This window comes from Urocitellus parryii, chromosome X (genome assembly GCF_045843805.1).
Source record: "Urocitellus parryii isolate mUroPar1 chromosome X, mUroPar1.hap1, whole genome shotgun sequence".
Classification (NCBI taxonomy): domain Eukaryota; kingdom Metazoa; phylum Chordata; class Mammalia; order Rodentia; family Sciuridae; genus Urocitellus; species Urocitellus parryii.
The window spans coordinates 54,715,484-55,868,916 of NC_135547.1; the positions used below are offsets into that span (position 1 = coordinate 54,715,484).

Sequence of the window (1,153,433 nt, forward strand, 5' to 3'; positions counted from 1 at the left end):
AAAGACGAAGAAGAAAGGAAGGAAGGAATGAAGGAAGGAAGGAAGGAAGATAAGGGTTAGAGGAAGGAAGAGGTAAAGTCAGCTCTACCAAATATATACATGCCTATAAATGAGCAGGAATCCAATCAGGCTATTTCCAATTTTCTATGTGGTTGTAAATAAACTGGCCACAGGGTATAAGAGATTTGGAATGTCTTGTATTTTTTGTACTTTGCTGCCTATCTCCTAGCTGAAATGATATTTGGCACTCCTACCAATATGGTCAAGTAGCTCTTCCTCAGGACAAAGAAAATTCCTTCTTTAAAACAAAACAAAAAAAGTGCCAATGGGCAAAAGGAAAGAAAGCCACCTGGCTTTGTCTTTCTTGTTGACAAATATAAATCATCTTCTTCCTTTTAAAAAAAGGATTTAAAGATTGTTTCTTTAATCTTAACATAATTCCCAAAGATAGCAGATTCTTGTAGTTCATCTGCAGAACAATAAAAAGTTAATATTAAAAGAAAAAAAGAAATAAGCCAGCATACCTAAGATCTTCCCCTACTCACCCAAAATATAATTTATCAGAGTATGTTCATCAGAAAAATCTCAGGGCATGTAAGGATAATGAGGGAATAATTTAAAAATTGACTTAGAAATCAAAAGCATACTGTTATGACAGTTCATACATTCCATGACAGACATCTGCCTTAACATGGCCCTTTCCTTATTCAATGGTGAATTCAAAATTTCCTGTCCTTTGAAGTGTCCCCTTTGAAACAAAATAGAGCAAAAAATTTATATCCATAAACTGTCACCTAATATGTTGCAATCAGTTACAGATAAATAGTATTTTCATATTTTTATTTTACTTTAATTGACCCAATAAATAAAATCCACTGTTTGAAAAGTGAGTAAAGTCTAGGAATTCAACTTCTGAATATACTTTAAATATTCCCATTTGTCAAATAGAAAAGATTAACTCTTATAATATAAATACAGAATGTCAAGATCAAACAAAAGAACATGGTTAATGGTAGAATTTTAAAGCAAATGAATTTAGAGGGAATGAAAATTTGGCTCCATTTGACAAGTCCCTGATGTTTCTAGAACTTAGAAGTAACCTAGCAACTTTCAAACTTGTAACCTTATTCCTGAAGTAGAAAGATGAGGTATGTCTATGACACCTGAAAACAAGCATCTTTCCAGAACCTCAAATGTACTTGAAGATTTGGAGGAAAGCATTACTACACAAGTGTATCCACACTTTCTTGCAGTACAGTGAAAATGTTCATGTGGAATTTTAACCATAAAATAATAGAGAAATGCTAGACTATACTTGAAAGTCATTAAAAGAACAAGGGAGATAGAAAGCTTCTATCTTGACCCCTATGATCTCTACCTCTTAGTGGTCATACCCTCATGTAATTCCAGCCCCTTGAGTGTGGGCTGCATTTATCAACTCTAACAAATAAAATGAGCCAGAAGTGATAGGAAGTCATTTTAAGATTAGATTACAAAAAAACAAAAAGATTAGGTTACAAAAGACTGTGGCTTGCCTCTTGGGTTACCTCTTTGAGGTGTATGCTTCAAGAGAAGGCAGCTGCCATGTTGTGTGTTGTTCTATGTAGGGGCTGATATGGCAAGGACTTGAGGCCTACCAAGAGCCACCTGAGTGAACTTGGAAATGTATCTTCTCCCAATTAAGCCTTGAAATGATGGCAACCTCAGAACACAAATTGATTGCAGCCTTATGTCTGATACTGAGCCAGGGACACCCAGGTATAGAAACTGAGATAACAAATCCCTGTAGTTATAAACCTCTATAAAGTTTTTGGTAATTTGTTAAGCATCAGTAGATAACTGATATAGCATGAAAGGTAAATATATTTATCAAAGTATCTACAAAATAGACTATGAAGAGCCATTGCTCATAGTTGAGCCCACACACAGAGAAAAAGAGAAGTAGGACACATTGCTACTTTCTGAACAGCTGTAATTCTTCAGAAACAGAAAAAGAGAGAGAGGAGTTTGGCTTAGTTCCTCTCTTCCAATTTTGGGCAGTAATTGCCAGTCATTTATGAGCTCCTTGTTGACTGAAGTTAGAAATATCCAATATTATCTTTATCCGATGACAATATTAATTAATTTCCTCACATTTTCCAGGACTAACCAATCATATTACATGTAATAACTTGAAAAAACTAGCATTTTACTTTATTACCTCCATCTCTTTAAACCGAGGATATACAGAGCTCAGCCTCTGTTTCCTTACTCTTGTAATGACAACATTCTTCAGCTTTAATGCTTTATATTGTACAAAGCCATCTATGTGATGTCATAAAATGTGCTTAGAGTTAACCACTTTGGAATACCATGTACACAAATCCTACCCTAGCATAAAAGGGTGTGTTAACTTATATTTAGATAGATGTTAAAATTTCACTGCATTGTAATAACTAGGTTCTTCTTTTCTAAGTCTGGTATGAAGGAAAAGAATACATTTTAAAAGTACTTTTCAAAATATGTGTTTTCTACCTTCATTAATATCATTAAGATATTAGGATACATGGGCTGGGGATGTGGCTCAAGCGGTAGCGTGCTCGCCTGGCATGTGTGTGGCCCGGGTTCGATCCTCAGCGCCACATACAAATAAAGATGTTGTGTCTGCCGAAAACTAAAAAATAAATATTAAAAAAAAAAAAAAAAAGATATTATGGAGAGGATCCAACATGGCGGCCGGCGAGCAGGCAGCATTTTCTATACCTCCGCAATAATGGGATCAGAGAGACACATAAATACACTTGCATGGGACCTGCTGAGGAACTTCTAACAATATTCCACTGAAAGGAGACCTGCCCATAACTAGTAAGTCTGTGGGAGGGGTCAGTTTGTCCCAGGCGACTGAATCTCGGCAACGCGGATCAGGGACACAATCCCGCCGGCCGCCGCTGAACTGCAGCGAACATATGAACCTACTGGGCCCCGCAGGCCTGAGTCTGTGAACTGACTCTAGCGGCTTGGCGCTAGGAACAACACTCCCACCACCCCACCCCACCCCCAGCCGGTTCGGAGCAACGCGGATCAGGGACACAATCCCGCCGGCCACGGAGGCGGCTGGACTGGGCCCCGCAGGCCTGATTCTGTGAACTGCCTCTAGCGGTTTGGCGCTAGGACATTGGCAGCGCTTAGTGCTGAGTTCCAGCTTTGAGACAGAGGAGAGAAGCGGTCCAGTTTGGTTCCAGACACCGGTCGGACCACAGAGGAGGACAGCAGCCGCCATTTCGGAGAGATGATGTAATCATCCCCATGTTCTACTGATCTCAGCTCATTCAGCTACGGAACAGGTGATTTCAGGCTGGTATTTGCCTGCGTCTAGCAGACAGATTTCTTGCTCAGGCTCGGGACTGGGGATCTTGTGGAGAATACTCCTAGAGGCTCCTGCCTGGCAAGGCGTGCGCCGGGCACTGAGCAGCTGGATTCTGGTTCCCGGGGCTAACCTGGCCCAGGTCTGAGGAAACTGCGGAGACTGCCGGTGGAGGCCAGCTCCAAGTGGAGCGTGCGCTGAGCTTGGGGCGACTGGGTTCTGACTCCCGGAACAGTTTTGGCCTGGGGCTAGGGAACCCGTGGGGGTCGCTCTCTGGAAAACTAAAAGTTGGTTCTTTGAAAAAATAAATAAAATTGACAGACCCTTAGCCATGCTAACGAAGAGAAGAAGAGAGAGAACCCAAATTACTAGCATACGGGATGAAAAAGGCAATATCACAACAGACACTTCAGAAATACAGATGATAATCAGAAATTATTTTGAATCCTTATACTCCAATAAAATAGAAGATAGTGAAGGCATAGATAAATTCCTTAAGTCTTATGATCTGCCCAGATTGAGTCAGGAGGATATTGACAACCTAAACAGACCAATAACAATTGAGGAAATAGAAGAAACCATCAAAAGATTACCAACTAAGAAAAGCCCAGGACCGGATGGGTATACAGCAGAGTTTTACAAAACCTTTAAAGAGGAACTAACACCAATACTTTTCAAGCTATTTCAGGAAATAGAAAAAGAGGGAGAACTTCCAAATTCATTCTACGAGGCCAACATCACCCTGATTCTGAAACCAGAAAAAGACACTTCAAAGAAAGAAAACTACAGACCAATATCTCTAATGAACCTTGACGAAAAAATCCTCAATAAAATTCTGGCGAATCGGATTCAAATACATATCAAAAAAATTATACACCATGATCAAGTAGGATTCATCCCTGGGATGCAAGGCTGGTTCAATATACGGAAATCAATAAATGTTATTCACCACATCAATAGACTTAAAAATAAGAACCATATGATCATCTCAATAGATGCAGAAAAAGCATTCGACAAAGTACAGCATCCCTTTATGTTCAAAACTCTAGAAAAATTAGGGATAACTGGATCATACCTCAACATTGTAAAAGCAATCTATGATAAGCCACAGGCCAGCATCATTCTGAATGGAGAAAAATTGAAGGCATTCCCACTAAGATCTGGTACAAGACAGGGATGCCCTCTCTCACCACTTCTGTTCAACATAGTCCTTGAAACACTGGCCAGAGCAATTAGACAGATGAAAGAAATTAAAGGCATAAAAATAGGAAAAGAAGAACTTAAATTATCACTGTTTGCAGATGATATGATTCTATACCTAGCAGACCCAAAAGGGTCTACAAAGAAGCTATTAGAGCTAATAAATAAATTCAGCAAAGTGGCAGGATATAAGATCAACACGCATAAATCAAAGGCATTCCTGTATATCAGCGACAAACCCTCTGAAAGGGAAATGAGGACAACTACTCCATTCACAATATCCCCCCCAAAAATAAAATACTTGGGAATCAACCTAACAAAAGAGGTGAAAGATTTATACAATGAAAATTACAGAACACTAAAGAAAGATATAGAAGAAGACCTTAGAAGATGGAAAAATATACCCTGCTCATGGATAGGCAGAACTAACATCATCAAAATGGCGATATTACCAAAAGTTCTCTATAAGTTCAATGCAATGCCAATCAAAATCCCAACAGCATTTCTTGTAGAAATAGATAAGAGAATCATGAAATTCATATGGAATAATAAAAGACCCAGAATAGCAAAAACAATGCTAAGCAGGAAGTGTGAATCAGGCGGTATAGCGATACCAGACTTCAAACTATACTACAGAGCAATAGTAACAAAAACAGCATGGTACTGGTACCAAAACAGGCGGGTGGACCAATGGTACAGAATAGAGGACACAGTAACCAATCCACAAAACTACAACTATCTTATATTTGATAAAGGGGCTAAAATCATGCAATGGAGGAAGGATAGCATCTTCAACAAATGGTGCTGGGAAAACTGGAAATCCATTTGCATCAAAATGAATCTGAATCCCTATCTCTCGCCATGCACAAAAGTTAACTCAAAATGGATCAAGGAGCTTGATATTAAAGCAGAGACACGGCATCTGATAGAAGAAAAAGTTGGTTATGATCTACATACTGTGGGATCGGGCTCCAAATTCCTCAATAGGACACCCATAGCGCTAGAGTTAACAAATAGAATCAACAAATGGGACTTACTCAAACTAAAAAGTTTTTTTCTCAGCAAAAGAAACAATAAGAGAGATAAACAGGGAGCCTACATCCTGGGAACAAATCTTTACTCCACACACTTCAGATAGAGCCCTAATAACCAGAATATACAAAGAACTCAAAAAATTAGACAATAAGATAACAAATAACCCAATCAATAAATGGGCCAAGGACCTGAACAGACACTTCTCAGAGGAGGACATACAATCAATCAATAAGTACATGAAAAAATGCTCACCATCGCTAGCAGTCAGAGAAATGCAGATCAAAACCACCCTAAGATACCATCTCACTCCAGTAAGATTGGCAGCCATTAGGAAGTCAAACAACAACAAGTGCTGGCGAGGATGTGGGGAAAAGGGCACTCTTGTTCATTGCTGGTGGGACTGCAAATTGGTGCAGCCAATTTGGAAAGCAGTATGGAGATTTCTTGGAAAGCTGGGAATGGAACCACCATTCGACCCAGCTATTCCCCTTCTCGGTCTATTCCCTAAAGCCCTAACAAGAGCATGCTACAGGGACACTGCAACATTGATGTTCATAGCAGCTCAATTCACGATAGCAAGACTGTGGAACCAGCCTAGATGCCCTTCAATAGATGAATGGATAAAAAAAATGTGGCATTTATACACTATGGAGTATTACTCTGCATTAAAAAATGACAAAATTATAGAATTTGGAGGGAAATGGATGGCATTAGAGCAGATTATGCTAAGTGAAGCTAGTCAATCTTTAAAAAACAAATACCAAATGACTCCTTTGATATAAGGGGAGTAAACAAGGACAGGGTAGGGACGAAGAGCTTGAGAAGAAGATTTACATTAAACAGGGATGAGAGGTGGGAGGGAAAGGGAGTGAGAAGGGGAATCGCATGGAAATGGAAGGCGATCCTCAGGGTTATACAAAATGACATATAAGAGGAAAGGAGGGGTAAGACAAGAGAATACAAATGGAAGAAATGATTTACAGTAGAAGGGGTAGAGAGAGAAAAGGGGAGGGGAGGGGAGGGGAGGGGAGGGGGGATAGTAGACAATAGGACAGACAGCAGAATACATCAGACACTAGAAAGGCAATATGTCAATCAATGGAAGGGTAACTGATGTGATACAGCAATCTGTACACGGGGTAAAATTGGGAGTTCATAACCCACTTGAATCAAACTGTGAAATATGATGTATTAAGAACTATGTAATATTTTGAACGACCAACAATAAAAAAAAACAGTTAACAAAAAAAAAAGATATTATGATACATTATAGCATATATTCTTGCAAAATATTAATGGAATTTGTTCATAGACAACTACATTATATAATAGAGAATTATAAATATTGGCATTTAGTTTTCTATAAGACACTGATTTCTTTTGTATGCCTTAAGTTTTTGGTGGTATGGTTAGATAAACTATAGAAATCTAATTCCCCTCAAGCTTTAGTTAGACCTTAAAGTTGTAAGCAGGAGAAATTTTAAACTTTTTACTTGGCAAGAATTATGCTGACATCAGCAGATGAATGGAGTAAAAAAATTATGGCATATAAACACAATGGAACATTATTCAACCTTAAAAAGGGAAATCTTGTCATTTGCAAGAACATTGATGAGCCAGGAGGACATTATGTCAAGTGAGATAAATCAGGAACACAAAGAAAAATACAACATGATCTCACTTATATTTGGAATCTTTAAAAAGTTCAACTCATAGAAATAGAGAGTAGAATGGGTTGGGCCTGGGTGGGAGATGGGGAGTGGGATTGGGAATGGAAATATGGATATTTTTATTAAAGGACACAAAATTTCAGTTGAATAGGATAAATAAGTTCTGGTCTATTGTTCAGTATGGTGACTCTGGTTAATAATAATGTACTATATCCTTGAAAATTACCAAGAGAGTATATTTCAAATATACCATAAAAATGATAAGTATGTGGGCTGGGGATAAGCTTGCCTGGCATGCGTGCGGCCCGGGTTCGATCCTCAGCACCACATACAAACAAAGATGTTGTGTCCGCTGAAGACTAAAAAATAAATATTAAAAAAAATTTCTCTCTCCTCTCTCTCAAGAGAGAATTTTTAATATTTATTATTTTTTTTTTCAGTTGTCAGGGGACACAATATCTTTGTTTGTATGCTGAGGATCGAACCTGGGCCGCACGCATGTCAGGCCAGCGTGCTACCGCTTGAGCCACATCCCTAGCCCTCTCTCTCTCTCTCTCTCTCTCTTTAAAAAAAAATGATAAGTATGTGATGGATATGTGATTTAGCTTGATTTAATCATTCCACCGTGTACACATAATAGAAACATTATGTTGTACCCAAAAGTATATACAATAAAGAGTATTTTGAAAAGACTTTTGATGAGCCAAATTATAAATTTTGTTACAAATGACTATTAGCAGATATGCTCTGAAAGTCACAAAAAATTGATTTTGTTTAATCCACTTTCTTCCTTAATATGTAAGTGTATAAAAATGAGAAAAATGAGGGGTAGCACCTAAATTAATACAGAAAATTTGAAATCAAGTAGCAGCAAATGAGGAGGCAGGGAATATAGTCCATGTTTAGTGGACTTGGTATGGTTTGCTTCACAGGAAAACGACTAATGTATGTTCAATAAGCTTTTTCACTCTAACTAGAGTTCTGGAATACATGACAATGCATTATAACTTACGGACGTGCCTAGACACATAAACTATGTAATTTGCCATGTGCTTCCATCCCCTTTACATGATCCTTTACAAACTAATCTCTGATGGGAGGGAATAGTGACCTTTATCCTTTTGTTTTACACAAGTTTGGTGCTCTTAATCAGCATTGCTGTTTCACTCTCTCCCTCATTTTGACATGCATTCAACTTAAGGGAGTGATTTTTCCATTATTAAGAATTATATATAAACTGATTTTTTTAGTGCAGATACTCTTAGTGAATTATGCATGGTTCTGCCAAGGAAGTTATAATTCTTTCATTCCAAATACATCGTTCATCCAGGAGACCTGGACTGATTTAAAAGTATGCTGTGATTGTAAACCACTTTGGGATCCTTTGGGATGAAGCACAATGTATAATAATGTTATATCATAGGAGAACAGGTAGGAACAAGAATGACAGAACATATGAGGTGTTAATCATTTAATATTATTTCTAAATTATTCAAAGTGATTCCCAAGACAAATGTTATCTTCAGTTTGACATCAAATCCATGTATACTTGACAGGTAGAAAGCACATTGCTGCTCTATATTTTCCTTGGCTTTTTTCTTCAGATTCATAAGTCAATAATAAGTTGGCTCGCCTCCTTACAAAAGACAGAGCTACATCAATAGATATCATCCATCAAATAAAACTTAGATTGTACTCCAGGGAAACTGATTTTCCCCAGATATCCTTCAAATCCCTATAGTGGTCAACACACTGTTCTACCCTTTCCATCTTTCGCATAGACAGAAATTGCTTTCTTTCTGGAATTCAACAGAGATTTGGCTTTTTCTAAGGCAGCCCTCTGGGACACTCTAAAAGCTTTCTCAAGATTGTATCATTTATTTGTCTGTCACAAAGAAATGCAAGCAAAAAGCCAAGCTCTAAGTAAAAGCTAGACATTACACAGCAAGTCCCCCTCCCCCTATGCTCAGGTCAGGGCCTGACTGTTTCCTTCTCAACCACAGAATAAGTCATTGTTACCCTTTGGTAGAGGAAAGCAAACAGGAAAAGCAAAGCAACCCTTTTAGGGAAGAGAAAAGAAAGATCAGTGAAACTCAATAGGCAGCCTGGTCAGTTGGAGATCAGCTTTTATGTTTCCTTTCACAAATGTATATGGAAGTGCTCATCTTTTTCTTCGATAAAGTCAATGAAAATTTTTCTTCACATTGCTAATGAGAATTCTAAAGATATTTCCAAATGAACATTGACATCAACTTTATGATTAAAGGAAATGTGTATAAATGAAAGTTGGGTTGGCTGAAGCAAAAAAAAAATCATTAAAACGAAATTTAGCCTTTCAGCTTAGGGGGTATCTCACATTCATGCATTAAAGGTTGTATTTTTTAATGTCCTGTCCATTGTAAAAAACTACTGACTTCTGTGAAAACGTTTATTTCAAAGAGTTGGTAAGGCTTCAAAGAATCTAGCACCCTGTAAAACATAGGCAATCTACTGGATGGCTCAGCGAATTCAGGACACATGATTTTAGTGTTTCAAGAATCCACTAAATGATGTTATGCTGAAAACGTGTATAAATCTGTATCTCTTTGGAAACTAATATATACCAATGGCATGTCTGTACATCTGAATTATATTTGAGCCATTCATAATTCTATTTCTCCAATTGCTATATTTCCAGGAAAGTTCCATTTATTTCTCTATTTATCTTCTTTTTCAAAGACTACTCTCCTACTCTTCTTCCTGAAGAGTATAAGTATGTGTTTCTTGTTATATCAGGAAATTTTTAAGGAAAGGGGAAATTTTATTTTACTTTCCATTCTTATCATTTCTCTATAATGTAGCACCCTATGTTTAACTCTATCCTTCTGTATTCTAACTGCCCATTTGATTAGAGAGTGACAGTGCTATTAGGATAAAATTTGAACATTTAGATTAAGCCATTTTAAAAAATCTACATTATAAGTCAATAAATGCAAGCAAGACTGTTCATAAATTTAATAATCATATCTGTAAGAGTGGGATTGGAAAGTAACATACATCTAAAGTGGAACTAGTTGATTACAATTAGAATGTGAAACACTAAAGATTCTTTTGCCTCCAGCTGGGAAATTGGTAAGCTCTATTATGGGGTAACTTAGTGAATTGTCCCTTTTATATCTTAGGGTTCAGACTTGGGGACAACCAAAGTTCAGGGACATGATATAAATACTTTGGCATATTGGATTTTATTGGTTACAGCTTTTAACCTTGAATAAATACCTATTGAGAGGATGAAAGCTATGGTCCAAGCTGGTATATCTGAAAACTGAGGGAAGAAAATAGACATACTTTCTGCTTATGGCCAGCAATACAAAATGGCTGACAGGAAATCATGGATCTTCTCATATAGGAAGTGTTGTATACTGTGCTCCAAGCTAAACTGAGTGTTAGCAAACTTTAGGGAACAGGATGTATAGCAGACGATAAGACTAGTATTTATCCCCTAGGCTCCATACCTAGGACTTTTTCTTGTGTGTTCCCTGTGTGACTAAGGGCATGCGTACCTTCATTAAAGAACAGTCCATTGGTATTCTTCTGCCTTAGACAAGGGACAGATTGACTGTATTGCCCCTGTACCCTAATTTATTGTTATTTGGATTGCCCCAAGAAAGAGCAAGACAAATACCATTTAACTAAGGACTGGGTCAATGGCCAAACCTCCTGGATCCACTGCTTAAAAACAGAAACCCTGAGGCACAGATTCAAGGACCATGACTCAGAGGGATATGTGTCATTGGTTACCAGCCCATGAAGCTGACCAGATGCAAATTGGCAAAAGGCCAATTAAGGTTTTAAAAGGATTGGATTCATAGTCTGCCTGGAAATAAGCCAAAACAGTGAATAGAAGTACCAAGCCACAGGAAGACAGTCTAATAGCATTGGTGGAACCCCTTGAATTTACCAGTTAAATGAATCAACATATTCCTTTTTGTTAATCTGTTTAATGTGGGTTTCCCTCACTTATAACTAAGAATCCTAACTAACACAGGCAGAAGGGAATGGGAGGGAAATTAAACTGTATTGAGAAATTATTAATTTCAAAAAGGGTGTTAATGGGCTGGGGTGATAGCTCAGTGGTAAAGTGCTTGCCTAGCATGTGTGAGGCACTGTGTTCGATTCTCAGCACCACATATAAACAAATAAACGTCCTTTGACAACTAAAAAAATATTTTTAAAAAATGGTGCTAGGTACTATCCTATATTCTCTTTAATGTTCACAATGTCCTTGTGATACAACAGAAACAGATATTATGTACTATGAGGCACATAAGGTTGTCCTTCATTTTGTTTAAAGGAAATTGAGGTTCAGAGACATAAATACACAGTAAATGTCCACAGTCACACTGTTAGTAAGTGGCAAATTCAGGATTCAACCCAAATCTGATTTAAAATCCAGACTATTTCAATTATACTGTACTTCTCAACTACAATGAGGATAATAATAATGCTTGCCTCATTGGATTATTGTAAATGCTTAGAATATTATCTAGCACATGATAAGTGCTAAATAGTTAAACAAAATGCTAAAATACATTAATAGGCATACAATAGATGAAGGGGTTCCTCTTTGACATGAGAATTTAATATAATCTATGAAAGACATCCTCTTTGATCTCATCAAATCTTATGTCTAATGGTCTCCATTATTTAAAATCTGTAATCAGAAGATGGTTATATTCACTTGGTAGATTAAAAAAGACTAATTATAATTGCTAAAAACTTTTAAAATACAAAAGCTAGCTATAGTAGTTTTAGTTGTCCTGGTTTCAGGAAGGCTAAACATTTGAAATACACTTTTAAAAAAGCATTATTTGGGTATTATTATTTTTTTAGGGTCCCAAGCTAGGATTTTTTAGCATGCACATTATAAACTAAGAATTATTAAATGCATGGCTTTTGTAATGAGATTCTCACTTAATACATAATTCTGTGCACATGAGTGGAACTTACTAATATCTCAACTAGAAGCTACTTGAAAATTTAGGCAACATCAAATTTGCTTTACACAGAGTTTTATGCTTTAAAATAAAATATTCATAATGAGTTAATTATCATCTCAGTGTACCATAATTCCTATTTTGAAATGATATTCAAAAGATTAAAATCACCATTTGCATAAACTGGTTTTGCAAATAAGTAACAGTCTTGATCAATGCAAAATTACAAAATCCTCCACATGAAAGATAACCTTGACACTATAGTACAGATAGAGAAAGAATTTCCCTACAAAAAAACTAATGACCACCCCCAATTGTTTGAGGGCTTTTCATAGTTATTTTAATAAGTTGTCCACATTCTGTTTTCCTACAAAAACAGGAATATTCTATGTGCAATTTTGTGTGGGCTTTTTATTTTCTGTACATGGAGGATTGGGTTTAAATAATTGTCTGAGTTCATGCCTCTGCTATCTTTCCCTCCTGAACTTACAGGTGCTTGCTCACCACCACTAAGTCTCTTAGACACAAAACAGTGACTGACATGCAGTGCCCTGTCCATATTATAATTGCATAGAAAAGACACTACCAGGGTGTCCCAGCAATTATTTTCTACAATTGTGTGGAAAAGACACTATCAGGGTGTCCCAGCAATTATTATTTCTTTCTTGAAGCCATTGCAGAACAGAATGGCTGGACAGAACTTAAGCATCTCAATGCCCTTCAATTCCCAGAGCAAGCCTTTGTGATAACCAATCCTCTACATGTAAAGAAAAGAAGAACAAATTTTTACCAAGTAAGAAACACAACATCATTTCAACTCAGAAACTAAATAACATAATGATGTAAAAACTGATTTTTCACATTTAACTTACTAATGGATGATACTTTGCTCTAGTATTTTTTCCTGCAGAGAAAACAACTTGGGCAAAATTATTTTATTTCTTTTTAAATTTTTGATGCTAGGGATTGAACTTAGGACCTATGCATTCTAAGGCACACACTCTAACACTAAGGTACATCCCAGCCCCTAGGCAGAATTAAATCCTTTAATTTTGTAAGCATTATTATTCCTTGGTTGAACATGTTGCAGATGACAGTTAAGCATGTCTTCTAATTTATCACTTAACTCTAGAAATATATTTCATCAAAACTTGTTATAAATTCAAAGTATTAGTGTCTAAAGATTATTAACATTTTCATATTGTCATTTTATTCTTTATCACAGTATTAACACAACATTCCATACTACTTCTTCAAAAACAAAACATGTATGCTATGATTCTAACCAAATAATGTCTAGACATCAAAAGAAATGTGTTTTCTGATCTTTCAGTCTTTTAAAATACTCAGAGAACTTGCTGAAGAGGAAGGGAAGCAAACTAGATCAAAGTATTCACATTTTTTTTAAGTTACATGTTCCTATTTCTTGACAGATAAAGAGACAATAAATAAGATCTGCATCCTGTGATCAATAGAAATGAGAGGTTTGGGTTTTGCTATTTTGCTCTTGCTTACCTTTAAAAAATAAATAGAGCTTGCCTATGACTTCATTATATGCAGCACTTCAAGGTAAGCACAATAGAATTTAGTTTCCTGGTACGAGGCAATGGCATGTTCTTGGTACGTAAAAGATGATATTGAATTCAAGAATATATTCCTTTATAGGAATTCAATTATATCTTCTCTGGTATTTTCCTCAATCATATCCAATGCTATACCTTGAGTTAAATTCTCACATACTCTCTTGGCACAGAAGTACAGAAAGCTTTCTTTACCCTCCTCTTTGATTTTCCTCTCCAACTGGGTTAAAACACAACTCAGGATTTTTAACAGAAAAAGTTCTATATGAAGACAATTGATAGAATATCCAAACGTTTCCAAGTCCTCCAGCCTTTAAGGCTACCCTATCATTTAATATCCAATTATAAAATAATGCAAACTCCCATGGCTCATACAGTGAGAAGTCCAGTGTATTTCTCCGCCCAAATCTGAGGAATCCTGGAGGCAGGTGAAGCTGAAGAGGTGAACTCTCACCCCAAAATGTGTGCCCCACCAACTCTTAAGTCTCTTGAATTCTCATTCTATGTCTTAAAGCTGTAACTTTTTACCTTCACACTTTGAGCCTTTCCAGCCACCTCTACCCCAATCCCATATATAGCACTCTTCCTCCTTGATGCTCCCAAAGTGTTACTAACATTTGCAATATGGAGGTCAAGGAAGGCATGCTGAATCAAACCAAACCAAAATAAGATGTAGCATTTAAAAAATCAGACACAAGTGTCAAACCAGAAGCTCCAATATGGTAATGAAGATAGAGGTGCAGTTTAGAAAATATAAGAAAGATGATCCCTGCCTTCAAGGAATAAGTATACAATGTATTGAGGCATTTTGAAACTTACCTGAGCACAGTTGAAACTCAAAATGGACTGTGTGTTATATACTTAATGTCTTTTCAGGATGCTGTTTTTTTTTTCTTTAATAAACCCAACGATCAGAGATCTGTTAAAGTAAACAGGAAGTTAGAGAGTAACAGGTAGCCAGTATTGTGTTTCATAATTGGCCAAGTGATTGAAGTCCTGTCTTCTGTGAATAACTAGAAAGAAAGTGGCAAGGGACTGATAATGCTTTCAGAAGTTCTGACAGAGTGGGAGTTAGCTGTATGTTCCCTTTTTCTAGCAGGTTGTTTGACCAGCTCAGGACACCTTTATGATAATAGTCTAATTCCTGATCAAACTGAGTCTACTTGCTAGGAATCCATTTCCTAATGAAGTGTTACTCTTTCATCTTCCTGATTTTATTCTTTATTCCTTAGAGTCAAAGAAGTGCTTGCTAAAGGGTAACATTTTCAGAAATATCCAGTGAGCAGAGAATTCAAATAACTGACTGTAAATAGGAAAGGTGTTACAGAAAGGACATCTTATCATTGGACAGTAGAAATATGTAATCAGAATTGGGAATATGGATATAGAAATAGGCAAGACTGTCAAAAAAGAATCTTCCAGGCACTCTTGTAATCTACTTAGACATTTCAGCGTTTGACCTTGAAGCAACTTCTGGCAAGTTGGCTGGCATAATTTCCTAGAATATCATAGTAGATAAATCCATTAGCCTGGTGACCCTTACTAGGCATTTTCAAAGAAATTTACAGCTGGTAGTGATAAGGTTGTGAACACTAAAAGCTGCCTGGCTGATGAAAATCCTATTTGGAAAAAAAAAAAAAAAAAAGCAAGGCAGATTGCACAGAGGAGTTTTACCAAACACAAGGACACACCCATACTGTTAAAATACAACCTTCTTAAAATATACATGAAGCTCTAATGATATCATGGCATTACAACCTCTATTCCATCTTTGAAATTATTTTTCCAACCGAAATGTTTTGAGACTTACTATGTGTGAGGCATTATGATACATGTATGAGGAACACAAAGATGAATGAGAGTCCTACTTTCTCTTTATAATGGTTTGAATTTGAGGTGTCTCCCAAAAGCTCCTGTGTTAATGCAGGAATGTTGAGAAGTGAAATGACTAGATTATAAGAGTTGTATCCTAATAATTCCATCATAGTTTCAACAGACTAACTGGTTGGTAACTATAGGCAGGTGGGGTGCAGCTAGGGGAGGTTGGTCACTAGGGGCATGCCCTGGGGAGGTACATCTTCCCTGCAGCCCCTTTCCCTTGCTCTCTCTGCTTTCCAACTGCCATAAGGTGAGTAGCACTTGTCCACCATGTCCTTTTCCCATAATTTTCTGCCTCACCTTAGGCCCAGAAAAATGGAGTTGGTGTCTATAGACTGAGATGCCTGAAAACATGAGCAGAAATAAACTTTACCTCTTCAAAGTTGTTCCCATCAAGTGTTTTGGTCACAGCTAAGAAAAGCTGACTAATACATCCTTGCAACAGAAATAAGACAATTAAGCAAATAACTAAAGCAGCAGAAGTAAGTGCTAAATAGAGATACAGATACCCTATTGAGAGTGCTCAAGGAAAGAAGTGATTGATTCTGATCAACAAGGATTAGGGGAGGCTTAATGGAGGTGACAATTGACTCATAATAACCAAAGTAAGTCACATCCTTTGTGGAATCAAACAAGAATCCACATTCTTTAGCTGGATTTAATTCACAATGGGAAACCTGCCTAGAGAGTATCCATCCTACAATGGGAGAAATGTTAATGAGACAAAAAAGCTTTCATCCATGTCATCACAAATCATATCTCCTAAAATGCTATCAGCAAACAACAACTGTTCCCATGAGAATTGTTACATGTTACAAAAGTATAAAATATTTAATTTAAGTTCAACAATGTCAGGACTCTTGGTGATAGAAAAATAACATTTTGAACACTGCCTAAAGGAGCAGGAGGACATAAATATTCTATCATTAAAAAGATGTACTAGAGAGTAAAACAGGAATAGTTTGCTTCGTTCAACATAACTAAGACGTAATTTTCTCCCACCACTACCAATTATTTTGCTCTTACTCCATAATTACCTCATAGCCTTTTGATTACCAGTGTTTATCCTTCACCCTAATCCCGGAAAGGAAAACATATTAAGGATAGTATTAATCCATAAGCTCCTTGAGGCAGGGCCTACCTGATCAAAATTAACTTAGATTAAAACTGCAGATTTATAAAACTGTCAAAATCACAGTTCTAAGTAGCAGCAAAGTAGAATTGGTTGTTTTTTTCACTTCATAAATTTTAAAAATTTGTTCTAATTAGTTGAATTGGTTCTTAATTGTCGTCTCTTAGGCATCCTATCACTTTCAAATTTGCCTGTTGTAACTGCTTTCCAAAATAAAGGAAAACCAGTAGAAAATTATCAAAGAATCCACACAAAGTGATCTGATATGGGCCTATGTTCTCAATCTGACTATAATTATTTGATTGTAGAGTGAAGTAGAAGGCCACTTATTTATAATTATAAATAAATCATATCTGTGATGTTTTAATAATAAATATGAGAGTGTAGAATATTTTAAAGTATGTGTCAAAACTAGAGCACAAATTTAGGGGAAAAATCTAATGAGTATATATCTTGACTCTATTAAAATTATTCTCAAGTCTTCTGTGATCCAAATATTTAGAAATGTTTCTTAATGTTTAGCAACATTTTAACTAATTTATACACTTGGGAACTATTTATTAAACATCTACTTGATAGTAGGCATTGAGTTACAGTGGTGACCAAGGCAGGAACAATCTTTGTGAAACCAGGACCAGTTTATCTATTAGGCATTATATACACAGTATGTAGTACCCACAAAATGTTTTAATTTCTTTTAAAGTGGGAAGAAAATCATGAAAATGAACTCAGTTCAATTGTAGTAGTCTCTATGGTAATGCAGTCATAAAACATAAGTTTAATATTTTTTGTGGAAAAAAAGAGCCCATGATGACAAAAGTGGCACTAGGACTCTGGGAAGTTAATACTCTATCAAGAGAGAATGGCTGTTATGGTCTGAATGCATCCCCTCAAAATTCCTATGTTGAAACTTAATCATCAAACTGATAGTATTAAGAAGTGGTTCCTTCTGGCAGTGATTACATTATAAGGGCAGAACCCTCATGAATGGGATTAGCAACCTTAAAAATCAGCTGGAAGGAACTATACTTGTCTCATATCAACACAAAATGATTTTTTTTGCATCTGAGCAAACTCAAGGCAAAAAAAAATGTGGTCAATTAAAATAAACAGAAGGGGCAGGATTGATTTATTTTTATTTACCTATGTAAGTTTAGCGCCTAGAAAAGTGACTAGCACATAATAGACTCCTAATAAATATTCATAAAGTGTTGAATGAACTAATAAGTAGTATTAATTGGTCATATAATTGCAGTTTATATAATAGTATAAAATATTAAATTTGCAAACACACATACTTTTGCACTTCTACTAGTAAAACTACTTTAAAACTATGTCTGAATCTGGAGCTTCCTGGCCTCAAAGTCCTACTAGGAATAAACATTGAGATTAGGGCTCCTCTAAATGATTTTGTAGACGTCAATGCACCTCTAGGTCCTCTTATCAATCCATTTTGTCTTTTGATTTTGTTTTTAAAGAAAAAGATTGCATCTCCTACCCCCAGCTACATACACATTTTAAGTAAAAAGCAAAAGTCCTATAACAATCAACCCACTTCTCAGAAGTCTGATGTATCCTTCCACATTTTAAAATGTATTTCCTATATTTTTTATTGAACCTGTTCTAGATTGCTTGAATGCAAAAAACATCACTTTTTTTCCTGCTAAGGCATTCATCACCAGGCATTTTTGGAGCTTACACTCTCCACATGCCCCAGTTGCTATAAGAATCTTGGAGCTTACTGCATCACAGGAAAAATGAGAAAGAAGAGGCTAATTCCTAATATCCTTAATATCTGGTGGTCATCAATATTACTGATGTTACTGCTTTGGTTCTCTGCCATCTACAAGGCAGTCCTGCACAGTGGTACATATGGCAAGAAGCAGGATAATAGACCTACCTTCCAGTAATGTTTTCCTCATGCTTCCAGTGACTGCAGGATTTACCCTAGGGTATCCTCATTGTACCTATCATGGCAAGACCACATAGGTCTCTTCAATCAGTCTCTTGCATATATCTCCCCACAACAGTGGTACTACCACTCCTCTGACCATGATCTCAGGGAACTTCTTTCTCCTCAGTAAAAATCAGTCACCAGTTTAACAGCAAGAAAAAGTTTCTATTTACCCTGACCCTCTAAGGAAGCTCCAAACTTTACCAACAAAGATGTAGACAGATATTATTGCTTAAGAGTGGTTTTGTTTGTGTGTTTTTCCTTTGCAGGGTGTTCTGATTAAATAATCAAAAGGAGAAATAAAGAATAAGAGAGGGAGGGATGGAGGAAGAGGAGGAAGGAAAAGATGGAAGAGAGAAGGAAAAGAGGAAAGTTATAGTTGTTAATTTTACCTACTGTTTTAGTCAGCTTTTTCACCGCTGCAACCAAAAGACCTGACAAGAACAATTTCAGGGAAGAAGAAGTTTATTTGGTGCCTACAGTTTCAGAGGTCTCAGATCATAGAGAGTCAGCTCCATTGCACTGGGCCCAAGGGGAGGCAGAACATTATGGCAGAAGAGTGTGGAGAAAGAAAATAGCTCAGGACATGGCACCAGGAAGTAGAGAGAGAGCTCCCCTCACCACAGACTATATATAAAATCCAAGGACATGCCCCCAGTGACCTGTCTCTTCCAGCCACACCATACCTGCCTATAGTCACCACTCAGTTAATCCTTATCAGTAGATTAATGCACCAATTAGGTTAAGGCTCTTATAATCCAATCATTTCATGTACAAAGTTTCTTGCATTGTCTCACACAAAGTTTTTTTGCACTGTCTCATAAGCTTCTGGGAAAAACTGACATCTAAACCATAACACCTACCTTTCCACTTCTCATTCTCATGAAAGAAAACAATTTCTAGAAATATGTTGGCTTTGAGCCAAGCAAGGTGTGTTTAAGGCTCCACAAATTGTGCTCAATTTGAGGAATATCTTTAAAATAAACTTTAGAATGGAGAGTATTTTTAATAAGCTTCATGACATATATTTAAAATCTATTTTTTAAAAAAAAATGGACTCAGAAGGTAGCAAAATATTTCTATCTACCCACCAAATCCTCTGAATGTAAAGCTGACTAATTCTTCTCTCACCCTCTCTCGCCCTCCCTCTCTCCTTCTCTCTCTCTCCAGTGCTGGGGATGGAACCTAGCGCCTCTTGCATCCTATGCAATTTCTCAACCACTGAGCTATAACTCCATCCCAAAGCTGACTAATTTTGATAGGACATCACACTCGTTTTTCTTTTTTTCTCATGTTGGCAATGACCCAAATGGTTTTGACTGCTGAAAAGGATATGATCATGTGTCCTTCTACAAGACTTCTCAATCAATGAAAAATGAGCAACAGGCATCAATGTTTGGAGTTTATCAAACACTAGAGCAGCAACTTATGGTTTGGTTACAAATGCCACTTAAGATGGCAGCACCAAGCTACTTTGTTATTTGAAAACCATTCCTAGTGAGGATGAAGCAAAGCATGGACTTCTTCAGGAAAAGTATACTTCAGAATCTTCTAACAATAAATGAAAAAGGTATTTTGTGATATGTTCACAAAGTCTTTCTTTTTTGAAACTATTCTGAGTTCCAGTCAACTTTAACAAGAACTAAAATAATTTTCCAAGAAAATTCTGACATTAATATTTCATCAAACTTATTGGAATAGTTTTTCAACCTCAGAGAATCAGTATTATGATCAAACTGCCATTTAGACTACCTGATGTTGATCCATTTCACCAAGAGTTATGATTGGAAAAGTTGTGGGAAGTATTCTGCCACCTTCAAGGAAAAAAAAAAAAAAAGACAATGGGTTCACAGAATGGAATCAAACACTACCTTGTTTACATTAACTGGCCAATTACAAACATTGTATAAAAGAAATTATTAAACATTAGATGTTTAGTCCTCATGTCTTTGAAGGAACTAAAAGAATGTCACCAAACACATGTGCAAAAACACTCAAATATCTGTAAGGGAAAAATACTTGCCAGTGCCCATATTCAATCACAGCAAGTATCTTTTCTAGTTAAAAGTAGGAGTACAAGTGAAGGATGAGTTATGGCTCAAAACATCACAAGCTCTTCCATATCTATTCTTAAAGGCATTTACTGACTGTTTTAGTCAGCTTTTTTTTTCTCTGCTGCAACCAAAAGACCTGATAAGAATAACTTAAAGGAAGAACAGTTTTGGGGGGACTCATGGTTTCAGAGGTTTCGGTCTACAGCCAGGCAGCTCCATTGCTCTGGGCCTAACTTCATGGTGGAAGGGTATGGCTGAGGAAAGCAGCTGGGAACATGGCACCAGGAAGCAGAGAGAGAAAGAACTCTCCTCACCACAGAGAAAATATGAACCCCAGTTGCATGCCCCCAGCGACCCACCTCATCCAGCCACAGCCAACCAATCTACAGTCACCACCCAGTTAATACCCATCAGTGGATGAAAGCCCTGTTTAGGTTCAGGCTCTCATAACCCAATCATTTCACCTATGAACTGTTTTGTTTTATCTCACACATGAGCTTTTGGGGGATACCTTATATCTAAACCATAACAATGACTGGTGAATGGGCAACCTTGCCTTGTCTGCCACTCAACAGTTGTAAATTTTAGTAAATAAAGTTAATTTTAGTAAACTAATTTATCACTCTGCATCTTTGCCTTGGTATCTGTATCATGGGATGATAATAAAATTCTCTAGGTACTATCCCCTGAATCCTCCTTATAAAAGTCTGAAATAAGATGATGTAACCATTATTAACAAAATATAAAGCTATATTTTCATGTGTTCCACATTCATTCAGCCAGGAACTGCACTAGGTATTCAAGTTATAAATATCAATTCAACAATCACTGATCTCGTGGTTCTTGTAACTGAAAAAATGTTCAGCAATTATCAGGCCTTATTTCCGCCCTTATATTATGTTCCCCAGTTGGCTAAGTGAGGAGGGTATAAAGATAAAAGGCAAGAAGCACACAGTCTGAGCAAGAGGCATGCCAATGAACCAAAAACTACAAAAAAGTAGTCATCATAGAGAAGAGCACAAAAGAGAAATGGCTAAATGCAGATGTATTCACTTCTAGTATACTCCGCCTACAATCAAGAGACACTGCCACATGTTACCAGCATTGGCATGCTCTTTTGTCTTGAACATATGTTCCTCGTATGTGTGGTTAGCTGAGAAAGAAATAAACATACCTTGTTCTTAATTATCCATTTTGTGCTTAAAAACTAAAAATCTTTATATAAATAAATTCAGTATGGTCATTAAAGAGTGAAACAGATAGTCATTCACAGCAAGTTGTTTAGTTTGTTTGGGAGTCCTGGGGGTTGAACATAGGGACTCTTTGCCCCTAATCTACAAATCCAGCCCTTTTTTTGTTCAGTTGCTTAGGGCCTCTCTAAGTTGCTGAGGCTGGCCTCAAACTTCTCATCCTCTTGCCTCAGCCTCCCAAGTCACTGGGATTATAGGCATATGCCACTATGCCTGCCTATAGCAAGTTTTTTAAATGACATGTACTCCTAAGTATAATGTGTTAGCTTTCTCACTAATGGTTAACAAGTACTATTTAGGGCAGATCAATATTTTTATATTCTTATTCTTATTAATCTAATTTTGAATATTTCAACACATCAAAATTAAAATTCCAAATGGAAACACATAAGATTTACCTAAGAAACTTCTACTGTAAGCACTTAACTGATGTGAAATATTGCTGGGCACCTGTTCTTTTTTTGTTTTATTTTTAATAAAGTATCAGGTTTTCCCAGGATAACATCCCAGGGGATAAGGGGAATTTATTTTTAAAGGACATAATCTTTTTTTTCCTTTAATATGCTACTAAAATTCTAGGACAGCAGTCTCTGGGAAAAAAAAAAAGGCATTCAAGTGGTTGCCATCTGTATAGCCCCATTCCAAACGATAGGAACAAGCTGGTTCAGAGGCTGAATGACAAATATTATGAATTTTGAACAAATCTAAAGCTGTCATTCTTTTCAGCTCTGATGCTCAAAAAACCATTTAAAACATTTGCTAACCATGTCATTGCACACCTTGAGAGGTGGTTTGATTTCAGGGATTACAATTACCTGAGAAACCCAGAACCATTTGCCTTGCAGAAGCTATTTAAATTTGAAGACCTCTTCATCACAGCCCTGAAACTTCATCTTACATCATCTCCCAACATGAATTGACTGTATTATGCTTGAAGCTGCACTGAAAGCTGCAGCATTACCTTCACTGCAGGCTTATTTTACTGACAAGTTGTGCAGATGGCATTAATATGATGGGCTGTGGCATATACACGAACTTTCAAGAAGAGAGGTTAAATCCTATAAGGAATAGAGTTTGGAGAACAAATGATTTTTAGCAAGAGAAAGGAACCAGTTACGCAGCAAACCAGAAGAAATGAACAGGTATTTAGCTCTTTAGGGACATACCCAGCTATATATCAAGGTCAAGGAAAAGCACGAGATCAATTAGAGTAGATATTTACAGGCACTTAATATTTGATGATGCTGATATTTAAAGAGAAAGGACAAGGAATTCATCTTTCCTGTATGCCATTAATTTATAAATATTCTGCATTTTAAAATAAAGTTTTTCACTGAAATGATGTCCTTTTATCATCTTTCATTTTTGAAATGTATTTCTTGTTTGATTTGTTTTCAATAATTGAACTATATTCGAGCACATCATCTAAAATGCTTCTTCATTTAACCCCAAAGTAATTAAATCAGCAATAGGCATGTATTATGAATAACTATATCAATCAATGTCAGCATTTCAAATGTTTGAAAGTGTGCAGTAATATCCAAGATAATGATTTCAGAAATACAGGGGAGGCATCATGATTCTTAATGTGTATTATGACATTTATGAAATGTTAAGGATAAAAAATCTGAAAGAAAAAAGGAAAATGAGCTATTAAAGGCATGCATGTCAATTTCATGAAGTGGTTTAAGATTAGCATTTTATTCAGAATGAGCTAATTTTATGATTATTTTATAATCCTCAGACCAATAGACCAGTCTCCACTTCAGATGTTCAGAGAACATTTTTCTAATTTAAGGTTTCTCTCTGCTTAAAGTTTACCTATCTGGAAAATAATATTTGTAACAATTACAAGTTTCATGTTTTTTTAAACTTCAGTAACTGGAAATAGCCTCATAAGATTTCTTGCCTTCAATGGCTTGCTTGTTTCTTCTAAGACTTTTGTTATCAAGGTCTTAAATTGTTCTCTGGACTATGTGGGGATAATTATATCAGTGCCCTCAATATCTGCATTCAATGACAATTTTACTTTGAGTTTTGAAAGAAGCAAAACAGCAGTTATCTTATCAAAAGTTCATTGAATATGACTATCCAAAAAAAACTTGTTTCAGGGGTCATTTTATTTATTAGAAGCCCAATAGAGTCATTCTAAAATCTAAAATACATAAATTTCCTTCCAAATCCTCAAATATGTTTATAAGAAAAAAGTTTTTCATGTTGAATTGATTTCAACTTTTAAATGCTTGCTTTAGAAAGTTCTCTATTCAGTCTGTTTAAAAAAAATTTAGTTATAGATGAGCACAATACCTCTATTTCATGCATTTATTTATATGTGGTGCTGAGTATTGAACCCACTGCCTCACACATGCTAGACAAGCACTCTACCACTGAGCCACAACCCCAGCCTATACATTGTTGTCATTATAAATTTGGGATGCCAAAGATATTTTCTGTCTTTAAGTTCCTTTGTTGATCTTTATCCTAACAAAATGAAACTGAGGCTTATAATATTTTCCTTCTATGTCTGTACTCAGCACGAATCATTCATTAACAGTGGAATGAATCTGATGAACTTTTGGATGTTGTGCATGGATATGGCATGGTAGGCCCTGACATTGGTGTATCCACAGGACACTAATTTTTTTTTAAAAAAATAGTAAACTGTAAAGGATTTAAGAAGGATGGGTGGAGTGGAGGGAAAGGAGGTGAGATGCGGGGCTGGGGGAGTACTGGGAACTGCATTGGAGCCAGTTGTGTTCCATGCTTTTGTGATAGTGTCAGGGTGTGTCCTGATACTGTATATAACTAAAGAATAAATAAAAATTAAAAAAATTTAAAAAGACATTTTTGCTAAGCATGTGTGAAACACAAAAGTATAATGCATAATTTCTGCCTTTAAAGACACAACCTCTAGGAATTCATACACATATAGCATTTAGGAGGGAAAAAATAATTACCAAGATATATGATACAGCAGGAGTTACAACAGAATTTGTTTTTAAAATGAGATTCTCATTCTCTTGAAGTGAGTCTTAAGGGATATTGGATTAAGTTGCATAAAGAGAAAGAGAATGTGTGAGAAAGAGAGAGAGAAAAATGCATATGACAAAAAGAGAAAGAATGGAGACTGAGTTAGGTACATAGAAAGACCCTGATGGGCAGTACGGAAATATAAAGTTGGAATACATTTGGGTCTTATTTTGAAGGAAGTCAAATACTAAAGTGGGAAGTTCAGACTTAGTATTTCTTGGCTCAGTCTAGGCTTACAGTAGTAGTAGGGCAGAAAGGTTGAATTAAGCCTAGGGAAGAAAGCAGCATTAGGGTTTTTGTTCATTCATTCTAGCAAGTGTTTGTTGTGTGCTGTTTAATTGGGAGAATATTATGGGGAGTAAAGATTCTAAGATGGCTTCAAGGTTTAATATTTTAAAACAGAAAAAAGTGTCTATTTTTCCTGAAAATTCTTTTATTTCTTTTTTAATTGGTGGATTATAATTAAACATAATAGTGAGATTCATTATTATATACTCTTACATACACATAACATAATTTGGTCCATTAAAGAAGTGTTTAAATTAGCAGCTTTACTCCACCTTCTGGTCCTATCAAATTTAAGACTCTAGTCCCCAACAGGTGCATGAGCCACATAAGAGGGATGGCAAAAGAGAGGAACCATATTTGTGCAATGAATGACTGAACTGACCTTCAATTCCCCTGTTCTTTTTCTTGCCTTTGAATCATTCAATTTCCAAATCTCCTTTCTTTCCCCACCTCCTTTTCTGCTTCACCTCTCCAACTTCCCAGCCTGTAGCTAGTAACTCTCTTTCTAGACATTGCTCACTCTTAGAGGTTCACACCTTCTTAGGGAAAGTCTAAGACATTTTTCCTTTTCTGGTTTGCACTGGAGGAAAAACTGGCTTGGAGAAAACCTAGAAAGTTTGCAAGGAAAAAACAATTGAAGTGGGGAAGTTGATCAATCTGACTGTGATTCCATTGATTTTGTAATGATAGTAGGATTCACTATCACAGACATGATTTGTGATACCCAATTGAAAATATCAAATTGAACATGAAGGTACAGGGCTAGGGTTGTAGCTCATGGTAGAGCACTTGCCTTGCAAGCATGAGGCCTTGGGTTCAATCCTCAGCACCACATAAATAAATAATAAAGATATTGTGTTCGTCTACAACTAAAAAATATTTTTTAAAAAAGGAAAGTTAAAGTATGAAACAAGGTTGGAATATAGATTCAGGGTCTTCACCAGTGGTAATTTAAGGTTTTCCAGAGATAGTAAGGAGTGCCCTTTGTCCTTACTCAAAAATGAACATCAGGGGCTAGGATTGTGGCTCAGTGGTAGAGCGCTTGCCTTGCATATGTGAGGCACTGGGTTCAATCCTCAGCACCACATAAAATAAATAAATTAGTACAATGAAGGTATTGTGTCCATATTCAACTAAAACAATTTTTTTTAAAAACATGAACATCAGTGGTGAGTAAAGAGGTCAAAGATATAATATTTATATACTAAATCTTATCCCATTAAAAATTTGTAATAACTCTATGAAACTGAGCCAGATATTTAATATCTCGTTATGATTTTTTTCTTATTTGATCAAAATGATTGATGTTAAGTATAAATATCAGGATATATATGTATATATGTATATATGTGTGTATACATACACACATAAATATATTTATTTATTTATTTATTTATTTATTTATTCAAGACTGATTTCTTCTCAGGCCCTGTATACATAGACCAATCCTTATGTTCATGACTGGTCTAATTATTTCTAAAATTGGCTGATCCTGCTGTCTTTCACATCGGCATGTGCAGTCTTGCTCTCACAAATAACTGTGATTAGAAAAATTGCATATGTTAAAAAGAAGGCCAGCTTGAGGAAATTTGGTCTATAACTCACAGATCTTCTACTCAGCTAAAAATAAAGCAAGTATGTTAGGGAAAGATTAAAGAGAAAAAGTCCTGTCATTCTCTGAGGGATGTGTTTTGAAACCACTGGTAACCATGCCTGAAAAAACAATAGACTGTAGAAAAAAAAATCTACATTTTTTTTCTTTTTATACTAATTATCTACTAAATATAACACACTGTATTAGAGTTCTCTTTTTAAAAAAATCATTTTTATATACCATCAAGCAGAGCCATAAATATAAATCCCAGAGGATTTATATTTAAGGCATGGGTGGGAAAGGAGAAATATGAATAAGTTTAAGGCATGGGTGGGAAAGGAGAAATTTGAGTAAGTCTTATTAACTCCTTTGGATCAGTGGATCATAGAATTGCAAGGAAACAAGAAAAAATGGTTTAATTTGAATGAAGAAACAATGTCACAAATATTGTGAGAACTTTAAGGTTGTACAGCTGATAAATGTTGAAGTTCAACCTCAAATCAAGTTCTCCTGACTTGTTCCACACCGTTACACCAATCATTGCATGTGGACCATGGATGAATTAAAAGCAATTATCAAGTTCCTATTATGTGCTTACCAATGTGAAATGTGTTGAAGAAGCAGCCAATGCTTTAAAAAAAGATTTTTTGATTTTTAAGACACTGACTCTGTCTACAGGAGCTTTAAACAAGGGCTAATGCACAAGAGACATAAGCAGTTATTGAGTAGTATTAGGATTAATACATAATAAAGTGTTTTATCACAGTAGTAATGTTGACTAGTGAAGAGAAAAGAGTAGACCAGAAGAATTAGATAGGACAGGAAAACGAAGAACCTACGATCTGCTCCAAAACTACTAGATACAGCTCTGAGGAACAAGTCTTTGACAAAGCCATATGTTGCCACCAATATACCAGAAACAAAAGGATATTCTATATTCATCTTCCTCACAGGGTACCAATAGGAAAGTTGATGAGTGTTAAAGGTAGCGAAGGATTTTAAATCCTCCCCAAATTAGCTGTATTCACCTTTTTTTTTTTTTGAGAGAGAGAGAGAGAGAGAGAGAGAGAGAGAGAGAGAGAATTTTTTAATATTTATTTTTTAGTTTTCGGTGGACACAACATCTTTATTTTCTTTTTTGGTGGTGCTGAGGATTGAACCCAGTGCCCCATGCATGCCAGGTGAGCACGCTACCACTTGAGCCACATCCCTAGCCCCTGTATTCACCTTTAATGTGTAATTATTAAAATTTCTGCCAAAGCAAAAAAAAGTAATTTCCTCAACTCTAAAATCTTAGATCTCACTAGCAAATGCTAAATATTATAGTCTACTTTAAATGGCACATAACTTTAGAAAAAATACAGAGTGGCTTTGAGCAGAAGATTTTATCTAGGTGGAAATATTCAGTGCTGCAAATTGCTTAAAATTAATAGTTACCACAAAAAGACTAAAGTGAAAATATATACTTAGCACATGATTTAGGCAACCAAAAAGAAAAAGAAAAAATAGGCAAGTAACATTACTGCTTGCTTTTACTTATTTTAAACAAAATGATTACGCTGTGGTAAAGCTGAGTGGTAGAGTGCTTGCCTAGCACATAAAGGACTTGGGTCTGATTCCCCACCACAAATAAAACAAAAATAGAATAAAATGATTAGATCAAAGGTATTAAAACTATAAATGGATAAAACTTGTTTCAAATAGAAGTTACATCACCTATTGAGAAATTTTAAAACACATTTTTCGTTGCCATTAAATCAATTTTTAGCATAAATATATCCATTTTTATCTTTACATTTTTTTTGTGTTTAATTCACTGCTATGTTCCCTGGGTCCTATAATTATACTGGCACATAGTAGGAGCTCATTAAATATTTGTTTAATTTTGCTACATCAGGCTCTTTTCCCTCTTTAAAAGTATTAACATTTAATTTTGATTGTTGCTTAGGCCACAAGGACTACACAAAGAGACTAACAGCAATGTGAAAACATACTTTGAAAGTCATTGCATAAACAATGCTAAAATTAGACATAGTCCTGTGGAAAAACGTCATTTCTCTTTTTCCTGTGGAAAAATTTAGGATCAAAACTTGCAAGACCTTCCAGAACTTCAATGTGGGTCAGAAAAAAAAATGAGGGGGGGGGAGAGAGAGAAGGAGGGAGAGGGAAACATGCACAGAGGGAAAGGGATAGAGGAGTAGAGGAAGAGGGAGAGGAAGTAAGGCAAATGGAGAGGAAGTAAGGGAAATGAAGAGGAAGAGAGGGGAGAGAGACAGACCCAAGAGAATAAAAAAAGACTACCAAGAAACAAAGTAGCATGACACAGAATAAGAAAATCAAAAACGATAACTCATTATCACTAACCTCCAAGAGAAAAATGAATAAAGAAAGCAAAAACATCATGAATACTGTTCCCCAAATCAGAAAACTAAAATTGTATAAGGTTACTGCCAACCAATATTCCTTACATATCTGTCTTGAAATATATTAGAGGCAATGGACTATATAATTATGCACACTGGCTTTGGAGTCAGGCAGATCAGGGTATGCATTCAGTTCTGTATCTCTAAACAGAAGACTTTCAGGGTTAGTGTGGTATTAGAGATAATATTGATAGCAACTATTAATAAATATAGCCTTTTCCGTTTCTTAAATTATAATTAGTGTTTAGATTATAGATACTCATGATGTATTTAGTCCTAAAAGACAAATTTTCTGCCTCAAACTAATATTCACATTATTGGCACTATGAACCTGGCAGTGAAATATTTTTGTTTTTGTTTTTTTTAGAAGAGAGAGAGAGAGGGAGAGAGAGGGAGGGAGAGAGGGAGAGGGAGAGGGGAGAGAGAGAGAGAGAGAGAGAGAGAGAGAGAGAGAGAGAGAGAGAGAGAGAGAGAGAAATTTTTAATATTTATTCTTTAGTTTTCGGCGGACACAACATCTTTGTTTGTATGTGGTGCTGAGGATCAAACCCAGCGCCCGGCGCATGCCAGGTGAGCGCATTACCACTTGAGCCACATCCCCAGCCCTGGCAGTGAAACCTTGTTAGAATATTTTTAAAATTTTTTTTTTAGTTGTAGATGGACACAATACCTTTATTTTATTTGTTTTTATTTTTATGTGATGCCGGGAATTGAACCCAGTGCCTTAGTGCTCTACCACTGAGCCACAACTCCAGCCCCTTGTCAGAGTGTTTTAAAGCTAAACTTTTATCACTAATAATTTTCCCCAGGTTAGTCACCAAAGACAACTACTATTAAGAGTATAACCTTCCAAAGATATTTATACATAGAGTAATATTTTAAATTGAATAGTTATAGCCAAATTACTTCCCTGAAAGGTATTGGCAACTCAAAACTCTCCTTGTGATAGTACTCTTACTCTAGCTAAGTGGCTAGTACTGTTGGCACATTTAAATTTTCTCTAATTGGATAATTGAAAAATTTTTTATCCTAATGTTACATTAATTTGTATTTTCTTGATGACTAAAGAAGTTGGGGATATTTCTACTTGTTTTTAGCCATTTTCATTTACCCTTATTTGTTATGCTTATGTATACCTCTTGCCCCTTTTTCAATTGGTCATTTTTATTTTGCAGAAATTTTGTATATTATTTTGAATTTATGATGCCTCTTTCCATTAAAGATGTAAAAAAGTAATATTTTATACATTCAAATGTTTTCCATTATTTATTTAACTTCTACATTTCTTCCATGGCTTAAGAAGCTTTCTTCAACTCCAGATAATAAAATACTCTCAAGTTTTCCTTTAAATTTTCTCTTCTATTTTTTGTATAATGTAAATATTCTAATCATGTATATTTATATAGGGTACAGGGTAGGGATTTAACTTTGCTTCTAGATGGATATCCAAATTTACCAGCCCCATTAAATAATTTTTCCCACAGAACTCAAGTTTCACCTTTCTCAATTTATAAATTGTTATATTTCTATGAGAACCCCTACTGTGTTCCATTGAATTGTGTGAATATTCTTGCAACATTACCACTCCTATTTTTATTATTTTTTAAAAATTATCAACTCTTCTTTCTCATTTTCTCTGTCTCTTAAAATTTATATTCAGCCTGCCAAACTCTATAAAAATTTACTGTTGGGATTTAGTTGGAACTGTATAGTATTTACAGATTAATTTGGTGAAAACCAACATCTTTATAAAGTTGAGCCTTTCCATCTAGGAACATGTTTTGTTTCACTATTCAAGTTATCTTTTGTTTCAAAAACTACTGGTGTCACTGTTATAGTCTTTTGGTAAGACAATTTGGCCCACATATATTTCAGTAAAAATGGATGAATTTTATGACCCACTGATTCCTTATTAATCCTGAAGAAAATCCATTCTCAAACATGATCTACAGAGTTCTCTCTATAATAATAAAAAAACCTTAAATGGTCATTAGTAGAAAAATGGATGAAGAACATATTACCATCCATACTTCTGAATATTATGCAACAATGAGATAGAATGAGGTAAAGCTAAATGTTTTGGCATAAAGCATAACCAATATATATTGGTAAGTAAACAAAGCACATTATGGAATACATACAACATGTATGCCTATGTAAAATACACACAAAACAAAAGCACATATTTCAACAAGTACATACATGTCTACAAATACAAAGGAAAATATTTCGAAGGATACAAACTATAATAGTCCACTTTTCACTAATATAATTAAATATCTGAGGCTGGGTACTTTAAAAAGAAAAGATAGTTGTTTAGTTCACAGTTTGGGGGCTGAAAGTCCAAACAGCACATCATGGGCTCTGACAAGAGCCACATTGATTGCATCACATCATCATGGATGGCCAAGGTAGGAACATAGGAGAGAGAGATCATATAACAATACAGAAATTTAGAGGTGAAATGATTGGATTACAAGAGCCTTAACATAATCAGTGCATTAATCCCCTGATATGGATTAACTGGGTGGTAACTGGAGGCAGGTAGGGTATGGCTGGAGGAGTGAGTCATTACGGGTATGCCTTTGGGGTTTATATTTCATCCTTGTTGAGCTGAGTTCTTTCTCTCTCTCTGTCTCTCCCTCTTCTTTCTTTCTATCTATCTATCTATCTATCTATCTATCTATCTATCTATCTATCTAACTATTTGTCAATCTCTTCTTCCTGGTGGCCATGTCCTGAGATGCTTTCCTTCTCCACACTCTTCCACCATGTTGTTCTGCCTCATCTCAAGCCCAAATAGCCATCCATGGATGAACTCTCTGAAACCTTGAGCCTCAAATAAATTTTCTTCCTCTAAAATTGCTCTTATTAGGCCTTTAGGCCACAATGACAAAAAATCTGGCTAAAACACTCACCCTGCACGAAAGTCACCTTGAAATGGGTCAAAGACCTGGGACTGAGACTTAAAACTTTGCAAATGCTAGAAGAAAACACAGGGAAAACATTCCAACATATAGGTACCCACACTAGCTTCCCCAATAGAACTCCTATAGTTCAGGAAATAATACCAAGAATCAATAAATGGGACAGCATCAAATTAAAAAGCTTTTGCATACCAAAGGAAACAATTAACAGTATGAAGAATCAGCCTGCAGAATGGGATAGAATCATTGGCAGTAACTCTTTTGACTGAGGATTAATATTCAGAATATAACAAAAAACTTGATACCAAAACCACAAATAATCCAATAAATAAATGGGCAAATGAATTAACTAGACACTTCTCAAAAGAAGAAATACAGCAAACATGAAAAAAATTCTAACATCTTTAAATATATGCAAATGCAAATCAAAACCTCATTGAGATTTCCCCTCACTCCAGTTAGAATGGCAATCATCAAGAAGACAAATATCAGGAGCTCCAGTGGCACAATAGTTTTATAGGCAGTACTTATAATAATGCAAATAATATAAAAAATGCCAACAAGGATGTAGAGAAAAGGAACTCTTATGCACTGTTGGTAGGAATGTAAATTAATATAGACACTATAGAAATCAGGATGGAATTTCCTCCAAAGACTGAGAATGGAAACAGCATATGATTCAGTATGTAACTCCTTAGTATGTACTTAAAAGAACCAAAGTCGGTATACTATCGAGATAACATGCATGCCCATGTTTACAGCAACACAATTCACAATAGCCAAGTTATGGGATCAGACTGTCAACAGATGAATGGATAAAGAAAATGTGGTGTATATACACAGTGGAGATTTATTCAAACATAAAGAAAATGGAATTATGTCATTTGCAGGAGAATGGATGGAAATGCAAAGGATCATGTTAAGCAAAATAAGTCAGCCTCAAAGTCAAGGGTCATAGGTTTTCTTTCATATGTGAAAGCTAGAGAAAAAAGAGAGGAAAAGAAAAACAGAAGTGATACCAGTAGAGTAAAGGAAGGGGACGTGGAGAAGGAAGAGGGTAGGGCAAGTAGAAGTGCTAGGAATGAAACTGATAAAATTATGTTATATCCATATACAAACATGCCACAATAAAATCCAGCAATCTATATAATTGTTTGCCAACAAATTTTTTTTAAAAAAAAGAAGCAGGAAATAATAATGGAAGATGATTGCTAAATGCAAAGAGAAAGGAAGGAACTCCTTCTCTTGCCCATTCAGAATCCACTTTAATCTTTCTTGTATAAACAGTTTTTTTAAAAAAATATTTTTAAGTTATTGATAGACCTTTATTTATTTATTTATATGTGGTGCTGAGAATCAAACCCAGTGCCTCACATATGCCAGGCAAGTTCACTACTGCTGAGCCACACACACCCCAGATCTAAGAAGTTTTATTAAAAGACAAAATATTTCTTTAAAAATTTTTTTTTGTAGTTGTAGAAGCACAGCATGGCTTTATTTCATTTATTTTTATGAGGTGTTAAGGATCAAACCCAGTGCCTCACATATGCTAGGCAAGCACTCTGCCACTGAGCCACCACCCCAGCCCCAAAAGACAAAATGTTTTTTCCAACACACACACACACACACACACACACACACAGCAGAGTTGTTAAATTTCTGGAGTTATGTGTTTAAATCTTGTCTCTGCCATTCACCAGCTATATAATCTTCAACATACCTGTTACTTAAATTCATTGTTCTTTATTTTTCTGATATATATAATATAAATATCTCATAGGATAATAGGTAGAATTAAATGACAGTACTTGTAAAGTACTTAAGGCCATGTCTGGTGCAAAGCAATCATACTTGATGTTAGTTATTATTATCAATATTATTAGTTTTATTTCCATTCAACAAAATTGTGTTAACTAGCCACCATTTTGTCAGTACTCTATTGGCCATAAGTGATACAGAGATGACTAAGAATCATTCCCTGCCATTGAAAAAACTCAGTGTGGAAGAAATAGATACATGTGCCCACAATGTAAATACAATGTAGTAAACACTTTGAAAGAACAATCACTAGGTACTGTGAGTACACAAAGGAGACACATTTGTTCCAGCACTGGGAAGCCAAGAGTGGAAAAGCAGGGCATATTTTACATAGAAAATTCCAATAATAACTTTCTCTCCATTCCCTTTTCTCAATAAGGGAAAGTACTTGATAGATTATTTACTCCTCTCCAAACCTAAAAGTGACCCACCAAAATTTATGTTACCACAAGCCTTTTTGATTACAACAACTCAAACTTGGCAACCAAGAGTCACCATTATGAGACATGACAGAGTTGTTCCACAAGACAAGTTTGGAAATAACCACAAATCAGGATGAAAACCTCACAGGGAATCAACTTTATTCCACAGGGTGCCAGTCTCTCATAACATAGTTCCCATATCCAGTGAGCATTTTATGGTAAGTTTCCAAAAATTGTTTCACAACAAATATCCAAACCCCTTGCCAAGGACTTGAGATTATATGAACTCAAAATAAACATGAGTCAGCACTACATCTCTATCTTTTTTTAAAAAAAGGATATGACAATAGCTTATATTAATGAGAGCATATTATCTAAGAACTATAAAGAAACCCTCCAACACTAGGTCAAAATTTTAAAACATTCAGAATGAATACTTGAGAGAGAGACATAGAAAATCTGATACTGATTAAAAGGCCAACATATAAGATTACAATGAGTTAAAGAAATAAAGAACACTTTCCAACTAATTCAGTAAGTACTTCCCACTCCAAGACAAGCAAAAATAAGAGATTTCCTGCCCATTAGAGCCCATGGTCTAGTCACAAAACCAAAATACACAGAAAATAGAATGTTGTCAAGTCTTATACAAGATGAACTTAAAATACAGGCAATTAAGCAAGTAAGATTTCAGATTTTTAGATCTTTAACAGGAATTACACATTCTTTATGAAAAACTTGTAATGGCTTTTCATTATCTATAGGATAAATATGCTTTTTTCTAATTACACATTCTTTATGAAAAACTTGTAATGGCTTTTCATTATCTATAGGATAAATATGCTTTTTTCTAACTATATCCTAATGGTAATCCTCTTTTCTAGATAGAATGGCTTAAATTGGATGCCTCAAGTTTCCCACCTGGAATACTTTTCTGCACAAATTCTAACCATTGGTAGCCACATTAATCCCATCTCATTCATGAAACCTTTGTAGCTACAGAATCCTATGCCCTCTCCTTCCACTAAATATTCCTACCACTTACAAACAGTCTACAGTCTAATAGCCTTTGTCAATCCCCACTGCTAGAAGAAGTAATTGGTCATGAATGAGAGAATATCTTACAGGCCTGAAAGTCTTCTCAACTATAAGTTGATTGCAGATATTATATTAACATAGTGTCTAAAGTAGAAAGGAGGTTGGTTTGGTCTAGACAAGTATGACTCAAAAGTGTGATCCTTGGACTGGTGCCCAGATGGAAACTGTTTGGTTTGGGTCCATGATGAGATAAGTACTGAAACTGGGAGAAAACAATTAGAACTTTTATTATAATTTGGCAGAGCAATTTTATATTAGTTGAATTTTAATACAAAAAAATGGAGGCTTTTGCCTTTCTTTTTTTCAGCATTCTAGTAATTTATTTTATTGTCCTTGAAAATGAATATTGGTTCATGATGGATCAGACTGGGGAAAACCTGGTCCTTCATCATACAGATTAAGAAGCACTCTTCTAGGACTGGGATTGTGGCTCAGTGGTAGAGCACTTGCTTCGCATGTGTGAGGCCCTGGGTTCGATCGTTGGCACCATATAAAAATAAATAAATAAAGGTATTGTGTCTAACTACAACTAAAAAGTAAATATTAAAAAAAATAAGAAGCAGTGTTCTACTGTTGGCCTTTACCACTTCTGTTTGTACTTATCTAAATCTGGGCCATTCAGTTATCCCTTAATCACCTGTCCCCTTAAGTCAAGGTTTTATGAACTTTTTCTGTAAAGGATCAAATACTAAATATCTTAGTATTTTCACTTCAATCTCTGCTACAACTACTCTACTCTGCCACTATTGGTCAAAAGTAGTCATAGACAACATGCAAATGAATGAGCTTAGCTGTATTCCAATAAAAGTTTATTTACCATAACTGGAAGGATTGGATTTGATTCAAGGGCCATAGTTCACTCTGCCTTATCTTATCATTTAATTTTGTGAGATTAGAAAGTCTTCAAAGGGATTATTTAGTTTTTTGCAAGCAGTGTCTAAAAATTCCAACAAATACTTTTGGAGTAAATTTAAAAATGGTGATCATTAAACTAGAAGGATAGAAGAATATATTCTGAATAATGCAGACAGAATACATAAAGGTATAGAATTAGAAACATAAGTCTCTTAGTTCCTTTGGGCTTCTATACCAAAATACCACAAACTGAGTAGCTTATAAACAAAAGAAATTTATTTCCCAGTTTTCAATGCTGGAAAGTACAAGATCAAGGTACTAGAAAATTTGTTTGGTGTCTGTTCATAGATGGTGCCTTCTTGTTATGTCTTCCTATGGAAGAGGGGTGAGGGATATCTCTCAAGTCTCTTTTATAATGGCACTAATCCTATTAATGAGTGTTCTACCCTTCTGACCTAATCACCTCTAAAAGGTCCCACTTCCTAATATTATCACATTGGTGTTTTGGTTTCAATATATGAATTTGGGGGTATGGGAGGCACAAACACTCCAAGACCATATCAACAAGCAAAAATAAATTAACCAAAACCAAGAATACTGAGGAAATTACTATTATTTTAAATAGGTTGTTGGCCAATTATTTTTCTATTTTCACTGAATATAGAAAAGAGGAAATAAGTTGTTGGCATATTCCCAGAAAGGATTTATATGACACATAAAGATGAACTTCAGGTAATCTTTATACTGGGTTACCAAAGGAACTTGCTCAGCAAGAGAATCTCTCAAAATAATATTAATATGAATTGGCCCAAACTGTTTGAAGAGATTATGGTGGATGTCCAAGAAATGTCTTGGAGAATTCTTCAGAAGTGCTTTTATTTTCAAGCCTATGAATTCACCAGATGACACATTTTCCCCCTGATATAGACTTCATGCATTTAATAAAGTTCTAAAGTGGAAATATAATATTTTGTTTAAAAATAATTGATATTTTAAATTATATTTTTGTGCACTGGAATAACACACTGCCTAAAATAAAGATTTTAAGAAAATTATACACTGTAATGTATGACTGAAATTTAATCCAAATTTGATGACTTTAGCCTTAGGTCATATAAATTTCCATGTGGGCATTAATACTTAAAGAGTTAGAGGAAGGAGAATAGGTTATAAATATTTCAGAGACGGAATATGAAGAATGTTAAATAAGTGAGTTGCCAGTCTTCATTATAGCAGCAAAACTGTCATGTAAAGCCACATTCATGTATTCATTTAAGTCAGTAGTTAGTACCAACTATGTGCCAAGAATTGTTAATCATAGGATGAATCAAACATAATCCCTGCCTTCTAGAAGCTTATATTCTAGTATTCTAGAGTGTAATAAGGCATGACCTATGAAACAGCACAAGAGATCAGCCAAATGTTATTGCAAGTCAAAAGACATTTTGGCATTTCCCAAAAATTACTCAAATAACTTTATTTGTTACTCTATCTCCCCAGAGTAGAATTGTTGTCTTTGCCAAATTAAAAAAATAGCCTCTTTGGAGAAAAAGAAGGTTTAATTAAGCTAATGTAATTGCCTAAAAAGCACATCTAGTGGAAGAAATGTAAATGAAAAGTTTCAGGCCTAAGAGAATCATTCTGACTTATTCTGATCTATACTTAATGTAGAATCAGACCTCAGATATTTAATAAAAAAAATTTAAGATTCATGAAAGTCACAGAACTCTAAGCAAAATTCTTGGCAGTTGAAATATTTACAAATGTAAAGTGAGTCATGTTGTGAATGAACTATCTGCAGCTTTCCCATTTAGATCAATTGCATATCGATCTATATATTACAGCTGAAACAAATTGTATGATAAGGTCACTCCTTTGGGTGCTTAGTGGCTTTATTCATCATAAAAATTACTATTAAAAGAACTTTTTTAAAGCCAACTTGATATGATAATTTTGATTATTTTTTAGACAACATGTTGAATTCTTTTCAGCTTTCACAAATAGGAGTACTTTGGTCTGATCCTAAGTTAAGCCAATTTAACATGTATTTGCATTTGACAGATCTCTAGATCTAACTCAGAGTCACTAAGAATTTCTGTCTATCCCAGTGCTTGTAATACATGAGGCCCAGAAGCCAAGCATAATACATCTTTTAAAATATTTATTTTTTAGTTGTATTTGGACACAATACCTTTATTTTACTTATTTTTATGTGTTGCTCAGGATTGAACCCAGAGCTTCAAACATGCTAGGCAATATTATAGTATTAGACCATAGTGCTCTACCACCGAGCCACAACACCAGCCCAAGCCATAGTATATATTTTGATCATCACACTCAAGAGGTACTTTATTATTCAAGGCCTCTCACCAAAGTCTGAGGGCCTTAATGGATTCAACAATAGCCTCCCTGCATTATCTCTGTTTAAAAATTTTAGTCTGGTTTCTGATTTTTGGCTTTTGTTCTATGTTCCCAATAGATTAACATAAACTAATGGGCCTTAATCATTACAGATTGTATTTCTCCCTGCCTTGTCTTCCCTGATACCTTGATTCTAATGAACCACTTTGCTTCCCTAAACAAACCTCAGTCTCTTGATTACATATGTCCCAATTTCTGCCCCATGGTATCCTGGTCAGAATCTTAATAATCAGGTTTACATTAATTTATTCATTTAACAAACATGCATTTACCTGTGAAAAATGCTCTCTTTGGTAATACAAAGATGAAATGCTTGTTTTCAGGGAGCTTGTAGTCTAATGGAGGACACAGAAAAATAAAACAACTATTGAAATAGAATGAGTTATAGACAAAGGGAGATATTAAGGAATATTTCCTGGATGAGATGATATATAAACTAAGTCTTAAAGGCCTGATAGAAGTTAACAAGACTAAGAAAATGAATAAGTAAAAAGGCAGGAAGGGTATTCCACAAAGAGGAAGCTACATGTGTAAGTAAGGGCCAGCATGGCAGATTAGAGGAACCACAGATACTTGTACTAAATATGCCAAAGTGTACTTGTGATAAAGTAGTGAAATATGGGGCTGGATGGAGTCACATGATGAAAAACTTCCTTGTACAATAATCTGTCCAGGAGGCTACAGGAACCCAGCAAATTGGATTAACTGGAGGAGAGCTATGATAAGACATATGCTTTATATTACTGGCCAGGGTTGTGGAATACAGACTAGAAACAGGTAAAAGAGGATGAACAGGAAAGAGACTTATTATAATATGGATAATATGCTATGAGGGACCAAAGAAAGATGGTAGCAATTGGAACTAGACAGGAGGAGATGGAATCAAAAGAGCAAGAAATATTATAGTATTAGACCATAGAGAATCTGACAAATATTTGGTATCTGGGGAAAAAAATCCAAGCTAACTCTAAGGTTACATGTCTGAGACATTAACAAAAGAAACTATAGTTGAAAGTTTGATACAGGGGCTGGGACTGTGGCTCAGCGGTAGCACACTAGCCTTGCATGTGTGAGGCCCTGGGTTCAATCTCAGCACTGAATACAAAGAAATAAAATAAAGCTCTATCAACAACTAAGGGAAACATATTTAAAAAAAGAAAGTTTGATACAGAAGATGATGACCTCTTTAACAGGGCTGAGAGTGTGGCAATATATAAGCATCCAAGTAGAGTTCTTTAGCTGAGAGCTAGGAATTCCATTCTGCAGCTCAAAAAAAAGTTGTAGTGGGGATAGATATGAGGGTTATCTGTACAAAAGTTATAACTTAAAGGAATGAGTATACAGGAATAAAGAAAATCTGGAAATGTTTTCAAAGGAAAAATAAAATTCCAAATAAGGCTACAGTTCCTGTTGGTCTAGCATTTCTGACTGGCAACGTGTACAGTGTCAAGAGGAAGGTCATTATCTTATCATTTCCTTCCTAAAAGGTTTCAATTATTTTTAAAGTATTTCCTCTTATCAAGTTTCATGTGACCCTCCTCACAAGTGCTCTGTAAGTTCAATAAGTCAAGTATTATCCCCTTTTTAAGAACTCCCTGGTAATCCTAGCACCTCTGTCCCTTCCCCTAGTCAGACCTTGGATCCCAGCCAAACCTAAAGACCTTTGCCCAGCTGTTGCCCATATCCCAGAATTACACTCATTTTATAGGTATAAAGGCAAGGGCACTAAGTGTTCAAGTATTAGCCAGAGGTCACACAACAAACTAGAATAGGAAGACCATTAAGAACTCAGGATTGCTGACTCCATTTCTTTGCACTACATTTTATCATGAACTTTCCAGGAATCCAACTATTTCACAAAGCAAAGCAAAAAAGTACTTGCCATATTGGATTTAAATATACAAATATAGTTATGTAGACATTGAAATATATTATTTATATACACATGACAAAAGGGGGGAAATTTTTAACATCTCATAACTAATATTTATTTTCACTCTTACTAACATATTTTACTCCAAACTTGAAGTCAGTTCCCATATGAAACTGTTTTTCTTTCTCTCTCACATAAATAAGAATTCTCATTAGAAAAATATGGTAAAGCTACTAGCAGTAAAGGACTTTAACATTTCTATTAAAGTGAGATAGTTTACTCTAAAAATAGCTAGAAAGTTTTCACAAAAACACAGAAGGCAAAAACTATAAAAGAAAGGACATCTGTCTGAAAACAAGGAAGTAAGATTTTGCAAGATTTTGTAAAAGGTACATAGACAAAAAAAAAAGGAAGTGTATATAGGCAATACTGAGATACCTTCTTATAAATTGGGAATTATTTTACCATCTAAGAGTTAAAATATAAAATCAAGATCTAATGGACCAGGTCATACACAGGCAAAGACCCTTTAAAAAAAATAGAATGTCTCCCAGGCTAGAGCAAGATTAACCAAATATATTAGCACATCTAAACACAGAGCGAGTCTCTGAGAAAGTGGGTAAGTCAGACAGGAACATTTAAGAAAAGGAGAACAAAGGCCTTGGCAAGACATCCTAGCACTGTCCAAAGGATAGACAATCAGGGCTACAGGGCACTTTAGTCCCTTTGACAGGTATAGATCTATTGGTCCTTCAGTGCCAGTAATCATTACACATTAATTTCACCCTACTAACTTCTGCCTTGCTCCTTAAGCCACCTTTCTGTTTGGTGTGGCTTCCCAAGGGAATAGAACACTTTGCTCATATCAACATGTGCATCACATCCACTGTGAGAAATGCAACATTTTGTTATTGTTGTGTTATAAATCAGGATTTTTGTTTTGTTTTGATATTTGGCAATCTGAACTGTTTCTTGTGAACCTAGTCAATATGAGTTTATCTCTGAGCCACAGAGCCAATCTCCAGGTGTAGAGAAATCCAATTTCTGAGGCTATTCTGTTAACTAACCAACACCAACCTTAGAAAGTACCTTTTATTCACACTTGAAGGAGAAGAGATGTACATGATCAATATCTGAGTTATTGCTATATGATCTGCACAAAAAGCCTGGATGAGTGATACTATAGTGTGTCTCATTGCTAAAAATGTAATACTAAGAAATAACAATGATTTTAGTGGGTAAGTTTTTTTTAAAGAGTGCTCAGATATTAATTGATATCTTTAGGCTGAATCAAATTTCTAGGTATAGAACTTTGCCTAACATTTGCCTCAGATGTACATATGCTGATAGCTCAATCTCTAATTCATAATATGTAACATTATATGAATTATTTGGATGCAGAGATTCTCCTTTTCTTCTCCTTTTCTCTCTGAAGAGGAGGTTAGTAGCACAAACAGGATTTAGAGTTAGACATGTGAGTTTGAAACTAATATAAACTAATAAACTAATATAAACTTCTCAGTCTTATTTTCTCTGTTCTTCAGTTTCCTTATCTCTAAATGGACATAATAATAAGTATCTCACAAAACTATTGAGAAAATTAAATGAGTTTATCTCTGGGTCAGTATTTGCATGCATATAAAAAATCAAATGTTTGCTTCCTTTCTATTCCTTTCCATGCCTTCACCTGTTCAATTTTTAAAAAAACACAAATATACACACACTTTATTCTACATGACTATATACTTCATGAGAGCAGACATTACAGATAATTTTTGTTTACTTCTCAAACCCAAGTATATGACTTTTAGGGAGACCTCAAATATATTTTGAGCTGTAAAACCAGATTAGTTAAGAAACTGAGATTCTGTTGAACTGAATTTCCAAGTTCACTTAAAGATCCCTCTTAGTTAATTTTTTAAAATCTACTACATACATTAAAACCTTCATATACACTAAAGGCTTTTATGACTTTTGATGAACTAATATAAAGTATCTTTTTAAAATATTTGTTTTTGTCTGAAACTTCAGACAGGTAATTATAATTAGTTCCAAAAGGCTGCTGAAACCAAGTACCACAATCTGAGTGATTTAACAGAAATGTATTGCCTCACAGTTCTTGAGGTTAGGAATTAAAACTGAAGTGCCAGGGGTTGGGTCTTCCTGGGGGCTGTGAGAGAAGGGTCTCTTCCAGGTCTGTCCTCTTGGCTTGGCCTACATCTATTCCCTACATCTCTTCACATTGTCTTCCCCCTCTGTGTGTCTATTTCTGTGTCCAAATGTTCTAATTTCCCCTTTTTATAAGTATACCAGTGACTTTGGCTTAGGGCCCATTATAATGACCTCATCTTAACTAATCCCAATTTCAAACCCCACTTCTAAATAAGGTCACATTCTGAAGTACTATGGGCTAGTTCTTCAACACAGGGTTATTGGGGGGCATGAGTCAACCTGTAACTGCAACTTCTGAGTGATTATTTTTAGGGCCTCTGGGCACAGCCTAACCCTTGTATCATGTTCTTACAATTGCACAGAGGAAAACACTTGGCATTTACTGAATGAACACTTTAGGATATTTTGCCTATCCTGAAAACAACCTGAATTTGCAGCCCTGGCATGCGGTAGAGTCACTTAAATTGAGAGACTATCTATCTACCAAGCATCTGTATCTTTTTTTTTCTTTCTTTATTTATTTTTATGTGGTGCTGAGGATAGAACTCAGGGCCTTGCACGTGCCGGGCGAGCACTTTACCACTGAGCCACAATCCCAGCCCAGCGTCTGTATCTTAACTGACTTTTTTTCTACTCTCAAAGACTTCTTGTATGTTGAGGGAAAGAGATGGACAGGTGGGATGGTCTTCAGTCTAGGATAAAACTTTAGCAAATTTTAAAAAGGAAGTATATAGGAACACATCTAAGAAATTGAAATGCAATTCCAGAGGAACAAAAATAAGATTATGACTTTGGGAATAGATGAACTTCAGTGGAATTTCAAGGACTTTCTGGATGTAAGCCAAGATTAAGACTCAACCATGATTATATATTTTCACTAAAATGAATGTAGTTTTTTCAATTGTTTCAAGGATCTTCACAATGGATTTGGATGCAGGTGAATTCATCCAAATATTGATCTTTAAAATGGTTAAAGTAATTACTTTTTTAGAGTTGGCAAAGAATTTCATTGACTGAAATCAAAATGGTTTCATTGAGCCTGTGTCCTGTTTTCCATAAGATCATCCAGATCAAAATATGGAAAAAGTTTCCTTTGTTCAGTTTGGGGGAATAAAGGTAAATGGATGTGATGGCCTTATGAAGAATAGATTTTTTTCATAACTATGCCTCATTGCCCTTCAGTGTAAGTGGAGCATTTTATGTGTTTGATATTCTGGAAATTATCATCTTTATGCTTTACTTGACTTCTAAAAACCTTAAGTGCTTTGGAAAGTCACATCTTAGTCTCAGCTGTAAAGTACTATGTTACAGAGGAATGAATTTTGAATCAGGAGAGGAAAATCTAGATCCTAATCCAAGCTCTGCTTTGTAGCCTTGGGAAAGTCCCACAAGGGTTCTTGCTCTAAGGGTTATATGAAGGGATGATATGCAAGTTCCCATTCAACTCAGAGGCTCTATAATCCCTTATATATACAATTATTGTATCTTTGTTACAATATTTTCACTCAAATATAAAGTATATCAATATAGGAGGACTTTTTGCTTGTGATAGGATGTGGGAACAGGGGCTATTCAGCTGTTCAGTCTGATTGTTTCATTTTGTACTTCATAAAGTGTACCCACATAAAATGTTATATGCTTTTAAATATTTTTTACCTTACTCCAAAATAATAATTCTCTTTGTTATTTCAACATTACCACAATACAACTAGAAGCCATGTAATTTTATTTCACATAAATCTTGGCAGACCTACCCTGGTACCTTTGTCTTGGATAAGTACCAGGTGCATTTGTACTAGATATATACCAACTGCTCTTTTTATTTTAAAAGTTTACATGGGCCCTATATAATTTATTTTCCTACCTTCCTAATTACCCCTGATGATATTATAATTATTTTAAATAATTAATTAGGCTATGATTAATTTTAATACTGATAACAAAATTTTAACTTGATCCTGCAATTTTAATATTGGCAATGTGATACTTGGAATGTAAATGAATTTAGCTCACTTTCTAAGTGTTTCAGTTTGTGACATATATATTGAATAATAAAGTGTTCAATATTATTCAACATTTATAAATCTACTCTTTAATGAAGATGGGCCATATATTGATTAGTTTATGGGTAGAGTTTAATTTTTGAGATACAATATTTAAAAGATACAATATTTAAAGATTAACATTAAACAGGGATGAGAGGTGGGAGGCAAAGGGAGAGAGAAGAGAAATTGCATGGAAATGGAAGGAGACCCTCAGGGTTATACAAAATTACATACAAGAGGAAGTGAGGGGAAAGGGAAAAATAATACAAGGGGGAGAAATGAATTACAGTAGAGGGGGTAGAGAGAGAAGAGGGGAGGGGAGGGGGGATAGTAGAGGATAGGAAAGGCAGCAGAATACAACAGACATGAGTATGGCAATATGTAAATCAATGGAAGTGTAACTGATGTGATTCTGCAATCTGTATACGGGGTAAAAATGGGAGTTCATAACCCACTTGAATCAAAGTGTGAAATATGCTATATCAAGAACTATGTAACGTTTTGAACAACCAACAATAAAAAAAAATATTTAAAAGTAAAGATTAAATTTTAATATTTTAATTCTCAAAGAAATCTATTCTATTACTTTATATCTTATTTCATCTTAATCTGACAACCAAAATTAAATGTTTTCATTCTGTTTTCTCTGTTGCCAAATATGATAGGCAATGACCTCTTACAAATGGAATTTTATTTTAATTTCTTAATGAGTTTCTTTTATATTCCCTGTTTGTTTTAGCGCCATTCAAATATTTTGTCATATATTAAAATAATCCTCTAATTGAACAGGATTTATTACAACATTTTCTCCAGTTCACGTTTACCTGACTACATGAACTCAATCCATTTTCATTTACAGTATTTTAAATGAAATGGTATCTATGCAACTTGTCTTATCATAGCAGACAATAATAAGCAAGAAAAAACACTTTGTGTTCTAAGTTCTCTCTGCCCTCTGTCCCCTCCCACCCCCTTTATACAGTATTAACATGATATGCAGCTTTTTTCCTTTAGAAGAGAGTTGCCACTTGTGTTCCCCCTCCCTAATTCCTACTATAAGTTGGGATAAGGCCAAATTTTAATGTTTTGTGAAATTGGGAAAGCCACAATCCATATTCTTCTGGGTTTTTTTTCACCAGTAAAATGGTAATAATTATCACCTTGCCCATTGTCAGTTTCAAATGAGATAATATATACAAGGGCCCTGAAAATAAGTAGTATTGTACACATGCAGACTGATGTTGCTGTCATTCTTATTGCTGTTGATATTATTATTCAGGCATTAGGATCCCTGATATGGGAAAGCAAATGAATTTTCCTAGAAAGTAATTCTATCTTCTTTTTCCCATGTGTCATAGTGAAATAGTTCAACATATAACAATACATACAGATTTTGAACTTCCTATAACATCATATTAATTATAAGATTTATAGAGCATAAGGTCAATGAAAAGTGGGAAATATCATGATATGCACAAGCTTAGAAGAGAACCAACTAAGGGTTTCAGCAACTGAAGCCCATGAAAAAAGGAAAGGGAGTTAGTTAAGAACCATACCAGCTGTGTTATGATTCCCTCCACAAGATCCAGAAATCCACTGCAGTATCCATAGACTAATAACTTTTAAGAAATCCAACTGATGAATGGATCAGAACAAAAATCTAGTCCACTAGTTGTATTTCAAGTTAGGAATATGGCCCTCTTATGGTTCTTAACCATCAGTCTATATGTAGTATCCCATCTCCAAAAGTCTTTTGTCTGTCCATACTTTACTCTAGATTAGATTCAGAAATCACTCATCATCGAATTATTTCTGAACATCATCCAGATTTTGTTTGAACCATTTTCTGTCCTTCTATACTTTGTGCTGGTCCACAACACATACTAACTATTCAGCCATTCATTCAACTGATATTTATTAAGCTTGTACTTTTTATTGGTCAAAAGTGTGCAGAAGAGGTATATGGAATTCAGAGCATCTCAACAAACTAAGGGGGTATTTCCCAACAAATCTCAGAGAAATGGTTGGGAATTGTGTAAAGACTAAATAATATAATAATCAGTTTGAATATTTATTGTCAGTTCTTTAAAGAGCAAAACAATTTGATGATTAAAGAGAAACAAGCTAATGTTTCAAATATTTTGAAGGCATATAAAGAGTTTGTGCTATTATGTTCAGGACTTTACTTTCTCTTATAAGCACAACTACAAATTGCCTCCAAATAAAATATTCTAGTTTTCTATCAGATTTGAATACCTCTAACTTAAGATATTTGTGGAACTAATAGTCATACTAGCATAAAAGAATACTGACAAGGAAACAGAGCACTCAAGTCAAAATATTTAATTATTATTCAGAGTTTGAACATATGGACCCCATTGCATAGATGGGTTCATTTTAGTCAACTCAATTTAAGAACTAGAACATAGAAAGGCCAAAAATGCAAGATCTTCCAGGAACAGGAACATTAGTACCCTGCAGGAAATATATCTACCTTAGAAAATCATATTCAAATTTTTTTATCTGACTTTTCAGTAGGTATTGCTACTTTTTCTTTTTCTTATTTGAATTAATGAATATGCATAGCTAAACATCTTTAGCTGATTTTCTCAAGGTGATAATGGGCAAATTCAAAGCCATAGAGGTATCAGCAGATGTGACTTTCTGATATTTATATTTCTTTCCCCTTCCTCTCTGCTTTCCTAAAGGAACATTCGTCAAACAACCAGAGCATACTGTGCACCATGAGGTCACATTTTCTCTCTCAACCTCCAAGACTGAGAACAAATGTTACGGGGCCATGAGTTTCCTTGTGAGCATCTTTTATTGTTTTCCTACTTCCATGGGTATACAAAGGAAATAAATGACTCTAATAGGGATGTGAGATTTACCCTACCTGGAAAACAATATACTACACAGTATGAGCACAGCCAATAGGTATAACAGATCTTCCTAGAGATGATAAGTGGTGTCTTCCCACCTATAAATCATAGGGCACACTATCCAATTTCCTATTCCTTGAATGATGGATTTCACAGGGTGTTGTCCGTCATATAATCTATATACTAGTAGTTCTTTCACTTTCACCTGAAAATTGAGCTGGCAAGGCCATCTGAAGTTGGTATTGAGAAAAGTGGACACAGAAAACATGCTGAGAGAATCAAGTTGCTAAATTTACATTAGTTGGGAAGCATGTTAGATTAATTGTCTTATTCTCAACTCTAACCTCTATCAAATGTGATAAGTTTCTGCTGAAGGTAAGATGTATCAAACTGGAGATAAGCAAGGATCAGGAGACAAGACTGATTCATGAGGAAATAACAAATTCAAACAGTCAGAGAGAGTGATGCAAATAGAAGGACAGGTACCCTCAATAAGAACCAGAGATAATAATAGATAAGATCCCTGAAAATAGGGCAAGTGTAACATTAGGAAAATATGAATTAGAAATTACATTCTGCTCTTTCTAGGAGAAACCTGAAAATTACTGGCTTATATGAGATTTTCTTTTTTCTTTTTTTTTTTTATTGTTGGTTGTTCAAAACAAAAAAGCTATTGGTTTTACACTTGAGCTGTTATGGCAGCTCTCAGTGTGTGATGCCCATTTTCAAGCAGGAGAAGTGCCTCCCCAGTCCCCTCCACCTGTGTTGTCCCTGAGAAGGAGGCCTGCCTGATGCCTTTGAAGTCCATGTGTGCTGCTAAGTCCCCAGCTATAAAATTGCATGAAGAGATCCTTACCTACCTCAACCAAGGTCAGTCTTAGGAAATCCGACTACTGGAGAACCAGAAATGGGAGACTTTCAAGATGTGAACACAAAATACAGCAAGAGCATCCTCTTCCAGATTTTCCTCAACTGGCAGCTGCAAAACACTGAGTGCCAGGAACCAGAGGGCTGGTGGGGCATCACGCCCAGGAATACACCTCCAACATTGATGTTCTACTCTCTGTGGTATCTTGGGTGCCAGGGCCACTACCACGCAGCTGAAAGCAGTCTAGCTTATGTGGGTTCCTGCAGGGAGAGTTTGCATTCATTCAGGTGCATTGTATCAATAGAGAATTCACGACGGGGAAGCACGGGACTAGAAGGGTGTGCCCTTCAAGTATAGATCAACAGTTGTAAGTAGTAGAAGAACAGAGAGTACACGGGAACATGTGCACTCAATGAGCTGCCAGATCAAGGTGTTCAAGCTAAAGAGAGCTGACTGGAAACTAAACCACCTGGATAAATGCCCAACAGAAGAAATACCAATCATCCCATGAAACTACAGTCCTCATGTGGACTACTAGATAAACAATGTCTGGTCCCCAAGCTGAAAAGTTTCTCCAAACAGCTTTTCCTAGGGAACCCACCAGGTAAAGGCCCTGCCAAAGGCCAGTGACCACCTGCTCCTATCAGCCTGGATCCAGGATGTCCAGAGTAGTTCCAAGGTACCAGGTTCCCACAGTTTTGTCAGCATGTCTTTGTCAAATATGTGATTTGTAAAAACTTTCTCCCTTCTGTGGGTTGTCTTCACTTTGTTAATGGTGTCCTTTGAAATATATATATATTTTATTTGAATGATGTCCAAGACACATATTTTTTCTTTTGTTGCTTGTGTATTTTAGTAGCTTAGCCTAGACACCATTGCTAATCCAAGGTCAGGGAATATGTATGCATATCTTTCTTCTAAGAATTTTTACAGTTTTCATTCTCACAATGATCTTTTGTATATTTTGAGCTGATTTTTATATTTAATGTGAAGTGGGGGTCCAACTTCATTATTTTCCATGTAGGTACCTACTTGTCCCACCACCTATTCTTGAAAAGACTATTCTTTCCTCATGGTAATTTTCTCAACATCTTGCTAAAACTCCCTGATTCTCACTGGATCTTTCTTACTGGGGCATGATGCTGTTGAAACAGGCAAAGTGAGAGAAAAGAGAAAAGGATTGTTACCATTACTTCCACTTGGTTGGATCTGTGACCTTGCAGATGTCTAGTACCTTGACATCTCTATAATTTTTGTTGTTGTTCTATTTAGATATACATGGAAGTAGCAGCGTATTTTGACATATTATACATACATGGAGTATAATTTCTCTCTATACTTTTCTATCTAACATCATTCTTCTTTTATCTTCCCTTCACTCCTCTTCCAACTTCAACCCTTGATACATCATTTCACTCTCATTTCTCTCTATAATAACACTTATTGAATCATATCATCATTTGTCTGTCTTCTCCATTAAACTGTAAATTCTAAGGCACAGACTTACACTGTTGTAAGAGTGTCCAGCATATAGAAAACCCTAAAAAAATCTTGTTGAAAGAAGAAATGAATGGTTGAGATACAAACTATATGTGTCAAAGGAATTTGGGTGGAGGCAAGGAGAAACACAGTGAGCTGGAGCAGCTACAGAAGATTTAATGCTGGTGGTAGAAATTGAACTGGTTTTTGAGGACTAGCTAGGAACTGGAGCTAATTGAGGTTATTCCAGGATGAGGATTAGTACAAGCAAAAACTTGCAATATTTTGAGTTAAGAATGTGCATTGTGTATGAAGTAGGACCATAAGAAATCCAAATTGTTTGGTTGAGCTGCAACAGTGGGAGGGGCTAGGAAACCAGAACACATTCATGGTCAGTAATTGAAAGTCTTGAATGAGAGACATATTCCTAGTAGGAGTCCATGTCATAGATGTTAGTAAAGGTGGTAAGGAAAGAAGTCATAAAGAAAATCCATAAGTCTAATGAGTAATGGCCAAAGTCTAGAAAACAGGCATCAGCTATTGGAAATCAGACAGCTCTGTCATATGTCTGAGAGTGGAAACTATTTGTCTACTTCTTCTCAGGACAGTTTTCTCAAGACTTTCCAATTCTTTCCTTCTTTATCTTAAAACCTTTGCCTGACATCTGACAGAAAAAGTGCATTTCAAAATAAGTTGGAGATAACGTTAGAGAAAGAAAGGTCTGGTTTTGAAAAGTCTCAGAAACCTGGAAGGGAAGTTTAGATTTAATGTGGTAGTAAACCAAGTATATGTCCATTTCCTAAAGGGGTGACAAAATAGAAGCCATGTTTTAGGAAAATTTGTCAAGTTATGAAATGTAGGATGAATTCATTATAATAGACTTTTCACTCTAATTTTAAATTAGTGTTGGAGTCATATTAGCATTTATATAACACAGGAAGAGGTTATTTCCTAAATAACATGTTCATTTTAAAAAAAATAAACCACAAAATGTCAGCATTTTCCCTGTAATCATATCAAATTCAATATGTGCTCTTTTTACACATGAAAGTTGGATTTTAGGTCAACAAAGTTATGTATTAAAATGAGAAGGATATACACTACATCCATATTTTCTTGTTTTACTTTATTCACAAATGTGAATTTATATCAAATTGACCTGAAGTACAGCAAATGTAGAAATTAATAATTTTTTAAAGTCTTTTCCATCTGTTTTGAGGGAAGAAGTCAAACCACCAGAGAGAGAAACTTTCTCTGAATGATTTAATCATATTGCATAGTATGGGAAAAGAGGCTTAGTAAGGACTGTAAAACTTATCTAACAGGGAGACCCATATTTAAGCCTACAGATTCTATAATAGAAATGTGTTGACTTTGATGGATTCTATAATTGCTTAGTTGTGTTCTTTTCTCCTATTTTCTAACATAAAATTGTAATTTTTAAAAGAAAATAGATTCACTTGAGTTCTAAATTCAGGTAGTTAAGAGAAAGATTCCACATGTATTTGTATTACAAGCTGATTAAGAATTTTTCTGTGTTTGGAATACAATAATATATCCAAATTACAATATTCTAATCATGGGCATTGTTAAATAGCCCCCAAAAAACCTGCTTTAAAGCAGAAGTGAGCATGTCCAAGTCCATAGAATCACATAACTTCCTAGATTTAAAGTGTAGATAGACATACTTCCCATTTATAGACATGATCAGCAGGACCAGATGACAGAGAGACAGAGCCACTCCAAGTATTAATTTTACTCATTAGAGTTTGATGTATTTGCTTATTTCTCATTCTTGTGGGATAAAATTCCAATTGCCAGAAGACAGTGTTGTGGGAGAGAGGATTTACTAGTACTCCCTTAACTATCTGCTACTTCTGATACCAGCGACTGATCACTAGTGAATCCCTTGCAGTTGTCAAGAAGTTCTGTGTGTGTATGTGTGTGTGTGTGTGCGCGGGCATGTGCGTGTGCGTGCATGCTTGCATGTGCCAATGGCAAAAGGATCCACTTCTGAATTTATGATCCAGTGCTAATGCAGGCACTGCTATTTTGTTAGTGAAAAACTAAACACTATTCAATATTTATCGTATATATTCATGGGTTTTCAAAATCAACATTTGGGAAAATGTCTAACAGTGATTTTAATTTATGCTTAATAAATCCTATTCAAAAGAAGGTACTATATGATTTCATCGAGCTTATCAGAGAATGTGTTTTGGGTCTCACATCACATCAGAGTAGTCTGCTTTAGGAAAATGATTCATTTTTATTTTTATATCCATGAGAGATTAATTGCTTTTTGGTATTTTTATTAGAAAAAATCATAAAACAAGCACACTTGAATTTTTGCAATTTAAAAAACTCTAAGTTCATCACTAAACATTTTTAAATCTTCAGAAATACGTTTCCCTCAAATATACATGATGATGAGCTCATTCCAAATGCTTTATTTAGTAAATTAGAGTAGTATTTTTATTTAGTAAATTACATAGAATCCTGTAGATGCTATCTTAGTTTAAGAAATGAATCTTCATAAGTGATTTGTGCTTTTTATATATCCCTACATTTTATTAAATATAATTAGACTATGTTCAAATATGAATATGATATTAAGACTTAGGATAAGTGACATGCCTTTCCCACTAGCATATTATTCAAATGATATAGAGCCTACTGCTTTTCTGGTCAGAATGACAGATAATGACTTTGTACAAGCTAATTTGAAATTGGATCCTTAATTTTCATTCATTTAATTACAAAGCAGCATTATAAAATCCCTACCAAAATAGTTCAGATAGCAGTTCGCAATGAGGAAGCTTTTATGTGAGAGCACATTGTGTAAGCTTGGTCAGTCGCCAAAAGTGGTAGGATTTTGCTGAGCAAGTCATAGCATTATTAGAGGATGCTGGCATAAACAGAAATGCAGATCAGTAAATGAAATGGAGGATAGAAAGAAACCAATAAAGATGGTGTATTAAAAAAGTTGAATGTAGCTTATTAGAATACACATTTAATAGTTCAGTGTGAGTAAAGACCTGAGGAAATGACCTTTCATTTCAGCATAAAAGAAATATAATTATAATTTATTCCAACTGTGCTCTTTTACAATAATACAGGATCATTTAGACTTGCTCATGAAAATGGTTTTATTGATAAACTGGCACTAATAATAAAGTAACTCTTCGTAATACCAAAATGTTGACTGGTAGAGAACTTTGCAGAAATGAAGAGGAGACTTTTGTGAGGAGCTATGTGAAAAATAAATGTAAAAGATGGAGAAAGAGAAGAAGAGCTATGTCTTCCAGGAAAATACAATAATAGAGAAAACAATATACCAGGAAAAACGATCCAGCTCGTTACTGTGATATTTATAATATCTGTTGCAAAACTCAGATTTTGGAACAGAAATAGCATGACCATGAAATTCCTCACAACATTTTGCATGTTCAATGAAAAACATGATATTATTTCATTTTCTATTTATCTATTGAATTGTTTATAATCAGATACTTTTCATGAAACAGACTTCATCTATTGAATTGTTTATAATCAGATACTTTGCATGAAACAGACTTCATCCCTATATATAATTGAATATATCACAGGACACATATGTTAGTTACAGCACATGGGAAGTGAGGTGGCTGGGATCCCAAATTTTTGAATCTTTAGATTCTATCATGCTGCTTGTCCTGTAGCAGATTCCTGAGGAGAATATATAGCACAGAGGAGACACTGCCAAGTGAACGCTGCCTTCTAGCTAGAGCTATGGTCTCAAATCTTTCTATAGTCTCAGGTTAAATTGAGCTGGATAATGTATGAATGAAGATGGCTCTATTTATCCAACTCTTAGGAAGCAAAGAGAGTTTAGAGTCATTTTTCTAGATACTATTCCTTGACCCAACCCTTTCCTTTGCCCTCACTCTGATAGTGAGAGAGAACAGGTAAAGCGAAAATCTGCCCTGACAATCTTAAAGTGGTTGCTGAAACTGCCTCCTGTGCCTTTAGACACTGACCTTATGTGTTTATTTGGATTTACAGGAACAAAAGTATGGGGGCTCTCAACTTGGAAAGGGTTCATCTTCCCACATCCCTTTCATGTGAATACACCTGAACCTTAAACTTTACTTTGTTTCTCACACCAAAAAAACTCTCTCTTAAGAATTATGTGTTCTTTACCCTTGTTAGAGAGTTGTTACTTCCAAAAGATGGAGTTGTTGGGGAAATATTTGACCTTTCCCAGCAGTTAGAATGTGCCACTGATAATAATTAGGACTAAAAGTGAAGAATAATTAGACAACTCTTGTTTAAGTTATTCTTCTTAATTCAAGGACACAAATTCTATCTAACACTTCTTTGACCTGGTGCATACAAATTAGCAGAAACAGATTTTTTTTTCAGTTCTGTATCCATTTCCACCACCAAGTTGTTATTTTATAGTAAGCAATTTCTCTACATAGGAATACACACATCATGGTACATATTTGGAAAAATATCAATTTGTTAATTAGTCTGGCTTTTGAAAACTAGTTTTGCAGTGATTCTCTGCCATGCATGTTCACTGTTTCTATCAACACCCATTTGCTGAGCACTGACCACTCATGTATATGGCTTCAAAATGGACTTCTAACTTCAAAAACAATCTAGTATTCAAGATCAACACATCAAATAAAAAACTTTCACAACAGAAAGACTATGATAAATTTCATTAAGATATATAGAAGGAATATTAAATGCATGTTAGAAATAAGAGCTATTATTTGGAGAGAAATTAATCTCTATATGGAAGAGGTAGAAATAGAGGCTTGAGACATGCAGGATTTCACAATAGTTGGAATTTCACAAATATAGTCTAATACAGTAATTGTCACTTTGTAATTGGAGTATAAGCAACATCAGCATCACCTGGGAACTTGTTAGAAATACAAATCATCAGCCTCATCTCAGATGTAATAAATCATAAACGTTGGGGATGGAGTTCAGCAATCTGATTTATCAGCTTTCTACATGATTCTGATGCATGTTAGAATCTGAAGATAATTGGTCTAATCAATCCATAAGGCTATACCCATTGACTGACTTATATAACAAGGCACAAAATAGACACTAAAGGAATAGACATAAATTTTATTATTATTATTATTATTATTATTATTATTGTTATTATTATTATTATTATTATTATTATTATTATTTTAGTATTATAATTATTTTCAGTACTAGGGATTGAACTCAGGGCCTCATGCATGCCAGGCAAGCACTCGATCACTGAACCATATCCCTAGCCCTCTTTAAAATTTTGAGATAGAATCTCACTAAATTGCTGAGGCTAGCCTTGAACTTGAGATTCTCCAGACTTAGCCTCCTGGAGTAGCTGGTCTGTGCCACCTTGTCCAGCTCGCAGTTCTTATTATTCAAGTATTCCACAGTGGTGTATGCCATAATCCCAGCAACATGGGAGTTTGAAGCCATTCAAGACCCTAAGCAATTTAGTGAGACCCTGTCTCAAAAGAAAAAATAGAAAGGGCTGGGGATGTGTATCACTGGAAAAAAAAACACCCTTGGGTTCAATACCCAGGTTTTAAATTTTTTTTCAATAAAATTAGAGTAGCAATCTTAGGAGGCACCCTATGAAAGAAACCTAATAAGAGAAAGTCATTACTAAGGACTTATTTGAGGCACCCAAGTCCAACACCATAATGATAGGTAGATATTATAGAGACCTCCTACCTGAGTGGAGAGATCCAGGGTAGACAAAGTGGAGTTTTGCTAATTTTCATCTCTTTCCCTTTGTCAATGTGGACATTTTCATTCCTTTGGTCCATATGGCAATCAGTTTTAAGAAATCAGAAAAGATACTAGATCAGGGAGCCAGAACAAGGAAATATAGAACTAAATATATATATATATATATATATATATATATATATATAGAGAGAGAGAGAGAGAGAGAGAGAGAGAGAATATAGAACTAAAGAATCAGATATAAAATATAGAACTAAAGAATCAGAATAAAAGCCCTTTCATATGTCAGCTTTCAGGGAACAATAACACAAACAAATGGCCACTTCATTTATCCTGCTTTGAGTTTTTTGAGCATCCTTGATGTGTATATTTGTAGTTTTCATCACATTTAGAAAATGTTTGGCTGCTATTTCATCAAATATTTTTTTCTTCTCCCTGGGGTTTTCTAGCACTCCAATTACTGGGAAGTTAGACTATTTGATATGGTTACTGAGGCTCCTTTAAAAAAAAAAAAAAAAAAAACTTCAGTGTTTTTCCCTTGCTCTGTGCTTCAGTTTGCAAAGCTTTTATTGCTATGTCTTCAAGGTCACTGATCTTTTCTTCTGCAGTGTCTAAGGCTATCAATCCCACATAAGGAAATTTTCATTCGGATATTGTATTTTCACTGTTGTTAAGTTCTGTGTGGTCTTTTTTACATCTTGCATTTCTCTTCTCATTGTGTTTCTGGTTTTTTTTTTTTAATTTTGTTTTTTACTTCTATAAGTGCTGTGAAATGTATGTAGCTCTTTCAGTGTCTATGTTGGCAAATTCCATCAAGTTTCATTTCAGGATCTGTTTTCCTTCTGCTTATGGGCCACATTTTCTGCTTCTTTTCATATATAACAATTATTTTACTGAGTGGCAGATATTGTGAATTTTATGTTGTCAATGGCTAGAATTTATAGTGTTCCTTTAAAAACCACAGGACTTCATCTTAATGCTTATGGAGCTTGTAGTTAAGCCTTTTTTTAGCCCTAGTACTAAGGTCTGATCTTCTGAGATCTCTACCAAATGCCATAGACATTCAACCCCATCTCTCTCCTCTGGTCAGTTGGAACTAAAATTATCCCCAGACCTGTGTTGAAACTAGCTTACATCTACTGGGTACTTGTTCTTTTGGTACAGTTGTTCCTTGACCAACCTGAAAGAGTATCAATCTAACAGATTGGTTTCAGCCAAAGACTAAGAGAGAATCCTGTGCAGATTTCTGGAGCCATTTCTCTGTATATTCTCTTCTCTCCAATAGTCTGCCTCACAAGTTCTAGTTGCACTGTGCTCCCTTAATCCTGATCTCTGTCTCCTCAACTCAGTGAGTATTCCCTCTCCCTGTTCTCACTGTCCAGAAGATGTCTCCAGCAGGAAATCAAGATTATAAAGCTCTCCTCATTTATGTCACTCCTCTCAAGGCTCAAAATCCTGCTTAACCTGTTGCCCATTGTCAGAAAAAATTTGCATCATATATTTGCACATTTTTCTAGTTGTTTATGGAAAGAAGGTGAATCGTGTAGGAGACATTTTTCAAGGGTATAAGCAGAAGTCCCCCACCTGAGCACTATAAAAAAACGTGTATTATGGCTTAGATATGAGGTATCTCCCCAAAGCTCATGTGCAAGACAATGCAAGAAGGTTTAGAGGTGAAATTATTAGGTTATGAGAACCTTAACACAATCAGTGAATTAATCGCCTGATAGTATTAACTGAGTGGTAACTGAAGGCAGATAGTGTGTGGCTGGAGAAGGTGGGTCATTGAAGGCATGCCTTTGGGTATATATTTTTGATCTGGAGAGTGGAGGCTCTCTCTCTGCTTTCTGTTAATCATGTGAGCCAGTTCCTTCTGCCATACTCTTCCACCATGATGTTCTGCCTCACCTTGAGCCCCAAGGAATGGAGTGGCTGTCTATGGACTGAGACCTCTGAAACCATGAGCCCCCAGATAAACATTTCCTTCTCTAAAATTGTTCTTTTTGGGTATTTTGGTCACAGCAGTGAAAAATCTAACTAAAACAACATATAAGAAAAATATAGCCACAAATATAAAGAACTTAAGGATGGGGACCTGAGAGAACTGTGCTGATATATATTTGGTAAATATCTTTTGGAGTAGATAATTGTTTCCCACTGTACTCTGCTTGGTTTTAAAGTTCTGCCCCCAAGTGACTGAACATTCTGGACATTAATAAATAATTGCTGCAGACATTAAGTGCTTCTGAAGGAATGCCTAATTTATTCTCCTTATCTACAAATCAGATAAAATGTATCATTTGTATTATCTAGTAGATTTTTCTATTTTTATGAGAGCATTTTTATTATGAAATTTATGTATGTTTCTTATTTAAAACTTCAAACAATACAGAAATATATATATATAATAGAAAAATAAAATCTTTCAATTTTATCTCATTCACTGTTAGCAGTTTAGTATACATATCTATACCTGTATCTACCTATTTATCTAATCTATATCCATATGTATCTATTAATCACAAAAGTAGACTTTTCTACCAGTGTCTGGTCCCACCAGAGAATTAATAACAGGACTTTTTCTACTATGCCACCACCATAACTCTGCCTTGGGAGACTTACCAGAGACTTGGGCTATTGCCAAGGAGAATATACACAAGGATAGTTTGGATAGGGCCCAGAAAGTCTTAGGGCCTAATTCTGGATCAGGAGCAGTGAGAATCACAGGTAGATCTTAAAGCAACATTTTTTTTTCTCTCAGGTAAAAAATGACATAACTCAGAAGTGGTGTTGTACCTAGGAAAGCAGCTGAAGATAATTCTTTGTGCACACCATGGAGAGAAGCTCCAGCTCTTCTATAAAGAGGATGGGAAACTAATTTGCTGGTTTTGTGAACATTCTCAGGAACACTGCGGTTACCATACATTTCTCATGGAGGAGGTCACCCAGGAGTATCAGGAAATGTTCCAGAAGTCTCTGAAGAAGTTGAGGAAAGAGCAGCAGGAAACTGAGAGGCTAAGAGCTATTATCAGAGAGAAGAGGGCATCTTGGAAGAATCAGATGGAGCCTGAGAGACACAGGATTGAGACAGAGTTTAATCAGCTGCAAAGTATCCTAAACAAAGAGGAGGAGTAGGAAGTAACGAAGTTAGAGAAGGAAGAGAGGAAGGATCTGAGTATTATAGAGAAAGCTGAGGGTGAGCTAATCCACCAGAGCCAGTCACTGGGAGAGCTAATTTCGATCTGGAGAGTTGATGCCAAAGCTCAATAGTGGATCTGCTGCAGGTTGTAAGTAATGTCATGGAAAGGAGTAAGTTCTGGACCCTGAGGAAGCCCCAAATTCTCCTGACCAAGCTGAGAAGTATGTTTCAAGTCCAAGATCTGAAAAAAGATGCTACAGATGTTTTGAGATTCCACAGATGTGCAGAGCTACTGGGTAGACATGACTCTGAATCCCCATATGGCTAATTTAAATCTTGTCCTGTCTAAAAATTGGAGACAGGTGGGATTCATGGGTACTAAGCTATCTGGACCTTCTGGTTTGGAAGAACATTGTGACTGTAGTGTCCTGGGCTCTTAGCTCTTCTCCTTAGGAAAATACTACTGAGAGGTAAATGTGACCAGTAAGACTACCTGGATACTGAGGAGTGTACAATAATTCCATGGGACCTACCTTTTCTTTCAAGCCAGTTTGCTAAAAACCAGAATGCTTATTCCAGATACCACCACAGAATGGATATTGGGTGATTGGGTTGCAGCATAAATGTGAAGAGAGAACCTGTGAAGAGTCTTCCATTTTCCTACTCCTCTCTAGGACTGTGCCCACTTGCCACATTGGGATTTTTTAGACTAGGATAATGCTGTCTTATTTTATAATGTCATGAATCATGACTTGCCTATCTACACTTTCTCTACATATTACTTTTCTACTGCCATTTGTCCATACTTTAATCCTTACAAAGTATAGTCCCAAGGACCCTACATCCCCTAAGTTTTTTGACATCCTGTGGCCCCTACCAACAGTTAAGTAATAGCCTTCACCCTGTGGCTTATCTGCATTTGAGTCTCCTTTCTGATCTCTTTTGTGTTCTCACTCCTTTTCTGTTGAACATTCATTCACTCAATAGTAGGGTAGTCACATGATAATAATGGTGAACATCCTTGACAGATGTTAAAGTAGGATGGGGGAGCTTTCAACATTTTATCATCAAGCATACATGGCATTAGATGGAAATTTTTTTCATTGATGCATGGACCAAATCTAAGAATTTTTTTCTATTAATTGGCTGCAAGTTTTTGTATTGAATGAAATATGAATTCAACAGATTTCCTATAATTATTGCGATAACTGTGTGTCATTTTTACTGTTATCAGGGACAAGTACATTGATTTATTTCCATTGTTAAATCTACCACAAATTCCTGAAATAAATTATTATTAATTGTTAGAGGCAAATAATTAATTAGGTTTTATTTCCATCTATGTTTATAAAAGAAATTGGCCTGTAACTTTACATTCTTGTAATTTCTTTTATAAAATGCAATAATGAGCAAAGAAATTACTGTGTAATTATATAAAGGATTGAGTGCTAAATAAAAACCATTGTCATTTCTATGGCTTTAAGTTCACATTAAAGGAAGAGCTTTTAACTTCAGCCTTCATTATAAACTCTACCACAACCTTCATCCTTGACCTTAAAAATGTAAGGGTGGCAAACAAAAAATGAAAAAGAAATATACTTTCCAAGTTAATTGAAGTTAAAAAAAAAAAAGGAAAGAAAAAAAAAAACTAAGCAGGGAGTTGGGGGACTGAGAAGAAAATGATCCATCCAGTACAGATTTTTTTTTTCCTCTTGGAATGGAAGACAAATGCAGAGAGAATATACTGAATGTACTTTTAGGAAGAGGTTGATTTATTCCAGTTTCTCCATACCCCATCTTCTTTATGTCCAAGTACAAATAGCTGAGTAATGAGTAGCTGTGATTTAGGTGGAAAAGTGCCATATTCTTTATTTTTTGTTTTTCTTCTTCTTCTTCTCCTTCTCCTTTTCCTATCCACTTTCTGAACCAACCAGAAAAGAAATTATAAAGTTGATGTGAGGATAGAAACTAAGATCAAGATGGCTGTCTAACACTGTAGCCAAGAGCCACCAGGGCTATTAAGTGCTTCAAATGTGAATAATTTGAATGAAATGTGCTGTAAGTATAAAATAAATACTGGATTTTGATTGATAATTACATTAAATATTTCAATAAAACTTATATGTTGCAGCAATTATATTTTGAATATTTTGGGTTAAATAAAATGTATTACTCAAATCGAAGACAGAAGAAAAAAAAAAAAAAAAGGAAACCAAGGCTCCTTGGCATAGACACACTCTCACAACTAGTTTGCTAGTATTGATAAAACTTTTGTCTCCCTCACAGTCCTCACCAATAGAGTACTTGATGTCTTCAATGTGATTCTCTCCTATTATCCATATTGCCCTAGGTATACTCTGTTGGTCTCTAATTTATGACCACCTCCAACAACTTGCCCTTCATACCTAGCTATACACAGACTCTCCTGCCCAAGTGACTCTAATCTCATCTCTTCTCAGGGCTAGGAGTTGAGTAGATAGACAGGATCCTTTCCCCTTCTCTTTCCTTTGTGAGCTTTGTATTGCCATGAACTCAAAGTTTTGCTTTCCAGAGGGACTTTCCTCTTGTTTCTCCACAGACTCAAAGAAAAAACAAAATCAAAACATTAAAAGTATATTAGCTTTTATATAACAGGATAGTGTATATATACATATATGTGTGTGTGTGTGTATGTATATTAGTATATTTCCCTTTTAATTCTTGTTATAACTAAGTCAATTTGCATCCAAACCATGTAGATGGCTCCGAATGACTGCGAAAAGAGTCAGGAAGTTCAGAAAGTTGAAAAGAAGAAAAAGCACAAAGAATAAGTTCAACATCATATTCTGCAGTCTTACAAGCCACTAAAATATAAAAGTGCTTCATAATATTATCACACCACTATATTGTATACATTGCCATAATATAACTAACCAGTCTCTTATTGAGGCACACAATTAAAGGAAAAAAAAACCCTGGATCTGCACAGACATTTGTTTTATAGGAAAAATTTCTGAAAGTGGAGATGCTAGATCAAAAGATACATAATAATTATGTTTAAATGATATCAAATTGCCATGCAGAAAGATTTACCAATCTACACTTTGATAAAAAGTATATGAGAATATTGATACTGGGTATTAAAATTTTTATCTATATTTTCCAATCTAATAGAATAAATGTCAAATTTTTAAAATTCTATTTTTATTAGTAGTAGTTTGAAAATATTATCATATGTATAGGATACTTATACCCCTTCTTACATAAATTTTCCATTCACATCCTTTGTGCACATTTAATTAATTTGGTTGTTACTCTTTTTGTTTGTTAATATATAGCAGCTCTATATATGTGTACCAATATTAACCCTTTAGATGTTATATATTGCTTATATATTACAAGTATTTTTTGGCTTGACATTTGTATTTTCTCATTTATTTACAGAAAGTCTTTTGCTATGTAAATATTAATTCATTCAACAAATGTTTATTGAGAAGCTACTACATACCAGCCACTAGTCTGTGCACTGAAGGAGTTTATGTTCTAAAGGAGAAGTAGGAAAATGAACAAGTAAACAAGAAGGGTACAGACTCACTGTGTGATGAAAATAAATAGGGTGGCAAGAAGTAAATAGGAGAGAAAGGTCAGTTAAGGTCTTACCAAGATGACTGTTGAGGTACAACCTGACATATGAAAATGAGGCAGGAAGTAAAAGATATAAGCAGTCGAGGGTCACTGTGGGCTTAGATAAAAGTTGGGGTAAAGTAACAATAATCTAAAGGTTCAAAGGTAAAAAAGAGTTTGAAAAGGGAAGGGAAAGGAGATGAGAAAAGGAAAGACAGTATAATGAATCAGATATAACTTCCCTATGTTTGTGTAAGAATACACCGCTAGTGAAACTCCACATCATGTACAACCACAAGAAGTGGATCCTAATTAGAATAAGTGATATTCCATGTACGTATAATATATCAAAATACCCTCTACTCTCATGAATATATAAAAAGAACAAATTTAAATTTTTTTTTAAAGAAAAGAGTTTGATATGTTCAAGGACAAAATGAGAAGCCTGGTCACCAGAGCCTAGTGTGGAACAGATAAAATGAATGAGGTTGAAGAGGAGGGTAGGTGTCAGATGAGGCTAGATATTAGGCTAGATCTCTAAGAGTAACAGAGAGAGACCCAGAATAGCTAAAGCAATCCTTAGCAGTAAGAGTGAAGCAAGTGACATCACTATACCAGGCCTTAAACTATACTACAGAGTAATAGTGCCACAGCCCGGCTGGCTGGGCAAACTAACCGGGGGGGGGGGGGGGGGGGGGGAGCCGTTTTTTGTAGGACAGGAGGGGTGTATATATACATTCCACACAGCTTATCTAATTAACATAAAATGGATACAGCAGTCAACCAATAAGGAATCTCCACACTTAATGGCTCGCTGGCATTACTTCACAAACCACTCCCCCTGGCAAAATGCCAGGCGCCATCCTGACTTGTTTACAGACCTTAACATAATAGCAACAAAAACAGCATGGTATTGACACCAAACAGACTGGTAGACCAATGGTACAGAATAGAGGACACAGAGACTAACCCACAAAATTATAATTATCTTACATTAGACAAAGGTGCCAAGAATATACATTGGAGAAAAGATAGCCTCTTCAACAAATGGTGCTGGGAAAACTGGAAATCCATATGCAACAAAATGAGATTAAACCACTATCTCTCACCATGCATAAAACTCAACTCAAAATAGATCAAGAACTTAGGAATACAACCAGAGACCCTGTGTCTAATAGAAGAAAAAGTAGGCCCTAATCTTCATCATCTGGGATTAGGCCCCAACTTCCTTAATGAGACCTCTGTGGCACAAGAATTAAAATCGAGAATCATTAAATGGGATGAACTCAAACTAAAAAGCTTCTTCTCAGCAAAAGAAACAATCTGTGAGGTGAACAGAGAGCCTACATCCTGGGAGCAAATCTGTACCCCTCACACACCAGATAGAGCACTCATCACTAGGGTATATTAAGAACTCAAAAAGCTAAACACCAAAAAAACAAATAACCCAATCAATAAATGGGCCAAGGACCTGAACAGACACTTCTCAGAAGATGATGTACAATCAATCAACAAATACATGAAAAAATGTTCACCATCTCTAGCAATTAGAGAAACGCAAATCAAAACTACTCCAAGATTTCATCTCACTCCAGTCAGAATGGCAGCTATTATGCATACAAACAACAATAAGTGTTGGAGAGGATGTGAGGGAAAAGGTATGCTCACACACTCTGGTGGGACTGCAAATTGGTGCAGCCAATATGGAAAGCAGTATGGAGATTTCTTGGAAAATTTGGAATGGAACCACCATTTGACCCAGCTATCCCTCTCCTTGGTCTATACCCACAGGACTTAAAAACAGCATACTACAGGGACACAGCCACATCAATGTTTATAGCAGCACAATTCACAATAGCTAAAGTGTGGAACCAACCTGGATGCCCTTCAATAGATGAATGGATAAAAAAATGTGGATTATATACACAATGGAATATTACTCAGCAATTAGAATAAAATCATGACATTTGCAGGTAAATGGATGGAGTTAGAGAAGATAATGCTAAGCAAAGTTATCCAATCCCAAAAAAACAAATGCTGGATGTTTTCTTTGATATAAGGAGGCTGATTCATAGTGGGATAGGGAGTGGTAGCATGGGAGGAATAGATGAACTCTAGATAGGGCAGAGGGATTGGAGGGGAAGGGAGGGGATATGGGGTAATTAATGATGGTGGAATGTGATGATCATTATTATCCAATATATGTATGAAGACATGAATTGGTGTGAATATACTATGTATACAACCAGAGATATGAAAAATTGTGCTCTATATATGTAATAAGAATTGTAATGCATTCTGCTGCCATATATAAATTAAAAAATTACATAAAAAAGAGCAACAGAGAGCCAGTAAAGGTTTTAGGTGTGGAGTGGTACAATTTAATTTATGTTCTTAAAACTTCACTTTTTCAGGTATATAGAGAATGAATTAGAAAGGAGGAAAAGAGCAAACAGAAAGAAGAGTTAGGCTACTATTATTACAGAAGTCTAGGCCAGATTATAGTGGCTTAGATTATGGTAGTAGCCAGGAAATCAAGTGACAAGGGCATCTTTTTTTTTTTTTTTTTTTTTTTTTTTTTTTTTTTTTTTTTTTTTTTTTAGAGAGAGAGAGAGAATTTTTAATATTTATTTTTCAGTTTTCGGGGGACACAACATCTTTGTATGTGGTGCTGAGGATCAAACCCAGGCCGCACGCATGCCAGGCGAGCGCGCTACCGCTTGAGCCACATCCCCAGCCCCGGCAAGGGCAATTTTTAAGCAATGCAATCTTCTATTCTCCCAACACATATAAGATTCCTTCATCTTCATATATTCTTCTCTTATCATGGTTAGTGCCAAGGAATGAGGTGCCCCATCTGGTTTTTAAGATAAACCTCTCAGGACATGGCAAAAATTGTCTATGCAAGAAATCTTTCTTGAGTCTTTTGATTGTGTTAAGAATCACTTTCCTGTGCCACCAGAGTAATGTGTACAAATCCCTACCAAAGTATTTAACACATTATATCTTACATACATCAACCCTCATCTGTGTTCTTATTAGACCATAGGGTCTATGAGGTAGATGACTGTATATTACTCATCAATATGACAAGATCCTGGCAGGTAGTGATTCTTAATTATTAAGTAATCTGGAATTGAAAGAATTAGTACTAAACTTTGCCTAATGTATCTGTGGATATGCAAATTTATTTTAATCAATTGCTATTATATATAAATAGTTTGTCTTAGAAAAAACTGTAGATTTTTATGTATTAACAATAGATTATTTCCATATAATACCAAATTTAATCTAATCATTTACATAGTTATTTCCCATTTATACTTTTAAGTGATGTTTGTATATATTGCTCCCATTTGGGGATCATAGTCATGCTGACACTAAAATATATGTAAGAGGTACACTGGGAGGGTTCTTAATTTCAAGCAGCAGAAAATGATTCTGGTTGATATAAACAAACAGGGAGCTTACTGGAAGGAGATGAGATATTTCACAGAATTTGTAGGAAGTTTGAGGACCAAGGATCCAAATGTGGGAATTACAGGAGGCTAGGGATCAGCACCACAGCCTATATCATGCCATGGACATAGTCTGTCAAGCAGAGTTTAGAATTGCTACTACTGAATATTGGCTATTGCAGTCAATATCCACTGTCAGTAGGAGGAAGTCTTTCTTGTTCCTGCTTCTTTGTTTTAGATTCCAAGCCACTAATGGGACAATCTTATGGCTTTGGCCTAGGCCATGTACCTATACCGTAGGGTTGGAGGCAGAAATCGAAAGGAACTGACCTTTTCAGTTCCTGTAGTGGAAGGCAAGTCCTGCCTTCTCACACTTATATTCACACTATAGAGAGTTCCTCAAACATAAAAAAAAGAGAGATTCAAATGCTGGACGCCCACAAAAAAAAAATGCAGGAAACCCTCCCTCAAAAAAGCATAACAAAAATTGAAGTCTATTCCAAATGATTGTAATCATTTTGATGAATTTGAATAGACTGCATTGTATGAGAAGATACCTGTAAACCTGCAAAGGCCAAGAGAATTTCCTGGGAGAAATTCTTGATACTCATGTTTTGATTTGGTCTATGTTCATTGCTTTTCTTAGGTTGTATATCTTTTCTTAAAAGTTATTTTCTAAATGTACAAGAAATACAAGCACACAAGTTAAAAAGCCAACTATTTAGATACACAGAGAGTAAGAAAGTGACAGCTTATCTTATCCTTTCCCTGAGGTAATGGCTTTTAGCCACCATTTCTCTACATGTTTACACAGAGAACTTGTATATACATACAGAGTATGTTGTCCTGTTTTTACAAAAATAACATTATCCTGAATGTATTAACCTGATTTCTCTTCATTTAATAAAACAGCAAGATCATCTTTCTATACCATTTTATATAGAGATACCATGTTATTTTAAGGGCTTTATGATGTAGATTGTATGGATTACAAAATATATTTAGCCAATAGTAGCTTTTAAGTTTTTTAGTTGTAGATGGACACAATATCTTTATTTTCATGTGGTGCCAAGGATCAAACTCAGTGCCTTACACATCACATGCAAGACAAGCACTCTACCACGGAGCTATATCCCCAGTACAATAGTATATTGATATATATTTAGTTTTCCAATTTCTTGCTATTACATGTTATAATGCCATATTCTTTTACTCACATTTCCATATTTTAATCTACTTGATAGTTAGAGGCTAATGATAATACGTTAAGCTTTTGTAATTCTGTTTCTGTCCATTTCTCTTTTTATTTCTAACATTATGATTATATGCTTAATGAATTTTGATGTTACTTTTTAGTGCATAAAATTCATGGCTAAAATGTCTTCATTTTTATTATGGTTTTTAATCAATGTAAGCTTGTTTTAACCCATTAAATATTTTTTTCTTAAATTATATTTTATCCAACACCAATATTGACATTAGTTTTCATTTGGTATGTGATTGTCACACATAGATTCAATCACCTACTCATTTTTGTCATTTTTAGTTGGTTGTTTTGGAGAATATCTCCAATGAGAAACATATGTTTGTATGGGTCATCCCCTTGAATCACTATCAGAATTTTCTTCTTCTAGTAGTTGGGAGGATCAGCTCATCATAACAGCATCCTTATCAAAAGAGATCTGTACAGAGTAGACATAGCACTTTTTGATATTTAAAAATGCTGAAATAAAAGACTTTTTTTTAAAGAGAGAGAGAATTGTTTAATATTTATTTTTTTAGTTTTCGGTGGACACAACATCTTCATTTTATTTTTATGTGGTGCTGAGGATCGAACCCAGCACCCCACACATGCCAGGCGAGCGCGCTACCGCTTAAGCCACATCCCCAGCCCAAAATAAAAGACTTTTTAAATCACTTGGCCAAATAATTGTGGGGAATAACAACACCATAGATTAAATCTATCAGGCTTAGTGCTTTAACAGTACCTTTCCTATCCAAGGCCAATGTCACAGATGCCTCATAAAATGTTGCTGCCTCTATATTTTAACATGTAATGGTAATGTTTTCTAGACATCTTCTGTTTATTTATAGGTACTGGAGATTGAACCCAGGGGTGCTTTACCACTGAGCTACAACCTCAGCCCTTTTTATTTTTTAGTTTTCTTAATTTTGCAATGAGGTCTCACTAAGTTGTTTAGGGCCTCACTAAATTGCTGAATCTGGCTTCAAACTTGTGATCCTCCTGCCTCAGCTCCCAAGTCACTGGGATTACAGGCATGCACCACCACACCCAGCTTTCTCTTATCCCAACTCTCAACATGTTTCCTCCATCTTGAAAGTCTTCTAATTGCAGTAACATTGCTTAACTCCTGCTTTTTACTTCTCTACCCTGCTCCTTTGATTAAGCTTTTTATAAGGATCGTTTGGTTCACATACAAGCTTTGTTCCCATGCTCCATGCCCTTTCCACAGATCATAGACCAGATTTACCATTCCTTCCACCATGCCAAGACATAGCTTAACAGAGGTTCCTTAGATCTAAGATCTTTCACATAAAGATTACCCAAAAGATCCAAAAGTTTTGATGTTTATGAAAGTATGCAAGAAATATAACAAAGAATATAACCACCTATCTGTCCTGCTTTCTGATCCAGGCAGGACTAATACTGACTATACCAACAGACTAGAATACAAAAATGGCCCCTCTACCACTTGGAACCTAGAACATGAGAGATTTCATGTCATTACTCAGTACTATTCCTTAACTTCTCTACAATTTGGATGCTATTATATAGTTTGGGAGCATTTCTTGATCCTTCACTAGCTTGAAATCTCCTGTGACATATCCCCCTTTCTATTCCCTACAAGGCCTAGTAGAGTGTTTTAAATGTATAATAGTGTAAAATAAAGAACTAATAAAATAAGCTATGGGGTGGGGGAGAGGAGAAATAATAGTAGGGAGAAACTATTCAAGAGTTGTGTTTTCAGAAAATTGGGATATGATAAATTGAATTCAGATTTGTCTAAGATGGTTGGGCTTAGTAAGTGATAGAAAACTAATAAATATCTATAACATAGTGTGTAACCTTTAGACTACATAAACTCTACTAATGAGGGGGGAGTAAGAGAACAGAGGTTTGGTCTAATTCCCAATAATAGTAAAATCAATTGCTCAACCTCCAATAGTTTAGTTTCTGAAATCCAATCCTCCTGATTCAAGAGGGTGGAGCAGGTTCAGGGAGTGACTCACATGGCTTCCTTCTCATGATATTCGTCATCACTGACTCTACTGTTCCACAACTGTGTCCTAGTGGCAACTACTGCTTCCATAACACCTCTGGATGTCAGCCACAATGTTGTAGCCTTAGCTGCTTTTCCATTCCACTCTGACAGTCATCTCTGCCCTTATTGTATATCAGTATATTACTAAGACATAAACAGCACTGCTTTGTGTTTTCAAGTTCTTAGGATGACTCTAATGCTAGAGCTCTTTTATTTGGCCTATTATCTATTAGAACATTGCACTACCACCCTGACATGTGGATGTATGTGCTCAACTCAACCACCCCTTCCTCTCCAATACAGACCATTTCCCCCATGATCAGTCCAGTTTGCCTCAACAATACCTCACCACAAAGTTAGTTTCTTCCCTGAGTCTTGTTCAAGAGAGGGTTCTTATTCTCTCAAAGCTCAAGGAGAGACCTTAACGATGGGGGCAAATATTAATTTCAATTTGTCCAGTTAATATAGCTCAGATCAGAGTCCTCAAGCCTCTTATAAATAAACCCCCTGATGGGCCTGCCCTGCTAGGCACCTAGATATGCCTGGACATGTTTGAATCCACAGTGGGTATTATCACAACTTAGCCTCTCACTCCAGGACTCCTGCTACACTTGAATAGCTTTTATAATTAAAAAATAACAAATAAACCTGTGAGAAAAAAATGAGCACAAGCATGTGAAAGTGCTTTGCAAATTGCAAAGTGCTTTGCAAATGCAATGTATTACAATGAATTCCTCATTGTTTGTTTGTTTGTTTAATAGAGTTCCAAGGCAATGGAGGAACCGAAGCCACCAATTGGGGAAGGTTAAAACATAAAAAGACAGTAATGATGAATTGAGGGAGAAATCAAGTTGATAAACACAAGGAAAGGAATTTAAAATCAACGCACTAAATAGAATGTTGGCAGACCTGTCTGACAAATGAACAGAGATGAAAGTTAGAAGATGATCCTGGAGTACCTAAAAAGGATTAATACATAATTTAGGCAACAAAAACCTAAGTGAAGCTATATGGAGCATATAGAATTACAAAGGTTGAATACACAAGTCCACTACTTGGATTTAAATCTGGGCCCAACCACTATGGATTCTAGGTGAATCTTGACAATTTAGTCTCCATTTCTCATTTGTAATAGAGATATAATAGTAGCATTTCCCATTGAGTGTTTTGCCAATATTCTAAGATTCCAGACATATAAAGCACTTACTATCATGTCAAGCACATAGGAAGTTTTCAATATGGACAAGTTTTACAATTCATTTATTTGTACCATTGTTTTTTTTCCACAAAAGTAAGTTGAATAGGTCTATAATTCACCAAAATTTTAACTAAAGCAGAAATTTAGGGACTTGTATTTTTTTAGTTAAGCAGAATTTGGTGAATGTTACCTGTAATTGAACTGAAAATTATTTCTTTGGTTTTTACAAAAAAGAGGTGAGGAGTAGCCTAGGATATTCAAGTAGCTTTAATGACTCACATTATATAAAACTAGCTCATTTGCCCTTTCACTCACAAATCAGGCAAAGGGATATGCTATCATAGGACAAGATCAAGAAATAACTGTTGATATTAAAATGATTAAAAATCTCATTTACTCAAAACAACTACTATAAATGTAGATTACTCACAATTGCTATAGAAAACATAATTAATATTCATGTGCAGATACAGTTTTATTTACAAATAAATATCAGATAGTTTACAGTGTACTTTGTTTTAAATTACTGCCGTAAATGGAAATCACTTTCCTTACCACTATAGAAAGCTGCATTAATAATCATATGTAGATATAGTCAAAGTTCTGAATATTAGTGAGTGTATCAAGTAATTTGTCCTAAAGTACAGCCTTATAAAAAGAAATTACTTTCATAACCATCTGAGGGCTTAATTACTAATCAAACATAGATACAGTTTTAGTTACAAATATTAGAGTTTATTGTGTAATACTTGAAAATAATTGCACTCTAAAAACATTTATTTTGAACAATTCTTGAAAACCAAATGCTTAATATCAACCACAAAATGTTCACCATAACAATACTTTCAAAATTCTATTTACTAAAACATGAATTTGGAGCAATAATTAAAAAAATGATTTGGATACCAGCAATGCTTATATTCTGTCCCAGAAAGGCATGGGAGTGAGTCAATAGCATTCCCATTGGTCTAAATGCACAGATGTCTGCCAGAGACCTGACTCATAAGCAGCCTATTGGTCATATTTAGCAGAGGAGCCTGCAGTTGATTAGCTATGCTCTGACAATAAATAGCCTATCATTGATGCCAATGAAAATCACTATGGTATGGAGAATTTCTAAGACTATCCCATAATTCATGTTAACCAAATTAGACTATGCACACGTGAAAACTCTTAATATGAAGATCTTGTTTCATGACATATATCCTTATGGAATTTAGTTGGATGATCCTCACTGTGGTCAACTCAACCATTTTGAGGCTGATTAGCCAGTTTCTGGATTATCCATGTCCTGCTTTTTCTCCTACAGCTTCTTTGGCTGACAGCCTTTTGACCATTTCACTGTTCATTAGCACCTGCAAAGGATAACTGAAAGCAGATGAACTCAAACCACTCAATTATGCTTCTCATTAGCAATTCTACTGAAGGGCTCTGTCCAGGAGGTGGTTACAACTATTAGGTAAAATTAGGTTTTTGGATTATCAGTGGATTTCAATTATCCACGTTCTTCTGTCCCTGGTGACCCTGCATAATCTGGAGTTGGCCATATATACATTATTTGCCTTGCTATATGGAGAAACAGGTGACTCTTTCATGGAAAAATTAAAGATACTAGCTTCCTGTTCTTTTCTGTCACGAATTTTCTCCCAGGTTTCTCTTTTGTACAGCTAACTAAAAAGTACAAAGGCTCTGTGCAAATACACACTAATTATTTGTTTAATTGTTACTATAATTGGCAAAACCTTGAAAGTTATCTTATGGACATGTGGATATTTAGCCACATTTCTCACATTTGTAGGGTTTTATGTGAGTGTTTTAAATACTTAATTTGGCTCATTACTTATACTAATCTCAAACAGAAATATTGTAATCAGGGAGTGCCAGTAATAGCATGCTGTGAGAGGTTTAGCCTATGATGCATGCCTTAAAGTGGGTGTGTCTCCTGGGACAAGGCTTCTGTATCTTTCTAAATCACAAAATATTTTATTGTAACCTTTATTGCTCCATGCATTTGACCATTTGTATTACAAAAGTATTACATGTTTATTTTAGAAAATAGGAATAACCATAAAAATTCTCTATAATCCTACTAGTTATCACCAGTTTCCATTTTGTGGTATACATTTTCAGAACAGTCCATAAATTGACTACCCCATCATCTTCCCAGTGGGGTCAGATGTAATACTGTTTTGTTTTGTTTTAGAGGGTACTGGGGATTGAACTCAGGAGCACTCAGCCACTAAACCACATCCCCAGCCCTATTTTGTATTTTATTTAGAGACAGGGTCTCACTGAGTTGTTTAGCACCTTGCTTTTGCTAAGGCTGGCTTTGAACTCTCGATCCTCCTGCCTCAGCCTCCTGGGATTACAGGTGTGAGCCACCATGCCCAGATAGAATACTGTTTTGTAAGGATTTTTTTTGGTTAATATGTCAGGTAGGTTTTTCTGTGCTAATACATATACTTATATAACATCCTTTGGAATGGCTGCATGATATTCCATTGTATGAGTGTACCACAATTTATTTAAGTACTCTAGATTTGGATATTTATAATGTTTCTGAGTTTTGTTATTGCTATGGTTTGGGTAGGAGATGTCTCACCAAAACTCCTCTTTTAACACATGAGGTGATATGATTAGATTATGAGAACCATAACCTAACCAGTGGATGAGCCCATTTGATGGATTAATAATTTGAATGGATTATTGGGTAATAACTGTAGACAGGTGGGAAATTGCTGGAGGAAGCAGGTTACTGTGGGAATGCCTTGAGGATTATATATTTTGTCCTTGGCTCCTGGAGCTCTCTCTCTCTGTGCTTCCTGGCTGTCAAGAACTAAGCAAATTTTCATCACCACACACCTTCCCATGATGTTCTGCCTCACCTCAGGTCCAGAACAATGGAGTCAGCTGAGCATGGGCTGAGACCTCTGAAACCATGAGCCAAAATAAAATTTTTGTCCCCTAAGTTGTTCTTGTTGGGTATTTTGGTCATAGCAACATAAAGCTGACTAGCACATTTATTATGACAAAGTCAAGAGAAACATTCAGAGAGGTAAAACTTTGTGCATGTTCTTAATATTACCATGAGAGAAATTAGTAGAAGCAGACTTCTAGATCAAAGGAAGTGGCTGTGTTTCCATTTTTTTTTTGGCTTGGAAAATGCCCTAATTTTAACCATACTGAGATTGTATTGATTTGTTTTAAAAGACTGAATACAGCAACATACTCCTTAGGATTTAACACTCAGAAAGCAGTGTTAAGTTCTGAGGGGTATATGTGTAACCTTATTAGTTTAATATGGTGCAACTAATTGCCACATTGATCTTGTTTTTGCTAGTGATTTCTACCTTAAACACATATGGATATTTAATCTTTACAGTTTACTGATATCTATCAATTTAAAAAGTCAGCTAGGCACCCTAAACAATCTTGATTTCTCTTGGTGAATTATCACATTAAGATACTGAGTTTATTTTAATGTGTACAAATAATATACAGTAATAAAATATATTACTTTTATATATTATTATGAACAGTCTTTGCACTCCATTTAATCCTCAGAAATTCAAATAAGAACTCAAAACATCCCTATATACAATTTTGTTTACTTAGCCAAACAATCAAAAGTGAAATGAATAGTAACCTCCCCCAATTTCAACCAAAAGGAGAAATATATTATCTGAAAACATATTGAAATCTCCAGTATTTTTTGACAACTCTGATCTTCCAACTTCTCAAGACTTTTCCATTTCAATAAATCACATCTCCGTCTTTCTGTTTGCTTGAGCCAAAAGCATTGGTGTCATTATGGACTCATTCTCCTACTCTTCTGCCCTATAACTACCTCATCAAGAAAGTGCCTATAGTTAACAATACTGTACTATATACTTAAAACTTTGCTGAGAATGTAGATTTTTTTTATACCATGGATTGAACCTGGGGTGCTAAACCGCTAAGTCACATCCCCAGCCTGTTTAATTTTTTTTTTTTTTGAGACAGTTGATTAGGGCCTCACTAAGTTGCTGAGGCTTGCTTTGAACTTGCAATCCTCCTGCCTCAGCCTCCCAAGATGGCAGAATCACAGGTGTGCATCACCATGCCTGGATGTACATCTTTTAAGTGTTCTTTATAAATAATAAAAAGGAGGGAAGGAGGAAATGTTGGGAGGTGATGAATATATTTATAGCATAGAGTGTTCTGATAGTTTCATGAGCTTATATTTATCTCCAAACTCATAGAGTTCTATAAACCAAATTTATAAAGGTGTGTGTGTGTGTGTGTGTGTGTGTGTGTGTGTGTGTGACTGTAGCTTCAAAATAGATCCTGAATGTGACCAGCTCTCAAAACTTCCAATGCTACCATCCAGGTCCAAGGCACCAGCAACTCTCCCTTGAATTATCATATTGGTCTCTTAACTGATTTTCCTGCTTCAGCCTTTGCATGTATACACTTTATTCTTCACACAAAATCCAAAGAGGTGTCTGTTAAGTATAAATTAGATCAAGTCATTCCTCACCTCAAAACTTTCCAATATCAGTCCACCTCTCTTTAAATCAAAGCCAAATTCCTTACAATGGACAACAGAACTCTTCAGAATAAATTGCCTCCCTTACCATTCAATGTTCTCTTTGAACCCTTTTTCTTCTCCCCCTTTCTCATTTCATGTTAGCTACTCTGGTCTTCACCTTAATAATTTTTCTAATAAGTAGAAGCCACAGAGAACTTGTACTTTGACATTCTTTATGGTTATAAAAGTAGTAATCAATGAAAAATCCATGGCAATATCCCAATGTGCTTTACATCATACACTTATCCATTCTGGAAAACCCCCTCCTTCTTTGTTTGTTTTTTCCTGGTACTGGGAATTGAACCCAGAGCTCTACGCATGGCTGACAAGTGCTCTACCATTGAGGTACACTTCCAGCCCTTCTCTTGCTTCCCTTCACTTCCCTTCCTGTCTTATTGCTTCTTCCTTCCTTTGTTTCCTCCCTCCCTCCCTTCAACAGGATCTCCCTAAGTTTCTGAGGCTGGCTTTGAACTTGCAATCCTCCTGCCTCATCCTCCCAAGTAGCTGGGGTTACAAGCCTATGCTACCTGCCCAGTCTCCTTATTCATTTCTTAAACACTACTCACCTAATTCATTCAGTTAGTCAATATTTATTAGAGCCTATTTTTGTTCCAGATACTGCTCTACATTCTTGGCATATGTTAATGAACAAAATAAACAAAACTTTTTACTGAGGATTTCGCTCTACAGGGCAGGGATTATGTAACAAGTCAATTGTGAAGTATGTTAGAAAGCAATAATATTATGGAAAAATATACAGCAGGGATGTGAAGTTTGGAGTGTTTGCATTTATGTATGCATAAGTGTGTGTGTGTGTGTGTGTGCGTGCGCGTGTGCCCAAGTATGCAGCTTCACTGTTGTTTTTTGCTGCAATGTCATGCTTGGATTTGAAATAATTCATGGACTGCATTTTGAATAAGTGAGAGAATCTGTGTACATGTGATATCCCGGTTTCTGACATGGCTTCCCCCATAACTTGGCTATTATGTGTGGTGATCTTCCTATAATTTCCAGCATAACCTCCTATTTCTTTAATTTGCTCTTACTCATTCCTTTGCTTAACATCTAATGCACTTATTCTTGCTGCCCTCTGGGCCGGTGGTTGAAATAATGGCTGGCACCTTAAGAATTTATTGGTTATCTTCTACCACAACCCACTTTTCTTCTTCCTTTTGGTCTTCTCTCTTGTTTATGCCTCAGGCCTGCCAGTGGCTGTCAGTGACACTCACGTGTACTCCTTAACCTCAAGAGTTTGATTGAAACTGCCATAGTCAGAAATGAATTACCTGAAAGGAATTAGACCGGTTGAGTCAACTGGTTATATTCTTAAAAATATGACAATTCCAGTCAGGACCATTGTTCTTTAGTTTTACATCAGTCCATTGCTGATCCTGGAGATGTTCAAATAGCTGAGATGATTCTGGACTCCCTTAATTTCTCAAGTCTGAGACTTGGGCTTACTGTGGAACAATGCTTTAGGTTAGCCCTAAAGTTTTCAGGAAAAAGGAATTTTTTAATCTACTGAACAGCCTGACTATTCAGATAAGAGGAATTTAATTGGCTTACCTATTTAGGTGATTCTGCTTAGAGATGAACTATGGCAAAATGTAGCTCCACTATGAACTTTTCCCTTTTCTCTCCTTAAAACTTATTTTCTCATAGTCCAGTCCAGCTCACAAGGGTTTTAAGCGGATTAATTAGTGCTTAAAAAGCACCTTTATAAAAAAGTGGAAAAGTACTAAGAAAATTGTTTAAATTCTGGATGTTTGCCTTTTTTTATTCATACCACAGTTTTAATTTCATACTTTTCCCATAATGTCACCAGATTGTAGGTGAACTCCCAAAATAGACTGTTACTAGGACTAAAACTGTTGTATGACCCAATATGCAAAACAGCTCTGGGAAAGGAATGCTGAAATTGACTTGACTGTAGCAATGGCCTATTCTTTTTCAAGGATTCTTGTTTATTTGATGTCATCGCAAACAATTTTCTAGGGATTTGGAAATTGGAGCATTTTGTATTTGGTGAAGGGCAAAAAAAAACTATTTATGTATAACAGTCATCACAGATTAGCTATAATGCTATAAGAAATTTTGTTTCAAAATTCAGGCTTGGAACTTGAGTTTAGCAATAAGTCAGATTAATTTTCATGAAAATCTTGGTATTGTGAGCCATCTTCCTCCTTCCTTAAACTTTTCATTGGATTTTTACAAATAAAGCTTAACAGGTAGCTTTGAGATATTTCTCTCTGAGACATTGAAAAATATTCTCTTATATTTAGAAACAAGTATCTACAAGAGAAACAAGTCAAAAAATTAAACCTACAGGCAATGCAGAAATACCATTACATTTTAAGAATTTTCTATTTTATTTTACCTTTCCACAAGTATCTTGCCAAAAAAAAGAGAGAGAGAGAAAAGAAAAAGAAAAGACTGAGGCAAAAAAGAAAAGGAAAAAAAGAAGCAAAGAAAGTAAGAAAGAGCAAGCTGATAATATGAGCTGAAGCTACCAAGATTTGAAACAGACAGCTTACTGAAAGGTGGTTGAGAGTGTGTGGGTGTATCATTATTTCTAACTTTGAACAAGTTTAAACTTTGGTAATTAGTTACTTTGGTAACTATAATTAGTACATAGATTCTATAACAAAGAAAGTCTTGTTAGTTTGATATATCTACCAGAACATAATGAGGATCTATTGTCATCCATAATACAGAAAATAATTACTTAATGGTCTTCTCAACTAGCTCTATGTATATAATATTAAGCATAACAAAAACTTAACTGCCATGTCTATTAATTTATTAATTTTCAAACTTTGATCTTTGGAAATAATGCCTTGGTTTTGCTCCTCTAGGAATTCTATAATATAGTCTCTGAAAACTTAAGTGATCAAAATTGGTATATTATATCACAAATGAAGATATATACATTAAATTCTCATGTAGGTTTCTAAACTATTGCTACATAAAAATGAGTCAAACATTTTTGCCATAAAGTTTCTTATGAATACATGTCTTAAATGATAAACATGTCAGAGGTATTTAGTTGGTTAAGGGAACAATAGTTAATATATGACAAGATTTGGAATACTGGAAAAATTATTTTTTTCCTTTCCCCCTTTTTTTTCAGTTCCTGTTGTGCCCATCAAGGAAGAAAAGGCTACTGTGAGGCCAATCCAGGAAAAAAATATTTTTAATGAAAAAAATTAGAGAATAGTCATTTGTGATATTGAACAGGTAAAATAAATGGCTAAGCACTAAGGTCAAAGTGTATGCCTTCATGAAAACAATAGTATTCTCACATCTTTCAATGCTGGCCTATAATAATCAAAAGGTGAGCACATGCCACTTTAACTACAGAGTATAAAGTATTTAAGATCTGGAAAGCTAATAATATGAATAAATGACCAATTTTCAATGTGTATTAAAGGTTAATAGGGAGGTGCTATAGTCCCATGTATGACTGGTAAGGTTGCAGTTTTATAAATTTATTAGGAATCCAAAGAGGGATGAATAGTAGAACTCGTCAAGATGGGGGGTGGGTTTAAAATACTCTTGGGGAACCGAGCAAATGTTATCATTGGGCAACAGATGAACAATGGCAGATACAATTTAATATCCCTGTGTACAAGTCAATGCACATTAGAAAATGTTAAACTGCCTGCATATTCTTAAAGATTCTGAATTATATCTTGCAGAAGGAAAAAAAGACTTAAATGCCCACTACAGATTGTTTAGTGAAATTATCTGCTCAATGTTCAGCTGTGGTCAAATTCTGAGCAAAATATTTTAAAATATCATGGAAAACTGGGCACAATGGTGCATGCCAGAGACTTGGGAGGCTGAGGCAGGAGGAGCTTAAGTTCAAAGCCAGCCATGGCAACTTAGTGAGATCTTGTATCAAAGTTAAAAAAAATAAAAAGGAGTTGGGGTATACCACAGTGGTAGAGAATCCCTGGGTTCAATCCCTACTACTACTACTACTACTACTACTAATAATAATAATAATAATAATAATAAAACAAGTGAGTGAAAAATATTCATAATACCCCCACATACATATATAAGCTTTGCAACCATAACACACATATACTATATACATAAAATAAATGAATGAACAAATAATCATTTGGCCTTCTTTAGAGCAAACAAATATCTTTCCACTTTATTTTTGTATCATGAAACAAAATTAAGAATACATTTAGTAGTTCATTGTCCCTTGGTATCATCAAATACATAGGAAAAGAAAATATACAGAACCAGAGCTGTTTAGCATAAGTAGATAGGAAAGAGAATATCTAATCAAAACAGAAGATAGCACAGAATAGTAGATATGAGAATGGGCTTTGTTATCAGACAAATGGGAATTCCAATTCCACCACATCTTTTAAAATGAAATCCTAGACTGGGGTTGTAGCTCAGTGGCAGAACACTTGCCTCTCACATGTGAGGCACTGGGTTCAATCCTCAGCTCCTCATAAAAATAAACAAAATAAAGATATTATGTCCATCTATAACTAAGAAATTTTTTTAAAGATACTTTTTTTAAAAAGGCAATCCCTACCTCAAGAGATTAACCTATTTTCTGACACGTAGTAAATTTTCAGTAAATGAAAGTTTTGAAAAATGTAAATTTCGCATCATAGATATTCTTAGGATTGAACCCAGGGACATATAGCCACTGAACCACATCCCCAGTCCTTTTTTTAAAAAATTCTTTATTCAGAGATAGGGTCTCACTAAGTTGCTTAGGGCCTCACTAAATTGCTGAGTCTGGTTTGAGATCCTCCAGCCTCAGCCTCCCAAGCCACTGGGATTACAGGTGTGGCACCTGGCTCTTAGAGCTTTTATAGAACTCAATAGATCAAATTGGCTCAATGATTAAATGCCCCTGGGTTTAATCCCTGATATATAAAAAAAATTAGTTTCTTTAGTACAGTGTGTATCAAAACATAACATACATTCAAAAAGTACACAAGTCACAACCATACAGCTCAATGGATTTTCATAGAAAAAAAAAATCTGGGTAACCATCACCCAAACTCAAGAAATAAAACATTAATCAAACTCAAAATGTACCTCTCCCCAGGGGACTAAGGGCAGGTAGGAAAGGGGAAGAAGCTTGAGGTACTAGGGAAAGAAATTGACCAAATTATGTTATGTGCTTGTATGAAATCCACTATCATATATAATTATAATGTATCAATAAAAAATGAAAAAAAGCCCCTACTCTCCTTCCCACTTATTAACTCCCTCCTCTCCAATGGTGAGCAATATTTATTATCAGACATCAGTTTTGTGGTTTTGAACTTGTTAAATGACATCAAAGAGTATGGGGTCTTATGTATCTGACAGTTTTCACTCAACATGCTTGTGAGATTCATCCATATTGTTGCCTGTGGCAACAGTTGGTTCATTTTCATAGCTGTGAAGTGTTGAGTTGTCTGAATACACTTCAGTTTATGTATCCATTTTCCTGTTAATTAACATTTTATTTTTTCTGTGGCTCTGGTATAATGCTGCTGTGAAATTTCTGGTAAACACTTCTTGGTAAATATATGTGTGCATTTGTCAGGTTTGAATTTTCTGGATGATAATTAAGCATATATTTAGATTTAATCAAAACAGACAAGCAGTTTTCCAAAATGATTATACCAATTTACACTTCCACCGGCAGTCATGAGAATTCCAGTTGCTTCACATCCTAACCAACACTTAATTTTGTAGATGTTTTTCTATTTTTTTAAAATTTCAGTTATTCTTGTGAGCATAATAATTTATTATGAATGCATGTTTCCAGATGTCTCTTATTTAAACAGAAAAAAAACAGATAAAACAATGGTGAGATTCTTTGATTATCCATATTAAACATAATTAGGCAGGTTAAGCAGAATTACTTAGATATACTTCTACTTTCCATTCCTTTTCTCAGTGTCATAATTGAAAGTTTTAAAAAGCAAAGAAAACCTCAGCAAGCTATGTTATAGATACTGACAAACTAATTCTAATAATTACATGGAGAGGCAGAAGACCCAGAATAGTCAAAACAATATTGATAGAGAGAAACAAAGTGAGAGGAGTGACACTACCTGACTTCAGGAGTTACTATAAAGCTACATTAATCAAGACAAAAGTCAATCATTGGAGGAAAAAATAGTAAAACAGATCAGTAGAACAGATTAGAGAGCCCAAAGTAGACCCACACAAATACACTCAGCTGAACTTGAAGCAAGAGCAAAGGCAATACAATGGAGAAAAGATATAATCCTTTGAACAAATGATAGTCTTTTCAACAACTGGGCATACACATGCAAAAAAACCTCAACACAGACTTTATATCCTTTACAAAAATTATTTAAAGCTGGACCATAGACATAAATACACAAATATAAAATTCAAAATTATAAAACTCCTAGACGATAACAGGGAAAAATCTAGATGATCTTGATATTGGTGATGATCATTTCAGACACAATAACAAAGGAATAACCCACAAAAGAACATTTTGTTAAGTTGGACTTAATTAAAAATCAGAACTCCTGCTCTGTGAAATAAAATGTCAAGAGAATGAAAAGGCAAGCCACAGACTAGGAGAAAATATTTGCAATATCCAATAAAAGATTGGTATCCAAAATATACAAAGAATTCTTAAAATTCAACAATAAGACAAACAACCCAATTTAAAAATGGACCAAAGATCTGAAAAGATAGCTCACCAAAGAAGATACATGAGATAGCAAATAAGCATATGAAAAGATGCTCAACATCATATGTCATTAGGGAATTAAAAATTAAAACAAGATCCATTGCATGCTATTAAAATGGCTAAAATCCAAAACACTAACAGAATCAGATGAATCTCCATTATCGTATAATGGGAATCAAAACTGGGAATACACTTCTGAGACACTATTTATTCCCTACCATATGAAGTAGAGGTACTCTTTTAGGTAGGCAACTGAACTGTGTGGTGAGATACAATTCCATCATGGTATCTCCTTGTTTGACTCCCCCTACTTTAAATGAATCCTTCCTACTTTTCACTTTTAACATCTACTATCTATCCCATTCATAGAATGACATTTAGAAGGTGTTCTATATTTGTTGAATAAATTAACTGATTCTGTTTTTATTTTTATTCGGATTTTTTAAATCAACATCATATGATCTTGCCATCTTAAAAAATGAGTATTTTCTTTTTACTTTTTAACTTGTTAAACCCAAGTTCTTTAAGCCTGGATATCTCATACCTTTCTTTTGAACTAGTTTATTTACTTTGTTTCTTACAAGTGCAAATAACATGACTTTTAAACAAACAGACTCTCAAAGTGGGTTGAAAGTCCAGTTGATTTTGAATTCATTGATGTTGTTAACCATGCGCCATCTTCTAATTTCCATATGTGGGCTTATAAAGTGTACATATATATGAAATTTATTCATGCCTTTTATTATATTGGTTCTCCTAATAGAACAATTAAATGACAGTCTAGATGGCTCCAATTTACAAGAAGGAAGTTAGAGCTCATTTCTATGAGTTCAGCTTTATTTATTTTTTCTTTTCCTTTCTGTTATACTTATCTTAAGGCATAAATACTTCTTCCTATATCTTCACACGTCCACTCATAGTGGCATCAGTGTGGATCTTCTGTCATTATGGCCACTACTTACCACCTGGTCTGACTCCAAATCACTATAATGCCTTCATAGACATATACCCATTTCTTTTCTAGCTTTGTGATTGCTGAGCCTTTGATTCTATACTGACATATAGCCAAACTGCTTTAGAATTTAAACAGTTTGAGATTCTGCAAAGTACACTAGAAAATGAAAGGGAGAAACAATAATTGAGGTAAATCAAAAAATCACACATTTGTATGAAAACCATCTGTGAGGAGGTGGTAGAAAAAAAGCTAAAAGCAAAATGAATATTGTTCTTCTGGATATAAGATGAATGTAATCTGGGATCAAGAAAAAAATTCCCCTTGGAGTGTTTTATTATCCAATCCCACAGAGCGGGATTTATGCTTCCCCTCTGCTATTGAGCACTGTGTCAGAAAGATGTGAATTAAACAGATGGCTAAAAACACATTTGATGCCTAGGTCTCTAGGCCTTGAAATGATAATTTAGCAAATCCTACCCTAGTGTCTGACTTTACTCCAAGGAGTGTTTTACAAACTCACTTATGAGCATAGTCTCCAAAGAAAATAAATTTTGTAAGGTAATCCTTTAAGTTTTTCCTTTGAAATGCCAATAAAGCTCAAGCAATCCAGTCAACAATTTCCTAATCTTATTTCTAGATAATAAGAGCCTGGTTATTGTCCAAATATCTGTCATTCTTCTATCACATCAGTATCTGCCTGTGTATTGGAAGCAGTCTTCCACTGTTTATGAACAGTAGCAGCACATATGTAGTGACAGCATCTTTTCTAAGTCTTTTAAAGTGCCCCCTCTAGACCCATTTGATTCTAAAGCAGTATCATTAAGCCAAACCCTACCCAGTTGAAACAAATGGTTACTGTTCTATAGTTACTTGGTTCAAATATGGGATCCTGGTTTATACAATCAAGTCCAGAAGTTTAAGCTCAACCAACCTTTTCCAATCATTGTTCTCAGCTGCAGACATCAGCATTTTCACTGTAGCAGGTATGTGTCTGAATAAGCTTCAAATGATAATAATTTATTTCATTGCAAGCATTTATGTTACACATTTACAAGTTTACTGTTACTCCTAGGGAAATTGTTGGGTTATGAAATATAATAGATATGCTGTATATATAACTTCTAAAAATTATAATATAAACAGAAAATTTTACATGTAAATATATGGAACTATTGTATAATTAATAACTACATGTACACATGCACACACACACATACAAACATATATATATATATATATATATATATATACATATACACATATACAACTGCAAAATAAAAACACTAACAGATGGCACCATCACCTTATTAAAATGATTCAGAACATGAATAAAAATTTTACAATAAAAACTAAGTTAAAGGTTAAAAAAAAAACAAGTGCTAGCCTACTCCATCCTTTATCCAGGCTTGGCCTAACTAAAGAAAGAATGTCTAAATGGACAAGAATGGAAGTAGCTTTCATTCCCTTTGCCTTTGCCAGGGCTTTATGTTCATATTCCCTAGGCTGGATTGAAAGAACCCAGACATTACAAAAATATTTTAATGAAAGTATCAAGTAAAACTCAAAATTGTATCATTACTTAGCAATGCCTCGAGCCCGCATCTCCCTGCCACCATTATCACAATAAACTCATAAAGGTGTAAAACTATGCAGAGCTATGTCAGACACATTAAAATAACATCTGCTAAATGTCTCATGCTTTCCATTCATCATTTTCTCCTTACCTAGTATTGAATGGAGCTGAAATAAGAAACAAATAGAAACTTTACCTTGGTTTCTGTAGTACAGCTGTTTTACTAAAAATTTTTGCATACTTTTTTGTATCTATGCTCTCAAAAATATTAAAGGACAGCACATAACTAATATTGTTCAAAGATAAAATATTGTTTCCTTGATCTCAGTCTACTTGGGAACTTCCTAAAAATAATAAGTATATATTAAGTGTCAATTTTACATGTTGAGGAAGTATTATTACTACTTCAAAGAGACACCTTGTTGTTACAGTTGACAAAACACACATTTACTTTGGTTATCAGATATATCAGAGTTTGGATTACTTCACTGTCATCTCCTGTATTTCCTATCTTGGTGAACCATCTGGTCACCCAAGACAGAAACCTGTGACTTATCCTTGAGATGTCCTTTCCTTTAAATTCCAATATCCAATCTATATTGATCCTACCTCTTTTTATTTTTATTTTATTTTATTTTTTTTTATTTTTGTCACTAGGGATTGACCCCGAGGGTCTGAGCTACATACACAGCCCTTTTTATTTTTTATTTTGAGACAGGCTCTCATTAGGTTGCTTACAGCCTTGCTAAGTTACTGAGGCTGGCTTTAAACCTGTAATACTCCTGCCTCAGCCTCCTGAGCTGTTGGGATTACAAATTTATCCCACCACACCCAGCTGATCCTATCTCTTTGATATATTATGAGTCTGTTCTAGGGACCAGTAATTAGTAATTCCAATCTTTTCTATCAGTTCCTATTTCCACTATCTTTCTTTGGTTTATAATCAGCTGGATTATTCTGTGTCCTATCTATTCAGCCTACCATAAAACTCTCTTCTCCTAACCATCCTAAATATTCTAGTAAAATGATCTTTCTAAAATGCAAATATTAGGTCATTTAAAAATTTATAAGTGATTCACCTTTCAACTTTACAATGAAGCCTACATTCCTTAATATGGGATATAAAGAACTGGCCTTCACTTCCACTATAAGGAACTGGCCTTCACTTCTCCAATTTCATCTCTGGTCACTTTGCCTTTATAAATTCATGCAGTGTGGTCTACTTACAACTTGTTTAGCTTAAACACTTCTAACTCCATGCTTTTGCATGTGCCATTATTTCCTATGCCTGGGGTGCTTCCCTTGAACTCTCTACTATCAAACCCCAGTATTTTTTTTTTATTATTTCGCACTTTAACAATACATAATAGACACAATAGAAAAGTGACCATAGTGACTTGAACAAATTCCAAGTAAAATAGAAGTTGCATGATGTCATCAATGACCCAGACTCCTACTATCTTATTTTACCATTGACTATAATGAGGCTTTTGTTCCCAAGGCCTTAAGATGGTGGTTCTGTCTCTGGGTTTCACATCTGCATTCTAAGAATGAAGAAAAGGAAACAGGAAGAATCGGCCAGTTTGGTTTGTTTTTATCAAGGGGGAAAAATACTCAACAAAACCTCATCCAGTGGACTTTCATGTATATGGTCATTCATGAAGGGGTAAGTAATTTTGTAACTGGTCACATGCTGCCTAAAAAATATTCAGGGTTCCATTTGTGTGCCAGAAGAGAAGAATAAATGTTGTTTGCCACATCCTTTTACCTTTGTTACTGCTTACAAGACACAGATTAAGCTTAACCTTCTCTTGGTAAGTTGGTTTATGATGCCACAAATCTAGATTTAGGGTCATTCTCTGATTCCCAGACTAATATCTGGTAAATAGAAAGGCATTCAATACATTGGTTAAATGAATCACAAATGAATGAATGAATGAACAAAAGTTACCTCTAGGAGCTGGGGCTATAGCTCAGTGGCAGAGCACTTTGCCTAGCATGTGTGAGGCACTGGGTTCTATCCTTAGCACCACATAAAAATAAATAGATAAAGTAAGGGCATTCTGTGCATCTACAACTACAAAAAAAAGTTACCTCTATTCTCTGTGCTTTCAGCACACTATTCTAGAATCATCAGTTTAGATAATTTTTCCTTCATGGACCTATAAGTTCTATAAGGCTAAAGGCTATGTTTTATTCACCTTGATATTCCACAGTATATAATATATAACACTCATTTGATAAATGTTTGTTGAGTAAGTAGAAGGACACATTTTAAAATGAGATTTTATAGGCAAGTGGAAAAATTTAGAGATGCAAAGATTAAATTTTTCCTGAGTTGAGGAATGGTAGGAGGCATCTATCTAAATAGAGGTAACATAGGAATATATTAATCTTAGTATCCAGCATAGAACTCCAGCCGCTAACTAGTACCAATAGCTGAAGCCATTGAATTTCCTACAGATCCAACTCCATCCCCAATACTGGAAATGTAATCTCCAATATCAGTACTCTTATCTTTATTTTAGATGTCCTTCTGACCTCCTGTCTTATTATAACCAATCTTAGTTTCATACCTAACCTGAAACTCTTGTCTAAAACATCTCTTTCTTTGCAATTAGAATCTGTCTGTTTCAAAACATATCTTCATGATTCATCTCCTGCAAATATCTTGCAAACCCCCTTTTATACAAATCCTTGGCCTGATTGGACCTCAACATTGTATCTGGGCTCTGTATCTGGCCATCCTCCTGATGCCTGCTGTTAGGATCTTTCCAGACTATCTGACTATTACCTGTAAGTCTGACTTAAGTTCTCAGCCCTATCCTCTTCCTCTCTGGACATTCTGTCAGTAAGACCAAAGCCTGGTTTTGACATTTGCGGGTGGGGTTGTGTTGACCTAGTGAGCACTTTATCAAAATAACTGCAGTCAAAGAGGGAAGCAGACATTTGATAATAATTCTGAGAAATACTCAAGAGAATTGAATGAAATCAAATTTTTATTAAATATATAATTTTCTGAACTAATTTGCATAATGCTTTCTGTTTCTTAAAGATCTTAGGAAGCCAACAAACATTTTTTTTTCTTTTTTATGCAAATGGTGGCTCCCATCAACCTCTCTATTTCTAATTTAAGGTTATTGTCATAGAAAAATGTAAGTTTAGTGTTTTTCACAGCTGCCGGAATTACCTTGTTTTTTTTTTCTACCAGAAGTTAGCAAAGAAGTGTCAATAAGAATACAAAAAATCTGAAATATCTGATTTTTATGAAATATCACTATTTCTACAAATTATCTCTTTTATATATAATGACTTTAATGCCATGCCCAGTGTCTACACAGAGGAGTGTTTCTCTTTGTTCCTAATATGTTTTTACATAGATTCACCTGAAATAATAGGTATGAAGTTAGAAAGCAGGTAATTCATATCTATACAAATATAATGGAAGTGAGTAGATTTGTTTAAGTTTCTGTAACTTATATACTGAGGCCTATAGATACTAGTTGTATTACTACAAATCATAGGGATGATTCCTTTCCCTCAATTTGTAAATGACACCTGCCAGTTTTCTTAGTCTTCCATTTATTTTGTTAATATTGATTCGGCTATAATCAATCCTACATACTGCCATTTTAGGGGTGCAAAATATAAATAGCAAATGCAAGAGCAGATTTGCCAAAATTTTACCATCCCTTGCCCCATGCTGCTCTATGTCATAGGCCTCAAGCTAAGCACAAAGTGGATATGTGGAATTCTTTCATCCCCATCTCATGTACATTAAATCTTTATTGAGAGTCCACTATGGACACCATTCTTTGCTAGATGGAGGAATAAATAGAAATTTGAGACAAGGTGCCTGCCCTCAGAAAGCTTACCATCTAGTTGATTGGAAAAGGTGATAATACTCTTAATAACAGTTAACAGCCAAACCTGATGTGACAGTGCATGCCTGTAATCCCAACTACAGAGGAAGTTGAGGCAGAAGGATTCCAAGTCAAGACCAGTCTGGGCAACTTCGTGAGTCCCTGCCTCAAAACAGAATAAAATGAAAAGAGCAGGGGATACAGCTCAGTGGCAGAGCACTTGCCAGTCCCAGTACCACAATCAATCAATCAATGAAATTAATAGTCAAAGACTGAAATAGCAACAGAAAATCACTGTATAAGTGAAATCTCAAATTCAGTTTAACTCCCAGTAAAAGCTATGCTCTCTGGCTCCCCCATTAGTGAAATAGCAAACCAGCCCTATGTTACATGGATTTTTACAGTTGAAGGACATTTACCGTAAAATAATGAGATGATTTCACAAAATGCGTACCTTGACAATACAAACATTTCCTTCATTCTTCAAATAGCACTGAAAAAAGGTTTATCCTCCACTTCTTAAAAAAGTCTAAATGCCTTTTCAAATAGTGTCTACATTGTACACCTTGTTCTTGAATTTCAAATGCATTCCTAACATAATTTACCAATGAATAATAATTCAAGAGTCAATTCTGATACTGTTATAGAGGAAACTACTTAAGGCCTGAGAGAAATAAACAAGAGGAGTTTGAGAAGTCTAAGGAAAAGTTCTCATATTTCAGATCTTTCCTATTCTTTTCATCCTATTCTCCAACTAGAAAAGAACTTGTATCTGCCAGTTGGTGGCCTGACCTTAGACCAGGTTTAATTAATTAGCAGTCTTCTCCAGCTGTCATCTGGCCTCATTTGCCTAGGCTGTAACCACAGCTCAGTATATTACTGAAGCTAAGACTCAAACCATGACCTTTTTGGTCCACTGAGCTGCAGTGACTCAACAGCTAATCAGATCTACTTCCTCCTTCTCCTGTGCTCCAAACTTCTTCACTCCTGACAACAGAGACTAACTTTAATTTACCCCATGTACATCAGAATTTCTCAGAACATGGTTTGGACTAGTGCTCTGTACAAAAATGTGGGTGTTATAAAAATGCAGATTCCAAGATGCTGTTCTCTTAGATTCTGATACAGTAGACAGGGGTTGAGGCCTGAGAATGTGCATTTTCAAATGTTCCCCTTTGTGACTCTCATGCTGTCTAAGCTTTAGCCAAACTGTACCATTCCTTCTTTCCTAAACATGCCCCTTGTTTTCCTTGCTCCAGGTTCTCACCAGCTCTGTTCCCATTGTTTGAAAATTCCCCCCTCCCTCCATCTGTTAAGTCCTTATTTATCATTCAGGATCCAGCTCCAGTACTACCTCTTTCATCCTGCAACTGAATGTATTCTTTTCTTCTTGGGATAAAAAAAAGCATCTTGTGTTTTAAAGCTGCTTATCACACTCACACTTCCACCATTTAGGGGATGGGAGACTTGTATTTCCACAGAGCCTTTCCCATAGCACTTACTTTAAAATTGTGTGAAACAAATAAATTACCTTTTCCATAGCAGTAGGGAAATACCCCAAGTGAAGCCTACTAGTATAAAGAACAAGAGAAGATTTCCTCCCAGCATATGTTCTGGGTTCGTCTTCGCTGAGTCTTTCTTTATCCCTATGTGCACCCTTAACTCTATGTCCCTATTCTCCCCATCTTTGTATTTCTCTCTGAGTCTCTTCAACTCCCTGCCTCCTCTATCTGGCACCACCCGTCTTTCTCTCAGCATCTTTTTCATAGTCTTTTCCTTGTTATCCTTGGTATGTCTTTGACTTGTTTTGTTTTCCTCTATTTGTGTTTCTCTGACACCCATCCCCTTCTAACCTGGAGTCAATCTGTGAAGCCCTCTCTTTCCAAGGCCTGCTTAAACTGTAACTCAAAGTAGAGTGTTATTGGGCCTTTTCAAGTTGGAACTTAGAGGCTAAAGTCTAAAAACATTGTAATTGCAAAGCTGGGGATGTAGTTCTGTAGTAGAGTACTTACCTAGCATGTGTGTAGCCTTGGGTTCAATCCCTGGTACTAGAGGGAAAATTCTCCATCATGAAAACCTTGTAATTGCAAAAAAAAAAAAAAAAAATCAACTTCCCAGACACAGGTGACATCCAGTTTCTGTGATAAAGGGTATGAATTGGAATCCTCAGACACTCTGGATGCTTAATTTACATGATAAGACTAAAGATATAAAAGATGACCCACAACAGCTAATCACACTAACAATGCTAATTTCTCTAACTGGTTTCAAAGATAAGAACATGTTAAAGAAGAAGAAAAAAGTTCTAGAAAATCATGGACCATTTTGGCACCTTGCCTGGGAGACTCAAAGATTCATATGCAACTATGAATCAATTGAAATTAAAGACACTTAATAATAATGTTAACTATTCTTTTTCAATGCCCACTCCAAGACAAAATGTTTTACATACATTAACTTATTTAATCCCAAAACAAAATTTTTAGGGATGGAAACTGAGGTTGAAGGTAGTTGATGAACTCCATGATCAGTCATCCCCAAAGAGGGGAACTAGAATTTGAACTCAGGTATCCTCTGATAACAAAGCCTGGGCTCCTAACCCCTCCAGCAATTCTCAAATTTGCAAGCTTTTAGAACTCTTCTGGGTGCTCATAAAACCTTCAGATTCTTGAGCTCCATCCTAAACCTACCAAATCCTAGGGGAGGGGTCTGAGAGTCCACTTGTTTAAGAAATGACTCAGGTGATTCTGATGGTTAGACCTGTTTGGGAAATACAGCACTACACTAATAGCTTCCCGAACCAGGATATAAAGGAAGGGAGAGTTAGAGTTTCCTGATCCACCTTCTGTCACTCAGTGCTTTTCCTAACCTCTCTTCTCCAGAGAATCAAAGATTAGCCTTAGAATCTTCATTCAATCTATTGTTTAAATCCATAGAAGTATCCACCCTGGGGCCAGCTGAATTTTGAACAAGGTCAATAGAGAAATGGGGCTTTAATGGTGGAATGAAATTGAGTAGAAGAATATACTGTGTTTATGTGGGGAGAGGTGGGATGATAGGGCTAAAATCCTCTTGATAGTCTTAAAATTATACCAAGTAGGTGATTGATCATTTTACCTTTTAAAGCTCAACCCTTATTATATCAGGGATTTTTCTTTTATTAATAGAATGGACCTGAAACTAGTAATAGTAAACAGCAAGAAAATGTACAGGCTGAAAATACAAAATATAAATTATATATGTACAAAGCATTAATTGTTGGGCCTTATGCTTAGTGATTTACAAGAATTCTCTCATTGAATATTTACAACAATTTTGTGAAGTGGTGTATTAGTTTGCTCTCATAGGGAAATGCCTGGAAAAAAAAAGACACTTAGAGGAGGATAGATTTATTTTAGAGGTTTCAGAGGTTTTAGTCTGTGGACAGCTGACTCCAAGGAAGAAACATTATGGCAGAAGGGCTTGGCTGAGAAAAAGTTGCTCACCTCATGGCAGACACAAAGCAGAGGGAGACTGAGATAGAGACAGGGAAGACAGGGCCAAGGACAAGACATGACCTTCTAAGGTGTGACCCCAGAGACCTATTTCCTCTAGTTGAGCCCTATCTCCTACAGTTCCCACCACTCTCCAATAATGCCATCAAATTATAAATCCACCAATGTAACATCCACTGATGAGGTCACAGCCCTCATGATCTGATCACTCCCTAAAAGCCCATCTCTGAACCTGGTCACACTGGGGACAAAGCCCTCAATACACAAGCTTTCTGTAACAAGTAGCTACTTTATCTACATTTTTACAGATGATGAAACTGAGCCTCAGGAAAATTATTTGACCAAGACCTAAGATTCTAACTCATTTATTTGACTGCAGTGGGTGCCCATAGTGCTCTGCTGTACAGCTTCCACTACAAATAGGTCAAAAATTTTAGGTCTCTTCAGTGATTGTAGATTCCTAATGAGATATGAAAAGATGTTTTAGGATAATCAGGGAATTTTGAAAAATCTTTTGAGGTTATTACTTTGGGGAAAGCACAGAATCATTCCACAAAAATATACTATGTATCTTGTAAATACTGATTTGATCCAGTATAGCATTTCCTGAATTCTTATCATTTGGGGTTTGTTAGCAACTATTCTGTTACTCAACTAGTGCACCATTTGAATCAACCCTTTTTAATTTGAATTCACTATGAATGCTTTTCCTGAATTCTCAGAACCTCAAATTTCCCAAATTTATCACTTTAAGACATACATTTGAAATATTTTTCCTCTATGATTGTCAAAAACTCCCTGAAAGTAGAAGGATGAGGGGAAGAGTGATGAAGATATTTTCTTGATTTCTCCCCTGTTCCTGAGTGTTTCTCCCCATTATGTAAAGAGGGATAATGGTGATGTAGCATATAATAAAAATGCCTTTCAACCAGGAGTACAAGATATTTTATATATATGTACAAGTAGCTTGTCAACAATTCTTTTCAACTCATAATGCTGTACCAAAATTATATATTCTTGAATAAAAGCCTAGTAGCTTTCAAATATCTGAGTGCTTACAATTTCCAAATTTAGAATTCCTTTCTTCTACTCAAACTGTACAAGTAAGAATAAATCAGAATTTTTTAAAAAAAACTTCAGCTTTCAAAAAATGAGTGATTATCAAAATGGCTAACTTTATTGCTCTAATCATTATCTGACTTATATAGCTTAGTGACTTCAAATAAGGGAAGAACATTTTTAACCTATCTAATGTTGACTTCTTAACCCATATTCTACAAACTTGTTTTTATTCATAACAAAGCAATACACAAACTGGGTACATATTTAACCAGTAAAGAATGGCTATTCCTTTTTTCCCATATGTTCAATGGTAGTATACAATCACTTTCAAATATTAAGATTTTAGTTCTTCTGTGTAAGCTAATAACTAACATTCCAAGCTAATAATTTTTTTTCTATAATAAAGCCCATATACCGATCTGGGATTGTAGCTCAGTGGTAGAGTGCTTGCCTAGCATTTGTGAGACACTGGCTTAGATTCTCAGCACCACATATAAATAAATAAAATAAAGGTCTATCAACAACTAACATATACAAATGAGCATTGGTGCCTTATCTAGATCCCCCCATTCCATTTCTTTCCCCTGGAGTTTCTTTTCTTTTTTCTCCCTACTAACCAACCATTTCTTAGGGCCAGGGATCAAGTATATCTTCTAGCTTTACTCTCAGCTCTCGTATACCTTGTCCACTGCCTGGAAACTCTATGTTTCCTCTGTTGTTTGCAGAGGAAACTGTTTATATGGCTAGGAACACAAGAGAAAATGCAGAATCTGTAATATTAGGTGGTCTTTTAAATAGCATATATTAGTTTTATATTTTTAGTATAACTAATATACAATGAACTGCATATATTTAAAATGTACATTTTGAAGGTTTAAAATATGTATACACTCATGAAACCAATACAAAGTAATGAATGAATCCTTTGACCCCAAATGTCTCCTTTTCTTTTTCTGTTCCATGCTGGAGCTTGAACCCAGGGCCTCCCACTTGCTCAGCTTGCACTCTAACACCAAGCTAAACCCCTGGCCCCTCCCTAAATATTTTCTCTCTAAACCCTTCCCCCAATCTGAAATCCATTGATCTGCTTTCTTGCATTATACATCATTTTCATTCCCTATAGTTTTAAATAAAGTATAATTAATATGTGATTTACTCCTGTTATTGTGTGATCCATGATTATTTTATTTTGATCGCTGAGGAATTGTCCATTGAATGGATATATAACAGTATGTTTATTCACCTCTTGATGGATATTTAAGCTGTTTCCTCCTTGGGGCTATTACAAATTTGGACATTCATGTAAAAAAATTGTGTGAAAATATGTTTTCTTTACTCATGGGTAAATACCTAGAATGGCTGGACTGTGTAGTAGGCTGTGCCAGTAGTGTGTGAGAGTTTTAATCCCACCACATCCTTGCCACACTTGGTATGATCAATCTTTTTAATTTTAGTCATTATCTAATAGACACATAATAGTATCTCTATGTGCTCTATTTTGTATTTTGCATTTCCCATATGACTAATATCATTAAGCAGATTTTCATGTACTTATTAGCTATTATTTTATCTTCTTTGGTGAAGTATCTGTTCAAATTTTTTTCCAATTTGTCTCAGTGCTCTTAAAACAACTTCAAATTCACTAACTCACTAGAAGGACACAAAACTGGGCTGTGGCTGTAGCTCAGTGGCACAGCACTTGTCTGGCACATGGGAGACACTGAGTTTGATCCTTAGCACCACATAAAAATAAACAAATAAGATAAAGGCATGTTGTCAATCTACAACTATAAAAAATAAATAAGTAAATTTTTAAAAAGAAGGACACAAAACTCCATGGCATCTTTTATTCATGGCTAATATTTCTTTCAAAAAAGTGCACAATATAAGTGAAATAGGAACAAAATGTCTATTGGGTGCAGTCCAGAGTAGTCAGGGACAGAATATCAAGTCCTTTCTAATCTGGGTTCTCACAAGATATACTTTTTCTCTGGTTGTGAACTGCAGGGACATATTATATGAAGACTCTCTATATATGGAAGCCCATTGTCTTAAGATCTAAGGTTTTCATAGAAGGCTGGTCACATGGGACAGTGAGATTGGGTGCACATCATCAAACTTGATGTTTGTGAAAAGCAATCCAGACAACATGATATAATACAGTCCACTCTTCCAGTTGAACACAATAAAATCCTCAATCATTAACTAAAGATTTATCCAAGTACCACATTTCCAGAATTGTCCAGGGATTGATAATGGATTCAAGCTCTCTTAGAGATTTGTGATGAGTGAGCAACAAGACCTGCTGTGACAAATCTTTTCTCATGCCCATTTTATTATTGGGTTGTTTGTTTACTGATTATTGAATTTTAGCAGTTCTTTATATATTCTGAATATAATTCTTTATCAAATGCATGCTTTGCAAAGATATTGTCAAGCCCTGGACTTTTCTTTTTATTCTCCTAAAAGTATACTTTGAATAACAGAAGTTTTAAGAACAATTTTATGAAGTTAAACTTATTAATTTGTTCTTTTATTCATTGTGCTGTTGGCATCATATCTATGAAATTTTGGCCAAATCCAAGATTTTTTTTTCTTTTTTTTTTTTTTAAAGAGAGAGTGAGAGAGGAGAGAGAGAGAGAGAGAGAGAGAGAGAGAGAGAGAGAGAGAATTCTTAATATTTATTTTTTAGTTCTCGGCGGACACAACATCTTTGTTGGTATGTGGTGCTGAGGATCGAACCCGGGCCGCACGCATGCCAGGCATGGCGTGCTACCGCTTGAGCCACATCCCCAGCCCAAAATCCAAGATCTTAAAGATTTTTTTCTTATGTTTTCCTTTAGGAGTTTAAGGTTTTACATTTATGTCTATCATACTTTTTTGAGTTAACTTTTGTATATGTTTTGACCTGCAGTATTTTAAAGAAAATCTTTAACATCATGTCTTTTCTTGCATAAATATTTTAGTATATATCTCTAGAAGATGAGGATTTAAAAAAACATAATCCTGGTAACTTTATCATAATTGCTGACTAGCATCCAGTATCCAATCTGTGTTCAAATTTCGCCAACTGTCCTAAAAGATATTTTTAAAATTTGAATTATATCCAAATAAAATGAGCATATTGCATTATGTTGATTTGTTTCTTAAATATCTAGTGATCCACATCAGTGCCCATACCCATTTTTCCTGAGCCATATCCTTTGTGCTATGGAATTTACCACTTTCTGTATTTGGCTGAATGTATCTTTATGGTGTTTTTAGTGTCTTTCTCTGCCCCTGTACTTTTAGTAATACTGCTGTTTCTTGATTTATTGATTTTGGATATTACTCATTTACGTTGTGCTGTGAAAGAAGCTTTGGCTAACATACTACTCTCTACTTCCCTCTCAAGAATTATTCCTTCAATATCTTTAAGACATCAAGATTCATGAAAAGTCAACATGTATAATTATTGGCCTTTTACCAAGTAATATCTTTATTTTGTCTTGGCTCTGCCATGAACTACCCCATACTACAATAAACTTGCTTTTATTCAAAGTAATATTGAGGGAGGGTATAGAATAGTAATTTGAGAAATATCTCAGAAGATTTGACAACATTGAATAATGGAAGGTAGAGAGAAGGAATGTAGGGTGACTGCTGTGTTTCTGGCTTCAATGACTGGGTACATAGTGAAACCATTGCCTAGATAAAGAATAGATGAGGAAGAATAGGTTTGGGGTAGGAGTTGCCAGCAGGAGGAAAAGAAGTTCAATTCTGAACATAGAGACATGGGGTACATTTAGCAATCGAATGGAGATGTCCAGTAAACAGTTGGAAGTATGAAGCTGGAGTTCAGAAGAGAGGTGTGGGCTAGAGTTATATGTACATGATAGTCATTACTTATATGGGTGATAATTGAAGCCATAGGCATGGATAATATTGCCCAGGAGATATGTAAAGAATGGAGAAACAGGAAGACAAACAACAAAATCCTAAGGAACACCATGATTTAAGGAGGCAGAAACAACTGTTGCATGTAATAAGTACCACAATAAAGACAAGCATGAGATTTAACAGCTTTGGGGGAAAGCGTTATCATCAAAGGTCCTACTTTGGTTTGTATGTTGAATGTGTAGGAGTGTATTAATAGAATGAGGGAAAGGAAAGCAGACTCCTATTTTACAAGGAAAAATGGAGGATTCAATTGAGAGCTCTCTCAAGAATTCCTCACCCTATATTATTAGTCTTTTACCAAGTAATATCTTTATTTTGTCTTGGATGTGCCATGAACTACCCCATACTACAATAAACTAGCTTTTTATTTTAAACCTAGTTTATTTATATAAACTAGATTTTCTGGCCACACTTTGAGAAACACTGTAATTCAGATTCAAAGCAGTGTTTCTCAAAGTGTGGCCAGAAAATCCCTGATATGAGAATCTTATAGGGGCTTTATTAAAATGAATATCATGCACTGAATTTTGTATGAACTGATCTAAGATGTAGCCATGAAATGCACAGCTAAAGTGGAGTGGAGATAAAAGGCTTTGGAGCATATGCAAATTGTAATCTTCAAGTTGTCAGCTTTACCAGGAAGGCATGGTGGGAAAAATGGGGGGAGGGAACAAGGAAGTTTTGCAAGGGTATAATTAACTCAATCTATTTACCCTCATTAGAAAGGAAAAATGAGGGCTGGGGCTCTAGTTCAGTGAAAGAGCGCTTGCCTATTGTGTATGAGGCACTGGGTTCAATCCTTAGCACCACATAAAAATAAACAAATAAAATAAAGGCATGCTGTCCACCTACAATTACAAAACAATTTAAAAAAAAAAGAAAGGAAAAATGAACCAGATAAGACTAAGAAAGGAGTAGTTTTCCTTTGAGCTTGTCCCAAGTCACCTTGGCAGCACATAGTCACCTTGATGAAAAGAAATCAACATTTTATTTGGTTAATTGGATGTGCTTACTAAATCAACAAAAACAACAACACACCCATGAATTACCCTGATTTTGTTTTCATTTTTCAGCTGGTTATGTGGCACTTTTTTAGCCTTTTCTAATGAAATGATGTTACCTGATGTCACTAAATGTTTAGTTTTTCATTTGGTCAGTAATGCTGGGGAATAACAATTCCTTAATTTTTATCCTAAAAAGGAAAAAAAATCTGTTTAGTCAGAAAATGTTTATATCTATATCTTCATAAAAAAAGATAACTGCATGTTTGGAAATACATTGTTTGAAGTACATCGTGAACTAGAATACTCTTGGGAATTAAGTTACTTGTGTCTTTAGAGAGTCCCCGGGCTGTGCTCTCAAAATAAATTTGATAACCTATAAATATTCTACTATGGTTAGAAATATTCTTCTGAGAAATCTGCTAATGCATTTTGTTATTACGTCAAAGCAGCTATCTACATGGTTCTCCAGAGTTGGGTATATACAAACTTCAAAGATTGTAACATATTACTTTGTTGTCAGAAAAGCTCTGAATATTCCTATTCATTCCTAGTAACTTCTTGGGGAAAAATCATATAAAAACAATAGCATCCTTTGAAAAGACTAAAATATCAGGCCCTTTTCTGTGATAAAATTAATTTAATTCTGATTTAAAAACTAAATATGAAGAATGATAAGATTTCATAAAATAACTAGCTCTCCTCTTTGTGCATTTACTAATTCCATTTCTAATTCATAGTTTTTGGAGATAAATATCTTGGCCCACATATTGTCAAGCAAGTTAGTAATGCATGAGAAACAGATGATAGTCCCTAGTTAAACGGAAATTAGAAGAGTCTTTAGGAAGCACGAGAGGTGTGAAGGAGAAATGAACTGTCATTTCTGCTGTGATTCTCTTACCCAAGAGCTGAGGGATTGTGTCATGAAGAAGAAGGAGGAGGAGGAGAGAAAGAAAGAAAGAAAAATAGAACTATGAAATCTAGAGAGAGCAGAGCCAGAAAATAAGGAATTGTCAGTATGTGTGCAAATTTCTGTAAGGGAAAGACACTAAAGAAAAGAAACACTGGGTCACACTAGAGTTACGTTTTCTATAGTATATGTAAATATTCCCACAGGACCATGAGATTTCTTTTTTTTAAATATTTTTTTAGTTGTCAATGGACCTTAATTTTATTTATTGATACATGGTGCTGATGATCCAAACCAGTGCCTCACACATGCTAGGCAAGCATGCTGCCACTGAGCCACAACCAGCCCAAGAGATTTCTTTTATTGAAAAAAAAAAAATCCTGCACTGGGATTGTGGCTCAGCGATAGAGCGCTCACCTAGCATGTGCAAGGTCCTGGGTTCATTCTTCAGGACCACATAAGAATAAATAAATTAAATAAAGGTATTGTGTTCAACTACAACTAAAAAATAAATATTAAAATTCCTGTACTTACCAAAACAATCCTTTAGTGATTTTATTAGTTTGCTAGCTATTGTATTATTATTTTTGCAATTAAATAACAAAGTACTAGATACTAAGTGGCTTAAACAACAGAAAATTATTTTCTCATAATTCTTGTGGCTAGAAGTCTGAGGTCAAGGTGTCAGCAGGGTTGGTTCCTTCTGAGGCCTCTCTCCTTGGTTTGCAGATAGCTTTCTCACAAGCTATCTGTGTCTGTGTGTCTGTGTCTTAATCTCCTTATTAGAACACCAGTTATATTGGATTAAGGCCCTAATGAACTCATTTTATCTTAATTACCTCTAGAAAGGCCCTATCTTCAAATACAGTCACATTCTGAGATACTAGGAGTTAGGATTCCAAAAAATGAATTTTGGGAGGTATGGTTCAACCCATATCAGTCATTATTTCAGATTTCCACATATATTCATACAAAAAAGTTCCCTGAAAATACATTTTATTAAATATCGGTATCCATACAACATCAGAGGAAATAAAATAAATTCCTATAAGGAATTGCAAAGCATCAATTTTAAATATCAGATTGTTCGGCAAAATCTGGTTCACTGCGAGTTACATTTCTGAAGTCCTAATCCACCTGGGGAATCAACATGTATTTGCATGAATGCCTGCTCTATTACAGGTACAAGTGTAGATTCTAGGCCTGGAAAGATGAGGGGAATACATTTGTTGACCTTGGGAAGTTGGCAGTCAGGAGGGGGGCAAACAGCATAAATATGCAAGTACAATAAAATGTGCTAAATATTTTTGAAGTGAAAATGCAAATTCAGCAAGACCCATGATGACCCAAATAAAGTAAAGCAATGTATTAAACCCCAGAATACTAACATAAAATATTAGTTACTATTAATTTTTGTGTATGTGGTGCTGGGGATTGAACCCAGGGTCTTGTGCATGTGAAGCAAGCACTCTACCAACTGAGCTATATCCCTAGCCCTAAAGCTTATTAGTTTTAAGGCTTAATTTTTCATTTGTTTAGTTTTTTTTTTCCTGGAGTCTTAAAATTCATTTGATGTCAAAATAAACAAAACTACTTCATAAAATGCTATGGTTATATTGGTTAAAAATATTCAGGGACTGGGGTTGTGGCTCAGTGGTAGAGTGCTTTCCTAGGATGTGTGAGGCCCTGGATTTGATTCTCAGCACTGCAGATAAATAAATAAAATAAAGGTCTATTGACAACTAAAAAAACATATTGAAAGAAGAAAAATTTAAAAATATTCAATAGAGGGCTGGGGCTGGGGCTCCTGGTGGAGCACTTGCCTAACACATGTGAGGCACAGGGTTTGATCCTCAACACCACATACAAATAAATAAATAATTAAACTTATGTCCATCTACAACTAAAAAATATTTTTAGAAAATATTCAGTAGAAATGTCAATTTTTTGTCATACAAAGATGGTCATGACCTTTCAGACTATGTTACCCAAATTAAAAATTATCTTGATAAGAACTTACAGCTAAGTCATCATTAAACACCAGGAAAAAACATGTATACACACACACACACACACACACACATATACACATATATATGTATATATAAACTCAGAAATCCAAGGAAAGTTTTAAAAAACTACACATGAATTGTTTGCCAAGAACTAGAACAATTCCTAATGATACATAAGAACCAGAGTGAAAAAATGGTAATGCAATTCATTATCAAGTACTGCATCACTTAGATAGCAGTTATCTATCTTATAAAATTTATCCTGAAATTATGATACACTTCAAGAAGCATTGAGTTCATTCTAAATTATTTTTCACAATGTCACCATTTTTTCCTGATAACCAAGGATAAATTTATCACAAATCTCTACATACACCAGTGATTCGTCATTTTAGATCTATTTTCTCTTTGGTCCTTCAAAGATGCTATTAGAAACTGAAAGAGAGGTTTCTTTTCTGCAAATGACATCAAGGAAAGATTAGAGAATTTTCTTTGGAGATATATATTCAAGATGGTATTCTAATATAACAAATAAAGAAAAATATGGCACAACAAATGCTAATAACTTAAGGATAAGGTTGTTAAGGACTGTTAGGCCCATTTCATCAAGTAACTACCTTTTGCTTCTTATAGATTTCTTTTTCCTCAATTTTCTTGAAAAAAATGCATATATATGTGATTTAGGTTTGAAATATATAAAATGAGAAAGTTGAATTAAATTATTTCATTGTCCTTGACAGGAACTTTGAGCCGTCTGAGATTTTACACTTTGTATAAGTTAACAAGTTAGCCAGTTAGCCATTTTCACAGATGCTGGCAGAAGACACAATACTCCAGGGTCAGAGGTAAATAACAGCAATGGCAGTAGACAAAGTATCAGCATTTGTATCAGATCCCTGAGCTCCAATTTCCAGGAAGTGATGCAAAGAAGGCCAGAAAATACCTGCCCATGCAGTAGGGCACTTTATAAAAGAGGAATACTGAATTTACGATTTATCATAGGCAGTGAGCTCTTGAGGGAAACACTACTGTTTTCCATGGCTATTCCACATACATAAAATTGAGATATAATTCAGGTACTATAACCCTTTCAAAGTGCACAGTTCAGTGGTTTCTAGTATGTTCACAAATTTGTACAACCACTACCACTCTATAATTTCAGTAGATTTTTCATTATCTGAAAAATAAACCTCTTATTCATCAATTTCCACTTCCATGAACTCCTGGGAATCAGTAATCTACTTTTTTCTTCTAGGTTTACCTATTATGGACATGTTGTATAAGTGGAATCATACAATATGTGATCTTCTGTGACTGACTTCTTTTTACTTAGCATAATTTTTTCAAGGTTCATCTATGATGTAACATGAATCAGTTGTTCATTTTTTATATATGGATAACATTCCATCATATGTATATAACACTGTTTATCCACTCATAAGTTGGACATTTGGGTTGTTTCCATCTTTTGGCTATTATGAATAATAGTTATGTGAACATTCATATACAATTTTTTGCAATGACATATATTTTCTATTCTATTGAGTATACAACTAAGAGTGGAATTTCTGGGTCATATGGTAAGTCTGTTTTACTTTTTGAGAAAATGCCTAACTGTTTTCCAAAGCAGCTATAACAGTTTATATTCCCACTAGCTATGCATGAGAGTCCCAATTTCTCCACACTCTTGTCAACACTCTTTTTTTCTCATCTTCTTGATTATAGCCATCATAGTTGTTAGGAAGTGGTATCTCATTGTGGTTTTGATTTATATCTTCCTTATGGCTAATGATGTTGAACATCTTTTCATGTTCTTACACTTTTCAACTTTTTGAGAAATATCTATCAAATCCTGTCTCCTTTTCTACTCAGGATTGTCTTACTATTATTGTTGGGTTGTAGGAGTTATGTATATATTCTGAGTATTAGGCCATTATGAGACAAATAATTTGCCAATATTTTTCTGTAGGTTGTCTTTTCATCTTTTTGATGGTGTCCACCAAAGGACAAAATAATTTAATTTTGAAAGTTTGAATTTATCTATTTTCTTTTGGTCCCTTGTTCTTTTGAGATCATATATAAGATAACAAGGTCAGAAATATTTGTAACATATTTTCTTCCAAGTGTTTGATAAATTTAGATTTTTTATTTAGGTCTCTCACCCATTTTGAGTTCTATAGTGTGAATTTAAGGATCCATCTTCATTCTTCTTCATGTATATGTATTGTCCTCTCAGATATATTTATTGAAAACATTATTTCCCATTGAATATTTCCCTTGTCAAAAGTCAATTGACCATAAGTAATTGGTTTATTTCTGGTTTATCACTTATGATAGTATAACATGGTCTTGATTATTGATGCTTTATACTCAATGTTGAAATCAAGAAGCTGACAAAAATCCAATACTTTTATTGCCATTTCTATTCAACATTAGTACTGGTGGATCTACCTTCTGCTATTCAGCATAAATAAGAAAAAAAATGCAACTAGATTGCAAAGGATGAAGTAAAACTGTCTTTTTATTTTCTCCTTTTAGAAGACATGATTTTCTATGTAGATGATCCTGTAATTTCTACAAAGGAGTTACTGGAATTCATAAGTGAATTTAGCACTTTTGGAAGAATCAAGATCAATATGTGAAAATAAAATTGTATTCTATACAATAAACAATTTCAAGCAATGAACAACTGGAAATTAATTTTTTTTAAATACCACTTTACAATATCATAAAATATTAAACAAGAATAAATATGACAGGAGATAAACCTTATATTTAAAACAAACCAATCCTGAAAGAAGCTAGACAAGGCCTAAATCAATACATCAATACCTTTTGCGAGGACTGAAGGACTAAAATTTGTAATTGTGCCATTCTTCCCAAATTGTTCTATACAATCAATGCATTTCTATCCTAGTCAAAGTCCCAGCAGAATTTTGTTTTCTTTTGTTTTTTTCCCCTTAATTTTTTTTTTTTAGAAATGCAAACAACTTTGAAAGGAAAGAGCAAATTTGGAAGGCTAACACTATCTGATTTCAAAAAATATTTTAAGCTATAGTAATCAAAACAGTGTGATATTATACTAAAGATAGATGAATGGAATGGAGTCCAGAAATAAACCCACACATATATGAAAAACTGATGTTTTACAAGGGTGTGAGGTTGAGGAAAGTGAAAAACTGGAGAGAGTATATATTTTTCAATAAATGGTAGTAAAACAACTGGATTCCCATATAAGAAGATAAAAACCAAATTTTCAGCCAGGTGCAGTGGCTACTCAAGAGGCTGAGGCAGGAGGATCACAAGTTTGAGAATAGCCTGGACTACTTAGCAAAATACTGTCTCAAAATAAATTTGGAGCTGGGGATATATAGTTCAATGGTTGAATGCTTGCCTAGCATGCTTAAGGCCATGGATTCAATCCCCAACACCAAAAAAACAAAAACCAAACAAAGCAAAAACAAAAATAACTAAACTATTTAGAAGAAAAGCTAGGAGAAACATGTTAAAAGCTTAGGTTAGGAAAAGAGTTCTGTGATATCATACCCATTGTATAGTTGCTAACATAAGGATTGGTAAACTGGACATCTTCAAAATTAGAAACCTCTGCTTTTCAAAAGATATATTTATGAGAGCAAGACAAGCCACAGACTAGTAGAAAATATTTGCAAATCATATATCTAATAGAGGACTTGTATTAATACAAAGAGTCTCAAACTCAATAACGAGAAAACTATCAATCCAAGTTTAAAATAGTCAAAATATTTTGAAAAACACTTCATTGTTGTGAAGATATCAGGATGGCAAATAAACATGTGAAAAAAAATGTTCGCCATCAATAGTTATTAGGAAAATATAAATTAAAACCTAAGGAAATACTGCCATACATTTGAGTGGCTTAAGAAAGAATGGCCTCCAGTGTTGCCAAGGATATATGAGTGGAACTCTCATACATTGCTGGTGGGAATTTAAAACCATCCAACTTCTTTGAACAATATATTGACAGTTTCTTAAAAAGTTAAACATACACCTAGCATATAATCCAGCCATTTTACTCCTAGGTATTTTCTCAAAAGAAATAAAAACCCACCTATATATAAAGACTTGTATGTGAATATTCATAAAAGGCCTACCTTCCTCCCTCCCTCCCTTCCCTTAGTAATGGCTTCAAATCCAAATGTTCATCAATAGATGAATCAATATAAAAACCTGTGGTTAAAAAAAGTATGGTATATCCATAATATGGAATATTTTTCAGTAATAAAACTGTAATAGTACAGGTGAATCTCAAAATAATTATACTGAGTGAAATAAAGCAGAAAAATGAGTATACATAATATGATTCCCTGTATACAAAATTGTATAAAATGCAAACTAGTCTATAGTGGCAGAAAGTGGATCAGTATTTGCTCGAGGACAAAGCTGGAGTGGGAGGGAGGAGAGGTACAAGGAAACTTATGGCATGATGGATATATCCATTTTCTTGTTTGAGGTGATGTTTGTGCAAGGTTATATGCATATGTCAAATTTTATCAAATTGTATACTTTGTATGTGCAGTTTTTGTATGTCAACTATATTTTAATAAAGCATTCAGGAAATTACACATAACCTTGAGGAATAATAATAGTAGTTAACATTTATTGAGTACTTATTATATGCCAGGTACCATACTAAGCATTTTACATGCCTTAATTAATTTCTTGGTCAAAGCAAGCTATGGAAGTGGCATTATTAATACCCTATTTTATTTATGAGGAAACTAGGCACAATAAAGATCAGTTGCTTGGGCAAGGTCACAAATGCTGAAGTAAATCATAACACCTACTTCCTCTGACAAGAATAGCTGAAATGTATTAAGCATTTTATGTATCAGATTTTATGTATCAGAGCCTGAATTAATCATTTGGCACACACAATCTCATTTAACTTGAATCAATGCTATGAAGCAGGCACTATTTTACAGATGAAGAAACAGGCACAGTGGAATTAAGCAACATGCCTGAAATTATACAGTGCATAATGGAGGAGCAAAGATTTGAATCAAGGATCTTCATCCATCAGACATATCCCAGTGTGAAATAGATTGAAAACTACTTCTCTGTTGAGCAGTTGGAATTGTGGTACATGCAGATAAAACTGTTCCTTGTTCAATAAATCCTTGCCTGATGTTGAACACAGTCATTGGCTACCTGGATCCCTCACTGCCTCAGTCCACCCACCCAACTTGATTCTTAGGTACTACCTATAGCCTGCATTTACAGTGGACTCTGCTAAGTCTATTTATCTGAGCAAACACCTCCTTGCTCCTTCCCATTGCCTCAAGTCAAACTACCCAGATGTGTTGGTTTTCAGGTCTTTGACCTTAAAACCTGGGCTTTCTACCAGCCCTAGGTAGTTTCTTCTCACAGTCTGTGCATGCATGATAACTATAAAACCCCCTAGCAAGTATATCTGAAATAGGAAAAAAAACTAGTTCACAAACCATCTTAGGTTTAAATGTTTATCTACTTGCTACAGATTGTTTTAGTTACCTTTTAGTCACTGTGACCGGTATACCCAACAAGAACAGCTTAAAGGAGGGAAAGTCTATTTGGGGCTCATGGTTTCAGAGGTCTCAGTCCATAGATGGCCAACTGCATTGCTCTGGGCTCAAGTTGAAGCAGAACATCATGGCAGAAGGGCCCAGTGGAGGAAAGTTGCTTAGCTCATGGCAGGGTCAGGAAACAGAGAGGGAGAAAGAAAAAGAGAGAGGTGGAGGGAAGGACCACAAGGAAGATGTACCCTTCCAGGGCATACACCCAGTGAATCACCTTCTCCAGCCACTCCTTACCTACCTGTATTTACCACCCAGTTAATTCATTTGAGTGGAGCAATTCACTGGTTAGGTTAACACTCTCAAAACCCAATCATTTCACCTCTAAACTTTCTTGCATTGTTTTACACATGAGCTTTTTGGGGACACCTCATATCTAAATCATAACACACAAGAACCTTTAGGGAATAACTCATAACACAGATCCATTGATTTCTGTTTACATGAGATATTCCACTCACTTGAGGACTGTGAATGTGGAATAAGGCAGTTTCATAGGTGATATTCCCTGCCAAAATACTGAGGGCCTGTATTATACTAAATGCCTTCATTCTTTCAAATACCCACTCAGGTAATTTTGGAACACAAACACTGATATGTCTATCTTCCTTCCTTGACCCCATTCCAATCCATGGAGCTGCCTGTTCTCCTCTCTAGCAGTGTCAGAGCTTCCCTAACCATCAGAAGCAATGGAGTCATCTCTTTGCTCTTCTACCACTGTGGTACACTGTTCCACTCTTGAGAGTTTCTACTGGTTTGGATTTGATCCATCTCTTATGCCATCTATTCTGACTCTGTTATTGTCCTTCACTGAACATTTTGGTTGTCACCCTATTTATTGCTGCATTTTAAATGTGCAGTTTTGCACTTTTTAAAACATCAGCATAATAGAATTTATTGAGAAGGCAGTCAGAGAGATGCCATTTTGGTGAACTACACCTTCAGTTTTCCCCTCTGTAATTCAATTACATCTCCATCACTGTTACCTTATTAGTCTCTTCCCTCTATTCTCTAACCCCCCCTGATCATTACTTTTTTGCTTCTACTTCAGTTATTCTCATACTTTATTTGAGCATCAGAATCAGGTGGGGGACTTATTAAAATATGGATTGCTGGATCTCACCATAGAGTTTCCAATCCAGTAGGTTTGGGTTGGTGCTCAAGAATTTTCATTTCTAAAATGTTTCCAGTTAACACTGAAACCCAACACTATTAATATTGGCCACCTGTTTATCTCTATGGCTTGTTTTTTTGAGCCCTTCTTTGTGAATTCTTTTGATGTGCAAAGCTGGCTGGTGTGGCTAAGAATCCTCACTTCTGAAGACAACATGGTAAACCCTCTGGTTTTGCCATAATCACTCAGAGGCAAGTCTCTAGCATGAATGATCTTGAGTGACCCTAATGTTAGAAATTTAATGTGCTGCCTAGAGGTAGGAACTCAGCATCAAGATATAGCATCTTTGCTGGAAAGATCTTGAATGTATTTCCAAAGTCTAGCTCACTATCCAAATTAAGCCAGTTCCACTTTCTAGAAAAGAAAGAATGAATTTAAAAAGTGAAAAGCAATCTACTCCCAAATAACCAAAATAACTGTGGCCTCTCATATTCATATTCTTTCTTTCTGTCATTAATAAAATGGGCATGTTTGTATGTGTACATGTTAACATGATTAATTAAGGATTATCTATGTGTGTATCTATTTGTGGGCTTTGTATATGCCTTTTAATATATAAGCATAGATCTAAGCAATTCTTAACTTACTGTAATTTGCACATTATAAACCTTCAGCACTTATAGCAGCCTTCTAGAGCACAAATAAAATTATGGTGTCGTTTCTGATACATTCTAACTACTGCTCTCCTTGGCTGCTAGATTGAATTTGGCTCCTTGAAAGTAGCTCTACCCTGTATACCCTGTTTACTCTGTGTCTGTTAACAGGCCAACACCAGCAGAGACTGAGGAACAGGCATTCAGTGTTAGGACTACTACATCTGACAGAAAAGGGAGAATAATGAATTAACTTGCATAAGAGAAGGGGGAGGAGTAAAAGAGAGAAATAAACACACATAAATTCCAAGAGTGGGTACCCTCTGACTATGGAGAAATGAGAGTGTTTTTCTTGTTTGGCTGGTGAACTGTCTCTGAAAGCAATTTCAAAAGTGGAGTTTTTGAGCTTTATTTTTGATATGGGTATAGTCTTTCAAGGATACCTCATTTCTAGAAGAAGCAATCTGCCATCAGTTTCCTGATTTCTGTCTTTAATGTCACCAAAGCCCTCATCCTTTCTGACTAGCATCTCTTCAAGGTTTATGTATGGCTTCTATATTATTGCACTCTCCTGGATCCATCCTACTTGTTTGAATTTTTGTATATATGTATGTGTGTGTGTGTGTGTGTGTGTGTGTGTGTGTATTTTTTTTTTTTTTTTGAGACATGGTTTGTTATACTGTCCAGGCTTGTTCTGAATTCAGGCTCAAGCAATTCTCTTAACTCAGGCTCCTGAATGGCTAAGATTACAGATGCTTGACACTGCACCTGGTTTATCATTTTTGTTGTTAGTATCCAGCCATCCAGTATTTCCCCCAATCTGCATTATTGTATCATGTTATCACCCCACCCCAACCCCTTGTCACTCAGTACTGAAATCTCAGAATCTACTATGAGTAATAAACTCCATTAGGCTCTATCCTTGGGTGATTTTTTTCCCCTGTCCACACTTAAAATGAGCTTCCCACGCGCTTCTTTCCTTGATTCTCATAGCTGTCTATACTCTGATGATTTCACCTACTCCTGTATCTTCATCTAATATGTTACTCAAATGACTCTAAATCTTCATCTTTGTGTCCAAATTTCATCTTTGTCTGCATACATTTTCAGAAGTACCAGAGTTAATTTCTAATGAAATCTCCATCTGCACTTCTTGCAGGCATCTGAAGTGTTGCTTTTTCTATATATAGCTCATCTTTGTAATTTAACAAATACATGTCTGCTTCTAGATTTCCAATTTGAATGTAGTTTTATCATTCTTCAGATCACAGAATCATCTTTTACTCTATCCATTGCCTATATCAGGTCATCAAATTCTGAGAAACTTACCTGTGAAATCTGTTCTTATATTTTTATTCTCTTTTCCACTAGCCCAGATTCTGGTTTTATTATTGTGTTTATCATTGAAATATATAAGTGGCTTTGATCCCTTGAACCAGACCAACATATCTATGTTGGTTATATCAGCTAACCAATAAAGTTAGTTTGTGAATGCTAGTATGTTGTTTACCACTGATTCTCCTTTCTTCCTTAAGATACCATCTTACTTTAAAAAAAATTAAATTTATTCTCATTTGTTATATATGACAGCAGAATGCAATTCAATTCATATTACATAGAGTACAATTTTTCATGTCTCTGGTTGTACACAAAGTAGAGTCAAACCATTTGTGTTTTCATACATTTTTAGGGTAATGATGTCTGTCTCATTCCACTGTCTTTACTACCCCCATGCCCAGTCCCCTTTGCTCTATCTAAAGTTCATCTATTCCTCCCATGCTGCCCCAGCATCCCCATTATGAATCAGCATCCTTAAATCAGAGAAAATATTTGACATTTGTTTTTTGGGGGATTGGCTTACTTCACTTAGCAGTATATTCTCCATCTCCATCCATTTACCTGCAAATGCCATGATTTTATTCTCTCTTAGTGCTGAGTAATATACCATTATGTATATATACCACATTTTCTTTATCCATTAATCTACTGAAGGGTATCTAGGTTGGTTCCATAATTTTGCTACTGTGAATTATGCTTCTATAAATATTGATACAGTTGCATCAATGTAGTATGCTGTTTTTAAGTCCTTTGGGTATAAACCAAGGAGTGGGATAGCTGGGTCAAGTGGTGGTTCCATTCCCAGTTTTTCAAGGAATCTCCACTCTGCTTTCCATATTGGCTGCACCAATTTGCAGTCCCACCAGCAATGTATGAGTGTACATTTTTCCCCACACACTCACCAACACTTATTGTTTGTATTCTTTTTTAAAAAAAATTTTAGTTGTTGATTGACCTTTATTTATTTGCTTATACGTGGTGCTGAGAATCGCATCCAGAGCCTCACACATGCTAGGCAAACACTCTACCAACTGAGCCACAATCCCAGCCCTTATTGTTTGTATTCTTAATAGCTGCCATTCTGACTGGAGTGAGATGAAATCTTAGAGTGGTTTTGATTTACATTTCTCTAATTGCTAGAGATGTTAAACATTTTTGCCATTTATTTGTTGATTTATTGGATATCTTCTTCTGAGAAGTGTCTGTTCAGTTCCTTAGCCCATTTATTGATTAGGTTATTTGGGTTTTTCTGTGTGTGTGTGTGTGTGTGTGTTAAGATTTTGAGTTATTTATATTTTCTAGAGATTAGTGCTGTATCTGATGTGCATGTGGAAGATACCATCTTACTTTGATCCTGATTCCATCTTGCATATTCTTGGGTCCACAAGCCAAATCTGATGAAGATTTTTATGCTTTGCACTCTGTTAATTTTTTTTAATTATTATTATTATTATTAACTTATCTTCAGCTCACTCTTTCAGCTATTCTTTCTCTAGACTGTCCTTTCTTTTTTTTCATGATTAATTGATCAAAACATTTCAAAGTTCTTGACATATCATATTTCATACATTTGATTCAAGCGGATTATGAACTCCCATTTTTACCCTATATACATATTGCAGATTCACATCGGTTACACATCCACTTTTTTACCTACTGCCATACTAGTGTATGTTGTATTCTGCTGCCTTTCCTATCCTCTACTATCCCCCCTCCTGTCCCCTTCCCTCCCCTCCCCTCCCTTCCCATCTTCTCTCCCTACCCCATCTACTGTAATTCATTTCTCTCTCTTGTTTTTTTCCCCTTTCCCCTCACTTCCTCTTATATGTAATTTTGTATAACAATGAGGGTCTCCTTCCTTTACCATGCAATTTCCCTTCTCTCTCTCTTTTCCTCCCACCTCTCCTCCCTGTTTAGTGGTAATCTTCTTCTCATGCTCTTCCTCTCTATTCTGTTCTTAGTTGCTCTCCTTATATCAAAGAAGACATTTGGCATTTATTTTTAAGGGATTGGCTAGCTTCACTTAGCATAATCTGCTCTAGTGCCATCCATTTCCCTGCAAATTCCATGATTTTGTCATTTTTTAGTGCTGCGTAATACTCCATGGTGTATAAATGCCACATTTTTTATCCATTCATCTATTGAAGGGCATCTAGGTTGGTTCCACAGTCTAGCTATTGTGAATTTTGCTGCTGTGAACATTGTTGTAGCAGTGTCCCTATAGTACGCTCTTTCAAGGTCTTTAGGGAATAGTCCAAGAAGAGGAATAGCTGGGTCAAATGGTGGTTCCATTCCCAGCTTTCCAAGGAATCTCCATACTGCTTTCCAAATTGGCTGCACCAGTTTGCAGTCCCACCAGCAATGTACAAGTGTACCCTTTTCCCCACATCCTTGCCAGCACTTGTTGTTTGAATTCATAATGGCTGCCAATCTTACTGGAGTGAGATGGTATCTTAGGGTGGTTTTGATTTGCCTTTCTCTGACTGCTAGAGATGGTGAGCACTTTTTCATGTACTTGTTGATTGATTGTATGTCCTCCTCTGAGAAGTGTCTGTTCAGGCCCTTGGCCCATTTGTTGATTGGGTTATTTGTTATCTTATTGTTTAATTTTTTGAGTTCTTTGTATACTCTGGATATTAGGGCTCTATCTGAAGTGTGAGGAGTAAAAATTTGTTCCCATGATGTAGGCTCCCTATTTACCTCTCTTATTGTTTCTCTTGCTGAGAAAAAACTTTTTAGTTCAAGTAAGTCCCAATTGTTGATTCTTGTTATTAACTCTTGTGCTATGGGTGTCCTATTAAGGAATTTGGAGCCCGACCCCACAATATGTAAATCATAGCCAACTTTTTCTTCTATCAGATGCAGAGTCTCTGATTTGATATCAAGCTTCTTCATCCATTTTGAGTTAACTTTTGTGCATGGCGAGAGATAGGGATTCAGATTCATTTTGATGCAAATGGATTTCCAGTTTTCCCAGCACCATTTGTTAAAGATGCTATCCTTCCTCCATTGCATGCTTTTAGCCCCTTTATCAAATATAAGATAGTTGTAGCTTTGTGGATTAGTCTCTGTGTCCTCTATTCTGTACCATTGGCCCACCCGCCTGTTTTGGTACCAGTACCATGCTGTTTTTGTTACTATTGCTCTGTAGTATAGTTTGAAATCTGGTATCGCTATATCGCCTGATTCACACTTCCTGCTTAGAGTTGCTTTTGCTATTCTGGGTCTTTTATTTTTCCATATGAATTTCATGATTGCTTTATCTATTTCTACAAGAAATGCTGTTGGGATCTTGATTGGCATTGCATTGAACCTATAGAGAGCTTTTGGTAATATCGCCATTTTGATGATGTTAGTTCTGCCTACCCATGAACAGGGTATATTTTTCCATCTTCTAGGATCTTCTTCTATTTCTCTCTTTAGGGTTCTGTAGTTTTCATTGTATAAGTCTTTCACCTCTTTTGTTAGGTTGATTCCCAAGTATTTTATTTTTTTTTTGAGGATATTGTGAATGAGGTGGTTGTCCTCATTTCCAGTTCAGAAGTTTTGTTGCTGATATACAGGAATGCCTTTGATTTATGCGTGTTGATTTTATATCCTGCCACTTTGCTGAATTCATTTATTAATTCTAGTAGTTTCTTTGTAGACCCTTTGGGGTCTTCTAGGTATAGAATCATGTAGTCTGCAAATAGTGATAATTTAAGTTCTTCTTTTCCTATTTTTATGCCTTTAATTTCTTTCATCTGTCTAATTGCTCTGGCCAGTGTTTCGAGGACTATATTGAATAGAAGTGGTGATAGAGGGCATCCCTGTCTTGTCCAGATTTTAGAGGGAATGCTTTCAATTTTTCTCCATTCAGAATGATGCTAGCCTGAGGCTTAGCATATATAGCTTTTACAATGTTGAGGTAAGTTCCTGTTATCCCTAGTTTTTCTAGTGTTTTGAACATAAAGGGATGCTGTACTTTGTCGAATGCTTTTTCTGCATCTATTGAGATGATCATATGGTTCTTATCTTTAAGTCTATTGATGTGGTGAATAACATTTATTGATTTCCGTATATTGAACCATCCTTGCATCCCAGGGATGAATCCTACTTGATCATGGTGCACAATTTTTTTGATGTGTTTTTGTATCTGATTCACCAGAATTTTATTGAGGATTTTTGCATCTAGGTTCAGTAGAAGGCCAATGTTACAGGGCTTTATTTGAAAACAGTAATAAATAAAATAAAACAGCAGGAAAATAGTTATTTGGGCATTCATAGAGTGACCAAAAGTCTTTCCCTCAAATATTCTTAAAAATTCATGTGATGGGGATGTATCTCAGTGATTGAGCATTTGCCGAGCATATGCAAGGCAAAATAAAATAAAATTGGTTGCCAATTTCCACAAAGAAGGCCTTAGGAATGATCTGATGCCGTTGTAGATGTAAATTTTCACGTTTAATATGTTGGCATAGAAGACTTAACAATAAATAAGATCCAGTATTCTGTGCTGGACTATTAGGTAAAAAACAATGCAATTGGTTTCTAGGTTACCTGGTTTAATCAACTTAAATAAATTTAATCAATTTATATAAACTCTTAAGAGCTGTTCTGGCACATAATGTATACTTGATCACATACAGTGTTTGTGGTCATTTCTGTAAAATGTGAGATATTGGAACCTAGGTTAGAATTCCATTATATCATTATGTAAGAATTGAACCCCAAATTCCCTCTTTTTGCAAGAGAGGTATGCAAGATTGATGTTCATGTGAGAATGTCAGCTCTTTGGAATTGCAAGCAGTTTGTTGCTGTGTGCACAGAAGGGAGTGGGCTTAAACAACTGACTTCTATCTATGTCCAATAAACAGGTAAGAATGAGCAAATAAAACTTGGTACAGGATGGATGAAAGTTGAAGACATTATTCTCAGAGAAAGACACCAGTCACAGAAGACCACATATTGCATGATTCTATTCCTATGAAATGTCCATGATAGGCAATCTACAGAGACATGAAGTGAATAAGTAGTTGCCTTGGGCTGGGGGCAATTGCAATTGTGAGGACCAGGGGAAGTAATGACTAAGGAGTAGATTTTTTCTTTCTAGTTGATGAAAATATTCTCAAATTGTGTACAATTTCATGAATATACTGGACACTTTAAAGTAGATTTATGATATGTGAATTTTATTTATTTCAAGATGTTAAAACGGATGGAAGAGAATATATAAAATACAAATAAACCTGAATTTAGGCTTGCCTAGTTACTGATCCCCAGATATGTTTTTATAATTTACAGATGTCAACACATGTTCTTTAGTTTTCATGTAATTCATATTTTGAAAAGGTCAGAAAATAAACATAAACCACAAAATAAAAGAGATAATAATTGCACAATTTTAGTTCTGCTTTTGGACTATATTCATTTTCATGAGACTGCATATACTGATTTTTAAAACAAGTATAAACTTCATAAAATACATATCCCTAAATACCATCATGTGTCTCTCTGATCCACATAATTTAGCAAGAAAATTGAAAGCTTTTCTTACTCTGTTCATTTCTATGCTTACATCTTAGTAACTTATAGATTGTACAATTACCATTCATGATCTGTTAAGCCACACTTGAAAATCACTTTGGGACTTTAGTTAATGTATAACAGGGAAGTCTGTTCTTTGTTGGAAATATATTTTCCATGTAAAATTCAAAGGGTTGATTTTCAGCATACTGCATTAAAGCATAGGGGACATGAATCTGGGCATTTTTAAAGTCTCTATGAAGTTTGACATTTTTTTCAAAAGGAGAAAATGGTGCTGTTTTATCTTAGACAAACTTTGCCAGGGCTATGCTTTACCTGCCAGGCTTCCTATCTCCAAAACCCTATAACTGGTACATTCAAACCATTAATCTGTACTTTCAAGTAAATGACCATCTCTGTTTATTATTTCCAGGTCTTTTTTGTTGGTGGTCTTTTCCTCCACTGGGACCAGTCTTGCACCTAGCAGACAGGATTTAAGGAACAGAATTTTAGTAGTTTGGTGGTTTAGCCTCAAGTGGACCTATTGCTGGTGGACTTACTCTGACCTCACAGATCAGGTGAAGTAATTGGGCGTTTTTGGCACCAGTTTTATTTGCCTGTATCTGCCTCTCTTTCATGAACTTCATCTAATATGCTTCTCTGTCTTGTTCACACTTGTATTGCTAGACTTCTTAAGGGACTTGTATTTTGTTTCTTAATTCCAATCTCTATGACTGGATTCCTGCTACATACTATTTGATTCAATCTCTGCTTATTGCCTGCTGTCAGATTTTCTGGATTTTAATTTTCTGTCTGCTTGCCAGGATATCCATTGCTGAACTTCCAGAGTCTGGCTGCTTGCCTGTTTGTTGCCTACTATTATACTCCCCTTATGCTTTACCAGCTTGTCCAGGTTCTTCCTGTTGGTGATTACAGGGACCTTCTTAGCTTTCCTGTCCTGCCTTAATTGGTTTCTTCAGTTTCTAGATACCAGGATTCTTGATCTGGCTCTGCCTGAAAATGAAAGCACCTGTTGAGATAATATCTCCCAGTTTACCACTAGTCTTCTTTTATTTTCTTGGGCCAATGTTTTGCTAATTCTTGTTACTCTTTATTTTCCTTTGTTTCCTGCATATAATCAGTGAGGAGAAATAGTTTGTTTCTTTTATAACATCTCTTGGATTCATTCCTTGCACTTCATTTCCTCTGGGGCCTCTGTAGTTCCAATCCTCAGGATTTATCTTGTTTTAGCCCGAGTTCAACAGTGGTGCCTCAAAGGGTTCTCAGAGGATGAGAGGGAAACCAAGTGAACATGAGCAGGTCTCTGCTTCCACACCAACTTCAAATAAATCAGCCCTGTATCTATGTGTATATTGGTGTTCTGTGAAGGACTTTATTTACAAAAATAATTCCTGTACTAATGGGAAAATTAATTTGAAAATCAGTGTTCAAAGTCATTCTGCATACTACTGCCAAATCAGCTCTTAAAACACTCCTTGTTTTATAACTTCCCTGTTAAAGATCCTTATCAGTTACTACCACTATGTGGTACATTCAAATCTGTTTGCATAGTGGGAAAAGGCTGTGGGTATAACCATGTTTCCTACTATTCTTCAATAGCCAGGTTCTCAACATTCTAGTCAAGTCCCACTGGCCCCTCGGCATTATAGGTCAGTATTGTTTCCAGACAATTCCATATGTCATCTTTTCCTTACTTCCTTTGTTTTGCCTATTCAAATCTGATTTCTACTTTAGAGTTCAGCAGCTCAAGTATTACCCCCTTGAAAACTTTATCATCTATTCTAGGCCTAACTGATCTCTCCCCTTCACTTTATTATGTTGAATTTAGAATCAGTATCTCTGAAATAGGCAGCTAATTTCCTGTTTTACATCTTTGATTTCTTGTTTGTCTTCTGAAGTAGATTTTAGGTCTATTGATAGCAGAGCTTTTCTATTACATAGTCTGTTCCTTTACAAGCATTTGTGTACCAGAAATAGTACTTTAGCAATTAGTAAATAGGATAATGATGTCAAAATAATGTGGAAGTCCAGTTGATTCAAGTGTGAATTTTCTTTGTTCTTTAAGTTTTGAAGTAATCCAAAGCAAACTTTCCTCACTATTGAAGCCAGATTTACAGATAGGTAGTTAGTGTAGTTAGGTAAATCTGGTCTAACATAAGATAAAGAATGGAGGCCATTATAGAGAATGGAGTCCAGGAAAGCAGAGCAGCACTTGGGGAAATTGAAATGTTAATGTCCCCAAGGTCCCCCAAACTCATCCTAAAGAACTGTTAATGAAGCAGCAAACAGGGAAGTGCTAATCCAAAAGCCACTCCAGGCCCTTCTTTTCCAGATTACTCCTTCAGCCCCCCTATCTCCCACCTTTTGGGCCTTCCCACCTGCATTCTACCACTGAAAGATAAAGGGAAACAAAGGACTGGAGTGTGGGAAAGCTGAAAGAAGATCTTAGCTATAAAAAAGGGAAGACCTCCCCCTTTCACAGATTCTGCCTTTTCGGTCCCCTTCTTCCTCCAGGGAGAAGTCTTTTCTGCTGTCCTTTAATAAAACTTCTACTTTCCACTCTAAACTTGTCTCGAAGTGCTTCTCTGGTGTTATACTTCAGCATTGGGGAAGCAAGGACTGGTAAACAGCGGTAACACTATTAAGGAGAAGTCTTAACAATATATGAAGACTTAAAAAGTGAAAAATTGTGCATATGACTCTGCCTTAAAGTGTAAGTTGACTGGTTTAGTGGATTAAACTTTGAAGTTTTCAACAACTTTAAACTATCTCTTGAAGCTGTGAGAACTGATAATAAAGCTGTGAAGACCTTTCATTACATGTTTTTAAAAAATTGCCAGGTACAGTGGTGCACACCTATAATCCCAGATTTTTGGGAGACTGAGGCAGGAGAATCCCAAATTTGAGATTTGATAACATTGAGAACCCATTTCAAATCAAAAATTAAAAATAATAAAAAGAACTAGGGGTGTAGCTCAGTGGTAAAGCATCCTGAATTCAATCCACAGTATTAAAAAAAAAGGAAAGAGAAAAAGTTGGATACTCTTCAATTAGATTTTTAATTCTGGTGAAAATGGCATCTGTTGCCTTTGAGGATCCACACAGGAAAGAAGCAGCAGAAGCATGAAGTCTACCAAGGATTGATGACTGTGATGCTTGATACTTGGTGTAAATGCCAATGGAGATTTAACCTCATCAGTATTTTTGTTAGTATGGTTATTGTTTTCTTTAGTGCTCTGATCACAAAGTTGCATTAGATTTAAGTGGTTTTCCTTAACCATATTTTTCTGCAAGCCTGATTATCTTAGGCATGCAATTTTGAAGAATGAAAGATTTTTCAGGAAGACATGTTATAGCAGAATGTTTGGCCCTTTGTTTTAATCATCTGCATGATATCCAGTTTGGTGTTAGCCACATAACATATGTTTAAAATAAATACTTGTTTACTTGTAGTTATCTTTTAATTCATAAATATTTTTGCTGTGACCCTGGAGTTGGTGATTTCTCATTTTTTCTGATCCATGTTTCCTTTAATTTCTCTATGAATGACCCAGATTGTTTAGATGAGGATAAAGGATGGCCCTAAGGTCAGTTTGAAGAAAGATAGAGTCTACCAGCCTCTTATCTTTCTTTCTTCCCAGAGCTAGCTTTTAAATGCTGATTGGGTGCTAGGAATCACCAGAAGCCAAAGGGAGAGGCCACAGGATCAGTGGGTCTAAAGTACAGTTTTGATACTCCACCTGATGGGGTAGCCTCTTTTCTTCAGCATCAGAGAAAAGAGTTCTCTCCATCCACCAGCCTATTTGTGTGTCCCATGGAGGCAAAACAAAGGATCACAGGTAAGATGAGGGCAGCTCCAGGAATTGGTGAAGCCCTTGGTTCACAATTGGTGACAAATGTCCTTGCCTGAGAGCTGTGGCCCCTTTTGTGTATTAGCTTCTAAGAGAGGCCAATGACCCTGACGCCTAAATAAGGGATTTCTGTTTTATTGTTTTTAACTGTTCTTTATATTAACTGGAGCAAAATGCTGAAAAACAAACACCAAGAATTAAGACAGGGGCTGAGATAATCACAATAAAGTCAAATATAAGCTATATCTGGAACAGGATTTTTAATTTTTATTTTTTCACTTTTTGCCAAAAATATTGTAGATCTTTTCCAGTTTTCTCTAAGTGAATATCAAAGGTAGCTTAGCCTTGCCTGAGGATAATGAAATGCAACCTTACATTCAAAATAATATTAGTTAATTTATGAGTCCATTTATGTACTCCTAACAGAAATCATTCATATTTTAATACCCTTCCCTTGCCCCCACTCTCCATTTCTTAAATAGTGATGAAATGAAATTTACAAGTACAGGGGGGCCTTCATGATCTGGATTTCCTTATCTGTTCTGCTTCTTCTCTTGCCAACAACCTCCCCCACAGTCCAATTTCTTAACCATAGGGTCTTTTTGCATGTGCTATTTTCATTTCCTTTGCCTGGAATGCTCTTCACTTACTTGTATTGAAATTGCTCAATATATTTTTGTTTCAAACCCTCTCAAAGAGCCTGAAGGCTTCACAAGAGCAAATCATGACTGTCTAGTAGGTTGCCAACAAATACTTACTGACTTTATTCAGAACTTTATCACTCAGCTAGAACATTATCTTCTTTGGGATGATGTCCCTGAATCTTTGACACTTGGTTAGCTACCTCTTTCATAGGCTCCCTGTTCAAATCTGTTACTCTGTAGTGCAATTCTTTAACAGTCTGTCTCTTCCATTATATTGAGGTTCTAAAGGACAGAAATTATGTCATATAAAGTACCCACAGTACTTTGTTTATCATCTGGTATACTCCGAAGAGTTATGTGTACTGAGAAGTTTCTTTCTTCCTTTTTTTCTCTTTTGCCATATTGGGGATTGAACCCAGGGCTGCTCAACCAATGAGAGGCATTCCCAGGCCTTTTTTTGTTTTTTTATTGAGACAAGGTCATGCTAAGTTGCTGAGGTTGGCTTCAAACTTAACAATCCTCTGCCTCAGCCTCCCAAGTAGCTAGGATTCCAGGTGTGTGCCACCACACCCAGCTGTAACTCAACAGATTATTGAGTAATGTTTGAACTTGGAGGGCCCTTGACTTCAACCCACAGCCATATCTCTCATAGAGAAATTATATGAAAGCACTGGGTAAATAGTTCATTCCTTTCTGCAGCATCCATTTTCAGTATTTCAGAAGGGGGCACATTTAGATCAGTTAAATCCTGTGCATGCATATATGTGTACAGTGAGTCAAATTCAAAATATACATCAAATTTTAAGTCAAACAGGAACTTCAACATAGCAAATTTACCTTGGGGCTCCTTGTTCAACCTGTTTGGGAGTGTGCATTCCTTCTTCACTCCTGTCCTTGGTTAGTTTACTACTTTAGTAAAAAGAAAGTTAATGACCAGGGCAAAGATATCCAATGTTCTTTGATTCTACTGTCCAAGTTAGTTGCGTTATCACACCTATATCATGGTTTAATTCACTGTAATGCACTCTGAATAAATATGTTCAGATACAAACTGAAGTCAGCATAGGGAACTCCAGGTTGAACGGAAGAAGCTTAAAAGAAGCCAGGGCCATAAAGATTTCTTCAGTAACAAGCATGTGGACATGTTTATGGACTTTACATTTCCAAGTAGCTTCTCTAGCATATGGGCTCTTATTCCACCATGGGGGTTCATTCAAATACTGCCTTGCCCTTCTAATGTTCTTCGTGTACACCTTTATTTTTAAAAGGTTTCCTTTATAAAGGATGGACAAAACGCTAGTATACTCCAGGGACTAAAGACTTTACACCCTGGCCTGCAGCATAAAAACACCTACATTTGTCTAGAGATTTATATTTTAAACAAAGCTGTGACACATATATCTTATTCACTGCCCACGACAAACCTAAACCTAAACTAGTGCGGGGAAACTTAAGATAGAACTCGATGCAATTGTAAACTTTAAATCGGTGCTTTGGTTAAAGACCCTAACAACACCTTCGGGATTAAGCAGTGGGCGCCCGCTGCTCCAACTACCTGGCAACCTGGGAATAAGGGAAAGGCTGTTATTTCTTTGGTCACAACGCAATAGTGGCAACAGAAGCACCCACTCTTTCCACTTTGACCCATACAATCTGTCTAGGTAATTAATCAGCACTCCCTGCGGTTTTCCTATAGGCTGCCAGTTGTCTTGCTAATTAAACCTTCCCACGAAGTGTAGCAAGACCGCACCCCTGTTGAGGCCTCTCTAAGGAAAGGTGCTTTGGTGTACACTTCTGGAAGCTGACGCTCAGGTCAGGGTGCCGATGAAATTGACACGGGAATTCTCCTAGACCTCAGTTTCCTCATCTCTAAAATGGGCTACCCCTCTCTCTTGATTAGGTCTCTGCCATTTCACGCTGGGCGGGTAGGAAGTGAAATCAGTGATTAACCACAGCTGAAAGTCCTCTGTTGGGCTCCAGTCACTGTGCCGGGCATGCTCAGTAGCAGGGGCCGGCTCAGCACCCTGAGTAGGAAGCGGCTTTCCGCGCTCCGGCTGCCGACTGCGGGCACTTCGATGAATCACGTGTGTTGAGGCCCTCTTAAAGAGATAGGCACCTACTTTCCCTCCACCCTAAACACCGCCCTGAGGGCGGCGGCGACTGTGGTAATTGCAGCTGCTTAGGGGCAGGGCTTGCCCCAGAGCTGAGTAGTGGCAACAGCGTGGTTGCGTCGGGGGTGTTGGGAGCTGGCAGCCCCGGGGGCCTGAATTAGGCTACTCCCCGGGCTGACACTCTCTCCCTAAGGAAGACGTGCTGTCGAATCAGCGCTGGGCAGCCAGAGCGCCCAGGGGGGCTTCTTCAGTTGAGGAGAGGTGGGGTTATAGGGCACAGGTGACAGGGCCGGAGAAAGATGGAGCAGCCTGGGGCGGCGGCGTCGGGAGCGGGAGGCGGCAGCGAGGAACCGTATGGGGGCCGGAGCAACAAGCGGAGCGCGGGGAACCGAGCTGCCAACGAAGAGGAAACGAAAAACAAACCCAAATTGGTGAGTGCTCCCGCAGCCCCCGCCGGCCTTGGGGATAGGGAGAGCCCCGGGGTCCTCCTGCCGTTGATCATGGGGAACCCGGGGCCCCCTCCCAATGGTGACCGCGACCTCGCTGTGCTACTCGGGGAGCTGCTAAAGGAACGGAGCGGCCAAACCGAGGCGCGGAGACGGCGTGGGGGCGGAAGAGCACCCCCTTCTCCACTTAACCCCTTTCTCCCTCTTGTCAGCCTGGGAGGCAGTGAGGGAAGGAGAAAGGCCCCACCCCAACTTGGGGAGACCCCGAGTCCTAGAGTATTGGGTAGGGCTGTTGTTTGTCTAACTTGTGGCCAAGAACCTTCTTTGAGCGATTCCATTTCCCTCCCACCTCTTGTCAGTTGCTGTTTTGACTCAACACTTAGGGTCCGGGGCAGGGGAACCTTCCTCCTTTTTGGTCTCAGGACTTGGGAGCCCGCTCACAGCCTTTCAAATCAAGAAAAACACAACGTAGGCCCCCAATTCTTCAACTTAACCAGAAATCTAAGAGGCGCCTACGTGCGTCACCCCCCCGCCCCCCCGCCTCTCTCTCCATGTGCTCTCCCAAGAAATATTTCTTTGGAGGAGTGGGGGAAGCGTGGGAGTTGAGGCTGGGTGAAGTACCACCAACTGTCCTTTGTGTATGTTTATGTAGACATACAGTACTTCAACCCAGTTGATTATGAACACTTAAAAGTGGTAGGCAGACTGTGCACTTCTCACAGTCCTGGTAGTGTTGAACCAATGGTAGCAGTCCATTTCCTGCCGCTGAATGTGCAAAATGAAATCTTTGGGGCCTGATATTGCATTGGGAAATACAGGATTTCTTCAACTCAGTTAAAAGGGTTCCTCTTTTTGTAAACTTTGTAATTTGGGTGACATGAGGGGAAAGGGTTTTCCTGCACAAATTCAGCAAATACTACCAAATAATCTTAGTCCAGATCCGAAGTACATGCCACATGTTGCATATCTAGATTTTAATTTTGAGCAGCAACTTGACAGGGTAGTGGGTGGGATGGGGACATATAAATAAAACCATTTCCCATGGTATCTGGCCATTTGGTATGGACCTGTTGTATTTGTATTTTGGTTCCTATTTGCTTTTCAATCATGGACTATCTATTCATAATGGAAAACAGTGGCCAAAGAGTTATTGTTTTAGGAAATATGCAGCCTTACATTATGTGGGAAGGGATTTGTAGATTAAGATGGCAAATTTAAAGTCTCGTCAATTCCACACTAAGTGGACACAAATTGAAAACTAGCTTAATAGGTGCGACTTTTACCCCAGTATTTACAAATGAAGAATTTGAGTCACAGGCTCTTTGTGACTTGTCTGTTCTGGTGAGAGGCTAATGGGTGCCTGCACAATCATAAAACCTAAGAAAAGTTTTGAGTGTATCACTAGAGTTTCATGTTTTTGAAATTCTGTTGGGATTTTGAAATTTTTTGGTTTTCCTTTTTTTACTGTAGCACAAAACTGTGGTTTAATCAGTAATCACAATTTTAAGTAAACATAAAATTTAACTGATAGTTTCCACAAATAGTTTTGTACCTATACCAAGAACCCTCCAGTTTTAAGAAGAGCACTATCAAATAAAGCATCTATCTCTATTAACACTTTGAGTATATTTTTCCTTTCCCTTTGACTATTTGCCCTGTTTCATCTTTTATGTTTTACTTGGTTTGACAAGGAAACTAGATAGTTATGAGATGGTATCACTTTCAGTTCCTAACTAACCTCACTGTTCCATGTTGAACATAGCTTGACAGAGCAGAACAAGTTTTGAAATCCAAGAGTTTCTAAAATATCAACATGAGTGTTTTTCCTCAAACATAACTTTTGAGCCTTACATGATTTTACAAGCAGATGTGTCAGAACTAATAATAAATTTAGGAAGTCATTATAGGACATTTTAAGGCAAGCAACTTCATCATACAAATAGACTTGGTAAAACTTTGTAAGAAAGTTCATCTGGGATTCTTCAGATTTTGCTAAGTTAGATGAAACTTGATTGAGACTGAATTTTATTATTTTAAGCATTATGTCAGTCACTGTAGTAGTGCTTAATTCGTGTGTCTAAGTGTGTACAAAGGAGTTGTGGTATGGAATTATAAAAGCACAGTGGTACAAAAAGTTATTTGTGTGGGTGATTGTAGGGTACAGGATCTCAAACTCTTTAAAAATTGAGTGCATGTTCTTTTTTTCTGGGCCCCATACCTTTCATCAGCTTCTCAAAGGCAATGATCACCTTAGAAAGAAGAACTATTGCAATATCAACAAAAGATAGTAAAGGAAATGATGCTAAGTTTGGGATGGGAGGACGTCAGTGATGAAGGGAGAAAGGAAATCACACTGGCCACAAGGGTGATTGACTTGAAGAAATTTATTCTAGGGGTAAAAAGTTAACTACACAATGTCTAAACAGTATTAGGTAGGATCAAAGTTTCTACTACATAGAAAAATTAACTTGGTCACTCTAGTGAAGTATAAGGCTTGTGATTCAGTTGTTTGCATTTAGTTCATCATGGTTCTGAAGAACTGTAGATGGAAGGCATGCATTCTATAAACAGGAACTACTTTCATTTATATCCTCCACTTTTTGATGGATATTAGTGAGACTTTCTTTCAGAGTGACACTTTCGAACTGTAGAGACTTCTGTTTAGGGTTAATTAACTCAAAATTCAGCAAAATTTACTTCAGTTTTCTTCATATATACATCTTTATAATGATCCGTTTATTTTGACTTCTTTTTAAGTGCATTAGTATGGGAGTTTTGGATTTTATGTAACTATCTGGTTAGGCCCAGATAGCAGCATGCCAACAAGCAGCATGACTCTTAGATTAATTAGTAATTTTATGTCAACTATGAAATGTATGTAGCTGGAACTACAGTCCTGCACTACTGTGCCCAGCTCACCTGCCTGATTTGTTTGACAAGGTTGTTTAGATAAAATATAGTAATGAACGAGAACAAATTTAGGAAATTCTATACTATTATATAAACATAAAGTATTATAATTAATTTCTTATATTGCCCAAATCGAATGTAATTGTGGGGCTAGGGGAGTAGAACACTTGCCTAGCATGCACAAGGCCCTAGATTCTACCCCAGCCAATAAATAAATAAATAAATAAAAGTGATTGTGGTTGAGTGGTTTAATGACTTTCTTGCAATTTGATAGCTCTAATATTATTGTAATTATTGCACAAAGTACCATAATCTGGTTATATGTTGATTAACTTCTCGTTCTCAATTCCATTTGCCATTTTGAGGATTATGCATTCTTTCCTTTTACTAATAATTCTGTTGAGTGAATATGGGATGTGAGCTTAACATTTTTTCACAGTAATTTTTTTAAGAACTAGGCTACCTTTTCCCTTTCCATTAAACAAAAGGTATTTAAACTCTTTTGTTAAAAACTTTTGGGACATATTTATGACATCATTCCTTGTCATGAAGCTTCCTGATGTACAAATAAGGAAGCTGAGTCATTGAAGTTTTTAGTGGTCTGACTTAGAAGTTTATAAGCTATCACCTCTATTGTAGAAGTTATCTATAGTACTGAGTCATTATGCTTCAGGGATTCTGAAAGGAAAAATAGTTTTCAATCTCTGTCATCTCTTGTTCCTTTTGAACAATTTATAATTGTAATCCACCCAGATTTCACTCCAGGTATGAAGAGCTCTGGCAGTAGCAATATGTCATTGAAGTGAAATATTCTTTTACAACCTGGTCTCAAAGAATACTGTAAATGCTCTGAGAACAATACATAATATATGCTAATTTACATGAATCAGCACATCTGGTTAAATATTACTGGCTATCATTAGCACCATAAGAATTGTTCCTGAAACCTGACTTCCCCGTTCCTGTATTCAGTCTGCCATGCAGAAAAGACCAGCTCTTTTTGCCATATTTGGGATGGTTGATACTTAAATTTTTTTCTGAAGACTGAAGAAGCTAGGATGATGGTTAGGTGATTTAAAAAATAGTTATAAATTTGATATCTAAGTGGTCATTAAGTAGAAGACACCCATTGTGGAAGATAGCTCAAAATTGGTGCATGTAAAGGAAGGTTTAGGTATATTTTCATGTAGCTGTTTATCATGAATGTCAGCCATAGAAAGAAATTAACTCATACTAATTTAAAACTTGTTTACTTGATCAAGCTAAATCTTTTCCAGTTTAAGTGATATGCTCTGGGTGTAGCTTTAAACAGAGACTCAACTGAAACTTGGTCTTCCCTTGCTTTGTGTGAGATGGCCTGGGAAAAAAGGAATTGCTACCTTTCTCATGAAAGAATGTAGAAAACAAAATTCTAACTAATCACCATTTTCACAGACTTTGGTTTAATGAAGTTACATGTGTTTGTTTAAAAAGAGTAAGCTATATTGCTCCCAAACACAGATCCACAGGATTGGCCACCAATCTCTTCTTCCATCAGGGCTCTATAATAAAGTGATGCCTATTACAAGTCAGAAGTTTCTAGGTGGCTCTTCAGGTAGGGTGCCTAGGAATCCAGGACTTCATTAGGAAGAAATTAATCCCAAGTGGCTATTGAGTCAATCACCTGGCAATTCTGATAGTCACCTAAGTGAGAAGAGATCTGGGGTACAATCCTCTTTTTTTTTAACTACTTTTTATTCTGTAATAGCCACATTTTCTTAAAGGTCTGTTCAAAATTCTGAGAATTTAAAAAAAAATCTAACCTTTTCAAGCTAAAAGTAAAAAATTAAGTTTTTACTTTATAATAAGGACTAATAATTTTTTGTAAAACTTATGAAAAATTTCAAAAATATTAAAAAGTGGAGAGAATAGTATGATGAACTACCATCTATCCCAGATAGAACAATTGTCTAGATAAGTATGCTTCATCCATCCTCTGTGTTTTCCTTGGTGAAGTATTTGAGTGCAAATCCCAGATATCATGTCATTTTACTCCTACATACTTCAGTGTACATCTCTAAAAATTACTGACTTCTTAAAAACATAATCACTGTCACTGTCACATCTTTAGAAATTAACATATTCCTTGCTATCATTTAACACTCAATCCATAATCAAACATCCCCAAATGCCTCAAAATAGATTTTTAATCTAATGTGTGCCTAATTAATGTACATGCCACTGAACTCTTAAACAAATAAAATTTTAAACTGATGGTAAGATCTTGTTCAATGTTATTCCACATAAAATACTATCATAAAGCATCAACCCAGGATAAATTCACTCCTGTCTTTAATTCTGTAGAAGTATCTGCAAAAATTGACTGCACAAGTGTGGGTAGACACTCTGGAACAGTTACTATGTACCATAGAAAAAAGGCCAAATTAATATATTGGCTTTCACTAACTGGTTGAGTAATCACTCATTCTTCATTTCTGCACTTTGTGAAGTAGGGTGGGGTTTTCATGTGAAAATTTTCTTCCCAGGGAAATGTACATAGCTGGGTAAAAGAAAAATATTCTTGTATTCTCTTGATAAATGATTCACATAAATCTCTGATACGTGCACGCAACAACCATGTTTATGTTACTAGCTCTAGTTTTATTTAAAAATAAATGCCAATTTTGTACTTAAGGTGTCTGTTTTTTTAGCCACTTTGGTAAATTCTGGGTTACTCAATCTGGATGATTGGGGTGAGCAAACTCTTGGAAAGAACTATTATCTCCTTATTTAGATATCCAGGGTTACCAAAAAGAAAAAAAAAAAAAAAGCAGGCTTTACTAATGAGGTGATGGAGCTGGGGATGGGTGGAGTGGGTATGAGAAATTGACTTGGGCAAATGGCCTAGACTTCACACGGATTAACTAAAGAAGCTGTGTTACCACTACTTTCCAGTCAGCAATTTAGTGCTATTATTGTGCTAGGAAACAATAGGCATATTATTTCTCTAATTTTGAGTATTCAAGTAGGTTTAGACTACTCATCCATCTCCACTCTACATCTTCTTAATGTCCATTTACTAACCCAATCAGTGGGGTGATTTTTCAGAAAACAGGTAAACGAGTGATAGTTGTTGGGGTCTGACCCAACTTTTTTTTTTTCTCTTTTGCTCAGAGGAAGGAAAGCTATGAAGATGTTTTTCATCAGCTTTGAAATAAATCACTGGTAAAGTCTTAAATGTTTAATAAGCATATTATGCTGACTCCAGCTGTTAGGAAGATTCTTTCTTAAAGAGAGTAAGACCTAGTGTAGTCTATATACTTATATTTTGAAATTTAAAAGCATGTATGTGTGGTAGAGACCAGAGCTACTTTATATCATTGGGATCTTCTCAAGGTATAAAACCATGGGGATCACATTATTTACCAAAATGCCAGTCACAAGCCTGTGTCTTCCTGGTGCTACTTTTTATAATTCAAACAAAGGTCACATCTGGGCTTCTTACTACCATTTAAAACCAGGTGGATTCTATCCTTATCCCTGATAGGAAATTCAGCAAGCATAGGACATGTTTTAAAGTCTTATTTAGAAAGGGAATTTTTCATATGTCATTGATTCTGAGAAAAAATATAAGATGTATATTTATATAATACATTGTTTTATACCTGATCACATCTACTTTTGAATTACTGGAGTCCTCAAATATGGATGACTGTGTCCTTGAGGGCCTAGGTTGGAGGTTCAGTATGTTGATCACCTTCTCTAATTAAGGATCCTCCTTTTTGTACCCCTCCTAGTCCTTTTCTTGAAATTGTTTCATGGAGCTTCCCATAGTTACAGATAATATGGATAAGATATATTGTTTAGAAGTTTGTTTCATAACTTTAGCTTACTTTCATTTATATTACTCATGCTACAAAGCTAGAACATATAGAAAGTTAAGATGGGTTAAAATAAATTGGCAGAGACATTTCCTCTAATAATATGTTCTGGTACCTCATATTACAAAATCAATGTTTTCCAGAAGAGTCAGTGTGTACATAAAACATTTGTGAGTGAAAATTACCTTTTCTTAGGCTGCCCTCACAGCTTGTTTTTCATTGGCAATGCATTAGCTTACATTTCTCCCCCTTTGGTTGAGTAGCTAATGGTCTTTAAACAAGCTATTAAAGGGAAGAATAAGTTTACAATGCAAAAAATAAAAATGGCCTGGATTTTATCCATGTTGGGTGGTTTGGATTTTCATGTGTTTATCTCACTAAAGCAGGGTTTACCCACATTCTCTAATATATCTTTAAATTCTTAGATTTCTTCAGTGTAGCCTACACTTGCTTTATTGACTGGTCTTGTGATTTTCTGTGAGATACAAATCCTCCAGTTTATATAAGTCAACTTGGCCCAAGACCAAATCCTAAATTTTAAGTGGCCATATTTCTATATGAAATGGATTCAGGGTGTTAGTTATAATTTAAAGTAGGGCTATGGGCCCAATTTTTCACTTTTTTTCTACCAATTCTGTTGTAGCTAATTGTGGATCAAAATGTTATTATTTTATGTTAAAATCCCTGCTTTCAACCTCCTCCATCCCCTTTAAATAATATTATCACTTGCATGTTTCTGACTCTGTTTATTCCTTGCCATTTTTACTGGTTTCTGTGAATATTATCAGTGTTGTATCCTATTGTCTTATCACAAAAGTTATGTGCAGAAGGATGGCCATTGGATATTAAATTAGTCAAGTGTTAGGTATGGATGGGAAATGCTCTTAAATAAACCTATCACCAACCATGTTGCTGTGAACTAGTGGAAAGTGTATTTTTATCTTACCACCACCAGTTTGTGTTTTTAAGACCCCACATCTTATTTTATAGAATTTGAAAGTATTTCATATGATGCACAGAGTTGAAATATGCTAAATAGGATATCTAGCTGATCCTGTTAGGTGTTTTTAAAGGAGTTTGTTCTTGGCTACTTAAAAGTGAGCTGATTACTTTTTAAAAATGTAACTGTGGGTAAGTCATTTATTTATCTTCTCTGGCTGTGAGTTTATTCTATAAAATAAGAGATTCTAAATAGATGAACTGCAAGTTTCCATTCAGCTCTAACATTTGAGAGTCAAAGGTTTTGGGAGCTGTAATGAATCTGCCCTAACATAAGTATGTGACATATGGATTTCAGTTAGATGAAGAGTGGGAATTATGAAAGATGGTTGTTAAAGGCTGGGTACTAAAGAGTAACTATCCCAGCTAATTACTGAGCTGTTTTGGAGTCTGATTTATCTTGGTCCAATTAATTCCTCATCAACATTCTTTTTTTTTGGTACAGGGGAGTGAATTCAGGGGCACTCAATCACTGAGCTACATCTCCAACACTTTTTTATTGTATTTTATTTAGAGACAGGGTCTCACTGAGTTGCTTAGTGCCTTGCTATTGCTGAGGCTGGCTTTGAACTCGTGATCCTCCTGCCTTAGCCTCCTGGAGCCATATGGATTACAGGTGTACGCCACTGCACCTGGCTCAACATTCTTTTAATCATACTTCATATGTAGGACAATGTACTGAGTCTTAGAGAGTATTGGCTTTGTTTTAGTCCATCCTGACTGTTTTCCTCAGTTCAGCGACCAATTGCAGAACTCAAGCTACCCAGAGGTGATCCTCAATAAAACAATATCATAGGCACCAGTTGGTATTCTAAGGACTTGTATGTATTTGTCAAGAACTATGCAAGGTCTGGGATTTTATCTACTTACCTATCAGTTATTGTTTGGTGGAAGATTGCAGAAGACCCAAGACTCCTAGGTCAGAGACCAAGGTCAATTTATTATTTATTGCAAAAGTAGTAGTCAGAATGTGAGAATGACACACTGATTCACCATGATCTTAGGACCCACAGGTGGACCAGGATGATGCCTACACAAGCAGTTAGTTGAGTTACACGAAAGGAACACCACACTTGGGGGATTTGTTACTTTTATGGTGAGAGGAAGCCAGCCTATTCTTTTGGGGATGGGGAGATATTACCTCATTCTGAAGATCACTTGGTACAAACAAAGCCCTGGGAAATATCATGTAAAAAATGCTGTCAGCACCTTTCACCTTGGCATACCCAGCCAGAAAGTACAAGGATGCTTAGGGATTGATGATGGGTTGAATCCCCCTCAGTATTAACTCACTTTATCCACATAGCAGTCCGTTGGTAGGTGATGAAATAGTCTCCTAACAGATAAGTAATTTGTCTGAGGATATTCAGTGGTGAATTTGAAATTTAAGACCAGTGTGACTGTAAAATCCATGTTTTAAATCACAAGTTTTCTATACTTCCTAAGAGCCCAAACTTTGGGGTTACTCTAAATTAACCTGGAGACCTAAACCTAGTTAATGGTCTTCTAGATTGATATATACTATGTGTATATATCATTTAGAAGACAGAGTTAAGGGGACATTCATTTTAGTGTTACCAATAATCAAAAGGTAAAATTCTTTGAATCACTGCCATAAAGTGGGGTAGACATGTGACTACTTGTTAGAAAAGAGCCATAGGCATGAAACTGATATAACTGTGGATTTTAAAGACACATGAGCACAATTCTTAAAAATAGCAGTCTGGGCAATCTGGCCTTTATTAAATAATTTTATGGTCACCACAAGGCTTCTGTACTTGACTTACTGTTGCTGATTTTTTTTTCTTTTTGTCACTTGAAAGTTAGCCTTGTAGAGAGTGGCTTCTGAACCAATTACATGGCAAGTCCTATTGCCTGCCTCATTTTTCAGTTGTTTTCTCTGCTCCTCTCCCCACTCCATTTCTGTTTGTGAACTTTTGTGCAAAGTAAAACTGTTTGAAACAACTAATGCTATCTCCTGTTATACAAGTACATGACATGCATTGTTTCTTGTTCATGGGAGTGCCAAGAACCACCTACCTTCTCCTGCTGCTTCCTGTGTCTGCTTTGCCTAAAGATTGGCTGCTATAAAAGTGTGGCATAGTCAGCCAAGTGCTATTTTTTAAAATTAGTCTGCAGAAAGTGTTGTGACAAACTATTTCAGAATTGACTTGTAATGAGTAATAGAGCCCTACACTATGGACGTAAGTGCCAAATAATATGGAAGTGCATAATGTTATTTGAGTTCTTCTTCCCTCAGCTTCTCCTATTATTCCTCTCAAAAGAAAAAGGACACTTTGATTTTAAAACATGTGGTAGATAAAATCGATCACGAATATACTACTATATGCCTAGAACTTGGAATTGGGCTATTTGGAACTTAAGATGACTAATACAAAAAAATTGATTTTTTTGTGATACTGTGGATTGAACCCAGGAATGCTTTACACTGAGCTACATCCCCAACCTCTTTTATTTTATTTTTTTTTATTTTGAGACAAAGTCTCACTAAGTTGGTCAGGCTGGCCTTGATCTTCCTACCTCAGCCTTATAGGTGTGTGCCACCATGCTTAGCTTGAAAAAAATTTTTAATGAGACATGACATTTATCTTTATGGGGCACATTAAAGTAATTTGCTGTATGATCACTAAGCCTAATGAGTTAAACTTTCTATGTTGATTTTGTTTATAGAATTACCTATAAATGCAACATGAAACTAGAGGGTGAAGGATGGAAAAATTGTTAGTCAGCTTGCTGTGACCAAAATGCCTTGTAAGAATACTTAAGAAGGATTTATTTTTGGGTTCTTGTTTTCATAGGTCTTAATCTATGGTTCACCAGCTCCAAGTCAGAAACAACATGGTGAAAAGGGCATGGCAGAGGAAAGCTACTAGTCTCATGGCACACAGGAAGCAGAGAGAGACAGATACAGATAGACATGAAGGATCCAGGGATAGATATATTCCCCAAGGCCATTATCCCATTGACATATTTCCTCCATCCATAGCTTACCAATATCACTAACCCCCTATAAGTCCATTCAGATTATTAATCCATCAAATTGACATTCTATGGACAAAGTCAGAGTTGTCACGATCCAAGCATTGCCTAAATGCCCCACCTCTGAACATTGCTGCATTGTGGATAATGCCTTCCACACGTTGGTTTTGGCAGGAGACAGTCTAGGTCCAAACCATAACAGCTGGTAATTCAGCAGGTTAGGAATTTTATTAAATTTCTGTTTTTCAAATATTCTTCTTTTCCATCCTCACAAATTCATATTTCCTCTAATATAGTCCTGGTTGTTGATATCCTTCTTCTTTTTAAAATTTCATTTAACCCAAAGAGCTTTGTGTTAAGGACACATATATAACATATATACGGAGTAGTATTCCTCTGTCCCCAAAAGTTTGTCATTTTTCTTTAGACCAGTAGTTCTTAGTGGGGGATGGTTTACTAACCAAGGAGTATTTGGTATTGTCTATAGACATTTTTGGTTTTCATGATTGGGGGAGGGTGCTGCTGGGATTTAATGGGTAGAGGCCAGGGATGCCTGGGGACATCCTGCAATTCATAGGGCATTCCCCAGATGCAAAGAATTACTCAGCCCAAAATGTCAAGGTTTAGAAAGATTGCCAAGATTGAGAGACCTTGCTTTAGATATTATGACTTTGTGTGTATTTTGTTTGAAAAACTCCTATTGTTCTTCAGCTGTTCTTTAGTTTCCATTGTGCCCTTTGCCCTGTATTGAGACAGGGTCAGATCATCCCTGTCCTTAAGGAAGCATCCTTTGTTTCACTGACTGTTACTACTTTTCTTCTTTTCTACTATCTCAAACTTGCTGGACTGGATTGTTACCAACTTTGTGTTTATAAACATATCTCTTGTCACTTATCTCATTTATGACATCCCATGAAAATGTTCATTCTCATTCTCATGAGTTTAAAAAGCTATTTTTCTATCTGTTCATTCCTTGATACCTAAACACTTTTGATGCTGGAAACTTAATTCATGTGTATGGTTTTTAGACTTCATGATATAGTCTTCTCGGGTAGTTCTGCTTCTTATTAACTGCCAAAATCTGAGCTTTCTTTGCCTCCATTCCTAAAAATTCCTCACTGTTTATCTGCTCTTTTCCATATACAATTACAGGCAGTCATGTGCTTCTTCAAATACCACTTGAATGCTGATGATGCCAAACTTTTCTATCTATATTGGCATCTAAGTTCAGTACTCTATCATTGTTAGCTCTGGAGACATCTCTGAACTATGTTAGTTATAGTAGAAACAGTTTATAACTTGAAATACTTTATGGCAGTGTTCATTTTAATATTCTTCCACTTTTCTAGGAAAATAAAAATTAACTTGACCCCCTACCCCATACTGGGAATTTATCAAGTTTACCTTTTCAAGCTAAGGTTTGCTCTTGCCTCTTTTATTACCAGACTATATTTCTCTATTATGAGTCACTCACTGACCTTTACAATTTGTGGTCTAGTCGAATCAAGGTTATCTTCCCTATTTGACCAAAGTCAGTGACTACTTTGCACCCAACTCATTGGGGCCAAGTGCATTTTTATATTTAGGGATACTCTTAAGCACCTAATTGTATCATCTTATCTTCCTTAGTCTATTTGTGCCTTTAAACAAGCCATTAGCTGCATTGTCCCATGTGCTTGGAATAACCTCTGATCCTTTTTTTTTTCTTAGTGAATTCTAAGGACTTTTCTTCCATTTCTTCCTATAACTGTTAAACTCTTTATTGCTTACTTGAAGGTGACATGATCAGTTTATTCCCATTCAACCTTCAATTTCCAGTACAGAGCCATTTCATTCTGCAGCATGTATGGCTTTATTAACAGTTATGTTTATTATAATTATATGTTACAGTGTATAATGATTCCACACATCAAATTCTCATTTTGTATGAAAAATTATAGTGAGGCATAAATATGATTATACACAGGTCTTACTCTTGAGGAGTTCATGGCCAAGTCAGAAAAGAGGGACAGATAAGTCTACAGTAAAAAGACTTGAGCAGAGTGCTCTTGGGAATGCCAAATACTGTGCTTAGTAGGGACAGGAGAGACTTCACAGAGTCAGCATTTGATCTGGTTCCTAGAGAATGAAGAATAATTTGGTAAGGTTAAAAGAGAAGTCATTCTCAATAGACAGTTCAACATGTACTCAAGTTCAGAGTTATATAAAGGCCATTACTCAAAAATGGTAAGATTGTGGGAAGGAGGTTGCTTGCTTTATAACTGAATATAGGTGAGCCTAGAAAACATTTTTTTTCCAAACCATAGTGGCATAGAGATAAGGAACTAACATTTCTGACACCTACAATGTTTCTGGCATCTTTCTAGGTGCTTTATGTCACCATCTTACTTAATTTTTATCATAACCATGTATGTTAAATTTAGTTATTTCCCATATTAACAAGTAAGGGAAGTGAATCTCAGGTTAAGTGATTTCTGATTCCAAAATAAATGCTTTTTTTTAATAAATACTGCCATCTTAGAATTAACAGACTATTTTTAAAATATACAAATGAGCTAAAATTTCTCAATTTTATTTTTATATATTCACATTTTACATAAAATTCTAAATACTTTATTTTTCTCCTATCACAGACACTATTAGAAGCCCACTAAATGCATCTTAACACATTTTGTCTTTGTTGGATTAAATTAGTTTAGAAGGAATAGAACTTGAGAAGTTGGCTGGGAGTTGTCTACAAGCATCTGATTAGTAGCTATATGTGGCTACTTTTACTACAGAGGATTTTTTTTAAAGAGAGAGTGAGAGAGGAGAGAGAGAGAGAGAGAGAGAGAGAGAGAGAGAATTTTTAATATTTATTTTTTAGTTCTTGGCGGACACAACATCTTTGTTGGTATGTGGTGCTGAGGATCGAACCCGGGCCGCACGCATGCCAGGCGAGCGCGTTACCACTTGAGCCACATCCCCAGCCCCTACTACAGAGGATTTAAGTAAGCTATTCATTTGGAAAAATTCTCACTCTGAAATTGTTTTCATTCAATACTTTAATTAATTCAATATTAATTTAATAAATGTTTTGAAGAAGCCTACCTCAATACTGTTGTAGACATAATTAGAATTAAAATAAATAATTTCTGCCTGCTCTGAACATAGAACTGGAGAATCAAATGTTTTCAAACCTATGGGGCCAGGGTAGAGTAGGGGTAAAAGGTGCTGTAGGAACACAGATGATATCGCTTATAAATGGAATATTAGAGATGGCTTCATGGAGAGAGCAGCAATCAAAGAGAGTCTTAAAGAACAGGGATTATTTTTAGCAGGTAGAAAGGGCATTTCCTGTAGTGAGAACAGCATGCATATCTTAACACAGACTCCTCTAGTAAAGTATCATTGGCTTATGAACAATAGAAATTTATTTCTCATGGTTCTGGAAACTAGAAGTCCAGGATCAGGGTGCCAGTGTGGCCAAGATCTGGTGGCCCTCTTGCAAGTTGCAGGCTTCTGACTTGTAGTAGCTTCACATGGCAGAGAGGGAAAACAAGTTCTCTTAGAACACTTTAACAAGGTCAGTAATCCAGTTCATGAGGGCTCCAATCCTTCCCACTCCCAAAGACCCCACCTCCTAATGTTGTCCCTTGGGAGAGGATAGCGTTTCAACATAAGAATTTTTGGGGGGGAGGCTGGGATTGTGGCTAAGTAGTAGAACACTCGCCTAGCATATGTGAGGCCCTGGGTTCAATCCTCAGCATCACATAAAAATAAATAAATAAAATAAAGGTATTGTATCCAAATACAACTAGAAAATAAATGTTAAAAAAAGAATTTGGGGGGTACACAAACATTCAGTACATAACAATGCACAACTGTAAGGGAGCTAAGAACTTAGGGCATGTTTGAGGAAGTATGAGTTAGTCCAGTGAGGCCCAAAAGTGTATATGAGAATATTGGAGGTCAGCCTAGATGGGGAGATTCCAGGTCAATCATGGTGCATTGAAAGCTTGCCTAAAGAGTTTGGATGTCATTCTATAACCCAAGTGGAGTATTTGAACAGGGGAGTTAGAGGAATGATGTGATCAGAGCTTATAAATGACCTTACTTTAGATGTTTTATAATTGGAAATATCATGAAGTCAAAAATCTTTTGTCAAAATTCCATGGTAATTGGCCCGTTTGTAGTGTAAATATAAAGGCGTCCATTAATTCTGATACCATTTGCCAAGCTTTAATTTGACAGCTTTGAACCTGTGAAATTAAACATGTACTGTAAATAGTGTGCACTTTGATAACTTACAGTTTTGTACCAACTTTATTGGTCCTTGCTCCCAGCCTACTATTCTGTAGATTTGTGCCTCTGAAGTTCTTGTTCTAATTCTAAACTTCTTGCTTTTGTTATCCCCCTTCCCCCCAATAGATACTGCTCTAAAGGTCAGATAGCTTAGATTACAAGGCTTTTGCTGTCACAATGAATGTGTTATGTCTTGGCTGAATTACAGTCTTACAGTCCATGGAATATTCCAAGAATAGCTGCAAGATTTATGACATATACAACATTTTCATGTGTGTCTCTCCTATGACAAAAGAAGAGAGACACTGTTCTTATCTATGGCAAAGTAGTCTTAGGGCTATGGGTTGAACTGAAGTCCTCTACTTAAAGTAGTTGACTTAAACAATTGAGATTTGTATTCAGACACTGTCAACTTAGTTTTATTTCTATAGCTTTTAAGACAGAATAATTAGGAACAGGGCTCCATATGAATTTGAGATAAGAGCTGGGAGAATGAAAATTTGTCCATTTTCATTTGGAAAACTTGTCCAGGGTTCTACATGTGTTGAGCTATCAAAGTCTGTGTAAATGTGTATTCTTATCTAGTTCTTATTCAAAACCTGATTTATAACATAACACATAATGACAATTATAATTGTTATTATTACTGATTATTTTGATTTGAACATATTACTCAGTGTGTGTGTGTGTGTGTGTGTGTGTGTGTGTGTGTGTGTATGTATATGTGTGTACTGTTTTTTGGGCTTAACTGCTCCCTTAAAAGTAAATTCATTCTTTTGATGCATATAAAAAGTTATTTATTGTTTCAGTTTAGTGGAAGGCAAAGACACTTAGGCTAAAATTGAATGTTTTTGTGGTTATTTTCTGACTTTAGAGATAATACTGATGATGTGTTTTACTGAAATTGAATGATTATTCTTTTGTGCAGTGTATTGTAGCTATAGAGACAGGACATTATTTCACAAGGTGTAGGTTGAGAAAGATTTCAAGCTCATTCTTGGGTTACAAAATTATTCTATTCTAAAAAGACATAGGTCTATGGAATGTGAATTATTCCTGGTTAGACAACTTTCTCATGAGAGATTTGTGATTCTTATAAAATCCCTGTTGAGCCCTCCAAACATGAAGAGTGTATTACTATAAACGCAAAGGGCAGGAACTTCCTGAGTTATAAATACATGGCCATATGAAAGGCCCCTGGGCAGGGGCTCCCCTGGTATGTTGAGCCGAAAATACTTCTGGCCTGTTTCTCCTTCTTCCCACTGATGTTGTCTTGGGAATTGGAGGCTTACTCATCAGTTGGAGCAATCTATTTTGTTTCTTTCTCAGTGACCCACCCCATCAGTATAGTGGTACTGGGAACAATCTATTTCTCAGGCATCTTTGTCATTGGTCCCGCCGTATGACTTCATTACCAAAATATTGGGACTGGTAGGAGATTTTCCCCTGCTACTGTTTCTTCTTACCTTTCTTTTTGCTTAATACTATGGAACATATTTTCCTATTGACATCATTCTTTTGTTTGATATTCATTGTAGTATAGTTCAGTTTCCTATTATTATATTTAGTGCTAAAGTGTATAGGTCATGAAATATAGATGCTTGTGTCAGGAATTTACATATTATAAGGAAGATAAGATTTGTATTTACTTTAATATTTGATAAGTGATCTAGAATCTAGACACAGCAAAGATTAATAATTTGGGTTAAAATAGGTCAGGAACTGGGTCATGAGGAACTTGTCCCTGCCCCCTCCACACACACACACACACACACACACACACACACACACACACACACGTTTAAGGCATAGATATGTCTTACTTTAAGAAAATATAAACCAGCATGAAATTTGAATTTAGGAAGCATTCAGTTAATGAAAAATGACTGCTTTTTGAAGAATCAACTCAAGTTTATTGTAGACAATTCCTTTCATCTTTAGAATGTTTGACTCGCCAAAAATATATAAATAGCACTTTTTAAATAAATACTTTAGTAAAAAAGCCGTAACTGATTTTCTTAGAATACTGCCTTATATTTTAATGCTAATTATAACTATCACTCTGCTATTGATCTGAAATGTCCAGAATGTTGAAAAAACTTATTAATAATTCTCATTGGATTCATATATCACTTGAAAATACACAATGAATAAGCACTATTGTTCAAAGTTGAAGCACATATGATACTTATTTGTTCTTCCTGGGACAGCATTAAAATAAGAACATTTTGAAGTATTTTAAATGCATTAGAAATATAGTTTCCATTTTCCCACTGTTCTCATTCCATTCAACCTTTGAGATTCCTTTCATGTAGATTCATCAAAAGTGGTTTTAGGACTACCTGCCTCAAAGCCACCAGGAAAGCTTGTTAGAAAACTAAATTCTGGAGCCCCAATGGACCCACCGAATCAGAATCCTTTGAGTATGGGTCGCAGGAATCTGCATTAATAAGCTTCCTAGATGATTCTGTACTCTAAAGTTGAAGAACCACTAATCTCATGCATAGTTTGAATTATGGTAGCTCTGCAAGCATATCTGGCCCACAGATTTGTTTTGTTTGGCTTTCAGTGTTGGCAGTGTGGTTTTAAATTTGATTTGTTTGCACTCTTTAAGAATTGGAGTTTACACATATAAATCCAAATTTCTGGCTTCTTTGGAAACATCAGAATATTTTTACAGTAATGAGCCCATGTTCTCACATGGTTGGCAGCAATCCAGTATACCTGAATAAGATTTGTCTCATTTGAATGGACCATGTATTTTTGGATTTGCTACAATACACCCCTCTTGCATTTCAGCCAGGGTCAAGAGTTAGTTTACATTTATTTTCCTGCAACTGATCTGCATCACTCAATTTTATTACCTGTTTAGAATCCATATGCATTTGAATTTTTGACTGTGGATCCAGAGGTTTAAAACAGCTAGGAGAAATGTTTGAAAAGCAGTGCGATTGGAGGCTGGAAGTTATACTAGTAAGTTGTACTAGTATAAAGTTAACTAAAAGTTACACTAGTAGAGACAAAAAATGAGTCTCTGAACTAGTGCAGTGGTATTAGGAATGAGAAGAGGAAGTTAGGATTTAGCCTTGGTGATCGTACTGTGGTGAGAACTGGATGGGAGAAGGAAGAATAGGCATGATGGAATGGGGAGAGATGGGAGTAGGTGAGAAGATGGATTTGTTTTCAGGTCTGCAAAATGAAAAAAATTACAAAATTGTTATTAGCAGGAATAGACAGAAAATAGAATATTCTCAACCTTAATCTAACTAGGGCAGAGATACAAACAGAATGCCCAAGTAGGAGTGTACTCCAATCCTTAGAGGATGTGAGAATTTTATCCAAGGGAGTCACAGTTTAGCAAAGGTTGACACATTGCAATAAGATATCATGATGACACAGTGATTTAAAGTAGCCACTTCTTTATTGCACATGGTAACTTTATTTTTCTTTCTCTCTTTACCTCTGCTGCATGTAAACTTTTTGCTTTTGAGTATCCTTTTCTGTGGATACTAGGAGCATCTGTATTCTAAAAATTGTTTGCAAGAATTTTGTTTCTTTTTTTTATATCTTAAATAAATTGTTTCTTGGGGAACATGTTATAAATGGATGTTAGGTTCCCAGGGTAGCTCCCCTTTTCTAGATCCCACTTAATCTACATTGCATACAAGCGGTTTTATTGAAGAAACTGTAGTATGAGTCTGATTTCTGGGAGCAGATATGTGCCATATGGTTTAGGAATAATGAAGGAAGCTCTCTTTTCTTGGTGCAGGACTATGCTTTTAAACTGGTCAGTTTTACCTGTGAATCCCTTATTTCTCTCTTTGTACCCCCTTTCCATATAATAGTGCCCCACTATTCAGTAGACACCTCTTCTTCCGTGACTGTGTCCTCATTTCTAGCCCAAATTACCTACCACTTCCTCCCAAATCTTGATTCCTGTCATACAACTTAACACTTCTAAGTATCAAATGAACTAAATTGTGCTAAAAGCATTTCTGCATGTGGTATATTTATCATTTTTAAAATGATTGTTAAAAAGTTAATTGCTTGGTAAAATATCCATCAGGTAGCACCAGAAAGTGAATGAAGTGAGGCAGCAAAGGAGAATGTTTAGGGGATGTAAGAATAATCATAAACACTTCTCCCCTAGGGATTACTGTCTTGAAACTGTTTGAACTTTTCAAGTCTTGCTTTTATTTACTTAGGAGCTATCTCTCTCAGAGTTTTTCATTTTTTATGGCTGCTTCCAAGAGAGCAGCAAAGAAGCTTCTGGAACTGAGGGTAGGCAGATAGGGCAAAGAAGAGTGGCTCTGTGGGACTTACATGAGTCTGGGATTGCCTGTATGGCATTTTGAGTGAAAGGAATATTCTGTAATGGCTTAATTTAAGCAGTAATTAACAAAATAGTTTATTCTTTCTGTCCCGCTCTCACTGTTTTTGCAGTTCTGGTAATTGAACCCAGTGGCACTCTGCCACTGAGTTACATTCCCAGTGCCTTTGAGGCAGGGTCTTGCTAAGTTGCTGAGGCTGGCCTAAAACTTGAGATCCTTTTGCCTCAGCCTCCTGAGCTGTTGGGATTATAGGAGTGTGCCACTGTACCTAGCAGTGTTTCATATTTCTTCTCCACAAATGGCAATGTGCAGTATGTAAACTTAGACAGTTTGATCATTGAGGAAATGATAATATCAGTAAAAGCCTTGGTTTCTAATACTTTATGAAGTTCCTAACTGTTGAACTGTGTGCTTACCAAAAGGGCAGTTGTCTCTATTTTCATATCTATTTCCATTTATTCCCAGAACTATATCTACCAGCTGTAATTGCTGTTGTAACTATATGATATAATAAAACATCATGTAAATTGATGAGGTATGTGTGTAAGAAGAAAGAGATCAGTTTATGAAAATTCAGTTCTTGCATGAGTTGGTAAAGCAGCTAAAAGATTGCTACTGGGGACTAGGTTTGTGGTTCAGTGGTAGAGCGCTTGCCTAGCATGTGCGAGGCCCTGGGCTCGATCCTCAGCACCACATATAAATTAATAAGTAAAGTAAAGGATTAAAAAAAAAGATTGCTACTCTTTAAGCATAGGTGAGGTAACTGAAAGCCTAGGGAAAAAATAACACCAACCTAGGATTCATATGGTCTTGCAGATATCTCGGGTACTCTCTTCTAAACAAAATGAAATTGCTGATAGTAGACAATGCATTTAAGGATGTGGCTTATGAAAGGAAGATTGCTCTGAATTCTAGCTGATGAGTCTATATTAAACAGCCTTTATTCTACATCAAAAGATCCATAAATGATTGCATATTTCAGTGTTGTAAAGTATTAAAAGTGTTGAATAGCTGGGCATGGTGGCACATGCCTGTGATTCTAAGTGGTTTGGGAGGCTGAGGCAGTTGGGTCACTAGTTCAAAGCCAGCCTCAACAACTTAGTGAGGGCCTAAGCAACTTAGTGAGACCCCGTCTCAAATTAAAAAAATAAAAAGGGCTGGGGATGTAGCTCGGTGGTTAATCATCTCTGGTTCCAATCCCTGGTACCCCCCCCACCTCCCCAAAATGAGTCGAATATAATTTTTCCTTTTAGTAATTCCTCACTCTAACTAACTTTTAGAAATTATCTACCCACTGGACCTTGTCATATCCATATAATACTTTATGGTAAAAGCTCATTTTCCATGCTATGAAATGGAATTTTAGTTAGTATTTACCTTCTTTGCTATTTCTTGGCATAATGAGGGACTAATGTTCCTTTGAAACAAACTTTATTGAATGTTCATAGTAGCCAAACAGATTTTATTTTAACTCTTTATAAATTACTAATCACAAATCATTGCTTTATTACAATATCCTTGCCATTCTGAAGAAACAAAAGTCCAGTGGTTCATTTTCAGAATACAGTATTTAGCTTTAAATGTAAAATGATTTGGGATGTAAGAAAGGCAGATGGATATATATAGAGAGATGTGAAAAATTGTGGTATATATGTGTAATAAGAATTGTAATGCAAAAAAACAATAAAATTTTATCATATTAAAAAAAGAAAGGCCGATGGAGGGGTGAATAGAATGAAAAATTACAAGAAGTTAACACTACAGTGTAAAAATTCACAGATCCCTGACAGACAGGAGGTGAGAAGGAAGTGGCCCCTACCCAACCAAAGGAGAGAGAGAAAAGAACAAAGGAAGGTGGGGACAATGAAAGGTATATATAAATAATCTAATAGGAGACAGTGAAACCCAGGTGATGTGCAGGAAGATTATGCACCCCATAGTCCTTAGCCAATGAGGAATTGGGAGAGAGATCTTGTGCTTTAGGGGATAAAACACTGTTGGTACACAGTCTGTGGGTCCCTGACCACCAGGCACCTGATCTTGAAGACCATCATTAAAACAAAGCCTTGCTTTTTGCTGTTTCTTGTATCTGTTAGTCCATTCTTTGGGCTTGGACAGATGAGTGTTTCTCTCACACCATGCAGATGAAAGCATTTATTGAATATGGAAATTTTATTTTGTGGGAATCATAAAGTAGGGATTGATTCTAATATAGTGACCGTGTCCTTTTTAAAAAAAAATACTATTTAGTTGTAGATGGACACAGTATCTTTTTATTTATTTTTATGTGGTACTGAGGATTGAACCCAGTGCCTCACACTTGTCAGGCAAGTGCTCTATCACTGAGCTACAGCTACAGCCTGTGACTGTGTTCTTCTAATTAAAGAGTTTTTCAAGTACACTTATCCAGGAATATACTTTCCAGAGCATTCATGGTTCCTCTTAGGTAACCTTGAGGGATTCTATATGTTTGCACCTTGACTTTTCCTCTTAGCACTCCTTGTTTTTTTTGATAGGATTTTTGTTTAGGAGGTTGGTAAATCTCATTTATAATTGAATTCTGATAGGGTGATTCTGGAGCCATTCCCATATCACACCAGTTCTTCTCAAATGCAGATGAACTGTCATTCAGAGAGACTACCTAGGCTTTCTTAGATCTGGCTCAGCCTTCAGGGTAGGATGAATGAAGCAGTATGTTTTGTTCATAACTCCAGTCAAAAACATAGCATACTTTGCCACTGACCCTTTATGTAGTAGTCAGGTGGTTAGAATGCGGATGTATAAGCATATGCCACATCAGAGTTTTCATTGCAAATTGCTGCTTCACTTTCCTGTCTACCACATTCTCTCTATAGTGATTCTAGATTTGTATTGATTGCTTTTGATGGACAATGACTTTTCCATTTTTCTTTTGTTTCTTGGCATGGATTAGTGCTCTGGATTCTAAAACCTCATGCTAGTCAATCTTTGGATCACAGGTACCCCCTTAGGAGGAGAGGGAAAATTAGCAACTGGTTAGGTTATTAGTTTTAGAATTTTTTACCAATATAAATATATTGGTGATACAGAATGGTGGCATCCCTATGTATTTCCATGTCAGGTGTATATTTAATCAAATAGGTGAAATATCAGAGTTAGTATATGAAGTAGAGAATGTGTCTCATTTTTCAAAAAAAAAAGTTCTTTTTACTTTTTTCCACTTTCAGAAATAACTTTTAGCTCACAATTGCTTTGTTTATCTAGATGAGATTTTAGATGCAGGAATCTATTCAAATGTCATTGTATTTGCTAGCATTTTCTGTTTCTTCATCTAATCAAAGTAGACTTTATATAGGAAACATGTCTGAAGTCAAAATATAACAAAATGAAAAACCCCAAACTTCTCAGTGGATGATATTCTTGACAAACTGAAGTGATTATCTGGCTAGATATTGAATTCTTAGAATATGGAACTCTGCTGAATAAGCAGGCTTATTACAAAGAGATTGTAAAAAGGTAAACTTGGGTTCAGATCTTAATTTTTCTGTGGTTTTGGCTACATCACATCACTCCTTTGGCTCTCCTTTGTGTTCTGTGTCTGTCATCTTGTCTTTAATCATTATATATTTTTCTTTCCAATTGTGTTTCCTTTGAATTCCTCAAAGCCTACCAATCCTGTCCCTAATGTTATTTTTCAGATGTTTTATTCAGTTTATTGTTGCTTCTTTTGTGGATTTTATTTATAATTTTTCATCCTTTCCTTCTAGAACTCTGCCAGTTTGGTTTCTACTTCCTCCTTTTATCATTTTGTTCTTCAAAAGGTCATTATTTTTATTAAAGTACTAAGTGTGCATAATAATAGTGTATAGAAGGACTTGTAGTAAAAAGTAATAATTCATGCCACACCCTTTTCTGTCCCTAGTGTTGCTCACCAATGGCACCACCACTTTAGCCCTTTTTAATAGTTTTAATTTTTTTCCTGGTAACTTTCTTATCATTTAACAACATGCTTACACTATTTTGTATCCTTTTATCTATTTTAGATATTATCTATTTACTTCCTTCTATGATAGAGAGGATTAAGCTCACATACCACACTTCACCATGACATTCTTATCATCACAATATAGTTATTACTATTTTTAGTTTCTCTAGTCTAAGTGTGTATCTTCTTTGATTTCTTTTTACATAATCACATGTAATTTATTTGCAATTATGAAGAACACTCTGTGAAGTCCACCCAGATTTTGTTTTTTCAAATTTTATGCATGGATTCTCTTCTGGTCCCCTTCTGATCATTTCTGTTTTTCTCTTTTTTTTCTTAAGTTCTTTTTTTTCTTTAATTTTCCACCATGTTGGCAAAAGTTACCAGCAAGCTTAATATTTTATAACCATTTTAACTGTAGCTCTTTTCCATTCCCTTCTTTTGAATTTACCAAGCAGAAAGGAGGAGAGCATGAGTCCCAATTTTCAGTGGTTCCAGATCTTTTCTTGGTATGGGGTATGTGGTATTCAGATGTGCACATGTTTCTATAAGCCATTATTTACATAGGGAACATCCTAATATATATATTTCCAGGTTCATCCATTTGAGAGGAAATGATAAAGAGGACCTGGAGTAATTCAAAGCCTGAAGTTGAGCTTATATACCTTTTTACCTAATTTTCTCCCCCAATCATTTATCTTGACAGCAAATCTTCTTCAGTTTTTGTTTTTTGCTTTTGGGGTTTTTTGGTACCAGGGATTGAACCTAGGGATGCTTTACTAGTGAGCTACATTCCCAGCCCTTTTATGTTTTTATTTTGAGATGAGGTCTCCCTAAATTGCTGAGGCTGGCCATGAATTGTGATCCTTCTGCCTCAGCCTCCCAAGTTACTAGGACTACAGGTACATGCCACCATGCCCAGATTCTTCCTCAGTTTTTATAATCAATGGTCTTTGTAGCAGTGTCAAGATAAAAAGTCCTGCCTTGACTGTGTGTGGGGGGGTATTTTATTTTAAAAACCCTATTTTTATAGCAATTTTAGGTTCATAGCAAAACTGAGAGTTTGCATATACCACTGATTTTTTTTAACTGTCTTCATAGTCTTGCCTTTTCTAGAATGTCTCACAGTTGGAATCATTCAGTATGCAGCCTTTTCAGATTGGTTCCATTCATTTAGTAATGTGCTTCTAAGATTTCTCCGTGTCTTTTTTCTTTTTTTGTATTAACTTATTTATTTTAATTAGGTATATATGGCAGCAGAATTAATGTTGATTCATTGTACACAGTTGCAGCACAACTTTTCATTTCTCTGGTTGCACATGATGTAGTGTCATACCATATGTGCAGTCATAGATGTAAGTAGGATAATAATGTCCATCTCATTCCACCATCTTTCCTGCCCCCTTTCCCACACCCCTTCCCCCCTTTGTTCAATCAAAGTTCCTCCATTTTTCCCATGCCCCCCCCCCCTTTATGGATCAGCATTCACTTATCAGAGAGATCCCCATGTCTTTTGTGACTTGAAAGCTCATTTCTTCTTTATGTATCAAATAGAATATACAATAACAAGAGCCTAAAGTAAATTATGAACTTTGGATGACAATGATGTGTCAATATTGGCTCCTAGATTTTAACAAATGTAGCACTGTGGTGTGGGGTTGATAGTGGTGATGGCTCATAATATTCCATTGTCTGGGTGTACCATAGTTTGTTTATCCATTCACTGCAGAGGTCCTACTCGAGGATATCTTGGTTTCATCCAACTAATTGGGGTAAATGAGTGCAATTGCTGGATCATATAGTATGAGTATGTTTGGTTTTAAAAGAAACTTCCAAAATGTCTCCCAGAGTGGCTTTTATTGACTTTTGCATAGGTTGTTCCTACCGCCCCCTCTTTTTGTTCTAATTAACCTGTACTCTTTTGTTAAGATTTCAGTTTAGTTATTTCTCATTACTTCATTGTTTTAGTAATTTCCTCCCATCACATGCTTTCATAGCATGTGGATCTTTCCTTCATACCACTATTATAAGTTTGTGTGTATAATTACTTAATGCATTTCTTCCCTATTAGTTTGTAAGCTCTGTGAATGCATGGATCATGTCTCATTTTTTTTGCTCTCCATTTAATCTCTAATACTCATCATAGCATCTGACATTTTAGCAAGTATTTATGAAATGTGTATTAAGTGGGTGAATGAGTCAATCAATAAATTGGATTGATGCTATCTTTTCCATGGCGATTGATAATGAGGTTTTGATTCAGAAACTTTATTTTGCTTAAAGAATTCTACCTAGAAGACAGCCGACCAGCTAGGTAAAATCACTTGAAACTGTATTTCTCTAGATTCCATCTTCTGTATGTGTCGCTCTCTGTATATTCCCATGTGTATACCCATGTGTATATTTAAGTACTCAAAATAGCATGTTTTCAAGGGAATTAATTTGTGATGGCTATTCAGCTAGCAAAGAAAATATTGTTTTTGATAAGTGTGTTTATTACACAAGGGATTTTCCTGATTTCTGTTAAGTATCATGAATGGTTAAATAGTGAATCAGAAAGTTCTGTATCTTTTTGAAAGTCACTATGCTAAAACTTGACTTGTATTCTTGTTAGGATAAATACATATTACTCATAAAAATGCAAATATAATTTAAATCATAATGAAGACTTGCAAGTAGTTTACTTTTTATAATAATTTGATTACCCTTCAACATGTAGCAAAAGAATTTATGGAGCACAGTGTTTGTTCAAGACATTTATTTTTGTGCAACACAGGAGCCCTGCAATTGACAATGAACTTTAGAACAAAAATTTTCAGCTCATGGTGGCATTTCTGTATCCTCCTCCCTTCTGCTAGTGATGGTCTAAAATTTGGGGGCCATCAGAGGTGAGGCAAAGAACCTCACCCCCCCACTGGCACCAGGGCTAAATTTGGGGGCCAACAGAGGTGAGGCAAGAACCTCACCCCCTAACTGGTGCATAGGCCTATCCACAAGTATGGCTGTATGCTGGACCGGTAGTCAGTGATGGGTATGATCCAATTGCAGTGGTATCAACCTAAGACAGGAGGCTGACGCCTAGAGGTCAGTTTTTCCCATGACGGGTAAGAACCATATGTTGAATTGGACAACCTACCAGGCATGGTCCTTAAGCCACATTGCTTGTTGTTTAATTAATCAGAAGGGGGGAGATGCTGAGAGCCATTGCCAAGTAGGAATGACGCATCGAAATTTCCTTGCCAGCGTACCCCATGTTGCTTAGAGGAAGGACTCTTGGAAATGGACATTTGAAGTGACATTGCATGTATGTTTGAGAAAGGTGACCCTGCTCAAGGACCAGGGTGGATCCGGGTTTAAGGAGGATCCTACTGGATTAGGGCGGATCAGGTTTTAGGGAGTATCCTGCTCCTTGGGTTTAGGGCGTTCCTGGTTTAGAACAATCTGGGTTTAGGGCAGTTCCAGGTTTAAGGTTATTCCTGCTGGGAATAGGGCGTATCCTGCTGCCTGAGTTCCTGTTGAGTTATCCTGGAATTCAGAAAGTATTTGGGATTCAAAGCCTGGTGGAGTACGTGAATTTTGTGGGCAGAACTTGGATTTCCCCAGAACGTGTTTGTAGAGGGCCGGTGTGAGTTCGGGAATAAAGAATTGCTGTTTGAATCTACAAAGCTGTGAGTGGCTCGTGATCTTGTGCCCAGCCAGACTGCGGCATTATGGCAACAGTTATTGACTAATGATTCAAACTATTAATGGAGTCAAATCTAGTTGAAAGTGACATTCTCGGGACAATTATTACAATACTTAACTCTTTATGGCTGGATTATATATGCTTCCACATGGAAATATTGATAAAATAGTGAAGATTTATCTTCTGTCATCATTGGAGATAAGAAGTTATAGTTAAGAGGAAGTGGGGCACATACAAGATGAAATGTGATGTTTTGCCTCATCGTGTTTTTTTTTTTTCCTTTTTTAAGCTTTAATGATCTAGAGTATTTGGCAAGAAATTTCACATATAATTAAGAATGAGTCTTCATGTTTGATTATTGATGAAAAATGATTTGAGGGAGTGACTACTACCCAGATATATTTAAAAATAGCCCAAAGTAGGACAGTTACGATAAAAAATATTTTCTTAATATAATAGCCTGAGAATGATTCCTCCATTGTCTTCCTTGCTTTTGTTTAATCTTTTTTTGTGTGTCTATGATATCACTGAAAAACAAAAGACACAATCTAAACCCTTTTTATGTACTTTGAGTACATCTCTTCTATAATGTGTCAGATATTGAACCCAGAGACACTGTACCACTGAGCTCCTTCCACAGCCCTTTTTATTTTTTGAGATAATTTCGCCAAGTTATTGAGACTGTGATTCTTCAGCCTTCAGCCTCCAGAGTCACTGGGATTACAGAAGCTACCACACCCACCTATAGTGGTAATCATAGTTTACTATTTTTGGAAGAGAATAAGTGATTTGAATATGTATATTTTAGTATATTAAAGAATAAATTCAAAACTAATATTTTATTTTCACACTATAGAGATAAGTTGGTTTCTGGAATATAGTCTTTATTTAAACAGCTTTATTGAAGAAATTATTGGAATATAATACACTGCAAATATTTAATGTGTCTAATTTGCACATCTGCAAAACCATCTCCATAATCAAGGTAATAAACGTATCCATCACCCAAAAAGAGGTCATGCCTCTTGGTAAGCCCACTATTCTCTCTCTTGTCTCTTCCTTTTTTTAAAAAAAAAAAATCCTTTTAAATATATTGAGAATCAGTTTGCATTTTCATCCGTTTTCTGGAAGAGTTTCTCTGAAATCCATGTTTAATAGAATATAACAGTGAAGCTAGAGTTTGAGTCTTCTCTACTTTTTTTCTTATCAGTTATTATGCATCTTGGTTTTGTTGATTTTTCAAAATCCTCATCTTCACTCTTCTGCATACATGGGTTTCTTTTTCTATTTGCTTAAGGCTGTAGCTAAAGGTTGTTGATTTGAGAACCTTCTTATTTTATAATATAGGTATTCATTGCCTTAAACTTATCCCTTTATTAGTGTTTTTGTGGTATCCCACAAATTTTGATATGTTTAGATTTGATTTTCCTTTTAGTTCAGAATACTTTCTAATTTCTCTTTTGATTTCTTCTTTTACCCAACATTCATTTGGAAATGTATTACATATTTTCCTAACATTTGTTGGTTTTCCAGAAATCTTTTGTCTTTGATTTCTAATGTAATTCTGCTGTGGTTAGAGAACAGACTTTGTATGACTGAATTATTTTAAATATATTGAGTTTTTTGTGGTAAATGTACCTTGAGCACTTGAGAAGACTGTGAATTCTTTGGTTGTTGGCTTGAGTGTTGTTCAAGTACTCCATATTCCTGATGATTTTATCTTCTTCTTCTATCAATTACTGAGAGAGGGGCATTGGAATCTGAGTATAATTGTGGATTTGTTTGCTTCTCCTTGCATTTCTATCAGTTTCTGCTTCATGCATTTTGAAGTTCAGTCAATTATAGACATAAACATTTTGTGTTGTGAGTATATCCTTTTGATTAATTGATCATTTTATCATTATGAAATAACATTTTTAAATCTCTGATAATATTTTTTGCTGTGAAATATACCTTGCCTGCTATTAATACAGCCATTCTAACTTTTTGACTAGTGTTCATATGGCTTATCTTCTATTCTTTTATATAACATGTTCTCTTTTCTTCCCTTAGACTGCTTTTTAATTCTTTTTTTTTTTTTTTTTTGGTACCAGGGATTGAGCACTAGGCCACTAAGCCACATCCCCAGCCCTATTTTGTATTTTATTTAGAAATAGGGTCTCACTGAGTTGCTTAGCACCTCACTAAATTTCTGAGGCTGGCCTTGAACTCCCCTGATATTCCTGCCTCAGTCTCCTGAGCAACTGGGATTATAGACTGAGCCAGTGTGCCCCACAGCAATTTTTTTTTTGTAGTGCTGAGGATTGAACCCAGAACTTTGTGCATGCTAGGCACTCTACCAACTGAGCTATTTCCCCAGCCCCCTTAGACTGCTTTTAATATTTTCTCTGTATCACTGTTTTTCAGTAATTGAAGACTTGCCTTAGTGTAGTTTTCTTCATGTTTCTTGAACTGCAGGGTTGTTGAGCTTTTTGGATCAGTAGGTTTTTAGTTGTTGTTGTTGTTTTAATCAGTTAAATTTTTGGCCACTAAATCTTTAAGTATTTGTCATCTCTTACTCTCATCTCCCTTCGGATTTCAACTACACATATGTTTTGGATACTTGGAATCCCCCCCTCCCTCCATATATCTCTGATCCTTTTTTGTCTGTTTTTTAAAATTCATTTTGGAGAGTTTATGTTTCATATGTTTCATATTTTGGAGAGTTTATGTTTCATATGTACTGATATTTCTATCTATAATATCTAATTTGTCATTAAGCCTATCCAGTGAATTTTTCTGCTGAGACATTGAGTAGAGTTTCTTCTCTAGAAGCTCAATTTGGGTCTTTTTTATATCTTCTACATTGTTGCTAACTTTTTTTTTATCATGTAGAATAGAGTAAAAATAAGCTTTAATGTTCTGGTCTGCTAATTTTAACATCTGGGACCATTTTGATTGATCACTTTTCTTTTTTGCTTTATTATGAGTTATATATTTGTGCTTTTTTTGTGTGTCTGCTAATTTGTGATTGAATGCCAGATTTTGTGATAAACATTTTACCTTGTTGGATACTAGATATTTTCATATTCCTATAATTATTTTAGAACTTTTCTGGGATGTAGTTAAATTACTTGGAAACAGATCCATCCTTTTGGGTCTTGTTTTTATTCATTTGGCAAGGCCAGAGCAAGGTTTAGTCTAGGGCTAATTTTTCCCTACTAAGTAAGGTAACAGCCTTCTGAGAGCTCTATCCAGTGGCACATTCATTTTGAGGTTTTCCAGTCTGGCTGATAGAAACAGGTTTTATTCCTGGCTCCTTGTGCCAGATAGTTTTCTTCTTCTTCAGTCTCTTGGATGGTTCTTTCCCTATCATCAGTACCATTTGGTAATCAACTGAATATTCAAGGTGGATCCTCTGCAAATCTCCTGATTTTTTTCTCTGTGTGGCTATCTCTCCCTTCTGGCACTTTGTGTTCTGAGTTCTAGCAGCCTGACCTACATGGATTCTTAATTCCTCAAAAAGAGTGTTCACAGAGCTCTTCCTGGGTTCCTTATCCTGAGGCATGGCCTGGAATCTCTCAAGGCAACATGGGGCCCTGGGGATGTATTTCAATGGTAGAGTGCTTGTTTAGATGCATGGGGCTCTGGGTTTGATCCCCAGTATCATACACACAAAAAAATGGGTTGGGGGAGGAGTGACCTGGGTAGGTTCAGGGGATCATAGGGCTAACCTCATTTGTTACTGCCCCCCCCAAACCCTATACTAGGGACTGAACCCAGGAGTGCTTAATTATTGAGCCACATCCCTAGCCCCTTTTATTATTTAGAGACAGGGTCTCCAGAAGTTGCTGATGGCCTAAGTTGCTGAGGCTGGCTTTGAACCTGAGATCCTCCTGCCTCAGCCTCCTGAGCCACTGGAATTACAGGTGTGGCACCACTAAGTGAAACTCTCATTTGTTTTACTTTTCTGTTGGTTTTGGAACATATGGTAAAACAGGTCGAAATTGAAGTTTTAGGCACTCTTTGTCTTTTTTTTTTAAAGCCAGTTTGACTTAGCTAATTAATGTGATTGGGATTTTTTTTCCCACTACTGCCTGGGACACCTGGTCAGTCTTGGATGAAAATTAGCCAAGCAATTTCAACTTTCTTGCTTAGATTCCAGGTATAATCTCTTTGATTTAGGTTGGAATTGTCTACTCAACAATTATTGTAACTTCAATCTGGCAGTCTTCCTATAATTTGATCAGTTGTTATTTGCCAATTCTTTCGTTTACTGAAATTGATTCATTCATAAAAAATATATATATATATATATAGCTTCTCCCACTTCCCAGTTTTTTTTTCCCTGTTTTCCCAGCTTTGGTAAAAATTCCATCCTTCTGGGTTTACATACCAAAGTCTTTAGCTCAAACACATCATTTAAAAAAAAAAATTAGAAATATAGTAGTCCCTTCTTATCCATTGGGGATGTATTCCAAGACACAAATAATAACTGAAACCTATTTCTACTATTTTTATCCTAACATACATTTGGCAAAGTTTAAAAAGTAAGTATAGTAAAAGATTAACAATAATTACTAGTAAAATAGAAAAATTATAACAATATACTGTGGTAAGTGTTATGTGAATATGCCTTCTGTTTCTTGAAAGGGTCAAGACAATGTAAATAACTAGTTTTTGCTGGTAACTGAAACTGGAGTCAAATGGCAGATAATGGGGACTATTGTCTAGCACAGAAAGCGAATTTTAATGCTAACAGTAACATTACAGTTTATGCTCTCTAGTAAGCAGGTTTTGCCTCATCGCACAATATTTAAAATATGTTTATCCTTGATTATTGTAAAAACTCATATAAAACCTTGTTATAATGCTTACAATACAGAGTATAGTTTAAGGATTATTTTATTAGTTTAACTTTGTGTATTATTTAAGCTAAAACATTATCATTGTTCATGCTGGCAAGGAAATAAAAAGGCAGAAGAAAATCTAAATCATTGTTCAATAAGAACAAACATTGCATTCATGCTGGATGGTCACGTCAACATGGATTATGGCGAAAAACTCTTCAATTTGACAGATCTTATTATGATAAATGTACTTCTAGAAGGCTTACAGTAAACTACTAGGTTATAAATGAATATTTCTGAAGTAATCCTGTCTTATTTGTTTTCACTTCCAGTTATCCCCCCTCACCTGAAACTCTCTCCTAAAATGACTTAATTAAAACACATGGGATGTAGGGATTAGGAACCTTTTTAGTAGCATATTATACACATGACTTCATTTTATCCTGGGTTTCCCCTTCTGATTCCAGTTAGCTAGACAATTGTCTGTACTTCTACTTTCTTGCTGGAATTTGAGGGAAGCTTCTGTTTAATAAAGTTAGGTCTAAGAGAATGAATTCTTCATTATTGGCATTCTCTAAAGTTTCTGTTGAAATTCTGAAGTCCTTTAGGGATTAAGTTAACATGCTTATTTTATATGATGCTGGAACTGAATTTTGGTGGATGAAAGCAAAAAACCAGGAAGGTTACTATTATTATTATTATTTTTGGTACCAGGGATTGAACTCAGGGGCACTCAATCACTGAGCCACATCCCCAGCCCTATTTTGTATTTTATTTAGAGACAGGGTCTCACAAGTTGCTTAGTGCCTTGCTTTTGCTGAGTCTGGCTTTGAACTCTTGTTTCTCCTGTGTCATCCTCCTGAGTCTCGGGTATTACAGGCATGTATTACCATGCCTGGCCCAGAAAGGTTCCTTTTTTTAATGTTTTGTTTTAGATATCGATGAACCTTTTAAAATTTCATTCATTTATTTATATATGGTGCTGAGAATTGAACCCAGTGCTTTGCCACTGAGCCACAACCCCAGCCCCCAGAAAGGGTTTTAATCTTTGTTTTAAGATTTATTGTATATGAATGGAAGACCTAATTTTCTTGTCATGTAATTGAAATAAAAGGCATAAATGTTTTAATGCAAATTCAGAAAAAAATCATCTTACAGAGATCATTAGTATTTATTTCATGACATTTTCCTTCTATATTTTTTTTCACCCAAATACCATGGAAAACTCTTCTCAGGTATGCTTATGAGGGTGCATTTGTTGCTTACTGACTATTTTGTATTTTGTAGTCTGCTAGTGAAGTGCTGACTAATGAATGCCTTGCAAAGGTCTGTGTCAGAAAATAAATTCAACAGCTTTATATACAAGCTAAGTTACAGGAGTTAAGTTCATAGGAAGTGATCTGGGAGGCATGTGACCTTTGAGCTCTATAGCTCTTGCTTAAATTCTGAAAGTAAATTATGTAAATGATCTAAGATGTCTGGTTATAAACTTTCATTGTTTTTCAACTAAGGAACTATGAATATGCTGAAGTGCTTCCACCTGTACTATGATGGGTCACACCATACAATAGCACTGTGTTTGCTGCTTTGACTGGCACAGTTATGTTGCGTATAAGTCAGGGAACATTATATAAAATGGTTTTGTTTAACCTCTGTGTGCCTCGGTTTGCTAATCAAAAATACAGGAATAAGAATAATACCTATATTATAGATTTGTTGTGGGGTTTAATTAAAGCACTGAGAACAGTGCCTGGGACATAGTTGGTGTTATAGTATTGATAGTTTTGTCTTTAGATCTAGCTTTTTTATTTCTTTTTTTTCAATTTTAGTATACAAATTATAAATTAATACCATTCTCCGATTGGTATTCCCTTCTATAATTTGGCAGTTAAAGAGATTATCATCATTCATTCATTTATTCACTAATTCCCTTTCTGCTTCCCTCCCTCTCCCTTCTGTCTCTTCCCTTCCTTCTTTTTCCTTCCTCCCTTCCTCCTCTATATTTATTTGACATGCTCCTTTCTAGCTGCAGCAGTATATGCCAACTAGGCAGGCTCTTAATGCCCCCAAATTGGTTTATTTGGGCTACACTTAAGACAAGTGACTGTATAGAAGTTTGCATTTCACTTCTGTGGGCTTTGAGCTAATGGGTCTTAGCCTGATATGAACAAGTAAATAGCATAGGGCTGATCAATGTACAGAGGCCATCTTTGCCTAATTTATGTAACATATCCCAAACTATATGAGATCCAGGCTCTACCTCAAGAAATTCATACTCTGTAGTGGAAAATTATATACTATGATAAATACTGTAATTAAGGTTTGAAATAGGACCGTGGGAGTAATAAAAAAAATACCAATTTTGTGGCATTTCCAGGTTCTTTAAAGCATACTGTAATCAGTAAAGCAGTCTGTGCTGCTGACTCTTGGTGACTTCAGAATTTTAAACCTGTCACCCCTTTGATGTTTGTGAGTTACATGTTCATGTTTAGATACTACCTTGGTTTGGATCTACATATGGTCTCATTTCTGCATTTTTTTTTTGTGAAACAAAATGCTTGTCTTAGCACATTCTATTATGGTATTAATAAAGAGGAAGAGGTCATTAAATGCTTACTATTTAAAGCTCAGCTAGGCTGGTTGCTTATGTATAGTTTGTGAAATTTGAGGTATTCTGAGTTCAATTGCTATCTAAAAATGAAGAGACTTTTCACTTGGTGGATCAAATTTGTTCTTAAGCTCTTGAACAAATTCAATGTAAGTGCTATAGAGGCAGTGCTTATGAAGGGATTTGGATCCCAGGACAATTTCTTTTAACAGAAGGGGTAAATTGCCCCGTTTCCCAGTTAAGACACCCAAGGAGGTTAATTTAGAGAGTTGTCTTCCTCTGTGTTATTCTTTGAACTCTTAAGCTGAAGTAAGTGGTTTCTCCTGTCCTCCAGCCTTGCCTACAAAAAAGAAAAATCAAGCTTTTTTAATACCCTGAGTCAGAATGTATATTTTCTACAGAAAATGTTTCAAAGGAGGACAGAGTTAGAATACTGCTTACTTGGGGTGTGGATCTGAAGTATTATAGGTTAAAAAAAATTTTCAAAAGCTGATTTGGGAATTTGGTTGTCATTGAGAACTTTGGATATGTAGGAAAATGTAGTGATAGAACTAAGTTCACAAGCTGAATCTGGGCTATTTGTTAAGAACTTATTTAGTATTAATTCTAGTTTTTATACCATATTTCACTTTGTTTAGAATAAGAGCACCATTATTAGCAAATAGGATGGTACTTGAAGAGAAGTCAATTTAGGAATTTTGTAAAAATCTTGGCTATCAAGCTGGTACTGGTACATTAATTTGGGGCTAGAGTTCCTGACAACAGAGTCAGAAAAATTCTATAAATGTTTAAGCACATCTATATTTGTATTTCAGTGATCTACTGATGATAAATCATTCTGTCAGTTGCATAGTAACTTTTAAGTTCAACCTTCCTAATCCCTAATTTGCCAAAGTGTTATAAAACCAAACTACTCAGCAGTGAGGAAAATAGAAACTTTGACAGACACTATTATAATAAATTTAGACCTTCTCAAATTTATTCTGCAGAACTCAGACTTTCTGTTTCATCAAAGAGAATTTCTCATAAAAACTGAGTGTTATTAGCAACATTAATATGGCTGAAGTATTATGTGCAGAGATGTACTCTATATTTTTTTGGTTTCAGGAGTTTATGAAAGGGCTTGATTTTGCTGGTCAGAAGCCTTTGTTGCCATCAGCAAAGTCCAAGAATTGTAAAAGAGGTTAATTGCCTCTTTATTTTCTTCTGACTTTATGCAAACTCTGATCTATATATTGATGTATAAGACTGGTGTTTTAAAATCTAGGTGAAAAGAAAAAAAAGTATGTTTTCTATCTCAAAATCTACAGACCAAGATATTTTGGTGATTCATTCTCTCTCTCTCTCTCTCTCTCTCTCTCTCTCTCTCTCTCTCTCTCTCTCTCTCTCTCTGTATATGTGTGTGTGTGTGTGTGTGTGTGTGTGTGTGTGTGTGTATATATATGAAGAAAATTTGAATTGTTTGCTTTGACCTGCACAGGTGTAAGGGTCATTGTGTTAGTTCTTTGGCAGGTACAGGGACCAGCTCATTTTTTTCTTATATTGTAACTGATAGTGATTATATACTACACATGATGCTTCAAGAACAAGTATACTTACTGATTTTTATTTGCAGTTCTTATTTATCTTCAGTTATTCAATAACTTAAAGGGTTCATTGTAACAATAACAACAACACAGAATTAATGTAGAAGAAATTGAGGTCTATCCAAATAAACATTAATATAATTGTTACTTTGCCTAAAATCATAAAAAAGTCAGAAAATTAGAACTACCTGTTAATTCATGATGATACAAGTCATAAAATACAGTGGCATGAATGACTTTTTTTTTTTTTTTGATACTAGGGATTGAACCCAGGCCTGCTTAACCACTGAGCCACATCCTCAGCCGTTTTTATTTTTTTATTTTGAGACAGGGTCTCACTAAGTTGCTTAGAGCCTTGTTAGTTCCTGAGGCTGGCATTGAACTTGCAATCTTCCTGTCTCAGTCTCCTGACCTACTGGGATTATGGGCATGTGCCACCGTGTTAGCTATGACATTTTTTTTTTCTGTAACATGTTTTCTGTTTACTTATTGACAGAGTTTCTGTTCCTATCCTGGGAAAGAATCCCTTAACCAAATTAAAACCAAGTTTTTTTTGTTTTTGTTTTTAATTAAGGAATAGTATGGGACAGAAGCTTTTAGTATAGTTGTTACTTCTCAGGATTTTTCCCAAAGTGGGAAAAGTGAATTTTGCATAATTTAATAATTTATTGTTAATACTATATTCTCTCTCAAACCCTTTGTAAAGTTTTCTGAAAATAATCATTTTACCTATTATATATTTGTATTTTGCTTAAGTTTTAATGTTTTAAATATTTTTTAGAATATTTAGTTATTTTTAAGTTCTTCCTATATAAGTCCATATAGGCTGTTTTTATTTTCCATGGATAGAAGACTGCATACTTTAAGTTTGGAAACCATTTTTCAGAGTTGTACCTTTGGAAACATGTTTTTCCAAGAGCTGAACAATTGCTATACAAATGAACTTTTAGACATGACTCATACCTGAATTGAGGATTGTTTGCAAATTCAGGAATAACAGTTAAAAGTACTGATATTGAAATTAACTTAAATTGTTGGTTGACTTTTGTGTATTTTTTCCCTACAAAAAGTATGTTATAATAATACCTTATTTACAACTCAGGTATAATTTTCAGTTTTAGGTGATTTAGGCTCTTGAATTTTTAAAGGAGTGAATCATTTTGTTTTGTCAGATTAATTTTGCAGCTACATCAGAAAACTAAATGATGTGGTTATTTATAAAAGCTACTTGAAGTACATACATGGCAAGTCATTGTGAGGTGAAGTATCTCCAGAGTGATAATCATAGCCATTTAGAGGTTATTTGTGTGTTGTGAAGATAGTAATCACAACAACAGATATTTAAATTACTCTATTTAATACAAACAACAATCACATGTCTGGTACATTGCTTCAATAACAAGTGTAATTTTAAACAAAATTACATATACTGTCTTCTGTGTTCCTATTACTACCATCAGTCTGAGCTCTTATCATCTCATAACTGGATCTCTCCCTTTTTCGCTCTGTCTCCCTCCTCCCCCCACAGCCCCATTCCATCAAGCATCACAGATTTGAGTTCTTACTATAAAAAACCCCGAGGAGACTGGGGACTAAGAGAGATCCAGTCCTTACTACACTGAGTTTACAGTACAGCAGGAAAGGCCCATATAGATAGGTAAATATAATTTGATAATTGGAATGTGTTGCAAAGGGAGAGTTCAGGAACTATGGGAGTCTATAATAGCTCAAATGTAAAATTTGCTGAGAGTAGGAAGGATGAATAGCAGATGGACAGATAAAGAAGAGAGGAGGGTGGGAGTGGTGGGTAGGTCACACATAGCAGGGCAAAGAGCACATAGTATGGCCAAGATTGAAAAAGAGCTTGAATTCTAGCCAGATATGTCCTGATAAAGACTCTTACACATAGATTTCTGAATGTAGATAGAGGTTATAGAGTTCTGGTGTAGTCAGACCTAAATGCTAATTTCAAATTATTATCTTTGTGACTTAAAGCAAATGACTTAATGACTGTAAATCTTGGTTTTTCTAAGGCAAAGCACAGGATAGTACATTCCTCTTTCTCCCCATATTTTTTATTGGTGCATTATAATTATACATAATTATGGGATCTATTATTACATATTTGAATACACATGATATAACAATATAATTCAGCCAGTATTCCTTACCAGTATTCTCTCTTTCCCTCCCCAGGGTGGCATATTCCTATACATAGCATTATTGTGAGGATTTAAATGAGGCAATACATGTAAAGCTCTTAGCATAATACCTTGCACATAGTAGATGCTCAGTAAATGGTAGCTATTGTTTAGAACAAATTTACTGATTTCTTGGAGCCTTCTCTTAGACCTTTGATTCTTCCTCTGATAAGTCCTGAACATTAGAGGTCCACAACCCTTTCCTGAAATTCTAAGTTCTGAAAATTCTGAAAACAGACTTTTAGAGTTTGGCCACTAACCCTAACCTACTTGAGGATATTTATAGTTTTTATACATCCTTTTTGATGGAAAATTCATGTTTTACTGCTTAACTTGAATGCATTTGTGGCAGGTGCTACCCCAGATCTCATTGAGTGTGTTTTGTGATATATGCTACACATACCATAGTCCTTTCTCAACTATGAAACATTCTGAATTCTAAAACACATCTGGCTTTAAGAGTTTCAGGGAAACATTGTGGTCCTGTGCTACCCAAAGTCAGCTTTCTAAAATGACACTTTCTTCGTGTCTTTCTGTGAATCCCAAAGTCCTAAGGACCCTCAGTAGTTGTCAAATTTAGTCTAGACTTCTCCTCCTAGGTGTCAAGACTGTCTGTAATCTGACTCCACCAATATATATTCAAAATATATCCCCCTCTCTTCTTCTCTGAAACAAAATATTAATGTCATTCTTTTTGTGTTTGACATCTTCTCTTCTTTCCCTCTATTTCTGCCCAACAGTTAAAAGTACAGTTCTTATAGTTTCTCAGTGAAGCTAGATTTATCTGTTTCTTCTCTGAATTCTTATTGTACTTATATGAATTTATTCACCAAGTATTTGAATAGGTATTATGTGCCAGCTGTTGGTCTAATTATCAGAGAACAGAAAGTGAATAAGACAGTTAAGGCCTCTGTTGTGAGGGAACTTGTTTTCTACAACTCAGAACCCAAACAAGTGAATAATGAACAAGGTTATTTCATATAGTGGTTAATGCTTTCACATGAGAAGACAGGACAATGTGATAGTGCCAAGGGAGAGAGAGAAGTGACATACCTTAGAACCTCATAATTTAGCATTCATTTAATTATCTATTTATTTTTATATGGTTAGTTTTCACTCCCTGGTTATGTTGTAAAAGCTTTAAAGGAAGAATTGTACCTTACACTTCTATATGCCATAAAGTGTTAGCTGGTATTTGATTAATGTTTGGTTGATTCATTTGTCTTTTTGTTCAAACAGAGAAGGTAGAAATTTATTTATTAAATATTAAGCCCCATTTGTCTAAGAGTATCTTGTTATGTACTGGGTACTATGCCAGGTTTATAAATATGTGTATTTGTGTAAAACTAACTTTCTCCATTTTATTTCATTTTTTCAATTCATAGACTTAAGAAGAACTTTCATGTCCAAACATTCTTCCCCCTTTGCAATGGTTTAGTAAAAAACATACAAACACTATTTGTATACCTTTAGAAGAAGCTAAAAAATCTGGATGATTCCTGCAATTGGTTGTATTTAATTCAGGTACTGAGCAATTTCCTCTAATTCATTAGTGTGAACTTTTTAAAAGACCTAAGTGGCATACATTTCCTGAACTATTTACCCATAGTCCTGGAGTTGATCATTCTTCTTAAGCAGAAGAGATTGCTGGATTTCCTTATCATAGTCACCCCTCTTGAAGTTCAATATTGAAATTTATATAAGACAAGGCAGTTTATTTAAGATTGAGCATATCTTGTTTTGACGGATTAACAAAATTAATCCAGTGACTTAACAGCTTATTGCTTCATGAAGAAAACTGAAGCCCTGTACTGTGATGTCATATTTGATCCTTGAACATAAATATTTTGTTTTTTATAAGATGCAAGAGCATGCTGGGAGGAAAAATCCCCAAAGGATTTTTTGTGTGTCATTACAGTGGTGAAAGTAATTTTGATTTGTATTAGTAAAGAACTCTGTTGGGTTAATTTTTAGGCTTCTGATTTGACAGTGCTTCTGAGATGATGTGCTTATGGTTGCAAAAATATAGAAGTATTGCTCTACTAAAATGATGAAATGGATAGTTTGAGATGTTAAAAATAACAAACTAAGGTGGAGAATTGGATTGGGGCTTAATTAATGTCTGTGACTTCATCTTCTCACCTACTAGGCAAAATACTTCAGGGATAGGGCCATATCTTTAAATTCCCAGTGCCTAGCACACTGCTGATTGATCTGACATCTATTTGTAATTGCTAATGGTCATAGAGGACAGTAGTGCCTGAGATGATATATGGGTATCTGAAAATGACCCTTATTGTCAGAAAGTAGATGAAAGAGTGTTTTGGGATAATTTTAAATACAGGCAGTAAATATTTCAATGATTGTGAAAGCTAAAATTTGTTTTCCTCTAGTCATTCTTAGAACCAAACCTCTACATTGAACTTGCTTCTAAAAATCACATGATAGATATCTTTCTTGGTGAAAGATACAACCGAGCAGTGCTAAACTAATGCATAGTTCTTTATAATAAAATATTTGAATGCCTACACAGGATGTTCAGCTTGGTTACCAGGTGGTTGAATGGCTTTGGATTGTCTTGATTGCTCTTACTGGTTTTTAAAGTCCATAGTTTAGGATCTGAAAGTTGGAGGTAGACCTTTGAATAGTAAGTACTCCTTTTGTGACTGTCCCTGATCTGGATAGGTGTTGGGCAGGGATATAGTCCAGAGGAATCAAACCCTGGATCAATGGTTGATACTTCCTCGAGGTCTTTCTCACTTGGAATATGTTTGGAGGCTTTATCAGAGCTCTCAGAATCTTTTTATTGTTATTGTTCTTTCTTTTCTCTGATATTCAACTAAACTATAACCTCCATAGGAGAAAAACATGTGTACCTTGTTTACCAATGTATTCCCAGCACCCAGCATTGAACAGGTGCCTTGAAGATGCTCAAATATTTGTTCAGTTGAGTTAAAAGTGTTCTTTCTTTCCTGTGTCCTGTTGCCCCTGTTCTTGGAGAGCATGAAACTTAAAGCTGGGTAAATAATTGACCCTTCATCTTTGTTATAATGGCCAACTTATTGATTTTCTTTAAAAGAGAAGAAAATTGTCAAAGAGTGTGACTAAGTTTTTGAGTTGGTGATGAGACTTTTGAATTATATGCAATTTAGTTGTCCAATTTCTGTGGTACTAGAGTAATTGCACAATGTTTATAAAACATTGTATTAGCATGTAACATTAGCCATAAGAGAGTTGAATCTTTACATCTTGCTGTTTTTGTTCATTTCTGGCTGATTGAGAAAATTAAAACTTAATTTTCTTGGAATAATGATCTCTCACATTGCAATAAGAACTATAGCATTAGAGTTTATAAGTAAGTCAGCCATTTCTCTTATTCTTAAGGGGTTGAGGCTCTAGAGTGATACTTTTATAATCATACAATACTCACATAATACAGTACTGTTATATTTAATATAGCTGATCATAAGTGAAGTTTAATAAACTCTGATTGTTTGACTAATGCACAATCTGATTGCTTTTCCAGAGTTGATTTTAATGAAAATATATGGTCACTATACTTATTGGTGCAATCTGCCCTTGTTGTAATGACTATTATCATTAGATTTGCATAATAAAAACTTACTAAAATGACTTTAATCAGTGCTTTTAATTCAAGGGTGTGATTCTAATAAAGTTTTTGGGGGTCATTTTTTTCTTTTGGCTTGTAAATATTTTTAACTCCATAGTAGCTCTATAGTTTGTATATAGGAGTAAAAATCCATGATGTTTACTTCTATGAGGTGTGAGGAAGAGATGCATACACCTATATAAATTTGGATAAAATTTGAGAGCTTATCCCTGAAGACTGTTATTGTAAATAAAAATGAATTATATTTTATTTATTATTTTTTATGTGACACTGAGGATTTAACCCAGGGTCTCATGCATGTTAGGCAAGCATTCTACCACTGAGCTACACCTCAACCCTGATTATGTATTTTAATACAGCCATTTTTCACATGTGTCTCAAAGGTCAGTTCACATAAAAATGACTGATTTAATCTTGTCAAAAAGCAACTCTTTACAATTATCTGAAGTTCTTTCTTTTTGGTGGTGTTTTTGTTGCTATGATGGAGTCCTTTTGTACCTTTCTTTTTTTGACTTAGATTTAAAGAAAATTGTGTGGCAGAAATCTTTTCTGTTGTAGGTAATTTAATTGGAACTTATACAATGATTTCAATACATTTTTAATGCACAGTGGCCCAAAATCACCACTTCTGAAACTCAGTCTCTTCATATGTGCTTTAAGATTTTCCTTTTTTATAGACCATGTTTGTCTCTTTTCTCCCTAAAGTGTTACAAAGAAAAGTTCTAAATAATGTTATTATATTCATAAAATGATATTTATGAAAACATTTTTCATGAGGGAAATATATGAGAAAATATCCATAATTTAATATTATTAAATGTGCACAATTATATATATATATATAGTGTGTGTGTATATATATATATTTTTAAAGAAAATTATATATATATATACACACACACACACACACACACTATAGAGGAATGAAAGGTATAAATCAAGAAATCAAAAGCAGAGTGTTTTTTATGGTTCTCCATCACAAGTAGTTGGGATAATTTTTTACATGAGTATAATTTCCTATGTGCCTTGGGGTATTCTATCACTCTTGAAAATGTGTTAGGAAAAAAATCTTTAAAATAAAGCACAATCCTCTTCCAGTATTATTTTTGATCAGGGTTCCAAATTTGGTTTATTTTTTTCACATTTGGTTTATTAAGAACCATATTTTAAATTCAAGGGCTCTAGAAATGGAGACCTATCTAACAATATGAGTATTTGAGATCAGAGGGAACATGGAGGTACAAACAGGAGGTACAAATAGGACTTCATGGAGCATGCATTGGGAAAAGGATTTAAATTTTTGTTTTATATAGCACAGGGGTCATGAAGGAAGAAGAAGAATGTAGCCTTGGGCAAAATGCCTTATTTGGGAGATTACTCTTTAAAGGTCATGGAGAGGCATTGAATATTTATGAATGGGAGCACCATAGTCATTTATAATCTTTAGTGCACTTCAGCTACCAAGTACTGCCTTAGGCATTAAGGGTATATCCCTAAACCAGACAGACGAAAAGTCCCTGACCTTGTGGAGTTCATATTTTTAGTGAGAAAAAGACAAAAGTTAATAATAAAGGAAATTACAAATTGTTTGACATGTTAAGTCCTATTGGAAAAAAGAAAAATAGCATGATAAAGCAGTTCAGGAGTGCCAGGAGTGTGTGGAGAGAGCACCATGGTTCCATTTCAGATAGGATGGGCAGAATAGCAGGGATTGAAGGAGTAAGTCATGGGAATAATGGAAAAGAGCCTTCTAGGCAGAGGGAAGAGCCAGTGCCTGTGGCTTATTGCCTGCCTGGGGAACAGTGAGGTGCTTTGTGTGGCTAGAGCTGGATGGATGAAGGGACTGCAGTGGGAGGTGAGGTCAGAGGGATCTGGGCAGTGTGCAGATCCACAGGGCCTCATAGGCCATTTTAACAACTGGGATTTGTACTAGGAGGGGAAATAGACATTGCAGAATTTTGAACCAAAGAGTGACATGGTCTGACTTTGGATTTCACAGTATCACTTGGTCTGCAGTGTTCAAAATTAACTGTAGGAAAGCAAAAGTGGAAACAGGGAGATAAGTTAGGAGGTTAATACAGGAATCTAAGAAAGAATTGATGGTGGCTTGAGTCAGATCTTTGTGAACTGTAGAAAGATGAGAGTGGGACTGGACAGCTAGCTGATTGGTTGTTGTGAATGAAGGAGAAGGGAGACACCAAGGTGACATGAAAGTGTTAGATGTAGAAAAGTGGAATTCAGGTTTTACCCCCATTTTTTAAATGAGAGTTTAGATCAGATTATCTCAAAATTTCTCCAACTCTTGGTAGTCAATACTGTGTGGCTTAATGTGGACACAAAGTATGTTAATTGCAAAAAAGAATAGTGAGGGACGGAGATGAAGACTCAGTCTCTTCCCTTAGGATCAGGTGGAAAAATTGCTAGCGATTTTTTTCTTATCTTTGTCTCCCATGATTAAACTGTCAACATGTATTCAATTGAGACACAGATTTGAAGCATTTCTGACATTTGTGCACCTTAGGGAATTTGACTAAAGCAAATCATATTTCCCTTTAATTTACATTCTTGCTTTGGAGATACAGGTGTGTTTATAGTTTTGAGTTTACAACTCCAAAGGATGGGAAGAAAACAAAATAAAAATATACTTGTAGAACTGTATAATCTATCTCAAAGTCCCAAGTGGAGAAGGCATCCATTCAGATGGTATCAGAGTTACTTCAGGCAATTCTGACATGATGACACTTCTTTTTCTGACTTTGTGTTACAAGAAATTATGAAGCTCCTCATTGTGTATTAAAGTTTTCTGTAACCCACTAGAAAAACTAAAGAGAAAAGTAAGAGTCCTATGGTGCTTTTATCTTTCTTAAAATGGCTTCAATTCTCATTAAATAATCCCCCTCTTTTCTTTTTCTATGGCAATAGATTGGGGTTTGTGATGAAAATAAGGTATACAGGTTAGAAGTTTAGATTCCCTAGGGAATCAAAAGATCAAAAGTAGAAAAACAGGTATCCATATAATAGTATATTTACCCCAGCTGATCTAGGGAAAGTTGAACTTTATAAAGCCACAGGTTTGGTGGTATTTGAAGACGGTTTTCTGAGATCCTGAGACCAAACAATTCTCACTTAAAACTCCTACTGGAATTCTCCTCACCATTGAGAAGACTGTTTTTCTTAGTAAAAAGGGGTGTTAACATGCATGATCAATATTAATTTGAAGAAATAAGTGTATGAAATGGGGCAGAAGGCTTAATTTTTTTGTCCTGGAGATTGAACCCAAGTGCGCTTATCCACTGAGCCACATCCCAACCCCTTTGTATTTTTTATTTTGAGATAGGTTTTGACTAGGTTGCTTATAGCCCTGCTAAGTTGCTGAGGCTGGCATCAAACCTGTGATCCTCCTGCCTTAGCCTTATGAGCCACTAGGATTATAAACATGTGCCACTGTGCCTGGCCCCCTAATGGACAATTTTTAAAAGTCGGATGCTTTCCAATTACATCTCTTAATTGATACTTCAATGTATAGTCCTGAATGCTATAACAAAATTTCAGTTAAAATGGACCAACATATGGACCAGTCCCATAAAATTTTATCACCTTGTGATGTCATGGCCATGTTAATTTGTGTAGTACATTATTTGGAAGATGAAATCAGCATTCATTTTGTAGAACATATCCCCATCATTAAGCAATGCATGACTGTTTTTATTATAAGTGCACTCCAGTTGCGCATGGTGGCACTTTCCTGTAATCCCAGCGGCTCAGGATACTGAGGCAAGGGAATCACATGTTTAATGCCAACCTTAGCAACGCCATAAGTAATTTAACAAGACCCTATCTCAAAAATAGCTGGGGATGTAACTGGTTGGTAAAGCACCTGGGGTTCGATTCCAAGTATAACAACAAAAAAAGATCTTGGGAGATTTTGAGAAATTGGCATATATTAACAGGATCACAAGATTCAGTTTTATTTATAATATTTATAAAGGTGTCCTTTAAGTATCCTTCAAATGTAACACTGAATTCTGAGACCAAACTGTTTCATTACTACTATTAAATGTGACATTTAGGATAAGTGTACATTTAGGATAGTGTACATTTAAAAAAAAATAGATATGTTTAAAACATGATTATTCATTGAAAAACTTTGAAAAAACTTGCAAGACATATTGCTGTAGTTTTTTCTCATTCGGACACTGATATCTGATCCAGATTAGCGGTTTAGGATCTGTATTTAAAGACAAATAGATCACCACTTCCCCCAACAAAACCTTCATTTTAAATCTCTAAGCTGCTATTTTTCTTTTGTAAATGATGTATTGCTTATATATTAAACTTTCTACTTCTTTTTGACTATAGTTTATAAAATAAAAAATGAGAACCATTAACTTACTATTGTCTTGTTTGATATGTGAATTTCTCTTATCTGACTGGTATTTCTTTTTTGTTTCTTTTTGGTTTTAATAGAACATTCAAATAAAAACTTTGGCAGATGATGTGGTAAGGTGGTTGTAGTAGAATGTTATTACTTATGCATGTTGCTTTTTGAAATTAATATGTGTGGACATTAAAACATTGATATATGTAAGATGAAGTGGATCTTTACATAGAATAGAATAATTGTTAATAAAATGACTTCTCATTTTTGAACATTAGAATTGTGTGAAATTTCAACAAAATTTTGCTGTCAACCTGATATTTACTGTAACCAAATTTTTTTAAAAATTCTGTGTTTATGTCTGGATTTTGAGAAACACAGATGTTTCCTTTTCCTATAGCCAAATCAATTGTGAATATATTAAGCATTAATATTAGAGGAAATTAATTTGAAATAGAAAAAAAGTTTAATATGTTACAGGTGTACTGTTAAATTTAAAAACCTTAAATATTTCTAAGCAGAGTCTATCATAGTAAAATTTATTAGAAGTTATGTGCTCAAAATTCAATCATGCCCTTTTATAGCTAAACTTTAAAAAATGGTATTGTAAGCAATGTCATTTTTTTCTGTGTGAAATTACCTATCTATAAATTATGTAGAATAGTGTTGGTACTCTATGGAGATGAAAGTGTGTGGCTTGACTTGATTTTCTTACCAGGACACAGATGAAATCAAAAGCCAAATTTTCAAGATAAAAATGAAGGACATAGTGAAAGATCAAATTTACATGTTAGCAATGGTGCTAATACTGCAAGAGTAAATATTAAGTCATATGAAGGAATGGAAGACAGATATGTTAATTTATTGTCAATTGCATATTTCAATGCTTTCATGTCCACCATATCTTTTACTGACATTTGAGTGTTAGAAATATACTCAGCTTATTTGGGATTACTTAATTTTTGTTTTTCTGGAATTGTGTGAAGACAGACTACAAATCTAAACCAAATTAATTTCCCTCAAAGAGTTAAAAGACAATTGAGAATAGAATTCTGAATAATGCAAAGAATAAATTATATGTTATGATGAAGACTGATAGGAACCAGGGGCTTATGAATTTAGGTGAGTCACTTTTCCTGTGAAATGAGGGAATTGGTCTAGATGATTTTTCTTGTTCTTCCCAGCTCTAAAATATTGTACTTTATATAATCTCTTTGTAAGCAACCATGCACTCAAATCATTTTTTGTAATCCTCAATAAGCTGCTTAAAACTGTTCATATTTCTTTCAAAGTACACCTTTTATTTAAAAAAGGTATTCTTTGAATCAATAAAATGAAAGACATGTTCTTTTAATGGGGTCAACATGCTTTTATACCAGCTGGGTTAATAACATCTGTGATGCTTTTTGTATTATTGAGGTAATGTATAAGGACCCTTTTCAACATGGCAGTGAAAGTGCATTGTTCTCATATCTAACGGGTCTGCTTGTGTAATGTGAGCTGATGATATGCATGTGCTTCCTAACAGAAACCCGAATAAAACTGAGTTGCATTCAGTTTTATGTACATTACTAATTTTTGATGTCTAATGTTTTGCAGTCTAAAATAGAGTGGCCTGTTTACATGTAATTGAAGTAATTAACTCACTTTATGTGAAAGAGCAAGCTAATTATTAGAGATTGTACATGGAATCAATGGTTCAAAGTCAATATCCATAAAATAGTGAGTTTATAATTGTATTTATAGGAAAAATATATTTCTGTTTGTTATATTTCCAGTAAATGGAAAAAAATGGTGTTTTTATTTTTTTCTTGCTTTTGCCCCATGTTTTAGGAAATAAAAAGTTGGAGGAAAATAATAATAATAGTAATAACAACAATAATAAATAGTAGCTAAGCATGTTTAGCAGATTATTTAAATCTCACAATAACACTGTGGTGTAGGTCATATCCTGTTTTTAAGAGGAAAACATATCCCTGTTTTTAAGAGGAAACAGACATAGTGAGACCAAGAAGCTTTTACTGGATTATTCAGTCAGTGAATGGCAGTCTGAATTTGGACCCAGGTCGTTTGGTTTCAGAGTCCATGCTTATTCAACTGCTACATTGACAGATTATTGATATATACTTGCCACAACTTTTGTACTTCTTTTTTGTGATGCTGGGGTTTGAATCCACAGTCTTGCACTCTCTAGGAAAATGCTCTATCACTGAGTTGCACACCCAGTCCAGTTTTTGCATGAATTATTGCCATAATTTTCCCTTAGAATTGAGTACCCACAGTTCTCTTCATTTTCTTTCTTTCCTTTTTTGTTCATAGTTGTAAATTTGCCACTAAAGACATATTCTTCCTGAAATAACCACAGGATTTTGATTACTGGGGATTGAACCCAAGGGCAATTTATCACTGAGCTACATCACCAGTCTTTTTTAAAATTGTATTTTTTTTTAAATTTTGAGACAGAGTCTTACTAAGTTGCTGAGGCTGGCCTTGTACTTGTGATTCTCCTGCCTCAGCCTCCTGGAGTCACACTTGTCTCTGAGACTTCTTTGAACCTACTTATTGTGCAAAATAGAAATGGCAAGAGACTTAAGTTTTACTTTCGAGGAATACTTTTCACCCTCAGACTTCTAAAGTTGAAGAGCTACTTCAAGGTTTCAAAATAGTACAATCTCTAACTGGAGCTTGCTGCTTAAAATAACATTTTTGTCAAGAGACAATAATAATACATATTATACTAAGTGCCATTTTGATATTTCAGTTCTTTATGTTCATGGGTCTCGATCTTTTTCTTAGGGCTTTTTATCTTTTTCTGTTTGCAGCGTGACCGAATTACAAGTTTTAGAAAATCTACGGTCAAGAAAGAAAAACCTCTTATTCAACATCCTATTGATTCCCAAGTCGCAATGAGTGAGTTTCCAGCAGCTCAGCCATTATATGATGAACGATCTTTGAATTTGTCAGAAAAGGAAGTACTGGATCTCTTTGAAAAAATGATGGTAAGTTAGACCTAATTTTGTTGTAGTTTTAAAATGTGTGTGTCAAGAATAGCACTGGATTTTAGGTACATGTGTTTGTGTAAACTGTTTATATCATGTATAGCACAGACCAGAAACTCATTGATACAACAGAACTATTTGCACAAGTATCTGTTTTTTGAGCTAAAACATCCTTGCCTATCTCTTCCACTGTGAGCTCCCAGAAGCAGGGATAGTTTGACTTACCTTTGTCCTCTAGTATTTACTAGTTTCCAGCACATCAGTCAATTTTTCGATTACTGATTTGTATGCTTCTTTCCATAAAGCAAAATAAGTCTTAAGTCCACAGGGTTTCTTGTTGGTATAGGAAATGGAGTTGAAAGAACAAAGGGTAAAAATAAAAACAGAAAACCAAAACAAATCAAAAAACAAACAGTAAACGGAAAGAGAATTTAATTCAGTCAAGTTTGTTCTATTAGCAAGGTATACCACTTATATTTTAAAACATATTTCTTATGTTTTCTAGCTTGTTGTCATAATTATTTCTTATATTAGATAATAAATATAATAATTTGATTATTCAGCAGTCAATGGAAGGACAAGGGAGAAATGAGGCATTGGGCCATATTACATTGGTTAGCCTCACCAGAGAAGAACTGGAGCTCCAAATCCATGGTTCATTATTTTAAATTTCTGTCTCATTCATCAGTGTAAATTCTATATAAACAACTTTATAACATTTGTAAGCATTTCCTTCCTTTAATAAGCCCTATTCTTCTTTAGTAGCTAGTATTTTCTGATTACCTAGATGTTCCTCAGTTTACTACTCTGTTGTCCTATCTTAATTTTCAAAAATGGTGGAAATGAAAACAAAAATAGAAACAGTTCTTGAGACTCTTTATTAGCACTTTAATCTTTTAAAGTCTTCTTTCTTCACTCAAAAATAATTCTTGCAGCTTTAACCTGCTGATCCTTTTGTTTACTACTTTTTGCAACATTAGAGTTTATCAGTGGCCTTGCCATACTCCAGTTGTCTTAAGCTCACCACTGTGGGACCATTTTCTACTCCATTCATTTTTCTTAGTCACTCTTAATTGCTTACCAAATCCCATTGGTTCTACTTTTATAATAACTCTGACATCTGTGTGTCCTCAGTTGTCCTCTAGCTGTTCTTGCCCTAGTTTAGATAATCTTCCTCTTGTGTTTCTTGTAGCCACTAAGATGGCCTTTTAACTGGTCTTCCTCCCATCTTCCAGGTTTTGCCTATTCTAATCCAGTATTGCCCTATTTATAATTCTGAAAGAGGGCTGAGGTCTTAGCTCAGTGGGTAGATCGCTTGCCTCATACATGTGAGGCACTGGGTTTGTTCCTCAGCACCACATAAAAATAAATAAAATATTGGGCTGGGGATGTGGCTCAAGTGGTAGTGTACTCACCTGGCATACACGAGGCCCTGGGTTCAATCCTCAGCACCACATACAATAAAACAAAGATGCTGTGTCTGCCGAAAACTAAACAATAAATATTAAAAAAATTCTCTCTCTCTCTTTTAAAAAAATAAATAAAATAAAGGTATTGTGTCCATCCTCAACTAAAAAATATATATAAAAAATTCTGAAAGAGATGCCTTTTCCAAAGCCCCTTATGTTTTCAGATGATCATTTTATATGTACCTATTCCATTCCCTCAACTATGCTCCTTGGTGACTATTTCCCATTTTTGCTGCTTAAACCTTTGATCTATTCCCCATCTTTATTTTTTGCTCATGCCCTTGTTGCTTAGTAAGTAAACTGAAGGAATCAGAAGAGAACATCCATAGACTTTTACCACCACAGCTGCCTACCTTTTAGGATCTGTACTCAATTAGTCTGCCTTGCTTCTTGTCATCATAGATGAACTTTTCATGTCTCTGTCCTTCCACTTGTTCCATCCCATTCCCTTTTATTTACTCAAACATTGTTTCAGTGACCTTCTCCTCTCTTTTCTACAATTCCCATCAGCATACAAACATGTTGTCCCTTCTTATAAAACATTCCCTCTATCTCTGTTGCCAGCTACCTTTCTATTTATTTACTCTACTTTGAAATGAAGTTTCTCACAATAGTTTTACTTATATGCACTGTTTTCAATTCCTCTCTTTTCACTTTCTCTTCTGAACTCATTCCAACTATGCTCCTCTTCTACCATTTCACCAAAACTGCCTTTATAATGTCAACAGAGATCTTCATGCTGCTAAATCCCATGGTAAGTTCTTAGTTCTCATCTTAATTGACACATCAGGAGCATTTGATTCAGTTGATCAATCTCTCCCTGTTTGAAGCACATTTTTTCCCTCAAAACATATTTGTTTTCCTACTACCTCTCAGGCTTCTCCTTTTCAGTCTTTCTTTATGATCCCTTTTTATGTCTTTAACCTGTAAACATTGGCTCAGGGATCAGTTCTTGGACATATTTTCTCTATCTCTACTCTATCTTCAATCTTTGATGATAGCAACCAGTTATATGTCTTTTGAATTTCATTTGTATGCTCATAATTCTCAATTTTTCTCCACCCTAGTCCACAACTCCAGACTCATATGTCTAACTTTGTAATGAACATCTCTCTTGGATGTTCAAAAGATCTCTCAGAATAATAGCCAAAACAGAACTGCTGATATTCCTCTCCAAATCTTCTCTAAAATTCTTCCCCTCATTTTTTTGGGGGGTACTGAGGATTGAACTCAGGAGCTCTTGACCACTGAGCCACATCTCCAGCTCTATTTTGTATTATATTTAGAGAAAAGGGTCTCACTGAGTTGCTTAGTGCCTTGATAAGTTGCTGAGGCTGGCTTTGAACTGGAGATCCTCCTGTTTCAGCCTCCTGAGCTGTTGGGATTACAGGTGTGTGCCACTGGGCCTGGCTAAAATTCTTCTGCCTTACAGTTGACAGTATGTCCATCTATCTACACAGGTCCCAAACAGGGTATCCTTTATTCCTCTCTCACATTCGACATTCAGGGTTTTAGGAAATTCCATTATCTCTCCTTTCAAAGTAAGGAACTTACAACATCTGACCATTTCTTACCACCTCTATTCGTACCATATTTTTTGAAGTCTCATCTGGATTGCTACAACAGTGGTAGAACTATTAGGATTACCACAATTCCTAACTGGTCACTCTGCCTCCATCCTTGATCCTCTATAATATATTCTCAACAGAAAAAATATTCATTTAAAGCGTGAACATCATATAACTTGGCTCCTAAATCTTTATCAGGGCTCTCTGTTCCACTTAGTTTAAGAAAGGCCATTGTGGGGCTAGGGCTGTAGCTTATGGTAGAGCACTTGCATAGCATGTGTGTGTGTGAGGTACAGTGGGTTCGATCCTTAGCATCACATAAAAAAATGAAACAAAGACATGGTGTCCTAACTACAATACAAAATCAATTTTTAAAAAGTTTATTTAATCCTCCCATCCCCACCCCAGCATATTATGGATTAGCATCCTTAATCTGAGAAATCATTCTGCATTTGGATTTTTGGGATTGACTAATATCACTTAGCATTATCTTCTCTAACTCCATCCATTTACCTGCAAATGCCATGATTTTATTCTCTTTTAATGTGAGTAGTATTCCATTGTGTATATATACCACATTTTGTTTATCCATTCATCTCCTGAAGGGCACCTATGTTGGTTCTACAATTTAGCTATTGTGAATTTTGCTGCTATAAACACTGATGTGGCTGTGTCCCTGTAGTATGCTGTTTTTAAGTCCTTTGGGTATAGACCTAGGAGAGGGATAGCTGGGTCAGAAGACACCAAGGATATGACTCTACTTTATGTACAACCAGAGATATGAAAAAGCGTGTTCTATATGTGTAATATAAATTGTAATGCATTCTGTTGTCATATATAATAAAATTTAAGAATAAATAGATTAATTAATTTAAAAAAAGTCTGTGCAGAAAAGAAAAAAAATAAAGGCCATGGTACATACAATAGCTTATAAAGCACTATATGATCTTGTCCCTCCTTTTACCTCTTTGATATCTTCTTCTACTCTCCTCCCTTGCTCACTCTGATTAAGTTCCACTTATGGCTTTGATGTGATTGTAACCCTAAGCAACAGTGAATCCTGGTCATTTTCAATTTGTGTGCAGTATTGTGTTTTAAATGTTCATTCTAATGTCTCATCAGAAAATTACCATTTTCCTCTATAAATGTGGTATATTTTTAAAATGATTTGCTTGTTGGGTTTATAAATGTGATGTAAAGAAGTGTACAACTTGGTGCCACATTTTCCCTAATGGGAATTTTTCTTTTCATGGAAATTTGGGAATAAGATATCAAGAAAAGATATCTTTCAGGTACTGTCATATTGTGTTATACTTTAATTTGTTGGATCTCATTAATGTTATCATCAACCATATACTCACATATTATAAACTTGTATATTGGCTAAAAACTTATTTATATTCAGTAGTGGGATTGCTGGATCATGTGGTAGTTTTATTTTAAAAATTTTAGGACTCTCCATACTATTTTCTATAATAGCTGTACTAATTAACATTTTCATTAACAGTGTGTAGAGGGTTCCCTTTTTTCCCACATTCTTGCCAACACTTTTTATGTTTTGTCTTTTCCATAGTAGCTATTCTAACATGTATGAGATTATTATATCTATTTGTAATTTTAGTTTCCATTATGTTAAATGAGGCAGGTCAAGCACAAAAAAATAAATATTAGGATTTCACAAATATATGGAGATTAAAAATGACGATCTCATAGAAATAGAGGGTAGAATGGTGATTACCAGGGTTTGGGGTAGTTGGGGAGGGATTGGGGAGATGTTGGTAAGAGGATACAAAGTTTTAGTTAAGAAAAATAAGTTCAAGAGATCTATTGAACAATATGGTGATTATAATTGATAATATATTGTATTTGTGAAAAAAGCTAAGATTAGATGAAAGTGTTCTCAACACAAAATTGATAGCTGTATGAGGTAATGCATATGATAATTAGCTGGATTTGGTCATTGACATACATCATGACATACAATTTTGTCAATTAAGCCTTATTTATACATAAATGAATAAAGATAAAATCAAATACATAGTTTTTGAATATATATTATTTTTATATTAAATAAATATTATAAAGGTCTGTAACAAACATTCCCTCCCATTCTCCAATAAGTTTCATTATTTCTTCAATTGCCAATATTTCCTGATCACCTAGATTCCCTCAGTTTATCACTGTTGTTCTATTTTAATTGCCAAAACAGTGATGATAATAATAGCAAAAACAGAAACATTCATTATTTATTAATGAATATATTATTTTAAATAATATGATAACAGGAGTTGGATATCAAGAAATATCCTGTGATTTAAAGTTAACAACCAAAAGATTAAAGGAAAGATTTTAAGGATTGTATCTCTTCTTTGAGAAAAGTCTACTTGAACATTATGTATATGAGGTATTATTTTTAGTTTGAAAATCATTGATTTACAGTGAAAAAGTTATTTTATGAATAAGCATAGTTTTTGTTTACTTATGACCCAGGCATGTAACTAAACAGTTTGCATGTATTATTTCAGTTGATCCTTATGACAGTGCCACAAAGTAGGTAACATTGTTATCCCCCCTTTTCAGATAAGGGAATTGAGGCTTAGAGAGAGGCTTAGAAAACTGGTTCTGTAAATTGCCTAATAGCTGAGCTGGAACTCAGATCTAAACCATTGGCATTTTTATAACATCTACATTTAATAGTGTTTTATTTAAGCTACATATAAAATTGATATGTTTTTCTTGCATACATACTGTGTGGAAATAAAAGCAACTCACAGGTACATTGAGTGGTAGGTAAAGCCAGCCTGGGGTAGATTATTTCCTACTGATGACATAAAGTTATCTGTAATCGCTTTTTACAGAGCATCAATTGAAAAGAAAGAGGCCAACAATCTAGTAATGGAAAACTGATAAAATGTCATTATCACAGTTGATTGGTAGAAGGCACTTAAGTCATTTTGTTTCTAAAACACAGAAGTAGATTTTTAGATACAAAATTTCCCCTTTTGATTTCATTCCTGTAGGTGTCCTTCCTTCTGCAAACAATGTAAAAGATGTTCTTGTCCCATTTGATGGCAACCTTGCTTCTCTTGAGTCTCTTGATGTTACCTTTTATTGTGCTGTTCCTGTTGATTGGCTTTTTTAGACTTTAGAGAACCATCATACAATGTTTAGACCACTTGGCCTAAATACTATTCCATGTTTTAGCATAACATGCTCTGAGATGTAAAACATTTTAAATAATTGGATCAAATAGCAAGACATTATACACAATAGCAATGTATAAGATGCTTGAAAAAGAAATAAATTAAAATTACTGATACAGTTTATAATTTGGAATTTCTGGGTAATGATATGTTTTCATGAAAGTTGCTGAAAAAAATTAATGAAAAACAATATTCAAATATAATTATCTTACTCTGATCATTGAATCTCTTGTTGAATGAAGAGTATAACTACCAACAATAGTTCTTGTACATGGCTGTGTCTGAAATTAACTGCAGGATGGAAGTTTTAAAGAACATTAACTATTTTATTTAATTAGTAATACCTCATGTTAAAAATCACTTGATTCTTTATACTTAAGGAAAATTCTGAAATGAATCCAGTTAAGTAAAAGATCTAAGAGGCTCAGTTTCACTTTACTGATGTCTTAGTACATTACTAATGTTCCATTGACTCTGACATCTGTTCCATGCATTGATAAATCACTTCATATTGTAGATACTCAATGAAGCAATTATAGACAGACTTTCTGAGTAATGGTACCAATGGTCATTGCTGACAGATTTAAAGCCCCAAATCTGAGATTTTTTAGGTGATTATTTATTTTACAGAACACTGGCTTCTTAGTAAACAATGTGCCACCTTTAGTTTGTAAACTGAATTTTGTGCTTAGAGTATGGTCACCAACAATTGTTTGAAAATTGAGAAATGGTTCTTATATTAAAGCTTTCAGCAGCGCATGGTGACACATGCCAGTAATCCCTGCAACTGAGACTGGAGGATTGCAAGTTCAAAGCAGCCTCAGCAATTTAGTGAGGCCCTAAGCAACTTAGTGAGACTCAAAAATAATAAAAATGGTCTGTGGATGTAGCTCACTGGGAAAATGCCCCTGGGTTAAATCCCTGATATCAAAACAAAAACAAAAATAAGACAAAACAAAAACAAAAAAATAAGACAAAACAAAACAAAAAATAAGACAAAACAAAACAAAACAAAACAAAAAACAAAAACAACTTTCAAGAATTCAAATATGTCATTGTTTTTATATGGTTGATATAATTACCTGCATGGAGTATATTATACTTTTATAGGGTCCTACTCCCTTCTTCCCAGAGTCACGTTTTCAAATCTTCACCAGTGGGTAAAGTTATCAGGAAGAAAACAATACTGCTTCAACATTATTGATTTAGTAACTTTCAAAGGTGACTGAACTATAGTGGTATTACACATAATTTGTAACCCCAAACTTAAATTAAGTGAAGTTCATATTTTTAACCTTTCTCATGTTAACCAGAAATATTCTGTATTGCCCTTAATTAAGATTGAAAGAAATCTCTCCACTGTTCACTTTAAATCTAAGAAAATTAATAAAATGCTGCATTTTATAGTGATTCAGCATTTAAAGTTTTCATAGCTTTGAGCTTCCCAAGAATAACTGAAATTTGTATACTGAATATACTGCTTGGGAATTTTTAAACATTTAATAGTAAATAAACATTTAATAAGTTTATTTTTATACAAACAGAATCAAGGCAGAGTTCTTTGTTTTTTGGGAGGGAGTATGGAGGAGGTGAGAGATTTCCATTTAAACATTAAAAATATAAACACACAAAAACTTCTTGGGAGTTCAAGTTGGAATTTGATTTCTATTAGCTAACACAAGGGTGTGGTCTATCAGTGGAGGTACCTAGGTTTCGTTGGCAACATTGGATTCATATAGAAATGTCAGTAAGGACTGTGTTCTAATACAGGTAATTAAATAGTTTTTTTCTTATGCAAGTGGATAAGGCTAGAAATGATTTGTGATTTCTAGGCAATTTCATTTAATATCTACTTAGTAAAGATAATGTTTCATAGGTGAATACACATGAAATTTCAAGTTTTAAACTTTTTTGTGGCAGTGCTGGGGATGGAAAGTAGGGTCTCATGCATGCTAGTCAAGTGCTCTACCTCTGAGTTATATTCCTGTTCTTACATGTTTTTTCTATTCAGTGATTTATATTAATGCACTGTGCATTTTTCAACAATTTTAGTATAATTATATGCACTAAATGCTAAATTATCCGCTATTCCATCTGTTAGAACTCTCATAAATAATCTCAAGGTTTTTAACTTTTGTTCTCTCAATTTTCCCTTTTCTTTGGATACCAGGTGTTGTACTTTAACCCAAGTATACTTGTTCTCTCTTGACTGTTATTACAGGTTTCTTTTTAATCCAACACCAGTCTTGTAGAAGTTGGTTAGCTTGGATGAGAACCTTTTAGTGCTTTGAGCATAAGTACTTTTAATTAACTGTTAAACTACCATAAACTAAATTATAGTAAACTAGGTCTTAGAGTCTATAATCAGCCATAGAAATAGCTGTCAAAAATGATCAGATTCTCAGAAATTGTCTAGATGGCATAATTTCCACTGGTTACATTTACATATCTAGTATCCTTACTTCATATTATTAGACTGTTGTAATGCCAGCATTATTCTGGACAGTGTATTTTATTTTCTCATACAGACTTTTAAGAAAAAATAAGAAGGAGCAAAACTTATCCAGAAAACAGATTTAAAAGGTAACTAAATATGACTCAATTTTAAATTTCCTTACCAAGTATGTTCCTCATCAAAGGTCTACAGCTGAGGGGATAGTAGAATAGGAGTTCTAGGAAGAGGAATTCAAAGAAGCATGTTTGAAAATTTACTCTCACTGGTAAACACAAATTCACTGCCTGTGTTGTATGTTTATATATAGAAATATTTTTTAAAAATACTTCTGTTTTAAAAGTTCCTGCCAATATTTATTGCTATAAATGCATTTCAGCAACCATTTATTGATATGTGTAGTGTGCTAGGTAGTGCTGGAGTTATAAAGATGAATACAATATCTCCCTTTCCCTTAGAGAGCTCGGAGTTTAGTCAGGGAGACAAGTAAACGAATTATTTCTGTAATACTAGAATATCTATGAATAGGTTACTTTGGTGGGTATGTAATACTAGGCAGGGGCTCAGGAAGGAAGCAGAGAAAATCTAAACAAACTGAAACTGAGTGTCACTTTTGAATTATCAATCTTAATTGGGGCATAAAAATGTTCTTATAGTGTGAACAATGTAGTTTGTCAAAGTCCAAGGCCTTCTATAAGCAACTTATTTTTAATTTTTTTTGTGGTGTTACAGATTGAATCTAGACCCTGTGTGTGCGTGCTATGCAAGAGCTCTACCACTGAGCTCCATCCCCAGCTATAGGTACTGTTTCAAGTTCTGAAGAGTTCAAAGAAAATCCCTACTTTTAAGTAGCTCTTGTTATGATGATAGGGGTGACACATAGAAGCATAGGTGGGTGGAATAATAAAGAAGAAAAAGCAAAGGCAAGTTTCCATGTCATGGTAAAGTTTATTTGATGGCTTTCTGCCAAATGCCAGACATTTTGCTAGTCATGGAGGATATAAAGATGCCAAAGATATTATTGCTGTCACAAGGGTTTTATTTTGTTTGGCCTGCAAGCTAAGAATGGTTTTTATATTTTTAAGTGATTAGCAAAAAAAGAAAACTGTTTATGAACCCATGAAAATTATGTGAATTTCAGTAGTCCACAAAAAGGTTTTGTTGAATGCAACCACATCCATTTGTTTATGCATTTTCTACGGTTCCTTTGTGCTACTGTAGAATTGAGTACAAAGACAAAGATTGTATAACCTGTAAATCCTAAAACATTTACTATCTAGAGATTTACCCCAAAACTGACCTAGTCTCTGGACTAGTGCATTAGTTTCTAAACCTTTTGATTTCTTACCCCATGGTGGGGGATTTGTTTTCATGTGTGTGTGTGTGTGTGTACACTTTAAAAATATAGATATATTGGGCTGGGGATGTGGTTCAAGTGGTAGCATGATCGCCTGGCATGCGCGGGGCACTAAGTTCGATCCTCAGTACCACATAAAAATAAAAAAAAAAAAAAGATGATGTGTCCACCAAAAACTAAAAAATAAATATTAAAAAAATTCTCTCTCTCTTTAAAAAATATAGATATATATATACACACATACATATATATAAAGTTCAAATATATATATATATATATATATATATATATATATATATATATATATATTATTATGTGTGTGTATATACACACACATTTGAGCAAGTAACCCCAGTATTTTAAACTATATACATATGCATATACTAATATCATTTACATTATAAAATGTAGACATAGTAAAGTGTGAGAAACATGAAATGAACAAGATTTTAAAAAATGATTGAAAATGAGTTTATTTTTTAATCATACAAAAGCCTTTGCTGTCATGGTTAATAACGTTTTAGTGAGAGCAGTGTCAATGTGTCATTATTTTTTATGTCTTGCTTAAAAACAGGCAGCAATTAGAAGGTTTAGTTCCAAGATCATTTTATTTTGATATTTGGCTTAATGTCTTTCATAGTTGAACATAAATCTGACAAAGATACATAGATCCGAATAGAGCAAGTACATAGTTAGCAACACTTATTAAATCATGGTATTAACTTTCATCAGTCCAATTCATGAATCAAGTAAATGTTTCCTGCTGAACAGTGACTAGTAAATTTCCTTCTTTGTTGATGATAGTCAGTTTCTCTTACAATGAATCTGGAGTGTTGCATTTTTATGTTTTTAAATAAATGGGTTCAAAATGGGTTTTAGTGAACAAACGTGTCTTCAACAAATGTCATGAGAGAAATGGGCTCTTTCCATTTTTTCTTCCTTGTCTTTAATCTGTAGAACCTTATCTTCATGTTTGTCTATTCGTTCCTGCTTCAGACAATATATCCAACACCAGGAAGAAAGAGGAAGCAAGGGTGGAGGTGACTGATCTGGGAAGGGGGATGGTGTCCATTGTCAATGTGTGTCTTTTTCAGTGAAGTTTGTTGAAAGAAGTTATTTTCTTATTAATTATCTTTTTTGTGTGTGAATGAAAAACGCCTAAGTCATGCTAAATTTCAGTGGTTTTAAATGGCTTTGAGATAGCCAGAGATATCTTTTGTAAGGTACAAAATGTTTTCATGTTCCTTTCCTGTCTCATTTCAAAATATTGTAGATATTCTATTGTATTTGAAATACCTTGGTTTATTTTAAAAGATTTTTTTAAAGAGCTACACAAAGGGGGAGGGAGGGTAGGGAGTATGCATGGGGGCAGGAAAGATGGTGGAATGAGATGGACATCATTACCCTAGGTACATGTATGACTGCACATATGGTATGATGCTACATCATGTACAACCATAGAAATGTAAAGTTGTGCTGCACTTGTGTACAATTAATCAGAATGCATTCTGCTATCATATGTACCTAATTAAAATAAATAAATATTTTTTTTTTTTAAAAGAGCTGCAATCTTGACTGTGTAGCATTCTGTATTCTTTAAAATTCTGGTTTGAATTTTACAAGTTGGGCTACCTTATTCAAGAATCCTGCCCACTTATACTTTCCATAAAATTTCTTTTGTTAAAGAATAATTAAGTTTGGAAGTATGTTTTCTCTGTTATATTGTCCTATCAGTGACTCAAAAGTGGTTTATTTATTCCATTATTGAAACAATTTAGCAGATACTGTAAGCTGTTAAAACAACCCTGTATTTTCATCCAGCTATGTGGCAAGCCTCCCACATCAAGTAATTTTTCTAATGCTTGCTTTAGCAAATTTTCAGCAATGATTTCTATGTGTCTTCTGACAGTATTTGCTTACAAGGGATGTATTTTAGTTGACTGCTATGCTGTTTTGCATGTATTATTTCATTTGCTTTTACCAAGTGTTTCCTCCATGCCATGGGACCTTTTGTCTTTTGCTATTAAAGAAAGAAAATTCCAAAGAAGCTTCTAAGCATGTGTCATTAAGTTTATATGGTATCAATAAGGTGCTTGATTATCACATGATTCTAATTATTGCTGAGAAAATTGAAGAAGTTTTATTCATGCTCTGGTTGCTTGGATTTTAAATAGCCTGCTAATTTGAGGTGGCTGTATACCATTATTAGCTAACATTTTAAAGTATAATATGTACATAAAGTGAGGGTTATCACAGATGATGGATATGCATCCATATTTTAAGTAGTTACCTTAATGTCAATCTTGTGGATGTGCAGTTTATTAGCCTTAGATTTTTGTTATTTTTACTGTGTGATAAAAGAATAAGAATTATGAGTAGGAGAAATAGCAGTCTAACATTTTCTTGTTCCCTTGTACTTGCATTATTGGTATTACTATCTTCAGTCTGTTGTCTTTGTAGGAATCATTTATAGCTACTTTTTCATATCTTGAGGGTCAGTTGAGTTAAAACTAGATAAAATAACCAATAAATCCATTAACCAGGTACATGTCAACTGCAGTATGCTGCAGTACAGAAAATAAATATTCATTGTACATACACCACTTTTCCTGTAAGCTCATGTACCTTTTGAACCTGTGGATCCAATGAGGGATCTAGTAGTTACTCTTGTGAAATATCAGTAAGTCTTCTTTTACTTTTTTTTTTCTTTTTTGAATAACAGCATTTCCTAAACCCCAGTGGGTCTTTTATGTAATCTCTGTACTCTGGAAACCATTGGTTAAAGTTGAGCTCAGGCTTAAGGATTACAAGATAAAATAAGTAATATTTATGTTTTCTAATATTGAATCATGTTCTGAATTTACCCTCTTGATAATAAAGGGGTATATGTAGGTATTCAATGTTGGATCCTTCCAACAGGGCTTTGAAAGCAGAAATAGATGATTTTTTGTACTATACTCAGTAATATTCACTTAATATTGTATCCTTTTTTTCCTGCTTTGGGCTGCACACTATTTTCACAAATAATGTATTTGAACAACTTTTTTCCTTTATTTTTGTTTTCTTCCTGAGCTCCCATAGTTTCAATGGTTATTTAGGTAAAATTAACTGGGTCTTTTGAAAACATGAGGTAGTTAATTAGTATCAGGTAGAATTGGCCAATTATTTTATTATGTAGAAAAACACCTGATATTTTCATTGGGATTTTAAAAAGAAGTGTTTGGTTCTTTCTAGCTAGAAATAATTATGGAACCAAAGCTAGAATAATTATTCAACATCCCTTTACAAAAGAATTAAACAAATCTTATACAAATTCATTAATTTAGATCCTTAAAATAATAAAACATAGTTGTAATCATTGTTTGTGCTAGGATGTATTTTAGGAACTGGGGTGCATTCATTCATTGTTTTTAGAGGTACAGATCTTCCCAAGCCTAGAAGTTGAAGGATACTTGAATAATTACTATTTTAAGAAACGAAAGTAAGATGGCAAGCATTTAGTGCTGAAGTTGAGTTCAGATTTAAGAAGAGCAAGTGTAAAATTTATCCTCAAGCTGAAATCAAGACATGTTACAGGAACAGAAATATATAATTTGTAGAAAATATATATGAAATTTATAACAGATATACCAGTGTTACTTTTGTCTTACAGGGAAGGAAGAGAGAGAAAAACATAGAAGGTTGACATTTGTCTCATAAAGCAAAATATAAAACCAGAGGGAAAGAAAGGAAAATAGACATAATGTTGGAAGGTGAGGGGAAAACTAAAAAAAAATTATATTGTCCCCTACTTAATTATGGTAGTGGAGAGAGAAGGAGAGAAAGAATGAGAATGAATTAATTACAAAACAAATGAATGAATAGGCAGCTGGCTTAACTTTTGACTTTCTCATATGGCTCATTTTATGTAGTTCCTTATTAAAAATTTTAAGAAGATATTGTTTGTGGCTAGGGGTGTAACTCAGTGGTAAAGTACTTGCCTGGAGTGTATGTGGCCATGGGTTCAAACTTCAGCACCAAGAAGATAAAAAAGAATACAGTGTTTGCTGAAGAAGTGAAGGAACTTGTCTATAAAGAAAAATTGTATCACATATGTGGACAGAGGAAAAAATAGTTTCTTAGTTGCAAATAGGGCTTTGAAGTATTATAAGTGGTCAGCTATTGTGACTTCAAAGAACATGTTTTTAGTAACTACACTCCTCTCATGTATGGTAGATACATTAAATAAATGTTAAACAAGCTAAAAGCTTGCTTTTGTGTTTTGACTACTGTAAGAACTCTGTGTTTAGAAGTAGGTTCATATTCAATTAAGAAGTGTTATTAGTGTTATTAGTATTAATACTGAATTATGAGTATTGCTCTATTTAGTTTTGCTATTATATTATAAAGCTAGAGTTAATGATTTGGAAGTATCAGCTGCCTAATTAGTGATATGTTTTTATTTATAGAAGGAGAAAATGATTATGGACTCTTCTGTTCACATGAATGATATCCATTTTCAGTCAACCTATACATTAAATTTATAAATATAAAAATGTAGACGACTCTAAAGCAATTTAAAATATTTAAAGAAAATGTCCTAAATATCACATTGGTTCAATAAATCTTTGTTTATTTCTTAGTATATTCCCGGAACTGTTCTTTGCTGGGAGTAAAAGGATAAATAAGTTCCTGCCCTCAGTTAGCTCAGTTTTGAGGAGAGATTTATCATGTAGTTTTAATGTAAGTGGAATTAAAATGAAAGAAAAGGATTAGCCATTTCCAAATGAGGTATTTTGGGGTGAAATCTTCCTGAAAAATTAGTGAGCATAGCCTTGAAGTATAATAGTTAATCAGATATGGATTTGATGGGGAGCTGTGGTTTACAAAGGGAGAGAGGTGGCAAATAGGACAGTATTTCAGGCAGACCAAGAAGCATCATGAACAAAGAACATAGTACTTGTAAGAAAACTATGAAGAACATAGTGTTATTAACACATAAGGGTAAGATAAAGGTTCGCTTTATTAAAGTTTTTTTTTTTAAATTTTTAGTTGTCGATGGACCTTTATTTCATTTATTTATACGTGGTGCTGAGATTTGAACCCAGTGTCTCACACATGCTAGTCAATCATTCTACCATTGAGCCACAAACCCATCCCTAAAGATTGGTTTTTAGGGCTCGGGTGGTGATAACATTACTAATAGCTAGCATTCTTTGAAGACTAGTTAGTACATCACTTGATATGTATGATCATACTTAATCTTGACAACATTCCTCTGGGACATATAATCCATTACCCTTATTGTCTTGCCTACTTTCCTACAAAATAATTTTACTCTGATGGCATGATTTCAGCATTGTGCATCATTAAAAATTGAATGGAAGTACATAGTGATGTAGAAATGTCACTGGAAGGAGAGGAGACTGCTTACTTAGAGACTGCCAAAAGCAGCACACCACCCTCTTTGGCCTGAGAAGTGTACAAATACACAACTTAATCTTGTTAGTATTCCAGAGTTGATTCTACTGGGAGGATATAGATTCATGATAACCACATTTATTGGAGACTGCAATTTTACCAGAAAATTTGGAGACTGAAGAGACCTAGTCCAGCATATGTGAGCAGAAAGAATTTAGGGATTTTGATGAAAATGAGCACGCTATAAATGAGCAAAATGATATGCTTAGCCAATAAGATTATTAAATCAGAGGCCGAATTAAAGAGGTATAGTACAACAAGATGAAAGAGATGGAAGTCTTTTCTTTCCTTGTGTTTATCAAACCACAGAATATTTGAGAGAGTGAGTCATGGATGCTAATCCATGTCAATGAAAATAAATTGAATTTAGTAGCTTGAAGGAGAAAATGTCACCTTCAAAAAACATGTATATGGTTCTTGAGTTAATTTCCTTTTGTTTTATCTATTGTCCTTATCACTAGTCACTTGAAACACTTTACTAGCCCAAATATGGAACGTAAGAAAATCCATTCTGGCTACATTAAGTAGAAGATATTATTAAGGGATATTAAACAGGAGGGTTACACAAACAGGCTCTAGGTACCATCATAGGAATAACTTCCAAAACTACACAACTGAAACACAGTCCAATTAAGGAGCTGTTGCCACCTTGGGACCACTTGGTCAAACTGTCTTAATAAAAAAATCTGCCATTGATTCTGTAATTTCATGATTTCTGTTGCTACCAAAACCCCCCAAATGGATGACCTATTCATGGCCTATTTCCTCTAATATACTTCACTTCTGGATTTGCATCTCTTATAAATGCATTTTGTTGGTGGAGACTAAACCACATACCTGTCATCTAATTTTTAAGGGAGACTGGCAATTGTAATTTTTAAAAATTCTACTTTTGTTAGGTGGGACTGATAATGTGAGGATATATTAAAATATAGAGGCCAGGTTCAAATGATATTGGGTAGCCACTAGAATCTCCTAGCTAGTCTCATAGCCTTTAGTCAGCTTTTCCTTATCCTTCATGACCCAAATCCTAGTGAGGACTTCTCTGACTTTTCCACCTGTCCTATGTGTTTCCAAAGAGTCCATCTATTATGTTTGTTTCCCCTAGACCATGACATATATGTAGCTTTCTCTAAGTGTCAGGTATTGCTTTATAAATAATAACCTTTAATTTGAATATAAAAGCAGTCTCTCAAATTTATACTCTCTTAACCAGCCTCACATAGTCCCTTGTGCATAGTATACGTCTGGTAAATAAGTGATTATAAAATTTTAAAGTAGAGAAGGAAAGGAAAGGTACAATCTTGCCACCTTAACACATTAATATTCTGTTACACATATTTCAAATCTAGTCTTCCAAAGAAAAAGCTAGCAAAAATTTAACTGCCCTAAGATGAGCTGAGCTGCTGGAGGACGTAGTGAGTTCCCTGCCAGTTGATATAGTTGTAGAACATAGATGAGCATCTGTGGAGTTATGAAAGTGCTGTCCAGACTAGTTACTCTGATTCTGTTTGGATTCAACAATGCTAGAAACTAAGAGAGGGAGAGGCAGAATGTATTTTCTGCTTTCTAGTAAGTTTTTAAAAAGCTATACAAATGAAAAAAATATGGATATAAGATAGAAAAGGTAAGAGTAGAGACAGTGATCCAGATGAGTATGGAAAAGAACTTGTATATATAACATGAAATTTATAGATATTGACTGTGTATAGTAATAAGAATCACTGCAGTGGGTACAAATATAGGTCAGGTGATGTTTTCTGTCACTAAAGTTAACTACGGTATACCTTATCCAAAGTGTGTGGGACCAGAAGTATTTTAGAGTTTTTCACATTTTGTAGTATATGCATAGGCTTTACTGGTTGAGCATTCCTAATTAGAAAACTGAAAGGCTCTAAAATCTGAAATGTTTTCAATGTCATATTAACATTCAAAAGGTTTCAGAATGATATCCTAAAAGTTTTGGATTTCAGAACATTTTGGGTTTTGTATATTAGGGGGATCTGTATCCAATAGATAAATGACACTTTGTTACTTTTCATGGATTCTTTGGTTTTTCCACCACATTATCACATATGAGTCTCTAAAATAGCTTTAGTATTATTCTTTGTAAAGAAATTTACTTTATTGAAAATAGAATTGTCAGAATTACGGAAAGGATAAAGAAATAAAATATTGATTTTTTAAAAATTAAGATAAAATTTTTTGACTCCATATATGACAAAGAACGTGAGGTAAAATTTTTTGACTCCATATATGACAAAGAACGTGAGGTATTTCTTGATCTTTCTGTGCCTAAACTTATTTCACTTAATGTCATGATCTCCAGTTTTATCCATTTTGTCACAAATGATAGGATTTCATTCTTTTTTTTTAACCAAATAGTGTTCACTTTTTATATGCACCACATTTTCTTTTTGTATTCATCGGTTGATGGACACTTAAGTTGTTTCTGTTTCTTGGTTGTTGTAAAGAGTGCTGCATTGAACTTGGGAGTGCAGATGTCTCTTTGACCACTGATTTCATTTTCTTTGCATATATACCCAGTAGTGGGATTGCTGGATCATACGACTGTTTTAATTTCTTTTCTTTGTTGTTGTTGTGGTGCTGGGGATTGAACCCAGGGCCTTGTGCATGTGAGGCAAGTACTCTACCAGCCGAGCTATATTCCCAGCCCCATGATTGTTTTAATTTCTGAAGGAAACGTCATGCTTTTTTCCACAGTGGCTATACTAATTTACATTCCCACTAATTTATTTTCTCATAGAATTTGAGAATAGAATAGTAGTTAACAGAGGCTAAGAGGCAGTAAGGGGGAGATAGGATAGGGAAAGGTTGGTCAGTTAAGTCCCGGTGTTCTATTATATAGTAATGTGTCTATAGTTTAAAAATAATGTTTTCTATATTTCAAAAGAGCTAGGACACTCGAGATCATTTTGGATATTCCAATGCCATAAAGAAATGACAAACGTTTAAGATCATAGATATGCAAGCAACCCTGATTCAATCATTACATGTATCCAAAGATGGTATTGTACTCCAAGGATATGTGCAATTATATATCAATCAAAATTAAAACTCAGGAATGTAAAATAAATTAAGATATAATTCACATAACATAAAACTCATCCTTTTAAAGTGTACACTTTGGTGTTACTTGGTATATTTCAAAGATCACCATAACAATCAAACTGTTTTAGAACAGTTGCATCCCCTCAGAAAGAAACACCATACCCATAAACAGTCATAATTTAATATTCTTTTCTGGGCCTTGGCAACCAATAATCTATTTTCTAATTCTGTAGATTTGATTTTTTATTGATGGCATCATACAACATGTGGTTTTTGTGACTGGTTTCTTTTACTTGCATAGTATAATTTTAAGGCTCATTCATTTTATAACAATACTTTATTCCTTTTTATGGCTGAATACTATTGTATATGACAAATTTATATGGATATACCACATTTTGTTAATTTAGTCAGTACTTGATGGACACTTGAATTGTTTCTACTCTTTGACTATTAGTAATAATGCTGCTATAAACATTCATGTGCAAGTTTTGGTGTACAGATATTTTCATCTTTCTTGGGTATATGATCTGAATAGTAAGTGTGACTTCTCAAGAAATTGGCACATTGTTTTATCAAAATGGCTGGCTGCATTGTTTTACATTCCCACCAGCAATAGGTTAGTGTTTCTTGACAACCCTTCTCTAACATTTGTTGTTGTTTATTTAGTGGTACTGGGGAGTGAACCCAGGACCTTGAACATGCTAAGAAGCTCTGTATCCTCCCCATCCCTTCTTTCCAACATTTATTATTTTAATCTATTTTATTCAAGCTGTTTTAGAGAGAAGGGGGATCATATTGTGGTTTTCCTTTGCATTTCCCTAATAAATAATGATGTTGAACATCTTTTCATATGCTTATTGGCCATTTTCATATCTTAAGAAAAATGTAAGCTCAAATACTTTGACCATTTGTAATTAAGATATTTGTCTTTTCATTGAGTTGTAAAAGTTTCTTTCCATGTGAGTATCCATCCCTTGACAGACAGAATTTCTAAACACTTTGGCCCATTCTCTGTTTTCTTTTCACTTTTCCATTTTGAAGCATAATCATTTCCATCTTGGTTTTGCAATCCCATCCAGGGTGTCTTTTTCTGTTGTGGGTGTTAACATAAGTTTCAAAATGAAGAAAAATAATTTGTGTAATGAAAGTGTTATATGTGTGCATATTCACAAAATAAAGGTATATTCCCAATCTCATAAAGTTTACTGAACCTCAGTGTGTTCTTATAAGTGAATATTTTTCTGTCCAGTGAGTCATTTTAAAAATTTTATAAAAAATTATTTAATTAGTTATATATGACAGAATGCATTTTGATTCATTGTACACAGTTGCAGCACAACTTTTTATTTCTCTGGTTGTATACAACATAGTGTTGTATCATATGTGCAGTCATACATGTACCTAGGTAGGATGATGTTGTTCATCTCATTCCACCATCTTTTCTCCCCCCATACCCCCTCCCTGCCTCTCCCCACCTTTGCCCATCAAAGTTCCTCCATTTTTCCCATGCCCTCACTGCTTTATGGATCAGCATCCACTTATCAGAGAGAACATTCGGGTTTTGGCTTTTTGGGATTGGCTTACTTCGCTTAGCAAGATATTCTCCAATGCCATCCATTTATCTGCAGATGCCATAATTTTATTCTCTTTTAATGCTAATACTCCATTGTGTATATATACCACAGTTTCTTTATCCATTCATCTATTGAAGGGCATCTAGGTTTCTTCCACAGTTTAGCTATTGTGAATTGAGCTGCTATAAACACTGATGTTGCTGCGTTACTATAGTATGCTGATTTTAAGTTTTTTGGATATAGATCGAGGAGTGGGATAGCTGGGTCAAATGGTGATTCCATTCAAAATTTTCCAAAAAATCTCCATACTGCTTTCCAGATTGCTTGCACCAGTTTGCAGTCCTACCAGCAATGTATGAGTGTGCCTTTTCCTCCACATCCTCACCAGTACTTATTGTTGTTTGTATTCTTGATAACTGCCATTCTGACTGGCATGAGATGAAATCTTAGTTTCAATTTTCATTTCTGTAATTACTAGAGATGTTTAACATTTTTCATATATTTGTTGATCGATTGTATATCTTCTTCTGAGAAGTGTCTATTCAGCTCCTTAGCCCATTTAGTGATTTTTGTTATCCCCCCCTAATTATATTTCTCTTTTTTCTTTTTTAAATCCAACAACTTATTATGAATTTTTCTTCAGGGATATGTTATGGATGCATATTCCCTCTTTGCCAATCATATTTGCTTTCTTCGATAATAGTAATCCTAAGCAATTTGTATGTGTGTATTTGCTTTTGCTATCAAGTTAAACAAATAGCTTTGGTAGGGCAGTATAATGTATATCTATGCTCTAAACTGCCAATTTATTCTGTGGAATAGTTTAAAAATACCTTTTTCTCCCTGTTTACTGATTGACTTGGTAGTAATATAAACCTTGGGTACATGGTAAAATTTATGCAAGGTTGTGGAATCTAGAGTGAAAAATAATAGTGAAGTATCCAGAAAAAAAGAGTTTTGTTTGTTATAGCAGGAAGTATTTATTTAAGAAGTAGATTTTTATTAATATTTGTTATTATGGTATCTTAGGGTAAAAAATAATAGTGAAATATCCAGAAAAAAAGAATTGTTAGTTACAGAATGACTTAATGTTTTAAGACATAGACATCATTAATATTTATTCATCACTTTAGAAATTCTTAGGCAGAAATTTATCAATGCTCACAGTGAATGTTCTTTCTAACAGGAGGACATGAACCTTAATGAAGAAAAAAAAGCTCCTTTACGAAACAAAGATTTTACCACCAAGCGTGAGATGGTTGTCCAGTATATTTCTGCTACTGCCAAATCTGTAAGTAGAGAAACTTTCCTGGTACCAACTGAATGAGCTTAAGCATTATCTACTTAAAAGATGAACAAACCTCAGATGTTCAAATTCTTGCTGCAATGTATTCAGACTATTTAGGAAACAATTTGTGTTTGATTTTTATACATTTATATATTTCAAAATGAAACTGTTCATCTTTGGAAATGAGAAGCTCTCATTATTATAAACAAGAAAGCTTAGAAAGGACAGCAGGCTCTTGAAGTAATTCAGTGAGTTTCAGGGCAGAGGCTTTGTGCAATTACTAAAAATTGACAGCATTTTGCAGGTATTTCACTTAATGTATGGATTGTTAGATAAAAATTTTGTATTTTGAGGGAGAATATAAGAAACAATATAGTCATCTTTAATTAAGTTGACATTAAAGCTACATGTCTAGTGTCTGCTTGCATGTAATTTTTAGCAATGCTTTTTAATATGTAGTGTTGTTGGCTTTTTTCATCATTTATATAATGCAAACTGTGTAAGCTGCCTCATAATTGTTATTGTACAGCTTTGTTCAATATAAATGAAAGTGCTTAATAGGAACTTTAATCAAATCTGTGTGAGTTTCAAGACTTGAAAGTAGGTTTATTGAAAGGACTTTTTATCAATGGGAAAAACTTACTGTTTTAATAGAGTATTTTGCTTTTTTCACCTTTTAAGGCACTTCCAAAATAAGTCTTTGGGTTTAATTTTTTATTAGAAACATGTATTTTTGAAAGGGCAAAATGTGTCTTTTACATTTCTATAAAGAAACAGCTTTTCATACAGAGAGATCATAAAATCAGTGGATGTGTATGTGTGTGTATGAGTGTGTATATACAGTGATTTTATCTGTAGGTATATGCATATATATGTATGTAGACATGCACATTTAAAACATTCTACACTTGAAGAGTTGACCACTAAATATCTTCATTGGAAAATTATATTCTAATGTTATTTGGCTATGCTATTAATGCTATTAGCAATTACTGAATTTTGCAATTGTATTGATTCTATATTGTACTTTAAGCAAGCTAAATCTGAATGCTGAACCATTTAAAGATAACGCATTGCAGCTCTGCCAGAGCAGAGCAACAGCATGTTTTTTAATTTGCTTCTGGTATCCAAGGGCAGAAATATGTTTCAAGTGATAAGTGAAATTTGCCATGAGCGTCGTTTTCAATAGAATTAGGTGATGCATAGGGTTTTACTTTGAAATTCTGATGAATCTCTTCTCATTTTTGCACTCAAGTTATTGTTCACAGTAAAATGCTTTAGGAAATGCAGGGTGTACATTTAGTGTTATTTTTCAAATACCTAAAGGCTAGTATGCTTGTAAATCTATATAACTAAATCTGAATGCAAAGTACAGATAATACTATATGACTAGTCATATAATATTTTTAATGATAGGATTTTGTTAGTGTCTCTGGCTTATTTGGGTCATTGTTTGTGTAAGTGGGAATGACTATAGTGGAAATTATATATAAATGATGCTCTTCTACTTTGACCTTTTGATTATTATCTGATCTGTATGAAGAAGTTGTTTGCATTTATTCTCATAGTTTCCTCTTCAAGTGATCAAGGAAATGCATACTTTAAGTTATATATTCATTTTCAGATTAAAATGCAGATTTGTTAAATATTAGATGAGCTCATTAAATCTGCTTTTCTCAGAAGATGGAAATGGAATGTTCTCAAAAGACATGAAAATTTTATGTTTAAGTCACCAGCCTCAAAACCAGTACTACTGAGTATTTGTCCTTATTTGTTTCATTCAGCATAAGTATGAGCACCTCATATATGCATAGCACATTCATAACAGTTCCAAGATTATATTTGTTTTCCATGGACCAAATATTATGATGGAAGAAAGCCTGTTGACAAGTATGTTTTGAAGCTTTCTCACCTTGGGGATACATTAATTAGTACTGTTTTCTATCATTAAAACTCTGAAAATTATTATTTCTTTTTAAAGGTGAGAGGGATGGCATTCAGTGAAAAACAATATTCTATTCCCTTGACCTTTTCATGATCAGGACAATAAAATTTGCACCAATTATTATTGAATGTATGACTGTTTTCCCCCATATAACCAGGCTTCCTTCCCATCCTGCTATCTTTCATTAGGCTTTGGTTGTGCTTTGTATGTCTTGTACTTTTTTACCCTTACTTTTGCATTATATTGATGCACTCATTAAAAATGTTTACTTGTTTAGGTCTGGGAATGTAGCTCAGTGGTAGAGTGCTTATCTAGCATGTGTCAGGCTCTGGTTTCTATCCCTGGTATGGGGGGAAAGGTTTCCTCATTTAAAGCAAAGTTAAGGGCTGGAGTCCCTGATAGAAAAATGTTTTAGACTCAAGTGTAAAACGTGGCAATTAAAAGTCAAACATAAATTGTATATTTTCCCATTTAATCACCTGCATTAGTCCTTTGGTATGGGATCTAAAACCAAAAGAACATAATGTGAGCTCAGTGAGAAATGTCCATTATGCTCCTTGGGTTCTCGGGTAAGGACATTAAAGAGAGATGAAACAATATACAGAAATATGGTCAAAACCTGTTTCTAAAGCAAACAAGACTCTTTTGTTGTATAATTAACTTTATTAAAATTAACATGGAATAAGAGAATATTAAGGAAATCACAAGGTAATGATGTAAACCATGACTTAGTTTTTTTCTTAATTCATAGTAGAGAAAAACCATATGAGTGTTATAGGAAAAAGTACCTTGAGTAACTCTGTCAGTAATGAGTGAACTCCAAATAGGTGGGTAGAGAAGAACCACCTGTCTGCATTTATCTCCTATGAGTTGTGCTCTTTTTTTTTTTTTTATTGTTGGTGGGAACAGAACCCAAGGGTGCTCAACCACCGGGCCACACCCCCAGCCCTTTAAAAAAACATCTTATTTAGAGATAGGGTCTCACTAGGTTGCTTAGGGCCTTGCAGAGTTGCTGAGGCTGGCTTTGAACTCCTGCCTCAGCCTGCCGAGCCTCTGGGATTACAGGTTTGTGCCATTGGCCCATCATGAGTTGGACTCTTTGATTACTGTAGGAAGTGTGGTTATGGACTGACCTAGGCTAGCAGTATATGTGGATGATTAAGCCACAGGTAACCTGGGAGACACTCTATTTTCAAAACCTGAGCATGTTTTTAGAAATGGAAAACTGTGCTTTGTTAATATTGCAGAAATTATCCTACCGATTCATAATCCTGAAACAGGCACAACATGTTGGAGATTTATAGAGGGTTTTACATATTTAACAGCATATTTTGACACTTAGGAAAAGTTATTCACTGAAGTCTTAACATTAGTTTGCCAAATGCCAGTGATTTCCTTAGAATACCAAGAATTTAGTTTATTTCTAATTTAAATCACAGTCTTTGAAGTTGAGATTTTAGAATATGTGAGATTATATTTTTGAAGACATAGGAACCTTTGAGAAGAATCATTGATTAAAAAAATCTCGGAAATAATTTAAGAAGTGAAACCAACTGTATTCACAGATTTGCTAGACTTACTTATATAACAAGTACTTAAAAGTTGTAGTGCATCTGTATATGTGTGTGTGTATGCATTTATTATAGTTTTGCTTTTGCCATTATCAGAGACTTTCTTTCTTGGGTCATTTCCAGCTATGGTCTGGATATGATGAAACAATTAAACCCAGACATGACCAAACTAGTTTATCTTAGCTTCCCTTGGCTAATCAATCTAATCTAATGCTGTATGTGCTTTAGCTAAATGCAGTCATTTTGCAATCTAAATGAATCATTAAATGGGCCATATTGTGGTTATTTCACTGAGTATAGACCTGCCTTAATTGTTGAGACAGGCTTGCCTTCTCTTTTTAGTCTTATGTCTGTGCTAAATAGACAAGGGACAAATACAACCTCTGTCTTTTTTGGTGGGAGGAAATAATTTAGGTCAATAGCATATCTTTCAATTCAGAAGAGTGTTAATGGCACCAAAGAGGCTTTTATTCAACTAAATAATCACTGACTGTAAATAGTCTGTTGAATGAATATTTAAGAAACCTGCTTCTCCATTTGGAGATTCATGGATTCCTCTGAAATAATTTACTTGGAAACTGTCATTATCTTTTTGCATCTTGTCATATCGTGTTTCATTTGGGATTCTTACTGGGGTTGCAATTAAATTTAATTTTTATTTTTAAAGCACTGGCTGACAAATAGAACGCATCTTGATAATAACCGCTATCAGATTAATGGTTTTAGATTGTGGATTAGTTCTTTTTTGGACACTGCTTGATATTCAAATGTGGGAATCTGATAACAGTGATTTGATTTATATTTAGATTTTGGCATAAAATTATGTTTAGGACTATGAGTTTACTTCTTGTTTTCTTAAACACATCTTTTCCTCTCAGATTCTCTTATCTAAAGCTCAATATTGAGATTTTGAATTATTTCCTCCCAGTGAATATAAGCATTTATATTTATATATAAAATCTTCATTGTCCTCACATTATATAGAAAACTCTGTTTTTATAATAGAAATTCTAGGATGACCTAGAAAACTAGAATAACAAGCAATCTTTCTTTGTAATTTTCAAGTATAAGATAAAACAATAGTATAACCCTTAAATTTATAACAGATAAAATATTCCAGTTTTCAACCTAAAGTTTACTTCTGAACTTAATGCATGACTTTAAATGTGACAGTTTGTTTTAAAACACCGTATTTTAACCTTAATAGTATACTTGTCATAACAAAGAAAGAAAAAAGGGCAATATTTGAAAAAAAATCAATTTTATATTGATAATTTTTTTGAGGGGCTGTGAGCTGATTCCAGATTGCTATTAACTTTGCATGACTTGATATTTAGATTGTATTATAAGAGAAGCTCATTAAAATACATTAAAAAATTCTCAAAATTATCCTTTATTTTGGAATCCTTATTCCATAGAGGACATATTTTTGAAATATGGTAGAAATGAATATTTATTGATTTGTTTTAACTTTTAAATCTAAAGTATTCAAAGTGTAAGTAGGGTTAGCTATTTACTAATAATTTACTAAACACTTCTGTGAAAAAGCTTCTGATTACTAATATTGTTGCTGTTTGTTTTTTTTTACACCATAACCTCTCTTCGTTGACCACTGCATGCAGATAGTTGGAAGTAAAGTTATGGTAAGTACAAAAGATGTGTTTTAACCTTAGATATAAATTTGTGCTTTGGGGAATTATGATTGTTGTTAGTATAGTATTGTATATGTTTGGTTCTTCTTTTGGCATATATTTTACCAAAGCAATGGGATTCATGTTAAGATCAGGTGATTAGGATTTGTCTCTGTTTTGTTTTGGGATATGGTTTAGAACTAGAATGCTGGTATATTTTCTTAGAAGGTTTTACCTTTTGTTTTTTGGAAGTACTCTTGGGTCAGTCTGTGTGAGTCTCATGAAATTGTACATTGTACCTCAGTTTCTCAGTATGGCAGAGGAAGACTCCTAAAGTATTGGTTTATGTACATTGGAGTTCTTTTTTTTTTTTTTTAAAATTATACCAGGAACTGAACCCAGGGGCACTCAATAACTGAGCCACATCCCCAGCTCTTTTTATATATTGTAAAAATTTGAGACTGGGTCTTGCTGATCTGCTTAGGGCCTGGATAAGCTGCTGGAGGCTGGCTTTGAACTCTTCTTGATCCTCCTGCCTCAACCCTTTATCTCCCCTAGGCACTGGGATTACAGGCTTGCTCCGGCACATATAGGAATGCTTATTAGGCAATCTGAATTTGACTTTAGTATCACTGGGCATATAATGTAATGAAAATGACATTTGCCATGCAGTCAGGGGGCCTGGATGCTTGTTTTTGTTGGGTGCTATTAATCAGCTCTTTGAGTTTGGGCAAGTCATATTTATTTTGGGTTCATTTATTAAATAGATATTTGAAATCATTTGCTTAAATTATCTACTAAGGTTTTTTTTTCCTTTATTGGTTTTGTACTCAAGGTGTAGTATATTTTAGTTCTGTAATTATATGATGCACTATTATATAACATCTTAAAATTGGCCTATATTGTGATTGAGAGCTAACTGTAATTTGCTGTCTTGATTGAGCATTCTTTTTTAAAATATTTTTTAAGTTGTCAATGGACCTTTATTTTATTTATTGATATATGGTGCTGAGAATCGAACCCAGTACCTTACACATGCTAGGCAAACTCTCTGCCACTGAGCCACAACCCCAGCCTGAGTATTCTTTATTTAGAGAAAAGGATAGCAAACATTATCTTTAATATCTTTGAGCACAGAGGTATCTAGAACAGTGCATGTATTCGTATCTGTTTTGCTTTTAAAAACACATTTTCTTTAATTCATGTGACATCTAGAGGGAAAAAAAGCCATCGACCTTTTGGATATTTATTTAGTGTTTTTTTATGTGCCAAGAATTTTACTAGGTACATTGATGACTAGAAAGTTTATGTTAGATAAGACATGTTGAAATAATCAATATATTAAATTGTCCACACTACCTATAAGTGTAATAGGAATTCATAAGTGGGAGAGAAAGGGAAGGAGGGTTGATGTAATTAGGGGAAAATTCATGCATATTTCTGGACCTAAACTTGGTTTTCTGGAATCTTTCCTTATGAGGATTCAAGGATTCGAGGATTTGGATTTCAATAGGGAGAAGCTCTCAAGATCTTGAAGTAATAGTAAATTTAAAGACCTGGAAAGAGAACCACAATGTGTGTGGGGGTAGGAAAGAGGGAAATGAGATGAGGTTGACTTTGTTGGAACAGATAATGTATATTAGAAGGATTTATAAAACCAAGTTGAAAGAGGGTCTGGAAGTTCAGAAAGAATATAAAAAAATTAGTTTGGGCAAGGAGTGATAGAATAAAAACAGGATTTAAGAAACATACATTTGATAGGTATTTAGGTTAGATAAGGATAAAGGTTCTCAAACCTGACAGTGCATGAAAATGCATATGTACCCCCCTCCCATCCCACTCCAGGATTGTGATTCCTGAGGTCTGGGAGGTAGCCAAGAAATTTGCATTTTTATCTAGCACCACAGGAGATTCAGTTAAGGGAGCTTGAGGAGCACACATTGTGAAATATAGTCATGCACCAAATAACCTTTTAGGGGTGGAGATGCTGTTTCCTTAAGGTGGACCTGAAAAATTCCTATCAATTAGCATTTTACTATATATTTAGCTTTGTTTAAATACACAAGTACTTAATGCTGAATTTCAGTGGCCTACAGGATTAAGTATGGTAAAGTGGTGCAGTTTTATAGCCTATGAGCAATGGCATATATATCATGTGGCTATGTGTACAGTGAGTTAGGTTTGTGTACCTACACTGTATGATGTTCACAAGATGACAGAATTACCTACAAATTACAACAAATTTTTTTCCAGAAGGTAATCTGTCTTTATATTAGGCATGATTTATCTGGATTAGGACAGAGAGAGACTCTTTGGGAGGCCATTTGCTAGACTTTTCATTGAATAAGTGAGGACACATATTAAACTGGAGGCTAGATGGAGAGAAGGTGAGTTTAGTGTTAAGGGAGTTTGGAGAGACAAGGGAATCTTAAGCTTATTTTAAGTTGGTCTTGAGCTCTTCTCTATTTCTAGTTTTGGGCTCATTGTGAGTTCTGCTCCCTCATATGTTGAAGTATATCATTAGAGAAGCATGCCCAGGCAAGCATATAAGGCAGGGTTTATTTAAAAAGAGTAACACAGACTTCTCCTGGGAGGGAGAAGAGGGGCATAGTATCCTCAGAATATATAGTATTCCTGGTATCCCCAGAAGTGAGGTGTTCTGCCTTTTTTATATGTCTTAGGCTTCCTTTGTTCTCCTTCTCTCTTCTCCTTATCTCTTTCCTTCCTGAGTGTGTGACAAGTCCCAGGAAATGCTTGGTGGGATGGCCAAAAGGTGGAAAACCCAAGAGCTGAAGGGGGAAGGGCAGGACGGAGCAGCCCAGGACACACTAACAACTTTTACAACTCAGTGAAGGGAGGGCCAATTCCTGGTTACATTAGCAGCAGGTTGGGGGGAGGGCGCTGGTTATCTTGATTCGGTGGAGGAAGGGCTCTGAAAGCATTTCAGTCCCTCTGGGGGCAGTCTCCAACTTCCCAGACTCATTCAAATTGCCCTCCTTGATCTGACCTGACTCAATTTACCCATCTTTACAGACTACCTAACTCTGGCTTCAATAGGACTATGTCAGAAGCCAGTGAAATATTAGAGATTCCTTCATATCCAATCACTTATTAAATTCTGTTGATGATTTTTCCTAATTAACTCTCAATTTGTTACTAAAGCTTGTTCTTTGTCCTCAATGCCAATTCAATAAAAAGGACACATTTTAAAAAACTATTTTTTTTTAGTTGCAGATGGACCTGTATTTAATTTATTTATATGTGGTGCTAAGAATTGAACCCAGTGCCTCACACATGCTAGGTAAGCATTCTGCCAGTGAGCTACAAGTATCCCAGCCTCCAAAGGGCATATTTTTGAGAAGGTTTATTGCTTTGCTAGAGAAACTCCGGGGACTTTAGCCCAGAGGCTGTGATTCTGCCCATCCTTGAGAACGGGGGTTTTTAGAGAAGTGATTCATTCCAGATGTTTCCTGTGGGGGGTTGTGATTTACTTGTTAATTTGGGAGATAGCCCTTCCTTAGATCTTCTGGTGCTAATCTCTGAAGTCTGAATTACTTGGTTCCTGTGGAGGGTGTATGCTCAAAGACCCAGAACTCTGTCTGGATAGGAAGAAGGTAATCCTGTCCCCCATCCAGGTTAGGGAAGGGGAGATGAAGAAGAGGAAAAGAAAACATGTCCATTTAAAGTAAGCCTCAGTGTCTGAGCAGCAAGGATTATATTCAAAGCCTGAGGTGGACCACAATTACAAACTGTCTTCCATAGTTACCTATACTATTACCTTCTCATAGTATACATTCAGTTCAGACCAATTATTTAACACACTGGTGATTGCTATAGGCCTTGGCCAGTTTACCCTGTTTTCAACTTCTCATTGTACCTATTGTTCTTCATGGTTACCAGAGATCATGCTATTTCCCTCTTCAAAACCTTCAGATGGCTTCCTGTTGCCCTTTGTGATCTCCTCCTTGCCTTCTTTTAAAAAGTCATCTGCTGCATTCCTGTCTTCTATTCATATAGGGACAATTGGCAATTTCTTAAGACACTTTTCTTTAATACCTCTAAGTCAAGCTTATGCCACTCCTTTGAGCTGGAGTGTCCTTTCTTTAGGGTGCCCAGCAAGCTCCTAAATATCCATCAAGATTAAGCTTCCTATCAATCTTAGGAGAAGCTGTCCTAGGTATCTCCTTCCTTCCCAAAGCTGTATTATTAATACTTAACACATTTTATTTTAATAAATCACTTTCATGTCTTTTTTCACCAATGAAAACAGCTTCTGCCTTCAAGGAGCATAGGTCAATGGAGAAGAAGATAGATAGAGGGTAAAGATAGGACCTCAAAGTGCAATATACAAAAGGTTTCAAAGTGGGAGGCCAACAGAATCTATAAGGTTCCCAGGGTATTTTGAAAGATGGCATAATGAGATGGGCATTTTGATAGATCCATAGGTTAAATTGTTTCATACCCATTGTCTTATCTGTAATCTGCTTCTTATATTTGAGCTTACAAATCTTGCTATAAAGGGAGGAAACTATAGGAATCTGCTTCTAAAGGAAATGGTGAGGGGTTACTTCTGGAGTTTAGGTTGTAGAGTTGCCTTAAGGTAGATATTTTTGTTGTTCTGCAACTAGAGGGGGGCATGAAAAAAAAAACAGTATATAAAATCTGGTTGAAGTCAGAAACAAAAGGGCTGATGTCTCATTAATCAACAAAAGATGTTTTTTTTTTTTTTCCATTGACAAAAGGGCAGGTAGGAATTACATACAGGTATTCCAGAGAGAAGAAATTCTAGAATAATCCATCAAATATTGTGGTTACTGAGAGAGATCACCTATGTTAGTTAAAAAATTAATGGTGTAAGAGCCAGGTTGAAATCATAAAAATGGAATATATAATGAACTAGGTCTGCATGGCCCTTTTTTCCTTTGTGTATCTGGTGTTGATTAGAAACAGAAAGAGGCATTTGAAGCCTTCCTGATATTGAACTATCATCAGCCCTACTGTTCGCTATTCATGTTTATAAATTTTGCTTGAATAGTCAAACTAGAAAACTGCCTGTTCTCTGAACACAACTACCCCCTCAGCCTCAGTATTGCTTCTGACTTTGCTTAAGTATTGAAAGACACACACACACACACACACACACACACACACACACAGCTTTCCTTCTTTTGTAAACATTCTTCCCATAGCACATAGCTTTTCTATGAAGCCTGTCTTCATCCTGATGCGCAAACCCTCCTCCCAGTTTCCATCTAGTAATTTATCTGAACTCTTGTAGTACTTTATTTTTAACTTTCTTATGGAATCACTTTCTACTTTATCTTATAGTTCCTATTACTTTCTATATTCCTTAAGGGTTTCTTTTATGGCATTCCTATTTTACTTTATAGTAATTTATATCCTTGAATAATAATGTCTCTCATTCTGTGGGTCTGTCTTTTTATGTCCACGGTATACATTCTATAAAGGAATATATTTTTAGTAGTGGTCATAGGTTCAGAGGCAAATGGACTTGGGTTCAGATTCTGACTCTGCTGCATGCTAGCTTTGTGACCTTGGATAATTTACATAACCTTTCTGAACCTCAGTCCCCCATTGATAAAATGAAGATAACAGTACTAAATTCAGGGTCATTTTGAAGCACATCATTTATATTTAATATATTTAACTGATAATCTCTGTAATAGTAGGTTCAAATTATGTTTTTGTTAAATGTAGTGAATGCTACAAAATACTTGATATGAAAGACATAAAACATAAAGATAAGACTGTGAGCTACTTTTTCTTTTTTGCTAAGTATCCTAGATATATGCTATTTGAAGATTTAAAGGGAGAAGTAGGATTTGTTCTGGGTCAAGAATGGTAGGGAGGATTCAGCTGGATGCTAGAAGGAGACTGCCTTGCCTATTTATTGGAAGCTATATGTTATTTCATGTGGATTATTTCTGGGATTTGAGAAAAAATGTTATTAATATTCATATGTGATCTCAAGTTTATACTGACAAGGTCACTTTAAAGATTTAATAAAGTTTTTGAGGATTTTTTTGTAGATAATGTTTACAAACGAAAAGGATAAAATATCTTCTAGAAGATATTAAAAACTAGCAAAGGAATTTGGAGTAGGGCAGAGACAGAACTGAAAGACTTTTTCAATGGCCTCTAGTTCTAAATAAGTGTTGTAGAATTTTCTGACTCACAATAAATTGTTTTTTATTATTTAGTAGTACGTTACATAAAATAGATTAAGAAAACAGCTAAAATGATTGTCTTGATTTTATTGCAAGCCAAGAATAATTTATCCACAGGTGGAAAAACAGGCATTTTTTTCTGTGGGGAGAAAAAAGTAGAATTGACATGATTACACATGACAGTTGGAAAATGGAATTATAATGACCATACCTTACAATGTTAAATATAAGGTAATTTAATAACATAAATAGTTGAGTGGCTAGGGCAGCAACCTGAGGAGCTTTTTAGGGAAGTGTTTGTTTTGGCATCAGAAAGACCTTAATTTGAATGCCTGATTCACCATTCTCATTCAATCTGACCTTGTAAGCTTCTCTGACAGTTTCCTTTCTTTCTTGAACAAAAAGTTACTAGGTACCTGTTAACCTTCCAGGCTCTATTCTAGGTGCTAGAATGAGAAACCATACAGGTAAAGCCCTCATGGACCTTTCTAAATTGGGGAAAAAGACAAAAAACATATAAAATATATTGCTATATCAAATATATTGGCAGGTAATGGTGAGTGCTATGAAGGGAAAACATTTTAAAAAGCAAGATGAGAATACAGATCAGGGATATGCTGATTTGAAGGTGGGTTCTATGAGCAAATGATATGTACCTATATATATGAATTTTTATTGGTGCTTAGTTATACAGAATCATGGATTTCATTGTGGCATATTAATATATGCACATAATATAGTTTGACCAATTTCCCTTTGCCCTCCCATCTTCTGCCATACTAGTATCCCTTCTAGTTTCATGCAATCCTTTACCACCACCCCCCCTTTTTTCTTTAGATTCCACATATGAGAGAAAACATGTGACCCTTGACTTTTACTTAACATGATACTCATGTTCCATCCATTTTCCTGCAAATGCCATAATTTTATTCTTCTTATGGCTGAATAAACTGTTGTGTGTGTGTGTGTGTGTGTGTGTGTGTGTGTATATATATATATATATATATTATATATGCCATATTTTCCTTATCCACTCGTCTATCAATGGACACCTAGTTTGGTTCTATAACTTGGCTATTATAAATTGTGCTGCTATTAATATGGGTATGCATGTAACTTTGTAATATGCTGACCTTAATTCATTTGGTTAAATACTGAGGAGTAAAGTAACCAGATCGTATTGTGGTTCCATTCCTAGTCTTTTGAGGAGCTTCCATACTGATTTTCATGATGGCTGTACAAATTTATATTTTTCACCAACAGTGTATGAATTCCTTTTCCCCCACATCCTTGCCAGTATTTATTATTATTTGTATTCTTGGTTCTTTCCATTCTAAATCGAGTGAGGTGGAATCTGACTTTAATTTTGATTTATATTTCCCAGATTGCTAGAGATGTTGAACATTTTTCATATAATTGTTGGCCAAGCACATGATGTTTGAATAGACCTCAAAGAAATTGGAGAGATCCATACAAATATTGAAGGGAAAGCTATGCAGAAAGAGAATGTCAAGTGCAAAGGCCATCATTTTAGGAGAGATATGCCAAGAGTTGTGACTTTAATAGTCAGTGAAACAGCTTAGAAAGACCTCATAGTTTTGAGCTATGGAATGACAACCTCTGATGTATATTTGGAGGAACATTAATGTGACAGTGGAAATTAGAGAGATTAGAGATGAGAGCAGGGATATTGAACTAGGGGTTGTTGCAGTAATAAGTAATAAGACCCTGAACTGGAGGGTGGAAATATAATGACCATACCATTAGGAACTAAATGGAGGGGGGAGAGAGGGAGAGAGGAAGAGAAAAAGGAATATATCAGCCTCAACAAATGATTAGAAAGGGCAGAAGAGATATGTGAGTCAATAATGACAAGATGATGAGTTCAGTTACATACGTAAATCAAGGAGAAATGAGTAAGATCACAAAAGCAGGAATGAAGTTTCACCATGCAATAACATTTTTCTAGCATTAACAGTGTAATTATCTTGTTTCAGATAAGACTTTTGATATTTTAAATATTCTTTGTGCTATTTAATATTTTAAATTTACCTTTGATGAAAATATGTTGGTTATCATTCAAATACCTTTTTCCCATTTGTAGAGGGAAGCCTGAACATCTTTACCAGGTAATCAAGGCTACATGCACATCTAGTTGACTCATTGAAGAGCTAAACATTTTGGTAGCCTGTGGTACTGTTTGTCAGATACAACTTCTTAATTAAAAGTCATATTTGTGGGGCTGGGATTGTAGCTCAGCAGTAGAGCGCTAGCCTAGCATGTGTAAGGCCCTGGGTTCGATCCTCAGCACCACATAAAATAAATAAATAAAATAAAGATATTGTGTCCAACTACAACTAAAAATAAATATTAAAAAAGTCACAGTTGTAGTTTTTGCAGTATTTCTAAATATCCCCATCATAGTAAAGGTTAAGTAAAAATGTCTGTTAATATACCCTAAATGAGGCATGAGACTATTAAGGGACCACTATTAAGGGACTTTTTCTCAAAATAGAGCCACGTGGGTTTGTTCCCCTAGGCTGGTGAAGAAGGTAATACCAAGAGAAAGTTCTTGTTAAAAGTATAAAGTTATGGTCAGGTTCAAAGTCAAAAATTTAAAATACTATTGATACATTCTTACCATAAGCTTCCTAGTAATAGTAATATCCATAAAATACTACTGTGCATTTTTGTGGGCTGTTTAGCTGTTCCTACATGATTAAATTGAAGTTTTAATAGTTTATTAATAGAGTAGTTTCTTAATGAGTATCTCATATAATATTACATTTGTGTCAGGCCAATTATTTGAATATATTCTGCAAAACAATTAAATTTTATTTTGCTTTTTTGTTTTTCTTTTCATAATTGTGCAGTCCAGAAGGGGGAGACAAAACATTGATTATTGGAGTTTGAAGTAGTTACTTCATGATGATAAAACATTGCTTTCTAGGTCTCCAATTTGATTGTTTTTTTTTCTTTCTTCTTATGAGTTTAGAAATTATGGGAGAGTTGCTACTGTAAAATGTTTAGTTTTATGGTAGTGGGCATTTTGTTAAAAATCTAAATTCAATCAGAATGAAAATAATCAATGCCATTATTTTTAACTAGTATATATAAAGTAGAAAAACTCATTTGGTAATCAGATGAAAATAAGACCTAAGACTATTTAATGATGGTATATAATAAGTGATCTTTTAAAAATAGCACAAACTCTATTAAAGTACCAATTTCGGTCCTTTCTAATTTCACATTCCTTATATGCAATGAGTAGCTATTTTCTCATTTCCTGATGTTTTAACACTTTAAGTTGGCTTGTGTATTATACATTGTTTTGGATAAGGGTATTTGCATATGTTTTGAAAGCTTTTATTACTTAAATGTGCATTCTTTCTTAGAATAATTTCTTAATGGCTCCTTCCCCCTTAGTACATTGTCATTATTTTGTTATGCCACCTTAAAAATTGTTTAAGTAATACTAAAACAATGTAGATGATGAAATATTAGCAAGTCATCTTACCTCTGGCATTTGAAAGCATCTAAAAAGCAGCATGAATACCTATGTTATATTTAGACATATGCTTTGTACATTGATAATATTAATATTTATGAGAATGGGATAGTCTGTTTTAAAATATTTAGATATTAGAAACAAAAAGATATACTTTTCACATAGGATTCTGTGTTGAAAGTTTATTTGCTGTGTATCTTGGTTGTGATCATGTTAGAAATTTCTTTTTTAAAAAATATTTATTTTTTAGTTATAGTTGGACACAAACCCAGGATCTTGCACATGTGAGGCAAGTGCTCTACCACTGAGCCACAACCCCAGTCCCCATGTTAGAGATTTCTATTGAGCATTTCTTGGTGTGTACAATTGGATAAAAGAATAGATTTAAAATAAGATGCTTGATATAAGACATATAAAAATGGTATAGAGATTATTCATATTGGGTTGGTCTATTTTTCTTTTTTTAAATATTTATTTTTTAGTTGTAGTTGGACATAATACCTTTATTTTATTTATTTATTTTTATGTGGTGCTGACGATTGAACCCAGGGCCTCGGACGTGCTAGACAAGCGCTCTATTGCTGAGCCACAACCCCAGCCCAGTCTATTTTATTTTTTAACTATGTAAAAATTTTGATCAGCTACATAACATGAGGTAATTGTATGATAAGTGTTGTTTTCCTGTGTTTTTTTTTGGGGGGGGGGTGGGGGGAGTATACCAGGGATTGAACTCAGAGGTACTCAACCACTGAGCTAGATCCCCAGCTGTATTTTGTATTTTATTTAGAGACAGGGTCTCACTGAGTTGCTTATTTCCTCACTTTTGCTGAGGCTGGCTTTGAACTCATTGATCCTCCTTCCTCAGCCTTCTGAGCCACTGGGATTACAGGTGTGTGCTACTGCACCCAGCTTGTGTGTGTGTTTTGTTGTGAAACTATACAGTCTGTAAGCTACGAATCCTTTAAAGACTCTGTGTAAAAATTGCTGTTACTATTATAAAACCTAAAGTGGGACGACATAAAGATATTGTTTCTGAGATGATACTTTTTTGATCCTAGTTTTGCCAGCAGGAGAAAATGTGGAAGCAATCAGGTTATGGTTAATGTTTAAAAGCTAACTTAACTTATGTATAGCAAAATTGTCCTTTTTTTTCACATATTTGATTCCATTTCCTATTTTAGTTAATCAGTTTTCTTTTATCTGTTTGAACCAAAGTTAGCTCTTTTGAATGATATAAGGGCATGGTAAGTGCTTTAGGGTGTTTAAAGCCCTTTCACATACTTTCTGACTTAAGCAACAATTTGTGTGTGTGTGTGTGTGTGTGTGTGTGTGTGTGTGCGCTTGCATGTGCGTGCATGTTTATTTCTGTGGGTTTGTACATCATTTTTATTTTTATTTTTTTCAGGAAGACATTACCCTTATCTCCTAATTCCTGGAGGCTGGTTAGAAAGAGTTTGACCTTGTCCTGTGGATATTTTTTTTAATGGCAGATAATTATATGAATAGTAGATACTGGCCAAGGTATATTCATAATTTGAATTAGTATCCAGTTTAGATTCTTGTATGAAATGCTTTGTGCGTCTCTGGCTCTAAATGGTCACATGACTAGTTTCATTAAGCATATATATTTTTTAAACTGGTGTCACCACAATTCAGATACTATGATTACTATGTTAATTGCATGTGCTACTATAGTTGCAACCACAGTTACCTATATCAGTACAGTATAGAAACTAAAAATGAATTTTAGCATCATCAATGGAAGATATTAGAAGCTGTCTGGATTCAGTTTTATGCTGATCTGTTTATAAATTTCTACTAACCTGTCATATCATTTTTTCCTTCAATGAACTTGTGATTTAAGGAGAAAGTGACTACTTATGCATTGTGATTCTTATGCTTTGACATCAGTAACTACTTTGTGTACTATAGATAAATCATTTATGTTTATTGATAATGATGTTTTTTTGGGCAGTATTTTTTTTTTTTGGTCATGCATTCATTGAGCTGTTTTATAAAACAATTAGTTTCTGTGTCCTGGTTTTACTATGTATGTGTACATGTGTCTCTATTTATTCATCTTTGTGTCCATTCTCCCAAAGTGAAATGAGCTAAAATAGGTTTTTTCCATGTTAGAAAGCTGAGAAGTATTATAAAATAAAGATACCCTTTCCCAAAATTAGTTCAGATTTTCTTACTGTGTGGAGTGCCTTTGGTTGGTATAAGAAAAAGTGTATGTTATGGGCTGAATTGTGCCCCCCCCCCCATTCTGATTGTTGAAGACCTAATGCCCAGTCCCCCAGAATAGGACTGTATTTGGAGATAGGGTCTTTAAAGAGTTAAATTAAAATGAGGCTGTCAGGATGTGCCTAATCCAATCTAACTAGTGTCCTGATAAGAAGAGGAAATTTGGACTAAAAACATAAAGTAGCCTTATGCAGGTCAAGGAGAGAGACCTTAGAAGAAACCAAACTTGCTTACATCTTTTATGTTGGACTTTTAGCCCTCAAGGACTATGAAAAACTGTGTTTCTGCTGTTCAGGCTACTCAATCTGTGGTATTTTGTTATGGCAGCCCTAGCAAACAAATTTATAGTATTCATTTTATTTTATTTAATACTTAAAAATAGCTAACTTTTAGAGAATACTATGTACCAGGAACTGTGCTAACCTGGCTCCATATAAAAAACTAATATAATTCTGATGACAATTATTACTGCTATTTTATAGATGAGAAAAGTGGAGTTTAGAAAAGCAAGTACATTGTCTAGGGTTGTGCAGTAAGTAAGTGGAAGGGGTAGGATTTGAATCCAGTCAGAAAGAATTCAGAGCTTGTCCTCTACCAATATCTAAGTAAGATTCGGTGGATTTCAGGCAGTTGTGGATAATGATCCACATCATGTGTGCCTACCCTCTCTATCACTGTTAATATTTTGTCCTTTCCCATGTGCCAATAGGTGATTCTTATTTTCTGCCACCTAGAGAATACTCACAGTCATATCTACAACACCTTGAGAGCCCTGCCCATGGAAAAGCTGTTGTATCACACATAGTGAAATTCCTCTCTGCTCATGTTCCTCTCTCGGTAAAAAATGACTGAGCATAAATGATCTTTGTTTTTTTGTAGCAGGTATTTGCAAAGAGGTAACATCAGTGCAGATAAACATGATATAGTTTAATGATACGGTGAGGAAAAAGATACTGCCACCTTAGGGAACCAAAGAACAATATTAGAAATAATTCCATTTTTAGCAATATTGTGTAATTTTTCCTTAGTCCTATGTCTAAAGTAGATTAAACATGTGCCTCTTCGAGTTTTATACCATCCATGTTCACCTTTCGTATGCACTCTTGCCTTTTATAATTAATTTCAATTAAATATTAGTTTTATTTAATTAATACTGTGTAATTAAAATGCTTATAAGCTCTCAGAGGGCAAGAACCATGTCTTAATATACCATAGACATTTTAAGATACACTAAGCTATAACAGTAATAAAATAATTAAACATCCTTTTCTTCAGTCTCTACACATTGACAACTCCTCTGACACTGAACTATATATAAACTAAAATCAGAAAGCTGTTAGTTATTTCATAATGCTTCTCAAAAGTAGAGTCCTCTTTCTTTGGAAATTCAGTCCAGCCTCTCAAGATCTTTTCAAGAATAAAACTGAATTTTTTCTACTGCAATTTAGGTTCCTTTCCCCTTGATAGGCTTTCTACTGGGGACTGTTGTTCATCATTGCCCATGCAGTTTCTGTCAGAGTACTTGTAAGTTTAAGTGGCCCCTTAGCTGCTGTCTCATACTTCCTTTATCTTTTCTAGCTATTGCGGTCTACTTTCTAATTGCTTTTAAACTTTCTATAGTTTGGCGCCTCAGAACTGTAAGTGCTACTTGATAACATACCCAATCTAAATGTTCTCATTGTGTGTGTGTGTGTGTGTGTGTGTGTGTTACTCCTCAGTTTTCGTGGTGGTGCCATTTTTATTGATGATGACTGTGACTTTTGTGTATAGATGTGACTAACAAATATTGAGAATCCCACCCCACCTTCTTTTCCAAAAACTATCTAGGGAACTCCAAAAATAGCTGTTTATCATACCAGCTAGAAACATCCTGAATGTTCACCTGGACTTTGTTTCCAATTGTGTTTGGTCACAGTTTGGTGAACAAAGTGAATCTCTTACACATGAAAAAACACACATGAAATGGATACTTAAATATATGTTAGAAAACAGTGAAATTTATAGCATTTGGACTCTGAAGGCCTGGTGTTTGGATTGAGACTCCCTTTCTCCCCTCTCTCTCTTCTTCTTCTACTTTTTCTCCTTTTCTTCTTGAGACATCGTCTCACTTCATTGCCCATTTGGCTTGGAACTTGATATTCTCCTAGCCTGACGAATAGCTGGGATTATAGGCATGCACCACTGCACCTTGCTTGGGCTCCAACTCTTAATGGTTGAGTGATTTGGGGTAAAACACTGGAACTTCCTTCAGCCCAAGTCTCTGTCTGTATTTACTGTCATCCTAATAGAGTTATGAAGCACACCATGTTTAAATCATTATAGTAACATTCACTTAAATAAATGATCTTCATCATGGTTCCTAATACACATTTTGGAAGAATGTGTTGAACTACAGCTACTGCTAGCTTATAATGCAGTCGTACATTCATTCCTTCATTACTCAGTGTTAGCTTAGAAGATGGATATGGTTATAACCTTTATGAAAGCTCAGGTTTTCTAAGGTGGCTCCTGGGCTACAGACTGCCTTTAGAGTCACCGTCTTTAGGAAAAGGCACAAACATTGGTGAGCTTTATCCCTAATCTTCCAACTACATGTTAAAATACCTGCATTTTAAACTGAACAGCTGTAGTATCCATTTCCTTTTTCATGTGAAGTTTGGATTTCTAACGAATGTTTAATATACTGTATAAATTAGGGTTTTGACAACTATTTCTAAAGATAAAATCATATGAACTTAGAAAGGGGAAGGTTTCTGGAATACTATGAGATTTGAGGTAGTAGTTAAGAATTGCCCCCCTTTCTGGTAGTATTAAATGTTTAAATACAAAAAGTCACATCTCCTTTAAATATATGGTTTAAAGCAAGTCCTTTTCAAGTTTACTATCCTCATTATAAAATAGTACAGTCCACTTCTGGAAATTAGATAATGGAGGTAAGGGAAATGGATTTATAAAAGACAATTACTCCTACTCTTATATTTCTTATGTAAACCACTATTAATAATTTCATACATTTATATCCATTCAATTATTTTTATGTTGCATACTTAGAATTTTAGAATAGTTCCTACCAGTTTTTAGAGATCTATTTTCCTTTCAGAAATGAATCTCTGTTTTAGGATAAGGTAAACTGATAGAGATAATTTGGGTAGATTATATAGTTGATTACTACAAAGTATTATTTTAATAAACTCTAGCACCCTTACTTCCTTTAATTATAGTCTGGTTACTGACAACTCTAGAAGCATTTTGATTCTTCAAATAGTTGTGGCATGATTTTATCTTTAGAAATGTTTGGATTTATGAACAGTTTGTAATGTGTTTTCCTGGTTAGCTTTAAAAACTTGGGGAGGAATGCCCATGATTTTAACTATTACTGGATTAAAAAAAAATACACAAATTGCTATCAAGATGTAAGACAATACTAAAGCTCCACTTTCTCAGATGGGTAACTATAAAAATAATTTTTTCATACTTATGATATATGACTAATTTGGTGAAAAATCTACAGGTGTTAAATGCATAAGTAGTAGCAGGAAATGTACCAATGTGTCTTATGAAATTTTGTGAATCCCTATTCATTATTTTTGGGGGGCACTGTTGAATTACTATTGCAAATGAAGCAATATTTTCATTTGGAAAAATTACTTGTATTAAACAGATGACTAGGCTGAAATAGCTGCTAAAACAATTTCATGCTTTTGTTTTTAATGTAGTCCAATTATAAAATGTCACATCAGATTGTATGTGAGTACACAAGTGCATAATTTTAATTTTATTTCTGAGTTATCATGTTTTAAGAAGTTGATTAAAATCACCCAAAATATTTTCTAAGCTTTTTTGTATATAACAAATTAACCATTTTAAATGAGTTAAAACAAGATTGAACTTTTGGCAGTTAATACCTTCATTAAAGGAATTGACAAGTTATAGTTATTTATTTTGTCCTTTTTCTTTATACATAGTTAGAAAATGCCATATTTTATTATAAAATCTTATCTGCCAGGGGCTAGGATTGTGGCTCAGAGGTAGAGCTCTTGCCTAGCATGCATGAGGCACTGGGTTCAGTCCTTAGCACCACATGAATATAAAAATAAAGATATTGTGTCCACCTATAACTAAAAAATTAAAAATATCTTATCTACCTATTGAATTAGAATGCTTTTAGCAATCTTCATTTTCAGGGGTCCACTTCTGTTTAAAAAGTTATGATGCTTTATATTTCTTTGTTATCAATCGTGAATACCCCCAAATATGTTTCTGGAAAAAAACGTTTATGGTGCCTGCCTAGACTAATGTTGGTGCCAGTGTTTGATCATCCAGAATAGAGCTTTTTCAAATTATATTCTTTTCTAGCTCTTCATCCTAGGATTTTATAGAGTGCTTCATAAGCTTTGCAAATGTCTCCTGTCCTCAGTTCTGTTTAAAAAGAGAGCTCTACTTATTTAAAGAGGTTACAAAACTAAAATCCAAGTTCAAAGTTCTCCGAATGAATAGTTTATAAGACTAGATAAATTCATTATTGTATACAACTCAGAATGTAGCTTCTAGTCACTTTTTTAAGGCTGAAGTATCTTAAGATTGCAAGATATGCTACCTTAAAATTCTTAACATTTGTAGATTCTTATTTGTGAAAATCTTGACTTTCTTCATATCCTACAACTAAAGCAAAATATGTAAATCATTTAGCTGTTTTGTTTAATAGGACTTGTAGCTCTTGCTTGGTGTTAGGTGTTTCTATTTGCCCAAATAGTTTTACTGTTTTTGATTGACTTATAAAATCAATTCCTACTAATGGAATACTACTTTAATATGCCTGAAAAATGATTAAGGGAAGAAAGCTTTTTTTTTTTTTTTTTTTAAATTGGAAGAAAGCTTTTAAACCACTGATCTTAGAGAAAATATCTATTTCAGTATGTGAATTTAGTGTATCCATTATTTAAAGTGTGTGTGTGTGTGTGTGTGTGTGTGTGTGTGTGTGTGTGTGTGAGAGAGAGAGAGAGAGAGAGAGAGAGAGAGAGAGAGAGAGAGAAACTTTTAAATGAGTTTGTATTTCTATCATGGGACACTGAGTCAGAATTTTAAAACTGGCTCTCCTTGATCTTTATAAAATAAGATAAATGGTGGAACTTAAGATTTCTTGTGCTGCTCTTATGTAAAAACAAAAGAAAATTTTAGTGGTCTGGATTGAGGGATCATGAAAAGCAGGTACACTTAGCTATAAATCTTTGTGGCTAAAGTTTAGATTATGGCAAGTGGCCAAGTAGCTTTTAGGAGAGTAGCAATATCATGACCTTTACATATTTCAGATCTGTCATTGGAGTTTATATTGTCTGTAAAATCAGGGTAAAGTTTATCCAAAACTCTTGTAGTCCTTCTTAATCTGAACCATACAGATTGTGTTAGTCAGTTTTTGGTCACTATGACAAATACTTAAGAAAAATCAATTTAGAGGAGGAAATATTTATTTTGCCTCAGAAATTCAGAAACCTTAGTCCATGATCAACAGACTTCATTTCTTTGTGTCTGAGGTTAGGGAAAAGGTATGGTAGAATAAGGCTGCTCAGCTGGTGTCAGCCAGGAAGGTGGGTGAAAGGGCCAGAAACAAGATATAGTCCCCAAGAGCACACCCCCAGTGACCTACTTTCTCTATCCATGCCCTGCCTACCTATACCACAACCATCCAGTAGTACATTCAGCTATCAGTGGAATAATCCACTGATGAGATCAGAGCTTTCATGATCTAATCCCAAAAGCCTTATCTCTGAACATTCCTGCATTGGTGTCCAAACCTTCAACATTAGTCTTTGGGAGACATTTCACATGTAAACCATAGCAGAGATGGAACATTTCTTTCCAACACAACCATTTTCCTTCTGACAGGGTTCTCTGAATTACCATTACCAAATTGAACTGTCCATTTTGTATCTGTATCTTGATTTCTGCCCTTCTGATTGGTTTGTTTTGCATAATTATGATAAAGCATTTCTGAAGTTTAATTATATAAGCATTACTTGGTTTCTTTTAGGGCAAAAATAACTTTTCATGCACATTTTCCAATTTTCAACACTATTCTTTGCATCTACAATTAAATTATTTCCTTGAAATATTATATCACATACAGAAAAAGAAAATGACTGTATAAACATAGATAGGCATTTTATAGGTAGAACATGAGATAATTTCCTTATGTGGGGAACAATAATACATGAATTCTTTAAGGTCTTGTTTATAATTTATGCAAAAGAATACTTAAGGTAAAGTAGTATATTAGATAATTGTTAGGTAGAAATAGACTGAACTAAAGATGTCTTAAAACACATTTATAAAACAGGCTTACATTTTATGAAATAAAATTATATACTATCAAAAGTAGAGAGATAAAAATAATCATATAGGGATTTTAAATGTATGTAAATTTCCCCAGTTTCAAAGGTGTGAATCTACTCAAAAGTGAACTGTCATTTAACGCTATATAAGCCCCACTGTATTTCCTCAGTATTTTTTGTGTTATTTATTTATTTAAAAATTTTTTAGGGTGCTGGGGATGTGGCTCAAGCGGTAGTGCACTCGCCTGGCATGCGTGCGGCCGGGTTCGATCCTCAGCACCGCATACCAACAAAGATGTTGTGTCCGCCGAGAACTAAAAAATAAATATTAAAAAATTCTCTCTCTCTCTCTCTCTCTCTCTCTCTCTCTCTCTCTCTCTCTCTCTCTCTCTCTCTCTCTCTCTCTCCCCCTCCTCTCTCACTCTCTCTTTAAAAAAAAATAAATAAAAATTTTTTAGGTGCTAGGGTTGCATTCAGCCACAAAAGGGGAAAAAAGTTCCCTGGAGATTCAAGTTTACTTGGGATTGTTTTAGAGTAGACCACTGATACATGTGTTTGTTTGTTTGGTTTCAGTTCCTTCACTCTAAGGGAGGTGGTGGTGGTGATAGGGTAACATTTTCTAGTTTTAAATATATCTTTATAAATTGAGCATTTTACTTGATGAAAATGTACTTGCATTAGCCTCTCCTATTTTTTTCCCCCATAAGGCACTAGTTAGTATTAAGTGACCAATGCATAAAATCAGACCACACTGAAGTCTTAGTAAGCCAAGGGTAAATCTTTTTGACACTGCTAAAACAACCAGAATAGATACCACTCCACAGTAAAGAATGGGGTGAGAATTTACTGTGAAAGAGAGAAAAGCTCTGAAAATCTGAACAGTGACTAAAATAGAAGAAGATGGGGAGAGAAGGAGGAAGGGAGGAAGAAAGAACGAACATGAACACCAGCCAGAGCCAAGGAACATTCAGGAATTACCTTTTTACATTAAGTCATTGGTTTAAAGACAAGAAAAAGTCAATTCTGACTTCGGAAACTTAGCCTTCTTGGACACATGCTAAAAAGAAAAAAACAAATGAAGAAGGGAGAGAAGAGTGGAAGAGATCAGTGGTAACATTCATAGCAGTCACTTGCAGATATTGAAACTGTTAGTAACAGATACAAACTAGAGGTGGTGGTTATGATTTTCTAGTGGTCTTTAGAAGTAGTAGTTGAGATAGTTGGATGGAGAGGAATGTAGTAAAGACATAGATAGAAGATCTCTGTATATTAGCAGTTCAACGGTAAAAAGATTGACAAGGAAAAGTCACAAGGTATTACCTCTGTGGAGTCAGCTGCAGATAGGAATTTCACCAGTTTGAGAAACCTCCTCTTCCTCCTCTCAGCTTTGATTCTGAGGACAAATAGTTTTAACTGGAGAAACTTTCCTCCCTTCCCTTTATTGGAATCATTCCTGTATTTTGTGTGCTTTAAGACTGTATGAAAAAAAAAACAACTACTGGTATCTTAATAATATGATATTGGTGATTGTAGAACCTGTGACACACATTGGTCAGTCATTTGGCCCTAGTAACCATCTTTTTGCATCTGAATTATTCCAGTCATATCTTGAGCATATTATAACATGTTCAGATCACTAGCAAGTATAATAATATATTGTAGACAGAGACATGTTTCAACCTAACACCTTAAAATAGATGTGTTGGAATGGAAACTTTCATCTCCTTAGAATACTTTTTTTCTTAAAATGTCTCGTTTCCTACTGATTCTAGGTAGGGAGGTATTTGGCTTTGCTTATCTGCTTCCTGGCTGTTGGGGATTTTAATATTCCACATAAGTGCACCAGTTTTCTTTGCAAATAAGGACACAGAGATTACATAATTATAAATATAAGATTCATGTTGCTAAAATAATGCAAGAGGATGAGTATGTGTATCTTTGAGTAAGCTGCTTATTTTTATTAAAATAGGAAGATTCATATTATAACCTCATCTAATTTATTTGTTTATTGTCCCCTAGTTGGAACCAAGGACCATGTTCTGGCCTTTGATTTCTTGTAAAGTACAAAATTAGTGATACTGATTAAAATGTAATGCAGTCCTTTTAATTTTGGTATTATACAAGGAGATTCCTCCATCCACTAAAATGTTTCTGAAACAAAAACAGTAAGTACTAGTATAACTATAAGCATCCATAATTAAATGGGTAAGATGAAGTTCATTTGCATGACTAGTAGAGTTTTAAAAAGTTGTGTAGTTTGAATAAATTAAAGTAGAGGAAATCATATACCAAACCAATTTAAACATGTCTTGCCTTTCTGACATGTCTACATTATGTATAGGACTTGCTTAATTAGAAAGATGTGTTGGAATCATGGCCCATGAGTTTGGAGAACAGTGAGGGGCATCAGGGCCTGGATGACAAAGCTGGACTTGAGTAGAATCAAGATTATCCTAACTGTCTAGATATTGAATTTTTTGTGGAATAAATCATCAGTGCAGAATCGAGACTTTGGAAATGATAGCTGGACCACAAGTACAATTGAGGAGAGTAGCCATTTCTTTAAGGTTGGCTAAATCATCACCAAATGATCTTAGATATGATGAGCAGCAGTGGTTAAGAATGTAACCTTTGGAGTCTAACTGGACCTGAATCCTGATAGGTTGTGTAATCTTGCTTTTCTCATTTGTAAAATGAGATGATAAAAAAAGAGCCTCTACTTCCAAGGTATGTGGAGAAAATTAAATGTCAGTCGTTTCCACTGTTGTTACTAGAAGAGGCAAGAGATTTGGTTTTGGATACCAAAAAATGGAGTTGTTTTGTAGAAATAGTTCAAATGTAAGTGGAAATATCTGCCAAGCTGTTGGAGAAATTAAACAGAAATTAGTTAAAAGGGACAGCAAAAGTTTTTGTAGGTCAGTGTCTTAGTCTATTTGTGCTGCTATAAGAGAATATCTGAGACTGGGTAATTTATAACGAACAGAAATTTAGCTGCTCACAGATATGGAGGTGGCATCTGCTATGGGGCTTTCTTGATGCCTCTTCCAGAGGGGAGGAACGCAGTGTCCTAACATGGTAGAAGGCAGAAGGGCAAAGCGGGGGGGGGGGGGGGGGAAGGCCAAAGTTGTCCTTTTATAACAGCAGTAATCCCTCCCAAGAAGGCTCCTAAAATGACCATAAAGACAATCAGATTTCAACATGGGTTTCAGAGGAGTCAGAGTTTCAAATTATAGCATTCCTCATATAGGAGTCATAATCCAAACCATAGAGAACTTGGGACTTCCTGAGGGAATTTAGAGGAGACAGAATAAAGGGTCCAGGAGTGTATATCAGGGATTATTCACATTCAGAGAGCAGAAAGATGAACTAAAGCTAGTGGAACAAATAGGGGAGATAAGGAGCATGGCTTTGAGGACCAAAGCGAAAAGGAGGTGAGCAAAGTGAAGTGAAGACTTTCACAAAGTTGAAGAAACCTGTGTATTCTTGAAGACAGTTGAAGAAACCAAGAGAGTTGATCAAATATGTGATCATACCCTCAGGCCCTTTTCCACAGAAAAGTACTAAAAGTATCCTGTTGCCGTCAGTGAAACTTTACACTATTACATGGTATAAAAGTTATTTAGTGTGGTAGTAATCAAGAATTTGGCAGCTGAAATGAACTAAATGGCCCCCTGATAACCTCCAAAGAAGTTGCTCTCCTACTGTAAGTGCTCACCTGATTACCAGGGAGTAATTAAGGTAGTGAGAAGAAAGGAGCTTCTGGTAATTAGAACTTGGAATTAGTCCTGTCTGTTTTGAAGAGCTGTGATTGTAAGCAGATTCTGTGAGAGCATCAAAACCGGTAACAAATATAATTGATGAGCACTGCCAATGTTATTTGCATAGCTGTTTAACAGAGGAAGTAAATAGTTATAGAAGATAAGCAAGAGAGCTCCAAACTGAAACATTGCTGCCTGGGCTTTACTGTCAATGCTGATGATACACTTACTTTTACTTCAGTAATAATTTAATGTTTTGTTCTGCAGACTAGACTCCTTATAGTATTAGGAAGAATTCAAAAGGTAAAGAGAGCCCTGGTCAATACTATATATGTTATTGCTAGTAAATTTTCTTTTAATATTGCCTGTGCCAAATTTTAGAAAATGTAATAATCGAAGCTAGTATGCAAGCAGTAGCTTCTGTAATAAAATAATTTTTTATTATGTACCATGATGTAAGCCTTATTGCTTGCTTTGATTTATATGCAAATATTTCTTTTTCTTAGAGTTTATACTGCTTTCAGCTGCTATCTTAGTTTTTGTGCTCTAGACTATCTCCGTTTTTTCCATGATTACCACAATAAAATAGGCAAGCAAGAAAAAGTATGGCTAGTTCCTGTCTCATTTTGTGTATTTGTTTCAGTAGCAGTACCAATCTTTTAGGCTACCAGTATTGTCGATGTCATGAATTTACAGTAAACCCGTAGAATTTACATATATAAAACATAGATGTCATGCTGGTGAATTCAACTTACAAGCCATGGAATAGAACTCTTGCAGTGAGGCTATTAGTTTCAGGTAATTTAAATCTCAGTGGGAACCAAGAAATGGATTTTGAACTAATATATTTTTGAAGTCCTCAAAGATAGGCTGTTGTAATATTCTGTGTAAAGAGAAAAAAAACATTGGTGATGTTTTTAAGGTAAAGAGGTTTAAATTTAATGAAGTGATTAAAAGTAATTTCAAGATTTATTTCCCCTCTATAAACAATGTTTTTTGTTGGCTTAAAGGAAATTGGTTTAAAAATTAGGCTCCTCTTCAACATAATGTCAAATAGAATGAAATATCTCTCTGAATGTTGGGAACTTTTCCTAATAGGAGAAATGCAAAATTACATGTTTTTAAGGATATACACAAGGCCTAATGCAATTTATTCATTAGGTTCTGTTGTTAAGATGGTAGGCATTGCTTTCAAAGGATATTTTATACTAGCTTTTATATCAGTTAAATTTGTATCTTGATAAAATGTTTTGCTAATTTTATTTATTTATTTATTTTTAAAATTTTTTATTGGTTGTTCAAAACATTACAAAGCTCATGACATATCATCTTTCATACATTTGATTCAAGTGAGTTATGAACTCCCATTTTTACCCCAAATGGGCTAATTTTAGAACTTAGAGGAAAGTGTATAACTATTTTAAAGTACAGGTAGGAGTAATCATAGCTAATTTCAAGACTAACATTTCTAACATTTATGGTAACTAATGTTAGAGATCATCAGTTATGTGTTCCTTGTCTACATTGTCATATCATCTTGTGTAAGTTTCTCGCCCATGTAATCTGGAATTATAATCATTTGTGTACTTCTGTATCTCTTTTAGGAGACTGTGAGATCCTTGAGGTTAGAACTGTATTTGTGTTTCTATTCCAAACAATTTCACACACTGCCGAGTCATTCTGGGAAGGTTCCTACAATGTGTATTTAAAGGATCTAGCAAGATTTGGGACCTACTCCTGCTCCCTCTCTAAAGGTTTTGAGGAAAGTTAATACCACTGTTATTATCCAAGGAAGCATGTTAATTGTGCAAGTCAAATTATAGATCAGAGAAAATAGTAATGTCCATGTTGGAATAATTAATATCTTTTTGTTTTTAGTATTTCACGCAATGTCATTTCCAAGAGGACCGTTTGTTACTGTGTACAAATTCTACTAGTAGTGTAAGTCCCTTCATAAAAGGGCTGTGCTTGGTTTTTATGTTTCCATTATGTCATTACTAACATTGCCAGGAATACAGTAGATGCTCATTAAAATTTTGAATAACTCATCTGTGTGTGTTTATTGTCAGTATATTCTCCCTACTCTCCCATTAGATAATAAGTAATTTTGAGGGTAGGATCCAAATGTTAGCCATTAAAAAAAATTTGTCCACATTCAACACAGTGCCACATGTGTCAAAGGTTACTATGATCATTCCCATTTTAGGGGGTATTTGTTAAGATAATTTAGAGGATCTAGAGTTTAGCTTTATTAACAGCTATGATTTATAACTGTGACAAAGTAAGGATACACAGCTGGATCATAAGGGGAAAAAGATAAAGGCAGAGTCTTGAGGAATCCAAAAGCTGCCTTGCTGGCTCCCTCCTAAGAGGGGTTAACAAAAAACAACTCTGTTCCCCCATGGAAGCAATAGGGACTGGGGATATAGCTCAGTTGGTAGAGTGCTTGCCTTGCATGCACATGGCCCTGGGTTCAATCCCCAGCACTGCCAAAAAAAAAAAAAAAAGGCAGCAACATATGTGCCATGTTCCCACCTGTTGCAGGCCAAGCTGGCCATTAGGCACTCTGTTTAGCATGTACCCAAGTTCTAGTCTCTCCAAACGAAAGGCATAAAATTTTTGTTCATATAAATAGGCATGGCAAACTAGAGAGCAGTGGCAACCCTCCCCAAATCCACATTCCCTGACACTAGCCAAGGGCCAATTTTGTAAGCAAGCCTCTGTAGAGAACAGTCTTAGGCTGGTATGTTTTTCTGTACAACATGGCTTTGGATGAATACTGCTTTTGATAAGAGAAGGAAACCATATGGCATTTCTTTTAGTACTTCAAATGAGTCACATGTTTAATTCTTTGGACAGGGGGATTAAGGTTTCTATTCTTTAGTAGAGGTGCCTCTGATGCCTTGGCAGTTTAAGTGCTTGTTCCTCAACTGGCACTCTTGTTAAATTCACTTTTTGAATGAATCTAGCAACCATAGCTGACTCCTCCACCCCTAGCCAGAGCTTGAAAGCTTGCTGAAAGTATAGTTGCTTATATTCCATGTCTTCTTGCAGATACAGTCAGCTAGACATACTGTTGTTGAATTCTGGTTACAGATAGTTTTTATAGAGCCATATAATAGTGTATTGGCTTATATTCAGACTTTAATTTTCTTTAATTTGGTGGGTGGGGTATTCATGGGAGTAAAGAAAATAATAAAGCAAAGACAATATGCGTATTCTAGAAAATCTGGGCTTATTGTTGTAGTGTCACCTGTTCTAAAATGTTCAAAGCTTAATTTTTGAGCTATTTAGATAAATCATGGATAGATGGCACCTCCATGGTGATTGATAGAAAAGCACCTTTGATTACTGCTTTATTTGTGGTTTTTCTATGATAACATGTTTTCTGATTCTCAAGGTTTCTATCAATTGGGCTTTACCTTCCTACTTTTTGGAATACAATTATGGCATTTTTGTATTCAGCAGAGGCCCCCACACTTATCAGGAACTCAGTTCTTCTGGCTGATTTCAACTATTTGCAGTATTCCTTGCATTTTTGCAAATTAAGAGGAAAAAAAGACACTTATGTGTCTTAGAGAATCGTGGGTGTCAGCTCAGGCTCTCACCCAGTTAATCTTATGTTTTGAAAAGAAAAAAAAATGAAAGGTGCTATTGACAGTGAGATGTGACAGCTAACAGCAGAAGGAGGAACTATAAAAATATAGTAGTCTTATTTCACAGAGAGAAAAACAGCCTCACAGTCTTCAATGGTTTCAGAGGGCATTGCTGTATTATTGCACAGAATAGAAATTGATCCTGATGAGGAATCATCAAGGGGAGATTCAATGTACTCTTCATCAGTGTGGTCTATGTATAATATATTTTCTAAAATCTTCCATCAGGAATGATTAGCTCCCCCCTTTTAAAAAGATGTCTTTCAAGCACATGACATACATTCATGGATCACTGATTATGCTGGATGAAACACTTACTGTATTTAGTTGTCCTTATGAAAGCTCATGGAAAAATAGATACCTATGACATACTCAGCACTTAATATAATTAAAAAAGTTAATGGGTATGACTATAGAATAACTGTGCCAAATGAACGAGGGAAGATTCTAGAAATATTTTCTAAAATTTAGAATGTTTTTTTCATTTTTCCCCATGGTGTTACAATAATATTTCTGAGATTTGCTTATAAGGAAAATAATTGGTTACCAATAAAATATATTGTTTTAAAAAAGTTTTGGAGGCATATAAGTTTTAAAACATTGTTGGGAAAGGGAAGGAAATTAAGGATAGAAATAAGATAAAAAATACTTGAACCCTGGTGCCATGCTACAGGGAGGGGAAAAATATACCCTATTTTTCAGGTTTTTGGAATGCGTTTCTTTAGCAAGCTGGCAGTTTTACTTATCAAGTGGGAAAGAAATGATGCCAGTTATATAAAGGTCTATTCCTGTCCCAGCCTGTCTGCTAGGCAACTGTGCAATAACATTTACTGATCACTTACTATGTGTGCCAGGCACTGAGATAAATAAATGTTTTTCATGGATGACCTTATTTAATCCTTACTGTAATCCTACAAGGTGATCATTATTATCTCCACTGTGGGTAGAAACTAAAATTTAGAGAATGTCATCAACCAGCCCAAGGTTAGCTGTGCATGACACTGAACTCTGTTATCTCTGAACTGCTATGCTGTGCTGTTTCTTACCAACATACTCCCTAGGTGGCATGATATGATACCCAGTAGGTTTGTTCCAGTCACTATAGGGCTACTTAGATAATTGTATATTAAGAACATGCAACAAAGTGGTTCCTTTTTCTTCTAGGAATTTTTTAGTAGGGAAATTTACCAGTTATAAACTCTTCCTTGGTTGTTTTGATACTTTCTTTTTTTTCATATTTTTTCAGTTGAGAATGGATATTTACATGCTAGGCAAGTGCTGAATCACTGAGCTACAACTCCAGCCCCTGATACTTTCTTATAAGCATCTCCAATTGTTCATTTACAGATAATTCATTTATCTTACTGAACATGGATATTCAGAAACCATAATTCTGGAACTCTCTTTCATTGCTTTTGGTCTCCTTAGTGCTACCAAAGCTGGAACAGTGCTCCTTTTCTCCCCAACACCCAATGTTGAGGGCTTCTTCCTGACCCCCAATCCCTTGCTGCCACTAGTTGCAAGGGATTCAGGGATTGCTACTTCTGTTATTGTTAATGTACATTATTTTAGGGGTCTAAGTGTATTTTTCTGGGTAGTCTTAAAACTTAAGTATTTTATTTAAATTTATTTTACTTGTAAAATATGTCCCAGGGTTTTTTTCTTTTGACAATGATTTACAAATAGACTTTAGAATACAACTTTTATGTAAATTGGAACTGCTTGCATAACATATAGAGAAATTTGGGGATACTTTTCTATCAGATAAGCTTGAATATTATTAATTTGAATCCTATGATATATATGAAATTGTATATGCTATAGTTAGTTTAACACTTCAGTTGCTATAAAAGCATAATTTCAATAGTATGTAAATTTAATGTAACTTTGGAGACAAGAGTTGGTTTGTTCATTTCAATGTTAATTTATTTAAGTTTTAGATATTTTAAAATAGGCTTGCTTGTGTAGGCCTGGTAATGTCTTTTATTTCAGTTTCATTACATTTTGAAATGAAAGTTACTTTAAAATAGGCTCCAAGGAGGTGTTAGTTAAATTATTAGTAATGAGTTTGGATGCTTTGAAAAAAGTATACTTGTCAATGAATAAACATAATGGAACAGCAGTAGAATCCCTTAGTAATGTTGCTGTTACACAGCACACTACCTGTTACAATGACTACTTTTGCCATAGCATTGTTTTACTATGTAGGGTGAGTTTTGGGAGCAGTAGGATTTTACTTGGACATTAAAAGCTCTGTTATTTTGGGCTGTTGAATTTTAGATTATATCATATTACAACTTCCATTAGAGGCAACCACACTTGGAAACCTAGTTCTAGAATCTTGGAGAGTTGGTTTATTATCCAGTTGGTTCATTATCCATTATCCCTGGTTCATTATCTCAATTTGATTTTGCTTCCTGTTGTGTATAGTTTTGCTGGTATTTGTTATGTTATCCTTTGAATTTCTATTTCTTCCACTTGTACACATACTACAACCACCTTATAGAAAAACTAGTTAAGAAAAATAGAGTCTTCCCCCTTCCTATTAAAAAAAGCCTTTTAATCTCACTGTTCTGAGGAAAATAGTGTTAAAGTTTGTATGTACGTGATTTTTTTTATTGTTACTCTCCATTATATTATGGTTGTCTTTTCATGAGAAAATATATACAACTACATACTTTTTAGAAGGTCTATGCTATTCTTTTACACTACAGATTTGGCAGATACTCCATTCTCCAAAAAACCTGTAGACTATTTTGGTAGTAGAGAGATCTTATTTGGTTTACCTTAGGGAAATAAACTGTAGGTGGGCAGCATTAGACTTATAGGGGGCATGTAGGTCCAAGTTAAAAGAAGAAGGAAATAATATATGGATTGATAAGTGAGTAATGAGCTTTAACAGAATAATCCTGCCTCATAGAGAATGGAGGTATAATGAATGACAGAGTCCTGCCAAATGCGTTGTCTAGATAAACAAGTCATTTCAGGTGAAGGGGAAATTGAGGACATAGAGAGGAAGATGAAGAAAGTTTCTTACTAATATTGTTCCCTCACAGAGAATGAGGGAACAGTCCTCTCTCTTTGAAAGTGTATGTTTTGCATTTGATGGATATATACAATATACAAGTATTTCACTGTCAAAAGACATTTAGAATACTTTCAAGTTTTTACCAGTACAATTCTAAGATGAACATGTTTATTTGTGCAACCTTAAATACATGTTTAATTTTTCTCTTTAGATATAATAAATAAAATTTGTCAGAGAGTATGCCTACTTGAAGACTTTTGATAACTTCTACAAAGTTGCCAACCTTCACTCATGTCTTTTGTGTTCCACTTTTATTAGGGAAATAGAAAATAACTTACATTTTAGGATACTTACTATGTATGTGACATTTACTGTTATTTAATTTTCACATTTTTTGAGGTAGATGGTATTATTACTTTCTTCAAGAAGAAAAACCTGAAGCTGGGAGGGATAATATAACTTGCTTAAAGTCACAGAATTTGTGGGATTTTTTAGATTCAGGTTTGATACCAAAGTGTCTGGTCTTTGTACTGCATTGGATGAATCTTTTTAATTCTTCTGTCACATTTCTGTAATCATCAAACCATGTTTTACTAAAGAATAGGTTATCTAGACTGAGAACACAAGAGCAATTGAAATTAACATCCCAGGATTTTGTTTTTCTTTACTTTGTTCTCAACATAACCATTTAGTAAGAACACCTCTGTTCTCTGACTAGAAACGTTAGTCTTCTCCTTAACTAGCCATATCATCTTCTTTATCAGAAAGGTAAGAATGTTAGGAAGAGGAAAATTCAGAGCAAGAAACCTATCCTATCCCTTATCTAAGGGGATTTTAACCTGAGTTTTAAAAAATCATTTTTACATTTGACTAATTTCAGAAAAGTTTTATTGATCTTTCAGGTACAAAACACTGGAATAGCCGATATCAGAGAGGTAGGGTTATGATAGAAATGGAACCTTATTCTTACCAAATATATAATCTAGTTCAGAGAAAAAATAATGTGTAGACATACATACATATATATCCATGTATATTCATGTATATTTTGTTGTCTTAGTCAACTTGGATTACTGTTACAAAATGCAATAGCCTGGGTGTCTTAAATAACAGACCTTTTTGACAGTTTTATGGGAAGGCCAAGGTTAAGGTACTGGTATGTTTGGTTTACTGAGGGCCCTCTTTCTGGTTTATAGACTGTCTCCTTCTCACTATGTCCTCACATGGCAGAGAAGCTCTGATATCTCTTCCTCTTCTTATAAGGGCACTAAATCTCATTGTGGGGACTTTACTCTAAACCTAATTACTTCCCAAAGCCCCCAACTTCTAATACAGTCACATTGGGGGTTGGGCTTCAACATAAGAATTTTTGGGGGGGAGGAATCAAACATTCAGTACATAACAGGTATTTTTTTATTCTATTATTATTAGAACTTTATGGTTATACATAGTAGTTTTGTGTTCATCCTGGTAAACTCATACATGCATGGAAATTTGTTGAGAGCCACAGCCAAAGGGGCCCCAGCAAACTTCCAGCTGCCAGCAAACTTCAAGCTGCCGGCTGATGATTGGCTCACAGTGGCCCCAGCAACATTTAGCTGATTGGCTCCTCTGCGGTGATGTTCATTGGGCTGTTTCCCTGCCCTTCAGACTACGGAACTGCTCATTGGGGGACTTCTTTGGCTCCGCCCACGCGACCCAGCCAATCGGCCTCAAGAGCAGGAGGATTGTGGGAGGTGGTTGGGTGTGTGTGGGGAGAGGCTTGTGGAAGCCGGTGGTGGCAGTTGGGCTCTGAGGGTTTTTTTTCTGAGGAGCTGTTTTGTTTGGCGTTTGTAGTTCTAAAAATAAAGTTAGTTTCTTTTGACAAGTGGCTCCTGAATTGTGCCCAGCCAGACTGCGGCAGAAATTGATTTCAACTCATGATCCTCTCTACCTTTCCCCTTCCATCCTCCCTCTCATTCCCACTCAACTCTCCCATTCTTCTTCCTTTAATAGACTTTCTTTTGTTCCTCTATTAATTTATATTTGATTGGCTCTTTATATTATCTCATCTTCCCTCTCCCTTTTCTTTATTTTACTCTAGCTTCTGCATATGAGAGAAAACATTCAACCTTTGAGTTTCTGAGATTGGCTAATTTCACTTAGCATGATATTCTTCATTTCTATCCATTTACCAGCAATTGCCATAATTTCACTCTTTTTTATTTAATTTAATTTATTTATTTTTATTAGTTGCTCATGACAATACAATGATCTTGAATCAAATGGGGTATAATTTCACTCTTTTTAATGGCTGAATAGAATTTCATTCATAATCAGTTTCTTAATCCATTCATCTGTGGACAGCTATCTGGGTTGATCACATAATTTAGCTATTTTGAGTTGTGCTGCTATAAACATTGATGTGGCTGTGTCACTGTAGTATGCAAATTTTACATCTTTTGAAAAAATGCTGAGGTATGGGATAGCAGGGTCATATGGTGGTTCCATTCCTAGTTTTTTTTTTAAACCACAGCTGAACTTTTATTTTATTTTTTTAGAGAGAGAGAGAATTTTTTAATATTTATTTTTTAGTTTTCGGCGGACACAACATCTTTATTTGTATGTGGTGCTGAGGATCAAACCCAGCGCCACGAGCATGCTAGGCGAGCACGCTACTGCTTAAGCCACATCCCCAGCCCCCCATTCCTAGTTTTTGAGGAATCTATAACAAGTGTTTTCTTAAGAACTTAAATAATTTAAGACAATATATTAGAAAATAGTGTACAGTAAATATTTTAGTGCTTTGGGCATATAGATTAGAGGAAAACTTGAGGTCATGTAGCTAGTGAGGCAGAAAGACATAGAGACAATATATTGTTTATATATATATATATGTATATATATATATATATATATATATATATATATATATATATATATATATATATATATATATAATCTGTCTTAGTTTGTCCAGGCTGCTGTAATAAAGTACCATAAATGGAGTAATGTATAAGCAACAGAAATTTATTGATCACAGTTCTGTAAACTGGGAAATCCAAAATCATGGTACCAGCACACTTGATGTCTGTTGAGGATTCAATTTCTGTTTCATAGATGGCACCTTCTTGCTACATCCCACATGGCAGAAGGAGCAAACAAGCTCCCCTGAGGCTTTATTATAAGGGTCTTAAATCCATTTAGGAGGGTTGCACTTCCATAGCACTTCTCCATCCCCTCCCCATCTTAATACTATCACACTTGGAATAAACAAACATCCTGACCATAACATTATCCTTAGTACAGATCATAGTGCCTGTCACAAAGTAGTCACAAAGTAGTCAGTAAGGTGTGTTAAATGGATGAATGAAAAATCATTGAAATGTACTTTTGAATTGCCAGGTAGTCAGGTAGTCCACTTGCCCAGTTCAATTCTAGTAGGGGCATTAAAATAACAGAATACCATTTTATACTCACTAAATTGCAAAAAAAAAAAAAAAAAAAAAAAAAAAGTCTGAAAGTACTCTCATTTTCTGCTTGTAGAAGTGTAATAGGTATAATCATATTGGACAGCAAATGGATAGTATCAATTGAAGTTGAAGATTACTAATTATATCTTATGATTTAGCAGATCTCCTTTACTATGTAAATTTTTGAGAAACTCCCACCTATGTTATTGTATTAGTATCCTGGGGCTGCTATAACAAATTACCACAAACTGAATGCCTTAAACAACAGAAATGTATTATCATATTTCTGGAGGCCAGAAATCTGAATTTTAGATGTTGGCAGAGCTGCACTTTTTACAATAGATCTAGGGGGAAATTTTTTACCTCTTTGTTTCTGATGACTCTGGGCTTGTTGATGCACCATCTATTCTTCCAGCTTTACAAGGTCTTTTGCTTTTCTTGTTGTGACTCCTCTCTATGTCTTTTTTTTAAAATATTTTTATTAGTTTGTTACCCACCCTCCCTCCCTCCCTCCCTTCCTTCCTGTCCTTCCTTCCTTCCTTCCTTCCTTCCTTCCTTCCTTCCTCCCTCCCTCCCTTCCTTCCTTCCCTCCCTCCTTCCTTCCTTCCTTCCTTCCTTCCTTCCTTCCTTCCTTCCTTCCTTCCTTCCTTCCTTCCTTCCGATGTGGCACTGAGAATTGAACCCAGTGCCTCACAAGTGCTAGGCAAGCACTCTACCACTGAGCTACAACTCCAGCCCCCTCTATGTGTCTTTTATAAGAATACCTTTCATTGAATTTAGGGTCCATTTATTAGTTGACTATTATATAATTATAGGATATCATTTTTTATCTTTGGGACTATTACTTGTTCTAAAGTCTTTACCATGTAACATTAAGTAGCTACTCTAGATTTCTTATGATTACCATTTGTGTGATACATCATTTTCTATCATTTTACATTAACCCATCTGTATCTTTGTATCAAAAGTAAATCTGGTGGACAGTATATATTTCAGTATTTTTTATTATTTCTTATGAAGGAGTTAGAACATTAGCTTTTTAATTTTTTTTTTTTAGTTGTTGATGGACACAGTATCTTTATTTTATTTATTTATTTTTATGTGGTGCTGAGGATTGAACCCAGTGCCTCGTGCAAGGCAAGCACTCTACCACTGAGCTACAACCCCAGCCCTATTTCAGTATTTTTAATTCTGTGTGAAAACCTCTAACTTTTAATTGGTTTGGTTAATTCATTTATATTTAATGCAGTTGTTAATATGGTCATTTATATTTTCTTTTTTGGTATTTGTTTTCTATCTACTCCATTTGCCCTTTCTTTTGACTTTTTTCCTACCTTCCTTTTGATCATTATGTTGAAGCTTACCTATTGATTTATTAGATATGCCTCTTTGTTATGGTTTCCAGTAATTTTCAAAAGGTTTATAATATGCAATTTTAACTAATGACACCATAGCTTTAAATAACATATATATTTCCTTGTATGAGCACCTAAAATAAGCATACTTATATTTCCCCCATTTTTTCAAAATATATTTTTTTAGTTGTAGTTGGACACAATATCTTTATTTTATTTTTATGTGGTGCTGAGGATCGAACCCAGGACCTTGCACATGTCAAGTATCATAACCCCAGTCCCATCCCCCATTTTTTGTGTTATTATATATTTTATTTCTACATATAATTCTGACCATACATTATATTTTTTCTTTAAATTATCAGTTATGTTTTAAAATAAACTGTAAACACTGTCCTATGTATTCTCTATATAGTGTCCTATATATCCTTTTCCACACACAGTTCTGTAAGTCTTGATTCCTATGTGTAGATCTGAATTTGGGTCTGTTATCAATTTCCTTCAGTCTGAAGGATTTCCTTTAAATATTTTTCATAGTATAGGTATTCTTACATTGGACTTTGCATTGCAGTTTTTCATTGAATTTTTAATGTTTGTCTATATATGTATTCATCTTCATTTTTGAAAGACATTTTTACTGGATACAGATTTCTAAGATGACATTTGTTTTTTCCCTTTTTGTGATTTGTTTTCTTTAATCACCTTGAATATATCATCCATGATTTTCTGATATGGATTGGTTTTGATGAGCAGTCAGAAATCATTTTAAAACTCTGTTCCCCTCTATGTAACATGTCTTTCTATCTTCCATTCATACTTTTTTGTTTATCATTTTTTGAGAAGATGATTATGATGTACATTGGAGATGTTTAAAATTTTTTTTAAAAAATGTTTATCTTATTAGGGGTTCATTGAGTTCTTAAATATGAAGGTTGATATCACTTATTAGATTTGGAAAAATTTTGACCATTATTTCTTTAACTGTTTCTTTGTATTTATTTCTCCACTATTTTGGAAGTCATTTCTATAGAAGACCACTTTATATTATGTCATTGAGGTTTGGATATATTTTTTCAGCCTTTTTTTCCTCTCTGTGCTTCAGATTGGTTGTTTTTATTGAAATTATTTTAATGTCACTCATGTTTTCTATTATTGTGTCCAATCTCCTAAGCTCATATTGTGGAATTTTTCAGATATGATGTTTTTTTTCAACTCTTGAGTCCCAGTTGCTTCTAATAGTTTTTCTTATTATATTCATGTTTCTTTTTAAATCTTAAATATACTAGTAATATCTTTTTTAAACCTTTATTTTATTTATTTATTTTTTTGTGGGGCAGAAGATTGAACCTGGGGCCTCACACATTGTAGGCGAGCGCTCTACCACTGAGCCACAACCCCAGCCCCTATACTAGTAATATCTGTGTTAAATTTCTTGCTTGCTATTTCTATCACTTCTGTCATGTCTGGGGATTCATTTCCATTAAGTCACATTTTCCTGCTTTTTTCATAATCTAGTAATTTTTGATTAGCTGCTAGATATTAGAATGTGACATTGTTCAGTGTTGGAATTTAGTTATTTTTAAAGAGTATTATATTAGGCTTTGTTTCAGGATGGAGTTTGTTTGTTTTGAGATGCTAGGGATTTAACCCAGGGCCTTGTGTGCCCTCAGCAAGAACTTTACCACTGAGCTACACCCTCAAACTCCAGTTAATTATATGAAGATTAGCTTGATTATTTTAAAACTCATTTTTAGGCTTTGTGTACATGACTCTAAGGTAGCACTTGCTCTGGGCTAATTTAGTCCTACACCTAAAGTGTGACCTTTTTCTGGTTTCTGCACTCTGAGGAATCAGAACTCAAATGTCTCTGAGTTGTAAGTGATCTCCATTAGGTGTTAATTCTCTGGTAGTTCTCTTTCTGATACTTTTTCTCATGGAGTCTCCTCTATGCAGATGCAGATTGTTATTCAGCCAAAGAATCAAGTAGACTGTACTGCAAATCTGGAATTATTTTTCAGTGGGGATTACTCTTCTTTGGTAACATGCTCCATAAATCCAAAGTGCCTCAGCCTCCCCCATCTCTAGGCTCTCTTTTCAGCTCTGCATTGATGTAGTACTCTGCATGTTTTGTCCCCTTCCTGCCTTGAAATGTGGAAAGTACTTCCAACACAAAGCCTGCATGGCTATAGGGCCCACTTAATTTGTTTCCTTTGTCTGGGGATCATAGCCCCTGCAGCCTATTGTTCAAGGTATGCAAACAATTATTTTATGCATTCTGACTGATTTCCTAGTTATATACAGATGGAAGGCCAGTCTAGTACCAGTTATTTCTTTATGGCTAGAAACAGCAGTCCCTCCATGTAGCTTTTTTTTTAGATGTAGAAGGTGTTTTTAGTTGCCTGTTTTAGTTAATAGACTCTTGGATTTGTATTCACTCTTTTTTTGGATGTTGCATTTTAAGAGTAACCTTTCTTAATTCTAGGACAAAATCACACACATGTAAAACTGTGTGATAATCCTATAGGTTTAACCAGTCTTTTGTGTGTGTGTGTGTGTGTGTGTGTGTGTGTGTGTGTTTAATTCCTGCATGTATGAGAGGTATTTACATGCTGAATTTGTATGAAGTCTTTTTCAAGTAAAAGCAAATCATTACAATTGTGACCTACTTTTTTCCCATTGGATTTTATTCATTAATAGTGAATGAAGTATTTTGATAGAGTATAAAGCAACATTTTATTAGTTTCTCAAATCCCTTGCTATGCTCTTTTGCAGAATGAAATTTTTCACTATTTACGAAATTATATTTATGAAAATATAATTGTCCACTTCTCTTAACTGCAATTGCAATTTGAATAGTCTCACAAGATGCATTTCTTTTCTCTTAGGTATAAGTGAAGCCTCTTTTGAGTTCAGATCTAAAATTAAGGACTATTTTAGATTGAGTCCCCAGGACACTCAGTTTTTCATTCTAGGTAGCACTATCTCATTTTTACATTTCCTGTGTTGTCTCTGTAGATGGTTAGAAAAGCAATACTTCATCAGAACGATGGGTTACTGCCAGCACCCCTCTGTGAGATGGTTATTAAAAGCATGTCCTTTCCTCTCCAATTCAGACTGTAAGGCTTTCACTGATGTTATATACTTGAGCTCTTCTGTCACAAGGGAGAGGATAGCTAAAACAGCCCTCAAAGCTGGGTTTATAGCCTTTCATATCATTTGGCATTTCCGTGAACTAGGTGAGGTGGTTCTTAATCTTTCTCTACCTCTCTATCATTAACATGGTTGATCGTCAGTGAGAGCTGCAGTCAAACAAAAATGGAAACTTTGTAATTTATGTATAGCTTTAAAAAGGCAAAGAAATGAAGGATTATTGCAGTTGGTGCAGTCCCTGATACAATTAATATCAAATGCATATAAATCCTATTAGAGATCTGTCATGGGTGAAAAAGGAATATGAAAAATGCGTGACCTATCTTTATTAGATTCAGTTAGAGAGAGACCATACAGAGTTAAGGAGCTTTACGAACTGCATATTAATCATAACCAGTCTTCTGAGATAAACCTATTTCTTGTAACTTATCAAAGCCATACAGAAGATTAGTCATTCCCTTTGGTAAAGGAATGTTTTACATATTGTTCTGAGTTTTGAACATCACAGCTTTAAAAACTGATTAACAGATATTTTAATACTAAAATATATCTCATTGAATTATGTAGCTTAGACAGCTATTATCCTGTAATGCCACCTCAATAGGGAGATGGGCTCTTTGTCAAAACCTCTATATCATTGTTTTGTTACGTATTGAACAAGACACTCTTGGGAATTGTATTAGAGACCAGACAAAAGAACTTTGCTATAGCAAGTCATCCTTAAATCATGCAGAAATATTTCTTTCTTAAGTCTTTATTTTAAGCAACAATTGGTAGATGCCAGCACCATTTTTTTAAATGTCACTTTCAATTCCTGAAGTCTTTTATCTCTTTGAGAAGGAGGAAAATTAGCTTAAGGGGTCCGTTAAGACCATCATATTAATGTACAATATTACTAAAGATAGGGGATGTATAACAGGTATAATCTGACAAAGATAATTAAGATTGTATTTTAAGAACATGAGAGAGGGTTTTATAAGATTATGAAATTTTTAAATAAAATATAAAAATAACACGTTGACTTACAAAACTTTGAGGTATTAAATCATTTAAGCATTTAGTTTTGACCTTCTATTGCTACTTGAGTGCCCACAATTTATTAGGTCATGACAATAAAAATGCAGAGCTTGGTGGGAATTTTAAAATTCAATAACATATTATTTTATAATTTTGTTTTTTTATTTCTAAAACAATAGTTTGTTTAAGAGTGATTCTGCAAGCTGTATACGGGGTAAAATGGGAGTTCATAACCCGCTTGAATCAAAATGTGAAATATGATATATCATGAACTATGTAATGTTTTGAACAACCAACATTAAAAAAAAATAAAAAAAAAATAAAAAAGAAGCTACATTTGACAGTTTGGTATATGATCCCTCTAAATATTTTAAGAACTCATTTACTGAAGGAAGACAAACTGAAAAGTGTATAAATCACAAACTTACAGCTCAAAGAATTATCTCAAAATGAATGTGCCCAATTCAAGAAATGAACATTCCCAGTTCTTCCCAATTTCTACTGCCTTCATCCTCCTCAAAGACAACCATTAATTTGACTTGGAACCTTCTTCTAGTTTAGTACTGCCTGTTTTTGAACTTTTATGTATCTGACTCCATTCACTCAACTCCATGCTTATGAGTCTTGACAGTCTTGAGTATAATTATAGGTTTTCTTTTTATTGTTCTGTAGCCAGTCAGCCAACTGTTTTTTTTTTCAAAGGGAGAGATGGGAAATATTTTAGGCTTTGGGAGTCCTATGGTCCTTATCACAACTGTTCAACTTGACTGTTGTAGCACAAAGCATGTAAATGAATGTGCATGGTTGTATTCCAGTAAAACTTTATTTACAAAAATAGGCTTCAAGCTAGATTTGACCTCACTCATAGTTGGCCATAGATACATAAACAAAATAAATGAATGCTATAATATAGTACAAGATTCCAATGTATGAATATTTCACAATTAACTTGCCTGTTCAGATATTGGCAGACATTTAATTTATTGTTATGAATATTCTTTCAACTGTTTTTATGCATATGTATTCATTTACTTCTGTTTAGTCTGTGGAATTGCTACATAATAGGGTATACATTGATTTAACTTCTATAGTAATGACATAGTTTTCCAAGGTGGTGGGTTAATTTATAACTCTATCAGTAGATATGCTCATTATCATTTGCTACCATCAGTCTTTTTAAAAGATATTTTCTTTACTAACTTAGGTTATACATAATATATTATATTTTCATTTAAAAAATTATACTATTATTAATTATACTAATAGAGTTTATATTTACCAAAGCACAGAAATCCAGCTAGAAAATCTGTTAGTTTTCTGATTTAACCTGTTATTGTCCTTAATCTTACAATACTAAAGGATCTCCACAGCATACATTCTGTGATTTTATATAGTGAACTAATTTTCATTCTCAAAAAATGTCTAATAGTACCATTAGTGTAGCCATGCAGAACAAAGGAGAATATGTAAATCCTAGATAACATAATTTCTGCACACACATTCTTATTAATAGCCCTTTCCAAGGTTATGTCTGACCATTTATCTTAAAGTCCAAATCCAAAGTCCCCTTTTCAAATGTCATTTTCCTCAGACCCTTTTTGGCATTTGATACCATTTACTATCCATTCTTTCCTGAAACTCCTGTGCTTCTACCTCTCTGCACCCTGCTTCTATTACCAGCGTTCAGCCTTCTTGCCCCAATAATTTTGCTTAATTCCTGTGTTTTTGTTCAAGGCTCTTTGTTCTTTTCCTGTTCAACTCTGTCCATAACAGTAAGTTTATTTTACCAACATTATGTGAATTCTTCTAAATTTATGTCTAAAATTAGATTTCTCACCTGCTCTCTGGTCTCATATTTTCAGATACCTAAAAGTTACCACATTTCATCTCCTCAAATTTAAATATCTAATGTGAAACTCCTAATATTCAGTCTCTCTCCCCTCTTACCCCTCTTCTGTACCACCTAAAATTCTCAACTTAACCTTTTCTCCATTTAGCAAATATGAATACAAAGAAGTGTTTTTGTAAGCTTTGATAAATAGCAAAGAATTGAATTGTTTCTCTTGTTCATTAAATGAAAGGTAAGGGAAGGAGCAGTACATTTTATATAACTCTTGTTAGGAAAGAGATTTGTTGTATTCTGAATAATATGAAATATTGTTAATTTTAATATTTGTTCACAAATATAAATCATTTTACAGTCCTAATTTTGGGGTGGTAAGGCAAGTTAATTTTGGAAGATGGTGCAGAAATAGTGCTAAATCATTCTAATTGAACAATGATCATAGTTCAATTCTTTCTAGTGTTCCAAAAATAAAGTTATAAATATATGCTAAAATTTAAAAATAATTTATTCAGTATAAATAAGTGATAACTATCATTTTGAAAAAGTAATTGCTTTGGGTAGAAAGAAAAAGTATGTCTTTCTACTGAAGCACTTAATATCCTCTGAATCTAAATGGTGTTAGTTTAAAACTTTTGAGAAAAGCATATAATTTGTCAGAGTGTCATTTTCAAACTTAGAAGCCCTTAATTTCACAGGGAATGAGGACAGTGACTGAAACTTAATATTCCCTGATGTACTACCAAGAAATGGGGTTACACTGAGGTGAATTCCCTGGTGATAATCCCAGCAATTAGGTAACATAGTTTTTTAGTTTATATATTTGGGCACTTACTGTCTTCCAAGCATCATTGTAGTAATTATATTCACACACACACATATCCTTTTACATTTACATATCTGTATTTTATATACATAGGCATTTACACACTACACACCACACACACACACACACACACACACACACACACACACACACTACAGGTATATGTGCTATGGGGAAATGGAGAAAAGAAACAGGACATGGTAGGGAGTACCATGGGTGAAGATTGCAATTTTAAATAGGATGATGGAGTAGGCCTTATAGAGCAAGTGGTATTTGAACAGACCTAGGAGGAACAAGGAAGGGAATGAGCCAAGGGAATATCTTATATGGTCTTTATTTACTTGGATTTTTTTTTTAAATTAACTTTTTATTTCATTCCCGAAAAGATTCAGTCCCTAAATTATTTAGTAGATCAAAACTTAAGAAAAACTTGATACACTGACATTTTCTCTTTTTGGTAGTATAAGGGGACCATGCTAGGGAAAATCTAGTCTACTCTGGAGAATGCTGTGGCTGGGCTTTTGTCTGTCAGAGCTCTCACTGGGTAATAAGCTTCCACAGCTATGTAGGATGGAGTATTTATTCCATGTAATGTGTCCATACCTCATGCAAATGACTTATATTGAAAATACCCCATAACCTTAACCCCTGAACTTGGCTCTTTATAAGCACAGATTTTCTATTGAATAAAGCAAATGAGAGAGAATATGAAAATGTTTACTGGAAAATTCTAGGTAAAGTACTGTATAGGTGTTGTAACAGTGAGTCTTTGGAAATATTTCTTCTGAGTGGAATAATGCTGGATATTTCTGTTTAGGTAAAGGGGAAGGCAGATGAGACCTCAGAATAGCCCTCGAATCACATAGTATAGAAAATTACCTTTTCCAATTATGTAGAATCTGCCCTTATTGCTGACTTTCCCCATTACTTGCCATCACTATAATTGGGAAACATGGAAAGCTTAGAAGTGAAATTTGAATAGAGGGCTCTTAGTTTGTTTTGTTGCTAGTAGCTATCATTGGAATAAATACAGGTGTAGTTTTACAGGTTGTTTGGTGATTTTTTTACTCAGAAATCTAACAGTTGTATTATAAATTTCTACTTCAGTATTCAGAATTCTAATCTATTTTTCCAATTTTTCTTTTTACTTATGTATAATTGTGCCAATGCATCCTGTTTTCTAATATAATAACTTATCACTGATACTTAAGTTAGAATACCTGAGCTTCTAATTTGAAAAATTAGCCATTGTAAAATAGATTTCCTAGATTATAGCTAAATATGACCTCATACACTTTTGCTTAGTTTTCTGGTTTCTGTTTAACTGGACTTACTATTTTAACATGAAGTGCATTTGTACATTTTACTATCCGTTATTTAGTTTTTACTCTTGCAAAAGGGAGGATATTTTAGATAACCTGGACTGGTTTGTGAAGGTAATGCCAGATCAATAATAATTCGTCTGGGCCAGTGAACAACTTACTTTTGGTACCAGGGATTGAACCCAGTGGTGCTTAACTCCTGATCCATAACCCCAGCCCTTTTTATTTTATATTTTAAGACAGGGTCTCTTTTAAGTTGCTTAAGGTCTCACTAAGTTGTGGGGGCTGGCCTCAAATTTGGCAATACTCCTGCTTCAGCCTCCTGAGCCACTAGGATTAGTGGTGTGCACCACCACACCTGGCACCAGTGAACAACTTTAAGGAAGGCAGTTAACATATAGCTCCACAAAGATAGATTCCAGTAATGAAGAGGAATCACCAATAGTGTACTGTTAAAAGATGAACAAGCATATGTGAAGTTTTAAGGAGTGTATCTTAGCAAGCAATTTGGGGGCTCAACTCAAGGAACTTGAGGGGGGAGGCTTTTATTGGGATGGACACTGAAACAGGGAAAGGAAAGTTCTTGATTGGTGAATGTGAAGCAGTAGCCATGTTTGGATCACTGCAGTGAAAAGTCCTTAGTTAAAGGTAAGTGCAGTTTCTGATTGGTGAAGTGTAAGTTTAATTTTCAAAGAAGGTGACTTTTTTTTTTTAAGAGAGAGAGAGAGAGAGAGAGAGAGAGAGAGAGAGAGAGACAGACAGACACACACACACACACACTAATATGTGCATGTCCTTTTCTCTTCTCTTTTTCTCTCAGTGGATCAGTCTCATTCCCTCCCACCAGACATAGACTTTTCAGCTTGGCAGACATCTCGTTTATCAAAAGCATTGAGAGCAGTCCGATTGGCTAGATAGCTTTTCCCGTTTCTGTGTTTGGGTGCCAATGTTCAGTGTGATTGTGTTTTTCCATGTATGATTGTGTGAGATGTTTTAGCTAAATAACTTTGGGAAATTTGGCATGCTATATACACCTTCACTCTCCATTTCAAGAATTACAGTGTACATTAATAATTTGAAATGTCTTATGGAAGAAAAATTAAGTTTAGTGAACTCACTAATTCTGAATTTTAGGTGATTGTAGAGCATTTATCATTATCTCAAGAGATATTAGTGTCCCTTATGAGTTTGTGAAATCTTGATTTGGATAATATAAAACTTTGATCCCATTTTTACATTGTAGAATTTTTATATTGCATTCTCCTTTGGTGTCGTCTATGTGAATAAGGAAGCAAACCAAAGGAATTTAATATGTGTTTTTTTGTTTGTTTCTCATGGTGTGGATTGAACCCAGGGCACTCTACCATTAAGCTATATCCCAAGCTATTTGTATTTTATTTTGAGAGTGGGTCTCACTTAATTTTTCAGGCTGGCTTCAAACTTGTGATCTGCCTGCTTTATACTCTAAAGTTGCTGAAATTATACAGTTGTACACCATGCCTGGATCAGTGTGATAATTTTTTTTTTTTTTTTTGGTACCAGGGATTGAACTCGGGCACTCAACCACTGAGCCACATCCGCAGCCCTATTTTGTGTTTTATTTAGAAAGAGGGTCTCACTGAGTTGCTTAGCACCTCATTTTTGCTGAGGCTGGCTTTGAACTTGTGATCCTATTGCTGTCTCAGCCTCCAAACAGCTGGGATTACAGTCCTGTGTCACCTGGCCTGGCTCAGTGTGATAATTTGATACATGTATTCAATCAGATTTCAGATTTGATTCCTGGAAAGAAACATGGTTGGTCAAGGGAGATGATAGGCTGCAGCATTGGCTACAACTAGCAGTTACCTATCTCTGCAGGGATGGCCTTTCTAATCTTCTAGAGCTGCTGGGATTATATCCATGTGCTACTGGCCCCATGGCAAATATGCACATTTGGTATCATGTTACTGCCAGGGAAAATTGTTCCTAAATAATAGGTTTGGATTTTTTTTTGAGCATAGATAGGTAGAAAAAAAGTACACAACTCAATATGTATTTTCAAAAAGGTCTTTGATTGTGGGCACAGAGGTGCATCCTTCTAATTCCATTGGCTTGGGAGTCTGAGACAGGACGATTGCAAAGTCAGAGAGCCAGCCTCAACAATTTAGTGAGACTCTATCTCAAATTAAAAAATATAAAGTGCTTAAGTGACCTTGAGTTTCCCCTGTACCAAGGGGAGGTGGTAGTAGAAAAAGAAAGGGTGGGAAGAAAAATCCAACAAAAAGATCTTTGATAAAATTTAGTATATTTTCTATTTTAAAAAATTAACACAATAGGGATAGTACTTATTTTGTTAATGTGATAAAAGTGTATATCCCATAGTGTCACCCTTATATATGATGAAGAAACACTTGAAGAATTCCCATTAAAGTCATGAGCAAGACCATGGTATTTATAATAACCATTATTTTCTAGCCTATTTTTAAAAATATTTCTTAGTTGTCAATGGACCTTTATTTTATTTATTTATATGCAGTGCTGAAAATTGAACCCAGTGCCTTATGCATGCTAGGCAAGTGCTGTACCACTAAGCCACAACCTCAGACCCTCTAGTCTCTTTTTCCCCGCTTTTTTAATAGGAAGATGACAATGCATATTAGCCAATGCAAGGAGATATTAGAAATAGAAATTTTAGAAAGGACTATGTAAAGATATTTGCATATCATATGAATATCTGATGAATATATGTTAACGTTAATAGCATTTCCATATACAAATAATGAGTTAAATGGTTACTAATGAAAATAAGTCATGTTTATTATATCAATAACAAAGATTCAATAACATACCAATAAAATTGCAGCAGGATTTATTTTAGAAACTGGCAGCATGATGTTAAATTTTATTTGGAAGAATAAACATGAGAATAGCCAGGGGAAAACTGGAAAAGAAATGTAGTAGTGAAGTAGAAATACTCCTACCAAATACATAAAAAGTTAAAGACATAGTAATTAAAATGGTTTTATTTGTTTTAGGAATTGATAAATAGATTAGTGGCACAGAACAGAGAGAGTCTAGCAATAGACCTTAATACATGAGGGAATTTAGTGTATGATCAAAGAAGTATTTGAACTCAGTAAAGATCAATTATTATTCAATTTTCTAAATTTGGGTGATAAAAGGATCATAAGCAAAATTAAGTGCTACATTACATGTTGAAAAAATATATTTGTAACACATTGACAAAGGGCTCATGATGTTAATATACAAAGACTTTTTAAAATAAAATAAGCATAAACAAAGTAAACTCCCAGTTTAGAACATGGAAAAGCCTTTAAACTTGTACTTCACAGCTAAAGAAATACAAATGACCAATAAATATATGAAAAGAATTTAACTTCAAACAAAATTGAACAAATTTAGATAAACTAGCAATGGCATAGCATTTTTAAAAAATCTAACACATTGGCACAGGTTTTATTTTTATTTGTTCTTTTTGTTATACATAACAGTAAAATGTATTTTGACATATATTCATGGAGTATAACTTTCTCTACTCATAGTTGTTTGTAATGTGGAGTTACATTAGTCATGCATTCACTTATGAACATAGGAAAGTTATGTCTAATTCATTCTACTGTCTTTCCCATTCCTATTCCTCTTCCCTTCCCTTCATTCCCCCCTGTCCAATCCAGTGAACCTCCACTCCTTCTCCCTCCCCATCCCCCTGGCCTATTGTCACTCAGCAACTGCATATCAGAGAGATTAAGTGGCCTTTCTTGGGGGAGGGTTTGTTTTATTTCACTTAGATCTTCTGTTGGCAACGGTTTCAAAAGTATGATGTTAGAGTAAGAGAGGGTAAGGGAAACAAGCACTCTGTTCTGTTGGTGCCTGTTTATCTGCCAAAATTTGGCCCAGTGATTCCACTTATTAGGATTTATCTTTCATTTATTCCTATACAAATTCATGCAGGTGCCTACACAAGAATATCAGATGCAGACAATGTTGTCCATCATTGGAGAATTGGTAAAATAAAACTTCTCTCACTTTTCCCCTGGTCCAAGTGCTCCAACCACACTACCCATCCTTCTTTCTGTTTCTGGAATACACCCAGTCATTTCTTTTTGTTTTCTTTTTATATATTTTTTGTTTTAGTTGTAGTTGGACACAATACCTTTATTTTTATGTGGTGCTGAGGATTGAACCCAGCATCCCTCACATGCTAGGCAAGTGCTCTACCACTAAGCCAAAACCCCAGTCCCACACACAGTCATTTCTACTTCAGGAACTCTATACTACCTAATCCTTCTGCTTGGAATTGTTCCCTGATCCCCCAGGCTTTTTACATGAAGGACCCTTGTTATTCAAGTCACAGTTTAAGAATCACTTCCTTAAAGAAGCCTTTCCTCACTTTATTCCATAAAGTAGTTCCCACTCCCTATCATATTAATCTGTTTTATTGTCATCATGGTATAGTAGCTATTAGTATTTGACATTACTTCATTTTCATGAGTTATATGTTTCCCTGGAATTTTGAAACATGGTATAATTTGGTAATTAAAAGCATCGGCTCTGGAGCCAGACCTGGGTTCGAATTCGGGCCTTGCCACATTTACTATGTACTTGGGGACTTGGGGACAATCTCACCTTCATCTCCACATGTTTCTCTTTCCTTATCTGTAAAACTGAGCAAAAATAGAATCTGCCTCATGGACTTCTGGGAATTACATGAACATTAAGTTTGAAAGTGCTTAAGGCAGTATTTTAGGACATGTTAGACATTCAAAAAATACTTGTTGATCAAGTGAAATAAAATAATCATTCATTCATCCAAAAATGTCATTCCAGTGGATGAAGTATGTCTGTATATGCTGATATGTGTCTACTTCAGAATGTAATATTAGTGAGAATAAACTAGGATACACTGTGAGGATAACATCCAAATCTCTAACAAATAAAGGCTTATTTCTTGTTCATGCTACATACTGACTACATGTCAATTAGGGTCTCTTTCCCATGTTATCCTTACTCAGGGTCCTGAGTTCCCACCATGTGGCAAAAGGAAGTAGAAGATGGGTAAACGGCATTTTAAATGCTTCCACCTTGACACCCCATCCTTTGCTTCTACTTATGTTGCATTGTCAAAAATTAATCCCATTGCCACATCTAACTTCAGGGTCTAGGGAAACACAATTCTACCATGTCTCTCTAGGGAGGAGAACCAGAAATATTGGTGAGCAGCAATTTTTAATGAGACTGTAATTATTGAGAAAGAATAGGTACAATTTTTTCATATATGTATATACATACATACATAACACATGTGCCAATTATTGGGGTATGTTTATTAGGAGTTTTTGTTGTGTAAACTTTTTTAAGAGTGTATTTACACAAACCTAGATGCTATAACCTATTAAACACCTAGCCTAAGCCTAATTTATTTTTCTTTTTTAAACTTTTTTTTTTTTGTTTTAAAATTCAAGACACAAACACACATTAGCCAAGGCCTACACAAGATTAGGATCATCAGTATCACTGTCTTCTACCTCTACGTCTTGTCCCACTGGAAGGTCTTCAGGGGCAAAAATCATGTATAGAGCTGTCATCTCCTATGGTAACAATGCATTGTTCTGGAATCCCTTGTGAAGGACCTGCCTGAGGCTATATTATAGTTAACTTTATAAATAGAAGGAGTCCATTCTACAATAACAATAAAATTTATAGTATAATTGTAATGGTTAATCTGAATTGTCAACTTGATTGGATTAATAAATGTGGAAGATTAAGAGATTTATGGGTGTGTCAGTAAGGGCATGTCTAGAAATTATTGACATGTGGGATAGCAAACTGAACAGGAGATGCTCCCTAAGCATGAGTAGCACTCAATAGGATGGTGGCTTGAATGGAGAAAAAGTTGAAAGAACAAGGAAGGAGCAGCAGATGCAAGCTCGATTCTTCTTGATGGGTTCTTGACTGCTGCTGTGATCACCTGAAGATATCAGGTGATATCAGATATTCCTTTAGTCTTCCAAAGTGGACTCTTCCAGTGTTTCTCCAGGGAGTTTCCTGAAGCCTTCAGTCTCAGACTAGGGTAGCACCATTGATCCCTCTTGTTCTGAGGCTTCAGCCTCTTGGACTGCACAGCTACTGGTTCTTCCAGCTCTCCAGCCTGTACACGGCTATTGTGGACTATCCAGCATCTGGTCCTGTAAGCCTATCTAATAAATCCCCTTTTTATAACCATACTTCCTGTTGATTCTGTTCCTCTAGAGAACCCTAATACAATAATAAGTGGATGAACCAGTAGCGTAGTCATTTATTATGAAGTATTATGTACTATAAAGATTGTATATGGTGTACTTTTTATTTTTTATTTTTAAATTTTGATTTGTTATGTATGACAGCGTAATGCATTACAATTCATATTACACATATAGAGCACAATTTTCATATCTTTGGTTGTATACAAAGTATATTAACACCATTTGTGTCTTCATATATGTACTTTGGATAATGATGTCCATCTCATTCATCATCATTTCTAACCCCATGCTCCCTCCCTTCCCTTCCCATCTCTTTTCCCTATCTAGAGTTATCTATTCCTCCCATGCTCCCTGTCCCTACCCCACTATGAATCAGCCTCCTTATATCAGAGAAAACATTTAGCATTTGTTTTTTTTTGGGATTGACTAACTTCACTTAGCATTATCTTCTCTAACTCCATCCATTTACCTGCAAATGCCATGATTTCATTCTCTTTTATTGCTGAGTAATATTCCATTGTGTATATATGCCACATTTTTCTATCCATTCATCTATTTAAGGGCATCTAGGTTGGTTCCACAGTTTAGCTATTATGAATTGTGCTGCTATAACATCCTTGTGGCTGTGTCCCTGTAGTATGCTGTTTTTAAGTCCTTTGGGTATAGACTGAGGAGAGGGACAGCTGGGTCAAATGGTGGTTCCATTCCAAATTTTCCAAGAAATCTCCATACTGCTTTCCATATTGACTGCACTAATTTGCAGTCCCACCAGCAGTGTATGAGTGTACCTTTTCCCCCACATCCTCACCAACACTTATTGTTGTTTGTATGTGTAATAGCTGCCATTCTGACTGGAGTGAGATGAAATTTTAGAGTGGTTTTGATTTGCATTTCTCTAATTGCTAGTGATGATGAACATTTTGTCATGTATTTACATCATCTTCTGAGAAGTATCTCTTAAGGTCTTTGTCCCATTTATTGATTGGGTTATTTGTTTCTTTGGTGTTTAGTTTTTTGTGTTCTTTATATGCCCTATAGGTTAGTGCTCTATCTGATATGTGAGAGGTAAAGATTTGCTTCCAAGATGTAGGCTCTCTATTCACCTCACAGATTGTTTCTTTTGCTGAGAAGAAACTTTTTAGTTTGAGTCCATCCCATTTATTGATTCTTGGTTTTAATTCTTGCGCCACAGGAGTCTTATTAAGGAAATTGGGGCCTAATCCCACATGATGGAGATTAGGGCCTACTTTTTTATCTATTAGACTCAGAGTCTCTGGTTTTATTCCTAAGTCCTTGATCCACTTTGAGTTGAGTTTCGTGCATGGTGAGCGATAAGGGTTTACCTTGAACGCACCTGATCTAGTCTGATCTTGAAAGCATATGCTATACTTTTATACAACTGATAGCATAGTAGGTTTGTTTATATCAGCATCACCAAAAACATAGGAGTAATGCAGTACACTAGTGTATCAGTAGACGATAATAAATTTTCAGTTCCATTATAATCTTTGGGACTACCATCATATGTGAGGTCTATTGTTGACTGAAATATTGTTATGTTGTGCTTGGCTGTGTGCTTTTATATATATATATATATATATATATATATATATATATATATATATATATATATGCAGCATGTATGCATTATTAAAATGTATGGAATGGTCCATCAAAATCTCTTTATAATATGCCAGGCATGGTGATGCACCCTTGTAATCCCAGCTGCTCAGGAGGCTGAGGCAGGCAGATTGTGAGTTCAAAGTCAGCCTCAGCAAAAGTGAGGTGGTAAGCAACTCAGTGAGATCCTGTCTCTAAATAAAATATAAAATAGGGCTGGGGATGTGGCTCAGTGGTCGAGTGCCCCTGAGCTCAATCCTCAGTACCCCCTCAAAACTAATCTCTTCATAATGGTATACTGCACAGAGGGATATTTACTTGTCACATTATATGTTTATGTATTGTTTGATTTATTTTTCAATGTGTACATAAGTTATTTGTATGACTTAAAATTGTCTCCCAAGTACCGTCACATACACTTTGACCAAGTGCCATGGTTAATATTATTAAAATTGGGTCAATGTGGGATGGGTTATATTATATAATCACATGCAGAAGGAAACCAACTTAGCATGGAGAATAAAAGAGGAGAATAAAAAGAATAAATAAATTATGTTCTGCATAGAGAAGAACAGAGTGGGGTTCCTCAAATACTGGTAACAGTACTAAAGTTTTTTTTTTTTTAATTAACTATCTGATAGATGAGGCTGCCTGATAAAAATTTCTAAGATCACTAGTAACAAAGTATTCTGGGTAGTTAAGTGCCAAGTGTGTAGGAGCAGACCATAAAAAGATTTTTGCACCAATTTGCACTTAGATAGATATATAATATTTGTAGGATAATATATTCCTAAATAAATATTAGTAATCCTTCCATGACCTCTTTAAGTTACTGTTGGCAGTCATTCCAGGGTCTTTCCCAATTTGGAGATTTTAAGTTTTCATACTACTTTTAGTAAGATATAAAATTATTTTAAGGCAAAGTGGCAAGATAACGTTTTTATCTTAATACTGTTTTCCAAATTACTTTGACGAAAATATGAACATGTATTTGTGTATGATTTGCAAGAACATGGAAGAAGTATTGATTTTAGGAAATATGTTTCCATTTAAATGTTATTTGAAGTATCTCAAACACACACACACAAGGTTTGTGTGTGTGTTTATTATCTTTTGCTTAATCATACATATACATATATATATATGTGTGTGTGTGTGTATATATATATATATATACATATACACACACACACATATATATAGTAAATTAATTTCCTTTTTATTTACTTTCTATTCTTTTTGCATTCCTTGGAAATGCATATGGTTTGGAGAGAGGCTGAAATATAGGATATTCTGTATACAGGCACAGATTTAGCCCTAGTATGTGAAATGGTCAATTGAAAGGTTTTTGCAATTAAATGATGTACAAAGTGGTATAAGAATTTCATACACAGAACATATTCAGAAAATTTCAATGAAAAGTTTGTTTTCCTATACTCTGTAATATTTTAACAATTGGTATTTAATACTTACTTTTAATTAAGGTATATTTAAAATTATATTTAAACCAGAAAATTATGATTTAGTATATCTTTTTTTTTTTAAAGAGAGAGTGAGACAGGAGAGAGAGAGAGAGAGAGAGAGAGAGAGAGAATTTTTAATATTTATTTTTTAGTTCTCGGCGGACACAACATCTTTGTTGGTATGTGGTGCTGAGGATCGAACCCGGGCCGCACGCATGCCAGACGAGCGCGCTACCGCTGAGCCACATCTCCAGCCCAGATTTAGTATATCTTAAGTATGTGTTTTTTGTTCCTTTTAACAGCCTTTTGCCAAAAAGAGTAGCATAATACCTGAATTTTACATAGGAAGTCAATTATAGGCCTATTGAAAATTAGTCAAAATATTTAAAGGATTAGGTTCAGGTATTGAAAAAAATATACATCGAGTATTTTATAAAGGAGACTTCAGAAAAATCTCCTAGGCACATAAACCTTTTAGTTACTGAGTCTGATAACTTTTCAAATGGGTTTATTGCCATGCACAGAGACATGTGAAAATGTTGCCTTACAATCTTGCATGATCGTATTTAACACAATAGGATTTGCTTAACTGTCCAAAACATCTAGTATGTTAAGGAATGTTTTGATCTAAGTATTGTTTATTAAAATCAACCATAGTTAGACTGTGTGCCACACTTTTATACCTTGGTTTTTGATCTGCATCAACTTGTGAGATAGGAATGCCTTCTAAACAAATTGAGATACATCTTGAAGTATTTTGAAATAGTTATCATAGTCTCCCTTTCTTTAAGTTTCCAATAATTGTGAATGTTTCCCTTTAATAATTATTCATGCATAATGAGTTTTATAAAATGACTGGATATGGTAATCAAAATAACTATCAAAATCAACATGGTGAAAAATAGGAATATATATTCTATACAACCTTGAAGATTGTTTATATATTTAATACAGATGGGGACCTTTACATTTTAGCAGTATGCTAATTTTGTTAAAAAGGACATATTTGTTAAACATTGCCTTTACTTTTTTCTTGTATTAATAAAATAATATTTCTTGATAAAATTAAAATGAAAAATATTGAGTCCAGATTGGTCAGCTATTATTGCACATTCTCTTGTGGAGCATGCTGGTAAAAATAAATAAAATAAAATAAAATAAAATAAAATAAAATAAAACACGTCTACTTGTTGACCATTAGTTATTTGTTGAGCTCCTTTATTTATATAGCACTGTAATTACATGCATAGAGAATTCAAAAAACAAGTTCAAAATATCTTTATTTCAAGAAAGTTAAAATTTTACTGTATGATCTGTTAAGAGGTTAATTGCATAGTTTAATTGGACTTCATGCTCTTGGGAGAACAACATCAAAAATGCAATTAAAAAAAGTGGCAATGAGAAAAATGGCCCAATCCAAACAGAGGGTGTGCCCAAGGAATTAAGAGTAACAACAATAATAATCGTGGCTAATGTTAATTGAACACTTATTATGTGCTGAGTTTTAAGTACTTTTAGTATATGAACTAATTTCTCTCAGCAATGCTCCCTTCCAAGTACAGGGGAAGGGTATCTCTCTCCTTCCCCATGGTCCTCTAGACTGACCCATGAGGATATTAAAATCATCTAAAGCTTTGAGCTGTAACAGCCCTGTAATAATCTCAGCTCCCTAGGAGATTGAGGGAGGAGGATCACAAGTTTGAGGCCAGCCTGGGCATCTTAGCAACACCCTGTCTGTCAAAGCAAAAGCAAAAGCAAAAATGAAACAACAACAAAAATAAACAACCAGGATGTGCTCGGGATGCAGCTCAGTGGTAAAGCCTCCTGGATTCAATTCTCAGTACCCTTTAAAAATTAAAAAAAAAAAAAAAATAAAAGAGAAAAAGTAAAAACAAAACACCTGAAGATTCTTGCTTTGGATGGAAAACTCATATTTGGTGATTTTAAAGATCATTCCAAAAGAGGTGGAGTTAAAAGCATTTTTAAATTATCCTTTACCTTTACTTATACCATCAGGCCTAATGCCAAATCAGAAAGATCTTTCCATATTTTATAAATTTTAAACATTTGTCTCCTTGGAAATATATTGTCTTATTAGGTTTTGTTTCAGATTTTATGTTTAAAATTATTTTTTAAATTTAGTAAATATTTTGTACATGGGAGGGTGATGGCTAAGTATCATACTTGAGTATCAGCCTAGTTTTTGTAGTTGTACTCTTGTTGTTGAAGATGGAATCTTACAGCATCCATGGTAAGTACCTTGGAAGCTGGGCAGGAATTTATGCTCTAAGATCTTGCCGATTATGATTATATAATCTAATGATTTAGAGAACTTCTGTTATCTAGAGTTTAAGGTACTCATAAAATGCTGTTTGGTTATGGAATGAATTTTCTTTTGATAAATGACTGTTCTCAAAGGCATATTGATTTCCATATAATTATAAAGCTAGTTATACTTTAGTTTATTAGCAAAACAGTCTTGGATTTTGCATAATTTAATGAATATAATTAATGACTAACTATTCTTCTTTCCTCTGATAGGCTAAGTAATCAGGCTGACCTAGACTAATTCTTTATACTCATTATAGAGTAGAAAAAATAGCTGCAAAATATTATTTTGCATGATGGCTCTATTTTTCTCAACTTCCAAGCATACACCTGATTAATTTCCTTTTAAAGCAGTTTTATAGATATATTTAATGTAAGAAATAGAGACATTCTAGCCAAAATAATGGTAAAGTAAAACTCAAATGTAAAATATCCCTTTCCTTGCATGCTTCAAAGTAAAATGATGTCACTGGGAAGACAGGCATTGGTATTTTAGATATTCACTTATCTTTAATTAGTTTATTATTTAATTATTAAGTAGGGGTGTTTATTTTTGTGAAATATGTATGTAAAAATCTGAACTATAAATCATGTTAACTAATGACCAAAGGGACCTTATAAATAGCTTCATGAACATGTTCTCATTTATAGTTTATCTTTTTAGCAGCTTACTGTGTGTGTGTGGCTGAGAGAGCAGCCAAGAAATTAACTTCAAGGTGAGGTAGTGAAGCCCCATGGTTGGGAAAACAGAAACCACCAAAGCAATTCATCTCCTTAAAGGCAGAAAATGTATTTTATTTTCCCTCTAAGGCCTAGAATAGTGTGTAGAAATAGTAGATGCTCTAGAGTTTTGATCATATTATTCTAAGTTAAAAAAGGCTTTGGATTTTGGTTTTAAAAATGTTTATGCTTGGGGCTGGGGATGTGGCTCAAGCAGTAGCGCGCTTGCCTGGCATGCATGCGGCCCGGGTTCAATCCTCAGCACCACATACAAACAAAGATGTGTCTGCTGAAAACTAAAAAACATAAATATTAAAAAATTCATATTCTCTCTCTCTCTCTCTCTCTCTCTTTCTCTCTTCTCTCACTCTCTCTTTAAAAAATGTTTATGCTTCTTTCAGGGATGTGTATATTTTATCAAATAGAATAATTCTGTTATGGAAACCATTGTTGCATATCAGAACTTTTGACCACACTTATGTTTTTTTTTTTTTTTATTGTGTGTGTGTGTGTGTGTGGGGGGGGCTTTTCTATTCATTTCCCATAGCATAAGTGTATTATATGCATCCATTGATTTCTTTTTTTACACATTTATTTATTTTAATAATCCTTAATATATTCAAGGGCAAAAATGAAATATCAAAAGGGAGGTTGAAAGATAAAATAGCTTATGCAAATGAAACGAATTGTGTTTTACTAAATGGCTTTAGATTTGTTACTTTTAAATACAAGAGGAAGGGAATCAAGGGGATATCTTGATTTCTTACTTTTTATTGGGCACAATGCTACTACTTTTACAAATACTATATTTACCAGACAACCTCATTATGTGCCTGAGAGTAGACATTATAACCTTAATTTTTCAAGTTATAGATTCTGACTCAGAATTTAAGTAAATTGTCCATAAGTTGCATGGTAGTAAACTCTGGGGGTTATACTTGAATCCAAGTGGCATTTCTCTCAAGCATCCTTGCTGGAAGTAAATCTTTATCTGCTGAGAGTGAAAATAATCTTTGGAAATAGCCCAAATTTTCTGCCTTAAGTTTGATGAATAAGACGAGTGCCTAAATTGATCAAATTCTGCCTTAAAATATAAAGCAATGAGACATGTTTTATTGTTTGGGTGGGAAGCTGTCCCTGAAGGTAATTTCTTTATCCAAAAAAAAAAAGATGTTCAGAAATGTTTTTAGCAGTGGCAGCATAATTATAGTAAGTATATAGCCCCTAAGATAACTGTGATAGACAATGCACATTTGGAAGATTAAGTTCTGTTTGTTAAAAAACAAAAACTGGATAGTTATTTATAGTCACATTTTGTGATGCCAAAGTAAATCGTTTTCATGTCATTATCTAATTGTATACATTGTTTTAAGAAATGTAAAGAAATATTGCATTAGAGCACAAAATTACACCATTTATGTTAGTGTGGAACATTTGATCATTTCTAAGGGAAAATTACAAAACTATTTAGCTCACCTTAGTTTCTATAGTGCAGCCTCTAAAGTCTCATTTCCTTAACAGGGCCTTGTGGGTGTTCTAAAGGAATGATTGAAATGAAAAGAAATGAGAGAGTCAAACAGTGTACCGTAATAGATGAAATGGAAAGTAATTATGTTAATGTTGACTCATTATGAAGCTCTAACCATTTTTACCTGCTCGTTTCTGTGTGGAAACCTGTGCAGCTGAGATGCTGAATAAGAAATTCTTGTACAAATGAGCCTAGAGGCATGTTTCTAATATTGGAGCTAAGCCTATGCAGAATTGTAATGAATTTCCCTAAGTCAGTATTTAAATGTGCTATCAGAGGAGGTAATTCACCTGCCAGAAAATTTGGAGTCTAATGTTTACCACCAAAATTTTAGCTATATATTTGAATGTTCATAACTGTATATAATTAATTCTCTAATTAGGAGGAAACAGTGTTAAATTCTATAGTACATCAGTATCATATATTTTATCAGATTTTCCAAGAGATATATAAGAAGCATTTTAGATAAATTGAAAGGAAAGTATTAGTTAGCAGGGCAAAATGATAAATACCACTTGACAAATATGTGCTCTGGGATATTTTGAAAGAAAGCAGTTGTAAATTACTCATTCAAGAACTTTGGCCTAGCGGTGAAGATTTTTTGTTGTTTGTTGTGTGTATGTATGTGTGTGTGTGTGTGTGTTTATATATAAGTACATAATCAAAATCATCTGTATACATGAAACTATATGAAGTGCTTAAGATTTGGAGTCAGGCATACTCAATTTAAACCAAGTTTGTCTGACTCTAAAATGGAAGCCTTTATTCATGTTCAGAGAGTTTTTAAGTGTCATTCCCCTGAATACTTACACTGCTCTCCCCATTGCACTTAAATGTCTCTCTTTGCCCATATCCTGTTTCTAAAGCATTTATCTTTTGGTCATAATGTATAATAAAGTTTAATGCTCTTAGCTTTTATAACTAAAATGTCCTGCCTGTAATCTGGAAATAAAATATTATAGAGAATCTCTCTATGTTAAATTGCCAACTCTGGTTTAATTACTTCTTAGAAAAATGGTACATTGTCATTTTTAATTTAAAGAGGCTTAATTTTTTCTATGCCAATGAGTGACTTCTAAAACAATTAAATACCTAATTTTTGTCAAATTATGTTCACCATTAATTTAAGAATTTAATTGAAGAAAAGACTATTTTACCTTGGGCATGAACTTTTCTTGCTTTCTGTCAGTGCAAATGCTTTTAAGTAATAAACTTAAATTTCATTTTCTTAAAATCGACATTATTGCTTATAATGCTCTTTTGTATTTGCTGGTTATTTAGTGTCAGTCTTTTATTTTGAGTCTTTTATTTTACATTTTTTTTGTATTTTTTCCCCAGCAAAGATGCAAAACCTAGTTATACTTTACTTTTAACGGTGAAATCTTGAGAGCATAGAATTATTGCACCAGAAGGAATGTAAAAATTTCATCTAGAGCAGAGCTGTCTAGAAGAAATATAATGTGAGCCACACATGTAATTTTAAATTTTCTAGAAGCCACATTTAAAAAGTAAAAAGAAATAGGAGAAATTCATTTCAATAATATGTTTTATTGGATCCAGTATATTGAGTACATTATCATTTCAATATATAATTAATATAAAATTACTGATAAGTTATATTACAATCTTTTTTATAATAACTCTTCAAAATATGGTATGTATTTTATATTTTTAGCACATTTCAATTCCAACTAGGTGTATTTCAAGTGATCAGTTGCTTCATGTGAGTAGTGGCTATCTTATTGGCTAGTGTAGATTTAGTCTTGATTTATTTTCTATCTCTGTATCCCTAATGATATGGCACACTGAAAATAGTGCCAAGGGTTCACTCAATGGGACATACCTGCCTATTAAGGCATTATTAGAAAGTCCAAGTGAGAGGAGCTGTCTTCTATAGTTTGGGAGGGGAAATTCATCTCATGGATCTAATCGATACCCCGGCCCCCATTTGGGACAAGGTAGTTTTTAACTGTCCATTGAGATTCATGTATCTTATTTAACATCCTAATTTTGTGTATGAGGAAATAAGGCCCAGATTAATTAAAAGTCCTGCGTTGTGCAATAACACAGATTTCTTCCTGTCTTGAAATTTCCTTTTTCTGTGTTGTCATTTTGGAGATGTAAGCTTTCTTTTTGTTCCAGTGTGGATATTTAATGGAATGGAGATACCATATATCATTGGTGATGATTCTGTTGATCATTTCTCTTATTCATTGTCTATTGCCTGTGCTATGGTTTGGATATCATTTCAATATGCTTGCTAAGTGTTCATGTGTTGGAAGCTTGGCCCCTAGTGTGGTGTTATTGGAAAGTTGAACAGACCTTTAACAGGTGAGGTCTAGTAGGAAGTCCTTAGGTCACTGAAGCTCCTGCACTCAGAAGGGATTAAAGTAGTTCTTACGGGACCTTAGAGTTAGTTGTAAGAGTGTTGTTACAAAAAGAGCAGAGTTGGCTCCCAGTCACTCTCTGGCTTCGTGTTTGGTGGTGTGATTTTTTTTCTGCTTATGTGTACTCCTTGTATGAGGCCTGCACCAGAGGTGATCCAGTGGGGCTTGGTCTTCCAACCTCTAAAAACTGAGCTAAATGAACCTCTTTTCTTTATAAAGTCTCCCAGCTTGAAGTATTTCATAATATGATGAAAATGGACAAATATAGCCTCCAATTCTTCAAATCTTTCTTAGTCATTTAAGCCACATTCTGTTGAAGGCACAACTGATCAGAACCACTTGCTTTGCAGATTGAACATGAATTGCCACATATTATCTGGATTGAACATTTCCTTTTCATTGGTTTGTAACATGGGTTTTGTTTCTTTTGAACATGTATTCTAAGCAAAGAGCCTATCCCTTCACTTTCATGCTTCCATTATCCTCTTATCAAATAAAGTAATGGAAAGCCCATGGTATGATTGTTCATTGGGAACTAATTGAGAAAAGTATGGCAAACAGAAAAAAAAAATCTCAGGAATTGAATGAAGCTGGCTCCCTGTGTTTGATTTGTTCATATTTCAAACTCTGATGAAACAGCTTTTAAAATAATTGCTTTCACCTATTCCTTCCTTTTCTACTTCAGTACTTTTACACTAGAACTTTTAGGAGAACCTCCCAGATTGTACCCATTATCCCATGTAAGTGCTTCCAGAGTTATTATTCTAATAATAAAGCTTATCATGGGATTCCTTGTGGTTTAGCATAAACAACAGTGAGATGCTTAGAGTCCTTAGCAGCCTGGTTCCAAAACCTACCATTTCCCAATATTGTCTGTTAGGGTGTAGATATTAGGTAACCCCTAAAGCTCATGTATGAAATAACACAAGAATTTTCAGAGTGAAATGATTAGATTATGAGATTAGATTATAACCTAAACAGTGGACTAGTCCATTGATATGGATAAATTGGGAGGTAACTGAAAGCAGATAGGGTGTGGCTAGAAGTAGGTGACTGGGGGCATGCCTTTCAGGTTTATATTTTATTCCTGGCTGGTGGAGCTCTTTGTGCTTTCAATATCCCAAGCAGCTTTTCTCTGTCATACCCTTCCACCATGATATTCTGCCTTACTTGGGGGCCCAGACCTGTGGAGTCACCTGATCATGAACTAAACCTCTGAAACTGTGAGCCAAAATAATTTTTCTTCCTGTAAGTTGTTTGTTTCAGGTCTTGTAGTCAGAGATACAAGAAAGCTGAGTAAACTTATTCCCTTTTTCCTTGATACCCATTCCCTGCAAACCTAAACACCCAGCACTCTAGTCTAATTTTGTTATTCATAATTTCCAAATTCACACAAAATTTCCCACCCCTAGTCAACATTTTCCTCCTCCACAAAATATTATCCTTTAAGCTATTCTAAAGATCCAGTGTCATCTGTGGTGTCCATAATGTTCCTTTTCTCCATTGGAATTACTCTTGTTTGTATTCCCTTGACACTTTTTCTTCATAAATTTCTTGCTTTTTACATCATGTGTTAATTGCACATCTCTTACTTTTTTTGATGGTAAACTCCTTGAGTTAGAAATAAACATAACTGGCATTTATTGAGCATCTAGATGCTAGACATATTTCACTTATATCTTCAACCACAGCAGTAGGGTAGTATATAGTAAGTATGCAGTAAATATTTGTGGAGTTATATGTTGTTTGCTGCTTTTGAAATCCATTGAAATTCCTTTGGGGGATCCTAACTTAGCAGTTCCATATGGGAAGAAAATGACATGTATTCATGCCAGCTAGGTGCTTTGCCCACATTATTTCATCTAGTACTGGTGATACCACTCTGCAGTTGGTGAAATATCCCCATTTTAGAGATGATGTGAAGCTCAGTGATCTAATTACCTAAATTACTCACCTAGTAAATGGCAGGGCTGCAATCTCAATTCAGGTGTGACTCAAGAATGCCTCCTTAGCTTTAAAAGTATGGACTGTAGTACAGAAATACATTTGGATGGAGACAGGAGATAACAGTCTTTGGTAACTAAATCGATTGATCCAAAGATGACAGGTACTATGGAACAGGTATTTCCACCCGACAGCCCTTACTTAACCTTCCTCAAGTTTAACTGTGTTTCTATCTGCATTTTCCTGTGTTGGTATATACTAAACTTTGAGAAGGTTATTATTGATATTCTTGTAATGGTATATACTAAACTGTGAGAAATATACCCATGTAAAATGTGAGTTAGGAAAAGATGGCTATAAATAAAGACTCTTTTTTAAAAAAAATAAAATATCTGTATTTCATTATTTATTTTTATGTGGTGCTGAGAATCGAACCCAGAGCCTCGCACGTGCTAGGTGAGCGCCCTATAGCTGAGCCACAACCCCAGCCCCAAGACTCTTTTAATTAGTAAAAACTATGGGTTACAGGACTTTTCTTCAAAAGAAAAATAGTGATTGGGTGTAGGCTAACAGCATTGCTTAGCAGAGGACTTTAGGGAACCGGTTTTATTGGATGTATGAAAGCTTTCACTAATTGCCATATCAATAATTTGTCAATATGAAGGGACTTCACAAATACTTAAGGGCAGGTGAAAGAGAGTAGAAAACTAGCTTTAATTGAGTGTTGCAATTTATGAAATCCTCACATTGTCCTGTGAGGTAGGTTACCAGAGATTTGTAAATTGAGGTTTGAAGAGGTTAAACCACTTTCCTAAATTACACAGTAAATGAGTGGCAGAGTAACATCCAAGTACATGTTTCTCTGACTCCCCCACATATCCTTTAAGATATGCTGATAAGTATTTTCATTATTCTTTCTGTAATATTTGTTACACCATTAATTTTATTAGCAAACATATTTCATAAGTAGTACAAAGTTGAATTTCAAAACTGCTCCATCAATACACATGCAAAATACACATTCATAATTCTTGACTATACATGCTAAATGAAAACATATTGTAACCATTTAAATGGCCATCAATCACTTTCTTCTTTTCTATTATGCATAAACTTTACATAGGTCAAGTGGCTTATTTTTCATGGAGCTCACTTGCTTAAATGCACAATTTAAGGTAGTAGTCACTGTCACACCTTTTCAATGATATTAATATTCTTCAGTGAGTCATTTATTTTGCTTTTCCTTTATTTTGAAGCAAGTCAGGTTTTTAATTTGGCTTTAGCCAAAAGGAAATTACATAAAAATAAAAGTCATTTTTAATGTGAGGAGTAAAAATTTTGTTGATTTACATGTGGGGTCTGAAGATCTAAATGCTTATTTGATTTTGTCAATCAAATTTCTAACCCACTATAGTACATGAGAATAGCCTGATTTCATATGGTTTTGTGGATAACAGTAAACCCATATGAGTGTAGGAGATTTATGTTGACACACAGATTTTTCAGGGCTACTTAGCATTTTGCAGAGGGAGGCTATTTCACATCAATACACTAACCCTCTCTGAACCCCCCCATTCATTGAAAACACTGAACACACTATTCATTACACTGGCCAGAACTCTTAAAAGCTAGCAAGCTTTAACATTCTCCTTATAATTCAGTTATGGTTATGAAATATGAAAAATAATATTTGAAGATTTACTTCAAAACACTTTGGTAAGGAAAACACATTTCTTCTCAGCCTGTCATTAATCTGGTTTTACATATGGGCCAGTCCCACTTATCCTGGAGGCAGTTAATCATTAAACATTTTTAGTGGCAAAAGCTTCTCCTTATAAAAAGATTTTTGTCTTCCTGTCATAAATTTCTCATTTTTCTTCCCGGATTTTTAAGCTAGAAAATGCCGTAAATATCTTAAGGTAGGTAGCATTGCAATTTTTCTTCTGAACTGAAATGATAGCTGTCCAACATTGTTTATCCTTCTTTATAAGTGGCATATTGTTTACTAGTTGCTGACTTGTCTCTTCAGAGATATTTAAGTACTCAATCCTATTCAAATATATACTGATTACATTTCACATAGACTCTAGATTGACTATCTAATTAAAATAACATTAATCCTACTAGCCCAAACCAAGGATAACTGCTCTTGAACAGGACAAGCTATTAATAAATTAAGGAACATTAACATCTTGGTGGGCTTTCCCTTAAAGTGTATGGAAAGTCAGTTTATTGATAAAGCACCATTTCCATGTTTGAAAGGCAGCATTGTGTTACCCTTTTCTTTAATGAGAGGATTCATAATTTTTTCCTGTTTCTGTCTCTGTTAGGCCTGATTAATAAATAATGTTTCCATGTAAGGAATCAGGGAAACTGTACATTTACAATTATTATTTGGCATGAATTTCATTCAGTGGAGTTCTTGATACAGGGATGAATATGGCAAGTATATTTCTGTATTTTACCTTTAATCTTGTAATTTAATTTAATTTCATTTGCTGTAAAGTATAAATTAAAGCAGGAACACCATTTATAGTTAATCGTGTGGAATCCTAGCAGTGGTAGAAAGAAAAAAGGGATTTTCATTAAGCAGTGCATTTCTTTGGGTCTCCTCAGTAACTCTGTATTTTAATTTGAGTACCCTTAATTATGAAGCCTGCAATAATCAATCAAAAGTAAACACCAGACTAAAGCAAATGTATAAGTTTATCCAATTGTATTTGTATTCAGTTGCTCCAGCTTTTCAGTTCACACATTTAACAAAGCAAGCAATGATAAAATATGCATATCTTGAATATTATCATTTGCATTTAAAACTGCAGACTCTTCTGGCTGAATGAATCAATACTACAAATATTTTTCTGATTAGCTATTTAGTGTTCTTTAGGAGTATTTTGTATAGTCCAACAAATGAAAGATGTATATTTTTTATTTTAAATGAATCTGACAGATTTGATCCTGTGTTTCAAAGTACGGTGTAAATTCTGTCTGTAATCATGATAGTTTTTGCTACACCAAACTTGAGTTCTGTATAATATCTGTTTAGAGGCACATTCTTGTGACTGCTGTAAAATTCAGGTTTAGTAGAACAAAAAAAAAGCTATGTTAATAAGCTTTTCTTGAGAGAGAAGATTTCCTGGCTTAGATACTTCCCTTATATATTCATGGCCTATTATTGTCTTACTGTCATTCTAATTGCTACCATTCCTTTTGTCCTCATTCACACTGCCATGACCATCATCCTTTGCTGCTGTCTCTGTGAATGAAAGATAATATATAAGGAAAAACTTGTAGGAGGGGCCTAATAGTTATTTTAACTATGTAAAGAAGATTAATTGAGAAGGATTAGGTCTATTCTGTGTTGGCCCAAAAGGAATAAATAGAACCAAGGCATAAATCACTGAGAAGTATATTTTACATCAATAAAAGAGCTAAATAATTGATAACCCAATATTCCTTGATTTGTTTTGGCTACCTTAAGGGGTGCAGAGTGGAATGATGACCGGGCGGTAAAGTGGAAAGAACAGTGAGCTGTGGAACCAGGCAGATCTGTATTTCAATTTTGGCTCTCCTTTTTTTAAATTTTTAAAAAAATAATTTAGAGAATGGGTATTTATTGAATTTTAAACATATATACATGCCCATCAGGCATTAAGCATTCCACAATGTGTTATAATTTTTTAATTCTGCTTTCAGTATACATAAAAATATTAGATATACAGCCTGTCCTGGGGGAATGAATTATTTTTTTTCCTTTTTAAAGTTGGTGCATTATAGTTCTACATAATAGTGGGATTTATTATGCCATATTTGTTCATGTACAGAATGTGATTTGATCACTTGGATGTTATAGCTGTGTGGCTCTGAGTCACTGAGTGTGACAGACTTCAATTTATTTTCTTCTAAAGTGGGAGAACAATGCTTAACTTGCAGGTTGATATAAGGGTTAAGACATGATGTGATTAAAACTCAGCACAGCACCTGACATGTAATAGTCTTTGTTTTATCCATTTAATGAGTGATCAAAAGCCACACTTTAGAAACCATGGTGTAAGAGCACTCAAGGTAGTTAATTAAATTAGATAACTAATATTGTTCCATTTACCTTGCTCATATAATCTTGTATTGTTTTTAAAGATTTGTGGGTGTCTGGTAATGAGCATTTTTCCTGTCTCTCATCATGATATGTTAAATAGGAGAGTAATTTATGGAGAGAAAACTAGATTGATGCCTTGTTCTCTAGAACCCTACAGGTTTCTTAGGTTTAAGTATGAGTTATTATATGGGAATTAATTATTATTATTATTAATGGCTATTTCAACAACCATTTTGTTTCTTTTGAACCATTTTGTTTCTGAGCTATATGACATAGAGCCAGCCCACACAGATTTTGAGGGCATTTTCCAAATCTTTATTTCTGCAGTGCCTAGCAATGCTCACGTTCTATAGCAAATAGCGATAAATGTTTTTTTGTTGAATAAGTGGATACCAGGATTGAGTTGTTTGGCAATTTGATGCATTTCCAGTCTGTTGAAAGTGAATTGACCATTTGCTCAAAATCAGTCAACATTAAGCTATTAAAGTAATTTTCATGTCTGCATACCTGATAATTTTTTGGGGAAAAAGTAGGAAATATAGAGGAGGATCATGATAAAATGCATTTGCCTTAGTCTGCCTTTTGAAGAGAATCTAAAAGGCCACAAGCTTTTTGGCTCAGAGATTATTAAGTGATAAATGATTAGTGACAAGAGTGGTGATAGTTTTTTTTTTCCCATCACAGTTTTTGGAATCAGGATAAGTTGGAGAGAACAATATCCTAAACTTTAGCTTCATTAAATGCTAACAAAACTGTCATTTGTGTTCTTTGATCATCACAAGTATTGTCTAGAACATTATTCACTTATGACTGTAACTTTGGGCCTAATAGGTATGTGATTTTATGTACATACTTCCTAGGCATTTGTGAAAATAGCTTTGATTCTTTGAAGTTGATGTGTGAAGCACCAGCATTATTTTCAAAGTTTTCTTACCTGGAGGGGCTTCTTTTCCCCAAAATAACTACTGTTTGTATGGGGCAACACTTTTGTTTTTTTCATTACTACTATTAAAGATAAGTTTAGTTTTTGTTACTAACCTTAATATATACTTTGGCTCCTTTTACTCACCTGTCATTTGTCAGGAGTAGGAGATAACTGGTAAAATCATTCCTCACAAATGAAGCCACCAGAGATTCAGAATACTTTTGGATTGGAGACAATTGCACACTAAAATATTGTAAAAATGATCTGAATGAATAATGAACCAAGACTACTTCTACTCACTTAAGAACATACATAATACAATTCTTCAAAAGAATGCAGTAACCTTTCTAATGCTTAATGGTTCAATAACCTTTCAGTGCCTCTACAAATGCAAAATACTTCTTTAATAAAATGCAGCAGATATAGAAAATCCTCTATTGGTGTTTTAATGGAACACAAAGGGACTCATATGTGACACTTTCACATTTTCTACTTCTGTTCTTCTAATAAAAAACTAGAAAAAAATTATTCCCAGAGGCCTTGTGATATTCTCATCCTTAGGGTTCATACTGCAGTTATTTCAATAAGACCCTCCTTATAGTATTAACTACCATAATTTAACATGGTATATTGACATCAAATTGATGTCCTGTCTAAAAAAGTGTTTATCTTCATGTTCAGAATAGTTACAATCCAGAGATAGATTAGTGGGCTTGATAACAATAGATAATTTTATTGAGCACTTACTACACGCCAGTTGTAAGTGTCTTACATACCTTAGTTCACTTGTCACAACATTCCAGTGAAGTAAGCTTGTATTTTATTGCATTCCAAACTGAGATACAGAGAATTTCACTTCCCCAAGATTGCATAGCTAGTTAAGTAGCTCTAACCAAGTCTTAAACATTATCTGATACTTTGATATTCTAGAGTGCATTTTCACTACATGACTGTTTTAGTTTCCATGACCATGTATTCAGGGAGAACATTGAAAGGGAAAATACAGAAGCTCCTGTGTTTCTCCTGTTTATTTTAGATTGCCATCCTATGGTGTCTGTCTTTGTATGAGTTTTCTGAGGTCAGTAGAAACTAATATTATGCCTTATGTTTCTAATCATCGTAATTGCTTCATGCTCTAAGGCACACAACACTTGAAATTATTTCCATACACATTGATTTTCAACGTTTACAAATGCTGGTTTAAATGGCAGTTGAATTACAAACTTTAATACAGTGAGTAATGTTTGGTTGGTGTCTCAATTGAAAATTTTGACTAGATCTTGTTTTTTATTCCATTCTAGAGTGAGGTACATTGATACTTGATATTAAAAAAGATTGCCCTGAGAAACTATCGAAATCTTTTGTTCCTTATAGTATATTTATTGTTATGGTTTGGATGTGAGGTATCTCCCAAAAGCTCATGTGTGAGACAATGTAAGAAGGTTCAGAGGAGAAATGATTGGGTATAAGAGTCTTAACCCAATCAGTGAATTAATCCCCTGAGAGGGATTAACTGAGTGGTAAATGGAATGGTAGGGTATGGCTGGAGGAGTTGGGAATCAGGGCATGGATTTGGGGTATATATATTTGTATATGGCAAGTGGAGACCTCTCTCTCTGCTACCTGATCATCATTCCTCTGCTACACTCTTTCACCATGATGTTCAGCCTAAACTTAAGCCCCCGTGGAATGGAACTGGCCTTATGGTGGACTAAGACCTCTTAACCTGTGAGCCTTAAATGAACTTTAACTCCTCTATAGTTGGGCCACAGTGGTGAAAAAGGTGACTAAAACACTTATTAAAGCAGGAATGTGGAGGCTTATATATTTTTACCAGAATAGGTTTAAACAATAGTAGCAATGATTAAACAGAGGTAGTGTAGCCATGAAAAGTTTAAAGTGAAAGTTAACTACAACTGCTATGGTATGACTGTGTCCCCGTGTTCATGTGTTGATATAATCCATAGGCAATAGTGTTGAGAGATAAGACCGTTAAGAGATGATTAGGTAACAAGGGCACAGATTAATATTGTTATTTCAGGAGTATGTTCATTATTGCAGAATAGGTTTCTTTTTAAAAGCAAGTTTGGCCCTCTCTTGCTGCCTCTTAATGCACACCTTCTATTGCCTTTCTGCCTTCTGCTATGGGATGATATAGCAAGAACGCCTTTGCCTGGTCTAACCAGCCTCCAGAACTGTAAGACATAAATCTTTGTTCTTCATAAATTATGCAGTCTGTGGCATTTGATTACGGACTACAAAACAGACTAAGATGGTAACATAGTAAATTATAATTTATACTATAATTTATAATTATACCATGAATTTTAATTTATGGTATGTTACTGTTAATCAATATTTTGATTTTGAAAGAGAAGTAATCGCATGTATGTCATAAAAATTCCACTGTGGTGAGTCAGAGGAGATTAGTAATCATATTTTGTTTGTTATAGTAAAACATCTTGTTCAAAGTTTTATTTAGTACTAAATGAATTCAAAATGTATATTACTCTTACTTTAGACTGTCCAGTATCTAGTCCATTTCATATTTTAAATCTAAAATGTTAATTTATTTTAATTACATGCGATTGATTGAAATAAAATAGATATCAAAATTTTCTTTTAATGCAGTAGAATATCCTTTGAAATCTTATAGTGTGCTGGACACTGAATGTTTTAGAGACCATTAAGAAATGGTTCTGCTGGGCATGGTGGCAGACACCTGTAATCCCAGGATTTCAGGAGGCTGAGGCAGGAGGGCTGTGAGTTCAAAGCCAGCCTCAGCAACAGCAATGTGCTAAGCAACTCAGTGAGACCCTGTCTCTAAATAAAATACAATAAAGGGCTGGGGATGTGGCTTAGTGGTCAAGTACCCCTGAGTTCAATCCCCAGTACTGCTCCCCGTCAAGCCTTTGCCAAATGATTCTTGTGTTTCTGAGTTCTTTAAAATAGCATGTTCATTAAATTCATCAAAGTTATTACATTTTTAAAGAAATATTCTTCTTTAAGCTGTGTGTAGTGGCATATGCCTGTAATCCCAGATATTCAGGATGCTGATGCAGCAGGATCTCAAGTTTGAGACCAGCCTTGGCAAGGCAACTTGGGAGACCTTGTCTCAAAATAAAAAATAAAAAGTGCTAGAGGTATAGCTTATTTGTAAAGTACTCCTGAGTTCAATCTAGTACAATGAAAAAAAAAAAGGAAATATTTCTGACATTATTAAATGACTGAATTCTTTGAATATATTCATGTCAACTTTGCAGAAATTATATTGAATGCGATGCTTTTAACAGGTGCTCATAGTTTCTAGAAAATTTTTGTTGCCTGGTCTTTATAACAATATTTAAGGAATATTTGGTTCTAGCCAACTTCCTGCTAGTTCAGCTAGAGGGAGCTAGGGTACAAAGGAGGACTCTGTAGAGGAACCATATAAAAGAGAGTCAAAATATTGTCCTGGGTTGCTGATCCCAAATAACAGAAAGTCTGAGTGACAGAGTGAGGGAGGCAAGAGATTGGATGCAAGTCTCCAAAAGTCTAGAGATATGACTTCCCATAGTTTTCTTTTGCTCTGCTGGTTCATGAAATGTGGCTCCCTTGAAATTTTGTTACACAATTGGAAAAAAACATTTCTGATATAAGTATTAAATTCTTACGATCTTTTAGTGAATTGATCATTTTGCAAATAAATTTTTCTTTGCTGTCAAAGTGGTTCTAATGCAAATGGAAAATATTACCTATAACATTTTTCAGGTTAAAAAACCCACATCTTAACTGTTGTGAATCTAAAACAACCCATCAGAAGTGTAGTTATTATTCCTATTTGCTATATCTACTTAATACTGGAAGGTTCACAGAAGCTGAGTTACTTGCCCTTGGTCAAAAAATAATGAAAATGGAGGAGTCAAGATTTTACACAGGTGTTCTGGCTATAATGCCAGTTAATGTATTACTATTAAACCATTTTGTAGACACATACTTTGTATGGATTGTTTTCTTCAGGTTTTGAGGGCTACAGAGATGGGGATGGGAGATGAATTGGTAGCAAAGTTTTCCCAATTAATGACATATTTATGTATACTTTTCTCATGCTTAGGAAATCAATTTTATCAGGAATTGTTCCAGGAAGTTTTAAACACATTTAGACATAAATTAACTTATATATTATTGGTTTAAAAATTATTAGGCATTTGTAACTTTTGTATATATGAGAGTGGTGGAGAGGGAGAGAGGGAGAGAGGGAGCTATTTTAGATTGCTAGTTACTCATACTAAGTTCTGTGGATTCTCAAAGAGAAATTCACAACACCTATTGAACTGCTATAGTCTGTGTCTTACTATTCTGTTTTAATGCTTTACTTTTCAGAAATAGCTGTAAAACTTTCTTAAGCATTATGAATACAATATTTTTCAAATAATCTTAAAATATTTACTATTTATTATTTCTGTTATTAGGTATGGCTTTGAAAGTGGTTTAATTGCACTTCAAGACTATAGAATTTTATTGATTTTGTTTTTTGAAAGCTGTTTAAGTTTTATAGTCTTTAATGGAGGAAAAGTCACCAGTCACCTGATAGTGCACATATTCTAGATTTAAGTGTTTAGTGTTTACTTTTGACAACATGCTAAAGAAGATCTATGTACTAGCTCAAGATTTATTTTGAAATTGAAAAAATTGTGCTTTTAAAATTATTATGGGTAGCTTCAGTTTGTATTATAGTTTACCAACACAAATACATTATTGGTGTCATCTTATGTGATATATGAACATATTAGGTACTGCAGTATTAATAAAATTCTATTTACTCCCATGTTCTTATTCATTTTAATCCATAGATAATTCTTCCCTCACTTATGAAATATTCCCTTTACATCATAATCAGAGACTCTAATAACATGACACCAAAATATATATAGAAACTAAAAAAATAAAAAATAAAAACGGCCTCATTCGTCTTTTAACTGGTTAAAGAAACTGAAGTAAAATGTACAATATAGTGATATGATGGCTAAAAATACTCAAACCTTGTAGCTGAGCTTGTTCAATTATGGATTTCATATGAGCATACTTTGAAATGAAATGCTGTTAGTTTAAGTGTTTTTAACTATCAGGTGGCATGCTTATAACATAATCTTTGGTTTTTACACCTATCTCAGATTTATCTGAATTGAACATTGAGCTATTTAGTGAATATTTTATAGCAGCTCTCTTTTCGTGAAGCTGTCTTTGCTTTGCTTTCTTCTAAATTCTAGAGTTACAAAGCTGATTTGCATCACATTTTGCACCTTAAATTTATTTACTTTTTATTCTTTTTAATCTTATGATTAATCTTTTCTTTAGAATGAGTGTCTTTCTGATGCTATTAAAATTTTTATTTTTCCTTAGATTTTCATTGAAATGCTGATGTAGTTTAATGGTTTTACTTTATTTAATCAATTACAGAAACTATCTTGATTGAACATATTTTATCCAAATTTAAACTGAGAGCTGTGGTTCTTCTGTCTTCAGCACTAGCAACTTAAATATTCCTAATCTTTATTTTAACACCCTTCAAATCTGGATTGGGTTTATTATGTAGCATGTGAGAGCAAGAGCTAGCCTCTGGTTTGTAAATAAATATGAAACATATTGAAGAAATATTTTTTGCTGTATATTCATTTAGTGAATATACATTTTTATTGAATATTCTACAGGAAGACACAACAAAAAATAAGTGTGGCTTAGCCCCTATCCCAATGAAGATGAGGAGGCAGATATAAAAACAATATTCATTTTAATTATCCTACATGTTTAACTGAGATATCAGGAGATTAGAGAGACATCATTTGGGAGGACAGGGAAGGCTTCTATGAGGAAGTGATATTTAAGCTGAATTTTTAATGATGAATAATAATTGGATAAACAATAAGTAGGAAGAACATTTTTTTCAGTATAGGTAAATTAGAGACTGATGTTTTAAAAATAAATGAATAGAATCTGACATGGAGGATAATCAGAGCTAATAATTGAAGTTGTTTCTAAACATTTCAAGCTTGTAACCAATTTGGAAATAACAGACTATGGCAATTTTATGGTTCAGATAGGAGGTGACCTCCAAAAGATCCTGTTAATGCAGGAATGCAGGAAATGTTCAGAGGTGAAATGCTTGGATTGTGAGAACTCTAACCTAATTAGTCCATCCTAGTTTAAATGGACTGACTGGGTGGTAATTATAAGCAGAGGGGACATGGCTAGAGGAGGTGGGACACTGGGGGCATGCACTGCAGGATGCATCTTCCTTCCCCCTTTTTATCTTTCTCTTTACTTCCTTGCTGCTATGAGGGGAGTGGCTTTCCTCCAACATACATTTTCTTTCACCACACACTCGCCTTGATGTGTTCCTTCAACTTAGACCTTAAACTTTTTTCTTCCTCTAAGTTGTTCTTGTTGGATATTTTGGTCACAGCAACAAAAAAGCTAACCAAAACAGGCAATTTTAAAACCTTGCTGGCAATTAACCTTAGTGAATCTAGATTTTATTTATTTTTATTATATTTATTTTGCAGTACTGGGGATTGAACCCAGGGACTCACACATGCTAGACAAGTGCTCTACCACTGAACTACATTCCCAGCTCTAGGTTTTATTTTGAATGAAGCTTTGTGGTACACATTGGTTCAAACTGGCTGTAACTAGAATATTGTGAAGGAGATGTGGCAGCCAGCCATAAGTCATTGGGTACTTTAAGAATAGAATATGGTAAAACAAATACTTTAAAACTAATCTATTAATTCATGTGTGTGTAGAGAAGAGGGAGGAATAGTTTGAAACCTGAAAGATATTTATAAGGAGCTGCTGTGCTATCTAATTCTCCATGTCATTTAATAAGCTGACTGAGCATACATGATTGGATGCCTGACTTATTGATCCCAGTAACTCACAATTAAAGTGTTTACTCGATAATTTTCATTCATTAACAATTTTCAGTATGTCTCTCATAGGTGAATATATGTGTGAGGCCTTTGGGCGATAAAAGGTATTTTATTAATTGCTTTTAGACACCCCAGTTTTCACAAGGTTAAATAAGTTGTATGGCTTCTAAATTTTAGCAGAAGATTTTAACATAGAATTCAAAGTTGTTGATGTTGTTTTTTTCTCTAGCACTCTCTTACTGTAGTGACTCTGTCTTTAAACTTTGTAATACTCTGGTAGCATAGGTCTTAATTAGTTTGATTTCTATACTTCAGAAGAATTGAATATTTGTCCTTAAAAAAAAGGAAAGGAAAACTTATAGAGAAGGGATAATATAACAAACTTTCTGATAATTCAAAGCTGGTATAGCTAATTTTTTAACTATTTCAGCAAGTATTTATTGAGTATCTCTGGTGTGTAGTATTGGAAAGTTATTCTTAAGAAACACAAAACAGGGTCTCCATACTTAAGTTTGCAATATTACTAGTGAAATGAAAGGTATATTCCTTATTACCAGGTAGTAAGCTGGAAACAAGAAGTATTTTTTGAATTCAGGATTTTTGTGATTCTGGTTTTTTAAAATTTCTTTAAAAAATCATCTTAAATTAGGTATATATGACAGCAGAATTAATTTTGATTCATTGTACATAATTGCAGGACACCTTTTCATTTCTCTGGTTGTACACAATGTATACAGTCATACATGTAACTAGGGTAATGATGTCCATATCATTCCACCATCTTACCTGCCCCCATGCACCCTCTTCACCCTCCCTCCCCTTTGCTCAAAGTTCCTCCATTTTTCCCATGCCCTCCCCTATTATGAATCAGCCTCCACTTATAAGAGAGAACATTTGGCCTTTGGTTTTTGGTATTGGCTTACTTTGCTTACACGATATTCTCCAACTCCATCCATTTACCTGCAAATATCATAATTTCATTCTCTTTTAATGCTGAGTCATATTCCATTGTGTATATTGTTTTGTTTTTAAATTAAGGAGAGATTGAAAATATTTGCCTGGGTGTTTCATCTCTGATGCATTCTACATGAATATGATGTGAACACTTTTTGAACATATATGCTATGGAACTTATTGAAATTTCAGCAAGTTTATTTACAGCATTTTCAGGTGTATGTGTTTCCATTTTTATAGGAAAAAGTGAATAAATACATTTTATAATAATAATACCTATTTACAGAAATGTTCACAAATTGCAAATTACTACTTTAACAAAAAGTTAGAATAGGTTTTCACAGTAGTGAAATATCTAGAGATATTACCTATGTTCAAAGAAACACTTAAAATTCATTTAAATATAGATTTCTACAATATTTCCTGCAATATATGTCACGTCTTCATAGAAAAATTCAGTATCTTTAACAGGTACCAAAGCAACTATTCTTGAGTATGTTTCCAAATTTTTTTGTAAATTATATTGCTTTTATTATTTTTTTTCCTTTTATTTTATTGATTGTTCCAAATATTACAGAGCTCTTGATAAATCATCCTTCATACATTTGACTCTATTCGGTTTTGAACTCCCATTTCTACCCCAAATACAGATAGCAGAATCACATCTGTTACATACTCACATTTTTACATAATGGCATATTAGTGACTGTCTTAATCTGCTACCTTTCCTAACCCCTACTATCCCCCCTCCCCTCCCCTCCCACCTTCTCTCTCTGCCTCCTCAGCTGTTGTTCAATTCTCTCCCTTTCCCCCCCCCCCCTCTCCCTTGCCCATCATAACCTCTTATACTTTTGTGTATCATTGAAGGTCTCCTACCATTTGCAAATCCTTTCCCTTCTCTTTCCTTTTCTCTCCCCCCATTCGTCTTTGTTTACAGTTAGTCTTTTCCTCATGCTCTTCCTTCCTGTTTTGTTCTTAGTTGCTCTCTTTATATCAAAGGAGACATTTGGCATTTGTTTTTTAGGGCTTGGCTAGCTTCACTTAGCATAATCTGCTCTAATGCCATCCATTTCCCTGCAAATTCTATGATTTTGTCGTTTCTTATTGCTGCATAATACTCCATTGTATATAGATGCCACATTTTTTTTATCCATTCATCTATTGAAGGGCATCTAGGTTGGTTCCACAGTCTAGCTATTGTGAATTGTGCCGCTATAATCATTGATGTGGCCGTATCCCTATAGTGCGCTCTTTTAAGGTCCTCAGGGAATAGTCCGAGAAGGGCTATAGCTGGGTCAAATGGTGGATCCATTCCCAGCTTTCCCAGGAATCTCCATACTGCTTTCCAAATTGGCCTCACCATTTTGCAGTCCCACCAGCAGTGTACAAGTGTACCCTTTTCCCCACATCCTCGCCAACACTTATTGTTGTTTGACTTCATAATGGCTGCCAATCTTACTGGAGTGAGATGGTATCTTAGGGTGGTTTTGATTTGCATTTCTCTGATTGCTAATGATGGTGAGCATTTTTTCATGTACTTGTTGATTGATTGTATGTCCTCCTCTGAGAAATGTCTGTTCAGGTCCTTGGCCCATTTGTTGATTGGATTATTTGTTATCTTATTATTTAATTTTTTGAGTTCTTTGTACATTCTGGAAATTAGGGCTCTATCTGATGTGTGGGGGGTAAAAATTTGTTCCGAGGATGTAGGCTCTCTATTTACCTCTTTTATTGTTTCTCTTGCTGAGAAAAAACTTTTTAGTTTAAGTAAGTCCCATTTGTTTATTCTTGTTGTTAACTCTTGGGCTATGGGAGTCCTATTAAGGAATTTGGAGCCCGACCCCACAATATGTAGATCGTAGCCAACTTTTTCTTCTATCAGACGCAGTGTCTCTGGTTTGATATCTAGCTCCTTGATCCATTTTGAGTTAACTTTTGTGGCTGGTGAGAGAAAGGGATTCAATTTCAGTTTGTTGCATATGGATTTCCAATTTTCCCAGCACCATTTGTTGAAGATGCTATCCTTCCTCCATTGCATGATTTTAGCCCCTTTATCAAATATAAGATAGTTGTAACTTTGTGGATTAGTCTCTGAATCCTCTATTCTGTACCATTGGTCCACCCGCCTGTTTTGGTACCAGTACCATGCTGTTTTTGTTACTATTGCTTTGTAATACAGTTTGAACTCTGGTATCCCTATACCTCCAGATTCACACTTCCTGCTTAGAATTGCTTTTGCTATTCTGGGTCTTTTGTTTTTCCATATAAATTTCATGATTGCTTTATCTATTTCTTCAAGAAATGCCGTTGGGATTTTGATTGGCATCTCATTAAACCTGTAGAGAACTTTGGGTAATATCGCCATTTTGATGATGTTAGTTCTGCCTATCCATGAACAGGGTACATTTTTCCATCTTCTGGGATCTTCTTCTATTTCTCTCTTTAGGGTTCTGTAGTTTTCATTGTATAAATCTTTCACCTCTTTTGTTAGGTTGATTCCCAAGTATCTTATTTTCTTTGGGGATATTGTGAATGGAGTGGTTTTCCTTATTTCCATTTCAGAGGTTTTGTTGCTGACATACAGGAATGCCTTTGATTTATGCGTGTTGATTTTATAACCTGCCACTTTGCTGAATTCATTTATTAACTCTAGCAGCTTCTTTGTAGACCCTTTTGGGTCTGTTAAGTATATTATCATGTCATCCGCAAATAGCGATAATTTAACTTCTTCTTTTCCTATTTTTATGCCTTTAATTTCTTTTGTCTGTCTAATTGCTCTGGCTAGAACTTCGAGAACTAAATTGAATAGAAGTGGTGATAGAGGGCACCCCTTTCTTGTTCCAGATTTTAGGGGGAATGCCTTCAATTTTTCTCCATTTAGGATGATGCTAGCCTGAGGTTTAGCATATATAGCTTTTACAATGTTGAGGTAAGTTCCTGTTATCCCTAGTTTTTCTAGTGTTTTGAACATAAAGGGATGCTGTACTTTGTCAAATGCTTTTTCTGCATCTATCGAGATGATCATATGCTTCTTGTCTTTAAGTCTATTGATGTGGTGAATAGCATTTATTGATTTCCGTATATTGAACCATCCTTGCATCCCTGGGATGAATCCTACTTGGTCATGGTGCACAAGTTTTCTGATATGTTTTTGTATTCGATTCGCCAGAATTTTATTGAGAATTTTTGCATCCAAGTTCATTAGAGATATTGGTCTGTAGTTTTCTTTCCTTGAAGTATCTTTGTCTGGTTTTGGGATCAGAGTGATGTTGGCCTCATAGAATGAATTTGGAAGAGCTCCTTCTTTTTCTATTTCTTGAAATAGCTTGAAAAGTATTGGTAGTAATTCTTCTTTGAAGGTTTTGTAGAACTCTGCTGTATACCCATCCGGTCCAGGGCTTTTCTTGGTTGGTAGTTTTTGATGGCTTCTTCAATTTCTTCTTTTGTTATTGGTCTCTTTAAATTTTGTGTGTCTTCCTGTCTCAATCTGGGCAAATCATATGCCTTAAGAAATTTATGAATATCTTCACTATCTTCTATTTTATTGGAATATAGGGTTTCAAAATACTTTCTAATTATCTTCTGTATTTCTGTAGTGTCTGTTGTGATATTGCCTTTTTCATCCCATATGTTAGTAATTTGAGTTCTCTCTCTTCTTCTTTTCATTAGTATGGCTAAGGGCTTGTCTATCTTATTTATTTTTTCAAAGAACCAACTTTTAGTTTTATCTATTTTTTCAATGGTTGTTTTTGTTTCAATTTCGTTGATTTCTGCTCTAATTTTAATTATTTCTTGTCTTCTACATTTGCTGTTGTTTTGCTCTTTCTTTTCTAGGTTTTTGAGGCGTAGTGTGAGTTCATTTATTTGTTGGTTTTTTCTTTTTTTGAGAAAAGAACTCCAAGAAATGAATTTCCCTCTTAAAACTGCTTTCATTGTGTCCCATAGATTCCAGTATGTTGTGTCTGTATTATCATTTGACTCTAAGAATTTTTTCATCTCCTCCTTTATGTCTTCTGTAACCCATTGATCATTCAATAACATATTGTTCATTTTCCATGTGGTGTAGGGTTTTTCCTTCCTTCTTTTATCATTGATTTCCAATTTCATTCCATTATGGTCAGATATGGTGCATGGTATAATCTCCACACCTTTATATTTACTAAGAGTTGTCTTATGGCATAATATATGGTCTATCTTTGAGTAGGATCCATGTGCTGCTGAGAAGAACATGTATCCACTTGATGATGGTTGATATATTCTATATATGTCGGTTAAGTCTAGGTTGTTGATTGTGCTGTTGAGTTCTATAGTTTCTTTATTCAATTTTTGTCTAGAGGATCTGTCTAATGGCAAGAGCGGTGTATTGAAATCACCCATAATTATTGTGTTGTGGTCTATTTGACTCTTGAACTTGAGGAGGGTTTGTTTTATGAACGTTGCAGCTCCATTGTTTGGTGCATACACATTGATAATTGTTATGTCTTGTTGGTGGATGGTTCCTTTTAACAGTATATAGTGCCCTTCTTTATCTTTCTTGATTAACTTAGGTTTGAAGTTGATTTTATTCGATATGAGTATGGCCACTCCTGCTTGTTTCCGAGGGCCATGTGAGTGGTATGATTTATCCCAACCTTTTACCTTCAGCCTGTGTATGTCTTTTCCTATCATATGAGTCTCCTGAAGGCAGCATATTGTTGGATTTATTTTTTTGATCCAGGTTACTAGCCTATGTCTCTTGATTGGTGAGTTTAGGCCATTAACATTTAAGGTTACAATTGAGATATGATTTGTACTTCCAGTCATGCTTCTTTATTTATTTATTTTAGTTTGGCTAAATTTTACTTTTTGGTTATTTTCCTCCCCCTTTACTGAGCTACTTCCTGCTATTGGTTTTGTGCACTATTTTTCAACTCCTCTTCTTGTAGTATTTTGCTCAAAATGCTTTGCAGTGCTGGTTTTCTTGCTGCGAATTCTTTTAGCTTTTGTTTATCATGAAAGATTTTAATTTCGTTGTCAAATCTGAAGCTCAATTTTGCTGGATACAGTATTCTTGGTTGGAATCCATTATTTTTCAGTGTTTGAAATACATTGTTCCATGATCTTCTCGCTTTCAAAGTCTGTGATGAGAAATCCGTCGTTAACCTAATTGGTTTACCCCTGAATGTGATCTGCCTCTTTTCTCTCGTAGCTTTTAATATTCTCTCCTTGTTCTGTATGTTGGCTATCTTCATTATTATGTGTCTTGGAGTTGGTCTATTATGGTTTTGAATGCTTGGGGTCCTGTAGGCTTCCAGGATTTGGCAATCCATTCTATCTTTCATCTCTGGGAAGTTTTATACAATTATTTCATTTAATATGCTGTCCATTCCTTTGGTTTGAATCTCTGTTCCTTCTTCTATCCCAATGACTCTCAAATTTGTTTTTTTAATGACGTCCCATATCTCTTGAATAGATTGCTCGTGGGTTTTAAGCATCTTTTCTGTGTTGACTATACTCTTTTCAAGTTGATAAACCTTGTCTTCATTATCTGATGTTCTGATTTCTACTTGATCAAGTCTATTTGTAATATTCTCATTTGAATTTTTAATTTGGTTTATAGTTTCCTGCAATTCTAGGATTATCGTTTGATTTTTTTTTAAGATCTCTATCTCCTGGTAGAGCTCGTTCTTTGTGCTTTTATTATTTTGTTAGAAGTTTCTTTCCAATGGCATAAACAGATTTGTCTTTAAAAGGTCTAATATATAATATAGAAAAGAAAACTGAACCAAGAATAGCCACATCTCATCCATTTCTATTGCTTTCTGACATGTTTTTGCATGAGTTTCAACAGTGCATTCAGCTTGTGTGAACCATGGTTTCTTTGTTCTATTCTTCTTTGCTCTGTATCACATGTATATCAACACAGCTGTTATAAGAATCAAATGACATAATACATATATGAAAATGCTTAATACTTGCTATTTAATGTAAGGTACACCTATTTAATGGAAGCTAAGTTTTAAATATTTTTATACAGTAGAGAGAATCAACCATATGCCTGTTATAAAAACCAGATCTAAATTTCTCCTCTTGTTAAGATTATTTATTATGTTAAAGTAAATGTTTGAAGCAAAATATATGCATGTGAAAAAAATTTTATGTTTTTTTTTTTTTTTTAGTTGTAGATGGAAACAATGCCTTTAATTAGTTAATTTTTATGCGGTGCTGATAATTGAACCCAGTGCCTCACTTGTTAAGCAAGTGCTCTACCGCTGAGCCACAATCCCAGCCCATGATTGTTTTTATCAATAACACAAATGATAACATATTTGATAAATACAAAGGTATTTAATAGTATATTAGGTAAAATGACAAAGCTCATTTGATTGTTGGAAGTATATTTCTAGATAACTTTAGTATGTATTTTTGCATACTGGAGAATGTGATCCATGGTTCTCACTGGTTATTTATATTATACATTAGGCTGTTTCAGACTTGAGGCTTCCTGTATTCATTGATGTAATGTCCAGTGGTAAAATGGATTTAATTAACAACCATGAATTATAATTTCAGAACCTGTCTGAACCCTCCACATGGGGCAACCATAGGTGAAATCAAGGTTCAGATAGATGTGTGAAAAGGCATGTTATCTGACCCATTAATGGTATTTAAAGAGTCTTCTCTGATCATGAGTGCACAACTACATGATCTTCTAGAAAGGCCTTTGGCAAAATTGTGGTTCCAGGTGATCAGTCTGTTTTGAAGCAAAAATCTTTGCTAAACTTTGGGATTTACCATGCAGGATGCTGAATTCAGTTCCCAGGAGAAAAATTTTGACATGATGCCAAGTTAGCTAGGGTTCACGGCAAGTTCCGGTCTCAGCAGGGGATATTTCCCTTAGTGTACTGGGTTTAATGCAGAGTAATGGGAATCCTAAATATTTGAGTTCCTCGATGATAACTGAGCCTGAAGTTTGAATGTATCGATCCCTATAAGCAGTCATTTGTAAATCTGTTGGAACACAGTAGTAACATGAAATATGCAGTGCACACAGACACACACACACACACACACACACACACACACTTCTCTTGAATTCAGTTGACTAATGTTAGGACTAATGGATACAATCACAAAAAATGTGAGAAATGCCTCTAAAGACAATGAAACTCTGGAATAGAAATCCAAGAACGTGGGATCACATATATTTTCATCTCATCTTCCAGCTGAAGGATGGAATTCTGAGAGTTATGAGGATAAAGATAATCAATAGCACTGGATATGGTGGTGCACACCTGTAATCCCAGTGGCTCAGAAAGATGAGCCAAGAGGATGGTGAGTTCAAAGCCAGCCTCAGCACTTAGCAAGATCCTAAATACAAAAAAGTGCTGGGGATGTGGCTCAGTGGTTAAGCACCCCTGGATTCAATCCCCAGTACTCCCCGCCCCCCAAAAAAAGTCAATAGCTACCTGTGTACCTTAATTTAAATCTTAAAAATTTAATATTTACTAACGTGCTATGCTGTCAATTCTATTTCTTATAATGATAACATACAGTTAGAGGAAACAATTCAAAAGATCACGTTCATAAGAGTTACAAGGTGTGAGTTGATTTGAATAAATGATAGGAGATGTATATAATCTACATGAATACAATTATAACACTTTGAAAGTTATAGAAAAAGACTAGAATGAGTATAAGATAGTACAATTCTAGATGGTATTAGCAAAGGTCAAAAAAGAAACATTTTCTCTAAACTTATACTTTTGACATAATAAAACTGAGCATTATAATTAAATTTAACAAGATTATTATACATATGGAAAAGGAAACTGTCAAGAATATTAAATGCCATTTTGAGAAACAGGGTCAATAGACTGGTGGTGGAAAACTAATCCCATAGTAAGATAAAGCATTATAATTTTAAAAAGAGATAATAGCATATATGTTCATATAAATAAGTGGGAATAAAAAGAAAGCTCAATAGTAAATTATATTTTTGAATATGTATTTTAATTTTAGCATAAAATGTTTTTTTGGGGGGGTAAGAATATAAAATAATGGGGAAGAGATGAACACTGCAACACAGTTCATTAAAAACCTGCCTATAAATCTGGGGAAAAATAGGTCCATAACTCATATTGTATATCAAAATCATAGATTCACAGTAATTATTAAAGTAAAAACTTTGTAAGCTTTGGGCTGGGGATGTGGCTCAAGCAGTAATGCGTTCGCCTGGCATGCGCAGGGCACTGGGTTTGATCCTCGGCACCACATAAAAATAAAATGAAGATGATGTGTCCACCGAAAACTAAAAAATAAATATTAAAAAATTCTCTCCCTCCCTCCCTCCCCCCCTCTCTCTTTAAAAAAAAAAAACTTTGTAAGCTTTGAATAATTGAGATCACAAAAGAGAAAATTTACTATATTGAATACATAAAAGCTAAACAACAGAAAATTATTTCAAGAATGAAACAGAAAAATAAAATTTATTACACAGGGATAAATATTGTTGGAATGTAAGCACTGTATATATCATGATGGAAACATTTAGGTTCAGATAGATAAATGCAAAAATATAGACAATACAAGTAGAAATTAAACTACAGAAATTTGGAAAACTTGAATGTAACAATTGAGAAATGCAAATTTTAAAAATGAGATTATTTTTCATCTGTTCAGTTGGAAATAATAAATGTGACATTACTCAACATTGTGAAATTTTGTACATTATTGTGTTGTGCTGGTAGCATGAAATCTGTTTGAAAATCAATTTGACAGAATACACAAATTGTTTATACCCATTGACCCCTGTGATATAGTATATTGGAGAATTTATCCTAAGGAAATTATCCTAAAAAAGGATGATGTTTCCTAGCAGGATTTTTTTTTTACTAATGGAAAATTGGAGTGGACAGAAACCTTAATTTGAAAAAAAGGGAAAGCTTAAATTATAGACTGTGTACTATGGAGAATATGAGGTAGGCAGTATAAAATGACTTATATAGAATATATAGAAAAAATGAAAACAGAATTCTAACAGTGATTTTTAACCATGTAAAATGTAAGCATGTAATTAAACATTGGATGAGAATGTGAAAACCAGTTTCTGGTGTGGTGGGATTTTTTTCTTTCTTTCCTCCTCTTCTCTTCCTTTCCCTTCTCTTCCTTCCTTCTGGGGATTGAGCCTAGGACCTAGGGCATGTTAGGCAATGACTCTACCAGTGAGCCACATCCCTAATCCCATATGGTAGGATTTTAAAACGTTTCTTTTAATGTTTGCCTCAATATCTATTTTTAGAAGATACATGTGGCTCAGCGGTAGCGCGCTCACCTGGCATGCGTGCGCCTGGGTTCGATCCTCAGCACCACATACCAACAAAGATGTTGTGTCCGCCGAGAACTAAAAAATAAATATTAAAAATTCTCTCTCTCTCTCTCTCTCTCTCTCTCTCTCTCTCTCTCTTTCCCCCCTCTCTCACTCTCTCTTTAAAAAAAAAAAAGATACAGAGAAAATAAGAATGAGATTAACTTTAAAATATAATGTTAAAATACTAAAGTGTGCTTCTAATTAATAATCATAATAACTTATTAAGCACATTGTTTGGACTAGGAACCCTTTAACTGTTTTGCATATATTCTTCCATTCTAAAACATTTGAAAGCTGAAAAATGTTTAGGCTTGTCTTTATATAATTGAAGGACCATGATAGGAGAGCACAATTAGAATAGCCTCATTTATTCCTTTTTGGGAGTTTAAAAATATGTGTTATGAACAGTGTATATCTAAAAAGAAGAAATAAATTTAAAAAAGAAGAGGGCAAAAAACTAGAAGGAAACAAATTTCGGCTTATTACTAACAAAATAAATTGAAACATACATGTTCTTCCTGCATGTTCAACTTTGGGAAATTGACACCACCATGTATCACAATGTCAAAATTGGAAACCTACCCTTAATTCTTTTTTTCCCTTCTTTTTGCATTGCATTTTAATTTAATCTTCATATTTTCTTGACTGTAAACATTGTACAAATTCATGGGGCATAACATGATATTTTGAAACATGTATACACTCAAATGAGGTTAATTATTATATCTATCACCTTAATGATTTATCCTTTCTTTTGTTGAAACATTCACAATCCTGTCCTTTAGCTATTTTGAGGCATAGGATACATGATTGTTAAGTATAGTCACTCTACTATATAATAGAATGTCAGAATTTATTCCTTCAATTAAATTAATTTTACACCTTTAGAACATGCCCTACTTTCTTGATTCCTTAAACTTCCTCATTCTATACTTCCAACAATTACTTTATTGTAATAACTATTTAAGGTACTCATGCACTCCTCCCTGATTGTGCCGACACTTTCTCAGTTTAGGCCACCATCCCCTTTATCTCAATTATATTAGCAGCCTCCTAAATGATCTCTTTTCTTTCAGCCTTGCCTCCCTTCCTTTCACTTTCTACACAAATGTAAATATGTCACTCCTACATTAAGAGTCTTCAGTGATTTCATTTTGCTAGATTAATTCCAAAGCCTTTATTGGGGCTTTCAAGGATCTTCATGCTGTGGCCCATTATTTATTTAACCAGCATCTGCTGCCCTGCAAATAAATTCAGTCCCCCTTTCCCTCTTTCTCTTAACTCTTAGTCTGTCTCTCTATCTCTCTGTCTCTCTGTCTTTCTGTCTCCCCTCTATACACACACACACACACTTAGCCTTGTTGAGTGTCTTCCATTTCTATAACTCTATTTTATTCTTTCTCATCACTTAGTCTTCACAAGCACTATGACCTGCACCTGGAACACTCTCACTCATGTGTCAAACTCTGCCTAAACTTTTTCTTATGTTCTTTAATTCTTGCTTAACTGTCAGGTTTCCTTTTATATATTACTTCTTCTAGGAGTACCTTATAGACTCTCATGTGTGTTTCCATACTACTCTATGCCATTCTCTTTCTATGTATGTTACTAAAAAATAAGGATCAACTGAGTAGAGGCCATTGTTGACTTGATTTTTAACTGGATCCACAGTTACACACTGTCTGGCACGTAGTATATTCTCCACCTATATTTGTTGAATAAATCCATATGGTTACAGAGTATATTTTACAGTCCTTAAGATTTATATTTTTAACTTCCAATATGAGCACTGTCTTCTTAGCCATCATCTCATTAACATGAAGCACACTGCCCTCACATAGTAAAGATTCACTAATAGTTGGAAATGATGAATTACTAAGTATTTGATTGAACAAGTCACTGTAATGGTGACACTTCATTGAGGTTAATTAGCACTCCCAAGTTCTTGGAAGGCAAAGACTATCTCATTTGTCTCTTTTACCTACTGTACCGTATATACTGACTTTACGTATAGTAGACAATCAGTGAATAATTACCTTGAATTCCCATGACTGAATACTACCTAGAGACTTGTAGCTAACGTTAGTGTTAATTAGGTGATCATAACCATATCTGCAGTTTGGACTTTAGCTGGATATCTTTATATTTATGTATGTGAGCATATGTGTGTGGCCTTGTCAACATTTATTCTTTAAAAGAAGTAGACTGCTTGCATATTCATTTATACTAATTAGTGTCCATTAAAACAATACCATCATCTACAATTCATCCATGTTCTCTTCTCATTATTAGGTTATTGATTTGCTTTACTGTGGTTGTTTTGTTGTTGATATTGTAAAAAATCCTGGGTTGCTATGTAAACATTTAAGGCAAGGTCCCAGTAATACAGTGTCAGGACTTTAGGGGGAAAAAAAAAAGCTACCCGAAGGAAATACATGAGAAACTCTTTATGGGAAAGTTTTTGGTTTTTTTCCCTTTTTTTTCCCACTTGAATATAGAACTTAAGGTATTGCATAACACAGATTTCTTCACCTTTTCCTCCCTTCAACAATGTTTTACTTACAAAATCTGCCTGTAAAGAAATGTCCTGAGGCCTGTTTTAACAAACAGAAGGTGTTAATTTCTTGAATAAATATTCTCTTAGTGATTGAGGTTGAAGGAGTACAAATTGTTTTTGTTTGAAGCAGGATTATATCTGCTTGATTTTGAGGGAACTCTTTTCTTTTTTGCTGTATGTTTTTTCTTTCTCCATTTTTTTGCCCTGTGCTATTTTGTGTCTCAATTATTTGTTAATTATTAATTTTATTCTTTCTTTAACTGTTTTATTTCAATGTTTTCTACTCTATTAAAGCCTTATACCTATGTATATGTATAAATTTGACCAAAACAAATGATACAGCTTTCTTTTTTTAAAATAGTATTTAACATATTTTAATTATGAAAATAATGACCTTCAATTTAGAAAACCTAGAAACAAACCAAATCTTTTTTGTCTGTTTTTTTAGTGCTGGTGATGGAACCCAGGGTCTAATGCATGCTAATCAGTCTACTGTTGCGTTACATTCCCAGCCCCTACAAAGCAAGTTTTCCTTTTTTTAACCTTTATTTCATTTATTTATTTTTATGTGCCACTGACCTTCAAACCCATTGCTTCATATGTGCTAGGCAAGCACTCTACCACCGAGTCACAACCCCAGTCCATAAAGTGAGTTTTAAAGAGGAAAATATACACTAAAATCCTATTACTTAGGTATAATTATCATTAAAATTGCCATAGATTACTGTTTAAATGATAGAAATTTCTTTTTACCTAATTGAAATGGTTCTGTGCATAGAATTTTTGTATCATTTCAAACAACATTGATTCAAAGACATATTTCTACATCATTAAAACATTCTATTGGTTGTATAAGATTTCCTTTTAAGGGTCTGGGGTTGTGGCTCAATAGTAGAGTGCTTGCCTAGCCTGTAAGAGGCACTGGGTTCGATCCCCAGCACCACCTAAAAAAACAAACTAAATAAACAAAGTAAAAGTATTAATAAAAGTCTCCATTAAAAAAAGATTCCCTTTTATGTAGATATCACAATTTTACCTCTTCATTTCTCTATATATGGATTCTTAAAATTATTAACAGATTTTCATATTGTAAAAATGATGTCATGAACATCATGCTCCACTGCAGTTCAGATTATTTCCTGTGATAGGTTCCTAGGAGTAGCATTCATAGGGGAAAGAGACTTCACAATTTTTGAAGGTCTTGGGTCATTTTACCATTTTGTTTTCCAGAAGGGTTATGCCAAAACTGCAGTTGCTACCGGCTTTATAAAAGAATTTCCATCCTTATTACTTGGGTAGAGCTTTTAATTTCTTTAACTGTACTCCATATCAGCACGTGCATAATTTCTGTGTATTCTACATTATTAAATCAATCTATTATAGAAAGAATTCACATACCCTTTCAAATCTTGTACAACTTATTCTGAGGGCAGTGAGTACATGGTGTATTTTTCACTTGAAATCTGTGTGCACATGCATGTGTGTATGTGTACGCACATGTACACTTGCATGCATGAGTACTGGTTTATTACTGTGATATTGCACTACTATGTTAAATTTACAAATGAAAGCAGTTAATTTCTTTTATAAGTTCTGTATTTTTGTGACCTTGACAATTGAGTTAGTCCTTTGGAGAATAAAGCAGCTTGTATTGCATTTTCGGACAATAAGAAGTGCCAAAGGCATGAGAGAGAAACACTAATGGATAGGACACTAGAGTATAAATCAGATACCTAGGTTCTGTTCCCAGATCCATTTGTCTTTGTGTATCATGGCCAAATTTTATTAAAGAACTTGCCCAATCTGTTAAACAGGGATAGCATATCTTATCTTGCAGGGATACTATTGGGATTACTGAGATATATTTTTCTAATACATTTTGTGTTCTTCCAGGACAGTTCTAATATTAGGGACCAAATGCTAAAGTCTATGTAAAATTTGAATGGTAGAAATTACTTATTATATTTTCAAATCTTTTGTCTCCAGTTGTTTATTTTATGTTTTGATGTTTGGGTACTAGGGATTGAACTCAGGAACACTTGATCACTGAGCTACATCCGAATCCCTATTTAGTATTTTATTTAGAGACACGGTCTCACTGAGTTGCTTAGTGCCTCTCTTTTGCTGAGGCCGTCTTTGAACTCGGGATCCACCTGCCTCAGCCTCTTGAAACTGGTGGGATTATAGGCTTGTGCTGAAACATCTAGCTTTCATTAATAATCAATGACTTTAATAATTTCTTATGCAAAGAGTAGACTTCACAGGATTTCTCCACATGTAGCAAAAACTGGTATTTAGCATATGAACAATTAGTTTATTCTTTATAACTTTGTAATTTACATATATTATTTTGTATTTATCATATATTGCATTAAAATTCAGATGGGAAAACTACTCTTTAAAATACTTACCATGAGTTAACATGGTAGGTTTAAAAACAGTATACAGGGACTGGGTTGTGGCTCAGCGGGAGAGCACTTGCCTCGCACATGTGAGACCCTGGGTTCAATCCTCAGCACCACATAAAAATAAATAAGTGAAATAAAAGTATTGTGTCCAACTATAACTAAAAAATAAATATTTTTTTCAAAAACAGTATATAGTTACTTGCTAATTTGTGATATTTCAATTGGAGAAATAGACAATGAAACTAGCATGAAAAATAATTTATCCTCATTACTTGAATCAATGTTTTTTTTTCATTTTTCAACATCATCTCTTTTTTGATATCACTTTCTATAATTGAGAAAGATTAGTATTTGAAAAAGAATAGAAATTTTAGAATAAATGAAATATTTATTAAAATTCTGTTATTAGAAAATGCTATTATCCTCTTCAACCTGCCTTTCAGCTGTGTTTTAGCCTTCTTTGTTTAACTAGTGTCTAGCACATAGTTGTTGCTTAGTAAATGTTCCCTGAATCCACTGGTAGAGATAAAACAAAATGTGATTCATGAAAATAATTTGTTTTCATGAAAACGTTTATACCACAGGAACTCTTAGATTCTTTGGAATAATCAATGTTGTATGTAAAATAATAACACTTTGTACATGTAAGGCAGTTTCCAAGGACTCAATGCATTTACCACTATTCAAAATTCATGTTTCTGTTTTGCATCTCTTTGAACAGAAGTTAGGGTCATTGCTACAGCTCTTAGGCTCAGGCCACAACTTTTTCAATAGGACCCTAAAGCTCAGGAAATAATATCAATAATTAATAAATGGCATAGCATCACATTAAACAATTGTGCCCAGAAAGTAAACAATTAAGAATGTGAACAGAGAGCCAACAGAATATGTAGACATATTTGCTATCTACTTTCTTGGCAGAAGATTAATATCCAGAGTGAAGAACTCAAGAAACACCAAAAAACTGAAATGACTCTTCTAATACATGGACAGATGCATTAAAGAGACACTTCCCAAAAGAAGAAATACAAATGGCCAATGAGTACATGGAAAAATGTTCAACATCTTTAGCAATTAGGGAAATGCTGATCAAAACTACACTGAGGTTTCATTTCACTTCAGCCAGATTGGCAGCCCTCAGGAATATAAGCAACAATAAATGCTGGAGAGGATATGGAGGAAAAGGGATACTTTTATTCAGTTGGTGGTATTGTAAATTACTACAAGCACCGTAGAAATCAATATGGAAGTTCCTTAAAAGTCTGGGCATGGAATCCTTGTATGACCCAGCTATACCCCTGTCCCCCGTATTTATCCTAAAGAATTAAAGTTCTCATACTATTGCAATGAATGCATACCCATGTTTACAGCACCACAGTTTACAGTAGCCAAACTGGAACCAGTCTAGGTGTCCATAAAGAGATGAATGGGTAAGGAAAATGTGGTATATATACATAATGGAGTTTTTTTCAGCCATAAAGAAAAAGGAAAAGGGGAAACACTTGGGAATGATATTGGCCAAATTATATTGTTATATTGTGTGCATATATATGAATATGTAACAACAAATCCCACCATTATGTATAATTATAGTGCACCAATAAAAATATGGAAAAAAGTCATGTTTCTGTGGTGTAAAGTTTATGCTGTATGTAGACATTTCAAATTGGTTCTATTTTGACCACCAAGAGCTTTTTAAAATTTAATTTATTTTTTATTTGTTCTTTTAGTTATACATGATGGTAGAATGTATTTTAACATATTATACATCCATGGAGTATAACTTTCCATTCTTGTGGTTGTACATGATGTGGAGTTACACTGGTCATGTATTCACATATGAACATAGGAAAGTGAGTTCATTCCACTGTCTTTCCTATTCATATTCCCTGTGCCTTCCCTTCATTCCCCTTTGAAGAGCTTTTGCTTTGTGTGAAGCCATACAAGTGAGTATTTTTCTGGGAGAAGAGTGCATTCTAGTTTTTGTTTTATTTTTGCTCTCAGGGATTTAGCTGGTTTGATAGTGGGCCTGAATCAGTTTTTATTATTCTAAGAGATACTCTCTTCTCTGAATGCTTTGGAATGTTTCAAATTAATTTTTTGCCATATTTAGTGGTAATGATGCATGACATTTTGTTTGAATTGTCACAAATTAGTTGTAAGATACGCATCTCTAAATTTACTAATGTATATGATATTTCTCATAAAATTGCTTCCCCCATTCATATTTTTATGCTTCAGTAAATGAACATTATATTGGAGGAACAATGCCCCTTCTCCAACGCTTAGGTTTTATAATATTCTTATAATATAAAGTATATCACATGTTAAGCAATGGATATATTCCTAAGGAAGTGTATAAATCATTAAAAAGTCCCTGTACTGGAAGAAATTTTCTGAATGAGTACAATTTATAGTGATTGTTGGATGAAGTAAAGATTTATTGAGAATAATGATGGAGCATTAAGGAGTCTCAAGGGTAAATAATCTGTTCACCTCTGATATATATGCAGTGACATAGTATAAAATTCAAAAATTTCTAAGTCATATGGGACTTGGAATTCCAGTGGAATATGGCTCTTAGGGAGGAGACACTTAGGTTTTCAAAAATGGGGCTGGGGATTAGCTCAGTTGGTAGAGTGCTTGCCTGTCACACACAAGGCCCTGTATTCAATCCCCAGCACCACCAAAAAAAAAAAAAAAAAAAAAAAAAAAAAAAAAAGTATGTGCGTATGCCTTGTTTTTTTGTCCTGATACTACCCACTCTTTCTCAAGGGTCTTAGGTAATATCATTTCTCATTATCATATCCTAGAACTGTGGAATGTTCAAGCCATAAGCCCTCATAGAGATAATTTGCATAAGAGGAGGGAGCAGATTCACCCAGAGAAGCTGGGTGCTTATGTCTTATGGCACAAAGCAAATGGTAACATGGTTTTTATTTCAACGAGTTTCACTCTTCAGTACAGTGCCTCCTTAATATTACTGGTAGTGTGTTTGAATTGGCAACCTAATTTAGTGAAATCTCTTAGACCATCTTCTCCTCATCTAAGCAGACAGATGTGGGATGTTGACTGGTCAAGGGACTTGCCAGATGAAATGGACTAATTGATGGATCAGAGTGTGGTTCAGAAGGAGAACAGATCCCCAGATTTCTGTAAAGTCAGGAATATAGAGGTTGTTTTCAGATCAGGTGAACGGCATTGATCTGTCTAAAACTAAGACAATCTGACTTAAGTTGAACAGTTTGTTCTCAGTGCAGGTTAAAGAGTGTATTTGGTATGTGATACAGTATTTTAGGGAAACTTGCCACAAATTGTTTCCATAAAGATTTGTGTCTTGTGAAAAATCATCTACTACACAAATTTGGTGTACATCTGTGTCTGTGTGTACATGTGTATTTTGATGACTGAATTAAAACCTCAAGTTGTATTGACTTATTTATTACATGTATCCATTCCTTTATTCATTCATCCAACAAATTACTAACAAAGTGCCTATGTTCTAGGCACTTTGCAGTGGACTGAGGATAAAGTTTGTTAGAAAAAAACTGCCTCTAGGGGACCTTTATTTTAGTGAAAGGGGATAATCAAAATATGAATAAATAAAGAAAATGCCAAATAGTAATAAGGACCCTCCAAAGACTAAAACAGTGACATATTTTTTAATGATGTTGTTTTAATAGTGAGCTACATCATACAGAATGGGTGGAGAAGGCCTATGTGAGAGAGTGATGTTTGAATAATGTCAAGGAGGTAACCATGTACAAATTCAGGACAAGAGCCTTCTAAGAAGTCAGAAGACACGCAGAGGCCCTAATGTGAGAATGGCTTTAGGATATTTCCATGTCATATAACAGATTAGTGATGTGAAGGCTAGTGAGTAGGAATGGGGGGAATGGAATCAGATGAAATTGTAGAAGGAGGTAGAATCAAAATCATACAGCCTTGTAAGCTCCTGGAAGGAGTTCAGATGGAGCAAAGTTTGCATCTACTTGTTTACTTTGCGTCCTCAGATAAATTTCTTAACTTCGGTGAGCTTCAATTATCTCATTTGTAAAATGGTAATAAGTATTGCTTTGCAAGCTTGTTTTTAAGGATTACAAAAATAAATATACAGTGACTGGCACAAAGTACACTTAAGAAGTGGATGTTGTGGATAATGATAATAGGCAGTAAATATGCACTATAAACCCATGTGTTAGGTGTAGTGCTGTGTTCTTTATACTTGTTTAAATCCTCAAATCTGTAATATGTATAGAGCCTCAGAAAAATTACTTGTAGAGTTAAATTAAGTAACAGACACTGGATTTAAATCAAATTTCCATGACTCCAACCCTTGTACAATATCAAGAGAGTCAATCATCGATAATGTGTTGGTTGGTTTTACATGTTAATGCAATTTGAGACTCTACATACTTTTAGAGATGAGATCATTTTTTGATGCTACATGAAGATTCCTGCCAGGCTGGAACTTTTTTACATGTTCACATTTCTTTCAATGCTTTGTATAGTGTCTTGTTCCTTCTAGAATTCGTATGATATTGTTTGACTAAGTGGATCTGTATGACAACATTAAAACTTGCTAGCAACATGCCACAACTTTCGAAGTAACCTAAGGAATCTTCAGGATTTTTATTTTTCCCCAAGAATCCTTATTTTTCCCCAAAGCACACATCTTACAGCAGTTACTTCTTTGGGTGTGCTTTGTACTTAATTGTACTGATTTAAAATCTCAGAATAGTGCATTAACCTACTGAGCTTCAGAAGGCGCTTTTTTGTTGTTGTTGTGTCTTTGTCTTGTTTTGGGTAAAGAATGTGGTATTGGCAGCAAAGCCCTCTAAGTGATGTCAGATTTGGGCACTGTAAATTGTTGTGTTTAATATAGAGTAACACATGAGTTGTGTATTTTATTTTTTTACCATACAAAATATTATGGGATATATTTAATAAGTTTAAAGACTCATTTTGTAAATGAGATTATTGGGCATATTAATCATTGAAAATGTTTAATATGTGTATACTCCTTCAGATGGTAGGAGGAATGGAATCTTTTAGAGGGGTGTTTGTTGCACTATTAGATAATATTATTTTTTCCTCTAGAAAGTATAGGACGTGCTAAATTAATAAATTATAGAATTTGAACCATGAAGAAATTTGTTTCTAAAATAATTATTTGGAGGAAACAGGAATGTATATTTCCTTACATTCAAATTCATAACTTAGGTCTTTAGAGGTAAGACTGCTATGAGCACAAACAGATGGTTGGTAATCTATAAAAGTCATGCCATTATGTTGGGTAATGTTTTACTGTTGTTTATATTGCCATAACCTCTAACTATAGCATGATATACAGCACTTATGGACTGGAACATTGTACTTTTATAAAAACTCTATGAAGACTATATGCTTAAATACTAGCTCAGTATTCTTATCAGGTTGTTCTTTCAAGTTAGAATAGAGCTTTGGGTAAGCAGTATTTCCCAATATTCATTGTATACTATTTGAGAACTAAAATTGGTTCTCATGCGGCACAGATGAATTATTTATCACAAAAAGCTTGAATAACTTCTAAATTCATCACTACTATATAAAATAAACACAAATGTTTGAATTTGTTAGGAAAAATCAGTTTATTGAAATGAAACTCAAAAAGCTCAACTTCTGTGTATTCTTAAATTTACATATACTAACCTAAACAAATCATTCCTCTTTTAAACACTAAGTAGAAGACTGTCCCATTAAAATATTATTTGATTCCAAAGATGTGAGTTTATTTAATTAACCTGAGCATTTATAGTCCTTTTTAATGTTGCAGTGATTTTTTTAAGGGAGGTTAGCTTACATGAAACGAAAAGTGAGTACCTAGTTTGCATGCCTACAAATTAAAATTCCCTTTCTCACATGGGCATTCACTCTTGTCCATGTATAAAATATTATTTTCTATATTTTTTGCTATGTACTTCTAAAATGTGAGCCCTGATCAGAGATTCTTTTTCAATGAATTCATTTTTACATCAACATATAAAATTTTATGTATTATGTACAATATGATGCTTTGATTTATAAATATATTGTATAATGGTTCAATTTAGCAAATTAACGAGTGTGTTACCTTACATAGTTATTTTTGTGGTAAAAACACTTTGTATTCACTCTATCATTTTTTAAAAATACAATGTGTTATCTTTAACCATAGTTACCATGCTATACAGAAGACCCCTTGAACTTATTCCTCCTATGTATCTATAAATATGTATTTTTCGACTAATATCTCCTTAACCCCTCCTCACCTCTAACTGTCCCAACTTCTGGGAACCACCATTCTTCTCTCTACTACTGTAAGATCAACATTTTTAGATGACACTTATGAATGAGATCACACAATAATTGTCTCAGTGGCTGCCTTATTTCACTTAACACAAAGATTCAACTACGTTGTTGCAAATGGCAGAATTTCCTTCACTTTTGAAGCTGAATAGTATTCCATAGCGTGTGTGTGTGTGTGTATCTCACATCAGTCCCATATCTTGGCTATTGTGACTCATGCTGTAATAAATAGAGGAGTGCAGTTATCTCTTTAGTACAGTACATTCCTTTGATTATATACCAAGTGATAGAATATTGGATTATATGGTAATTCTATTTTTAATTTTTTGATGATCCTCTGTATATTTTTTATAAGAACTATACAATTAATATTCCCACTAATAGTGTACCAGCATTCCCTTTTGCCCATATCCTTGCAGTTGTTTAGTTATCATTTGCCTTTTTCTAATAGCCTTTATAATAGGAGTGAGGTAATATCTCATTTTGGTTTTGATTTACATTTCCCTAATGATTAGTGATGTTGAACATTTTTCTTATACAGTTGGCCATTTGTATGCCTTTTTTGAATAATATTTATTTAATTTCTTTGTCCATTTTTATATTGGGTTGTTTTCTTTGTATTGAATTTAGGTTTTTTGGGTTGTTATTGTGTCACATTCCAAGACCTAATACTCAGGGTCGCTCCAGGTTAACTGGACTGGAATGAAATAATCACACAGAGGCAGAGAAATACCTTTTGCTTTGGATCCTGTGATGGCTCCTCTGACCTTAGGGGTCTGTGGAAAGAGAGAGAGGAGCATGTGCTGAAACCTTTTATTGGGCATAAGCCATTCAAATGAGGCAAAGGGTAGGATTACAAAGGAATAGGTGAGTGTAGCTCAACCCCCTTGGGTGGGTGACACCTACATCTGGAGAGTTGCCTTGCTCTCCCAGCTGGGACAACGCCCAAGTCACAATGAAATGTAGTGATTGGTTATAGCCTCCTGCTTCAGGACTGGAAGGAGTGGTCATTCACAGTGGCTCCCCACAGTATTGAGTTTGAGCTTCCTGCAAAGGGTCCTAGAATGCTATGGAAGCCAAATGACCACTTCCAGTTCACTCCTCCCACTGCAGAGCCCATAGGCCCAGGGGAACTTTCTGTTTATTGCATCACCCTAGGATGGGGGAGGTACAGTACAAAGAGAACTGTTTCTCTTATTATTGGATAGAGGAGAGGGTGGCCTTGCTGCCAAATTCTACGATATTCACTATTGTATACAAGCCTGTGGAGAGTTGTAAGTTGGGTTTCTGTGTGAAGGAGTGAAGCCAGAGAATTTCTATTCTGCCATCTTGGTGATGTCACTTGATCATGTTGATCCCCAATAACTACATCTCCCCCATCTCAGTCCTTGAGAAAAAAGAAGGCAAAGAGTAAACTCTGACCCACAGTTTTTTACTTGCCTTCTCATCTCACTTTCTATATTCTTGAGCTCAACTTTGATACCATTAGTATGGAGATAAGTTTACTCAGTTGTTAAGCACATAGTATTTAGAGATAGACCTGAGATCAAATTTCAGTTTCTGCCACTTACTAGTCAAGTGACTTTTTTTAAACCTCAGTTTCCGAATCTATAGAAGTACAGATAACATTAACACTTACCTTAGAGGGGCTGCCTAACCCTGGGAAGCATCTTAGTTGCCCTAGCATTCCTATTACCTTATCTAGATGAAATAAGTGTATGGAAGGGACTACCTAATCCAGTATTTCTAACCCAGAGTCATGATTAGTGCATCGTCACATTTTTTTTTCTGGATAATTAAAGACAAGTCTTTATAAACAAACCCTCTGCTTCCTTTCCCTCCCCCAGTTGCTTCAACATACTCCTTTGCCTGAGTGATCATTTAAAATACAGATATGTTTGTCACTTCCCAGCCTAAACCTTCCTCTCACCTATGGCAGTTTCTCAAAAAAAAAAAAAATAGATCACTTTTAAATGAAAGTCCTTCTCAAAGATCCCAGTGCTGACTTAAATATTTTAATTATATTATTTAAGTATATGTCAGTGTAAAATAAGATATAAACTATGGTAATAGCATTATACAACTGATAAAATCAAGTAGACAAGTTAAAACAAAAATACAACACCAATGAAATTTCAATTAACATGATTTTAGTGATAAAATGATTTTCTGAATCTGAATTGCTGTGTACATTATGAATTTACTGTAAACTACATGCTCTTTTGGGCTCTCTGTGCCTATAGCTCCATAGGATGCCCAGCTGTGCCACCTGTGTTTGTTCTGTTTGATCTTTGGTTAAGTTTTGATGAATATAGACAACATGCTGTGATGTCATTTGGCCTTTACTTTGATACAAACATATTTTCATATAGGGTTATCTCATTAGCCTGAGATAATGAAAGTTTTACTTCCCAGTGATATTGTGATCCTAAATGCAGATATGGATGCTGAAATTAGATGGCAGGACTCAGTTAGCAGGTGGCTATTAAGATGATCTGGTTTATATTGTGCTTTATCATATTATCTTAATGAAACTACAGAATTTTTAATCACCTTACCAGACTCAGAGACCATTGAGACTAACTAATGTTGAGAAGCATTAGCCCTGAGTTGCAGGTTTTTTGATCTTCTGGCAAATTCTGAAACATGATCTACTTTTTGTCCTCACCATATTCCAAAGATTGTATGCTATGTTATGGCAAGGGTGTATCTTAGCTTCTCTTTACATATCCACATCTTGGACCTCATGGGAACTCAATAAAACTCAATAAATGTTAAGTGGTAATATTCTAATATGAAAAGGACACATAAGTACGATGAGAGAGAACTTTCTGTACATTTGTGAAGAAACCAAATACCTGAATAATCAATGTGTGTACAGAGCATGTAGTGCTCAATTAAAATTTCATACTACAAAAAAGTAAAACTTCTGCTTTAGTAAGACTATGGATTCATACTTTGAATCACAGATTCAAAATGGCAGGACCTTTGAGATCATCTAGCTTAGTGGGTTTAAAACTTCATTTTATTTAACATTAGAACTGCTTTTCCAGAAGAAATAGTATATGGAATATGAACATATTCAGCAGACAAATGTGTAAATACTCTCATTATTTGGGGAATGGAAGACTTGGGGGACTCTGCCAGTGAGCCTTCTTTTTTTGCACATTCTCTTCTCACTCCTTAAGACAACTCCCAAGACACCTGAAGGAACTTTATGGACACTCAGAACACAGTTTGAAAATAAGGGTCTACTCTCCTACTTAAGTGATAACATGAATAAATTCACTCAGCTATTAAGTGTAAGAAATATTGAGGAAATTTGCCCACTTTTCTTCTTTTTGTTATAATTCTATTAGGGTGAACAAACAACCTTCTTGAATATGGTTTTGTACTGTCTTCAGAAAGGAAGTCTCTAGGTTGTAGCCTGCTTCCTGAAAATTACTTGCCAGTCATATGGTCTCAGAAAAGTCATGATTTCTGCATAACTCAATTTACACAGCTGCAAAAAAAGTTTTAGTAATATTTTCCCATTGTTGGACTCAAATGATGTAGTGTATTGGAAAAGTTGTGTAAGCAGTTTGTGCTACAGAAATGTAAGGCATTGTTTACCTAAATCAATCTCATTCAATGCTGAGGACACACACCTATTTTCATGTCAGTTAGTGCAGTTCTTTTACTTTTTCTTGTTTGCCCACCCTTTGGATATTTTACTATTGATGTAGTACCTACTATCAGCAGATGGGCAAGCAATTGAATAATTTTTGGTACATTCATTTTGGTTGGTAGCATTTACTAAAATGTTTGGAAAGCTAGGGGTTTGAAAATAATAGGGTAATTTTTTGTTTTGTGGGAAAATTTTTTCTTTATTTCATTTAAAATTTATAGCTTCATTACCTACTTAAAATGTAGTTTCTATCTAGGTTATAGGAAACATTTATAATCTGGAAAAGTATTATTAAACTGGCTTTGTTACAGTGTCTAAAGTTACTCTTGGAATTGAATCTATAAAATGGTAAAACAGAGGGAAACATATTTAAATATCTTCATAGGTTTTGCTTCAACATAGCAAACACTAATAAAGTTTTTACTATGTTTCTTATCTTTAAATAGTATAGAGAAGAGTCTGGCTGGGCCAAATATGTTGGTTATTATCATTGACCAAATCCTGTACATATTTTAAAGTCACTATTTACATGGATGATCTTTCTCTCTTTATTTCATAGGGCAGTGAGTAGAGTAAATAAATGTAGTATGATTGGAAAAAAGAAGAAATAGTGTTCTTATTTTATCTCATGGACCATTTGGCAGTCTCGCAAGCCTATGGATACCTTCTTAGAATTGTGTTTTTAAATGAAACCACAAAATACATAATATTAAAAAGGAAAGTAATTACTTGAAAATATACTTACCAAATTATTTTTTAAATTGACACATTCCAGATGCGTAAAAACTTACGTTTACACAAAAACCTATGTGTGGATGTTTTAGGAGTTTTAGTCATAATACATAAAAGGTCCTAACAGCCCACATGTTCTTCAATGGGTACATGATTAAATAAACTATAAACTTTTCAGCCTCAAACAAGAGCAAATCATTGATTTATGCATTAATTTGTATGATGTTCCTGGGGATTAGGCTGAGTAAAAAATGCCCATGCCAAAATATACATGGAGTATGAGTCCACATATATGACATTCTTGAAAAGAGAAAAAATTATAGAAATGGAGAGAAGATTAGTGATTGTCAGGTGGAGAGTTGTGGCAGGTAGGTAGGTATGATTACAAAAGGGCATCATGAGGGATCTTTGTGGGGAGGGAACTGTTCTACATGTGGTAGTGGATACATTAGTGTACACATGGTAAAAACTGCATAGAATGATATACATATACAACATCCTCATACAAATAAGTGCAGGTAAAAAATTAGTACACTCTGAATAAGATAGCTAGTTTTTACTAGTGTCCATATAACAGTTGTGATATTATAATATATGTCTGCAAGATATTGCTATTAGGGAAAACAGGGATCTCTTGTAAATTATTTTTTTTTATAATTGCTTTCCTATTTCCAGAATCTCAAAATAATTAAAAAAATTGAGACACACTAATATGTTTCTTTACAAGATAATTATTGAGTAACAACACAAGGGTGGTAGGTTGTATAACTGGCTTAATTTTGAAGAAGTTATAAGCAAAAATGATAACTGGATACTTCCACAAATGCTCTAAATGTGATACCATAGGAAACTATCTGTGATATTTATTGGTTATTAAGTTGCACATGCTGCTAATACCATTGTAACCCATTGCCTCCATTCATAACTGAAAGAAGTACTACATTTACATGAGAGGTTACTGAAAATAAAGATGTTATATTTCCCCTTCAAATTTACATACTCCCTGGATTGGGATCTCAGGCTAAGAATCCCTGCATTATGTTAGATCTGTTTACATTTAATTATCTGATATATCTTAAGGGGTTCTGTCAAATAAGAAAATAGACATAAGGCTCATACCTTTTTCCTCAAGTATTGTAAGTAGTTATAAGGGCTCAATAAAAATGGTAGTAGACATACTTTATAGTTTTAAAGATTTACTTGGTGTCATTCATTCATACACATTGTTCATTATAATTGCTTAATACTTATTTTAAAAAATGATTATGATAGATTTTAATTACAGAAGGGCCCACACATTTATTGTTTGATATGAAAGAAAATGTATAAGATTGATTTCTTTTTATCCAGATTGACTAGTACTTAATATCATAAAATATTTTAATTTGCTTTCATTATCAAATTATTAATGGGTTACTTAGCCTTTTGGTATTGTTATATCCGAGAATGTCTAGATCAAATGTGGTAGCTTGGTAGTTGTTTTACAAGGAATGAAGTGCATTGTTTAGAATAAACATTATTCTTTAGAATATCACCTTTTAATTTCAGTTAATGTTAAAATTTCAAATTTATTGTCTTTTAAATATGTAGTTATTTGTTATTATGAAGTATTTTCCTGTATATGCTATTAGTTAAATATATGTTCACAACAAAAGAAAAAAAAACAATAGGGCAGCAAAAAATGAATGTTTAGAGTTTCTTTGTGTATGTGATATTTCTAATAGTCACGTGTGCTCAAAAAACAATTTAACAGGAGGTGTAGCTCAGTGGTTGAGCACTTGCCTAGCATTCACTTAGGTCCTGAGTTCAATCCTCCCTCCATTTTTTTCCATCAATATAATTTGTTGGTGAATGCTTAACTGATATACCAAATTTTCAATAAGAAAACAATAAATAATTTAATCACAGAAAACATACTTATAAGTACTTCCACTCATCAAATATTTTATCCAGTCACATTTAATTAAATTTACTTAGTCAAATCCTTTTGAGGAAAAAAAATGGGATGTATAATCTAAAGAATTATGATGCTTCTACAGTGTATTTTTTTTTATTTCTACCCTAGAATTTGGATTTTTTTTTTAAATTCACATTACTTTCACCCTCTGAAAATTCCTTAATTAAAAACTGTTTCCTGAATGGTAAATGAGGGTATATGAAGTAATCTTATGATAGTCATTTTTTGCATAGATTTTTTTTTCTTACAGATGTTAAAATTGATAATAGATAGTAACTTTTACCCTTTATCTTTCATGCAATTAAAATACTTTTCAATGAAAATTGCAAATGAAATTATTTGACATATTACAGTAAAGATGCTTTTTGTATTTTTTGATAAAAGATAACTAATGCTCTTCCTTTAAGAGTTGTTTTTCTTATATACGTAGAAGCCATCTAAAAATTTGGTAATATATTCAGAGTGATATCGCTCACCAAATACATCATTATCAGAATAAATAAGAACACTTATTTTGTGTTCTCTTAATGAAGTATACTGTCAATCTTTGTAGATATAATTTCAAATTTGTTAATCAATAATATTGGCTATTCCAAGAACTACACTGATAAGAAACTCACTTGTTGAAAGTAAAGCTTGAAACTTGACTACATCGGGCTGGGGATGTGGCTCAAGCGGTAGCGCGCTCGCCTAGCATGCGTGCGGCCGGGTTCGATCCTCAGCACCACATACCAACAAAGATGTTGTGTCCGCTGAGAATTAAGAAAAAAATAAATAAATAAATGTTAAAGAAAAATTCTCTCTCCCTCTCTCTCTCTCTGTCCCCCTCTCTCTCTCACTGTCTCTTAAAAAAAAAAAAAGAAACTTGACTACATTAGGGTTTCTAAAACATAATAACGATAATATTATTGTTTTTACAACAATATTGTTTTTCTGTTTGAATATGATACCACTGATAGTAATTGCTATCTCTGCGCACACTGTAGCTGAAAAGACTTGTGTACAGTCAATAGTTCCATTCAGTGTCCATGGCAAGATATTTTTATAGCTAAGAACTCTGAAACTTTTTCTCAAGTTGTAAATAATTCTGAATTTACATTAAAGAATGAAAAATAATGATTAGATTAAGTATCTAAACTCAGACGTAGTTGTCTCTTCTGAAAAGTTAAACTGATCTTTTTACAATATTGCTTGCTTGTTTTGGAAATTAACATTTTATACCAGAATAAGGGGGATGTGTGATTATTAAACACATTGAAAGTACCTTTAAGTTCTTTGTGTACTGTTTTACAATAACACAAGCACAGTCATACTGACAACTATCTATATCCTAATGATTTTCAAATTAGGAAAGCTTTTTGTTCACCTAGCTTTGGAATAGCATGATGTACACTAATTGCTAACTTTGTTGCATTATTTTTTAAAGATCAAATGGGCACAGTGGTAATTTTCATTAATCTCATACAGAGCAGCTAATTAAAATTTCCATTATTATCCATCCATTATCTAGTTGTATCCTTTGTTCAGTATCAGAACAGGGTTTTAATAATAAGCCATTCTTGTGTTACAGCCCTATAAAGTATGGTGAGATTTAGTTTAATCTGTTGTACTGTTTGTTTTTAGGTGATTTCTTGAATATTATGCTGCACCATATTGATTATGCTGAGGATACATCGACACTTTGACATTCTGTAATAGAGATTTCAGAATTAAATACTTGTTGCTTCAATTTTTTTAATTCAGGATTGGGGGAAAGTAGCATATAGTGGATAAAAGAATGACCTGCAGATCAGAGTGCATGTGTTTTAGTCTTGCCACCTCATCACACTTGGTGATGATATGAATTCTTTATTATTATAATGCAATATTAGAAGAGCTGATCTTCAAGGGCCAGTCTGGCCTTAATGTGCAATCATGTTTTCATAATTTCCCAATATGGACTTCTGTTAAAACTCTAAAGTCTTTCTAAACTTATAATGACAGAGTATCCTAAATTGTATAATTTAAACAAGTTTCTAAGTCTTCGTGGTGGTGGTAAGGATAAACTCCAAGGTAATGGGCTGGCCCAATTCTCCATAAACACTGTCTCAAATGTGACCATATGCCCTAATTAAATCAACCCAATAGATAGTCAGTTAGAAAAAAGGAACTGACATTTTCTGTGTCTGTGAGAGTGTATGTATGTACACACAGACACACACACACACACACACACACACAGACAAACACACAAAATGCCTGTCTTAATCCTCATAGTAAACCTGAGTGGTAGGTATTTCTTTACCCTTTGTCATGGTTGAGCTAATTGGGTTATAGAGATCAGTTAATAATGTTCCTGGAGATTGCCAGAAGATAAATGATTAGAACCATGAATCAAACAAGGTGGTAAAGTCTAAGTTGTCCACAGCTCACAGTGTCGCCGTTTACGTGTTCTGTACTCAGCGTTTCTGAATATATTCTAACTGCAAGTTTCAGAACCTATAATATTCTGAAGGAAACCTAAACTAAGCTTAGATGCTCCAGCATGTTGAAACTCATCATTCATTCACCTATCTCCCTCCTTCCCTCCGTCCGTCCCTCCGTCCGACCGTCCGTCCCTCCCTCCCTCCCTTCCTCCCTTCCTTCCTTCCAGGAAATATGTATTGGATGCTTACTGTGTGACAAACACTTTGTTGGGATCTCAGGATAGAGTGATAAACAAGGCAGACAATATTCCTACCTCATAGAACTCATGTTCTTTTGTGGAAGACCCATTAAACAGCTTGATAACTAAACAAGATAAACTTACATTAAGCTAGTACTGTCAATGAGATCTAAAATGTTGTAATGATACTAGAATGTGGAGGGGAGATTTAAAAGATGTGAGCCAGCAGTGGAAAGGTTGAGCTGGATTTTTCAGGCAGAGAAAATGGCAAAGAACAAAAGAAGAAGCTCTATATACAAGCCTGGTTCTACTGTAGGATCAATAGGGATCTTTTAAACCTATTGATTAAGAAAGTAAGTTTGAGGATTGTATGAAATTGATATGAGACTGTAGACTGGCAAAATTTTAACTTCTTGTAGTTTTCAGACTGGTGCATGCAGTGAATATTTCCATTCATTGTTGTGAAAAGTGAGTTGGTTGAGCAAAAATATTATTTCAGAATTATGATACAAATGTCTACTTGCTGTTGTTACTTGTTGAATAAGAGATGGGTAGATAAATTGCAGGAATGTAGACATGATTTCAAAGTGATGCTTTTACTATGCCATCTGTGTGGTGATTCATCCATAAACTTCTTGAACATCTACTGTATCTGTTAACAAAAAAAAAAAAAGGGGGGGGCGGTGCTTGGGATGTAGCTCAAGTCGTAGCACACTTGCCTGGCATGCGCAGGGCACTGGGTTCGATCCTCAGCACCATATTTAAAAAAAAAAAAAAAGGTGCTGTGTCCACCGAAAACTAAAAAATAAATATTAAAAATTCTCTGTCTCTCTCTCTCTCAAAAAAAAAGTCTAGTCAGTGATTATTTCACAAAGTATGGGAGTTAGAGTGTGAAACTATATTTCTTCTTCTGTAATTGTTATTAGTAAAACCAAGAATAGCACATTTTTGTTAAGGCTCACTAAATTCAGGCACTCTGTTAGGCACTTGGCTTACATGGTGTTTCCAGTGTGGTAGAGATAGACACACATGATAGCTTCTACTGGAATATGTTAGATACTATAATAGTGAATATAGCCACAGTACTATAAGCAAATAGAGTTTCTTTATATGCTGTAAGCCTTTTTCAGACTTTTAACATTTATTATTTAATGGAATTTATTAAAATTCAAAAATTAAAAATTATTTATAATTTCTATACCGTGGAGGTATTTCTTAAAAAGTCAAATAGTATGAAACTCTAGGGAACCAATTTCTCATTATTAACACATTATTCTTTTAAAAAAATCGATGTACTCTAATGATATAACTTCTACCCAGTGGGGGTAATTGGCTTGGATACTCAGTATAAACTTAGGGTAATTAGTATGAACTTGGTAAAAGGGAATCTAGCTAGAGTCTTAATTCAGGAGAATACATTTATAGCATAGGAAAGTAACAGTTATGACTGGGTATGTCTAGAATGTGAACCTATGAGTTATTAGTCTAGTGAATGTGTTGATGGTGTTTCTCTCCTAGTCTTTTCCCTGAACTACTTATATAGTTATAGCAAGGTGATGAAGCTAAGGAATTGTGATGAGATAATGAGTTCTGGAAGTAACCCCATGTATATTAGAAATTAAGCTAAAAACTAGTAGCTATCAGATAAATGTATTTAATGACTTCTTAAAATTAATCTGCAACCTGGGAGTAACAGGAAGGAATACCTTGGAATTAGTGAATGCTTTACACTGATTTAATTATTTAACATTCTAATTGGAGATTATATTGTTTTCCATTTAATAAGTGTTTTCACTTGGTTTTTGAGATGTGATATTCTGATATATCTTTCAGTTTGTTTTACATATTTTTTGAAATTGAATATGAATATCTTAACTAGGAAAATTAATATGATGATTTTTTAGTGTTCATTCTTTGGGTTAAAAGAACTGGGTAATCTTAATCCTAATGCCTGAATTTTAAGTTTAGACATAAGTGAAACTTCATATAATTTAGGTCCATATTCTCTTTATGTCATGAGCACCAGCAGTGGAATTTTCTTTTAAATGATGATGAGGAGGATGTTGCAATATATACAATACAATTTTACCCCTCAGTTCTTTAAACACTTCTGCTTACAGAGATCAAGTATGTTTAAGTGCCTAGTACTGCAAACATTTTAGATGGTAAAATATTTATAGATTTATATATTCTATGCATTGTTTACTTTTAAGTGTTTAAAATATAACTTGTTTGTTTACAGTTGTCTCTCTTTTTTAATAGGGTGGTCTGAAAAACAGCAAGCATGAATGTACCCTGTCTTCACAAGAATATGTTCATGAATTACGATCTGGTATTTCAGATGAGAAACTTCTTAACTGCCTAGAATCCCTGAGGGTTTCTTTAACCAGCAATCCTGTCAGGTAGATGGTTCTTATGATTTTGGTATGATTCATACAATTCATGCTATATGTTATTGTTTGGGGAATATAATCAGTTATATTAACCTCAAGATTTTGCTCTGATATTAACTAATACAATAGCAATGTCTGAGCATTAATTTGTAAACAGTTAAAAATATATCTAGTTAATCTGTCTTTAATAATGTGTGATTTTTAAGGGTACATATATTACTTGAATATTTAGTTATTCTTTATTGTATAAAACAGAGATAGAAATTAAATATCCACATTTACATGGAAAGCTATTTGTGTATCCAGATAATGATTGTAACATATTTATTTATAAAACAAGTATATTTAGCTCTAGAATTTTATTCACTTTAAACCTGAGAGTTATATATAATTTCATATACTTTAACAATTTTACATATACTATTCACATATTTCTATAATTTTGAGATAGAAATGAAATTATTTTAACCAATAGAAGAAATGAGACAGAAAATATTAACAAACTATTTAAAACTTTACACATTTAGGCTATTACATAGCTCAAAATTATTTTTAAGGAACAGGGTACTTACCAGTGATGGATTGTAGAAACTATTATTCCTTTATTAACCATATAAAGCCTTTAAATTAATATCCAAATTAAAATGTATATAAAGAAAAATATATTGCATTGTAACATTGCAACACTTAAAGATCTGCTTACACAGTTGCTGGAATCTTGAGTTAAGAATTTACTAGATAAGAGTATACAAAAACATGATTTTATTCATGTTTTTCTTAATATTCAATAGGCTCAAGTCTTGTACCATTTTGATCTGTACACAGAGCCTTGAAAATAATTTAGAGCTCATTCATTCAGTTTGGATATATTTATAAATTCAGATATATCAGTAATTAAAATATTAGTGCATTTTGCAAAATAATTGGAAAAAATTTATGACAAAATTTAAAAGACTGTGATAAAATATGCATTTTTTGGAGTATGATATTTGTTCATAGGTGCCTATTTTGCTCTTTCTTTCATAATGCTTTTAGTAAATGATTTGAGCAACTGGTGTGAGTGGAGAACAGTAACCACCATGTACCCCCACTCCTACCCAATATACCTGTAGCACCCTATGTTAGCACTCAGCACTTAGGTGCTCCATAATTTTCTATTGAACAGTAGATTGATTGAGTAAATAATTTTAATAAGTGACTATGGAAGTTGTGACATTCAGAAATAAATGGGGAAATTATTGAAATTCATTTTTTATAAAAAGAATCAGGAAAGCTTGAAATTATGTGTGCATCTTTTAAAATGCAGAACAATAAGGAGCCTCATATCCCCAAAGGGTTAATAAATCAAGCAGGTGCCTGGCAGGCCCTGATTGGCTTGAGGCAGCTGCATTCCAGTAGTTGGTTGGCTCTGAAAGTAGTGTGGTGTGGCTGTGTTGTACATTCCATTGTTGCCCCAGGTAGATCTCCTAGGCAGCCTGTGGAGCAGCCCTGACAAGAGACAAACTGTACCTCCTCTCCTGCTGAAGCTATCTTTAAGATAAAAGTGAGTGTGTTTGGGGGTTATGGCAGTATCTCTGCTTTGGATGGGACCAGTGGAGGTAATGGCCAACAGTCTGAGGGAGGCCTAGCACCTGCTACTTAGATCCTAAGATCCAGGGTCTTAACCCAGAACATTTTACCTTGTTATTTTAACTTGTTGACAATATGTTAAAGATTAGGGGATTCAAGGTTTCCCATATCTCCATTGTGGGGACAATCAGATGGGCAGTGGGGCTCCAAACTGTATTTTTTACAAAGTTGATGATATGAACTCAATGCAAGTTGAGGCCAGGTAGTGCTTGGCTCACATAAAGCCAAGCAGGGGATTACTGAACTGCTAGTAGGAATATATGCCAAAGTGTTCAGTGTCCTCAAATCATCTGTGGAAGGAAAGAGTTTAAGGTATTGAAATTCCTAGTCCTAGAGGGCATGAACCAGTTCATCATATATATTTTGGAGACCATCAAGACACATGTGATGGTGGATAAGGCTCTCCATGTGTCCTGGGGAATGTGTGTCCTGGTGCAATTAGAAATGGATGATGCCGCTGGGTGTAGTAGCACATGCCTGTAATCCCAGTGACTCAGGAGGCAGAAGCAAGAGGATTGGGATTTCCAGATCAGTGTCAGCAATTTAAGGAAGCCCTAAGCAACTCATGGAGACACTGTGTCAAAATAAAAAAAAATCAACAGGTCCAGGGATATGATTTGGTAGTTAGGCAATCCGGTTAAATTCCCAGTTCCCCCATCCTCACCCCCAAAAAAGGATGATGCCAAGGATTACCCCAAAGATTACCTCAATTTCATCCAGAAGAAGGTGCTGCTTTTGATTCACAAGTGTCCTCTGTAAGAAGGGAAGAAGAGCTTTAGCAAGCTGCATACTGAGCTCTGCAGCCTGAAGCTTCAAGGTTATCAAGCCTTGATCATCAATCAGGTCAGATTGATCATCTGGCCATTGAGGGTCACATTTATCCCTATGGATCAGGAACATTTTAAATCTGTTGGTTGAAACAGCCAAAATAACTTTTCATTTTCTGAAGACCCTTGCCTCCAGCTGTGAGTAATTTTGACCTGTTGACTTAAAGGGAAGTGGAATTTTTCAAAAAGATCTCAACTGGCATCATTTGTCAACTTTTAAAACTGGTTTGAACTTTTTTATGTTTTTCTAATTATATTTGAAGTTCAGAGGGAGATGTAGATGGATAAATTGGGGCTTTTGCAAGATTTATCAGTAAGATAAAAGAAACACTTGAGGATAGATGAATTTGGGAGATAAAAGCTATGGAAATAGTTGAAATTTATTATTTAATTGTGTGCAAGTTTCTTTCTCTGAAATATCTAATTTAAAAAAAAAACAGAAGTCAGGGATTCAGCTAAGAGAAAAAAATTAACTAATTTTTCATTAGACTTATTTTTCATGTTTGGATAGCTTATTATGGTTATTATTACTTCTTAAACATAGTAATTGATTAATTCGAATGTGTTAAAAATAGTAACTTATGAATCAAATGCTCACTTTGTTTATTGTGAGTTGCTCTTATACCATAGATTCATGTTTTCTTAAATTAAGATTATGCTATAAATACTTTCATTCATAGTATAATTTATTTATTTAAATAAATCATTTATTTAAATAATTTGAATAGATAACATATTACAAACCTGTCATTTAAATTATCAGACATTTTTGAAGACTCTGTCTTCATAAGCATAAGAAATGCTCAACTATAGTTTGTTGAAAAATATTACTGTCCTGGAGAAAAATGGGAGGCAAGGAAGGATACATTTCTTCATCAGAATTGCAGTGCTGAAAGAAATAATCTGAGTGACACTTATCATTTATACAAATGCAGAAACGTAATATCTAAGATTAAGATCTGATGTTTATTCCATAATATAGGTCACTATCTTAATTGTGATTTGATTCAACTGGCCAGTGGATGAATAGCCAGTTTTCTTTTTCCTACTCTAGTTGTATACTTCCAGAACTAGGAAAAAAACAAAAACAAAAACAAAAACAAAAAACAAAAAACGAAGTTGCTTTTGTGCCTGTGAACTGATATATTGAGGTATGTGTACCTGATTATAATGTGGAAAAGCAACCTTTCCCTGTCCTCCCAGGGGAAAAGTCCTCTATGATCCTTTTGGTGTTATTAACTTCACCCTGTTTATTCTTCCTAATGGATTTGTGTGCTTTACTGGGATTCTGCTGTAGGTAAAGGACTGGAAGGGAAGACTAGATAAGGAAGTCTAACTATAATATGAGAGGAAATAACAAGCATTTTTAGGGAGAAAATAATTGCTGCACTGTTTTATGTACATACAATTTGGGACATGGTAGATGTGTCTTAATTTTAAAGATTCATTGTAAACTACCTACCTGGCCTGCATACTTTTCCAATTTTGTTTAGCCTGGAAATGACTTGGCAGACACTTCTCTTCCTCCTTGGTCCTGACCTGTATGTGAGCCAAAATTTGGAGAATAAGAGACATATTCTGGAAAAATACTATGGATGGTTTTGGGCAAGAAAATCTAAGCATGACAAACCTGAAAAACATAATTCATGATTACAATCCATTTATAGTTTTTTTTTCCCTGTGGCTCATAGGCATATGGGATATATAGTTACATATATTGAAGTGGATTCTAAATTAACTGTAAATAAATTTAAAATTATTGTCAAGTCAAATTTATTTAATATTACAGTTTATTGTTACTGTTGTCATAATTATTTTTGATCATTTTATACTTTTACCTACTAAATGTAGCAATATTTTGAGTATAATCTAAGAAATATAAATTCTTTCATTTTGGTAGTTAAATTTTGAACTTATCTGCTGATTTATTGGGGATGATACTACTAGTGATTCAAATGCCATATGAAATATATTTAAATTTGCCATTACATGATAAATTAATTTTTTAACCAATAAGAGTTAATTTTCTTTGGCAATCTCTTAAATTGAATCAGTTCCAGAAATACGACTTAATATTGTATATGGCCTGCTTTTACATATCCCATGGCTATCCTATAAAGAATAACAAAATAAATTTCCCTCATCCAAATAGGACTTGTTCATATGGAGCTTACATTCTAGTAAGGACAATCAGACAATATTTTAAAAAAGGATACCTAAAATGTGATACATGCTGTGGAAGGGATGTTGCTATTTTATGTCAGATGGTCAGCGAAGGCCTCCCTGTTTTTAATGACATTGGGAAGAAGTGTAAAAAAGTGCAGGAATGTGTAAGAGCAAATACTGGAGATGGGAGCATGCTTTGGCATGTTCCAGAAATGTCAAGGAGACTAGAGTATGTAAAGTCATATAATGTAGAGTTTGGAAGCCACTGGAAGAACTGTAGTTTTTATTCTGATAAGAGGAGAGGGAAAGTTACTTTGTAGAGAAATTCTTGAGGTTGAAGAAGATTATCTTTTTTTTTTTTCATTCTTTGGAATTCACCATGAACATAGGCTTTGAATTTACATAGAGCTTGTAGAATTCTGTGCTACAGAATAGAAACTTATTTAACTTTATTAACACAAAATTTCCAAACATGATTTTATTAAAAATTAAAAAAAAACTAACTTTTTATTCCTTGAAAAACCTCCACATGTATCACTACTAGATTGAAATCTACCATAAACCATAAGACTTTGCTCTCTAGCTAACTTCCACTTCAGAAGTCATAATCTCCCATACAGAAACAACAAATAAGCAACCAAACCAACATATCAAACAGCTAATTAATCTTCCTACTGAACAGAAACAAATATGTAAGTGAAGGCAATGGAGCAACAACATAAAAGTCAGAAAAAGTCAAAAGCAATATAAGAATTAATCCAAGAATAAAAATAATTTATATAAGAAAGAAGTTTCACAGAAAATAAAGAAAATTAACAATGGAAATGTAAATCACCTCAGTGTGCAGTGTTTTTTTTAATGCTTTATTTTTATTTATTATTCTTGTACATTACATTAGAATGTATTTTCATGTATTATATATTCATGGAATATAACCTCCAGTTCTTGTGGTTGTGCATGACATGCAGTTACACTGTTCATGTATTCATGTATGAACATAGGAAAGTGATGTCCACTTCATTCTACTGTCTTTCCTATTCTTATCCCTCTTCCCATTTTCCTTTGTCTACTCTAATGAACTTGTATTCTCCACCCCTCATTGTGTGTTAGCATCTGTATATCAGAGAACATATTCAGCCTTTGGTTTTTTGGAGATTAGCTTATTTCACTGGCAAGATAGTCTCCAGTTCCATCGATAATTTTATTCTTCTTTATGGCTGAGTAATATTTCACTGTGTATGTATACCATATTCTCCTGTATCCATTCATCTGTTGAAGGGCACCTAGGTTGGGTCCGTAGCTTAGCTACTGTTAATTGAGCTGCTATAAACATTGATGTGGCCACGTCACTATAGTATGTTGATTTTAAGTCTTTTGGGTATATCCTGAGAAGTGGGATAGTTAAGTCAAATTGTGGTTCCATTCCAAGCTTTCTGAAGAATCTCCATACTGCTTTACAGATTGGCTGCACCAATTTGCAGTCCCACGAGCCATGTATTTAGTGTTATTTATATAACTGTAAAAATTTGCCTGAAATTAAACAGAAATCATTGACTATAATTTTTAAAATTTATATTTTAATGTAAAATTTTTTATTTATATATGACAGAATGCATTACAATTCATGTTGCATATATAGAGTATAAGTTTTCATATCTCTGGTTGTATACATAGTATATTCACACCAATTTTTGTCTTCATACATGTACTTTGGATAGTGATGTCCATCACATTTCACCATCATTAATTACCCCATGCCCCCTCCTTTCCCCTCCAATCCCTCTGTCCTATATAGAGTTCATGTATTCTTCAAATGCTGAATGTTTTCTTTGATATAATGTTTTCTTTGATATAAGGGGGCTGATTTTTAAGAAATTTCTTAGGTATGGTAAATGTAAATGGATAAAATTTATTGTTGGAATTTTAAAACAAAAATTTGATTTTTCACAGTTTAGGTAGCCAGATGTGTGAATCAAGATGCCAGGTAGCTTCCTCCAAATACTTTAGGGAGGATCCTTGTCTGTGTCTTTTCACTTGTGGCAATCCTTGGCTTGTGGCATCATAGCTCCAGTGTGGGCCTCCATCATCAATCACATGGTCTTCTCTATGTGCCTGTGTCACCTTTCTGTCATTTGAAAAAATATTTATTTTTTAGTTGTAGTTGGACACAATATATTTATTTTATTTATTTATTTTTATGTGATGCTGAGGATCGAACCCAGGGTTTTGCAAGTACTAGATGAGCGCTCTACCACTGAGCCACAACCCCAGCCCTATCATTCAGTCTTTTATAAGGACATCATAACTGCATTTAGGGCCTACCATGATACAATATAAATGTTACCTTGATTCTTACCTTAATTATATTTATCCTATTTCTGAATGAAGTCATATTCTGAGGCTCTGGGTGGATACTGTTCAACCCACTGCAATTATGCAAATGAATATTATCCTTAAAAGTATTGACATAACAAAATTAAGCTACATTCTATCTAGGTAATAGCATTAACTAGTTCAAAATAGCTGGAAAAGTATACTTATGTATGTGTGAAATTAATTAATGAAATTTAAAAATTGCCTTATAAAGTAAAATATTCAGTAGTACTAAACTCTTGAGAGGTAGAGTGTTATATGATAGTCAGAGTAGAATACCAGTTCTGAGATCTGAATTCCAGTTCTTGATCACTTGCTCCATGTGTTGACCTTAGTCTAGGCAGTGGATCTCTTTGGGTCTTAGTTTATTCATATGTAAATGAGATTGAAGCCTTCTAGCCTTAAACCTCTAGGTTCTTTATTCTCATTTCCTTAGTTCCAATTCTTTTGTATTAGAATTAGAAGATTAGAATATGAGAATTATTTTGAAGAATGAGAAAACAAGTTTCCCCACAAGGCTAGAAGATTTCCTAGCATTCTATTCTTCTGCTGTATTTATATACATATTATTTAACCCCAGATAATTATAATTTCCTTTAAATATTGAAGAAAGCAGTTTCTAAAATTGTTGATTAACTATTTTTCAAGCTTGATATTAATTTTAACTCAGTCATTTGCCCTCTCATCATCCTTACCACAATTTTTTTTCTTATTTAGCCACTAGTAAAATAAAAAAAAATAAGTATATGTACATACACAGATACACATACTAATAACTTTAGTCATTTTGCAATATAAAATGTGGAGTCATGACTTTCAAATTCATATGGTATTTAATCTCTCCTAATAAAGGCTTTAAAAATAATTTCATTATATTATTTTTACCTAAAGGCAAATATTTAAAATCACTTTTATAAACCATCATCAACTGGCCATATCCCAAATCACTTCCTTACTATACATTCCCATAACATTTATTTTCTACTGTATATATTTACCTGCACCTGCATATGCTTTAAAATAGTTTTATACATATATGTCTGCTTTTCTCATTTAGATTTTAGTCTCTTCTGGGGAACGGGCCCTCTTGCCCTCTTATTTGTTTTGTGATGGCTGATACTGTGTAATTTATATACAATAATGTGTGATTTGATGTGGATATTGACCCACCATCAGTAACAACCTATGCTTCTCCAGCAGTGAGAATGAATTTGCATTAATCTGGTACTATTTTGTGGCTACGCATTTTTAGCTATAATCAGAGCAAAAGAATGGAGCTAACTTCCTCCACATAGGAACGAAACCTATTGGTTTGATTTGAACCATATTCATAAGCTACAGACAGCATAGCATGCTTTACACAATAGTCCTTTTACAGTTTCATGGTGAATTAATGAAATTAAATGTTTAGAACTCTATTTAATGCCCTAAAAATCCATGTGCTTTGACTATAAAATAAATCCCAATCTGCCATCACAAATTGCATTAGAATTCACATACTATGGTCTGTCTGTGGTTTAGAATGAGAACTACATTATTTACAGGTTTTTATTCCTACTCCTTTACTAAAGTTTATGAAAGGAAGCAGTGCCTATTGAGAAATGACCAGTGAGTTTGGATGATTTTATTCCCAGCCAAGCCATTACAGGATGTATAGGTATTGGACAATGCATTTTATGAAGATTCAAAGAAATGTGCAGCAATAAATCCTTGTCACTAAGGTTTCTCAACATATGACAAAAAGGGCAAATACCAGTTTGAAGAATAGTTTCAGAGAGTTGTGATTGCATAGAATTCTTTTCAGAGTGTTGCTGAAATTGCCTTACAGCTTGGGGGCTATTTTACCCCACTAGGAAACTTTTTTTTTTCCTGGTTTGTTTTGGATATAGTTATCTGCCAAACTCATGGCTCAGTGTCTGTGTTCACTCCCTGTGATGTTAGTATTCTTAGTCAATGTTTCCAAGCAGGTGAAAATATAGAAAATATCTTTTTAAGTTTATAAATATGTAGTTATTTTTATTACCTCTGGAATATTTGCTTTTACTTGATGTTTTCTCATCTCCCTTTAGACTTAAGTGTATTTTTTAGCATATTAACAAATATGCATTTCACCATAATCATCGTAATGAAAATAGCTGAATCTTGACAGCAATACAAATTAGAAATAAAAGCACTTTCCCAATTATGAGTGCTAATAACTATTTAAACAGACTGTATTAAACTTATTAAAAACTTGGCAACGCAGCCAACACTACTTAGAGAGTTAATATAATGGTAGGTCCAGATCAATATTCTTTAGAACGTTTTACGGGGGACTACCTATGCAAAATGGAATAATGAGGCCAATTTTTTTTATGATGCAGAAATGTGAACAGGACTTAATATTGTGAGTACATCTCATAAGGCAGTATTATGAGCAATATTACTAAAGCAGGATTTTAATATTGGTATTTTGAATTTGTTTGCTTTAACTTTTAATTGCATAAATCATTTTGAGTACCACTAGTACATTTATACATAGTGTAGAAAATTCATTACAGTTATGTCATTTTATATGCCTTCTTTCAAAATGTTGATCAGCAATTTCAATTAATGTCAACTATATCCAAACTAATTTTATTAAACTGCTACCATAAGTATTAACAACCTTGAAGTTTTAATCATATACTATTAGCTTAAAGACAGAGTTTTGACTTAGGCACCCTTGATATTATGCCTTACAATAAAAACAAACTAGATTTATGTGTCTTGTATTATTTTTTTAAAAGAAATAGGCACAGAAAATACTGTCCGATTTTTGAAGTATTGCTTTAGGGGGGAGAAAATGTTATAGACATTAAGATAAATAGTGGCTCTCATGTTGACATTTATTTTATTACTATAGGGCATATGTAAGCTCCACCAAGGCAACAGATGTTTTTATTTAAAAGATGTATTTTAAGTTAGAGGACCAATTTACATATAAAAAACATCTAAAATATCTGGTAACTTGTAACTTGACACACAGTTATATATGTATATAAAATCTATTACTAGTTTAGGCACACTAATTAAATGGATCCCTTAATAGTTGGTTAACTTCATTTTAACTATTTTGGATATGTTGATTGCATTTTCTCTACATTCAAAATTAGTCTTTGGAAGAAAATGCTTATGCATTTATGTCACTTGAAATATTTTGAGTTATATGAATTTAACTAAATACCTTGGACACATACTAGAGTCATGCCCCCTCCCATACTGAGAATTTGGTAATTGAACCCAGGGACACTTTACCACTGTGCCATAATCCTAGAATGACTGACTATCTATCTATCTGTCGGTCTGTCTGTCTGTCTATCTATCTATCTATTTGACAGGATATCACTAAGTTGCTGAGGGAGGGGGCATTTTACCATTAAGCTATATTTCTAGACTATTTATTTATTTATTCATTTATTAGACAGGCTCTCACTAAGTTGCTGAGGGTTCTGCCAAGTTGCTGAGGCTGGCCTTGAACTTGGAATCCTCTTACTTCAGCCTTGTGCACCTGGTAAAGCTTCAGAAAATTCTCTTTTTATGAAACTATTACTAAGCAATTGAAGCTTACAATAAGATACAATATCCCATTACTGGTAAGACCATGATACAAATACAAGCTCTAAGTAACTAAGGAGGGAAGGTTGTACATACCAAAAAGCCTAGGATTATGCCAGGTAATGATGACTATAAAGTTGTCTCAAGTTTTCAGGTATTCAAGGGAGGAAAAAGGCAAATATTGAGAGACATAGCTGTTACCTGACAAATGATAGTGAACTTTTTTCCCCCTTAAGAGGGACATTCTTCCCAGTTCTGAACTCAAGAGAATTTTATTTTGTGGCTCTTTAATGAGGGATATTGAACAACATAGTAGACTGAGTCCTTGATAGTCTTTCATAAAGTATAGAGGATCTCTATGAATGTCCATTTCCTACATGAGCCTGCGACTTAAAAGAAAAAAAATCAAGGTCATGATATTTCTACAAAGACCTAGAGTAATAGTATTGGTATGCAGTTTTCTAGTAAACGAACTTGCTACTAGGTTGTACTGTACTTGAGAAATGCCCCTGAGGCTCTCTTTCTGGAATATCTATCATCTCAGATGGACTTTTTATAGGAGCTGGATAGCAGACAATTCACAATTAAGATGCCAGGTAGCACTTGGAAAGCAGGTATTCTATATGTTTGATTGAAAGAAGATCCATGTGCACTAGATAACAGTTTTTGCTCTATGACCCCAGCTGTTTGACTGGCGTTAGATAATGGACAGCTAATTTGGAGAGATTTCCCACCTGGTCAGCAAAGCTCTAGGTGTATAACTTCTCACATCAGGAAGTTTAAACCTGAAAATCTTCTATAGAGATGTAGTCCATGTAGGTTGATTACAGAAGACAGCATAATTTATAGTGAACTTTTAAAACTAAATTGACATCCAGTAAGATAGTTTAGTAGCCTGCCATTTAAATGTGAAATTCAAGGCTTCTTAAAACCCCAATCAATCCACTTCTAATTGTTAGATCTGTTCTAGAGAATTTATTGTTCTTAACACTCTGTGTATTGACTCCATTCGTCTGTATTTTGGAGGATATTGCCTGAGTAGGTTTTTTATGTGGTTTTTATATCATACCTCCCTTGATACCAACTTCCAAGAGTTTAATGGAGATCCTTTGTTAAATTTGTGCATTCAACAATTCATTCATCATACAGTATTGAAAACTGGAGTGCTAAAACCAGATTTTCAAAAATTGAGTTATCATTAATTTTCATATGTGCATTAATGTTTGTCAAAGAATAAGAATACCCTGAAGTAGATTCACCACTAAAACTATTAAACATGTAATGAAATTTTTGTTGATATAGAAAGTTTAAGAATTTGTAGTGCCTTTGAGATCAGCATTATTAATATCAACTAAAATACCACAATATTTTAAATGTTTGTGGTATTGGATATTGACCTGGTGGTATTCTCTGACCTTATGACATATTTTTCACTTTAAAAACTTATCTATTTATTCATAATTTCTTTCTCCTGACAGGATGTGTTAAGTTGTTTGTAGGCTTTTAAGATAATTTAATTACCTGCTATTATTTTTTCTAACTTCATATTGACACATTCTAACTATACATATGTATGTTACATTTCAGTACATAAATACAATGGGTAATGATCAGATAAGAGTAATTGACATATCCACCACTCCAAACATTTATCATTTCTTGGGAACATTCAAAATTCTCTTTAGTAAATATCATGAAATATGAACTTAATTTTTGTCAACCATAATTCTCCTACTGTGCTATAGAACATTAGAAGTTATTCCTTATGTTTTGTTCTACTATTTTTGTATTATTTCAACATGGAGATAATAATAATTTACATGTAGAAATCATGTCTTTTAATTTGATGGTGACCATAGTTTGACTCCAAGCATTAAGCTTCATGAATTTCTCAACTCTTTCAAATGAACTTGAAAAATTGGAGTAATAAAAGGTAAGAATAGACAGGTTTAGAGAATTCATTTCAAGGAGCTGGAATAAATTGCATATACAGTTTTTTTTTTATTTTTCAATATATGACTGGAAATTTCTGAAACATCAGTATGAAGGATGGTAGATAAATATATCAAATAGTGGGGCTGAGATTGTAGCTCAGTAGTAGAGCACTTGGCTAGCACATGTGAGGCACTGGGTTCAATCCTCAGCACCACATAAAAATAAATAAGAATAAAGGTATTAAAATATACATTAAATAGTACTATGGATATACAAGTACCATGTTGAGCACATACTGTGGAGGTATTTATGAGCATGGTGCTAGACATTGTAGTCTGCAAGCTCACAACCGATTTGTGATCAGATAATAGCATTTAAGTATTTATAGAAACAATCCTCAGTCTATTCTCTATCTTCTTAGAGAGACCATCCATCCATTCAAGATTTTTGCTTTGACTGTGTGTGTATGGTTTGGAGTCATCTTTCATACTCTTGTGTTTATCACATTTTCCCATTTTTTAAAATTTGTGATATCTCTTGTAGCTTTTACATTTTCATTACCAGTACTTTAGTTCAGGTCTCACTCTACATAGAAACGTGGATGAACAGAGGAACTGGTTTGTTTAACAAAAAGAGGTCACTGGGTTTATTGGACATTCAGTATAACCAAAATAAATAGAGCAAAGCACAAATGGATAGTGAAGTAAGGAAGTTAGCAGGAAGCAACCTTAAGAAGACTGACCACCTTATTCCTGTTGGGCAGAGAAGTGAGTAAAGATTAACCAAGGACTATTATTCCCAAATTAAAGTCAGTGTTCCATTTTTTCCCCATGTGCTTCCTATTATGTGTATTTTGTCAAGTTAAATATCAAATAATAATAACTATACTTTTTAAAAGTGAATATTCAAATATATGTATTTCATTGATATGTTTCCATCTCATAATAATGAATTGTAGTATAAAAGGGCTCTGTTGTCTGTGCTGACCAACTAAATGTTTTATATTTGTTGGTGTGTGGGAAACAAAATATGTTTTTAGACATGCCCAATGTTTTTTTATTATCTTAAAATTTCCTTGCTTTCATGGTGAAACCTAAAGTCAATAATTAAAAGGTAACAAGCAAATACCTCACTGGAATTGCTTTCAATTATGGATATATCCATTGGCAATTTAAAACAATATCATTTAACTTTAATCCACTAGTCAGGAATGAAAGGAAAATAATAAACTTATATACACTAGTGGATAATTTTTATTTTATTGATAGTAAAGTTGAATCTGAGGCAGGTAAGTAAGAAGTTCTGGATTCCGATCATGGACTTGTTATTAGGAATCTCTGTGATGTAGGACAAGCCACTAAACTTTAGTTTCTTTTTCTGTAAGATGGGGTAACATATTTGATTTTATAACCAGTAAAGCTGGACTCTTCAGGGTGCATTTTTCCATGGAAGTTTGTAACTGAGGACAAAGCCATGCCATTAATTTAAACTTTTAGTTGTTTATTTTGATACCTAGTTGTTCCAATAAAGAAAAAGTCCCTATCATTTTGAAGAAGGCCAAAGTTCTTTCAGCAGTTAAAACTTCACACTTTTTAGAGCACACTTATATTTTCTGAAAGTCTTGATTAGCATAAATGCTTATCTTTCAGCAGTAGCTGTGTCTTTAGGTATTTCTGAAATAATTGCAAACCAGGATGAATACCACAGAGGCTAATGCCTCTTTCTTAGGGACTTTATATCTTTATATTGTATTTAGTCATATAAAGGTTTTTTCTATGTGTTTTACTATACTTGGTAGTTTTGTTCTGTTTTTATTGCTTCAGATGGTTTAAATCATTGTGATAGAGAAAACTGATGAGTAGGTTTGGCTTAATTTGTCTTAGATAGCCTTAACAATTTCCAAGTTGTTGAATATGTGGTTATTTACGATTTTGAATATTTATTGTTCAAAATTATGTTTTGAAAAATTTTATTGACATGGATATATTAAGATATTTATGTTTTTCAAAAGATACAAATTTCATTTAGATAGGAGGAATAAGCTCAAGAGATCTATTGTATATCTTGGGGACTATCATAAATAGCAGTATATTGTACACTTGAAAATTGCTAAGAAAGTAGATTTTAAATGTTCTCACCACAAAAATTGGTAAGGGTGTGAAGTAATTCGTAGGTTAATTAGCTGAATTAAGCCATTCCAAAATGTATGCTTCCATCCAACATCTTTTTAATCCCATAAATATATGCAATTTTTGTCAGTTAAAAATTAAATGTAATGAATGAAGAAAAGGTATTTACCATGAATATAATGAATGAAGAAAAGGTATTTACCATGTATGTGCTACCAGAACAACACATAGTCTCCACATTATCTTTGTCAGTTATAGGCAGAAGTGATTTAAAAATACATAAAAATAAACAAGAGAAGACTAAAGCAATTGCCATTACAGATCACATTCTGAGAAAACGAAATTTGAACTTGCCAATTTTTTTTGACATCCAGAGTAAGAATGCAAGGAAGTAGTTCTTTTACATTTGGTTTCAGTTGTCCTGTGCTAAAAATATCTGTGAACATTAAATTTCTTTGATCTTTGTCTGTGTAGCTATTGCATGCTATAATGAGTCTTTAATTATATGTTTTTGGCACTGCACCTGGTAGGTGAGAAGGACTATTGCATTTCTGTTGTTCAGTCATCAAATAGCAATTACCCTTCAACTCTCCTTACCCCTGTTACCGTGCAGGAATATTTATTTAACTTCTCTGCTGCCCATCAGGATCAGATAGCATAACATACAAATTGGATTAGAAAAAAAAAGATATGTTCAGGTATATGTGCTAATGCCTATATTTTCTTCTTGCATTCAAAGAATTTCTTACTTACCTTATTCATTACAGATAAACTCAGTGTCAGCTCTGTTTCATTTCCAGGGCTTACAGATTAGGAATGTGATTTCTTGGAGTAAGTTCATTTTAATAAAATTCCAATAAACTAAAAGAAATTGGATGTCCTATGGAGTACATGATAGAATTTTAACTGTATTACTTAGCTTAAGAAAATAAACCAATACATTTTTCTTGTGGAAGTTAACATTTTATTATAGGTTTGATTGGTTATATCACTAAGAAGGCAGCTTTAGTAAGTGTCCTAATATAATTATATTTACAATTTCAGATGTAAAATGTGGCTGGCTTTTGATTGTCTATTTGGAATGGCCTTTCTTCTTGCCTCGCCCTATTGACTATATATTGAAGATTTTCACTTTTATTCACATTTTTAATAATTTTTTCCATCAGTAGTATAGAAGTAAGACCTTTTCATACAAAAATTTTTAAGGGAAAGTGGGAAGGAAAATATTCCTTATTGTGTAGCTTATTAGACACTTGTACAGATTCAGACTTAAGCCATTTCTTAGACTATTTTCAAATTAATTTAGGCAACTTAAGAAATTGATTTTAATGAATATGAAATTTTTATCCTTTGCTAGAGAATTTTTACTTAAATTATCTCCATAGGGTTGGGGAGATTAGCTCAGTGGTTAAGCATTTGCCTAGCATGTGTGAGGATCTGGGTTTGATTCCAAGTACTGGGGAAAAAAAAAAAGTGCATCTCAACTCTTGTCCTAAGGATATTTTTCTACATAACTTAAGCATTTACAATTTCTTTTGTAAATATGGAAAATGGATTTGTTTATACATAATATAAACAACTGAAAATAATGCATATTTTATCTTTGTAAGTGGCTCTTAAAATATATATAAGTAGCATGAAACAGAGCAGAAATTTTCAATGCAGCCAGAGAAAAAGATGGTGTTTTTAAGAAAATTATAATCTATCATAGCATTGAAGTCAGAACCACCAAGAAGTAGAGCTAGAGAATTGACACATTCAATCTTCCTATGTATCAGGTGAAATAAGTGTTCAGTCGAATGTCATGCTTCAAAGACTTATGCACAAGTGTCTAGAAGTGGTAGCATTACATCAAGTAGGTATTTATAATTGGTCAGAGATAGTTCTCACATTAATCCACCAGTGGATTATTTGCAAGGATATTCAAATATTCAGTGCTATTGTATTTTGGTACTGTGTTTACTTTCATGTAGACAAACCTGAGTGAATATATATATATTCACATTATTATTCCATTTAATAGTCACAAAGAGTTTATGGGCACTGTTCTCATCCCTAGATTATAATAAAAAACAAGGTGTGTGTGTATATATATATATACATTTATTTGTATTGGATTAAGACCAAGTCAGTCATAATATATAGAAATCCCTCTTGTTTTTCTCTTAATTTTTTTAATTAATTAATGTGTATATTGATAATAGAACTGTCTGTGGTGTTGATTGAGGCTGAAAAAATTGTGTAATGATGCCAAAAATATGAAGTTTTTCTTGGCTACCCTTTGGGCTACCCTTGTAGCCATCTGTGGATTGAATGTACAGTATTGTTTATGAAGGATTACACATTGGTTTTAATTACCTAGGGATCTTTTTATTTTCCCAATACACATAACTAAGGATTGGTTTTAATTGCATTGAAAAACATTACATTGGCAACATTGGTATTAAAATGAGATGTTTTCTGAGTAAAAACAAAAACAAAAACACCATTTACAATAAACCTTTAAAGTTTCCTCAGCTTTTTGAATTAGTTCTTTCATGTGTTATAATTTTTTTTACCAACTTTCTGAATTTCCCCAAGAAACTCCAGACTATCATTCATTTTATTTGATGTTCCAGTGATTTGAGTTGTAGTATTGAGATTACACATGGGAATTGAAGACCATTAGAGAGAAATAAAATCTTTTGTACAGAACACATAACTCTCTATACTAGCCTTTAGCACTGCACAAACAGTGATAAAGGGATGACATGACAAATATTGGACTCCTTCACATGAGACCAATAGCATTTACAGCTTATGGGACTCCGTATAGAATTTTCTAATTTTAGCTTTAACCATTTTGAAAGATAGACGTTAATCTGAACAATCTAATCGGAAGTGAACATGCAGTTACTATGGCTTACTGTGTCTGTATTATGTATAAGATACTGAACTGATTTGTCCCCCTATCTTTAAGTTATATTACATTAAATATAACTGAATAATTCAGAGTTCAAATTTCTAATTTACAGATAGAAGGTTGAGGTTTGGGGAAACGGAAGGGCTTTGTCCTTTACATGGATCTGAAGGGAACAGAATTTCACTCACTCCTTTAATAGAATAGGTACATTGCAGAGTTTTTCTCATTTTGTTTTGCTCTGGAGAACTATGGAGGGAAGAATCTTGCTTTCTCTTGGATTTAGGATTAAATGAATCCTCTGATACTTTCATGAAATGTAAGATTTTCTTTCCTTTGATAATGCTGATCAGTGTTAAGTGGACCCTTTAAAAATAATGACCTCAGAAATTCTGAAAGCTAGGGAGATATTTCTGTCTTAAAACTTTAGTGTATTTTGATATAATTCTCACTGTCAAATTGTGCATGAACTATAAATTCTCTCTCTCTTTTTTGCTCCTTTTTCACCCCCGCACCATTATGATTTCTGTGACTATTCTAATGTCAACTGGTCAGCACTAAATATAGTTAGAATTAAATATACACAAAAGTAAATAATAAATTAAAGAAAGTACATCAGGCAATAAGAGTTCCAAATATTTAAATTATGAAGTTTATTTGTCAGTGAATAGATGAAGTCTAGTATGGTTTTAGAGTCCTCTGCATATTTCATAAAAATTAAAATACTTTGTACTGAGTTAAGTGTTAATATTGTTAAAAAAAGATTCTTATCTGAGTGTGGTGAGACACACCTGTAATCCTTGCAACTGAGGAGGCTAAAGGAGGAGGAATGGCTAAAGCAGTTCATGGCCAGTCTGGGAAACTTAGTGAGACCTTGTCTTAAAATAAAAAGGGGTAGGAATGTAACTAAATTGACAGAATATTTGCCTAGCATAAATAAAACCCTGAATTCAATCCCCAGCACCACAGGGGCTTAATAAAAATATTCTTTAATGTATGTCTAAAATTTATACTGGTCTTTGGATTAGAATATTCAAAGAGTTTGCATTTTGGATTTTTAACATTTTGGAAAGTATTTTAATACTAGCTTCATTGTGCTATTTCACATACATTATTATTCCATTTAATAGTCACAAAGAGTTTATGGGCACTGTTCTCATCCCTAGATTATAATAAAAAACAAGGTTAAGTTGTTTAAGTAATGATCAAAATAACACAGCTAGAATTCCTAGAGATGGGATTAGAACCTAGATCAGTTTTTGAATTTGTCATAGCACCATGTGGGCTCACAGCATAGTTCATTGATGGATGGCAGAATATTTTTTGATCTTCAGTAAGATTAGATTCTAAAACTGTAGCTGCTTTCTATATCTGATAGATATAGTCAAACATTTTGGTATAACAAGAAAAGACTTTTTTACTGAGAGTCTTTTTTGTTCCTAAGATATTCATACTGGCTTCCTTTTCAGATCTAATCCTGGTCTCCTTCTTACTTGTACATTAATTCTCCTGGTCTTTCTATTGTTTTTGTTTAGGTGGTTCATTTGTCCTACCTGGTTCCCTGACAAGTAGCCATCTAATAGCAGCTTGCATATGTATCAGAACAAGATGATTCTCTAACCTAATAGCATAAAATTAACAATATGTATGTTAATACAATAATGTCTCAGAAATTGAGATTGTAGTCTTTATAGCCCCACTCCCCCCCCCAAAAAAAAATCTAAGCTGTATTTTTTTCTGATAAACTTCTTTTCCTAAATACTGACTGGAAATTTTAGCTGCAGTCACAAGATATCTTAGCAGTATTTGCTAGATTTCTTAACGAAACTCGGGTCTTTAAAGATAATAAAAACATGGATTATAAAGTACTTAGCCTATCTAAAGAATTAAACTAATCTATATAAATAAATATAATTGTGTGTCTAGGCATAGATATATAGATACAAAATCAATGCAGATCTGTAGCAATCATAAATTGTTTTCATTGAGTTATTGGTGAGATCATTAGCCAGATATTTTTATAGAAAATAGTATAGTGCTCTTGTTTTAGTAATTTCTAATGATGTGGTTGAAAGAAGTAAGGTCTTGGGAGTCCAATATGGGTTTAGATTCTAAAACTGTAGCTACTTTCTTATTGACTGATGTTTTCCAAGTTACTTAACTGCTTTACTTATCAAGTTTCTTTACCTGAAAGCTGTTTTTAGAATTGCTGAATTTAAAAAGACTTTCAATATCAAGTACAGACAAGGATTTGAAGAATTTGGAACTTTAACACTTTGCTGAAGGAGTGCCAAATAGAATGGCTAACTTGGAAAGCAGTTTTTTAAAAAGTTAAACATGTACTTAGCATCAGACCAAGGAATTTCACCCCCAAGTATTGTCTGGAGAGAAAATAAACATATGCTTACACAAATACTTCCATGTGGATGTTTATAGCAGTTTTATTCATAATTATTAAAACCTGGAAACAATTGAAATGTATATCAACTAATATTAGTAGATAAACAAATGGTGGTATATCCATATAATAGCAAGGAATGGACTGCTGAGACATTCAACAAAATTGTTGGCTATTATAATTTTTATGCTGAGTGATTCTATTGCCATGTTTAACGAAAAAGAACAAATAAAAATATTTATGCTATGTTAAATAAACCTGACATAAAAATCTGCAAACTGAATAATTCCATTTATAATGACATCTGGAAAAAGCAAAACTAGAAGGACATGAATCAGGTAAGTAGTTACCAAGGGGTGAGATAGAGAAAGGGTATTGACTACAAAGGAGAATTGGGCAATATTTTGGGATGATGGAAATATTCTGTATCTTGTGTTGGTGGTTATATGACTGTAAAATTTGTCAAAATGTTGAATTTTACAGTATATAAATCATCTCAGTAGAAAGGAAAGAAAAATGTTTTATATTTCAGGATAATTATGGAAATTATAAAAGATCATTCTTCTTCCCCATGTTGTCTTCTGTTTGGTTCTTCCTTATTCCCTGCTTCTTCTATGTTTTGCAAATTTAAGATCTGTGATGAATTGCTCTTTCTTATTTCAGGGCTATTATGCTAAAACAAAATTTAGGTCTGTCTGTCTTGATCTGCAATCCCTATGTTGGACTTTAAATGAAGTCATCGACTTCATTTTTAAAGTTCTGGATGTCTCAATTAGTATTGAATATCTCAGAGCTGACATTTTTATACTTTGTAAAATATGCCAATAATACCTGCTTCACATCAATTCCTTTTTGTCCTGTGGCAGTGGGAGTACACCGTATGGTTAGGAGGATATACAAAGCAGTCTTGGATTCTGAGCCTGAGTTCTGCCTGAGAAAGCTTTCCTCTACTTCTCTGTAAACCATGTTCTATGCCAGTGGTTCTAAAATATGAGCAAGCATTAGAACTACCAGGGAGGACTTAAAACATAACTTGTTCACCCTGCCGTCCCCCTGCCCTTTTTACTGATTTTATAGTTCAGGACCCAAGAATTACCATTTCTAACAAACTTTCAAGCAATGTTGATGATGCTGGTTTGGGATGCACCCTAATAAATACTAATTTATACTTCTTTTGTTGCAGTGTCAAAAATTCAGCCCATGTATGGGAGCCAACATTTGGGTTTTAACTGCTTCATCATTTCATGGCGCGCGCGTGTGTGTGTGTGTGTGTGTGTGTACATACGTACATACACACAGAGAATGAGACTGTGTATGAATAGCAAACACTTGGATAGAGACCACAAAGGCTTGATGTCTGAAAGAAAAATGGTAATGGCAAGAGAAAAAGGAAAAGAGATGTGCAGCTGCACATTCTTTTAATCTCCTGAGTGTCATTATACTACATCATAATTGTTTTATCCCTTTGGCAATAAACTCCTTTCAGGCTACTATTCTATTTTAAAAACTCTGAACTCTTATTCATTTTTGTATTGGGGATGGAATACAGAGATGCTGTACCACGAGCTATACCCAAGCCCTTTTAATTCATTTATTTATGTTTAATTTTGAGATAATCTCACTAAGTTGCCCAGGCTGGCCTTGAACTTGTGTTCTTTCTTCATCAGCCTCCTCACATGCTGGGCTTATAAGTGTGTGCCACTGTACCTGGCTGAAGACTCTTACTAGGTCTCCTGTGGCCATCAGCCTACAGTATTCACAACTGAGACTTTTCATTGCCTAGTTTGTAATAAATAGGCCCTTCCTCCTCACACTGAAATTTCATGGTTATTTCCTCCCCCATCAAAGATCAATAGACATTTTTACTGAATGAAACTAAAGTACCATAAACTGCATGATTTGATAACATTCTGAGATGTGTGGGTGACTGATTTGTGTCAAATAATTTCCTAGACCAAGAAAGAAAAAATCCTAATGATTTTAATAACACTAGATGTAACAGAAATATGAATAAGCCCTAGAATTTTAAAAACAGTTTGTAAGTGTTAAATTTAAAGAAGTCACAGGTTGTTTTTTTTCTTCTTCCCAAATGCCAAAGCAGATATTGACACCAAATTCCAAAGCAGATATTGAGGGCTATCTACATAAATTTGTTCAGAATTCCTACTATGTTAAGGTTGTAGATTATGCTGTGCAGTAATGATATCTGCTGATTATTCTCTGTGATAGATTAAATATAGTATATTATGCTTATAGCTGATGTCCCTTTATCCCTTTACCACCACCTCACTGATTATTGAGAGTCTTTAGAGAAAATAGCTTATTGCATTGGATGATTACATGCTTCAATTGAATAGTAGCTTACTGCCAATTATCATTACAATGCCATATTGATTTTTCTCCTTTCCATTATGGAAATTAAAGCAGAATTTGTTTAAAATGAGCATCCATATATATCATAGATGTGACTAGTTCTGAAAACGTGCTATTTCTAAATGTACTTTCTTCAGTGATCTGGTCATTCTTACTGATAGGCTCTTATAAATGTAGGTCTCTCCTATGTTGGTAAGCCTTACCTTAGGTAGGGATGAAGTGGATAAAGACTGTGGAGTGGAAATATGTGCATGGTTTAACTATTTGGAGTATGAGGCTGATGATGTTGCTCTGTAGTAGAATACTTGCCTAGCATGAAGGAAGCCCTGGGTTTCATCCCAGCACCAGGGGGCAGGGGGAGATAGACCATAGATTTTAATCATTGTTTCACAGAAATCTGCTATATATTTATTTTGATGTATGAACTTCATGGGCAGCATGAGACTGGTTATTCTCTTAACTACACACATTAATAAATTCATTAAATTTAAATTAGTCAACAAATATTTATGGACTATATATAAACTACTGTGGTAAGTGAAATAGTAGCTAGAAAGATAAATGAAATAATGTACTGTCTTTAGAGAATTCATAACCCAAAGGGGTAGGTAAGCCATGTGTGTCAAGAATCATAATGTCAGTGAGGGTTCTTAACAAAAAGAATTTGTATATTATTGGAGGACTTATAGGGGGAAGACATTAATGGTTCAAAACAGTCCTTTTGAGCTTTGAAGGTTTATTGAGATGGTGTTGGGGTGACCTTTTGGAAGAAAGAATAAATGAACTAAAACAGGGAATTGCAGGTAGGACTATAGGAACAATAATTTGTTTGATTTTATTGGTACATATAGTATAAGGTCTTAGGCTAGAAAGCTAAACTGGAGCTAGATTAGAATGTTGGGCCAAATTATTTATATGTATTAGGTAGTTCAGGGGAAATTGTTGGAAAAAAGACTATGGTTAAATGCAATTTAATCTGGCAGTTAACAAAATGAACAAATGAGAAAATGAAGCTACAGAGACCTCATTTGGGAGTCTCCAGGTATATTAAAGGAAAGGTTAATAGGGCTAAACTAGACTGTTAGCATAGACAACAATGACAAGGAAGGAGGGGGCATTTGAGGAATAATTCTAGAAAATTTATGCCTGGATGCCATAAAGTTAGATCAAGTTCTATTTAATCTGTCTTCTAGCCTTGTACCACACATGGGATTTGATCTCCTTAGTCATTCCTCTCCAATGCACTGATCTCCTCACAGTTTTTGGAGCATTTCAAACATACTATTTAACACCTCAGGAAACAGTTTACCTTTAATCCTTGTACTGAAAAATTCCTCACTTCCTTCAGGGCTCTGCTCAAATGTTACCTTAACTGAGGACCTTTTGCTGACCACACACTGAAAAGTAGCATCTTGGATCTCCATTTTATTTAATTTACCAAATGTTATTTTTCTTCCTTGCATCAATGCACTGATATTTATTATAGTTGGTTATTTGTTATCACCTGTCTCCCTCTTTCTATATGGTTGTCTTCATGAGTATAAAGGGCTTAGTTTTGTTGTCTATCATAGGTCTGTCACCTAAAACATGCTTGTTATAGACACTCAGCAAATATTTGTTGAATCCACAAACAGAACAAATGCAAAGGGGAAGTAGAATGGGAGATCAAACAATTATGGAATATTTCAAGTATGAAGGATTCAAAGGGTCATAATGTTATTAACAGAATGTTGAAGAATGGAAGAGGAGTTGATTTAGAGGATTGGAAATGGGAAGATAAATTCAGCACATAAATTCAGACTTAACTATATGATACTAGTGAAACAACCAAGGCAGTGCTGTTTACTGGGCAATCAAAAATGTGAAGAAAGTTCTTGGATTTAGGAAAAGAGCTCTGAGTTACACATATACAGTCAGTATTTGAATCAGTATCAGCAGAGAAAACAATAGTAAGATAACATTATCAGAAATGAAAATCAAAATGTCATTCTGAATATTTAATATCTTAAATACATTAATTTAATCATACTCTTTTGTTTGTGTGTTCTTTTTATAGTTGGGTTAACAACTTTGGACATGAAGGTCTCGGGCTCTTATTGGATGTTCTGGAAAAGATTCTGGACAAAAAACTGTAAGAATAAACATTAAAAATTTTTCATCAAAGGGGAAAATTTGAAGTACAACACCTTATTATTTTTTTCTTAGGCAAGAAAATATTGACAAGAAGAATCAATATAAACTCATTCAGTGCCTCAAAGCATTTATGAATAATAAGGTAAGTAGTATTTACTTCTGCCTTTGTTACAAAAGGGGAAAACTTGCTTGACAATGTGAAAGTATGAAACAGATGAGATAGTACTTATTTAATTTACAAAATGTCTTTATGATGCAAATCATAAGTTTCACTGAAAGACTATTTAAAATATACTTTTGTTTTATACAGTATTTATTAGTAGGTATTGCAATCATGTAAACATATCAGTCTTGTTTTCAAATTAGAAATACTTTTATTTTTCTTTTACAGTAGTAGTTAAAGGTCATAAGTTGGAAGACTATTTCTATATGGTTTTTATTCCATTGAAAAAGAAAATTTATTGGTCAGGTTTGACTTGGTTTCTATGAACATCATAAAGTTAATATTCTCTTTTATGTTCAGTAAATGTCATTTATGAGCATTATGGTTTGTAAATGCGATGCCCACCCCCCAATCCTTTGTGTGAACGCATGGACATTCAAAGGTGAAATGATTGGATTGTGAGAGTTCTAATTTATTTAGTCCATCCTAGTTTGAATGGACTAACTGGGTAGTAAGTGTAGGTAGGTGGGGTGTGGCTGGAAGAAGTGGATTACTGCATCATGCCCTGGAAAGTTTCATCTTCCCTGCATCCCCCATCCCATCCCACTCTACTTCCTTACTGCCTAAAGGAGAACAGCTTACCACTGCCACACTCTCACACTCTTTCCCCATGGTGTGCTGCCTTATCTTGGGCCAAGAGCAATGGAATTGGCCATCTATGAACTGGACATCTAATATCATGAGCCAAAATTAATGTTTCTTCCTCTAAGTTAATCTTTTCAGGCATTTTGATCACAGTGACCCAAAAGCTGACTAAAACAGAAATTGGTACTGAGAAGTAAGATCATTGCTGTGACTGATCTGACATCGTGGTTCAAAAGCCTTTGGAAATGGTTTGTGGAATAAATTTGGAAAAGTTTGGAAATGCATGCTGGAAAGCCTTAGGATATTTTAAACAGAGCTTAATGGATGATTCTGATGGGAACCCAGAAGACCAGAATGCTGATAAGAGTGAGGGCTATGATCTTGAGGTTTCAGAGAAAAATGAAGACTTTGTTGGGAATTGGACTAGAGGCCTTTTAATGTTACATTCTGGCAAAGGACCTGGGTACAATTTATTTGTGTCAAGTTTAATTTAAAAGTGATGAACTAATTAATCTGTCAAAGGAAATTCAAGGCAGCACAGCATTCAATCAGTGGCATAGATATTGCTGGCAGCTTTTAGCCAGGTTTACTGTGACAAACAGGAGCAGATAGCAGAAGTCAAGTATTTTAAAAACCTGTAGTTTGACCAAAAACATGCATGTACAATTAATGCCAAGAGAGTTGTGCTTGTTGAAGATATTATGGTACCTATAGAGACCCTAAATACATCACAGAGAAAATAGGAAAGATGGCTTGAGGATATCTCAGGAATTTGCATGACCATACCCTTGTGGGCTCTAGGGTGTAGAAGGGAAAGTTCCTTTGAGAAGAGATCACTGGGATTCACTGCTTTCACAGGGGTACCTAGGAAGTTGTCCTCAGCCATCCAGAAACTCAGAGTCTGTAGAAGCCATGATTCCATAGGGTTCAGGTATTGTAAGAGCTGGCAGCAGACCTTGGTGTCATCCATGTGGTGTTGGTTCTTCAGGAATACAGGATGCTAAAGTTAAGGGGTTGGTCATGGATGCTTACACTGAAATTTAAAAGGAAGGCCTGGGAGGCCAGGGAAAGTGTAACACTGTCTGTCTATGAGAGGGCAATGCATGAAGCTGTAAAAGTGAAGCCAAAGCTGGAATGGAGACCCTAGGAATTAGGAGATTCCAGTAACATGGACTATCAGCCTAGAAAAGCTGCTGCTGGCTATGGAGCAAGCCAGGTTAAAAGATAGCCCAAGTGCACTGTAACTATCCAGACCAAAGAGGGGAGGGGTAGAGCTGCCCAAGTCCTTTGGAGAGTACATCTTATGGCTGTGTGACTTGCTGTAAGCATATTTAATGGACTTGTTTGCCTGGCTGACTTTAGACTTGTTTTAGCCCCACCTTTTTTTTTTTTTTCTGTGCCCCTATTCCTCCCTTTGGAATGGGAGTGATTATGCTGTGCCACTATATTGGATAAATGTAACTTTCTTTTGATATTTATAGGAGCTTATAGCCAAGAGATCAAGAGTTTGCCTGGGGATTGAAGTGGGGCAGGGGTGCTTAACCACTGAACCACATCCCCAGTCCCCTTTTAAAATATTTTATTTAGAGACAGGTTCTTGCTGAGTTGATTAAGGCCTAGCTGAGTTGCTGAGGCTGGCTTTGAACTCGAGATCCTCTTGCCTTAGCCTCCCGAGCCACTGGAATTACAGGTGTTGCGCCACCAGGCCATCTCAGAAGAGACTTTGAATTTCACTTTTGGGAAGTATGGAAACTGTTCAGACTATGGGAGTCTTGGGGATAAACTAAATGTGTTTTGCATTGTGAGAAGAACATGAGCTTTTGGGGGCGGAATGTTATGGTTTGCATGTGAGGTGTCCTCCAAAATCTCTTGTATTAGTGCAGGGATATTTGGAGATGAAATGATTATGAGAGATGTAGTCAATCAGTCCATACTAGTTTGAATGGATTCAGTGGATTTTAACTGTAGGCAAGTGGGATGTGTCTGGAAGAGGTGGGTCATTGGAAGGGAAGGTTGCATCTGCTCTGTAGCCCCATTGCTCACCTCTCTTCTTCTGTGCCACCATGAGAGGAGAAACTTCCCTTTGTCCTGTCCTTCCCCCATGATATGCTGCCTCACCCTGGGTCCAGAGTAATGGAGTCACCTATCTACTGTGAGCCAAAATAAATGTTTCCTTCTCTAAGTTGTTTTTGTCAAATATTTTGGTGTCAGTGATGCAAAAGTTGACTGAAACCTTAATGACATCTCTGGAAGACAGCAGGGCTTTATTTTTTGTATAATACCAGTTGTGTAATTAAGAACTATATGAATTTTAGGCTTTTTATTAGTGTCTTAGAAATGATGTAACTTCTATACCTACAGGTAAAATACCATTGATTAATTCACTTAATTACATAATTGCCTTTAGATGGCATTCTATAATCTCAAAGTGCCTAATAGAGATATGTAATTATATGGAATGTTGCCATATTTGAAATAAAACTATTAATAACCAATGAAATAAAATTTTGTATTTAAGGAATCTGCAGTCTTTCTTAGGCATATGAAGTTATATAATCATCATATATATTTTATGTACATATATCAATGAAAAATATTATTGGCACATGTGGTAGATGCTTGCTAGTAGACATGAGATTCTTAAATACACTTATAGTGCTGTTTCTGGAAGTTTTTCACAGAAAGATCCCTATCCATATTAGTACAGAATTTTTCAACTGCTGTGCTCTTAGTCTTTGGTTACAATGTTATGCAGACTTTGATGAGTAATAAGAAAGAACTTACTAAATGTTGCTTCTCCATGGTTTACGACGAATCTCTTTTCAACTGAAGGAAATAATGACATAATGGAAAGACAACATAATACTAGAAATCAGGGGTTCTGCTGAACTATACAGAGTTCATGCTTTGCTCCTAATAAGTTGAGTGGCCTCTGAAAAATAACTTCACCTCTCCAACTAATCAGTCCACTCATCTGTAAATTGAACTATAGTACCCTTTGTTCTGCATTCTCATTGATTCATGTTGTCAAATGTCACAGTTTTCTAGGACACCAACTAATTATAATCAGTATAGTCACAAGAGAAAATTATATTGGTGAGATTTTCTATAGAGCCTTTTCCCCACAGAATATACTTTGTTATATCAACACATAAGTTCTTATTTTGTAGGAGTTTTGCAGTTTTTGAAGAACCTGTTAATTTGACTTAGATTATTCTAAACTAAGGGTAAGTTTTAGTTAGACCACATTTATGTCTTGCATGTAGGCACTTAGAACATGAACAACTGGCTCATCTAAATTACAGGCATGTGAAACAATAGGCATAAATACATATTCAAAATAGAAAATATACTGTTTTGTATTAATTTCACATGGAATAAATTGTGTAAATCAGAGGAGGAAACTTTAATCAGAAATTACTTAAATGTCAGGTTTTTTTTTTTTTTTTGGCCCCTTGAAGTTTAGATTACCTTCTGAAACTCTTCTCCCTGTGCAAGGCATATACTAATAAAATCATGAAAAGTAAACCATTATTCCTTAGCTTCCATTTTGATAATATTGCTCTGATGTTTGGATTGATGGTTTTCCAGATACATGTCTTATATCTTTATATATTTAGTATGTCACTGCATTTAAAGAACATTTATATAATTAGTGAGAACCTCGTTGCGGAGGTACAGATTTTTTGGGTAATTTGGGTTTAGTTGCTTTTTATTTAATGAAAGATGCTCCATAGACATTTCATTTTTGAATGAAAATTTTATATTTCGTATTTTCCTCTCTTTAGTTTGGATTACAAAGGATTCTAGGGGATGAAAGAAGTCTTTTACTATTGGCAAGAGCAATTGACCCCAAACAACCCAACATGATGACTGAAATAGTAAAAATACTTTCTGCTATTTGCATTGTTGGAGAAGAGAATATGTAAGTATTGCTGTACTATATTTATTGCATAGAAAACAACTCTTGAGATAAGTCTTACTTTTAATAAGTCTTACTTTTGTTCTCTTTCATTGGATAACTTGTATAAAAAAGTATTAGACTTTAGGGAATTTTTGATTGACACTTTTGTCTTGTATATTTATATTGTAACAGTTTTTGGAGATTATGGAAGCTAGATTTAAATAGAATCATACAGGGGAATTTTTTAAAGGTGAATTTAAAGTGAATAAATAGAATGTTATCTTGCCAAAGGTGAAGCCATCATTAGAAAAGTGGGCAAAATTTAAAAGTTAGTTATTTTGGCACTCTCTCTCTCTCTCTCTCTCTCACACACACACACACACACACACACACACACACACACACACACCATGCTGCATATCACACAATTTTATGTCTGTAGTTGAATTGAATATATGCTTTTATTTTAGTATAATTTTTTGGATAGCCTTCTAGTTTGAATACCTATGGTAATTGAAAAGATGAAGTACTTATTGGTAAGTGAAATTAATTAACTTTTCTTTTTTTCTTTGTTTTTAATAGGTGTGTGTGTATGTATATGTATGTATATGTATGTATATATATGTATATATATGTGTATGTCGATATGCACCAAATTTAGCAAGTATTGCTGAGTATGTTTTGGATCATATATTCCTATGGAAATGATATTGAATCCAAATCAAAATTTCACATTTATTTCATTAGTAATTTCAGTTTGTAAGAAACCATTGTGTGAAAATTGAAATATATACTATGGACATGAACTGAAACATTTTTCTCAAACCTTTGTGTGAGAGTAATAATTTCAGTTTGATTCAGAGGTGGACCATGCAAATATTTAAGGAAATTTCAATATGCTGACTTTCTTATAATTGTTAGAAAAAATGAGATGTTGTTTAGTGCTAGCTGTTGTCTTCAGAACTCAAAAGACAAACATTAAATCTAAAATATTACATATAATGTTAACTCTTTTCTCAGTGAGAACAAATGAAGTAACCTATGCAAAAGTAAAGTTTCCCTTGGCTTTATAAAAAATCAGCTTATACATGAATAAGAAATACTGTTTTTCTAGTCAAGTAGATTTCCATAACTTAATATTTAAAAGTCACCCTAGCCTGATATAATTGTTAGGAATTAATTTTAATTTCAGATATTATTTGATAAAAATAGAGTACTACATAGAGGTGCATTTGATTTCAACATCATATCGTATAGTTATCAATATTTTTATCTAGGTAAACAAATTTATTGTGCTAGATAAGGATGTTTCTTTGATTACCTTGAATTTCACTTTTGGTTTCTTTTTTCTTATTCTTTTATCAAAGAATGTTGATTAAAGTTATTTTTAAAATATTCACTCTATCCAGCACTTTATTATTAATTCACAGTGTGTTTACACTACAATAATCTATTAACGATACACATCAAATTATACTTAAGTGATATGAAGATCTTTATTAACACATGATATTTCAAAACCTGAAAATTTAAATTTTAATGTTTTTCTATCAGGAATTCTTTTGAAGGTATCACCCAGAAACATTATTTTTCTCAAGACTTTTCTAATTGAATTTGAATTTTCATGCTCTAAAATTGTTTAAATTTATCAGTATTCAACTTGTAGGAATATGCAGACAGTAGCTCAATTATTATATGATAATGATCTTTCAGTTGGAAAGAATAAATCAAAGAGATCTATTGTATATTGTGTTGTCTATAGCTGATAATATAATCTGTAATTGAAAATAGATGAGTAGATTTTAATTATTCTCTTTACACACACACATAGAGAGAGAGAGAGAGAGAGAGAGAGAGACAGACAGACAAGTCTGTGAAGTAGTGCAGATGTTAATTACCTTGATTGAAACATTTTACAATATATGCATATTTCAAAATATTATGTTGTACACTATAACTATACACAGTTTCATTTGTTGATGAAAAAAATTAAATAATTTTAAAACATGTAATGACATACATAAACATTATGCTCCAAAAGTAAAACTGGTAAACTGAAAGAAATAACCATGTTCATAATATATGTGTAAGAAGTATTTTTCATTTCTGTTTCTTTTTTTCCCCTCTGTAGTCTAGATAAACTTTTAGGGGCTATAACTACTGCTGCAGAGAGAAATAACAGGGAGCGATTTTCACCAATTGTGGAAGGATTGGAAAATCATGAAGCTTTGCAATTACAGGTAAGTTAGTTTTGTCTTAAATTGCTTCTTGGGTTGTATTTAGAGTACTCATTTTGTATGACAGTAACTCCATTTTAACTGGCTCTTAAATAGAATTGGGTATAAAAATAAAATCCTTCCTGTTAGATGTTTTGTTTGTGAGATTAATAATTTGTTTAATATTAGGAAAAATACTTTCTAATTATTATAGATATGGTCCTATGATTATAATTGTTATTCTAATTTAGTAATAATAACAAATCAGGAAAATTGAAGCCTTATCAGTCATCAGGGCCAAAGGGCAAGCCGTTCAGCCAATGCCATTGTTGTATCAAGTGTTAAAGAACATATGAGAGGAATTTAAAACAATTAAGCCCATCTCTCTTTGTGCCATTCAGACAACATTCAGAGGTCTGACTCAACCAGAAGAGAGGAGATTGAATTGCAATTCCTGTGTGTCACAGTTCATCTGATAATCCTGTGTAGCCTTAGCCAAAGTCTTTTCTTCAAGAAAATAATAAAACTTGCTGTCCTTTTCTAGGTGGTTCAGGAAATGACCTATGTTAACTTTATTCTTGAGGAATAAGAACTCACATTTATGGTGCATATTTATGATATGAGCTCCTAGACTAAACATTTTAATTTGCATATGTCATTTGATTTAATTCTCCCAACAACCCAGCTTTATAGGTATTAATATCATCTCTATTTTGCTCATAAGAATGAAGAGTAAATAACTTGTCCAAGGCGACACAGCTTGTAAGAGACGGAAATTGATGCCAGCTTTTTTGGTCTCTGATGCTAATACTCTTTATTTTAGATAATGTATGCCATTAAATTGCTGAATGAAATTTTTTTATGCTGTTGAACTGTCATTCAACAAAGACAACAAGTTTTTATATTTAATTTTATCAAATAATTTACTAGTATTTAAATATTAAAATTTCTTATGAGAAACTAACACAATTAATTTTCTCCTTTTCAAAGTTATATTCTGAAATATATCTTTTTTTCTCTAGAGTTTGAAATTGTATCAGATAAATGAATTGGCTTGTTTAAAGAGAATATGTGATGTTAAGAAACCTTAATGCTTCTTCAAATATATAAGTAATTTTCTTAATTATGTGTTCTTCTAGTTCAACTATGATGAACATTTTAGATAAACTTTTATAGTGTGATTATGTCAAAGGTATTACATATTTAAAAGTTGGAATATTTTCTAAGTTTTTTTACTAATACATTTCTTCTTGCCATCAAGCTTTGTACTTCTCTTGTAAAGTGTCTTCAGGAGGAAGAAGTAGTTTTAGCTATATTGAAAGTTTTCGTTACATTTTATACTTAGTTTGTCATACTTGGGCAAAGTATAATTACATATTTTAAAAATCTACCTTAAATGAATTTTTAAGCATAATTCTGTGAATTACGTGTTATTACCTCCAGTTTACTGATAAGGAAATTAATTTGCTGGAAGGCTAAAGCCCATTGAAAAATCACATAATGGTTAAGTGGTAGAACTGTGATTTGAACTTAGGTCTTTGTGATGCCAACATTTGTATATTGTATTGCCTGTATTTTAATGTGACACCACTACCATAGATTAGTTTACCCCAAACAATGAGATGAGATTAACATTTGCTATCCTTCAGGAAGCTGGACAAATGGAATGATAAAGTAGAAAATGTTTAACAAATAACATATGAAAAAATCACAGACATCTTGCTAAGTATTCAAGAAATTGTTGAATACTGATTATAGATGCAAGCTACAATTTGAAATTTCCTATTCTAATGAGCTACAAAAATTAGTAATTTGTTATATACAGAGCCTTGTACTCTCACAAGAATTGAGCAGATTTGTTTATTTGTTGTATTTAATGTGAATAAAAAATATCCTTGAAAAGTTTAAAAATATATTCAGAATGCAGAAATGAAAAACAAAAGTTTAAATTTGTTGTTTAAGAAATATAATTAGTACTGTATTTTAACAGAATTAGTTTTCTATTTTGGTAGTATCCTGAGACATCTCAAAATGTTATTATAGTCTCAGGAAGTAATTTTGTTAAAATACAGGACTAATTGTATTTTAAAATAATAACTATATATACCCCTCTTTTATTTTAAAACAGATTATTGACTTCTCAGTTTTTTTTAGTCCATCTGTAAAGTAAACTATTGCACCTGTGATAGGATTTTCAAGAAATAAGCAGAAGATAAACCATCTATCTTGACACTTTCTATCTTTGCTGTCTTCCCTTTAACTTAGTGTCATTCTCCAGTCTCACATCCTATGATGCTGGTTTTTATCTGAGTTATGCTTTTAACTAGCCTCTCATCTCGCTTTATCATTTTATAGTCCATGTCTCTAAAAGAATAATCTCTACTTGTTTTCTGTTTTAAATTACCTTTCACAACTCAGATTTCTCACAGTTCTCAAAAAGGCATACTGTCATCCTGTAATTTCAAAATCCACTGGCCTCTTTCCAGTGGAAGAATGCCACTGATATCTAGGTACTCTTCATCATCCTCTTCTTTGAAAGATTTTCTTCCTTTGCCTTCCAGGCACAGTTTTCTCTCTGCTTAATGACTACCTGTAATGGTTCTTTCTCTATTTTTTTCTTTTTTGATACTGGGGATTGAACTCAGGGGCACTCAACCACTGAGCCATATCTCCAGCCGTATTTTGTATTTCATTTAGAGACAGGGTCTCACTGAGTTGTTTAGCACCTCACTTTTGCTAAGGTTGGCTTTGAACTCCTGACCCTCCTGTTTCAGTGGTATGCCATTGTGCTTGGTGTTTCTCTATTTTTTAATGTGTTTCCCCTCTTTTGACATTCACATTTTCTGTCATTGATCTTCTCTATTATCATTTTATATCCACCTATCCATATATACATATGTACTTATACAAATACATGTATATATGCTCATAGACATATACATATTTATTTTCTCCATACATATTCTCAGTTACTTCTCTAGTTTTAACATGCAACTTATATCTTAGGAAATCTCCAGGTTTATAAATGCAGATCATACCTTTCTCTCCATCCACAGCTGTGTCTCCAAATACTGAACTAGTTATCTTACAAATGTTGCAAAAATAAGAAATTAAAAATAGCATTTATGGGGCTGGGATTGTGGCACAGTGGTAGAACACTACCCTAGCATGTCGAGGCCCTGGGTTCAATCCTCAGCAGCACGTAAAAATAAATTTTAAAAAAAGGCATTGACAACTACAACTAAAAATTAAATATTTAAAAAATAGCATTCATAATTCAAAATTGCCAAGTGTCAGTGTTCTAAATACATGTTATCATGTTTAAACCTCGCAGGAATTCTAAGAGGAGATAGTTGCAGTAGCCCCATTTTATGGATAAGGAAACTGAGGCCCATAGAAATTAAGTGATATTTCTAAGGTCACAGCATGGCATAATAGGAGATAAAGCCTAGATCAGATATCAAGGTGTCTGGCTCCAGAAATAATGCTATAACTACTATACTATACCTCCTTTTCCATTGAAACTTAGCTTATTATTTCTTCCTCTTAACCTGATTCATCCCAAGGAGTTCTAGTTTTCTCCTTGTGTTTTCCATTTTAGAATTTACAGGCATTGTTTTCTCCCCAAATCTTTAATTTTCCTGAAGACATTGTTCTTCTTTGCCCCTGTAGCCAGGCAATCATTATGTCTTCTTATTGTATAGTATAGACTATGACTATCCCATTCTCTCTTCACTACTGCCTTTATCTTCTCCCACCAATATTGTTTCAATAATTTCCTAATTAATATCCCATATTTTCACACCCTTCCCCTCCAGAAAAATGCTCTATGATGTTCTTAGTTATTCTCAAGAAATAAATCTGATTCTACTATAAGCATATATTAGAAAAAAAAACTATGTTTATTACCCAGTGCTATCTTGATGAAGGTGAAGACCTTACTTGTGACATATGAACTTTTTCAGCATGGCACCATCTTAACATGATGGCCTTTTAGCTTGTTATTCTTCCCAAAATACCTTGTGTTTTAATGAAACTAAATATAGTACTTCCCAAACAGTATATAGGCTTTGCAGATACCTTCATTTTATCATGCAGAACACTTTATCTGAAATATCTACCCTTGACCACCAATATCCCATTACTCTTTGTAAAATTTAGTGAGAGCCCAAAAGAAGGTGAAATTAGGTAATTTCCTGCAGGAGACTTGGAAATTTTCAGTGATGATAATTCAACTAGGACATGAAGGGTAAGAACATTCCAGAAATTATCTTCTCTAATAAAAAGTAGTATTGTGTAGGATGAAAGGCAAGAAGTGCTTCTGATAGATAATAATATAGGCTACAGTAGTATCTCAGTTACTTCACCAAAGAAGACAAAACAAGGTATTTTCAACATTTAGTTGAAACTTATATTTACATATCCAGACAGGAGAAGCCAGGGTATACTGAGCATTAATAATTGTTTATGGAAAGAAAAAGTAGTATAGTTAACATCCAATGACATGATATCAAAACAGTCCCTGTTTTCCTCGACTGCAATTAGTATGAGAGGTGCCATGTCCTTTCAGCATTTTAGGAGCTATGTAGAGAAGTGTGTTAGTCTGATTTAATACATTTTAAAATGATTTTCTAACATGTCAAAAATAATAGACATGTTTTCCATGTTGTAATTGGATCTGGTACACAAAAACAGTGCAGTAAATACACCTGCTTCTAATGTGTAATAGCTTCACTATCCAGACCATACCTATTTAATAAATTCATCCTTTTGGAATATAAATGAGAACCAAAAATGAAATAAAAACAAAATGAAACAATTCAAGCAATCTGCAAAATGCCACCAAATCTATCACTTAAGCTTCATGGGAAGAAAGACCTATGAGCCTTTTATCAGCCTCTCATCCTTCTCCTTGTCCCTTGTGGTATCTTAATGAGCTTAATTATCCATTTTCCATCCATCTCAGACCAGAAGCACAAATTAGGAGAGGGTTTTTCCAGACTGATGTACTGGGATCATCAAGAAGTGATGGCTGGGGCTGGGGATGCAGCTCAGTGATAGAGCCCTTGCCTGGCATGCATGAGGCCCTGGGTTCCATCCTTAGCACCACCAAAAAAAAGGGGGGAAAAGTGATGGTTGATAGCCTAGCAACAAGAGAAGAATACTTAGAAACAAAAACATAAAAATACTGAAACTAGAATGCAAACAATAACATTTTATTTTACTTGTGCCACGGCGAGTAGTCATGCATACTTCAATAATTCCCCAGGGTATCTGTGTTTCAGCAAAGCCCACTAACTCCCATATTTAATCTTACTGATGAGTCAGAAATAATTTATTTAAATGGTATCAACTATGATTTTTAATAATTTGGGAATTATGTAACTCAGATCATGTCCTATGTGACCACATATGGTGATGTTTAAACATTCAGATATATGGAGTGATTTTATGTAGCTTGATTCTTTCCACATGGTTCTTAATTTTTGAGATTTTACTCTTAGCATACTTTTGAACTAGCTATTACCTTTGCTTCTGAATGCTAAACTTTTCTTGTTTTCCTTTTGCCTCTATGTTTTATTAAAATTTCCTATGTGGTTAGCTGTTAAATTTGCTGATTACTAGAGCAATCATCAGACCTTTGATCCTCAGTCCTTTGCTTTTCTCATTCTGATGATCCTTGAGCAGTGTCATTCAACCTCTTGACTTCAGCTAGCACTCATATATAATGTCTCCTTCTGAGCTTACAACTTTCTCCTGACTAACAAATCCCTTATGTTTGGGAGCCTCCAATTCAAGTTTTATGTTATTCTTAACTGTACTTATCTTCCTGTTCTTCAGCCTTTTCTAAACTTATCTCTTGACCTAGCTTCATCTTATATTTCCAAATCTGGTTAGACTTACCATTATTGACCAATTGGCGGACACCAGAAATATAGTAGTCATATTTACCCTGATCCACTGTCCATTCCATTATTCAACGAATTCTATCAGCTTCACTTTCTTACTGTTGTACTGCCCTTCCTTGGCATAGTATTCCTCTCTCTCCATCCCCATTGCTGTTTTTTAAATTTCAGGGTTTGTCACATGCCATTATTTAATCATTTCCTCAGACCCTTTAACATCTTCTCTCCTCCTTTCTAAGCCCTTTTAAGTAATACCCTATAAAATTATCTTTCAAAAATGTAATTCTTGTCAGAATAAAAACCTACAAAGACATTCTATAGGCTCTAGGATTAAGATCTACATAAAATACTCAATCATCTAGCCATTGATTTCTCTTTTATCTCATATTCCACAATTCTTCTGCATAACTATTTCCTTGAGCCATACTATGCTTTATTTCCCAAACATTCTATGGTTTTCATCCCTCTTAACTCCATAACTTTGTACATGGTCTCCTTTGCCTGAAATCCTTTTCTATTTCTTCACCTAATTAACTGAGTCTGTACATGTGTATCTTTCTTGGTAGGTACTTATGTTGACTTAAACCATCTTTATCCCTAACTCCTGCTGGGCTAGGATAAAGAAACACCTTATTAATGTCAACAGAGTACTTAATAAGGTCAAGTATGTGACAGTGTCAATAAAATTTTAAAAGCACAATTTGTCACAGTTAATGGCAATATGGATAATCTGTCTGACAGTGCCCTAAAGTTGGCAATTATTGCACTCCATTGCTCTATGAATTGTGATCCAACAGATAGTTTCTATTGTTTCTAAGCCTGTAAGTTAAAATAAATAAGAGGTTTTAGCATGTCTCCTTAATTTTGAAGAAGCTTATGTTTAAATATTTTTCTTCCTATGATGAATAGCACGCACATGTGTGTGTATGCTAGTGAGTGAATACATATAGAATGTACAAAATATAGAAATTTCCTTATGATATAATGAGATAATTGACTAAAATTACAAACATAGAAACTTATTCCATTTGCTCTTTAAACATCAGAATCATGTATAATCAATGTACAAAATTCATGGCCTTCCTAGAAATTCGATATTTTGTTTCTGATGGGATCAGTATTAAGAACTGAAATATTCACACCAACTTGTGTCTTCATACATGTACTTTGGATAATAATGATTATCACATTCAACCATCATTAATTACCCCATGTCCCCTCCCTTCCCCTCCCACCCCTCTGCCCTATCTAGAGTTGGTCTATTCCTCCCATGCTCCCTCTCCCTATCCCACTATGAATCAGCCTACTTGTATCAAAGAAAACACTCGACATTTGGCATTTGGTTTTTGGGGATTGATTAACTTCACTTAGCATTGTCTTCTCTAACTCCATCCATTTACCTGCAAATGCCGTGATTTTATTCTCTCTTATTGCTGAGTAATATTCCATTATTATATATGCCACATTTTTTATCCATTCATCTATTGAAGGACATCTAGTTTGGTCCCACAATTTAGCTATTGTGAATTGTGCTGCTATAAACATTGATGTAGCTGTGTCCCTGTAGTATGCGGTTTTTAAGTCCTTTGAGTATAGATCGAGGAGAGGGACAGCTGAGTCAATTGGTGGTTTCATTCCCAATTTTCCAAGAAATCTCCAAACTGCTTTCTGTATTGGATGCACCAATTTGCAGTCCCACCAGCAGTGTATGAGTGTACCTTTTCCCCCACATCCTCACCAATACTTGTTGTTTGTATGCATAATAGCTGCCATTCTGACTGGAGTGAGATGAAATATTAGAGCAGTTTTGATTTGCACTTCTCTAATTGCTAGTGATGATGAACATTTTTTCATGTGTTTGTTGATTGATTGTCCATCATCTTCTGAGAAGTGTCTGTTCAGGTCCTTGGCCCATATATTGATTGGGTTATTTTTTTTTTTTTGATGTCTAGTTTTTTGAGTTCTTTATATACTCTAGTGATGAGTGCTCTATCTGATGTGTGAGGGGTAGATATTTGCTCCCAATATGTAGGCTCTATATTAACCTCACAGATTGTTTCTTTTGCTGAGAAGAAACTTTTTAGTTTGAGTCCATCCCATTTATTGTTTCTTGATTTTGATTACATATTGGTGTGAATATACTATGTATATAACCAGAGATATGAAAAATCATGCTCTATATAAAGAATTGTAATGCATTCTGCTGCTATATATAAATAAAACAAAGAAAGGGAAAATGTATCTTACAATGGAATATTATGCATCATCCTCAGTGAGTGAAGTACTGCTATATGTTACAACATGGTTAAACCATGAAAACATTATGCTAAGTGAAATTGTAATCACTTAGATTATGTAATTTCATTTAAGTGCAGTATTTGGAGTAGGCAAATCTATAGAGATCGAAAATAGATTAATGGTTGCCTAGAGGTGGGGAGTGGGATGAGCAGGGAAGAAAATGGAAAGTGACCTGTAGTGGGCACTTTGTTTATTTTAAGGTGATTAAATATTCTAAAATGAATTGTGATGATTAATGTACAACTCTATAAATATATTAAAAAGTGTTAAATTATATACTTTAAAAAATAAGAGAGAGCCATTTGGATAAACCTGTATTCTTCAGTTTAAATCAACGTCTCTCCCCCCCACTTCCCCGCGCGCTCATGCACCAAGTCCTTATAGCAGTAAGAACTCAGCCTTTCTTATCTGAAAGAGCATTAGGCTATGCCTTTATTTAATTCTTCCCAGCAAAAGGATATTGTTAACAGAAGGTAACCCTCCAGCAGCTCTTTAGTCTGCAGAGAAACTGAGGCATTTGCAACACTGAGTCAGTTAGAGGCCGTCACCCATGTGATGCTGGAGAAGAGATTAGATTTCTTAGGATGAATCCTTTTCTTAGGGTCATACTTGCACATTACCATTAACATGGATTTTTGAATTGTGTACAGAAGGGAAAGAGTTAAAATTTAACAAGTCAGTGATGACCAGTAATTTACAGAATATAATTAATATAATTAAAATAATTATAGCCACAAAAAACCCTGAAATATATATGACCATTTTGACATCTAAAGCCATTATAAAGAAAATAAGCAACAGAGGAAATCTGGGTAATGGACTCTATGATATTCAATTCAAGGGCATTTATTTTCTTTTTGTTATAAAGATAAATGTTATTGAGCAAGACTAGATTAGCATGTTATAATGTAGTAGAAATAATCCAAGGTTAAATGTCATAAAGACTCAGTTCTAATCCCAACATTGGGGCTTATTAGCTATATGAACTAATTAACTAATTAACTAGTATCTCTAGGTTTTGTTTCTTTACCTTTAAATGAATATACTAGCATAAAGTATTTTATGTTTCTCTGATTTTAAAATACCATGATTCTTTACTTTCTATCTCTGGAGTTAGATTTTTTTTTTAAAGCAGATTGATTTTACATTGTAAGAGGACAATACAGTTCACTCAGGCTTTTAAAGAATTTTATACTTGGAAGTTGAGCATACCAATTTTAGAAGTTTCATTATTTGGGAATGAGTTTTGTATTTCTTTGGTGTGTAGGTTTTAGAGATTAGGCAAGAAAGTTTTCTTTCTTTAATGTCTCCAGTGCTGGACTACTTGGTCAGACTTTCTTCAGTGTTCTATATCCATGCCATCCACTATAGTAGCTACTAGCCGCATGTAATTTTTAAGCACTTGAACTATGGCTAGTGAAAATGAAAAACTGAGTTTTTAATTTAATTATAATTAAATTTCAGCTGTGATTAGGGACTATAATATTAAACATTACAGTGTTATAGTATAAGTGTGTGCATGCAGAGTAGGGAGTAGTATGGCAGAAAGGAAGGAGAGTAAGAGACCTTTATATTGGATGAAGGAATTCTGTCCATATTACTGCTCAGAATGTATGGATTTGGATTCCCCAATCCAGCAATCATTTTCTACTTTTGAGGGTTTTTAAATTCATATTTTGTTATATATATGAATAACTTACTACTTTATGTGGTAGGCAACATGTTGTTAAAATAGTTCTGTTTTTCTAAGGTTGATATTCCTAGTATATCAAGCACAATGTACCCATTAAATTTATTATCTTACCTGTCTTTAAAATCTTTTGTTGGATCAATCTTTGAATGGAGTTTATGAGATACCTGGATTATGTGCTGAAATTTTCTGTATTTGTAGTAAAGTGGTATTATTTAAGAACATGAGTTTTCTCATTGCTCTCTGACCCCATGTAAGTTATGTATCTGCTTTTAGCCTTAGATTCCTCATCTGTGAAATAAAGATAATAGTAATATTTATCTCATATGTTTTTTATGAGAATGAGATTAGATAGTGACTTATATGAAGCTCATACTACATTGTCTGGCATTTAATGATAGTAAAACTAATGATGATGATGAATATTTGGGGTTCTGTATTCTGCTAGGAATTCAAAATTCACCCAATGGATATATTTCATATTCATAATTACATAATAGAATTTTCTTTCCTATAAGTCAATTAGGTTTTTATTAAATTTTGTATTTGTAAATAGTGTTGTTATTTCAATTTTGAATTGATATTCTGTTTTCTGGAAAGGGCAGTAATTATGACATAAAGGAATCAAGATAATTAGGTGACTTTTGTGTTCCTCACATTCAGGCAGTATAAATATTTCTCTAAAAGAGTTCTGTTCTAGCAGTGAAAATTGGAAAATGATGTGGTAATATTATGATTCATTGTGTTGTTTGTAATTAATTAGATGCCTATTAGAATTTGATAAACAATAAATGGTACGTTGTCAAACTATTCACTTTATTAAAGTACTGACTTGAAAGTGTCTCATAATTATTTTATACCATCGTCAATAAATTCATCATCCTTGTTCAACTATATATTCATATACTGTAGGTAAAATATTTAGTAGCATTGCAGTGTTATCTTATTAAATATAGTTATTTAGATGTTGGTATATTCATTAATTTTGACTTTTACTATTTTTACTGTTTCTTGGTTTAAATACTTTTATTTGTGCAAAGGTACAATTATAAGACTCATTAAGTTGTTTCTTATGGAAATGTTCTCTTTTCTAGTTGGGTATTAATACAAGCCATTAAACTTGAATTTCTGGCAAAAACCATCATAGCAGATGGAAATTTTTCTCACTATTTATTTTGGATTGGGCATGTACTTTGGCTTGTTTGGTCATGTCATAGTTGTAATGTAACAAGAATCATTCAAGCAAATACAATGTTATAGTACTATACACAGGATGCAAACATATATCCTAGCCTATGAAAACAATATAAAGTCTTACACAATTTCTTATTGTAATTGGAAGGTTACATATTCCATTAATGCATAAACTTCATAATAACTTGGTTGGTGTATCCTTGTAACGTAATGCCAAGTCTATGAAAATATTTTGTTGTTTGAGTATGTTCTCCTGATATCTGAATATCTTAGAAACTGAACTACATTGTTACTTATCATTTAGGTATAAGTAATGTTCTAAACATCCTTAGTTGTCTTCTTCAACTCCTTTAAAACATGCAGCTTTTGATTTTTTAATCTGGATGTGAGATAGAAGGGTTGATCTCCCCAAGAGCAGCTTTAGATATAAAATTAAAAGCAATGTACCTTTTTGATCGTCTCTATGTTAAAAAATTAACTCTATGTTAATAATAGGTCTAGAGAAGTCAAATGCATTTGAAATATATTTGTTAATGTGTATTTTCCATTCTAACTACTTATTTATGTTTTTATTTATACGTACTTAATATCTTTACTAAATTTGGCATTTTCCATGAATCCCCTAGCAGTCAGCTCTTTAAGTATTCTACTACCTGTTACATATATTAAAAATAGTCAGTTTAAATGTGTACCTCTTCAATTAAACTATTAGCCAGTTGCCTTCGATTTTATCAGCATTTTCTAAAAATGCTATTCAAGAATAATATATGCAACACCTGGAAATGAGCATTTTGCCAGTTCTCTTCTTGCTTGCAATTTCCAGATAAGTCCCTCTTTTGAAAGGAAATTTCAAAATCAGAAGGTTGGAAGAGGAAAATTCATTTTCCAGTAGAAATATAATTAATGAAACATTTCTTTTGGAAATAAACATGTACACTTCATTATGCTGAACATGTTAGTATTGGTATCACAGTGCCTTCTAGTTGATCTTAACTCACTCACATTAATATTTTACACCAACCATGTTAATTCATTTAGTTACATATTTTAATACTCTATATATTTTGTGTTAATCTATCCCAATAAGAGGATAGAAATAGTGTAAATCAAGGTAATAATTTTCCCAAGATGTTACTATTCCCTGTTTGATAATAGGCTAGTTTTATAACTATATTTGATTGATTTGAGAAAAGTATAACCATATAGGATTGAGGCCAAGTGCACTCTGAGGACAGCTGGATATGAAAGATACATTTCACGAACTTTTCAAGGGGCCCAATATGCACACTCTTTGAACTTTGGTTTTCTCAGAGGGAGTTTAATATTCTTTCATATTGTTCAGTAAAGCATAAAATACTTGATCATATACCACATTTTTGTTAGAATTATTTTGGACATCATAAACTTTATTGTTTCTTTGTTGTTCTTAATCTAAAGTCATAACCATCATTATTAGAAGTATTTGCCTTTCTTGTTTTATAATATGTATTTTTGCCTTCAGTGAATGCATTTATCCAAATGCATTCAGTAAATATTTCCTTAATTTATTTGAACATTTTTTTTTAACAAATTTGCTTTCTTATTTCAGGTGGCGTGCATGCAGTTTATAAATGCCCTTGTCACTTCTCCATATGACCTTGATTTCCGAATCCATTTAAGGAATGAATTCCTTCGTTCAGGACTAAAAACAATGTTACCAGTAAGTTTAGTGTGTGTATTATGCTGATGAACTTTTAACAATTTTCTCTTTGGACAAAAGTATATTTTGAAATAACATACTTTTGTGCCTTGCAGTTTTCTTTTGTAAAGCTTTAGATGTTATGTAAGCTATTTTTCATTGCGGTAATGTCATTCTCAGTGTAGAAATCATGATTCCAAATTCAGCTAATGGTGTGCCCTGAAGTGATGTAGATTTTTTTTTCTTCTTCAAGTCAAAAGGGAACTTCCTTTTTTTTTTTGAATTTTGAGAATATAGAAAACTAGTTTGTGTGTGCATACGTGTGTGTTTATGTGTGTGTGCAGTCAATTTTTGATTAGAATTTTTTACTTTTCTCTTTGATAACTTAGATTGCTCTCATTTGTATTCAAAATAAGTATGTATAGAATTCTCATTAGTTTATTCTAGATGCTTTGCTTAAGAATGGTGCTCTTGTAACAGTGCTTTAGGAACTTTTCTAAAGAAAAGCAGTTTTATTTCTTAATTGAATGTGAATATTTGTTCTAATTAATAGTGTTAAAATAGGTTTGGAATAATTTCATAGTCAGAATTGGAGACAAATGAACACACTTATTCTGTTAATACAAGTCCAATTACTGTGGCTCTATATTTTATTTTGTTAAGCATATTAACTGAAGAGTGACTTTAAGATTAAGGCATTGTTAAAGAGACAAGTGACATTTCACTATTCTTTTCACTTAAGCTATTGAGAACACACCTGAGAATCAAGAAGTAAAAGTCAAGGAGGAAAAAGAAAGGACTGAACAAAGAAATATCTTAATAATTGATGTATAGTACCTGGGTTTCTAGATGTGCCAAAATTGGGGAAATTTCCTGGTGAGGAGCCAGCATGCAATATGCATCTGTCACTTGTGGTTGGATACTCTTAAATGAAACCCATCATATCAAATTGTAAGATTGGGTCTATTTAAACCCATTGTAATAAAATATATTTTGGGTCTTCCTCATTTAATGCATTTCTATATTAGTGTCATCTTGATGGCTCTTTAATTTTTGACTTGAAGTCCAGACAATTGGACACAGTGAATCCAAGCAACGATTTTTGTGAACCATGTAGAGATTCAGGTTCAGTGTGTAGTTCATGTAAGTGCTTTCACCAGTTATAGGATATGTGACATGTCCTTATTTTTGTTTTATCATTAATCTCTCTTTCTGCAAAACCTGTGGTCTTAGATAGCTAGAAATGATCTTATACTCTTTTTATTTTTGGTTGCTTTTAAGTTGTCATCTTAATGGTTTTCATGCCTACTCTTACTTGTCTTGTTCTCTGTTTCTGGGAAAATAATGTGTTTGGATACTTGCAGTTTCCAGGGGATCCTTAGCATACTTTCCCCATTTACTAATATGCCATGTTTCTGCTGTACTTATTACTACACCTTTCAGTTCCCTCTCTCTAGAATGAAATGTTCATTTTCTCACTACTACTAATGAATTGCTAGTTAGGAATACTGTAATATTTGTTTTAATTTATTTTATTCCTCATCTTTTCAGAAGAGATATGGTAGCTATTCTAACCTTTTGCACTTTTGTCTGAATGTATTAATCTCTGCCAGTCTTGGTGATCTCATGGTGTGTTATTCATTTAATTACACTGATAGCTAAGATTTTACATCAGTGTTTCCAAGTTCTACTTTCCACTGTCCATTTAGCCCCATTTAAATCCTCTTATGCTACTATTTACTTCTGAAAATCTGCATTATTTATGGATGCTTCCAATTAGACTTTTCTTTATCACATTTCTTCAATATGATCCACTTTTTGAATCTCAGTGATTCCTCAGCAAGAGAAAAATAGTAAGCATATTTTCTGCTCTCAAAATTTTGTAATGGAACCTACAGGAATTCTCAAACATTTTCTGTAAGACAGTAGAGTTAAATATGTTCAAATATGGCTATGATTGTCAACCAAGTAGTTGAACATACCCCTGAAAGAGGTGTGTGGTTTGAAAATATAAATCCTCAGCTATTTCTGATATGTAAGAAGAGAAACAAAATCTAGGGGGATAGACTTTTAGAATATTAGGTTTCACTACTGTGTTTTTTTTTTGTTTTGTAAAAGTTGTTTAGATGTTGATGGACTTTATTTTATTTATTTATATGTGGTGCTGAGAATCGAATCCAGTGTCTCACACATGCTAAGCAAGTACCCTACCACTGAGCCACCATGACAACCCTCACTACTGTTTTTGATGTAGTTAAATTATCATGATTTGGAAAAGAACAGAATATATACTAGACGTACCTCTCATTGTCAACTACTATCTAACTCATCTGTTTAAATTTAAACTGCTAGAATTTATAGTAACATGTGGCATCTTTTACATAGATATTGAAGCTTAAAATATATTAATAGATGAACATTTAAATTTCTCATTTTTCCTATCTTATTTTATACACAGTTCTAACAAGAGGAACTCCTGTTTTTTTCCTAGAATATAGCATATTCATACCGACAGATTAGAATAGGCTAAGGCTAATAATATTAACTCTTGGTATGTGGATCAAAAATTATACCTATCCGGAACGACTAACTATTAGGGGAAAATAGTCTTATTTCAGTAACCTTTATGATCATCATGATATTTTAGCACAGTCAATTTTTTTCTTAATAATTATCAGGATTTATAAGACAATGCAATTATTTTAATAATAATCTATAAAAATTCATTTTCCAAATTTCGCCTATTTTTGTGGTTAAATTTTGGTGTTTGAAGGGAGTTTGTACCTCATTTATATGGAAAGTTAGCTTTTAATAAATTTGCTTTAATAATTTGGAATGATTTAAAATAGTATTTTCTTTTTACTTATGTAACATTGGTTCCTTATTTTCTCCATCTATTCTTTTCTTGTAACTAAGTGTTAAGTAAATCAGATATATGAAAGAACAATGCAGTAAGAAATTGTGTTTATATAATAGGCATGCTTTATCCCTTTGAAAAGATTGACCAACTCGGGGCTGGGGTTGTGGTTCAGTGGTGGAGCGCTTGCCTCGAGTGTGTGAGACACTAGGTTAGATTCTCAGCACCACATATAAATAAAAAATAAAGGTCCATCAACAACTACAGCGAATAAAATAAATAAAATTAAAAAAGACTGACCAACTTATGCTTTTTTTTTTTTTTTAAAGAGAGAGTGAGAGAGGAGAGAGAGAGAGAGAGAGAGAGAGAGAGAGAGAGAGAATTTTTAATATTTATTTTTTAGTTCTCGGCGGACACAACATCTTTGTTGGTATGTGGTGCTGAGGATCGAACCCGGGCCGCACGCATGCCAGGCGAGCGCGCTACCGCTGAGCCACATCCCCAGCCCCCAACTTATGCTTTTGAAGACTTAATTTTGATTACTTGGTTGGTTATCAGTAATATACTGGTAATGGGCTTTGATTTCCTTTGGAAGTATACTGAATTATAAATACTTAATTATATATTTCAGGGATTCTGCAAAAAATAAGATGCTTTAGCAAGCTGAGTGTGGTGATGCACACCTGTAATCACAGTGACTTGGAAGGCTGAGTCTGGAGGATCATAAGTTCAAGGCTAGTCTTGGCAATTTAGGGAGACCCCATCTCAAAATAAAAAATAAAAATGGCTGGGATGTAGCTTCATGGTAGTTTGCTTGCCTAGCATTTATAAAGCACTGGATTTGATCCTCAGCACCACATAAAAATTATATATAAAGATGTTGTATATATAAACAAATATTTTTTAAAAAAGGGCTGGGGGTGTAGCTCTGTGGTAGAGTGAACTACTACTGCAAAAACAAAACAAAATTCCTAACAAAACCCTAAAAACAACAAAAATCTGAAGCATATTTTTAATATTTTCCAAATTAGTGATAGTGTAATTTCATAATTTTTTGATATTTCACATCTTATAATATAAAACCTTGGTGATACATTTCCATTTTCCTTTATGTGATATCTATCATATCATTTGTACTTCGTAAACTTTTTTTATTTCATTAAATATTAAATATTTGGGGATATATCTTTCAAGATTTGACATTTGAAAAGATATTTTATAATTAAGAATAGATGTATATGTATGTATGCATATGCATTTATATTAATAGTTCTTGGCCATTATTAATAAAGAACATTTATATATTGCATTTATATGTGTCTATATTTTTTATATTATGCAATGATATTTAGACAGTCATTTTCACTGAAAATATTTCAGTCATGCAGACTGGTTTCAATGTTTTGTAAAGTTTTGATGCTAATTAAATGATATTTTTATTTAAATTTTTCTATTTTTCACACACTTACCTGTGCTCAAGTTTTGTGATGAATGTCTAAGACAATATATTATGACATGAGAATAAAGAAAATTTCATATTATAAAATATGTGAAAGGTTGTTTCTGTAATAATCAGCATTCTGGACATCTCCAACTTCTGCAGTTTTTTGAATAGAGTTCAGAAATTAACTCATGATATTACCCACTAATGTTAGGTAATTTTGCATTGCAATAAATCCTCTATTCCCCTTCAAATTGGAAAACTGGTGACAAGGCAGGGTATTATTAAGAAGGAAACTAAGTGGAGATTGATTTATTCATTATGTATTTTATTTCAGATTATTTAAAAACATTAAACAATGTCTTCATATGCTCTATACATAAATATGAATGTTGATAAACATAGGTAAATGTGAATGTATGTTGAATGTTAGAAAAAGAACATCTAAAAATTTCTTATACTGGATTTGGCTTCAGTTATAGCCATTAAATCCTCATTTATAATTGTTCTATTGAATAAAATAGAAACAAGAAATGCATCCCAATTTGTTTTATTTATCTAATTTGAAGTACACCATGCTTGCATTTCCTTTTAGAGTTCAAGCTCAACTCTGAATATCCTATTCCCACTTTCGGTAACACCCTTGAGCATCCACAGTTGTGATTATCGATTTGGGTTTTGAAAGCTGCAACTTAATGGACACATATTAAAAGATATTCCAGGTGATATATATTAAGCTCAACAATCTCTAGTGTGGCATGCTCCCAAAGTTTTTTTATACTATTCTTTTGAAAACTATCAGAGGTTTGTAATGCATGTGCTTAGGATGTATTACAAAAATCTTCAAAGCCCAAGTTGATATTTTGTGATTTGGCTAAGCAAAAATGAAAGGTGGGGGAGGAGGCTAAGAAGTACAGTTTGATAAAAAATTCCTAACACCTTTTTGCTTTAAAAATCACAAAATATCATTTAATATAAATTTGTTTAGACAACTTTTTCACGCCATACTTGGGACTGTTGTGCTTGAATATATCCTTGCATTTGTCCTTTATTAATACAATTGGTCTATATTTGCTTATTTGTTTTGGCCAGAGGCTATGTGTGAATGTTCTAACTGCATGAATTCTTTTGTGATCTTTGATTAGTTTGTTTAGTCAAAACCACAGCATTTATTTGAGTTGTTAGCAATTAGTATTTTTGTTGTTGTTGTGTAGAAGTAATCGTTAATTTTTTAATGTGAATATCAAAATCGGGGCATGGAAGGAAAGTGCAGTTTATGCAGTGAGGATCTTTTATTTTTAAATAGAAAATCTTTGTTACATTTATTTTCTTTCAGGAAACCAACTGCCTTGGTCAATTTTGAAATTGCTTATGTGTGTATAAATGAATATTTGTGTTCTTCCCCTTATTTTCAAAATTTGCTGTTGTCAAACTTTTATTCATCTGCTAAGTTTTATGTTTATATACTAGGATCTAAAAGAAAAAGAGAACGATGAGCTTGATATTCAGTTGAAAGTATTTGATGAGAACAAAGAGGACGACTTAACTGAATTATCCCATCGTCTCAATGATATTCGAGCAGAAATGGAATATCCTTTGACAACCCCAAAATAATTTTGTGCATATCATGAAAAAGGGATTTGTGGGTAATTTGGGGGACCATTATTAGAATTCTTCTCTGCCAGCCAAGATTGTATCCGTGTATTTACAATGGAATCTTGTTCTGATGTTGTCCTGGACATTTATGCTGAGGAGCTGTTAGACTCTCTTGATGGTGTGTACAGACTACATTGAAATCTAGATAGTGGCTCAATGTATTATAGGGATATTCTGCTCACTAGTCTTGAATAGACAAGTATAACTTACATATAAGAATGAGGAAAAGTCCACAGAGTTCCTTTGTGACTATAGGTAATATGGTTTTTCAATTTATTAAATGGTACTCCAGTGAGAGATATCAGTCCATTGAAATAAATGTCTTATTCTCTATCTGATATCTGTTTTCTTTAGTAGTAATAAAAATATTTAGATACAATAGTAATTGACTCCATCAAGGCTATGTCATAGAAGGATCTGGGTCAAATACAGCTAGATTATAATCTTTCCTTGGCATGGACATGTGAAATGATTTTTGACACAAGACATGGTTGTCATAGCACTGTTGACCATTTGCTTCACATGCATTGAATTTCTTACTCATGGATTCTGGGAAGTTGGGAAATCTTCAGAACCATAGTGACCTTTGAGCTGGACTTTTTCCCAGTGATATGTTCTCTTCCCTGTAAAAAAGCTGTGGTTATATTCCCTTCCTTGACATTCCCAGAGTATTTTGTTTGTTCTGTTTTATTTATGTACACTTCTCTGCTCCTGTGAGATTGAGGGCAGAAATGTTATGTTTCATTTTTTCCTCCAATGCACCTATCAAAGTAATATAAAGATAAGTGTGTATTTAATGAATAAAAATTTATTATTATGAGGAATAAGTTCTAATCCAAGTTTTAGTGATACATGTCTGCACTAGCTTGTCTAATATTAAATGCTTTTTATATCAATTAATAAATATCTTGCTTTTTATAGATTTCCCTTATAACCAAATGTCACTGTATAGCTATTATTGGATTCATTCTGTAGCCATTTAAGGGACCTTATGATACTTTAACACAAACCTCTTACGTGGGTCTAAGAAGTAATCCATCATATACTTAATTCTACTTCAGAGAAAATGTTGACATTTCAAGTTATTTTTAGGGTGTTGGATTACATCTTGTCTTTTACCTTTATTTTCAATCGATTTTCTAGGTCTTCACTTTTGTTATGAAACTGAATTCATTCTTGAAATGTTTTCTCCTTCACTAAAAGCACCTGCACTTCCACTTTATTCCTAAGAAAAATATATTTTAACCTCCTTTGTCTTTACTCTCCCAACTTCTTTCAAACCGTGAACAACAAATGAACCCAAATAATAATTTCATATTTAGTATTTTATCTACGTAAAATAAAACTGCTTTTTTGATCTTTTAGTAGTTTAAAGCATGCTCATTTGCCTTCTATCTTATATGGCATTGAAAATACAGTAGTAGTGGTTTGTATGGATAATGTAGGCCCACTTTGAAAACCACAGGGACATCAAGATGAAATCATTTTCATTGATGGCATTGCTGTTCTAATGGTACCAACCATAATCTGTACTTCAAAATATAATGAATTAATTATTATTCAAGCTTTTGACAGCCAAGTCATCTTGGAAATGCTCTTTAGGTCTGATTTTCTGGTTAAAAGATTAAAATGATTCCATACAATCATTTTCTTTATGTAAATATTTAAATACTGGACCATGGTGTTGAAGGTTTAGAAATAGTAATAGAAGTAATATGGTAAATGTAGTTTTTAAAAAACTAAGCTGCTTTTGTTATGAGTGAAAATTTCATCAAGAATCTTTGATATTTTTTTCCTTTACTTACTTTTTTACTGATATGAATGAAGTATATCACCTTCTATATAATATGTTGAAAGACACTGCAGCTGAAAATTACTTATTATCCATTCTGCAACACTTTTTGCTCATCAGAAATGATTATTATATCAGGTAAGAGGAAGTTCTAAGAGTAGCATATTTATAATTTAAAATGGATATCAAAGGAATAGAACCTAGGCAATATATGCATATGTACATACATAGGATATAGGAACTTGACTAGGTAACATTTTTTGTGGGGGGGCACCAGGGATTGAACTCAGGGATACTCAACCACTAAACCACATCCCCACATCCCCACATCCAAAGCCCTATTTTGTATTTTATTTAGAGACAGACTCTCATGGAGTTGCTTAGTGCCTTCCTTTTGCTGAGGCTGGCTTTGAACTAGTGATCCTCCTGCCTCAACCTCCTAAGCCACTGGGATTACAGGCAATTGCCACTGGCAGTAACATTTTTAAAAATGTATTTAAAATGAGCCAGAAGAGAGATGTACTTATAAAAATGGCATATCCCAGGAATAGGACTGTTAGTAGCAATGAACCCAATCGAAACTACTGACTCTAATGAATTTCCTTTGCTAGATAATGGTAACACAGAGAGGTGAGACCAAAGATTCTAGGACATTTAAAAATCCTGAACATTTTAATAAGATTTTATGATTATTTCTCTTTTATAGCCTTTATATAGTAATAAATATAATTTAATACCTTTAGAAAATATGTATGCAGGGGCTAGGGATAAAGCTCAGTTTGCAGAGTGGTTGCCTCACCTGCACAGAGTTCTGGGTTCAATCCCCAGCATCACAAACACACACCAACACCAAAAAAAAAAAAAAAAAAAAAAAGCAAATATTTCACTTTCATGTCCATTGATATAAGTTTTCTAAATGAGTCTGATAATAACCCATGAAGTTAAAAGTTTTAGAATTTGGTAACAGGAAATCTGTATGCAAATCAAAGTTATAAAATGGTTTCTGAATGATGGAAATTATTTATTGTCTATTAAACTTGATCTTATATTTAGCTGTTAATTGTCTTCATATTTTAATTTGCATAAAATTTTGACCACCTACATTTTCTGATTTTTCAAAAACTGCTTGATTAAGGGGGAAAACGAAGGCCACCATGAAGCAAGGTTTGGTTGCAACAAAAATGATGGTTTTAGTTCAGTACAGATCAATAATTTGATAGATATCACAACATTACAGAAACATAGAAAAAATGTTAAAATATTAAATTATATGCTATTTTTAAGCAGGAGAGATGCTACTGCATTAACAATGATTTATTGTTTTCTATATTAAATTATGACAGTTAAAGGGATATTGTGCTCTGAGGTGACCAGTTACCTGGGGTAACCATTCATATAAAACTGTTTATTTCTCAGTAAGTATAATGAATGGCAAGTTGCCCACACATTGTTTCCTTTTCATACTGAGAATATCTCTTTGAGGAAGATGTGTAACAAATACTTTTATTCCACTTGAGATTATTAACCTAGTTTCCGAGAGAACAATTATATTTGCCTTATTTACTCAGAGTTGTCAACTAGACTGGGATCATGATCCAGTATTATTTACCATATATCAAATAATGACTTTGGGGGAAAAAAGCTCCAGATATATAATGTATAGTAGTTCTTATTCTTAATCTTATGACTAGCCTCATAACTAAGGATGGAGAAAAACAAATAGAATCTGTTTGAGTTCCTTTTCAAATTTTTTTAGTGGGTTGAGAAGCATTTATTTAGGAATGTTTATGTCATGATTTGTCTATAGTAGTACTTATTACTGATTTTCTCTGCTGAGTTTATTAGCCTCTCCAAAATTCTAAATCTTCTTAAAATTTTAATGCAAAAATTGCCTTTTTTATTTTGTAGTATGAGTGTCATCATTTTTTAAGGCCAGAATTACCTTGATAGATTACAGAATCACCAGATGTTTTAAAACCTTTGACACTTAAAAAAAAATTGGGACTACATCCATGCATATTAAGTGCACATGCTTTTATGAAATGGATCTTTTAAAATATGTTATACAAAAAAAATCTTTGAAATAGTTTGAAACATCAGTGGCTCAGTACAGTTTTGTAAACTGTTGCATGTATCTTAAGGAAAAGTACTGTAGTAAATTTAAGATGTTGCTTGCCCCCTAATACCAAGAAACTCATCACCTATTGAAATTCAGAACTTGTGCATGCCTACAGTAATTTCTGTGTCCATAGATATAGAATAAAGGGGATCATCTTTTTCATTAACTTTAGAAACAATAGTTCAAGCCAACAGATGATGTTTTTAAGTATCTTTGAACACAAGCGTGAATCCCTGCAGACTAGAACATTAAGTCACCAAGTATTTCCATTTGATTATATCACAATGGGTTTGGCACTATAATATCCAGAGCATCTTTCTTTAAGCTTTGGCATATTTTCCAAAGGTAGTGTACTGTAACGGGCTTTCTTTCTTTCTTTTTTAATAGCTCTAAGAAAAGACAATTCTTTTGACACACTAATTCTTTTCTTAAGAAAACTTATTTGTACAAGTAGAAAAAAATTATTCACATATACTTTCTCTCTTTTTCAGGCCACAGTATTATAAAATAATTGAGGAGTGTGTTTCTCAGATAGTGTTGCACTGCAGTGGCATGGACCCAGACTTTAAGTACAGGCAAAGATTAGACATTGATTTTACTCATCTGATAGGTATGGAATATAATCTTTACTGTCCTGTGTGCTTTATATATTCTATATAATGGTACTTTTTAAAAGTAGGTCTCTAATTGAATAACTTCTATTACCATCTGGTGTATCATTATGTCTGTAAGTATCTTATTGCTGTAATTATTAATTATTATGATCATGGAAGTTCTGCCTGTGTGATTAGACCTGTTAACCTATTTGTTAAGTACCAACAGTACTGAACTCAGTTTTAACTCATTGTCCCACAAAAAGGCATTTTATTATAGATGAATTTCTTGCTTTTTGGAAGCATGAAATATTTTAATTTAATATTTTAAATATTTTAATTCAATTTATACTGGTGTCTTTGAAATCATGTGTATAATGGGATATCCTTAGTATTGCTAAAACTTAATAGATAAAATACTCACTTATTTCTGCAACTTAAGACCTTTTTAGGCTATCAAATAACTCAGTTTGTATTTTCTTTTTTTTTTACTTTTTAAAAAATATTTTTATTAGTGATAGATAGACACAGTGACTTTATATTTCATTTATTTTTTATATGGTGTTGAGAATCGAACGCAGTGCTTCACACATGCTAGCCAAGTGCTCTACCACTGAGCCACAACCCCAGCCCTTGGGCAATACTTTTACTAAAAATAATTTATTTTCTGAAACCTAGGTTTAACTGGGGAGTCTGTATTTTTTTTAACTTTTTTTTTTTATTGATTGTTCCAAATATTACAGAGCTCTTGATAAATCATCTTTCATACATTTGACTCTATTGGGTTTTGACCTCCCATTTCTACCCCAAATACAGATAGCAGAATCACATCTGTTACATACTCACATTTTTACATAATGGCATATTAGTGACTGTCTTAATCTGCTACCTTTCCTAACCCCTACTATCCCCCCTCCCCTCCTCTCCCACCTTCCCTCTCTGCCTCCTCAGCTGTTGTTCAATTCTCTCCCTTTTTCCCCCCTCCCCCTTGCCCATCTCTTATACTTTTGTGTATCATTGAAGGTCTCCTACCATTTGCAAATTCTTTCCCTTCTCTTTCCCTTTCTCTCCCCCCATTCGTCTTTGTTTACAGTTAGTCTTTTCCTCATGCTCTTCCTTCCTGTTTTGTTCTTAGTTGCTCTCTTTATATCAAAGGAGACATTTGGCATTTGTTTTTTAGGGCTTGGCTAGCTTCACTTAGCATAATCTGCTCTAATGCCATCCATTTCCCTGCAAATTCTATGATTTTGTCATTTCTTATTGCTGCATAATACTCCATTGTATATAGATGCCACATTTTTTTTTATCCATTCATCTATTGAAGGGCATCTAGGTTGGTTCCACAGTCTAGCTATTGTGAATTGTGCCGCTATAATCATTGATGTGGCCGTATCCCTATAGTGCGCTCTTTTAAGGTCCTCAGGGAATAGTCCGAGAAGGGCTATAGCTGGGTCAAATGGTGGATCCATTCCCAGCTTTCCCAGGAATCTCCATACTGCTTTCCAAATTGGCCTCACCATTTTGCAGTCCCACCAGCAGTGTACAAGTGTACCCTTTTCCCCACATCCTCGCCAACACTTATTGTTGTTTGACTTCATAATGGCTGCCAATCTTACTGGAGTGAGATGGTATCTTAGGGTGGTTTTGATTTGCATTTCTCTGATTGCTACTGATGGTGAGCATTTTTTCATGTACTTGTTGATTGATTGTATGTCCTCCTCTGAGAAATGTCTGTTCAGGTCCTTGGCCCATTTGTTGATTGGATTATTTGTTATCTTATTATTTAATTTTTTGAGTTCTTTGTACATTCTGGAAATTAGGGCTCTATCTGATGTGTGGGGGGTAAAAATTTGTTCCCAGGATGTAGGCTCTCTATTTACCTCTTTTATTGTTTCTCTTGCTGAGAAAAAACTTTTTAGTTTCAGTTTGTATTTTCATAGACATTAGAGTTGCCAAAAATTCTGAGGTCATTATATACATGTATTTGGATTACTGAGGAAATAACTTTATATCATCCTAGACTGCTAATTATCAGTACATTGTAGAATAATCTCAGAAGGATCATGTGAAACTTCCCTCATGAAATATGCTGATATATGGCTTTACAGTTATGCAGTTTTATTTATACCTAATTGAAATCACTATTGCTGAGGTTCAAGCACAAACTCACTTCTAAACAACAGCTGTTGAATGCCAAATATCTATTTTTTTTCACTCCATAGCACAGGGCAGAGTTGTTGGAATGTTCAAACATGTATAACTTAATGTTACTATGTATTCTTTTCTGTTTTGAAATGCAATCCACACTTATTGTAGGAATCTTGAGTCACCACTCACATTACAATTAGTCCCTTTTCAGTTCTGTACATTTCCTTTTGTCTGTTTATCTATGTGCTTGCCTTTCTGCCTGTTCCTCTGCCTGTCTATATGCTGATTTTTCATGGAACATTATATGATGATTTTTTTATGTTAACATTTAAAATGTGACTTTTAATGTCTGTATAGTATTCCGTTGTATCAACTATCATGATTATTTTAATGAGTTCTTACTTATTGTATATCTAGATGGTTTTCATCTGAATTATAAATGAATCTTCACCAGCATTCTTGTATAAAAATGTTTGGCTTTTTCTCGTTATTTTCTTAGGATTAATTGCTGTAAGCACGGGTATGAAATTTCAAAGCCAAATGATTTTCAGAAAGCTTGTGTTATTTGCCTTTGGCCCAGCAATGAATGTGAATGCTGCCCTTAGTTCATATTTTTCACAGAGTTTGTAAACTTAGTTTATTTCACATTTTGTTGAGCAAGTCATAAGGGACTATTTCCAAATCCATGTGTTGGTTTATAACACATTAGGGTCCCTAGTTGGCACACACAATCTATTGCTGATTTTGGATAGCTGGTTTACTGTTCAACAGATATTTGTTTTGTGTAGTGTGTGCCAGGTGCTTACAATTGTATAATGTTTATGAAAAACATTGAGGATGACAAATGAAAGGATCAATTGAGAGAGGATAATCAGATTCATAAACCCATTATGACCTCATCCACATATCATCACTGTAATTGTGAACAGACCTTTAACTTCTTTTTTTTTTTTTTTTTTATTGGTCGTTCATAACATTACATAGTTCTTAATACATCATATTACACGGTTTGATTCAAGTGGATTATGAACTCCCGCTTTTACCCCGTATACAAATTGCTGTATCACATCAGTTACCCTTCCATTGATTGACATATTGCCTTTCTAGTGTCTGATGTATTCTGCTGTCTGTCCTATTGTCTACTATCCCCCCTCCCCTCCCCTCCCCTCCCCTTTTCTCTCTCTACCCCTTCTACTGTAAATCATGTCTTCCATTTGTATTCTCTTGACTTACCCCTCCTTACCTCTTATATGACATTTTGTATAACCCTGAGGATCGCCTTCCATTTCCATGCAATTTCCCTTCTCACTCCCTTTCCCTCCCATCTCTCATCCCTGTTTACTGTACATATTCTTCTCAAGCTCTTCGTCCCTACCCTGTCCTTGTTTACACCCCTTATATCAAAGGAGTCATTTGGTATTTGTTTTTTAAAGATTGACTAGCTTCACTTAGCATAATCTGCTCTAATGCCATCCATTTCCCTCCAAATTCTAAAATTGACAGACCCTTAGCCATGCTAACGAAGAGAAGAAGAGAGAGAACCCAAATTAGTAGCATACGGGATGAAAAAGGCAATATCACAACAGACACTTCAGAAATACAGAAGATAATCAGAAATTACTTTGAATCCTTATACTCCAATAAAATAGAAGATAGTGAAGGCATAGATAAATTCCTTGAGTCCTATGATCTGCCCAGATTGAGCCAGGAGGATATAGACAACCTAAACAGACCAATAACAATAGAGGAAATAGAAGAAACCATCAAAAGACTACCAACTAAGAAAAGCCCAGGACCGGATGGGTATACAGCAGAGTTTTACAAAACCTTTAAAGAGGAACTAACACCAATACTTTTCAAGCTATTTCAGGAAATAGAAAAAGAGGGAGAACTTCCAAATTCATTCTACGACGCCAACATCACCCTGATTCCGAAACCAGACAAAGACACATCAAAGAAGGAAAACTACAGACCAATATCTCTAATGAACCTTGACGCAAAAATCCTCAATAAAATTCTGGCGAATCGGATTCAAATACATATCAAAAAAATTATACATCATGATCAAGTAGGATTCATCCCTGGGATGCAAGGCTGGTTTAATATACGGAAATCAATAAATGTTATTCACCACATCAATAGACTTAAAAATAAGGACCTTTAACTTCTTTAAGTTCCAGCTGCCTCAGTTCTAAAACAGGCAAATCGAATATTTAGGTAGCTCTTGGTTAAAGTCCTTTTTGCGAAGCTGATGAATCCCATGAACCTTTAATTAGAACACACACACACACACACACACACACACAAATACACACAAAAATTATCAAGTGCTTCAAGAACTCCTGGGAATTCTAATAATTTCTTTTTTAAAATAACTTAGACTGAGGTTGCTAAGATTTCTTCTAATTTCACAATTCTGTAAGTCTAGTATCTTTCACAAATTGGATCGGATTTAATCCTTGCGTTAAAATCTCCTGTGTTAGTTTACCTCAGCATTTCTATGACCAAAATACCTGACAAATATAACTTAGAGGAGGAGAAGTTTATTTTGGCTCCTGGTTTTAGAGTGTTATTCCATTGTGTCTCATCTCATTTCTCTACACTCCAGTGTGAGACAGTACATTATGAGGGAAGGGCCCAGAATAGGAAAGAAAGTTGTTCCTCTTTTGCCAGATCAAAAGGTGGTGGGGATGCCAAGGAGTGCAGTGAAGGAGCCATTGGGAAGATGCATGCTTCCAGTGCAGGACCGCATTGACCCATCTCCTCCAGCTATGTCCCACCTGCCTCTGATTACCACCCAGTTAGTTCATCCAAACTAGGATGGCCTGATTAGGTTACATCTCTCATAATCTATAATCATTTTACCTCTGAACAGTCTGAACATTCTTCTATTATTAACATTCTTCTATATACTCTTCTATATAACATTCTTCTATTATTAACATTCTTCTATATATTCTTCTATATATCATTCTCCTACTATTACCTATTAAGGTAGAAGTATTAACATAGTTTGGAGTTGGGGAGCCTCATATCCAAACCATAACATCTCCAATGCCTTCCTATTCAAATTCAAAGTAAAAATCATTTCCAAGTATGGCTAACACAGCATGGGTGTGGCCTTCCCCTTTGACCTAAGAACCTAGTGCTTTTCTTCTTTGTTGCTTTGCTCCACACACACATTTAAAAAAAGAAAAAGAAAAACTGTATTGAGATAAATGTGACATATTGAAAAATACCTATATTCTAAGTATTCAATCTGACAAATATTGAGACATGTATACTTAAAAATCATCAGAAAATCCAGATAATAAACATCACTATTACTCATTAATGTTTCTGCATACTTTTAATCCCTCCTTTTGCCTTCTACCTGTCCTTATTCTAAGAAAGTCACTGATCTCTCATTACTTTCTCTTACTAGTTTCATTTTCTAAAGTTTTAAAAATTTTGAAAATTTGTTCATCTTCTAATATTTTTATATAAATAGAAGCACATAGCATGTACTCTTTGATTCAATATAATTATTTTAAGATTTATCCTAATGTTGCATTGCATGTATCAATAGTTCATTCTTTTTTATCACTGAGTACTATTGCAGAATATGGATATATGAAAATTTATTTGTACATATATTTGTTGATGATCATTTAGTTTCCAGTTTTTATATATTATAAATAAATCTGTTATAAACATTCATATAAAAGTCTTGGTACAGACATATTTTCATTTTTGGGGGTGGGATTGAATACATAGATGTGGAATGGCTAGGTATTATAGACTTTTTATGTATTTATGAAAAATACAATTTTGCCCCAAAGAAATACATTCATTACTTATAGCTTGAAGTACTTGATTGGACCTGAGAAGTTTTAAGTTTGTTTCCCTATGTTCATGGCACATTTTGTACCATATTAAAAGTTATTTTAAATTGTTCACTGGAAAGCATGAAGTAATGAATGTGACTTTTGTCTCCCCCCTTCAGCATTTTTTGAAGGATCATCTTGAGTCTTTATGATCTTAAGTTTGAGATCTTTGCCACCTGTTTACCCAAAGTCAAATACAAATTTTTTTAACAATTCTATAATTGTATAAGTTGAAACATAATTAAATATCTTTATAACAATGGTAAGTTAGTCAGATATATTTATAGATGCTTGGTTTTGTGCTTTAGAATGCCATCATTCAATTCAGTTAGTTTGACCAAGAAAAGTGTCATGTTTGTTTGATATATGGTATAGGTTAGTTTCTCTTTAATAGCAACTGGCATTGAAATGATAGTGTGGGGTTGGTGTTGTAACTCAGTGGAAGGGTGCTTGCTTAGCATGTGTGAGGCATTGGTTTGATTCTTAGCACCATGTATAAATAAATAAATAAAAATAAAGATCCATCGACAACAAAAAATATTAAAATGAAATGATAGTGTGCATAGAATTATAGGCTGGCAGCTACCTTTGGGCTAGAGATCTCATGCTATAATTTCTAATTATTTCTGATAAATCTTACTAGATTCTTGTGTGAACAAGGCAAAAGTTGAAGAAAGTGAACAAAAAGCAATGGAATTTTCAAAGAAGGTAAGGCTTATAAAATATTAGCCTAATTGTCAAATTAATCAGCATGTTGTCTACTTTGTTTCTTTATATGAAATCTGATAACTGTTGTTTCAGTTTTATAGTACTTTATATCTCAGGATTCAAATGAAACAACAGAATATTGATTTATTTCCTGATAGGGTAAGGACATTACTCTTCCCTTCTCATCACCTTGAAAACACTATCCATATTATACTAAAGTGATAAGAAAAATTCAGCTGCTGAAAGGACATATTTAGAAACATTCAACCAAAATAAAATGTCTCATTGCTTTCCTGTATCTCTTACTTAAAATAGGTATCATTTTGGAGAACTAGGAGATATTTTACTGGTTTTTAAAGCTACTGTCTTTAAGTCAGTGTTGTTTATAGCAATAGAAAGTTGTAGTGTTCTCTTTCTCTGTCTCTTCTTAGACTTAGCTTCTTTAATTTTGTAATTGCCACTTGTTAGAGGATGCTGCTACTTCATGTAGTCTTGGTGGAATCTCACAGTGCCCTTTCTTTCTGTGCTAATGCCTTATGTAAATGTCTTTGAATAATGCCAAAATTATGAACATCTTAATTTTATTTAGACCTAAGATTACCTTTTCATTGTTTCCTATAAGCATAGTTACCATTTAATTATTTTATACCAAGTTTCTTCCTTCCTTTCTGCTTTCTTTCCCTCCTTTTTGTTCTAGATCCTGTTAAAAGTTGGTGTAGTGTTTCTTCTTGTTGGGTGCAGGGAAGACCAAAGCACAAGTCTAAAAGCTCTCCAGTTTTCTGCCTTCTGACAGCAAGATAAAGTGTTTACATATTGCTGTCTCTCCAAAGTTATGACTTACCTTGGAGATTAAATAATCACTTTTGCTATCACTCTAGAAATTATAGAGTTACTTCAGGGCATCTGAAGAAATGACTTAGCTCTCTCAGTTACTAGAATAGATTTTAAGAGCTTGAGCATAAAATGTTTGTGTGAAGCTGTCATTTTTATTGGTGAATGAAAATGTGTGCTTTTTGATTAATAGACCTTTATATTTTTGATGTTCTTGTTTTAAGTAGCACACTTTAAATTCCTTTTGAAAATCTTAGAATCTCCTTAGTTTTTGGCTGGTATTGTGATTAGACATCATGAGAAAAGTAAATTTTGAATATCTTTCTAGTGAAGCTTTCTATATGCACATAATATGGGGAAGGGGGTCCTGAAATTATGGAAATTTTAGTGTTCGATGCTTTAGTCTCATTGCCAACATTTAGAATAGGAAGGTGTGGAGATAACCCATTGGTTATCTACATGCATTCTTTTGTTCTGGTTCATCTTGAGAGACAATATAAAGCAGGTTTTTAAAAAAGTGTTTGAATGAGAGGCACTAATTGTAAGATCTGATTAACAGCTTTTCCACTAATTAGCTGTGACTTGAAACCATTTACTCTCTTTGGATCTTAGTCTCTTCATCATTAAAAGGAAAGGATAAGATTAGTTGACTTGTAAGAAGACCTCTTTCAGCTCACATATTTCAGTCTTCTGCGATTCCTTTAAAAATAAAAGTAGAGACATTGTGTGCCTCTTTTCAGATGTATTTATAAACAATTCAGAGGAAGAAGATGTGTACAGTGTGTTTGTGTAGATACATGTTTGGACCAGCTTCTATGGAGCACATAGGAGATGAGAGTATAGCTTCAGAGAAATCTTAACATGTATGATAGTGATGGCAAGCAATCTTACATTCAAGAATCTCCATCTTCTTGGTGAACTGGGAAACAAGTCATTGAAGGATCCTTCACCCTAGGTACCTGGAGTGCTTTTGAAATGTAAAGATAATAGAGATTTTGAGCAGCTTCTATGGAGCATTTTTCAGGCATTCAACTAGAGGTGATAAAAGTATTACCAAATAATATTTCAGGTTTGATGTAAATATTATTATTATCCAGTCTGTCCAGCATTCTTTCTTTAGACTTAAGATCACAATGGCATTCTAGAATATCCAAAGATCAAATCTGCTATGAGGGTGAATATTTATTACAGTGAACATACTTTTGTATTGTTCCACAAACTATAAAGACAGCTTTGGGCAGTAAAAGATATTATTTATAGAAACAGAAATAACATTGTTGGAATAATGTGTAGATCTATATAATGACTTCAGGTGACATTGGCAATAAAAGGCAAATAAAATATTCTGTAGCCGAATGAAGGCAGTATGCACAATAAACTGTAGGCTGTTGTGGGCCGGCTTAAGAGTTCTGACTGAGGCACAGACTGGGGCAGGATGCAGCAAATTAATATTCACTATGTAGACAGTTTCTTTGGCTTAGTCTATGTATCTTAACCTCTCATGTTTCCCTCTTGTAACATCTCATAGAAGTATTTTGGTTAACCATTTGGCCGAGAATGGTATATAACATATCATTCTACTATAAGATTTTGTATAGTACCACTTTTTGGATACTAGAAAATTAAGATTTGATAGAAACATTCCAGTTTGTATTCATGTACATTCATTTGTGGATTCTAAAAGTGCAATACCTTTTCAAGATTAAATACATTTAAGGAATTGAAATTCTTTGCTGGCATACTTTTAGATTCCATTTTCAAATTCACTAAACTTAATACTATGGGATGAAACAGTAATTATAAAATCAACATTTTAATAACAAAGCAAGAAATGTGTCTATTATACAGGAAGAAAGAATTCTCAGTTCAACCTTTTCTTTTGTATTTGTTTTTCAAAAGTGAAAATGGGTTTCCTTACCCCTCATATTTCTTCTTTACTCTCCAAAGTTAGAGCCTCATCCTAACATGGATACTTAATTATCATGAAAATAAACAAGAGCTTTGATTTTCTAAGTGACCTGGAAATTCATATAGGAAAGAACACTCTAGTTATTTACTATATAATGTTTAAAGCTTTCTGAAAAGTATATTATTAACTCTACATTTATGGTGGTGATCATTGCAGTTTGATGAAGAATTCACAGCTCGACAGGAAGCTCAAGCTGAACTTCAAAAACGAGAAGAAAAAATCAAAGAACTTGAAACAGAAATCCAGCTACTTCGAATCCAGGTAATGAACAAGATATAGACTTTGTGTCATGTCACAGTGAGTTTGATGGTAGAAAATTATCTTGTAAGAAAGAAGGAAAAATTGTAACTGGAAGTGGACTTTTTTTTTGGCAGTTTCACATTTTAGTTGAAATAAACATACAGATTTGATTTTTGTGAACAATAAATCATTTTAGTATTTGGAAAAAATAAGGTATGAGATGCTCAAAGTGCCCTGCATATTTTAAACAAAATGTTATATGAGCAAAACTGTTTTTGAGATAAAATTTTCATGATTGAAAAATTGCATGGTATTTTCTTTCAAAAAGAATATGAAAATGCTCATTAATTTTAATTATCCCAAAAGATTCTTACGGTCTCTTTAATTCCAGATTGTCATCATTTCAACCTGTACACTCAGAAAAATGAGAAATTATATCCCATCTGATTCAAATGTAAAAAAAAAAAAAAAAAAACCTGTACACTTTACATTTCCACCTACATTCCCTAGGATGAAAACTTCCCATATGCACTTAAAGTCTTAATTAGGGTCTCTAAAGTTTTAGAATTGATTAAGTACTCTCTTTAACATGCTTTATGTCTCAAATGAATATTAAGAAATTGAAGAACATGCCTTTAGTTAGTGAATGTTTGGTCAGTGTTGGTTGATTAACTGGACAAGGTCTGGTTTTATCCTTCTACTAAAAATATTTAAGTGAGTAGTAACCTGCAAAGTACCCAATGTGATAATCTTTTTCTATCCATAGTCTACATCACATATCCCTAATATTTGATCATTTCTTTTCACTGAATCATCTCTCTTCCCTCTGTACCATCTGACTTCCCTTTTGAAATGTCTGAGGACTTTTTCTCTTTATTTTTTCATTCTCCAAATGAAAGTGTTCTGTCTTCTGTAATTTTTCTCTGTATATTCTTGTTCAAAATTCCATTCAACATCATATATTCAAATATCACCTTTTATTAGGTGTCAGATCTTTTTTTGTTCTTATCTTGCTTTAGGATTATGTTTTGATGCTGTTTTTTCTTTTTTAATTGGTGCATTATAGTTATATAGAATCATGAAATTCATTGATACACATTTGTGGACATAATATAATGGTATAATTTGATCAGTTTTATTCCTAGTACCTCCCCTTTCCCTCTCCCCCTCCCTCCTCCTGGTCTCCTTTTGTCTGTTCTCATTATCTCCCTTCATGAAATCCCTATCCTAACTTTATTTTCCTTCTTCCTCTATTACTTCTATATATGATAGAAAATATACAACTCTTGACTTTCTGAGTTTGGCTTATTTTGTTATACATAATGCCCACAAGATCTATTCATTTTTTTGAAAATAACATAATTTCATTTTTTATGACTTAATACAACTTGATTATGCATAGATACCACATTTTCTTTATCTATTTCTCCATTGATAGATATCTAGAATAGTTCCGTGATTTGGCTGTGGTGAATTGTGCTGCTATAAACACTTACATGCATATAGCACTATAGTATGCTGACTTTAATTCTTTTTTTAAAAACATTTATTTTTTTTAGAAGTATTTGGACACAATACCTTTATTTTTTTTATTTTTATGTGGTGCTGAGGATCCATCCCAGGGCCTCACCCATGCTAGACGAGTGTTCTGCTGAGCCACAATCCCAGCCCCCTGACTTTAATTCTTTAGGATAAAAACAAAAGGGTGTTATAGCTGGGTCCTTTGGTGATTCTATTTCTAGTCTTTTGAGGAACCTCCTTACTGATTTCTTTAGTAGTTTTATTAGTTTACAATCTTACCAACAGTGTGAAAGTATTCCTTTTGCCCCATATCCTCTCTAGCATTTATTATTTTATGTATTCTTGATGGCCTCCATTCTAAATGGAGGGAGATAAAATGTCATTGTAGTTTTGATTTGCATTTTCCCCTAACAATGTTGAACCTTTTTAAAAATATATTGTTGGCCATTGTGTTTCCTCTTTTTGAGAAGTATCCATTTAATTCAGTTTCCTACTTATTGATTTTTTTCGGTTTTAAACTTTTTGAGTCAGGATATGAACCTTTTGTTGGAAGAGTAGCCAGCAAAGATTTTTCTCCCATTATGCCCTCTCACCATAACCTTAGTTGTCTCCTGTATTTCACAGAAGCTTTTTAATTTGATGCCATCCCATTTATTAATTCATTATATTTTTTCATGACCTTTATGAGTCTTTTTGAGAAAGGTATTTGTGCTTATATGTTGGAGTATTGACCCTATATATTCTTCGGTCAGGAAAACAGCTGTTTTGGATCAAGTATATCTTAGTTGTAATTCATACAACTCTAATCACAAGTGATTTTTCTTTGCCCATGTTTTATAAATTCTCTAGCCTCAGTATTTTCTTCTTGGAGAGGTTCATTCCCAGCAGTGTAAATCTAAGTCAGCATAACAGACCAAAGAACTGGAGTGAGAGAATACAGAACTTTTTGGGATATTTCCATCTACCAGGCAGTTCATTACAATCAGGTTACTAAGACCAAAATGTTCCCAATTTCATTTAAATCTACATAGGAAATAGTTATGTAACAAAGACTTGGTTTTTCCAATGTGAATGTTAGCACTGGTACTGAAGTTCAAATACAAGGGTTCTCTGTTGGAGTTAAACATCTCCTTTAGCTTCAGCTTTGGACCCTGTCATGTGGTATATTTCACTAGATCCTTCTTTCCTCTGCTGTTTCAAGAGGCAAAGCAAAGCTCTTGGAGCAATCATGAGCTAACTTCAGGCATAGGAGCCACTTTCTTCCAGACCAGTCAAGCAAGTCACTTGAGTTCTTTTTAAAATTTCCAGCTCTTGATTAGCAGTCTTTATAGGAAGGTCCTGCTGCATATAGAAATCAGACCTAGTATCCATGATTTCCTCTTTTCCTCAAACTAGCCTGGTACCCATTTTATTTGTTTAAATTTTACCACCATTTTTGAAGATAGTGAAGTGGGAGTTTTCTTTAACTTTGCCCTGTTCCACCTGTAGCAAAGTAACCTACTCACCATTTTTTGTCATTTTTTTTTCTCTTCCTTTTTGCACCAAATCCCAGAACCGGTCAGATCCACTCTCAATATATCTTGCCTGGACTATTATAATTGTTTTCTAATTTTTCTCCCTTGTCTATATTTTATTCCACTTCAAATTTATCCTTTATGTTAGTGGTAAATTAATCTTCCTGAAACACTGCCATGATTATTATCATTCCAGCTTTAGTATGTTCAGTGGTTGCCTGTTATCATCAGGATTAAGTAAAATCTCCTTACCAGGAATTTTAAGCCCTTCTGGCATGGGCTCCCTTGTTCCCCTTTGTACTCTAGGCTCTGATTGCTCCCTTAAATATAGTCTCTTTTGTAGCTAAGTTAATATTCCTTCCTTCATATTTGCAACTTCTTGTCTCCATACTTTTCTTCCTGCTATAATTTCTCAGATTTAGTTAGAGAGATGTTGATTTTTTAATCAGGAAAACATTTCATAGTCCACTAAATTGAGTACACATGAAATTGTCTCTTGGTAATTTACAATATTCATTAATATTAAACGGATATAAGAAGTCCTACACTGGAGAAACTGTATACCTCTTTTTTTTTTATTGTTGGTCGTTAAAAACATTACATAGTTCTTAATACATCGTATTTCACAGTTTGATTCAAGTGGGTTATGAACTCCCAATTTTACCCTGTATACAGATTGCTGTATCACATCAGTTACCCTTCCATTTATTGACATAATGCCTTTCTAGTGTCTGATGTATTCTGCTGTCTGTCCTATTCTCTACTATCCCCCCTCCCCTCCCCTCCCCTCCCCTTTTCTCTCTCTACCCCTTCTACTGTAAATCATTTCTTCCATTTGTATTATCTTGTCTTACCCCTCCTTTCCTCTTATATGTCATTTTGTATAACCCTGAGGATCGCCTTCCATTTCCATGCAATTTCCCTTCTCACTTCCTTTCCCTCCCACCTATCAACCCTGTTAATGTAAATCTTCTTCTCAAGCTCTTCGTCCCTACCCTGTCCTTGTTTCCTCCCCTTATATCAAAGGAGTCATTTGGTATTTGTTTTTTAAAGATTGACTAGCTTCACTTAACATAATCTGCTCTAATGCCATCCATTTCCCTCCAAATTCTATGATTTTGTCATTTTTTAGTGCAGAGTAATACTCCATTGTGTATAAATGCCACATTTTTTTATCCATTCATCTATTGAAGGGCATCTAGGCTGATTCCACAATCTTGCTATCGTGAATTGTGCTGCTATGAACATCGATGTAGCAGTGTCCCTGTAGCATGCTCTTATTAGGTCTTTAGCGAATAGACGGAGAAGGGGGATAGCTGGGTCAAATGGTGGTTCCATTCCCAGCTTTCCAAGAAATCTCCATACTGCTTTCCAAATTGGCTGCACCAGTTTGCAGTCCCACCAGCAATGAACAAGAGTGCCCTTTTCCCCGCATCCTCTCCAGCACTTATTGTTGTTTGACTTCCTAATGGCTGCCAATCTTACTGGAGTGAGATGGTATCTTAGGGTAGTTTTGATTTGCATTTCTCTGACTGCTAGCGATGGTGAGCATTTTTTCATGTACTTGTTGATTGATTGTATGTCCTCCTCTGAGAAGCGTCTGTTCAGGTCCTTTGCCCATTTATTGATTGGGTTATTTGTTATCTTATTGTCTAATTTTTTGAGTTCTTTATATATTCTGGTTATTAGGGCTCTATCTGAAGTGTGTGGAGTAAAGATTTGTTCCCAGGATGTAGGCTCCCTGTTTATCTCTCTTATTGTTTGTTTTGCTGAGAAAAAACTTTAGTTTGAGTAAGTCCCATTTGTTGATTCTAGTTGTTAACTCTTGCGCTATGGGTGTCCTATTGAGGAATTTGGAGCCTGATCTCACAGTATGTAGATCATAACCAACTTTTTCTTCTATCAGATGCCCTGTCTCTGATTTAATATCAAGCTCCTTGATCCATTTTGAGTTAACTTTTGTGCATGGCGAGAGATAGGGATTCAGATTCATTTTGATGCAAATGGATTTCCAGTTTTCCCAGCACCATTTGTTAAAGATGCTATCCTTCCTCCATTGCATGCTTTTAGCCCCTTTATCAAATATAAGATAGTTGTAGTTTTGTGGATTGGTTACTGTGTCCTCTATTCTGTACCATTGGTCCACCCGCCAGTTTTGGTACCAGTACCATGCAGTTTTTGTTACTATTGCTCTGTAGTATAGTTTGAAGTCTGGTATCGCTATACCGCCTGATTCACACTTCCTGCTTAGTATTGTTTTTGCTATTCTGGGTCTTTTATTATTCCATATGAATTTCATGATTCTTTTATCTATTTCTACAAGAAATGCTGTTGGGATTTTGAATGGCATTGCATTGAACTTATAGAGAACTTTTGGTAATATTGCCATTTTGATGATGTTAGTTCTGCCTATCCATGAGCAGGGTATGTTTTTCCATCTTCTAAGGTCTTCTTCTATATCTTTCTTTAGGGTTCTGTAATTTTCATTGTATAAATCTTTCACCTCTTTTGTTAGGTTCATTCCCAAGTATTTTATTTTTTGGGGGGATATTGTGAATGGAGTAGTTGTCCTCATTTCCGTTTCAGAGGGTTTGTCACTGATATACAGGAATGCCTTTGATTTATGCGTGTTGATCTTATATCCTGCCACTTTGCTGAATTCATTTATTAGCTCTAATAGCTTCTTTGTAGACCGTTTTGGGTCTGCTAGGTATAGAATCATATCATCTTCAAATAGTGATAATTTAAGTTCTTCTTTTCCTATTTTTATGCCTTTAATTTCTTTCGTCTGCCTAATTGCTCTGGCCAGTGTTTCGAGGACTATGTTGAACAGAAGTGGTGAGAGAGGGCATCCCTGTCTTGTACCAGATCTTAGAGGGAATGCCTTCAATTTTTCTCCATTCAGAATGATGCTGGCCTGTGGCTTATCATAGATTGCTTTTACAATGTTGAGGTATGATTCAGTTATCCCTAATTTTTCTAGAGTTTTGAACATAAAGGGATGCTGTACTTTGTCAAATGCTTTTTCTGCATCTATCGAGATGATCATATGGTTCTTATTTTTAAGTCTATTGATGTGGTGAATAACATTTATTGATTTCCGTATATTGAACCATCCTTGCATCCCATGGATGAATCCTACTTGATCATGGTGTATAATTTTTTTGATATGTATTTGAATCCGATTCGCCAGAATTTTATTGAGGATTTTTTCGTCAAGGTTCATTAGAGATATTGGTCTGTAGTTTTCTTTCTTTGAAGTGTCTTTTTCTGGTTTCAGAATCAGGGTGATGTTGGCCTCGTAGAATGAATTTGGAAGTTCTCCCTCTTTTTCTATTTCCTGAAATAGCTTGAAAAGTATTGGTGTTATTTCCTCTTTAAAGGTTTTTTAAAACTCTGCTGTATACCCATGCGGTCCTGGGCTTTTCTTAGTTGGTAATCTTTTGATGGTTTCTTCTATTTCCTCTATTGTTATTGGTCTGTTTAGGTTGTCTATATCATCCTGACTCAATCTGGGCAGATCATAAGACTTAAGGAATTTATCTATGCCTTCACTATCTTCTATTTTATTGGAGTATAAGGATTCAAAATAATTTCTGATTATCTTCTGTATTTCTGAAGTGTCTGTTGTGATATTGCCTTTTTCATGTCATATGCTAGTAATTTGGGTTCTCTCTCTCCTTCTCTTCGTTAGCATGGCTAAGGGTCTGTCAATTTTATTTATTTTTCCAAAGAACCAACTTTTAGTTTTGTCAATTTTTTCAATTGTTTCTTTTGTTTCAATTTCATTAATTTCAGCTCTGATTTTAATTATTTCTTGCCTTCTACTTCTTTTGCTGTTGTTTTGCTCTTCTTTTTCTAGGAATTTGAGATGAAGTATGAGATCATTTATTTGTTGGTTTTTTCTTTTTTTGAGGAATGAACTCCAAGCAATGAATTTTCCTCTGAGAACTGCTTTCAATGTGTCCCATAGATTCCGATATGTTGTGTCTGTGTTTTCATTTAACTCTAGGAAGTTTTTTTTTTTTTTTTTTTTTTTTTTTTTTTTTTTTTTTTTTTTTTTAAAGAGAGAGTGAGAGAGGAGAGAGAGAGAGAGAGAATTTTTATTATTTATTTTTTAGTTCTCGGCGGACACAACATCTTTGTTGGTATGTGGTGCTGAGGATCGAACCCGGGCCGCACGCATGCCAGGCGAGCGCGCTACCGCTTGAGCCACATCCCCAGCCCAACTCTAGGAAGTTTTTAATTTCCTCCTTGATGTCTTCTAAAACCCATTGATCATTCAGCAACCTATTGTGCATTCTCCAAGTGATGCTTGATTTTTCCTTCCTTCTTTTATCATTGATTTTCAGTTTCATTCCATTATTATCAGATAAGATGCATGGTATTATCTCTACCCCTTTATACTGTTTAAGAGTTGCCCTGTGACATAATATATGGTCTATTTTTGAGAAGGTTCCATGTGGTGCTGAGAAAAAAGTGTAACTACTTGATGTTGGGTGGTATAGTCTATATATGTCAATTAAGTCTAGGTTGTTAATTGTGTTATTGAGTTCTATAGTTTCTTTATTTAACTTTGTTTGGTAGATCTGTCCAGTGGTGAGAGAGGTGTGTTGAAGTCTCCCATGATTATTGTATGGTGGTCTATTAGACTCTTGAACTTGAGAAGAGTTTGCTTGATGAACACAGCTGCACCATTATTTGGGGCATATATATTTATGATTGTTATGTCTTGTTGGAGTATGGTTGCCTTGAGCAGTATGAAGTGTCCTTCTTTATCCCTTTTGATTAACTTTGGCTTGAAATCTATTTTATTAGATATGAGTATGGACACTCCTGCTTGTTTCCGCAGTCCATATGAGTGGTATGATTTTTCCCAACCTTTCACCTTCAGTCTATGAATATCTTTTCCTATCAGATGTGTCTCCTGTAGGCAGCATATTGTTGGGTCTTGTTTTGTGATCCATTCTACTAGCCTGTGTCTCTTAATTGGTGAGTTTAAGCCATTAACATTTAGGGTTATTATTGAGATATGGCTTGTTCTTCTAGCCATATTTGTTTATTGATGTTACTAAACCTGCTTTGTTATCCTCTTTGACTACTTTCCCCCCTTTACTGTCCTACCTCCCATTGTTGGTTTTCAATGTTATTTTCCATTTCCTCTTCCTGTAATGTTTTGCCAAGGATTTTTTGAAGAGATGGTTTTCTAGCTGCAAATTCTTTTAACTTTTGTTTATCGTGGAAGGTTTTAATTTCATCTTCTATCCTGAAGCTTAATTTCGCCGGATACACGATTCTTGGTTGGAACCCATTTTCTTTCAGTGTTTGAAATATGTTATTCCAGGATCTTCTAGCTTTCAGAGTCTGTGTTGAGAGATCAGCTGTTATCCTGATTGGTTTACCCCTAAATGTAATCTGCTTTCTTTCTCTTGCAGCTTTTAAAATTCTCTCTTTATTCTGTATGTTGGACATCTTCATTATAATGTGTCTAGGTGTGGATCTCTTATGATTTTGCACATTTGGCGTCCTGTAGGCTTCTAGGATTTGGGATTCTGTCTCATTCTTCAAGTCTGGGAAGTTTTCTCGTATTATTTCACTGAATAGACTGTTTATTCCTTTGGAATGGAGCTCTGTGCCTTCCTGTATCCCAATGACTCTTAAATTTGGTCTTTTGATGTTGTCCCATAATTCTTGGATATTCTGCTCATGATTTCTTACTTGCTGAGCTGTCTATGTTCTTTTCAAGTTGAAATACTCTGTCTTCATTGTCTGATATTCCATCTTCTAAGTGATCCACTCTGCTGGTAGTATTCTCAATTGAGTTTTTAAGTTGGTTTATTGTTTCCTGCATTTCTAGGATTTCTATTTGTTTGTTTTTTATTACCTCTATCTCCCTGTGAAATTGATCTTTTACTTCCTGGATTTGTTTGTCAATGTGATCTTTCATTGTCTGATTTTGCTGTCTCATGTCTTCCTTGAGACTCCAGATCATCTGAAGCATGTATATCCTGACCTCTCTATCTGACATTCCATCTGTTGCACCTATTACCTCTTCTAAAGTTGAGTTGACCTGCATTGCCTGTGGTCCTTTCTTTCCTTGTTTTTTCATACTGCTGGCGTTTCTTTCTGCTTGGTGAAACTGTTGTGTTTTTGAAATTTTCCCTCTATTTATTTATATTGCTCTTGTATAGTTGAAAAATCACCCTTGCAGGTCAGGTAGTGGCTGTGATCCTCCTCCAATTGGTGTGATCCGTGTACCATGCTGGCAGGCCCTAGGTCTGCTCTGCTGGTCGGTCAAAGGTCCGCCTACCCAGCAGGTGCGAGGGGCACCTCTGTCACTCCGTAGGTTGCTGGGCCTAACCTCCCAATGGGTGGCAGGTTCGCCTAGCTCGCAGGCACTGGGGAGGGGCCGGTTCCGCCCCTCAGCAGGTCGCTCGGCCCGATCTGCTGGTGGTCACAGTCCCTCCTACCTTGCAGACACTGGGGGAGGGGACGGGCCTGCCTCTCAGCGGGCCGCCAGCCCTGTCCTACGTGTGGGTCCTGCCCGCGTTCCCTGCAGGCGCCTGTAGCTGTTCTGTGACTCCGCTGGTTGCTGGACCTGACCCGCCCGTGGGTTGCAGGTTCCTGTATACCTCTTTTATATAATTTTCCTTGACAGGTTTGACTACAGAACTCTTAATGTCAGAACACATATTAACATCTCTTGGAAATATCACTTGCATAGAATTTACTTGAGAAATGCTGGTTTATGTAATACTCTTTCAGAAATCCCATACCTTGTTCATATGTGCATGTGAAACATATACTATAAAGGAGAAACTAAGTAAGGTGTCCTTTGGAAACCTTCAATACCTCTATCAGGGAATTTCTCTGAAATTCCATATTACTTTCTAAGTCTACTATTGTTTTATTTATTTATATGCCTTCTCTATTTATTCCATATGAGTGTAAGCACCTTAAGGACTTAAGCTCACCTAGCACAGGGCCTTATTACTTAGTAAATATTTATTTACTGTTAAGTATAAAATTGTAGTTGCACTGCACTTTCTAGTGTTCCCCAAATGGTTTAAAATATAAAATTATTAATTTAGTGTGTTTAGGTCACAGTACTATATTGTAGCCTAATTTAATTGATCAATTCCTAATTGCTCATTAGAGGTAAGAAAATACTGATAATTTTTGAATTTAAAGGAATTTACATTTTTTAATTGAAATTGGGGGCATTTTACCACGGAGCTACATCCCAACCCTTCTATTTATTTATTTTTTATTTTGAGACAGGGCTCACTATGTTGCATAGGGCCTTGCAAGTTTGCTGAGGCTGGGTTTGAACTTGTGATGCTCCTGCCTCAGCCTTCCTAGCTGCTTGGATTATAGGTGTTTGCCAGTGAACCTTTAATGTAAAAATTGGAGATTCTTAATTAAAAATGTAAGATGTATATTTAACTTAAATAAATTCTTGATTTTTTTTTATGGTGGTTCAGGGGATCAAACCCAGGGTCTTAAACATGATTGGCGATTGAGCCATAATGAGCTATACCTCCTGCCTAAAATTCTATTTAAAATAATAACATTGTGGTTATACAAGTTTTATAATAAACATATGAGGCAAAAATTTGATATTTATATGTACGTCTTATTTGCTGTTTCTTCATGTTTAATTTTGCCATCCAATAAAAAATGGGCAACACATTTTGCATTTCAAAATATTTAAAAGTCTATTTATGCACAAACACTGTAGGAAAAATTACTATGAGCCTGAATTTTTAATTTCCCCACAATTTCTTTGATCTCAGTCAAGACTGTGATTGTCACTTTTTTATGATTTTGCTAATTAAAAGTTAAATTAAAAGTGTTTTGCATATTCAAATCATGTGTGATTTTTCCTGACTTCAGGAGAGGATTTGATTCCCTGGGAAGATTCATTGCTAAGTATAGGAACACTTTAGTAATATATATTCATAAAAATTCATAAACATTCATATATATGAATAAAATACTTGATCATTGTGCATTGAATATTATGGAAAATGTTTCCATGATCATATTGACCTATGGCTGTTAATTTTTAATTTTTTTATGAATAGGAAAATCATTTAAATTGATTCTTCCAAAAATATGTTTTAAAGTATGTTGTAAAGATATTTCTAAGTTTAATTAGTACAATTAATAGTCTAAGTAGAAAATGTATATTAATAAAGGTAAGAGGATTTTCTTCACAGATGAAAATAATACTATACCAAGAAATTTCATTAGTTTTAAACCTGTTGTTTGGTTAATCTAATGTCCTTTCTTTATTAAAGCAACGTATGTTCATTGATAGTTTTCTGTAAGAATATTTATAATGAACAGCTCCACTTTTATTTTCATTTTAGAAAGTGAATCATAGTTATCAGTAATAGGTTAAAGAAATAGTCACAAATTCATCATCAAACAAGAAGACAGTATGGAATGCAGTATTCTCTTTCATCCATTATCTATTGTCATTAGCGAATACATTTGAGGTTACTTTCCCATAGTAGAAAAAAGTTATTCTTCTTTCCTAATCCAGTCTGTGAATCAATTCTCCTCATGCAGATGACACCCATTCATGAAAATATAGTCTGTTATTAGTGGAAAGAAGACTACATTTTCTGTTAGAGGCATCACATTCAAATCCTAATCATGTTTCCAACTATGTAGCTTTTGTTCAATCATTTAACTTTTTGCAGTTAGGGTTTCCTCGTCTGTAAGCAGTGAAATAAAAATGCCCTATCTATACTGCAAGGTCATAATAAAAATAAAAAAGTAATAATAGCTGTAAACTGTTGGTAAGCATATATTAGTATGCAAATTAATGCTCTTTAGTATTAATTATTGGTATTAGAAGACAGCTAAGTTCCTGGTGCTGAGAAAGAGACTGTTGTGTAAAGCTAATTGGCCCCCAAGGGATTTGAATCTGTGACCTTGTATTAATTAGCCCCTAGTCAAACCAACTAGTCTACATGCCCAAACTATATACAGTACTTCTTCTTTGGGTATATTTATGATGAAATATAGTTTTTCATTATTTTTGTAGAGCATTTCAAAAAATCTTGAATGATGCCAAATTTTCTATCCTTGATGTATTAGCAGTACTAGTTTCTGTCCAGACTTTGTAATGCTTACCAAAATGTACACAAGTCTTTTATATGTACTATGAAAGTATAAAATATTAAGGCTTCAAAAAGGCATATGTAGGGGAAGTTTTGTTGTTCAGTGGTAGAGAGCTCGCCTCGCACATGCGAGACCTTGGATTCGATCCTCAGCACCACGTAAAAATAAATAAGTGAAATAAAGGTATTGTGTCCAACTCCAACTAAAAAATAAATATTTAAAAAAAGGCATATGTAGTCTTTTTTTTTTCTTTCTTTTGTACCAGGAATTGAACCTGCGGGTGCTTAAATATTGAGTCACATCCATCCACAGCCCTTTTTAAAACATTTTATTTAGAGATAGTGCCTCTCTGTGTTGCTTAGGGCCTTACTAAGTTGCTCAGGTTCGCTTTGAACTTGATATCCTCTTGTCTTAGCCTACCAAGCTACTGGGATTACAGGCATGTGCCACTATGCCCAGAAAGCACATATAATCTTAAACCACAAATGTCTACTGTTTGTATACTTTCTGCTGTATTTTATTCTAAGGTTAAACTCATACCATTTATTTTTCAGGGCCATGGATCCTTGAATTCATCAGGAACTCCAGGTCCTCCTCCACCACCTCCCTTGCCAGGTGTTGGCCCACCACCACCTCCACCACCTCCACCTCTACCTGGAGCTCCTCCTCCTCCACCTCCATTATCTGGATTTGGGGGTAGTCCACCACCACCACCACCACCTTTATTTGGAGGACCTCCTGCACCACCACCCCTTGGAGGAATGTCTTCTCCCCCAGGAGTGCCACTTGATCTACCTTATGGTATGAAGCAGAAGAAAATATATAAACCCGAAGTGTCCATGAAGAGAATCAATTGGTCAAAGGTAATTGTTTTAGTCAACTTTTCGTCACCATTACCTAAAGATCTGATAAGAATGAGGAGGAGAAGTTTGATGCTCATGGTTTCAGAGGTCTTAGTCCATTGATGGATGATTCCTTTCCTCTGGGCCCAAAGTAACATTATGGCAAAAGAGTGTGGAGTAGGATAGCAGTAAGGACATGGCAGATATTAAGCAGAGAAAGAACTCTGCTCACTAGGGACAAAGTATAAATAGCAAAGGAAGACCCATGTGTTGCACTTCATCCCACCACACCCTAACTATCTCTAGTTACTACCCAGTTAATCCTTGTCAGTTCATGAATCTACTGATATAGTTACAACTCGCATATCTAATTCTTTCTCCTCCAAACAATTTTGCATCACCTCACATGTAAGCTTTTGGGGGCACATCTCATACCTAAAACATAACACTTATACTGTAACTATATAGGTTTTTGTCTTTGTCTAGCCATGATTGATCATTAATGTGCTGAATTCATTAGTACATGTAAGTGTTGCATAAAGTTTGAGATGACTAATGACTTGTGCTGCTTTCCTTTGGGAATTCACCATCTTATGTCCATCTTTCAGATTACTACCTAGATGAGTAGAACCCCCCACACATAGTTTGAAATTATAAGGAAGGTAAAAGGAAAATTAAAAGTAGTATAGAGAATGCTATATGGAATATATCATCAAATGAAAAATAATTAAGATTTTTACCTCTGTTAACTTGAAGTAACATTTCTTAAATAAAATCTCTTCTGTTATTGAGCCTTGTTTTTTTTAGTTATTTTTACTCAGAAAGTAATTATTTTTTGGTTTTTAACTTTCAGATAATGTGCAGTAGCTGACAATATTCAGTGGTGTCATAACTTAAGTATTTTTGATATTGTATATGAAAATATTTTCTTCTGAATGTTATTTTGCTTTGTTATTATTATCAAGTAATATGTTTTTTTAAAAAATTATTATACAGATTGTCATAGTTCTCATTCATTGGAAATTAATCTTCTAATGAGAATACATTTACCCAGAAACATGTAAAGCTATATCTGAACGTGTCTGTGTATTAAGTTGTTTTGATTCAATTGATGATTCAGTTGTTTTTAAAGATTAAGCTCAAAAGAGTATATTAATTATAAATGGTTTTAGTGTATAGTTATTTGTAATTAGTCACAGTCCACCAAAATATATCATTCAGAATTTGTTAGTTCAGTTTTCTGTGTATGTAAAATTAATGATAGGTTTTCTAATTTAGTGTACACTGGAATGATACTTAATGTATCACCAAAGCATCAAAATGTACTGAAAATGCATAATTCTAATTTTGGATTTGTTGTAGTAAGATCACAATTCTATGGAACTATACAGCCTGGATTGAAAACCCAGCTGTGCCATTTACTAGCTTCAGCAGCTACTTAAACATTTTGGAGCTCAGTTTCCTTCTCTTTAACATGGAGATAATAATAGGTCCTACCTTGAAGGACTATTGTGAGGATTAGATTAGTTAATATATGCAAATCACTTAAGACAGTAACTGACACATAGTAGGAGGTATGTATAAGCTGTTATTATGGAAGTTGCCTTCAACTTAATCAAAGAACATGGAAAATTCAGTGGTTCTGTCTTACATTTCCTGTTTTCAAATAGTTAGTGCATATAGAATACATGTGAATTGAAGAAGGATTTACTAAATTATTCTTAAGACTCTTTTCAGTAGAAGAATTTTTAAAATGTAATTTTCTATATGGCCTATTGTTGTTGTGTACCTTTTCTGCATGCCAACAGAATTTTCAGAGTTTTGCAATGAATTTACTCTATGTGTGTTGTTTTGATAGATCCTAAAATTGCTTTAGTGGTAGATGAATAAAAGAATTGCCATTCAACTCTGCTGAAAGTGAAGTCTTTGAAAAATTTAATATGAAATAATAACTTAGAAACTTATCTTTGCTATTTTTGTCTCAGATCGAGCCTAAAGAATTATCTGAGAACTGTTTCTGGTTAAAAGTAAAAGAAGAAAAGTTTGAAAATCCAGATCTCTTTGCAAAATTGGCACTGAATTTTGCTACCCATATAAAAGGTACATCTTTTAAAATATATAAATTTCTGATTCTGATATATTGCAATTTAGCACCATGCCAAACATTTTTAGAAATGTGTATATGTGAAATTTTTCCATACTGGATAGTGTCAAACAAATACATTAACAAATTAGCTGTATATTATCCAGTAACGAAAAAAAAAAAAAAAAGAAAAAAACCTCTTTTTCCTTTGAATTTTATTTTGTATAAATGTTATTGTTCATCTGAAAATATAGGTTTTATCTTTTTGTGTTTAGTATGTGCACTATCCCACATATTAAATTACAAGATTGTTAGTTTTCCTGAGGAACAGAGGAGACAAATTTGTTGATTCACCATGTAAGGGAAAATAGTTTAACAGAATACTAATGTCTCAGAAGTTTTCACAAAATTGGGATAAGATGTTGCCTTGGGGCTTACGTAGTCTTTTTCTTTTCCATTTATATCACTTACCAAGTTGGTTTCTTAGGAAATATCATAGTTTTTGTTATGGGTAGGTTTTCTGGATTAATATAAAAATCTGATGCCCAATAAGTATGTTTACTTATTTGATAATAGAGTACATTATTTATGATTAGATCCTTAACCTCTTGTGTATTTCATACATATTTTTGATATTACTTTGTTAACTTCTCAGTCTCCTGATTAATTATTGTGGTTCATGATTTCAGGTAATTGTCATTTCTGTTTCATAGTTACTGCAGAATTGATAATTAAGAATAGAATTTTTCTGTCTGAAGGAGTCTTAACAGCTAAGAAATGGAAATATTCTGTACTCTTTTGCCCTTAGAATTAGCACTTTTGCCATCATTTGTCTGATTTGTCACACATGCCCTACAGTGTGAATTCTGGAAAATTTAGAGAGAGAAAGAGATGAAAATTATTTCTTTTTAGTTCTTTTAGCACATCTTGCACACTGGGAGTGCCCGTGTTCTATTTATTGTTTCTTATAGATTGAATTTTATACACACTTGCATCTGCACATGCTCGCGCACACAGAGAAATCTGGGGTGGTTAGAGTATTCTGAAAATTTTTCACCTTAAAAAAATGTTTTGCCAGTAGTATTTTTTTTCTTTATTTATCATAGTAGACTTCACATTTAAAAGGTTCTTCAGTGACTTCAGAAATAACTAATTATTATAGTCACTTCTTTAAATTGAAAACTTTCTTATAGCCAATTACTACTCAATTCTTATGATAGTTATTAAAATAATATTTGTGGTTAAAAAAGAAAGAACTTTCCCTTTAATCAGATTTTTACCTTTCTTCCACAGAGAAAACCATTACTACCGAATTCCCACATTGTCTCCTAGAAATAATCTGTGCCTCTAGAAGCATATGATATTTATTATTTTTTGTTTTTTGATTCATGCTGTTTTCACTAAATGTACTTGTGGATTATTTCATGTGAACTTGCATTTATTTACTGTGTTCTCTTTGCATACTGCATTGCATTCTATCTTAATTCATTTTAGCAGTCCCCTATTGATGGTTATTCAGACTGGTTCTACTATTTTACTTTTTCAAAAAAGTGGAGTGGCAACTCTGTTTTCACATGTACTTTTGTGTACATACATGAGAATCTCTAAGATAAATTCTAGAAGTGGAATTTCCTGAAAAAAATGTTTTCTACTTTTAAAATTTTTATATTATGAATTTTCCTGCCATGAAGTTTGTGTCTATTTATGGGGTCATCAAGAATGTATTTGGATACAGGTTGAACATTCCTAGAAATAAAAAAAAGGTCACTGTGATAAAATGGGTCAATTCAAGGAATATATGAAAATTATAAATATATATGCATGCAACATAAAAAAAGAACATTCCTAATCTGATAAACTCTGAAAAATTTTGATTGCCAATATAATGTCACATGTAGAAAATTCAATGCCTGACCTCTGTGACAGTGTGCAGTCAAGACACAGGCACACTATAATTATTGAATAAAATTATCTCAGGCCACATGTATAAGGTATACGTGAGCCAAAAATGAATTTCTTGTTTAGACTTGGGTCTCCTCCTCAAGATATCTCATTATGTATATGTATTTCCTAATTTGAAAATAGAATCTGAAATTCAAAACACCTCTGGTCCCAAGCATTTTAGAAAAGGGATCTTATGCACATCTCCTTATCTATAGCCATTGTCTATCTCAGAGGTGAAAATAGTAAGTCATGGATGTTATAATTTTTATTTTTTAAGTCAGAAGTGAGGTTGAACAGTTTTTATCATGTTTATAGGCAATTTTTTACTTCTTTTTCTTTGAACTCCCTCCTCCATTTCTTTGTACATTTTCTATTGACCAGTTGTTGTTTTGCTTATTGATTTATTTGTATTGAGCATTACAAGAAAAAATAGGTTTCATAAAATTTTAGTTAGCTGGACCACACAACTAATTAAACACAGACTATTTTACTAATGAATAAACTCAAATAAGAGACAGAGAAGTTAGTGTAAAACTCAGTATAGTAGAGAGTTTCCAAATGTAATGTGTTAAGAGTAGAAAAAGCCAGAGTATATAGAGTCATATCTTCTCCCTTTCTGGCTTTGATACTTGTAATCTCAGTTACTAAATTTTATGATTGATAAAATAAATACACTGATGTTTACATAGTAGTATTGTTAGAATTAAATAAAATTATATATTTAAAGTACCTAGCATAATGATTGCCATCAAGCATGCACTTAATAAAAATTAATTTGCTTCTCCCTTTTACCTGATACTGTTTATACATGTGTGTGTGTGTGTGTGTGTGTTATTGTTGCTGTTTTGAGTATTGTCACTTAATACAACTGTTAATTCAGCAGGAGATTGTCTTCCTCTTCTATGTAGCATGTGCTAGAGCTAATCAGTTACAACAGAAGCAGTCTTTACGGCTGCTATTAAAACCTGATGAAACCAAAGTAAATCCAAACAAATATCATATAAACGCTCTCAATTACTCACTGCTGTGAATGTTGCATTTTCATTTGTCTTAATTTAATTCTCTAAATTTTTTATGTTAACACTATTCCTAGTTCCCTTACTTTGAATATTTAAGTACAAATCAGGATGGGGCATCATCCCTTTCACCAAGAGTTATTTCTGAAGGGACATTTAAGGGATCATTTAACCATTATAGAATATTCTAGATATGCACAGCATAGCCAAAATAAGTTTTAATGATAGAAAACTGCCATTTTTTTTTGTAACACTCAATAACTATTGATTGGTCTTCCTGTAATATCTGAAGTCCCTTGTCACTTGCAGTGCCTGGATTCATAATTTGGTCAATAGGTGGCAGGCTCAGTAAGAAATCAGCAGGAGGCTGTGGCTCCAGCAAACTTAAATAGCACTGCCTTGGCTTCCCTAGCTCTAGGGCACCACTTTATTCCCCATTATGCTTCTCATTGCAGTTCATTCAGCTGTATTCTGGAATGAGCAACACACCCGTTGTTTCTAAGACCTATTTCTAAAGCTCTTAGACTCAGTGTTCCAAAACCTTTGAGAACATTCCTCTCTTGCAAGGACATTGGAGAGTTCACATCTCTCTTCTTGCTAAATGCACTGTAAAGCATCACTAGGCTGTTTGCAAGAAAAAGTTAAAAATTTTAGAGTATCTTAGAATTGTTAAATAGAAGTTTTAAAATACACTAGTTCAGATATGTCTAATATTCAAGTGTTTAAATATTTAATATATGAAAGAACCATAAATTTTACTATTTGAATTATTTTTTAGAGTTTTAGAGAAAATTACTTTTAATATTCTGTTAAAGATAGATTGTTTCTGTTTTAGCAAAGAATGACTCTTTTATTTCATTTTAGTTTGTAGAGTACCTAATATGTGCAAATTACTAAGCTAAATAGGAAGGGAAAATAAATAAAATCTTCATTTACTAGGGTACCCATAATCTATTGAGGGAGGTGGGAAGATGTACACTTCATTTAGTCAAATCATAATTTTTTAAAGCTATAGGACCACAATAGAAATGGTTAATTTTGAGTAGGGACAATAGAGAACCCAGAGGTGGTATTCTTTGAGTTGGGCCTTAACAATTAAGTAGAAGTTCAACAGAGAAAGTAGAAGAAAAAGTCATTTTAGCTAGAGAATATCATGAACAAAGTCTTAAATTAAAAACTAAAGATGAATTAAATTTAGCAGAAATTATTTGAGCAAAGAATGATGTATTGTACATCACTAAGAACCAGAAGAGGTTCAGAAAGCTCTACCTAGCATTTCGAGCAGTGATCTTTTATAGACCCAGCACTGAAACAAAGTAGAGAAATCAGCTAATTGGCTATAGTTTTGCATTTGGCTTATTCAGGCATGGTCTTATCAGTTGACTACCTGTGACTAGGTGAAACTTGGCTGTTTGTGATGGGTTGAAACTCAGCTGTGTATTATAAAAAATAAATAAATAAACTTCCAAATTAGATTTTGGTTTCTTAAGTAGGAACTCCATGTTAAGAGACAGCTCAGGTTTATGGTCTGTTATTAATTTAACAGCAAGGAAAAGAGAAATACGTATTTTGTTGAAAGCTCTGGAGGGAGCTGGTTGAATTGGGACTGTGGAGTGAAGACACTTGGGAGTAAAAGTAGTAAGGAAAAATTCACACTGAAGAATTTAGGTTTTATTTTTTAAGCATAAGAGGCACAATAATTTGATCATTTCTCCTAGACTAGACCTTTTTGGTGGATAGATAGGTGATGGAATTAACACATAGGTAATGGACTGATGATTGTGAATAAATATTAGTAGGATAGATGAGATATGATATCCTGACTAGTGTGGATGTTTAATATTCATCTCTAAGATCTCTTCTAGTTTTAGAATCTCATGTTTTTATGCTTATGACATTTAGGTTCTGCCTATAAAACCATCATGATGCCTTAAGACAAAATGCATATTGAAATCTGGATTAATGAAATATACATTTCTTTTCTATTTTTAGTGAAGTAATGGAAAAACAAAAGAGAGTAAGGTGGGGGAAAGGAAGAGGGAGAAGGAGGGGAGACAGCTGGAGAAGACTCTATTAGTGATTAAGAATATGATTGTATGTGAAACTGTTGTAATGTGTATGTGTGCATGTTTTCTAGTTTATTAGTCAATTTGATAATATTTGGAGACATGTAGTCATCAAGGCTATAATGATAGTGTCATTTTCCTTTAAAAATCTGTAGTAATTATAGATAATGATGATATTATATAAGAATTAAAGTAATGATGTTTTACATTAACTAAATTTGAAATAATAAAATATGTAGCTTATAACTGCTAATTCTAATTAGAATTTCTAGGGTTCTCTAGGGGCTTCAGGAAAAACAAAGATAGTGTGTATGTGTAAGTTGTAAGCAATTTTTTGGTTTTAATGTTGCTTGGAGGAAATATAAGAAATAAACATAAGAGGTTAATAAAATTTAGCTTCTTCAATAATATATTTCTACAGTGCAATTTAGCTTTAATAATAACAGGAATTGAGGTGTTATAAATATTTCAAATCCATATAAATGTCATTTTGTAATGCTTGAAATATTGGGCATAGCTTCAAGATTATGGTGGAGCTGCATTTGAAAATGCATGTATATAAAAACACTTTTTCTCTAGGATCATATTTTAAATTGTGTTTCTCAATCTTATAATCAACTGGCAGCTTCTAAAGACACACAGCATTCTATCCTTGTTTGATTGCTCAATACAGTCAAAAATTTAGTGAAATAATCAATACACAAAAGAATGTTAAAATCTAATTAATCAATTTTAATGATAAATAAATTCTTAGAATTGACTTGAAAATAATAAGATTTTGGTCTCACAATGTATATTCCTTATAAGATGATGCTAAACTGTCCAGAGAGAGCCCATGTCCTATCAAATAATTTGTCATCTTAATGACATAATTTATGCATGCTTCTGTAATATAAGCTTTCTACATAAGGGAACAAACAGAAAAGGCTTAATTTTTTCAGATAGCAAACTAAAAACCACACTTACCTGTATTACTTTGGGCTGCTATAACAAAATAATATAAACTCAGTACCTGATGATTATGGATTAGACATGAGGTGTCCCCCAAAAACTCATGTGTGAGACAATGCAAGAAATTTAGAGGTGAAAGATTGGGTTATGAGAGCCTTAAACTATCAGTGCATTTAACACTTGAATGGATTAATTGGGTTATAAATGTAGTTAGGTAGTGTAGGGCTGAAGGAAGTGAGTCATTTGGCGTGTGTCTTTGGGTTTCATATTTTTTTAAAATTTTTTTAAAGAGAGAGAGAGAGAGAGAGAGAGAGAGAGAGAGAGAGAGAGAAAATTTTTAATATTTATTTCTTAGTTTTCGGCGGACACAACATCTTTGTTTCTATGTGGTGCTGAGGATGAAACCCGGGCCACATGCATGCCAGGCGAGTGCACTACTGCTTGAGCCACATCTGCAGCCCTGGGCTTTATATTTTGTCCCTGGTGGTGCTTCAGTTTCTCTCTGATTGTCATGTTCTGAGCTGCTTTTTTCCACCATGATGTTCTACTTTACCTTGGGCCCAGAAATGGAGTGGCCATCTACGGACTGAGACTTCTGAAATTGTGAGCCCTCCAAAAACTTTTCCTCCTCTATGTTGCTCTTTGTTAGTCACAATGATGAAATAGCTGACTAACACACTTATAAACAACATATACTTTTGTCTCACAGTTCTGGAGCAGGAAAGTTCAATTTCACTGGAAGTCATAGAGGGGGATAAGCTTGAGGGTTATGTTTCAACATATGAATTTTAGGGGGACATAAACATTTAGATTATTGCAATACCTGTGCGTAATTTCATCATTGTTATTACATAATATGCTTTTTGGCTTTCTGAGGGTATACTGATTATCTTTGTTATTTTACCAAAATTTGTTTTTTACAGTATGAATATTTTATGTATTTCATCTTAGTATATCATATGCATTCATTTCCAATTGCCATTTTCCAGCATGAAATAATGCCTTCCTTTATACAAAGGAGGAAGCAAGGAATTTTTGAGCCAGGATAACATGCTATTGTTTAATTATAAGTCACCAATTATAGAGATCAGTTGAGACTGAGCATCTCCTGCCTCCTAAATAAGAAGGGTTTCTAAATGGCTCTATCTTTACATATTGGTCAAGGTCTGTTGATTGTACTACTAATATTAACACCATCACTATAGTGACTACCTCTATCAATAATAATGTCAATCATTATAATAACAATAGTACATTTATGAAGCAGTTAGTATGTACCAAGAGCTGTGATTAGTATGTTAAATCCATATTTCATTTAGCCTTCACACCAGCCCTAGATACTTCTATTATTGTTTTATAGGCGAAGAAACTGAGGCTATGAGAGATTAAGCAATATGTTTGGTTATATAGCTAGTAAGTGAGAAAAATGGGATTTGAGCCCAGGTTTGTTCTTAATCACTTCCCTATGCTGTAGCAATGACTGTTAATGGCTTCTATGTTCTTAGTAATTTGTGCATTTTGTTGCATAGTTAATGAGCCCTTTTTTGTACAGTTAATGATATATTTCCACATACATTGTATTGTGAAATGTGTACTCCCATTACCTTGGCACTAAAGACAGTTCTTAAGAGCTGAAACCAAAGTTAGGAAGTTGTATACTATCCACTGAAGGGAATAAGTTTATTCTTTCCATGACTTAGATTTTTTTAGGGATTTTCTGCATGGAATCTCTCACTGATAAAACATTGCTGTGAGATGGATTTGTCTCTTCTGATAATGGATGAAGTAATGTGGTCCTCATGGCATTAGGCATTTGGTAATGATATATTAATATACATGGAATACATCAAGTAAATCATATCAGTTTTTCATTTGGGCTCTTTCAAAGTTGACTTTTAACATTATAGATACTTTAATATTAACCCCTTTAAGTCTTGAGTTAGACTGCCTTTCTTATTTCGGCTTCCAGACATTTTATAGATTAAGCATCATAACAGGTATTCTTTTGATTGCATTTGTAAATCACAGTGATTCTCATTCACATTTGGCACCATTGTTCTAGCTAAATCAGTTTTGTATACATAAATATAAATTATTTACATTGAAATCCTGGAAGTTTTTAACTTTGCTTCATAAAATTACAAACGGCTATATATTAGTGGTAGGTAAACTAGTCCAAGACCATATCTTGCATGGTATCAGAAGTAAGAACAAGAGGTTTCTCTGATTTATGAAATATATTTAATTAAGAGCAGTTCAGATCTTGTTAAATTTTCTCAGGCATTATGTATTAGTTATCCCTTTGTTAAATTAATCCATGATGGTTAGAGTGCATTTAAATCTTTCTTCTTAATAGGCTATTTAGTAATACACACAAAATATTTAGAAAAAAAAACATAAAAGGCAGTTTGCTTTTTTAAAGCCTGAAGGAGTGAATTAAGAATTAAAGCAATAAGGAAGCCATGGTCATTTATAGCTACAGATGATCTTTAGAGGCAAGTAACTAGGTCTCACCCTCATATGCACGCATGCACACATACTCTCACACTCACATGGAGGATATCACTGAAAGGTACGAATACCCAGAGACAGGTTTAGGAGCCATTTTAGAAGTTGCCTACCATGTGGTTACTGACAATATGATTTCTCAGTAATTACAAATGCTGTAACATCTCTTTTATTGATAATTTCAAAAGAGTGTCAGTTAGTCTCTGTGCCTTAAGTCTCATTTGTTGTGATCACAGCTGTCAGGTGTTTGTAACATTTTATTCATTATCCATTGTCTTCAGGATGACATTTAAACTCCTTCTCATGTATGTCAAGGCCATTTACCTTTTACTCCCTGAGATTGTACTTGGCCTGAACTTGTATCCTCCTCAAATAGAGATTTATAAGAATCTGCAACTCCAACAATAAAAAAAAAAGAAAAAAAAAAGAATCTGCAACTTCTTTTTGAACACCCTTAACATTTCTTCACTTTGCATCTTTCTTAATTATTGTCTTTACTCACTGTGTCCACTGTTAGACAGTGACCTTCTTGCAGTCAGGATGAAGCATTGCCATTTTGTGTACTCTAGTTTTCCCAGCATGCACTACAGCTTCTGTCAAATATAATTTTGTTCAGTGAATACAAAAATAAATTATAGTTAATTATGGTTAGTTTCATAATTCCAAGGCAAGTAAAATAAAGAATGGTTGGTAGCCCATATAGTATGAACTCATTCTGTCTTTATTTAGTAGTTTATCTAGTGATACATTCACATATATACACACACTATATTTCAGTCTCTTAAAAGTTTTTCATTAATCCTGAGCTAATAAACATAAATCTACAAAACTAAGATAATTGAGTCAGATTGTAGTAATTTGCTAATGTGAATTTGCACATTTATATTCCTATGATTTAGTAATTCAGTTAAATTGGGTGTTTGTTTCTTTAAAAACAAATTTGGCCAGGCATGGTGGTGTACATGGTAATCCCAGCAGCTTGGGAGGCTGAGGCAGGAGGATTGCAGGTTCAAAACCATCATCTTAACTTAACAGGGCCCTAAGATACTTAGTGAGACCCTGTCTCAAAATAAAATATGAAAAGGGGCTGGGGATGTGGCTCAGTGGTCAGGTGTCCCTGAGTTCAATCCCTGGCACCAAATAGATAGATAGATAGATAAATAAATAAATAAATAAAGTTTTCTTGGTTGAAAAACTTGTTTTAGTCTATCACATATTATCTTTTTTCCTATTTCTTTTTTAATTTTAATTTTTATTAGTTCTAACAGTTATACATGCCAGTAGAAAGCTCTTTGATTTATTGTCCACAAATTGAGCAGTTTTTTTGCTTCTTTGTACATGAAGTAGATTCACACCATTCACGCAATCATTACTTGTACCTAGGGTAATGATGTCTGTCTCATTCCACCATCTATTCCAACCCCTTGCCCCCTCCACATATTTTATTTAAGTTTCCAAATGTAAAAGCTAGATTTTTTTTTTTCACAATGGCTTATGGTTGATTTCATCATGTATGGTTGGCCTGCTTAAGTATACAGAACTTTAGTGTGCTGAAATATGTGTGTATAGGCTTATTTGATGTTAAGGAAAATGCTTATTTTCTTATTGTGTTTAAACAAATAAAAACATATGATAATAAAATAGAATGACTATCAAAAGGGTTTTGCTGACAAAATCGATAATTTCAACCACTGTGTTAATATTTGTTGTATACTTAGTATATGCCAGGCTATTTGTACAGTTTTTTACATGGATTAGTTCATTTTTCTTTTGTTCTCTACCCTATGTAGTAGGTACTGTCATTATAGCTATTTTGCAAAATGACCAAAGTAAAACTGCAAATCAAGCTCAACTGCAAATCATGACTGACACCATACTATACTTAATTAACCATGTTACTTTACTTTGCCTACTAAAAAAGCAGGGACATGGAAACACCTTGCAATAGAAGAAGCCTGAATCTTTTCTTAAGCATTACTATATTGCTCTGTAGTGTATCTGTGCCCATGAAAGCTCCATTATCAGCAATATTAGTTTAAGTCCCCCTTATCTATTCCATGGGACAAGAATAGGTTGTTACGTGTGAATTTTTGTCATTTGAAGTACCTAACTCTATATAATTCGTGTAGGGTGTAAGTGTGTTTCTAGTAATTGGACCCAGTAAAAATATATTCAATAAAGAGGCAGAACTGAATTTACCAATTTGCCCACTAAGTCGTTTACAGTGTGTTGAAACATGTCTTTCAATATAAAACTAATCGTGAATGAGAATGGAAAAATATTTAAGTCACTGGCCACCATTAAGTTCTCCATGCATGTGTGGTCTACTTTTGGCTCATAATGGAAAAATATTAATGCTAGTCTCATTTTTCCCTGCCTCCTAACACCATTTCCTCATTCTCCTTGCAATCTGTTGATATGGGCTTAAGAATCATTATTTTTAATTTAAATTAATTTTATAGGAGCCTAAATAAAATATGTGATGCATTCAAATGGCAAATATAATTATTGCAAATTATCAATATTTCCTTCATTGGAATGGCTTACTGAGAGTTGCCTGTGTCTGGTTTCATGTGATAAGAATAGACTGATAATGTGCTCCTGGCAATGTGTGAGGAACAGTGTTGTTTCCTAGCATGTAATAGCTTTTAATAGAAGGCAACAAAAGTTAACTACTCTGTAACATGTGATGCTATTAGGATATTTGTAATTTTCTTTGAAAAGAGAAGCTGGTGTGATTAGATACCTTTTGTCAACTAACAGCAATAATAAAGATGCTATCACTTTTTGGTTTTACTTGCTGTTTGTTTTTGCAGTATCAGATCACATCCTTGTTAATTATTGGTATTTTGATTCTATTATACATGTTTTTGTTTTCTCAATGCTGACATTTTAAGAATTTTAATAATTTATTGTGTTTTCAAATGTTAATATATCTGCATGATGGATAGTTCTGAGATCTTTGTGTTGTAGTTTATAGACATTCATTTTATTAATAATAATACAAATTGGCCTTACACAGTTTCTCAGTCTATTTCAGGGCATAAACGAAGAATCATAGGAAATTTTTCAGATTTCACATAGGGCTTTTGGACACAAGTCTAGCCATTTTTTTAATTTTTCAGACTAAGGTATAATTTAGATAACAGATTCCATAAGAATTTTTTTATTATTTATCGTAGAAAAGACTTTCAATCAACTATAATATTTTTTGAGTTCACTTATGCATCTAGAGTGGGTTTTTTTGTTAGTGTTTTCTATTGGAGAGTCATTTGGTCTGCTAATTGGCTGTTATCTTTATATAACGATGATGATGCCCACTATAATTAGTAGGGCATGATGCTGTTTTGATTTCCAGTCGTAATGATTTTTCAAACTCATCATTTCATCTAGCTGTGTCCAGTCCTTCCTCTGACCAGTGAGATTATAATGATAAGGGACTAGGGACATAGTGTGTGCCCATGGTGGAGAACAACAACAACAACAAAAGACCAGTAAGCATTATATTAATGACCTTGGTGTTTGTACTGTGGTGCTCAAATGAATTTAAATAACTGGCCACAGGTAGGTTTATATGATTACAAATATAATTGAAGTGGTTAACTGTTTTAATTAGCCTTTTCTATAGTAGGTGTGAATTTGATGGGGTTTGCTTTCTGTATTAGCAGTACTTGAGAACAGCTTCATATTATTCTTATGCTATATTTCATACTTCAGTTGTTTAATCTTGAAGAAATTTGAACATGCTTTTGGAATTTGGTACATTTCCAGATCAAAGTGTAACAATACATAATCAATATTGTTTTTATTTCATATCAAGTACATAACTGAATATATTTTAACTAAAGTTTATGAAGAAATATTCACTAATGCAAAGCCTTCACAGCATTTTCCTAATATTATACTGTCATTTTCACTTTGTTTCAGTGATAGTTTCCATATCCTTATACCCTCAGAGATATCAAGACAATTATTTAATATTATCAGTTCTTTCAGATTTAATAATGTTACTGAAAATACCATTATCCATTATATGGGTGGGAAGATTATAATTGTGCCTCAACATTTATATATTGCATAATATTTGCTTGAGAATTATTAACAATAAATTCCTTTAATTAGAATGGATCCTGGTTGGAACCTAATAAGTATTTAGTCTTAAAAGTTTTCTCTGATCTTTATGAATTTTACAAATGGCTACTAATGGGTAATCTCTTTAAAAATTTAGTATATTATGTGATATATGTAGCTACTCTCAGTTATCTCTTTTAATAGAGGGGAGCAAGTATACAGAACATTAGAGATATATGTGAAAGGGAAAAACAATGAAATGTTTTTACAGTATATTTTGTTTGTTTGTTTTTGATATCTTTAGTGCAGGACTATTTGTATTCTCCTAGACAAGGGGTAAGAAGAAAGAAGTGGTGAGGAAAATCATTCTGTGATTGGATCTCTAGGGATTCTTTAGAGATTTTTCTCAAAGATAATTTGAAGTTTTGTCAGAAGAGAAAAAAACATGGAGTGTATGCCTTTGGAAAACTTGCTATACAGATCATTCTCAGGCCATAAAGTTATTCTGGGTCATATATTTTAATCAATCCTATATGTATTATTGATTCCTTCATGGTCATAAAAATTACTATGGGTGTGTGCCATATGGAGTGTTAAGTTGCTAGACAGTCCTTTGGAGAATTATCTTAACTTCACATTCTCCATTAATTGTCTCTTGTAGCAGTGGTGATATTGTTGGTTAGTGTTTTAGTTAGCTTTTTCACTACTGTGACTAAAAGACCTTACATGAACAATTTTAGAGGAGGAAAAGTTTATTTGGGGGTTCATGGTTTCAGTGGTCTCAGTCCATAGACAGCAGGCTCCATTCCTTGGGAAGAATGTGGTGGAGGAAGTGTTCCCATGATGATCTAGGTAGCAGAAAGAGGGACTGCATTTCCAGGTACAAAAATATGTACCCAAAGTCACACTCCTAGTAACCTACCTCCTCCAGGCGTGCCCAACCCACCTTCAGTTACCACCCAGTTAATCCTGTTAGGGAATTAGTTCACTGATTGCCTTAAGATTCTTGTAACCCGATCATTTCTCTTCTAAACCTTCTTGCATTGTCTCATATATGAGCTTTTGCAGGACATCTCACATCCAAACCATAACTATCGGGATCCAGGACTTCTTGATTGATGGGTCAGAGTTATAAATACAAGTAAAATGAATTAATTCATTATGGTCTTCCAGATTCACTTTGTTCTGTAAGCATTCTGTTGGCTGTTTGTTGACAGTGCTGTATGTTCATTAGCCACTGTCTAGTTGCCAACCCAAAATATATATAATGAACCAGAAATTCAGATATTTAGTAAGAGAATGGGTATCATAGAAAGGAGTTGATTCATACAACAACATTTGTTTCTGTTCATTCTTGAGAACATTTTATATAAACTAACTCATTTAATTAATATTTATGAAAGGAAATCTGTAAGATAATCATATTTCTCCAGGTATATAGATTACTTATCTATGTACAGGGAGATTAAGAGACTTGCCCAAAGGTCACAAGGGTAGTAGTGAACAAAGCTAAATTTAAATCTAGTGTTCTTAATTACTATATAAATTGCCAGCCTCTGGTTCATTCATATGTCGTCAGTTACATAACTGATAATCTAGATTCCTTTTTTCTGTATTATAAAATATGTATAATGGAAACCATAGAAACCCATTCTGTCAGCCTGGTATGTGTCCCCTCAGGTCTAAAACTTATCTGGATGCTAGGATGGATATGACAGGGAAGAGAGTTATTTCAGATTGATGGTCACCTTTGTGGGAGAATCTCCAGACTATCCACATTTCTGTCTTGGAATTACTTCTGAGTCTGAACAGTGTTATTTATTCTTGGCATCTCAGTGTACTTATTCTACAATCACATCTTGAAAGAGACACAATTTGTGATGAACATAGAAAAACTCTTAACAGAAGTTGCTTTTGTTTTAACCCTTGTAATTCTGTATTCTTACCAAAAGACCTTTACTATTATAAGAAAGCTAAAAATGTTTTGAAAGTTTATTTTATTCTTATGTTAAAGGCTGAGCATTCTAAACGAGTATTACTATATCTTCTTTTTATGTGCATAATGATCATTTTTTCCTCTCATTGATCTTAACTAAAAGGAGGAACTATATGGGGTTAGATTCAGTCAATAATGTTCTTTTGCCTTCCTGGAGGCCTCGACTTCACATGACTCTTAGAAATGCTGCAATCTATGTACCTAAATTCCATCAATATGCCTGAATATAAATATTTATGCTTTCCTAATAGTCTTTTGAAGTGAGGGATTTTGAGACCCAAGGTCATTCCATAGTGTTTCCTAAGAGGTTATTGTTAGCAGTGGCAGGCATGACAGCATGTGTTTTTGAATGAAAGTAATCAATATGTCAACCTATCAAAATCCCTTTTGTATACTGTTTCAAAAAAGTTGCTTTCAAATGGTATTAAAAATATAAAACACTTAAAATGTTGTGGAAAGCTTAATCTCATAAGAATTTTCTGTGAGGTGGTACCAGGGATTGAACCCATGGGTACCTGACCACTGAGCCACATCCCTAACCCTATTTTGTATTTAATTTAGGGACAGGGTTGCTTTTGCTGAGGCTGGCTTTGAATTTGCTATCCTCTTGCCTCAGCCTCCTGGAGCCACTGGGATTATAGGCATGCACCATTGTGCCCAGCTCATAAGAATTTTTGCCAAATTAATTATTAGTAAGAACATTCTATTTGATGGCTATCAGTACTGGTTCATTAAACTGTTTGGTGTTCATAGACTTTGCCCTCAAATTTTCTGTTATTTCCAGTTTTGAATTTGGGTCAGATTAGAAGGTTCACATGAAATATTTTAAATTTGAATCATAAAAGGAGGTCATAAAAATGAACTTGTATATGTAGTGATATTAGTAATGTGCATTTGCACATATATTAATAATTGTGAATTATGATTAAGTTAATCTTTCAGTAGTTATCTGGATTTGGGTTGCTTTGGTTTGAATTGAAGAAATTTTTTCTTGACCCTTGTCACTGAAGTAGTTCATATTAGAACCAAGCAACTTTCTATATTGTAAGAAACAGTCACTAGGACATTGGAGTTTTTGAAATGGCTCCTTATAGAACATCAATATTTTGCTTATATTATTAAAATTCATTTTTGGTATCTCTTGAAAGGCAATAAAATATGTCCTGCTTTATTATTCATATTTGCATAAGAGAAATACAAAACTTAAGGAATAGATTTGCTAATAATGCCTTTGCTTGAAGAACATGTACCCTTAAATTTATAGAATTACGGTAATTTATTTTCCTTATAATATAGAGGTTGGCACACAGGATACATGAAAGATTACTTATTTTTCAGTTAAAATAGTGTTTTGATGAAATAGTAACTTTCAGTGAAGGAACCAGCTAGGAGTGAAATAAACCATTTAATAGACTTAATATGTTAATATGTCAATTGATGTACAGAATTTGCTGTATGGACATTTCCCAAGAGATACTCAATGCTAATCTCTAGTAGTAAGCACTGATTGAAGTTTTTTTGAAACTAAATTTTAATCAAAGACTAAATAATTTTTACAAACATTTCAGATAATATCATAAGCCTAAATTCAATGTAACTGAACTTTGAAAAATAGTCCTTCAGGCTATTTCCATCATTCACATCTCCCTTCTCTCACTAGGTCCATATACCGGCATAATCAACATAGTGACAGATTTTTTTCCTTTTTGAAGTCTTGAATCAATTGGTGTTTGGGTGTTTGGAGCTACATTTCAGTATATAGGTATTAATAAGTAATGGTGGTCTATGTAGAGATTAATTTACTGTAGAAATGAGATAACAGCATTAGTCTAGCAATTCTTTCAAGCTGCCATTGAGGCTGTCCTCCTTGTCTTATTTGTGCATTCAACAAATATGTATTGAATTTCTATCATACAGTATATGCTACCATTTTTCACAGAATGCTTATTACTCCATTAGGCCTGTGACCCACAGAATGATTAACTCTGAATTCTCAGTGGTGAAAATGAAATTTGTTTATCTCGTTTTGCTCTGCCAGCATCATTGTGTTTTTGCACTGTAGACCTTGCTTATTTACCTAGATTCAAGATAAATAGTTTTTCCTAGTCCCTTAACAGTTTCCTAGGGTCCACATTATTATTTTTGTAGAGGTTGTTTAGACTTGCTTAAACTGTTGTGTTTAACTAACCCAACATCTAGTATGATGATCAGTATTTTCCAGAGATCTTCTGTTATTCTGTTATTCCTGGCTCATTTTTAAATCTGTGTCCTCTCATTGCTTCCTAATACTCAATATAATCAAAGAGATCTAGTGAATATGGGGGTGATCTGTAATTCGAGTTTAGAAATAGGAGCAAAGAAGAAAAGAAGAATAAATAATAAAAACTTAAAAAAGATAGTGATGGATGAAGTCTGTTAGAGGTAATGTGTGTAATATGCTTGCTACCTCACTAGGCATTTGTTTTATAGAATTATTAATTGAATTTTTGTTTTAAGGCATTGCTTCTTTTTCCTCAGAAATGTGCTTTAAAATAAAAAAAAACTTTTCAGAAATCGTGTAGTAAAGTGTCTTTCTGCATATGAGTCCCTTAATAGTAATTAGTAAATTCATTTTTCTGTGTATTCTTAAATTCTGGCGCACAAAGAGTTATATTAGTCTCAATTTACACACACACACACACACACACACACACACACACACAAACACACATTTACTCTGTGCCAGATTCTAGTCTAGGCCTTGGAGGATACAGCTTTGATTAAGACAGATGTGATCTTGACTTTTTCAGAACTTATAGTCTAACAGAAAAGATATAATAATAAACATGCAATTAAATAACTGTGAATTTCATGTAGTGTGAAGTGTTTTAAAGAAGACAAAATATAATAATAAGATGGAGAATTACTTACGTGGGAGATTAAGGGTACTAGTTAAGGAAAGCAACTTTAAAGGCATATCAATTGGTAAATTTAAAAACATATCTTGAGAAGCAGAAGCCAATAGGCCAATAGGCCTCATTGATGGAACCTAAGAAAAATCAAGGAATAAAGATGCCTTATAGGCTTTGGGTTTGAGCCAAAGACAGTACTGTCCAATGAATATCCTATATTAAGCACCACATCAGAAAAGACTGAAGAGGTAATATTGAGAAAAATGGTGGTTTGAGGATTAAAACAATGTGATAATCAAGCCAACCATGTGTTGATATGCTGTACTAATATTTTGAAAGGAATGAAATATGGTATAGCTTGTATTAGTTCAGTGTTTATATATAGAAATAAACTGTATTTCTTTAGCATTAACCTTTGCTTTAATTCTAGGGATTTGCTCCTCTTTTGATTTGACTGTAAAGAAAATCTTTACTTTTTTCTCTCTATTTAACCATTTGGTCAGATGAATAGTGCACCTCTAAGTGTTTCTTTTGATTTACTCCAGGCTGAGGTCATACTGTATAATAGCTGTGAATTAATTACAAATTGAACAATTGTGCTCTAGTGAAGAGAATTTTATTCTCATTCTTATTCAATCTGTGATCTTAGAAAGATCTTTACATTCTTTATGTGCTTTAGGGGCACTGAAAGTATACTGATAAAAACCCTTCTGATAAAAATACTTATTTGGAAAGATATAGGTCATTTCTTTCATATTCCAAAGTTCTTCCCTTTCTAGATAGAAATAATATCTTATACCCAGGAAAGTGTAAAAGGCTATGCATAATCCTGTTCTAGAATTTGAGAGTAAATTTAGCACTTTAATTATTGTGAAATTGCTAATGTAGATTATACATTTATGCCTAAAAAATCTTTTCAAGTATTCTCATTTTGATGCATTATTATTTACCATAGACCACCAAGGGACATCTTACTCATTTCTTGGTGGTCTCTGTTTAAGTAGACATTTCTCTTAATAACTGAATCATACAGAATTAATATAATTAGGTAAGCACCTGTGGTTTTTGATTATTTCCTCATCCTCTATAGCCCAGAAAACTTCTTAATTCTCAGTGGGTTGATTGAGCTTTTAAACTTTTATCTTGGACTACTGAAGTATGTTCAACTATAGTAATTTAATTTATATCTGCTTGGAAGAGAGGTATTATTTTCATCACCCTACAAGAAAAACTTAGAGTAGGAAAAGTTTATATGGGGCTTATACTTTCAGTGGTCTCAGTCCACAGACAGCCTATCCCATTGCTCTGGGCCCAAGGTGAGGCAGAACATCATTGCTGAAAGGTGTTGCAGAGGACAGCTGCTCAGCTCAGGGTGGGCATCACAAAGTGGCAGGGGCTGGGGATCAGAATGTGAAGAAGAGAATCACAGAAGATGTACAGTTCCAGAGCATGTCCCCAGCAATCTACCTCCTCCAGCCATGCCCTCCTACTTGCCTACAGATAATACCTAGTCAGTTAATTCCAAGTAGGGTGTACTGAATAGTTTAAAACTCTCATATGCAATCATTTCACCTCTGAATATTCCTGCCTTAATACTGGACCATTTGGGAACATCTCATATTCAACCCATAACAGATATTTTATCATTGTTATAATTATATTGTGAAAGTGTTGGGGAATGTCATTCATCAACATATTTTCCTGTATGACAATCTTTTCAAATAGCATTCTGTCACATGTTCAAAGTATATTGCATATTAGATTTACTAATCTGTATCTAAGCTTAGTTTATTTGGCTAACTAAATCCAAAGAAATTATTTTGAAATAATAATTATTATAGAGAAATACATAAAAATGTTTAAAACCAACTCTTGCAGGCAACTGGTCTCCCTTCTATTTCTAATGTTTGTTGTTCATTTCACATTTGAATTAGTAGAGTGAAATGGATCATATAATTTTTTAACTGGGCTTTTGTGTTCTAGAAGGTGTATTATACTATGGATTTTAATTTATGCATATAGTCATGCATATGTGTATGGAAGGGTATATGTGAAAACATTGCTTTAGTTTTTTATGCTAAGCTGTACATACCAATACATCTTGAAATTTATGTAACTTTTTTTATATTTCTACCTAAAATCTCAGTTATTTCTGTATGCCCCAAATTACACTGAATTCTGTTCTGCTTAGTGATTCTTCTCTCTTGCTAGGGGGAAAATTGAAGTTAACCCCAGAGAAAGTACAGAACTAAGTAATGGAAATGTGTTTGTGCCAGATTTAAGAGACCTCAGTCTTTCTACATTTGTCTCCCAAACAAGTTCTTTCTAGTTACATAGTAATGAAGGGCAAAGACTTTCATTTTGCTAGTTCCTTGTACAAAGATGGCTTGTTGAGCGTTTAACTGAGGGCTGAATTTTGACATGTACTCTACTTGCTCAGCAGTATCCCCTCAGATTTTTATAAAACAAAAGGGATTGACTTGTTTAATTTGTACTGCAGTGTCATGTAGTCTGGATATAGTCCAGGAAGGCCATACTGAAGGTAGCCATTGCAGTTGACTCTACTTTCCTTCATTCTTCATGTTCTTCTGAAAGAATTTTCTTCAGACATTCTGGCTCTTTACTGCTCCACGCTTATTCCTTTCTGCCTTTCCCTTGCTATCAGGAACCTAATTTCATTAAATGTACTTAATTATTTCTCTTTGTTGGAAATAAGGGTAATGTTACCCTAAAGAGTTATATTTACTATCATTATTATGTCAGTTTGATTATCACTGGAGTCCAGAAGATATTTCAGCATCTTCTTTCTCTCTCAACACCTATTTACTTCTGAATGTAGCCTCTTTAATTGTAGTTTGCATACCTCCTGATCTCTGCATGAATAATGATCATAGTTTTACATTTTCAAAAATTCAGTTTAAGTAAATAGATTCAGAAATGGAAGATGGAAAAGAAGTGATGATAATAAATGCTTAAACTTACATAGCATTTAGGACTCTATGCCAAGTAGTGTTATAATTGTCTTACATGCATTAACTCATTTTATCTTTTCAAGAACCATTTAAGGTTACAATTATTAGTCCCATTTTATACATGAGGAAAACAAGACACAAAGATGTTATATACCTTATCCAAGATAACACAGATATTAAATAGGGAAATGGTGACTGTTTTATGGCTGTTTAAAACTATGCTTTAATTTATGAATTTGCTAATTGCCTCAATATCATTTTCTCTTTAACTTTTCATGAAGTTCTACAGTAAATCATCACTTATTTTTTTCTGGCTGTTCATTGGGGATAAAGTAAAGCCATATAAGTAACTATAAGAAGTTTTCCATTTAATCAATGTAGTGCTTTTAAAAGTGAGTACATTATAAAAACTCCATTTTCTTAATGGATGACTGGAAAAATCAACTTATTGTCTAAATATGAACAAATATATAATGAAAAGTTTGCTTTCCCTGTCTTTAAGCTAATGAGGGAGTATATAAACTTCAGTATACCTAAAGGATGGTTATGATGCTTAAAATCATAGGCATTTCTTTAGGAAGTAGGCAGTACTCAAAAATGATTGGAATGTATCAATAAAGTACTGAAAATCCTGGTCTTTAATGACTTTTCAGTTTCATTCACTATCTCTTTCCCCTGGAATATGCATGTATGTCTCCAGGTGGTCAAAAACATTGAGATGTACACCTTCACTAAATTTTCATAATCACCTAGGTTTGCAATAGTAATTTAGAGTTCATAGCTATATATTCCACGAGTATAGGGAAATATCCATATATACATGCTATATACCACTTTCTGACCTGAAATGTTAATGTGATGAATATAGGGTTTTGGATCCATTTGGATCTGTTAAACTAGATCAATTATTGATAATAGTGTTTTGACTGATTCATTTGGTATAAACCTCGATAGAATTGTCAAAATATAATTGGGTAAAGGGCAGTGATAAAACTAACTTAATAAAAGCACAAAGCAGAAAAGGATTTATCCCCCCCCCATATTTTTTTAACACAGGCTATGCTATTTGCCATATTCATTTTGAAACTTTGCTACTTGCACGTAGTTGAAAGTATTTTGTGAAAGAGATCTACGTCAAAACTTTCCTAATGAAAAGATAATGGATAGTGCTTTCTAGTAAAGAGAATGTTATATCATAAATTCCTGTGTTAGTTAGCTCCATGTTTCTGTGATCAAAATACCTGATTAGAACAATTTATTGGAAGAAAAATTTGTTAGGCTCCTGGTTTTCATGGTTGGATAACTCCATAGCTCCAGGAGAACATAATGCAGGCAGGGTGTGGCAGAGGAAAGCTACTCACTCCATGACAACTAGAAACAAACAGAGAGTGAGAGCATAAGAGGAGCCAGGCACAAGATATATAGTCCCTAAGAACATACCCTCCATTACCTGTTTCCTCCAACCATGCCCCACCTGCCTACAGTTACCATCTAGTTAATTTGTTCAAATTACTAATCAATCACTTAGATTAATCCACTGATTGGGTTACAGCACTCATAATCATTCTACCTCTGAATATTTGTACATTCTGACATGAGCAATTTTGCGGGGGGGAGGGTGTGCACCTCACATTTAAACAATAAGAACCACTATGTTTCTTTCACTTTTAGGCCATAGTCACAGAATGGAATGACTTGTCTATCCTCTTCATGCTACTTCCTCAAATAATGACTTTCTTATTCCTTTTATTTCAGGTTTTATAAGTGGTTTTTGTGTTATCAGGCAATGTGATTTTCCTTTGAAATTTTTATATCCATAGTAATACATCTGTGATCATCATAACTGTTTAATGTTCAGACAATAGGATGGGATAGTGATATGAACAGTGTAAACAAAGGGAATGAGCAAGGGAGACTTATTGAGATGGCAATGCTTGGCAGAACTCAGAGATAGTCTCTCTAAGTGGGGAATCAAAATAGAAGTCTAGAAACTCATTTCTAGTTGAAAAGATGTTGGGAAGTCTATGTGGAACAGAAGTTTTCCCAACCAAATTCAGATAATGAATGATGTTTGTATCATGATTATTTCCATGTTTATATAGAAGGTGTTATGCAGTTATTTCTTTGCTAGCACTAACTCTGTTATGTTCTCTCTCAAAAGACTTGATAAAATCTAAGTTAGAATAGCTTTATTATAGAGGGCACCTGGAATCTACTTCATTAAAAAAAAAGATTTCCAAATTTCCATGAAGTGTTTCTAAAAATAACAGCTTAAAATGTTTGATTGGGGAATATGGTATGAAGGACAGAAGGGAGATGACTTGGAAATATAAGTTGGAGCCAGTTCATAAAAGACCTTTTTATTATGACCTACGGGTAACCTTTAATGGATTTTTAATTACAGGTTTGTGATGGTCTGATCAAATTACATTTTAGGATGATCACTTTGTAGGAAAATTTAGGATTGATGGGAGAACATTTCGGAGGCTTTTTAATAATAGTCTAGTTGAGAGATTTTAGTGATTTGAATTAAGATGGTGGCAGTGTAGATATTATGGAGGGAACTAAATATTTAAAAAGTGAACTTAACACTTATTAATAACATAGTCAACTTGGAGAATTGAGAGAAAATGAAGAAAGAGGAAAGAGGCATCTAATCTGATTCTCATGTAAATTGCAGCCAGGTAGATGATGATGGTATTTTCTAAGATAGGGGAGAACAGAAAAACAAACAAATCAACCACAAAACACCACCCAAGGTTACACTTTAGACATAAGAAACTTGAGAAATAAGATAGATGAGTTAGCTATATTCTGTAATCCCTTGTATCTCGGAATTTGGACTTCAGAAGAATAGCTGAGCACATCTGGGTTTGACAGACTGGGAGTTTATCTACACATGTATGGAATTTAAAATTGTGATGATGATGATGATGATGATGATGATGATGATGATGATTTACCTAAAGAATTTTAGAGAGAAAAAAATGAGGGCCTGGGATTGATCTCTGAAGGCCAACATTTCAAGGGCCAGTAGAAGAGGAATAGCTGGCAAAGGAAATGCCACAGAGAATTAGAAAGATGAACAAAATGTAAAGAGAATCCCAAAGAACAAAGTATTTCAGGAAGAAATTAGGAGCTAGTTTAATCATGTAGACTATTTGTTATGGTTTGTGTGTGAGGGCTTACATGTGAAAAGATGTAAGGTTCAGAGGAGAAATGATTATGTTGTGAAAGTATTAACCCAATTAGTGAATTAATCCCCTGATGGGATTACTTGAGTGATAACTGAAGTAGAGTGTGGCTGGAAATTGGGTGTGACTTTGTGGGGTATATATTTTGTATCTGACCAATGGAGTCCCTCTGCTAGTTTCTGACCATCATTTGTGCTGCTTCCTTTGGGCGCAGTCTTCTTCCATGATGTCCTGCCTCTTCTTGAGCCCTAAGAAATCGAGCCTGCTGTGTATGGACTGAAACCTCTAAAACTGTGAACCCCCCAAATCAACTTTTCCTCCTCTAAAATCGTTCAGTTCAGGTCTTTTACTTACAACAGCTAAAAAGCTGACTAAAAACATTATTGCTGAAAATTTAAGTCAGATGATGTTTGCAAAAAGAAAGTTCAGATTTGGCAGTATGGATAATGTTAGTGTTCTTAACATAGGCATGTTCTAAAAGTTAGTGTAGGTGAAAATCAGACCAGATTTTCTTTTTTTAGTTTAGGACCAGTGGAGGTATTTGGTGGTGTAGGTCATTTGGATAATACAAAAAAAATGTATACAGGTAGCTAGAAGAAAGTATGAACTATGAATTCTTTTGAGTATGATACTCAGTCTGGAGATATTCAGCCTCTAGAAAAGCCTAGGAAATCATAAGAGTTATCTTACCTGGAAAATAAAGATTTGGAAGGTTAATTCCATAGATGAAGCTTCATTGACCATCCTCATGGATATTTAATTGAAACAAAATTGGATCCAATTCATTACGGAAAATTTCCAAGTTTTATTAATGTCTGACATATAATAGCAACACACACATCACATTTTGCTATGGAAGACAGTTGACAAATGAATGAAACGTGTTAGCATAGCTTTCTCTAAGGACTAATTATTTGAATATACTATAATATGTCTTAATGTATTTTATACTTGAGTGTGTGGCTTCTTGGTTTAAGATCCTAGTTAGTTAAAATAAATAGTGAAATCAGGTATCCATATGAAATCCATACCTAATCAGGGGGCTAAATATGGCTCAGTGATAGAACACTTGCATAGCATGCAGAAGACCCTGGCTTTGATATTCAGGTCTGCCCCTCCAGAAAACAAAACAAAAATAAAATAAATAAGATAAAAAAGGAGAGAGAGAAAAAAGCCAAACCTTATCAGTAGAAAAGAATGGCTTAAATTTTTATCATTTTTACAAGTTTTTTTTTTTAGTTGTCAATGGACTTTATTTATATGTGGTGCTGAGAATCGAACCCAGTGCCTCACGCTTGCTAAGGCAAGAACTCTACCACTGAACCAAACCCCCAGCCCATATTATTAATAGGTTTCTATTTTATGTATGTGTGTGTGTGTGTGTGTATATGTATATATATATATATGTGATATGTGTGTATGCCTCATATTTCTGTCAAGTTCCATATATTATATGCTTATTTATCTCTACTGTTTACCTAGAGAATAAATACAGTCAGACAAATAGCTGAGAAACTCTGAAATTCAAAGTACTTGTTTAGAAAATTAATTCTAAGATGTATGCTGAGATGCTTCATTCACAATGGAGTATAATGGTTGAAAATGTAGAAATGACCACATTTGATTTAAATTATTTTTGTCACATAGTTTTTGATACTAGTAAAGAAACATTGGGTATGATTGACCTTATTAATTTTAATTTTATACAATTTAATAAAAGTTATGTTAGTGATTTTACAGAATGAAACCTTTATTCATTTATGCTTCTGAAAAATGACCTTGTAAAATGTCAAAATTGCTATTGTATGCTTTTGAAAAATACTTAATGATTTGTGCTTTATGCATTTAAACTCTTTATTGAAGGTCAAGGATTATATTAGGGCATTTTAGTCAGTAAAATGTTGACAGAAATGAACTAGGTGGTTGAATTCTCACTGACAATGTGTCACATTTGTTAAGAAATTGTCTAATGATAAGGCCAGATTTTTGCTCATTATTTTTCTTAGTAACAACCACTAGTTCATTAAATATTGCCTTAATTAGAGTATGTGTTATGTCAAAACTTAGGTTCTAGTCACAATTATTTAATAGATATTTAGTTTAAATTGCTATAGTTATGTTTTCTTCAATGAGTATGTGTATATGCCAAGTACTTAGATGAGATGGAATTGTGGGGATATTCCAAAGGCATTGGTAATTATATGACCTCAATGTATTTTTGATATTCCACATTAAATTTAGACATCCATAATTTGATCTAAGTAGTCATACTGCATTATGGTTGAATAGAACGTGTCCTATCAAAGCTGTTGTCCTTCTATAGGAATATTCAGGTATGAAATGGAATTCCTTGTGATAATTATAGGAAGGTGGGACATGGCTGGAGGAGTTGAGACACTGAGGACATGCCCTGGAATGGTAGATCTTACCTGAAAGCCTTCCTATATTTGTTTCTCTGTGTCTCTGTCTCTGTCTCTCTCTCTCTCTCTCTCTGCTACCTGGCTTCCATGAGCTAAGTAGTTTTCTGCCTCTGTACACTTCTGCCATGATGGTTTTCCTCACCCTGGGCCCAGAGCAATGGAGTGGTTGGCCCATGGTCTCAACCTCTGAAACTTGAAGCCAAAATAAACTTTTCTTATTTTGAGTTGTTTTTGTCAATCTAGAAAAGCCAGAAAATAGAGGCAGTGAAGGCAAACTGAGATCTTGTCTTATTTTCTTTTTTATAACTTTTCCTTATCACCTGATCCGTGCAGTATATTTGTTACCACTTACAGGAAGAGTTGTCTTTGTTTCGTGGTGGTGTTTATTTTTTAAAGCATAGTCCTCTTTAAGGAGATGGTTGTGATAAACAGAATATTTGCAAAGGCCTAGTATTGAAGTATAGTGAGCAAGTAGACATGTGAATTTAGTGTTAACAAATCTTGAGATTGCCTATTTTATGTATTACTTGAATGAAAGCTGCTTATGTGAATCTGTCTAAAGATCACATTGTCTTCTCTGGATTTTTCTTTATCCATACCTGCACATATATGTCTTGTTAATGTAGCATATGGACAAATATCTTAAATGCATGCATCCTTGGAGATGCTGCAATTTTAATTTCAAGGAATCATGTAAGTATCTTGAAATTATCCTTTAGATTTCATTTGCTATAGTGTGTGAGAGAGGCTAGATGATATTTAGAGTATCATATTCTTTTATTCATACTGTCTCATGATATAAATAATCATTCAACTTATTTTTCTCAGTCACATTTAGGAAATTGATCTGTATCTTATGGCTCCCCAATACTTTGGTATTTTCTAAGTCTTTTTTGATGTATTGAATCCCATTAAACTTTGTGTGGCCTACAGGAATCATGAGGCTCTAGGTTACTGATGATTACAGGTCTATGTCAGTCTCAAAGCTCAGAATACAATTGTTCTTTTTTTTATGAGCGTTAGTGAGTTTTATGGGTCTTCAGAAGACCTTGAAGCACCATTGCCCTTTCTCTAGGTAGGCTGTATTCATACCCTCACTGAGATAGTATCTCCATTTTATTAACAGTCTTTAATGTCTAATGTACTTTGTTGAATTTTCTCATTTCATATGTTGATTGTGGTAATTTTATTTATATTAAATGTCATGTTTTAATATTCCACCTTTGAAAAGGTATTTCAATGAATAGCATAAACATTAAAGGTGAGATAATGAATTTATGCTAACATGTCTTAAAGAAGAAAACTAGCTATCTTTTGGGTAATTCACGCTTTTATTACAGATGTTGCCTACTAATACTGACTTAGTTTTTTATCAGATTAAATTTTGGGAGGTTGTATTCATAGTCAAATGACAACATTTTACAGAGAAAACAAATATATCGTGTGTGTATATAGTATTTGCTTATATACTTGTGTGTGTGTGTGTATATATATATAGTATTTGCTTCCTCTGTAATGTGTGTATGTGTATATATAATACAGACACACACATCCATCATATATATATATATATATATATATATATATATATATATATATATCATCCTTTGCTTCTACTTCTTGTGATTTAAGTTGTATATTTTGCCTGTGAAAAGAAATGTTTACACTGTATCTCAATGACCATAGCAATTAATACATATTAGCCTTTATCCTCTGTGACGATACTATTTGGTGAATGTGAATAAACTCCATGTTATTTATCACAAAATAAGGAGGAAATAAAAAATCTAAAATCTATTTCACTCACATGGTTTCTGTAACAATTTACTGGATGCAGTTTTTATTTGGAGGAAAAGTGACATTTGTCTCAGAACCAACTTTTGTAATACATCCCTATATTTTTTATATAAGGATGAAAAATATTAATGCTCAGTTTATGAAAGACAAAATTATTTTAAGATTGAGAAACAGGATTCATTTAATATTACTAATTTTTTGTTGAGTAAGCCAAACATATTAGTTTTCTATATTTTATGATATGAGTGAAACATGGTTTAATGTACATTTTCATGCTAAAGGAATTCCTTTATGATAGAGTCAATATTAATGAACTTCACTTTATTTCTATGCTATAGCAGTACAGGGTCATGGTGAAAAGTTAAAGAACACTATTAGGAAAGCAGGATATGAACCAGGTACCATGGGTTGTTAAAGAAAATTGTATGATTCCCAAAATTTGCAGAAGACCCTCAATTGTTTAATGGAGTCCATTGTAAAAAACATTATTTTGTAATTTGTAGTAAAACTTTTCTGTAGCCTCTGATATCAGATTATTTTAAGTTTGCACTGAAGGATAGAGTGTTTCCCTAGCTTTAATATGACTACATTAAATTGTAATCATGCCCCATCATTTATATGTATGTGGTTTTACATAGGTAGTGTACAGGATGCATTAAAATCTCTTATGATATAAATTTAGTTATTTGGGACCATATGATCATTTGTCTCAGAAGAGCTTTCTGATTTCATTATGCTTTTCTTACCCAGCAGTAGTAAGCTGTTTACTTTAGAATTAAATTATGTGGGTAGAGTAAGTGGTAAACCTCTGAACTGCTTTTCCAGATCTTCCTATTTTAGTGTAGGACAATGTCTTTCTAAATTGTGCAATCTAAACTTGGCATCCTCCTGCCTCAGGTTTCCAAGTAACTAGAAGTACAGGCAGGCACCACTGTGTCCCACTTACTGTTAGGTGTATTTTCTACCTCATTTTATATTAAAAATTATATTCTCAGAGTAGTCACAGCTATGATTTGTTCAAGACCCACTTCTGAAAAAAATATGTTAGGGGGCTGGGGTTATAGCTCAGTGGTAGAGTGCTTCCCTAGCACAGGCAAGGCACAGGTTCTATCCTGAGCACCATATAAAAACACATAAATAAAAGATTTTTATCTACAACTAAAAGTATATTTTAAAAACTATTGTTAACACCACAAAAAAGCAAATAAAAAAGTTTAAATTCATAATAATAAAAAAACAATAAAACTCACTTCTAATACTGGTGTGAACCAGTATTAAGACACTTAATATCTAAGTCTCTTCATCTATGAAATGGAACAGTAATAGCATCTATCCTTTAGGTTTATTTTGACAGTTTTAATTTATATAAAATGTTTGGAAAAATACCCACCATGCTGACATGGAGTTGTGATCATTTTTATCATTTCTTTAGTACAGAGGTGTAGTCAATTTTTTTGTTCTTTGTTTTCAAGGACAGTGGTTGACATATTTGACAACTTCAATACTGTTTTTATCTGTTCCACTTGATTTAGAGTCTATGAGCTGGTTAAGTAAATGTAGCAATCTGATTTTGCAGAGGAAGACACTGTGGGACAGAAATGTATCCTATTACAGTAATGAAACTAGTAATTAAGTATCTAGTTTTGAATATAGCTCTTCTGAAAGTTTGTTATTGCTCCAATTTGTATGTTCCTCCATTTTGGAATAATGTGTTCTTTCAAATAAGTAATATGTGGTAAATGTATAAAATGTTAGTACATGTATCCATCATTTTGCTTTTCTTGGGTTAAAAATGTGAACTCTGAAACATCTTACTGTTGATGTGTGTTATAAAACTGTAGATATGTACACTTAAAATATAACAAAAATTTTGTCCAAAATGTAGAGGGACAAGGTTAAAGACAAAAAATGAAGAAAAGACTCAGTTCTTGGCTTAAGCTGTTATGTTGGTAGACATAGGGCAAGAAAAGAAAAAGAAAAAGGAAAAAAAGTCTATGGTTGGAATGTAAGATTGCCAAGTTGTCCACTCTCAAAGTAAAAATGTAATTTAATATTTACAAATTGTCCGTTTTCAAAGTAAAGTTCTAGCAACTATTGGATTGAAATTTCCTTCAACTCAGTAAAAAGCAATGGCTAAAAGTTTTAAGATTCATTTAGTCCTAAGGCTGTCAGATGAATACTATTGATTCATTTCTCTTGAGTCTTAATTTAGAGGTTCAGGTTTCCATGATATGTGTATTTTATAAAACATGAAATATACCTTTTGATATCTGTGGGATTTTATTTACTTTAAGTTAAAAAAATACCTGTAGCACATTTGAGTATGAGAATAAAAATTAATAATTCTTGATGTGTTCCTATTGTCATCTGCCATTTTATCTACCAGTTGACCATTGTACCCTCATTTTTTGAACCTCAGTATTCAGTGTATGTGAAGTATACTTTTACTACAGCAAGGCCAATTTGGTTGTCCATTTATGCATATGAGTTATGTAGTCTGTGCATATGCCTATCACATACCAATTCCCCAAGTGAAATATCTGGTACCTCTGAATCATCTAATCATGGCACTTACCTCCTTTATAGTCCTGTTTACTCTTTCTAATTAATCCTGAGTTCAGATTTGAGAATACAGAAGAGAGTTAACTGTGCCTTAATGGAGTCTTTCATTTTCTTAAAATGCATTCTATTAACTTGTGCCATTTGCTTTCTAAATGCCTTTGAGTTGCTTTTAAATGTTCTCTTTGGTATCCTCAACCTGCATCTAGCATCTCCAGGGTAGGAAACAGGTCGCCTGTTTGTTTGGTTCCCTTTACAACACCAGTAAGTGTTTAGTTAAATTTTTTCCTGACTTCTTTAGTGAGGAAATGCTCAGGATATACAAATTGATTTTAAAGTAGCTTACATAATACAAAACTGTTTAGACACAGGAATTGGTGAGGTGCATGGTCTCCTTAAAACCCTAAGCCATATATGTTTATTATCAATATGGTGTGTATATATATATATATATATATATATATATATATATATATATATATCCCTTTGTGCATCCTTTGTATATTTGTGTATTTTTGGTACCAGAGATTGAACCCTGGGGTTCTTAAACACCGAGCCATATCCCTAGCCATTTGTATTTGTTTATCTTGAAACAGGGTCTTGACAAGTTGCCCAGGATGACCTCAAACTTGTGACCCTCCTCCTGCTTCAGCTTCATGAGTAGCTAGAATTACAGGTGTGCATGACTGCACCTGGCTTAACAATGTTTTAAAATTCATTTTCTAATACAAGTTTTTGAATCCTGGGGCACTTAAACATGAGCTATATTGTCCCTACCACCTTTTTAGCTTTATTTTGAGATAGGGTCTCACTAAATTGCAGAAGTTGACCTCAATCATAGGATCCTCCTGCCTCACCCTTCCAAGTCTCTGGGATTCCAGGCATGTGCCACCATGCCTGGCTTGTCCATTCCTTATTTTTAACTCTAAATAAGGGAAAAATTCTTAGAAATTTTAGGTATTGAAGATATTACCTGTAGTCTTGAAATTTTGGCTTGGCAAAGTAGTCCTGTTTAGCAATGCATTTTAAGTGGCTATATAGTTGGAATAATGTTGATTTTATTTTCAAATTTGATTTAATATTTTATGCAAGCTTAGTTTTATCTTGAAATCAGAATTAGTATTCCAAGATCATAGAGGAAAATAATGCATAGATATAATTAACTTTTCTGTTAAAAAAAACAATAAAAGACCTATGAACAAATACTGTCATGGTGATTCAAATCCTTAATCCATGAATGTGTATTAGTCTCACTGATTGGGAGTCTCTTGTCACTCAGTAGGTCAAATCTAATCCATTTATCTATAGTCTTAACTACTCATTTGCACATTGACTTAACTCTGTGTATTTAAGCATTCCATGTTTTTATATATCTAAGCTTGAGTGCATTATTGAAAGTTTTATTCATTATCTTTACTTCCTAATGAAGAAAAGTGATAATTCTTAATGAATACATACACATTTGCATCAGTGTCATGAGTCCCACTGCTGTAGACTGTAACAAGTATGAACAAAATATCTGAGTTCTTAGCTTTCATTAATTTGCACCTGTTATATCAATGACTTTTAATAAAACAATAGGTAAAATTGACATTTTCTTAAAGCAAGACCAGATTTATTCCATAAGAGACTTTGTTAATTGTTAGGCTAAGATCTAAATATGCTCTACTTTTCCTTTTTATTTTTGCTCATTGTATTAGATTGATCACTTTTTAGTATATTTTTAATTATGATTTGCATCAAGAATGAATTATGAGTAATAATGGCAATTTACCATCAAATATAAAAATGTTGTAAATGGGGCAGGGGATGTGGCTCAAGCGGTAGCACGCTCGCCTGGCATGCGTGCGGCCCGGCTTCCATCCTCAGCACCACATACAAACAAAGATGTTGTGTCCGCCGATAACTAAAAAATAAATATTAAAAAATTCTCTCTCTCACACATACACTCTCTCTTTAAAAAAAAAGAATGAATTATGTTCTAACTTTTCATTTCTAATTGTCTTTACATATTCTTTTCTCTCAACTCACCATGAAGTAGAAGAGGGGCATGGTAGAGAGTCATTTTCTTTGTGTAACATTTTCTTTTTCTAAACACTTTTTTTGGTTGTTGATGGACCTTTATTTTATTTATTTATATGCTGTGCTGAGAATTGAACCCAGTGCCTCTCACAAGCTAGGATAGCACTTTCCCACTGAGCCACAATACCAGCCCCCTATGTAACATTTTCTAATATTACACAAAGGTTTAGGATATTATTTTCATTATTATGAAATGTATTTAATACTTGTAAAAATTGTCATACCGAATAGTCTTAGATCATATCCAGGTAGGGTTGTAGTATTTTTTCAACACTGTACTATGATTTAAGATGACAATTTGCTCTTTTCCATTCTACTCTTTAAATGCAAACCAATCCCAATTACCTTTATTTAACATTTTCTTTTCTGCTTTGCTTTCCTTTTCTAGCCTTCTCCCTATTTTTTTCCTCTTTTTCCTTTGCTTTTCCTACACAAACATACTCCTTGGGTACACAGAACTACAACCATACAAAAGGAGGAAATATTGTAAAATCTTCATGTCTTTTAAAAATCCACTTCATATATTCTTATTTATGATCATGCTATAATTTCAAATGCTTCTGCTTTGTAAACACAAGACAAGACAAGGTGGAAAAGCTTAATTGTTTGTACAAATTCCAAATATTTATCTACATATACACTTTCATGTTATTCCTTCAGACTGAAATAACTCATGAAGATGTGAATTCTTATCACAATATTTTCTCTGAAATAATTGTAGTATATAATTTATAAATGACAACCTGAAGTTTAGTTACTTCATAATCCTTCAAACTTCCATTGAGACATTACATAATATATTGTTTAGCCTTTGCTTGCTTCATTTATTCATCAGTCATTCATCCAAATAAATTGTTCTTGAGAATCAGCCATATGTTATGTTCTCATTGGGCTGGCTCTTAAACAATGAATAAAATGGGAGTCCTGACATGGAAGAATTCACAATCTAGTTAGAGACATGGGTGTATAGATGAACAGATAAATTACAGTGTAGTGACATAATAACTATAGTTGAGGTGTGAAAAACTGCCCTGGGAATCTTAATTTTGCCTGAGGCAATTGAGAAGGTCTTACATTGGAAGAAGTTTTGTTTCTGAAGAATGAAAAGAATTTTACCAGATGGAGAAGACAGTTGAGGGTATTTGTGGTAGAGGGATATACACATGCCTGTAAATCATTGTTGAGGATGATGTTCCAGAATGGAATAAGATGTGTCCTGCTCAGAAAGAAGAGCTTTTGCAGCCTAGGGAGGTAGATATTAAAACAAATAACCACTATTCATTCTCGGTAGAAATAGTGTGAGTTAAGATTCAACAGAAACATGAAGATATTCCTAAGTGTGCCTGACTGGGAAAGCTTTTTTTTTTTTTTTGCTGAAAGAAGTAGTTCCTGAGGTGATCAACCTCAACAATAAGAATAATAGCCACTAACATTTATTGAAATGTTACTCTGTGCTTGCCACTGTGCTAAGCACATTACATGCATTCTCTCATTTAATCTTCACAGCATTTTGAAGTAGATACTATTATTGAAACCTAATTAGGGAAAAATAGTTGAAGCTCCAGATGGTTAAGTGACTCCCCTAGGATCTCATGGAAATGACAGAACTGGGCATTGAGCCTGGTCAGTCTGAGTCTAGATTCTTTGTCCACACATAAATTCCATGCAATAAGCCATCTTATATGTTACAGTGGAAGTTAAAAATATGAATATTAACCATGATTCAACCTCTCTCCTTGAAGGTTTCACAATCCAGTGCTTGCACATGACAACTCTTGTAAATAGTTGTCTAATAAAATTATATGTCTTAAGTTTGAGATATTTTTAAGATTCTTGGGGCAGCTCTATAAAGTTGTAAGACAACTGCAAGATTTATTGCAGAGGAAAAAATTTAAAACTTAATCTGTTACTACTTGTGTACTGTTCAAATAGTTATCTAGCAGCTTTGAAGCTCAGGATTGTAAATTGAATTTAATAATAAATGCTTTTCAGCACTGTTATTAATAGTAAAGGAATTAAAAAGAACATAGGCTGCAGAAAGCACTGAGTGACTTGGACATAATATCTTCAAATGATAACGGATAGAATTTCTTTCAACAAAAATGATGTTTAAAAGAATGTGGGTTTGGAGTTTGACAAATATTACTGCATATGGAACTTTAGCAATGTGGAGTCATAGTTTTCTCAGCTATAAAATAGGGATAATACTATCAACTTTATGTGGTAGGTTTGGATATCCTATTACACATTCCCCAATTGTTTATGGAATGTGTCAGAGAATAAGATGCCTTGGAGTTTGGAATGAGGAAGATTTCACTGCAGAAAAGGAGTTTGAAAGAATAGGATGATGTCTTTAGAGGCCTCTGTAGAAAGCACCTGGAGTTTGTTAACAAAGTTGCCGAGTTAAGTATTACCTCTGTCTGTTATATGGGAATCTTTGCAAGGAAATAGAGGCAGCCGCAGAGTAATCAAAGAGAAAACCGGAAGGACTAGAGAAATAACTCTGCCCACCCCCTTTTTCTTTCATATTTTCATTGAGCAGAAAATAGTCAAGAAGAAAAAGGGGTAGACAGCTGCTCTGTTCTTGCTTGTCAGTTTTCAGTTGGAGAGAAATGCACAGAGAGAATACCAGGAGAGGCTCATGGTCCCAGGCTGCTGTCACTTAATAGTTTTTGTGTCTTCTTTTTATAGGTATATTTTCTTCTCCCTTGCTGTCAGCTGTCAGTTTGCATGGTTGTCAGTGTGTCTTCCATACTTCAGTAGTTGGGGCCCGAGTGCTAGCATTAAAGAAATTAGAGGCAGTAACACCTTTGTATCTAAGTTACTGAATTAGCTTGGATTTTTCAAAAAGCTTCCAACATCATCAGGCAAATAGGAGTACAGGAAGAAAGATACTTAGCAGAGTTAACGGGGTGTGCCAGTAAGATTACTGGGGGCCTTCCAGTTGGGTTAAGAAATGGAATGGCAAAGGAAAAGAATAGGGAAAGTAGTACAAAGAAACACTCTGGATTTTAGATTCTCCTACAAGAACTTGGACACAAAGTTGAAACTTACTATTTGGTTTTGGCTATCAAATCGTTAAACAATACCTATTTTTCAATGTTGTGATGAAGGCTCACTTAGCACATTTACTTTGCTAGAATATACATTAGAAGTAATTCATTTACAATCCCACACCCCTATAAAGAAATTCATGTATGTACCTATTAAAATATGGACGTTCTTCATATTTCAAGTTGTTTACAGTTTGCAAAAAAACAATTATTGGATGATAATATATATTTTAGTCAGTTTGAATTAGTAAACACATTGAATAATAGTGAGAAATACATTTGAGAAGGTTACAATGGGAAATGAAAAAGGGAGAACTGTTCAGATGGTTCACTGAAGACAAATTCTGGTATGAACTTAAATCTGACTGGCATTGGTAACCTTGATGGATCTAGCAGGTTAATATTTGAGAGGACCAGATCTGGCATGGGCACTAGAGTGGAAGAAATTGGGTACAGGGACATGAACTATGTGATTTTTAACAAACAAAGGTTGAAGTATTGAAAACTTACAAACTGTGTTAATAGAAGTGGATTTTGAAGGGTAGGAGACAGGATCAGTGAGTGTTGATGATGGAGCCATAGGATCAACTGGATGATAAACCCAGGAAATTAGAAAATGGTTCTGGTGATAGTACAGTAGCAAAGGACCTTTTTGTAATGAAATGCCCATGCTTACTTTTCTGACACAAATGTTATAATTACAGACGTTTTTCATGCAGCTAAAAATAAAGATTTGGAAAAATAACTTTTTTAAGATTTTCTAAGGATTGAGGAACAAGAAATACATTATTGAACCATAGAAAGCAAATACGGTTAATGGCAAAAGGAAGAAAAAGAAAGAGAGAGAGATGTGGGGATGGTGATCAGTGTTTAAGATTAAGTAACAGTTCAGGAAGAAAGAGAATGGGAAAAAATTCAGGGGAAATTTATGGACAAAATTAGCAGTTTCTGTCAAATGGTATATCTGAGAACCAGGTTGCTAGAGCTTAAAGATGGAACAATTTGTTTCTTGGCTTTGCTTCTTAGAGTAATTTTATTTTCTTTTTATAAAATTCACTTCTATTTTTTGTTTCAGATTTCTGGAGTTATTACTTTTGATATGTACTTTTATTTGCCTCTCTTTCTCCCCACACTTTTTTTTCTATTCTTTCTCATGAAACATCATATTTTTAACTTTTTTTCTAATCCTTTCATAAATCATGAGACTCTACCTTTATGACACTTTGAAACAGATCAGTTCCTCAGCTTCTACTCCTCTGAGAACTAGGTACAGACATTTGTCAGTTAAAAAGTACTTGCAAGAAACCATCAGCTTTTTCCACAGTGATTAGAAGTTTCTGAAACTCCAATGTAGTGCTAGAAAGCAATAAACCCTGAAGTCAGTTTTCTCATCTGTAAAATAAGAGGGATAATAATTTTATTTTTCAGGTAAGTTAATAATGAACCCAAACAAATTATGGTATTTTTGAGGTTACAAAGCATGAAAATATTTAGAATAGTTACCTGGCTCATAGTAAATAACTTACGAGTGTTAGATACCATTGCTTTCTTCTGCTTATTATTCAGATTTATTGGTATTATAAACTTGAAGTGTGTTGACTATTAATTAGAATTAACCAACTTTTAGACATTATTTCATTATATCCTTTGGTCTGTTGGTGAAGTTTGCCCTCAGAGTAATTGATTTTATTTTTAAAAGATGATATTTAATCCAGTCTTATTAAAGATGGGATGGTAATTTCCTTAAGAATACATTTCAGGAAGAATACTCATATCTCTCAGTTATCAAAATATACTACAGTTAGCTTCAAAAATTCTCTAAAGGTGTAAGACATCTACAATGAAAACTACAGAACATTGAAAAAAGAAATTGAAGAAGACCTTAGAAGATGAAAAGATCTCTCATGCTGTTGCATAGGTATGTTTAACGTTGTCAAAATGGCCATACTAACAAAAGCATTATACAGATTTAATGCAATTTCTATTAAAATCCCAATGATATTCTTCATAGAAACCTAAAAAAGCAGTCATGAAATTCATTTGGAAAAATAAGAGAGCCAGAATAGCCAAAACAGTCCGTAGCAAGAAAAGTGAAGCAGGGGGCATCAAAATACAAGACCTTAAATTATACTACAGAGCCATAGTAACATAGAACATAGTAACATAGTAACATAGTAACATGGTACTGTCAACAGAACAGATACATAGGCCGATGGTACAGAATAGAAGCCACGGAGATAAACTTACATAAATACCATGATAACATATTAGACAAAGGTGTGAAAAACATACCTTGTTGAAAAGATAGCCTCTTCAACAAATGATGCTGGGAAAAGTGGAAATCCATATTTAACAAAATGAAATTAAACTCCTGTCTTGCACCCCACACAGAAGTCAACTCAAAGTGGATCAAGGACTTAGGCAGTCTCTCTGCCTAAAAGAAGAAAAAGTGGGCCCAAATCTCCACCATGTTTTCTTAGGAACTGATTTCCTTAACAAGACTCCTCTGCTTGGTCGGTGGCTCAGTGGTAGAGCACTTGCCTACCATATGTGAGGCACTGGGGTTCGATTTTCAGCACCGCAAATAAGATAAATGGTCCATTAACAACGGAAAAACAAAACAAAACAAGACTCCTAACTCACAAGAAATAAATTCAAGAATAAATAAATGGGATGGACTCAAACTAAAAAGCTTCTTCACAGCAAAGTAAACTATAACACGAAAAGAAAGCCTATAGAATGGGAGAAAAATCTTTACCATATACACCTCAGAGCATTATCTCTAGGATATATGAAGAACACAAAAAACTTAACACCAAAAAACAAATAGCCCAATCAATAAATGGGCAAAGGAACTGTACAGAAACTTCACAGAAGAAATATAATCAGTCAAAAAATATGAGAAAAAATGTTCATTTTGGGAGCAGATTTCTGCCATACACACATCAGAGAGAGCACTAATCTCTAGAATATATAAAGAACTCGAAAATCTTCACACAAACACACACACACACACAAAAAAAAAAAAAAAAAAAAAAAAAAAAAACAAATGACCCAATGAATAAATGGACTAAGGAACTGCACAGAGACTTCTCAGAAGATGATATACAATCAACCAACAAATATATGAAAAAATGTTCAACATCTCTAGAAATTAGAAAAATGCAAATCAAAACCACACCAAGATTCCATCTCACTCCAGTCAGAATGGCAATTATCAAGAATATCAGCAAAAATAAATGGTGGTGAGGATATGGAGAAAAAGGTACGCTCATATATTGCTGGTGGGAGTGCAAATTGGTGCAACCACTATGGAAGGCAGTATGGTGATTCTTCAGAAAACTTGTAATGGAACCACCATTTAACCCAGTTATCCCACTCCTAGGTTTATACTCAAAGGACTTAAAGTCAGCACACTACAGTGATACAGCCATATCAGTGTTGATAGCAGCTCAACTCACACTAGCTAAACTATGGAACCAAACTAGATATCCCTCAATAGATGAATGGATAAAGAAACTATGGTATATATAAACAATGGAATATACTCAGCCCTAAAAGAGAGAGAAATTATGGCATTTTCCAGTAAATGGATGGAACTGGAGAATATTATGCTAAGCGAAATAAGCCAATCCCAAAGAACTAGAGGCTGAATGTTTTCTCTGATATGCAGATATTAATTCACAATGAGGGGGATAGAGGTTCTTTGTATTAGACAAAAGGGAGAGGAGTGGGTATGGGGGTAGAAATGATAGTAGAATGAATTGGACATTATTACCCTATGTACATATATGATTACACAACCTGTATAACTGTACATCAAGTACAACAAGGAGAATTATACTCCATTTATGTATGATGTGTCAAAATACATTCTTTTGTCAAGTATAACTAACTAGAACAAATAAAAAAATTGAAAAACAGAAAACCCAAGTATCTTCTAAAATCAGTTGCTATATGTGAAACAATAATCTGTATTAACAAACATTGTATTTGAAGGGACATTATTCAACAGCGTGGCATTTCTTATTGTGTGATTGTTCTGCCTTTTATAAGTCCACTAGTGTTTCAATTTTGGGAACATCTCATTTTGATTTTCACTGATGCCTAATAAAACAGTAGTGAATTCAAACTTTTCTACTGTCTTTCCTATCTGCATTCATTTTTTTTTCTTCAATTGACTGGGCTTCTCATGAGCCTTCCAGGTTTGTTATAGTAGTAAGTGTGATCCAGTATGTTTATTTTATATCAAATTTACTTTTTTTCCCTTTCTAGTTATTATTTATTCCTAATTATTCATGTGCATGTGCCTTCATGAAGTGGCTTTGTAACATTTCTTCCTCAGCTCCAGCAAATGCTGCTTCAAAATCTCATTTGTCTCTATGTTTATAGCAGATGGTGTCTGTAAGAGAACATTAATAGCTGTATCCAGAGTACTCTAACTTCATATTTGTACACTAAAACTATATATTGTTCAAACTTGTATGCTTTCTTTAGTTCTGAGCAAATTATATTTAAATAGTTTTGTTTCTAGTAATGTCTTAAAAAACTTCTTGGCCCTTTTTGTGAGAAGTAAGTTAAAGGATTATGTTAGGAACTACAATTAACTTTCTATAGTAGGAATATATTATCTTTAAATTTTTATCCTGGGAGTGCTGGGGTTGTGGCTCAGCAGTAGAGTGCTCGCCTTGCACATGCGAGACCCTGGATTCAATCCTCAGCACCACATAAAAATAAATAAATGAAATAAAGGTATTGTATCCAACTAAAACTAAAAAAATAGATATTTTTAAAAATTATAATCCAGCAAAAAGGTATGTCTTGAAACAAATCACAAGCTGTCAAATTGTTGGTGATAATTTTTTTGTGTGTATTTTCATTTGGATCAGTAGGTGGGGTAGTTCACCAAGTGTGAAATTTCCATTTAATCTTTCTTTTCATGAAATATAAATTCCCTGGTGGCTAATTCAAGTAAAATTGATACTGAACTTTTCTTAAGCTTAGGTTGTTCTTGTTTTTCTTGGAGAACACCTCAGCTTGAATTTATTCATTTTGATACATTGTGAAAACTTCTTTGGAACTATGAAAATTATTTTATGCTGGTCTTTGTACAGTACAATCTAGACTTTCAGTGTCATCACAGTGTTAGTAGGAAAGAATGAAAAAATTAGGAGAGATATTCACCTTTCTTTATAAACAATAAGGTTCAGTTTATTGTAGGTTACTCATCTTTACTGAGTATGAAAAGATTTGGTAATATTGATCCAGTTTCTGCCCTCTCTCTGCAAGTTTACACTCACAGATCAGGAGATAGAAGCCCCCCCCCCTTAAAAGTTTGAGACTATAAACACTCTTTATAAAAGACTGGAGTGCTATTGACAAGTTGCTTCCATCTCTTCTGAAGGAAAATTGTTGAAAAGGAACTAACTCATTCTTAGGTGCTTTGTATTTAACTGTTGTCTCTGCTTCTGCTGTTTTTCTTCTGTTGGCCAGAATGTAATTTGTTTTAACCTCGCAAATGTATCATCATCAGGCACATTTTATCATTGTATCCATCTACTTTTTCTGTAGTTGCCTCAGTTCATACTGTAGCTTGTCAGAGATGTTGGTATTTTATCAGTTATGGCAGGAACTTCTTGGTGATTTTGTCTTGCTGTTTAATGTCAAAGGTGTCTATTTTTTAATCCTTGGCACAGCAGGGAGTCTGTGGGGTCTGTCATAGGCTCCTATGGTCAAGCTGGGGATTAAGTTGTGCCTTCCTTCCTTCCTTCCTTCTTCCCTCTCTTCTTCCCTCCCTCCTTTATTTCCCCATCTCCTTCCCTCCTTCCTTCCACCCAAAGGAAAGGACTTTCTAGCTACCTTTGTTGGAATATGCTTGTTTTAATATTCGTCAAATGTAATTACCAGGACTCCTTAACATTGTGATGTCCCTCAATACAAACTTGGTAATTGCTACATCTTTTTTAATATGGACCTTAGAGGAAAGGATTGTAAATAACTACCTGGAGTCTTTTCATTTCTCTCTTAATATTACTGTACCTGAGTAGCTGAAAATTTTTATCTTTATTTTCCTTTGTGTGGTGGTGAGGGAAGAATACTCATTTTTTAAAGATTATAAATAGTATATTAAGTCAAAGTTCATATATACAGTAAAATCTTGAAAAGCATATGCAATAACATGACTTCTTATATAATTTGAAAGGGGAGGATTAGAAAGTAAATCTGTGGATAATTTGGGACCTTCTTTGTTCATTATATAATCATGTATAGTCAATGTAAACTTTATTCTCTTTGTTTAATATTTTTAAGGCAGTACAGATAATTTGAAATATATGGTTTTTAATTAAACTCATGATAACACACCCATCCATTTTATTTAATTCAATTTTTAACCCCACCTGTGAGCTTATTGCTTATCTTGATGGTAGTTGGAAGTGCAAATAATGCTCAGTAATGTGTTCTCTTAGTGCTTTTGAAATATTTCAATCAAGACAACATAAAATAAATAGAAAGTTTCAGTGGTGTGGCTTAAAATTTTTTTCCTGACTGCCTGTACTCTCAAATACTGGCATAATTTTCATAAAACCCAGATAATAGAAGGAGGAAAAGCCATGTGAGTGGAACTGACCAGCTGAAAATTGATTGTACTTTGTACATTGTGCCAAGATAGCATGGTGGAAAGCCAGAGAGACACATTAATTATAGCAGAATCTTAGTTGCCTAGGAAAGGAAATTGTTGCTTGCAAAACCTGTTGGAAGTTATTAGTTAATATGAGATGTTTTAGCATTTGCATTTATTAATCTGACTTATGCATTTAAAATAAGTTTATCTATTTAAATGTACATCTGATGTAGAGGACACTGAGTGCCCCATATTTCCTTGAACACCAATATCATAATACTCATATGTTTTCAATTGATTGATTAAATATTTTAAGTAAAATGCAGTTGTCTTGTTATGTTACCATGCCTCTGATTATATTTACCTATTCATATGTGAGACAGGACAGTCTAGCATCTTAGGAATTCAGTATAAAAAATTATACACGATATACACTTATTTTAATGAAGTTTGGGTATGATTTTTAAGAAGAATCCTTCAGTTATTGCAATGTAAGTATATGATTCCATTTTCTGTTACTATAGCTAAACAACTGAAGTTGTTTTTAACAAAAGAGATTTATGTAGCTCATAGTTTTGGAGGCTGATAGTGGTGCACCAGCTCTGATAAGGGCCTCCTTAGATGTATCACATCATGGTAGATATCCTAATGGTAAGAGTGTGTGCTGGAAGGAGAGATCACATAGCAAAACTAGAATCCATTGCAAAATTGAGAGGGACCAGTAAAGATCTTCCTCTAGGCCTCACCCTCTAAGGGCCCTATCAGCTGTTAATATCAGGATATTGATAATCAAGCTCTCAACACATGTACCCTTGGGGAACACAAACCAATTCCAAAACATACCAGTAAGGGTGTAAAACAAGATTCATTTATTATTGATTTTTAGTTTTTGTTTTTATGAGAGGTAGTATATTTTCTGCTATTATGCCAACATTACTAAGATACTAACATACTAACATTTTTATATATTATCCTTTTGTTTTTGCATCATGCTTAACATGACTTTCAGAGGGAAATTAGTCATATGTTGTGAATCCATGTCCTTAATTAGCCATTCACAAATGATTGGTGATATATTTTTTAAATGTTTTAATTAATGGAAATTTTTATAGCAGGTTTAGGATTACAGAAAAAATAAGTAGAAAGTAAAGAGAATTCCCGTGCACACCCTCACCACTGCTCCCCCTCTCCCAGTTTACATTATTATTAATATTAGGGTTTACTTCTTGAGTTGTATAGTTCCATGGGTTTGAAAAAATATATAATAACATATATTCATCATTATAGTATTGTACAGACCCTATATGCTTCATCTACTCTCCCTCTGCTGGCAACCACAGATCATTTTGCCATCCATGTAATTTTACCTAATCTTTCCATATTAGCATATTTCTTTAAGTAATACTTAAGGTTGTTTTATGAGTTTTCATGACTTGAAAGCACATTTCTTAAATTATTGATTAATATTCCATTGTATGGAGGTACCAGCCTGTTTATCCATTCACCTATTGAATGATATCTTGGTTGCTTCTAAAATTTGGCAGTTGTAATTGAAACTGCCATAAATGATCATGTATTGGTTTTAGGGGGGCATAAATTTTGACTTGTCTGAGTAAATACCAAGTAATATGCTTGTTGGATTATATGATTTCCTTGTTACAATTTTGGATTCCAAATTCATAGAATTGGACTAATTTTAACCCTTTAGTTCTTAGCCTGTTATCATTGATTCATGAGTGATTCACTTTTTAATTTTTGTATTTGTTCTTTTTAGGTATATATGACAGTAGAGTGTATTTTGACATTATATGCACACATAGAGTATAACTTCCCATTCTTGTGGTTGTACATGATGTGGAGTTACACTGTTGGTGTATGCATATATGAACATAGGAAATTTATATCTGATTTATTCTGCCGTCTTTCCTGTTCCCATCCACTCTCTCTTTCCCTCATTCTCCTTTGTCTAATCCAATAAACTTCTATTCTTATCTTCCTCGGGCCTTGTTGTGTGTTAGCTTGTACATATGAGAGAGAACATAATGGCCTTTGTTTTTTGGGATTGGCTTATTTGATTCACTTTTTACTTATTCATTTATTAAGTTATTTAATTAGCAATATTATATAATATACTAAGTATCTCTGATCTTTCCACCCAAAACAAAATGGAGAGTCTTGACAATCACTTATTACTTAAGTATATTCATCTCTTAACAGTGTATCCCTTGTGTCTTTCACATAGAGACTAAGGCCATTTTAGCTTTAAATGTTATAATGGTTTTATATTCATATTTATTTTTTAAAACTTACTTGAATTGTTTGGGATATCCTCCTCAGGAATAATCATCCAATTAAGTTGAAATGTTTTTTCCCCTCTAAATATACAATAGGCCTTAGTAGATTTTCACTTGAATTAATACTAATTTTGTCTATTTTGATGCTGTTCCAAGCATTAATGATATATTTTCCACTGGCAATATAAAAAGAAAATCATATGCTGAAAAACTAAGGCTGTTAGTAAAGTTATAAAAATCAGGAAAGACTACGATTGTCACATCATTATGTGAAAGAGATCCTTGGGGGAATACATCAAGTTGTTAATGCCAAGACTCCTGTATCTTAAATCTACCTGCAACTTAAAGCTAATAGTAATAATACCATTCCAACTGAAGCATCAACTAGATTAAGAGAGATCCCAAAGGACAAGGCAAATTCAAACATTTGGCTGTGTGGTGCTGCAGCTGACCCATTTGCCTCTCTGGTAAGGTAATGTAGTTAATATCAGCTTAGGTATCCATTCATTTTAACACGGGATGGTCATTGTTTAAAATACTTTCTCATGAAAATGAACCTGAGTTATCCCATAAATAAACTGTTGTTTGAAGTGACTCAGGAATATAATTCCTAATTTTCTTAGTTGTCTTTTAGTGTGCTTATATGCATTCCTTTGTGTGTACATGCATTGCTATAGCTTATGGGATTTCTTTCTAATTAACAATAGTTAACTTTTGGATGCATGTTTATGGTAGAAAGGTGACTTCACAGTTATAGTTATTATCACTTTCTAGCAAATGTTTTTTTGAATGCTTATTGTTATAGATGAACACAGTACCTTTATTTTATATATTTACTTTTATGTGATACTGAGGATGGAATCCAAAGCCTCCTACAGTTGCCCTATCACTAACCTACAACTCCTACCCTGGCAAATGGTTTTACATATAAGGAAGAATATTTTTTTTTGAGAGAGAGAGAGAGAGAGAGAGAGAGAATGAGTGAATTTTTAATATTTATTTTCTAGTTATTGGTGGACACAACATCTTTGTATGTGGTGCTGAGGATTGAACCTGGGCCGCACGCATGCCAGGCGAGTGCGCTACCGCTTGAGCCACATCCCCAGCCCCTAAGGAAGAATATTTAGCCATCACAAAAGTTGCAGATAAGATGAGCATTAACTATTGTTTTCTTATGATGCCCTTAACTCTTTGAGAAGAAAAGAATGTCTTCCCCCCAGAAAGTGAGATCTTAAAGATGGGATAGGGTCATCTTTCATTCGTCATAATGTCCTTTGGGACTTGTGCATAGAATGCCTTAAAAATTATCATTGTATCTGTGCATGTTGACATTCTTGACTAATGTTATTTATAGCAAATATTATGAAGAGCTCTCCTAAAGACCAAAAATATATAATGTAAACAGTATTAAATGCAAAAATGAAAATAACAATGGCCAGTAATATTGAAATATAAAAAATAACCAGAATCTGAAATGATGAGTGAAAATAGTAATTACTTGTTATTATGTGAGTATGTTTGATAAAGAAGAAGTCTAAGACTGGGTAAGTAGATTATATTGTATAAAAACTATCGTTTATTCATTCCATCAATATTAACTAAAGATTTTCTTTGTGTAGAGTACTTTCCCTCATTTGGGGGATACAAAGTTAATCAGTTAAGACCACTGTTATCAGGGAGCTTATACTGTAGTAAGGAGCAAAGCTTGTAAATAACTAGTTAAAATACAGTAAAATTGTTATAATGGGATAACTAAATATAAAACTAGTGGAAATGATAGGGAAAGAAAGCCTAAGGCCTGCCAGAACAGAGATGAGGGTTTGCAGTTAAATTTTTAAAGGCCATGGGCTACAAGGGATGTGCCACAGAATAAAATATATTTACATACTTGGAATCAGAAGATACAAGTTACTGTCCCAGGTCTACTAGCCTTGACATCAAGTAGGTCAATTTACATGTCTGAACCTTTTTCTTCTAATATAAAAGGTAGTTGTTGTTGTTGTTATTATTATTATTATTATTAAATTATTTTATGGTTAATGAGAAACGGTAGAATTGTTTATCCCATATTATGGTATATACTTTTTTCACATACATTGCCTCTACTGTTGACAATGTCTGGTGTCCAGCCCGATCTGAAGTCTGTTTGTTTGGGGAATGGTGTGTTATTATTTTCCATCTGTTAGGTAGAATAGGAAAAGTTCAGCAAGGTAGCGAAGATGAGCATTGGCAAAGGAAGACCTCTATTTATTCTCTAGAAAGATGTATGTACCAAAATGTAAATCTTTTACAATGCAAAGTTTTTTATATTGTTGCTTTTTCTCTGAAAATAATATTTCAAAACTATTAAGAAGAAATATTTTATTATAAAATTTATAGTTGATTATAAGAAAAATATGGAAAATAATTACTAAATTTGGATAAGAAATATGAGTTAAAAAGTTAATATGTTGATTTTTGGTGTCTTTTTAGTTATATTCTGAAAATCCCATCCCTTCAGACAGATACAAATTTCTCAACATGTTACATGTATGTATGTGTAATACAGTGATATATCTGTGGCACTCACAAATATCATTGAAATTCAATAGAGTACTGACTTATTATTTAATAATATGAGTTTATGATGCATGCTTATTAGTGGATTGAACTACTTATAATACTCTGTTACCTTGAAAGCAATACAGATTTTATTTTGGGGTTTCAGTTGCTTCATTTTAGACATTAGATTTGCTATTTTTTCTTGTTCTTTTACTGTTTCTAATTTTCTATCTGCTGAATTTTTATAGAAAACTTCATGGTTTTGATATGTTTCTGTGTACTTTGCTTATTTTACCAGTTGTAAAATATTAGCCAGCATCTATCAGGAACTTGTTATGTGACAAACATTGCTCTATTTTACAATCAAAGAAAATAATTAACCAAAATAGGCATTACATTTTTTGCATTCAGTTGTTTTTAGATGACAAACATACTTGTATTTTCTAATCACTATCAGATTAAAAGTTTTTGAGGATAGCTAGGTCAAATGGTGGTTCCATTCCAAGTTTTCTAAGGAATATCCATACTGCTTTCCAGATTGGTTGCATCAATTTGCAGTCCCACCAGCAATGTATGAGTATACCTTTTCCCCTGCATTCTCACCAACACCTTTTTTTTGCTTGTATTCTTGATAACTGCCATTCTATCTGGAGATAAAATCTTAAAGAGTAGTTTTGATTTGCATTTCTCTCATTGCTAGAGATGTTGAACATTTTTTTTAATGTATTTGTTGATCAATTGTATGTCTTCTTCTGAGAAGTGTCTGTTCAGTTCCTTAGCCCATTTATTGATTGGGTTTTTTTGGTGTTAAGTTTTTTGAGTTCTTTATATATCCTTGAGATTAGTGCTCCCTCTTCTCCTCATTGGTTGTTTCTTTTGCTGAGAAGAAGCTTTTAAATTTGAATCTATCCCATTAATTGATTCTTGCTTTTATTTCTTGTGCTTTAGGAGTCTTGTTTAGGAAGTCAGTGTCTAATCCAAACTTGAAAATTTGGACTTACATTTTCTCCTATTAGGCATAGGGCTCTGGTCTAATTCCTAGGTCCTGATCCACTTTGAGTTGAGTTTTGTGTATGGTGATTCAGAGGGGTTTAGTTTCATTTTGCTGCATATCAATTTCCAGTTTTCCCAGCACCATTTCTATACATTAAAGACTTAAAAACAACATACTACAGTGATGCACACACTTCAATGTTTTTAGTAGCACGATTCACAATTGCTAAACTGTGTAAGCAACCCAGATGACCTTCAATAGATGAATGGATAAAGAAACTATGGTGTATGTACACAATGGGATATTATTCAGCTATTAATAGAATAAAATTATGACATTTGTAGGTAAATGTGTAGTTGGAGATTATTATGCTAAGCAAAATAAGCCAATTTGAAAAACCAGGGGCCAAATATTTTGTCTGAAAAGTGGATGCTAATTCATAAGGGGGCAGGGCATGGGATGAGTGGAGAAATTTGGATGGGGCAAAGGGGAGAGTGGAAGTTGACAAAGGGTTAGGAAATATGGTGCAATGAGAATATAGTGGAATGAGATGGATATCACTACCCTAGGTACATGTATGATTGCTCCATAGGTTGGACTCTATCTACTTCATGTACAAGCAGACAAGTAAAATATTCTGCTCCATTTGTGTACAATGAATCAAAAAAGCTTTCTACTGTCATTTATAACTGATTAGTACTAATAAGTAAAGAAAAAGAGAGAAAAATATAGCAATAACTAATTAAATGAGATATAAATTTGTGAAGAAACAGAATTAAAATAAGTTGATAAAATAGTAAATAAAAGGTGAATAAAATAAAAAAGAAATATTTCAATATATGAATATACCACAGTAAATCTCAACATTGTGTACATCCACAACACTGGGATCCTAATTATAATAAGATGTACTCCATGCTTGTATAAATATGTCAAAATGGATTCTACCGTCATATATAAGTAAAAAGAATAAGAAATATTGCAATCCTTGGAAAAAAAGTTTTTGAGGAAAACAGATTAGAGGCTTGAATCCAGATCTTCTTCCAATTTGATATAGAGAAAAGGAAGGGATCCTTTTATTCTATTATTGGGAATGTAAATGAGTACCGCCACTTTGAAAAATAATATGGAGGTTCCCCAAAATTCTAAGAAGTGAATTACTATATAATACAGCAGGTCTTCTTATGGGTATATTTCCAAAGGATTTAAAATCACGTATGTCCAAGACATACTGTACATACCAATGTTCATTTCACTATTATTCACAGTAGCCCAGATATAAAGGCAATCCAAATGTCCATCAATGGATAAAGAAATGTGGAGTATGTACACAATGAAATAATAGCCTTGAAAAAGAAGGAAATTCTGGCATTTGCAACAGCACTAATAAAACTGGAGGATACTTTATTAAGTATAATAAGCCAGGCATAGAAAGAGAAGTAGTTTATGAGCTCATTTATATGTGGGATCAAGAAACATCAATCTCATAACAGTTTTCTTACATATCAAATAACATGGGAAGATGCTGACATTGTAGGTCATAGGGCTAATCACAGTGGATTAGAAATTTGCACACCCCTTATTTCCATTTAGGATATTTTACCTGCCAAAATGTTTCTCCTTTGGACATAGATTTTGTTTAAAGTATGATATTGCCTTTATTGATAGCAATTAATACTGGCAAACTCTTTGAAATAGAGAAATATTTAAGATTCCTCAATGTCTATGAAACTTTCAGTAATACCTTCAAATGAACCCCTAGGTATACTATTCATATCCACATATATTCCAGAGCCAGTATCTTAAAGAACTGTAGATTTAGGTCATTTCCATATCATTGAATGACATGCTTTAGTCTGTGTGGGCCAGGAAGGTACCCCTAACTTTTTTTTCTATTTCTGTCATTTATTAATCTTTTACCCAAATGAAATCTTGGCCTCCTTTCTCTCAAGGCTCTTAGTTTTTTGGGTATTATGTTCAAACATCAATTTACCAGAGATGTGCAATAGTAGTGGTCTTGAATAGCTTCACTTCTGTTTTTTTTTTTTTTAATTTCTTCTTAGTATGATCTGATGAGAAGAGGTAAAGAAACAAAGCAAGCAGAATTTATGAAAGCTGTATTATCCCTGTCTGTAAAAATATCTGATTGCTCTTGATTTCTATCTCAAAATGATTGATTTCTTCCTCAAGTTGGGGATGATCTTATCTGTTAAAGACACGGCAGCTCATGAATTCTGACTAATTCTTTAAAAACCTAATAGGTTCCTGTTGATTAGACACCATTCACTATATTTTATTTTTGTAATATTCTGTACTGGAGGGAGGTTGTTACTACTGGGACAGCTGACACAAAGCTGTATGTGGAACATTTGCTTGTGACAATAGCCTTAGTGTTCTTTCATGTTAATTTTTATGTTAGATTCAGCTCCACACTTTAGAGTTATCTACCCAGAGGTCATATGAGAATAGAGTAATCTCTAAAACAAATCTTAACAGCTTAGTAATCGTGTAGTTTTTAGAATTGGTAGAACATATTAGAAATCATTTTATCCAAACTTCTCTTCAGTCTCAGGTGAAAGAGATTATACTTCATTGTGAAAGGTGAAATGGGAAATAAGCTATTCTCCTTGCCTAAATATTGATATCCTTAGACTGTAGCATCCAGCAAAGACTTATGGGCCAATACCAAGTAAGACATTACTTCTACACAGACTCTCATGGTTCATAATAGACTGCTCTTGCCTGAAGTCTTTGTGGATTACCTGAGATGCATTCATTTGAAAGTATATTTCATACGACCATGAGGACATTATTTTACCCAACTGGTGTTAAAGACAATAAAGGTATTTGAGAATCATTGTAATCCAAAATTGTAAATGTAGAATTCCCTTTAAAAAAAAACAGCACAAGAAAACTTTATATTTTGACATTATCCCCTAAACTTGAAGATGGAACTCATGTAGTTTAATATGATTGTATAATTGATATGAAAATATCACTTATGAGACAAGATCAGCTGCCGTTTTGGTAGGATATAAAAATCAAACAATGTAATAGGTGTTCAATAAATGTGTTTTGATAAGTGAATACATCAGTATACAATTGTACAAAACTAAAAAATTGATACTGAAATGATCATAGATCTCAAAATGCTATATATTAGTTTTACAATATTTCTGAATTATATTGTTATGTGCCTTCCTAACCAAGTCTAAATTAATCAATAGTACTTGAAGACTCATCCCCAGAAACAATGCTTTTAGGTAGAGGGTCAGGAAGTTTCATATTTCTGAATTTCAAACTGCAGGTGGCTCTCTTGATCTTTCAGTTCAAAGTTTAGAGTAAGAACTGGTACCTTCTGCCTGTCTTCTAAGTGCCTAGAAAAATATTTTCATCTAGATTATCAGATTTCCTCTTGAAACTTCTGATAATTGTCTTATTATTGGATTGCAACATCACAGCTTTTTTTTTTCTCACATGTGGAAGTAGTTTTGTTTTAAAGTAGATCATTACTCTTAAAATGTCTCCGACTTTCTTTCGCATGGGATTTTCTGTATGTAAAATACAGTGTTGCTGATCCTTCCTAAAGACCATACCACTGTTCTAACATTATTTAAACAAAAACAACAAAAATGCCCCAGTGATTCTCACCTTCCTTCCTCTCATTGTCCCAGTTACATTGCTATTTTATCCCATTATTTATTTTAGGCACACTTGGTACTACAGGAATTATAGAAGTACCAAAATAAATGAATGTATAAACCTGTTGATAAAATTTCTTTTCCCCCCAAGAAGTTATAGTTTCTTTATTTTTTTTAATGTGTGTCACATTAGATTGGGTAGAGAGAAGTGATGAGTGTTGATAAAATTTCAAGCAAAAAAAAAATCTAAGCTTCCTTTATATCTTAATACATTCTGATTGTTATTTTTAACAAATTGCCTAAGTCCATTAGGGTGAAGAATATCAAACATTTATGCAATTTGTGTGCAGAAATCAAGTAGTTGTTAATTCGAGTTCTACAATCATCACTTGAATATCACTTGACAATTTTATAAACTACAAGCCAGATCCTTCCCTTTGTGAAGTACATAAAGTATATGCAGTTGATACTTAAAAAATAGTAGATTAGTCAAAAATATGATGCATAATACAGAAAGTGCCATCAAGAATTTCTTGTCAATATTTAATTGTGTTAAATTGGTAAGCACCAAGAGCTAAAAGATTGTTTACAACAGAGGTCTTATACCAAGATCAAGTAATGAAATATAACCCCAAATTTCAAACTGTATGTGATGTAAGCCTTCTAAATATCCTTGTAATACTACTATAAAAAAAGGAACAGATACCAAACTGACCTTAAAAATGACACATGTGCCATTACTGCAGCTGGGCTATTGTCTAGGAGATTCACAGAGGAGGCCTCACAGGAATTATTTGTATGTTTCTTTTGTGTAAAGTTTTTGTCAGGCAAGGCACTGTGCAAACAGTAGCTGTTCCATAGCACCTGCTTCTGTTGAGAGAGAGTGAGTCTTTTATTTAGAGAGCATCAGTAGCCATTTCATTCATCACTGCACAATGGACCTACATAGAGTAACATTCCAATGATGCTGAAGAAGCCAGAGCTTTCAATAATCACAGGCACTTGTAAACATTGAGTCTGCCTATGTTTCTTTTTTACTTTTTATGCAATTACATCCAGGTCTTTATTTTTAGGAAAAAAAATAATTGATTCAGAACAATCCTAGGAAAAGTTCTAAACTGCAGTTTTTAATTTAAAAAACTGTATTATGTAAAGAGCTTCGGCAATGTCATATATAAGCTTGGTTATTTGCATAAATATTACTTTAATCTTCTTAAGGTATTAGAAAATTAATTGCATTGTAGAAGTAACGATGCCAAAATATTCCATAGAATATCTTCGTAAAATGGTTATGGAATTGTTTTCAATGTTTCTGTTATCCTAGCATGGAAATGATTTTGGTTTTTATTATTTTCATGGCCAATTATGTTCAATGTGAAGTCTCTGCCCAGTACTTTCTAGCTCTTTCAGACTGTGGGCAGTGTAATGTCATCTTTATTACTCTACTGAAACTACCCTCTCTGAGGCCTCTAGCCACAATCCCCCAACCTTCCCTGCTATACATTTCTTATCTTTCTTCATCTTTACTTTGAACATGTGGTCCTCCTGCCTCAGCCTATGGAGCTGCTGAGATAACAGGCATGCATCACCATGCCTGATGAGCTAGTATATTATTGTGGTTTGATTTGCATTTGCCAAGTAAGTGTGTTAAGCAATTCTACATGTGTTTATTGGCTCTTTTTATATGCTGTCTGTAGAAATATCTGTTAATATCCCTTTGCCCCCTTTCATTTGATTTATTTGTTTTATTATTATTGAGTTGTTGGCAATATCTTCCCCCATTTTGTGAATTTTCTTTTTATTTCCTTCATAATGTCTTTTGAAACACAAATATTTTCAAAGACTATATTATTTTTACTTTCATTGAGTGTACTTTTGGTGTCATATTTAAGAAATTTGTCTAATCCAAGGTCACAAAGATTTATGCCTATATTTCCTTCTAAGAGTTTTATTATTTTAGCTCACTTAATTCTTTAACATATGACCAAGAATCACGGCATCATTTGTTAAGAATGTTCTTTCCCGTAGTCATTTTGAAACCCTTACCCAAAATTCATTGACCATAATGTGAGTGATTATTTCTGAACTCCCAGTTTTGTTCAGTTGCTCTGTATATCTATTTTATGCTATTTTTTTGCTCCACAGTGTCTTGATCAATACAGTTTTGTAGTAAGTTTTGAAATTGACAAGTGTCAGTGTTCTTCTTTGTTCTTATTTTGATACATAGACTTTTGCTTTCTTATGATGATCAGCTGATCAGCTTTTCTTCCCACCAGTTTGTGACTGCCTTTTCTCTGGTTCCTTTTATACATTTCTTTACTGACTTCCATTACACCAAGCACTTAACATATTTACCTTTTCAGATAATTTTACATGATCCTATTTTCTTCACAGAAAAAATATTCATAAAGCTACAAACCCTATATAATTTTTGTGGGTTGAAGAATGGTAGTTTGTGGAGCAAGTCAAATATCTGAACTTAGCTTTAATCCACCTGTATTACCCAACTAATATAACTCAAATGTGAAGCAAAATCATAATGATAGTAGGGATGGAGAAGTTGTTGAGAAATCCTTAAAAGATAGTATTAACAAGCTGGGTGCTGTGACACACGCCTGGAACCTCAGCAATTTAGGAGCCTTTGACAGGACTGTTGCAATTTCTAAGCCAGCATCAACAACTTAGTGAGGCCCTTAGCAACTTAGTGAGACCCCGTGTCAAAACAAACAGACAACAAACAAACAAAAAAAGGGCTGGCAATGTGGATCAGTGGTTAAGCACCCCTGGGTTCAATTCCTGGTTAACCCTCCCCCCCGAAAAACAATTCTATTATTGATAGAAAGATAATAATTAATGTCACATTTGCTATATTTTGGGCAAAATTGTAATCATCACTATTTTCCATTTTTGTCCACCAATTGGATAATTGTATTTAAGAAAAGTATAAAAAGCTGAGTGCTGTGGTGCATGCCTGTAATACCAGCTACTTTGAAGGCTGTGACAGGAGGATTACAAGTTCCAGTCTATCCTTGGTAATATTTAAATAGGGTTGGAACATAGCTCAATAAACACACACACACACACACACACACACACACACAGTATTATTTCATTTCAAAGTGTGAGAACATGATACAAATGTTTTTGACAATTTTGTTATATCTACTAGTAATTTTGCATGAGAGCGTTAAGCCTATTTACACCTTCCCTATCCACAGGATATAAACTGTATTTGGTTTCAAGGAGAGAGATGCAAATCACAGAAATAAAGAGCTCATATTTTTGTATTCAGATCTTCAGAATTATTTTAATGTTTTCCCTATGTCACTCATCAATTATGATTTTGGGGAAGTACTGGGGATTGTACCCAAGGGTGTTCTATGACTAAGCTATAGCTCTAGCACTTTTTATTTTGAGACAAGGTCTTCCTTAATTGCTTAGGCTGGTGTCAAACTTATCCTCATAACTCAGCCTCTCGAGTCAGTAGGGTTACAGGTATATGTCATGGTGCCAATTTCATCAATTATGGTTTTAAGTATAAAATTACATTAACCCCTATGGATTTTAACTGAACTTTTTTTTTCATGGCAATTTGAAATTAGACCAGTTTCAACTGTGCCATGATGATACAGCTAACAATTCAAAACTGTCATGATTTAAAATTTAGTGACTGAAAATATATGTTTGAATTAGTTTTAATGCAATAAAGTATTCCTTGCACTTTTTCTTTGTGGTACTAGGGATTGATCCCAGGGCCTCACAAATCCAAGGCAAGTGCTTTTCCACTGAGCTACACCCCCAGCCCAATAAGCCATACTTTGGAAATATCTTGTCTTTATTTGTCATAGTTTTTTTTTCTTTTTTTTTTTTAGAGAGAGAGAGAGAATTTTTAATATTTATTTTTTTAGTTATTGGCGGACACAACATCTTTGTATGTGGTGCTGAGGATCGAACCCAGGCCGCACACATGCCAGGCGAGCGCGCTACCGCTTGAGCCACATCCCCAGCCCCTATTTGTCATAGTTTTGAGCATTCGTTTTATTTCCTGTTTAATTGAGAAAAGAACTTTATTCAGGGTTTTAAAATATGTCTAGTTCAGTATCCATTACTTCTTTTACCTTCTTTACATTTGTTCTGACTTTCTAATCTCACTGATAAACTATCCTTTGCAGTATTTTTTAGCTCTAATACATGAGCTCAAATCATGTTTCAAAGGAGTATATTAGGCATTTGTAGTAGCCAGTGTCCACAGGTTACCTCAGGGAACCATTGATGTATGGAGGCCATTGGCATCTGGAGCCCTATAAAAAGTTTCCATGACTAGTTTTCACCAGAATGCAAAATGATAAAATTTCAAGGAATGATCTTACATTTTCACTTAGAGTCTATAGAGGGAAATCCCAAAACCCTTATAATACAATATAAGAAGTGGGAGGAATAATGAAAAATCTTTAATTCTATAAACCATATAGCAACTCCATCCCCTGCTCCTAGCAGAAAAGGATATTTATTATAGAAAATACATTCCCATATTTTTAAAATGTCATTCCATTGAGGGACTGCTTGCCTTAATCCAGTCTTTTTTTTAAAAATATTTTTTAAAAATATTTTTTTTTAATATTTGTTGTCAGTGGACTTATTTTATTTATTTATATGCAGTGCTGAAAATTGAACCCTGTGCCTCACACATGGTAGGCAAGTGATCTACCACTGTGCTACAACCTCAGCCCTCCAGTCTTGTTAATAGGATGTTAACTGTAAATTTTAGTTGCTTTTCTGTTCTCTTTAATCAATACTCGTTTATTAAGTGCATCTTTTTTTTCTAGACAGTATGCTGAATGCTAGAGATACAGAAATGAGATATCCTCAGAATTCAAAGATAGTAGGGAAGATAGATGGGAAATAGATTATTATCACAACATATATAAATGGCAGAATAGGGAAGAATAATGTAGGGCCATAGAGGAGGAAGGGGCGGGAAACTCACATGAAGAGGAGTAAGCAAGAATTTCCAGTGGATATAGGTACCAAGTATGAATTTCACAGTCTTAAAGGGGATTAGCCAATTAAAAAAGGATTGCAGAAGCAAGAAATTCTAGCTAGAGTTAGAAGTACATATTTAAGCACATATTCATTTTTGAGAAAACATGATGTTTTGAGGAAACTCAAGTGGTTCTTAGTGTACTTCTAGGGAAAGTAGTAAGAAATATTGTATGTAGAGGTGATTAAAGGACCAACTTCTTAGAGTTAACATGCAAAGTTTTGATTTTTAATGTAAAGACTGAATAATATATGAATATGTTAAGCAGAGAAAAGTAACATTGTCACATTAAAATATTTGCACTCTGATAATAATATGACAGATGATTGGGATGTGGTTGAGAGTGGGACAGGAGCATTTGACCTTGAGGCAGAGAGACCTGACTGGAATTTATTGCAGCAGAAATCTAGGTGAAGAATTGCCCATGCCCAAACTAAAGTAGTTAGAATAAGAGGTTGATATATATTCTATAGGTGCAGAAAGTATAAAATTTAGCTTTAGAACCTGATATGGGCTATTATATCATATTATTCAATTCACAAAATTACATTTCTGTTACCTGAGGCCATCCCTGTCACCATAATTGGAATTTTGAGTTTTGGTTAATTTAGTGCCTAATCTTTGAACCAACCATTTTCATGAGAGTAGATAGCCTTCATGTAATGGATATTATTAGCTATTTTCTAGTCTTGTTTTCCTAATATTTTAGCTCTTAAGGACTGGTATGGTACTCTCTCCTGTCCCTTTTTAAATTATTGCTATTTTCCACTGAGAAATGCATTCAAGTCCATAAATCTTAGTTTTTAACAAATAGATTATCCTAATTATGAAAGTACTTACATGAGTGTCCTGGAATATTTCTGAGGTGTGTATTCTGAAAACATTATTTTATTTGCACCTTTTTAATGCTTTTGATTTTTCACGCTGGAGATTGTACTCAGGGCCTCATGCGTGCTAATATGCATGTACTCCACCACTGAGCTACAATCTAAGCCCTGTTTTGCCCAAAGGATGGGATTCCTTTATTTAATAGAATATAGTTTCATAAATAACTACACTGTTTTTTTCTCAAATATTATATTGAGAATATTTGATCTTCATGTGTAGTTATGTTTCCATAGATATATCTAGATTATATATCCTTTCTGTGTGAAGAAATGAAAATGTGAGATTTTTATGAGCAAGATTAGAAAACAAAACCAGTTAGCAGCTTTAAATATTTAGAATCCTCACATTCAAAATGTACTGATTCTCCAAAGTAAGGTAATAGCCAGAAAGATGCTAGAGCTAATAAACTGAGTCAGTTGCATTATAGCTCTATAGTAAATGTCTTTTTGAAAGGTCATCTCCATTAATTTGTCTGTTCCTGTCCTTGTAGGTTTTTTCCCTCTTTCCCTCTGTTCCTTTTTCAAATGATCACCAGTGTACCATAACTTACTTTTAACTAAATAGAGAACTTTATGAATTATTCAAAGTCCCTTTGCAAAACAAAGCAATAGAGAATGTCTAAATTGTATAACATAAGTAAACACATACTTTCTTTAAGGATGTTTGAAAGAAAAGAGCTGAAAAATCAGTCATTGTTAAAAGAATTAGTAAATTCCTCAGAGTCAGTTATTTTTTAGTACAAATAGGTAATTTTTTATTAGTTGGTGGATTGAGGTATCTTTATAAATTCTTAACCTATAAATGTTGCCTCAGTCCTTGTCTTGATTGATTATAAAAGTTTGAGTAGGTATTAAACAAAAAGATTCCTAAAAGAAAATTTAAGCATATTGAAAGTACCAAAGTGATTTATACTTCTTCTTTTACTCCTTATATTTCATATCTAAGTTTTTCTACTAATTAGTATGAAAGGAATTTCCCTCTTAAGTGGAGATGTCATAATGTCAACTTACTTTAACTTTCTATGCTATTGATTATTTAATAGGGATTTAAAATTTAAATTCTGAAATCATTATTATTGTACATTAGGCATTGTTATCATATGCATTTCTTTGGGACAATGTTTTATGAATTAAACTTAATAAGGGAAAATACTTTATCACTTCAAAAAATGAAAAATATTGGCAGAAAATATTTGGTTAGAGTTGGTTATATATAGAACTTAGTATGAGGAAAAAGCCATTGAAAAGTATAATTATTCCACTAAGCTTTTTAGTCCACTTCATTATGACATATGTAGATTTTTAACAGTTTCAAACATTCTGAGGAAAACACATTTGTGATATAGATTGGTCTTTAAATCAATCTATACAGTATATATAGGACAGAATTTTTTCTTCATGTTGTTAGCCTAAGGTTCCAAAAAATAGGAAAGTGAAAATCAATGTGGAATTGTCAAGTCTGCAAAATATCTTACCTTGGGATTGTACAGAACTGTTTCTGAAAGAAAAGTCAAAACTTCATCCTCCAGCAATGTTCTTTCATAACGTTAGACTAGAAAAAAGATAGAAATCAAACTACCGCCATGTAACGATTTAAAAATTAATCCATACTTGAGACCCCTGTACCACTGTATTATTTTAACATAACCTCCTTCTGTCACTTATAAAGAACTAGATTCAGAACATTATAGTTCAGGCAGGAATACATTACCATTGTAACTCCTGAACACACTCTGCTACTTAATTTAAAAAAATAAAAATGTATGTGTGTGTGGACTGGATACAGTAATCTTGGAAAAGTCTCTGTGTAACAAGGAGCATGGTATTTTTCTAGACATGGTGAGTCTCAGAGGTCCCCATTAAAAAGAATAAGCATTGCTACTTCTCAGACCTTGTCAGATGCTGGGCATATTACCTGCATGCACAATGGAGGCATTGAAGATACCAGTCTACCTTTGTGATAACCTTGTTTATACACTCACAGAACATATTGACTACTGTATGCATTATTTCAACACCACTACCAGAGCTTTGCTTGTAAGATTTTGTAAGAAATACACAAGAGGAAGGAATCATAGGCCTTGGATTCTGAAATGTCTAATTCAGTCACAGTGATGCAGTGCTCAAATGAACTATAGCAGATTTAATGAGCAATCTAGGACAGAGACACATGTACTGGACACACCAGGGAAAGAGATTACATGTACAGGGACTAATTAGCATGAAATATGAATACATTCATATAAGTAGTCTTGATCTATGGAATGCCTTCATTATTGGGAATGATTTTTACATGAAGTTAATGAAGAGAAATTCAGGGATTATGCTGTATAAAGAATTTTAAAATAGTATCTTAAACTTTTTGGTTCTGCAAAGTCTCAATTTCTAGACCAAAAAAGAAGTTGCAAATCATGGAATAGTATGATCAAACGAATATGAACCTACTTTTTATAATGTCTCAAATATATAAATAAAGTAGGAAACTTTAGCTGTCCTTCAGATAACAAGATAACAATCAACAATTAGTTTTACTTCAATCTTTAGGACTAGAAATGCCTTAGATATTGGGTATCACCTTGATATTTTACATAAGGAGATCTGGGTACATTTTATTCTAGAATATGCTCCTCTATGTAGACAGATGCAAACCTTGGATTTAGTTCTTCCAAACTTCTAACTATTCTTACTAAGGAAATCAATCTGGAAGGGATCTAGAGAAGAAATGGAACTCTTTTAAGTTTGCTTAATGCTCATGAGAATGAGAGTAAAAAGAAAATGGAAGAAGGAACAACATTCAAAATATATTTCATTCTGATTGAAAGAAAACTCCAAGATTAAAATATCCATTGAACTTTATATCTTCAATTTAACCACCATTTTTTCTTAATTCAGTGTTTGAAATTTAGCATATGAACACTTGAGTTTAAAAATACTTTTGATAAGTGTTAAACACTGTGTTTGAGGAGCTGAGCTTATTTTTGCCACTCCTTTTCTTTCAAAAAATAGTTCAACATTAGATTGCTTAAATATATGGCTAGATTTTATGTAAACTAATGAATGATAATATTTTAAATTTGACATTTGTAACATTTTTCTATTGCTGTTTGCGGATACCTTAGAAACTACTATAGAACCCAGTATTCTTGAAGAAAATTCTGTATATTTGGGATGTAACATTATAATGAAAAAAGCTAAAAGAGTCTAGAAACTCATTTTATAGACTGTTTTCAAGAAATAGAATATTTTTATGGAGGGTCATAGCACTATCTGTCATCTAGCAGAAATATAAGACTCTATGACTCTGTGTTAAGCATTCTCATGGTTCCCAATAATATTGAATCCACACTTTTATACACATAAAATCTGCATAAGTGGATCAGGGAATTACTGGGGCTGGTGATAACAATATAATATAGTCAGAATAGCAATTAATTTACAAATGACCATCATTCTATCTGTAGTAGCCTTGGGCAAGTCAAAAAACATATGATTTTATTTATGTCATTATTAGGGTACCTTTTGAGAGAAAGAGTTTACTGACCAAAGGTGGGTCTTGAGTCAGACTATTTCTTTGTGTGACTACTCTTTAATTTATGGGAACATGGTTAATTGTGGTAACATTAACTTTAGGGAAAGTGCAATAGCTACTTGAGATTCATTATGTTGTATTTTATAATGTGCCAGATGAGTTTACCTCAGTGTCCTCACTTAAATGCTACCAGATTGCTTGTGCACTATGCTTAATCTCACACTTTATTTGAAGAAACAGCGGGTTAAAGAGCCAATTATTTTGCTTGAAATTACATGACTTTTAAGTAGTGGATTCAGAATTCCAATTTGAGTTACTCATAAAATTGAAAGTGTACCTCAAATGAGGGGGTGCAGTAGATTATAATTAAACAGTGAGATATATAAAAGTTATCTCAAGTTTTTCTATTTAGCTGGGAAATAAGATGACCTCATTTCAATTTTTCTTTTGTGTGTGTCTCTGTGTGTATTTTATTATAATCCAGCTGAAGTGAAATCACAGCCGGCCTTTTCTGCTGGTCAGATCTGAATATACATATCCCAATGCCATTCCTCCTTTCTTTTGCTTTTGGAAATACTTGTAATTTGGCCTAAATGTTCTTTGTCATAGATTCTGTTTGTCCCAAGATTTGCCTAGTGGGATAGTTTTATCTGACATGTATGTTCATTTGATATCATTCAGGAAGAGACTCTTTTTACCCAAGTCTCTTGAATTACTCACCCAATTCTAATACCCAATGATACCATATTGTTATATGTTTATTTAGTCAACTTTTTTGCCAGTGTGCCACAAAGGCCAGACAAGAACAATTAGAGGAGATAAAGTTTATTTTGGTGTTCATGGTTTCAGAGGTCTCATTCCATAGATAGCCGAATCCATTCCTTGGGCTGGCTAAACTGAGCTAGAACATCATGGTAGAAGGGTATGATGGAGAAAAGCAGTTCATAGTATCAGGAAACAGAGAGAGCTTGGCTCAACAAGGATAAAATGTATACCCCAAAGGCCCACTTCTTCTAGACACTCCCTACTCCACTATGGTTACCACCCAATTTATCCCTATCAATGGATTAAAGCACTGATTAGGTTAAAGCTGTCCTAACTGAATCCCAGCTTTCTTGCATTGTTTTGTATATGAGTTTCTGTAGACACCTAATATTTAAAACATAAGGTTTTTTGCTTGTGTTTTGCCATGCATATATACCTCCTTTTTAAGAAAATAAATAGTACTTTATTGTATGTTATATATGCTACAATATATATAGTAGATATTGTATCTTGCTTTTTGAACATAAAATTCTATAATTGGAGCATAAATGATAATATTCTATGAATACTTGATAAATACATGAGTAATGGCTATATGAAACTCATAAGCATATGTCTCTTTTTTAAAAAAAAACTATTCTTGTTGTTTTAAAATTTAGATTGTTTCTGATTATTATTATCTTATACCACATGAAATAGTCTTGTATATAAATCTTTTGGTAAATTGCTAACTGAAATTACTGGGAGAAGAATATTTTAAACTTGTTATACATTGATAAATTGTTTCTGGAAAGAGTTCAAAGTTTTATTCCTACCAGATATATATATATATATATGAGTGACAATCATTTAAACCCCCCATCAATACTAAGTATTATGATTAAAATATTTGCCAAATTGATGAGTGAAAAATTTTGCTTATTTTTATTTATACTTATTTGGATGATTATGTTAAACAGTTTTATTTCATATATTGATTATTTGTGTTTCTTTGTCCATTATTTTATTTGTGTTCATTTTGCATTACATTGGTATTATTTTTCTTATTTCTTTAAAGATCTTATTATATGTTTATATTAACCCTTCATTACCTTTGTTCCAACTGAAGATTTTGTAGTGGTGGTGGTTTGTGTAAATTTCGTAAAACTAGAATTTTCCTTTTAGATAGAGAAGCTTTGCTTTAGTTACTTCAGAGAAACAGAGCAGAATATAATAATTGTAATAGAGACAGACTCAAGAGAAATTATACAAGTAGTGCTATTCATTATCCCTAGCTTCCATTCAAATAGAGCTAGATTCGTTATTTTCATATTCTTCTTCCTGAGTATTCATCTGTGGCAATCTCTTGGCAGGATTTCATCCCACTTCTAACTTTCATATTTGTGGTTGGAGCATAGCCAATTTCTCTTGCTTTCTGGGGGGAGTGTCTCATCATTGTATATCTGTTGTCTTGGAGCTCTTTTAATGGTGGCATAATACATGCAAACATGGAGGGCATTGAAGTTTAGTTTAGTTTAGTTTCCTAAAAATCAAATGGGTCATATTTATTTCATTAAACCAAAACATTTGAAACCTGGAAGTTGCCATAAAGATTGAAGTCTAAAATTATCACTATGAAGATGAGTCAATCTAGAGATAATCATTTTGCATGCTTTCTCAGGTACACAGGCTTTACTGAAGAAGAGTGAATGAACTTGGTTGATTCCCTTGACAGCCACATTCTGTTGTAGAGACCTTGTTATTATTGATCTCATTTACATATTTAATTTACACTTTGTTTATGAGAGTGAATAGTTTCTTTACTTATTTAGGCATGATTCTTTATTGAATGATTTATTGTATGATTTATTTTTGTCACATATTTTGAAGGATGGGACTTGGCAAATAATCCAGCCCTGAGTGTGCGTGTGTGTGTGTGTGTGTGTGTGTGTGTGTGTGTGTGTGTATGTTTTCCAAATGTGTCTATAGTAGTGTTCTGTCTTAGGTATTATTATGGAAAACATTTATTAAACACTTTTGCATTTTTGTTAACATAGTGAGATAAAAGAAAGTGTTTTTCACAGTTTACATAACTTAATAAAACATATCTCAGTCAGTTTGAGTGCAACTTAACTTATAGGTCCCACACAATTTTGCCTCACCATCATTTCCCAGCTGGGGATGTTGTAGGCATGAAATATGACGGCCCCTTAGATGAAATATATTATTTCTTCCTAACCTGACATGTCTGTAGCTCACTTCATCAGATGTCAGGACTTTGAGCAAGTCTGCCTCTAGGTGGTTTGTCTTTTTCAGTGATTTGAGACTGGTGCTTGCATTGAATGTACTTTGAATTTCATGTATATCTAAGCTTTATTAGTCTGTATTTGGTTTGTTTTTGAAGGGTTTTCATTTTAATATGTAGATTGACATGCTTTTATACATGTTGCTGGAGGCACTTTTGCACTGCTGCATTTTAGAAATCAAAATAATAAATAATACATATGGTGTTCATTGTTTTTCTCTCCTCAGTCTTTTCATGATTGTAATCTTTCAGTTGGAAGTGTACCATTCTTTCCTCATTTACTTTTTATCATTTTAAAGTAACAATTAAAAAGTTTAGCTTTTCATCCAGGCCTGGCATTTCCCAATTTGAAGACATAGTGTTCCCTTTTGAATAGACTTTAATTTTCAGGATAATTTTAGTTTTACATAAAAATTAAGTAGAAAGTTCACTTCTCATCTATTCCTTGTCTCACCAACATCATTCCTTGTGGGTGTGTGGTACTGAAGATGGAAGCCAAGCCCTTCCTCACCTTGATGGGGATGCTCCCTACTCCAGCTCTCCCATAGAATTGCCCATATTATTAACATCTGAGTATGGGAAATTTTTACAGTATCAGAACAATGTTTAGAAATTATTATTCTGTAAAGTCCAGAGTTTATATTGAAGTTCACCCTTTGTGTTATTCACTTGTGGATTTTGGTAAATGAATATTGTCTTTTGTATTATATACTGGTATTTAATTTTCCCATTGAGGATGGTGTAGTCATCTATTATTTGTTCATTCATTTTTTTTCATTTATACATTTTTCTGGTAACTATTTATTGAGAACTTCCTGTAATATGGCACTGACAGATGTTGCAGGAAGTTGCCAACCTATGCACCCCCAAATACAGAATGAGGTATTGTGTGAAGATAGGCCTTATAAGGATAAAACAAACAAGCAAACCTTTGGTGAGAGAATGGATGGTTTCTGCTTATTAAGTAATTGCGTCATTTCAGACAGGAGTGACATGTTCCAATTATGTTTCAGACATTTATTTGCATAGAAGTGGGGTGGTTATATCTCTGTTCATGATGGATATTTCTTTATATCTTGCTTATTATAAGTTGGCAGTGACATTCTAAAGAGCAGTATTTTTCCTCACAACTAATTATTTGTTGATTCTGGGAAATTGTAAGTTAATGGGAAATTTTGACTTCACTTAATGAATTTCTCTTTATAAACTTTCCGCAATAAATCTATTGATTTGTGAGAGAAATTTTGTAATATTTACATTGGTGAATGAAACATGGGTTGTTTTTGTTACTGAAACATAGCATTCAAAATAAGTAATTATCAGCAGAAATGAAGAATATAAATGTAGACTTCATGTTCTTTTTGGATTCTATTAGTCTGTTTTCTTATATTAGTATTATACATTCACAAGCTAGCTGTGACACCTTTAAGCTAGGCATTATTGTAATTTTGTTCATAGATTCTTACATCATCTTCTGACTGTTATTCTTGCAGAGGTCAAAAATCTGAGGTTAAGTATTAGCTGTTATGAAACCAGGAATAGGTGTGTTAACTTCTCTGAATCTGAGATATTTTATGTCAGGATATGTTAGATGAATGTTAGCATGATTAAATAGAATCATATACATAAAAGCATTGTTATTAATCACTTCTTAGAATTGATATGATGATAATGGCAACTATATTGTAATAGACCATCAGAATTCTAGATCTTTGAATACATTTCTGATGTTTTTAGATGAATTTATAGAACATTGGAAATAATTTTTTTATTGCTAATGACTGTGCTTTGGAAAAAATTCATATTAAATGTGGAACTCTATTCTTCTTTCTGGGTGAATGGAGAAGGCAGTATATTACCTTTATATGTTTTCATTGGGTGACTATTGGATCATTGCTCAGTCATAAAATAGAATCTGGTCATAATTCTTTCAACTATATGTTAAAGTAAGGAAAGAAAGACTTTTAATGAATTTTAGTATTATGATACTAACTATTTCATGTGTGCACATATGTATTAGTGGCTGGGGGGTTCCAGGGATAACCAGAAACATTATTTTGTTCATATTTGTTTTGTGAGGAAACTCCACTATGATAGTCCTGTAAGAATCAAAGAAATGCAGCAATTATTGTCACTACATTGCTGAAACCATTGCCTATCTTGTTCTTTGGGGTATTTGCTATGTAAATTGACATTGAAGTAAAATTCATCTAAGTTTATATTTACTAGAGTTGCTGAGAGTTGAAACTTGCTGTAGTTGATTAATGTATATCAAAAGAAATCCATTTTTATTCTATTTTCCTCTCCCTACCCTTCCTTGTTGTGGGTTAGCATCCACATATTACAAAGAATATTCAGCATATTTAGTGTTTTGTTTTTTAGGACTGTCTCACTTCACTTAGCATTATATTTTCCAGACAAAGTGGGATTAAGGGAAGGGAGGGGGATGGGAATAGAAAGGACAGTGGAGTAATTCTGACATAACTTTTGTTTGATCATAAATGAATACAACACCAGTGTAACTGCACATTATATTAACTCCACAATATATACAACCAAAAGAATGGGATCCCAATTGTAATGGGCTGTATTCTATGTATGTATAATGTGTAAAAATACACTTTGCTATAATGTATATTTTAAAACATCAAATAAAAACTTAGGAAGGAAACATTTAATACAAAAAATCCATTTTCAATTGAAATCATTATGTTGAAGATACACCTCTATTTGCATGTATATTGCAATTCTATTCACAGATTGCCAAGATATGGAATCAGTATAGGTGTTCACTGGCAGATGACTGGATAAAGAAAATGTAGGATATATGCACAATGGAATATAAGACAGAATTAAGAATGTAACTAGAGAATGTCATGTTAAGTGAAGTAAGTCAGGCACAAAAAGACAAACACCTTTTCTTCTCACCTATATGAGGAAATAAATATTTGATCTCAACTGTAGAGGATATAATGGGCCAAGGACCTGAAGAGATATTTCTCAGAAGATGATATGCAATCAGTGAACAAATACATGAAAAAATTTTCATCATCACTAACAATTAGAGAAATGCAAATCGAAACAACTCTAAGATTTCACCTCACTCCAGTCAGAATGGCAGCTATTATGCATACAAACAACAATAAGTGTTGGCAAGGATGTGGGGGAAAAGAGAGATTCATAGACTGCTGGTAGGACTGCAAATTGGTGCAGCCAATATAGAAAGCAGTATGGAGATTTCTTGGAAAATTGGGAATGGAACCACCATTTGACCTAGCTATCCCTCTCCTTGGTCTGTACCCAAAGGACTTAAAAAAACATCATACTACAGGGACACAGCCACATCAATGTTTATAGCAGCACAATTCACAATAGCTAAACTGTGGAACCAACCTATGTGCCCTTCAGTAGATAAATTGATTAAAAAATGTGGCATATATACACAATGGATTATTACTTAGCATTAAAAGAGAATAAAACCATGGCATTTACAGGTAAATGGATGGCGTTGGAGAAAATAATGCTAAGTGAAGTTAGCCAATCCCCACTAAAAGAAATGCTGAATGTTTTCTCTGATATAAAGAGACTGACCCATAATGGGTTAGGGAAGGGGAGCATGGGAGGAATAGATGAACTCTAGATAGGGCAGAGGGGTGGGAGGGAAGGGAGGGGCAGGAGGTTAGCAATGATGGTGGAATGTGATAGACATCATTATCCAAAGTACATGTATGAAGACATGAATTGGTGTTAATATACTTTATATACAGTGATATGAAAAATTGTGCTCTATCTGTGTAATAAGAATTGTAATGCCTTCTGCTCTCATATATAAATGAAAAAAGAAGAGAATATAGAATAGTAATTACCAGAGCCTTAGAAGAATGTGGTAGGTGGAGGGATGGAGAAACAATGGTTAATGGATATAGGGTTACAGTTGAATAGGAGGGATAATTTTTAATGTTCTATGGCACGGTATGATTAGTTGAAAATAATAATTTAGGGTTGGAGATGTGGATCAAGTGGTAGCGCGCTCACCTGGCATGCGTGAGGCACTGGGTTTGATCCTCAGCACCACATAAAAATAAAATAAAGGTATTGGGTTCACCTAAAAACACTAAAAAATATTTAAAAAGAGAAATTAATAATTTAATATTACAAAATAGCTGTAGAGATGTATGTTAGCCAACTTTCTGTCACTATAATAAATACCTAGGATAATAAACTGATAAAGAGAAAAGGTTTACTTTGGCTCACAGTAACCTCATCATTAGAGGTTTTAACCAGTGGGCCTGTGACAACACACCATGGGGGGAGCATGGGGTAGAGCCAAACCACTCATCTGGTGACCAGGAATGAAAGAGGAAGACACTGATGTCACACAATCCCCTTAAAGTATATGTGCCTAATAACCTTCCATTAGGTCTTTTAAAATTTCTACCACCTCCCGGAAGCATCAAGGCAACCACCAAGCCTTTAACATATGCACCTTTGTGGGAAATTCCAAATCTAAACTACATCAAGAGAATTTTGATTGTTTTCAGCATGAAGAAATGATTTTCGTTAGAATAGATATGCCAGTTATCCTCATCTGATAATTACATATTGTATAACATGCATTGAAATGCCATACTGGACCCCATAAACATGTAAAACTACTGTGTCAATTAAAAGTATATTTAAAAGGCCATTTTTCAACCAGATTTTTTAGGTAGGTAGATAATCCATTGAAAATGCTTTTATTTTAAAATAAACTTATTATTATGATTAATATACAAATTAATAATTATGAATAAGAGTGGATTTTTAAAAAATACTTTTCTGGAAATATCTACACATTAACATGTGGAATTCTTTCTAATAGCTAAAATTTACTTCTTTAAACATTTGAAAATGTGATTTTTTTTGTTTTATCCAAAGTAATATTTTGTAAAACCCAGTAGATAATGCATTTCTTTAAAAAAATGGATACATTTTACGGCTGTTAGTATTAGTGAGATTAGAATGTTTACCCCTATTGGTGGTTTTGCAAATGAGTGACTGTGATTTTTGTGAATATGGCCAACTTCACCAATTTTAGTATTTCAACTTTACCTCTGCACAGAAGACTTTACCTATCCAATTCTTGCTATCTGTGCTTTACAGAGAAAGATGATTGGATATTTTTGAAAACTCCCTTCTGCTTCTTAGCAGAAGTAGTGTTTTAGTTGTTCTATAATAAAGTGGTGCTGAAAATCGAAAGACTTTAATAGCTTGGAATGTTTTACGTTTCATGGATTTATTTTATATTTATATCTGGGCGGCCATTTGTGGATTTTGATATTATTAATTTATTTTTTCTGCTGGGGAAATCAAATAGCCACAATATCAGTTTATTTCCTTATATAAAACCAGTAATATTTTTCCTTTTCTGGAAGAATTTCTAATGGTATACCACAGAGTGTTCAGTAAGAGAGAATGTATGCATGCTTGTAATATTTATCAAATATTTTGTGGGCCATGCATCAAAGCTGTATATAAACATACTACCTATAATATAACATCACTAATACAATTGAGATATTAAAAAAAGAAAAAGTCAACTTACTATCAAGTAAGCAGGGATTTTCTTTCCCTAATTTGCATTTAGAAAGCTCTAAATTAAAATGCTAAAAGGAAAGCAAACAATTTCAGCCAGTTCTGCTGGTATTATAAATACAACTTGCTTACTTGATATCATTTTAAATAAATACTCTTGACATTAAGACATCATGCTTTCTGATCATGTAATGGTAAACTACAGAATAAGAGAAACATGCTTGAAATGGGCATAGTTTTTCTACCGTGCAACTTTAATTGCATGCTTCTATATCTTCAAATTAATTTCTGACATCTCTGGACAGAAAGAGATTCATATAAAGAAAAATGAATAACTTGTTTGTCTATAAAAGTGTCATTTCATGTTGTGAACCATTATAACAGAAATTTCTATTTCGGTATACAGCAAAAATATCATTTTCTTACAAAAATACTTTGCTTGTAATGAGAAATTGTGCTTTCACAGTAAAAGAAAAATCCACTAAACTGGAATGTATATGAATTTTTTTTCTTTTTTGTCAAATACTACATGTGAATAAATAGGCACTCAGTGCTGTTGTTATGTTCTCTGTCTTGCTGTTTAACATAACTGTTTCCAACCTTTTATTTTCAACTTATTTTGTGCCCCAACCCTAGGTACCCAAAGTACATACTACACAGAGGCACACAAATGCATACACATACCTGACAGTCCATGTCATAATGCATTGACAAATCTAGAAGCCTGTACATCTTTCCCTGTTAAATCTACAAAATTATTCCTCATGTTTCTCCGTAATACTTCTTATTACTTTGAATAAAGAAAGTTCCTGCACTAATTGAAGACTGTCCACCTGTACCATGTTTTCCTTCCCTTAGTGTTTTAACTCCTTCCCTATGCCACATTTATTTTTTTCCCTCAAGTGGTTCATTTTAAGCAGCATACTAACATGGTCCAATTTCTCTTTTCGTGATTAAAACACACACACGCACTCGCACACACACACACACACACACACACACACACACACACACACACGTCCCCATAGTTTTCTTCAACTATTCCCCATCTCTATGCTTCCTAGAGACTAAAAACCCTTGAGAAATTTCTCTATTAGTCCATGTCGCTGTTTTTATATTCTTACTCTCTTCAGAGTCCATTTAAATTAAACTTCCATCTCCATCACTCCACAGTGCCTGCCCTACTCAAGAAATCTAGTGCCCTTCAATGTTTGTGTCTCAATTATTATTTTAACCTTCTGACAGCATTTGATGCAGTTGACCACTTTCTCTTTTTTAGAGGAGATTTTTATATTGGTTGTATGATTTTGTAGTCTCCAGGGTTTCTTCCTTTTTTTATCAGCCCTTTCTTTCTCAGTTTTCTTTGTTCACTGCCTTCATTGCTTTTGAGATGGTTTTTGGGGGTAGAACCATTAAGACTTGTGGTGAATTGGATGTGTGGGATAAAAGAAAAAGGAATCCAGACAGACTGCTTCATAATTGTTTAGCGTAAACAACTGGATGATGCCACCATTTATTGAGAAGTGGGAGACTTGGGCAGTGGCTCTGTCATGGATTATGAATAAAGAGTTTTGCCTTGCCCATATATTTTAAATATCATTTTGACAAAAATCATTGCCTTGCATGGTGGCATATGCCTGAAATCTTATTTGGGATAATGAGACAAGGGGATTGTAAATTCAAGGCTAGGCTGAGGAACTTAGCTAATCGTGTCTCAAAATAAAAACTAAACACAGGCTTGGTGTGTAGCTCAGTGGTAGAGTGCTCCCAGGTTAAATATCTACTGCCAAAAAACAAAAAAAGAAAAAAGAGAGAGAGTGAGAAAGATAGATATATTCATTGTTCTTAATTGAGGTAAGTAGTTTTATCTTCCGTCTGGAATTTCAGTCATCAGTCATCACTAGATATATCAGTTTGAGATCAATGTCACATAGATGACATTGAAATAATACATGTGTATGAAATTGTTTTGTGAAAGTTTGTGCATGCAGAAGAGAAGAAAGTATAGTTCCAAAACTCTGGAACATTCTGTCAATTAGAGATTGAGGAAAGTATGGCTAAATAGTAGGGACATTGTACTTTCATTGAACAAAGGTAAGAAAATGTTTCAAGAAAGACGTTATTATCAAGTGAAGCAAATGTTACTAAGTGTTTAGGTGGGAGGTGACCAAGTATAAACTGAGGTGACGAAACATGGGTGTCATTTATGCCTTTAAGTTTTGGAAGAAGGTTTGATTTGGACATTGTGTTGGTATGAGTTGAAAGATGAAATAAGAGGTTATAGGAATGTAAACAGAATATGTAGACAGCTCTTGGAAGGTTTGGCTCTAGAGAAGCAGAGAGAAGGTGTTACCTTGAAGTGGTATAGTGGCAATTTTATTTTTTATTAAAGAGGGAAATGCTGATGGGAATAATCTTGTTTGGAGGAATAGATTGAAGATATATGAGACAAATAAGATTAAAAGTTAAAACAGATCAAAAGAGAGTGGATGCACGTGTGGAAGAGAGTTGATGTATATGTGGAAGAACTTAACCTTTGACAAGATGACCATTTTTTCATTTGTACAGTAAAGAAGATGGTGTAAATGAAGGATTATTTGCTGGTGGCATAACTAGTTTGTTTACACTTGATGATGTCTATTGTTTTTTCAGTTAGGTAGCAAGATTATAGCAACAGTGTGGGTTATTGTTGATGAAGAATGGATCATTTGCAAAAAAAAGGGGAATAATTATTGGTATGGTATTGTTATCACTGGGCAATAGTGAATGTGTATTTGAAATTGATGATTATTGCTTTCAACTTCTATTGTTATTCGTAGTTATGTTATTTGCAAACGCTATACAAATGCAGGCCTAGAAAAGGATGTTTAACCATTAAGTGGAAAGAATATTAGGTATGGGTGCTACACAATGATTATTAATGTCATGTGATACTTAATGGGTCAGGAACTTAAAATAGAAGACTTTAGAGGAATTATGGTGGATGTAAGTAGTAAGTAGAGGATGTAAGTAGAGGATGGTGGATCAAAGGTGTTATCTTTATTGACCTTTAGAACTGATTGAGAGGCAGAGGATGCAGCTTAATGTGAGTGCTTTCCTAGGATGGGCAAGGACCTGGGTTTGATGCCTCACAGCAGGGTGGTGACCCAGGTAGGGGTAAGTAAAAAAGAATTGTTTTTGAATGGATTCTTGATCAATTAAGCTTGAACTCTAGGGAAAACATATTCATCAGATATTGTGATTGAATTGGAATTAAGGAGGTTTTCTCATTTGGGTGCTTAGAGTGTGACCATGCTATTTGTTTGGTCTAGGCTATATTCAGGAAAAGATAGAAAAGAGAAAGTAAAGAAACACAGACATAGGTTTTGAATGAGGATGATGAAGTCACTGAAAACATAAGTAATTAAGAGTTTACAAAAAGTTTCTAGTAAATGAAGGGGTGTGACAAAGATATCTGAATATAAGATGCAAATGCTGTTTATCCAAATTATGCTAGCTAATACCCATTTTCATGCAAGGTTAGTATGAAAATTAAATATTGGCAAACCAATTATTTTATAAACCAATGACTGAATGAAAATCACTTAATGCATTGTTAGAAGTCAACCAATGAAAATGGATTCTATTGTATTTATCTAGTTTAGATTATACATTTAATTAACAGTTTAAGTGGAATGATGGCTAGCAATGATTACAGTGAATTTTTCAAGTTTCTTCATTTAGGTTTACATAGTACCCCTTATCTGATAAAGCATGTCATAAAGAAAAGGTATATAGGGGCTGGGGATGTGGCTCAAGCGGTAGCACGCTCGCCTGGCATGCCTGCGGCCCGGGTTCGATCCTCAGCACCACATACCAACAAAGATGTTGTGTCCGCGGAGAACTAAAAAAAAAAAATAAATATTAAAAATTCATTCTCTCTCTCTCTCTCTCTCTCTCTCTCTCTCTCTCCCTCCCTCTCTCTCCCTCTCTCTCCCTCTCTCTCCTCTCTCACTCTCTCCTCTCTCACTCTCTCTTAAAAAAAAAGAAAAGGTATATAGTTATGAACTATTTTAAAATGCACACACTCATATGAGTTTCAAGAGTTTAGGGAATAAAGCACATTTTGTGCTATGTTTAATTTGAATAGTATATACGGGATTACTTGAAACAATTCAGATTTTTAAAAAATTCTTGGGCATGTAGTAAAGCTCAAGTAGTCCTGATGTTTTAATGTTGGTTCTCTCTAACTGTGTGACCTAATTTTATAAACCGAAAAATGAGGTGCTTGTAGTAGACATTTTTAAGGGATCCTCTGATGGTTCTATGAGTCTAAGAAAAAGAAATTTGAAACATATTTGTGGAAGTTGTATCTTAGCTTTTAATCAGACAAATTAAAATATTCTGTTACATGTTTGTACCCCCTTCATCTAGGATTCCAAACTATTAGTTGTATAATTTAGTGATAGTATGATGGTATAATTTAGTGATAGTATGATTTAGTTATGGTATGATTCTGGTTATCCTTTTTTTCTATAATAATTTGAATCATAATCCAATTATTTCCTTTAAAGCAAGACCAAGAAAGTAGTATAAATTGGTACACTAATAAACACCAAGAACTGGCTGTTTATATATTGTCTTTTTATTTGAAAATAATTTCAAACATACAGAAATTACAATGTTCATAATACTATATATCTTTTACATTTAGCCTCCTCCTTTCCCCCCCTCTCTCTGTTCCCCACCTCCTCCCTATCCCTTTCTTTTTAGGCCTCCCTTAGTCCCTATCTCCATCTCTGTTTCTTCTTCAGCCTCCTTTCATTTGGAAGATTTTGACAGCCATTCTTTGTCTGTTATGATATTAACATTTAAAAAGAGTATCAATCTCCTTTTTCATTAATAGAATTTTCATTTGAGTATTTCTAATGTTATCTCACAATCAGACTCAGTATGGGCATTCTTGACCAGAATTGACACAGAATTGTACACAGGTGTTACAGAAAGTATCACAGCTGGAGGAACACATTAACTTTCTGCCTCTCATTAGTGAAGTCAATATTGATCATTTGGTAAAGTTATTATACAGTTTCTCTAGTATTTAGTTATTATTTTCTTTTGCAAGTAATAAGCAGTCTGTGTGGAAACACTTTAGGAACTTGCAAATATCCCACTTTTCATCAAAATGTTCCCATAGGTTCTGGAATATTTTCCATAATAGTTATGAAGTGATGAGCTACCAACTCCAATTCTTTCTCCATATGTAACAGTTGGTACTTGCCATGTGAGATTTCTCCCCCCTTATCTATCTACCTGCCTACCTACAGATGTACTTATTGATTGATTTCTTACCAGTATGGATGTAAAAATTCCTATTTTTCAATGTCTTATCATTTATTATTCTAGTAAATAATTTCAGTGCTCATTTCTCCCGTATTTTGTCAGTGAGAGCCCCTGCAACCTGGCTTTGTAATGTGTCCCCATTGTTTTTAGCACTGTTACTTTATAACATTAAAATTTATTTTAATTTCATTGGATAGCTACCCTTCCACAACATTGCAGTCAATGATTTCTCTGAGGAGCTTGGTTCATTTTCCCTGAGAACTGTAAGAGAAACCAATATTTATGTAGTGGGTGTGTGTTTGTTGCCACTGGAATATCAGAAAGGACATTTAAAATTAACAGATTACAAAACATTAAAAATGTAAATAGGATATGATCTTTAAATTAAATCATGGGGCTCTACTTTTACTTATGCCCCATTTCTGTGATCAGCTGTGAGATAATTTAAATGCATATATAGTGGCCTAATTGTAGTTAATATATTTAATTTTAAAAAAATAATAATGTATAAGGTGCGGAAGTAGCAATACATACTGCTGTAACAAAGGGAAAATATGCTGATTTATCTAAAGGCTGTATATCATTTATCTAGTTCAGTGACTCAGTAAAATAAATTAAAATATCAAGCAATTAAATGTATGTTTTTAGTGAAAAATCAGAATGTGCTCCTACTCCAAAAGTTACAATTATGCCATAGCTTTAACTGTTCACTATGAAGTACTAAAGGTGTTCAAATATTTTCTTGAATTTGTTTCTATATTTCAACTTAAAAAATCTCAGCTTCATAGAATTTATGTGTGATAATTCTTTGTTTTTATAAATACATCTTTATCATAATTGGGAAAGAACATTTGATGAAACAGATTTCTACATGTTCAATGAATTGAATAATTCAATTCTGAGCTCCTATATTCGGTGTCCTAGTTTATTTTCTCAAATTATGTCTGTTTATTTTAATTCCTGTCCTCCTCTTAAAGAATCTCAATTGTCTCCCTTTTCTCAGGGCATTGTTTGATAACTGATCTTAATACAAATAAGCATATGCTGAGCTACAGAAACAGACATGTAGTTCACATACTTTCTATTATACTCGAGATAGTAATTGAGCACTTAATACATGCAGAGCACTGTGCCAGGACCTCTATTTCTTCTAAAGTTATTTGAATTACTTGTTTGCAATGAAGCTAGCTAATGGTTGACCATTCCCTCCCCCACAAAACTACATTAGACCAGTTTGTCAGTTGCATTATTCATTAGGTTGCTAGGACATAAGGTCAGACCTTGAGGTTTATGGCTTGATGACTTATTTTTCTTCTATTGATTATCTGTGCCATGTCTGGTAGTGAAAACAGATATTTTTAATCTTTTTTCTCTCAAAATGTATTATTCTAAAATCTCATATTTTTAACCATTAAGTTTTCTTTAAAACATATCTTGGAATTAATGGTGTACTTTTTCCTTCTTTATTATGACAGTGATGATCAAGTGCTTGCTTTTTGAAACGTTTTCCTGACATGTCTGAACTGGATATATTTTTAACCAGTGCCTCTTTTTGATTCATCTTTTCCTTTTATTGCCTTCTTTTTGATTCATCTTTTCCTTTTATTGCCTCACACTTTATGAATAATCATGTATTCTCACTTAGTTCATTAAATAGTCTTGTAGCATAATTAGGAGAGTATATTAATAAAATTTCATTTAGATGGATCCATCTATATGAGAATTTACAAATAATTGAGTGATGGTTTGTGTTTTTTTCTCCTCTGAAAAGGAAATACTCTCACTACTAACATTGAAATGGGAGTCATCTTTGGACTTTTATTCAGATGTGTCAGTTTTGTGAGACCATACCAAGATGTTCACTTAGCTTAAGGGAACAGAAGAACTTTGTTATGCTCTTTGAGTGTTACATTAAACTAGATCATTGCCTGAGGACCCTATTTAATATGTCCATCTGATTTATGATTTTTTGTACTCCTTTTTCCTTTGATTTGTCTCAGCTTTGGAAAACTTGGCATTTATTTCTATTTTACTTTTTACACTGTCTCAACAAATATCTCTACATTCATTACTTTTAGTTCAATTATGTGTTGAATTTAAAGTAAATAATTTGGTATGTCGTGTTTTGAATTTACAATCATGCAGAGTGAAGGAAGCAGCATGAGTTGTGGGTTTGCAGAATGCTTTTTTTTTAAGTATGGATTTCAGGCTGGGGATTTAGTTTAGGGGTAATAGCATTTGCCTAGCATGCAGAAGGCCAATCTCAGCACCCCCTCCCGAGGTATCAATTACTGTAAATTCTTGAGAGGCTCTCTATAACAATATGAGTAGAAATATATGTTCATTCAAATTTTTATTATTGATTTAAAGAGACTTTAAATTTCTGTAGCAAATCACATTTCTCCCTTTCTGGCCATCTATCATATAATTAAAGTGATATCAAAGACTGATTAGAATATTTAAGTCATTAAGATTTTAATTCTTAATTGTATAATCTCCCTTGCCAGGGCTGTTAACTTTTATGATACAGGGAGGGTAGAAATTCAGCAGAGGTATTTATTTATTTTCTTTTATGAACAAGGCTGTACAATTTGCATTTTTTCCAGGTGGTGCTGGGACTATGTGAATAGATCACACAGCTGCTGCCTTGGTCAGTTTGAGGGGTATGTTTAGCAGATGTTTGCAGGATCTGGATTTTAAAGTATTCTCAAATATATTTAGAGACATAGATATCTCGTCTCTGGGTTTATATTTTAGGTAATGTCTATTTCTTTGGTGTCTTGGTGGTATGTTACTGCCTTGCTTTGTTTCCTGTTGCTTGAATTTGTTTAGAGAATATATTTACCATAACCTTTAAATTATATGGCTATTCCTGTTAGGTAGCTGAATACATTTTTAAGGATAATATGGGATTTTTATAATTAGTTCAAGAAAGAAAATGGAAATACAGTTAGCCACATTTACATGGCTCATGCCTGAGTTAGAATCACAGATTTGGAATAAAGAAGTACCACTTTCTCCATTTATTCTGAAATGAGCCATCCTGTGAAGAACTTGCACCAATCTAATTTTTACAAACTTATTTATATTTTTTTGCTGATTTGGTTAAAAATAAAAGCTGACAAATGACAGGAATTTTCAGTGGCTATGATTCATTTTATAGGTCCTTGATATCATAGTTGCAAATATAAGTGCTTATGAAACCAATGATTTTGGTAATTATAACAATGTTTCTTGATAACCTATTATATGAAAGGTACTATAAGTATTATAAGGTCAGATTTGGACCCTTAAATCTAGGAGCTCAGTGTTTAATAATAGAATATGTGTACAACTAATAAGAAAACATCAAACATAAACGACCGATAAATGAGATAAATATGAAGTAGTATTTCTTTCAAAAGGATGAGGGAAGGGCAGACAAAGGGAAACATTGGGAGTCATCATGGAAATGGAAGTCATTTAGCTTGTTCTTTAAATCTAGGTAAGATTCAGTCATTTAATAATGTGACTGAGACAGGGAAAAGGGATGTTTTCCGCATAAAAAGTTACATGTTGAAAAACCTGGAACTTATAATGTTGTTTTCTCAAAGAATATGGGAATATGTGAGTCTCAAAGAATATGGGAATATGTGAGTCCATTACAAGGTTCATGTTGGAAATGAAGAAAGGCTAATTTCATTGGAAATGTCAGAAAATACATTTAGAGAGGTATGTTTGTGCTGAATTTTGAGGCCTTTAAATGTTAGTCTAAAAAATACAGACTTTAATTGATAAGAAATTTGGAGGTATCTTAAGAAGACAGACATGAGTAGACTTATGCCGAAGGAAGTTTAGTGCATTAGTTTAAGGAGAGAGGATTAAGAGTACAGGTGTTGAGTTGGAATTTCTAGGACTAGGACTCATGTTGTCTAGAAGGGCATAGGGAGGAGTTAAAGACAACTTCGCAATTTTAAGACTATATGACTGCAAAAATGGTGGTACTTTTAACATAATTAAGGAGAAGGGAAAAGGAACAGCAGCTTCAGAGAAAGGTGATGAATGGATTTTGGTAACTGGGAGATTGGTTTGCTGTTTAACACTGTCTAACAGGAAATACACAATATCCTTGGACATGCCAATCTAGTCTTGCATGAGAACTCTCTTAAAGTATATTCCTGGAAGAGAATTTGCTCGGCTGTTGAATATGTACATCATCAGAAAAAGTAGAATTGTTATTGTGATTGTTTTACTAAATCAATATTTGTTTAGATTTGCCCACATATTTACAACTTTCTTTCTAAACATACTTTCACATATTTCAGATCTTAATTCTGTAATAATTTCTTTCACTAAATTATGATATACTTAAAACATTATCTTTAGTAAGTGTCTGTTTGTGATATACTTCCAGGTTTGGCTTCTTTGAAAATTCCTTTATTTTGGTGTCTTCTTTGGAAACATGATTACAAATTATTTTTTTCTTAGCACATTAAAAGTATCATTAACCAGTGTCTGGCTTTCACCACGTTAATTCTCACTATTTTTTCCTTTTAAGGTAATGTCTTTTGTGTATATTTGATTTTAAGATCATCTTTTTGTCTTTGGTTATAAAAGAATTTTGCTGTAGTAGGTTCAGGTGTAGATTATTTTTATTTATCTTTCTAGGGATTTTCTGGGCTTCCTATATCTGTGTTATTGTGTCTTTCTGAATATTTTAAAGTTGTGAGCCATCATTTCCGTAAATATTGCCTGTGCCCTTTCCATCTCCATTTTTGGACCTTCCAGGATTTGGATTAAATGGAAGTTACACGTAGTTAGTTTGTGCTCCATATTTTCCATCAGTATCTCAGCAATACATTCTGGATAATTCCTTTAGCTTTATCTTCTATGTCATATATATTTCTTAAGCTCTGTCTCATTTTCTACCAATCTTACCCTCTGAATTTTAAAATTTTAATCGTTACCTTATTTAATTTGAAGAAATTTTATTTAGTTATTTTTCATATATATTAATTTTGATAGTACCTTTTTCTTTATTAATATTAAAATCTCTTTCATTTTTTCAAATTGTATTAACCATGCTTATTGTTCTGGTACATTCATCTGTGAGAATATGTTAAGGTTTAGTTTGAAAGTTAAATTTTCTTCAGGGGAGATTCATATTTGCTTTTATTAGGTTGTCACCAACCTAGGATCATAACATTTTGGCTTAAGGTATGCTTTTATTTTGGTTGGTTGTTTTTTATTTTTATAAAACTCTTGTGGAACTATGAATTTAGGCTGTATGAAGGCTGAGTTTTGGCTAGGAATTTTCTGAAAATTCTTACCTTTTTTTACTCATCACCAAGCTTTGATATGGACAGTTTTCTTTTTAGGCCCCTAGAGAGATGAGCAAATTCATTTCTAACTTATTGTTAAACCAATGTTTAGTACTTTGTGGTTTAAGGTGCCATTTCCTATTGTTCTTTCCACTTTGATAAGGCTCTGGGCTTAGATTCCATTCTCCTTTATTTGAGGGCTTGGAAACTGTAGCTGAAATCTGAGTTTTGACAATTAAAGGTCAAGGCTGGCTCTGTGATGTACTCTGAGTTCACCTTTCACTTATCTTTTGGCTGTTAGGTATTCTTTGCTTTCTTACCAATTTACCTGTACATTTTAAATTACTTTAAGCACTGGTCAAGTGTAGTTCCTTTTACTGAGAGTTTATAATCAAGGTATATATTCTATCATACTTTGAGAAATGGACATTCAGGTAAGGTATTTTTATATGGACATGTGACATCTCAAAATTACTTTTTCTATTTTACAGTTTCCCAAATGTAAAATATTTGTACTTGAATAGAAATTACTGTACCTGTCCTTTTCTGATTCAACTTAATTATATACTAATACTCATTTTTTAGACTAGAGACAGACATTGTTATCACCACTTTTTGGAAGAAATAGTAATTCAGGAGATGGTTTCATGAGTCATGTCTATGTTTTGTCAATAGTTGTAGTTGCCAGTCACTCACACAATTCTCCTCTTTACCATTCACAAAATAATTTTTAATATGGGAAATTCCAAGAAAACAAATCAATGCAGTATGGACAGCATTATCTTATTAATGGGCCATTAATAATTATTACACACATGCTTCTGTGTGTATATGTATGGCTAAGATTTTTTGGTCCAGGATGAGAGGGCTTTGAGTGAAAACTGCCTGCATGAAGTTGCTTCAGGCTCTAGGATCTCTTACAGAAGCTCTGTTTGCCAGGTAGAATGACTTGATACTGTAGCATTTTGCCAAAGGAAAATCTGGGTTGTTGTTACCTGCCACCAATAATGGGTTTTACTAGAGAAGTACATATACCAGCTATTAAGTTTTCTATTACTGATGGGAATATAAACTGTGAATTAATGGTAGAATAGCCATTATTAAAAGTGAAATGTACCAATGAATGGCTATTGCTTTTTACATGTAAAACTTAGGAATTTTTACAGTTTGTCAACATTGCACTTTCATTCAATTCATCAAGCATTATTTTCAGTGCCTAGGCAGTTTCAAATTGGTACTAGTTTCTCGTGATGCAAAGATCATCAAGACATGTCTGATGCTCTAAAGAGCTTACACTTAATTGGGGTAATGGATATATAAACTAATGATAGTACTTATATTATGTGCTATATCCATGTTAGGAATAAAACATAGTAGGGAGCCAGAGGAAGGAGTTATTAATTTTGCCTGAAGACTTGAAGATGGCATCCCAGAGGAGATGTTATTTTAGTCATGCCAAATGTGTTCAGGTTGAGAAATATTGCGATATAAAGAACACTCAACCAAGAGTAACAGGCTTGGAATTTCCTGACTTTGTCCAGGATTGGTGAGTTCTCTGTTGTGGCTGGAACATCTGGGGACCTGGGAAGTATTAAGTTAATTTGGAGCTGCGCTTTGAAAGGCCCTGAATACCATGCTTATTACTTTAAGCCTTAATGTATAGGTAGTAAGAAAAAAATTAAGAATAAAAAAAATAACATCTTGGGCACTGAGAATATACCTCAGTTGGTAGAGTGCATACTTTGCATGCAAAAAGCTCTGGGTTCAAACCCCAGCACCACAAAACAAACAAACAAATAAATTCTTAATATTCTAAAAGATAACCCCAATAGTGAACATCATTAAGAAATTGGAGTAGATTGAAGGGGAGAGAAAAGTGCAAATCAAAACAAAAGTCCAGAAGTCTAATGTAAATTTCTAACTGTTTTCTATACCTTGATACATAGTTTTAGCTATTCTTTTTTTTCCACTAAAGACCAAGATTATGCTTTAATAATTTTTGTATTTACATTGCTTATCATAACGTGCGTAATAAATGTACAATAAATGAATTAATGAATGTGTGAAATAAGCAAGAATTATTGAAGGTTCTAAATATGAAAGGAGAAATGAAAGTATAATTTATAGGAGGAGGGTTGGCTTATAGAGAGAAGAGTCCGAGATGACTTGAAGGTTTCTTCTGGGATCTATATTGGGTTCCGGTACCTTTTGCCAATTTAGGGAACAGGCATAAATGAATGAATGAATGAATGAATGAATAAATAAATAAATAAATAAATAAACAAACTTTTTAGGTTACTAGGAATAAGTTCATGTTGGAGAATCTTTATTTGGAAGGTCCAAGAAATATGAGCACATTGATCAATGATTAAAGTCAGTAGTGTGGTGGATCATACGTGGTAAGAATATAAAGTAAAATGACTAGATCATGGGAGTTTGGGGTCACTTATATTTAAGGTATAGACAGAATAGAAGACACAATATGGAAAACTAAAAGTTTAAATAGAAGCACAGGATTATTAGTGACGTCTATACTCTGATATTATTGAGGAGAAAATTTCAAAAACAAACTATGTTCAAAATTTAATAATTCTAGTTTCCAGTATGGATGGAGGGGGATATATATATATATATATATATATATATATATATATGAATGAATATATGAATATATAGCACACACATATTGATATATAGTTGAAAGCCAACAAGATGGCTTTTGATTTGTGTTACACAATTTCATATTGTAAGCCAGTAAAACAATTTTTAGGAAGGATTGAAGAGAACAAAGAACAGATACTTCTTTTTTTTTAATTTTTAAAGTTGTAGATGGATACAATCTATCTTTATTTATTTATCTATTTTTAATGTGGTGCTGAGGATCGAACCCAGTGCCTCATTGTGTGTGAGGCATTCTACCACTGAGCTACAACCTCAGCCCCAAAGAACAGACACTTCTTGATTTATTTCTCATTTGAGAGAATAATACTCTCCATTTTTCTAATGATCAGGTTGAAGTAGGGTTTTTTTTCATTATTTGTGTTTATACATTTCAGTTTCATTGATTCTATGCTTTAAAAGGTTTTAATGTGGCCAAGTATTGAAGATGTAGCTGTAAGAGTTTTTATGTGGGGGTAAACTCCAGCATTTAATAACTACTGAAAATGCAGCATCTTCTCTCTTATTGTATTTGACAGGGTTTTTGTTATTCTTTTGATAGTCTTTATTTTGCCCACAGGTAACTTATTCCCAAAGGTTTTTTATGCTGGGGAAATTTCATTCCACTTTGTATAGAGAGTTAGATTTAATATTATCTTTTGAGTGCATTTTTACTGTGGATTATTAATTACTAGAATTACTTAAGCAAAATTCATACCAGGGGTCTTTATTTTAAAACTGATAATGACCATATGCATTAAAAGGCAGCGACAGAAAACTGTCAGTGAATAATCGTCTTTGCCTTTGGGAAACAGTTAAGTCATTGCATCATGCTTGAATTACCATCTAATTTATCAGTGGATATGCTCATTGATTAATTTCTGTTCTTTTCGTTAAACTAGCGTTTTCTTGTATCATCTTTTAATAATGGAATTTGTTATGTCTGCTATGCTTAGCTATAACTTAACAGAACTCCATTTCTTTGTGTAGGTCACTCTATTGGACTGCACATAATATAGTGTTTGTTGGGGGCCACTGAATGGAAATTGGCTTAGATATGCTGATTATATGTCAGTCATTTTGTTTTGTGTTTTATATGTGTTAGTTTACTTGATGGAACTATAGACATGCTAAGAGAGGGAATTTGCTATAGTGGAATAGGGTGGAGATTGGAAAGTATACTGATCTGAATTTGAATATTTGCTCTGCTAGTCATTAGGTGGACAAAGTTACTTCATTGGTCTGAGCCCCAGTATTTTGGTATAGAAAAAATGAAATTCTTACCTTGAAGTGTTAATATTATAATTATTATTATAGTCTAAGACACTCATTAAATAGGATATATATATATATATATATATATGATAATCAACATCATTAATAACTACTATTAGAAAGGATATTAAATATTTGCTTTGCTTTGGGTGCTGTTACTGAATGATAAGTCATGCTGGGCATACAGAGATATGGGAGGATAGAGATAACCATTTTTTATGTAAAACTTAAAATATTTAATGGAACTATTAATTTGGCAGTCATATCGGACATTATAAGGTTTGTGTTAGCTCTTCATTGTTGTGACAAAATAACTGAGAAAGACAACTTAATAGAGAAGAGATTTATTTTGGCACACAGTTTCAGAGGTTTCAGTCCATGGTTAGCTGGCTCCATTGCTCTGGGCCTGAGGTGGGCAAAAGATCATGGAAGAAGGGTATAACAGGGGAAAGCTGCTCAGCTCATGGCAGCCAGTAAGCAGAGTGAGAGAGAGGAAATGTCCAGGGTAGAATACATCCCTCAAAGGCATAGCCCCATTGACCCATGTCTTCCTACCAGGCCTACCTCTTACAAATTTAACACCATCTTCCAATAGCACCACCAGGTAGGTACGGAACCTTCAACACATGAACCTTTGGGAGACATTCCAGTTCTAAACTATAGCTCTTTGGCTTCCTAGGGTCGTACCTTGCCTGCCCAAACTAGGAGCTTAGCTGTTTTTTTTTTTTTTTTTTTTTTAATTATGTTATGCTTTCATTCTGAGAAAGCATGCCTTTTCACTAAATGAACCCAGCAAATTTTATTCTTTTATTAGAATGGTTTCTCTTAGTAAGGTTTACAATTCAGTAAGTAAGTTAAGAGAGTTACCTGTTATGTTATTGGCAGGCCACTTACCTGGTCCGTCTGTACTTGGTGTTGAAGCTTTAATAACTACCATTAGGTTTATATATTGTGAGAATTCATACATTCAGGACACCATCGATAATTGGGTGACAGCCAGGTTATTTTCTTCAACTAAAGTTGTAGGTCATACTCCATATTAGTTTTCCCCCAATATAATGGAAGTAAATAGTGCTCTAATCTTCATTAGTCGTTTGGTATCCAGTAACTTTTTGTCTGCCAGTAAAAATGGTATAGGCTGCTCTTCAATGGCATTTTCCTTTGAACATATCAGTTTTGTTGACTCAAATGGGGTTGTCATGTTTCTTTGCCAGAAATGTTGACAGTCTCATGCACTGTTTGTTATATAGTCTTTCCTTCCCTAAACAATCATTTCCAGCCTGGTTCTGTTGGTATACTGCTACATGCTACTTTTTTTTTCCTTTTGTGATATTGGGAAATGCTGTTTTGCCATCAGTGAAAAGAGGGAGTGGTACTTAGTTACTGTGTAAGTGGACTTTATTTTCCCAGTTGATTTTGTTAAAGAGCAATTTCAGGAAGCTTTGGGCCATTGTATCACCTTGCCTTATCCCATTATAGATATTGATGCAACATGGATCGCTGAGCAGTATAATCTCTTTTGTACAGTTTCTATTGATCTTTTTCAGTAAATCATTGTATGCTGGGTTTGTTCTGAAATCATTTTGGGCATAAAAGATGATCTTGAGTTTGACATCCAAGTGCCTTCTTGTAATGGGCAAACTTATATAAAGCTCGGATGCACTAACTTTGTTTCTGTCTTTTTCACACTATAGATATAACTATTTTATTAAATAGTCAAATGTAAAATGCATCAAGTGAGTGGCCTCTACTCACTGTTTCCAATTACTTATTTCTCTCTACTGTAACATGGCTTCTGTCATCATTGTTCATTTGAAATTGTTCTATGTGGTCTGAAATGGCCCATTTTCTTCTAGGTTTTTTTTTTTGGGGGGGGGGATGGATTTAGACTATGTCTGATCTTCCTGCTACTTTTGACACTGTTGATTTACTTTCTCTTATTGGAACATTTTACTTTCTCACTTTTGGGACAATGTACTCTCCTGTTTCTCACATATTTTCAATTGTTCTTTTTTGTCCTTTGAATTGGTTGTTCTTTCTTCTCTGTGTCTGATATCAGACATCCTCAGTGTTTAGGCTTTAGTTATATTTTGAAGTCAGATGGCCATAAAATTCACATTTTTTCCTGTACCCTCATCATCATTCCATTTAATATTTCATATTATTCACATATTATATCCTGAGTATTACTTTCCACATACTTTTGATGTGGAAGATAAAGTTTTATAAAGCATGTTCTTTTTTGTAGGAGTTTGTAAATTACCTTATCAATGTTGTATGTAGATGAGGAATATAGTGGAAATTAAGGAAGATTTTGTAGAGAGTGACACCTTATTTGGGTCTTAATGGATAAATAAAAATTTAAGAACAAAGATGTTAAATGAGGTAAGCTCAAAGTATTTTCCAGCTACTTAAGAGTTCTTGCATACCTTTTCTATTTCTGCCTGTACTTCCCATAATCTTTTCATCCGTATTAGGCACAAAGAATAACAGTATACATGGAATCATATCATGGCAGTAACATATTAAAAATGTATATAATTTGGTAGTAAGACTAAGTATGATGTTAATTAAGTATAACTATTTCATTTATATAGCCACTTATACCTGATAGGCCTCAGTTTTCTTTAGTATACCAGATAGTTGATGTAATTGCTACCCTTTCAAATGTCTTGTCAGATTTAATTCCATGTGATCTAAATGGAAATCAAGACATACTAGCATTCTTTAGTTATTTGTTTTTGCCATACCCAACTTTGGAGTGCAGATTTCTAAACTAATACTTTGGAATGATTTCCCAGTCAGAAATCTGTGTTAGTCAGGTTTCTGTCACTGTGGCAAAATGCCTGAGAAAAACAGCTTAAATAAAACAAAATCTATTTTGGCTCATGGTTACAGAGGTTTCAGTTCATGGTCACTTGGCTTCATTGTTTCTGGACCTGTCATGATACAGATACATGGTGCAGCAAGGTTACTCATCTCATAGCAACTGGGAAGCAGAGAGAAGAAGGGGCCAGAATCCTGTTCAGTGGCATTTTGGGGTCACTGGGGGTGACTTTTTCCTCCAAATAGTCTCCACCTCCTAAAATTTCCACAGCTTGCCAATAGCACCACCTGCTGGAAACCAAACCAGTAACACCTGAGCTTTGAGGGGATCTTTTATATCCAAACTGTCACACAATGATTTCATATTTGTCAATTTGAAGCTTTTAATTTGATTGTGTTTATTTATGATACTTCTTTTCCAAATTGCATGTATTAACTTCCTCTTCTTGGTCTGTAGTTTTAACCAGTGGTTAAGTTCAGATTCAAAGCATTGTAGGCTAAAGGCAGAAGCACACTTTGGTGGCAGCAATGAGGGAAACAACAATGATCCCCCACAGTGATAGGACTGAAGTGGCTGGGTTGAAGTAAAGGCCAGCTTAATGGTGAGCACAGCAGGTTTGAAATAGTTTGCTAGGAAAAAGAGCCAGCAGGTTGCTGTCCTGATCCAGTCAAATTTATTTGCTATCTGTGACTATTAGCAGCTGCATCTTACGTGGGCTATTTCTTTCTTTTTTATCTTTAGTAAGTTTCTGGTAAAACCTCCAATTACAGGGATTTCTGACCTTTTTCTCCTAACAATACAGGTTTCATTCTAACATCCACGAAATGTGTTTTACTTTACACAGTAATAGCTCTATCTGCATTTTAGAGATTTCAAAATAACTAGTTCAAGTTTTCAGGGCCATACATGGTGAATATAGTGTACATTTGAATTTTGCTTTACTCTAGAAATTAGTGTTCAGTTTTAATCATTGTTTTTATTTTATGTGCTTTTATAAACAGTATAGGATCCTTTATTGTTGAAACTCTTGATCTTAAAAGTTAATAAAAGGTACACAGTAGGAAATTACTAATCTACAATAAATTACTAGGTTTATATTCTTGTTCAGTATTATATCTTTTGCAGTAATGTTAAAAATGCTCAGTAGCACTAAATATGGTAATATTAAAAGATAGTTCTCAGAGGAGACAGAGGTTTTCATAGCTGGGCCCTCCTCCAAGAATGAATTCATTCATTCATTCATTCTCTCTCTCTCTCTCTCTCTCTCGTTCTTAAAAGCTTACAGTCCAAACCATTTCTGGCATTTAGTAGAATAAAGTACCTCATGGATGTTCATTGTTAAAACTACGTAACTATGATCTATTTAATGATATATACACATAGAGAGACCAGTTGTGATTATCAATGACTCAATATTAAACTGAGTTCACCTATTAAATTGGTTTTATATCAGTTGAGTATTTATTTTGATAAATAGCTTTCATGTTGAACTCAGGTGATCATTATTCCCCTTTTTTATAGGTGGCATCAATATGCTGCTAGCTAGGAACGTAAGTAAAGTTTAGCTGACATGAACGAGTATTATATTTAGGAATATGCATTTTCAGTAGAATTTGGTTCTGTTGATCTAAGGCACACAAGCTTTAAACTGACTACATAGTGTGCAAAAGCAATGAAACTAAGCTGCAGTATGCTTGCTTAGCACTTTATCTAGCTCATCTCTGTGTTTTGGTTCGATTGAATTTTCCCTTTTTTGAAGTACCCAGTTTTTATTGAATAAAATATTATATCTCTTTCCATTATACATATTCAAAGTCCTTACCTGCCCTGTTTGTTTCCAGTGACCTGGCAAAATAGAAATATATACACAAGCAGGAATACATTTGATTACTAACTATCATTTGCTTTCCTCTTCAATAGCAAACTTTTTTCTTCTGCCCCTGTGAAACTTCTCCTATGAAAGCAATAATGTCAATATTTATTTTAGTATTTATTATGTGCACAGGCAGTTTTAATTACTGCATCAAATGTATTCTCATGTATTCTAAAAGCTTCTATATAACTAGCAGAGTGATAGATTATACAAATATATAGTAGATCCTAGTTTTCAAGGATGTCTAGTTCAAAATTGATTTAGAAATAAAACTTAGTGTGCCTTGAGGAAACTTCTCTTTCTTTTAAACTCATTATTTATCACTATTGTTAGCTCAATTGTTGACCAACTATTGCCTTTACTGTTAGATTCTAAGATTTAGAAGAAATTACAAAAAGGATTTCTGAGGGTTATTGTTGACAATATTTATACTTTTCAATTTGAAGTACTTATTGAGTTATTATAGAATGTTCTGTTATGTGCTATAGAGTGGTTGTTTCCAACCTTGCTAGTAGTTTCCAGAGTAACCCTGGTAGTTTTTAAGAGATTCATGTCCAGACACCTTTCTTACAGAGATTTTGACATTCTGATTCTGTACGTAGGGATGTGGTTAAAATTCAGACTGCAAGTCAGTGAGTGAAGAGAAAGTAAATACAGAGACATTGTGTCAGGTACTCTTGTAAGAAGCTTGGTAGTCTCTTTGTGTGTGTGTGTGTGTATGAGAGAGAGAGAGAGAGAGAGAGAGAGAGAGAGAGAGAGAGAGAATTTTTTTTTTTTACTATTTATTTTTTAGTTATCGGCAGACACTACATCTTTTGTTTGTATGTGGTGCTGAGGATTGAACCCGGGCCGCACGCATGCCAGGTGAGCGCGCTACTGCTTGAGCCACATCCCCAGCCCACTTGGTAGTCTTAACAGTAAAGCCTGATAGATTGAAAAGAAGAAGGGAGTTGTGCTTCTCCTAAGAATGGGAGAATGTAAAGTTTTTGTGCATTTTATTATTACTGTAATTTTTCACATCTCAACAAGAGTCCCAAATTTTACTTTTATTCTTTCAAATAAAGTCACCAAAAAAGACTAAACTGGAGCTTAAAAAGAAAGAAATGAAAAGTTTGTATACTCTCTCTCTCTTACCCTCTTAAATTTTTTCTAATGCTTCGATCACCTTCAGCAGAATACACTGATGTGGTTTCTGAACTAAAGAAAATTACTGCTGGAAGATAAAATTGAAACCAGTTGGAATCCGAATGGGAAAAACAGAGACAATGAAGCTCTCGTTGTTTCCCATTGAGCTCAGCCAGCAACAAACCAAATTGAGATACTCAGTAATATTTTTATGTGCATAAAGTAAGAGAACTGTATTATATAAAATTCAAAGGCTTGGTTTGTGTGTTTTTTTGTAGAACTTCCTTTTTTATTTTATCATAAATCAGTGTATCCCAAGTGAAACATTATTAAACAGTGTAGCACCTTATGGGTTCTCATTCAACCCCAATAATAATGGGATTGTAGAAATAAATTTTATGATGTTATTAAGGTTAATTTACTTTGATTGGTATATTACTTGTAGACATATGGTAAATTTATGTGAGAATATATGTGGAGTAAAACAAAGGATAGTTACAATTAGGATTGACACATTTAAGAAACATGAGAAGTATAAATGTGCTTGATTATGTGAATGCTATTTGAAAATCAGAATTACCAATCAAAAATTACAGCAGGGCATTTCTAGATGCTATTTTACATTGGAAGTGTTGAGTATTTCTCACGTGTACAAAAGTAGAAACAAGAATAAATTGACCTCAACTGCAAAAGGAAGGGTCTAAGGGACCAGACAAATACGAGGTTCCTACTATGTCAGGGGTTGACAGACTATAGCCAATAGGCCAAATCCAACTAGCCAGCTATTTTTGTAAACATGATGTTATTGGAAGCCTGCCATACTCATACTTCTTGTTAATGGCTGCCTTTACACTAAAATGTCAGAGTTGAGCTGTTGCAATAGAATTTACATGTCTTACAAAGCCTAAAATATTTGCTATCTGGTCCTATACAGATAAAGTTTGATTGGGCTGGGGATGTGGCTCAAGTGGTAGCGTGCTCGCCTGGCATGCGTGTGGCTCGGGTTCGATCCTCAGCACCACATACAAACAAAGATGTTGTGTCCACTGAAAACTAAAAAAAATATTTAAAAAAATTCTCTCTCTCACTCTTTCACTCTCTTTAAAAAAAAGTTTGGTGACTTTTATATCATGTTACTAGAAATATTACATGTGTGTCCCATGTATTCTAATAATGCCCCTATGAAACATGTATCAGTACACACATGGTTTAAATAATCTAAATATTCTGTAATTCAAAACTCACAGCTGCTTTCTTATTAATAACTACCTTTTCGTGGTCCTGATCACTCACTTCTCCTACTCCCAGAATTTGGCTTTATTGCTTTTCAGACGTTCTCTTGGCTGATTCTGGGAGTCAGGAGTAGGGAGGAAGTGTTCGGAAATTAGTCAGCTATTATTCTTTGGCCTGGGCTTTATCATACCTATGCTTTCTGTGAGCATATTTTTCTACTCTGCACAACCATTTTTTTAATCCAAAGACTTCTCTGAGTCCTTGTATCCTTGACATATCTTGCTACCATCTCATTAAAGTTCTTTGGTCATAAGTTATACAAACATCAGGTTTACAAGGCTGGACTAAGTAGGAATGGAAAGCATCTCAAAGCATAGCTCAATTTCTATTATCTTGTCTTTACTTTTCTCTGAGACTGATAAAATGAACACCCCTTACCTCCTGCAGAGATTACTGATCCCCAAACACATAATTCCAGTTTGGACAAGTAAGGATACCAAACCATATGTTAAAAACAAAGCAACCACAGCTTTGAATTAATTTCTTACATATCTGTCTTAGTCCATTTTGTGCTGCTATAATAGAATATCTGAGTATGGATAATGTCAAAAGAACGAATTTATTTCTTATAGTTCTGAAGGATAGAAAATCCAAGTTTGAGGGGCCAGTATTTGGCAAGGTCTTCCTTGTAGTCTTATCCCATGAGAGAAGACAGCAGGGCAAGAACATGTGTGCATGCAGGAGAGAGGAAAGAAACAAAACAGGCCACAAGCATGTATACACACTTCCCATGAACAGTCGTGTGTGTGTGTGGGAGAGAATCAAACTCATACTAATAACAAACCCATTCCTGTGATCAGGAACCCATGTCTATAATCAATTCCTAGCAATCCCTTTGTGATGTGGAGCCCTTATGAACTAATCAGCTCTTAAAGTTCCCACCACTCAGCTTGGTTGCTTGTAGGATTACATTTCCAACACATGAGATTTGGAAACACATTCAAACAACAACTATATACTATCCTATGCATACACCAGTTAGTATGTATAAATATTGTTGTTTTTCCCACATAAATGGTAGCATATATTTCAAGTCTATGCACTCTATTTCATTTGATATTATTTATTAAAGACCATCTTGTATCCTTTCATATAGAATGGCCTTGGTCATTGGTATAGCAACAGAGTAGTCCATTTAGTAAATGTTCCATAGTTTAACTGTCTTTTTGGAGAAGATTTTCACATGTTTCAGATTTTTTGCTAATATATCCAATGCCCAATGTATCACAGTTTATTCACTGTGACTCTGATTTATGAACATTTATAATCTTTTGCTATTGACAATACTAATACTTATGCCTTTTACATAATTCTTTTTGCACTAGCAGGTGTGTGTGTGTATGTGTATATATATATATATATATATATATATATATATACACACACATACATACATATACATACATATATATATATACATATATATAATGATTCTCTTCGAGGCATAATTATACATACTAGTATAGGATAGTCACTGTTACAAACAGAAGAGTCACAGATCCCTTGTTTTTAACTGAGCTTACATCATAGACAATATACAAATAAGTAAGGCATAATACTAATAATAGTAGTATAGACTTATGATATGTTGGGTAGCTATAATTGCTATGGGGAAAAGTGAAGCAGGCCTAGGAAATAAGGAGTGCCAAGAGGGAGGCATTACAATATTTAATTGCCTCATCAAGAAAGATCTCTGTGAGAGGATGGCATAGAACAAGATCTAAAGATCTGAAATAAGTGAAAGACAATCTGAGGATGATATAACATCATGTGCAAGGACTCTTCTCTATAAAGCAGGTTTGAAATATTTGAAAAAAAACAAGAAGGAATGTGACTGAAGTAGAATAAATGAGAGAAAAGTAGTAGGAAATGAGGTCAGAGTAGCTAAGGAGTAGGTGTGAAATAAAGTAAGGCACTCTAGACTTTTTTAAAGGTTTCAGCTTTTACTCTGAATAAGACAGGAAGCCATTGGAAGGTTTTCAGCAGAGGAATAACATTGATTAGCTAGTTGTCAGGATAGAATGAAGGTGATCTGTCATAGTGTAGACCAGTTATGTGGCCACTGAAATACCCCATGACATACTTGATGGTGAAGAGAAGTGATCAAATCCTGGGTTTGCTGAAGAGTGGGATGTGAACTGTGTGAGAAAAGACTCAGTGAAGACTCAATATTTTTTTGGCTTTAACAATTATGATTGTGTCACCATTTGTGGAGACTGAGATGAAGGAGCAATTTTGAGAGTAAGATCTAGACTTCAGTTTTGGATGTGCTAAATCTGAGAAGCTCATTATAGAAGTAGAGATATCTAAGAAATGAAAAGGAACTAGCAAAGCAGCCCCTCTTTTAGGAAAAGTAGTCCCAGTAGTCCAATTTGAATAAATCTCTGGTGAAATCTACAACTCTGAATTTTTTCTGCTTTTCTAGTACTGTGACCAAAAGACCTGACAAGAACAATTTTAGAAGATGAATGTTAATTTGGTGCTCACAGTTTCGGAGGTTTCTATCCATAGGTGGCTGACTCCTTTGTTCTGTGCTTGAAGTGAAGCAGAACATCATAGCTGATGGCCATGACAGAAGAAAGCTGCTCGGGAAATCCCCCCCCCCACCCCAAAGAAGCAAAGAGATACTTAGCTCTGTTAATCTCACCATGGCTCTCTCGCTCATCAGGGCCAAACTTTATACCCCAGAGGCACACCCCAAATGACTCCCCTCTTCCAGCCACAGTCTACCTACATAGAGTTACCACCCAGTTAATCCCTACCAGGGAATTAATTCACTGCTTAGGTTAAGGTTCTCATAACCCAGTCACTTGACCTCTAAGCTTTTTTGTATTATTTTACACATGGACTTTTGGAGGACACCTAATATCTAAACCACAACAACTGACTTCTAGACATGCTGAAATGTCCCTGAAACTAACACTTAAAGATCCTACATTGTCAAGGTGAGACCCTGGCTACAAATGTTTTTTCACTGAGTCTTTTTAAGCACAGTTTGCTGTGTTCTGCATAAGACTAAATTGTGTGCAAGATTTGTACCCATCTAAGATTAACCACATTATATCAGAAAAGCCTGCGTGTAATGAGTTCCCAACTTATATCGTCAAGAAGAAATGCCCTATTGGCCTAGGGTACTGGATTTTAGCATTGTATTTTATTCCTTTATGCTTTTTCTAGTATTTTTCCATATTTAATTCACCAACCTCTTGGAGTTTATTATTTGACTCATTGATTGTGACATGAATTATGAGATTTAGTATAACAGGGAGTTCTGAGTATATGGGGTAGCCAGAAAAATGTCACTTGATACTTACAAATCAAAAAGGACTGACTGTATCTTGAATAGGCACTTCCTCAAGGTTGAAGGTTAAAGGTTTACAGGAAGAACTTCAGCAAATTCGTTTGTTAAATACTAGTTTGAGGTAAGAATCAAAACCTCAGTTTGGGTTTTTAAATTGCCCCTTGACATAAGGAAAATTTGTTCCTAGAACCCTAAGACACCATTATTGTACCTTCCAAAGTATACATTACTTGCTAAGCTATGGAGGTCCATTTGAAAATATACAACGTTAGCTACGCACATTGTTAAACATAGTGTTCTGGTGACATTTAGCAGTGTTCAGTAATTGGCTTAATGAACAGGTGTACAAGTATATTAGTTATGCAGACGTTAATTTGCAGTAACATGTGCTTCCTGATTTTGTGTGTGTGTGTGTGTGGGGTTCTTGTATAAACCACAACCAGTAAGATTTGTTCCTTAATTAGGAAATCATTACAAAGTATGTGTGTGTGATTCCTACCGTTATAGCCATTAGTCTTGTTTAATGTGCTCTGAACTTCAGGAACATACCTGATAATGCCATTCCTATTGCTTCAGGTACTATGCAGGTGTCAGGAGGAGACCTGATTTTCTGTAGGATACCTTAATGTACAGCTGTACACTAAGGAAAGGGGAAAGAGGATGTTTGATAGCTACAATATGTAGCATGTAAAAAGAGACAGAAGTGCAATGTTTTATGCATATTACAGCAGATTTCCCTCTCAAGGTTTGACAAACAAACATGTTATTCTACACAAAATAGACTCACAAGCAATTGAACACAAAGTTGTGGTTCTTTCCCAAACTGAGTAATATTTACCTGCATTTTTATTATTCTCTTCCATATTGTTTGTGATACCTATCTAGGCTTGATCCTCAGGATTTCCAACACTAACAGTTTATAAAAATTGTCATGTGATTTTTTTTGGTCAAAATTAGAAAACTGCAAAGGCTAATATAGTAAAATCCCATACACCAGCCACCTATAATGAACAGATGAGATTGCACAGATGTTAACATTTAGTTGTATTTACTTCAGATCTTTCCTTTTAAAGAAATAAAACATTAGAGGTAAGTTTTATGATTCCAAGGTTGTACCTATTCTGATGGAACTGCTATTATTAATCTGCTTTGTAAATATTCATCTATGAACAACACACAAGACAAGTCTCTGTAGTATTTTTAATTTAGATGAATGATATTGTACTGTGTGTGCTGTTTTCCACAACTTTTATTTTTCTTCTGTTATACTTGGGATCTGTCCTTGTTGAAATATGTAGCTATAGTAACTAAAGATGTGTTTTGTTTCCTTATATTGATATACCACAACATTTTTTTTATCCTATAACTCTTGGATCTGTGCATTATTTCCAATTTTTGTACTTTCATATACATTGAATTAGTGTACATCCTTGTTTCCTTGATTGTCCTACATGTTAGGTTTTAGTTATGGTAAGCACACTTTCAAATGATTAGATGTTAGTGTGTAAGGTTGATTCCTGATTTTTACTACTGTTGTTGTTATACTCAGATTCTTGTTAATAATGTCATCAATACTGGTATACTGAAACCTTTTTTAAAAAAAAATTTCCAGTTATATAACTGAAATGATATTTCTTTTAATTATTTTTATTTACATTGCTCTGATTACTGGTATGCTGAGCATGTTTTCATTATTACCTATATGAACTTGGTCAGATGTTTAATTTTTTTTTCTCATTTATAAAATGACCTTAGTAACACCTGTCACATAAAGTGATATAAATATTAAATTAGTGCCAGATACCCACTGCAAATATTTAATTAAATGTTTGTTTTGGTGATGACTGTGGTAGGAGGGACTACTAGTACTGTTATTTTTTTATATTTGCCTGTTCTGTTTGTTGTCTGTCTTTTTCCCTTGCCCATTTTTCTATCAAGTTTGTATGATATTTCCAAAAATACAAAGGCAAATGTGATTCAAAAGAGTAAATGGAAAATAACAAATGAACTTATTGCAGCTATTACAGAACTCAGATATTCCTACCTGACATTGTCATTGTACTCACTTTAACATTATCAGGTAATTAATTGAAATTAAAATAATACTTGCTTCAATTAATTAAAATTATTTTCATGTATTTAGAATCAATTATGGAATTGTATCAACATGTATAAAATTACATTGAAGTTTATGTTGATTGCAGTTCTTTTATTTGTATGATATATCTGAAATAATGGTCAAATATTTGCTTGTTGAATATATCTATAGGTATATGCATGAAATTATTACAAATTTTCAATATGGTTTTGAACACTAACATTATTAACTTTATATATGTAGTATAGGATTTATTTATCTTTTAATTCCCCACATATTCTTTATAATATGATACAACATATCAATTGAAGCTATTTCAAAAAATACTGTATTGCATAATATGAAACTAGATTATTACAAAAACAGAGAATTCACTGTGTGACATGCATGTATACATCTAAATTCTCTGGGTATGAATAGAGGAAATCATAAATTTTAGAAACCTTTTGGAGATATTTCCAGAATTAGTAGTTTACATATGATGATGATATTTGAGTAAATGTTATGATTTTATGCCACTGTTATGTACACTCTTGCCAAAGCTAACATATAGTAGGTGTTCAACAAAAATTTATTATATGTTCTTTTTAGCTAAATATGATACTAGAATATATGTTGGCAAATTATACATGCATAGAGTATAACTTATTCTATTTTGTACCCTGTGCTTGTGGTTGTCCATGATGCAGAGTTACACTGGTTGTGTATTCATTTACAAGGCTAAGAAAGTTATGTCCAGCCAGGTGTGGTGGCAGACTCCTGTAATCCCAGGGGCTCTGGAGGCTGAGACAGGAGGATCGTGAGTTCAAAGCTAGACTCATCAACGGTGAGGCACTAAGCAACTCAGTGAGACTCTGTCTCTAAATAAAATACGGGTGGGAGTATGGCTCAGTGATTAAATGCCCCTGAGTTCAATCCCCAGTATCAAAAAAAGAAAAAAAAAGTTATGTCCACTTAATTATGTTTTTTCCTATTCCCCTCCCCCTTCCATTCCCTTGGTTTTCCTTTATCTAATCCAATGGATTTCTGATATTCCCCCCTCCCAAAATCCCTAGTTTTGGGTTCTCATCCACAAATCAAGGAGAACATTCAGTTTTTAGGTTTGGGGATTGGCTTATTTCACTTACCATGATATTCTCCAATTCTGTCCATTTATCAGCAAATGTCATTATTTCATTATTCTTTAAGGCTGAGTAACATTCCAGTGTATGTAACACATTTTCTTTATCCATTCATCTGTTGAAGGACACCAAGGTTGTTTCCATAGCTTAGCTCTTATGAGTTGAGCTGCTATAAATATTGATGTGGCTACATCACTGTATTATGCTGTTTTTAAATCCTTTGGTAGTAGACCAAGGAATGGGACAGCAGGGTCAAATAGTAGTTCCATTACAAGTTTTCTGAGGAATCTCCATATGCTTTCCATAGTTGCACCAATTTGCAGTCCCACCAGCAATGTATGAGTGTACCTTTCTCCCCATATCTTTCCCAAAATTTATTGTTACTTGTATTCTTTTTTAAAAATGTTTTTTTTAAATTGTCATTGTACCTTTATTTTATTTATTTATATGTAGTGCTAAGAATGAAACCCAGTGCCTCACAAATGCTAGGCAATCGGTCTATCACTGAGCCACAACCCCTACTTGCATAATTTTTTTCAATCTCTTTTTAAAAATTTATATTTTTATATATGACAGCAGTATGCATTACAATTCATATTATGCATATAGAGCACAATTTTTCATATGTTTTTTTGTACCCAAAGTTGAGTCACACCATTGGTGTCTTCATACATGTACTTAGGGTAATGATGACCATCGCATTCCACCATCTTTCCTACTCCCATGCCTTCTCCCTTCCCTTCTGACCCCATTGCCCTATCTACAGTTCATTTAATCTTCCCATGCCCCCCCAACCTCATTATGAATCAGCATCTTTAAATGAGAGAAAACATTTGACATTTTGTCTTTTGGTATTGGCTTACTTAGCATGATATTCTCCAACTCCATCTATTTATCTGCAAATGCCATGATTTTATTCTCTTTTAATGCTGACTACTATTCCATCGTGTGTGTGTGTGTGTGTGTGTGTGTGTGTGTGTGTGTGTACACATCACATTTTCTTTATCCATTAATATACTGAAGGGCATCTAGGTTGCCTCTACAGTTTTGTGAATTGTGCTGCTAAACATTAATGTGGCTGTGTCCCTGTAGTATGCTGTTTTTAAGTTCTTTGGGTATAAACTGAGTAGTGGGATAGCTAAGTCAAATAGTGGTTTCATTCTCAGTTTTCCAAGGATTTCCATACTGCTTTCCATATTGGCTGCACCAATTTCCACTCCCACCAGCAATGTATGTGTGTGCCCTTTTCCCCACATACTCACCAACATATATTGTTGTTTGTATTCTTAATAGCTGCCATTCTGATTGGAGTTTGATGGAAGCTCAATATAGTTTTAATTTGCATTTTTCTAATTGTCAGAAGTCTTGAACATTTTTTTCCATATATTTTTTGACCATTTATATACTTCTGTGAAGTGTTTCTTCAGGTTTTTGCCCATTTATTGATTGGGTTATTTTTCTGGTGTTAAGTTTTTTGAGTACTTGGTGTATCCTGGAAATTAATGCCTTAACTGAGATACTGGTGTTAAAGATTTTCTCCTATTCTGTAGGATCTCTGTTCACATTCTTGATTGTTTCCTTTGCTGTATAGAAGCTTTTTAGTTTGCTATCATCCTTTTTATGGACTCTTGATTTTTTATTTCCTGTTCTTTAGGAGTCTTATTTAGCAAATTGTTTCTTAAGCAGACATGTTGGAGAATTGGGCCTACTTTTTATTCTAGTAATAGCAGAGTTTCTGGCCTAATGCCTAGGTCCTTGATCCACTTAGAGCAGACTTTTTGTGCAGCGTAAGTGTGTATATTGATTCTATTGTAGCAAACTATCTCACTAGAACTTTGAGATAAATTAGTTATACATATTTTATTAGAATTTGTGGTTAGATATTACTGTGTGAAACATCCAGTTACTCACTTAGAATATCTTAATATTTGCTACAAATTATAAACATTTTTGTCACATGGTCTGTGTATCCATTGGGATAGCAAAATTTGATAGGGGATTTCTCAACATTTGCCTAAATTAGTTTGGGAGAATATATAACCATGTTTATTTTATTTGTGTCGATGAAAATCCCTCAGTTGTAAAGGAATAAATTTATAGTACAATTGCTTATAAAAATCCATGCATTAAAGGAAAGATGAGAATACTCAGTGGGCATTTTATCTTAGATAATGAGTATCTTGATGTTAACGTATCTTTAATAATAATACAAATGTCTTTATTATTAGCATCATTATCTTCCTAGAAGACACTATTTTATAATGTTTCATTATTATTCTGTCGATTAGAAGTGCCAGTTTAAGCACTTGAATTAATTTGACCCATTGGATTCAAACCTAGTTTCAATATGTTTTTTCATTTGCACAGGGAGACTGAGTACCTCAGGACCTTAGGACAATTGATGCCAAAGCCAATTCTTGATATTTTTGTACTAAAACTTTTTTAAAAAGTCTTCAGTCCATTCTAAGTAATTTAAATTAATTACAGAATTACTATAATAATTTATTTCAAGTTTTGTAAGCATTAGAAATCTACATAGAGTAAAATCATTCTGTTACAAATGACATTTTGGGGGTATTGTGAATTCAGGCGATTTTTAACATGAAGTTTTCAATTCTATACAGATATTTGATGTTTCATTGTTATTCTTTGAACTCTCTATCTAACTCTGTGATTGTGATCCCTGGAGGAATACTTTTTAAAACAAAAAGCCAAAGGCAATAATAGCCACAGTCAATTAGCTACTTATCATGGTAAAAACATGATTGTTTTAGAAAGCATGTCTAGTTAAAGAACTATTTTAAGCTTGCTTTTACTATAGTGATTCTCAAAGCAGCAGTTCTCACTCATGGAATTCTTGTTTGAACCCAGGATTTAAGCCAAGTTGTATAACACAAGGATTCCAAAAGATTCCAAAAGCAAAAGTGTGACTATTGATATTTAGGATGACAAAGTCTAATTTTAAACAATTTGTTCATTTGAAAAGGGGAAAGGATAGACTATATTTTAATGAAAACATGCATAAGTATGAAGTCATGTATTGAGCATTATTTATGCCTAGGTTAGCCAGGAGTCTGTTTACTGAATATTCTTAATATCCTCTTCATGCTATAACATTTTCATCTCATATGTACTTGGATACTTAGTCTCTCATACTGGAGATTGAGGTGTATAAAGAAATTAGGATACTTTTCTTCACTATTTCTGTGGCTTCTAAAATTTGCAAATGCTTCCAGCAGTATTTTCATAGACAGAAGAAATGACTGTTGAAATGTGATTTCTTCATATACAGTTGTCTTAAGAAACTTAGGGTGTCTGAAAGTGGCTTGAAAATTAGAATAACTAAAATGTGAGGATCACATAGGCGAGACACTGTGCCCTTAGAATGATCCTTTGAGGAACATTTGAGTTGATTTTATGTGTCTATGTGTGTAATGCTGTGGATTGAACACAGGCTAGCCTAAAGCTCTACCACTGAGCTATATCCCGAATCCTAGTGGTGGATTTTGAAAGAAATAACATTAAATGTAGTTATTCTTTGAGTAATAGCAGTGACTTTGTGTTGAGTTAGCATGGAAACTATTTGCTACCTCTTATAAAATGATAATTTTCCAGTGTAATTATTATCTAGTCTCCTGAGACTATATATCATTTTTAGATTGGTTAAGTTGGGTAAAGCTTAGTACTATTAAGAATTTAGTTATTTAGGTGACTTATTTTGTCTTTTATTTCTCTGCTTAGTTGTGTGTATTTTACACCATTCAAACAAAGATAATCTTAATAGACTTGCAATACATTCATGCATTTAATGCCATGCTGAGATTCTTTTCCCAGATGCCAATGTTCATGAGTACATTGTCTTTGAAAAAAATTTACTATACTAGTAACTTTCCCCTAAGAGAAAAAAAAAGTTACTTGTAGTATCCTTCACAAGTTTTAGATCATAGTTAAATTTGTTTTTTTTTTAAAAAAATATTTGTTTTAGTTTTTGCATAGTACTTGGGATTGAACCCTACATGATAGGCAATTCACCTAACATGGATCTATACCTCCAGCCTTGAAGTTATATTTTTAACCGTGTAAAGAAATAGCACAATTGTGGCCCTAGGAATCACTTATACAATTGAGCATCTCTCATTTGAGGACAAATGCCTATCAGTGTACTTGATTGAGAAAAAATTGTCCCTTTTACTTTTCTCACATAATTTGATGGTCCCATTAACCACAACACTATTTTTATAATGGAAGCTGTAAACTGCCAATACTTTAGGACAACGATAGTTGAAGAGGTTCTGTACAGGAAAGGTTTATGGATTTGACTTCTTCCTTATTTATTCATGTAAGGTTTTTACATTGTTTTCTGTGCTGGCTTCTTTGGAAGGTGTACTGATAGAGATTATGGATAGGTAAAGCCACTCCTGAGCATTACTACTCCTTACAGTTTTTCAGTTTTTTTAAGTCCCTGTGACCATTTGAATTAAAATGTGACCCGAGGAATTCAAAAGTAAACATTTTGCTGAAACAAAACAAACAGTATTTCAAAAATGGGGAAGGAGACAAGGCTAACTTAATCAAAAGACCATCACTTTGAGGTTCAAAACACACACACACACACACACACACACACACACACACACACAATGCTACTGTTTTTATTTTATTTATTTATTTTTGAGACAGAGTCTTGCTAAGTTGATGAGGCTGATTTTGAACTTGAAATCCCCCTGTCTCAGCCTTGCTGGTTAATAGGATTACAGGCATGTGCCACAACATCCTGAATTATACCTACTCTTCAAAGTAGACTCAGCTGGAAATTTTTTTATGGCTACCTGTTTATCAATTAAGATACCTTAGGTTCTTTAAAGCATTTTCACTGAATTAAAGAAATTTTTGCATAGTTTAGAAGAAATCTTTATCTTCCTGTTTTCTCACTTAGTCCAAATTAGTGAGATTTTATTATATATTTAATTCCATTGTGCTGTAGGTATCTGGTAAAGGATTAATTAATGTTACACATTAGGTAAGAAGCAGCAATTGATTTTTGTTTCTATTTGGCTTATCTTTTCTGCTTAAGTGCTGATATTTAATTTGTAGGAAAACCTCTAAACAGGTCTATATTTTTATGTTTATCATCTTCCCTGAACTAATGAAATAAACACATTTATTGATTTCGGAATGAGTTTTATTAATGTAGTTAATATGCCTTACTAATGTTATTTCATGTACTTGGATTATAGTACCATTAATGTTTATGAATCAACATTTTTCTTTCAGTTCAAAAAAATACAGAACCTTCAGAAATAAAGAAGAGTATACCTGCAAAGAAGAAACTGAAAGAATTAAGAGTTTTGGATCCGAAAACAGCTCAGAATCTGTGTATGTAGTATCTCCCACTTAGGGGGTGGTTGTGGTGATGGTGAGGGGTTGCCAAATGTATTTAAACAAAGTTGTAAATTTTTTGAACAATATTAGTATAGATGGAAACAAAATTCTGTAGGTGGACATGGTGGCACACACCTTTAATCATAGAGACTTTGGAGGCTGATTGCAAGAGGATCATAAGTTCAGAGCCAGCCTCTGCAAATTATCCAGGCCCTAAACAATTTAGTGAGACACTGTCTCAAAATACAAAATAAAAACAGAAAGGCCTGGGTATGTGTCTCAATGGTTAAGCACTACTGGGATAAATTCCTGGTATAAAAAGAAAGTACTAAACAAATAAAAGTAAAAAAAAAAGGAAAAGAAACAAACTTCTGTGTAATTATGATTTGGGTTGCCTTTTTGTCACTTAGCCACTATAAATAAAAATCACAATTTAGCCTTGTTCTGGAAAGTACTGTTAATAAAACCTTCTTAGTGAATCTTGTCAAACAAGGCAAAGTTTAAAAAAAAGAGTATTAGGTGTTTTTCCCCCCTTTTTGCTTGAGTCTGGAATTTATAATTTTAGAGTATTCACATTGTTCCCATTCTGCAAAAATCCTTTTACTTCTATCCTTTGCATTTGAGTAATTGCAAGGCTAGCTAGTTAAAATTTTAACTGTTGCACTTTAAGAGAGGTTACTGACAATTAGGGATATAGTTCAGTGGTAGAGTTCCTGCCTAGAAAGTGCTGGGCCCTGGGTTATAGCCTCAGCACATCAAAGAAATGACAAAAATGGTAACAAAAAAACAAGAAGAAATGAAGAAAGCCCAGACTGATTACTGAACCTTGAAATCATTACCAAACCTGTCAGCCATTGCTACAGTAGATGGACAGTTAAACTCATTTAAGTAGCCCTTTAAGTTGTATTTTGTTGTACTCCCCCACTGTGTTGAATTCAGAATATTTTTTGTCAGTATAGTAGACTGTTGAGATTCCAAGTGTACTAAAACACTATGCATGAGAAATTTCAACACATCAAGCGTTTCTAATTGCTCAAAGAATACCATGGGAATTTATTTTGTTAAAGAATGTGCTATAGAGAATCAGATTAAAATAAACAACTCATCATTCTTTTGTCAGTAGGAATGTAGCTGTCAAAAAAGCAGTGTACTAATAGCTGTTTTGAATTTGTACATTGCTTACCCGATCATACATTTTCTTTATAAATTTGATGTTCAGTACTTTTTAAAAAAATACAATATGATCTCAATTGCTTGTTGACATCTGTCAGAATTATGTACTTAGATTTTGGAGATCTCCTTTGCTTTTTATGTATAGGTAATCATTTGCGTAGACAGGATTCATTTTTCTTTTAGTACCTAAAAAGTTATATAGACCGTTTCATGAAAAATAAATCCTATAAAACATAATATTGATTTAAAAAGAGAAAATCTTAGGTTCCAGTGATAAGAACACATCTATCTATATTCTTTGAAAATATATTTAATGGGGATTAAATCGAATGTGTTGGAAAATACTTTCTTAGTAATTATAAGCTATTCTAGGTATAATTTGTTGAACTATTCCAACATGACATAAAATTTATGTAATTCAGTCAGTGTTGACAGGTGAAATAATGACTTAATGCATAAAGCAACTAACAGTACACCACATGAGTGTCAGAGGGAATGCAGGGTACTTTGATGACTCAGACACTTGTGTGGGAGAACTGCTAAGTACAGTAGTTCTTCCCTCTCTGCGTGGGATATGTTCCAAGATCTCCCATGGGGGAAAGAACCACTGATAGTACTGAACCCCATATACGCTATGTTTTTTGTTCATATATATTACCTACCTATTATAAAGTTTAATCTGTAAGTTAGGCACAGTAAAATCTCAACTACAATAATAAAATAAAACAATTATAACAATCTGAAATAAGTGTTATGTGAATGTGGTCTCTCTCTCATTTTTCCTTCTTTCTCCAAAAATATCTTATTGGTTCATGCTCACTCTTTTAGTGATTCTGTAAGATGATCCCTAAAGGAAGCACTTTAGAATTTCTCTTTGGCAAATTAAAATTGTCAGAATCACTATTTTTTCAGTTTGGGGCCAATTTTAAGTAAAATAAGGGTTACTTGAACATAAACACTGTGATAACATAATGGTAGATCTTATAACCAAGAAGACTATTAAATGATGAAGGGGCAGGTAGCATATACTTTTTGGATACACTGGAGAAATGGATAATTTATATCACCAGTGAGGCAGAAGTGACACTGTAAAATGTCATTGGGCTTCTCAGAACAGCACATACCTTAAGATTTATAAATTGTTTATATCTGGAACTTTGCTTGTATTATTTTCAGACTGTGGTTCATTGAAAGTAAATAAAAAAACTGTTGTGGGGAATACTATAATATTGATTTGATTTTTTTTAAAAAAATGGATAATTTACTGTCATTCCTGAAAAGTACTGTGTTTTTATGGGTCATTTTATCAGCTCAACTTAACCTGCCTAAAGCATAGTCAAGAGTGTTGTTAAGCCCTGCATGGGGGTGCATGCCTGTGATGCTAGTAGCTTGGGAGGCTGAGGCAGGAGGATTGTGAGTTCAAAGCCAGCCTCAGCAACAGTGAGGCACTAAAGCAACTCAGTGGAGACCCTTTCTCTAAATAAAATGGAAAATAGGTATGGGGATATGGCTCAGTGCTGGAGAGCCCCTGAGTTTAATCCCTGGTACCACACCCCTGCAAAAAAAATGCTCTTAGTATTTGTATTTTTATGTAAATATTCATGATCTATAAACATTAGAGCCTAAGTTAATAGACCATTTTGCCTAGATGGGTAGAAACTTATCTATCAAATGGAAACAACTTTTGATTGTTCATAATTCTGTAAATTGGTATGAATGACAAAAGTTTTAATATTTTGAATCTATAAAATGGAAAGCATATAAACCCTACGGCTTTTACATTTATTGCTGTCCTAATGTTAATAAATTCAACGTTTATTTTAGCTATCTTCCTGGGATCATATCGCATGCCATATGAAGATATTAAAAACAGCATTCTAGAGGTTAATGAAGACATGCTAAGTGAGGCCTTAATTCAGGTAAGTTGAATATCTTCCTTTTAAAATTTATTTTCACAGATATTTCTGGATTTCCATCTTCTCAATTGAGTTGAAATAGAATAATTCTCTGTTTTAATAATAGTATCAGAAGTATGTACCTGTACTGATTAGTAAGAGGAATTATCCCCTACCCTTTAAGACCTGGGTCTTAAATCTTTCTGTTATTTATTGTCTACACATCATTTTAAATATAAGCATATGTGTATGTACGCATATCATTCTCTGTCATTCATTGTACATGAAATTACGTGTGTTTTATCATCGCATTGGACCCATTAAGTAGTTATTATTAGCATGTTATGGATGAAAATCTAAAAAGTCAAGAGGTTAAATAGCTTGCTCAAAATCAATGGATAAGTGGTAGAGTTACCTTTTTATTGGGCTGGGAACTTACATATTTTGGGGATCATGTCAATTGCTCTATGTGTTTATTATCTCATTGAATCCTCAAGTAATTCTGTGAGATCAGCAGCTATCCTTCTTTTACAAAACGGGCAACTGAGGCTTAGAGAAATTGTTGAGTTTCATAATACTCCTTAATTCAGAGTAGTAGACAAGCGATTCAAAACAAGGTCTATCTTGACATGAAATTCATTATATTATTCTGAATAAGTTAAAGCTTTCTATATCTGTTTCCTTATCTGAAAATATAAAGCCCTTGTAAGAATTAAACCAACTAAAGTGCTTTGTAGTATAAAATAGTATGGAAATATAACATATTATTAGAATTCTTGATGTATCTGGGCCTTTCTAGTTTGATTTCTGGGAATAAGTACTTCAAATATTTGTGCAAGGGCATAGACACATGTCCCCCCCCCAACCCTGGGACGGTGTTGTTTGTTGTTGTTGTCTTTTGTTTTTGAGCCATACAGTTTGTTTTTATTTTAAGAGGATATCAAGTAGTTTATGCTACATAACTTAAACAATTTAGCCATAACCCCCTCTCACTCCCTGTAAATCTCAGAGAACCTGTTTTTATAGTTTGAGCAAGCCATGTCTGTATGGAAATTCCTCAATTTGGGTGTGTGGGCCTGCATAATGGTTTACCTCAGGTCCTTTTATCTACCTACCTACCTACCTACCTACCTACTGGTACTAGGGGTGGTTAACTACTGAGCCACATCCCTACCCCTTTTTCTTTATTTTGAGACTCACTAATGTTCTCACTAAGCTGCTTAGGGTGCTACTGAGACTGGCTTTGAACCTGTGATCCTCCTTCCTCAGCTTTCCAAGCTGCTGGGAATACAGATGTGTGCCAACATGGCCCACCAGCTGTTGTTTTAAATTTAGACATTATTTTCTATAGGAGTGAGGGCTAATGAGTATATTTAAGCTCCTTATTACTACAATACACCTACATCTATAAGGGATACATTTTCATAAGAAATAGCTTTGTTGAAACAATGTAGATAAATACACCACACAGACACGCCCCTCCCCAACACACACCATTCCCACCCTGGGGAAACAAGGAAGTTCATAGTTCTCTGAGTTGAAATAGGTAGCTGATTATTTGAGTCCTACATCTCTTAGTTCCAGGATTGTTTGCACAATAATCAGAATGAGCAAGGCATTTGGCTTAAATGTAATTTAATTTTTCCTCTTTTCTTCAATTTGAGGATTTAGTTATAAAATATAATAAGGCCAATAAACTTTTGACTCCTACTCAATAATTGAAGCTTTCAAATCTTCCCTGTATAATCAAATTATACTAAAATAGAACTATATTTTGAAGAAACAACTGACATAGTCATTATTTTATTCACCAAAATAGTATGCCATTTTTTTACATACCTTGGTAAATGTAAAAATTATAAATATGGAGAATGTTGCCATGGTATTTATTTGCCAAGAACATTTAAACAAATCTTTATTATTTTTAAGTCACATTTTCAACTCTTTAGGGAATGTAAGACAGGAACAGAGGTTCACACTTATGAATGTCCCTTACATGCAACAACAAGCTTTTAAAATGTATTTATTACCCAGGATTTTTGTTTACTATTTCACTTTATTTTATATATTTATATATTCACACACACACACACACACACACACACACACACACACTTCTCTTTAAATTGAATAAGCCTGGTCCAGTTGGGAGAAATGGATTTCTTATAGTTTGGAGATAGCAGTAAATTACATCTAAATTCTTGAATTTGCTGGTTTAATCGTGTCTACTCTGCAGTCAAAACTATTGCTTTAAAATCACATTATTATGCTAAAACTTGAATTGTACTCTAAGAAGGTGAGTGAAGGAGAACCAAGTGTAGCTCCTGCCAGGTTACTTTGTACTTCCATATATTTCTTATTTGCTGTGCATGGGTTGACTTGGACCTGTCTCATCTCTTCCTATTTCCTAGACTTCCATTCACTTTTCTAAACTTTTATATTTTCCTCTCCTTCACATTCTTACATGTTACCCATTTCCTTCTTTGCTACACCAATTTTATGCCTTTTATTTATTTCATGCTGTATCCATCAGCTTTTCATTGCTGAGACAAAATACCTGACATGAATACCTTAAAAATTTTAAAAAAGATTTCAGGTTATAATTTAAGAGGTTTCATTCCATCATCCACTGGCTCCATTACTGTGGGCCAGAGGTAAGGCAGAACATCATGGTGGAAAGGCATGGCAGAGAAAAACTGCATATCTCATGGTAGCCAGGAAGCAGAGAGAAGGAGAAGAAGGAGCTGGGAAAAGAAATACCCTTCTAGGGCACACCCATATGACCTCCTTCCTCCAACTAGGTCCTACCTCCTAAATTTTGTATCACCTCCCAATAATATTATTAGCTATGAACCCATGAATGGATGCGGTCAGAGATCTCATGATCCATTCACTGCCCAACAGCCCTACCTGTGAACATGGCTGAATGGGGACCATGCCTTTAACACTTGAGCCCGGTGGGGGACATTTTAGATTCAAACTGTAACATGTGATTTCTGTTTACTAGTATTTTCTTTTAAGAGCCTTATATTTCTTGTCAATGCCACATAGTCTCAATTTTTTTCTCATTCCTTACTCCACTCAATCAGAACTCAGTTTTTTCTTCCACTTACAAGAAGCAAACATTTTAAAATGTAAGATAATATGCATAATCAGAATTTGGCTACTTGGGTAAGAGACAAACATTGTGTAACTCACGTGAGTTATTAAGGTAAACATTGCTATTATCTAGGTGAACCAAACATCTGAGTATCTTCTGATAAGGAAGATGCTCCTAGGTTGAAACAATTCTATGATTTTCCAGTCCCCAATGAAGAGTGCTTCCTTCATGCAGGAAAACAGACTAGAATCACCAGCATCTCTCTCTCCCTCCCATCTCACAAATGTTTGCTTCAGTGATGCAGAAGTAACATTAATTTGCCATTCATATGAGCTGTTTACCATTTATGTCTAATTATCATGTAGCACATCGATAATATGTAGCATTAAATATGTATCATCAGATTAACTTTGTTGTAAGTTCTGTTTGATTACAGTGGTAAACTCCATCCATGCATAATCATCGTTTGTTGCTCATGTAGCATGGTTGTCTCCTCATGACAACAAAAACAACCAAAAACAATTAAAGATACATCATTTCCCAGAGACTTGAATTAACTCCAGTATTTTCTCTGCAAGTGTGGGTCAATAGTCATTTCCTTGCTAGGCAACTAATAGATTTTAGTTATTTTGTAGGATAAATGTCTTAAAAATAATTAAAAAACTACTTTTATTTAATCAACAAGATCAAGGTCAAATGTTATGGTTATTAATAAAAAGACTAATTTCTCCTTATTTCAATATACCTAAACTTCAGTGATAAACTGAATTTATCTGTAGAAGAATTGAAATGTCCTAAACTACTTGCAGTAATACATAGAAACATTTAAAAGAACACCATATCCTGAGGTTGTTGAGGAGATTTTAATATATGCAATTATGAATAAATTCCAAATAATGTGTACTAAATTTAGGAGATCCTTAGCATCATTTTCCAGCTTTGAAAATCTGCTTCAGTGTAATTTCATTTGATCTGTTTAGAGAAAAATTCAAGATAGTTATTACATGTGGTATCAGTGGAAAAAGAAATACTTATAGACACACTTACATATATAACGCTGACAAAGAAATTAATCTACCAGTTTCAATAAAGTGATTCAAGTGTTAAAGGGAAAATATATGTTCTATTAGAGACAATTAGTGCATGTAAATGAATTTTTTTAATACCTGTATTTTATTTATTTATTTTTACATGGTGCTGAGGATCGAACCAAGTGCCATGCACATGCTAGGTGAGCACTCTACTACTGAGCCATAATCACAGCCCCACATAAATGATTCTTAAATGCTCAGGAAATATTGTTTCGGCAGGAACTTTAAGCTCATATTCACAAGGCATGTGTAAAATAAAATATGATCCACAGAGAAACTAGTATATTGTTATTGCAGAATTGTGGACCTATGGAGAGAATTCAGAAGATTCAGAACTTGGATGTGAAAAATATTGCATCTTTATTTTTTTTGCTTCTAATTAATATTTAGTATTTCATTTAATTAAGAATGTAGGCAACAAACCAAAGTAGTATTAGACACTACTTTGACACTAATAGAAATAATAAATATTTTCATATTATATTCCAGTGGTGGCAGATATCTTGAAACATTGTTTACACTCATTACCACTTCAGAATTAAAGTACCTATTAGAGCTGCCACTAGATCTTTTTAATGCTTTAATCATACACATATGTTATTATATCATTACTTATTTTTATAAATACGGTGATAACTGTTTCAATATAAGCAATTTCTGTTATAATCCTATGTACTTTATTTTATTCTGAGAAGAGATCCCAAAGTGAAATAAGTCCATGACACACAAAAACATGCCAGAAACTGGTACAGTGGCTTATGGAGGGGAACTGTGAGAATGGGCTGTAGCTAAGGTGGTCTTCCTGGAAGAAATGCTCTTGAACTGGACTTTGAAGCACTAGTAGATTTAGTTAGGAATTAGGAAAAAGAAATGTTGTACAAGAGCTCGAAAAATATAAAGTCTGATATAGTTCAATAGTCATATAGGGTGGTAAAGAGAAAGAACATATAAAAAAGTCATAGATTGGTTCAGTTCATGATGTAGAGCCATAGAGATCACAAAGTAGTGACCCTAAGTCGTTCACTCACTCTCTCCAAATATGTTTTATTTGGCCTTTATGTGGTTAAATAATAGAATTTTAATGTCCCACATTCTCCAGATTGCCACAGTTCTCACTGTTCCCTATAGCTTACTCACTTTGACTCATTTTGGGTTTCTATAACACTCAGACATTGTGGTCCCAGGTAGACACCTTGAATGCCAAGGTGTTGAGTTTGTACATGGTCAAGTTGTATGTTTTGGAAAGTTAATGTAGCTACAGCATATACTAATTGGCTTGATATAAAGAGACTAGTTAAATTATCACAATTTAAAGTTTAATTATAATAAATTTCTGACATATCAGGGCCATAGAAAAAGGAAAGGTGACTAAACAAGAAGTAAAAAAAAGTCATTGAAAAATCTTGGTGATAGAATCTTTTTACCATTGACAACAAAAAGAGGCAAAAAAGGTAGGGTAGAAATCCAGGGTAGAGGAGAGAAATTGTACAGATAACATTACATTTGAACATGTAGTGTAAGTCATAATAGAGGTCAGGACTGAAAATAGAGTATTGTTGTCATTTGCAAAGAAGTGATTGTTGGAGTATAAGGGCTAGTGAAGTTCTTGAGGCTACTAGGGGAAAAAGGTGGCAAATGGAAGATTAAAAACTGTATTTCTGGAGACCACATGCTTTGATGGAAGGGGTGGTGTTAAGAGATTTCAGGTCATTGCAGACCAGGATGCTATGATGTGTCATAAGTCAATAGAGGGCTTGAGTTTTTAGGTAAAGTAAGTAAGAGAATGAGATCCAGGGAAGAAATATCTTTTTTTCAAAAGCTTATTTAAAATTTTTATTTTTTCACTGCTATGACTAAAAGATCTGACCAGAGCAATTTATGGGAAGAAAATAAAATTTTATTTGGGGACTCATAGTTTCAGATATCTTAGTCCAAAGAAAGCCAGCTCTATTTCTTATGGGTCAAAGTGAGGCAGAACATCATGGTAGAGCAAAGCAGTTTACATGATTATCAGGAAATAGACTCTACTACCAGGTACAAATATATACTCCAAAGCCACATCCCCAATTCCCCACCTCTTCCAGCCATATCCCACCTGCCTCCAGTTAACACTTAGTTAATCACATCAAGGATTATTTCACTGATTGGTTTAAGGCTCTCACAACTTAATCATTTCCCTTCTGAACACTCTCATATTTTTTCACACATGAGCTTTTTGGGAACACCTCACATATAAACCATAATATTCTGTAAAGTTTAAATCTGACATAACATATCTATCTCTTTACACATTTATCATTTTTCATGGAGAAAACTTCAAAAATCCTTTCCCCCCGCCAAGGATTTTGAAATGGACTGTACAACCCCTGTAGTTCTTTCTTAAAACAATCCACACAATGTATTGAACATCCATATTTTTTAAGCAAATGTTCTGTGTATTCATGGTTTTTTGGTATCCATCTCCCTCATGTTTAAGGGACAAGTGCATTCCTGCTGGACAGGGTACTGTCTGATGTCTGATTAGCTGCTCTCTGTCCACTTGCTTCATTTTCTCTATGTCACCCTCTTCCTTCCCTCTCCCTTCCTTTTATTTTAAATACATTCTATCTTTAGTGAAAAGATAAATTATCTTCAGTAAGACCCCAGATTAAACCCAGGTCCAAGATACCTCCTTAATGCCTAGAAACTACTCAAATATTTCCATAAGCATTCCTCTGCAGTGCATGTATGGGAATATTTCAGCTAGCCCCCCCCCCATGATTTCCATATATCCTGGTTATATTACTTTTTTAAAACCCAGACACGTATCCAGGACCATGTTGTATATGATATGCAGAATCTACAGGTTGCCACATGATTATGTTTCCCAAATGTGATTTTTACATCTCCAAACAGTTTATATGATCTATATAACTTATTCTTTAATCGTGACAGAATGATTAGAGGGAAGCAAAGGTCATGTAATCCATTGCCTGGATTCCAAGCAATGCCACACCTAAGTCATCAAAGATAGATGGGTATCTATTGATTCTGCTGGCAAAAAAAGATTCGTCACTTCCCTCAATTAACCAGTTCTAGAGAATAATTATTCTTATAGTCAGGAAGTTCATGCATGTGTAATAGTAGAGCTCATTTTTGTATCCTCAATCCATCTTTGTAATCATTGATCTATTTACGTGGCTATCGACCATCTGTATTTTATGCAGGCTTGTGAGTCTGCATGTGTTTGTGTGCTTTATAAGGGTTGATATCTTTAGAAGACTACAAGTATATCAATTAGGACTATAATAGCATTAGTATTGTAGAATTTGAAACATTTTTCTCTTAAATAACAACTGGTATTCACCATGTCCATTTTCATAATTCTTTAGGGAAAATGTTAGCGATGACAGTAACAATCATAAAACATTTCTTTCTTATTTCTCGTCATAGTGGAGTGAATAATTATTTTTGGCAGGCTATTACAATTTGAAAATACTGGTATTACTTTTATCCATGAACTGTCATTCTTTTTCCATCTTTTTGTTTTAATTGGTTAGTTGAATAATTTTTTCAAATACAAGAAATATGTTTCTTGACTGAAGTCCTGTTTGAGCCTAATTTACTACTTTCAGTCTATTTTTAAAATCACACCTATTCCAAACAAATGTTTTAGCTCCTTATTTTCATTCTCTCATGTCCATTGTTGATTAATACCAGTATTTCATTTCTCACCAACACTGGTTGTTTTATTGTTTATAAAGAAAATAAATTGTAATTTTTAGTAATTCTTTTTTTAAAATCATACTAATTTGTAAGAAATATTCTTAAGGTGCAAAAAATTGAGCCTATTTTATATGTGTATATATTTATGTGTGTGTGTGTGTGTGTGTGTGTATTATTAATAGTCAAGCCACATGTGGCCTCAAAGATCATATTTTTGTTGTCTTATACACTTTAAGCCATAGTTAAGCTTCATTAAAATTCTGTTTCTTTCATACTATAGATCTATTGGGTTTATTGAACTGAGATCATGATCAGCCTATAGCAGCAGTTCCTTTGCAATTGTAGAATTTGGACACTGTAGGGTTTTTTTTGTTGTTGTTGTTCTTGTTTGTTTATTGTTTGGTTTTTTAGATGTACTTTCATAACCATAGACTGGGAAATGGGTATTAAGGTTATGCCATAACCACTACTCTAATTTGAGGCTTCAAGGCTACTTCTAAATGAAAAGCAGTAATCTCTCAATCCAAGAGAACCTAGGGGCAGAGTGTACTCTCCAGTAGCCTCAATAGAATTCATGGAACAAGGTGGAGGACAATGATACTTTGTTTTCTTACTGGATTCATATTCATTCTTTTACCACTCTGACACCATTTTATTAAAGCATAAAGTAGTTCATTGGCTCAGCCAAAGTTCATTTTTATAGTGTATAAATTTGCTTCAAATCCAACGATTATCGGGTAGTCATAAATTTAATGAATTGTAACACTTCATAATTAATTATATGTATAAACCCACTTTATATTATGTATTAAGGAAGTAATCAAAACCTTTTAATACTCAAGGAATGAATCATTATATACTATATGTGCTTTGCAAGTTTTTATTATAATTCTATATTTCAATGTAAAGTAGAAATGTATGTAGTCATTGAAACTACTAAAGAAACATATTTGCAGTATAATTTAATGTAATATAGGATAATTAACATGGTATTATATATTTTACATAATGTAATATAGATTAACCATAATATTACCTTAATTAATCTCTTTAAATGTATTTTATAGAGACAGGAAGGAATACCCAAGAAAGATTTAACTCCATTTTTTAAGCTCAGTATTCACTGTCTTATGGTATATATTTTTGTATGTCTAATATTGCATAATCAATATATTGAAAAAAAGTTTGGTGGGTGTTAAAATCTTACACTTAAGGCACATTTTTTGAACACAGGCAGTATGATGTTTTAGCCCCCATTCCTTTTTCTTTTTTTTCGGAGTGATGTCTTGTTCATTCTAAGACATTTAGCAATTTCCTTGGGCATTAACCTCTAGATACCAATAGCAGTCCTCATCACCAATTGTGACAACCCAAAATGCCAATGGACTTTGACAGATGTCCCCTGGGGAGCAAACAGTGTTTCCAGTTGTAAACCATTGTCTTAAAATTGCTTTTAAATATGAAAGGTAGTAAGGTTTTAGAATTTAATAATCTTTTGGTCATCTGCTTCTATTTTCTATATTCATTACAAATTTCATTGACAGAAGTTTTGAACATTTGATTAGTATGGACCAAAATAAAACAAGAAGCCATATCATGCATTTAAAACATCAATTTCCCAGAAATATAAAGTTCTTATGTTTAGTTCTGATTCTGACAGAATGCATCCTCATGAAGCTTCAAATACCTCTTGTCGACATTGCTTTAAATTACAGGTCATGTTATTTTTCATCTGTGAATAAAGATAACCATATTACTTGTGAATTGGCTCATTTCCCTTCATCACATAGTAGGTGTCTTTTGTTTTATATTTATAGCTTAATTTTGTTGAACTCTTCACTTTATGCTATTTTTAAAAGTATTTATTGGGCTGGGGCTGAGCTCAGTGGTGGCGTGCTCGCCTCACATATGGAAGGCACTGGGTTCAATCCTCAGTACCACATAAAAATAAAATAAAGGTATTTTGTCCATCTACAACTAAAAATAATATTTCAAATGTATTTTTAAACATGTCATATAAGTCATTCAAATAATATCACACAGCGAGTCTTGGATCACAGCTCAATGCACAGTTGATTGTTTTTTTTTCTAAACCCCTTTGTTTGACTAACTAATGTTTTTACTTCTGTGGTATGTAGGTGGGTGAGTGAGTTGAACTAACTGTAGGAAAAGAGTAAAATGTAGCCACAGGGATGGGGTTGTGGCTCAGTGATAGAGTGCTGGCCTAGCACATGTGAGGCACTGGGTTGAGCCTCAGCAACACATAAAATCAAACAAATAAATGTATTGTGTCCTACTACAACTAAAAAATATATATTTTAATAAAGTAGCCACAAAATGAAGTTAAACAGCTCATGCAGTGTCTGTCATTGGAAATTGGAGTAGGAATTAAATTATCCTTTAAAATTTCTTCTTCTAGTGGACTGGGGATACAACTCAACTGCATGCTTGCCTTGTGCTTACAAAGTCCAGGGTTCAATCCCCAGCATCATACACCCCCAAAAATGTCTTCTTCCAGGACTGGAGATGTAACTCAGTTGTAGAGTATTTTCTTAGCATGTATGAGGCTCCCTGTGTTGAATGCCCGAGTACAGCAGAAAAAAAAATAGTCTTTTACATTAGAAGACATGAATTCATTGACATTATTGTTTGTGTTGTGAAGTATGTGATGCACACACACACACAGACACACACACACACACAGGAGGTACCAAGAAATAAAGACTTAATTTTACTTAATGCCATGTAAGATGCACTGGATCCTATCTATCTATCTATCTATCTATCTATCTATATATCTATCTATCTATCTATCTATATATATATATATATATATTTAAAGAGAGAGTGAGAGAGAGAGAGAGAATTTTTAAATATTTATTTATTTATTTTTAGTTTTCGGTGGGCACAACATCTTTGTATGTGGTGCTGAGAATCGAACCCAGGCCGCACATGTGCCAGGCGAGCGCACTACCGCTTGAGCCACATCCCCAGCCCATCCTATCTATATTAATAATAACATTTTAATAAAATGAAAGTGTAGTTCAACTACTTAATAAGTCCATTGTTTATTTTGTCGCATTTGAAGGATTCAAGATGACAGAATTATTCATTGTAATACAATCTTTCAGCTTTGTGCAAAAATTAAGAATAAATATTTGGGTTTTCACTTTATAATTTTTCTTCAGTATATGTAGCTCTGTACAGTTGAGAAATTATTTATTTCTCAGGAAAAGTATATAAGGTGTTTGCTTCTCTAACTTGAGTACTAAGACTAATTGCCATATTATCTCCTTGGATTTTCTATTCTTCATTGGTTTATACTTAAAATACCATTTTCAGTGTAGTGGTCAAAAAATTGTGCTTCATTCACTTATTCCCTATATGACTTTCAAATTTTATTCTTTTAGTCTTAAGCGTTTTAGCATAGATGGAGCCAAAATATAGTCTTACAAATTGGATTATTAGGAAAATTAAGTAAATGCATATGTTAAAACCTTTGCAAGCTGTAAAATGCTAAACAAATGCAAGTATTGGTCAGTCTCTTTGATATATATTTAGCCCTAACTCCTCATGTTTTCTAACCATTTATCTAAAGATAATATTAACTGTCTACTTGAACATTCAGTTATCACTTGAAAGAGTATCCTCAAGTTCATATTCTTGTTTCTTTTCCCAAATAAAGGCCTTCCTTTCTTCAGTCTCCTATGTCATTATCCCCACTCCCTGAGACTCAGCTGCTTGATGTGATTTAGCCAAGGGAATATCTGTGGTCTCTATTTATCTAAGTTACTGTGAATAATATATTTAGCATATTAGATTCAATGAGAATAGCAATGAGGTTCAATTTTTATAAGTTATATATTGTATATCATTTTAAAAACAAAATCATGGCTACTTTGAGTTGAAGATATCTTCTGTTGATGATGAGCATCATTATGTTATTGACTGCCGTAAATCCATGCAGAATATTTGAAGTTCTGTGAGGAACAGGTACCAAACAGATGCATATAATGTGAATGTATACATCCTCTTTGCATAGGAAAAGTGACAGGTCTAGGTAAGGGTTGTATGTACTTAAAGGGCAATATGTGGATGTTTACCAGGCATATCTTTAGATACTGAACATATGGACTTATGCTCAGGTCTCCTCAGAAGGCCCAACAGGTCAAGTGTAATCAGGAGGACAGGCTTTCAGAGGATGAATGAGTAGTTGATGACTGAGTGAGCAGTCCCATAGGAGTGACTTCTTGGAGTGGGACTACATATAAAATAAAACTGAGATTTCACAAAATGATTAACTTTATTTTTTTTATTTTAGTTTTTTGGTAATTGTAGATGGACAGAATTCCTTTATTTTTATGTGCCTCACACATGCTAAGCAAGTGCTCTGCCACTGAGCTATAGCCCCAGCCCCATGATTAACTTTCTTAACCAAATAAAATCAATCATGGGAAAAGAAATATATTTGGTCACTCTATATTGGTACACTGACTTTTCTTTGTTAATTAATAATCATTTCTTTTGTGGAATTCAGCATTGGCATATATATTCCAAATCCTCTCTACATATAATCCCTGTTCCTTTGCATTTGATGATAGTGTTGGTACAGTGAGCTTGGTGAATGTTTGTAAATAAACATGAACACATATTTCCAGTTGGGCAAACAATCAATTTTTGAGGATTACGGTGAAGACTATTATTGTTATTATATCTGTTAGAAACTCAGTGCCCCAGGCCAAATACACTTTTATGGGTTATTTTCATAGATAATTTGAACACTGCTTTTAGAGGGAAATATTTCAAGCAAAACTAGGTTTGTAATTTATTGTAGAATTTTTTTTTTTCAATTTCTGTCTGACTAGCTCCCCTCAGTTCATGTTACAAATGAATTCCTAGGACTAAGACTTGTTCGAGATCATCCAGTGTGTCTTACCTCACTATTTTAAAACTCAGTTGACAATTCTCCTTGTGAAAATATATGAGATATTTAGAAAGGGTTCACAAAAAACAATAATTATCATTTTTTAAATATATTTAACTTGTTAATAGACCTTTATTTTATTCATTTATTTATATGTAGTGCTGAGAATGGAACCCAGTGCCTCATACATGCTAGGCAAATGCTCTACCACTGAGCCACAACCCCAGCCCGTAATTATTTTTCCTCCCCCCAAAAAAAAATGCTGGCTTAAATTTAAGTGAGTTTAAGTCTTGGGGATTATAATTTAATCTTCATAGGTAAAGGAAACTGAGGAGCGAGGATATACCTTGCAAATGTGAAGGGTCATTATCTAGATGATAGACGGCAAAAAGATGTTCCGGACTGCCTTGTCAACAGAAAATTATATTGACATACATGGCCTTTTTGGATCTGTGATCTTACTGAGAGCAGAATTTCTAGTGGCTAATGTGGTGAAAAATCACATAATAGACACCCAGTATATATCAATCAAATGGATGGATAAAACAAAAACTTAGTTAGAACCAAGCTCTGACATCAAAGTGTTTAATATTTAACTTAAATGAAGAGGAGAACACATGAATAGAATTAAGTAACATTAAATGCACATGTACATATGCTTATATTTAACCATATATTATATGAAATTGTTGGAACATATGACATCATAAATTATAATAGTTAAGGAATTAGTTTTCTGATCAAGAAAAATGGGAGAGAAGTGTGTTAATATAGAGAGATTTAGAAGACTTTGGGGAAACATTTGTTACCTGGGTTAAGAAAAAATATTTATCAATATAAGTTAAGACAATACTGATCAATATAAGTTAAGACAATACTGATCTATCTAAAATAATCTACTAATATTTTTTTAAAAAGAAAAATTCGTTCCATTCCATTTACGTGGAAAATTATAGACTTAATCAGAGTGAACCTAACTATACTACCCTACTACTAAAATGACTTAATGATATATAAGACAAAAGAGAAAGGTTATGTTTTGGCAAGAAGGAAAGGGCATTATGGTTCAGTACTATTACTTAACTAACCTTTAAGTGTGCAATTAACATTTAAAGGAAATAAAGTTTTGGAAGCATTATAGAGTAATTGCAGAAATGTAAAAAGTAGTTAAAAGCCTATGGTCTGTAAGGAGAATTTCCTTCAGATAACACTGACAGTCATCAGAAAGTGAATTTGTCATGCATAAAAGATGAAGAAAAATCTGCTCATATGGTGACATAGTTACCGTTTTCTCCTTTGTTGTTTTCTTCGTGAACTTCAACTTATTGACATTTTCTAGAATGAAACTTTCATACTGACCCAGAATTGATCTTTTAAACACAATTCTGAAGTTTATTTTTTTTTTGGGGGGGGTAGATGCTTTGCAAGTGAGCAGGAGGAGGGAGAAATGGAAGGGCTTATGCCTTGAAATTTTACTGGATATTTGCCTATCGACTTGCAGTTTTTTAGAATCTGTTATTTTTAAAAATTTATAATATCTAGCTTCTGCTACTATGAATAGCTTTTCACTTACAGCAGGTATTCAGGGTGTCTGAACTATCAACTCACCTTTGCAATTTATTTTGAGATCAGAAGAGTTTGTAATGTCAATTAAACGTGAAATTCAAAAGCTATTTTTATTTTTTAAAATACATAGTACTTGGATAATATGAATTTTACAACACTAGCTGATTCACACCAGTTTACCTACACTGTTCTTGCTCTTGCTCCTAACTGCTACTTCAGGACCCTAACTCTTTTCAAAAGCCTCTACACTATATGTCTGTAGGGACTTCAGGGAATAGCTTGCACATTTTCCATATAATTCTTTTCAGCTTCCACATAGTAGCTTCAGGTGATTCTTCTGGTTTCCTGTTTTGACCAGTCCCCTAGGGACAACTGTGTGTGGGGAGAGGGAAAGAATTTCTCATGAGGCACAACTATGAAGCCTTCTAAATGAAAAGGCTGTTTCTTTCTCTCTCTCTCTCTCTCTCTCTCTCTCTCTCTCTCACAAAGATGTTGTGTCCGCCGAGAACTAAAAAATAAATATTAAAAAAAAAAAATTCTCTCTCTCTCTCTCTCTCTCTCTCTCTCTTTTCTGTGCTGGGGATGAAGCCCAGGCCTTATTCCAATGAGGCAAATAATCTACCAGTGATCTACAGTTTAGCCCCTCTCCTTTTTTTAATGTACTTGATTAAATTGGTACCAAAGGAGTGTTCTTTATACAGTTCTCTTTTCCACAGCACTCAGAAGTTTGACCATTTTGGGAGTCAGTAGGCTGGGTCTGTAGACACATTTAGAAAACAAATATGCTGCACTCAGAATCACCTCAACTCTTTGCAAATTGGAGGCCTTCTTGGTGCATTCTGCTTACCACTGGCTTCCCTTCCTTTAGATTTTTCTCCCAGGAGGCCCCTTAGTTCACCACACAAATATACTTCAGACTGATTCCTAGGATTGTACACATCAGTCTCATGCTGTGCCTTACACTCCTACATTTTTTCCATTTTCTTCTCTTGATATACTTTTGATGAGTAGGTGAAAGAGAGTGGAGGCAAATGAATACTGCTACATCTCTCTTTCCTCTGTATCTTCTTATCTTTATTCCTCTTCTATTCAATTATTTATAGGCATGAAATATTGTCAAGTTTTATACTACATTTGTCTTCAAAGTAATGTAAAATAATGAGGTATGATTAAGGATTGGCTATGATGATCACTTGCAACATGGAACAATATAGAAGCTGACTCATTGAAGCACTATGTTCTGTAATAGTAATCTGAATCTGTGATAAATTTATAAATTTGATAGTGAATTTGATTCTAATTGTCATTTTCAAATAGAATCTACTAAGCACTGGAAGTTCCAAAAGTCTGTGCATTTCAAATAAACTATTATCCAGAGTCAGAATATACCCAGGCCCAATGAAAGTGTTAAATATTTCATATAGCTGAACAGAAAAGAAATGTCACCTCCTACTGCAGAGCCTGCATTCGGAAGATGAGTTGCTATCTATAGCAATAAGTGAAATAAAATAACAACAAAGAAATCACATTCTGTGCTAAAATTCTATTTTAGGCCAAATTCATTCTGTATTGCTTATTTTCACAGTTAAACCTACAATTGAGAAGGAAAGTTTTCAATATAGAGAATTGCATTATTTCATAATTATAATAATGTTCTTAATCTTTCTAATTTAGTTTCACTATAGTAAAAATTATTCAAGTTACCAGTCTTTGTTTTTAATAACATAGTGTACAAAAATCCCACTAACAGTAACATTTTTTAAAATTGAATAATTTTCATGCATCAAATATTCTAGTAAAATGAAAATAATATTGTAGCAATTATTTACATTTTCATTCTATTTGAGAAAAATCATACTAGTGAAGCAAATAATGTATGTTCTTGATTTCATTTTAACACATGTATATTGTCATTCTATCCATATCTGTGTCTCTTTTAAATCAAATAGCACAATATTTTAAAATTTGAGTATCATTAGTTAGATAATGGGTACCATTACAGGCTCAGAGATTAATGGAAAGCCAGTTGAGTTGAAGAAGGGAAAAGATAAATGGGGAGAAGAAAAAGCACACTTGCAGTGGTGTATGATATTTTGTTTATCTCCAATTTTTGTTATTTTCTTCCTGTTATTAGATTTAGATTTAGTTTTTCCTTTTCTAGTTATGTAAGATGTAAGTTAATTTATTGATTTAAGATTTTTCTTCCTTAATTTAAGTATTTACTAGTGTAATTTTTCCCTCTTAGTATGACTTTTACTGTATTTCATAAGGCTTGGCATGTTGTTCTTTTTTTCCATTCATCTCAAAGGATTTTCTCATTTATCTTGTACTGATTTTTTGGCCCCATTGGTTGTTTAAGAATGTGTTGATAAATTTCTGCATAATTAGAAAATTTTGACTTTCTTTTGTTATTTCTTATTATGTTCTTCCTATTTTGATCACAAAAGATACTTTTGTTTAATTTTAGTCTTTTTAAAATTTGTTTTTACTTGCTTTGAGGCCTGACATATGATTTGTCCTGAGGAATGTTCTTATGTGTGCTTGAGAAAAATATACATTCTACTGTTATTGGTTGAAGTGTTTTGTATATGTCTGTCTGTTCTAATTGGTTTGTAGTGTAATGTAATGTAATTTCTCTCTCCTTATTAATTTGTTTTCTAGTTAGTCTATCCACTATTGAAAGTAGGGTATTTAATTCTCTTTGTACTATTTTAGAATGCTATAAATCTTCCTTCCAGTCTGTCAATTTTTATTTCAATTTTGGAGCTCTAGTCTTAGGTGGGCATGGGTTTATAATCATCATACTTTCTTGATGGAATAACCTTTTTATCCATATGTAATGTCCTTCTTTGCCTCTCATTAAATTTTCTTTTTTTTTTTAAGTCCATCTTGTGTCAAAAATGTAGAAACCTCAGTTCTTTTGGTTGTAATTTACATGAATATCTTTTTTTCTCTTCTTTTGTTTTTGGCCTTTTGTATTTTTTATGTAAAATGACTCCCTTTTATACCAGTAAATAGATCATTTTTAATCTATTCTACCAAATACTTGTTTTACTTGGAGAGCGTCGTTTTTTCCATATGTCCATGAAAATTCCATACAAGTCCCACAAATATTCACTGCAAGACAATGTAATGATTACAACTCTACCACAGGGTTGAGGATGTGGATTAGTGGCAGAACACTTGCCTAGCATGAGTGAGACCTGGGTTTAATCTCTAGCACTGCAAGCAACAAACAAACAAACAACAACAAAATGCAGTACTGTATTTAAATATAGCATGAGTGGAGATAACTTTATTAATGTTGATTCTTTCTGGCATTATTAAGCATAGTTCAGGTTTCTATAACATAGTATTATAGGGCTAGGGATATCGCTCATTTGGTAGAGTGCTTGCCTTGCATGTACAAGGCCCTGGGTTCAATCCCCAGCACCACAAAAACAAACAAAACAAACATAGTATTATAGACTTATAAACAACAAAATTTATTTCTCATTATTTTGGAAGCTTAGAAATCCAAGTTCAGGGTGCCATCATTGTTGGGTTCAGGAGAGGGCCATCTTCTGGATTGAAGACTCCTTAGTTGTCATTGTATCCTAAATGGTGGAAATAGAATAAGCTAGCTTTCCGTTCCCTTCCTATTCTTTCTTTTTATTTTCCTTTTCCTTTTCCTTTTTCTTTTCCTTTCCTTTCCTTTCCTTATTTCTTTCCTTATTTATTTATTTGGTATGGAGATAAAACCCAGAGGCACTTAACCACTGAGCCCCATCCCCAGACCTTTTATATATTTTATTTAGAGACACATACAAATTTTGGAGGGACACATCCTTTCATTCCATAACTGGCCTCACACTTGGGTATGCCTCATATTTCATTACTTTTGCTGGATTCTCCATTATAATAAGAATGTCTAATGTACTTAAACATAGATATTGTAAATAATGGGCAATTTTTGAACAGGCCAAGTGTGCTTTGTAAGATGGAAGGTGGCACCAAATTTTGAGAAATGAATAGTAGAGTTGATATTTTGTTTTTTAGTATTACTATACACAAGCTAATACTACATAATGTTTGCAATTTCCAGTTTAGATCATCGTGATAGGAAATCAGAGATTAAAAAGTATGATCTGTATTTAAGGCCCAGAAGCTTAGTCATTTTTTGAAAGCCATTTATTCTTGCATACTCTTTTTATTTGACATTTATGTACTATAATGCATAGAAATCAATCAAATTTGTACATTGTATATACTTAATTTAGTTTATTTTTAGGTTACATTCTGTAGGAGATGGGAAGGGAGTGTGTATCCATGCAATAACAGCTGCAACTGGAAATTTACTAGTTTATCACTTTTAGAATTGTTTTTACATGCTTAAAGATCCTAATCATAAAACACTATTTTTTTTTTGCTTCCATTTCTTTTTAGAACCTTGTAAAACATCTTCCTGAGCAGAAGGTACTCAGTGAATTAGCACAGCTTAAGAATGAATATGATGACCTCTGTGAGCCTGAGCAATTTGGAGTTGTGGTATGTATTGAGTAGAAAGGCCTCAAAACTCAACTGGGAGGTAACACTTGTCAGAAACAGTGAAAAGAGAGACATTTCAGATGTTGATTTTTTTCTGACTTTGTAACTACATAATTACATATAATATTGACTGTCAGGAAAAAATCCTTATTTACCTCTAATATTTTTCATGGTATTAAAAAATAACCAAGTTAATTTTTATGTTCACAAAATACCCTAAGATATATCATGAGATCCTCTCAATTAAATTAAATTGAAATTAAGTTGTATTACTATATGTAAAATACAAAATGCAATATTGTATTGGCTATTTTTTCTTTCATTCATATCTCCATGTTAGAATTTGCCTTCCCCAAACCTAGTCTTCAATGCAAGGATAATAACTGGATAACTAGCTAAATACTAGAGACTTTTCCATGGTATATATTATTTCAGAAAAAGCATGGGTATTTTCAGATTTTCTAGAGTGTCATTAATTGATTGAAAGCTCTAAATATGCTGTTTCAGGTGAGACCAATATCTTACAAATATACCTCATATGGTTGATATTATTGGAATTAATCAATTTTCTTTATTCCCCCTTCTCTTAAGTGTTTCCAAAGATGACTAGGTATAAGATATGTACTATAGAATGTAGTTAATATATTTTAAGTATTCCCCAATTCTGCTATTCAAATAGTTGGCAATTTTTTTTCAAAAAAGGTAGGGAAGAGGACATCATGATTTACTTCATTTATTGGAGTTAAAAGGTATACTTTACTTAGATATTCAATACAAATTTATTTGTCATGTGAATGAAACAGTTCCATTATGAATGTCAGTTTTTCTCTGACTCCCTGAACATTTTCTGTCTGCATAGTAAACATTTTTAAATTGCCATTTGTCCTGATAGTCAAATACTGTTGCTTCATCCAAAATATTTTATAAGGTTTTTTAATAGTTGTGTATTTGAAACTTTGCAATTTCAATATCTTGTTTAAAATCAATATATGAAAGATGAGGCTCTACATATTCCATTTGAACATGTGGAATAACTGCCTGCCGATATTTAGAGTACTTTAATTCTAATACATGTCATTTCCTACTGATTTAAATGTTTTTTTTTTTTGTCAAATCCCTTAAAAGAAAATCAGACATAGGCATTTGAGATCAACAAAAGCATAAAAAGTTACCTGAAGAATGTATTTCACTAACTTTTGAGTTAGGAAAATTAGTCAACTGAATCAATATTATTAGTCAACTGAATTAATATTATTTATTAAATTGCAGCATTTTAGCACAATGTTAAGTAATAAAATTTTCTAGACCAAAGGCCACACTTGAAACCTGAGCTTCTCAGATTCATATTGTAATTGAAGCAGGGCTGTACACCATGTGAGATTTCCACTGTGTCATGATGGTTATGAGTTTTACAGTAGGTACACTACGCCGCAGTTTCTCTGAAGCCATTTTTTTCTTCGAATGCAGTTTATCTTAGAAGATGTATTAGTTTGCCAAGCAAGTCCTTCAAGAGGAATATCCTTGGTACCACTCAGGAAATGAAGTTTGGGACATAAAAAGCAATATACCTTCTGAACTAAAGGCAAAATAGAAAATGGAAGAGATTTCTTGTTTATGCACATAACCATAAATAATTCTCAGTCTGTGTGTACATGAATTCACCTAGTCCTCTTATTTACTCTCACTATACATAGTTACATGTCTCTGGGGAAAATATCAAGGCAATTACAAATCAGTTATACTATGTAAATTACCTAAGAACATATAAAACAGAATTTGCCAAATAAAGTTTAGGTAAATGCATTGTTAGGAAAATATTTAAAAAATTTTTTTAGTTGTTTGGGCTGGGGATGTGGCTCAAGTGGTAGCGCGCTTGCCTGGAATGCGCGGGGCACTGGGTTCGATCCTCAGCACCACATTAAAAATAATTTTGAAAATAAAGATGTTGTGTCCACCAAAAACTAAAAAAAAAATTTAAAAAATTCTCTTTCTCTCTTTAAAAAACATTTAGTTGTTGATAGATATTTATTTTATTTATTCTTATGTGGTAGTGAGGATTGAACACAGTGCCTTGCACATGCTAGGCAAGTGCTCTGCCACCAAGCCACAAACCCAGCCCCAGGAAAATATTTTTTAATTAATTATAAACTTTAGTCTTTTAAGCATGTATGCATGCATTGCAGTGTTCAGAACAGTATCTTCATAAGTAAATGATGTTTATTGAATTGAACTATAGGACAATTATTAAAGGACAATTATTAAAGACAAGTATGTGGGCTGGGCACGGTGGTTCATGCCTCTAATCCCAGGGGCTTTGGAGGCTGAGACAGGAAGATAGTGAGTTCAAAGCCAGCCTCAGCAACTTAGCCAGGCCCTAAGCAACTCAGTGAGACCCTGTCTCTAAAAAAATACATAAAAGGATTGTAAATGTGGCTCAGTAGTTAAGAATCCCTGGGTTCAACTGCTACCAAAGAAACAAACAAAAGAAAAGAAAAGTATGCGACTGAGCTATAAAAGTAAAAATCATGCTAAAACAAAAAAAAGTTAAATTACTTTGGTGTGAATATACCCAAATACCTTAACTGAGGATACCTTTAGGAATACATGTACTCTTCTGCACTAATGAGAGAGGCTCCAAACTCTAGAGGTGCCTTGTGTCTGCTCTTTTCACCTATCAACACTATTAATTTAGTCTTCTGAAAAAATATGTGTTTATCATATAATTTCTTATATCAAAAACCTTCAATGTCTCCCTGAATTTACAGAATGGAACTAAAACTCCTTTGCATTCTCATCCTGCCTATATTTTCTTATTACCATTATCCTACAATCTTCTATCACCTGCTAGTTCTTTTTTCACTTACCACAAACAACCTAACCTCTTGCTTTCCAGAGAAAAGCAAAAGCACTTAAGCTTCAGTGTCTCCAATATCTCTTCTACCTACAAAGTTATCTCTAGCCATATCTTTTTGTTTTCTTGATATGGGCTCTTTCTTTGTTGCCTAGTGTGGTCCTAAAGTCATGAGCTCAAGTGATCTTCCCAGCTTAGCCTCACATTTAGCATTTCCTGACTTAATGATTTTTTCTGTGGGGTGCTAGGGATTGAACCCAGGATGTTGCACATGCTAGGCAAGTGCTCTACCATTGACCTATATCCCCAGCCCCATATATTTCATTAACTCATTTTCTTCCAAACCTCAGAAAAAGAGATGTACAATTATTATTACCAATATTATTGGTATTATTTTTTAAAATTTTTTGTTTATTATTGGTACTGGAGATTGAACCATTACAAGGGATGCATTGTGAGTAGTAAAAATATAATGGAGACTTACTGTGTCATGTTCTGTACTAAGCATGATTACTTGAACTATCTTATGTATTGTGAAGAACCCTTTGAAGTTGACAATATTATTAGCTTCATATTACAGAGGATGAAACTGAGGGCAAGAAAGGCTAGGTAACTTGTCCAAGGGTGCACAGATACAGAATTCAATCCCAGACAGTCTGAATTCATAGCCAGTGCTTTTAGCTACTGTTCCCTTCTGGGGTGTGTGTGTGTGTGTGTGTGTGTGTGCGTGCGCGCGCGCGCGTGCGTCTATCTCTCCTATGCCTACTTAAAGACATCAGTATTTCTTGCCTGCTTAGCTTCCATTGCATATTCAATTTGTCAGGCTCCACTCTGCTTTTTTTATTTATGGGGGAAAATAAGTCACTTGCTGTCTAAAAATGAATGAATATATAGATGGATGAATGAATGCAACATCTATCATTGACCCTAAGGCCTTTGCAAGCTACTGCCCTTTCTCCATTTCTCACTTTAGTTTTGTCAAAGATTAGTCTCCATTTACTCTCTAAAGCCTTACCTCTTATTCCCTCTTCAACCAATAGCAATCAAGATTCTGCCTTAAATAATAATTTGAAATTGATCTAGGAAAGAACATTAATTACCTCTTAATCACACTTGAAAAATACATCAGATCTCCTCACTTCTTACCATTTGTACTAGTACTGCCTTAGTCCAGATTAGCATGGCCATTGTCTTTGACTATTACAACATATATTTAATGTTTGTGCATACATACAGTACTAGGATTAAACTTGGGGGTGCTTTACTTCTGAGCTTCATCCTGAGCACCCTTATTATTGTTTATTTTGAGACACAGTCTCACTAAACTGGGGAGGCTGGCTCAAACTTGCAATCCTCCTGCCTCATACTCCCAGGTAGCTGGGATTACTAGTGTCCATCACTGTGTTCAGCTTTAACAATATACTTGTAGCTGGTTTCTCTCACTTACACTTTGGCCCTTCTCCGAATCAGTCTAAGCATAGTTGTCCTCATGGTGGCATTTCTAGAGCATATTTGTATTGCATTATATTATTTATCTGCTTAAAACATCAGTACTGTTCTATAGCAGTAAAACTATAGTATTGTCTCCTTCCTGTGGCCTTTAAGGCACTGCCTGGTCTGATACTTGCACTCATCTACTACTTTTCTCTCTTTCTGCTTGGCCTCTTGCTTATTATGCCTTAGCCACATTGTATTTCATTTTTCTGATGGTTGGATTCACAGGGCTCTTCCCTACCTCAGGACTGTTTTATGTGCTGCCCTATCTTACTCCCTCTCCCTGCCTGCCTCTCCTGCTTATTCTTCAAGTATTAGCTTAGATTTTGCATTCCCAGTGACACCATCACTTACTTATCCATCAAATATTGGTATCCCTATTAACCTGTCCCAGAGCACCTTTTTAAAGATTATCATGCTATTTAATTGTTTATTTCTTAGGTTGAACGTCTGCAACCCTTACTAAATTGTAAGATCTATAGGTGGATGAATCATGTCAGTTTTATTCATGTATATGCACCTAACAAATCTTGACTGAGTCTTTTTGCATAAATGCAAAATCAAGTAAACTCTTTTCAGTCTAGTCTTAATTTGTATCCATATGGCTCACATAACATTGAAGAATTTAAATTCCTTTTTGAAACCTTTTCTGCCCTTGCCTTCTTAAACAGTAAATACTCCGATGATTTTATTCCTATAACTCTGGCCAGTGCCCTATAGAATTTCCATTGTTATGTAACTTCCTAAATGATAAAAACATAAGCTCACCAGGTGGGATAGACATATACCAGAAGTGAGATTTCTCCTGCAAGAGGGATTAAAATAATAATAATAAAACAATAAAATTTTCACAATTGGCAGAAATTATGAAAAAGCTTATCTGAGACAGTGGCTGGGCTGCTAATCATTTTCCAACTTTTTTGTTTCTTTGGAAGTCATATCATTGGGTTGACTTATAATTAATTACATGTAATCAGATGGGAAGGGGGAGAGAAATAAAGAGAAGAGGGGGTAGGAGAAAGAGAGAGGAAGAAAAGGGAAAGAAACAACAACAAAAAACCCATACACAAAAAATACAAAGACCTTTCTACTGTCTAGTAGCAGACCTCCTGTTAAGAGGGATATGCTAGTTCCCACATCTTCTGTGATCAATAATCTTCTTCTTTAGGGGGGTAGATTGGCTGCATAGCTTCCCACTGACTTGTCCTCCAACCTGCCTCCAACAGAATTGAATTTGGTACATAGTTGTAATTATGTGCTGTACCTTTACTGGAAGAAAAGCACAGATCTTTGAAAGCTCTGGCAGTTAGAACCCCCAGCAGGAGCTTTTAGACTCTTCAGAGTGTTTGCAGCTCAGCTGTTCTTAAACCTCAGAGCTATGGAAATTCCCACTTGTCTTGCACTGGGGATGGAGACCCATACTGTGTACATCTATTAAACTAACACATCTTCTGAGAAAAGGAAGGCAATAATTAGTATTTTTAGTAATCTGTGCTTTGTTTTTCTGATTTCAAAATTACCCATATTTTTCAATTAAAAACATTCTAAAGCTATAAACAAAAAGATGTTGAGATAGCCTACATAAAAATCATTGTCATGAAAAGCACAGATTACATGATATTGCTGACAGCACATGGAACATTTTTTTTCTTTTTTTACACAAACATTTGAAGATGGGAGGAGAGATTTATGCCTGTAATTGGAAGTATGATTATAAAGTCACTGTGGCATTTAATTTTTTTAAAGCCTTATAAGAGTTCATAAGCTCTATTCAAGGTAGCTTACCCAGGTGAAAAGAAAATTCTTAAAAGCGTTTTAAAAATTTTTCTCTTATGTATCATCAAAGGCAATTAGTGTGATAGAAAATTATAGGTCCTCTGTTCTATTAATATTGAATCAATTTTTGGTTTGCATCTTCATTAGGGAACATCTTTTTCTTTATTTTATCTGCTTGCATTCAGAGTATTCATTGTTTTGATATATAATGCCCTGATTGCTTCTGTTTTTTATTCCTTTTGAATACATGAATGGTACATCTTAATTCTACATGCGTATTCATCTTATGTGAGTAAAAGCTCATTTAATAATTTTGAGATCAGGTAAAAGAAAATTCACCATGACTCATTTGTAAATCTCCGTATTTATGTTCTTGTTCATTTCATTAAATTCTTGTAATAACCCATTCTTGTGACAGGATTATTTATTTTCATCTGTTTTTGCAAAGTAATAAGGTAAAATTAATCCACCTGAAAATGGGATGTTTACAGTTGTCTGTAGCTGTCAGTTTTGCAATTGATTGCTTTTCATTAAATTCACAAAATCAAAATATGCCCCCCTTGTTTTTTTCCCCATTTATCATTAACTAATCCTTAAAACAACAGCATAACACCACAACAGTTTTAATGGTCCTACTTGGCCTGAAGCCCTTGTTTTCAGAAGCAATTTTTGAAATCTTGCTTAACTTCTTAGTGTGATTCTTCTCTGAGTTTTCAGTGTCTTTTGGGGCAGACATTGTTATTATGTTCTGTTCCAGACTAAAGACAAGTAGGTATTTGTCAATGCATAATCTCACATATCACTATCTTTGGGGAAATATTCTGTATCAACACATCATTATTTTTTCTGATGTAGTGTCAGTTTTCAACACTATTTTTTCAAAGATTCAATTCGCAGATTAACTATGGTTCTCATCTCTCATGGCATCTAATGTGCAAATATTTGTCATTTACTTATAGCTTGTATACATGTATTGGTTTTTTTGTCCAGGCCTGGTACTGAATTTGTTTTTAGAAGTACAGCAATGTATTGTAGAGGCCCTGACCTCAAGGAGGACATTATCTGTAAGACGATTAGAAAATTATTTAATAGAGAATGACAAATGTATTTGCTTTATTTTCATGCTTGCAGGCAGAATGTTGCTCAGTCATTGACTCTGAATCTCAGTTTTATAGGCAGTTATGCCTGCTCTCTAACTTAAATCCATCCATCTTTAATGAGATTTATTCATTTCCTGTATGTAGTTACAGATACAAAACTATTTTGTATATTCAGTGGACTCTTGGTCACAATAGTGAATATGTGTTATAAATTTATCTGTTTATTCTAATGAATTCTAAATATTTATATTTTGAAGAGACTGGAGTTTACATTATGCTTTTGTATAATAGTTGTTAAGGGTGTGTTTCTTTAAAAAAATCATTTACTTTTTAGTTGTAGTTGGATACAATGTCTTTATTTTGCCTATTTTTATATGGTGCTGGGGACTGAACCCAGGGCCTCACACATGCTAGTCAAGCACTCTACCACTGAGCCACAACTCCAGCCCAAGGGTGTGTTTCTTAGCAGTGCAAAAGGAAAAGTGATAGAAATAACTCCAAAGGTCACACATGACGCAGATGTGACATATAGCGATCTGTGCACTCACACATAATTTTTGTACTCTTGCCATTTTTTTCTGTTTCTTTGAATTCTTTTGGTAGTTTGGTAGTAGATCAATATTCACCAACTGTATAGGTATGAAGTACATAAAATTCAAATTATATAAACAAAACTGTGTCTAACTCTTTGGGGAAATAACCCAGTTGTAACTGCTCTCACTAAAGCTGTCAATGCACTTTAAAAATATATATATAGTGCAGATCAGCTAAAGAAATGAGAGTTGCTTGATGTGATTTGATAGATAAGTACCTCGTAATACAAATAAATCCCCTACGTAATACAACACCCTGGTCAGCTTCCCATAAGCACTTCAAGGAATGAATTATAAAACAAAGAATGCCAGTCAACTAAAGTGCTGCCAGGGACCACAATGCAAAAGAAGCACACATTTCAGCAGATTTTTTGTTTTATTTACTTATATCACTTAGGTGTATTCAAGTGCCTTTCGGAGACATGAGCCTTTTAATAATTATATATAATAGCTGGGGATATAACTCAATGCTTCCTATTTTTTCCCATGCTTGATTGACCAAGATATTTCCTTACATAACCAAATTTTTTGATGGAAGTTTGTCTATTATATATCAGACACTGGTCTGATCATAAAAATGCATATTTTTGATTGCAAAAATTCTCTTGATCTGATCAATACATACTGATTTGTTGCTTGTATTAAGAGATATACCCATATAGCTTCACCTCCTTGAAGTCTCTTGATTTTATAAGAACACATTTTCAAAGATAATATTTCAAATGGTAGATGTATATTATGAATTAATTATGGCTCAGTAGAGTATAGCACAATTTTTGTAGTGTGTTTAAAGATAATAAGCTGTGTTGTTCAGTGGACTCTGGAAGCACCCTTTCTGAAATTATGGGTGAGAGGAACTTTCCCTCAGGTTTGAGAGAACAATTAGGAGTCATATTTCCTTAACTTTCTGAGAAGAAATAAAGATGGTGAGGACAACAATAGCCATTTGTGTATAGTACTTACATTGTTTCAGTAAGTATGAAAAGAAGCCTTACACATAGTATCTCATTTAAGTGTTTCTACAACTTGCATAGAATATTTAATGAATATATTTTGCTGATAAGGAAGTAAAGACTCTAAAACATTAGAGAACTTACACTAGGCCACACAGTTAGAAAGTGATTGAACTGTAGTTCAATCTCATATCTCTGTAATTCAGAAGTCCCTATTTCTTCCATGGCATCGTACATCATAGGTCTGGAATTTATACTTTTCCCTCCTGAGGTTAGGTAAAAAAAAATCTCTCTCAAAATATATCCTTAAAAATGTGGCATTCCAAATGTGAGTTATTGTTGTCCTGGGCAGTATTGTTGGAATGACCTGCCTTGTAGCATATGACCTTGCATAAGATACCTCCTCCTTCCTTACCTGTCTTTCTATTTTACCTGTTCAAACTATGCATCTTCTTAATCCAGCATTTTGTTGATATTGTAGTTTTTATTTGTGTGAATGGGGAGTTTCATTTATTCATTAATTTTACAATAATTTATTTTTAAAGCACCTATCATATTTATCATCTGCCATGTATTAAACCTTCTTGTAGGGGAATGAATGAACGAAGAATGATTTATCAGATCCAAAGGCAGCTCTGGCCTCCCTTGTTATATACCATTTATTCCTAAAAACAGGGTGATTGATAACAGATTAATATCCAGTGCTAGCAGTTTAGCAATGATAATTCCCTTGCATTCCTGTTTTGACATCATAATTGGAGGTATTTGTGGGGGCGGGGGTAAAATATTTCCATCTGCTCTTAATTTTGTTCAATAATTCTTCCTCTTGGGAGAAGATCTGGAAAATGGCTAGTCAGCTGAGGAGTGCTGCTAAAATCAGCAAATATTTGAATGTCTAACATATGCAAGACTCTGTGCTTGGAACTTCTCAAAGTGCAGTCTTTGTTTAATGGAGTGTAGATACCATGAGATCATGAGAAGGAAATTCACTTACATTCATTCTCTGATACAAAAGCCAAGTAATAAAACACCAAATCAGCCTCACCTTCTGCCTTAATTAATGCCCATATTGTTCTGCCTCATAGCTAACTTAAATCCTTGGAGCCATCTTTGACTTCCTTCTTCTGTACATGGTCAATTGCTAAGTCCCATTGATTTTTGACTCTTGTATCAGTCCAATCCTTTTTCTGCCTACTGTCAGCATTCTTCCTTATTAACTGTTTCTCAAGCCATTTTGATACTTTATTGATGGTCTCCCTGCTGCTGGTCTCTCTTTCCTAATAAGACTTAAGAGGCAGTGTGATGTAGTGGTTGAGTCTGGCTTCTGTAGCATGGATGTGTATGATCAAATCTCTAGTTCTCCAACACACAATTTGACATTTCCTAATCTTTACAATGATGGATGATAATAATGATGATGATGATGATGATAATTTCTCCAAGCATTATATGCTGAATCAAAACAATTAAGTTTTAATAAGCTTTTTTTTATCACTGTGACCCAAAGAACTGACAAGAACAACATAGAGGAGGAAGAATTTACTTTGGCTCATGGTTTTAGAGCTCTGAGCCCAAGATACCATAGAATATCAAGGCATAAAAGCATGGCAGATGAAAGCAGATCAAAGTACAGCAACTAGGAAAAATAGAGCTTTGCTCACCAGGGATAAAATGTAAACCCCAAAGACACATCCTCACTGACCTAGCTCCTCCAACCATACTCCACCTTCCAGCTATTTCCACCCTGTTAATCCATATCTGATTCCATTCTAGCTCTCATAATATGATCATTTCACCAATGAATATTCTTGCATTATCTCACACATGAATTTTTTGGGGGACACCTAATATCCAAACCATAACAGATTTATACATGTGTCATACATGTATAGAAGAATGCCTGTAATAAAGTACTCAATAAATGTTAATTGCCATTACTATTGTTACTATTCTTAGTATAGTTTTGGTCATGTTATTGCAGTAGGAGCTACTATTAAAAAATAAAGATCAAATTCATAATCTGACCTTATAGGGCAAGGATTTAAATACAAAGCCCAGTAAGGATAATAACATAAATGAAGACATATGGTATTAAAACATAAACAAGACTAAACGTTTCTGCACATCTAAGTAAGGCTTATGTTTCTTGTTGATCTGGGAACAAAGGCACATTGGTGAACTGAATCCCTACTAAGCATGGTCAGGAGAACACTTCCATGGTGATTAGCAGCTGGTCAAGTATATGCATGGCTTTTTCAGCCATCAAGGAGACTAGCTAACTATTCCCTAAACATATAAAATGATAGAAAACATGCTTTTTTTCTAGTAATGACCATTTACTAGTGAAAGGAAAATAAAAGTAAAGTGGAAAGAGATTTGGAAACAGTGGTAGAGTCAGATATGAAGGGAAAAATACATATTGAATCTCAGATTCCTAGATAAAATAATTTGAACATTAACAGATACATAGCCTTTGATGTGATTAGTTTCCAATTTCTTGGCCTTTATATGAGATCTTCAAATACTTTGATCCATATTTCTGCACCTATTTGTAAAGCTCATATATGCCTAGCCCATAAACTTTTTCTTATACTATTCTCTCTCTCTACCTATTTCTCTTGACTTTAGTTCTAAGTGTGTGTATGGGCATATGCATACACACAAATATATACACATGCATATGTATATATGTGTCCATTTATTTTCCCTCTATAGTGAAGCTTTCATTAAACACTATAGTCTACCCACCAGCTCATTTGCTGGTTTTGAAGGTACTTTACAGTTTAAAGACTTTCATTTATCTTGTCTAAGTATTTTCAGATTATTTCATGTGCTTAAGCTGTGCTCATAATTTGTATTTAAGAAAATAAGCTATAACTATAAAACAAATATAATTAGGATGGTTAATAATTTCTGTTCATTGTGTGTATGTAGATAAATATTTATATGGTGTCTACTCCCCACCAACCTCTCTTCCAGAATTTGTTTATAATAAAAACTAGTGAAATAATTTGGAGCTATAGCAAGTTAAAAATTAAAAATAATTATTTACGTAGAAGCTATGCCATAGATAATTTAGAATGTGCACCAATAATCTTAAACAATTAATTAAAACTAAAGTGAAACTCTTTTGAAGAAAGAACATAGAATTCTTAAAGAATTTACTTGAAAGTAAGTTCATGTGATTTTATCATACCTAATTATTTAGCATCAACATCTGTCACATAGGTGAAATTCCTTAGAACATATATAAATATTTAATGTATTTTATGAATAGAAATCTTACATTTAAAATTATTAAATGCTCAATCAGAGCTGAGTGTCTGATTTCAAACTGCATAGTAATAGGTAATTTCTTAGGAAATGTTTCACTAATATTTTCTGTCATCATGTATACCTATTATCTGTGGCCCAACTATTCACTCAATTCAATTTCCTATTTATAAATTTCCCTAGTTCACCTGAGGTATATTTTTGGGCAGCTTGAATTCTATAGATAGCTTATCATTATGCAATTGTCATATAGCAACTATTCAGCTTCAATAATAATGTATTAATGCTATCAGAATGATTTATTTTATTTTTAAAAGATGAATAAGAAACTGTTATTGAAACTTTGTTACAATTTTCCTTTGAAATGTTTAAAGCAAACAGAAATAATATTTTTGAATACCCAGGGACAATTTGCTTTAATGTAGGCATTTACAATATTGTCTATGAAATTTTCCCCACTAAAGAGATAAAATAACAGCCTTTCAATGTATGTTCTCATAGAGTATTCCTTATCTTACAGATGAGCTCAGTGAAAATGTTACGGCCTCGTCTCAATAGCATTCTTTTCAAGCTCACATTTGAAGAACACGTAAACAACATCAAACCAAGCATCATAGCTGTAACTCTTGCTTGTGAAGAAGTGAAGAAAAGTGAAAGCTTTAATAGACTTTTAGAGTTAGTTCTTTTGGTTGGAAACTACATGAACTCAGGGTCAAGAAATGCCCAGTCTTTGGGATTTAAGATCAACTTCCTTTGTAAGGTAAGATGACATTTTACCATGCTAATTTATAATAATAATCTTGTAGATATGAAGGTTAATCTAAATGTAAATACCGAATATCTGCAAAGTTACATGCATTGAGAGTGAAATTTATGGTATGCAAATTCTATCTCAATGAAAACAAACAACTGTTTAAAAATATTATTTCTTCTTGAATATGCTTCACTGTTTCTACTTTTAAGAAAATATCACTATATTTGATGACTGTTGTATTACTGGGTTTACACTGGTTTTTATGTGCATTACCTTCAAAGATTAAAAAACAAATCAAGTGATAGTCGTCTTCACTATTTTGATTGGGCCATTTCATAATATTATTTTTCAGACTGAATTTTTGTGAAAAGTAAACAAAGAAACAGAGAAGCCCAAAAGTAATTGCCTGTGTCTATTTTGAGGCTGGGGCAAAGCACCTTGTTCAAGAAAAAGATCTGTCTGTTACAGAGAGAAAACTGAACTGATTCAGGGGTGAAGGCCTAGAAGAAAGCTAGAGATGAAAATAAATCTGAAAACAAGCAATCTATCTTTGACATCTCACCATGCTTTCACTTTTTTTCCTTCTCACATCCGAAAACATTGCAGAATTTTGGTTAGTTCCTGAAGTACATTATGTCAAGAATCCCTCGGAATGGATATGAATTTCTTTTGTGTTCATACATTAAGTAGATTTGTATTACATATCAATAGAATGATATTGTAATATCTGTCAATAAAGATTTGATCCTGATAATTCTAACTCAGACATAAAGATGAACATGTATAGATAATTAGATATATAATGAAATTTTATCTCTTTACTCCTCATACATTTATGAATGGTATAAGAAAAAAAATAGAGATTATTTGCAAATGCCAATTTTTGTTTTAAAAAGTATATCTTCTTCTTGTGATAGTTGAGGGCATGCAGAATTATTTGATAATACCAGAGGAGGAATAAGGCAGTGTTCATAATAAATTAGAGTAAATCATAGCTGGATTTGAGGTAAAACTATTTTTAGCACTTTCTCATTATATCTTGCTGCCATATTGCCTGATACTAATGAAGTCATACCTTACCAAGATACATCTTGGTTACAGTATATTTCAAATGCATAGTGAGTAAATTCAAAATGATCTTTGGTGATGCCTATAAAAATAACATACATTATCATTAAAGATTTATATTAGATGTCTATTTCACATTTAATTCACATAAAATATCTTGAACTATTCTAATATGAACAAATACATTCCTTTATTTTCAACTCTTTTGATTTTACTGTATTCAAATTAATTACATGGACTTATTTCTTTGAAGCAAGAATGTATAAGTCCTTTATGCATAGGAACAAAAGATTACATTAATCTCAAGAAAGGTTTTATAGTTACATCTTATGTTTGGGAGAAAGGCTTCTTCCTGTCATCAACCTGTCAAATAAAAGTTCTTCCACACAATGCTGATCTGACATCTATCACTAGAGGTATGCTCAAAGGATTCAGCACAAAGATTTTTGCCAACTTCAAATAAAATATAAAAATAATCTTGTGGGAAATACTATCATGTAGTAATAGGTGTTCTAAAAGATAAAGAAGTGAAGGTTTTAAAGTATTTCCCCTCCCACTTTTCAGGAGAATTTTTATCTTCTGGTAAATAATCATAGGGAAATAGTTGTCATTAATAAAGCAAAATGTCATATACAAAAATGATATTCCCATAACTTATACAATTAAAGTTATATTCCTAGAATATAAATGATTCTGCATAGATATAGATATCTAAAAATGACAAAAAAATTACTGAAGTACATAGAAAGAGCTTAGGTCTATAATATGTACAAAATGGAATTAACTACAAATTTATTATTAGCTAGAATTGCTGCTAAATTTCATTTATGTCATGAATGGTTACTTGGTTGATTTTTCTTTTTTATGTATAAAATAGCGGGGAGAATTCCCTGTTTAGTGTTTACTCACCTAAATTTTTCTTAGAAGCCAAAATGTACATTAAAATATTTTCCTAGTTAAAAAGGAGTCCTGATATGAACAGTTAAACTTATCAGATATGTCTTAAGAGTAAGGTAATATAAAAAATTCAGATGGTCACAATTGGCTGCTATGATATTTGGGAAGAAAAGGAAAACAAATGGGTTAACCAAAATGTCAAATAACACTTAAAGGATATCATTACTCTAAGTACCACCCTCACCACAAAATGCTTTGTTAATTTCAGCAGTGAATTATCACTTTGTGAGTTACCAAACAAGTGTGTTGGACTGTAATAAAAATCATTTCAATGGAGATGAGTTCTACATGTTAGCTTGCCTTGTACTTGCCTGTTGGTTATTAAAATTCTAACCAATAGCAAAGCTGTACTTCAGAGACATTTGTTATTTTTGTTTTCAAGATTTAATAGCATATACAATCTGTATAAGAACAAAGCATTTAAAAATAGTGAGCACTCCCTAAGTGCTAAGCTTTGTAGGTATTTTATATAAGGATCTTTGCATACAACAGAAAGTGACTCTGCTGGATTCAAGGTAAACATAGAATTTGCTGGAAGAATATGAGGTAGCTCAGCTAGAAACTGGGGTAAAGCTGAAGAAGTTGGCCTTTAAAAAGAATACCAATTGTGGCAGCCTAGAGAATTCAGGTAGCAGTAATGAAGGAAAATCTTTTAAGAATGTTGCCTTTGGGAGGTAAGAACCCCAGCCATTTTCTTTTCCTTTCCCTGATCATTTATATTGTAATTAAACTGTAATTAACCTAGAATGCTTGTCCAAGGGGAGAGCAAAGAACCTTGAGTAACAGTGCTACCAAGACTACCTGTAATGGCAGACAGATCTTGACCTACAGAATACTCTTGCCAAAGATAGGGATACCAAATTTGAAGGGGTATCAGGCAGGCACAGACACACAAAGAAAAATCAAAACTGATGGGTTTGTGTACCAGGAGCATGCAAACAGTTAAATAATATACATAGAAAATATCATGTGACATCTCAAGGCACACTGTCAATAACTGCAAAAATTAATGATCACTCAGATTAGGAGTTCAGAGGAATGATGTTAGAAAATTGAGATAGAAAGATCTTGAAGAGTAGAAAGTATTAGGGTAAAAGAAGAAAAGCCATGGCTCTACCCAAGAGGAAAGTGCCACATGCTTAGAAACTAAGCACATTTTAGTTACTACTTTGGCAATTATCAGCCAAACATTCATGGCTAAGGCTATTCCCCACTCTGACTCTCAGTTTCTTCATCTGCACATGAGGAAATTCACTGACCCCTGTTTATTTTCATGTGGTTGTTTTCAGGTCAAATAAAATGAATTTATGATAGAATACATTGAGAAATTATAATGTTAAACAAATGCTAGTTCTTTTTAATGATGATACACAACTAGGAGTAATCATGATATATATGAGAATGAATTAGAAAACCACACTGCCTGGAATATTGGGTTTATGTTGGAAACAAGTAATAACATGGTAGGCAAGTTGTAAAATTTTTAGTCTTTTGTATACTAGTTTGGATATCTTGGCTATTTTGGGGAAAAATCACAGCTCACTTAATAACTTTAAAATGCCAAAAATCTTTGTTTAGTATACTGTTCAGAGACTTCTGAAACTCTTTCACTAGTATTGTGACTTTCTAGGCATTCTACTAAGCAAAACACAAAAATTATGATACAGCACAATGGTATGCTTACATACAAATGTGAAATATATCATTGAAGAACTCCAAAGAAAACATGTATGTTCACTATGGAGAAAGTTTTAGATATGTTTAAGTCATTAGGATTAACATGATAATGTAATTGCGCTGTATTTCTAATATTCACCATTTACATAGATTGTGAAAGTAAAGGCTCTATAACCTGAAGGCCATCTCATGGTATTAGTGTCAGAGTATTATAGGCATCACCCAAAATATATAAAGATACATCCATTACCTCTCTGTAGAACTTATAAGAGGGGGAAGTAAAATAAGTTTACCTCCTTTGTGATATGGAAGATTAGTTACCAGAAAAAAAAATGATTTGTAAAGAAAAATAGCCAGGTGCAGTGATGCATGGCTGTAATCCCAGTGGTTCAGGAGGGTGAGGCAGGTGGATCTCAAGTTCAATGCCAGCCTCAGGAATTTAGTGAAGCCCTAAACAACTTAATGAGACTCTGTCTTTAAATAAAATACAAAAAAGGGTTGAAGATGTGTCTCGGTGGTTAAGCACCCCTGGGTTCAATCCATGGTACCCTCCCTAAAAATAAACAAAATGACTCCTGTCTATGGCAGTAAAATTTGTAAATATATAATCCAAGAGAAAATCTATAAAAACCTAAGGAAAAAAAATCTCATATACTTCAAAAATTTCACATTGTCTAATTTAGCTGAAATGATGTGGATTCTGTCCATACAAACTTAGAATTTAGCATAAGAAGATATCTAGTGTAGCCTCTCCAGTCTACAGTAAGAAGACTTATGGTCAAAAGGGGAAAGTACTTTGGTTAATGTTTTAGTCATCTTAGGCTGCCATAATAGAAATACCATAGGGCAGATGGCTTATACAATAGAAATTTGCTTTTTCAAAGTTTTGGAGATGTGAGGTCCAAGATCAAGGTGGTTTCTGGTGAAGCTTCCATCCTCTGGTTGCACCACTTTCTTGCTGTGTCCTCACTTAGGACTTATTATAACTTAACTCTTTTTTTTCGGTCTCCTTCTCAAGATTCAGAACTCATGAAATTTGGGTGGATACTTTATTCTACATTATATCCCCAGTGTCTATTATGTATGAAACCCTTAATAAATGGCTGTTGAGTGAAAGGCAATTTAATTAATTAGAATTTTGTTGTTAATATTCAGCATAAAAGTTAATATTTTTATTAATTTTTTTAAGTGAATTTTGTTTCTCACAGGTATATAGGGCATATTTTTACCAGCAAAACATTTAAATATGTAATTATAAGATTTTTTTATGGCTCATATTTAAAGACATAAAAAATGTATTGTTTCCTATAAACCTAAACCACTGTTGCACCTTCAATCATGGGTTAATAAATAAATTAATATGGGAATATTAATTTAAAAATACAGATAATTTAGAAAATAAACACCTTAGGATTTTCTGAAAAATAATCTTACAAATATTAGTAAATCCTGGAAACAGTCTATACTTTTAGGTAATTGTCTTTTATAGTTTGTGAAGTATTTTCTTTGTGTTCAATGAAGTTAAGTATTATTAACCCCATTTTGAAAATTAGAAGACTAAATCCCCGTGAGTTTGTACAATATTTCTAATATTAGGAAGCTAGAAAGTGTGGAAGATGGGTCTTAAATCTGGGTTTTCTTTATTCAAAGCAGCGGCACACCCTGCTTCTCATTGCATTATAAGTGAATTTTGGTCATACTTGGTTCATTTTGACAAAGCTTTATAGAACAAACTCTGCCACTTACAGATTTTGGAAAATGAAAAAAAACAGAAACAACAACAACAAACACCTCATGTGAATTTTCATGGCTCTCTGGCAGCTTATGAAACTTGAACTCTATTTTTTTTTCTTTAAATTCAGTTGGAAGTAATCGTAGTCGTATTAATAGAAAGTTTCTCTTCCTATAATAGACTGAAATGTATCCAGGCAATAAAGGGGTGTGTGTGTGTGTGTGTGTGTGTGTGTGTGTGTGTGTGTGTGTGTATGTAAAATAAAATGACACCTAATAATCTGAATAATTATAAAGACATCTCCTGTTGTTATGTAAATTCTCTGAGTATATCAGTTTTATACAGGCAATGTTGACTGCTATTCTCAAAATTTATAAATGTGAATCTGCTCTCCAGAGAGATGGCTTACCAGTGATCACTAAGTGACAAAGGCAGAGGAGGGATCCAGCTTCATTTGGGACTCTAACAAATTTTTCAGTGGATCCTGTTATTTTTGTAATTTGCACTGACTATTTGACTTCACCAAAATATGCTTTTTCCTGTCAGGGTTTAGCATTATTTGACAGTTTGTCAAGAAGAAAATGACTTAGAGGTTTATAATTTAGCTTGGGAAAAAATCTATGGAAGGAAGATTAGACCCTTTACCAAGTGAGAAGTGAGGTGAAATAATGGGTCCTCTGTCCAAATTTCTTCTTCTCTTTGGATTCTTTAAACTTTCCTTTTGGTGAGGTTGCTTGCAGCAAACAGTTTTCATTCATTGAACCATCCAAGTCACTCTTTGGTAATCAGTGATATATGATGTTATGCTATGGTAAAATGTAGAGGAGTGCATTATGGTACTTTGCATTTAAAATGTCAGCATATAATATACTGACACACTGTAGCATTTGTTCATAATTCATGATCAGGGCATGCAAACATTTCAATTTAAGGGTCTGTCTGTACCTCATTATATTACAATGAAACCAGAACATTCACTAGTTTAGACCTTTGAAATAACTAATCTCCACAGAATGACACAAGGATAGGATATCATTCTTAATTTTAAATAGTTTCCTTTGTTCAATTAATGTGATGTTTGACCTTTATTTAAGTCCATGTATTTTATTGTATTGTGTTTACTGGGCTCTCATCATCAAGAACCACTGAATAGTTTCTCAAACTTAAAAGTGAATTTTATATTGTGGTGTTATGCCAATGGTGACATTCTATAGTTGGCTTTATAATTGTGTCATATCTTTTTGTTTCCTATAGTTCATTGTGTAAATCAGTACACCAAAATTTATAACTCTAAGGCAGCAAATGTTAATATTACTTGAGTCAATTCGCCCAGAAGAGTTTAAGTTTATAGAACATTAATTTTAGTTTTTTTTAAGGAAATAATTTTCCGTAAGATCTTCCATTACCATATGTTGTTACTCACTATACATCCTGAAGCACATACTGTTAATCTGTGCATATGGATTTATGCTCCTAGGCAAATGGTGATAGTGAAAGATTGCTTTCGGTGAAACATGTTGACTCAGGCTTGTAATCCCAGCTCCTCAGGAGGCTGAAGCAGGAGGGTCTTATATCTGAGGCCAGCCATAGGATCTTAGTAAGACCCTGTCACAAAATGAAAAATGTGAAAGAATAGTGATGCAACTCATTGATAGAGCATCTCTGCATTCAATCCCTAGTACCCAGGGTGTGGAATATTGCTTCAGTAATTTCTCCAGTAATAAATCTAATATTAGCTCAGACACCCATGAAAGATTGCTTCAGTAATTTCTCCAGTAATAAATCTAATATTTGCTCAGACATCCAATCCAAAGTCCTCACCTCTTATTTCCTCTATGCCATTAAAAATATGAATGAACACAGGCTTCCTCTTCTGACTTTATCTAATTTTAAAAGGCCACCCTGTTAAAGTTGGAGACAGCTGATTATGTCACCTTGACTTTATACTCCTGTGTGCTCTGAAGTATTGTTTTTCAATTAGAAAATCAGCTCTTTTCCCACTCCTAAAATTCAGGGTATCTGGTTTGGTCTCCTTACCTGTATTCTGTAGTGTACTTTTGTATACTTGGTCAAAATCATACTTACCTCTGTCTTCATAGTGGCCTGTCTCTATTTCTCTGTCTCTGATCTTTATTATTCTCATCTCTTCTTTCCTTCTGCCAATTTTGAATTTGGTTTGTTCTTTTTTTAAGACCTTGAGATGGATACATATTATAGCATATTATATTATTTGAGATCTCTCTCTCTCTCTCTCTCTCTCTCTCTCTCTCTCTCTCTCTCTCTCTTACTGGGGATTAAAACCAGGGTCACTTTACCTTTACTTCACCATTCCTTTTTGTTTTGTGACTGGGTTTTGATAAGTTGCTAAGTGTGATGTCAAATTCGTTATCCTCCTGCCTCAGCCTCCTGAGTTGCAGGGATCACAGACTTGTGCCACAATGCCTGGCTAAGTTACTATCTCTCTTATTCTCTGTAGCCCACATTCTAACTTTCTAATAAGCCAACCCCAACAGGGGGAAAGCTACATGATCATGTTAATCACAGGAATTAACAAAGTTTGTAGATATACTTGTTCAAATTGTTGTATGTTTCTCAGAATATCATTTTTGAAAATATGAGTCATGACTAAAACAAAGGAAATTATACTTTATTCTCTTCCTTGCTTCTAAAAATATAGAACTCCCATGAGCTTACTTAAAGATTTTTTTCTAAGTTGAAATCATTAATTTATATTCATTGGTGCAAATTAGCTAATACTTGCTTGTTTTATCAGAATTTGATTACATCTGTTTACACATCATCACTTTTACAATACTGTACTTTTGCTTTTGGAAAAACTTCATTATACCTCCAAATTTTTAGTTTTTTAAATTCTCTAGAGAAGAGTAGTTTCTAAATGTAATTTATCTGATGTAGACTTGATTACTACTCCTTGTCAATACTGACTGCTTCAAAGACTTCTTTTGTTCCTCAACATATTTTTCTCTATTATACTTATATGTACATTAAAATAGTTTAGCCCCTAAACACACACACAAACGCACATGCTCATACAGGCACACACACCAGGCCCTTATGTGCATTGATTAATATTATAAAACCTGGGCTACTATCTGATTTAACTTATATGTTACAGTTATATAGTGTTGAAAGAGAGAATGACAGAGAAAAGAAAGTAAGTTTAAAGGAAACCAGGAGTGATTTTCAGAATTATGTTATCAGAACAACAGGATTAAGTTAATGTTTATTCTTTTACATAAATGGAAATAATTGTAGATAGAATTGAAAAAATAAGAGTTGCCAAATTATGTTCTTTAGATTCTGACAATAATAAGTACTAAAAAATCAACTATATATATTTGTATACAGAACTGGAGTGAAAGATGTAATTCCTGTAGAGGACTCATGTATGGCTTAGTTTTTTAAAAATTTTTATTCGGTACTGAGGGACCTTTATTTATTTCTTTGTATATGGTGCTGAGAATTGAACCCAGTGCCTCATATAAGCTAGGCAAGCGCTCTACCATTGAGCCACAATCCCAGCCCACTTATGGCTTAGTTTTTACTCATTCAATACAAATCTATTTCAAAGAAACAGTGAACAAGAATATATCGATATTTTCATTCTTTTTTTCAAAAATTATATCCTCATACACTAATACAAAAGAAAAGGGTAAAGTGTATACTGTGCCATAATTATACTTGTTGAATTCATTGTAACTAAACAATAATGGGGATGGTGAGCTGTTCTGAGTAGTATTACTGGCAGAGATGAATAATTCTCTAGTTTACAAAATTTGGGGTATGATTATGATGAGTCCCCCCCACATACCAGAAGTGGCAATACATGTTGTCAGTACTGGAGTAGGCAAAAATTATGATTTATGGGACTAGCTGTGGGTCTTACTTGGTTCACCACAAAAACTGTTTCCATAGAGGATTTAAATGAACCCAGCTGGCTTAGTATTCTGTGAATTGCCGTAGTCATTTTCTGAGTTTAATCTTATGACTGATTTTGTAATTCTCACAGTGGGGGAAAGTTGACAACATGAACAGCATTTAGTGAATATAATTAGTAAGTTTGAAAACAAATGCCTTTTTATTCTATAAAAGCTCTGTTCAAAGGGGATTTCAACCCTGTGTGAAGCTGTTGTTGAAAACACATGGCTGCAGGGCTGAGGATGTAGCTCAATGGAAGAGCACTTGCTTGGCATACACAAGGTCCCTGGGTTCGATCCCCAGCAACACACACACACACACACACACACACACACACACACACACACACAAATAAAAACACCAAATACAAACCCATGGCTACAGTTATACAAACTGATTTTCATGTCAAATGAAGCTGTCCTACTGCAGGCATTGTGCATTCTTAACAAGGAGAACCAATGACCATGGAAGGTGGTTTATAAAGTGGCAGTTAATGTGAACATAAAACTCTGTGGTAATTTTGGAGAATCTAAGAATTATTTATATTCATTTAAATTCCTTTTGGTTAGAACTTAGGTAGCTAGTTGATCATATTTATTGAGGCTTTACTCTCTGTGGAAACCAGTGTTAGATATTTTGCAGGGATAAAGAGAAATAAAACATATATCTCCAGTCCTTGGATTGCTTATGAGCTAGTTGTTAGATATAGAACATTGTAATACTAAAGCAAGAGACAGGAGAGAACACTGTGTGTGTGTGTGTGTGTGTGTGTGTGTGTGTGTGTAAAGCAGAATGGATTTTATATTAATAGCACACATGAAAAATAAATAGTGTTGTTCATAAACACTGGCTAACTAACTACAAGACAATACAGTACTCTGCTAGATGATATCCCACACTGAAAAGCTGCTCTACCTCTTTGTAAAGGAAAAGAACAATATACAATACTGGCCCCATTTATAACATTTACTTCACTTCTCTTATACAAATAATATTTTCAGTCTTACTTTTCTTGACTTATTTCATGGGGGCAAGCACAAATCCTTGCCCTTCTTTGATTTTTCCCCCTTCGTTTCCTGCCCCCCATTTAAAATCTTGATTTGCATGCTACTCTCTTTCCTCTTACACTATTTTAGTTTTTTGTGGGGGAACTGGTGATTGAACTCAAGCGTACTCGACCACTGAGCCTCATCCCCATCCCTATTTTATATTTTATTTAGAGACAGGGTCTCACTGAGTTGCTTACATCCTCACTTTTGCTGAAGCTGGTATTGAATTCAGAATCGACCTGTATCAGCCTCCTGAGCCACTGGGTTTACAGGCAAGCGCCACCATGCCTGGCTAATAATGGTATTTTTAAAAATGTTTCTCAAATTAATATTTTCTACATATAAATAAATGTCATTAGTTTTTATTTTTAAATAAAACTCATCAGGATGTTTTCCAAAACTATAAAAATGATACTACTCTATGACTGTTCTATGTCATATCCCTTCTGATTCAATAATTATGTAGAACCATCATATTTCTGTCAGGAAGAGGCTGTCATGAAATTTTCGAGATAAATAATAATTAAGAAGGTTTCTGTTTAACATTTAGTATGAGGGATCGCTTTAGAATCCAAGCATCCAGGAATGAGGAAATATAAGGTGTGAGAAGGGTTATTGTTTTAGGAAAGGAGCTCAAATCTTCAAATTCAAACAAGTGAGAAGGTGCACTTATTAAAAAAGAATACTTGGAAATTTTTGGTTAAGGAAATAAAGTATTATAAGCTACATTCAAATATTTGGGGGAAACATGATGATACTGAATTGCAAGGATTTTTCATCAGTCACAGACTGGCCAATTCAGATCCCTTCTTGATTCCAAATTTCAGGTTTTTTGAAATATATGAGAAAGACCAGACTATTAATTGATATCTTAAAGCATCTCCTTAGGACTTTTATTGGGTTTTTATATTGTTCTTTTATCAGAAGTCAAATGTGTTCATGGTTAATAGAGCTTGAACCTAACTAAGCTTCTTTTTTTTAAATTTTAAATTTATTTATTTATTCAAATTTGTTATACATGACAGCAGAATTCATTTCAATTTATAGTACACATATAGAGCACAATTTTTCATGCCTCTGGTTGTTCACAAAGTAGAGTCATATACCATTCATGTCTCCATACATGATCTTAGTGTAATTATGTCCATATCATTCCACCATCTTTCCTACCCTAATGTGACTTCTCTTTTCCTCCCTAGCCTTTGCCCTATCTAAAGTGCCTCCATTTCTCCCATGCTGATCCCCATCCCCATTATGGATCAGCATCCACATATCAGATAAAACATTTGGCCTTTACTTTTTTTGGAATGGCTTTTTTCACTTAGCGTAATATTCTCCAACTCCATCCATTTACCTACAAATTCCATGATTTTTAAAAAAATATTTTTAAATTGTCAGTGTGCCTTTATTTTATTTATATGTCATGCTGAGAATCAAACCCAGTGCCTCACACATGCTGGGGAAGCACTCTACAACTGAGCTACAACCCCAGCCCAAATTCCATGATTTTATTCTCTTTTAATGCTGAGTAATATTCTATTGTGTATATGTATACCACATGGTTTTTTTAATCCATTCATCTACTGAAGAGCATCTAGCTTGGTTCCACAATTTAGATTGTGAATTTTGCTGCTATAAACATTGATGTGGCTGTGTCCCTGTAGTATGCTGTTTTTAAGTCCTTTGGGTATAGACACAGGAATGTGATAGCTGGGCCAAATGGTTGTTCCATTCCCCGTTTTCCAAGGAATCTCCATATTGCTTTCCATTTTGGCTTCACCAATTTTCAGTCCCACTGGCAATGTATGAGTGTACCTTTTTCCCCACATCCTCACCAACACATATTATTGTTTGTATTCTTAATAACTGCGATTCTGACTTGAGTAAGATGAAATCTTAGAGTGGTTTTGATTTGCATTTCTCTAATTGCTAGTGATGTTGAACATTTTTTCTTATGTTTGTTGATTGATTGTATATCACCTTCTGAGAAATGTCTGTTCAGTTCCTTGGCCCATTTATTGTTTGGGTTATTTTTGCTCTAAGTTTTTTGAGTTTTTATATATCCTAAAGGTGCTCTATCTGATGTGCAAGTGGTAAGACTTTGCTCCAATTCTGTAGGCTTTCTATTCACCTCACTGATGATGATGATGATGATGATGATGATGATGATGATGATTTTGCTGAGAAGAAGATTTTCAGTTTGAATCCATCCAATTTATCAATTCTTGATTTTATTTCTTGTGCCATATGAGTCTTATTAAGGAAGTCAGGGCCTAATCCAACATGATGAATAATTTGGCCTACTTTTTCTTCTATTAGGCGCAGTGTCTCTGGTTTAATTCCTAGGTCCTTAATCCACTTTGAGTTAAGTTTTTTGCATGGTGAGGGATAGGGGCTTAATTTCGTTTTGCTGCATATGGGTTTCCACTTTTATTGCACAATTAGGTAGGTATAGGAAAGTTGAGCCATATGGAAAGTATAGGTTTCATTTGAAAAGATATTGTTTTCCAAAGTGTTCAAATCATTTTTATTTATACGATTAAATTAAGTAAAGTCAGGGTAAAGATGAGGAATAAAGGGAATTGCTGATAAAATAGTAACTGGGTGCATGCATTGTAGAAGACAATTTGGTACAGTCTAGAAATGTTGAAGGAACAATACCGAGATCTGCTAAATCAGGACTCTTGACAGATGTTCAAGAGTGATCACACCATCAAAGGTCATATCAACAAAGTAAAAAGACTACACACAGAAATGGAGAATAAATTTGTGAATTAGGTATCCAATAACAAGCTAATATGCAGAATATGTGAAGAACTCCTATGATTTGGTAACACAAAAACAAGGAACACAGTTAAAAAATAGGCAAAGGACTTTTTAAATCAATATTTCTCCAAGAAGATATAAGCATGTGAAAAGTTGTTCACCATCACTAATTATTAGGAAAGCACAAAAGCACAATGAGATACTACTTTGTAGCTATTAAAATAATTGCTGTCAAAACTAAACCACAAAACAAGTGTTGGGAAGGATTTGTGGAAATTGAGATCCTTATATATTACTAGTAAGAGTGTAAGATAGAAAACTGTATGGTAGTTATCACAAAATTAAGTACAAAATTATTGTGTAATTCAGCGATTTTACTTCTGGGTATATACATAAAAGTCATGAAAGTAGGGATTCCAGTGATTGCACACTAATATTCAGAATAGTATTATTCTTTTAATTTTTTTTAGTTGTAGATGGACCGAATATCTTTATCTATTTTTATTTAGTGCCAAGGATCGAACCCAGTGCAACACATGTGCAAGGCAAGTGCGCTACCACTGAGCCACAACCCCAGCCCAGCATTATTTATTTTTTTAATATGAAATGCTTTACGAATTTGCATGTCATTCTTGTGCAGGGGCCATGTTAATCTTCTCTGTATCATTCCAATTTTAGTATATATGCTGCCAAAGCAAGCACAGCATTATTTTTAATAAGAAAAAGTTGGAAATGATCCAAACGTCCATGGATAGATGAATGGACATACAAAGCTTAGTGCATAGGTATAATTGGATAGTATTCTGCCTTAAAGAATAATGAAATTATAGGGGCTGGAGAGATGTAATTCAGTTGTAGAGCACTTGCGTATCATGTGGGAGGTCCTGAATTTCATCCACAGCACCACCAAAATAATAAATAAAAGAATGAATTTCTGGGGCTGGGGATGTGGCTCAAGCGGCAGCACGCTCGCCTGGTATGCGTGCAGCCCGGGTTCGATCCTCAGCACCACATACCAACAAAAGATGTTGTGTCCGCCTAGAACTAAAAAATAAATATTAAAAATTCTCTCTCTCTCTCTCTCCTCTCTCACTCTCTCTTTAAAAAAAATGAATTTCTGGTACATGCATATGTGATCCTTGAAGACATTTACAGTGTGAAATAAACCACACACAGAATGACAGATATTGTATGATTCTGCTTATTTGAGAGTTACCTAGAATAGTCAAATTCATAGATACAGAAAGTAGAGTAGTGGTTACCAAGCATTAAGGAGAGAGTAGGATGAAATGTTTGTGTTTAATGGGAACAATTTCAGTTATGGATGATAAGAAATTCTGGAGATGGAAAGTGGTGATGGGTGTACAACAGTGTCAATGTACTTAATGCCATTGAACTATACACTTAAAATGGTTAAATGATATATTTTATATGTATTTTACTTCAATGAGAAAGGATGTTAACAACAGGATTATCTGTAATAATATCTGAAATAATGATTTCCCTGTGCCCCCTGCTAAAAAAAGTAAGTGAAAAGTCCTTAAGGAAAATTTTCAACAGGAAAATATAACTAAAATTAGTTATATGGCAAAATAGTATGTAGCAGTGGAAATTAATGAATGAATATAGCCACTAGCATCTGCATAGTTAAAAAACATCCCTAACTTTAAAATGCTGAATTCTAGTTATGCTTTCCAAATAATACATGTCTTAAACCATTTAGTTTGCTCTAATCTTTGGAACTATGTATGGAGAAAACAGCAATAGGAAACTTATTATTTGACCCACTCCAATGGTTAATACAAACAATTTTGTTATTTCCTTTATTATATTGTGTGTGGGGGGTCTCACTCTTTTTCCCAGGGTGGCCTTGTACTTGAGATCCTCCTGTCTCAGCCTCCCAAGTATTTGGGATTACAGGCATGCACCACCATGACTGACTAACAGTTTTAAGTAAAATACTCATTGTAATAAAAGTTAAATGTTTTAGCTAATTGTTTATATCTGAGAAGAAACCATTTAATACCCAAGAGATATTCTTGTTCATAAACTATTTCTATACCAATTTAAAATAATTTGATTTTTATTAATTCTGTTCTCAGAAGAGTTTCTATTTAGTAAACCTAATATAGACAGGTTGATTAATTGAAAATACTTGAAAGTAGCAGAACAACTTTTCTTTGTTAAGTATAGACATATTTCATTAATTTATTCTGGGCTTTCCAAAATTGAGTACAAATAGTTGTTGATTTGCCACTGGTCACAGCTACATTAGGCTAATAAACTTGCAGCATTTTCTCCTTGAATAAGTGGAACTAGAAAGGAAAATACTGAGAGGTGGAGCAGAAAGTGTAGGAAAGCAGTAATTGTCTTCTCTGAGAAGCTAACATCATGAATGCCCTGCTGGGCCTGAAGGTGGCAATTGAGATGAATCCTTATTCCATTTAATGTTGTCATGATTTCAAGTTTAAGCTCTCCTTTCACAGATTGCTACAATAAATTAAGCTAACAAGTGTAAAACTCTTAAATTGCTTGACTTTTTATACAGTTGATATCATCTCTTCCCTTTTTGTTGGCAATACCATTATAAGACCAAAATCAAGAGTGTAAAAAAGGGACAATCGGGCCTACATAAAGAATTAAGACATCTTTCCACCATAAATTACATTTGGCTATATTAATGTCAGTCCTGGTCATGTAGGACCCCCAAAAAGGCATTTTTGGTTACAGATTTAGAAATAAAGCCAGGAAAACGTGTATTAAACCTGTCTGGTCGTAGCTACAAAGCTAATGTCTTTATGGTAATTGCAATTCTTAGAAATATATTATCTTTCTCAATGTTATTGCAATGTGTGGTGGTGTTGAAGAAAGCAATAATTTGTAAACAACCCTTGGCAGAGAGCACAGAACTTAATTTTGTTTAAATAAAGGAGACTAACATTAGAATTCATGTGCTGTATGAAGACTGGCAAGCAGTACTAGTTGTTTTGATATATGCACTGGAGCATTCATGATTGCTTAAATATTAACTGTTCCAAGAATATACAAACATAATAGAGGGAAAAGAAGCCATGATTAGGAAAATTTTTACTAAAGCTTATAAAGTTGAATTATCTGATTGTATTGGTTGATGGTTTTGTTTCAATGGCTCAACCAGATTTTTTACTATATTTCAGTATCTCTTTTTCAAGGACTGTTCAATATAAATGTGTGCTGTGATGTGTTGCTATATGTTAGGGCTATTTCCTTGATACAGAGGGATGAGGAAATTCTTGGTTTTTCTGAGTATGGGACCTGTTAGGTTTGCCGAGATCCATGAGACCATTTCTGTAAATATCATGTAATAGGAGGAGATGTGAAAGGGCTTCCTTCTGATACAGTCTTGTAGATGTGGGAAGTTATCTCACACTAATATTTTAATACACTTTGATAATAGATCTCTTTAAGTGTGCCCAGAAACGTTTCCTTAAGTGATAACATTTCATTTCTTTCATTCTTTATGTGTGAATCAGTTTTTGTCTCAGATATGCATTCAACAGCAATTTGTGCAAGAGCATGGTGCTCCCCCTGTGCATTTCTGCCTCTTTCCAGAAGAGCACCCATTTGATGAGGCTGGATGGATATTTACTCCTATAATCTTTCTTATCCTTCTCTGCACCACTTTACATTTGAGGTGTAAGATTGCTTTTGGGCAGTGGTATTAGGCCTACTGCTTTGTCGCAATATAATATGTAATGCACTAACTGAGCAACATCCTCACACTTGACTTTCAACCCTGAATGGGAATGCTGAGACTGGTAATGCAGTACCAGCATATGCCAGTTGAAGGCCAGGGATAGTGTTTCCTCCTTTCCATTCCTTATTCTTTATATACACACACTGTGGTCTGATTTCATATAAGTGAACTGTTTAGTGTAAGGGTAAAGATATTAGGCTTCTAAAAGTCAATGCAATGGCAGTGAAACTCAGACATGTAAAATTCATTAATAGTTTATGAACTTTGATGTTAAGCACTGAACTCTGTTATCTGCAACATAAAGTTTTGTATTCTGATTCAAAATTCCTGGGTAAATATCTGAGCAATAATTTAAATGTGCCAATAAGAAGCAAATTTGCAGCTCGTGTTAGCTTAGAAAGCATGGATGATATGCCATTTTATCTAGTCCATCACTCTGTTGATCATAGTATAGTAGACAAAATTCACTATAGAGTTATTTAAGTGTGTTTTAATACACTTTCAGGTGAAGGATGAGAGTGAGTTTGGAAGACTTATGAACATGTATCTGAAATCTTCACAACATGGGGCATCCCATTTGGCTCATCTCTTCTTGCATTAGTAGATGCTAAATTATGGTATAAATCAGTCTCATTTCTTTTATTAATGAGTCAAGAATATTCAGAGCAATTCTATCCCTCATAATCCACAAATTGCTACATAATTCTCTAGTTGTAAATTGACTTCAAGCTTTGAAAACATGTTGACAATTCAACTTGTTATGTTTAAAAGTAATTGTAAGAGTGCCCAGGAAATATGAAGATAATTCCCAAGCACCTTCTCATCTGGAAATTTCCTTCACGTTTGCCTTAGTGGCTTTCAGATTTATCTCCCTAACACATTAAAATACAAAATGTGAGACCAAAACCTCAAAATTTCTGATTCACTTAATTTGATCCCAGATTCCAAAATTTGTATTTCTAATAAGTTCCCAGGTAAGGCTGAGACTCTTGGTTCAAGGATCACAGTTTGAGAACCAATAAAGTAGTCAGTGTCCATGAATTCTCAATTGTTCATTCTTATTTCTTCCAGTGCTTATTCCCCTCAGGCCTAATTATGCTGAACTTATTTAAGATGATAATTATAATAACTTTTGTCACTAGCCTCACCATTTTCCAGCTGCTGGCTCTGCTGCCCCCTCTATTATCCAGTTATTATCCACAGTCAATATTTTGAATAAATTATCCTTACGTGTTACCTCCTCTCTCTGGCTACCCATTCCTTTAAATTTTGTATCCTTTGCACTGTACTGCAACATTGCTTGAAGGACACTAAAGATTTCTCTAATCTTCAAATTAGCTCTAATCATCTTTGACTTATCTATAGTATTTATTCATTCAACATTAGTGAAAATTGATAACAGTCCTAATTTTTCAGGAGGTCACAATCTGTTGGATGAGACTGATTGTCTAAACAGAATTATATATTTTGGATAAATGCTATAACTAGAATATATAAACCACTTTGAGACAACAAAAGCAGAATTACTCATTCTATTCAGGGATGTTTAGAAAGGCTCCTTACTAGTAACCCTGTTACCTTTGAATGATCCTTCCCCTCTTCATAACCCATGAATCTTAATGCAGTCCTGTAGGTATGAATCAAATACTCAGTGTGTGTAAGCAACCACACCAGGTAATTACACTAACCCTTATTCGTGGTGTGAATTAGGTTAAACTGATTATGTGCTATGTCTTACCTTTAAAATGACCATATTAATAACTAACTTGCTGAATTGCATCAAGAATGTAAAAGAAAAGTGATATAAATCACTTATCAAAGTGCTTGACACATAGGCACCTGGTAGATGGGTAATGAATGCTGGTCCCCCTCCCCCATTTAAGGAGGGTAATATGCTACCTCCTAATGAAGAGAGGAGGGCCTTCTGAGTTGATAAGGAACACAAGTAATTGGGTAGAAATCTTCACCCATTTTTGCAATCTACAAATACATATTGAGTGCCATTATTCTAGATGCTGAATAGATAAAGTGAACAGGACAGACCAAAATAAAACAACAACGAAACCTTTTAGTTGTGTCTGGCCTAGCTAAAATAGAGCTGAGAGTGGGAAAGGCATAAAACCAAACATGAAATCATAGTTGTAATAGGGGGACCACACCATACAGGGACTTAAGTGATGGTGATTTACTCTATGTGAAGATGGGAAGCTAAGGTAGGCTCTTGTAACTTCCAATTTGGATAATGATTGTGGTTATGATAATGTATTACCTTATTCAGATTTTGGGGGGGGGGTAACAGGAATTGAACCCAGGATCACTTAACCAGTGAGCCATATCCCCAGTCTTTTGTATTTATTTTTATTTTGAAGCAGGTTCTCCCTAAGTTAATTAGGGATTCAGTAATTTGCTGAGGGTAGCAATGAACTTGAGATCCTCTTGTCTCAGCCTCCCAAGTTCATAGAATTATAGTTGGGTACCACTACCTGTAGAATCCTTATTGCTTTCTTTTAATGTGTCTGTGAGCATTGGTACTTATTTAATGCCTATTTTATAATTCAGTTTTTTATGAGCCCAGCATCATAGAACTATGAAATGGCGAGTCAAACTTTAAACTTGGTTTCAGCTGAATGCAAATTCTGTGTTCAATAATTATTGTGAACAGAAAATCTAGTGTTATGTAAATTTTTGAGACCCATTAACATTTTTTTAAAGAAGCGAGTGATATGGCCATATATATGTTTAAGATCCATAGCATGGTTAAATCATGTTGGATACAATGAAGCAGAAAAATAGTTCATGACCACTTTCTCAAGACAGTGTGTCTAAATAGCTGATACCTCTGTTTAAAATATTACTGACAGGGGCTGGGTTCATGACTTAGTGGTAGAGTGCTCGCTTGGCATGTGTGAGGTACTGGGTTTAATTCTCAGCACTATATATAAATAAGTGAATACAATAAAGGTCTATCACCAACTAAAAATATATTTAAAATATTACTGACATCTCTTTTCTAAAAGCCAGCTCACTCTAGAATCATCATTTTCCTTTTCTGGGCATAATACATCATTCTTTTAATCATAATGACTTTAAAGCTTTTGGAATCTTTTTTCCCTTTTTCTTGTACCGTCATTCATTGAATAAATCCTGCTGCCCCCAATGACTCTCAAGTTTGTCTTTGCCTTTTTGTGTGCCTATTCTAGTTATCATTCTTTTGTAATATTTTTTTAGTTGTAGATGAACACAATATTTTATTTATTTATTTTTATGTGGTTCTGAGGATCAAACTCAGTGCCTCACACATGCTAAACAAGTGCTCTACCACTGAGCCACAACCCTAACCCCCTAGTTATCATATTTAATTTTACTAGTCTTTGAAATTTGCCACTAAATTACTTTTATACCATGTCTTTTCTATATAATTTTATAATTTCCACTAAATTCTGAACTGGAAGCTTTAAAGGTACCATACCTTATTATTTATCTCTTATCTCTAGTATTAAGTACGGTCTCCAACTCACAGTGGGGAAAATTATAACTTATTCTAGAATTCACTTCCACCACTCTTAGCACATATGGTGTCCTGGAGAAGCTTCCCTCTGTAGTCAATGTGTGTTTGGGCATAAAAACAAGAGTAAAATTTAGAAGTATTACTTTATACTACACACGAGGGATTTTATGTGGAGAAAAACTTCTTTCATACACATTTATTGACTGCCTAGTAGGTTTTAGAATTCTTCTAGGTACTGTGTGTGTGTGTATGTGTGTGTGTATGTGTGTGTGTGTGGGTGTATAAACAGAGAGTCTCCCCTTGATAGAGCTCATATTGAGTACAAGAAACTACCATGTTGAAATGTTTACAGAGTAGAAGATGATCTAAAAAGTCCTAAGTCACTCCTAAGATAGCGAATTCTACAGAAATGAGGTGATACTTGGGTAGTATTCAACTGTAAAGTTATTTACTTGACAGAAAAAAAATACAGAGATATGGGAGGACATTTAGACAAAGGAACTGTGCAAGAGCACAGTAGTATGAAACTGTAGTATGTGTTTAGGGAGTTGTAATCAGACTGAAAGCAGCAGGAAGCAGGTTAGAAACACAGAGAAAGACCTTCTCACAGTGGGTCTTATGTGGAAAACCAAGAAGTTTGCCTTATTTCCCAGTAGATGACAGCAGCCTTTGCAATGGAAATTTTGAATGGGTATTAATCACTGTGAAAAAAAATTAAACATTTGAAGAATAGTGTCTATGTGGAGAAGTTGAAATACCTGCATTTATTTGGTTCAGTTTAGAGATCAGGACCAAAGAGAAGCATACTTGACTCTGAGAGGTTGTTATAAAGAGAATAGTGACCAGTTATTTTCAGTTCGCACTGAGGACAAAGCAAGAAGAAATAGGCTTAAATCTTAGCTGAAGGGAAAATTACCTACAGGAGGGGTCCTTCACAGAAAGATGGAGTGTGACTGACGTAGATCATTAAAATGTTGTGTTGGACTGTCTGGCTGCATGCTGGTTTCTGTGTACTCAAACAGCCGATTTTAGAATTATGGGAAGACTGATGATTTTCAAACTTGAATAGGGTATTTAGAATAAAGAAATTTCTTAAGGGTCTATTATTTATTCAGATATTCTGCTATGTGCCCGACAAAAGTTGTAATAATATATTTATGTTCGGAAAAGTTATTATTTCTTACACAGCATTCATATTCCTTTAAAAAAGAGAAATAATCAGAATTAGTTTTAGAAACAGGTATTGTTGTATTAAAGGTATTTTGTATTCATGTACCATTGCAGAAAGTTATTAAAGATCAGGTAGATATAATTAACTTAAATTCAGTTATTAATCTTTATGGGTAACATTTATTGGTCAGATGATTACAATGAAAACCACTACTTGGTTTATTAGCTGGTGGCACTTTGTCAGTTAAAACAGTGACTCACTCTTCTCACTGTTTTAATTTGTGGGTGAGTCATTTTTTAAAATAATATAAATGTTTTTTGCTTTTTCAAAAATGCTTAATTTCTGAAACTACTGTATGTGTGCTTTTTGTTGGAAAATGTATACAAGATGGAGAGTTGTAATCAGACTGAAAGCAGCAGGAGTGGCTATTGTGTTCATCCTTCTGCTCCCTTAGTCAAGTGTCTGTCTTGTGGGCTGCCTAACAGTGAAAGGAAGAAAGAGATTTGCTTCTGGCTAGAGAAAACCTTGAAATGCTTACTGTATAGTCTTCAATAAGACTTAGGCAACCTTGGCAAGCACTGTTTGGATATTTGATGTTAATGTAAAATTTTAACATGACTTCAAGTTAATCAGGTATCAAATGGTAATCAATTTTATTTCCTAATAAACCATCCCAAATACTTTGGAAGTGATTTTGTACCTACTCAGATTGAATTACTTTTGCTGTGCCCCAAGAGATATTTATATCCAGCTAGTACACTTGCAAGAGCAAATTATTGGGTAAATGTCATTAACTAGTAGAATTGATGAAAGTGAATCTTTTTAGTTGCTTTCTGTGCTGACATTGAACAACACAATAGGGCCTTGGAGAGAGACAATAGCTAGTATCTGAATGATATAGACTAGGTAAGAGAGACGGAAGACATGATAATAAAAAGTAAATGTACTTCACTAAGGAAAAATTCTATTCTGTTATATTTTAGTATTATGTATTTATTTTAAAATACTTGGTTTAAGGGTCATACACATAAAGATTTAAAATAATAGTTTATTTGTCATTATATCCTGCCAGTTTGAAACATTAAAATGGACTGTGTGAATTTTTTTTTAAAAAATTAAAAATTGGGCTGGGGATGTGGCTCAAGCAGTAGCATGCTCACCTGGAATGTGTGGAGCGCTGGGTTCGATCCTCAGCACCACATAAAAATTTAAAAAATAAAGATATTGTGTCCACTGAAAACTAAAAAATAAATATTAAAAAATTTTCTCTCTCTCTCTCTCTCTCTCTCTCAAAAAATAAAAATAAAAATTGCAATTCAAATTAAGCAGTTTCTCTTCCAGACAAATGAAGATACTTCTCAGCTTGACCAGACAGGTGGTTGGCCACATTTGCCTGTGCTTTGAAAGGAATATTATGATTCCAAAAAGCACATGTATTCTCTGTGAATGAGCCTTTCTGATTTCATCAGATACTAAGATATTTACTTAACTGAAAATGTTATGCTTCATTTATCTTTTTAAATTGTGACCATTGACTCTAATTAATTTCATAAGAAATTAAGTTGTTAATGACACTGATACTGAATATTTTAATAAAAAATTTTCTGAAAATTAAACTCTTTATAAATATATGCCAGAAGCTAAATTTTTTAATGTAAAATGATAACACCCATGAGAAAGAAAAAAAAGAATATCACCCATAAAATTGACACATGAGCAGAATGCCATTTTTCTGTTTCCGTGTTTCCAGTATTAGTTATGTGCAGTTTTTAAAAAAACATAGTGTCTTTTTAAAAATATTTTTAGTTGTAAATGGACATAATACCTTCATTTTGTTTATTTAGTTTCTGTTTTTTTTTTTTTTTGTTGTTGTTTTTAAGGCGGTGCTGGGGATGGCACCCAGTGCCTCATGCATGCTAGGCAATCACTCTAACACTGAGCCACAACCCCATCCCAACCAGAATGTGGTGTATATTTAGTGTCATTAAAAAACATGGTGGGTTTATAGTATTGTTTAGTATTTTGTTCTTTGTTAGTTATTTTTGTTTGGTTCTCAACCAAATAAAACATAGATCACTTTCCTGCCTTTAGTAAGATGTACCTGAGTTTCTCTAAGCTCCTGTTGTTTTTAGGATTTTAGGATTTATGAGGCTAGCTAATTTTTTAAGAAAAAAAGAAACCGTTAATTTTCTTATTATTTGAAATGTCCAATATATTCTGAAAATGATGTACTTTATACACAGATAGCACCCTAATCTCAGATAAAGACCCTTTGTCAGGAATGAGAGCCCCCCCCCCATTGAGTACTCAATAGCAGCTGGCTTTACTTAAATACAAATTGCCCTTGAGGTTTGTATTGTTTTTTGTTCTTATACTTTGTCCTTGAGGTGTGTTGTTCTATCTTTAAGTATTTAAAAGTACTTAGAGGATCTGTGTGCTAATGCCAAATTTCAAACATTTTACCTACATGGGATAAGGCAATCCTAGAAATTCTAAAAGAAATATTTAAGACCATTAGAACTATCAATATTATGAATCCCCTGGCCATTTGTATTTTTGCAGCCTTGAGATTAAAAGCTGTAGTACAAAATAGATTCAGTAAGGGCCTGATTTATTAAGCGCTATTTTTTTTCTTAGTCACTAAAACAATGAGGATTAATTTACTCTATAATTAGCTAAATATCCTCTGAAGTCTTTTCATAAACCTGTCTGTGAAGAATATTCATTTATCTTAAACAGAGTAATCTTTAACCCATCATCTAAGGATTATAGAATTAAAACATCCAATAGAATGAACAAAAATTTGATAATTTGTGCTGTTTTTATGCTTTGTTTCTAAGTAAATCCTTGATTTCTTTTGCAGCTTAGTGTACTGTAAGTTATATTCAAGAAGGCACTAGAATCTCATATACACATTAAAGATTTTTTTTTATTTTTATAACTGTGACATGTTTAACCTGGTGTCTCTGAAAAATCAATGTAATATGTAAGCAGATACAGAAAATATTTCATGTTATCACAATTGTGTGGTCAGATTCCTTTTATAATTCTGAAAAGAGCAGCCTCGAGAATTATTGTCTGATGGCCCATGCAAGTAAAGGAGGGTAAAATGTACTTACTCTTACATTAATTTACATCAATGATGGATAGAAATAAATACAATTTCACAAATGAACCCAGCTTTCAAGAATATATTTTTGTAATAAGCAAAGAACAGAATGCTGCTAACATAAACACACATTATCTTAGACTATTACTATAAATACTTAAATGAATGCTTTTCTCTCATGAAAAGAATAGTTCATTTCCTATAATGATGCAGACATTGAAAAAAATATATATTAAGGTTTAATTTGGCACATTTGTTGGTCATATTTCTTGCTTTTATAATGTGATGCTTGTTTTAAGCTCCACATCTTTGCCACTAGACCCCATTAACAATCTGCCCCTGAGTTTTTAAAAAAATTTAAGTGAGTTATAATGAATTGAATTAACTCATTCATTTGTTCCACTTTAAAAAGTCCATTTAAATTACTAAAAAAATTACTTAAATGTTTCTTGTTGTTTCCTTCCAGATTAGAGATACTAAATCAGCAGATCAAAAAACAACCCTTTTGCATTTTATTGCTGAAATCTGTGAGGAAAAATACCGAGACATCCTGAAATTTCCTGAAGAATTGGAGCATGTAGAAAGTGCAAGCAAAGGTAATTGATTTAGAACTGCTTTGAAACTATTCCTGGTCTACATATTAAATGATAATATTAAAGAATTTGTAAACATTAATCATAAAAATATTTTTGTTTGTTCACTGATATAAGAAATGCAGGAGATAATTTTGGTTAGTATGTATTTGATAGTGTTGTACATTTTAATAGCCTGTTTTTGTCTTCTTTTTGTAATAGTTCTAAGTTATTAAAGTATTCATATGTATGGTCAGACAATATGTTCATTCTTTAATTTGATAAGCAATTAAGGGCATTTTATGTTGTATGTAGTATGGTATCTTTTAGTGATTTGAAAATGATCATAGAACCATTGTTTTTTGAATGTGTTTAAAATCTTAAAGTTGAGGAAAATAATTATGTATATACACACATCCACATGAGTAACTGATAGAACAAGGATGAATGTGAGAAGGTTACATGAAAAATGATATCTTGTAGTTGAAATGCAGAAGAGAGTACTTTTGAATGTTTTGATTAGAGAAGTTTTTATGGAAGAGGCCAGGAGTTAAAATATGAGGGATGGAGTTTTAAAGGCATGGAAAGGGGCTTGTATTTTTAAAGAGAAAATAAGCTGAGCAAGGCACAGTAGTAGAATGTTTTAGATCAAGTGAGAGAAATAGTTGACAGTAAGGCTGGAGCAATAAAGTAAGCATCTCAGAAACTTCATTGACAGCCTAATGAGTCTCAGCCTGATGTTGCAGGCAGCAAGGCATCACTTAGCAGTGCTTGGCACCAGTGAAGAACACAATGGGGAAAGTAATAATGCTTCTAAGATTTTAATTTGAAGTAATTAGCCTTGTCTGTTTGTATTATTTACTCCTGTAAGAGATTAAAAAGTAATAGGAGGTTAGATCAAGGAAACATTTTCTGAGGATGAAATTATATATTTTGCCTTTTAAATAAGAGAATGTCCCATAAATCTTATATTTGAAATTGTATTGCATTGTATTATAGAATGGAATTATCCATTTTATAACTCTGAGGACTTTCAGAGCTCAAAAGTGTATGCTTCCCAAATTTATTTCAGACGATATAAACCTGTTTGTGTCCTTTGAAGGAAAAAAAGTGATTCCATGAAACCTAGAATTTTGTTTGTTTAGTGTGGGTTGTGGTAATCTTTGCTGTTTTGGTTTTATCGATCAAATAGACCATGAACCCCAGTGTATTTTGTTTTTTGTTTCACAGAGCAGAATGACAGTAGAATACAAGGTACAAATCCATGGTGCTATGTGTATTCTTTCTTTATTTTAAGAAAACTCTCTATATGACTGAAAATTATACTTTCTACTATCATAATATCATAATACTAGCTTTCTGGCAATTGCTTTCTAAAGAACTTCTGTATCTTGACACTTGTATTTAAAAATATGCCTTAGTAGTTGGGTAGTTGGGTATGATTGATAAACCTATAATCCCAGCTGCTTGGGGGGCTGAGGCAGGAGGATCCCAAGTTCAAAGCCACCCTCACCAATTTTGCTAGGCCCTCAGCAACTTAGTGAGATAGTCTGTCTGTCTGTCTGTCTCTCTCTCTCTGTCTCTCTCTCTCATATATATATATATATATATATATATATATATATATTTTTTTTTTAAAGGGCTGGAGATGTCTGAAATTATAAAAAAAATAAAAAGCTGGGGATGTGGCTCAGTGGTTGAGCGCCCCTAGGTTCAACCTTGGTATAAAAAAAAAAAAAGCCTGTGACTAAAGGCGTATATACTAAAATGTAACTAATGTGGAATAATCACAATGCTTTAATATTGTATTGTAATTTAAATACTATGAAATGCCTCAAATAGGACCAGTTTTAAATTTAGGTCATTTTGGTGTCACTATTGCTTTTTGATTGCCCTTTATCACATTATGTTTCCTAAATTCTGTTTAATACATTGAAACAGTTTTGAAAAGATTTTGGGCCAGGTGCAGTGGTTCACACCTCTAATCCCAATGGCTCATGAGGCATAGTCAGGAGGATCATGACTTTAATGCCAGCCTCAGCAATTTAGGAAGCACATAATCAGCTTAGTGAGATCCTGTATCAAGATAAAAAGCTATGGGGGATGTGGTTTAGTGGTTATGTGCCTCTGGGTTCAATCTCTAGCACAAAAAGTAAAAGTAAAAAAAAAAAACAATTTTACAAGGAAGTATATCAATAATATATTCAGATAAAAGTTTCACGATCAGTTTTGTGATGATAATTTTTAATTCTTATATGAAAAATATTTCATATGAATATATATTTTATAAATACATGTTTTTAGTCAAAAAATCTGCAATGACTGAAGTGAAATAGATAATAAAGCTTGTGTCAGCATCTAAACCCCTAATAATTATGTGTGTGTGTGTGTGTGTGTGTGTGTGTGTGTGTCTGTGTGTCTGTTTCATGTTGCCATGATGGAATACTGCAAACCGGTAATTTATAAAGAGTAGGATTGTTTCTTGTAGTTCTGTAGGCTGGGAAGTTCAAGATCAAGGGGCTGCATGTAATATAGTGAGCGACATCTTACTGTATCATAATGTGGTAGAACTCATCACATGGTGAGAGAGAACAAGAGCTTGAACTTATGGCCTCATGCCCCTTTACAATCAACATTAATGCATTCATGATGGTGGACCTCAACTTCTCCCATTAGGCCCCACCTACATGTTTTTTGGAGAACACATTCAAATTACAGCAGTGTGTGCTTGTATCTATTTATATGCTATAGGTATTATAATAATTATATAACCATACAGTCATGCACCACATGTTTTGGTCAACCATGAACTAGACCACATACATGGTAGTCCCATAAGATAATATCTACTGGTGATACTATAGCCATGTAAGTTTGTAAGTACCCTTGGTATTTTACCAGTGATTAAGTTGCCTAATGACTCATTTAGGACTATATTTATAAATATAGCATTTATATGTGGGTGTTTTGAACTGCTATAGAGATATGAAAAAAATTCATTTACTTTGACCTGTTATTGCTAATGATAAAGGTAGACTCTAGAGCACCATCTTTTTAGTTATATATTACAAATTTCTAATGCTAGCCCTGCTAATTACTACCTCTATAAACTTGAGCTTCCAAATTTTCGTTTCCTCATCTGTAAAAAAGGAATGAAAATAACAATAAGATTATATGAGTTTACACATACAAATAGTATACAACTGTCTTTATACCTCTATGTTTAGTATTATAGAAGCAGTTGTTATACTACTAAGAATATGATGGTTATTTTTATTGTCTTATTAGAAGGGAATAATCTTAAGGCAGTCATAAATTTCTTCCAATCTTAGACAAGAATATGTTCAGTTTTATTTGTTTTTCCCTCTTCCTGCGTTTTTGTTAAATCCTTTTTTATTTTTCTTTTATAATATCACCAAGTTCTTTCTTCCTATTTCAAGAGCCAAATATGTCCATTGTGCTTTGTTTATTTCTGCTTTTTTGCATTCTTCCTGACAGTGTATTCAAAAGACTGTTGCCAAAAATCCTCTTTCTATCCCACTGTTTGGGATGTAGCAATCCCCATTCTCAAGGTTTTTTTTTTTTTTTTTTTTTTTTTTTTTGTCTAGTTATTTCTTTTTCCTATGAAATTCAAACTCAGAGTTCACAACTCGAAAAGTTCTTAAGCACCTTCTGCCTGCTTGCATCCCTCTTTCATTTCCTCCTACTTTTCATTTCATTGTACTGAGACATATATTCTCTTGAGCTGTTTTTATACCTTTATAATATCCTGTCTCTGTATACAATTTTATGCTGCATCCTCTGCCTGGAAATCTCACCTGCCTTGTCCTCTAAGGAAACTGACTATCATTTGTCAAATCACTGTTCAGAATCCATTTTTTTTTCTTTTCTTTTTAAAGTTTTTTTCCAAAAGCCTTAGGAAAAAGTATTTTTGAATTTAGTCTGCAGGAAGATACAAAATATAGTGAAAGGTCAAACCACTTACCTCTTATTTATAGTTAATGTTTTTCCTTGTTATTTGAGTTGAACTTGTCTTTCTTGCTTAATGTACCTTTTAGCCCCATATGAATCCAGGATCCCACCCTCAGTACTGTGCATAATATACTGTATGTATAATATTCACACTCTACCTGTTAAAATAAAGTTAGATTAACATTATATAATTCATTTTATTTGATAATGGACTACTTGTGAAATGGAATCCCCATTTTGTCAAAAACAACCACAAAAATGTCTCTTAGAAAAAAGTGAACTGAAATAGATAAGAAAAAGCTAATTTAATTAATTATTTAAAGAACAGTATTGTTATGTCTACCAATGCTTTTTTAAAGATTAGTAGAATCAAAGTACTTCTTTGTATGAAAAAAGGATCTATTCTATCTAGTATAGCAAATAAGTCAATTTTCTTTCAGTCATACAAAAACAAAACAAACAAAATACCACCTTGAAGTAAAAGGTAAGCAAAAGGAAACAAGTATGTAAGATCCATGGGAAAAAATTATAATTACCTTTCTTCTTCATAAATTTAAGAGTGTTTCTTGGAAGGTGCAAAGCCATGCTGTAAACTTAGCATATTTTCCTAGAGTTCTGAAACTCAAAGATATTGGAAGAAAACACCTAATTTTTAGATTAAAACAGATATATATTATAGAATAGAATGCAAAATCCACATGAGTTTTTAATTTAAAACAGATGACTTCAAAGCAATTTCACACTTGCAGCAGATCCTTAGGGGCACTTGTTCAATCTTCTCTTCCATTAGGGATACTTTGGTGGGAAAAGTATAGGAAGTATTGCCTGGAGAATTAGTAGTTTTGTTTTGACTTTGGTTCATTTAGTTAGGTAGTTATTATTGTACGGAGAGGGGAGGCAGGCAGGCAGGGTCAGAGAGGAGAGTACTTCACTTTCTTCAAAATGATATTCTCATAGCCCTTAGGATGTTCAGAAGTAAATAGTATAATGCAACTTCATTACAAGAAAAATTAATACAATGGCATTGCTCTGGTCATTTTATTTCTGGTTAAATTATAAATCTACAGGTCCTTTTATTCATGATTGACATATCAATAAGTCTTTAGAGAGAGAAAAAAAGGTTACTATAAAGATTCCAATGCCTTTAAAACAATGAAAATACTTGTGATAAGCCACAATTACCTTTCTTCCATTGATTAACTTTAAAGATTATGTGTGTTTATGAATATTTGTAAGCTTATATGCAGTAGGTATATATTACATAGATTATTTCTGGATTATTAGACATATTTGATAATTCCTTTATTTCTACCCCCTGTGGCTATCACTTTAACTTTCAGCTTTGAGGATTTTCATAGTTTGATTTAAACTTTTACTGTTTTATAGGTCAGCTTGAGGGATTAGACCAAAAGGGTTAGTAAAGTTTAATTAAAACTATTTCATTCAATAGGGGAAAATTTATATTAATGTATTTGAAGGCACTATTAATCCAAAGGTTCTGCATAAATCCAAAATAGGTTTCACTTTAGTTAAATTAGTACCATCCTATAGGATAAGAACTAAGTAACTTTGCTATGAAGTGTATTAATTTCTTGTGAATTGAATTATTATAAATTTTAACAGTCAGCTATTCCTTTCAATAACTGCCATGTTTCTATAGCATATTAGTAAAGCATTAACTGTTCATCTATTCTGACTTCTACACAGAATAATTAATGATGAAAATTCATATTAAGAAAAATGTAGTGGAAACTTCAGGAAAAAATAAAAATAAAATTGTAACACTATGAAAGGAGAGGGAAAGGGCAAAATAATTTGTTTTCAGAAATTTCAGAGCTGGTTAAAGCTTTGGAGATGATCATTCCTGTAAAAGGGCAGACCCAGAATGATGAAGGAATTTCCCAAAATCATACAGCTTGATGGTAGGTTAGTGTATGTTTGTAGACCCTAACATTTATACACACACACACACACACACACACATACATACATACATATATATAAAATTTATATTTCAGCTACATTTGTACTTCCTTTGTGGTTTAAAATATACAACAGAGATACATGCTCCAATATTGGAAAAAAAAGAAAGTAAATACTGAACTAGAAAAAAAAACACCCTGGAATTATAAATGCTATTCCTCTATGTAGTTGTTGGTCCTCTCTCTAGCTCCATTTGGACAGAATTACTTCTTCCCTTGTGTAAATAGCTACATGGTAACCTTATTGGTAATATAACATATACCACATTAGCATTTTTTAAATTGTTTGCTTCTATCTATACCTCCTGGATTGAATTCCTTAGTTTCAAGGGCTATGTCCTTTTTGTCCTTACAGTCTCTGTGCTAGCACAAAGTGCTTAATAAATGCTCTTTAAATTGAATAATAGCAAATCATTTTAGTACAACAGGCATATTTCAAAATAAGACATTGTGGGAAGTTGACAAATAGAAAATAGCAGTCTAACAATTATTGTTCTCTATAAATGCAAGAGGGAAAATAAGGTAAGTTAGAATGAGGAGAACAGTGGGACTTCATAATATTTCATGTACAATGTTTTATTCCTTTCAAAGAGAAAGTTAAAATTTGAAAAAATTGAATTAATAATGGAGAGGACCTAAACTTAATGGCAACCATTAGAGATTCATGGTGTACTAAGTAACATCCAAGTCTCATAGAATTTAATAGGAGCTGATTGTCCCAATATCATGTGTAACTAACTGTTTAAACAGCTAGTATCTTTTATTCTAATGCCTTCCTGAAAAAAATGTATTTTGTGTCCTGGTATTTTCATTGGAAAGTAATTTAGTTTTGGAAGAAAATCCTAGTGTTTTCAGAGAATTTAACTTACAGGGCCTATCTCTATGATTCCCTAACAGATTCAAACTTTGAGTTCTAATCTTATTTTCTTAAAAGCACAGAGTGATAATGTACAAATGTGACAAAATATCAGTAGAATTTCTTGACCTTACTTAAATGTAAGCAATACAAATAAAAATAAATCCATGTGTTATTGCATCGTTGTAATTAAAAAGTTAATATTTTTACTTCCTTTGGACTTTTTTGTATATATTGTTTAAAATAATTCAAACCATTTTTGCTGAATTAATTGCATTCTATTATATGAACTCCATAAACATGTTATAAAATTTAGGGAAATACCATTAAGTTTAGGAAATCAAATATATATTTATGTAAAATTTTCCAGTTTTTAATAATTTTTCTTCTTTACTCTCACCAAGTCACTTCTAAGAGATTTTTAAACCAAGTGTCCTTAATATAAGACAACACAGTAAGACATCCTAAAAATGCATAATTTTTTAAGTATTGTAAGAATAGTTAAACTGAGATTGGCATAATAAATTCAATCTATGAATGCTTGCTCAATATCAACCTAAAACTAGCTGCCTTCTTTCTTTAACCCATCTAGAAACTTTGTAAGTATTGGGATTCCTAAATTATACTTGTGGATATAGAATTTCTACTTCTTACATTTTAAGAAACAGGTACAAAAAAACAGATCTTCAAAAAATATTCTTTGAAAAAGTGGTTAAAACAAAAGCAATCATTATTAATAGTTATTTTTGGGGTTGGTTAGTATATGAGGGCTTTTCAGGGACTGGCCATGTTCTATTTCTCCATCTGAATGCTGGGTTGATGGGTCTATGTGGCTTGTGAAAATTCATTCAACAAATTACTTATTTACCTCTCTCTGAGTGTATATTGGACTTCAACAAGGCATATTTAAAATGCCAGTCATTCAAAATTTTAAAATGTGTGATGACTTATGAAAAGTGAGGAAAGAACTATATATTAATTCAAAAGGTTCTCTTATTTTTATGCATGCTTTGTTACAATGATCACATGCATCTGTCAAAGGCAGCTGCTGTCAAAGATGATTTGATGCTATTGTAAAGAATTATTGTTTTTCAGCAGTTGTGTGTATGACACTTAAGGCTTTTATCAAAGCATCTTTAGTCTAAGAGTAGATGGTTTTGCTTTCTTAAAAAATACACCTATCAACCACATTATATACCATTTAAAGATCACAGTGGTCTTTACCATAGTTGTTATCAATAATATTATGCTATTGTTGTCTTATGTGTCATTCAATCCTAATGTGTCCTTAGCACATTCTGAATTAAAAATTCCCACCAAGAAAACTTGTCATTGCTATTTTGTTTTGTTTTAATTATTGAGTCTTTACTTCAATGTCAGGAAATACAACATATAATAATATTGGCCAGTTTTATCTTATTAGGTATTCAAGGTAGCTTGTAAGAATGTAAATTTTCATACATTAAGTGTCCTAATTTGATTGACTCCTGATGTAAAACATTGGGACACATTTTATATAGGAGGTTAAATGACTGATGTTGAGTAGTATGGTCAAGGTGAAGGGGGAAGTAGGGGAAGATGGATGAAATGAAGAAAGAACAAAATTTCTGCTGACATAGCAAACTCATTTTTTAAAAAAAGGTAAATTTTTCTGTGAATGAAGACTCCTTTGTACTGCTATTCCAATAGGTGGAACCTACTGCTTTAACTTTGCTGCATTTCTACAGTTTTCACCACTACCAGTCCTTCTGATATATTAATCAATAAGCATGAGACTAGTGTAGGGAAATAGGGGTTATGGAATTTGGATCAGTATTAGAAAATCATAAGAACTACCTAAACAGTTGCCCACATTTTCCACTTTTTATGCATTTCAAAACTAACTTGACTACAAGGACTATATCCTAGGGGCTACCACTGCTATTGTGATTTCCTGAAATTAACTGGAGTCTTTTGCTGAAATTTGGATCTTAGAAGTTGATGGGGACAAGCTTAGTAAGTGGAAAATATAACATTTCCATGTGCTGATTGTATATGACCCAAACTCTTTTAATAGTAGTATTTCCATGTAAAATAAAAGGGAGCTGGCATGATTTGTAGATTCATGGAAGTGGGTAAGTAAGAAACTTTGCCTCCTATTGGAAACTAACTCTGTGGTAAACGATTTTGGTATAGTCATATCTGAAAGAAACCTGCTAATGTGAATGATAACATACACATTCTAGTTTAAGCTAAGTCACCCACTTCTTATTTGATCATAGTTTGGCCATCAAACCTTTCATTTTCCTAATACCTCATTTGTATACATTTGAAATTTGAAAAATAGAGTTGGTAATTTTTAGCCTACTTTTTTTCTGAAGGTAATTAGGAAAACAAAATTAGATATTCAATGTGCAAATGCCTTAGGGAAAATGTGTTATACATAAATAATAATATATTATTTAAACTAGCATAATGATATTAATTTCAGTTGATTTTGATCTGGTTTTTATTGTTTAGTGTCATTATTCGTTAAAAAAAATTTTTTTGTACCAGAGATTGAACCCAGGAATGCTTAACCACTGCGCCACATCTCAGCCATTTTTTATATTTTATTTGGAGACAGGGTCTTGCTGAGTTGCTTAAGGCCTCAGTAATTTTCTTAGGCTGGCTTTGAACCCAGGATGCTCCCGTCTCTGCCTCCTGAGCCATTGGGATTACAGGTGTGCACCACTATACTGGACTTGTTTAATCTCACTTTTAAAATGAAGTTTTGTAACAGAGGGTGTAGCTCAGTCATAGGCCCTGGTTTGATACATAGTGCCAAAACCCCAAAATAAATAAACATCAAAATTCACTTATTAAATCATAAAACTTTCTGAAATAGTTTATGATGTTAGTAATATTATTTTCTTTATGTTTTCTTATACTGTTTCTCATTTTGGAGTCTTTCAGGAATATTATATAATCATAAAGGCTCATCTCATTTTGAATTACATCTCCAATTTTTGATGGAAAAATCATCTTATATTAAAATGCTGATCATCAAAGTTCCAACGTCTTGTTTTGTTAGGGTCTTTGTCCTTAGCATGTATAAACATAGAAGAAAAGAAAATGCATATAGAATTTAATTGAATAGTCTAAATAATTGATGATAAAGTTTAGGGACAAACAAAAATAGTTTGAAAATATTATTAAAAATGATAACAAAGCATTTTCTTTTTAGTTCATTTTAAAGGAGTAGATTCTGCTAGTGTTTGTAGCAGAAAACCCAAAGCTAATGTGAATGTCAGGCACTGTTTATTCACTTAGTTATACAACTTCTGATAACTAATAGTCACAATAATAACTACTACTATTTCACAAGAGTTTACCAAGTACCAGGTATTATATTAAGTATGGTTTTCTAGAAAAAGAGACTAAGTTTGGAAAATTCAAAGAAAGTGCTCAAGTTCACACTGTGAATGTTGAAAGTTTCTTCAGCTTATACCCAAATATGTACTTGTAAACTACAGCTTTTTTTCAAGAAGGAAGACTGGTGTATATGCCTATATTTTGATTATATTTTCATATAAAGAAATGTAATTATTCTCAATGTAGTTAAAATAGGCAGGTAATTTCAGGAAGTGGACACAGTTTAAATCTTAGTAGAGATCGTGTGGATAGTGGATAGCACTATCCACTGTTTGACCCCGCTAGCCACAAAAAAAAGTGGACAGCGGGATCAACAGTTACCAACAAGGATTTTGTATTAAGATTGAGGTAACATCTTCAAAGGCCTGACACCATTGCAGTGTGGCAGTAAGCAGCACATCTCTAACATTTTGCATTGCTAACAATGAAGTTAGACAGCTTTTCTTTCCAAAGTAAGTGAGCCAAATGCCAGCCCAGCTAATTGCTTCACTTGGAAAATGCTGTTTACCAACATAAAGTTTAGAATAGTGAATTTCCAGTACATACCTAATAAACTCCATCTGCATACAGATAACCAACTAATCTTGAATTACACTTGGTCTAGCACCAAAGCTATTACATGGTTTATATAGTTCTCTCCTAGGGAGGAATACACAAAAATCATCACTGATTTTAAATTTTTTTCTCTTTCACTCTTTTTTTTTTAAATCTATGCATCTCTTTTGTAGAACTCTCCATATTGTCAAGTCTTAACTAAGTAATGAATGTGGAACAACCACCAGAAAGAAACATATTGCTAACCTTGAAAGGGTTTTTCTTTTTAAATGATTTACAGACACAATTTGAACTCTTTAATAATACAGTCAAATATTTGCTTTATAATATCCTTCAAAATCTGGAACCTCCAATTTTAGTATAAGCTGAGGAGCTATATTAGTGAAACTAGAAAGGATAGGAGTCAGGAACGATGTAGGACTTAAATATGTATTTTATTTGGGAAGTGACATGGGTAGTGAATGAGGAAGCCACCAGTGGGGAGAAAAATTGCAAAAACAATTGTTAATATTTGAATTCAGATACTGCATGTAAATAATATATGTTATAATTTGAAATTACCTGTATCTATTCTTATTATACATGATTCCATAAATGAATTTTATTTCTAATATCAACAGTGCCATACCACTAACACTGAAAAGTAAAATCAAGATTCTATAATTAGCTGTTATTTCATGTTTAATATCATCAATTAAATTTGGAAATATTAAGAAAGAAAATGTTTGTTCTGCCTGACCAAATCTCTAAAAAATGTGGATAGCATAGTCAGTTACCATATTTGTAGTCTATGTTCTATTTTTCACTTTGTCAAACTAATTATTTCTCTATTATTTACTAACACTTGAAGTAGTTAGCATATAAAAGTATATTGTGAACCTTATTGTGATGTTAAATGCTTGTGAAGTTCAAATATTGTATAAAGTATAATTTAATTATCTGTAGTTATTAATTGAGGTTGAGTAACCCTCTCTGAACACAGTATTGTATAAAATCACAGTCACAATTTATTACATATGAAAAGAAACATATTCATAAACAATTTTTATGCTTACTTCTCTAAAAACCATAATCAATTAATCATCTTCATTCTTTTGCTACTCTGGTCTTCCATGGTTTGAGAAAATGGAAAATGAATGTGACTAATGAAGGTATTTGCAAGATGATATTTAAGACCATATTCACATTTAAATGTGACATTGTTTAAATTATAAACAAACATCTGAAATTAGAGGAAATATAGAGTTCTGTATCCTATAAGTAATTACCAAATTGTTCTAATAATAGTTAATGTCAGTTAGATCAATTCTGTTTCATTCACTAGATTCTTGAATTCCATTTGTGCAAATTAGACTTGGGGGGAGTATCTACATATAAGAGCATCAACTCTCTCTCTGGCTAGCAATGTTCTTCTCACCAGTGCTCATAGCCAGCTATCAAAATGTGCAGTGTGTGTGTGTGGCTCTGAGTGGTTGAATACTGTAACATTTTAATTAAAATATAAATACCTGCACCTAGGGTGTAGGGCAGTGGTATAGTGCTTGCCTAGCATGTACAAGGCTCTGGGTACGATCCCCAACACTGCAAAAAAAGTAAATAAATAAATTGCAACTATAACTGTTGATTTTGCTAGTGTATATTTCTTTTTACTGAAGTGCTTGGTTTCCTTTTTTCCTTTATCATCAATATTTGTATAAAAGAAAATAAATCACTTATTTGATATGGAAACAATGAATAAAGTGCTAATTAAAATAATATGGTGAAATAATACTGTCCTCTTTAGTTCTACACTGACATTTCTAACGCAGAGACACCTTAACAAGCCTTGCAGATCAGAATCTGGTGAGCCCCTTTATTATCTCTCCAAATTCAATGAACAAGTCCATTCCCTGGGATATTAAAAATGTAAAGCAAGGCCAGACAAAAAAACATTTATTTCATAAAAGTTACATTAGCAGTCTCACCAGCTAAAGATAAAGGAAAAAAATGTTTCACAGGGAGTCATAGGAGATATGAATATACACAGATTTTTTAAAAAACCAAAACACAGAAGTCTGCAAAACCATCAGGTACTGCTTTGAAAGGAATACAGAAGTACATGGATTTCGAATGTGTTGAAAAATGGCTTAAATACACTGAGCTGTTCACAGCCCTTGGCTTTTACTTTTTATGTGAGTTATATCTGAACAAGGATTTTATTATAGTCAGTGTTGTTCGGGCTGCTATACTTAAGATCGTCAGCATTTCCATTACAAACCCACTATTTCAGCTGGGTTCATAACTCAGCTTTAGAAGTCACCCAAGGCTAAAGGTTGGCATATGCATTTTCAACCTGTAGTGGTGGTGATGACTGTGAGATTCAATATGTAGTCAACATTCAAATTAATTAGTATACTTGTGCTTGCAGTGTTGTAGATTGAACCCAGGACCTCACACATGCTAGGCAAACACTAACTACTTATGCATCCCTTCCCAAACATATATCATTTTTTATTTTATTAAATATTTGAATACCATAATGTATTCTGGTTCCTTAATTTTAGTAGCTGTCTCATAAATATTAAGTCTGTCTGTGTGACTGATTAACTCTGTTAAAAGAAAACTTTCTTTTCTGCCCCAAATCTAATTAGTCCTCATAGCCAAGAACTCTGAATTTATCTTGGAGCCATAGGCCAAAATACTTTTTGTCTACCCAGCTGAGTAATGGCTTTTAAAAGACACTCAGAAATATATCAATATTAAAACAAAATAATAGCCAAAGATTAGTGAAAGCCATCAGGATTGAAAGGTTAAACTAACAGTTTGAAATTTTATATGAATCCATATCCACTCTTTAGGTAGCTAGCAGATTTAAAAACAATAGAAATGTAATCTTTTCAATTAATCACACATTTTTATTATAAAGTTCACATTTAGCTGGGACTATAGCTCAGTGATAGAGTGCTTGCCTAGCACATGCAAGACCCTGTATTTGATTCCCAGCACTACAAAAAATAATAATAAATAATAAAATTTAACTAATATAAAATATAAAATTTAAAATATAAAATATAAAATTTAACTAAATGAGTACCTAGCAGAGTGCCTTACAGAGAGGACATCCTCAGTAAATTTATAAACTTCCTTCTTTCTGAACTTTAGAAGTGAAACCTTCTTTGTCAAGGGCTTTAATTCTTCAAGTTATGTGATTTCTTTTTAGGTGTTTCTTTTGCAATTTCATGATGATTTTAAATAAACTCAGCCTTGTTTACTTGGGATTTCTGTGCAGGTAACTCCTTTTTCTTTTATTTGGACCCTCTCCTCTTTGCCTCTCTCCTCTATACCATCTCATTTATTCACAAACATACAGATAATCTCCCTGTTGATGATGTCCTACATTTTTTTACCTTTCCTTCCTGGCTTATCTTCCTCTCCTATCATCCTCTACCTGGATTTATCGTATCTTCTTTTTCAGATTATTTTATTATGCATGATTAGCATTTGTAATATGAATACTGCAAATCAGTGAGAGGTCAGTAAAATGGCAAGATGGTCAAGTGAAAAATTCTTAATACTGTGAATCTTTAAATCTTTCTGTCACTCAAATGAAGAAATAAAAGTTCATGTGTATCCTTATACTGCCCCATGTGTTTCTTTTTTTTTTTTTTTTTACCCCAGGAATACTCAACCACTTGCTACTTTTATTTTCTGTTTTGAAACATGCTGTAGCTTTGTTGGTGAGACTGTCCTCTAACTTGGGATCCTCCTTCCTCATCCTCAGGAGCTGCTGAGATTATAGGCATGTGCAACCATGCATCGCTCCTATGTGTTGTTCTTATATCCTACTTTCCTCCCCAGACTCTGAAGGTTACCACTGTCCTGGAATATGTGTCTATTACCCCTTTCTTTTTCTTTATACTTTTGCCACATATTACATATCTCTAAACAATATACTGTATAACTTTGCTCTTTTTTAACCTTTAGGGAAATGGAATCATAAATATGCATTATTCTGTGATTAGCCTTTTTTTCACCAATCATCATATTTCTGAGATTGATAAGATTAGTTCATATCTGAATTCCATTCACCTCTCACATAGGATTCCATCCTATATGTTGAATATGCAGCAAAATTTATTTAGCCATTCTCCTATCAGTGTATGTGTGGTTACCCCCACTAACAAGTCCCATAGTCCCCTTTGTAGGCATGCCTCCAATGGCCTAAAGACATCCCACTAGGCCCTACCTCTTAATATTTCCATTGTCTCTTATTAGCACCATGCTGAGGATAAAACCTTTAATACAAGGATATTTAAGTTCCAAACTATAGCAATTATGAAGAGAGTGATAGATGATAAAAGGGAAGAGGCCTTGAGTCCAACCTGAGATATTATCACGTTTAGGGGTCTGGGAGACCTGTAAAGGAACCAATAAAAGGGACTGAGTGATGACCAGGGAAACATCATTTTATTTAAGTAAAAGCCACATGAAGAAAGTCTTTTGTGGAGAGAATTGATGAAACTTATGATATAAAATGAGGTCAAATAAAATTAAATCTGTGAATTAAATATGAAATCTCACAACATGAACTCCATAGGTGCTATTGAGTTGGAGTGGTGTGGATCAAAGCCAGATTGGAGGAGGTGGAATAGAGAAGAAAAGGGGAAGAATTCATAATGACAAGTGTTTTCTTTGAACACTTAGATTTTAACCACATTCTTTAAATACTTTTCTTTTTCTTTATTACAAAAGTAATAGTGTCCACTGTAGAGAATTAAGGAAAGACTTAAAAAGAAGAAAATAGATATTTTTTATGATCCAACCATTCAACTGGAATCGTATTAATGTTTTGGTTTCACAGCACTTGGGTATTTTTTTTTCCTGTGCATTTTTAAAATTGGTTTTCAAAACAAAAAATTTAAAATACAGGACAGACCAATTTACTATGATTTTCTTCAATTACCAGGTATACAATGTTTTATCTTCTCAGTGATATTCCTCATGATTTTTAATGTTAATATAACATTATATTATGTATTATAGTTTATGTGCAGCCCAAATCCTATCATTAGTCGCTGAGGTCATTATCCAGTTTGTAACCTTATTTTTTTAGAAAACATTGCAATGTGTTGAAAATGTAAGTATTGTCTTTTCATTGGTATATTCTCAGTAATTTAGACTATTAGTCCACGGAGATATGTCAAGAAGAAAAATACTCTGATGGTGGTTGGTCTGTAATCCATGTGATATAAAGAGAGAGATTAGGAAGAATTGCTCCCATAGCAACGGTTGGCAGGGTTTTTTTGGAATAAGAGAAATATCCAGCCACAAAAATGTAATTGTTAGGAGGGAAGGGAAATTCTCTGCCAGGTTGAGGTCCCATCCATAGAGAAGATCTAGGTGGAATTATAGCAGTTGTTTATAGCAAATTTAAATCAGACACTCTCTGTATTTTCTTGAATTGTAGGACATACAATATAAGTTATACCATATATCCTTTATAAATACAAACATTGTATGCATTCTAGAATCAAACACAAGTCTATTTGTGTGTTTGTGTATCTGATGAACTTTTATTTCTATGTTACACTAATATTTTACTGAATCAAGATTGAAATACATTTCTAGAATTAAAAAGTAAATGTGAATCATCTTGGAGAGGACTCTATTTTTTGAAAACACAAAAAGTGTAAGCATTTTCTCTTGCTTTACCTTAAACTACTTAAAGTTTAGTTTTCCAGTTTGTATACCATCCTGAGGAATGTTCATCAGAATTTAAGTACATATTTTTTCTGAAGTTTTCTGTTGTGTTTTCCAGCAAAAAGGTCAATGTAGATGGTGCTTTACATGATGTTAATGTTGCTTAGAAACATAACTGACAATCAGGTGTAGTCTCTCAGTTTAGATTTACTAAAGGTCAAATGACTTGGATATCATTAATATTTGCAGAAACATCTCTCACCTTCCTTTTCAAGCAATGTATGTATTTCAAGCACTAATAAGTAAGATAATTTTTTAATGCTTTTATATAGCCTCTAATTTTCTTCTCAGTAAGAGTGCACTGCTTGAAAACTCAAGGGGAAAATAAAACTATCTAAAATTATTTTAAATAATGAGAAGAGGGATCATATGAAGAGTTTATTACACATGATAGGACTCCATTTTATTGCATATGTGTAGAACCAATCATGCTGCTATTTAACAATTAAAATCTAAATACTTTGCCCTGAAGATCATGTCCTCTGGTTCTAAATCATCTTCTACACTTCTCATTAATTACTCTGTTCTCCCAGAGAACTGAAATACTTTCTATTCACTATTCACAAAATGCTTAGTTCTACTCCTTTCTGTATGATATTCTCTTTACCTAGCTTTTCTGTGTTCAGTACTTTGTAAGTCTATATCCAATCCATAATTTAGAGTTCAGTTAAATTCCCATCCTCTCCAAGTAGGTTTCTCTGAATACCACAGGGAAAGTTAAGTTTCTTCCATTGAACTTTCATCTATTTCTATATTTATTTAGACTATTCAATTAAATTCTACATGTGTTTTATTTTCTTCCATGTTTATACATGCTAGGGACAAAGACCTTAACAAAACAAGATGTTGGAACTTTGATAATCAGCTTTTTATCTGGAACTTGAAGACATTATTTTACTTGCCTAAGTTTCTGTAAATAATCAAAGGCCTCAAGACTTTTAACCACTTCAGTATACTGAAATTTAAGTCTAAGGGAAGGCCCAAAAAGTAAACAAAACTTTGAAATAAAGCTTTAGAATACAGAAAAAAATGTATTTGGGTTTTAGGAGTACATGCCCATGTATTTATGGATGAAGATACTTTGTTGTTACAGGGATGAGGGCTTCTGGGAAACTGAGACAGTATGAAGAATCCCCTTCAAACCCTGATCCTTGTGATTAAGTCAGAAAGATTTCAGACATATCACTCAGAGTAATAGGCTTGAGTTTATTGAAGGGATAGGAAAAAGGAAAGGGAACACTCTCCAGGGAGAGTGTGGGTCCTCACAGAGAGCAGAACAGTATGCTTTGCCTGTACTCTACTTTTATTGAGAATCCCAGAGAATTTTCCAGAGGGTCCCACCCAGTTACACCTCTTGACTTTTGACTGACAGCAGCATGTCATCAGATTTCCAAGTCCCTACTGCTATGACAATTCTAGGTCACTTGGGCCCATGCTGGCTAGTTCTAATTGGATTCTTGATCATAAATTCTTATAGACTTTATGTTTAGGAGGAATTACTCTTATCTCCCCGAGTTTCAGGATCTAGTCTATGAAAAAGGGTCACAAAACCTCCCCTTTCAGGGTAACTTGGGTTCCTCTTATCAACATTATTTCAAGTCTGTATTTCTCCTTCAGATAACAGGTGTTTTGCTGAGGCATGTGACATATCCTGTATACCTGAGCCAGGCAGGGCTGCAGATAAGTTGCTTCTTGGAAAAGAAAGCATGTAGAAGTCAGCACCGTTGGCCCATTTTATAGAAGTAGTCCCTTGACCTCGTGTTCCCACCATTTGCATCTGTCTCTCTTCATCATTGTGACTAAGAAATGTTTTATCTGAATTATGAGAGATGGTTAGAGAGATGGTTAGGTTAATATATCTTTAGTTGTCTTAGATATTAAGGGGAAATTACTTATAAGAACTTTCATAAAATATTTTGATTCCTTTATGCTTCTAAATCTATTTTCCCTTGAAACATTAGTTTTAAATAATAAATTATCGACTGTGTGGTTCTTAAGAAATCTAATTCTTAGAGTTAGATTTCTAAGAGTTTGTGTCTGTTTTAAAGAGCTGTTAGTAAAACTGCAGTATACTTTAACAAAGTATACAGAAGGCTGTATCGGTGCTGTTTGATAAGCCTGTTACACTAACATGTGTTTCTGGAAAGAAAGAAGGAAAGAAGCAAGGAGGGAGGGAGGGAAGGGGAGAGATAGGGAATAAGGGAGAGACAGACAGAGGGGCAAAGGTAGGGAGGGAGGAGTTATTTTGAATTCTTTGAAGATTTCTAGCCAAAGAATTATAGTAACCATTATCACAGTTTTGACCACCTGGATGAAAGAATGTTTATGCCAGTAGTCCTACAACCAACCTGACAATTATGCATGACATTAGCAACCTATTTCCAAATATTAAGAAAGAGTTTGTAACAGGTTTATGGTTTCTTTTTTGCAAATGACGTTTATAGCATTATGGTCTCAGAAGGAACTATTGAAGAAAATAATCACTTACCCTTACCTCGAATAGCAAATTCCCTGTGCTGTTCCTTCAGTATCTAATAGTCTGTCATTTGATATCAGCATTTAAGTAATGTCACAATAGGTGGTGCCATAGTTCTATACTGCCTTACATAGGAAAATATAAAATGTTATTTGACCTGTTAAATAAAAAGGAGAAGTATTTTTAAAGTCTTCTGAACTCAGCTTTTAAGAAATTCATGAACAACTGAAAAAATTTTCAAAGGACTGCGTTCTTCCATTCTCAGTAAAATACTTCAACTGCCTTCTTGATTCTGCTAGCAGCCAGAATGGCAGTACGCTAGGGTCTGAATGGCAAATGATATTATCTGCAGCATTGATGTCAGCCTGCATGGAGATTAATTACTATATTTGTAGTAAAGTGTTTGTTATGTTGCAGGCACAGTCTTTTAAAACTCCTCCCATCCTTTGGTCATTTCTACTGACAATTTACACTAAACCAGCTGACAACTGCCTGTGATTAGTTTAGCCAGATGCTACTTGCTCTGGTAAATTCATTTTGAGAATTTGACAAGACTGCAAAGATTAGTGCCAGCCAAACTAAAAATATTTTTACAGTCTTAAGATGTGTGAAAAGTCGGTTACTTTCCAGGTGTATGATGACTATGTAAATTAACTGACAACATATCTTCATTGATGTTTATTTGTGAATCACTTGTCTATTTTATACCACAATTGGTGGAGTTATCCTTCACAAGCTATGTTCCGATGTCACCAAATAGAGTGCTTAGTAGTTTCTATATTTTATTGTGTTCTGTGAATTTCCTTCACTCGAAAACTTAGGAGTTGAAAGATAAAATTAGGAACATCTGGATTAGAGAAGGAACATAAAAATGAGGGTTTCTTTCTTTTATGTTATTGTTTGGATATGAGTTAACCCCCAAAGCTTCTATTAATGCAGTAAATGATTGAACTGTGAGATCTGTAACATGATCAGTTCATCCTAGTTTGAATGGAGTTATTGATCGGTAACTGTAGGAAGGTAGGGACTGGATGAAAGAGGTGAGTCACTGGGGGCATGCCCAGGAAGAATTTATCATCCCTATGGTCCCTTTCTTCCTTTTCTCCCTTTGCTTCCTGACTCTACCATGAGGGGAGTTTACCTCCCCTGGTCTCTTCCCCCAGATATGCTTCCTGGAGCTGTCCATGTGTGAACTGAGACATCTAAAACTGTGAACCCCAAATAAACTTTCCCACTTCTAAGTTGCTCTTACTATGCATTTTGGTCACAGTAACACAAATGGTAAGTAAAACAAATTACTTCTACCATTCATACTAGAAAAGAATCTCTTTTCTTACTCTGAATCCATTGTTCTTAAGAATGGTTGGCAGGTACCCAAGTTTCACCTAGTAATGATCCATTATGACTGCTTGATTATTTTTTAACCTTTGCTCATCCTCCCCCTCCTGTTTATCTTTAGTTTTCCTCTTAAACACCCATTTTTCTCACTTTTAGGACTTTTTATACCATAGAAATATTTCTATTCATGATTATTGTTTAAAAATTGATTGCTTGAATAAAAGTGAATTTAGATTCTAGATTCCATCTATTCCTTAGGATCTGACAGCACTATCAAATGTAGCTATAACTATAGGCTTTGAGCAATTTCCAGTCCTCCTTTATCCAACTGGGACTGACCTGGTATATTAAAATTTCACATATGCTTGGTGCTGTAGTGAGTTTGAGATGCTGTCTCCTCCTATCACATTTTACCAGTAATGAAACTGAAGTCCTGTGATTTTAATAATTTTGTCAAATAGCACATAGCAAATGGCTTAGATAGAATTAGAATCTAGTTTTCTTCACATTCCAGTATTTTATGCACTGGGTTGTGCTCCCTCCCAACTTGCTCCACTTTGTAAATTGAATTTCTTTATACTTTTCTGACTTTGAATTCTTCTGCTAACATCCTGACTTAACTAATTTCTGAATTTATCCTCAAAACAAAATACCTATATGAAAGTCTTCTCTTATGCCCCATTTCTTTCTCCTGTTTTCTTTCCTATTTCTATCTTCCAATCCCAATGAGTACTCCTTCATTTACAGCTTTTTCAAACACTGTGTAGAATAAATGATTGGCACTTGAAATTTGCTTATAAATTTGTCCATTTTCCCACATTCCTTTTTATTATAGCTTTGAAAATCTTCCTTAAAGAAAAGTTTTTTTAAGTCAATTGCTAATTGCCTTTTCTTCTTGGTCTATTGAATAAAGCCCTAGATTGCGAATAAGGAAACCTTGATGCTCTTCCTTACCTTGACTAATGACATAAACACTCTATGCTCTGCTTTTCTACCAATAGCTGTATTTCTCTGCCCTGCATTGTTATCAACCTAATATAATTTAAAAGTCTAGATAATGTTTAGGGGTTTCTCAGAGAATGGTGAATAGAATATATAAGATGGTTAAACTAAGATATGTAAAATAATCATGGCTCTTTTCATATTGATGGTTATTATTAATTTTTAAAGACCAGTGTACACAGAGCTTTTCAGGACATAGATTAAACAATCTTTTCCTGTGACACAACTACATTTCTGTTTACTCTTATTTTACCACTGCTATGATCTGAATGTTCCTTAAAACTCAAGTGTTGAAACTTAATCACCATGGGATGGTATTAACAGATGGAGCATTTTGTATTAAGTAATGAATGTAGAGCCCTTATGGATAGAATCAGGTCCCTTATAAAAGGGTTCTAGTAAGTAAGTTCCTTTTGTTTTTCTCTGCCATGTAAGGGATACAGTATTTTTTTTTTCCTTCTGGAGGACACAGCAAAAAGGTGATATCTCGGAATCAGGAAGAACCCTTACCAGACATTCAGCCTCTCAATATCTTGATTTTGGACTTTTCAGCTTCCTCCAGACCTGTGAGGAACAATTTTCTATTATCTATAAATTGCAATGTCTTATTCCATTATAGCAGCCCAAGCAAAGTAAGATGATTATTAAATGCTTTATATCAACTCAGCCTCTACCATACATCTAGGAAATTGGTGTAATTGGTGGTGATGGAGTTACTAATGTGTGTATTATGTATATAATGAAAAGGATCCTGTTTCTAGTTTTGTTCAATGTAACAATTGTAGTCTTTTACAAAGTAAAGTATTACAAATAGGTTAATTTTATCATTGTATGTGCTTTGAAGATTAAGACCAATAATGTGCTGTAAATTTAATTTTTACAATATCATATGTTGATATGTTCTGCAAGATAGTTACAAAGAGTTTAAAATCCCTTTCTTATGCCACAAGTCATCAATCAACCATTTGCTTTGCCTCTTATTACTTGCTGTCATTTATCAATATCCCTAACAATAAAAATAGACCCTGAAATGCAGTATATGAAACACCTTGGAATTTATTGAAGCTGGAGATAACTTTTAGCTTTGGACCAGGAGAAAGACCAACAGAGTGATGGAATCACTTGGGATTTCAGTAGGTTGAGATCTTGATTTGGCCTATGTTGGCTAAGGATGATAAAGGACAGAGAGGTTGGAATTTTAGTATAGAAAGAACATGTTAAAACCAGACAGAGGGTGAGTAAACTTTGAAAGGAAGAGAGTAGTCCCTTTTGGCCAAAATGCAGGATATGATTATGGAATTTAATAGAAATTGCGCTGAGAACGAAGTTTGAAAACCACATCAGGAATGGCCTCAAATGTCCTGATAAGGAGTTAAGATTTTATTTATAAGGCAGAAGGGGAGCCAATGCATGATTTTTAAGGAGGAAAAGAATATTAGAAATGGTTTGGAGAAGAACAATCTGAAAGATATGAACAAAATGGATGCAGAAAATACTAAAGAAGGAGAAACTAATTGTTAGCTTATAGTAATTGTTCAAAAAGAAGAACTTAAAGAAGGGCTGGGGTTGTAGCCTAGTGGCAGAGTGCTTGCCTCACACATTAGAGGCACTGGGTTCGATCCTCAGCACCACATAAAAATAAATATAAAAAAATAAAGATGTTGTGTCCATGTATAACTAAAAACTATTTTAAAAAAGAAGAACATTGTGAAGTATGTTCAACATTGTGAAGTATGACTGAACAGTATTTCATTTTTTCTATATGTACAGAAAAAGATCAAAGACAATCCTGAACCTGAACAACTTTCTGAATAGGGATGTGTTTTTGTCCTTTTTTAAAAAAATAAAAGGAGCACTATGTTGGGAGGAAGGATCCTGGTTGGGGGAGAAATTATTTTTTAACTTCTCTGGTTTGATGTATAGACCAAGTATATAGTATAATTGCTTACTGGGGAGGTAAACATATGGTGTTTGAATTAGGAGAGGAGTGGGTGTCAATACTTTTCTAATTTTGAATCTCTCCCTACAAAGGTAATGATTAAAATGATGAGATTAAAAAAAGATCATTGAGGCACAGAATGTTAGAAGAAAAGAAGGACAAAGAAACATCTCTGTTCAATTTAATTATATAAATAAGAATCACTAGGGAAGGAAAAGTCAAAGAAGTTGGGTGGGGAAAATGTGCTTAAGCAATGTTTAGAAAACCTATGGAAGAAGGGCTGGAGTTATGGCTCAGTGATGGAGTGCTTGCCTCACACGTGTAAGGCCCTGGGTTCGATCCTCAGCACTACATAAAAAATAAATAAATAAAATAAAGGTATTGCGTTCAACTACAACTAAAAAATAAATATTAAAAAAGAAAACCTGTGGAAGAGAAGATTTCAAGAAGAGGGGGTCAATCAACAAAAAGTTTAAAGAGAAAGGACATAGGCTGAGGATGAAAAAGTAGGTCACTGGATTTTCTGGTCTAGGTCACATGTCTGATGCTGCAACAACAATTTTGGAAGATTGGGAAGCACAGAAATCAGATTGTAAGGGGATAAATAAGTCCTCGGTGATAATATTGTGAGGTCAAATTTGTATAGATTGCAGACTTTATGAAAGGCAAACATAGTTTATTTTGCCTTCATAATATTAAACTAGGTCTATCCTAAATTTTAATATCACATGAAAGAAGCATTTTTGTAATTTTGCAGCAGATTTTTGAAACTCTAATTTCATATTTTTTTTAAACTGATCAGCATGAGACAGATTCTCTTTAGCACCATTTTTGTTCTGGACAAAATTCAAGCTGGGTATTACTGATTATTCTGAAATGCAAATAGTGCTATTTTGTTTTACAACTATCATTTAAAAAGCCATGTACTCATTAAGATAAATATGTACTGCATGAACAACAAAAAATGAGAAAGAAAATGGATATTATTTGTATTTTGTAGTCTCTCTGATATAGAACTGAATGTCCTAATCTTCCAATACTAATGAGCAGCAAAATGTAATTTACCAATGCACAATTAACTTCTGACTAGCTTCTGTTGATTTGTAGCACTATAACCGGATACCAGGTGAATTTTTCCATTTTTGGAGGTTTTATTTAATCAACATTTTTAACCTTTATTTTATTTATTTATTTTTATATTGGACTGAGGATTGAACCCAGCACCTCACACATGCCGGGAAAGCATTCCACCTTGAGCTACAACCCCAGCCTCTTTAAGCAATATTTCTAATTGTGGCCAAATAATTAGATGATCATCATGAAAAATATTATGTTGGAGTAAATCATATTTCCATGGAGCTCTGTTTATACTTTTTGTATTGAGTCATCTGTTACTAAGGTCATGAGCGTTTGTTTTCCTCTTTTTCTTTCTGTTCTTGCCTTTTTTGTCATTAATAAGGGCTTCCCTCTAAATTCTCAATTTGGAAATAGCTAGTACCTTGTCTTTGTTCCAATATATTATATCTTATGAGAAAATGCCTACTCTGTAGTCATAAGATAAAATTCTAAATTCAGCTAGCCATTTTAAATATACCTATGTTAACTGGGGCAATTGGGGTAAAGAATATATGGCTCAGGAATTGGGTTAAAAATATATGATATGATAAGACCAATCATAATTGTCAAATGAACTCAAAATATTAGGGCAGTCAGGAATTTTGTCTGTGCAACACCCAAAGTAAGTAGCAGATTACAAACCAGTAGAAAACATTGAAGTTGTGATTCTCCCATGATTTCATTTAATAATCTTGAAATCTTGATTGCTGGATAGATCTTAGAGGGTCATCTAATTTAATCTCTTTTTCTAAAGCATCACTACTTTCTGTAACACCCTTGAGAGATCAGTGTCTGGTGCATTGGAATTCCTTACTTTATGTGGGTGTCTACTCCCTTATAAATACATTCTTTGTATTTAATATAAATCTATCTTCTTGTAAGCTCTCCATTCATTTCCATTGTGGAAAACAGTACAGAATCTGAGTCTTACCTCTTCCTCATAATAGGTATTCAGATATTTGAAACTCTGTCCATTTTGTTTGCTTTTCCAAAGTACTTTTCTACATAGCATGTGTGTGTAGCTTTGTCAACCATTCCTTAATTATTCACCTCTCCAGAATGTCAGTTGCTCCTGTTCTCACTTGTTATGATTTGTAAATGCTCCTCCTAAAATGGTATGTATTATTTAACCTAATACTTCAAATAAGATTTTACCTTAATGTTTGAGCAATACATTATATATACATTAGAGGGTGAAATGTCAATTCTTTAGAAAATATAGGTTCCCATTCTAGATTATCTATGACAGACTATCATTTATAGCTTTTATGGTAATTGTGTCTTGCTTTGGGTCGCATGTTGACTCTGTGGCTATTTAAAAACCTTATTTCTTTTTGTTTTGTTCTGTTTCACTTAAAAAAAAACTGCACTCAACTTAGTCTCCCAAATCCTAGACCTATATAATTAATATTTATTTTATTTTTTATAGGGGAATACCAGGTATTAAACCCAGGGGTGCTTAACCGCTTACCACATCCTTAGCCCTTTTTAATATTTTATTTAGAGACAGGATCTCTTTGAGTTTCTTAGGGTCTGGCTAAGTTGATGAGGCTGGCTTTCAACTTAAAATCTTCCTCCTCAACTTCCCAAGCCATTGAGATTACAGGCATGTCACAGCTATTGTATGATTTTTTTTTCAAACTAACTGTAAGATTTGTTTCTACCCTTATTAAATTTAATTTTCTTTGGTTTAAATTCATTGTTGCTACCTATTCCAAATTTTGAATCCCAATTCTGCCACCTAGCATATTAACAATTCCTTTGGGTATTGTGTTATTCACAAATGAAACTTGTGTACTGTCAAACAACTTCTTCTAACTCATCAATATATTGAAAAAGATAGGAACAAGAAGACATGCCTCTGACTACTAGAAGAAACCTCCTCTTGGGTTGACACCAATCTAATAATTAATAGTCTTCAAGTTTAATTTTAAACCAAATTAAAATCTACCCAGCTGTAGTGTTTTCTAGTGCATCTGCCTTTTCCTCTCCCGCAATGGTATCAAGAGAGAATTTGCCTAAAGTCATTATAAAATAAAAATATTTCATTACTTTATCACCCAACTGGTTTTCTCTAGTACAGAATTGCCAGTAATTTGGCATTGGTCATTTTGCATAATCCATGATACTTCTTGGTTTTAGTATGATATTATATAACTTCATGAAGACCTTTTTGTACACACAAGCATGGGACAGGGCTAAGGGTTCTTCATTTTCTGTGACACAATTGAGAGAGATTGGTATTTATATCCATACATTTGCTAAAGAAGAAAGAGGTTGAGGTATAAGAAATCTAAACAAAATGGTTTACTAATACTGGAGTAACATAGGCTCCAAGGCCTGACCCATTCCACTGGAGAACCATGAAAGGTAAAGGCGTCACCGTGACTCCCTCTTTCCAGTCTTTTGTTCTGCTTCCACATTTTGAGTATCATTTGATAATTATCATCCAGAATCCATGTGTGATGATGCATACCTGCAGTCTCAGTGGCTCATGGGGCTGAAGCATGAGGATTGCAAGCCAGCCTCAGCAACCGTTTCTCAAAACAAAAAGTAAAAAAGTCTAGGGATATAGCTTAGTGGTAAAGCACCCCTGAGTTCAATTCCCAGTAGTAACACACAAAAGCAACAATAACAAAACCCCTCTAATTATACAGGATAGTTATTTTTGATATTATGACGGTTGAATATAAACCAACAGAAGCTATGTCCTTTCTTTGCTTCTTTACCTATGCTAGGTGTGTGCTCTGTTTGTTTCTAGAATGAAATATATGCCTTTTCTAAAGGTGAGTGTTACCAGAAATGGCCTCATCCTGTCTGAAATCCCACTGTACCCTCATGCTTATGAGCTTTTTTCATATATATTTATTAGAACTGTAACTTAATTCATGGTGATGTGGAATTCATATAGTAGGAATTTCCAGTCTTTAACAGAGAATATGATCATCATTTGCCACTTATTTTGGCCCCAATTTTGAAAATGTATAAGAGGAATGGTGAGAAATGGTTAAGAATTGAAAAACAGTTAATTAGCTATTATTATTGTTCATGTGAGACATGGAAAATAACTTCTTTGTAGCAATGTGAATTAAGTATACTTAGTTTGGTAGCAGAACCAGCAGTTGACAAAATATATGAGATAAGGTAGTAAAAAAAAGTCAAGTATAAAGACTTTGAGCCAAGATTGTTGAAATTTGTTGTTCTTTTTTTAAAAAAAGAAAGTTATGAATAATATGGAGTGGACTGTGAGGACAGGTGAAAACTAAGAATGGGTTTAAAATTGTGCTGGCATACTCTGGGTAGAGATTTTAGGCAGCCAAAGATCCTACCTCCAGAGAGATATTTGGAAGTTGCCAAAAAGATAACTGGTGAATTCACATAGTTTTTGGAGCACAAGAAAGGCTACAGATAAAATCATAGAGAATAATGCCTACATCTAGGATGGGAGTTGAGAGGAACTTGCAAAGAGAGTGTTAGAAAAAGGGTGAGGATAAACAAAACTGGTGCTACCTCTTAGGAGCCTAGGGAAGAAAGCATTTTTTAGAATAGTATAGAGTAAAACAACACCATCAACTTCCAAGAAGAAGTTGAAAAGTATAAACTGCTATCAGGTTTAGTTTGGTGCTAGTATTAGTTATTGGTCACATTGAGCAGAAGAGGTTCTAGAGAATGTAAAATGTAGATTGGAAGAGTTTACATAACGTATGCAGCAGTGTAGGAAGCTGAGGCAATAGACTAGCCTGTTTAGCTAGTAGTTCTTTGGATGAAAGGCAAGGGGGAGTTAGATAAACTTAGTTGTTGAAAAATTACTGGAAGTTTGTTATATTGTTTTAATTGATTTTAACTTCAGACTGTTCAATAATGAGTGCATAGTTTAACCACCATAGGAATGAAATTAATTGAGTTCTTTGCTCTGCATAACTTTAATAACAGACAGATGTTGGTTGTTCAGTAAAAGCAACGGAGGTTGTTCTCCAAATTACTTTGGATTTACAGTGCTACAGAGCATTTTAATTACAGTCATACGTGCATACATTAGAAAAATAATTTCAATACATTTTACTATGGTAATAGAAGCACATTTATGCCACACCATGTGACATGGCAAGCGTTCTCTCTGTTGAGTGGTGTAAAATCTTTGTAACTCTTGCATTTTGCATTTTTTGCTTTGAGATTGCCACCATCATTTACATTTGCTAGTAATCCAATTTTGGATTTCATGGATATATATGAGCAAGTGTAGACAGGGTGCCAGTGGAAAGCTAAGAAATGAAGAAAGGTAAAGAACAGCCAGAGGACTTGGCAAAATTACTCTTTCTTCACTGAGCCAAGGCAGCTATTTTAGCTAAAAATAAGGAGGAAGGGGTGTGGAAGAATTTAAAATTAGGCACATATAGGAAGAGAAAAGCTGGGTAAATAATTCAGGTATATAAACAAGTTCAAGAGATGAATGAAGATATTACTCTTTTGAATAGGAGAAGGCCAGGCAAAGGGTGGCTTACAAAAAGTCATATGTGAACCTAAGGTAATGAATAATTGTGGTTAACTAGAAGTTTTGTAACAGTGGTATTTAGAAGAACAGAAGAACGATGTGGTTCCAAGCACCACATTAACCAGAAAGAACTTTCTGAGAAAGGAGATGAGTCTGTGAAATTTTTGTCAGGATTCCTCCCTTACTCCCTCCCTTCCTTTTCTTCTGTGCTATATAATGCCTGGGTATCTCAGATGTGGTTTGTCTCAGGAATGGATAGTAAGTTAAATTATATTTTTATCAAAATATGGGTTTTTTTTTGCTTTTTAATTGACATAATAATTGTACATGTTATGGGGTAAAAACAATTGTTCAATACAAGTATACAATGTGTAATGATAAAATATAGAACACTTGGCAAATTTGCATGTCAGCCTTACACAGAGGCCATGTTAGTTTTCTATCATTCCAGTTATAGTGAATGGGCTATCAGTCAGCACTATAAATGATATTTAAAACTAGCTATTGTAGTACTTGTGTATATAAGACATTATGTTCATTAAAAATTGCCAAGTCCGGGCTGGTGTTGTGGTCAGAGGTAGAGTGCTTGCCTAGCATGCGTGACACACTGGGTTCGATCCTCAGCCCCACATAAAAATAAAATAAAGGTATTGTGTCCACCTATAACTAAAAAATAAATATTAAAAAACAGTTAATGGTAGAAAATTGAAGCCTCAAGTAAATGAAGAAAAAATAAGAAGAAGCAACTTAAAAAATGTTGCTTGCCTAGCCAAAAAGGGGGAAAAATGCAAGTAGGATTTATTATGAGAAAATGTAACCTTTAAATCTGCCTGTGTAGGGCAAGGCCCTGGAGAGATGCTTAACTAGGCAGGTATGATGATTGCAGAATTCTTAGGGCAATAGCAGAGGCAGAGATTGTCAACACGTGGGAAGTGAAGTCTGCATACTCAAACTCTGGGCAATTTTTCTTGGCTTCTCAAGTTGTGTGTATTTGCATGGGTGTTTTGGCTCAGGAGAAAAACTCCAATGCTGTTAGAAAATGTCTGTTTCACACAGAGGATATCAAAACAGCTTTACCAGTCTTAAATAACAAAGAAGGAGCAGAGACAGATTTAGAATTTAATCCCTTGGGGGGCTGGGGTTATGGCTCAGTGGTAGAGAGCTTGCCTAGCAAGTGTGAGGCATTGGATTCCATCCTCATCAACACATAAAAATAAGTAAGTAAAATAAAGGTATTGTGTCCAACTACAACTAAAAAAGTATTTTAAAAAAAGTAATTTAATCCCTTGGTTTTGTTACTTGCTTAGCAACTGCTGATATGCTGTTTTTCAACCAAATTCTGAGTGCATTCATAACATTTGTAGCTCAAACAGAGTGCCCATAACTGGAGTGATACACAGTTCTACTTACAGTGGTAGGGGTCATAACCAGGGTAGATAGGGAGATTTATGATTCTAGGATGTGTGCTAACCCTAACTGGAAAGGTTTTAAAGGCTTAGAGGTTTTTCTGGGGGCTGCCTTTTGTTTCACTAGAGTGATAGGAATTAAAAAGCATGCACCCTTAATACTACTAATAGAATTTGAACTTTGTGTTGTGTAATGTTTAGAAACTTTTTAAAGTATGCATCTAAGAAACTTCAGAAAACAACATGAGATTGAGCCTCATTGGAAACTGGAGATACCATCCCATGTTGCTACTAAGAAGGAGAATAAAAATCAAAGATTTTGATCTCTGGGTGAGCTGGATTCTAGAACATGAATCACTGCCAAACTTCACCCCCACTCTGTTATCTGAAGACAGAAGGCAAAGTTCTTGGTCTTAACCCTATAAAGCCCTCTTCCTTTTCTCTCCTAATTTTCTGTGTGATAGGCCTCTCTTTCCTATGCAAAGTGAAACTGGATTCCATACAGAGGAATAAAAAGTTACACATTTGTTGAATTTCTTTCTTTAGGCAATTTGAGTACAGTTCTTCCTTTCAAAATTTTCAGGTAGGATCAACACACAAAAAGCATTTTGGATCCTTAATGGGAAGTAGGATTAAGGAAAGCCTTGTGTGGCATATATACACAATGGAATATTACTCAGCAATAAAAGAGAATAAAATCATGGCATTTGCAGGTAAATGGATGCAGTTGGAGAAGATAATGCTAAGTGAAGTTAGCCAATCCCCAAAAAACACATGCCAAACGTTTTCACTGATATAAGGAGGCTTACTCATCCTGGGGTAAGAAGGAGGGGCATAGGAAGAATAGATGAATTCTAGATAGGACAGAGGGGTGGGAGGGAAAGGGAGGGGGCAGGGGATAGCAATGATGGTGGAATTTGATGGATATCATTATATAAAGTACATGTATGAAGACACGAATTGGTGTCAACATACTTTATATAAAACCGGAGATATGAAAAATTGTGCTGTATATGTGTAATAAGAATTGTGATACATTGCGCTGTCATTTTTGAAATCAATTTAAAAAGAAAAAAATAACAAAAAAATAAAGGTGTAGGCAAGGCTGCTTGAAGTATAGCTATATTTCTATTTATTTTAGCATAATTATGTTAATTACTTGCTACGTAAATAGAATGACCTTTAACAAACTTACTCTTCATACATTACCATTCTGTGTTTATATGATCCCAAATATGACCAGTGATTTTTATAGTTTAGTCCTCACAACTTTCCATTTTCATAATATCATCAGTTTATAATTAAATTTGAGGAAGAGTAAGAAAAAGAGGAAAGTGACTGCTTGGCAGCATGAGCTTTGTTGCCTCCAAATCAATGCTGAAAGGATGAACATGAATCTTCCATACCCATTTTAAAAGGAAGCAATGAAAAACTAAAGATTACTGTTGCCAATGAATATAATGCTTAAATGGCCCCACACTCAAAAAATTCATTCTTCAAATGATAAGACTCTTTGTCTTGGCTGAATGGAAAATAAGTACTTTATTAATTAAGTAAAAATTCCTTGTCATCCCCACCCCTAACAACCAAAATTAATACCTGTTATATCTACATGCATATACTTATTTTGTGAAACACAATGATGCCCCCCCAAAAAAAAATGAAGAAAGAATTGAGCCATAGAATATAAGAGCTAGAGGCATGTTTTCAATGGTCCTAAAACAATCAGTGGTTCTAAAACACTGATCCATGGACTAGTGTCAATCTATGAAGTTTTCACCAGTATGTAGCTGACTATTTGAAAGATATTTCATAACACACAGAAAGTTAAGCAAAATTTAAAAGTTATTGAATGTAAAAAAGTGCTCCTTTATTCTGAGATTCTTTCTTTTTTTCAAGATAACATATCCTTTAATGAGATGGTGATGATGATAAATGGAAGGATTTTTACTCCTAAAATAATAGCCTCATTTGACAGTATATAAAATAAGTATCTCTCTCCCTTCTTTTGCATGGATTCTCAAATCCTAACACCTTAGAAAAACTTGTGTCGTTTACTCTTCTTATTACACAGTTGAAAAAATTAAGGCCTTAGAGAAGTCAAAAAAGTTACCCAAGATTTGCCACCAGGAAATCATAGAATTAAAACTAGAACCCAAGCATTCATATTCCTACTTCAGAGCTTTGAATTAAGGAGCAAATTACCTATTCTTTTTTTCTGAAATAACACATTTCTAGATTTAAATTAACCTTAACTTTGTCTATTTTATTTTCCTTCTTTTATCAGATTCATACCTCTATATTTTGATATAACAGTGCTAGATTTGATTACTTTAATTATGCAGTTAAATTAGTTTGTCAAGTATTTTTTAATTATTGATTTGTCTTATTAAAGTGAGTTAAAGATACATTTGTTTTCTCAAAAATTTCAGGTCTTTTTATTCTCCTTGTACAAAGACTAAGTCATCTTCCCATTTGTATCATTTAATAAAGACATTGATTGCATTGTACTTGACCGTCTCCTGGTGCTGTAAAGCTATTTCATTTTCTGGTGAAGTTTATGCCAACGAGTTGTATGGAATGGGTACTAGTATAATGCATTTAATTATGTGTTATATTCATTTATTTTAATTTGCTATTTATCAAGCAGGATTTTAGCATCTTCGAAAATTATTATTTGACTCAATGAACTACCTAGTCAATTTGCTTTCTTTGTTGGAGCTAAGATATCAAGTCAACTGGAAAATTTAAGTCCGTGTGTGATGGGTTCTAATTCCTGGTATATAAATAAGTTGATAAGACTTTAATATTTATCTACTGCTGTAAATAATGAATGTGTTTATTTTTATTGGTTTTCAGTGAATCTTTTTGGTATGTTATCAGACTCCCCCCTCCAATAACACTGTGAGGATATATTTGCTGTAATTACTATTTTTTCATGACATAATCAAATATCTTAAGTAGTATGCCCAAAGCCACACAACTAATGACTAATCATCTGGATCAGGACTAGAACTCCAGGTCCAATGACTTCAAAGTTCCAAAATTCAGCTCCATAATGATACTTCTCTTTATATTTTGTTTTAAAATCGTTTATCTTTTCCCTCCCTTATAGTGATATAATTTTAAATAAAATATCCCTTCCCATTTTAATTTCCTAGAAATGTTTTCAAATGGTTGAACTTGTTTTAGTGCTTTCACCTGCTAGGTAAGATCAAACTATCTTAAATAATATGATGAGAAAGGGGGAAATAAATCATATTGTTACAGAATTTAAGCTTAAAATAAATATAAAATCATCAATTCAAATTAAATGTGTTTAAGAGAACCATTTTATGGCTTAGAAGTATACAAAAACATATTATTATCAACAAGAAAAGCAACCCATATTCATGTTATAAAAGACTTATTTTTATTTTAGATACATCGAAATAGCTTCCCATACTTATAACCACCTTCCTGAAGGATGAATTTCTTAGTCAATAGTTCTTAAATTGGGTGAAGTAGTTAGATTTCAACCTCACACCATATCCTAAAATGAATTCCACATAATTTCAAAAAGGAAAAGTTAATAAAAAGGAATCAATAAAAGTGAGAAAGCAAAACATTGGTGACAATTTTCTGTTCGTGTTATAGAGCTTGAATTACTGAACATAAAAGTCTAAGAAAAACCTGCAATAAATCTTATGAGATGTGTATCAGTTGGTAGATTCTGAAGTCCATAAAAGGTATTAACAAAATATAAAGCAAGTTGTATCCTCTGGGAGATACTTAAAACAGGTAACATCCTCACATATTTGAATAACATTTCATCAGTTGTGGGTATTACATTAAGTGGCTGATTAAACATTTAAATATAAATAAAGTTCAGTATTGTTCCTTGAGGTATGTTTAGAAACTGACACTGAGTAGTCTCATTCATAAATGGAATATAATTAAAAGTAGTTCCATTGTTATAAGAAGAAAGTAGTACAAACCTAAGATAGCATGTTCCAGTGCAGCACTGTGGATCAAACCTAGTGCCTCATGCATGCTATGTAAGCACTTTATCATTGAGCTGTATCTCCAGCCTGATGCTGGCAAATTTGGTGTTGAAATATTCTATACTACATATTAATGAATAGAAAGGAAGTAAAGAACTATATTGTAAAATAATAGACATCCATGGGGCATTGGTCACCATGATTTTACATATATCAGAATCAGTTCTGTAGCTGGATAGTTCACTGATAGACAAAACCTAAATATGTAAAGAAAACACAAGTTAATTACTTGATATTATGGCATTGTTTTTCCTTTTTTCCATGTTTTCTTATTGGTGCATTATAATTATATATAATGGTGGGATTTGTTGTTATTTATTCATATATGCATGTGATATATCAATATAATTTTGCCAATATCATTCTCCAGTATTTCTTCTCTCCCTCCTGTTCTCCCTCCCCCTTGTTATTTTCCTCTACTCGATTGATCTCCCTTGATTTTCATGAGATTCTTGTACCTTTCTTTTCTTTTTTATTCCTTTATAACTTCCTCATACCAGAGCAAACACATGACTCTTGACTTTCTGGGGTTTTGATCCCATTGTTTTTCAAAATAAAACAAAGCACTCTTGGGAAGATTCCATTGTGATAAATGTCTCAAAGGATAACTTTGTTCAATTTTAAAATATGGACTATAATAAATGAATATATATCATTTATATATATATATCATATATATATATATCACTGGTATCTTAATAAACTATTAGTCATCTGAAGCACATGGTGACAATTACAGAGCAAATCTTAGTAACTTAACACTAGATTGAGAATTCATAATTGGCATTACATCCATATCCATAGAAATATCTGTAGATGTATACACATATACACACACACACAACATACATGTGTATGTGTGTAGGAGAATGGAAAAGAACAATAAATCAAGGGATTTTCAGTATTATATTTTACCATCCTTCATTCAGTTCCACGTTACTGCCCTCTTATCTGTTCTGAAGCCAAACAGGATATAACACAAGATTGTAGGCATTGGGATATCATCGGATACTAACAAATATTTGTTGAAAGAAAATATGGTTGTAGTGGTATGAAATTCACAAAACTAATAACAAGGGAGTTATCTCAAATGTTAATAAACAGAGAAGTGGTAGAGATGCCAAGAAACAAATAACCTGAAGTACTTCAATTATAAGCTGGTATTGGAAGTTTGTTACAGAAAAAGAGGGAGAATGTTCACTATGACCTTTTCCAACACTGTATACAGTAACTCTTCTATATCTCTGGTTTTACTTCCAATGGTTTCACTTACGTAAGGACAACTATGACCCAAAAATATTAAATGGAAAATTACAGAAACAAACAAGTGTTAAAGTGCATGTTGTGTCTTGAGTAGCATTATGAGATCTCACCCCTTCCTACCCCAACCAGCCCAGGACATGAACCATCCCTTTGTCCAGCACATTCATACTGTATATGCTGTCTGCCTGTTAATGGCCCTTTGGGTGATAAGTTCATCTGTTCTGGTATCAAAATGCTTGTTTTCAAGTAGCCCTTACATTGTAGCCTTATGCTGTGTCATAGTGCATAGATCACTCGCTTAATTTTAGCTCACATTAGCATTATATCATCTCACATCATCATAAGAAGCATGAGTGTAGTACAATGAGGTATTTTGAGAGAAATCATATTTAAATCATTTTGATTATAGTATATTGTTATAATTGTTCTATGTTATTATGGTTGTTGTTAATCTCTTACTGTACCTAAGTTATAAGTTAAACTCTATCGTAGGTATGTGGGTAGGATACAGTAATGTATTTAGAGTACAATATTGCCCACAGTTAAAGGCATGCACTGGGAGTCTTGGACTATATTCCACTTTATCTGTATATTGAGAATATTTATTTGAAGTTGGTATATGCCTGATTTTCATTTTGAAAATGTAAATGGCAAAAATTTTTTAATCAAGTATTTGAATGATTCCATTATTTCTATTATTTGGTTTTGAGGCAGATTGGTAGATTATGTCAAGTTCAGAAAACTTTTCAGTGTATGTATTACACATGGCAGTTATAGTCTATAGTCTTGATTTATGTCTATAAGTGTGCAAAAATATGTGAATAAACATATAACCTTCCATCTGAAGTAGAATGTATCACCTAGAAAATATAGTTTTTCTTATTGTATACCTAAAAATTGGGTAACCATTTTTCTGCTGAAATATTAGAGGAAACAAAACTAGCACATAAATATAGTGAGTAAAACAGGTAGGCAGTGGCAGAGCAAGTTGTCTTCTGTTTACATTCTATTTCATTTTTCTTCTCCAATTAATAATTTTATGTATTTCCTCAAAACTGCCTAACACCCACCTATTATGTATTTTAATTTACATTAGATTATCTCTAATTAGAATAATCTATATTCATAAGGGAAAACATTTGATTATTTCTTTTATATAAGGATAGAGTGCAAGTTGTTCTTATAAATTTCCTTTAGGTCTCTAATAATTCCATATATGAGAAATTTGCTTAGTCTATGAGAATATAATTCTATAGTAGGAAGCAAATTATATCTCCCTTTTAAAATATGTTTATTACAGATAGCATGTATTTCAGTTCCTTTGTTTACCAGGATCATTGGAGGGTGATATTTATATCACAAAATTAGTGGCTTCAACTTAATATTCACTACTCTTCAGCCTTTTTCCAAGGTTAAGTTTGAAGTGTACAAGTCATTTTTGGGTTTCCTTGACCACAGCCAAATTGGATGTATAAAGCTCGGATATTTGCTAATGCCATCTGATCAGGTTGTTCTTTAAAAACCAGTTACTTTAGTTTTTTCTCTCTTTCTCAAGCCTCTGCATTTCCAGTTGAATAACAGATAAGTAGAGAAGGCTACTCAGTATTCTGAAGCAAACCAGTTGTGTTTGCATGGCTTAGACAGCTTTATAGGACTCAGAGAAACTGTCAGATTTATGAGACTCAGTTGAAAACCATTTTTTTCCTTTCAAAAGACAATGGGAATGAATGATCCTAGTATATGTGTCATGAATGGTGAGAAGCTCATCTTATGGTTGAAAAAAACAAAACAAAACAAAACACATCATTGGACTGGATTGCTCTTGTCAGAAATACAAGAAACCCAAGGATGCTGTGTTTTACCTAAAATGTGTCAGGTCAAAGCAGTGAGATATCTTAAAAAAAATGTATATATGCATACATGTATACATACATGTATATAAACACATGCATTCATATGTGTATTTATGTATATATGGATAATCCTGTTAATATATTATTGAAGGCAATATTTTCAAATATTGCACATGGTCATAAAATTCTTTCCCATAAAAAGTTCTGTAGGAAATGAAATTAGAACTTATTTAATTTGAATCAATATAATGTGCAAATGTGTAAGCACAAATTGTATTAATTTGTGCTACTATATTTGCGTTTATAATTGATACACATTTACTGTATGTAAAATATCACTCCTAGTTTACAAAATCATCAACAGTACTTTTAAGTGTATTGTTCCTTCTAATCTTTTAGTCCATGAAAATTGTAAGTGCTTCAAGCTAATGGTCCATACCAGCTACAATGTTTTTATCTATTAATGGAGTGCTGAGTATAGACAAGCAAGTACTTGATAGATTTAATCAAATATATTGAACTTCACCTACACACTTTAAGCAATGTGGTCCTCTGATATCTTCAACTTACAGTGTTTTCCCCACACATTCATTTGATATTTTCATCCCTGACAGCTCACAAATCCTCTCATACTTATTGACAGCATTATATTTTGTTAAGGAAAGAAAGCAGATGATATCCTTTTTCTTTCAAATATATTAGGTTGGTGTGTGGGCTGTGGTCAACTTTGATTAAAGGTAAGGGGGAATTAGTATAGAAAGAAGAATTAACAATCAGAAAAATAGATGACTTGGGATGATGGGTCAGAGTGGGAAATAGGAGAGGGTTTAGCCATGAGCTAAGGCATGTTTCAGAGGGAAGGCAGTGCTAAGTTTTTCCCTTATTTTATAATCTCCCCTTATAATAGTAAGTCACCTTCCATCTAAATAATTATCCTGTATGGTTTTGTTTGAGGTAAAATATGAATTGAAATATAAATGTGAATTTATATGAATTATATAAGTATCAACTCCTTGGTGCCTCACATTTTCACCTGTAAAGTTAGGTATGATGATGATAGTTCTCATCTCATAAGGTTATTATAAGGATTAAATAAATTAATCCATGTAAAGCACTTAGAACACGGCCCAAAAATACTATGCATTCAATAAATGAGAGTTCTTACTATCATCACTACTATCTGTCTTTGTTATTATTGTTAACAAACTTCCATAAACAGTCGTAAAAGAAGCTTGTTCCAGTGACATTTCTTTCTTTATATTGTGTTCCTTTCCTTTTTATTGAAGCAACTTCTACTTGTCCTTTCTTTACTCTCTTAATGTTTTAGTTCTTGTGAAATAGTCTTCTCAGCACTGAAGCTGGGACCTTGACATATACCAACTGCTGTTTTCAGTTTTGCTTTGAACCAGAGCTGGTTAGAGGGGTGGGGAAAGGAGACTTCCTGAAACCATGTTGATATTAATAGCAACTTAATGCTTTGGCTTTCACTCTGATGTCTATAGACTGTACATTCATCCTCTTGTTCTTGAATTATCTGAAACCTTCCTCAGCCATGAAGAAATCTGAATATATGGTTTGTTATATTTCCTTTCTTGACCTAACTGCTTTTTATATATTGCCTACTTTTAAAAGAATTAGACTGAGTAGAATAAAAGTATACACCCTTATACCAGCATTATTTAGCTCTGCCTGTCAGGGCTACTTCTGGAAATGACATGTTGTAAAAAGACCAATCTATTTAAATAATGGAATGATTTTGAATATGTTTATCAAGGGGTCCTGAAATGCTGTTTCATTATGGAGTTTCGTAGTTAAAATGGATACTTATCTTTCCTAATGCAGCACATTGAAAGACTTGAATCATACATGAAGAAATGTATAGAGGCATATATAATGTATAACCATATATATGTTTTATATATATATATGTATATATATATACACACACACACACACACATATATATAATTTAATATCCATATATGTTAGTCATATCTATTGTGATACTAAGTGATTAAACACAAACATTTAGAATCTAACCCATTTTAAGCTCTGTTGAGATAATACTAAATGCAATTAAAAAAAAAACTAGTGACTTTAAGGTAGTATGAAACCCCCCCCAAAAAAAAAAATCAAGGTAGTTATTCCAGGCAATGCTTTTATGATGTTAGGGTTCAGGAAGACTTATTTATGTATGCTTGTGATACATCAAAAGCATCCTTGCCAGGAATTAGAACATTTGGCAGAATTATTTTAAAGCCCTGTGACTGTATCTTATGTCTATATTACCAATGACCTTGACTATGTTTTCAAAACATGCTGTAGATTTTGGATTTTGTCATCTTCCTCATTCTAACCTCAGTATCTTATAGTGACCTCCCAGTATCTACCTTCTCCTTGCCTCTTGGTATTTGCAATCACTCCTGACCAATTCTTTATCATGGTAACAGTATCTTCATTGGTATTTTGGCTAAATGAATAGCTGAGTTGAATATTTGTGTGTCTAATTACTTAAAAAGAAATTACTTAATATAGTAAAAAATGTTATCATTTTTATACCTTAGATACCATGTAAGGATGTCTAGAGAGTTTATTTAAAGACTTTGACATTTTAAAATATAATATTAACGGAAATTAAATTGAAACCTACATATTAAGCAAGGATTTATGAGTGACTTTTAACACTATGGGAATTTTATAATAATAATAACAAAAAGTATGTTGACGATGATGATGATGATGCTGCTGATGCTGACAACTTCTAGTTACTGACTTGGTAGTTATGTCAGACTCTGTTCTTAGCACTTTAAATGGACTAATTAATTTAATCCTTGTAACAACTTTGAGGTAAGAAGTATCATTAATCATCCTACTTTACATGAGGAACTACTGAAGTAACAGAGTTAAGTGAAAGACCTAAAGTAGGACAGTTAGGAAATATAAAAGCCAGAATTTGACCTCTGTATTCTTTTCTCATACATGAACTCCACATTTTCCTTGCCTTTTGCCAAGTACTTGATTAATAAATTTTGAGTAGTTACACAAACCTAATACTCCTTAATTTTTTTATTGATCATGATCCGTGTATAGAGAGGACTAAGCTGTTTGCAGTAATGATTTTCCTATGCAAATTCCCATTTTATTTTGTAAAAGTAAGAACCATCATGGAAATGAAATTCTGGTGTCTTACTTTCTGAAAATTCTTTATTTCCATCCATCCCTCCATCTTTAAGGAGTTCCTTTGTGATTAACAGTGATAGATGATAAGAATATGATAGTAAACAAGACCTAGTTCTTGTTAAAAAAAAAAAACCTTAATGGAAGTCAGGAAGAGAACAAAAACCCATTTATATTTCATCATATATTCACCTTCCTAAAGGCAGATTAACTCTCAAGAAGGCAACCAGTTGTGCAAGTCAGATTGTAAGAATAAATTTTACTTCAAAATAGAATTTAATTTGCTTAATTTGTTTTCAGATTAGTTTGGATCTAATTAATGCATTAGGTATTATTAGATAACAGTTGTTTTTCTCTGTTAGCCACTTTTGCCAAAAGGGAATGAGTGACAAAATCCTGCATAAATTCAAGGGGATGAATAGTCTGTTTTCTGTGGCAATATATATTTAGGGAGGAATATGTAGAACTTTTGAGTGTTTCAAGATAATGAAATATTCTCACAAATGTTCTTACAAAAAATATCTTTTGAGTAGGTTGCTCATTCTGTTCGCCCAGAATTAAGTGGAATATTATGTAAGCCTTTGCATTATTATAATTTTATCATATTTATGTTTTAAACAACATTAAAGCAATATAGGGAGGTTTTCAATATTCCTTTTCCAGTAATCTAATAAAATGAGCAGTTCTTTTTGTCTCGATTTTAAGGATTTCCACAAATCTTTGTCCCTAGACAATGTTTATAGAACTATGTGTTCTTTATTCACATTTATAATATTAATTATACGTAATATGTTTAAAACATGACACTCAACAGTTCTTAAGGCAACATTTTCTTGCTCAACATTTTCTTCATATGGATTTTTAGTAATTCAATCTTTATTCAAACTGATACACCAAATTTTATCAGATCTTTCTCTTATAGAGTTCAAAAACCTCTAAAGTTTGACACTTTTTTTTTTTTTTGGTGGTGTGAGAGATTGAACCCAAGGTTTTGTGCATACAACACAAGTACTCTACCAACTGAGCTATGTTCCCATCCCTATAGTTTGATTTAAAAATTGTAATTTCTATTTTACCATTTCTTCAGTTTCTTTGATTTATTTGATTATTTCCTTTATATGTTAAGATCAACTAATATTTTTCTGCTCTTGAACTTTTCACAAATATTATTTTCCAGGTAGATTGTATTAGTGTACATAGTCATTGAGAATAAATAATATTGTGAGTTTCTCCGCAGGCTCAAAACAGTAGTTTTATCCAATTTCTTCATGTTATACTGATTTTCAAAGATAGCTGATGATAAAATGAAACAAACATACAAATGCAATAAAAATATTTTTTAAATGAGATATTAAAAACATTGTTTCAGTAAATATATAGCAATAACCTCTTTTGTTAAAATTTAAGTTTTTATCACTCTGAATGAAAGAGTACATTTTCTGTTTTATTAACTTATTTGTGAATTCACTCCTTATGACGTTTGTCCATTTGTTGTTTGAGATCAAATGATTTGCTCTTTATTTTGTATGAATCATTTATATAACACATTTATGGAAAATGTTTGCTGATTTCTGGTATAACTATAGTTATTGTCAAAAAAATCATCAAGAATTGTGACTATGATTTGGTGTATTTGCATTTGCAAATGGTAATTTACTTTTAAAGTTATTTTCATGTAATTTTTATATGAAATGCTTATTGATTTGTAATCATAGATATTAATTGTGTTCATATTCTATCAGAGCTATTATAAACTTATAACAGCTTATAACTCCATTCTATTTTTCAGACTATCATCTTCTTATCATTTTAACTGAAGTCTCTTCCTAACTAGTATATCTCTTCATATTTCTTTTAGACATGCCACCCTTATTTTCATTTCTCTTAATAAGGGAAATTTTCATATTTTAAAAACATATTTAATGCTTCATTTTTCCAACACTGTATTTCTCCTCACTTTTGAAGTGTCAACACCACTCTGTGTTCTCAGGTGGTTATGACAATGATGACACACCGACTTATGGAATTAGCATAGACACATGGAAGCTATTTTATGGTACTGACATAACAAGAAACCAGTTCTGGGCCATGATTGAGACCATGAGCTAGTGAGGTTCAACAGTTTCTATTCCACAGAGTGCCATTTTGTCCTAAATGATTGATGACATTCTCTTGCCCCATTCTCCACAGATTATAAGAACACTATTGCAATCTAGAGCTTCTGTAGATACCCGCTTCATTAAGCATGATCCCAAAATGTCATTTAATTTATTTCTTAGATCGAATGTCTCATTAAACTCTGATGAGGCCAGGAGCTACTTTGGGCTGGACTTTTTATGAAGCACTCTTATCTTAAAATTTAGTTCTGTCCCTGTTGGCAAAGGAAATGGACAAGACATTGAAATCAATGCACAGTGCACTTTATCTTTGACAAACTGAAATATTGTTTTGCTAAAATAGGCCCATGGGGTAGAGATTAAAATCACACATAAAGTCTAAAGAATGAAATTACAAAACTTACATTTGGTGTGTGTGATTTTATTTTATTTTGACTTATTTTGACAAATAGAATGTGTCTACTTACTTAGGCAAGATACTGACTTCCACTTATCCACATTTGAAAAGTAATATATATATATATATATATATATATATATATATATATATATATATATATTTACTTTTTGAGTTATACAAGATGAGGTAGGGTATGAGTAATATTCTTTCAATTTTTGATAAAATATATAACTCAATAATTGTTTTTATCACCTTATAAAACAGTTGTATACCACACAACAAAATGACCTTGTAATAATTTTATTTTCCCTTCATTCTCCATTGTACAATTAGGGGCATAATAGGTTGGTGTGGGTAGGATATGGAGAAAGGAGCTGAATTCTTCAGTAGATCAAATACTTTGTGAATAAGGAATTAAGTGTTAACTTTGGTCATTAGGGCTATCATAATACAAGTTGTGGATGCTTCCTTGTGTTAGAATCACTGTGGACCTACTGATTTTTCTTTCCCATTTCCTACATCCTGCCAGTCTATCACTGCCACACTATACTCTCAGATCCTAACCTCTTGTACCCTTGCTCTAATTCCACATCTGAATTTATAGAACTCTGCTCTTCTTTTGTCTTTTCTCTGAGTCTTTATACAGCATACTAGAGAGCTACTCTGCCGTCTAACACCTTGTAAATAAATAGTGTCATCCAGCATATTGTTGTATGCTCTTGCCTAAAATATCTTGTGTCTGAAGGCTCTTGCTTTGCAAAATGTTAGTTCTCTATCAGATATGAAACTTTGAAAATTTGGCCACTTTTTAAATTATCACTGTGAAATACTGTTAGGTATAGATAAAATCATCAGAAAATGAGAGGGTGGTAAGACAGTTATTTAATAAACATGGTCAGTGTTTATTAACATTATCTGTGTATTTCAGGGCATGTAAAAGATAATCATGATTTCATGTTAGCATTTTGTAGAGTATTCAAGAAAAATATATGTGAGATCCTTTGGTTTGTGTTTTTGCTTAAATCATCAGCTGCATGGCTAGGGATGCCCAATTTCAGTTTGTTTTGTTTAAACAGCTGGCTTTATTTTTATCATAGTGATTTTAAGGCAGACCCAATCAAGTTCCTATTTTTCCCTTTCTTGCTGAAGAAGTAATGATAAACTGGGTGGCATTAAGTAACATGAATCCATTTTTTCCCCAAATTGTGGTTATGGAAGATGAAAGCAGTCTTAGGTGGATGGGCTAATTTACAGGAATCCTAGGAGGACCTGATTTTTTAGTCCTTCCTCTGTGAGTAAGTACATGTGGGATATTAGGAATACTTATAGAGTTTCTCAGGAGTAAGCTCCTCCTGTGAAATAACTTTGGTTATATTAGTCAAATCTGCTTCATTAAGACTATTTCTAAAATTAAATGAGATAATCCACCTAGTCAGTTCTTTGCTTGTTATAAAGCAGGAACATTTGTGGTTTATCACATTACATAGCCCTTTGAATTTGTAAGTAGGAATTTATTAGCTAAGTAGTTGAAAGTAATGTTTAGCAATTTTCACCATTATACAGTCATTATTATTGCTTAATTTTGTGTCCATGTTGTAAAAGAAGAGTTGAAATGTATAGCCAATGTGGTTTTGGTCAGTGGTACTTAGAATATGTTTTATATAAATTACCTTCACTGTAGAGAAAGGAATTGTACATAGTTTCTTATTGAAGCATATGAACTTTAACAAGGCAACCTAAGACTAATCACCAAGATATGAAAAAAGTGTTAAAAATTTAAAAAATGTAGACATGTTTCAAACTATAACTTCAGTTGAAAACATAGATCACATTTTGAATTCACCAAATCCAAGTAGATTGTTTCCTTCTTTATTTTTCTCCCTTTCTATGCTACTCATCATAATCTCTTAAGACTGTTTCTATTTTCACTTTGTTCCCAAGATTAAGAAATGCATTTTCATTGAAATGTTAAAATATGCATACTATATGGCATTATGGTGTTAATATCATTCAAGACTAACAACTAAGCCAGTTCTTTCATTTTCTGTCAAATTGCTTTTAGTTACCAAAGCCACCTAAATACTATTATATATCAGGTTTTATAATTTTGCTTTGCTTTATCAGAAGCTAAGATGCAACAAATATAAACATGTTTCTAATAACTTGTAACTACATTAAATTTTAGTAAGGGGGGTAAATATTCTTAGGCAATATGCAAATGTATTCTTGATTTACTATAGAGAATCATTTTGTTAAAATGATTGTATTTTCATTTTCACTAATTCATTCAATAAACAATTACTAAAAATCTCCTATGAATCAGATATTTAAGGATACAATGATAAATACCGTGTAATTCCTGCCATCTAGAATCCCACATTATGACAAGGGAAGCAGATATCTAAGCAATTATAGTTTAGCATATCCTCAATACCACGGACTACATTGGACATGGCAGTCAACTCCACCTATTGAAGTCCAGGACCATTTTACTGAGCAACTGGCTTTGATCTTGATCGTGAAGTACGAGTAGAGGATTGCCTAGTATAAAGGAAACTGTATAAGAGAAGGCAAATTAATGTGCAAAAACTGGAATCATAAAAGATTCTAACACCTGTAGGCAACATAGGAGCTAATTGTATGAATACAAAGTCAAGTCTTTGAACACCACAGGCTAAATTATATTAATTGTAGAATTTGAATATTACATGCTTTCACTGAAAAGTAACAACCAAATCTATTTGTTTTTTGTGTGTGTGGGGGGTGCTTTTATAGTGTTAAAAATTGTAATATCTTGGACTGTAGTTTAATGGTAGAGCACAAACTTCCTGTGAGGGATGCCACTTGTGGGTGTGTGTGCGCGCGCACACACACACACACACACACGCCCCTGCACACAAATTGTAATATCTTTTCTTCATAGAAACTTCTTTTTTAAAAAGGTGTTGATTCTTACTTTTAAAACCTCTGTTATAAACTTGGAGATTAAGTTCTGTTTTTGTTGAGTTATTCAGATTTTTTTCTACAATAATAAGCACCGTTTAGATAAGAAATGCTTAACTTAGTGAAATTTTAGAAATTCCAGTAATGAAAATGATGAAGTTGGTTTAGCCTCCTATAATCTTGCTTAAGAAAAAATATCCCCTGCTATTCAATTTATATATAGCATGCAATCTAGATGAATAGGTTTAGGGTTTTTTTAATAACAACATGTATAAAAGGAAATATAATGATCTCATCAAATCTGTCTCCTTCTGAGAGACAGTGGCCTTCTGGTCTTTCTCTCAGCATCCTTCTAATGTAGTTTTCTTGGATATTAGATGGTTTTGTATCATTGAATCTTGGCAGTTTATTGCTTTAGAGCCCTTTTACTGAGTTGGGTCAACATTCCACATTGAGATTTTTCTTCCCTAGTCATGCAAGAATTCAACTGTTATTAACAGTGATATGAATCATTCATGTATACTAAGAGGGTAATAGGTTCCAGTTGTTTCAAAAACTGTTAATTTCTAGTTCTAACCATGAGTAGCTCTGTGAAGCAAATCATATCACCATCTGTGGAAAAAAGAAATGGGAATTAAGTTCTTTTTTCACTATCAGCTATGCGTTCATTGAAGATGAATGCTAAGGAGATAAATCCTCTACTGAGTATTCTGTCATTTATCCAAAAGGGCATTGTATGCCCATTTAGCTTCAAGATTGTATAGTAACGTACTGCATGGTAGTGTGTGAACCCCTGTATTTTCTATTAAAGACTGTGAAATGAAAAATGGGGATTAAACTGCTCTTTTATTCTGTTAAACAGCCGCTACCCTTTAATGCCAGATTAAAACACATTTCCATAGTGTGGATATTAACATACCTATACAGATGGTCTCTGGCTTACATGGTTTGACTTAACAATTTTTTGACTTTCAGATGGTGCAAAAGCATACAAGTTTGGTGGAAAGTATGCTTCCAATTTTGTATTTTGATCTTTTCCTGGGCTAGCAATATACTACAAGAGAATCTGCTGCATTGCTTGGCAGTGGAAGCAAGCTGCAACTGCTATGCAGCCAGCTGACCACAAAGGGAAACAACCTCTACTCAGCAGTCTACTGTGTTGTGAATCACAGCTTGAATAGATTGGATATATTGCATGCATTTTTGGATGGAGACATTTTCAAATTATGATTGATTTATTGGCATGTAACCCCAGCACATGATGAGGAGCATCTGTATAAACATACATGCATTTATACAAAGGCTACCTGTACTTATATGGCATACATATTAGTGTTGACAGTGAGGAAAAATTAGTCTATAGTTTACATACTTGAAAAAAATTAGTAATAATTAACTGATATAATCATAGTAATTACTGTTTTCTAATTACACAAAGAACATACTAATATATTTTTTGTATTACTGTAAACTCTATGAAGTGAAAGTCTTCCAGACAATATCTATCCCAGCTCCATCCCAGAAATCACTTGTTAGGAGTGATGTGGTCAGGGTCAGTGGCACACCCCATAATCAATGCTTCTCAACAGGATGAGGAAGGAGGTTCAGAAGTTCCAATCCAGTCTAGTCAGTTCAGCAAAAACCTGTCTCAAAATAAAATCTTAGGTAAGGAGTGGGAATACAGCACAGTGGTAGAGTACTTGTGGTCAACGCCCTGGGTTCAATGCCCAGTTCAGGGGAAAAAAAAAAGTATTGTGATGTTATTGTCTCTTTCTCATCACATACACACACAGAGATAGACAAATTTTGTTTTGCCTTTACATAATTGATATTGTACAGTATATCTTGTTAGTCAATTTTTAACTTAAATACACGTTTTGAAGAACTTTCCTATCAATAATACAGTCAAACTCTTTCTTTTTGACTGAAAAGTATATAACAAATTGGATGTATCAAAGTGTATTTAAGCCCTAAACTCCTGGTAGATATTTAGGTTGAATCCAACTTTTCTCTAACAATAACACTATAAAAATAACTTTTCCTAACAATAACACTATAAAAAATCCTTTTTAAAAAATATTTGGTTTTTTACTTATAGGTGGACACAATATCTTTATTTATTTATTTTATGTGGTGCTGATGAGTGAACCCAGTGCCTTACGCATGCTAGGTAGAGCACTCTACCTCTGAGCCATAAACCCAGCTCTATTAAAAAAATCCTTTTATTGCCTTTTTCTTTAAGTTATTATTTTTTAAAAATATTTTATTAACATATCATAGTTATACCGAATATTTGGGTTCATTATATTTCATGCATACATTCATGAAATATTATTTGCTCCAATTCAAATTAAGTCCAATTCCAATTCAAATTAATTCAAAAAAGTCCCCAGTGCTTCCTTTTTCCTCTCCCTTCTTCCTTTCCTCTCTTCCCTTTCCTCTACTGGTCTTCCTTCTATTTATTTATTTTTTAAATTAGTGCTTTATAGGTATACATAAAGATGGAATTCACTGTTTTATAGTCATACAGGTACATAGCATAATTTGGTCAATTTCTTTCCACAGTTCCTCCCTTTTCCCATCTCCTCTCCTTCCCCCTCAGTCTCCTCCTTCTACTTCCCTGGTCTTTCCTATAATTCAAAATGTTTTCTTCCCAAACATACAAATAAAAATTGATAATCAAACCCCGAGAGCATTATTATACTATGTAGCAATTGAGACTTTTTGGTTGTGTCACAAATTCATCCACTGGACTAATTTGTTGAAAAAATGTTCAACAGCCACATCAATTCAAGAACTGGTAGATTTACTTGAGGGATGTAATGTATATTTTTTCTTAGTGAGGAATGCTGTTATACAAATATAGATACCAAAAGGCTTTTAATAAGAATCTTCCTGAAAACCATCTTTTCTATTATATTCAGTATATTAAAGATATTTTTGGTCATAGAGAAGATAAACTTGTTAGCTTTTGCCTTGCATTTTCTTAAGAAAGCAACAAATGTTAAGAAAAGAAAGGGGGAAGGAAAAAAAGAAGAATGAAGCTGTGAAATTTGTGTGATCCTGGTATCTATGTGGTACTGAGTTAATATTAATCAATTCACAAAAATATTTATACTGGAATATGGAGTAAAAAGCTAAGGATAAAAATTAAATATAAGGAAAAGTATAGTCATACAGGAAAAGTATTCCAAGCTTTAATAAGTAGAACCAAAGCTATACCCATCATCATCACCTTTCCTATGCACCCTTAATCTTATCCGTAGAGACATTCAAGACCACATTAAAAAATATGGGATTAGTTCATATCACTTCAAATTTATCTTGTTTCCTCAGAACATACTGAAAAGATAAGTACAAACTATCATACAAACTCCATCCCTTACTTAAGTCCTTTGGCCCCTGCTTTGGAAGCTTACCTGCTGTTATAAGAAATAAGAAAAAACTCCTCTGTTCCCTGGTTTCTTGTGGATAGTTGCCCTGACACTATCAGGATCTCACTCCAGAGCTATTTTGCAGACCCTTTCATGTTTTGTCTTGCATCTGTATTCTAGTTCACTACTTCTACCAGATTCTCATTTATTTTCCAAAAATATACTGTTCTGTCCCCACCCTGAGTAAATGAGATTTTTTTTATCCCATTATCCCTCATTCATTTCCTACCTAAGCAAATTTTGCTGACACTTTCATACAGGGTTTAATTTATACTTTGTTTTTTCCAATTTCAACAACAATGCTCACATTTTTGGCAAAAAGAAATTCAGGATTTCTGAAAATTTAGAGTTGGGTGTGCTCTAGGAGTACAAAGAACAGAACTCCCAATTTCTGTTTTGAGATGTTAGTACAAGTTTTTCTCATGTAAAATAACATTTGAGCTGATTCTTCCATGTAGCACTATAAAACATGCACATGTGACAAACATCTAATAAGTTGTATAAATTATGTCAGTTGTTATTATGATAAATCTTAGGTGTATGTATATTTTATTTCACTGTTTTCATTTGTTTTATTGATGATCACGCCCAGAGTCACTTTACCTACTGAGCCACATCCCAGTTCTCTTTACTTTTTTATTTTGAGACAGGGTCTCACTTAGTTGTTGAGGCTAGCTAGCTTCAAACTTAGGATTCTCCTGCCTTAGCCTCCGGAGTTGCTGGGATTACAGCCGGGAGCCAATGTACCCTGCTATTCCATTGGTTTTTATTAACTTTAATATCTTGAAGAAATACAAAAAAAATAAGAAAAAAATCAAACCAAATGCAAATGCTAGCAATAAATTTTCTTATCTGTGGCATCCTGTAACTCATACTTACAAAATTATTTGTTAAAATAAGAATAGGATATTTTAGACTTCTTTTAAGTATAGACTTCTAGTAGACAATCTTCAGAAGAATTACACCTTCATATAATTTGAGTATATATGGAATTAACAAACTAATGTAGTATAAGGTATACATGAAAAATCATTCCTGTGCTCTGCAGGTTCTTTTTTATTTACACACTGGGGATTGAACTAGCATGTGCAATACAACTAAGCTATATTCCAAGCCCTTTTTATTTTTTACTTTGAGACAGGGTGTCACAGGGATGCCAAGGCTGGCCTCAAACTTATGGACCTTCTTCCTCAGCTCTTAGTAGGATCTTCTGAAAACAAGTCCAAGTCATGAAGAAATAAATATAAATTTTTTAAAAGTAAAACTTGAAGACTTGATGCTATATTTAATATCTTAATGATTTCTATTATAGACAGTAAGTATATAAAGCTGGCATGGTAGCATAAGCAGATTACTTTGAAGGTACATTAAAAAGTTATAAATGTAAATATGAAAAGGGAAATATGTATTACAAGTACTATTGTCATTTTTAAAAATCCCATCCTTGACACATTTTATTATGATAGTACAAACTATATATAATATAATATATATTAGTTGTTGATAGACCTTTATTTATTTTTTATATGTGGTGTTGAGAATCGAACCCAGTGCCTCAGACATGCCACCCTTGACACATTTTTATATTTAGGAATTCACATCTAAAGTTACAATGAAATTCATTGAATAAATATGTCTAAACATATACATACAACTTTATATGTTCTTTCATCAATAAAACAAAATATATATAAACAGAAGTAGAATACTAAAGAGAAATTAACCTGATAAAGTTAAATGCCTACCATAGTTGTAGTTTCATTGCTATCCCATGGTAGACTTCAGATTTCTGCACAATCATTTTTCATCTTACTCTCCAACTGAATATCTTTTATAGATGTCAGGATGATTAGATTTACTGTCTGCAAAATACTCATCATTGAGAATTATAGACCACTTAGAAGATTGGCAAGGACAAGTTAAAACTGAAAATAGGTCTCTCAACAGGCATGCAAAATCATAGCTGTGATTCAATAAATTTTCAGGGACAGTTTCCTTTCATGATAAGAAGGGGGAACATTTATATTTTCACATTGTTTGCAGACTAAATACTAGGAGCAGAAAATGACTCCTGTATTTAATTGCAAGGTGCATTTGTTTTATAATGCATTATCCTCCTTCACAGACACACTCCACTTTCTATCAGAATATTTCTTTGCTGTGCATGGGATTCAGTTCTGTTCAAACCTCTAGGATTCTGGTACTTTCATACTTTTCACCTAGAGAAGTGAAAGTTCTGTTTTTAAAAATCCTGAATGCATATAAGTTTCATTTTGACAATCCTCTTTTGGTCTGACCTTATCAGTGCTTAGAAATTTTAGAAGAAATGAATCTAAGATGACCTTTAATGTCATTATTTAACTTGGATCTTGAGGAGAGTAAAAAAGCAACAATTTGAAGATGAAGGTTTACTGGTAAACACTTCTGTTCCACCATCTGCTCCCTGCCACCCCATAGCAGAGTTAAATAGGAATAAGATACCAAGAAGGACCAGGGGGGCCAAGGTACAATGGGGATGAGGAGATAGCAGGGGAGGTGGCATGGGAGCAGATGGTATCTGGGAAGAGAGCCACTCCATGGCACTGTTGGCATGGTTACAAACAGGTAGATGTAGTAACAAGCTGTGCCAATTTCTGAATTTTCAAAACTTCACTTTGTGGCTTCTGGCCTCAAACTTTACTCATTTGCTGTCATATAGCTTCCCCTATTGCCAGGAGTTCTTACAAAAGCACTCTTCTAATACTGCCTAAAAGCTATTTAAAATTGTTTCATATGTGCATATTGTAATTAACCTGAAAAAATGCAGGGAAGAAAGTGTTCATTGTCTTGGTCCTCACATGAGTAATAATTCGTGCATATAACAAATTCAATAATAATGTAAAATCTATTTATATCACTGGAGAAAATACTGTTAAAAACAGTTTGGTGTATTATTATTATTTTTTTTTGCTTTTTTACATTCAGTGTGTAGGATTCATATGAGCATTTGTTTGTCTCATCTTTAGTTGAATTTCTATTTTTTCATTAAAAAAAGGAAAGAAATGGCCTAATTTAAATTGAAATAGGTTCTTGGCTAACGTCTTATTTTTCCCTAAAAATGCATCTACTGCAAATGTTACTGCCATTTCTAGTGCCTAAAGTGTCCTTGGAGGATATGCATAGTGAGTCAATTTGAAGTTTGTGGCCATATGGCACGGTTGATACAAAAACATTGTAGTGGGTCAAACTGTGTAATTTCTGATACTTCAAAAATTTTAAATTATAAAATAGCAATTTTGCATGGTTCAAATTGATATAAACTTTTTATGTTGAATTTGGATAAAATAAACAATAAATTTTAAACCATGCCCATGTATGTTTGATCTTGCAGCTAAATAAAGATGATACAAAATTTTCTAAGCTTTCAGCATTCCATTCAACTAAAAATACTATTTGCACAGGTGTGGAGGTTTGTCTCTGTAAAAGTGCTCTGAGAGCATTGGTTGATATACAATTTATTAAACAAGTTTTTTTTTTTTTTCCCGATGGATCTACTCAGAAGTAACTTTGCAGTACAACACTAAAAATTTTCATTCAACAGAGAAGTTAAGGTTTTAGTTAGCTGTACAATGTCCTTTTTTGTTTACTAATTCATATGCTGGTCACTGGAATTTCATGTTCAAAATTGAGTCCAAAGTAACAGTATTAAAATTTTTCACAAATAAACAAAATGATTCTTTTTTTTTCCTTTATGAGGATGTTTTCAGATTGGAATGAACTGGTTATATAAAGTATACACATTATTGCTATTAATTATCTGTCTCAATGTTAATGTGAATAGTGTTTTAAACAGATGAACATTGAATTGGGCTTTGTGCCAAAGATTTATGTTTTGATGAAGTTTCTCCAACAGTTTAGTAATTGTTAATTACATTTCAGTAGCAAACCTCATTGTGGTACACTGAAGAAAATATTATATTTGGAAAATTTCTCATCCACATCCAGGCTATTCCTTTATTTTGTTTCCTATGTTGGTATTTGAAGAATACAAGGAATAACTAGATTTTTAAACAGAAAAGGAAGTGCTCCTCAATGAGAATGTTTCAGACTAAAGTATATTATTCAATATATAGAAATTAAAATTGATTTTTAAAGCAAGTACACATATTAAATATGAATTTTCCTTGGAATTTCTCCTGAATTTATATCAACAAATCTGATAATGTGTGATTTTTTAAAGGAAGGTCAGAAAGTCATATAATCAGTCTTTGCTCATTTGCATGCTTATATTAAAGCACAATACTAGTATAATGTGACCACTGAGTTCAGAGAAAATTATCTAGAGTTTATAGTTTGTTTTGTGGTTTGTTTCTGCTTTGTATTATGATGCAAAAGGATCTTAATTTTGTTCTTTTCTTTAAGCTTTGCTTAATTCTGGGTTGTAAGTGCATTTTTCTGTTTTAAAATTAACAAATTTTACTGTTTTACATGTGGTTCAAATATTCACTCAAATTTTTAGATAATTTATCTAAGTGTCTTCTTGCTACCTGTAGATTCACCTCCAACTTTGCCTCCCTAAATTTCAGCCCACTAACAGTATTGTTCTTATTTTCTCAAACACATGTGATACAAATTAACTTATCAGTGATTTTTTTTTAAAGACATTTTATCTCCCACTGCTTTTTTGGACAGAAAATGGCAGCTTATTTTATACCATTTTAAAGTCTAATACTGTCAATTTGTCATTTATTTTGATATGTTTTATTTGATTATATATTTCTCCACATGCAATTGAATTTAGATCAAGTTAAAAATGTTCTTGACAATTTCATAGTGCCTTTCTCCTTATTTATTTATTTGTACCTGTTACTAATACATGTATCATAAATGATCATTAATAATCATTTATATGATGGGCTATAAACCCCATATTTCTACTGAATTAAGTCAACAGTTTCCTACTACTTATGATCCATAACATTAAGCAGCCTTCAACTCTTTTCAATTTACTTGTTTCATCCATAAGATCAAGTATGTGTTGAGGGAAGGATTTTCGAAATAGCAATTAATGAAGCCGAAGTCACATTTTTGTTTTGTTTTTCTCAGTCAGGAAACAGAGGGTGAAATAGCATAAAGTAGAGGAAATTATTATAATTTGGTTTCCTTTTTTATTGTGAAATTAAATGAAAACCACAAGGATAGATAAGTCTTGACTTGCAAGTGGAGTAGCATGTACTCATGAAAAGCAACTATTTCCTGTTGAAAATTAGACCCTTACTAACTGTAAAACCTGTTGTGATTTCATTTGTTTGGGGTATGCTGTTATCCTGATTGTTAGTTATTGGTTTTTGAGAATATCAGTTTTCAACATTTGCAAGTTTTCAATTATACTACGGTGACTAATGTCAGTGTTTCTAATTACTACAGATTTATTCAGAAAAATTATGATATGGTCTTTTTTTAGCTATTGTTAGGTCACTTAGTATCTGCTTAATCTTTTTACACTTTAATAAACTAAAGGAAAGATTGAGATCATTAGAAATCCAACTGTAATTTGGCATTGTCAAGATTAAGGACGGGATTATGGTCATTAGGAACAAAATGGTTTCATTTATGGACTGAGAACAATGAGGCCCATCAATAAACCACTTTCTGCCTCTAATGGTCCTATTTTTCCCTAATTGTGTTCAAATCCAACAACAACTCATGTTGTTCTTTAATTCTGAAAAGGAAGATTGTTAAAACAAATACTTCGGGTTTGTGTTGCTTTTGCTTCCTTGTATTTTGGTTTGTATTCATGAATTCAGTAAAATAACTGATATGTCTTTTAAGGGAAATATGCTGTGTTCCCTCCTGATTTATCAACATAGTTTTTGGAAAAGAATAGATTTTTTTTTACATTAAATGAGCTCCAATATAATTGGCATCTTAATTCTCATACAAGTCATTCATTTTTGAGAGAGATACATGACTTATAAAATCCCTGACTCATAATATCTGAATGTGCTGAGAATTGAAATTTATATCTCTTGTTGGGTGCTCTGCCATTCTTTGCTCTTATGGTAGGAAATAACCCGTCTCCCTATAATCAAGTTCCTTCAGAAATCAATTATACTTCACTAGATATCAAGTGTTGACTATGGACTGGGGCACTCTGAGTGCCTACAAGGCATACACCCTGGCACTTCTACTCTTGACATTTCAGATCGTGGGTACCATGAATAAACTGGGCTTGTTCTCCAACGTTTCTATATGGGGCAGTTGTACTTGTTAGTACTGTTATTTACTTCAGTTAAATATTATGTGTACTGGGCTGGCGTTGTGGCTCAGTGGTAGAGCACTCACCTAGCACTTGCAAGGCCCTGGGTTCAGTCCTTAGCACCACATAAAAATGAATAAATAAATAAATAAATGTATTGTGTCCAACTATAACTAAAAATAAATATTAAAAATTATTATGTGAACCAAGAAATCATTTAAGAAAAAGAAAGATGGATCATTGTTACAACAGCAATGTTAACTTGGTTGGAAAAACCTTGTCATTTTAAATTTGCTCTCTCATCAAGTATGGCTAAACAAAAGATGTGGACCAATTACAAAAAACCTTCTGTTATCAGTTTTCTTCATAAAGGTTTAAGTTTTAAGAACTTAAATAACTCTAGAAACTCATATAGGACACCTTAGCTCCACATCAAAATAATACATCTCCTAGTCATGTCTAATATATTAAAAACTTTATTGCTGCGAGCCCATATACAATAAATATGTGAACTATAATCTAAGTTCTATAATTCTTCTTTCCAATATACTGTATAAAATGGACCTTTGCATTTTATTTTTTTGTGTGTATGGTACTGGAAATCCAACCCAGGACCTCTTCTATGCTAGGTCGAATTCTACAATGAGCTACACCCTCAACCAAGTCATTTATATCTCAAAGATTCATTTCACCACCTCTGTAAGATAAATACCCATAGGCTGTTACCATTTCACCCAATTAATAAATATATGTGTGTTTATTATATGTATACATAAATATATGTGTGTATATATAAAATTATGAAAAGGAGGACTTCCAGTGGTACCCAAGTATACTATATCCTTGAGGAAAATGTACCTTTTCTAGAACAACTTCCATTTTTATTAAAGAAAGAAAATTTTGAGCTGGGAAATGTGGAGAGCAATGGAAGAGACTCTAATTCTTATGAGACATGGGAGATTATACATTTTCTAGGACCTAAGAGAAAGAAGAGCTAAAATGTATCATTATATTCCCAGTCTTTAAATATTTATTCATGTCTGAGTAAATGGAAGAATGGGTTGGAAAGACTTGGAAGTTAGTAGGTATTATTAGTGGAGAATCCTTTACACTGTAGACTGGAAAATAGCTGATAAAATGTAAGCCTATGAAAATACATTCTTCATTAAGAATTATGTTATATAATTAAAAACACACCAGGACTTGTTTCTGCAGGGTAATGATTGTATATTTGAAAGCATATAATGTAAATAAATACTAAGATAGTCAATGAAGTCTAAATAATTCTGCTTAGTAGGCTGATATTGTAACATGTTCCATCATCTGTACCTTGACATGGAACTATTGACCTACAAAAACTGCATTTTCACGTAGTTCAGCCATTACTTTTATATTCAAAATTCCCTAGAGAACTTTAATCAGGAGAAGTATGTGAATCTTGTGTTGTGTATCTAGTAGTCACATTTATGGATATAAGTATGTCATAACAATATTGAAAATATGTTAATGTTAAAAATTATATTATATTTATTTATTTATTTTGTCTTTTTTTAATTGCTTTTATTTTTAAATACATGACAGCGGAATGCATCACAATTCTTACTACACATATAGAACACAATTTTTCATCTCTCTGTTTGTATATAAAGTATGTTCACACAATTATGTCTTCATACATGTACTTTGGATAATGATGTTCATTGCATCCAACATCATTGCTAAGCCCCTGCCCTCTCCCTTCCCCTCCCACCTCTTTGCCCTAACTAGAGTTCCTCTATTCCTCCCATGCTTCGTCTCCTTACCCACTATAAGTCAGTCAATTTATATCAGAGAAAACATTCTCCATTTGTTTTGGGGGAGGTTGGCTAACTTCACTTAGCATTATCTTCTCCAACTGCATCCATTTACCTGTGAATGCCATGATTTTATTGTCTTTTATTGCTGAGCAATATTCCCTTGTGTATATGTGCCACATTTTTTATTGGTTGCTCAAAACATTACAATGATCTTGACATATTATATTTCATACATTTGGTTCAAGTGGGTTATGAACTCCCATTTTTACCCCATATACAGATTGCAGAATCACATCGGTTACACATCCACGTTTATGCATACTGCCATACTAGTGTCTGTTGTATTCTGCTGCCTTTCCTATCCCCCCTCCCCTCCCCTCGTCTCCCCTCCCTTTTTCTCTCTCTACCCCATCTACTGTAATTCATTTCTCTTTTTTCCCCTTTCCCCTCACATCCTCTTATATGTAATTTAGTATAAAAATGAGGGTCTCCTTCCATCTTCCATGCAATTTCCCTTCTCTCTCCCATTCCCTCCCACTTCTTTTCCCTGCTTAATGGTAATCTTCTTCTCATGCTCTTCCTCTCTGCTCTGTTTTGAGTCACCCACCTTATATCAAAGAAGACATTCAGCATTTGTATTTTAGGGATTGGCTAACTTCACTTAACATAATCTGCTCTAATGCCATCCATTTCCCTGCAAATGCGATGATTTTGTTATTTTTTAGTGCTGAGTAATATTCCATTGTGTACAAATGCCACATTTTTTTATCCATTCATCTATTTACGGGCATCTAGGTTGGTTCCACAATATAGCTATTGTGAATTGTGATGCTATGAACATTGATGTAGCTGTATCCCTACAGTATGCTCTTTTTAGGTCTTTGGGGACTAGTCCCAGAAGGGGAATATCTGGGTCAAATGGTGGTTCCATTCCCAGCTTTCCAAGGAATCTCCATACTGCTTTCCAAATTGGCTGCACCAATTTGCAGTCCCACCAGCAATGTACAAGTGTACCCTTTTCCCCACATTCTCGCCAGCACTTATTGTTTGACTTCCTAATGGCTGCCATTCTTACTGGAGTGAGATGGTATCTTAGAGTGGTTTTAATTTGCATTTTTCTGACTGCTAGAGATGGTGAGCATTTTTTCGTGTATTTGTTGATTAATTGTATATCCTTCTCTGAGAAGTGTCTGTTCAGGTCCTTGGCCCCTCCATCTCATGTCCTTAATAGGACACCTATAACACAAGAGTTAAAAACAAGAATCAACAAATGGGACTTACTCAAACTAAAAAGTTTTTTCTCAGCAAGAGAAACAATAAGAGAGGTAAATAGGGAGCCTACATCATGGGAACAAATTTTTACCCCTCACACTTCAGATAGAGCCCTAATATCCAGAGTATACAAAGAACTCAAAAAATTAAACAATAAGATAACAAATAACCCAATATGCCACATTTTTTATCCATTCATCTATTGAAGAGCATCTAGTTTGGCTCCACAGTTTAGCTATTGTGAATTGTGCTGCTATAAACATTGATGCGGCTGTGTCCCTGTAGTATGCTGTTTTTAAGTCCTTTGGGTATAGTCTGAGGAGAGTGATAGCTGAGTCAAATGTTGGTTCCATTCCAAGTTTTCCAAGGAATCTCCATACTGCTTTCCATATTGGTGGCATCAATTTGCAGTCCCACCAGCAATGTATAAGTGTAGCAGACCTTAAACTATACTAAAAAGCAATAGTAACAAAATAGCATGGTATTGGCACCAAAACAGACTGGTAAACCAATGGTACAAAATAGAGGAAACAGAGACTAACCCACAAAATTAGAGTTATCTTATATTAGACAAAGACACCAAAAACATGCAGTGGAAAAAAAGCCTCTTCAACAAAGGGTGCTGGGAAAATTGGAAATCCATATGCAACAAAATGAAATTAAACCCCTCTCACCATGCACAAAATTCAACTCAAAGTGGAACAAGGACCCAGGAATTAAACCAGAGACTCTCTGTCTAGTAGAAGAAAAAGTAGACCCTAATCTTCATCATGTGGGATTAGGCCCTAACTTCTTTAATAAGACTCCTACAGTGCAAGAATTAAAACCTATTCTAAACAGATGGGATGGACTCAAATAAAAAGTTTCTTCTCAGCAAAAGAAACAGTCTGTGAGGCGAATAGAAAGCCTACATCTTGGGAGCAAATTTTTACTCCTCAGACATCAGAAAGAGAACTAATATCTAGGGTATATAACGAACTCAAAAAGCTAAACACCAAAAAAAGCAAATAATCCAATCAATAAATAGGTCAAGGACATGAGTAGACACTTCTCAGAAAAGGATATTCATTCAATAAATATATGAAAAAATGTTCATCATCTCTAGCAATTAGAGAAATGCAAATAAAAACTACTCTAAGATACCATCTCATTCCAGTCAGAATGACAGCTATTATGAAGACAAACAATAAGGATGAGGATGTGGGGGGAAAGGTACATTTATTTGATCACCTAATATAATTAGCATTGAGAAAATACCTTAGCTATCCATGGCTCTCATGTGTTCTGAGCACATTGCAAAATTTACAAAATCATTAAAGTAGGGCTAGGGCTATAGCATAGGATAGAGTACTTACTTAGCATGCATAAGGCCCTAGGTTCAATCCCCAGCCCCACAAAATATAAAATAAAATAACAAAAAATCATTGAAGCTATGTGGTCAACACAGTACATGAATATCATTAAGGATATTTCCCCATTCTCTTTATTATTTAGGACTTCATATAGGCATTCTTAGCTGATTAACAATTAAACAATTGAATAGTAAGATGTTTATTCATTTAATACAACAGTTACATAGTTAACTATGTGTAGTGCTCTAAGCTAGGCTGAATGACAAGCACAAAAAGTACCCCTTACCTTCAGCCAGGTAACAGAAATAGAATTTTCTTGATACAATCATTACAAAATATTTCATGGATTATCTCAAACAGGTCTTCTTTGTTCCAAGTCTTGCAAAGTCAGAATTACATCTGATGGTAAACACTGAAGCAAACATGCTGAAGCAAACATGACTATTCTTTTGATCATATAAGAAAAAGCATTAATCAGAGTCAAACCCATTTCTTACATTTAGGTCAGCTTAAGTCATGCACTACTGTGTAAAACAATTCGTACCCAGCTTTTAAAACAGCAAGTTATTCTTAAGAAAATATTTAGATCCTTAAATTATATATATTATTAAATCCTGCCTCCAAATTTATGTTAGGAAACTCAGCATGTTCATGGTAGTATTCTTGCCTAATACTTAAACTTTCACTGAAATAATATGAGAAAATGGGCCTCAGAATTTGGGGGGTCATAGGCTGGATTCTGTTGAATATGATAGAACATTTGAAAATAATATTCTTGTGAGAAGAGAATTCATGTAGAAAATGAAGTTTGTTGACATATGGTAAATAAGACAAGTGAAAACAATATTTTTCAATGTTACTTGTTTCTCTGGTGCTACTCATTAGTGTAGGCTCACTTTTTTCTTCCTAAGATCATACCCTTTATTAGGCAGCAGTATCTTGCTAATGGAGAAAAGAAAATGAGCAGTTTACAATTATGTAAATAAGACATAGTTTTTCTATTTCTGAAAACTAATAGAGAGAACTTTTTCCCCATAAATGAATAAAATCTCAAATGAAATTAGAATCTGTGCACCTCTCTTCTCATTAAAGGGTGACACTAGTAACAATTTGCAAAGAGGAAGCTGTAGAAATGCAATAAAATAAGATTATCTTGGCAAAATTGAGATTTCTCTCTGTATATCATGCTAAAAATGTAGCTGAGAGCTGGTCCTTGCAAGATCAATGAGGGATGTATGCATGAAATGTGATTTGCATATTTAAAAATTGATTTAAATTATGGTTTATAACCCACACCACAGGGAAAAAGAATAATGTAATGCTGATGTACCCCTGTCCATTTATGTGTTAAAAGGGCACAGGTGCACTTTTATTTCCCTAGAGATGGTAAGGCTGCTATATGGGGTTGTCAAAGCTATTTCACTTTATGTTCACCATGGAGATTACGAGTTTTTGTGTTTTTTTTTTTTAATTTGGGATGGCACTTCAGTTTCCCACTAATTTGTATTACTTTAATGCATTCTATCCTAAAAACCTCTTCATTTGTGTTCAAGATATTAGTCATATTCATTAGTTTCTAATTGCATTCTGTAACCTATGGTAGCTTTTGGGACTTCAAATATAATTGAAGGTTTTAATTTTAACTCATAGAATTAAAGAGTGATATGGTGACATCAGTGTTCTAAGAATTATTTTCCTCTCCCAAGGTATTATGTGAGATAGATTGAAAGCATGGAAACCAGTTGCAGTTGTCTAACCTTTAGGTGATGTGAGCTTTGGAAAAGCGGCAGTTGCAATGGAAAAGCAAAGATGAAAGCCAAAATGTATTTTGAAAAATAAGGATAGATGATACGTGGTAACCTGCTGGATATAGTTAACAAAAAAAAGATAGACAGGAAAAGCTAACTGTGTGGTTTTGAGCAATGACAGCTTGAGAATTGTGAGACCAGCGGGAAAAGAGGATAATCAGAAATTTTCAGTCTCTGGGGGAAATGATCTGTTCATGTTTGTATATTATGTGTCTGAAGACATGGAACACCAAGTTGGATGTGTTTTGTTGTATATAAGATTAGATGAGTATTCCTCAAATAAGAGGTTGGTGATTGGATATATATTTGGAGACCCTCAGCTTATATATAATAAAAATGCCTTCATGCAAGAGCAGTACATTAATATGAAGAGTTTATAAAGAAAAGAGCACAGGTTCTTGGGGACTGTTTCAATCTAAATGGTTGGAAGAAACCTAGAGGACATCAAATGAAACAGATTATATATATATATAATCTGTTTTGTGTACCATACACATAAACATATTTAAAATGAAAGAAGTTTGCATTTGGAATTGAAGTTGCTTTATATTACTTATATTATTGGCCTCAAATAATATTTCCATGTGTCATGTCAGGTAGTCATTTCACTTAAGTAAAATATAATAAATCTTCACAGATACCTTAATAATGGTCCCTGGAATTCTTTGTGTTGTATACTAAGGGATTAAAATCAACCATAATTATTTTTATGAGTTATACAGTTCTACTAATTGCAGACATTCCTTATTGTAGAATAGAGGCATTTCTGAAAAGTTTCCTATGAAAATCCTACTCCACGCACTGTGTCTTTCTTTCAAAATATTACCTTTATACAAAGAGATTTATGTGAAGGAGCCAAGGAGTAGCCTCATCCTTATACCAAGTGCAGTGTCCTTATGGTAACATTTATAATACCATCAACTAATGGTTTTTATAACAGAAATATTATTTACAAAGAGGCATAACTCATTTGTGTTTTTATAACCACCCTACAAGATCATCAAGGCAGGTGGTGTTAATCTTGTTTTCCAAGTGAGAAAAATGAGGCTCAAAGATGTGTAGGCCTCTTGCCCAAGATTTTATGGAAAGTAAGTGGAACCAAGGTCTTCTGATTCCAAGACCAGCTTTCTTTTTGCTGTTAATGTGCTGTGTTATATTTGTTACATTTCCTAAAGACAGTTGTGAGAGAAACTTTAGAATTTCATCAAAGCAAATCCTAAAGGTATATGATCAATTTGTTCTCTGCATTAGAGAGTAAAAATCTGTTTAGGCAGTATCCAATATGTTAGGTCACAAGTCTAAAGTAATTGATTACTGGGCTCTTTTGGCACATTTTGAGGCATATTAGTTCTTTTAGGCTTGTGGTTGGGGGTAAATTCCTCTTGAAAGGGTTCTTATTGATACCCTCCAGAGGCCTAGAAAAGTTAATTGGCTTACAAAACATATGTGGATTGTACTCTGGGAATAGTTCACTCATCTCTTTACATCTGGATATACTGTTTTATTTTTTTACCATTATGCATTCATAACTGAAAACTATTTCCATTTAAAAAATAAATATAGTATTTCAACAGTATGTATGTAATTAAGAACAATTCACTGTAACTCTGTGACACTTTATAAAAATGTTTTTTTGAAAAATAAAGAAAAAGAAAAGCTTTCAAGTTTTTAGTGCCATGTTAGAAATATCCTAGTGTATCTATGTAACTTATGAATTCAATGTAATTTAAATAACTAAAAAACAATTTTTACAGTAAGTTGCCATTCACATTTTGAAAGTATTGCCAATTATTTTTACATTATCTACTTTGAAAATATGGGAAAGAAAATTATTCAAGAAGTTTGTGTGCATGTCATTCTGAGAACCAAAACACAATTTTTGTCAATCTGCATTCCCCCAGAGAGATAATAAAATATTGCTCTGCTAAAATCTGATTTTCACCTTATGCTAATCATACTCTCTTCCACAGACTTCCTACTTCCTTCTAAACATAACCCTCCATCAAAACAAAAAACAACACAAAAACATCCTCCAAGGAAAAGCATTACAAAAACACAAAAGCAATAAAAAAAGAAATAAATGTTTATTTATCAGATAACAGGAGATGAATGTTCATGCCTCTCCATTGAAAATGATGTCCAATCCCACACCTTGGCCTCAGAATTCCTTGGCCTCAATTCCGTCAGCATAATTTTTTTCTCTCTGTTCTCAGCTTCCCCATAGCATATAAGCATTAGTGTTGGTAATCTCATAGACTATGGCTATCACCAAGAACTTCTCTTTGTGCCTTTCTATCCACAATCATCCTTATATAATTGTTGACTCTTGATCCTGTTTGTCTGTTGCCCTCATTTTGTCTTGAGCTTTACTGTTCATTATTCCCCCACTTTTCTCCCAACGTGTGTGTTCTCCTCCAGCTGTATTTGCCAAACACCCTGCTATTCTGTTGCTATGTTCCAATTCCAACTTCCGCATAGGTGAAAAAAGTCACACAGTCCACCTGTTGGGATTCATTATTCCTCGATTTGTAACCTTAGGCTCCTATGGAGTCAGAGGAGCTTTCCATTTAACACTCCCCCCACCACCTGCCAACCACAATTCCAAACCAGGCCTGTTCTCCTCAAACACTAAAGTGTATCCTCCATTATCCCAGATAATCATCTTTTCTCATTCTTGACTGTAAGCATGAAGAAAATATCCCTTCCTTTTACTATCATATATCTCAAAGGCTACACTTTTCACCCTCCCTTTTACAATTTTTTTTGTTCCTACTCACTATTGAGTGTATCAATTTGACTGATATTCCCATGAATGCAGAGACTGGTTTGCTGTTCTCTTATTTCCTTAAATTTTACTATTGTAATCTCATATTTTTGTGTCATTAGCAGATACAAATTATAACTGCATGTTAAATTCCAGGCATAAAAGAACTTTCTTTAGGTACCAGGTTCTGCTTGTACTTCCCTTACTTGGAAATCCTACTTATTTAAAACTTCTCTCATTCCTAAAAGACAGTAGAGCACATTGGTTAAGAACAAAGACTAGACTGCATAACTTCAAATATGAGCTCTGCCACTTACTATTACATGATCTTGACAAAATTATTAAATGACTCTTTGCCTAGATTTCTCGTATATAAAGGTGAGATAATAACAAGATATATCCTATACCACTGTTGTTAAGAGGATGAAGCCTGTGTGTGTGCGTGCGTGCGTGCGCGCGCACGCACACACCTGCACAGGCACATACACACGTAACTATAACGTGGAGATCTTTAACTTGGTAACTTCCTCAAATGTATTGGAGTATCATTTTAATGCCCATGATTACTATAAAGAGAACATTACTGCAGGATATGTTTTGGTCAATTATTAGATCATTAGAAAAGTCCAAAAGAAAAATATAAGTTAGGATAATGGAGAATTTGATTTGGATGGAGAATTGGATTTAGATTATTCTGTGTTATTCTGAGAAGTAATATTTGGCCAATGAGATTGAGTTTCATGTTGCTTTTTAGTGGCTGAGTTTTCTGCTTATACTGACTGGTATATAAGCTCTGCATTTGTGTGTTGCTTTTGTATTTTATTCAGTAATTTGAGGACATTTAATGTATATTTTCTCAGGAGTACTTGATCCTGTCATGAAATATATGTGCTAACTGTATTTAAAAAATTCTTTCTGTGGGGTGCAAGAGTCTTGTTAAATTTTTATCATTGATATATTTGGCAGCAAAATCTAACAAGATCTACTCCACATTCTCCACATTATGGAATTCACATTGTATGTTTGACCCCTCAGAAGGATGAAAACTGTCTATGCAAAAAATGCAGTCATTTATATTTATACAAGAACCAGAAATCCAGAAACCTGGCTCTGTATTCCTGAGCAGGCTCCTTTTGGTTTCTCTCTGTTTTCATACCCTCATGAGAAACCTGGACTAGGAAAATGCAGATGTCCCTCCCAAGATTGCTTTTTTTATGAATCTAGAACATGGGTCAGCAAACTTTTTCTGCAGAGAGCCAGATATTAAATATTTTAGGCGTTGTGGATCACACAAGGTCCCTGTCACAAGGCCTCAAGCTGCCTTTGTAGTTCAAAAGCAGAGATCTTATGTAAATGAAGAGGCCTGGCTATATTCCAATAAAACTTTATTTATGGATATAGAAATTTGAATTTCATACAATTTTTATGGGTCATAAAAATATCCGTCTTTATTCAGCTATTTAAAAATGTAAAAAGCATTCTTAACTCGGCCATACAAAAACAGACAACAAGACAGATTTTCCTGTGGGCAATAGTTTGTCAACCCCTGATGTAGTATAGCAAAACAATTTATACATAGATCTATTTGAGAACATTCTATATGCAAGACACTATATCATAGTACTTGTATTAGTGACCAGTTTCACATTCCTTTCCTTTGTTTTATAAATGCTCACTTCAGAGATGGGATAAAAAGTGTATTTGTGCTTGTATATATTTTGCCAGACCCTTTGAAAGTCTGTGGGCTTTCACTTCCTAGTATTTTCCCAATTATGCAGATGAATGGAACATTTCAATAGCCTATCTTTGCATGACTTTTGAGACTAGGTGCTGTTTAAATTATTTAAAAAAATATATCTAATAGCCCTTTGCATTTTACTCCTTTTTTGATGTAGTAGAAGGACTTTTTACCAATATATTTGAATAGGTTGAGAATTCTGTAAAACAGTTTGTATGTTTATTTGGATCTTACAGTAAACCAATTAGGAAGTTCATGTATTAAGACACAATACATGTATAATGATTTTTTGATAGATACAACATCAGAGAATCTCCCTATATATTTAAAGATGGGTTCATTCCCTTCTTTATGAGCTATCAAGTCTCCCTAACTTTGAACATTCTACTCCTATAACATGTATCATGAGCATATGAGTAAATGATATGGGGTTACCATTTTAAATTTTAAGGAGTTATTAAAAACAAAATGCAAGCCGAGCATGGTGCTTCATGACAGCAGCTACAGAGGCTGAGAAGGAAGGATCTCGAGTTCAAAGCAAGCCTCAGTAAAAGTGAGGCACTAAGCAACTCAGTGAGACCCTGTCTACAAATATAATATAAAATAGGGCTGAGGATGTGGGGATGTGGTTGAGTGCCCCTGTGTTTAATCCTTGGTATCCCCACCAATGCATTCATAGTTAAGACAATACTGCATACTTACTCATATGATGATTTTTTTTGTGTTAGATTGTGTGTGTGTGTGTGTGTGTGTGTGTGTGTGTGTGTGTGTGTGTATGGTGCTAGGGATTAAACCCAGGGCTTTTTGCATGTCAGGCAAACAGTCTACCAACTGAGTTATATCCCCAGCCCTCTGATGATTTTTTGACTTGACATGAGACCATAAATATTTTTGTCTTAAAAATTTTCATAAACTCCATGATAAAATCTATAGAATTATCATTCATGGCATTTTACTAAAGTCTTTATTCAGTCATTCCCTTCTTGCTGGTCATTAAATTTATGTCATTCTTTTGCTACTATGAATAAGACCATTAGGATTTCTTTAGTGAGAAATCTTGGTTCCTCTTTCAAGGAAAGCTTTTCTTTAAGAGAGTTTACAATTTATATTAGTATAACAAAGGTTATAATTATGTGTAAATCTCTTAAGTAGTTAATTCTTTTCTAGAAAAGAATTTCTTGTTTTCATATATGAGTTTTTATTTGTTTCCTCAGAACTAGTACTCCACACCTTTAAAAAAACACATTTGCTAGTTGGAAAAATAAGAGAAATTGTCTTAGTTTAAACAACTTTATTAAGCATTTACTATAGGGCAAGTATATTATTAGAGGCTGAGAAAAGAAATATTTATTTTTATTTTTGTATCAGTGCTAGGGATTGAACTCTAGACCTCCTGTGTGCTGGGCAAGCACTCTATCACTAACCTACAGTCCCAACCCCAAGATGTTTTTTCCAGTGCCTGGTTTTAAGAAACTAAACGTACAATGGGAGCATTAGTCATATGAACTATTAGAAAGCAAAAGAAAAAAAATCCTATGAGAATCAAAGTCCTATGGGAGCATTGACAATGGAGTCAATACATACAAAAGTTCATGAAAAAATTAGAGTTGAATTTAAGAAGAATGGGAATTCAAAGGACAAAAATAAGGGAAAGATATTTCAGGCACAAGCAATGTGAACCAAGAGAGGGAGACAGGAGAAAGTATAATAGTTCAGTGTTGGCAATTCAGGAGCATTGGGCAAATGTAGCAGAATAGCTTTAAAGGAGAATCCAAGATGGAAAGATGTAAGATATATGTTGAAGGGCCTTTATATATTGAATAGGTAGATAACAGGAGTGCAACAACAAAGAATTAACATTATGTATCTAGTTTTATAATGCACCGGTTTGTATAATAAGAGGCATATATACATTATTTCATTTAATCACCTTAACCTCATGAAGTTTGGATTGTATTCACCATTTCACAGATCAGAAAACTAAAGTTCAAAAAGGTTAATTAATTTGCCCAGAATCACACATGAAATAGTAAACAAAGAATTAAAAGTAGGTATGTATGACTACAAAGGCCATGCTTTTTATATTTTAACATAGGAAACTACATAATTACTAAAAGATTTTAAGCCTAATAAAGGCAAAATCAAGTTTTAGTTTTTTAATATGTAAGTCTGGTACAAATCTAGGAGGACTATTTTTAGGATACATGTTCATTTGGATTCCAATTTAGATTCAAATGATATTTAGTCACATCTTCTGTATGTTAAACTCTCTGTTAGACATGTTTCATGGCATTATCTAGTTAAATAATTTTGGTTGAATTCAATATTTTTAAAAATTTCAAAACCTGTTTCATATTGACCAACTAGTTTCAGCTAATAGAAAAAGTATTTTAGAAGAAACTATGTGATTTCCAGTGCTATATCTATTTTGTAGTAAGTAATATCAGCATCATATCTGGTTGTATCAATATGAGGAATTCCTGTGGTCATATACATTAAAATATTATTCTGAAACTTTAAAATAGCCAACCATATTTGACACAGAAATAATCAGCACTTTCAAATTTGTGGAAGATTAATCAACCTGCATAATTAATATTAAGTTTTGGTTGTCCAAGATTAAAGTTAATTATCATTTTTTTCATTCATTAGTATCCCCTAGGAAGATATCCAAAATATTGACAAAATAATTTGGGCAAAATGACCAATAATTGTTTTATCTTATTTTAGAATACTAAAGGCTAGATATTATAATGGCAAATGTAACTTAATTATGATAGTTTTCCAAGTTCTAATCAGTATGTTCTTGATGAATCTTTCAAAGTTTATAGAAACCTAGATTCTTAAACAAACAAGAATTTCTAGGGAAGCAACTGAATTACCAATTTGTGAACAAACATACATGTGTGAAGCATGCCCATGCACTCAGAACACTCAGTAGTGGTAACTGTATTGTTCCAGCTGTACTAAAATATAGGTAAGTAGGTAAGCATTGTTCTTTGTCTTAACAGTTCACCAGTAAGGAACTCAGCATTTGATTGCAATGACTGTTCAAAGAAAATCAGTGTTGATCCAGACAAATGGCACATGCCTGATAATTCTAGCAACTCAGGAGGCTGAGGCAAGTTCAAGTGTAGCCTAGGCAATTTAGTGAGAACTTATCTCAAAAAAAAAATTGAAAAAGAAAAAGTCTGGGGATGGAACTCAGTGGTAGAACCCCCCCTATGTTGAATACCCAACACCACCCCCCCAAAAAAAGTGAAAGAGAGCAAGAGCAAGAGCAAACACGAGAAAGAGAGAGAGAGAGAGAGACAGACAGACAGACGGACGCTAACTACACTGAAAGTGAGAAATGTATATATCCTAAAAGAAGATTGTAGAGCTACAGCCAGGAAGAAAATATGCCTTTGAATATGAAGTGAAGGGATGGAAGAATGATGAAACATACACTGACATTTATTGGCTAAACCACCCTTTACCCCTCACTTTCGTACCAGTGTTAATGTGCCAAATGAAAAACAATGGAGTCTTTCAGATTTCTCCTCTTTTGGGCTGAAATTCTGGCAGTTATTTTCATACATTACAGGGTTGGCAGTTTTTTTTTTTTAATTTAATGAACTCCCTTTACCTCCAAATGTAGTTAGCTTCTTGGTTCTTATTGACAACATTTGTTTCAAAAGAAGAGATAAGTGTAACAGCAAGCAAGAATTTTGAGGGAGGAAACAGTCTTAATAAAAATATTCATGGTATTTGTGCAAGTTTATATTAAGGAAAGATAGACTGGAGGAAATGTAGGAATAAGTTACAAGCATAGCCCAGAGGAAAATGACCTTAACCAACATCTAGAAATGTTTGTACTTGAAGTGGTTCTGGGATGCAGGAATTATTATCTGAATTTATATAGCCAGAAACCTAACTGCAGACTAAATTATATAATAACAATATAATGAAACATAACTGTTCTGAAGTGGGATATATATGCAAACGCCTTCCTATTTCCTGTGTCCTTCTCAGACCTCTCTTCTCTGCTCCAGATTCAGCTGCCTATTTTAAATCTCAAAAGGGATGGCTGACATTTTAAACTTATTAGACCTAAAATTGAACGCTTGAACTTTTTTGTACAAATCTTCCCTCCAAACTTCTCTGTTTCTGGCCTTGAAGCTAGAAACCAGAATTTGTTTTTATTAGCTTTCTTCTTTACCTTTAACATTTCTTCTGCTTCAAGTCCAACCACCCCTACCTCTAAAATACATACTGCAAGTCATCCTTGGTCATTCTAATCTAGGCCACCATCATTTGCTGTCCAGGCTACAATTATTTCCTATTTTCATTTCAACCCCTTCCTCCATCTTTCACTGTTGTGGTTTGGATGTGAGGTGTCCCCCAAAAGCTCAAGTGTAAGACTAAGCAAGAAGGTTCAGAGGAGAAGTGATTGGATTGAGAGTCTTAACCCAACCAGTGAATTAATCCCTTAATCCCTTATGAGATTAACTGAGTGGTAACTGGAGGCAGGTTCAGTGTGGCTGGAGGAAGTGGTTAATTGGGGGTGTGGCTATGGGGTATATATTTTGTATCTGGAACTGGAGTCTCTCTCTCTCCTTCTTGATCACCATGATGTAAGCCATTTCCCTCTGCCACACACTCTGCAATGATGATCTGCCTCATCTCAAGCCCTGAAGACTGGAGCCGGCCTTCTCTGGACTAAGACCTCTGAAACCATGAACACTCAAACAAACATTTCCTCTCCTACAGCTGTGATGGTCAGATATTTTATTCATAGTGGCAAAAAAAAAAAAAGCTGACTAATACATTGCTAGAGTTGTTTTTTGTTTTTTGTTTTTTTTCTGCCCTCAGCAGTACTGGGGATTGAATCCAGTGTCCAAGCAAGCACTCTACCACTGAGATACACCCCCAGCCCTTTTTATTTATTATTTAGTGAGATAGGTATCTCAGTAAGCTGCACAGGTTCCTGGAACATGCCATCTTTTTGCCTCAACCACCCAAGCAGCTGAGATTGCAGGCCTGCACCATGTTACCCTGCCAGTTTTCTTTTTTAAAGTATAAATTTAATTAAATTATCCTGCTTAAAGTCCTTCATTTTTTCCCACGATAATTAATGTGACACCTAAATTCCTTATGGTGGCCTAGAAGAAGGTCCTGCCTACCTCTCAAACCTCATTTCTTTTTAACCATTTTTTGGTTACTAGGCAAGAGACTTAAAATATAGCAGGTTCATGAGATGATAATACTCAGATAAATAATGAAGACTTGCTTTATTTAGGGAATGATTTCAGTGGTGGAAAACTATCATGGTCATATTCCTTTAATTACTTTATTTTGCAAAACCAGCTTCTTATTCTGGACATATAGTTATTCTGTTAGTATCCACAGGCAGTAAGTTGATAAGGAAAATGCAACCATGGGGTTAATATATCCTTTCAAGCATCTTCTGCCTGACCTGTAACACCAGCAGAATAATTGCTTATCCAAGCAGTACTAATGTGGAATTGACTCTAATGGCTGCAACATTATGACCTAAGCATAGGGTCATTGATGTCATGACAACCTACATTCAGTTTGGATGAAAATTGATGGCTTTGTTTTTGTACAAACCTATGGAATTCATACATGAAACTTGTTCCAGAAAAACTCTGTCAAGTACAAGAATAGCTATGCCAAATCATATAATCATTTTAATTTCCCTGATGTGTTCCAGGATACAGTTCATGGAAAATTTGGCCATGAACACAAAAATTATACCTAAGAAGGCTATCATTCTTTAAATATAGCATTATTGCTTTATGATGAAACTATATGTAGTTAATTCCTGCCAAAAGTGATATGAAAGAAAATATTCAAATGGCTTATCAGTCCATATATAACTAAACATAAACATATACTCAGAATTCAAACTTGTAATTTCCAATTTCTTAAAGTAGGATTTTTGTTCCTTTTAGTCTTAGTCAACAAGACTACATTTTCCAAAGATTTTATTTTTCTATAATTTTACTAATTCTTAAATTCTCTTATTGTCATTAAATATCTTCCATTTACAATGTTCACTATTGCTATTGGCTTAGCATTCTACTTCTATGATGAATGAAGACTGCATTACATAGGACATTAGTATAAGATTTCAGAAAGGAATTGTCAGCATTTGAAGAGCTAGAGGAGCTTTTTCATTGAGAAGAACACCTTTTCAACCATTTTAATCAACTCTGTAGTGGAGGAAAATTCAGGATAGTCCAGTTCCCACTAATAAAGACTTGATCCATTAAACTTTGAGGTGTGGTTGAGTGGAGGTTCTTTTATTGCAAAGAAAAAAAAATGAGCTTTAAGAAGTATTATCTAGCTGATGAGAACAAATTCTTCCAAGGAGAGTAACTATATTCAGCATTGCTTTATAGAAGCTCCAACTTGCATATATAGTTCCCAGTCCTGGCCTTGAGTTAAGACTGTCAACAAGGGTAGGAGATTTCAGTTTGCTTTTTAGGCTTTGATTTTAGAATTCACACATAGTATTTGCTTCAGGCAGAATAACAGTTGCAGAAGAGACAGCAGGTGATAGGAGTGTGATTCTTCATGGGCAGCTGTCCACTGCTGTTGGTTCAATGGTCAGGCTACAGAATTTTTTATTGCAAATCATTATTTTCAGGGTTTCAAACTTTCCCTTACCTCCACCTCTACCCCAGCTATCCTTTATATGTTCCAGTAGTTATTAGTAAGGTTTTTTTCCCCTTTTTATTAGAGGCCCTATTTTTTATTAAAACAATAATCAAAAATGCTTTCAGACTGAGGTTTTCAATAGTGTGAGAACTTGTAAAATGTATGAACCCAGATGTTGAAATGTGCTCAGTGATTTTTCATAGTTAGTACATATAGGAGAGTTTTTATGTGTTTTTTTAATTGAAGTTCCTCTGCTTTTAGTATCAGTTCAGACATACTATAAATCCAGTTTAGAAAACCTACACCTTGTCTTCAAGGGCACATGTTACAGGAGTACATGGTTGAACTTTTGAATATCTATTAGGGATGCATATTTTAATTAATTGATTAATTAATATATATATTTTGTGGGGCTGGGACCAAACCTAAAGTCTAGCCTATGCTAGGCAAGTGCTCTGCCATTGAGCTACATCTCCAGTCCAACGTGTGTGTGTGTGTGTGTGTGTGTATATATGTGTCTATGTATATATGTGTGTGTGTATATATATACATATATGTGTGTATATATGTGTGTGTGCGTGTGTGTGTGTGTGTGTGTGTGTGTGTATTTGGTGCTGGTAATTGAACTCAGGGGTATTGGACCACTGAGCCACATCCCCAGCTCTATATTGTATTTTAGAGACAGGTCTCACTGAGCTGAGTGCCTCACCATTGTTGAGGTTGGCTTTGAAATTCTGGTCATCCTTTCAGCCTCCAGAGCTGCTGTGATTACCCGTGTGCTGCATCGTGCCCAGCCCACTATGCATATTTTAAAATTGCATTTAATAAGAATGCTCATTACATTGCATGTTCCATGGATAACTTTCTTTTTTTATTTAAAACAAACTTTTTATTAGAGCTTTATCATTATACATAGTAGCTGGGTTCATCCCTACAAATTCATACATGTATGGAATTTGATTTCAGTTCAAATTCCCCTTTACCCTTTCTCTTTTCCCTCACAGTCTCCCTCCCCTCTCCAGTTCTTCCTCTACTATACTAGACTTCCTTTGGCTCATCTATTTATTTATATGTGATTGGTTCTTTTTACTTAAACATAAAGGTGAAAATCCCTGTGGTTGGTTTGTTTGTTTATTTATTTATTTTGGTTGGTACCAAGGATTGAACTTAGGGGCACTCAACCACTGAACCCCATCCCCAGCTCTATTTTTGCATTTATTAGAGACAAGGTCTCACTGAGTTGCTTAGTGCCTTGCTGTTGCTGAGGCTAGCTTTGAAGTCATGATCCCCCTGTCTCAGCCTCTGGAGCTGCTGGGATTAAGGTGTGAGCCACCACACCCTGCCCTATAGTTTATTTATATATGCACATTATGTGATTTTTTAAAGTATTCATTCTGCACTGCCTCCTGTTACCCATACCTCCACTCTGCCTCTCAGTCTTATTCTTCTGTATTACTATTGTAGAAGTTAATTTTCTTACCAAGTTTTTTCTCCTAAGAATGAGTCATTTTCTAATACAATTTTTTTTTTATTGTATGGATTTCTTATTTGGGTGCCATTTAAAGTCTGAAGAAGCCACAATGATGATCTTTTGTTATTGTGTTTGTATAAACATACTTGCTTCATTTCCATGTAAAGCTTTCCTATAAAATTAAACTATAAATGTATAAATGCACTTGTAAAAGAATAAAACAATGCTTATTGTTCAATATGCTTCCAATATTCCTTTGTTTTTTTGTGGTTTTTTTAATGCGTGCTTTCTGGATGAGTCACTTTAATGGTGTGCTGTCCAGCTGATACTAATTCTCCAACTAAAAATATTCAGTTAAGGAAAATTACAGAGTTATTTTAATCATGTTTGGGTCTGCTCATATTTAGAGTTTCCAGAGTAAATTTTTATGTGGCCTTTCTTAGAGCAAAGATGTAAGAAGTGCCCTGTTACATATTAGTAGTTAAAATTAATAGAAATATTTAATTCTGAGAAAAATCCACAAGATAATTGAAAAGTTTTTATATTTACATAAAATTATGTATTTTGAAATGAGCTAGAGAATGTCAGCAGAGAACTGTGATTTTTTCCTTAAATTTATATTAGTTTTCTTACATACTATGTAATTGAAGAGTCATTTAATTCAAAGTCTCACTTAAAGTATGTGTCTTTTTATTTTTCTTTCTAAAAAATAATGAATTAGCAAAACTTTATCACTTAAAATGTTTTGAGTGATGATCAGGCCACTGTCATATTTCCTCAAAGTCAGGAAAATGTGCATGTATATTTTTCAACTGAAACAAGTAGGTAAGAGAGTGTACTAATGTTAAAAGATTATTTATAGAGTACATGAAAGAAAGTTATAATAGAAAAACCAATAGCTATAATTTAATTTTTAGTGTTACAATTAAAATTCAGTAATTCAATAGTAGATGTAAAAATGAAATCAGAGAAAAAAAATTAAAGTGCCACCAGACTGACCAATCAGTCATTGAAAATGCCTGTAGTGGGAATTTACTCAGATATAAAATGTTTGCGCTGTCATTAAGTACTCCCTAATTTATATTAGTGAACTAATATAATGACAGACACAAAAATATACCCCGAGGCTGTGGCTGTGCAGAAGACAAGCATTCCTAACCCACACTTTTATTTAAATATTCCTGTCGCTCCAAGTACCTTCATCTCACTGCCACCTTCAGTAAAATATTTCTGTCTCTCTCTATTTCTCTTTATACATATAAACACACCCTGCTAATAACTATGAAGTGTTAGGTGGGCTAATTAACTAGTTAAGCATAACTTTATTTGACTCCCTCTTAAAATTGAGGCAAATGTATCTAAGGCAAGTCATCAGGCTGGTAAACACATATTCATTCTTTTCTAACACTTTTTAAAAGTTTTGTCTGTTTTCTTTTAGACAAATCTAGAAAGCCAAAATAACTATGTTATAAATGTCTCCATGGAAATATAGACTATTGTATACATTTCAGTTTCCAGGAATCATCTTTCAATTTGAAACTTACTACTATTTCAAACAGATTGGCTATTTGTTAGTATAATTGTCACTGGTTCCCAAACCTAAAATTCCACATACCTTCTAAAATATAGGAACAGAAAATACAGTCTAATTTTCTTTCTCTTGATTAGAAAGAAGATCAATATTAAATGAAATCAGACCCTAGTAGAGGTAGCAGTAAATAAATCTGGTTTAATTTTGTTGTTTCCTTCTGCTTTTTTTCTCTCTTTTTGTTTTCCTCTTTCTCTGATTCTTCTTCATTATTTTATCCTCCTTATCCTCTTCCTTTTTTTGTTTTTTGCATCTCAGTTGTTTAATTCTTGTTGGCACATACACAGAATTTGTATGTTGGAAAGTAGGATATAGACGGGAAGGTAATGAAATATGAAAGGAGTATTTATGGATTAACGTGTTATACATCATGTATAATGATAGATACTTTACATTTATTAAAGCATTTAACTTGAATGACTGACATTTAAGGAGAGTATTATTATCTGAATTTTGCAAATATAGGAAATGAAGGTCCAGAGAAGCTAATCCATAGGCTTATAATTGATATGGCTAGTAATTGGTATGGCTGAGATTTAGAATGTACGTCTGTCCGGTTCCTAAGACCATTCTTGCTGCATCCAGCTCTCCACAACTGTGTGTAAAAGTAATATGGCTTTGTGCCATGAGTGATAAAAAGAACAGATTTTATTTTAAGATATTATTGTGTAAAAATTTAAGTAATTAATTATTTAATATCATGGGAAGACTAATTGAAGGAACTGGTTTTACCTGAATAGATTAAAAAGATACATCTAATGCATTTTTCATAAAACAGAGTAGACTTGATCAGTGCAGGCAAAATTATTGCTAATAGGTATGAGTTCAAGTAGGCTGGTTTTGAGTCTTAAGTAAATTTTTAAAATTTTCTAACAATTTCAACTGTCAAAAAAAGGAATAAGCCACTTAGGATATAAGGAATACTCTGTTCTAGGTCCAGAGTATGCATAATCCTAGATTTACTGGGCACTCTTTCTTTAACATGCCCCCACCACCAGGCTATTTGCTCCCTAGCCAGAAGAAGAAATTAACACCCTTTAAAACAGAATTATAGCGCCTCAGTGAAGCCATTAATGGGCAAGCAGGGAGGTTAGGGAAGGCCATTAGGTGGAATCCCACCAGCCAAGCCCACACGGACCCTTGGGCCGAGCACGGGATCTCAGAAGGGGAAGGAAGCGGTACAGTCCCATCCCCCACAGCGGACACTCCACCGAGGCAGTCAGCGGCCACCATCCGGGAAAGCTGAAGGATACACCGCCACTCTCCTTCAGAGTGCAACATCAAAACAGGTCGGTGTCATTCAGCTCACCCCCCAGACAGCGGGAATTCGCATAAAATCTCTCCTAGGCTTGCCGGGAGAGGGAGTATCAAGCTGAGCCTCCATAAAGACTAGGGGGAAACTAGAGACACCTGACCTCCAACCCCTCCTCCCAGTAGCAGCCAAAATGAAACCTGGCTAGCCAGCGCTGGGGGAGGGGCAAGCAGAAAAAATCAAAGTGATAGAGTGCCAGGGATCCCAGCAGCCTGCAGCAGGGCCCCAGAGATCCAGGCCAACTGATTCGCGTGGCCTGCCCTGCGGCTACAGAAGGCGTGGCGCCTCAGTGAAGCCATTAATTAGCAAGCAGGGAGGTTAGGGAAGGCCATTAGGTGGAATCCCACCAGCCAAGCCCACACGGACCCTTGGGCCGAGCACGGGATCTCAGAAGGGGAAGGAAGCGGTACAGTCCCATCCCCCACAGCGGACACTCCACCGAGGCAGTCAGCTGCCACCATCCGGGAAAGCTGAAGGATACACCGCCACTCTCCTTCAGAGTGCAACATCAAAACAGCGGACACTCCATCCAGGCAGTCAGCGGCCACCATCCTGGAAAGCTGAAGAATACACCACCACTCTCCAACAGCTTGCAACATCAAAACAGCCAGCAGCAGGACCCCAGAGATCCAGGCCACCTGATTCGCGCGGCCTGCCCCGCAGCTACAGAAGGCGTGGCACCTCAGAGAAGCCATTAATTAGCAAGCAGGGAGGTTAGGGACTGCCATTAGGTGGAATCCCGCCACCCAAGCCCACCGCCCGCGCCCGGAACAGGCCCAGCGACCTGCCAGCATTGTAGTCACGACACCCCAATTGGAATAGGGACAGAGCAGAGCCGCCTTCCACTCCCGGAACAGGCCCAGAGAGCCGCCAGCGTGGTAGACACGTCACCCCAATTGGAGTAGGGGCACAGCCGCCGCCCGCACCTGCAAGGGAGACTTTTCAAGTATACAAGAGCAACATAAATAAATAGGGGGTAAATTTCAAAACACAACAGTTGCACCAAGCAGAAAGAAACGCGAGCAGAATGAAAAGACAAGGAAAGAAAGGACCACAAGCAATGCAGGTCAACTCAACTTTAGAAGAGGTAATAGCTGCAACAGATGGAATATCAGATAAAGAGTTCAGGATATATATGCTTCAGATGATCTGGAGTCTCAAGGAAGACATGAGACAGCAAAATCAGACAATGAAAGATCACATTGACAAACAAATCCAGGAAGTAAAAGATCAATTTCACAGGGAGATAGAGGTAATAAAAAACAAACAAATAGAAATCCTAGAAATGCAGGAAACAATAAACCAACTTAAAAACTCAATTGAGAATACTACCAGCAGAGTAGATCACTTAGAAGAGAGAACATCAGACAATGAAGACAAAGTATTTCAACTGGAAAAGAACATAGACAGCTCAGCCAGTCTGCTAAGAAACCATGAGCAGAACATCCAAGAATTATGGGACAATATCAAAAGACCAAATTTAAGAGTCATTGGGATACAGGAAGGCACAGAGCTCCATTCCAAAGGAATAAACAGTCTATTCAGTGAAATAATACGAGAAAACTTCCCAGAATTGAAGATTGAGACAGAATCCCAAATCCTAGAAGCCTACAGGACGCCGAATGTGCAAAATCATAAGAGATCCACACCTACACACATTATAATGAAGATGTCCAACATACAGAATAAGGAGAGAATTTTAAAAGCTGCAAGAGAAAGAAAGCAGATTACATTTAGGGGTAAACCAATCAGGATAACAGCTGATCTCTCAACACAGACTCTGAAAGCTAGAAGATCCTGGAATAACATATTTCAAACACTGAAAGACAATGGGCTCCAACCAAGAATCGTGTATCCGGCGAAATTAAGCTTCAGGTTAGAAGATGAAATTAAACCTTCCACAATAAACAAAAGTTAAAAGAATTCGCAGCTAGAAAACCATCACTTCAAAAAATCCTTGGCAAAACATTACAGGAAGAGGAAATGGAAAATAGCATTGAAAACCAACAATGGGAGGTAGGACAGTAAAGGGGGGAAAGTAGTCAAAGAGGATAACAAATCAGGTTTAGTAACATCAATAAACAAATATGGATAGAAGAACAAACCATATCTCAATAATAACCCTAAATGTTAATGGCTTAAACTCACCAATTAAGAGACACAGGCTAGTAGAATGGATTAAAAAACAAGACCCAACAATATGCTGTCTACAGGAGACGCATTTGATAGGAAAAGATATACATAGACTGAAGGTGAAAGGTTGGGAAAAATCATATCACTCATATGGACCGCGGAAACAAGCAGGAGTGTCCATACTCATATCTAATAAAATAGATTTCAAGCCAAAGCTAATCAAAAGGGATATAGAAGGACACTTCATACTGCTCGAGGGAACCATACACCAACAAGACATAACAATCATAAATATATATGCCCCAAATAATGGTGCAGCTGTGTTCATCAAGCAAACTCTTCTCAAGTTCAAGAGTCTAATAGACCAACATACAATAATCATGGGAGACTTCAACACACCTCTCTCACCACTGGACAGATCTTCCAAACAAAAGTTAAATAAGGAAACTATAGAACTCAATAACACAATTAACAACCTAGACTTAATTGACATATATAGACTATACCACCCAACATCAAGTAGCTACACTTTTTTCTCAGCAGCACATGGAACCTTCTCAAAAATAGACCATATACTATGTCACAGGGCAACTCTTAGACAATACAAAGGGGTAGAGATAATACCATGCATCTTATCTGATCATAATGGAATGAAACTGAAAATCAATGATAAAAGAAGAAAGGAAAAAGCAAGCATCACCTGGAGAATGAACAATAGGTTGCTGAGTGATCAATGGGTTTTAGAAGACATCAAGGAGGAAATTAAAAAATTCCTAGAGTTAAATGAAAACACAGACAAAACATATCGGAATCTATGGGACACATTGAAAGCAGTTCTAAGAGGAAAATTCATTGCTTGGAGTTCATTCCTCAAAAAAAGAAAAAACCAACAAATAAATGATCTCATACTTCATCTCAAAATCCTAGAAAAAGAAGAGCAAAACAACAGCAAAAGAAGTAGAAGGCAAGAAATAATTAAAATCAGAGCTGAAATTAATGAAATTGAAACAAAAGAAACAATTGAAAAAATTGACAAAACTAAAAGCTGGTTCTTTGAAAAAATAAATAAAATTGACAGACCCTTAGCCATGCTAACGAAGAGAAGAAGAGAGAGAACCCAAATTACTAGCATACGACATGAAAAAGGCAATATCACAACAGACACTTCAGAAATACAGAAGATAATCAGAAATTACTTTGAATCCTTATACTCCAATAAAATAGAAGATAGTGAAGGCATAGATAAATTCCTTGAGTCCTATGATCTGCCCAGATTGAGCCAGGAGGATATAGACATCCTAAACAGACCAATAACAATAGAGGAAATAGAAGAAACCATCAAAAGACTACCAACTAAGAAAAGCCCAGGACCGGATGGGTATACAGCAGAGTTTTACAAAACCTTTAAAGAGGAACTAACACCAATACTTTTCAAGCTATTTCAGTAAATAGAAAAAGAGTGAGAACTTCCAAATTCGTTCTACGAGGCCAACATCACCCTGATTCCGAAACCAGACAAAGACACTTCAAAGAAAGAAAACTACAGACCAATATCTCTAATGAACCTTGACGCAAAAATCCTCAATAAAATTCTGGCGAATCGGATTCAAATACATATCAAAAAAATTATACATCATGATCAAGTAGGATTCATCCCTGGGATGCAAGGCTGGTTTAATATACGGAAATCAATAAGTGTTATTCACCACATCAATAGACTTAAAAATAAGAACCATATGATCATCTCAATAGATGCAGAAAAAGCATTCGACAAAGTACAGCATCCCTTTATGTTCAAAACGCTAGAAAAATTAGGGATAACAGGATCATACCTCAACATTGTAAAAGCAATCTATGATAAGCCACAGGCCAGCATCATTCTGAATGCAGAAAAATTGAAGGCATTCCCTCTAAGATCTGGTACAAGACAGGGATGCCCTCTCTCACCACTTCTGTTCAACATAGTCCTCGAAACACTGGCCAGAGCAATTAGACAGACGAAAGAAATTAAAGGCATAAAAATAGGAAAAGAAGAACTTAAATTATCACTATTTGCAGATGATATGATTCTATACCTAGCAGACCCAAAAGGGTCTACAAAGAAGCTATTAGAGCTAATAAATGAATTCAGCAAAGTGGCAGGATATAAGATCAACACGCATAAATCAAAGGCATTCCTGTATATCAGCGACAAATCCTCTGAAACGGAAATGAGGACAACTACTCCATTCACAATATCCCCCAAAAAAATAAAATACTTGGGAATCAACCTAACAAAAGAGGTGAAAGATTTATACAATGAAAATTACAGAACCCTAAAGAAAGACATAGAAGAAGACCTTAGAAGATGGAAAAACATACCCTGCTCATGGATAGGCAGAACTAACATCATCAAAATGGCGATATTACCAAAAGTTCTCTATAAGTTCAATGCAATGCCAATCAAAATCCCAACAGCATATCTTGTAGAAATAGATAAAAGAATCATGAAATTCATATGGAATAATAAAAGACCCAGAATAGCAAAAACAATACTAAGCAGGAAGTGTGAATCAGGCGGTATAGCGATACCAGACTTCAAACTATACTACAGAGCAATAGTAACAAAAACAGCATGGTACTGGTACCAAAACAGGCGGGTGGACCAATGGTACAGAATAGAGGACACAGTAACCAATCCACAAAACTACAACTATCTTATATTTGATAAAGGGGCTAAAAGCATGCAATGGAGGAAGGATAGCATCTTCAACAAATGGTGCTGGGAAAACTGGAAATCCATTTGCACCAAAATGAATCTGAATCCCTATCTCTCGCCGTGCACAAAAGTTAACTCAAAATGGATCAAGGAGCTTGATATTAAATCAGAGACACGGCATCTGATAGAAGAAAAAGTTGGTTATGATCTACACGCTGTGGGATCGGGCTCCAAATTCCTCAATAGGACACCCATAGCGCTAGAGTTAACAAATAGAATCAACAAATGGGACTTACTCAAACTAAAAAGTTTTTTCTCAGCAAAAGAAACAATAAGAGAGATAAACAGGGAGCCTACATCCTGGGAACAAATCTTTACTCCACACACTTCAGATAGAGCCCTAATAACCAGAATATACAAAGAACTCAAAAAATTAGACAATAAGATAACAAATAACCCAATCAATAAATGGGCCAAGGACCTGAACAGACACTTCTCAGAGGAGGACATACAATCAATCAATAAGTACATGAAAAAATGCTCACCATCGCTAGCAGTCAGAGAAATGCAAATCAAAACTACCCTAAGATACCATCTCACTCCAGTAAGATTGGCAGCCATTAGGAAGTCAAACAACAATAAGTGCTGGAGAGGATGCGGGGAAAAGGGCACTCTTGTTCATTGCTGGTGGGACTGCAAATTGGTGCAGCCAATTTGGAAAGCAGTATGGAGATTTCTCGGAAAGCTGGGAATGGAACCACCATTTGACCCAGCTATTCCCCTTCTCAGTCTATTCCCTAAAGCCCTAACAAGACCATGCTACAGGGACACTGCTACATCGATGTTCATAGCAGCTCAATTCACGATAGCAAGACTGTGGAACCTGCCTAGATGCCCTTCAATAGATGAATGGATAAAAAAAATGTGGCATTTATACACTATGGAGTATTACTCTGCATTAAAAAATGACAAAATCATAGAATTTGGAGGGAAATGGATGGCATTAGAGCAGATTATGCTAAGTGAAGCTAGTCAATCTTTAAAAAACAAATACCAAATGACTCCTTTGATATAAGGGGTGTAAACAAGGACAGGGTAGGGACGAAGAGCTTGAGAAGAATATTTACAGTAAACAGGGATGAGAGGTGGGAGGGAAAGGGAGTGAGAAGGGAAATTGCATGGAAATGGAAGGCGATCCTCAGGGTTATACAAAATGTCATATAAGAGGAAAGGAGGGGTAAGTCAAGAGAATATAAATGGAAGAAATGATTTACAGTAGAAGGGGTAGAGAGAGAAAAGGGGAGGGGACCGGAGGGGAGGGGAGGGGGGATAGTAGACAATAGGACAGACAGCAGAATACATCAGACACTAGAAAGGCAATATGTCAATCAATGGAAGGGTAACTGATGTGATACAGCAATTTGTATACGGGGTAAAAGCGGGAGTTCATAATCCACTTGAATCAAACCGTGTAATATGATGTATTAAGAACTATGTAATGTTATGAACGACCAATAAAAAAAATAAAAAAATAAAAATAAAAAAAAAACAGAATTATAGTCATGAAGGAACTGGCAGGTGAATTAACTGCTCACTCCCTCTATCTAACTTTTAAGTTATATGTGCTTTATCGGGAGACTAACTATATAATTTGTGAGGCCCAGGGTAAAATGAAAATGTGGAGCTCTACTGCAGAGGTTACTTACTGGGCTGAGGCTATAGCTCAGTTGGTAGAGTGCTTGCCTTGCATTTACAAGGCCCTGGGTTCAATTCCTGGCACCACACAGAACAACAACAAAAAATATATATGTATTTAGAATTATTTAAATTTTATCTGTAATGGTAACTTTCAGGAAAAAATAAAGACCCACAAAAAAACACTTATACCTGAGCATTTTCTGTTGGTTTGATGAAAAATATTGAATCCCAAAGCCTGATAGGAGAAAAACACATAGGAGCTCATTGGAATGAGGGAACTTTTGAACAAGGCTCAGTTGTTCAGAGTTTTCTGTCTCATCTTCAGAGATTAAAAGGTTTGTTTTCTCTGGGTTTAAGAAGGATACTTCTCACATGAGAATCTTATGACCTCTTTCAGGGACATCTAAGCCTCTCCTATACATGTCATTTCTCAAATTCCTTTAGCTTAAAATACTCATTATGACAAGGTGCAATATTTTGTGATAGCGTGCCTCAAACCCCTTCACATCCCTGTAACTTGATTGACACAAGCAACCGTTCAATTTCTTATGTTTAGTTTCAAGTAAGTGGGGAAGAACAATTTTACAGAGTTATAGAGAATGTACCAGTAAAATCTAAGGGAAAAAATTCCATTTTAAAGTTGGGAAGAATGTTTTCCTTCCCAGCAAACTCATTCTTTAAATAAAGGGAGCAGTGATTGCTGAATCATTAGCAAATTTTGGGCAAGACAAAACTCTTATATTCTCCAATAAGAATGATTTCCAAGCTTGTCAGATCTAAACAAATGGAACTAACTTGGACAGAGCTATTTAATTGACAGATTAATAGAAAAAATAGTCTATACTATTGGTATTTGATTTTCAGTCTCTTGAACCTCCATGTGTATCTAAGGTGATTTCTCCTTGTTGAGTATGAAGGTGTGTGCATCAGCGTGATGAATTTGTATCAGAACAGTCTGGTTGAAATTTGTCAGTGGGTCGATTTTTTTCAATCTCTTAAATTTTTCATTGTAATGCTGCTGTGTCTCTGAATGAAACAAAATTTACTTTAAAAATAATTATAATATTTTTATATTTCTGCTGCACAGTCTTTAATGAAAAGAACAAGGCTCAGCAGCCAGGACTTAAAATCCAGTGTCACAGGCTGCCTACCTGTGGAGTTGTAATGCTTACCTTGTCTCTTTAACTAGAATGTTGTATCCTGCTGATGGTAGTGATACAGATGTCTTTGTACATAGTTGGCAGTCATGCTGTATCTAGAAAACAGATAAAAGTTTTTTTTTAAGTACCTCTGTGAAAAGAAGGCATCATGAGAGATCTGAAAAGTATGCAGTTTGAACACAATCCTTAAAATTATTAGTTGTCAATGAGAGAAAAAGAGAAGTGCAGAGAATGTTAGGGGTAATTAAGGCAACTAATGATAGTGTTTGAGGCATGCCGAAGCTTTGTGGGTGTGTATGTGCATGTGTGTTCATTGGGGTTTGCTCTAAATTCTCTTTCTATATCAACAACTATTTTTCACATCTCTGTTGAGTATGAGAATGACTGAAGATGGAAACTTTTACTACAGGTGTTAGTTTATAAAAATCAGCATATTTCAACAAAAGAGGAATATTTGATTCTTTTGTATAATTTCACCTTAAATCATTTATAGATTGAAGAACATGCATTAATAAGATAAGTTCTTTTTGAACCTTAGTTTCTCTTTAATCTTCAAATTAGATTTTAAAGAATGAAATATTAGAGATTTCTTCAATAAATTTAAATGGAAATGGATTCATTGAAGTAATGGCTGAATAAAATGGTGACATTGTCATATTAAACATGATGATTTTTTTATATTACACATTTTCATTTATTTCATGGAGAGTAGAAATTTTATGAGCAGTAATTCCGAAAAATGTGAGTTGACTTTATGTAACTGTTCTCCCTGTTAAAACAACACTTTAAAACAATACTTTAAATGATATTGGTTTTAGTTATTTTGTGGAACACCTGGTAAAATATGCTAAACCTTTTGCACCTTGTTATTTAGTTTCAGCTCAAAATCTTAAGAGCAACCTTGCAGCAATGGAACAACAAATTGTTCATCTGGAACGTGACATCAAGAAAGTTCCTCAAGCAGAAAATCAACATGATAAGTTTGTTGAAAAGATGTCGATATCCTTTATTTATTTAAGTATTTTTTTTATTTGTTAGTCTGTGTCTGTCTGTCTGTCTACCTATTTACCACGTGGTTAATTCTAGGCTCCATGGTCTCTAACACTGTCTGGATGAATTTGTGTGTATGCTGTTTTTATATTAGCTGCATAAATTTTGTTTCATGATGCTTGGAAACAGGTAGAGTATAAGCAAGGGAACAATTAGACCTGAAAAATTGCCATTTCTCAAAGAAGAATTTCATTTGAAAGCCCACAAGATATGCAAGGTAAGTCTTATGAGGCTTGATTAGACCTAAAACAAAACAAAACAAAAGAAAGAATCTTCTTATGTAACCAAGAGCATAAAAGCGGTGATGGATATTAGATTTTTTTTGGTCTGAGATTTTCATTTTCTTTTTGCATGTGTGCATTCATTTTTTGAGGACATGTGTGTATTTTCTGATGGCATTTGTATGTTTTGGAGGACAATTGGAAGATGACTAATATCAGTAGACTAAGAGTATTATGAAATACAAATAGATGCATGCATGAATAGATGAATTGATCAGTATGTGATATATTTAAATTATAATTTATATTTGTATATACATACAAATGTAAAACATTAAGCATTTCTGGCTAAAATATTTTTCAAACTCCTATTTTATATGTGGTATACTCATAAATTATAGAAATATATGAAAGGAGAACTTGAGAAATAGCATTTAGCTTGAATTGTTTAATGTTAAAGCTGGTGTCTAAAGATAAACTACATTAGAGCTGAGTTGCTTTTTTTTCTATTTTGGTTTTCAAAGTTAAAGCCATATCCTCCTCCTCTGGGTTTAAATAAATATCTTGAACTGCAGATTGATTCACCATTTTATATCTCTAGAGGGAATAAATACTGTAAATTCTTTATCTGATATTAATTCCTTCTACAACTACATGGGAGTCACCTTGTTTCAAGGTTAAAATATTGCCTTTTCTTCTCTTATGTACTTTCTTTCCTTCCCAACTTGGATGTCTTGGTTCTGAACCCAAATTATTTGAGCATGACAATTTAGACTTATATTGAAAGTTCTTTTTTGTTCTCACTGTTTTTGTTCATGAATTAACACTATGTTTTATGTTTTCTTTTATTTATGCTAAGTACTTTTATAACTAGGAATGTTGGAAGCATAATCTCACAAGTGTTTGGAGATAGGTAATCCTCAAAATTAACCTTGTATTATATAACTGGCTACATTTAGATACTTACCATGAGGGTTTCACTTTATTGCTGATTAGATCGTTTTCATTCAAATATAATATATTGTCCTGTGACTGGAAACACAGCCTTCTTTTTTCACCTTTTGATTTTGGTTCTTGCCTCATACATTTGAATTTAATTCCTGATCCCCTCATTCATTTGAACAGTTTCTTCTGTAGTTGGCTTATGGCCACACAACAGCTTGCAACATTGAGTTTCTGTTGCTCATTTAGAAAAAGAAAAGTAATTTCAAACCCTCATGAACTTGGCCTGGACTCCTTATTTTATTTCTGTCTTCATGCAGGTAATTAAGCACTTTTAAATGAAAATCCAGAGCATTCTGAATCTGTCTGTTACAGATGAATGGCTATTCTTTATTTAAGTGGCACTAAAGTGTGACTGTTTGTCCATAAGGGGATTGAAAACTATATTAAAATGTAAGGGGCTGTTACTTTGCATATCATATTTAAGAAAACAAAATAAAATATACAGCAGTTTATTTCAGAGAAAAAGAATATTGAGTTAGTTAAAAACTAATTAATTACAGCAGTAAAACTATTGTAGAAATTATTATTCTTGTGTAAGACTCCTTCAGTATTTATCGAGAGTTTCAGTCTTCCAGAAAGAGGCAGACAAAATGCATGATCATCATGTATACATTATGTGAGATCCGATGCCTGCTTTATATTTTTGTACCCTTCTGGACATCTAAAAAAGAAAAGAAATTTTTGATTGTGTGATAATTGATCCTGTTTTAAAATCAGAATCATGTTTTCATTTTTATTATAGGATTCTTTGTACTGGATGATCTTCTAGTGTTTCTGTCCCCTGTCAAAAATTGCTTTGCTTTAGGCACTGGCACTTTAAACTGAATTACTATGGGAACAGTATGACAGTAGTTTGTCTTAAAATCACCTTTCCTACTACATGCTAATATTTCTATATGGACTGTGAATTCAGAAACTGAATAGGATTCTCTACCTTTTTGGACTTTGAGAACAGCAACAGGGCTATGATAAGCAGCAATGGCCTGATGGCCACAGAGCAACTAAATAGGTACATTGAATCTTTTTGCCTAATCCTTAGATTGGTCTATGTAAGACAGCACCTATGTTCACCTTATTCTTTCATAGTATCCACCAAAGCTTACAGTTAGTGTTCAATGGTTTATTGCTGAGCAAAGAAAATGTAGCAGTGCACAAAATAGAAACTTGACCTTAAGCTGCTGACAGTCTGGCACTTACATCATTTTTGCTGTCCCCATCACAGAGATCATATCTGGTTTGTTAATTACCATGTACTCATAATAATGCCCACAATCTTGCCTAGTGTAGACATTTAGTAAATGTCTGTTAAATCACAGAATTCTGTAGGTACAGACAATGGTGATCACCATAGTGAAGCCCCTACTTTTACTTCACATATCAACAGGGATATTGTCAAGTAGTGGCAGGTTGTGTTTATAGTAATAAAAATTTTCATCATAGACGTGTACAGTGGCATGTACCTGTAATCCCAGTGACTTGGAAGGATGAGGCAGGAAGATTGCAAGTTCAAGGCCAGCCTTAGCATCTTAGTGAGACCATAAGCAACTTAGTAAGACCCTGTCTCAAAATAAAAACATGTTATTAAAAGGGCTGTTTTTATAGCTCAGTGGTAAAGCACCCCTGGTTTAATCCCATAACCCCCAATTATTTTCAATCATATAAGTCTTCTCAGGAACTTGAGTAACATTAAATCACCTTTTTAGAGTATGCCTGTAAAAAGGTATAATAAGTTTTAGAAGTGATGGTTCATGCCTTTTAAGGTAAATGTCAAAAAAATGATCAAAAAAGAGAAATAGTCTCCTGTAAGAAGAGTTGCCTGGCTACTTTCAGCCTCCTGATGCCAGTGATTTTAGAAGGAAACACATCATCTTTGTCTCCCTTTTCTATCCAAATTGGTTGCTTTTCTGAGTCAGAAGAAAATAGATAATGTGGGGGAGAAAAGATTTCTTCTCTTACCCATTGCAAGGTTCATGGCTGAAACCTCTATAAGAAAAGACATTATCAACAAAAGAAAAGCACACACATTTATTTAATGCAAGTTTTTATAGCACAAGAGCCTTCATATATGAAGAGCCAAAGAAACAAGTAATACTGTATTTTTATGAATTGTTGTGATCATAAGACAGAAGAGTATGATGTAATTATAATAAACTGGGATGGGCTGCAGAGGACAACTGAACAAGGTCTGTTTGTTCAGATACTTGACTTCTCTATGCAACATTGCTTCCTTCTGGGTATGGGGCAGGACACCTATTCCATGACAGAGGAAGGAGGAAGAAGGTCAGACAATACCCTTACTAGGTTTTATAGCCTACTTCTCTGAATAAGAGGCAAGAAGAATTCTAGTTTCTGTGAACTCCTTCAGAAGAGAAGGGTAACAGATTAGGAGAACTTTCTGCTTCTGACATGTACCTCTTTCCTTCAGCTTAAAACACTATGTAGGCCAAGTGATATGGTTTGAATATATCCTCTTCAAAATTTGTGTTGAAATCTAATGTGCAGGTTATCAATAAAAAGAGGCAGGGGTTTTCAGGAGATGATTAGGCAATGTAAGTTCTGCTCTGATGGATGGAATTAGTGCCTTATAAAAAGGCTAGAAAGAAAGAGTCCAGCTTCCTCTTTTGCCCTTTCTGCCATGTGAGGATACAGCAAAGAGGCACAAGCTGTCCCCACCAGAGATTATAAAACAGGAAGAAAGTCAGGAAATTCTCTCATACAACATAGGTGAGAAGTTCTAGAAGTAAAAGGGGTGATCTTGATAACCACATGGAGAAAATAGTAGTTATCCTGATATTTTTTTTTTCCTGAAACAGCATTATTGGTACAGAAACTCCCAACTTTAGACAAGGTTATGTCCCAATAAACCCATAAAATATCAAAAGTTGAAAATGCATTTAATATACTTAACCAACCAAACAGATACCTTAACTGTGCTGACCTCAAACATGATCAGAATACTTACATTAGCCTATAGTTGGGCAAAATCATCTAACAATAAGCCTATTTTCTAATAACGTGTTGAATACCTCATGTTATTTATCAAATACCTGTAACAGATAAACAAACAACAACAACAAAAACCTCTGGTGACCTAGTACACTATAGAGTATTGGTTGTTCACTCTTCTTATTGCCTGGCTCACTGAGAGCTGGGGCTGTTCATAGTTATCCAGCATTTCAAGGGGGCATATTACAGAATATTTCTAGCTTGGGCAAAGATTTTAAAAACATTCAAAGTAAACTTTCTGTTCAATGCATATTAGCATACACACTTAATGGCCACCATAAAGTTGAAAAATAACAAGTTAAATTCTAAGTCAGAGACCATCAATATTCTTTATATTAATATGCTCATAACAATCCTAGTATTGGAAGGTTTTAGCTCAATTGTTTGCTCAGTGAATTGAAATAAAATCTTTACTAGTCTTTAGTAAATGCTATAGATATTCATTTATCAAATATTTATTACGTATTACATATTGTCTAATGTTACTTTTGTGAACTTTCCAAAAAATGTTCCCATTATTAAATGAGGAATATTTTCCATTTCTGATAACATCAACCAGTTGTCCCTGTGTCATTGTAGTGAGCTAGAGTTATGTTAGGATAGCATTAGAAACTTATAAACCTATTTACCACAGTTCATATTCTTCATTCATTCATTTCTAAGAGTCATCTCTTTTTATCTTTTAAAGTTACTGTGAATTCTATAGTTTATGTCTGTATTTGGCATCTGCTGTGAATATTTGGGGGGTGAGGTTCAGAGTCACATCTGGTTTCCACTCTTTGAACAATAACCCATGCTTGAAAGAGTGAGAAGAAACATCATGAATAGACTCCTAGCTGATCGTGGGTCTTCTCTTGGACTTGACAGTGTATGTGACACTGACATTATTTGCAAAATTGTAGCTTTTGTCTTCTTGGACAGTAGTGTGACTGAAATAATTTTTCTTTTGTAGTGGAGGAAAAGTAGTATATTTTCCTCACACATCACAAGGTTGATGGCTCACATCACCTCCATCAAAAGATAGATTAATAAGAAAAAAACACAGCAAATTTAATTAACCACCATTTTATGTGATGAAGACTCCAGAGAAAACTGCCTATTGCTTATTGCTAAGTCTGTTGAAAGAAGTGGATAGTTGAAGAGAAACATGATCAGATGAAAAGTGGTATAATCTCATGTTAATAAACAGGGAATTCACTGGACAAGATTCTTTCTGGGATCTCTGCATTGACATTTCTTCTCTCCCCGCCCCCCGGGTATAGGGCAAGACTCCCAACAGTCACATGAACATTTTCAGTGGAGAAGGGAGGAGCTCCGAGTGATCCTTCGATATTTTATGGCTTGACTGGAGGGGAATTCTATTTTCTGTGATCCACTTCTGGGAAATGGGCAACAAAACTTCAGAGAGATCTTGTTCTGGGGTCAGTGTATCTCCTGCATCTGAAAATACTTAGCATGCGAAGGCACCATATTTTAGGAAATTGTGTTCTGAGGCCTAACACCTTTTCTTTCTATCATTCTTTTTCTCTTTTAATCAAAGTATTATTTTACTTACTTTTCATTGCTTTTTCAGACAGGAAAGAAGCCTGTTCTTAAAAGAGGACTTTATAGACTTTTAAATATGTATTGTGGTCCATCCTTAATATCTTAAGCTGTCTAGAAAAAAGCACATTAACCACAGTGTTGACCTTAGTGCTTATATCCTGTTGACAAAATTTTTACTACATTTACTCACAGAAGTTTTGTCAATGGCAGGGCTGTCTATTGCCCCACATCAGCTTAGCTTTTTGATTGACTGCTGGCGAAATCATTTCCCCAACTGGAGGACAGGGAGTGACTGAGCAGCAGGAACACCATTAACACATTGACAAGAAGAGCTGACAGAATGTTAATGACATTAACACCCTGTCAACTAACTATCAACACCTGGGATTTCCTCCTAGTATGAGGGAGAGTCATTCCAAGTGGTTACAAATGAAATCTGTGAGGAAGCACATTGTCCTTTCCAGATAATTCAAAACAGATTTGAAGTCTCTAATGCATTGCCATTATGTTAATTTTATTCCTCTATTCATTATTAAGAGAATAATTTAAAATAGATGAAAAAAAATCTAAATTATTATTCAACTATAAGTAATACTTATCATCTTTGAGAACATGCCAATAACAGGGTTTAGTGGAATGATAATCTAAATGTCATTTAAAGTTCACAAAACAAAAACAAAGAACAAATATATTTTTTAAAATGTAGTATCCAGGCCATTTTTTGTCTTTTAAAGAAAAATTGAGAATGTCAGACTAGACTTAAGGGAAAATTACCACCTCTGACTGTCAGTCCTTACCCTCTATTGCCGGTTGTTCAAAAATTCAGAAAATTCAGGAAGTTCTAAGCAAGGTTTCTTTAATGAGACTCTTCAAGTAGGAGAGGGTATAGGATAGAAAAAAAAAGAAAAGGGGCATGGTCAGTAATGGAAATAATGCATACATTGAAATGCGTATTGTTGCCTGACATGGTGGTACAGGCCTGTCATCCCAGATATTCTGGAGGCTGAAGCAGGAGTATCTGAAATTGGAGGCCAACCTCCACAACTGAGAAGAACCCTTCCTCAAAGTAAAAAGAACTGAAGATATAGCTCAATGATAGAGGGCTTGCCTAGTATTCACAAGGCCCTGGGTTCAACTACCAGTACTGGCAGGAAAAAAGCAGATTGTTTCCAAAGTCATTGTGGAACCTTATCCCACGGAAAACCAATGACTGAGAGAAGAGTATTAGGGAGAAAAAAGGCTTTATTCATAGGCCAAAGAATAGAGAAGAAGGTACCTTGTTCACAAATCAGCTTCTCACCTTCAGGTAGTTGAGGGGTTATAGATATAGGATGGGAATAATAAAAGAAATGAACTGGCTAATAAAAGAGGAATATTAATATATTTTCAGGGAATGAATATGTATATTCCAGGAACTCAGGATCACCTCTTTTCATTCCTTTTATGGTCTTGTGTTTCCAGTCTTGGCAGTTGGGAGGTGGGGGACTAGGCATGTGTACCTCAAGTTAACCTTTTCAACCAGATATTTCTCAAATGATTGTCATGTCTACAATCAGTGGTGAGTAGAATCTGGTCCAAAGTTTTAAGTCAATAAAGGAAACAGACAAAATGAAGACAGAGATTCCATACATTTTCATTGTGTTTCAGTCACCCATTGGATATCTTCAGGCCCATGTGAAGAGTCAGTGATTTCAGCAAGAGAGACCTTCAGTTCCCCGAAGAGTAACCTAGGTAACTATTATCATAACACACACATCAGGTGTTATCTATAGCAAAGCTAATAGGAGAATAATAATGTATGACCTCCAAAATTAATGATTTTTAAGTTGACTAAGTGAAGCTAGAGGGTTTTTTTAATATTTCTCCTTGGTAAGAAAAGCACATAGGGGAATACTGTTCTTTTTAAAAGGAAGATTCTTAGCATGCTTTGAAAGGCACACTCTTGATAGTGATATTGGAAATTTTCTGTTCCATTGTACATTGAACTAGATAGAAGGTATAATCATTCATGATAAAATGGTAATAACATAGTAATAATAACAACTATTATCAAAGAGAATCAGAACCATATAGAAGTGAAAGCAGTCAAGGCAAATTTTATTCAGAAACTATTGTGATAGAAGAGAGATTCCAGTTTACAATCGAGATGCATTTTGGACACAAGGGCAAGTGGGGATTTGTAGCCATGGAACAGGGTAGAAATCAATGGACAGAAAATTACCAAGAGAAAATATCCAGGATAAAAAGGATTCTGGCTTAACCAATTTGACAAGATTCTTGATAAAGGCACACTGGGTTGAAAACAAGCAGAAGTTGGGAGACGAGGAATTTGGTCAAATACAAAGGATGGAGGATTTTCACTCAACTGACCCATCAGACCTCTTGCTAAAATTGAACCATTCAGGACCAAGGAGAAAACCCAATGGTTCGGCCTAGTCAAAAAGAGGAATCAAGGTTCTTGTTTAAAGAGAGTGTTTTTACTATTTAGTGAATATCATGTGCCAGCCGTTATGCCAGGATGTAACTATACACACACACACACACACAGAGAGAGAGAGAGAGAGAGAGAGAGAGAGAGAGAGAGAGAGAGATTGAATATCCCTTATTTGAAATGCTTGAAACCACAAGAATTTCATATTTCAGATTTTTTTGGACTTTGAGTATGCATAATGAAATATCTTGGGGATGGAACCCAGTCTAAACATGAAATTCACTTTATATTTCATAAACACATTATGCACACATAGGCTGGGGACAATCTTACACGATATTTTAAGTCTCCTGCATTTTAACTGTGACCTATCACATGAAATCAGGTGTGGAATTTTCCACTAGTGTTGTCACATCAGTGCTGAAAATGCTTCAAAATGTAGAGCATTTTAGAATTTAGGTTTTCAGATTAGGTATGTTTAAGCTGTTCCCTGCCACAAATCATCTCCAAAGCAATCCTATGAGGTAGGTACTATTATTGACCTTATTTTAATTAGCCTTATTTCAAATATAAGAAGGCTAAAGAGGTTCAGCCATGTACTTGATATCACATAAGTAATCAATATCGCTAGTGAGAGTTGAGATCCACATTTTGTTCATTTGGAGTTTAACCCTTGTCATGGTGTTATGTGGCCTTTCAATTCAGAAGGGTTCATAAATCTGAGATGAATTCTACATTTGTTCCCTGTGAAACTACTTTATTGTGTCCTTTCCTGTCTCGCTCAAAATGGAAAACTATTCTTTTTGAAAGGATTGTAAACTAATTTAAAAATTAGCTGTTCACTTACACTATCTCCTCCAGAAAGCCTTTCTAATCATAGCAATCAAAATTAATTTCCTTGTCCCTTGTGTTCTCATAATATTTGAATACTTGGATTAGCATGCTTGCTCATTTGCCTATACCCTGTTTATGTACATGTCTGTTGTGTACACTGGGTTATAAATTTTTGAGATAATGTATTTTTATTCATCTGAATATTCTGCAACAAGCGTAGCACAAAGCTTCATAGAAATTTAAGTACTTAATAAATGTTTAGTTAAATAGGTTTCAGTTTCATTGTATAATGATATTAAACTTAGCACTCTGGCAAGTAAATAGAGAACATAGTATTCTAGCATGACCTCAGTTTGACAAGAGAGAGGACTCTAACATGTTTCAAATGTTAGGCTTTTATCATATTTTGACTTTGAATGCAGGTATTGAAAATTAGCTCTTAGCAAACCCTTAGTAGAAATCATATTCTAAGAAACTGCCTGAATGTAACATGTTTTTTAGGATCTGTTAACGCGCACGCACACACACACACACACACACACACACAAACATTTCTATTTGAAGAGTCTTTCTTGTTTGAAATTCAGCCTGAAATTACACTGACTATAAGTACATTTTTCAAACATTGTTCAGGGAATTGACAGACATTTGGTGCATGATGCTGATGATGAGAACAGAATATATTGCTCATTTAAAGGGTGCATAAACCTTTTCAGGCCTCAGGAGACTCATCTGGGAAATCATCTTTTTCAGAACATAAAACGGGACTTAATTTGTCTGAAAGAGTTAATGTACCCTCAGTCTGACAAATTTTCATCATTCTTACCAGAAACTAAGTTTTAACAGATTAAAAACCTTTCTGTGGGATTTATTTATAGAAATAAAACAAAAGGAACCTTGAGAAAATTAAATTACCCAAAATGGTTATTTTTATGTGAGTGTGCATATATACTAGAGAACATATAGCATACCTATTATCTATTCATAGTTATAAAGATAAAGCCATTTGGATCTTTACAAGACCATAAATTGGATATAGTAATGAATCTATGAATTTGATTCATTTTACTTTGATTTAAAATTTACTGAAACTCTTTTCAAATATGAAATGCATTTGTGGTATGTTAAACAAGCATGCAGTGATAATGATTATGTCAGTCAACTTCTCATCCCTCTGTCCCATATATCTGACAAGAAAACTTAGAGAAGGAAAAAATTATTTTGGCTCATGCTTCTAGAGTTCAGTCCATGGTCAATCAACTCCATTGCTCTTGTCCAAGGTTAGGCAGAACATCATGGCAGAAGGGTGTGAGGAGGAAAGCTGTTTAGCTCATGGCCATCAGGAAGCCGAGAGGGAAAGGGTGAGGGGGACACAGGAAAGATGCATGCTTTTAGGGCCTAACCCAGTGACCTACCTCCTGCAGCCACTCCCCACCTGCATACAGTTAACACCCAGTTATTCTGCTCAAACTAGGATAGACTGATTAGGTTATATTTTTTATAATCTATCATTTCACCTCTGAATATTCCTGCACTAACACTGGAGCTTTGGGGGAGCATTTCATATCCAAATGTTAACAGTGATGTTAGTATAACTCTTTATAACTAACAGCAAAAATCTCAGTCATACTATTTTCAATATGTAGAAATATATATCAGTATCTCTTTCTATCAATGTCTGTTCACTTATTTGTAGTTGGAATATGTTTTACATATAGTTTATGAAAAGACAGCAAAATAAACAGCTTCCTGGTGACTATTCCCAGTTTTATTTTTTTTTTCTTCTGGGTTTAAACTTTAAGATAATGAAAGAAAATTCACTTTATAAGGTGAAGACTGATAAAAATGTAAGAAAGCAAGACTTATTACTTAGTAATCATGCAATGGTACTCTCCTTTGTGTTGTAAAGATAGGATGATAAACTTATACTTTTCCCAACTCATTACTGAAGTTAGAAATCGAAAGAAATGTATGACTAACATTACTGAAAATTATCCAATTGAATTTTGATTTCATACACACACATCCACCCCTCATAAGACATACATTTAGAGTGATAATGAACTTGAGAGGATTATATCTCACGTACACGCTTAAGGCTAAGGGACTCACTAATGGTGAGAATGGAAAATCAATGAAAAATAAAAAAAAGAATTACATACATGCTTTCCAGAGGTCATCAGTGAGAGGGGGAACAGGATCTAATCATCATTTGATATTGCCTGAGTACAGAAAAGGAGTAATTGAGATAAAAAAATAGTTCAGAGGTGAAAGTATCTACCCCTCTTTTCCTCATCAAAAGTAAATATTTAATAAATGGTTTTTTAATATAAGCAAAGGCATTAACAAATTTGTGTACAGCAACTTTGTTTAATTACCAATATCTAGATTCCTGAGTATGGGCCTGAGTCCAAACGTATAGCAATATCATTTCATTTTGCACACCATTTAGAAATGCTCTGGCCACTTTGTTTGTCATACACACACACACACACAAACAAACACGCACACACACAAAGTTCTTTCAAACTTTGATATTCTTACAAATGCAAAGTGACTGTCTTAATCCATCTGAATGAAAAGATATTTGGATTGGATGTTAGTGGACCCAAGATCTAGCTTTATCTTCTGATCTTAGAAAAGATGTTCCATTTACTCTTTTGTAAAACTGAAATGATAATATTTGCTTGCCTACCTCATGTATGTTGCTATTTGGATTAGGTATAATGACTTAACATGCTTCGTAAATTGGAAAAGCTACATAAAAAGTGTCTTTTATTTATAATTCTGCCCTAAATCTCACAAATAGAAAATTAATTATTTGTCTAAAGGAAAGCCATGATCTGATTTTGTCCAACTTCATTCTATATAATTTTCTTTAAAAAATCTGTTTTACATTTTTGTTTGAGTTTGTTTTTGTTTTTAGACTGATAGGTAAAAGGTATATTCTTCAAAATGTAGTAAATGACTATGAAAGAAGTAGGATAGTTATCCCTCATTATGGAAGAAATATCCAGGTGTTTACTGTTAAAGGAATCCATACCCTTTCCATTTGGGTAGAAAATAGGAAGAGATAACAGATGGAATTTGAAGATTCTTGCATGCTTCATGAAAAAGAATATTCTAAATTCTTTGGTACTTATAAGATTAGGGTATGTGTTCTGCTTTCAAGAAAGAATGTAGTCAGGGAGGTAAAACTGACAGAATACAACTACAAACAATACAAGATTATTGTTAAATTTTCAGCGTTTCTTAACCATATTTTTATTTGGTGAGAAAGCAAAACCTTTGGCCACAGTTGGGAATTGATATTGCAACTTCACTGTTCGAAATGTATTGTCAAGCCAACCAAGAGAACCAAATGAAAAGTTATATATGAGAATGCATTCCAAAGCTAAATGACTTTTATATTATCTTTTTTTTGAATTAACTATCTCCTTTAGCACAGATAATTGGGAACTGTGTGTGCCAACAATTCCTCTGGGTTCACAAATACATTGCTTTCCATGTTTTTATTAGTCAGACAGCATTTATTTATTAAGCAGTCACTGCAGTTTCTAACACTATAGTAAGTGCCATGGTACTATAGTATAAAAATGAAGGGCAAAATATTCTCTTGGCTATAAAAGAACTTAGCACTTAGTTAAGAGCATACATATGAGAAAAGTGATTCTAAAAGGATGGTATTTAATTAAGTTTAATTATGTGGCATTGTTATAAATGCATTAAGAGTTAACAAGGCAGTGCATATTGTGCTTTGGAGTAGCTTCATGAAGAACTTAACATTCAACTTTTGCTGAAATGCCTTCAGTGTACAAGAAGTTTACCATGTTTGCTTTGTGGTGATCATCTTTTGTACTCCCAGTGCCTGGCACATAGTAAGGCTCTATTTGTGTCTGGAAAATGAATGAATATATGACTTGCCCTTCTCTGTCATTTTATTTCAATGTTATACTTGACCCTGAAAAAACATTTTGCTGAATATTCTCATAGGTCATCCAAAATGTTATTCTAATTGATTTTGGAATTCACTTCATGTCTTTATTTAAACAAATGAAAATTCCTCCTTAATTATGTCTATATTAGATTAATATTAAAAATGATTTGAAGGCTAGGATGCAGCTCAGTGGTAGAATGCTTGCCTAATATGCATGAGGCCACCCCAGCACTGCTCCTCCAACACTTCAAAAATTGCATTTCAGGAACTCTACTAAAACTGGACTGAGTTAAAGAAGAATTCAAAATTTAAGATATAACATGATCAACATAGATTAAATTTAAATTTATAAATAGATTTTATTACTAAAGTCTGTTTTGTTTAGTGATCCCTGTATAATAGTTTAAACTCACAAAGCCTGTTAAAAAATGATTGATTGTAAACATTGAGATGGCATATGATGGGGCATATGTGTTAAGTCATCTAACATATCTGCCTATGCATTCATATATTAGGACATAATTGACACAGAGAGTTTTGCCTTCTGCTCTATGCTGCATTTCCCTTTATCCAAACATATCTTTTGCCATTCTTGTAATGCCTGGATATGCCTTCTGTAAAAAGCATTAGGACTGGGAGGTATACAAACATTAATAAGACATAGAACTTCCATTTCTGAAACATGTACATTAGGAAGCAGAATCAATAATATGCCCAAACCATTATAAGAAACAATATAGGTATAACAAATGTACATACATGTTTGAAAGTTCTTTCTATAAAATAATGAAACCTAGTATTTCCATCGAGATTTTTAGTCTTAATAGTATTTGCATACATTGTCTTAGTAGTAATTCAGATCAGAAAAAGATCTGTCTTTCTGTTGACTTGGTAGTGGAGGTTTTATGGAGAGTTACAATCCAGACACAGGCAAAAAGTCAGTCAATAAAGTTCAAAAAAGTGTTGAAGGAAAATGAAGTAGACCTGTTTGACTGCAAGTAGTGGGAGTTATTAATAGGAAAGGGGATAAAAATCAAGTTCCAAATGATCAAGAATAACAGTCTAAAGAGTTCAAACAGTATTTGATGGGTCATAAATTATTGAAAGGCAAGGTTCCTCTCTCTCCTTCCAAACACCGTATGGTGTTCCCTTAAATGGGATGGTGCAGTGGTACTTGCCACTTCTCCACTGCTGATACACATAAGTCAGAATCATTTCCAGTATTAGAAAGCTGAATGTACATATTCAACTATATTTGTATTCTTAATAACAACTTGCATTTATATTGTTTTTACAATTTTAAACTGTAGAGCTCTTTTATTCACACTCATGCCTACTCCAAAATGTTCTGTAATTAAACCATGATAACTGTATGTTAAGAAAAAAAAGTATCATTGTTTCCTCTTCTCTATCACCACAGTCTACACAGAAGACTTCTCTCACCTAAAAAGTGTGGTGAGTTCTCCCCACCAGCAAGAAAGCAACTTTGCAGAAATGGATAGCAGCTCGAAGTCCTCAAATTTAATTCAACTCTAACATGTCTCCCTGGAGATAGCATCAGATACCACAAGTTGAGACTTCTGTAGCAAGACTGTGATCCTCCCTCTGAGCCCTGCCCCAGCAATTTAGAATCTAGTCAAAAGCCCCAGGTCATTTTACCTGGGCTTCTGATCCACCAGCTATAAATGGAGGTTTCGACCTTCCCCTCCTTGGATATGGCCAATTTTCTTGAATTGTTAACAATCTGGTGGAAAACACTTATGTTTACTGGTTTGTTATAAAAATGCAAATGAAGTGATGCAGAAGGTTAGGTATGGGGGAAGGGACACAGAGCCCCCATGCCCTCTCCAAAAACACTCACCATGGGTTCAGATATCTGGAAGCTCTAGGAACCCTGGTCGTTACATATGCATGGTTGATTAAATCTTTGGCCATTGCTGATATATTTAACCTTAATTCCAAAATCGTGTCAACTCCCAGCCCAAAGCTACCTGAGGGCTGGTAGTCATCAGTCATCTCACCACAGTGAAAAATGGCAAGATCATCTCAGAGATCCTAAAAATTTGTTCAGTTTTATGCTAGGGAAAAGGGAGAAGGGCTGAGGAGAAATAAAATACTTGCACCTAGTTGATGTTTTTGAGGATTTGTCCATCACACAAATATTTATTTATTTATTCATTTACTTACTTACTTATTTAGATACTGGGGATTGAACTCAGGGATGCCTACCATTGAACTATTCCTCGGTCTCTTTATGTATGTATGTAATTTTGAGCAAGGGTCTCACTAAGTAGCTGAGGGTCTTGCTAAATTGCTGAGGCTCTCCTCAAACTCTAATCTTCCAACCTTTAGCTTCGCAAATCTCTGGAATTACAGGTATGCACGATCATGCCCATCCAAATATTTACTTATTTATCACTTACTATGTGCTACATACAGGCCATGTAAGGCATTTGCAGTACTGTGGTGAAAAAAAACTATAAAAAGTGTACCCTAAAGAACATTTTAGTCTGCTATAAAATGTAAACATTAAGTAATTATGTATACAACCACGGCAGGTGATGTGGAAGACATTTCTTTTGGTCAACCAAGGACCTCCTAACATTACTGCTGAGCTGAGAAATAAAGGATGGATCAGAATTAAGACAAGAGGTGTAGATGAATCTTTTTTTCAGCCTGTTTATCTACCATTGCTTAAAATATTTGGAAGCTGGGTAACTTGACAATTATTTGGTTACTTGCATTTCTAGTGAATTTTAGTTTCTTCTCTGTTGTATCACTGGATTTATACTCCTAGTAAACTTTGAAAGTTGAACAGTTAGAATGATCTCAAATTGAGCCAAATGCTGAGGACATTTTTTATTTCAAAAACTCTGTTAAATTTTTTCGCCAAAGTTGCCTTTACTATTAGCTAGGGATTGAGTGTAGGTATTTTTGAAGAGCTATGTCAGATTCAGTGGAAAACCTAAAGCTCTACTAACCTTGTGGGAGCTGGAATTTTTCAGCTAAAGAGGTTCCAATAGATTTAGGTATTTATCCAAACCAAACTTTCAAACCACCTGAGATTTTCCCATTACTAGTTTACATAGGGCTTAACTACAGTGGTTTCCTCTTTCAACATTTACTTTTTTTATTTAAACAGCTTAATCGAGAGCTGTAAAAACACTGGATCAGTCTTTTCAAATAAAAATGAAATGCAGCTGCCATGGGTTAGTCTTACAGAAGAAACCCTGCTGCCTGCAGGCAGTTTAGATGTTAAAATGATATTTTTTAAATACCAGAAGATCTACTTTTTGATTGCAAGGTCATATCTTTTGAATTGCAAGTTTATAAAAACCTGGCAATTCTTTTGGTTAGTGGTAGTGTGGAATGTAGACATGAGCATGTTCGTGCATGTGTGTGAAATACCAAAAGAGTTATGAGATTTACATAATTGGTATGTTAATTAAGGGAAGTGTCCCATAATTTTATTAACTTAGTCACACTACATATGGGACATAACTTTCCACTTTTTTCTGCATATATTTTATATGTTGTTTGTGTTTTCATAAAATGCCAAGATGTGATTAGATTAATAACATTAATACTTATCCAAAATTCTTTAGACATAAATGATTATTGCCTATTTTCACCTTCTATAGTTCATTGCATTGCATTTAAATTCAATGTTATTAGGGAAAAAATCTTTTAGTACTCATTTTCTTTAGAGGAAATAGATTATCAACTTTCAGTAGATTAGCCTGAGCATGGAAAGTTAGGGAAAATGAAATACTTCCAAATTATGCAAATAAATGTTTCAGTACAAAGTGATGTATTATGTAATCTTGAACATTTTTTCAGCTCTAAACCATTCTTAACATCCCTAATTCTATGTAGTGTATTCATTGTTGTTCTGCTTAGATATTATATGCTTCAATGTTGAATTAATTTCCTCCCTGATTCACTTCACCAGTACTGATAATATGATACGTTTAACAGTATTCCCACTGGTAACAATTTCATCTATTCATTCAGCAAATACCATGTGCCAAGTCCTGCCCACCCTCCTGCCTTGGGGAATAAAAGATGAGAAACTTTTTTGAAAGTCTCTCTTTGAGCATATTCTAGCATGATAGACTGTCAAAACCCAAATATGTAGTAAGATATGATATGTAGTATGATATCAGATGATGCTAAATGTTAAGAAATTTAAAGCTGAGTAAGCTGAGTTAAAGGATTAAGAAATAATGATTGTTTTTTAAACAGATAAATTGGTCAGAGCAGGACCTCTCTGAGGGAATGACACTTGACAATAGAATTGAGTCACTTGAGATAATTAGTGGATAACAGAGGAATAAACTTTTCTTCCAGAGGGCATAGCTAATGTAAAGTCTGTAAGATATGAACATATGCATACTCAAAGTAGACCAGCAGCTGGATTGTAGCAAGTGCAGGAGAAAGTACTCAGAACAAGAATAGTTCTGAGGTGAAATCGTGGAAATCCCTGTTGTTTAGTGGGACTTCATTAGAAAACTGAAAATGGAATGAAAGTTACAGAGATGAGAAGATTGGATGAACAAAACAGGAAGTTGTGAGGAGATGAATCAAGAGTTTGGTTTCAGGTATGTTGGGCTTGGGATGTGTATTAGACATCTGTTATGGTTTGACTCCTCTTAATGTGCAAATATTCTCAAATGAAAAGATGAGATAATGGGAGCTGTAATCTAATCAGTATTGATACTTTTGATGGAGCAATAATTTGAAAGAGCTAGAGTATTGGGTGGTAACTGTAGCAGGTGGGACATGACTATAGGATATGGATCACTGGGGGTATGCCCTTTGGGATTATATCTTGTCCCTCTGGATCCTCCCCCTATCTCTCCTTCCTGACCACCATGAGGTGAAGCTTTCCTGTGGCATGCCCTTCTACCATGATGCCTTACCTCACCTTAGGCCCAGAGCAATGGAGTTGGCTGACTATGTACTAAACCTCTTTAACTGTGAGCTCAAAATATACTTTTCTTCCTCTAAGTTGTTCTTGACTGGTATTTTGTTCACAGCAACAAAAAACTGACTAACACAGCATCCAAGTAGAGGTGAAGATACTTAATCCTAGAGCATAAGGAAAAGGTACAAATTTAGGAGTCGCCGGCATATAGATTGTGTGTAAAGCCATAACACTGGTTACAATTACCTAGAAAGTATGTATAGACAAAGAAAAGAAAAGTACAAGGACTCAGGTCTGAGTCACTTTAGCATTTAGAAATTAGGAAGATGAGAAGAATTTTTAACAAAGCTGTGGGGAAACTTAAAATGCGTAGCCTGTGTGGTAGGGGGAAGCCAGATAACTCTATTAACCTAAAAGCCAAGTGATGAAAATATTTGAAGAGGAATCCTTTTGAATAGAAACTCGTTTATTCTATGCATTGATTTAAAAGGTATAATGTATAATACATTGAACACAGCTGAGATGAGCTAGTGACTTCATATCTCTTGAAGTATTTTATTGACAAAATGAAGACTTACATCACGAATTTCTTCTTTTACTTTGCTATTTGTTTCGATGGCACATGCATTAGATTTTTTTCTTCTGTCATATTTGACTTTCTATTTCCAGATCAATCAAAATGCCACCATTAAATTGTCAGTTAAATCACAAACAATTGTCATAAGTCATTCATTTTGTGTTTTTAGAACCTTGTGCATTAAAGGATATGAAATTCTTTGAGCAAACTTTTAGTGAAGTCTCAATTATCTGGAATTCTCTTGACATATATCCATTTGTAGATACCAAGGACTTCCCAAATTTCAACATTAACGATTTGACTGCTGCAATCTACCATTTTTTTTAAGAAAAAGTCTTTTAAAGTATGTTATATGTGTGCTAGGTGTTTTGACATTGCAGCTATATATTCTTATCAGCCTTTCTAAACAATGTTCCAACTGTAATTTAACCATATATTGATGACCCGGGGTGATGATCAATTCCTGTGGAGTATTTCAGAGATATCTCTGATGGCACACTATTAGATGCATCTGTTCTTCCTTAGTTTTCAAACTTTGTTTTCCTTTTTGGCCATAACAGTGTCACCTTGGGACTCTTGAGGCACAGATGATTATGATTATGGTTATGATTATGTGTGAACACTTGGACATATGTCTTTCTTGTCTCTTTTCAGTCATTCTACTTGCACATACATCTCAAATACTTCTGCACAGATATACATGCACCCTGACACATTTAAGGGCACTATATTGAATTAAAAGTGGCTGTTTATTTCGTGTACATGCACTGATTAAGTTCATACATGCACAATTGTGTGCACATGTCTCTGATGCCATTAGTAGATAATTGGTCCTTAAGTGTGTATATTTTAGAGGAATTCTCTCACTTCAAGGGTTGCATTGCCATTGTTTCTCTTAACCACCCACCTTTTGGGAATTCAGGGATGGGCAATCTTCTGTCTTTAGAAATGATTTTACTATCTATGATCAGTGTACTCTATCCCTGTTATTGCTCTGAATTTCTGCAAATGTTAGTCTACCATTACTTTTATTCCAAATCTCATCAATCCAGATCAGTACAGAATAAGAATTTCACAGCTGACAATAGTGAAGGTGAAAGACATAAAACATACTCCTTTCTCTTGTAGGAAGCCTGGGCATTGCATAATCAAAGAGGAGTGTCACTTTAATAAGATGGCTCTGCCAATAGCAGTAGAGTGAATAAGCAAAGCTAGAGACTGAAAACAGGAATATTAATTAACACAGTTTACTACACATAGTCCCCAACTTATGATGGTTACGCTTGCAATGTTTTGATTTTACAAAGCTACAAAATCAATACACATTTAGTGGAAACATTACTTTGAGTTTTAAACCTTGATCTGTTTGTGGGCCAGTTATATGCTCTATTATATTTTTAGGAAGCTGAGTAGCAACCTAGAGCTACAGCTCCCTGTCAGCAACATGATCATGAAATAATACCCCTCATAGTCTATAATGCACTGTGTTACTAAACTGTGATGTTCAGTATGTTAGGTATAATAAATGCATTTTTTCAGCTTATGCTATTTTCAGCTTATAATAGGTTTATCAGCACATAACTATCAAAAGGCAAGAAACATCTGTATTCCCTGTGTGCCATAGGAAATAAGCCCTTGAGGTAGAGAGATTAATGAAATAGATGAGGTTCCTCCTCTATTTTTGTTAGGGACAGAATGGAGTTGAGGATTTAGTGCTATATAGTGCTAAGTGGTATTAAAAAATATTGCAGGATTATGTAATAATGACTGGAGTGCTACTTTAAGTTTGGAGGGAGGAAAAAAAACTTTTTTGTCAAGTTGATATTTGAACTGGCGCTAAAAACGTACAAGGATTCCAACCATGCAAAATATAGATAAAAGCATTTAGGGCAGGGAAATATCTCATTCAAAAATGTGAGGAAAGGAAAATATACTTATTATGCTCAAGAAACAGAAAGCCATTATGACTTGTGTGTAGTTAACAAGAGAGAAATTAATATTAGTACTGAGAAACAGGCAGGGAAAATCTCATGGAGATTTTTGTTGGCCAGGATAAGGAGTTTGACCATAGCTGTACCAATCTGGATGTCCAGTAATATTATGTTCAGCTGATTTTTAACTAGCCAGTTCTTTAAAAAGTTAGTTAGCTTTTAGGACTAACCTATGCTCACAGCATCACTCAATGTCTACAAATTTTATTATTTGTCAATGCTCTCAGTTTCTCACATTCTTGAAATCCATTGTTTTTTTAAATAACAAAGATAGCCCTAATTGGATTTCTTGCAAGAGCATTTTTTTCTGAGCATGTGTGTGTGTGTGTGTGTGTGTGTGTGTGTGTATGAGAGAGAGAGAGAGAGAGAGAGAGAGAGAGAGAGAGAGAGAGTGTGTGTGTGTGTGTATAGGGTATAACTCATTAGTAGAAAACTTGGCTAGTATGCATGAAGGCATGGTTTTGGTCCCCATCACTGTGAATAAAATATTGACATGATTGGGCTGTGGCTGTAATTCAGTGGTAGAGAACTTGCCTCGCATGCACAGGATCCTGGGATCAATTCCCAAGTAATGCCTAAACACATACACACAGACATACTCACACACACAGAGTAGTTCTATTCAATCTCATTGACTACTTTGTTCATTTCTTGAACTATATTGTTTGACTACTGTGAGCCAGAAACTGGTGGATGCTGGAGATCTAATGGTGAATAAGTCATAGTATTTGCCTGAAGGAATTTATAATATAAATAATAAATAATATATTTTTGGATTAAAGAAAAAAGAATTCTGTCCATATCTCAGAAGAATATTGGCTATTTTATTTTTTGTTTTACACAAAATATTTTGTCTGGTTAGGTAGGTTGCCAGCATTTATTTTAATGATGGACTTTGAAAGTGTACATTTCATTCACTCTCAATTTGTACAGTATTATCTTTATGTTCAGTTCCTGAGAATTAGCATAATGACTGTTATTATCTTTACTGGAATACCACCAGGACATCTGGCAAAGATGTCTAGTATAAAGCAACTATGCTGGCTCCTTCCAAATAAATGATTCTTTGGTGGTTAGATATTCTATAACTTCTTCACTTACGTAATTCTCTCTGCCATGATCTATTTTACAGAGTAGAAAAAGAGAAAAAGGAAATTTGCAAAGAAATACAGAGCACAAAATCTTTATCCTGGTAAAGTATCTAACATTTTGATTTTTGCTCTTTTTTTTCAGTATAGAATAAAATGTGATTGTAAATATGGCTTTTATTTTTTTTTTACTCTTGGTAGAATTTTTTATGGTAGGATTTTTTTAGCCAAAACATGCTTTTAATTGCCAAATCTATTTTGGCTTTACCTTTAAAGAAAAATTACTGAACTTTGCTGCATCTGTCAAAAATGACAGGCTAATTATTTGAGCCGAAACAGTGTACATGAAATGTGTTTTTTGTTGATTTTCTGAAGTATAACATACCTTATTTTTTGACACATCCTTTACTGTGGTTATGATTCCATGGCAGAAAACAAACTGCTTATTTTGAGTTTGCAAAATATAGCTAATCTACAAGAATAAGCTTTCCAATATCTGCTATCAAACCAAGAAATGTTGTACTTCACCAGAAACGCACACATATAAAAGCATCAATTTTCTCACACAGGATGCTGCCACTCGGACTGTATGTAGAGTTGATTTGTAATATAAATTAACTTGCCAATTATCGATTGTTCCATGTAACTTTTTACATATTAAGAATCTGCAGAGTTTCTGAGTTATCAATAATAAGAATGCTGTATATGAAATGTAATGGGGTAAGTCAGCTGGATCCAAGTTAAATATTTCAGTAAATGTTGCTCAGCTTTGCCATCTGTCACATATTCTTTGTGTGTAATATTTTAATCCATTAAATGTGGGGTTTTTTTCTTTAAAAACATAACTTACTTTGGCTACAGTGGAAAGCCTATAAGATCTAGTCTCTGACCACTGACCTTTCTAATGTCTTTAGTTTTACTGTAACTTGTTTTCCAATCTTTGTACCCTCATTTAGATGAATATTCGCAATACTTAGAGCATTCAAAGCTCCCAGTTGCACAACTAACAAGTAGGAAGTTCCATTAACTGATTAACTTCTCAGACAAGAAATAAATTTGACTATGAGATATTTTTGGGGGGGGAACATTTTGTTCTCAGAAGGAGTGGCAGAATAAACTAAAGACTTCATTTCACTAAGTAGAATGGAAAACTCATGTCACAGCATGTCAATTCCTGCTTTATGAATAAGATAATCCCTGGGACATATATTAGGTACTTTACCTACATAACTCTTTAAGGGCATTTGGACCCTATTGATTTCCTTCAGTGGAATATCATCCATGTAGCTTAGAAGACTTAACATGCTGCACTACTTTGACTTCCATGAATAGGTTCCTCACCTGGGATGGTCAGGTTCAAAATAGTCTCCTCTCCTTAATAAGAAAGTGAACTCTTTGCTCCCTGTTGGCACACTACTCTCAGGCCAGTAAATGAAAGCCACTTGGGTGTCATTTAGAACCATTTACCAAATGAACTATTGTGGCCTGAGAAAGTTAAGCACTGTTGGGCCTGGCAATTTACCATAATCAAAGAATTACAGTAGAAAATATGCAAGTTCTGATTTCTGGCCAGTTGTGTTTTTCCAGTGTTGCTTTTGGCAGTTCCCTATGTTTTGAGTAGCCTGCTCTTTTACTTTGCCCCTTGTTATTAATTTGTAAAATGAAACAAATTATTGACCCTTGAATTGTGCTATTACACATGCTTGAGTAATTTTATTTCATTTACAAAGAATTTCATCTCTTTTATTTATTACTTATGCTCTACCTACTTCCCAAACAGTGTGCATTGGCTTATTTATAAATCATTCTAACTCAAATTAACAATATTTTTCCAAGTCCTATCCTGAAGAAGGCTTATGTCATTGCATATTATTTCTCATTTGCTGTTCCTTAGTGATATGTTGATTATTATGCCATTTCTTTGATCACCTAAAAATAACTCTATTAACAAAATATCATGCCTGTAATCAAATGTAACTTCTCTTGAGATTGTATAGTCTCTTGGGAGAGAACATGTAACTTAGAGTTATATGCCTACTTCTACCAATTCTGGAACCTTGGGAAAGTATTTGCTATTTCTTGTACTCAGTTTTAAATGTAGGGGTGAATGCTTATTTCCCCAAATCTTAAAAAGATAATAATAATCACTGTAGTAAATATTTATTGCATATAAAGTGTTTTTGAATTCCCATGTTTCTCCCATTATTAGCATTAGGTAGTGCAACTGTCAGTTGAATTGAACTTATCAAGCAACTGTCTTGTATTTGAGCACTGTTCAGACAATTGGGAGCCAGAGTGACAAAATAGAGTCCCTATTTTGAGGAGTCCTTACGGTTCCTGGGAAAAATGCCTAGCACACAAAAAAATTATGGCACAGTTTCTGAAAGTATAAGTGGCAAAAGTATAGGGAAGTGCCAAGGTTGACAGGAAGAGGAAGCAATGAACACTGATCCAGGAATTTGGAAGTAAGTGAAAATTTTGGATAAAGCATGATAATTTCTTCAAAAACACTTTTTTTTAAATTTGTAAGATATTATAAGACACAATCTTATCAATAGTGTCATTTATTTAACAGGCATCTTATGTAAATGTAGTATATGCCAGGCACTGTTGTAAATGCTTTATAGTAGTAAATCATTTGATGGTATTAACAATTATAACAAGGCTGATACTATTGACTTCATTTTACATGATGAAAATAATTATGTTCCAGAGGAGCTAAAGTTGCCCAGGGTCACACAGCTTAGTGGCAGAGCTGGAGTTTGAACTCAAATCAGGCTCTGGAGGTGGCACCCTTAACTCAAAAGTTCTACTGCTTCTCTATCACCTATTGATTCAGAAGTTGACATCTTTGCTTGAATATGGTACCAGAATTCCTTCTCTAACATCCTGACAAGTAGTCATTTTGATCTCTGTTTGAGAACTTATAGAAATGACAAGGACATAACCAGCTCTTGAAACAGCCAGCTACATTTTTCAGACAGCTGTAATTACTAGAGTGTTCTCAATGTGAGCTAAAATCTGCCTTTCCTATAATGTCCATTCATTGATTCCCATGTCTCCTTTTTGACACTGCTCAGACTAAAATTTCTTCCACATGATAACTATGAAAGTATTATAAAACATCATCTATGCTTCCTGATTAAATTCTGAATTATCTTTCCCATTTGTTGGGCACCAACATATAAAAGCAAGTGGCATTTAAGAATACTTAGTAGATACCATTTTTTCATTGAGTACATACTGTGTGCAAAATATGCAATGTGTTACCAATTGGAGATAGAATGAATGTCAGATTCATATACACCAGATTCATATACACAAAGTATATGCTCTTAAATAAGCTACTTCATTGCTAAGGAAGAAATTGCAATTATTATTGAAGACACAAACTGATGAGTAGAATTATTGTCTGTACTCATTTAAGTCAGGTTTTAAATAAGCAGTGGCTCCTAGGTGCCTTAATTCCTCCACAGGATTACACACCTGTATTCAGAGACTGCTAAGGAGTCTTGTATTTCTCACAGTACTTTAGCACCAGCCTTATGCAGAGTAAAGGAATAGTAGATAGCTTTTGAATGAATGATGATTGAACTAGTCATTGAACTAGTCAATGAGTGAGTGAAATGCAGTATTTATTAATGTAACACTTCAGATAAATGTTCTTAAGATGTGCAGATGTGGTTATAACCATAAGGATGACAGTTTTTCTTTGATGTTTAAATCTTTTTAAAGTTTTGTTTGGCAAGATAAATAATAGCCCTAGTAAGGCAAATTTCCCTGGAAGAAATGTCTGAATGAAATGTTGAAAAGACATCAAGGTAATACAGCAGCCAGAAGGATAGGGCTTTATACTATTGATCAGTCCTCAACACTGTTTGAAAAGATTCACTGTTATCATCTGAGGAGCTCTGCCACCACATGAGTCCAGTAGAGGCAATTTCTAGGTTACTATCATGGGGTGCTCCTGTTGTGCCAGTTGTTCTGCCTAATTTTGTTATCATACTGGAGAATGTAACAACACATTGAGTCTGTACCCTGGCCATTCAGTTGGCCTTTGTATACAGACAAAGTCACACAGTCAAGTTTAGATCAGATTTTAACCCCAATGCTTTATTGTTTGCTATGCTTTGTGATGAGCGTAGAATATGTGTGTGTGTGTGTGTGTGTATTTCACTCTGTTTTTTACATTTATGAAAATATATCTATTTTCAATGTGTATGAATGTACTATATAAATAATTAAATAGTAATAATAAAATGTCACATGTCCTTTTTAAAAATTTTAAGCACCTATTTGTGAACAAATCATTTTCTGAAGTCTCATTTGGCATAACCTTATTGCCATGCATTTATTCATGTTACCTTACTGAATAATTTAGAAAATTTTGATAGCCAAGCACAGTGGCACATGGCCTGTAATCCCAGAAATTTGGGAGGTTGAGGCAGGAGGATTGCAAATTCAAAGTCAGCCTCAGCAACTTAGTGAGGCCCTAAGAAATTTAGCAAGACCCTGTCTTAAAAAAAAAAGGCTGGGGATGTGGCTCATATAACCCAGTGTATAAGCTCCATGGGTTCAATCCCTGGACATAAAAAGAAAGAAAGAAACCTTAGTATAGCATATTTTTTTAAAATAATTTTAAGAATAACTTGATATTTTGTTAGACAGGACCTCTACAAAATGGCTCTTTAAGATGAGAATAATAATATAATTGGAAGGGAGAGGTTCTTTCATTATGTTAGAGATTTTGATAGTGCTAGTCCTATAACTAATTAACATTTCATTAATGATCTGTAAGGAGTACCAGTAAACAACACTTTAATTAAGTTCATGGGCAATAAATTAATAGGTGTAGAAAATATCAATGAAGACAGGAAAAATAATTCAAATAGACTAGAGAATTTATAAGATAGGAATATAACAGGAGTTTCATCAACTAAATGTAATCCCTTACTTCAGCAAATAAAAGGGGATATTCATTGCATTCATGAGATATAGAATATAAGAAAACAAGCACAATTAATAAATAAATATCCTTTCAGCAATGCAGTGGCTACAGGAAGCCACAACCTTTGTTTGTGCTTAGGCTCTGAAAATATTTCAATGTATAAGTATTTTAGCTTTCTGTATTTAGAAAATAATTATATTATTTGAATAGTAGGGCTTGTAAAGAAGCTACTGACATTTCAGATACGAAGTACTAGCCAGTCACTGTATTTAGGCACATTAAATACATTATATGTTTTCAATATTCTCTCATTTTTTAGGCTCATAGACATTGTGTACATTCTCAAAATCTCATTTCCATTTAGTGGTAGAGTTGGATTTGAACCTAGATCATTCCATGGTGCTTCCAATAATGGTATGAAGGTTTGTGTGATCATGTGTGTGGTATGTGTGTGTGTGAGAGAGTGAGAGGGAGAAATAGTTTTGGAAACATTTGTCATCAGTAAATGCTATGCTACTCAGAGTGACTCAGATATTTTTCAGTAAGCTTAGGTTTAAGGGGAGAATTATTACATGTAAAATAGTTCCAGAAGTCTGTTTGACTAATTAGACCAACTGGGGACAAGGATCATATTTATTTTCTTATTTTCACTGAGTCATTGTCTGGTTTAACATATTATTAACCATTGGTCATTTTAATAAATACTTGAGACTTAGGAAACTTTATCTACTATGCCAGTAATTACATGTGTTTACTCTTGGCCTTGACATCATTTGCTAGCCAGAACTAGATATAGTCATCATTAATTTTCTTCTAATGACTTAAACCAAAACAAATCTTGAAACTTAAAGAGCAAATAAAATTAATGACCTGTGTGTGTTGTAGAGAGAGATGATGCAATTTTTATTTTCTTTTGTCTAAACTATATAAACTAAGTAGATATTGAACATCCATTTATAATAATTATATGTGGCAGTAGAATATATGGCAGAATATACATACATAAAGTATAACTTATTCTATTATATTCCCACTCTTGTGGTCATACATGATGTGGAGTTACCCTGGTTGTGTACATACATACAAGACTAGGCAAGTTATGACCAATTAATTCTATTGTCTTTCCAATTCCCCTCCCCCATCCCTTCCCTTTGTTACCCTTTGTCTAGTCTAATCTCTTTCTATTATTCCCCTCCCAATCTCCCTTGCTTTGGGGTTAGCATCCACAAATCAAAAAGAACATTCATCCTTTGTTTTGGGGGGATAGGCTTATTTCACTCAGCATGATATTTTCTAGTTCCATCCATTTACTGGCAAATACCATAATTCTATTTTTCTTTATGGCTAAATAACATTCTCGTGTGTGTGTGTGTGTGTGTGTGTGTGTGTGTATAATACACATTTTCTTTATCCATTCATCCATTGAAGGACACTTATGGTGTTTTCATAGCTTGGCTATTGTGAGTTGAGCTGCTATAAACATGGATGTAGCTGTGTCACTGTAGAAGCTGTTTTTAAGTCCTTTGGGTATACACTGAGGAGAGGGATAACTGGGTCAAATGGTGGTTCCATTCCAAGTTTTCCAAGGAAAACTTGCTTTCCATACTGCTTTCCATAGAGGTTTCACCAATTTACAGTCCTATCGACAATGTATGAGAGTACCTTCCTCCCCATATCCTCACCAACATTTATTGTTACTTGTATTCTTTATAACTGCCATTCTGACTGGAGTGAGAGGGAATCTCAGTGTAGAACATCCATCTTTGAGTTAAATAACTCATCAAGCAAAACTAAGTCATTCTATTGGCAGGGCATCAGTAAAATCATGTCAGTGTATAAAGGGCATATTTTTCTTCCATCATCTTTTCAGCCTAAGTTTTAGAATTATTTTATGATTTTTTTTCTTTTTCTTTTGCTTGCCTTTAGTCCTAAAGCTTTATGTGGTGCAAAAAAATGAGAGGCAAAGTCATTTACCTTGCTGATTCACTACAGTGAGTTCATTCCATAACTAAGCCACACACCTGTTGATTTAGCCATGAAGTCCCACCTAAATTTAGGGTTTTACTTTTAAGAGATGGAATACCTCATATGAGGTTCCTTTGTCAAGTAGAGCCAGAAATATGATCCATATTTCTAGACTTCCTAGTTTACCATTCTTTCTACTATCAGAGATGACTTCAGAATTCTTCTCAACACAGTATTATATGCCATTTTGCCAGCTGCTTTGAGTTGTCACATAAGCTGAAACATACATTTTTATCCCCTCCAAAGTTTACCATGTGAATCTCCTTATAGAAGAGAAATGCCTGTAGTTATAACTCAGTGTGACATTAAGTAGTTTGGACACAAACAAGTTAATTGGCATATTGTAAACAGCTTTATATGAAAACATATCCTTGAAATATATAAATTGGTCTGTATCTATTCCATAGAAAAAGAACCTAGGTGTTTAAATTTAGTTGCCTAGGTGTTTAAAGTGGATGTTAGAGAAACTGATTGGAATGAAACTTAAAAAAAAACCTAAATGGCAAAATCTATGACTCTATGGCACCACTCCTTCTAGTCAATGTTAGATGTTTAATCATGTGATCAATTAAACATTTTTAAGAAAAAAATGTTACCACTCAAGAAACACATGGGGTGATAGAGTATGAAACTAGAAGATAGGGATACAAATCCTGACCCTCCCCTTCCCCCAAAGAAATTGTATAGCTGATTAAAAATCAACTCATCTCTGTAGTTCTCATCCCTCATCTGGAAAAATAAAGAAGTTGAACTAGATAACCTTTACAATTTTTTCTAACTCTGAATGTTGAGTCTGCTCTCACAGGTTCATAGGGGATATAAATATTGGTTCCTCTTTGAATTTGAATGTCCTGTGAATATTACATGAAAGACAAAGAAAGCTTGAAAAGACAAAGTCATTAGAAAAAAAAATGAGAACATTATAAAGTAAAATTTAGGAATACTGTCTGTATTGAGAAACTTGTTTATCAACCAATCAAAAAGTTTTATTTAGCATGTTTAACACAGTAAAGAAAATCCATTCATCCAAGAAATTCCTATTGAGCACTTGCTGTATTTTATCACATTGTATAAAATCCAACCCTTAAGCAGCCTGTAACTCAGAAGAGAAGCTACAGCATTTATATAAAATTATGATACAGCAAGGCCAATTTGGTTCCTTTCAGATATTAGGTTAAATGTGGAGATATCAGAGGAGAGACAGAGAGATCAACACTAATAGAGAATTATCAGAGGAGGTTGCATTAATTCCAGGCCTTCAAGGTTGCATAAAATAGTAGAAATGGGGAACAGGGGCCCACATTCCAGGTGGATAGGGTATATAGTACATCTTGGGTCAGGATGAGGATTCTTGAGGAATAGTCCCCTAAGTTGTTCATCTTCAGAACACCCCCACCCCCTGGATTGTGGAACTATTCCTACCTCTCCCATTGCTACGCTGTTTCTCCATGTGAATGCCATTGTTAGAGAACTTCAGTCCATGCTGTTACTAACTCCAGTTGGGAATTGTTTGTAGAAAATACTATATCTGGTCGAACAATTCTATTTCAGAAATATATATTGGGCCTGTACTTCTTTATTATTTATATTCCTCATTCTGACTGGTTGGAAAGAAGACCTTTCTTAAACTAGATTTTTTTAGACTTTATTTTTTAGATCAATTACACATTAACAGAAAATAAGAGCATATAGTACAGAGACTTCCCTTATGCCCCCTCCACTGCAAACAATTTCCCTTACTATTAGCATCTTGCAGTAGGGTGGTGATTTTGCTGCAATAGAAGATATTGATATTTTATTATTGACTGAAGTCCAGAGTCTACATTATACTTCATTGTGTTGTATATTCTATATGTTTTGCCAAATATATGATGTCATGTATCTGCCATTACAGTATCATAAAGAATGATTTTACTGTCCTACATTTCCTTTATGCTTCTCCCTTTCCTGGAGCCCTTAGCAACCTCTTACCTTTTATACTGTCTCCATAGTTTCCCCTTTTCTAGAACATCATATAGTTGCAATAGTTTTTTAAGATAGTCATCTTTTATTTGGAAATATGCATTTAATTTGTATAGGTAAATTGGTGGGAAAAGATTATATATATATATATATATATATATATATATATATATATATATATGGAGGATCTATCTCTTTGACTCCATGGAAAATGTCCATCCAGTCTCATTTCTAAAACACATAATTGTATAATGCTCCAAGGATGACAGGTTTTGATAACATTTTTTTTTACCATTGGTTGTTCAGACTTAACATGTGAGATTCAAAAGTGTATTGATCATTTATATCCATAAGGACAAGTGCAGAACATAACAAAAATAAGTGGAAGAATATTCTTCTTGAGCTCTCTTTACTATGTATAGTCAGGTGACAACACTTCTAACAACTATAATCACCCAGGACTGAGGTCACTGGTGACAAGAAAGGTGAACAAGTTAGCCTTCTATTTGACTTGGTTGCAATTAATGTGTGTTCCAAAATCTCCCATTTTATACATCATAAATATATTGAAAGGTAAGTAGATTTATAGATAAGGATTTTTTCCTACCCTTCATATTTACAGAGTGTAGAATTCTGGAGTGTTTTTCCTTTTAAATATCACTTTTTTTGTTGTTTCAATCCTTTTTAAGTGTTTAGTCTCTTACATATGAGAGGTGAATAGGTTCACACCAAATTAGAATTACAATAGCGACAATTAAGGACTAGCATGAAGACTTAGTTTCTAATCATAGAGTTGCTAAATCTGAAGTGTAAGTGAACATTTGTAGTAATCAATCAAGGTTAAGTATTTGTTTAATATGATAAGTCAATGAAAAAAAATTTCTAGATGAAAGCTTGGTGTTAGAATTATTTTATGTGTTCAGGTTGCCTAGAGAAGTTGGTGAGGCACTAGATGTTATATCCGTTCTCCTTGCAATCATATAGTTTTGATTTAATTAACAGAGAAAGTCTGCATATACAATAGGGGATAGAATGTGGATTTTACTTCTTTAATAGTTTGACAAGCAGATTGCAACAAACAAGGCATTTGGAAGCCTGTTAGGGTCCCACAGGTCTTATAAATATGCAGTGCACTTCTCTGCATTTCCCTGGGTCCCTGAGGTAGAGATGTGATGAATAAAATTTAAAAACCACCAGATCTTTTTGTATAGCTTTCAGCTATCACTAATTTAAACTGAGTAATGACTATTTTACAGTTGTACTTTCAGTAGTTTAAAAAGTAAAGGAAGTGAAATGTGAAAATATGTTCTGACTTTGTATTAAGTTCTTCTTAAAATGAAATATGTTTTCTACTTTCTATATCATGATGCCTTTTCTTAAACCCAATTCCAAGAGTAAAACTCTTTATGTCCCCTTACATTGGTATTATTTTTAATAGTACTATTGAGACTCACATGGGTCAAAACATGCAGCTACAGTATTTTTTGAAAAGTGATATATATTTATGTGTAAACACCTCATTGAAATAGCCTAATCCATCTGGAAAAAGTTCATCCTTAGAATTTGATTTTAATAGATTAACACTGTTGCTGTTTATCGTATTTGTAGTTGTTCATGATTGAATAGATCTCACTGGGCCATTTTGAAGGAATTCTTGAAACTTTCCGAAATTCATGGATAGATCTTTAAGGCATATTATCTAGGAATAGTTGAATATATTATAAGATATATGAGAATTGTTAAGCTAAAACATAATTCATTGTGTTTACATTTGCAACAAAGTTCATTGAAGTCACTGGGAAAAATGTGTGACATAAAGCTCCTTACCTTGATCTATAAAACCACAAAAGGTAAATATTGCAGTAATATTATACACACACACACACACACACACACACACACACACATATGAGAGAGAGAGACAGCAACAGTGCACACACGCGCACGCGCAATATTGGCACTGGATGGATGTACATTTACTGAAAAGGCTTGAGTTTTCTAATGTGAACTCTAAGGGAAGGGGGAGTCTCTTGATTTAAGCCCACATTGGTATGTGCTTTTAAGAAAGAGAAAATAATTGATGGTGATATGAAATTTTTATTTACTGATTAAGAAATCAGTTGAGAAGCTTGGGGAGTGGGAAAACTAATTTGTCAAATTATGCCCTCTGAGTTCAACAACAAGCTAGATGCAGTCTCCAGGGCTTATATATAACAGAAGGCACCTTTACTTTGTTTTAATGTGCCTGTGCCTTCACAACTGCAACTGAATCACACCCAGAAGTGCTAAATTGTAATTCCCAGCAGCCACTTTAGTGCATTTTTAAAAGAATATATCCAAATAACAGACAATTGAATTAAGAAAAGCACATTCTTTTACTGAATTCATCCTTAATTCTTTCCTGTTATTGTCCTCTTGATAGATGTACTTTATATTTTTGGTTTTTGACAATTTCAGCCAGAGGCATGGTGTAACTAAAATGAGCTGGGAAGCAATGCTAACATGATAAGAAAAGTTTCTGAATTAATCTATGCTCATAGTTTCCCATTGTTCTTTTAGTACCTTGCCAACAACAATATTTTCAGAATTAGAGAACAAAAAGATTGTGACTTAAGCCATGATATACATAGCAAATTTCATGTACCATACCATGTTTCATGTTTATCATACTTATGGCATTTTTCCCCCTTAGATACTAGGATGTATATAATTGGATGTCAGACATAGGCTTGGAAATGATGGGTATTGGTAGATGGAGGCTGACAGATACCTTCCAGATCTAATATAGTATTCTCTAGCCATTTATGTAATTTGCACTGGTGATATAGCCAATTGATAGCCAAATCAGGAATAAAACACATGTGTACCTTTCTATCTATTGTCTATAGATCTGTGTATTTACTTATTGACAGGGAAGAATATACATGTATGTCTAAGTGATTTCCATTTTGTGTTTATTTTTTTAACTCATATCATAAGTGAAAATGTTCATGGATGACCTACCTGTCTAATGATGACCAAGGGTATTAGCCAATGAGGTAGCCACTATTCTTTAATGCTCAAAATGGATATTTATAGAGATACAATAACATGCCAGTGCTCATGTAGATAATAAGTTTGCAGAGAGCTAGATAAGTTCTATCTTATGTAGATAAAGAACAGCTTAAAGGGAAACCTGTTCTCTATACATGAACTTGTAAGGACCCTTTTTCCATTTCCATACATGTATGCTCAAAGGAGTCTTGTTGGCTTGGGAAGTTTTAACATTTCTTTGTATTCATGGGATGATATTTTAAAATGATTTATCAACTGATTTGTCAGAGGCATTGACTAATTAGAATGGATGCAGTCAAGCTGGAGTGGTACCTAGGAGGCCCATGCTTTGCCAGGTTAACTTTTAAATGCCAAATCATGGACACATATTAATAATTCTGAGATAAAAAACCAGGAGAGCAGCTGTTTTTCAATTGGTATATAAGTACTATTCATATTTTAATAAGCATGGCCATTCCTACATATCCCAAATAAAATTCATCAGAGTGTATTGTACCACAGGTGGACATCAACATCATCAATAGTGATCATTGTCACATTCATAAGAATATCTCTAATTGCTATTTATGTGTGCAGGACATGAGTACAAAGATTTTTTTGTCACCAGGGGTGCTTAACCAGTGAGCCACATCCTCAGGCATTTTTATAATTTATTAGAGACAAGATCTCTCTAAGTTGCATAGGGCCTTGCTAAGTTGCTGAGGCTAGCTTTGAACTCATGATCCTCCTGCCTCAGCCTTACCCAGAATAAAAATATTTTTGAGAAATAAATGACCTTGAGCCCTTGTACAAAGGCAGATATCATGCTTCATATTCATTGTCCCTCTTACCAGTCCCCCCAGGAGTTTTGTAAACTGGGAATAGTTGGAGTTAAAGCCAGAGAGTGTATGAGAGAAAGAGAGAATGTACACATGCACACTAGAGTGCTCAGAATGCTGTATTTTGTATACCTTTCTTGTTTCAGAACTCTGAATACTTATGAGTAATATATAGCCCTTGACTTGTTACATAATATAGTACTTGGCATGGAACAGCTACTTAATAGTTACGGAACAAACAAAAGCTTTGGACCCCACTAATGAAAGATTGTTGTATTGACAATCAAGAAGCATAAATTTTAAAAACTCAGTTCCCCAATCTTGCCAAAGTCATTAAACTGGCTGTAAGATTGCTTCTTTATAAAATTAAGAACAATACAGTGTCCCCATTGCACACAGTGTGAGGCCAACTGGCAAATGTTTATAATAATCAGATTTGGTGGCACATGCCTGTAATCCCAGGGGCTCGGGAGGCTGCAACAGGAGGATCACAAGTTCAAAGCCAGTGAGACCCTATCTCTATACAATATAGGGCTAGGGATGTGGCTCAGTGGTTGAGTGCCCTTGAGTTCAATCCCCAGTACCAAACAAACAAAACAAACAAAAACCCCAAAACCACCAAATCAGATTTTCAGTAAAACATCCAGAAGCATATTCAGTTACATAAATGAATTATTTTCATTCTACCTTTCTTATATTTTATATGGCAATGCATGACCCTTTCAAATGTAGCTTTCTAGGATGTTTTCAAGATTCAGTCATAGTCGGACTGTCAATTTCTGTGATTGCTTCCAATGCTCTGTTGTACTATTTTTTTAACATTAAATCAGTGTGTTGCATAGATACTACAAAGTTATAGCTGTAATCTTGAACTTTTAACCTGTTCTTTGAACAAACATAACCCATAGAATATGATCAAACTGCAATCATGTGTCTTTTGCTACTTCTTCAACATTTATTCCATGGGGATTATCTTGCCCTGCATGTAGATGAAAATGTAGGCAGTTCCCATGACTTTTCAGCCTATTTTTAGGTCTCTAAAGTCTTTTTTACGTTGCAAGCACAATCTCAGTCTAGAAATTAGAATTCTAGCCTCTAGCATGCTAGCAGAACTGGCAATCTAAACTCACAGATTTAAAGTTGAAAGTAAAATCTATTCCAGTTTGCAAGCTGACTGTTGCACTGCTAGAGGGGGCAAGGTCCTTCCCTCCTTTGATAGCTTCCCCAGCAACTCCCTTGATATGGATAATGCATTTCCTTCAGCTTGCCACATCCCCCATGTCACACTCTCCTGGGAGCTCTGTATGTATGAGTGATAGCAAGGATTATCTGGTGGAATATTGCTACCATCCCAGATGTTCCTCTTGGACCGGACTACAATGTGGGCACGACATCACTCTGCCATTGAGTGGGATTTAGAGTTTAAGATTTCAGAGGTGGTAAGTATTTGTCATCTGGGCAATGACAAAGTGCCAGTGTGGGAGAGGAGGACTATTTAAGTCATGCAGAATGATTTTAAGTAGGATTAGCTGTGGAGAATCGATCTGTGAGCCAGGTGCCAAAGACCTCGATACTGGAGCATGGTTGAATTGACTGTAGCTTGCATTAAGGGAACAATAGTAGGATATTGTTGGAGTTGAACAGTATACATACAAGGAAAAAGATGAAAGTGGAGAGGTTAGAGAAGAGAACTTATATAAAGAAGACTGAGTTTTAGAATCTACCATGGATTGAGCACTTCGTGTTTATTTCTAATCTTTACCCTAACCAATGTAGATACAACTTCTTTTAATTTGTTTGTTATGGAAAACATTGAGCATATTCAACTCCAACAAGATTACAAAAACCTGAGGCTCATATAGTTGAAGTCTTTTGCCCAGGATTCCATGGCTAGCCTGTAGGTGGTTAATCCAGACTCAAACCTAGACCTATCTGACTTCAAAAGTCCATGTTCTTTCTACTACACTTTGCTCTTTCCCTACAAGCTGTCACGTTTCTCTTTTTAAGAACCTCTTTCACTCTAGGAGCATTTTCCTTTAACATGGGAAAGTCAACCAGTTGTAACTGGTTAATCTCTTATATTCTTCTTGATTTCTTAGCATCCCCATGTCTTTTCCTCCAGGTCTTCCATTTTAAATTTTATTGTGAGCAGAATTTATTCTCTTGTAACAACCTTATCATTTAATCTTTCAGGTTAACTCTTGGTTTTAAACTGAGGAACTCTTCCAAGATATTTTCTGAGCTTACCAACATTTTTTCCAGGGTGATGCTGCTCCCCTGTATATTTTATAGGTGGACATACTATTTTTGGTCAGATGAATTATGGACTCTACCTGTGAAATGCGGAATTGTTGAGAAATCTGAGAAACCAACAAAGATATAGAAATCTTGTTTTCTCAGTTAATCTCAAAACATAACATATCCATAATTATATAATATTTATTTGTGTATAATTTTCTCAGGTGTTGAAATGGTAAATTCACACCACTTGCCTTTCAACATATGTAGACATTGTTTAATCAGTTCAGAAACTTGGAAATTTTTGAGTTGAATCACAAACACATGCTGTAATGCCTCTAATCTTTTCTATTTGATTTGCTCTAAACTGTAGTCTGTTTATGTCTTCATTTACATTGTCCATTTAATAGGCTTTCCCAGCAGTCCTGCTCTGGTAATTAGTTGGCTTATTTATATCTTAACACCTTGAGCTGCTACATCTCATTTAACTTATTGCTCTTTAAAGTTCTTGTAACTCAGTGGATCTCAGCCCTGGATACACATTAGAATCACCTGGGGAACATTAAAAAAAAATACTGATGCCTGGGTACTATCCCTAACCAATTAAATAAAGAATCTGAGAGATGTAGTTCTGAGAACCATGGTGGTAGTTCCTAACCTTTGACCAGTGCCACTCAGAACACCATGCTCAATGTGAGGTTGAAGCAATAAAACCAACAGTCCAATTGTTGATCTCATCCCTTCCACTTTCATTTTTCTTTCTTTGACAATAATCTAAATTGTGTGTGGGTGTGTGCTCTATGGTTGTGGTTGTGATTAGCTGCCATCACATTCATGGGTTCTTAGAGCTTGGTATTTTTCTAGCTGCCTCAAATGCCATTGCAAAATGCAGCAGGATTCTGGAAATAAGATTGTATTTGAAGATTTTTTTTTTTAGATGTTCATTTTCTTTGCCTTCAGTTTATGTAATACAAAGGGAAAAGGGCAACAAGACTAAATGAGGAAAGACAAAGGAAATTGAACAAGCATAGAATATTTAGGGAGCTAAAGATTGTTTAGCATGATTGAGTCTTAGAATAGGTTCTGAGGGAACAGGAGAGGCAAAACTGGAGAGGTAAGTACCACATCTGGAAGGACTTTGGATTTCATGTCAATAAGTTTTATCGTGACTGGCACATAATTTGTGGACCAGTACAAAATTAAAATGTGAAGCCCATGTTAAAAAATCATGAAGAATTTCAGTAAAGCAGCAGACAAGTCTTAAACCAAACATAAGACCCTTGTAAACATGGGTTCCTGTGTGTCTGCACAGATTTCAAGCTCATGAAGTTGGTCCTGTGTTTATACCCTGAAGGTGATGAAGACTTGAAATATTTAGGCAGGAGAATGACTTCAGGTTCATTATAAAGATTATTCATACCATGTGGTAGAAAATGGACTGTTGAACTTAGAGACAGTATACTACCAGTTGCTTTAATGAAACTGGATATGTCTATGTCCTTATTTTTTCTTTAATTTTAACTGCTATGATGGTAATAGTAGTGATAATATTAGATACAGCTTCTATTGGTGTGGCCCTGAAAAAATTTCATATACAATACTGCCATTGAGCCTTCAACCATCTGGCTGTCAAGTCAGACATATATTGTTATCCTCGGTTTACAGATAAAAAAACAGTTAAGTGACTTGCCAAAAATTACATGACTAGTGATTGATGAATACAGGATTCGAATCAGTCTTTCTGACATTTACACTACTGATATTTCTACCTTACTAATACTTCTAGTCTTATTATTCAGAGCTATTTATAGTAATTTCCTTATAGAATGAAATTTCTTATGGAAAGAAGTTTTGAAACATGCATTTGTATAGCATTTTAGTGGATTTTGCTAAATTGTAGTTGAAATCGTTGTCTACTGTGTTTTTACAACACCTCATATAGAAATCCACATGATGAATTTTTTAGTTTAATGCCCGAAATGTCTTTGTGTAGAAAGATGCCTATTTCCTTTTAGTCAGGCATTATAAATTATTGTTACATGCCTCCCTCTTTTGCCAAGCTGCAGGAAACTTTAATTCAAGCTTAGTACTCAGTTATCAGAACTAGTTTATACAGGCCCTCAATTACTTTAAAAAAACATCTACTATCCTATTTTCACATTTTATTTAATTTTTATACTGCATTTTATGCTAGTTCAAATACATGTGGCAGCAACCAGAATATACATCCTTATATATTAAATTAAATACTAACCATTTGGAAATTTATGTAAAAGAATAAACAGTCTTTTAATGACCAAGCAATGATATAACAGACTTTCACATTGAAACTTATTAAAGCAGGATGTAGCTAACAAGTCAGATAAGCATTCCCTAATTAAATGAAAAAGAGGATTGAGTGGTAACAGGAAAGTTTAAAAAGATGTATGAACCTACAAAAGACTTAGGCCAACAAATCCACACTTAGAGATTATATGTCACTAAATTCTAGGACCTCAGTATCATTTTCAACATCTCTCATGTTTCTGTAGTATTTAAAAGTTGGGTCTTATAATTTTAATTTTAGCACTCAGTTTTTTTTGGCATTTTTTTATTGTTATTATCTTGTACCATGGCTAGAGATTTAGATATTTGAAGGTGTAGTCTTTCACAGTGGATATAACGACTAAATTTGGGAGATGTTTGTTTTATAAATATTTGATTATTTTTATAGAATCACTATGTTTTAATTGTTTCGTTATTCATTTTCTTGTTGTAATTTAAGCAATAGGACTTAATTATACTCCAGGGAAAAAGAACATTCTTTTTAATAGTCTTGGTTTCACATTTTCTTGAGTTTCTCATCTTTCTTAGTTTGTCTCAAATTTGTACTCAAGTAGTAAGTACAGTTCAGGCTGGCTATTGCAAGAGATAATATTTGAATTTCAAAATCTACCTTATTGCTTTTATGATAATAGTATGTTAAAAGTATCTAAGGTAAAATTTTAGCATATGAGACCAAGTGGAATATAAGCTGCTATGTACAAAGACAATTCTATAAAAATACCTTGAAGGAAGGTATTTACCAAAATACATTGGCTGGATCCAGTCTTTATTCTACCAATCACCCCTGTACCATAATGGAGTCCTTGTTTATCTTGTCACTTGGCAACTCTTGTTGTCTACCCTTGAATTCATATCTTTAGTCACAGATAACCCCTGAATTTTCCCTTAAATTATTTGATGGTCAGTACCCAGTGCCAGACTTTTCAAGAAATCTGTTTATCTTGTCACTTGGCAACTCTTGTTGTCTACCCTTGAATTCAAATCTTTAGTCACAGATAACCCCTGAATTTTCCCTTAAATTATTTGATGGTCAGTACCCAGTGCCAGACTTTTCAAGCAAGATTTCTATAAAGATATTATCTTTATTTATTAGGACTATTAAGTGCTTTAGAAATATTCTAGTCCATGGATCTTAATTTGTGTATGAGAAAACTGAGACCCAGAAAAAGGAAGTGACCTCTATCTGCATTGAATAACATTTCATGAGAATTTTATTGAAATCCAAAGATGGAGATTGTTCTTACAGAGCTTTGAAAGAAATTATATTTTCCTTGAGTTATTCAAGTTATATTTGTACATATTAGTTATAAGAGGCAGACTGGCTTTTTATTTGTTTGATTGATTGATTGATTTTGTTTTACTTTATTTGGCATCCATAGGAATGTTGAGCAACCAAAAGAAAAAAAAATCTATAGTACTTAGCATAACAATTTAGATATATTATACTCTATTGAACCTTGAAACTATCTGTTACACAGTACCATCATTATATTATTTTCTCTAGAAAATATGTAGGGCATACAATTGAATTGTAATATCGGGAGTAATTTTGTTAATTTAGCAAATTTTAAGCTAGTATTTATGGAGCTTTAAGAACATGACTTCAATTTATATTTTATTTACTCCATTAATATAGTTGATCTTGCCTTTGGATTTGAAACACTTCATCTACTTTTAGAATTTCCTTCTCTTCACTTCTTTCCTCTTTTCACTTGGCAGTTTTCATCAATCCCATAATTTTAATCAATCTTTCAACCTACAGGACTATTAGGTTTATATTTCCCAATTTCGTTCCCTCTCCCAGACAACAGACCTAATATTCTAACCATTAACCACACAATTCTGTGGATATATACATCCAAGTTCTAAACTCAGTGTTTTATTCATAAACTCATTTACCTTCTACTGGAACCTATTCTTTCAGTTTTACTACCACTCTCCTTAGTTATAAAGGTTCAGTCATTGGTGGCTTTCTTCATACCTCTCTCCCTTGCCACATTCTAATAATAACAATTTTTACCATTTGTTTAGCACTTACCAATATGCCATGCTCCTTCCCTTTCATCCTTAGAACAATCTTATGAATCAGTAGTTGTTATGATCCTCATTGTACAGATTCATTAACTGATGTATAGAGAAATTTAGGTGGCTTATGAAGCCAGAAAACTAGTAAGTTAAAGAGATGAGATTCAAATCCATGCAATTTGGCTTCGTGATCACTTTTAATCACTAGATTAAATTGCTTACTAAATTGATATGTTCTGTAATTTCCACTTCAACAATAGATCTGTATCCATCTAGTCACCTTGTTATTATTTTAGTACAAAATTTCTCATTACTTCTTACCAGTAGTAGTCTAACCAGTTTGCTCTGTCTTCCTCCAGTCCATTTCATATACTGTCCTGAAATGAATCTTCCTTAAGCATGATTAAGTGCATTCAGCTTTCCCCAGCCTAAAGAACAGTGGAGTGGCATTAGGCCTAATAGCAATTTTCCATACTATCCCTCATTTATCCCATGCTCTAAGGAAACCTAATTACTACCTGAAACACCATTTTCTTTATATGTTTATTTATCTCTGGCTGAAGTTCTCAGCTTTCTGTTCTCACTTATGTATAAAATTATATATCAATATCCATATTGTACATTATCCTATGTATATATATCCATATATCTTTGGAATATATAATAGCCACCATATGTATATTACTTGTTTGTCCTCTGAAAGCTTTAAAGTTCTTTCACATGTAAGCATATATTGTTGATGTATTCTGAAAATGTTTTTGATGTGTAACTGGTATGCTTATGATTTTATTACTATAACTTCCCAATGTTTATGTGAATATATTAAGAATGCTACTCTCTATTTGAATGTGAAAAAGAAACTCTTTACTTGCTCCCATTAAGGCATGTGCCTTGAGGTGTCTTACCATCTCCCTCTAAACCTTCTCTGGTTCCTTTTCTTACCATGGACAGGAATCTGTATCCTAGTTAGTTGCAGGTACTGGCTGTAGAACTTTTTTTTTTCTTACAAAAGTAACTGGCTCATACAGGAATCAGGCTCTTGACCTTGGCCTCATTAGCACTGTGAGCTGACTCTGATATTTAGATATTACACAAATAACAAATCATAAGAGAAAACAGAATTGTAAGATGGCATATTGGGAAATAATTTTCATAAGGAGCATATATGAATTGAGGACTACATTTAATGGCTTATATCAAATTCTTGATCACGGGGTTGCTTCATCTTAAGAGTGAAAAACAATATAACAATAGCAACAGAGATTGAAAGCAGGAAAGTTGCCCTGACATACTGTTTTATTTCTTATATAATGTAGATTTATATAGAACAAGGGCTTTAATTATCTGTCAGTAATATGTTAATTTTGTCAATTTTCCTGTAGATTTTTATTCATGAAAATAACACTGATGGCAAACATGAGCTAGTGAGTGAAAGTATACTACACAATTTCCCAAACAACTCTGCCAGTTTATTTCAGTGTTGATTTGTAGTGCACTGATTTTTTCCCCCTGTGTTGTTGGACTGAAGCAAAGAATAAGGGAAAATTGCCAATGGTTCTTACAGTTTGGATGAATGGACAGGTGCCAAAGATTACCCCAAGATAAGCATTACTATTACTACTATTTTGTTTTCACTTTACAACGTGTGGGGTGAAATCTGATAGAGCTTTTATAGTGAAAACTAATGCCTATTTCTGCTTCTCCTCTGTATTTCATAATTTAGGAAAATCGTTTGGTTTGAATAAATAGCAAAATATGGATATAACAGTTTTGCGGTTTTTTATTTGAGATAGCTCAAGACAGACACATGGATTAAACATGAAATGTGACATTATCAATACTATACTTAGTAATAACAAGGAACAGTCAAGGGAGTCTTCTTATGGTTTGCTTAATTTTTTCAATATGGAAGTGAACCTACCATATGATAAATAAAGCATAGCTACCTCACTATACTTAAATTTAAAAGAAAATTAAAGTTGAATGATAAGATTTAAGAAATCATGTTTGCAAAACTTGTAAGTATGGAAATTCATCATTAGAAAGCTCGGTATAAAGAAGTTGTTATTAAATCATTTATGAAATTACAGGTTTGATGTATGTTATTTCCTCACATTTACTATCTCTGAACTCTCAGTTATTCTCATACCTGTGGGGGTTTATCCCTGCAACACAAACTAAGAAGGATGTTAATTGGCTGGCTTACTTCCCTTGAACTGTTAACCACATATTTGAGGCAGAATGGAAAAGGAGGGGGACTTAATTAAATGTAATAAACTTTGAATATCGTTCCAGGCCAATCAAGCATTCATTTCATTACTTTTCAGACAGGCAAGAAATGTCTGTAAAGAAGGAAAATAATAGAAGTGAGCTGTGTATATTAAGACAAAAATATATAGGGTCCAGCATAATATGGAGCACATAGTGTCCTATACGTAGTAATAATAATAATTATTATTATTACGGATAAGATCTGCTGTGGGCCTTGTATCACAGTTAGTATTAATAATAGTAATAATAATATTAGAATTACTAATACTATTTTGTTTCCAGGTGGCAAGCTATATATGGGAAAACATAATAGTTTAGGTTTAAATATGATGACAGGGTTACCATCAACCCATATGGAGATGATGTTTCATTTTGGAGAACGCTGGTAGAAAATACTAGATGGAAAAGTCAGAGAAATCCCATGTTACAGAAGAAATATTTTGAAATTAATCTTATTCTAATTCAATGATGAAAAATGCTTTTGCAAGATTTAAATCATAAATTTGAGTTTTAGGGGCTTTAGACATCAAAGAGTTCAATCCTCCTCATTTCTGAGATGCTGTGAGGTCCATTAGTGGCAAAACAAGGTCTTGTACCTCAGCTAGCTGACACAAAGGTATTTCAGTGCTATTTCCATTTTAACAATTCGAGAAGAGAATTTAAGATGGATATTTTAAGGGAATTTTCAAATATCACTCTAAAGCAAAATATTTTTGTTTTTCAATTAGATAATGAAGAGATGCATTCAAATTAGATATGATGTAACTATGATGACCAAAGTAAACAGACTTTTAAAATTTGAAACTTTCATAAAATCTGCATAATAAATGCCATTTATAGTTAATTTATTCCCTATGTCATACATTTAGAATGCATTCCAAATCAAATATCAAAACTAAATTGTACTCCAATTTAAAAAGCCACGGCAATTTCCTTTTAGTTCAAATACTAGTTGAGATTTTTTTATAGCACCTCTTTCTTTTGGAACAATAGATACGTGAGAACTATACTTGACAATATAACAAGAAAACCTGATTATAGTTATAAATGATGTTATGAAAATTCTATTCCCAATTGTGTGTTGTAAGACTGACAAACATCAGATTAACATTGAATAGGTAATATGCAATTCTGTTCTATTTGCAGAAATCTCATATTTTGCTGTTTCTAGGAACTTGCATACGAGTTTCTTTGGAGGTTTTCTGACAACTGAAAGACTTTTAAAATGGTAGACTTTCCGCATAGTAATTCATGGAATAAGTAGAACACGTTATTTCCTAGAGTATATAACTTTCTATGCCATGTGTATAGTGATACAGCTTCTTAAGGTAGTTTATTGTCTACTAAGATATAGAATAATAGATGTATTCAATAGTGGAGTACTCAATTTAGTAGCAGATTTTGATTGATAATGAACAGCTCAAAAATTTGAATGGTATCTTGATTCCTTTTTTAATTCCAAAATGGGAACACTCTAAAACATAGTATAATGTTTTTCAGATCTGTTATCATTTGGATTTTTGAAGAAAAATAAAGATTTCAAGTGAATAATAGAGTTTGATATTTAGGAACGTGTAAAAGATACCTTATCTTACAGGTCATAGAAAAATTTACTGTCCCTATTTCTATTGTGAGATAAATGAAAGATGCCATATTTCAAATCTTTTATTATATTTGAAGAAAAAGAAACAGTTTTCCATATTCTGATATAGTGTTCTTACTGTGTGTATTGAAGTATTTTCTATAATAATTATTTAGTATGTAGTTAAAGAGACAGAATAATTCAATGAAGTTTCCTAACTTTATCAGGACCTAATTCCTATATTCTACCAACCCCAAAGGGAATAACTCTAGAAGTGACTGGTAATAAGTCAATTTTTAAAACCAGTCTAGAAGCATGGTGCCATACTTACTGATAGCAAGTGTGAAAATTTAAGTAATTAGAGAGGCAGCTTTTTTAATATAAAATTGGCACATATATTTTATATGTTTCTGATGTTCAGAGAATTAAGATATATACAGATGGCCCTCCACATCTGTGGGTTCCCCATCCATAGATTGAACCAACTGCAGACCAAAAATATTCAGAAAAATAATTGTAGCTGTACCATCATTATTCCCTAAGCAAAACAGTATAACAGCCATTTATTTGGCATTTACATTGTATTAAGTTTCATAAGGAATCTAGGGATGATTTAAATTATACAGAAGATGTAGGCAGGTTATATGTAAATATTATGCCATCTTATATAGGGAAATTGAGAATCTGTGGATTTGGGTATCTGTGAGTGGGTTCTGGAACCAATGCTCCAGAGGTAACATTTGATGACTGTATATACAATTAGTCATAAGTCATTTGACATTTAAATAAACATTTAAATAAAATGTGTTGCATATGATACATGGCACCTTAAGTTGTATAAGAGAGCTTAAGTTATAAACTCTTTATAACAACAAAGAAAATGAAGTATTCAAAGTGGCTTGGAGCAGGATACTGAGACATGTGAAGGACTACCAGATTGTTCTTGATAATATACTTCCCACCTCTGGCTCAGTTATGGTTAACTTTCAGAGAGTAAGCATAAAATGTTAGTAAAATGATCAGATCTGTTATCTGCATAATAAATGCCATTTGATCTTTTAAGGATTTTAAAATATTTTACTAAAATGTTAAGTCTTAAACAAAACTTCAATCCTAGAGATATATGAGCATAAAAATGATGAAGTAAGAGAAATCTGCAGTTCATTTTTATGAGAAAAGCTTCAGTATCCAAAACTGACCTGAGTAGTCTAGTCTTGAAGTAACTATTCCCCAAATAGCGACAGCTGATTTACATTCTTGCCTCAGTTCCTTATCTCATGGTGAACTGGCCCTTTGAGTAGTATGGCTTAGTTGATCTGAATTATTAAGATCAATAGAGCTTAGCATAGGACCATAGAACTGTAATGCTGCAGTCAATATGTTAGATGCTTATTAAACCTTTTATAAAAATATTGAATAGACATCATTCACTCTCTGTGGAATCCATGAAACCCAAAGAGTAAAAACTTTTTTACCTATTTCTTACATACAGTTCAGATTTCTGCTGCATATGTTCACTATTAGACCAGCTATTAAAAGTAATTCTGAGGATTTCTCCCCTATACCATACATAACCATGTTATGTGAGGAAAGTTTAGATTAATTAAAATTCCAGTTTAATTTGGTTTTCATCCTTTTGACTTTCTTAGTACTGACTTAACTTTTTGATTTACTGATTTGCATGTTACTTACTCTTTTACTTTATAAATAAGGGGTCTGTGCCCTTACTGGTTTGAATTTTAGTTACTTGGTATCTTTGATCAGTAAAGAGAAATAATTTGGATTTCAGTGTTTATCAATTGCTTTTGTTTTCCACTCCACCCAAACTTTGAACACTAGATTATCTTGTTTTTGTTACTAATAGGAGATACTTAACTGTAGTTTGTATTATAACTTTGTATACATAGAGGGTTTCAAATTCCTAATGTTCTCCTTATACTAGACAGAAAATGTTTCATACCAGTCTTGATAAATTGGCATTCTTTAGGGAAAAAAAGGTTATGATTGGTTGCTGTTTTGAGATGTTGAAATTATGTTAAATTATACATGGGAGATATTATTTATTTATTGAGTTTAGTGCTTGCTCCCAAACTGTTTTCTACAGAGTATTGTTCCATGGGATGTTAAAATAACTTTAGAAGAGAAAAAGTCTGGCGGTAGTCAGGGGGATTGTCTATGGCAAATAAGTTGTGGAGATACTGGGTTAAACAAAGACAATGGTTCTGTTTACTGCAAAATTTCTCATGACTTTCAATATGCCTACTTTATTATATATCTATAAAAGAAGCTATGTTATAAAATATTTTCTTAAATTATTTAAGGCAATAATTAAATACTTTGTGTGTGTGTAGTACATTTTAACATTTCAAGTATGGTGCAGTTTGGGAAAACATGGTCTAACTATTTATGAAGCATAAGTAAAATGGGCACAAGGAATAATTGCTTAGTTATTTGTAAAATGCCCAAAGATTTTTTTAGCAAAACTTCTTGACTATAGGAAATCACCATTGTAATTTTGGGGATGGGGGAATATAAAACAAGATTACTTTAGAAGATGCATTGGCAGTACCCTTGGTGTTGAATATAGGAAAGAATAGAATACTTTTAGCTATCATATAAATAAAAAATATAGATGATTTTATAATTGACTTCAGAAAAGTATAAAGGTATGCATGAATGCCAGCCTGGTTATTGTTAATTATTAAAAAGTTTGTGGCTTGGGACATGTGATCCAGTTATACCAACACACCATAAATACTGTACAAGCACCATCAGTTTCTAAGCATATTATTTACTGTGTGAGTTTCTAAAAATATAGAAAAGTTGGGCTGGGGTTGTGGCTTAGTGGTAGAGTGCTCGCCTACCAAGTGTGAGGCACTGGGTTTGATCCTCAGCACCACATAGAAATAAATAAATAAATAAATAAATAAATAAATAAAGGTAATGCAACTAAAAAATAAAAAAATAGTAATTTAAAAACATACAAAAGATGTGTTTAATAACAGAACTAGTTGATCTGAAAATAAATAATAGTGGCTGAACTTGAATAATTATATCAGCAATGTTAAGTACGTGGGACTGCAATGAAGCTGTAACCATGAATGAACACCACATTACAACATAAAACCCTCTGTGAACCATTACTGAAAACAGAATAACACTGAAAATGGCCCAGATAGATATATTGCCAAGAACAGTTGCCCTAGTTCTGTAGTTTTGAAATGAAGTAGCAGAGAATTCCATATGGGAAAAGCACTTGTGTGTATCTCTGTGATGGTGATGATCTCATGATGTTTGATTCCATTTTGATGGTTTTGTGGATAGTATGATTCTGGCTGTCATTATTACTTGTGTTTATTATACCTATTTCCTTTTTAATAAAAGATGCTGTTGCATATAAACACTGACATGAAGTTGTCTTTTCAGAAATTGCATCCTGTTTGTTGCTATAGTCATTGCAATGTTGTAACGTGAATATTGTGCTACCAACAGAATAATATTATATTTTAAATGTATCAATTAGTATGTTTTGTTGTTTCATTATAAGAAAGTTAAATTTATTTTGCATTTTCCAAGGTATTGTGCACACTTTCAAGGAGAAATAGCAATGTAGGCAATTTCAGTGTGGCTAAAATATATTTTGATAGAAGAACAAAGAAAGGACTGTGCAGAGGTGAAAATGTGTATATATAAAGTAGGAAGGTATCATATTCACCATAGTCTAAGAATCCTGGGAAAAGAACATCCAAATCAATTGGCATCATTTATCCTATATTTTGGGGAGGCAGTGTCTAATGCCATAGCCAAGAGTAGGTGCTAAGGGATCCCAGACTGAGAGCAGAGCCAAAGAATGGGGGACAAGAAGGCAGGGAGGGAGCTGTCACTAGAGCAGTTGTAGTGGGTGGTGTTTTTCTAAGATGGAGTTGCTTTTAACAACCACCTGTCCATTGTCATTTTCATGTTCCTGTCTGAACCCAGAAAGGGTTTTCTGTGAAATAAATAGAAAAAGGTTGAATAGAATGTATGAAGAAAAAAGCTGAAGTAAACCTGCTGTAATTAATTTGCAGTGTTCTAGCAAAGTGTCCTTGAAGGCATTCTTTTCAGGCACAGATTGGCAGCAAACCCAACCTTACTATTCCCTCTCCTCCCAAACTCCTTCTCAGGTTAGGAAAAATTCCCAGTTTTATTAGCTAAGGATGCACCATTTTGTAGAAAGTGTGGGCAGAAGCACATGCAGCAGAATTTAGCATAGCTATCCTTGGCCTGCAGAGTTGCTTCAGGGAGCAGGACTGGCGGGGTTGGGGAGTGGGAGTAGGTAGGGGTTTCACTTGGTAGGAATATGTTTGCTGTCCTTTTACGTTTTGCTGTCACCAGATCTGAAAGTTTAAATCTTGCCAGGCCACTGCTCATTTTCACAGAGAGTCCTATCATTAACCATTCATGGAAAAATTTCACCATCTGTGTACATTCTTATTGAATGGAATGTTATAAACACATCCCTTATCTCTGAACCAAATTCATCATTACCAAAACCAGAGAAAGTAGAGTTAATGCCGGGTAGCCTGGAGCAGTATTTCTTTCTCTGTTTCCTCACATTTAGTTTATGACCCCTCTCTTCTCCCCACCACCTACACACATGTTCACTACTTCCCTTTTATCTAGGTAGTTATGATTCTGCCTTGCTTCTGGAGGGCCACAGTCACAAATCCATTTCCCCATGAGTCTTTTTTTTGTATGTGTATTTATCCAACTTAGCTTCATGGAAGAGATAGATAAAAATTTGCTTTGGAACTTTATCCTCTATCTCAAAGGAATTGGCTTTCAGCTTTGTATCCAATGTAGGGAAGGAGATAAGAAAGACTTTCTACACCAAAGGGACATTGAAAAAGGATGAGAAGTGGGAAAATCTAAAAGTTAAGAAGCAGTGAGTTGTTGTATTTAATTGGATTACTGGGAAGATAATGAATTTTGAATGGGGTAGTGCAAGATAAGGTTCAAATCATCCATGGAGACGAGGCCCCTCAGGGTCTTCAGTGCCTAAATAAGAAACTCTTATTATCTGTTTAAAATAAAATTTTGGGATAGGACCCCACTGTGAGGGGGTAGACTTGAAAAAGCGAAGGTCAGGTCACTAAGATGATTTTTCCAGTTACAGAATCCTTGCCATATAAAGCTAAAATTTCATTGCCATAAAGTCCATATAGTCAGAGCATGTGCATGTGTTTTCTCTTTCTCTCTCATTCATATATATATATATATATATATATATATATATATGAAGAAAGTATTTGTATAAAAGCTTGGAGTGTTCACTTGCCTTTCAAGTTTAATTCTATTGTCTTATTTGTTAAACCAGTTTTGCCCTTTGAAATAGTACTCTCCTTTATCATAAAGGGAAATCCTTTCTGTTACAAGATTAAATGATAAGCTGATTGGAGGAAGAGTATAATTACATATGATTTATAAGCAATACATTTTGCTTCTGGAAATTCCAAAGTCTTGTATAAGTTCTCTTTTTAATGCTTCATAATATTCACTAAGCTCTTATAGATTTTTTTATAAGTCTGAATAGAAGATAATGCAAGCACTAGTTATATAAATTTTATTACCACATACTGTTAGCTATAAGAAAGCATCAACCCTGGATGAGGTGGTGCAGGCCTATAACCCCAGGGACCCAGGGGCCTGAGGGAGAAAGATTGCAAGTTTGAGGCCAGCCTTAGCAACTTAGCAAGACCATGTCTTAAAAAGGACTGGAGATGTGGCTTAGTGGCTAAGTGTCCCTGGGTGTCATCCCTGGTACCAAAAAGAAATGAAAGAAGAAGAAAATAAAGCATTAGCACAAGCTAGTTTGATAATTCTACTTCCTTTCAAGACTGGTTATTCCTACCTAGTATATTTAGGCCTGCCATTTGGGGACCTGGAACTATGGTAATATTGTGTCTTAGGTAGTTTGAAACATAGAACCTATAGATTATCCAAACATAGCCAGACAAGTCTCAGAGACTCACCTACTTTTCAATGTATTTTTGGTATCAAACAGAATCATTTCAAACAGTACCATAACTGTCTAAACATAATTAATCAGACATGAATATTTGCAATAATAAAAAAATATTTGAGACAAGATTGGTAAGAATGAGAATCATCTTGGCATAAATCACATACCTTTCTAATTAAGTCAAACAGTATTTCATTACTACTTAAGCTACTCTTGACTCACAGACTGACCTTGACTCACATCCAGGCCAGAAGTCTTCCCACACTGTGCTCATTAAGGTCCCTGATATTTGAAGTGCCAGAGCTACTCTGATCATCAAATCCTGCCACTCCGGTTTGCTTGCTATATTCCATTTTCCCTTCATTTTTGTACAGCCTACAAGGTCTTATGTGTTAAAAAGTGTCTGCTGGCAGATTTTTGTTCAACATTTTCTTTAATCAGTGGTTTGCCTCGATTTTGCTTTTCTAAGACCCAGTTTTCATTAATACATTTTCAAGGCTTAAATCATAATCAAAACACCTACCATATGTATGTCTCTTGATGCTCCATTGGCTTTAGCAATTAGATAACTTTGTCATAGAAGAACCAAAAGGAACTATAGTTAAGCTTTTAAAATGGCTTGTTTTAGGGTCGGGGCTCTGCTTGCCTAGCATCTGCAATGCCCTGGGTTCAATCCCCAGCCCCCTAAATAAATAAATAAGGATTAAATGACTTGTTTTTCTAGTGTTACTATAAAAATGATTTATAAATAATGCTTTATAAATAAATTTTAAGAATGCTGTTACTCTGAATATCTTTATAGTTGCCTGAATGTTTCCCAGCAACTTATCTTATGTCTATGAAGAAGGTGGTGTTTAGATAGCGATCACTTCACAACCATTTATGTAGATAGCAACATTAAATACCTGTTATACAAAGCAATAGATAAGCTATCTAATATTTCACCTCCTCTTTTGAATGATCTGCTTGAATCATTGAGTAGTAGAACCATTTTGGTGAGGAAAACTAGTAAAAAGCTTTAGGGTCCAAGGTTTGGCGATATCATGAACCTATTTCTTTTCTGATCGTTAAAATCATGACGTAACATGAAAATTTCTACACAAGCAGTCATAACCTTACTAGAGCAAGAAAGTAAAAGGAAAGTACAGATATAGGTTAGGCTGGTATTCTATTTCTAACAAATGCCATAGAGGAATTTAAAGTAATCCTTACCATACTGCTTTACTCGACCTTTTCCTTGATTAACACATACTGACTCATGAGGCAAATGAGATTTCCTCACTCTGAATTTTCCAAGGGACAAGATTGCCACCACCAAAGAATTATCATGAATGAGATTTGAATAAAATATGAATAATGAATTAACCTACTCATGAACTTCATTTTTAAGACTCATTCATTCATTCAGCAAAAATGAATTGAATGCCTCCTATTATGCTAGACAGTGCACTAGACTCTGAGAACACCAAGGAATGCAGAACACATAGAATTTTCTGCCTTTCTGAAGCATAGGAACTAATAAGTAAAAGCAGACAAAATAAAGGAATTATTCAGACTGAATGAATAGCTCAGTGGTAGAGTCGTTGCCTAGCATGCATGAGGTCCTGGGTTCCATCCTCAGCATTGAAAAAAAAGATAAGGAATTACAAAGTACACTGTACTTTGATAAATGTCATAGGGGGAAAAGAGTGGAAGAGGAGATGGGGCTATTTTGATATTTAGAAAGAGTATCAAGGACAAGTTTGACATGGTGATTTTTGAATAAGGATCCAAAATTAAATCACTCAAGTGCATGGGGAAAGAGTACTCCAAGCAGAGGAATGAGCAAATGCAAAGGCCCTGATGCAAATAGCATACCTTACATTTCAGGGAAAGTAATAAATCTAGCTACCTGGAACAGACAGAATGAGGGGGATAGTAATAAAAGATAAGATTTGAAAAGTCTTGAGGAGGGGAGGGAGTTACACACCTAAATGATTTCAGACTATATAGGTTATAATAATATTGTGAGTTTTTATTTAAACAAATATGAGATGCCATTGAATGATTCTGATCAGGGACATGCATTGAAATTGATATTAAACAAAACCGCTCTATGGTTTTAAGAACAGACTATTAATTGTGGCAGGCTAGAAGGAAGGAGAACAGAGAAGTAGTAATTGCAATAATCTAGGAGGCTATTGCAATGATCTAAATTGGAGGCAATGGGGGTTCCGAGCACAGGAGTCTTAGTAGAAGGGAGAAAATGTAGTAACATACATAGATCTATAAATTTGAGCCATATAAAATTACCAATATTTGGCCATTTTTGATCAGTAAAATCCATAGCCTATTATGGTGCTTTCTAAAGTTTTGAAAGTAGAATGTATAGAATCTTACTAAAACAATAGACTAGCTGTGTGCGATATGACAGGAGAGAAGTCAAGAAAAACTCCCAAGGCTTTTGACCCCAGCAACTGTTAAGAACAGAGTTGCCATTAATTGAAATAATAGTGATCCCAAGGGGAATAGTTTGACACCTTTTTGAGCTAGTTAGCTTTACAGTTTACTGAACTTTAGCTTCAAGCAACTGTTTCGTTTCTATATGCCAATGACCAGAAGTGGACATTAGATAATAGCCTGTTCATGATTCATTATAGGTCCATCCACATTACTGACAAAAATAACTAAGAATTCCTGTTATATGGCTTCAGTGTGGCCATCTTCATATAATAAAAACAGCATATTACTTCTGTCTTTTCTATAATATGGTTTGAAACCTGTGATTTTGTTATTTTTTACACCATGCCACTTCTTTGAACTTTTATTGTCTAAGCTCATTTTCTTCCTATTTTATTATATTTTCTTATTACCTCCTGCCATTCTAAATCAGTTAAGATTCAGCTAGAATGTATGTGGGTGCATATAATTGGGAAAGATTATCTTTATGCTCTGTGATCAAGTGTGGAAATAGAATCAAGCTAGAGTAAGGCTTTATCATTTTTTAAGGCTGCTTTGAGGAAGCAATGAAGGGAGATACACAGAAGTCCAAGTTGAACAGAATGGCATCTCACTTATTTGAATGGCCTTACCAGTAATATTTTATATTTCCTAACATAAAATATGTATAATATAAAATAATTTATTACATCTGTTTGTGTTTCTCCATTAAAACAGAAGCAAAACATTAGGCAATATATCTTCTCTAGGTACGTGAATATATGAGGCAAGTTCATAGCAGCAAAATATAATATTGTGTAAAATTTGAAGTATTGAGTTATACTCTAATCAGATATTAGAAAACACTGATAGCTACTTATCAAGAGCTCTGATAACTGTGCTTCTGGTAGGAACCACAGTTTTTTGCCTACTATGAGTTGAAGATAAGGGTCTACCCATGTTCTATGACTATCTTTTGCCTGGCTATCAGTTTATGTGGCATATATCTTTGTATACTGTGGGTACTGATTTCTTCTTCTACATTTGAATTTATGGGGAAAAAATAGAACTGGACTGAAAAGGTGTTAAAGAATTTAGAGGAATACTTAAATGAGTCATTGAGTTTGCCCAAATTTAGAAACCTTAAAAGCTGTTTGTTCAGGTTAATATTTTCAAGATAACATGTATATGGATGTAAGTGGTGCCCCAAGTTGCTGGAAGGCAAGCTTGGATTTGTTGCTGAGAAATGCTTCTGTTGAACAATCCTTAAAAGCAGAATTGGTTACATCTTTAACATTTTACTCCATTAGATGTGTGATAAGAAAGGAAGGGATGATGAGAAATAATACTCTCCCCTTTTTATGGTACCGTGCCTTACATGTACAGCTGAGTAAGTTTTATTTACCATTCTCCTTTTTATTAGATTCTTACTTTCTTGCCTCTTTCATTAAAGACCTGTGGTAAGAGAAATCAAAACAAGTCCACAAATGTAACAATGTGCTTTTAAGAAAGAGAGGGGCTGGGGTTGTTGCTCTGTGGTAGAGGCTTGCTTAGCACATGTGAGGCACTGGGAATGATCCCCAGCACCACATAAAAACAAATAAAAATACAATAAAGATATCATGTCCATCTGCAACTAAAAATATTTTTTAAAAAGACATTTGTGAAAGAAAAAAAAAGACATTTGTGTTTAAATTCAGTTTTTACTATAGATTAGCATGTGAGAGGATATGAATTTAAGGTTTGATGATACAATACAATAATTTCTCAAAGTATGCTCCAGGATGCCCTAGAGGTTTCCATCAAGATGCATCACATGTTGCTAATGGGATAGGGACCTCCCCCTCTATTTCTGTCCCCTTAAATACATATTCACACATAGCCACTCCACTTCATCTGTTTTATGAATTTGATTTTATTTTAAGACTTTGTGCAAAGAAATAGTTCTTTTGATTTGAAATTTTCAAAACTACAGGTTTAGTAGGAGAACATGATCTTTGGAATAAGTGACATCTGGGTGGAATTGTCAGTTCTGCCCTTAGATGATGCTTAGCCCATACATCACCATAATCTCTCCATATACCTCTCTCCATTATGAAGATCAAATGAGAGTCTTGTGCAGAGTGCCTGTTGCAGTGGCTGATGAAAGTTTCTTATTGGATCAGAAAAATGTGAGTAAAATTCAACTATTTCTATTTGTACCAGAAATCGAACCCAGGGGTGATTAAACAACTAGCCACATCCCTACCTCCTCCTTTTAAAATTTTTTTTTTGTGTTTTTATTTTGAGACAGGGTCTCACATAGGGCTTCGCTAAGTCCTGAGGCTGTCCTCAAACTTGCAATTCTCCTGCCTCAGCCTCCTGAACTGCTGGTAATACAGGCATGTGTCCCCATGGATAACTACTTTTTGTTTCATGGATATTATTTTTAAAATTTAAGAAAAGCAGGTTCATGTACTGACCAAGCTGATGATTAGTGTTTTATAACATGTCTATTCCAAGTTTCTTCATGTGTTTTTGCCTAAATAACTATATCTGGCTTTCTTTAAACCATCTTTCTATATTTGTATTTGTTTCTGATCCCCACAAAACATATAAGCATTTCAATTATATTTGATTCTACAGAGATTATCTTCTTTCTTGCTAAATTATATAGATTTGGGGATCTAGAGCAGATGTTCCCAAAATTTTAGCCTTTCTGTGTTGAAATATAAAACTCCTTAGCCTCTAGCATAGGCAGTACTCTCTAACGCATTGCCTTAGCATCTTGGAGCTATTTCATGCATTGTCCTTAGCAAGCCATACAAATGAAATATTGTCATTTCTTATCCATGCCTATATATACTATGATTTAGAGAAACATAGGTGGTCATTCCTATTCCCTTTTTTTCTCTTTTTCTCCTTCCCCTGTATTCTTTCTATTCTCATTTTCTTACCTTCAAACCCCCTGGTTTACAAATACAAAGAAAGGAGTAGACTAGTGGTAGTGGGCATGGGCCATTTGAAAAAGGACGACTGCCCTGTTCTTCCCCCTCTGCCCAGACACACACACACACACACACACACACACACACACACACACACACTCTCTCTCTCTCTCTCTCTTTCTCTCTCTCTCTCTCTCTCTCTCTCTCTCTCTCTCTCTCTCCCTATTTAGACTTTTATTTACACATTAAAGGAAAAAATCTGTTTTGACAAGTTCACTAGTTTCCCTCTGGGTTTCCATTTGCCTTGAGCAAAATCTTCAACAGTCTTGTGTAGATGGGGCAAATGTGTTTATGTATTGGGGTCTATGCCAAATGAAAAAGTTAGATGTGCATTGGCTCCATAATAGGAACAGCACGAATTGAAACAGAAGGATAATAGAAACCAGTGCAGGGTGTCTAGGCAAGATGAAAAAGCAAATTGCTTGGAATATGAATTGCATGATGACTATTGTAATGTTCCTATTATTTTCTGAAAACTCAGGATGACTTTATGTTGAGCTTGAACCAGAAGGATTACTATGTCCATTCTGGGTGCAATCTGTAAGAAATGAACTAAAGCAGGTGAACACTGAAAATGTTAAAATGTCATCATTTGTTTTACGGCCCAATCTCTACCTATCTGATTGCAAAGTAAGTTCTTCAGTCTACTCCATTGTTTGTCAGTAGTTCTTATTATTAACTTCTTAAAACTCAAATAACCTTATAAGAATGTTTTAAAGTAAGCATTATGCTAGCGGTGCAAGGACTTTTTTTTTTTAAATATCTCACCTTTTCTTGCCTAGGGAATGCAAGGCAGAATTCAGATTTGAAATATAATTTTCCTTTCTTTTTAGTGATTGTTCATGTCTTTTAGTTGATTATAAATAGACATTTATCTTGTACTTATCATTACCTGATTATAATTCAATTTAAATTAGTGAGATGTTAAAACTCATATATTTATTTGATGGGAGAAATGTCAGGGTTAACACCAAACCACATTGAACTTGATCTTAGAGATATAAGCCCTTTTGCAAGAGTGTGTTTTTGACTAATAATACCAGAGGGAAATTAATGGAATTGTGGAATATTACACTTTGCATTTATGAAAGAATATGATGATGGTACCACTTTTCATATGCATGAATGTGACTGAAGGGAATAGTAATTATCCACATTCCTTTCTGCTTTAAGAACAAATGTATCTTGACCTTGTCAGTGATTGTAATCACTGTAACTTGAGTACAGTGTTTAAGATGTCAAGTCATCACCATTATCTTAAACATCACCCGAAATTGGAGAAAGGATAGTGATAAGGCTATAGAAACAGTAAACTTAGGTAAACCTTCTCCAAAGTAATATTATTTTTCTATTCTTTTTTATTGGTTGTTCAAAACATTACAAAGCTCTTGACATATCATATTTCATACATTTGATTCAAGTGGGTTATGAACTCCCATTTTTACTACATGTACAGATTGCAGATTCACATTGGTTACCCATCCATATTTACGCATACTGCTATACTAGTGTCTGTTGTATTTCCAAAGTAATATTAATAAAATCAGAAACATACAATTCTTTCTCATAGGGACTCAAACAAAAGAACCTCCAAGAAGCACCAGTGGTTGTATTTTTTTCCCTTTCTGAGACAATGGTCAGACTATTGGTAGACTTCTTGAGATATTCTATTTTAATTCTTTAAATCTAGAATGTTGAGACTGAATATTTTGTATTCATAATCTCAAGAATTTTCTAAAATTGGTGAATGAACAGCTTACACAGTAAGAAAAAATTTGAATAAAAGTTAGTTGATAAGGAATTTCCTTCTCTCTCCAGCAATCACTGAAGTTTCAAATCTATGTTCCTTATCTCCTCCATGGCAGTGGAGAAATTTTATACATATAAGTCAAGTTTGGAAAACGATCTTTTCTCCTACTGATTAAAGCAATTTAATTCTTTTCTAGACTATCAGAACTTTATACTACCTCTGATGAAATACCCATAATATTGTTTCAAAAAAGAATTAGTGCCTCAAATGGTACCAGGTATTGAGTAGGCATTCAGTTTATATTTGTGTAAGAAAAAATAGATGGAGGATATTACAAATACAATTGATATTATTACATATAGGAAGACTGCCCTTCTATTGGCTGTGAGACATAGTATAGTATTTTCTAACTAAAAAAAAAAAAAAGCCTAATGAAGTTTTATGAACCATTCAGAGCACAAATGGTTAAACAGCCTAAAAGACCATGTGAGCATGTGTTTGCACTTTACCTATGGATTAGCCACTTTGAAGGTTTCACAGGGAACTAGAGAGTTCTGCCATCCAAGGCTTTGAGTGCTAAAACCAGGAACATCACAGACTAAGTGAAACAGTCTCATCACTTTCAACTTTCTCTCTCAATTTAAAGTTACATCATATGTAGTTAAATCTTTCTGAATAATGTGCATTAAAGTTTTGGCCCATTTCTTAAATAAAACCTAACATTTCTTAAACCAAACCAAACCAAAGGATCCTTCCTTTTACTTGAATTATATAACATTATATTGAGCATAGGAGGAGTAAAAAAAAGTATAAAAATTATTTTCATTAAAGGCTATGTCTTTAATTTCAGATGATATTTGAAGAGATTTTATTACTAATTCATTTAGTATTTATGAGTCCACTATGGTTGTCAGTTATCCTTTATGATATCATTTATAAGATGACTGAATAGGAGCACATTTTCTAAGCTGAAACATTTGAACAGCATTATGCAATTCTTTAATATCTAGAAATTGGAAGAGAGAGTGCTACATAGAGAATTAGCCTCTACATCATGTTTTACACTAGGGAGTGAGGGTTACATTTGCAGCGGCATAGAAACAAATTTAAGAATAAAGTAGATAGTAGAACTTCATAGCATGTTTCATTTTTAAAAAAACTAGAGATCAAGTATATCATGTGAACTATAGCATTACTATGCAGCAAAAATCAGAAATAATACAAGTAGCCTATGACAGGAATTGAAATAGTTCTTAGTTTGCAACAAAAGATGTTATTTTCCCTGCTTTTTTTTTGCTCTAGGAAGTTATCATTGCAAAATAAAAAGCAATGTATGTTAAATGATTTTACACTTGCATTCAAATTCACATACATATATGCATGCATGCACATTCATATATATTCACATGTGTATGTGTTTTAAATGGCCTCTTGTCAGACCTTTAAAGTTGCCTTCCAAACATTGTTGAAAATCACATTAGAAAATGTTTTGATTTTAGGCATACTCATCCAAATGACATGCTAATTCATACCTTCATAAGTATATTTGCATGTAGAATAATTTGGAAAGATACAGTATTCTTTGGATTAACAAATGCTAGTGTCAAATATAAGGGTCCATAGCAGTGGAGCTGAAAATTTATTTGTTTCTAGATTTTATGTATTCATCAAATATATATCCCACTGTGTTTAATGAAAGTATATTGTTGTATCCCTCACGTTGGAGACCCTTTTCTAAAATATATATATATATATTTTTAGTTGTTGATGCCCCTTTATTTTTATTCATCTATTTATATATGGTACTGTGAAGCAAACCCAGTGCCTTACACATGCGAGGAAAGTGCACTACCACTGAGCCACAACCCCAGCCTGCTGGAGACACTTTGAACACAATAAAAGCATACTTTGAGGAAATAAAATTGTCTGTATATTTTGCAAATTGGAGCCAATATTTTTCTGAGCTTATCCTTATTAGTGCCAATGCAATTTTTTTAACAAAATGAATTTAGAAGCTTCATATTATTGTGGCTCATTTCTGTAGGTTAAGCCTATGATTCTTTACTGGAAAGTACAAAAAAATCAAATTTATTTTGTGGGTTATAGGGGAAGCCGAACATAGGATATAGAAGGGGCAATGCCAAAAGGAAAGGAAATGAGTATGTGGAAGGTCCATATTTTTAATTACTTCCACAGGGCACTGGTATATGTTTTATAACCATTCATCTCTGTTTTTATGAAGCACTAACTCCTTGAAGCACAAAATTACATGTGTGTGCCTGAAGGCATACAGAAAAAAAAAAAAAAAAAAAAACACCAGAAACCATGACTGAGTCTTAGCTGCAAGTTTAATATGTACAGTTTTGGAGAGATCTAGGAGTCCAGCAGAATCTACTGATTTTGATTAGCTTTTCAAGCAGAAGAAACTCTTCTGAATGAAAACCTACCATTTATGTTATAGATAGTAGTTTGAAATTCTCTTCCTGACTATTAACTAGGTTGTTAATAACAAAGATCTTTTGTAACTCTATTTGGCTGTAAATGCTGGTATATCTTTGCAAATGGAAATATTTTAACATTTAAGTTTTTCTCAGTCCTTAGAAAACACACTCAGAGAAGAGACGCTTTTTAGACTAACCTAAGGAACTTGTTGAACATAATTCTAAAATTTGGCTCTTGTCAATTATACTTATTAGTAGCTAATGTAATCTGACTCTACTAATAATCAACTTGGAGGGAAGGAGCTAACCTCTCATGCCTAAACATGACCCTGCTATTATGAAAACATATTTGAATAGATAATAAGTGTTTTGCCCATAATTCAGACTTCAATGATATTCCCATTTGGGAAGCTATTTTCTTGAGTAGTTCCAACAAGTCTTCAACAGAGGGTGATGTGTGACTCATAAGAAGGAGTGCCTTGTTTACTTCTGCTATAATAAAAGAAGCAAATAAATGCCTCATATAGCTTAAAGTCACATGTATTTTCAGATGGCAACTGCACTGTCATTTCACATAAAATTCCTTTCATTAACTATAAAAACAGAACCTGCCTGCCAGATGTTTAGAAAGCATCCTAAGATCAATAAAATGGCAAAATAGTCAACCCCACACTCACAGTGGATACAATAAGCTAGTCAAATGATAAATTTTTTAAATCTGTCTTTTGCAAAAGGAATCTTTGCTTTTCATCTCTTGCAGTTCTTAATGACAGCATCTCAGTTTTTTGTTGTTGTTGTTGTTGTTGTTGTTCATTCTGTGTGATCTAACAGGCATATTGTGATAGTGTGTCCTCAAATACAGAGGTTTAAAATATCTGGGAGAACCTACATATAGTACAGTAGGAAAGGAATAAAAAAACATGTATAGCTTAAGACTGTATCCATATATAGATGCCCAGAGGAAAAGGACATTGATCAGAGCTCTCTATATTCTCTATTAAGGCAGTGATAACCTAAATCATCTCTGCAAGACTGCTGGAAAGTTATAAAAATATTTTTTTATTAAACACATATATTTCATCTTGGACTTTAAACAGAGTGACTCAAGCAGTGATCATTGTTATTTGTTCACATGGCAGTAGATGAAGAAGTCAATTGGCAGCCTGCATTGTCCATTACATGCATTGAATGACCTTGTGTGTGATTAGTGTAGAACTCTGCATCTGTAACTCTAATTCATAGAGATGCAATATAACTGATAGCATCGCTCAAGGAGACATAGTACATATACACATATTCAGGAATATAAGACCATCTGGTTAGAATTACTTTTAATAGCTACATTTAATATTAGTAGTTGATTGTTAATACAGATAGCAGAAAAGACATTATAATGCACAGTAGTAGTTCAGTGTGGGCAGTCACTCAAATATCTTAGGCAGGAGGAGTAAGTCTTGCATTGTGTAGTTTTTCTTCCTAGTGTTATTTTATGTGTTTTAGGTGTGGTGCCTGGTTTTTCATTCTCACTAAATATTTCTTAATGCCTAGTTCTAGGAGGCTTCATTTTAATGTGATCTACTTTATTTAATCCAGGGCATTTGTAGCATTGTTTCTATTCTTTAATTTAGTCAAGGGAATGTTAATAATTGCACTCTTTGGAGTAGAAAGTCTTTGTGAATTTAAATATATGTTGTATAGAACTCTAACAAACAAAATATTCTTTTAAAAATATGGTCAAAAACAAATTGAAAGCAACTACCATCTGTAGAAAATTTTTCATAAAAATCATTGACTGAAGGAACAAAAGCATGTCACTGTGTATACCAACCTTTCTTTATGCATTATCCACTAAAATGACATTTCAAAAGATTCACAGTGGGTAGCATATGGAATACTCCATAAACACTGATTAGATTTAATAATGTTTGTATCACTGTTTGGGAACATGTACAAGGGACGCAGCAGCCATATATTATTAACATCAAAATAACTCAAAAGAAAAGCTCCTAATTAAAGCAGGGCTAGTTTAGAAACTTAGCAAAATTGCTGCCAGAAATAAGCACCTTTCCACCTCCCCAAGACTTGGGACTTTCTTTTCTGTATGCAAAACAGACTTGATTCCTAGAGCTTAGAGATGGCTGCTATGAAAATTACAATGGCTGTGACAATGCCATTTTCAGCCTGTCCAGAACTACACAAAACCTAGTCTCAGAAGGACAATGTTGTTGCTCGAGTTGTTTCAGCCAAGTGGCATCAAAGGAAAGCAAGATTGTGGTCTGCATTTGTGCTGAGCTGCACTCAGTGACTCCCTGATTAATCTCCTTTTGCTTTTCAAATATGCATATATTAAGCTCAGCATTGCAATAGCAGAGATTCACTCATGACCTTCCATGGTAATTGATGCACACCTGTCGTGTGGAGTGATGTATGTAGTTCTGTTGTGTTTTCATAGAAGGAGTACCTGGGGTATTTTTTTAAAACATTTTTTTAAGTTGTCAATGGACCTTTATTTTTATTTATTTATATGTGGTGTTGAGAATCGAACCCAGTGACTCACACATGCTAGGCAAGCACTCTACTGCTGAGCCATCACCCCAGACCCCCTCGGGTATTTTTACTTGATCATTCTAGAAGAAAAATAGAAGGAGATGAAAAGTAATAAACAGGAAATAGAATTTGGGGGGTGTTTTTGTTGCTGTTTTACTTGTTTGTTTTTTGGTACTGGCAATTGAACCCAGGAGTGCTCTTCCTCTGAGCTACATACATCCCCGACTCTCTATTTTATTTTTAAGACAGAGTCTTGCTAAGTTGCTGAGGTTGACCTCAAACTTGTGATCCTCCTGCCTCAGCCTCCCAAGTGGCTGGAATTACAGGTGCATGCCACCATGCCTGGCTGAGAAGGAAACTGTTATATAGAAGGGTCTAAAATTCTGTTGGGGAAAAATAAACCTACAATCAAATTCAATATTTAAAATTAATTTATATCACCATATTGTAAAATGTAAGAATGTTCCAATAATTTTGTTTTTATGAGCAAGTTTCTTTGGACTTAGGAAATTTCTGTTACTAGTTGGAATTTCCCTAATACTTACATTGCCTTTTTAAATAACATTTTTATACCTTCTTTATAGCCATTTAATCAGTTCTTTCTTAAGTCATGTAAAAGCAAAAATGCTCTCAAAAAAAAAAAAAAGAAACAAAACCACAGTCAATTCACTTTTCTTGGTTTCTAAACATATAGCTAAATAGTATTTTGGAGTCTGGTTTAATCATGTCACTCTTTGGTCCTAGAAATATATTAAGTATCTCCTTAAATATTAAGATATCTTATTGTTTTCTCTAGATCTAGCATTGGTAATTATTCTTATTTAGTTTATTCATCTCTGTTTCAATCAATTTATATAAAACGTCAATTTTATTAGCTAAAATTACTTCAAGAAAAAATGTAAAAATACTTAATGATAATTTTCCACATGTTCTTTTAGCAACCTATTTTCTTTTCTTTTTTTATTTGTTTTACCTAGTTACACATGACAGTACAATGATCTTGACATATCATACACTTGAATCAGATGGGATATAATTTCTCATTTTTCTGAGTATACAGGTTAGCAACCTATTTTCTACTTTTATTTGGATATGAGAAAAATAACTTCTAAACAGGATAATATTAAATATATAAATCATGTATTAATTTCACCCATGAGTTTAAGACACTTTTTACATATACTAAACAAATTTACACTCATTCATCATATCTGCTTTTACATTGATATTTTTATCTAAATTAGTTTTTATCCATCAATGGATATTGGAAACACTATAAAACATTAGAATTTTCATTCCTAGATTATTTCCCCGAATACATTATTATGTAAGCATATTCCTTCCAACTCCCTTTTCCATCAAAAAATAGATATAAGGCATCATGATAAAAATGATAATGTATTTATAGAGACAGGATAAATCCAAAGCAGTAAAGATGAAAGGATCAGATTAGACATTCCATTTGCTTACTCAATATGGTGTCTCTTATGCCCAGGTTTCCATCTTTACAGAACTTATTGGGTTTGTTTCACCCACACTGAAATCTAACTGATTTTCATTTCTCTGCCATCTGCTATTCAGTTAATATGTGTTTGGATGTGTGTTTTATGCAAAAAAACTAACAGCCTAACATTTTGGCACATTTTGTTCTTATGTCTTGACAATGTCTGGGCATTTGTGGATAAAAGAGATATATTTTTGTTTGTACATATAAGTGAGTGAAAATTGCTTGCCCCCATCCAGCCTACTAAAATGAGAATACATTGAGAAGCCAAAAGGAAAGAGCCTACATTAAAAAAAAAAACACTAAATCTTATTTCTGAGAAATTCAAGTATTGATACATAATAGAAGCATACTTTAACAATTACAGTGTTTTGATGTTTTCTTCCCTCCCGTTAAAAAAAATTTCATTAAACTATCAGTTGTGTGGAGCTTATCTCTATATGTGAATTTCCTTATAGTGACTAATGACTTTCAGTATTCTCAGGCAGCAACATGTTCCCCATGTTAGAAATGAAGAAAACATGGAGAAAACCAGGCGGTTTCTTCACATGTGGTCAGCTTAACCATAGAGTTTTTGTGCTATAATTTATTGCCCCAGCTCTGTGCTCTTCCTTTTTTAAATTTATTTGTTCTGATCAGTTATACATGACAGCACATTGTTCTTCTATTCATTGTACACAAATAGAGCACAATTTTTCACTTCTGGTGATACACAAAGTTGGGTCACACCATTTCATGCAATCATACATGTACCTCGGGTAATGATGTCCATCTCATTCCACCATCTTTCCTATCCCCATGCTGTCTTCCCCTGAATCCCCCTTTGCCCCATCCAAAGTTCTTCCACTCATCTCATACTCCCCCCCCCATTATGGATTAACATCCACTTATCAGAAAAAAACATCTGGCCTTTGATTCTTTGCTCTTATGATAATGCTATTTAGCATAACAGTTCTAAAATGCAGATGTCAAAGTCAAACTGGGCTCCTCTACTAGAGTTTTTCTACCCTCTGTTACTCCTAGACATACACTCACACATATATACACACCAATGAATACTCTTCCTTGGGGTCGTAAGCTAAGCCTGTGTATATTACATTGTCAAGGAGAGAAAGAAAACTTCACTGACCTTTCTACCTTGAACTTGCACAGAGCCATGAGACTACTTAGAGATAAAAATAAAATTTTGAATTCACTGTGTGTGTGTCTGTGTGTGTAATTAGTGACATAAATAGAAGTTTTCATTTCCATTTTTCTTTTTCTTCTTTGTGGTAGTAGGGATTGAACCCAGGAGAGCTCTACCACTGAGCTACATCCCCAGCCCTTTATTATTGTTTATTTTGAAACAGGGTCTCACTAACTTGCCCAGCCTGGCCTTGAACTTGCAGTCCCCCTTTTTCAGCCTCCCTCCTGAATAGCTGGGATTACAGGAATGTACCACCATGCCTGGCTCTTTTTCTTTTTTATTGTGATTTTATACACATACACACACACACAAAATGAGCACTTTCCTCTTAACAAATTTTTAAATGTACAGTATAGTATTGTTGAATATAGACACAGTGTTATTCAGCAGGTCTCCACAAGTTTTTTATCTTGCCTGATTGAAACTATATACCCATTGCACAGAAACTCCCCACTTCCTTCTCCACCTAGTTCCCTACTTTCTGTTTATTTGAATTTGACTACTTTTGATGCTTCATATAAGGGAGATAATACAATATTTGTCCTGTGACTGGCCTATTCGCATGGAATAATGTCTTTACCATTCATCTATGTTGTAACATATGGCAAGATGTTCTTTTTTAAAGCTGAATAATATTCCATTGTGTATATGTTCCACCTTTTCTTCATCCATTCATTAGTCTATTGTTGTTTTCTTATGTTAGCTATTGTGAATAATGCTGCAATGAACGTGGGAGTGCAGTTGTTTGTTCAAGATTCTTTTTCTTTTTTTTCAATCCAACTTCTGGCTTTGAATAACACACTGACATTGAAACATATATGATTCCTAAGATCACGTAATTTCTGAGATGTCAGAAACACCTAGAGACAGCAAACACATTAAAGATAGATGTGCAGGCCTAGTTTATATCCATGTCACAAACTGAACACTACTGAAGTTATTTTGTTATTGTTTGTTTTGTTCAAGCAGAAAATTTTCAGAGTACATTTTTATCTCTCCAACAAAGGAAAGAAAAGGAAAAGGAATGCGTTCTTTGCATGTAAAACCACTGTGTTTGAATAAGTTCCTCTGCATAAAAAATTGAAAAATATTTTCAGAATCAAATAATACCATTTCATATTTAAGGCATACATTAAATTGATACTAGAAAAGGCGTAATCCACCAGAGACCCAGAAAAATCAATTAATTCTTACATATGTGTGTGTTTGTTTGTGTGTGTTTGTGTGTATACATGTACATAAACACTGTTATACATGTACATTAACACTGTTATTTAGGGAGCTTTAGAAAATAGATAAGAACATAAGAAATGTGATATAAGAAACAACTTTGTTTGAGGAAAAAGATTTTGTAAGAAAAATAAAAATTCCCTAGTGGAAATTCTGGCCCAGAAATGGACCAAAATATGCTTTTACCTATATTAAATAAATATAAGGAAATATTCCAAAATGTTTGACCACTGTGACTGAGGTATTAGACAAAAGCTCTTTATATCCTGAAATGGACTTTCCATTTTATCTGGATATTTATGGAATCTTTCACAAAAGTTTTAGTATTTTGGAAGGACATCAAATTTAGGGTTAGAGTTACATAATCATCTAAGATAACTTATATAAGGAGTTGGCATGAATGGACTCCAGTAAGGAGACAACAATCTTCAAAGACTAGAGCTCTAGGAGATGCAAGTTTAATTCAAGAGTGATAAACATCCCAGATTGAAAAGTAATGAGTTCTTAATAAGCATTTCGATTAGAAAATATAAAGTTATCTTTCAATGCCATTAATTTAGAGTAACATGTTTGTCTTTGAGGCAGTTTATTGTAGGTTAAATTCTGAATGAGATTGCCATGTACTTCAGAAGTTCTTAAACCTGTTTTAGAGATTGCAGGACATACGAAAACTATTGTGCCATCAACTGCCTTCAATCTAGAATAGAAAGATAACATAAACTTAGCAACTCAAATAATATATACAAATATTTCCAGAAATCAATGTATTCACATTATCTCAACAATTAAGTGCTTCCATTTTACCTGGATATTTATGGAATCTTGTGTTTCACAGTTAGGAGGAACCATACAGAATATCTGCTCTAACTGCTTTATTTTATAACTGAACTGAGGGAAGTGAATTTCCCATATCTCTTTGCCACAATTCATAGGTCTTTCCAATTCACACAGTTGGTCTTCATTAGTAAACTTGATTCAGAAAACTTTCCACATTTTTTATGCTACTTATTTTCCTCACTGGCAATTTTAGTTAAGTAAGGAAAGGTGGATGAGAAATAATAAAGCAGTATCAGCTGAATTTGAGGCTCATATTTAGATTTTGAAAGAATGGTTGAAAACTACAATTCATTATTGCAATTCCCAAACCTGACACAGGTCATTTCAAAATAACTAGGAAAACTGAAAACTAAAATACCCAAGAATTCAGAGAATTATATTAAAGGACACAATAAACCCAAACATCTACACATTCATTCCAAAGCAGCAGACATGTCAAAATTACTGGTTGCCATAAACATTAAAACACATACACATAAACATTGCACAATAAAAAATGAAGAACACAGTGATTCTCAGATACTTGGCATCACCATTTCTAACTTTCATATTGCACACAGTTATGTTTGAGTCTGTAATACTATTTCTTAAACTCCTTTATACCTCAAGTTTGTCACTGTTAAGAACAATAAGACTCAGTTTCCCAGGGATCAACCCTTTGGCAAAATTTACACTGATTACACTCTTTGCTTCATTGACAGTTGGAGCTAAATGATCTTTTATGACTATTGGAAACTTTTAGCCCAGACTGTAGGATCTGATATTCTGCTCTCTTAGCTAGACTTGTATTTCCAGAATATTCTGCATGGAGAGAGGAGCATATCAAAGCAAGTATATTCAGACTATAGTATGTTCATTGAACAAATGAGAGTGTTAAGGTATCGTCCTGATTGAGCTCTAATTCAATGAGAACTCGTCCTGCCTTTGTACCATTTGCTTTGGCTTTTCACTTCTCACTGCTGCCATACAACTGATCTCCATTGTACCAAGGAGCCCACATGGTAGTTCAACTGCCTATTAGATATTACTATTCCAGTATTTCACAGGTATCTCAAACTGTGTCCAAAACTAGTCATTAGTCTCTCCCTCTGGAATAGTGCTCCCTTTTTTCTCTTTAAATTTCTGATTTAAAAAAAAAAAAAAGTAAAGGAAAAAAACTTTTACAATACATACTCTGAGTCACCCAGGCTAGAAAACTCAAGTGGCATCCTCAATACTTTCCTCTCCTTACCACTAACATCTAGTCAGTCACCATGCCCTTTGCAGTCTACCTTTTCTATATTTCTTATGTCTGTCTCTGATGTTCTATTTGCAGTGCTATTCTGTTAGCATCCTAAGTACTCTCTGTGGGTCCACTCTCATATCTCTCCAAACTATCCTTCCTCTGTTCCCAGACTTGGATTCATAAGATCATGTTACTCCTCTGCATACAAACTTTCAATACATAAGAAAAAAAACATGACAACCATAATATGCATTTACTCTTTTTCAGGTGTATCCCCCCTGACATCTCCCTGTGTGCCTAAACTACCTTATCTCAGAATAGCTACAGTTGCTTGATAACTCCATATACGTTAACACCTTTGCTCATGCTATGCTCACTGCCTTCACTCTCAATGGAAAAATCTCCATATCTCAAGATGGAGCTAACATTACTTCCTCCTGAAATGTATCATCATTGTCCCAGAATCACTCCTTTATTTGTGGTTCCATATGTTTCTTTAATTCTTTTGTGGATCTTGTTTTATTTTGTCAAGCACTTTTTCTTTTCTTTTAAACATGGGGAGAAGTATGTCTTGCTGGTAGAGCATGCAGTTTTGTGGGGGTGTAGGAAAGGATGCTCAGGTTCAAATCCTGAATCTACTTACTGTCTAGGTGGCACTGAGAAAGTTGGTTGACTTCCCTGAGGCTAATTTCATAATCTGTAAAATGCAGTTAATAATAGTATATATAAGTCATAGGGCCTGGGCTAGGGTTAAAAAAAGACACTTGTAAAGCATTTTCTTCAGTGACTGGTTTATTTTGAGAGTTCAATAAACATTAGTCCTGTTACTGCTGTTATGTTATTTATCTGTCTTCCAACAGCAGTTTATAAATTCAGGAGGGTTAGGAGCCATGTCTTATGACTTAACTTTCTTTTTCTTTATTTAATCTGTAGCAGTTTCTTATACATTATCAGCACATGATAAATGATGCTGAGAGAAGAATGTGAGGTAGGCCTGGAGGTAGGACTTGTTCTAATTAATATCTGTATATACATACCATGTATATTAAATAATACTGACATTCCAAAATATTCATCAATCTAAAAAATATATAATCATAACTCTTATGCTACTCTAAACACAACTATTTATATGCCAATCTTAGTCATTATATATTGCCTACCACCTGTTATTTTTTAACTGCCTCTGATTCTAGGTAGCATTCTCAATCATTTATCAAATATACTTCAGTTGACTATATATACACTATATATTTGTCTCGTCAGTAGTTAGGAACTAGCAAGTAAACTTACTATCATTTGGAAAGTATTCTGTGTTCCACTAGTTCTAGGGTTTTTTTTGTTTTGTTTTGTTTTTGTTTTTTGGTATGTGTTTTAATTTAGGTAGCATTTCTTATGCCTTTTGATCAAGGGAAGTGTGATTCTACTACTCTCCTATGGAAAACTCTTTTTTTTAAATCTTTTTATTGGTTTTATTTTTAAATATATAACAGCAGAATGCATCACAATTCTTATTACACATATTCCAAAACCAGGCAAAGGCACATCAAAGAAAGAAAACTTTAGACCAATATCTCTTATGAACATATATGCAAAAATTCTCAATAAAATTCTGGCAAATTGAATAAAAAATATCAAAAAGATCATGCACCATGATCAAGTGGGATTCATCCCAGGGATGTAAGGTTGGTTCAACATACGGAAATCAATAAATGTAATTCATCACATCAATAGACTCAAAGATAAGAATCATATGATCATCTCAATACACACAGAAGATGCATTAGACAAAATATAGCACTCCTTCGTGTTCAAAACACTAGAAAAACTAGGGATAACAGGAACATATCTCAACATCATAAAGGCTGTCTACACTAAGCCCCAGGCCAACATCATTCTAAATGGAGGAAAAATTGAAGGCATTCCCTCTAAAAACTGGAACAAGACAGGGATGCCCTCTTTTACCACTTCTATTTAACATAGTACTTGAAACACTGGCCAGAGCAATTAGACAGACAAAGGGAATTAAAGGGATATGGATAGGAAAAGAGGGACTTAAATTGGCACTGTTTGTTGATGATATGATTCTATTCCCTGAAGACCCAGAAAGCTCCACCAGAAAACTTCTGGAAAACTCTTTAGTGACATTTTTCTTCAGGAAAGTTTGAAAAATTTTCTCAGAAGAATTTCAAAATGCTTAATAGACCTGTATAATCTGGTCCCTACCTGCTACAGGAACCTTCTTACTGCTCCCTCTTCTCTCCCACTCCATACTCCCTTTTCCTTTTGTTAATGTTCCTAGAATATTTAACATACTTTTGTGCATTCCCCAGTGCTCTTTCTTCTAGCTCTTCTCACTCAGGTCTCAGTTTTAATGTTTCATCCTTCAAGAGGCATCACTATACTTCTGCTCTACTTTTGTCTCCCACAAGTCCTAAGTTAGGTCTCACATATACTCTCCTATGCCTGCCTATACTTCACACTTTAAAAAATATTTTGTATTTGTTCACTTGATTGAACTGTCATCTTCCAGCAAGCCAGTGACCTTGTCTGAAAATTTGAATACTCTGTCATCTATACATAGAAGATAGCTGGTACACACTAAGCATTTAATTAAGGTGTTTGAATAAATGAGTGAAGAAATCACTCAGTTGGATATCTAAGTATAGAAAGACAGATTGTCTTCAGAGAATGGATAAAGACACAGAAACACAAGTGAGTGAATAAAGAATGGAGATAGAGAAAAGGAATACCAATGTCTTTTTTTTTTTTTTTTTGGAAGAGACAGGGTCTTGCTAAGATGCTTAAGGGCCCCTTTAAGATCCTGAGGCTGGCTTTGAATTACAGTCCTCCTGTCTTAGTCTCCTGAGCTGCTGGTGTTACAGGCATGTGCCACTGCACCTGGCTCCAAATGTCTTTCTTACCTCTATAATAGCCATTATATTTGTGCCTTTAACAGGAGACTGTTATCCATCTCTTTATCCATCTCATTCCAGTCATCTATGGAAAATTTGTGTTATTACAAAATATTTTCATCTATCCAGTAGCATAGTTGCCTCCTGTATGTTAAATACTAGGGACTTTGGTTCAAAATCATGAACTAGGCTATCTTTGTTATATTATTTAAATATTCTATGCTTCAGTGTTGCAATATGATTTTTCAAAGGATTTTAATCTATATCCTGATCTATTATAAAGTACCCTAATGCTTTCCTTATTATCCAAGTTAAGGTTTCATATTTTTAAATATTTGTCAAGATGTTTTAATTCACATAATGTATGGTTTGTAAGTAAATTACATTTTAATTATACCTTAATAATAACTTAAAAGGTATTTATTTGAACTATTAGTAATTCTGACTAAAAATTATTCCAATGAAGTGGAAAAATTCATATTTTTAACATTTAGAGGAATATTTCCTGAAGGTTATGGAAAGTAGAATTGCTATCTATATTTTCAATAGATAGCATATTTGTGACTTCCTTTTATTTAAATAGGTAATTATGCCATGTTGCTAACTAAAGCTTATGTGAAGGTTAAGTGTATCTCAAGTTGATTTTTCCATGTTTTCAACAATCCAACACTAATTATATTTAATATTTCAAATTTTTAATTAAAATTTTAAGTAATATACTGCCTACAACGATGAGAATTTTAAGAAATGATTCAACTCAATTAGCTGTGTGTGTGTACAGTCCTTCATCCCCAGTGCTCTGCTAAGAATTATTCCAGTTCTAATGAAATGCATTTTCTGTGGTTACAATTGCTCTTCACAAAATTAAGATGATAAAGAATTTTCTCCTCCTAGTATTTGAGGAAGTATTGCTATTTTGCCAGTTAGGGACCAAGAGTTACAAAAGTCACGTTCAACCACTTTATAGACAGGTAGATATAGAGTGTTAGTCAGCTTTTTGTTACTGTGACCAAAATACCTGACAAGAACAATGTAAGAAAGGAAAGATTTATTTTGGTTCATGATTGCAGAGGATTCAGTCATGGTTGGTCTGCTCCAAGGTGGAAACAACATAGTGAAATGGTATGTGTCTGATGGAGAGCTGTTCAGCTCATGGCAGCCAGAAAGCAGAGAGAACAAGCAAGTCAAGGACAAGATATGGTCCCCAAGGGCATGTCCCCAGTGACTTACTTCTCCAACATGCCCTGCCTGCCTACAATTACCACCTAATAGTCCACTCAAATTCCTAATCTATCAAATGGATTAATCCATTGTTGAAGGTACAATCTCATAATCCACTTTTTTTTCTTCTGAATATTGCTGTATTGCCTAACACATGAGCTTTTAGAGGAACATTCAAGATCCCAACCATAACATATAGCTACCAAAAATAATCAAAGTCTATGCCAGTATACCTAAATATTTGAAGAAAATAATTTTCTTTCTATTTGAGTACTATCCTATGGAGAAGGTTGAATTTTAAGGTCATATTTTCCATAATTTATTATAAAAATGATTTGTGAGTCTTGGGATATGTTTTATAAATTAACTTTCCAGAATCATGAATTAGTTTCAAATTAATAATACTTTTGAAAGGTTAGGATTTTACCTATTAATGTTTTAAAATGCTGCACATATTTTAGTTTATAAATCTGCAAAAGATACTTCTGCTAGAAGAAGATTTTAGTTCATAGTCATCGTGAATAAAACTTTCATGCTTAAAAAATCAGAAACATTTAGCTTTGTAGAACTTATCTTTCCCCCCCTTCACATTTGATCAGTTTATATGTATTGATGTATCCCCATTTTACTACCTTAAGCTTATATTTATTTCAGGATATAAATTGTTATGAATTACCCTCTTCTTAGGGAGCTAATAAACTTTCTAAATAATATTTTTTCAGGGTTCATCTTTCTAAATATTTCAAGGACTCCCAAGGTTTCTTACATAGATGGAAGACTGTATGTGTTTCAATCCCAAGATAATTGAATCATTCTCCCCCAAATGCACTACTCTTTGATTCTCTTCTGTTGTCCCTCTTATAAGGCACCAAGGCCAAGAAATCTGAGTATAAGAGTAAATGACCTTTTCATTGATGTTCATAGATTCTCTTCAGTAGTTTCTCAAAGAACTGTGCCAGCAGAAGTTTTAGCAATAATTATATGGTACCTACACACCTGGCCTTCCAGTTCCACTCTAAATATTTCACAGGCTTCCCGATCAGTGTTCTTAAAACATAACTAAGGGCCAGATGTCTGTCCTATTCAAGTCAATACCAGTCTATAATATATTTTCTAAATTTTTGGTTACATTCTGTCTTAAATAATCCCAAGTAAGGAGTGACAATAGCCTATTTCAAATCTCAGCTTATGAAACAGCTTTTTCTTCTCCATGGACACTGTCTAGTTAAAGATATATCCTTTTATATTATAAATAGGGTTAGATAATGCCTACCCAAATTGGTGTGGGTGATTTTCTTTACTCAAGTCTACTGATTCAAATACAAATCTCCTCCAGAAACACTCCCAAACATACCTAGAATAATTTTTACCGGCTGTGGTGGCATCTCTTAACCCAGTGAAGTTGACATAAAATTAACTATTAAATCTGCTAATGGGGCTGGGGATGTGGCTCAAGCGGTAAAATGCTCGCCTGGCATGCGCAGGGCGCTGGTTTCAAGCCTCAGCACCACATAAAAATAAAATAAAGATGTTGTGTCCACCGAAAACTAAAAAATAAATATTAAAAAATTCTCTCTCTCTCTCTCTCTCTCTCTCTCTCTCTCTCTCTCTCTCTCTAAAAAAAAAAAAATCTGCTAACACATCTACTAAGCAACATCTAGGTCTAAGGATGCAAGTTTAACTTAAGCTGACCATCATTCTACAGATATATTTAAAGTTAAAAGAAGTTTATTGTCATTGTAAATAATTCACTTCTACTGTATGAAAAGATAAGTATCATGCCAGGGACTATCATGATATCTATATTCTAACTCTGTAAGGTTGAGTGCCTCTTATCTGTTTTCTAAAACTCTAAAATTTGCAATCTCATTTCAATGCCTTTTTGAAAAGGTTGTTTTGAAGAATCTGGAGCATAATACAAGATAATTATAAATGACAAAGTTCTGTATAAATGCAAATTAATGATGGTAGAATTATTTGTAATATTATATTATAAATTAATTCAGGGTAGAGATTGACTTTAATGATCATTGTGGGAACCACAATGTTTACTATAGTGCCAGTCAGTATCTTGCATTTAGTGGCTGCTCAAAAAATAAAAATTCCCTAAAGGAAATAAATATATGAAAAAGAATGACATCATCTAGTCCCTTTTTTATGTGCCATCCCATGTAAGATTTGGTGACATGGTTGAAATTCTGAAAGATTTCAGTGCTGACTTATGCCATATATCCCTTTTACAAAGTAATCACTTTGAAGATAAGTGAAGGACTTAAAGACTGGGCTACTTTCCATTTGTTATTTCAAAGATAAGCCATTCCCAGAATTTTTTAAATTTTCTCACTTTTTAGTGCACAGACAGAATTTCCGAAATCAATTTTTGTTCTATAAAAACAAATTTATGAAATTGTATATCACTACATGAACATGTTTTAGCCAGTGAAAAATTGTGTTAGGATAAATGGGGAACATAAAATTCTTGCCTTTCTTATTATCTATTGCTTTTTCTCTGCGTTTTTGAGGATGTTGAGCTTTCTGAAATATATAAACAATTTAGTAATTTGCATTGCAAATAGATTGTAAGTAAGTGACCTTTGTAGAGTTTTTCTGCCTAGCGAGTCCCTGGCATGAGTCTGGATTTTTTTTTTTTTTAATGGAAGAAAGTCTAGAAATACCCTTTTAATTCTGTGCTAAGATATGAAGAGTATTGTCTCAGTTCTGCTACACTTAAACAGTATGTTTAACATACAGTATATGGTAATAGTGAAAAAGGGAAAATCAGAATGTATGTAATCATTATGTCCCCTTTTGTGTATAAAAAGAAAGTAGAGTATGTCAAAAATGTTATTCTTTCATGTCTATTAATATCAAAATGGACTAAAGAGTTGAAAGATTTAATGTCACCTATTAGCCTGAAAGGGGTTGTTGTATTGCTAATGTGAATGCTAATAGTTAAATAGAATAAAAAAGAACATAGGAAGGAGGCATCTCATTTTAAAAATCATAGTGTATTCCGTAAGTGTCAACTGCAAAGTAATTTTCCAGAAATGGTCTGATTTCCCCATCGACTACCATTGTAAAACTAGAGCTGTGTTCCTATAGAAAATAAATTTGGCCCCAGGTTATAATAAAACACTGAAAAATTCAGAAAACCCTATAAAATCAAGTATTTCAAGGCACAATTATCAGTTCCCGATAAAAAGTTCTATCACAAAATATTAATACCACTGGAGTGCATCTTAAACTAGTACACCACAGATAGTGTTATTATCCCCTTTCTACAATTCCAAGTCTGTTAAATTTTATTTTGGTGCTAAGTATTGAACCCAGAGGCACTTCATCAGTGATCTACATCCACAATCCTTTTTATTTTTGTTTTGGGACAGGGCCTAAGTTGTGTGGGACTTTGTACATTGCTGAGACTGGCCTCAAACTTGCAATCCTCCTTCCTCAGCCTCCAATGTAGCTGGGATTATAGGCATGCACCACTACACCCAACTTACTCTTATTTAAAAAATTGACTGGGTTCTCTTTATTTTTCATGTTTAGTGCACTTAACTTTCTCTGAAACATTCTTTTTGTTGTGTTTGTTTCAGTCCTAAGGGATTGAACCCAGGGGCTCTTTATGACTAAGTACGTCCCCAGTCCTTCTCATTTTTTTTTTTTTTGATTTTGAGATAATCACTAACTTTCTAAGTTGTATGAGAATCTTGGAGAGTACTTCATTTTTTACTCTAAGACAGTAACCATTTTTGTTGATCTCAGCAACTTCCGAACTTTTTCTGAAAGCATTGCAAATCCTGTTGGTTTTCTTTTTAAACTTCTATTGGCATTTATATACCTATTGACTATATTGATTTCATGTTATAATCCTTTAACAGGACTTATGAGATATTTTATACCTATGAATTTCACTAATTTGCTGAGGCTGGCCTCAAATTTGTAATCTTCCTGCCTCAGCCTCATAAGTCATTGGGATTACAGGCGTGTGCCACCAGCAAGTATCTGTGCTTACATTTGTTGAACACTGGATATAGGGAATTAAAATTGGATAAAGGGGGACTTATCAAGGCATATTTTTACAGATTCTTCTTTGAGCTCTGTATGTCTAGAGATAAAGGCAATTTTTTCCTCTGTGTATGGGATGGACAGTTCAGGATTAAGGGTTTTATGACCTGCTTCAGAGGCATTGTCAGACAATTTTTTTTCCACCTGCTTCAGGGAAGAACCATGAAGGGAAGGTATAAATGACATTCCTAATTCTGCTGTTTTCTCAAATGGCAAAGTACCATATTTTCAGGATAGTGTATAATGAATCTGATCACTTTCTTCCTTCTTCTCCCTCCTTCTGCTTTCTCTCCTTAAGCAGTATGGATAGTTGGTGTGTGTGTGTGTGTGTACTTGATATATGTGTGTGTTATACATATACATACACATACACACAAATATAACATATATAGAATTTACTATAGCCTCAGTATTTCTATATACTATGTATATTATAAAAGAAAATTTTATATATTTATTTTTCTCTAAATTTTTATTGCTATTCCTTTCTCATTATGTTACTCATAAATATATATAAAGTTATAAAAAATTTTAAGCTTACTAGTCAATATGACTCTAGCAAATAGTTTACTGATTGATTCTGTATACAACTTGCTGGAGACTAATTCATATGTCGATGATCTAACCATCCAGTACCTCAGAATGTGACTGTATTTGGAGACAGGACCTTTAAATAAATAAATAAGTTAAAGGAAATTAATTAGGGTGTGCCATAATCTAATATGATTGGTGTCCCTGAAGAAAGAAGAGATTACAACACAGACCACACAGGGGGAGAACCATATGAGAACACAGCAAGAAGGTAGCCATCTGTGAGCTAAGGAGAGAGACTTTATAAGAACCTCTCACAATTCTAGATTCGGGATCTATGAGAAAATAAATGTATATTGTTTAGCCACCCAGACTGTGATATTTTATAATGGCAGTCCTAGCAAATAAATACACAACTATTTGTGAAGTGCAAATATGTTTACAGAAGTGATTATTTAATTCAATTTCTATTGAGTGATAGCCTCTGAAGTAAGTCTTATTGGATCATGTTCCTTAACACAAAGCTACAGCTTTACAAAGAGTGCGAGAGACCAGTATGAAAAACTGTCCACAATGCACAATAACATGGTGAAGCTGTATGAGAATCTTGGAGAGTACTTCATTTTTGATTCTAAGACAGTAACCATAGAGGACTTTTTTGGTGACCTCAGCAACTTCCGAACTCTGTTTCTGGTGAGTAATATATCTGAAAGCATTGCAAATCCTGTTGCTTTAAAAAAAATTCTATTGGCATTTTATATACCTATTGACTATATTGATTTCATGTTATAATCCTTTAATAGGAATTGACAGATATTTTAAACCTATGACAAGGATAAAAATTGTTGACTGGCTTAATGTATAATGGGGACCTAACTGAATTATCTTCAACTTTAGGTATACAAGGGAGATTTTCTACCAAAATTTTATTGAAAATAAATAAATTGGTAATTAAATGACCTTGATTTTTATATAGCACAGTATTATACTTTTACTTAGCTTAAAAATTAATACCTAAAAATCATCTTTTACTTAATACATTAAAATGCTGTGATTTATGAACAAATTTTTTCTACAGCCTAAATGAGAAACTGTGATTTTAAATTGGATAATGTAAATGACCTTGAATACCTAAAGTTACTTTCACAATGTGGGCTTTGTTTTAAACTGCAACTATTGGGAATAATAGTAATATTACCATTAATTGGTAATGAACATTTAGGGTGAAAGTTATCCTAGAAGGAAAAAAAAGGCTTTGCTACATAAATGCTTCATTAATTCATCTCCTCAGAATTCAATAAATAAGTAGAAAATGCAGCATAGATTGATTATGATAGAAACAGAAAGATATGCACAATAATTGATATCAATCAGGTAATGGTCCATATATTTGAAAGAACTCTAGAGATTATACCCAATGGGAAGATTAGTTAGCAAACAAATTTTTGCAGTTTGAGGTATGTTTCTCTTCCAGAGCAGTTGTTTGTTAAATAAGGCTCCCTTTCATAGTCAGTGATGCCCTATGATATCACTTGATTTTGGTGTGAATTATACAATCTGTGGGATGTTAATATACTTATAGAAACCAAATTGTTTTCATATACTAACCCAAGAATACAAACCAGGGCACATGCCAACAGTTAAATGAGCAACTTTGGTAACAGAGGTTACAAGCTACACCAAAAACTTTCATAAATATTATCATTGGCTTTCATTTTTGCTGAAAATGTTAGCTGATTTTGGTCTTTGCCCCTTAACAGAGATACATATTTATCTTTTTAGCTGACCAATAATTAGTATAACATGTTGTACTTAGCAATAAGAGGGCTAAGAGACAGTAGTGGTCAAATCATTTTCAAAATTTAAAAGCTATCAATATGATACAAGCACATAAACACTCAGATTATATCTACCTGGATTATATTCCATAAGTAAAGAAACAGTACACTAGTCTTCCCTTACTTGTGTTTTCACTTTCCATAGTTTCAGTTATTCATGGTCAACTGTGGTCATAATATCAAGTGGAAAATTCAAGAAAGTTAAAAAACTCATGTTTCAAATAACTTTTATTATAGCTTATTGTTATAACTGTTTTATTTTATTATTAGTTATAGCTAATTTGTTACTGTGCCTAATTTATAAATTAAACTTTATGACAGTTACTTAAGTATATGTTTAAATATATATATATATATATATATATATATATATACATACATACATATGTGTTTTGATACATATGTTTAAATATATATATATATATATATATATATATATATACACACACACACACACATACATATAGATCTATAGATGTAATTTGGTATCATTTGTGGTTTCAGGTCTATGCAGAATATCTCAGAAAGCATCCTCCTCAAATAATAAGGAAATACTTAATGTTAAAAAGGAGTAAGAAACAAAAATATATACTTATTTGGCACATTTAAATGATAAAACAAAGTATTTTTTAACAAAACAATGCATGTGGGTAAATGGAGAAAAAAAGTATACAATTAATATTATCAAACTCCACTTAAAAACATCTTGTTTTAATAAGGACCAAGTCCTAAAACACTGCCTGTCACATTATATGCCTCCTCATTTCCCCAATAAGCAGAAACACATAGTCAATGCTTTATTTTTCCCACATGGCCGCATTTTTTTTATTGGTTGATCAAAACATTACAAAGCTCCTGACATATCATATTTCATATATTTGATTCAAGTGGGTTATGAACTCCCATTTTTACCCCAAATACAGATTGCAGGATCACATTGGTTACACATCCACGTTTTTACATATTGCTATACTAGTGACTTTTGTATTCTGCTGCCTTTTCTATCCTCTACTATCCTCCCTCCCCTCCCATCTTCTCTCTCTACCCCATCTACTGTAACTCATTTCTCTCTCTTTTTCCCCTTTCCCCTCACACCCTCTTATATGTAATTTTGTATAACAATGAGGGTCTCCTTCCATTTTCATGCAATTCCCCTTCTCCCATTCCCTCCCACCTCTCCTCCCTGTTTAATGGTAATCTTCTTCTCATGCTCTTCCTTCCTGCTCTGTTTTGAGTCACCCTCCTTATATCAAAGAAGACATTCAGCATTTGTTTTTTAGGGATTGGCTACTTCACTTAGCATAATCTGCTCTAATGCCATCCATTTCCCTGCAAATGATTTTGTTATTTTTTAGTTCTAAGTAATATTCTATTGTGTACAAATGCCACATTTTTTTTATCCATTCATCTATTGACAGGCATCTAGGTTGATTCCACATTCTAGCTATTGTGAATTGGGCTGCTATGAACATTGATGTAGCTGTATCTCTATAGTATGCTCTTTTTAGGTCTTTGGGGAATAGTCTGAGAAGGGGAATTGCATTTTTATAAAGACAATTCCTGTATTATAGTCTATGTCTAGCCATATTAGCCAGATGCTTGCTAAGAAGTATTCTTATGTTGCTTTTTAATCATAATGTTTTTTTTAAAAAAAATAAACCAATTCTGTGTCCTTGTGCAAGGCAAAAATGTGTGACTTTAGGTAAGTCATTTACCCTTTCTAGTTATGCATTTTTTGATGTACTTGTTTTTTTTTTTTTTGTCTTTATAAAATGAAAGGCTTTGAGTACTGATCTCTGAGAATTTTATTCCATTTTAGTATTCTGAGTCATGATCAGAATTTCAAAAATGGCAGTCATATCCATTATATCTTTTTCTTTGGGGGGTGCTATCTTCACTGCATATTTAGCTTAATACAAAGGAGAAATTTCTCATTTATCTTTCTCTTTGTAAATAATCTGACATCATTATGTCTATTTTCATGTGCATTAAACTTTTTGTTTTTGAGTTTCAAAACAAGTAACCAAATCTTACAAAGTGTCAATTAATATCAAATACTTACTAATGTAGTCTTGACCAGCTGTTGCCATTTGTGCCTTACATACAGTACTGCTACCACTTCCATCTACAAAATTTTAACAACATACTGCAAGAGAACTGGGTCTACAACTTATTAGCTGTATTTAACTTGGCTTGAGCATATAACCTCTCTGGGCATTGGTTTCCTGATCTGTAAAATATGAATGATATCCCTGCCGTGTCTTCTCGCCAATATGCAGCAAAACTTTGTAACCTTTGCTAAGCAGATGTAGATTATTAGTAGCCATTCTCTGATCTTTCCAGCAATTACTTAATAAGAGGGAGACCCTCATTGCTATACAAAATTACATATAAGAGGTTGAGAGGGGAATGGGAAAATAAGGAGAGAAATGAATTACAGTAGATGGGGTAGAGAGAGAAGATGGGAGGGGAGGGGAGGGGGGATAGTAGGGGATAGGAAAGGTAGCAGAATACAACAATTACTAATTGGGCATTATGTAAAATTGTGGATGTGTAACCAACGTGATTCTGCAATCTGCATTCGGGGTAAAATTGGGAGTTCATAATCCACTTCAATCTAATGTATGAAATATGATATGTCAAGAGCTTTGTAATGTTGTGAACAAGCAATAAAAAATAAAAAAAGAAAAAAAATAAATAAAATTCTCAAAAAGCAAAAAAAAAAAAAAAGAAACAACTTGATTTTGATAATGGTATGGTCCAGAGATAAAAGGAAGAGACTATCATTGAAAATCCTATCCATGAGTGGAGAAAGTAAAATAAATGCAATATTATTGAGTAAGTAAGTGTAATACATATCTAATACATACATAGTAATACATTAAGTTATGATATTAGCATGAAGGAAGAACTGCCTAATTCTGCATACACTGTCCAGAAAGCCTTCATAGAGAATTTGACATTAGGGCAGGGTCTGGAAAACTCCATAGGAGTTTGACAAGCAGATTTTGACAAGCAGATTTAAGAGTTTATACCTGATCTGTAAGACTCCTAAATCAACATCACCAACTTCAGTCAATCACTTGTGTTCACCATGTTCCTGTTTCATAGTGAGCTTGAAGTGATTTTACTCTCCCAGGGGAAGGAAGAACCCTGAAAGAGAGACAAAAATTGTAATCGCCTGAAGTTCCCATTTTCTTAGTGCTTTGTGTGTTTGGCCTCAGGGTTCTTAGTGCTAAAAGCATATTGGACTATAGATGGAAGCAATAAAATACCAGTAGTGCTGAGAAGAAAATAAGAGTTCTGATTCATGTGCTACCAAAAATTACTTCCAAATGAGCTCAGAGTTTCATCTTGGGAGATCTATTTGGCATGTGTAGCATAAACAAAATGCACATACCAAAAATTCTTCCTCAGAGAGAATGTCTCTAAGAGATGGGAAAAGCAGAAATAAACAAAAGTGGTTGACATTATGGATTAAGACCTTTTTTCAAAATAATCACATCAGATGAATAAAGGCAGAAATGGATAATTTCCATGGGATGCTGCTCTATAAATTATTAATATGATTCATACATTACTCAGCTAATGAGGATATTAAAGGTATCCAAAAGAAATGCATAGTATATTATTACACAGATATATGTTATTGGAAACATTTACAAATTTAGATTTTCTAGTTAGTTTTTCTGGGATTTCATCAGAGTTTTTAAAACTGCATATAATCTAGGCAAGATTAATTAACAACCACTAGATTCAAGTTGAATATTGTGTGGTAGAAAATTAAATTCCATATTTATGCAATGTATAAACATCTTGTTTGCTCATTCTCCTTTATGCTTCAGTCATTCTACTACTTCAAACAGTTGACTGCACAAACACTCTTTTTTCTTTTGAGATATTTTGAATAGAATATTCAAAATCAGTGAACCTTATATATTTCACTACCATACAATATCTTGCTTAGGCATAAAAATTAATTTCAGCTGTTGGAAAAATGTTTGAGGCAAGTATTATACTTCAATAACTTTCATAGCTCCAAATAAATTATAGAAAATACTTCTTTTCTCTTTTAAATCTGTCAGTCTCCTGCTGCTTCTGTATGTTTTTGTTTTGTTTTGTTTGTAATGAACAATATGTTACCCAGGCACTCAATAAATATTTGTTGTGTGTACCCCCATCTATACCTCATATACTAGAAATATATAGGGATAAGGCTTTGTAGAGTTATTAGATGCAATTGCATAATTTAGAAAGAAAATGTTGCCATTACTATTAATCATGCTAGCAGATTTCCCCTGAATCAAATAAATACATTCATCATTTGATAAATAAACATTGGAACACCTCTTAGATGAGCATTAAAATGGCTGTTAGGAGTAATACCAAATAATCATGGAGTTGTATGCCATTGTTCAGTCTTGCTACTTCTACCTTCTAGATGTCTTTTTAATCTATCCATTTGTCTCTAAGCTCACTAACACTATTTTGGTTCTGGGCCTCCACCATCTCTTAGCTGGACTGTAACAGTGACCTTATGTCTGGTATCTCCATCTCTGGGTCTACATTTATACATTACTTCCTTCTCTCTCTCTCTCTCTCTCTCTCTCTCTCTCTCTCTCTCTCTCTCCCTCCCTCCCTCCCTCCCTCATCCCTCCCTCCCTCCTTCTCCCCTCCTTCCCTCCCTCTTTTCAGTACAGGAGTGCTGGGGATTGAACCCAGGGCTTCTCAAGTGCCAAGCAAGCCCTCGACCTCTGAGCCATACACTAGCTCCTCATCCATTTCTATTTCTAATTTTTAATCCATTCATCACATTGTTACCAAGTTAAAAACAAACCAATATTTAAAAGAAAATATGATCTTAACTCTCCTTACTTAAGATTCTTTCATGACTTCCCTATATAGCCTCATGATCAACCTGATCTTTTAAAAAATAAAGTGGCATACAAAAGAACTATGCTTTAAGGCCAGACCATCTTATGATTGGTCCTGAATGAGCCACATTACTTACTCACTCTCCTCAGATTGGGAAAACTCAAATCTGGAAAGTAGAAGCAGCACAAGTCACAGCAAGTTCCTAAGAGGACCAAAGCCTCGCAGAACAGAGAAACTTTAGAAACACATTATCAAAACTAAAGGAAGGCTAAGAGGCTAGTGTGTGATTGTCACTATGCCTTAATTATTCCCAAAGCTGGTAAGCCATGGGAAATTATGACAACCAAGTTCAAACTTATGACAGTTCTCAGGGATATTCTTCCTTTTTATCTCAAGGAATTGTTCTTTAAAATCTGAACTTTTGGAGAGCTCCCTGTGTAGCCATGTTGCCTTTTGGAGATACTTATTGAGAATCTCTCATCTCTCTGAAGCCAACTTCCCATTTACAAGGCCTCAATCATCTCTAAATCTAAACTTTAATTGGAAAAGCAAAGTGAGCATCTGCACTTACTTAGACTCAAAGACTAAATTGATAATATACAGAAAATTTTATTCATTCATTAAAGGCAATTTGCCTTCAAAAAAGTAAGGATGAATTTTTGCATAAGAAGATTGTGTGTATAATTCCTGATCCAAAAAGACTTAAGTTATTTTGACACATTTAAAAACCTTTAATTCAAAAAGCTTCTGACATTTAAAGGAAACTCTAGTGCAGTACTGTTTATTAAAATGGGTGGACTTACGTAAGAAACCAAATAGGTTGTTTAGCCAAATAGGGTCTTAATCAACAATATAAACTGTTATCTAGAATTCCATGATCCAAAAATCTCTATTAGATGCCATATAAGTTGATTTCTCTTTGCTTTGCTAATAAAATGGTAATTAATATTATGAAAATGACCTTGAGAAACTGCAGACCCTGATGTGCCTCTTAAATAATTTAGTTTTCTTTGTAAGCTAAATGTCTTCCAAGTCTCATCACTTGGGAATTCAAAGGGAGGTTGCCTTAGTAACAATAATCCAAATAGTCCAAGTTATCTCATCTTTCCCCCCATAGGCAGGACTCAAGCTTTTGCAATCTACATTGCCACAGACACATCTGGAGTCATCTTATGCATGTTAAAAATGTCATCTGCAGTCACCATTTGACATTTGCTCACAAACAAGCTACTCAATACCCACTATTCTAGCATTGAACATCACAAAAGCCCCTGACCCTCCTATCTTGCTATAGCTCTAGTTCTTCTCAGCTAAAAATGTTTATTTTTCCTTGCAATGCTTCTTGGGGTCACCTTCAATGATAATTCTATGTGTGGGCCAAGGGTGCTTTCTACTGCTCCAGTTTTGTACCAATACTTGAAGTACCCCTGTGGTATTGCACTCAGTGCAGAAAGAAGTAGCCATGTGTCACAAGACACTTCAGAAACAGTTCCTTTCACTTCTCTTCTGATCCCTTTCTCCTTGGGGGATTTAGAAAATGTTTCAAGTCTTAGAGACCTAAAGGGGATCCTAATATCATAAACCCCTCCTTTTCCCTCCTTCCTCCCTTTTGTCCAGGCACTGGGGCATGTATCTTCCTTTTCCTAGAAGCCAGGAACAAATAAAATGCCAGAATAAATCCTTTCATGCAAATAGAGCCCTAAGGGCCCACCAACTCCCTCTAGTTAATCATATACACTCAAATAATTCCCTTTGAGCTCAGCTGGGACCACCCAGGCTACATAGCCTTAGGTTTATTTTGATCTATTGCAACTCTTTGAAAATAGGCGATCCATGTAAAATATATGGTAACTCTATTAAGTAGAATATTTGACCAGAATACCTCATTCCCCAGCTGTGCTGAAGAGCAGACTTTACTGTATTTATATATATATATATATATATATATATATATATATATATATATATATTTGAATTTTTCTTTGGAAGAAGATGTCACCTATCAACTGCTGTATTCTCTTTGACTGTTTACTTTGGGCCAGAAGTGGATGTCCTATTTTTCTGATATGATTGTTCTTTGTATAAAAAAGTTAAATATTATATCATAAAGAACTAAAGGAATATGTAATAATGGTACACACAATTTAAAGAATACCCAAATTCCCCAACATCATAAAAATGCCTACTGGTATGAATGATTGTAAAATATGTATACATTTTAGGTTAACATTATAAAACTTAAAAGTATCATAAATGTTTCCAAAAATAGTTCTAATAATTGTCAGAATTTTGTATGACAAGCTAAATTTTGCCCTTTAAAAATCCAGGACAATGTAATAGTTAACAATGAAGATATTAACAAAATTCCTTAAATGCCTTTTGAAGTTTAGTAAGAATTAGATCCAGAAAATAAAATGGAATATCTAGTTCTGGTAACACTTCATGTATGATTTTTCATAGAAGTTTTCCCTCTAAAGAAGTTACTATTGAATTATGTCCAAATACCAGGAAGTGGCAAAGTTATTAGATAAGGAAGCAAGTGTACAAGCTGACCTTTTCTTAGGATCTTGAGACTGACCAAAGGTACTTCAAGATATCTCAAAGGTATGTATCAAAGCATGCCTTTTATAACCTGAGCCTGAAGATCCTTGAGGTTAATGCTACTGGTGCTTTTTTCAGCTTGATGAGTATTTCTTCATTCTCTTTCATCTTTGTTCACTAATCAATTTTTTTTTATCAGAAAAGATGCCCTAGCCCCTGTGTAAGGCAGTAAAAGGCAAGACTCTTCCATTACATTGGGCCCACTGAGTTCCCTTTGTCTAATATACCCACTCCCTCTTCTCCTCCATCATTCCTCATTTGTTGATCACCTTGTTTGAGTTACTTCCTCTAAGAAGCCTACCCTAATACTCACAATTTGGACATGATAATCCCTTCCACATACTTTTACACCTCCATACTAGCACATTTTGTTCTTCTCCAGATCCTCAGTGATTAGCACTATGATTAGCCTACTATGAGCCAAGCCATGCTAATAACAGGAAATATATTGAATGATTCAGTCCATTAAGAAAAAATGAATGAACCAAGCAACCAACAATCACAAAAATATCATAATGATTGCCCACTGGAGCCCCAGTCTACTGGGAACAAATAGTAATAAAGCAATAATAAATGTATATAAAGAACATGTTAAGCACAGGGGAAAGACACATTTTATTCTGTGTGATTTAAGTAAGCACCTAAGACAAAGTGACATGTGAACTGGATCTTTCTTTTGCTACTATATAACCTTTCATATTTAAAGAATTCCTTTCCTTTTTGTTCTCCCCAACCTCATTTTGGTGTTTAAGTTTAATGGTAAATATATGTTGTCTCCTAGTGTTCCATGATGAGTTCAAAGTGGAAAAACAGCTATTTTATTGCCAGAGAAGCAGTTATCAGGTAATTATTATGATCTACAGGTTATCCACCATATGCTTGGATGAGCAGTAACCAAGCTTCAATTACTTCTTATTGATTGACAGCTGTCCTGAACAATAGGACAATCAATGTAGATTATCTAGGGCAAAAGCAACTGCTGAAGGACTGATTCCTGTGGTGTTCATTTAGACCAGTGCTTCTCGCCAATGGACATTTTTCAAGGTCTAGAGAAATAACTAAGGAGGAGGTGATACTGGCATCTAGTTTGTAAAACTAGGGATGCTGCTAAATATCAGTAATGTACAGGATGACCTCCCTCAACAAAGGAATATCTGGCCCAAAGTATTAGTAGTGCTAAAGTTCAGAAACCCTGTTTCAGAGTTATCTGCTAATGATTTGATTTTTTAGGAATCCTTTGGAAAATAATATGCAGTGATCCAAATAAGTAAGAAAAATCTGTACTAGTAAATTAATAATGCAACTGTTAGTCACATTGATTTAATATTTTAAAGATAATTTCAATTACTTATTTGATCACCATATTATTTTATTTCTTTTTTTGTATGGTGCTAGGGATCATTCATGCCTGCAAATTTTAGGAAAATTACAAAATATAGATATAAAAAGAAAGAAATAATGTTTCATCAAGAGATAATTAATATGAGTACCTTGGCATATATCCTGCCAGCCAATTCCCTGTGCATGTATGTATAGATATAGATATAGATATATACATAGATATATAGATATAGATTGTGAAATTGTTTTTCTAGTAACAACAGAAAATCTTATGAAAATGTGGTCCTAAATTATTTGGTGGCTTACACATATATGGAAATGTCCATCGACATTCAGTGGATAATGCCATTGGTTGTGTCTTCAGTTGTGAATAAAAATCTTAATATTATTTCCTGATGTCCTTTTAAAAATACCTTGTCTTTAAAGCATGCTAATAATTCTGATTTTTTGGAAGCCACCTGTGAATGGACCAGTGAAGTCTTGTTTTCTCTTTTTCTTTTTTTTTTTTTGTATAATATACACATCAAACTGCCACTTAGCAAGGGGTCTTTAATTAGTAATTGATGACTGGCTAGTTGGTTCAATTTATACTAATATTTCCTTATCATCTGTTTGTCTCTGCTGTGTGCTTGGTTTCAAAATTATTTACCACACCTAGGATGTCATTTCCATTTTTTAATGCAAGTTGTTAATAATATAAAAGTTTATAGTTAATCACAAAAATCCTTAACAACAGTAATATTATGATTTAGAATGAGAACAAGTGTCTTGAATGTATCTGTGTATGCATTTTGTTTTTCTTGCATTTCTTCTTATTTTCTTCTTGAATCAAATTTTTGACATCATGGGATATATATAGTCTCTTAAACTTTTCTTCTTTCCTTTTTTTAAGACCTAAAACATAATAATTTTACTGATGAAACAACTATTTTTGTTCATATGTCAGTTTTGATTTCAGTTTCTGCAAGCATTTGGTTTCATGATATTCAGAATTTTCTGGCTTTCTTCATGGGCTATTGGGCAGACCAGAGATTGCACAGTATTCCTAAAAGGCCTGAGAATAGACCAGTCATCCATTCAAATTTTGATATTTTGAAATGGAAGATGCACAAAGTTGATTATTCTTTAGGAATCTTGTAAATTCCTTGTTCAAACTAACAGATTACTCAGTGGTGTAGTTGGAATCATTTTAGTTGACTTTTCCATATTTCATAAATAGTGCACAAAAGAGCCAAACTTTTTCTTTTCATTTTTCTTTTTCTCTCTTTTCCTGTACTAGGGATTGAGCCCCCAGGGCGATCTAACATGAAGCTGAAGCTGTAGCTATACCACCAGCTTTTTTTTTTTTTTTTTTTTTTTTTTTTTTTTTTTTTTTTGAGACAGGGTCTTTTGCTAAGTTGCTTAGGGACTTGCTAAATTGCTGAGGCTAGCCTTGAATTTGTGATACTTCTGCCTCAGCCTCCCCAGTCTCCCCAGTCTCTGGAATTACAGGTGTGCTCCATCACATCCAGCTATAACCAAAATTATTTATCCTGGAAGCAGTATAGCTTGGAATAGTGTGTGCATGTATATGGAGATATATATGTGTGGGGTGGGTGGGTGGGTGTGTATTTTCTCTCTCAGTTGTCTTTGATCTTGGAGTAAAAAAATGAAAGCCTCAGGTACAACAGTGATTAAGAAGAGCTGAACGAAAAAAAAAAAAAAAAACACGACTGAGTTGGGTCATACGGTGGTGCATGCCTGTAATCCCAACAATTTGAGAGGCTTAGACAGGAGCATCCATCACAAGTTTTATGCCAGCCTCAGCAAAAGCGAGGTGCTAAGCAACTCAGTGAGACCCTGTCTCTAAATAAAATACAAAATAGGGCAGATGGTATGGCTCAGTGGTAAAAGCAGCCCTGGGTTCAATTCCCAGCACCAAATAGAAAAAAAAAAAGGAAATTAAAAATGTAAAAAAGAAGAGCTAAACAGATAATTATCTAAAATGTGGCTACAATCTTAAACATAACCATAGTGACCAATATAAACTCCAGATGAGAGATATAGGTTGATATCCCTCACAATCTTGAAAGTTTATTTTGAATGATAAATATTTTTAGTGCTATAAGCCATCTTTCCTCATCAAATGACATCTGCAAGAAAGTATTTCCTAAAGTATTTGCTTTTTCATTTAAAATAGGAGATTTATAAATAAAAATTCAATTTAAGGTGATTCCTCTGTAATACATCTTGATCATGTGGATATTTTTTCATACTATATTGAAAGTTTACAAATAGAATATTTTAAAAGAAATATGCTTCTATAACATTTAAACATTGCTTAGGCAAAATATATTTTAGGTAACCCTTTAGGTAATATGATTTAATAAATAGGCCAAATCAATCTATATACTGTAACTGCTTGCATATGTAGATATTATGGTCAAGTATTTTTGTGTCTGAAAATAATTGGTTTAATTTTTCTTTTCAACAAGCATGTTTCAGTGTTTGCTCTTTTTCATAGTGCTATAAGGATGCTTTTGGCTGCCAAGTGAAATTTTAACAAAAATTGGCTTAAAAATATGGTTTTACTGTCTCATATCACAAGAGGGATGGAGATAGAGGCAGTTAATTCAATATCTTAGTGATATCATCTAGGAAATGAGACTTCCCAGATATGTCTGTTTTGTCATTGTTACCATTCTGTTCCTTTGTTGCAAAATGGCTGCAGTTTTTTCAGGCATGTCATGCAAATATGATGATATCTAGGAAAGAAGAGGATATTGCCTCTCATAAAGCTGTTTTGTATTAGGGAGAAAAACTTTTCCAGAAGCCTCTAGGAAATTTTTTTCCTCTGCATTCTGTTTTCTACAATTGTGTCACATGCTCATCCCTATACTAATCACTGTCAAGGACAATCTTAGAGTAACTGTCATCAACCCCTGTGTCTAAAATAGGGCCCTTCCCCTGAACATGTGCCTGTGCACAGAGTGAACAGCAAAACAAATTCAGGGCACTGTCAGCAAGTAAGGTTGGTACTGAAGAAATAGGGGTAGGCTACAAAAAGTATCACTACAAGAGATGACATAAAAGTAAATTGTTGTCCAGCATTGTCAAAAGTTCCAAACTGGCAAAATACAAATTAATGTGTTTTGTTTGTGAAATGCATACTTGCAATTATTAAAGTATTTAAAACTACCTTGGGAAGTATGAATGTAAATAGAAAACATAATGTTATGGTTTAGATACTGTGTCCCCCCAAAGCTCACATGTGAAACAATGAAAGAAGGTTCAGAGGAGAAATGATAGAGTTGTAAGAGTCTTAACCCAATGACTGAATTAATCCCTGATGAAACTAACTGAGTAGTAACTGGAGGCAGGTGGGGTGGACGTGTCTCTGGGGTATATATTTTATATCTGGAAAGTAAAGTCTTTCTCTCCCCTTTCTGTTCATCATGTGAGCTGTTTCGCTCTGCCAAAGTCTTCCTTCCAAGATGTTCCTGCCTCACCTTGAGCCCTGAGGAATGGTGTCTGCTGTATATGGATTGAAACCCCTGAAACCATGAGCCCTAAGTAAATCTTTCCCCCTCTACAGTTCTTCTGCTTGGGTCTTTGAGTTACAGCAGCAAAAAAGCCAACTAAAACATATAATCTGTTCATTTTCAAGTTATCCTTCCCTGTTTGTGTTTTGTCTTTTACTTGTAGGAGACAGTTCTACTTTTCTAGCTTGCTTGCTTACATTCTTGCTTTTTCTCATTCATTCATTCAACAATTATTTATTGAGTGCCTTCTAAGTGACAAGACACTATTCCAGTCAATGGCATGATGTCTGTAACTTACTTTAGTAAATCTCTACCCTTCTGGCGCCTGAGTTGTAAAGAGGGTGAGTGAGATATTAAACTCATTCAAATAATAGACATAATTATTAGGAAAATTATTCTACCTGTTTGAATATAAGTGGTTAGACAAAAGAAACAATGTCAAATGGAATGGCCAAATGATAATGGCTGGAAGGTTTCAACATTAGTTACAAGGTTCTATTGTACAATCAATATTTTAAACTAAGATTTAAATTTTGACATTATAGATTTGTCCTTAAATGCAGAGTTTTCAAGTTTAGAAGACTCCACTAGTTATATTTGGATGATTTTCATAATCTGTGGTGACTTTAGTACACCTCTCTTTCCACTGATAGATCTTCCAAACCGAAACTAAACAACAACAGCAAAAAAAAAAAAAAATAGAACTCAATAAAACAATTGATAATTTAGACTTAACAAACATACATAGAATATTCCATCCATCAACGAGCAAATACATTTTCTTCTCTGCAGCACATGGATCTTTCTCCAAAATAGACCATGTGTTATTCCACAAAGCAAGTCTTAGCAAATACAAAAAACTAGAGATACTACCCTGCATTCTAATTTACCATATGGAATGAAATTACAAATCAATGATAAAATTAAAAATAGAAGCTATTCCAAAAACTGGGGACTAAATAATATGCTTTTGAATGACACATGGATAAGAGAAGACATCAGGGAGGAGATTAATAAATCTTAGAGGTAAATGAGAACTCTAGTACAACATATCAAAATCTCTGAGACACTATGAAGGCAGTGCTAAGTAGAAAGTCCATTGCAATAAGCTCATTTATTAAAAGAATTAAAAGTCAACAAATAAATGGTTTGATATTACATCTCAAACCCCTAGTAGTTAGAAGACAGGAAATAATTAAAATCAGGGTGGAAATCAATGAAATTAAAACAAAAGTAACAATTAAAAAATTGAAAAAAGCTGATTTATGAAAAATAAATAAAATTGACAAATCCTTAGCCACCCTAACAAAAAGGAGAGAGAAAATTAAAATTTGTGATGATAAGGAAATTCCATGGCAGAAACTATTGAAATACAGAAGACAATTAGAAACTATTTTGAAAATTTATACTCCAGTAAAATAGAAAACCTCTAAGACACCCACAAATTTCTAGAGGGATATGATCAACCCACACTAAGTCAAGAGGGCATACACAATTTAAACAGATCAATTTCAAGAAAGGAAATAGAAGATGCCATCAAAAGCCTACCAACTAAGAAAAGCCCAGGACCAGATGGATCCACAGTTGAGTTCTACAAGACCTACAAAGAATAATTAACATCACTACTCAAATTATTTTATGAAATAGAAAAGGAGGGAACCCTTCCAAACTTATTCTATGAAGTTAGTATTATCTTGATACCAAAACCAGGCAGAGACACATCAAGGAAAGAAAATTTCAGACCAATATCCCTGACGAACATAGATGCAATAATTCTCAATAAAAATTCTGGCATCTCACATACAAAAAACATATTTAAAAAATAATGCACCATGATCAACTGGGGTTCATTCTGGGGATGCAAGTTTGGTTCAACATATGGAAATCAATAAATGTAATTCATCACATCAATAAACGTAAAGATAAGAATGGTATGGTTATATCAATTGATGCAGAGAAAGCATTTGACAAAATACAGCACTCTTTCATTTCAAAACAATAGAAAATCTAGGGATAGTAGGAACATACATCAACATTGTAAAAGCTATCTATGTTAAACCCAAGGCCAACATCATTCTAAGTGGAGAAAAATTGGAAGCATTTCCTCTAAAAACTGGAACAAGACAGTGATGCCCTTTTTCACCACTTCTATTCAACATAGTCCTTGAAATTCTAGCCAGAGCAATTAGACAGACAGAAGAAATTAAACGGATACCAATAGGAAAAGAAGAACTCAGATTATCATTATTTGCTGATGGCACAATTCTATTCTTAGAGGATTCAAAAAACTCCACCACAAAACTTCTAGAATTAATAAATGAATTCAGCAAAGTAGGAGGATATAAAATCAATACCCATAAATCAAATGCATTTCTGTACATCAGTGATGAATCCTCTGAAAAAGTAATTAGGAAAACTACCCCATTCACAATAGCCTCAAATAAAATAAAATACTTGGGAATCCTTATGTGGTATATAAGAAAAAAAATGAATTCTATCCCAGTTGAGAGTAGGAGTATTGCCAAGGTCTCTATCATATCAGTTAAATAACTCTAGCATTATCTTCTGTAATATGAAGGATATGCAAATCAAGAAATTAACTTAGGAGTGTGGCACACTGCCTACTTTTAGATACAGGTCAAGTTCAAAACTTGAAAGAGGAAACTCGTGAGAGACATCTGTCCTTTTCCACTGCCATCTCTAAATGTATGGTTCTTGTCACTGTTAATTAAAGATGTTAAAGCCTTTCCTTTTTTAAGAGAAAAAACAAAACAGTATTTTTGGTTGTAAAAATACTAATTTTCAAAATACCATTTCAATTCAATGTCTATTTCTTCTACAAGGTAACCCAGATATCTTTTTTTAGGAAGACAGACATTAATATCCTCAAATGGATTTCCCGGCAGGAAGTTCTGACAAAAGATGAGATGTATAGCAAAGGATGTAGTGGAGTAAAAGCATATTTTTAGTGCCAAAAGTATGAAAAATTATAAGGAACTTACAAAGACATTTAGTTCATCTTGGATTCCTTCCCCCTGGTCCTTGTTCGCTGCCAACTGTCAGCTAGTTGATCTGATAAACTAATGCAGTACTAATGTGTCACTCATTCTGTATTACATACATGCCCTTTAAATTCAGGACAATGCTTTAATGCAGCAGAGCAATTCTGTCAAGAACTTCTTGCAGCTCAGCTAGCTGATTGAGGAAATTCTTGGAAAAAGGCAGCCTTTCTTCTATTGCTGAAAGAATATCAGCTATGTAGTTATCTATCCTTTCAGGGTCTAGGATTCCCCTCCCCCATTAAAAAGCAATTCAACAGTTTAACCTCTTATGGTCTCATAATCCAGCTTTATGGTTTTGTTTTTCAAACTGGCATCCTTCTGGGAGTGATCTCTCCATTGAAGATCTCTCCATTGATCTCTCCACTTTGTTCTCTTTATTTTTTGAGACAAGGTCTTGCCAAGTTGCTTAGGGCTCTCTAAATTACTGAGGCTGGCCTCAAACTTGAAATCCTCTTCCCAAAGCCTCTTGATTTCTGGGATTACAGGCATGTGCTACCATGCTCAGCTCTATCAAATGCAGTCCCTCCTTAAGAAGGGAGATCACTTTTGACAGGATGGAAAATTGGTATTTCATTGTCTGAGTTGTGGTATCAGCTCAGTTGTTGATTTATCTTCTCCTTCCATGTGACACTGAGTTTTTTATATATTGCCCTTTAGGCAGAAATTCTGTACTCATCTTGTATAATAAGCAGGATGATTACAGGGGGGTGACCCCAGGCTTGTTATATGAGCCAAGTCATGCTCAACTGGTAACCCAGATGTCACTTATTCATTTATAGAGACAAAAGACACTTAGTGCATGTAGTATTGTATTAAACAGTAAATGATTCGTATTCCCTACCCCCCATACACTGCCTATCATCTAAGACACATATAGCCTGTCACAAGAACAATCTTTTTTTATAATAATGGCAATATTTATTGGGTTTGATTTTATTTTCCATAGAAATATCTTCTCAGTCTGTTTGGATCTCCCTCCTTCATTCTTAAATAGAAGCCTAAGGCTCTATCCTTAGGCCTACATAATTTTTCCTGGGTACTTTTTGTCTAGTCTCCTATGCTTTCCTGAGTTTTAATCTTGTTCTTTGACTTTAGAATCAAGTTTATTGGCTGTTGGATACCTGTAACCAGATTCAACACAACTGCCTCAAATTCAGCATATTCAAAATGGAACCCATTACTTCTCTTTCCACCGTGCTACCATATTCTCATTGTTAAATGACTTGGTATCTTCTTTTCTCTTGCTGTTCACACCTTTTGAATTTCTGATTTATGCTGATTATATCTTAAATATATTTCCCAAATCCATCCTATCTTCATCCTCGTTTTAACTGCCCTAATTCAATATTCTTCATCCTTCCAACTAATCTTTTCAGTTGTCCTGTGTTTTACCTTAGCACTTTCCAAATTCTCTCTATGCTACTGTCAATTTTGGGGGGTTTTGTTATTGTTGTTGCTGTTGTTTTCTAAAACACAGGTCTCTTAGAGACACTCATGTCAGAAACCTTCAGTGGCTTCTCATGGGTGACTGTATAGACTAAACTAGCATTTGGAAACCTTTCACATTCTAACTCCTCTCAATCACTATACTTTGCTTGGAGTGCCATCAAACTTGCAATCTTTCTTCCACTTGGTGAAATAATTTTCATCCTTCAAGACTCCATTTAATGGCTACTTTCTCAGTTATGTCTTGCCTAATACTGTCTCCCTAACTCCAGGGAGAATTAATTGCTCCTTATTTTGTATACTCATATCACATTGTGAATATGGTTGTTATAACACCCTGTTTATTATAATTGGTGATGTACAGACCAGCCTTTTTTATTCCATGAGTGTCTCTGGAGTAAATGTGTCCAGTTGTCTTTTAATTTTTATTAGCAGAGTGTATGGCACATAGAAGTAACCAGCAAATATTTATTGATTGGTAACCATGTTTGTAATTGGTAGTCATGCTGCCCCCATACTAGAAATCTAATAATAAATGGACTTTTTGATTAATGCTTCAAAACCCTCTAGCTGTTTGCTTTTTCTCTTCCCTTCTCTCCCTCTCTGCTAGTTTACCCAAGCCTGACATTATTTTAGTCACTCCTTTGATTCTTCATCACCATTGATTCAGCAATTATTTGGGTGAAGTACTTAAAAACTTGTCTACCTTTACCCCCTTCACTCTTTTAAGTTATAAAATCCCAAAGTGAAAATCCTTTCTAGGTGTGACACTTGAGCAGAGCTAACTATAAGAAGTATCTTAACATTACTCCATTTTATTTGTACATTCTTGTAGCAAACCTCTCCTTTGCCACTGTCACTTTGTGATTTACTATTCATTTATGACCAGCTATGACCCTTTAAAAATTCATTATTTATCCATAGCCAGTAACTCACCTGCTTGTGTCTCTAGGATTTTTTTCTCTTCATGATAAAAATTATTACAGAAGGACTATTCTTCAAACATATACCTGATCTTTCTACTTTCTCTAGGTCTTGCCATCTTCAAAGACCCTTTGAAGAGAAGAAAAAATTCAACTTCTCTCTTTTTGGGGAGTTGGTAATTTAAAAGAACTGAAATAGTCATAAATTTTATGGGATAAAATCTAGTCATACTAAATTGCTTAGGTGTAACAAAGAGTGTCCTGTTTTACCTTCATGGATGCTTAGTATAAACATACAGTATTCAGAAAGTATCATTGAGATTTCATTGCACCAGAATATCCATGAGTCAAAAAGTCTTTATTTGGAAGTTCACATTGAAAGAAGTCAAGCCTAAAAATATGACGTCTATTATTGCAAAGTTTTGTACAGGAAATAAAATTCAGTGTGTCTATAAACTCCCTAAATCCTTGTGTTAGTTATTTGTCCAATATGTCAAGACTAATGGAAAAATCCCTTTATACCAATAAATAAGGCAACTTAAGCAGAAGATTCATGATGAGGCCAGAAAACTCCTCTATAAATAATGGCATATTACCCAGAGAGGAGGGAGGTAAAGGAGAGGGCAGTAGATCATTAGCATAGTCAGAAAGGGATATTCCCATCAGTAAGTAAGAGTGGTAATTGGCCAAATCTAGGTCATCATCAAGGATATAATCACAAGTGAGATGTGTTTTACATTGTGGAATGTAGCTAGAGTTTGCATATACAGATGGAATGGCTTGCTTCCCAGAATGCAATCACTAGTATATAGCAGTGCCCTTGTTATTTCTAGTTTAGAAAAAAGGATTTTAAAATAGAATACCTCAGATTCCTACCTCTGTATCATTCAAATCGAATTTTTAAATGATCCAAACTATATTGTTTTCAGATATTTTCATAGATCAACTCTTTCTGCTGTAGCAAACCCAAGATTCAAGGTGTCAAAGAGAGACATGAAATTATATATTCATTTTATTTTTCTTGTTTTATAATTGAATGACTCAAACATGAATACCTATGGAACCAGATTATACTAGAATAGAAACTTAGACATTCTCTATTGGTTTATATCATAACTCAGGCTTCTGGTATATTTTCCCTAACCCTTCAATAACTAACTAGCTAATCTTTCAAATAATTTTCTAGAGATACCCATTTCTTAATTTGACTTGACTTCATTGCTTTGCCATCCTTACCTTTAAATCATTTTAAATTCTCAGAGTTTCTTTAAGCATAAACACAAGTCCTGTTTTTCTGACTTGTGGAAATCTGGAAGTTATCTAATAAACCTTGCCCTTTAAATATTCACTTCAGGTCCATAGATATAGTTCTAGCCCTTAATCCAATTTTCCTTGAAATTAATTATCCATCTTTTGTTCATTGCTTGGCATTTCTCAAACTTGTAGTTCTTCTCTTATGCTTCATCAGATTTTTTTTTCAGGTTTGTATATATTACTTAAACAAGGAAAGATCCAGATTTGTGAGGCCTGAATTTATAAGTGAATCTGCCTCTGCACTTGTAGTTGTTCAGCCCACAAATGAAACATAGCTTTTCAAAAAGGCCAAACTAGCAAAGAGGAAAACTCTAAGTAAGAATGTTTTTATCACATATATGTGCTAGGCTAGTATTTACACTTAATTAACCAGCACTGTCTTCCTTAAGAAATAGTTATTATATGCCTCCTTTGTATCAGGTACTCTATTAAGCTTACAGTTAAAACTACTTATCTGAATAGAATACCACTCCTGAAGCAAACTAAACCAACACAGAGTCTGCCCTTTTAGAGGCTGTAAAACTAAGCCAGGCTTAAACAAATGTGCATAATGGAAATATGCAGATATCTGAATGCAGGTTGAATGTGCAACAGACTCATTATAGATAAGAAAGGATGTATGTATCATGTGGTGGTGGTTAGTGAGAAGCAGCCCTCCCTCAGAGTCTCCAGTTTAAGGAAGGAGAAATTTTAAAGATAGCCTTGCTGTCTTCTGTCTTCTAATTACTGAAAATTTCATTTCCCTTACCAGCAATATTATACACTGGTATCAGGGTTAATTTGTGGACAACTGAGTGCTGTGTTCCTGTACCTTTTCATACCTCATCAGGGTTCCTATTATGTGTTGCTTAGTTTCCATTAATTTTTAAATTATATATATATATGTATATATGTATATATATATATATATATATATATAATATATATATATATATATATATATATAAATTTCTCTACATATGAAATTGTAGAGATATTTCTCTACATATGAAAATGACCCTGATTGTTCAGATATCATCAATAAAGTGAGAGGTTTTATCCCATAATTACTGGAAGAACATCTTTCTCTCAATAATTTGGAAGATAGGGCAACATAGCAGCAAATAACCACTTTCTACTTAGATGAATACAGCATTCTGGTGATCAAGATAGCTTTGTGAAGAGCAAATTGAGCAAGGTCATTTTCATTTACTTCAAAAACAGAATCAGTGTCCATATCCAAGAATAAGAAAAAGAAATATCTCTTTATTTGCTGAGGTGTTTATTCCCTCTCGTGTGACATTCATTCTCAATGATAATTTTAAAAAGTACGATCTAGCCATGCTTAGAAGCATGCATCTGTAATCTCAGCATCTTGGAAAGCTGAGGCAGGAGGATAGCATGTTCAGAGCCAAATTATGGAGGCCCTAAGCAACTTAGTGAAACCCTGTTTCAAAATAAAATAATAATAATAATAATAATAGGCTAGAGATGTGGCTCAGTGCCTGTGGGTTCAGTCCTTGGTACTGAAAAATAATGATGATGATGATCTAGAATACTGGTTTAGGTGAGAGTAAGATAATGCCCCAATTGAGTCTGAGAGACAGACCAAAAGAAGACTAACACTGCTACTGCTTCTTTGGATGACCTCTAAGTGCCATGAGTGAAGAAGTCTTGCCTATCATACTTATTACTTATTCCCCCAGGGACTAGAACACGCTGTGACAATACATGATAGACAATGAATGAGTAAATAGCTTTAGTATCTCAGTGAAGACATCACTGGATATTAATCATGTTACTTTCTCTTAGATTTATTGCTTCCTTGCCTCTTCTTCCTTTCCCTGAATCTCCCATCACCCAAAGGATAGATAAATGGCAATATGTCCAGAGAGATTTCTAACACTTCATTAAAAAAGAAAATAGAGCTGGGTGCTGGGGCGTATGCCTGTAATCCCAGTGGTCAGGAGACTGAGGCAGGAGCATCACAAGTTCAAAGCCAACCTCAGCAACAGTGAGGTGCCAAGCAACTCAGGCAGACCCTGTCTCTAAATAAAATACAAAAAAATAGGGCTGGGGATGTGGCTCAGTGATCAAGTATCCCTGAGTTCAAATCTGGTACCCCCCCAAAAAAATAAGAAAATAAAATTTTAGTTAATGTGTATGTTGCATCATAAATAGGATCAAGTTCAGTTAGGAATTAGTAAAATATAAATTAAAGACATCAAGCAAGTATCATAGATAAAGACATACACAAATTCTCTTGAAAAAGATTAATTTTAAGTGGAACAATATTAACTATGCATCATGCAGTATATGAGGTGTGACTATTTTTTAAAGAAGACAAATCAGGAATGTCTAGAATCAAAGGAGTTTTATATATTTTGTTTTCTTTACTGAAAGATAATGGCATTGCCTTAAATATTTACAGAACTCCTGTTCTTGATTTCATTAAGAGTTATGCCATATAATTTTGATCTTTCCATCCATACATAATCTTTGCAATTTTAGAATGGATTTGATTTTTGGAAATAGCCAAAAGTGATATTGAGGCAAGTTCTTTTCTTTTTCTTTCTTTTAAATTTTGAGACAGTTCTCACTAAGTTGCTGGGCCTCACTAAGTTCCTGAGGCTGGTCTCAAACTTGTGATCTTCCTGCCTTAGCCTTGCAGGTCACTGACAATCCAGACATATGCTAGAGCTAAGCTTCAGGAATAAGATATGTGATACAACCAGGTAAAAAAAACCTCTGGTCAAAATTAGTGTAAATCTAAGTAATTAGAATGATTTCACTTGATTCAGAGGTCAACCCTAAGAGAGGAGCTTCAACCACTGAGTAATGGTCTCACCAAAAAAAAAAAAAAAAAGTTAATTCCTTCCCAAAGACAGGATTCATGATTTCAACAGTTGTATTGGAACCAGTCTTATAAATTTACAGTTGCACTTTTAAGTGCTACAAAGCATGTGCTATAATATTTTAGGAGAATTAGAACATTGAAAACTAGTTGGTATTGGACAACACATCTCTTATTGTTTCTAGCTTTGTCCTCTTCTTTTTGGAGAAGGCATGTAAGGATGGAGAAGCCTATAATTTAACAATAATGTGCAGCAAGTAGAGAAGATGCAGAGACAAACATAAGCATTGTTAAATTTATGGAAAGAAACCTCTGTGATAAATTTTTATTCTATAAAGGGGCATTGAGTGGCTTAATTTGGAGTCCAAATAGATTTTCCCAAGGGCCTCTCTAACTCATCTCTCCCCCTATTGTTCACTCTGTAAACTAAAGAATTTTTCTTCATTGCCTTAGCTTTACTTTTGTGGCACCATAATGATTCATGGGGATAAGTTATACTTCCATGAAAATTTTTTTTAGTAAAGATATTGACCAGGTTTCTTTTTTACAGAGACTAATAGATACAATACAGGCTCAAAAAACTGACATCTTTTCATGATACATAAGGAACTGTTTCCTTTTACCAGTGACTACATACCAGAAAAGATTCCTGAGGGAAGTCATGGAACCATATTTATAGACACAGGACCAGAGCAAGTATTTTTGAATGTCTTTCTTGTTCTGTGAGTCTGTGATTCTACTTGTCAAGATAGTGTGAAATGCTTATCTGTCTCCAAGGTGTTTCTCATCCCACCCAAAGAGGTCTCATAAAAGTCCTTATTAAGAAGATTAACATTAAACAGGGACAGAGGTGGGAGGGAAAGGGAGAGAGAAGGGAAATTGCATGGAAATGGAAGGAGACCCTCATTGTTATACAAAATTACATATAAGAGGAGCTGAAGGGAAAGGGAGGGGAAAACAAGGGAGAGAAATGAATTACAGTAGATGGGGTAGAGAGAAAAGATGGGAGGGGAGGGGAAGGAAGGGGGGATAGTAGAGAATAGGAAAGAAAGCAGAATACAACAGACACTAGTATGTAAAAATGTGGATGTGTAACCGATGTGATTCTGCATTCTGTATATGGGGGAAAAATGGGAGTTCATAACCCACTTGAATCAAATGTATGAAATATGATATGTCAAGAGCTATGTAATGTTTTGAACAACTAATAATAGAAAAAAGAAAAAGATGAAAATGGATACTTAAATACAGCTATATAAGAGGAATAAGTTCTACTGTCCTACAGGACAGCAGAATGACTAGTGCCCAATAATAAAAAAATTTTTAAAAAATGAAAAAAGATAGTTTGAAATGCTTATCTGTCTCTAAGGTGTTTCTCATCCCACCCAAAGAGGTCTCATAAAAGTCCTTATTAAGGATCTGGGGCTATGTCTCACTGAAAGTGCACTTGTGTGAGACCCTGGTGTCATCCCTAACACTGCCAAAGAAAATTATATATATATATATATATATATATATATATATATATATATTATAATTATATATATTATTATAATTATATATATTATTATAATTATATATATTATTATAATTATATATATATATATATATAGAGAGAGAGAGAGAGAGAGAGAGAGAGAGAGAGAGAGAGAGATGGATAGATAGATAGATTGTGCTTTCCCTCTTCCATTTTCTAAGATGGTGACAGTGTTAAGGCAGTGAAGTCAGGTTTCAGGTCTCAGACCTGTAACATAGTACTTGTTTTGTCATTTCCTCCTTCCATACCTCCCCTAGACATTTTCCCATTAAAGTGTGGTTATCAGTCACTTTAGAATTTCATTTTCTTCCTTTGGTTCAAAAAAAAGGTTACTAATTAATTTCCTATAGTCACTCAAAGTGCTTAATAGATTTTAATCAAATACAGGTCCATAGAGACATGTTGAACTCAATTGTTTTTCTTTCCCAGATGGAAAAAAGGGTACTCACATACCTACTATGAAAAATGTCTGTAGAAACCTGCAGCTTTTGAAAACCTTTTCCATGCTAAAGATTGCAGATTAACTTCTAGCTAATCATAGTTCAGCATTCTAATGGACTGTGACTGGAGAGACAGTTTTTCTTCCAACTTCAGATCACATGTTTTTGCAGTTGTAAGGCAAATTTTAAAAGAAGGCCTTGGGGATCACAGCCAGCCTTCATTATCAGTGCATGACCGCTTTGTAACCAACTGCAAGTTTAATATCCAAGGAGATTTGCACATAACAGTCTTTTTTCTTTCTTCTTGTTTTGAATAATTTACCTTTGATATTCTCTTCATGACCATGCTGGTGTGCAAAGATCTGTTTGTCTGTCAAAACTCCAGATATGTACCACATGTGCAAGATAGATTCATTTTTTATTTGTTTCTAAGGAGGCTGAATAGTAAGCTGGTTGTACTGAACACAAGAAGGCTACTTCCATGAACACTTCCTTAAGTTCACTTCAACTGGTTTCCCTCACCTGCACCAGATCTCTGCTAAAAGGGAATCACTCATACAAATCAACGCAAGGAACATTTTGTATAAACTATCCACCCAAACCCAAAAGATTAGTAAAGAATCTGTGTAGTTCATGGATCCTGCAAGTCTCTCACTTTAAACAAAAACCTCATTTTCAAAATTAGAATGCATCTTTTCTTTTAACCTTGGGGGCTCTATGTAAATTCTAATCTCTATCCAAATTAATGTTCTCAGAAGAAGATTGAGCTACATCAGTGTGACAAATGTCATGGCTATCAGGCCTCAGAAACCCTATGAATTGGCATTTTTTAGAAAATAAATGTATGTGTCAGTGAACCATAACCCATAGATGATTAAGGAAAAAACACCATTCCAATGTGGATAATATTTTTCTCAAGGCCACAAAGATTTTCCACAATAAAGAAATATGAGGTGTGTGGGGAACTATGTGTGAAAATGTTCTTGGTAATTTAATGTTTTGCCAATTCCCAGACTGAAAACTGTTATTATGTAAATCAACTAGATCCAGCTGCTAATTCTTAGAAAATGTTTGGAGTATCAAGTTTAACTAGGGTTTGACCTTTTATGTTAGTTATGAAGACAACAGTAGGGAAGAGGGGGCAAAGAATTGTTTAGGGGATTATTTAGTATAAGGTGTTCAAGGAGAGCCTCACTGATGAGAAGAAATTGAAACAGTAACCTGATGGAGGTATCTGAGGCCTAGAAGAAACATACTCTAAATGCTCATGCGGAGTGAAGGAGATCAGTGGGACTGGAGCAGAATGGCCAAGGAAGAGATGAATCCAGAGAGGTAATTGAGGGTCAAATTATGGAAGGTCTTGTGACTATTGGAAGGGCTTTTTCCCCCCAGCTATGAGCAGGAAGAGATGGATTCTCTGACAGACAAAACAGGGCAGAGACAAGGACAGAGCTTTAGGGGAAAGTGAAAATTAAAATTTAGGAGAGAAGTATAATCTAAACAAGAAAAGAAGAAGAAGAGAAATACTGTCTATAGGAAGGAAGGAACATAGGATCCTAGGAAACAAAGAAGAGAGAAACTGTTTTGTTTTATTTGATTTAGTAGGTTACCTCTAGCCCATAATACATCTGTGATTATTTTACCATATTTACATAGGTTAATAAGCATGACTTTAATCCATATCTAGCAACAGTATCAATATATTTGTTCAGTGTATATTACTGAGGCACCTAACTACTTGAGCAAGCTAATCAAGGTTTCAATTACTCCAGCGAGGAAGAAAGTTATACCTCTCTGTTACGATCATACTTGATTGGTTGATGAAGTATTCATGAGATCTTTCATAAGAGGAACTTTAAAGGTCACTTGTACCATAATAAGTGGAAATCTCTAGGAAAGAAAAAAGTTTAACAGTATTACAGTACTAATAAAGTTTTTGGAGAGGCTGACTCTGAGAGTCTGGTTGCTGCAGCTGAAAATTCTTTGCCCTGAGCATTTGTCATGACTCCTTCAATCCAAGATGCCCTTTAAACACAGTGAAACTATAGAAAGGGAATGTCTAATGTTGTTTGAGGTTAATTAAAGAGAAGGTATCCTTCCTTTCTTTAGTGGAAAGCCTTAATTTGTCCCTGGTTGCAGTTGAAAATTCTAATGAATCTTTGCCACCATCTTATGTAGGTTTTTCCCCGCCTCTGATCATCTGGCTGTTCAATTCCTTGTTCAAGTTTCCCATTTGTAACTTGATGCAATCATTCTAAAATGGAAGCAAAACTACTTACCACTTAGCTTTTGATATTTCTTAGGATTTTCACCCACTTAAATTAATGAATAACTAATCTCAGCCCAAGTTACACATCATTTAGTGGTAGCATACCTTGGGATCTGTTTTTTCTAGCAACTCTTTCACCTTGGTCCTAGGCAAGTGGTTTTCTGATATAAGGTGACTTACTCATAGTGGGGTTGGGAGTGGGAGCATGGGAGGAATAGACAAACTCTAGATAGGGAGAGGGGTGGAAGGGAAAGGGAGGGGGCAGGGGGTTAGCAATGATGGTGGAAAAAGTACATGTACGAAGACATGAATTGGTGTGAACATACTTTATATACAAACAGAGATATGAAAATTGTGTTCTGAATGTGTAATAAGAATTGTGATGCATTCTGCTGTCATGTATTTAAAAAATAAAAGCAATTTTAAAAAGAAAATTGTAGAAGGGTCACTAGCAGTCAGAACAATTAAAGCAAAGAATGAGTTAGGTAACTATATAAAGCAGAGCAAAAGAGAAGGAGAAAGAATTTTTAAAATAACGACACAACATTTTTTGTAAGATGATGAAAAGCTGTCATGTATAGAATTACCTTTCCTCATTGTTATGCACAGGACACCTTTGGGATAAGGAAGTGACACTGTGACTATAATTGTAGTTCACTGATCAGTACCACCTTTTCATCAGTACATCTTGTCATGACTTCATGAGAACTACATGAATAAACAACAACTTTCTACCATTAATCTTATCTTCTACTTGAAATCCCTCAGTGAAGGTTTTCCAGCAGGACTAACAGACTCATATGAGGAATAATGGGAAAAAGTGTCTGGGTTAGAGGACTGAGCATGGGCTAATTTTCCTGGACCCTCTGTAAACCTTTGGGCAGATTAAGTGAATCTTCCCCATTCTCAGATAAATGGTCACTAAAGAAATAAAGGCAAACTCCTAAGTTTCAAATCAAATGGCATTTTCTTGGACTGTGTACTTCATTCTCAGGGAGATAACAGAACTAACTCCAAATGTTAAAAAAACAAAACAAAACTAAAAAACAGTAACTACCCCCTCCCCAAAAATCTACTCCTTTCCCCTTGCAAATGTCATCCCAGTTTATACTATAGTAAAGTAATGTGTTTACTTCAAGTAAAACCACACATGAATTTCTTTAGTAGCTCAATTGGCAATTAGTCTATGATTTTTTTCTAGATTCATTAAGATGGATTCTTAATAGAAGAATTTTCCCTTAAAACTTCCTCTTTTTCATTCTACCTATTTCTTTTATCTCATGGCTCAGGAAGGCAAGTCCTACTGTCCTACTGTGGGTAAGAGATTATGTGTGTTTTCTTTCTTCCTATTTTTACCTGATATTACAAGTTTCCATATCAAAAATAATCTTTTTCCTTTTTTCAGTGTGCATGAACATATGCAAGAATGTTCCTAGGCTGGAGGAAATGGGACACCAGACCCTGAAAATGTATATATTGCCCAAATGTGAAATGATATAATAATAAGAACTGATAAACTATAACTGATAAATTATAATTGACAAATTATATAACACTTGATGAATTATTTTTAAGTACTAGTCACTGTGCTTAATAGCTTTGTATGTAGTTTCTCATTAACTCAAATAAACACTAAGAAGTACAGGTATTTCACAGGTCAAGAAACCAGGTTTAGCACTGTGAGAAATAGAAAGTCTGGTGGTCCATTTTCAGAATATAGTATTCAATCTTAAATGGATCCAATTGTAGCCATTTTAAGTATATCCCTTCTCTTTGGCCCACACTAATTTTAAAATTAGCCAGTCATGAAGATTGTACCCCTGAGTCCTCCAGTCAGGTGAAGGGCAACACTGCCTTAGGTATAGTAACCAGTAGACTACCTGCCCAGGAATGTTTGCTAGCCAGATTCTATAGAATGCCCTTCTGTCAGAAGTAAATGCCTTGCCCACCCACTTTCTACCACATGTTTGACTTCTTGTGGTGCCTAGGACTTCTCACAGCACAGTTAAGTAAAAGTCCCAAAGGAATAAAGCATAGTAGTCCCTAGTGGGATTTAAACCATCTCTCTCACCCCTCAATGCCCTCCTGTGTTCACTAGGGTATGCTATTTATTTAGAATGTTTGCATTTGGGGTCTTGCCTGACTTTAAATGAGCAACATGAATAGTTCACTTTCCCATTATTTGAACTCTGGGCATAAAATTACAGATCAAGAATTTTTAAAATGCTTATACCTGAGATGCATTAAAAAATGAAGCCCTAAAATCATCATACTTACCTAGGAAATATAGAAATTTATAGAGTCCATGACAGGAATTCTGTGGTTTAAATTTTAACTATTCTATGTTATTTCAGAAAGAAGTGATTGGAAGAAGCAATTTGAAGCTTTAAAGTAACTAGCATAAAATGCAAAGTTAAACAATATTTTGAAAGTATAATTTAAATAAAAGCTAAGGTGAGAATCAGGTGCTAATTCAAAATTTAAAAATGTGGAGAGAATTGTATATTTTTGTTTAATTTTTATTAAAAATAACATTGATTCATGTTTAGTCTATAAATTTTTTCAATATAATACATACTAAGAAACAAATAATTTGTCTCAGTATCATTTAGAAATCCTTCTAACATCCCTGATGAATGAAGAAATACTCCTCAGTGTCATCATAGTATGCCTCTGGCACCAGAGTTACCAATTTGTTCATCAGGAAACTCTAATTTACATTCTTTTATGGTTATGTGATTCTACTGTCATACAGTTTCTGATACTATAATAAAAGCCTCGCTGAGTATATATCTGCACATGTAACCAGAATGATTCAAAACCCAGAAGGGAAAATGAATAGATTTCCAGTTTGTTTGTTTGTTTGCTTTCATGAAGGCCAAGTGATACAGGTTGAGTTCCCTTATCCAACATGCTTGGGACCCAGAGTGTTTCAGATTTCAGAGTTTCTTGAATTTTGAAATATTCCTATATAATATATTTGGTTGAGTATCCCTAGTCTAAAAATCCCAAATCAAAATACTTTGATATTGGAGCATTTCATATTTGGGATTTTCACACTAGGAATGCTCAGTATATACACACAACACACACACACATATATATGCACACACATACACACACACACACACACACACACACACATTTCCCCCCAGTAATATGGTACAGTTAAAAATTGATGCCAGTAATATGGTACAGTTAAAAATTGTGTAAGAGCTTTGGGGTATAGATCAATGGTAGAGCACATATCTAGCAACCCTAGGTTAGATCCCCAGCACTGCAAATCATCATCATCATCGTCATCATCATCATCATCACATTTAGTATGTTTTTGAAGGATGACTGAACCAGGACTGTGCACTTTTGGTTATAGAACATTCCCAAAAGTAAGGGGGAGGGTGTTATGCAGAATTGAAAACAAATGTGGTAAATTACCAGTTTCTTACTGTTCAAAATTTCAAATGCTTCTATTATACATAATTATCACAGTTGCCATGTAAGGAGCATTTCTTCTATAGCAGGTATTGTCTTAAATGTTTTATAAAAGCATTATTTCACTTAATCTGTTTAACAACCCTGTGATTTAATAAGCAATATCTCTTTCCTATAGATTTGGTAACTGAAGCTCAAAAAGATGAAGTAATTACCTTGATCAAGGTGACATAGATTTTAGGTTAAGTGACAGAGCTTGGATTTGAAACCAGATTTGTCTGACTGGAGTATCCATACTCCTAATTATTCCACTTCTCTCTCCCTGAAATACACCGTCAGCTTTTCAGTAAGGTCATGATACTGGCAAAGTGAGGTCAACACTGGAATAGTAAAGCCCCTGGAAGCAATGTAAATAAGGAATGTGGTAACAGTGGTTGTGGTTGTGTATTCAGCTACCACAAAATTGGAAGATGTTTGCTTCCTATATACCTGACAGAAATGAAGCTAACTTCTAAGCTGCTTGCAATTTTTTAAAATCAATTTCATCCATTTTTTTAAGCTTAATTGGAATAAATGAGAGGTCTTAGCATTTACATGGTGGTGGGTTTTTTGTTTGTTTGTTTGTTTGTTTGTTTACATGACATTTTTTGGTCCATAGGTCTCATTTGTTAATTATGCACAACAAGGGAAATAAGAGTTTTAATTTATTCAAACTTTCAACAAGGCCATAGAGATTTCAGTGAGATATTTAAAATAAATTGGTGAATATTTGTAGTAATCCTAGACAGATTTTCTATTATATCTTGTTCCTTTTGTACTTTTTACTGACTCTTGAAGAACAGATATGCCAGTAAAACTGAGATTCTTTTTTCTGTAAACATTTTTCTCATCTAGTATAAGGTTACTACCAATACACTTTTTCAATTAGCTTCCTTTCAACAGAACACGTTTCTAATGACAGAATCTAATCAGTTGGTGATGTTCCCAACCCTGAAAATTAATGATTGATGTTTACTGGAGAATGATGTTTAAGTAGTCATAAGTTAGTGTTTTAAAATGTTTAGTGAAGTTGGATAAGTAATAAAGTATTGTTAATCATAATCAATTATATAAGGATTTTTTTAACCTGAACTTAAATTTGCTCCTTTTGTTTTTGTTCTTTTATTTGATAAAAATATATCCGGTCCTCCAAAAGACTTCTCTATTTTTACATTTTTAGAAGAGTAAGTCAAAAATCTTTAAAATCTTTTTTATAATGTAAATTATATGTGCACATATATTTGTTGTTTTTGCTTTTATTTATTTTTGTAGTGCTGGGGATTAAACCCAGGTCCTCATGCTTGCCAGGCAAATGTTCTACCACAGAGCCATATTCCTAGCCCAAAAACTGAAAATCTTATCTTTCATTCTAGTAAAAGTGAAGATTGTTGATATGAAAATATCCTTAAGATCTCCCTCCCTCCCTTTGTTTCTTTTGGTTTGGTTTTGTAGCACTGGGGATAGAACTTAAGCCTTGCACATGCTAGGCAAACTCACTACCATTGAGCTAAGTCCCAGACCCTTTTGGATTTTTTTTTTACATTTTTTTCATAAAAAATGGGAATTAAATAAGCTTTTGTTTCCCACTCCTAATTTCCTAAGGTGGATTTAATAGTAAAAAGGGACTATGATTTCTTCTCAGTATGAGGCCTTTCCATGAAAACAGAACTATTGACATCAGGACAGAATTTTACTCCACAGTTTCTGTTGCTTGAAAAATACATGCTTTTGTATGTGTATGCATTTGTATTCATTAATGCCAAACTACAGAAATTATTTTCCTCTTCTTTTTTGGCCTCTTTAGGATCATACATGCCATTACAGATTTTGTGACTGTTTTGTAGTTAAATCTATTTCTGAGACATTTAAGGTATAAAATTATGGTCTTTTTTATCCTTTACTAGATAGATCTTCATTTATGTTGATTTAGTAGTACTCTTTGCAAGCCTCCCTCTTATACAGAAATTTAATCTGTTTACATATGCCAAATTTCTCAATTAGAAATTCTTTGACATTAGATATTGCCTTATTTTCTTTTACATCAGATTACATGAATTTTGACTTTTATATAAACTGGTATTTTTAGTTTTATTATTATATTTTCAAAAACAAGTTAAAAAGGAATATATTGGGAATGTAGCAGAAATAGCATGACTCAAGTTTGTGTATAACATAATGCCTATGAATAATCTATACCAAAATTTATGTTCTCAAAATATTGTTTGGATTTGAATGTTTTAGGGCAACCATTTCTACTGCCTTCATTAGATGATCTTTTTTTATCAAATGATGCTTGTAAAACATAAACAGATTCTTGAGAATAGGACAGTCAGAGTTATCAAATGAAAATAGAGGATGCCCATTTAAAGTTGAATTTTAAACAATGAATAACTTTTAGTATCAAAGCATCCTAAATATTATATGATTTTTTTGGTAGAAGCATATCCCAAATATTGTATAGGGCATACTTACAGAAAAAAAAATAATGATTTTTCTGAAATTCAAATTTAACCAAGCATCCTATAATTTTTCTGGTAACTCTACTTGAGGGGCATCATGATAATGAAAATGACAACAGATGTGGATGCCTAACAACTCTAGGTGTTTGTAGTATTTAAGTACCTGTGTGACCATGGGCAAGTCACTTAACCTACATAAAGCTGTGTCCCCATCTTTAAAATGAGATCATACCCACTTGACAAGTTTGTTTTTTATATAGCTTTAGAAGTTTTGTTTTTAAAATACCTACTACATAATAGATTATCGTTAGAGTAGCTCTTATTATCAGAATAAAGACGTGTGTAGAAAAATTGTTTTCCCTCTGCTCTTCCACCACAATAATCAACACAGAAGACTTTTTTTTATTGGTTGTTCAAAACATTACAAAGCTCTTGACATATCATGTTTCATACATTGAAGACTTTTATGGCTCTAAAACATGTGGATGTTTCTCCCTACCTGCAAACAATTTTGTAATCATGATACCAGCTGGGTGTGCTCTAATCCATGTCAACTCAAGCACTATAGTGTTAGATCCCAAAGGTTGATGGCTCAGTCCCCAAGATTGCTTCTCTTCCCACTTCAGATACCAGGCCTAGGTTTGTTTGACCTGTGAAACTGGTTATAATTCAGGGTTCCCCGGACAGCCCTCACCACCATCACCCTCACTGCAGCTTTTCAATTAATTTGCTAGAATGGCTCACAGAACTCAGGGAAACATGTTTACCAGTTTACCATGAACAATATTTAGAGGATACAATAAACAGCCAGATGAAGAGTTATACAGGGCCAGGTCTGGAAGAGTCCCAATTGCAGGAGCTTCTGTCTCCCTGGAGTTGTCTCCAAGGAGAGTATACCACCCTCCCAGCACAGGGACATGTTCCTGTTGATCTTCCTGCAAGCCCCCACATATTTATCTGTCTGCAAACTCTCTGAACCCAATCCTTTTGGGGTTTTATGGAGGTTTCATTACAAAGGCATGATTAATTAAAGTGTTGGCCATTGGTGATCATTTTAACCTTCTGTCCCTCTTCTCTCCCCAGATTGGAATTTGAAATTGAAAATTCCATTTTTTAATCTTCCCTTTATTTTTCCAGAAGCTCTGAATGGGCTACCAACCACTTTTAATCTTATTAGCCTACTAAAAGACACTATTACTTTGGAGATTCCAAGGATTTCAGGAGTTGTATGCCAGGAAACTGGGAAGACCAAATATATATTTCATATTACCAGAAGAAGAAATACAAATGCAAGATAACAGTTGGGATCTTTTCCCTCCATTTTAATGAACTTTTAGTGAAGATCCCTAATGACAGTAATCTACAGCTAACATACCCCATTAGATTATTAATACAAGAGTCCACTGAGATCTTGTGATTCTTTAGCACATGAGAGATTTGACAGGTAATAACATATGCATGACATTAACCTTCTTTCCTATGCTGCTTGCATCTTATGTTACTGACCAAAAGTCATACAGCTTATTAGCATGAGGGTCTGAATATATGATACCTTTTCACATTGTCTTTCTTTTTCCATGAGTTATTATTTTATTTCAATCCTGCCTTTCTCAGATATCTATTTTTTAAATGTTCAATTTAATTTTTGAAATGTAATTTATATATCATAAAATTTTCTTTTAATGTATACAGTTCTGTAGTTTTTAGTATATTCACAAGGTTGTGCAACCATCACCACTAATTCCAGAAGAATTTCATCACCCCCAGGAAGAAACCCTTCCTCCACCTCCTCACAACCATGCATCCACTTTCTGTCTCTATGGATTTGCCTGTTCTGGACATTACATATAAATGGAATCACACAATATGTGACCTTTTATGCTTGGCATCTTAATTAATTATGGTATATTTTTGAGATTCATCCATAATTTTAGTATGAATCAATATTTCATTCTTTTTATTGCTGAATAATATTCCATTGTATGGATATGTACTGTATTTTGTTTATCCATTCACTAGTTGGTAAACAGTTGAGTTTGTTCTAGTTTTCAGCTGTTAGGAATAATGCTCATGTAACTGCAATGCTCCTGTAGGTTGGGAGGCATGACTCCGGGGATCCCAACAAATCAGGTTATGCTACCATTTACTCTGCTTAGTGTTTTAAAGAATTTCCAGTTTTCCCAAATGACCACCATTTTACATTCACATGAGTAATTCACAAAAGTTTCAATTTCTCCACATCCTCATTTGTTTTCTATTCTTTTTTAAAATTACTATAGCCATCATAGTGGGTATGAAGTAGTACAGCAATGTATTTTTTTTTAATTTTCATATTTGGTGGCATTGGGAATTGAATTCAGAACCTTCTACATACTAGGCAAGTACTCTACCGCTGAGCTATACTTCCAGCCCATTCAATATGATTGTGATTTGTATCTTCCTAGTGATTAATGATGTTGAACATCTTTTCATGTACTTATTAGCAATATTCATGGTTTCTGAGAAATATCTTTGCAAATGCTTTGCACATTTTTATTGAGTTGCCATTTTATTGAGTTGTAGATGTTCTTTATATATTTTTTTCACCTTTTAAAAATTCTTTTTAGTTATACATGACAGTAGAGTGTATTTTGACATATTTATACAAACATGGAGTACATCTTGTTCTAATTAGGTTTCTAGGCTTGTGGTTGTACAAGATCTGGAGATTCACTGTGGTGTATTCATTTATGTACATAGGAAAGTAATGTCAGATTCATTCCACTGTCTTTTCTATTCCCTCCTCCCTTCCCTTCATTTCTCTTTGAGATGTTCTTTATATATTTTATTCTTTTCTTTTCTTTTCTTTTCTTTTCTTTTCTTTCTTTCTTTTTCTTTTTCTTTTTCTTATTGGGGTTTGATTCCAGGGGCACTCAACCACTGAGCCACATGCCCAGCCCTTTTTGTATTTTCTTTAGAGACAGGGTCTCACTGAGTTGCTTAGGGCCTCCATAAGTTTCTGAGGCTGCCTTTGAACTTGTAATCCTCCTGCCTCAGCTTCCCAAGCAGCTGGGATTACAGGAGTACACCACTGTGCCTGGCTTGGCCTATATATTCTTATTAGATATATGATTTTCAGATATTTTCTCCCATTCTGTGGGTTGTTTCTTCACCTTCTTTGGGTATAACTTGATGAACAAAAACTTTGAATTTTGTTGAAGTCTAATTTGTCTATTTTTTTGAGGGGCTATTGCTTATACTTTTGGTGTCACATCTACATTTTATTTTTCCTTAAAGAACAAAGCTGACACTAAAATATGAGTGAAAAGACAAGGGTTCTCCTCCCAACCTTGTAATTATATATGCTCATTTAGAACTCATTTTCCATGACTGTAAAAAGACAATTGGTTCTGCAGAGTAGTAGTATGTGATATTTTTTTTTCTGAGTACATTATGTTTCTAAAACCCCTTAAGTTAGTAGTTCTCAAGTTAGTTTTCCCCTCTAGGCAACATTTGGTAATCTCTGGAGACATTTTTGGTTGTCATATTTGAAAAAGATGCTACTGGGTATCTAGTAGGTAGAAGCCAAGGATGCTGCTAAATGTCCTATAATGCACAGGACGACCTCTACCACGAAGAACTATCTAACCCAAATTGACAGTAAAGCTGGGTATGAGAAGCTGTTCTAAAATTCTGATTCTTATTTTCCTGTTTATTTTATATGGTTTTCTTTGAGTTGGTGTACAGTTGCCAGACAGTTTTGTGCTCATAATCTTTTGCTAGGGGATATTAGCCTAACAAGGGTAATGTAAGGGGAGATACCAAAAAAGATCAAATCATTTAGAGTGTGTGGCTTTTTGTTTGGTTGGTTTTTGTTGTTTTTCAGTACTGGAGATTGAATCAATGGGCTCACTTTAGAGGCTCACTGACACTAGGAAAGCACTGAACTATATCCCCATTCCTTTTTATTTTTTAAGGTCTGGTCTTTCTTTGTTGTTTAGGCTGGCCTCAATCTTGCAATCCTCCTGCCTCAGCTCCTGAGTAGCTGGGGTCACAGGTGTGTAGGACCATCCCCAGCTCATTTAGATTTTGTAGAAGAAAATCAACTCACACAAGTCAGGAGAGTTTGGAAGTGTTTTTAGGGATATTTTAAACTATTGTATCTTTTTTTAAATACACAATATCTTTATTTATTTTTATGGGATGCTAAGGATCAAACCCAGTTCCCCACACATGTGAGGCGGATGCTTTACTACTGAACTACAGCCCTAGCCCTAAACTATTATATCTTTTAACATGAAGAAAAAACATTTCAATATAGATTGCTTCAGGCAAAGTCTTGTAGATGTATTCTTGTAATTGAGTCTTTTTCTTTAGGGTTTCTGGAACAAAGTAAGTTGGGCAAAATAGTTTGTACATGCTATGAAGTATATCTAATCAATCATAACAGGAAATAAAACCAGAACAACTTGATGGAAGGAACTTGTAGTTGATATGTCTCTGTATTAGTGACTTGTCTGAATTCTGAGGAAGTTGATATTATTCCAGCCAATAATTTTACTTCAACTCTCTCTAACACCATCTACTGAAATATATTCATTCACTGACATTCCACAAATAATCTAACCAAAATAAAACAGACAATAGTTTGAAATATGTTTGAAGATTTTGAAATATTTTTTCACATAAAAAGTGACTAAACTTGCAGATATTTCTCTTCTGTGATAACAGTGCTGATTGTTTTATGCTCTGCATCATTAGATGTAATCATTACCAGTAGCACTGTAACCACTACCATCAACATCATAGTCTAAAATTTCTTGATTATATTTAACTCTGTTCTAAGTACTTTAAATGCTTAAAACACTTCTCTCAAAAATCCTCATTTCTCCTCACAAAAATCCTATGAGGTAGTTGTTTTTTTTTTATTTCCACTTTGCAGATAACAAAAAACTGTACAGTAAGTAATAAAATGCTTGCTGAGCCATATTAAGCTTTTTCTCGTATCAAAACTATTTCATATTTCAACAATGGAGAAAGCATTTTATTGCTAAATCTGCAACATTGATGTCCCTAATTTTCCTGCACCCCAGATAGTGGCAATTGAAGACTCAGTTATTTCTAAATTATTTTCAAGAAGAGCTGTCTTAGATTAATTAGTTGTCATTCTTAAAAACATATGCACATACTTTGAGGATGCTATAGTAACTTTCCATCTCTGCATATTTGTATAATTTTAAAACCATGCAACTTCCCCATTATAAAACTCATGGAAAGGATTTTGTTTAATTGTGTTTATACCTACAGGAAGCAGTAAAAGAAAACAATAAGAGAAGAGAAATGGAAGAGAAGACTAGGAGGGCAAAGCTTGCAAAAGAGAAAGCTGAACAAGAAAAAGTGGAACGCCAGAAGAAAAAGAAACAGCTCATTGATATAAACAAAGGTACAGAAGTATTTCTAGTTATTTTTAAAAGATGACAAAAGTGCAAAATAATTTCACTAGTTGATTTTTTGACTATAAAGTAAATAATCATATTCATAGAAAATTTACAGTATTATTAATTACTTATGTCAAATTTCTCTAATGATACTATCTATCACTTCTCATGCTACACTGAGCATTCAGGATTTTGATAATCAGTGCAAGATGTTATGTTGTTGAGATAATCTTTTTCTCATTGATTTTATTATAATGATCTGAATGAGGCAGTGGTAAAGGAAGAAGGGAGTGAGATGAAAAGTGAAAAACACAGCGTGGAGAGATGTGGCCTAGACCTTAGTTTCACTTTGGTGGTACTTATCGGTTGGAAGTGCAGTTACAACAGTCTTCCTTGAGGGCTTGAACACTTCAAGTCATAATAGATATTGACAGCACTATTACAAGTTGAAAAAATAGCAGAGCATCTTATTCAGCTCTGAGCCTAAGTAAAAGTTGCTGGCCCATCCACATTAGTGTAAAGTAAGTTGTTTCCTTGCTTAGCAAGAATGATCATATATTATAGGTGGGTTCTTTGATTTGACTTAGTTTTTAAAGAGAGAGAAAAAGAAGAAAGTGATTGGTAGCCAGGTGTTTGTACTCTGAAAATTTAAGAATAAAGAAAATAGCCTTCACCACCAGAGGCTTAGAGAATTTCAAACAAAATAAAATCTGAACAAGATAATAGGTAGTATGACTAATATTGGACCATTTATCATTGAAGATAACAATAGTAAAACTTAGAAGCACTGTAAAATATCAGCAACATGCCAAGCACTATTTCAAGATTTTTAGGTCAATTCTCACATATGTATGAGGAAGATGCTATGATTATCTTATTTTACAGACAGGAAATTGAGGCTCATATAAATTAAGGAACTTTTCCAAATTTGCACAAATAGAAAATATTAGCTTTGACAATCATGAAATTCATATGGAAAAATAAAAGACCCAGAATAGCAAAAGCAATTCTAAGCAGGAAGTGTGAATCAGGCGGTATAGCGATACCAGACTTCAAACTATACTACAGAGCAATAGTGACAAAAACAGCATGGTACTGGTACCAAAACAGGCGGGTGGACCAATGGTACAGAATAGAGGACACAGTAACCAATCCACAAAACTACAACTATCTTATATTTGATAAAGGGGCTAAAAGCATGCAATGGAGGAAGGATAGCATCTTCAACAAATGGTGCTGGGAAAATTGGAAATCCATATGCAACAAAATGAAACTGAATCCCTTTCTCTCGCCATGCACAAAAGTTAACTCAAAATGGATCAAGGAGCTTGATATCAAATCAGAGACTCTGCGTCTGATAGAAGAAAAAGTTGGCTCCGATCTACATATTGTGGGGTCGGGCTCCAAATTCCTTAATAGGACACCCATAGCACAAGAGTTAACAACAAGAATCAACAAATGGGACTTACTTAAACTAAAAAGTTTTTTCTCAGCAAGAGAAACAATAAGAGAGGTAAATAGGGAGCCTACATCCTGGGAACAAATTTTTACTCCTCACACTTCAGATAGAGCCCTAATATCCAGAGTATACAAAGAACTCAAAAAATTAGACAATAAGATAACAAATCACCCAATCAACAAATGGGCCAAGGACCTGAACAGACACTTCTCAGAGGAGGATATACAATCAATCAACAAGTACATGAAAAAATGCTCACCATCTCTAGCAGTCAGAGAAATGCAAATCAAAACCACCCTAAGATACCATCTCATTCCAGTAAGATTGGCAGCCACTATGAAGTCAAACAACAACAAGTGCTGGCGAGGATGTGGAGAAAAGGGTACTCTTGTACATTGCTGGTGGGACTGCAAATTGGTGCGGCCAATTTGGAAAGCAGTTTGGAGATTCCTGGGAAAGCTGGGAATGGAACCACCATTTGACCCTGCTATTACCCTTCTGGGACTATTCCCTGAAGACCATAAAAGAGCATGCTACAGGGATGCTGCCACATTGATGTTCATAGCAGCACAATTCACAATAGCTAGACTGTGGAACCAACCCAGATGCCCTTCAATAGATGAATGGATAAAAAAAATGTGGCATCTATACACAATGGAGTACTATGCAGCAATAAAAAATGACAAAATCATAGAATTTGCAGGGAAATGGATGGCACTAGAGCAGATTATGCTTAGTGAAGCTAGTCAGTCCCTAAAAAACAAATACCAAATGTGTTCTTTGATATAATGAGAGCAACCATGAACAGAGAGGGAGGAAGAGCAGGAAGAAAAGATTAACATTAAACAGAGACATGAGATGGGAGGGAAAGGGAGAGAAAAGGGAAATTGCATGGTAATGGAGGGAGACCCTCATTGCTATACAAAATTACATATAAGAGGTTGAGAGGGGAATGGGAAAATAAACAAGGAGAGAAATGAATTACAGTAGATGGGGTAGAGAGAGAAGATGGGAGGGGAGGGGAGGGGGGATAGTAGAGTATAGGAAAGGTAGCAGAATACAACAATCACTAATTGGGCATTATGTAAAATTGTGGATGTGTAACCGACATGATTCTGCAATCTGCATTTGGGGTAAAATTGGGAGTTCATAACCCACTTCAATCTAATGTATGAAATATGATATGTCAAGAGCTTTGTAATGTTGTGAACAACCAATAAAAATTAAAAAAAAAAGAAAATATTAGCTTTGAAATAGAATCCAAGGAGTCTGGCTATATTATCTGTGCACTTATCCTTACCACTGTCAAAATAGCAACTGTCATATAGCATGTACCAAGAACTATCTTAGCTGTTTTACATTTTTAAACCTACTTAATCCTCATAAAACCCTATGAAGAAAGTTCTATTACCTCATTGTAAAATGAGGAAGCCAGATGTGGTGATGCACATCTGTAATCCCAGTGGCTCAGGAGGCTGAGGCAGGAGAATTGCAGGTTCAGCTACTGAAGCCAGCCTCAGCAACTTAGGTAATAAGCAACCTAGTGAGATCATTTCTCTAAATAAATAAATAAATAAATAAATAGGGCTGGGGATATGGTAAAGCACCCTTAGGTCCAATCCCTGTGCCAAAATTAAATAAATAAATGTTAAACTAAGCAAAATTGCCCAAGATCACAAAGGTAGTAAGAGGTAGAACCTAGATTTGAACCCAGGCAGTTTGTGACCAGAGTTTAATTATTAACTGTTATTATGTGTTTAAAGTGATTAATCATTATCAAGTATTCTGCTGGAATAATTTTATAAAATAATATCTATGCCATTGATTTTATTCTTCATACTTTTGAAATACATACATGCCGAAGCCAAGTGCCAATGACTCGGCTTGGCACAGAATCACGAGCCACCACACAGCTCTGTAGGTTCAAACAGCAATTCTTTATTCCGGATCTCACACCAGCCTCCACACACGTTCAGGGGCAGTCTCGTTCTCCCTCACACTTCACCTACTCCACGAGGCTTTTTCCAAAATCCCATTTGAATCTCACGAGAACTCAACGGGAACAAGCAACAGGAACACCCTAATCCCAGCAGCAATAATCTTCAACCTCAACTTCCCTAAAACCCATATTCTTAAACCGGGAAACGCCTTAAACCGGGAACACCCTAAGCCCAAGGACCGGGATACTTCCTCAAACCTGCAGGATACTTCCTCAAACCTGGATCCACCCTCGATCACCTTGAGCAGGGTCATCTTTCTCAAACACACAAGCAAGGTCGCAGCAAATTTCCAAGGCAAGTCCATTTAACATGGGGTACACTGGCAAGGATTACGATGCGTCAATACCTACTTGGTAATGGCCCTCAGCATCTCCCCCCTTCTGATTAATTAAACAACAAGCAATGTGGCTTAGGACCGTGCCTGGTAGGTTGTCCAATTCAACATGTGGTTCTTACCCGTCATGGGAGAGCTGACCTTTGGGCGTCAACTTCCTGTCTTAGGTTGAATCCACTGCAACCAGATCAACCCGTCACTGACTACCGGTCCAGCATTCAGCCATGCTTGTGGATAGGCCTAAGCACCAGTGGGGGGGTGAGGTTCTTGCCTCACCTCTGTTGGCCCCCAAATTTTAGACCATCACTAGTAGAAGGGAGGAAGACACAGAAATGCCAAGACACCAAGCCAATTGACGGCTCCTTTGGAAAAATTGCGTCACTGGTGACACCATCAGCAAAGATGCCAGTGTTACCACAATTAACATGGGGTGCGCTGGCAAGGAAATTGCATCACTGGTGACACCATCAGCAAAAATATGCCAGCAGTACCACAATTCGCTGCACCAGACGATAGTTCACAATGCATGCAACTGATATATAGTCCAGGCAAGTTCTGCAGGCAGTTCAAAGTGGAAGAGTCTATCAATATGTCCATTTCCTCCCAAAGTAAATCAAGTCCTTGATTGAGCATTACTTGTTGAGTTATATTCATTGATGCATCAGTTTATACAGTTTACTGTGATCATAGAAGCTGTAGTTTGGTTTTCTTAGTCTTCACAGGCACTGGGATGGAGATGGGAATTCTGGCAATGATGTTAAAGAGACATTATCCTGAACAGAATTATTAAATATAATGAAAAGGAAAAGTGAAAGTAAACAAACAGATCTGTTAATCACTTTTAAAAGCAATAGCAAGCAAACAGATCTGTTAACCACCTTTGAAAACAATCATTAACAGCTGTTTACCTAATTTAGATTAAACCACTTAAATCACGTGAATAAAAAAAAAAAAAAAATTCGGATCCATTTTTTCATGAGCGCTCCTCAAATAAAAATATGGACATACACACATACTGACATGCAACACAAAACAGTACACACATAACATACAACACATAAGACAATAATAAGTAAAGGCCTTGTAGCTATACCTAAGTGAAATCTCCATTGCAATGTTTAAAAACTCCACAGTCAAAAAATAAAACACAGTCAAAAAACAAAACTGATCAGAAAAACATTAACCTAGGTTTGTATGAGCTCAAAAAATAAAATAGAACTTTATGATGTGGGAAAAATGCAATAATAAAATAGATATTGAAAAAAAGCACCGTGGTTAATCACTGTCGCAGATGTAAGAATAGCCAAGCTGGAGCTCTGGATATCAGCTGTTATGGATTTCAGTCAAATCATCTTCTTTTTCTGTAGAAATTGTTTTGGTTAACCTCTCTGGAATCCAAATCGGCTGCTGTTCTCCCTGTGGGAACACACAAACGGAACCCCGACTCCAGACAATAACTGGGTCGGGACCTTTCCATTGTCCTGTTAGAATATCTTTCCAAAGTACCTTAGGCTTATGTACATTTTTCGGATACATATGTCTTTCCGCAGCACTAAGTCCTGATGAATCCAAATTTAGAAAGTTTAGAGTAAAAAGGGTTATTTTAAGTTTATCTTTGGGGGATATATACCCCTTTCCAATTCCCTCTTTTTGCTTTAATAAGTACGTTTTAATAGTTTGATGAGCTCTTTCAACTATGCCTTGTCCCTGTGGGTTGTATGGGATTCCTGTTATATGAGTAATACCAAAGGATGAGCAAAATTGTTTAAAAGAGTTAGAAGTGTAACCAGGACCATTATCAGTTTTTAACTGTTTAGGAACACCCACAGTGGCAAAATTTTGTAAGCAATGAGCTATAACATCTTTAGTTTTTTCTCCGGCATGAAGGGAGCCCATCAAAAATCCGGAAGAAGTATCAACTGTAACATGTAAATATTTTAATTTTCCAAATTCTGGCAAGTGTGTGACGTCCATCTGCCAAATATGGTTAGGTATCAGTCCTCTAGGATTGACTCCAAGATTAACTTGTGGTAAAAAGGTCACACAATTTTGACATTGTTTTATTATATGCCTGGCTTGTTCCTTAGTTATTTTAAAACGCTTTTGTAAAGTATTAGCATTAACATGAAACCTTTTATGAAAATTTGTAGCTTCTTCTACAGTAGAAAAAATATGTATATCATGTGTAGTTTTATCTGCTAAATCATTGCCCAAACTAAGGGCTCCAGGCAATCCTGTATGTGCCCTGATATGTCCTATAAAGAATGGATCTTTTCTATCCCAGATTAGACTTTGTATAGTGGAAAACAAAGAGAAAACAGTAGAGGAAGGGGAAATCCTACCAGCATCTTCAAGGGATATAATAGCGTTAACTATATACTGACTATCAGAAAATAAATTAAATACAGAATCTTTGAACATCAGGAAAGCTTGTAAAACTGCATTAAGCTCTACCTTTTGAGCTGATTGTTTGGGAACTAAAAATGTAAAAGTTTGATCAGGGGTAACTACTGCAGCTGTACCATTATTAGACCCATCAGTGAATATATTTGGAGCATTCACGATAGGTGTTTTTCTTGTCATTTTAGGAAAAACTACAGGATGCTTAGACCAAAAAGACAACAAAGGATTAGATGGTAAATGATTATCAAATGAAACATTTGATTTACACATGATTATTGCCCATGTATTTAACTCATTAGCTGAGGGCCATTACCAAGTAGGTATTGACGCATCGTAATCCTTGCCAGTGTACCCCATGTTAAATGGACTTGCCTTGGAAATTTGCTGCGACCTTGCTTGTGTGTTTGAGAAAGATGACCCTGCTCAAGGTGATCGAGGGTGGATCCAGGTTTGAGGAAGTATCCTGCAGGTTTGAGGAAGTATCCCGGTCCTTGGGCTTAGGGTGTTCCCGGTTTAAGGCGTTTCCCGGTTTAAGAATATGGGTTTTAGGGAAGTTGAGGTTGAAGATTATTGCTGCTGGGATTAGGGTGTTCCTGTTGCTTGTTCCCGTTGAGTTCTCGTGAGATTCAAATGGGATTTTGGAAAAAGCCTCGTGGAGTAGGTGAAGTGTGAGGGAGAACGAGACTGCCCCTGAACGTGTGTGGAGGCTGGTGTGAGATCCGGAATAAAGAATTGCTGTTTGAACCTACAGAGCTGTGTGGTGGCTCGTGATTCTGTGCCAAGCCGAGTCATTGGCACTTGGCTTCGGCATTTGGTGGCCCGTACGGGGAACATCTGAAATTTGGAGGTGAGTAAATTGCTCGCCCCTGAGGGAAGGCAAGTCCATTTAACATGGGGTACACTGGCAAGGATTACGATGCGTCAATACCTACTTGGTAATGGCCCTCAGCACATACAATTTTTCAGAAATTGACTATAGTTTATTTCTTCTGTCCAAGAAACACATTAACATAATTTCAAGAGAATAAAAGTTGTTATATAAACACCTGAATTTTAAAAAGAGATTAGTATCTTTTTTGAGGATATTGTGAATGGAGTGTTTTTCCTCATTTCCGTTTCAGAAGTTTTGTCGCTGATATACAGAAATGCCTTTGATTTATGTGTGTTGATTTTATATCCTGCCACTTTGCTGAATTCATTTATTAGTTCTAGTAGTTTCTTTGTAGACCCTTTGGGGTCTTGTGGGTATAGAATCATGTCTTCCGCAAATAGTGATAATTTAAGTTCTTCTTTTAATCAACCTAACAAAAGAGGTGAAAGGCTTATACAATGAAAACTACAGAACCCTAAAGAGGGAAATAGAAGAAGATCTTAGAAGATGGAAAAATGTACCCTGTTCATGGATAGGCAGAACTAACATCATCAAAATGGCGATATTACCCAACGTTCTCTATAAGTTCAATTCAATGCCAATCAAAATCCCAACGGCATTTCTTGTAGAAATAGATAAAGCAATCATGAAATTCATATGGAATAATAAAAGACCCAGAATAGCAAAAACAATACTAAGCAGGAAGTGTGAATCAGGAGGTATAGCGATACCAGATTTCAAACTATATTACAGAGCAATAGTAACAAAAACAGCATGGTACTGGTACCAAAACAGGCGGGTGGACCAATGGTACAGAATAGAGGACACAGAGACTAATCCACAAAGCTACAACTATCTTATATTTGATAAAGGAGCTAAAAGCATGCAATGGAGGAAGGATAGCATCTTCAACAAATGGTGCTGGGAAAACTGGAAATCCATATGCAACAAAATGAAATTGAATCCCTTTCTCTCGCCAGCCACAAAAGTTAACTCACAATGGATCAAGGAGCTAGATATCAAATCAGAGACACTGTGTCTGATAGAAGAAAAAGTTGGCTCCGATCTACATATTGTGGGGTCGGGCTCCAAATTCCTTAATAGGACGCCCATAGCCCAAGAGTTAATAACAAGAATAAACAAATGGGACTTACTTAAACTAAAAAGTTTTTTCTCAGCAAGAGAAACAATAAGAGAGGTAAATAGGGAGCCTACATCATGGGAACAAATTTTTACTCCTCACACTTCAGATAGAGCCCTAATATCCAGAGTATACAAAGAACTCAAAAAATTAGACAATAAGATAACAAATAACCCAATTAACAAATGGGCCAAGGACCTAAACAAACACCTCACAGAGGAGGACATACAATCAATCAACAAGTACATGAAAAAATGCTCACCACCTCTAGCAGTCAGAGAAATGCAAATCAAAACCACCCTAAGATTCCATCTCACTCCAGTAAGATTGGCAGCCATTAGGAAGTCAAACAACAACAAGTGCTGGCGAGGATGTGGGGAAAAGGGTACATTGCTGGTGGGACTGCAAACTGGTACGGCCAATTTGGAAAGCAGTATGGAGATTCCTGGGAAAGCTGGGAATGGAACCACCATTTGACCCAGCTATTGCCCTTCTCGGACTATTCCCTGAAGACCTTAAAAGAGTGCACTACAGGGATACTGCCACATCGATGTTCATAGCAGCACAATTCACAATTGCTAGACTGTGGAACCAACCCAGATGCCCTTCAATAGATGAATGGATAAAAAAAATGTGCATTTATACACCATGGAGTATTATGCAGCACTAAAAAATGACAAAATCATGGAATTTGCAGGGAAATGGATGGCACTAGAGCAGATTATGCTTAGTGAAGCTAGCCAATCCCTAAAAAACAAATGCCAAGCGTCTTCTTTGATATAATGAGAGTAACTAAATACAGAATAGGGAGGAAGAGCAGGAAGAAAAGATTAACATTAAACAGATACATGAGATGGGAGGGAAAGGGAGAGAAAAGGGAAATTGCATGGTAATGGAGGGAGACCCTCATTGTTATACAAAATTACATATAAGAGGTTGAGAGGGGAATGGGAAAATAAAGAAGGAGAGAAATGAATTACAGTAGATGGGGTAGAGAGAGAAGATGGGAGGGGAGGGGAGGGAGGATAGTAGAGGATAGCAAAGGTAGCAGAATACAACAGTTACTAATAGGGCATTATATAAAAATGTGGATGTGTAACCGATGTGATTCTGCAATCTGTATTTGGGGTAAAAATGGGAGTTCAGAACCCACTTGAATCTAATGTATGAAATATGATATGTCAAGAGCTTTGTAATGTTTTGAACAACCAATAAAAAAAGAAAAAAATAATAAAAAAATAAATTAAAAGTTTAGGGGTAAAAAAAAAAGAGATTAGTATCTCCACATAATTTAGCAACCAAATTTATAATTAGGATCAAGAGAAGTAGTGTCTTGACTGAAGGTTACTCAGTTAGGAAGTAATAGCCTAGCATTTCAATGTATATTTGCAGGAACTCATCACTTAAAAGGTAATACAATTAATAGAAGAGTGCTAAAAGTTAGTTCCCTTTTGTGCATGGAGGAGTAGTGAGGGAAGAGGCTCACTCGAAGTGGTAGTAGTGGGTAGATTGTGAGCTTTCTTTTATGGTGTGCTAAGGGTCTTATCCTGAAAAATATTGGAAGCCTATGAATGTTTATAAATTGGAAAATGATGAACTTAGGTTTCTTAGACCATTTGGGCAAAAACAGAAAGAATGCATCCAGACAGGAAAGGTTTGAGACAGCAGAGGTTTTGAGGATACTCTCATGGTACAAACAAGAGCTGATAGTGGCCTGAACTATGCAGCAACAAGAAGGTTAAAAAAAATGATCAGTAAGAGGTGTATAAAAGTTCTCTGTAGAGAGAGTGGAGAGAGGGACTTCTTTTAAGGAATTGGTTCCTGTGATATGGAGGCTGACAAGTTCAATATCAACAGAGTAAGACAACAGGCTGGAGACCCAGGGAAGAGCCAATGTTGCAGTTCAGGTCTGAAGATTATCTGCTGCAGAACTCCCACTAGTTCAGAGGAAATTAGTCTTTGCGCTTTATTCAGGTTTTAACTGATTGAATGAGGTCTATCTACATAATGGAGGGCAATCTGCTTGACTCAAAGTTCACCAGTTTGAAAGTTAATTTCATCTAAAACATCCTCACAGAAACATCCAGAATAACATTTGACCAAATATCTAGGCCACATGAACCAGCCAAGTTGACAAATAAAATTTTATCTCAAAGGGATGTTGAAAGATTGAACTACCAGTCTCTGATGATTGGTAAGATGTGGGAATAAAGGTAGGAAGGCATTTGAGAAGGTGGCATTCTTCACAGAGAAATAAAATTCAGGAATAGAGCAGATTTGGTGGGGGGCAGGAGTTACAATGATTATTGTCATTTTGATAATGTTTAGTTTCTAGATGCCTTATAGAGTAGGAAAATTTCTGATAAGTCATTGTTTATGTGAATATGAAACTCAGGAAAGAGGTCTGAGCTAGACTTAGGAATCATTGTTTTTGTTGAAGATCAAGATTATGATATGCTAGTTTGCTAGGTTTCCATAACAAAATGCCCAAAACTGAAGGGCTTACAAAAATAGATGTATACTATCTCATACTTACAGAGGCTAGAAATTCAAAATTAAGATATCATTAGGGCTATGTTACTTACAAACACACAAGAGCAGGATCTGTTCCACACCTTTCCCCTAGCTTCTGGTAGTTTATTGGCTTGTGGCACCATGACTTAGTTTTCATATGGCATTCTCCCTGTGTGCATGTCTGTCTTTCCACATGGTGTTCTTATAACAAAGACACAAGTCATGTTAGAGCAGGCCCACCCTAATCCATTATGAACTCTACTAATAATGCAATTCAGCCTATAATATATGGGATTCAATGAGATCACCAAGGTGAAATAAAAACTATTTGGTCTCTGAAGCCATTTATACTAAAGAATTATTAAGGACCCCCAATACATTTTATTTTTATAGATTATTTATATTGTCATTTATCATATTAGAATTAAAACCTAGACAACTTTTAAATTATTTGTTTATTCATTCAATTAAAATAACAATAGTAAACCTATTATATATTGAAAATAAATAACACTCTTTATGAAATGTAACTATATTTAAAAAAATATTAGCAAGAGAAAAAATAGAGTTATAAATCTCTTCAAAGTCTAGCTAAATTAAAAAAAAAAAACAGCTTCATTCTCATTCCTGCTTCTGTATTTAATCTAATATGATGTCATTCATCATGTAGCTTCTGGAAAACTCCACTGTATACACTTATAAGAATGAAAGAAAAAAAGGCAAAAGAGTTTATAAAAATAGTTTTTCTTATTGGCTCTTTTTATTTATATATGATAATAGAATTAATTTTGATATAATTATAAAAGAATGGAATAAAATTTCATCTAATTACGTTCTCAATACTTCTCTTCCCCTCCCTTCCTCCCACCCTGTTCCCTTCCCTCGGTTCTACTGATTGTTCTATTATGTACTTATAGATTTTTTTCTTTTTAAATTAGCGTCAGACCCCCTAAAATGATTTTGTGGGCCCCTAGGCCTCAAAGCCCAAACTTTGAGCACCTCTGTTATAAACAAAGAAAAGTGTAAGCACTTAGAATTTGAGTGTACTTGTTTTGTGTCAATAAGATAACCTTTCATACTACACCAATTCTCATCTACACCCAAGTATTTACCAACCATTTTTCCCTATAAATAAGCCTGTATTAAGAAAAAAAGGAAAGGTCCTGTTTTAATTGTATCCATAGTCTATACTTTCGTTCGTTATTTGCCCAGAATTTAATTACCTCTTCCAGTGCCATTGAAGGCACAGGATGGATATTCAAATAAGTTTCTCTGAATATGCTCAGCTGAGTGATTTTAACATGAAAGATACATTTTCAAATAGGTTTTATCATTTATCTTTTATGTGTCATTGCCTAGCACTATTTACAGATCAATAAAATAGTGAACTGAAATGTTAGCTTCTTGATTTGTGGCCCATGTGTTGCAAATATAATATTATTTTTATTTATCATAATATAATGTTACATTTGGAATATATGAGTGTGAGTATTTACAAATATGTTTCCAAAATGCATCCTTCTCAGAGTAGAAGTGTGTAGTTTAAATTGGGAAGATGAAATATCGCAAAAAAGAATAAGAATAGAGTTGGATATCAAGATGAAGCTCAGTGTTAGAGAGTTCCCCTTAGTGTGTTAGGAAAGATTCTGTTTTGACTAAGTGAAAGTCAATTTCAGACATTTTAAGAGCTGCAAGGAGGCCATGAAGTGTGAATCCATGAGGTGTGAAAGTCTATGGAAGATATGAATGAGGTGTAGTCAGAAAATGATTTTCAGAACTTTGAACGTGTCTAGTTTGAATGCTGTAATCTTCCTCTCTGCTGAAAGAGAGATGTTGTAGAATATTTGATTGCTCTTGTAAGATATGTCTTCTATAGAGTATAAAGGTATTTCATACCCATGTGACTATAGTAATACCTATCAATGGAAACAAAGGACGTTACCTTACAAGAAAAGTATTGCTGGGTGCAATGGCATACAAATTAGGGAGACCCTGTCTCTAATTAAAAATATTAACTGGGGACAGGGATGTGTCTCAGTGGTTAAATGGTCCACAGTGCTTTATAGATATACATAAAGGTGAAATTCACTGTGGCACACACACACACATGCACACACCATAATCTGGTCAATTTTATTCCACAACTTCTCCATTTTCATCCTCCTCCCTCCCCCTCTATCTCTTCCCTGTACTCCACTGGATCATGGGATCCCCCCCTTAAAAGTTTGTGGAGACTAAAAAGTAGAGGTCAATTTTAGCTCTTCTGCCTAGTCTTTTCACTTTGTTCTCTTTCATCATCTCTTCACGTCTTGGTTACTTTATCTGTAATATAGGACAAAGACCTTTGCCTACTATAGTTTTAGTGAAGATTACATGAGATAATTATGTATAGTATATAACATGGGACCTAAAATATACTTGTCATTGAAGAATCTGGAAAAACTCAAGAAATAATCCTTACCCTTAAGAAATTTTCAGCTTTCTCAGAGAGATTAAGTAAAGCTGAATCAGCAAAGAATACACTGTATACTGATATATAATAGAGATTATTTTCTCTGAAGAACTATCTAAAAGGGGAAAACAATTAGGTCTGATGAAATGACATATAAGGTTTCATGGATAAGGCCTAGTATAGTCTCTGGGCCTCTCAGTCCAGCTAGACCCTGAAAGATGGGTAATATTTGACTGAACAGAAGTAAAACTACTCCAGTAAAAAGGATTAACATCAGCAGCAGTGCACATCAGCCAGCACAAGAAGGTGACAGACTAAGTTTAATGGTCCATGGGAAATACACCAAAATAATTGGGAGGATGAGTCCTGAATTTGAGTCCTGGCTCCACAGTTTACTAGCCATACAATCACTGACTAGATATTGTAGTTTTCTGTGCCTGAATTTATTCATCTATAAAATGGAATAACATTAGTACCTGTTTTATCATAAGGGCTATATGAGGTCAGAGACTGGTGTTATTTGTACTGTAGTCTATTTATCAATTATATATTTTTGTCCTTTAGCCTATTGCCAGTGTTTGATGTTTAAATGTTCAGTGAATATTTTCTGTTGTTGCTATGGTTAGAGGAGAATTTAATTTGGAATAGTGTCAGAAAGTTAGGATGGACTGACTTGCATTTAACAATAAAATATATAAAATGAAAAAGGAAAAAACAAAAGATAGGATGGAGCCAGACTGTGAAGAGCTTTCAAAGTGAGATAGGGGAGTTGCAGCATAATGAGGGAGGAGAGCTAAGGTTATTACAGGAATTTGGTTGGGAATTATTGAGGATACTAAGCCATGATCACAAAAAAGGAAAGGTGACTACAAGGATGATGTCACTGGAAAACAGTAGTGAAAGGTGAAGAAAACAGAGTTAGCATGTACCTGATTCTCGTTTCAACCTGTGGCAGTTTAAGAAGGTGGTAAAAGGAAGGAAAAATTTCATAAAAGGATGAAAAACAAACAAACAGTGGAAGTTGCCAGCAATAGATTCAGTGAGGAGCAGAGACTCCTTGTAAGAACAGTACAGTTTTACCAATAGATAATCATATATTGACATATATGACTTTTTACATATTTGCTTATTTCATTCATCCAACCAACATTTATTGCACCATTTCCCAAATAATTATAATTAAAGCACAAACAGTAATACAACATTTATGTAAATTTAAAATGGAGAAAGTTCATTCAAATGCATCAAAAAGTATTCTAAATCAATAAATGTACTCTAAAATGTGTGCACACAGTATGCAAACTATACAAAGTAGTTGGTATAATCTATGTTCCCCAACCTTTGATTATATTGGTATAGATGATAATTGACTTAGGGACCACAAAAAAGGTGAATTAATTCTGTAGGTAGAGAAAGAAATCTTACCAAATATTTATATATAAATCTCTTTCTTTTCATGTTTATGGAAGTCAGCAAATTAACTGCAAGGATTTGGAGGTAACAATAGGAGAAAATACATAAAAATGGATGTTTGAAAATTGCAAACTACAACTGAGATTCTTATGCAAATATTATTTAATCAGAAACAGTTTGCACCTCCTTATGCAGTATGGATAAATATGCATATGATGATAAAGAATGAGTTCCCATAGTCAGATTCAATGATAAATCAGTCTTCAGAGATTAGATTAGCAAATGTTGATGAATAAACCTAAACATTTTAATTCTATCAATAGTGGTTAACAATTTTCTTTTTACTTGACTTAAAATAATTACATCTTATAAGTGAATAAATCCAGATGACATTATTTTGATCTGAATAGGTCAAAACTATGTTTCCTAATATCAAATTCCAGATTCTAAATTATAGTAACCTAAATTATAGTAACAATTCAGGAGCCACTTATCAAGCAGAATCAAACTTTATTTTTAGAACACACATGCCACACCACAGGAGCTCTTCAGGAATTTCCTCAGAGCCCAACTGCCACCACTGGCTTCCCACAAGCCTCTCAACCTCCCCCACTCCTCCTGCTCTTGAGGCCCATTGGCTGGGTCGCGTGGGCGGAGCCAAAAAAGTCGCCCAATGAGCAGCTCCGTGGTCTGAAAGGGCGGGGAAACAGCCCAATGAGCATCACCCCAGAGGAGCCAATCAGTTGGCAGCTAGAAGTTTGCTGGGGCTGCTGTGAGCCAATCATCAGCTGGCAGCTGGAAGTTTGCTGGCAGCTGGAAGTTTGCTGGCAGCTGGAAGTTTGCTGGGGCCCCTTCGGCTGTGGCTCTCAACAGTAACCAAAATTATAGATTGAAAAACCTACAAATAATTGAATTGATCTGAGTAGTATTTAAGCACCTCTGATAAATCATTGAGAAATTTGTACCATCATTCCACCATATTTTACAAATACTGATGAACAATTCATAGATGCTAATGCAAAGCTAAACAAGTTTGTATACTTGGTTGACCTAGAAGAAAATTATTGTCCTGTCTATAAAGAGAAAAAGACTATCTGATTTATACTCTGTTTACTTAAATTACCTTGCTCCCTACATTAATAAGCATTTCAAAAAATCTGTTTGTTCAAAATCAGAGTTTTTATCTTTGTTTTCAAAGTTTGATTTTTCAATGTAGATGGGAGATTTGTTTTCTTAAATAAAATTATTCAGTACAGTGAAGACTTGCCCAGATATCTAGAGCTTAGCATACTAAGGTGTTTAGTATGAATTTGAGTCCTTGTTATTTGAATAAAACATCCATTTTAAGGCAACATCATAGCATGTTATTTTCATTCATCCAATAAGCATTTGTTGAATTGTTAAGTACAAGGACTGGGTTAATGAGATGCAAAGAGGAGCTCCCATTGTGTCAGTTATCAAATGGTAAGTCACAACCTGCTGGTTGAATCTGCTGATCACCTTTGTCATGTCATCTATGATAGATCTCTCTATCATTGATTTAACCTGCAATTGAAATGAGTTCAACCCCCTCTCCCATAGAGCCAGACAAATCTGAGTTCAAATTCTGACTTTGCCTTCTACATATTGCATCCTTGGGCAATTTACCCAACCTCTCTGATTCCCAACTTCTTCACCACAAGACAGGGAAAGGAATAGCATATGCTCATAAGTTTTTCATGAGCACTAAATGAGAGGATAGTTGCAAAACTCTTAGCACTTGTGTGGCACACCAATACTACTTAATAAGTATTCAATGGTATTATCTCTTTATTAATAACAGTTGTTTTAGTGAACACATTAAGGGAAAGTATCAATGGTAATAGTCATTACAAAAGAATCTTAGTTGGCTAGCCTAGATGCAGAGAGAGGTATTTGGATTAATCTGATTTTATAATTAAATAAAAAGACCACTTGTGTATCAGGTTTTATCATCCATAATGCTTCTGACCTCTATTAGTGCATAACCTTCCTCATATCCTCCCAAATCTCTCCCCTGCCCACAGTATTTTCGGCTTTACATTTTACATAGTTAGAAGTGTGCAGCATATGATGCTTAAAAATAATTTTGGACATAGAGCCAGCACACAGTATATATTTGCTGGTAGATCATTAAGATCTTGTTGTACACCCTGGACCATTATTCAGAGCATCAGTCATCAGTGTACATTAGTATTGGAGGGTATATTAAGCTGTACTATTTCCAGTATATAGTCTAGATTAATTGGAGGTTCTATTTTTTTTTCTTGTAGCCTATTTAAGCCACTTATCACTAGTGTTTTTTTTTTTTCTGACCTCATACTAAAATAATTACATTTCTGGCATCAGTTCACTGGGAATCAGCATAAAAATCCCATTCTATCTGCTGTAGCAGTAAAACAATTTATACATCTACTAAAAATATTCTTTTAAATTGGAAGACAAAAATAAATATGTGAAATAAGGTAGATAATTTACTTAGGTCTCATTAAGAGTTCTTACATTCTAAATGTAGAAACTAAAATTTGCAAAAACTAAGAGCTGTCTTCAATGTGCTGAACATTGAGCAAGATTTCATCAAACCTGTGTAGAAGATGAGCAATGCTGGCAGTTAAAAATTTGGCTTTTCTCTACAGTATATGTTTGTTGCAAGTGTGCCCAAATGCAGCTTTACTAGGCAGAAATACATGAAAATATTGAAGCAGGTAGGTGAAAACAGTAAAATTGACTATATAAGAAATGACCAAAACACATCATAGGTGGCCTAATCATTTATTAGAAACATGTATTGGTTCCATATTTTAATATTCCAGTTCTTATTACAGAAAAGTATCAAATGAATAACAGCTGTTACATACCAATATTGCAATTAATTTGGCTCTGTTCTCAGTCAAATGCATTTAGATTCATGTCAGTAATTACACCTAACAGATTCATAGAACCAACAAACTTCACTGAACGCAACCAAGTCAATAATAACTTTTTAAAAGTTATATTTGTTTCACTCATGTTAAATCCCTGAGCCCCTTTGCTGGTTCAGAATCAGGACAAAAATCTATTTTTCCACTAAATGTGCAAAAGGATTATTATGGACGAAAACCTTTCTGTGATTTTTAATTTAATTTTACAAGTATTTATTGAGTACCCACAGTGTACTGAGCATGGGTGATACACCCTATTCATAGTATTGTCTGATAACTCAGCACCACTAACCTACTTAAGGAGTTATTAACCATCAGCTTTTCTTCTTCTCCATATATATCTTCCATAAAAAATAATGACTTTTTGTATGTGGCTCCTATATGTATGTGTATGCTCACAAAGGACTATGAACAGCATATGACATATAGATTTCATATTTTTCACATTTATACATATTTATCTTTAAAACATCTATTTTTAATAGTCCTCATATACACCCTTCATACAGATAATCTATAAAGTATTAACTAGTTTGACTAGTTAGTAGGAAAAATGGGAGAGAACAAGTTTTATTTTAAGAAAACAATTATGCCTCTGTTATACTATTAGAAGAACATTGAAATTAGAATATCTGACCCAATCTAAATCAATTGTAGGTTTCATATGCTTTTTTGGAATAGCTCAGAAGATAATGATATGAATCATCTGGGAATCAAAAACTAATTACCTTTTAAATGTGCAGTAACTATGGGTGACATAATACGTTTATTTGTCTGAAGCAGTACTAGAATCTATCTTAAACATACATTTTTTAAAAATTTCCTCACAGCAGAGTAGATATTTCAGAGCTCCTGAATTTGAGCTAGCATTTCTTATTTGCTCATCCCTGAACAAGGTTGCCTAAGAATTATTTGGAGCATCATTAAACAAGATAGAATGCTTATAAATCCAAGAAGACTTAAGGATAACCCTGCTGAGGCTCAGAGAGGGTCCCAGAAGTTCTTTTCAGGCTTATGTGGTTCTGTGGTATAAGACAATCACAGGCTCAGTGTATGCTGGGTTACCTTGTGCTATAATCTGAAAGTCATAATATGTTGTTTTATTTGTGAGTATAGTCCATCATTTTTATAATGTAATCCCTACTCCAGTTTTTAAGATAATAATTTTATGCAGTTGAGTGTTTGAAGTTACCAATTTCCTCGACTGTCTCACCAATATCTTGCACATTCTTGGTTGAGTTGCTACCTTGTCTGATTTTCTAGAACAGCATTTCTGCAAAAGGAAAATATGTTCCCTCTAGTCCTCTTTTGTCAAAAACCCTTTGCACTTACTTTCTTTTGCCAATTGAACCTTTTTTGAAATGCATCAGTAGGGAGAGCTTGCCTAGCCTTTGCTAGACAGGAGTAGCTGTAGGTGCATTTAAACAATCCAACTTGAAAAGGGGATTTCTCTCTTTTTATTTGAAAACAATTGAAAATGAAAGGTGTGTGTCTCAGGACAGAGTGCTTAACCGACCTCATTCTACTGAACTTCGATATGGTATATGAAACTGCCTCCCCTGTGTCTTCCCCAGTATTTTAAAAAGATGCTTTACTTGTTTGAAGCAACTGGTTCTGAGTCAGAGCTCTAGCCAGCATAACCAGAATCCATTATGTTGTTAGGTCTTGTTATACCATTCTTTGCATCAAATAGTCAATACAGCTCTGTTCTAAGGACTATCTGATCGTATTTTTGAGGGGAAATCGAGACCAAGCTTTTGAGATGGACTAGGGTTATGTTAAGCTTTCATGGTAACCACACTCCCTCCCCCACAATACAGACAGCCTGTACTTTTAAGTAATCCTGTAAGCTCCTGTGACTAAAGCATGAAAAATATCCATTTTCACTTGAGTAACCATGACAATAAATGAAATCCCCAAAATGTACCCCTCTTTTAGGGCCTGGGGGTGGGGGTTGCCAGCACAGTTTCTAGCTCATCTCCCTCTCTTATTTTAAGACCCCAGAGGAATAAAGTAAACATTTTTTGTAAGAAAATATGTGGGGATTTACTTTTTAAAATTACAGATGCTTATAACCTTAGGAAAATATATCATGTGCCCTGGACTTCAATGGTTAATACTTCTGAAGGATGTGAATCTTTAACGACACAGTAACTAAATACTAATTGGTGTTTACATAACAAATCCAGATGCCTGTATTATTGAGGAACCAATATCAAAAATTTACTCAGAGTCCTATATCTTTAAAAAAAAAAGAAAAAGAAAATGTATAATTTAAATGGCAAATGGGACAAATGTGCCAAGTTAAGTTTATTTGCCTTTTGATTTATTTTGTTTTTGAGAAGGTGACTAAGAAGCAAGTTGTTTCTCTATAAATGTGGTAGGGAAAGGAAATCTTTCTGTGGAAGTTAGCCATCTGTAAATTAAATCTCTGGTATTCAAGAAATGCCAAGCTTTAGTTCACCAAATATAAGTCCTCTGCTATATGCATCTTCTCTCTCTCTTTTTTTTCTTCTTTTTTTGTACATAGTTTCTAAAACTTAGTTTCTGATTTCCATGTAATACTTTATATGACATTAATCCATAAAACTGCTTGTGTTTTATGAGTTGTGATGCCTTTTTATCATTCTGCTGCACCTCTCTCCCCTCCTCCTTCAGGATTGTTGCACTATTGCACTCTTCCTGATGCATGGCTTCTTGGTGGGTGACAACATGATTTGTGAGCAATCCGATATATAAATAAGGTGGTGAGAACTGCCTCAGCAATTCAGTTTCTATTTGAAATGAATTAAGCAGTCTCTTTCTGTTTTCTTACATTTTCCTCTACTTTGTGTTTTCACAATTATATTAGGCACTGTAGGAGGGATTCTTTCCTCTTTCATTCCATTTCTAAAGAACATTTGGGTGACTCATAATTTTCTTTTATATGTCATGCCCTCATATGTTATAATACACCATGTATACTGTATATATTTTGGTCATGTCAGAATGTAGAATTCAACAATAGCTAATAACTATTAATTTTCCAGGAGGATCCTGGGGCTATAGATGCTTCAAACAGTGTTTTTAAAATTTGTTTTTTTACTGATATTAAAGGAGTGTTTGTCTTAGAAGACTGATAAAAATAATGTACCAAATAGATTTTAATTGTTGACTGTGTAGATATTCTATATACATAGGTGTTTTGTGTGCTTTGGTAGGTATGAAAATACTTTGTGAGTTCAGTACAACTTTACCTCAGTATGTTGTAAAGTGAATAGGGATATAGTTTTAGGGGCTAAACTCATTGGCAAAGGTTCTTTAGCATCAAAGATTATGGTATTTATAACATCCATGAAAAAATATAATATATATATATATATTATACTTCCACAAATTAAATAGTTTTTTTGTATGTGTGTCTATTAAAATATAATTAACTATTGTAGCCCAGCTACAATAGTGATGCAGGCCTGTAATTCCAGTGGCTCAGGAGGCTAAGACAGGAGGATCTGAGTTCAAAGGCAGCCTCAGCAACCGAGAGGCACAAAGCAACTCAGTGAGACCCTGTCTTTAAATAAAAATACAAAGTAGGTCTGGGGATGGGGCTCAGTGGTTAAGTGTCCCTGAGTTCAAGTGTCCCTGAGTACAATCCCCAGTACCAAATACATATGTGTGTGTGTGTGTGTGTGTGTGTGTGTTAAGTCATTTAAAATTCCACTGACATAAAGCTAGTTAGAAAGACATGTAAAGGTCTTGCATTGCCTATTTTAGATTAAGAAAGTATGATAATTGTTTTCATTCAGTTATTGTTCATTTATACTTAGAAATATATTGCTCTTCATTTCATTTTGTATTTCAGAGCATCCAGTTGGAATTAGTTTTTCTGCCTGAAATACATCTTTTATAATTTCTTCCAGTGACTGGAAAACTATTTGAGCAAAGCCACTTGGGTCTTTTTGGGGCCAAGATAGGCCCAAACCTAGTCCCATCCCATCCAGAAGGTATAGCACCTTTGCCTCTCTTGTTAACTTCATAGGAACATGCATTCATTCCTTCCATTTGTCACATCTCACCACAAGTATTCACATCTTGATAGTTTAAGCTGACTCTCTTCCATCTTTGAATTTACAACGTGGCAAAATATTTCATCCAACTTTGAGGGCCACCTGGTTTTATTCTCTGATTTACAGTTTTCTGATCAGTCTTAGCTTCAGGTCCCAGCTTCCTCATGACTCACTAAGCACCACTTCCCTGTCCCCACCCTACCACTATGACTAATTGGTAGACCAATGGACTACCATCCTTCAGCCTTAGTTCTCCATTTGAAAAAAAATACTGTTCTCCATTGCTTATGTAGTACCTTCACAGGTACCTCAGGACCTATTTGTTACTCCATTGTTAATGTAGTACTTGACAGTTACCTACTGCTGTGGGTGTAGCACTTCAAATTCTTGCCTTGGCATTGTAAGAGGGCAGTGGTTCTCAAAATATTATGCCTAGTCGAACAGCTTCAGCATAACCTGGGAATTTGTTAGAAATGTGACATTTCTGGCTTCATTATAGACCCATTGAATAAGAAACTGGGCTTGGGAAGATGGGGGATCTGCAATCCATCTTTTAACAAGCCTCTCTAAGTGATATGATGCAACTAAATCTTAAGAACCCTAGAGTCCAATGGCACATCTTGTTTTATAGGTACTGAAATACAAAAAAAAAAAAAAAGTTTACTCAAGGTCACAAAGCTAGTATAATGGTAACTACATTAGAGAATAGAGCCTACCACCCACTGCCCTTTCTTCTATGGTACTCTAGGTTACTAGTGCATAAAATGACCTTTAATTAGCTGATATTATTGTTTACTTGCAAATGAGAGGCTTACCTCTGAGCTTTACATTTCTATAATTTTTAATCTGCTGCCGGTGATTGGATCAATAAAAATCAAGTAGCTTTCATTGACAAGGTGGAAAAATACTCTTGGCATTGGATACTTTATAGGGAACTCAGCAGTCTTCATATTATCCGTTATGGCTTTGATTGATGTCTATTGCCATGTTTTCAAAGCTGTGACATGCAAAATGAACTCACGCAACTGACTTATGAAGGAAAGGATTTTTTTGCATTTTCTATGTATGTGTTTTGTGTGTATGTGTGTGAATGTGTTTAGTTTGTAAATTGAATTGCCAGAGAATTTCTTAAGTAGCATTGTCCGTGGCAAACTAAAATAGAGTATCTTCAGAGAGGGAAGAAGATAGAGAATGAGTTGCATCTAACAAAGAACACGTTTACCTCCTATTAGTTATTTGTATAATATTTAGCATACTTATTTTATAATTATCTTTATTCATGTATATTTTGAGGCCTTTTATTTGACTTTGGTGAATATTCTCATACATTCTTCATATAGCAGATGAACACATATGACTCTGCATTTCTTTTAGTTTCACATCTTTGTCCCACTCATCCTCATGGATTTGAACTTGGAGGAAAGGAAATCCCAAACTACTATTTCCATCTTTTCTGCTTTCAATTTTGTTTTTAACAAACAAACATTTCAATGATAAGAAATCGTAGTACTAAGACCATTTTAATGAATAGAAAAAGAGCAGCCCCAAAGGAAGTGACTTAAACACTAGAAAATTATTCTTGATATGATAGTATAAATGCAAAAGAAAATAGAATTAAGAAAGTATCAGGAATTATAAGTACTACATCTTTTTAAAACCTCTATAGTCTTTTTCAAGTGTTTAAAAAGAAATTTGTGCTGGTCGCAGTGATACATGCCTGTAATCTCAACTACTCAGTAGGCTGAGGCAGGAGTATCATAAGTTTGAGATCACCCTGGGCAACTTAACAATAACTGGTCTCAAAATAAAAAATTTAAAAAGAACTGGGGATGTGGCTCACAGGAAGAGGTCTCCTGAGTTCAGTCCCCTAGATCACAAAAAAAAGAAAAGAAATGAAACTTTTAAAAAAAGACAATGAAGATAGTTCTTAAGTTACAGATGGGTTTTGTTTTCATAGAACTAGCTCTATAATTTGCAGGGCTCACTGTTAACTGCAAATGTGGGGACTTCTTCTCATTTAATATTATTAAGAATTCAAAGATAACATCAGCAAAGCATTAAACCAACTATGATCCCTTCCATGTGAGGGATTCAGGTATTGGGGGGGGGGCTGCACAAGTTACTGTGGGCCTGCACACATTGTATCCCCATGAAGCCTCTGTGTTTTACCTAAGTGATACAATTACTGAAAGAAGCATAATCTGCACCAATTTGTTCATGAAACAAAATGAGTATTTTGACTTGAATAAAAGTGAGAATCTTTTAACAAGAATCCATTTCTTAAAAAAAGGTTCTTCCTGCAAGTGACCTCTTTTATTTATTTCAAAATGTCTATCTCTTCCTATCAATTCTAACATGATCTCTGTTGCAAATGAAAAAGGGAGCTTTTCCCATGAGAACTTCTGTCAAGAAATAATCTTCTTCAGCCCTCTTCTGATATATTAAGAAATAGTTCTCATCTCTCTTAAAGTAGGTTTGAACATTTTTCTCTGATGAATACTTTACATACTCTGAGCAAACAGCTTCACATTTCTCATATATTTTGCTGAGATTCCTATTTCTCTTTTTTAATCCCTAGTGATAAGGTATTCTATCTACAGAGAGTTTATACCACATTCTTTATAAGTAATTGTCTTGGTCTGTTTTCTGTTGGTAAAAATGATATCACAGACTAGGTAAGATTTAATGAAAACAGTTTTATTTTGGCTTATGGTTCTGAAGGTCCAAAGCCACAAGACCTCATCTTAAGATGGCATTCCTGCTGACAGAGTCTTAAGGTGGCCCAAGGCAACACGTGACAAAAAAACAGGGAGCGTGCACGTGTGTCCTTTCTCATCTCTGTCCCTCTTCTTATAAAGCCACTACTATTTAATCATGAGGGCTCCACCCTGATGACCTTATCTAAGCATAATCACCTTGCAGAGGCTTCACTTCTAAATCCCATAGTCGGATTAAATTTCCACCCTCTTAATATCTCACAATGGGGATTAAATTTCAACATGTGAATCCTTGGGGGACACACTCAAATCATATCCAAACCATAGCAATAATGTAATAGAGCTTATAGCTTTTCATATTATGGCATATCTTTGGGTCTGTTTGCAATTGATGTAAAGTTCACATTGGGCAATATCAATCCTATGAATTTGTTTTCTATGATTTGGTTTTCTTAGAACATTAGGATGTTCTCCCAACTATTTATTCCAGTTCCCCACCTCTAGGTATCCCTGCACATAAATGTAAGACAAACAATCAGACAGTGTGTTTCTAAATAGCCCAGGAAAAGAAAAGTGAAAAGAGACAGATAATCCTTATATAGTAAGGAATGTTCAGGGAAACACCAATTGAGTGGGAAACACCAAATGAACTTATATTCTTCACAAATTCCATTGTTCTTGATTGAAGTCTTTATTTTTCTTTTTATTGCAATTATTGGATATGTCCAAGCATTTTATTTCTAAACCTGACCTTAATTATGTTCTTATTGAGAAAACAGAAAGCAGATTTTTCTAACCAGTATTTTTAACTGTGTTGAAATCTTGAAAACTGTCTCAATACATTTGTCAGCCTTCTCTGATATATAGTCAGACCTTGGCTAATCATTATTATTGTTTTCATTTCTTTTTTGTTTAATGAAAAGCTATTGAATTATTCAGTTTTTCTTAAAAGTTCAGTGATTTTGTATTTCAGAAGCTCTTTAGTATTTGATATATTCACAGCATGTTCAGAGTTTCTCTCACTGGTCCACTGGCTCTAATATTTATTAGAATAATTTTATTTACCATATGTTTGTGTCATATTGGAAATGTTAGGAGAAAAAATTGAATTTTGAATGTGAAAGGTCCTTTCTTCTTTTATCAAAAGGAAAAAATGCATTTTCTGACATTAATAAAAGTCATGCTGACGTTCTCTTATAAGAAACTCACTAAAATGACAAAGAGCATGAAAAATGTAATTAGGTGTTTGGTTGAACTGAGTTGGTTGGTTTGTTCTTCTATCTGATAAATTCTAATACACAAAAATAAAATTATAATTAATAAGAAAGTGCAATCGTGGCAAATATATTGATATGCTGAGTAATATGAAAGCAATTGTCATTGTTTTATGTGTTTACATTAGAAAAAATAAATTTGACTCTTTGCAAATATTGCTGAATTTCTTTCTAAAAACACTCTACTAAGTGAATTTATTTATTCAATTCTCAGTGAAGTACTGGCTGAATCAAGGTTTTGGAAAAATAAACAAGTATTCTCTATTTCTAAGTATATTAACTAATCTATAAAGGTTTGACATTCATTAAGGCTTGCTGAGGGAAAAAATCAGTTCTAGAGATTGTGTTTTGCACAGTACTGCATAACTTACTTTCACGAGCCCTTCTTAAGCTTTGATTTCTAAATCTCTCCTCAGTGAAATCATACCTCCAAGATGTTTCATTAAAATGACAAGATAAGCTGCCTTGCATGCCTATGCTGGAGTGGAGGCAAGGTACAGAGTTCTGAGAGATCTTGTAAAACCATTCCTAGTTTTAGGGAAAGAACTGTAAAGTATTGACCTCACTAAAAATTGGCCCATCATTCCTATAGTGAAGATAATAGCCAAAGGGCAGGCCCATTAAGTGCCAGGCCTTGGCTTGTCTTCATCTTGTCCTCATGGCTGTTTTAATGACTCATGCAAAATTAGAAGAGGATGTTGGAGTTGTGGAATGTAAAAACTGCTAGAAAGACTGTGCTTTTTCAGTTATGCATTTTACAAAATATTTTTAAATGCATACTTTCCTTCTTGCAAACTTCTGCCTTCCACTTTTCTTTCTCTACCCCTCTTCTATTTGAAAATATTTTCTCAGAGGGTTTGGTAGTAGTTCAAGTGGTTTAATTACATATTTAAATCTTAGTTCAAACCATGTAAACGAGTTGCTGTTTGACCGTTTTTGACCTGCAGAAATAGCAATCTCATATGGTTCAATGTAATTAAAAAAAAACATAATTCCCAAACAGAAAGTAATATCCTACTACTACTATTCCTAATCATTTTTATGTAGCAGATGAAACTCAAAATTTACCTTAGTTGATCATTTACAGGTTGTTGGACATTTAAGAGGATTCCATTGCAGATTTTTGGCATTTAAAACAAACTTTAAAACAGGAAAACCTTTTCCTTGCTCATGTAGGGCCATCCTGGGAAATGGTCCTTAATGAAGTTACCTGATCAGTAGCCTGGTCTCCTGGGGATACAGTTCTCTTGCTTCTATAGTATCTCATTAGAGAAAATGCAGTGGAGTTAGTTAATTCATCATTATCTTTCTTTTTGTTGCAAACAAATGTACCTGGTCATTCTAATTAGATTGAGAGATACTGTAATATCTTTGATAAAGCTGGATGTTGACAAGGTTTCATCAGTTATCAGTTTCTAAACCATCGCTTTAAAGTGGATGATTAATCCATTCAGCACACATAGATCCTCCAGGTTTGGTTTGAGGTAGAAGTAAGCACTTTCTCCCTTACTCCTCACTTTTGTATGCATCTTAAAATAGTTTCCTCTAGATTCACTGGATATAAAGAAGATAACAGCAATGAATAAATTCTCTAAACATACTTTTCATTTTTTGTTGAAGATAGTGCTCATGCAAATGCTTAGTTACTAAAACAGTTTTAAAGCCTCAAAGGTTAGATAATTGCTATAAAAATCATGGTACATTTTTCTTCTTCCTTCTTCTGAAATAGAAAAATATAGTCCTGTTGAAATTCAGAATTCCATACATCATGAGAGCATAAGTAGTGTATTCCTTTTAAAGGATGGGGATAAATTTCCCCTATACTAAAAATCACTAGCTGCCATACAAGTGCTAAGTGAACCTTATCATTTCTCTATGGACTGCAATTTCCTCCTTTTGATATAGGCTATAAATAGGAAATAAACACTCTTCAATGAAATTCAGATAGTATGCAAAGATTTCACTGATGAGTTTAGATGAGTAAATCATAAAAACAACAAAATATTGCCTGGTCCTAAATCTTTGCCAAGGAGCCTTTGGTAACCTCCTCACTCTTTACCATTTTAGAAAATACCACATTTAACCCCATTTTAAAAAGTAATAGATTCTTGGGTTTTTTAATTTTCCTTATCTAAAGTGGAAAAATAATGAATATTAAAAATTATTACTACTCAGTAAATAAGACAAACTCTTTAATATATTGTATTTAATAAAATCAGCAGGTGTTCTCTTTATGATGTATTTATCTGGGGTAATTTATCAGCATAAGGACCATATTAAAATAAATTGCTTCTCTAAACAGTAGAGCCTTGGTTCCTGCAAATAGTTGATCCATGCCCAAAGTAGAAAGTAAAAATCAGCTATTCTATTAATTATTGCTCTATGAGCAAAAAATCTATAATATTTTTCTCTGTGTTCTTAAGATGCATGACATATAAAATAAATAGAGATTTTCAGGCAATATTTCAGTTTTCCTTGGTTTGAACAGCAAGGCTCTTTATTAGCCAAGAATTTTCTTTAATTTTCAAATTAGCCCACAGAGAGGAAAAATGCATAAGTTACCTATTTGCAGCAACCTTGGGTGGATGCCTTACTGTTCTCTGTTTTACATGGTGCTGTCCAGTGAGTAAGTGCCCAATAGCTATGTGATAATAGCTTGAAAGAGTTGATTAAAAACTACATAAAGGTGCTGTGGGAATGATTGAAACAAAGTTGATTAACTTAATCTAACTTATCCCCACTTTCCTCTCTGGAGCCTACTGTTCTAAGAGACACAGTTGAAATAAATTTGAAATTGTAAATTTTTTCCAGTCAATCTCAAGAAATTAAGTGCCTATTTACAAATCTGTCTCTGACCACAGATCTAGCTGTTTTACTCAAATACAACAATATTTACAAACACTATTGACAAAACGTTAACTGGAGAACAGCATGGTTTCTTTTTTAAATTTTTAAAAGTTGTTGATAGGCCTTTATTTATTTATTTATTTTATATGTGGTGCTGAGAATCAAACCCAGTGCCTCACACATGCCATGCAAATGCACTACCACTGAGCCACAGCCATAGCCCAGCAGCATGGTTTCTTTATAGGATAGTATATGATGTAAACCATGGAAGTTTTTGAATTCAAAAAACAATGCAAAGGTCAAGTAGACACATCAGCTAAAGGCATTTATGAAGTTAAGCTCCAAGAAATGACAATCTTTAAATGCCAGTATTTTTTTCAGGTTTCACCAGCCTTTTACATGTTGTTTGTGCATAATTGTCATCCATAACTTTATAAGAACCACATAATGTTCAGAAATTGACATAATTATATCTCTGAGGTATCAGTCCTAATTTTGTAATTCTGAAACCGTTTTCTGGTAACTGATCAGCTCTCATGTAATTCAATGGCATCTATATTATTTGCTAAGTAATCTGTAATTATAGACTTCCTCTAAGGAACCACCCTATGCTTTATTGCCCTGTGCTCTCAGTAGCTCTGTGGGTTTCAATTTTAGAAAATTTAAAGTAGGAAAAGCTACTTTTTTCCCAGATGAACATTTTAAAGTAATGAAGAGGTTAATCAGTGCTGCCTTGATTATTTTCAACAGCATAAGGCAATACAACCTAATATCCAATTATCATATTACTTTTAATATATCTTCTTTTTTAAATTAAAGGTTAGACTCAATTAAATGGTAGTAGCAGTATGTTAAATTTACTGAGTATCTGCCTTAGGGAGGGGGTATTTATTTATTTATTTATTTTGATTTTTTTTTCTACTGGAGACCAACTTTTATTTTATAAAGACTATAATTAAAGTCCATCTGAATTTAATTATTTAATAAAGCAATACTATTAATATATATTTGTATAAATTGTCTAAATTACCTGAATAGGTGTTTCCAAAGCAAACACTCTAGATATTTGAACCCTGTAATATATCTGGTGAGTTAAAATATATTCATACCATAATCTTTCATACTGTACCCACTTAAACTTGTAAATGTAAAATATCTTTTACTGTTTTCTTCAGAATTTACATTGATCTTTTATTTTCTAAATTAAATATATAAGGGGAAATGATCAGGTGTGAACACTTAGGGTATATACATAATGATCCATCCATAGAAATGTTTGGCAGATGTAGCTGCGGAAGCCAAAGAAAACTTTGGAAGTACTTTATGAGACCATTATAATTTGAATTGGATCTGATGAGCACTGAATCTTAGAAAAGGGGATAGTATGATTAAACTAGTAGTTTCATAATGGGAGAGACTAGAAACTGGGAATTCAACAACCTTATTCATGTAGTAATAATCTTGGTTATGGAGTGAGTGAAGTTTGGGGAGGGAACTCTGATTCTGAGATATTTTGTCTGTAAAGAAGTAGTACAGCTTAAATACTAAATTTAGTGATGAAAAATACGTTTCAAAGAACATTAAAAAATTCCAAGCCTGCCAGCACGGTGTGCACACCTGTAATCCCAGCAGCTTGAGAAGCTGAGGCAAGAAGATCTCCAGTTCAGAGATAACCTCAGCAAAAGTGAGGTACTAAGCAAGTCAGTGAGACCCAGTCTCTAAATAAAACACAAAATAGGGTTGGGGATGTGGCTCAGTGGTTGAGTGCCCCTGAGTTCAATCCCTGGTACCAACATAAACAACCAAGCAAACAAACAAACAAACAAAAAACCTTAAAGGTAAATCCTCCACTCTCCTATCTTGATAAATCTGTATAAATTATGATGTTGAGATTTAGCATATCAGGAGTACATACTTTCAGCTCTTTTTCTGAAGCAAGTGTCTATAGGCAACCTCATATGCATTGCTGATTATGTTTTGTATCATGTGATATTCCATTCCTTTCAAATTGGGCAAGAGATTGATTCTTGACCCAAAGATAGCCATGAGAGATGACCTGGAAAAATACTTCTCCAAAATTGCTGTTCCATACTAGTTGAATTAATTTGTTATATTTTTTGGACATGGTATGTTGAACTCAAAGACACCAAGATGGAGAATTAGTTGGCAAATGGCAGAAGAGAAAATAAAAACAAACAGAGAAGGTTTGCCCATGGGTAGAGTGTGTGGGTAGATAACAATGGACATCAAGATATAAATGTAAATAATATTAATGTTATTTAGGACAGTTATTGTTCCTGTAGGCAAAGAGAGTCATGTTTATCTTTTTAAAAAATATATATTTAGTTGTAGATGGACACAATACCTTTATTTTGTTTAGTTTTTTTTTTTTTTAAGTTGTTGTTGTTGTTCTTTTATGTGGTGCTGGGGATTGAACCCAGTGCCTCATGCATGCTAGGCAAGCATTATACCACTGAGCCACAACCCCAGTCCATCATGATTATATCTTATGCACTGTTTCAGTTCCTTATGCAGCCTTACCATGCAGCTGCTAAACCCTCTTTCCTACTCCTCTTTACTTCTCCTTTACACTAAGTCTCCATCTTTGTTTCTTGTAAGCCATCTAACATTTGTCAAGAGAGTTAAACAGTCACCAGTTAAATAGTAAACATCCCCTCTTTTTTTCCTCCTTCCTCTGTGCCCTATCTAACTAGAGGATCTAGTTGCTCCATGGGAGGGAAGAGAAGGAGTAGTGGGACAGATTATGCTACCCGTTTGTCCCTTCAATTGACCTTGTCCAAATGACTAACCAGCAGTGTAAAAGAGAAACACTTTGAAGCATATATAAGATTAATATTGGAAATATGGCAAAAAATTCTGGTATCTTCCCAAGGTTTCATATAGAACATGAAAAGGAGATTTGACATTCCATGTCTGGGAGCAGAATTGAAGAAAACCTCCCCCCCCAAAAAAAAATTTATGTTCACACAGTCACTGAAATGAGACTTCTCTGTATATTACTTGCCTTTTTTCAAACTGCTTTTGCTTTTATAAAAAGGAAAAATGTAGCATATTACCAAGTAAAAATTCCAGTATATTCCTCAGTTTGAAGAAGGTAATTGTACTAAGGACACATATTTCTGCATCAGTGTGCACTCTGTAAACATTCAAAAGTAAGGTATTCAGAAAACTATACAAATAAGAACTTCTTTTTTTAAATTGATTTTATTTTTTAAATACAGGACAGTGGAATGCATTACAATTCTCATTGCACATATAGAGCACAATTGTTCATATCTATGGTTATATAGAAAGTATTTTCACACCAATTCATGTCTTCATACAAGTTCTTTGGTTAACGATGTCTACCACATTCCACCATCATTGCTAACCCCCTGCCCCCTCTCTTCCCCTCCCACCCCTCTGCCCTATCTATAGAATTGGTCTATTCCTCCCCATGCTCACCCTCTCTACCCCACTATGAGTCAGTCACCTTATATCAGAGAAAACATTTGACACTTGTTTTTTGGGGATTGGCTAACTTCACTTAACATTATCTTCTCTGACTCCATCCATTTCCCTGCAAATGCCATGATTTTATTCTTTTCTGTTGCCAAGTAATATTCCATTGAGTATATATGCCATATTTCTTTTATCCATTCATCTACTGAAGGGCATCTAGATTGGTTCCACAGTTTAGCTATTGAGAATTGTGCTGCTATAAACATTGATGTGGCTGTGTCCCCGTAGTCCTTTGGGTATAGACTGAGGAGAGGGATAGCTGGGTCAAACAGTGGTTCCATTCCCAGTTTTCCAAGGAGTCTCTATACTGCTTTCCATATTGGCTGCACAATTTGAAGTCCCACCAGCGATGTATGAGTGTGCCTTTTTCCTCGCATCCGTGTCAACACTTATTGTTGTTCGTCTTCATAATAGCTGCCATTCTGACTGGAGTGAGATGATATCTTAAAGTAGTTTTGATTTGCATTTCTCTAATTGCTAGATATGTTAAATATTTTTTCATATATTTGTTGATTGATTGTATATCCTCTTCTGAGAAGTGTCTGTTCAGGTCCTTGGCCCATTTATGGATTGGGGTATTTGTTTTAAAATATAATACTTGGGAATCAACAGAAGAGGTGAAAGATCTATACAATGAAAACTAAAGAACCCTAAAGAAAGAAACCAAAGAAGACCTTAGAAGATGGAAAGATCTATCTTGCTCTTGGGTAGACAGAATTAATATTATCAAAATGACCATACTACCAAAAGCATTATACAGATTTAATGTGATTCTGATCAAAATCCCAGTGGCATTCCTCATAGAAATAGAAAAAGCAATCATGAAATTAATCTGGAAAAATAAGAGACCCAGAATAACTGAAACAATCCTTAGCAGGAAGAGTGAAGCAGGTGGCATTAATACCAGACCTTAAACTTTAATACAGAGCAATAGTAACAAAACAACATGTTATTGGCACCAAAACAGACTGGTAGACCAATGGTACAGAATAGAGGTCACAGAGACTAACCCACAAAATTACAATGATGTTATATTAGACAAAGGTGTCAAAAACATGCATTGGAGAAAAGATAGCCTCTTCAACAAATGGTGCTGGGAAAACTGGAAATCCATATGCAACAAAATGAAATTAAACCCCTATCTCTCATCATGCACAAAACTCAACTCAAAGTGGATCAAGGACCTAGGAATTAAACCAGAGACTCTGCATCTACTACAAGAAAAAGTAGGCCCTAATCTTCATCATGTGGGATTAGGCCCCAACTTCCTTAATAAGATTCCTATAGTGCAAGAATTAAAACCAAGAATCAATAGATGGGATGGACTCAAAATAAAAAAGCTTTTCCTCAGCAAAAGAAACAATCTGTGAGGTGAATAGAGAGCCTACATCTTGGGAGCAAATTTTTACCCATCACACATCAGATAGAGCACTAAACTCTAGGGTATATATAAAACTCAAACAAAAACTTCTTATTGTACTTGAAAAATAAATAGCAGTTACGTTCTTGTGCAAAAAAATGGAGTGAAGTCTTTATCGCCTTTCCACAGTTGTGTAGGCAGTTGGTGGAAAAGTTGATTCATTATAGAATCTCATGAGCAAAGAAAGCACACTATCATTCAAAGTTGGATTAGCGGTTTTTGAATTGTCCACTTGTTCCCTGCATCCCAAGCATCAACAATTAAGAGTAACATTTCCCTCATTTACAACATTTTTTTTAAAGAGAGAGAGAGAGAATTTTAATATTTATTTTTTTAGTTTTCGGCGGACACAACATCTTTGTTGGTATGTGGTGCTGAGGATCGAACCTGGGCCGCACACATGCCAGGCGAGCGCGCTACCGCTTGAGCCACATCCCCAGCCCATTCATTTACAACATTTTTATATTTGATGGTAAATTGCCATTATTGCTCTGATGTGTGACATTTGTTACAAATGCCTGACTGCACTCTCATGAGAGCAATTCTTGAAAAGTCACTTCCATCCCACTCTTGCCTTGTATTTGTACTAAGTATTCTAGGAAGATATAAATACGCATTTGTCCTCTTCATGGTGCTCTGGAAGCTACCCCCCAGTAGGATTGTGTTTGTATTTCTTATGAAGATGAGTTTATTATAATAGTATTGTATTCTATTATGGCGGTCCAGATGAAGTCCATAGGTAAGGAGTTAGGCCTTTTGGAAAGAAGCTTAATGATCCCAGTATTAGAGGCAGGATCTCAGGAAAGGAAAACTTGGAAAGTAGATTTCCCACTGGCTTTTGGAAAAACTCTTCTGTTTGTGACTGTTCTTTTGCAACTGGACTTCAGGAACTCTTAAATGTCAATCTAGATAGCTTCGTTATGGTCTCACTCTTGGCTCTGGCCCCCCAAAATACAAACATCTCATTTGTAGGTAGACTTATATTGAATGTTATTATTTGTTCCTACATTCCCCTTGTGATGAGGCTTTCTTTTAAGTTATGGCTGGCCCTTGTCAAAGTGCTTCAGCACCTTAGAGGAAGATTGTAGGATGCACAAATGTCTGTATCTAGCATGGTGTTGATATTAATGGTGTGTACTATAGAGCAGGAGTCAGCAAATTTTTTCTATAAAGAATCAGCTAGTAAATATTTTAGGCTTCAAGGGCCATGCAGTCTCTGTCTCCACTAAATTCTGTCATTGTAGCTAAAAGTCATCATAAACAGGGCATAATGAATAAACATGGCTGTGTTTCCATAAAACTTGGGGACTGAAATTTGAATTTTGTCAAATTCTTATGTAACACAAAATCTTCTTTTTAGTTTTTAAGACCCTTTTAAATGTGAAAACAATCTTAGTAAGTGGGCTGTACAAAAACAGGTGGTAGGTTGGATTTAACCACAAGGACTATAGTTTAATACCCCCTACTGAATGCACCCCATGTATTCTAATGCTGGTTCTGTCACTTTCCAGCTATGTGACCTGGAGTAAGTTAATTCACCTGAATGTGCCTCAGTTTCTTAACCTGGAAAATAAAAATAAGTTGGTGTGGGGATTCAATATAAATCCTTTAAAACAGTGCCTTACAGATAGTAAGTACTCAATAAATGGTAGATATTAATATTCATAACTCCCAAAACATGTTCTTCATTTTTTCCAAAAGAAAAACTTAGATTTATTTTGAATTGAGTTAGATTTGTTCTTTTTCCAAGTTTCTTTTTACTTGCTTTTTCTTTCACAAGTGTTCCATGCCCTTAGTAAATGATTGATTCTGATAAGACACACAGAGTATTTCAAAGGTCTCTTTGAAATATTAATTATTTAAAATATTGAATGTGAGATATTTTACCAGAGGCATCAACAGTGGTTTTTCTGGTAAGCCTTAACATTCAGGTTTATTTGTCGTTTGCTTATTTATAGAATGTATAATTTTCTTTCCCCAATCTTATAGCATATAGGTAACTGAGGGAAAATTAGTAAGCATAAATATTATTTTTTTAGCTACCATTTACTGTTAAGCTCTCTTACTTTGGCAAACTGCCAGCAATGTGCCTCTGGCCAAAAAGTTCCTACATGGAAATTCTACCATTAGAAATCCATTCATTTGTGTTAACAAGCTTCTCTTTAAATCCAAACACATCAGGGAAAGTCAACTCACCAGTTCAGTTTCCCTGACAAACTTAGGTAACCACTATCTTGTAGATATCCTTCATTCATCACTTTGGGGTGGAATACCCACTTATCTTGTGACCTCCAATAAAGTATTTATTCCATGACAAGATGTACCTACAATGTTAACATTAAAGTAAAATTATTTAGAAAAGTAGTATTCACTTTGAAGTTTATCTGGAATCTGATAATTTACCTCACTATAGGAAACTGTTAATTACCTGTTCTAGCAAGTAGATGAGATAACAAAATGAATGAACTCTCTAACGGAACACTTCCCCTAAAGTTTTAAATTTTAATTGCTCTGAGTTTAATTTTGCTTTTTGGTGCATACACCACTGTGCAAGGCCTCAACCTGGGAATGAAATGTTTTTATATTTTGTTTTACAAAATTTCAGCTACTGCATAATGTAATTACTACACTGCCCCTAGCTCATCCTGTGGTTTCTAGTAATTTTGTCTAAACTCCTGTATCCTCTTTTCCCTCTTGAAAGTTTCTTATTTTCAGGAGGAGCATCTGCCTTCATTATTTCTCTTAAAACTATAGACTTTCTATTTATGCCCCCTTTTAATCTCTTTGGAATAATATGTTGATTTTCTTAAACACTTTGTGGCCATAAATAACTTCATAGACTATTATCTTAGTTACCATCTGTTGGTTTTCCAAGTCACCATTAACTGACTTCCAATTAAGCCACAAACTAACAAAAACCTCCCATCTGATAGAGACTTTCTAGATATTTGTGGAATGGAACTTACTCAGACTTTTGTTCTGTCTGTTACAGTGTTTTGCCAAATGGTTTGTGTCTTATTTCTGACTCATTTATGACAATACTATTACTTTTACCCATAGTTATTTAGGGCTTTGGGCACAATGTGCTATTTGCACCATATTGCAGTAGCTTTTAATTTGGTCTTTATCACCTTCTATTGTCCCATATTAAATTAGAAGAGCTATTTGTCATCCCTCAGCATTTTTTTTTTTTTGGTCCCAGAGAAGATATTTTGTTTCCTTCATCTTTGATAAGTGAGCATTCTTCTAATTTTGTGTCATGTACAAATACATATTCATCTTACAGCATGTTCTTAATCTGGATCATGATAGATAGTGTGAAAAAGATTGAATCTAACACTGATTTTTCTGACACCCCACTTGTTACTGCTTTCTTATTCTGTCAGCTCCCATTTACTACTGCTGATGACCTTGCTCACAAAAGCAATTTTCTTTTCTATTAAGTCTTTTACCAATAATGCCAAAATTGACCATCCTATCTTGTCCAGATTTATATGTAGAATAATATTTTTCACTGTGAATTCAGTGCTATTCTTTGTATAATTGATTTCCTTCCCACTATGGTTCATTTTCATCTTACTATAAGGCTGATCTTAAATGCCATCTTTATTATGCTACAGTCCTGCTGAAGATCTAACAAAGGCTTTTAGAGTTTCTGGAAACATATTCAAACTTCTTACTTTGAATGTACAAGTCCATTCAGAACTTCAGCTCTAATTTTACCTCTTTAATTGTAATCCTTGTATCTTTCAAATTTTTTCTCTCCCTATGGTTTATTATACCCACTATGTATATTTTATTTCAGGTGAATATGCTGATTCAAAGTGCCTTGATTGTTGTTACCACTTTAAAAGTAAATGAAGTGAATAGGCAAAACTAATATAAGATGATCAAAATCAGGTTGTCTGAGTGATGGGGATAAGAATGATGAACAAGGCATGATGGAAATGCTGAATACCTTGATTATGGTGGTGGTTACACAGGTTTATGCATTTTCAAAAACTCTTCAATTTGTACATTTAAAATCTCTGCATTTCAGTATTTGTAAATTTTTACATGCACATGCATACAGTGTCACACATGAATGTACACTGAGTTAAGAAGTTTAGATTTTAATATTTTTTAACCAGTCATGGTTTGATTTTTTGAGGGAGTGGGGTCTATTTCAGTGTCACTTAAATGGAATTATAATACTTAAAGAGCTACAGAAATTTAATGTTTTCAAAGGCTTAACAAATACATTCCATTAAGGCTTCCCAAATTCCTCAAGTCCACAGAGAATATAGTTTATTTTCATAAATTAATATGTAAGTATTAGCTCATATACAAGGGTCCTGCCCTCACTAAGAAGCTTTTTGCTTTTTATGGGGGGGTCAACAAACACTTACTTGTTAATAGAAACTTTCTTCAACTTTGGCAGCTCATCTTTTGCAGAAATTTTAATTATGCATTTGAGAATTCAAGGTTATTATAATAGTTATTAAAACCATAATTATACCCAGGTTTTTAGGATTTTATAAAATAGATTTTATAGTGCAGTAAACTAAAAATTGAAAAATATTATATACTCCAAAATTTGAAACATTTTTAAAAATTTTTGAGTTTTTAATTAGAGATGCTCAACTGGTAAAGATCAGGGCAAATACTCTAAAACTAGATGAACTCTGAAATCTGATAAACTTCTGCTTCAAAGCATTTCAGATAAAAAAAGGATACTTGACCTGTATTGGCTTTAGTTTAGTAGTTTTCAAAGTCTAGTGATATGGAGTGGGGTTTTTGGTAAAGGAAGGCACTTAAGTCTCTAGAATAATAAGTGTTATTCTAATTAATAATATTTGATTAAAAGGAAGTATAGTTTCAAACACTGAAGTGTTCAGATATTTTACATGCTAACAAGTTAGCCTGCCTCCGTTTAATGGATGTTGACCTAGGACACAAGACTCCTGGGTCAGAGACATAGAATTCCATTGTTACTCATGGTGTAGCAAGCAGAATGAGCTTCATGTTTGTATTGCTTTTTATTGTCTTCCAATTCCCATAGGATGGTGTAAAGTTGTGACTAGGTGGATGCTGAACACAGTGGGTTTGTGTCAATGTTTGTAAAATGTATAGAAATGTGAAAAATCCACAGAAAATTGTCCCTACGTAAGTATGTGCTAGCCATCAGGAAGTAGTCTTGCACAAAAGTATAAGAGAGATAATTATCAGGTTCTATTTTTAATCTGCAGCCTCTCCAAACTCTTTTGGGGAAATTAAGTCAGCAAACATAGGTAAATGTTGACACTTTAAATTGAGATCAGGAGGCATTCAACATCTACTGAATGATAAATACTGTGGGAAACATGAAAAAGAAGGTTAAACCCATGCCTTTCATTTTATCCAGTGATAAGCAGCTCACACAGAGCTCTGGAACTAATTTGGGAATGAAAGCTTATGAAGTGGCCTCTGAATCATTACTTCTCAGCCATGCCCATGTATTAATCATTTTAGTGGCTGAAAAGCATCACCAATTTTTTCCTTGATATTCTTTCACTCAGTATAATATGTATTATAAGTTGTAAGAAGGTACATCATTCCATATGTGTTTGATAAAATTATAAATTTATTTTATTTTAAATGATAAAAAACACTTAAAACTATTTTTTTAATCTTAAACTTATAGACCAAACAAAGCTAGTCACATGTAAGTAAATGTTCATGATTCTATTAAACTGGAAATTCTAAGTAAACCAATCAAATTGTCAAAACACAATTTGATCATAGATCAAATTTCACTGAAATTCATTCAAAATTAATTTCAATCTTCAAATGATCATGTTGGCTTCCATTTTGTTTTAGGGAGATTCACTAAAATATAAAGCAATCCTATGATTGTATTCACAAAATTTGATTCAGTAGAGTTCAATATTTCATGAAAGTCACTCAGCTTTTTCAAAACTTATGAATGGAGCAAAGGAAAAATTAATGAACTGATACCCACATTTCTTTCCTTGAATATGCTCATAGTTATTTTGTATAATACATATGTGATATTTACAAACAGTTTTTTGTTTGTTTTTTAGCAGAACCACCTAACATGTATATTTGGCAGGGGCACTAGAAACCCCAAGGGGATGAATGTTGGTTCTTGGGAAGATAGATAGAAAAAAATCTTAGTTATTGCAAAGGTTTGGGGGTCCTTCAAAGGGTCACAGTACAGCAACAGATATACAATACATCTGTGACATTAAATTTTGACTGTAGGGTTCATTAGGAAAACAGATGTCTAAAAAGGCTCCGGGATGGGGAGGGGCTATGATAATGAAGAAAAGGATGATAGCCTAGAAGTGTTTTACTAAGTGTTGTCAGGTGGCACCCACTAAGTTGAGCAAAGGGATTTATTTTTAAATTTTCTCTCTGTCATATTTTTTTATTTCCTACTTTTTAGTCTAATCACAATATAATCCCATTAAAGAACTTTAAGAAAACAATATCCATAATGTCCGTATGTTATAAAGTATTTTATGTTTGCATTTATTTCTTGTAAACCATAAATATATACTGCTTTGAATTTTTTATCCACTTATTTACATATATTCATTTTTATGTAATCTTTATAATTGCCACTTTTACAAGGCTACATGAAATTCACTTACGCTGCTCTTTTCTCTTGTTTATACTTGTATATTTCTGAAAATTTCTTCCCCTTCTTTGTAGTTCTGCTTTTCCTTACTGCCTATTAAAATTTGTGGTCCTAGGCCATGTGTGAAGTTTCAAGCAGCAACGTTGGTCAGATGACATTAATTTCATTTAGACAGGAGGAATAAATACAAGAGGTCTATTGTGCATCATGATGGCTACAGTTAATAGTCACATACTATATACTTTAAAATTGCTAAGAAAGTAGATTTTAAGTGTTTTACCACAAAATAATTATGAGGTAATACATGTTAAATAGTTTTATTTAGCCATGTCCTGGCATATACATTTACTCAAACATCATGTTATATACCAGAAATACATATACTTTTTACTTGTCACTTAAAAAGTTTTCAAGAAGTTTAAAAATTTGAGGTCCTCCAGAATTGCATTTTCTGCCTCCCACTCTCCTTTTGATACACTATGTCAGGGTAATCTCATCCATCTTCAGATGACACAGAAATCTTTAGTTCCAACCCACATTTCATTTCTCGGTTGTACACCCATATATTCAGGTTCCTGCTGGTTATCCCTATATAGCTATTACTTAGGAATTTCTAGTAGGTCATCACCTTTTCTCAAACCGTTTATCCCTGGTCATTTAGAATCCTTTCCCTCCTCCTCAATCTGTCCTCTCCCCAGCAAAATCCTACTTACCATAATAATAATTTCAAAATATCTGTCTTTTCTCTCTGGTTTCTTATTACTTCAGGACTTTATGTTTTATTTAGATGATTATGCTTTGCTCCTGAAACTTCCTCTGTCTTCTATTGGAGATATTATTATCCTTTATAATGCTACCCAGCAAGTCTTTCTAAAATATAAATCTGATCAGTTCACTTTGTATTATTTTTATCTGTGCTGTACAGTACTGTAAGCATGAGCTACATGCATTTAATGAGCACCTGAAATTCAGCTAATATGAATTGAGGTATGTCAAAGGACACCTACAATTCTAAGAGTTAATCTGATAAAAGGAATGTAAAATATATCACTAATTTTTGTAGATATTTATTTCACTATTTACTTAATATATTGAAATGAATTTTGTAGGGTTTTTAATTTTTTAATATGACTGCCAGAATATGCAAAATGATATGGCTTGCATTTGTGATCTTCATTATATACCAATTAGATAGTACTGACGTTAGGGTAGTGATCAAATCCTGTATCATAGAATTATGATCTGGCTAACATATGCTTTTTCCATTTCAATTTATGCTAGCTATTGTGCGGAGCGGGCTTTCTCGGGTCCAGGGCTGTAATTCAGTTGTGGAACACTTGCTTAGCATGCTTGAGGCCCTGGGTTTAATCCCCAGGACTGCAAAAAAAAAAAAAAAAAAGATGGGCAGTTAGTCTTATTCCCTGATAGATCTGGGTTCACACCTGGGCACCTTTGTACACCAGCCATGTGAAATCTGCATTTCAGTATCTCTAAATTAAAGATATAACAAATATAAAGTATCTACTTCATAAAATTTAATTCTCCCTGGTGCATTCTAGCCTGTCCACCTTCTTTCAATTCTTCTTTTCTTTCTATTGAAAATGGTTCACATGTGTCTGAGACCTTACTAAATATTAAAAGTACACAATAAATTCTCTTTTCCTATTTAGTCATCGGGGCTCTACTTGCCTTGTCCTATTTTCACCAAATGTAGGACCTGAGAACCTCTGTGTTTCCCCGTGTTTTGTATTTAATATCCTGTTCTAGATAATTTATTTTAATAGAATAAATTATTATAACATTGAAGAAGTTTCAAGTCAAATGATTTTAGCTTGCTCTTGTCCCATAGGAGATTTTTTTTCTATGATCTGATACCCCATAGTTAATTTGATGCCCCTTAGTTAATCTGATACCCCAAAGAAGGATTTTGATTTAATTTTGGAGTAACATCAGAAACAATGTCTTCTCCCTCACACCTCCCTTCTCCTCTTAGCCATCCTGCCTAAAGTATCTTCTACCCAAGACACACATATTTAGCTACTGCTCAAAGTAGCCCCCTAGTTAAATTCATTTCCATCAGTTAGGCCATTTGGGATGAGAATGCTCAGTTCCCTGCGGATTTCCCACAGCTTAATAGAGTTTTTGGTAATTGACACCTTGAGAAAAATGCTCTAACAAATCTTAAAAGTGTGTTTGATTACCACAGTTGTTAAAGATAAGAGTAAGACAAAATGTTTTAAATGTTGTTACTGTTAGGGATTTCTATGAACATCTTTTGAGTATTCCACTTATGGCTTCTTAACAGTTTTTTTCCCAGAGGAAGAGTTTAAGCACAGGACAACATTTTGAAAAGGAAATGAGACTTTGGCTGATGTCTCTCAAATGTAGAATGTGGCCTTTCAGATAATGTGATCACCTTTTCTTTATACAATGTCAGCATTTCAAAATGAGTATAGGATATGGATTAGGTAGGAATTGAATGCAAATGTGTTTTGCAAATAGTGTCTTTTGAGATAATCACAGATGATGGTTGAATGCTGAAGGTATTAATACAATCAGTATTTAACCTTGTGTAACTCCGCTTCATCAAATTGTGCCCTGCACATTGATTGCATTAAGCCGGGTCAGTGGTTTCTTGCTTAGGAATATCTTATAAGAATCTTAACAGGAAGGCAGCAGTAGCTGATAAGCTACTGTTTATTTGCATACTGAGCGTGTCATCAATAATACAAAAGACAAGGTCTTTAAGTTGAAAGAACAGTGGGATTGGCATGAATTTTGCTTAATGGTGCGTAATAAGCAAAGTAGTCTGTGGTGCCAGAAACTGACAGGATCCATTATGTTAAAACAGATATATGTCTTTAATTTAGGGGTATTATGTAAATCTGACAGGAGTTTTTCCCTTTATTTTCCTGTAGTTTAACTTTAATTGCTTCAAGATTAATTCCGATTTCTTCCTTCCTCCAGAGGGTGATGAGACTGGTGTGATGGATAATCTTCTAGAAGCCCTACAATCAGGTGCAGCATTCCGAGACCGCAGAAAGCGGATTCCAAGGAATCCAGGTAATATCTACTCTAGTTCACATGGTCTTATCAAATCTGAATGTTCAGAGCCAAGTACCCCATGCCTTCCAAAAAAAGAAAAATAATGAAATTTTCCCATACAGGCTTTTTTAAACAGTTGATCTCATTTCATGTGTGAAATCTCAGCAGGCGTCTACATCTACATGATTGCAAATTTCAGCTCACTAAATGTATCTTCAAATAACTGTACACTTTGCAAATATATCAAATATAAGGACTCCCACTGTGTTTAATATTAAATATTTAATTGTTCTTTTATGAACATGTGGTTTGGGTGGAAGGTGGTTTAAAACCATGAGTGTAATTAAATCATAAAAAAATAATTGGCCCCAAGGATGTCACATTAGCTATTCACAGGTAAGGAAACTGAGACAGTGCCCGTTTCTAAAGTCCATTTTGCTTTTGTAGTACAGTAATATAAATAATAGTCTGTTATCCATGTTAATAAAGGAAGAAGAGTCACAGATAATTCAAGACCCTCAAAAAATCACAAAGCACTGAAACAATTTTTTATGGGTGTAATTGATTGATAACAAATAAAGGTGAACTGTGAAAATTGGTCTGAGGGGGGAAGAACATAAAAGATGCAAAATAAAACTTCTCTCACTCAAGTTCAACTAGAAAGTTGGCCTCCTTATCTATTCATACCTTATGGCTGAGTAAATAATAGTTCCTCTCAGGAAAATCCAAGTAGTCCTAACTGTCCACCTCCACCATGAGGTTTTATGTTTTCAGTGCATTTCTTTCTTAAAGTAGAGGAGGAAATTAGGTCTGTTGATTTTAAAAGTCTTCTTCATGGGCTGTGACACTATATTGGAGAAATAAATGAAAAAAATAATAGTAAATATGTAAACTACTTAATTTAAATTAGCAATATTTGACTTGGATAGCCCATACTTCAGAAAGTTTTCTTTGATCCAGCAGTTATTATGTTATAAGAATGGAAATTCATAGCTTCCAAGACCATTGTAATTGAACAAACTAGTGAGAGAAGTAGAACCCAGTGCAGTTGTTCAGGAAAGCTTTTGGCAATGGTGAAGTTCATGATGGAAGCAAATTTAAGTTATATAAATCTTTTTCACATTTGGGTGAATCCTGAGGGATAATAGATAACACTCCATCTCTTCCCTTCATGGATGCTCTGTCGAGATTAGCCTAAAGATAAGATTTCATGTAGAGGAGAGAAGTGTTTTGGATAGAACACAAGACTGCTTATAAAAAGTAGAAATTGAAAGTAGCCAAAAAAGAGTCAAAGATTGGAGAGAAGAAAATGGAAATCTGTATTTTTATGTTTATAATAAAATTTTTAAGGTATACTTGCCTGGCAGAATGCTAGAGCACTACTACTCTACAACTATGAGGCAACCATGCCACCTATCCTCAGTCTTTAAAAAGTGAGAATATTCTACCATGGTATCAGAATACCTTCCACCTCTTAAGGACAATAAAAACCTTCACTGCTCTTTGTTGAACTATCAGAACAATAATAGTCAGTGAAAGCTGAATTGAAATAGTGATTTTTGTATCAATAAGTAAAAGCATGTTATTCTGGGCCATAAAAGGATTGCTGTAATCTTTCTAGTCTGCTTATTTTAAAACTACACATTTGTTAAGGCCCCTTCCTGATAAGTCTCACACCTCATACTGATTCTAGAAAAGCTGTACTGGAGAGAGATCAATCCTTGGGGGTTTTCTGAGCCTGATACTCTGGGGAATGCAGTGTCATCAACTGTGAAACACCAAGAATACATTCACAAACTGTATAATTTTATAGTACTAATTCCAAGTCATCTAAATTGTTATTTTTGGTTTGTAGCTAGAGTGCCCCAATTAACACATAGGGTCAAAAATGGTGCATTTAAATACAGCAGTCATTCGGATTGGCAACAGCCACAGCAAATATGCAGAGGCAAAAAGAAACCAGCAGACAGGCAGTGGCAACAGTTAGTAAACATCTTGGACATCAGTAGAACAGGAAGCAAGAGAAGGGGAGGGGAAGGCACAGAGTTTATAAGTCTTCAAAACCTCTTCTGTCTGCTTGCCTCTTTTATAGAAGTGGCAGAGCCAGGGACTTTTAGAGATTTCCTCTTCATCTTGACCTTTCCTAGCTAAGTCATCTTTTCATGAAGGTCCCCTGTTGTTTTTGCTTTCTTAGTTACCTTATTTGATTCCTTTCCAAGTTCCCATTGGATTTGGAATTGTTACCCTTCCCCTGCTCAACACAAGAATCCTTGTTCCTTTCTAATAACTTCCATTTCAACATGATGAGATAAAAGCAGAAAAGCAAAAATATGAAGAATGGAATTTTCCCCAAGGGAAGTAAAATACAAAAAAAATAGACCAAAAAGTTTCACATCAGAGTCTAGCAAAAACAGCAAGGATGTACTCTGTTCTGCTTGCCATTTCCATTATTATCAGTTACAGATGGAAATTACTATATTTACACAGCTCAACCATTGTGTTTCTAATTGGAATGTTTCCAATTGTGGATTTAAACAAAATGAGGTAATAGTCTGTATTTTTTATTAGCAAATCAATATATTAAACAATGATATGATTACTTGCCTGAATTTTAACAAATCTTCTACACTGGGCCTTTCCCCCTCCCCAAGACCGTGACATTAGATAAGTTAGAAAGAGCTCCAAAATATTGTCTACTTCCCATTCAGCTGAGTGTGCTGTTTCTGTTAAGAGCATAGTTCTTGTTAAGGGAACTATGCTAGATGTGATGGAAGATGCAGAAATAATAAAGATAAGATTTCCTTAGTTATAAAACCCTTGTGTCTAGTAAGAAAGATAAAAAGTACAGAAAGACTATAAAATAAGGCAGAAGATAAAAGAAAGCAAAAGGTGTTAATAACATACTATGTAAGTTCAAAGAAGGAAGATAACAAGCTTTATTGAGTATATCAGAAAAATAATCATGGAAGAAAAGGTTTTGCAGGATGAATAGAGATTTCAACAGTGGAAGCTGGCGCCACATCATTGAATACTGAAATGAGACACTAGGTGTAGCATGTATTTCTTTAGGCAAAGGAATCTAATGGAGGTTTTTCAGCCATAGGAAGATGTTCAAAGTTGTGCATTATGACATTTAAGCTATATGTGTGTAAGAAATGAAGTAGGAATCTACAGACACATTGTTAAGGGAGATAACGTAGAGAGAGAAGAATATCTAAAAGTCAAAGATAACTCTAGGGTTTTGAGTTCAGTTGACTAGGAGGACAAGTAGGTTACTAAACAGTTAAGATCAGGAAAAGGAGTGGTGGTAGTAGAAGATAAATTCATTTGGGGACAAATTAAACTGGAAAGTGGTAGCAGAGCATCAAAATCAAGATTTACAGAAGGTTCTTAGAAATATGGGTATAGATTTCATAAGGAAATGGTTGGGTACTTAAGCATTCTGATTATACATTGTGAAATGAAAGAGATTATTGGAGGGATTATTAACAAGACAAGAGAGTCAAAGATAGGACCTTGAAAATTCTTCCATTTAGGAGCTAAAAGCAAAGAAGAAAATTGACAAAAGCCAGTTGGACAGTTAGGAGGAGAATCTAGACATTGTACTAGAAGCAAAGAAAGACAAAAGTGTTCAGAAGGCAGAAAGGGTAGGCATTTTCAACAATGACATATTATATAGTGGAGTCAAAAAGGATAAACCCCAGTGATTTCTACTTGGGAGCTTTCTAATTCCTTTGTAAAGAATGTCACTTCAATATTATAATGTAACTAAGAGCCAGAATGTAGGAGCTCCACAGTGAGTAGATGGTGAAACCATGGAGATAGATAGTATTCATTCAACATTTAAATAATTTTATTGAATGCCTCCTCAGTGCCATATACTGGTTTAGGTGCTGAGGATGCAAAACCAAAGAGGATATTTGTCTTGAAGAGCTCACATATTGTTCAAGGAAGCGTGACTATAAACTGTATGATCGAATTAGAATGCAGTGTTCTATAATAAAGATAGGAATAGTGTACCTGTGAAGCATGGAAGTTACAGGAACTTCCCCCCAAGTTTTCTCCTCTCTCCTTTGTGTTCTTAGCATATAGACTATTCTTTCTAGAAGTTTGGGTGAAAGGAACATCTGATTTTCCCTTAACAACCTAGTATAGACCTAGTGTCTATGAATTTTTATCTATGAATTTTGATAAATTCTTCTTGACTTTCTTTATCACCACTAAGGTTTTAAGTCCTATATGTTTATAATCCATGTGGTAAAGAATTGCCCACCAATATTCCTTACTTTGTCATTATAAGATCAAATATAGGGAAAATAAGCACATAAAGAAAGACCTCACAGAAGTGAGAACCACACTTAAAATAACTATAGATACTTAGAACTTGCTTGTTGTCCCCCAGCCAATGACTTCTTTCCTTGCCTACTATAAAGAAATATAAATGGGCTTCTCAGCAATAGGTACATATCTAACTTAGCTATTTGGGCTAAGACTGGATTTTGGTCTATAATTCTAGCTATTCATACAACTCACAAGAGAAGCATTATGAAGAAATGAAACCAAGAAACAGAATAAGTATTTTTGGTTTTAGAACCACACAGGGCAACCAAGAAAACTGAATTTAAGAAAACAGAAGAAACTCAGGAGACACATGATCCCAGTTTTATGTATCAGCAAGATAACAATATAAATGAGAAGGTATAATTTACCATTTGAGAATAGAAAGGGGTCAAGACCCAGTGGTATATACCACAAGCTTTCACAATGCCAGAGCTTTACAATGGTCTAGGGATTGGTTCCAAGATCCCCAGTGGACACCCAAATCTGTGGATGTTCAAGTCATATGAAACGGTGAAGTATTGGCATATATATGATCTGTGCACATCCTCCTACCCATATACTTGACATGATCTCAGATAACTTCTACCTCCCAGGTACATTAAATAATCTTTAGATTACTTCTACCTAGTACAATGTAAATGTTTAGATGTTGCATTATTCAAGGAATATAAGAAAAAAATGTCTGTAGTTTATTATAGATGCTATTTTTCATTATTTTTAATCCATAGTTGGTTAGATTCACAGATGCAGAACCCATTGAAATGGAGGGATTACTATATATGATATAAATACTATGAGTGTGCAGAAAGTGCTAAAACTGCCTAGAGAATTCAAGAAAAGTTTCATGATGAAAGTAGCTTGTGAATTGTGTTTTCAAGGAAGAATAGTAGTTTGTGTATGAGAGAACAGGAAGAAAAGGCATTTTAGATAAAAGAAAATGGCAAACACACAGGGTGGAAATATAAAGGGGTATGATGGCAATGATAGAAAGTTTGTTGCAGAAAAGAGCTCTTTAGATTCTCTAAAGGAAGAATGTCTTTTGTACCTTGAATGCTGAGGTTTGAAGAAAGGAAGTAAGGAGAATGTAAACATAAATTTTATCTCTATAAGAGATTATGACAGGAAAATTTCAGTGCTTTCAAAGATCTTACATGAAGTTGCCATATTTGATTATTATGCCTGATTTTTCATCCAGATATGTGACCACCTCCCTTAATTCAGTCATGTTTATTGAGCATACAATGCATGGTGCAGCTAAAAACCTTATCAGTCTAGAATACCTAGTATTACACATGGAAGAAAGCACTTTCTCATTCGTTATGTGTGTTTCATTCCCTTCCAAAGCAGAGCTTTAACTGTCTAACTCTCATAAGTTAAAATGAAGATCAATTGTGGCCCCCAGAAGAAGAATGGGTTGGGATAGCAAAGAGATATTCTTCAATTAACTGGGCAGAACCTGGGGGAGAGAGCAAAGTGCAGAAGGCAGCAAAAACTATGGGAATAATCCTTAGAAAATCTTCATTAATTATAGAATTGACTGGTTTGCAAGTGGTGAAAGTCAGGGGTGGGTCGGTTATAGTACATATGTAAAGAAAGGATATGCCGGGGAACAGGCAATTCAAACACTCCATAGGCCAGCCACATAGTGTTGTCAGCAGTGTGAGTTAGCTTGATTACTCTTTGATTACTCCTTGACAATAATCAGTCAGTGAATACCAGGAGTCTCAGGGATATGACCGAGATGAGATGATGGTTATAAATATGAGAGTGGGTGAGATAAGCTGAGAAGAAGAAATAGAACAGTGGACCAAAGACAGAACTCAGGAGAAAACATTTATGGCACACACTGGTTCTCAGCCCTGGCCCCACAATGGAATCACTTTGAGGTACTTCTAAAAAATACATCTAATTTCTCTCTGAACCAATCAAATAAAAGTCCATTGGCTTGAAACCTGGGTAGCAGCATACTTTAAAATTTATTTGGGTGATTTTAATATCCTACAAAATAGAAAACTATCCATTTATAGAATTAGTTTGGAAGCTGTAGCCCATAAAAGAGAACATGAAAGGATTGATTATGAACATAGAAGATGAGAAGAAAGTCAGTGTGGTATCACAGAGGCCAAATGAGTGGAGCTTTTCAAAGAAAAAATGTAGCATCAGATATAATTGAGAGTATCAATAACATGAGCATTGAAAATGATCCATTAGATTTAACTATCAGGAATTCTTTGGTTCACCTTAGCAAAAGCAGTACTAGATGAGTATATTGAGGTAGGGAGACTAGAGATGGTGTAGATGTCAGATTGCAGTGAGTTCTAAAATGCTGTTAATTTTTAAAACCATTTAACTTAGAATCTTGTAATTGATGTGTGTCTGTGTTCATTATATGATTTTTGCTTGGTTGTTGTTATTGTTTGTTTTGTTTTGCCTTCATCTCATTTCACGAAGTTTTACTTTTGGAACACATACATATGCATTGATTTGTAAGATTTAGGTTTGGATTAAAGATGCTAGAAACAGAAGATTGCCATGTAGACTGTCCTTGATCTTTCTTTGACAACTAGTGAACAAATTGAAAATAGACCATTTATGTGCTATTTATATGCAAAATTGTTCTAAGCAAGCACTGATGATGTTCTCTGTAGAAATTTCAATCATTTTTTGCTTGTCTGTTCTCCTAACAATATAATCAGCTCTGCTGCACATTTCTTCATTGGTGATCTCTGTAGGACAGTAGGAGATAAGGTCAATTCCAGTTGATTTTTATGAGAAAATGAATATAGCAGGCTTCCTTTAGATATTGGAATGTGGGAAAACTTAGAACAAGCAATTATTATGCAGCAGAACATTTCTCTTAGTAGTTTTAAATCCATGTCAACAATTCATGGACATGTTAATGTTGAGAGCTAAGCTCACATAACTACCTGATTATTAACAAACCTTCAAGTCAGGAATAAATGGTTGGGACCCTATTTGTCAAGTTTGTGATATCAGTAAGCAGACACTTTCTGCATTTGCAACTACAAAAACTGACAAGGTATTAATCAGATTGCCATAAGGGCCTAAACTTTTCTAGAAAATGAAATGCTTTCACAACTTAAGGAAAATAATTGTTTTAATTGGTGGCCTTGACTATGGGTTCATTTTTCTAATGTGGATACATTGGTATATTAGCATTTTCATATTAGCATTTTCCTTAAACAAGTTAAAAAACGTAAGCTCTGCTTTCTCTTCAACAGTTACATCTGCTGGCCCAGTGGCCAAACAAGCTGGATTCACCTGTAAATGAATGTACTCCTGGCCCTTCAATTTCTGTTATACCTTTGGATATGTATCTTCTGTGTATTAAAACTTGAGCATCACTCTGGTTTGTCCCTTTCCTTGTGCCCCATAAAATAATAGGGGGAGAAAGTGAAAGAGGGAAAAAAGGGAAGATGGGAGGGAGGAAGGTCCAGGACAGTGGGGATGTTCTTTGATAATTTATCAGTACCTTTTGCACTTGCAAAAAAAAAAAAAGTGAGCCTAAATAACACAGTCCATTTTCCCAGGAAAGATTTTAAAGTTATGGTCAATGTCAACACTCTTCAAGATACAGATGATACAAATTTTTAAAATACTACAAAGATTATAACTGTATATTGCCATTAAAAGATTGTGATTTATTTTCAACATCTAGCACATAACTCAATATAGTATATGCTCTTCTGCTTGGTGAATACTTCACAAATATCAAAAAATATTGAATCTACAAGAAAGCCTTTTCAATTTATTGTACTGAAAGCTATCTCTGAAGTTTGAAATTTGAGGGATGAAGGAAATAGAAATTTCATTCTACATCATAGTAAATGGAATTCCATTAAAGCTGAGTTTATTTTATGGGCAAACTCGAATGCCCTATGTATGTTACCTTCACACGACCTTTTTATTCAGTAATGTTTAGGCTTCATAAGTGAAGAAAAGTGCCAACTTTATATAAAAAACTAAATATAACTATATGTCATTACTTTTACCTCTTTTGTGCTTGCATTTGACTGCCACCTCTTTGTCATTCTTACCTTCAATCCCAGTTTGTTCCACTAACACCTAGCTATTTAGAAGACAAAATTCCTAAATGCTACCAGCAAAAATAAAGGAAAAGTAAAATGACAATCACAGCCTTTTTGTTTCAGCTTTACATATCTTCTCATAAGTCTTTGCAAATAAACTCTATAAGACAGAATCAGAAAGAAGTTAGTGAATCTTCCTAGAATAGCATTAAGTAATTAATTGCTTTTCCAACTTTCTTGCTGAATTACTCAGGAGAACAGATCTTTCTGAAATTTAAGGTTTTCTCCTGATATGTAGGAACATTCTAAGGATTTAAACTGTTTGTTTGAGGGACTTCTGGTATCCACGAAGGTATTTTCCCTTTCCACCTGGGAAGGTTTTAGCTTGAGATTTTAGCTTTACTGGTCTGTTCTATTGTTTGTCTAGCACAGATGTAGTGTACTGCAAGCAATACAGTACTCTCTGGGAAATGAACAAGATTTTTTTTTATTTCATACATTATTTACAACTCTGCAGTGGCTTCAAAAAGTCAATGTATATCCTGGACACAAAGAAATGAAAAGCACAAAAGCATAGATATGATTGTCATATAGTTGTTTAGAAAGTTAATACTATTATACATGGATTTCTCCTTTATTGCAACATTATAATACCTATTAGAGGTTTACCAGCCTAATGGCTATTAATCAAAAATGTGCATGCTTATTTTGTTTCATAATAAACTAATAGAGTATATTTAAATATGTGGAGCTTACCTATAAGTAAGCAGTATGATTTTGTTTGTATAATCCAATGTTTATTTTAGTCATGTTTGTGACATCATCTCACTTGTGTATATCAGGTCTATTTTCAGTGACAGAGATAATGAAAAATGATGGTGCTTTATATAGAATTTTTTCCTATTTTACTTTATTGTACCAAACATAAACATTATTGAATCCTAAAGAAAAAGGACTAAAAAAAAATTCTGTTATGTACATTTTATTGTTTTAATCCAAGTTTAAATGAATTCTTCAACACATATCAAGTGCATTAACACAATTTCATTTAACTAACAATCTTCTAATCCCCCAACTTGAAGTCACCAAGAAAATGCCCATCCTTAGTGATTGGTATAACAAATTAGTGAGTAATGGGGCCAGATAGAAGATAAAATTAGAAATGAAGTTCCAACATGAATTTTTAGGACATTATTAGAGATATTTTTAAAAAAATGTTGAATTCAGGTGTGATACAGCCTAGGAAAGACAAATGGGAAGAAAAATACTCCATCTAGAATTTGAATATTTTTTCACTAGCCATTAATACTATTGATTAGTTTGCATCACTTATTTAGAATTGAAACTTCCTGGGAAGGGAAGATACAAAGCAGAGAAGAAAATATTATGGTCAAACTGAATGCTGCCCATACAGATTCTGTATGGTGTAGATTATCCTGAGGCTTCCAATCTCTTTATTTTTCTCTTAATTTCTCGGGGTCCTTTGCATACCACTTTGCCACTTCCCTCCACCTGCTTCAGAACATTCCTGTTCATTCATTTATCTTGCTCACAGAACTGTTTCACAAGTCCATTATCCTGATTCCATAGTTCATACATTAGCTCTGAGTGAGAAAAACAGGAAATAAATACAGTTGCTTCAGCATTGTTTGAGGGCTATTTATTTCTGTTCCATCTTAGCATTCTGTCTATTTGAGGGGGAGGATAAGACTGACATGACAGTACATACTACTCCAAATAAATGTTCTCTTACTTTATGGGAAATTATTCTGGTGTTAGTAGCAGGGTAGGTCAATCAATGAAGTATGTTCAAAAGGGATAGAGAAAAATTCCTGGATAGAACTCTTGGCTCCCAGCATTTTATTAAAAATTATGTCATCATAATTGGGATTTACAAGTGCTTGTGATGTTATGTAAGGCATCAAGTAGACAAGCAACCTTCTATATTGCTATGCCAGTGATTTCATCAATTAGTATAGACATTTGCAAAATGACTACATAATTATCTGACTCTCAAAAAATTGTACACTTTTTTTTTCTAATTTTGAATTTTTCTTTTTAGAAATACATGACAGTAAAATGTATTTGGCATATTATACATACATGGAGGATAGCTTCTTATTCTTGTAAATGTACAAGGTATGGAGTTACATTGGTTGTTTATTCATATATGAGCATAGCTTTCTTATGTCCAATTCATTCTGCTGTCTTTCCTGTTCCCATCCCCCCTCCCTTCCCTTCATTCCTTTTGTTTAATACAATGAACTTCTATTATACTCTCTTTAAAAAAAAAACTCAAAGGGGAAAATATATTTTTATGGAACTTCTTCCAACCACACAGTGGTGCACATTTATTGACAGCATAACAGGTAAAAATGTATTCGATGAAAAAGGAAAAGTTGCAGATTTCAACAAGTAGAGCAGTTGATAGATTTAGTATTTTTTTTTAAAGTCTCTTCACATTCAGTAAGGACCGGTCATAATTCAGTGCTATTTCAAGTGAAGTATTTGATTATTAAGACAGATAAAACAAACAAAAAAATGAAAAGCACTTCCCTTATAAGCCAACTGATATTTTAACATGTTTCTCTGACATCTTGAAAATGAACACCCATGCTCATTTACTTTTTGTTTTTAACTTTGAGTTAGAAGGGGGATTCTACAGTGTGTGCATTTATCTGTTTACCTAAACTGAAGCATGGTACTTGTAAAGTAGCATCATTGATTGATTGCTATTTTTCAAAATCAAATTATACAAAAAGACTTTTATTATGCATATCTTCAAACTGCTATTTAACTTCAGTTCTTGACCTCAAATAGGTCCTGTTCTCCTAGATGATTGGGTTATAAAAGTTAAATGTCGGGTGGGGAAAATAGAAGCTCAATTTTGAAGTGTGACATCTTCTGGATTCTTTTCTGGGATCCATAATATGGGGTACATGTCCTGGCATAATTGAAGGTAAAAAGGGTAGTGGTTGGGTGAAATCCATCATAGAGTATCATTTCCTAACTGTGTGTCCAAAGCTGCTTTTGTACCAATTAGCTATGACCTTTTCTTTTAGCCTTGGGGTATGAGATTATTAGAGGCAACTATTTCTGAATTATTTTCTTTCTAATATTAGTTTAAGCAAATTTCCTTGCAGAACTAACTATTCTTTCATAGCTCCTGCCCCCCCCCGCCCCTTCTGCTGCTTCTTTTCACTAAGCTGCTAAATCTTTCGCAGAGGAATTAAACGTGATGTTTCTAGAAACATTAATAGCTTGTGCCCTTTTCTGAGCGTCCTACTTCAGAAATATTGCAGCTGCAGTGATATTACATGCAATCATTTCTTCCTGTTTCTCTCAGCAGGGAAGTTCCAGCTTTAAGGTAGATGCAAGTTCTTTTATTCCTGAGCTAGTCTCAGAGATTCTCTTTTTCTAAAGGATGTGAATGCCTCAGTGAGGATTTCAAAAGCATATTGCTTCTTTGTCCACTTAGTTCACCTCAGTTGACTATGCAGTTCATAGGAATAATGGAGAGTGGGCAAAAAAGTATAAATGAATGATTGCAAATCAACCCGGCTATTAGAAAACCAACCCAAAGCAGGGGTTCTACTGTCATAGTAATATCATCTCTACATGTAGTTCTTTAAATGTGGATGTACTCCAGGGAAAAAACTCCACAGGCAGTAAAACATCAAAAAATGCAGCTAAATTGAAAACAAACCACTTTTGCATTTTGCATTGCAGCTTTGTGGCCAAATGAATAAAAGAGATTTTTTCATTTTAATTTTTTTATTTGTCTTGTTTTTTTGGTGCAGAGAAAGACAGGACTTGGCTAAGACTTGACTTATTTATCCTTACCTCTCCAAAACATGTTCTTTATATGATTCTTCTAAATTTCCCCAACATACTTGTTATTTTCTTTGTTTTCAATTTTAATATCACACTATTTATGAAATTGTCACCACTTTTGAAGTTCATTTTACAGAGCTGTTAGTTTTATTAAGAGAAAAATTATTTTCTATAAAGTAGTTAATAGAAAAAAAATAGTTAAATCCCATTCAAATAATAGACAAACTTGACTTATTCAACTTTGACATCTAATTTGAATCTTTTGTGCATAGTGTTCTGGAAGCTACTACCACTTGTGATATTTGAATAAGAGGGAACAAAATAGACATAATACTTCTTTTTCACTAGCTTCAAATTAATTTTAGATTATACTGAACCACATCTACATTATTAAATTGAGAAATTCAATGTTTACTCCAAAGTGTTCTCTTCTAACTCCTTTAATAATGTCAAGATTCTGCATCAGAAGAACAAGGGAATTATCATATAAATGTTTTTCTTTTTTAAACTATCATGAGGTTAAAAATTATTTTTCCACATTTATGATTCTTTTAGGCTAATTGCAATATAATTCCACATGAGTAATTTGTAATACTGACTACCAGCCATGTAAACAATGATGGAAGGAGAAAGTTTTAAAATAACAAGAAATAAGTCTGTATTGAAAATGCTAAATATCATCAACAATTTTGTAGTTCATACTTTTTGAATTAAGTTAACTTTGAAATATGTAATTAGATTAAGCTAGAAATGCATCTTACTTATGGTACTGCTTGTTATAATTCATAGTTAGCACCAGTACAAACTGATAATATGAAAACCTCACAGATTTTTACTGTTATTTGTACTCATTTTTGTCAGCTATACAAATGATAAAAGAATAATCAAAGAACTGATGGCTTAATATAATGGCTATTGTGTTCTAAATATCTTTTGTGCTTTGACATTAAATGTCTCTCTTGCCTTGGTATCTACTTTCAAAACTACTACCCATTCCTGGTACTATTTAACTGGGGATATTAGTCCTTTGACAGTGGTGTATGCTATTGACAGTATCTTTTAATTTGCTTAATTTCCTGACATTTTCTATGTTAATTTTTTTTTTACTTTGGTATTTTTTTAATGCCAGATTTGTGCTTAAAATAGAAAAACCCTCTACTAATAAGGTTTAGTCATATCACCTAAGTACTACAGAGTTGTCCCAGATGTAATAGGGAGAGATAAAGAAGGGATCACAGATAATAAATTTGCCCTGCTTTCCCCACAAAGTTATTACTGCAAGCTTTAAGTCTCAGCTTTTATTGATAAATATAAATACCAGTTATGTAAGGAAAGCCTATTCCTATTTATAATAGCATTCAAATCTGGTTTTAGTAATTGCTTAGGCCAAACCACTCCATAAACACTCCCAAGGCAATTTGAAAACAGGTATTTGTTGCCTAATCTGTTTTTATTGCATATGAATTTTATTTTATTATTTTTGTAATTAAACCAATAAAACTTAATAATATTTCCTGATAACTAGCAGGTAAACAACTTTATACAATATAGGGTATATTTTATTTTCTGAAACAACTGATGGTCATTCAAAAGAAAGATTGTTGGGGAGTGGTGGGGGAAGGAGGTTAGTATTTTCAATTGGTTACCAGGCTTTTAACAAAACAATTCCTATTATAATCCTAAGGAATTTCATCTGACTAAATCCCCACTCAAATGACAAACAAGGAGTGAGAGCTGTAGCTAAAAGAACAAAGGGTAATGGGGGGACCTGTATCTGAATGAGCCCCACCATGGTGCCCTTTAGAGGGTCCCATTGTACCCTGGGTTAGCACCTCTCACCATTGCTTATGAAAACACTTAACATTGAATGATGCTGTATGTCTTTTATTGTACTTACTAAAATTGCTTATGCAATTTCAATTGGCTATGGTGTTTATCATGTACTGTCCTCGGTATTATGTAGCATGGATTAGCCTAAGAAGCAGCTGCCTTTTTTTTTTAGTGCATCAAGTGATTATTATGTATTGTGTGAATATCAGTTCAAGTTTCTTGAGTGCTGTGGCATCTAGATGAAGAGTAGTAAATAAACATTAGGCTTTTAAAATAAAAAAGACTTTTATGCTATTCTTCAATTTCTACATTCTCTTAAAATAAATGGTGGCTATTGGACCCTTTTATTTCAATAAAAGATAAACACGCCCACTGGTGAACACATATAAATCTGCACTTTAATGTTAATGGAAGTTACACATGGGTATCAAGAGGTAAAACTCAAAGAAGATACTATAAAATCATCTTATAGCTCAGTTTTCAGAGTGTTTCAAACCTGAGGGGCATTGTTTCATGCTTTAAGTTTGTATGTATACAATCTCTAACCTTCAATATACTTGATAAAATGGCTTTCAAATCATAAGCTTGGTTTGTTTCTTTAAAATATGGGGTGGGGTGCATTGTAATTATAAAAGCCTCTTTGAAAATTGGACTTGGTAAAAGGATCTATATTGTGTGTGCATGTATGTAGCTCCTTTGGTGTTTGTTAAGAGCAGTAGGTGCCATTCTCCTATTTTCCCCATTCTCTCCTTAGACTGTTTTAGGTCATAGGCTTTCTCCTTTTGCTTTCCTCACCTCCCCATGACGCCTGCCCTGATCCCTTCAATTGCATTGACTCTTTTCTTTCTCTTTTCATTTCCCAGGAGAATCTGAGAACTCTTAAGTCCCACAATTTACTGAACTGCTATAATTATAGCCTGTATCTTTTATTAAAATAACTACATGCTATGCTTTTCTGTGGTAGTACAGAATAGTAATGCGATTAGCACCCTTCATTAAGATGTACTGCCCATTTTGAGTGACAGCTTTAAGTCACAGGATAATTCTCCTATACAATGGTCTGTACTTTTTTAAAAGGAAGAAGGGAAGATTTGTAATTGAGGAAGAAAATTAAAATCCTCTAGAAAATCTGCCATTGTTAATACACCCAACTCTTCACCCCTACCCTCCAAAAAAGATTTTTAGTCAATGAAACTTTGAAAATCTTCATATTGATAGCACATTTTCCATACTTTAATAAGTTAACCCCAATGTCAATCACAAATGAGAATACTTGTGCTTATTTCCCATAGTGACTGTGAAGATAAATTGAGATGGTGACAATGAAACTTCTTCCAACCTTTTAAAATATATTTACTTTAAAGTCAAACAGTTTTAAAGTATTTTTGTTATCCAGTATATTGTTGCTGTAGCCAAAATAACTGACAGAAACAACTTGAAGTAGAAAAGGTTTATGTTGGTTTATGATTTCCAGAGGTTTAGGCCATGGTCAGCTGACTCTACTGCTCTGGGCCCAAGATGAGATAGAACATCATGGCAGATGGGCATGTCAGGAAAAAGATGTTAATCTCATGGTAGTTGGGAAGCTGAGAAATAGGAAGATAGCATAAACTATCAGGTGTAAGATACAATCCTTAAGGGCACACCCCCAGTGACTTATCTCTTCCAGTCAAACCCCAGCCTACAATTACCACCCAGTACAGTAGAGATTTCAAATTATTAATCTACCAAATGGATTAATCCACAGATTAGGTTATACTAATCTAATCATTCCACCTCTGAACATTCCTACATTAAGAGGAGCTTTTGAGAGATACATCATTTTCAAATCATGACAGTGTTTAAATATCATCATTTCTATATTAATCAATGCAGTTAAATCCTTCAGCAGCTACCTATTACTACTAGGACAAAATCTAGATGTTTTATAGTAACTCAGAAGGCTCTGTGTAATTCTTTGTGTACCTACATTATTTGTCTTTTCTTTTTTTCTTTTTTTAATAGTTACACATGACAGTACAATGACCTTGACATATCATACATTTGAATCAGATGGGATATAATATCTAATTTTTCTGAGTATACAGGTTGCAGAATCACATTGGTCATACAGTCACATATATACACACAGTAATAATAATGTTTGTTTCATTCTACTATCCTTCCTATCTCTCCAACCCCTCCCCTCCCCTCCCATCACTTCTGTCTACCTAATCTAGGGTAATGCTATTCTTTTTTCCCCATATCTTCATACATGTATTTTGTATAACAATGAGGGTCTCATTCCACCATCCATGCAATTCCCTTTTCCCTCCCTTTCCCTCCCACCCCTCTTCCCTATGTAGAGGTAATCTTCTTCCCATGCTCTTCCTCTCTTCCCCATTTTGAGTCACCCCCCCTTATATCAGAGAAGACATTCGGCATTTTATTTTTTGTTGGCGGGGTATTGGCTAACTTCACTTAGCATAATCTGCTCTAATGCCATCCATTACCCTGCAAATGCCATGATCTTATTATTTTTTAGTGCTGAGTAATATTCCATTGTGTGTATATGCCACATTTTTTTTTTATCCGTTCATGCATTGAAGGGCATCTAGGTTGGCTCCACAGTCTAGCTATTGTGAATTGTGCTGCTATAAACATTGATGTGGCTATGTCCCTGTAGTAAGCTGTTTTTAGGTCTTTGGGGTATAGTCCGAAAAGAAGAATAACTAGGTCAAATGGTGGTTCCATTCCCAGCTTTCCAAGGTATCTCCATACTGCTTTCCAAATTGGCTGCACCAATTTGCAGTCCCACCAGCAGTGTACAAGTGTACCCTTTTCCCCACATCCTCGCCAGCACTTGTTATTTGTCTTCATCATGGCTGCCATTCTTATTGGAGTGAGATGGTATCTTAGAGTAGTTTTAATTTGAATTTCACTAATTGCTAGAGATGGTGAGCATTTTTTTCATATATTTGTTGATTGATTGTATATCCTCTTCTGAGAAGTGTCTGTTCAGGTCCTTGGCCCATTTGTTGATTGGGTTATTTATTTGTCTCTTTTTTTGAGAGAGAGAGAGAGAATTTTAATATTATTTTTTATTAGTTTTCAGCAGACACAACATCTTTGTTTGTATGTAGTGCTGAGGATTGAACCTGGGCGCATGCATGCCAGTCGGGCGCTACCGCTTGAGCGACATCCCCAGCCCCTTATTTGTCTCTTCTTGAATGAAGTTGTGAGGAAATTTGGCTCTCAACTTCTTAACTGTCATTATGTTAGGAACAGAAGCACTGTTTCAAGTGTAGAGATCTTCTTGTATTCAAACTGGCACTTTTGGATAAAATGCAAATAGAATTTTGATGGTTAAGAAAATGTGATGCCTGATAAATTTTGTTTTATAATTGTTTTACCTACATAAATATAGGTAAAATATTATTAGTTCCAATATTATTATAAATATAGGTAAAATATTATTAGTATTAAGATAATGAACAATTAAAATGTAAGCCAGAATTTATGAAGTATTTAATTAATAGCAGTAAATATATTGTATTTCCAGTTGCATTGCCTACCAGAATCTTTCAAAATATAATAAATCTTATATTTTTGAAGTTGAACAATTAGAATAAATTTTATTTTAAAATATCACTTTCCCTATGCTTCAGGTTCTAACTAAATATAATTAAACCTACTGCTTCTGCTATTACAAGTTTACAAAGCAATGGAATTATTGCCAGTACCTGGCCTTCTTTTCAATCTTTCTTTCTTTCTTCTTTTTTGTTTGTTTGTTTGGGGGGAATGTTTTATTCTCCTGGCTAGCCTATGCTATTGCAGTGAAAGTTTTGAAAGAAAGATTATTTTGAATCAAGGACAGAAAACTCCAGGAGCTTAGTGGTTTTTTTTCTCTGATTAATTTTCAATATAAGAAAAAAATTAAAAATATCCCACCAAACATTTTGCTTCGATAGGCTGAAGCTTCAATTGTTTTAGAAGTAGACTACAAAATTAATATCTCTTTCTTTAGAAAAGAAACTAATATAATTGACTATGCATTCTGAAAAGATAGATTATTTATACTTCTACTAGTATATCCATAAAGATTTTCATGTTATTCTGATATATGTCCATTATTAAAGACAAATGCATTTTTAAATCTTGTAATTAGAAGGTTCATAGCCATCATAGGTCTGTTGGAAGCAGAAATACACATTAATATTTTAGCTTTCCATTTGCTTTCATGAAATCTATGAACAGAAGCTATCTGCATCTAGGGATTGTCTTCAAATGACAAATTCAGCATGCTACAAAAAAGTGATACTGGGATTTCCTGCTGAATTCATCTAAAGTTAGGCCATCCTGAGTAATGATTCAGAGTGGATTCTTATTCTCATGTGCCAAAAGTTATTTTTCTCTTTTTATATTTGATTTTGATGGTGATGAATATGATTGTGAAAAGGAATTATGCCACATAAAGAGAAATACTCATAGTATTACAAAATTGTCAATGACAGAATAGTCTGACTAAAATGATACAGTTTGATTTCATTTTCTCAGAGCTAAAATACAAAACATAATGAAAATGGACTTCTGAAGTTTTCTGAATCACCCAAATAATAAGTAATGTCTAAGACTTTATGTACCTGGTGCATAAACAGGACATAGTACATCCTCAGAAAAGATTGGTTGTGTGAATGAATAAATTATGTAAATAAATGTATGCTCTATTTTATCAATTACATGTCCCTTTTATCTTCCCTTTTTCTCTTCTGTGATATTTTGTGTTATAAAAGATAATGCATACTTACTCTAGAAAATTTAAACATTTAAACTATAAGGACAATTAAAAATATCTACAATTTCAATATCCAGAAGCATTGACCATTAACATGTTGGCTTATTTTCTTCTACCTTGTAGATGTATGAATTTTACATAGTTTATATTATACTATATACACAGTTGTGCATCCTATATTTTCACTTAATTTTGAAAGCATTTTCACAAAAATAATCCAATTAAGTCCCAAGTTTTCAATTCTGCAAATATTTCAATGACACCGGTACATTAAAATGGGTTAGAAATCATAATAATAATCTGCACCTTATATTTCATTTATTATCTATGAGAACAAAAATATAGATAATAACAAGGGCAGGTGGGCATCATTTCTGTGGCCCAGAACCACTCGACAGTGTGGTGCACATTACTATGCAGTATACATTTTCCCATTGTCCTATTTATAGGATAGCTATTTTTCCACCATTGATAATTTGAACTGCAGTGCATTCTTTGAAATAAAATGGCAACCTAGTTCTAGGAAATCCTTTCATGAATACATTTCTTATATTACATACCAGGTAAATATGTAATATTTTGTTCAGTTGAACATTTGATAGAAAACTTTCACAGCAAAGTATATGCCATTTTCACAATGAATTTAAAAGTATTTCCAAATACTTTAATCAGTCATCTATTACTTTTCTCAAAAGAATATATCTCTACAACCGTAATGATTATTTCAAAGTTAGCATAAGTGGTATATTTGTTGCACAATTTAAGTTTTTGTAAGTATTCCACATCTAGAATGGTAGGACAAAATTATTATTAAGGAATGTTAATAGATATATATGCTAAATTCATATATATGCACATTCTAACTGTGAATATATTATATATGCTTATTTCAAAAAATATATTTACATTCTTTAAGTAAATATATTTAGTATAGTCAGACTCTAAGAGTAGGAAGATGTACCTTACTCCAAAGGAATGCACTAGTTAGTTTGGGAAAGAGTGCCAAAATAAACTGTTAGGTTGAGCCATATGAAATTGTGGATTTTTCATCTATAAAAGCATTCATTTCATGTGATTCATCCTAGCATAATACACTATGATAAGCGTAATATTGTAGCAAGTACATAGTAGTGTGACAATGCCAAAATGAAAGTGATTAGTTCTTCTGAAGAGAGATAACAAGATGACGGCTGCTTATTCAGCAAATATAAGTTTAAATTAGGGTCCTTTGTGTCCGTATAGGGGTGTGTGTGTGAGAAAGATGCCAGGTAATATTCATGCACCAAATTTATAATATTATTTCGCATTGCATGCCAGCAACACTTCACCTCTCTGAAATCCAGCTATTCCAGCAACTCTACCTGCTTGGAAATGCCATTTATCTTTTCAAAATATGGCCATAAACCTGAAAATAAGCAAAAACAAAAATATATCTTAACAGGCAACAGGAATCTGATCAAATCCTTAAGCAACAGCATGTGGAATTTCATCAGAAAATAGCCTTCTGAGGCCCTCACTCAAAATCTCTTTACTTTTAAGTTATACACAGTTCTATAAAATTTGATTTTCTCTTTTTTTTTCACCCACCTACAAATGAGAAAGAACATACAATATTGGAAGGCAGAGATATTTTAAGACTCACTGGCAATACTAAGAAGTGATAGCTAATTTCCTGATTGCAGTGGAAGAGATGAACTTATCAAAGTGGACAATATCTTTAAAAAATATAGGATACAAAACTGTTCATAATTAATCTTAAATTTCTGAAATATATGTATACAATTGCTTACAAAAATAGGCATGAAATAGACCAAAATATTAACAGTCTTTGGCTATGCCATGGTGTTGTGGGTTATTTTTCTTTCTTACTTACTTCTTACAGTATTTTCCAGTGGCCATGTGCTGATCATATTACTAGAATAATTTAAATAATATTTTAAAATAAGAAAGAGCCTGAAGTATAGAGCAGTTTTGGTCTATTTAGAGAAAAAGAAAGACACACCCCATTATGCCCTATGGATCTCGAGAGCACAACACAGTACTTGATGATCACAATAATTATGTGAATCAGCAAAAATGTATTTTCAATGGATTCTCTTTATGAAGGCAGCAAAGCGTATATTATATCTGCAAAACATTTCTGTACAAAATGCCTAAGAAAGAAAAAAATGTTTCTTCTTGTGATGTATAAGCCCTCAGTCATCCAGATTGACTCATTGTCTGAGCTTTGGGGATAGCAGAAATCTTATTTTAGGTTTTTCTATTTTAAAATGTTATTACCCTGTAGCTATTTGTCCTATTAAATTATGCAATATTATTATATCAAAGCTTCCTCTCCTAAGTGTTTATAGCAATTTGTTGAGGCATTATTATCAGATGGGCATGGAAACATACATTTAACTGATCATCTTTATTCTTTTGTAAATAGCAGGAATATCTGTTAAAATATACCTTCTTTTCTGAAATGTAAGGTTTTACTGTTTGATGCCTTTGTTGGCTGACCCTTGATTTTTCCAGAATTTCACACAGTAAGAGAAGAAATATTTACATGTTCCTAATCTATTGCAAAGTATTAAAATCAAATTATAAATTATTCAAGCTATTGGGCAAGTTTTCTGAGAAAATATATACAGCATAAAGAATATAATATTTATAATCATATTTCCCTGTTAGAAATGTTACGGTTGAAATACTCCTCTCTGTTTAAAAATATAAATTGAAAAAAATGACAACAGACAATATAAATGCAAAATGAATCCATTGTCCTTGTGGACAATTCTCAATGTCTTTATCTTTCACATATGTGCTGCAATGGTAGCATTACTTGCATCATCATCACAACTTAGCCTTGTCCTTATTCACTTTTCACTGAATCATATGCTTTGGTAGTTGTCCCAGATTTTCTTTAATGTCTTCAAGACCCATCAGTGTCAGTAAATGATCATATGGATCTTCATTCATTTTTCCCTCAGTGTTCCTTCTTGTGACAAACTTTGTCCCCCTGATGACCTCACTCCTCCTACATCCTTCAGAATCATGCTCTTTTTCGTCTTAATGTTTTTCTTTAAATAGATGTCTTCATTCTATAGAAATGCTCAGGTCGTCTTTATACTTAGAAAATAAACATCTGTGATAAATAAACCAAACAATAAATTAACAAAAATTATCCCCAACCTACTATCCTGCATCTAACTTAAGAGCAAAGACATGGCTACACCAAGAAATAAGAAATAAGATAAGTGTATATCTATATGTATGTGTGATGTATGAATTTGTATGCACTTACATCTATAAATGAACCTTAGGTTGTTATTGGGATTGTGTTGCTCTTAATTGTGTGGCTTGGTTGGAATTGCTTCATGCTTCTGATATGGGGCCCCAGTGAACAGTCAGTGATTCTTTTTCCCTTTTGTATTTTGAAATTTTCAAGTACATATAAAATAGAATAATATAATGAACCCCATGAACAAATCACCCAGCTTCAACAATGACCAATTTGTGATCATTGTTAACCCAATCCTTGGATATTTTGAAGCACATCTCAGACCATAACATTTTTAAATGTGTAAATATCTCTATAGATATCCACAAAACAATGATAATTATTTCTAGCATAACCAAATACTATTATCATAACTTACCTATCACCAAGTTATTAAATAACAGATTTTTAGTCAGTGTTCACTTTTTTCTGATTATGCACTACCTATATTTTCTAGTTTGTAACAAGAACTAAAAAGGTTTATTTTGGCTCATGGCTCAGGAGATTCTGGCCCAAGAGGCCCCAGAGCTTTGGGCCTTTGGTGAAAACAGCATATTATGGCAAGAGCATGTGGCAGAGTAAACTATTCATCTCGTAACTCAGGAAACTGAAGAGCCATGATGGGCTAGGGTCCCAAGATCCCCTTCAAAGACATGCCCTAAGTGACCTAAGAACCTTCTACTAGGACCCAGCTTCTAAAGGTCCCACTACCTCCCATTGCATCACCCTTTGAGTCAATCCTTTAACCCATTGACCTTTGGGGGAAGCTCATACAAACCATAATGCTACCTCATAGAGTTATTTTGAGGATTAAATGAGTAAATGCCCATGATGTAGCTAAAATGGTGCCTAGCATACAATAAGTATTTTGTATGCACTAAGCAGATGTTATTACTGTTATCATTTTTAATTATGTTTATTAGTTTAGGTTTTCAATAAGGCAGCAGTAAAGAGTGAGAGATTGAAGGTGCTAATAGAGGAGAGAATAATTGTAGAAACATTAACCTTTGAGAGAGGAGAAAAAGAGAGCAATTTCTCTCCCAGAGATGACGAAGATAGATTATCAGTGTCTAGGTGAAGGCAGATGCTAAAACTTCAATGATAGACTCATTCTTACAGGGTAAATATTAAGATCATCTTTTAAGAATGAGGAAAGGGGCTGGGTTGTAGCTCAGTGGTAGAGCACTTGCTAGCATGTGTGAGGCATTGGGTTCAATTCTCAGCACTGCATATAAATAAATAAAATGAGGGTCCATTGACAACTAAAAAAATGAATGGGGAAAGGAATTTAGGAGCGGAAGCCTGTGGCAGCAGAGGAAGTTTGGAAATACTTGAGGAATAAGCCAGAGAACACACAATAGGCACAGGCAAGTTGTGTCAGTTTTTGATCTAAGAAAATTAATGTGTCAGGAGGGGGAATCCCAGACTTTTGGAGTGGTAGCCTGTCAGCCTGGTGAGGGCAGTGAGTCTGGGCATGGCTGAGTGGTAAGATTGTTATAAAATAAAAGTGAAGGAGCATTGAACAGGGAGTTGGGAGACTTGGATCCATTTCCCAACATTATTGTCATCTAGTTTATATGACCTCAGATAGGTCATTTACCTTTGTGTCTCACATTCACTTGTGAAATGGGAGAGTTACCTCACTTTGTCTCTAACATTCCAATTCCAGAATTTATGACCTTAAAGGACTGATTCTAGAGCCAAACTGAAGAAGATCCCTTGAAATACCAGGGTTGGAAAGTGATGAATAGGTGGAGGGAGGTTGGAATGTAAGACCACTAAAAGGGAAACTGATAGGGAAACTCATGCCATTCTGTCTCAATATATCAATCTTCCTGCCTTTAATTTTCTTCTGCATTCAAAAAGGAAGGAAGGAAGGAAGGAAGGAAGGGAGGGAGGGAGGGAGGGAGGGAGGAAGGAAGGAAGGAAGGAAGGAAACTCGTTTGTAATTTTTGTAGCAGATATGGATATTTTGAATTTAATAGGAATTCACACTGAAAAGTAAATGTTATTTATTTTAGATTTATGTACTTAAAATGTTCATTAACACATTGAAAATAAACAGTTTACTTGTAGGGAGGACTTTTCTGCTCTTAAGCAGAAGATAACAAAAGAGTGTTTTATGCCTTCCTCTGCCTGTAATACCATTACACTTTGGAGTAGCTAACTAGGTTGCTTGAATATACTGTTACAGAACTGGTTAATCCATAATTCAGCAGGTTCTTGGCTTCCAAGTTGCCTTATTGACAAGCCTGAAGAAAGTGGATGGAACTAATTAGCACTCAGCATTATAAAATAGGAAGAATTAAATAAAGCAGCTTCAGTATTAAACGCAGACCCCTATGAAGATATTCCCTTTAGTTATGGGGATTTTGAAATGATGGACAGGCTAAACCAAAACTCATAATCCTATTACAGTCTCCTGCACCCACCTAATAAGCTTCAAGAGATGTTTCCTTAGAGTCTGGGATATTGCCATCTTCCTCTAGGCTTTTCTGTATATAGCTTATAAATTCTTTACTGTTCCCACTAAATACTTTGTTATTTAAAATAGCATAAAAGAGAGTATATAAGTATATATACATATTGATGCATTTTGACTGTAATAATACCCTTGGCCTATAGGGAACTTCATATTATTAATAATTTCAGAGGAAAGCTTTTTTAAGAAAAAAGCTCCAGGCTTAGCTGTAATGAGGCATTTGAAAAGGAGGAGGGGAGTATGTTTGTGTGCGTAATAAAAATATTGAACCCTTTGGGATGTTATGAACCATGGTGTACTAATAAATGATCTTTCCATTTCAGTGTTCCAGCAGACATCTTTGTACCCCTGATGTACCCTTGCAAAATGCCTTTAGCTCACATTTTCTTTTAAATATTTGTGTCTCCTGACATTTGCTACTAGAGGTGGGGGTGAAATAGGGTGAATCTGATGGAGGAAGGAGGACAATACTAAGAGGCAGGCAACGTTGGTGGCTTAAAATAATGAGCCCATTTTCAGCTGAGCTGTGTGGTTCATATAAATTAATTAACCCCTTACAAGCATTTGTCTGACAATCCTAATTCTCATTCAGTTCAATGAGTTTTATAATTATCATTTAACTAAATAGCACTAAAAACTGTTTATATCCTACCATTAAGGAAGCTTTGTAGAATTCCTTTTCTATAAATCATATGAAGTTGTTTACAATTTGCAGTAGTCTTATTTTTCTTCTAGTTTGTGCTCAGGTTGCTGTTTTGCAATTTAAAAAAAAATGTTTTCAGGATGCTAATTATAGAATATGCTCTAGAGTTTGGTTAGCCTTGTAAGGGTAAAGGACCTCAGTAAAGAACATTTTCACATTTTAATTGGAAGAATGTTGGCTTAAACTATTATCTATCATGTTAAACAAAATGAATCCAATGATGCTAAATGGATATAGAATGATTAATTACTCGTTCTTAAGACCTGTGCCATTTAATTCCTGGTGATAAGATGGTGATAAAGCACTTTTACCAAGAAAGAGAGAAATGAGGGTATTGTGTTGACAGTGCTAGAAAACAAGGTTGAGAACACTAGGAAAATATGTTTGAGGTGGGAAGCCCGAGACATCCCCTACCGTCTATGCTCTGTATATGTAATTACTTTTCATTTTCATACTAAAAATTAAGGTAATATTAATAAACATTTTACTTAATTAAGCTTCTTCTGATTGCAAAGGACAAAAAGCTACTTAAACTGAGTGTTTATTGAAGAGATACAGAGAGAGGCTCAAGGGAATGCAGAGCAGAAAGTATCATACATCTAGACCTAGATCCCTGAAAATAGAATCTTTGCTATTTATGCAAGGTGACTCTGGGGTCCTTTACAGCAGGAGTTCACAGGCCTTTCAGCTAGTGCCTGAGGGGACACTTTACTGTCCCTTCTACCTTCTGACAAGGACTCTTGAGTCCCAATTCCATATTTCTGTGAGAGAAATGTTATTTGGCTCCTTTTTTGTTCTTTTGTACAACCCCATGTCATTAATGAGCCTAAGATGGCTCCCCTCTTTCGTCCCCTAGTCAGTCGACTATCACTATTTGTGTTTTATGGAACTACTTTATTTCTCATGACAACTTTATTAGATAGGTTAAGTATTATTGCTGTGGAGGAAACCAAGGCAAGGAGAAGTTAAGTAACATTTCCAATGTCATCATATATATTCAGCGTCTGTGCTTGGAACCAGCACCTTCTACTTATAAGTGCTGTGTGTTGAGTTAGAAGATCTGGTTTCTAGTACTTGACCCAACACTATATGGATGAGTCGGAGTGAATCACTTAATCTCACTGGCCATTCCATAAAGAGTTTATTATTTTCAAGTTTCATTGTCCTAAGGCTTGTATGGTAACAAGGAATAGAAATCTACTCAAATGAGTAGGAAGATTCAACACAAGTTATGTGAAGGAGGATTTATTCAGTGATATAACAGACAACCTTTTGATTATCCAAGGATAAGAAACAAAAGTCAGACCATAAAGTGTCTTAAATTGGAACCAAATTTTGAAAGTTACAAATACAAGTTGCTTTCTCTGTCCTTCCATGGTCTTATCTCTGATTCTTCTTTTTCTCAATGGGTTTCCTGTATTTGAACATGGCTGCCATAGCTGTGATTCAGTATGACCCTTACTTCAAGTCCCAGTCTGTATGTGATATTGATTTCTCTGAGTTCAAATTATTGTGACAGATTCTGACTGTCCCAGTTCAGCCTCAGGAGTTGGTCCCATTGGGTCAGGTGTCAAATCTGTATCCACTTAGCCAGGGCAAGGATAAGGTCACATAGTACACAAGACCATTACCTTTTCTAGGGTCTGTATGGAAGAGATTAGCTAAAAGAGAAATGAGAAGTGCAGAAAAATAAACTGATGTTTGCTACACCCAAACTCTTAACACTCTTAATACTATTTTAAAACATAATACATATTTCAAAATAGATCATCATTTTGTATACACAGATAATATTCTAATTGCTGTGTACCAAGTATTAGAATGATATTAGGTGTTGGGCCTCCATTTCCAAATATGTTCACTATCTTGTTCTACTTTGGAATTCACACTCATGTGCACACATGCACATACACACACGTTTATGCATTTATCTGTATTTTACTGCATATAATCTATTTTTTTACCAAACCAACCAGAATTTGTCCAAATAAATATTCTACAATACCTTCAATTTGAGTAGAGAAGAAATCCAGTACAGTTTCCTGTGTTTATAGTTACATCTACTGTTTAATGAAACAGTGTTTCACAGGTTAATTGCCCAGCTTATTTATCATATTTGGCTTTGAAATAGTTTTCTGTTTCCCAATACTTGGATCTATGAAAGGTCAAAGATTAACTGTCACTGGAACTAATCCAAAGAATATGAGGCAGACACATCAATGTTCATAGCAGCTCAATTCACAATAGCTAAACTATGGAACAATCCTAGGTGCCTTATAATAGATGGATGGATATTATATAATATCCATTATAATAGATGTGATATATGTGCAAAATGGAGTATTACTTAACCATAAAGAAGAATGATTTATGTCATTTGCTGGTAAATAGATGGCTCTGGAGACTATCATGCTAAGTGAAATAAGTTAATCCCAAAAAACCAAAGGCCAAATATTCTCTCTGATATGCAGATGCTGACTCACAAAGGGCAGAATGGGGAGTGGAGGTTCACCATATTGTACAGGGGGAAATGGGGAGAAGGGAGGGGGAATGAGAATGGAAAAGATAGTAGAATTAGTCATACACACCTTTCCCATATTCATATATGAATACATGACTAGTGTAACTCCACATCATGTACAACCACAAGAATAGGACAATATACTCCATGTATGTATGATATGTCAAAATATATTCTACTGTTATGTATAACTAAAAAGTCAAAAAAAAAAAAGAAAAATAAAAGAATAAGAGGGGCTGGGATTGTGGCTCAGTATTAGAATCCTTGCCTCGGAAGTATGAGGCACTGAGTTTGAGCCTCAGCACCACATCAAAATAAATTAATCAATTAAATAAAGGTATTGTGTCCATTCACAACTAAAAAAAAAAGAAAGAATATGAAGCCAACTACAAAGGTATCCCAAATAAATGATTCACAAATATTTCATGCAGTGATAGAATCATTGAATTGGTTCTGTAACTCCCCAAAGCAACTCCATTGTAAAAGACATACCTAGCTTACTAAGGTTGTTTAAAAATTGCTCACAGTAGCAAAAAGGTTTGAATCATGCAAAATACAAATATTGAGCTAAATGTATATTTAGCCAAGTAGAATATTTAAAAAAATAAATTAGTTGGACTTTCTACTGAAGTATAGAAAAGAAAAACAATTCCATCTATTTCAACTACTGTGACCCAAGATCAGTATACTTCTCTTATGCCCACATAGAAAAAATATGAAGTGCCTAAAAGTAAGCAAATGAATTTAGAGCCTTTAGAAGAATGGGAAGAACCCCTTGCCACAGATCTCCTTCGGAACCAGCCAAATTAATTAATCTTTTTTCCTTGTTGTTGCTTCTGTTTTTTGTTGTTGTTGTTGTTGTTTTGTTTTGTTTTGTTTTGTTTATAACCATCCTTATGCAAAAGCAAGTAATCAGGGAAAACTCCAGAAGATATAGTTGAAGATGAGTGAAACAGATTTACCAAATTGTTGGTGCTTGCCTGGTTTCCTGTTGCTATTTAGATGTTGTATTATTATAGTACAAGTTGAGCCTGAATTTGTGTATGAGTGTGCTTGCTTGTACTTTTCCTTCTTGCAATGCTGAGGATTGAACCCAAGGCCTGGTGCATGCTAGCCAGCGTTGCACCATTGATCTACATCTTCATCCCATGTTTGTATGTGTATTTGTTGATATGTTCAAAATCATTACATTAAATATGCTTTATTAAAGATGTAATTTGAGAAAAGTGCATATACTTTTTCTCTTCTCCTGTGTATTAAAATATCCTCATTTCTGTGGTTGCTTTATTTAAAAAAGAGAATTAGTCCATCTGGATTAGTCATTCTAGCTTCTAAAAGGAATGAAAGACAATTTGCATCTTAAATTAAAATTCTGCATAAGCAGTGTAATCTGATGAACACATCCTTTACCTCAAATTTACAGCAATACGTATTTTACTTATTTTGAGAAATATAAGATATGAGAAGTCCATCACAAACATAGTTTTTGAAGTTTGGAATGTTAACTACAGCTTCCACATGCTAACATGCTCCTCATTTAATCCCAAAGCAAGGCACCAAGTACTCTATTGTACAAAGATTTTAAATGAATCCACAAGTTTTCCCTCTTTCTAATAAACTAGCCTTTATACTTTTCCTATGGAATCATACTTTAAGACCTAAATACAATGTAGAACCATCTTCTAAAAGTGACCCAGGGACTTGCTTTGTACAGGACATATTCTTTGGCATTGATAACAATCCTGACTCATTCCTATCCTGTCCTCATGCCTCATCCTCCCATTATGCACTTATCAACTGGTTCTAATGGTTTAGGAAGAAACAAATAAAATAACCGTAAGATAAATACTTGATTTTTAAAAAAACTTTAAAAATATATTTTAGTCTATAGGAGAATAAACAGATACTTTGCATATAAACTGTGTATGTACATTTTTTCCATATACAATAATTTACCTCATTGGAAAATCCTAGTGAAATCCTCTGCTCATCTTTGCCTATGGAGTCTTTCACCCTGCAGTTTGGCCATTGTCATAAGCATGGCCACTGCTGTTAATAATCATTGTTGTCACCTAGGCTGAATAGAATAGAATGATTGTCAAAGTATACAAGTCTGTAAGGAGATACATACTCGTGTCATATTCATTAGCCCTAGTATCTCATTGCACTGACAAAACCATCGAAAGTGCTTAGGTGTTTATTAATCAGTGTAAATCTAGCATATATATAGACACATAGGCTCTACTACCTCATTCCCCATCTCTCTTGGCCTAACAAAATTTGGCAAAATTACTTCTTGTATTTCTTTCATATTTTCAAGTATATATTGTTTTATATTTAACAGTACCCTTCCCAGAGTGGAGATTTAGAATATTTATTCCATTTAACATCAGTTGATTTTATTTCCAGGTGGTGTCCATTAGGACAAACATCATGAAAAGGCTACTGACCAAAATATTGTTTCCCTGGCTGACACCTGGAAGAAAAAATAAACTTATGTTTAATGGAGTAGACTGTCTAAATCCCTGTTTTGAGAAGAGAGCACATTCATGAATATGTATTCATAGTTGAATTCAATAGATTCTAATGGTGAAGGACATCCATATCATAGAAAGTAGCACCTATTCATTAACTTATTACTTTCCAAAGAAACAAGTAATAATGCAGCTTGAGAAAGATTGCTTGAAATAACCAGTTCATTCCTTTATTATGTGACACATTCATCATGACCTGCATGATAACTGATGAAATAAAAACGTGTATTATCTGTGATCTAATTTGCTGGAATTTTTATTTTAAGTTATAGTAGTGCAACTGTAAACCAGTATTATAAATAAACTGTTTGTAGTTTTGTCTTAGTGTCCTAGGGTATAGTATAATATCTAGTTATTTATACATTTTAAATATTTTTTTCTCTTTTATGTAATGATAAATCATCCTTGTGCAATAAGGGTACAAGATCAGCTATATAAATGACCTAAGTGCTGTTTTAGGCTGGAGTGGGTGGTTGTACAATGTGGATTTTTAAAATAATCAAGTGGCAAGAGTTTTTAGTAGCAACATCATATTTATTTTACTAAGTCCCCTTTCTTTCTGCCTAAGGCTTTCTGAAAAAATGGATGTTATGTTATATTGCAAGGAAAATTTGTTTTCCTCTGCCTTTCCTCACCACTTTTTCTTCCTTTCTTCTAGGAAATGGACAAAACAATTGACCAAATATATGTATGGGAAGAAAATATAGACATGGGAAGAAAATATATATTATTTTTACAAAGTGTATTTCCAAGGTCTATTCATTTGACACTATATATCTTTTAGGTGGTACAGGACATTCAACGAGGCATTAAGCAGGATACAAAAGATGTCTTAGAGACTATCTCTGTCTTCTAAATTTCTTTTTAAAAGCTGCATACTGGTCACTAATGAAATGACTATTATGTAAAGACAAAAGCCATAAGTATAGCCATGGTTTTGCCATATATATTCCAAATACGTGTGTAATCTATAACAGATGTAACATAATTTCACTATATTCAAATTAATTCACATTTTCAAGAACATCACTAACTTGGAAAACCCAGAAATACCCTAGGTATTTTAATACAGTGACTGCAAATAACTGTTAGAATCCTTAAAATTTTTCTGTCTGCATATATAAGGTTTATGCATTCCAGCTTATGCATATATATGTCTATATTCCTGGTTATTTATTCTTCCCTCTGTAGAATCTCAGCTCTTCAGATATGATTCATAAAAATGTGATTTTTTTACCAATTGGTATTCTATTATTGGGATATTGGGGAATCCTGTGAACTGTGTAACTAGAAATATAAACTTGATTTTATTATTAATCCACTCAAATCATCTAATGGGCAGTAACCTACTGCATGTACATTTAGTAGATAATGCAACATAATGATTTCAAGACTGTGTAAAAAAATCATGCAACAGACTCAATTCCAAAGTGTGTAAAATATTCAAATTAAGAACAGAACTGCAGGAAACACTCCCAGATCATAAGAGCTGCTACTCACAAAAGGGGTATGCTTGTATCTCTGAGAGGCTTCCAAATACATTTTTTACTAAGGAAGTCTCATTTTAATTCTGACTAGAAAAGCACAAATGACATGTCCTTAACAAGTGGCAGTATTGGTATTCTAGCATTTTAAGGGTATGAGAATGAGTTTGAAAACAAACTGAGAAAATGCAATGAATATTTGTTAATTACTATGGAAAGTTGAGGCATTGCAAGGAAAATTTGTTTTCCTCTGCCTTTCCTCACCACTTTTTCTTCCTTTCTTCTAGGAAATGGACAATGATTGAGATAGGTTTTAAGTTACAGAATGAAAGTGGATAATGCAGATGCATGTCTGGATTCAGGACAAAGGGAGGTTCGAGAAGTGCCTGCTCTAGTAGACTCGGTTGTTCACCAGCACTACTGATATGCTCCCTATCATAACCACAGAAGAAAGGTTACACATGCAAAAGCCTGTGCCCTCTTTTGTGCTCGCTCACTTTATTTGGGTCTTTCATCCTGCAAATGACATCTTCATGCCTGCTGTTCAGGGGCTTTGTCCTTAAAAAGTTGAGTGGAAACTTACAATGAAGAAAGAATGGAGGAATTTAAGTGAGTATCTGCTGTTTGTTAGGTACTGTGTTAGATGTCACATATACACCATCTCATTGCATCTTTACAGCCTTCCTGAGCATTAGATTTTATTTCCTCAAGTTTACAAGTGAGGAAATGGGGGATTATAGAAGTTTGGTAGCTTGTCTGAGGTCACAGCTAGCCAATAGTTCAATCAGAATCTGAACCCCAGTTAGTCTAATTCCAAACCACATACTATTTACTTACAATATTACCTTTCACTTAGGTGCTCGTGCAAAAGATTTACGAGATTGCTCAGATTTTTCTTTGCTTATATTGGTAAGAACAATTATAGCTGAATTTTTAGTTCTTGTCTCATAAGACTAGTAATATCACTTCGTTTTTAAAGAATGAGTGATTATTTGGTAGAAATATTCACTGAAATACTTCTAATAGTTTTCAAATCATAGAGTTGAAATTCATGTTGTGCTGTAGGCATTATTGATCCTGAGCCATCTCATGCAGGTAGATATAAATCCTTTTTTAAAAGATCTCTGATGAAAAAACACTCCAGGCTTTTCCACAGTAATTTATCTCACTGCTGAAAAGGTTTACAGATAGGTATATGCACATTGTTAGGACCAATGATATAATGCCCAGTTCCAGTGAATGGAACCAATAAAAAAAATCACTTTTAAAATTATATTCTTCACTGGAAATTACTTATAGGAAGTTCATATGATTTTGTCACTTCTCTAGGAAAGCCAGTTACATTTGAATATGTAAATGATCAGGCAAAGGACGGGTCACAGAAAGATTTTTATTTTGCATTTGTATTCCTTTTAAGGTTTAAGTCACAGATCTTTAAGTTTAAAGTAAATGAATGGAATGTTGAGAATTGGCACAATTTTTTAAAAAGTATCTCAGTTATTTTTATAGAGCTTTACTCTTCAATGTAAGTATCCTATCCCATATTTTATCCTGTAATTGTAATTGTTTGCTTATTTGACCTTCTAACAAGGCTAAGCAATTGGAGGGCAAGAATTGTGTCTTACTCGTCACAGTCTCTCTAACATTTAGCATAATGCTTGACACAGAAGTGATCAATACTTATCTATTGAATGAATTAATTAATTTCTCCAATTGATTCAGCTTAGACAGGCTTTCCTCCTACTTTCCCACAATGCTAATTCACATTTCTCTGTCTTGGTTCATAGTAGCTCTCTTATCTGGAACACTCTTTCTTTCTCTTCTCCACTTCCATAAGTACAATTAGTTCTCCCTTATATAAATAGTTCCAACTTGAATCCTGTTCTGACTATTCATGCTCTCATAGAGTGATGCCTTTTGCATGTCCCAACTCTTTCAATCCCTAAAGGCTAACCACAAACATTAGCTTGCTTATGTGCTATTTTATATTATTTACTGATCTTTTAATGATTTTTATGTATTTTAAAAAATATTTCTACAGAGATTTTTAAGAACAAGGTAGATAATTATCATTCTGGGATGGACTAGATAACCTGTAGTACTGTGCAGACCAATGATTCCTTGAATGTCCTCTGCACGTAAACCTTGCTTTATTAGAATTAGGAATCTGATTTGTGAAAATGAAGTAACCTCATCCTCCCAACTCCCTGATTCTCCTTTGCCAGAACCTCCCTTTGCCCTCCACTTTTGGTCTAATCTAGTTCTTTTAATTAAATATGAGATAATTAAAGTTCACAGAGTTTAAACCCAGCAGGTTTGATTTAGTGATAAAAATCTGTGGTTTGTCAGCTTTTCAAGGCATAATCCTGGCTTCAACCTTATCTGACAGGTAGTCAGCCTAGCAGGTTTGAGGATGAAAACCAAAGCATCTCATCTTTTCAGGCATGACTTGCTTTTTATCTTCTGAGGCATAATTTACAATTGCCCTGTGGAAAGCAGGTAGGGTTAAATAAGAGGTAAAGGCCCCCTTTTGCTTTGGCTCAATTAATTCATTTAGTACATAGTTGTTAGTGACTAGGCCTACAAGGTGCACAAGTACATTTCAAATGGGGGGGGAAGCCTCCAAACATAGCTTATTTGATTAATGTAAATTATTCCTTTACTCACTGAATATGTAAAGTATGTAAATTTAGTTCTCCTGTCAAAAGGTACCTCCATGCCATTAGTTTCTGCAGCAGACAAGGCCTGCTGCATCCTGTACTGCATTTTCAGAGAGGTAATGCTAATGACAGCTTGAGCAATTGCCTTAATGAGCCAGAAAGGTGTTCTTTTTTATTCATGTTTAGCTACTTAGAGTCATCTGAAATAGAGATCATCTGTAGATATTACAGAGTGGGAAAAAAAATCATGGGCTATCTTATTAATGTGGTTTTCCAAGCATGCTAAGAGTGAACCATCAATCAGTTATTTGCCAAGAAAATAGCTTGTTGTCATCAGTGCTGTATAGGTGATATGCCATCTTGAAATGCAAGTTCAGATTTTAATTACCATGCTAGCTAAGTAAATATAGCTGTCAAGTTGAATCTCTAGGTCATTTAGGGAAATATTGTAGGGCTTCTTAAATTGATTACAAAATAGCATTTGTATCAAAAACCTAAAGTGAACAACATGACCCATTTCAAAACATAATAAAGCACTGTATACAAGTCATCAGGAAGATGTTAGAAATCCTCCTGTGTACATCATATTATATATAAAATTTAGCTCAATTGCGCTTGACTTTGTATTGTTAGAAACCAAAACATTAATATTAATATTTCAGACAAATTTCCTGTGGTCTATTTCTTTCATTCCAAGTGAACTAGCCATATTTTCTCATTAATTTGGGTCTGTTTAGAAACAAATTACATCCCATTACCATAGAAAGTCAAGTTCAAGTTTTGGTTAAATTCATGAAATACTCATAATCGGCGTATGGTGTTTTCATTTGGTGATGAACTTTAGCTGTAATTTTTACATGGAGTCAAGTGCAGTAGTGACATCAGTGTTGGAAAGTGTAAATTTACACTTAAGCCACTTCCCTAGCCAAGGATTTGAATAAAAAATTAGCAGAATTCAACCTGGGCTTGTGTTAGTAAAATAGCAAAAGTATAGGCACTAAACTAAAGGTTCTTTCTGCCACCACTGTGTACAGCCCATGCCTGCATCTTGCTTAATCTTAATTAAATTGTATGTCTCCTGGGTCTGATGACTGAAATTCAGTCAATATTTAAGGGGTTAAAAGTGCTTCTCTAAAGGACTTATAGTATGAGATATGATTTCAAAAAAAGCCTGGACTAAAGAATTAATTTTTTTCTGAACTGAATGAGTAAAATTATTTTTGAAATATTCTTTTCAGACTAAATAATCCATTGTATTAGAATAAGTTATACAAATGAATCAGCTCTACAGTTTTTAGGAGGTGAATCAAGTAATTACTAAATTGAAGTACATTTAGACTTGAAATATCATGCAAAATTATATTTCCCTAGAAATTTCCTGTTAAAACCTTACATTGATTTCTGTGAGTATGTTTGACCACTGAAGTAAAGTGTGGGACTCTTATAGAATTTTGATTTAATGACTAGGTAGTGGGTACTTTTATAATTACACAGCTTCATGAAGTTTGTAATGGGGGAAAAACGAGAAAGAGCTTCTCTTCTCAGGTACACCAGAAATGACAAAAACTCAGCTCTTTAGGCATAAGTCCATGATAAGTGGAAGAGGTACTCTTCTAGTTAGTTATTCAATTGTGGAATTTTCCCAACTTAGCTTGCATTGTAACTATTCACTATTGTCACAACTGTGTAAAAGTCCTCTAAGAAGCCTGATATGCCTACACTTAACACATTCAATTCTTTTTTTTTTTAATATTTATTTATTTATTAGTTATTGGCGGACACAACATCTTTGTTTGTATGTGGTGCATGGAGGATCGAACCCGGGCCGCACGCATGCCAGGCGAGCGCGCTACCGCTTGAGCCACATCCCCAGCCCCACATTCAATTCTTAATTCTTGTTGCTAGTCAAGCCAAAAATTCTATTCCATAGTAAGACACTCGTGAAGACGATAATTATAATGCATTATTTGTCAAATTATTTTTCAAAATGCCAAAGAAAATATGACTATGTCTTTGAATCCCTGATTATGTAAATTTATTTATGTTAATCTATAACATGCTAGTTGGTTGCTCTGCAGCTCCGTTTTCAAGCTGATGATGCTAAAATTTGTGTTAATTCAAATCTAGGCATATAGGTATACTTGAAATCACCTAATTTGAAATTGCAGTTCTTAAAGTTAGCTCTGAGAAATGTAATTATGTAAAGAATATTTTGAATGAAATATTGAATAAATTAGTAGAAACATAGTTAATTTTTCAATGTGTCCCAAAATAGTACACTTTGAAAGTGGTGCTTTTCTACTTTAATTTTAAATCTTCTCCATTTTATGAGTGAGACGTAAGCTTATCCTTATATTAAGTCGGATTGATTAGTAGTTCCATTAATTCCAACAAACTAGGTTCAGTCAATGATGATTTAATGCTGGTTGAAAAATAAAAGCATAAATAAATTCTAGGTTTCTTCCTGTAGTTTCTTTTGTTTCAGATTTTTTTTTGTTCTTTTGTCAGTCTTTAGTCAGGTTATGGCAGAATGCCATGTTACTTCATTATTCTTTAGTTCCAGTGGCTGATTGTTTTTAATTCCATTGCTGGTAGTTTTTTTCTAATGCATCATTTTCTGTAAAAGGAAAAAGGAAAGAAGAGTTTTACTACCACACTGACTTGTAAGCTATCCCAAGGATTGATTGTACTTGAAGTTGGCAATGTACCCCCAACCCCATTTTTTTCTTCAAAAATCAGTAACACTGTATATTTCCTTCTTAAAACAGGAAAGAAGAATCATGTATCACAATTGTCTTAGATAATAGCAAAGTCCTGTGTCCTTTCTCCTTGTCCCTCCCTCTCTATGGGACTACTTCTCCACCATTTGGGTATTACAAAAGGCAGAAGAGTAAAACCAGGAGATCACGTCTTACTTTTGTAAGGTAAATTAGCCATTGCTTCCCCAGATAACTTGATGTAAACCCACACCCCAGCGGGGGGAGAAATAAAAGGTTAGGGAGTTATTTGGTTTCCTGAGAGGCTTTAGGAAACAGGACCAAGGAGAAGATAAAGCCTTGGCATCTACTTCATAATTGCCCATGACTGCTAGACTTCAATCTAATCTCTCTATAGTACCTTATCAATATTCAGTGTATATTTCATATGTGAAAGCAGAATACTAGTTGAATTTCTTTAAAATTCCACCCTTCATTTCTTTCCCTTGCATGTTCCTTGCAATTAACTTTGCGAGCCCTGGGCAAGTTAGTTAACCTCTCTTGGCCTCAAAGGCCTCATCTATAAAACGAGTGTTTTGGAATAGATGATCTTTATGATCCCTTCCATTGCGAACATTCTATGTTGTGAAACCTCAAGGCTGTAAACTATATGAGTGTAGGAGCCAATTTTTTTATCATTTTTTTAATCTCCCCACAGGGCCTAATGTAACTGAGTACATTACCTTGCTCCTGCTATGTGAAGTACAGAATAGATTTTGAAGATAGCTTTAATATGTGCTAAATTAGAAATTAGACATTGCATTTTAGTTGATAGGTTATTATGAACTTGCTTGTTTCAAAAGAAAAAAATCATGGAAAATGAATCATTGGGATAGGATTATGTAATCTCATGTAGGGAGATTATACTTTAATAATTGGCTTATTGAAGAAATGTGGGTTGAATGGTATCACCCAGAAAAATATGTTGAAGCCCTTACCCCATGTGTCTATGAGTAGGATTTTATTTTGCAAAATAGAACCATACGAAATAGGATCTTTACAGATGTAATCAAGTTAAGACATTATCATACTAGATTAGAATGAGCCTTAAATCCAAAGACTAGTGTCCTTATAAGAAGAAGACTTCATTCAATTTAATTTCATTAAATTGAGTTTTGTAGTAGGGGAGACGATTAAAAATTCCAACTACAACAGGTACCAAGGGGAGATTTGTAGTCATGGAGGGATCAATAGATGGAAAATCACTAAGAGGAAACAGCATGAGGATGAAGGGAGTCATCTTGGTTAAACTTACTGACAGGTGTCTTGCTGAAAACAGGCTACAGTGATAAGATATCCAGGATAGGGTTAAGGAATTTGGTCAGATATGAAGGGTGAGAGATTTTTGCTAAGAACAAAACTGATTTTGGACTAAATGGGCTAAGCACAGAACTCAAGGCCAGGTCTAGTAAAAAAGGGAGCCTGACTCAAGTTTCATCAAAGGAGAGTTTTATCATTATCTTCTTAATCAGATTGTTTCAAGAGGATAGGAATTATAGTTCATACTCTTCAGTATCTCTGCTCTGAATCTCTATCCCCGTGGACACACACCACCCATGAAGAGCAGTATATGTGTATCATAAAGTAGGTTGTGGAGAATTATTTTCAAAGATGGTGGACTAATTATGACAAGCAATACCTTAACTCACCAGTTAAGCAGGTTCTAGGCACCACCTTATATAACTCATTATTATTTGACTAAATGAAGACAATCTATATTCTAAGCCTCTGGTACAGAATTTCTAGGTAACAGTGGTTGGCATAATTTATTCTCTTGCCTGGTATTTTCAAATGATGTTACTGCTTTGAACTCATTATTTTTATTTTTTTAGTTGTAGATGGACACAATATTTATTTATTTATTTACTTACTTACTTACTTATTTTTATGTGGCACTGAGGATCAAACCCAGGGTCTCACACCTGTGAGGCAAGTACTCTACCACTGAGCTACAGCCCCGACCCTGAATTCATTCTTTAAAGTAATATTTATAAATATAATTGGTAAAAGTATGACATTGTTGGCCAATGAAAAGAATTGCTGCCAGCTTGGGAAAAGAAGCATAAAGCACTATAGCACAGTGGAAACTGCAGACATCGTCACAAAAGTGATGGATTAATGACCACATGCAGCATTATGAAAGCTAGTTATAGTTTGCTTAAACCAGTCTCTGTGTTTATAGCATTCTCAATCTTTTTAAACAGCTAGAATATAATAACATTTTAAAAATTAAAGTATTTCCCATAACCAAGAACTTGATATGAAATGAGCAACATTAAGCACAAAACAATTGAAGCTTCAAATACTGAACCAGGCGAGAATTTTAAACAGCCCAAATAAATAAGGATGCAACACTGTTGTGCTTCTTTGGATGCAGTAATAATCAGGCTCGGAGGTTAGCAGGAAGAGATTTTATAACAATAATGGCTCCAAGTACCATTTTTCTCTTGTGACTTTGAAGTTTTGATACAATGCAGCTGCTAACAGGGGGTGGGGGTGGGTGGGGGAGTGTTGGCCAAATGACTGGACCCTCTCAAACATCTATGAGAGAGAGAGAGAGAGAGAGATTGAGAGGGAAAAACTTGGAGCAATTGAGTGAGATAGAAAAGGAGAAGGGGAGGAGACAAAAGGGGAAAAAGAAGATTTACATTACCAATGACAAATCAGAACTGAAAGTTTGCCTTGCTTGTTGTCATTCATTGCCATTCATATTTGGAAAGCAGACTGCTGTGATAATTGATTTGATGGTCCAGCTTGAGTGGAAGCACTTCTGGGCATAGCAGGCCTCAGAGATGCCAAAAAAGAAGAAAAGGTGGGAATGAAATAATGCACTACTTTCTCCTCAGAGGCATGTGGCCCAGTTTTTAAGAACAGAAAAACATGCTCTGGGGTGGGGGGAATAGAATGGGGGGAGGATCTAGAGAACTTAGTAATAAATACAAAAATGACCATATAGCTCCAGTCAGATAAAAATAGGCATTCAGACCGAGACAATGAGAGGACATATTTTACTGACAGGTGAATAATAGGGGAGCGTGGTGGAAATAATCTGATTTTTAACGGACTCTGTCCTTGGGAGTACCTTTTTTGCTGTTCTTTTGTATAAGGACAAAAGTGATTCATTTTCTAAAAAGCCTTTTAATTTTTTAAGCTTTTCATACTAGATTAATAGTTCAGAAGAAGAAAAAGAAAACAATAATTGAGACTAAAAAGCTATATATATATATATATATATATATATATATATATATGCGCCTAGATTATCTAAATGACATTGAATTTATTTCCTTGAAGGAATATAATAATGAAGCTTGTCCTTAGATTTGTGAGTAGAGGGTGGTGTTCAGCCATTGCATCCTGCTGCTATGAATAAGTTAGGAGACTAAAGTGCCAGTTGAAGGGTTAGGGGGTGGGGGAGAGCAAGATTTTTTTAAAAGTACTGAATTCACTGCCTGACCTCTTAATCACAAATGCCAATTGGATTGTGTGCCCTGTCATTCCATTTAAGGACCTAAACAATACCAGATAAAGACATGGCTGTCAAAACACAAATTTTAATCAGAACCTGTTTGTTTTATGAGAGAAATGTACTTATTTGTGTTCACAAGTAACTCAGTCTTTTAGCTTGTCCCCTGTCTCTCTTTCCTAACCTCTCCCTTCTACCTTTCTCTCTCTTCTCTCTTCTTCTTTTACATACATATCTAGCTTCCTCTACTTTATGCCTACAGAGAAAGCCTGTTGTTTGTCCTCATTGAATCAGACCAAACCTGTTTAATACATATGCAGGCATTATGCAAATATCAATACCCTCACATCACATCACACTAAATTTCTATACTCCTGGTAAGCTTCTCAACTACAGTAAGCTTTATGAGACAGCTTTATGAGTTTTAAAAAAAGAAAAACTACCTCAAATATATGAATTGCTTTAAAAAACTCATATGAAGTTAATACGAAGAAAGCAATGTTAGCTATGTCAGTATAATGTATGCCAATGTTTTTCAACATCTGTCCAAAAAAAATCGGTGTGAGAATTATCTGCAAAGCTTATTAAGACTAAGATTTCCAGTCTCCACCCCAGATCTACTAAATCTTAGTATATAATACCAAGAAATCTGCACTTTAACAAGTGCCTCAGATCATTCTTTTGCACATTGCAGTAGTTCAAGTGTCAGAGACATAATGATTAAAGAGAACTATTTGATCAGATAAACTAGATTCTGATCCATTATTACCATTACTAGTTGTATGAACTTAGGCATTTACTCAGCACTCTAAATTTCAAGTTTCTTATCCATAAAATGTACCATTTTTGCTGTTCTTTTGTTTATGTAATAGAGTTGCTCAGAGGATTAATTAAGATAGTGAATTAAAAAAAAACACAATGGCTGTTGATTTTATCAATACATAGTCAATATTGTTTATCTTTTATGATTTAGAAATAGGTTCTTTCAGTTATTTTCTATGAACTGTTCACATTGCCTCTATGTACAGTATTAGCTTTTAATTCAATTCAGTGTTCACCTGGGCAGTACTTTTTCTTGCCTCAATGAACATAAGATTTAAAATCATGCCCATCACTTAATCTTACCCAGTGGGAATATAGAACCATCTTAGATTAAAATAATAGCACATATTTACTGGCATAGAGTAAATTTCTCTTATTAATACCAACTGCATATAATACAATAAAATATGTACAATAATCATAGGTGAATATGTATTTAAACAGAATTAAGGCACTAAACTTGATAAGTGAGGGAGGAATGCCCAGGATGTCCATGTGCTTCTGTAAATACCAAAGACAATTTACAGTGTAACTAGCAACAGCACCTATCTCACACCAAAAGGCAATTCATCAAATATTATCACATACAAAGTGATTCTTTCTCCTCATAGCCTAGAACAGAGAAAAGATCAAAAGACTTTCATTTTTTTACTCTTAATTCTTTTTTACTTCGTAGCTCTGTTATCTCAGATGAAACTCTTACCCTTAATGCCCACTTCTATAAAATGAGAATAATCATATTTGTCCTACCTCACAGTCTTGAAGTGAGAAGAAATATGGTAATGTATGTAGAAACCTCTTGTAAACTATGTGCTATGCAAATGAATGGTATTAGTTCACACCTGTTCAAATGGATGTATTTATCAACTTTTGACAAGGATTGCATTCTGATTCTCCAAGAAATCCACAGTATAGATGAAATGAGAATTCTTCATTGTTGTGCCTTGCTGATTTTTGCTTGAGGTGACCAAATTGCATTGACACATTTTTACACAGCTTTTGTTGAATATTCCTTGGTCCAAAAGCTTTCAACTTTGTGTCTTTGAAGCTCCAATTCCCTGATCAATGTCTGAACTTGTGAAGCTTGAAATTTGTCATTTGGCATTGACTTATGTGTAAATTTGAGTCAAAACTCAGTGTCCTTTAAACATCGTGGGGCAAATTTTCAGCATGGCCTCATTTTTTACTGATACACTTTGTATTTGTAAGTACAAATTGCCACTTTTGTCCTCAAGAGAGCACAAAGTGGTCATTGCACCTGCCATGAGGTAATTGAAGGTGCAAAAAAACACTTCTACAAAAAGGTCTTTGTGACACTCCCTTTCCCCATACCCCTCCTCTCCCTTTCTCTGTGTGTACAGAAAGAAAAAAAAAAGAAAAGAATACCATTAGTAGGCTCTGAATAGAGGTCAGCACTTCTTTTCAAGAAAAATAAACTGCATCTAGTTTGTACTTTTTTAACAGAAAAGAAATACACAAGTTATCCTGAATAATTTAAGACAAAAAATTTGAGAGAAATGGCAGTGTCTTTCACAGTTATTATTTAACTGTGATGCTATATACTCCTTAACTTAAGCAAATTAATAGTTTTGACTAATGAAAAATAGCTTTGGGGAACCAATTATGAAACTTGTGCAGCACCTAGAATTTCAGTTGCCTAAATTTATCTTCTAACATTTCTTGAGACCAAGAGAGTAACATTTGGTTTTAATATACTCTTCTTTGCCCTGTTGTTCTTCAGGTCTTTAGGTAATTCTAGAAACATAGGAAATGAAAGGGAACCCAACCTAGAGCTTATCTGTTATCTAAACAGGATATATGTTGTAACCAACTTGTAAAATTATTCAAACAGTGGGAGAACTTCCTAGACACTTCCTGATATGCTACTCATGGCCATTCTAAACATTGCCTGGAAATTATTCTCAGAGCTTGATTTATACTGCTAAGGAGATATATATATATATACAATTTATCCTAGCCTACTTATATACAACTTACTAGACCAATGCAAGTAGGCAGTCACTTTTTCCCCCTCAGAAATAGTAAACTCATTTACTTTTCCTTTTTGAAATTTTGTTATATTTAATTTTTGATAACAGACCATGTACTCTGAGATCTACGTATATTCAATGTTTTGTGCATGTGACAGTTTAATCTTAAAACATAAAAATTCCATGTGTTTGGCTTTTAATCCTTCTGATCTCCAAAACCATCAACACATTTCAATTGTTTGATATAGTAAGTAAAACAATGGCTTTATGCTATAACAGTTGATATCTACAACTTATTCATCTTGTATAAGTGAAATATTATACCAGTTGAACAGCAACTTCCTATTTCTCCCTCACCCCAAACCCTGGCAAGGTTTCTATGAGTTTGACTATTTTAGCTATCTCATATAAGTGGAATCATGTGCTATTGGTCTTTTCATGACTGGCTTGTTTCACATGCCTTTAAGATTCATGCATGTTGTCACACAGGGCAGAATTTCATTACTTTCATAAGGTCGATTAATATCCCATTACATGCATATGCCACATTTTCTTAATCCATACATTCATTGATGGACATTAGGGTTGTTTCCATATCTTGGCAATTTTGAGAAATGCTACAATGAAGTTGAAAGTGCAGGTATCTCTTCAGTATCCTCTTTTTAATTATTTTGGATACATACTCAGAAGTGAGATTGGTAAATCATATGGCAGCTATTGTTTTAATTTTTTGAGGAATCTCCATATTGTTTTTCATAATGGCTGTACTATTTTACATTTTAACCAACAGTTTGCAAGGGTCTGAATTATCCAAATTTTCAACAACACTTGTTATCCCTTTTGATAATAGTAATCTTAATGTGTGATGTAGTTTGGATTTGAATTTCCCTGGTGATTAGAGATGTTGAGCATCTTTTCACATACTTGTTAGCTATTTGTATGTCTTCTTTGGAGAAAATGTTTATTCAGGATCTTTGCCCATTTTTTCAATGAGGCTGTATATTTTTCTATTGAGTTGTATGAGTTACTTATGTATTTGTGGGTATTAATCCCTTATCAGCTGTATACTTTGCAAATATTTTCTTCCAATCTGTAGGTTGCCTTTTGTAGGGCCATTTACCTGCTGTTGCTTTTGTTGCTTGTATTTTTGGTATCATATCCAAGAAATCATTGCCTAGATCCATGCTATGAAACCTTTACTTTGTTGAAAAAATTGTTTTAGTTGTTATATTTAAATCTTTAGTCAATTTGAAGCTTATTTTTGTGTATGACATATAGATAAGATTCTAATATTCTTTTGCATGCACATATCCAGTTTTTTTAGCACCAGTTGTTGAAAAGACTATCCTAGACCATTGTGGGTTCTTGAGACTCCAAAGATAATTTTGAAATCATGATGTGATAAGTCCAGCTTCATTATCAATACAAGGCTATTTAGGATCTTTTGTGTCTTTGCATGAACTTTAGGATGGGTTTTTGTATTTATGTGAAAAACTCATTGGGATTTTGAAAGAGATTGTATTGAACCCACAGATTGAATTGAATAATATAGACATTTTTTTAAAGTGAGAGAGAGAGAATTTTTTAATATTTATTTTTCAGTTTTCGGTGGACACAACATCTTCATTTTATTTGTATGTAGTTCTGAGAATCGAACCCAGTGCCCCACGCATGCCAGGCGAGCACATTACCACTTGAGCCACATCCCCAGCCCAATATAGACATTTTAACATTAACTCTTCCAATTCATGAATATGGAATGCCATTCAATTTATTAATTTCTTCTTTGATTTCTTTTATCAATGTTTTGTAGTTTTAATGTACCGATCTTAAACTTCCTTAGCTAAATTTTATTCCTATGTATTTCATTTTTTGAACTGATAAAAAATTGTACATGTTTATGAGAAACCATGTGATTTTTAATACATATATACTTTTTTATATTCAAATAATGGTAAACCTATCTTCTTAAACACTACTTCTTTATGGCAGAAACCATTTAAAAAAAAACCTAAACAGTACTTTATAATTATCAGTAGTCACCCTATTTTTGATACTATATAAATGGAATTGTTTTCTTAATTTTTTTTAGTTTATTTGTTAGCATAAAGAAATACATTTGATTTTTGTATGTTGACTTTATATCATATAACTTCACTGAACTTTTTTTTATTTTTTCAACTTAGTTGTACATGATAGCAGAATGAATTTCAATTCATTGTATACAAATGGAGTGCAACATTTCAATTCTCTGCTTGCACATAATATAGAGATGCACCATTTGTGCAATCATACATATACCTAGAGTAATTATGTCCATCTCATTCCACCGTCTTTCCTAGCCTCATAACCCCTCCCCACCCTCCCATTTGCCCAATCCAAAGTTCCTCTATTCTTCCCATGTCCCTCCCTGACCATAGATCAGTCTCCTCTAATCAGAGAAAATATTTGGCCTTTTGTTTTTGGGGATTTGTTTACTTCGCTTAGTATAATGTTCTCCAACTCCATCCATTTACCTAAAAATGCCATGATTTTATTCTTTTAGTGCTGAGTAATCTTCCATTGTGTTTATTACTAAAGGTGTTGAACACTTTTTCATATATTTCTTGATCACTTGTATATCTTCTGAGAACTGTCTGTTCAGTTCCTTACCCCATTTATTCATTGGGTTGTTTATTTTGGGGTATTAAGTTTTTTTGAGTTCTTTATATATCCTGGAGATTAGTGCTCTATATGATGTGTATGTGGAAAAATTTGCTCTCATATTTTATGCTCTCTCTTCACCTCAATGATTGTCTCTTTTGCTGAGGAAAAAATTCTTTTACTTTGAATACATCACATTTATTGATTCTTGATTTTATTTCTTGCACTTTAGAACATTATTCTATATTTTGAAGATCCAGAATATTCCACCAGAAAACTTCTAGAACTCATAAATGAATTCAGCAAAGTACCAGGATATAAAATCAATACCCATAAATCAATTGCATTTCTATACATAAGTGATGAATCCACTGAAAGAGAAATTAGGAACTCTACCCCATTCAAAATAGCCTCAAAAATATAAAATACTTGGGAATCAATCTAACATAAGAGGTGAAAGACCTCTACAATGAAAACTACAGAACACTAAAGAAGGAAATTGAAGAAGACCTTAGGGATGGAAAGATGTCCCATGCTCTTGGATAGGCAGAGTTAATATTGTCAAAATGGCCATACTACCAAAATTTTTATACAGATTCAATGCAATTCCTGTTAAAATCCCAATGTCTTTCTTCATAGAATTCAAAGAAACAATCATGAAATTCATTTGGAAAAATAAGAGACCCAGAATAGCCAAAGCTATTCTTAGCCAGATAAATAAAGCAGAAGGCATCACAATACCAGACCTTAAACTACACTACAGAGCAAAAGTAACAAAAAGAGCATAGTATTGACACCAAAATAGACTTGTAGACCAACAGTACAGAATAAAGGACACAGAGAAAAACCCACATATACAATTATATCATACTAGAAAAAAGCCTCAAAAACATACATTGGAGAAAGGATAGCCTTCTCAATAAATGGTGCTGGGAAAACTGGAAATCCATATGTAGCAAAATGAAATTAAAAGTCTATCTCTCACCATGCACAAAACTCAACTTAAAGTGGATCAAGGACCTAGGAATTAGACCAGAGACCCTTCACTGAACTTTTTATTAGTTCTAACGGGTTTTTTGGGGGCATCCTTAGGACACAAAAGGCCATGTGTCTACAAATAGATACATTTTCTATTTTCTTTTGAATTTCAATGACTTTTATTTTTTTATTAGTTGAATTGCTTCAGTTAAATTGTCTGATAATATGTTGATTGTAAGTGGTAAGAAGGGGATTTTTACTTTTTTTTTGATATGAGAAGAAAAGCTTTAGGTTTTCAACAATGACAATGAGGTTAGCTGTGGGCTTTTCCTATAAAGCCTTTATTGTTGAGATAAATTCCTTCTATACATATTTTGTTGAGATTTTTTTTTAATCATGAAAAGTGGTTAAATATTTCAAGTGCTTTTTCTTTAGCTATTGACATGATCATGTGATCTTTATCTTTCATTATGTTAATGTGGTGTCTCACATTCATTTATTTGTGTATGTTGTACCATGTTTACATCCCAGGGCAAATTCTACTCTGTCATGATGTATGATATTTTTAAGGCTGAGAATGTAGCTCAGTGATAAAGCAGTCATCTAGCTGTCTATATGAAGGTGATAACTTTAATCACATGTAGAAACTCAACACTTTTATTTCTTCCTCCCTACACTTTATATTACTGGTATTCAAGTTTATATCTTCTTATATTATGAATCCAATTATAAATTTATGTAGTTATAATTATTTTAGTAAGTTTTTCTTTTTCAACTTTTGTGGTTTTTTTTTTTTTTAAAGAGAGAGTGAGAGAGGAGAGAGAGAGAATTTTTAATATTTATTTTTTAGTTGGTGGACACAACATCTTTGTTGGTATGTGGTGCTGAGGATCGAACCCGGGCCGCACGCATGCCAGGCGAGCGAGCTACCACTTGAGCCACATCCCCAGCCCTCAACTTTTGTAAGAGAATTTAAAGTACTTTACAAACCACCATCATAATATGATCATATTTATATTTCTCTGTGTACTTACCATTTTCAGTGAGTTTTATACTTTCATGTTTTTTGTGTTGCTGTTTAGCAACCATTTATTTCAATTTGAAGAACTCCCTTTAACATCTCATCTAGTGATAATGAGTTACCTCAGCGTTTGCTTGCCTGGGAAAGTCTCTATTGTTCCTTTAATCTTTGCCACATACAGTATTCTAGTTGGCATATTATTTTTCTTTTCATAATTTTGAATATTAACATCCCAGTTCCTTCTGGCCAACAAGGGTATGGATAAGAAATCTGCTGATAATCCTATGAGTACTCCCTTGTACACACACTGAGTCACTTTTCTCTTTCTGCATTAAAAATTGTCTGAATTTAGACAAGTTGATTATGATGTGTTTTGTTGTAGACTAGATTTTTTTGTGTTTTTCTTATTTGGATTCCTTTAGTCTTTGTGAATCTAGATATCCAGTTCCCTCCACAGGTTTGGGGGGAGGTGATTCTCTATTAATTCCTTAAAAAGCTTTTAAAACAATTTTTTAGTTGTAGATGGACACGATACCTTTATTTATTTTTATGTGGTGTTGATGATAGAACCCAATGCCTCACATGTACTAGGAAAGAACTTCATCTCTGAACTACAACCCTAGCCCCTTAAAAAGCTTTTTATCCCTTTCTCTTTCTTCCTTTGGAACTTCCATAATGCATACTTTTGTTTTTTTGATGATGTTAAGTAAGTTCCTTAGGATTTCCTCATACTTTTCTTTTTTTTCCCCCCTCTGACTGGATATTTAAATAACTTGTCTTGAGGCTAACTGGTTCTATCTTCTTCATCAACTCTGCTCTTTAATTTAGTGAATTTTTTAATTCATTTATTATATTCTTCAGCTCTATAATTAATATTTGTACCTTTGTATACAGTTTCTCTCTCTTTGTTGAGGTTCTCATTTTATTCCAGAATCAATTTTCTAGTAGTGTTTATTTGTCTATACAGGTTCTTATATAACTTAATGAATTTTCTTAAGATGATTGTTTTTAATTATCTGCCAGGCAATTTATAGATCACTTTTTCTTTAGAGTTGATTACTAGAGATTTATTTTATTTCTTTGATTATGTCATATGTCTCTGAATCTTCATGTTCCTTGTAGCTTTTCACTGGTATGTTCAAATTTGAGAAAGCAGCCACTTCTCTCATCTTTATGGAGTGACTTATAGAGAAAGAGTCAACTAATCAACATGTCTATAAATTCTGGTCTCAAAAACTTTTTCTACAAATGTGTCATCTCTGGATCTGTATAGTTTCCTAATTAGAGGGTTGTACTGGTTTCTTTTTTTACAGAACTCTCTATTCTCTTCTTCTCTGGCCCCTGACTACTATACTATAGACCAAGAAGTTGGAAACATTCTCTATCTACTCCTCTCACTCCTTCCCTCTGGGGAAGCCTTGAGCTCTCTGACTTGTCCCAATTTTATAGCCATGCTGGGTACAACAAGCCTCCAGCCCCCTTTTTTTATTTTTGTCTGGCCCCACCAAACTATGCCAACCAGTTCTGTCAGTGCTACATGTGAAGTGAGACAGAACCAGTCCCTCAGGTAATACAGTGAAATGCTAGTTGGTATGTTCCATTTCTCTTCCACTGTCCTGTGGGATAATCCTCATGGTGTGCTTTTCCTCAGTTTTATAGAACCAGGCCCTCCCCCTTTCCTTTGTTTTGTTAAGTGCTTACAGACATTTGAGCTGTGTTTGTACTGTCACTGTTCCTTGTGAGGCAAGATAGAAACAAGCCCTTCATGCCGTGCACCAGGGATACATTGAAGGCAGCCATGGTCTATTTTCTCTTACCTCCTGAAAAAGAAATTGAGGGCCAATGTGATTTTTTTCAGAGTTGAGCAATGCTAGCTTTGGGGAGGGGCTGATACAGGTAAAGGAAGATTGTTTTCTTTTCTGTTTCAATGAATTTTTCTTGGTTTGTTCTCATTTGGAGTACTGCAAACTCTTAACTAGATTCTGGTCCTCTCAGAAAAATATTTTTGTCTGTACATTGTTAAAATGGTGTTTCTGTGTGTGAAAAGGGTTGGGACTTCAATATTTCACGATTTTGTTGATATCAGCCTGCTATTATTTAAATGGAAAGTTTATTTTACATAAGTGAGCTATATAATTTAATGTAGGTTTATCTATGCATTTCTCCTTGAATGACTAAATTAGAAAAGGCTATCTGGAATTCCCCTTCTACCCATCTTTGTTTGAGTAAGAAAAAAAAAATGTTTAAGTGGTACCTGGGTAGCTGATAGGATTCCCTATAGGCAGTTTGAGACCTAAAATAAAACCAAATATCCCTTATAGGTTTATAGGATGATAGCCAGGAACTCCAGACTATTAAGTTTTATTAATCAATGTGGTAGAAACTAAGATTTTGAAATTTGAAATTTATTCAAGGTAATGAGAGGGTAAGAAATAGACGGGTGATAAAAAAAAAATCTTTGAAAATGTGGTTTCAAAGGAATGTTAGTTGTAGAGCACGTGCTTAGCATGTGAAAGGCCCTGGGTTCAATCAAAGGCACCAAAAAAAAAAAAAAAAACTAAGCAAACCAAAAGTAGTGCTGTCACATATTAAATATACAGCTTGAACTCTTTCTTGTCCTGATGGCAAACACTTATCTAAGCCAAGATTACTATTTTGTTTCATTTTATCCCTTCCCTCCTTCCCTTTCACAGTAATATCCGTAGTGATGACCAGTCCCGGAGAGTGTCAATCTGATATGTTAGGAATTCATTGCTTTTTAGGTAGCCAAAATGTAAGTGAATTACAGTTTACTACATATTGTCAAACCATAGAAACAACAACAAAGATACTTAAATGAAACAAGCTCTGGTCTTTTCAAAATCAAAGAAGTGTAAGAAAAGCATTCAACTTAAAGGGCACACTCTATCCCAGAAGGTTACTGCTACAATATAGATAGTAAATAAAATGTAAGAATTATACATTTGTAAGATTGAACAAATTATGTTGTATTCATGTAACAATATGTAATCGTGATCCCCACTATTATGTATCATTATAATGCACCAAGTAAAAACTTTTAAAAGCATTGAAATAACAAATTCAATTTGAATTAGTGCCATTTTCAGTCTTAAACTCATTCACATATTAAAGTCAAAAGGAAAGAAAGAATAACCATGTTTTAGTTTCCATCATCATATGAGATAGTACAATGAATGGAAATAGTTATCTTCTAAAAACCCTCATACTAATTGATACTTCAGTGGGAATGTTATTCCTTGTCACTCTGAATTAAAAGAAGCATTAGATCGATAGTGTTCTCTAAGGAAATAATTTTCATAATCTTACATTCCATAATTGAAATTTAAAAACTAATACATTTCCATATTTCAAAATGAAGAGAAAATAAAGCTATGAATTGTATTTTCTTTCCATGATCAGTTTGAAGAGCTTAGGCCCATTTAAGGTATATAGAACAGGAAAACAGTACCCTAATAAATGGTGATTTAACTGAATCCATTCAAATAAGTGGGGATATTGTGGGATTTGTTGACCAGAAGGAAGAGTGAGTTCAGTTAGTCCAAAGGTAATTTGAGTTTGGGAATTAAGCTAGGCATCACTTCCCTGAGTGTTGTTGCTATGGATCAGAATTTGAGCCAATTTTTAGGATCTGGCCAGGGTCTAATTAGGTATTTTTTCCTGAGAAGAAACTATGACATGTGGTAATAACTGTCCTTAAAATAAAAAGGAGAAATTGAATGGAGTTATTACTCCATCTGTGGCCTATGTGCATTTCCTGTCCTCCATTCCTTGGGTTTAGCCAGTTTGTAGCTCTTACCACAATCTCTGTGTACCCTATTTTTAACTTCTTCTTGTTGTTTAATATTGTGTAAAGGACTTTTTCTATTTGCAAGGAACATGTTGGAGTTTTCTGATAGGGTTAAGGAACCACGGGAAAGAAATATCATAGTAGTTTCCTAGCCATGCCTCTTCAAAACTATAATGTTTGAGTCACAATGGTGGATCTGGCAGTTTGACAGCAACTCCAGTTACACAATGACCACCCCACTGGTAATGAGCCTTTAGGAGCAGGTGTCAGTTGTACTTGACTACAGTTATGCCTTATTAATCTCTGTACTTTGATGCTTTGCCATTATAGTGACTCAGCCACTCCATTTTTTTTATATGTTTAATTCTTCTTTATACTTTCTTAACAATGAATGAACTCTCTGTTTTCCTTTTTACACCAAGGTGTCTGTTTATTCATGGCTTCTACTCTCATGTGGCTTTTAACATCCTCTCTCTCAGCTTCTATTGCTGCCTAACATTTGTATCCTTTTCTGAATGTGTCTCATTAAATTCCTTCAAGGAAGATTTGTTTAGTTTGATTCAGAGCAGAGAGTTCCTACTGTAAAGAGCTCTCATATCAGTCAATCGATACTTTTCTTTGGTACTTAACCATTATTTAATCTATTGTTATTGGAGTCATATGATGCCAAACATTATGCCCCATATATAAGGCACCACTTTAGGAGATGCTATGGTATCTCTGAAGGGGACAGAGCAACTGATCGGCATTATGTATGTACAGAATGTTATGCATATTGAGTTGTTACTATATGAAGGGACTTGAAGTAGTAGATGCTCATTTTTTATCATATATCATTGAATCTAAGATGATATCAATCATTATATATATATATATATATATATATAAAATTTTATGTGCCACTAAGAAAAAAAATGCTGCTAATTAAATCAGAGTATACCAATGATTATTGGATGCATCTCAGAGAAGTAAAAATGTGGAAAAAATGCATTTTTAAGATGAAACATGATATATATCATGTATCTGATGTTGTCTAAGGATCAAAATGTATCAAGTTAGCCCCAAGAGAGGGTCCCAAAGGATTGACTCATAGGGTGGTATAAACCATAAAGATTAGGGGTTGGGTTATTAAACTGGGAGGCCAGAAGGTAGAGTCAAGAGAATATACAACCAGATATCTGTCTACAAGTGGAGAAAAAGACAGTCACTGGTCTACAGCATGGTTTGTATCAGGAATCTGATAGAAATAAAATAAAATGGTAGATCTAAAGGGAATGGTGAAGTATTTCCATATTGATCGAAATAACATGGGTTTGTTAGGGAGTTCTGCTTATAACTTAAGTGCTGCTTATAGGACCTCAAATCTAATCTGAGATCACTTTAGCTGTGTCTTTTTTCTTCTAAAACACCTCCTTGTTTATTATTTGTTAATTAACTATGTCTCTGGATTAAGGGTCATTTTATAAACCAAATGCTGTATTTTGTCTCTTGGGCACATTAAGTAGCATGGCCAAGGACAGCTTAAGTCAGTCACAGTTCTGATACATTAATGAAAAGTCTCTAGGCATTGACTTTCTCTTATTATTGAAAGGATAATATAGCTTTAATCATAATTATGAATCAACATGTCTTCCTTTTTGTCTCTTTAATGTTGGTAATGCAGAGAACCAGATTAATATGATTAGCATGGCAGTAGGACCTTACCAAATTCCCTTTGCTCTACCACCAACTGCTAGGACAGGGTGAGTGGTTATCTAAGGAGACAACCCCAGATCATCTCCACAGCATTCAGGGATCAGTTTGCTCCAGGCTTATAGATATGGGATTCAGGGCAGCTGTTTGTTAGGACCACATTTCAGTGTATTTCCAATGAACATTTATTTTATCTGCTCTTGCTACAACTTTTATATACAGGGTTGGGGGAAAATGCTAGGTAGAATATAGGACTCTGGGAACTCTCTATGTAGTGTATGCAGATCTCTTGTTGGATCTCTTAGTCCTTACTGTACATAGATTCATAGCTATTATAGCCCAACACAGCTAATATGATTTTCAGGTTGGTCTCTTGGGCCCTTTCACCTTCTGAGACTCCCAATGCCTATGATATCTAATATTTTCATATATCCTTCAAGACTACTATGGTCTCATTTCAGCCTCAAGGGGACTCCTTTGAAACTGAGAACAAAAACAAGGTTGGTTCAGGAAGATAGCAAAGTGCCTAGTTACATGTGCCACTACACTAGACCCTTCATAAGAAGAATTTTATAAGAGAGCCAATTTAGTTTCTGAGACTAAATTCAAGTCTTCATCTTTCTTATCTCACACCTGAAGGGGCAGATTGATTATTCTAAATGTTATATACCCTAGGAAGAAGCTTAGTTTTTTGTTTGTTTTTGGTACTGAGGATTGGACCCACAGGTACTTTACCACTGAGCTACACTCCAGGAAGTTTGTTTTTGTTTTGTTTTGTTTTGTTTTGTTTTTGATAGAGCTTCTCACTAAATTACTTAGGATCTCGTTAAGTTGCTGAGGCTGACCTTGAACTTAAAATCCTCCTGCCTCATTCTCCCAAACTGCTAGGATTATAGGCATGTGCCATCATACACGGCAGGAGCTTAGTTTAATAATAAAAAGCTCTCTCCTCTTTTGCATGGTACTTTTCTATCCATTATTGCAGTTACATGACCCTTGTCAAAATGGAAATATCATGTTAGCTATATTCAAAACTTGTTAACAATGTCTATAAATATGCTCTGATTTCACAACAGCCAATCAAAGGTATATTTTTTGGCAAAATAGTGATAAAGTATTCAGTAGTTTCCAAGCTGACTCAAATGACCTATATTGATCCTTTTGTGATATATATATAAGCCTTAGTCCTTAGCAAGTGTGTTCCAGGGCTATTGGAACATGTGTTCTTAAATCCTCTTCTGTCACTTGCCATATCACTATTGAAATAACAACTTTGTCATCATCTTGAATTCACTCTTCTACTTCTTCTTTTTCTTTGCTTTTTACTCCAACCTTCTATTTTCCACCCCTTAATAAAGAAAATGGCTAATGTGAAGGAGATGCTCCACCACCATACTCCTTCCCCAAATCCAACATCAAGAATAAAAGACTCCTTAGTCCTTTTTCAATATTTAAGTGACTGCCCCCCCAGTGGCTCTACACTTGCTAGTTTGTGTTCTCCTTTTATAGAGCTAGTCACATTGACAGGCCACTGTACAAAAATATATACTTTTCTTTGGGGTCATGGATTTTCTTAATAAACTGACCATGGAGGCTAAAAATCAGGTTACACAGGAGTCTAGAAGGAAAAGTGATTGAATGATCTCATCCAGCTTCTTTTCCAAAGCACTGTATGGTTTCCAGGTAGTAGAGTTTATTAAAACAATTAGCAGACAATAGTGGCAAGAAAAATAGAACTTTTGTGAGATATATTAGCTGTATGATTTTCATTAACACATACCTAATTTTAGTATACAGATATTGACATTATTTTTAAAGAAAAAATATGTTAGGGAATTTGTCTACTACATAGTGACATGTATAAAAGTGAAGAATATGGTCTTTTGTTTTAGTATTAGTATTTACTAAAATGTTGCTATAGATTAGAAGATCATAATTTATTTCCATGAATCAAATTATGTTTTTAAGACTGACTTTCACTTATATATTGTTGTGTGAAAGAACTTTTTTGGGGGGAGTGGCAGGAATATTTTATGCCTTTTAATAAATGTGGCTTTTAAAAATAGTTATTTTAGTTCAACTTTTCATCTCATAAAATGTTTGAACTTAGCTTTTCTTTCTTTTCTTATTTTAAATATAGCTCCCCAAATATGTCAGTTTTGTATTGAAATGAATGAATTCATGAAGTTGCTTTCTTCGCAGCATGAGGGGCTAACAGCTAGAATAAAAATAATCAACCTAATATTTCTTGTTGCTGGAAAATAATTATGAGAATATTACACAGAGGAAGCCATGCTTAAAATAAAGGCTTCATATTGCATTTAAAACTCAAGTGGGACTTTCAAGTATTCTGTTTAGTAGAATAATATATTGATGAACCCTTGGAGAACTAATTATGTTGTTTCACATGAATTACAAATGCATCATTTAGCTGCATTATAGTCTTACATGTGTCCTTTACAATTAATCATCATTAAATGTTAGAAGTGTAAAATTCAAGATGCAAAGAAAGCAGACTTTTTTTAAATAAAGTAGGCCAGACAAATACCACCATTTTAATTTGACATCAGTAACATGTCTACAGATATTCTTTTCTTTTTTGAAAGATCAATGTATGAATCTGAAAACTTCTTTTAATAGAGCTCCCTCACTGAATTCCTGTTGTTAATGGCAAAAGTAAGTCATGACAGTAATTTTTATTATGCCACTTTAGACTTACCTCTGGAAATTGAGCAAGAATAACGTGTTATTACAACTTTTTATTATTTTTATAGGTGCCTTTTCATAAGTGTTTCCAAAAGTCATGGTATTGTAAGCCTTTGACTCTAAATGTCATCATTTCAAGTAGGAACTGAAATTCTAGTAACATAGGCGGTGCACTGGTACACAGAGTTCTAGCAATATGTTTGAATGAATTATTTAGGAGGCAAACATTGATTCCCTTATGAGTCAGTAGAGTCTCTTCTTGAAGTATTGTTGTTTCCATTAGCCCTGCCATTTTACAGAAAAATATTATATTTCAAAGAATTGGATTTTGTTGGTAACTAAGTATCAGAAACCATAGATACTGAATAGTTTGTTATAAATCTAATAAATCTCTATAATATAATGTTTATGGATAGAAAATGGTGAAATATGGAAACACAAAGCAGAGGAGAATTTATTCCTTGCCACTAAGTTACAGGCAATGTAATAAGTGTTGGACATACTAAAATGAACAAAAAATGATCCTCTCCTCAAGAAATTACACCATCAATAGAAAAACTCTGAATGGCCCATAATGGAGAAATCACAAGTTGACATATTATGGACTAACTAGATCTACTAATATAGCCTGAGGTCTATAGGCAAAGTCTAATGGATTTGAATTGTACTTCATAACTGTTATTCTGTATAATTGCTGAAAAAATATAGTTGAGGAATGGTAGAGCCAGAAGGAGTCTTCAAGATCATTGATTCCAAATCCCTCATTTTCCAGAAGAAAAGATCAGGCCCAAAGAGGATAAAGTGATTTACTCCAAATCAAACAGCAAACTAATAACAACAGGTCTAGAACACAGGTCTCCTGCTTCTTAGATATTATACCCAGCAACACCTTTTCTTTTAAGCCCTCTTTCTAATTTCTTTGTCCTTTACTTAAATGATAAAAAGCAGTGTCACAAAAAGTTTATGGAAAAATTAAATGCCCTAAATGAGATTAAAAAAAAATTCTGGCTAAAATGCTCATGGGATCAACAAAGAAATTGAAGGCAAGTTGGAAAAAATGGTTAAAAAGGAGCAAATACAGACCAGAAAAAAATTAAGTGAAACCCAACATCAAGAATGAGAGAATAATAAAGAAAGGAAGGTTGAAATAATTAATAAATAACAATTAATTTAATGGAAAACAGGCTAAAATGCCATGAGTCTAATTTTATGCCTTCCATCCATCTCAAAAGTTTTCTTTTGTAAAATAGAGTCAGCTGTGTTAGATACCCTCATGTTAAATGGAAGAACACTCTGGTATGCAACATGTTTGTATAGCTGCAGCACAGTGATAACTGACTGTTCTAATGTTGACCCTAAGACAGTGTAATGCCCCAAAATTACTGCAGAAAAATCTATTATATTCAGCCTAGTTTAATTAATTGTTAACTATATTTTATATTTAAGTTCTTATAAAATGAGGAATAGATTTATGATGATATTTCTGGTAGTTACCTATGAATGAATCACAACCCTCCAATTCTTAGCTAGGCTACAGAGTAGAAATTTTATCCTAATGAGAAAGATCCTGCATTATTGCCATACTTGTCTTCCCAGCTACTTCCTTTGTTTTTTGTTTGAGTTTGGGTTTGGGTTTTTTGTTTTTGTTTTTGAGATGGGATTTGCCTGTGCTTCCTAGGCTCCTCTTCAAGTCCTGGGCTCAAGTAATGCTCCCACTTCAGGCTCCCAAGTAGCTGGGACTACAAGTGTGTGCCATTCCACTTGGTTTAGGATGTTTCCTTTTTTAGGTCTTTGGCGATTTCTGAATTTTCTTGGTTTTTGTTGTTGTTGTTGTTGTTTTATTTGATTTTAAGAGGATACTGGGGATTGAACCTAAGGTTGCGTAACCACTGAGCCACATCCCCAGCCCTTTTTATTTTTATTTTTTTGAGACCTGGTTGCTTATAGCCTCACTAAATTGCTGAGGCTAGCCTCAAACTTGTGATCTTTGTGCCTCAGCCTCCTGAGTCTCTGGGATTACAGGCATGCACCACTGCACCCAGCTTCTTGCTCTTTTTCTAATTAAATGTGGATTATATCACCTGTTGTGATTTTAGGCTCCCCTGACCTATTGTGGACCATCTGGAGCTTTTAAAAATATGTATTATGTAAATAGATTACCTTACCTTCTACTCCCTTACAAGTTATTCTTATATAGTGGCAAAGGAAGATTATAATGTCACTGGCTCTTAGTTCCCTTTTCATGTAAGCCAGCTGCAAGGCAAGCATTGCAGATCTCTTTTCTAGAATCCACTTAAATGTCTGTGATAAATAAGTCATTGCTCACTGGAGCTGCCTTTGTGAGGCAGATCCTATACTTACTGTTTATTTCACCTGCACAATGACAGCAGTCAACCTAATTGAGTATTACTTGGTCAGTTTCAATGTCACAAGTGATGCTAGACAAAATCGAAAGGAGAAATCTAAATTCAATTCATTTCTGTTTAAACCCAGAAAGGTTTAGTAATAGAAAAAGCTACACTAATTTGAGTTTCTCGGGGATTAGTGTTCCCCGAGGATGAACTTTAGGCCACCACATTCTTTCTCACAACTGAAACTGGTTTTTAAGTGGATGTCTAAGAGTGAGTCACTAACAGACATGTTGACATGGTATAAAATGTGTCACATGGCTGTAATAAACATAGGTCCATAAAGGCTACACAACTGTAATAAACAGGTCAGAATTACAGTTGAATTAGTCAAATGCCAGAATTCTTTTTGTATGTTGTCTTTCCTAATGTGAAATCTGGAAGATGGGGTACAAAATGGTCATCCTAATCAGTTCAAACATTAGTGGACAATTATATCTTTCAAACTTCTACAGTTATGCTTTGCAATTAAAGAGTTCATGATTCCTACATTGCCAAGCAGGCTTCTTCTGTGACTGATGCTGCCCTTTCTTTCTGTGTCATGTTTGCTTTGGAATCATCATCATTATGGAGTATGACACCAGTCGTGTTAGGCCATGCTGCTGACAACAGTGACTTTCAACAGGAAGAAGTAACCAGAGAAAGGGCATCCATCATCATGTACATTAGGAAGAAAAAAGCCAAGACTCAGAAACCTCCTTAGACAAGACAGCTTGAAGCAAAGAACTGTTTGAGTGGGAGTATAAATATCCTAGATTATGCACATTAGCCTTGGATTGAGGAAAAATAAAATCTGAACAACCTCCTTTGAGTAAATGGGTATCTTGGAATTTGCAGTTATGGTGTCAATAGCCTTGTTGCATTTTGTATCCATTTGGATGTCATGTAAAGAATGAACATATGTACTATTTAATAAAGAAAGGTCAGTTCTGCTAGAGTGATCACTGAAGCATAACATAGCAAATGAGGAAGGACTTTCTTTTCTTTCTTTCATTTTTTATTAAATCATCAATTCTAGAACATTCAAATTTATCTTTTTGGTAAATTGTGGTATTTTTAAAAATCTCTTGCATCTGTTCTAATCTAAATGAACAGTAGCTGAAAGCCAACTCCATACCTGTGCTTATGTATTAAAAATGTTGAAAATTTTGTGTAAAAATGCTGAGATGAGGTTTCACTCAGAGGGTCTCTGGTTTGTCACTGTCCTTCCTATTTATCAGACATTAAGTGAATTGTTGAGTTGATTTGGCTGTGTATATCTGCCAATTTTTTTCTTATTTTTGGATTGCATTTCTTTGATTATAGTTAACAATCAGTCTTGAAAGATTTCTTATGGCTACAATACTTTGTTCACCTCATAGTATTCACATTGGCATTTGTATGTTACCAAAACCAGACCACTGAATTCATATTCTTCTCCCAAAGAAAAATAGCTTCCTTGAGTTTCAGCATAATGTTTCTGGCTTTATGGTGTTTTTTCTTCTTTACAAATGGTAAAATAAATGGTGAACTAAAAGGAATTAAATCTGTAACTTCTGCATGTGCTATAACTCTTTCTTGGTTTTTAGTTTTTGAGAGGTATGGAAATGACTATATATTTTATCAAATGAGTTCCAAAATTACCTAATTCGGGTCATTAGAACTGACTTCCACCTAGAAGTTATTTGAACCCATTTTCACTAAAAGTCCTGTTCAGGAGTCTGCTCAAATGTCATGTTCTTTGGTCATTCCAACTTTCCTCTTTTGAGTTTTCTTTTATTAGTTCTAGATGCAGTTTTGTCCATTTGTCTCCTTTTCTTATCTATTAGTTCTTAGAGGGCATCAACTATACTATCTTTACTATTTCCACATTATTTATACATCACTGAGATTGAACATAATCTTGAATACATTTATTCAGTTCTTAAACATATTCAATGTGTTTTTATTAGTGCTGGGCAATGATCTATATCAAGGGTTACTAAACTATAGTCAGTAGGTCACATCTATCCTGCAGACAAAAACTAAGAATGTTGCTTATAATTTTAAAGGCTTATAAAATCAAAAATACAAAGTATATGCAACAAAAACCGTATGTGACCCAGGATGCCCAAAATATTTGCTGTCTGGCCCTGAACAAAGAAAAGGTAGTGGGTCAATATTCTAGGTGCCAGGGATATATACCAGAGCACAACACTGGGGGTGGGGGGAATCCCTACCTCCCATCAGGGAGTGTAAATTCTTTTTATTTATTATTTTTTAGTTCTAGATGGACACAACATATTTATTTATTTTTATGCTGAGGATTAAACCCAGTGCCTCACATGTGCTAAGCAAGCACTCTACCACTGAGCTACAACCCCAGTCCTCTAAATTCTTTATATACAGCTATTTTATAGAGAATAGGTATCCATCTTTGTTATTTCTATAATACTTAAATATGCTAATCCTCACACTCAATGAATATTTTTTAAAGGAATGAATAAAGCATTAATAAAATACATCTTCTAGTATCACAAAATATGGACAAACATTTCTATATAATATAATAAAATGTATTTTAAAGACTCTTTATATTAAGGATCTTGCCCTAGATAGTTGTTTTCACGTTTGAAACATTTTTTAAATTAAATTTTTTTTTTTGCAGTTCTGGAGCTTGAACCCAGGGCCTCACACATGCTAGGAAAGTGCTTTGCCACTGAGCTATATCCCAGCCCCATAGACATTTCCTTTTAGAGACAAAGAAAAAACTCAAAACACTGCCTACTGGTCAAGACATTTTATTCTGGTACTTGATAACGCCTTCCCATCTTAATGTAATTTTCATTCATGATGAGGTTCGGATTATCTGGCCTCCTTATCAGAGGTAATCATAATTCTATTTGATTCTGAAAGCTTTCTAAAATGCTGGTTGTTTCATAAGAGATTACTTTGTGTATTTGACAGTTATAACAATGAGTCTTCCAAAGAGTTCCATCTTGAGTTCCCCAAGTTTGTGCCATAGGAAATCTTTAGTTCATATGAAGTCATTTTACTTCACATTCAAAAAGACAATCTTTTTCATTATGCTCAGAGTTGAGTAATATTTTGGCAACTTTTCATGAAGTCAAGCTAGAGATGCACTATAGTTCTCCATCAAAGCACACTGCCTTTTGAAACTATCCTCACCCCAACCCTCCTTACCATCAAGTAATTTCCTATATTCTCTTCTATCTCTTAGAAAGTTCAACTTAGAGGTATGTAAGTTTGAGGTCTAGAAGGAATATTCACCTCACATTTTATTTAAATCTGTATTTCCAATGGCTTTTTAATCTGAACTGCTCTTATTCCTAGTACTAGCCTGTATATTTCCTGGTTAGCTATCTTATTGCTGTTAATCTGAATACCTTGCTTTGTTAAGGAATACTCATTCCCCATCTGTTGCATATATTTAGGAATGACAAAATGAAGGTTTAAAATACAGTAACAAAGAATCTTAATTATTAATGAAGGAAATTGAAACATACTACTGTATGTACTGATTTACTTTCTGTTTCTTGACCTTTGCCAAGGCTAATGAGGTTACTTATCTAGTATAGTGAGAATGAATAAAAATTTTAATAGTCCTGCCTAGTTGACATTGTTAGCAATTATTTAAAATTTAGACTTATGTCAGCAAACCTCTTCATGTGCTATCACTAGAATTGTACTTAGTGCTCTCCACCACCAGGCCACTACCATCTTCTTTGTGCTTTGCCACTGAACTATATCCCAGCCCCATAGACATTTCCTTTTAGAGACAAAGAAAAAACTCAAAACACTGCCTATTTGCCAAGACATTTTATTCTGGTACTTGATAGCACCTTCCTATCTTCTCATGTCTATGCTTAATTTATAGGATGTCATTATATTATGAAGTGACAAACAGGAAATCATGGTTTTGTTTTCTGAATGTGAAAAACTCATGTCCATCAACATTTATAATTTGCAGAATTTTCCTTTGGATGAAGCTAGAATGCCAGGTAAAGATGAAAAAGCAACATTTCTTCAGTATGGTTTTAGCACAGAACTTACATTTGTCCAAAGCAGTCCTTCATCATAACAGTTAAATCTGTTTCCTTATGGGGTGTGGAAATATATCTCCCCATCTCAGGTTCATAGCTGGAGCCCATAACATGAGACAGATTTCTCAGAGAAGTATATACAGATTTATTCTGTATTTTTATGCATACAGGTTTCCCTGATTCTTGAGTTTGATAAAGAAGCAGATGTGGAGAAGAATGATTAGACAAAGGTGGCAATCTAATGGTAATAAATTGGGAGTAGTTAGCAAGACCTTTTTTAAAAAAAAATTATAGTTGTAGGTGGACACAATAACTTTATTTTATTTATTTATTTATTTATTTATTTATTTATTTATTTATTTATCTATCTATTTATCTATTTTTAACCATTGCTGAGGACCAAACCCAGAGTGTCACATGTGCCAGGCAAGCACCCTACCACTGAGCCACAACCTCATCCCCAGCAAGGCCTTTTTTAACTCAGGTTCTTCTCAGTGTCCCACTGCCTTCAAAGATAAGGTTCTTTTTTTCTGGGTGTAAGAAGAGCATCTCTGGAATGAGGATTTCATGACCTGCTTCAGGGTATAAGGGTGAGGGGAAGACGAGACTGATCTTCCTATTTCTGCTGTTTTCTCAAATGCAAAGGTGACATATTATGGGGTAGCATGTCCTTAACCCCATTGGTAGTAAAACCCCAAGAGTAGACTTCTCACTTTGGAAAGCTTCTGTATCAGTGAATCCTTATTTCCCTTATTTCCATATAAAATAACCCATAAGGCCATGTACTCAAACAATAGGTTTTTATTGAGAAAATATGATGAGCTTAATATTGTGGGAAGTTTATCCAAAAAAAAAGGCTGCTCCCTTTCCTTGGGGAATCAAGACTTTTAAAAAAATAAAGCAATTATACACAAATGTGTACTAAAATGCTATTCCATAGGTTCTCAAATATCCTGGGTTTTCCAAACAAATTTCAGTTCATCATCATACCACATTGTTAGTGCAAAGGAAGAAAGAAAGAAAGGACAAAAAAAAGAAACATATGTGGCAATAATACCTGAGAAATGGTCAGGATCACAGCAGTCTGTTGTGCTTCAAGAAGTCTTCATATAGGAAGCAGGAGTTTCTTTATCCTATCTCTCTTTTTAGATAATTTTCTAGTTAAACTTTTTTGCTATTTCTTTTTTAATTTACTACTTGTTTTCTTTTTGTGTTCTTACTTATTTATTCACAATAATGCAGGACTGGAAGCAATTCCAAATCCTTTTTTAGTCTTATTGATGTATAATTGATGGATTAAAAATAGCATACATTCAAGGTATACAGCATGATATTTTAATATAGGTGTATAGTATGAAATGATTTCTAAAATTAAGCTAATTAACCTATCCATCACCTCACATTGTTCCCGCCCCCCCTTTTGGATTAATACTTATATTGTTCCAACACTGTTTCTACCAGAATTCCCATTCAAGCACATTTCATTGTGATAGTTCACAGTAACAGAATAAATTATTGCAGAGCATTTGAAGTCAGTAAATTTACCCATTTATTGTGGTCAGGCAGCAAATATAATTCTGTAGTCATTTTATAAACATTTGTTTTATGTTTTGAAAAAAAACATTACTTAAAGACCTCAACAACCTATCTTTATTCTGTTTTTTTCTTTCTTATCAATGACATAATAAAGATAAGCTACTCAAACCCTGTCTCTCACAATTTCTCAAAAGCGCAACAATGATGCAAAAATTATGCATCTTTCATGTAAGGGTTACAGTCATTGACAAGACCAAAAGGGAAGGGGGATGACCTCTTTCTGGATAAAGTTTCTCCTGGCTGTAAAAAGAAAATACTTGAGTTTGGGGAGGGTGCAATAGCATTTTATATATTGTTATTAAAATATATTGCTAATAAAAACTTGAGCCTATTGATCTCATTTGAGATGCTTAAAACATTGAGCATATAAAGCTTTAGTCAGACATTCTTAGAGTTTCTCAGAAGCCGATACTTTATGATTTTAAAAACTCTATTTACAAACATCATCTCCACATTCCTCTAGCCCTGTTTTTATTAAAGGAAACCCTACAGGCAAAAATGTAATTTTTCCAAGGTTGGACATATGGCTGATGTCAGAACTACAAAATCATGTTATATAGAGCCAAATGCGGAGTTAAACCTCCCAAGGCTGATGCTCATCAGACCTCAGAATAAGTGTCTCTTACAGGGCAAGCAAGATGTTAGCTGCAGAAGTAGAACTGTGTGGAGATATAACTACTCACCTGCAAAATCAGGTGACTCTGAAAATGAATGGCGCTGTAGTGTTGGGCCAATTCCTGCTGCCCCTGGCACTGAGAATGTGATTTGTATGGTAAATCAAATGAGCAGGAGTCTTGGGGCAAGAGTACTCTCAAGCTCGCCTCAAACTTTAAATGGATGAGAAGTCCTGCTTGCTGCTATGGAACCTGGCATGGATTCTAAGTGCCCAGTAGGCCATTTTATTTTGTTTTGTTCTGTTCTGTTCTCTCTTGTTTTTAGTAAGCAGAACTGGAATTATGAGATAAACCTACACAAACCCTTGAGTTCATTTATATTTATTTCCCACATAGATCTAAAGTTAATTTTATGTACACGTACTTTAAAAGTAAATTAAATAAAGGAATAGTATAGTAGTATATTGAAAAATCAAGTTAGGAAAGAATCTCAGAAAGCCTTAACATTTTATCAATCCCTATTGGAATACATATTGCAAAATTTTTTTTAAAACCACCCCTCTATTTTTTTAAGTCCGTGTGTGTGTGTGTATTTTTTTCCATCTAGTTTTCTCCTAGTAATGTCCAGCTAGTTTCTCAGGCCATGGACTTCTATGTGGATTAGAGTCTGTGTATGAGAACACAAGTGAATGCAGTTTCAGTCTTTAAATGAGCTAGGAAACTCCCCAATGACAAAATATGAAATTGTACAAGAAACTTGTTTTGCTACTGTTCTCCAGGGTCCTTCCTGCCCTTCCTATTCTTAAGCTTTTCTCTCTGGCTGAGGATAATCACTACATATCATCTAGCTCCCTTAGTTCTAAAAGCAAGAATAAAATGCCTTGAGAATCCATAAAGAAAGTTTGCTCAGCCCTCAGGATTCTCGATGCTGGCTCACTTTCTAATCTTCCTCCATAGTGACTCATACCTCAAAGGTAATTTTGGATTTAAAATGATTTTCTAAATCTACATAAATAATTTCTGGATTATTTGCTATTTTAAATTAGCCACACCACTGTTCCTCTCCATTAGCCTAGATAATTGAGAGTTGGCTATATAATACCTGATACCTATAAAAAGAAATGAACATTATGAACACTACATTTTGATGGCAGCAATTTCAGGTGCCAAAGCCAGGCCAGGCTACTTCACTTTTGCTCATTGTTGTGCACAGGTGTGTCCCTATTTAAACAAACTTAACAAGTGACATTATTATTTTGCCAAGGTGATAAACCAAGGTGATTTTCCCCGCTCTGGCATCTCTTATTTTTAAAAGAGTTTCATTGTAGTGTTGCTTTAGTCAGTCACTTCTCTCATGACCTTAGAAACATGTTTCCAAAAAACATGTTTTTCCTAGAAGCCAAAAGACAAAGGACAACAATAAATGTTGGCAAGGATGTGGAGGGAAAGGCACACTCATTGCTGGTGGGACTGCAAATTGGTGAAACCAATCTGGAAAGTAGTATAGAGATTCCTTAGAAAACTGGGAATGGAACCACCATTTGGGGCTGGGAATGTGGCTCAGGCGGTAGCGTGCTCCTCTGGCATGCGTGCGGCCCGGGTTCGATCCTCAGCACCACATACCAACAAAGATGTTGTGTCCGCCGAGAACTAAAAAATAAATATTAAAAATTCTCTCTCTCTCTCTCTCTCTCTCTCTCTCTCTCTCTCTCTCTCTCTCTCCTCTCTTACTCTCTCTTTAAAAAAAAAAGAAAAAAAGGAACCACCATTTGACCCAGCTGTCCCATTCCTTGGTCTATACCCAAAAGACTTAAAATCAGCATACTATAGTAATGCAGCCACATCAATGTTTATAGTGAATCGATCCGAAATAGCTAAACTATGAAGCAACTTAGATGCCTTTAAATAGATGAATGAATAAACAAACTGTGGTGTGTTTATATATATATATATATATATATATATATATACACACACACACACACACACATACTTTAGAATATTACTCAGCATTAAAAGAGAATAAAATTATAATATTTGAAGGTAAATGGATAGAGCTGGAGAGTATCATGCTAAGTAAAGTATGGCAATCCCAAAAAACCAAAGGCCGAATTTTCTCTCTAATAAGTGGATGCTGAACCATAATGGGGAGGGGCATGGGAAAAATGGAGGAACTTTGATGTGGCAAAAGTGGGGGGGAGAAGGCATGGGAGTAGGAAAGATTGTGTAAGGAGATGGACATCATTACCCTAGGTACATGTTTAACTGCATATATGGTGTGATGTTACATCATGTACAACCATAGAAATGTAAAGTTGTGCTGCAGTTGTGTAAAATGAATCAAAATGCATTCTGCTGTCATGTATACCTAATCAAAACAAGTTTTAAAAAAGAATATAAAATAAAATATAAAAATACATACAATAAATAAATAAATTTCAAAAAAATAAAAAGCAAAAATTTCAGTAAAAAAAGAAAACATGGTATGTTCTAGAATTCTTATTATCTAACAAAATAAAGACAGTTTAAAAATAGAAGCCAAAGAACAACATTGTTTTCAGTAGCAGTTTTAGAGATGTTAAAAATTTTCATGGTTATTTGCTTCATAAACAAATTGCTTTCATATGGCCTCCATTCTGTTCATGTATGAAGTATAGTTATATATCACTGCTGCTATGGTCTCAATGTTTGTGCCTCCTTCATGAATAGAATTAGTGCCCTTATAAAAGAGGCCTGAGGGAATTTGCTTACTCCCCCTTTTCTTAAATTTTTTTTTGTAATTGTAGATGGACAGCATGCCTTTACTTTATTTGTTTCATTTTTATGTGGTGCTAAGGATTGAACCCATTGCCTCACACATCCTAGGCAAGTGCTCTGTCACTAAGCTACAGCTCTAGCCCCTTCTTGCCCCTTTTGCCATGTGATGATGCAATAAGACAGGACCATCTATGAAACAGGGCCTTTACCAGGACTCTTGATCCTGGACTTTCCAGCCTCCTAGCCTCCAGAACTATGAGGGATACATTTCTGTTGTTTATAAATTACCAAGTGTATGGTATTTTGTTATAGCATCTCAAATAAACTAAGATGATCATATTTATGGAATACACTTATAAGATGTATAAAATAATACATTTTCTAGAATAAGTCCTCTCCTATTCCTCACTCCCCTTTCCTCATATGCATATTGCTTGCCTTTCCTTACCCCCAGAGTTAAATGATGACTGAATGTATCTCAAAGAGAATAATTTTCATGTATTTCTAAGAAGTTATAGAATATTCATTCTATTTGCAAGCATTTATTTAGCATAAGCTTTGTGCATCTCTCTTTCAAATTAAAAAAGATTTTAATGTATAGGAAATATTAACCCTGTAACTATTTTCCAGCATTTATAGGAATTTGTGATTAATAGCTATATCTTCCTGTAGAAATAATTTGCACATAGGTCCTACAATCATAGAAATTGGTGGAAATGAGCTTATAGTACATTCAGTAATTCCTTCATTTTACATAAAGGTTAAGGAATTGTTCTCATGTGTAGTTAAGAGGAAAAAATGGACTGTTCTAGTACTTTTTCTCCTGTCACACACCATAGATTACAGGGTGATAGATGCATTCAAAATGTGCTTGCATCCCTCTATGTGATTAACCTGATTATCATACGTGATTATCCCTCATGTGATCTTATTCCTCTGTGTACAGAGCTTATATACTCAGTTAATATGTATACTCTCAATTTTTAAGTTTTATAATGTCTACATGGGAGATTAATGATCAATGAGATACATTCAGTCAACAAATATTTCTGAACTATATAGTTCCTAGTTTGAGATGTGTTTGGATAAAAATCATGACTCTCCATTAGCATTTTAATTAGCTAAATTTCATATTTCAGAGAAGCAAAAATCAGGAACTTGGTTTCCTGAAAATTGAATTATAATATGCCTTTAAGGCAAATGAAATTTTTACTTATTGTCCTTAAAGTCACTATTAATATTCTGTTTGCTCTTGTTTCTGTTAGGAGGAGAATTACAACTGCATTACTAGAAACAGTAAATATATGTACCTCCTGCCCACAAAAACTCCTTTCCCTATTTGGAGGGATGAAGACTTTGTTTACAACTTCACAACCTCCCTAGTGGTCTGTCAGTTACCAGCAGCAACCCTGTACCAAGAGCACAAGAAAATGGAGCTGGTGATCACAAGCAAAGAACACATAGGTTTTTAAACATTTTCCATTACAGACTCAGGCAGGGCTTGCCTATTTTATTATCTAAGGTGTTGCTATTCCCTTTAATGCCTTTGGAGATCCTGGAAAAGGGGGAGCTAGCTGAGTTAAACCTCTGTCTCACAGGGCTTTCAGGAACAATGGCAATTCATTTCAGCCTAGAGGCAAAGAGGATGCCTTTTCTTATAAGACTTTTGTTCTTATTGCCTGGTGAACTTTGAAATCAAATTGGTGTAAAATTGGACTGTTTTCCTGTCTTGGGTCCCTTCCCACCTCTGTATCCTCCCTCCCACAGTATTTTTGAGACCAGATAGAGGCAAACAGACTCAGGGGATTTCTTTGTCCCTGAATCCTATCTACAATACTTGCCCTTTCTAATATGTATAGAAATGGTTTGAAAGAATTCTAACTAACCTCTGATACAAGCTTGAGATAATGACCACGATTAAATGGACTGAACATCTCATTCATATCAATTCCAATTCATAATCCTATTTTATTTAAGTGGTTATCTTTGTCCTTTGGAATTCCAATTAGCTAAAGGATGCCAATACTGATAATAATACTGCCTGCCAAGGGAAATTGTTTCCTCTGCTTCCATAACTACCAGGTTCACTTTGTGAAAGGTGTGTCATGACATAATTACTCTTGCCAACCCCACCCCACCCACTTTGTGCAAATATTGTTGGGGGGGTGGGCAAAACTGGCAGGAAAAAAACAACATTGAAGTAAATTTAGGACAGTCTCAAAACCAGATCTGCTCATTTAAAATAATACTTGAAATAACAGCTGTTGCTTCAATTTCATCATTTTAATGACTTATTTTATCTTCATTTTCTAAATTACTTAAAATATTTTAAGTTATTGATACTATCACAATTTCCCCCAAATAATTGGCTTCTAAATTCATCTTCCATGTTGGATTTGTAAAATTTTGAACTGTCTTTATTTGAGAAATACAATTAACTAGATTTTAATGTAAAGCTATAGAATAGTGCCACCCTTCTTTGCCCAATTCCCCTACTTCTTTTTTCTTCTTGGGATCTGTTCCCACCTGCCATGTATTATTTGTTTATTGTCTATCCCCTACTCCCCCAATAAATGTAAACTCTGTAAGAATAGACACTAATTTTTCTAGTTATCCAAAGATTCCCCAGTGCCTATAACAGTGCCTGACAAATATTTGCAGCAGTTGCTCAGTATTTGGTGTATTAGTGATTAGTCCGTATGAGCTATGCAACTTGCCTATTTCAAATGTTATGATGAATATCTTCCTATATCTGAGAAATTTTTCTCCAGAGTGGATCGTTACCATTATCTTCATTTGCCATTTTATTACCAACAAGATAGTACCCTAGGTACCATAATGAAAATGACTTAAGTGCTTTCCACTTCCAGGTAACTTTCAGTTTCACTTAACACTATACATTCTTCACATTAACATATTTTTATTCATTCAATAAATATTCATTGACAGGTTCCAACTTGCATAGAGAGATTTACAGATAATTAAGGTATTAGACCTTTGTTGTAACTGTGCTAGAATACAGCCTCAGATGACATTCAGCTATTTCTTCCATTTCCATCATTGTTTGTGGATTTCTCCACAGTTAATGTTGTTTTTGTATGCCACTTTTCCAGATTTTTCTGTTACCTTCCCATTTCTCCTTATCACCAATGTTTCCTTTTGTTCCTGCCCTTCAAATGCTGCTATTTTTAGTTTCCACCCTTAGCCCCTGCTCTTCTCCCTACACAAGAGAATTTCTCTAAGTGATCTTCCTTACTCATGTTTTTTTTTTAAAAAAAATCTATATGCAGATAGTTGCCAACTCTGTAGTTATAGCTTATAGTTCTCCATGGAATTTCAGAATCGCACAACTAAATACCTGCTCAACAATTCTATCTAGAGGTCTCATACACGCCCTCAATTCAACACATCAAATCTTAACTCTACTTTTTCCTTCTGAATTCATTTTCTTTTTTGGATACTTTGTAAGTATACAACCAGTCTTTCTAGCTGGGAATCAGGCATGATACTTGACAACTACTTTTATTTCTGTGGGTTTTAAAATTTTTTATTTTTGTTGTTATTATTATTATTATTGATTGAATCTACCACTGAGCTTCATCCAAGCCTTTTTAATTTTTTTTTTTTTTTGAGACAGGGCCTCAATAAGTTGCTGAGGCTGGCCTTGAACTTGTGATCTTCCTTCCTCAGCCTCTTGAGTCACTGAGATTTCAGGCATGTACCACGGCACCTGGTTTGACTCCTTCTTTTCTATAAATCTTCCTATCTCACAATCTCCATATCCTGCCTATTGGCTTGCCCCAAAATTTTTTGATCATGTCACCCCATGCCATCCTAACTGTCATTATCCTGATTCCGTTTGTCACTATCCTTTGCCAAGACTGCTACAACAATATTCTAAATGGCATTCCAGCTTCCAGTCTTGTCTCCTCTCTAATCCATATTTTTTTCCTTACTACTCATTGTGATTCTCTGCCTGGACTACCCTCCCTTGTTCTTTTCACTTGATGAACTCCTGCTTAACATTTAAACCATGGCTGGCCCCATCACAAGGAGGGCTGAATACATTTCATCAGTTCCCATGATACTTTCAATATGTTATTCCCACTGAACTCTCACACTGCTTTATGTTTATTTGTTTTTGGCTTGCCTGTCTCTCCTGTTAGACTATGAGCTCACTGGGGGCACCATGTCTTACTTATCTTTGCAGATCCAGCATTAAGTGTGTCACTTGGATCCTAACAGGCCCTTCAAACATGTTTGAATAAATGAATAGACAAAGAATATAATGTTATATTCTTTCTAGTTTAGATATCAGTCTTATAAATTGATTAGGAAAAATAAAAACTTCAAAGAACTATAATCTACCAGTCCACATATAATTGTATTTTCCAGTACAGTTTTTATCTGACTTTGCCTTTTTCATAGGGATGACACAGAAATTATCTGCAGGGAGATAAACAGCTCATGCTCTGGACTGTATGTTGAATGTTATCGTAAGAAATTCTTTCTGCCTGTGGCTTGGTTCATTGTATGCCTTTTGAGTGTGGACCTAATTTGCATAAGTGTAATAAATGAAAGATGTTTATGAAATGAAGTTCTTACTTCAGATCCATAAATCTGACCTTGATCAATGACAGCAAACCAGGCCCCTGGCTATCACTTTACAATTTTGACATCCAAAGAAGTTCATCATTCTCTTTAGACAACTGTACCCTGGAATGGCAGGTTGAGTTAGTATCAGTGGAGCCTTGTCAGACTTTTTTCCTAATAAAAATTACCTCAAGCAGGAGTATGTAGTTTTCTCTGAGAAAGCCTTTCTTCCCCTGATCAGATCGTAGCCTCCACAGATGTCTTTGAAACAGTCATACAGAAGGTACTTTATACAGATCATGGTGACACTGAACATGAGGTTGATTTGAATGGTAATCCTCAAGTAACTCATCAAACTGAAGGGCAAAATGCCACTGCTCTTGGGTCTTAAAATAGAATCTCTTCTTGCTGAGTTCATGTGAACAGGAAAAAAAAAGTGATCTGACCATTTGAGAAAAAGGAATACCCCCCCCCAAAAAAAAAACAATGTAACTATATCCATTTGTCACTGAACAAAAAGCCAAAAATAGTCATTTAATATCAGACTGTGTTTAATAGCCATCCCAGCACAGTGCTGAGCACCTCTTCCCTCCAAAGTATATTTCTGTCTACCTTCTCCATCTCTAGCAGCAATGAGCCCATTCACCTAGGTTCAAATCTAGGAGTCAACTGTGATTCAAGCCTTTCCTTGATCCCATAGATTCAGTGATCACCAATTTAGATCTCATTATCTCTCAAAACCATTAGAGCTCTAGGTGTTCTGGAAATCTGTTATTTGAATGCAGGCACTTCTTTTCACACCCAGTGCACTTGTGCTTTTCCATGTGGTGTTCTGCAAGCCTTTGTCCCATTCCACTTTTCCCTCTTGGTTTCAATTCTGTCCCTACCCAACTATAACTCTACTGGCAGCTGTTTCAACACCATCCTCAAGAACACTGCCCAATTCTTAGGTTGCTCCTCTCTCTGCAGCCTCAACCCTGGAAAGAGCCATGCACCATTTTCTCCTCCACTGCTGCCAGGCTAATTAATGCTTGTAGGCAATGACATACAATAGTGGTAAGTTGATTGGGTCCATTACTAGTGAAAGAAAAACTTAAAATTCATTAGACAGAATTTTGAAAAGAAAACATCTGTCCCAATGCATCTACTTGATTTTGAAAAACTGTGATTACTGTAATTATTGAGAGGTTTCTGTAACCTGAATACTTAACTGGTGTCTTACGTGTTGAAAATTATTCAAAAAAGATTAAAAATAGAGCATCTGTTGTACTGACAGAATTTTCTTTAGGATTTACATGAATCTAATTTGATAGGATGGAGGAAAGTAATTGAAAATGAGGAAGAAAAATCCAGGCATGGAACCTCATCATCCTAACATTTCCCCCCTGATTAAGAGCAACATACTAGCATGTGTTTTTCAAATATGAGCAATACCCATCCTACAGATGGCTTGTAGACAGATGTAGGGCATATTATTGTTTGAATCCTGATTACTCAAGTGGGAAAACATCATTTGGATATCAGTTGTTGGAATCCAGAATACATTTTCCCATCAAAGCAATGTTTTATAAATGGTGATTAGGCTCCCACAGAATAGTCAATAATGTCACTATTAAAAGACTATACATTTTCAATGACATAGTAGTGAACATGTTGTGATTGTACTAATGAAACAAAAGCAGTAACATTGAAAAATAAAATTTTATATTTTTTTCTTGAATGGGAGTGCTTGAGGAAAAACAGGTTTCATTATAAAAGATGAAGAAATAGATTGAAAGTAAAGTATCAGGATGATAGGATCCATGAACATTTTTTAAAAACTTTAAAAGATACCTGTTCTTTATCAAGACTCAACTGAATTTTATAACTTGTGAACATCAACTTATCTGGTTTTGGTTAGGAGGGTTTTATCTTGGGACTGCTATACTATGATTGAGGTCAGGATTTTTATACAAATGTGAAAGCTAAAAAATAAACCACATACTTTAATATTCCACATGTACCATCATCTAAAGAAAAAGGGAGTTCTTTCTTGCTTAGTTCTTAGGCCATTTCTCTCTCTCTCTCTCTCTCTCTCTCTCTCTCTCTCTCTCTCTGTGTGTGTGTGTGTGTGTGTGTGTAAACAGAACAGTTTAGTATAGAGAGAAGTTGAGCCCTACTACAGATATGAAACAAGGAGAGAAGAATAAACTACAGAGCTTGACTGAGCCAAGACAGGGACAGAGTTTTTAGTTGGTCTCTTTTTTTAAAAATTATATGGACTACATCTTAAAACAAGAAAGAAAAAGTTGAGAATGTGCTGCCTTAAGGATGGTATGAGAGGTGGAGTCAGAGAGTGATATAGAAAAACATTTTCAGTTCTGTCACACATTGTAAATGCAATCTTCCTTTGGTGTCCTTGGAAAGAATTCAGTAACTATTTATGTTGTTTTTCAATCATGTTTTAATTGGATTGCTTAACACTCGAATGTGCCTCCATGACAATAGGGAACCATGGGGTAGCTTGGCTTTATTGAAGTTATACAAGTATGATAGATTATCCAAGATCATATTAATTGAGATGTCAGTGAAAAAAAGAAATGCAGAGTTCCTCATAGTGTGATTATGCTGAAGAGGAATTACATTGAGCCACATAGGTCTTTTAGCTATTTACCAGCTGATTGCCAAATGTTTATTCAACAAATTTTTATTGTGGTATATGTTAGGCACTGTGCTAAGTGCTTAGAGAGAAACGCTGGGAAAAGTATTGGGGATATAGTAATAAACATGATATTATCCCTGCCTTCATATATTTGTACAGATAAGTAAAGAAGAAATATTGGTGAGTTATGATAAGTGATAATAGGGAATTACTATTGAGCATTAAAGAAAAATATAGGAAAATCACCCAACTCTGACTTTGGGAACTAACCTGGTGCAGTGTTATGTACCTATAGTCCCAGCTACTCAGAAGACTGAGGAAGGAGGATCACTTGAGTTCAGAGGTTCAAGGCCAGCATAGTTCATGGGCATCATAATGAGACCCTGTCTCTTAAAAAACAAACAAACAAACAAACAAAGAAAATCCTCCTCGAACATTCTAAACAGATACAAGAGATGTGTAGGAGTGAAACAGGAAAAGATAAGTTAAGTGAAGGGCAAATGTTCCTACAAAAAAAAATAATATTTAAGATTTAAGCGTATGGCAAGAAGCCTGGAGAGAAGACTAGAGAAAAACAACCAGAGTTCTATTTCTGGCAATAATGTAGTAACTTGTGGCAGAACAATGCTCTACCAAGAATATCTACATAATCAAGATAGAAGACAGATACAGGGCTTGAGAAGTCAAAATCTCAAGTAAGGAGGACCATAGTTCTTTGTAGACAAGTGAGGAATATTTTCCTTCAAGGTATTTGCCATGCCTTTTTTTCTCCCTTTAATTTATATTTGAGGAAAATGAGTTTGACAGCAGTTTTCCACTCTCTTCCTTCTCTATACTTTAGTGCTAATTTAATAAAGAACAATAATAGAATAATACTACTATAATAACAGCAATTTCTAATGGATTTTTTTATAATTTTTCTGATTTTTAATTATTTAAAATGTGATTTTTTTATTTTGAAATAGTTGCAGATTCACAGATATTTGCAGACAAGGATAGGACCCGTGCACCCTTTGCCCCATTCCCCCAGTGATTACATCTTACCTCATCTCAGCATAACATTAAAACCAGGAAGTTGACCCTATACAACACATGCATATGTAGTTCTGTGCCATATATCTCAGGCATAGATTTGTATCACCACCATTGCAATCAAGACAGTGTCTCCCTCATGTTACCAGCTCCTGTTCATTCCCTCCCACTCTCACCAAAAGTTCCCAGTTCTAGACACTGGCAGCCATAATCTGTTCTCCATCCCCAATTATATCATACATTAGGTGACTTTTAGAGATTGTTTACCATGCCCTGGCACATGATACAGGAGAGTCACCAGAGGTTTCAGCTATATCATGGGCCTGGGAAGATGAAAAAGAAAGTGAGGAATGTCAATGTATTCAACACTTAAGGGGACAAAATCCTGAGTTGACCTTGGCATGAAAAAACCTAACTAGTCAAGCAGAAAGTGACTGAAAAGCAGAGTGAAATTTTCTCCAATATCATTGTATTGAATAAAGAAAAATTATTATTTTAGGAACTTCCATAGAGGAACAATTCCAGGAGCCACCTCAGATTTCAGTTGGTACCCCTTGAAGAACCTATTCTCATGGAATGAGCATGAGATAGATGTGGTTCAGTGGCTCAACTGTTTTGAAGCTAAAATCTCATCATTCTTTTCACCTTTCCTTCAAGTTCACAAGAGAGCTGCCTTAGCATCAGGTATCATCTGCATTCAAGGCAGAAAGAAAATGGAAGGAGGAAAATGCCAGCTCCTTCGTTGCTTTTGTAAAGAAAATAGTTTCATTTGCATCTCACTGACAAGAATCATGTTACTGCCTTAGTGCAAAAGATGCTGGTAAAGAGGATATTTTATTTACTTACCTCTAAAGGCAAGAGAGAAGGTCCTTGGGAGTGGTTGCTGAGTTAGCCAGCCACCACTACCCACAATGAAACAATAGCACAACCATGGACTATAGGTTGTAGGCTATAGACAGAAAGGGGTTGGAGCTCTTGAAGAGGCTGATAGCTGAAAAAAGGGAGGGGATGGCAGGGGTCCAAAAACAGGAAATGCATAACTCGCTGAAGACAGATATAATAGAAGTTAGTACATGAAAGAAATGGAAGCCTAGGAGATGGTGGTTAGAGAAAAGAATGCCAGAAGGTACATGAACTAGAGTTTTAAATTTTATTAGTTCATTATAGTTACACATAGTATTGGGGGGTTCATTTTAGCATAATTATGCAACCATGGAATATATACTCCAGTCCTCAATACTTCCACTTTCCCTCTCCTTCACCATCCCCATTGAATTGGTTTTATTTTTTATTCTTTTTTTTTTTCTGAACCAGGGATTGAACTCAGGGGCACTGGACCACGGAACCACATCCCCAGCCTTATTTTGTATTTTATTTAAAGACAAGGTCTCACTGAATTGTTTACCATCTTGCGCTTGCTGAGGCTGGCTTTGAACTTGTGATCCTCCTTCCTCAGCCTCCCCAGCTGCTGGGATTACAGGCAGGTGCCTCAGTGCCCAGCTTATTTATTTATTTATGTACTTTGATATATTTATACAAGCATGGAATATATCTTATTCTAATTAGGATCCCAGCCTTGTGGATGTTGAATTCATATATGTAAATAGGAAAGTTATGTCAAATTTATTCCATTGTCTTTCCTATTCCCATCTCTCCTCCTTTCCCTTCATTCTTCTCTGTCTAATTTACTGAACATCTATTCTTTCTCTCCTCCCCTTTGTTAGGTGTTAGCATCCATATTTCAGAAAGAATGTTCAGCCTTTGGTTTTAAGGGGGATTGCCTTATTACACTTAGCATGATAGTTTCCAGATCCATCCATTTACTAAAAATGTCATAACATCATTCTTCTTTATGGTTGAGTAATATTCCATTATGTATATATACCACATTTTCTTTATCCAGTCATCTGATTAAGAGTACCTAGGTTGGCTCCATAGCTTAGCCATTGTAAATTGTGCTGCTATGACCATTGATGTGGCTGCGTCAGTATAGTATGCTGATTTTAAATCTTTGGGATATATATCAAGGAGTGGGATAGCTGGATCAAATTGGGTTCCTTTCCTACTTTTTTGAGGAATTTTCATACTGCTTTCCATAGTGGTTATACTAGTCTTACCAACATCCTCACCAATTAATTGTTATTTGTATTCGTGATAATTGCCATTCTGAGTAGAATGAGATGGAATCTGTGTAGTTTTAATTTGTATTTCTATAATTGCTAGAGATGTTAAATATTTTTCATATATTTGTTGACTGTTCATATTTCTTTATTTGAGAAGCATCTTTTTAATTACTATCTTAAATGAAATGACTGGAGCCACTGATTGGAAGAGATGTATATTTGAGGGGCAAAAGAAGAAATGCTCATGGAAGGTGTGTGCTATACTTGGCTATATGAGTATAAAAACAACCCCTCATGTATAAACTAAACAGTTATACATGTTAAACTAAACAGTTATAGAATAGTATATATTCTAGTAAAATCTGCTCTACTACTTAAATTTTTACAGACATAGCATAGATCATAATTAAGATACCTTTTAGAGGCCCATTCTCTTTAATAAGACCACAATTAAATGTGTATATACTTATACACACAAAATTGTGTAAGTACCCATTTATAATCCAACACAATACTTTACTGAAGTAAATTTCTGGGGTTGGAAAAAATAGGTTTCTCTAGTCATATATACTGCTTATGAAAACATTGCAATCCAATTTTTAGGGAGGTGATTATTACAATTTATTGGTCCATCACCATTTGTAACAATAGCTGTTCTAATGTAATTAACCATTGAAAGAAATACATTTTATGTGTTCTAAATTGCATTTCTAATTACTTGTAACTAAAACTCACTAGAATTTTAAAATCCATTTTGTCTTATGAAAGGCTTCATTGGTTATCCCTGTTGTTGCACTATTATTTTAGATTAGAGTAACTTCATTTTAAAATTACATGTCAAATATAATTTGCTGGTGGTAACACGAAATGTATGGCTTCACTCTGAGGAAAAAAAGCCCATTCAGCATTTTTTACTATCATATACCAAAACGGAACTTCCAGAATGATTAGATCACATCTGGAACAATATAGATCTATTTGTACTTGCATAATGCATGTACATGTACACACTGTTATATTTTATGACTATTTGGGTACATTGATTTTTCTATAAAGAGAACTATTATCCACATCTTTTTGCACAGAAGTACACTTAAATATTGGGCATAGGTAAACAACTTACTAAAATAAAACCCATGCTTGGCACAACTATTACTGGTGTCACAGATTTTACAACCATAATATTTCTGAAATGCTAACTTGAACATTTTGTATCTTTTTTTTTTTTCAGACTGAATGCAGAGGCAGTTTGGTGAGCTGTAAAACTGCTACATTTCATTTTGCATTCTAGTCTAGGCCAAATCTTAAGTATCACTAAATCTGACTCCATATTGAATTGTGGCCCACTTTCATCTCCAGAAAAAGGCTTCTCCCCCACACTGGCCAAGCTGGCTATTTGAAACAAAGGAAGTGGCTCCCATAGCAGTTAGGAGTCTGAAAGAAGTAGAAATAGGTTATCAATCTGAAAAAATAAATCCCTTATCCAAAAGTGCTGGTAGGTTTAACTCTGTAATATTTTTATTTTGTGATCCTGTTTGAAGAAAGGTATCAATAATTTAGAAGTACCTAGCATATTATAGAAACAATCTTAAACTAATAAATATTCTGTCTCCTCACTTAACATAATATAAACCCATCTGAAGACATTAGTTCTTCCTCTTCAAGAGGAGGAACCTCTCCATAGACTTTGTGAGTGTCCAGGGGACACGTAGTTGACTTACACCAGCATGAGCTCTCCCAAAGTGTGTTGAGAAGATTGTTATTGCCTGGGTGCTTAATATATAATTAGTCAATTTTTATCTTATTTGATAATTCAGTTCCCCAAACCCATCTTTATATCCAAGTATTTTTATTTTGCAATAGTTTCTGACTTATGGAAAAATTGCAACAATACTGAAATTCCTATAATACTCTTTACTCACATTCACCATTGCTAATGCCTGTTGTGTATACCCTGAGGCTTATTGTGTTGAAATTTAATCCCCAATGTGAGGTATTAAGAGGACAGAAACTTAATCTGACAATGATGTTTGGAGGTAGGACCTTTAGAAAGTGATTGGGATTTGATAGTCATTAGGGTGGAGCCCCCATGAATGAATCCTGGTGGCTTTTTAACATGAGACACTAGAAAAAACACATATACGCACATGCACTCCCTATTCCTTCCCATGCAATGCCCCATGCTGTCTTAGGACCCTGCCAGCATCAAGGCCATCACTAGATGAAGCACCTAGAACTTACATCTCCAAAGCTTGAGCAAAAGTCAACCTCTTTTCCTTCTATTTTGCCCTACCTATGGTTTGTGTGATGGCAGCAGAAAATGGACCAATAAAATCCATAACCACATTAAATTTGTTATATACCTTTACTTTTTAATACTTCAGTGACAACTTCCTAACAACATGATTATTAGATAACAAGAGTAAACTCACCAAATTCAGGAAGTTTATCATTAAAATATTACTTTCACCTATTCAGTTGTTCATATTCCAGTTAAGTCAGTTTTTCCAATGATATCTTTTTTAAAAAACATTATTTTTGTAGTTGTAAATGGACAGAATGCCTTTATTTTATTTGTTGATTTTCATATAGTGTTAAGGATTGAACCCAGTGCCTCATTTGTGCTAAGGCAAGTGCTCTGCCACTGAGCTACAAGTCCCAGACCCCTTCAATGATATTTTTTATACTAGTTACCCTACAATAGAAGATCCAATCCAGGATCACATATTGCATTTACTCATATAATTACTCATATGATATTCTATCACATTATTAAATGTAAAAATACTGTTCAGTTATTTTATACAATATTCTTAATTTGCTTTTTTCTTGGGATTATTTCAGATTGTACCCTCCTGTCCAGAATGAGCAAAGCATATTATTTTTAGGGAAAACAGTGTCTCTCTGTCCCTCATTGGTTGACATTAATTTTGATCATCTGGTCAATGTATTGCCTGGTGTCTCTACTTTATAGGTATTATTTTCCTGTTTCCACTAATAAGCAATCCATGGGGAGACACTTTAAGACTATGTAAATACATTGCTTTACATCAATTCCTCCTCTAGATTTAACAACTATTGATGATTCTTTCCTGAACCAATCTTTACTACGATGGTTGCAAGTCATCTTGTGTTAATTTTTTTTTAGAATGGGAGGGGGAAAGCTCAATAATTTATTCTGGTAGTTTTCTGAAGAATCCAGTTCATCTCCTTTGACAATGTTGTAGTAAAGGAAATTGTTTGCTTTGGAATTACAGTGATCTGCATCCACTAAATTGTCTACTCATTCTACTCAATTAAAATATTAAAAGCAAATGTAAATATTAAAAGCAAATGATTTTTGCACTAGAATCAATCAATACCTATGTTCAGAGTCTCTATATATTCGCTCTCCAACAAGTAGTACTACAGATATGTACACAAACACACACACAGTTTTCTGCTTCTGAAAAACAAAAGTATGTTCAGCTGATTTAATGGCCAAGTTCTATAGTTTCCAACCACCTTATTTTTCCTGTAACTTTATTTATTTAAAAAATGGTACTGGAGATTGAACCCAGAGGCACTTAACTACTGAGATAACACCCCCAAACCCGTTTATTTTTTTATATTGAGACAAGGTCTCACTAAGTTGCCTAGGGTCACTAAGTTGCTGAAGCTGGCCTTGAACTTGTGATCCTTCTGCCTCAGCCTCCCGAGCTGCTGATATTACAGGTGTGCTCCACTGTACCCATCTATTTATTTGCTTTTTAACTTTTCAGCCTTTTCTTTCCCATATCTTTCACAGATATCACCTCACCCATTTAGTCATGCTCCATCTAACTGACATATTTTTATTATTCCTTTCTTCTGCCCTTTCATGTTGCCTAAATCTTTGTTGTTAGGGTTACTTAAATTTTAAACCTAGTTTTTATTCATACCTGATCTTATAAATTATTCATATCATTTATTTAATAAATTTTTGGCCATATTCTAAAATTAGACATGAGTATTTTCAGGTACCACAATAAAAGAGATTAAATATATATTATATCAATGTTATTTTAATAGCATATATAATTGTTCCCAATTTTAATGTATTAAGTGAACTGTACAGAAGACAACTTCTACTCAGTATAAAAGCCCTAATTTTAATCTTTTAATTTTAAAATTTTAATCCTTTCTCTCTAGCATTACTCAATGCTCAAGCTTCTAGCATTTTGATAAACAAAAATAATGAAAATTCGGTTAATTGGGTATCTCATCCAGGTGATCAAAGTTAACATCATTAGTGATAAGACATATATATTCTCTCTTCATGTGATAGGAATTATATTTTGCCTCTGTGGTCTTCTACCCCAAAATATGTAACCCTTGTTTAATTGTGAAGAAAAACCTTTTTTTTTTAAAGAAAAAAAAAACCCTGCTAGCCAATCACAGTTGTGCACACCTATAGTCCTAGCAGCTCAGGAGTTGAGGCAGGATAATCATGTGTTCAAAGCCAGCCTCAGAACTTCGTGAGGCCCTAAGCAACTTATTGAGAACCTGTCTCCAATGAAAAGGGCTAGGGATGTTTCTCAGTGGTTAAGCACCCCTGGGCTCAATCCAAAAAAAAACAACTCTGTTGAGGACATCATACAAAATACTTGGCCATTACTCATCAAAAATATCAAAATCATTGAAAATGAGGAGAGTCTAAGAAATCTCATGATCTAAAGGAGCCCAAGGAGATACAAAAGCTACAAGTGATGTGATATCTTGGATGAGATCCTAAAGGACATTAGGTAAAATCTAAGGAAATTCAAATACAGTACAAACTTTAGTTCATGATCATTTACCACTATTGATTCATTACTCATAACAAATGTAGCTTAGTAATGTAAGATAGTAACAGTATGGGAAAATGGGCACAGGTTAGATGGGAATTTCTGTACAACTCTTGTAGTTTTTTTCTAAACCTAAAATTATTCTAAAATAAATTTTTATTTTAAAAAAGTGAGAAAATGATTTTGATGATATGAAGTTGAATTCTCAAGATCAGCAGAAAGATCCTGAAAATATAAAGTACCGTGAAAATAGCTTTTTTAAAAAAAATTTTACCTGTAGATGGACACACAGATATTGGTTTATTATTTTTTTATGTGGTGCTGAGGATCGAACCAGTGCCTCACACATGCTAGGGCAAGCACTCTACCACTGAGCCACAACCCCAGCTCCATGAAAATAGATATTTTTTATTCTTGGGAAATAATAGATAATGCCTAAAGTCATTAATATCTAGCTTTATATTTTTAAAATAAGAAATAATACAAATATAATTTTTTATTTGCTGATATACTGATTATTATGAATCATAATTTCAAGTACTATATGTAATAGAAAATAATTAAAAGACTGTGGTCCTAGTACGTGGAAACATCAGTGAAAACAATTTATATAAATAAACATCAGAGAATATTCACTCCAATCTCTTACTCATCCTTAGGGAAAGCACTATCTAAAAGAGATAATTGCTTTATACTTTATAGAGATGCCATATAAATGAAACATTTATAATACCAAGGAATTCTAAGATTTTCAAGGAGTTTACTAGATGAGGGATTCAACTAAAGTGCAACCAATTATATCATAAGGAACTAAAGTTTAAAAATATATCAATGTAAACTCAGGCTCAGCTATTACGATATATGGCATTTTATGGATAAAGACAAAAATAAATCTCTGTGGAAACTTAATACTAGTTTTAACCTTGAATATTCAATGTAAAATTTTCTATGAATAAGAAAGAACCAAAGCACTCAGATGTATTATTGACCATATGAAGTCACATTAGCACTACTGGCTCTTTGAAATAACAATCATATGAGTTGGCTTTTTAATTTAAAAAATAATTATTTTAGTCTCATCTTTACTCATTAACTACATGAAAATTATCCTAAGCATTTTGATCATCTGTTTTAAAATTGAATATTAAAAGAGAATATTGTGGAGGCATGTCAAATGTACTAAAATACACCTAGTCATTTCATATTTGTAACAGTATATTATATTTCCCATGCCTTCAAATATTCCACTCTAGAAATACTGTCTGGTAGAATTTCTGTACTGGATCATTTACCTCTTCTTTCTAATGGCATTTTGGCTTCACACCCTCTTTCTCATAAATACAACAGTCTGGTTACACTTTTTTCTAGCATGTTTAAATATTGGATTAAGAATCATACCCTGAAACATCATAAAACATTGTCACAAAAGAATATGTCATCAGATTGAGTGAGATTCAATACCAGCCTGAATTATATAAAAAATATACTAAATTATGCACAAATGATTAAACCTAAAATGCATTTGTTTAGTGCTGAATTATAAGCAATGTATTATGCTAGGTGCTGTAAAAATTGAAAAATACGCTCTGTAACTCATGATCACTGTCTTCAAGGAGCATATAGTTGATTGTGGGAGGCAAGCTATATTCAAATAATGTTGTCATGGCACATATTCATAATGCTGTAATACAGATAAAAACTAAATTATATGGACATACAGAGGAAGGGTTGAATTTCATGAGGAGCATCTCAGAATCATTCATGGTAGAAAAAGTATTTGAACCATGTCCTAAATGAATGGTCTAAGCTTCAGTAGACAAAATGGAATAGGAAGACAGGGAATGAGGTATTTCAGACAGAAATGAGTATGAGGTGGAAAAGTATTCAATGTTCACAAGTAGTCCTATGCAACTACAGTGAGAAGTCACATCTTGGAAGACCAAATTTATGTTGGGAGTTGGAATATCCTTCTGTATGTTGTCAGGAACCATAAAGATTTTTAAGCAGTAGAATTTGAAAATTATACCTGCTATATGAAGGATAAATTGGAAGGGGCAGAGACCACTTAGGTAATGTTATGATAAAGCTCAAGTTTATTTAAGTATAGATGTCTATTTAATTTGAACATGTTAGTAGGTATGGTAAACAGCCTATATGAGGGTCCATTATGATTTCTGCCTCCTGGTATTCATGCTCTTTGAGTATGGACTGAGCTCAGTGACTGGATTCCAAAGAAGAATATAGAAAAAGTGAAGAGATGTCACTTCTGACATTTCTAAGATGTGGGTATAAAAAGACCTTGATTGGGCTGGGGATATAGCTCAGTTGGTAAAGTGCTTGCCTCACATGCACAGGGCCCTGGGTTCAATCCCCAGCACCACACACACACACAAAAATAGACCTTGATTTTCTTCCATCTTTTTTACCCTGTATTTCTCATAAATCACCAACTTCCATGTTGTGAGGACACTTACGTGGATTATAGAGAGGCTCACATGTCCAGAAACATTGGCTGCCCGTAACCATGGGAATGAGCTAGGAAGAAAGTCCTGCCCTTATTGAACCCTCTGATGGAAAGGAAGCCTTTGCCAAGTGGCTTCAATGCAACTTCATTAAACCTTGTTGTCAGAGGCACTACCAAGCTAAATCCAGTCTCTTAGCATATAAAAACTGACATACTAAAGGCTTATTATTTTAAGCCACTAAGTGTTGAGGTATTGTGTTTGGCAACAATGAGAAATTAATACAGAGATCAAATCCAATATCTAGCCTTGCTTATCATTGTGCTAAATTATCAAATATTTCATTTCTGCCATTTCTACCCATAATGTGGCTTAAATATTACTTGATTATTAATAAAAAAACAGAATTTTCTCCATAATGCTTGGTATAATCTTAACAACTACATATTGCTGCAAAAGCTTTGTGATTCCTTACATGTATAGCTTTTAGAAAAATGAAAGATACAGGATTTCTGTGTTAGAGAGGTCTGAGGAAAACTAGACATTTTTCATATCCCCTGGTCATCCTTTTTTAGGAGATCAAAGGGGTTTTTTTTAAGTTTTTAAAGTATCACAGCTAAAGAACACCAATGTAAAGAATTAGCTGAAGCTTTGGTAATGAAAAAACTACTGGAAAAATAATTAAAGAAGTTGGTAATCAGTTCATTAATCAAGTGTATCTGCTGCACATTATACTGAAACAAATTAAAGAGGATGCTGTGCTAGCCAGATACTCCCTCTCAAATAAAGTCAAAAGTGAAGATAAACAAAATTGACTTTTCCTTTCTGGTTGATTTCTATCTAAGTAGATCCATCTCTAAATACCAAGTAAAGAAAGTTGTCTCATGCAGAGATTCAAGTCTTCACTAGAATTCTGTGGCTTGGTACTACAGAGATTATTTGCAAATATATTTAATCTGTTCGTCTTTAGATTTTTTATTTTTTTGCATTTTAACCCACAGACCATTTCATTCCCTAAATGTTAAATATGCTTTGAAAGAAGAGAGAAAACCAACACAGTACCTTGCTCACTGCATTAAGATAACTGGATTTGCAACCAATCAAAAATAAATGTTAAAAAGCATATAGTTTTATATGTACGTTACAACAAAAAGTCTTTCAATGGATGAAAATATTTGTCAGTGGTCAGAATGATTCTAGTCCTTTCCATTCTCTGTGGTGTCTTAGCTATAATGACAGTGAGGTACTGTAGTCTGAAAAAAAAATGTAGTCAGATTTTCAATTATGATTAGAGTAGATCTTCGAAAGAGGTCTCTGAAGAAGGTCCAAGGTTCTCTAAAGGGTAAAAAGAGTGAGTAAATTATGTCTTAAAACAATATAGTCCTTCCTCTCTTTTCTTGATACTGACCTTCAGAGGTACTGCAGTTTTTGAAGCCAAATCTTAGAAAAATTTGCAGGTTCAAAAATGGAATTCTCTTGAGAGTTTCATTAAGTTTTAGCCAGATACAAGGCTATGTCATTTCATGAAAGCAGAATAATTTAGATTTAAAGCAATAGCACAAGCAGAGCAAATATGTGACTTGGTAATCACATTGACTCCCTTGGTGTGGAAAAATATATATAAATTCTTTACAGGCTATTTTATTTATTCAGTCATTTAATTTTTGATCTCAATTTTTAAAAAGCCAAGAAGCTTTTGACATACACACACACATACACACACACAACACACATATGTGTGTGTGTGTGTGTATATCACATATATATATATATACATACATATATATGATAGGTAAAAATATGAAATCTGCAAACTCAGGTACATAAGAAATGGATAAGAAATGTAATTTTCCTTTTTTTTAATTTGAACTAAATTCTTTCTTGAGAGTCTATTCTACTGAGTGGTACTATGAAGAACAAGAAACCAAACTAGAGAAATAATACACAAATTCCTACTTTATATACTATCTCTACCACATTATAAGGACATAATACCAATTCATTAGAATGCAGATTACAGTTTATCCCAGGATAGGGATTTTTTTTTTTTAAAGAGAGAGTGAGAGAGGGAGAGAGAGAGAGAGAATTTTAATATTTATTCTTTAGTTTTCGGCGGACACAACATCTTTGTTTGTATGTGGTGCTGAGGATCGAACCCGGGCCGCACGCATGCCAGGTGAGCACACTACCACTTGAGCCACATCCCCAGCCTGGGAATTTAAGATTGTTTTAGTCAGCTTTTGCATCTCTATGACCAAAATACCTGACAAGAACAACTTGGAGAAGAAAAAGTTTATTTTGGGTCATGGTATCAGAGGTTGCTATCTATACACTGCTGATTCCATTGCTCTGGTCAGAACAACATGGGAGAAGGGTGTGGCAGAATAAGGCTGCACACCCTTCTGGCAACCAGAAACCAAAGAGAGAAGAAGGGGAAGGGAAAAAGGGGCCACAGGGAAGATATATACTGACATATACTTCCAGGGCATACCCCCAGTGACCCACCTCCTCTAGCCTATAGTTACCATCCAGTTAGTCCATTCAAACTAGGTTAGACTGATTAGGTCACAGCTCTCACAATCCAAGCATTTTACTTCCAGATATTCCTACATTAACACAAGAGATTTGGGAGGACACCTCATATCCAAACCATAGCAAAGATTTTACTGAATTTACGGATGAAGATAATAAGGGAAGAAATACTACTGGATTAAAAAGGACTTAGCCTTCCAAAAGCATTAATTTAAGTGACTGGCCCATTATTGTCCTTCTGTTCTAGTAGCAAAAGATTCCCAAAGACAGTGCTTGTGTTCCGTATTTATTGGACTCAGTCATCTGTTGGCATTAGCAAACATTTGCCCAAAAGTTCTTAATTCAAGATCTAGAATAGAAATACATGAACTGCAGTGAGTGAAACATTTTTACATTTTTGTAAGACTTATGTGAAAGAACACAATTTTCTATTCTTTTGCTTCTCTTGTTCTGTTTCTCACTCCTACCCACAGTGAGAGAGAGAGAGAGACAGAGAGAGAGAGAGAACGAATACAAAAAAAAAGAGTTCTAGCTGAGTGTGGTGTAATTCCAGCAGCTCTGCAGGCTGAGTCAGGAGGATCACAAGTTCAAAGCCAGCCTCAGCAACTTAGTAAGGCCCTAGGTAATTCAGTGAGACCCTGTTTCTAAATAAAATATTTTTAAAAGAGCTGTGTATGTGGTTCAGTGTTTAACTGCCCCTGGGTTCAATCCCCAGTAGCAAAAAAAAAAAAAAAAAAAAAAAAAAAAAAGAGTTCTAGAAAGTTGGAAATGTCAACTAGAAATAGATACATTCATTCACAGGAGTTTTGATAAGATGAAAAACAGATTTGGGTGGTTTTTAATCAATTTGCTAAATTTACAGTAGACTTTTCTGGGAATTAGCATCTTGTTGAAATTTTTAAGTTATAGTTAAATTCAAAATGGTCTACTGGACTTATTTTGAATCATGTTTAATTGTTTCACATGTTTTCAGAAATTAGATTGTAAATTAAAAATATAAAGAAAGTCATAAATATCACTTATGAATAGAGAATTGATCATAATTATGCAACCAATTAGAAGATATAAATATACAAATCAATCATGTGTAAAATAGTAGGTACTGCAGAATGTTAAAACTGTGTAGGCAAGTGCTTGACAAATAATTAGCCAAAACGATAGTCTAGAACAAATAGTGGTTTAGCAGCCTTGTTGGACACTCTAGAACTGAAGATGCATGATCTTTAGTGCCTTTGCTAATCATCATAGATACTTACATTTTAAAATTTACAATAATTCAGTACTCAGTAATTTTTAATAAAACTACATTGAACTTACTAATGGGGTTATGTCCATGTGTGTCTTTTGAGTGAGAGAAAAAGACAGAGACAGAGTCAGGGAGAGAAAGAGAGAGAACACTCATACAACGGCACATTTGGATAGCACCATCAGGGAGATACGAAAAACTACCTTGTACCTACAGTGAAAATTGTCCATTCCTCAACCTAGCCTCTCAATTGACCATGATATTTCCTTCAAATATTAAGTATCCAACTAGAATTCTGTTTCTGAAGCAAAAGAAATTACAAAAAAAAAAGAATCAAGAAGATAAGGAGAAGAGTTAATTACATTTACCAAGGGTCCCAATCCACTTAGATCCTTACCAGGGTGCTCAGCACTTTTTCACAGAAACATTTATATTTGGCACTTTTAAAATTGGCATGAAATGAGTTTTATAGATGCTAGAGGAATCATTATGAGGTCACAAAGAAGTATTATAATATCATAACTGAAGCTGGGAGAAGAGAAAGTGAATTCATATCCCAGGGGGAGGGAAGCTGATCTTTCTAGTCAGCATTACCTGCATATCACATGTTGTGTGAAAAGGGGGGAGGATTAATGAAGTACTCAACAGGAAGATATAATGATCCAAAATTCTTCTTCAATGACTCTACTCATTCCTGTCATATCCCAGAGGAATATGAATATTTCTCCACTGCTATGCCATAATATGGTTAAGCTGGGAAGGGGAGGACCAATCTAAAACAATGATTCTTTTTTTATGCTGTACATGGTTTGTGTGTGTGTGTGTGTTCACATGCATGTGTGAGTGTGAGCATGTTGCAGGCATACCCTAAGACCTCAAAGCCTACCCAGAAGTATGCTCAAGCTTCTTGCATGGCAAATACAAAGAGATCAAGAATGAAAGCTACAGCCTGGGTCAGAAGTCACACAGTGTCACTTGTACGGCATTCTGTTGTTCAAACTAAGCCACAAAGCCAACCAAGATTAAATGGGTGATAAAATAGAGTGTACCTCATATGTGAGAAGCAGCACGGGATATGTGTCCATATCTAATCTATCAAAGAATTTAAAGGAATGGAAAAAAATGGCAAATCTAGCATATTCTTTGGTGGAATCATTTTTAATGTCCATTGTTTTATAATACTGTAAGTAAAGCTCCGTTTCACATGTTTTTATGTCTCTGGTTATTTTATTCTTGAATCTCTTAAATGTTAATAGTAATGATATGTTTTATTCATTTAGTAAACATAGAATACCTGTTGGTGTCAGGAGCTATGATTTATCTATCACTCTCAGTTCTATCAGTAACCTTAGATGTAAATGGATTCTCCGCTGCTTTATTATAATCATCATTGAACCTTTTTTGTAAGTGAATTGTTGACCCTTGATATAAAAAAGATGATTCTACATGGTATTTATTCATCAAAAACACAAAAAGTGTCCTTCCCTATTAAATTCCTTCAGTTATCACCCCTCCACTGCCCCCGATATACACATTGTATCACATGAAATTGTACCTAGAATGGAAAGGGAAACAAGTGTGGGTATGAAATTGTATTCCAAGAATATAATACATATCCTCGTCCTGAGAAATCAAAGCTAGTAGAATATTAAATCAATAATAGACATAGTTAAATATATATTATTTCATGGAATATGTTAACAGTTCTATAGAATGTCTCAAAGCAATGTGATTCAATTGTCATTACCATCAACTAAATAAGATTTATAAATGGATTGTTACCAGCTTCTTTTTAGTTTGTTGAAGAGTATTCTTCTACAGAGGCCAGAAATCAAATAGTACATAATCAGAGTGTTGCTGCATCTCCATTTTTCCATGCCAGTTTTAGTTTTGATGTTATTTCCCTATGGAGGCTATCTGAAAGCTAAAACTCTACATAAAAATCACTTAGACCATGTCGTTTTTACTGACTGGAAGTCCATTTTCCTATAAAATGTACCAAAAGATATTACTTTAACAGCTTTGGTTCAAGGGGCACCAGCCTGTTCAGACTACCTGAGCTTCAGCAGTGGCATGCTTTCAGGTGGGACTGTTAAGGTTGTCCAAATCACTGGGTTAACATTCTACTCATGTTTTCATCCTAGAAAGGCCATTTAAGGTCTATTTTTAGAAGAAATACAAGAAGAAGACTTAAGAAAAAGTTTTTAAAGAACTTGAAAATCCATTGAAAAATAGTTTAGCAATCTATCTGTTTAATTCCGTGAGTTTTATTGCAGACCTTCTATATACCCAAGCATGGTGTGCCTGGCTGCCATGGGAACAGCAAAGACAAGTGTAAACCATCTCTGCACCTGAGGTTCTTAGGATCTGGTTGGTGAAATAAGCATGAGACACATTTAACTATAAATAACTCACTCAGCAACCCAATGTACAAGAACTTCCACAATTTTTTTTTTTTGGACCAAGAATTGAACGAGGGGCACTTTAACATTGAGCTACATCCCCAACCCTTTTTCATTTTTTATTCTGAAACAGTTGCCTCCTTAAGTTGCTAAGGCTGGCCTCAAACTTGCAATTCTCCTTCCTCAGCCTCCTGAGCCACTGCTATTATAGGTATGCACCACCACATCCAGCCAGAGTGGAATATCTTCCCTCTCCTTCCTTTATGGTTTTGCTCATAGTTTTCACCCTATATGCCCGTCTGGACTCATTCTAAACACAAATTCCTTCATGAAGACTTTACTCCCAAGTAAGCACAACACTATGCCACACTCACCCCCAAATCCAATGTTATTTCTCCTTTTTCCTCTCCTATTGCACCTTAATTCTTCTTTGGGTGCGAGTTGTCTCTATATCTTATCTCTAACACTGAATTTTAAGTCATAAAAATAGTAACATTATTTTATTCTATCTCATAGGTATTTGTGTTTCATAAGAGACAAAATAGAAGACAATTTCTTGTTTTAAAGAATTAAAAATGAATGTAAGAAAATATCATGGTCATCTGCCAAAATGTATAGTATAGATAACAATGTTTGAAAATAGGTAGCTTATTTTTCCTTTAAAATTCAATTTATATATATGGACGTATATGTGTATATATATATATGTATGTATATATGTACGTATATATGTATGTATATACACACATAAATACATATATATTCCTATAAAATTAATTAATCCTTTTTCCAAAATGTAACAGCTAAACTAATATTTACTGTATGTTCATTGCTCTATATAATATAGTTTTCACATATGTAAAAGCACATTATTTAGTCAAAACTATCATATTGAATTTTTCCTGTAATTCCTAGGGGCTGTCAACTGCTCATTAAATCTTGATTTTCTGTCAGGAGGAATTAATAATCTTGCCTTTGAGTGAATTTGGAAGCAATGAGGGATTGAGCAGAAACATTTGAATACCCTCTCGGTGTTAAATTGGTTATCCAATTTTCAACTTAGTCTTAATGGGAAAAAAGGAATAAATTGAATTCAGAAGCTGTTCTGTGCTTTTTAATATTTCCTCTCCTTCTTAACTAAATTAAAATGGAAGGGTATAGTTCATTCTCAATGATGGGGGGAAATCTATTTTCATTCACTTAGAGTGAGACTTAATATTCAAATGAGACTTAATATATGTATGGACATTCCATAAGGCTGATTCTATAAGGCAATCCTCTGGAAATCAAAGAAAAATTCATTATGATAACACAGAAATTGGTTTGAATGAGGTTTAAATAGTGTGGTTTTTGACCTAACAACAAAGAATCCTTCTATTCTCTCCTCCCAAATGAATTTTATTGTCAAATATTGGTAATACCAATTATTGATATGGCACCTCAGTCTCTAAAAGCAAAACTCTCCTATTATTGCCTTATAGATACTAACTTGCATCAAACTATAAAAACATAGGTCTTAATTTTTAGTTTCTGCTACACATGTCTGTACTATGACCTTGGATTTAAAGTCCATTAAAAGAATAAAATATTGGTCCAGAGGAGCTTGGCGGGACTGCAAGGAGTGAGGAGAAAGAAGATGGCGGCGAAGGGACTGCATCACCCCAGGGCGCCGCGTCGCTAAGTGGGAGAAAGACAATGCAAAACGGCTGAAGGATATCTTTGGGAAGTTCCAGTGAAATTGAGGTGCTCCAGAATCTAGTGGACAGATTTCCATCGTGCGAAGTTCGGCTCTGAGAGCTCCATTTCCCCGCACGGAGGGTCGCATAGCCTGACAGGCGATCGCCCGGAGGCTGGAGTCTGTGGCGCGCGCCGGGGAGCGGCAGGGTGCCGGAGCGGGGGAACAGCGATACGGATCCAGGGGGGCTCCCGCCAGTGGTACATCGGAGCCCATAGTGCTGAGTTCCAGCTTTGAAACAGAGGAGAGAAGCGGCCCAGTTTGGTTCCAGACACCGGTCGGACCACAGTGGAGAACAGCAGCCGCCATTTCGGAGAGATGATGTAATCATCCCCGTGTTCTACTGATCTCAGCCCATTCAACTACGAACAGGTGATATCAGGCTGGTATTTGCCTGCGTCTAGCAGACAGATTTCTTGCTCAGGCTCGGGGCGGGGGTTCTTGTGGAGAATACTCCTAGAGGCTCATGCCTGGCAAGGCGTGCGCCGGGCACTGAGCAGCTGGATTCTGGTCCCCGGGGCTAACCTGGCCCAGGTCTGAGAAAACTGCGGAGACTGCCGGCGGAGGCCAGCTCCAAGTGGAGCGTGCGCTGAGCTTGGGGCGACTGTGTTCTAACTCCTGGAACAGTTTTGGCCTGGGGCTGGGGAACCCGTGGGGGTTGCTCCCTGGAGCCAGCTCCCAGCGGAGAGTGTATCAGAGAGGCGGGGTTCCGGCTACCTAAGCTGCTTTGGCCCAAGGCTAGGGAACCAGCGGTGACTGCTTCTCAATCAGGGTCCGACTGGGTGTTGTAGGGGCAGATTGGAGCTTCCTCCTGCGCCCAGAGCAGGCCAAGTGACCCGCCGGCGTGGTACCATGACACCCCAAACGCAGCTGGGGCTGAAGAGAGCAGCCGCCCACGCCTAGAATAGGACCAGCGATTCCGCGGCGCAGTAGCCAAGTAACCTCATTTGGAGTAGGGGCTGTGCGGAGCTGCCATCCGAGCAAGCAGGGCAGGCAGACCTGCCGCCAACTGGCAAGACAGGCCAGGTAGCTTGCCACCGTGGTGGACACGTAAAACCGAGGCAGTCGCGTCACACTGGTTGGAGTGGGGGTGGAGCAGGGTCGCCGCCCGGGTCCGGAGGGGGCTCAGCGACCCATTGGAGAGGTAGTCAGGTACCCCCATTGGGAGTGGGGGCTGTGCAGAACTGTGACCCACCGGCCTAGAGGTCTGCCAGCGCGGTAGACTCGTCACACCAATTGGAGTGGGGGCCCAGCTGAGCCGCCACCCACATCCAGATCAGGACCAACGATCCCAGGGCGCGGTAGTTACGTTACCACAATTGGAGTGGGGGCAGAGCAAAGCCACCACCAGTGCCCGCAGCGGGGGCAGACCTGCGACCGATCAGCGGGGTAGACAGACCACCATAATTAGAGGAGGAGCACAGCCAATACCCTCCCAGCAAGGGAGACTTCCCAACTATACAAGAGCAACATAAATAAATAGGGGGTAAATTTCAAAAACACAACAGTGGCACCAAGCAGAAAGAAACGCCAGCAGTATGAAAAGACAAGGAAAGAAAGGACCACAAGTAATGCAGGTCAACTCAACTTTAGAAGAGGTAATAGCTGCAACAGATGGAATGTCAGATAAAGACATCAGGATTTATATGCTTCAGATGATCTGGAGTCTCAAGGAAGACATGAGACAGCAAAATCAGACAATGAAAGATCACATTGACAAACAAATCCAGGAAGTAAAAGATCAATTTCACAGGGAGATAGAGGTAATAGAAAACAAACAAATAGAAATTCTAGAAATGCAGGAAACTATAAACCAACTTAAAAACTCAATTGAGAATACTACCAGCAGAGTAGATCACTTAGAAGAGAGAACATCAGACAATGAAGACAAAGTATTTCAACTGGAAAAGAACATAGACAGCTCAGCAAGTCTGCTAAGAAACCATGAGCAGAATATCCAAGAATTATGGGATAATATCAAAAGACCAAATTTAAGAGTCATTGGGATACAGGAAGGCACAGAGCTCCAAACCAAAGGAATAGAAAGTCTATTCAGTGAAATAATATGAGAAAACTTCCCAGACTTGAAGAATGAGACAGAATCCCAAATCCTAGAAGCCTACAGGACGCCGAATGTGCAAAATCATAAGAGATCCACACCTAGACACATTATAATGAAAATGTCCAACATACAGAACAAGGAGAGAATTTTAAAAGCTGCAAGAGAAAGAAAGCAGATTACATTTAGGGGTAAACCAATCAGGATAACAGCTGATCTCTCAACACAGACTCTGAAAGCTAGAAGATCCTGGAATAACATATTTCAAACACTGAAAGAAAATGGGCTCCAACCAAGAATCGTGTATCCGGTGAAATTAAGCTTCAGATTAGAAGATGAAATTAAAACCTTCCACGATAAACAAAAGTTAAAAGAATTCGCAGCTAGAAAACCATCTCTTCAAAAAATCCTTGGCAAAACATTACAGGAAGAGGAAATGGAAAATAACATTGAAAACCAACAATGGGAGATAGGACAGTAAAGGGGGGAAAGTAGTCAAAGAGGATAACAAATCAGGGTTAGTAACATCAATAAACAAATATGGATAGAAGAACAAACCATATCTCAATAATAACCCTAAATGTTAATGGCTTAAACTCACCAATTAAGAGACACAGGCTAGTAGAATGGATCACAAAACAAGACCCAACAATATGCTGTCTACAGGAGACGCATCTGATAGGAAAAGATATTCATAGACTGAAGGTGAAAGGCTGGGAAAAATCATACCACTCATATGGACTGCGGAAACAAGCAGGAGTGTCCATACTTATATCTAATAAAATAGATTTCAAGCCAAAGTTAATCAAAAGGGACAAAGAAGGACACTTCATACTGCTCAAGGGAACCATACACCAACAAGACATAACAATCATAAATATATATGCCCCAAATAATGGTGCAGCTGTGTTCATCAAGCAAACTCTTCTCAAGTTCAAGAGTCTAATAGACCACCATACAATAATCATGGGAGACTTCAACACACCTCTTTCACCACTGGACAGATCTTCCAAACAAAAGTTAAATAAGGAAACTATAGATCTCAATAATACAATTAACAATCTAGACTTAATTGACATATATAGACTATACCACCCAACATCAAGTAGTTACACTTTTTTCTCAGCAGCACATGGAACCTTCTCAAAAATAGACCATATATTATGTCACAGGGCAACTCTTAGACAATATAAAGGGGTAGAGATAATACCATGCATCTTATCTGATCATAATGGAATGAAACTGAAAATCAATGATAAAAGAAGGAAGGAAAAACCAAGCATCACTTGGAGAATGAACAATAGGTTGCTGAGTGATCAATGGGTTTTAGAAGACATTAAGGAGGAAATTAAAAACTTCCTAGAGTTAAATGAAAACACAGACACAACATATCGGAATCTATGGGACACATTGAAAGCAGTTCTAAGAGTAAAATTCATTGCTTGGAGTTCATTCCTCAAAAAAAGAAAAAACCAACAAATAAATGATCTCATACTTCATCTCAAAATCCTAGAAAAAGAAGAGCAAAACAACAGCAAAAGAAGTAGAAGGCAAGAAATAATTAAAATCAGAGCTGAAATTAATGAAATTGAAACAAAAGAAACAATTGAAAAAATTGACAAAACTAAAAGCTGGTTCTTTGAAAAAATAAATAAAATTGACAGACCCTTAGCCATGCTAACGAAGAGAAGAAGAGAGAGAACCCAAATTACTAGCATACGGGATGAAAAAGGCAATATCACAACAGACACTTCAGAAATACAGAAGATAATCAGAAATTACTTTGAATCCTTATACTCCAATAAAATAGAAGATATTGAAGGCATAGATAAATTCCTTGAGTCCTATGATCTGCCCAGATTGAGCCAGGAGGATATAGACAACCTAAACAGACCAATAACAATAGAGGAAATAGAAGAAACCATCAAAAGACTACCAACTAAGAAAAGCCCAGGACCGGATGGGTATACAGCAGAGTTTTACAAAACCTTTAAAGAGGAACTAACACCAATACTTTTCAAGCTATTTCAGGAAATAGAAAAAGAGGGAGAACTTCCAAATTCATTCTACGAGGCCAACATCACCCTGATTCCGAAACCAGACAAAGACACTTCAAAGAAAGAAAACTACAGACCAATATCTCTAATGAACCTTGACGCAAAAATCCTCAATAAAATTCTGGCGAATAGGATTCAAATACATATCAAAAAAATTATACACCATGATCAAGTAGGATTCATCCCTGGGATGCAAGGCTGGTTCAATATACGGAAATCAATAAATGTTATTCACCACATCAATAGACTTAAAAATAAAAACCATATGATCATCTCGATAGATGCAGAAAAAGCATTCGACAAAGTACAACATCCCTTTATGTTCAAAACGCTAGAAAAATTAGGGATAACAGGATCATACCTCAACATTGTAAAAGCAATCTATGATAAGCCACAGGCCAGCATCATTCTGAATGGAGAAAAATTGAAGGCATTCCCTCTAAGATCTGGTACAAGACAGGGATGCCCTCTCTCACCACTTCTGTTCAACATAGTCCTCGAAACACTGGCCAGAGCAATTAGACAGACGAAAGAAATTAAAGGCATAAAAATAGGAAAAGAAGAACTTAAATTATCACTATTTGCAGATGATATGATTCTATACCTAGCAGACCCAAAAGGGTCTACAAAGAAGCTATTAGAGCTAATAAATGATTTCAGCAAAGTGGCCGGATATAAGATCAACACGCATAAATCAAAGGCATTCCTGTATATCAGCGACAAATCCTCTGAAACGGAAATGAGGAAAACTACTCCGTTCACAATATCCCCCCAAAAAATAAAATACTTGGGAATCAACCTAACAAAAGAGGTGAAAGATTTATACAATGAAAATTACAGAACACTAAAGAAAGATATAGAAGAAGACCTTAGAAGATGGAAAAACATACCCTGCTCATGGATAGGCAGAACCAACATCATCAAAATGGCGATATTACCAAAAGTTCTCTATAAGTTCAATGCAATGCCAATCAAAATCCCAACAGCATTTCTTGTAGAAATAGATAAAAGAATCATGAAATTCATATGGAATAATAAAAGACCCAGAATAGCAAAAACAATGCTAAGCAGGAAGTGTGAATCAGGCGGTATAGCGATACCAGACTTCAAACTATACTACAGAGCAATAGTTACAAAAACAGCATGGTACTGGTACCAAAACAGGCGGGTGGACCAATGGTACAGAATAGAGGACACAGTAACCAATCCACAAAACTACAACTATCTTATATTTGATAAAGGGGCTAAAAGCATGCAATGGAGGAAGGATAGCATCTTCAACAAATGGTGCTGGGAAAACTGGAAATCCATTTGCATCAAAAAGAAGCTGAATCCCTATCTCTCGCCGTGCACAAAAGTTAACTCAAAATGGATCAAGGAGCTTGATATTAAATTAGAGACACGGCATCTGATAGAAAAAAAAAGTTGGTTATGATCTACATACTGTGGGATCGGGCCCCAAATTCCTCAATAGGACACCCATAGCGCAAGAGTTAACAACTAGAATCAACAAATGGGACTTACTCAAACTAAAAAGTTTCTTCTCAGCAAAAGAAACAATAAGAGAGATAAACAGGGAGCCTACATCCTGGGAACAAATCTTTACTCCACACACTTCAGATAGAGCCCTAATAACCAGAATATACAAAGAACTCAAAAAATTAGACAATAAGATTACAAATAACCCAATCAATAAATGGGCCAAGGACCTGAACAGACACTTCTCAGAGGAGGACATGCAATCAATCAACAAGTACATGAAAAAATGCTCACCATCTCTAGCAGTCAGAGAAATGCAAATCAAAACTACCCTAAGATACCATCTCACTCCAGTAAGATTGGCAGCCATTAGGAAGTCAAACAACAATAAGTGCTGGAGAGGATGCGGGGAAAAGGGCACTCTTGTTCATTGCTGGTGGGACTGCAAAATGGTGCAGCCAATTTGGAAAGCAGTATGGAGATTTCTTGGACAGCTGGGAATGGAACCACCATTTGACCCAGCTATTCCCCTTCTCGGTCTATTCCCTAAAGACCTAATAAGAGCATGCTACAGGGACACTGCTACATCAATGTTCATAGCAGCACAATTCACGATAGCAAGATTGTGGAATCAGCCTAGATGCCCTTCAATAGATGAATGGATAAAAAAAATGTGGCATTTATACACAATGGAGTATTACTCTGCATTAAAAAATGACAAAATCATAGAATTTGGAGGGAAATGGATGGCATTAGAGCAGATTATGCTAAGTGAAGCTAGCCTATCTTTAAAAAACAAATACCAAATGACCCCTTTGATATAAGGGGAGTAAACAAGGACAGGGTAGGGACGAAGAGCTTGAGAAGAATATTTACAGTAAACAGGGATGAGAGGTGGGAGGGAAAGGGAGTGAGATGGGAAATTGCATGGAAATGGAAGGCGATCCTCAGGATTATACATAAGGACATATAAGAGGAAAGGAGGGGTAAGACAAGATAATACAAATGGAAGAAATGATTTACAGTAGAAGGGGTAGAGAGAGAAAAGGGGAGGGGAGGGGAGGGGAGGGGAGGGGGGATAGTAGAGAATAGGACAGACAGCAGAATACATCAGACACTAGAAAGGCAATTTGTCAATCAATGGAAGGGTAACTGATGTGATTCAGCAATCTGTATACGGGGTATAATTGGGAGTTCATAACCCACTTGAATCAAACTGTGAAATATGATGTATTAAGAACTATGTAATGTTTTGAACGACCAACAATAAAAAAAAAAGAATAAAATATTGAACAACATTGATAAATAGTCATAAAACCTTGTGGACTTTTTCCCCTCTCCACTCATTCTTTTTTTCTTGGCCAAGTAATATCAGGTACCATCCATCAGTGTGTTTAATCATCATAAGACTGCTAATAGAAGATGTCCATCCACTAGGCAGTACAGAATTACAATCATGTTCTCAGATAGACAGAAAGGGGTGGAGAGTATTTCTCTCTGTGCAGCATGACTATATGACCTCGTATGTGTCACTCACTTGCACTCTCATTTTCAAACACCAGGTATCACTTTGCTTGAAATTGCCTGGGCTTTTTTTTTTTTCCTGCAAGTTAAGAAGTAGTTGTACAACACGCAACTTCACTAAGCATTTTATATGGATGTGTTTCACTTGCATGGCAGTCATTATACTTCACATGAAGCAATAAGATACAACAGTAAGGACCCCAGTCAGAAAGAGCTGAAGGCCCATGTATGTCTCATCTTTTCTCCCTGTTTCCCCTACTTTTGCTAGGGTTGGATGACATCACCACCCAGACTGGTGGTAAAACTGTACAAGAAACTGTCTTCTATCTAGCTCAGATACAGTACTTATCTAACTCAAACCTGCTTTGGGTATGGAAGGTTTTGTCTGGTTATGTTGGATAGATTTTCTCTTACAGCTTTTGCCATCCTAAAGCAAGAAAAATCTAAATGTCAACAACAGAATAAAATGAGTATAATAAGAAGTAGAAAGAAGTAAGGAGTGAAGGACAAATGCTAGATACTCACCTGTGGATAATTGGCAGTTGTCAACAGATCTCTAATCTTTTCCTTAAAAAGATGTTAAAACACAACAAGCATGCCTCTTTCTTTAGGTAGATGATGTTTGGATTTCCACCAAAGCCTATGCTTTTTTAAAATATTTTTTATTTGTTGATGGACCTTTATTTTATTTCCTTATTTATATGTGGTGATGGGGATCAAACGCAATGCCTCACACATACAAGGCAAGCACTCTACTGCGGAGCTACAACTCCAGCCCCCAAAGCCTATGATTTGGATTTTAAAATCAACCTTCAGATTAGATGCTGATAACCTTTGCTTTTTGAGGTGACTAGTGCCAGTACCTCCTTTGAAGGTTTCTGCTGACTCATTTTGATTTATAGCATTCCAATCTTTGCTTCCACACAACACTTATTTGTGTACCAATTTGGAGCATATGCAGTCACTTCATCTATTTCTCAAAGAATTTTCACAGGATTAGTATCATTATCCCCATTTATACATGAATAAATTGAGACCCAGAGAAGTTAAATATGTTGCCTAAGGTCATATAGCTGGTAAATGATAGTGAGTTGGCCTGAGATCTGCCTAATTCTTAATCCTTTGTTCTTTGTGTTGCTCCATGTCATTTTCCTGTTATGGGATCTTTTATACATTTGTCCTCCACAAATAAATTACAGTGAGTTTGGCATCAATCTTTTTGAGTTGGTCTTGGCTGAAGATCACTGATGGAAATACTCAAGTGATGACTGGGAAAGGTCCAATTTCAAAGCTATGCTTTAATACCTGTCAGCCTGAGGATACTAAAGTACTTTGTGCATCCATAGCTAAACTCCCTACTCATTCATTCATTCCTATTTTGTGTGTGTGTGTGTGTGTGTGTGTGTGTGTGTGTGTGCGTGTATCGGTTAAATAGACAGATATAGGGGGCTACTGTATTCTAAATAACATTTTTATGGATGCACAATTTTGGGTGGATGCACAATATTAAGGTTATTTTTAATCTAAGGAATATGTCCTTCTCCTCATTCCTGATTTCATGGCCCACCCCAAACAGTAAAACTCACTCTCTTTGACTCTCCTATGCCCCTTTGTTGTGAGTTCTAATTTTGTGCCTCCTTTTAAAATATGCTTTAAAGATCAGGGATGGCCTTTGGCTAGAATAGCATGTTAGGAGGGTTCTGTAAGCCATGTTGCTTTTTTTAATCATGAAAGGGCACCAGCACTCAGTGACATGGCCCAGTTTTCTAATCTAATTTAATTGAACATACAATGGTGGACATTGGGGATTAAATACAACTCCACTTCTATCCAAAGTTCACATTGCCTTTAGAGCAAAGTGTAATATTTTGTTCATTTCCTATGAATGGTTTTATATATGTGCCAAGTAGAATTTTGTTTATATTCTCTGTGCAAGGTGATAGCCTTAGAAAAATTATCTGTAAAATGACTAGTATGGCTTGATCTTTGGTGATATGGCTTGATTTAATTAATGGACCAGGATTATTCTAAGCCTGTACATTCTTTCAGAAAGTTTTCTTTTGTCACAACAAGAACTGGAGACCTGTCCCAATGAAATACCAACTCACCTGCAATTGAAATGAAGTAAACTCCTATGTCTGTCACATTTTTTTAGTTTTTTTAGGTGGACACAATATCTTTATTTTATTTTTATGTGGTGCTGAGGATCGAACCCAGTGCCTCGTGCATGCCAGGCGAGCATGCTTCACTTGAGCCAAATCCCCAGCCCCATGTCACTTTTAAAAGGTAATCTATCTCAATTTTGCTGAGTTATTTGTACATTAAAGTCCATATCAAGAACCTGCCAAGTTATGAAGTGAATAGATAGAGATTTTTTCCAGGTATTGACAAAATATACTAAATTTTAAAAGAAACTGACTTTTAAAATACTTCTAATTTATTATATTTTGTGATTATTAACACTTTTTTTCAGTTACTTTGTTTTTGTTCATCTGTTACCAGGGACAGGGGGCTACTGTATTCTAAATAACATTTTTTATATAATAGTAAATTTCTCAAAATCCATAGGTTAACATTGATAAAATACTATGTATCAAATATTAGCAATGATAAGATAAAATACTATGTAATCTATAGACTTTTTTTTCAAATTTCATCAATTCCCCTACCAGTATTTTTTTTCTTTTTGTTGTGCTGAGGATCAAACCCAGTGCTTACATGGGCTAGGCAAGTGTTCTAAAACTGAGCCATAACCACAGACTGGACCTTTATTTATTTATATGTGGTGCTGAGAATCAAACCCAGTGCCTCACACATACTAGGCAAGTGTTCTGCCACTGAGCCACAAGCCCAGCTTCCCCAACCCACCAATATTCTTTATAACAGAAAGAAAAAAGAAATCCCAGACCATGGGTCGTGTATAGTTAGTATTTCCTTTAACCCCCTTTAATTTGGACTGGTTTCCCTGCAAAATGTGCATGCCCTGAATATAATCATGAGGAAACATCAAACAAATCCACATTGTACAAAACAATGCTTTGCATGCTTCAGAAATATTAGTTTTTAAGCTGTGGTACATCTCCAAGTAAGTACATATGCATATTTTCATTTTTTTTTATTGTGCCTGAGTATAGTTTTAAATAAAGCCTCTTTTTTGAAAGTCAAAGTGCAAAACTTAACCTAAATTTTTATTTAAACATAGAATGGCCATTTTGAAGCAATAATATTATACCAAATATGTGTTACGTGTAAGTTAGGGAAATCTAGTTTTCATATACAGACTTTAGACAAATCAGTTGTGCATTCTGAATTGAGCTGTGCTGTCCTCCCATGAGCTCTTGGACGAAGAACATTTCGCTGTTTGTCAAGTACTTTTGTTTCTTTCATCCAGCCTCATGACCATCTTCCACTGTCGTGCACATGTCAAAAACATTTAATTCTGAACCCACAAGTCTAACTGAAAAATCTGTCATGGAAAGTTGTTAAGAACCTTCTTCTCAGGAGAGGTCAACAAAGGGTATTAGGAAGATTCATCTGCCCCCAAAGATCTCCCAAATATTCTTCCTCTACCACTATTTTTTTTACCAATTTTTTTATTGGTTATTCAAAACATTACAAAGATTGCAGAATCACATCGGTTACACATCCACATTTTTACATAATGCCATAATAGTAACTGTTGTATTCTGCTACCTTTCCTATCCTCTACTATCCCCCCTCCCCTCCTCTCCCATCTTCTCTCTCTACCCCATCTACTGTAATTCATTTCTCTCCTTATTTTTTCCCATTCCCCTCACAACCTCTTATATGTAATTTTGTATAACATTGAGGGTCTCCTTCCATTTCCATGCAATTTCCCTTTTCTCTCCCTTTCCCTCCCACCTCATGACTCTGTTTAATGTTAATCTTTTCCTCCTGCTCTTCCTCTACCACTATTAATTGTGTTTAGTTTAACAGGATCTTACTATAAAATACAAATGATGGTAGCTAATACTTCAGCAGTATTTCCACTTCCATGATAACTATTCCACTCTGGCTACTTTCTGGATTGTGAAGGAATGTAATATTTTATTGAGGGGCTAGGCCAATGGAATAATTAATGTAGAGCAAGGGATCTTTGGCAAAATGACCTGTTTGGTTCCCAACATTAGGGAATTTTAAGTAGAATGAGAGCCTCATCCATATATCACCCAAGAGAGAGCAGAGTGGCATGTACAAAAAGGGTAGAAGTTAAACTACTTTGCAATTTTGTCTGGTAACACCAACCTAGACAGCCCAAGACTAGTTTTAGACTTGTCACAGATGCAAGTGATGATAAACAATATAAGTAATTCTTCCTGGTTGTTGTCTATTTGAATTTTAAAGCTGAAATTTGCATATTTATGATTATTAAAATTAGCAAAAAAATTTTTTTTTCCTTTTTCCCATTCTCCAGGCTGACATTATGCAGGTAAAAGTCAACAAATGTAGTCCAGAAAATTATTGAAATGTTCCATAGTTGTTTCTGTCATAATAATTTGTGAAAGTCTCAGTGACTCAGCTGGCTATCAGGGAAGAGTCTTAAGAGTCAAAAGACAAATTCAAGTCTGTAACTGTACAACATTGATCTGAACACTGGGTTCTCTGGGCCTCAGCATTCTTCCCTTGTATGAAATCAGGTTGTTGAAATAGAGGGTTCTTGTGTTATCTCCCACACTGTAAACTCAGTGATTTTGAGTATATGAATTTATAGAAATTTATGAAGTCACCTAAGGGGAAAAATCATTCATTTCCTTTTTTCAAATGCTGAAAATAAAAAAAAATGTGTTCATCTCAAGAGCTGAAGATCAAACTCTGGGCCTCATCATGCTAGGGAAGCATTCTACCACTGAGCTATATTCCCAGCCCTTATATTCATTTCTTAATGAAATATTTATTGAGTTCCTATTTATGTACCATATTCCATAGAATGAAAAATGTAGATGTCTTAACCCTACTAGATTGTTTATATCTATTTAGAGAAACATTTAGTTGCAAAATCAAGAAGTATACATTGGAAAAGTAGATAAATTAATAAATTTTGTAAGCAATTAATACATAGCCAGTTAAAATGCTAGAGTTCTAAATGAATGGAATCATGCCATTCCTCAGTGCCTGAGGAATGATTTTGTGTTATGGAACCATCCCCTCAAAATTCAGCACTTAACCCACTTTACTCTTCATTCATTATTCATTTCTTTTTTAGTGTACACAATTTCTTTCCTTTAAAACAAACTGAAAAGAAAATCTCAAGATGGCTAGAGTGAGTTTGTGTGTTTGTTTCAATGATAGTACAATTTCACATGGAAAAGCAATATATATGCTCCTATCTGAACAACATGAAAAAAGAAGGATTTTGAAGGTATAAAAATAGTTGCTAGGGATGCTTTAACAAATATCATTGACTAGATGCTTTAAATAACAGAAGTTGATTTTCTCACTATTCTAGAGGTTAGAAGTCCAAGAGTGTCATTATGTTTGGTTTCTTAAAGCCTCTCCTTGGGTGGCACATTATGACCTTCTCACTGTGGTGTCACATGGTTATCCCTCTATGTATATTTTCTGTACTTTAATCTTTTATTTACCTCTATCTATATTTTCTGTATTTTAATCTTATTTATCTTTCTTTCTTTATTTCTTTCTTTCTTTCTTTTTTTTTTTTTTTGTAGTCCTGGGGATCTAACCCAGGGTCTTGCTCATAAGCAAATGCTCTACCACTGAGCTCCATCCCAAGCCCTTCCTCTTCTTCTGTAGACACCAGTCAAATTGGATTAGGACCCACCCTAATAATCATATTTCAACTTACTTAACCACTCTAAAGGTCCAATGTCCAAATACAGTTACATTTTGAGGTACTATGGGTTAGTGCTTCAGCACATGAGTTTGAAGGGAGACACAATTTAGCCTACAATCCTATGTTTATAATAAGGAACAAGAATTACTTTCATTCTATATTGTTTTGTGCACTGAATATACTTTTAAGTTTGATTATACGATTTGCCTTATGCATGCATCAGCTTATCACAATGTGCCAAGTATGTGAAATGTATTGCTTCAAAATACATCTTAATTAAGATAATTAAATATTCATAACATTATCATAGCATTTCATTTTTTCCTTGCTAAACATATTAAAAATTGGTTGTTGTTCACATACCACAGATCAGCCAATATTCTAGACATTTTACCATGCATTGTGTTGAGAAGGGTTTTTTGTTGTGGTTGTTGTTGTTTTGGGTGTTGTTGTTGTTGTTTTGGCATCATAGCAATGACAAGTTTCATTGCCTTTAACTTCTAAGACTCCCTTAGTTACAAAAACAATGGACTTTTTACTAGGGATCTTGTATATGTAGCAACTGTTTAAACCTGCAATAGAAATGTTAAGTATTCAAGTCCAATGTGGCCTGGTGATGAAACACAAAATTGCAGCTTTTGACTTTTCACCAAACTCTTGATTCTGTTCTGTGGCTGATTTTTAAAAGGCTCTATGTAATAAGTAGGTTTTAAAAAGGGGAAAGTATAAAGGCAAACAAGTAAGGATAGGGCCCATATTAGTCAACTTTGCATTAATACAACAAAATACCTGAGTTAATTGACTTATGAAGAGAAGAGGTTTGTTGGGCATCGTGGCACACTCCTGTAACACCAACAGCTTGGGAGGCTGAGGCAGGAGGATCATGACTTTGAAGCCAGGCTCAGCAAAAAAGAGGCACTAAGCACCTCAGTGAGACCCTGTCTCTAAATAAAATACAAAATAGGGCTGGAGAATGTGGCTTAGTGGCCAAGTGCCTCTGAGTTCAATCCCTGGTACCGGGGGAGGGGGCACAGGGAAGTTCAAAATTTGGAAGTTCAAATCCAAATCAGAAGCATTATTTTGGCCCCTGGTAAGGATGGTATATGGAACGGGTAGGAGCATGTATCAGAGCAAGTACTCACATTTTGAGCCAGGAAACAGAAAGAAGAGACTGGGCTTCCACAATTCCCTTGGAGAACATGCCTCCGATTATTTAAGACGCTCTTGCTGGGCCCCCATCACTTAAATAGTTTACCACCTCCCAGCAGTACCACCCTTAAGACCAAAACTTTACCATACAGACCTTTGGAGAGGGTACTCTAATCCAAATCATAGTAAGGCCTAACTCAAATGATGTGCAATAGATCATGTGACTATGGTGTCAGACAGTATGAGTTTGTACTTTGACTCTTCCCACTTACTATCTTACTGTTCTTCTTTGTACCTCAGTTTTCTACTCCATAAGATGAAGTTAATAGTGATACCTATATTACAGACTTAATGTGATGACTAATGAAATAATTCATGTAAAGCATTCAGCACAGTGTCTGTTGTATAGTAATTTCCTAACAATTTCCAATTGTGTATTAGTTTATTTGTAGATATATGTATGCATACCTTATATGTGTGTATATAGGCATGCATTCATATACATGATATGTATGCATATTTGTGTTTGTTTTCATATTCTCCATCCTCCCATTGATACACTACTACAGCTAGTCCTGCTCTCATGATGGATGAAATAGCAGAGACCTAGTCAGCTCGAGAAACCAGTCTCAAATGGTATATCTTCCCATAAGCAGACATGTAGGATCTATAGCAGCATGTCTAGTGATTGCCTCACAGATACTATTTCTAACCTACAAGGAATTGTTGCACAGAAATCCAAATCCCTCCCTTCATCTACTTGCAGTACTTGAGCAATCTCTTGATACATATAAAGCTTTGTAAATATCAGTAAATTTTTCTTTGGTCTACATATGGCCTTTATGTTTAAGTTATTTTTAAGCTCTCAGAGGACAAAGACTACATGCATTCCACCTACAATTTTAGCAGTATCTGCTATAAGTTTTCTTGCACCTTAGATGCTGAATAAATCATGAAGGCTGATGGAATCCTGAAATGAAGCCACAAAACAAGAAACTGGGTCCACATTAGTCTAGAAGCTAAATCACTTCTAGAAATCACTGAATGGGATAAAATAGTGGTTAGTATATGAACTACAGAGAAGGAACTATCCATATTTGAACCTAGCTTTGCAATTTAATATATTTCTGACTTAGACAAATTATTTGACCTCCCTGTGCCTCATTTTTCTTATCTATAAAATGTATATAATCAGTTATCTGTATACTAGGGTTATGAAGATTAAACAAACTTAGATCTTAGTTCCTGGCACAAAGTTAAGTGATTGCACTTTATCTAAGTGTGTACTTCATAAATAAGTGCAAATAATATATAGAGTCACAACAGAGGCTCATAAAGTATTCCTCACAGGTCTTCCAGACAAGAGTCACTATAAACCTAATAGAGACTCCCCATAAGGTAGCTGTAGGTCTCTCAGTGTTAGTGTTGGAGATTTGTCAGCAGACAGGGTATTATAAATTGGTTTTCAGCTGAGCCTTTCCTGAAGCTGTTTTACAAAACAGACTGGTGGGACATTTGGTATGTGTTTCTTTGATGCTTTACAATCTGTGTTTCTGGTGTCTGCTTCATTAATGTATGTCTCTTTCTAGATTTAAACTATATCATTACTCAGCTGTGTCTGTTTTGACTTAAACTCATCACTGGAAGATAAGAAGAATATGAATCTCATTGAATTCTATTGCTTCTTGATGGTGGTAACTTTAGTGCCCACAAAGAAATAGTTCGTTGCCCGCTGGTGGCAAACCAAATCTGCATTCTTCAACAAAGAAGCTATATGGCAACCTTTATGAAATGCAATCTTCTTTTACCTTCTGTTTGGCATTTTATTTCACTCTACAGTTTTTAAGTAAGGGAGATAGGAAGAAAGAGTGAGCTGCATAGTTGAAAGCTGAAATATTTTCGCAGAGACATCATAATAAGGAATATGATGGACTATAGTGGTAAATGGGTAAGTGGGAGAAAAGCGTAAGAAAATTAGAAACACAGATGAAGAGGACTCCAAATAAGAAACTAGGAAATCAATGTCAGCATAGGAAAAAAGATAGTAAGGTGGAAAAGGAATTTTTAATGAAAAAAAAATGAATAAAAGATATTTGATATTGATTTTAAATAAGACTGTATGTCAAAGCCTTTTGTAAACAACAAGATTTTATATGATTGTAGGGGATGGTAATTTTTTTTAGCAAAGGCTATGTTAATGAAATGGCTAGAGAAGCAACATCTTACCTATTTTTAAATTTAGGTCTACTGTGTCCATCACTCTGATTTTTGTTGTAAACTTATTCTAAAATAGTTCTTATAAGCAACAGCAGAAATAGCAGAGTGTGCTGTTCTTCAAGAAAGAAGCTATATGGCAACCTTTAAGAAATACGATCTTCTTTTACCTTCAAATTGGCATTTTATTTCACTCTTACAGTTTTTAAGTAAGGGAGATAGGAAGTTATTCTACCATTCTACCATAGATGGGAGAACATTGTATGAGGATTCCAGCATTATATGACCTTTTTTATTTTTCTATAATAATAATATTTATAATAATAAGTATTATTATTGTTATTGTTATTATTATTTTGCAGTACTGAGGAGTGATCCAGTGGTGCTGTGTCACTAAGCTAAATACCCAGACCTTTTTATTTTTATTTTCAGACAGGGTCTCACTAAGTTGCCCAGGCTAACCTTAAACTTGGAATCCTCCTGGCTCAGCCTCTTGAGTAGCTGGGATTGCAGGTTTGTATGCTAGGCAATGTGGTCCATTTTAGAACACAATACTCCAGCTAAAACTTCAAAGGGAATTTCCCAGAATATGAGAGGAATTTCAATTAGACATTCATGATCCTAAGTCTTTCAGCTGTGTCTTTGTAGGCTTCTCTCTATTCCCACTGGGGATTAGGCTTAGAGAGAAGCAGTTGACCATGGATTTTCTGACTTTCCCCTTCCAGCTAGAATCATCTTGGAATTAAACAGATATAGAAGTTATAAAGTACTCTGAATTATGCCAAGTGAAAAACTTAGTAGGCATTGACATTTTGGAGAATTTACTAGACATAAAGGATCTCCTCTGTTATATCATTCATCATCTATTTATGTATATATTAGATAGAAGTGTATTAGGTACTATACTACTTTACTGGAACTGTCATAATAAATGATCACAAATGGAGAGATTCAAAATAGAAATTTATCCTCTCACAGTTCTAGAGGCTGAAAATTTGAAATCAAGGTGTCAGCAGGGTTGGTTTCTTCTGGGAGCTGTAAGACAGAAACTGTTTCATGTCTTCCTTCCTATCTTCTATTGTTTCTGCAGTCTTTGGAATTCCTTGGTTTGCAGATACATCACTCCAGTCTCTGCCTCTACCATTACATGGCCTCCTTTCCTTTGTGTGTCTGTGTCTCTGTGTGTCCAAACCTCTGTCCCCTAATAAGGACAACAGTCATTGGATTTAAGGTTCACCCTAATCCAGTAATTAATTAATTAATTAATTAATTAATTAATTTTATTACATCTGCAAAAGACTTATTTCTAATATGGCTACATTTATAGGTACCAGGAATCAGAAGTTAATATTATCTTTTAGGGTGACACAATTGAACCCACAACTTGTTTCCTTATACCAGACACATTCCTAGATGTGAGGGGTAGAAAGATTAACAAAATGAAGTTCTTACATTCAAAAACATTATTCAAATTGAACAGACTTCAATATATGCTTATAGTATCATAAATAAAATACTCTAACATATCTCAATAAAATATCATAGGAATAGAGAAAACGGTGACTGACATTGTCTAAGGTAATCACAAAAGCTTCACTCTGGTGATTTCTTCGAGTTGTGAGGTGTGTTCGTTATCATGACTATGACCAGAATAATTGACAAGAACATCTTAGAGGAGGAAAAGTTTACTTGGGGATGATAGTTTCAGAGGTCTCAGTCCATGATCAGCAGAATTCATTACTCTGGGCCCAAAATGAGGCAACACATCAGGGAGGAAGAGCATAATAGAAGAAATCTTCTCAGCTCATAGTTGGTTCAGAGAGAGAGAGAGAGAGAGAAGCTAGGAACAAGATATAATCCCAAAAGGCATGTCCCCAGTGACTCCTTCCTCCAACCACACCTCACCTGTCCACACTTACCACCCAGTAAACCATTCAAATTATTAATTCATCAAATTGATTAATCCATCAATGAGGTTACAATTCTCATAACCTAATCATGTCCCCTCTCAACATTGCTCTATTGGATATCATGTTTTCTATACATGAGCTTTTAGGGGGACACATTGTGTCCAAATAATAACATGAGGTAAAATATGTTGGAGTTCATGGATGAATCCATGATTGTGAGTGTGCAAAGGCCATTCTAGAGAAAAGTAACAATGTTTATGAGAACATGTATTATGAAAAGACATTGTCTCTCTCAAGAAAGGCAAGGAGTTTATATAACTAGATTCAACTTAATAACAGGTGTAGCAGAACACATAGGTGGAATATCTAGGAGAGAATAAATAGCAGGTGGAATATGATAGAGGACCTTGTATTTTATGTCAAAGAATTGGGGCTTGGGGCTAAGTTTGTGGCTTCATAGTAGAGTGCTTTTCTAGCACATGCCAAGGCTGTGGGTTCGATCCTCAGCACCACAGAAATATAAATAAATAAAATAAAGGTATTCTGTCTGACTACACCTAAAAAATAAATATTAAAAAAAGATTTTGGGGTTTATAATATATAATAGAATGTCTCTATCAATACCCTCTTGTATGTTTTTAATCCTTTATATAACAATGCATTTAAGTCATATAAAATGAAGTAAAACAGTAGTTAATAATTAAAGTTGCAAATCTGGAAAGGACATTTTGATTTTGTGAAAATTATTTGAATTACTGACTATTTTAAGGGAATGACTTTTTATTTATCTGTAGTACGCATGAGAGCACAAACCAAGGTAACAAGATTTAGTCATTCAAACCATTGCCGGATAGAGGTCCTTAAGGAGCCAGTGTTAATGAACAAATATGGCTAAATTGTAATTAGCATATCAATTGTTTATATGTAAATTGATGCTTATAAAATACTTGAGGGGATATGAAAAGTTTGTTCTCTTAAGCATTTTAAATATTCTCTGTATAGTCTTATTTATACTATTAATCTTAGATTATCTTTGGGGAAGGGCTTTGCTAAACAAAGGGAAACATCAACACTAGTCCCTAGGCAACTATAATGAATTCTAAATTAGTCACTTTTTTAAATTTATTCAATGAGTATGTGTTACTTAACACCTGTGAAATAGATCCTGTCTTAAGGAGCAGGGATCCAAAGGTACTATAGAGCATATCCTTGACCTCATAAAAGTCATAGTCTAGTTGGGGATTCCAAGGAGAAAACGAATAAAAAACTCCATTAAAATGTGTTTAGTTAGATGATGGTGTATTCAGGGCTGTTGGGTGAACATAGTGTAAGGAAGACCCAACTCTTTGGTGGGGAAGGAAAGAAGCCTGCCAGGGGAGACTTTATATTTAAGTTGAACTTTGAAGGATAAAAACTGATTGTCTTAAGGAAGAAAGAAGCTGGACAGTATAAACAGTATCTTGACATTGGAAATAGCTCTTTAAAAAGTGGTTTGAGCTGGAAACAGGGTGCACACCTGTATTGTAGCAACTCTAGAGGCTGAGGCAGGAAGATCACAACTTCAATGCCAATCTCAACAACTTAGCAAAACCCTGTCTCAAAAAATTAGAAGCTGGATATGTGACTCAGTGATAGAGCACCCCTGTGTTTAATCCCTAGCACCAAAAATAAACAAACATTAAATTAAAAGTGGGAGAAATGATGACTATTCCAAGGGCCCAGAAATACAAGCAAGTATAAGTGTGTGACTTAAGGTTAAAATGGGAAGGGACATGGTAGGAGATGAAACTGGGGAGTTGGGCAACAGCTAAGAAGGGTTCTGACAAAGGAGTTAGGTAGGATCCACTGACATATTTTTAAGCAGAAAGGGGCCATGGTCAAATTTGGGTTTAAAAAGTGATCTCTAGTAACAATTTGAAGGAAGAGATTAGAGCAGTGGTTTCCAAGCACTGCTTTTATAATGCAGAAAAATTTTTTCCAAAGAAAACCTTTTATCAAACCAAGAAAGAGAAAAGTCAAGAGTGATATTTCATTAGAATAAATGCATATGTTCAAGTGTATAACATTTATATGATATGAGGTTAATGAAAACAGGCTGCTTGTAACTCAAAAGTGAGGTTATATTTGGGGTTATAGATCAGACCTCCTATGTTACATTAGACTTAGCATCAAAATTATATGTAAACTTATTACTATACCGAATTGAGACAATTGTGATTTTGCAGTGATAAGTTGTTGTAAATAACAACAGTTTATACAGTTCCCCTTGCCATGTCAGGGAGCTCATCTCTTAAATTGATGTAGAAAAACAACAATGGACTAATAGTGGAAAAAAAATCCCTAACAAGAATCACCACAACTCATGTTCTTAACCATAAATATAGACATCTAAAATCTTAAAAATGCTAAAAGCATCCATACCATAGTATTATATTTCTACCTTATGTAATACTTTTTGGGAATACATACATGGTAGATGTTGTAAATATTTATTGAATTGAACTGATCAAAAACAAAGTAAAGGGCTGGGGTTGTGGCTCCATGGTAGACTGCTTGCCTCAGCACCACATAAAAATAAAGGTACATCAACACTAAAAAAAATAATAATAAAAAAGAGCAAAGAAAAGATTTCACAAACAATTTATAAACAATGTAAAACCATTAAGGTTTAAAGTCAAAAGTAGCTTTATTCTACAGCAAGACAGATATTCATGAGCATTTGTCCTCCAGTCCAACTGGTAACCCTGATTTATGTAATCTTGACATACAAGAAAATTGTGATAGATATCACTTCATAGAAAAGGATATCATACTTTAAGAAGAAACTTAAATCTGTGTGGGATTAGAGAGGGAATATTCCTCTCTAGTTCCATTACAAACTCTTGTTCAGAAGGGTTGCAAACAAATCTAACCTACTTCTCCAGACCTAGATTAGATTTCATCTTCTCTGTGACACCTTATCTCCGAACTTCCTGAGGGTCACTCATATGCCAATAATAGCACTAACATGCCACAAATACATTAAAAGAGAGTTCCTATAGTCTTTCATCTAAATTCCTAGTGTCTGTTTCCACTCATTTGCTATTTAATCACCTTTCTGTCTCTATATTTGAGACTCAAAGGTTTATGAGAAAAAGTATCTGTAACTTTAATTAACATACTTCTATTGACCACAGGGTGTGTGTAGGCCTTATGTTAAAGGTTAAGAGATTTAAAAAGAAAAAAAAACATTAGAACATGAGTCCTAAAGTAGCTTGTACTCCAACCTGTGTAAACCTCAGAGGGCTACTACCATATGATCATGAATAGCCAGCTTCCTGTGAAGGTGAATACTTTAATACACTGACCAGACTAAAAATGAAATTTAAATATATATTCTCTTTTCCAAATGTGCCATTTTAGATTTAACTTTCTTCTTCAGACCTTAACAGTGCTCTTTGAGGAAACTTTAGGCCCAAGTTCAATTATACCTTGTATCCTAGAATGGACCATTACAACAACAAAAATTGTATTATGCTAACCATTACAAAGTTCTTCATATTATGAATGTACACAACTGATTTTTACTGATTTTATTTTGGGTTATAGATCAGACCTCTTATGTTACATTAGACTTAGCATCAATGCCACATATATTGCCACATATATCAATATTCCCTATAATTATTTGAAGCATCTGATCAGGAATATCTTTAATTTTCTGTTCCTGGGAGTATATTGTTGTTATTAGGCTGTTTTTTCCTCCATCTTTAGTGCTCATCATTGTATACCTGTCATATTTTATAATGTGTGTCATCTGATGTCATATCATTGACTTAGATCAATTCCTTTCCCAGATTTTTGTACTGTTGTGATGCATGCATCTGTTTTTCTTTAAAAGAAAAAAAAGTCAACAATTGAATTTCCATTAATAGACATACCAATAGGAGTGCTCTTAATGGATGCACAGAGATAATTTTTCTTCTCTGAAAGTCTGAATTATCTTCCCCTCTAGTGCCTTTTAAATGCAACTCAACAACAGTAGTCTAGTGACTGTTGGACAATGACTGCTTCTAGGCTGTGTTTTCAATTGTTGGCTTTTTAAAGTAATTACGTTTCAAAAAGGAATGAGGATGGTTAAAAATATCTATTTTGACACTTCTTGAAATGTGTTAGTTGACTTTATCTGTCTTATGTTACCTTACACCTGTTCAGCATCACTAATCAGAATGCTAAAAGACTTTTTATTTTCCTAGGCATTAAACTTAGGCTGCTTTGACCTTTGAGGACCAAGCAAGCCTTTACCCAGCACCCTGTTGTATCCTTAGTACTAAATTCATGAATCATTATCCATCTTGAGCATTTGCCTTGCTTTAGAGGTACTCTGACATTTGCTAAGACTTCCCATTGGACCTTGCAGACATTTCCAGATCATGACAGTGTCAGTTGATATCTTGGTTTTAAACATCATCAGAGTGACTTGTGATGAAGAACCTGACTAAAAAGAAAATGGTAAAATAAAAACAACAAGGCTATTTCCTTTATGTTTATTGTTAAGATGACATGGACATTTTTTTACTATGCATGTAGTCATAAACATATTTATTTTTCAAAACACCATAGTATACAATAGAGAGCCAAGAATAGAAAAAATAGAAACTAGACTATTTGAAAGAGGGTCTATCTTTAGTTAGGCCTTGTTGTTAGTAAAACCAATTATAGAAAAACTTTTTTTTCAAAAAAGAAAAACTTTATAGTTACCTCGTAAGCTATTGTTCATAAACTAACATAATTTTACAAGATAGTGTTTGATCCTCACAAGAAATGAGAGAACATATTAAGATAGGATTACTCTTCATTTTGCAGATGAGGAGACTGAGGATCAGAAAGGCCAGGTGACATTCAGTTTCCTGGATTAAATGAGGCTAAAATGGAATTTGAGTTTAAGGCTCCTATGTCCAAATTTACTGCTCTTTCTAATATATTATGCTGCTTCTAATTATAACATGGTGGCTCAGCCTGACATTTAGGATTTTAATTGAGGAAACTATGTTCAAGGTAGAACTTAAAGCTAAGGAAGAAGCCAGGTGCAGAAGTATACACCTATAATCCCAGCAACTCAGGAGGCTGAGGCAGGGGGATTGCAAGTTCAAAGCCAGCCTCAGCAATTTAACAAGGTCCTAAGCAACTTAGCAAGACCCTTCTCAAAATAAATAAATAAATAAATAGGGCTAGGGATGTCGTTAAGTGGCTAAGCACCCCCTGGGTCCAACCCCAAGTACCAAAAAACAAGTAAGTAGAGATTAAGGCACCTCTTTAGTTGTGCAATTTGTGTTTGTGTAGGCTGTAAATGAGAGGAATGACAAGGTTATTCTTGGTTGTTCTAACAACATACCACTTTGGGTCCAAATTCACAGACACACCCCTGCAATAAGTATAGATGAATTATACAAATTAACTTTGTATTCAGCAAAACAAAACAACCCCCCTATAGAATTATATTTCCTTCATGTAGTAAAATAGCTGCAATAGAACTTAAGAATTGTATCATTATTTCTGTTAAAATGTCCACAGGAAAATTCTAATTCTAATTGATTTTTTAAATTCATAAGCAGCCCTCACATAATTGAGGCATATCTGAGAAGGGTAGAAGTCTAAAATAATTTATCTTACAATCTGAAAAGGCAGTATTATAAAAATTAATAAGGCTTCCCAGAGTAGGAAATAAAAATTTTAAAAATGAAGTAATGATAAACATTAAGCTCTTTAAATATGTAAGAGGCATATAGAATTACAAAGCATTCTAAGGGGGGAGGACCAATTGGAAGGATTGAGGACAATGAAAGTAGATGCATTTTAAGGTATTTGGCAGATTAATCCTTCAGTTTTATGCCTTCAGAGATGGGCAAGGCCAGTAGCATGTCTAATTCCAGGCTTATATTGTGATCTACTTTTTATTATCCCTAGGAGGAAGGGTGCATGTTTTTAAAAAAGAAAAAAAAAAACTTATCACTGTGTGGAGCACACCCTCTCTTTTTTTAATTGAAGGATAATTTTACACTTAAATTTCTCCTCCAGTTTCAAACATTATCACATTAATTACTTCGAGGAAGTAGTTTATCCTTTCAGAAAGTTAAAGAAAATGAAGTAAGTTTCCAGTTAACACTCAGCTATTCTGAGTTCACTGAAAGTGAAATGCCAAGCTGCCAGGGACCCACTGCAGGAAGCTCTTGTGAGGCTCCTGAGGGGGGTGAGAAGTGGCAGAATAGCTTCAGTGTAGATACAGTAATGCATTTAGGGAAAAATGAAAATAAAAGAGGCCACCCTGCATTCACATGCTGGCAGACTCTGACTTCTCAGTTTCATTCTTGAAAGGAATCTAGGAGTGACTGGTAATCATTTCATGAAAAAATTAGTTCAGGAAGGTGCTGTAGCCACAGTGTTCAACATTCTGCTGGTCAGCATTAGGAGAGATTGGCATTCAAACAATAGACAGTTTACCTCCTTAGTACAAATTAGGATCCTCCAGAATGAGCTGGAGAAAATATTGCCAGTAATTCTGGTTACTGCTCCTTTTGAAAAAAGAGGCTGCTGTTATATCAGGCTAGAGAAGGTAATTTCTAATAAACTAGGAACTGGTGAAGATTCCCTGTTACAAAGGCTAAAACAATTAGGGCTCTTCTTTTGGAAAACATAATGTTCAAGTGAGGTTATGTTCAGGGCCCATGAAATCACAAAAGGCTTGAATAGGATGGATGCAAACCTGTTTATCAAACTTAAGCACATTGGAAATAAGGTGTAGCTTGGTCCATTTCAGCTACTATGGCAAAATACTTTGGATTGAATAATTTATAAACAATAGTAATTTATTGTGCACAGTTCTGGAAGCTGGGAAGTCCATGGTTAAGGCTCATGTTTGGTGAGGACTTATTCTGATTCCAAGATGGCACCTCTTGTTGCACTTTCACATGATGGAAGGGATAAACACTAGTATCTTCTCATGACAGGAGTAGAAAGCCTGGGCATTACACTGAAGATTCTTTTGTAAGGGCAGTAATCCCATTCATAAGGATTGAGCCCTCATAACTTCCCCCCAAAGGCCCTACCTCTTAATACCACCACAATGGGAATTAAGTTTCAATATTAATTTTGAAAGGACAGAAATATTCAAACCATAGTAAGGAGTATCCCTGAACCATCATTGATGTCAATGATCGGAAAAGGGGAGTACTATACATGAGTTAGGGAATAACTTACCCCAGAAGTAATAACTAGCATGTTTTTAAAAGCAAAATGATTCAAGTCAATTCATGCACAGTAGACACAAGGATTTTGTCAGAGAACAAAGGAAGAGGAACCATACCTTTCTACAAAGCAACCTTAGTGACTCCCATCAGAAATAGAATTTTGAGGCTAAATAGATCATGAGTATGATATTCTTCATGTTTTCAATTTAAAGGTGTATTAAAAATTTGCTAAAAGAGTGAATATTGAAGTTGATGGCACATTTATGGATTACAGAGATTCTTGTTCTTGTCCTATATTTGAGTTCACCTTTGTTTTACACCACGTACAAGCCTGTCAAATTCAGATCTAGAAAACCAGTCTCAGTGCTTGTGGAGGCCATATGCTGTGGTGGTTCAGGTTATGGACTTTGAAACCCCACAGATGTTCACTCCTTACTAACTGCATGATCTTGGGCAAGCTCTTTAATTTCTTGGAGGTTTCCCATTTGTAAAATGGTTTCATAATACCTATCCATTAGGATTATTTGAAGAATTATTTACATGATACATGCAAGTCATTTCACATGGTACATGGCATCTAGTAAATGATTAAGGAATAGCAGATCTTACTATTGTGAGCTAAGTGATCCTGTACTCAAAAGGTTGTAGCAATACAATGGGTAGGAGAGCCCCATTTTGCTAATAAAGTTTTTTAAAAGGGTTTTGGCCATTTGGAGTATAGATAAATCTTTAGAAATGTATAAGAAACAGTAAAATGAATAATTATGATATTTAGTTATACAGATCCATTAAAATGGCTTATGGTATAGAATATTATTTTCATAGCCATATTTTGTGTTTTCTCTCTACTAGTCATTTGGTAAAAATAATTTGATTCAAAACTCTTCATATTTATCTCTGACATCAGTGTTTCTGGAGCAAATTTTCAAATCATCTTCTGGAACATTCATGTTCATTTAAGATGTTAGATAAAGATACAGCACTTTCTATATGATAACATTGTTGTACTTTTTATCCCAAGCCATAAATATCAATTTATATAACAAGTTGTTGGTTTTTTTTCATTTGTTCTTATGTGTAAATTTGTGATCCTTAACTATTTACTGCACTGCAATTTTAAGTGATCTTTCAAAGGTTTCTTTGCTGTGATATCCAATAGTTGCTACTCTGAGGTCATATCCTGTAAACAGTTGTTAAATCTGTGTTAATTTTCATTATCTCAAGCCCCCCCCCACAATTTTATGTTTACCTCCATAGGCATCTAATATTCTTATGAATTGAATGTGTCCCAGACTAATGTGTGTTTTCCAAAGAGTATTTAAATATTAAAAATAATTTGGAAAACATCCCTTATAATTAAAGACATTGTAAAGACTTGAATATAAGACAGCTTTCTTTTCTCCTGAGAGAAAACTGGGTAAGGAGCTACAGTAGAGTATACTTTTTATTTGGGAAGATAGTAATAGAAATTTTCTTGAAATGTTTATCTAGTTATATAAATTTAAAATTATTCAAATTTCTTATTTTTGTTCAATATATGTATATACACATAATATGTATATATTCATATATATTCGTATATATATATGAATATATATATATAGTGTTGGAATGATGCAAACATGCAGGAAACAAAGTTCCTGCCATTATAAGGTTTTTAGACTTTGGTGAATATTTAGTTTAAAAATGAACTGAATACCTGCCATGTATAAAGTAATTACAGGGAGAAATATATGACTTATAGCCTATCCTCAACAGTTTATGAGAAATTGCCAAGAAATATAGTTATGTTCATAATGGATATAATGTGTCTGAGGATCCTGTTAGTATAAAAAGAGGTAAAGAAAAAAGATGTGTGGGAAAAGGGTAAAGAGAGAATATTTACATGTTTAAACCATTACATATTAAATCATCATATGGAAAAACATATAAAGAAACAAAGAAATGCAAATTAAAGTAAGATAGCAACATATGTGTATTGTAATGTCTGAACATAAAGTGAGGTGTTGGAGAAGCTGTAGGGAAACAGATATACTTTGATGGTGCTTCCATTGCTTGACAATTCATGGAAATATGTGCACAAAACAATGTTAAGTGAAAGAATTAGATCACAATAGAGTATATAAACACCAATTATATCTATAATAATGCGTGTATGTTGACATGTATTGGAAGAGGATTTAAGGAATGTAAGTAGTTTAATGTTCATTTGCATTTTCTTTCTGGAACAGTTATTTAAGTGCATACTAATTTGAAAAGAATGGAATGAAAAATGATTCCTCATCACACCCCTAAAACACATACATATACACGCATCTTTGCAAATAGATTGTGGTTGAATATGATGTTCATTGTTTGTGATGTTTCAACATTATCTATAAATCAAAGACTTAATTGAAGTTGTAGCTCTGTTCTTTATCTACCATGATGAAGTATTTTTGATCACTGTTTATTATAGTAATGAGAAAAGAGGAAATCTTTTCCTCATAAATCCTGACAATCTACATTTTAAATCCTTTCACAATATGAATTCTTTGCCCCCACTAAATAAATACAGAAAGTATAAGCTTGCTATTGCTGCCTTATTCTCCCTCCCTTCCTCTCTACACTGAGTAGTTCTTTTTTGACCTGTCCCTGTCAGTTAGTTGTGTTTGAGGGGCCTACAGACACATTTCACAAGAAAGTTCACTTAGTGAGAAAAAAAAAAAAAAAGAGAGAGGTGACAAGAGAACTCTTTGCCACCAAAGGCTGATACATTGATATGTGTTTATTAGACACAGGCAGCTAAAACAACTGAATACCTACTATGGGTTACACAGTGTTGCCTGGCACTCTATAGGGGGAACTTAGTAATCCTTCAGGGTATGAAACATTATTCCTATTCTTGCTTGACAAAACTGTCATTTTAATAGGCAGTTTTTTTCAGCGCCCAGGAAAGTGGTCTTTACTTTCTGCTGTGATGGCTTTGAAGTGGTCAGTTCCCAATGAAAAGAAGCTTCTCTCTGTGTTATGGGCTATAGTATAATTTAAAACATATAAAATTGTTCTTTAGAAAGCAGGATATTTTTAAGAAAGATCTTTTTTAAAAAATAAGTGTGCTGCTTTTCCTCATTAAAAAATGTATATTGTTGCTATAAAATTTCTTTATAAGGGCATTTGGAAAATTTGATACAAAGCAATTTAAAATTATATAAGCAATTTAAGTGGAATCTAAACATGAAGCAAAACTATCTACTACTTTAATGATATCAATTAAATAAACTTATGAGCTGATGAAACTTTTCAATTTTTATTTAGAGAGGAGCATGATATTGGCATGCTGACCAATAACAACAGGAAATTCATGTACTATTACAAAGAAATTTTTTAGAGAATCATACATAGCAGACTATTAGGACTGCAGATTGAACCCTCATGGGGTGATGGGAACAAAAAGGATTATTAACCAGTAGAAAGTTTCCTGACTTGTCACATAACAGTATTAAAATCACATGAAAATGACTGCAATAGTAGCTTCTATGACTGGTGGGATATTATGGAGATTGGAATTGCATACCAGATGATAACCAGTATTTTAAGGTAGAGGCAGGAGGAACTGCTGGTATGAATCATGTAGAAAGATTACATGGAAGACTGTCTTTTTTAACAGAAGGAAAGGGGAGGAAAGGAAAATATTTTAGAAATAGGATAGGAAATGTGGCTATAATATAATGAGACTCATTTATATAAACCACATATACATAAAGATCCATCTCCTTTTGCTGTAGCCACAGTTTGTTTGTGGCACACAGGAGTAAGAAAGCGGAATAGGAAGTAATTGTTCAAGAATTACAGAGTTGAAATAAGTAAAAGGGCAGCATTTTATAGTAATTTAAAATGGGTACCCAATAGTAAGTGGCATGAAGAATGCTTGCAAAAAAGGTATTGCTTTCTAGTCAAGTCTAAACACCTCTGTTGATGATGTACAGCTTATTCAAATTCCAGCAAATAATTGGAAACAGAGATTTTATGAAACAGAGCTCTCATTTAACTTGTTCACCTGACAGTTGGCTTTGAATTATATTTTATTACCAATCAACCTAAATTAAAAATACTGAGCTCACTGCAAAATCCTGCAGACAGTGTCTTGAATACTAAAACACATGCTGTATGTAAATAATGTTAAGGTAAGGACAAAGACTGACAAAAGCAATGACAGTGAACATTAATGTGACACCAGTAGCTTTAAGTTCTTTCCTTCAAAAATGTGAAACATAATGAAATTACTAGAAAGGGCAATACAGTCAGCTTTTCTGACTTGTGTTTACTAAAAGAGCTTTTAATTATTCAATCACAACCATGTCTAATAACTTCTAATAAAGGCATGGTGCCAAACATCAAATATATATACATTCCTACATATACCTAAGTGTGTGTGTGTGTGTATGTATCCATAATCACCCACACATTCCAAGATGGACATGTCACCGAGATGCTAGCCCATATAATTACATTTTTTCTTCAGGTCTTTGTATAAGTGTGTATAAGGACTTTATGGACATTGCATGATGTAAATGTTTTAGATCATAGAACCCAGGTAACTTTTGCTTACCAAAGAACTAAATTGCTGAATATCATAGTATTATAAAATTGCAGGAGTCTCAAACTCACTCTGTAATTACTTCTCTAGAGTATTTATATGGGATCATGAGATGATTATGGTCTGTCATGTTATTGCTTTCTTTCTTTATAAATATTTTATCAAAGTTTAATCATATAATTATCCAATAAATGAATGATAGAACCATTATGGTTATATGGTTCATTTCCTTACATCCATTTCCCTTATTTAAGCTTCTCAGTTTTATCTCTTTGTTGTGTAGAATATTTGTTAACAAGTTGATTCTCTTTTCTGGAAGTTAGTGTCATTATCTATAAAGGGTTGGACTCTAATTAAATAATCCATAAATTCCCTGAAAGGAATTTGAATGTTCCATTGATTATCCCCAAATTATTAATACAAATTCATGAGGTTCTTTTTAAAAATATATGTATATTTCAAAAATACTTTATTGACATGCATGAATTGAGAACTGATATACTATCAAAATTCCTGTCTGCTTTGCTTATGTTGAGGGATGGATGCATTGAGAAACATCAAGTTCAAGGAAAGAGAAACTATGGGGCTAATCAGTCTTAGGTTTATGATGAAATAATGATTAGCTTTCCCTCTCTTGGTAAAGAATACACTAAGAACAAAAGTGCATAATGTAATGTTGCATCATAAAATTGGCCTTAAAAATGTCATACAATCATGCTATGTGAAATAAGCCAATCCTAAAGAACTAAAGGTTGAGTGTTTTCTCTGATATGTGGATGCTAATCCACATATTTTCTCTGATATGTGGATGCTAAGGGGATGGATAATAGAATTTCAGTGGATTACACAAAGGAGAATGATGGGAAGGGAGGAGGGTGAGAACAGGAAAGAGTAGAATGAATGGGTCATAACTTTTCCTAAGTTAATATATGAAGATACCACAATGAAACTCCACATCATGTACAACCACAACAATGGGATCCTAATTAGAATAAATTATACTCCATGTATGTATAACGTGTCAAAATACACTGTCACGTGTAACTAAAAGGAACCAATAAAAAGTTCTGTAGTGCTGGAGATGCTTAGGGAAGGTAATCACTAGATGCAGAATATTAGCACACCTCTTCTTGAATGTGCTTTAAAGCCAGGGTACAAAACAAGAGTGGAGCTATTTCTCACAGTGCAACAGAAAGGCAATTTATGTGTTCACTTATGCATTATTTATTTATTTTTCTGAGCTGTTTCTCTTTAAAGAAAATGCTCAGACTGGACCTATAGAAGGTGTACTTACCATTGGCCTTTAATGATACAGACATCATCATTTCTACCAAAGTTAGATAATAATCAGGTTTATATGAAGTTAGTTTATGTGTATCAAGATGTAAAGACAGACTTGATCCCTCTCCTTCCTGTATATAACCAGTTTATAATCTGAATGTGACAAAAATCTGTGAATTAGTTGTATTTTTTTCAATTCTTGTAACCATACAACATTATATAAGACATACTTTGATTCTAAATAATCGTTAGTACAAATTTAAGTCAAAGTTGTTGGGCACAGAGATAGGTAACAGGCAATAATGAGATCACCCAGCTAAGTTCAGGTCTGAGTATTTTCTTTAAGGTTGTATGATGAAGGTAATGATGGGCAGTAAGAATGACAAAACCCTCAAGAAAGAACCAGTCTCAAAATTTGCTTTTTTAAGTTTCTCATAACATATTCAATTCCATCTAAATATTGCAAGCAGCTGAATTGCAAATGTTAACCTAAACATGAATAAAAAATGTTGATATTTTATTTAACCTAAAAATAGTAATTATGGATAGGCTGCTTTTATTATTATCATATTAAAATATATCATTTTACATTGGGAATACAGGAAAAATTGTCACTGTTATTATGTAATAAGAAAATTTGTTTTGAGTGCATTAAAAATACAGTAGATGATTATTGCAGTATAAGGGGGAAAGTTGTTTCCCTTTGACAGTCTATCAGTAGATGTAGCCTAGGAAGATAAGTATGGTGGCTGCTTTATATAAAACAGTAGAAGGACACAAACTTAGAGAAATTTTTCCCAGCTGCTGTTATTAAAGAAATTCTTTTATAGAAGAGAGACTGCTTTAAAAAAAAAAGTCTTTCCATTTTTGCTCCCATCTCTGAATCCATCGCTTTCATCTGGCATGCAAAGCGTCTGTGTATGGCAGCCTGTAACTTCTGTTATTTAAACTGCCAACTGTTAGAATGGATTGAGTTGAACCAGAGGAGGAGAATAGCCCCACTGAGGCAAATGCATTTTTACACCTTTCTTTAATAAAATATTGTAAGGAATAGCTAGAAAGTTTCCTCTCACACTATCATCTAAAACTGTTAGACTGTAACTGTGTGAAAGAATCATTATTGACTCCTGTCAGATAGTCTTGGAGAGAAGGTGAAGAGACTCCTCTCCTGATTTTTTTTGCCCGCTTTGTCAAATCAGGTACTTTGAGCAGAAGTACGAAGTGAAGGCCAATGTCAGGAAGTGCCTTGAAGCAGGAACTTGTGCTAGTCTCCTGTGACTTTCTTCCTTATTTATTTATTTTTAAGGAGTCAGATTGGATTGTAAAATGATGAGAATATGACTGGACAGAAACACGTTTATTGCAGGCTCAGCAGCCGCTACATATCATTAGTGAAAAGATGCAAAGGTATGAGGGAGACAATTTTGATGTCAGTTTCATTCTTTTTGAGGACAAATACATTCAGTGATGAGAGAGAAACTGGCATCTATGGAAATTTAGGGATCTGTAATACTTGAATGCCTACTTTTTTCCCCTATAGGTAAACATATAACCTTTTAATAGTCATTAATATAGAGATAATAAACAGTGTTGAAGTTGCTTTTAAGGACACCGATTTTGAAGCAACTATGATTATCAGAATCATTAAATTTCAGTTTCAAACTGATCTGTTTCTCACCTAGCTACATACAATTGCTGTTATTACCACTTTTTCTGCAGTTAATGCCCAAATACAATATTTCAAAGGTAAGAATACTTTTTTGTAGGAATATAATTTGACCTTAACTTTCCACCTGTAAAAGATCATATTCCTTACACATCACCTCTAAAGTGAGTCCTGCTTTCTGACTTTTCTTTATTATTCTTGCCTAAGAATATCTGTAATTGGCTTGCTCTACAAAGCATTTTATTTACCCTTCTGAATATTAGCTATTTTAAGGATCTGAATGTATTATGACAAGGAACGCAAGATTTAACTTAAACCCCTCCCTTTCCCCACCAACAGCCAAATTAATGTTTTATCTTTGAGTATTCCAGAAAAAAAGTGAAACTGCTACAGTATAACTAGTACCAACAGAAATCTATACAGAAGAGATATTTCAAGGGGTGTGATGTCTCTGTGCCCAACATGGATCATGGCCCTGCCCTACTTCCAAGCTTCTAACCTGTCCTCATAACCATTTCTTGTGTATTGTGATTTTTTAAAAATGAAGCACTTTTAGATGTCCCATATGGTTTGAAACAAATCAGAAATTCATGTCCTAAATGTTTCGTTAGTCAGAATAATTAAGTTGATCAGTTCGGGGAACAGTGAAAGCAAAATAATGGGGTCATTGAAGCAGTCAAGCTCTAATGGGAACCTAAGCTCATTCAGATATCAAATCTAATAATTGTTCTACACCTGTATGCACAGTCCCATTGAGCAAATTCACATTAAAGGTTTAGTGGAACTGTTTCAATGCTGTGGTCCAAAGGGACTCGCTACTGTTTTCATAAGAAAGCACTGAATATTTTTTAGCAGTATGTTTTTTTTTGTTGTCTTTTTTTTGTATGTGTGTGATGTGTTAACTAGGTTCTATGTTTGTATGTTGGTGCCCTATCCTATCCAGGGAGGAAGGAAAAGGAAATATGTATTTCTTGAAATGCTTTTCTTACCATTTAAAAATAATAAAGAATCTTTCAAGTATTTACCACCTGGAGGCAATTTGAGATGACTGAACTCACTGAATTGTTGGATGGAAGGAGGAAGGGTTTGTTTTCCTATGCAACCTACTAGAAATAAGGGCTTCTTAACCCCTTCTCACCATAAAATGGTATCAACTACAATTTGGGTTATTGAAGTAGAAAGTAGCAATTAGACATTCTGTAGTAATGCAATGTTTCATTTCTCCTATGTCACTATATGGCTGTAACAGCAAATTGACTGCCTTTGATTCTCCTACAAGCTATCTAAGGAGAGCTGACAGACCTAAAAAAAATGTAAAGATCTAAAGAGTGGAAAGATGAATTTAATTCTGCCCTATAATGACCGTTGAACTAACCGCTCTCCAATAGAACCCTCTTACCAGAGGCTTCAAAGCACACAGGAAAACGAAAAGATGAGCAATATATTTTGAGCAACTATGAAAGACAGATATGGCTAGCTCTCTTTATCAGAAAAAGGCAATCAAAGCTGAATTCACTTACTTAAAAAATAGTTTCTATGCACATACAAGCTTACTTATTCAAATGAATATTGTGCTCTGGTATGTTTGCTTTCTTTGGGGCTAAACAAAAGAACGTGTTCATTTAAAAATCACTTACAAAGTGCCTGTTACATTCTAGGCACCAAGAAAATAGGTAAAAATGGCAGTTCCTCCCTTTCCAGAGCTCACAGTAAAGAGGGGGAAGACATACTGCAGAGAGACAATCATGGTAAAAAGCTCAAGCTGAATCTTAACCCAAGTATGAGTTTCTTGAATAGGAAAAGAAAAAAGAAGAGAGGCATAATCCAAAAAAAGGAGCAGCATTATTGGAGGCAATAGGAGAGCACGATATCCAAGGAAGAGCCAACTGTTCACCATTGCTGGAATTATAGTTATAAGAGGCTGGGAAAACAAGTAGTCATGCTAGGCTTTGTTAGATAAGGCATTTGTTTTTGTTTTTTTTTTAAAGAGAGAGAATTTTTTTAATATTTATTTTTTAGTATTCGGCAGACACAACATCTTTATTTGTATGTGGTGCTGAGGATCGAACCCGGGCCGCACGCATGCCAGGCGAGCACGCTACCACTTCAGCCACATCCCCAGCCCAAGGCATTTGTTTTATTTTTTTTTCCTCATGGGTGATGAGCCATTCCAGGCTTTGACTTATAGTAGCATGATCAGGTGTACCTTGTAGCATGACTTTTTCCTAAGGTGCAGCTGGTGAGGCCAGAGGCAAAAGGATTCAATAGGAATCTACTATAAGAACCAAGGCAATAGAAGGCCTGCCCAAGGGTAGTGGCAGAGGAGTTGCTGATGAAGAAGAAATAGATACAAGAATGATTCAGGCTGGGCACAGTGGCACACACCTATAATCTCAGTGGCTTGGGAGGCTGAGACAGGAGGGTTGCAAGTTCAAAGCCAGCCTCAGCAAAGGCAAGACACTAAGCAACTCGGTGAGACCCTGTCTCTAAATAAAATTCAAAATAGGGCTGGGGATGTGGCTCAGTGGTTGAGTGCCCTGAGTTCAATCCTCAGTATCCCCTCCCAAGGGGGAAAAAAAGAATGATTCAGAAGTTAAAATTAATTGAACTTGTTGAGTTACTGGATATAAAAGGAAGGAGTATAGTATGATTGGTTGATTGCTTTTATGAATAGATGTATGATGGCTCTATTTGTTTTCTGGTGCTGCTATAACAAAAAACAACAAATTGAATGGCTTAAGCAACAGAAGTATATTGTCTCCTAGTTCTGGAGCCTAAACACCTGGGATCAAGGTGTTGGCCTGGCCGTGCTTCCTCTGAAGGTGATAGTAAAGGGTCTAGTCCAGCCTTGCCCCTAGGTCCTGGTGGTTTTCTGACAGTATTTGGCATTCTTTGGCTGGTAGAAACACCAGTGGGATTCTGCCTTTGTGTTCACATGGCATTATTTCTTATTGTGTGTTGGCTTCCAAATTTTTCCTTGTTATAGAACATCAGTCATAAGGAATTAGAGTCTACTCTAATAACTTCATCTTAATAATTTCTATATATACTCTGCCTTCAAATGAGGTCACCTCACTCTTATATATGAGGACTTAAATACTCTAACATATGAATTTGGAGGGACACAAATCAACCCATAACATGGTGCCAGTTATCAAAACAAAGAAACACAAAAAGGAGCGAATAGAGTGGAAAGAAAGGAAGTCAGTTTAGTTTGAATCTTGAGTGTGGTGTAGCTTTTGAATAATAAGGAGAAATATTAGGAGGTGATTGAAGCTATAGGTCCACTAGCATACAGAAGGTTGAAGTTGTTGAAATTTTGCAAATAGATGAGTATACCCATGGAAAGTTAGGTCATGCAAAGTATAGAGAATAATATGGAAGAGGACAAAGAGTAGAACATGAAATTAACTCACCACATTGGGGCAGGAAAAGAATAGTTGCTTAGAAACAGAAGGATCAGATGTAGAGGTAGTTTGAAAATGAAGAAATAATACTAAGAGAGTTTCATGGAAGGAATAATTGCCAATACCATTGTGCTACAGACATGTGAAGGAAAATGCAGATGAATGGACTAAAATTCTAATGCTTGAAGTAGTATTGATTTAGAATAAGCCTATTCATAGAGTCATCATGGAACATACCCTGTATTCAATAGAATTTTACTCTGTATCAACAGGGAAAAGAAAAGATGATTTATATGGTATAAAATTTTATTCTTACAGAAATTGTATTTTTATGATCTAGTTTTATAATCTGTAAGAAAGTATTCACTATTGGAGTATATTTCCAAAGGTAGTCAAATAATCCTGACAGAGAATCTTTTAGAAATAATGTGTGCAAATTCTGCCTTGGTCTTGAAATTTTGATATTTATGGTTATTGTATTTGTGACTAGTGTTCAGAATAGGATAAAATAGAGCATCTCAGAATGAGATTGTAATGTGGCTGATCAGAAGAGCATCTTCTAAGGAAGGATCTTTCACTTCAAGTCAATGTCTGATTTTATGTAGTCAACACTGGAGCTCTCAGGGCTGCTAAATGTCAGTTTATGTACAATTTAATAATGTAACCATACATATTATCCTTTTCCCTCAATTCCCTTAAAAACACAAAGCCATCTCTGGAACCTGTTCACAATTAGATCCATAGTAAAAGAATATATTGAAAAGGTAGAGTTTGTAAACTATTTATTTCCCCATACAAATATGTGTATATAGGAATGAATGGCATGTTTATACATCTATAAACCCTCATAAAAGTTTTATTCAGAAAAAGAATCATTGTGTATTTATTTCATGACTGTGTAGTATTGAGAAAACTAATACAGAGGTAGATGAGATGGCATTCTCTGCCATTCTAGTACTGTCCTCTTGGAAAGATGAGACTGAAGTTATAGTGAATTGTAATGAAGCTGGCTATAATTAACAGTTGAATTGTACAAGCTAAGTTTGTGCTATTGGAGTCCAGATGAGAGAGAGACATGCAAAGGCTAGAAGGATTGGGGAAGTGGGATTTGAGTTGGACTTAGAAGGATGGATAGTCTTTAATAGAGGGGAAGAAAAAAGAAGAGTGGGCACATAAGCAAAAATCTAAAATATGTGTGTGTTGTGGAACAGTTATGAAGTGAACCTAGCTACATTCAAGGATGGGTAGTAGAGAATAAGAGAAAATCTGACAGATGAAATGGGATTTATGGAAAAACAAACAACAATAACCAAAAAAACCCAGAAAATGTGTATTCCATAGATTTCCCCTTTACTTTTTAGCTGCCACAAATTTTAGAGCGAAATTTATTACACATATATTCTAATCTCCCTGAGCTACTTCCTTAGCATGAATCTGTTCACTTTTATCTTCATATGTCTTATCTTGCAGTGAATTTTAATCTACGAGCCCTCTGAAGTCATTTTGAAAGTTAACTTGTTAAATTTTTCATTGCCACTTTGTCTTTTTTTTTTCACCACTTCAAATTAGGGTTGAGCCAGGTTCATCCTATTTTAAATCACCAATAGCCTTTTGAGCTAAGGGAGTAAGGTCTCTTTCAGAAGCCTACTCGGAAAGGCAGGGTGACAGATCCCTTGAAGGGAAGAAGGCGTGAGTCTAGTGACTAGTCTAGCCAGTGCACTACTTCTCAAATTTTATGAATAATAAAAGGGATCTGTGGATCCATTTTAGTGGGAACTTCACTCTTTGGAATCCACAGTAATTGAATTAAAACTATTTCTAATATATTGTGACTTATATTTCAATAAATATAAAAGCAGGCATGAACTCCATATGCTTTCATGATTTTAATAAACTATAAAACAGAACAACAAAATTACCATTCATTTAATATGCCCACTGATGCTATATTTAATAGTAGAAAGATTTGACTTCAGATCCAGTTATACATTTTTGCCTCATTGATATTAATACAGAGAATCCCTGCTATATAACTAAGCCAGACAAAATGGTACCCATAACTTTGAGGGTTTGTGACAGAACTCAGGGTCATCAGACTCCACACTGAATGAAAACTCTGGCAGTGAGCAAACCTCAAATTCCAGTTTTCATTGGTCTCAACTGAGTAAGTTTGTAAAGTTGTCTTGCTCACATGAAGATAAGGCTAGGATTGAAATCTGCATAACATGAGTATAACCCATTTATATTATTCGAATCTGGAATACAAAGGTTGTTTTGTGCATATTTGCCACTCAGTTTACAATTGATAAACAGATGCAAGGGGACCCAGAGCAATTACATTCTCATAATACATTGGCACACATCATGAATATGGTACTGGCTGCCATGTCACAGTTTCTCTGTCATATGTGCAACTCACCTGTGCTGTTATGTAAGATAGTGTCACACCCTGTGATGACTCAATTGCCAAAAAAAATTGTCTATTCAAATTATTGTGGAACCTTAATTAGTACAATACACCATAAAGTTACTTGGCTGTCAACACAAAAACAAACAAATGTACATGTAGACCTTGACATATATTAATGATCAATGCACTAGTTACTTAGAAAGTGATGATATAGAATATGCCTGTCAACAGTTTTTACTGCCCCATAAAAATGAAAACACAAAACTTTAAGTATATCTTACTTTAAGAAATAAGCACATGGTGAGCTTCATTGGATTTTTTTCATGTGAAATTTACCACAACATTAGGAATTACATAAAATAATTAATGGGTTCTTTTAGAACAGAAACTTCCTCTGGACACTTTAAGAAATAAAATGAGCTTCACTTCTTTCTGTGTGTCTGTTCATCCTTTTCTACTTCTCTATAACTGGCTTATTACCCAATTGAACAGTGCCTTTTTATCATGAATTATATAGTTTGTTAGTTACCGGCCAACCTATGAATTGGCTGCCCCTGGGGGGGGCAGATATCCATCATGGTACAATCAGTGGCCACTGATAGGTGGGAGGAGAACCTATTTAGTACTGCTACCTACGTAAACAAATAAATGACAACAACAAAAACATTTGAGCAGGATGGTTTTAGTGAGAAGTGGGTTGGGACTGTCAGGCACAATGCCCTGAGGTAACTGTTATGTCTCTAAAAAATATCATCTCTTTCAGGGTCACAGGAAATGCAAGTGTAAGTTATATTCATTGCCTCCACTTATTCCTCAACCTTCTGCAGTCTGGCTTCTGCTCCCCTTATTTCACTGAAATTGCTCTCATTAAGGTCTCTAATGACCTCCATATTTCTAAATCTGATGGTTTTCTGTCTTTATTTTACTGCATCTTTCTACAATATGTGATATTATTGCTTATGCCACTTTTCAAAATATCTGCTCCCTTGGATTTCATAACATGCACTCTCATGGCTCTTTTTGTATGTCTCTGAATACTTGCTGTTTCCTTTGTGGACTCCTGGTGCTATGCTCAACTTTTAAATATCAGTATTTCCCAGGATTTGATTATCAGCTCACTGCTCTTCTCACTCTCCATACTTTCCTAAGTCATGTTTTCAATTACAAAATATGTGATGAGTCTCCCAAATCACTTTTATTCTTTCCAGGCCACTCCCCTGACCATCAGCCTTTTAATATTTAACAGCCTGTTGATTGGCTCCACCTGAATGTGTTAAAGGTAACTGTTCATTTTCTGTGCTCTTGAAGAGTGTACCCTAATGATAGCACTTACCATCTTATTATCTTTGTATGCTACCCCGATTTGAATGACAGCATCTTGATTCATCCTAGTATTAAAGGATGTAATCTAGGTCATCAAGCATACTGAGAACTATAGAGCAGCACACAAAGGTGGCCAAGACATATCTTCATCAGACTATTAAACCAAAAGACCACAATCACTACATAGTACCTGCCTTGAAAGAAAAGACTGACTCTTTATCTCTGTATCCCTCTTGTAGTATACTATGCACGTAGTTAGTGTTCAAGAAATAAATCATAGGCCTGTTTTTGGACAGAGAGAACTATGCCCAACGTGGGAATAGACTCTGCTTATGATGGCAAGACTCTCCCCTCTTTCCACTGAACAGGCTACTCAGGAAACCAAATTAAAGGTCAGCAGGTTGCCTGGTAAATCTGCTGTACTAAGGAAGAAAAAAAAACAAACAAGTGACTGGTTTTACTAGATGCATCATTCAAGCCAGACCAGAATCTCTAGAAATAATCTCTTTCTACCCTAAGGGACAAATCTGTCCAGACAACTGGAATCCTAGAGTGAAGAAGTAATATAAAGCAGTCTGGCAACATTGCTATATCCACTGGATGACAATAAGAAAAATAAATAAATTGTTATAAAAGATTTTCATTGCTTCTCAAAGGCATAAAAAATACCCCAGCCCATGATGACTTGGGAAATAAATAAAGTCAAAATCTTGATAAATTCCAATTTCCTGACTAATCTTAATTCTTTGTTTTTCTAGACTAATCTGAAAGAGATTTTTTAAACATCTGTTTGCATCTTATCTCATTGTCACAGAAGTAACTAAAAAAATGTCATAATGCCATGAGGTGGTCTAGAATTTAAAAAGTGTAATAAGATCTTGATGCTAGAATCTTTGGAATTTGATTCTTATATAAATTATGTAATAAAATATAAATATCTTATGTAAGTTTTATATAATTATTTAAGTGCTATAATTATTATATAATATAAATGTTAAAAATATAAACTTTTATTCTGTATTAGGTAACATTCTAGCCCATTTACATTATTTAATTCTTGGGACAACCCCATTAGATAGGCCTTTAATATTATTTCATGTTCACAAAGGGGAATTTAAATTTAGGAAAACAATGCTAATAGGTGGCAGAACAATGAACAATATGTACCCTTATGGCTACTACAAACTTTGACCTATGCCTAACACTAAGTAGTGGATATTCATTATAAGCAGAGACAGTTTTTTGCTTGAAGTTTATTGACTGATGTGTTTGTATGTGTGCATGCATACTTTAAACCTATTAAAAGATTAATATGGACCAGGTACTAAATTATGTTATTTAGTCCTATTAATACCCTATAGTGTAAGTACTATTATTAAAATCTCCATTTTGCAAATGAGGAAATTGGTGTTTAGAAAGGTTCATTTTGCAAATAAATAAATGTGAGACTGGCCTAATGAGTTAGAAAAAAAATGTGTCTAGTAGTGTACCTTAATAAGTTCAAAGACTACATATATCAATTGGCTTTACTTTGTCATAAATTGCACCAGTTTAAATGGTGGTAAGAGAAAGAAGAATGCTTAGTGCCATAATTCTCCCCACCATTCCCACACACCACCACCTGCACTATATAGCGAAAAGTATGACTTGTGGAAAATAGATCAGTATCATTTACTATCAAAGGATAGTTGGTTCATTCCTCTTTTATTTTGTTATTTTTAGGCAATGTGTTGCAAAGCAGTTTTAAAATCTGATGTGATTTTATCATTGAAGTAAAGCTTTCTCTCAAAAGATGATGTAATGACATACTTCCATATCTTTTTGGATTTTTACTCATATTTGTGAAATGAGTGAATCTTTTGAAGACAGTCACTTTTTATGACTTGAACTTTTAGAATTAGAATCTAACAATATGTGAGATATCTTCATAAATGATAATAGCATGGGAAGACACATTTACTTATGTTCTAATACTTGTCTTTACCATCAGAGAACATTCTGTAGCCCTTACTGAAGCAGGGCAAAGAAATGGCACCTGTTTTCTGGTTTTTTTTTTTTTTTTTGTTCCTTTCCATTAGGATGTACTTAGTGATTGTATAATCAACCAGGAATTAATTCAGAGATTATTGACTGCTCTTTTTAAAAAATTGAAAACAGTATGTGCTTTATAGCTGAGGACTGAGAACTTAAGACCCTGTCTAGATTTCTCCCCTAACTTGGCAAATTGATTGTGCTTAAATGCCCCAAATTCAGATGTTCAGGGAAAAGTAAAAACAATTGTAATTTCTCCATTAAGACAAGAGCCAGTTTTTGGGGTGTATATCCTTTCAAGCTTTTCAAAATTATATTTTAAGTTATAATTTTAAAAAATAAGAATATGATATACTCTTTTATAACTTGCATTTCTCACTTTATAATGTGGATCTCTTTCTATCCAGACACACAGATCCATATAACAATTTATATGGACTGCATAGTATCCCAGTTTATGTAGGTCCCATATTGCATCTAATCCCATAATGATATATAAGCTGTTTGTGATTTCGATTGTACAAAAATGCTGCAAAGAACATTGGAAGAATGGCTATTCACATTTATACATTTTTCTGATGTTGTGGGGACTGGCTTTGTTCCAGTAGACTTAACAATCTGGAATGATTCTTTGAGACTTCTTACGTGAGAGGTAAGTTACTAGTTGCAGCCATTTTTATTCGGCTGTAGTCTGGGCCTGGCACTCAGGTTTTGTATGGGTTGCATTAGACACTAAAATTACAAAGGAACTTCTGTCAGTTATGAATATGAAATTGAGAAGCCATGTTTTAACTCTGTCCTAATTGCTCACTTTTAAAACAACTGCTGACTGGCTCCTACCTTAAGGGAGAGTTTAGATTTTAAAACAATGGCACTGGCAGCTGCTAAAGTGTCTGGAATATTAACCACACAGGTTGCCTTTGTCCATACAACTGGTTAAGTAATTAAGCACAGACTAGCATGGGGAACACAACTAATGGGAAGCACCTGTTTATAGACTCTTGCATTGTAAGTGTAGGTTAAGTATCTTCTCTCCTCAAAAATCATAGGCACTGGCATATTTCAATGATCTGGTACATAGAGAGATGGAGGCATCATGCAGGGGAAGGACTGCCATCTCTGCCTTACTACTGAAGCCATTGAGTTTACTCCCTCTCCCCCCACCCTTCCTGGGGCTACTTAAGTTAGAGAGTTGGGCTGTCTGCTCTAAAACTTCCTTCATCAACAAAAAATATAGGAAAGCAGCCCCAAGAAATGGGTTGCACATGTTAAAAACAAAAAGTAGATATGTAGTCACTGAGCGATTCAGAAACAAAAGCAGATGACAAGTAAGTGTATTCTAGGTCAGCATATCAGCAACAAGGCTCAAGAAGATCACAAACAACTGCCACAGAAAATGACAGAGGACTGTCCATCATATGATTGAAGTTAGAGAAATGGCTGATGCCTAGTATTCTTAGTCATAAGGATTTGTGCCACACATGGAGTAGGAAGGCACAGAGATGACAGGTGGTGGTAATGAATTGACTCTCTAGCCCCAATGCCATTTGAAAGCTAGTTTATTCTGCACCCACCTAAATGGCTGCTCATGCTCTTACCCTGCCAAGCACTCTTGGCCCAGGTCATTGTAATATATGCCTTGATCAGCTCTTGTACTGTCATTCTTGATAGGGCCATCTAGACTTCAAAAACAGATCCTCACCAGATGATTTCAGGGAGCCCCCCTTTCTGCTGGGATTTATTTATTTGTTTGTTTCTTAGAGCAGAGCTGCTATCCTCCATATAAATGCTTCAAGACTGTTTATAAAAATATAATTGAAATTAAAATCACCTGCATATGGAAACATCCACCTGTATCTTAGTCCTTGAAACTACAAATCTGGCCAGTGCATTTCCTTTCATTAAATTATTTTCTTCTTAGGGAAAAAGTAAAAGATGTACAGGCTTTCTGATTCATCCTTATTCATTCATTGTTTTTCATGCCTCCCCAAAAAGAAAAATTTGGTAATTGAATGGTCAACAATATAAGGAACTAAAACTCACTTTTTCCTACTAAGCAAAAACTGACAGCTAAATTTTTCTTCTTATTGAAGTGCCAAGTATCCTTTTTTTGGGTGGGGGGTACCAGATGCTTAACTACTGAGCAACATCTCCAGCCCTTTTTAATATTTTATTTAGAGACAAGGTCTTGCTGAATTGCTTAGGGCCTCAATAAGTTGCTGAGACTGACTTTGAACTCACAATCCTCTTGCCTAAGCCTCTGGAGCACTGGGGTTACAGGCATGTGCCACAGTGGCTGGCTCCACCTATCTTTTTAAAAATTTTTTTTTAGTTGTAGTTTGACCCAAAACCTTTATTTTTTATTTTTATGTGGTGCTAAGGATTGAACCCAGTGCCTCACATGTGTGAGACAGGCGCTCTGCCACTGAGCCACAACCCCAGCCCCTCCACCTATCTTTTAAAGCCTAATCATGATGTAGTTTTCCATGACCCTGATTTCCTGCACTTAATTTCCTGCACATGGTTCTCTACTATGAACCTCCATTGTACTTAGAATCTAATAAATGCTACAAAAGACACATAGTTATATTTCATGTAATAATTTTTGGTACATTTATCCTTTCCACTTTAATAATATATGAGTGCCTGTTATATTCCCTGCAGATAGATAGTTTATGCCAAAACAATTTGTGATGGATGGATGATGGAAGTGTTTCTTTGTATTAATGGCAAAATATATTCCCTCCATGTAAGCAGCCTAGCTGAAGGTGAACTCAAGGATCAGTTCCTGATTCATTACTAATGACTGGATGATTACTTAATCAACACTTTCTAAGAAACTGCTATGTATCAGCCACTATGATAGACATCTTGAACAGTGCTGTTACAGTTTGTGTCGTTTCTGCTGGTTTGCTCTTCAACATCAGTTTCATTTCTATAATTTCCTTGGGAGCTTTCCCCACTATTTTCTAACACTCTTCATATTTTTATTTGTCACCATTTTCTGTATTTTCCAGGTATGCAGGTGTCCTCATCAGACTTTCAAACTCAGAGAAAGTTTTGTCTTAGGGCCCAGTTATACTCTCTAGTAAGGAAACAAACAATGCATGGCTTATGTACAAAACCAAGGACATTAAAAAAAAAAGATCTATTCACTAGCTTTGACATTGAGTCTAAAGATAATCAATTTTAAGGTCTATGGGAATTTAAATTCTGAACAATTTACTGATTTTATTTTTTTCTGCACCATATTTTTCTAAAATACTTGGAAATACTCAAGTTATCAATTATGCAAATGCTAGTCATTTAAAATCCCAAGAGGTTGGTTGGACACATTATAAAAATATATGTTTGTGATAGAAAAAAGTAAGTATTGCATATTTTCTCCATTCATAGGTTAATATGGATTAAGTTTTAATGCCTTGAAGTAATATTATTGTACTATGTGATTTTACTTTTATCACATATTTCCATCTTCCTAAAGTTACTATAATTGAGTTTGTTTGATAATATACCTTTATATTACTACAAGTCTTGATAGTTTGCAAAATATGAGGTTCATAATAGAGATAGAGAGTAGAGTTACTACCTGGCAGAAAGGATAAGAAGAAAGTGAAATATAGAAAAGTGATTTAATCTCTCTACTGCAGTTTTGTAAAATATAATTTGTTTTTCCCCTAGCACAGCAGAGTTTCATGCTGATAACAAGCTACTGAATTAATAAATCCATTGCAACTATTGAGACTTTTCCTTTAATAACATAATGAATGCTGAGCATTAAGGAAAGGCATTCTTTGTACAGATGTTACCCCAAGCAGATCTACTACATCCCTAAGCATAGGAAAAATACCACCATCATACCCTCAGCAATATCAATGTGAAAATAATTTGTGATCTCAATTAGAATACTGTATTTTCCACACAAAAGCATGCTGTTTCCTGGAACGCATTTGCTTATTTTCCAATTGGAAAGACATTTAGGGGTCTATTTTGTTATCATTACATGTGCTTAACTCCAATTACAGTTAATGGGAGTTGTGTGTCTATAGTCACAGTAGCCTCTGAACTATTTTAACATTATTGCTTTCCATTACCATCATCGTTAAAATAACTTTCCTCTCTTCTGCCAACCTGAACTACCACAGTAATCTGGGTTTCTGTTTTGTTTGCATGGATTTATTTGCATGTAATGAAGGATATAGATTACACAACATGGCCTGTTTCAAGTTTTAAAAACATTACAATGTCATGGAGATTAGAATAGGGCTAGAAGTATTTAATTGTTAACTGAAGGTAATTGATTGGCTCTCAGCCATGCATTTTTGCACAGCACCCTGTGTATACAATTCCATAGGAATGAAACAGTTCAATGTGGTTTAATATCTATGGTACCTAGTAGAGACTCAAAATGTAAACTTATTATAAAATCTATGAGAAAATAAGGTTTCCAAATTAGAAGCACTAGAATCTATCATCAGCTAACGAAATTATACACTTAATTTCAGTTATTTGAATCTTTGACAAGGCAAAAACAAAGAGAGTAAATGTATTATAAAATGTCTAGGTGAGTGAGTGTGATGGCTCTTGCTTGTAATCCTAACTACTTGAGAGGCTAAGGCAGAATGATCACAAGTGCAAGGCTACCCTGACAAATTTAGTGAGACCCTGTCCCAAAATTTAAAAAAAAAAAAAGTGTGTGGGGGTGGATGGAACTGGAGACATTGCTCAATGGTAGAGTGTCTCAGATTTCAGTTCCCAGTGCTGGAAAAAAATGTCTAAGTGTAATTGGGGATACTCTAGGTTAGTGCTGGAATCTGCTGTATTTCTAAAAGAAAATGGCTAGTGTCAGAAAAGTTGACCAAAAAAATAGGTATGAAGGCTTGTTCAGTTTTCAAGAAAATGAGGAACACTCTGAAAACATCATTAGGGATCTTAGCATCACTTAACTCATTGGCTTTCAGAGGCAACTGCCTATTTTTTGCTAGGAGGAGCCTAGGACCCATTGTGCTTGTTTTTCATGTTGTACTGGTTTTTAGTTGTTTTGTGATTATAATGTGATGTAGAACACCAAAGTGTACCCCCAAAATATTTGTTTTAAGTGAAAATATAGGTGATAGAGGTTTAGTTACACCAGATATTAAAACATATTATGAGGCTCAAATGATGAGAAAAGAAGGTATTGGCACAAAATTGCAGAATAATATCAATGTCAACAGAACAGAAACCCTAGTATAGATACTTTAATATATGATAAAAAAGATATTATGAATCAGTATAGGAATTCATGATGATTCAACAAATGATGCATGTCCTCTTTGTGAGGAAAAAGAAGAAATAAAACAATGTGGAGATGTATTTGATAAGGCACTATAAAACAAAATAAAACAGAGAAAAAATAAAACACAGATCATCTAAATCATTAAATATAAAAAAATCAAAACTTAAGGGACAAGAAAAGATGTGATTGAGTGTTTATCAATGTCTGTGGCTAGAGACTTTCTAAGCTTATAAAGAAAGGAAAAAATCACAATGTAAATAATGGATAGATTTAGTAACATAAAAATGGTAAAAATGAAACCATATGTTCCTTAAAGGTTACAACACAAAATAGGTGATCAACAAACTAAGGAAAATATTTCTAATATTTTAATTGATTACTGTCATTAATTAATGTTCAAAGCCAAAACAAAATTAACAGGCAAAGGAAATGGTCAGCATATAAAGGACGAATAAGTGGACAATAACATGAAAAAAATCTGCCTCTTTAGTATTTGAAGAAATGCCAAAATCATGAATCATGTTGTTTTTACTTTTTAAATCAGCACATATTAAAAAGAATAATACTCAATGAGATTAGACAAATTTATATACTGACAATTGGATTTAAATTAGTGAAACTACTCTAGAGTACAATTTGCACCTAATTGTTCACACCACAACAATGCCATCTACATATACGGCACATGTATAGATATAACTGTGAAGATATTCATTAGTATGCTATTTATACCAGCAAGATATTGGAAGCAACTTAAATGCCCTGAAGTAGATAAATGGTTAACCAAATTGTGGTCTATTTATGTAAAAAAAAAGAAGAAGAAGAGTATATGGCCATTAGAGATCATATTTGTGGGCTGGGGATGTGGCTCAAGCGGTAACGTGCTCACCTGGCATGCCTGGGGCGCTGGGTTTGATCCTCAGCACCACATAAAAATAAATTAAAGATGTTGTATCCACAGAAAACTAAAAAATAAATATTAAAAAAATTATCTCTCTTTTTAAAAAAGAGATCATATTTGTAATATCATAATCTAGAAGTTTAATGACATATAAAATTTCTATGCTAAAATATTTAATGAAAAAGTAGAATGCCAATTTGTATGAATAGTTTGAGTTCAAGCTGTTTTAAAGACCGTATTCTGGTAACAGTGAGGAGAAAGAATCTGGTCAACTGATAGAGAAAGGTCCTCTATCAAGAGATTAGGCCCAAGCCTAATTTGGTTACCATAGGCCATTCATTTCTAGTGAGGTGAGAAACTTTATCCAATTTAGGATCCCTAAAATCACAGAGAAAACCATAAACAGTTTTGAACATAGGGAGGAGGAATGTAAGTTCACATGATGATTTCAATATAACTGTCTAAAATAAGTTATTTTTCTCTCACTACTGTTTTCGGAAACAAATAGCTACTTTAGTGGACATTTCTGGAAGCAATAACTTTCCTTGGTTTCCTTAGCCTAAGCTGCATAGACCCAGACCTTCATTTGCTATGTTTGCTGGAAACAGTGCCTACATTGAAGGTTTCTTTTACTTCGTTTTCTAGACAACTAATTTGCATTAAGATGGGGTATTTTGAAATAGTGAGGTATGTACTGGGCATACACTTGGTTTAATGTTATCCTGCTGTGAGGGATTAATGTGTTTGGTTAGGGCAACATTGATACAACTGTTTTTGAAGCAGAAGGGAAACAGTCTCTCCTTAGACAACAAGAGACAGACACCTAACTTTGAGGGGAATGAATAATGAATGTGGTTCTTTTTTATTGGAATTTTTCAGTCCCAACTTGATCTCATGCAGTGTGCAAGACACAACTTGTACTTTGGCATACACTCCTTTTGTTATAGGATTAATGACACACTCCCAGGTTACATACTGTAGGTTTGAGTCTTCTAGACTATCTCATGTTATGTAATGTGCAGGCCTTATCTGGGCTGTGCTTATTCCTCAGTTCACTTGACAAAGTTTTTAGGAAGACGGAAATTAATGATATAGATTTAGGGATGGATCTGAAACTTAGTGACATTCAGTTATTTCATGGATGATGTGCTTTGTACATAGTTGCTGAATAAATGATTGCATGAGTGAATTCTAGAGCAATACAATAATGGGATTAATCCATTCACTTCACAACTCAGTTGGGAAGATTTTTGAGATGAATGCCAAATCAATTTATGCTCAGGAAAGTCATAAAGCATAAAGCTTCTTCTCTTATGGCAGCAGAGAAAGCCTTGGCATCAGTTTGTGCTGGTTAACCTGATATTCATAAGGTGCTGAACCATAGTTAAGATGAACCATGTATTTTATATTCCCTTTGGATAAAAGATTTGAATATTTTTTTTGGCCATCTTTGCTCCATAGAATGCACATTTTCATATACATATATCCTTCTTTTCAACTTCATTCTTTGATCAGATCAGTCTCCACAGTATCAGAATCTGTTCACCTTCACCTGGGGCATTTCAGAGACAAGTCTTTGATGACCAAAGAGAATCTGTTAGGGTGTACTTACCAAACTATGGTGGAGTTTTCCTCTCTCTCATTGCAGTGTCCTCAACAAGTACATACAAACAAGTTCCATGCACCCCCATCTCTTTCCCTTTCATTTCCAAAATTATAAGAGGCAGATTGGGAGGAGATGCCACTACTTGTTAACCCCCCACCCAGTATCATTTCGGGTAAATACATGTGTTTTAACCCACTCACTTTTTGGATGAAAGCCCTCTATTTTTGTCATTGAAAATACAGTAGCATCAATAGTGTTATAAGATGAAGACTAGTTAGAAAAGTGAATTTGGTTTATACTGGAGTTTATGGAGCTCTCAAATTATATCACATGGGCAGCTACCTCCTACACCTGTTTCCAAATGAGAAATGCTATCACTCTCACAATCATTCTTTGTCACCTCTGACAACAATAATATCTAATATATGTTCTTTTCTCATTATTATTATGACTACTTATGAGGGCCCTTAGTATTTAATACCATAAATGTAGAAGTCATATTTCAAACAGTTCATTCAGTGATATTTCAGTCTCTCACTCAAGACGACTCCAAGCATGAAAAGTTATCATCGTTAGTTTGCTAGTTACCATTAGAATGTGGACAGATGGGGGAAAAGAAAGTGTATGTATATCTAAAAGCAACAAAGTATGTGTACACTTTATGATAGCCTCTAAATTCTACATATGTCTTGATTTTATACAAGTCTAAAGTATAAATATATATTTTGCAACTAAATTAATTTTAACATAAACACAGAATTGGAAATACATCAAAAGATCTAGATAGCAATTTCTGACATTGTTTCCCCCAGAGAAAAAGGTTGTGGGTTAACATTTTGAAAATGTAAGTGGTGACCTTTACAGAATTGCTTCTTCATATAATTATCTCATTAACATAGGGACCTATTAGGTACCCAAAATGAGGGAGGAGAAAATCTAAAATAATTTTTCATGTATACCAAAATCTGGATGTTTCAGTGATCTTTTTGGTGTGACTGAAAGACATGCCTAGAACAATAGTAGAGGAGGAAAAGTTTTATCTGGGGACTGGTGGTTTTAGAGGTCTCAGTCCACAGATAGCTGGCTCTGTTCCTCAGGGCTCAAAGTGAGGCAGAACAACATGGCAGAAGGGTATGGAAGAGGGAAGCAGCTCATATGATGTTAAGAAAGCAGAGAAAGGCTCCACTCACCAGATACCAAATGTATACCCCAAAGGCCATGCCTCAGGGACCCACCTCCTTTAGCTATACCCTACCTGCCTTCAGTTTCCACTCAGTAAATCCCAACAGGGGCTTAATGTATAGATTAGGTTAGGACTCTCATAACTCAATCATTTCTCCTCTAAAACTTGCATTGTCTCACACATGAGCTTTTGGGGACACCACATATCCAACCATAACACTGGATTGGGGTCCTGAACCAAAGTTTAGCCTATCTTCCAAAAGCTTCAGTGTCCTTTCTTCAGTGTGCTTTGACTCCAAAGTTCATTTTCTCACACCAAATGCTAGTGATAATTTGCAAGTCGATGTGAATTCTCACATCCTATCATATAATGCTGTGGGGCTAAGTTTTTAGAGGTGGTACTCATGTTGGATCCATTGAGTGGTAAGCAATGGAATGGATATTTATGGCACCAAGGCACAAGCCTTTTCTCGAGCTGGCACAAAACTGTAGACATGCTAGATCTGATGGCTTTAACACTGAACTCTTACATGCTAGCAATGCAGTGGGAACCATTGTATTGTTATCTCATTTTGAAGTATTTTCTAAGAAGCCCCAAACCAATGTGTATGCAAACCAGTGACTTCTAAGCAATAAATCCTTTATCCAGGAATAGTATCTTCACATTTTTAGCTGAATTGTGAAACATATCACAAACTAAATAATAGATTTTTTTTCAATGATATTGTCAAAAGGATATCCCAATAATCCATCATTCAGATATATCTCTGAGTGGAGAAAATGACTTTTGTTTTCTCACCTCTCAGAGATATAGTTGCATTATGAAGCTCTGGGTAGGCTTTAAGCTTATGGATAGTTGGCTCAATGCATTCACAAGGAGTATTAATGAGGTGAGGATCAAGGGGACCAGTTAGGTTTGCTCTGGGTATTGATCAAAAACTCCAGGAATCAGTCAAGAGAGGTGCTAGCACAGATGAGAAAGGCACTATGGCCAACCCTCAGCACTTTTCAGTCCTTCCTTCCCATGTAACAGGCAGGATATGTTGGTTGGGTATCACCATCTCAGGGAAGAAATGAGTAGCAGTTTGGGAGGCCCCAACATGTACTTCTGGACAAAGCTGACCTGACATTTAGGCATTAACTTTGCATTATAATCCCCCATCACACCATTGATTTGCTGTGTAACCTTCATCACTAAAGCAGAGATAATAGGATAGAATGAAATGGGCTTACCTCCCGGGGATGTTGTGTGAATTAGCAAATTAACGAGTGTAAAGTGTTAGCATTTATGTAAGTGCTGGTGCTTGTCATTATTTCTAGGGACCCAGTCTCATTCTAAATGGAGAATCTAAGTATATTATGCTTTTGTCAAAAAGGGATTTTCACCCACATCAATTGCATTTAAGCTGAGCATAAAACAGAGGTGATAATAACATAGCAGTGATCATCACAAAGCAGAGCTATAAACCTTTTTTTCTATGAAAACGAAAACTATTTTCAGCAACTTTCAATGCTTTTAAACTTTGCTTTCCAAGCTTTGTGCCAACAGTCATCTTTACAGTGATTATTCTTCCTGTGATGGGTAGGAGGAATGGGACCTATTCTAGGTCCCATTCATTATTCATTCCCATAATGACTATATAATGTATTGAATTTGTTTACATCATACAATCAGGCCAACTTGGTAGCTGGTTTGATTGCCACATATTGCAATCATTGTGAAAAATAAAAACTCTTTTCTGCTCTGCCCACGCTGGTGTCCTCTAGAGGTAGCCAACATACAAATTGAAAACTCATAGGGAATTGAAGTGCTTTGCAACAAAAGTCACTGTACATAGATCCTTTCAATTTAACATTTTTACCAAGGAATTTTGTTGTCGCCTGCTATTTCCAAGGGGACTGTGCTTGAGAGAATTCTTCCATTTCTTTTATCACTCTGACTTTGCTTACCAAGAAAAGTCATTTATTGCTGATTGTAGAACTCTTGAACTCAGCCTGGTAGCTGCAGCATGAACTCCTCAGATCTGGGCTCCTTGTTGCCTATTTACATATTCATTTGAAGTGATTTTTCAGTACTGTTTGAAAACCTCTCTCAACCTGGTATCATGTAATAGCCGAGATCTAAGGCTCACCATGTTTTTGGTTCTTTTTCTCTTTGTCTTACAGATAATAGACGGGTACCTTTGGAAAGGTCACGCTCTCGCCACAATGGAGCTATCTCATCTAAGTAATTCCTGATGCCAAAGAATATGAAAAATATTTAAGTAAACAAAATCATATGTTTTCAGAAGAATAAAACATGCATTCAAGGGTCAGAGTGGATATAAGTGTATTTCTGCAAAGGTCAAGCTAAACTGGATGAATTGATGTGCATTTGTAGAACTATCACTAGACTCCTCCCACAATACCTATCTGAACAGTTCACAGGACTAGAAATATTTGTTCCACTTTAGCGTAAAAATGTGTGTTCTTTGTTGTTGTGTGACCTGACTCTGAAGAGGGAATTGTAAAAAATTGAAGAGTTTTGAGACTTTCAAATATTCAAATATTTAAAATCCTAAATTTCTAGGTCACTCCCACTAAAAGAAAAAGAAGAAAAAAAGAATAGAACTATTCACTGTCTGCTTCCAATTTAATAGATAGCAAAGGAAAAGGCCAAGACAAAATGTGCATGCTAATGATTTGGAAAGGTGCTAATATTGCACACAGTGTAAGAGAAGCCATTTTGAAAACTCAAAAAAGTATAGCTCCATGTCAGTCAAGTTATTTAGAATCTTATCTCAAGTGAAAGCTGATGGATTCATCTGCTTTGGCTGAAATTAAATTTATCATTAGTCTAGCGTTTCAGCATGATATTGCAAGCACATATCATTGCTAAAAATAAACCAAAGTTTAACAGAATCAGTTAGGGAAAATGACTTCAACTTTATTTAAAGAGGTATTTTCTAATTATGCATAGATATCTACTTTATACAAATACTTTATATGACTATTTTTTGAGAAAAACTCCACATTTTAATGTTTGTGCTAGGGATGTACCTGAAAGTTCTGTTATCTTTATTTAGATTTTAAAGGCAAATATTGATTCATATTTGTGGTTTATTTCTTCTCTCTATTGCTTCTTTCTCCCTTGACCCCCTTGAAGGCAGGGAATGGAGTTCTAGAAGACCTGGGAGGAAAGAGATTTCTTTCTATAAAAGGCAGCAGAAAACTGTGTGAAAGGTCAACTTTTCTATCTTCCTTTCTACTCCCCTTTCCAATTCTGTTTTGGTGGTCTGAAGAAGAAAAAAAGAAATTCTATATATGTATATGTATATACATGTGTGTATATATTTGTATCTCTTGCTGCAGTAATTGCACATCCCAGTAAATAAGTGAACTTCTCAGTCATCCTCATACTTACCTTATATTAACAAATTTAAATGATGCTGCCACAACAACTCTGGGGGAAAAAAAAAGGTCTATGTTTTTCTCAAATAGATGAAAGTTAAAGTTATACTTAACTTATCTGTTATTTTATGATATGCATTGAAATAATTGGTGTAACTTCTCTGGAGTGCAATTTGAAAACCAATTCATGCAGATGATTGTGATTACTGTAAAAGAATTATTATATGTATATTTCTTATGTAGAAAGTCCTATTTCTATTTCTCCACTGCACATGATAGAGAAAGAACAAATGACTGGCTTGGCAAGTCACCATCTGAGATAAGTGACCAGTAGCTCACAGAATTCTTTATATAGATGTATAATAATTTACATGGTTGCCTTGTCCTCCAGTGCATTCTGGCTTGAGTATTATACTTCAAAATTCTCTGAAAGCTGCTATAATAGAGAAATCAAAGTCACAACATCTGAGATTTTTTCCACTTTTTCCTGACTGAAAACACACATGTGCACACATAAACATGTTTGAGGACACATCTGTTTTCACACACTATTTTTAACAACAACAAAAGTTTAGGTCCTACTAATTTAGGTAAATAACTAATGTGTGCATTTTTGACTTTGCAAAGATTTTTTTTTCTGAAATCTTCATGGTATCGCTTCTTTGAGTCTTTTGACTATAGAAAAATTATTTTGAAGTGTCAACCTTGACTAAATTTTGGAGATATTTGCCATGCCTTATTATCAAACTTGTCAAGGTAGAAATAGTGATGTGTATTGCCTTTTCCAGATGCAAACTTGCCTTATTTTCTAGTTTGTGAACAAGAATGAATGAAGTGCTATTCTTGATAAGTTATATATTTGTATTTACAGCAATCCACATGCTTTTCACAAACATTAAAACATTCAGGGTCCAATAATTAAGTTAAAAGATTTACTTATCAGGTTTATAATGGTCCTGCTCTAGCCACTTGCATTTTTGTTTTAGATTGAAAAGTACATAGTGACATTTTAGTATACAACCAAATTATAGTAAAATCTTTTGTTTCTTACTACCACACAGGAGAAGCACCAATTATGCAGATTTTTTTCAGAATCTTAAAAAAATAGAAAACACATAAAATGTTAACTAATTATATTTGTTTCCTTTGGCTGCTATAATAAATGACCACAAATTTGGTGGCTTAACACAACAGAAATTGATTCTCTCATTGTTCTGAAATCTAGGGGTTCACAGGGTCATGCTCCCTCCAGAGATTCTAGAGAATCCTTTCTTGTCTCTTCCAGCTTCTGATGGCTATTGACGTTCCTTGACTCATGGCCACATTTCCACTCATCTTTGCAGCACCTTTTGTCTGTGTACCTAATCTCCCTCTGCCAGGATAATCTCTTCATCTCAAGAACTTTAAGTTAATTACATCTCTAAAACCCCTTTTCCAAATAAGGGAACATCTAGAGGTTCTGCCCTCTGTCCCCAACCCCAAATTGATGTCTTTCTCATGTGTAAAATATATTCACCCTATCCCAACATTCCTAAGTCTCAGCTGATTACACTTTCAACTCTAAATAATTACAAGTGATCCTATTCCAGAAGGAGATAATGGAAAAGGGAGTCAGTCACCTGTCTTAATCATTTTCAAAAACTAAATTCCCTTTAGGATTCAAGGCCTAGCAACAGTCCTCTCTGTTTCAGTGCCCCACCCTTTGGGTCTGAAGTTCTCCCCTCTTGGACCATGGACTGGGCCTCTGCCTCTGTGCCCATGGGTCACAATTCTGACTCTCCCCTCATTATTGGCCCTCTAACTTTGCACTTTCAGCTTTTCCCTTGGTGCCATCCTCCTTTTATCTTGAAAATTGGCACATGTTTGTAGCTGAATAGTTTATATTGTCCTGTTTTTCTGCCTGTAGAATATTGGTAGTCTGACAGCCTTCTCTAATTTTGTCCTGTCTCTGCCCCTTGCAGGCCAAGCAAAGATGTTTCTGCTGATATAGCATTCTCAAAAACTTGGTAGAGTTCCCATATATATCTTGTTGATTCACACAATTAGAAAAGAGGGCCCTTTTACATATCTTTCCTGGATAACTTTCTATTCCTGGTTTCTGCTGAGATGGTTGAGTAAATCCATGACTCAATGCCTGATCTCTTTGGCACTAGGCAAATAATATCCAGCCACATCCTTAGCCTTGGCCCTATCTCCAGAGTACACTTTCCTAATACTGAATCTCCTAACTTTAGCCTCTTTTACATTCTGAATAGGCTTGGAATTTCTTAACTCATCAAGTACTGGTTCTTTTCCCACTTAACAGTCCTTTCCTCCATTTCTCTTTCCTATTTTACTCTAGGCAGAGAAGAAACAATGCCATACCTCTAATGCTTCAATTCCAACTCTCCTCAACCAAATATCCTAGTTTGTCACATGTTCCCCTTGCCACACAACTGTAGGTGGCAATTCATATAGGCTTTTTGCCAGTATATAACGAGCATTGCCTTGCTTACAATATCCAATAAAATGATCTTCATTTCATTGCAGGCCCTCACCAAAAATGCCTTTTAACACTCATATTTCCATCAATGTTCCAGTCTATGCTTTTTCTACCACATGCATCAAAATTCTTCCAGTCTATTCCCATTATTCAATTTCAAAGCCACTTTCACATTTTAAGATATTTGTTACAGCAATAGCCCATTTGCCTGTACTGATACCTGTATTAGATTTTTGTGGCTGCTATAACAAATTACCCCAAACATAGTGGTTTAAAATAGTATTCTCTTCCTGTTTTAGAGGCCAGTGTCCAAAATTGAGTTATGTTCACTGTGTTTCATTTGGAAGCTCTAGGGAGAAATCTGTTCCTTGCATCTTCTCATTTTTTGTGTCTGTTATCATTCTTTGGCTGCATCTCTTTCTGCTCTTTCTCCACATCATCTTCCCTTTAGTGCATCTAATCTACCTCTGCCTCTCTTGTATTAGGACATTTATAATGGAATTTGGGGCCATTCAGATTACCCATGATAATCTTATCTCTAAATCCTTAATTTAATCATATCATCCAAATTTAATTACATTTTCCAAACAAGCTAATTCACAGATTATAGGGATTAGGATGTGAACATATCCTCCTTTTTTGGAGAGGGCACCATTCAGCCACTACATTAGTCATTTACACTTTTAAAAATATATCTTTGGTGCTTGAGACAAATTTAAGGTTCTCTCTAAAAGCTATTATCTGTACAGGCTACTGCATGCTTTGTTAAGTGGACAAAGTGGTTATTCTAAACTTTGGTTGATACTTTAGCTAATATGGCCAATTAGCTTGAAAAAAAAAATGGATCTCAAGTCTGTGCTTGACTGTATCTCTTCTGCCCCTTCTTTAAGAAGTCTTTGACCAAATGTCTTTTATGATTCATAATGCAGACACAAGACTACCTCTGATACAGAAGAGTCCCTTACACGCTTATTTTAGATATTGTGAATCCCTCAGCTGATGGGAGAGGTGAAAGCAAAGACAACATTAAATGAGTATTGAGGGAGATTGTGTCCATACCAAGCCACCTTGAAGAACCATTTCAGTAGCAGTAAACTGTGCATTTGTGCTCTCATTTTGCCTCAGAATAAATGTCTGTATCTATGCAGGACCAAGAATGACTTGCAATCTTTATGTAATGCCTACTTTACTTATTCAATAAAGTTAAGATAAACATTAAATGTTGTGTTGCCTATGATAATTTAATTAAGGCTGAATGAAAAGGCATGAGCTATTGAGTGTCAAGAAAGATATAAGAACATTCTGTGAGAAGCTATGACTGAACAGAAGTCCAAGAGTTGTTTTTATAAGTGCCTGAATGGTGGAGATCACAGGATCATATTCAAAGACTCACATACACTTGCAGGGATCATAAGGTTTCCTTTTAGTATTCTTTAGAGATGTTTGTACATCCAAAAAGTCTAGAAAAGTCAGAAGGGTGATTTACATGCTCCAGAGAAGCTGTTTCTATAGATTTTTTTTTTGTCAAGTATGGCACTAAAGCAAATGTGCTTCAAATACTCAGAGGGGTAAATATCTGGAGAAATTAATTGAGGATTATGTGTTATTATTCTCTGGAGGACTTTGAAAATAATCTTTCATCATGGGTGGGCTGGCTTGAAGAAGAAGGGTGTAATAACCAGGTCTATAAATAACATGATCCAAAACCTGGCAACCCATTGTTTCCCTTGGAATGATTTGCTCCAGCAATCAAATACATCAGCTTTTTCTCCTCAATGAAACCCAAACAGGCAATTCTTTAATAGAGAGTATGAAAACCATGATATACCCATAACTAGGGGAGTGGGAGCTTGATGCCAAGAGTTCAAGGGAAAAAATGGAAATATGAAAATTGATATATATGCAATGCGTGTAATATGCTATATAGTTTTGATTATAATAAAAAGAAAGCTATAGCCAAAGACCTCATTTAGAGACTGATGTCTAGAGTTTAGATGTCTAGAGTTCCAATAGCCACAAATAAAACATTATTACAGTGAGTGTACATTGCAGAGGAAACAACTTGCAAATACACAAATTATGCAAATCATAGCTTTTTTCCTACTTCTTAGAAATTAACCAGAGTTTGAACTTTAGCCATGATGATACTATATCTTGGCTAATACAGGTTTTTTTCATCTGTATCTTGGCAAATTGAGGTCCGGCCAATATTTTTACCTTTTAATGTTTATGAACTATCATTAATTATAATAATAAATAACATGAAACCTTCAACTTCTCTGCCTTACTAAAGCATCTCCCACTCTCATCTCCCAGTGTGACTATTCTAATCACTAAGTGTCTATTCAGTCGAAACTACTGTTTTCGGAGGCCTGTGGGATTTCTAAAAAAAAAAAAAAAAAAATCACCATTAGTTTCAGAGAGGTAGAGAGGGACACAAGTATCAATGTTGACGTTTTGGAGGAAATGGCATAAGAACTGAAATTGAAAAGGTAAGTAGATTTGGATATTTGATAATTGTATTCAGCCAGTCCATATTTACTATGTGCTTACTTGTGCCACATACAGTGCTATACTGTGAGAATATAACACTGAACCTGATAGATGTGGTCCCTGTCCTCATGGAACTTCAATGTTTCTTAGGAGGAAAGCCATAAAGAGAGGTATAAACATGGAACTTCTTGGTGCATATACAGGGAAAGTTGAACAATTTGGTTTAACTAAAGCATAAGATCCCTCCTAGGTTCATGTATGATTGAACAAACATCATGTACAACCAGAGAATTAAATGTTGCTCCATTTGTGTATGATGAGTTAAAATACATTCTGCTGTCATGTACAACTAAATAGAACAGATAAAAAAATAATTAAAAAGTGTAAGATCCATGAAAAGCAGTGGTGGTTGCATGATTAGCACTTGATTCTGTAACAGGGAAAATGAAGGATTTTGTGCAAAGAAATTATATGAAGCACTTAAGGAGGCCCTGTGTAGGACATATAGAGAAAGAAGAGGACACAGAAGGCCAATTTTGGGGAAAACCAGTGCAATAATACTTTTGAGAAACAAGGTTTACATTATGGTAGCATCAAAGGGACAGATTCCGGTGGAATCTAAAGAACTGGCAACCAATTGGATGTTGAGGGCCTGGGGGAAAGGAGTCAAATCTGACAACAAGGTTTCAGACCCGAATGACTGATGAGCTACCTTAATAGAACAATTGAATACAAGATGACCTTATCATTTCCAAGGTGCCATAGATATGCACAGCTGCAATTCTGACACTTGGTATGATCCTATTATCTATACAGTTTGAATGGCTCATACAAGCCTTATGTACAAGTAGCAGCAAATCATGGAGACATAGAGCAGACAAGAGAACATGATTTCTGCTCAAGAATTTATTCAGTATTATTATAGTGATTATGGTAATGAGAATAAGGGTAAGTTCTCTAGGTTGCTTTCGTTCTCTGTCCTTCTCTTTTTTTCCCTTTCTTTTTAATAATGCTGAAAGCCAAGGCAGGGGAGGAAGAATGGCTGTTCAAAGAAAGAAAAACTCTGACAAAGACTGAGTGGACATTAAAATGTCCCGACTCAGTTTTGGTCTCATACTGACAGGAAAAAAAGGCATTTAGATGATGAAGTATAATTCATGGGAATAGCTTTAATTAGTTGATAGCTAGGTCTTTTTAAGTGACTGGTTAATACTTTAAGCTGTACATTTAAGAGGTCCTTGAATAATTATTACTCTAAAAGAACAGCAAATTCTCCCATTTTTCCATTTTCCTGGAAATCTCTCAGATTTCTAAACTATGCCCAAGTCTTTTTAGGCTAAATACCTTTCTACTCAAAAAACCATAAGGCTTCTCTTCCCATCAAACGTTGGATCATGTGACAGTGAATAGCTTGATTTTAGGTAATATTTTGTTCTGGAGTAGAACCTGTTTCTCAATTTGTTCTACCTTCCTCACCCCCCAATATCTAGTGTTATTTTCCTACAAAACCCCAAGTAGCATAAGAAATAAATTTAAAACACTTTGAAAACCTATAGCATATAATAACACAGTGGTCTAGACTTTTGACAAAAATCAAGTAATGAAGTATTTTACCTGGCTGACCAAACTGATAGCACTTGTAGTGGCACTTGGAGGGAGGAAGAGAAGGGAAATTAAAGGAGTCATGTACCAAGTTCTCCTAGCAGAATTCAGTAAAATGATAAAAATGAGAGCACCTTACAAATGTCCATGACTTTTTGACTCCAGAGCATCTGTGATAAAAAGCCGACTTACTGTGTGACCTTATATTGTATACTCTGTATTTCTGAAAAGGACTTTGAATTTTCAGGTCCATTGTTCCATTATCTCATTTCCTCTCAGTTGACAAACTTCCTCAAGTTTCCACTATCCTATCAAATAACAACCTTCCTGTGAATCTCTCCTTCAAGGCCACCAATAGCCACCTAAATGCCAAATCTCATGAATTATCCTGATTACTCTTCCCCATATCATCTACTAAGTTCATTGAGCCCTCAATTCCCTACCTCTCAGGAAACTATACAGTCACCTTTCTTAATGGTTGTCTTCACATGACCCGTAATATAGGGATTATCCCTAATTGTATTTGTATTCTCCACTCCCACTCATGGTCATCTTAGTTCCGTCCATGGCTTTGACAATTTCTTTCATGCAGATAACTCTCAGTTCCCTCCATTACCCCAGAACCACCTTTCCACTGAAAACAATAGTGAACACACTAAATATTCCTGTTTTCTGTCAGCTTTTTTGTCACTGTGACCAACAAAAGAGAGAAGAACAATGTAAAGGAGGAAACCTTTATTTTGGTCCATGGTTTCAGAAGTCTCAGTCCATAAATAGTCTTTTCCATAACTCTAGGACCAAGGTGAGGCAGCACATCATGGTGGAAGGGCATGGTAGAGGAGTGCTGCTCAGGACATGGCAATAAGGAAGCAGAGAGAGCTCCACTCACCAGGGATAAAATGTAAGCCCCAAAGGCATGCTCCCAGTGATGCACCCTTCTAGCCACTCCCTACCTGTGTACAGTTACCATCCAATTAATCCATATCAGTGCATCAATCCAGTGATTATGTTAAGGCTATCATTATCTGATTATCTCACCTCAGAAACTTTTTGTGTTGTCTCACACATGAGCTTTTGGCACACACCTCATATCTAAACCATAACAACTCCATATCTTACCAATCAAATAGGTTCTTTCCAGCAAACTTACTTTTTTTTTCTATCCAGATTATTTGTCTTATCATTAATAGTAGCCCTTTCCTAATTTCCAAGTCTGGAAACTACTGATGGAAGTTAGTCTCCCTGTTTTAGTCTTACCTCTTCAACCCATCCTTCACACTGTTACAGACTTCACCCCAAGCTGTCTTTCTCTGCCCTTTTCAAAAATCGTTGTTTCCCTTAACAAAACTACTGTGGCCATCAAATGTCTCAGGAGCAGACTCAAACATAACTTTCAAGCCTCTCTTACTCCATCGGTCCAGCCATGCTGCACTGGGTTTATCATGGGTGCATAGCAATGATAAACATATGATTGCTTCCTTGAATGTCCACATACCTTCATGCCATGGTACACACATGCAGTTCACTGGACTGATATGGCCTCACAGCCCAACCTCACTTTTTTTCCTCCTATTAATCCTTCAAGGACCAACACTGCCTTTTGAAGCCTTACTTAATTTTCCTTCCCCCATTAAATAATAAATTGTGCTACTATGCTCCCACAGCAATTTGCTCATACCTCTATTATGGTCTTTATTTCATTCTGCCTTCTACCAGAGTTAGTTTTCTGTGTCCTTGACTAAATTGTAAGTTCCTTGATGGTCATAACTGTCTCATTCATCTCTGGGCCTTTACACAAAGCAATTGCTCAATGAATTAATGTGTAGTGTCAACTCTCAGGGAATTAAACAAATGAAAAGGAATGTTTGGTACAGGTAATGGAAAATCATAGCTAATTTCCACATTCAGGTGAGAACATAGCCTTCATCACTATCTTGGGAACTGAGGACTTGCCTAAGGTCGATGATGTGGACAAGCTCCCCAAACTGTGGATGGCTGGAAGTTGACTGTAGAGGAGTACATTCAGTGGCTGATGACTGATTGAAGACAAGGAGGAAGTTCTTTCCTCCAAGGTCAAGTTTTTAACAAGTGTCTGCAGTGTACACTGAGGGATTTGGCTGTATTCCAATTATGCTAATATGTTTTATATATGGGCCTCCAGCATCCAGGAACCACCTCCCTAAACAATTTAATAAGTGTAAATATCAAGGCAGAGTTGTAAATGTGGAACTTATTTGTAATGTACCAACCTTGTTATTATCAAATGTCATGGGGTGTAAGTCATGGCAATTATGCTTCCTGCTTTTTATTACATTTATTTTACTTCTTAAAAGTGCAGTATATCCCCATAAGCTTACCCTATTCTGCTCTGCCTGACAAACCTCACCTGGCTGTGTGTTCTGGAGTCACAGAAGGCAAGAACTTTAGGGTCACAGGATTAATGGGCATCCTGTAAGAAAGGGACCTCCTGGTTCATTGACTCTACTGATGCCATATCTCTACTTTAGGCCTCACTGAATGTGTCACCAATTCAAGGGTGAGACCTTGTGGGTTTTTCCATGAACGACATTTCATTATCTAACTCAGAATTGTTCCTTCCCCTTTCCTCCAGCCAGTGAGTGTGTGAATGTGTGTGTGGCCCTGTCACAGAGAAGTTGGCCATTTTGCAAAAAGTCTTCAACCCCTTGATTGCCAGCTTGGCACAATATAGTCTAGAGCCACAAGTTAAGTGGTCTAATTGGCAGGTGAAAGTGAGGGAAAGAACACCTGATTTTTCTGATTTGGACCAAAAACATGTCAATTATACCCAGCCCTTAATTCCTATTTCATAGTCCCTTTCTCCTCCCTGCTTCTCACTAAACTGCATCAACCACTGAGAAGGGGAAAGGCAGGTGAATCTCTTATTCCATATAACTAAACACTATAGCAATGGTCTTCTTTCAGTCAAGTCTTTCTAGTCCAGCGTAAGCTTCACCAGGCTTCCGGGAATCATGCAGGAAACCTTCCAGACCACAGAAGTCTATTGGAAGTAGATGTTTTTAAGGATTTTGAAAATTGTACTGCTTTTGAAGTTTCCTTCTCAGAGAATGTCCGAAAAGAAAAAACTAGTAGTTCATCCTTATACTCAGGATGTACTTTAAGAGTCTTATGTCCTCTATTGGCAGTACCCTCCTCCCTTTTTTGGTTTAGGATCCAACAACAATGTTAGCAATAAACTATTCACCTGTTCATCATTCATTCCACAAATATTTCACTAAGCATCTACTGTAAGGAATATACAAAATAATCTCCAGAATGAGAACAGTTTGTGTATTAAAATGCCATATAAACACTAATCATTATTAAAATTATCTTACTGAATAAAACCTCTAGGAAGATCCCCAAATCTGTCTTTCATACCCTCAGTCACATTTTGGTCAACCACCTCAAGCTCACCATGTCAGGAATAAAAATTAGCTGGGCACAGTGGCGCACACCTGTAATCCCAGCAGCTCTGGAGGCTGAGGCAGGAGGATTGTGAGTTCAAAGCCAGCCTCAGCAACCTAGTAAGGCCCTAAGCAACTCAGCGAGACCCTATCTCTAAAGAAAATATTTTAGAAAAAGGGCTGGGGATGTGGTTAAGTGGTTAAGCACTCCTGGGTACAATCCCTGGTATCAAAAATAAAGGATCAAAATTATTTTTTCTTGGGGTTGGGGATGTAGCTCAGTGGGAGAGTGCCTGCTTCACATGTGTCAGGTACTGGGTTTGATCCTCAGTACCACATAAAAATAAATAAAGATATCGTGTTCATCTACAACTAAAACAATATTTTTAAAAAATTATTTTTTTTCTTCATCTACCTCCTTCTTCAAGACTCCTTTGAATTTATCACTAGCACTGACATTCTTCTAATCACCAGGGGTGGAAATTTTCTAGCTCTCTCTGGCATCCATGCCCCCACTCCACTTTATCAATTTTCCACTCAGCATAATTTACATATATCTCTTTTTAATTTCAAAACCACCACCCAAGACCAGAACCTAGGACCTCACTCCTTGATTACTATAATAACTGTTCTTCCTGCCTTTACTTCTATTCATTTCCAAAGCAACCTTCTGATCATCTGATTCCCATACCCAGAGCCCTGCAGTGGCTTACAGTGAATACAAAGCTAAAGTCCAAGCTCCAGCTGAAGAGCCAATCTCCTACACAATTTGGCCCACTTTTTCCAAACTTTCCTCTCAGTCTTAGTAATATACCTTCTATTACACCCATACAAACTTAAGTCACCATTCTCTGAAAATTCTCTGTGTTCTAGATTGGCACTGATCAGGAGAAATATGATGCAAGCAATTTATGTGATTTTCAATGATCTAGAAGGTACATTAGAAGAAGGAGGAAGAAGCCAGACACGGTGGCACATGCCTGTAATCCCAGTGGCTGGGGAGGCTGAGACAAGAGGATCAAGAGTTTAAAGCTAGCCTCAGCAATGCCGAGATGCTAAACAACTCAGTGAGACCCTAAATAAAATATAAAATAGGGCTGAGGATGTGGCTCAGTGAGTGAGTGCCCCTGAGTTTAATCCCCAGTACCCCCCCAAGAAAAGAGACGGGGGGGGGGATGGGGAAGAGGAAGAAAGGAGGAAGAGGAGAAATGGAAGAAGAGGGGGAAGAAAATTTTATTTGTGCAAAATACTATTCTGATAACATATAATCAATATAAAAATTACTGATGACAAGTACATTCTTTTTTCATACTACATCTTCAAGAATCCATAAGTATTTTATACTTATAGCAAACCTCAATTTGTACTCACTGACCATATTTCCAGTGCTCAATAGCCACATGTGGCTATCAGTTACAATACTTGATGGCAGATATCTATGCCCTACCTGTACCTCTTATGCAATCTCTGTACTGCCCTGGACATGACTCCTATTCAAACTGTCACCTGTAGAAATGCTCCCATTCAAAATCCCAGGTTCATAGCCCACATGCTTTAAGGAGTCTCTCAAATAAAATTCATTTTTCCCTTCACCCATTCTACTGTATCCACTATTTTCGTATATATTTCTAAATGTTTCTGATAGTACATTTATTTGTTTATCTCAGAGGCAATCAATGGCTATGCGTGCATATTCCCACCCATAGCCATGTAATTTCCTTCCCTGGAGGCAACCAATATTATGAGACTTTGTGTATCCTTGCAGATTTTATATACAAATTAAAATACTAATTTCTTCTTCCCATACCTTTAAAAAAACATACTCTTTTGTACCTTACATCTTAGCCCTGAACAGTCTACCTTAGAGAGCATTTCATATGGAACACATGTAAAATGCTCCATCGAACTTTCTACTATGTATTAAAGATCATCCTATTTATGTCCATCTCCCTGAAAAGGCTTTTAATTCTTAGAAGGTATAGATTTTGACTTCTTTTCTATATGCTTACATAGCTCTGTACTTTGGACTCTCGTGCTATATATAATGCTCAATAAATGTTTGTTAAATTAAATTGCCCAAACTGTTACCAGATTAATCTTCCTGAAATGCTCTTTTGCATATGGCAACCCACCCACATGAAAACATCATTAACTTCTAATTGCCCACAGCATACATTTCACATTCAAGGACCTTCACCATCAGGTCCAACTTTCCTTTCCAGACTAATTTTATTCCTTAGAAATACACCCTTTGCTTTAACCAATAGGTCTCCTCACTGGAACTTTGCCAGAGGTTGGTATGTATAGTTCTCTCTGTCTCTCTCCTCTCATATTCCAATGTCTTCCCAAGTAAAGTATAAACCCCTGAAACAGAGTTGATATCCAATGCCTTTATCTATCCCAGGACAGTACCTGCAATTTGGTAATGCTTACTGCATACTTGATGGGCTTTGTAAATATCTTTCTCCAGGCTTGTTCCATCCTTTACCTTCCCTTGGACCTGGCCTGCTCCAGGCAAAATCATAATTGCCTAGATTCTACATTTCCTTCTACCAGACACAGAAGACCGTTTGTTTCTCTAATTCATTTTTTATTTTTAAACCATCCTTTCCTCATTCAAGGGATTTTCAAGCCAGAGAAGTTGTTGGCAGAGGCAGTGACTGGGGTCAAAGCTCAAAATAAGCATAGTTTCTGCGAGGGAGTTTTTGTTCCCATTTTAACATTTTGTCTAGAATTCCATTTATTTGAATGTAAAATCACTAACTTTTCATATGTCTCAAACAATGGATGCTACTTTGAGATTCACATCAAAAGCCAGTATGGCTCTAACATGGTTGACTAACACTTTAATAAAGCCCAATAGTACTTAAAGAGTATCAGCTCAAAGATGAGAAATGTTACAATAGCTACCACTTAGCACCATGTGGCAGGTGCTGTTCAAAAGCTTTACACTCTTCATTTCATTTATTCTTCACAACCATCCTGAGATAGGTTCTATTATTCATATTTTACAAATGAATCAGCTGAGGCTTTGCAGGGGTGATAAGGTGATATGATCAAGGTGTCTATTAATAAGTGGTGGAAGTGAAACTTGAACGCAGATAATATGGTTCCAGAACACATACTCACCGTTAGGCACATTTTAGCTCCTACCTTGAGAAAGTTGCTGCCTTTCTGGTGTGTGTCACTTGAAATCTATTATATTTGAAACCTGCTGGAGCATGGGTGTCAACAGCCTTATCTCTGCATCCCTTTTGTTTTCTTTGTCCTTGTTCTGATTTTCCATTGAATCTCTTGTATTTCCTCTGCTACTAGCCAAGAAAGCCTTTGTATCTAGATTGTGTCTAGAGCATTCCTTGCTACTTGAAGTATACCCCGTGAACCAGCAGCATCAGTATCACAAGGAAACTGGTTTGAAATGAAGCATCTCTGTCACCACTCCAGACCACTGCATCAGAATCTGCATTTTAAAAGATGCTCACGTGATTTGTATGTACATTAAAGCTGGAGATGTGCTGCTCTCCATCTTCTGGAGTGTTCCCTTAGTGATTCCTAGCTGGAGTCTTCTGGACACAGAAGTCTAAAATCTATGGCTTGAAATGGAGGGAATCATTTAAGTTACTCCCTTTTCTCTGGCTTTGAGCAACTTCACTCAGTCAGAGACCAAGCTAAGAGTATATCTTGCTGTCTTTCAAATAAAAATATCTGGCTGAAATGAAGACAGCCACGTTAGCCATAATTCCTTCCCCAAACTTCATTCATGCTCTCCTGGTGTCTCACACTGCCACAACATACACCTTTATTTTATATAAAGGAGGTATTTTAAATTCAAAGCATTGGAACCTTTGAGAATAGATACTCCTCTAAAAATCAAGTTTATTTACAAAGCTCCCTTTATTTGGTGGTGACAATAGGATAAACGAATTGCCTTTGAAGGTATATAGAGAAATGATTACGTTAATTTACATTAATTGCTTTAATCATGATATATTGAATTGTAGTGTCTAAAGTGAGTTCTCTCTGACTGAGGTAAAGAAAAAATATATCATCATGCCATCTGAATCACAGTAGAGATTCTGCCCTATGTGTCAGCTTTTCATCACATTATCCATGTGATATACAGAGAGAGATCTGGAAGTGGCTTCTCAACCCACCCGCAATATCTGACTGCCACTGCTTTAAGATAGAAAGCCCATTTCAGAAGCAAAGCCATTAGCAGCTATTAATTCCTTATCTCTAATAAATTGTCCAGACCAGAACTTAATTGGAGAAGGCACTCAGGAATAGGACACTGGATAAGAAAGGATGAAATAGAGAGTAGTCCTGCCAGCTGCCATTTCCAAAGATACCTATGATTTTGTTCCTACACTTCTGCAAGAAGCACCTGGAGTAGGAAATGGTGTTTAAGGTGATATTTCTTCTTGATACTGGTACCTCTGCCTACCCCATGCCTGCCTTGTGGTTGCCCGCTTCTCTCCTAGAGGGGATTTCCTAGGTCAAACCTGGCTTTGATTTTTTTTTTTGAGAGAGAGAGAGAGAGAGAATTTTTTAATATTTAATTTTCAGTTTTTGGCAGACACAACATCTTTATTTTATTTTTATGTGGTGCTGAGGATCGAACCCAGCGCCCCGCGCATGCCAGGCGAGCGCGTTACCACTTGAGCTACATTCCCAGCCCCTGGCTTTGCTTTTTGAGTGATTCAGATCTGAGCCCACTGATCAAGAGGAAGGGCCCCTATTCACTGGTGCACTCCTTTCAAGTCAGAAGCATGGAATTGCATTGAAAGCAACTAAGAACTTTCTAAGACATTTGGCTGACAGTTATCCTATTATTTTATTTGATAAGAACTATACTCTTCATCTTTGGCCCTCCGTGAGCTCAGCTCCACCCATGATTTCAATCTCAAAGTTTCCTGGAGGGCTCTGGCCAGATGTGACCAGTAGCTTATTTTGATCTGGTATCTAGTATGTGGCCTCAAATAACAGAGAAAAGAATGACTGTGGGTATGTGACATTTATGTGTCAGCCTCCAGATTTTGGCAAGAAGCAGTGAAAGTTAAAAAAGAAAAAAAAAAGAACCATTGCTTTTGAATTGGAAAGAAAGTACTTGGCAGCTAAAAATATGGCAATGAAACCCACTTTCAACAGTAGAGGACATTGTGTGTTGGGCTCTCTTGGTGTCAAGACTTTAAAGAGAGGCATTATCAGCAAGAAGCAGATGTGGATCATTATTATTAATATTTCCATACACTAACTTACTTCTGAGGAGCGTAGCCTGTTCTACATTGATTATCTCACATATCCTTGAGGGCTTTTGATTACTGTGGGGAGCTTGGGGGATAGAGGGAGTTGACACACAAGTGTGTACCCTTTAAGAATTCACAAAACACTTTTATATCTAGCATCTTGTTTGAGCCTCACAACACGTCTATGAGGTCTTCAGAGGTTATCAGGCCCTGTTTGTGAAAGTACAGCATTTGAAAGCCAGGCCTTCCGGCTCCAGTGGCCTGCCTCTTTGCACTACATCCCAAATGCCTCTAGGGCAGCAGCTTTCAGAACTGTTGTTGCTGTAGATGGCATTCGTCGCAGATGGCATTGGCTGTTTTTTAACTTCCAAACATGTAGGAATAGCAGTGTGTTTCAGAACAGGGCAGGTGCCAAGGTCTTCTTCCACAGCCTCATTCACTCTTTATTAAACTCTGACTCCATATTGAAGGTTTGTAACACTAAATACAGTGTGTTTATATCTGTCTCCTCCCCCCCCCAGGTAGAATTCATGTCTCTATAGGTCTCATATGTTTTTATGCCTAGGTTCCAAATTGTTTCTTGGCTATTTAAAACATCTTACACACCCTGCCATTCTTTCCTGTCCCTCCTCTGCCCCTTGCATAGACATTGGTATGTAAATGCATACACAATTGACAGACCTGACTCCCTACCAGAAGCAAAATTTTTACTAATCTTTATTTCCAGTGTTAAGCAACCAATATGCTTCTTTTTTTTTCCCTCTGCTTATATGAGGTGACATGATATTGTTAGGCGCTTTCAAACTATTTCTTTTTTCACCCTGATTCTCAAATATATAGCCCCTTGAAAAACATTGCTGTATTATTACTTATCGAATTTTATTACATTTAGAACTGTTTTAATTTCTGTCCCCCTATACTCTGACCTCCTCAAGGGCAGGGATGTAGGCCTGGTTCATCTTTGGAATGTCAAGTGCAAAGCAAAGTGCCCTGGATGTAATTTGTTGAACAAATGAATAAATAAGCAGTTCCAGAAGAGGACATATTCAATGCTACTACATCATTTTTCCCAGGTCTTGCTGATTTTAGCAAGAAGTACAAATTAGAACTGTTTAAATTCTTGAACACACAACTGTGAATAACATCAATGAAAATGACAAGAGGTCCTTCTCTAACCTCCCCCCATTCTGTTTATTATCCCATTGAATCTTTAGTGCTCAGGTTCTATATGCCTGTGCTTGATTAATTATACACTTTCTTCTTTCATGTTGTATGTTTCAACTGACAGTAGTTGCCCAGAATTAAATGCATGACCTCTAAGAATCTAAGACTACTAACAAAGGGCTGGTTTCCCACTCTAATGGGCTGTCATGGTAATCCTCAATGGGGTTGATTCAGTAATTTAGAAGAAGCTGCCATGCTAAACTAAAGGTTCAGATCAGTGCCACTGGTCATCCTACCACTTGCACCTGAACTTGAACTTACTTTCATGTTGTTTTCATACTTGTTTGCATTTCTACTATGCGTATTAGACCCATGCATTACAGACTATCTGGATTTTAAAAAAACAAGTGTTTTGTTATGTTTTGCTTATTTTCAATTTCAATATACCAAAAACATTTTCTTGGTAAATCCCATCTCTTTATTACAATTATCATGAGTGGAACATATTGACTGAGCTTGAGTTCTTGTGTATTAAGGTAATACCTATTTAATCCATACATACATAAGAATTAAAACACATTATTCCTTTCTGGTGGACATTAAAAAACTTTAGTTCAGACAACATCAATCTATCACAACTTGTATAAAATACAGTAAAAATAAATTACTAGACAACCGTAAAGAAAAAGTCATAATAAAAGCCTCCGTTTTTCAATTAGTATCAACAGACATAAAAGCACTCTATCAAATTGCTCTAAGATTCCTGAATGCTTACTCTCAACAACTACAATTACCTCATCGTGGGCCATCATCAATCTACAAAAGCAAGATATAAGGAGCACTGCATGAGGTTATGTGCTTATCCAGGACTTAGCCAAACCTTATAAAGGTCTGGATTGGTTTTGGATCCCCAGGGTTTAGCCTCCATAATGCATAATGACCATGTATCCAAATGAATGCATGCACCTTTTTTTCAATGACTTTCAACCCTTGCTGGCATGAGTTAGAATGGATGTGAACAACCTAACACTGTAAGTAAAGGTGCAATCTTTAGAGACAGATTTAGGTTAAAATTCTGGTTTAGACACTTATCAGCTATGCAACCTTGAACTAGTTATTTGACCTCTCTGTGCTTTAGTTTTGTCTATAAAATGAGGCTAATTATACTACCTATCTCACAGTGGTATTGTGAGAATTAAATGATATGATGCATTTGAAATGGTTAACAGCAGGGCATGGTGGCACATACCTGTAATCCCAGGAATTTGGGAGGCTGAGGTAAGAGGATGGGAAGTTCAGAGCCAGTCTCAGGAAATTATTGAGGTCTCAAACAACCTAGTGAGACCCCATCTCAAAATAAAGCAATAAATTAAGAAGCATTGGGGATGTAGCTTGGTGGTAAAGCACTCCTGGCTTCTATCCCCAGTACCAAAATAAAATAAAGCAGAATAATAAAATAAACTATTTTGCAAGGCACATACTACAAATTCTCATTAGGGGTGAGCTATCATTGCTATATGATTATCTTAGTCCATATGGGCTGCTTTAACAAAATTCCATAACAAGGTGGCTTATAAACAACAGAAATTTATTTCTCAAAGTTCTGGAGGTTGGGATTGTAAGACCAAGGTACAGGCAGAGTTGGTGTCTGGCTAGGACCCACTTTCTGATTTATAGGGGGTAAGTTCTTGCCATTTCATTTCACAAGGTGAAAGGGGTAAGATAGGTCTCTGGGGTCTCATTTATAAGGGCTAATCCTCCTAGTCAACTTCCAAAGGCCCCTCCTCCTAATACCATCACTTTGAAATTAGGATTTCAACATATGAACTTTGGGGAGAGGAACACAAACATTCAGACCATGGTACTGATTCTCAAGTCATGTTATATCCCCTTGATTTCACAAGAGAGGGAAATTCCAAATTTGTTGTTCTTGGGCCCCTTATCCCATAACTCTGGGATTATACAAATTGCTTTATTCAGTATATCTCAGGCTTGGCAGGACTGCTCTGGAAAGATTTTGTCCTTTTTCCTTTACTAAAGGTGATTACTCATTGCTCCCAATAATGATCCTGCAACCTATCAAATCAGTAAACTTACTGTTCTTTCCATATCCTCAGCTAATTCTTAACTCTTGGTATTTTCTCAGGAACACCCTCAACTTGGAATGCCCTCTCCAATCTTTTCTGTCTCAGTCATTTTCCTCATTCATAACTAATCTCCAAATTATTCTCCATAATGTGTGGTTCTCAAACTTTCATATTCACCAGAATCACCTAGGGAGACTATTAACAATGCTCCTTCCTCAACTCCACTCCAAATTCTGATCTAATAGGTCAAGGGCAGAGCCTAGGAATTTGATTTTTTTATAAGACCTTCTCTTAACCCCACCAACTTGTATGGGCTCTCTGAGGCATTAACTTTTTTGGATCAAAGATGGAGAAATATGGTTTTATAAGAAAACATTAGTCAGCATCTCTTGAATCAATTATTTTCTCCCAATTTCTTTAAATGCTAATACTTTTAATAAAGTAACACCTTATTAACTCAGCTCCATTAAATTGGAATTCTTGATAATGGAACAGAAACTAGGCTGCCAAAAAGGGAGGTGGGAGGCTGAAGATGAATCTCCCTTCAAGATGATGAGTAGAGCTAGCCATGCATATTTAGATAGGTGCCAAGTAATTCTTTGCTGATTTATTCATAGACTAAAAGTTCCTTGATTAGTCCACTGGAAAGCTCATCTACCATTTTCTCTCACTTGGATTGTTGCCTTACCCTCCTATTTGGTATCCCTACTGCGACTGTTGCTTCCCAGTGGTTCATTCTCCACATAGATACCTATGTGATCTTTAAAAAATAAAATAAAATTCTGTTGTATTACCATTAAAAACCTTTTAATGATTTTCTCTTGATCTTATGATAATAACCAAATGCTTTATCAAGGTATATTAGTTAGTTTTTCATCACTGTGTCTAAAATACCTGACAAGAACAATTTAGAGGAAGAAAGATTTATTTTGACTCATGGTTTCAGAGGTTTCAGTCCATGATAGATAGGCTGGATCCATTGCTTTGGGCCCAAGATGAGGCAGAATATCATGGAGGAAGGCCAATGGCTTCCCAAAAGCCCCACCTCTGAACCTTGCTTGCTGTATTGGGGAGACCAAGCCTTCAACAATAATACTTTGAGGGACCTTCCAGATCCAAACCATAACACAGCATGTACAAATCTCTGCAGAATCTGGCCTTGCTGACCTTCCAGTCTCATTATTTTCACCCCCCTCCTTTCTCAGTTCTATGGCTAGAGCACAGTTCCTCTTACTCTAGAGCTGGTGTATATGCTGTTCTGTCAATTTGATCACCCCACCTTTTTTTTGGAAAGGTCACTCTACCATTGAGCTGCAGCTTCAGCCCTTTTTATTTTTCATTTGGAGATAGGGTCTTGCTAAGTTGTCCAGGCTGGCCTTGAACTTGTGATCCTCTTGCCTCAGCGTTGCTGGGATTACAGGCATGGGCCTCTGCACCCAACTCTTCCATTGATTTAAAATGTTCATCTCTGCATTCCTTCCCCACCCTGAACCCCACCCAAATATATACTTCACCAGCCTCTACTCATCTTTTGAATCTTGGTTCAAATGCCTCTTCCACAGAGAATCCTTCCCAGCTTCCTACTCTGGATCGGCTTCTTTTGCTATATGCTTTCAGACAATCATATTTCTTTCCCTCAGAATACTTTATCAGTTTGTGATTATACAATCATTACTATTATTTGGTTAAAATCCACCTCCTATTCTAGATAATAAGCTCCCTGAGGACACAAAGCATATATTTTTGTTTGTCACTATATCCTCAGCATCTAGCATAGTGACCAGCAGATCAATGTGCTTGGAACAATTTATTCAGTGAATGGACAGAATGAATGTCTTCTATTCCATCCCAGGGCAGACCACATTGATCCAAATTTCTCCTCTACTTTTCTCCCAAATCTAACACTATTCTGACTATGTACAAGTAAATGTGGGCAACATGAGTACAAACTCCCCTGGCAGGGACATCATGCTCAAGGGAATGGCATTCAAAACCTGTCCATGTAATCTTTAGCTTTGAGCTAGTTCTGTGAGCCAGAGGATGAGAGAAGCACAACACTGATGACTCCTGCCCATTGGCTTCTGCACCCAATAGTTAGCTTGTTCCACCCAGGTATCAGATGGTAACGATGGAATCCTTGTTCAAGTCATTAAGTTACAGTTCAATGTTGTCAAATCTTGTTAGCCGCAAATGCCCTCTATGCTAAACATATAACACTTTTGCTTTAAGGTTACCCAACTTGCATTTTCTTATATGCATGTAATTACAGTTCTTGAAGTAATGCTGAGGAAAAACAGTACAAGAATGACGGGTGATGGTAATGGGGAATGGGTGGCTGGTTTCATTTGATGTGCCATTTCTCGGTACCAGAATGCTACATTTGGCCTGGCAGGGTGGGGGGGGACTGAAGACTTGGATTTTTAAAATCTCAGATTTAATCGATACGTTTTCTTTGCTCCCAACATAGGTAAATGCCACATAAATCCTGCGACTCTGGATGGATGGAGGCATAACATGCTAATGCTCTGTCAGTGAAAACCTTAACTATGGAGCAACTGGACAATTGAAATGATTTTCTAATTGGTCATAATTCTCCAAACATTATAATATCACATGTTGTCCCTGCAGTCCATCTGGGGAGAGGCATGCCATAGGAAGACTGTAAAAGTGATTGGCCTCACAATTACTTTATTTGCTCAAATATTCTATTTGGATTTTTTTCCCCAATTGTGGCTATTTTAACTGTCCCTTCAAATGATGCAATTAGTGATATTCTTCAACATCTGAGATGCTGTTGGCAGGACCTGTGGATTTGAGTAATTTGGGTAGCTTTCTACAGAGTTGGCAGAGCCATTTTAATATAATGATTCTTCAAATGAGTGTGCTTTAGTGTGTTATGAATTTTCCTTTTTAGTCACAACTGGCAAGTGGAATAAAATCAAATGAAAGTAGGGTTAATCTTAAAATAGGTAAAGGAAATATCCCGTCCATGTGCTATGCTTTTCAGATAATCTTAATCCATCCTCTATTAATTTGCATGCATATCCATTGGTCTCTATGAGTGGGAAGCCTAATTTCTCTCCTTGGTGATACTCAAGTTTTTCTATATATATGGTTTTAAGTTTCTCAATAAAACCATCTGTTATGTAAAATAATCTCCCTGTTTGCTAAAAATTCATTCGGAAAATGTTTGGAAAGTGTCCACTAGATATAATTATTCTTTGCCTACTCCTTTTTCCTAAACTCCATTGAAAATATGCAAAAAGATATTGTTCAAATGAGGTCATCAGTGAGATCAGATGGTGAGGTACTATATGACCCCAGTACTTTGTCATGGCCAACTGAACTATGGATCAACACTAGGCCCAATTCAGTCTTTATGGGATGATCAGTGGCCTATGAGTTACTCTTGCATAAGAGTACTAACCAATCAGATCCTCACTCATAGAGAATTTCAGTTTGAGGCTCAAAAAATCAGTTCATGGGGCTGGGGATGTGGCTCAAGCAGTAGCGCCCTCACCTGGCATGCATGCGGCCTGGGTTCAATCCTCAGCACCACCACATAAAAACAAAATAAAGATGTTGTGTCCACCGAAAACTAAAAAATAAATATTAAAAAATTCTCTCTCTCTCTTTAAAAAAATCAGCTCATTTGTCAGTAGTGGGAAAAGTAGAAGCAGAGACAGGATAGCAGAGCTAAACTACTAGCAGAGCAGGAGAAGATGGAAAACTAGGACACTCCTTGTGAAATCATAGCTTACATAAGAAAGATAGCATGAGAAACAAAGGTCAAGATTTTTTTGAATTGTATAGTTTGTTTTTTTTACAATAAACTTTCACTAACTGAGATATGCTGAGCATATCATTATTCTTTGTAACTTGACTATATCTAAAACATGAATCAACATTTTAAATTTTTCTGAAGTCTAGTTTTCAATATAGATCAAATTAGAGGCTGAGCTAATATAAAAACACAGGTCTCCTTATTCCTGGTGTAACAATGTTTGCAAGATCAACACACTATCTATTGGAAAAGCTTTAATCTTCAATTAGTTGAAAAGTCAATTCATAATTGAGATATTAGTTCTTCAGGCTTGCCGCTATCAGCTGCATCAACACTATAAAGCTGTCGTGTAAAGGAAAGGTTGGTGAGGATTCAGTAAGATGATAGGTAAATTGCTAAGTGAATTGTATAAAATATTTGATTAGCAAAATGGCACACTTTGAAATGAAAGAAAGAGTTAAAGAAATGAAGAAAACTTCCTTGTGGTCATTTGAGGCCCTGGCAAGGAAAACTTGCACCCAAGACTGAACTTTCTTTTTTTAAAGACTTCTCATTTCCTAGTTCATGGAATTTATTTTTATTTATTCATTTAGGTTATTATTTATTTTTCATGGTGCTGGGGATTGAACCCAAGGACTCATGCATGCCAGGCAAGAGCTTAAGCCCTGAGCTATAATATCCCCAACCTGGCACTCAACTCTTAAAGCCTCAATCGGAAAACAATTTTCTGCAGTGTTTCAGAAGCAGCCTTTAAACATGCTTTGCATGCTTAGATTTCAGTAAATGTTCCTCTTCTAAAATGAATCTAACTTTCCTTCAGATCTGCCCAGATTTCTGCAATAATGCCACCATTTCCCATACTTCTTAGGTTAATACCCAAGGCTCCACTTTGTTTTTTTTTTTAATTTATTTTATTCTACATTGTTATATATGACAGCAGAATGCATTACAGTTCATATACACATATTGAATACAAGTTTTCATATCTCTAGTTGTATACAAAGTATATTCACACCTTTCGTGTCTTCATACATGTACTTAGGGTAATTATGCCAAGACTCCACTTTCTAACAGTAATTATACCAAGACAAGGAAATGTTACTTAAGTTAACCAAAGAAATATTATGGTTCATGCTGATGTTTTAAGCTCTAAACCCTCTATCCCTGCAAAATTTTTGGTGTACTATGAAGTATCCAAACAAGTGAAACTTATTGTAAGACTTTCCAAATACCAGTAGGTTCAGCTAACCCATGAAATCAAAGACACTTATTAAAAGAAACTTTGAACTTCTTTGAACCTCTGTAGCCACACCTATAAAAGGGAAATGATAAAACCTGCCATGCCAACATAACCCCTCTGAATACTAGAACATGAAAATTGGAAATGTCTCCGCCAACCTTATTCAACCTCCCTCCTTTACCTCATGGGTAAGGTATGAGCTTCCAATGGGATAATATAAATCCATTTAGAAGAATGCTACAAGGTATTAACATCATTGCTCTTTGTTTTCATTTGAATGATGCCATTACTAACTGTTCCAAAAGAGCCTCTTGGCTGCTCACTTACTGGTTATCTCAAATGGAAAGACTTCTATTTATCACCTGCTCCTGCCAACACTTTCTGTCCTAAGCTTTAGCTCTATGCAGAATAACAGTCAGTATTTCTTTTTCATGTGTCTGCCTCCACCTTTGATGATTACATCTAAATTTATCCCCAGAAAATCTAACATACATCCCTAGCCAAGATGGCACTTCCTGATTTGTCCTATTCAAGTCTCATCCTCCTTGTAGAAAAACAGTAGGTCTTATCTGGAACAGCTTTGAGAGATAATCTTGTCTAAAGATTCCCTAATGCCAGTCTGCAAGCCAGCTGCATCTGAATTATCTGGGGGATTTTTGACAAATGTAGATTTTTTGGTTTTTAGTTTTCTAAAACTTTTCATTACAAAAAACATTTCAAACACAATAAATGAGACACTATAACAAAAAACTCTTAGATACTCATCACCCAGTTTCTACAATTAGCCACCCTGGTCAATCTTTTTCATTTTTATCTCATCCAATCACCCCTCCCCCTGGGTTATTTTGAAGCAAATTTCATGAATAAATATTTCAAAATGCAAAACATGTATATTTTATTTTTTCAAATAAAAATCCCTGGAATTAGTATTCACTAGTTTGAAACAGGGCCCAAGAACCTGTATTTGTTATAAGTGAACTTGATATGCAAATTTGAGAACAACTGCATTTGATTCTCCTTTTCAAATGTCAGAAAATAGAAACTAGACAGGGAAAGTCACTGAAGGTTACTTCATTTGTCACAGACTTGGTCTACTGTTTTGAATAGAGAAATATTCTAAAGCCCATTTGGAAAATCCACTATTTCAGTGGTTAGTTCTTTGCAAATAATGGGCCAGATACCAGGAGGCAAGGAAACAACTTCCTGAGATGTCAACTAAGCAATGAAGCCTTCCCAGTTTATGCTGAAGTCTTATGCCTTTGAGCTCAGCCTTTGTTGTCTGGACTACTCATTTGGAAGTTAATCACAGACAGCCTTGTGGCAGCTCATGTATTATGGAATTGATTTCACTCTTAAATTGCCTTAACACTTCAACTAAAATTTAAGCTCATGAAGGGTGAGGACCTTGCCTGATCCAGCTTTGTATCACTCTCCTCCCCATCCCCTGACAGAAGCCTGCATGATGTCCCGTCACATATGACATTTTATTACAGCACATTACTTCATACCTTATACCACTAAGGTATTCATTCATTACATTTATTTTTTTAAAAAAATAGTTGTAGATGGACACAATACCTTTATTTATTTTTATATGGTGCTGAGAATCAAACCCAGTGCCTCACACATGCTAGGCAAACACTCTACCACTGTGCACCAACCCCAGCCCCAACATTTCTTTACTAATGTGCTCAGTGCAGAGAAGAATTGTGTTTCATAATGCCCCTAAATACAAGGATACCCATGTGTTTTTGTCAGCCTTTTTCACTGCTGTGACCAAAAGACCCAACAAGAACATTTAGAGGAGGAAAAGTTTATTTCAGGGCTCACAGTTTTTAGAGTTCTCAGTCCACAGATGGCCAACTCCATTCGCTGGGGCTTATGGTGAGATAGAATATCATGATGGAAGTGTGTGATAGAGGAAAGTGGCTAAGAACATAATGATGAGAAATCAGAGAGAGAGAGGGCTCTGCTCAACAAGAACAAAATATAAACCCCAAAGGCATGCTCCCAGGAGATCTAGCTCCTCTAGCCACCCCTACCTGCCTATAGTTACAACTCAATTAATCCCTATCAGGGAATTAACACACTGATTAGTTTACAGCTCTCATAGTCTATTCATTTCACCTCTAAACTTTCTTGCATTATATCACACATGAGCTTTTGGGGGACATCTCACATCTAAACCATAACACCATGTGTTATGGCTTACCATTTTGCCTGGAATTGCCATCTCTAGTCATCTCTTTAAATGGCTGGATTGAAACCTTAAGGTTCAATTAGGAATATTATTCCAGGAGCTTCTAAGCATAAATTAGCTGACAGGGAAGATGGTCTTCATTAGGAAGAGCTCTCTGATGGCATAAGGGGTTGTAGGCATTGCTTTGATTCTTTAGTGAAGGTCAAGGGGTTCTTGAGTACCCAATGGGTAGGAATGGGTTTACCAAAAAGGTGCATAAGCTCAGTGACTGGTAATGCAGGTTTGAGAGTGAACTAAATCTCAGCCCTGACACTCCCATTCACCAGGTATATAATATTAAACTTTTCCCTGAGCCTGATTTCCTTCATCTGTAAAGCAAGGGGTTACTAATAGAATTTAATTTCATTGATGTGTTCAACAAATTTTAGAGCCTCCTGTCTGCTGGATACTGGGGATACCACAGACAACAAGCCAGTTAAGGAATCTGTTTCACTGGACTTAAATTCTATATTTGAATATTGTGCTGAGATTTAAATAGATAACACACATGAAGAACTTAGCATGGTGGCCAGATCTGGGAAACATTACAAGCATTACTTATCTTTATGGCTATTATTATACAGGAATAAGAGTGGATGACACCACAGAAAGATATTTTACAATTTGACCAAGAGTCCCACTGTATACGTAATGATAAAGGAAAACTATGACTCAGATCCCCCCAAGTGTATAAGAAGGCTGGCAGCAACCCACAAAAGGATATTTGAGAAATGGAGAAAAACTGCCCTCAGCCAAGAAGAGATTCTTATTTCTGCTTAAGATGAAACATACCCCAAAAATAATAAATAAATAAATAAATAGATAGATAGATAGATAAATAAGGCCCTCTTACCATTGCAACAAATGTCATGTTGGGGTCTATACAGGCTAATATGTTTACTTCACATGAACTTATATAATAGAGTGATAGAGGTTGGTATAAGGTTTTTGTGTAGTTGAGACAAAAAGCTCATGTACTTTAAAATCTTACATTTGCACAATTGAGGACAAAGAGGGTGAGAACTCTCACTGTGGTTAGCACCAACAGACATTGGTAAATGATCATATGGATGAAGAGACAAATGATAATGGAAGAGGAGGGTAGAAGACTTACCTCTGAAAACAAGACTTGAAAATTCATTGTAAAATATCGAGGAAGCATGCTGATGTTGGGAATTGATAGCAGGGAGGTCCACTCTGAAAGGTGGGACAGGGAAGCAGCACCCAGATATCCAAGAATAATGCCCAGCGTGTGAGGTAATGGGTCTAGGACAATAACAACAACTGGAGTCCCCAACTATTAGTATGTTTGAAATTTCTAATATATTTTCTGACCTGGTCAGGACTAGCTTAATAACTTGGCAAGGCTGAGCCTGCAGACACCATGCATTAGTGACTCCAGCTGGGCAGGCCTGACATCAGGTGTCTTTGTTTTATTTGTACCATAATAGATGAGGAGAAATATAACTCACAAGTTACAGGGTCAAGCTTAACCACTGTGTATAGAAACATCTGAACACACACAACAGATTCCCAGACAGACTCATTCAGATCCGCATCCCAGAGCCAAAGTCCAATTGTTTTTTCAAGTGAGTGCTTATTACAACCTTCCCTTAATTTATTTAGAAAACTAATATTTATGCATAGCATATATTCATGGCTTCAAATAGAGGCCATTGAATAAATCTAATGATGAGTTTTGAACAGGTCTTTTGCCCATGTTCTCTTTCTCTTCCTGCAACTGAGTAATGCTAGATTCCAAAGGTCACTTGTCGTTAGCAATTACTCGGAAGCACTACATCCTACCTGAAGCCTTTAAAACATTGTAGCCTAAAGAGTATTCATTCTATTTTCTTGGAAATAAATGTGAACTGTCAATCGAATACCACTAATAAACGTTTATAATTGATGTTTGAGGAGAGGGATTTTTTTCCCCTTAGGCATGCTGCCTTTTATCTTGGTCAGTGGCCTTGTTGTTTGTAAAAAAAAAAAAAAATGTGTATTCACGAAGCACAGAGTGAGAGCTAAAGGACAAAACTTCACTTTCCTTTAGTCAAACAGGATAAAGACACCATTAGCACTGAAGGATTTTTCTTCTGTCACTATTTAAGGCCAGTAAATTTTAATAGTCAAATCAAACACAGATTCAGATGTCAGTTTCACTTTAAATATCATCTACCCTAATCAAGTGCCTGAGGCTAACTCATGTGTTTGGAAGCTTGAATTTGGCTCCTCCCATTCCCTACTTCAGTGAACCATCATTCTTTCAATTGTAAAATTGAGATTACAACATCTAACTCACAGAAGTACTGTGAAGATTAAAGTAAATAAGATATTACCATGTGGTTATTGGGGAGAGAAAATAATTAACATCTGATTTCAAAGCCAACTGAACAATAAGATACAGGTTAATGCAAATGAGGATGAAAACATTAGCTTCATTTCCAATAGTGCTGAACTCAAGGTTATAACTTTCATATTCAGCCAAATGGTTTTAGTAGTTCTCTTTCCTTTGCTGGATGATGAGGTGGTTTACCCAAAGGAGTTTGGATCTACAGAGTAGGCAAACTTGCCCTAAATTTCTTCTAATTTCCACAATTGCAACATGTGGACAATAGATCGGTTAAGAGAATTCACTCCTCCTCCCATAGGTAGGATCACCAGATTTAAGATATAAAAATATATTGTACACAGTTAAATTTGAATTTTAGATAAACAATGAGTAATTTTTAGCATAAGCATATCCTATGCAATGTTTAGGGTATACTTATATAATCATCATTATTTATTGTTTATCTGAACTTTGAATTTAGTGGGACATCCAGTATTTTATCTGACAACCTTATCCATGGGATGAAAGTGAATAAGGATGGGAAGAAAATTCCAGAGTGTTATTATAGTAGAGGGAATGTTAATTATAAGACAACAGTAAAGGAAAACTCACCTTGCAACCAAAGAAAATGGGAGCACAGTGCCTAACATACTGCATGCTGAATACACATTTATTGCTTTATTTCATGTCCATAAGAACCCTTGTGGTAAACTTGTTTGTACCAAGACATTAGTTTCTTACAATGATGCTCTTCTAGAAGTATTTTTCCTTTAAATGAGGTCCAGGAGGAGATCAATGCTTAACCCACAGAAATTCGTCTTTAATGATAGATTTTCAACTTTGACTGAGCATCATTAATGCCCTGGGGAGCTTGTTAGAAATAAAAATATCGAAAATCCCCCTCCCCATGTTTGATTTTGGGGTAAGAGCTAAGCATTTGTATTTTTAACAAGCTTCCCCAGGGACCCTGATGTAGAGCAAAGTTTAAGGCACATAATTCTAACATATGAGTGTGGTGCCAGAGAGCAGACTTGGTATATCCAGGTGCCTCTACCAGAGAAACTGTGATGCAAGCTTATGGACCATTGGTTTAGAACCACTGCTCAAGACTGTGGACAGACAGAAGCATGCCTTCCTTCTAATTTCAGCAGCAATAGGCTTAAGTGCCAACAGTAAAATTATGAGTATTGAAGTACCTGAGTAGAGATAATTTTAAACAGGTGTTCCTTTCAGTACTCTTCAACCACATTAGACATTATGTGTGACTGGCCTTGAGATCAGACCTGGTCAGTCATGTCGTTCCTTCTGATTTCAGATTATAGCCCAATGTGAAAAGGCTATTAAAGAGGCAAGTTAAAGGAGAAGAGGGTTGGGAAGCAGTAGGAAGTAAGTGTCAAGAATAGCTTTACAAAGAAAGTGAGTTACCCTTCAGTCCTTGAAGAATGTACAGAAATTCACCAAGGAGAGAGAAAAAAAAGATAGATGTATAGAGGCCAGTGGCCAAGAGACTGCTAGAGCCAGAGAAGGACTGAGACAGTTATAGATTCTAAAACCAAGAGAGTTCCAGAATGGTACAGAAATAGACAGATATAAGACAGGGGGAGAAAATAAATAAATAAATAAAAGAGACAGTTACAAATACTTACCCATATACACAGTTACATTGACAAAGAAAGATCCTGAAGACAGAGAAAGCAGAAAAGGGCTAGGGTGGGAGATAAAAATCCACATTTAAAACTAGTTCCAATAACCTTTACTATAGGATTCTCACTGTTGTTTAAGCATAGGATCATGGTGAAACAAAACACCCAATAATACATTAACTTTCTCAGGAAACTAGTTCATGGATGTGGGGAATATGAATGGGTAGGAAATGAACACATTTACTCATTCTTGATGACATTTGCTATTTACAAATGGCCATTTTCAGGGGAATTATTGATTATAATTCTAAAATTAGGCAGATACATCATTAATATATTTAATAATTAAGGGTAGAATCATAATACAGTATTGAGAAATTAAAGCAGCCTTTTTCCTGAACTTGATCTTAAAGTAGAAATTAAAGCAGCTATTTGAGATTTAAATCGCTGCCACTGCAATTCTGCAGGAATATAACATGTCCCCCACCTCAATTTTTGTTATCTGAATTCATTTTCCTGTTGTTATGAAACTTTTGGAAAGCCCTTTGCAGCTGATGAGCCCAACCGTTAAGTGTAGGTGATTTGGCTTATGCTCTGGGCAATGTTGTTGAGCATACCAGCTTCCTGGAAGAAACACCAGAGAGAGAGATCAATTTTGCTTCATGGTGCTTAATATCACCTCAAGGTCTTTTCCCTTCTGTTTCTTTTTCCTCTTCCTTTTGAATCATACATTTAAATAACCACATGCATGAACATTCAAAGGAACACAGCTCAGCATGTCTTTGTAAAGGTACAGAAGACAATATGGCATTACACATGCTCAATATGCTGTTTTGAATTCTCTAGAACTTTGTTGCTCCAAATTCAAAAATCTTCTGATAAAGGGAAAGTATGTTGCTCAGTCAGAAAAGCTTAGGTGCCAAGTTTGATTTCTCCTCTGTAGAACTACCATTTTTTGGCATCTATTTTGCAAAGTGAAGTTTTTTTTTCCCCTCCCTCTTTTTTCTTTTCCATTTGTAGTTCAGAAAGTAAGCAGAAGGTGAGGAATCACTATATCTGAGAAGGGTTCTGGGTGATTTCTTTTTGAAAAGCTTTTATTATTTATAGTCATAAACCTAAATGGGAATGAAGCTGGAGATAGCTGACATATATATGATAGATCAATGGACAAAAGAGAATAAGCAAGCCAAAAAGACTTAACCATTTCCTCCTTTCCCTAAGGGGAAGTGATCCCTTTATTTAAGCATAAGAAATGGAGTTAAGCCCTAAGCAGAATCTTAACTACAAAGAGACTCCCGATGTTTCCTTGTCACACAATTTTCATTCCAGAGCAATGAAAGAAGTTCCAAAAATTAGTAGCCCTTTTCCAAAAGCTCTTAGTGGCTTACAGTTTGTACTACAATGACATTAGCATCTACAGTTCTTGTTTATGACCATGATTGAGCTCAGGATTGTTTTCTCTGCCAATGCTGCAACTGGTGTCCTCACCTTGCAAAGAGGTAATCTCCCATGCCCTTATCCACCAACTCAATGTCTACTTCTCCCACCTATATATCTGTTCTGCTGTTCTTAATTCTGGAGGGAAGTCTTTTTACCACATGTTTACAGAGTTTTGGAAATCCTTCAGTAGCCTGAATTATTGACTACTATAGTTATTTTGTATTCACAATCCAAAGTAGACTTATGAGGGCTATGGCTGTAGCTCAGTGGTAGAGTTCTTGTTTAGCATGGGTGAGGCACTGGGTTTGATCCTCAGAATCACATAAAAAATAAATAAAATAAAGTAGACTTACTCCTTCAGGTTGATAGTTCTCTAAGTATTAGAACAATTTCCTTTAGAGAGGATCATGAAGTATTTGAGTAACTTTCAGTATTTCTAAGTGAATACTAGCTACTCTTCCAAGATAAAGAATATATAAGTAGTTATTCCCTCCCTTCTTTCTCATAATACTTCCCTCATTAATAAATCAATAATTTTCTAAATGTTTATTGAACACTTGTGCTAAGAACAGAGGATAAAGTAATAAGTGAGGCATACAGGCTTACTACCCTCACAGAGGTAACCATTTAGCAGAAGAACAAATAAATAATTCCATAAAACTGTAGTAAGTATTTGGTGAGTGAAAGCAGATTTACAGTTGAATCTGACAGCCTCTCTGAGTAAGTGATATTTAGGATGAAACATGCAGGCATTTGTTTTAGGAGGAAAAGAAGTGAAACATGAGTGCAAACTGTTCAAAGAAGATGACAGGTATGAAAGTCTCAGAGAAAGAGAAAACCCAGCAATTTTGTAGAAATGAAAAACTTAAGCATAGCTGGAATGGAGAATACAAAGGGAAGTATGTTGAGAGAGAGACTAGATAGGAAAGAAAAGTGGAGATGATGGAGACTCTTGGAATCCAGTCTAAAACTTCAGATTTTATCATGAGGTAACACACAGCCATGTGCCAAGTGAGAGACTTGATCGTGGCTGCTTTTGGAAATGTCCACTCTGACTAGTATAGCAGCAACAACCAGAAAAGGACAAGCAAGGAGGGGTGAGAGGAAATAGTAAAGAGGTTGCTGTAGTTATAGGCCAGGCCATGAGTAGTGACTGCCTGAGCTAAGGTAGTGGTGTGAGGATGGAGCAAAACGGGTAGATTTGAGATAAAGAATTCAATAAACTTAGATGTGAGAGGACTGGGAAAGGAAAGAATAAAGATAGCACCCAGAGTTATTTGGATAACCCACTGGGAAGACGATGGCAACATCACTTACTAATTTAGGAAATACAAGACAAGTAATAGGTTATGGGAGAAAAAATGCCCTCAATATTACAGTTTGAGCTATCATTAAGACATCCAACTGGAGATACCATTAAACAAGACATTAGATTAAAGCACAAAAAAGAAGTCAGAGGAGAAGCTCTATTTTTGAGGGCATGTGAGAATATGAACTAGCCTAGGAGGAGCATGCAATGTAAAAAAGCTTATAATCCAGGAGATAACTTTAAGGAACACCTGCTTTAAGGACCACATGTAGGCACAAATCTTGCAAAATGTCTAAGAATGAGTGGTCAGATGACCAGAAGAAAGACTAGTAAGAGGGCTGTGTAATAGAAACCAACAGAAGAGATAATTTGAAACAGGAGGGTCAACTGTTAAGGGTCAATGAGAATTCAAACAAGATAGAACAGAACTGAAAGAAGTGCTTTGGACTTTATTATATGTAGGCTACTGGATACCATATTTAGGACATTTTCAATGGAGTCATGGTGAGGCGGGGCTAGGGGTCCTAAGAGTTGGAAAGTAAAGCAAAATGCAGTGGGTTGAGGAGTGACTGGGAGGCAGGTAAATAAAGACAGTTAATCTAGAGTAGACCATGCTTTTGATGAATTTGGCTGAGAAGTGAGGAGATAAATAAAATGGCATCAAGTGTGGTAAGTAGACTGTATGGAAAGGTTCTGTTGTTGATGCTGCTGGGTGGCTCTGCAGTAGAAGTGAATATTTTGATTTCTGTTTATTGACTATGACATGGAATTCATGCTGTCTGCAAATTCCTTCTCTTGAGGGAGTGAACTGTAGAAGTAATACAGGAAGTAAAGAGACTTGAACATGTTTTCAAATACAAGAGTATTTGTCCCTCATTTCCCAGAAGTGAGTCAGTCCCCAAATGCCTTCCTCATCTCTCCCATGGGACCATGAAACCTGTGTGCAAAGAATACTTTGGATGATATTCTGGCTACCTCCTGTGGTGAATAAATAGCTGAGATCCTCCTCAACCCCCAACAGGACTCTTTCTGCATTATTCTTTTAGATATATTCCCAGAAATTCTATTTCTCCTTCTTGGAGGAGAAATCATTACAAAGCATTGTTCTTGCTGCTACTTGTTCAAGTTTTCTATGAAGATAAAAACACATGTCTGCTATTATTCCTGTGTGACCCCAGGTTTCATGCCTTCAAGAGAAGTAATTCACAGTCAACATACATTATAGGTCATAGACCAGGATTAGAAATCAAAGTATCTATTTCCATTCCCGAGCCCTGTAGAGGTTAACTTTCCCTGTCAAAACCCCAATTAGAAAACTATTTTTGAGTTAGGAAAATGCAAACGTGTTTCTCATCAGCATATTATCTCTCTTTTGATCTCTCTGTCAATTTTAAGACATTTTTCTTCATCTATCTCCTAACTAGGCATAGCAATTAGCCCTCAATAAGGATTTGAAATGTGCTAAATTTCAGGTTTTCAGAGATTTAGAGATTAATTCTGATAATCAAATGAAAATATCTCTACTTTCTTAGTCTTAACCTTTTCTATATACTCAAATTGCTGACCCACATTCTCTTAGGCACTTTAATATTTTTTTAAAACCCACAAATTGTTTCCCATTTCACTCCATGCATGAATAGTTTACCCCCTAAAGCATTCCTTACTGACTGGCTCCTCTCTATTTGTTAGGAAATGGATAATATCTTTCTTTTTTAATATTTTTAATATTTATTTTTTAGTTGTAGTTATACACAATACCTTTATTTTATTTATTTATTTTTTTGTGGTGCTGAAGATTGAACCCAAGGCCTCACACGTGCTAGGCAAGCGCTCTACCGCTGAGCCACAACCACAGCCCTGGGATAGTATCTTTCTTCCTGGCTTTTACAAAGGTTCTAAACCCCTCATGAAAGAGAGAGGAAGAAGAGGAGAACCATGGATGGTTCTCAATGACAGGAATTGCTTTGTTTGGCAGTCAAGTTGAATTTTGCCCCATCTTCTCAGTGTTTCCTACCCACCAAAATGACCATGTGCATACACTCCAACTCCACTTCAATTCCACTCTAAACTCTCAGGGCTAGATTAGAGCTCAGGATACAGAAAAACCCAGTCTACTCGAAAGGCAGGCTGTTGAATAGAGTCAGGATTAGCTGGCAGTGCCTCCTGCCTGCCTCCCTCCCAGATCCAGGCATTGCATTGCTGCATCCAGATACACATGACAGGCCCTCCAGGCTTGTGCCTGAGCACTGGCCCTTTTCCTTGGAACAGCCTTGCCTCTCCACAAGAAATCCCCTTTTGAGCTACCTTTCCTATCATGTGATTAACATGATGCCTCCATACGATCTATCACAGATGCTGACACATTCGCTTCCAAGTATGAATTGGGCGTCGTGCAGTGCAGAAAGCAGAACTGCGGTGAACAGACCCCATCTGCAGCTCACAAGGCATGGTTGATGTTGGCTCTGGTAGTAAAAACCACTTTCCTGGATGGGTAGTAAATTGCCACCACAGGAGATGATAATATTTGTGAGCCTTACTAACAAGCTTGAATTCTAACATAAGGCAGTTCATTGTTATGCTGCAGAATGTGAAATCTTAATGCTTTTGCTATTCAGACTCATCTTATTTCACAACATGATTTACTGCAGCTCTAAGGAGGCAGCAGAAGGGAAAAAATAGGGGAGGTGGGAGGCAAAAAGAGTTGGGAGTGGAAACACGGATGAGCTCAGCTTTGTGAGCAAATTTCATCGCCACTGATAATGTAATATTTTGCTTTGATTAACGCTCAATCTTGTTGAATGTCTGCAGTGTTCTAATAACTGTTTCATCAGCCCAGTTGCTGATTTTTTTTCTGGATTCTACTTTCAAAATAGGCATTGTGCTGCGTGTAAATATGGGGAGAAAAGGAGAAAATCATCACATGAAAGGCATGCTTCTGTTCAAAGACAAGCGAAAAATGTTTGCCTTTCCAGATTAGTTTTCTCCTGTCAGGAATTTTCAAACAGATGGTGGAGGGATTGGTGTTTGACCAGACAATACAAACTAATTATCATAGAATTCTATTAATGGTACCTATCCTGATTGATTCTCACTGACAAGACATAAGTTTTTGGTACTAGTATCAGGTATTTTGTTCAGGAAGCATAAGTTCAAAGAGCTAATTAGGCCACTGCTTCCAGAAAATACTGACTCACTTTAGGAAGACAGTATTTTAAATACAGTTCAGTGTAGGTATAGATAGTCCATCCTGTATGGGGGATTGGCATGACTGTTGATAACATCAACTTGGAATAAAAAAATGCCCTTAGAAGATATTCTATGGTCATTACACTGAGATCATTTCTACTTCTAAAGTCCTGGGTTCCTCTAATAACCAAATAAAGGAAAAATATAGCTGAAGGTGTCAAAATAGGATTATGTGCTGAGAGCTATTGTCTTCCTTAGAAGAGGTTGTCAGAATTTTGTATTTAGCCTATAGTCAAGTTTAGAGGTTGGGTCCCTTCACCTAAATTTCAAGCACCTATTTCCTTGTGGGTATACAAATCAACTCACAAACAACAACAGCAAAAACAAACTTCTGGTAGGGGTACCATTTCCAGAAACTTCCATGATATGGTCACAAGATGAATCTTTAACACAATTGTTTTTCACATTTAGGAGAAAATAAAAGGCACAGTGTTGCTGAGTGTGTCCTTTATAGGGTTTTAAAATTAAAGCTTGACTTGGTATGTAAAATAATGTCCATCTATGCACTGAGAAGGCAGGAAGAAGGCAATAGGGGTAAATACATATAAAATTACATCTTTCCCAACTGCCTCACCACAAATAGAAGCAGCTTTGAATATATCAATCTTTGTATCTGGATGCTCCTGAAAGATTAAGTAGAAAATTGCCCTTCCCAATAGGTGTCTCTAGATGTGACAAAGAAAACTCACTTATGCCTTATTTGTCACTTCAGACAGTTGATGGACACTTTGCCAATGTCAAATTATTTCAGTATCTGTTTACTTGTGCAAACTGGATCAAGGAGGCATTTCAGAGGGTGGGAAAGACAGGCCTCTAATATTTGCATGGGGCCATTCTGTGGCTGAATGAACAGCCTACATTGTATATGTACATAAAGGTGTGATTGTTCAGGAAGCACTAAGCTACAGTCCGATTTCCATAGATAGATAATCAGAAATGGGTAAATGCTTTCTATTGACTGGTAAGTGTTTGTTATGTGCTTTATTAGACTTATTATACTGTGTACTAGAACTTAAAATGCACAACAAGAAAGAAAATAACAAAAATAGCTATTACCCTGAGTATTTGGTGCAAATGACATGTACAGATTATTTCTAGAATGCAGTTTTACATTTAAAAATAAGAACTAGCAAGTATTTTGCTTGAATGTTGGGGGATTTTTAGAACAATTAATAGTGTACTACATTTAATAGGATTTTTATAATGGGCAGCCTTTATACCACCTCACCTTATAGCTTTCTTTTGAATAGAAGGATCAAAGCTAGTGTGTAATTTGTCTCTAGTGAATATAGTAGAAACAGAACCTGGGATACAAGTGTTACTACCTCAACAGGAATCCCATCTGTTATAAAATCCCTTTGTTTCGTGTCCACTTCTTAGAACTGTGCCACAGACCCATCAACTTCTTGTAAGTAGCAGAGCACTTTGCCATGATTACAGTAGTTTAACAGCGATGAAGTAGAGGATACCTTTTTGTGTTTATTCCACTCCTTCTGAGCCTGAACAAAAGCATCTGGCTGTGCTAGTGTACAGAGAATGCTGCTTACAGAGGGGGAGGAGACTGCGGGAGTTACAGTGGTCAGGAAGACAATGGCATCAAGGGACCTCTGCTGCTGCTAGCAGATTCACCTGCAGTATTGGCAATCTCAGGGCTGTTGTGGGTTTTTTTTACAGTGAGTAACACCATCACAGCAAAATAGAGGAAGTAGATGAGACTTTAGCTGGAATTATAGCACTGAACTAACCTATAAACAGCCAGGATGTGCAAAACGCTTATGATTTTCTCTCAGGTTTGTTATCTATCACAACCATTTTCATGAGACTCGCCAGTGAGATCAAATATTTCTTTGTGGACTACTAGGATAGGTCTTATCAGCCCTAATACTCTCAGTAATTCCAGGGAGGACATCTGGCTCACACTCTGGAGGACATTATAGCCTGCTGCAAAGAATTCATCAGAGGAGAGAACTTTACTTGGTTCACAGTTGTGCTACATGTTTGTAATGAGATGCTGGACATGTGGCTTAGAGCATGAATTTTGTCACCATCTACACCTGGGTTCAAATCCTCACTTGGGCACTTTCTCTTTGGTAATCTGGTCAACCTCTGTGTTATTTTATTCATCTAATCAATGTAAACCAGTGTGAATCCTCATGAGATTGTTAAGATTAAATTTAAAAGTTGTGAAAAACATTTTGCATAGTGACCAACACATACCAAGTGCTCGGTAAATGGTAGTTGTTATTATAAGTGGAAAATTTTGTATCCCCTTTAATAACTGGGATTAATAGCATTATTCAAATTCAATGTCATGCTCTAGGAAACATTAAATTCTTTCTTGAGAGTAACACAAAGGTCAACATGCTGACCTGTCTTTCCTTTGCTGGGAATCTTAAACCACTAAGTAGAACATGACGGCATATACTTTTCAATGATTCCAAAATACTGGTCGAATGTTTCCAGAATGACCGGGAAGCTTTCCAAAAATACATATTCCTGGGATCCTTCCCCAGAGATTCTAACACAAGATCAGACCAGTGAGACTCCATTAGTAAGAAGTTCCATTAAGTGATTCTGACACATCTCCCAGATTAATGGTGTTCTTTCCAGTATTTCCAATGATGGAAAAGACAATAGGCCACAGTACAAAAGTTTATTTAAATCCAGAAATGGGCATTGGTAAAGATGTCAGGCAATGAATGGGAGGCTAGCAAAATTTAGGCAAGTGTGAAGATGAAAAGCAGAGAGTGAGGTGGTGATCCATCAGTAAGCAGAAAGACTGTCAGCCATTGAGGTGTTGGGGATGCTGGAGAGTTGGCAGAGCAAGATGATCCAGACCAGCCAGAGATCTCTGTAAACTGGGGTTCATGAGATAAATTATGTGCATACCTCTTTCAGAACAGAAATCCCTTATAGGCTGCCATTTTTTGATTAATTTTTTTCAGCCAGCCTAGTCTTAAAGGGCTACTGCTTCTTAATTAATGGCGGTCTTATACAGTTCTTAAAAGAGAGAAAAAGCCCAATGCAGAAGGTAAATGAAAGAAATCAACAGAACTGCTACTTTTTCGACTTAGGAGAAAGAATCATTAAGCTTCCTTTATTTACACCTAAGACTATTGACTTTCACCACATTCCCATTTCAATAGTTAAAATGTTCCCTATCAAACTGAGACTCCTCAGCATATCCACACCGTGAATTGCCCTTGGCAATTTTGTAGAGCCAAGTGCTTGGTTCAATAATATCTATTCAATATTTAGAATTTATTCATTGAGTGTATTGTACATATTGAGATGGTGCTTATTTCTTTGTACACCAGAGGCTATTTTTGTGAGATACTTGTGTTTTCTGTACAGCACAGTCAATAACTTGTGCTAATTGACTGAGGCTAAAGCTGATCAAATGTTTTTTTTATAAAATTAATCAGTTGCTATTATCCTGTCTACACAATCTGAGCAAGGCTTGATTTGACCATTTACTATGTAGATTTCAGCATGTCCCAGAGCTTCAACCCTAATTTGAACAGATGAATGACCAGGAAACTCTATTTTATTTAATGTATAAATGGCAATGTTTGAAGGTATGTATGTAGAGAGGCTAAAACTTTCCATTGCAATGAATTGTTTCAAAATCGATCAGTGTACTAAGAGGACTCCATAGAATCCAATTTTCTCCATCTTCATCACTACCACCCTAAGGTAAGCCATCAACTTACCTGAACTACAAAAGACATCTAACTGGATGCTTCACATGTGCTTAGCCAAATCTGATACAGGTTGAGCATCCCTAAATGTGAAATCCAAAATACTTCAATAATAATACTTATGTTATGGGTCACAGCCAAATGCTTGTGACTATTGTCATGTATGTAAGAAATAAATACATAAATAATTTAAAAGTTTTAAGGTAATGAAGATAATTTAAAAAATTATTGCATAAAATTACCTTTAGGCTATGCATATAAAGTATATATGAAGCATAAATGAATTTCATGTTCAGACTTGCATCCCATCCCAATGATATCTTATTATGTATATGGAAATATTTCAAAATCTGAAAAAAAAATACAAAATTCAAAATACTTCTCATCCCAAGAATTTGAATAAGAAATTCTCGACCTGTATTCACATTCAGGCAAAAATCATCTTTTTTAAATGCACATATGATCATATCTACTTTCCTTCCTTCCTTTCTTCTTTCCTTCTAGATCCTGGATTAAAAAAATGTAGAAGCTTCCTATAGTTTTCAAGGACAAAACCTCTTACTATGGCTTTCTTTGCCCAGCAGGCTCTATCCTACTTACCTGTGTCTCAAATGTCATGCACTGATTTTCCTCATTCTCTGAGCATAGGCCACAGTTAAGATTTTAGTTTCTGCTAATTGTGGCCATGATTTAGGATACAGATACAGCGTCATGCTCATTCCCAGCACTGGGCACTTGAACCTGTTATCCCTTAGGTCATTCATTTTTACTAATTATCATATTTCTGATACATAGTTATTCTTATGATAATAGGAATGGCATCTGTGCTTTCCACTAGAATATGTTTTATAAAAGTAGAAACTATCTTTGCATCTCTATGGCTTAACATGGTTCCTGGTTGCATCAGTCAGCCTTCCATTGCTATAGCCAAAATACCTGACAAAAACAACTTAGAGGATGTAAAGTTTATTTTGGGCTCTTGCTTTCAGAGGTTCTGTCCGTGGTTTGCCAACTCCATTGCTCTAGGCCTAAGGTAATCCAGAACATCATAGTGGAAGGGTATGGCAGAGGAAAGCTGCTCAGCTCATGGCTGCCACAAAGCAAAGAGAGAATGAATGAGGAGCCAGGGACAAAATATAATCCCCAAGATCATACCCACAATAACCTACTTCCTCCAGCCATGCCAGTTGGTCCATTCAAATTTTTAATTCATAAAATAGATTAAATCACTGATTAGTTTACAGCTTTCATATTCATTTCACATCTGAACATTCTCACATCAACAGCTGAGATTTTTTAAGAGGGCAACTCATATCCAAACCATAGCATTGATACATATTATGCAATCAACAATACTTGCTCAGTGAATAAATGGAGACTGTATACAATGAATATCTACTTCCTTGGTAGGCTCCCTCCTCTAAAATTTCAATATATATTTAAGCATCCAGTATTCTCTGGCAGGATAGGTTATACCCAGGTATGACATATCCTCTATAGGTATCATTCCATGTTCCAAACCTCCCAGAATCCCAAATAAGAATGTACCTAACCAGTGTCATATTTCCTTAATACTTTAGTCTTAAAGCATCAGAAAAACTCATCAAGATTAATGTTTAGCTTGTATCAGAGATGTCTGAAGTAATTCTCTATTAGAGCAGGAATCACGGCAGGGCATGGGATAATTCCTTTTGACAGAATCTATCAGAAGGTAGGAATCTTTCTCCATGTGTATCTACAAGTATACACAAACATACACAATTTTATATGCATTTAGAGGGTTCTTTTAAGATAGCCTAGCCATGGAGAATTTGGCTAATATGAATTTATTTCTCACAGTTCTAGACTGTGAAGTCTAAGGTCAAGTCACTAGTAGTGCCTGGTAAGAGCCTGGTTTCTGCTTTTAAGCTGGTACAGAGGGGAGAAATGCTGCGTCCTCACATGGAAGAAGACACAGGAAGGGCAAAATTGCCATCTTAAGCCCTTTTATAAGATACTATTCCATTCATGAGGGCAGAACACTTATGGTTTAATAGCCTTCTGAAGACCTTACCTCTTAATATTACAACAATAGAGATTAAATTTCAACATGAATTTTGGAGGGAAAACATTCAAATCATAGCACCATCCAAACACACAAGTACTTTATAATTCTGGAGGCTTTGTTCATCTCTCAAAGATCTCCCAGTTTCAGAGTGCAGAGCACCCCACCTTCCCCTTGGATGCTAAATGCTCTAGCTAGACTTGATCACTATCACACAATATATAACTCATAGACCCATATTTTGAGTAGTCCCATTATCCCATTTATATATCAAATATCTTTTTTTAATATTTATTTTTCAGTTTTTGGTGGCCACAACATCTTTTATTTTATTTTTATGTGGTGCTGAGGATTGAACCCAGTGCCCTGCACATGCCAGGCGAGCGTGCTACCGCTTGAGCCACATCCCCAGCCCAATATATATCAAATATCTTATTGTCATATTTCTTTCTCTTGAATTACAAATAAAATATTTAATCTGGATTGTCAGGCAATGAATTTTCATGATGACTACAAAAAGAACAAATGAATCTAGAAAAAGCAGCAACTTCTCTCTTTTCTTCTCTTCGTAAGCACCTTACAACCCCATGTGAAAGGCATCTCTCCCTTCTTCTAGAATGCAGCAGACTAGTCATTTCGTCCCTCCATTTTATCTTAGGTTGTCCTATGTGAATTTTCTATGGTTCTACTATTTTTGACCTATAAAAATGGCAATATCACATGGCTTAACCTAATACATATTGGTAAAAATAATTTCATTACTGGAGCAATGTATGTACCTTTGAGAACAGGCATGACCTTCTTTTCACTTCGGGGCTTGCATATAGTTGCTGCTCAGAGAATATTTATAGGATGATAAAGGTCTACTCCTTGAGATTTCTCAAATTAAAATAAGATATTCCATTTGAAGAGATACTGGTGAATGAAATTTGAGTAAAAATATTTGACAATACTTGGCTTTTTTTGGATGTCCCATGATTGAAAAGAGGTGTTTATGAAGATTTTATGAAAAAACACTGACAAAGTATGTATCCATTCCTTTTAGATCATATAATGAAGACCTCCCTGGTAAAAGCATAATGATGTCACCTGCTAAGCAAATTGCATGTTTTCCATGGAAACAATCTAAGTCTGTATAAACTAGAGGCAAGGAAGCAAACATACAAGCCAAAACTTCTCCCCTGCCCTCTGGACAGAACTCCACACTGTGAGAGTGTTCTGAAATGAACCCTTAGCAGCTACTGAAGTAGAAATACCCTGACTGGTATTTCTACTTTGAAAGGAATCACCTACTAAGTAGCAGCACTTCCATAAAGCCTATGAACATTTTGTAAACCTCCAGAAATCTGGTTGAACATGTCCACAGAAAGTTTTTGGTTTTATGTAGTCCCACTTTAATTTTGCTTTTGTTTTTTGTGCTTTTACTGTCATACTAAGAAAAAAAAATCATTGCTAATACCAATATCATTGAGGTTTTCTCCTATGTTTTCTTTTCTTTTCTTTTTTAAAGAGAGAGTGAGAGAGGAGAGAGAGTGAGAGAGGAGAGAGAGAGAGAGAGAGAATTTTTAATATTTATTTTTTAGTTCTTGGCGAACGCAAAATCTTTGTTTGTATGTGGTGCTGAGAATCGAACCCGGGCCGCACGCATGCCAGGCGAGCGCGCTACCGCTTGAGCCACATCCCCAGCCCTCCTATGTTTTCTTCTACTAGTTTTTATAGTTTTAGTTTTTAATCACTTTGAATTTATTTTTGTGAACGGTGTAAGATAAGGATACATTTTTTTTTTTTTTTGCAAGTGGAGATCACTTTTTCCCAACACCAATTAATGAAGAGGCTATCCTTTCATGTTGTGTATTCCTGGTTTCTTTTTCAAAGATTAGTTAAATGTATATATGTGAGTTTATTTCTGTGTTTTCTGTTCCAGTCTGATGGTCTGTGTGCTTTTATGACAGCATCATACTGTTTTGATTTCTACAAAACAGTATGATGATGCTCCCAGCTTTATTTTTCTTCATTAAGATTGTTTTAATTATTGGGAATTATTTGTGGTTTCATACAAATTTTAGAATTTTTTTTCTTTCTGTGACAAATGTCCTTGGAATTTGGAGATTACATTGAATCTATAAATCATTTTGAGTAGTATAGAAATTTTGACAAAATTTGTCAAAATTTGTCTTCTGATCCATGAACAAAGATTATATTTCCATTTGTCTTTTTAAATTTCACTGACCCTCTGTTTTATAGTTTTTAGTGTACAGATCTTTTGCCTCCTTAGTTAAATTTCTTCCTAAATATTTTATTCCTTTTGATGCTGTTGTAAATGGGATTCAATTCTGAATTTATTCTTTGAGTAGTTTATTGTTTAAAAGTGTTACAGAAATGCAACCAGTTTTTGTCTGTTCATTTTATATTCTGCAATATCACTGAATTTATTTATTAGTTTTTATTTAAAGTTTTTTTTTGTGGACTCTTAGGGTTTGCTATATGTAAGAGCATGTCATCTGCAAACAGGTAATTTTACTTACTCATTTCTCATTTTAGATGGCTTTTATTTCTTTTTTCTGACTAATTGCTCAGAATAGTACTTTTAGTACTATATTAAATAGGAATAGTGAGACTGTGCATCCTTGCCTTGTTCCTGATTTTATAGGAAAATATTTCAGCTTTTCATTATTGTATCTGGTTATCATCTATGGGCTTGTCATGGATGGTATATTTACTATTGTATGGAGGTATATTTACTCTATACCTACTTAAGGGTATTATTGTGAAAAGATGTTGTTTGGCCAAATGAATTTTCTGCATCTACTGACTTTATCACATGATTTTTATTTTTCATTCTGTCAATGTGGTGTATCACATTGATTTGTGTATATTAAACATCCTTGCATCCTAGGGATAATTCCCACTTGATCATAGTATATGATACTTTTACTATGTTATTGAATTCAGTTTGCCAGCATTTTGTTGAGAATGTTTGTATTTAAGTTCTTCAGGAATGCCAGCCTGTGATTTTCTTTTTCTGTAGTATCCTTGTTTGCCTTTTGTATGAGGAGTAATGATGTTTTCATAAAATGACTTTGGAGTATTTCCTCCTTTGCAATTTTTTTGGAACAGTTTAAGAGGGATAGGTATTAATTCTTTAAATGCTTCATAGAATTCACCAGTAATGCCATCAGGTCCTAGGCTTTCCTTCAATGGGAGACATTATTTTATTGTTACTGATTCAATGATCATATTGGTATACTCATAGCATTTATTTCTTCATAATAAAGTTTTTATTTTTAATTGAAAAAAAATTATAGAAAGTGAAATGCACAGATCTTAAGTATAAAATTCAATGCTTTGATAAATTTATATGCCCATGTAATCAAGAAATAGAACACTTCTATCACTTTATAATCAATTTAATCTTAGAATCAACTCTGACATAGGCAATAGTTAGATTTCTATCACCATAGATTAGTTATGGAAGTTTCAAAATTTCATGTAAAATGAACCATATACTATGTATTCTTTTGTGACTGGCTGCTTTTACTCAATGCAATAATTGTGAGGTTCATCCACGTTATTAAATGTATTCATTATTTTTATTGCTGAGGACTTCACTATATTAAAATATCATTATTTATTTATTTATTTATTTATTCATTTAATTTTTGGCAGTGATGGGAACAAGTCTGGGGCTGGTCATGCTAGGCAAGCAATCTACTACTGAGCTATGCTCCAAGTCCTATCTATTCATAGTTGACAAGAATTTGGGTTGTTTCTACCTTTGGTTATTATAAATAAATTTGTTATTAATATTCTTATACAAAAATTTTTGTACACAGTTTTTATTCCAGGTAAATAACTAGGAATATGGGTTCTGGGCTATAGGTAGGCATAGACTTACCTTCTCTGTGTGTGTGTGTAGGAGTGGGGAGTCTGCTAAACAATTTCCAAATGGTTGTATTATTTTATATGCCTATCAGCAATGTAGAAGAATTCCCGTTCATGTGATCATTCTTGTAATGTTAGCCATTTAATGAGTATATAATGGTATCCCATTGAGATTTTAATTTGTATTTCAATGATAATACATAAGGTGGTGCTCAAAACTATTAACTTATAGGTCATTTGCATATTCATGTTTGTGAGGTATCTGTTCAAAACTTTTACCATCTTTTTTATTAGGTTGTTTTTATTTTTGTATTGATAATAAAGGGTCTTTGCATATCATAAATGTAAGTACTTTGTTACATTTATATATTACATATAGTTTTTCCCAATCAAGCTTGAATTTTCTTTTCCTTAATGGTGTCTTTTTTATTACTGTGTTTTTATTTTTTTCGAATTTTCCTTTATTCTTAATGCATTTTGTGTCTTAAATAAGAAATAGTGGCTCAGTCCAAGATTTTGATGATATTCTTCTATTTTCTTTTAAAAGTTTATAGTCTTAACTTTTATATTCAGATATGTGGTTCATCTTGAATAATTTTTTGCGTATGTGAGGTTGGTGTCAAGGTCCATATATTCATACTATTATGTAATTACTTTAGCATTATTTGTTAAGCTGATTCTGCTTTCTCCATTGAATTGCCTTGATATTTTTGTAGATGTGAGAATCCTTTTTGGATTTCGTATTCTGTTCCATTCAGTTGTAATACTAGAGCCATGGACTCTTGAATGCTGTAGTTTTATAATAATAAGTCTCAACATCTGGTAATATGAGTTATCTGAATTTATACTTTTTCAAGTTTGCTTGGTCTGTCTAGGTCCTTTATCTTCCATAAACTATAGAGTACATTTATTAACTTTTATTAAAACATTTGAATTTAGATTGGGACTGACATGAATCTAAAAATCAGTTTAGAAGAATGACAGCTTAACAATATTAAATCTTCTAATTCATTGATATAGTACAAAATATAAGTCACAACCCCAGTAGCCTACTTACTCCAGTCACACCCTACCTGCCTTCAGTTACCACTCAGTCTATTCAAATTACCTGCTGATTAATTTACAGCTCATAATCTAATCACTTCACCTGTGACCATTTCTGTATCATCACATGAATTTTTGCAGAGGATACTGTTGAGAGCCACAGCCAAAGAAGTCCCCCAATGAGCAGCTCCGTGGTCTGAAAGGGCAGGGAAACAGCCCAATGAGCATCACCGCAGAGGAGCCAATCAGCTAGATGTTGCTGGGGCCGCTGTGAGGATACCTCATATCCAAACCATAATACTCTTTTGGTTATTTGGGATCCTTTACAATTCAATATGGATTTTAAGATCCACTTGCCCATTTCTGAAAAAATGGAAGATGATATTTTGATTGGGTTTTCATTTTCTGTCTTTCACCATTAAGTATATTAACTGTGGATCTTTCACACATGTCCTTTATAAAATTGAGGATGTTCTTTTTTACTCTTTTGTTGAATGTTTTTATCATGAAGCATGAAGAGCAATAGATTTTTTCAAGTGATTTTTATGCATCTATAGGATATTTATATTATTTTTCTTTGTTCTTTTAATGTGGTATATTACATGGATTTTCATTTTGTTGATCCATCTTTGCATTCCTGGCATAAATCTTACTTGACAATTGTGCATAATTCTTTTAACATGTTTCTGGATTTCACTTTCTGGTATTTTATTGAAGAGTGTGGATCTATATTTACAAAGGTTATTGGTCTGTAGTTCTTTTTCTCATGATGTCTTTGACTCTGGTATCAGTAATTCTGGTTTCATGTCAATCAGTAGTATTCTCTTATAATCTTCTTTATTTCTGTGAAATATGTAGTAATATCTTCACATTCATTTCTGATTTTAATGATTTTTAATGATTTTTCCTTTTTTCTTGATCAGTCTTGCTGAAGGTGTGTCAATTTTGTTGATTCCGATTGTTATGCTATTTACTATTTCATTTTCTGCACTATAATCATTAGTATTTCCTCCTTTCTGTATGCTTTTGGTTTAGTTTGCTCTTTTTTCTAGGTTCTTAAGTTAGAGAGTTGGACTACTGATTTGAGATCTTCATTTTTTATATATATTTTTAGTTGTAGATGGACACAATACATTTATTTTGTTTATTTTTATGTGGTGCTGAGGATGGAACCCAGTGCCTCACATGTGCTAGGCAAGTGCTCTATCACTGAGCCACAATTCTAGCCCAATCTTTATTTATTTATTTATTTTTGGTGGGGGAGCTACTGGAGATTAAACTCAGGGACACTCAAACACTAAGCCACATCCCCAGCCCTATTTTGCACTTTATTTAGAAACAGGATCTCACTGAGTTTTAGTGCCTCACTGAGTTGCTGAGGCTGGCTTTGAACTCGCGGAACTCTTGTTTCAGCCTCCCGAGCTGCTGGGATTACAGGCATGTGCCTAATATAGGTATTTAAAGCTATAAATATCCCTTTGAGAACCACTTTTGCTGTGTTGCATAAGCTTTGGTATATTTGATCTTTGTTTTAATTCATCTCAAGTATTTTCTAAATTATTTTGACCTTCTTTGACCCTTTGGTTATTAAGAGTTGTGTTGTTTAATTTGCACATATTTGTGGATCTTCCAAATTTCATTTTGGTTTCAATTTGAAATTTCTTTGTGATTGGAGAACAACTTCAATCTCTTAAAACTTATGAATTATGGCCGGACACACAGTATAGCCTAGAGTATGTTCTATGTGCACTTGAAAATAATGTATATTCTGCTGTTGTTAACTGAAATATCTCACAGCAATTTGTTAAATCTAGTTGGTTTATAGTGTTTCAGTCTTTCATTTCCTTAATGCCCTTCTGTCTTCTTGTTTTATCTATTGTTCAAAGTAGGATATTAAAGTCTTCTACTATGATTGTTGGACTATTTCTTCTCTCAGTTCTGCCAATTTTTGCTTCATGTGATATGTTAGTTGCATACATATTTATATTGTTGTATCTTCTATATGGATTAACCTTGATACCATTATATAATCTTATTCTTTGTCTCTAGTAGCAATTTTTGTCTTATAGTTTACTTGTTTATTGTTGGTATTGGAGATTGAACCCAAGAGCACTCTACTTCTGAACTGCATCCCCAGCACTTTTTAAATTTTTACACAAGGTCTTGGTAAGTTTTAAATTTTTATACAAGGTCTTGGTAAGTTTCTAAGGCTGTCCTTAGACTTGTGATCCTCCTGCCTCAGCCTCTCTAGTTACCGGGATTCCAGGCATGCACCAGCATGTCCAGCAGTTTCTTTTAGTTCTTCAGACTGCATGTTATTTGACCCATCTTGACTGAAAAAACCTATTGACTACAGATCAAATCTGCTAGTGAGTGCCTCCAGTAATTTCTTCATTTCAGTTGTTACGTTTTTAAAAATTCCAATCAAACTAAAAAGTTTCTTCTCAGCAAAAGCAACAATCTGTGAGGTGAACAGAGAGCCCGCATCCTGGGATCAAATTTTTACCCTTTACACATCAGATAGAGCACTAATCTCTAGGATATATAAAGAACTCCAAAAGCTAAGCACCAAAAAAACAACCCAATCAACAAATGGGCCAAGGACCTGAACAGAAACTTCTCAGAAGAGGTTATACAATCAATCAACAAATACATGAAAAAATGTGCATCATCTCTAGCAATCAGAGAAATGCAAATCAAAACTACTCTAAGATTTCATCTCACTCCAGTCAGAATGGCAGCCATTATGAAAACAAACAACAATAAGTGTTGATGAGGATGTGGGGAAAAAGGTACACTCATACATTGCTGGTGGGACTGCAAATTGGTGCAGCCAATATGGAAAGCAGTATGGAGATTCCTTGGAAATCTGGGAATGGAGCCACCATTTGACCCAGCTATTCCTCTTCTCGGATTATACCCAAAGGAATTAAAAACAGCATACTACAGGGACACAGCCACATCAATGTTTATAGCAGCACAATTCACAGTAGCTAAACTGTGGAGCCAACCTAGGTGACCTTCAGTGGATGAATGGATAAAAAAATGTGACATATATGCACAATGGAATTTTACTCAGCATTAAAAGAGAATAAAATCATGGCATTTGCAGGTAAATGGATGGCACTGGAGAACATAATGGTAAGCGAAGTTAGCCAGTCCCCAAAAAACAAATGCTAAATTGTAGGGCATGATGTAACGTGGGGCATGTTGCATCAGAAAAGAGGAAACTTAACTTGCTGGCTGCTACCCGCTTCCCAGTCCTGGGGCCACATGTAGCTAAGATAGCACCTGGCGATTAGCCAGAAGGCATTGTTGTGGGTTGTGACCGGAAATTGGACCACCTCTAGGACAGGCTCAGAACCCATCTGCCCTCAAGGACAGTTCCTGTGTCTCCCATTACTGCCTGTAGGATGGGTGTAGATGTAAATTCTCCCCACCCTGCTGACCTTTACCCTGATTGGCTCCTGTACATTATATGAGCTGTGTGTGTTTTCTCATTAAACAAGATCCTGCAAGGGAGGGCTGGGTGTGGGTGGCCAGTCGACCTTTACCTTTCTTGGTTCGTCCTGGTCGGGGCGTGCTCCCCCAATCTCTCCCGCAGGTCAGGAGGAAACAGGGGGCTAAAAACCCCAACACCGAATGTTTTCTCTGATATAAGGAGGCTGACTCATAGTGGGGTGGGGAGGGGGAGTATGGGAGGAATAGATGAATTGTAGATAGGAAAGAGGGGTGGGAGGGAATGGGAAGGGGCAGGGGGTTAGCAAGGGCAGTGGAATGTGATGGACATCATTATACAAAGTACATGTATGAAGACATGAATTGGGTGTCAACATACTTTACATATAAACAGAGATACGAAAAATTGTGGTATATATGTGTAATAAGAATTGTAATGCAAAAAAGTACATGTATAAAGGCATGAATTGGTGTGAACATACTCTATATACAAAGATATAAAAAATTGTACTCTGTATGTGTAATAAGAACTGTAATGCATTCCATTGTCATGTATTTAAAAAAATAAAATCAACAAAACAAAAAAAAGTAGAAAAAAATTCCAGATTATTTGTTTCTTTTTTGTAACTCCTGTCTCTTGACTGATAGTCTCTATTTTATGAAACATAGGTCTCAAAATTTCCTTTTGCTCTTTAGACATGATTTCTTTTAATTTTATAAATATATTTTAAATAGCTGATTTAATGTTTTTGTTTAATAAGTCCAATATCTGACTTTCCTCAGGACAGTTTCTATGTATTATATCTTATGTATTGGCCATACTTACTATTTCTTTATGTCTTATAATTCTTGTAGTGGAAAACTGGGCATTTTCAAAATTAAGAGGCAACTATGAAAATTAGATGCCCCAAGGACTATTGTTGTTTTATTTTGTATTAATTGTTAGGGACTTTTCTAAGCTAATTTTGGAAAGTCTGCATTCTTTGCTGTATGTGGTTGGAAAAGTCTCAGTAGTGATATTCTCTCTTGTATCCTCAATATTGGTAATTTTTGTTTCATTTTCTATTGACAATATTGGTAGAGCTTTTATTCGTTGCATTATTCTTTAGGAAGAACCAAACTATGTGTTGTTTACTTCAAATCCGCTGATTTCCCTCTTTAGATTTATTTTTCTCTCTTCTACTTATGAGTTTATTTGGTACCTCATTTTCTAGCTTCTTTAGGAAGAATGCTAGATTACTGACTTTAAGCTTCTTTTCCTTTGTAAGTCCTTAAAGCTAAAAAATTTCCTCTAGGTACTGTTCTAACTTCATCCCATAAAGTTTTATATATGCTGCATGTTCATTATAACACAGTTTAAAGTATTTTTCTAACTTTCCTGTTTTTTTTTTTTTTGGATACATGATACATTAGTTAAATGCCAAGTGTGTTTTTAAACTTCCAAATATTTCAACTTAATTTTTAGAATTCCACATTTAATGTGATCTACTACATATTATTTTTCCAGCTTTATTGAGGTAATTGACAATATTTGCCATGTATAATGTGGTGTTTTGATATATGTATACTTTGTGAAATTATTACCACAAATTATCTAATTAGGTGTTGTATGTAGATGTAGTGTAATTGTTTATGTTCCCCAAAGGTCCATTATTATTGAAAGATTGATCCTCCAGGGTGTCACTATTGGGAGGTGATAGAATCTTTGGAAAATAGAGCCTAGTGGGAGGTTCTTAGGTTCTTGAAGTCATGCAATTGTTCATGAATGAACACTTGTAGTTCTTGTGTGTTCCCTTGAGTTCTTGCAAGAGGGTTGTTATAGCTGAACAAACCTGGGCCTGCCTATCTTCTTTCATTTTGCTTCTGGTTTGAGATGCTGAGAAAAGTCTATGTGTATGTCTTATGTTGAGAAATTATTTTCATTGTCCAGTATTAATCAGGTTATTTGTTTTTCTGCTATTGAGCTTTCGGAGTTCCTTACATATTCTAGCTATTAATTGACTGATTAATGTATACTTTTCTGATATTTTCTCTAGCAAAGAATGAATTTCACATTTTTAAGAGAGTATAAAAACAAAAAAAAGGGGGGAAATTCTGTAGATTGTCTCTGCAGTCTGTTCATATTTCCTTTGCTGTGCAAAAGCTTTCTAGTTTCATGTAACTCCATTTGCCTATTTTTGCTTTTGTTTTCTATGCTTTGAGCATCTTTTAAAAAAATTTTATTAGTTATTGATGGACCTTTATTTATATATTTGTTTATATGTGGTGCTGAGAATCGAGCCCAGTGCCTCACACATGCTAGACAATTGAGCCACAACCCTAGTCCCATGTTTTGGGCATCTTATCCTGAAAATTTGTATTCATTCCCATATAGTGAAGAATTATACCTGTGTTTTCTTCTAATATTTTCAGGCCTTACGTTTAAGTTTTCAATCCATGTTGAGTTAATTTTGGTCTATGGTGAGAGATAAGAGTCTAGTTTCATTCTTCTCCATGGGGATATTTTCCCAGCACCATTTTTTGAAGAGACTGTCCTTTCTCAAATGCATCATATTAAATCTTCATTGAGCTATAATTCATAAACTGCAATATCCATCCATTTAAAGGATGCTATTCAATAATTTTAGTTTATTTGAGGAGTTGCACAAGCTCACCATTATGTATTTTGTGGTCCATTCTCTCTCCCATCTCCTTCTGGTAATCCACATACTCATATATTACATGTGACAATCCTATTTGCTTGAGGTGTTAAGATCATAAACAAATTATGGCCTAGAGAACAAATTTGGCCTATTTTTGTAGGTCCCTCCAGCTACAAATGGTTTTCGTATTTTTAAAATGTATATAAAAAACAAAAAGGAAAACAGAAAATAATATACAGCAGAGATTTTATGTGGTCTGAAATATTTATTATCTGGCCATTACACAAAACCATTTCTGCCTATTGTGTTAGATAATGAACTTTGGGGCTGTTAATATTGAGTGAAATTTGAAGGGGGTGAATCCTACAAAGGAAGGAGCTGTGGATGGGGAGAGCTAAAAACTCTGCTTATAAACTCCCCTCTGCCTCCATGGTAGTCAGATTAAGAATCGGTGTCAGAGGAAAAGGTATATGACAGTGATATTCAACCAATGTAATTTTCTTGTTTTACATGTCAAAGCACCCTTCATTTTCTGACATCTTTTGCTTTGTAATCAGTTTCTTCAAATAAAAGTTATGTTTATATTTTCCTCAGAGTTTATAATTTTTATCTATGGGAGTTTTAGTAAAATACAAGTTATTATTTCATTCTGGGACTTGCCCAACTCATTTTTAATTAAATAGGATATGAATTTATGTAAATAGGATGCTCTTATGGACACTTGAACTCAGTTTGTTTGCCCAGGTGTTTCAGTGTAGAATTTTGGTCTACCCATTTTCATCTTACCTAAGTGTGCAGTTAATTCACATGTGTCTATGGAAGAAAACTGTCAAAATCATCTGAAAAAGACTATGTCCCAAAATCCTACTTCCAAGTGATATAATCAGAAAACTGGAAATAGACCCCAGTGGATAAATCCAATATAGAGATCTCTTTTATAGCCTCCCTGTAGGGTAGGTATTCAGACTGATTAAATTCTAAGAATTAAAACTTTATAGTTTTTATTTTTTCTATAATATTTGGACCATGGTAGCAGCTCTTACTCAAAACTGAGGCTTCTCCCTACATTTTGAAAAGAAAGTGAATGGTAAGCAGGAATTCATGTTCATGTTTGAGGGTTGTGCTAAGTTCTGAGTTTAATCCCTCCAGGTGGTTTTTGGAGTAAGGAAGCAAAAGCTCTCACTGGATGCTCAGAGAAAGTAACAGACATACTCTTTTTTTCTAATGTACTGTTCTCCAGTTTAACAGTGGGCTGGAATATTTGTAACATGTGAAAAACCATAGATATCCACTTACAATAGTATTCTACAGCAAAATAGTCATTCAGGTGTTATATAGGTACTTTTCAAAGATGCATTCTTTGAAATACCCTGATTTTCCTTTTCAGTAAACTTAATTTTCAATACATTAAAATTTTTCAAACTAAAATAAATATTTCAATGGAAATCTTTTAATCACTTGATAAGTTATAGGACTGTGAATTGTAGTTATCCCGCATTTCTATCTACTCACTACTTCCTATGTACTTTAGTGGGAAAATGGCCATCAAGTAATAACTTGTGGTCCTAATTTCACGTGCAGGTTCATGCTGTTGCGCTGGTATTATAATTTTACAGATAAATAAAGACTACATCTTAATATTTGTTCTCTAATTTCATTACAAGATATGGGGAAGTCATTACTCATATGAAGATTTACAACTTGAAAATATAGTTTCCAGCTAAGGTAATTTATCACCCAAAAGAATTCTAGGGAAGAATACAAACTATTTTCATCTGTGTTAATTACTGTGCTCTTGAACTTTCATTTCCATTTATGTGCTTGAAAGATTTGCTTGCCCACAATCTCATTCTATTTAACATACCTACAAATAATACATCTCAGGGATGTCCAAGACCAACATTCCTCAAGTGAGAAACTGAAAGATAATAAAACCGAAAGATAAAAAACAAAACTTTAGTTAAAAAGAAAACATTGAAAACACATTTTGGTGGTAGGGGAGATAGAATTAAATCATAGATCTTAGATTTGGAATACCCTAAATCTACCCTGTCTAGGTTATAAGCCAGATAAACTTTTAAACTTAAGTTTCTTTTAAGGAGAGAGGGAGAGAGGGAGAAAGCAAGAGAGTGAGAGAGAATTCAAGAGCAAGAGAGGTTTTTGTGTCTTACTAAATATCACATTTGAAGTATAAATGCTAAAACCATAAAAGTCTCTTGAATTTTTTTTCTAAAATATATTGTGAGAAGAAATGTTTACTTGAACCCATTGCCAGTAATTGTGTGCATGTGCACGTGCGTGCATGAGTAAATGCACACATGTAGGCATATGTCAAGTCTAGACCAACAGGGTGTTTGAACCATTTCTCTCATCAGCACTGTCAGTGCTGTCTGCAGACTCACACAGAGCTTTACAAATGAAAGAGAAAGAAATAATGCTCCTATTTTTGAGAGAGTCAAAACCACCTTCCCAGTGCTACATTAACAAGCTTTTGTTTACAGTTCAAGGCATGGGAGTGGTGGCAGTGGTGGCAGGGGAAAACAAGTTCCTGATCCCAGTGGCCACTACCAAAAGAAAATTATTTTTAACAATTGCCAAAATACAACGACAGTGTCTTTTAAAATTTGTTCTCAGTGTTCAATTTCACACTGACTTGGCTCCATTGTTAGAACACCCTAAGATGTTTTCCCACTATTTGCTTTGTTTAGGGAGTAACAGTAGAGAGAGTTTTCTTGGGGTTTGGTGGGACTTTTTACCCCAACTGTGATATTGTTGGAGATGCTCTCCAAGTCACATGGACTGACCTCTCCTCCCAAATTCATATACTCTCCAGAAATCAGAAAATGAAACTTTATATTTCAGGACAGTAGTTTACTACCAAGCTTCTCTAACTTTATAGAAACAGTTACTGGGGATGGGGTTGTGGCTCAGTGATAGAGTGCCTGCCTAGCACATGTGAGCACTGGGTTTGATCCTCAGCACCATATAAAATAAATAAAATAAAGGTATAAAAATAGATACAATTATTCCTAAGCAGCTCCTATATAATTTGAGATGCAGAGATCAACCTAGAGGGCTGCTTCTTGGTTGCCTTCACACTGATTCAAAATTCTGCTAAACCTTAAAGAAATAGTTACAGAGAATGGCCAAGAACTGCCAAAACTCCATTAATACATTATTTATAGTGAGTAAGTCCCTAAACTCCATGCTTATGGGAGATGCCCCCAAAATATTAGTCACCCAGCATTCACTTATTATTGAATATTATCCAAATGATCTAGTCTATACTCATCATTGGGCATAAGCTAAATGCTCTATTCTGATTAAGGTTTGTGTTTTGTTTGTGTGAGTATATGTGTATTTGTGGTGCTGGGGATTGAACCCAAGGTCTTACACATGCTAGTCAAGTGCTCTACCATTGAGCTACATCCCCAACCCCACAAATATTTCTCTTTTTCCCCACCCAAGCACACATGTGAGACTTAGGTCATACTTGCATTGCAGGGTATAAGAGGAAATAGACATCTATTTGTTCCTTATTTGAAAAGAACAAAGAGTTCCTTTCTTGAAGTCCAAAATATTTAGCTATGATGAAGTTTTACTTAATAAAATGTTGATTTATGCCACTTTAATGATTGTCTTCAGCTGAATGGCCTTCTGATATGGACCATTAATAGATTGGATGGCGTTTAAAATAGATGGAGAGGAACAATAAATAGACCTTAATATTATTTCTTCAAGGGTGTGGGTAGAATTAAATATTTGGAAGGCATTTATGCACATGTAATTTAGTGGTTCTTACAGCATTTAGTGCTTGTTAATGCTCTGAAACGTGTGCTACATTTCACCACAGGCACTGAAAAATTTTGGTACATTTTATAGACCAGGCAGACACTGAAACTATAACAGTAGATTTTTTTTTTTTATCTTTGGGTTGCATTTGTGTGTCACTCATGTATAATAAGAACTTGCCCATTAATATCTGTTCCCATTGCCTAGAGATGTCTTTTTTGGTCTGTTCACCAACATGGTTAATCAAATGATTTTTACAGTACAACAATGCTGGATTTAAAAAATGTGTAACTTAGTGACTGGATGTGAAAAGAAAATTGACTCCTCCCTCTAGCTCTCTCTTTTTGGTACTGAGGATTAATCTCAGGGACACTTGACCACTGAGCCACATCCCCAGCCCTATTTAGAGACAGGGTCTCACTGAGTTGCTTAGTGCCTTGCTTTTTTTTAAGACAGAGAGAATTTTTTAACATTTATTTTTCAGTTTTCAGCAGACACAACATCTTTGTTTGTAATGTGAGGATCGAACCCGGGCCGCACGCATGCCAGGCGAACGCACTACCACTTGAGCCACATCCCCAGCCCTATAGTGCCTTGCTTTTGCTGAGGCTGGCTTTGTACTCAACTTGTGATCCTCCTTCGTCAGCCTTCCAAGCTGCTGGGATTACAGGCATGTGCCACCACCCCCAGCTCACCTTCTCTCATGAATTTAATTCATGCTTTTAAGACTTCTGAATAATTTATATTGCATACTTTTAACCCAGATATCCCATGCCTAAGAATTCATCCTAATAATCATGACTGTGTAACATATATATCCACAAAGTGCTCATGTCAACATCATTTTTAATATAATATTGAAACAACCTAATGCTCCACAACAAGGCATTAGAATTTAAAAAGTATGTGAATGAATGACAGAATGCTATTATGACAAAGGTACAAATGAAACCAGATAAATACATTTCAGACCAGGAAAGAATATACTCCCAATGTATAAATGGGTGTGTATATATATTTGTACACATACATGCAATTTATGTAAATTCACCATTGGCTTTCTCTGACAAATTGAGTGATGAGTGATTTGTTTTCCTTTTATAAAAATCTATTATTTTGCTAAAGAATTGGTAGATTAACATTTTGGACTGTGTTCAGTAGATGGTGCTGACCTGGGTCAGGCTCAGTAGATCTTTGTGGTGGGTCTTACTTGTGTCTGTGAATGGATACTAGGTTGGCTGGTGGCTGAATGGCTGTTTGGTCCCTGGTTAGTTATATGATGTCTGATTAGCTGTCTGCTGAGATGTAGTCTGGTATCCTCCAATAGACCAACCCCAGGCTCATTCATACCATGACAACGTTCCAGGCCTAAAAAAAAAAAAAAAAAAAGTAAGCTTCAATACATAGAGTGCTTTTCAAGCTACTACTGCTGAATCTAAATTCTCTAGACTTTTAATTGTGGTAAAAAAATGCATAAATAAAATTCACTATGTTAACCATTTTTAAATATATGATTTAGTACTATCATTTTTAAGTATATGATTTAGTACAAATCTCTAGAACTTTTAAACTATTCCCATTGAATGACATTTTTCCTTTTCCCTCTCCCAAATCCCTGGCAACTACCTTCTATAAGTTTGACTAATCTTGACATTGTATAGTAGTGGAATTATACAGTATTTGTCTTTTTGTTACTGGTTTATTTCACTTAGTACAATGTCCTCAAAGTTCATCCATGTTGTGACATGTGACAGGATTTCGTTCTCTTTTTAAGACTGAATTACATTCCATTGCATGTATCTACTACATTTTCTTCTTTCTATTCATCTGTTGATGGACATTCAGGTTGCTTTCTTACCCCTTGGCTATTGTGAATATGGTTGTAATGAACACAGGTGTGCAATTATCTCTTTGAGATCTTGCTTTCAAGTTTTTGGATATACACCCAGAGATGGGATTACTTAATCATATGGTAATTCTAATTTTAATTTTTTGAGGAAGCTTTGTATTATTTTCACATTGGCTGTACCAGTTTATATTCCCACCAACAGTGCACAAGGTTTTTGTTTGTTCCACATCTCTGCCAATGCTTGTTATTTCCTATGTTTGTTTTTTTTCACAGTGCTAGGGATGGAACCCAGGGCCACTATTCCACTGAGCTACATTCTCAGACCTTTTCCTTTCATTTTTATTTATATTTTGAGACAGGTCTAACTAAGTTATTCAGACTGGCTTGAAACTTATAATTCTCCTTCTTATCCTCTCAAGTAGCTGGAATTTCAGGCATGCACCATGATGCCCAACTGATTTGCATTTTTCTAATAATTAGTGATGTCAACATTTTTGGGTGCTTGTTGGCCATTTGTGTTTCTTCTATGGAGAAATGTTTACTCAAGTCTTTGTCTCTACTGCCTTATGTGTCTGTGTTTTCTGTGTATTTTATTTTATGCAATGAGCACTGACTTTTGTACTGAAGAAGTTATTAGGAATAATAATAATTACAAGCCAGTGTATCAAACAAGTTGTTTCAAAAGAAAAATGGGTCAATCCTGAGTGGCTAGTTGGGGTAATTTGTGGGTGGGGCTACTGTCCTTATTTTGTATTAAAGAATTCAAGAACGATTAAGGCAACATATAAAGAGGGAGTTTCATTCTAAAACCAAGGTTCCTCTACCTTTTGTGGATCAATTAGTGTAGGTGACATAAAGCAGAGCAGGCAGAGGGTTAAGTAACTGAGGCAGGGCTGGAGGTGCAATCATTAAGCAGTAGCAGTCTGTGCCTTAAACCTGTGTGGGATACTTGGTGATCTTTCACACAAAATCTTGGTCTGGATACTGCAAATGATTGTTCTCTTTGGGACTTTGATATTTAGAAGGAAACTTTATTATATAATTAAGCTTTATGGCTTTTATCTGGCCTATTCAGAAGAGGTAACTAGCTAAATCACCAATAATTTTGTAGTCTGGGTTTCAAGAAATGCTCTGTAAGCATTTTGGGTGCAACTTTGTGTAAAATAAAGATAAGCAAAGAAAAGCTCATAGCAAGGTTTTAACTTTTAAAAAACTCCTGTCAAAAAATTTAAAAAGCTCCAGAGTTAAATGGTTGACGCCCATGAAGCGGATATCCCAAAGGTCTTGACTGATGAGAGCACAAGCAAAGTTGCTGAGCAGAATCACTGGCCTGAAAGGAAATAATGGGGAATAATGGCATTTGGATCTCTTAACGGGGGATGCAAGCTCTGACTGTGATTTTCTTGGATGATAGGCTAATATGATAACACAGTGATCTGGGTAGGTGTCTACATTCATTCTACAGAAGCAAATGCAAACTGGACATGCAGGATAATTATGAGGAAAAGATACTGGGTTCAATGTATGTACCAATATTGTTCTGTTCCTGCTTTTGAACTCTTTCTTTTTTGAAGTCCTAGATAGCATGTATGTCAAAGTTCCATATTTGATCTTATTATGCTACAAATCTCTTCCTGTAAGGTCCTGCCCCTCACTTTAGTATCATCTTATTTTCTTTCTTTTGTGTTATGGTTCCATTTCTCTCTTCCTTCATATTCCAATACCTGACTGAAACTGCATTCTGGATCATATTCTCACTGTCCACCTCCTCTGCATTTTACTGTGTTTTTTTCTTTATTCAACCTGATAAGTTACACTTTATGACTTGCTTATTATCGTACTGCTATAAATTTTCTTTCTCATTTTCAATCATTCCCTGCAGTTTTGATTACATCAGGTCTCAGCTCCTGTGTTTTGGTTCGGTAACACTGGCTTGGTATTACAGTGTCCACCTACCTACAACATTAATATTACCCACCTCCTCTTCCTCTTGATTTATTTCCTCTGGGACAAGTCTATCTAATTATCTAGTCTCATCTCTTGCTTTTTGTACCACAATGCTCTCTGCCTCCTAAGATCAGTGTCCTATTTTCTTTCTTGAAAGATTCGCTATTTTTTTCCTACCCACAAAGCCTTGAATTACATTATTTTATAGTTCATCCTCCTCTTCACTCAGCCTCCCACCTCTAGTCTCTGGATATGGATCACAGTATTCTATTAGCTTCTGATGATTTTTTAACCTTTTTCTCCCCCCCTCTTTCAGCTTATATAAAGCAATATACCCCTTAGGGATATTTTCTTTCTATTGTTCTAAAATAAGAATGACAAACATTAAACAATCTATTATTCTATGACCATTCTCCACCCCCCTCCCCAACTTAGGTCTTTTTTCCTTCTCAGAAGTTCAATCTGTCATATGTTTATTTAGCACATTTTTACATTTGAACCATTTAAGAAGCTAATTAATCCTTGGAGTTGTCTTCTGGGATGCACGGAGGCTATAGAGGCAGTTGACATTAAGGCTGGGAGCAAAGCCCAAGCATTTCTGTTTTCAAATCACTGTTCAGACTGTATTTTTTTTTTCATTCTGTCTCTTTACAACTGAAATAGATACCATCATGAATAAATTACTTGGATTTAGTTTACAAGGAAGCTGCCATAAAATGTGTGACCCTCCTAATATCCAAGATTTCTCTATTAGACCCATGCTAGTCCTTCGTGAGTAGCTCTGGGGAAGCTGGGAGTTAAGCCACAGAATAAGATTAATGCGTATCATGTGTTTTTCTTTCTCTTAGACAGAATTATTTACCTAAATCTGTCATTGCAGCAAGTCATTTCTGAGAATACAGTAAGAAAATCACCATGTTGCTGTGTGTATAAGTATTGAAGTTGAGGAGAAAAGGAGCATAGTTTTGTGTTGATCTGTAGGACTGCAGGATTACAAAGACAAAGGAACTGGGAGAAAGAGCACTCTTATTTTCAACTCTTAGCAAGATCTCTTCTTTTTTCTTAAAAAATATTGAAAATATGTTATTTTCAGCCCTATGGCTTCTATGCTATATGAGGCCATTTGGGATTTATAGTTTGGCTATTAAGAAGGGAAATGAGTTATTGAGTGCCAAATCACTGTTTTATCTGGCTGTTATTATTATGTTACTGAGCAGTAAAGAAGGGCTTTTGTATAATGAGGAAAAATTACTAGCAATTAAATGACTTTCCTTCTTCTTTTTTTCAATTCAAATGCAATAGGTAATTGTTTAACCATTACATCCAAATTATGGAGGCTATTGTTGATCATTAATAAATAAAACTGCAAGTGCAACTGCACACTGAAAAAGCCAGCTCAGATAACACTTTCTTGATCAAATAAAAATGATGACAAAAGGCATTTAAACATATTAGAATCTTTTCAGTTCCTATCACCTTGCTTTACTATGGACATTGCTATTCAAACTTGGATAGAATACAGTCATATTTCAGAGAAAACTTTGAAATAATTTCTGTTCACAAACACTATTCATAGAAGACTAGACCATTTTCTTTTGAGAAGTAAAGGACTTATTGTAGTCTTTATTGAAAGATGCAGGAAATCTGCCACAAACCTTTTGATGTGATTGTTTTAAACTAACTTAGGTCCAATGGTCATCTTAATATGTAAAAACAATATTGATTTTCCTTTCTCTTAGCAACTAAGCATTGCATTTAGCAAATATTCCAAATTTTATGCTATCATTTTGGGGACTTAACTTCATGTTATTAATAATTACCATAAGAGCAACAATAATTGCAATCAACATCTATGTGCTTAAGTGTCAGACATCGTGCTACGTTATAATTGACATGTGATATCTCATTAGTACTCACTTATACCCATTTTCAGATGAGGCAACTAAAGTTGAGGGATTATGCAGCTTGACAAGAAGTATATATCTATGCAATGGCAGAGCTGGAAAGTAACTTTAGGCAGCTTATTCTTGACTGCTATGTCATATCACCTTATCGAAAGCTCAAGTATGGGATGAGGTCCAGAGTTGTGTTTTAAAGCCTTACTTGCTAATAAAACTTTCTTTGAAGCATACAATTTAATGGTTTTCCTTTTAGAACAAAAAAAAAGGCCCCAAATGAAACAAACAAAAATATAACACAAAGCACCACCCTTTCAGATCGCCATGAATCCTCATCTATCCATCTCTTTCACCAGGTTCAGATCTTCACATTTACCTGGCAATTATGATTGGAAAACATGTGCATTTACAGAAATGCTGCTACGTTAAAGAATGAATTGATTAGCAGAATGCTATTTGTAAACTCATCAAGATAATAATGATTCACTGTCTTCCTAGATGCAGTGTGTTCTTCAGACCTAAGCTATAGAAATCTCACCTTCTCTAATAATAACATGTAAAACCCAAACCAATATAAATGAAATGAATGCATTGCAATGATAAAGACACAATGACAACTGTCATTGAATTCCATACCCTTGGCACACAGAATTTCCCTTGTTATTCTCTTATTTCCTTCACTCCTTCTCCTTTCCCCAACAGTGGCATTTGTTTTTGATTTTGCTCAATAATATTTGTGTGTGTTCATGTGTGTGTGTTTAATGCATAAGTGAGTTGTCAATAAAATAAGGAGGAAGTAAGAAACAAAATGAAAGCAGAAACCCAGAAAAGTAAGCTAATTTTTGCCTTGAGGGCATTTTCCAAATAATGAGCTTGAAGTTTCAGGTTTGTTTATTGACCTTTTAAGTATGGGGAATAAGAGATAAAGACTAGGGACAACCAAATGGGGAATCTGATGAGATCGGGCGCATTCAGGGTGGTATGGCCATAGCCAAATGGGGAATCTACAATAAGACCCCCACTGTCACATAAAACTAGGACTCTAAAAGCTATGTCCTTAGGGTAAAGGTGAAGTAGAAATAAGGACACTCCTCCTTCCTACATTTAGGGGCTCTAAAGGAAATTGCCTGCCTTGATACAGTATTGTGTGAAGACGCAAAATTCTTTCCTGAAAATTAAATTTAAAGTAGTTGAGAGTGACCCTATGTGGGTTTCAGCAAATCAATTGCTTATCCATATAGGAAATAATAAATTTGAATACTGTGGTCAGTTAAAGATGGTCTCAAATTCTTTGAAACTCCCCTTTTGAGAGGTATAGTATATTTTTTCCCCATTGAAAGTGGGTGGGTTTTGTGATTGTTCTCAACAATAGATATGGCAGAACAACAGAATATGTGTCACTTTCTGGCTTGGGCCTTTAAAACCCAACAGCTTCCACTTTTGATCTCTTGGACTATTTGCCCTGGGGTATGGGAGCAATCCTGTAAATTTAACTACTATGAGACTACCATTCTGTGAAGAAACCCAAGCCAGTTACATACATGAATGAAGAATTCTTCAGATGACTCCAGACTCAATTATCATTGATGGTAACTGTATGAGGGACCCCAAGTGAGAACATATCAGGTGAGTCTGTCAACCCACAAATTCATGAAAGGTAATAATTTTTTAATCCACTAATTTTTCAGGTAGCTAATTAGCATCAATTACTTATATTCAAAATCCTTCTCAAGGAACTGAATACCCAAGTGTAAAAGGTAAAGAAACTACTTTCAAAGGCACTTGTAGGAGAATATTTTTATTCCTCCAGGGTAGAAAGATATAGAAAGCACAAACTATAGAGAAAGAAAAATGGTTGAAATTCAACTCCTTTTGCTATGATTTGAATGTGTTCCTCAAAGTTCACATGTTGGAAACTTAATCCTCAATGCAACAATGTTGAAAGGTAGGACCTTTAAGGAGGTGATTAGGTCAGGAGAGCAGCCTTATGAATGGATGAATACCATTATTATGGGAGTGTATTCATTATTGCAAGATTGGGGTTTATGAAGGACGAGTTGAACTGGGATGAAGCTCAGTGGTCCAGTGCTTTATCTAGCATGGGCAAGACCCTGGATTCAATCTCAAGCATGGAACAAAAAATATAGGAGTGTGTCTGAATGTGTCTGTTAAAAGAAAGAATAATAAGCATTTAGAAAAAGTACTTGTTAAAAAATGTTTTACAAATATTGGAATGCAGATTAAAGCAAAAATAAAGGATGACTTTGCCCCCACCATGTAATGCCTTCTGCCATGCTGTGATGCACAAAGAAGGTCCTCACTGGATGCAGCTCTTTGATCTTAGGCTACCCAGCCTCCCAAACCACAAGTCAAATAAATTTTTGTTGTGTATTAAGTACCCTGTCTGTGATATTCTGTTACAGAAATGTTAAATGAACTAGGATGCCACTAATATAAAGCAAAAACTTCTGTTCACCAAGTTTACTATAAAGAATAAAATGAAGGGCTGGGGTTGTGGCTCAGCAGTAGATCACTCACCTAGCACGTGCAAGGCCCTGGGTTCTATCCTCAGCACCACATAAAAATAAAATAAAGATATGTGTCCAACTACAACTAAAAAATAAAATATTAAAAAAGAATAAAATTAAAAACTGTAATTTGGAAGAAGATATTTGTAACATACATTGAACAAAGGATTTGTATCCAGATTTTACTTGCACATACACTTAAAAAAAGATAGTGAAATGGGTAACAAAACACAGAGACATAGACAAGAATGTTTATAGTACTACTGTACTGATTATCCCCAAACTGGAATAAACCAAAGGTCCATCAACAGTGAAATGGATCAACAAGTTATTTTTTTTTGTCCTTAGAACTAGATAGCAGTGAATATTAGGAAAGTACAGCTTCACTTCTTAGAATATTGCATTAAAATAAGTGGAAGGACATACATTCTATTTTTCTTAAAATTAAGTTCAAAGCTATAAAACCAAACAAAATGTTAATATATATAGATACATATGACAAACTATAAAGAAATGCAAGGGAATGATAAAGACATATTTCAAAATAGTGATTACCTTTGAGGGAGACAGACAGGAATTGAGAGGGGCATTCAGGAGACATTGAAGTTGATGGTAATATTTTATATTTTAAATTGGGTAGTAGTAGAAACACATGCTCATTGTATCATTATTCTTTATAGTTTTAATATTTTATAAGTATTATGGTGTACCTCAATGTTTGATATATACAACTATATGTACATACATGTATATACACATATTTTTATAAGATGTAGGAATGATATTAATTAAAGTAGACAGACCCAAACCCAAACCAAACTCTGAACCAAACTATTTTGAAAAATAATTTGTGATGGTGATCTATGTCCTCATTTGAGTGCTTCCTTATCCTGAAATGTAATCATCCATCCATAAATATTCAAGTGAGAAGAATACATTCCTCTCCATTGGATCTTTTACCCAAAGGAAAAAGCAGAAAGCTGAGTTAGGATTAGTGTCTGGGTACCAGAGTCTTAGACAAGCATGCACAGATTGAAGACTAAATGTATATTCTGAAAGCTCAAATATTAAATTTGGTTCTATTCAGACTTGGGGGTTCCCATTGTGACCCTTCTAATTATAGTTCCAGATTGAATTAACAACATGTATTCCGTCACTTATTCTACTCTAATCTTTTAGGCCCACAATGTTTCATGAAGGTACCCTTTTATTTACCAGTAATTCAACAAATTGCTGAAGAACATAAAACCAACAAACAGGCACCAATCTTAACAGTCAATGATAAATTGGGCAAGAAGGCATGAAAAACCTAAAGACTTATTTCTGAATTGCAAATTTGCCATGAAACCTGAAAAAAAAATGACTGGCTTCCTCTGATATACTTGCTTTGCCAGAAATGATAAATGAAACACAGATTCCATTATTCATTACTTTAAGTAAATTTGTCTGTACTACTACTACTTAGCATTTCCTTAACCCCCTTTAAAAAGCACTAACTTAATAGCCTTCACAACACATTAATAAAGAGGGAGATTACTGTTATCTAATTCATCTCATAAGTGGAGCAACTTAGACTCCTATAGGTATACTTCCTCATTATTACTCAGTGATTACATGACCTTGCTGGATAGGTGGAGGTGTCTCTCTATGTCTGTGCTTGTGCTTCACCATTTTCCTAAGATAAACTTTCATACTTCTTGTACCAAACTTCCTTATTTTGACATGATACAAGCTGTCAGGCAAATGTGAAATCGTCCACACATCTCCTAGTCATGTGGTTCATCACAGAGAAGAGGAATTAAAAAAAGGAGAAGAATGAGTTTTTAAATACTCTTGATTGCTAATTTTTTAAAAATCCTAAAAGTCATCCCCAGGTACAAGGTTCCTGTATTTGAAGGAGTTGGAGGTGGCAATGGAAGGGAGGTTAAGAAAGCAGACTGCAACAAAGATCTTTTAGCAGGGCAAAGCCTGAGCAGCTGATGCCTTGCACTGCAGATAGTGGTTCACAAATTTTCTTATTCCAGTTGCAGCATAGAAGATAGAGGACGTTGCTGTGTAGTCACACATCTTTGAGTATGACTGTAGTTATATGCAATACTGTTTCCTGGATGTAATTCTGTCTCTTTCTCTGCCACCCAAGACAACATTAAGGTAATGGAGGTAAAGGAGAGGGATGCCCTTAGAAGAATAGCTTTGATTTCATTCTCCTTAACAATTAAATCATACCCAAATATTCACACTTGACTATGTCCATCAAATCCCTTATGACATCCCTAACAACATATAGATGTATACACTAGTGAATGCAGCTTCTAGTTTTATTCTTTCTCATTGGAAGGATTCTATTTGTTAATTTGTATGGATGGAGTCTCATTCTTTCAATTCCTCATATACATCTGCATTTGGCCCTATAAGTAATGCTACAATAAATATTTCTAAGAAGAGAGATTGGTGAATAGTTGAGACAGTGTTCTCAGATCTAAGATGCTGAGGTGGAATAAAAATACTCCTTTTTGAAAGGTTTGCCATTCTGTAAGAGCCAAAAAGAATGTGTTTTGTTGGCTGATTCTAGACAGAATTTTAGCCACTTTGTAATTTTGTTCTATAATACAGTTGCTATGTATTTTTCTAGCTTTTCTTTGGGCAATTGTGATCTATGAGTATGTCTTTAAAACTATTGAAATGCCTTGAGCCTGGGAATTTCTTACGTGTGTACAATATGTCGTGGCATATGGAGAGTCTAGGTGGCAGGCAATTTGGATAGTGGCCACACTCACTAATCAGAGTACAGACTTCATATGTGCTTAGTTTGGAAGGTACTATTGATCCCACAGTGACCTTTTCAGTTACACTCACACACAGTTCATAATGGGTTTTCAAGTAGTGTCAATGCATAAAAAGGTTAACTGAGGTTTAAACACTGTGCCATGGCTAAAGGCCAATGACTGGGGAACCTCATTGGCTGAGCTTGCTGCAACTCAAAACTGATAATACTATGAATCCTTTTTAAAGTTGTTTAGTTTTATTCTCTTGCTACATAATTTCAGTGGACATTGTCACAAATATTAATAACAACTATAATGATAATATTTGCCAGGTACTTTGCTAAATCCTTACTCTGTTTGGCGGGGGCGGTACCAGGGATTGAATTCACAAGCACTCGACCACTGAGCCACATCCCCAGCCTTATTTTATACTTTATTTAGGGATAGGGTCTCACTGAGTTGTTTAGCTCCCTGATTTTGCTGAGGCTGACTTTGAACTCACGATTGTCCTGCCTCAACCAAGCCACTGGTATTATAGGCCTGTGCCACCAGCTAAACCCTTACTCTTTGAGGTAGGGAATATATTCTCCATTTTAAAAGTGAGGAGACTGAATTAAGAATGCTTACATTAAAAGTAGAAAAACTGGGTTTGGACTGTTGTCTTTTGCTCTTCAAAATAATATACAGCTTCTCCAGCTCCAGATTAAAGACTTGTGACTTTAATTACAATACTTTTATTTTTATTTATTTATTTTTTGTGGTGCTGAGGATCAAACCCAGTGCCTCACACATGCTAGGTGAGTGCTCTACCTCTGAGCCACAACACCAGCCCAGGGCTTTAATTACAAAGAAATTAACTGGATCACATGATCCACTTTACCAAAAATACCACTAATATTAAATGTATTATGAATGCTATTTGGTACTTTTATTTGTTTTAAACATATCTAGTTATTCAAATTTGCAACTGGGTTGACTATAAAAACAAAGAGAATTTTTCAGTGTGAATTTAATACTATTTTCTTTTCCAGTGCTGGGACTTGAACCCAGGGCCACTCTACCACTGAGCTACATCATTTTTATTTTATATTTTGTTACAGGCTCTAAGTTGTTTAGTCTGGCCTCAAATTTGTGATCCTTCTGCCTCAGCCTCCTGGGTAGCTGGGGTTACAGGTTTGCGACATTGCAACCAGTTTCATGGATTACTTTTAAGATCATTTCCTGTGACTTGAAATAACTAGAATAAAATCAAAGCTGAAATACTAGTTAGGTATTGAGCTTCAATACCTTCATTGAGCTCATCCAGTGCCTGAAAATATTTCAGGTAGTTTTATATTATTCTGAATGCTTTTCTGCATGTGGACAGGGCTGGTTAACCTATTTGCAGAATTATTCACTACTCTATAAATGGGTTAGTTTCAGTTTCTCTACACTTACAGGGAAACCTCAGTGACACGGGCCAAATAAGGGCAAACTTCTTAATTTGTGAAGGGTCTAAGTTTTATATTTTAAAAAATAGAGAGTTATATTATTTGCGATAATACATTGTAACAAACTGGTAAGAAAATGCTTCCAAATTAAGTCCTGCTAGAAGATTTTTAATGACTAGATAAGACTTATTTGTAATGAACAGCCCTCATTTGCATGCAAATAATTAATGTGTCAAAGCCTTTAAAAAGAGATCGATCCCTCCTCAGTTAAACATGCCCCTTTGCAATCTTGTTTACACTATTACTTTGCTTAGCTAACCATTCATTCAGAGATAGTGCAATGGTAATTTGAACAGGAACTGGGCAGAAATTTAATCACAAATTCTGAATTACTGGGGCCCAAAATAATGAGGCTTTACTGTATAGTCATTTCTTGATTATCCACATCAATGAATGTGACACTGATAATTTTTAAATCATGTCTATTTTACCTTGTATATTATTCGGGGGAAAGTTACCTTCTCAATTATATTTTGCTTGGGCTCCTGTTAAACTTAAATTTGCATTCCCTCAGCGCACATAGATGGGCAGTCAAAGACACAGCCAGGAAGCGTAAAATAGAGAGTTGTGCAAAGCCTGTCTGGGATGAATCATTAAGCACAGCTAATCCACAGGTTGAGAATCATCTTTATTGAAGATTTCTTCCCTTCTAAAGATGTGTTCAACAAACTTTCTAAACAGATGAGAATTCTCTGTTCCTAATAAAGGATTCCTAAAGAAAAGACTGCCTTTCATTTTAAGGCAACACAGTGACCCCATGACTGGGTATTGGACCCTGATCACATAGTTTAGGGATGCCCTGAGGCTTCAAATGTCCATGAGACTTCTCATGGGAAACCAGGGCATCTGGAATGGAAATAGAATAGATAGGTGGGTAGGTATGTGTCTTGTGGAATATTCTAAATCATAAGTTATTTTTATTTTAAAACATTAGCAACTCAACTAGTATACTTCAATGAAAGTTGCAATTGGATTGAAAAAACTCACATTGTTAGCTTACCAGATTAAAGATGAGACAGTGCTGATGCCCCACAGTATACCATATAAATGAGCAAATGAAAACAAATATGTGGAAATCATGCAGGAGAGAAACACTGATATTATATGTGACTCTTCCCCTCCTATGGACTCATTCTGCGTGCATTTCCATTTTGTTTAGATTGTCAGAAACATTTTGAATAGATTGAAACACAGAGAAGCAGAAATGTCCATACATGATACAGGAGGAAAAATTAAAAAACTTTACTCAATTATTTTTTCCTCATCACCTACACTATACTTAGGACAGGTATAGCCAGTTGACCCTCAATGCCTATTCTCTTCATTTGTAATAAAATCATGAGTTTTATCAAAACACATGCTTAATAGTACATTTCCCAACCTCCTTTGTGCCTCAGTAAAGTCATGTATCTAAGTTCTGCCACTGATGAATATAGTGAAAGTTTCCCATAAGACATCTGCAGTGTCCTTAAAGGAAAATGATGCCCAGAGTTGAAGCAATCATCTTGGTTCATAAGAATGAGACACATCCCAGTAATGATGGAGCCAATGTCCCTGGCAAATATAAGAAACTGGGTTGTTAACCTCTAGATTTTTCACTGTAACAGGATTACATTGTATGAGTTTAAGTCACTGTTAATTTGAATTTCCTGTCATTCGCAGCTGTACCTAATCTTAACCAATATAGATTTAATCAAGTTCTTCCTTATAGAGAGAATCTATCACATGACCAAAGAAAGCTTTTATTTATCTATCTATCTATCTATCTATCTATCTATCTATTTATTTATTTATTTATGGCAGTGCTGGGGATTGAACTTAGGCTCTCATAGATGCTAGGCAAGCACTTTACCCATGAGCCACATCCCCAACTCCCCAAAGAAAGCTTTTTGAAAAGAGTTAATTTGTTGGTGATTTTGTTGCTGCTCCATCAAAGTAGCCTGTGTCTATAAAATATCTCTCAGGCTATAGAAAGAATGTAGCTTCTTTGAGTCAGTATCTTCACACTGATAATGCTTTGCCTTTGTGTGTACCTCTTGCTGGTTTGCAAGAATAGATTCCAGCATAAATCTTTCTCTATCTGTATACTAACAGTTTGATTGCTAACTTCATACAAATATGGTTATTCTCCAATGATTGCAGTTAAGATGTGATGAGGAGGGAAGAATGGATTCTTGGTGACACAGTCTATACCTATGCCAAAGACCCTATGATTGCCTATTTTGGTAGCACACACTGGAAATAGCTTGTAAGATAAAGGCAAACCTACTTTGCAAATTGCTAAACTTCCCTCCTCATGTTACCATTCTGGAATGTTGAATTACATCCAAATCCAGACTGTACACTATGGGTTAATAGGGTTGACAATTGACTGTGCTTAAATGGTATTAAGGTAATGCATTTAAACATCAAAAGTTTACAACCCAAAATTGATCACCTTAGCCAATTTACACAAGAGAGATCAATATAATCAGCTCCCCCCTCTTTAAATGTTAACAAATGCTTTAACACAACACACCTGACCATGGGATGCAGATTAAAATTAGATACGGAATTAAGTTCCTTCTACACAGTGGAAGAGTCAATTTGAAAATCCTGATAATCAGCTAGAGCTGCCCACAAGGCTTGGCTTTATAGCATTTAACAAGAAAGGAAGCTTGTTCCCCACAAACCTAATGATTTTTGTTTAATTCAGCAATGGGAAAGACAGGAACAATAATAGGGCTGGGGATTTTTCCAGCAATGGTCACCATTCTGCCTAGGGAAGGACAGTTCTGAGCTCTGTGTGGTAGATTCCTGCCACTGCTGCCTGATAAATGCCTGCAAAGGAGAGTAACCAGCTTCCCACTCAAAATTGGGCTACACTGTTCTCAAGGGCCAGGTAGGCCAGCTGTACCTAGGAAGGTCCCTTCTCTATCTACACATACAGCAAAGATTACAATCATGTTTGATAGTGTGCCTGCCTCTCAGGCATGACTGAAAGTCAAGTGCAACTTCTGATGAAATGATACCATATACCCAAGAGTTTCAACCTGAGCCTATCTACTACTTGTAGGCAAAATAGACTTGTGGGAAAATTTTAAAGTAAACCTCTCTCCTCCTTATCCTCTTGATACCTCTACCAAAGGCCAGGACTTTCACAATCCCATTGGTGTTAGTTAGGCTTTCCTTGCTGTGACCAAAACACCTGACAAGAACAATTTAGAGGAAGAAAAGTTTATTTTGAGTTCATGGTTTCAGAGATATAGCCCATGGTTGGCTGACTCCATTGTTCTAGGCCCTTGGGGGCCCAGAGAGGCTATCATTGTGGAAGAGTACGGTTGAAAGGAAGATGAACACTTCTAGTGTACACCCCCAGTGATCCATTTCCTCCAGCCATGCCCCACCTGCCTATAGTTACCACTTAGTCCATCAAACTAGGATGAACCGATTAGGTTATGGCACTTATAATCTAATCATTCACCTCTGAATATTCCTGCATTAACACAGAAGCTTTGGGGGGAAACCTCATATTCAAACCACAATACCATCATTCTCTCTATATTCTAATCATGCCTTCCATGAACTATGATATTGTAAAGCTGGCTACGAATGAGCTAATACTCATTAATTTAATTCTAGAAATATTTATATTTTAAAAAGGGCCAAAGCCCCAAACCAATGAATCTTTGATGGTGGCACTTCATGTCAGTGGTTCTCAAGTTTATGGAGCTTTATGATCTCCAGAAAAGCTTGCTATTATTGCAGATTCCTGGGCCTCATCAACAAAGACTTTGAATCAACAGAACAAGAGGAAGCCCTGAAGTCATCCATCTTTCTTTCTTTCTTCCTGCTTCCTTTCTTCCATCTTTCCTTCCTTTCCAGACAGAATCTTGCTCTGTTGCTCAGGTTGGCCTTGAAATCCTGGGCTCAAAAGGTGTTCCTCCTTCAGCCTCCAGAGTAGCTATAAAAACAAGTTTGAACTACTGTGCCAGGGTCAGATATCTACTTTTAAATGCACCCCTCTACAAGGCGATTGCAATGCAGTGATCGATAGACTTCTTTGGTTTAAGTGGTTGCCTATGCCTTTGGTCCATTCTGAAAACAAATATATTAGCTTTATTTTAAAGAAAATCCTCAAAATTAATACTAGTTTTAAGTTGTTAATGCTTTCTTTGTTTAGAACAGTCCTGATCCATCCAATTGGTGTTCCTTTCTATAAATAGTTATGAAGTTAGCTATAATACCTGTGGTATCAGACAGGCTGCTATTGTTTTTTTCATGCCCTCCAAAAATTCACTTGTTAAAGTCTTGGTTGCCAGCCTGTGGCTGCTTTAGTCAGCTTTTTCTCTGCTGTGACTAAAAGGCCCCCACAAGAACAATTGTAGAGGAGGAAAGTTTTATTTAGGCACTCACCATGTCAGAGGTCTCAGTCCATAGACAGCAGGCTCCATTCCTTGGGGCTTGAAGTGACGCTACATGTCATGGTCGAAGAGTGTGGTGGAGGGAAGCAGCTCACATGGTGATCAGGAAGCAGACAGACTCCACTCTCCAGATACAAAATATATGTGCAATGGCACAACCCCAGGGATCTGCCTCCTCCAGCCACACCCTACCCACCTTCAGTTGCCACTCAGTGAGTTCCATCAGTGGATTAATTCACTGATTGGGTTAAGGCTCTCAAAACCCAACAACTTCTCCTCTGAACCTTCTTGCATTGTCTCACACATGAACTTTTGGGGGATCCCTCACATCTAAATAGAGGCATTCTTGGGGGGGGTGGCAGAAACTTTAAGAGGTGGGGCCTACTGGGAAGAAGTTAAGTCACTGGAGATATGCTTTTATATTGGGACCCTGACTCCCTTCCTCTTTTTCTTTGAATTCTGGCCACTTTCAAGCAGTGGATAGATCAGAGTTCCTAAAGAGGTTGTGGAGGCAAGTAGGCTGTGACTGACATCTCTAAGCTAGACAAGTAGCCAGAGCCCCAGAGTGGTGTTAGAAGAGATATGCCCCATGCCAGAGGCTTCTAGGATCCACACACTTTTACTGTATAGGGCCAGATTGTAAATATTTTAGGTTTAGTGGGCCAGATAGCCTATTTAGACAACAACTTTACTCTGTGGTATAAAAACAGCCACAGACAATAAGTAAAACAAAGGGTGTGGTGTTGTTCCAATATGACATAAAATCAGTACAAAAAACCCCCAAACAAACAAACAGAAATCTGGATTTGGCCTGAGGCTTGGAGTTTGCAGAACTGTGTTCTAGGACAAAGGTCTCATTAGGAAGTAAAAATACTTGTATATATTGCCTCAACCTGGCTTCTTTCTCTCTGAATTGATGATAGTATCTTGTTTTTACTGATTTCTTCTCTTTTTTTAAGTCTACAAAAAATTGCAATGCCCAGTTAGTATGATGCAGAACATCCCAATGAACTGGGAAGGCAAGTAATTTACTATATTACAAAAAAGGAGCTTCAAGTACCAAGTTATACTTATTTGAGCAGAATAAATGAGAATGAGCAATTATTCTACATATTGCTAGGGTGGTATAATTATCCAAGCTTTAAAGGACCATTTCCTTAGAAACAAATCATGTGCATCCCTTCCTACCTCTATACCAACAACACTCCACCACTATCTTAACTGGCCCTGGGGGCTATGTTTTCTCTCTCACTTCACAGGATAACTCCTTCTAAAGTCTCTTAATAGAGTATAAGAAATGAAATAAGGGTACAAAAAGGAATGGGGACTGGAACCAATGTGTGTCACCATTGACTGCACGGATTGTTTGTCAAGTAGAAAGCAGAGAGTTTTAAATGTAGTTTATTTTAAAGAGTTGGTGTTTGTAGATGCAGCCCATGTGGCTGGGGCTAAGCTTGTAATAACTTCGCAAGTGCTGTGAAGAAGCCCCAATTTCTTTCTGAAAGTGGTTTTGTCATACTGTAATATAAAAGGATAAGGGAGTAATCTTACTGTGTGTTGCTGGGTGGATGCTGTTGCCTGCAGTTTATTATATTTAGGTAATGCTTAACTGCACACTTGATAGACATTACTTTTATGTTGTGGCTCCTGGACTGTTTTATGCTCCTTGGTCATTATGCTAAGGAATGAAGTTCTCATATCTTTCAGACTTGAAATCCCCTGTTCTCACCCCATATCCCAATAAAAGATTCTAAGCTCTCCTTTTCTCAATTAAAAAGAGAATGAGTCTACTCTGAACAGGCTTGGGGCCCTTAAAATGGATGGATTTGCCAGTAAAATAGCAAGGTATCAACACATTAATTAAATGCTATTAGAGAAAGCTGTCCTCAAAGTGTGGAGCAATTGCCCAGCCACTGGGAGGAGGAGAAGGCAATTAAGGTAACTGTGGTAAGCACTAGTTTCTAATCGTCTTCCTCTTCAAGGCCAAGGTTGAAGGATTGTACCACCTCCTTTCACACAGCTTCTTCCTTAGGCAAAATTATGCTTCCCTGACTTTTCCTTCTCCCCCACCCCTTTGGTAATGAGTGATGTCATGGGTAACATCCTCAGAAAAGAGAGATCATTAGGATAAATGATGGAACCAGTCTTTTCAAACCACAGCCAAAACAGTCACTGCAATCTGATTCTCATAAGTCAGGTGTTGCAAAATGACATTTCCAACACTTGAAAAATAACACCTTTAGTAAATTGGCCTTATGTTTCTTGCTCCTTTGTTTTTAAGAACCTCAAACTTATAGAAAAGCTGAAAGCACAATGAAAATAGTATTGTTCTCCTAGACCACTTAAAGGTAACTTGGATCAGTATCACTTCTTAATATTGGGGTAGTGATTATTTCCTACAAGAAAGGAGGCTCTCCTACATAAACACAGTACATCCGCCCAAATTAGGACATTATTTACTAACATCCCATCCTAAAATCCCATCCAGGTCTTGCCACTTGTCCCATTAATGTCTTCTAAAATAACAGAATCTACTTCAGAAAGAATCAGACGTTGCCCTTAGTTATCAAGATTCTTTACCCTCCTGTAATCTGGGACGTTTTCTTAGTTTTACTTTGAGTTTCTTGATTTAGACTCTTACAAATATGGTGGGCCAGTTATTTTGTAGATTGTCCCACACTTTGTGTTGTCTAGTACCTCATCCTAATTAGGTTCATATTATAGACTTTGGTCAGGAGTATTCCAGAAGAAATGCATCCTGTAACACAACATATGACTTCTATTTGCTATATTCTTCTTCTTCTTCTTCTCTCTTTCTCCTTCTCCTTCTCCTTCTCCTTGGTACCACAGATTGAACTCAGGGGTACTTGACCACTGAGCCACATCCCTAGCCCTATTTTATTTTATTTAGAGAGAGGGTCTCACTGAGTTTCTTAGCACATCACTGTTGTTGAGGTTGACTGTAAACTTGTGATCTTCCTGCCTCAAACTCCCGAGCCACTGGGATTATAGGTGTGCACCACCGCACACGGCTGTTCCATATTTCTTGAGGGTCACTTCATAATGTGGTAAAGTGTGCCAGGTATCTCTGCCATAAATTTGATTCTTACCCTGTGTTATATTTTGTAATTTCATAATTTTAAAGTAATTTTAGACTTACACCAAGTATACAGTGCACAAATTCTTACATACCCATCACCTACTTTCACCTAATGTAAATATCTTTGATGACCATAGTAATATTTGGGTGGCAGGAATGTTGAAGCCATGTAGAAGTCTGTTCCTCATTGCATTTTCACTAATATTATTTAAAACAAAATATCATCATGGACTCATGATTTCCTACTTTCTCCAATTGATAATTATCAATTACTATTAGTAAATATTGTTGTTAAAGTGAAATTCACATAGCTTAATATTTATCGTTTGAAAGTGAAACAATTTTGTTATTTTAATGTTACCTACCTCTATGTAGTACCAAATATTTCTATGACCCCAAATAAAACCTTGCAGTTATAAAGCAATTATTTTTATACCCTCTTTTCCCATCCCTTGACTACTACTAAGCTGCCTTCTGTCCTTATAAATTTACCTCTTCAGGATATTTCACAAAAATGGAATCATAGGTATAATATCCTATGTCTGGCTTCTTTCACTTAACATAATGTTTTCAAGGTTCATCCATGTTGTTTCATGCATCAATGTTTTACTTCTTTTATGACTGAATAATATTCCATGATGTGGAATATATGATGGCTTAATTACCCATTTATTGGTTGATGGATATTTATATTGTTTCTATATTTTTACTATTGATAACAGCCCTCTTATGAACATTTATATGCAATGATTTCCTTGAATACCTATTTTTAATTGTTTTGGTATATACCTAGGAGTACAATTGCCGGGTCATATGGTAGTTGTACATTTAAATTTTAGAGCTACAAATTGTTCTCTTCAGTAGCTACACTATGTTACAGTCCCATCAGAAAAGTATGATTCCTAATTCTTCCACATCTTCACCAACATTTTTTATATTCTGTTTTTAAAATTCTAGCCATCCTAGTGTGTATGAAGTGGTATTTCATTGGGGTTTTGTATGCATTTCCCTAATAACTAATGATGTTGAAAATCTTTTTATGCACTTGCTAGTTATTTGGATAGTAGTTCTAGAGAAATGTCTTTTGATACATATCTTGGCCCATTTTAAATTGGATTTCTGTGGGGTTTTTTGGTGTTCTTTAATATTTGTACATCCATACACATATCTTTTATGGAGAACTCTGTAACAGTTATTCATACATTGTTGGTAATTGAAAAATAAATGATTTATAAATATTTCTCCCCAAATTGGAAACATTATCTCTAAAAACTGGAACAAGACAGGGATGCCCTCAACATAGTCCTTGAAACTCTAGTTAGAGCAATTAGACAGACAAAAGAAATTAAAGGGATACAAATAGGAAAATAAAAACTCAAACTGTCACTATTTGCTGAGGACATAATTCTGTATTTAGAGGATCCAAAATATTCCACCAGAAAACTTCTAGAATTAATAAACGAGTTCAACAAACTAGAAGGATATAAAATCAACATCCAAAAATCAAATGCATTTCTATACATCAATGATGGATTCTCTGAAAGAGAAATTAGGGAAACTACCCCATTCACAATAGCCTCAAAAAAAAACTAAAATACTTGGGAATCAATTTAACAAAAGAGGTGACAGACCTCTATAATGAAAACTACAGAACATTAAAGAAAGAAATTGAAGAAGACCTTAGAAGATGGAAAGATCTCCTATGGCATTAGATAGACAGAATTAATGTAGTCAAAATTGACATACTATCAAAAGCACTATACAGATTCAATGTAATCCCAATTAAAATACCAATATTATACCTTGTAGAAATAGAAAAAGCAATCATGAAATTCATTTGGAAAAATAAGAGACCCAAAATAGCCAAAGCAATCCTTAACAAGAGTGAATCAGGAGGCATCACAATACCAGACCTAAAGGTATACCACAGAGCTATAGTAACCAAAATATCATGGTAATGGCACCAAAATAGACATGTAGACCAATGGTACAGAATAGAAGACATATAGACAAACCCACATAAATACAGTCATCTCCTACTAGATAAAGTTGCCAAAAACATACATTGGAGAAAAGATAACTTCTTCAACAAAAGGTGTTAGGAAAACTGGAAATCCATAAGCAGCAAAATGAAACTAAACCCATATCTTTCATAATACACAAAAATGAAATCAAAGTGGATCAAGGACCTAGGAATAAGACCAGAGACCCTATGCCTAGTAGAAGAAAAAGTAGGCCCAAATTTTCATCATGTCAGATTAGGCCCCGACTTCCTAAATAAGACTACTAAAGATCTAGAAATAAAAGCAAGAATCAATGAATGGAATGGATTCAAACTAAAAGCTTCTTCTCAGAAAAAGGAACAATCAATGAGGTGAAGAGAGAGCCTACACATTTGGAACAAATTTTTGCCCCACACATATCAGATAGAGCACTAATTTCCAGGATCTCTAGTAATTAGAAAAATGTAAATAGAAACTACTCTAAGATTTCATCTCACTCCAGTCAGTTATCAAGAACACAAATAACAATAAGTATTGGCGAGGATGTGGGGAAAAATGCACACTCATACATTGCTGGTGGGACTGCAAATTGGTGCAACCAATCTGGAAAGCAGTATGGAGATTCCTTAGAAAACTTGGAATGGAACCACCATTTGACCCAACTATCCCAATCCTCAGTCTATACCCAAAGTACTTAAAATTAGCATACTATAGTAACACAGCCACATCAATGTTTATAGCAGCACAATTCACAATAGCTAAAATGTGGAACCAACCTAGATGCCCTTCAATAGATGAATGGATAAAGAAACTGTAGTGTATATGCACAATGGAATATTACTCAGCATTAAAAGAGAATAAATTTATGGCATTTGCAGGTAAATGGATGCATTTGGAGAATATCATGCTAAGCAAAATAAGCCAATCCCCTAAGACCAGAGGCCAAATGTTTTCTCTGATAAATGTATGCTAATCCACAATGGTGGGGGAGGGGGGATAGGATGAGTGGAGGAACTTTGGATGGGGAAAAGAGGAAGGGGAGAGGGGGCATGGGGGTAGGAAAGATGGTGAAATGAGACGTACTAATGATGTACCCTAGGTACGTGCATGATTGTAGGATGGTGTGACTCTACTTCAAGTACGACCCGAGAAGTGAACAATTCTGCTCCATTGTGTACAATGAATCAAAGAACTTTCTGCTGTCATGTGTAACTGATTAGAACGAATAAATTTAAAAAAAAAAACACGAAAAAGAATATTTTATCCCTTTTTTTGTAGTTATCTTTTAATCTTTGTTCTGCCAGTGCTAGGGATTGAAATCAGGGGAAGTACCATTGAGCTATATCCCTATCCCTTTTAAATTTTTTTATTTTGACACAGGGTCTCACTAACTTGTCTAGACTGGCTTCAATCTTAAAATCTCTTGCCCCAGATTTCCAAATCACTGATATTACAGGTGGGCACCACTGCCGCAGTCTGGCTGGGCACAATTCAGGAGCCACTTGTCAAAAGAAACTAACTTTATTTTTAGAACTACAAAGGCCAAGCAAAACAGCTCCTCAGGAAAAAACCCTCAGAGCCCAACTGCCACCACCGGCTTCCACAAGCCTCTCCCCACACAAACCTCACCACCTCCCACAATCCTCCTGCTCTTGAGGCCGATTGGCTAGGTCGCGTGGGCGGAGCCAAAGAAGTCCCCCAATGAGCAGTTCCGTAGTCTGAAGGGCAGGGAAACAGCCCAATGAACATCACCACAGAGGAGCCAATCAGCTAGATGTTGCTGGGGCCGCTGTGAGCCAATCATCAACTGGCAGTCTGAAGGGCAGGGAAACAGCCCAATGAACATGACCGCAGAGGAGCCAATCAGCTAGATGTTGCTGGGGCCACTGTGAGTCAATCATCAGCCAGCAGCTGGAAGTTTGTTGGGGCCCCTTTGGCTGTGGCTCTCAACACACCACTATACCTGTCCTTCACTTTCCTGAAAATGGTTCTTAGATACATAAATATTTTTAATTTTGATGAAGTCTAATTTACTTATTTTGTTTTTCATGGTTTTGGTTTTATATATAAGAATCCACTATCAAAAACAAGATGACAATTTACCCTTATATTTTCTTTAAATATTTTTATAGTTTTAGTTTATATTTAAGTTGTTGATTCACTTGGATTAATTTTGTATATGGTGTAAGAGAGGGATCCAACTGCGTTCTTTTATATGTCCCATCAATATTTATTGGAGAGACTATTCTTTCTCCATTGAATGATCTTGGCACCCTTGATGAAAATCAATTGCCCACAGATGCATGTTTTTATTTCTATAAATTCTTTTCTATTTTCTGTTTATCTATCTTTTAATGCTAGTACAAGTATTTTGATTATTGTAAGTCTGTTGTAAGTTGTGAAATTGAATGTCTTCCCACTTTGTTCTCATTTTGCAAATTGTTTTTTATTTTATTTTGTTTCCTTCCCCTGACCCAATCTGGGATCCTTGTGATTCCATTTGAATTTTAAGAAAAGTTTTCAATTTCTATAAAAATGGCTTTGGAAAATTGATAGGAAATGAATTGAACCTATAGATGACTTTTCAGAATATTGCCATCTTAAAAGTATTAATTTTTTCAATCCTTGAATAGGGGTTGTCTTTTCATTTATTTATGTCTTTAATTTCTTTCAGCAATATGTAGTTTTTTAAAATATATTTTTAGTTATAGTTGGACATAATACCTTTATATAATTTTTATGTTGTGCTGAGGATCAAAAACAGTACCTCATACACATTAGTCAAGCACTCTACCACTGAGACACAATCCCAGCTCCCAAATATGTATTTTTTAGTTTATAAGTTGTGTGCCTCCTTGGTTAAAGTCAATTCCTAAGTATTTTATTCTTTTTGGATATTATTATAAATGGAATAATTTTTCTTAAATTCTTTGGTATATTTTCATTGCTTTTATATAGAAACACAATTGTTTTGGTGTTTTGATCTTTATACACTGCAACATTAGTGAATTATTTTACTAGCTCCAGCATTTTTTTCAGTGGACTTACTTATTCTACATGTAATTCAGATCATGTAATCTGAAAATTCTTTATTTTTTGATGCTTAAATTGTCTCAGGTTTGGCTAGTGAGAGACCCATTTACACTGACCCCTGTGCACTATATACATGCTTCATCATTTGGGCACCTTGTTATTTTCTATAAGGTATTTCATGATTACTTTGTATTTCCCCTGCCCTCAATGAAGAATCAGCAATTTCTCCAGAAAGTCATGGGTTTTTTTTTAGTGGAGAAGTGTAATGAGGAACTACAATCTGAGAGCCAAATGTGTTCACCGCTATTAAAATGTCATTGTTGCCATATTCCATGAACAAAGCTAGGGAATGTATGTGCATACCATATATATATATATATATATATATATATATATATATATATATATATATAATGTACACATACACACACATAACATAGGCTCACAAATTAACATTTGTATTTATTTTTATATACCATAAGTTCACATCAATAACTCTAATTTCATTCCACCAATAGAGTTCATTCTATAGTTCTCCTTTGTCATATTTTGACTTTTCTCAGGTATGAGAAATCTTGCTCCTATAAATCTTAATGTGTGTACTTATTTGATAAATCCTGCATGTTCTGATATCTTATTGTAGTTATAACCTTCTTCCCTGAGCATACATCCATCTTCCTCCATTTGTACTATGAACTCCATGCCAGGTTGCTTTTTTTTTTTGGTTCCCGTATAGATTCCTTCTAATCCTGCTATGTTCCCTCAGACATTGTTAGCCTTTCCCACTGTGTGACTTATTTTCTTACATCCTCTACAAGGATATTTCTTGCTGGGCTGCCCCTCCACAGGTCACACTACTCTTCCTATTTTTGCTCTGGTACTCCTTTCACAGCTATGTAAGAATGTCCTCTTCACCTATGATTCTAGCATTTTTCTCTAGACTAGCAAAGGAGCCACACTATATGAATTTTTTTAACAGGCAAATTTAACTATAAACACTTAGATCACAAAGGAGAAGAGGGAGAGGAAAGAATGGGATGAGGAAGGATGGGAAAAGAACAGGGAGAAGAAGAGCAAGAAAAGAAGGAGGAGAAGGGCTGGGGGCAGAAAGAATAGGCATAGGAAACAGGAAGTTAGAGAAATTACTACTATAACAGCAATAGTGATTTTACTCCCCTTTACATGTCCCATGCTGAACGTTTAATTACACCTTTCCTATTAGGTAGCCACTATTTGCTCCTTTTTATATATGGGCAAATTGGAACTTAAGGAAGTTGAATGTTACCCTAGGTCACATAGCTAGAGTATGCTTGTATTCTAAATTTTCTGCCTGACTCAAGAGAGATGCATTTCTTCATTCAAGGATGTGAAGTGTACTTCCTGCAGTGGCCGACCATTCCAGCCTTGGATTACCTTGTCTGTTAGAATATTTTATCCTTTACAGAATTGGAAATCTGTCTCCTTCAAGTTTTTCCACTCATTGGTCTTGGTTTCACCCCTTGGGGATGTATAAAACAATTCTAATTGCTCTTCCACATGACAGCCCTTAAAATATTGGTAGACAGCTATCACAGCCACTGGATTTTCTCTTCTTTAGGCTAGACATTTCTAGTTTTTAAAACCATTCCTCTTATGAATGGAAAAATGCCATTCTCGGAGCTTTTTATAAAGTACTAACCTTCTAAGGTAAGAAGGGCTCAGCTCATATCCCAAACATACTCCATTGTATCCAGGGTAAAAGGAGAGTTGAACATTTACTTGAACTGAAATGCCAAGTACGGAAATCAATGTGTTTTCCACTGTGGATATTTACTAGTATATGAAACATAAGTGCTACATTCTCAGTTTTACATAGGTCTTTCCTTTATAAGGCCAAGTCATTGGTCTACACTCCATTCTTTTGAGAAATGTCCAGAAGTTTCTAGGTAATATTACTACCACTCTGTCATTAAGAATCAAGTTATAAATAACTTGATTCTTTCAAAATTACCTGGAGCTCATATGTTTGATAAGAGTTTAATACCAAGCCTATATAATCAACTTTTATAATTTGACAACAAAAAAGTCAAACAGCTCATTAAAAAATGGACAAAGGCCTTGAATAGACATTTCTAAAGCAGATATAGAAGTGAGAAACAAGCATATAAAAAGATTCTACATATCACTAAACATTAAGGAAATGCAAATCAATACCACAATGAAATACTACTTCACACCCATTAGGATGGTTAGAATAAAAAATATATATAAAATGAGAAGTGTTGGTGAGGATGTGGAGAAATTATGTCATACATTGCTAAAGTAAATGTAAAATGGTGCAGCTTCTGTGGAAAACAGTTTGGCTGTTACATTAACGTGAAACAGGGAATTACCATATGACCCAGAAATTCTATTCCTGGGTATAGACCCAAAAGAAGTGAAAACAAGTATTCAAACAAATACTTGTATGGAAATACAGCAGCACTATTTTCAATACTCAAGGAGTTGAAACAACACAAATTTCCATCAGCAGAGGAATAGAAGACACATTATCTTATACAAAAATAATGGAATATTATTTGGCCATAAAAATGAATAAGTACTATTAAATGATACAGTGTGGATGGTGTTTGTCTGGTGAAAGAAAACAGACAAAAAACATTATGCTATGTTAAAGAAGCCAGACACAAAAGACCACACATTGTATGATTAAATTTACATGAAATATTGACGATAGATAAACTCACAGAAACAGAAATCAGATTATTCAAATTGCTATGGGCTGGAGGGAGTGAGGAATGAAAAATAACTACTTAATGGATATGGGGTCTTCTTTGTGGGTATGAAATTATTTTAAAACTAGATAGAAGTGATGGTTACATATCATATACTAAATACAATTTAATTTTACACTTTGAAATAGTCAATTTATGTTATGTATATTTTGCCTCAATAAGTATGATTATCTGAAGCTCTCTGGCAGGTGAGAGGTTAGTAAGGAGGCAAATGCAGTGTTTTCCCCTATTTCTGTTACTCAAAGCTGAGTTACTTGTTTCAAAAGATGTTCTAAAGATAGAAATGAAGTCAAAGTTGAGAAAAAATCATGTTAGTCTAGGGATATGGTAACTGAATATTATCTGAGCCAAGGACGTGTTTTCTAGCCAGATTGTTCTGAAAACCATGCTAATTAAGTAAAATAATGGCAATTATAATGAAATGTCAACCAACATTAGGCTTCATAGATGAGTATATTTATCACTTAAATATATGGTCGTTAAATCAGGGCATTTTCTCCATTATGTACTCTTTTGGATGGAACCGATTCTTATTTTCTGGAAGAAATCAATTTTAACTAGAACCATTGCATTTTAAATTTCCTTGCAATGCGGCTAACTTAGTATTCATTAATATTTGCTATATGTACTTTCACTCACAAGGTGTTTTCTTCCTGGATTCAACAGTCTATCAGAAAGCTGTGAAAAAAAAATCATCAAATAGACAAAATTCCAACTGCCTTCCAAACAGCCAAATTTTATTTCTGCTGCATAGTCCTTGAGTGAACCTCACATATCTTTCATTGTTAATGAGCCAAATTCTCCGAGGGCTTGCACTCCTTCCTGGGGGAAAGTTAGACACTTGGAGACACTGTATCAATGTACAGATCAGGAGGGTGCCATTGGGTAAATTACACGTTCTGGGACCCTACAGGAAATTAATATCAGTTCTCCAGCTGTCAAAGTTCTTGTCATAGGTAGGTGGTAAAATTAATTAAATAATTGAGTAAAATTTGCAGGTACTTTTTAGATAAGCTGAGTCAAACAGCTAAAACTAGATTGCCATCTTAAGAATTAGTGGATGAAATAAATTGGAAGTTAGAGTAGGTGACTGTGTTTTCATTTCTAAAGAGTCAGTAAAAAAATATTTTTGTTTTCCTGAAGTTGGAATATTGCATGAAAATTCTTGTAACTATTGCTCAAAATCGCTCACAACATAGCTACCTTTCATTCACAGATCCCATTGTGGATGTTTCTCCAGACCACCACCTTCCTCTGTTTATTCAGAGCACATCACACTGGTATCCTAGAAAGACGGATGGCAATTTACTGCATGGGTAATTTGCTATCTAAGTCAATCATTTCGTAAGGGGCATATGAGTATCAGAAGAACTTACAGTAACTATTAAGTCAGTCAGTAAATTAGCAGGATAAGCCATTATATCTAAATTGATTTTTTTTCTTCTTCCTTTTCCTTCCCTTCAGTTGTCTTTAAGCATATTCTTTGTGATTATACATCACTACAGACTGACAAACATTGAGTAACCAAAACAATTTCACCACCAAATCCATCATCAGGCTCATTATCACACACATTTCACATATGGGAGCAATGGATAAACAAAGGACTAAACAAAATGGTGTTGATATAAAGAAAAGTTATTTTTTTAAAAGAAAAGCAAGACTAGATTTATTTTTAAGTGAGAACATACAGCTAAGAATAATAGTGCATTTCCTCATCCTCTTTGTTTTGAAGTTTTGATCCTTAAATGTTTTTTGTTTGCCTGTTCTTTCCTCAGTATCCCTGGTATTGCTTGTAGAATGGCACCAAGAAAAGTCTGCTACTGTAGATGTTGAGGTTATTTTTCCTATACTATTTGCCATTGCTAAGGAACAAATCATTCCAAAATATAAAGGCAGAAAACAACAGAAATCATTTTCCCACCTGTCAGGGTTTCTGTGGATTAGGAAGAGTTCTGGCTTAGAAGTCCCCTGCAGTGTCAGACAAAAAGTGGTAGGTTAGATCAGAAGTGGTTGGCCAGATACTTTCTTTTTAAAATTTTTTTGTAGTTATAGATAGACAGCATACCTTTATTTTATTTGTTTATGTTTATGTGGTGCTGAGGATTGAACCCAGTGCCTCACACATACAAGGCAAGCACTCTGCCACTGAGCTACAGCCCCAGCCCCAGACACTTTGTTTTATGTACTTTTGGGGTTTCTTCTTGTGATTTCTTTGCATAAGCTAATTTTGAATTTTGCAGAGTAGGGCAGTTTTGGGGCTTTCTGAAAATTTCAAGTGTGATCATTACAGCAAATGAACAGAAAACCTAGCCTCAGAAATCCCTCTGTATTATTTCTATCTCATTATTGATTGCAAGCAAAAGCCCAGCTAAATTGAGGGGAGTAGAGAAGAGGGATTCAGTTGCACATTTTTCTTTTCATATTTTTATTGATGCATTATAGTTGTACTTTTTTTTTTTTTTTTTTTTTTTAGTTCTCAGCAGACACAACATCTTTGTTGGTATGTGGTGCTGAGGATCGAACCCAGGCCGCACGCATGCCAGGCGAGCACGCTACCGCTTGAGCCACATCCCCAGCCCTATAGTTGTACTTAAATGGTGGGATTTGCTGTTACATATTTGTACATGTACACAATATTAAAATATAATTTGGATAATATCATTTCCCAGTATTTTCCCTTTTCCTCCCCTCCTTCCTTTGCCTGGTTCATTTTGATGTAGGAGTGGCAACTTTATAGAGACCATGTGGGTGGGAGATGCCATTACTGCCATCTTTGGAAAATACAATCTGCCACAATTCCTTTGATCATAGCTTTTCTGCTACTTTGTTTCTAAGTTCAGTTGAAGCTTTTTTTTTTCTTTCTTGCTTTCTTTTTCTTTTTTTAAATAATCGAATAGAACAATGGTAAAGTTTTTATTTATTCTGTAATTTATATGGTATTGTTCGAGACACTTTAGAATTGATATAAATAAATGTGATTCTTTCCCTCTTAATGATTATCTTCAAATGAAAAGAGTGCAAACCAAGAGGTAATATTGGTTTTATTCTCCTCTTTCTGGTCAAATAAGGAAATTGGGGAAAAATCAATAAAATAAACGTATTGCATTCTTTAAATCACACCCCAAAATCCTTTCCCTTAAAGAAAGAGACTATGTGTTTTATATTCCAAGATACGTTACTTAGGAATTCTTTTTTGAAAGTAATGGAATACTAACTGTATGTAACATAAGGGGGGGGGCTTCATAAAAAGGATAAAGGATTTTCTCAGATGGCCCAAAGACAGAAATATTACTGTGCCTCAAGAATAAACTGGAATGAGAACTCAGATATTGTCTGATATTTCTTCATTGTTCTTTGCAGTCCAGCTTTTGCAGATTCTTTTATCCACATTATAAAAAACCTGGCCAACTTAGTGCTCATTATTCCATACTCTTGTGCATCCCCCAAGAGAGAAACTAGTTTCTTTGTCATCTCTGTGTCCAAATTGGTTCAGCTCATCCATGGTCAATGAGAAGTGTGGCGAGAAATTGGAGTCAGTGTGTAACAATGGCAGCTTCAGAGGTGATCAGGTAGATTGGAGAAGGAGCAAGCCTTAGAAAAGGTAGGCTAGAGAATTAATCCTATAGATGTGAAGTCCAACATTGAGACATATATGAAGGATTGGTTCCATGCATAGGTAGAATAAGAACATGACCATCTGGTACTATTTAAAAGCTAGTAAAAGGCCCTTGTCATGTCTGAGCATCTCACCCAATACTCTATCATAATTTTACTCTCATGCTCCCTGACTTATTTTGGAAGACAAAGGAAAATCATCTTAACAAATACTTGATCCTCAATATACTGGTTGACATATTGTTTCTTTCTTTAGAACATCGTTTGAAACAACTCTGCTAGAGTTTAAGGTAATTATATTTATTGAGGTGAAATTCACATGACATAAATTGACTATTTCAAATCATAAAATTAAGTTGTATTTAGTATATTCATAATGTTATGTAACAGGATAGCCCTATAATATCACCAACAATACTTCTTTGCCCTTAAATATACTTTCTTGGGCCAACTAGAATTACATATTGTGCACAAGGAATTACACAAATATTGGTGTGTTACAGGAGCTGTGTCACATGTATAATATCATCAGGCAATGTACTGCAGTGGAAATAAGACCGAAAACCTGTGTAATAAGAATCCCAAAGAATTTGAGAGAAATTAGGCGTGGGGATGCACACCTGTAATCCCAACAATTGGGGAGGCAGATGCAGGAGGGTCACAAGTTTTAAGCAGCCTGGACAACTTAGTGAGACCCTATCTCAAAAAGAAAAAATAAACTAAAAGGGCTGGTGATGTAGCTTGCTGGTAACTCAATCTCCAGTGCATAAAACAAGGAAACAAACAAAAGCATGAGAAAAGTTAAAATCAGATTAATTTCAACTTGATTGGGGAACTTAGGGAAATGTGGTGTGAGAATCCCTGGGCAGGGAATAGGGGAAATTTGAATGAGAAGGTACATCCTGGACAGAGAGGAGAGAACTAGAATATGGCTCAGGAGAGAATGTTGCTGGAGGAGATCTGAGGGAAAGGGAAAGAAGGCAAAGCCTGGAGGCAGAGCTTTACATATCTCAGAATTTTGCCCAAGACCCAAATGTGCAACCTCATTATCATATACTTAACATGTTTTCATAAGGATAAATTTTTATTTATATAATGAGATTCTTCCTGTCTTGTTAACAAGTTAATCAAAGCATTTGTGAGCCATATGTACAAACCCATAAGTGCATCTCCAATACTTGGCAATCTATATAGCACTTGAAAACAAAAATGATTCAATACGTATGCCAAGGCCAAATTATCTTGAATTAGCAACCAAGAAGATAAATGTAACGGTAAAATGGCAGAAACAAATCATGATCTTTTTATAGAGAGGTGGAATAATAAATGTCCCCAAATTAACTGTAAGTAGCTGGATAAGTATTATATTTTCTGTCCTTCATATTTTGAGTTTTGCATTTTGACCTTTGAGGCAATATTAACAATGGGACAATCAAAAAGAAAGAATATTGTAAATTCTTTTTATTTTTATTTTTTTAATTTTTTTTTACAGTTAGAACTTTTTTTTTCTTTTTATTTATTTATTTTTTTTAATGTTGGTTGTTCAAAACATTACATAGTTCTTGATATATCATATTTCACATTTTGATTCAAGCGGTTTATGAACTCCCATTTTACCCCGTATACAGCTTGCAGAATCACATCAGTTACACTTCATTGCTTTACATATTGATATACTCATGTCTGTTGTATTCTGCTGCCTTTCCTATCCTCTACTATCCCCCCTCCCCTCCCCTCCCCTCCCCTCTTCTCTCTCTACCCCCACTACTGTAATTCATTCCTCCCCCTTGTACTGTTTTTCCCTTTCCCCTCACTTCCTCTTGTATGTAATTTTGTATAACCCTGAGGGTCTCCTTCCATTTCCATGCAATTTCCCTTCTCTCTCCCTTTCCCTCCCACCTCTCATCCTTGTTTAATGTTGGTCTTCTTCTCGTGCTCTTCTTCCCTAGTCTGTTCTTAGTTACTCTCCTTATATCAAAGAAGACATTTGGCATTTGTTTTTTAGGGCTTGGCTAGCTTCACTTAGCATAATCTGCTCTAATGCCATCCATTTCCTACCAAATTCTATGATAAATTCTTAAAATAGGTATGCTGCCACCAGGTGGTGGTTGTATGATACATTCTTATAGTCCATGCAATAAGGTACACACTATAAACATGTGTCTTATGGAAAACATTAACACACTATTCCCATCTTTTAAAAGGAAAAAAAATATTACAACAAAAAACTTTGGCTAAATCTATAAGCAGACAATTTGTTGGGCTGGGGATATTGCTCATGTGGTAGAGTGCTTGCTTAGCATGTACAAGGCCCTGGGTTCAATCCCCAGCACCACATACACACACAAAAAAAGACAATATGTTTATAATTTTTTAAAATTTTATTTAGTTGTATTTTAGTTTTGTCTTTTTGAAGAAATATATGCTATGTAAAATTTCATATCAGTTTTATTCATCTTTAATTTTGTGATACCACTTTGAATTATAACTTATAGTCAAAAGCCATCCTACAGCTTTGGCCTCAACATCCTGGTACTTATACTGGAAGTCAAAATGGCCAGGGTATTTATCACTCAGCAAGGGCCTACTCTTTGTCATTTTGTAGGGATCCAATTCACTTTGCTAGTCTAAGATAAGTTCTTTCTGACTCTCCAGTAGTCCTGATTCTTTCCTCTAAAGATAACCAAAGAATAGTTGGGAAAAATACTTCACTGTTTATAGCAATAGCTTGTGTTCTCCACAACATTGTTTGCCATGTTTACTTAATAACATTTGTTGAAGGAAACATTGTAGGTTTACTAACACTTTCTTTTTGGTGGGAAAATAATGGAGATGTATGCATTCATCATATGATGCATCCCAATTGGAGATACCTTAAAATGTGCAAAAAATATGTATTAGAATTTATGAAATAAAGTAATGCTTTCATCTCTCTAAAATATCCTTTAATTGATTTGACTAAAACTACAGGTCCCTTGATTTACGTGAAAAGGTCCCTGATTTACTTACCATATTACTTCTAGCTATTTAGCTGAGAGAGGTGGCCAGAATGATGTTTCCAAAACGGAATTTTTAAAAGAGATTTCTTGCATAAAATAGAGCATTCCACATTAAACAATACAATGGTAAAATAATATATATTGGCTACATTATAATATGTACAAGTCTCATAGTTGGATTATGTAAGACTAATGTCATCATCATTATCATTCTCCTTATTGAATCATCATTATCCTCACTACTGCTAACCATTCTCACATTTATTTATTTAATTTTAGTGGTACTGGGAATTGAACCCAGGGCTTCCTCCCACTGAGCTATACCACTAGCCCTTTTATTTTTTATTTTAAGACAGGGTCTTGCTAAATTTCCCAGCTGGCCATGAACTTGAGATCCTCCTGCCTCTGCCTCCCAAGTTGCCACAACATTAGGCTTCAGTTATCTCTTGAGCACTTAGTATTCACCAGGCTCTGTGCTAGGTGATGCCTACTGTTATTATGCCAGAATTCAACCAAGGATAGCCTATCATTTATTGACATTTCCCTCTCAGGCCCAACCTTCTTCATGTTGAAAACCATATGCTATATATTTTTACTATTGCTTTCCAAAGATAATTATCATGGCTTTTCAGGTAATATATAATATATATTCAGGACTTCATATTTGACCATGGGATGCAAATATTCCCATTTTGGCAAGAAGCAAATGTTTCTGGAGCTTTGGTTTATTTGTACTCTTATTTTGCCATTTTATGAGTATACCAGAAAGATAATTTATGTAAAGGCACTCAATTTCCTGATACATCATTTATGGAAAAAGCCATCACTCACTGTTCCATAGCAAAGTGATTAGCATGGTAGTGTGATGTACCTCTGTTTCAATATTGATTTGAACACCATGGATCTTCCCTAGATAGTTTACCCAAAGCAATGACTTTTAACATCCAGATATTTATCTGCTCCTGGATGGTAGATCTCCAAGTGATAATACTAAAGAGATTTTTAAAAATTATATAACATGAATTTCAAAGTGAATCATTTAGAAGGATGATGAATGTTATCTGGAGCTTGTTACTGGAGTTCTCTGTCTTTTGGGTTCTGATAGACCAAAGAAAAATATAACAGGTGAAGGCAAATTGCTGTGGAATTTCTTGTCTGAGCTATAATTTCTCAGTCATCAACTTTTGGAAATATTAGTCCTTTTTTTCTTAAAACAAAAGTCATTGTTATGCTGTGTGTTATATTCAATTTCAGAAAAAAAAATGATGCTTTAAGTATCACAGATAGAACATATTCTTATCTATCCTGATCTTATTAGTTGCAATCTTTGAAGGCAACTTAGGCTATTGTTACAAAAAAGGTAAAAAATAGAATTCAAAGGCATAGTCTGAATTCATCCCAGCAAATGCATCTCCACCCCCATTCCGTACCACTACCAACCTTCCAGTTCTAAGTCTTGATGTGACTACCTTAAGATGGGTTATAAATCTGGACATTTGTTTAAATTATTGAAAGATTTCCTACATATCAGCTCAATTATGGGAACCAATATCCTCAGTAGAGTCATGAACATAATGCTCAAGTCACACCTATTGTTAACTCTGGTATGGATACTTACATACAATATCCACCAAAGTACCAAAGTGCATAATAAATTATGTTGAAAATATTATTATTCTTTTAATTTAATTTTTATTTTATTTAAAGAGAGAGAAAAATTTTAATACTTATTTTTTAGTTTTTGGTGGACACAACATCTTTATTTTTATTTCTATGTGGTACTGAGGATCGATCCCAGTGCTCCACGCATGCCAGGCGAGTGCATTACCACTTGAGTCACATCCCCAGCCCAAATTTTTATTTTTTACCTTTATTTTATTCATGTATTTTTATGTTGTGCTGAGGATCAAACCCAGCTCCTTGCATGCGCTATCCAAGCACTCTACCACTGAGCCACAACCCCAGTCCCTAGAAATTGTGTTCATTTCTCTGTGTATTATATATACTAGCATCCCTCTTGAAGTAGATATGGTAATATACCCCCTAGAGTTAGTATATTATTCATGATTTCTTTCAAAACAGGCCATTATTGGGCTAAAGAACAAAACCAGACACTTTTCAAAAAAATATACACAAAAGGCTAACAAATAAATAAAAAACGCTCATTGGTATTAATCATCAGAAAAATTCAAATCCAAACCACAATGTCATCTCACCCTAGTTGGAATGGAAGCCTCAAAAATAAAATAAAATAACAGATAGATTCTTGTGAGGTTGTGGAGATAAAGAAGCTTTTATATACTACAGGTATGAATATAAATAAATGCAACCGCTAAGGCAAACAGGGTGGAGATTCCTCAAAAAATGAGAATAAAAATAAAACTACAATATAATCTAGTAATTCCAGTATGAGTATTATACCCAAAGGAAAATAAATATTTATACCACAAAAATACTTGCACTCCCAGCAGTATTCACAGTAACAAAGGTATGGAATCAACCCAGATGCCTTTCAGTGGATTAATGGGTAAACAAAATGTGGTATGTTTATATAATGGAACACTATTCAGCCATGAAAAAAAATAAATCCTGTCATGTGCAGTAACATGGATGGAACTAGAAATCATTGTGTTGAGTGAAATAAAGTCAGATACAGAAAGACAGATACCACATGCTCTCACTCATTATGGAAGACAGTAAATCAAGCTTGTAGAAGTAGGCAATGGAATAGTGGTCACTGGAGATGGCAAAGGTAAGGGAAGGTACAAAAAGAAATTAAGAGGGTCTTCTAGGTACTGAGAAGGGTGTTGGGGAAGGATAGAAGGGGTATCAAGGGTGGAAGAAGGGTGAATGGATATGATCAATGCACAATGTATACATATATGGAAATATCATAGAGAATCCCATTAATTTGTATAATTAATATGTGTTAATAACTATAACAAAACATAAAGTAGGCCATTTTTTAACCTCAGATGATTTTTAGATATTCCATGAAAAACACTTCATTTCTCTCTGAGGTTAAAGCTCTGTCTTGCTTGTCAGGTAGCATGTTGGACATCACTTGGTTTATTAATGAAGTTCTTGCTCAGCACTACTGTCCCAGAAAATATAATATTATAATATATATAATTTTAGATAACAGTGGTGGCAGAACTAGTTCATTTTTTTCACCTTGAATTTTAGCTTTCATGTAAGACGAAAGGGCTCAGGTTGGTGGTTAATTCGGTTCTTTACAAATCTAACCAACCTAATGTACATCATATCAAGGTATAGTAGCAAATAATAAATTTCACTCTGTAATCTACCTTGGATATCTAGCAAGTAGAGTTGATGGGTAAACTCTAGAGAAAATGGAAATTATTTTTATTATTTGAAAATATCAAATAACACTAAAGAATATGAAAATAAAAGTTCTATAATTTTGGGAACCAAAATGTATGGAATCATAGATGATAAATGGAGGAAGATGCAAGTATTGGGCTCTTAACAGATGTTCTCCTTCTACAATCTAAAGTAAGTAAGCAAAAGAAAAAATGATATTATTTACTTATATAGTACTTAAGCACTAGTTCAATATTTGAGACTTACAAATGTGGAGCTTGTTGGTGATTTTTGAAAATTATTTAAAGTGCAAATATATAAAAGGGCTTACTTCAAAATAATACAATTAGGGCAACTTTAGGTTTTGTCATTGTTTCTCCCAACCCAAAATGTCCTTTTCATATAGAGAAAACCACAATGAAAAAATGAGAATCATTTAATTCCCTGTAATATCATTTATTGTATACAGACATACTAAGCTCCTTTTACATCCCTTAGGAGACATCAGAGGCTAGTATTACTCAGGAATTGTATACTGAGTGTTGTTCACCATAACTCTAAGGATGTTATCACCTTAGCTTAGGTTTCACAGAAAATGTTCACGTTAGAAATTTAGAAAAGGAGGTGTTTTATACACTATGTGCACTAGAAAAACCAATCATAGTTCCAAAAGAATGGCAATTAGGATTTTCAACTAAAGATGATAGATTAAAGAAAAATAGTAGCCTCTGGTTTCTCCTAAAGCCCTACAAAAATTAAAGGGACATTTAAAAAAGCAAAAGCCTATAATGAAAAGTAAACATAAGAGGCAAGTAGAGTAAAACTTTGGAAATAGAAAAGCTTATCAACAAATAATACCTGATTTAAAAATCCAAAGAAAACCTAATCCTAAACTGGTAATGGGAAAAGAGAAACAATTAAATTTCCATTGTTAAACTTTAAAAAATGATTAGAAGTTAACAAATTCCCTTCTCCTGTCAATGCATTAGAGAACCAGTCTTCCCACATATTGGTATAAAACTGAGAATATATTCTCTGTACAGAGGAAAATAGAGGTTTCAAGTAGGAACACCAGTCACAGTTGAGGATTGGGTACTATACTTAAAACAGAGGTATTACTTAAAAATTTAAACTGGGCAATGTAATCAAAACAGGAATATTAATTGAACATTAAGATTCCCAACCTTCTCCCCCAACTCATCTCTCAAAACACAATTATCTAGGCAGAAATCCAAGAGTTTTCATTAGTAACTCTAACCATAAAAGGAATAACCTAAAAATAATGAAATTAAAAGTCCCTCAAAGAAATGGCTCAACCAAAATACCCTACAATGAAACATACAAGCCCTGAGTTTATAAGTAGTTTTTCAGCTTCTGATTTTTTAATAGACATAGATAACCAGGGATGGCAAAGCAATTGGTTATAGTCTCAAATATGAATGATGAATCCCCAAACAACAAACAGGTACATATATAACGATCAAGCAAAATCAACTGGAGAAAGAAGGAACTGGACTCAGAGGGACTTATGTTCCTCTTAACTTGAAATATTAGAAGTTGGAAGGCAATTTTCCACTTTGAATGTTATGCCCAGGCAAACACTTAGTTTTGAACATAGCACTTTTAGATTTGAAAAATCCCAAAATATGTCCTCCTCTCCCAAGTACCCTTTTCCAGCAAATAAGTAGGGCATATCTTTCACCAAAATGGAGGAGTATATAAGAAAGAAGAAGGCTCAGAATAAATATCACATAGGATCCAGCAAAAAAGAGAGGTGAAGGAAATCCCCAGAATAATGATAAAATAAACTCTTGGCACATTCTACTTTAAAGAGTTTTGGAAGGTTTTTTTTTTCCTTTAATTTTTGTTGTTGCCAAGAAGATGGAATTTATAGAATACATGATATATGTGAGTGTATTTAGAAGAGATTTTACATGGCAAAGTATAAGTATATAAAAAGCTAAGAGGAAAAGCAAAACACAACTGTTAACTATGTTGGTTTAACCAAAATGATGTAAGGGAAGGATGGGTAGATAGCAATAGAATATGTGTATCTATCTGTGTAAGTTTGGGGAAAGTAAAAGAATCATGTCTTACTCTCACAGCAAGATGTGGATTCTATATAAAACTAAAAAAGTGACAATGTAATAATTTTATTTAGAGTTGCATCATATAATACATTAGTCACTGCTACATGGGGCTATAGAGCAATTGAAACGTGGCAAGTGTCATACACTGCTGGTGGGACTGCAAATTGGTGCAGCCAATATGAAAAGCAGTATGGAGAATACTTGGAAAACTAGGAATAGAACCATAATTTGACCCAGCTATCTCACTTCTCGGTCAATATGCAGGAGACTTAAAAACAGCATACTACAGGGACACAGCCACATCAATGTTTATAGAGGCACAGTGCACAATAGCTAAACTGTGGAACCAACCAAGATGCCCTTCAGTGGATGAATGGATAAAGAAAATGTGGTATAAATACAAAATGGAATATTATTCAGCATTAAATGAGAATAAAATCATGGCATTTGCAGGTAAATAAATGGAGCTGGAGAATATAATGATAAGTGAAATTAGCTAATCCCCCAAACCAAGTGCCAAATGATTTCTCTGATTTAAGGATGCTGATTCATAATATGCTGCAGGGGAGGAGGGGGATGGGAGAATTAAATGAACTCTAGATAGGAAAAAGGGGAAAAGTGGAGGGAGGGGAAGGGAGGGGGCATAGGGATAGGAAAGATGGTGGAATGCAAAAGTCATCATTACCCTAAGTACACATATAAAGATACTAAGAATGTGACTCTACTTTGTGTAAAACCAGAGATGTAAAAAATTGTGCTCTATATGTGTAATATGAATTGTAATGCATTCTGTTGTCATATAACAAATTAAAATTTTTTTAAAAATTTAAAATGTGGTGAGTGCAATTAAAGAACTGAATTTTTAAATTATTTAATTTGAACCAATTAAAATGTTAATCACCAAATTGTCATTTTAATTCCATATCTTATCCATGCTTATATTATTGTTATTAATACATATTATACAAATTAATGGGTTTTACTGTGATATTTCCACACATGCATATATCTCACATTGACTATGTCCATACACTCATCTACTCTTTCTTCTCCTTGTCCCAAGCTCCTTCCCAGTTACTAATAATCCTTCTCTTACTTTCAAGTTGTTTCCACTTGCAGAAAAATAAAAATTAAAATAAAAAAAACATATAAACAGGCAATACTTCTTTTTGTCTCTCTGTGTCTGGCTTATTTTACTTAATATATCTTCCAGCTTCATTCATCTTCCTGCAAATGACAGGATTTTCTTTTTCTTTATGTCTAAGTAATACTCTATTGTATATGTATACATATTTTATTTACCCATTCATCTGAGCTGACTCTATATCTTGGGTACTGTGAATAGTGCCACAAACAACCTAAGTATATATTTGTCACTATAGTATGTTGACTTCATTTCCTTCGTGTATATAACTGGAAGTGGGAGAACTGGATCCTATGGTAGTTCTAGTTGTAGTTTATTCAGGAATCTCCAGAATATTTTCCATAGTAGCTGCTTATTTATGTTCACATCAACAGTATATAGGGTTCCTTTTTCTCCACATCCATGCCAGCACTTCTTATTTATTTTTTCCACGATAGCAATTCTAACTGGAATCAAGATGGGATCGCACTGTAGTTTTGAATTGCATTTCCCTGATGGTTAAAGATATTGAGCATTTTTTAAATATATTTATTGGCCATTTTACTTCTTTTGAGAAATGTCTGTTCAGCTCATTTGCCTATTTGTTGATTGGATTATGTGGGGTTTTATTGCTGTTGTTTAAGTTCTTTATACATTGTGGATATTAATCATCTGTTAGACCAATAGCTGACAAAAATTTCTCCTGATCTGTCGGTTGGCTCTTCAATAGCCTTTTAATTTGATGTAATACCATTTGTTAATTGTTGTGTTTGTTTGCTGTTCTTTGGGAGTCCTATCCAGGAAATTGTTGCTTGTACCAATATCTTGTTTCCTCTAGTAGTTTTAATTTTTCAGGTCTTACGTTAAGATCTTTATTAATTTTGAGTTTATTTTGGTACAGGGTTAGAGATAGGGGTCTAGATTCAATCTTCTTCATGTGGGCATTCAGTTTTCCTTGTACCATTTCTTGATTAGGCTATCCTTTTTCCAGTATATGCTTTGGACACTTTTGTCGAGAATCTGCTGGCTGAGGATGCATGGATTTATTTTGTTCCATTGGTCTACATGTATGCTTTTATATCAATACCAGGTTGTTTTATTACAATGGCTCTACTGTATATCTTGAAATTAAGTATTGTAATGCCCCCAGTTTTGCTCTATTTTCCTATGATTGCTTTGGCTATTCAGTATTTTGTACTTCAATATATATTTTAGATTTTTTTTCTAGTTCTTTGAAGAATTTGGGGGGGATTTTGATGAAAACTGCATTGAATCTATAGTATGCCTTTGAAAGTATGGATATTTTAATAATACCAGCGATTCCAATCCATGAATATGAGAGATGTTTCCACCTTCTAACATCTTCAATTTCTTTCTTCAGTGTTTTGTAATTTTCATTGTAATGTTTTTTCACATCCTTAGTTAGGTTTATTCCTAGTTATTTTATTTTTTTGTGGCTATTGTGAATGGGATTAATTTCCTGATTTTTTTTCTCAGCAAGGCCATTATTGAGGTACAGAAAATCTACTGATTTTTGTATGTTGATTTTATATCTTGCAACTTCACTGAATTCTTTTAATGGTTTTAATAGTCTTTTGGTGGAATCTATAGGATTTTCTATTATAGGATCATATTTGAAAACAGGGATAATTTGACTTCCTCCTTTCTTTTTTGTGTGCTTTTTATTTCTTTCTCTAGCCTAATTTGTTCTGGCTAAAATTTTGATACCATATTAAATAAGAGTACCATATTAAATAATAAATAGAAACCCTTGTCTTGTTCTTAATCTCAGAGTAAATGCTTTCAATTTTTCCTCATTCAGTATAATGTTGGCTATGGGTTTGTCATATATAGCCTTTATTATGTTGAGGTAAGATCCTTTAATCCATAGTTCCTTTAGGGATTTTGTCAAGAAGGAGTGCTGAATTTTGTTGAATTCTTTTTATTCATATATTAAGAGCATCATGTGATTTTTTTATCTTTCAGTCTATTTATGTGTTGTATTATATTTACTGATCTGCATATGTTGAAGCATCCTTGCATCCCTGGAATAAAATCACCTTGATCATCAAGCATGATTTTTTAATGTGTTGTTGAATTTGACTTACAAGTGTTTTGTTGAAGACTTTTGCACCTATGTTCATCAAGGATATTGGTCTATAGTTTTCTCTTTTTGTTGTATCCTTGTCAAGTTTTGGTAGCAGGATAATGCTGGCCTTGTAGAATTAATTCGGAAGGATTCCTTCACTTTCAATTTAAAGAATGGTTTTTGAGAACAATGACGGCACTTCTTCTTTAAAAATTTGGCAAAGTTGGGCATGGTGGAACATGTTTATAATCCCAGAGACTTTGGAGGTTGAGGCAGGAAGATGGTAAATTTGGGGCAGCATGAGCAACTTAGAGAGACCCTCAGGAACTTAACAAGACTGTATCAGAACTTAAAAAAGGGTTGGGGATGTAGCTCAGTGGTACAACACCCCTGAGTTCAATTCCCAGTATGTGCCCCCACCGGCCCAATGAAATTTGGTAAATTTTATCAGTGGAGCCATCTGGACCTGAGCTTTATATTTTCTTGGGAAACATTTTATTACTAATTCAATCTCCTTACTTGTTACTGGTCTATTTAACTTTTTAATATCTTTTTGGTTCAATTTTAGTAGGTCATATGTGTCTAGAAATTTATCCAATCCTTCTATATTTTCCAATTTATAGGCATATAGTTTTTCAGAATATAGTATTCTGCAAAGATATTTTGAGTTTCTGTGGTATAGGTTGTAATGTCTCCTTTATCATCTCTAATTTTATTTGGGTCTCCTCTTTCTTTTTAGTTTACCTAAAGGTCTCTCAATTCCATTTATGTTTTCAAAAAAGCAACTCTTCATATCACTAATCCTTTTTACTATTTTGGAGACTCTGTTTAATTTACTTCTACTCTCATCTTTATTTTTCTCATCTATGCTTTCCTTATGCCAAATTCGGATTTGGTTTGTTCTTTTTTTTAAGACCTTGAGATGGATGCATATTATGCTATTTGAGATTCATTCTCTCTCTCTCTCTCTCTCTCTCTCTCTCTCTCTCTCTCTCTCTCTCAGTTTTTTCATTGCCATGACCAAAATGCCTGACAAGAACAATTTAATGAGGAAAAGTATATTTGAGAGCTCAAGGTTTCAGAGGTCTTAGTCCATAGATGGCCGATTCCATTGTTAGGGCCTGAGGTGAGGCAGAATATCATGGTGGAAGTGTGTGGTATGGCAGGGTATGGCTCAGTACATGATGATCAGGAAGCACAGAGAAAGTGACACTCTACTCACCATGGACAAAATATATACCCGAAAGGCACACTCCCAGGGATCCACCTCCTCCAGCCATACCCCAAAGGCACATTCCCAGGGACCTACCTCCTCTAGCCATACTCCAAAGGCATATTCCCAGGGACCTACCTCCCCCAGCCATACTCCAAAGGCACATTCCCAGGGACCCACCTTCTCCAGCCATAACCTACCTGCCAACAGTTACCATCCAGTTAATCCCTATCAGATGATTAATGCACTGATTAGGTTAAGGGTCTCATAACCCAATCATTTCACCTTCAAACCTTCTGGCATTGTTTCACACATGAACTTTTGGGGGATACCTCACAGTCAAACCACAACATAGGCACTCATTGCTATAAACTTTCTTGTTAAATTTTCTTCTTAGTACTGCTTTTGCTGTAACTCACAGGTTTTGGTGTGTTTCCATTTTTGTTTGACTTGTTCAGTCTCCATGTGTCTATAATTTCTTTTGCTGTTGATATCTAGTTTCATTCCATTGTGGTTACAGAAGTTGCAGGATATTATTTCATTTAAAGAAAATTGTTAAGGGGGCTGGGGTTGCAAAGTGGTAGAGCACTTGCCTTGAATACACGAGGCCCTGAGTTCGATCCTCAGCACCATATAAATATTTTTTTTTAAATGTTAAGACTTGCTTTCTGGTCTAATATATTATCCAATTAAAATTTGAAGAGCTTATACTCAATTCAGTTATTGCAAAGCTTTTAACTGCATTTGGAATAAATAGGGTATGTGAATTTTCTTTTTAAAATTTAGGGAATCTAAATAGATCAAACATTTCTATTGAAAACATAACATTCAAATTGAGATATTCTGCAGGGGTAAACTACATACCAGATTTTTTAAAAAATTAATAGGGGGCTGGGGATGTGGCTCAAGCGGTAGCGCGCTCGCCTGGTATGCGTGCGACCCGGGTTCGATCCTCAGCACCACATACCAACAAAGATGTTGTGTCCGCCGAGAACTAAAAAATAAATATTAAAAATTCTTTCTCTCTCTCTCTCTCCTCTCTCACTCTCTCTTAAAAAAAATTAATAGGAAAAAGTGCAAAATATCTCATTAAATTTTTGCATTGAACACATCTTGAAATGATAATATTTTGGATAAATTGAGTTGAATAAAATTTGTTTTCCCCTATTCTTTGATTTTTTTTTGTACTGAGGATTGAACCAAGAGGCATTTAACCAATGAGCTAAATCCCCAGTCCTTTTTATATATTATTTAAAGACAGGGTATTGCTGAATTGCTTGGGGCTTCGCCAAGTTGCTGAGGCTGGCTTTGAACTCAAGATCCTTCTACCTTAGCCTCCCAAACTGCTGGGATTACAGCGTGGGCACCATGCCTGGCTTTTTTTTGGTTTAATGTTACTACTAGAACACTTATCATTCACATATGGACTTCTCATATTTCTACCACACAATCTGAATTAGGCTAATGGCATAACATTAATTAACAAATGAACCACTAAAATTGATGAAAGTTACTTCTAGGAAAAAGTTATAGGGCATAGAAGAGGTCAAGGGACCAGTGTTTTAAATATTATTTGGGATCATATTGTACTATACAATAGAAATATTATTATAGTATTATTTAACTCTAATCTTAATTAATTTGTATAATTTAATGAAGAAATGAACAAGAATGGAAAAGCAATTTCTTAACACTTTTGCAGCCTCAGAGAACTACACCTGTGTTCTTTTTACTTGATATCCCTTTTTGGAGAAAAAGTAACATCAGAATTAATGTTTTTGGAAGAACTAAGATGCTTAGAATCTACCCAGTACCGATAAACCATATGTCCACTCTGCCATCTCAGTGTGTGCATTTGCTAGCAAATTGTACTTTGTGCAAATTTTCTTTCTCACAGAAAGGTGTTGAGGTTTAGGAACTAAAGGTACAAAACACTAAACATTTAATTTTCTAAAACATTCAAGCTGTGTAAATAAATCAAACCCCATAATGGGTTAGCATTAAGGTATAAAACTTCCTTTATTATCTCCTTCAACTCTACAATCCTGTTCAGAGAAACCATAGCATATTTTCTAAAATCAACTATTTCTGCTAATCAAGAAAGGAGAGAAACTCTGAGACTCTGCCACTCCAGTGATTAAAAAGTTTGGATTTCTTATGTTTCTGGTCAGCTTTGGTACTGTAGTAATTAGAAATGATTTTCTTGATTTTTCTTCAGTCTTTCTAGGCAGAAGTACTCTCAAGAGGGAGAGGTGACAATTTGCAGTTCAGCTAACAGGCACGATAATGCATTTGAAATAGCAGTCTCCTAGAGAATTGTAAGCTGTAAACTGTAAAGGGAACTGAAAAAAATTTATGTAGGAAAATGGAGAAAAACATTGGAAAAAACGCCCATGACTCTACTCTTCTCCTCTTCACTTTCCCTTTCTTGCCAAATCTAGCTTTCCATTCAAAAGTGCTATTATGATAAGGAGAGAAGGCTTATCCTTATCAATTTAGTGTGTATTTGCATTTGAAATAGATTTTATCTAAATTTCATTTACATTTTTGTAATCATTTTAATATTTGACCTCTATACTTTCAGAGGAATTTTAATGTGAGAAAAACTGCAATTTGTATACGGGGTAAAAGCGGGAGTTCATAATCCACTTGAATCAAACCGTGTAATATGATGTATTAAGAACTATGTAATGTTATGAACGACCAATAAAAAAAAAAAAATAATGTGAGAAAAACTTAGGGGTCCCAAAGGAGGAACAGAGAGATGACTAAAAAGTCAAAATGGTAAAGCCTATTTAGACAAGTGACAAAGATAACAGAAGGCAAGTGAACACTGGCCTTCAAAGAAACCCTCAACTTGGGAATAGTATAAATGAGGGGTAGAGCATCGATCAAAGGGAGATTTGTGATCAGTGGAAGTCATTAGTGCTTGGAATACTTTACCACAAAGGTTGTAAAATTTCCTTCTTTTATGGCCTTTAGCAACAGGAAAAAAATGTGTATTTTGTAGAGAATTTAATATGGATTTGGAAAAGATAGAGAAATTAATCATATGAATTTTCTTAAGGTCTTTTTCAGCCATAGGATTCCCTGATTGTTTACCCATTTGAAATTACTTATTTAATACTTACTATAGGCCAAAATTTGTTTTGAACTCTGGAGAGACAAGAGTGATCAAGGATGACCATCCCATACCCCTGAATCTTATTAAAAGCTTTCTCCAGCATTTAATATCAAATTTAAAGCTCAGATTTATAAATGTGTTGGACTAGGTAATCTCTAATATTCTTTTGGTTTGAAAATTCAAGATAGATTGACAAGGGTATTTTTCATAAAAGGCAGAGGGAGAAGCATAACCCAGAAGAAGCCAGTTCTGAAATTAATTAACAGGCTAAATTTTATTTGTAATTTTTAAAATTTCTTATCTTCTTTATCCACAAAAGTCAATGTTTAGAAATGTGGCCATTTTAAAATCTTTTCAGGTATAACATTTAGAAATCTATAAAGACATTATTCTTGGGGCTGGGGTTGTGGCTCAGCTGTAGAGCACTCTCCTAGCTCATGAGGGGTGCTGGGTTCGATTCTCAGCACCACATAAAAATAAAATAAAGGTGTTATGTCCAACTACAACTAAAACAAAATATTTTTTAAAAAGACCTTATTCTTGCAAATCACTTAATAATAATGGTGATTTTATTCCACAAACCTGGAACTATGTTGCCCTTGAAGCTTCTGACACATATTTGAAAAACACCTGGTCAGTGTTGAAACACCTGCCTAAAGCCGACTTCTCATGGTTAAAACATGCAAATTTCATGATAGGTTCCATTTTGCTCTTCAACCTCTTGCTTCTATTTTGAAAAAGAAGAGAAAAATTCTGCTACAACAGTTCTTCAGAAAGGATAAAGGCAGCCCTAGTTGGTAACAATTAACTCAAGTAACTCTGAACAAGCAAGACAGATGTGACCTATTGAAAAGTCAGATGTTTATGATGTCAGTCCAAAAGCAGTTTTCTGTGGGTTCAGGTAGCCTTTATCCTATGCTCTGATAAGACTGGTGTTCACCTTTATCTTTCATCCTCACTGAGAATAGGAAGTGAGAACAGAATCAAACATACATAGTGACTGGGAAGTCTTTAGGAAATAGGTATTGAAGACCTGAGAGAGAAGCCAAGGTTTCCTGGGGTTTTATTCTTCATAGAATTTGTTGTATCCAAAATGAAGGAATTATGATATAAGAAAGATGGGGCTATTCCTCAGGATATCCTCTTCTGGGAAAGCTCACTCAATATAAATTGGTCTTTGGGTAAATAAATGGTATCCTGACCTCCTCATCTCTCATATTCAAAACAATGATAAGGTTCAGTTCAAAATAACTGCCATAGGTCTGCTTCCATCCCACATTAAATTAGAAACTGTGCAAAAAAACCAAGCTACTTAGGAGCTTTCAATGATGGATAACGGATTCCCACTTTCCTGTCATAAAGTTAATCTAGTGTATTGGGTGAAAGTGTGGTAGTTCAGGATTGGCTTCAAATCTCAGCTCTGATACTTACTAGTGCCCAAGACAAGAAATCTCATACCCTTATGCCTAAGTTTCCTCATTTCTAAAGCCAACATCACAATTATATGTTATATGCTGAATTGTGTCCACCCAAAATTCATATGTTGAATTCTTAATTCCTAGTATCTCAGAATGTAAACTTACTGAGCGATACAGTCTTTAAGGAAGAGATTAGGTTAAAATGAGGCCACTAGGGTCGGTCCCTAATCCAATATGACTGTCCTTATAAGAAGAGGAAGATACACTGGTCTGTGAGTGCACAGAGGAAAAGATATATGAAGAGTTGGCAAGAAGGAAGCTATGTATAAACCAGGGAAAGAGGCCCCAGAGGAAACCAACCCTGCTGGCACCTTGGACTTTCAGTCTCCAGAACTGAGAAAATACACTTCTCTGTTTAAGCCACCCAGTCTGTGGTATTTTGTAATGTTAACCCAAGCAACTACGAGAGAGTAACATTACTATAAGAATTAAATTAGCTGATCTATGTATAATGCCTGAAATAATGACTGATCCACAGTTTAAACTGTATGTTAGGTTTCTTAAGTGGAATAACAAAAAGAGTTAATTTGAGGTTGATAGCCTCTTTGATTCATGACCTTTTGGTATAGAAATCAGGACTCCTTCAGTTCTTGCTAAAGACTTGGATCAAAGTAGAACCCAGATTATTCCCTGAAGCAGATTGTAGATGCTTGGTTTTCCTATAAGAATGTTGTGACTGGCTTTTTGCTGGGCACAGGAACACATGTTCAGTTTTAGCCACTATTTTCTCTAAGAAATTTTCTTTTCTTTCTTTCTTTCTTTTTTGTTTTTTCTTTTGCCCTGGGATTGTGAATGCTTCTGGTGAACATTAGTTTAACTTTATTATGTACCATCACAACCTATCAGTTTGTAATAACACAAGTTTCATAGATCATATATATCAGACACTGTTGAATATAAAAATATAATGATTTTAGCACATGTGAATTAATTTTTTCTAACTCTATTAGATTAAAAATGCAGGGGGCTAAGCAAAAAATAGGTTAGGGCTTTACTGGAGAGTATTCTTTTTAATGAGGGAGTGTTGCTTTTTATTCAGGAGCCACTGATGGTACATACTTTCTACTAACCTAATGAAGTTGCTTTATGTCTACTACATTTAATATTACTAATCCCATATAATGATGCTTTCTTTCTGGAAATGATTAAAATGATTTGTTCATATTCCTCTGGAAGTCTGGAAATGATATTGCAAGCTCTATTCTGATTTGAAGAGTATAAAATGGATGTGTCTCCCCAAATCTGCCTAGTCCTCCACCTGTCAAAGTATATCAAGGATAGCATTCCTAGTAGAACCTATTATTTAACTATGAATACATCATATGGATGAGTTATCATCACGAATGATTCAATATTACCTCACCTTTTTTTTAACAAAACAAATGGCTATGATAATCCCCACTTTGCACAATTTAATGACTTGTTTATAAGGACAAATAAAATCATGCATAACCACACACTATTGTTTGTTTAGCACTTACTTATGTATTTCCTCATTTAAATTCTCAAATAACATCATGAAGTAGATAACTTGATTAAACTATACCCATGTTTTATGGAGGAATAAACTAGTACTTACAGAAGTTAACTAACTGGCCCCAAATTTAAACAAGTAACAAATGGCACAGCTTGAAGATTATAATTTAGTTCTCAGCTCAAAGGCCATCTCCTTAGAGTGACTTTTCCTAATTCCTGTCATCTGAGGCACTGAGCACTCCATATGAGTCATTCTATAACATATAACCCATTATTTCATTTTATTTTCTTCATAGCACTCATCACATCTAAAATTGACATTTATTTATTTTTTGTCTCATTTTCCTGAGTAGAATATAAGCTCCATGAGAGCCAAGAGCTTATCTGTATTTTCTACTACTGTGTCTCCAGTCTCTAGAAAGTGCCTAGTGGGATGGAATAATTGTAGAATGAATTGACACTTGTCTGAACATAAAGCTGTTTGGTAAATTGGTGAAATCTAGTTAACTCCAAGGTCTTGCCATCATTATCTGAGCTTGGTCAATTAATCATAGTAGATAGGCCTGGGAAAACCCAGGCAATGTTTTAACTAGGAAAAGTGGTTGGACACAAATCCCCAGTGTTGTAACATAAGTAGGATTTTTCAGTCAGGGGTAAGAGGGCTGGAATGTCTTTATTTGGGGGTGCGGGTAGCAAAACTATTCTATATAGTACATATGATATGGGTAAGTATTGTTCTACATTTGTCAAAACATGCAGAATGCACAATGCTAAAAGGGAAGCTTAGCATAAACTACTGATATGGGTGATTGGTATGTCAATGTGGTTTATCCGCTGTCACAAACACACTGCTCTGGTATGGGACGGGGATACTGAAGAGGTTGCACACGGGGGATATAAAAGAACTCTCTCTACTTTCCCCTTGACTCTTCTGTGAACCTAAAATTGCCTTAAAAACTGGTATCTTTTTTTAAAAAATGACATGATTTATCATCAATGAAGGAAACTGAGTCATAGAGGGATTGTAACTTTCTTAGACAAATGAACCAGGTAGTGGCAGAAGCTCTTGGTTGCACTGCCTACTACCCTACAAGTACATGAGAAAAAAAAAAAAGGAATATAAACCAGTCTAGGAAGCTCATTTTGAAATACATCATGATAAGGTGTCTGATCCCAGAGCAGCTCTTTCCAGGAAGCTTTCCTGTATTTTCTCTTTTGAATCAAAGACAAATATCAATCTTAGTTCCTTCATTCACCTCTGGCTGCCAGTGGTTATTTGGGAAAGTGGACCACATCCATTTCTCCAAGTAAGAACATCTGTGTGGAGGAATGAATTAATTGAAGAAACACCATCCTCCCTGAGCTGCAGCCTTCTCCACTCTCTCCCAGTTTGGGGTGGTGGATACCTAGGCTGCAGCCAGGCAATTCATTTTTGCCAGGCCTGTAGACCCCTCAGTGCTTTGGATGCTGCTGCCATTTTGGTTCTACCTGCCATCTTGGAATGTAAAGGGAGAGATAATTTCATAAAAACAGAGGAAAGATCAGTCCAGTGGACAAAGGGGAGGGACTGGTAGGAAGGAGGGATGGGAAATGGGAAGAACACTGGGATGAATCTGACCAAACTTTCATATGCACATATCTGAATATATCACACTGAATAAATCACAACATCAAGTACATCTACAAGACACTACTTAAAGAAAACTGTAAATAAATTTCAGAAAGATCATTAGAGTAGGGGAAAGAAGTAGGGAGAGAAAAAATGGGGAAGGAGGAAGTGCTAGGTACTGAATTAGAGTAAATTATATTCCATGCTTTTATAATTATGTCAAAACGTATCCTAATGTTATATATAGCTAAAAAGAATAAATAAAGGGAATAAAACACCAAGGGAGACAAAGTATGTAAAGGGAACAAACACTAACTCACTTTATCCAATTCAAAACTAATAAAATGTAGTAAGACTTGCTGAAAATAAAAAGTATTAGACTATGATTTTCCCTATGATAGGTGCAAAACACTCTCAGAGGGACCTTTATGTTGGTGAGAAACAGGATTATGAGACAAATCATAACCTCTTTGAACCTCAGAAGTGGTTTAATTGGGAGGAAATATCTGCCCTGTAAAAGTTCACAGAATCAACAGGAAGATCAAATGAAATAATGCATATGAAAGTGCTTCTCAAGATTTAAAGTCCTGTGATATAAATAAGGTGGGATTATTATGTTAATTTGATCTACTTAAGTTTCCATTTCAAATGGCTAACATACAATTTATTTTCTGGAAAGTCTTTCCATAATCATATGATTATGGAAACTCTCCAAATGGTATTGGTTTATTGAATCAAACTCAGAGCTAGATATACCGGTCTTTGCAAAGGAGCAAGTAAAAAGAAGACTTAATTGTGGTGGTCTCTGTGTAAGGGAACCTGAAAAGATGGAACGGTGGTGGATAATCTAGAATAACAGGCAGATTCAATTTTCATTGTGCAGTTGTGCAGTTTTTTATTGTTAGAAATTTAAAAGAAAACACATTTACACAATATCTTAGAGGAAACACAAGAAACAAAGCAATAAGGTGACAAATAAGTGTGATCCTGATCATAGTTACCTAAGGCAAGAAGCTTTCAAACAGAAGGTGAGACCAACTCTTGTTCTCTGTCTTAATTGGATTGGCATTCTTGGTATCTCCAGAGTGCTTCATGATCATTTTTGTTTTGGTACTTATAGTAGACACTTTGTAGTGCAGTTGTCCCATTTGTAATTTTCTTTTCTCTGAAAATGATTCAGGATATAAAGTACTTATTCTTATTTTTTCTGCTCATTGCTGATTGGCTTATGGGTAGATGTTAAAATTGGGAAGCTCTACTCTAGAAAGATTTGTGAAATGCATCTGAGACTTTTCTGTAGCTGTATTGCTTCTGGCCTCCTTAAATTGGTTCTTCAATAATTCTAAGAAACATTCTAGTGACATTTCAATAAGCATCTTCCTTCCATTGTGCACTGTTTAACATTGCTCCAGGTCAGTGAGAGTGATTCTAGCTTTTAAAAATCCTGCATCTAGGCTGAGAACAGTTACCCTTCTCCAATGTTACATTGACTGTTATGTACATACACAGCTCACATAAAGATCTTGTGAAATGTAGATTATGATTCAGTAGATATGTGGTTGAGCCCAAGAAGCTTAATTTCCAATCACTTCCTAGGAAATGTTGATCTCACTAAACTATGGATCGCCTTTGAGTAGCAAAGTTCTGGTATGGTTTCTGTTGCTTAAAACCAAAAGAAATGTACACATTATCTTTTCCCTGAATGCAACCCAATCTTGTAAAGCTCTACTCACTTTTCCACCTAATCAGATCTTACTCATCATTCAAGAACTGATTATATTCTTGTTTGTCATTATGAAAACATCCTTAAATCATTATAACCCCCTCTCTCCTTGTTGATGGCCCATGGCACACATTGCCTCCATCAAGTAGGATGTCATTTAATTGTCTTAGATATAGTCCACTTAAAAATACTGGGCCATATTAAATGGAAAATTACAGAAATAAATCATAAGTTTTAAATAACATAGTCTATTGTAATAATTTTTAATTTTATTACTTCTCAAACTCTAATTTATAAACTAAACTTTGTCATAGGTATGTATAGGATAAAACATAGTATATATAGGACTCAGTACCATTCAGTTTCAATTACCCACTGGGGGGCTTGAAATGTATCTCCTTGTTGAAGATATATATATTTGTGTGTGTGTGATATATATATATATATATATATATATATATATATATTTGTGTGTGTGTATACACACACACAAATACATATATCTTCAACTTATCATGACATCCAGCACAATAATAAGAACATGGCAGATATTTAATAAATGCTTGTTGAAATGAAGGCATGTGGAAAAGGAAAATGTGACTACCACCATTATGTAGGGCATGTAAAGCTAAAAATAAAAAGTAGAAGATATCAAAAAGCAGATTGGAAGAATGACCTAACAAGGCTTATAATCATGGGTCCCAGAGAATAGATATATTTGCATAAGTTTTTGGCAAGGATAGCAGTTCATTGCCCAGGAAGAAACGATGGATCTGGACATGCATATGCTCAGGTCATATGTGCAAAGCCCTACTACCTCAGAGTGCTCATATGCCTTTTGGCAGAGATATTATCAGACATACCCCTGGGCTCAGGAGTTTGATTCAAAACAAAGGAAGAAGGAAGAAAATAAAATGCTAGAAATGAAAGCTACCATAGAGATCATCTTTTATCCAATCTTCTCATTTTTAAGGATGAGGAATATGTAGCTCAGAAGTAATCTAGCTAGAGATAGACAAATCTTAGCCTCAAAGTCAGATCTCCAACTGAAAGATGACACTGTTCTATGGCTGACACCATTTTTTGAGAATCCTTAATCTATATAGAACCCCCCCTTTCTAATAATATCTTTTGTTGCCTTTATTAGAACTGGAGGATTCTGGCATCTTAGTTAAAGTGTCATGAAGTGGCAGAAGTAATCAGGCCCTGTGATGTGTGGGAAAGAGGTTGATGCATAAATGAATGTAGCCTACTGCATACTGACATCTGTTCTCCTGACTCCAGTTCTCTCTTTGGTTTCAGTGATGCCCCATTACCTAACATGCATTTAATTCCACCTAACTTCCTTGTTTTGCTCTATTTTGGTATGAGTCAATTACAGTTTTTTCAATGATGAAAGATTTGGATGAATAAAAAATGAAATGAGCAAATTCCTCTTGAATGGTGAGGTTCCAGCCATGCCCCCACCTACTAAGACCACTAGTACTTCATATGCTCTGCTCTTCCCTACGCAGTGCTTAGTAGGTTGGCTAACTAAAATGGAGTACTAAATTTTCTATGCTACTTCATGACTTAAAGCAGTGTTAGAGGAACTGGGTCGACTTCCTTGTGAAACAGGTACATGAAGCCCTTCCAGAAAGTCTGTGTGTTGTAAAGAGAAAAGGAAAAATGAAAACAATAACAAACCCCCAAGCCAAACCAGTTTCTAGCTGTGAATTCATTTCTGCATGTGGTATAGAAATAATATCTGAAAATTAAGAGGTGACCATTTTGCTTTAGAGATATTTGGGAATCTTTTCTTTGAAACTGTATTGTATTCTGCTTAGTGGTAAAATTAAAAGGAAGAAAAATTGAGCAGAAGGATCCAAGAAAAATAAAATTCTGATTTTTTTCAAATAAGCATGGCTCAAATGGTAAAAGGACATCATAGTTTCTTGTTCTTTAATTTGTCTTGCTCTCATTTAAATAGCTGTATTGGGGGCTGGGGATGTAGCTCAAGCGGTAGCATGCTGGCCTCGCATGCTTGCGGCCCGGGTTCGATCCTCAGCACCACATACAAACAAAGATGTTGTGTCTGCCGAAAACTGAAAAATAAATATTAAAAATTTTCTCTCTCTCTCTCTCTCTCTCTCTCTCTCTCTCTCTCTCTCTCTCTCTAAAATATATATATATATATGTATTGGTATATTCTAGCTTAATTTCATGATAAATAACACCAATATTTCTTAACAAATCAAAGATTTTTGGAAAAATAAGAGCCATCAATGTGAGCTAGCTTGATAAGGGTGGTTACTGATTAAATTTACTTAAAAATCAGAATCAGTCTCTGTTTAAAAAAGACAAAGGAAAGATTCTGAGTGAGTTAGTGTAAACAATTTTGCTATAGTATACCATTACTTCAAAAAGATAGCAACTTCAGGTTTAAAACCTAGATAAATCTTATACTCTGTCTTTATAAGATGAAATCAAATAAAGCAAACCGAAAACCTTGATGTCCTCTAGAATGGTTATTTATGTAGTAAACACACCTTTGCCATAGTGAGGCACATTAGAGAATAATTAAACTCATGGGGTCATCTCTATTTTGAAACTACCTTGATTTAATGCTGCATAGGGAAGTAATTAGATGAATTTGAAACCATAGTCTTAGGGGAGAAAAATAGGGCAGAATGTATTCCAAGAAGGAATTGCAGGCAGCCTCAGCTACCACTATTATACAGAAAAGAGTCTAAATATAAAAGTGGAGAAAGAACAGGCTGTGGAGTACTTTGTTCTCAGTAGCATGCAGTCTGGCTTTTTGGTGTCTAGTGTCTCTGCTTGCAAATTCTGGGAACTCCCCCACTTCAGAATCAGGAAGTACTTTGTAAAGAACCAAATTCTATTTCCACAGTGGAGAGATTGTAAACTTGGATATATAGGGGCTTGGGCTTTAATGCATTTTTTATTACCTTTCCCTCCAGTTATCCGTATGCCCATATTCCTGACACAAGTTTGGAATGTATAACTGGAAGGACAAAATAATTCCCACATTCCACAAATAACAAAATCCTGTATGGAAGCAGTAATCATTCAGTGGTTAATCACTTAAGTGATTTAAGTCCTGAAATCAAGTAGACCTGGGTTCATATACCCATTCTGCTGTGTACCAGTTAGATTTAGCTCCTAGTTCTATTCGCCTCTTAACTCATGCCTCAGGCCCATTGAGAGCAGGAACTGGGTTATAAGTAATTAACTGAAAGTACCTTTTTGCCCCAAACTCTTAACATGTTGTCATAGAACCTGAAGCTCTTACCCCAGCAGGTGGGGTAAGAAGCAGAGCTATAGGTTATCACCATAAAATGGCCTCATCTGTATTTGCAGTTCCTGAGGCTTGGGAAAATTTGAATTTGGGAAGCATTAGTTTATGGTTCTCTCTCTTTTTTGAAGGTGGGGGCTGTCTAATTACCTTTTGAAGCTTTGGTATAGGGCCTGGAATTTAACAAGTATGTTAGTCAGATTTTCATCGCTGTGTCCAAAATACCTCCCCCAAACCACTTAGAGTAGGAAAAGTTTATTTAGGCTTATGGTTTCAGAGGTTCAGCCCATGGTTAACTCCATAGCTCTGGGCCTGAGATGAGGTAGAATATCATGGTGAAAGGGGATGGCAGAGGGAAGCTGCTTAGCTTATGGTGGCAGGAAAGCAGAGAGGAAGGGAAAGGGCCCAGGGATAAGATATATTCCTCAAGGGCATGCCATCAGTAATTTATTTCTTCCGACCTACTGAGAATTAGCACCATTAATCCCTTCAAATTATTAATCCAATAAATGTGTTACTCTACCCAATTACATAATCTAATCATTTCACTTCTGTGCAATTTTGTATTGTCTCATGCATGAGCTTTTGGGGGACATCTCATATCTAAACCTTGCTGAGTGAAAGAGGAGAGCACTGCATATGAGGCAGAGAGCTAGGGTATTCCAGGAGAATTGGTCTATGTTTCCTGTGTTCTCCAAGACAATAACTAAGGAGTGTAGGGCAGAGTGATGCTAAGGAAATATTACAGTGAATCAAAACAGGTTCAACCTAGAGTTGAAAGCACAGTTATGTATGCCACTGCCTTCATTAAATCCAGTTGCTTTAGTCATGAACACATATAGTCATGTGCTTATATGTGCTCATGACTAAAGAAAGTGGATTTAATGTTCATTGGACAAAGTTCAATGTATTAAATAAAAAATGAGAAAGAGTCATAGGTCTTTTTGGTGAGCCACTATCACTTTGGGTTCTTTTGAACATTCTTTTCCCATTTGACCCACTTTTCCTTCCTGGTGCATTTTCTTCAAGCCTCTGGAAGGCATTTCTATTTGCACTGCTTCCTTGGCTATGGGGAGAATAGCTTGGTGACCTGTGGATATCTCCATGACCCAGAGTCTCTGGACTCCTCTGAAGAGGATAATTATGTTTCAAAGGGCAGGCGCTGAAACAATCTTGGCATGCTCGTATAGAATCAGCAAGAACAGCCATCAAGAATAGGACTATGCAGGAAAAGCAGGATTTTTTTATGGTTTTGTGCACCTGCTAGCAGCCACTTTTTCACCTGCTCATTGGTGTGTTGGCTGGATTTTTTTTAATGAGTCTTTCCCTAGGTGCATTTGGCAAATGATGTGTAGAAGCTATTTATTCTCGGCTTCCCATGGACCCTCAGGCTCCCCTCAAATCATCCAGGCCTTTACAGTTTCCTTCCTTATTTCTTGCCACCTGGTGTCCTGTCAGGCCAATTTTTGACTGTAATGGTTTTTATCTGCAGAGTTGTGCTTGGCAGAATTACCTCTCCCAGAACAACTCTGCTCTAGAGATAGTGACATAGCCATTTGGGCAATGGACTGTAAGGCCACAGCCCTGTTCCTGAGTGTGATGCATACAGTGAGAACACACAATTCAAGTGCTACAGAGCATGCCTGGGATAGCCTTCAGCATTAGCAGTCCTGCAAAAGTGACTCCCACAATGATATTTCACATACATTACACGCAGACAGTATAGTATAGGGTTAGTTACACAGGCTCTCATGTAAGATTGTTTGAATACAAATTCTAGCTCCGCCTCTTACTACTTCTGTGACCTTGAGCAAGTCACTTACCTTTCTTCGACTGGAGTTTCCTTGTTGATAACATGGGAGGAAAAACATCTACCTCCTAGACTGTTGTGAGGATTATATTGGATAATCCATGTAAAGCACTTGGTGCAGTGGCTGGGAAATAAGAAGTGCTCTACAAATGTTAACTCTTATTTTAAAATTCATGGAAATGTTTTTAAACTTTTGGGATCTCTCCTATAAGTTTGCACTTCCCCATTTGGTTTACTTGGCATAGGTCCCTGTAGGATGGGGCATTTCAGGCAGAGGTTTGAGAGAAGTAAGACAAAGCTCCTGGAACCTACTTTGTGACCTAAAATAAAAACCCCCAAGCTGGAGGCATAACACTGGAGGATTAGGCTGCTTACAAGCTAGGAAATGATGGTCTCTGGGCTCTGCCAGCATCTCCTGTAGGCTGAGTACTCTGTTCTGCCTAAGGCCTCCCCTGGCTGTTAAAGCATCTGCTTAGACTGTATTTGTTTGTCTAACTGCCAGATCCCGGGGCACTCAGATGCTTATGTTCGTCTTGAAGCTGTTTTAGTATTTACCAGCTTAAAAAAATCCTTGGAATTTAAATATGAAAACCAACAGTAAAACAAGGGTAATGATCCAAAATCAGACATGCAAAATCGGGAAGCTTATAACTTATAACTGTGTACCAAAACACAGTTTAGTATATTATATTATATTAGTATAACTTAGTAATATAAATATAGGTTAAACATTCCTAACCCAAAAATCTGAAATATGAAATGCTCCAAAATCTGAAACTTTTTGATAACTATTATGACTCCACAAGTACAAAATTCCACATGTGATTCTATGTAATAGGTAGCAGTGGAAACACAGATGCACAAAAAATATTTTATAAAATTACCTCCAGGATATGCATATATGGTGTATATGAAACATAAATGAGTTTTGTGTTTAGACTTGGACTCCATCCCCAAGATATCTCATTATGCATATGCAAATATTCCCAAATCTCTGAAATGTGTCTTGTCCCAAGTGTTTTGGATAAGGGATACTCGACCTATATTATGCCTTTAAATGTCAAATTTCATGGATAATGGGTTAATGCATGACTACTGTTTCTTAAGGTGAACCAGAAGCTCTTTCTCACTTTTCGTATTGTTTCTTAAAAACTTATTAAGAATGGGTGTTATCAATGGAATTTTACTCAGCAATATAAGAGAATAAAATCATAGAATTTTCAGATAAATGGATGGCACTGGAGAAGATAATGCTAAGTGAAGTTAGCCAATCCCCAAAAAAACAAATGCCGAATGTTTTCTCTGATATAAGGAGGCTGAATCATAGTGGGGTAGGGAGGGGGAGCATGGGAGGAATAGATGAATTCTAGATAGCAAAGAGGGGTGGGAGGGAAAAGGAGGGGGCAGGGGATTAACAAGGATGGTGGAATGTGACAGACATCATTATCCAACGTACATATATGAAGACACGAATTGGGTGTCAACCTACTTTATATACAAATAGAGATATGAAAAATTGTGGTATATATGTGTAATAAGAATTGTAATAAAAAAAACCAAAGTACATTTATAAAGGTATAAATTTGCATGAGCATACTCTATATACAAAGATATGAAAAATTTTGCTCTATATGTGTAATAAGAGTTGTAATGCATTCCGCTGTCATGTATTTAAAAAAATAAAATCAATGAAATTAAAAAAGAATGGGTGTTATTATGAACAGATGTGTAACAAGCAATACAAATAAAAGAATGTCTTAGCAATATAAAGCTTCACTTTCAATAGTCAATAATCTAAAAGTTTTCCAGATTCAAAAATAGTTTTCTGAATGTCTGTAATATATCTAAGAGGCCCTACAGAATGTTTTGCAGTTCACTAAAGCATATGAAGAAAAGAGCTGATCATTCTAGAACCTGCTTCAACGCATAAGTGAATGACAGCTGAATTCCCAAACTGCATAAGCCTTTGACATGGAGGAAAGTTCTAAGGCAGAATGGCCTGAACAGTGAGGAGAGAGTTGATATGCCAAACCTAGAGTCCTTCTTAAGAAGTCCTATGTAGGTCCCTAGTCCCTAGGGAGTCATATAACTTTCAGAACCTCTCAATATGTAGTTATTATCATTGGGATGAGATGTCCAAGAATGTTAGACATCTAGAGATGAGGAGAATTCATTGAAATGGGCTTACATATTAAACAGCAGGAGCCTAGATGGCCCTTATTAGAGAGGGTTGATCTAAGAAGCCCTGGGCCCAGAATTTATCCAACTTGCCCTCTGGAAGTAGTCTAAGCCTCCAGGGAGTGTGGCCCTCTAACATCAGCCTGGTATTGTCTATGCTGATCTCCAGTGGTTTCTACATAGCCTTTAGCAAGATACTTTTAGGGTCATGTTACTGTAGCCCCATTTACAAGCAAGTGATCTTAGCTTTTATTATACCCTTAACTCTAAATCTTAACCTTCAGGCCACCCAGAAGCTTCAGAGTAGCCAAGTGTTTTAAACATCACCCAGTCCAAACCTCTTTATTTTATAGAAGAAAAATGCAGCAAAGAGAAGGGGAGTGATTTGCTTAAGGTCATGTAACTAGAGCACAGAAGGGCCTGGGCTAGAATCCAGGTGCCCTAACTCCCCATTCAATATGCTCTGGAGTCCCTCCAAAAGTGAGGTTTGTAGCCTCACTAGCCCACACTGTTGCTTAGATCATATGCAAACAATGCATGTTTTAATTATTTTGAGGAGCTATAGAGAGTACTAAAAACATTGCACTGTGGAAATGAAGTCTAGAGTATTTTGATAAAGTTGCCACTTTTGTTTTTCCACTAAGGATTTGCCTCTGGAACTCTCTTAAGGAGTTAAAATTCTCTACAGTTGTCAGTAATTGTGTGTATGCATAAATAGGCAGTGCAATTCAATAGAGGAGTTAAATATGTGATTAAGAGATATCTTACAATCAATGGGAAATTGTCTTAGCTTAGCATAAAGAAGGGTGTTTTTTGTTGTTGTCAGAGAGGCTTGTTTTCTTTTAGTCTTTTGATGCTTATTAATTGTGATAAGGATGGTTAAAAGTGATATTCTCCTCAGAGGAATAGAATAGTCTTAGAAATTTTCAGTTTGCTCAACCCTTAATGAGTTTAAGAATATTACATTCAGTATTGAGATCCATATTTTCTTTTCATCATAACCTTGAAATGAACTCTGAGTTTAGTAATTTCTATTTCACTGTGATGTTACTAGAGTATAACCCTAGAAAAATCTCAAAAACAATATGCCTTGTGAAAAATTGGAAAGCTAATAGAGAGTAGGCCCTTAGGAATTAAAGAATTTATTAAGCCAGGCATGGTAGAGTACTGGTTCTCAAACTTTAGCCCAGGGTTTGTTAAAACACAGATCACTGGGATCCTCCCCCAGAGTTTCTGATTTAACAAGTTCCCAGGTGACACTGATGCTGCTAGTCTAAGGAGCACATTTTGAGAACCAATAATGTAGATCATTTTTTTTAAATTTAAAGAATTCTTAAACATTTGCAGAGTGCCTTGTGAATGACATTATGCTAAGAGAGCTGATGGATGTATATAGGAAAGAGACAAAGTGGGTGTCAATGTCCAGTTAAACGGGGCCTGTGGCCTAGACCACAAACTCATGCAGTGAGTTATAAGCAAGAATCAGATTTTGACAACCACTGGTAGAGATACTATACGGAGGCAAAGAGTTCTTTAGGGAACTCCTTGCCTAGCAAAGGACACAAGTAAGGGACCAGAAGATTACAATACAGTGTGATAATAAGGTGATGCTTTAGATAGACACTTTTGATATAGACTATTACAAAGATAGTATGAAAAAATAATAGCTAATATTTTGAGTATCTTCTTTATATCACACTATAGATCCTTTATACTGTGTTAAGTACATATTTTACATGGATGAAATCACTTGATCCTCATAACAATACTTGGATAGGCACAATTGTTATCATTTACAGATGAAGAGACTGAAGACCAGAGAGGTTAGGTAACTTGCTCAAGAGGTAAGTTTAGAATTTAAACTTAATTCTAAGCTCTAAGCCACTACATTACATTTTCAGAAGAAGAATGCAATTAACTCTCTTGACTCAAGAGAAAGAGATGAGCAGGAAACTATTTCTAAAGATAACATTTAGGTAGGTATTAATGAAAAATAGAAATAAAGAAACATTTGTGCTAGACAGGAGACAAGGGCATTCCAAATATAGACTAGACACATGATCTCTGCTTGGGATTAGCAGGTCCAAAAGGTAAGGGTGTAGATAATGTAGAAGAAAATAAATAAAAAATTTAGGCCTGGGTGCAATCCCCAGCACCACATACACATACAAAAAGAAAGAAAAAATTTAAAGGTCTAGTATAGGCTGGCAAGGAGAGCGGTTCCTGGGTACCAGAAAGAATAGCACAAAGGTACCTGGGGCAAGGTCAAGGCACTACTGAGATGGAAGGCAGTAATAGATTTGAGCAGTCACCTGCATAATTTCTGGAGTCAGACAGACTGAGTTAATTTGCATCTCTCCCACTTATAAGCCACAGGGCCTTGGCCAATTTCCCCAGCTCCTTTTGGTGTTAATTTCTTCATCTGTGATCAGGTACTGGCTACAGGACCTTATTCAGAGGGGAGTTGTGATGTTTATGTGAGGCAATATACATAAAATCTGAACAGTGCCAGGCCTATGCTTAATGGTTATTTGTAGTTGTTTTAATTTTACAAAGTAGGAATTCCTAATTTACTGTATGCTGAGCAGCATATAATAAGTTAGGAATTAACCTAGCAGTTTGAAAACTGTGGTCCCCAGCAACAACAGAATCATCTGGGAATTTATTAAAAGTGCACATTCTAGAGATATCCTCCAGACCTACTGAATCAGAAACTCTGGGGGTGAGACCCAGAGCTCATTTCAGAGAACCCCTCCAGGTTTTTCTGATGCATGATAAAGTTTGAGAATCGCTGTTCTAAGCATGTTACATGAAAGAACTCCATTTATTTCTCATAACAACTTTATGAGGTAGGTAATATTATAATTTCTATTTTATAGATGAAGAGACTGAGGCACAGAAAGGTAAGTCTAAGGACACACACCAGCGTGTAAGGGAAACAGGATTTGTACCCTGCTATGGTTTAGATACAGTTTCAGTGTGTCCCCAAAGTTTCATGTTTTGGAAGCTTGACCTTCATTGTGGTGGTATGAGAGATGATTGAATCTTAAAGAGATGAGGCCTAAAGGAAGTTCCTTAGGTTATTGGGGGAACTACCCTTGAAAGGGATTAATGTAGTTCTCATGGAACCACTGAGCTGTCACAAGAATGGGTTGGTGTAAGAGAAAACTTGACCTTGCATCACTTTCAGGCTTCCTGTTTAGTGATGTGATCTCCTTCCCTCTATTGCCATCCACCATGAGGTGATGAAGTCAAGAGTGGCCATCACCAGAGCCTGTGAAATGCTATTTAATTTTTTAGTCTCCTAACTATGAGCTAAATAAACCTCTTCTTTGTAAAGGTAGCCTGCCTCAGGTGTTTTGATATAGTAATGAAAAGCAGACTAATACACATCCATTTTAAATTTCTCAAAATTAAAAAAAAAAAAACTCTCTTAGTACTAGCCTTTTTAGATTTCTTTTCATTTCTTTCCACTTTCCAATTATATCATATTCTGTTTCCATCTCTCTTGATGTCTTTAGTATACTGCACCAGAAAGAAATCACCTCCTACTCTCGTATCTATACCTTTTTGAACCCATTGGTCTATAACAACCATACTGCTTTGCATGGGGCTTGTAATGAATGAAAGGGCAGGGATTGTATAAGTCACCCCACTCCAATAACTCTGTGCATTGCCTGCTGAGGTAGAGAAGTCATATATGGAAAACACCACTGGCAGCAGTGTCAACTTAGATTAAAAAGGACAGGGCTGGGATTGTAGCTCATGGGCTGGGGTTGTGGCTCAGTGGTAGAGTGCTTGCCTGGCATGTGTGAGGCCCTGGGTTTGATCCTCAGCACCACATAACAATGAATAAATAAAGTAAAAATCCATTGACAACTAAAAAATATTAAAGAAAAAAAGGGACTGTTTGGGGAACCATTAGACACATTATTTTGACCTAATTTAACAATTTAAGTATCACTCATTTCATTTTGCAAGTAAAAAAATTTGAATTCTATGATTGACCACACTGTCAAAGTGTCTCTGGACAGAAAATGAAATCCCAAGTGACCTTAAGTGGTCAGACTTTTATCAATATGCTCTTAATCAGCAGTCATATTAAGATCTGAATAGCATGAACTCACTGCAGCCTGAAGTGGTAATGATGCCTGTTTGCCTTTCTTTAGTAAGCATACCTAACCTTCTTTCTTAGCTTCTTTAATGGCTGCTTTTCAAGGCTGGCCAATATATCATTAAAAACAGAAAATAAGCACATTGGGCCAGATCTGAGAGATTCTGACTCTTCTGGTTCCTACTAAAAGCTAGTTCCTCCTGAAGAATTATAACAAGTTGCTAAATTTGATCCTTATGTATTCATATTGCAATCACACCTGATATTTATATTAAAGGACAAGTCTCCCATGGCCATGGAAGACCTAATGACCTTCAGGGAATGAATATTTGGTAAAAATTTCTTGCTGATAATGATCTCTGTGGAGAGAAATTTTAAAGATAAAAATGTGCAGGAAGGTATATGATGGCATGTTAGACAAAAAAAAAAAAAACTACAAAGAAAGGTGGAGATTATGGTTATAAGAAAACAGTTGTCAAAATTCACTTTACATTATAAATTATATTTTTGTCTGAAGTAAATATTTTACAGTATATTACATGCTTCCTCATAACAGAGGGATATTGAAGTCATTAGGTCTTATCATACATAACTTTTCTCTTTGAGGTGAAATGCATGTAACATAAAAATTAATCATTTAAGTGAATAATCCACTGGAAATTAACACATTTATAGTTATCATGTATATTAGTAGATTAAAGTGTTGTGCAATTACAACCTCTATCTACTTACACAATATTTTCATCAGCTCCAAAAGAAGCCTAATACCTATTAAGCAGTTATTCCCCATTCCTCCTTTGAGCCCCTAGAAACACCAATCTGCTGCCTCTTATGAATTTACTTATTCTGGATATTTCACATAAATGTAGATAATACAGGATGTGGTCTTTTTTTTAAAAAAGAGAGAGAGAGAGAGAATTTATTTATTTATTTATTTTAGTTCTCGGAGGACACAACATCCTTGTTGGTATGTGGTGCTGAGGATCGAACCCGGGCCGCACGCATGCCAGGCGAGCGCGCTACCGCTTGAGCCACATCCCCAGCCCCAGCCCCAGGATGTGGTCTTTTGTCTGGCTTTTTAGAAAGTTTTCAAGGTCCATCTACATAATATCATTTTTCAAGGCCAAATAATATTCCATTATATGCATATATCAGATTTTTAGACTTCATTCTTTTATGGCCAAATAATATTCCTTTGTATGTATAGCTCAGATTTTGTTTTCTTTGGGAATACAAACCTAAGAGTAGACTTGCAGGGCCATGTGGTAATTCTGTTTAACTTACTCAGGTACCTCAGTAGCTGAACAATTTTTCCTTTGTTCCCACAATACATGAGGGTTCTAATTTCTCTATATCCTTACCACCACATACTTGCCTGTTTTGTTTTTATTATATTAAATTAAGTAATTTTTTTGTTTTGCTTTACTGTGGATCTAATCCAGAGCTTAGTACATTCTAGACAAAGGCTCTACCATTAAGCCATATTCTCAGACTTGTTTTTAAATCTTATCCATCCTAGTGAGTGTGAAGTGGTATGTCATTATGCTTTTGATTGGCATTTCCCTAATGACTACTGATGTTGAGTATCTTTTCAAGTGTTTGTTGGTCATTCATATATCCTCCTTTGTAAAATGTCTATTCACATCTTTTACCCATTTTTAAATTTGGGTTATTTGTTTTCCTTGTTGAGTTTCTAAAAGATCTTTATATGTCTCATTTACTGGACCCTTATCAGATATATGTTTTGTAAATATTTTCTCTCATGTAGGTTGGTTTTTTTGTCATAAATAATTTGATTCTCCTCTTTTCAGTTGAATTCTAGGACTACACATCACCATCATTCCTTGATGTGAAAAGAAGTAATGTGCATCACTTCTATGGGGGAGCCCTAGGAGTTAGTGTGCTATTTGACTTAAGCTATAGTGAATTCCACAGCAAAAGTTAATGATCTAGATCATGGTTGTTCCACCAGTTTGCATCCTGGAATGAAAATGACATGTAGCAAAATTTCCCAATTGACCCAAGATGAACATCTATCATAAGCAGAATATAAACTCTTGTTGTTTTAAGCTATTGAGGCTTAGAGGTTGGTTGTAACTACTGTGCATTGCCTGCTGAGATAGAGAAGTCTGATATGGAAAACACCATTGTCAGCAGTGGCAACTTATATTAAATAGGACAGGGCTGAGATTGTGGCTTATGGGCTGGGGATGTGGCTCAGTGGTAGAGTGCTTGCCTGGCATGTGTGAAGCCCTGGGTTCATCGTTAGCACCGCATATAAATAAATAAATAAATAAATAAAGTTTAAAAAATCCATTGACAACTAAAAAATATTAAAGGAAAAAAGAACTTTTTTTTTTTGAATCCTGATTCAAAGGGTGAAGTCAATTACTAACAGAATGATCATAGGTAGTTGTTGTTGCACTGTACCATTCTCCCTATGAAAGAAAGCATGAGAGGAAAGTTGTGGATTGTATGATATGTAGGCACTCTGCGTTTTCTTTTAGTCTTCTTAGAACAGGTGGTTAACATTAGAAAATGTAAATCTGATCATGCTAACATCTTGGTTCAAAATCTTTTTGTGACTTCTACTTGCTCTAAGTCATTAACAGTTCAAAACATTTAGTACAATCAACAAAGTTCTTAATAACATCACCACTACCTACTCTTAACCATAAACTCATGTCATATATGCTTTTCATTTCTTGAATTACATTTTGTTTATACACATTTTCCTAAAAAATTCATTCCATTTAAAATTCCAGCCTTTTCCTCAACTATATCCACCTCAAGGCCTTTGCTTTATTTATTCCATCCCTTGAGATATTCTTCACCATCACCTGCACAGTTTTCTACTTCCTTCTCTGTAGGGTAAATTTTACTCATCATATAAGTATAAGAGTAATCTCTCATGAAGGTCTTGCTTGAGTCCTCATTCTGGGTTAAATATTCTTCATCTGTAGTGTCATAGCACCCAGAACTTTGTCAGACGTATCACATATTAGATGATCATTATAATTTCTATGCATCTGATTACTTATATGTCTTACTTCGATAGGATATAAATTTCCTGAAATTAAAGACCTTGTTTGTGTAACTCAATGTACTTTCGGTGCCTTGAAGAAGGCCTGGTATATAGTAGGAAAAGAGAATGATTGAATTTATTTTTTAGCCCTCTATCTTTTGCAAATGATTCTAGAACCAAGGTAGAGCTAATGCTGAATATTTAATCATATAGTTGATATTATGCTAACTTTACTATTATTCATGAACCAATTTTGTAGTGTGGAATCACAATTCACCTTAGGTTCTAAGTATTTTTAAATTTATGAAAAGACTGCATGTTTCTCCTATTGACAGGCTCTGACTTTTTAAAGAGTGCCATTTGCAAGAAATCGAGTTCAGAGTTGCCTCATCAGTCTGGGGAAGCTCAAGCATGCTTAGGTCCCTGAGCCTTTTATGAATATGGTTGTTATTACAGATCAAGGATATAATCTATCTTAATAGTCCTTGTGTGTGCTTTTAACAATAGATATGCCATTATAGTTTCACTTATTTTGGATTTATTACAATTTTACTTATTTCTTTTATTATGAGATAACACAGAAAATTATAGGAAATAAAAATGTTCTGATTTTTCCCCCTCCTTAAAACAAAAAATTAAGCAAAACATTCAATCCTGCAGGATTGCCCAGCTAGTTAGCATAATGTCAACTGTATGATTGAATATTGAGCTAGACCATTGCCTTTATTATACATACATAAGCATTTATTAAGCAGCTTAGCACTTGGTCCTCTTTTAGATAGAACATACAAAGTAATATAGGATAAGGTCTCTGTCTTCAGCAAGTTTATCATGTGTAAATAAGAATCAGATACAACTTCCTAAGTAAATACTTTCAGACCTTACATTCAAAATAAGACCCTTAGCTATCAGTATAGATTTATAAATCTGTTATTGTTTTAGTATTGTCTAGTAATATGATTGATGGCTACACATGTATAGTTGAAAGATGTTAACTTTGTTTAATGACAACAGATAGAGAAATCCATCTATTCAGAAACTACTACATAAAGCAGAAGATAAAGCTGCATGAACCTGAATGGATGTATCACTTCCCCAGATCTCTCAAAAGTTTTCCACAGTGATTTACAGCTGTTGATAAAAAACATGGTATGCGGAATCTGTGAAGCATTAGCCTCTTGTTTTTGTCAATTTCATGGACATTTCCATGCATTTCTCTACTGTTCATTCCCCTACCATCTGTTATAGGGTCTATGCATATTTGTCTCCCTGTTCACCAAACATAAGTAACTAGGGCAAACATTCACATTGTATTTCTGAGATTTGCAGTGAGGATATATAATCCCAAGTCAATTTCCCAAGTGTAACAACTCTTAGCAAAATAAGGCCTAAAGACATGATGTTTTGCTGACATGTGTGTTGTCCAAGTCAGAGGATGACACTTTTTTTTCTATAAAGGGACACATAATACATATTTTCAGATTTGTAGGAAATACATAAGTGAATACATGTGTCTGTTCACTAAATAAACTCAATATTAATAAAGGGAGATGTTGGGCTAGATTTTTGGCCCATTAGCTTGCTGATCCTTAGCTCCAGTCAGTGGGGCATTACACAGCCTGTGACACCATATAGAACAGTCATGCCTCAAGTCTGAGACCATTGAGTTCCTCATCACATCCCCCAAATTGTGTTTAATCTACAAAATCTATATAGACCCAAACATTTCTCATGCAGTGTGCATGTATCAGAAAATTATGTTTAAGATAAGAGGTGAAAGACAAGCAAATGTGAGGAAAGAGGGAGGAAAGAGTGCTCCAAGCAGAGGAAGGAATTTGGATTTGAACCAGGCACAGTGGTGCACACCTGTAATCCCAGATGCTTGGGAGGCTGAGGCAGGAGGATTGCAGGATCAAAGCCAGCCTCAGCAACTTAGAAAGGTTCTCAGCAACTTAGTGAGACCCTGTTTCAAAATAAAAAGAGCTGGGAATGTGGTTCAGTGGTTAAGTGCTCCTGGGTTCAATCCCCAGTATAAAAAAAATAAAAAAAAGAAAGAAAGAAAAGAATTTGGATTTGAGAAAGATCAGGATTTGAGAAAGGAGGTATCATCCATGTTAGACACTGGTTTCCCAACATTCATTTACTCTTTTGTTACTCTTCATGGGATTTCAGTTTTATTCAGATACTCAATTCCATCTCTGGATATTAAAAAGAATCCTAATAGTATAAGCTAATAAATGTATGCATTTCCTTGATAACTGTTATGTGTTCCACATTAGTAGCTGACCTAGGTTAGCCCAATAAAACTAAAAAGAAAGTAAAGATGGTCCTTACTTATGATTTCTTGACTTTACAATGGTGCAAAAGTGATATACACCATACTTCAAATTTTGAACTTTAATCTTTTTTTTTTTCTAATAGCAATACTGGAAAGTAGCAGAGGTGCAATTCCCAGATACCCATGCAATCATGAGGAGAAACAACTGATACTCTATAATATACTGTATTGTTAGCATATTTTGGATGCAGATATTCAATAAATTGCATGACCTATTCAACACTATACTACAAAATAGCCTTTGTGTTAAATGATTTTGCCCAAGTTAGGCAATTGTAAGTCTCTGAACATGTTTAAGGTAGGCTTGGCTAAGCTATGGTGTTGGGCAAGTTAAGTGTATTAAATGCAATTTTGACCTATGATATTTTCAACTTACAATATGTTTATTAGGCTGTAACCTCATTATAGGCCAAAGATGTACGTACCCAATCCATGAAGAGTGATTTTCCTCTCTCTTTTTCCCTGGATATGACTGAATAAAGCTTTGGGCCTTCATTTTCACTGGCAATCATCTTACCAGAAGGTAGACAGCCAGCTTTAACATGAAGCTAAACTGTAGGTATCTTTGCACAAAGCTGGAATAAATTCAGGTGTTTCATAATATTTGGGAAGGTTCTGATTTATATCATACTTAGAGCTGTCATATGTTTGGACTTCCAGTTTAGAGGTAATAAATTCCCTCAGTATTTGAGCTAGTTTGAGCCAGGATTTTTCTGTTACTGGGAGTCAGAAGGATTTTAACTGAATATTTGAGGAGATGAAAGAATCCAGTATGAAATGGATCATGGTAAGGCTGGAGAAGCATGCACAGGACAACTCTTGTACGTCTTATTTCTCCTGGCATCACATGCTAAGCTAAGGGTATCTATAAAGAAAGTCTTCACAAACAGATGACAGGAATGAGAAAAGGCATACAATAATGCTTAAAACTTCATTTTAAAAAAATATCTATTTTTTTTATTTATAGGTGGACACAATATCTTATTTTTATGTGGTGCTGAGGATTGAACCCAGCGCCCCATGCATGGTAGGCAAGCGCTCTACCTCTGAGCCACAACCCCAGCCCAAAACTTCATTCTCATAAACACCAGAACTCATTCCATTTAGGCTCTACATTTTGTCAGTGCTTAGTTTTTTTATTTAACTGGTTCATTTTTATCTTCATGCATTCCCCATCACAGATAAGTTAATCTTTTTTGAGGGCTGAGACCATGTTTTTGAGTACAGTAAAATATATGAAAAATAATATCAGAGCCATTGATGCTGGTCTTTGAAATTATAAAAGGTTTTTAAAATTATTCCAGAATGGAAAAATGTAATGAAATGTGGAAAACAGATCTAGGAGATCAAAATTTTCCAATCATGTGAATAGATCAAGCAAAAGCAGAAACCAAAGTTTAGAAGAAAACTCTGATCTGAAAAAGTCAATATAATGCAAAATAAATGAAGCAGGTAAGACCAGATATTTCCTGCCAAACTTTTGAAAATTCAAAATTTAAAAACAAGTTCTATGAACATCTATATATATCAAACATTTCTCTACTTATGCTAGGGATAGTGTAGGGGCAACAGGAGAAGCTGAGAAATACTTGACATTGATAAGAGAAATACAGGTATAAATATTTTAACCCAATGACAAATTAAAAACATGGTTAATATTTCCAAATATCTAAACAAAATAGTCCAGTAAAATATAGTATATAAAAGAAAACAATGCAAACAACAAGAAAATATGAAAATATTGAAGCTGAAAGGACTTATAGGAGATAAAGCAAATGTAAATGAGTTACAACCCTAATAAGACAGTTTCAGACTGAACTGACAAAATAAAAACACAACTACTTGCAATTTATGAGAGATGTCTAAAATAAATGACTTAATAGTTAGAAAAAGTTCAAAATAGGCAAAAATATAACAGAAAAGTATAATAAAAAGCACAGGCAGTCATGAATAATAAAGTAGAATTTGATAAATGGAGTGTTATCATTTTACATTGATAAAATGATACATGGCTAATAAAAATAAGACACATAGGTCTTTATACAATAATGGAACAATGTGGCCAGGTACTCTGCTGCTATTTTCACATACATTCACTAATTTAATGTTCGTAGTAACACATTATAGTAAACATGGTTATTATTCTCATTTTACACATAAACAACTGAAAAGATAAAGTTTAAATAACATACTCAATTTTCTTACTGTTAAGGGCACAACAGAGATTTGCACCCAGGTTTTTCTGATTTGAGAAACTCTGTGACATTACACTAGAATATGAAAGGTTACTCCTGATATCAGAATTACTAGGGGTGCTGACTGAAATTGTAAACTCTTGGCATCATCACAGATATATTGCAAAGCTCTGAAATTTGCATTTTAACAAGTATTCCTGTTGATTCTGTGCATATGAAAATTTGAGAACCAATGCATGTTTTGCTTTCAAGAAGATGAGAGAAACAAACTGAAGTGGAAATCTTTAATCCATCCTTTCTATCTTAGACATATTAAGTAGAAAAACAACAAATGATTTAAATATTAATCAGCCTGTTACAACAAACTTAAAACACCTCAGAGACTTTACATTACCTTCAAATAACCATTTTACATTTTCAAAATTGATCATATATTTGTTCCGAAAAGAAAATAAATTCCAGAACAAGTTATAAAGACCATATCATTTAACAACAGTGTGGTACAACCAAAATTTAATAAAAACTTAAGGAAAAGGAAACAACCAATTATAACTTCAAAAACATACAACTTAAAAAATAATTATTTAATCAAGTAGGAAAACCTATTCCTGCAACTATGGAAGTACACAAAGTATAATATACATAAAAACGTATAAGTCTGACTACCAGAGTGTTTACAGTGTGAAAGGTAGAAAACAAGTAGTGATAGGGAGGTAGAGCAAATGGAACTTCCACCCATTACCAGTGGGAGTGTAATGGGCACAATCACCTTCAAAATGGTTTGGCAGTATCTACTTAAGCTACTCATGTGCCTATCTTATGATGCACATTCAACAGCCTCCAAATGGAAACTTCCTAAATACTCAATATAGAATGGAAATAAATAGTGATATACTCATGAAATTGAATACTATAATAGTCCTCCATTATTTATGAAGAATACACTCTAAGACCCTGAGCAGATGCCTAAAACTATGTATATGTATACATATATATGTATATACACATACATTATTATGGCACCAAATCCTATATATACTATGGGTTTTTTTTCTCATGCACAGATAGCTATGATAAAGTTTAATTTATAATTTGAACAAAGTAAGAGATTACCAACAATAACAATAAAGTAGAACAATTATGATAACATGCTATAATAATTATGTGAATATGGTTTCTCTCTCTTGAGAATAACATTAGACAAATATTAATACTTGTGTACTGTAGTTTACCATGGATAACTGAAACCATGGAAAGGGGAATGATGAATAAGGAACTACTATATATAGTAGGGGAAAGAATAATCTACAGCTACATGAAACAATATGGTTGACTCTCATAAATATAATGCTGCAGGGAAGAAACCAGACACAAATGCCTGTATTCTTTATAATTTTATTTATACAAAGTACAAAAACAGTCAAATTATTATATACAGTTAGAAGTCAGAACAGTGATTACCTTGGCAGTAGTGATTAGAAAGTATCATGAGATGGGCTTTTGGAGTTCTGATAATGTTCCAATTCTTGATCTAAATGCTGATTACATAAGTGTGTTGAGTGTGTAAGAATCCATCAAGCTGTACACTTACAGCATCTGTACTCTTCTGCATGCATATTTGTTATGGTTTGGACAGAGATGTCTCCCAAAACTCTTGTGTGAATGCAGGAATTATTCACAGGTGAAATGATTAGATTAAGAGAGCTGTAAACTAGTCCATCCATTCTAGTTTGAATAGACAGTGGTAACTGTAGGCAGGGGGAAAGACTGAAAAAGGTGGGCTACTGGGGACCTGCCCTGGAAGCATTCATCTTTCCCATTGTTCCTTCCCCCATCCCTCTCTCTGCTTCCTAGTTCCCATGAATGGAGAAGAGATTCTCCACCACACCCTTCCACCTTGGTGTTCTGATTGAGCTTGGGCCAGAGCAAGGGACTCATCCCACCACTGACTAAACTCCTGAATCCCTGAGCCAAAATAAACTTTTCCTCCTCTAAGTTGCTCTTCTCAGGTATTTTGGTCACAGCAATGAAAACCTGGCTAACACAAGATTATAGAGTAATACAAAGTTTAATCATGCTACTCAAAAATTATGAATATATCAGCTGTATTTGCACATTTATCTAAGATAGATTTCCAAAGGAAATAAATATAAATTATCCAAATGAAAAATAAAATATGTAAATTTAGGAACTTGATGAGCATAGTAGCTAAAACTACACATAATGCTTCATAGAAAGTCCAAACATTGAGGGAAGATAAAAACAGAAGGTACACAAAAACTTCATCATGTTTATCTGAAATCCCAGAAGTCTAGGTAGAAAGAAGAGAGTATAGGAAATAGCAGAAGAGATATTGACTCAGAATTTTCAAGAACTAATCAATCAATTAAAACATTCAAGAATCCAAACAAATTTAAAGTGGGGTAAATAAAAATAAATTCATTATAAAACACATAATAATAAAATGGTATAATACCAAAATTAGTAATTAATCAGAGAAAAGATAGTCTACTTTCAAGGAACAACTGATGATTTTATGTATGATTATTCAAAGACCACAATGGAAATCAGAAGACTATGTAATGAAATATTTCATGTGATGAAAAACATGTTAATTATAGAATTCTACATCTGGTTAAAAAGAGGTATTTGTTAACAATAATGTCAATATACAAAACATGTTCAGACAAATGAAAATCTGAGACAAAGAGAACTTATGACAAAGAGAACTGCAATAAAGGTGATAAGAAAGAGTGGACTTCAGTGCAGAAGGAAACTGATCCTAGATGGAAAATCAGAGTTGAAAAAAATATTGAAGAGTAGAAACATTAATATATGCCTGGATAAATATTTAAAAATGTTGGTTGTATAAAGTAAATAATAATTGATATATAATAAAATATTGAGATTCATTAATACATAGAATTAAAATATATGACAAAATACCATATTAGGGAAGATGTGAGTGGAGTAAAATGGTTTTAAGGTCATTTTGTTATCTGGGGAAGGGTAGCATAATAAATTAATATTAAAATTTAATAAATGTTTTAATGTCTAATTAATCATAAAACATTTCTTTTATAACTTTCAAACTATCAAGAGGAAAGAAATGATGAAAATATTACAAAGGATGGAAAGAGGAGCATAAATGGGAAAATAGGAAGCACAAAGAACTAATACATATAAATTCATATATCAGTAAATACAATAAATATAAATAGGCTAAATGATTCAATTAGAATACAAAGTTTGTTAAATTATAGAGAAAAATGAAGTCCAAGTATATGCAGAATTAAAAGATACATTTAAAACACAAAGATATAGAAAGTTTGAGAATACAATGGTGGACAAACTTATTCCATTTAATTAACAAGGAAAAGACCTGGGCACACCGATAATCGCAGTGGCTCAGGAGGCTGAGGCAGGAGGATTGTGAGTTCAAAGCCAGCCTCAGCAAAAGTGAGGTGATAAGCAACTCAGTGAGACCCTGTCTCTAAGTAAAATACAAAATAGAGCTAGGGATGTTCCTCAGCGGTCCAGTGCCCCTGAGTTCAATCCCCAGTACCCCCCCCCAAAAAAAAAAAAGAAAGGAGAATTACTATAGACTGAATAGGCTTTAAAGAATAAACAATAACAACAACAAAACCCAACCCAAAACATTGTATTGCTTAAGATAAAAAGGGTCATTTCATAATGATAAATGACAAATTTTACTTTGAGTTCATGTTACTAGACCATGCACTTTTAAAATCATTATGTTTTATTGGTGGATTAAGGCATTTACTATTATGAAGTGTTATATTTCCAGAGAAAATATGTCAAGTGCAATGATAAGGATATGCACAAGATATTATGGAGCATAGAGAGGCACAGTACATGGGAGATGGATACAGAACCATTGCTAGTGGTTTAGCCTTTCTGAAAAAAGTTATATCTGAGCTAAGTTCAAAGAATTATAAAGGAATTAGGCAAAGTACATATGCCAAGCAAAAATGATAGCAACAGCAAAGGCATAAATGCAAGAACATGTAAGTTTGGTAGCAGAATGAATTATGAGGCAGGAAGTAAGGGTAGGAGATGAAACCAAAACAATAGTAAAAAAAAAAAATCATAAAAAAGTGTCAATCTGAGACCTTTGGAATTAACCTTGCAGAAAACAGAAAACTATGAAATAGTTAACATGGTGGGGATGGAATGGGACAGAGTACAGAATTATACTATATTTCAGAAGGATCTTTATAATAGCTAGCTGGAGAACAGAATAGAATAAGGCAAAATTAGAGACAAAAATTTTGTTATGAAGACACTGTGATGATTTTGACCAGAAATTATATTGCCACGAACCCAGGCAGAATTAGGATGAAAGGAAGAGAGCATAATTGAGTAAAATTGTCAGATATTCACCATTTACTGAAAAGAACAAATGTGTTATCTCAAGAGAGATCCCCCAAAACATTTCATCAAATAATTCTACTTCTAAGAATTCATCTTAAGCTTAATTAGAATTATCGATGAAGATTTATGTGGGAGATTTCATAAGCAGTGCTGAAATTAGCTTTTAAGAAATATTGAAAATAACCTACAGGTCCAAAGTAGGAAAATAGTTAAATAAATTATAGTCGAAACCTAGAGTTAAATATTGTGTAGCATTTTTTAAAATGATATTTTCCAAAACCATGTAATGACTTGGAGAAATTCTCATAAGTAGGAGAAAAGCAAAATACAGAATTATTTATCATTTGGTCCTGATTTTAGAAAGATGGACTTTTGCATAAAAACATTCTATGGTGGGGAGAAAAAAAAAATCCCTTCTCCTGAAAGATATCCATTCCTAAAGCCTATATTACCTCACCTGGCAGACGAAACTTTGCTGATACAATTATATTTAAGGACCTTGAGATGGAGAGATATTCCTGAATTATCTAATTGGGCTTGATCTAGTATGGCCCTTAAAAGTGGAGATTGTTACCTTGCTGTGGTCAGGGGCAGATATTTCTACTGAAGAAAGGCACAGAGAAGTACAACACTGCTTGAAGTACAGAGCCCAAAAAACAGAAGCAAAACTGAAATATAAGTTGAATACTGTATTTTTATGTTGTCTTGTAGCACACATACGTGGGACCACTTTATTTTACAGCATGCTTACATGTGCTTCTTAAGCTACTTAAAAGTTCTCTTGTGACTCCAGTTTATTACTACTTACTTTCTCATTATTCTATTGAATTTCAGAAGGGCCAATGGTTTCTTCAAGATTTCACCCACTGATTCAAATGTATGATATGTCAAGGTCATTGTACTGTCATGTGTAACTAATTAAAACAAAAAAGGATTTCATATAGACTTTCTAGAATGTTGTAAAATACTCTTTTAAAGAGGTTTTTCTTTGCAATACAAACTCTCTTCTAGCCTTTTTTCCCCCTTTCCTGCATCACACCTTTTACTTCCTGAAATTCTCTCAGCAACAAGTTGCAAAGCAAATCTAAGTACCTGTGTTGTTTTTTTTAATATTTATTTTTAGTTGTAGTTGTCAATACGTTTATTTATTTATTTTTATGTGGTGCTGAGGATCGAACCAAGGGCCTCACACATGCTAGGCAAGCACTACTACTGCTGAGCCACAAACCCAGCTCCCAAGTGCTGTGTTTTTAACAAGTCTTTACTTCCCTAGGATTTGCATCTTCTCCCTGCCTATAGGTAAGAGATCATTCTTCAGCTGATTTCAATCAAGACTCTCCAGCTGATAAATAACTTTAAGGTATGAATTCAAGGGACAGGTAAATGTTGAAGTAGAAACAAAATCTATGTGATAATTCAGCACTGAATTCCTGAAGACTATCATAAAATGAATTAAATTTCTCATAGGAACAATTAAAATTTTCATGGGGTTCATCCAATTTACTAAGCATCCAATAGCCAAAATAAATAAATAAATAAATAAATAAGAAAGAACTGGAACTTTAATCAATGATATATAGTAAATTTATGTTTTCTGAAACATGTATTTAACATGTGAAAATGTAGCTATAACTATCCTGTCAATAAAAAGTGTGAAAATATACTCTATATTTAATTAATAATATTTTCTTGTCTTAGAATTTAGAAAACACATGAGGGAATGATTTAGATAGCCCTGTTGTCTTTTAAAAAGTTGTCCAGGTAATTTCCAACTGATGTCTTCTTTTTCTCTTGATAAATCTCTCAACACTAAATAGTGACATTTAAAATCACTCCTCTGACTTTATAACTACTCTGAAAATACTAAGTACTTGAAAAATATTTGTTGTTGTTGATGATGATTGTATTTATCAGACCAAAAACCATTTTCAAATGTAAAGGCTGACCCACCATTTCTTCCCATCACCGTTTCCTATCTCCTCTCTTTATTCAAAGCTGCAAATAAAGCTAGACAACCTTGGAGTGAAGTAATGCCACCAGGATAAACACAGTGCTGTTAAGTCATTTTTTTATCACCCTTCTCCTCTCCAGTGGTAGAGTGCCAGCTCTATTCAATATGCTTAATTCAGTTTGACTTCCCTACTGTGTAAGATTTGAGCAGGTTGCCCCGTATTCTCTGCTTTTGATTCTCTTGCAATCTCAATCTAGAAGAAATCACATTCCCTAGTCAACAAACAAACAAAAAAACATGTGGTAGGCTGCCTTTGAGCAAACTGAAAAATAGAAACTGTTTCCTATACAATCGCCACGTTGATTGATACAGTACAATGCCCAATGATTTACCTACCCGCTAAAGTGAGTGAAAAGGCTTCTCTCAAGGAGATTTTGTCTAAAGGAGTGAACCCCCTATACAATCCTGTATGAAAGATAAAAAAACTTCTTCACATTATTTTTTAGATGTATCCTGAGATCCACAATGTGTTGAGAGTTATTTAAAAAAACAAAACAAAACAAACAAACCTTCTAGGTCATGAGCATCATTTTTTAAAGGGAGCTTTTAACATTCTCTCACTTGCCAAGACAGGTATATAAAAAAGTCTCTGATTTTGCTGGAGACTGTGGGAAATACTGAATAACTGGATAAATTTGAGCAGAGGTGACATCTGAGCCTTTAATAGCAACTTCTCAGCAGATGCATCAATTCCTTATGTTTTATTAAATAAAAATAAGGTCTCACTCTTTCCTTAAACTTCTCCATGACACTCATTTGACTGTCCTTCTTACCTACTTCAAGGCAAGAAAGAAGCTCTTATCATTAAATTATACTTTTTCCAGGACTATCAAAAATTGTCCACTTCTATTTCACTTCAACATTTCTTATATCTTCAATCTCTTCTCTCCACTAACTTGTTCTGTTTATATTTTAAGCATAATTCAATCTTTGCTATTCTCAAAATCATGAAACACCCCCTTTCAAGGCCATTATTTCCTTTGAAGTATATATTTTTAAAGCTAGCATTTACTGAGCTCTTACTATCTCCCAAGCAAGCATTTCAAATACCAACTCTTTAAATGCATTATTCCATTTAATCCTCACCATCAATATTATGAGGAGGTAAATTATTATTCCTAAGTGACAAAGTAAATGGAAGTTCTTGAATTTAAACTTGTCCCAAATAATTCAAGTATTCAATGATGGAGATGAGATTTGAATCCATAATCATCTTACTCCAAAGTCTAAGCCCTTAAGCAGTTAACTAATACAATGCACTGAGCTGTCCTCCCAACCCCCTCTCTGTCCCTCCCTCCCTCTCTCCCTTGTCCCTTCTGTCTTATTTTTCATTCCCTTTCTCTCCCTCCTTTACTTTCATTTTCCTCTTTCAAAAAACAATATTTTCTGGCAATGATTTTTGCTTCCAAAACTGCTTCATGGTTACTCTATCAAATAATCTTTTAATCATTAAACTTGACCTTTACTTTTCACCTGATGTTTTTTAGTCTTCAGCTTCTTCTACCTTTCTTTTCTTTAAAAAAATAAAATTGATGCCTAAAGATTGTACATATTTATGGGGTACCATGTGCTGTTTAGATACAGGTATTCCACCTTTGCACAACATTTAGCACCAGAGGATCATATCAGTGTTATTATGTATACTTTTTCCCCTTGACCACTATAACTCTGCAATTCTAGCCCTAATTAGACATCCACAAAAGTTCTTTTGCTTGCTCATTTATTCATCTATTCATTTGATAAGTGTTTATTAAAGTCCTATCATGCACTGGACCTTGTTGTATGTGCTTGGAACTTACCATGAATGAAACAAAAGTTTCTGCCTTCAGAGAGCTTACACTTTAGTAGATAATGAGAAGCAAGAAACCAAGTCTTTTGAAAGAGTAAAATATGTAATGAGTTATGTATTTAAAATGTGATATATCAAGGAAAAGAACATTCAGACAGAGGAACAGCATATACAAAGGTCTTGAGGTAGAAGCAGAATGGAATCCATTGCAACTGGAACACAGTGAATAGGAAAGTGGTAAGTAAATGGGGAGATGAACAGGGATCAGATCATGAGGGAAGGCTCTGTTGACTAGGTAAGGACTTTGGCATTTGCTTGTGGTGAAACAGAAAATCATTGGAAGATTTGAGCAAAGTAGTAACCTTATAAGTCATTGTTTTTAGTAATAACTTTATTTGCTGTGTTGCCAATACACTGAAAGAAATAGAAGCAGGAAGATCAATTAAATAATTATTGCAGCCAGGCATAGTGGTGCACACCTATACTCTCAGAGGCTTGGGAGGCTGAAACAGGAGGATCTCAGGTTTGAGGCCAGCCTCACCAATTTAGTGAGGCCCTGGGTAACTTGGTGAGATGTTGTCTCAAAAAAAAAGGGGGGGGGCTCGGAGTGTAGCTCAGTGGTAAGGCACAGATGGGTTAAATACCCAGTGCCACATTAAAAAAAAAAAAGATTATTGCAGTAATGTCAGTGAAAATTATTATAATTTTTTTATTGGTTGTTCAAAACATTACAAAGCTCATGACATATCATCTTCCATACATTTGATTCAAGTGGGTTATGAACTCCCATTTTTTACCCCAAATACAAGTTGCAAAATCACATCGGTTACACATCCACATTTTTACATAATACCATATTAATGACTGTTGTATTCTGCTACCTTTCCTATCCCCTACTATCCCCCCTCCCCTTCCCTCTCATCTTCCCTCTCTACCCCATCTGCTGTTGTTTAATTCTCTCCCTTGTTTTTTTCCCCTTTCCCCTCACAAACTCTTATATGTAATTTTGTGTAACAATGATGGTCTCCTTCCATTTCCATACAGTTTCCCTTCTCTCTCCCTTTCCCTCCCATCTCATGTCTCTGTTTAATGTTAATCTTTTCCTCATGCTCTTCTTCCCTGTTCTGATCTTAGTTGCTCTCTTTATATCAAAGAAGACATTTGGCATTTGTTTTTTAAGGATTGGCTAGCTTCACTTAGCATAATCTGCTCTAATGCCATCCATTTCCCTGCAAAATCCATGATTTTGTCGTTTTTTAGTGCTGCGTAATACTCCATTGTGTATAAATGCCACATTTTTTTAATCCATTCATCTATTGAAGGGCATCTAGGTTGGTTCCAAAGTCTAGCTATTGTCAATTGTGCTGCTATGATCATTGATGTGGCAGTATCCCTATAGTATGCTCTTTTAAGGTCCTCAGGGAATAGACAGAGAAGGGGAATAGCTGGGTCAAATGGTGGTTCCATTCCCAGCTTTCCTAGGAATCTCCATACTGCTTTCCATATTGGCCGCACCAATTTGCAGTCCCACCAGCAATGTACAAGTGTACCCTTTTCCCCACATCCTCGCCAGCACTTATTGTTGCTTGACTTCATAATGGCTGCCAATCTTACTGGAGTGAGATGGTATCTTAGGGTGGTTTTGATTTGCATTTCTCTGACTGCTAGAGATGGTGAGCATTTTTTCATGTACTTTTTGATTGATTGTATGTCCTCCTCTGAGAAGTGTCTGTTCAGGTCCTTGGCCCATTTGTTGATAGGGTTGTTTGTTATCTTATTGTTTAATTTTTTGAGTTCTTTGTATATTCTGGATACTGGGGCTCTATCTGAAGTGTGAGGAGTAAAAATTTGTTCCCAGGATGTAGGTTTCCTATTTACCTCTCTTACTGTTTCTCTTGCTGAGAAAAAACTTTTTAGTTTGAGTAAGTCCCATTTGTTCATTCTTGTATTTAACTCTTGGGCTATGGGCGTCCTACTAAGGAATTTGGAGCCCGACCACACAATATGTAGATCGGAGCCAACTTTTTCTTCTATCAGGTGCAGAGTCTCTGATTTGATATCTAGCTCCTTGATCCACTTTGAATTAACTTTTGTGCATGGTGAGAGAAAGGGGTTCAGCTTCATTTTGTTGCATATGGATTTCCAGTTTTCCCAGCACCATTTGTTGAAGATGCTATCCTTTCTCCATTGCATGCTTTTAGCACCTTTATCAAATATAAGAAAGTTGTAATTTTGTGGATTGGTCTCTGTGTCCTCTATTCTATACCATTGGTCCACCTGCCTGTTTTGGTACCAGTACCATGCTGTTTTTATTACTATTTCTCTGTAGTACAGTTTGAAATCTGGTATCGCTATACCTCCCGATTCACACTTCCTGCTTAGAATTGCTTTTGCTATTCTGGGTCTTTTGTTTTTCCATATGAATTTCATGATAGCTTTATCTATTTCTATAAGAAATGCCGTTGGGATTTTGATTGGCATTGCGTTGAACCTGTAGAGAACTTTGGGTAATATCGCCATTTTGATGATATTGGTTCTGCCTATCCATGAGCAGGGTATATTTTTCCATCTTCTAAGGTCTTCTTCTATATCTCTCTTTAGGGTTCTGTAGTTTTCATTGTATAAGTCTTTCACCTCTTTTGTTAGGTTGATTCCCAAGTATTTTATTCTTTTTGAGGATATTGTGAACGGAGTGGTTGTCCTCGTTTCCATTTCAGAGGATTTGTCGCTGATATACAGGAATGCCTTTGATTTATGCGTGTTGATTTTATATCCTGCCACTTTTCTGAATTCATTTATTAGCTTTAGTAGTTTCTTTGTAGACCCTTTTGGGTCTGCTAGGTATAGGATCATGTCAACTGCAAATAGTGATAATTTAAGTTCTTCTTTTGCTATTTTTAGGCCTTTAATTTCTTTCGTCTAATTGCTCTGGTCAGTATTTTGAGAACTACATTGAATAGAAGTGGTGAGAGAGGGCATCCCTGTCTTGTTCCAGATTTTAGAGGGAATGCCTTCAATTTTTCTCCATTCAGAATGATGCTAGCCTGAGGCTTAGCATATATAGCTTTTACAATGTTGAGGTAAGTTCCTGTTATCCCCAGTTTTTCTAGTGTTTTGAACATAAAAGGATGCTGTACTTTGTCGAATGCTTTTTCTGCATCTATCGAGACGATCATATGGTTCTTATCTTTAAGTCTATTGATGTGGTGAATAATATTTATTGATTTCCGTATATTGGACCAACTTTGCATCCCAGGGATGAATCCTACTTGATCATGGTGCACAATTTTTTTGATATGCTTTTGTATTCGATTCGCCAGGATTTTATTGAGAATTTTTGCATCTATGTTCATTAGAGATATTGGTCTGTAGTTTTCTTTCTTTGAAGTGTCTTTGCCTGTTTTCGGGATCAGGGTGATGTTGGCCTCATAGAATGAATTTGGAAGAGCTCCTTCTTTTTCTATTTCTTGAAATAGCTTGAAAAGTATTGGTATTAATTCTTCTTTGAAGGTTTTGTAAAACTCCGCTGTATACCCATCTGGTCCAGGGCTTTTCTTGGTTGGTAGTCTTTTGATGGCTTCTTGTATTTCTTCCTTTGTTATTGGTCTGTTTAAATTGTGTGTGTCTTCCTGACTCAATCTGGGAAGCTCATATGACTTAAGAAATTTATCGATGTCTTCACTGTCTTCTATTTTATTAGAATATAGGGTTTCAAAATAATTTCTAATTATCTTCTGTATTTCTGTAGTGTCTGTTGTGATATTGCCTTTTTCATCCCGTATGTTAGTAATTTGAGTTTTCTCTCTTCTTCTCTTCGTTAGCATGGCTAAGGGTCTGTCGATCTTATTTATTTTTTCAAAGAACCAACTTTTAGTTTTATCAATTTTTTCAATGGTTTTTTTTTTCAATTTCATTTATTTCCACTCTGATTTTAATTATTTCTTGTCTTCTGCTATATTTGCTGTTGTTTTGCTCTTCCTTTTCTAGGGTTTTGAGATGTAGTGTGAGTTCGTTTATTTGTTGTTTTTTTCTTTTTTTGAGGAATGAACTCCAGGAAATGAATTTCCCTCTTAAAACTGCTTTCATTGTGTCCCATAGATTCCAGTATGTTGTGTCTGAATTGTCGTTTATCTCTAAGAATTTTTTGATTTCCTCCTTTATATCTTCTGTAACCCATTGATCATTCAGTAACATATTGTTTATTTTCCATGTGATGCAGGATTTTTCCTTCCTTCTTTTATCATTGATTTCCAGTTTCATTCCATTATGATCAGATATGGTGCATGGTATTATCTCCACGCCTTTATATTTACTAAGAGTTGCCCTATGGCATAATATATGATCTATCTTTGAGTAAGATCCATGTGCTGCTGAGAAGAACGTGTATCCACTTGATGATGGTTGATATATTCTATATATGTCAGTTAAGTCTAGGTTATTGATTGTGTCATTGAGTTCTATAGTTTCTTTAATTCAACTTTTGTCTGGAGGATCTGTCTAATGGCGAGAGTGGTGTGTTGAAGTCACCCATAATTATTGTGTTGTGGTCAATTTGACTCTTGAACTTGAGGAGAGTTTGTTTTATGAACGTTGAAGGATCATGGTAACAATGGAGGTTGTGATAGGTGAATGAATTAGACATATATATTTAAGGGTAGATTTAATATGCTGTACCAACAGAACAACTGTGGAGTGTGAGACAATGAGAGAAATCAACTTCTGGTTTTAGTTAGTGGAGACCCAGGTGTTGTGGGAACTGAAAATTTTACAAGGTATGAATACAAAATTGCAAATGAAAATAAAGTATGAAAGGAAATATTTATTTTGAATGTGTGGTGGCCTGACTCCAAGATGTTTCCTAATGATCCTGACTGTATCCTACAATATCTTGACTGCAAAGAGTCATGATGGATCCTGAGCCAAAACCACTTGCTTAAGCCATTTGTGAATTCTGATCCACATAAAACATGTGAGATAATAAATATATTTTAAGACACTAACTTTGGGATTAATTTTTTATGCAGGAGGAGATTGAATATATATTTTTGTGTCAGAAATGGAGTCTACCATGACAAAACTTTAAAATAGAGAGAAACTTTAGAACTAGGCAGTGAGCAGAAGCCAGGATGAGTTTGAGGAGATGTTAGTGAAAACCTAAAGAATATGGAAGAGACTGTTGGACTTTAAGGATGCTTGAGAAGAGGACTTAAAGCAAAGTGGGAAGATGTTATTGGAAACTGGAGGATAGGAGTTACTTGTTATACAGATTTTGAAAGTTTACAGTATTGTCACTTGTGGTAAAGTGCAAAACAAAAATATACTGGGTAAATTGAGTGATCTAGTAATGGAGATGACAAAGGGGTATTGAGGGTGATCTGGGTTTCTTCTTGCTATTTATAGTACAATGTGAGAAGAATGTGGTAAGCCAAAGGAAGTACTTTTAAACCAAAAGAAGCCAGACTTCCTGGTTTTGAAAATCTCCTACATCTCCAGATGGCAGAACTGTTAAAATTAAGGGATTGCTTTGGGACAAGGATCAAATATGTGTCACTGTCAGAAAAACAGGGTACAGAAATAATATGACTATGACTATAAAATCCTTTGTAAAGACCTCAGAAAAAATGCAAAACAGTGCTGAAGATATCCATTTAGTTAAACAATAAGGATTCTAGAAAGCTTAACATTGTTGTCCCTCAGTAATGTCAGTAGAAGCTAAAGTGAGTGAAAAGGCTTCTCTCAAGGAGATTTTATCTAAAGGAGTGAACCCCACAAATATTCATAAGTTATACACAAAGTTTTTAAATAATTATGGTAAAATTGTGGCTAGCTTATACTGAAAGGGACAGAAAAGAAGACTTTGGACTCAGCAAGTTGAAATAATTGCAACTGGACACATGGATTCAGAGGGTAGAAGCAACAGTGCAGGAGGTAGAGAAAAGGGTCACTCAAAATAATCCTTGAGGAATTTCACCTTTTTACTTGTGTGGAAAGCATGAATGGATAATGCATGAGCAAGGGGAAGATCAGTGGAAAATGTGTGTGTTGGGGGTGCTGAGGAGAGATGTGGGGAGGGGTCTGAATCAGTGCATGTATGATTTTGTCCAGATGAACCAAGCTACTAACAAACTGTAATGTACTAATAAATTAAGAAAAATAATCCTTGAGTTAGGAGTTAGGCCTACCCAAGGAACTTCCAACATTCACCCAGCTAAATATCAGAATTTCTTTGGACTACTGTGCTTCCTGTTTTGCCCCTGGCCTTTACAGGAATGTATGTAGTGGTTATCATAACTACTACTATTTATTGGGTACATAGGCAGCAGGCATTTGATAGGTCTGTGGACCAAGAGGAAGTATTCATAATGAGCTATATGTAAGAGGAGCCTCATCTATACTAGGACATGATTTAGATGAGAAGATTCTCTGAGTTAATATTGAAATAGTATTAAACTATTAAAGACCTGGGGGAGAGTGAGTATATTTTTCATATGGGAGGGACATAAATCTTTGGTGTCCAGAGGTAGGACTATGGTGGCAGGCTTCCAAAATGAGCTTTACTGATTTTTTTTCTTTCCTGATATTTATGCTCATATGTAGTCCCTTCACATGCTAAATATGGCTGACCCATGTAACCAGTACAATAGTGCAGAAATGACAGTGTGTGACTCCTGAGGTTAAATTATAAAATGTATTATGACTTTTATCTTAATCTTTTGGGATCAGTCACTTAGGGAAAATAAGCTATTATGCTGTAAATGATCCTATTGAGAACTCCACATGTGGAAAAATTGAGGCTTCCCATCAATAGCCAGCATAATTTGCTGGTCATGCAAGTGAGCCATTTTGTAAGTGGATTCTCCAGCCTCAGTTACATCTTCATATGTTTGTGGTCCCAACCAACATTTTAACTGTAGCCTCATGAAAGATCCTGAAGAAGAACTGCCAACCAAAGATATTTCTGAATGCTTCACCCACAGATACCATAAAATTACACAGGTTTTATGGTTGGTCAAGGCACTAAATTTTGAGGTAAATAGACAACAGTTACATAATGACAAAGGATATCTCCAGAATTCAATTGTTTTTTTTTTTAAACTGACAACTACCACAAACATGATACTAACTTAGGAAAATAACATAATACTTTTATTAATTAACTGACAGGTAAATTGTTATATTACCTCTGTTCCTACACCATTTGTGTAAATACTCTTTAAGAAGAAGTCAATCCTCTCTCTAGTGTACTTGATCAATGTTTTATTCCTGATAGTTTTTACACATTTCTTTCAGCTTCACAACAAGTTATTGGTAATGTTATATACAGTTTTGTGATTTTAGTCAAATTTGGACAAACTTCTATCAAATTTACTTAATTAATAAACTGTGAGATTTTGGAGTATATTTTATTGTGTGGTGACTAATATTAAATACTATTTGAATTGATGATACTCATTACCCAGTTTTGAATCAATGTGTTTATTGTAGTGACATTATTCTGAGTTTTATGTTACCTTAATCAATGGCAGTAATTTTGTGTCAAATCTGCCAGAAATTTAAATCCTTTTCTGATTTATTCATGTGATTTACTTCACTATTTGGATTATTAAATAATCCTACAGCCTATTCATTACTTCTATTCAAAATTTATCTCTTTCTCTTAATGAATGATTGCTTTTGGCATAATCTGGAAAAACTGTTTCACTTCTCAATGTCAAAATAATTTTTATTGATTTCATCACTCATCTTTATCACCTTTGCTTCTTATTCCATTAAATTTTTACCTGAATTTTCTCTTTAATAAATATATTTAATAATGAGAAAAGAAGTGTCTGTCATATTTAGCCAACTCAGGAGTCTGTCAATTTTTACTTGTTTTACTGAAACTTTCTGTGGTAGTTAATTTTACTTGTCAACTTGTTTGGGCTATGGGATGCCCAGATAGGTGGTAAAACAGTATTTCTAGATATGTCTGTGAGAGTGGTTTCTGGAAGAGCTTAACATTTGAAACTGTAGACTGAACAAAGATCTGCTGTTATTGATATGTACAAACATCATCAATTCCATTCAGGGCCCAAATAGAACAAAATGGCAGAGAAAGGGTGAATTCTCTTTCTCTTTTTCTGCCTTTGGTTATGGTAGCTCCTGACTCTCAGACCCTTGGATTATCAGACTTATACTGGTGTCATACCTCCTTCTCACTCCACAGGAGGAGTTATATCATCAGCTTCCGTAGTTCTCTGGCCTTTGACTCAGACTAAATTACATGCTACTGGCTTTCCTGGTTCTCCAGCTTGCAGATATTTTGGGACTTCTTGACCTCCATAATTCATGAACCAATTCCCATAATTATCTGTCTATCTGTCTATCTATCTATCTATCTATCTATCTATTTCTATCTATCATTGGTTCTGTTTTTCCTAAGAACCCTCACTAAAACATTTCCCAAAGCATATTTCCAAGTCTATTTTTCATTGTCAGAATACTTTGTATCTTAGTAAATTTTGTAAAATTGTATGACTAAATGAATAGATTGCTAAGGCCCACACCTGAAGTCTTAGAAGAACCCATAAACGTAAGGAGTCATTAAGACTTTATTAGTTATACACTAAGACCAACTGTAGTGGTGAGCAATTATGTGAATGGTGATATCCCTTACCAAGATGGAGAAGAGCACCAAAATCTTGGGAAAGAACATGAGGAATTCATTTTTTGACATGTAAAATTTGAAATGTCTACTGATAGGGTGACCATATAATTTATTTTACAAACTCATAACAGTTTCAAGTGTGAAAGTGTCTGCTATTTATAAACAAAAGGTATAAATTGGGACTGATCCAGAAAAACTCAGATGTATTGTTTTCCTATCTATTGAACATTCAAATAGAGAGATTGAAGTAGGCAATTCCTTATGGAAGATGGAGTTCAGATAGAGTTCTGACCTGCATATAGATTAGAGACAGGGTATTAATATTTAAATGCCATTTAATGTCTTGGAACAAAATGAAATCACTCAGAGAAGGAATGTAGATAGAATAGACAAGGACATTCAGAGCCGAACTTGAGAAAACAACATTTTAGAGTTCAACAAGATGAGGATTAACCAGGTAATGAGAGCCAATGGAATTAAAGGAGAACCAGGAACAGAGTATTCATGAAGTCATGTCAAGAAAAGATTGCAGGAGTATCTGATCAATTCAGTTAAATTCTGCATTGTTTAGAAAAATGAGAAGTCAGAAATGACCTTTGGACAGAACCATCTATATAATTTTCTATGTCCAGTGAAAAAAGAAAAACTTGGGAATCTTTTAAAAAGTTTCTGAGATGGGGCTGGGGTTGTGGCTCAGTGGTAGAGCACTGGTCTCACCAGCATGAGGCATTGGGTTTGATCCTCAGTATGTGTGTATATATATATATATATATATATATATATATATATATATATATATAAAAGCATGCATGCTGTCCATCTACAACTACAAAAAAAAAGTTACTGAGAATTTCAGGATGGCAACAGCAAAGCATTAACCAAGTATGTCTTTTTCTAATAATAGGGTCTTGTACAATTGTGTAGGTTGTACAAATACCATAAAACTGGTATGGCTTGTTTTCTTTTATACATGTAAAAACATTTTTTTGTACTAAGGATCAAAGTCAGGAGGCACTCACTGAGCTACATCCCCAGCGCTTTTTATTTTTTATTTTGAGACAGGGTCTTTCTAAGTTGCTTAAGATCTTGCTAATTTTCTGAGGCTGGATTCAATCTTGCCCTCCTCTTACTTCAGCCTCCTGAGTCACTAGGATTACAGGCATGTGCCAACTGCATGCAGCTACATTTTAAAACCTTTTAGCAGAGAAATGAGATGGTGGCTGGAGAGAATATTAAGTTCAATTGAGTATTAAGTTCAATTTATTTAGGATGAGAGAATAACAGAATATTTGTATGCCGATTCAAATAATCCATTTGATGGGGGAATTATGATGATTTAGAATAGTGAGATAGTTAAAGAATGATGTCCTTGAGGAGCTAATGGAATAGGATTCAAGATGCACATGAAGATATGGATAGGTCTTGCACTTTAACAGGAAAAGAGGAAGAATGTATGGTAGAAGATGCAGGAGGGTTAATAGATTTGAAGGTGAAATCATGATGAGGTTCTCTTTATATTACTTCTGTTTTCTCAGAGAAATAACAAGGAAGATCACCAACTGAGAACAAGGAATGAGTGAGGTTGCATAGCATATTTGTGGAATGAGGAGACAGTGTCTTTTGTTTACTGTTGTATGACCTACATTAGCATAGCATCTGATACATATTAGGCACAATCACACATAACGGTCATCAAATTCTCATCTTTACACTCTCAGGATGTCTTTATACTATTCCCCTTTTTTCACATTCTCACACTGATTACCCTTTTTAGGCTACAGTTTTCCTTGTTGAACTGGTCTCCCATCTTGAGTGTCTCCTTCCTTCAAACTGTCTCCCACCTTTGATATTATTATGACTGCACTTTTTAATAAAATAATGCAGAATGAATAAATTAATAAACAAATTAATGGGCTGGGGATGTGGCTCAAGCGGTAGCGCACTCGCCTGGCATGCGTGCGGCCCGGGTTCGATCCTCAGCACCACATATAAAAAAAACAAAGATGTGTCTGCCGAGAACTAAAAAATAAATATTAAAATTCTCCCTCTCTCACTCTCTCTTTAAAAAAAAATAAACAAATTAATGGTTATATAAGTATCAAAATTTTACAATTACAAACACGATGGATTTCATTACAGAGAAAAATCTAAATATAATGTGAAACAGGCATCTCCAGCTTGGGTTTAGAGAATTCTCAAGTATCAATGTCATGTACCTCAACAGAGAGCGTGAAACAGAAAAAATGTAAAAAGTGAAATTCTATCACTCTTGGCCTTATGTCAGAGTAGTTTTTGTTTTGTCTCTAGAAAGATAAAAATAAATCATAAAAATAAGTCAATACAAGTTACTTGTCTGAAAATAAGCAGAAAATTTTAAACTTAGATTTTATAAAAACTGTTGTTATTTTCTAATAGCAAAACAAATACTTTTATTGTAGGATATTTGAGACCTGCAGAAAAGCACAAAAGAGAAAATAATACTACCACCCAGAGATACCCATTGTTAATATTAAAGTTTGTTTTTCTTGTAGTTATGTATCTTACATTGAGCTCATAGTCTTCTTATAGTGCATTGTGCTATTTTTATACATTTGTATTTTGTTATTAAATATCCTTAAATATGTTTATTATAATGGTTGCAATATGTTCTATCATATGAGAGTGTATATATACATATATATATATATATGTAATAATTCAAGCATATCTTGATTATTTGTCATTTATTTTAAGACTTTCTGTTTGGGCGAGCTAAAACTATCATGAGACAAAAGTACAGTCATGATATTTTTTTTTTCCATCATGTGATGATTTGATGAGTTCAGAGGAGTGGAATCCAGTAGGCAGTTAACAGTTTTTTTCCCACCCCACAGCACCTTGATCTTTGTTACATCGTCTTCTATCCTATATTTAAATTAAAGTTTATACTATTCCTTCTGAAGGATAATTCCAGGGAAGCAGTCAACATGTTTTAAAACATCTGAGCTCTGGAGCAGACACATTTTGCCACTTCTTTTTTTCTGTTCTTTAAGATAACACAGCAGGGACAAAATGCTTGAAAGAAAAATACTGCTATAAAAGCTACACAATCTTTTTAGATAATGCTGCTAGACCTTTTTTGAAATTGGACTCTTACTTGTACTTTACATTTTGTTATAGCAGAAATTATTAAGATCCCATGAAGACAGAAGGAGTGTGTGGAACTGAGAGTAGATACTTTCTACTTTCCTTGTCTCTATTCCATTTGCAGGTGACTTGGAAATCCACAAATTACAGAAAATAAAAAATAAAAGAAACTTTTTATGAAGTTTGTGAATTCCCAGAGCACCTGTTTTATAAAACCATACTGCTCTGATGATGAATCACCCAAGCTTTATAAAATGATTCATCATTAATCATCACAAAAATAGGCTTAACAATTCAAAAGCTCAAAATTATACTATTTTATTAGGTCTATATTTATTAAAACTATATTACTTTGACTAAGTTTGGAAATAGAGAAAATCCAAAGTTCACTTCTAAAAATGATAGACCTTTTCCATTCCTTCAATGGTCTATTTAGCCATTTCTATCAAGGTGACATTTTTTTTAGCAGAAGAAAACCTTGATAAATGACTTATTTTTCCTAAAGGAGAATATCATTTCTAGGTCCTTGGCCCATATTTCTACATAGAGTATTATATAAAGAAAAATATTTTTTTCTTTCTATACTCTCAACACAGAACACTTCTTCTACTAAAGATGTGATTTTTTTTTCCTCTATAACAAGCAATTCTCTGACACTAGCTAGGTGTCCTACAATTCAATTCAATTCTGACACTAACCAGGTTAGTGCAGACCCCATAGGTTAAGTGTTCAGTGCCATAACATTCCCCTTCCTACTTCAGAAGCCAATCAAAAAGTAGTAGATTACCTACAACTTCAGTCTGACTTGGCAAAATTAGAGGTTCCCACAACCCTTTTATTCAGGTTTAATTTGCAAGAGCGGTTTACAGAACCCAGGAAAGAAAACAATTTTTTATTGCTAATTCATTACAAAGAATATGTTAAAGAATATTAATGAATAGTCAGAAGAAGAAATTCATAGGGTAAGATTTATTCCTGAGTGTGGCAGTTTTGACTCTGTAGAACCAGGGTACAGCCACCCTCCTGGCATATGGATTTGTTCTTGTTCACCAACCTGGAAGCTGCCATGAATCCCATACTTCTGGGACTTTTATGGAGACTTCCTCATGCTGGTATGAACAATGACTAATTCCATTTTTATCTCCTTTTCCTTCTCTGAAGAATGGGTGGTGGGACTGAAAGTTCTAAGCTTCTAATCATGGTTTAAGCTTTCTAGTGATCAACTCTCATTTAGGAATCCACCAAAATGCCTCTTGAAAGAAATTATAAAGGTTTTAGGATCTCTTTGCCTGGAATCAAGTACAAAGTCTAATATATTATTTCATAAGCACATACTTATCTCTTTACAGAACTATGTGATGTATATTAAGCAGGGGATACCAGCTTCTTTTTTTTTTTTTTTTTTTTTTTTGTACTAGGGATTGAACTCAAGGCACTTGACCACTGAGCCACATCCCCAGCCCTGTTTTGTATTTTATTTACAGAGAGTGTCTCTCTGAGTTGCTTAGGGCCTCACAGTTGCTGAGGCTGGCTTTGAACTCAAGATCCTCCTGTCTCAGCCTCCCAAGCTGCTGGGATTACAGGTGTGCACCAACATGCCCAGCGGATACCAGGTTCTTGACATTTCATGTCACCTGAGTGTGTTTCCAATTATTCTGTCTCCATATCTAAGTCACAGATGAGAAAACCGAGGCCAGCATAGTTCATTAATAAGATCAAGGTCACATCTTTAAGAAATAACAGCCCCTGGGTTATCCAATATGTTGCTGATCCAGTGAGTAAATCTGTGTTTACCAGGAATAGTATAAATCAGTTCAGCTCCCTGGGACTCATCCTGATCAGTGTCAGATCAGATCTTTTAATTCTGATGCCCACTGGTTGGCATATGTCTTTCCTTATGTGCCTTTCAATATACAGGGGAAAATGTATACTGAGATGAGTGAATGGGACTCCATGTGCTTTGGAACCATTTTGAAGTAGCTCTACCACTTAGTGGGACAAATCACTTAACCTCTTTGAACTTTAGTTGCCTCATATTTAAAGTGGAGATGACTTAATTCCTATGTCTGATGATTTTGTAATATTTATCTACAAATTAAATTCACTTAGTACCATGCCTGGCACAAAATAAGTAGTATATATTTGCTGTAAAGGAGTATAAATACTACTGTACTGGTAAGCATTAGATTATGAATCTATTTCTTTTGTTGCTGTTTTGTGAAGATTGCTTTGGTGTTTTCTCTCATTTTAACAGACAAGCACTTAGTTCCAGCTTGTCTTGGTAGGAGTAAGATTCCTGTATAGAGTTATTTGTCCAGAAGTCTCAATAACATTTGAATTTTCAAAAACTTTACCCTAGAAAAAAAACAATAATGGGTAGCTCTGCTTTCTCGTGCTTCTATTTCATTACTCTTGAAACTAGAAATAAATGACATTCTAAGAGAAATGACCCACTTACTTTATTGAACCCTCCCCGCCCCCAGCATGGCATGTGATTGTTTCTTGAAGAGTTCCAGTGAGTTGCTTTTTAAAATGTGACTTTATATTTCTAAGATCATTTTCCATAACTGTGACTGGGAAGGATATGAGGTTACACCAAATTTATACTTGCTCTTTGGCTTAAAACATGTGCTTAGTACATAACAGATTAACATACATTGAAACAAATAACAAGTCCCAGATCAGAGAGGTCTCAACTACTTTATCACTACACCTTGTTGTTAGTTGCTTTGGACCCTGGGTAATTTCTCTTAAGGGAGAAAATGTTGGAGCTGTAAGACATTGGATTAATTACTTTAACCTACTTCTATTTACGAATGTACAATTCCTGTGGATCAGTCTCAACCCCACTGCTTCTGAATAACAAAACAGCATAATTTAGGCTCACCCACTAAGGTCCTGACCTCATTACTGCAAACTAGGCCCAGAACAATCCCTTTCTTGAAGATGGACTTTTCCCAGCCATTTTGGTTCAATTTCAAGACCATATTAAGATAGTTTTTCACTAATTACCAAGAGGTTCTTTATTATTATTTTAAAATTAGATCAATAGGAACATATCAAAAACTTCAGAGAAATGGAACTCTAGAATATATAGCTACAGAAGATATAAATTAATTATTATGTGAAGGTAACAAGGAAAATTATTCCTTGGCCAATAAAAAAAAATCAGTTCTCATCTTTCATGATGCTGTAGTTTGGATCTTGGATGTCCCCCAAAGGTCCATGTGCTAAAAGCTTGGTCTCCAGGGTGGAACTATTAGATGGTGATGGAAGCTTTAAGAGGAAAAGCTGAGTGGGAAGTTTTTAGATCTTTGGGGGATGCCCCTGAAAGGAATTGTGGGATTCCGGGCCCCATTTCATGCTCTCTTTTGCTTCCTGGACATGATGTAAACAGTTTTACTCTACTGCTCATTCATATAATGATGTGTGCTTGCTTCCTCACTTGAGGCCCAAAAGTAATAGGGTCAATCAACTGTAGACTGGAAACTTTAAAACTATGAGCCAAAATAGAACCTTTCTTTTTATAAGTTGAATATTTTAGGTATCTTGTTACATTGATGGAAACTCTACTTACACACATGGGATATATTTTTATTCCCTTTTGTTTGGGAAACAACTAGGATCAAAGAATCCAGATTTTATTGTGATTGTTGGAAAGTGCTTGTCTCCCTGAAAAACATGGGAGAGATATGTAAGGAAATGAAATTCAAGAAAAGATGTAGAGAAAGAGTAGATTGTATAGACTTGAAGTCTCAAGGCTTTACCAACATGAAGAAGCCTATTCACACTGAAGTGTCCTGCTTTCTATCAAATAATAACACCTTATCCTCAGGGGCTATGCTTCAAGACTCAGTGGATGTTTGAAGCTGAATATTACTAAAAGCTATATATACTATGTTTTTTCTTTTCTTTTTTTAGAGAGAGAATTTTAATGGTTTTTTTTTTGTTGTTGTTGTTTTGTTTTGTTTTTTTGGTTTTCGGCGGACACAACGTCTTTGTTTGTATGTGGTGCTGAGGATCGAACCCGGGCCGCACGCATGCCAGGCGAGCGCACTACCGCTTAAGCCACACCCCCAGCCCCTATGTTTTTTCTTATACCTTCATACGTACGATGAAGTTTATTTTATAAGTGAGACACAATAAGAGATTAACAACAATAACTAAAATATAGTAACTATAACAATCTGCTGTTATAAAAGTTAAGTAAATATGATTTCTCTGAAAATATTTTGTTCATTATTCTTAACTTTCTTTCTGTGATATGAGATAATAAAATGGAATGAGATAAAGTGAGAAAGTGAGATGAGTGGCATAGACACTGTGACATAGCATTAGACTACTACTACACAAAGGTTACTTGAACACAAGCACTGCCATAACATGACAGTCCATCTGATAACAGAGATGATTTCCAAGGGACTAATGGGCAGGTAGTATATATAGTGTGGATGCACTAGACATAGAGATGATTCATGCTTTGCAAGGGATGGCATGAGATTTCATCATGCTATCTAGAATGGTGTGCAATTTAAAACTTATGAATTTTTTATTTCTAGAATTTTCCACTTAAAGTTTTCAGACATGAGTTGACAACTGGTAAATGAAACTACAGAAGGCAAAACCACAGATAAGGAGCGAAGATTGTACCAACTTTTTAGGACTTTTTTGCTGAAGTCCCAATTCCATAAGTGTAGTGAATTCCTTTTGGTTAGGAGATTTCTCCTTATTTAAATGTAAATCCCCTGAGGAATTAAACTCAGGGTTTTTGTTCCTAAGCAAATTAGCTTACTAGGCACCTCCCAGAAAGGTAGTCGGTGGAGTGTAGAAAGAAGATTGAGAGACATCATTACTACTGTAATGGATGAAAAGGCCCATTGGAAGGTACTGAAAACAAACAGATTGAATGATGAAAGATTATTCTTCCTGCAAGCAATAGGAGACCATGAAGAAAAGGTCTAACCTTGTAGCAGAAACTAAATATTTCAACAATGCAAGTTTATTCTGCTGTGTGGGGGAGCATAGGGGTAGAGGGGGAATTGTGGGAGGAGATGGGGACATGAGGAGGGCACACAATGTGGCCTTTAGGAACTGGATTAGAAAAGAATAGATATGTGTGCATATGTGTGGGGTGAGGGTAGGGTGTGGTCTAGGTTCTATAAGGAGTGAGAGGAGAGCTAGCTTTCCTTTTCCATTTCTGGATATGTGCTTAGTTAGAAGCCTAAATCCATTTTGAGGCTAGAGTATCACAATGTTGAGTTGTAGCTCTCTATTTCTTGTGCTTTGTATGCTAGTATGAGGAAATGTGTTACCAACTGTAACCCAAATGTTCATTGACTTGTTAACTTCCAACTGGGTAGAAGCAGGGCCTCAGCGTCACAACCTGCAAAAGTTCCCCAGTTATTCTGGAGAGTTCCTAGAAGAGTGCTACACATGTGCCTAAAAATCAGCCTGTTAGGTACTTCCATGAGTGGAATCTTCTATAGGCTTCCTTTGTTACTCACATTTGTAATATCCCCTGCCCTTAAAATAATCCTGGAGGGACCTCACTGCTGTTTTAGACCATAATGATCAGATCATTGTCCATGTCAAGGATGTTGTCTGTGGGAACCAAGACTAAGTTTTGTTTTCAGCTTCTGCATTTAAGCTTCTCTTTATATATTAATATTAAAGTCCATTGAAAGATCTTAGTGTAAATGGAGTTCATTCCATCCCTGTGGGTCCTATATTCCAGTCTTTCTCAGGCTCGCTTTCCCAGTAAGAGCTTCTTTTCTCACCTAATTGATTAACTAAATCTCCTGCACATGGGAATGGAAACCACTCCCTATATTTTGGCCAAAAGTGAGACAATGTGTATATGTGAATGAATGGATAGGTGTGAATAAAGTTATGGAGGGGTATGAAAGAGAAGTGAAGATAACAGTCTCTTAGTCCATTTTATGTTGCTATGAAAGAATACCTGACACTAGGTTATTTCTAAAGAAAAGAGGTTTATTTTGACTCAAGTTTTGGGAGGATCAAAGGCATGGTGCCACTGTATGCTCAGCTTCTTGTGAGGGCTTCAGGGTGGAAGGGCAAGTTGACACATGAGGAAGAGAAGCAAGAGAGAGCCAAGGAAGCTAAATTTGCTCACAGCCTATTCTCCTGGTAACTAATCAACTCTTGCAGGAATTGTATTGATCCCTTTATGAGGATGGAGATCCCATAACCTAAACACCTTTTAAAGGTCTTTCTAGGTGCCGTGGTGCATGCCTGTAATCCCAGTGACTCATTAGGCTGAGGCAGGAGGATTGTGAATTCAAAGCCAGCTTCAGCAAAACCAAGGTGCTAAGCAACTCAGTGAGACCCTGTCTCTAAATAAAATACCAAAAATTGCTGGGGATGTGGCTCAATGGTTAAGCACCCCTGAGTCCAATCCCTGGCACCAAAAAACAAAACAAAACAAAACAAGCCTCCTAAAGTTCTTACCACTTCTCAACACTGTTGCACTGGGGACCAAGCCTCAAAATGAATTTTAGTGGGGGCAAACCATGTTTAAATCATATCAGCCAATTAATAGACACCACATTCTTTGACTGCCTGAGTCATTCCAAATGACCAGACTAGGATGGATAATTCATGAACCTTGCATTAAACAAGGGAACAGCATTTACATAATTGTTTATATTTGAATAGTAGTTTAACCAGGGAGAAGGTTGGTCAGGAAACACCAGCATTATCATCTTCCTTCAGTTTGTTGCCTATTGTAGCCCATGTAGCTTTTTGTGGCTTTCTATGCCTCCCTCCTTAAAAATTGGAAATCATTTTTTGTTGAATTGGAACATATAGGAAGCTTAGCCCAGGAACCCTGCCTGGATCCTGGGTGGCTGGATTCTGCCACCTGCCTGCATAAGAAATAGACAAAAAATGGAAAAAGGAAAAAGGAAAAAGAAACTTTATGCAGTTTGATCAAGCTGGGGAGAAGCAGCTAGATTGCTTATTCCCACTGGCCCCACAGAAGCAGTTACAATTTATAGAAGCAAAAGCTAGATGATATACAGATGTAGATTTAGTTATCCTGTGTTAGGATGGGAGTAGGAACTGATCTCTGTTCATCACTCTCCTGCTTCTTTGAGGCCTGTGTGTGTGGGTGGGGAGGGGAAGGTGATGTCATAGCCCTTTAGTTTCCTTCTCTTAGCAAGACGAAGTTCGTTCCTAATTCAGATTAGGGCCCCAAATTCAGTCTGCTTCAGACACCATAGTAGGCACTCAATGAATATGAGCCAAATTAAATGAGGTACATGACATTTGATCTGTATGTTGTTTTTGCTCTTGGATATGAAACAAGAATTCATGAGCTTAGGGTATGAGCAGTATGAATGCATTTATTCCACTTATTTAACAATTGAAACATGTAACAATTGAAAACGTTAATGCCATAGACTTGCCCAAGGCAATATCACAAAAATGTGATAAAATACCAAAAATACCAAGTATAATTTAGTGGTTTGGGTGGTGGTCCTTCCCTGAAGGCTGGAAGCAGGGGTGCTCTTTGTAATGCTCCTTTAAATCCTATCAACAAAGGACATGGATACTTCAAATTACTGAGACAAATTCCACTTAACAAATAATTTCAAATTTGACTGATTTTCTGAATTGCTTTTAATGTACAGAGGAGAAACCACACTGTCCACTGTGTAAAATAAAACAAAATAAAATCTCTTAAAATAAGAAAAACTTTTAAAGAGATTCCCAACCACCACTACCAGTGTTCATGCTTACACATACTTGTGTGCGCGCACACACACACACACACACACAAATCAGAAGTTCTGGAAGCCACTGTTTTAGTATAATCAAGTTCATATAATCAAAACAGTTGAGTAGGAAGAATAATCAAGAATGTTTATAGTGATACTTGGAGGTTAACTAAAAATTAACAGAGCCAGACCCCAAATGAAATGATTATGGTCCAAGAATAACAAGTTGTGTAGGAGTGGAAAAAAGGCTTTAAAATGCTGAAGCCTCCATAAAAGTTCAGGGCAAGGAGATTGAATCCTGGGCTGGGAATGTGGCTCAAGCGGTAGAGCGCTCGCCTGGCATGCGTGCGGCCTGGGTTCGATCCTCAGCACCACATACCAACAAAGATGTTGTGTCCGCCAAAAACTAAAAAATAAAATATTAAAATTTTCTCTCTCTCTCTCTCTCTCTCTCTCTCTCTCTCTCCTCACTCTCTCTTTAAAAAAAAAAAGAAGATTGAATCCTAAGTCTTAAAACCCACTGAAAAAGAAAATAAAGTCATATGTACTAAGCTGGAAACACTCAAAAATCAAGGTTTCACTGAAACTCTCTCCTGAATGGGAGAGAATGAGTGTTGAGACTTTTAGAAAACAAAGAAAAATCTTAAGAAAAAATAGGGATCCCATGGCCAGGCCATGTCATGATGGGACTACTTAATGGGGAGAAGCATATACTGCAAAGTGTACATTCAAGGGAACAGCTCAGAAGTGATTTCTATTGATTTACTTCTCATAACTAATCCTACTCTTGATAAGGAGACAGACTCTAAAGAAACAAAATCTTGTGGGAGAAAATGTTGTAAGGGTTGAGTGGGAGAAACAGACAGAATTGTCTTACAGGGAGAAAATAATTTGACAAAATCAACATGAGAGACAAAGATTGTGCACAAATATTTTCTATGAATAAACATAATAAAAGGAAAACTAATTGTTGGCCACTATTTGAATATAAGCTAAAATTGAGTACTCATATGAAGGGGAAAAAGGATAAATCTGGGCTACAAGAAGTCAGGTGAGGGGTTGAGTGGATGGCTAGGGATTTGGAAGGTGAAATGCAGTTTAATTAATTGAGCCCTGGAGCAATGTCCCAGTCTCTTTACCTATAGTAGTTCATTTTACTTTTGATGTCCCCTCAATGAGGTGATGGTGAAGTGACCTGTCCAAGATCACATAGATAGTAAGTGGCAGAGTTATAATTCAACTCAAATCTGTCTGATATAAACCCTGTCTTCTCTTCATTAAACTATATCTGGAAAGCATACGACAACCCTTTCAATATATTCAGCAGAGTGGAGTCACCAGAAAGTGACTCTGGTCATCTTTCATTTCTCAGCTCCACAATCCCAATGTCATTAAGAACAAGAGGAGTGTTAGGAGTGCTTCAAATCTGTGAACACAACAATGAAAAATTGTTAATAAATTTCTGCATACATTGAAGAAAAGACAGATCTGGGGATAGACAAAGAGGAGGCAAAATACCCCATCTCCATATACACAGTAGTTTAATAGGTGATTGGGTGTATTAGTCAGTGTTTCGTCACTGTGATCAAAATACCTGACAAGAATCACTTAGAGGATGAAAAGTTCATTTTGGCTTACAGTTGGATTGGCTGAGTCTATGCTCTGGGCTCAAGGTGAGGCACAACATCTTGGCAGGAGGGTATGGTGGATGAGCACTGCTCCATTCATAACAGCTAGGAAGCAGAGAGAGGGAGACCAAGAAGGTGCTTCAGGGGATATACACCCTCCCAGGGCATGCCCCCATGACCCATCTTCTCTAGCCACACCCCATCTGCCTATAGTTACCTCTAGTCAGTCCATTCAAACTAGGATTGGCTGATTAGGTTACAGCTATCAAGATCCAATCATAAAAAAAAAGATCCAATCATTTCACCTCTGAAAATTCCTGCATTATCATAGGAGATTTTGGGGAACACCTAATATCTGAACCATAACAATGGGGATGGAATATTTTTAATTTTTAGAAGAGAAGGAAAAAATTGGATTTCAATATAGAACATTACAAAGAACCTCATTATAAAGAAGTAGTCTACATAACAAAACAGTTTCTATTTTTTATCTGGTAGTTCACACTAATTTGAAATTATGAGAAATTGTTGACAAATAATTTGATGCAACAAATGTTTTTTATCTACTCTTTAGATTTATATTAATTATCGTTTGTAAACAGAGTATTTTGTAAGTGTTTATATTATCTCCTTGGAGACATTGTTGAGCTGACATACATAACAAACATTCTTTCATTCACTCTCACATTTGCAATAGCACAACTGGTTTCCTTGACTCCAGTCCAGACTGTCTTAGTTATACTATTCATACTGCTGCCAGAGTAAACTTTGTAAAATGCAAATCTGACAATGTCAGTTCTTTGCTTAGAACTTGTCAATGACACCCCATTGCTGGGGCCTGCCTTTCCAGACTCATCTCTAGTTGTTCCCTCAAGCACTCTTCACTTTAACTGTACCAAATTACTCACTGTTCCCAAAGGGAGGAAACTGTACTGCCTTTATGCCTGCTATACTCCATGTCCAAGATGTCTCTTCCTGACTTGTTTTTTTTTAACCTGACACTGCTATCTTTCAAACAACATGTCCTTAGTGAAACGTTTCAGAGCCCATCAGCCAGAATCAGCATGAATTTTTATTCATGTTTCAGAGTAATATTTCTGAAATCTAGATACATACATATACATATATATATATATAGATAGATAGATAGATAGATAGATAGATATAGCTATATACATACATGTGTCCCCCATCCCACTGAAAATCTCTAACTATATAATACATTTAAGATCAAGGATCTATTAGAATTGTTTCTCATCTTTGTTATCATAGCATTGGCATTCATTCATTTAACAACTCTTTAAATACCTATGAAGTAATAGATATTCTACAGTGTTGGGAATAGTGAAAAACAAGACATGGTTGATTCTCTTAATACATTCATGTTGGGGAGATTGACAAAAAAAAAAACCCAACTAATGGGGACTGGAGTTGTAGCTTAGTGGTAGAGCACTTGCCTTGCACATATGAGGCACTGGGTTCAATCCTCAGCACTACATAAAGATAAATAAACAAATACCTAAATAAATAAATATATTGTGTCCATGTGTCCATGTACAACTAAGAATATTTTTTTAAACAAACAAAATAAAACAAATAGCACCAACAAATAAACCTCATATTAATGAGAAAATAAAGTAATGACATTTTATGATAAGTAACAAGCAATAATACATCATTATTGGAATGTGTTTTTTTATTGTGGTTGTGTTGGGTGCAAACCTATTTTTTTACCTTTCTTTGGTATATCATTAAACTCCATTTTTAGACCTCTTGTAGTCAGGTGGGGGCCACATGATTTGCTCTTGCCAATGGAATATGAGTGACAGAAGCAAGTTGTGTCATGACTTGACTGAGGTGGGTAAGAACAGATGAACCTTGTATTATTCTCTTTCTTTTTTTAATACCTTTATTTTATTTGTTTTTATTTTTATGTGTTGCTGGGAATTGAACCCAGTGCCTTGCACATAATAGGCAAGCACTCTACCACTTAGCCAAAACCCCAGCCCCTGTATTATTCTCTTTCTTGTTAGCCAGAAGTAGAGGATCCAGTGAAGGTCTATGATACATTGGGATACCAGATCACATCAAAGGGGGAGTCTGAATTCCTGAATGACTTTGTATAAAGCTTCTCACTGATCACCTAATTGCAATTTGAGGCAAATATTATTTTGTTTAGGCATTGATATATTAGAGTTCTTTGCCACAACAAACCACCTTGCTGTACAGTGATCATAGCTTTCCATGACCAGAACTAACATAAAAATTTGAGACAGACAGCTGGGTATTTCCAAAAAGTGTTTTTCTCCTCTTACAGATTGTCACAAAGAACCTTCATTTCTGTCTTCAATATGTAGGTTATCTAACTCTCCATATCACATGCCCATGGCTCAGGCTGTTAATTTGACAGAAGTGATACTAACTTCCTGCCAAAGGAAAAGAATCCTGATCTATTTCAGAAAAAGCTTTGTGATTAGGTAAACAAACTTCTAAGTGTATCAGTCCTTCTAATGTATAGTTAGCTGATTATTGCCTATAGACACTTTTTATAGGACTTTAATCATTTCTATAGTCACTACATGGTATCATATGTCAATTGGAAGTTTGAAGCAAAACACAATGAAAGATTTGACCTCTGTCTTGGTGTAATGACCCATTTGCTTCAACAGTAACTAGTATGTGTAGAAAGATATATTCTACATGTCAATTAATTAAGCCCAAGCTTTTTCAGTACTTGGTTCATGACATGCAGGTAATTTGTTCAAGCATTACCAATTATAAAGAAACATTTGCTGAGACTGGGGCAGAGATAATGTTGTTGCTTCCAAGTTGAGCCACACATGTTCTCAAAATAAAGAACCCAGAATATTGCCTCTAACACACTTTACCTAGGCTGGATCATTTCTCCTGGATGAGAAATTAAGGGTGATTATTTCATGAAGTACCCATGTACCTATAGAGACATGTTAAAAATAGATGAGCTTAATACATTCAGTGAATATTTCCATTTTGGCATTTGGAAATATGGATGGGGGTGATGTGGGCCATTTGTACTATTCCAGTAAAAAAGCCCTGAACACAATCAAGGGTTTCAAATTGTTAATTCAATTGAGACTACAATATTTAGAAACTATTAAAAATTTGAAAAATTAATGTCTATAAGTAAGGATGATGAAACATTGACATAAAGGTATAATATTTTTTTCTCATCATTTTCCTTGGGAACAATATGCTGCTTAGAATTCTCTTAAGAATATTGTAGAACAAAGACCCATATTTGATCTGACCTCAGCTAAGAGGAAAAAGGTAGTACTTGGCAACCAAAGTTGACAGGATGTCCAAGGTTCTAAGCTGCTAGAAGGAGTGACAGATTCTTCCTGTTACTTTGATATAGACATTTACCAAAGGACCAAATTTCTACTGGACTCAGTATGCAAATATTTATAGGTCATACTCTGGTCATTTCCAGCATCTTAATCAAAAGTAGTAAACTGGATCATAGTAAAACACGCTTACTTGAATCCTGGCTATATCAGTTAGTATCATGTGACCACAGACAAACTAATCAAATCCTCTGATTTTTCAGTTTCCTTATCTGTGAAATGGGGTTAAAAATTCCTATTTGATGAGTGTAATGGTTTAGATATGATGTGTCCCTCAAAGGCTCATGTGTGAAAATGCAAGAATTTTCAGAGGTGAAATGATTAGATTATGAAAGTTATGACTTAATCTGTGTATTAATCCCCTGATATGGATTAACTGCTTAGTAACTGTAAACTGATAAGGTGTGGATGGAGGATATGGGTCACTGGGAGAGTGCCTTTCCAGCTTATATTTTGTCCCTGGTGAGCAGAACTTGTTCTCTCTCACTTTGCTTCCTGATTGCCATGTCCTGAGCTGATTTCTTTCTTCATTTCCTTTTGCCATCATCTTCTACCTAACCTCAGACCCAGAGCTATGGATGTTGGCCCTCTATGGACAAAGCTCTCTGAAACCATGAGACCCAAATAAACTTTTTGTCCTCTACATTGTTCTTCTTAGGTCTTTTGGTTACTGTGATTCAAAAGTTGACTAAAACAGTATTTTTAAAATGTTTAATTAATTCATATTAATTATGTAGAATACTAGGTTTTATTGTGGAATATCCATACATTCATATACCATACTTTAAAATGACTATTGAAAATCATTTGTCTTGCATCATGACTAGCACATTTTGAGAGTTCAATAAATCGTGGATATTAACAATGTGCCCTTCAAAAATGAACTTCTTCCACTTGCCCTTTAGACCCTCCTCCTATTCTCAATATCTATAGATTCATACTTGGGTAGTTTTAGCAAATGGGAGTATTGTAGGAGTATTGTGAAGCATACATACAAACTTAAGTTATAACAAGTTTATTATTTCAAAGTATTCCAAATCAATGCCAGAAAGGGGAATAGACATGTTAATAATTATGATTCCATAACATTTTGTGTTGATAAGTAAATTGCCTTCTTTCACAAAAGGTAAACTTGTCATATTTGATCTTGAACAAAATCACAGTTGTGATTAAAAACCTCAGAGAACAAGTTAAATTATTTAAATTAGATTCCATAACTCTATATTTCATAATTATGAGGATCTGAGGATCTGCTTATTCAAAATTATGTGTAATGGCATGATTGTGGAATTTCCTTGCTAATAAGGATAAAATACTAATAAAAAATCCATTTTTCATCAGTTCCATGATGCTTATCATGTAACCAATCTCAGTGGCATTATTTCATTAATACCAATTGAAAGGGGACCAAACTTTTATAGTTCAGGTAATAAATTATGTGGGAGAGTTAAAAAATTACAGCTGTAGGAAAACACATCGTTCTTCTGTTTGTTACTACTTCATGAAATAGTTGAATAATTTTTCATTGGCAGGCACGATAGATATAAGATCTACCTGATATCTCTTGTGCAACATGTGAAATCTTCAGGTTTCATCTCCCACCCAGTCAAAACTGGGTGACTGAGCAGGCTTTGACCAGCTTTAATGCCACAGTCACCCAGCAGTGCCTTGTTTTTTATCAGTTGCAAAAGTCTCCTCCTGCTTCTGGCCCTGAGGCTTCTCTGATTCTTGGTCAGGGATGTTCCTAGAAGGCATTTGGCATTCAAGCAGGAGCCACATGAAAGTAGGGTAGAGAAAATTAATACCCTGTAGGACAATCTTTAGACAATGCAGAACCCAGCCATCATGGTTAAAGGCAAACCTTTGTTTTAGGTGGAAGGTCTTGGGTTACATTTCATGAGATAAATTAGATGTGGCTGACTACATGACTATGCATCTTCAAATTGTTTCTCTGTCCTTTCTTGTTTCATGCCCCCTATCCCTCATTTTTTGCCTCTTGCATCACATTCCCAACTAAACTACTTATATATAAACTTTCATTTCATGGTCTGTTTGGGGCTAACCTAGGCTGAGTTATAGGCATATTCGAATACCTTTCATTGCATAAAAACAACCTTCTGTCGATAAAGGGAAGGCCTTAATACATATGCATATTCATCTCTGCATTTTACATGACTGAAAAATAAAGTGAAATGGTTGTGATTTGTTTAGTCTTATCTATAGTATACATTTGAAGTTTACTTTATGGTACAGGGATCCAGAATAAGGTAGAGACAGATTACAAGGTGCTGATACCATAAAAAGTAATCTCAACATTCTAAAATCAGTGTTGCTCATCTTGCATGGCAAGTCACTATGGTATGTTACCCCAATCATGAATCAGGTGCCTGACAAGGTTAGCCTTTTGACATTTATACTACCATACATAAATTGGTGACATTTTGACCCCAAGTGATAATGGCTGTGATTCTTGAGTTACTTTAGTTGAATCTGGGCAACTTCAACTTGAAGAAGAGGCAGGAGAACATACAAAAATCATTGTTTAGCCAGGTGTGGAGGGGCATGCCTTTAATCCCTGTGGATTCAGAGGCTGAGACAGGAGGATCTTGAGTTCAAAGACAGCCTCAGCAACGGTGAGGTGCTAAGCAACTCAGACTCTGTCTCTAATAAAATACAGAATAGGGCTGGGGATGTGGCTCAGTGGTTGAGTGTCCCGGAGTTCAATCTCTGGTACAAAAAAAAAAAAAAAAAAAAAAAAAAAATCACTGTTTAGGAAAGATTCAGCTCAAAGTGAAGGCAAAAGCATGTTTTCTGGGGAAAGTGTCTTCAGAACTATTTCTAATCACCCAGATTACCTATTTTATGAGAACTACTTGCCTCAGGGAAAAGAAACTACAGTTCAACTGTAATAAAATTGCATTTCAAATGCGATAGACATTGAAGTCATGTTATGCTCTTAATGTCTTTAGGATGCTGATACCAACTCTGAGTGTTTGGTAGTAAGCTCCTGTGGCACTGTGTCGAAAGTTTCTGGTGCTCGATGAGAAAAAAAATCCACAATAGATTAACCCATTGAGTGTTTTTTATCACTGAGATTTTCAGATTGTCACATGAAGGATTTCTTCCTCACTGAAATCCATCCAATTTATGAAAACTTTAATGTGAGTTTGATATCTTGCAAACTCTGGCAGGTCCATCATCACAGAAATCCAAGTAGGATGTGTTTTCTGAAAAAGGTGTCTTGCCCAAATTGGGGTCATCTTCAGGGAGCATGACTTCCAATCTTTTTCTGCATTCTGAAGTTTCTTCCAAGTTTTAGTCCAGAAAACCCCAGAAGAGCTATAGAAATACTAACTGAACTTTCAAGTCATGTGTGTACAAGATTTTTATCAGCTTTTGGGTTGATTATATTATTTATCAGATCTACTCATTGGAACAATGGAAAATTTAGACAAACCACTTTATATTTGATATAAATGCACAAAAATGCACCTTGAAGTTCAGTGCAATCACAAAATTCAATCAAATTTTAGTTCTGTATAATTACAGTGTCTCTGTGCATTCCTAACTAGATTAAACAGAATAAAAGTGCCATGATACAGAGGATATAGTGCTACAAATTTATTTTTGATACTCTCCCCAAATCATCTTCATTTCAAATCTAAAATATTGAGAAAATTTGTAGTTCAAATGGTCTAGTAATCCTTGTGTGAATACTTTTTGCCTTTTAAGAAGAGTTGGGAAAGGTCAATGTGAATGTTTTGTCATATTTTAGGATATTGCTAATGATTTTAACACAAGTTCCTTGTGGAGAGGCAAAGGTCTTTCTCTGCAAGAGACATGACATGTTTATTGCCTTTTTTGTTTGTTTCTTCCTGATAGACATGTCTACACTGCAAGAGACATAAGATCCTGGGTATTTGAAAATTAAACAACAGCAGCAAAGGGCCAGATGCTGTAGTTATAAAAGTTGCAAAAGTATCATAAACACCAGGTGTGCTATATAAATGCACAGGTTTTTTTACCCTGCCACACTATTATCATATGGTTTCAACATCTGTTCGTTCCTGTCCAGGCTTCCCACAGACAGTATTTATTAAAATCAAATACACGCTAGCTCTCACTTATGTGCCTTGAGCAGGAAGTGCCACAGTGGCCTTATTATGGAGTGTAAGTGAGCCGATAAAAATTGATTTTTATCAGTAAACGTACAATTATCCTTACAAGCCAATATAGTATCGCCTGGCTTTGGTGTGCCTTCTACTTGCTAATTACTCTGTGGTTTCCATTAGAGTGGGGCCAACACAAAAATTCTTTCAGTAATTCCAAATAATTGGAGAATGAAAGGAGAGGTCAATTACATTTTGGATACAGCCTGTATTAGAGACCATTATCTAAAGAACAGTTATTTTCTTATTTTCAACTGGAAGTATAAGTAAATATAAGCAGGCATTTACTTAAATATTTGAAATAAATATTTTAGTGAAAGGTCTATGTTATTTTAGTGAAAGCTCTATACTATAAAATGATATATTAGAAGCAAACAACCTAGTATATAGGAAATAACAGTGGTTTGAAAATTCAGAACTTTATCCTCTGGTTCCTAATTTGTCCTTGCTGCTCTTTAGGCCTTAGTTTTCTTATCTGGGAAATGAACAGCCTGGAAAATATGTACTACTATGATTCCTTCCATTTTGAAGATTTATGACTCTAATGACTCTGTAACTCTTCAATGGCAGAGAATTACTTTTCTCTGGACTTTGGTTTGATAAACTCTTCTCTTTTTATTTTATTTTTTTTCCATTAACTTAATAGGAAACATCCACATTGTGTCTGAGGTGAGGTACCACAAACACCAGACAAGTAGAATTCAAGTTAATGAGTGCTTTGCTAGGTTTTGTTTTATTTTAAAATTATTTAAAAAGAGAAATGCACAATGAACTACCATGTCACTGTTGACTATCTATTTGAATAGGAAAATAAGAACCTCTATCTCATTTCATACATAAAAATAAATTCCAGGGCTGGAGATGTGGCTCAGCGGTAGCGCGCTCGCCTGGCATGCGTGCGGCCCGGGTTCGATCCTCAGCACCACATACCAACAAAGATGTTGTGTCCGCCGAGAACTAAAAAATAAATATTAAAAAAAATTCTCTCTCTCTCTCTCTCTCTCTCTCCTCACTCTCTCTTTAAAAAAAAATAAAAAAAATAAATTCCAAACAGATGTAAGCTTATGAATATAAGAAAAGTAAGTATCATGCAGACAGGGCTTTTTGAATAGAAAAATCAGAAATTCTATCTACCTCAGATCAAAATAAAAGCAAATTCAATGGATGCAAGATTCTGAATGTAATGGAAAAATATCCAGATATAGCATCCCTGTGGTAGAATCTGTGAAATACTCTCCCAGCTGCTGAGATTGCCATCCATAGATAGTCTTCAAATACGTGTCCATTCAGTGATTGCCTCAATTGGAAATGACTGACCAATTGCAGAAATACATAGGCATTCCATCTCAGCCCAACTCAAGAAAATTTTGAATGGCCTTTCTGGACCCAAAGCTTCCCATAGAATCAGCTGAGGTAGTCACTGGCCCAGCAAGGGAACTTAATGTCTTCCTTTTATGTCTTATGTTTCCTTTTCTCCCATTTGACATGTGCAGATGGCAAGAACCCATGTTCATAAACATGGAGAAGGTCAGGCTTCTTCTCAGATTCTGTATTATGGGAAACACAATTGCTAGAACATAATAGGATAAAATGTAAAAGAATATCTATTTTTGAAAAAAAATTGAATTTGGGAAATTTATTCTTAGAAATTAAAAGGCAGAATAAATTTTAAAAAGTGGACAGATACAACTAAATGAAAATTAAAAATTTGTTTCAGTATTATGAAAGACATCCTACGAAAAATTAAAAGACAAGTTTTCTTGGTGGTATATGTATACAATGAAGTACTATGCAGCTATAAAAATGGTGAAATCCTGTCATTTATGACAACATTGAAAGATGAGTGACTCACCTGAGATGGAATTCAACCAAGAGATTTTATTGGGGGGTCTGCCTGAAGGAGAGGCAGAGAGCAGAGGGAGAAGAGGAGGAGGGCAGAAAGAAAGGGTAGAGAGGAGAGAAAGAAGAGGAAGAGGGCAGAGAGGAAGAGAGGAAGAGGGCAGAGGACAGAGAGAAGAGAGAAGACAGCATGTGCTTACAAGCTTTGGCTTAAGAAGGGTTGCATAGGGGATGTGGTGGGTGCTGATTGTCAGGGTGACACTGTGTCCTATGGGGATTGGTCAAGAGGAAACCTTTGAATTCGGTGCTCTTGGCTTGGCTCTTGGCTTGGTGCCCTTTGGAGAGGAGGGGGAGGGGTAAGGGATTCAGTGATGTTCTTGTGAGAAGGGGGAGTCTCCCACACAGCCAACATTCCTCCCTTTTTGTTTTTATGTTGGGAGCAGGGTGATGAGATCGCCTCTTTACTTCCTGCTGGAGAGGGACGGGACAAGTGTGAAAGAAGGGAGGGATGGTCAGGGTGCGGGGACAAGAGAAGCACCGCTGTAAAGGCCAGGGCACTGAAGATGTAATTTCCTTGGGGCCAAAATCGATGAAAGTTCCTCGAAGCCATAGGTCATGGATAGTCTCCATCCAATCCTTGTCCCTGCAAATGGGGGGAGTCAGCCAGCTGTCCTGTCGGAGGGCCTCCACAAACTCCATGATCCAGGTGCACCACATGATGAGCCTAAGAACACCAAAGATACCCGAAGGCAAGGAGAAGAAGAGGGAAGAGGAGACACCACATTAGCTTCTGGCTGGAGGCCCAGTGAGAGGGACTGGCTGAGAAAGACCAGCGGTCAGGAGAAGGCACATGAAAGCGAATGGGCCTAGAAACCCTGGTGACAGGCTAGTGAAGTTCCTACTAAGATGTCCCTTCCCAATAGGGGAATGGGGAATTGGGGCAATACCAAAAACTGGTGGGAGAAAGGATGGTGGTAAAACCTACAAGAAAGCATAAGGGTTTTAAGGGGAAGGATTGTTTGTCCCCCTACCCCGACAATGGGGGAACAGGATGGAACAGTGGGTCCCCAAAACTCCCTCAAGACTGAATAAGTAGCCCCTGTGTCTAAAAGGAAGTTAATTGGACGTCCATCCACCATAATAGTGACCCTGGGCTCCTGAAAGGTGATGGTGGTCATCAGGGAGGGAGTCCCAAGGCCCTTTCAGTCATCCATTGAAGATCAGGGTCTAGGCTTGGGGCAGATCCAGCTCCCCTTTGGGGCTGGGGCAGTCCATGATCCAGTGACCCCTTAATTGGCATTTAGGGCATGGACGCATAGGTGGTCTGGGATTCTGCCACAGTCATGCTCAGTGTCCCTCTGTCCCACACTTAATACAGGGCCCAAGGGCCATCTTTGGTGGTGGGTGTTTGGCTGGAAACGAAGGGGCCTGAAGGGGCCCATGGGGTAGGTCCCTGTAGAGCCTGTGCCAGCATCTGGACTTTTTTGCTTTCTGGCCTTCTCATCCCAGTTGTGGTACACCTTAAAGGCTGTGGCCAGGACTTTAGTTTGAGAGGTCAAGGGTCCCTGTTCCAGTTTTTAAAGTTTCGCCCGAATGTCGGGGTAGTTCTAGGAGAAGTAGGTCATTAGGAGCTGTCTGCCATCTGGGGTCTCAGGGTCTAAATTAGAGTATTGCTGGAGAGCCTTAGTCAATCTAGGAAGGTGGAAGGTTTCTTGGTTTTTTGTCCAAAATTTTTTGGAGTTTTCAAAATTTATTGCCTTCTGAGCTGCCTGTCTGGCAACTAGGCAGGTAGAAAATTGGTACCTCAGGGCTAATCCTGCCTCAGGCCTGGGTGGTTTGATGGACTTCATCAGCATAATTATGGGCTTGTTCCCAGACCCGCCTGCCTTCCTCTGGGAGAAGGATATTGGCCAGGATCATGTAAATGTCATGAAAAGTGAGACTACGGGCTTGGAGTAAGTACTGAAACTCCTTTATGTATGAGGCAGAGTTGGAAGTGTAGGAACCAAGTGTTTTTCAACTGTGAAAGGTCTGTCATGGAGAAGGGCACGAGGACCCTAACAATCCCTTCCCTTCTGCCCCAGCAACCTCTCTCAAAGGAGCATAATTGAGGTAGGGCGTGGCTGGAAAGACTGTGCCCTGCCTGAATGGAGACACAGAATGGTGATGGGAGGAATGAAGGGGGAGGTGGGGTCAGGGCCTGAAGGAGGAGCCCTGGAGGTGTGGGGACTGGTGCAGAGGAGGGAAGAGGAGAGTGCAGGGAGGGGCTCTTGGCAGTGGCTTGAAATCCGTGGATGAAAAGGCAGAAAGAGGCCAAGAGAACATGCTTTGGGTTGCAAGAAGTACATAGAGATGGATTCGAGCAAAGGAGGATTTTCGATCACACACAATAATTGCAGAGATCCAGCAAAATGGCGGGGTTGGCAGAGAGGAGGCACCCCCCTTGAGTCTGTGAGGAAGGGTATGAGATGTTGACTGCAGAGGAGTCCCGCTCAAGCCAAATATCAGAATGAGATCTCAGGCCGGGGATACAGTCATTCCTGGAGGGCCCTGGGAGCTATGGGTCACCTGGCACCAGGGTTTCCGACAGAGAGGGGGAAAGAGGAGACCCACGCTTGAGGAGGGGAGGTGTTATGCTTGAATTCAGGATCCCTAAAAGACCACCAAAGACTAAGATCCATGTAAGCAGCAAAGAGGTATTTATTGCAAGCTAGCTCGGTCCTCCGCGCACACACACAGCAACTAGTGACGCTGAGAGGCCCTGAGCCCAGGGTTTGCAGAAGTTTTATACACTCTTTGGGGAAGGCAGGGACTTCACATACATCATAGCAAATCATCAAACAACTCTAAAACATGATTAGTACAGTCACTGGTGGGAACAGTTGGGTAGGGATGATTGGTTAGTACGAGTGGGGGATTCATTTGAACTGATTGGTTTAAGCCACGAGGGGTGGGTGTACGTGCTGAACTACATGGTTTCCCAACATGTTATCAATCACCATAAACTACTGGGAGGGTCATCTGACATCCCAGGTATTTTCCCTGTCTCATGCTGATTGGTGGCTGCTAGGGGGTTGCTATGGGTCCCCACCTAGCCTGACTGAGTCAGGGACACCTGGCACAGCAGATCTCTCCTGTTATTTGTAGATAAACAACTCAGCAGGGTGGGTATGTGCCTAGGAGTGCTCTGTGGGTCTTTCCAAGGACAAGGGTCATGCCCCCTTCCTTGGACAGGCTTTGCTCTGAGGTAGAGCCTGGTTTCTCAGAGGGGGTTGCCAGTTCTCAAGCTGGCCGAGGCCTGTTGGAAGGGGAAGACTCCAAGAGGACCACTGCTATGGTGAAGGTCTTGGTGGGGTGTATTCCTCCCCACGACACACCACAGGGGCTGCTGGATGATCAAGGGCCAGTTCCCTGTTACCATGCCTCGGCGGGTTTAGGAGTCTGGAGAGGGGGACTCACCAATTTGTAGGCCAATGGTGGATGCGAAGTAGGCGATGGAGAAGATGGGCGCAGGTTGGCCTCCGCTCAGGTGGTGACCTCCGATGGGATGGGGGTCCTGCTAAAGGCAGGGGAGCCCCATCTGAGTCAGGGCACCAATGAAAGGTGAGTGACTCACCTGAGACAGACATTCAACCAAGAGATTTTATTGGGGAGCTGCCCCAAGGAGGGGCAGAGAGAGAAGAGAAGGAGGGCAGAACGAGAGAGAAAGGGTAGAGAGAGGAGAGAAAGAAGAGGAAGAGGGCAGAGAGAAGGGAGCGTGTATTCACAAGCTTTGGCTTAAGAAGAGTTGCATAGGGGACATGGCGGGTGCTGATTGTCAGGGTGACTCAGGAACAGTAAGTGGACACTGTGTCCTATGGGGATTGGTCAAGGAAACCTTTGAATTTGGCGCTCTTGGCTTGGCGCTCTTTGGAGAGGAGGGGGAGAGATAAGGGATTCCATGATGTTCTCTGAGAAGGGGGAGTCTCCCACACACCCAACATTTATAATGAAAGCAATTTAAAAGATAAGGAATAGGGCTGGGGATGTGGCTCAAGCGGTAGCGCGCTCGCCTGGCATGCATGCGGCCCGGGTTCGATCCTCAGCACCACATACCAACAAAGATGTTGTATCCTCAGCACCACATACCAACAAAGATGTTGTGTCCGCCGAGAACTAAAAAAAAAAATAAATATTAAAAAATTCTCTCTCTCTCTCTCTCTCCTCTCTCACTCTCTCTTAAAAAAATAAAATAAAATAAATAAAAGATAAGGAATAAAGTATACCAGATAAATAAGTTTTAATGCTTTTGATTGATTTGTATGGCTTTGTTATTACTATTCTATGATTTTACACTTCTGCTACTACTAGAAACAGTCACTTGGAATTTTCTTTAGTCCAAAGCCCTCTAATGTGTCCATAGAATTCCATTTTTCTGAAAATGATCTAATTTACATTACCTAATTTCACTCCACCCTAATACTCTTTCACACAAATGTCTTGAAAACCAGGTAAGTGAAATGGGTTACTGAATCTTACAGATAATAATTCATATTTTAAAATTTCCAGATTGGAGTTCACAGGATTCATTTTATTCCCTCCAACGGCTATGGTCATCTAAAAGTGAATGAAATATTTAAAAGATGGGAATGAGCTCTGAAAAGTGGAAAGTTAGGGTTTCAGAATATGAGAACATCCCTGGAGCAATTTCTTCACAGAATAGTGTAGAAACTTGGAAGTGCCGGTGGTGAACTGGGGATATTCAGACAACTTTGTGCTATATAAACCAGTTTAAAATAAGTCAGTATGGGGAGATGAAGTTTACACCTTCATTCTTTGCTTTCTGAAGCTTAGTTAAAGCCTTCAGCCTCTAGCAAAACCCCCTGCTCTTTTGAAGTTCTTGCCCTTCATCTAAGCCACAAACAGTTTCTCCTCTGGTATTTTATGTACTGACTTTCTGCCTGGTATCTCAAATTCAGTGGAGACTCTACCTTGTGGCCTTCTATTCTGTCATCTGGAGACTTCAGTGTTCCTTTAGATAATCCTTGCAACTTTACATTGGAATGTACATTGGAAACATCAGTATAAGTTTTCACAAACACATAATCCCTGAGTTCTACCTACTGCATCAGAATCAAATCAGAGTGAGGGCTATAAGGTCCTTGCTTAACATCTGGATGGCTATCTTAAGTGACAGCCACCATTTTAAGGAAAGAGTTTCACTTTCCTGCCCAAGGGTGTTTCTGAGGAAGGCCCACCACTCCCTCATACCAACCTAAACCTCCACCACCCTTATTAGGGCCCACTCAGCTCTGATTCCTGACACTGCCCTAAAAAAGTCCCAGAACCCAAGCCTGTTTTGCCTCTCTCTCTGTTATGGCCTTTATTTGTCAGCCCTGAGGAATAAACTCTCCTATGTATGTCAGCCTGGTTTCCGCCTTTCATTTCTCGCTTACCTGTCTCTGGTTCCTCACTTTCCTTCAGGGCCTCAGCTTCTGTAACTTTGAAAACCAATGATTCTGCTGATAGGACTGTGACTATCTAGTAGCCCTGCTTTTTGCCTATCTCTGTGTCTGCATTCAATCTCCATGGCTGTGAGGTAGACATTTTCATTACTTAGGACCCCATCACATAGGAAATCTTAAACTCCATTTGGGAGGCTGAGGCAGGAGGATCAAGTTCAAAGTCAACCTCAGCAACTTAGCAAGACCTTGTCTCAAAATAAAAAATAAGAAGGGCTGCGTGGTCAAGAGCCCCTGGGTTCAATCCCTGGAAAAAAAATCAAACAAACAAGAAAAACAACAACAACAACAAAAAACCTGAGGCAGTGCCAAGACCCCTTTTTCAAACCCCAATTCTTATAATCATACCAGAAAGAATGTATTAGAAGGGATAAGAAAGGGAAAGGAAGACATTCCCAAGAGAAAGAGTTGGTCCTCTTAGAGAGGATAAGGACAGGGAGCATCTCCTGCATTTTAGGTTTATTTGGGATCCCCAGGAAGTTTCCAGAGATTTCTGACCAGGTTTTCCTCTTGACTTTTGACTGACAGCAGGGTGACATCAGACTTTCAAGTCCCCACTGTGCATGACAACTCTAGGTCACTTTCACCCATGTTGGTTCTAATTTGAATCTATTCTTACATATTTTATAATTCAGGGTAATTATTTTTATCTTCCTGAGTTCTGGGATCTGGTCTGTATAAGTGTCACAAAAGTACCCCTTCAGGATAATTTGTGTACTTCTTATGGAGATTTCAGGGCCTGCACCTGTCGGGGACTAGAAGGACATTCTCCTCCAAAGATTAGCCTGACAGCCCCCTGGGAGACATCCTGCCTGGAAGGCATCCTGCAGCTACCTATCTCAGTGGAACATCCTGCGGTTATCAGGATCATCAGACATCTTGCAGCTGGCAGTTTTACTACCCACATCCAGCAATTGCGGCGACCTTCCCCATCCCCAGCATATGAATACCCACCCAGCAATTGCTGATTAGAGAGCTTCCCCATCTCCAGCATATAAATACCCCTGTGTGAACAATAAAAGTTTGCAGCTTGATCAGAACTTTTGTCTTGCTGTCACCTTTCGTGTCTCTTGTCCCTTCATTCCTCCCCATCTAGGTTCGCTGCCCACGTTGATGTGTCCTGCCGGACGGGACATGCACCCCTCCTGAAGATAACAGGTAATGTGCTGAGGAATGTGACATATCCTGTTGACATAAGCCAGGCAGGGTTGCAGGTAAATTGCTTCTTGGAAACAAAGCATATGAGGGTCAGCAAAACCAGCCCAGTTTATAGAATTAGTCCTTTAACCTCATATTCTCACCCATCTCCTCTGTCTGTTCCCAATCAATTCCCTGTCTTTTCCCAACCCTTTCATTCTCCACACAGTAGCTGGAGTAGCTTTTTCAAATGCAAATTCCAGAACTTGACCACCTCCCCCACCAAACTGCCTTGCTTAAGCCTTTAAATGGCTCCCCATGGCTCTCCAGATAAAGCCCAAACTCCATAACATGCCATACAAGATCAGCTATAGTTTGTGCCCTGTAAATATTTTTTAATAATTATTTTTTAGTTATAGGTGGTCACAATAACTTTATTGATTTATTTTTGTGGTGCTGAGGATCGAACCCAGTGCCTCACGCTTAGTGCTCTACCTGTGAGCCAAAACCCCAGCGCCCCCCTGTGAATATTTCTGCTCCCAGCTCCTGCCTCTCCCTCTTTGGAACTCTGTGCTTCATCTACACTGAGATGATTGTACGTTTCGTCATACTCGTCATAAGTTTCTTATTCATGAATGTGTGCTCACTATTTGGAATGCCCTCAGCTCCCTTTGCAAACTTGGCTCCTATTTATCCTTTAAAGACTTGTCTGCAGAGGCACCTCTTCCCTGATGAAGTCTCAAAGGTGACAGTTTTTAAAACTCAAAATTCTCTATTCACTTTATAATAAATTTGGTACCTGAACCCTGGGTAATATTGAAATATTAAGAAATCAGATACTAGGGCATGCTGGTTGTATATCAATCCTGCTCAGATCATAAAATACCTTAATATTTTAAAAGATTTTCTCCTTTCCTGTCTCTTCCTCCTTCCTCATTGTCTCCACTATCACCAAAACTCTGAACAATTGAGCTGGGGTGAGTCAGTAGTTGAAATCTTCAATGTACAATAGAAACTTTGAGGTTTAACCTTTTCTCTCCTTATGCAACATTGCCAACAGGTTTCAACAGACCACTTCCATAGTCTTGCCTGCCCCATCTTGGTGATCAGTGTCCTTACAAAGGTAGGCCCTGGTTAAGCAATAAATTCTTTACACATGAATAAATCAAAACACAAAGTCAGTCTATTATACAATGATGCAAAAGAGATAGGTTGTATTGAAATTAAAATTTCAAGTTAGGAATGTGTTTCCCTTTCTCTAGCTATTGGCATATATATATATATCTGCCTGCCATACGTATTATCTCTTTATTCATGTTGTTTGAGGTATTACTAGACCACGTAGTATTTGCTCAATAGATGTTTGTTGGCTGACTGAATGAAAAGAAGGATAGAACTGAGCTACACCGCAGCCCTTTTTGTTTTTTGTTTGAAACAGGGTCTTGCTAAATTTCTGAGGCTGGCTTTGAATTTGTGATCTTCCTGCAGCAGCTTCCTGAGTCTCTAGGATTATAGGTTTCTGCCACTACACCTGTCTGATAGACCATTCTTTTTTTCCCAATATCTTTAATTTATTTATCTATCTTTTTATGTGAACCTGAGGATATAACGCAGGGCCTCACAAGTGCTAGGCAAATGCTCTACCACTGAGCCACAATCCCAACTTGATAGACCATTCTTCAGTAGAGATGAGCAATTATTATTTGGTGGAGGAATATACAAACTAAGAAGAGTGTTATAGTAAGAAAACTACAACAGTTGGTGGGAGCAATTTAAAGTTGAGTTGAAATTCTTTAGTATTGTTATCTCAAGTATCACAATAAGGAATTCATTCTTTTGTACTGTGAAAACTCGCTTGTGTGATACCTAGCATGTAATCCCAAACCGTTTGCATGCTGCTCAAAGAATTGTTCTGCATATAGATTGGTTTGTGTGCCCATATGTTTCAAAATTCAATTTAAAGGAACAGCTGAATTAGTCAATAGGATTGAAGCTTCTCTTCTACATTTAGTTTAGGTGAAGAGGAAGCAGCCTGTATTCATTTGTACATTTAAAGAGGAAAGCTGGGGGGATATTTCATGCATGTCATACAAAGGAAAAACTGAATATTTGCATTTTCCCTGTTTATCGTTGTTTTCTCCCTTGCTTGCTTTCTGTATTGCAGACATTGTGGCTATTTCTTGATGGTTTTCAGGCTGCAGTTCATTAAGATTACTGCAATTGGTGTCTCTGAGGGTTTTACTACTATCTTTCATTAGCAGGCACATACGAGGTGAATATGCTTTTAAATCATAGTTATGCTCACTTCAAAATTCTAACAGTTGGATTATCTGACTCAGTACTGTCTCTCCTGTGAAATAAATAAATTAACCCCCAAATCTCTTCTGGAGAAAAGCCTAAATCACTGTTCTAAACAATTTTTCTAAGTTAAAATACAAAGATTTCTGTGGTACTGTTTTAAACACACTAAAAATTGTGAATTTAAAATATTGAACAAATATTAGACACACTCAGCCATAAAATAAAACTGTTTTATGGTTCCCCATCACTATCTTTTCACATGCAGGTTAGGTCTTTTCATTGATCAGCTTTCTTTTATTACAAGGTGTTCTGGGAGAAACAAAGCAATCTCAAGCACCACAAAGGTCAAAGGAATCATGAACTTGTGGATTAAACTTGCAAAAATGTTGCATTGATGAGAACTTTTTGTCTTTCTTGGCTTCTGGTAAATCTCAATTTGCAAATTAAAGCAGAACCTTTAAGGCCTTTCTGATATCAGCTTGAATTCAAAATGGGTTACATTCTCCAGATTCCTTTAGCTGATATTCTAACTCATTGTGCTCAAGTTCAAAGCTGCCAGAATGTTTTTCATTTTGTAAGTGTCAATGGAGCCCTTAATCCTCTTCAAATTGGTTAAATAAGTCAGTTTGGGAAGTAGTGTCCCGGGAAGGTGTAGATGGACTTGGAACTAAACAGATTTAGGGGAAATTAGTTAGGTTCTCCTGAGAGGGTAGGGCTGCTTACTATAACCAGTCACACCTTGGGAGTGATTGGTAGAGGATGAAAAGCAAAATGCCTCTGAAGTTCTCAATCTAGATTTCTGTACACAACTTAACTCAGCCTTAGCTCTTGTGCCTGCCCATCTCCATTTTTAGAGCCAAAGATGATTTTTTAATATACAAATTCTGTTGCAGGATCAGAATGAGAAAGATAAGCAGATGAATAGAACTTTGCTTTACAGAAGACAGAAGAGGAAAGGAGAAATGGGAACAAAGGACATACTTGCACAAATGTGCCTTTCTTACCTTCAACATTTTGTCAACACGTTAGGATCTTGTACTGATTGGTTCATATTGGACAAGGAAGACTCATATTCTTGCATTGAAAAAAGGCAAATCTATGTGAATGGGAGCAATGTTATCAGGAAAAATTGTAAGAGGAAATCTGAGATACTTGTGATGTATAGAATCTTTTACCTCAAGGGTCAGTAAATTGTGGTCTGATTATTTAGTAAATAAAAATTTATTGAAACACAGGCATATGGGGAGAAAAGTACTCTCACACTTTTTTTCACTTGCAAATTGGTGTAGCCACTATAGAAAGCAGTATGGAGATTCCTCAGAAATCTTTGAAAGGATACACCATTTGACCCAGTTGCCGCAGTCTGGCTGGGCACAAAATCACGAGCCACCACACACCTTGTAGATTCAAACAGCAACTCTTTATTCCCGAACTCACACTGGCACTCTACACACACGTTCTGGGGAAATCCACACTTCCACTGGGCTCTGTATCCCAAAATACTCTCTGAATCCCACGAGAACTCAACGGGAACTCAAGGAGTGGGCGGGACGCCTGAGGCAGCAGGGTACACCTTAAACCTGGAACCACCCTAAACCCAAGGAGAGTCCTAAACCCTGATCTGCCCTAAACCCGGATCCGCCCTGGTTCTTGAGCAAGGTCACCTTACATGCAATGTCACTGCAAATAACCTGGGTCATGCCATGCGTCATTCCTACTTGGCAATGGCTCTCAGCACCCAGTTATCCCACTTCTTGGTTTATACCCAAAGAACATACAATCAGCATACTATAGTGACACAGCAACATCAATGTTTATAGTGGTTCAATTTTCAGTAGCCAAGCTCTGGAAATAAACTAGGTGTCCTTCAATAGATGAATGGATAAAAATAAAATGTGGTATATATACACAATGGAATATTACCCAACCATAAAGAATGAAATTATGGCATTTCCCAGTAAGTAGATGGAACTGGAGATTATCATGCTAAGTGGAATAAGCCAATAACAAAAAAACAAAGGCCAAATGTTCTCTCTGATTTGTGTTTGCTAATCCCAAACAAGAGAGGTTGGGGAGGGGAATAATAGAAATCCATTGAACTAGACAAAAGGAAATGAAGGGAAGGGAGGGAGCCTGGGAATAAAAAAGGCAGTAGAATTAATTGGACATAACTTCCCTAGCCTTGTATTTGTATACATGACCAGGGTAACTTCATATCACGTACAATCACAAGAGTGGGAACCTAAATAAATTTATACTTTATGTTTGTATATTCTGCCATATGTATTCTACTGTCATGTATAATTAAAATAAAAATAAAAATATTTTAAAAAAAGAAACAGACATGCTTATTTGGTAGCTGGTTTACATATTGGTTTTCTTTTCTAAATTTGTTTTTTTAGATATACATGACAGTATATTTTGACATATTATGCATACATGGAGTGTAACTTATTCTAGTTAGGATTCTGTTCTTGTGGATGTATTTGATGTGGAAATTCACAGTGGTGTATCCATATATGAACATAGGAAAGTTATGTCTAATTCACTCTACTGTCTTTTTCTATTCCAACTCTCCCTCCCCTCCCTTCATGCCCCTGAATATCTGTCCATCTCCCTACCTTGTTGTGTGTTAGTATTCACATATCAGAGAGAACATTCAACCTTTGGTATTTTGTTATTCAGTTATTTCACTTAGCATCATAGTCTCCAGATCCATCCATTTACCAGTAAAAGTCATAAAGTTGTTCTTTCATTTCTTTTTCTTTTTCTTTCTTTTTTTTTCCTTTTTCTTTTTCTTTCTTTCTTTCTTTTTTTTTTTTTTTTTTGTATCAGGAATTGAACCCAGGGACACTCATCCATTGAGCAACATCCCAGAACTTTTTAAAAAGGTTTTAAAATATATATATTTTTATTGAGACTGACTCTTGCTAAGTTGTTTAGAGCCTCACTAAGATGCTGATGCTGGCTTTGAACTTGTGATCATCCTGCCTCAGCCTCCCAAGCTACTAAGATTACAGGTATATGCCACTGTAGCTGGCAAGTCATTTTTTTTATGGTTGAGTAATATTCTTTTGTGTTGATTTACATATTGTTTATATCTCCTTTTAAGTAGTTATGGTAGATACTATATGTTTCACAATGTTAAAATATTTACTGCTTGGCCCTTGACAGATAGTTTGCCAACCCTGTACTATGCAGCAGACATCCAAAAGCCATGCATTGGTTCTGTGAAGTGATCAATAGATTTGATCACTTTGAGGAAACATTTATAGTTTGTAATATAAAGTTTAAACTAAAAAAATGTAGTAGTATATTAGTTGTTAATTGATTTGGTAAATTTATATCATATATACTTTTTATCAATATAAATAACTTACATTATTGATTTATTTTGTTGTGTTGCACAGATTTTGTAGTCACTGGAAATGTATAGAAACAAAGTTGCTATTTGGCTTTTTTTGGTATCAAAAAACCATTTTTTGGTCTAAAATGCTAATAATATTATCAATACTCAGCATTCATCAGACATCCACTTGGTATAGAACTCTGTTCCAGGTCCACTGGGAGGAGGGGAGAGCCCCAAAGAAGCAGATGATAGTATAACTAAGGATCTTACCAAATACTCTAGTTAAAAAGCTGTTACATATTCCTGCATTCATTTCTGAAAACTCATGAAGTACAAATGAAATTAAATGAAAAGAGCTTGGAATCTAGAATCAAAGGATAAGGGATAATTTGCCTGTGTGTCAGTCACCTGGATGCTTTTGCAGGTCTTGAGGCTGTGAATTTACCCTGAATCTCTTGTTTTAGGAACTGGTCTAAAGATAGAATTTATACTCTGACTTTTGAATTTCATCTTGCTGACTCTTGCCCATCACTAAATGTGTTGAGATTATTTTAGAATTTTTACTTAAATTTTAATGTAGCAATGTTTCATTCTGACATTTTATTTCCTGAAAAAATATTGTATGAGCTGGAGCAGTTTGCAAATACCTGTAATCCCAGTGGTTTGGGAGGCTGAGATAGGAGGATCACAAATTCAAAGCCAGTCTCAGGTACTTAGTGAGGCCCTAAGCAACTTAGTGAGACACTGTCTCAAAATAAAAAAGTAAAACAGCTAGAGATGTGGCTCAGTGATTAAGTACCCCTGGGTTCTGTCCCTGGTACCCCTTTCCCCACCAAAATTAAAGGAATGAGCATATGTCTTCATCCAAGTGATAGGTCACAGTCCTAAATGTAGCTTTAGAGGCTATCTAGAGTAAAGACTTCTCAAACATTGATTTTCACATGAACAATTTGGGGATCTTAAAATGCAAATTCTGATTGAGTTGGTCTGGAGTGGGTCCCAAGAAGTCTGCAGAATAGACTTTGAAGAGCAAAGTGCTCCAGGATCAGCTGGTGAGAATTTGCTCTGCAATCTCTTTGAAGGTTTTCCTCCAGCTTCCAGATGAACACTCCTAATTTACACTAAGGACTCACCATCTTCAAGGCAACCTACTCTGCCATTTAGAACCCCAGTGGTTGGAAAACCTTTATATTATCAGTTATAACTTGTGAAGTTTTTCTGATGAATTCAACTTCTTGTGAATTCAATAGTGGTTTGTATTGAATTGCCACTTTTGAGTCATCGGCCAATTCTTTTTTTTTTTCTTGGTCAAAATTAATCCCACCAGGAGACTCTGTGTCATAAATTGCTGTGAAAGTTGTTGTCTGAGGAAGTGAGCAGTGTTGGGAGGTAGGATTTGAAGCTTCACTTGCTGACTGACTACTGTTCTTTCTCCATATGCTGTTTCTTTTGCCTTCTTTCTTTTCTTCTGAATGGAGAACTTATCACATGCACACTCTATCATATGTATACATTAATACTTTTTGGAGGGTTTTATGGTGTGGATCTTGAATGTCCCCTAAGGCCCATGTGTTAAGGCTTGGTTGTCAGTCTATGGCACTATGGGAAGGTAGTAGAACTTTTAGGATGTAAGGCCTAATGGAAAGAAGTTAGGTCACTAGAAGTGTGTCCTTGAAGGGGATATTGAGACCTTGGCCCTTTGTTTCCCAGCTGTCAAGAGGTGAACAGACCTTCTTTGTCAAGAGCTCCCTATTGTCATGTTCTGTCTCATCACAGGCCCAAAAGCGACAAGGCCAAGTGACCATGAACTGAAACCTCTGAAACCATGAGCCAAAATAAATCCTTCTTCCTTACAAGTTGAGCATTTTAGGTATTTTGTCACAGTGTCAGAAATCTGACTAACATTGACTTCGAAATAGTACGATATTTGACCTCAGTGGTATGTTGGTAAATATTGAACAATAAGCTCTGGAATTGAGGGTGCAAAATAGTAGCATTTACAGATAGTGTAAACACCCACCTATTTTAAAATTTCCAATCATTTAATCAGCTTTCAAAATTCCTGAAAATTTAATAGCCAGTAGGACTCTAGCATAGCTCCATTTGATCCCACCATAGCAAATGATGGTTAACATTTATAGAACATTTAAGAAGCACAATGTTGCAAGTCTTACATATAGGCCTCTAGCAAAATTGAAAGGAGACCCCATTCATTCATCCAACAAGTTACTGAATTTCTTTGTTGGTAGATGCCAGAAAAATAAAGATGAATGTGAAACAACCTCTGCCCTCAAGCAATTCATGGAGTCTAGAAGGGGAGACAGATACATAAATAGATAAATTATACTGTAACATAATAAATAATAGAGCAGAATAGTTGTGGTAACTGCTTTAGTACCCATTTTGGTCCCTGCTGGGAGTAAAGAAAGCAAAAGGAAGACCATTTTCTTTACTTTCTTGAAAAAATCCATGCTAACTGTCAAAAAACTTTTGTGAATATTTTTATGTAGATATATTTTATATTGAATAGAATTGAAGAGTATACCAGTTCCTTTAGAAAGAAAATTGTTGACATGCATGTTACATCTTAGAATTGGGTCTAAATTATCTGTCATATAAACTTCAGAAAGAGAATATGGAATATAGACAAGGAACCTTTGAGAACAGACAATTTGCAGACCTCAAGAGTACTATCCTATTCAAATTCAATTTCATTTTAGAAAGCTTGAAGGCATCAGACAGTTAAGAGATTAAAAAAGGCAAGTATTAACCTTTTCAGTTAGCATCTCATTTAAGCTGTTGAACCTGAGAACAGTTTGCAGGATTCTAAATCTCTCTTAAAATTAAAGATAAAACAAAAGAAGTAAAAAGCAATCAAACACCAAAAAAAGCAAAACAAAAAAATTAAACAAATCAGGGATAGTAGAATGAGTTCTCCTTCCTTGTCCAATTCATTATAACCACTGCTTACTTAACATTTTATTGCATCAAGTCCCTCCTGTAAGTAGGATAGGTAGAAATAATGAAATGCCATTTTATTTTTCTCTCAGTCTTCTTTACCTCAGTACTCTCTTTGTCCATCACTTTTATATTGGCTTACACAGGCCAGAATTATATTTTAGCATTATAGTCAGGGTGTGAAAACAGGGTATGGGTTGCATCAAAAACCAATCTTGATGTGACAGAACATTGTGCCAGAAAACAAAGTTGTTATGCTTCTTTCTCTGCTGTCTGCCCTATGTGAGCGTAGCATGAGTGAGGTGATGATTTAGTGCAGAATTCTTGATATTTCACAAGGAACCCTACTGAGCAAGCTTGCTTTGGTTTCTCATAGGATTATAGAAGACAGAATGAAGGATGACACTTTGAAAGGAGAACAGTCAGGGACCTAGTAACCAGTCACAACCTCCTAATTCCTTTCAAGGCCTTGGGGTACTCTGCCAAAATTTTTAGGTACAAAAGGACAGTAAGGCTTTATATTTTATACAGAATTAGGACAAATGGAGAATAAAAAGTAAATGGGAATTCAATGATTATTTGATGATCAAGTTATTTAAGTAGATATATTCTTATGTTATGAAATTATTTACCTTTATGTTGACTTCAATTTCCCATTCTATTTTACCTTTTTATAGCTTTGTGTATAAGAACAAACCTCTGGGAGTTCAAGAGTAAACAGAGACTATCTACTTGCAGAATTGGATATTTGCTCATCCTAACTGGGTCATTTAATAATGGCTATTTGCTTACCACTTGGATTTCATTGGAATATCTGAAAAAAACATGTGAAGCCATGTAATTTAAAAAAAAATTGTCGTGTGGGATTTGTGTGTATTCATATCATGGCAATTTGAATGGGGCTCAGAAGTAGTGATTTGCTCCCTTATGACTGAAATAAGAGAGTGAGAAGAAGCCTTTCAAAGTTAAATGATCCTCTTCCCAGGTCATTATTTCCCCTCCTTCTCTCTGAAGCTTATGTACCTGCAATCCACAGGGCTCAGAAACCTTCTCCTACTCTATTCTTATTACAGCTGCCTGAGCCCAGGCTTTTTTCATATATCACTTGGGGTAGAGCAAAAACCTTCTAACTGATCTCTCTGCTTTCAGTCTTTCTACAACTCAAATCCTTTCTTTATACAACAGCCAGACTGGTTTATCTAAAATGTAAAGCTGAACATATTATTCTCTCTTTCAAAATCTTTCAATAGCTGCCATTTTCTTACAGTACAAGGTCAAAACCACTGCTCAGGGCCTACAAGGCCCTCCATAAATTCATCTTTATGTACTTCTTCAGCATTACTCCTTAGCGGTGATATATTGTTTCTATGTCTCCACACACACCATAGTGTCTTGTACTTTATTTGAACTTATTTGCACTTTTAGAAAACAATGCAAAAGGTTCCTCCCCCAGCAGAAAGAATGGAGTTTGCTTCTGTGGATATCTTAATCCATCACTTTTTAATTTATACAGAACACATCCGTGTTGTTGCATGTATTGGTAGTTCATTCCTTTCTATTATTGACTAATGTTTCATTGTATGGGTGTAGTTTATTCTGTTATCTATTCCCCTGGTAAAGGGCATTGGGTTGTTTCCAGTTGTGAGTAATTATGAATGAAACTGCAATGAGCATCCTCAAGCAAGATTTTGTATGAACACAGATTTTCATTCCATTGGACAGAAGCCCAGGTGTGGGATTTCTGGATTGCATGGTAAATGTAAATTAATAAGAAGACTGGCAAACTGTTTTCCAAAGTGGCTGTATGGTTTTGCATTCCCACCAACAATGAATGAAGATTTGGTATGATCAGTAGCTTTAATGTGAGCCATTCTCATAGGTGTATAGAGGAATGTCATTATGGTTTTAATTTGCATTTTCATAATATCTAATTATGTGGAACATCTTTACACATGATTTTATGCTATCCATATATCTTCTTTGGTAAAGCATTTGTTCAAAACTTTGGCCAATGTCTTTATTGGTTTTTCAGTTTTCTTATTGTTAAGTTTGAGAATTCTTCACATACTGAATATAATTTCCTTGGCCACACATACAATTTGCAAGAGTTTTTTCTCCAATTCTTTGATTTATTTACTATTATCTTCATAGTGTCATTTTTATCTCTATATCTATCCATCTATCTATCTTTCTAAAATTGGCTCATGCAATTACGGAGGCTGAAGTTTTCTACAATCTGCAGTCTGTGAACTATAGACCCCCCCCTGCAAAACAAACAAACAAACAACAACAACAACAACAACAACAATAAAAAAAACAGTGGTGAAGTTAGTCCAAGTTTGAAGGTCTGAGAACAAGGGGAGCTAATGATGTAAGTGTCAGTCTGAGGGCAGAAGATTAATGTTCCAACTCCAGTTAGGCAGAAGAATCAAATTCTTTCTTTTCTGTCTTTTGCTCTGTTTAGGCCCTCAACAGATTGGATGATGTCCACTCATATTAAGGATGGCAATCTGCTTTACTGAACACATCAATTTAAATGCTAATCTTATCCAGAAACACTTTCACAGACCTATCCATAAATAATATGTAGCCAAATATCTGAATACTGGGATCCAGTAAAGTTGACACGTATATTAGCATTTCAGTCCTAATTTCCTCTTCCTATAAAGATGCCAGTCTTATTGGATCAGAGCTCATGCAATGACTTCATTTTATCTTAATTAGCTCTTCAAAGACACACTCTCCAAGTCAAGTTATATTCTGAGGTACAAAGGGTTAAGAATTCAATATATGAATTTGGAGTTGGGTGTATGGGGTGTACCATTTAGCTCATGACACAAGGCCTTGAAGATTTTTCGTTTCCTGCTAAATGGACACAATTTGAATAGAGATAATTGTAAAGTTACTTAATGAGAACAGAGACTATTTGTTCTATGCTGTACTGCCTGTGCTAGCACAAAGATTATCCTATAAAATATGCTTACCAAAGATTGTTGAATGAATGAGTGAATGAATATGAATCACATTCTTTATTACATGTTCTATGAATCTCAGAGATTGCTTGTAGCTTATCTTGCTGAAGGAAATTTATATTTTTCACTTCAAATTATTACATAGTATCTATCAAGTCAGGAGTGGTGACAGCAAGCCTGTAATCCCAGTGGCTTGGGAGGCCAAGGGAGGAAGATTGTTAGTTCAAAGCTAGCCTCAGCAACTTAGTGAGGCCCTAAGAAATTTAAAGAGACCCTGTCTCAAAATAAAATATAGAAAGGGCTGGGAATTTGGCTCAGTGGTTAAACACCCCTGGGTTAATTCCCTGATGCAAAAACAAAAACCCCAAACCTATTGAAACTCAAAAAAACATTCAAAATTGCCCTAAATAACAATATTTATTTAAAACAAACATGAACTTACTCTAAGACCATTAATTTTATTCCCAGGAATATACGCCATATATTAGTACACAAGTTTACCAAGAGACACATTTGAGAGTGTTCACAGCAAATCTATTAAAAAAAGGACAAAACTGGATGCATTCAAAATATTCATCAACAAAAATTAATATACTTTGACATATTCCCCAAATGGAACACTATACAGCATTGACAATAAACATATTACTTATACATGCAACAACACGAATACTTCTCAAAGACAATGAGCAAAAGATAGTTGAAAAAGAACAAAATGTATGACTTCACTTATATAAAGGTCAAAAGCAGGCAACACTTATGTATTATGATAAAATAATAACAGTTGTGACCTTTACAGGAAAAGAAACTGGGAAGGAACACTGGGGCTTCTGTAGTAGTGGTATTTCTCTTTATTTATATAGATGGTGGTTATGGAGGTATGTTTGCTTTGTAAAATGTTGAACTATGATTTATATTTTGTGTGTTTTCTTCAGATAATTACTCCATATGGACATGGCCTTGTTATTTCTATATAAGCAGAGAAAAAAAAACCTGGGAAGATGTTTTATTGAGCTTTATCAAAAAACAAAGCCAATAGAGGTCATGTGTGGTGGTGCATGCCTGTAACCCAAGTACTCAGGAAGCTGAGGCAAGAGGATCATGAGTTCAAAGCCAGCCCAGCAACTTAGCGAGGCCCTAAGCAACTCAGTGAGACTCTGTCTTTAAATAAAATACAAAAAAGAGTTGGGGATGTGACTCAGTGGTTAAGTGCCCTTGAGTTCAATCCTTGGTACCAAAAAACAAACACACACACACACACACACACACACACACACACAGCAAAACTAATAGACTATAAGTTATTTTCCTATTTTAAAATATTATGGTTTTGTAACCCCTCTTTCTAACTTTGGCTTACATAGCTTAATTATCACAATCCTTTGGTTGTGGGGATAAAAAATCTGAAAAAAAGAGAGAAAGAAACACAATAGGAGAAAGCTTTCTTGAAGAAGTTCTGAGGAAACAGTAGAATCAGGTCAAGCTTATATGGTCTTATTTTTTGACTGCCCATAATCTGATCATAAATGACAATTCAGGGCATCACACAAAGTTGGATTTATCAGCTGCCTTTCTTTCTACTAGTCAAGCCATTGCATTTTCACTGTTGATCTATTTGTAATTTGCACTTAAATTTCACTAGTGGGGAGACTTTCTTTGTAAAGAGGTACTCAGCATTATGTTTCTGAAATGTTAAAGGATGTTGTTCAAATTGCTATCCACCTTGAGAGGTGGTGCATGCTTATTGAAGGTTGCCTATGGTAAAACCATTATTTCTTGGTACTCTCAAGATACAAGTGGAATCAATGACTTTTGAAAAGCAAGGTTGTTGAACATCAAGAGATGCCCTGTGGTGTGATTATGTGTGTGTGTGTGCATGTTTTGAAAGACATGAGCATTAAAATTAATGTTTGTTCTAAGATTTTCTCATTTTGATAGATATGCCTAGAATAGTTAAAGTGATTTATTCTTCTAAATCAAAATTCTTACTCAATCAGCTTTCCAAATTAATCCCAATGTTTACAAGAATTAAAGAAAAGGAAAATGACACTCTCAACTTTGTTTTGTTTTTTGATACTGGGGATCGAACCCAGGGGCACTTTACCACTGAGCTACATTCTTAGTCCTCTTTATTTATTTTTTAATTTTGAGACAAGTTCTTGCTAAATTGCCCAGGCTGGCCTCCAACTTGTGATCCTCCTGCTTCAGCCTCCTGAGTTGCTGGGATTATAAGTGTGCATTGCTACACCCAGCTCAACTTCTAAGAGAATCATCATTTAATTCAGTTTTACAAAGTAGAACATCATAATGGCATGTAAACATTTTCATGTATGGATCAAAAATTGGTAGAATTTCTTTGTAATGTTTACCAAATAATTCAGTTAATATTTTTCAAATGTGCTAATAAGCTGCCGAACCATATCATTGTTTCTTTATATACACAGGGAAGTTTACCAAATTATATATTAATAAATTATGTCAAATCAATCTTTTATCACAATATAGATGATTTCTACCTCTTTAATATGAGAATTTCTTCAGGATAATTTAACCAATGGTTTAGTGATTAGTTGTTTTCATGGTTATGGGGAAGAGGTTAAAGATGGATTTAACATTCTATCCATGTGATGCCCATAAATGAACATAAAGAAATACAATTATCAATATGCTATCAAACTTCTTGATGTTTCTACTTGAGCCCAAACATTTCTTTTAGACTCTTCAAAATATAGATGATCCTAAACTTATGACAGGATTATCCCTGATAAGCCTATTGTAAATTGAACATATTATGAGTCAAAAATGCATTTAATGAAACTACTGAACATCACAGTTCAATGTAGGTTATTGGTTATTTCCCCTCATGATTCTGGACCAATGAGGAGCTGCAGACTGCTGCTGCTACTCAATATCTCCATAGAATATTCTATTACATATAGCTAGTCCAGGAAAAGATGCAAATTCAAAATTGATGTACAGCTTTTATGGAATGTGAATTGCTTTTGTACCATTATAAAGTTGAAAAATTGTAAATCAAAACTAATTTGGGAATCATCTTTACTAAATTTTAAGTAATAACAACAAATTAAAGTGTGTGAAAAGTTGTTCAGTTAATAATTATAAAATCTGGAATAATTATATATAAATATTATATATTATAAATATGTATGATTATACATATAATATTACATATTTTATAATAAATGTTAAAATACTGAAAATGTGTCTAAGAGCAGACAGAACAGAAGAAGGAGGCAAGCTTACTCTTGAAAAACTGCAGTTACAGGTGGAAGAATTATAAATTTATGGCTTTCATTCCTGAGGCTTTCCCCTACTTCCAAGGGTAAAACAGACATATAAATGACAGCTTTATAAGAGCAAGTAGGACTCTGAGGCAGTATAAATAGGTGTCAACTTAAGGGGAGAAATTTGGGGAGCAAGATAATTGTAAGGGGTGAGATACAAAATCTGAGAATTAACTCGAATTAAATCTAATTAAATGAAATCTAATGCTGGTTTGATGGCTAAACAATGCATGTGTGGAAGAAATATCAGGGTATCTAGTGAGAAAAACAGGACACAGAAAAGAAGACATCAATGAAAAATAGTCGTATTAGGTGAGATGTGTGAGTTTGCAGCTTTTAAAAACAATCAGAGTATGGTCTCCAACCTGCGCAGGTGGCAGAAAACTGAAGTTTTACTGGCTTGATGAATCAGAGGACAGCAGAGAAATTTAGGGGGAGAGTCCCATAAGCAAGACAAGTACAGAGAGGGTAAGCCCCAATACCTGAGTGTAAGCTGTGCCCAAATCCTTGGCTGAACACCAAGATAATCAGGTGCAGGTGAAACTCCCAGGAAGCCAGGATAAAAATAGCAGCATCAAAAAGCTTTAATAACTGAGCAAATATATCAGCTGCTACACACCACAGGGGAGACAGAGTTTGCAGTTTGAATTCATGCAAGTGAATGGCCCATTTAGGGCCAAAACAACAAAAATCCTCAGAACACAACATGATTCTGAATCACCATAATGTATATCTATAAGGTCCAATTCTAACACAAAATTATAGATATATAAAGAAATAGGAAAATTTATTCCACATTCAGGGAAAAAAAAGCAGTCAATAGAACATGTATAAGAATGAGTCTTAGTGTGGAGTACAGCTGACAAAGTTTTAAAAGTGCTATTATAAATATGCTCAAAGAATTAAAAGAGAAATGCAATTAATAAGTAAGCAGAGAAAAAATTCCAACAGAGAAATGAAAACTATTTTAAAAATGGAAATTCAAGAACTCAAAAATAAAAGAATAGAAATGAAAATTAATTAGATGGACTCTAATACAGGTTGGAGATGACAAAAAAATTAGTGAAATTTATGATAGATCAATTGAAATTATTGAACTCAAAGAAGAGAAAGAAAAAAATTGAAAAAATAAATAAATAAACAGGGACTGGGGTTTTGGCTTAGTGGTAGAGTACTCACCTAGCATATCAAGGCGCTGGCTTCAATCCTCAGCACCACATAAAAATAAATAAAATAAAATAGAGGTATTGTGTACATCTACAACTAATATATCCAGACTCACGTTTGAGACAAAACCAATAAGAGAAGAGCAAGATAAAAGGGAAAAACTAAGAAGAAATAATTGTCAAACCCTTCCCAAATTTAGTGAAAAATATTAATTTTCACTTCTGAAATCCTCAATAATACCAAGAAAAACACAAAGAAACTACTTCTAGGCACATAAATACTGAAATTGTTTAAAGTCAAAGATAAAGTGGAAAACTTGGTAATAGAGAACTTAGGAGAACTTAGGAGAACAAAAACATGATTAATGGCTGATTTCTTCATAGAAACCATGGAGAACAACAGACATTGGGACAATATATTCAAAGTACTAAAAGCAAAATCCAAACAGGGTACAGTAAATGAATAAATACGAAAACCTACTGAATAGGAATTGTATATTTGGCAAAAATATCTGTCAAATATTACAGTAAAATGAATACACTTTCAGACAAATTTAAAAAAAAATTAAAGAATTTGTCACCAGGAGCTTGAACTCAAGGGATGCTAAAGGAAATTCCTTGAAAAGAAATTATATGAGAGGGAACTACAATATGTAAGATTTAGATCCCAAACTATGTATATATTTTTTCTTTTCTTCTCTTAATATGTTGCAAAACATATGACCACTTAAAGTAAAAATTATATAAATGTATTTGGGGATTTATGATGTTTATAGGTATATTTGACAACTCTAACACTAAGAACATGGGGTGATTATTAGAAATGTACTTTTGGAAAGTTACCTTGTTTTGATACTGAGGATTGAATCCAGGGGTGCTTTACCACTGAACTACATCTGTAGCCCTTTTTATTTTGTAATCTCACTAAGGTGTTTAAGGCCTTGTAATTGCTGAGGTTGGCCTCAAACTTGCAATTTTCTTGCCTCAGCCTCTTGAGTAGCCTAGATTACAGGTGTTTTCCATCATGTTTGGCTTATTGGTGGACAATTCTTATGTTTTACCTGAAGTTATTTAATGTTCATTCTGAGGAGCATGTCTTAAAATTAAAATGAATAATGTAATGTATTCCTCAGAACAAATGGTAAAAACAGGGCAAAAACATATATCTTTCAAGCCAATAGAAGAACTAAAACAAGAGAAAAATTATTAACCCAAAAGAGATTAAAAAGCTGGGCATGTTACTTGGGAGGCTGAGAAAGGAGGATTACAAGTTTGAGACCAGCTTGTGCAACTTGGCAAGACCATATCTCAAAAGTAAATAAATTAATGACAAAATAAAGTAAAAGTAAAAGTAAAAATGAAGGGGGCTGGAGATGTAGCTCAGTGGTAAAGCCTCTCTGTGTTCAAGCCCAGGTATTGCAAAACAAATAAAAAGCAAGGCAAGAAAGGAAGAGCAAAAAGTAAAATGAAGTGAAAACAAATGGAGAAGTGGCAGACATGACTACAATTATATCAAGAATCACTTTAAATGTAAGTGGATTAATTTAAGGCATATTGTGAGACTGGATTCAAGAAAGAATTATTTATAACAAATGCACACTAATATAAGTATGTCAATAGATCAAACATTAAAGAATGGAAAATGATATACAAAACAAAAAGTAGGATCAAGAAAACTAATACAATTAATTTTGCATTAGACCAAGTAAATTTCTGAACATTATATATTAACAGCTTAAAAACAAGAAACTCTATATTTATAAAATGTTAACACACCAGGAATATATATCACTTATGCATATGTTGGTACTTTATATTAATAGTTCTGAATATAGAAAATGACAATGGCAGGGGCTGGGGTTGTGGCTCAGTGTTAGAGTACTCACCTGGCATGTGTGAGGCCCTGGGTTTGATCCTCAGAACCACATAAAACAATAAATAAAATAAAGCTATTGTCTCCAGCTATAACTAAAAAAATATATATATTTTTTAAAAAGGAAATGACAATGGCAGAATGAAAAAGAGAAATAAGCAAACATAATTGGAAACTTATACGTATCACTTTCAATTATTTATAAAAGGACCAGATTATAAATAAATGAATGTAAAAAGATCTAACCATTGTTTTCAAATACTTTAATGAGGATTGATAGACCACTAATCTCCATAGAACAGTGTACATATTTTTCAAGCACATATGGAACATTCATAAAGCTAAATCATATATTATGTCATACATTAGTTATAATAAATTTTAAAAAATGAAATATATAGAGTGTTTTCCTCACCACAACAAAATTAGAAATCAATAGCAGTGCGACATCTTGGAAATTCCCAAATATTTGGACACTAAAATACTGACTTCTATGGCTGGACACAGGGGTGCATGCCTGTAATCCCAGCAACTCAGAAGGCTGAGGCATGGGATGGCAGGTTCATGGCTAGCCTTAAAAAAGGTCCTAAGCAACTTAGCAAGACCCTGTCTCAAAATAAAAAATAAAACGGACTGAGGATGTAGTTCATTGGTTAAGTGCCCCTGGGTTCAACCCCCAGTACAAAAAAAAGTTACCAACTTCCAAATAACTTACAGATCTATGGAAAATTAGAAAACATTTTGAGCTGAATGATAAGGAAAACAGAACACGCTAAAATTTATGACATATAATAAGATTAAAGCAGTACTCAGAGAAAAGCTTAAAATGCTTGTATTAAAAAATGAAGAAAGTCTAATATCAAGATAGATCAATGGAAATTACCTAATCTGAAGAACAGAATGAAAAACAAGTGAAGAAAAATTAACAGAACCTAAGGGACATATGAGACTTCAACCAAAGCAACATATGTATAATGAGAGTCCAAGAAAGGAGAGAAAGAAAGGTGAAGAAAGAATGTTTAATAAATAATAGCTAAAACCATTATAAAAAGATTTAATAAAACCTTAATTTGCATATCCAAGAAGTTAAAAGAACTCCATTTAGAATAAACCAAAAGTATTTCACATCCAAATTCATGTAAACATACTTTTAAAAACAAAGGGAGGGGGATCAGGAAAACAACAAGAGAGGAAGTTTCCTAAGAAAGATGGTATCCATAGAAAGCCAAAGACAAACAGAATTGTGAAAGCAGCAAGAGAGAAGGCAGCTCAACAAGATGTCCTCAAGAATATTAACAACTAATTTCTCATTATAAATGATGAAGGCCAAAAGACAGTGGGATGAGAAATTAAAGTTTTGAAAAACATACAAAAAATTCTATTTCCAGAAAAACTAACTTTCACAACTGAAGGAGAAAGAAAGAGCATCTCAGAAAGACAAAAACTGAGAGAAGTCGTTATTTGTAAATGTACCCCACAAGAATTATTAAAGGGAGTCATGCATGGTGGCTTATAATCCCAGCTTCTCAGGAGGCTGAGGCAGGAGGATCACAATTTCTAGGGCAAGCTTCGCAATCTAGAAAGACCTTGTCTCAAAACAAACAAACAAAAAAAAAAAATGTAAAAGTGTTGGGGGATGTAGCTTAGCGGTAGAATGCCTCTTGGTTCAATCTTTAGTACTGCAAAACAAATAAGCAAAAAAAAAGGAATTACTAAAGGGAGTTCCATGGGCTGAAATAAAATAACACACAGAGGAATTTGAATTCAGATGTAAATATAAAAAAAATGTTAAAAAAGTACAAGTGTATATTTTGCTTGGAACTTTTTCTTTTATTAAATTTATATATATATAAATTGAATATATATCAGAAATTTTGAATCTGTATTAATAAGCATACAAAAAATAAAAATACAGTTTCTATGACAATAGCAATACAAATTTTGGTGGAGTAACAGTACCTATTTAAAAGAATTTTTTGTATGCTATTGGAATTAAGTTGATATAATCTGGACCTGGAATATAAACCAGCAGTAGATCACTTGCTTGGCACAAATGAGGCTTTGGGCTCAATCCTTAACACTTAAAATAAATTGATAGTAATCTAATTAGATTTTCATTTGTTAAGGTATTTATTTTAATACCTGGTATAACCACAGAGAAAATTATTAAAAAACATAAAATAATGCAATAAAATTTTAAAGTTATACACTATATAATGTTTATTTTACACAAAATAGCTAAAAATGAAGAAATTAAGGAAAGAGTCACAGGAAACAAAAAAAGCAAAGTGATAGATGTTAAGTACTACCTTATTAGTAACTATTAAATATAAATGGCTTAATGACTCTTAATAAAGTAAAGTTAGAGCCAGGCATGATGGCACATGCCTGTAATCCTAGTGGTTTGAGAGGCTGAAACCGGAGGATTGCAATTTGAAGCCAGCCAGCAAAAGCAAGGTGCTAAGTAACTCAATGAGACCCTGTCTCTAAATAAAACACAAAATAGGGGTGGGGATGTGGCTCAGTAGTTAAGTGCCCCTGCATTCAGTCCCTGGTTCCTTTCCCCCCAAAATAAAGTTAGGTAGAATAGATAACAAGTGATCCAACTGTATCTTATCTTTGAGGAATGCATTATATATTGAGCTATTTAGACTGAATATAAAAGGATGGAAAAAGACACATTATGCAAACAGTAACTAAAATGAGCTTAAGCAGCTTTAATCATATCAAGAAAAAATAAGTTAAAAACAAAATTTTGTATTAGAAACAATAAAAAGTAATTTTCTAATTGCTAAAATATCAATTCATCAAGAATACAATATAGGGGGCTGGGGATGTGGCTCAGGCGGTAGCGTGCTTGCCTGGCATGCATGAGGCCCGGGTTCGATCCTCAGCACCACATACAAACAAAGATGTTGTGTCTGCTGAAAACTAAAAAAAAAAAAAAATAAATAAATAGTAAAATTCTCTCTCTCTCTCTCTCTCTCTCTCTCTCTTTAAAAAAAATAATACAATATAGGGGCTGGTGTTGTGGCTCAGCAGTAGAGTGCTTGCCTAGCACATGCAAGGCCCTGGGTTCCATTCTCAGCACTACATAAAAATAAATAAATAAAATAAAGATATTGTGTCCTACTACAACTAAAAATACATATTAAAAAAATACAATATATGCGTATATGTACCTGACAACAGAGCCCCCAATGTACCTAAAGCCAAAAACAGTTCTGGGGGTTTAGATCTGCAGTAGAACATTTGACTAATATGAAGCCCTGGGTTCAATATCCAGAACTGCAAAATAAAACAAACAAATAAAAACCAGTCAAACAAACAGAAACAGAACTCAAGGGAAATATAGGCAATTAAAAAATAATCATGGAAGAGAGAGGAGGATTGTGAGTTCAAAGACAGCCTCAGCAACGGTGAGGTGGTAAGCAACTCAGTGAGACCTTGTCTCTAAATAAAATACAAAAATGAGCTTGGTATGTGACTCAAGGGTCAAGTGCCCCTGAGTTCAATCTCCAGTACCAATCATAATCATCATCATCATCACATCATCATCATCATCATCATCGATAACTTTAATGCCTCACTTTCAATAATTATTAGGACAATTAGAGAAATAATCAAGAAGAACATAGAAGCTAGAGACCAACTAGATCTAATGAAGCTCTAGGAAACACAAAATAAATCTTATTTTCTAGTGCACAGGGGACATTCTTTAGGATGAGAAACCAGCCTCTACCTCAGAGCAAAGCCTGAACAAAGAAGGGGGCATGACTCTTGTCCTTGAAAAAATCCACAGAGCACTCCTAGGCACATACCCACCCTGCTGAGTTGTTTTTCTACAAATAACAGGAGAGATTGTGGCACCAGGTGTCCTTGACTCAGTCAGGCTATGTGAGGACCCATAGCAACCCCCTAGCAACCACCAATCAGCATGAGACAGGGAAAATACCTGGGATGCCAGATGACCCTCCCAGTAGTTTATGGTGGTTGATAACATGTTGGGAAACCATATAGTTCAGCACGTATACCACTCATGGCTTAAACCAATCAGTTAAAAGGAATCCCCCTCTTGTACTAACCAATAACCCCTACGCAACTTGTTCCTGCCAGTGAATGTGCTAATCATGTTTTAGAGTTGTTTTATGATTTTCCCGCCGTGTGTGATGATTTGCTAAGAGATGCTAGGATGTATGTGAAGTCCCTGCCTTCCCCAAAGAGTGTATAAAACTGCTGCAAACCCTGGGCTCAGGGCCTCTCAGGGTCACCAGTTGCTGTGTGTGCATGGAGGACCGAGCTAGCTCGCAATAAACACCTCTTTGCTGCTTATATGGATCTTGGTCTCTGGTGGTCTTTTGGGGGTCCCGAACTTTAGCATATCATACCTATGAGTATAGTATATTTTAGTGAGTTCCATGAGCCCTCACTGTGAATTATGAAAACTGAGAATGGTTTCATGAACCCCTTGAACTTGCAGTTGATATGAGAAGTGGAGACAATTTCAGGGATTGTGCTGTCTAACTTTGTAGTTACTCTCTAAATCCATATAGTTAGTGTCAGAAGTCTTAAGTAGAATAGGAAGTTTGAAAGATTGGGTCCCCAAACCTCACAGTTTGTCTAACTCTGGGTATATAAATAAACATTTCTATATAATTAATTTATATTTATCATTTCTTACATACTAGACACAAATGATTGCATCTCTCATAGGTAAATTTACCACAAGACAATGAAGTTTATAGTTCAGCCTGCCACTTGCAGGGTGTCTTCCAAAGCTATTGTGTTCACAATACCATAGGTTCACATGACCATATGTTTTGTAAAATTTGCAAAAGTAGGATATTTAGCTGCATTTTGTTCAGATTACTGTGTATTTTGTCTTTAGTTTTGTACTTATAATTTTGCATTCTTTTTCTAAAAGAGAACCCTCCAAACCTCAGGCCAATAAAATTTGGATCCATCCCTGGCCTTCCTTTTTTTAGCTATCAGAAACTAAATTGATTTTGCTTTATTATGGATATTATGCCTATTAATGACAATTTTTTTTGCGTGTGTCTCCCTCCAATTAAATGTTAGATGCTTTTCTGATTTTAAGACTTTAAGAATCATTGTAGTGCCTCCCTATTCCAAGGTATCATCATGATACTAAAGAACATTTTACACATCCTATTCTCTTCCCTTGCTAACAGATGCACTTCCAAGGTCAAGATTCCTCTCTTTTATGACTGTACTATAAAACCCTAACTCTTCCTCATCCAACTTTTTTGCCTCCTTTTCTCTTATCCATTCCACATCCCCTTCTTTTAAAATTATCTCAAACAGAAGTAATTCACATAACTCAGAATAAATTCTTGTGGATGTGGAAAAATTATGTCAAAATAAAGTCTTGCATGATAGAATTTTACTTCGGGAAAGTGTGGTTGGTGAAAGTTTATGTGACATGCAGCACAATACACTGTACTAGATATTTTTTGGACAGTTCTAATTTTACCTATTTTATTATTTTAAATAAAGAGGAATTATTTTACTTTAATGCTTTTGTAAGACTTTTCACATAAATGCAATTATGAATTAAAACTCTTTTCTCACAGTATTGCTCAATTTACAGTTGAAAAACATTGTATCTTATTACCACTTTTTGTAGGTAAGTAATGTTTCTTATAAATGATCTGTTCCATTGATAGAAACTCATAGACACACAGACACTTATGTATACACACACACATTTTCAATTAGTAGACAAATTATCTCCAAGAATGCAAAATGAATTTGCTAGGATCTGATAAATATAGTTCCTACTATATTCCAAGAACTGAATTATTTCTTATAACTGGAGTACATTCCTTTGAAAACCACAAGCTTAGGTTTTTTCTGGAAAAAATACTTTAAAAAATATATGATGAGTTATGTGAATTCTTAAAGTATTAATTATAATTTCACTTTCTGTTTAACCAGGCTCATCAAATGGCAGCTACTGTACTAACCTGTACATGACACTGTGTTCTCATTGCCAGTTCATGTATTTCAGATTCTCTTGGCTTTATAATAATGTTATGTTTTTTGGGTTTGTTTCTCGTTCTTTCTCTGAATTTCCCTATGTTTTTTGGGTTTGTTTCTCGTTCTTTCTCTGAATTTCCCTATCTTCTATGTCTCTGTCTCTTCCATTCTATCTTTCATTAGTACCATCAACCATTGTTAACTGTACCCATACTTTTGTTGTCAGTAGTGCCTACATTTAACATGTTTACACACATTTCTAGTTAACTACTTCTAAACATTTATTATCTAAGAAATCAGAACACTCCTTTTGTTTGAATTCTGTGAAAAGTAAGAGTAAGTAACTCTGAGGGGGTATCTGAGTAAGGTAATGTGATTCTATGTAATTGGGCTTCATAGAACTTTGTTTCTTCTTGAATGGTGAGAGATAGGGGTTTAATTTCATTTTGTTGCATATCATTTCCAATTTTCCCAGCACCATTTGTTGAAGAGGCTATATATTCTCCAATGTACATTTTTGGTGCCTTTGTCAAATGTAAGATAACTGTAATTATGTGGGTTTGTCTCTGTGTCCTCTGTTCTGTACCATTGGTCTACCAGTCTGTTTTGGTGCCAATACCATGCTGTTTTTGTTACTATTGCTCTATAGTATAGTTTAAGTTCTGGTATAGTGATGCCACCTGCTTCACCCTTTTTGCTAAGAATTGCTTTAGCTATTCTGGGTCTCTTATTTTTCCAGATGAATTTCATAACTGCTTTTTCTATTTCTATGAGGTATGTCATTGGGATTTTGATTAGAATTGCAATAAATCTGTATAGTGCTTTTGGTAGTATGGTCATTTTGACAATATTAATTCTGCCTATCCAAGAACAAGTTAAATCTTTCCGTCTTCTAAGGTCTTCTTTAATTTCTTTCTTTAATATTCTGTAGTTTTCATTGTAGAGGTATTTCATCTCCTTCATTAAGTTGATTCCCAAGTATTTTATTTTATTTTATTTTTGATGCTATTGTAAATGGGGTAGTTTTCCTTAAGAACCTAGGAATTAAACCAGAGATACTGTGCCTATTAGAAGAAAAAGTAGGCCCAAATATACATAATGTCAGATTAGGCCCCAACTTCCTTAATAAGACTCTTATAGCACAATAATTAATATCAATAATCAATAAATGGGGTGGATTCAAACTAAAAACCTTCTTCTCAGCAAAAGAAACAATCAGTGAGGTGAATAGAGAGCCTACTTAATCGGGATCAAGTTCTTACCACATGCACATCAGATAGAGCACTAATCTCTAGAATATATAAAAAATTCAAAAATCTTAAACCCCCCCCCAAAAAAAAACCCAAAAAAACAAAAAACAAATGACCCAATCAATAAATGGGCCAAGGAACTAAAGAGACATTTCTCAGAAAAAGATATACAATCCATATTTACAAATATATACAAATATATGAACAAACGTTCAACATCTCTAGTAATTAGAGAAATGTAAATCAAAACTACTCTAAGATTTCATCTCACTCCAGACAGAATGGCAGCTCTTAAGAATATGAACAATAATAAGTTTTGGTGAGGATGCAGGGGGAAAAGGCACACTCATACATTGCTGTTGGGACTGTAAATTGGTGCAGCCAATATGGAAAGCAGTTATGGAGGATCCTTGCAAAACTGGGAATGGAATTACCATTTGACCGAGCTATCCCACTCCTTGGTCTATACCCAAAGGACTTAAAACCAGCATACTACAGGGACATAGCCACATCAATGTTTATAGCAGTACAATTCACAACAGCTAAATTGTGGAACCAAACTAGATGCCCTTCAGTAGATGAATGGATAAAGAAAATGTGGTATATATACACAATGGAATATTATTCAGCATTAAAAGAGAATAAAATCATGATATGTGCAGGTAAATGTATGGAGCTGGAGAATATAATGCTAAGTGAAATTAGTCAACCTCAAAAAAACAAATGCTGAATGGTTTCTCTGATTTAAGGATGCTGATCCATAACGTGCTGTAGGGGGTGGGGTGGGGAGGGAGCATTAAATGAACTCTATATAAGGAAAAGGGGAAAAGGGGAGGGGGGAAGGGAGGAGGTATAGGGGTAGAAACCTTAAGTACATTTATAAAGACACAAATGGTGTGACTCTACTTTGTGTACAACCAGAGATATGAAAATGTGTGCTGTATATGTGTAATGTGAATTGTAATGCATTCTGTTGTCATATATAACAAATTAAAATAAAAAAGAACTTTGTTTCTTCTTGACTTTTATCTGCATTTCAGATTTGCTAGAGTTGCCAAATAATAATTATTTAGATAAGAGATATGTTCCTGGTTTTTAAAATGTCTGAAGTAGATCACAAGTATATGCAGTCATATATGTTCTTATTTACAGTACATGAAGAAAGATATAAATAATCTCACATGGAACTTGGAGATTAGGAAAATACAATTGACTCCCAAATATTAAATCATATAATGAAACACAATTAGTCATATGTGGACAAAGCACAAAAGATTTATTTGAGCCATAAAATTTGGGAACTCTTCATAGAAAAATTCTATTCCAGGTGAACTAGGTACAGTCTCATGAAGGTAGGACTAAAATCAGGATTCAGTAAGTGAAACAAACTCTGATTTTAGTATATATGGTAGCTGAGTATAGTAAACTTGTTTTGCCTCAGGACCTTGCATATTTTCCATGCATAATAATGGTTTGCTAGAGATTCTGTTGGAGGAAAAAATAACTTTCTCATGTCAGAATATTTTTTGTGGCAAATCACCCAACTCAAAATCACTTAAATAATAAGATCATTTATCATCCTACATAACTTTTAGATAAGACTTGGTCCTGTAACTCTATGGAATCCCCAAAGATCTTATTTCTTTTGGTGTCTCTGTGTCTTCCTTGATATAGGTTGTCATCATAGGATTTGTTTCCCTTAAAGTCTCAGAATGATTGTCAGCATCATGCTGGCATCCATGTTTCCTTTTTCATATGCACCAGAAAAGAAGTGAACATCTTTGCTCCAGTGTTCCCAGAGAAATTCCTGAGATTCATTCTAATTGCATTGGCTTTGCTCATTTTCCTTCCTTGAACTAGCCCATGAGTCTAGGGGCCAGGAAGGAGTTTGTAACTTTCATTCCAAAATGTATAAAACTCCCATGTGTAGATAGGCCAGGACAGGAATATAAATGAGTAAAATGGGCTTGATGGGTGCTCTGGTATATTGGAGAGTCCATGTCCTATCGGCAAATTCAGCAACTACTCAGATCTAGGTAATCAATGGCATAGAAGGAAGAGCCAATGTTGGTAGGTATTCCAGTTTTTCAAGAGAAGTTGGAAATCTAGATTGTAATGTGAAATTTCACTATTTGTTCTATAATTACAAACATTATAGGTCCTATAACACACACCTACAAAAACATTTTTTTTGGCTGGATCCAGACTATCATGATGCAACTTGTGTCCTAAAGAAGAGAATGCAGCGATCCATTGAGGTAAGGATTCTAGTCCAATGGATATATTTCTCATTCTCCATTGATCAGTTGGCATTTTGGTTTTCTATTTTAGTCTCTGTGAGCTTGCTTAAAAGGATCCTCCCCTGAGGAACAGATCCTATCTTAGTTCACCAACTAAATCAAATTTCCAATCCCACAAGGGTGAGAATTAAATCCATAAGTAATGAAATCACTAAGTTTGTTGCTCACTAGCCCTCCCTGAATCACCAAGAGTTACTTGGTTCTCTCCATTTAGATAGTTATACTTTTTCTTAAAACACACAAATAAATAACCTGTACCATAAAAGAACCCTGATTAGTTTCCTCTTAGCAATATGTTTTTTATTAGTTTGTTTATTTATTTATATATACATGTATACATAATATATTAACAGGGATTGAATCCAGGGGCACTCAATCCCTGAGCCACATCCTCAGCCTTTTATATTTATTTTATTTATTTTATTTTGAGACAGGGTCTCACTAAGTTCCCTTGGGTCTTGCTAAGTTGCTGAGGCTGGCCTTAAACTTGTGACCCTCCTGCCTTAGCTTCCCAGGTCTCTGGGGTTATAGGCATGCACCACCTCGCCATGTGGCAATGTGTTATTTTTGATTTTGTACAAGTTGATTCACAACATTTAGGTTTTCTCTCGATTTCTGAAAAAGATGCCGATTACATACAGTGAAAAATACCTCCGTATTTAATTTATTTTCCCTAAATAGCACTGATAGGCCTTATTTGGGGATATTTTGGTTGCAATGCCAGAAGTTCAATGGAAACTAACTGAGGCAGAAAAAAGTGAACTAATTGGTAAATGTGCCTGTGAAGTTGAAGGGCAGTTTTCATAGCTCCAGACACAGCTAGATCCAGGAGCTCTGACTTTCTCTGCATATGTCATTTCTGCTTATTTTGAGTCTCATAGAGACTCCTCCAAAGAGGCATAGGAATGGGAGAATGACCATCATGCACTCCAGACGTGCATATATTGATTTCCACAGAAACACTTTGGCTGCTATGTCTTGAATCAAATACTCATTCTTGGGCCAATCACTGGACTAGACAGATGTATATTTTGACTGGCAGACCTGAGTCATAAGACCTCCTCTGTGTCATGAGATCACACCTACAACCAGAGCAAAATTAAAAATCTATAAACTATTACCCCTAAGGGAAGGGGGCAACAGTCATGGACAAACAAAAGCAACACAAGTCCACTATAGCAACTGATAGCCTTAGGAATTAAACTTTTGTTTTATCTACTTCAGATAGAAAAAAATATTCTGGTAATGAAGAGGACAGCAAAATAACTTTTATATTAAACACAATTAAAATACACTGAAAGAGAATCTCCCATGGTTATGTGAAATTCTTTGGAAAGTATAGTGCTTCTTTATTGTATAAAACATATAGATGAAAGAATCCCAGCAATGATTCAGGCTATCCATCAAGTGCTGTATTTTAAGCCCTTCCTCTGCATTTCTGCTTCTCAGACTAGTCTAGATGGAGTCTCAAATTAGACTGCTTATGCCACTTTCTTAACTTAATAATTTAGTCAGGAAATTTTTGGCTGATTGAAATGAATAGCATTCTAAGCTCATGTGAGTCCACAGAAAAGTGAGCCATCATGAATCCAGAAAATGACTGGAAGAGAAAATACAGGTGGCACATGTGGATTCTTGTGTAAATGTGAATATTATGTTGACCATTTGAAGTTATATACTGCCATGCTGTGATGACAGTAAGCAGGTTCTACAAGGCACTCATAGGGTAATGTCTCTGAATTGGCAGGGAGCAGAAGAGGGAATATGAGGCATTGATACACACACCTAAGAAGGTATTCTTAGGTGTCACCAGTTTGGGATTTGGCAGCAGCACTTTAGAGTCATTAATGTGGTAAACTGGGAACTATTGATGGTATTCCTCTTCCCGGCAAGGATCTCGGCACTTGGGTACCCAAGTGACTAAAATTGTAACGTTAGAATTAATTTATTTGATTCAAGCATCTTGTTGTCTTCCTCCTAAACTCCCTCCCCCTTGGTACTGGGGATTGAACCCAGGAGTGCTTTACCACTGATCTGTAGCCCCAGTTCTTTTTCTTTTTAATTTTAATTTTGAGAGGGGGTCTCACTAAGTTGCTGAGGCTGGCTTCAAACCTAAAATCTTCCTGCCTCAATCTCCTGAGTCACTGGGATGACAGGTGTGCACCACTGTGCAGGGTGCATCTTCCTTTCTTTATAACACTCTTAAATTAATCACTATCAACATTCCCAAAGGTAACACATTAAGTCATTCCATATATATGAATGGTATCTCTTTGCTTCCTTTTTCCTCTTAGAGAAACATTTACATAGTCCTCTGACCTCTTGAAACCTTGAACTGGGGTTTGTACTAAAAGGGTGTCAAAGACATTTTAAAATGAGTCTGTTTTTGTCAGAGTTTAGTCTTGCTGCCAGCCAATTTCTCAGCTTCAGAAGTGGAGGAGGTCTCTTAAGCTCTAGTATAGGCTACTAAGATGCTCTTAATGTGCTGGGGCTGCTAGGCCTGTAGGCTTTGCTCCATGGGAGTAGAGGCTGCAACATTGGAAGAGGTGTGGAGGTAAAACAGACACACTTGCCTGGAAGTTAGGAGGAATGTGGTAGAACCAAAGGATAAACACTAGCTCAATGTTCAGGCTCCTTTTATTTCAGGGGAAAATCAGTAAAGCATATCCCTTAGGGAAGAAGTTGTACACTATGCAGAGCAAGAATGCTTAGCTTGAGTTATATGGAATGAGAATTTGATCAATTACATCCTCTTAATGTCTAATTAACCCTCCTTATTCTTGCTTAACAAATTCCTCCTCCTCTTTTTAGTATACAATTTAAACATTTGTAAACTGTTATCACACCCCTGCTTAGTGATCACTTAACAAAGTCACATTTTAAATTCCTTTCATCTTTTCTTGTAAATCAATCTCTTTCTCCTGCGGATCTTTTTATTCCCTCATGTTGGAAGCCTTTCTCTCTTTGTCTTTCTCTTTCTTTCTCTCTCTCTCTCTCTTTTGCCCCCATTTCCTTTCCCCTTTTATCTCACTTTGCAATTAAAATACTCAAATTAAATACAAAGCTTCTCCCCCATCACACACACACCAAATGGGGCTGTAGCCTTGTTGTTTGGTTCTGGGAGAGATTACCTCTTTTAGCTGAATTCTTCTTTCACTCTTTCAGTTTTTCTATTATTTATAGGGTGGATTCAGTCTTTTTGAACCTGTATATCAGGGCATGGTGGCAAACACCTAAAGTCCCAGCTGTTTAGGGAGCTGAGGCAGGAAAATCACAAGTTCAAAGCCAGCCTCAGCAATTTAGTGAGGCCCTGAGCAACTTAGTGTGTCCCTGTTTCAAAATAAAAAATAAAAAGGGCTGGGGATGTGGCTCAGTGGTAAAGCCCCCCTGGGTTCAATCCCTAGCACTTTAAAAATGTCTACAATTTAGCCCTGGTTATTTTGCATCGCAATCCCATGTGTTTCTGTTATAACCATAATTTAATGGAAAATTACATTTTTAAATGTTACATTTATATTTTATAAAATGTTTAAATGTATAAAAATGTAGTTTTCTGTTATACTAAGTACAGCTACAAGTATATCACAATTAATACTCTGTTTTATATATATACACAATTATAATACAGTAATTAAAATAATACTAGTAATAATAGAAGTGGGATCAATAGAGTAGAGCAAGCAGATTGGGGGAAGGAGGAAGGAAAGGGAAAGGAAAGTAGAGAGGAATGCCATTGATCAATTTATGTTAAGTGTATATATGAATATGACAAGATGAATCCCACTATTGTGTATAATTGTAATGCATTAATAAAAATGAAAAAATATTTTTCTGGATTTTAGCCTCCCTATATTAAATAACAATTTATTAGTCATCTTCCTCTGCTCCCTTGTTTAAACAAGCACCTATAGGTGATTCTGATGCAAGTGACCCAAAGGCTATACTCCTGAAAAACACTGCTAAAGGTCTCAGAAGAGCCAGAAACCATTCTTCATTAATCACCTATTCCAGTAGGTTGCCAGAGGTGGTGGTGGTGCACAAAATGATTTCAGGTGATCCACAGATGTTATAGATGTTAAATTATACAGAATCACCTAAAGAGGAAAGTATGTCTTGAACATTTTTCTGACACATTCTAATTAAACTTTTTAACAGAAAAAGCAAACCTCAAGGCCACAGGCTCAGGAGCCTTTGCCAGGCAACAACATTTAACTGGAGTTTGAGAACATTGTTTTGTTTTCAGTATATTTAATTTTACACTTGGCTTCTACTTATGACAAATGATACTACTTTTCATTTGCTGTAATGAGATAAATGCTCCCTTTCAAATTAGTAGTAAAAACAATTTAAGTTAAAGAAAAAAGATATTAAGTAAATAATGTAAGGGTGGTATATGGATAAAGCAAAGTTTATAAAGGAAGTTTGTGGTGGTTTAAAGACTATGAAATTTGTGAAGGTCATTCACAGAAATCTCAAGTGAGAATTCCTTTAAGATGTGTACCACTTTAATTTGGCTATTTATGTTTATTTTTGGCTAAATCAACAGTTGTCATCATCAATAGTTTCGAGTAAGAAATCAATTGCTAGATTGTTGTCTTGGTGATATTTATAACCCACCAAAAATCAGCCATGTTGTTTGACTAGACCATTCATTTTAATAATCACAATCTCTTCATAGGCTATGATTCCAGATTTTTGGTTTATTTTGTCCTTGGTATTAGGGATTGAATCCAGGTATGTCTAACCACTGGGCTACATCCTCAGCCCTTTTATTTTTTGAGACAGGTCTCTCTAAGTTGCTTAGGGACTAGCTATATTGCTTAGGGTAGCTTTGAATTTGTGACCCTCCTGCCTCAGCCTCCCAAATGGCTGGGATTACAGGCTTGCACCATCACTACTGGTGAGTCCACAGTTTTGATATTTGAGTTTCTACTTAAAAAAAAAATATTTATTTTTTAGTTGTAGCTGGACACAATACCTTTATTTAATTTATTTATTTGTATGTGATGCTGTGGATCGAATCCAGGGCCTCACACATGCTAGGCCAGTGTTCTACTGCTGAGCCACAACCCCAGTCCAAGTTTCTACTTTTTCATAAAGAGTTTTTCACTTGTTTTTTCCTTTGACTATACATGAGTTCCTTCATTTTGCATACAACACAGTAATAGACTTCTCAGTATAGAGAAAGAAATATAAGATCCATCCTTTAGGACCTTAATTGCAGAGTCAAAAGGAAAATACACAATGAAAGCTAGTGAAGTTTAGAGTGTGCTGCCCCCAAAACATGCTGCATTGATATAAGAATTTTTCTCAGCTGGGTGCAGTGGCACAGGAGGCTGAGTCAGGAGAGTTGCAAGTTCAAAGCCAGCCTCAGCAACTTAGTGAGACCCTATGCAATTTAGCAAGACTCTGTGTCTAAATAAAATATGAAAAAGGGCTGGGGATGTGGCTCAGTGGCTAAGTGCCTCTAGGTTCAATCCCTGGTACCAAAAAAAAAAAATTAATCAATAATTATAATTATGCTTAAAACAACTGAGAAACAATAAATGCAGAAAAAGTGCTCTGCCCTCCCTTTACCAATTTCTCCCCTATTCGATGGAAAATCACTGAGATTAGTTTACATACACAGACTTTACTAAAATAACCCTTATTCTCCATTAGGTTCCCATTTTCGTCCTAGCCACTCCCTAGTAACTTATCATCCCTTAAGGCCCAAACCTCATTCCTTTCTTAACATGGTATAAAAGTCCTTTTCTTAACATGGTATAAAACTTTCACTTTTCTGTGAACTCCCTGTATACATTAATATAAATCTGGGCCTCTTCTCCTTTTAATCTGTCTTTTGTTATTTTAATTCACAGGCTCCCAACTACTAAACATAACAGGATACAGAAAAATTTTTCTTCTGCAAGTTAGCACTTACTGAGCACTTATTAGTGAGCATTTATATAATGAACTAAAACCTTTTTTATTCATCAGCTAGTTTCATTCTTTCAACAACCTTTGGAGGAGGTATTAATGATGAGTTTATTAACCTCTTACCAGATGCTTTACATGTGTTCTGTAATTCCCACAGTGACCCTCTGAGGTCATGACAGTGATCATCTGAGTGGGGAATTGAGCCACAGAGAGGTTATGAAATTTACTTAAGGGCATACTTCCAGTCCATGATGAAGCGGAGGATTTGAACCCAGGCAGTTTGCCTCTAAAGCCTGTATTCTTTCTACCTTCCTATTTTCCAAATTTTTCAAATGAAGAGACTGAGTCTTTGAAAGGGAAACGGTAACCTGATCAAGACTACATGGCTAGTCAGTGACAGAACTTAAAATTAGTTTGACTCCAGGGCTGAATATTTACAAGAACAACAAAGTGATGTCACATGGTGAGGTGTGACTGATTGAGGGTTTAGCAGAATTTCCACTGTCTTCATTTTCAGGAAGAAAACTGTTTAAATTTGCATTGTTTCCAATTTCCTTGTCTTTGCTTTTATATTTTAATACTTCTTCTTTTTTTTTTTTTTTTTTTTTTTTAATAAGGCCAAATAGTTCAACACCCAGACTCCTCCGATGCTCTGGGCTAGTTGTCTTATTGCCCTGATGTTATGGATATACTCGATTTTCTTGTGTTCCATTTGCTGTTTTATTGATGCAGTTATTGATAAAAGAAAGCCCTTTGCCCAGATGCATTCTTTGGCCTTAAATTGACTTGACGGGTGGACATTACCTTTGGAAAGTTAACCCCTTTGGTAGCAAAAGCTATTCCAAACCAGCATAACTCACAGTCTATTGATGTTAAAATCTCAAGTGCCTCCAAATTAACCATTTCTCCAGCTTTTAAGTATAGCAGTGTTTTCTTTTTATTTTTCTGAGATGGTCTCTGTTCAGGTGATACCATAGTGGACTTCAGTTAATTGATTTTGCCACTCCCTTCCTAACAAACAGATAAACAAAACTGTCATAAACAAAGCTCAGAAGAAAGGCCATGAGAGAAAAGCATTTTGACTCACAGAGGTGGTGGGTGTGGTAGTGGTCTGTGAAAGTACAAGTGGCTGAAGGAAGTGGAATTAAAAAAAAAAGTTAAATGGCACAGGAAACAAAGAGAGAAAAATCTAGTTGTCATTAGTCATTCATTTCAGTAATTCTCTTTATATATGCTCTCCAATCTGGCGATTCCCTTGAAGAGAGGTTCTGTTCCTGCATTCAAGCAGTGCTGTGGGAAGCAAAGTGTTCCATGAATGGTATTCTAATTGAACATCAAACCAAGATAGCACTTTCTTTCCATCAACAAAAAGGTTTTAGGTACCTGCTCTTTTTGGAAATAATGTGTATTTCCCATTTATGTAATAGGTTATGTAAATCTTCTTAATGAAACTGAAAGTACCAGTTGAATATTGTGCGACAGTATTCCTTTAAAAATGTTCTTGTGGAGTCACAAAGGACAGGATAATTAAAACTCCTTGCAGAGTTTAGTTCTTTGACCTCTCATTAGTTTCAGCATTATAAATTGCCATTTGTTAGAAGCCTAATTTGATTATTAGCCCCTCTGAGCTTACAGCCTGCATTGCAAAGAGTGGACTCTGCGTGATTCAGAATGCATGCTGCTGCCTCATACCCGAGAAGGAAAATGGAGGAGCAAATTGCCTTGCTCCTGTCTGTTCGTGAGTTAGTCATACTAAAGTGGTTAAACAAAGGGAAAGCAGTCCTTTCCAACATCCACACTTATGAGTTTGAGAAAAGAAACTCAATGGGCAGTAGGACTATTTCATTCTGGAAGTAGCTTTATTAGGTGTCATGGAGGGAGGAGGAGAAAGAGGGAATTTTATTCCCTCCAGTTTTATCGTTAAAAAAATTGGTATGTCATATCACTTTATGTCACCCTGCATACTGAAATAAAAACTGACTCACTTCCTCAAGATATTTCAACAAATGACTGCAGAAACTTACAGCAGGGAACTACTAGCACACTCATTCTTTGTCTCTCTGGGCAGGTACTGTGGTCTCAGCATTTTAATCAATTCTTTAATATTGCTACTAAAAGGCTTAGCAAGTGTAATCAGGCTTCTTGCTTAAGCTAGTGTCCGTAAACCAGCCTACTTCTTTATTTTTTTTAAGTGAGCGAGCAGATGCAGAGAGTTGTGAGAAAGCAGAAAAACACAATAAGAAGAATATAGAAATGAAACTCCCTCACCCCCACCTCCACATCTCGCTTGCCAAATATAAGTAACTGAAAAAAAGAAAAGCTCCCACTGCTTCCAATGCACTCACAGAACATCATTTGAGGGAGCATAAAAGCCTTCAACTTCCCAAGTTTGAGATTGTGAAAGAGGATTACATGAAGTCAAGGTTTGGAAAATAGGGGAGAACATACAATAATGATAGTCATAACATTACAGTGTACAGTAGACTCCTTTTTAAGTGAGCTTCAACTTAATCAGCTTACTGAATTAATTGACATGCAGAAAGACCCAGTGACCAATGGCCATGGTACAATGACATCTTGTGGCTAATAATGTGTTTAAAAGGAAAGTGTGGTTAAACACGTCTGATTTACCCAGATGCTTCTGTTTCAACCATTTGAGTTCCAGGCTTACCAAAAATTAGTTGAGTTTGTTCCAAATCTATTTAACCAAGTTGTACAAAATAATGCAATTGTGGGATTTAATTAAATAGTATGTAAACTCATGCAATATCAATGCAGTAACTTGTTGGTGTAATGAAATGTAGGCTGAATGAATTTTAAGATCCAGTAAAAGTAAGGTGCTAAAATATTTGTCAAATATGAAATGGGTGAGAAAAAGTAAAAAAAAAAAGATGGAGGGAAATTATAATAATATGTAATATAATAAGAAGATTCTACTTTCAGATTGCTTCACTATTTTTTATTTTTTACTTTCTTTCATGGAAAGTTTCAAACATAACTAAAGTTAGAAAGTCTACTGTGATTAACATGATGTACTCATCATCCAGCTTCAATAATTTACTCCTACATGTTTAATCTTTTTAGTGCCTTTTTCCTGCTTATACTGGTCTGGTGCAGATTGGGAACAGGTCCTGGTGTCCACCCGTCCCCTCCCCCCTTGAATATCAAACACCTGAGAAACGCAGAGACAAGCATAGAAAGCAAATTTTATTTAAGAAAGTGATAGACTTCTCTGAAGGGAAGAGGGCCTTGGGGCCAAAAGCCTGTGGGAGGGGGTGCAACTTGCTTTCTTATAGACCTCAGAATCTTCCTCTTTAATTACTGTCTTCTCTTTCTTCCTCTATACTTGACTAAGGGCAGGAGCTCAGAGGAGGTTAATTCTTAACAACCCAGAGCACTGATGAGCAAGATCTTGGAGGTTGGTTAGCAACCCATAGTTCTCTCTTTGATAAGCAATCCATTGTTCTCTCTTTGATAACCAGTCCTCAGTGTCTCAACCGCTCCCCACCCCAATTCCTCAGTTTGCTGAGGAATGTGACATATCCTGTTTACTTAGGCCAGGTAGGGCTGAAGGCAAATTGCTTTTTGGCAAAGAAAGCATGTGGGGGTCAGGACAGTGGGCCCATTTTGTAGAATTATTCTCTTAACTTTGTACTCCTACCATTCTTATTTCTCAGTCCCCCAACGCTGCCACAATTATTTTAAAGCAAATCTCATATCAATTTTTTTTTTTTTGTAGTGCAGGGGATTGAACTCCAGGACTTGTACATGCTAGGCAAGCACTCTACCACTGAACCACATCCCTGACCCTATATCACTTATTTTTAAAGCTCTTTTTTAGTTCTCAAACCAGTTGAAAAGAAACCAAACCATAAATTAATATGGATGTGCCGGGGCTGGGGATGTGGCTCAAGCGGTGGCGCACTCGCCTGGCATGCGTGGGGCCCAGGTTCGATCCTCAGCACCACATAAATGGATGGCATTAGAGCAGATTATGCTAAGTGAAGCTAGTCAATCTTTAAAAAACAAATACCAAATGACTCCTTTGATATAAGGGGAGTTAACAAGGACAGGGTAGGGACGAAGAGCTTGAGAAGAATATTTACATTAAACAGGGATGAGAGGTGGGAGGGAAAGGGAGTGAGAAGGGAAAGTGCATGGAAATGGAAGGCGATCCTCAGGGTTATACAAAATGTCATATAAGAGGAATGGAGGGGTAAGACAAGATAATACAAATGGAAGAAATGATTTACAGTAAAAGGGGTAGAGAGAGAAAAGGGGAGGGGGGAGGGGAGGGGGGATAGTAGAGAATAGGACAGACAGCAGAATACATCAGACACTAGAAAGGCAATATGTCAATCAATGGAAGGGTAACTGATGTGATACAGCAATTTGTATACGGGGTAAAAGGGGGAGTTCATAATCCACTTGAATCAAACCGTGTAATATGATGTATTAAGAACTATGTAATGTTATGAACGACCAATAAAAAAAAAAAATAAAAAAATAAACTCTGATCAGACCAAAAAAAAAAAAAAAAGATGTTGTGTCCACCAAAAACTAAATAATAAATATTAAAAATTCTCTCTCTCTCTCTCTCTCTCTCTCTCTCTCTCTTTAAAAAAATAATATGGATGTGGCTTGTGCAAGCAAGATAGCATTCAACTCTGAGTCAACCCATATCTAAGGAAAAGGCTAGAAAGTAAAAAAAAAAATCATGGAGAACAATTTTGTATTACATTCCTATTTGTGCCCTAAAGGGGAGAAGCTATCCACTAATCAATCCACTGCTCAAAAACTTGTGGTGAAAATAACATATTTAAGATATATATATATTTTTCTATACTGAGGATTGAACCCAGGGATGCTGTCTGTATCACTGAGCTACATCCCCAGCACTTTTTTTTTTGAGACAGGGTCTTGCTAAGTTGTTGAGGCTGACCTCCAACTTGCTTTCTGCCTCAGCTTCCTGAGTTGCTAGGATTACAGTTGTGTACCACTGTGCCTGGTCTGTACAACATATTTTAATGATCCTTTGTTTAAATTGCTTTGTTTGGCTAAATACTGAACCACCATATTCTTGTTGGATTGGAGATCATTTAGAAAAAATGATAATAATAATTATGAAATGGCATGCTGATGATGCCATGATGTGATGATTTATATAGTAAGGTTAACATAAACCAATAATTGGGTGATGCCATATTTTAAAGGCTTACTTTATTTAGAAAAAGCAAAACTCAATCTCAAAACAGCCCTCAAAGGAAACATTTAATTTGAAAAACCGTTCCTTTGAGAGCAGGAAAGATATCATAACAAGTAAATTGAGATTTTTGTCCAAATCCTACTTATTCTTTTATCATGGCCAGTCCTCTTCACAGCATTAAAATATTTTAATGACTTTGCCCTACTCCTCAACCCACCAGCATACATGATTGTGAAGGATGAATACCCCAAGATGCCAGTCTATTACTAATCAATGTCAATGAATTGTACTTTCTCAAGGATTTGAAGTACCATATATAGATCAATTAGAAAATGGGTGGATGATGGACCTGAACAGCTGCTTTAGCTGAACTGGGTCATATGAAACTAGAAGATGTGATTTGAGAGAGGAAGGGAGAGGAGAGATGAGAGAGGCATTTTTATGACAGAGTGTGTGACCATGATTTTTGACTTGGGTAAATTTCCTGTGTCTTGAATTGTGAATTTCTTTTTTTTTTTTCCTGATGGGCTTTTTTGTTACCCTTGGTTTTCCATGAAATTACTTGTTGTGGCTTTATATTAAATTATATTTTATTCAAGTTTCCTTGAGTGGGCTCCTGTTTCTTGAAACAATCATTGAGAAATGGGATGGCCCCTAATACATGGGGTGCAAGTAGAGAACCAAAAGCACCAACAACAAAACACCTTTTAGTTTAAACCAGTTGTAAGCACCAGGTGAAAATTTTTCATGGCAAGAACTTCTATATGTGTGCATATATGTGAGTATTCTCACATATATGGGTGTATTTGTATGGTTGTTTAATAACTAATATCCATGATATTTAAAAAGTACCCAGGGCTACACCAGCTCAAGGTGTTTTATTCATGTATTATATCATGCAGGAAGAAGGAATTATCTACTGGTAAATCCAGGCCTGTTGAACACAGTTGAGTTACATT

At 34.6% G+C, this 1,153,433-nt stretch overlaps 2 protein-coding genes, 1 non-coding gene and 2 pseudogenes across 3 annotated transcripts; 3 read left to right on the top strand and 2 right to left on the bottom strand.

The window, feature by feature from the left end:
- Window positions 1–48,827: 48,827 nt before the first annotated feature.
- LOC113190809 (tripartite motif-containing protein 6 pseudogene) lies at window positions 48,828–59,981 on the top strand (annotated as a pseudogene).
- A 61,723-nt stretch (window positions 59,982–121,704) lies between these two features.
- Window positions 121,705–943,239, top strand: Diaph2 (diaphanous related formin 2). Its single transcript, XM_077793878.1, has 28 exons — window positions 121,705–122,044; window positions 168,415–168,447; window positions 171,148–171,324; window positions 192,669–192,773; window positions 197,909–197,929; window positions 302,615–302,754; window positions 327,107–327,181; window positions 327,256–327,325; window positions 331,780–331,916; window positions 334,027–334,135; window positions 346,788–346,898; window positions 352,646–352,764; window positions 354,645–354,761; window positions 357,234–357,352; window positions 363,993–364,057; window positions 367,014–367,118; window positions 379,822–380,130; window positions 382,095–382,209; window positions 485,352–485,453; window positions 488,457–488,551; window positions 507,339–507,440; window positions 520,001–520,240; window positions 545,413–545,542; window positions 631,583–631,707; window positions 709,958–710,122; window positions 748,646–748,781; window positions 791,718–791,813; window positions 938,381–943,239. Exons 1-28 carry the CDS (start codon window positions 121,913–121,915, stop codon window positions 938,443–938,445), a joined length of 3,315 nt encoding a protein of 1,104 aa, XP_077650004.1. The 5' UTR covers window positions 121,705–121,912; the 3' UTR covers window positions 938,446–943,239.
- Rpa4 (replication protein A4) lies at window positions 304,308–305,292 on the top strand. The gene is given in 6 exon segments (XM_077793994.1): window positions 304,308–304,343; window positions 304,577–304,661; window positions 304,664–304,840; window positions 305,024–305,202; window positions 305,205–305,257; window positions 305,259–305,292. Coding segments are annotated over 6 exon segments (564 nt in total).
- Window positions 534,018–534,124, bottom strand: LOC113190817 (U6 spliceosomal RNA). The gene has a single exon (XR_003301831.1). It is a non-coding gene; the product is annotated as a U6 spliceosomal RNA (small nuclear RNA).
- Window positions 574,757–574,857, bottom strand: LOC113190819 (U6 spliceosomal RNA; annotated as a pseudogene).
- Window positions 943,240–1,153,433: the final 210,194 nt, after the last annotated feature.

Excerpts from the sequence above, each read along its gene's own strand:
- Diaph2 (XM_077793878.1), top strand. The coding sequence starts at position 121,913 with ATGGAGCAGCCTGGGGCGGCGGCGTCGGGAGCGGGAGGCGGCAGCGAG. Across the intron at positions 122,045-168,414 it reads CGAAAAACAAACCCAAATTG|AACATTCAAATAAAAACTTT; the intron begins GTGAGTGCTCCC and ends TGGTTTTAATAG. Across the intron at positions 545,543-631,582 it reads TGTAGAAAGTGCAAGCAAAG|TTTCAGCTCAAAATCTTAAG; the intron begins GTAATTGATTTA and ends CTTGTTATTTAG.